At 42.8% G+C, this 1,101,155-nt stretch overlaps 6 protein-coding genes, 2 long non-coding RNA genes and 10 other non-coding genes across 24 annotated transcripts; 14 read left to right on the forward strand and 4 right to left on the reverse strand.

Annotated features, from left to right (window-relative positions):
• Positions 1 to 15,869: 15,869 nt before the first annotated feature.
• Positions 15,870 to 26,070, reverse strand: ZBTB37 (zinc finger and BTB domain containing 37). Its single transcript, XM_077277545.1, has 4 exons — positions 25,976 to 26,070; positions 19,162 to 20,117; positions 18,732 to 18,831; positions 15,870 to 17,394 (listed from the first exon to the last, which is right to left on the reverse strand). Exons 2-4 carry the CDS (start codon positions 20,088 to 20,090, stop codon positions 16,864 to 16,866), a joined length of 1,560 nt encoding a protein of 519 aa, XP_077133660.1. The 5' UTR covers positions 20,091 to 20,117; positions 25,976 to 26,070; the 3' UTR covers positions 15,870 to 16,863.
• A 355-nt stretch (positions 26,071 to 26,425) lies between these two features.
• LOC143788137 (uncharacterized) lies at positions 26,426 to 36,580 on the forward strand. 2 transcript variants are annotated; one of them, XR_013218564.1, is made up of 17 exons: positions 26,426 to 26,452; positions 26,931 to 26,972; positions 28,716 to 28,760; positions 29,143 to 29,185; positions 30,177 to 30,205; positions 30,387 to 30,431; positions 31,030 to 31,058; positions 31,254 to 31,305; positions 32,182 to 32,222; positions 33,169 to 33,199; positions 33,387 to 33,454; positions 33,814 to 33,863; positions 34,592 to 34,620; positions 34,804 to 34,829; positions 35,856 to 35,904; positions 36,248 to 36,300; positions 36,482 to 36,580. It is a non-coding gene; the product is annotated as an uncharacterized LOC143788137 (long non-coding RNA). The 2 variants fall into 2 exon arrangements; XR_013218563.1 differs by lacking the exons at positions 26,426 to 26,452; positions 26,931 to 26,972 and having other exon boundaries at positions 28,707 to 28,760.
• LOC143788982 (small nucleolar RNA SNORD74) lies at positions 26,740 to 26,820 on the forward strand. The gene has a single exon (XR_013218798.1). It is a non-coding gene; the product is annotated as a small nucleolar RNA SNORD74 (small nucleolar RNA).
• Positions 28,979 to 29,061, forward strand: LOC143788983 (small nucleolar RNA snR60/Z15/Z230/Z193/J17). Its single transcript, XR_013218799.1, has one exon. It is a non-coding gene; the product is annotated as a small nucleolar RNA snR60/Z15/Z230/Z193/J17 (small nucleolar RNA).
• LOC143788974 (small nucleolar RNA SNORD79) lies at positions 30,240 to 30,319 on the forward strand. The gene has a single exon (XR_013218790.1). It is a non-coding gene; the product is annotated as a small nucleolar RNA SNORD79 (small nucleolar RNA).
• LOC143788973 (small nucleolar RNA SNORD79) lies at positions 31,093 to 31,172 on the forward strand. Its single transcript, XR_013218789.1, has one exon. It is a non-coding gene; the product is annotated as a small nucleolar RNA SNORD79 (small nucleolar RNA).
• LOC143788984 (small nucleolar RNA snR60/Z15/Z230/Z193/J17) lies at positions 32,035 to 32,115 on the forward strand. The gene has a single exon (XR_013218800.1). It is a non-coding gene; the product is annotated as a small nucleolar RNA snR60/Z15/Z230/Z193/J17 (small nucleolar RNA).
• LOC143788985 (small nucleolar RNA snR60/Z15/Z230/Z193/J17) lies at positions 33,232 to 33,309 on the forward strand. Its single transcript, XR_013218801.1, has one exon. It is a non-coding gene; the product is annotated as a small nucleolar RNA snR60/Z15/Z230/Z193/J17 (small nucleolar RNA).
• LOC143788945 (small nucleolar RNA SNORD78) lies at positions 34,455 to 34,517 on the forward strand. Its single transcript, XR_013218762.1, has one exon. It is a non-coding gene; the product is annotated as a small nucleolar RNA SNORD78 (small nucleolar RNA).
• Positions 34,661 to 34,736, forward strand: LOC143788981 (small nucleolar RNA SNORD47). Its single transcript, XR_013218797.1, has one exon. It is a non-coding gene; the product is annotated as a small nucleolar RNA SNORD47 (small nucleolar RNA).
• Positions 35,060 to 35,121, forward strand: LOC143788948 (small nucleolar RNA SNORD75). The gene has a single exon (XR_013218765.1). It is a non-coding gene; the product is annotated as a small nucleolar RNA SNORD75 (small nucleolar RNA).
• LOC143788980 (small nucleolar RNA SNORD47) lies at positions 36,027 to 36,102 on the forward strand. The gene has a single exon (XR_013218796.1). It is a non-coding gene; the product is annotated as a small nucleolar RNA SNORD47 (small nucleolar RNA).
• Positions 36,581 to 45,527: 8,947 nt separating the features above from the next.
• On the forward strand, positions 45,528 to 52,245 carry CACYBP (calcyclin binding protein). The gene is made up of 6 exons (XM_077278105.1): positions 45,528 to 45,816; positions 47,350 to 47,560; positions 48,096 to 48,192; positions 48,536 to 48,635; positions 49,554 to 49,648; positions 51,740 to 52,245. Exons 1-6 carry the CDS (start codon positions 45,796 to 45,798, stop codon positions 51,900 to 51,902), a joined length of 687 nt encoding a protein of 228 aa, XP_077134220.1. The 5' UTR covers positions 45,528 to 45,795; the 3' UTR covers positions 51,903 to 52,245.
• Positions 52,246 to 59,798: 7,553 nt separating this feature from the next.
• On the reverse strand, positions 59,799 to 65,951 carry MRPS14 (mitochondrial ribosomal protein S14). The gene is made up of 3 exons (XM_077278668.1): positions 65,679 to 65,951; positions 61,046 to 61,213; positions 59,799 to 60,111 (listed from the first exon to the last, which is right to left on the reverse strand). Exons 1-3 carry the CDS (start codon positions 65,721 to 65,723, stop codon positions 59,929 to 59,931), a joined length of 396 nt encoding a protein of 131 aa, XP_077134783.1. The 5' UTR covers positions 65,724 to 65,951; the 3' UTR covers positions 59,799 to 59,928.
• Positions 65,952 to 172,080: 106,129 nt separating this feature from the next.
• On the forward strand, positions 172,081 to 243,495 carry LOC143788580 (tenascin-N-like). The gene is made up of 15 exons (XM_077278359.1): positions 172,081 to 172,216; positions 183,556 to 183,928; positions 191,431 to 191,982; positions 195,203 to 195,577; positions 197,179 to 197,442; positions 198,807 to 198,992; positions 214,094 to 214,183; positions 227,180 to 227,443; positions 228,747 to 228,877; positions 232,363 to 232,495; positions 234,315 to 234,466; positions 234,565 to 234,661; positions 236,285 to 236,449; positions 236,722 to 236,885; positions 242,611 to 243,495. The coding sequence occupies exons 2-15, from the start codon at positions 183,577 to 183,579 to the stop codon at positions 242,695 to 242,697; spliced, it is 3,012 nt and encodes a 1,003-aa protein (XP_077134474.1). The 5' UTR covers positions 172,081 to 172,216; positions 183,556 to 183,576; the 3' UTR covers positions 242,698 to 243,495.
• A 71,618-nt stretch (positions 243,496 to 315,113) lies between these two features.
• Positions 315,114 to 372,805, reverse strand: KIAA0040 (KIAA0040 ortholog). 3 transcript variants are annotated; one of them, XM_077277679.1, is made up of 4 exons: positions 372,635 to 372,805; positions 341,102 to 341,152; positions 318,304 to 318,442; positions 315,114 to 316,436 (listed from the first exon to the last, which is right to left on the reverse strand). In XM_077277679.1, the coding sequence occupies exon 4, from the start codon at positions 316,296 to 316,298 to the stop codon at positions 316,002 to 316,004; it is 297 nt and encodes a 98-aa protein (XP_077133794.1). In that variant the 5' UTR covers positions 316,299 to 316,436; positions 318,304 to 318,442; positions 341,102 to 341,152; positions 372,635 to 372,805; the 3' UTR covers positions 315,114 to 316,001. The 3 variants fall into 3 exon arrangements, with proteins under 3 accessions (XP_077133794.1, XP_077133793.1, XP_077133795.1); XM_077277678.1 differs by lacking the exon at positions 318,304 to 318,442; XM_077277680.1 differs by lacking the exons at positions 318,304 to 318,442; positions 341,102 to 341,152.
• Positions 372,806 to 469,397: 96,592 nt separating this feature from the next.
• On the reverse strand, positions 469,398 to 962,341 carry TNR (tenascin R). Of its 3 annotated transcripts, none has more exons than XM_077278440.1 (22): positions 962,063 to 962,341; positions 727,781 to 728,299; positions 704,207 to 704,677; positions 613,196 to 613,471; positions 609,843 to 609,958; positions 600,585 to 600,735; positions 599,895 to 600,164; positions 593,233 to 593,418; positions 579,622 to 579,711; positions 575,913 to 576,176; positions 556,450 to 556,716; positions 556,170 to 556,289; positions 554,863 to 555,006; positions 553,308 to 553,427; positions 552,922 to 553,065; positions 517,444 to 517,574; positions 515,546 to 515,678; positions 511,625 to 511,776; positions 508,635 to 508,731; positions 506,382 to 506,543; positions 504,601 to 504,764; positions 469,398 to 470,789 (listed from the first exon to the last, which is right to left on the reverse strand). In XM_077278440.1, the coding sequence occupies exons 2-22, from the start codon at positions 728,259 to 728,261 to the stop codon at positions 470,679 to 470,681; spliced, it is 4,050 nt and encodes a 1,349-aa protein (XP_077134555.1). In that variant the 5' UTR covers positions 728,262 to 728,299; positions 962,063 to 962,341; the 3' UTR covers positions 469,398 to 470,678. The 3 variants fall into 3 exon arrangements, with proteins under 3 accessions (XP_077134555.1, XP_077134556.1, XP_077134557.1); XM_077278441.1 differs by lacking the exon at positions 962,063 to 962,341 and adding an exon at positions 960,420 to 960,501; XM_077278442.1 differs by lacking the exons at positions 727,781 to 728,299; positions 962,063 to 962,341 and adding an exon at positions 716,515 to 716,628.
• On the forward strand, positions 718,840 to 901,978 carry LOC143788640 (uncharacterized). Of its 2 annotated transcripts, none has more exons than XR_013218691.1 (3): positions 718,840 to 719,084; positions 730,606 to 730,713; positions 901,887 to 901,978. It is a non-coding gene; the product is annotated as an uncharacterized LOC143788640 (long non-coding RNA). The 2 variants fall into 2 exon arrangements; XR_013218690.1 differs by lacking the exon at positions 901,887 to 901,978 and adding an exon at positions 824,236 to 824,357.
• Positions 962,342 to 1,101,155: the final 138,814 nt, after the last annotated feature.

The raw sequence follows: 1,101,155 nt of genomic DNA on the forward strand, positions 1-1,101,155 counted from the left end.
CCTTTTTATATTTGGTGTTTAGTTCTAGGGTCTTTACAAGGGGACATGGCTCATCGGTTAATAATGCAGCCTAAAGACACGCCCCCGAGGATCCTGTGAGCCGCAACCACTTGTAAAGACCATAAAACTGCACAAAATAAAAAGGACAAGTCTCTAAAACTGTATGGCAAATAAAAAAAAAAACACTCGGGAGCAGCGGGAACAAATTAGGAGGAAAAACGGGACACTTTTGACCTAGTGACCGATCCTTTTTACAGGATCAGATGTGTTGGATTCAATATGCCCTATTTATTTCCCCAGAAGAGAAGTCACTGACAATAAATTTTGCCATTGATATTAAAATGTATACTCCAAGGCTCTGATTTATCAAGACTAGCATTTTTCACTCCGGTTTTCATAAAGGGTCGTGCTGGAATAAAACGCTCCTGATTCATTAAAAATGCGTATATGAGCGTTTGAGAAGTGGCTTTGTGGGTTTCCTCACCTAATAAGTTAACACATCCCTGGAATTAGGCTGTCTTTTCCCATATTATACTGTTCTCAGATTAAATGGCAAAATCCTGCTGACCAGTTTCCTTTAAGGGGTTGTCAACTTAAAAGAACATAATTTCTGTAGCCAGGGAGTATTATAGAATAACAAATGAACCAATACTCAACTAATCAATCCTGTCATGCCAAAGGTTTTGGCTGGGATCAGAACTTATAATCCATTCTTCCTTATTGCTGAGGCCAGATTTTGGCTTATTTTTTTTTTAACCCTTTTAAACTGCTCCACCCGCATCTTTATGGGGAGGAGTGAAGCACATGGGCTTCTTTAAAAGAAATCTGTCAGGAAGATTTTGCTATGTAATCTGACGTAATCAACATGATGTAGGGGAAGAGACCCTGATTCCAGCGATGTATCACTTACTGGGCTGTTTTGCTGCTTCAATACAATCAGTGTTTTATCAGCAGGAGATTATCACTACAGGACTAGGCGTCTCGTGCCTCCTGGTCCAACCCCACCCCCACCACTGATTAGCAACTGTCAATATACACTGCACACAGAAAGCAGCCAATCAGTGGTGTGGGCGGGGTTATACAGGGCTCAGCATTCCGAGCTCTGCTAGATCCGCAGCAGAGAAAACTGAAGGCCCCTGCATTAGGAATAAAAGTATCTTTTTTTTTTTCTGGAGTATTTTTTTTCGGTCCATTCATCTGTACTGGGAGAGAGAAGCCTTTGCAGTTTAATAAAAAAACAAAAAAAAACACAAGACAGCAGAGGTTGCACTCACATATATCTTTTATTTTTATTTTTTTGTGCCAATTTAAACCCCTTGTGAGACGCCTGGATACAAAGCTCCAAATTAAATGTTAGGGGCAACGAAAATACAGTCCCCACCCATTCTAAATGGAAGTTCAAATGACATGTTCCCCTCTGACAGGCCCGGCATCCTAATGTGTGGAGTTATTTTATTTTTTTTATTTATTTTTTTTTCTTACAAGAAAAGCATACATTTTCACAGTCGTAGAAGAGTTAAAGAGTCCAATAAAAACAGTGTTCATTATAAATAAGTGATAAATGGATGTCTGGTTCTTACAAAATGTACTCTGTACTCAAACACAAAAGCATCAGTCAGGCAAATAAAAAAAAATAATAAAAAAATCAGGATTTAACTTGAGTAGTCGTATGCGGCAATAATAGGAAGTCCTGAATAAATTATTCTCGTTTCTCATACTTAGCATGCAAATGTCAATACAAAGAATAAAGGTTATTCACTATGATGAGACAGTACCAGTTATATAAAAAAAACAGGAAAAAAAAACGTACTACAGCTAAAATAAACAAAATAATAAAAAAATAAAAGTTCTCAGCTTTTTCATAATAGTTTTGCTGTGGAGGAAGGAAGAACATTTGTAACGCAGTTGACCTGCGAATGAGACAGAAGAATGATTGTATTCGGTGCATGAGTGAATTCTAGGTTACTGTAATAAATATGCAAATAAATCAAAATGGACCACCCCCTTTTCTAATCCCGCCCATGAGGTTCTCCTGCTTTATTTCATATGCACCATGAACAATCCTGACTGCCAAGTGCGGCAACTTGAGTCCACTGTCAAAATAAAGGGCTTGCCAATAAACGTATGAAGCCAGTAGCATGCAACCCCCTTAACGAGCACAAATCATGGATCCACCACCGTTCTAATGAACCAAGTCTGGATAAGCATCTCAAGATCCAAGCTTGGTTCTGTACACCTGGGGTGGGCCAACATTATGGGTACCTAAATATGGACAAGGGAATCATGGTGACTCAATGGTTAGCGCTAGGGTCCTGGGTTCGAATTTAACCAAGGACAATATCTGCATGAAGTTGGGGTGGGCATCCACAACCCACAGAAGATACTGAAAGGTTAGCGTGCTTCCAATAAAATAGGGCAAGTCCAAAATACAGTAGCCTATAAGCCCCATTGGGAACAGGGGCGGAAGTGAATCTCTGTACAGCGCTGCGGAATAGGTTTGCTACAAGAAATAGATAATTTGAATTAAAAAAAACCTGTCAACGTATCTATGGTCAGCTAGAGGTGAGTGAAAAATGTTGTGCAAAATTTCTGGTGCAACTGAGCCCGGAGATCCTCCTCTTACCTGCCGGCATCCTCAGAACCTCTTCTGGGCTAGGTCATGTCTTCGCTCCTAATCAGAAGAGGGTCTGCGGATACCGACAGGTAGGGGAATTTATTCACACATTTTCCGGAGGAAGAATTTTTTTATAAAGCTAATTTATGGGAAATGTACTAAAATGGACTTTTGGTAATCACCAGAAAACCTTCAGTGTGATCTGTTGACCATTGCCCTTCAGTATCATTGGTGACCGTGCGCCAGTTGAACGATGACCACCATTATTAGGGTCCATTGCCATATGGTGCCAGCATGTTTTACTTACTGGTTTATTTAGTCCACCGTTATAATATAAGCTGTAAGTTGTGTAACTTAACTTCTCAAATACCTTACAAGCTTCGCTTTTGACATCTGAAATCGATCAACGACCACCAGGAAAACCTCCCATAGATGGCCACAAATCTTAAAACCTTCAATCTGGATGGTTGTCTATGGAGAGTAACTGAAATGTGGCATAAGGGGTTAAACCGGCATGAAAAGTTCAGTAATACAAGGATATGGACTACGTGGCCAGTGATATCGACCCAATTGAGGATGCTCGTCCTGTAAATAACTACGGTACATTATTTTTATGGTTTACTATCAAAACCAGATTTGCTGAACTTACTAAAGCAAAAGTGTCAGTATAAAGGCAGCGAGCGTATATTGCAGGATCCGACGCTCCGTCACGCCAAATTTCCATAAATCTAGGTCCATGCAGATGCTACACTGACTGATCGTCATGTAAATGTTGAGCGTCCGCACATGACCGTAGGCTTTGTCTGGTATTGCAGCTCAATCTCTAACATGAATAAGGCTGGTCTGAATGAGCGCTCTGATTGAGCTGCAGGACCAGATGGTCGTAGATGGCGCCACTTTCTGGAAAAAAAAACAAAAAAAAAAACAGTTTTTTTCCCCCCTAATCTCAAATACCCACCATCACATAAATACTCCTAGAGTGTGTTCACAAGTTGTTTTTTTTGCAGCATTTTTTTCTGCTTCCAAAAACCAGAATGTTGGCAGGAAAAATGGCTGATTAAATAAGCGTGTATTTTTACTTGTGTTTTTTTTTTCCAATTCATTAGGATGGTTGAAAATTTAAAGGCCTGGAGCTCAAAAAACACCCCCCAAAAGAATAGAACAAATATGTGCGTTAGATTTTTGAGATCTCAATCACTTTGTGGGTATTGTAAAACGCAGCCTTTTTAATGGCAAGAGAAAAAAAACAACGCTACAAAAACGTACAGTGTGAATAAAGCCCTACTTGGAATGATCACTTCATACAGAAAATAGCTGAGCATAGTGCCTTCTGACCTCCTAGCTCTTTCCTCCTGCCAAGACCGTAAAACTCAGTGATCAGAAAGTGGGAGGTAAAACAGGAACCGGATCCAGTGTATTCTGGCAGAAGGAGCGGAGTCCCTTTCCACTCCAGTGTTGAAATGTATCTGGATTACTAAATGTCACAGTGGCTAAATTCACAGATGAGAAGTGCTACAAGATATGCAAATGAACTATGATACATCCAAAAAAACTAAATTCAATCTTGCCTTCAGGCTAGCTTAAAATATACACTCTTATAGTCTCCAATCAGAAATAACCTATGAGGGAGAGCCGGCCCCCGAGGACCGGGGATAATGTAATCTGACTGTAACAGGCAGACGCATCGCCTTCTATTTAGTGTCACATGCAATCCAATCCAACAAAACTGTTCAATAGTGAGGGCTGTAAACTTGCTGCACATGGTGGACAGGTTATAGCCTATGTACATCTTCGCACAGAATTATTGTTTATTTGCTTCCTAAATGTAAAGTTATGCAACTTTCTAAATAGTCTTCATTAAACATTTTCTACCAATTTGCTGCTGCTGCACAGTGTCTAAGTTCTTAATTTATCAGGGTGATCTACAAAGATACAACAGATCACTCCTGGTGCTGACTGCTTTCTCGGTGTTAGAGCTACAAGGAGGGAGGGGATTGTATACACATCTGCAGTGGAGAGAGGCAAAAGTATCTAAAGTTTTATGGAGTGGAGAGAAAGCTAAAGAAAAGGAGCAAAACAGATGGATGAAATAAGGGGCAGAGGATAGAAGCTGTGCCGATACTAAAAGTGAGTGAAAACAGCAGCACCCTGGATACACACCGACCTCACATCCAGCCTGTATTACTGTGAGACACACTCCCACCCAGCCTACACTACTGAGACACACACCCACCCAGCCTGCACTACTGTGAGACACACTCCCACCCAGCCTGCATTACTGTGAGACACACTCCCACCCAGCCTGTATTACTGTGAGACACGCTCCCACCCAACCTGTATTACTGTGAGACACGCTCCCACACAACAAAACTCTGAAGCCTGGATCAGGATACAAACTGCATATCAGATGGTCTAAAAATGAGTGAAGAAATGAAGATTGCAGACTGAATCTTAGTGCACTTTTACAAAAAGGTAACCCACTCATATATGTAAAAAAATCATTCTATGTCAAAGGTGACCACAACCTTTCAAGGAATATCTGTACATAATTTTTTGGCCACAAAAGCATACAGTTAAAGCAGCTGGAGGGCTAAGATCGCTTACATTAGTCTCCACTCAAATCTTGAAGTTTTTCCCAAAAATGGCATCTTTGCTCATACGACTGCCTCAGTCGCAGTGTGCGCCAAGTCTTCCCCCAACGTTAGGCAAGTATCAACTCGCTTTGCCATTTACGTTCAGTTCTCATTAGTACTGATTTTTTTTCTGAAGCCCAAGAAAGGGCACAGACCCCAGAAGAAAAAGTGAAATGTGTAAAATGGGTTTCCCTTGTCTTCTATCCTTGAATTCATTCTTATTTTTGGTTATAAAGCGCAGAAACTAAATTCTAATAACTTCAGTGATCAATGTCCGAATATCAAAAAGTGAGTGTTCAATGCTGTTTATTATCTTCATTTATTTGCAGGCTGCAAACTACATTCATTTTCCTATGGGGGGAACAGTAGGAGGAGATGTGAATCACTGCAGAACTTTACTCCCTCCCGGCTGTTACATGGTAGACCTGGCTTATCTTATTTAGGCCGGCTCTATGTCTGTACAGGGGCGTTTCTAGATTACAAAGTCCTGTTATTTCTGTAGTATTGATACAAATACCGCAAGTAGATCTCTCCTTGCTCCGTGGGAGTGATTGTGACCACAGGAGGGTTAGAGAGGGGGACTGTGGTAATATGTGGGCTAAGCAGTTTTATAGAATTATTGATCAGTGCTATATCCATAACATGGCAGACAAGAACTTTCTGTTTAGTTAAGTTCTGCAGCACAAACAGCTGAGCTTTGTAATGATCTCCCCCATTAATACTCCCATGCCATTAGTATTTCAATTCATATGTAAATGAGTGCTTAAGCCACTGCTCCATAAAGTTTTTTTTTCCTTGCCCAGCACTAGCCGTTTTAGCTTGATAGCTCACTGTAACATTAGGTACCAGGCAAAGAAATCACATAATCCTCATTTGCATATGACTTAAAATGCTAGTTACTTGGGAATGCAGCAACAGATAGAAGATATAAAAGCACCCTTAGATTTAGCCCATATATGCAGCCTGTTGGGGTTCATTTTACTGACAGATTCCCTTTAAAGGGAATATGTCATCAAGTTTTTGCTATGTAATCTGACATCAGCATGAAGTAGGGACAAGGACCCTGATTCCAGCGATGTATCACTTAGTTTACTGGGTGCAGCAGTTCTGATAGAATCACAGTTTTCTCTGCTGCAGATGTAGCAGATCTCAGAATGCTGAACCCTGTATAACCCCGCCCACACCACTGATTGGCTGCTTTCTGTGTACACTGTATATTGGCAGAATTCTGATAATCACTGGTGAGGGTGTAGTTGGACTAAGACGCACCAGACACCTAGTCTTCTAGTGATAATCTCCTGTTGATAAAACACTAATTTTATTGAAACAAAAACACAGTCTACTAAGTGATACATCACTGAAATAAGGGTCTCTGCCCCTACATCATACTGCTTACAGATTACATAGAAAAAACTTACTGACATATTCCCTTTACGACTGCAGTATTTATACAATACTATAAAAAGGGGATTTATGATTGTATGTAAATAAATGCAACTTTTTGCTATAGTTTATCAGGTTTTCTAGACCTACACTGGTGGGGAGTGAATAGAAAGATTCATTGCTTACATTTAAAGATTTCCCATCTCATAGGACAGGATAAGCCATCACTTTATGATCGCTAAGGGGTCTCAGCGGACGGACCCTCGTCATTCATAAGGTCACGAGAATGAATTGGATACAGAGCCAGATAAACAGTGCTGTGATCTGGGGTTTTAAGGAGTTTTTCCTGCAGAAACCAACCACCTTTTTTATGGGGTATTTGTGGAGCAGTTTTTCTTTTCCTGCAGCGGTTTTCAAGACTTACGTTGGTTTTTTTCCTATAGCAGTTTTGCAGCCTTTTTGATTGGACGTGTTTAGTTTACAACGAAAATTCCATCAGGATCTAGGTCTAAGAAGTGACGTGCACTTTTTTTTTTTTTTCTCACCCGGGTGTTTCTGAAAACCTCTTTAAGAGAACACTCAAAAACCTCCTCTTATGAATACTAAAGTGGATTTCCTATGGAAATGGATCAGAAGAATTTTCTACATGATTTTGAAGCGGTTTTCGAGCAGGATTTTGGGGGCAGATCTGCTCCAAAAAAGCCTAAAAAAAACTCCTCTGTGGGAACAAAGCCTAAGAATCAATGGAGAACCCAGAGATACGCTGAAGTATATCACTTTATAACTTCATAGGGGTATTCGCATCCTCTAAATGTCTCCTGGGGGCTAAAAAAAAAGATCGGAGATCCAGACTTAACTCTTGACGGCTGTGTTATAAGGAAGAGATTTTTGGGGAAAGCTATTTAGGTGGGTGCGATAGCTTCCTCAGTGTTATGACAGTAGCATTAATACACGGGGTCCGTTACAGTATCTGGTTTCACATTTGACGCACAGCCGTCATATCGGACGCAGGAAGACAAGTCTGCATAGAAAAAACAATAAAAGTACCTGTTTTTACCATGCATTCTGCATTTCAGATTTAGCACCCATCCTTAAAGTCAAGCCAGGAGTTTTACGCTATGTGCACACGTTAAGAAACCGGATGCAGAAATTTATGCACCAGTTCTGCATCTTTTGGCAGGAAAAATGCAGCTGCAAAAAAAAGCACATTTCTGGTGCATTTTTTCCTTGATTTGTGCGAAGTCAATGGTAAAAAACACAGGCAAAAATGAGAAATGACATGCAGCAGATTATTTTCTGCACCAAATCTGCAAGTGACTCTTCAGGTTTCTCATTCACTTTGCTGGAATGAGGATTCCTTTGGGTTTTGCTAACATCTCTGCATGGCAAAAAAATGCAAAAAATCTGCAACGTGTGCACAAGCCCTTAATATGGTGGATGGGGTCAAAGTGCTTAGACCCCCTAATGATCGCTGAAACGAAGGGAGCACAGTTCAGCTAAGCTCTTCTGCCCCTTCGTTTTTGCGATCATGTATGTAAATCAGCCCCCGGACCTCCAGCAATCAAAACTTCTGATATTAAAGGGAATTTGTTAGTAGGATCAACCTTCCTTATCTGTCTATATGGGCATGTAGGTCATAGAAAGTTGAATTAAATGATGCCTTGAGATCTGCTATCTGATGTCTTCTTCCAGAGAAATCCATGTTTTTGTTAATATGTAAATGAGCTGTTAAGATCTATGGGCTGGACATAGATCTCCCTGAGAATCTGCCTCCAGAGCTTATTATAAATGAAAGGGGGCGTTACCAATATAAGACATCTAATGACTGACAGTCTGCTCTCCTGATCTCACTGTGGAGCGGTGTGTGGTAACAACCAAAACAGTACAGTGGAGCTGAGCTTTGTCTCATCACAAACACATCTGCAGCTCTCTTCTCCCAGCACTGTCAACTCAGCCACAGAGCTGTGCCTGATTACAACTGACGGTTCATTAGCTTCCATCTGGTATTTCGCATGAAGGTAGGCGATTAGACAGCAGTGCGAGAGGACAACTGCAGATGTGTTTGTAATGAGAAAAGGCTCAGCTCCGCTGTACTGTGTTAGTTATATTCACACACAGCTCTGCAATGAGATCAGACTGTCAGTCATTACATGTTTCACACTGGTAACACTCCCTTTTATTTAAAATAAACACTGGAGGCAGATTCTCAGGGAGATTCTAAGTCCGGCCTATAGATCTTAACAGCTTATTTACATATAAGAAAAAGAGGATTTATCTGGATTGAGACATCAGTTTGCAGATATCAAAAGGTATAATTTTATTCAACTTTTTACGACGGACATGTCCATACAGACGGCTTAGGAGGTGGATCCTTCTGACAGATTACCTATTAAAGTAACTGCACCCGTAAAACACTTGCGACCTTACATACAAGTCCTTTCCACTAATATCTGACCAGGGATCCTGTTGAGCCTCATCCTTCACATTCAAGAAATAAATTTTAAGTATCATAAAAATCAGAACCATATATACTGACCAGAAAAAAACAATGATACCTGAAACTACAGTAAAGTCCCCAAGATGAACCCCTTTTACAGAGGAAACAGTTTTTCTGATAAGATTAAGGGACTCAGAAAGGCGTAGACTCAATTACTTGAAAATATATATATCAGAGTTGAACAAAAACGCTCGCTCTCCCGAGGTTTGGCGTCCAGTCTGATACTTCAATGTTTTAGCTGAACTCTAATATAATATATACAAGTAGGGAGACAAAAAAAACCAGTATATAGGATGGAGGGTACATCTGTTTCATTCTTTCCCTTTATTAAAATACAAGGTGGTCATTGCCAGGAATTTGGTCTGCTGACATCTGTCCATCCTTGGACCTCCTGAGTGGTGAACACAAACCTTCTGCTTTCCATAGGAAAAGTAAATTACGATTCTTTTTGCATGGAGAGAGTGTTCATGATTATTGGAAGTGTTCGGTATCTCACCCTTAGGGTCGGTTTTGCACAACTGTGTTTCGCAATGCACGGACTGCCTGGGGGTCTCCTCACTAGAATTGGGCAGCCTCAAATGGATGGGTGAAATTGGTCTTACAGGTCTAATTCCACTGGCGGACACAGACAGAAGAGGGCCTCTTAGCAAGAACAAGATATGGGCCCTTTGCAGTCCAATAGCTCATTATAATGCACAATTCCACCTGCTTTTAAGGTGGTAGTGGGACCCCCTTACAATCCTGAGCCCCTGAGTGCACAGGTTACACCAATGGTATTGGCCACCCCCGTCTAATTCTCTCGGGTCATATATTTGGGCAGTATAAGGCCGGCATTAGTCAACGACTCCCAAAGATACACCGAGGACATGATGACATCTGAACGTCTCCAACCATATCTGTTCCCATTCCATTCAGCGCCAATTAATAAATAATTAAGGATTACAGGGGAAGGGGCCTCCACCAGTGACCCTCTCCGGTGGCTTTTTGGTGATCCTCTTCAACCGAAAAGAAGAGGAGAGGTGACCATGCTTGATTCTAGCTTAGTCGCTGCCTAGTGGAGAGAGCCGTGGATCTACATGGGGCTGTGACAGAGGGCCCAAGTGGGAACGGGGGGCTACCACTAACGTCAATCTGCTCCTGAAGTTTCTCATAACAATAAGATTTCCATTTTACTGTATGGATCGGATCAAACTCCCAAAATATTGCAAGACTCGAAGAGGAAGGTGGGGGAGGGATAAAAAGATAATTAGGGAATAATAATCTTATCTCAATCCATGTCCATGTGTCTAATGCTGTATATACCCCTTACTACCCCAATTATTTTTGGAGGGGTTAAGTGCCATCTTGCACCTTCCTTGTGCAAGCTTGCCCTTCAATCAGTAACAGATTCCTTGTACATACACTGAAATGTGGTAGGACCAGCACCCGAGACCCATCTCCCAAAAATGCCCGGTTATTTTTGCAGAGAAATCATTACACGACCAAACTGCTGCTGCACATAAGGCTATTTTCCATTTAAAGTGCTTTTTTTTTTTTACAAATTAATAAAAAAATTTTTTGCATCATTATAGGATTTTAGCAAAATTAGAATTAGGAATTTTTTTTTTTTATTTAATTGTATTGGGGTTTACTTTTCCTGGTTAGATGACGACTCTGGAAAAAAACATTTCTAAGCCCAGAAAAGAGAGTCCTTTACTTGCTTTCCCAGACCCAGCAATGTAACATGCGACTACAAGAGAGGCCCAATATCGTATTCTACCTAGAAGAATAAAACTGTAAAATATCCATCCAAGCAAACCTCTATCTTTTCATTGCACAATGCCAAAATCGAGGACCGAGAGGAAAGTGGTAAATAAAGGAGGCAAAACCCTTTATTTTTTTTTTTTGGATACTACCACTTCATATACACACAAGATAAAGCCGTAGCGTCGGCCTTTTTGCTTCATCGTAGCTGCAAACAAAAGGCAGACATAAAAAAGAAATAAAGCAATTCAACTCTAAGGATAAAAAGGACAGCAGAGAAAAGCCATCGCTCGTAGACGGGTTACTCCTAGATGAACCCAATACTTTGGACAGAACCCACAGCAGATGTCCCCTATATGACAGAGGCTGCCATTCTAACGGCGTATGTCACCCTACATCACAGCGTAACCAGTGACATCACTAATTCACAGAGTGAGGTCACCTCTCCTGGAGTAATAGGACATATTAGGGCTCGCTGTCTTAAGGGTTTCTTTGGGATCAGCAGGATCTCGCTGCTGATGCAATCAGGGATGGAATCTGGAAAAGTTCAATTCACATGCAGCACCACCATGATTACCATTAAAAGGGTTGTTTCATTTCATACAGTAATTGCATAAAAATTGAAAAAGTGCATGTAAGAACAAGCAACTTTACAATTTACCTCTTATAAAACATCCTCTCCTAATTCTATTGTTTACTGGAGAGAGAGAGAGAGAGAGAGAGAGAGAGAGAGAGAGAGAGAGAGGGAGAGAGGGAGAGAGAGAGAGAGAGAGAGCACTGCTCTGATGTTGGATCTGGCCTTCTTCGGTGTCCATGTTCTCCTTCCATGTCCCCCTGCGCTCCTTCCATGTCCCCCTGCGCTCCTTCCATGCCCCCCTGCGCTCCTTCCATGCCCCCCTGCGCTCCTTCCATGCCCCCTGCGCTCCTTCCATGCCCCCCTGCGCTCCTTCCATGTCCTTCTGCGCTCCTTCCATATTCCTGCGCTCCTTTCATGCCCCCACGCTCCTTCCATGCCCCCACGCTCCTTCCATGCCCCCGCTCCTTCCATGCCCCCACGCTCCTTCCATGCCCCCACGCTCCTTCCATGTCCCCGCGCTCCTTCCATGTCCCCTCGTTCCTTCCATGCCCCCGCTCCTTCCATGTCCCCACGTTCCTTCCATGCCCACGCTCCTTCCATGCCCCCGCGCTCCTTCCATGTCCCCGCGCTCCTTCCATGTCCCCGCGCTCCTTCCATGTCCCCGCGCTCCTTCCATGCCCCCGCGCTCCTTCCATGTCCCCGCGCTCCTTCCATGTCCCCGCGCTCCTTCCATGTCCCCGCGCTCATTCCATGTCGCTTTTGCTTGGGGCCTAGGAAAGCACAAAGTTTGGACCAGTGGCACAACAATGCCGCTGGTCTGAATGATGAAACCTCAAGACAGCATTCCGCCCCTGACAACCAGGAAACTGGAAGGCAGAATATCGATGCGCTCCTCAACAAAGAACATAAAACAACCCCTTTAATAGGCTGCATGTGAAATGCATGAACAGGTCGAGTCCTCCAGATATAATAAATGCTATTGGCAGCTGCTCTGGCTACGGGCCATAAATGCAGGACTTGCTATTTTCATACAGAGTTTAAAAGGCTCCTACTTTGGAGGATAAGTTAAAGACGTGGTCCAGGACTTTACCAAGGCAAAGGGTAATCGATGAATATCAATCAATAACAGTCGCTTTGGGTCCCACCAATCAGCTATCAGATGAACACAGTGTTCAGAGCAGGAACATTACAGCGCCCACCATGTGCAGTGGTCACTCCTGGGTACTGCATCACTGCTCTAATTCCCTTAAAAAAGCTGACCTGCAGCAACCAAGCCTGGCCACTACACAGCGTACAAACTTGTGTATCCAGCCTCCTTAAGATCTGGATAATGGGTAGTACCAGATGGAAGGGTCACTAATAGCTGTGAACAGCCTCTTGAATTAAATTAATCTGCAGTTTCAAAGTTGGAAAAATGCCCTTGAAAGGATTATTTTGCATCTTCATGGATAGATATTGTTGGATAGAGCTTGTAAAAAACAAGCACTTTCTCAGTTGACTGCTTATTAAAATGTAAAGCCATTGAGATATTAACACTTTTCTTTTGCTTACAGCTTGTTGCCTAGGAGACCGACCACTGCTGCGATCTAGCTTGCAAGCACTGCACTGAAGCTGGCTGGGGTTAGGCAGTAACGGCATGGTCTAAGGATCCTGGTCAGCTTAAAACAAAACAGAAATGAGCTTGTAAGCACTGCTCATGTTGTGGTGGTCGGTCTCCAAGGCAACGAGAAGTAAACAATAGAAAAAAATGTTAATAGCTCAAGAATGGATGCAAATTTCAATAAGCAGTAAATTGCAAAATTGCTTGTATTTATAAAGTACGATTCGACAATAGCCTTTAAGTAGTAATATTTCTTGAATTAAAGTCTAACTGAACTTTCTGAAAAGTTTTCACATGGCATAAAGACACGTCCAAAGTTTTGAGTGTTGCTGGTCCAGTTGCTGAAACCCCCTCATAAAATAAAAGTGCTGGAGATGGGTCTAATATACTTTCTACGTAGCCCAGAGTCTCAGGGAGACACGTCCAAAGTTTTGTGAAAGTGCGATTTTACTTTAAGACTTTTAAAGGGGGTGATCCTGTTTGGAAAACCTTTCCTCTGAGTCATGCTGATAAAATAGATGATGAATTGAAATAGTTTTCTATACCTGTGGTTCTCCAGAGCCATGAGCCAAGCTGGATTTGGCTGATAACTGCAGTTAATAGAGCGCAGTCAGGAGACTGCTCTAACGGCTTTGGTTCTAGCAGACAACACATTCACGTTCCGTCATACGTTTCTGAAAATTGCAAAAATAAAAATCGTTTGCCGGATAAAAGCCAAAAGCGTATTGTCATTATTTTATAAAAAAAAAATAAAAAAAATTAAATACAAATGTAACATAACGGTACAAAACAAATGATACTCGGTAATATAAACTGTGTGTTGTAGGTAACAAAAGAAAAAAAAAAAAAGAATAAATATATGAAATACTGTCGCCAACGTCATATGTGCCACGAGGCTTTCGACGGACCAAATCCACACGCCCGCGGCATATAAGGAGCGCGATGAGGATGTGCACTGGAAAAAACGGCTGTGTTAAAGCATATTCACTCGTTAGGGTCGATGGCGCGCACCTCCCTTGTTCACGAAAATGATAACATTACAAAAAAAAAAAAAAAAAAGTGCGAATGGAGCATTTATAAATAAGCATACGAAAAAAAAAAGGAGGGGGTCTTTCCGACAATAGACATGGTTCTGTCTTGCCGAGTTGGTGGGAAAGCCTCCATCTAAAACATTGAAAAGTAGCTTACTTGCACCCATGAAGCAGGCAGCTGGTAAGGCAATGGATGCCAAGGAGAAAGGAAGGCATTGTGGATTTTATTTTTTAGCAACCCAGTGGAAGGGCCGGATTTATCGCAGGGTATAGATGACGTAGGACAAGGGAAGGAGACATCTGGTTCAGTAACCAAAGCTGGAGGGGAGAGGAATGTACAATTATCTCAACAAGGTAAAAGTATATATATTATTTAAGTGATTGTTCGGGAACGTTCACTCTTACATTGATTTCCTAAAGTGGGTTTTCCCATTAAAGAAATTTAAAGGGGTTGTCCAGGCTATGTGACTGATGAATCCTAATGGAGCGCACAGTTTGCATTGCTAAGATTCTCCAATGCAGATATGCATACTTCCAGTCACATTCCCACTAGACTTTTCCGGCCTCGCTCAATTCACCTGCAATGAGTGAGGCCGTGCAAGTCTAGTTGGCATGTGACCGAATGCATGCAAATTGCACACATGCACTCGCACACCTGCCTGCGCTGTGAGGATTCACAGTCTCCGATCACACAGAGTGACTGCAGACTTACACTACAAGTTTTGATAACCCCTTTAAATGATCAAGAGAATGCAGGTCCTGATCTCCCGTTATGCCTCACCCTGGTCAGGAGTAAATTAAACAGCGCGGTCATACATGAATTCTGCCGCTGTATTCATTGTTTTTAGCACTGACCATCTCAGTTCCATATATACATGCAAACATGAGAGGGGGATCGGGACCCCGTTCTTGTGATCGATGGGAATCCAAAGGATCAGACGTGATCGCTGTGGATAGGTTGGTAAAACTACTTTAAAGGGAATCTATCACCAGGCTTTTCTATGTAATATGACAGCAGCATGGTGTAGGGGAAGAGACCATGATTACAGCAATGGATCACTTAGTTTACTGGGTGCAACAGTCACAGTTTTCTCTACTGCAGATCTAGGAATGCTGAGCCCTATATAACCCCTCCCACATCACTGATTGGCTGCAATCAGTCGCGAGAGTGGAGTCGGACCAGGACACACGAGACACCTAGTCCTGTTGCGAAAATCTCCTGCTGATAAAACATTGATTTTATTGAAGCAGGAAAACACAGCGCAGTAAGTGACACGTCGCTGGAATCAGGGTCTCTGCACCCATTTCATGATGCTCTCAGATTACATATCAAAAACTTGGTGATGGATTCCCTTTAAAAGGGTTGTCTAATCTTCATTCAGGAGCGCACACCGGTCCTCTGCCTCCCAGCTTCCCTGTGCTCTCCTGAAGATGATTGACAGTTCAGACTAGTAGTACGGACTGAACGGTGCACTCTTCCCATGCCGCTGGAAGCGCAGAGGATTGAAGCTTGCCGAATCCAGCCAGCTTCATTGGTGCATACAGCAAAAAGCTTGCAAGCCTGTTCCCCTTGCCTAGGAAACCAGCCACCGCTAATAGACTACAGAGGTGGCCGGTAACCTATGCCATGGGTAGTAAACAATAAAATTAACAATTCTTTCGTCCTTGAGAACCGAGACAATTTTTAACGAGAGGTAAATTGCACAGATGTTTGTTTTTACAAACACTTTGCAATTTTACCCATTTAATAGTTGAGACAACCCCCTTCTCCTAGCGGAGCTTTTTTTTTTTCAGAAAAATTAACGAAACGTGTTGGTAAAAGACGAGCATTCCCTTTAAAGCAACAAAGCAATGAGAGTGGCGATAAACAGTTTCCCAAAAAAAAAAAAAAAATTACCATCAGCAGAGGAACATTATTTCCCAACATACGGGACCATTTTGATACCATGGAAGCTGGAACTATTGGCACTAATGCTCATTACCATCACTTTGGCTCGATGACGTGTGCGTCTATGGCATCCGTTCCTAGTTACATTCTGCTGCGCGGAAGGATTGGCAAAGCTTCATCCCATTAATTGGCAAGAGGCGGCTGATGCATCGGGTGGATATTGGATGGGGGGCGTAGATAATACCTAAATCCGGCCCAGTTCAGAGTGGTCTCCAAAACCCGGCACCGGTATCTAAAAATAAAGGGCTACTTATTGCATCGCTGCCTCCTAATCTGCCATTGCTCAGCGTTACTTCACAATTCGCACTTCTCGTACATGCACAGGAAGAGTCCTTGACTCTGCTACAGAAGTATCTTTAAGCACCTTACTAATATTCCTAGGACAGCACCATCAAACTTATTTTAAAGACCAGACCAGACCGTCTGATTCAGAAGAAAATAAAATTAAAAAAAAAAAAATGCATCATTGATAGAGGCCGCACCACCCCGAAATGCTCCTGTACGTGATTTCCAATAGTCATCGACTGTACTTGAAAAAAACATTCACCTACAAAAAAAAAAAGAGTTGCTCGTTTCCTTAGCGGGTGAGATAGTTGGTTTTGAGGTCTAAAAAGGAAGAGGAGCACAAAGGAAGCTAATACAATTTCTCTGAATTTGGCAAACTTCCCAAAACTTCTGCATTCAGCAAATAACCCGATCTCATGAGAACTCCACTGGGAAAGTGAGAGGAGCAGGAGGGAAGGATAAAACTGTTGTGAAGTTTTGCTGAGGTAAAAGGGAGGAAATTAGTCAACTTCTGTCCTCCTGTACATATAGATCAATTTATTAATTTTTTTTTCAGTCTGGTCCGGTAGTGGACACAGAGCCGTGAGCCGACTCACCGCCATATGCCACCTCAGCTGTTGCTGAAGGTGCCACTCCGCCAGTTTCCTCGTGGGGTGGAGGAGACTCTTCTCCGGCCGGACCTCTAGAAGTAACAACTGTGGTGGTCTCGGGGGAAATGCTGTGAGGACCCTCGAGAGGAATACAGCCAGGGTGGTTCTTCCGAAAGTGCTGATTGAGGATGGCCTGGAAGGGGAAGCTTTTCCCACATACGTGGCAGTGGAAGGGTTTGTTGCCTGTGTGCTTCCGTATGTGATACTCCAGCTGATCCTTGCGGGTGTACTTCTTACCACACATCCGACACACAAAAGGAGTAATACCCATGTGAAGCCGCATATGGCGGTCCAGGCTGCCCTTCTGGTTGAAAGATTTGGCGCAGTAAATACAGGTCAATCGCGGGTTGTAGCGAAACCATCGCTCAGATACCTCTTGCTCACGGAGATATTCTACGTAACCGCTCACTCCGATCACCCCACCTTCATCTCCCTATACGAGAAAGAAGGAAGAAATGGAGAGTAGAATCATTGTAACATGAATGGCCGAGAACTTGACCAAAAGGATTTGTGGGAATCTCTATGAGAGCTCGACCGGGGCATCGGGAACTTCCGCAGCCGGCACTCGAATGCTGGCACAACGGGCGACTCTTGAGATTACTAGGCCCCCTGCTAAGGCACGATGCGCGTCGCAGGGGTCCAAAAAGCACAAGAGGCTCACATGATGACAGCAATGCGAGTGCTGGTCGATTAAATCTGCACTGGCAAACTCCCACGGACCAGCATGGTGGACACCGGACGAAGCTCCGGCAAATCTTTTTGCTCAACTGCTATCAAAACCCATAACACTTTAAATATATATATATATATATATATATATATATATATATATATATATATATATATATATATATATATATATATATATATATATATATATATATACACAGATATTCCAGATGTGCAAGAAATAAAAAAGGATGTTTGCAGTGGAAAGGGGAAAAAAGGGTCATTTGCGATGGGTGGAGGTCTGAGCTCTGGAACCCCCCCCCAGTGATCTTGACAATGAAGGGATGCAACGCTTGGTGATGTGTCCACCATACTGTTTTCCTGCGCAGTAGCACTCTAGCCTTCTGTGGTTCACATGAGTGGAGCTAAATGCAGTATCCCTTACAGGTAGGTGGGGTGTAAGTGCTGCTGTGCAGGGAAACGTAAAGGTGTTGTATAAAATAACAAAAATAAATCATACTTGCCTATTATCACTCCTGTGGATCCAGTGCAGGCCGCTCCGTAGTCGACACTGGAAGCAACGTCACCATTAAACCTGTCACAGGACCGCTGCGACTTGTGACAGGCTGCAGCTGTCAGGCGACTTGTACGGGCATCATCCAGTGCTATTCAAGTCAACTGACCGCTGCAACCTATCGCACGCTGTGGCTGATTGAGCGGTGACATCATTGCTAACGGAGGGGCCTGCGCTGCATGTAGGAGGGTCACAGCAGTTGAGTATGATTATATTTTTTTTTTAACAGAATTCAAACCACAGCATCAATGCCCGGCCAACCCTAGGAGACGATCTAGGGTCGGGTCCTCTAAGGTGGAGATCACAGCTGATAATAAAGTAATGGCAAACGCTAAGAATGTACCATCACTTTATAAGATCGGAAACACAAGAATAGAAGTTGCCATTTCCAGCTCTGTAGCATAAAGCTGTACCTTACAGACCTCCTGCTCTATGCGCCCCTGACAAGTACCCCTCTACATAATGCTTAATGTCTTTTTTCCATCTATTCTAACGTACCCGCTGTAATGACCCTGGACACCACTGACCTGGTTGCTGTGTTGCTTTGGTTCCTCCAGCCGCCGGGGAGATTCACTCTTTGCTCTGTGTCGTTCCGGCATGGGGCCCACACTACCGGAGGGGCTGAATCTTTTGAGAAAGGTTAAAAATGAAAATATTAGGAAAGGTCTCACGAAATTATACAACAGTGTAAGATAATTTTGTTTTCCTGGAACCACCATTGCATGCATTTGTCCTTGTGTTTGTAAATTAACAGAGGTTGGAAGTAAAAAAAAGGGTCCTATCAATTTTATTCTCAACTTTTTATCTGAGACCACCTGTAAGGTGAGAATTTCAGATCAGTTCCCTCTGTGTCGGCCATGCTGCTTATATTGCATATGGACACACATAAGCTTTGCCACCTGATGCAAAATTTCTCACTTGCAAAGATTGTACTAGTCTACTTAACGCGTCCCTTACCTGTCCATCTCACTGCTTGTTGGCCTGGAAACTTTGGTGCTGGAGGACCCCAAATTATAGCTTTCCTGCCCGGCAGCGCTGTGCCCTGTTGTATCGATCACCATAGCGGTCACCTCTTCCGCGCTGCTTCCATCTTCTCCGGAAGGTTGGTTCTCTGGCCCTAGCCACTCATCCAGGTTCTCCGCCTTGATACGGAGGGCCCCCATCACTCTGACGTCATCGTCGCTCCGTTCTCCTCGGTCCGCTGCCCCCGTTTCCACATACCACTGTCCGGCTCTGTTGATTCGTAAAATGGGCTCCCTGCCCTCCACATCTGAACCCTGCTCCACCATCTGAGGACTTGTGGACTCGTCTGCTGGACTCAACTCTCTAATGTCCAGGACAGTGCTTACCTGACCTCTCCTATTCCCTGAGGGTCTTGGAGTGCTGTGCCGTGGGCTTATAGAACGAGTCAAACTCTGACTGACGCGGTGGGAATCCTGGACTCTTTCTTGGTGTTTGGGTCTGCTCTGGCTTAGCTCTTCTTCGGATTCGGGTGAACTAATTTTTAAATGGATGCCCTCAAGGATCTGCGTGCACTTGTCAATGATGTGCTGCATCTGCAAAAAGCTTGCAGCCGTCAGGTAGCTTATGATGTCGGCGAGTTGCAAGCAAATACGGCCCGTGTAGCAAAAAGAAAGCAGCTGCTCAAACACGCCGGGGTTCTTAATGACCGATAAGGACACTGCACTCATCTCGTTTAAGGACATGTGGTCTCGGAAGTAGGGCGAGCTGGCGGCCAGGACCACTTTGTGGGCTCGAAAAGACTGGCCTTGTACATTGACCACGATGTCGCACAGACGGCCTTGCATCCGCAGCTGGTTGAGGTGGCTTAGGACAGAGTTACTGTACTCGGGGATCTCCAGCTGGATATTGCCTCCTTTCTCCATGGCTGCCCCTCTTGTAAGCACTCAACCCTATGAGAGGAATTAAGATAAGAAAAAAAAAGTTACATTTCTCATGTAGGTAACTTGACATTGACACTGTGCTCAAACCATATACAATTTGTGGACTTAAAGCCATTAATGTGCATGGCCTTACAGGCAAAACTTCACTTTTCCATTACATTTATTGGGCATCATGCACATGGCAGCATCACGGATCCATGCACCCTTAGGGAGTTGTAAGGGGGAACCCATAGACTTTGAAGGGCTTTCCCGTCTACTGTACCCCATATGTCTCGGATTTCTTGCTGTATTTCAGAGACATTCATTGCGTTTCGGAGGGAATATTTCCGCTCTGCTGTGTGCATGATGCCCAAAACTCAATCAAACAAAGCAATAATTATGCTATGGCTTCTACCGAATAATTACCGTACTGTCCATCCTGAAGTTTCCAGATCAAAACCTTCTTTCATTTCGTAGCCTCCCTGCGCCTCCATGTAAAATCTGAGGCACACAACGCTTCAGTACGAGCCATATAACTTTATATAAGCAGCTCATCTGAAACGCTGCAGTTCCGCACAGTGATTTACAGTACAATGTAAATCAATAGGGAAAAAAAAAAAGCTGTGCTAATGGTGCGGAAAAATCTGCACTGAATCTGCTGCAAATTGAAAAGTGCATGTCACTTCTTTTGTGCGGAACTGCAACGTTTCTGACCCCTTCCATTATAGAAATCCGCAGTGGTAAAAACCGCAGAAAATCCGCATTAATTCCGCATCAAAACCGCACAAAATCCGCACCTGCGGTTTCTGCCAGGAGATGCGGATTTTGTGCGGAAAATTCTGCACCCTAATCCGCAACGTGTGCACATAGCCTTATACAGACAGTCCACTGATTGCAATGAACACCATGTAATACTTATTTTTTCCTCTGGAGGCGCTGCAGCGAAATTGAACACTTAGGTTAAGTTCCCACACTGTGCAACAAAAACGTAGCACCTTACAAGCAGAGGATCAAAACTGACAATGAAAGTCTATGGGTCCGTCAAAAGAAAAACAAAAAAATCAGGCAGCATTCAGATGTCATCCACGTTCAGTCCGTTTTCACAGACTGCTAGATAGGAGAAGGTAGAGAAACTTTTTTTTCTCAGCAGAGAAAATCTGTACTGTACAAAATCACTGATAAAACCAGGACTGTTTCTAGTACGTAAAAAACGGACATCTGAATGAGATCTTACAAGGATAATGCACAGCACAGGACCCCTTTATGTTTTAAATGTAAGAATTTTTTGTATTATTATTATTCAAGCTAATGTAAAATTATTCCTTTTTCCGCCAACATGAGAAAACCTATCGATTCTCTCTCTCCCCACACACACAGTATAATCTTTACTTATGTACCCGAACAACGCAAGGAGCAATTTCTAAAAATCTTCCAAAAATGTAAAAAGATTTCATCATTATGAGAAATATTAAGCAGAGTCGTATTACAGGCGTTCGTCACTTTCTGTATCTGCTAATAATTTTCTTTCTTTTTAGTTAAGTGTTTTGTGATCTGACCCATCCACTTCCCCAATAATCTCACTTTTCCTGCATTATCACTAGACATAAACTCTGCTACATCTACACCAGCAGAGTTGAGAAAAGGCATTAGAAATTATCATGTGAAACAGAGGCCGGCTCCAGCGCTGAATAATTTCATCACAAAAGATGTCGCCGGTCTGTTCAGACAGACAATAATGACTGCAAGTAAGATGTAGGGGAAAGTAACCGTGCCGTACGTGTCCACAAAAACCAGAACTACATCAAAAAGAGAATATCTGCGGTTTCCTCTGAAGAACCCCAAAAACGGAGTGTCCGCAGAGGGGGCAAATCTGCAACAGGATCTCACAGGCTGCGATTACTAAATCTGTATCATGGATCAATTTCCAAGAGGGGAAAATGCTGCAGCGCGAGGATGAGATTTGTATAAATTGGATCCGCGTGTAATCTATTGACAATTTCCATATGCAAATCTGCACTGAACATCCACAGCACTTATGCAAAAAAACAAAAAAAAAAAAGCCCTGGGCCAGACACCCAAAAATCACACATGGATCTAATGCAAAAAAAATACAAAACTGGACATGAGGTTCTTAGATTAACATTCTGATCAGACTGTATGAAGTTCACTGCCACGTCATGGCAAACCTCTAGGGGGGTCCCTAACTTTAGGAGCTTGGAAGGTGCAGCGTCATAGCACCAGCAAGGCGGCGACCTGGTGCCCCAGAGCACCCATGCTGCAAGGCTGTGAGCCCCCATGACTCCAGGTCACACCGCCCCACAAGCACAAAACCACAGCAGCAATGGCCGCCACACAGCACCAGGTGAAAGTTGCTGGAATACTCACCTTCCACATATTCTCAGACTGACCTGAGGGCAAAAAAAAATTGGCCTTCTTCTGCTAATTGAAAACGCCTGTGTCAAATGGGAGGAGAGCTGGTCCAAGTAACCAAAAAAGGAGCACAATGAATTTTGGAATCAACAGCGTTTCTACTTGTGTGTCATACCCTAAAGCCGGGCGATACGGTGGTTATGACTGACACGCAGGTCGCACAATCAAAAAAAATTGCTCTTTGCTGCTGTACATCAAAGTACTGCTGGTCAATGGGGTCACAAGGAGAGCGGCGATTGCATGTTACTCCTATAGGCTATATGCACACGTTGCAGATGTGACTGTGGAATTTTCTGTGCAGATTCTGAATTTCTTGGCAGAAAACGCAGGTCGGAATCTGCGCCTTTTTTTTGGTCTGTGCACACATTGCAGATTACTTCAGTTTTCTACCCCTGCGGATTTCTATTATGGAATGGGTGCAGAAACGCAGCAGATCTGCACAAAGAATAGACATGGTCCTTTTTTTAGGGTATGTGCACACATTGCGGATTCTCTGCGGATCCGCAGCGTTTTTTGAGGTGCAGAAACGCTGTAGATCCGCAATTGATTTACAGTACAATGTAAATCAATGAGAAAAAAAAAAATGCTGCAGAAAATCCGCTGAGGAAACGCTGATGTTTAAAAGAAGTAACATCTCACTTCTTTTTTGTGAATCTGCAGCGTTTTTGTACCCATTCCATTATAGAAAATCGCAGGGGTAAAAAACGCAGCAAATCCGCAAGAAAACCGCAGCAAAAACACACAAAAAAACGCTGCGGAAGCGCACAAGAAACCGCAGGTGCGTTTTCTGCCAGGAGAGACAGAATCCGCACCAGAAATTCCTAAGCCTAATCCGCAACGTGTGCACATAGCCTTAATATGCTGCTTTTCTGTGCGGATTTTTCCGCACCATTAGCACAGCATTTTTTTTTTGCCATTGATTTACATTGTACTGTAAATCACTTGTGGATCTGCAGCGTTTCTGTGTGGTAAAAAAGCTGCAGATCTGCAGGAAATCTGCAACGTGTGCACATACTCTCCACTCATGAGGCTGCCAGGAAAAAAGCTCATGAAAACCATTTCAGAAATGAAAAAAATGTCTCCAAAAACTCCCAAAGAAGGCAAGTTTACAAAGAGGTGTGTTCACATTGTTTTTTTCCCCCTTGTATAATATCAGCCGTTTTCAAGCTGAAGGCTCTTCAAGACACACTCTTTTTTTTTTTTTTATCTAAAGTGTTGTGTATTTTCTTTTTAGCTTCTTTTAGGCTATGTGCACACGTGCAGTATTTTCTGTACAAAATCTGCATCTCCTGGCAGAATCCACAGCAGCGGATTTGCCGCGGTTTTTATACGGATTTTCTGCGGAATTGAGGTGGATTTTGTGCGGTTTTTGCCACTGCGGAATTTTAACATGGAGGGGTGCAGAAACGCTGCAGATCCGCACAAAAGTGACATGAACTTCTTTGAAATCTGCAGCAATTCCGCACTGATTTTTCCACACCATCTGCACAGCTTTTTTTATTTCCCATTGAATAACGTTATACTGTACATCACAGTGCGGATCTGCAGCGTTTTCAATGCGGAAAAATCCGCTTAGGGTATGTGCACACGTTGCAGATTTCCTGCGCAGAAACGCTGCAGATCTGCAAGTGATTTACAGTACAATGTACTGTAAATCAAAAATGCTATGCTGATGGTGCGGAAAACACTGCAGATTCAAAAAAGGACCATGTCAATTCTTTTGTGCAGATCTGCTGCGTTTCTGCAACCATTCCATAATAGAAATCTGCAGGGGAAAAAAAAGGAAGAAATCTGCACAAAAATCTGCAACGTGCACATACCAAAAAGGTGCAGATTCTGACCTGCGTTTTCTGCCAAGAAATCAGAATCTGCACAGAAAATTCCACAGTCAAATCTGCAATGTGTGCATATAGCCTTATAAATAGTTTACTAATTGTTTTTGCTGCGTTTTTTCCACCAGCATTTTTAAGTGTTTTCGTTGCATTTTTTTCCCATTTTTTTTAAACTCCATTAAGCAATAGAGAAAAGGCTGGATTTTTTTTTTTGAGAAAACAAAAAAACACCCAGGCGCCTTCCATGTGTCTTTTGAGCCTCCCCTAGGAGGACGATCTGCTCACTGCTTTTAACCTCTTGGCATCTTTTGAAATCATGAAGTGTTGAAAAGAAGCTCAAGAGCCTGAACATGTGAACAGCGAGTAATTTTGCATAAAAATTAATATGTTCATCCTTTTAACAATTTTTGAGGGGGCATTTAACATGCAAAAATCAACAGAAAATGATGCCGTGTGAACACAGCACTAGACTAGGCCTGTGCGGCGACACGAGAACCCAGACAAGCAGCGCAGCCAGGAACATTTCTGAGGATTGCAGCTGTGTGAGTATATAGGCCATATGGACACCTTTGGGGCAATTATTCATCTATTTGCCTTTACATGTATGTATTTGGGGCAAAAATAATTTTTAAGACTTGGATTTCATTAAACATTTTGCACCTTTTGCCTTCTACAGCCTCTGCGTGTTGCATTATCTACTGCTGGCCTGCAGAATGAGTTAACTGAGGATCTGTCAGGGAGCCAGTTCTGATGGGGAGTTTCTAACTCCATTATCTGTATTTCTCCGAGCTCCTCTCATCTGATTTATGACCGCATCAAAGTTGAGCTTAACTCCGATGTGATCTGCAGACATAAAACAGCTCGAAGACAGATAAAGAAGATACAAACTCCTTACTAGTAGAGCTCACTGACAGGCTTCTAGTTAACTCATTCTGCGAGCCCGAGATTGATAATGCAACAAGAGAGGCTGCGGAACGCGAACGGTGCTAACATTTTAATGAATTTTCAATTGCACAAATTAATGCATTTAAGTAAAAAAAATAACAATAAATGTCCCCGTAATGTCGGCAAGGGAAAGTCGTATGAGACTTGCTACAGGTTACTAATGTAGCCTATGGTGAGATTGTTGGGGGTCTGACCCCGGACCACTGCCGTTCGGTGCTGCGGAGCCGGGGAATGATGGAGAAGTGACGCTTCTTACTGGGGGACACGAGCCCAACTATGCCGGACCCTACGGAGAATCTAATATCTGGCGAAACCCCAGTAATGACCGGACCCCCAGGCTGCGCCATATTGCAGACCCCCACAGTGCCCAGACCCAGCTCTTCCCCTCATTATCTGCCCCCTGACCCCCATTAGGAGCTGTCACCCTGGGCCAGCGTGTGGCTCTCGTGGAACTACCACTCCCAGCAATCTCTGCCCCATTGAGCCCACACGTGACTACATGGGCAGCTGTGCCAGGGCTGAGGGCGGCGGCGGGCACAGCTGTCTGGGGTGGCAGTGGGCGGGCTGGACATGGGCTGGTCCCTCCCCCTCCCGGGAGGATGACGTGTGCGCTCCTCAGGCCGCGCCCTACACTCCCTTCCCCTGAGGACTCTCCCCTCCCTCCTGAATTCTGCCACCTACCTCCGGGGGGCGCGGACGGGCCGGGACGGGGCCACCGCCGGAACACAGCGCTCCGGAAGTGCTATGTCAAAATACCTTCACTCTCCTGCCTCCTTCACCCGGAAGTGAACCCTGCCTGCCTCTGCGTCCGTCATACCATAGGGGCGGGGTGACCGGAAGCCATATTGGGTGAGGAATAGAAGTCCTATTGAATGAGTAACTTGGTGTATGTAACAGGCCCCACACTACATAAGTTACCTAAACACACTGATGTTAGATATTTACAAATTTTTATTATTTTTGTATTATTTATAACCAACAATATGGCGGCTCCTACATAAGGCGACACTCCTATGGAGCGGAAATTTGGAAAAACAGCCCTCCCCGCCCCCCTACGTCACATCCTGTATCCAGAGACGTCATTTCCGGGAATTCTGTTTCCTATATAACCCTCTGCCGCGCCTCTCAGCCGTCCTCTTCGTGCCCGTCTCTGGCAGGGTGAGTCTGGTGTCGGCGCTCTGCAGCATTAGCGCCCGGTTTCGCCTATTAATATGATTAGTATTCGATTTCTCTCATGTTGATGCTACTGCTCCCTGTGTCCGCCGCTGCGCTGAGGCCTTCCTGCAGCGGGATGGGCCTGGATTGTGCTGCTCCCTGCGCGCCATCCGTGCGGCCATGCTGTTAACCCTTCCCTGGCTGCAAGCTCAGTTAATGAGCAGGAAAATACTGATTTCTGTCTACTAATTCTCTAACTTGCTGGGAGTTGAGGGTTAATCTTCTCTGACGTTGCCTGAATGTGATGAAAGCCATGTTGGTAGGGACATCAGAGAGATAATGATGATTACCAACGTCTCTGACCAGGCGGGGGGCTCTGAGGTTGCCTTACAATTGCTGGGGGTCTTTCATAGTCTGTAGTGATCTCTGACTTTATTTTGCTGCAGATGGAAATTTTAATTTTTTTTTTTTTTTTTTGCAGGATTTTCTCTGAAGACTAGTCATGGCCTTTCTGACAAACCATGTAAGTAGTATCTCCTGCTTTACAGGCAGCTGCTGCATCTAGCTCTGTATAGTTTAAGGGTCGCCATCTTGACTTTGATAGGATGTTGCGTTCATTCACTTGGAAATGGTGAAAATAAGTCAAAATCTATAAGTTTATTTGACCTTATAGTCACAGGTGACTTTTTTTTTATTTATTAAACTTGGCAGAAGTGACCAATTTTTAGGACTGGTCCTAGAATTTCTGGCAACCCTGCAGGCTATGGTCCCACGATCCGAAAGTAGCAGTGCTCTGGACACAGCTTGATTTTTGCTGCCTCCAAAGCTCCGTGCATCCAATACATTTGATTCTGTTGGGTAGACTAAAGTCTTAACAGTGGAAATTGACATGCTGCAGCTCGTAAACCTGTGCCGTAGCGGAGTTTATGCATCATTAGATAGAAATCCCATGCCCACTATGTTTCTATTAATCCCATCCGCAGTACTTCTAATGTGGAACTGTGTAAGTGCCCTGCATCCAAAACGCTGCTATTCCTGATCGTGGGCACGTACCCTCATGGTTCTGCCATCTTTACCCTCAAATCCTCCTTTACATGGGTTCTACCCTGTAAATAAGTGCCTAGGTAACATGTAAGCGCTTATTATGAAGATAGAGGGCTCTTTGTCTGGATGGACCTTGTGCCAATTGCTCCAGTCACTCGTATGGGACTGACAAAGCAGCTGCCTTTCTGGTCCTGTAGAAATGAATGGAGTATTAATCATATTGACCTTTAGTACTTGGTGTAGGTGGGGATCCCAGCATGTGGCGGTTTGTGTGTGTGTTTTTTTTTTTTTTTTTTTTTTTTTTTTTTTTTAATAACCTAACCTGTGATGGTTGGTTGCATGATTGTGCTTCTGGCCTGAACTTTGCTTTCCATGCTGCAAGCAGAGGCAGACTTGCCATTGTAGCATTGGAGGAGCTCCGAGCACTGAAGCTGGCCGGATCTAGTGATTGGGCCAGGAATAGAGCAGGGTGGCCAGGCTGTATAGCAGTGTGTGCAGAGATTAGTGGTGGCCTGTCAACCTAAGCAGTGAAAATAATCCTGCTGCTCTCGAACAGACAGAATTTTTAGCAAGAGGTAAACTAACCCCCACCACCAAAAAGTACTTCACTCATTTAAAGGGAACCTGTCAGCAGGATTGTGCACAGTATTCTACAGACAGTGTCAGGTTGGTGCCGTTATACTGATTAAAATGATACATTGGTTGAGGAAATCCATCAAAAAACAATAATGAAATACACATTATTGATGCGATCATGCTGCAGCACAGGTTGTGCGACTGGTTCCTGCCTGCAGGTGACTTATATATTTTTTTTTTTCTATATATATCAGTATAACGATTATAATACTTGAGATACATAAATATTTAGGAGTTATATAAAATATAAAGGTATTTTAATCAGTATAACGGCACTGACCTGACACTAGTGTCTTCCTGACACAATCCTGACAGGTTCCTTTTAATAAGAGGAATCCCATCAGATGAAGTGATTGAGCCCAACCTCTGATAACGTGCCTGCCTACTTTATTGTAGGGGAGGCATTTAATACTACCTTTCTGTGCTGATCTAATGCTGCTGATGACTCCTATTTGCTACTCTTGACTGTCAGGATGACGAGAGAGCTTACCACCATTATTTATTCTGAAGCATTAGTCTTTGGCTATTCTGACTCTGAGCAGATATTTCTCCTTCGTAACTTTTTTTTTTTTTTTTTAACTTTTAGTTCAAAGATCGTGGCTAAGACCTAAGATGGCAGGTTCTGAAGTAGGTGTGTATCTGCAAATTTCAGTGATCCTTATATGCTTTTTGTCTATAGATGGCAGGTGAGGCATAGTTGTAAATTACTACGTTGCCTAACTTGGGATTTTAAAAAAAAATCCATTTTGCTGAGCTGTGGATCTGCATGAGAAAATCGCAGATCAGAGCTGCCCTATAGAATAACATTGGGCTGTTATATACTCGTGTGAGTGAGCCCTCAAACTTCTCCAGACACAATGATGATCACATAGTTCAGCAGATGAGCAGTGATGAAGAACTATTATGTCTTTCGCTCCTATCTGATGTGTCTGTGCTGGATGTGAAATGATGACACTTGACATCAGATTTTTGCATCCTAACTATGATTCTCTTTTTTTTTTTTTTTTTTGCAGGACCTTCTGCGGGTTGAGGACAGCGGCACCTGGGACTCCCATAGTAGGTATTCTCAAAGCTCTTATAGCAGTTCTGGTCAGTGAATCAAGGCTATAGGCTAATGATGGCGCCTGTAAAGGTACCTTCACACTAAACGATATCGCTAGCGATCCGTGACGTTGCAGCGTCCTGGCTAGCGATATCATTGAGTGTGACAGGCAGCAGCAATCAGGATCCTGCTGTGATATCGCTGGTCGTTGATTAAAGTTCAGAACTTTATTTGGTCGTCCGATCGCCGTGTATCGTTGTGTTTGACAGCAAAAGCAACGATACCAGCGATGTTTTACAGTGGTAACCAGGGTAAATATCGGGTTACTAAGTGCAGGGCTGCGCTTAGTAACCCGATGTTTACCCTGGTTACCAGTGTAAAATGTAAAAAAACAAACAGTACGTACTCGCATTCGTGTCCCCCGCCGTCCTCTTCCTGCACTGACTGAGCGCCGGCCGCAAAGTGAAAGTACAGCACAGCGGTGACGTCAGCTGTTAGGGCGGGCACTCGGTCAGTGCAGGAAGGGACGCGAAGGTGAGTATGTAGTGTTTTTTTTTTTTTTTTCACATTTTACACTGGTAACCAGGGTAAACATCGGGTTACTAAGCGCGGCCCTGCGCTTAGCAACCTGATGTTTACCCGGGGCCTTCGGCATCGTTGGTCGCTGGAGAGCGGTCTGTGTGACAGCTCTCCAGCGACCAAACAGCGACGCTGCAGCGATCGGCATCGTTGTCGATATCGCTGCAGCGTCGCTTAGTGTGACGGTACCTTAAGATTGTGTAGGTAGGGAAAAAAAAAACGCCTGCACTGGCTCCTAGAACTAGACCAAACCACCTACTGCATTTTCCTGTGACTTTACAGGCTCCTTAATCAGTAAATTGCTTGTCTTACTGTTTCATACTTCATATTGCAATATATGACATTGAGACTCAGATTTTGCAGGCTGCAAACAATCTTTGCAGAGTATAAAACTTTTTTTTTTTTTTCTTCTCCCTCCCCTCCCAGGTCAAGTCCAGTCACCCATCGGCATATGGGTAAGTTTACAAAGTGTGATATATGGACTTATAACTGTGTACATGATGACTTGATACAATCAATGGGAATCTCTCTGAATAAGACTGAGGGACAATTCTTACACTGATACACTGCAGAGAAATGAGTTTGGGGGTAAGGAGTGTGCACTATTTCTTCATGTGGTTATCATTTTTCTTTTAGACTACATATGGCATCCAGGACCCATCATGGTGGACTCTGTGCCAGGTTGGTATCTGCAATTCTCCTCACATCCACCTTACCACTGAGCCTCCTATGCCTTTTGCACAGAATTTAAGTCAGGATAAATTGTTACTACACAACCCACTTATGGTTCCACTACTGCCTTGATACCAGCTGCAGGGAGAGCATAACCTCTTGTGCCTGTGACTAAACATCAGTCGGCCATAGGTCTGCAACTGTAGCCAGCATTACAATATACAATTTTTAGATTTGATAAATACATGGCATGCCTAATCTGCATTGGGGGCAGTTGCACTGTGTACCTGGTGTGCTGTATAAGGTTCCCCTATTTCCTGCCATTGCTGTGAAGAAATGGTTCATCCAGTTCTGTGGCTCCTCTTGCATTAGGCTGGAGACCCAGGGACCTAGATTTGTCTGAATCTGGCCAATTATACTAATGACTCCGTTGATTGAGGCTCCTTGATTAGCACATGACTGTCCCTTCCTGTACAGATGGAGACCGGTCCCTTTAGGGCAGCAGGAGATCAGGCCACATGCATCAGCCGTCGGGTTCCCTTATGACCACCAGGTCTTCTGAGCCACAAGTTTCATCTTCTAATCCTTTGTTTATTCTCCCTCCTAGGTCGGGTCCAGTCACACACCGGCATATGGGTAAGTGTACCGAGGGTGATATCTGGACTTATAACTGTGTACATGATGATGTGATACAATCAATGGGAATCTCTCTGAATAAGACTGAGGGACAATTCTTACACTGATACACTGCAGAGAAGTGAGTTGGGGGTAAGGATTGTGCACATTTTCTTCATGTAGTTTTTTTTTTTTTTTTTTTTTTTTTGCTTTTAGACTACATACGGCATCCAGGACCCATAGACCCATCATGGTGGATATGTGCCAGGTTGGTATTTGCAATTCTCCTATCACCTTATCACTGATGGCCTCCTATGCCATTTGCACAGAATGTAAGTCAGGATAAATGATGCTTTCCTACAAGACTCACCATATGGATAGTCCATTCCTTTAGTGTGACTGAAGTCACACGTCCGTCTATTGTCTCAGTGAGGGAACTGGGCTAATTATGTTAGTGACACTTGGATCAAACTGTCGGTGTCCGCTTACAATCTCACCACCGGTACTGAGAACTTAAACTGGTGCTCCCATATCTAAGATCCGATCCCAATATATGGTAGATGTAGTAATATTACCTTATACCTCCAATGCATGGATGCAACTAACTCACTATATGGTCATATAAATGGATATCTAAGCTACTTTAATGCCAACACGTGGGGTAATTACCTGGCAAATCAGAAGAACTATACTACAGTTCTGATTAAAGGTAGTTGCTAATATTACACCCACTACATGGTGTGATTAAATCTTGGCGATGGGAGTACCCTTTAATTTCTCAATTGTCTGTGTGCGTATGTCAGACTGCACTTGGATTGCATTCAAGTGCAGTCTGATGGTTCACATGCAGCCATTGACTTGAATGGGTGCAGATGATGCATTTGATACTCGCAGCATGGTATAATCCTTTTATGAGAAATAAATCGCAAAGCATGCTTGCACCATGGGATAACATTGGCCCATATTATATGCTCGTGTGAGCGAGCCCTCAAACTTCTTGACACAATGATGATCACATAGTTCAGCAGATGAGCAGTGATGAGGAACTATTGTCTTTCGCTCCTATCTGACGTGTCTATGGATGTGCTGTAATGACATTGTGGGGTGAAGAATCCTTTGTAATATCACAATGTTTATTTTGCAGGTCACATTCTATAAGTAAGGACGGACTCTTGTGACTTTGCAGTAAGTATACTTTATCCAACCACTGAACTAAGACTACATAGCTTGCAGATAAGCTTACAAGATGCTGTATACCTATACCTGGTCTCAAATTGTAGCCATGGGATTAACCTGAGAAATGCATGTTTGCATTAATGTATTTCATCCCTATGCATTGCAATGATTTGCCAGTAAATTAGTTGTCCTCTGCACATTAAAGGGGTTGTCGGATTTAATACAAAAGTATGCAGACACTTCAACTGTAGCCTTGTGACTCCTCACACAACACATTGCTCTCAGAACTCTCTGGTACTGTCAGGTGAGATTGTGTAGTAATGTGACCACGTATGCGATATGCACATTTCCAGCCACATTCCGACTAGCTGTGCACAGCTCGTCTCATGCGTGTTGAGGCCGCACACGTCTGGTCAGAATGTGGCTGGGATAGTGCAACTTGCAGTCACATGACCACACGCTCCTTGTGACTGAGATTCCTGACGGTGACGCTGACTGAGTCTTCACAGCTCTGCACTCCTATATAGCAAAGACTTGTTGCAAACCTCAACAACCTTTTAATGGTAATTTGTTTCACAACCAAAATCTAGCTATGGACAAAATTAAAATCTACACCACATGCCACTAATGGCGTTGCTTATAGCGCCTCGTTGAGATTTTATGCCCAGTGATAGTTTTCACAGCATGCATGGACATGCAGACTGTATAGGCGTCTCCCTTTACTACATACGGTTGGTTACATGATGATTTTTTTAACAAACTTGACTTTCCCGTGGAGGTTTGTTATTAGCTCTATCTGACTCATCAGCCGTGCAATATTCATGTTTGCCACTCATTTCTTGCAATCAAGGGCTTGGCTTTTGACTTTTTTTATTTTTTTTAAATGACCACAAAATGGCAAATTCGTTATACCAGACATACTGTATATGTGTTAACTGGCTCATTTTACTTGCAGGCCTCACTCGAGTGGACAGGGCGGATACCAGGTATGAACAAGCCGACAAGTCTTTGCTGGTTTTCAAGGATATTGTGATGAAAACATAGTTCAGCTGATCTTCTGTGAAGAACAGTCTTTCGCTCCTATCTGAATCCTCATGGTGGGACTGCAAGAGACAAGACTTCTATTACTATAACTAATCTATTTTTTTTTTTCTTCCTTTTTTCCATGTCCAGCATCTAAAAAGCTGCCTATGAAGACTGTTTATAGCTGTAATGTTCCCTCCATCTGGAGATCTAGCAGAGTGAGTATAGTGTCTAGCACACGTTACCAACACTCTACCAGATTGCAAAATGATTAGAAGTTATGCTCTCTATTGCTGAGAGCACTTCTAGATTCCATTAAGTGAGATCTGCCATTTTATCCTCCCCATTTTCCTTTACGAAGCTCCCTGTCTAGTTGGTGTTGGCAAGAGACACTTTAATTTTCTGACTGTATAAAAATGCTCCAACGTGCAGTAGTCTGTAAATGATGATTTGTGAAGCAGGTCTCCAATTACTTGTGAGGATATCTTGATCCACACTGATGCAGACTAACAATGCTTTGATTATTGTCTGCTAACTATTCACTGCATAACTTGACGTGGAATCTGTCTGCTTCTAGGGTCGCAGCTGTGAGGTCCTGCAAATGAAGAATTTAGGTGAAAGGACAAGGTAAGCAAGAAGATGCCAGTAGGCTTTACATCTCAAGATGCCACTACTTGTGGTCAGGGTGGGTTCTGCTGCAGTGGCTAAAGGGACCCACTCATCAAAGCTTTCTTGCTAGAATGTCTGGCATAAAAGCTTTAAAAAGTTGCCGAAGTAGCCCAGGTGTGATGCCACAATTCTTCTTTATACCTGACTTGCTGTCTTTTTGTTATGTCAGAAATCTCACTCCAGTCCCTGACTGGAGTAAGAGCTCAGGCGTACATGGAGGAGCAATCCACACGTCAGAAGCACCAGATTAATGAAGAGGCATGGCACCTCTTCATGAATCTATAGTATTAGACTCCAGCATGCCTCCTCCAGATCAGTGAACACAGTTCTTGCTGAATCCGGCCCAAAATCTTTTGGACAGCCATTGGCCACCACAAACTGTAGAATATAGCTTAATTGTAGCCCAGTCAGGTGGCCATTGTTCCCCTTATTTGCCTACATGCTGTAGCATGGGATCAGTTTTCTTACGATCCCCCTCATTACGGAATGCTATGGCTGTGTACAGTGCCATATCCAGTAATTTGGGACACGACTTGTGTAATCTTGGGGTTATAATGATGCTTCAAATGTCTGACCTGAAATGACATGTGGAATAACATAAATACTGATATGACCCCTAAACCATAATACGATTTTTAGGTGTTACCTGTGACTGGCAGCACTGACTCCCTGGTCTCTCATTGTAGGGTCTGAATATGCAGCAAGGCTAAACCTGGTAAGTACAAGTATTGCTGTAGTGTCTGGCCTGAAATCTTGGTTAGTGATGACACTGATTCTGCCATATGATGACGGATGATTCTATCTTTAACCGTTCCATTTTTGTCTGAGAACCTGCCTGGATAAAGGCGAGACTCGTGTGACAAACCGAACACTAATCCTTCACCTCATATTCTTGCAGGTCAGAATCTGTGATTGCTGCACTAGGTAAGGCTGCACCTGTAAAGGCTGATGTCTAAAGTGGGGTGTCTTTATTTTGGGCTGTCCAGAAGGTGGGTGGTATTGCAGCTAGGTGCCAATGGAGCTGAGCTACGTTGGCAGATAATGCATATACACGATTTTTAAGATCGCCATGTTTTTCAGTGGACCATTAAAGGGATTTTTCAGTCTGGATTTAGTCAGCTAGTGCGCGAAGAAATGGACTCTGATCTGACATAAGCCGATGATGGTTCAAGAGTAGTGGACAGAAGTGATTTCTGACAACACTAAAGCTGAGGCTTATCTTACGAGGCTACTGTTGCATTTGTCTTTACTATATTCAATTCTTGCAAGTTTGTGATATGCTACCTTAACACCTTCCTTGTCGGCCAATTTTTTTTTTTTTTTTTTTATGGCCATAACCTTTTTTTAATTGGGCCACTACTGAATCTTGTAATAACTTTTATACAATGTGCACATAGTATGGGTTGCTTCATATTCCACAGTTTAGCATTGCTGCAGTGCTGAAAAACAATTGTGGGTTTTCCCCCTTTTAGTCCCCTTAAGGGACTTGAACCTGCAATCTCTTCTATATACAGCCATACTGCAACATTGCTGCATATCATGAAAACTGGCGTCTTCTATGATGCCCAGCTGCAGGCTAGACTACACATGATTGGCATGGGGGTGTTCGGCCTGCCCCTGGTTACATTGCATTGGCTCCCTGCAGTCATGTTGCAGAGAGCGGATGGGGTGCACTAAGTGATGTCCTTGCTAGATCGCGGTGCTTTAAATGTCACTGCAGCATTTAAGTGGCTAATGGCAGCAATTGGAGGGCCTGCTGATTGCTGCTGTTAAAGGTAGATTTCAGCTGCAGAATATACCTGGGCTCTGCTATTGAGCCTTCTCCAAAGTCTGACATGCTTCATAATGTAATAGGGCATTAAGGCTTTAAGCATACTTTGCCATGTTTTTATTTATCTTAATTGGGTGGAATATTCTACCTCTTTACAACTTTAGCTTTTCTTTCTTCAGGTCTCCATTTTTAATTCAGTTGAGAGCACAAGACTGGACTGTCTTCATGGTAAGTTGTCAGGAAGCTTGAGATCAAAACCTTCATCCCATCCCCCCAACACTGCAATTTAGAAAGGCATGTGCGCACATCCTCTAATGCTCCAGTGTTTGTCCTGTGCTCGGAACCCCTATAACCAGTGATGAAACCGATTCTGCCATATGATCTATACTGATATCACCATCAACCGTTCCATTTATTTCTGAGGCTATAGCGGGAGAGCTCTGCTGTAGGGGTCTAATTTGCTCACGGGGGTGTTTTTCCTCAATGAGATGTGTTTAGTCCTATTTCCTTTCTCATACAGCCCCTCTTAGTGACTATATAACCCAACTGGACTATTTCCTTTCTTTACCAGGTTAAATATAGGATAAGCTATTTTGAGACCGGACCTGCAAACATTCCCTTCTGGTATGTAACAAGCTTTCCTTTCCTTTGTTGCATTAAATGCTGTGGAGTGGAATGATGACAATTACTTTGAACTCTCTCCCTGATATAAAGATGAAAACAAAAGTACTGACGCCCCGCACCAGTGTGGTCACCTATGTCTGTGTAACGCCGATCACTAACTGTGTCACTTTGTTTGTTTAAGGAGCTGAAGACCTGGTCCCCGTTACAGAAGAATTGTGGATGTAATGGCTGATATCTCACTTTATAATAAAGCAACATTTTAATAAAATCTGACTTTGTTCATTAATGCAAATCTGTACTTTATTGGTAACATGTCTGCTGGAAAACTCTGAAATGTGTGGTTAAATCTCTGCAGGGTCTTATAAATGAGATGGGGCTGTGGACTGCAGTTGGTTTCCTGTGCCAATCAGTGGTGGGGTCTCCATTCCTGGCTACCATTATGGGTGCGTGCAAGAGCATCACTGACATCTTGCCACAGTGGTGCAGCATGCCACCAAATTCTCATCTTTCACCCAATTCTGACTAAATCAGCCATGGAAGCTCTCCCAAGCCAAGCATCTAAAGTAAACCATGGGGAAATGCCTGTACCTTGCTTTAGGCGTGCACAATCTACCTGGACATTAACAATACTTCCCTGCTGTGTAGCTGATGTGTTATTGCCACCAACTGTGCTCTCCTTAAAGATGAAATAGGTCTGGATGTGGCTCTGTACACAACTTTTGATCCCAACATTGGGTATATGCCAGGGTTCAGTTTGTGGCATGTATATTGGATGTGTGCACTGCATGCATGGTGCGGAGCTCTGCCGCTGTATTATACAGCCATTACCTGAGTATCTGTGTGATCACTTAGGGAATGTTTGCAGCCAAATAAGAGGTTCAAATCCAACAAAGGGTGAACAAGTGTAAGGAGTTAATGTGCCTTCACTAAGGGGGGGTATATACAGTCGTATTTACCAACACTAGGTAACTTCATGAGCTTGGATGCTGCGCCCCCCCCCCCCCCCCCCATGATAGAGGCAGTGCAGGGTGCAAAATACTGAAGAAACGACCACATGAACACCTGTTATTTATTCGGACTCCCATGACAGCACTACGAGAGAGGGGATCCGCCCTTAAGGAACAGGAAACCTACAGATACAAAAGGGCGGCACCTCTCCCATGCATCAGTTGGTTTCCTGTTCCTGAAGGGACTGGATTCCTACAGAAGTTTTTTTCTACGGTTTCCAGGCCGGCCGGACCGAATCTGGTAGCGAGGGGGTCTCCTACCTCGGCCGGTGCGAGTACCTGATGTGGTCACGGTGGCCCTGGCAGGGCGGCACGGCAGTGACTAAAACAGCAGGGAAGCGGTCGCCAGGGGGTTTCCGGGCTCCAGGTGCCAGCGTATGGTAAGTATAAATCCCCTCGTGTGCTGTGGGTCTCCCTGCGTGTGGGGGCGGGGGCAGTGTCCTGGAGGCGCTGACCGGAGTTCAGCTGGCCGGCCTCGGCGTCCCACGATGGCTGCAGCGCTGACAGGAAGCGCTGTAAGCTGTGGTGACGTCTGTAGGTGGAGCCAACGACGACTTCCGGGTCGCGGAGCTCCTGCGCATGGGCGGGGGCTCCAAGATGGCGGCGCCCACCGGGATTTCATGCCGCTCTCCCTCAGAACGCCGGAGGGTCCCCCACAGCTGCGGCAAGGCGGGGAAATCATTTAACGCTGAGCAGGTGTGCTGTCCGAAGGAGGGGCTTTTATAAGGAAGCTCCAGCGGCGTGTTCCTGGCTTCTGGCTCCAGTTACTGAAGATGGCGTCTGATCAGGATCAGCAGATTGCGCTGCTGGAAGAAGCATCCCAGAAGCCTAAGGAGAAGGAACACGAAAAAAGGAGCGATACTTCAGGCCGCAGAAGCTCCTCCAGACAGGGGTCTGGAGTGTCAGCCAAGAAGAATCCCCCTCGTACTTCGGTATCTCTCTGGGTGTGGGCAGCCACTGGTAAGTGATCTCCGAGAAAGTTCACTTAATGACTAGTGTCCCCTCATATGTTTTATGCAGGGAAGGAAAAATGTCAGTAAGACGAAGCATAGGGAGTGTGCCATCTGCGCGGTTCCCTTGCCCGACTCACACCCTAAAAAACTATGTGACCCCTGTATCCAGCAGACGGTGAGGTCCTGGAAGGAGGGGAGGGGGTATGGCATGTAGTTCTTATACACTAGTCTGCCTTACTTATCCCCTTAGGTAGCGGAAGAATCCTCTTCTATTGCGGCCAGTCTAAAGGAGATGGTTAGAATGGAGGTCAGACAGTCCATTAAGAACCTTTCACAGACAGGAGGCTCTAAGCAGAGAGCTCAGTTGACGTCTGATTCATCTGTGGATAAGGAAAGCGAAGAATCGGACGATTCAGCAGCATCATCCTCCTCCTCGGAAGAAGACGCTGCTCGGTTTTGCTTACCCTTGGAGAGAGTAGACAAATTAATAAAGACAGAGGCACAATGGGTATAGATTGTAAGCTTGCGAGCAGGGCCCTCATTCCTACTGGTATCTGTTTTGAACTGTGATTTCTGTTATGCTGTAATGTCTATTGTCTGTATAAGTCCCCTCTATAAGTTGTAAAGCGCTGCGGAATATGTTGGCGCTATATAAATAAAATTATTATTATTATTATTATTATAGTAGAACCCAAGCCTCAACTCTCTAAAGAACAAATGATGTTCAGCGGCTTAGAACAGAGAAAGCGCAGAGTTTTTCCCCTGAATGAAAAGATACAGGAACTTATCAACAGGGAGTGGAGAAAACCAGAAAGGAAAGGCTCCTTACCACCTGCGCAAAAGCGTAGATACCCTTTTGATGACCCAGCAGTAGGTAACTGGGAAAAGGCCCCGAAACTGGATGCGGCAATTGCCAAGGTAGCAAAGCGTTCCTCTCTCCCGTTTGAAGACATGGGAACACTTAAGGACCCCCTAGATAGGAAAGTGGATACCTTCCTAAAGGGGACCTGGGAAATGGCAGCCGGCTCCTTAAGACCTGCGGTGGCGTCAACCTGCACGGCAAGGTCGATGATGGTTTGGCTGGACCAGTTAGAGACCCAATTAAAACAGGGGGCCTCCAGAGACTCTATTCTAGCAGCATTGCCGGTAATCCAGGAGGGGGCAGCTTTTTTATCGGACGCTTCAATTGACTCTGTTAAGTTGGCAGCTAGAGCAGCAGGGCTTTCTAATGCTGCAAGGAGAGCCCTATGGTTGAAATGCTGGCCTGGGGATATGCAGGCAAAAGCAAAGCTCTGCGCTATCCCTTGTAAAGGGGAGTATTTATTCGGGCCTACCCTGGATGAACTCCTAGAGAAGGCAGGAGACGATAAGAAAAAGTTTCCCAATACCTTCAATGCATACCGTCGTCCCTTCAACAAAAGAAGGTTCAATCGGGGAGGGAAGCGCGCCTTCTCACCGGGCAGAGATCGGTCCAGATGGGATGATAAGCGAAAACGAGGTACAGGTCTCATGTTTCGCCGTAACCCGACGGAAAACAAGAAACAAGAACAATGACTAGCAATCCCAGTGGGAGGGAGACTGTTGCATTTCTCAGCAGCATGGTCAGAAATCACAAACAGCGTTTGGATAAAAGACACTGTTTCCCATGGTCTCAAACTTGAGTTTGTCCAGGCTCCACGGGACAAGTTCAAGCTAACACCCTGGCGCTCATCTCCCACTGAACAATTTGCCCTGGAAGAGGAAGTGAGGACTCTTTGTTCTAAAAATGTGTTGGTGGAAGTACCATATTCTCAGACAGGAAAGGGGTTTTACTCCCCCCTCTTCCTAATCCAAAAACCAGATAATACTTAGAACCATTATTAATCTTAAGGGTCTCAATAAGTTTCTGGTAAAGCATACTTTCAAAATGGAGTCCATCAATTCTGCAATAAAAATGCTCTTTGAAAATTGTTTTATGGTAGTGGTGGATTTAAAAGATGCCTACTATCATGTACCCATTCATACTGATTTTCAACAATACCTGAGAGTAGCACTGATAATGGAGGGTAGGATTCAACATTTTCAGTTTAGGGCACTCCCCTTTGCGATAACCTCTGCTCCTAGAGTGTTCACTAAAATAATCGCAGAGGTCATGGCACATTTAAGGGAGTCAAATGTCCTTATAATCCCCTACTTAGACGATTTTCTCATTGTCGGGAACTCAGTGGATCACTGTCTGTCACAATGGGAAATTACTAAAGCTAAACTAGAACGTCTAGGTTGGATCATAAACTTCGAAAAATCTAAATTACAGCCTCTAAATATGCAAAAATTCCTGGGGTTAATTTTGAATTCAGTAACACCGCAGTGTCTTCTCCCTGAGGAAAAAATAGCGCTAATCCAGAGTTACGTGTTAAAAGCAATTAAATCACCCTCCATGACACTTAGGCAAGCAATGTCCCTACTGGGGTCACTCACATCTTGCATCCCTGCTGTTAAGTGGGCTCAGTTACACACCAGATCCCTGCAAAAAGAAGTTTTATTCCATGACAGAGCCCTAAACGGCGTATTAAATGGGAAATTAACGTTGGGGCCTATAACACTGAACTCCCTCAGGTGGTGGTTAGACATACAGAATTTGTCAGCAGGGGTGCCCTGGATAGTAAATGTCACCCAAGTAATAACCACAGATGCCAGCTCTTCGGGGTGGGGAGCTTATATGGGGGACATGGTGGTTCAGGGACAATGGATGAGAATGTTGTGAAGGGTTCCCAATCAGAGGGAATTGTTGGCAATTGAATTGGCTGTTAAAGAATTCCTCATATATCTACAGGGCCAGCACGTCAAAATTCTGTCGGACAACAGAGTGGCAGTCGCCTACATAAACCGGCAAGGGGGAACACGGTCCGAGACTTTAATGCAGATCACGGATCGCTTGTTCCAGGTGGCAGAGCTCAATTTTCAATCTTTGACAGCTCTCCACATCAAAGGAAAGGAAAATATAACAGCGGATTTCCTAAGTCGAAACACGCTAAGACAAGGAGAATGGTCTCTCAACAAGGATATTTTCAACTGTATCAGCCACAGATGGGGTCAACCAGTGGTGGACCTGTTCGCCACCAGAGACAACAGGAAAGTAAAACTCTTTTGCTCTCTGAATCCCAGGGAAAATCCCCTGGCGGTGGACGCTTTTCTAATAAAATGGGATTTTCCGCTGGCTTATGCCTTCCCACCACTGAATCTGATTCCTCTAGTGGTGAGAAAAATCAGAGAGGATCGAGCAAAAGTCATCCTTATTGCCCCCTTTTGGCCCAGAAGAACCTGGTTTGCCTGGCTCAGGACGATGTCGGTATCGGATCCCTGGGTACTGCCAGACATCCCGAATTTACTCTCTCAGGGACCAATCTCCCATCCACAAGTGGCAGCGCTCCGTTTAACGGCGTGGAGTTTGAACGGTCACTGTTAATAGATAAAGGCTTCTCTCCGAACCTGGTAGAAACGCTCCTAAAGAGTAGAAAGCAAATAACTACCAAAATCTACTCTAGAACTTGGAGGAAGTTCTTGTCCGTTTCTAAATTTAATATCCAAGAAGGGGTGCCAATACAACAAATCTTGGAGTTTCTACAAAAGGGATTTGAGCTAAAACTCTCTACTAGTACCCTTAGAGTACAGGTCTCAGCTCTGGGTGCCCTGTTTTCCTGTAATGTAGCTAACAACTATTGGATAGCGAGGTTTATGAAGGCAGTCTGTAGAACTAGACCAGTGTATAAAGATAGGTCAGTTCCGTGGGATTTAAATTTAGTTCTATCCTCACTAACAAAACCCCCCTTTGAACCTCTACACGAGGCCTCGATTAAAATGCTGACACTTAAAACTGCCTTCCTAATTGCCATAACCTCAGCTCGCAGGGTAGGGGATATCCAGGCACTTTCCAGGCTTCCCCCATATACAGAGTTCCTGTCTGACAGAGTAGTCCTTAGGCCAGACCCAGCATACCTACCAAAGGTAGCAACAAGGTTTCATAGGTCGCAGGAAATAGTTTTACCATCTTTTGTTCCTAATCCATCCAATCCTATAGAGCAGGAGCTTCATACTCTGGACGTTAGGAGATCTCTCCTACAGTATATTTCAGTCACCAATAGTTGGAAGAAGGATGAGGCACTGCTTCTTTCCTTCCAAGGTCCAAACAAAGGATGTAGAGTGTCAAAATATTTACTGGCTAGATGGAATAGGGAAACTATTTCTATGGCTTATACAGCGGGTGGGGGACCAGCTCCGCAGAATCTAAAGGCACATTCCACCCGAGCCATGGCGTCATCCTGGGCAGAAAGATCTGGAGTGTCGGTGGAACAAATATGTAAGGCGGCCACTTGGTCATCCCCTTCCACGTTCTTTAAGCACTATCGGTTGGATTTGGGGTCCTCCTCTGATCTCACCTTCGGGTTAAGGGTGCTGCAGGCTATAGTCCCTCCCTAAGGTAGCTTACATCTCTGTAAATCTCTCGTAGTGCTGTCATGGGAGTCCGAATAAAGCATTAAGCTACTTACGGGTAGCGGCATTTTTCGGAGGCCCATGACAGCACCCTTAGTTCCCGCCCTATTCACTTGGGGGTTGCACTTCCTGATATGTATATAGTGTGATATATAGATCTCACGTATGGTGTCTAGTTATAAAGTTAATAAAATATTTCTGTTTCAAAATGTATATAATGTATATTTGTATGCCACTAACCGCGGTAGTCCTCTCAAGGCTCTGAAATACAACTGATGCATGGGAGAGGTGCCGCCCTTTTGTATCTGTAGGTTTCCTGTTCCTTAAGGGCGGATCCCCTCTCTCGTAGTGCTGTCATGGGCCTCCGAAAAATGCCGCTACCCGTAAGTAGCTTAATGCTTTCATGCGTGATGGCTTCCTTGTATTCCAAATGCACATGGGTCAGGCATGTATATGGAGTCAGGCACACAGAAAAGATGGTGCAGTGTCAAATGGCTATTGGGAACGCCCATTAGATCCGGCACTACAAGTGCAATGTACTGGGACAGGCACCGAACCAGCACTAAGGCTACGTTCACACGGTGCGGTTTTTGGTGCGGATCCGCAGCGGAATTGCAGCTGCGGATCCGCATCCTTTTTCCATGTAGGTTACAGTACAATGTAACCCAATGGAAAACAAAACCCGCTGTGCCGACGATCCTTTTTTCCCCAGGAAAATCCACGCGGATTTGCCTGCGGAAAAAAGTACCATGTCTATTCTTTCTGCGGATTCCGCTGCGGGTTTCCAGCAGCACCAATAGGAAACTGCAGTTGGAAACCCGCAGTGGAATCCGCAGTAGAAAAAGGATCAAAAACCGCAGTGAAAAGCACTGCGGTTTTCACTGCGGATTTTCCAAAAAAAGGACCTGAAAAATCCGCAGTGAAAAAAGGATCGTGTGAACGTAGCCTAAAGGGCCCGGCTTCATCCTGTACAAAAGCAATAAAAATGCCACCAAAACATGAGGTATTGGTTGAGGTTTTTGCAAACTTTACCGGCTCACACCCTATGTCCTGGGACCTCATCTGGCAAGTCGCTATACTAAAAGGGAAAGGTCCCCTCTCATAGTCCGAGGGCTGGAGTACAATGGCCGCATGTATCCTACTCCATACATCAAACATTGTGCAGGAATTCTTGGCTTTGGTTCCAAGGTGAGTGGGTTTTTTATGTTGCATACTTACTGTGCAAAACTGCAGCATTTAAGGCTTCATTCCGACATCTGTGGTTTTAACATGCAAGAAAAACATCAATTCTGATTGGTTTGTCCCAAATTCCATCAGTTTTCCTCATGTGGAAAGTTTCTCCACCTTCAGTCTGAATATTGCATTTCGATGTCATTTGACGTCTATATCCTTCACAGCCCCATAGACTTGCATTGCAGATTTTCATCTGACGCTCGGATCAAACTTGGACAATAGGTCTCAAATATTTTCTGTAGACTGGTCTGAGGAGGGGGGGGGGGAGAAATGTGGCCAGTGCCAGCCCCATATAATATAGGAAGGCGTGCAATGTGTAAGAACTGGCGCTACTCTGAGAATCCATCCAGCAAAGTAGATGGGATTTATCAGACCCTCATGACTTAATTTTTTTTTTTTTTTTTTTAAGCCGCATAAATTGACTCACGGTGCGAGTTAAACCTGGAACAGGTAAATTTCTCTGGTGGGTTGAGTTGTGTGGATTTTTTTTTTTTTCCTCAACCCCCCCCCCCACCCCCCCCCCCCCCCCCCCCCCCCCCCCCCCCCCCCCCCCCCCCCCCCCCCCCCCCCGCCCCGCCCCGCCCCGCGTGTTCAGCTGCAGAAATTAAGTATAATGCACATCTTTACTAATGAATACAATTTTGTCATATCAGGAAGTATCAAAAACCAAGGAGCTTTATTTAAAACCTGACAAACAGCCAAAAAAAGCAAATAACCTAATTTACATAATCTGCAACAACAAAATCTCACTGGATTTTTTTTTTTTTTTTTGCTGCGGAAATCAGTGTTGGCTGAAATACGGCTACATAAAACGTGCACATTTTCATGCCTTTTTTTTTTCTCATGCTTTTTGAATGGCTGAAAAAATGCAAAAAATTGACAAGAAAAAAGAACCACTTTGAGGCTGTGTGCCCACGTTCAGGATTTTGTTGTTTTTTTTGTCATTTTTCCGCTGCAAAAACGCTCACATTAAGCATCCCGTTATTAGAGCGCAATCTGCAATTCTTGTGCCCATGCTGCGGGTTTTTTCTGCAAAAAGAAAAACGCAGCATGTTCATTAATTTTACAGAAAAATCTCCGGATTCGCCACTATATAATATAGTAGTGGGACGCTCCGGAAAAATACGTAAGAAAAACGAGAGCGGATTTCCTGCTAAAGGAGTCCGATTTATTCAGGAAAATTCTGCTGACATTCTGCAACGTGGGCACATAGCCTGAGGCTTCAAATCTGCAAGGCAATTCATGCTGGTACTGTAAAACGCAACATGTGAACAAGTCCTTACGCTTCTAGCTCTGCACGTTCACACTACACCACAGAGTGTGCAAATAGGCCGCAGTGAGGACTTGGGGGTGTCGAGACTTCACCAATTTCTATCCACTTTGCGGCTACAGTAAAGTGCTGCTCGGTTTTCGCAGCTTCAGGAACTCGTGGTGTGAACGGCACGTTATACAAAGCAAAGGAAAGAAGGGACTGAAGATCGGTTGCGCGCGCACACAGCCGCCACACTAACCTGCTACACGCCTGAGTCATGTGACCTACGCGTTCACCGCTAGAGGTCCAACCGTCCTTTATCGGGTTGGGCTCTTAGCGGCAGACATTTTTCTTTATCCCTTCTGGTTACTTTACAAATTCTTCAAGAAAATGGCCGCTCCCATGAAGATTTTACAGAAAATCTAGTAATTTCTACACTGAAGGGAAAAAAAAACACCTCCCAACTAGGGATTGGTAGTGATGTCACTGTGGGCTGCCCGGCTGCGGAAGGTTCCAGAATGCTCTGCTGCTAGGCGGCCGTTCATTCAGCGTTCGGACGGACTAGATCGCCTTTTCCACCATGGATTCCGCTCTGCTCGAGGTAAGAGGCTGCTGTGCGGCGCTGTGTCCCCTGCAGCAGGAGGCCGGGGGCAGCGCTGGACACGTGATCTGTGCAGCCATCACAGAGAAGGCATAGGGGACGGTAGCTGTGCAATGTTTAACCGCTTAGTAACCACCAATATAATGCCCCCCCCTTCCCTCAGAGCGGGCGCAAGCTCCGGCCCAAACAGCCCAGATCGGAGTCACCTACCACACACCTCTGATCCCGGCCTTTCTAGCCCTACACTAGGTTCACATGGAGTTTTCTTTCTCTCTCGCTCTCTCTTCCCTTTTGCTCTTCATCCTCTTGCTCTTTCTCTCTCTCCTTTTACTCTTTTTCTCTCCTTTTGCGCTCTCTCCCTTTTGCTCTTTCCTTTTGCTCTGTCTTTTGCTCTCTCTTCCCTTTTGCTTTCTCTCCTTTTGCTCTCTCTCCTTTTGCTCTTTTTTTGCTTTCTGTCTCCTTTTGCTCTCTCCTTTTGCGCTCTCTCCCGTTTTGCTCTCTCCTTTTGCTCTCTCTCCTTTTGCTCTCTTTTTGCTCTCTCGCTCCCTTTCTCTCCTTTTGCTCCCTTTCTCTCCTTTTGCTCCCTTTCTCTCCTTTTGCTCCCTTTCTCTCCTTTTGCGCTCTTTCTCTCCTTTTGCTCTCTTTTTGCTCTCTCGCTCCCTCTCCTTTTGCTCCCTTTCTCTCCTTTTGCTCTCTTTCTCTCCTTTTGCTCTGTTTCTCTTTTTCTCTCCTTTTGCTCTCTCTTTTTCTCTCCTTTTGCTCTTTTTCTCTCCTTTTGCTCTCTTTCTTTTTGCTTTCTGTCTCCTTTTGCGCTCTCCTTTTGCGCTCTCCTTTTGCGCTCTCCTTTTGCTCCCTCTCCTTTTGCTCTCTCCTTTTGCTCTCTCTCAGTTTGCTCTCTTCTTTTACGCTCCCTCTCCGTTTGCTCTCTTTCTTTTTGCTTTCTGTCTCCTTTTGCTCTCTCCTTTTGCTCTCGCTCCCTCTCCTTTTGCTCTTTTTGCTCTCTCCTTTTGCTCCCTCTCCTTTTGCTCTCTCCTTTTGCTCTCTCTCCGTTTGCTCTCTTCTTTTACACTCCCTCTCCTTTTGCTCTCTCTTTCTCATTTTTTTCACTCTCTTTCTCTCCTTTTCTCTTTCTCCCTTTATAGTACAAAGTGTTGCATCACTAGGCAGGTTTCAGGCAATTTACTGTTGTGTCCACGTGGGACAAAAAAAGAATCCTCCACAAATCCATCCGTGGGTCATATATGCCCAAATCCACATGTGATACAGGAAAGATATAAATCTTTGTACTGTGTCAGCCAGTAGTCTGAGTAGTCACAAAAGCTGTCCAACCTCTGAGGACTCTCAAATCTTAATATTCTTCAAATCCACGTGGAAATTCTGCAGCATTTTTGTCTCCTGTGGATCCAGCAGTCACTTCAGTCATTTAGCTGATGCAACTCTTGGTTGGTGCAGCAGAGAATTTTTGTTGCTTCACATCCTTTTTTTTTTTTCTTCTTGCATGAAAAATGAATCCTATTTATATTATTTTTCCAGCTTCAGAAGGATCTTGAAGACGTGAAGCAGCTGCTGGAGAAAAGCTCCAGGAAGAGGGTCCGTGATGTGCTGGTTGTGGAACAACGAAAACTTGAGACCGAAATTTCCAACAGGCAGCAGCAACAGGCGGGAGAGTCTACGGACGTCCAGAAGCCGTCTGCCATCGTCCCTCCCATGGCCAGCACATATACAGTGAAGATTAATAATTATGGTAAGTACTAAACTGTACGCAGACTGGTGCGAGATCCAGTCTTGTATCCTTCACTAATGGTATTATTTCACTGTATGGCGCTGAGACAATTAGTAAAGTTGCAGCACGAGGATCGCAGTTTGTCTCCTACCCCGAGGAGCAGAATGTGGGTCCAGAGCCCATTGAATGGAGCAGCAGCCAAACATGCAAATTACCACTTAATTCAAGTCCTATGGGACTGATGAAGAAAAACGAGTTCGCCGCTCATCTCTCTCCATCAGTCTCAGAGATAGTGGCAGTTCTCGTGCAAGAATCGATTCTTTGTATGGCAGCCTCCTCAATCTTTTATCAATGAAACGTTGAATGACGGCTTCATAAGATCCAGTTTTAATGCAGTTTTGGATCCCTCAAAAAATACAAAATAAAGCCAGGAATAGATCCTAAAGAGAGTATAAGATCTATAGTTTTGGTTCCCATGCATGTTTGCTGCAGGTGCGGCATTATGGCAGACTACCAATGTTGCAACTTAGAAATGTGACCACCTCTCTTTCGGCAGGGTGGGACCAGTCTGACAAGTTTGTGAAAATCTACATCACTTTGAATGGAGTTCAGAAAATTCCCGCCGATAACATACAAGTCCAATTCACAGAACGGTAAGTGAGAATAAGGTGTATTGTTCTGTATGATTTTCATATAGGGCAGCAAGGTGGCTCAACGGTCAACACTGTATGGTGGCTCAGTGGTTAGCACTGTCATTTTGCAGCGCTGGGGTCCTGGGTTCAAATCCTACCAAGAACAACATCTGCAAGGAGTCTGTATGTGTTCTCCCTGTGTTTGCGTGGGTTTCCTATAATTTTCAGCCCTGTATCTCCTGCCCAGAAAATACCATAGGAACCAGCAATGCTCTGCCAGCACGGTGTGGCACAGACATTTTCACATGTTCTATAAAGCCTGATTTACGGGGTACTTGGATACACGTATTCTTTGCCATTGCAGGTCATTTGATTTATTGGTGAAGGATCTGAATGGGAAGAACCACGCCATGACTGTGAACAACTTGCTGAAACCCATCTCTCCTGATAACAGCTCAAGAAAAGTGAGTACATGTTTTCTGAAAGTGTGGCAAACTTTTTTTTTTGTGGTCTACAGAGGTTGTGACCACGACCTACAGAAAACAGACATGTTAGGTTTCATAACAAATGGATCTTTTTTTATCTCTTGTAAAATACTGACAAAGTCACGTTACTCAGGTCCCATTACTTTCCATGGGTGATGTGGGACACCCATAAGAGAAATGAAGATTAGATGTTCGTTGGTAAAAGCTGATTATGGGGAGGAGGTGGTGGCCCTAGAAATGGCATATGCAATATAAGCAAAGGTTTTTGTAAGTGGACACCCCCTTTATATTAATTTGACGCAATCTATAGGGAAAGAATCTTAGTGACCAGATTATTCCATTTGTTTCTTGATCTACAATTACTTAGGTTTTCATGTGGGATAAATCCAATATGGCCATACACTTGCAGCAGATGCCTGTTCCAACCATCTCTGCTATAAATGTGCTCACGTGACTGGCAGACATTTATTTTATTGAAAAGAGGAGAATATACGTCTACCTGACAATTATGGCATGCATGACCTCAGAGGGCTAACAACTAAAGATCAGCGGATCGATATGCGGCGCTCGGGTCCATTGTCCAGGTCAGTGGCACCTGGAGGTTAGACAAGAGGCCGGTGAATCTCTTACCTTCCGTCCTCCACGGCTCAGATTCTGATCACCTGTCGCACGCCGCCCTGACAAATCATATGTCACACCGTGAGACACTGGAAAATAAGAGATTCCGGACCCTCTCGATTAGCTTCTACTGACCTGGACGATTGACCGGAATCCCCAAAATCGATCCTTTAGTTCTGTACATGGGCACAAGATGAAATCTTCAGTGCGGCTTCCGTAGAGACTCATTGCTTGTGTAGACTTTACCTTCATACTCTCTCTTTTGTTTTTGTTTGCAAGGTAAAGACGGACACTGTGCTCATCATGCTGAAAAAGAGGTCCGAGAGCAAATGGGATTATTTGACGCAGGTTGAGAAACAAACAAAGGAGAAGGAGTAAGTTCAATGCTTTATTAATAAAAGCATCTCCAGTTATATGGAGAAATGATAGCAATGTAGCAGTTCGCTCAATAATCGTTTTTCTACATAACTCACATTGCAGATTCTGCCTCTAAATAGCAGCTACAGCCGACACATGTCTGTGCACCAGAAGACCGATTGTTCTGCAATGTCTCCAGTCCCGGAGCCTGTGCTGTAATAAGTAATATTCTACAGTGTCGGCTGCCATACTGGATACAGGAGACTTATCTTGGTGCATAAGAGACTGGAGACAGAATCTGCAATTGATGTTAATTAGAAAAAAAAAGTTATATTGTGCATGAATATGCAGTGGTCCTTGAATGGACTTTTAGGTGTACATTTTTATTATGGCCAGAAGAATAGGTATACATAAGAGATATTGGAATAGCTTACATCTAAAGACCAAGATAAAGTTGTAACCACTTCTAGTTAAAGTTTACCTTCAATTATATAAGTAGTGGACTTATTGTCAAACTGCATGGGGCCTGAGCTGCTGCTGTCTTTGAACTCCTTCATGTAAAAGTCACTTAATTTTGCAGGGAATTGTTAATTTCCCTGCAACATTGTGATTCTTGAATAAGGCATTTACACTGCCCAATGCACAGCGTTATATGGCTGCCGAACAGCAACGCGTTTGCCCGACGGTGGTCGGTTCGGGGTTTGTTTAAATGGCGGCTGACCCCGGCTTCATATGTACACTGTGCGATCAGTAATAGGTTATTTAGTGCATATAGACTGCCATTATTCTTGGTAGTGCAAGTCCTGTTTACAAATGATGATGATATGCCGAAAACGATGATCTCTTGTGTAAACCAAAAGATCATTTCACCCGACAATAGTGAACATTTTGCACTTTCATTGGGCGATTGTGAGCCTGTTTAGACTGCATGTCAATCTTTGACAGCGGCATTTAACACGCGCTGCCCGGACGCGTGTTACAAAACCCACCCATCGGCACCTCTGTGGTGGGATCGCGTGGTGCTGATGGGTTGTCAGGACAGCTGGGAGTCTGCAGAAGACCCCCCTGTGCCTGTCACTAAATCTCCTATGAACGACAGGCATGTGGCGGCGTTCATAGCAGTTTATGATTTATGCTACACATAGCTGTACTGAAGCCTTACTATATGTGTAACACAGGCAAACAGGTAATTGCAGCTTCTAGTCTTCTAAGGAGCCCATTGAGGCCAGAAAAAGTTTACATTTAAAAAAATTATTTAAAAAAAAAAAAAAGTTAATCACCCCTCTTATGCCCCGTTCAAAATAAAATAAAAAACAAACACACATTTGGTATCGCTGCATTCAGAAACGCCCGATCTATCAAAATTGGTAGACCAAAAAATCAAAACACCAGAATTGTTTTGTTTTTTTTTGGCTGTTGCAACATTGCAATAAAATGCAATAATGGGGGATCAAACATATCTACCCCAAAACTGTAGCAATGAAAACCCTCAGCTTGGCATAAAAAATAAGCCCTCACCGAGCCTCAGATCCCGGAAAATGCCACCATTTTTTTTTTTAACTACAAGTTTTGAATTTTTTTCACCACTTAAATAAAAAATAAACTATACAGGTTTGGTACCTGAAAACTCGTACTGGCCCGGAGAACCATATTGCAAGGTCAGTTTTAGCATATAGTAAACATGGTAAATTTAAAAAAAAAAAAAAAAAAAAAACTATTGTAGAATTGCACTTTTTGTTGCTATTTAATTGCACTTGGAATTGGTGTCCCGTTTTCCAGTGCAGTATATGGTAAAATCAGTGGTGTCATTCAAAAGTATAAATCGTCCCGTTAAAACATGCCCTCATACGGCTATATCACATTAAAAAAAGGTTATTCCTGTGGGAAGGAGGAAAAAAGGAAAACGCAAAATAGCAAGGTGCTAAAGGGGATTTCTGTAATTAAACCACCCCCTTGGGATACGTAAAGGAGATTACATGTAACATTGCTTGCAAAGTTACAAGGAAAACATGGTTTTGTTTTAAGCCCAGAAGATTTCTTCTTTACCATGGTGTACAATGTTGTATATACTGGATTTTTTTTGCTCATCTTCCTTTCTTTTATTTTAGCAAACCATCGCTGGAACCGGAGGCAGATGGAGACCCCAGTGCTGGTCTAATGAATGTCCTGAAGAAAATCTACGATGAAGGAGATGATGACATGAAGAGAACACTGAATAAAGCCTGGGCTGAATCCCGAGAGAAACAGTTAAAGGGCGAAACAGATTTCTGAAGGAAGATGCTACTCTGCCCCTTCCTCCTTTTCGCCTTATCCAATTCCATATTCCAGGGACAGGCCCGGCTTTCACAGCAGTGGAGTTGATCTCCACATTTTCCATGGTTTACAGGCCGGTTACTTCCCAGCATGAACGCTGTGCAGTTTCTACAGCCCCTTCTGATTGGACGATCACACAAAACATGGTCAGAGCCTTGACCTGCTTATTTTTATTGTCACAGATCCTTCTTCATGAATTTGACATCTGACTGCAGATATTTTGGCTGGAATGAATTATCTTATTTTGGAATATTTGTAAATGTTTTTTTTTTTTGTTGTATAATAAACTCTGCCAATTGCATTTAGGTTTGGATTCCTCAAGCATTGCTGCCATCTTGTATATTAGTATAGAAGGGGACCCGATACCAAATTCATGCAAATGTTGTATTTGACCAGAACAACCATTGTGCCACCATACTACGGAAATAGGGATTTTTGTGTACTCACCGTAAAATCCTTTTCTTCGAGCCAATCATTGGGGGACACAGACCGTGGGTGTATGCTGCTGACACTAAGTGATACAAAGAAAGTTAGCTCCTCCCCTGCAGTATACACCCTCCTGCTGGCTCTCAGCTAACCAGTTCGGTGCAAAAGCAGTAGATCAATAACAACATACGAGCATATAGCATGTCACATTATATATATGAGAATATAGCATGTCAGATTATAAAACAAGCACAAGCTAATAATAGGGTGGGAGCTGTGTCCCCCAATGATTGGCTCGGAGAAAAGGATTTTACGGTGAGTACACAAAAATCCCTATTTCTCTTACGCCTCATTGGGGGACACAGACCGTGTGGGACGTCCCAAAGCAGTCCCTGGGTGGGGACAACATCAGATCAGTTCCGTGTAACCGCTACTTACAAGTGTGACACAGCGGCCTGCAGAGTCCGCCTGCCCAGACTCACATCTGTGAAACTCTGGGAATTATAGAGCTTCAAGAATGCATGCGTACTGGACGAACCCGCAAGCTTGCAGTTGTTCTGTGCTGACGCCTGGTTCCTAGAATCCAAGAAACCTCGATAGACAGGGAGATAGGCTGACATCTAACACGAAAGGATTCCGGATGGTGTAGCAAATCCACCAAGCTAACATGGCCGATGAAACGGCTAAACCCTTACTGTAACTGTCGGGAAGCAACCTCTTAAAGTGAGGTAGCCCAAATAAAGTGTCCAACCTTCGGAAGGACGCCGTCCTCGAGACGTACCTACTGAGAGCACTCACCACGTCCAGAATATGGGGAACCCATTCCGTTATGTGGACTGGTGACGAAAGAGATGAGGGAAGAACGATGCTCTCATAACTGTGGGAATAGAATACCACCTTGGTAACAAAAGATGGGGATTGCCTGTAGACAACCTTGCCTTGATGGTAATAAGGGAAAAAAGTCAAAGAACAGAGCGGCTAGCTCCGAAGACTCGTCAGGATAAGGAGATTGCAGAGAAAAAAGGGCGATGCTCCCTGATAGTAAAGTCTGTCTGGATCAAAAGGAGTCTACTGTAAGACTCCCAGGATCATTAAGGTCCCAAAGATCTAACGGTATGCGATAGGGAAGAACCACATGTGAAGACTCCCTGCGAGGAAGTCTATATTTGCAGTTTTGTTGCAATAAGATGGAAAAATACTAGTTCAGCTAACGAGAAAAAAACCTGACATGGTCAGTGCGGATCTCCCAGGATCACTGGGGCCCTTCCTGCTTCCGAAAAGATCTCGGAAGTAGTGGAAGGGGGTGAAGGAAACTGGTACCATGGAAGAACCAGAGCTTGCACTGCGATGGCTTTTGGACCTGGAGGCCGAACCATGAACTTAGAGTACATTGGCGTTCAGTCTGGACGCCATCCGACCTACATCTAGAGTGCTCCAGAGAAGACAGATCTGATGGAAGACTTCCGGGTGAAGTTCCCACTCACATGAGGTGGGACCCTGACGGCGTCCGCCACCCAGAGTTCTACACCTGAGATGTGTAGTGCCGAGATCACCAGATGATAGATCGTGGCCCAATAGAGAATGTGATGTACCTCGGCCATGATGCCTGATCGTGGGTACCTGCTAGATGATTGACGCATGGCACAGACGTGGGATTGTCTGATTGAATCGGATGGGGTGACCCGCCAGAAGGCAGTGGACCTGCTGTAGAACTAGCTGTGCCGTTTGGATCCCCAGAACAATGATCAGGAGGAGAGGACTGGCATCGGTAGTCACTAATAACCGTGAGAAAGGATCTTCCCTGGATAAGGAAGGAGCTCAGAGACTACCCTCTGAAAGCCTGATTGACCTGCAGAAAACGAGAGGAGCGAAGTAAACCACTTCCATTGTCGTTACCGATTTTCCTCAGAACACTCCTAGCAAATCGAATGGAATGAGGGGATGAGTGAACAAGTACGCAAGCTCCCACGGCCTTGTCTCAAAGAAGAATCACCAAACGTCTGAAAGATTCCAGGATCATCCTCAAAAAGGATATCTGCTGGGCTGGAAATGAGGAAAAAACTTGTCTAAGTTTAGCTGCCAGCCCAGGAGAGAGAGGGTATCGCAAGAGATATAGACTACTCAGCGCAAGGCTGAGGAGCGGCTAGAAAGTCGACCACATATGGCAGGACGACCACGCCTCAAGGGTGCAAGAGGAACATGACAGCCCCATAACCCTTGCGAACACTCTGGGTGCGGTAGCAAGGCCGAAGGACAAGGTTGTGATTTGAAAATGCTGTTCGCGAAGGGGAAAGCGAAGGAATTTTGAAGAGGGGAAAACATAGGAATGTGAAGGTAAGCATCCCGAATGTCGGTGGATGCCAGAAACTCCCCATTTTTCCATTGAAGTAATGGCTGAGCGGGGGAACTCCATCCGAAGAAGGGGGACCTTGTCAAGCTTGGTAGATGTTTGAGGTTCAGGGTCGGTCTTACTTTTCGGTCCCCATTTTGGAACCAAGATCCCTTAGATCTAGACCGTCCTGGACAACTGATCCACTGCTGGTTGAGTCTATAGGAAATCAAAATAGTTAAGGTCCCTGACCAAGAGACCATTGCTCTAGCAACACATGCGGCAGCTAAGGAAGGGTAGAGCGCTGAACTGGAGGCAGCAAGACGGAACGAACTAGATTTGCTATCTGACAGTCCGTTGCATTTTTAATTGATGACCCATCGGGTAGGGATACTGGTAGGTATACCACAGGAGATTCTAGCCGGTTAATATTCCAAGTGTCAGAATGCGTGGCTGCATGCAGAAGGAGGAAAAAACCATCTCTTACTATCGCCGCTCTCTTTTGACTGTGCGGAGTTAAAATGATGAACCCTCGATCCACCATCCTCTTAACAGGGAAGTGGAAAGAGATCGTCCGCCTTCTTGCATCATTTGCTGAATAGTGGAGATGCAGAGGGTGTTTTTGGACACCAAAAAGGGAGCCTCTGTACATCCACAGAGTTAAGGTCCCTGGGTGGACAGGGCAGGTTGTCCGGCGTTAGGCCTGGCTGTAGAAGAGGATACGTGGAGGCGACACTCCATGTGCTCGTCTATTGCTGGTGGGAGATCGGTGTCCTTTGAAAGGACCCGTCGCCCTTAAGAACCAGACCAGGCATGACATCTGTGTGCGGTACGTGTTTACACGGACCCATTGACTTTAATGGGCTCGTGTGATCCGTGCGCTCCCACGAACACTGACATGTCTCCGTGTTTTTCAAATGGATACACGGTCCGTGAAAACACGCTGACATGTGCAGAGACACATTGATTTTAATGTGTCTACGTGAGTCAGTGTCTCCGGTACGTGAGGAAACTCACCACACGTACCGGAGCCACTGACGTGTGAAACCGGCCTTAGGGAGGGAGCACCCCGCGTGTTTGCATATTGGCTGAAAAAGGATACCGTGCTTGCAGAGGTTTCTGTCCAGTGGATCGCTTATCCGGACGCTACCTGTCCGGGTGAATGGCAAATGCTCTGCGAGGGAGTATAGTTTCCTCATGAGAGACACTGCGTAATCTAGATTAGAACCGAAGTCCTCGTCAATCTACAGAGATTGGTTGATGATATAAATAGGCAAATCCATCCTTTTCTGAAGTTCTGGTGAGTCCAGAACCAAGGCAATATCCGATCCATATTCAGAGACTTGTTCTCAGCAAATCATTGGTGAGGGATCAGGAAATGAAACTTCAGTTTTCTAGGCGCGTGTACGTTTCTAGATGCCTGTACATTTCTAGAAAACTTGCGGCTCCTGCTAGCCGACGGCTCGCATGAAGCAAAGGGACATCTATATTAGTCCTGCGATCACTCCGAGCCACAGAGGGTTCACGGAGGGATTCAATCTCTTGTCAGAGAATCGATGGGTTGTGGCAGTGACGAAGCCCACTCAGGAAACTAGGTACTCTGGGATAAGCTGGGATCGGCGGCGGAGGGCTCCTGAGCTCATTTAGGGTGACCGACTTTGGACTGGTCATATGCCCTTAAGACCAGGGAATGCTATCATGTGCCCTTGAGACCAGGGAATACTGGTCATGTGCCCTTAAGACCAGGGAATGCTGGTCATGCGCCTTTAAGACCAGGGAATAGTGGTCATGTGCCTTTAAGACCAGGAATACTGGTCATGCGCCTTTAAGACCGGGGAATACTGGGCTGGCAGGGTGGACCAAGATGGCCACCGGGTGTTGCAGAGGTGTTAAAGTCTCACAGAGAGTGAGAGGTGCCAGTTTGGGGGGCGGAGCCACAGACGTGATGTGGGCGGAGCCTCATGACTTCCGTGAATAGGCCCAAGCCGGGGCCTGAATTTCAGCAGCCGGCGTGAGCAATACCAGTGTTGCTGAGGGAAGCGATCGTTCACGTGCCGGGGAAGTGCCAGAAAAAGTGGGCGGAGACGCCTTAGGGCGCCATAGTGCGGGTGCGGCTTCCGGAATGCGGCCTACATATCGGCCAAAGCCGGGGGCTAAATTTTTGCAGCTGGCTCAGGGAGGTGGGCAACAGGGAAGCTGAGGCTGCCTGTTAGCATGTGAATTTCCCACTGCAGAGGCCCATCGCTGACTGGATCCACTCACCATCTGTTCGCGTCCCGGCATGGAGCAGCCGCGATGACTGGGTTTCAGCGCCGAGGAAAGCGCACGCACTCTACTGTTCTGCTGCAGGGATAGAGGGATAAACCTCAATCCACCATCCCTTTGTTAGGGAGGTGGAGAGGAACCGTCCGCCTCCTTGTTCCATCCGCTTTAACAGTGATGGTGCAGTGGGGGCTGCTCAGACACCATAGAGAGGGGCCTCTGTACATCCACGGAGTTCAGCCCCCGGGTGGACAGGGCCAGTTGTCCGGCATTAGGCCTGGCTGCAGAAGAGGGTACGTGGAGGCGACACTCGCATGGCTTCCCACGTCGCAGGAGAGGGTATGGGGAAGTATACTCTGCGTGCTCGCCTGTTCATGATTCGGGGGAGATCGGAACCTTGAAAGGATCCGCCGCCCCCTTCACTCCGTTAATTAAAAAATAAAAATTTACAGAAAAGTAAAAAATAAATTAAAAATGTTGGGGTCTGAACCAGACCCGTGTGCTTCCTACAGACACTAAGCAAGAACTGGTTGAGAGCCAGCAGGAGGGTGTATACTGCAGGGGAGGAGCTGAGAGCCAGCAGGAGGGTGTATACTGCAGGGGAGGAGCTGAGAGCCAGCAGGAGGGTGTATACTGCAGGGGAGGAGCTGAGAGCCAGCAGGAGGGTGTATACTGCAGGGGAGGAGCTGAGAGCCAGCAGGAGGGTGTATACTGCAGGGGAGGAGCTGAGAGCCAGCAGGAGGGTGTATACTGCAGGGGAGGAGCTGAGAGCCAGCAGGAGGGTGTATACTGCAGGGGAGGAGCTGAGAGCCAGCAGGAGGGTGTATACTGCAGGGGAGGAGCTGAGAGCCAGCAGGAGGGTGTATACTGCAGGGGAGGAGCTGAGAGCCAGCAGGAGGGTGTATACTGCAGGGGAGGAGCTGAGAGCCAGCAGGAGGGTGTATACTGCAGGAGAGGAGCGGACTTTCTTTGTTTCACTTAGGGCAGGGGTCCCCAACCTCTAGCTCGGGAGCCACATGTAGCTCGCGGTCTCATGAATTGTGGCTCGTGACTGTCTGCCAGCTTGCTGCATTAGCTCCATGTCTAGCAAACAGGTATGAAGAATACATCTCAAAATGGTGAATTTTGTGAGTAGCCCTGCACAGTAGTGCAGATCTGGATGTACATTTACTGGTCTTACTGGTTTAGAGATGTTTTAGGTGTGGTACGCAAGAAGATGCTACTACCAGTTAGAGGAGGTGCTCAAAGCTGGATGTGACAGTGATGGGAGAATACTGAATGAGAGTACTGTGGGAACCCCGGGATCTCAGTTTACTGCTTTGGAGGGATTTCTGTGCAAAAGCTTTGGTTATCATTATACCTGTAATGGGGGCTTTGGTTGACACTACTTTGAAAGGGGTGGGAGCTGGAGGTGGCTCGTGACCCTCTCTCTAAGCTGAATGTGGCTCTCAAGGTCAGAAAGGTTGGGGACCACTGACTTAGGGTATGTGCACACGTTGCGGATTCTCTGCGGATCAGCAGTGTTTTTTGCCGTGCAGAAACGCTGCAGATCCACAATTGATTTACAGTACAATGTAAATCAATGAGAAAAAAAAAAAAGCTGTGCACACGTTGCGGAAAATCCGGTGCGGAAACGCTGCGGATTAAAATAAGCAGCATGTCACTTATTTTTTGCAAATCTGCAGCGTTTTTGTATCCATTCCATTATAGAAATCCGCAGGGGTAAGAAACGCAGTAAATCCGAAAAAAAAAACGCACAAAAAACGCTGCGGATCCGCACAAGAAACGCGACAAATCCGCAGCTGCATTCTCTGCCAGGAGAGGCAGAATCCGCACCAGAAATTCCTAAGGCTATGTGCACACGTTGCGGATTAGCCTTAGGAATTTCTAGTGTGGATTCTGCCTCTCCTGGCAGAAAACGCAGCTGCGGATTTGCCACGTTTCTTGTGCGGATCCGCAGCGTTTTTTGTGCGTTTTTGCTGCGGATTTACTGCGTTTTTTACCCCTGCGGTTTTCTATAATGGAATGGATACAAAAACGCTGCAGATTCTCAAAAAAGAAGTGACATGCTACTTCTTTTAAACCGCAGCGGATTTTCCGCAAAGTGTGCACAGAATTTTTTTTTTCTCATTGATTTACATTGTACTGTAAATCAATTGCGGATCTGCAGCGTTTCTGCACCGCAAAAAATGCTGCGCAGAGAATCCGCAACGTGTGCACATAGCCTAAGGATAATCCGCAATGTGTGCACATAGCCTCAATGTCAGCCTCCTAGTGGCAGCAGCAGCATACACCATGGGCTGTGTCCCCCAATGAAGCGTAGGAGAAAATTCACGGCTCCGCTTCTAATTGCCATTAATGGTTTAGTTATGTGCAAAATGAATTTTCACTCGATAAGATGGTGTTCACTACACTAGGGCACACTTAGTTTACAACCTCTATTCTCTGAGCTGCCATGTAGACTATGTCCATAGAAATGGTTTCATGATAGACAGCGGTTTCACGCAGATGCATTTACAGGACAGCTGTCTAATCACTAGCAAAATTGTAACCTACCCCCCCCCCCCCTAATCGAGGGCCAAACATTAGATAATACTATCTTGTAAGATGTACAGCACAATGGAAAAAAAAAAAAAGATTGGTGATTGTTCAAAAGTCTGCAGCAATGAGTATCTATGACAAATGTGTCATTTGCTGCAGAAAGTGGTTGTTGCTACATTTTCACAGAGGACCTTCGGTCCTGTGATTTGGGGGATCGTTAGGGGGGGTATCAATAAGATCACCCTCTGCTGTCCGTTTCCACCAGTGTGTAAGACAATGTAATAAAACAGAACAAGTGGATATCAACTTATATTTATTACAGACACAATGTAAAAAAAAATAATAAAACTTCAGAATGTGTCGAACAATAGAATCTTATTGCAGGAACCAACGGCACATCTGCTGTAAAAACGATGATTTCTCGGTCTACCACATGGCTCTTTGAATGCCAGACATCTGATTGTGATCGGCTAAGTGACGGAAAACTATTCTACTTAGGCGCCATCTCCTCTTCACGCCGCGTGGTCGGGACGTGAGAACGCATCGGTTCCGGATTCTCACTGGACAACTGTCTACCGGCAGCGCTGCAATCTCTTTATCTGCCACTTCCTGCAAGAAAGAAATCCATTAATCTACCCTTGGAGCAGGGACAAAAGAAACTGTCTTGTACGCCAATTTGTAGGCTGTGTGTTTTGTCCCACACCATTAATCCTGACACTGGATTTTACAGTTTCTGGATCAGGTGTCACCACTACCACCATTAAGTGTGAGCTCATGTGTCAGTTGTGCCATGGTTCTTGCTGAAATGCAAAGAACCACAGCTCCACAACCTCACGTGGTTTTCTGGTTTAGGGCAGAGACACACTGCTGTATTTCTCGTGCGAGAATCGCATCGCACTGCACGGACTGGCAGGCACCTCTCCTGACTGGAGCACGACAGCATGATGGATTACTATGCAGCCGTCAAGTTCAGGTCAGGACAGCAGACAGCCAGTACGAGTTTTACGATGCGATTCTTGCACGAGAAATACGGCAGTCTGTCTCTGCCCTTATTCTCATCATTCTAAAAGGGTCAAACAATGGCTAGGACTGTTTATTATTAAGCAAATTACCTAATGCGATCATTTCTCCAAGTTGCATTGTTCTCCCAATATTGTGTCTGCATTGTGTAGTTCCTGCCCCTGCAGCAGCGGTGGCCATGCTTGTGTTACTTGGGAGTGTGCACAGTAGCTCCTTTCCCATTCAGCGTGCACCTTCTCTATTCACATCTATAGGACGAGTCCTAGACATGTGCACCAGCCCAGATCCCATTCTATATAATTACTGGAAACTTGCAATTCTCAAATTTTGAGCAGAGGCACAATCTGAACTGGAGTGCCCACCCACTGAGCTGGCGTGTTAGGGATAACCCTTTGTCATGTCTTTGTAGTGCAACATTCGGCCCCACAGTAAGGAGCATGGCAAAGCCGCTACGTAGGAATAAGCCATTGGGATTTTTAATTTTAGAAGTCATTTCTCATTGTGTGCAGAAGCCATTTCATACCCGAAGTTCTTTAGGCAGGATGGTATTTTTCCGCAAGGCATTGATCCTCAGCCTCTCGTCTGCATATTCGAAGGCCATCTTCCTCCTCTTCACATCTCGCCACATTCTCCAATCTACATAATAACTTCTTACTTGGTTTGAGCAAGTCACCGGAGAAAAAGAGAGCAACTGCACCGAAGAGAGGAAATTGTGGGGAAAGGATTATAAATACGCCCTTATTTAACAGGTCAAGTTAAAACTTCCACATGGCTATATAGCTGTGATTTACTTTTGGTTGTGTGGGCAAAAGTAAATGACTAGCTTAGTTAATGGCTTATAAAACTGTCTCCGTAATATGTAAGTTTCTGGACATTTCTAAGGACTCCTTCTCACTTGTGCGAGACTCGGATGAGTGCTGCCGGCACAGAGGAGCGGAGTGTGCGGCTGCATGTATTCCTATGCGGCCGCACGCTCCGATCTGAGTGCCGGGTGCAGAGCCGAGTTTTAAACATGCGAGACTTATCCAAGTTGCTCGCAAGTGAGAAGGAGCCCTAATACAAAGTCGGTGATCTAAGTGCACTAAGGAGACTTCAGAAAATTGCAGAAAAATAAAATATGCAACATGTCAATAAACCCTGAAAGCTTACTTTGACTACATAACATGGGATAGGAAACGGGATGACAAAGACCCAGTTGGGAATTAGAATTTCACCATACACAGTGAGACATTAAAAACTGCAGAGGAAACGCTGGGTTAACAGAAATCAGTCAGCAGGATTTCACATCTCAAAATTATTTATCTGGCATGTAGCTTTTTCAAAGACAAGTCCAGCAATTCCTTCACATGGCCAGTCCGTTTCTCCTTTGCTGAGAAACCAGCGTTTAGAATATTTGCAAATGAGCCTGAGGGACTATTTGTAGATCTGAAGTGTCTGTCACTCCAGCTCTATTCCCCGCCGCCTCCTGTGTGGCCTCTAAGTGGTTTGATTTCAGGCAAAGGAACCGTCAGTCATGCAGGAGGAGGCGACTGCAGAGCTGAGAATAGAGCTGGAGTGACAGAGGTTTCAGATCTACAATAGTTCTTTAGCCTCATTTGAAAATAATTTCAAATGATGATTTCTCATGAACGGACCGGCCATGCAAAAGGTATTGCTGGACTTGCCTTTGAAAGAGCTACATGTGCATATAAATAGTGTGGGGGTGAAATCCTGCTGACAGATTCCCTTTAAGACTTTTTTTTAACAGTTATTATAGTGTACACAGTGCTGAAATAAGGGGAAATCACTTATTAATGCACAATACAGATTTTGAAGTTAAGCATGTGCACACGGCATTATATTTTACTGCTGTCAGATCTTTGAGGCCTGGATTTGTACAGTCTACTGTAATTCCTCAGATTTCATACTGAGACATAAAAAAAATTGGTAGCATGCTGGGTTAGACAATGTATATACAGAGGATTTCTCTGCATATTAGCTCCATTCATACAGCATCTGATGGGGTCTGTATAGTACGATAAGCAGCCATGGCTGCATACTGTTGTGCACATGGGCCTTTGTTCTTATGACTCATGTACATTTTTGTAATTAAATTTTATCTCCAAGCTGTACAAAGATTTTATATATTTATACATCTACAAATGTTAGGCACGCACCTTCTAACAGCAAACATTGGTACTAGGGGACATACAGCAGCTAATGATTTAGGTGGCATGAAGCCTAAGGCTATGGTCACACAAAGCTCTTTAAAAAAAAATGCAGAGTTTTTCCCGTTAAATCCACATCAGGAAATGCGCCTTCTTTCATGAAGCATTTTTATTTGCAGCCTTTTGATTGGGCAGTGCCTAGTTTAGAGCAGATTCTCATATCAGTATCTGTATCAAAAGAACTGATGCAAGTTTTTGTTTGTTTTTTTCACCAGACATTTTTAAAACCTTTAGAGGGTTTTGTTTCTTTTTTTTTTAAAGACCCTCAAAAAGTCTTTTTACAAAAAGCAAAGTAGATGTCCCATAGAAATGAATAAAATTATTTTTTTATATAAAAAAAGAAATGGGTACCAGTTGCTGAAGTTTAAACATTGTTATTAAGCCAACACCTCAGTCTATCTCCTGCGGATCTTTTTTAGGTGGTGCATTCACATAAATATAAAATGCAGAAATTCAAAGAATTGGAGAACTCACCCAGATCCTTCTTGATGTGTTGTTTTATTCTATGGCAGAAAGTGACATTAAACCATATTAGCGTGTGGTGTGCAGGTGGCAGGAGAGTTGTGCAAGTGAAAGAACCTGACGAACATTCACCTGCACAACTCCTTTGCCCCCTGCAATTTAATAAGTTTTAATGTCATTTTCTACCAAGGAATAAAATAACACATCAAGAAGGATCTGAGCGAGTGCTCCAATTCTTAGAATTTCTGCGTTTTACAAAAAAGATTTTTTTCATTGCGTTTTGGAGGATGATTTAGGAGTGGATCAAAAATTCCACCGGTCAATAACCTTACTCTGGGTTGAAAGATTCACCACCATTTGTTAGCAAGTTTCATACAAACAGCGATGATCACCAGAAAATTCTGAAATATCACAGCACAGTAACAGATTTGGGACCTCAGAAAGTCATTTTATGTACTGAGAAGACTGTAATGTCACCTTCATGTAAGGGATTTACAACTTACTGGGTTCTGAACATCAGTAAAGTGCACAGTGCAGATTTCGTTCCTCATAAACAACCCCTGAACTATTATGCAGAATCCTTTTGTACAGTTCTGGAAACATAAATTAACAGCTGCTTGTATGCGCACATGCAAACGACCGTTCTAATTGTTATTCGCCCATCCATGTCTATGGGCCTGTGAAACCAAATCAGATTGCCCTCGGATGACATCTGAATACGGTCCCATTTCCACAGACTGACTGCTTGGGGAAATATTTTATTTTTTGTTCTCTCCACTCCAGTACTGAAGAAACAAAACGCTGGAGAGGTGCTTTAATAAAGTTTCTCTTTAACCCCTTCACGACATGCGCCGTACGGCGCATGTCGGGTCCCCTGCTTTGATGTGGGCTCCAGCGCTGAGCCCACATCAAAGTCGCGACATGTCAGCTGTTTTGTACAGCTGACATGTGCGCAATAGCGGCGGTTGAAATCGCGATTCACCTGTCGCTATTAACCTGTTAAATGCCGCTGTCAAACGATGACAGCGGCATTTAACTGGCGCTTCCGGCTGCGCGACCAAAAATGAGCGCATCGCCGACCCCCGTCACATGATTGGGGGTCGGCGATCCCTCAGGATGGTAACCATAGAGGTCCTTGAGACCTCTATCGTTACTGATGCAGGCCTGCTGTGAGCGCCCCCCTGTGGTCGGCGCTCATAGCAAGCCTGCATTTCTGTAGCATAGCAGCGCCGATCAAGTGGTGCCAGCTTCTAGCCTCCGATGGAGGCTATTGAAGCATGGCAAAAGTAAAAAAAAAATGTTTTTAAAAATATGAAAAAAATAAAAAAATATAAAAGTTTAAATCACCCCCCTTTTGCCCCATCCAAAATAAAATAATAATAATAATAATAAAAAAAAATAAATAAAAAATCAAACCTACACATATTTGGTATCACCGCGTTTAGAATCGCCCTATCAAAAAAAAAAAAAAACATTAACCTGATCGCTAAACGGCGTAGCAAGAAAAAAATTAGAAACGCCAGAATTATGTTTTTTTGGTTGCCGAGACATTGCATTAAAATGAACGTATCTGCACAAAACTAGTATCATTAAAAATGTCAGCTCGGCACGCAAAAAATAAGCCCTCACTCGACCCCAGATCACGAAAAATGGAGACGCTACGGGTATCGGAAAATGGCACTTTTTTTTTTTTTTTTAGCAAAGTTTGGAATTTTTTTTCACCACTTAGATAAAACGTAACCAAGACATGTTAGGTGTCTATGGACTCGTAATGACCTAGAGAATCAATACGGCAGGTCAGTTTTAGCATTTGGTGAAGCTAGCAAAAAAGCTAATAAAAAAACAAGTGTGGGATTGCACTTTTTTTGCAATTTCACCGCACTTGGAATTTTTTTTCCCGTTTTCTAGTACACGACATGGTAAAACAAATGGTGTCGTTCAAAAGTACAAATCGTCCCACAAAAAATAAGCCCTCACATGGCCATACTGACAGAAAAATAAAAAAGTTATGGCTCTGGGAAGGAGGGGAGCGAAAAACGAAAACACAAAAATGAAAAAGGGCCGAGGCGGGAAGGGGTTAAGTAGGGTGTGTACTTAGACAACAAGAGGGCAAAGCGGTCTGATTTGTAGCCCTGCCAGACTAAGCGGCAATACTGGATATTGGACAGAGGTGGCGCCATTTATACAAAAAAAGACCTTTTCTAATCAAAGGCATCCTCGTAAAGAAACATGGTTGTCGTAAATATTTCTCTATACACACACACATATGAGCGTCGAGCTGTGATGCATTTTTACAATTTTCTCATTAGATTCCATTCTCTGACGCATCTTAGGCTAGGAAGAAAGCATGAGGTGGAATGCACAGGGACATGAAGGTGACAGCCGCCATGCCGGCCATTCCTGCGCCTGCCTGTGTATCAGCAGTGTCCCTGCTTCCTCCTTCTGCCTTTCGTTATTTCCTCACTTTCCCCCCGTCCTTGCACCAACCTGCCGGGCGCTGCGCAGCACAGACCCCAGCATGGACGCCGCCATCTTGTCCCCGCTGTCAATTCAAATGCGTGTAACTTTATTGTCCGTGACAACAGAACGTCGCTGCAGCTTCTCCCGAGCAGCGCTCGGTACCTCGACCTTCAGATCTGTGAATCACCAGCTGTGGTGAAATGTTGCTGTGAGGGCATGCTGAGAGTTGTAGTTTCACCACAGCTGGACTGCTGCAGATGTGCACGATGGGGATAGTAGTACAACATGTAGAAATGATGTCAGTAAACCTGCTGTGGTTCCAAGTACCTTTAACCCTTTCATAACCGGGCTTTTTTTTTTTTCCCTTTTTATATTTTTACCCGCTTCTTTCAAGAACCACATTTTTTTTTTATTCTATATTTTAGTGGTTAAAAAAAACTTCTTAACCTTGTATAAGTAAAAAAAAAGATTTTGTTGCCATTCACCAAGATCAGTAACTTTTTCACTTTTCCATTCCATCCATGGCGCTGGGTGAGGACTTTGGGTTTTTCTTGCCCGCCATTCTGAGGATTTTACTGATACCATTTTCTGGTGCATTTTTATTACATTTTTGGGGTGTAAGTGCAGAGGAAAAACTTCCACTCTGGTGCTTTTGTGTGTTTAGGCTATGTGCCCACGTTGCGGATTAGGCTTAGGAATTTCTGGTGCGGATTCTGCATCTCTTGGCAGAAAACGCAGGTGCGGATTTTATGTGTTTTTTGTGCGGATTTCTTGCGTTTTTTACCCCTGCGGATTTCTATAATGGAATGGGTACAAAAACGCTGCAGATCCGCACAAAAGTGACATGCTACTTCTTTTAATCTGCAGTGTTTCCGCACGGAATTTTCCGCACCATTAGCACAGTGTTTTTTTTCTCATTGATTTACATTGTACTGTAAATCACTTGCGGATCTACAGCGTTTCTGCACAGCAAAAAACGCTGCGGATCCGCAGGAAATCCGCAACGTGTGCACATAGCCTTAATGTACAATTTAAGTAATTTTATGATTTGATAGATCACACTTTTATAGGTACGACAACACTAAATATGTTTTTTTTTTTCCTTTTAATTTATTTTTGAACTGTGAAGAGGAAGGTGATTTAAACTTTTATATTTTTTGCACTTTTTGTTTCAATATATATATATATATTTAACTTTAAATTTATTCTTGCTGTGTCCATGCGCTGCAATACATGCTGCTGGCCAATCAGAGGCCAGCAGCTGCCGTCGGCGTGCACGTAACTGGGCGCATGGCAGTGATGTCATGCGTCCTCGCTGGAATCAGCTGCCGGCTTCAGAAGATGACACTGCGGGGGAGCGCAGGGAAGGTGAGTAGGAGTGTGTATTGGTTTTTTTTTTCCTCTATGGATTGAACAACAGCGGTGCCAGCAGAACGGGTGACATATACCAGGATGGGGAGAAGCATATAGTGGGGGAAATAATTATTCGATCCCTTGCTAATTTTGGAAGTTTGCCCACTGACAAAGACATGAACAAAGGAAGAAAAAAAAGAGATTGTTCCGGCTTCCAAGCAGTCCGAAAGGAATGATTTATTGCTTGCATATAAGAACCAGTCTTGTGGAGGCAAGTTCACATGACCAAATAGCAGCGTATAGCAGCTACGCGTTTCAAACACACTAGGTGTTCTTTGTCAAAGCATGACATTATTAATTTAAACTGGATTCACTGGGGAATTGGAAGCCAATAAAGGGATTGGTAGCTGGAAGATTCAAAATTCATAGGTGTAGCGAGGGATGAGAAGTAGAAGACAATCTGTCAGTAGGATCAACCACCCTAATCCATCTATATGGGCATGTAGGTCATAGGAAGCTGAATAAAATGATACCTTAATATATGTGATTTGATGTTTTATTCAAGAGAAACCAATGTTTTTCTTAATATGTAAATGACCTGTTAAAAGGAACCTGTCACCCCCAAAATCGATGGTGAGGTAAGCTCACCGTCATCAGGGGCTTATCTACAGCATTCTTTAATGCTATAGATAAGCCGCCGATGTTACCTGAAAAATGAGAAAAAGATGTTAGATTATACTCACCCAGGGGCGGTCCCGCTCCGATGGGCGTCTCAGGTCCGGTGGGCGTCTCAGGTCCGGTCCAGGGCCTCCCATCTTCATTCCATGACGTCCTCTTCTGGTCTTCACGCCGCGGCTGTGTTTTTTTTTTTGTGCAAACCATATGGTTCACAAAAGAAAATCACTGAGACGTCTGTTTTTGATCCGAGTCACGGATCAAAATTACCCATACATGTCTATGGGTCGGTGACAATCACAGACGGCATCAGTGTACAGTCCGTGTGATGTCTGTGATTAACACTATAATGGATAGAAGTTTTGATATGTATTTATTTACCATTCATTTACAAGTCCGTTTTTTTCACGTACGAGAAAAACTGAATTTCATCATAGATTTTGATCAAGTGATTCTTCAGTGTTTTATCAGTTTGGTCCCAGTTTTCATCAGATTTTCTATGTAAAAAAAAAAAAAATCTCTCCACCTTCTCCTGTCTAACAGTCTATGAAAATCTGAGTACTGTCTGATTTTTTCGCAGAACCATAGACTTGCATTGCTGATTTTGATCTAACAGTCGGATCAAAATCGGATATGTCTCCGCAATTTTGCATGGACCACTCCGTCTGCAAAAAATCCTGGACATGTGCACAGCCCCATAGAATATCACAGGAATGAGTGCTATCTGTGAAAAATACGGATATACTCGTATGCAAAAAAAAAGACGTCTGAATGAGTCCTTATTTTTCATCTGTGAAGATCACTGATAAAACACTGATGGTAAAAACTGACACTGACTAAACACTGACGAAACTCACGTACAAGAAAAATCAGTGACATCTGAATGAGGCCCTAGGGAATGTGCGAGTATGACGCCTCAGGAAAATGTCAGCGGTGTTATTCCTGAAGTGTCTTTGTTGTCTTTTTTGTTGTTTTTGCTCCAATTTTGCCACTGATGTTTCTTTTTTTTTCTTTTTATTAACTATGTTTAAAGTGTTGCTTAAAGTAGTGATCGGCTAACAGAAGCCGAAAGATGAATAAACCGGTCACTTTTATCAGATGCTTCACAGCTTTCGAAGCCAGAGGCGGTTAGAAGAAGGAAAAAAAAAAGACTGAACATGTGCACAGCAAGTCGCTTTGATGTTGCTGTGCACATGTTCATTTTTTATGATTCTGATTATTGAGCCCTTTTTCAAGCAGGTTCCAGGGAGAATCCGCCTGTAAAAGATACTGTGTCCACATACCTTTTTTTTTTTTTTTTTGCTGCTGCTTAGGTATTATTGCAAACTCCTTGATTTAGAAACATTAATTTATTATATTACTTATTATGCTTAGCTTTTAGGCTATGTGCACGTTGCGGGTATTGCTGCGGATCCGCAGCAGATTAGCCGCTGCGGATTCGCAGCAGTTTTCCCTGAGTTTACAGTACCATGTAAACCTATGGAAAACCAAATCCGCTGTGACCATGCTGCAGAAAATACTGCGCGGAAATGCTGCGTTGTATTTTCCGCAGCATGGCAATTTTGTGCGGATTCCGCAGCGGTTTACACCTGCTCCACAATAGGAATCCGCAGGTGTCAAACCACATGTGGAAGCCGCACAAAACCCGCAGGAATTCCGCTGTAAATCCACAGGTAAAACACAGTGCGTTTTACCTGCGGATTTTGCAAAACTGGTGCGGAAAAATCCACAAAAGATTCCGACACGTCACATGATCCCCCCTGATCGATCATGTGATAGGTCATGTGAGTAATATACAGGTGCTCTGGGGCTCATCCGTACATGGAAAATAACAGAGATAGCGTCCCGCATAGTGCTCCTCCCAAATTTTTCCCTTATGTGCGGCACTATAAATAACAGCGCTATACAGAATAGAGCAGGGGTGGGAGAATAATTTTCCCAAGGAGTCACCTGACAAACCATGACTATTGTGGAGGCCGAACCAATAGGCTGAAGTTATTTTTATTTATAATTTATTCTTTTTTTATATTATGTTAACCCCTTAGTGACAGAGCCAATTTGGTACTTAATGACCGAGCCAATTTTTACAATTCTGACCACTGTCACTTTAAGAGGTTATAACTCTGGAACGCTTTATCGGATCCCACTGATTCTGAGATTGTTTTTTCGTGACATATTGTACTTCAAGTTAGTGGTAACATTTCTTCGATATTACTTGCGATTATTTATGAAAAAAATGGAAATATGGCGAAAATTTTTAAAATTTTGCAATTTTCAAACTTTGTATTTTTATGCCCCTAAATCAGAGAGATATGTCACAAAAAATAGTTAATAAATAACATTTCCCACATGTCTACTTTACATTAGCACAATTTTGGAAACAATTTTTTTTTTTGTTAGGGAGTTATAAGGGTTAAAAGTTGACCAGCAATTTCTCATTTTTACAACACCATTTTTTTTTAGGGACCACATCTCATTTGAAGTCATTTTGAGGGGTCTATATGATAGAAAATAACCAAGTGTGACACCATTCTAAAAACTGCACCCCTCAAGCTGCTCAAAACCACATTCAAGAAGTTTATTAACCCTTTACGTACTTCACAGGAACTGAAACAATGTGGAAGAAAAAAATGAACATTTAACTTTTTTTTGCAAACATTTTACTTCAGAACCATTTTTTTTAATTTTCACAAGTGTAAAAACAGAAATTTAACCACAAATTTTGTTGTGCAATTTTTCCTGAGTACGCCGATACCCCATATGTGGAGGTAAACCACTGTTTGGGCGCACCGCAGAGCTTGGAAGTGAAGGAGCACCGTTTGACTGTTTCAATGCAGAATTGGCTGGAATTGAGATCAGACGCCATGTCGCGTTTCGGGAGCCCCTAATGTGCCTAAACAGTGGAAGCCCCCCACAAGTGATACCATTTTGGAAACTAGACCCCTTAAGGAACTTATCTAGATGTGTGGTGAGCACTTTGAACCCCCAAGTGCTTCACAGAAGTTTATAACGTAGAGCCGTGAAAATAAAAAATTGCATTTGTTTTCACAAAAATGATTTTTTCGCCCACAAATTCTTATTTTCACAAGGGTAACAGGAGAAATTAGACCACAAAAGTTGTTGTGCAATTTCTCCTGAGTACGTCGATACCCCATATGTGGAGGTAAACCACTGTTTGGGCGCACCGCAGAGCTTGGAAGTGAAAGAGCACCGTTTGACTTTTTCAATGCAGAATTGGCTGGAATTGAGATCGGATGCCATGTCGCGTTTCGGGAGCCCCTGATGTGCCTAAACAGTGGAAACCCCCCACAAGTGATACCATTTTGGAAACTAGACCCCTTAAGGAACTTATCTAGATATTCGGTGAGCACTTTGAACCCCCAAGTGCTTCACAGAAGTTTTATAAAGTAAAGCCGTGAAAATAAAAAATCGCATTTTTTCTACAAAAATGATCTTTTTGCCCCCAAATTTTTATTTTCACAAGGGTAACAGGAGAAATTAGACCACAAAAGTTGTTGTGCAATTTCTCCTGAGTACGTCAATACCCCATATGTGGGGGTAAACCACTGTTTGGGCGCACCGCAGAGCTTGGAAGAGAAGGAGTGTCGTTTTACTTTTTCAATGTAGAATTGGCTGGAATTGAGATCGGACACCATGTCACGTTTGGAGAGCCGCTGATGTGCCTAAACAGTGGAGACCCCCCACAAATGACACCATTTTGGAAACTAGACCCCTTAAGGAACTTATCTAGATGTGTGGTGAGCACTTTAAACCCCCAGGTGCTTCACAGAAGTTTATAACGTAGAGCCGTGAAAATAAAAAAATCGCATTTTTTCTACAAAAATGATCTTTTTGCCTCCAAATTTTTATTTTACCAAGGGTAACAGGAGAAAATGGACACCAGAAGTTGTACAATTTGTCTTGAGTACGCCGACACCCCGTATGTGGGGGTAAACCACTGTTTGGGTGCATGGCTGAGCTCGGAAGCAAAGGAGCGCCATTTGACTTTTCAATGCAAAATTGACTGGAATTGAGATCGGACGCCATGTCGTGTTTAGAGAGCCCCTGATGTGCCTAAACAGTAGAAACCCCCCAAAAGTGACCCCATTTTGGAAACTAGACCCCCCATGGAACTTATCTAGATGTGTAGTGAGAACTTTGAATGCCCAAGTGCATCACAGAAGTTTATAATGCAGAGTCGTGAAAATAAAAAATATATTTTTTTTAACAATAAAGATTTTTTAGCCCCCAAGTTTTTATTTTCACAAGGGTAACAAGAGAAATTGGACCCCAAAAGTTGTTGTCCAATTTGTCCTGAGTATGCTGGTACCCCATATGTGGGGGTAAACCACTGCTTGGGCGCACGGCAGAGCTCGGAAGGGAAGGAGCGCCATTTTGGAATGCAGACTTTGATAGAATTGTCTGCGGGCGTTATGTTGCGTTTGCAGACCCCTAATGTACCTAAACAGTAGAAACTCCCAACAAGTGACCCCATTTTGGAAAATAGACCCCCCAAGGAACTTATCTAGATATGTGGTGAGAACTTTGAATGCCCAAGTGCTTCACAGAAGTTTATAATGCATAGTAGTGAAAATAAAAAATATTTTTTTTTCCCACAAAAAAGATTTTTTTAGCCCCCAAATTTTTATTTTCACAAGGGTATCAAGAGAAATTGGACCCCAAAAGTTGTTGTCCAATTTGTCCTGAGTATGCTGGTACCGAATATGTGGGGGTAAACCACTGTTTGGGGGCACGGCAGAGCTCGGAAGAGAAGGAGCGCCATTTTGGAATTCAGACTTTGATAGAATTGTCTGTGGGTGTTATGTTGCGTTTGCAGAGCCCCTGATGTACCTAAACAGTAGAAACCCCCCACAAGTGACCAAATTTTGGAAACTAGACGCCCTAAGGAACTTATCTAGATATGTGGTGAGAACTTTGAATGCTCAAGTGCTTCACAGAAGTTTATAATGCAGAGTAGTGAAAATAAAAAAATATTTTTTTTTCCCACAAAAAAGATTTTTAGCCCCCAAGTTTTTATTTTCACAAGGGTAACAGGAGAAATTGGACCCCAAAAGTTGTTGTCCAATTTATCCCGAGTACGCTGATGCCCCATATGTGGGGGTAAACCACTGTTTGGGCGCACGGCAGAGCTCAGAAGGGAGGGAGCACCATTTGACTTTTTTAGCGCAAAATTGGCTGTCGTGTTCGGAGACCCCCCTGATGTACCTAAACAGTGGAAACCCACAAATTATAACTCCAACCCTAACTCCAACACACCCCTAACCCTAATCTTAACCCGATCCATAATCCTAATCACAACCCTAACGATAATCACAACCCTAACCCCAAAACAGCCCTAATCTCAACCCTAACCATAACCCTAATCAAAACCCTAAATCCAACACACCCCTAATCCCAAACGTAACCCTAATCCCAACCCTAATCCAAACCCTAATCCCAACTCTAACCCTAACTTTAGCCCCAACCCTAACCCTAACTTTAGCCCCAACCCTAACCATAACTTTAGCCCCGTCGTCACAAAAAAAGTTCAATGTAACCTTTTTTTTGTACGTCGCGTCCGCCATTTCCGCGCATGCGTGGCCGTAACTCTGCCCCCTCCTCCCCAGGACATAGACTGGGCAGCGGATGCGTTGAAAAACTGCATCCGCTGCCCACGTTGTGCACAATTTTCACAACGTGCGTCGGTACGTCGGGCCGACGCATTGCGACCGCCCCGTACCGACGCAAGTGTGATAGAAGCCTAAGGCTACTTTCACACTAGCGTCGTACTCGGCCCATCGCAGTGTGCCGGGTCGACGTACCGACGCTAGCGTTGTAAGCGCCGCACAATGGGTGCAGCGGATGCTGTTTTTTCAACGCATCCGCTGCCCCATTGTGAGGGGAGGCGGGGGCGGAGTTCCGGCCGCGCATGCGCGGTCGGAAATGGCGGACACGTCGCACAAAAAAGTTACATGTAGCTTTTTTTGTGCCGACGGTCCGCCAAAGCACGACGCATCCGTCGCACGACGGATGCGACATGTGGCAATCCGTCGCAATGCGTCGCTAATGCAAGCCAATGGAGAAAAAACGCATCCTGCAAGCACTTTTGCAGGATGCGTTTTTTCTCCGACGCATTGCGACGGAAGCCAAATAACGCTAGTGTGAAAGTAGCCTAACCCTAGCCCTAACCCTAACCCTAAATTTAGCCCCAACCCTAACCCTAACTCTAGCCCTAACCCTAACCCTAACCCTAACTCTAACCCTAACCCTAACTCTAACCCTAACCCTAACCCTAATTTTAGCCCCAACTCGTCTTCTCCTGCCGGCCGGCAGATGGCAGCAGATGGCGGGTGCACTGCGCATGCGCCCGCCATAAGGAAAAAGCCGGCTGGCAGGAGAAGACAGAAGAGGACCCAGGGACACCGGGTGAGTATGTTAGGGTCCCCGAATCCCCCTATTTCTCTGTCCTCTGATGTGTGATCACATCAGAGGACAGAGAAATACAGATCGCTTTTTTTTTTTTTTTTTTTGCGGTCGCCGGTAAACTTAATTACCGGCGATCGCAAAACAGGGGTCGGTGCAAACCGACCCCGATCATGTTCTTTGGGGTCTCGGCTACCCCCGGCAGCCGAGACCCCAAAGATCTTCCGGGTGCCGGGCGGCGGGCGTACTGCGCGTGCGCCCGCCATTTTTTCCCGGAAAAAAGATGGCGGCGCCCATGGGGACCCACGAGGAGCACCGGGGGAGGTAGGTAAGTATCGGGGGGCTATTGGGGGCCATCGGGGACCCTATTTCTCTGTCCTCCGATGTGCGATCACATCGGAAGACAGAGAAATTAAACGGCACATCGCGTTTTTTTTTTTTGTTGCGACCGCCGGTAAACGGTTAATTACCGGCGATCGCAACTCGGGGGTCGGTAAAAAAACCCCGAATCATGTTCTCTGGGGTCTCGGCTACCCTCGGCAACCGAGACCCCAGAGAAAATCCGACTCTGGGGGGCGCTATTCACTTTATCCACAGCGCCGTTAATTAACGGCGCTGTGGTTTAAGTACCCTTAGCGGCCGCCGTTAAAAGGCGTATCGGCGGTCGTTAAGGGGTTAATATTGAACAGAATTAATTATTGTTAATTGTATGACTTAATAATGAGCAGAATTGAGTATACCGACAGCCCCCTATGTACAGTATGACCCACCACATAGCCCCCTACATACAATATGATCCCCCACAATCAACAACCAAAACAAACAACTTTTGGGGCCCTTATACATGTAAACCATAAAAAAAACAAAAACAAATGAACCTAACAATGGTTTGTAGCTCTCTCCTTATTGAAAACAAGCATGCTCAGGCAAAGTAAGTGTGCATGTAGTAGGAATTCAGGAGAGGCAGCTATGGGAACCTTATCCAATACTCAGTGTAGTGATATGGATTTTGTGTTTTTGTCTTTATGCCGCTATTGTTTTGCTACAAACTGAGCGGGTTACAGCGTAGCGCTGTCTCATTTATATCCGACACACATCTGTTCAGGAGATATTGTCTAGCGGAGTGAATCATTTTAATATTTGTTGATGGTGACGATGCATTCTTGTGTGAAACAAACTAATTCCAACTTTGATCTGATGATTATAGTCCAATTAGATCAAAAAAAAAGAAAACACAGTCAATTGTTAGTTAACCTGATAAAGCTGAAGAGTTTTCTTTAGGGAGACGTTTAATTAACCGTAATCACACAGATAATGATGGTGGAATATTATGGCGTGCCGTGCTGCATCCCGCCACCTATAATTAACAAATTCACCGCATATTCATTCAGCGCAATCACACAATTGGCACCGGAGGACAACGGGTTAATAATGCACAATTGCCCGGTGAGTTTATATGGAAAGTGCATAATTTGGCGCAGTGTGACTGCACGTCATATAACAGACGTTTACTTTCTGTGACCACGGCTGAATTAATACCAAATGGAAGCAATTCTGGTGCCCCCCGTCCTCTGAGTAATACAATATTCTAATAGTTTAGATCCTGTGAATGATAAAAACAGAAATGTCTTCCATCCCTCTGCACTCACCATATCTTTTTCAAGTGGATTCCTGTAAAAAAAGTGCCACAAAACCATAGCAGAAAATGAACATAATGCACAGCAATGCAAAAATGCCATTGTTGTTCAGTCTATTGTTTCTTCTTTTAACAGCTTCAGGGTTCAGAAAACTAAACTGTGAAGTGGTTAAAAGAAGTAGCAGGTTCAACTTTCGGGGGGCTTACATTAGGAAACCGCTTGCTAGTTATAGTTTAAATCATATGAAAAAGATCTCGGAAAAATGACAAGTGAACCCGCTTCGGGAAAAGACCACCAGCTTTTTCCTTAAAGGGAACCTGTCAGGATGGGAACAAAGAGGGATTTAAAGAAAAATACAAATACTAGATAGCTAAAATATAATTATTTGGTGCCATGGGTTGCTCATATTTATTTTTAATTCTTGCAGAATGTATTACAACAAATAAGTAGTCTGTAATGTTTGAATGTCGTTCAAAATTTTCCTACGGAAGGCGCAATATTTATGTCTGTCACTAGATGGCGATATCTACTTTTCTATTCAAAGATCTTATGGGCTCCAAAGATTCGCCAGGTTCAGATTGTAACTGTAGTTTGTATGTAGTGTAATGCAATACAGTGTAATATCATACAAGGTAATATATATATATATATATATATATATATATATATATATATATATATATATATATATATATATATATATATATATACATACACTCACTGGCCACTTTATTAGGTACACCATGCTAGTAACGGGTTGGACCCCTTTTGCCTTCAGAACTGCCTCAATTCTTCGTGGCATAGATTCAACAAGGTGCTGGAAGCATTCCTCAGAGATTTTGGTCCATATTGACATGATGGCATCACACAGTTGCCGCAGATTTGTCGGCTGCACATCCCAAAGATGCTCCATACAAGGCAGGATGGATCCATGCTTTCATGTTGTTTACGCCAAATTCTGACCCTACCATCCGAATGTCGCAGCAGAAATCGAGACTCATCAGACCAAGCAACGTTTTTCCAATCTTCTACTGTCCAATTTCGATGAGCTTGTACAAATTGTAGCCTCAGTTTCCTGTTCTTAGCTGAAAGGAGTGGTACCCGGTGTGGTCTTCTGCTGCTGTAGCCCATCTGCCTCAAAGTTCGACGCACTGTGCGTTCAGAGATGCTCTTAGGCCTACCTTGGTTGTAACGGGTGGCGATTTGAGTCACTGTTGCCTTTCTATCAGCTCGAACCAGTCTGCCCATTCTCCTCTGACCTCTGGCATCAACAAGGCATTTCCGCCCACTGGATTTTTTTTCTTTTTCGGACCATTCTCTGTAAACCCTAGAGATGGTTGTGCGTGAAAATCCCAGTAGATCAGCAGTTTCTGAAATACTCAGACCAGCCCTTCTGGCACCAACAACCATGCCACGTTCAAAGGCACTCAAATCACCTTTCTTCCCCATACTGATGCTCGGTTTGAACTGCAGGAGATTGTCTTGACCATGTCTACATGCCTAAATGCACTGAGTTGCCGCTATGTGATTGGCTGATTAGAAATTAAGTGTTAACAAGAAGTTGGACAGGTGTACCTAATAAAGTGGCCGGTGAGTGTATATATATATACATACACAGTGGCGGACACAGACTCCATGTGCATGAACAGTATATGGACCCTTTGTCATCCAATAACTCATCATAAGGCACAATTCCACCTATGTCGCAGGTGGAAATGGACCCTCTTATCTCTTAAGCTGTATTGCACCGATGCTATGTCTACCCGTTGTGTGTGTGTGTGTGTGTGTATGTATATACACTGCTCAAAAAAATAAAGGGAGCACTTAAACAACAGAATCTAACTCCAAGTAAATCAAACTTCTGAGAAATCAAACTGTCCACTTAGGAAGCAACACTGATTGACAATCAATTTCACATGCTGTTGTGCAAATGGAATAGACAACAGATGGAAATTATTGGCAATTATCAAGACCCCCTCAATAAAGGAGTGGTTCTGCAGGTGGGGACCACAGACCACATCTCAGTACCAATGCTTTCTGGCTGATGTTTTGGTCACTTTTGAATGTTGGCTGCGCTTTCACACTCATGGTAGCATGAGACGGACTCTACAACCCACACAAGTGATCAGGTAGTGCAGCTCATCCAGGATGGCACATCAATGTGAGCTGTGGCAAGAAGGTTTGCTATGTCTGTCAGCGTAGTGTCCAGAGGCTGGAGGCGCTACCAGGAGACAGGCCAGTACTGTACACCAGGAGACGTGGAGGCGGCCGTAGGAGGGCAACAACCCAGCAGCAGGACCACTACCTTCGCCTTTGTGCAAGGAGAAACAGGAGGAGCCCTGTTAATTTACCTCCAGCAGGACACAAATGTGCATGTATCTGCACAAACGGTTAGAAACCGACTACATGAGGATGGTCTGAGTGCCCGACGTTCACAGATGGGGGGTGTGCTCACAGCCCAACACTGTGCAGAACGCTTGGCATTTGCCACAGAACACCAGGATTGGCAACTTTGCCACTGGCACCCTGTGCTCTTCACAGATGATAGCAGGTTCACACTGAGCATATGTGACCGACGTGACAGAGTCTGGAGAAGCCGTGGAGAGCGATCTGCATGCAACATCCTTCAGCATGAATGGTTTGGCAGTGGGTCAGTAATGGTGTGGGGTGGCATTTCTTTGGAGGGCCGCACAGCCTTCCATGTGCTTGCCAGAGTTATATCAATGTGCATTTTTTCTACTAGGCAGCCAACCCCTGCAATGTTTGGAGGGTGGGGGTGGTTGTTTTTATCAAGTAGTTTGCACCTGTGCCGCTCCTAGCCTTTATCAGTGGAGGCCTGCTGCATCCTGCTAAGTGTGCATTTGTCATCAGACAGGGTTTTGGGAAGGCCGTATCTCATTGTATGTATTTTTTCTCGCCAGAGGTAGCCTGACTGCCATTAGGTACTGAGATGAGATCCTCTGACCACTTGTGAGACCATATGCTGGTGCGGTTGGCCCTGGGTTCCTCCTAATGCAGGACAATGCCAGACCTCATGTGGCTGGAGTGTGTTAGCAGTTCCTGCAAGATGAAGGCATTGAAGCTATGGACTGGCCCGCCCATTACCCAGACCTGAATCCGGTTCAGCACATCTGGGACATCATGTCTCGCACCATCCACCAACATCACGTTGCACCACAGACTGTCCAGGAGTTGGCGGATGCTTTAGTCCAGGTCTGGGAGGACATCCCTCAGGAGACCATCCGCCGCCTCATCAGGAGCATGTCCAGGCGTTGTACAGTAGGGAGGTCATTCAGGCACGTGGAGGCCACACACAATACTGAGCATCTTTTCCTTGTCATAAGGCATTTCCACTGAAGTTGGATCAGCCTGTAATTTGATTTTCCACTTTGATTTTGAGTATCATTCCAAACCCAGACCTCCATGGGATATTAATTTTGATTTACATTGATATTAGTTATGTTTTATTATTATGAACACATTCCACTATGCAATGAATAAAAATTTGCACCTGGAATATTTCATTCAGAGATATATAGGATGTGGTATTTTAGTGTTCCCTTTATTTTATTGAGCAGTTTATACAGTATATACGTATCTAGATATTGAAATTCACCAGCAAACAATCTGAGCTAATCTATTATGTTTCCTTATCCGCTCTGATCTTATCTATTGTCATATTAAAAGTTGGAGGATCTGGCAGTGGTTCATGAGCTTAAAAAGAATTTTCAGAACAATATAATGACTGCTTAGGCCAGACTCACACATTAGTATTTCGGAATTTGATGAACAAAACTTTACAGCCTTATATACATAAGAGCCTGTCGAGTTCGGCACTGGACCCACATTGCATATTGAGACCACACAGATGTGTGAATCCGTCCTTAGTAGTTTTTTGGGTTTTTTTGCAGCATTTCTCTTGGAACAATATTCTTGCAGTAATCTGACATTCCAGTGGAGAGAAATTTAGCATGCAAATGATCCTTTAAGCGCATTGGGGGCAAATTAGCCTGGAATTGAGGGCATGCCGAAGTACCCTAAGTGTATTGACACGCCCCCAATGCACTTAAAGGATAATTTGCATGCTTAATTTCTCTGCATGTGCCTTTAAAGCTTGATTTTTCAGTGCTGTCACATCTGATTACTCTAAAACAGGGATCACTTTCATTGTTGTTCAACAGAGCAGAATAGAAGAGAAGCCACTGCTCTGTCGACGTGACATCAGTGGAAGCCACTGAATTGTCTGTGACTGTTTCATGCCGGCAGAGATCAGGCAGGCAGTTAGCAACTACCTGCCTGTTAGTTCTTAGGCCCACAGTAAATAAATGAATATAATCCTGGATAACCCTTTTAACATTAGCTATATTGTCAGCAAAAAACTGACATTGTATAATTTCTTTTTATTGTTTATCCTGTTGGAAACAGTCAACATGAAGGTGTCAGTAAAGCACTGTGGAATATGATGGCGCTAAATACATAATACTGACCGTGATCTGCGTTTAAGTCACTGATCTTGAACTGCGGTGACCTCATCACTGACTTTTTCCCATGGTGCTGAGGTCACCGCAGTTCAGCCCGGCTGGGAACGCAGCCTCACTGACCAGCAGTAACCTCGGTGATGTCACCACTAGTCACTGATGCTCCACTCGCACAACCATTTCATCAGTGGTTCTCAGCCTGGACGGTCAGATCTTGTCACCGTCCAGGCTGAAAACTATTTGTCCCCCAGATATGGATTACGGCGAGGGACAGATCGACGGACTGGTGAGGGATATTGTTGTTGTTTTTTTTTGTACTATTACAGGAGACGAGGGCTTCGGTGGAATAGGCGTTAGGTGAGTATAACTATGTTTGTTATTTTTAAATAAAAATGGAAAACTGTGTTTTTTATTTCTAATAAAGGACTTTATTCTCATGTGTCTTTATTTACCATGTAAGTATAGGATTAGTAATGGATAGGTGTGTTATAGACACTTCTCCATTACTAACCCGTCGGCTTCATGTAAACCTGACAATACAAAGGTGACATCAACCCCACAAATATGAACCCCATTTGCCACCACTACAGGGAAAATGGGAAGAGCTGAGTAAAGCACCAGAATTGGCGCATCTAATAGATGTGCCTTTTCTGGGTGGATGCTGGCTGCTCTTTTTAGGCTGGGGGGTCAATATCCATGGCTCCTTCCTTACCAACCTAAGAATACCAGCCCCCATCTGTCAGCTTTAGCAAGTCTGGTTGTCAAAAATGGGTGGGACCTCAAGCCGTTTTTTAAAATTATTTAAATAATTACAAAAATCAGAGTGGGGATCCCTCAATCCTTGATAACCAACCTTGCTAATGCTGACAGCTGACTGTTACAGTCCCCAGCTGTTAGTTTTGGCTGTCTGTTTATAGAAAATACATGAGAACCCATGCCTTTTTTTTGTAGCGCCGACTGCGGGTGATGAATACTCCCATCAGCCGCTCCTGCTCTCACTGTTACGGGAGTAATAGTCCCATCAGCTGCTACCTACTCCCGCTGTTATCAGTTGAATATAACTCATCATTCTCCCCTGCTTGCGCTGATCGCCGGCAGAGCTGGGGAGAATGATGAGAGCCGTCTTCAGCACCCAGTGCCGGGGAACAGCGCTTACTGTACCGCTCGGTGTGTCATCCGTGTGCACGTGTGCGTACCGTAGTGCCGGTAAAAATCGGACATGTCTACGTGTGGGTCACGGACACCGACGTGCACAGCAACATAGATTTCAATGTGTCTACGTGTGAAAATTGTCACCACACGTACCGGATGTGTGAAAGAGCCCTTAATGAAAGTAATATTAGAGTCCGAAGAAGATCCATCAGCAGCAGCTAACCTGCTTGTTTACGGTTTCCAGAAAGTAACACATATTGTAAAACACAATGGAGGAAATTCTAGATTATTGTAACAGATTTCTGTTAATTGATATAACAATTTCATTGCCTTAACTTCATTATCTACCCCCCACCCCCTGAAGATGGCTGGACCATCATTGTAAATACATAATTGTAAATACACACCTGTACTTTGTATCTCCCCCACCTCATTGTAGACTGTAAGCTCTCACGAGCAGGGGCGGCTTATTTTGTCTTATTTTGCTTTATTACTGTATTGTTAACGTTGTTACCTATGACTGTTGTGTTTGAAACTGTTAAACTGTAAAGCGCTGCGGAATATGTTGGCGCTATATAAATAAAGATTATTATTATTATTTATTTACAAAGTGGCAACATATTCTGCGACAGTTTACAATCAGGAACTCCGCATATAGGAAATAGCAGTTTGATGAGTCACAATAGAATGACGAAATTATAAAAACCCCGGCACAAATTTCACTATGGGGATAAAAAGTTACAAGCAGCCATATGGAATTTGCAAAGGAACCATGTCAGATATGATGCGATGGTCGTTTGCAACATTTTGTCAATAGGGAAATAACTAGATTGTATTGGTAAAAAATTGAATAAAAAATTAAAATCTGACTTTAAAAAGTTTTTATATAATTGGATTGTTCGAATTAAAAGTTCTGGAAGTCAAACTATAGTAATGGACTATGAGGAGCCAAATGCCATGGGTTACTGAGCAATTAAGCTACGGTATGAGGTTAATAAAATAAAATCCCAGGCACAGACTGTACAATGTATGTCCATTGTGGCCAGAGACAGTCATTGTAGATAACTGGATCAAACCCGAGGCTTAGCGGTTTGAACAGCAGAATAATAGATTCTCCATCCCATAATAGAAATTAGAAATGACCTAAAATGGATTAAATAGACATCTAAAAAGTTATATATCCCAGAGTGGAGTCAGATACAGGTAGAACACAATGTAACTGATATCGGAGAGTGACTTGAAATGTTATCATTGACATGAGGGGCGAGTATTCTGCGTCGTATATCGGTAGGACTCTAGTCACCCTCTTATATGTTTCCATTATGTTGGGCAGGATTGCACCCTTTTTGGTAATTTTGTGCATTTGCTTTGTTCCATTATGTGGGCATTATTGAATATATCTTATATATCGATTTATACTTTTATTGCAGTAATGTGATGTGTGTGGTGTATTGGGATATTCAGGGAATCCTTGGATGAGTGAAGTGATGTGACCTGTAATGTGGCGTCTACCACTTTATTATCTGGCTGAGGAAAAACATATGCTTTGTTAGGTTTTCATATATTTTTCTTTATTGCACCCTATGTTCGCTGTGCGTCTGTGGGGAGAGCGGAGGCATGCCAACGCTGAAGCAACCCATTTAGCAAAGGGTTAAGTGTACGACTTGCCTAATTTGGACACATCATACGAAGAGATCAATCACTGGAGAAGGACATCATGGTTGGAAGATGGGAAGGAACAAGGCAAAGAGGAAGACCAGCAACCCGATGGCTTGATACTATGAATATAAAGGTGGAGAAGACCATGGTGCACCGATCTAGGTTGCACAAGATCGACCTTCCTATAGAGCGTTCATCCATCAAGACGCCATGTCTCGGGATCGAGCCAAAGGCCGTTAACTGAATAAAAAATAAGTGTGCTGATATGATGTGGAACCTAGGTTGTTTAGCATCTAGTTTTCAGCAACTCTGGGTCAGTTGCAGACAACATGTAGAGTTAACAGGAGGGAGATTACCTCTGCGACTGTCCCAAGTAGAGGAGGCCACTGCCACCCATAGGTTGAGGAGGTAGAGACTAAACCCTGAGGAGACAGGTATAGCCTGCAGAAGCGAGAGGAGAGTGTTTGCTCCTTTGGGGAGGATGGGAGACAGTAACAGAGAGAGTGAGAGAAGAGTGATCACCCCCCTGGATTAGCAGAGAGTCAAATCCGGGTGGGGAAGATGCAAACCAGGACAGGTCTGTACGAGGAAAAGTCACTGCAGGACCGGGGGCCTGGGGTACAGATTAGAGATGAGAAAAGGGCAGAATGAGAGAACTGGAGTGAGGGGAGCGTCACTGAAAAGATTTGGACAGAGAGACCGTGAGAGACAAGTTCGGAGTGTTGGACTGCCACAAGAGAAGGTATGAGTTCTGCATGCATTGGTGCGACCTGGAGGTCTGCAACTGTACATGGGGATATGAGCTCAGTTGCACCCTGGGATAAAGATGAGTCTACAACGATAACACAAAGTGTCTGTAAATAGTGAAATATTTAGAATTGAGAGTCCTCATTGGTTGATATCTTTTAATGGCTAACTGAAAAGATGGTAACAAATTGCAACGTTTCGAGACTACCCAGGTCTCTTCATCAGGCCTGATGAAGAGACCTGAGTAGTCTCGAAAGCTTGCAATTTGTTACCATCTTTTCAGTTAGCCAATAAAAGGTTTCAACCACTGAGGACTCTCAATTCTAAATATTTTTCTATCAACTGGCTAACACGGTACCAAGATATACAGTATATCTTGTAAATAGTGATACAGATATGTCTTCGAGCTAAGAGTTTCCGGCTGTAAATAAAACACTGAACTCTTTGTTCTTGTCGGCTTCTCGTTGCGGGGACAGTGCAATTCCCAGTTTTGGCTGCAGAAGGAGTTATCTTCAGATTTGAGCCTTTACATAACAAGAACACATTTTTTAAACATCTGTATTGTTCATCTTGATGAAAAGCGGACATTTAAAGGGAACCTGTCAACAAGAAAAAGATTCTAGTCTACTGAAAGCATATTATTATGCAGAGCAGATGATAGATATACAGTTTTGTGGGAGAAGACACATTAAAACTTGTAGATTATTGATTGAAATTTCTAAGTTTAGGAGTCCCGTGGGTGGAGCGACCCGATGATAGCCTTTCCTGTATGAGCATGCATACAGAGGTAGCAGTCAATCACTGATTTAGAACCAGATTGATGAGTGAATTAAATGAATAAAATGCAAGTTATGCCGAATCTTACCCCAGAAAGCTATAGATCCATCTTCTCTATAACACACTCATCAGAAACCGTCATCAACATGAAGAACCCCCATTAAAAACGTCAGAACAATTCTTGGATGGCAGAGATGAGGAGCATCTCAGAAATGATGCAACTACAGTGTGTATGGCCTCCTGTACACAGTCATGATGTGGCATATAGAGAAGCATGCATTGGCTGTAAATACTGCACTGAAAAATCAGGTGACTATTTCTTAAATGTGTAAAAAAACACTTTTAGGATGGATTCTCCCATTTTCAATGCCATTTTGGAGCCAAAATAGGGCTGGGCTGAATAGAAAAAAAGGAAGAGTATAAAGCAAACACTGAAACTTCTCTTTTTGTGTAATCCCAGCCTTGAGATACATGCCATATGCATTCATGGCTTTTGTAACCATTTTTTTTTGCAGCAATGTTTGTAATTTTTTTTTACAATAAAACAAATGTCTATAATTACTGAATGGCTATAGAAATAGTTACACTTAAAAGATTTGTTGCAGAAAGTTGTGCCTCTAAAAAGTGCCAGTTTGGATACATAACCAGATTTATAAGACAGATTTAAGCCGCCCCCAAATGTTTTCTTGAGAAATCTGTGATAGCGACACAAAGTTTTTTTTCTAATAATAACAAGTAGTTTTTTTCAGTAAAATCAGATCAGGATTTAGCAGGTTTGTTCTCTAGGATCAGAGACGCTGCCATATATCCACTTTGACATTGATTGAGAAGCTGTCCCTAATGTGTGAGAATGAAACGCAGCAGGGCAGCCCCTTATCTCCTCTCCTTTTTGTTTTATCCCTGGAACCACTTATGGCCACAATTAGGGCAAATGTAGATATCATTGGTCTACCAAGGGTACGCCCCAACAAGAAAATAATGTCAGATACATTAATTTAGCCCCATATTTCCGTTTCCAATATCTTAGCAGAGCTGAAATAATATTGACCACTGTCCAATTCGAGAAATAACATACTGTAACTAATCTGTTGCATTGCCTTTTATTATCCCTTCCCACCTTTCCACGCCATTATGTTAAAACTTTGTCTTTAACTGGACACATTCAGCAAATAAATACTTGTGGACCATGATTCGTTTGTTTGTGGCTGATCTGCTGAGATGGATTCTCCAAGCCATTGGTGAAAACGAGCAACACGGAACAAAAGCAATGGAGCAATGGGGAAGGATTTGCCAAATGGCACACTGATCAGGGAGGACCAGGTTATCAGTTTGGAGGATGGAGGGCAGACGTGCTAAGCAAGAAACAGCAGAAGACACAGAGCCACAAGTGTGGAAATACACAGGAATTGCAGACATATGGTTGTTCTAGGACTTGCAGCAGACAGATGGTTAATGGCAGAGTTGTATGCTATCAGCAAACAGATGGTCAATAGTAGAGATGTATGAAATCCGTATACAAGTTGTTAACTGAATGTGGCAGTGATGAACAGCCAAATGGGACACTTGATTGCAGAGAAGATAACTCACTGTTGTAGCAGAGTTGTAGTGTGAGCAGCATCAGTAATATCATAGAAGAGTTTGTTATGCTTACAACAGACAAATGGTTAACTGCAGGTCTGAGAAAGAAAATAAATGAAGAAAGTAGATAAACAAGCGGGAGTTCACTGAAGAACATTTGGTACCTTAAAGCAAATCTTACTGAATACTCCAGACAGAACATAGTTGTTTGAGTCAGCGTTAAAAGACGTTTGGTAGCGATGTCAAAGGTAGTTGCTGGGTCACAGCAGAAACCCAGCGAGTACTTGCACAAAGGGAATTGGCTCTAGGGTAAGGCTGAGCTAGAAATGTGAGTAACACCCTGCAAGTCTTTCCTGTGCGTTTCATGTCAACTTCACACCTATTCTAAAAAAACGCACGTGGGAACTATAAGCGCTGATTTCAGGGGCAGATTTAATTTTTGCCAATTTTGGGGGGAATATGACAGCTTTTTTTAAAGGGATAATTGTTTTGACAATTTTTTTTTAGCATTTCTTATTGAAAAGATCCCAATAACCCCTTTTAAATGATATATGAACTCTCCTTTTATGCTTTGATTGAGATTAAATGTTGTTTTTCTATCTATGGAATCGACAAAACATTCCAACAATGAGTGACGCTTTGTACCTTCCCAATAATAGTGATGGCTTCATGTTCAGCACCAGGAGGGACGATGTCGTACATCAAACCAGGAGCTTTTCATGCACTTCTTTCAGTCTGTTAAGGGTAAAGTCCAAAGAACCAAATTAATTGCTAGAAATTTGCTATCTTGTGCAACAACGTCAAATCTTTTATCTACAAATAATGGAGAGAAGCTCTAAACGATTACATGGTTCAGAGTGTGATCTGTCCACAGGCCGCTAGAAATGTGCTCTTTAATTGAATCAATAATGGAAAAGAAAACATGCTTTCATTTAGCCCATGGATTATCCTTCGGCCACGGTATTATTATTCATTTTTTTCTTTATCCTCTGAGCTGTAACTAAGCAGGAGACAGGGAGTTATGGATAAACAGAGAAGATGGATGGGTTTCCATATGAGTGGATTACAGTGGCCTCTATATGAACAGAAATTATAACTATACAATTATGAAATATTATTTTTCCTACACAGCTGGCTGATAATTCCACACTGGTTGTAATCTCCATCATATATTCATGCAGCCAGGTAAATCTTCCAAATAGTCTTTTCTTCATTATTATAGTGGCATGTTAAAGTTTGGGCACCCCTGGTCAAAATTACTGCTATTGTGAACAGTAAAGCAAGTTGAAGATAAAATGATATCTTAAAAGGTTTAAAGTTTTAAAGATGACACATTTCCTTTGTATTTTAGGCAAAAAAAAATTGTCATTTTTTTCATTCTAAAAATTACAAAATAGAAAATGGGCCAATGCAAACATTTCAGCCCCCTTATAGATGTGTGTGCTCAGATAACTTTGACCAAGGTTTCAGACCTTAACTAGCCTCTTTGGGTTATGGCTCGTTCACTCTCATTGTTAGGAAAGGCCAGGTGATGCAATTTTCCCAGCTTTATAAAAGTCCAGCCTTTTGTAACCTTGTGCCAAAAAACAGCAGACATGCGTTCTTCTAAGCAGCTACATGAAAATGCTGGAGGTCCACAAAGCAGGAGAAGGCTATAAGATGGCAAAGCGTTTTAAAGTTGCCCTTTCCTCAGTTCAAAATGTAATTAAGAAATGGCAGTTAGCAGGAACAATGGAGGTCAAGATAAGGTCTGAAAAACCAAGCAGTGAGAAATGTTTGTAGGATTGCTAGAGAGGCAAATCAGAATTCTCGCTTGACTGCAAAAGACCTTCAGAAAGGTTTAGCAGACTCTGGAGTTGTGGTACATTGTTCTACTGTTCAGAGACACCTGCACAAATATGACCTTCATGGAAGAGTCATCAGAAGAAAACCTCCCCTGCATCCTCACCATAAAATTCAGCAACAGAAGCAAGCTTGGACTGGCCTAAAGGAGAAAATGAGAATCTTCTGGTGGGCTCCTGTGCAACAGTGGGTCACCACCCTCTTATATGAGCAGTACTTGATACAATATACTTAAATCACTGTGTACAGACAAAAGCAGAATCTTATTTATTTAAAAATCTACCCAGTTCATTGTTATATAAAATTGGGATTGAGGAAAATATAACATTTGCATGTAGTTAAAAAGCAGGGCCCTGGAGTTGGTTACTATTGGGCCATTGGCACCCCAGTCTGACACTGGTCATAAATATGCCAAAAACATCTAAACAAGCCTGATACATTTTGGAAGCAAGTAATATGTATTGATGAGGTTAAAATAGAACTATTTGGCCACAATGATCACAGGAATGTGTGGAGAATAAAGGGCACAGAATTTCAGGAAAAGAACATCTCGCCAACCACTAAGCGAGGGGGTGGATCAATCATGCTTTGGGGTTATGTTGCAGCCAACTTCACGGGGAGCATTTCACGGGTAGAGGAAAGAATGGATTCCATCAAATTTCAACTAAATCTTTATGCAAACATAAGACCATCTGTAAAAAAGCTGAAGTTGAAAAGAGGATGACTTCTCAGGAAAGATATAATGGAACTAGAGCGAGCACAAAGGAGGGCAAAACAATTAATAAAGGGGATGGAGGAACTACAATACCCAGAGAGATAAGCAAAATTAGGATTATTTAGTCTAGAAAAAAGACAACTGAGGGGCGATCTAATAACGATGTATAAGTATATAAGGGGACAATATGTGACACCCCAGGAGTCCGGTTGTCACAGTGGTATTGTCTGCCTCCCGGGGAGGGTGATGCCATGCCTGGAAGCGAGAATGATCCCCTTAATAGGTAACACTTACATGCAACACTTTTCTGACTCCAGGCCAGAAGGGGGAGCTCTAGACCCAGTTTCAGGGTAGCTTCCCTATATATATTCTGGCTGGAGGAGGAGTTAGAGGAGAATGTAGGAGATAGTGAGGAGAGAAGGAGCACAGGAGGAGAGAGAAACTGGAGTGGAGCTGCTAGTGTGCTCTCTCCAGGATTCAGCGCAAGAAACTGGACGCCAGAAGTCCGAGGTTGTGTGGGAACTGTATGCCCCACAGCAGAAACCGGCAGGCAGGAGACTCCAAGTCTCCTGGCCACAATTACACCCGAAGGCACAGCCGCAGATAAGAGCCCGGAGTCGCCACGAGAGAGGGACACCTGTAAAAAGGCTCGAGCTGCCTGCCATGCGGGTATTGTCCATTATAAGGGACAGACTGAGAGAGGACCCTGTGTGAAGCCTCAAGCAGCAAGGGACAGAGAATACAGCGCAGTAAGGAAGGCTTCCAACCCCACCTGGCTGGGGGATTCCGAATTGTTTCCAGGCTGCCCGGATTCCAAAGACCACCTGTAATCTGTGTACCTGAACTTCACCAGTAAAAGGTAAAGAGATTGCAACCCTGTGTCCTCCATTTCTTTCCTGCACTTCACCATCTATCATCCCTTTACCAACTGCACCGGGAGCCCTGGGGAATATGCTCTACCTGTGAGGAGCTGTACCACCTCTGCTGCAATACCATCATGCCCAGTGGACCCCTTTAAGCAGTATCGGCCACCCCTGGCCGAGTAGCACAGGTGGCGTCACAAACATTGCTACATTAGACTTTCTTTCCATTTCCATTCATCCCCTTTAACTGGATGCCCAGGGCCACGGACCGGGTCACTGCCACTGTGACTTCCCCTTTAAGAACTGTGCCAACCCGGTACCGAGTACCCCACGGTCCTAGCGGGTGCTCCAAATACAAATATCTCTCTGAGGATCTGTTTATACCAAGGAAGGTTACGGTCACAATGGGGCATCCTCTGCGTCTGGTGGAGAGAATGTTTTTCCACCAACATATAAGAGGATTCTTTACTGTTAGGGCAGTGAGAATCTGGAATTTCTTTCCTGAGGAGGTGGTGATGGCGAACTTAGTCAAGGGCTTCAAGAGAGTTGTATTGGAATATGTATATGTATGGATGTATGACCAGCAGTAACTTAGCATCTGTTCTAGGCTGCAGCTCTTCACAAAATGACTAGTGATGAGCGAGTGTACTCGTTGCTCGGGTTTTCCCCGACCACGCTCGGGTCACCTCCGAGTATTTGTTATGGCTCGGAGATATAGCTTTCATCGCCTCAGTTGCATGATTTACGGCTTCCAGATAAGTTGAACACATGTGGAAATTCCCTAAGAAACAGGCATTCCTCACATGTATTCAGCTTATCTGTAAGCCGTAAATCATGCAACTGAGGCAATGAAAACTATATCTCCGAGCAATAACAAATACTAGGAAAATACTCGGAGGTCACCTGAGCGTACTCGGGAAAACCCGAGCAATGAGTACACTCACTCATCACTAGTCATGACCTATGTAATCCTGAGAAAAAGACAGCCTTCCTAGTCTCACCCCAGGGGAGATCTCCTGAACACACACAAGTGGAAACATTTCACACCTCCTGACTCTTTTGAACAGACACGCCAATTGCAGCATGACACTATTTACTATGAGAAATAGGTTCAAAGAAAAATAATGTATTCATTGGTAAAATAGCCAGGATCCAGTCACAAACCAAGCATTAGCATACTAACCTGAGAGGCTGGTCTAGAAATTTGACCTCCAGGTTTACTCTATAAATTAGGCCTTTACACATAGAAAGATGTTCACAGATTGAGGGGCAGCCAAGTTGATGTGAGCCATTCCATATTCATCACCTCCCTCAGGGAGCAGAATGCCGGACTGCAAAGTTTAGATATTTCTGTAAGTTTTCTCCCTTTATTTTTATAACTGTTTTGCATATTTGTATGTCACTTTTTATTTCCATATTTTTAAATCTTTTATTGTAAGCGCTGTACCTTTTCTATTAAAGCTTGAAACTTTAATAAGTCTTAACCTTGTATGCTCTAAGAGAATCCATAGCCTTAGAGTGTGTGACCCTGGTGATTGGCATATAGTAGTAGTACTCCCGGGACTCATCGCCCGTGTGTTCGGTGAGTGGTGGCAGCGTGTATGAAGTGGGATGTGTGGTCTGTGTCGGGGGTGATTTATGCTCCAATTGCAGCATAGGATGGAGGCTGAATGCTGGACTGAGTGAGAGGAGATAGATTAAACCTTGCAGGCACAACCCCCAGTCACGTGCTGAGAAGCGGGTACTTGACAAGAGACCTGGATGTCTTACTGGAGCGTTACAATATTGTATCTTACAGTTATTAGGTTCTTTAGAAGGACGTAGATTTGGGGATTTATTGTGACGGAATATAGGCAGAACTGGATGGACAAATGTCTTTTTTCGGCCTTGCTAACTATGTTACTATCTATGTTACTATAATGATTCAAAACGCAGATCAAAATCCACAATAGACTACCTTAAAAGGCACAGGCTGAAGGTTTTACAATGGCCCTCACAGTCCCCTGATCTGAACATCATTGAAAATCTGTGGCTAGACCTCAAAATAGCAGTGCATGCAAGATGACCCAGGAATCTCACAGAGGTGGAAGAATTTTCCAAGGAAGAATGAAGGATAATCCCTCAAACAAGAAGTGAAAGATTCTTTTCTGGCTACAAACAGCATTTCAAAATCTGTAATACTTTCAAAAAGAGGAGCTACTAGGTACTAACTATGCATGGTGCCCAATTTTTGAATCCGCCCATTTTCCTTTTTGCAGTTTTTAAAATGTAAAAGGTGAATAAATTAAACAAATAAATATATATACTTTGCTTAATATACATAGGAAATGTGTCATCTTTAACTTTAGGCCTTTTAAAGATCATTTGAATCTTCAACTTGCTTAACTGTTCACAATAACAGTAATCGTGATGAGGGACGCCAAAACTTTTACATGCCACTGTATATGCAAAACATTATATATGCAAATAGATTTAGGTCAGTTGTGGTAGATTGGCTCACTCGGCTACACATAGAAGTAGGCATGGGTACACTGCGGCTTTAAGAACTTCCTTTGGTTTATTGTAGCCAGGATAAACCAAGGTGTAGTAAAGCAAATACAGCCCTCTGGGCAAAACAGGAAACCAAAACAAAATGTTGGAAGCACAAACACAGTCCTTCTGTTAGCGGGGTTCCTCTCGGTCACGGCTGGCAGAACACTCACTGTTCAGGTTTACAAGTCCAAGCAACACTTTCCTGGAGTGTTCCCTCTCCAGGCGCACACTGAACACTGAAATCTCTGGCCTTCACCCATTTAAGCCCAGATCTTGTGACTCCTCCATCATGTGACTGATCACACGATCCTGACATCACACAGGTCCTGTCAGGACTCTGCAGGTGGAGATACGGTGGACCCCCTCCCACCCGTTGTAAGGAGGTCCACTAAAACAAGCTCATAACATAAGTTTCTTTTCATCCTCTCAACACGTAGTGTGTTGGAGGAAACTACACTGGTTTTACAACGCTGACGCCATCACGCGCAGTGACATGTATCTGCCCTCTATCACTTCACCAGTGACTCTGTCACACAGTATAATTATTTTATTTATTTATTTTACTCACTTATATAGCACCATTAATTTAGCAGTGCTTTACAAATATTACTTTTGCTGCCTCCAGTTGGACTCACACTACGCATTCCCTATCAGTATGTCTTAGGAGTGTGGGAAAAACACAGAGAACCCGAATGAAACCCACTCAAACACGGGGAGAACATACAAACTCCTTACAGATGTTGTCCTTGGTGGGATTTGAACCCAGGACCCCAGTGCTGCAAAGCAACAGTGCTAACCACTGAGCCACCATACAGTGCTAACCACTGAGCCACCATACAGTGCTAACCACTGTGCTGCCCACAAGTATTTTTATTTTAACAGGGGAAGACATGGATATTCAAAAAGACGTTGTCCTACTAGTGGACAACCACTTTAAAGCCAATGGTACTACATTTTTTAATGAAATCTAATGACAAAAATAATTTTTAGACCGAAATATATTTATTGAAGAAGAAAAAAATGACCGCAAAAGTGCACAACCCATTTAAAGTGATAATGGATGATTACCTCCTAATTACGTAGGTCACGTTCACATGTTCAGTATTTGGTCAGCATTTTACATCAGTATTTGTAACCAAAACCAGGAATGGAGCAATCAGAAGAAAATTATAATAGAAACACGTCACCACTTCTGTATTTATCACCCACTCCTGGTTTTGACTTACAAATACTAATGTGAAATACTGACCAAATACTGAAAGTGTGTACGTGGCCTTATTTTCCTTAGATCTTGGTACTCGGCTGTTATTATTTTAACCAAGTTCCCTTAGGGCAGAGCTATGATCTGTGATTTCAACTTAGCTTCAGTGTCTGCAGGAGTCTGAGGTAGTCTGAGACACACCCCCACCACACCATTGGTTCAGAATGCTGCTCTTTCCCTACTGTTCCAGCTCTGCCCTCTCTGATTGGCTACTGTATACAGAAACTAACCTATCACAGGTTCACTAGGAAGTCAGATCATAGAGAGATGATTTCTATTAAAGAGAAAGACACAGGGGAAAAGTAAGCAAACAAATACAAATAAACAAAAAAAATGGACAAAATACAGAATATATATAAAAAATTCCATCTTGCACACTCAAACCTCAGCTTGTACTAGAGTAGCATCTTTTTGATTTTTTGCCATGAACTTCTAACCACAAAAAGCCCCATAAAGCTCATACATATTTCTTCATCCAGCTTTTAGTGCCTTCCTACTAGTTTTTAATGTTAACTTGATTACTTTGCACAGACTACATAAGAAAAGGTTTCCCTTTAGTTAGATTTTGATTGATCGGGGCTTTAGGGACTGCTCTCAAGATTGAGAATTAGAAAGGTTAACTTTACATAACTCATAAAATATGGTATTAAGTGATTTTTCCACCATAGGGTCCAGAATCCTTGGGAGCTGCCTGAGAGAATTTAGGTTCGTTCCTGGGATCCTATCTATTTGTTTGTGCTTCTTATACAGGACCATGTTGTGTCTCAGCACTATATACCGATGCATATGCGGCGCCCCCACTGCCGCAGGGCCGAGGGGCACCCGGTACCGGGCCTCAAAGTCTCTGTTCTGGGGGGTTTGTGGTCACGGTGGCTAGGCCTGGTCCGTGGCCCTGCCAGTCAGTGGGAAACGTCCGGTGAAAGAGTAGTGAGTGAGGGTGTAGTTGTGAAATGCCGGTCGCAGTAAATGACGAGGACACCAGGTTGCAGTCTCTTTACCTCTTTACTGAAGATCTCTGGGTCCTCAATCCGGAATACGGTTAACCAGGCTGCGCAAGTCCGGCCGGTCGGATGGCACCTCCAGAGTTCCCTTTGCAGGTGGAAATCTGTGCCTTCCTGCTAGCGCTATGTGTTGCGGTCCTTCCCTGCTGTGCTTACGGAAAGTCCCCACAACTGTTGTGTCTGTTTCTTAAGTTCCCTCACAACTCGATTAGGTGATGTTCTGCTAATCTTCCGTCCCTCCCTGAAGTTACGGTTAGGACGGCACCCGTATGACGGGTAGGCTCGGAGCTCTTCCGGGACCCTAGAGTCGCCCCTCTCCACAGGTTGCCCCCTATGTCTTCGTAGGTGATTTAGGTGAGACAGCCTGCCTATGACTGACTGTCCTGCCGTTGGTTTGAGGTATTGCTTGAAGCTAGATTTATAAATACTTCCTCGGCGTTCCGGCCGCCGGTTGTGCGCCTCAGTAGGATGTTGCCTCGGTCTTACAGCACGACTCCTACTGGTATTCTCCTTGTTGCTTTGATCTCGTTTCTCACTCAGCACAACATATCTCGCTTCTGATCCTTCCTTGGGCACCGCCGCTATCCAGTGCAGGCACGGTCCTGTGACGTTCTCTCAAGTAGCCAGGCCTCTGTCAGGATCCCACCCCTGACAGGGACCCTACCGAATCTTCCCCCACAACACCCTCTGCCACAGGGTGTTGCCTGGTTCCAACCCAGTCAGCTTTCTCACTAACTTCCTGCCTGACCCCCAGTTTTACCAGTATGTGAGGAGTGGCCTAGTGAATAGAACCCTTAGCTCCCCCTGGAGGCCCGACTGTGAAATGTATTGGTGTCTGTGATACCTGGTCAGATGAACTCCTTCAGTGCCATCAGACGTACCATAGCTCCCCTTAGTGGCGGAGCCACAGTACTGCAACGACCAGGACTCTGGGGCGCTGCACTTACACGCTAGGGTAAATTTCATAGGAAACCAATGTACATATGAGAAAACGCATGCAAAACTCAATGTGTACATACAAACTCCATGCAGATCACGTTTGCTCATCACTATAAATCATAAATCATGTTAAAGGGAATCTGTCACCTACTTTCATGCTCATATAGGGTTAGTCTGGAGGTATATAGCGTTACAATGCCGCCTTACTGAAAGTGCAGCTACTGGGAGAAAATTAATTTATTTCTTCCAGGGAGCTGCCGGCTTTCAGTCATTGAAGGGTGCATGGAGCACCTACAATCACCACTCACACCACTGCTCGATATAGGTGAGCTGCTGCTGTAAGCACACCCCGACCCTTTAATTTACATCTGTCCAGACGAGCTGCAGAGCTGGCTGTCAATCAAAGTGCCGGGCGTGCTTACGGCTGCCTCTCGCAGTACAGTATGCGGGGCTGAGAGACGTGACTGTCGCCATTCCATGCATGCCTCCATGATGGAAATGAGTTCAATTTCTCTCAGTAAGGTGGCCGGGCAGCATTGTATCTCTGTTTCCCTGCAGATGGGGTTTGTAAAGGCATCAGTTAGTAGGATCAACCATCCTATGGCTACGTTCACAAATCCGTCTTTCGCCGTCAGGATCAATCTGGCAAATTTTGAAAAAACTGGATCCGGCAAAAGATGCCACCGAATCTGTTTTTTTTCCCATAGACTTGTATTGGCGCCGGTTTTCGCCGGATCCGGTCAAAAATGTTTCCAGCGTCTGGAAAAAACCTACACAGTAAAGTTTTTTGTCTCCGGTGAGAAAGCCCGAAGCGCCGCATCCGGCGCTTCCGGCTTTTTGCTAGAATGGAAGCCTCTGGGAGCCGGAAAGTGCCAGATCCGGAAAATGACGGATTCCGGCGCCGGATTCTGTTTTTTAAACTGAGCATGCTCCAAATCTTTTTTTAATCCAATTATCTGGATATGCTATTCGGATCCGTCGAAAAAACGGATCTGTTGCATCAGTTTTTCACAATCTGCGACGGATCCGTTTTTTTTCAACATTCAACGGATTGGGCCTGACGGCAAAAGCCTGATGTGTGAAAGTAGCCTAAGCCGTCCATATGGGCATGCAGGTCATAGGAAGTGAGGAAATGGTGAAAAAATAATAAAACGATGTACACCCAGGTTCTCGAACTCTCCGTGGTTCCAGCGAAGGCCATTCCAAGGGTCTCGAGAAATGACATCCCGTTCTTTGCCCACCTGACCTTTAAGGTTCAAAATTTTCTGCAATAGTCAAATGATAGGAATCCTACCCTCTCTAGTTTCAGGTGACCGAGGAACAGGACATTCCACTGCTGCTTTTTGTGCTGGAACAGTATACATTTTTTTTTTTTTTTTTAACCATTTCTTTGCTCCGGTAATTTTTTTTTCTTAAAGGGGGTTGTCTGCTTGCTTGGCATTGATGACCTATCCATGGGACGTTAATAATAAAGGGGTTGTCCAGTCGAAACAAGTTATATCTTAGCTACAGGATAAGTGATAACTTGCTGATTGTTGGAGGTCTGACAGCCGGGATCTGCACCCATCAGCACAACAAGGAATTATTATCCCCAACGGGGAACTTTTATCCCTGTTAGAAAACAGAACAGCAAGTCAGATGACCGATGACCGCTCCAGTCATTTTACATGGGGCTGACGGAAAAAGTTGAGTGTAACGATGGCGTTTGGGCATTTGCCTTTCAATGTATAGCAGACGCTGCAGAGTGCTGCAGAACAGCTGCTATTCAAGAGAGCCCATAGGATAGGTTAATGATATCATGCGCCTTTAAGTTGTACAACCCCTTTAAGGCACATTAATACTCAAGAGTAGCCCTTCTCATAGACCTGCACAATATCGGAGTTGCATATTCGTTGTGCTCTTATTTCTAGTAGTTCTTGGAGAACAGTAGATGAAAAATAACTATAATAATGTGTCAAAACCCCTAACAAAAACCATCTGAGAAAGGATAAATCACATTATATAAAAAAAAATTGTTCTGAAGAAAAGACTAACATATTAAATATTTCCATACATCGTATTAGGGTTGGATTTTTTCTGACAAGATCCATTGAAATGCTCCTAAATGTCCTTGGAAAGTGATTAAAGCAGTCAAGTGCTTTGTAATAATACAATAGAGCAAACCTCAAGTATGAGCTTCCTTGTGTCTTCTGGATAATTCGACTAATGGCGGTGTCTGGATGTCATCATCACCCCGCTCACATCTATACGTACAGGATGTCCATACGGTAATTAATTTTCCATTTATGAAAAGAAATATTTTGTTTCTTTATGGTTTTGGTATGCTGAGCGCTGAATGCGTTCAATGTACGCATTTTTTCTGTAATTTGTAATAAAACACACATGCTGCGGCCGTCTGTAAAATAATTAATAACATGGTTTGTCATTGATTCACTGTGTTCTTACGCAAGTAAGTTGAAAACATGGGAAAATAATGACATTTAGGATAAATAAGTACAATTTGGCTTATTTTTCCTGTAACAGTTCATTAAACTAAACTTACTAGGAAGATAATGAGTTAGTGACAACTGTGTCACTTGCTAATTATCATAGTGCCAATTAAGTGCAACACCTGCTGGTAACATAACTCATTATTACCAATTCTATGCAAAGTGTTTTAAAGGTAAAGTTTAGGAAAAAACTTGACATTTTTCTTCCAGAAACAGCGTCTCAACTGTCTGTGAATAGTGGCTATTAACCCTTTCGCGACATCTGCTGGACAGGTGCTGTGAGTGTCAGGTGTAACAGCAAACAGAGCTAGCTTAAGTGACACTGTCAGTCTTTGAGAACGGTGTTGCGAACTGGGGTGGGCATCCATTATGATCACTATTGACCCCCACCCAACGTAATCATGGGTTGCCTACAGGTTTCGATTAGGCAAACAGGTGTCTACTAAAGGTACCCGCTGTCTTCTGTGGCTCGGCTTTCGAAGAGATTGTTAAAGGGGTTGTCCGACTTTAAGCTATAAGTCTCCAGTTATTCCAGTGGGAGGGGGCTAATGCTAGTAAGAAGCGGGTACTTCCAGGTAGTGATTCAGATAGAGAGGTATAGTAACATGGTCAAGTTCAAGTGCAGTAGGGCTGCTAGGGCCAGCATGTACCTATTGATCAAACCAGTGGGAGGCCGTACCAGAATCCCAGGTGGACATTTCAGTAACATCAGGAGCTCAAAGCCCGGCAAAGGAGCTAAAGGGTGCATCATGTCCTCTGGCGCACAGGGGAAGATAAACATGGAACCATGTGAAGGAAAGTTAGTAGATCCCAGGTACAATGCGGGACTGGACAGAAAATCTCTATGGCTGATGGAGCCAGTGGGCATAAGGGATAGTCCAGGAGGAACAGATGGTAGGGCTGAAGATGAGTTGTGCTAAGGAAGCAAGGTATAAGAAATGTTGTGCCCTATCCCACATGTTATAATCTGAGGAACTTGAACTGTCCAATAAACTTCTGTTGGTTGAAATGAGCTTGGTGTCCTCTAAGTTCTGTGCGGCATCTCCTGACGATGGAGGCCTGGAGACAGCGGAGGCCTGCGACCTACAAGTGAGTGTGATGCATCCCACACCTGACAGCGCACTGAGACCGGAACACGGTTTTACTGTAAAATGTCAGAGCGAAACCGGACAGCAGCTCAGTCACGGCTACCACTCTCGGCCACTTTACATGCAAACCACACATTTGCGGTCACTAGCTCGCCACTTGTGGCACCGGAGAATCCTTACAGCGCACATAGAGTGACTGCAGACTTGTAATCTAAGGAACAAGTTATCCCCTATCATCACAGGATAGGGGATAACTTGTTGATTGCTGGGGGTCCGACCCCTGAGACCCCCAGAGATCCCAGGACTGGTGCTCTGCAGCCCTATCTTAAATGGAGTTGAGGTGAGCACAATATCCTTCGGATAGAGGATAACTTTTTTTTTTTTATTAAACCTTTAACATTTTGGGCAGATGTGTAGGACAAAAAAATCCTGTCATTCAGTACCAAGGTTTCTTATCCATCGTTTTTGCGGCATTTTTTTAATTTTGTTTTCTTTGTAGCAAGATCTAAGTTGTGAGTCAGTAGGAAAATATGAGCTGCATTCCAAATAGTGGGACTTTTCTCATACTTTTCATGTGATTTTTGAATGTTAGAAACAAAAAAATGAACAAAAACAAGATAATATATACTAGGTAAAGAGGGAGAAATGTTGGAAAGAACAAACTACGTGGTCAGCGATTTTCTCCTTAATGAGACTGTATAGGAGTCTCAGGATGGTGCTTTGTGGGTGGGCACTGATGATGGGAGTGTATGAGCTGTGGGACTGATATAGCACTGCCTCTGGGAAGGAAGAGCTGGCAGAAAGTTTAGGATGTAACTAAGATGACTATAAGAATGCCTAAAAAAGGAAAATAAAGGCAACAGTGGGATTGGTAGATTCATTACAGGACAGCCATACATATTTTTTTCTCTACCCGGAATACCCCTTTAATCTTTTAACCTCTTTTCTTTGAACCTATTGTGGCTCATACTGCAATTAAAACTGGGAATTCCATTAAAATAAATCCTCTCTGTCAGTCTCAGGAGCTCAACCATGTCTGTTCGCCATTGTACTGTGTGTGGCTGTATAACAACTGGCTGCAGCACCTATTCTGATACGTACCTGCTGTTGTCTCCTTTTTGCTCCCGTTGCGCCGGAGGTCGCAACTCAATACAAGTCTATGAGAGCCCCGTTGTGGCCTCGTTCTCCCTCTCATAGACTTACTTTGAAAGCTTGTGACGTAACTTCTGACTTGCAGTCAGTCAGGAGCTGGAGTCATAAGATGGCGTCGTGGGATCGGAGCGGCAACAAAAAAAAAGATTAAGACGCTGGACGGTGCGTATAAGACAGGGGGCAGAGACCTTCATTTAGTAGCACCACTCCAGCGCTGAAAAAAGATAACGCTATAACCGTTCATTTCTAAATCGCCTCCGGTATATGTCCATATACTCTAATAATATCACAAATTACGGCAACATTTAAAATTAATGACCAAAGGTGTGTATACTAATGATGAATCATTTTGTCCCTCTTCCTGCAAAAAAATACAGTTGAAAGGCCTGATATTAAAATGATGCAAAAATGGAAAAAAATCTGCAAACAATGCAAATTTTTGAAAGCAATCTTACTTTGCACAATTTTTTCGACGCCTTCCTAAAACGTTTGCACAGTTACTCTATGTTTGGATTTCACAATGAGCTGGAAAAAGTTCTGGAAATATGTGAGAAGTTTCAAGTGTAAGTTGGATATTTATTATAATTTACCCTCTTTGATGCCGTCGTCGGCGCTGTGCACACCCCAGCGTGGAGTAAGTACTTTATTGAACGCTCTCTATAGTTGTGTTTGCGAGCTGTCGTGGAAATATGATGGTTTATAGATATAATGTGATAGCTGATGTTGCATGAAATGAATGTGCCGAGTAAAGCTGGAAATGTAAACTATGCCGATAAGGTTGTTGTCTATGAAATGAAGTGTACGGAGAGGATATGAAGGCTGCTTTATGTTGTGTGACTGTAGATGGAAATCAGTAATAAGATGAACAGCCCGGTGACTTCTGTTGGTGCCGAAATCTTAGATATTTGTCCGCCACCTCTAAGATTCAATTTTTAGTCGTAATCCTATTTTTCTGTCCGCTATTCACGAACGATGCTTTCCATTAAAGGATTTTTTTGAAGATACCTGAAAAGATTTTATTTCCTTAGATATATTTGTTATCATTTGTGTCATCCTTCAGTAAAACCTTCTGATGAGTATCTGGCTCCTGGGATGTCGGAGTTGTTACCCAAACTATGGAACTGGAAGGGGAGCAGTGATAACGCTTCTGTAGTTTCACGTGTGTACATGAGGAATAATAAAATGTTGGCTATTTTGTGACTTTTATCCCAAAGTTTTCTCCTCTGCAGGCTCTATCTTTTATTTTTAGTTGTCTCTGAGCTAGTGGATGTACACTGTGTTCCAAATTATTATGCAAATTGGATTTAAGTGTGATAAAGATTTAATTGTTTTGTTTTTCAAATAAACTCACGGATGGCATTGTGTCTCAGGGCTCAATGGATCACTGAAATCAATCTTAAACACATGGGATAATTAGTTTTCCAGGTGATTCTAAATAAAGGAATACTACTTAAAAATGATGTTCCACATTATTAAGCAGGTCACAGTTTTCAAGTAACGAAAGAAAAAGGATCTCTCTGCTGCCGAAAAGCATCAAATAGTGCAATGCCTTGGTGAAGGGATGAAAACATTAGGGTGTCATTATAATAGGATGGGGTCCAGGATAGCGTACGTTTTGATGGGGGTCATTATACCAGGAAGCCCAGGATGGGGGTCTTTATACCAGGAAGAGGCCCAGGATGGGTGTCATTATAATAGGATGGGGTCCAGGATAGCAGATGTTATTATAGGAAGGGGATGATTATACCAGGAAGGGGCCCATGATCAGGATCATTATGCCAGGAAAGGAACCAGGGTGGTGGTCATGATGATGGGGGACATTATATCAGGAAGGGGCCCATGATGGGGGGCATTATACCAAGATACGGGTCATTGTTACAGGAAGAGGCCTGGATAGGTGATGGATCGCCCCCAGAGTAGGGCAATGGGGTACTCGGCACCGGGTCCTACGGTTCGGGGGATGTCATGGTGGCTGACCCGGTCCGTGGCCCTCAGGGGTGTCCAGTAAAAGAGTTTATATATGGGCAAGGTGCAGTAATGAACGAGGAGACAGGTTTGCAGTCTTTTACCTTGTTTACTGGAGACTTCAGATGGTATCCTCAGCCCGGAGCGCCAGATGACAGGGTAGGCAAGGTCCGGCCGGTCTGAAGGCAAATCCAGAGTCCCCTTATCCAGGTGGAAATCAGTAGCCTTCCTTCTAGCGCCTGTGTGTTGTAGTCCCTCCCTGCTGAGCTTCCCGGTAAGGTCCTCACAACTCTTGTAGATGTTCTAGATGTTATGTCTTCCTCTCTGTCCCCCAGATGGTATAGATAGGACAAACCCGTATGACTGGTGGCCTGAGGTTTTTTATAGGGACCCTATAGACGCCCCGGCCCCCGCAATTTGCCACTGTGTCTTCTTAGGTATTAAGGTCGGGCAGCCAACTTGGAATTGACTGTCCTGCCGGTCTCTGGAGCAAGGCTTGGAGACAGTTACTCCCTCGGTGTTTCTGGCTACCGGCTTCTGCGCCTCAGAAAGGAGCAGCTTGTTCCTGGCTGATCTCCCTCTGGTATTCCTCTCCTGTGCTCTGCTTTCCTGCACACTCTCTGCTGTATGTTCACCTTTTAGTGTCTTTTCCCAGGAGTTGCAGCACTTCATGCCAGCAGAGCTCCTCTCCTTCTCTCTGCCTGACAGGAACTGAACCCTGAACCCCTTTTCCCTCCAGATCAGGATGTTAAATAGGGGAGTTCACCCTAAACAGGCTTAGAGCTCCCCCTTCTGGTCTGGAGTGTGAACATGTTGTATGTGTGTGATACCTGAATGTGGTTGTCTTTCATTGCCTTCAGACATGACATCACTTCTCCCCTGAAAGGATAATGACATCACTGCGACGACCAGGACACTGGGGCGCCGCAGTGACATAATTACAGTAAGGACCCCAGGATAGGGGACATTATGCCAGGAAGGGGCCAAGGATCGGGGACATAATTACTAGAAGGGTCTCAGGATAAGAGACCTTATACCAGGATGGTAGACATTATACCAGGAAGAGGCCCAGGGCAGGGGAAATTATAACAGGAAGGGGCCTAGGCTGAGAGACGCTATTTCAGGATGGGGGCCAGTATGGAGAAAATTATTAAAGAAAGTAGCCAGGACTGGGGACATTTGTACAGAAAGGTTCCCAGGATTGGGGACATTATTAAAGTAAAGGGACAGGATGGGGACACTATAGGCCCTAAATTTTGCACTTGGGCCCATGGGACTCTAGTTACATTGGAAGCAGTGGCTCCTAAGTGGAGAAAGAAGTGGTTTTCTCTGATGTGATATATCACTAGTGTGTTATATTCGCTTGTACTATTGATTCATGCAATGTTTGTTGAAGCAGCACTGACTATTTCATTGGGATCCAATGCAATAAATGAAGAATAAATACTGCATGCTGCACTGTCTATTCCAGTAAAAGGACGTGTACCATGAAGGAAACCCAGTGTACCGTATTATAGTCAATGAGATCCATCAGTGTCCTTGTTTAGCATCTTAAAACCTGTTAAAATTTTTTATTAGGCAATAATACAATACCTCAAATATTTTCTCCAAGGTTGGCAGTACAATTTAAGCAATATACATCTCCATGAATTTCCACGTTGTTTTCTTCCAGCCCCTTCTTTAGGTAGCGTATGTTGTACATATGGTCCATGTAGGAATGGTCTATATTAAATTCAGAAAATCTAGAATCACGCAAATACATTTTCTCTTGGATAGATCCAGACTCTTATAAGTCAAAGGGGTTGTCTCCTGTTGGAGAAGAAATCGTTTAGATCTTCAGATATCAGAGTAGTCCTGGATTCCAGAAGATCCACATCCACATCTGTCACACATGTTCTATTGGACAGATTTTTCCTGTGTCGGGATGTCATCAGCAGTGTGTGAACGGGGGGGCTATTAGACTATTTTTTTTATGAGAAACACATTTAAGGAAGACTTGTCACTTGTCATAAATATGTAACTTGTTTTACTTGCTGAAAATGTTCTCCTGAATTTTGAGATGTTTTTTCTTCGTTCCAGGGATATGCCCCCCCTATTTCCTATATATATAAATGTAATCAATTTTATGTAATTGGGTGTGGACACTCAGAGAAAACTTGATGACCACAGCCCAGTTGGCTAAACAGCCTAGATTTATATACATTGAAGAAACGGCCATATCTAAGGAACGGAGAGTTGCAGGAACATAATAAAAATAATCCCAGATCCAGGAACACAGCAGAATTTTCACCTGGTAAAAATAATACGCATTTCTAGGAAGTGACAGGTACATTGTCTTACCATATACATTTCTTTATGTTTCCATGCACTACAACACCCTTTTTACTATAAATAGCGCTGCATATCTGCGTATCCTGGGCACCTTGGCACTAGAAAATAAATAAATAAGTATATATATATTGTTTTATGGTGTGCAAATTTTCTTTTAGTGCATGTTTTAGCCTCCAGAACACATTGTTCCCGTTAGGGGTGACCGGGTTAACTGTAGGGCCGGCCCATAGTTGGGGAGTAGTAAAGGGGGCTAGTGCGTAGTTCCTGATTTTAGGAGTTAATTGAGGGTTGAGAGTGAGCTGGAGAAAAGGAAGGACACCCTCAGAGAAGTTCTGTCATCATTGGGTGTGTGTGATGTAACAGAACGGCAAGGGAGAACGTTATTCAGCAATCAATCTTTAGTGGAGGCAGCCTTCCTCATAATATGTGCCTCTGCATTGCGCAGAAGACAAGGCCAAGTATTGCTCCTCATACCCCTGTAATATGTGTTTCAACCTCAGTAAACAAGACTTGATTTTTGAAAAATCGTCATTCTGAAGTTAAAGGGGTCCAGTGCTGCACAGGTTGTGTCAGAACTAAATTTGAAGTTGTTCGTCACAGAATCACAACTGCATACAGACGCCCATATAATCCTACAAGTATAAGGAAGCAAACGCCAAGTATAGGAAAAAAGAGTACATTCTTTATTAAACATATAGTATACACATAAATATTAAAATCACAGGGGATAAAGATACAAAAAATAACTGCATACACGGAGTATATTAGTTCATATTTGGCTCAAGTGATTCATGTGTGATCCTTCCTCTACTATTGTTTTGAGAAAAAAATTTTTTAAGAGAAAAACCTTTTGGCTCGTGTTATAAATGGTTTATTGGGTGATATATTGAAATAGAGAGACCAGGTAGAGGTCAGTGATTCACAAGGGAGCAGTACTGTGGCTTGATCAGCCTAATTAATAAAGTTAGTTCCCAAAAGAATCACTGTGCGTAAAGTGGTCTAAATGACCAATTTGAATGTACAGATTACATCATCGTAATTATGCACCAAAATGAATGAATAGGTTGCTCAGATGCCTATATATTCTTATAATGATAAATACATAAAGTACTAAGGGCTTGAATATATACCAATAGACATTAGTGTCAAGGGTTGATTTAGCAGCAGAGCATAGTAACACAATTGTGACTCATATATATCTAATAGTGATGCATGGAAACAATCATTAGCAGCAGAGGAAAGGAATAGCAGCGTGAAATTAAATATGCATGACCTGGGGATGCAGCACGGGGCCCCAACGCGCGTTTTGCGTTAGCTTCTTCCAGGGGGATTAACGTGTGGATCTTGAACTGAGAAATCACTTCTGCTAACAGAAGCCAAAATGTAGATGTGAATAGAGCCTTCAGTACGTATTACGGAGCTGCCTTAGAGTGGTCTGGGAACCCAAGGCAATATCAGAGTCACCAATCACTGTAGTTATAGGACACTGGGGTCAAGACAATGCCAGTGCCTATGGAACAAAAACATATGACCCAATGACTGTCTTCCACCTCTGGTCATGGATTCTGTAGCACAGCTCTAATCACCAAATGATTATTCCACCCCTGAGCTAGAGCAATGGGAGGGGTGTGGGAGGGGTATGTAATAATGATTTAAGGAACATTTCCAAAATCACAAGCTATCCCATATCCTTAGGATGGAGATAGCTTGCTGATTGCTAGGTGTCCAACTGCTAGGATTCCCAGTGATCCTGAGATTGGGGATATGGAACCCAGAGAAAAAGGTTTTGCAGCCCCATCTTGAATGGAGCGGAGATGTACATGCTTGGCATCTGCTCCATTCATTGTAAGTGGAACTGGTGAAAATAGCCGTGCACATCTCTTGTCTTTCTCCAGCGATTCCAAATTAGAGAATTATTGGAGGGGAGGTTGAACATTCGCATCTCCACTGCATTCAAAACGGTGCTTCAGAGTTCAATTCTTAGGGTTCCAGAGCCCCAATCTAGGGTTTCCCAGTGGTAAGAAGCCCGGTGATCAGCAAGTTATCCCCTATCCTGTGGATAGGATATGACTTTACGACTTGTGATTTTGGGAACAACCGTTTAAAATGTATTCAGCTTTCATTCCCATATATTGTCCATAAAAAGTGGAGGGGTAATGCTCATAATCTGTGATGCATTATATAATTATGATTATTATAACTTAATTATTACCACCCAGATTATTGTGCCTTAAATATATGCAAGTATTCATAAAAGTTTATGTATCTGTCAATTATTAGAGGAAAGTCAAGGAGTTGAATGTTGGTGTGGCGTAGGATCCCCGGGACTCGTTGGTAACTGCATTCACATTGAATTGTCTGTGGAATTATAGATGGAAACTATTTTCCTATGTAGCAGAAGTTAGGATGTTTTATAAGAATTTCCTGCTAAGTCTCAGTTCGCTAGTAAGATTTACGTCTTATTCTCCCAGGATATAAGTTATGAGACCCCCATCAAACCAACAGTATTTTATAGATTATATAACCTGGATCCTACAATGTCCTGAATGACTGACATCACTATTCCCAGAACTTCCAGTAATACAAGTACATTCACGTTTATTGCACTTAAATACTTAACTGTTGTATCACTTTTTTTTGCATTTCTCTTATTTTTAAAGACAGTGTTCTAAGGATTGACAGCCTTCTTTGTATAAGTAGTACATAATGTCTGTACCCTCCTAATAACCCAAGACAGGAGGTTCCGTCCTCCCAACATTAATCTTATGACCTGAGTACGTTGTATACTTCTTATTTTTTGCTTAAGTTGCAGCAACATCCCTGCATAGTACCCTTTATTTTAAGGCCCCGTCTCACTTAGCGATTTACCAACGATCACGACCAGCGATATGACCTGGCCGTGATCGTTGGTAAGTCGCTGTGTGGTCGCTGGGGAGCTGTCACACAGACCGCTCTCCCCAGCGACCAACGATCAGGGGAATGACTTCGGCATCGTTGAAACTGTCTTCAACGATGCCGAAGTCCCCCTGCAGCACCCGGGTAACCAGGGTAAACATCGGGTTACTAAGCGCAGGGCCGCGCTTAGTAACCCGATGTTTACCCTGGTTACAAAAAAAAACAAACACTACATACTCGCCTTTCGGTGTCCAGGTCCCTCGCCGTCTGCTTCCTGCTCTGACTGAGCCGCCGTACACTGAGAGCAGAGCACAGCGGTGACGTCACTGCTGTGCTCTCACTTCTCACTGTACGGCCGGATCTCAGTGAGAGCAGGAAGCAGACGGCAAGGGACCTGACGGACATCAGAAGGCGAGTATGTACTGTTTGTTTTTTTTTACATTTACGCTGGTAACCAGGGTAAACATCGGGTTACTAAGCGCGGCCCTGCGCTTAGTAACCCGATGTTTACCCTGGTTACCAGTGAAGACATCGCTGGATCGGTGTCACACACACCGATTCAGCAATGTCAGCGGGGCCTCAACGACCAAAAAAAGGTCCAGGCCATTCCGACACGACCAGCGATCTCGCAGCAGGGGCCTGATCGCTGGTACGTGTCACACATAGCGAGATCGCTATGGAGGTCGCTGTTGCGTCACAAAACTTGTGACTCAGCAGCGATCTCGCTAGCGATCTCGCTATGTGAGACGGGGCCTTTAGAGCTTGCAACATTCAGGAATGGGTGTGTTTTTACTAGGTGCAAACAAGTTAAAACTACACTTAGTGAACATATCAGTCTAACATGTCCAGGAACTGTCCTTAATCCCAGCCACTATTACTTTCCATTTACTTTTTCTGCTCGGGTGGTACCTTTTAATCAGCATTCCGCCAGAACTATAGGTACTGGAACTTCCATCTTCCACTTCCTAGCATGGCTTTCTCCTCCAATAGTTTACCTGCCCTGAATTGAATGCCCATCTCTATGTGATGCCTGCAAACAGTGTGACAGACAGGAGCAGAGAAACAAAAACCTTCCCCCACTTCTTGTATTCTGTCTCGCTGTCTGTGCGACTACAGATGGATTACACCTGACAATGTTGAGGAGAGCCATAAGATCAAATACTTAATTAACCTCAAGACATAAGAGATTGAGAGAAGCGACCCATAAAGTGTATTGTTTAACCTTACATAAGCTTTCTCAGATCAAAGTGAGACACTAAAGATGGCTGCCATTTCCTGTTTTACCACACCATGTGCTGATATCCAAGATGATCAGTGGGACACTAAAGATGGCTGCCATTTCCTGTTTCACCACACCATGTGCTGATATCCAAGATGATCAGTGAGACACTAAAGATGGCCGCCATTTCCTGTTTCACCACACCATGTGCTGATATCCAAGATGATCAGTGGGACACTAAAGATGGCTGCGATTTCCTGTTTCACCACACCATGTGCTGATATCCAAGATGATCAGTGGGACACTAAAGATGGCTGCCATTTCCTGTTTCACCACACCATGTGCTGATATCCAAGATGATCAGTGAGACACTAAAGATGGCCGCCATTTCCTGTTTCACCACACCATGTGCTGATATCCAAGATGATCAGTGGGACACTAAAGATGGCTGCGATTTCCTGTTTCACCACACCATGTGCTGATATCCAAGATGATCAGTGGGACACTAAAGATGGCTGCCATTTCCTGTTTCACCACACCATGTGCTGATATCCAAGATGACGCCCACCCTGATGACCTCATGGATCCACCCACAGTGACGCCCACCTTGATGACCTCATGGACCAACCCACCCTGATGACCTCATGGATACGCCCACGGACTTGCTCATTGCCCAACCCACTAACCAATGGAATACATCCGATCACTCCCATTTTAGAGCTAACCGAGCCCCCCTTACAGGGGTTATATAAACCTGGGTTCTGACTAAATAAAGGCCCTTGGAGCTGAGTCATAGATTGATCAAGGGGAGTTTACATCCGACTGTGTGTGTCGTGTATTTTTTTTTTTTTAACAATAAATTTTTATTGAAAATTTAAAAATTTACAAATAAGGTGATAGTAAAGGAAATGTCAATACAACACTGTAAATGTAGTCTATATAATAATGCATGTATACAATTAGCATGCAATCATCCGAACAAACAACAGGTGGGGGGCTGGGGGGGGGAGGGGGGAAGCCCGAGGGGAAAAGTATGTTGTGTCCGAAATTACTAAGGAGTCATTCGGAATCAGACGGGTCAGGATCAGTTAGGTAAAGTGCAGGTGTGGCGAAGGGAGTATGGTTGGTGTATTCAGCCCAGTGGAGCCATATTTTCTCATATTTCCCGACTTTGTCGGTAAGTATAGCAGATAGTTTCTTGTTGATCATATACCGAGAAAGTCGTGTTTTAACTGCGGAAAAGTCTAAATTTGTTTTTTTCCATGCTAGAGCTATGATTTGTTTGGCTGCTAAAAATATGAATGTGATAAGGGCTTGGGTGTGTTTAGGGATGTTAGAGATGCGTTTGTTAAGTAAGGCCTCCAAAGGATTTTTTTAAGATTTATATTTGTTATAGAGAAAACTAAATGGTAGATTCTAATCCAAAGTCTTCGTACAATCGGGCATAGCCACCATATATGGAACATGTCTCCAGTAGAGTTGCATCCTCTAAAGCAATTTGGGGAGTAGTTGGCCACTGCTTTAGCTACTCTGGCTGGTGTCAGGTACCAACGGGTCAATACCTTATAATTCGTTTCCAACATAAGAGTATTTAGTATACCTCCCGTAGAGGAGGACCAAATCTGGGACCACTCCGAGTCCGTCAGGGTAGACTCAATGTCGGACTCCCAGCGAGAAGTGTATTTTAAGCAGTGTCTATGAGAGAGGGAGTTGATGTGTGAGTAGAGGAGAGATATAGTTCCTGAAGCATGTGGGTTTTGGCGACATTTTTGTTCAAAAGGGGTGAAGGAGTAGGGAGGGGTAGAATTTTTTAGTAAAGAGTTGACAAAGTTCTTTAATTGTAGGTAACAAAATATTTCACCGGGGGGGGAAATGATATTTTTCCCTTAAAACTGAGAACGGGATAATCCCATCAACATTGAAAAGTTGGTGAACTCTGGTTATACCTGCTCCAACCCACATATGAAACGTCTGGTGTATTTTTTAAGTGCGCACCTGATCAATATCCATTAGGCCAGGAGTAGGCAACTAGAGTGAACATTTCTTATTGTTCAACCTAACAACAACACTTGCACCTGACGGAAAGTTAGACAGAAGTAAGGCAATTAGTGGCCGTCACTTTGGAGTGAGTATTTCGTGGTAAGACCACATCTTTTTCACCTTCATTGATAGTGACAGTTTTGTCAAAGTGGAGCCACTTACTGTATGACCTGTTGAAACCAAAGTGTCAGACAGCACTGAACTGAGCAAAAAAAAAAAACCCTCTAAAGAAATGAACTGAGATATAGGTTGGTGTGCATGCAGCATGTAAGCGCCCGTTCACACTGGCCACTAAAGACACAAAACCCAAGATAGAGACATAATAAACAAATACCCTGCAGTAAATAAAAAAGCAGCAATAGTGTATAAAAATAATATAGGGCACTTAGTTAACATAATTTTGACACTTCACAGTGACCCTAATCAAGATGGTCCTAACCTCAAATATTAACCTTACCGTATGTTAAGTGACATGCACAGGGTGCAAGCAAACTGAAAAAAAAATGATAGAAATGAACTGGGATATAAGTTGGTGTGCATGCAGCATGTAAGTGCATGATCACACTGGCCGCTAAACAGATAAAACCCAAGACAGAGACATAATAAACAGTTAGGACCATCCTGATTAGGGTCACCGCCAAATGGTTGGATGGCTTCTACATTTTTTTAATCAAAATTATGTTAACTAAGTACCCTATATTCTTCTCGTGCATTATTGCTGTTTATTTATTGCAAGTTATTTACATATTGTGTCTCTATCTTGGGTTTTAGCACTGGACTGAGCGCCTGTCACACTCCAAGGAAAAGAGATTCTGTGAGCAATTTCTCCACACCCATGGAAATTTTGTTCTCATTCCCACCTGAAATAAACTTGTAGAGCTAATAAAGTATCCTATAATTGTTGACTAGTTTTACATTCTTCAAAACCAAAAAATGAGCTGGAGTATAAGTGAGTATATGTGCAATGTTTAAGACACATCCCCAAATGGCCATTTCACAGACAAAACCCAACAAAAAAAACAAAATTAGCAAATACCCTGCAGTAAGTAAGTGAATAGTAACAGTACATGTAAATAACATAGGTGACTTATTTACCACCATTTTGATCAAAAAGCGTAAAAGCCATCCCGCTGTGACAAGGTGTTCCCCATTGGTATGGTCCTTTCCTATCTCTAGTATTAAAAAATTACCTTGTGTCAGCCGACCTCAATGTGCTCCGACTCATTTCCATGATTTTGATGTAGTTTCTTGTACTTTGCACAAACAGGGGCATTGTCACGACACAGCTGTCAGGTGACCCGGGCTCCTTCCCTGTCCCTAACACAAGGGGGTGCCCAGTGATACTTTTGATGGCAAAGATGCTGGGACCTCCACCCTAGCCTTATCTCCTAAGTTAGCCCTCCGTCTGTTCTCACCCACCCAGGGAAGAAGAGGAGCTACTGTGCACCATAGTACAGTAACCCGACAAACAAGGCAACAAGGACACGGATTAACAGAAAACTCAAGGCATACAAAATATTCACTCACATGTAACAGAGGAATGCACTGGGGTGTGAAGGTAGGGGATAAGCAAAAACAGAGAAGGATAAGGAATTACCACGCATACAAACCAAGCAACAGTCACTAATAACTCCTTCAACTCTCCTTCTCATATGAAGTCCTCTCCCACCATTAGCCATGCAGCAAATGCTAGCTCTGACAAGGATTAGTAACAGAGCCCAGATTATAAAGGGAAAAGGAGTGGCTAACCGAGCACAGCTGTGAGCACAGGGATTTCCAATATGGCTGATTAACCCCTGTTCTGCAAGAAGAAATAAACACATTTAATATGACGGAGAAGTGCTTCTTCTCAGCGCCGGCGTAGGAACAATCAGACGCTGCAGTCTTCTGGCTCCACACTGTCGCGGTAACCTCGTCACAGGCGTGGGCCCCCTTTCTGAGTGAGGCATTTCATCTATATACCTTCCTGTGGGCAGGCGGCTAAACATTTGGGCCCCTGTCCAGCTCTGCCCTTATCTACATTGAGATCAGCTGACACAAGGTAAGGTTTTAATAATTGAGACAGAATAGGACCATCTCAATCGGGTACACCTTGTCGCGGTTGGATTTTTTTTTCCTTTTTTTGACCAAAATAGGGTTAACTAAGTACCCTATGCTATTTACATACACTATTGCTATTTTATTATTTACTTATTGCAGGGTATATGCTTATTTTGTTTTTTTGTTTAGTGTTATATTCAGAACACTGACCAGGTTGTAAGGAGCTTTTATGGGGTTGTTTGGTGGAAACCATCACCTATCTAGGTGATAACTTGTTGATTAATGGGGGTCCTACCACTAGGACCTGTATTGCTTGGCAGAAAGAACCAGTTTTATCTCTACTAGCCGTTGATATTTGTAGGATCGGCCAAAAGTCTAATATGTATGAGGTTCTCTCAACTCTAATGTCGGTGAAGAGAAGGATCTGGCAAGTTGGATTTTCGACAGTTGATCCTTTTGTTCTACGATAAACCACGGCTCTCTCATAGAGAACACAGGAGTGTTCCTGTATATGGGGGATTGAGAGAGATAACTGTTGGCCCAATGAATGGCCGAAATCTACTGTATTTCCTGTGTGCGGGGCTTTAGGGCTCCATGGTCCTTTGGTTGAGAAATAGTGCCATGGAGCGATAATTTTCTGCAGATCTAGAAATGATGATGCTCGTGAGACCAAGATGCCCCGCTTGGTTTTCAGATTGGATTGATTCAATTAATGCCAATATATTAGATCTGCTCATCAAAAAGTTAAAGTTTAGGACTCTTTTGTTGGATATGTTTCAATTTTGCATTCTTCTCTCTTATGTTCTCTCCAAAGGAATGAGGTTTTTTTAAATTTTTTTAACCCAAAATAGCTGCTTGTGAATGCTGTGACCATATTCCCATTCCTCCGTCAAAGACTTGCAGACGTAAGAGGTATTCTCTACATGAAATAACAAATTTAGAGGAATGGGGAGTATTAATTTATCCCAAGTGTTGCTTTTTCAGCTTTTTCTTTGATGACCCGGTGTCTACTTGGAGACTTTCCTGAGCATGACATCCTTTTAGATCAAACAGTCTGATGTCCGAACTGTCCCATCCATGCCTGTGATTGAAACAGTTTGCGCACTTTAATGTAGGTGAGGGGTAGCAGTCAGGAACAAAAATAAACATTAAAAGGAATGCTTAAGAAAGTCACATACAGATGTGGTTCAAAGGCAGCTTATATTAACCGATAGAGAATAAGGAAATGCATCCCAAATGTGTTGGGGTTTTTATATGGATGTTTTGCTTGCAGAACAATATGTTCCACTGAAGCTTGGGCTTCGCTAGAGGTTTCAGTACTTAGTAAACAGCCAAGGCTGCATGGATGTGGTTAACACATATTCAAGAGGCATAAAACCACGTAAAGTGCTGAAATCTTTATAGCCTTTTTTGGAGGTTTTCTACACATGGTCGTTTCAGCCACCAAGAGTATTTTTATTTGTTGGGAACTGGCTCTAAATTTACTCGCTTGTGCCAAGCAAATACCGGGGTAAAAAGGGGTTTTCTGGCCTTAGGCTACAAGTCTGCAGTCACTTTATTTGAATGCAGACTTGTGAATCCTTACTGCCCTTGCTTCTAAAACTTTTTCCTAAGTAGTATTTTGGAGTGAAATACTCCAAAAATGTCTAAAAACTCCGTGTGAACATAGCCTTGCAGTCCGATATATTACCCCTGGCACTAACAAGTGTTCCTCCTACTAGACTATATATAATATATGCACAGCGAGGAGTAGAAGGGTTACAATTAGTGTTGAGCGATACCGTCCGATACTTGAAAGTATCGGTATCGGAAAGTATCGTCCGATACCGGCAAAGTATCGGATCCAATCCAATACCGATACCCGATACCAATACAAGTCAATGGGACTCAAGTATCGGACGGTATCCCTGATGGTTCCCAGGGTCTGAAGGAGAGGAAACTCTCCTTCAGGCCCTGGGATCCATATTAATGTGTAAAAGAAAGAATTAAAATAAAAAATATTGCTATACTCACCTCTCCGACGCAGCCTGGACCTCACCGAGGGAACCAGCAGCGTTCTTTGCTTAAAATTCGCGCGTTTACTTCCTTACGTGAAGTCCCGGCTTGTGATTGGTCGCGTGCCGCCCATGTGGCCGCGACGCGACCAATCACAGCAAGCCGTGACGTAATTTCAGGTCCTTCAGGATTTTAAAATTACGTTCTGGCTTATGATTGGTCGCGTCGCGGTCACATGGGCGACGCGACCAATCACAAGCCGTGACGTCACGGGAGGCTGGACACGCGTGCATTTTAAAATGCGCGTGTGTCCAACCTCCCGTGACGTCACGGCTTGTGATTGGTCGCGTCACCCATGTGACCGCGATGCGACCAATCACAAGCCAGAACGTAATTTTAAAATCCTGAAGGACCTGAAATTACGTCACGGCTTGCTGTGATTGGTCGCGTCGCGGCCACATGGGCGGCACGCGACCAATCACAAGCCGGAACTTCACGTAAGGAAGTAAACGCGCGAATTTTAAGCAAAGAACGCTGCCGGTTCCCTCGGTGAGGTCCAGGCTGCGTCGGAGAGGTGAGTATAGCAATATTTTTTATTTTAATTCTCTCTTTTACACATTATTACATTAATGTTGTTTCGATACCGATACCCGATACCACAAAAGTATCGGATCTCGGTATCGGAATTCCGATACCCGCAAGTATCGGCCGATACCCGATACTTGCGGTATCGGAATGCTCAACACTAGTTACAATCCAAACCCTGCACCATCTATAATTTGCTCATTATCCTTTGGCCTTTCCATGGAGGGGTTCTTAACCTTTTGCTGAACTTTTCCCATGTTAAATCACAAGTGTATTTTAGTACCTACAACTTCCAGCATAACTGATTTGCTGGGCCGGTTTTAGACAAAGTGGGGCCCTTGGCAAAAGTTTAAAGTGGGGCCCCAAGTGCTCACATATTGCGCCATCACACAGAAATATTTTGGCTGTATTTACATGCGCTGAGTTCAGGCCGCTAAACGAGGGTGATCGACAATATTGAAGTCATAGGACACTTGTTCCCGAGTCTCCTTACACCAGCTGAGGAAGATTAATGGGGACAGAACAATGACTAATTGATCAATCTGTCCACATACAGTATCATGTTATCAAAAGCACATCTGCAGTTTTCACTGGGCGATGTGCTGCTGAGAACAATTATTTTTGTTCTGACATAAACAATCCGATAACTCAAAGAATAGGCAGCATTTTGCTCTTTTAGTATAATGCACCCTATTTAGTATATACACTCACTGGCCACTTTATTAGGTACACCTGTCCAACTTCTTGTTAACACTTAATTTCTAATCAGCCAATCACATGGCGGCAACTCAGTGCATTTAGGCATGTAGACATGGTCAAGACAATCTCCTGCAGTTCAAACCGAGCATCAGTATGGGGAAGAAAGGTGATTTGAGTGCCTTTGAACGTGGCATGGTTGTTGGTGCCAGAAGGGCTGGTCTGAGTATTTCAGAAACTGCTGATCTACTGGGATTTTCACGCACAACCATCTCTAGGGTTTACAGAGAATGGTCCGAAAAAGAAAAAAAATCCAGTGAGCGGCAGTTCTGTGGGCGGAAATGCCTTGTTGATGCCAGAGGTCAGAGGAGAATGGGCAGACTGGTTCGAGCTGATAGAAAGGCAACAGTGACTCAAATCGCCACCCGTTACAACCAAGGTAGGCCTAAGAGCATCTCTGAACGCACAGTGCGTCGAACTTTGAGGCAGATGGGCTACAGCAGCAGAAGACCACACCGGGTACCACTCCTTTCAGCTAAGAACAGGAAACTGAGGCTACAATTTGTACAAGCTCATCGAAATTGGACAGTAGAAGATTGGAAAAACGTTGCTTGGTCTGATGAGTCTCGATTTCTGCTGCGACATTCGGATGGTAGGGTCAGAATTTGGCGTAAACAACATGAAAGCATGGATCCATCCTGCCTTGTATGGAGCATCTTTGGGATGTGCAGCCGACAAATCTGCGGCAACTGTGTGATGCCATCATGTCAATATGGACCAAAATCTCTGAGGAATGCTTCCAGCACCTTGTTGAATCTATGCCACAAAGAATTGAGGCAGTTCTGAAGGCAAAAGGGGGTCCAACCCGTTACTAGCATGGTGTACCTAATAAAGTGGGCGGTGAGTGTATATATATATATATATATATATATATATATATATATTTCATGTATATATCTATATAGCATTCCATATAGTATAATACACTCCCCATACACTCCCCATAGTCCACCATATAGTATAATACACTCCCCATAGTCCTCCATATAGTATAATACACCCCATAGTCCTCCACATAGTATAATACACTCCCTATAGTCCTCCACATAGTATAATACACTCCCCATAGTCCACCATATAGTATAATACACTCCCCATAGTCCAACACATAGTATAACACACTCCCCATAGTCCACCATATAGTGTAATACACTCTCCATAGTCCACCACATAGTATAATACACTCCCCATTGTCCACCATATAGTATAATACACTCCCCATAGTCCAACACATAGTATAATACACTCCCCATAGTCCACCATATAGTATAATACACTCCCTATAGTCCTCCACATAGTATAATGCACTCCCCATAGTCCTCCACATAGTATAATGCACCCCATAGTCCTCCATATAGTATAATGCACCCCATAGTCCTCCACATAGTATAATGCACCCCATAGTCTTCCATATAGTATAATGCACCCCATAGTCCTCCACATAGTATAATGCACCCCATAGTCCTCCACATAGTATAATGTACTCCTCATAGTCCTCCACATTGTGGCATTATAAGGATTGCCCACCCTTGGGAACATTTTTTCTACTTAAATACATTTATTTGAGCCTAAAAATCATTTTTTTGCAATTGGGTTTTATTAATAATTTGCACCATTTTGCTATTACAAGCTCTTTGTACATTCAACTTTGATGTGGTCTGTGCTCATAAATCAGCTGAGAGGAGCTCAGAAAAAGATGGATAAGAGTTACAAACATAGTGTCAGTATGAGTTCACTGATGGATTCTCAGATAACTCATTTTGCAGCCAACAATAGACAACACAAGTTGTAAAAAGTAAATGACGTAATTTTTTTAAATGAAACTCAATTGCAAAAAAAATATTTTTAGTCCGAAACACATGTAAGAAAAAAAATGTCTCCAAGACTGGACAATCCATTTTATAATTTTTTAGTCCTCCAAGGAGAATGCAAACGATTTTTTTTAATAAAAAAACAATCTGTTGTGATACAATTTGCCTAGTTCTAGGACATTAAATAAATCCATAGTCATCTGTTAAACCAAAATTAAAGGGGTTTTCCATGACTTTAACATTGATGGCTTATACCTAGGATAGGTAATCAATGTCTGATCTATGGGGGTACGACACCCTGCACCCCTCCCGACTAGCTGTTCCCGATGTCGGCGGCGGCCGCAACTACTTAGTTACTAATTTCAGAATTAAATTAGTTTGTGACCAGGATTTTGTCACCTAATGTGAGAGCAGCATGACATAGAGACAAAGACCCTGATTCCAAAGATGTGTCACCTACTAGGTTGCTTGCTGTCATTTTAAATAAATCACTGTTTTATCAGCAGGAAATTATCACTAGAGGACTAGTAAACTTGCTGCACGGTAGTCCTCCATATTCATGAGTTCTGTAAAACCACGCCCCCAACCATTGATTGGAAATGTTCTGTCTATGCACAGTGCACACGGAAAGCTACCAATAAGTAGTGTGGGCGGGGTTATACAGAGAACTCATAGGTCTACAGAAGATAAAACTGTGATTTTAACAAAACAGCAGAAAGCAGACCAGTAAGTGGCATATCACTAGAATAAGGGTCTCTGCCCATAAATTATGCTGCACTGAAATGGGATAGCAAAAAAAGAAAATGGTGACAGATTCCTTTTAAATATTTTTAAGTGGACAATCCTTCTAAGTTTTAACTGTCAGTTTGCATTTTTGGGGGATTGTCAGATACAGATTACTGGCTCAGGTTTGGATTTCATGTTTTTGGCCACCATAGCCTACCAGTAAGGCTATGTGATACAGGTAACAAGTAAAATACACACTATGTTTTCTGTTGTTCTGCTCAGTGTACACATCACATCATGTAGATTTTCTCAGGGTTTTGTCTGTTTGCAACTTATGTGGCTAAAGTGTAATTTATTGTTACAAAGAACCGCTCGAGCCGATGTTGAGGTTGAATAACCGGCCTCATCGCCTCTTACTTCTTGACAACTGCCCTTTTACGATTCAAAACAAATGCTCAACATCAAAGGCTTCCAGCTCCCGAATTCTGTATTAAGACCAAATGTAGCTGTAAGATCATTTTGGTTGAATGTCATAAATATAGAAAAAAAATGAGCCTTGTGTATTAGGTTGATTTACAGGCAATTCTATGGCGGGCTCGGAGCCGACTCGAGGAATTAAGTGGAGTTGGGAGGAGAACATTTTGTATCACAGACATAAACTGTGTATTCACATCAGGGGGTTATCCCACATACAAGCTTTATCACCTATCCACAGGAGAAGTAATAAATGTATGATCGATGGGGCTCTGACAACTGGGACCAACACCGATTCCGAGAAGGGAGGATTGGCCTTATATGTGATCGGCGACCAGCTGCACCATTGATACAATTCCCAATTCTTGGGATTGATGCAGCTCCCACTTTACTTTGAAATCATTTTCTTAATTTTTTTTAGACCACAATTTTTCACTGGTCTTAAAGCTTCACCCCTATATTAAAAGTGACTATAGATTTTTAATGTATAGTCACTATACCTAATGGCCTCCATTCTGCTGCTTCTGTGTCTGTGATTGGTACCCGTTCTCTAAATGTTCGTTGCACAGAAAAAGAGGTACAAGTCATAAATACAGAAGGAGCAGCTGCAGAGCTGAGGCCTTTAGGTATAGTAACGATACAGTATAAATGTATAGTCATTAGTGATGAGCGAGCGCGCATCGGGGTGCTCGGACACGCATCGAGTATTGTGAGTGCTTGAGTCTCGCCCTGCATGTTTTGCGGCTGTTAGACAGCCAATAAACATGCTGCCATACACGGTAATGCCATAACCATGTTTATTGGCTGTCTAAAAGCAGAGAAACGTGGGGTGTGTACTCAACCTTGGCGCTTGAGCACTCGACGTGTACCCAAGTACCCCGATGCACGATCGAGTGGCGAGCACGCTCGCTCATCACTAATAGGCACATTTACTAATGGAGGTGAAGCGTCCCTTTAAAAAAGAGCCAGCTGCCATTAGATGTGCCTATTAGAAGTAGAGCTGTGCAAAAAGATTTCCAGAACCCTAGTCCAGCGGCCACATTGGCAGTCTGTGACTGTCAGACCAATGCCAGCCAGCATATCCGGTGCCTCTTCTAATTAGTAGGAACTGGTGTGACCCGATCACAATGGTGACATCATGCCGGACATGCTAATCAGAAGAGGTAAAGGGATGCTGGCAGGTAAGGGATGCTGGCTCTGGGCCAGTGGAAACTGAATACTAAAGTGGCCACTAACCAGGCTCATGCCAAATGTCGTGTTCAACTCTAATTAGAAGGGGCATGCCTCGTAATAAATTAAGCGCATCTTTAGCTCCCACGGGACACAAATTGGATTCTGCTCATGCCGAAATTGGCAGGTTGTGGACAACTTTAATGTGCCATAAGGGCAGGGTAGAACATTATCAGATTGCATTTCAAGTAGCAAATTATTATAGTCTGCCATGTCTTAACCATCTGCGGATGGTTTCACATGGATCATCGCTTGTACGGAATAATAGTTTGTTGTATCGAGGCACCATAGAACAGCACATAAGGAAGTGATTTATTAGCACACCACATGCTTATAAGTGTGGCACCATGCATCCTTTATCCATGGTTTTGCTATCTGGATGAGACCCTACTTTTTTTAGTACTTTACCACAAGGTAAGGTTTCATTCACAAGTCTGTATTTAAACACGTACATGAAAAAATAGTACCAATGTCATCAGTGCTGTGCATCCGTGTGGCCATTGTTAGCATCAGTGTGTCATCCTTGTCCATTGTTACCATCAGTGTGTCATCCATGTCCATTGTTACCATTAGTGTGTCATCTGTGTCCATTGTTACCATTAGTGTGTCATCCGTGTCCATTGTTACCATCAGTGTGTCATCCGTGTCCATTGTTACCATTAGTGTGTCATCCGTGTCCATTGTTACCATTAGTGTGTCACCCTTGTTCATTGTTACCATTAGTGTGTCATCCATGTCCATTGTTACCATTAGTGTGTCATCCGTGTCCATTCTTACCATTAGTGTGTCATCCGTGTCCATTGTTACCATTAGTGTATCATCCATCTCCATTGTCACCATTAGTGTGTCACCCTTGTCCATTGTTACCATTAGTGTGTCATCCATGTCCATTGTCACCATTAGTGTGTCACCTGTGTCCATTGTTACCATTAATGTGTCATCCATGTCCATTGTTATCATTAGTGTGTCATCTGTGTCCATTGTTACCATTAGTGTGTCATCTGTGTCCATTGTTACCATTAGTGTGTCATCTGTGTCCATTGTTACCATTAGTGTGTCATCCATCTCCATTGTTACCATTAGTGTGTCACCCTTGTCCATTGTTACCATTAGTGTGTGATCCGTGTCCATTGTTACCATTAGTGTGTCATCCATGTCCATTCTGACCATCAGTGTGTCATCCATGTCCATTGTTACCATCAGTGTGTCATCAGTGTCCATTGTTACCATGAGTGTGTCATCCATGTCTATTCTTACCATCAGTGTGTCATCCATGTCCATAGTTACCATGAGTGTGTTATCCATGTCCATTCTTACCATCAGTGTGTCATTGGTGTCCATTGTTACCATTAGTGTGTCACCTGTGTCCATTGTTAACATTAGTGTGTCACCCGTGTCCATTTTTACCATTAGTGTGTTATCCGTGTCCATTCTAACCATTAGTATGTCATCCGTGTCCATTCTTACCATTAGTGTGTCATCCGTGTCATTGTTACCATTAGTGTGTCATCAGTGTCGATTGTTACCATTAGTGTGTCACCCGTGTCCATTGTTACCATTAGTGTGTTATCCGTGTCCATTATTAGCATTAGTGTGTCATCAGTGTCCATTGTTACTATTAGTGTGTCATCCATGTCCATTGTTACCATTAGTATGTCACCTATGTCCATTGTTACCATTAGTGTGTCATCCGTGTCCCTTTTTCCCATCTGTGTGTCCGTTTTGACCACCAATGTTATACATGAATGGATAAAGAAATAAATTACAAAGCTTCTCCTATCCTTTGCAATGTTAAGCAAACAGAACACGGATACAACATGGATGCAATCTGTATGCTGTAGGTGTTTTTTACGGACCTGTACACTTGCATCGACCCTTGTCATCTGCGCTTCTGGAAAAAAAAGGACATGTCTCCCTGTATTTTGCACGTACACACAGTCTGTGAAAAGCACGGACATGTGACCAGCACCGTAGTTTATAATAAATACATGTTGCATCTGTAAAACAAACGCATGCAACAGTGACGTGTGAAAGAGGCCTAGAAAAGTTTTTTTTGTTTTGTTTAAGGCTATGTGCACACGATGCGGATTTTGCGGCGGATCCACATTAGATCCGCAGCTGCGGGTCCGCAGCAGTTTCCCATGAGTTTACAGTACAATGTAAACCTATGGGAAACCGAAAACGCTGTGCCCATGCTGCGGAAAAAAACGCGCGGAAACGCAGCAGTTTACATTCCGCAGCATGTCAATTCTTGGTGCGCAATCCGCAGCGGTTTTACACCTGCTCCATAATAGAAAACCGCAGGTGTAAAACTGCAGTGGAATCCGCACAAAAACCGCAGTTAATCCACGGTAAATCCGCTATAAATCCGCAGGAAAAACGCAGTGTTTTTGCCCTGCGGATTTATCAAATCCACTGCGGAAACATTCGCAGTGGACCATTCTACGTGTGCACATACCTTTAAGGTTCAGGGGATAAGTTGTCAAAATGACAATTAATTCAGGGTTAAATAATTATTTTAATTTTAAAGCCCAACTTATAAGTTTGTGAAAGTGGCCAATGGCCAGAACAGCCGGAGTAGAGGAGTGTTTTCTGTAAATCATTATTAGTAGGTAAAGGTCAAAGTTAAAGTCGTCATTGCCTCCTAATTTATGAGGGTTTATTAGTGACACGCAGGGCTGCAAAGTTCATGAAAGGGTTACATAAGAATGACAGCTATTCTAAAATGAACATAAATGTATCAGGGCTAAATTATACAACAGAAAGTTACATTATATTGTTACAGTGTAATTATGATATGTGAGACGGAGGAGACAGCTTTATGGTAAATGCATACCTTGCATACATAGGTATGGGGGGAGAGCGGGGCTGCCATGTATGTTATTTATTATGGAGGAAATGAGGATTTGCTGGATCTTATAGATACTTCTAGATTAACCCAGGGGACACCTAGAATGAGGATGTAAAACTGCCATAAATTTTAGGAGTGCGGCTGATAGATATACTGATACATAGACTGCACGGGACACATTTATTATCACCAGTATATTACAATAAATTCACAATATGCTGGGGGGTAATGCAGTCATTTTAAGTGCATAATCGCGTTTTCTTACGTATATTGTGCTTAGGATTGATGTTTCTATTGGGAATATGCAGCGGCTATAAAGATTGTGGGCATTATACAGTAGTGATTTCTTATTCTCTTCTAATCAGTTCAATATTCGGTTTCCAGTGTGGTGATTTACAGAAGCGACGAGGCACACGGGGTGGTACTGATATATGGGTTCTCCATGTCTTGACATTTCTCCCCTACAACCCCTGGCAAAAATTATGGAATCAGCGGCCTTGGAGGATGTTCATTCAGTTGTCTAACTTTGTAGAAAAAAAAGCAGATCACAAAACTAAAGTCATTTCAAATGGCAAATTTCTGGCTTTAATAAACACTAAAACAAATCAAGAACAAAAAATGTGGTAGTCAGTAATGGTTACTTTTTTTTAACCAAGCATAGGGAAACAATTATGGAATCACTCAATTCTGAGGAAAAAAATATGGAATCATGAAAAACAAACACAAAAAAACCCACTCCAAAACATCACTAGTATTTTGTTGCACCATCTCTGGCTTTTATTACAGCTTGGAGTCTCTGAGGCATGGACTTAATGAGTGTCACACAGTACTCTTCATCAATCTGGCTCCAACTTTCTCTGATTGCTGTTGCCAGATCAGCTTTGCAGTTTGGAGCCTTTTCAATTGGATTGAGATCCGGACTATTTGCAGGCCTTGACATTGACCTTGTGAGTCTTTTTTCAAGGAATGTTTGCACAGTTTTTGCTCTATGGCAGGATGCATTATCATCTTGAAAAATGAATCATCATCCCCAAACATCCTTTCAATTGATGGGATCCTGTACCAGTCGTGACTTGTATTGTTTAAGATTACTGTACTTGTTTTTATTATGTATACCCCTCCTCAAATGTAAAGCGCCATGGAATAAATGGCGCTATAATAACAAATAATAAGAAGAAGAAAAGTGTCCAAAATATCAACATAAACTTGTGCATTTATTGAAGATGTAATGACAGCCATCTCCCCAGTGCCTTTACCTGACATGCAGCCCCATATCATCAATGACTGTGGAAATTTGCATGTTCTCTTCAGGCTGTCATCTATATAAATCTCATTGGAATGGCACCAAACAAAAGTTCCAGCATCATCACCTTGCCCAATGCAGATTCGCGATTCATCACTGAATATGACTTTCATCCAGTCATCCACAGTCCACGATTGCTTTTCCTTAGCCCATTGTAACCTTGTTGTTTTCTGTTTAGGTGTTAATGATGGCTTTCGTTTAGCTTTTCTGTATGTAAATCCCATTTCCTTTAGGCGGTTTCTTACAGTTTGCTCACAGACGTTGACTCCAGTTTCCTCCGATTCGTTCCTCATTTGTTGTGTTGTGCATTTCCTGTTTTGGAGACATATTGCTTTAAGTTTCCGGTCTTGATGCTTTGATGTCTTCCTTTGTCTACCAGTATGTTTGCCTTTAACAACCTTCCCATGTTGTTTGTATTTGGTCCAGATTTCAGACACAGCTGACTGTGAACAACCAATATCTTTTGCAACATTGCGTGATGATTTACCCTCTTTTAAGAGTTTGATAATCCTCTCCTTTGTTTCAATTGACATCTCTCGTGTTGGAGCCATGATTCATGTCAGTCCACTTGGTGCAGCAGCTCTCCAAGGTGTGATCACTCCTTTTTAGATGCAGACTAACAAGCAGATCTAATTTGATGCAGGTGTTATTTTTGGGTATAAAAATTTACAGGGTGATTCCATAATTTTTTCCTCAGAATTGAGTGATTCCATAATTTTTTCCCTATGCTTGGCTAAAAAAATTAACCATTACTGACTACCGCATTTTTTGTTCTTGATTTCTTTTAGTGTTTCTTAAAGCCAGAAAGTTGCCATTTGAAATGACTTTGCATGTTGCAATTTTTTTCCTCGGGCCTCTGTTTGTTGGAAAAAAATCAGACATGTGCACTGCCTCATTGAATACAAGTGCTTCTCACTAAATTAGAATATCATCAAAAAGTTAATTTCTGTCAGTTCTTCAATACAAAAAGTGAAACTTATATTTTATATAGAGCCATTACAAACTGAGTGATCTATTTCAAGAGTTTTTTTCTGTTTGTGTTGATGATTATGGCTTACAGCCCTCTGCCCTCTACCATGTAAGATGATGTACAATAACAAATTGTATTGTGGCACCGTGTTAGCCAGAAAAATCGATGTGACTACTTTTCTGCCCAATGATGACAAAAGTATTCTAGGAGTGATACCTTTATAGGCTAACCAGAAAACAATATGTTTGCAAGCTTTCAGGGCACAGAGGCTCCTTCTTCAGGCAAGATTACAAATAGATTAATAAGAAACAAGCACAACATTTAAAGAATACTAAAGCAGGACATTTGTTCAGGGGGTGGGAAGTGTGATGCCCCCTAAAGATAAGCCAAGGAAATCAAATTAGGCATTTTCCTACAAATGGAGAGGCAGTGGAAATGATGTTCTTAGTTAACTGGAGTCCATCTCGTGGAAGAGTGAATTGTATCCATTTAGTGACTCATAAATCCAGGTGTTAAATTGAGTCCTAGTGTCAAAGAATTGAACATCTTCATTAGTTTGAATTCCCAAATTTTTCTTCCCCTGTCACACTGCGTCCAGGTCCAGAGAAATGTTTTCCCACAGGCCTGTCCATTTCATTCCTGATTCCTAAGATGAAAGTCATGAAATAAAGGACTTTACATTCAAGCTGCCATGGTGAGTGTCGCATACTTTTTTTCTGAATTATTTATATCTACATGTTGATATATTCTGAGCACCTCCAGTTTGGACATTTAGGCCGGAGACACACTGGTGCGAGATACGGCCGAGTCTCGCTGGTTAAAAGCAAGCTGTGGCACCGGCACTCCGGAGCGGAGCGTGCAGCTGCATAGCAATACATGGAGCCGCTCGCTCCGCTCCAGAGTGCCGGTGCCACAGCTTGCTTTTAACCAGCGAGACTCGGCCGTATCTCGCACCAGTGTGTCTCCGGCCTTATGCTGATAAAGGCTCTATAATCTGGCTCAAAGCCTCCATACAAAGGATTACATGTTTGAACACTGTTGCTGCTATTCACCTTCCTCTGTGATTTAAAGATATATATTATTTTACCTGGTGTAAATGCCGCTTTTCTCCTGAATCTGGTGTTGCTTTTCTTTTGTTCCTACACCTTTCCATTCCTGAGATATGCCCTCTTCTTTCTTGTATATAAACCTGCTGTTTTTAGCCAAATGGGCTCGTTCTTCAAGTAGACGCCCACAGAGTAAAGTTGAGGACCACCCCCGCTTAGCTAGAAAAAAATCCTTTATGTATATACAAGGAAGAGGGATTCATTTCTCAGGAACAGAGAGGTGCAGGAACAAAATAAAAACATCACCGGATTCAGGAGAAGAGCGGCATTTACACCAAGTAAAAGAAATTACATATTTATGGCAAGCGACAGGCTCTCTTTAAAGGTAATTATCCTACAACCCAGAGCTCACAACATAAAACAACATCACATCTTTAGCTGTCCTTTTAAGCAAACATAAATCTTGGTGGCACGCAGGGTACGGCGGCTCCTTAATCATGTTTCTTTTTTGCCATTGAGGATTCTGCTGTTCAAAACGCCCCACCTTCTGCCAACTGTTTAATCATCAACCGATATATCATAGACACCTTGTCATTTATCTTTCTAAATTGCCCTTCACTTTTCTGTTAAAACGCAGCCTCCATTAGCATTCATTGCCAAGGGCGCTGTAGTATAGGTCCCCAATAATAAAATGGGTTGTGCAAGCTATGGGCATGGAAACAAAAAGAAAAAAAAAACGTAATTAGATCCCAAATTTATATTCTGTCAGATTGATAGGAGGACCTCATCATAATTTCATTAAAGTCATTCCCGATGCGAAGTTAATTGCTATGTATCACAGACAAGAAGCGCCACTATAAAGCTGTGGGTGACAAGGATAGAATTTCAACACCGAAAAATGCCGACAAAGTCTTTACCTATGACCCGTTATCTACCCCGCGGTAATAATGGACAGAGACGAGGAAATAGACAAATACTTTTTCTGATTCTAAATCAATTCAGTATGAGCAGAGATTTCAATCTCCAGCTCCATTTAACTGCTGGGGAAGTTGGGCAAAGCTGGCACAGGATCAAGCTCTGTATCCAAGCAGCAGTTTGAAGAGTGCGCAGCCCGAAGGAAAACAATACAGAATTTTTCTCTTTTTTTGTTAAAATGAACAAGTAGAACATTTTTCATCCACAGCTGCCAAGTCCTGGCGACCAGACACAAAGTGTTACACTTCAGAAATGAGAGCTTCTGTATTTAGTTGTCGCATAGCAGCTTCATAAAAGGAAGAAGAGCAATATAAGTTTTGGTGAAGAAGCAGACATCTTCAGCAACACTTATGGGGTCATGATGACATTATGGTGGACAGTCTAGATGTTTTTTATTAGATGACCTTAACATATTGCAGTGTATACTTAAAGAACATAAAAAATCAACAAAATACACATTAAATTGCTGTGAAATAGAGATAACTTATGCTATGCACTGTTAACCTATCTCCACGTCACAGCAGCTGTTCAGGATCCAAAGACGGCAGTGTGAGCAGACTCTTCTTACCTTAGCACCACTGGTACCTCCAATATTACATCAGATAGATAGGGTGGACAGCAGTGTGAGCAGCCTCTTCTTACCTCAGCACCGCTAGTATCTCCAATATTACATCAGATAGACAGGGTGGACAGCAGTGTGAGCTGCCTCTTCTTACCTCAGCACTCCTGGTATCTCCAATATTACATCAGATAGATATGGTGGACAGCAGTGTGAACAGCCTCTTTTTACCTCAGCCCCTCTGGTATCTCCAATATTACATCAGATAGTCAGGATGGACAGCAATGTAAGTAGCCTATTTGCAGCGCCCCAGAGTCCTGGTCGTTGCAGTACTGATACTCCGCCGCTAAGGGGAGTGATGGTACGTCTGATGGCACTGAAGGAGTTCACCTGACCAGGTATCACAGGCACCAATACACTTCACAGTCTGGCCTCCAGGGGGAGCTAAGGGCGCTATGTATTAGGCCACTCCTCACAATCTGGTAAAACTGGGGGTTAGATAGAAAGTTAGAAAGAAAGCTGACTGGGTTGGAACCAAGCAACATCCTGTGGCAGAGGGTGTTGCAGGGGATGATTCAGGGGGTCCCTGTCAGGGGTGGGATCCTGACAGAGGCCTAGCGAACAGAAAAGAACGTTAAGGAACTGCGCCTGCACTACATCGCGGCGGTATCTCAAGAAAGGACAAGAGGCGAGGTTTATTGCGAAGCAGTGAGAAACGAGATCACAGCAACAAGGAGATAATGCCAATAGGAGTCGTGCTGTGAGATCGAGGCAACATCCTATTGAGGCGCGTAGCCGGTGGCCAGAACGCCGAGGAAGTATTAGGCTCCAAGCATTACTTCAAACAGAGGCAGGACAGTTGATTTTAGGTTGGCTGTCTCACCAAAATCACCTAAGAAGACATAGGGGGCAACTGTGGGAGAGGGGCGTCACTAGGGTCCCGGAAGAACTCCAGGCCTTCCCGTCATACGGGTGCGTCCTATCCATATCATCTGGGGGACGGAGAAGAACATCAGAACAGACATAAGTTGTGGGAAGTAACATCAGAAGCAGACACAACAGTTGTGAGGACTATCCCGTGGTGCTCAGCAGGGAAGTACCACAACACACAGGCGCTAGAAGGTAGGCACAGATTTCCACCTGCAACGGGAACTCTGGAGGTGCCATCGGACCGGCCGGTCTCTTGCAGCCCTGTTAACCGTACTCCGGATTGAGGACCTTGAAGCCTTCAGTAAAGAGGTAAAGAGACTGCAACCCTGTGTCCTCGTTATTCATCGCGACCTGCACCATGCACCATGACTCACAACTTTCATTGGACGCCCCTTAGCAGGGTCACGGACCGGGTATAGCCACCGTGACAACCCCAGAACTGAGACAGAGGAGCCGGGTACCGAGTACCCCGCGGCCCTGCGTCTGGGGGCGCTCCAAACTTGGCGTCACGAACAGGATCCACTTAAGCCTGAAGAATCAGGTCATGTGTGCCTTGGAACTGTGATTAAACTGAGCTTAAACCGTGATTTATCACAAAGACTGTGTGCAGCGCCCCAGAGTCCTGGTCGTTGCAGTACTGTTGCTCCGCCACTAAGGGGGGCTATGGTACGTCCGATGGCACTGAAGGAGTTCACCTGACCAGGTATCACAGACACCAATACACTTCGCAGTCTGGCCTCCAGGGGGAGCTAAGGGTGCTATGTATTAGGCCACTCCTCACAATCTGGTAAAACTGGGGGTTAGATAGGAAGTTAGGGAGAAGCTGACTGGGTTGGAACCAGGCAACATCCTGTGGCAGAGGGTGTTGCAGGGGAAGATTCAGGGGGGTCCCTGTCAGGGGTGGGATCCTGACAGAGGCCTAGCGAACAGAGAGAACGTTACGGGACTGCGCCTGCACTTCATCGCGGCGGTACCCCAAGAAAGGACAAGAAGCGAGGTTTATTGTGCTGAGTGAGAAACGAGATCAACGCAACAAGGAAAAACACCAGTAGGAGTCGTGCTGTAAGACGAGGCAACATCCTACTGAGGCGCATAACCGGTGGCCGGAACGCCGAGGAAGTATTGAGCTCCAGGCCTTACTTCAAACCTACGGCAGGACAGCCAGTTATAGGCGGGCTGTCTCACTCAAATCACCTAAGAAGACATAGGGGGCAACATTTGGAGAGGGGCGACTCTAGGGTCCCGGAAGACCACCGAGCCTACCCGTCATACGGGTACGTCCTAGCCATATCATCTGGGGGACGAAGCAGAACATCATAATCGAGTTGTGAGGGAACTTCAGAAACAGACACAACAGTTGTGGGGACTATCCCGTAAGCACAGCAGGGGAGGACCACAACACACAAGCGCTAGAAGGTAGGCACAGATTTCCACCTGCAAAGAGAACTCTGGAGGTGCCATCGGACCGGCCGGACTTACGCAGCCCGGTTAACCGTATTCCGGATTGAGGATCCTGAAGCCTTCAGTAAAGAGGTAAAGAGACTGCAACCTGGTGTCCTTGTTATTTACTGCGACCTGCACCGCACCATAACATCATCCCCATCCACACCTTTCATTGGGCGCCCCTCAGCAGGGTCACGGACCGGGTCTAGCCACCGTGACAATCCCAGAACTGAGACAGAGGAGCCCGGTACCGAGTACCCCGCGGCCCTGCGTCTGGGGGCGCTCCATATTCTTACCTTAGCACCGTTAGTTTCTCCAATATTAGATCAGATAGATAGGGTGGACAGCAGTGTAAGGCTTCTTTCACACTAGCGTTGGCACGGGGCCGTCGCTATGCGTCGGCCAGACGTGCCGACGCGCGTTGCGAAAGTAATGCCCTACATGGGCAGCGGAAGCAGTCTTACGACGCTTCCGCTGCCCTATTGTAATGTCCGGGGAGGAGGGGGCGGATTTTCGGCCATGCATGCGCGGTCGAAAATGGCAGACACGACGCGCAAAAAAAGTTTTTTCTCATAAAAGACACATTGCGACGTATTACAAACTACGCTAGTGTGAAAGTAGCCTAAGCAGTCTCTTCTTACCTCAGCACCTCTGCTATCTCCAGTATTACATCAGATAAATAGGATGGACAGCAGTGTGAGCAGCAGCCCCTTCTTACCTTAGCACCTCTGGTATCTCCAGTATTACATCAGATACAGCAGTGTGAGCAGTCTCTTCTTACCTTAGCACCACTGGTATCTCCAGTATTACATCAGATAAAAAGGATGAACAGCAGTGTGAGCAGTCTCTTCCTACCTCAGCAACTCTGGTATCTCCAGTATTTGACCAGATAGATAGGATGGTCAGCAGTGTGAGCAGCGACTTCTTACCTCAGCACTTCTGTATTTTTCAGTAGAAGATCAAATATACAGGGTGGACAACAGTGTGAGTAACCTCTTCTTACCTTAGCACCCCTGCTATTTTTAGTATTAGATCAGATAGACATGGTGGACAGCAGTGTGAGCAGCCACTTTTTACTTGAGCATCCCTGGTATCTCCAGTTTTAGGTCAGCTAGACATCGTGGACAGCAGTGTGAGCAGCATCTTCTTACCTTAGCATCCCTGGTATCTCCAGTACTAGAGTAGAATATATACTGGGAGCACATATTCCTACACTGGAGAAGAGTTTACTACTGCACATTCTCACAGGCACATCTGTTACTAACATTCTAGGACTGGTTTCTGCCAGAGTCACAAATAGTGACCACCATTTTAATGTACTATAGTGATTACCTCCCGCCCTAAACAAAACAAACATGGTGCGCTAATTAAAAGTATTTAGAATTTATTTATAATGGCAATTTAGTAGTTCTTTTTAATTTATTTATAATTCAGTTAGAAACATTGCTAAAATTTGCCTTGGTCAAATCAAGATCGATTGCCGTATCACTAAGGGATTAAAATATACACAGATGGTCAAAATTGTTGGTCCCCCTCGTTTAATGACAGAAAACCCCACAATGGTCACAGAAATAGCTTGAATCTGACAAAAGTAATAATAATTAAATGATCTATGAAAATGAACAAATAAAAGTCAGACATTGCTTTTCAACCACGCTGCCACAGAATTAAAAAAAAAAAATAAAACTCTTGAAATAGGCCTGGACAGAAATGATGGTTCCCTTAACTCAATATTTTGTTGCACAACCTTTTGAGGCAATCACTGCAATCAAACGATTCCTGTAACTGTCAATGAGACTTCTGCACCTCTCGACAGGTATTTTGGCCCACTCCCCAAGAGCAAACTGCTGCAGTTGCATATGGGGCATGTATCTGCACTGTATATGAGGCATGTGTCTACAGTGTATGTAGGAAGGTATGTTTCTGTGCTATGTATGAGAACAATATGGCTGTCACCGGTACAGATAATGTGGCTGCGCTGTGTATGGGGAGGCATGCATCTCCTCATGTTATCAGGTGCATGTGGATGGAGACTGTAAGGGGCATACAGTAACACTAAATCTAATCGGCTATGCAGTACATAGTGATTTATAGAAGCCATGTGACTGGCACTTGACTGTGGCACATACTCCGTATCAGAGGCTGACACAGACAGAAGAGGGCCCCTGTGCAAGGACATTATAGGGCGCTTTGCAGTCCAATTGTTCAACAAAATTCACCCCTTCTTGCTGCTCTGTTTGCAGGAGTGGGCCCCCTTACCTCTTGACCCTGGTGTGGTTGCACAAGTTGCATCAATGGGAAGTCTGCCCTGCTTCATTTAGCGGGGCACTGTATATCAGGGTTATTACTATGGCTGTCACTTTTTCGCACTTTGCAGCTTACATTGGACGGAAATCAAAAAACACAAAGGCAGGATACAAAGTTCACGTTGTCATCCCTCTTTCATCTGTTGAGAAGATGAGAACTATGTTGTATAAGTCTGTTTCTTACTGTGTGCTGCACTCTGCCACCCTCATGAGCACATCGCTATTAGATCAGCTTTTCTTTCGATATGAGAATAAGAAAATGTGCAGATGCAAACTGATTTTAACCACAACGCTGTCTCATACACGATTTACAGCAGGTCAGTGACATTTCTGAATAAAGCCATATGTCATCTACAGGGAAAAGACAAGGGTAAGTTTAGGTTCAGAGAGCCATAAATCCAGCTGTTTTTGTATGAGTGTACAAGTTCAGGTACGCTCTTTACAACTTTTGTAGTACACACGGCGGAAACATTCAATCTAGAAATGTGTCCAGGAAACCTAGAGATGATTCTACTATATGTGAATACATCTCTAGGTTCAGTGCTGGCTTCCCTGGACATGTTCCATAGTGTACGAAAATTAGATTGAAAGCGCGTTCAACATTTTTATAGATGATCTAGATAAGGGAACTGAAGGTAAACTAATCAAATTTGCAGACAATGCAAAGCTAGGAGGGATAGCTAACAGTAGAGAAGACAGAGAAAGGATTCAGAAGGATCTAGATAAACTTGAATAATGGGCAGTGACTAAAGGTACCGTCACACTAAGCGACGCTGCAGCGATCCAGACAGCGATCCCGATCGCTGCAGCGTCGCTGTGTGGTCGCTGGAGAGCTGTCACACAGACAGCTCTCCAGCGACCAACGATGCCGAGGTCCCTGGGTAACCAGGGTAAACATCGGGTTGCTAAGCGCAGGGCCGCGCTTAGTAACCCGATGTTTACCTTGGTTACCAGCGTAAAAGTAAAAAAAAAAAAACACTACATACTTACATTCCGCTGTCTGTCCCCCGGCGTTCTGCTTCTCTGCACTGTGTAAGCACAGCGTCCGGAAAGCAGAGCGGTGACGTCACCGCTGTGCTTTGCTTTCCGGCTGGCCGGCGCTCAAAGTGCAGAGAAGCACAGCGCCGGGGGACAGACAGCGGAATGTAAGTATGTAGTGTTTTTTTTTTTTTACTTTTACGCTGGTAACCAAGGTAAATATCGGGTTACTAAGCGCGGCCCTGCGCTTAGTAACCCGATGTTTACCCTGGTTACCAGTGAAGACATCGCTGGATCGGTGTCACACACACCGATCCAGCGATGTCTGCGGGAGATCCAGCGACGAAATAAGGTGCTGGCCTCCTACCTCCGACCAACGACATCACAGCAGGATCCAGATCGCTGCTGCGTGTCAAACACAACGATATCGCTATCCAGGACGCTGCAACGTCACGGATTGCTAGCTGTTAAGTTGTTCAGTGTGAAGGTACCTTAATAGAATGGTATTTAACAGGGAGAAATGCAAGATTCTACATCTGGGCAAGAAAAATGTAAATTAAATCTACAGAATGGGAGGAATAGAACTAAGCAATAGCACGTGTGAAAAAGACTTGGGTATACTAGATCATATCATAGACTGCACATAATTCAACAGTGTGATGCAGTAGCAAAAAAGGCAAACGCAGTTCTAGGGTATATAAGAGAAGCATATAGTCTAGATCACGTGAAGTAATTATCTCAATATACCATAGGAGGCTTATTTACGTCATAATATGGACAGATATTTTTATGCAGAGGACATTGCAATAACATTCATATTTTTAAGTGGTCCATGTCAGAATTTGCTGTAGAAGACGGGAGAAGAAGGAAATCTGCAGAGAAGAACTGTGGATGTGAAAAGTCACCGTGGCATCTGGACATGATGGAGACGAAAAGAAAGAAACTACTCAATCAGAGAAAATGTCACCTATAAGGTACCTGGATGTAAATGTTTACTTGTTGATACTTGCTATGTCTCACCTCTATTCTGGTTCCTGTATAGTCCACAGTCTGATAATGACTGATAACAACTTCCAGCATCTCCTTACTATTGATAGGGACATATTGGGAGTTGTAGGTTCATGAGATACAAATATACATGGGCCTGATTTGACATTACAATTGATTTCTGCATTAAGCTTGGTTATGTATTCATGTATTGATGGTGATTCTGGTTATATATTCATGTACTAATGGTGGCTCTGGTGACGGATTAATGTACTAGTGTTGTATTTCTTTACTGACAGTGGTTTTCTTGACGTATTCATATACTGATGGAGATTCTGGTGATGCATTAATGTACTAATAGTGGCTCTGATGATGCATTTAACTATTGATGGTCATTCTGGTGATGTATTCATGTACTGATGGTGGTTTAAGTGAGCTATTAATTTACTGATGATGGTTTTGGTGCTGTTTTTTATGTACTGTTGATGGCTCTTTTAAAGTATTCATGTATGGCTGATGATTTCGTTTTCTGATTCATGTACTGATGATGGTTCTGGTAATGAGTACAACACCAGAGCCATCATCACTACGTGAATGCATCACCAGAGCCATCAATAGTACATGATTATAGCACCAGAACACCCAACACTAAATGAAGATGTCATCACAACCACCGTCAGAACAGGAATATGAGATCAGAATCGCCATCAGTACATGAAGACGTCACTGGAACTGCTATCCATACAGGAATATGACACCGGAACACCATCAATTTTGTTGCAAACTGTATTTGTTGCATGACGGATATAAAAACCATCATATGTATCCCTTTATCATAGGGTCTGTTTAGCTTCCATTAGGGTATCCGCCAAATGCTCCACACCTTAATTGAAACCAAACGGCTTTCATTATAGTAAAGCAATATTAGTTTCCATGACTGTCCTTGGGTTTGACATTTAAAATATAGGATGTCAGGGATAAATATCCCCATTTTTTCCTGGTATCGTGTAAATGGTCGGCAAGCAATTAATTAATCCATATCTAACTATGAAAACACACTCCATGTTGAGCCTCACGCCTAAAGTACACCACTTTTTTTTCCTTTTGTTGTTTTTTTTTGGTAAACAGTTAACAATTCTAGTGGAAGTGGTCATCAGAGCTTGATACCTGACCCAGTGTTAGGGGTTCTGTAACCTTAGTATCTGGCCCATTCCTTTACATGGGGGCTGAGGGTTCATGTGGGGGTACGCCATCAGCTTCACTTGCCTAGGGCACCAAAATACCTTGTCCTGGCCCTGTTGTTATGTCATACTATCCCTGCAACCATCCGTCCTCTCTAGATCAAAGACATTATTTCTTTATGATGCGTTCAGCATATTTGTGTGGGTGCACAAAGGACCTCCATTTTTTTGCCTTCGTAGTGGCAGCTTATTGCTATGTCAATCAAAGACAATGTAGCCCATGTTATTTAAGGCACTCCTTTGAGGATTAATTCCCATCCTCATGGCAGTGAGTCACACACAGGGCCGGAATTATGTTGGGGCACATTGTTGATCTACCCAATACCCCACTCTCCCAGGCGCCAACAATAGCCCAGCCAGTGGCCTGCCGCTAACAGCGGAAGACCACGCGGCCGCTACGGGGCCCATGAGTCAGGGGGCCCGGTGTCAGCACCAGCTCTGGGCACACCCCTTGCCTGGCATTGCATGTTTAACTGTATCAACATCCTGGATGCAGATACAGTTGAAAACAATGATGGGAAAAGCAGCCATCAGCTGACGCTCCCTCTCCCATCATCCTCCCTCTGCATCAGACGTCTGACGCAGAGAGAGATGACGTCACTACATTGCACCATGCTGTGCAGGGCAATGGAGCTGATGAAGAGATGCCTATTGAGACCAGAGCAGCCGGGGAATGGGGAGAGGTGAGTATGTATTTATTTTCTTTAAATCAGTGAGTACGTGATGGCCATAATACTTGAGAACTATGGGGCGTGCATTATACTATATGTACCATATGGAACTGGAGGACTATGGCGGCTGCATTACACTGTGGAGCAGGAGAACTGTGGGGGCTGCATTATACCATATGGAACTGGCGTACTATGGGGGCTGCACTATACTATATGGAACTGGAGGACTATGGGGGCTGCATTATACTATATGGAACTGGAGGACTATGGGGGCTGCAGTATACTATATGGAACTGGAGGACTATGTGAGCTGTATTATACTATATGGAACTGGAGGAATATGGGGCTGCATTATACTATATAGAACTGGAGAACTATTGGAGCTGCATTATACTATATGGAACTAGAGGATTATGGACTGTGCATCACATTATATGAAGGACTATTGGGTGTGCATTATACTATATGGAGGACTATGGGGTGCGTTATACTATATGGAGGACTATGGGGTGCATTATAATATATATAGAAGTATGGAGTGTGCATTGCACTATATTGAGGACTATGGGGTGTGAATTGTACTCTATGGAAGAGTATGGGGAGTGCATTATACTATATTGAGGGCTGTGGAGGGCATTATACTGTATGGAGGACAATGGGGTGCATTATACTATATGGAGGACTATGGGGTGCAATATTGTATATAGCAAACTACAGGGAGTGCATTATACTATACGGAGGACTATGCGATGCATTATTGTATATGGAGGACTATGGGGACTGCATTATATTATATGGAGGACAATGGGGTGCATTATACGATATTGATATGGACTATGGGGAGTGCACTATACTATATGGAGGACTATGGCTTGTGCATTATACTATATGGAGGATTATGGGGTGCATTGTACTCATGTATATGGGATGCAGTATGTTATGTGGAGGACTATGAGGTGCATTATACTATGTGGAGGATTATGGGGTGTTCATTACGCTATATCGAGGACTGTGGGTTGTGCATTATACTATATTGAGGACTATGGGGCATACTGTACACCTGTATATGGAGGTCTATGGGATGCAGTATGCTATGTGGCGGAATATGAGGTGCATTATACTATGTGGAGGATTATGGGGCACATTATACTAAACAATCAAAATGCTGACTATTCATCAGGTGATTGGATTGTTTGTGCCAGGATAAAAATTGTTCTCAGCAGCACATCGCCCGGTGAAAACTGCAGTTATGCTGCTGATAACATGATTCTATGAGGACAGATTGATCTACTAGTGATGGTTCTTTGTCACCCTGGTAAAGAGGCCAGGAAACAAGAACTTCAATGCTATCATTCATGCTCTTTTAACGGCCTGAAATCAGCGTATGTAAATACGACTGAAATGTTTCTGTGTGATGGTGAAATATGTGAGCATTTGGGGCCCCACTTTGTCTAATATCGGCCCTGGTCACACATGTGGCAGGCAAGAAGAAAGGACTGATCGGCAATAAAGGACTCTGTATGGGGCATCCTGCACTTTGTTTTCTAGTGCCATTTGACTAAAATCTGCATTTCCATGATAACTATGCTCTACTCCAGTCTCAATCTCCATCTGTGTCTGCAGATTTCATCTGTTAGCATCTTTGAGCATGTGGCTTCAATCATAAGGAGGTTCAGCAGAATTTGTTAGACTGTCAGATAATCCTAGTAAAAAGCTGACAGTAATCTCTGCTTAAAGCCGCGCTGCTGGTGCCATACTGGAGCAAACCTCCAATTTACACAGCCTGCTGCCTGTCTACAGTTAGGAAATTCCTCTCCTTCTGAATGACAGCATCACTTTGATGTTAGCACATTGCTTATGATGTCTGCAAAAAGGTTTTATAAGCTTTTGAAAACATGAGGCGTACAGTATCTACTGTAGTGCAGGCATGCTATCATTTCCAGCTGATGGCCCAGACATTTTTCCGAGTTTTTTGTCGCCATATTTTAAACTGACTTATAATATGTTACTTACGGGGGGTTCTCCTTGAGTGGAAAAAAATTATTTTTTTTTGCAAAAAATTGCACAATTGGCTGGCAGATTTTATATAATCCCAGATGGAGAAAGAAAAAAAATATGGCGGCCGCAAGGAAAGCATGCAAAAAATGACATGGAAAAATTGGCGTCCAGATGCTTGAGAAATATGGAACGTGTACGTGCACCATTCTCAGCCTCATAGTACATACTTTATGTCTATGAATGCTCTCGTCTCACCAGGATGCCATCAACGTAAGCATCTACAGGATTTGTGGCCATGGACTTCCACGTATGCTCCACAGGTCTTTTCAGTACATACTTTGGAGTCTTCAGTACATTTTTGTTATAGTTCTCGCAGACCCGTTGTTTGGTTATTTAAAGTTGAAAAATAAAGATTGCAAAAAATTATTGATAAAACATTTCTTGTCCCCTCGTTTCTACAGCTCTTATGCTTGGTTGTGTGTGTCTCCAAGGTAACAGACTACAAACAAACCTCCTGTAGTCTGACTCTGCAGTTAGACTTTCTTCCAACTGTCCCTGAGATTCTCCTGATGTGAACTTAGCCTTTACAAATCATTACCCTGAAAATTGTAATGAATAATCATTGGGTGTTGTATCAATTTGCTGAAAGTTTTCTTCATTAAATCTGTTCCTGGGAAAGTTGCCCAGTATGGCCAGTAAAGAAAAGTGCGTAACAATCTTAGGGTCACTTTACATGGACTAAATGACCATGGTTCAGTAAACCTTTATCGATTGGTGGTCGTTTCATTGCCTATTTACACAGGCAGCCTAAAGTAAACAATACACACTGAGCAATCTGCAAAACGTATCAGCTTCCATTGTTCTCGGCAGCACTAGTTCTGTTTACACAGGATGCTCTAAAACAGAAAACAATGATTTTTTGTGCTGAACAAATCATCATTTCATCCGAAAAACGGGCATTTTGCTCATTGATTGGGTGATCGTGTTACACTGCAAGATTATCATGAAACAAAAGTTTTTAAGAACACTCACTCACGATTATATGGCAGTGTAAATGCATCTTAAGGGCTCATTCAGACGTCCGTGGATCTCAGTCCGATGACGGACGGCAATGCACAGACTGGCTGTGGGTCTCCCGATTATAGAATGACGGACTTATAGAAATATATGAAGCTGTAAGGCTCCAGTTGGAAGACCCGCGGTTAGTCCGTGCATTGTCGTCCGTGCATGATAAGACCGAAATCCACAGATGTCTGAATGAACCTTTAGACTCTTCAAATGCAAATCTAATTCGAGAAGTGGTGACACTTCTCCAACTCCAATATCACTGCAAAATTAGGTTATTTTGCCATTCAGGACTGTAAATGGACTAATGGTTTACATGGTACAAAGTGGGAATTTTAGAAATAAAATGTAGTTGCCATGTTGATGCTACTTTATGATGTCTCACCTCACCATCCCAAGAGAGGAGGTTCCGGGACTTGTTGTCCCCTTAATCAATTTTATGATTTGTAATTTCAGTACAAAGGACATCTTATGGAGGGGGGCTCTTTAGCCAGTTCATAGGAAAACAAAATAGGTGTAGACTTAACATGAGTCTTTAGCTTTTGGATGTGTAATAGTGGCCATATTGGCTAATTACCAAGCTTTGCCCAAAATGGTGAACAAAATCCCGTATTCAGTGATCCGACTGCTGGGAACCCCACCAATCCCAAGAAACTGGAGTGCTGGTCGATCATGCGTATATATGTTTCATACATTCTTATGGTGATGCCGAAGACTAGGCGAGTGCAGCACTTGATTATCTCCAGAGGTCACATTAAGAACGAATAAAGTGGTAGCGTGCGTGATTGACAATCGCTCCATTCACACAGGGGTCTTCAAAGCCCCAGTACTCAGGATGAACTACCCGCGAAGATACCCTGTATCCAATAGGTGTTACCCCATATCCAATAGGTCGGTGTTAACTTCCAAACTTGAGAACACCCCTTTAATGCAGTGTGCCTTTGACTGTCTATATACTGTCTTGTAACACATGTGCGCTGACAATCGTATGTACAGAAATGGCACAGTAAAAAGGATGATAGGGAGACATCAAAGCAGGAAACATCAAAGAAGGAAATACCACCATAAAGATCTTCCTTGTTGCCTTTAAATGATTATCTGGCAGTTGTTGATAGGATTTATTGTGGGGTCACTGCATTATGACAAGTATGATATATTATAAGTGCATGTATTTGGGCCATCACTGGGGATCTGCAATTTATTTTTGTGGCCTGGTATAATCACTGTGGATCGAATCGATAGTTGCCAATGGCATAAGTCCTTATTTTTGCAGACACCGTATTTTGCTGATAGGAAGTGTAAGCTGCTGTTATACATAAAAAGTTATGGCTCTCATATATCTCTCTTCTGCCAATATAGGAGAAGTAAAGACTGGCATGTTTTTTTTCTTTTTCAAAGCATTTTATTTTTCATCTACGAGTTATCTGAACTTCGTAGATGACATTTATGGACGCTAGGGACAAAATTATGATATTAAATAATTGGGGGCTAAACTGCCTTCTGTCACTGTCTACCAAAGTGACGTGAGAAAACAGATTAGTAGACTAGTTATTGGCAAAGCAGCTGGACCTGATGGCCTCAGTCCACGTGTCCTCAGAGCGTGGGCAAACCAACTGTGTACTGTCTTCCAGCACCTCTTTAACTGGAGCCTTCAATCACAGGGTGTACCAGAATGGTGGAGGACCACCTGCCTGGTGTAGGTTCCGAAGACCACTTTTCCAACTTCCCTACAAGACTATTGTCCAGTGGCCTTAACATCAGATGCTCGAATAATACTCTCCTACTTGTGTCCGAGGGTGAGGGCTTTTACTGACCCCCTACAGTTTGTGTACCAGCAGAGAATGGGGTGGATGATGCTGTAGTGTCTCTGCTACATACAGTACATTCATTCTTGGACAATGATGGATCTGTAGTGCTCTCCATGTTCTTTGACTTCTCAAGTGCTTTCAATACCTTACAGCCGCTCTTACTAGGTAATAAGTTCACTGATATGGCAGTGGATGAGGGGATGGAGAACTGGATAATCGACTACCTGACGGACAGGCCGCAGTTTGTAAGGATGGGGGAGGTGGTATCTGGCAGTGTACGGAGCAGTGTTGGAGCCCCTCAGGGTACAGTGCTGTCGCCCTTCCTCTTCACATTCTATACAGCTGACTTTCAGAATAAATCAGATTTTTGTCACCTCCAAAAATTCTCAGATGACTCAGTGATTGTAGGGGCATTGTGGGAGGCCGGGGGGAGGAGGAATATAGAAGGGTGGTTTCTGACTTTGTGGATTGGTGCCGAACTAACTGTCTAGAACTAAATGTAAAGAAAACCAAGGAGTTGGTGGTGAGTTATAGAAGGAAAAAGGAGGATTACTTACCCATCAATATTGCTGGCCAGGAGGTTGAGATTGTTGAGAGTTACAAATATTTGGGGGATCACATTGACAGTAAACTCGATTGGAGGTGTCATACAGAAAAGGTTTACAAGAAGGGAATGAGCAGACTGTACTTTCTTCAGAAGCTGAAGTCGTTCAATGTGTGCAGTAAAATGCTGGAAATGTTCTTCCAGTCCGTTGTGGCAAGCGCCATTTTTTTTGCTATCCTTTGCTGGGGTAGTAGTGTGCGAGTAGCTGACGCTGATAAGCTCAACAAACTTATCAAGAAGGCAAACATGGCTGTTGGCCTCCATCTGGTCTCTTTTGAGGAGGTATTGGAGGATAGGATTCAGAAGAAGTGTAGGGCTATAATGATCAATAATACACACCCACTATACGAGCTGTTCTTGAAGCAGAAGAGCACATTCAGCAGTCGTCTAATCCTACTAAGGTGTAAGGAGAAATTCAGGAAGTCATTTGTACCTACTGCTATGGGGATGTATAATAATTTCCTAAGGGTGGTAGACAACAATGACTGATTGCAGGTGTACTAATGTCAATTAATGGTGACTTATATACCGGAACTACCCACATTTAATTGTTATGTAATGTTGGTATACTTGTGCAAGATTTGTGTCCTAATATTTTATGTACTGCTGTTTGTATTGCTGCTGTAATACTGTAATTTCCCCCTGGGATCAATAAAGTGTATCGTATCATATCATATTGTATCACCAATCAAAGCTTTTTATGAAAATTTCCATCAAACATATCTACCATAATAGTAAAGAATAATACACAGGATACAAAAAGTATAACAGTATCCAACATGATAAAAGTGTTAGAAAAATATATACTGGATCATACTGAGATTTTGGGAAGTTGGAGTCATTACCTTGAGTAATTGTCATAGGTGTGTCAGATGCAGCAGACAGTCGCTCTACATCTGGCTGCAGAAGGTCTCTGCATTTGGAATTTCAGACACCTTCTTAATCCTTCTGACTTTTGGCCCCAGTGGCAAACTCCCTCTGGCTCTAATTGACATACCTGGAACTGGGTGTTTATAGACTCTCAGTCTGCTTCAGGGAGTCACCAGTGATATTCACATTTTCCCTTGTGAAGGCTTGGAGCTATAACAGTCGGCTTACTTTCTCTATGGTGCTGTTGGAGGATGTTTGGTGTTATCTCTCTGGTGTCTGCTCAAGATAAGTTGCTTCCCCCTTGTTTGTTTTCCTTCTTCTCTTTAGTGTACAATGGGGACCGACCAGTGCTCATCCCCCCCTTAGATATTCAGGGCCTAGCTCTATGGATATACAGGACTTAGGGTGCGTGGCCACGGTCCAGATTGTCGGCGCTTTGGACGGACTGGATAATCCACTCCGCCCAAAAGCGCCGCCCCCTTCTGTACACGCGGTTATTCCAGATGTGTTCATTGCACACAAATCACCGCACCCTATACATAGGGCCCTGTGATTTACCTTGCGGCGACGGAGCGTTGCCGCACGGTAAGCAGACATGCTGCGGTCTAAAAAGACGCTCCGCATGTCCGTTAACACAGGGCCGCCGTATGCGTGTTCACACGCATAGTGGAGACGGGATTTCATAAAATCCCCTCCACTATGCTATAACATCTGGACGCTGCGGGTTGAACGCTGCAGTTGCACACAGCATTCAGTCCGCATCTAATCCAGATGTAATCTGGCCCGTGGACACATACCCTTAGGTTCCTGCTCGGCGACTGGTGTGGAACCAATATAGGGACGGTAGGGGGGACAGGGGGCTATTAGATCTGCCTAGGGGTCTCCACTCCCCCTTTCCCTAGCGTTTGGGCTTCCTTCCCCTCTTACCCTCGTGTTGCACTTAGTCTTCCCACACTGTGTGTGACAATAATTTGTAATGTTGCTCAGACTATTCCTCAACAGTTTTTGCAGTGTGGACAGATGCGCTATCCTGCTAAAAGAAGAGCCACAGTCATTAGGGATCATTGCTACTACAAAGTAGGGATCTTGGTCCTTACAATCAGAACCTAAGATAAAAGCAACATGAGCAAATACCCTGCAATAAGTACATAAATAAATAAATAGTAATAGTATATGTAAATAACATAAGATACTTAGTTGACACTATTTGGATCAAAACAACGTAAAAGCCATCCCACCGCGACAAGGTGTACCCAATCGGAATGGACTCTACCTCTTAAAGTTCACCTCACTATGTGTCAGCAGACTTCAAAATAGATGGAGGCTGAGCGAGACCCAGACCTCACAATTTTGCACCTGCCTGTGGAACCTATATAGATAAGATGCACAGCCCTAAAAAGCCACACACCTGTATGTACAAAGTACAAAAAAGTTAAGCAAAATCAAAGAAATGAGCTGGATCACATGTTAGTATAAGTACAATGTGTAGGTGCACAATCACACTGAGGCCATTTAACAGACAGAACCTAGGCTAAAAACAAAATTAGCAAATACCCTGTAGTAAGAACACGTGCCTATACAGCTCTCCACAGGCAGGTGCAAATCAGTCAGGTCTGGGTCCTGCTCTACTCCGTCTATTTTGAGGTCTGCTGACACATAGTGAGGTGAACTACAGAGTCCATCCCGATTGGGTACACCTTGTCGCAGTGGGATGTTTTTTAGATTTTTTTTTATATCAAAATAGTGTTAACTAAGTCCCCTATGTTATTTACATGTATTCTTACTATTTATTTACTTAAGGTACCTTCACACGAAGCGACGCTGCAGCGATAGCGACAACGATGTCGATCGCTGCAGCGTCGCTGTTTGGTCGCTGGAGAGCTGTCACACAGACCGCTCTCCAGCGATCAACTATGCCGAGGTCCCCTGGTAACCAGGGTAAACATCGGGTAACTAAGCGCAGGGCCGCGCTTAGTAACCCGATGTTTACCCTGGTTACCAGCGTAAAATCTAAAAAAAAACAAACAGCACATACTTACATTCACGTCCCCCTGCGTCCACTTCCTGACTGACTGAGCGCCGTACAGTGAGAGCAGAGCGGTGACGTCACCGCTGTGCTGCTTTCACTTTCACTTTGCGGCGCTGAGTCAGAGGAGGAAGCAGACTGCAGGGGACGCAATGTGAGTATGTGCTGTTTGTTTTTTTTACATTTTACGCTAGTAACCAGGGTAAACATCGGGTAACTAAGCGTGGCCCTGCGCTTAGTAACCCGATGTTTACCCTGGTTACCAGTGTAAAATATCGCTGGTATCGTTGCTTTTGCTTTCAAACACAACGATACACAGCGATCGGACGACCAAATAAAGTTCTGGACTTTATTCAGCGACCAGCGACATCACAGCAGGATCCTGATCGCTGCTGCGCGTCAAACGAAACGATATCGCTAGCGAGGACGCTGCAACGTCACGGATTGCTAGCGATATCGTTATAATGTCGTTTCGTGTGAAGGTACCTTTACTGTCTTATCCTAGGCTCTGTCTGATAAATGGCCACAGTGTGAACGTGCTCCTACACACTGCACTAAAGGTACCTTCACACTAAGCGACTTTTGCAGCGAGAACGACGACGATCTGTGACGTTGCAGCGTCATGGATAGCGATCTCGTTGTGTTTGGCACGCAGCAGCGATCTGGATCCCGCTGTGATATCGCTGGTCGGAGCTAGAAGTCCAGAACTTTATTTCGGCACTGATCACCCGCTGTCCATCGCTGGATCAGCGTGTGTGACGCCGATCCAGCGATGTGTTCACTTGTAACCAGGGTAAATATCGGGTTACTAAGCCGCGTCGGGTTACTAAGTGCAGGGCCGCGCTTAGTAACCCGATATTTACCCTGGTTACCATTGTCACCGCTGTGCTCTGCTTTACTGCTAGCGCTGACACATTCAGTGCAGGAAGCTCTGAGCAGCAGCGCGTAAACCTGTGGACGCCGGGGGGATGTGACAGACATCAGAATGTGAGTATGTAGTGTTTTTTTTCCACTTTTACAATGGTAACCAGGGTAAACATCGGGTTACTAAGCTCGGCCCTGCACTTAGTAACCCGATGTTTAGGCTAGGTTCACATTGCGTTAGGGCAATCCGTTTAGCGCTAGCGGATTGCGCTAACGCAATGTTTATTTAGGGGCCGCGTTCAGGGGTCGCGTTAACGTCCCCGCTCTCGCAGATCCCCGATCTGCGAGAGCGGGGAACGGACCTCGGGCGCGCCGCGGACGCTGCAAGCAGCGTCCGAGGCGCGTCACAGAAGAACGGCACATCACTAGCGCGAGCCGAAAAAGGCACGCGCTAGTGATGCGCTGCAGGCGAAATTTACATTGCTGTCAATGGGTGCGCTAACGGACCCGTTGCACGGCGTTAATTGCGACATTTTCGCCGTGCAACGCTGTCCGTTAGCGATCACCCACTAACGCAATGTGAACCTAGCCTTACCCTGGTTACCCGGGTGCTGCAGGGGGACTTTGGCATCGTTGAAGACAGTTTCAACGATGCCGAAGTCGTTCCCCTGATCGTTGGTCGCTGGAGAGAGCTGTCTGTGTGACAGCTCCCCAGCGACCACACAACGACTTACCAACGATCACGGCCAGGTCGTATCGCTGGTCGTAATCGTTGGTAAGTCGTTTAGTGTAACGGTACCTTTATACAAACATCTGTTCTGGCCCCTTTCTTTAGTTTTGGTCTGCAGAGTGTTTAGGTAGGTGGAAAATTAAAAAAGTAAAATCGACATGGATGCCAGGATTCAAGGTTTCCATTCAGAACATTGCCCAATGTTTCACCATGCCTCCACCAACTTGTCTCCTTTCCATAGTGAATCATCTCTTCCCCATGGGAATTATGAATATTTATCCTACCATCCACATTATGTAAAAAATTGTGATTCATCAGATTAGGTTTCTTTCTTCCATGGTGCAGTTCTTATCCTCATGTCCCCATTGTTGGCACTTTTGATGGTGGACCTATGTCTATGCAGCGCCCCAGAGTCCTGGTCGTTGCAGTACTGATGCTCCGCCGCTAAGGGGGGCTATGGTACGTCTGATGGCACTGAAGGAGTTCACCTGACCAGGTATCACAGACACCAATACACTTCATAGTCTGGCCTCCAGGGGGAGCTAAGGGCGCTATGTATTAGGCCACTCCTCACAGTCTGGTAAAACTGGGGGTTGGATAGGAAGTTAGACAGAAGCTGATTGGGTTAGAACCAGGCAACATCCTGTGGCAGAGGGTGTTGCAGGGGAAGATTCAGGGGGGTCCCTCTCAGGGGTGGGATCCTGACAGAGGCCTAGCGAACAGGAAAGAACGTTAAGGAACCGCGCCTGCACTACATCGCGGAGGTATCTCAAGAAAGGACAAGAAGCGAGGTTTATTGTGGAGAGTGAGAAACGAGATCAAAGCAAAAAGGAGATAACACCAGTAGGAGTCGTGCTGTAAGACCGAGGCACATCCTACTGAGGCGCGTAGCCGGTGGCCGGAACGCAGAAGAAGTATTAAGCTCCAAGCATTACTTCAAACCAACGGCAGGACAGTTAATTATAGGTTGGCTGTCTCACCTAAATCACCTAAGAAGACATAGGGGGCAACTGTGGGAGAGGGGCGTCACTAGGGTCCCGGAAGAACTCCAGGCCTTCCCGTCATACGGGTGCGTCCTATCCATATCATCTGGGGGACGGAGAAGAACATCAGAACAGACATAAGTTGTGGGAAAGAACATCAGAAACAGACACAACAGTTGTGAGGACTATCCCATGGTGCTCAGCAGGGAAGTACTACAACACACAGGCGCTAGAAGGTAGGCACAGATTTCCACATGCAAAGGGAACTCTGGAGGTGCCATCGGACCGGCCGGTCTCAGACAGCCCTGTTAATCGTACTCTGGATTGAGGACCTTGAAGCCTTCAGTAAAGAGGTGAAGAGACTGCAACCCTGTGTCCTCGTTATTCATCGCGCCCTGCACCACGCACCGCCACCTGCACCTTTCGTTGGACGCCCCTTGGCGGGGTCGCGGACCGGGTCTGGCCACCGTGACAACCCCAGAACTGAGACAGAGAAGCCCGGTACCGAGTACCCCGCGGCCCTGCGTCTGGGGGCGCTTCATCTACATGGGCCCACGGATTGGTCTGTGGTCACAATGTCCCACACATAGAAAGCCGAGATGCTTTGTGTGTTCTGACTCTTTTCTATCCTAGCCAGTATTCACTTTTCTGCAGTTTTTGTTACACTAGCTCTTTGGTAGGACCGGACTAGACAGGCTAATCTTCACTCCCCACATCCGACCAATGAGCCTTGGCCACCATGACCCTGTTGCTTTTTTTCCACCCTTATGGAAGATACCGACCACTGCATATCAGAAGAATGGCACAAGACCCGCTATAACCAAGTCCTCATTTTTTATTTTATCAGTCCTGTTTATAAGATTTTAGATCACCTTTAGACTAACACCAGGCATTGCAGTTTAGCTGAAGCCACTGATCATAACTATGTTCAAAAGGGTAGGAAGCCAAAATAAATGTCAGAATATTTTTGGCCGTGATTGATGCGTTTCTTATAAGTAATAATACTGTCCTGCTGGTGCAGATAAGCATATTTTCTGTACAGGTGCATTCCGAAAAATCATTCTCTGTCCATCAAAAAAATCACCGCATGTCTGAGTTTGATGCAATATTCGGATCAGACTCGGTCATACAAGTCAATGGGTCCATGGAAAACATTGGACTACACTTGAATGACATATGAGTGCAGTCTAATTTCCGTGCACTGACAGAATGGAGAAGGTGGAGACATTTTGTTCTCCATCTCTTCATCTAACAGAATTGGATCACTCTGTGATCACACTCTGATCAGAGTCTGATCACGGTTTGATCAGAGAGTCATTTGCGTAATCCACCTGATTCTCTGTTTGAAAGTTGAAAGCTGATTACTGTTGCCTGAACCACGGGCAGCATGAATCACAGAACAGCTCCATTATTTTCTTATTGTTGCATGCACACCACTCACGATATGAGGGTGATGCAAAGGAAACATGAGTTCTTTTTTGAATCATTTGGACCATTATTTATAATTCTTAACAATAGAGTGGAGGTAACAGCTTACAGGCACACAGCTATGACAGTTCTGAGCTGAAGTTGATCACAGGGGTTTTATTCAAGCTTCTTTCCATCACACAGAATCACTTCTCTTCATTCAATGCTCTATCAACATATATGAAAGTTTCTTTACAGATAATTTCTTTTCACAGATAACTACACTTTACGCACAGTATCTTAACCTAAGCAGAACTGTACCTTATTCATGCAGTGAGGTGGGGTTAGGAGGGGGGATGAGTCTTGTGCTGTAGCTCTCTCACTTCTATCTTGAGTTAATAAAGATGCTCCTGGCAGTCTTGGCTGCTTCTATGATTATCACAGTGGCTTCCCAGGCAGAACTGGTGTATACAGCTTATCTGATTTCACCACTTCACCACTTTACCAGTATCCCCTGGGGCTGAGATAACCATTCCCTGCCTGCTATAACCATTTTAACCCGTATAGTTTCTGGATGATTCTAAATCAACAGTGCAACTTCTATCACATTATACATACATAGGAAAAGACTTTTCAGTCTAGAGAGAAGCCACATGAGACCTGCCTCTTGGACTACTTAACCTTATAAAATAAGACCAACTTTTAAAATGATATCTTCTCTGAAATGCTGCATTGTTTCAGAGTGATGGCTGCAGTGATGGCACCAGCCTCTGATCTTTGCTGCTCGTGGTTCGGGCAGCATGAATCAGCTGACACCTTACTCTTTAAACATTTTTACATGTGATTCAACATACATGTTTTCTTGCAAACTATTTTGTGTTATTTCTTTGCCATTGATGGACATTACAGTGTTGACAAAATCCTATAAATTGCCTCTTCAGAGAAAATGAGGACTTAAACTCTATAGCGCCACCTGTTAGAAGGAGCGATCCTACAAGTCACAATCACCTTTTAACGAGTCGTGCAATATGACTTAGGATAAAAGCCAAATCGGTATCTCAATTCGCAGATAATTTGCATATTAAATTTCTCAGAGGAGCATTGCATGGCGAATAAGCCTCCTTACCTTGACAAGCCAGAGCTGGTATGTCACTCTCCAGTTTCCAATTTCCGGCATGTAGCGTGGTATTGGGGATAGTGAGAGGGATTCTTATCGTCACACGTACTGATAAATAATACAAAATAAATGTGATGTCAATTTGCGTCCATCTGAAATTTGCTCCATTGATTGTCTAGTGTTGATCCAATGATAGCCAGATTAAGCTATAAAATGGCCAACCCTTTATGGGATGCAGATGTGTGCTATACATACATGACACACACATCCCTCATACCGCAGATGACCCGTGATTTCCAAGCATCTGTTTCCTAAACATTACTTGAAAGGGATTTTATCAGAACTGTGACATTTGTGAGATTTGGGCTGGGGATCATTAGCCGTTCTCGTGGGGTTAAAGGTCTGGGCGCCTTCTGTATTTCCAAGCAGATAATGGGCATTTGATCAGGACCAGCCGTCCGCCTCCGGGTGGGTGTGCACCTATTGATGTCCCTGGTTGCATGGAAGAACCACGTTGCTTCAAGTGTGCCTTAAGTCAATTAAACCTGGATTCCTCCTTTTCTGGAACTCTGGGGGGTAAAATTCGGAGAAGTGGTAACTTTTTGCAGCTGCGTTATATTATATTTGAAGTCATCGGTTATTACAATATCCATTTTAAATCCGGCATCAAAGCAATCCTAGCATGCAAGACGATTGATGACTCCTTACTTTCCATTATATCACGATTCCCATGGATGCATTTGAAATGTCTTATTCAGTCCATTATTTATTCGCTCTGGTGTGATCCATTTGCCTAAATTGTCGTTATCTTTTAATAATGGCTATAACTTGTTAGTAAGAGATCTGCCATGTCGCGCAGCGTTTTAATGCATTCATCACATTAGTGGCAGAGACGATGGCAAGGCTTCACGTAGTGAGAAGAATTGGCAGCTGTCCTGAGCTTTGCAATGAAGCAGACCCCACAGGGGGACAAGTGCTACATAAAAATGCACAGGTGCGTCCTAACTAAAGGCTAGCCACCGGCTCAGCTGCACGTGGGACACATCTGGTAAGCAGATGCTACATTAAAAAGAGTAGCCACAATGCACAAAAACAGAAGCCATTATAGCACAATCAGTGCAACATATTGGTAGAAATAGCCTGGGTGTTCTGCAGTGCGAGTACCCTCTGAGTTTGATGTTGCAGAAATGTAAGATCTCATGCACACGGCTGCATTACATCATGGTATATACGGTATGGCAACCACAAAAATCATGGATCAAACCACATACCGAGACTTAGGGAAGGTACAGAAGACTGTATTTTTGGTCCGAGTGCGATCCAACAAAACATCAGATCCCACTTAAACCAATGTTAGTCTATGGGGCCGTACATGTGTCAGATTTTTTCCTCGGACCATAACCGGTCAAAGAAAAAAAATTGCTGAATTCTCGAGTTTGATCTGATATTTAGATTGCACTCGGCCATGCAAGTCAATGAGTCCATGGAAACCATTGGACTGCAATTGGATGGCATCTGAGTGCAGTCCGATTTCTACGGACTGACAGAATGGAGAAGATGGAGAATTTTTTCTCTCCATCTTGTCATCCGAGAGAATCGGCTCACACTGTTATCAAACTCGGATCATAAACTAATCTAATATTTCAGTATATCACTACTATGTATATAATCAATGTTAAAGTCATTTTGAAAATTGTTCTTTAAGGGGCTGTTTCATCAAGCAGTTTACACACTTTTTTTGTGTAAAACTGCAATTGTGACATTCTTAATCTACTCAAAGTTGTGCAAAAATATTTTTTCGACTTTACATGTTTTTATTCCAGGCTTGGTGTACAAGTGCAGCCTGGAAGTGGGCATGGCCAAGCGTGCCCAAATAATTCTTTATAATTTGCTCCACAAAAGTGGTATAAATTTTGACAGAAATGTACACCAGTCCCTGCTTGCCATACATTTTGTGTGGTGGCACAGAGTAGCTCAAATATGTACCAAATTCAATAAGAGGCTCTTGTTCCAATGCACACTTCATTAGGACTGGCAGTGTAAGCAGCCTCTTCTCAGCATCACCCCTGGCATGTCTAGTGCTAGATCAGATAGGCAGAGTGGACAGCAGTGTGAGCAGCCTCTTCTTGCCTCAGCACTCCTGGTATCTCCAGTATTAGATCAGACAGACAGTGTGGACAGCAGTGTGACCAGCCTCTTCTTGCCTCAGCACCCATAGAATCTCCAGTATTAGATCAGATAGACAGGGTTGAAAGCAGTGTGAACAGCCTCTTCTTACCTCAGCACCTTTGCTTGTCTCCAGTATTAGATCAGAAAGACAAGGTGGACAGCAGTATGAGCAGCCTCTTCATACCTCAGCACTCCTGGTAACTCTAGTATTAGATTAGACAGACAGGGCGGACAGCAGTGTGAGCAGCCTCTGTTTACCTCAGCACCACTGGTTGTCTCCAGTATCAGCTCAGATTGGTGGACAGCAGTGTGAGCAGCCTCTTCTTATCTCAGCACCACTGGTTGTCTTCTGTATCCACTCAGATAGATAGGTGGACAGCAGTGTGAGCAGCCTCTTACCTCAGCACCACTGGTTGTCTCCAGTATTAGATCAGATAGACAGGGTGGACAGCAGTGTGAGCAGTCACTTCTTACCTCAGCATCAATGGTATCTCCAATTTTAGATCAGATAGATAGGTGGACAGCAGTGTGAGCAGCCTCTTCTTACCTCAGCACCACTGGTTGTCTCCAGTATTAGATCAGATAGACACGGTGGACAACAGTGTGAGCAGTCTCTTCTTACCTCAGCATCCCTGGTATCTCCAATATTAGATCAGATAGACATGGTGGACAGCAGTGTGAGCAGTCTCTTCTTTCCTCAGCACCCCTGGTATCTCCAATATTAGATCAGATAGACAGGGTGGACAGCAGTGTGAGCAGCATCTTCTTACCTCAGCATCCCTGGTATCTCCAATATTAGATCAGATAGATAGGTGGACAGCAGTGTGAGCAGCCTCTTTATACCTCAGCTTTCCTGGTATCTCCAGTATTAGATTGGATAGATAGGTGGACAGCAGTGTGAGCAGCCTCTTCTTACCTCAGCACCACTGGTTGTCTCCAGAATGTGTCAATTAGAAAGGTTTGTCAGCAGTGTGATTGGCTTCTTTTTACTTTAGCAATCTGGTATCTCTGGTATGTGTCAAATAGACTGGGTGGACAGCAATGTTACCCGTGTTGTCTTACCTCAGCACACCTAGTATCACTAGTAAAGTTTAATTTTTCTTCTTTTTTAAAATGTCTTAAAATCTAAAACTCATCATTAAAAATAAATATGCACTTTTCTTTGGTATAAAAATACCAACATCTTAGTGTTTTTCTTTCTCTAGCATTGCCCATCCTTTGATGATACATTTATTATCGTACAGCACATATGTAACAGCCTTAGCCTGGTGGTGATAGATACCAACTGCAGCAGCACAGTTTCAGTGTGTTCTGTGGTAATTACATTTACAGATGGAATTTGGGGTTTTCATTTCTGTTCACTACCAGTAATGTGCAATTCCATACTCTATGACTAGGAGTTCTCGGTCAGCGCGTCGCCCCAAAAGACAGGATCCAAAGGCAGCAATGTTTTATTCTATTTTTTATTATAATAATTTAATAAATTAATTAGGTGTTTGTCATACACTGAACACCCATATTATTGTATTAAACTATTATAGTAAGAAGAATACAGCATTGCTGCCTTTGGATACTCTCTTTTAAGGCGATACGCAGACCAAGAACTTCTGTTTTACATATTCACTGTGTCATTATGACACCGATCCCACGTGAGCTTTCAGTAGAATAGGGTTGAGCAGCTGTCTATACCAGTGCGGCGATATGAATCCCAGGGTGCAACCTCGCGAGGTGAGCATTAGATTCCTGTTCACTAATCCTTTAAAGAGTAAAGGTACCGTTACACTAAGCGACTTACCAACGATCACGACCAGCGATCGTGATCGTTGGTAAGTCGTTGTGTGGTCGCTGGGGAGCTGTCACACAGACAGCTCTCTCCAGCGACCAACGATCAGGGGAACGACTTCGGCATCGTTGAAACTGTCTTCAACTATGCCGAAGTCCCCCTGCAGCACCTGGGTAACCAGGGTAAACATCGGGTTACTAAGTGCAGGGCCGCGCTTAGTAACCCGATATTTTCCCTGGTTACCATTGTAAAAGTAAAAAAAAAAACCACTACATACTCACCTTCTGATGTCTGTCACGTCCCCCAGCATCCACGCGCTGCTGCAGGGAGCTTTCCCTGCACTGAATGTGTCAGCGGCGCCGGCAGTAACAGCGGTGACTGTTATGACCCCAATGGCGAGGGTCTCAGAGAAACAAGTAAGTCTGCGACGTACAAAAATCCAGCTCATAGGGCAGTGGTAACTGGGTTGACCATATATCTACTCCTAACGCCAACACTAGCAGTAGCCGGGGAACATGCCTACGTTGGTCGCTAGATGTCTCGCGCCAGCCGGAGGACTAACTACCCCTAGAAGAGGAAAACAAAGACCTCTCTTGCCTCTAGAGAATAGACCCCAAAAGTAGGATAGTAGCCCCCCACAAATAATAACGGTGAGGTAAGAGGAAATGACAAACACAGAGATGAACTAGGTTTTAGCATAGAGAGGCCCACTTACTAATAGCAGAATGTAGTAAGATAACTTATATGGTCAACAAAAACCCTATCAAAATCCACGCTGGAGATTCAAGAACCCCCGAACCGTCTAACGGCCCGGGGGGAGAACACCAGCCACCCTAGAGCTTCCAGCAAGGTCAGGAAACAGATTATATACAAGCTGGACAAAAATGCAAACCAAAACAAATAGCAAAAAGCAAGGAAGAAGACTTAGCTTAATCAAACAGGAACCAGGATCAGTAGACAAGAGCACTACAGATTAGCTCTGATATCAACGTTGCCAGGCATTGAACTGAAGGTCCAGGGAGCTTATATAGCAACACCCCTGACCTAACGACCCAGGTGAGCATACAAGGGATGAATGACATACCCAGAGTCAAATCACTAGTAGCCACTAGAGGGAGCCAAAAGGTAAATTCACAACAGGTGACGTCACCGCTGTGCTCTGCTTTACGGCCGGCCGGCGCTCACACAGTCAGTGCAGGGAAAGCTCCCTGCAGCAGCGCGTGGACGCCGGGGGACGACAGACATCAGAAGGTGAGTATGTAGTGGTTTTTTTTTTTTTTAACTTTTACAATGGTAACCAGGGTAAATATCGGGTTACTAAGCGCGGCCCTGCGCTTAGTAACCCGATGTTTACCTGGTTACAAGTGAACACATCGCTGGATCGGTGTCACACACACCGATCCAGCGATGACAGCGGGTGAGCAGCGACGAAATAAGGTGCTGGCCTTCTAGCTCCGACCAACGATATCACAGCGGGATCCAGATCGCTGCTGCGTGTCAAACACAACGATATCGCTATCCAGGACGCTGCAACGTCACGGATCGTTGTCGTTCTCGTTGGAAAGTTGTTCAGTGTGAAGGTACCTTAACTCATTTTTTTTTAATAATTATTGATCAGCCTTTGAAAAGTTATGGATCTTTGCAATATACTTCATAACTTTGTTTTTATTCCTTCAGTCTCAAACATCATGATGAAAATGCGGTTCAAGCTGCCTAGTTCAGGTTCCTTCATTAGCTGCTTTGAACTGCAGCTCTAGAAAGAATCTGTACTGAAACATTTACAAACACTCTCCCCTGTGTGAGCTTCTCTGCTGTCCTTTCCCATGCTTAGCTCGGAAGAGTGTTTGTAAATCGCTTTTTAGTATGGATTCTTGATAGAGCAACAGTTCAAAGTACCTACTAAAGGAGTTTAAACTAGGCAGCCAAAACAGCGCTCTCAGCATGGTATTTGAGAGAACATCAAAATAGGTTAATGGGGTATATTATAAAGATCCATAACTTTGCAACTACTGATCAGTAATAAATCCATCAAAAATGTTTACTTTTTAAAAGCAATGATTTTGGACGGCTTTGAAACGGAATTTTTTTTGACATATATTAGTGGATACCTTTGTTTGCTAAAATTGTTTTACGTTTCAGTCTGCAATCTTTATTCCATCATTCATTATGCACTTGTCAGCCTGATCCAAGTTTCAGATTACTCTTAGGTCTAAAGGCCCCGTCTCACTAAGCGATTTACCAACGATCACGACCAGCGATACGACCTGGCCGTGATCGTTGGTAAGTCGCTGTGTGGTCGCTGGGGAGCTGTCACACAGACAGCTCTCTCCAGCGACCAACGATCAGGGGAACGACTTCGGCATCGTTGAAACTGTCTTCAACGATGCCGAAGTCCCCCTGCAGCACCCGGGTAACCAGGGTAAACATCGGGTTACTAAGCGCAGGGCCACGCTTAGTAACCCGATGTTTACCCTGGTTACCAAAAAAAAACAAACAGTACATACTCGCCTTTCGGTGTCCAGGTCCCTTGCCGTCTGCTTCCTGCTCTGACTGAGATCCGGCCGTACAGTGAGAGCAGAGCGCAGCGGTGACGTCACTGCTGTGCTCTCACTTCTCACTGTACGGCCGGCAGTCAGTGAGAGCAGGAAGCAGACGGCAAGGGACCTGACGGACATCAGAAGGCGAGTATGTATTGTTTGTTTTTTTTTACATTTACGCTGGTAACCAGGGTAAACATCGGGTTACTAAGCGCGGCCCTGCGCTTAGTAACCCGATGTTTACCCTGGTTACCAGTGAAGACATCGCTAGATCGGTGTCACACACACCGATTCAGCGATGTCAGCGGGGCCTCAACGACCAAAAAAAGGTCCAGGCCATTCCGACACGACCAGCGATCTCGCAGCAGGGGCCTGATCGCTGGTACGTGTCACACATAGCGAGATCGCTACTGAGGTCGCTGTTGCGTCACAAAACTTGTGACTCAGCAGCGATCTCGCTAGCGATCTCGCTATGTGAGACGGGGCCTTAAGAGGAAATGTCTCATTATAAACCCCAATCAGTGTACTCTCATACAGCCAAATCAGATCTCATGCTTTGCACTGAGGAGGGGCATGAGACTCGAAACATGTGTCTGCAAATAGAATATCTGGTTTGGCTTTTAGTCCAAGTCATGTGGCAAGGCTCATTATAGGGTCGATATTGACTTAGGATTGCTACTTCTAGTAGGTAGCATGAGAGTTCAAGTCTTATTCCTTTCTGAAGAGGCAATTTGCACAGTAATATAGGCTGAATGTGAGCTCGATATGTATCCAGGGCGCTGCTGTTTTAATTGACACTAGGTAGAAGTGGCTCTATTGTCATGGATCCTGTTAACACCAGCTAAGGATTCATAGATTTTTGATCACTTTACAGTTTAACAGGGAAATGTCTCTAGAAATAAATCCATGCACACAATCCTATTGTACAGATCTGATAACCATTTGTTCCAATGCATCATGTTTTGCATATGGAGATTGTCGAATGCCCAGACATCCTGAACTACTTCATTCTTGTATGCATTTAGCATGGTTTGGAGTTTAAAAAGTTTTTTTTGCATGGAGATTAGTATATCAGATGTAGCCTCTGTCATGGTGATAACAATAACAATATGTCTAATATACAGATTTCCTGTTATTACTGAGGTTTATTCTGTGTTTACCAGATCAGTTGTCATTTATACAATATGAAATTAATGATACAGGATACTCCATGTTTTACAATAACTCTTTTCTCGAACAGATGTATATAGTATGTAAATGACCAGAACATTTTAAAGAGATTTTTCATAGAGTATCGCATAAACATGGCAAAGTTAGGTTGTTGGGGGGGCCTGACAGCTCACAATAGTTTACACTTTGGGGAAACATGACTGAATTTATAAAGTTGGTATGCAGTGTATATAAATATGTTAAAATGCTAGGTTGCAAAAAAAATCATACCAACAAGAATTATTTCAGAACTTTTTACACCTTTAAATGTTACAAATCTGTACAATTCAACTGAAAAGTAAACGGATATATTTTTGGGTAGGAAAAGAAAAATAAAGAACTAAAACAATGTGGTTGCATAAATCTTCACACCCTTAGACTAATACTTTGCCAAAGCACCCTTTGAATTTATGACAGTATTCAGCCTTTTTGGGTAGGAGTCTATTAGCATGGCACATGCATAATTGGCAGTCTTTGCCCACTCCTCCGAATCTGTCAGATTGCAAGGGCTTTGCCCAAGTACAGCGCCCTCTTCAGCTCACCCACAGATCCAATTGGATTCAGGTGGTGACTCTGCCTGGGCCATTCCAAATCTGGGATCATGTTCTGGTGAAGACATTCTTTTGCTGATTTGGAGGCAGAGTCAATGACGTGCTGAAAGATGAAATTCCTTTTTTTAGCAGAGGCCTGAAGGTCTTGATGCAAAACTGACTGATATTTGGAACTATTCATAATTCTCTCCTCTTTGATTAAAGCCAGAAATGCTAATGTGTAAGGAGTGGTATTTCTGGGAAGGCACAAGGAGACGCACGTCACTTAGAAGATGCATTAAGGGCTGTGCTCCTCTTAATAAATTTGGTGCATCTTACTCTGCCACTCCTTTCATTAAGGCTGTAGTGTAAGTCTTCTATACGATCAGCCAGAGATACTTCTAAACACTGTAGAACATTAATAAAATAGCGAAGGCAGGTACTTCATATAGGCAAGGCTTTCACAGATTTTGTTACCATCGCTAGGTCCTGGGATACAAGCCTTTGGTGCCAGGTTATTGGTCTCACCCCTCTTCACAACAAACAGAGGATGCGAAAGCTGGCCCGAAGTAGAATTTAATTTTTAACTATGTATAACACTTATTTTGTTGCATGATTAAAAAGCAGCCATCTTGCCTTAGATGCTTATTTGCTCTGCCTACAGCAGTTCTGAAATTTGCCTTGTAGTAGCCACATGGACTATAAGAAACTGGTGCCATCAAGATGACTTATTGACTTGTGTTAGACTGTGCCATGATTTATGATCTGTGCAAGGAGGGGGATAAGATGGACTGTGGCCATGAACTATTGTCAGTCATGGATCTTTTGTAGTAGAGACGATAATGATTGTTGTAATGTTGCTGTCATAGTTATCACAAAGAATGCTGTTACTCACCACTCTGCACTCCAACACTGACCTCGCATGTTCTAGATTCGCTATGTTACTAGTTCAACAATGGACATGGCTGATGTCATTGACAGATATGATCCTGCAGGCATCTTGAAAGATTGTTTTGCTTCTCTCTCTTTCTTGGGTTTGTGACCAACATTCGTCTTCTTTAACTTGTATTTGTTAACTTTTTTTTTGCTTTGCTCCCTACTTTGCAGCAATACCTTCCATTAGCTACTTCAACCATGAGGCCACTTCTCCCATCAGGTTCCTGAGTGTCACTTCTCTCTCTAGCCTGTTATACTCTTGTTTGATTGCCTGTGTTTGATCTAGCTCTTGTCCTGGATACATCATGTTTCCTTACCCCTCTGGATTTGTCTGTTGTGAACCTGTATTTCTACAACCAGATTATGACTTTGATATTTTCTTGACTTCCCGCACATACTGGCCATGATTTCAAGGGACAGAGCCCAAGCAATAGGGTTGGTACTGTCACAAACAGCGCTGATCTGTCCTCCTTGCCTTGTAGTAATACATTTCATTAGCTGCTTCTATGATCAAAAGTTGTCATATAAACTACGGTAGACAGTTTCATCATGAGGTTACCTGAGAGTCAATTCACTTTAGTAATTGTGGTCTGCCCCTGAATTCTTGTATTGTTTTGAACCTTTGGATTTATCTGCTATGACTTGAAGTTCTACACTGAAATTCTGACATCAGTCTTCTGATTTCTGAGTCAGTCGCACAGAGCTTTAATTGAAACTTTTTCTTTGTTCCTATGTGGCCTTCAGTAAGTTATGGGATAGTGCTACTTACTAGAATACTACTCACCCCTACTTTCTAGCTAGCTATAACACAGGCATTTCTGGCTGAGCTTTACAGCATCTCCCCTCTATCGGTCTGTTTCGCCTGTGTGTAACTGACTTTTGCTTGTGGAATTCAGGAACCTTTTATGCTCTCTGAAATTCTACCAGTATGAATGACTGTGCATTTTCCTATAACATGTAGCACAATTTGATGCAATTCTGTTACACATATTGCAGCACACACGCATCAAGTTACAAAAATAAATATATATTAATATAGCGTTACAGTGCACACCTAACTGAAGAAGGCAAAATACTACCAAACTGGTGGTATAATATACCAAAACATAATATATAACATAGCATAGCATAGCAATTGCATAGTAATAAGGTAACATAGGTAACTAGATAGTTTCTCCATGGCAGCAGGGTCATTGAAAAGCCATATGCCAAGTCCTATGTCAGAAACATAACTGTTGGGTTCAGGTCCATAAATTTTTTAAGAGGGTGGTGGACTCATTTTCGATCTTCTTACAAACCTTGAGACCATGCAAAACCACAGTACAAGGTTTTATGTTATTCTATTAGACAGCTCTAGTAAAAGGAATAGACTTTTGTATGGTGGTAATAAATATTGAATTGAAAATTTCATGTTTTATTGAGGTTCTAAAAATGTGATGGTTATTATTATAATATATAATCATATACTCGTGCTAGCTTGCAAAGTTAAGTTTTCAGTGCTGGGAATGAAGTCAGCAAAAAAAATTCCAGCATTTGAAGTTACTGAATAGTGCCATGATTCATAGTTATTACTGTATATCTGCAGTGCCACCGTTATTGCAATAGCAATGGCTCATGCATAATCATATCAATCATACATACTATGGCACAGCAATAGGGGTTGAAAAGGCTGGGTCTGCTCCCTTGTATTTGGTGATGTATCCACATCGGGGGTGCATAACCTCTTTTGGCCAGAGTCTCGAAATCTAGAATTTACAGTCACGTCCTCACCTACAGCAGTAGCCTATCAAGTCTTTAGCAGTTATTTGGGTCTAGCAAGTGTAGCTTTCTGGTAGAAAAATAGTATAACTCCTACCTGTATATAAATCTGCATTCACATTTATATTTGACTTGCACTTTACTTTTTTTTAACGTTTTGCCAAACAGATCTCACTTATTCCTATTAAATTCAAAAATTGCTATTTTTTTTAGTAATATTCTTTTCTATTATTTATTTATTATCCTGAAACCTGTGATGTATTTCTTCCAAAATATATATATCTCAAAGTGAAAGGGGTTTATTCTTAAAATATGGGTTCTGAAATTAGAACCACATAGAAAATAAAAATTGTAAGCAGTATTCCCTCTAAGCTGAACAATCTGGATAGGACAGAGTTAAGACAATATACTAATGAAGTGCCCAAGCCCAATTACACGTGTTTTTTTTAAATGCTATTATTTCCAGAGCAAACGTGTTTTGCAGTCTGAGTGCGGACCACTATACGCGTACCGGCTGCGGGTCTCGTGATCCAAAGTCAACAGCCTCAAAGGCGTATATCCGACTGCCAGGTTTGGGTGAGGAGAACGGTCCATGTTTCTGACTATAGATAAGTGAAAGCGGCCTTATAGGGAACAGAAATCGATAGATATAATTTTATTACCTTGTGACAAAGCAGATTTATTGAAAAAAAAAATCTGTGTGAATAGAGTCCATGTGGAAGATTTGGGTTCTGAAATTAGAACCAAATCATAGCCCCCCCAAAAAACGAGTTGTAAGAAATTTTATTAACTTAAATTGTAGAGAGAACTAGTGAATGAATGAATGCATGAATGAATGAATGAATTAATTAATTAATTAACTAATTAATAATTGTGTTCATAGGGTTCATGGTAAACATTTGGGTTTTGATTTTAGAGCCAAACTAAAAAAAAAACAGAAAACTAATTGTAATATTCTGTTTAATAATAATAATAATAATAATAATAATGATGTTTGTTGTTTTTTACACCATGTCATCCTTGTCTTCATCGTGATAGCTCCCACCACAACGTTGTGTTCGGCTTCCATACTGAAGATTTGGGTTCTGAAATTTGAACAGAATCAACCCCCAAAAAGTAATTGTAAGATACAAGGTAATTTTATTGGCTTGTAACAAACAGCATTTGTTAAAGAAAATAAATAAATAAAAAGATAAATAAATAATAAATAAAATAAGTGTGGATAAAGTTCATGCTAATCATTTGGGTTCTGAAATTAGAACCGTGCCGAGAAAACTCAACATTTTTGTAAGACACTGTATTATTTTATGCCTCCAGCAAAAAGACATTGCAATATGTTCATATCATGATTGCAGGTCGCGACCTTCTACTGAGCAAAATTAGGTCATTCTAGAACCCTATGGAGAAGGGGGGAAAGTTTTATTTGAAAACATCTAAGGATTAACTTTAGGTGCATTATCATCAAGGTTTGGGCTTTTATATGAGATATTATTATTGTTATTATTTTGGGGGGTTTAAGAATTAGCTGCATAAACATTTAGAAAAAATCCTCTTATTTTTAGTTGGCTGTTGAATCATCGTTAGATTCGTTACATAATATTATTGCAGGTATTCCTACAACTTTAGGTTCTTTTCCAGCATATGCATAATGTTGAGTGATACATTCTGGATATAAACTGTGATCGAATAATAGGCAGTGAAATCTCTCCACTTGTCTGTAGGGAAATTCTGCATCCTGCAGCTGAAAGCCTGACCTTTGCTCCACCAGTCATATATTTATCAAGTCTCCCAGCATGGCTTCAGGGCCCAGTAGGGTTGGCCGGCTGCCTGCGCTTCATGACATCATGTCTTGTCTTACTCTTGGAGCGTTGGCTCGGATTTTATTTACCGTTGAGGCACAGAAATCCCAATCTGAAACTGTTATTATTCACCAAATGTTATTGAAAGAGTGTAGGCCCCATTCTCCTAGGTGATTTACTGAAACTGCGAAGCTTCCAACTTTTCCGATGGCCAAAATAAGCCATAGCTGTGCCAGGACTGCTTTAATAAATGGGCAAAAGGAACCTTTGCCCTGTGCCTGCCTGCAGGGGGCATCGTTAACACTTAGCAACTTATCTTTTAGAATGTAGTTCCAAAAAATGAGAACATAAAAGGCTGATGAGTTACAGAAAATATATAAAAGAGTCATAAAGAAGTAGTAAATGAGATGTAATAATATTATATCTGGTCTCAATGGTGTAACGCTAATAGCAATAGATCATGCTTCGAGAGTCTGGAGGCCCAGTTCCAGCACCAGCACAGGGTCCCCACGCCCGACTTTCAACTGTTTCCACATCCTGGACACAGATACAGCTGAAAATGATGATAGATGAGGGAGCAACAGCAGATGCTCCCTCCTCCATCATGCTACCTGTGTGTGTCATGTCAGCGCACTGAGCTTGATGATGTCATTATATCGCGACTGCTGTTCCAAACAGTGCAGGCCATACATTGCAGAGACCGAAGCAGTAGGGGAATGGGAAGAGTATTTTTATTTTAAATCAATGAGTACTTTGCAGGGCTATCATACTATGTTGAGGACTATTTAGGGGCTATCATACTATGTGGAGGACTGTTTAGGGGATATCATACTATGTGGACGACTATTTATTGGGCCATCATACTATGTGGAGGACTATTTATGGGGCCATCATATTATGTGGAGGACTATTTATTGAGCCATCATACTAAGTGGAGGACTATTTATGGGACCATCATACTATGCGGAGGACTATTTATGGGGCCAACATACTATGTCAAGGACAATTTATGGGGCTATCATTCTATGTGGAGAACTATTTATCGGGCCATCATTCAGAGACCGAAGCAGTAGGAGAATGGGAAGAGTATTTTTTATTTTAAATCAATGAGTACTTTGCAGGGCTATCATACTATGTGGAGGACTATTTAGGGGCTATCATACTATGTGGAGGACTGTTTAGGGGATATCATACTATGTGGAGGACTATTTATTGGGTCATTATACTATGTGGAGGACTATTGAGCCATCATACTATGTGGATGACTATTTATGGGGCCATCATACTATGTGGAAGACTATTTATGGGGCCATCATACTATGTGGAAGACTATGGGGCCATCATACTATGTGGAGGACTATTTATGGGGCCATCATACTATGTCAATGACAATTTATGGGGCCATCATACTATGTGGAGAACTATTTATTGGGCCATCATACTATGTGGAGGACTATTTGTGGGGCCATCATACTATGTGGAGGACTATTTATGGGGACCATCATACTATGTCAATGACAATTTATGGGGCCATCATACTATGTGGAGAACTATTTATTGGGCCATCATACTATATGGAGGACTATTTGTGGGGCCATCATACTATGTGGAGGACTATTTATGGGGACCATCATACTATGTCAAGGACAATTTATGGGGCCATCATACTATGTCAAGGACAATTTATGAGGCCATCATACTATGTGGAGAACTATTTATTGGCCATCATGCTATGTGGAGGACTATTTTATGGGGTCATCATACTATGACGGGGGTTATTTATGGGGCCATCATACTATGTGGAGGACTATTTATGGGACCATCATACTATGTCAAGGACAATTTATGGGGCCATCATACTATGTCAAAGACAATTTATGGGGCCATCATACTATGTGGAGGACTATTTATTGGGCCATCATACTATGTAGAGAACTATTTATGGGGTCATCAAACAATGTCAAGGACTATTTATGGGGCGATCATACTATGTGGAGGACTATTTATGGGGCCATCATACTATGTGAAGGACTATTTATTGGGCCATCATATTATGTGGAGAACAATTTATGGGGCCACCATACTATGTCAAGGACTATTTATGGGGCGATCATACTATGTGGAGGACTATTTATGGGGCCATCATACTATGTGAAGGACTATTTATTGGGCCATCATATTATGTGGAGGACTATTTATGGGGCCATCATACTATGTGGAGGACAATTTATTGGGCCATCATACTATGTAGAGAACTATTTATGGGGTCATCATACGATGTCAAGGACTATTTATGGGGCCATCATACTATGTGGAGGACAATTTATTGGGCCATCATACTATGTAGAGAACTATATTTATGGGGTCATCAAACAATGTCAAGGACTATTTATGGGGCCATCATACTATGTGGAGAACTAGTTATGGAGCTATCATACTATGTGGAGGACTATTTGTGAGGCCATCATACTATGTGGAGGTCTGTGTAAGGGGCTGTCATACTATGTGGGGGCTATTTGTGGGGCCATCATACTATGTGAGGGGCTATTTATGGGGTCATCATACTATGTGGAGGACTAGTCAAGGAGCCATCATACTATGTGTAGGGCTATTTGTGGAGCAATCATACTAAGTTGGGGGCTAAATCTGAAAAACTTAGTGTAGTGGTGAGAAAATATGTATTGATTTTTGATTGTGCGAAACTGTACAATAACATCTATGGAATGGCATCCATAAGCTACTGAGAATCAAGTCCACCTTTGCTTATAATGGATGCTTTGATGTGGAAAACTACAACTAATGTGAAATCTACAGGACTTGATCTTTGGCTTGTATTGAGCTATGGTGATATACACTATATTATCTAACATTTATAATAACCCTGTATATTATTCACATTTTTATTCATCTATCAATTTATTCAGTCATTCCTTTATTCATTTGCTTATTTACTGTATGTTTACTACAATCGGTACGTGATATTGAATTTGCGAAATGAAAAGAAAAATCTAAATGTTCACTCTTTTTTTTTTAACCAGTATTATATTACATATATTACATCACAGTCAATTGGATTTTTTACTAGCTCCATTCGACCAATGCAGCTGAGTTTTTTCTCCAAGGCATGGGTTATACTGTAGATGTTCAAACTTCATTGATAAAATGTGAGCATACCATAAGGCGGCTAATTGATAAAACATGTATATTATTCTTCATTGATAATTCTAGGTCAGGACTGTTTCTGTGGTCCTCAGCCTTATCTCAAATCTCCCGTCATACTAATAGCTTGTCCTATAAAATGTATTTATGGCATCAATTTTTGGGGTTTGTCGTATTGATTCTCCCCCCTCTGAAACACTTGAAATGAAACCAGCTACTAAATTCAACATAATTTTGTGTGCCATGAAACATATGTCCATGGATGTCTGGAAGAATCTTATGAACACTGGTATTCCTGTAATTTTGAACTGCTCATAAACAGGTGGCTTTATAGATCTCGCATGCCTCTGTGTGTCCTCTGTACTTCTGCTTCTGTTTTCTAAATCATTCTATTGTATTGAAAATGTCTTCTATGTCCTCTACACATTTTCTCTTTCTTCTAGCTTTTAATACTTCCATTGCACGTCCTTATCTTTTACATACAGTCCTGCTCATCGTTATTGGCACCTATGAAGTGTAAGTACATTGTAAGTACATAATGTGGAATATATCCTAAAAAAATGAATCACGTGAAACAGTTTTTTTGTATAGAGCATTGGTGTTAAATACAAAAGAGCAAATGATAAACAATAATGTAAAACAAAAAACAATGGAAGGGAAAATAGAAAAATCTAAAGCTTGCTGTGACACTGGTCACCCTTTACATTAAATTAGTATGGAAACACATTTTGACTCGACTGTGGTAAATCACAAATGAGAATCACCTGTGATTAATTGTCAGTGCCCATGAGACATGAATTAGGCATTAGCCAATGAATGATGACTTCAGTATTTTAAAAAGCCACATGGTAGGCTCTGTTCCTTTGTCACAAAGGTGAAGACAAAGCAGCTGTCTGAGGACATCAGAACTACTATTATTAGCAAACACAAGACTTCCAAAGGATAAGGCCATCTCCAAAGACCTTGGTATCCCAGTTTCAACGGTGTGCAATGTTTTAAAGAGGTTTGGCAAGCATGGAACCGTCAAGAACCTCCCTGGACGTGGGGGAAAGAGGAAAATGGACAAGAGATGTCTTCGAAGGTTGGTGCGAATGCTGGAAAAAACACCACGTCAAACATCCAAAGACCTGAAGGCCGGCCTAGAACAGTCTGGAGTCATGGTTTCAAGTACCATACACCGCACACTAACCAAGCAGAGCTTTATGGGCGAAGGCCTAAGAAAAAAACATTGCTGAAGTAAATACATAAAAAGTAACAACTGATCTTTGTCAAAGAGTACCTTTACAAACCATAATCCTTCTGGGAAAATGTTCTGTGAACAGATGAAGCAAAAAAAAAAGTACTTTTTGGCAATGCAAAGCAACAGTTGTTTACAGGCGGCGCAATGAAGCTTATAAGGAAAAGAACACCCTACCAAGAGTTAAGCATGGTGGAGGATCCATAATGCTGTTTGGTTGCTTTGCTGCGTTTGGTACAGGAGGCCTTGACCGCATCACCGGAATCATGAAATCAGAGAATTATGTAGATATTTTAGAGTGAAATGTCCTACCAAGTGTAAGACAACTTGGTTTGAGGCTAAGATCATGGCTCCTCTAGCACAATGACCCAAAGCACACATCTAAAAGCACACAGGAATGGTTGAAAAAGAAAAAAATTGACTGTTTTAAAATGGCCAACAATGAGTCCTGACCTCAAACCCATTGAAAACCTTTTGGGGTGAGCTGAAATCTGCCATTGAGAAAAAGAACCCTGTAAAGGTAGAGTGGGAGAATATATCAGCTGAGAAGCGCAAGTAGCTTATAGATGGCTACATGAAACATTTGGAGGCTGTCGTCAATGTCAAAGGGCGTGCAACCAATTCTTAACTAGGGGTGCCTTTTTTGCTGTACATGCTGTTCCTTGTTTGAATTTGCAACATGTAAGTTGAAAAACAATGTTTTCTTGTTGTATTAGTTTGGACCACTAATTAAAAAATCCTGAGTATATAACTTAGGTACATTTCCATTTATTTCTGAAGATATTGTACAGTCTATGAAAAAAATGAAGAGATGCCAATTACGATGAGCAGGACTGTATATGGTTTCCTATATAGTTATTACTACATATGTTGCAAAAATATGGTGGGATGATAAAGAGAAAAAATAATCAATTTAATTATTAGTTTTTTTTTCTGCTTTAGCATGCCCGATGATGAAGCAAGGTGAAACGCGCGTTGAGGTGGTGGGAAAAGCAGCCTGACCTTCATTCATAGCAGCGATATTGTATTTGTTACAGTTGTGACAACACTACTGTCTGTACTCTGTGTTCTATCACTATTTACTGTATTTATAATGGTTACTTATATATGATGCATTAACTTTGCCTGTTTCCAAAAGCTCATTATGACAGTACTTTTTATTCTCTTGATATGTTGCGATCTCAATTGTATGTGCGAATAATCCCATCTAGTGTCCTGTTTTGTGAGGCACCTTGTGCTTTTATCATTTTCTTATACTTGTTTACAGTATACGTTTAATAAAATTGATAAATATGACTTTTTTTGTTGTTTTTACATCTTTTTGCACTAGTCCTCGTTTTTTTAATCTTTCCCTGTGCATTTAGTAGCACTATTGTCCCTTCCAGTAGCCACATCCTTGTTTTTCTCTGTGATTGCTCTTTTCTGAAGAAGGAAGCAGTCGCATAACAGTTCACGTGGAGCTAGCAACGCTCTTAGGGAAACATTTTCTACTATACAGATAAACTGGATCCTTGGAGAGGGACAGTGGTACCAACCAACACTACTATATGGCACATTGTGGTGACACATTTTATCTGTGTGCCTACATGTCAGCGCTATAAATATACATTTTACTAGCATCTGGACAGAATTTACAGGAAAAAAATCATTCTAAAGAGACTCAGTAGGAGGGATGTCAGTAAAAATCACACGCACACAATGAATGCTGACAGCCATAGTCTGTATATCTAAGTATACTGCATAGTGTCCTGACTGCTACCTGTGCTAGTTGGTCATTTAAAGGGGTAGTCCACTCTTGGGGCTCAAATCTGAAGTCACATAGAGTGACTGCAGACTTGTGAATCCTCACAGTGCGTACAGTTCACACTGTCAGTATTCGCTGGTGCCACAAGCGGGCGGTCCTGTGACTGTAAGTTTGCAATTATCATACTTCTGGCCCCATTCCGACTAGACGTGTCCGGCTTAGCTCAATTCACTTGTATTGAGTGAGGCCATGCACGTCTAGTCGGCATGTGACTGTGGGTATGTAAATTACCTACTTATTTACAGGCGGCAGCTGAAAATCCTTACAGCACACGCTGGGCGCACTGTGAGGATTCACTAATCTGCAGCCCCATAGAGTGAGTGCAGACTTGTTCCCCAAGGCTGGACAACCCCTTTAAAGTGACTGCCCAACTGTAAACTATTAATTCACAAAATTACTGTTATGTATTTTTTTTTCCTGTAATTGTGTTCCTTTCCAACTTGACATATGAAGAATTAGGAAATAGTATAGTACTATGGATCATCAGCGAGTCCAGAAAGAATCTGTTTCCTTAGGGTAAAGAGGATCAGTCAGAGACTGACAACTTTTCACAAGTAGAAATATTTATTTTTTTTCATTGTCCATACCACACAATGGAAAAGATGGAGAAATTTGGTTCTCCATCTTCTCCGCACCTGTGATCCGATTCTCAAATGCCAGAGAATCGTATCACAGTAAAATTACACTGAGATCAGAGTTTGAGCCGAGGGTCATTTGCAAATACCATCTGTTTCTCTCTCATGAGCTAGTATGAGCGTACCCATAAAATAACCCCAAATAAATATTAACATGCCAACATTTTAGATAAGATGGGAGTGGTCACAGATTTCATAACCAAGAATATTTTGTACGAATAAATAACAGTTTTTATTATTGCTATTATTATTATTGCTTATGTTATTTTTTTTTGTATATAGTAATTATTTATAATTCCAGCAAAGGAGCAGATCTGAAAATGTGCTATGGTAACTGGTTGTTATAGATTCTCCAACCTCTCTCTTTGGAGATGACGTTGCACCTCATGTCTCCTTTGTGCCTGTAATAAAAGAAGGGGAGTGTTATAGCACCGTGGAGCACTACTGCCACCATCGCTGTCGTGATACTGCCGGCATCACCTTTGCATCAAGGACCCCAAACCATCACTTCCGTTGCCTTCTTCTCTCCTATCTATAGCCGTGCTACTCAGGACATATATTTCTAGCCTCCACAGTTATGGAAGCAAACTTCCCCTACTGCTCAGCTAGTGCTGTGTTACTTGGCATGGAAAGAAGAAGGAGAAGAAGGAGAAGGAGAAGGAAAATAGTAGTAGTTTAAGAGAGCGTGCTATATTGCGCCATTTGTGATATGTAGTAAATGTGTGTGTTGTGTATTTAAATACTACCCACACATGACAAACTCCCAATTTATCCTATCAGTATTAATAAATATACCAACAATCAAACTTAATATAATAATAAAAAAAACATTCCAGTGTAAAAAAATAAAATAATAACTGATGCTAAATGTATGTAGCAAATAAACAAAAACAAATGGTATTCATGTTGCATATATGTTTTACTGAAAATCTCATATTAATCACCAGTCTTCCTCTCTGCTGGCTCCATCTCTAATGTTAATTTGTCTCTAATCTACTAGATGGATTCTACTTGCTGTGCTGTCTCAGAAATACTCTCCTGTATTTATGTGGCACTTGTTCAGAAGCAGCACCAACATGGAGGACATTATGTAGCAGTACTGAGCAGTGTAGCTGTGAATCCAGCATCGGAGTGAGATTAAATGCTTACTGGAAAGCAGCAGCAGGAGTGTTAGATTGCATAGCAACTCACTTAGGAAAATAGGTAGCAAATAAAAACTTCAACTGACCCTGTAAGTTCCTTTACAGACAAAAGATTCTAATCATGTACTCCCTAGTGGCTACTGTGTGAGCTGAGATAGCTATAACCACAGACTAGATGATGGCAACCTGATCCTATGCTGCCTGAAAGGCTGTCGAGTGCTTCACAGACCTCCTAAAGAACCATAGGGCAGCACAGAGTGCAAATTACCTACAGGCAAAATTTTGACAGAGTACACAGCGTGAGAGTTGATAAGAGGCGCATGCTACTTAATGAATTTGGCGCCTCTAGTCAGTGGCGTGTACCTCTGTGCACTGCACCAGAGACTGGAGTAGCATTTTTTGGTGTAGAAAATGTTGGCAAATTTGATGAATTATTATTATTTATTTATTATTATTTATTATAGCGCCATTTATTCCATGGCGCTTTACATGTGGAGTTAGAAGGGCCATAGGGCTTAGGCAAGCCAAAGTGGAGTGAAAAGGCTAAAAGTTTCAACATTTTTACGCAACTCGACGTTGTGTAAAAGTTTTGTCACTTTTCCAAACTTTTACGCCACTTTTGTAGTGTAAAAACTTTGATGAATTGGCCCCTCTGTGCATCTCCTTCCGACTACTCTCTCTCTCCACATGCCATTGCCATAGACCTCAGTAGGCAGCTGTAATCTGATCACTTGGTGAGCTGGCAGTCTTGACTTGAGTAGTATGGATGTGAACTGTTTTTCATCATGGATGATGGGTTCAGAAGAAAGTGCAAAAAAGAATATATTTCTCGGACAAAAGATATATTAAAGTTTCTTATACTTTCTTGTACTATTGAGTTATGCAAAATTTGTTGAAACTGACAATGACCATTTCAGGGTAGCTGATTTCTTGCTCAAAATTTCAATCATGAAAGAATCAACTAGGAAATTTGAAGAAGCAAAATCCACACCAATTCTGGTTGATTTTAGTGCAGATTTTGCCGTGGAAAACAGCAGCATGTGAATGAAGATAAAAAGATACTACAGTCGCCTGCCCAGACTGTGAGCCCCTTCTCTGGTCGCCTTTTGATCTATGTATTTTTTAATTGCACCATGGATTTTACGTGGCAGCCATGGAATACTGATGTGGCCGAGAGGCCAGGGGCCCGAGAAGCCACTTGCCCAGCTTTAGTCATAATAGTTATATCCCACAATTAGTACTTTATAAATGTCTATAATTAACGCTTTGATCACTGGTAATACAGATCGATATGATATGGCCGAGGCTAATCAATACTGTCATGTCAGATAACGGCCGGTCCGCTAATCACAACCTGATGTCCAACAAGCCGGGAATATCATCTTTCCGAGCCTTCTCCTTCCAATGTGTAAAATACCTGCTGACATTTGTTCAGAGTGTTTTATGGGGAGTTTTGAGGACTGCGAAGGGTTTGGGATGAGGGGGAGGTCTTCATATGGGCAGATGTGCTTTAGGAAATCTAAGCAAGAATTTAAAAAGAAAGGGGGTGGGATAGAGGGATTACAGGGGTCCATGACACTTAGTAATAAACACTGGCATGAGAGCAACTCCCCTGCATTGATGATTGGCCGCTTCTTCTAGGTCTGGGCAACACTTAAACTTGCTGAGAGAGCAAGAAGTGAACAGAGTCCAAGTCATCAGAGTGGGGTAGGTGTGCACTGAGCTGTGGTACCCAAATCTGTGGATAGCAATGCTCCATGACATCCGATCTGTGGGCTAAATTCACACTTGCCGTTTTTGGTGCAGTTTTTTATGGTTGGCGTGGAACTTTATTATGGAACTGCATTGTGCATTTGTTTTATTATCAGAAGTTTAGGTTCTGGAAACTTTAACTTGATGGTGCACTAGTGCTCTCTGCAACCTGTTGTTTCTCCGCTCCTATCAATGAGGATGTTATGGAACTACAACAATCATCCTTGATACGAGCGGTTAGGAGATGATAGGCGTGCCATGATATATACATTTTTTTTTATAACATAAATTTCGGACTAATAATTATTAGATCTACCGTCTCTGATGTCGATTTTTCGTCTCCTTCCACGCGGCTCATTGATCGGACTTGTGTTGATTGATTGCACATTATATGTGATCCTGAGCGGAAAATTGTTTTTTATTGATGTGAATAATTTTTCTTTTATTGCTTTATGCTTTGTCTTTTTTCTTTTCCATATGTCATTACTTCAATGGCAAGATTATCTGATAGCAATGATTAAGAGATGGATGATTATAGTTTGGCTTACAATCGTTATGCTTTCTGACTTTAAAAAAAATATACTTTTCAGTATATTTAGAAAGGACTTGTTGGCTTTTCTGACATGACTGTCTTAATATATCCATGCATTCCCCATGAGATAACAGTGCAGATGCATCTTTTATTGAGCTGTATAGGTCCGCCATTGTTCCTCCTGGAAATAGATTAATAAATTTACAAATAGGCGTTACTATAACCATTGTCAATGGGGTGTGTTCCTAGCCAGTCTGACATTGTCAGCATTGATTGGAAAGTGTAAGGCTAGGGTCATACGGCTATATTTTATTTCATCCGTGAGAATCGATTATACTAGTGTGATCCGATTTTCTCGGATGACGAGAAGATGGAGAAAAAAAGAAATCTCCATTTTCTCCTTTCTGTCAGTCTGTGAAATTTGGACTGCATTCGGATGTCATCCGAGCGCGGTCCGATGTTTTCCACGGATTCAATGACTTGCATGGCCGAGTGCGATCTGCATATCGGATACAAATTGTGCATGCTGCGATTTTTTTTTTTCTCGGGCTGGCTCAACCCCATAAAATAACATTGGTCCGAGTGTGATTTGATATTTTTTTTGATCGAACTCGGACTGAAAATACGCTCGAGCCCTCTGACTGCAAATCAAACTACTTTGTTGAAAAAAAAAGGCCAATTGTCAATTTAGTAATACATTTTCCAGGAGGAACAACAGAGGAAATAAAATCTCAAGAACTGACATTTCATAGGGAACACAAGTATTTACTAAATATGCATATCTTTGATGGCGATGGGTCTTCTTTAAGGACTAAAGCATCCATTGGAGTGATTTCACGGTTCTATTAGTTCTGCCCTTAATGATTTTTATTGCTTTTAGCTGTTTAGTGTTATAAATCCCAGTACATACAAAGCCCAGAGCTGGTAGTGAAAGATGTGGATTTCATCATTGGTTCAGACTGCTGCTCTTTCCTTCCTACTTGCTTTATACTGCAGCTTTGCTTGTTCATATTATCTGCTCTGCATATTCACCAGCTACCTCTAATCTCTTAGGGTATGTGTCCACGTTCAGTATTACATCCGGATTAGCTGCGGATTGAACGCTGTGTACATCCGCAGCGTTCAACCCGCAGCGTCCAGATGTTACCGCATAGTGGAGGGGATTTTATGAAATCCCGTCTCCACTATGCGTGTGAACACGCATACGGCGGCCCTGCGTTAACGGACATGCAGTGCGTCTTTTTAGACTGCAGCATGTCTGCTTACCTTGCGGTGACGCTCCGTCGTCGCAAGGTAAATCACAGTGCCCTATGTATAGGGTGCGGAGATTCCGGATGTGGGTTTTCTGCTCCGTCCAAAGCGCCGTGATTACGGACTGTGGACACATACCGTTAGGGCTCATACTCACTTGCGTGAAATACGGCCAAGTCTGGCATGTTAAAACCCGGCTCTGCCGCCGGCACTCCAGAGTGGAGCGTGCAGCCGCATAGCAATACATGGAGCTGCACGCTCTGCTCCCAAGTGCCGGCAGCAGAGCCGGGTGTTACCATGTGAGACTCGGCCGTATTTCACGCAAGTGTGTATGAGCCCTTACTGAGAACATCATTATCTTTGTAGAAAGCTGATGCTGTGATGTCGAAGCAACCCTCTCTGATTCCAAGAATGAAGGGTGTGAGGTGCTGGTGTAGTTCTTCATCCCCTTTATTTATTGGTGGTGCTATGAGACCACCTGTGCGGGGTGGCCTGTGGCTGCTGGGCAGAGGTAATGTAGGAGTCTCAGGCCACATTCACACATTCAGTATTTGGTCCGTATTTTACCTCAGTATTTGTAAGCCAAAACCAAGAGTGGGAGACAAATACATAAGCAGTGACCTACAAATAATGAGGTAAAAAACTCACCAAATAGTCAACGTGTTAACATGTCCTAATTGGTCAGCAGCATCTTTCCTAGGCCATGGTCACACATTGAATATTTGGTCAGTTTTTTACCTCAGTATTTGTAAGCCAAATCCAGAAGTGGTGACGTGTTTCTATTATACTTTTCCTCTGATTGTTCCACTCCTGGTTTTGGCTTACAAATACTGAGGTAAAAAACTGACCAAATATTGAATGTGTGACCATGGCCTAGGAAAGATGCTGCTGACCAATTAGGCCATGTTCACACGTTGACTGTTTGGTGATTTTTTTACCTCAGTAATTGTAGGTCACCACTTCTGTAATTTTCTCCTACTCCTGGTTTTGGCTTACAAATACTGAGGTAAAAAACTCAAGAAATACTGAACGTGTGAATGTGGCCTACAACCATTAATTGTAAATACTAATTCCATTAATTTAGAATCAGTTTTAAAATAGAGGCACCTTTCCATTGAACTATGTTTCAGTTTTTCATTGCCAAGCATATACCTTCTGCATCCATCTGCACTGTCGCCAGCTTGATTTTTTTTTTATTCTTCTGGGCAGCTTATCAAAAAATCACAAACATCATTTTGTTGCAGACACATTGGAAAATAAAGTAGTAGGATTTCAAACAATACATGTCTATAGCTTATAATTCTGATATGAAGACACCAGTTGCGATCCTCTGCAAAATGATGATAACTAAAGTCATAATAATTTGCAAAAATTTTCCATCTTAAAAAAAAAAAAATACAGACGCATCACATTTTTCTTTACAGACCTAGTGCCCTGTTCTTAGAAACTGTCCAGTAAATTTCAGGACATTTTTGAACCCTGTTCATTGTCTCTGATTTAGAAACATCTGGAAGCTCTTAATATATATCTTCCACTAGCTATAATGATCCGGTCATTACTCATTAAGGCTTGGACTGGAGTACGCTCCACAGTAGCTGTGTACTGACATCTGTGTTAGATTACAGTAACTAAAAACATTTTCCAGTGTTGTATCTACTCTACTGGGTAATATCAGTCTGAATAATGGATGTTTTTAGTTTTAATAAGTTTGTACTAACTAAAAATTCCCAAAGGTACAAAAAAATATTGTGTCTACCTACAGCCACCACTAGAGGGAGCAAAAGAACCTCCTGCATACTGATTCCTTTGTATGCTGTTATCTCCCCCTAGTGGTGGCTACATTGTAGCATATTATGCCGTTTTTCTTATTTTTATTACTTGGCAGTTATCACAATAAAACATTTCTACTTTTTATAAATAATGATATAGTTCTAGAAATTATTCTTTTTAGGCGTGAGGGGGTTTACGGATCACTTATAATGCAATTATATGACACTTATTCACAACCCATGAGGACACTCATTGTGATTACATTATAGTAGGCTGCTAATAAGGCTATGTGCACAAGTTCAAGATTTTTCGCGTTTTTTTCACATTTTTTAGTCCGTTTTCCGTAGAAAAAACGCTTTAAAACCGCATACATAAGCATCCCATCATTTTTAATGCATTCTGCAATTTTTGTGCACATCACGGAAAAAAACGCAGCATGTTCATTAATTTCGCTGATTTTTTTGCATTTTTGCCGCTATTTAATGCATTGAGAAGCTCCGGAAAAACACGCACAGAAAACGCGAAAAAAAAAACGCATGCTGATTTCTTGCAGACAATGTACAGTTTTGTTCAGGAAAGTTGTGCAAGAAATCCTGACGTGTGCACATAGCCTTAAAGAGGTTTTCCCAAAAAGTCCTACAATATAAAAAGCAACATTTCTTAAAGGGAATGTCCATATGTCTCATGTGGGATATTTCAATTATTTTTTCCTTACGACACTTCCTAATTGTAAAGCTTTTTTTTTTTACATGGCTCATCCTTTTTTCCATGCATCATTTTGACTATCCATTAGCGCAAAAAAAAAAAAAGCTTCTCCTGGTGTTTGTGCTCTCTATTCCCTGCCTTAATGGTGATGCATTGGTGTCTTCACTGTCATGTTAGAGGTTTTTACATCCTATTAATCACAAAGGTCAATTAGATTTGTTAACCTCTGACCTGTACAATGAGAAATGGGATGATCAGACACTTAGCACTTCTCACCGCAGATGAAGAAGATAAATGAAGCAAATATCCCATGGAGAATGCTATGTGGATATCCTCGAAAAGACAAATAAAAAATGTATAAACAAGTACTTAATCTCGTAATTACCGTATTTTCCGGCCTATAAGACGACTGGGCGTATAAGACGACCCCCCATCTTTTCCAGTTAAAATATAAAATCTTCTTAAAAGTTGGGGGTCTTCTTATACGCCATATGTCGTCTTATAGGGCCGGTGACTAATGTGCCTTTTGGGGGGGGGAGTGGTCCTGATGACGAAGAGGGGGCATCTCACAGGAATATGTGAGTAGAGTATCCCCCATTACCTCATTGTAGCTTCAGTGTGGGGTGCTGGGGAGCGGCGGCGGCCACCGCCCCACAGCACAGCACCCATGCGGCACAAAGAGGAGCAGCAGCTGCCGCCTCTCCCCAGCACAGAGACCCCATGCTGCAGCTACAATGAGGTAAGGGGGATACTCCACTCACACTTTCCTGTGAGACGCCCCCTCTTCGTCATCGGGACCACTCCCCCCCACCCACCATATACGCATTGGTGTCTGCACTCGGCGTACAAGACGGCACCCGGCGTACAAGACGGCACCCGGCGTATAAGACGACCCCCGACTTTTAAGAAGATTTTCAGGGGTTAAAAAGTAGTCTTATACGCCAGAAAATACAGTACCTTTTTTATTTACATTGCTACTATACATGTTAAACTAGAAAATAGAGGTTTTGTCATTTTTTTAAATTTTTTTTATGCAGTTTACGTTTCACACCATCTAAGTCATTCTTTATTTTATCATATTGTGTGGATACCTAATTATTGTAGCTTTTATTGCTTTTATTGTCCTGCTCTGGAATATAAAATATTACATATTATTTATACTAAATATTTGCTACTACTTCCTATTTTTGGGAGGGAATTTCTTTTCTTTTTTCTAAATGTTTCTTTCCCTTTCCAGCGGATGGTCAACCACCTGCTTCAGGGACTGGAGATGTGCGCGGTGGCGTACTTGGATGACATTGCCATCTTCAGTTCCTCCTGGGATGAACACCTGCAGCATCTTGAGGAGGTGCTCAGGCAAATTCACCGAGCTGGTCTGACCATCAAGCTGGAAAGTGCCAGATGGGCATCAGTGAGGTCCACTACCTGGGGCACCGGGTAGGCGGGGGCTCCATAAAGCCAGAGCATGGGAAATTGGACGCGATCGCGTCCTGGCCCACCCCCAGGACCAAGAAACAGGTGAAGTCCTTCCTGGGCACTGCAGGGTACTATAGGCGCTTCGTACAGCACTATAGTAGCCTGGCAAAACCCTTGATGGACCTCACCAGGAAGAAGCTACCCCACATAGTCGACTGGACCAACGGCTGTGAGGGGGCCTTCCAGGCATTGAAAACAGCTCTGTGCCGCGCTCCTGTGTTAAAAGCAGTCTACAGCAGTCGACCGTTCTTGGTGCAGACCGATGCCAGCGAGTTGGCCTCAGTGCTGTGCTCAGCCAGGTCTACTCGGGGAACCACGAGCACCCCATGTTGTACCTGAGCCGGAAGCTTCTGCCAAGGGAAGTGGCCTATTCCACTATGAACAAGGAGTGCCTGGCCATAGTCTTGGCCCTGTAATGCTTGCAGCCCTACCTGTACAGGCGCACCTTCACTGTGGTGAAGGACCACCACCCTCTGTGCTGGCTACAAGCCATGTGTGGAACCAACGGAAGGTTGCTACGCTGGAGCCCTCCAGCAGTATGACTTTACCATCAAACACAAAATGGGCAGGGAGCATGGCAATGCAGATGGGTTGTCCCAGTGAGGTGCGCATGGAGGAGTACCAAGAGGTTCTGCCTCCATAGCGCAGTCCAAAAGGGCGAGGTGTCACGATAATGTAAAAATGCCATATTGTGAGTTTAGTTTCAGTAGGTTACATGGCTTCCAGACACACACTGCCATTTCGACCCCCCTTTCTCCCCCTCTGCATTCGCTCATACAGGAAACAAAGCTCTATGGCAGATACTCTGCAACTTCATACCAATGTGTGAGCAGTATTGGCTTTTAACTGCAGAAGACCAATCCCCTAAAGCCACTTGTTCCCCCTCCCCTTACCAACCCAAGGAATGTCTTTGTATGGTGAAACCAAAACGTAAATTCTAAGTAAAGGTTGGTGTCAGCCTCTAAGTGATGTCACCACAGGGGGAGTGCCTGGGCTTGAGGCTAGGAACAACTGTGTGAAGCAGGAGTTTTCAGTGTCTTTGTGTCCAGGGTGATATATAGATGGGACATGCATTTAGATGTGTTGCTCCTACAAAGCCCACAGGCCAGCCATGATGATATGAAATTATCTGACCGCTATGTAAGTGTTTTTTCAATTTTAATCCTTATTTGTAATCTGTATTGTACACATGATTTTGTCTTCTTTATATCTTTTTATACTTTGTAAACACTGCCTACCTTTTTTGGAGTAAAATATATAATTTACTAGCTTGTCCCTTCATTCTCTAAATGAACTGTCACGTCCTCTAAGGAGAATTATGCTACTGATTTGGGTTGGCTCCGGACCCGTTAATCCTTAGGAAATCGGAGCTGATGGCAGCATACTTTGCTCTGTGCGATTGGGAATCTCTGTAGCTACCGGCGGTGTTGATAATTATTGTTCCCACCTGAGTCGGAGTAGTTATATCGCCCTCGTTGCAGCGTGCCCAATAGCCAGTACATAGCATGCAGTCTTGCTGGCGACTAATTGCCCTAGGTGCAGTACCTGATCTGACCTGAGGGTAAAGGGGGCACCAGAGAGCTGCAATTTCCAAACCAGAACTGGGAAATCGGATATAGGTAAATCCCCTTCAGAAGGAACCAGGGGCAACCAAACAACCCCGGTTCGTGACAAATTGGTGTGAGTGGTGGGGATGATAAAATCTCTTCCCCGGGATCTGTGACATATTGTTGGCAGCACGGTGTGAACCGTGACATATCTATATATCTTTCCTGTATCATTTTTTCCCTATTTTCATCCTCCAAGGATCATAAATGATCTCAAGGGGACATCATTTTTTGTATTGTGTAGATTTTTCCGCTAACTGGGCCATCAGTGGCTCAGTGGTTAGCATTGTTGCCTTGCAGCGCTGGGGTCCTGGGTTCAAATCCCACCAAGGATAACATCTGCATGGAGATTGTATGTTTTCCCCATGTTTGCATGGGTTTTTTTCTGGTTTCCTCCCATACTCCATACTGAATTTAGATTGTGAGTCCCTTTGGGGACAGAGATAATGATGTCTGTAAAACGTTGTGGAATTAATGGTGCTATGTATTTGGGTAAAATAGATAAAATATAATTAAGATCAAGAGAAAAATTCACAGTTGATCTTGGATTGTTAAGACCAATAAGCTTTGCTTTGCTGAGGACACACCCGATGATCGTATGTCCAATGGGAACAATAAGACTTGGTGCACAACTCTGCACATTGTGTTGTGAGTGGTACTGAAGGGGGTGGACAGATCATTTGTGCAGCTGCACAGAGGTCCAGGAGGTAAGGGGGGTCACTTCCACTGCCAAAGAAGGTGGACTTGTGCATTATGATGAGCTATTGGACTGCTCATGGGGTCCTTGTTCTTGCACAGTGACCCCCTTCTATCAACAGCCGCCATTGTAATGAATGTCGGAACAAGTTGTCTCCTATTTATCTGTATGGTGCTGTTGCCGAAAGTTCAACTCCCACCGATCTAATGTTGATGACCCAAGAATAGGTAATCATTAAGGGGAATGTGCCATCTGATTCATGCTGACCGAACCACATGCAGCATGAATTAGATATTGGCTGCTCTATCGCAGTTGTGTATGTATTACTCTAAAATTTTGCAGCATTTCAGTAAAACACTACTTTGAGAAACTGTGTGGTGACCATGCATTTCAGATGACAAGTCCGATGAGGTGCTCGGCAGGAATTCCCCGCCTGAGTACTTTTGGTTCCTTTTGATTGACCGTTTTCCTCCTATACACAGACAAAGGAAGAAACCTGTCAATCTAAGAGAGGTGGGAAGGGAGAAGCTGCCAGTGACCAGCTTCGGACTAGTCTGATGAATTGCATAATCCTCAGCTGGCTTTTCGAAGTAATATTTTCCCCATGGTGTAAACAGCATGGATCAGGTCACAGGTTCCCTTTAATATTAATGACCTATTCTTAGTGTTCTGCCATCATATAATTTAGGTTAGAAGTGGGCAGTTTTGCTCTTAATTTTTTCCTGTTTAAAAAAAAAAATCCTCTACACGGTTATTGACATTTGATCCTTTTAATTTAGGGCTAACCTTTATGGTCTTTACAAGGGGGCGTGACTTTTGCAGAGCAGCCTAAAGACACGCCCCAGAGGATCCTGTTACCATAAAAATTAGCACTAAGTCAAAAGGTCCACAACTCTGGAACCGTACGATGGATTTAAAAAAGAAATAAATCAGGGAAGCAGTGATAATAGAATAAGAGCAAAACTGGACACTTCTGACCAGGTGACAGGTTCTCTTTAAAACTCTGAGCCACTTTTAATAAGTAGTAATTCATGTTCTTCTTAATGATCTACTGTAATAGTATAAACCCGAGCAGTAATAGTGTGGTTAGATTCTGCGGAAACATTGATGGGCCTTGTGAGAACTTAGACTCATGGCTGAAATATTCAGCTCTAATGACTTATATGATGAGGAACAATATTAAAATTAACCCTTGAACAAGCCTGGAGGGCAATATTGGCATGAAGCTCGGCTATGCTGCAGGCATAACTGGCTAGAGCACAGTTTGGGAACTCTTCGGGGACTGAATAGATATCACTGTTGCTAGGATAAGTATATTATCATAACATTTCTAAATCTGTCCAAAGAACTGTCTTCATTGTCCATAGCAACCAATCACACAGAGCACAGCTTTCATGTCTTACATTGGTCTGGACAATTAAAGCAGAGTTGTGATCGGTTGCTATGGGCAACAATGACCATTTCAGGAACGAGCCATTTTTTATATTTGTACTTTTTTTTCCTCCACTTCTTCCAGGAGTCATAACAGGCATATGAGAGCTTGTTTTTTAACAATACAAGTTGTAATTTTCATTGCCATCATTTATCTAACCCTATGATGTGCAAGAAAACAGGAACAAAATTCCAAGTGAGATGAAATGATGATAAAAACAAGAGCTGTTGTTCTTTTTAGTACTTTTTAGGGCAGGCAGGACATTTTAGATCACTTTTTATTGTATTTTTTTGGAGGAGGAGGTAGGTGACCAAAAGTGACAGATTTGCCATTTCAGTTTTTCTTTACACTGTTTACTGTTAATTAATTTTATATTTTTCATGTCTGATTTTACAGACACACAAATATTTTTCAATGTTCACTCAATGGTGATGATGTAAACTTACGTGGTGGAGTGATTGGGGGTTAAATCTGCCCCGTTGTATCTAATCTCTACGATATTAAAGAAACTGTTTAGTTTAGAAAATATCATATTTGCTTTTCCTGAGTTACTAAAGTGTTGCTTGTAAAGTGTCATCATCTACATCAACTTGCAAAGAGCGTTCCTCAGCCTGGAGGACCCGCCATGTCTGCATATTATACATTTATTTCGAAGGGACCTGTGTAATACTTAATTTCTCCTGCGGAGGCGCTGTAGGGGAACTGAACATTTCCTGCCAGATGATCTCTGATCTATTCTTCATTAGAAAAAAGCAAAATAAAAAAAGCTGACAAGGAGCGCTTCTGAGGAGGGAGAAGGGGAAGAAAAACCAACAAAACACTTTTATGCTTAGGCCGGGATCACACATATGCGAGATACGGCCGAGTCTCGCAGGTGAAAACCCAGCTCTGGAACCAGCACTCCGGAGCAGAGCGTGCAGCTCCATGTATTGCTGTGCGGCTGCACGCTCCGCTCCGGAGTGCTGGCGCCAGAGCTGTCCGTATACTCGGCCGTATTTCGCGTATGTGTGATCCCAGCCTTAGTCATATTGCACGACTCGTTAAAGGGTTCATTGTGACTTTGTAGATTGCTACTTCCAACAGGTGGTGCTACAGAGCTTAAGTCCTCTTTTTCTCTGAAGAGGCAATTTGCATATTTAAATTCCCAGAGGAGCATTGCACGGCGAATAAGCCTCCTTACCTTGACAAGCCAGAGGTGGTATGTCACTCTCCATAAGGAGAAACGTTGCCCCTTAGACCCCAGTCCAGAGCCTCTCATCTAGCCGAATTAGTTCTCATGCTTCGCACTGAAGAGGGCCAACAGCCCGAAACACCGTGTCTGCGAATTGAGATACTGATTTGGCTTTTATCCTAAGTCATATTGCACGACTCGTTAAAGGGTTGATTGTGACTTGTAGGATCGCTACTTCTAACAGGTGGCACTATAGAGTTTAAGTCCTCTTTTTCTCTGAAGAGGCAATTTGCACATCATGATGCGACAAAACACTTACACTAAATAGATATCAAAATTATGTGCAACTTTGTTATAGCTCAATCAGTTGTTGCTACCAGGTTTGGACACCTAATCAGGTACCGTATTGTAAGACAGCAGAAAAAACCAACAAACAAAAAAAGGATCGCCAGCCGAAGAGCGCAGTGAGTCCTCCCTGTGTTCTTTGGCTGGCGCTCCTTTCTTGTTTGTTTTTTCAGCTATTTTTCATCCTCTTTAATGTGGCGTAACAATTTCACTTTGACCAACAGAGGTGCTAATTTATGATCAGCGCAATTCTAATTGTAATTATTAACACTGTGTGAAATTCATTCCTTTTGTTTATTCCCATGCAGTGCTCCTGGTGAGGACTCACAATGGACCCCTTACCATTATGGAGAGTTTTGGCTGCGCTTCTTCTCTGCTGTCCTTTTTACCTTCTGACTTCTGGAGCCTCCATTAAAGTCCCAGAAAGCAAGAGCTGCAGCAGCGAGAAGGCGCTGTCCATCACCCACATCTACAGTGTGCCAGGGGAAGACAACGAGCAGCTCCAAACCATGGAATCAGATGATAACAAGCTGGTGTTCAGGCACCTCCTGCGGCTCCAGAACCCTGCAGAGGAATGTCAGAAGAATGCCTTCCTAGATGACCTCCTCGCCAGATTGCAAGCATTAGAATTGGGGATGAAAGAAATGAAGGAGCAGTATGAGGGATGCTGTGGAGCTGCAGGTAACTAACTGCATGGAGATGTGGGCCATTCAGTGCCAGGTCAATATTACTAAACACCAAAAGCCCTATTCACCATTTGCATTTTTTTTCCATTTACTTTTTTGGCACCAAATGCTTCAAAATAGCCCACATAGTTTATACATTTTGCGAAAAATGCCCTTTATTTTTGCCTTTAGTCTTTTTTTTTACTTTTCAGGTCAAAAATAAAATGTTACGAAATTTGTGCGAAAAGTTGAGACTTACATAAAATCTCTACAGGGTGGACACTGGAGTACATTTACACTTTTTGAAAATTTGCAATTGATGAATCAAATAAAAACATGCGGAAACTTAAACCATGACCTGAATGGTGAATATGAATAAACGAGCAAACGGAAAAAAGCAAAACAGGCAAACACATAAAATACACTTTAAGAGAGGTGTAAATAAAAAGAAAAATAAGACACAAATTAAGAACAGATGAACAACATAAAAAGCTGGCAAAAAAAGGCTTAAATGCAATAATAAATTGGGCCTTAAAGGGGTTTTCCCGCAAACAAAAGTTCATTTTAATCAATAGATCTTGGAATAATAGCAAGTTCCACAATTGGTTGTGTTTAAAAAAAAATGTTCCTGTGCCGAGATAATCTTTAAAATGTGCCCCTGCTGTGTACTGTGTAATGGCTGTGTCTGACAGTGCAGGAACATAGTCTGATCATACCCATCTCCTGGGCAGGGGAGGAAGCAAAAAAGTATACAGACATTACAGCATGGGATCACAGCTGATTCTTCTTGTGAGGTAATGCATTTCCCTGCCTGCTTTAAAAAAAATGTTTCAAAGAAAGAATTATTTGCGATTCTGTGCTGTAATGTCGGTATACTCTTTTTATACCCTCCCCTGCCCAGGAGCTGTGGTATGATCAGACCATGTCCCTGTACGGTCAGATACGTCCATTACACAGTACATAGCAGCACATTTATAAGATTATCTCAGCACAGGAACATTTTTTTTCAACACATCCAATTATGGAACTTATTATTATTCCAAGATCTATTGATTAAAATGAACTTTGTTCATAGGAAAACCCCTTTAAATTTTGGAATCTTGTCTCTTTCTACGATGTTCAAAAACAGTGCACAGGTTATGGATGTCGCCCTCCTTCAGTAAAATATTGAGCTACTATGCAAGATCACTTCATTATAAGATATCTGAGATTTTGAGAAGTAATTGTTTTCCAGTGGTAATTAGTCTGAAGGAGTTCAGTATTCAGGGGCATAGCTATAAAGGGTGCACAGGCTGCAGTCACACCGGGATTTTGGCATCTGAGTTTGCTCAAAACCTCACCATATGAGTCTTTTTTAGAATTTGCACATTTGCAAGATTTTTAATTGGGGTCTAGTAGCAATTAGCACCACTCCATTTATTTCATATGAAGTCTTAATATGAATTAAAGGGGTGTACACTTTTTTTTAAACAAATACATTGGATATATGATTTGTGTGGTTATCGCTAAATATATTATTATTATTATTTATATAGCACCATTGATTCCATGGTGCTGTACATGAGAAGGGGTTACATACAAGTTACAGATATCACTTACAGTAAACAAACTAACAATGACAGACTGATACAGAGGGGCGAAGACCCTGCCCTTGTGGGCTTACATTCTACAGGATGGTGGGGAAGGAGACAGTAGGTTGAGGGTTGCAGGAGCTCCGGCATTGGTGAGGCGGTAGCTTCGATAGTGATGAGGCGGCAGCGGTGTCAGTGCAGGCTGTAGGCTTTCCTGAAGAGATGAGTTTTCAGGTTCCAATTATTCTAATATATATTCTAATATAATATTATAATATTATAATATATTCTAATATATAAACATTAGACTTGGTGCAAATTGATTTGCAGGACCAGGCCCACTGACAACTTCAGTAATCAGTTGCCTCTGTACAAGAGTCCTGAGGAACACCTTGTACCCTCCAACAAATCCAGCTGTTCTTTTAATTAGCCGGCCTGGTATGATGTCCTGTTTGCAGAATGAAGCACATGTGACTTTGTGCCAGGCTGGTTAGTCAAAAGAGGAACCACACACACCGGGAGGTGGGAGGTAGTCCTCAGGGCTCCCGTCTACCGGCCACAGATCACTGATTTGGCTGAAGGAGCAGGTCTTCCAAATCAATTTGAACCATCCATACTCCTCAGAGGTGAACCCCCTTACACAGTATGGTGCCACTAGAATCTTTCCCACCAGCCTATGATGCCTTAAAATGCCCCTCTACTCCATCCTAGTAGTGCCCTGGTCATATGAGCTGGATGGTGGAGCAGGGAGCTGAAGACTCCCTACTCCACCATTGTATTGAACAGTGCCTGCATCTTCAAGATGAATCGAGACATATCGCCAACCTACTAGGACAGAGGGACATCTTCTCAAATATGGGGCGGCTGGATCCAGGATGGTTGGGAGGTATTACAGGTTCCCCTCCTGTCCTCCTCCACTTACTAGTTCCACCTTCCTCACAGCCTGCCCAGGTCTCCTGTTCTCGAGGTGACTGCTGGTGGAGGAGTAGCATGTGACCGGACCTGTCCATCAACCTTCTCCAATAGAAAAAAAGCTTTCCCATATTCCATCTTTTCCAATTGGAGGAGGCTGACGGACAAATCCGGTCACACACTCCTGCATCAGCAGACATCTTGAGAACAGGAGACCTGGGCAGGCTGTAAGGAAGGTGGTACTAATAAGTGGAGGAGGACAGGAGGAGAACCTGTAATACCTCCCAACCATCCTGGATCCAATGGTAGAGCTGTGCAGTCTGTGAAGAAGGAAATCGTGTTATACTCATATAATAGTATAAATGGTATATATTATATATTAGTATTTGTCAAAAAGTCATGTCCACAAGACGTTTGTGAAAATAAAGATAAAGTGAACAACCCCTTAAAGGAATATGAAAAAACAGCTATTTTACTTATCACACCCTACAATTCATCTTCTGGCTCTGAGTACAATTAATAGTTAATTTTATCTAAATATTCACATTTTATTCCTCCATTACTCAAACATAGAAGCAGAACTCACATTGTTGGCTTATGGATGCCGCACGTGTGCTGAGAATATGCTTCTTTCAAGGACGTTGGTCATCTGCCGCACCAATGTCTATTAATTCCCCCGGATCCCAATTATAAGATTAATAATTAAAGCCTGGCATGACTCTTAAGTCTTCTCTTTAATCTTTGATGATATATCTCCAGATAAAGTGTCCCGGGAGATACATTTTTATGACATTTTCTCATAGATATTTGGTCAAATTAGTATAATTGAATTCTGCTGCTCAATGTTACGTCCCTATCTAAGGATGGCCGTGCTTTACTGCTAGAGAGTGATAGTGGGACTGGTAATAAATGAGGAGTTAAGCACTTTCTTATTGCTATATTGTCTGATATATATATTTTTCATCATGGGGTATACATCAACGAGGGCAACTCAAAATTAAAGGGGTTATTCTCATGTTCAATAATTGAGTATTGTTTGATAGTGCTTGTAAATATAAGCACGTTTTCAATTTACTGCTTTTTAAAATTTGCTGCCATTCTTGAGATATTAACACTTTTCTTATATTTACAGTATGTTGCCTTGGAAACCGACTACCGCTGTTAGACAGCAGAACATGCATTTTGCTTACAGAGTTCTTTTCTCTTCAACACTGTTTTTGAAGCCAGGCCAGGATTGCTAAGGATCACTATTACATCCTAATCCCAGTCAGTTTACCACAGTGCTTACAATCTATACAGCAGCGATGGTCGGTTTCCTAGGCAACCAGATGTAGCCAAAAGAAAAATGTTAATATCTCAAGAACGGCTGCAAATCTTAATAAGCAGTAAATTGCAAAAGTGCTTTAAGCAAATTCAGTATGGCCACCATTCTACCTATTAATGTTGCTATTAGCTCATATTCACCCAAAGTAGTGCTGTGGATCTGTGCAGCATTGCATTGTCCTTACAATGTTAGTGGTCCACGGACATAGTATATGGGCATGTGAAGGGGCTAGGGTTGAACCAAATTGCTGTAAATACATAAATGGTTATGTGTGCAGCTTATTTAGGAAATTGCTATATCCATAAGTAGTTGGTGGTCAAATCACTGATAAAATGTCAAGAGTCTTCTCATACCCTCTCATATATGTCTGGTGGTCACAGCTGAATGCAAATATGCCATCTCAATAGCCAGAGAGAGATCAATTGCTGCGATCCATCTCTGGAATTGCTTATCTTTGGAAAACTATAGGAATGACCTGCAAAAAGTATGAACTCTCCAAATCCACGCTAGTGTTAGGATCATGTTCCCAGATATGTCCCTCCTTACGTTTGTTCTTGGCTTGACATATCACGAGAATGGCGGCTTGGCATGACATGAACTTTGAAAAACAAAAACAAAAAAAAACTTGTTTTGTGATACTCTGTCACTATATGTTTATGCTCTAGGTGTCAGCATGTGGCCATCTAGTGGTTGTCATATGAATTGCAGCCTTTTTTTGCAGCATGTTATAATTATTATCAGAAATTAAAGCCCTTGACCAATTTTGAGCCAAGGTCAGGGTAGACATATATATATATATATATATATATATATATATATATATATATATATATATATATATATATATATATATATATATATATATATATATATATATATATACAGACTTCAGATCTACTATTTTTTCTCTAGATATTCCATTTCCCCCCAGAATAAAAGTAGTCCTCCCCTGGAAGCAGCAATTTGCCCCCACGTCCAATATTTCCATGCCCACTTAGCTACATAGTAGAATTGCTACTACTTTTTGATTGCAGTTTTGATGGTCTTAACTGCAATCTTTGGCCATGGAAATGAACGCAATAGGACCATTTGTTTCTTCTATGACTCGTCCTTTCCTGTTGCTCTTTATAAGATTATTCAGAGGCTGAAAACCACAATCAAACATGTCTAACTACTGAATATGGCAAGTTAACAATATTGTTCAGCTTTTTATTAATATCCTCTATTATTGTAGAGTTGGTAAGGATTAAAAAAAAAAAAGAGAGCCAGGACCTGATAATTATCTTGGGGACTTTTCTAGCTAATTAATTTCAGATACTGCTCGAAGTGATTAAAGCAGTAGATCAAAGGGAGCCACAGATATCCTGCCATTCTGAAACACTCCACTAGATGGCGCTTTGCACCAGAAGAGAATAAACTGCATAGGCGATATATATAAAATATTGACGCTGTAAATTATAAAAAAACGCTGAAACTTCCATGAAGACCTGATAAATTCGGCGTTATTGCCCATAAAATTCCTCAATTTTTGCAACCATCAGTTCTCTACAAATAAACCAGTGTAATAATCTCATGCTTGAGAGGAAAGGAAATGTGTAAGATCCTTTGAATTTGCTTAGTAAATTGGCCAAGTAAAATATTTGATAAAAGATGCGTGTTCAGAGCGCTACTTCTAGTTCTAAGTCTCTGTATTGATGCAATTTAATACCATTTTAATTGAAGCTCCCGCAGTGATATTATGTTGTCGCGAAGGATTGTGGGAAGCCTTCAGATTTCAGGTGTTAGCGATACTTCTTAATTATCTTTATTTATTCCCTCTTCATTCTCATGATCTTCGCACAGTTTCCATAGTTAACCTGCTGGTATTTTTTTTCTAATTTCAAAGAAATTATGTCCCTAATGGGCAATCAGAACGGTGACTTATTATAAGAGAAGTTGGTGAAAAACGAAAGGCTAAAAATACTGTTTAAAGGGAAGCGATCATCAGAAAATTACCTATTTTTTTTTAAATCAGGTTTTTGTGTTACATATATTTTTGGCATTTTTTTCACAATTTTTAAAACCAAAATGATAAAGTATTCCTTTGTCAAAATGGCCACTGAGGGTTTTTTAGACTGTTCTTTCAGGAAGAGTTTTTAATAGCCTCATTATCTTCAGAGGCAGGATTACACTGACTGATAACACTTCTGTACACACTTAATAGACAGGATCCGCTAGTCACATTAGGCGATGTCACAGCTCCTCTGCTCCCCTTGCGTTCACACTGACCTTTGCACATGCCCATTAGATGCTTCCGTGCAACAGATACGAAAGAGTCTATTCCTTGTGACTAATGTACATGTGTTGTTTCCTGAAACTACTGGAAAGTTAGAGCCTAACAAATCCCCAGTGGCCGGAGTGAAAATCGCAAGATTATTATTTTTTATTTTAATACGTATTGTGATATGGAAAAAGATTGGCAAAAAGTAACAAACCCCCCCAAAACATTTAACACACTAAAACACATTTAAGCAATAGGTAATTTTCTGATGATAGCTTCCCTTTAAGCTAGACCAAAATGATGAACATAAAATATACAGATGAGCAAAAATGTGTACGAAGAGCTGCAAAGGGTGATTGGTCATGTTACTGTCTATTATAAAATACCTCAATGACCAAAAACTGCAGAATTGGCATACTTAATATAGAATATTTATACAATAAGATATGTACCACTTTGCTGTCGAACAGCCACGGGGACTAAAACATATTTTTCGAGCACGCTGAAGACACTCAGATAACACCTTATCCGATGACGCTCCCTCATCACTATTGATTTTCTAAATATTTTAATAATATAAATCTTGCAATTGTAAGGTGCATTTGCATTCTGTGCCCTACTCAATACTTTGTAGAACCACCTTTTGATGCAATTCCTGCTGCAAGTCTTTTGGGTATTTCTCTACCAGCTTTGCACATCTAGAGGTGACATTTTGCCCATTCTCCTTTGCACACTCGCCCTAACTCAGTGAGATTGGATGGAGACATCTGTGAACAGCAATTTTCAAGTCTTGCCACAGATTCTAAATGGGGTTTAGGTCTGGACTGTGACATTCACACACATGAATAGGCTTTGATCTAAACCATCCATTGTAGCTCTGGCAGGATGTTTAGGGTTGTTGTCCTGCTGGAGGGTGAACCTACACCCCAGTCTCAAGTCTTTTGTACCCTCTAAAAGGTTTTCTTCCAGGATTGTCCTGTATTTAGTTCCATCAATCTTGCCATCAATGCTGACCAGCTTCCCTGCCCCTGCTGAAGAAAAGCATCTCCACAGCATGATGCTATCACCACCCTGTGTGACGGTGGGGATGGTGTTTTTAGGATGATATTCAGTATTTCTTTTGCGGTACACATAAAGTTTTGCATTTACCCCAAAAAGTTATTATTTGGTCTTATCTGACCAGAGCACCTTCTTCCACATGCTAGCTGTGTCTCCAACACATTTTTTGTAAAGCTTCAAACGGGACTTCTTATGTATTGCTTTCAAAAATGGCTTTCTTTTTGCCACTCTTCCAAAACTTGTCCCCAGAGGTGGACAACCCCTTTAATTTCAAGTCCTTTAGCAAACGTCCAGGTTTAATGACAGTCTGAAAAATAATTATATATATATATCTGACTTCATCATGAATTTGCACAGATATTTCATTTAATCTCTTTTTTCACCACTTCAAGGTAAATGTAGCGGGAATGGAAAGTATGTCCCAGCATTAGGCCAATGTCAGTGTGACGAGGGCTGGGAAGGACCGGACTGTTCCATAAAGAAGTGCAACCCTGACTGCGGCAAGTTTGGTACCTGCGTTGGTGGAGTTTGTATATGCGCAGAGGGATACTCAGGCCCGGCCTGCAGAAAGAAGAAATGCCCAGTTGATTGTGGTGAATTCGGGAAATGCGTCGATGGCGCATGTGTATGTGCAGAAGGATACACTGGTGTGGACTGCAAAGAGAAAAGATGCGCTGTCGACTGTCGACCCAACGGCCGGTGTGTAAATGGCGCATGTGTATGTGCAGAAGGTTACACCGGTGTGAGCTGCAAAGAGAAAAAATGCGCCGTTGACTGTCGACCCAATGGCCGGTGTGTAAATGGCGCATGTGTATGTGCAGAAGGATACACCGGTGTGAGCTGCAAAGAGAAAAAATGCGCCGTCGACTGTCGACCCAACGGCCGGTGTGTAAATGGCGTCTGCGTCTGTGATGAAGGTTTCATGGGAGCTGACTGCTCTGTAGGTAAGAAGCTTCAACCAACTAGCGCCTCTTTATGTTGACTGACCGCGTGTCTCCATATTGGTTTCTCCAAGAGTGATAATGGCACACTGGAATATATTCGATAACGGTGACCCCTGCAGATGGTGTAGGGCCCATCGTCAGTCCAGTGGTCTACATTTTGCACCATCCAACATTTGCACTATATTTATTATAGGGTGCACTTTTGGTTGGTGCATTTTAAGATCTCAGACAAAATATTCTGCTATGACCATAGTAGATACAGTATGTGCTGAAATTATGCACCTATTCTATTCACTCATCTTGGTCCATATGGCATTAATATTGTCTTCGTGGAAACCTTGTCCACTTTTCAAGTCACAAAAATGGCAAAATCGTGTTGCACATTAAGATATACCCTTAAAGTGAACCTGACAGCTGATATATGCTGCCTGATCCACGGGCAGCACGTATCAGCCACTGGCAGTATGATCTCTGCCATGTACATTCTAGTATGAAATGCAACGGCATTTCATAGAAAAACCTACTTTAAAAGCCGCTGGGGACTGAGCCGCACTGTAGACCAGCGAGTGAGTCCTCAGTGGCTTCTCCCAGCCCACTGCCGTGGATGGACAGGTCTCTGCCTATGTATAGGCAGAGACCTGTCTATTCAGGGGAGAAGCTGCCGAGTCCCATTTGTCTGACTATTCTACAGCGCAGCTTGGTCCCCAGAAGCTTTTAAAGTAGGTTTTTCCTAAAACACCGCAGCATTTTAGAGTCAAACATACATGGCTGAGATCATACAGTCAGTCCCTGATACATGCTGCCTGTGGATCGGGCAGCATGTATTAGCTGTCAGGTTCCCTATAAAGGTGTCTTTCTATTTCACTCATATATGCCTTAACTGTCTTGTAGATGCACATCCCACATCAGGGATCCATATCTATCTCTTGACTCCTGTCTCGTGGTTGCTATCTATAAATTTCCACACTGTCCACTAGGCTTCATACTAGACTCATTCCTGCTCTTTTCATAAACAACAATAGACTGGCACTGACCCTGTTGAACTGTATATAAGGGGTTTTTGGCAGCAAGCTTTGATCTGGGCAGTTGCGAAGGGAAGGGGAAGGAGGTGAGCTGTAACATCAGCTATTGTATTTTATATAGATGTCTTACCTATCATTGCAATCTTGTCTGTAATGATAATGAGACTGTTGAAAAATTCTTCTGTAAAGAACAATAGCCAACATGAAAAATACAGGTTTTCCAATTGTTAGATGTAGACAGTAATGTAGAATGTTATAAATAAATATATATATATATATATATATATATATATATATATATATATATATGTAGAATATTCATATACATATGTAGCAAAACATAAAAACTTGATTTAAATACTGGGTAATTTTCATGTTTTGTCTTGGATTTTACATTCATTTTTTTTTTTTTTTATCTTCAAGCTTTCCGTATGCCAGCGGCGGTAAAACATGCTTTTAATTTTGACATTTGAAGCAATATTGTCTTAAATGTCACCAACAAGATGATTTATAGAAACTAGAGTTAAGACATATTCGTGGCCTTTCTCATAGCAGCTGCACATTTGTTTCCAAGCTTTGTTGAAATGATATAACTGATATGGGGGAGGATCACTAGTATAAAAGATCATAACTGATGGTTTGTAGCTTTTTTGTACTCATTCTTCAAGACACAAAGCATCAATGGTCATGGAAATCCTTTCTGTTCTATTGATGTAATGGAATTTCCAGTACTATGGACCAACATGGTAGGTACACCGAGGACATGAGCTGTGGATCTCCGGCTTTGCCCTCAAAATAGATCAATGTCTCCCATGGTTTACTCTGCATCTAAATATAAGGGCAAACGGGGGGAGGGGTTCACACTTGTTGTCTCTCCTGCCTTTATGTTTGTGCTCAAACACATCCCAAATAATCCTGATGAATTCCATTAGGATATTACATTTTCTGATGGAAACTAAGTAACCCTCTAGGAGACTAGCCACTGCCGATAAAATGTAGAGGTGGCCGGTAACTAAGGCAATGAGCTGTAAACTATAAAATTAAAAATCCCTCCTTTCTTGAGAGTGTTTTTTCTGTCACTTTGCACAACTTATGAAATTTAAATAGATATAGGATAGATAATAGATAGATAGATATGAGATGGATGAATATGAAATAGACAAAGAGATGGATAAGTAGTTAGGTAAATAGGTAGATAGGTGAAAGTTAAACCAAATTCATTATCTCTCCTCCATCATACCTTACTCCCCTATCCAATCTTTCTATCACAGTAAATGACACCTCACTTTCCCCTGTACTGGAAGTCACTGTCTCAGAGTTACCTTTGACTTTGCCCTTGTCCTTCAAACCGTACATCCAAGCTCTCACCACGTCCTGCTGCCTTCAACTCCAAATTATTTCCAGAATTCATCTTTTCCTCTACCCTGTCTACTGTAAGGTTAGTTTAGCCTGGAACACTGTAATATCCTCCTCTGTGGCCTTCCTGGTACCACTCTTGCACCTCTGCAGTCCTTCCTTAACTCTGCTGGCCGTCTAATCCACCTTTCTCCTTGGTACTCCCCACCTTCTCAATTCTGCAAATTCCTTTATTGACTCCCATTTCCCAAAGGAATCCAGATCAAACTACTAACCTTGACCTAGAAAGCTGTCCGTAATCTGTCTCTGCCTTATATCTCTGATCTAATCTTCCGATATCCTCCCATGCGTAATGTCCTGTCCTTCCAAGACCTTCTTTTCTCCTCCACACTTGTACATTCATCACCCAACCGCATCCAAGACTTCCCCCAGATTAGCCCCCATCCTCTGGAATTCTGTGCCCCAACATGTCCGATTCCACCACATTCAGAACTTTCAGACGGAATTTGAAAACCCCAGAAAGATTACAGTCTGCACTGACCCCGCTGTCATTTCACCACTAACGGAGCTGCCGCAACCCTCAACCTATTGTGTCCTTCCCCATTACCCTGTAGAGTGTAAGCCCACGAGGCCAAGGTCCCATCCCCTCTGTATCCGTCTGTCATTGTTAGTTTCTTCACTGTAATTTATATCTGTAATTTGTATGTAACCCCTTCTCATGTACACCACCATGGAATCAATGTGCTATATAAATAATACTAATAGTTTCACAGATATGAGATAGAATAATAGATTTCTGTATACAACATCCCATAACAAGCTTTGATATCTCTCTTTTTCAGAGATGGCCGGTCTTTGCAATTTTAATGGCAGATATAATCCCGTCACTCGTACATGTGTGTGTGATGAAGGTTGGGAAGGTCCAGACTGTTCTCAGAGAAGTTGCCCCAACAACTGCGCTAACAATGGCGTATGCATCAATGGCGTTTGCCAATGTGCAGTTGGTTTCACCGGCCCGGACTGCAGTGAGAGGGCATGCCTTTTGGATTGTGGTGAAAATGGCAGATGTGTCGATGGTGCCTGCCAGTGTAATGTGGGATTCACAGGAGTCACCTGCCTTGAGGAGGACTGTCTTGTTAATTGTGGCGAAAATGGCCGTTGCGACGGTGGCCAGTGCTTCTGTGAGGAGGGCTTCTTTGGTGAATCCTGCTCAGAAGGTAAGATACGAGTCTGAGGAACCTTTAATGAGTTCTTCCTTATATTGTGGGATCTCATGAAGACAACACCATTGCTTTTGCACTATTAGAGCAAATGGAAATAATGGGGAGAGATCTGAAACTCAAAACTCCATCTTACTCCATGTATTATGTTGTGGTATCACAACTGCTTTCTACGGATTTATTTTGTCTACGAAAAAGAACGGCTCCATATATACAGCGATATGAATGGCAAATAAAGCAAAAACTTATATCTCATTAGAGCCATCAAATAACACATTTGTCAGGCAGCTACATTATAAAGGATGCAAAATGTTAGTTGTACTAACTGCTAAATAAGCAACTACTAATAATAAGATGTAAAGAAAAAAATTAGATAAACACCAATTCTTATAGAATTTTCAACTTCAAACTACCGTAAGTCACTATATTGTTGAAAACCAATTGTTATACAATAAAATATCCCAAAATAGTTGATTATTTTTTTTTACGCCATTAGCGATCAGCTCATTTAAGATACTGTGGCACACCAACAGATCAACAGTCCAAATTTGAGATCTTTGGTTCCAACCACCGTGTCTTTGTGCGACGCAGAAAAGGTGAACGGATGGACTCTACATGCCTGGTTCCCACCGTGAAGCATGGAGGAGGAGGTGTGATGGTGTGGGGGGGCTTTGCTGGTGACACTGTTGGGGATTTATTCAAAATTGAAGGCACACTGAACCAGCATGGCTACCACAGCATCTTTCAGCGGCATGCTATTCCATCCGTTGCGCGTTTAGTTGGACCATCATTTATTTTTAAACAGGACAATGACCCCAAACACACCTCCAGGCTCTACTTTGAAGAACCTAGAATATAAGACATAATTTCAGTGGTTTCACACTTTTTTGTTAAGTACGTAATTCCACATGTGTTAATTCATAGTTTTGATGCCTTCAGTGTGAATGTACAATTTTCATAGTCATGAAAATACAGAAAAATCTTTAAATGAGAAGGTGTGTCCAAACCTTTGGTCTGTACTATATATATATATATATATATATATATATATATATATAGGCATTTAGCATCTTAGCAATTGTGCCATACTGTGCCAAATTAAAAACTGCATGTTGTATTCGTGCCCTGCAATGGAGGAATGCCACTTCCCGAAAAGTTACCTAAATAACAATGCCACTACACTGCAAAAAATAATATCTGTACAATGTAAAAGCAATCATGCAGTATTATAGATAAAGTAACGCAATGGTGCTTAACAACGCAAATAAATAATGAATAAAACTGATACAATTCATAATTGGTCAAACGCGTGGGCTGCCCTTCTGCAAGGTCAGATATTGCCCTTCGGTGAGCACACAAGATGAACATCGCTGGGGCTCATCCGGATTATACGGCACATGATAATTGACCAGTACTACTTGCAGTATAATAAACAGCAGGTTTTTATGTATAATTTTCTTATGTATTTTTGTTTTTTTTATTTTGATCAGTGTAAACATGTTCTTGTTTGATAAAAGAAGTACAAAGATGTGATTCCTCACCCGCTGTTTCAGTGTCAGTGATTATTATAAGTAATTTACCTATTTGCTTTATGACAGTGATGGCCGTACAGAACTTACGTCTCATCAGCACAACAGAGGACTCTCTGAACGTTGCCTGGGATCTGCTGGTGGAAGTAGATTATTATTATATTAGTTATTATCCTTTTGGAGATGAAAGCCAGAAACGTCAAATTAAGGTTTCTGCAAACCAAGACTTTTACCAGATTGGCGGTCTGAACCCCAGCACATTGTACAAAGTAATGATGTACCAAGTGAAGAATGGTGTGACCAGTGATCCAGCCGAGATTCAAGGCCGAACTGGTAAGAAGTGTCACAAAAAGTCCTTCCTTCTCTCCTGACTCTCTTTCTCCCCTCTTTATCTTTTTCCACTCCTTCCTAACTTTTTTCCCACTCGCTTTCTCTTTCTTCCACTGACTTTCTTTCTCTCATGCGCTTTCTCTCTTTCTTCCTTCCTTCCTGACTTTCTTTCTCCCGCTCTTTCTCTTTCTTTCTCCCTTCCTTCCTGACTTCCTTTCTCCCGCTCTCTCTTTCTTCCTTTGTGATTTTCTTTCTCCCGCTCTTTCTCTTTCTTCCTTCCTGACTTTCTATCTCCCGCTCTTTCTCTTTCTTCCTTCCTTCCTGACTTTCTTTCTCCTGCTCTCTTTCTTCCTTCCTTCCTGACTTTCTTTCTCCCGCTCTCTCTTTCTGTCTTCCTTCCTTCCTGAATTTCATTCTCCCGTTCTCTCTTTCTTCCTTCCTTCCTGTCTCCCACTCTTTCTCTTTCTTCCTTCCTTCCTGACTTTCTTTCTCCCGCTCTCTCTTTCTGTCTTCCTTCCTTCCTGAATTTCGTTCTCTCTTTCTTCCTTCCTTCCTTTCTGTCTCCCACTCTTTCTCTTTCTTCCTGACTTTCTTTCTCCTGCTCTTTCTTTCTTCCTCCCTGATTTTCTATCTCCCGCTCTTTCTCTTTATTCCTTCCTTCCTGACTTTCTTTCTCCTGCACTCTTTCTCTTGCTTCCTTCCTTCCTGACTTTTTGTCTTCTGCTCTTTCTCTTTCTTCCTGCCTTCCTTTCTAACGTTCTTTCTCCTGCTCGCTCTTTTTCTTCCTTCTTTCATGTTGCTGATAAAACCTACCACACCATAGCCACCTTGGACAGGAAGACTCAATTATTTTTTTGCCACTTTTCATGAGTGTTCTGTAAATACGGTATATGACTTGTCACAACAAGACGTCTGACAGTTTCTCTCCACCCAATTAAATAAGGGATGCATCCAACATGTGCTGGCAACCTATCTACTGGGGCCCTAAAACAGTTACATGCTCTGTGTAATTAGTTCTTTTTTTCTTTCTTTCTTTCTTTCTTTCTTTCTTTCTTTCTTTCTTTCTTTCTTTCTTTCTTTCTTTCTTTCCCAGTTTCAATTGATCTTTAGAGGATGAATAATTTTCAGATTTTACATAGAAAAGAAACAGTCCTCATACTGTAAATCCTACTGATGCTGGGATACTGAGAACAAGAGATATCTCATTTTGACATCTCAGTGTGTATGAGCAGCCTTCCGAAGGCCGGTTTGGCTTGCCTACATCCAGTTCCTCATTCTTGACTGATGTGATATACGACACATAGACTTGTCCATGTTACATGGATTTTCTTGCAGTAGAGGAAGTCATCTTTACATTCTATTTTCAGATGACTCTGCTCTAGGAACGCTCTGGGTGACTGAAGAGACGGAGGATTCCTTGGATGTGGAGTGGGAGAATCCTGATATTAGAGTAGATTACTTTAAACTGAAGTATGCTGCCCAACCCGGAGGAGCGGAGACTGAGGTCCAAGTGTCCCAAAGCACAGACCCCAAGACAAGATACATCATTAAAGGTGGGTAATCCAAAGTTCTCTTCATACAATCATAATCTGTGACCTTTTTCCAATATATGGTCACTTCATAATTATTTGCAGTGCAACATGCCAAGGTATAAGGGTTCTGTACTTTTTCAGTACAAGACTATGTGCATCTGGCACTTATAGCACTTCGCTCTTCTCTTCTCTCAGTGTTAGGGCTCATACTGAAATGCGAGAAACTCGGACGAGTCTCGCACGTCAATACCAGGCACTGCTGTGGGCACTCGGATCGGAGCGCTCAGCTGCATCAAAATACATGCAGCTGAGCGCTCCAATCTGAGTGCCGGGTGCAGTGCCGGGTATTGACGTGCGAGACTCGTCCGAGTTTCTCGCATGTGAATATGAGCCCTTAGAGTTAGAAGCAGGGAGGGCATGTACATGTATTTCTGCAGCATAGAAAAAGTGGAAAGTATATTATGGAAGGCAGAGAAAACAGGCTACAAAAAGGAGAAAACACATGAAAAGGAAATCTGAACAGGATAGAAGATGTTCTGATATATGAGAAGTGAAAACAGCAGCACCCTGAATGCACACATACCTTACATCCAGCCTATATTACTGGGAGAAACACTCATACAAAAAAAAAATCTGAGGTTTGGATCTGCACATCTGAAAATGAATGAAAGAAGATTGTAAAGGGAAGCTTGGAAACGTTATCAACTAAAGATGTCCACTTACATACAGAATTTTTTATTTTTTTTGCACGTCAAAGGTGTCCAAAGCATGTAGGCATTGTTTAACGTAGCCCTGCTACATCTATGCATAGGGGGTGCATGGAAATCATAAGGCCCCATATCAAACTTTAGATTGGTCTTCTGTATCTACTTATATCTCTGTGAACTATACTGCTTATCTGGTGACCCGAATTCACTAACACACCTTTATAGGAGTCGATAGAGCTCCCTGTCCCATTCTTTTCTTCACATAGTAAATAATAAAATTCTGTCTGCTTGCAGCCACTAATAGGGGCACTCAATGCATTTAGGTTTTTACTGCTAATACTGAATGCAGTCGTGATTGTTATTGTTTTATTGAATATTAGCATATTAGAGGCTGAAAAATTCTCCCATTTAGTAATTACCTAAAATAATTCTCCATGAAAAAACAATTCTGCATCATCTTGTCTTCAAATTCTATGTTGTGCCCTTCCTCTGTTATTTCTCCTAGAAATATATGAATAAGTTGACAATTGGGTGTTACCATTCTCCTCGTCAAAGGGTGTGTCCCTATAGAGTCAAAACTGATTGGATAATGTCAGAGTATGTGGGGCCAATAGTAATTAGTAACACCTTGTTGTCAGTTTATTCTAAAACTTCTAGGAGGAATAACAGAGGAACAGCACAATGCAGGGATCTAAGAATAGAAGCTGTTTTATTATTGCAAAAAAAAGCAGTTATTCACTAGAAAAATATTTGGAGAGATGAAAGATCCCTTTTTTATGAAATATCAAAAAAATGCCTATGGGCTTACCTTATCTTGTACACTGCCGAGTTGACCTGCAGCTGCATTTTAGTTTAATCTTACGCATGCTACCTAAAAAAAAGTCAAACACATATAGTAATATATATAATTGTTCCGAACCACTGTCTTCCTCGTATAAGTGAAAATATTAACTGGCCTTTAGTCCAAAAAACATGGGATCGTTGCCTTAAAAGAACACTCCATATTGTGTTATTGTTAGTTTACCTGATTCAGGGCTTAAAGGGAATCTGTCAGCAGGTTTTGGTATGTAATCTGACAACAGCATGAGTTAGGGCTTAAAACACCGATTTCAATGATGTATTACTTGTCAGGCTGTGTGCTGTTGTTTAGTTACAATGAAGATTTTACCACCTGGTGGTTATCATTGCTCAGGCTACAGCAGTGTGTGCATGCTAGTCTGACTCCACCCCCTCCTGTGATAAGCACCTCACTGTCTATAGACAATGTACACAGAGCCTGGTGTGGGCGGGGTTAGCTTTCTCAGCTCTGCTGCATTGCTAAATCTAAAAACTCTGATTGTGTCAGAACCGCCGCACCCAGTAAACTAAGTGATATATCATTGGATTCAGGGTCTCTTTGTCTATATTATGCTGCTCTCAGATGAGGTAGTGAAAATCTCCTGACAGATTCCCTTTAAAGGGTGCATCATTTCTTTTTTTCTGTATTTTTTCAATCTTTATGCCTTCTGGCTCAGGATTAGCTAAAACAATATTCTCTCTGAAGTTCCCATTATTAAAAATGGGTCAAAAGTATCTGGTGTAATGGAATAATTAAATGAGATTAGCTAATTTGTGTCTCCTATGGGAACAAGGACCAATGTCCAATGAGCCAAACGTCGGGTAATCATTTATTCATTTTTTACTTTATGATCTTGCCCACCATATTTATTCATTAGCATTTCTGATATCTGCTCTTTGGCGTCTTGTCTCCTGAAATCCAAATTGCTTTCATGTGACATGTTGAGTAACGGTATTTTACAGTGACTTCTGACACAGATGAAGTTTCACATAGATTTGGGGGGCCCGTCTGGAAATTGCTGTCAGTAGCGCTTTATTTTAACCATCTCCATATGTTCTCAGGCTGCTCTGAAAAGCCTGTAAAAGGGCTGCCAACGTATGGTTGGCCCCCAAGGTAACAAAGGAGATAAAAGGCCTATATTACGGTTATAACAGCCGAAACCGAAGCACCTACTCAAGCCGCCAATAAACGGAACAATCTTTATAATATACTAGATGGTATTCTAGAATATGCATGTCCACGAAGTATATTGCACAGCCCACGAAGTATATTGCACAGCCCACGTAGTATATTGCCCAGCCACGTAGTATATTGCCCAGTTACGTAGTATATTGCCCAGCCACGTAGTATATTGCCCAGCAACGTAGTATATTGCCCAGTTACGTAGTATATTGCCCAGTTACGTAGTATATTGCCCAGCCACGTAGTATATTGCCCAACCACGTAGTATATAGCACAGCCCACGTAGTATATTGCCCAGTTACGTAGTATATTGCCCAGTTACTTAGTATATTGCCCAGCCACGTAGTATATTGCCCAGTGACGTAGTATACAGCACAGAGCCAAGTAGTATATTGCACAGCGACGTAGTATACAGCACAGAGCCACATAGTATATTGCCCAGCCACATAGTATACGGCACAGCCCACGTAGTATATTGCCCAGCTACGTAGTATATTGCCCAGCCACGTAGTATATTGCCCAGCTACGTAGTATATTGCCCAACCACGTATGTCACAGGTTAAAAAATAAACATATACTCACCTTCCGAGGGTGCCCTTGTAGTTCTGTTGCCTGTGTTCGGTGCAGGCGGCAGCTTCCAGTCCCAGGGTGTGATGACGTCGTGGTCACATGACCGTGGCGTTATGGCAAGTCCTTCTTGCGCAGGCGCGCAAGACTTGTGATGACGTCGCGGTCACATGACCGTGACGTCATGGCAGGTCCTTCTCGCCAACGGAACCTGCCGCTTGCATGGACCGGTCACCGGAGCGTCGCGAGGAACGGGAAAGGCGGCGGAAGGTGAGTATATAATGATTTTTTATTTTTTTTATTATTTTTAACATTAGATGTTTTTACTATTGACGCTGCATAGGCAGCATCAATAGTAAAAACTTGGTCACGGTTAATAGCGGCGGTAACGGAGTGAGTTACCCGTGGCATAACGCGGTCCGTTACCGCTGGCATTAACCCTGTGTGAGCAGTGACTGTGGGGAGTATGGAGTGGGCGCCGGGCACTGACTGCAGGGTAGTAGGGAGGGACTAATCAGACTGTGCCCGTCGCTGATTGGTCGCGGCAGCCATGACAGGCAGCTGGCGCGACCAATCAGCGACGCGGGATTTCCGTGACGGAAGTTGCCGACAGAAAGACAGACAGACAGAAAGACGGAAGTACCCCTTAGACAATTATATACACTCACTGGCCACTTTATTAGGTACACCTGTCCAACTTCTTGTTAACACTTAATTTCTAATCAGCCAATCACATGGCGGCAACTCAGTGCATTTAGGCATGTAGACATGGTCAAGACAATCTCCTGCAGTTCAAACCGAGCATCAGTATGGGGAAGAAAGGTGATTTGAGTGCCTTTGAACGTGGCATGGTTGTTGGTGCCAGAAGGGCTGGTCTGAGTATTTCAGAAACTGCTGATCTACTGGGATTTTCACGCACAACCATCTCTAGGGTTTACAGAGAATGGTCCGAAAAAGAAAAAAAATCCAGTGAGCGGCAGTTCTGTGGGCGGAAATGCCTTGTTGATGCCAGAGGTCAGAGGAGAATGGGCAGACTGGTTCGAGCTGATAGAAAGGCAACAGTGACTCAACGCCACCCGTTACAACCAAGGTAGGCCTAAGAGCATCTCTGAAAGCACAGTGCGTCGAACTTTGAGGCAGATGGGCTACAGCAGCAGAAGACCACACCGGGTACCACTCCTTTCAGCTAAGAACAGGAAACTGAGGCTACAATTTGTACAAGCTCATCGAAATTGGACAGTAGAAGATTGGAAAAACGTTGCTTGGTATGATGAGTCTCGATTTCTGCTGCGACATTCGGATGGTAGGGTCAGAATTTGGCGTAAACAACATGAAAGCATGGATCCATCCTGCCTTGTATGGAGCATCTTTGGGATGTGCAGCCGACAAATCTGCGGCAACTGTGTGATGCCATCATGTCAATATGGACCAAAATCTCTGAGGAATGCTTCCAGCACCTTGTTGAATCTATGCCACGAAGAATTGAGGCAGTTCTGAAGGCAAAAGGGGGTCCAACCCGTTACTAGCATGGTGTACCTAATAAAGTGGCCGGTGAGTGTATATAGATATTTGTGTAATTTACAATTAATCCAATATTGTCTATAATAACCACGTGTTTCATTTATAGAAACATAAATGATGATTATAAAAAAATCAGTTCTCATACTTTGCACTCACGAGGGGCAATATCCCGAAACACTGTGCAAATTGAGATTCTGATTTGGCTTTTGTCCTAAGTCACATTTCAAGGCTCGTTAAAAGGTCGATAGTGACTTGTAGGATTTCTGCTTCCAACAGGTGGCACTGCAGAGTTCAAGTCCCCTTCCTCTTTGAAAAGGCATTTTGCATATATACAGTGGGGGAAATAAGTATTTGATCCCTTGCTGATTTTGTAAGTTTGCCCACTGACAAAGACATAAACAGTCTATAAGGATATCAAGGGCAAGATCATACAAATATCATTTTTTTTTTAATAAAACTGACGTCACATCCAAACATAAATCAAGACTGCACAGGTACTTACCTAGAGTCACCAACTCATATACAATCAAACAGATAAGGCAGCACTCTGTAGCGCTATAGCATGCAAACATAAAGTATGAAAATTGAATTGCATTACTGCACTAGAAATATGAAAAATTGAGAATGCTTAGCGCATAAATTAGCCAATCCATGTGTACCTGGCAGCCACGTTAAGGCAATTCTTGTTGTCAGGACCGAATGCCAATCCTCTCTTAGACAGTCTACATCTCTCAGGACATTAAAAATGGGTCCTGGCTGGGTCTTCCAGCAAGACAATGACCCAAAACATGCAACCAAGGCAACAAATAAGTGGCTCAAAAAGAAGCACATTAAGGTCATGGAGTGGCCTAGCCAGTCTCCAGACCATAATCCCATAGAAAACTTATGGAGGGAGGTGAAGCTCCGAGTTGCCAAGCGACAGACTCAAAATCTTAATGACTTAGAGATGATCTGCAAAGAGGAGTGGACCAAAATTCCTCCTGACATGTGCGCAAACCTCATCATCAACTACAAAAAACGTCTGACTGCTGTGCTTGCCAACAAGGGTTTTGCCACCAAGTATTAAGTCTTGTTTGCCAGAGGGATCAAATACTTATTTCTCACTGCAAAATGCAAAAAAAATTATATAATTTATACAATGTGATTTTTTAAAATTTATTTTTGATATTGTATCTCTCAATGTTAAAATTAACCTACCCTTAAACTTATAGACTGTTCATGTCTTTGTCAGTGAGCCAACTTACAAAATCAGCAAGGGAGCAAATAGTTATTTCCCTCACTGTATATAAAAAAAAAGAGAGTAAATAATCACAGTTTAGGAAGTATTTGCCTCCCTGTTAATGAATGTGGCGCACACTGCACAGGGGAGAGATGATGGGGTGAGGCCTTGAGACAGAGGCGTAGCTGCAGTGGGTGCCAGAGGTAGCCGTCGACCTAGGTCCTTGTGCCTTTCACATAAGCATGAAACATGGAGGGTGGAAAGGGGGGATTCCTCCTTATGGATATCATATTTGAGCCGACATTAACCCCTCTGTGACCTTAGACGTACTATCCCGTCAAGGTGACCTGGGCCTATCTGACCCTCGACGGGATAGTACGTCATAGCCGATCGGCCGCGCTCACGGGGGGAGCGCGGCCGATTGCGGCCGGGTGTCAGCTGACTATCGCAGCTGACATCCGGCACTATGTGCCAGGAGCGGTCATGGACCGCCCCCGGCACATTAACCCCCGGCACACCGCGATCAAACATGATCGCGGTGTACCGGCGGTATAGGGAAGCATCGCGCAGGGAGGGGGCTCCCTGCGGGCTTCCCTGAGACCCCCGGAGCAACGCGATGTGATCGCGTTGCTCCGAGGGTCTCCTACCTCCCTCCTCGCCGCAGGTCCCGGATCCAAGATGGCCGGCGGCATCCGGGTCCTGCAGGGAGGGAGGTGGCTTACCGAGTGCCTGCTCAGAGCAGACACTTGGTAAGCCTGCAGCCCTGCACAGCAGATCGCAGATCTGGCAGAGTGCTGTGCACACTGCCAGATCAATGATCTGTGATGTCCCCCCCTGGGACAAAGTAAAAAAGTAAAAAAAAAATTCCCCACATGTGTGTAAAAAAAAAATAAAAAAAATATCCTAAATAAAGAAAAAAAAAAAAAAATTATTCCCATAAATACATTTCTTTAGCTAAATAAAATAAAAAAAACAATAAAAGTACACATATTTAGTATCGCCGCGTCCGTAACGACCCAATCTATAAAACTGCCCCACTAGTTAACCCCTTCAGTAAACACCGTAAGAAGAAAAAAAAAAAAACGAGGCAAAAAACAACGCTTTATTACCATACCGCCGAACAAAAAGTGGAATAACACGCGATCAAAAAGACTGATATAAATAACCATGGTACCGCTGAAAACGTCATCTTGTCCCGCAAAAAACGAGCTGCCATACAGCATCATCAGCAAAAAAATAAAAAAGTTATAGTCCTGAGAATAAAGCGATACCAAAATAATTATTTTTTCTATAAAATAGTTTTTATCGTATAAAAGCGCCAAAACATAAAAAAATGATATAAATGAATTATCGCTGTAATCGTACTGACCCGACGAATAAAACTGCTTTATACCATTCCGCGTTTGGTAAAATTGATAAACGCCTCCCCCAAAAGAAATTCATGAATAGCTGGTTTTTGATCACTCTGCCTCACAAAAATCGGAATAAAAAGCGATCAAAAAATGTCACGTGTCCGAAAATGTTACCAATAAAAACGTCAACGCGTCCCGCAAAAAACAAGATCTCACATAACTCTGTGGACTCAAATATGGAAAAATTACAGCTCTCAAAATGTGGTAACGCAAAAAATATTTTTTGCAATGAAAAGCGTCTTTCAGTGTGTGACGGCTGCCAATCATAAAAATCCGCTAAAAAAGCCACTATAAAAGTAAATCAAACCCCCCTTCATCACCACCTTAGTTAGGGAAAAAAAAAAATTAAAAAATGTATTTATTTCCATTTTCCCATTAGGGTTAGGGTTAGGGCTAGAGTTAGGACTAGAGTTAGGGCTAGGGTTAGGGCAAGGGTTAGGGCTAGGGTTAGGGCTAGGGTTGGGGCTAGGGTTAGGGCTAGAGTTAGGACTAGAGTTAGGGCTAGGGTTAGGGTTAGGGCAAGGGTTAGGGCTAGGGTTGGGGCTAGGGTTAGGGCTAGAGTTAGGACTAGAGTTAGGGCTAGGGTTAGGGTTAGGGCAAGGGTTAGGACTAGGGTTAGGGCTAGGGTTGGGGCTAGGGTTAGGGTTAGGGCTAGGGTTGGGGATAGGGTTAGGGCTAGGGTTAGGGCTAGGGTTAGGGCTAGTGTTACGGCTAGTGTTAGGGCTAGTGATAGGGCTAGGGTTATTGCTAGGGTTAGGGTTGGAGCTACAGTTAGGGTTGGGGCTAAAGATAGGGTTAGGGTTTGGATTACATTTACGGTTGGGAATAGGGTTGGGTGTGTCTGGGTTAGAGGAGTGGTTAGGGTTACCGTTGGGATTAGGGTTAGGGATGTGTTTGGATTAGGGTTTCAGTTATAATTGGGGGGTTTCCACTGTTTAGGCACATCAGGGGCTCTCCAAATGGGACATGGCATCCGATCTGAATTCCAGCCAATTCTGCGTTGAAAAAGGAAAACAGTGCTCCTTCCCTTCAGAGCTCTCCCGTGTGCCCAAACAGGGGTTTACCCCAACATATTGGGTATCAGCGTACTCAGGACAAATTGGACATCATCTTTTGGGGTCCAATTTCTCCTGCTACCCTTGGGAAAATACAAAACTGGGGGCCAAAATATAAGTTTTGTGGGAAAAAAAAGATTTTTTATTTTCACGGCTCTGCGTTGTAAACTGTAGTGAAACACTTGGGGGTTCAAAGTTCTCACAACACATCTTGATAAGTTCCTTGGGGGGTCTAGTTTCCGATATGGGGTCACTTGTGGGGGGTTTGTACTGTTTGGGTACATCAGGGGCTCTGCAAATTCAACGTGACGCCTGCAGACCAATCCATTTTAGTCTGCATTCCAAATGACGCTCCTTCCCTTCCGAGCTCTGTCATGCACCCAAACAGTGGTTCCCCCCCACATATGGGGTATCAGCGTACTCAGGACAAATTGGACAACAAAGTTTGGGGTCCAATTTATCCTGATACCCTTGTGAAAATACAAAACTGGGGGCTAAAAATCATTTTTGTGAAAAAAAAAAAGAATTTTTATTTTCACGGCTCTGCGTTATAAACTGTAGTGAAATACTTGGGGGTTCAAAGCTATCAAAACACATCTAGATAAGTTCCTTAGGGGGTCTACTTTCCAAAATGGTGTCACTTGTGGGGGTTTTTAATGTTTAGGCACATCAGAGGCTCTCCAAACGCAACATGGCATCCCATCTTAATTCCAGTCAATTTTGCATTGAAAAGTAAAATAGCGCTCCTTCCCTTCCGAGCTCTGCTATGCGCCCAAACAGTGGTTTACCCCCACATATGGGGTATCGTCGTACTCAGGACAAATTGCACAACAACTTTTGTGGTCTAATTTCTTCTCTTACCCGTGGGGAAATAAAAAAATGGGGGCGAAAAGATCATTTTTGTGAAAAAATATGATTTTTATTTTTACGGCTCTGCATTATAAACTTCTGTGAAGCACTTGTTGGGTCAAAGTGCTCAACACACATCTAGATAAGTTCCTTAAGGGGTCTACTTTCCAAAATGGTGTCACTTGTGGGGGGTTTCAATGTTTAGGCACATCAGGGGCTCTCCAAACGCAACATGGCGTCCCATCTCAATTCCAGTCAATTTTGCATTGAAAAGTCAAATGGCGCTCCTTCCCTTCCGAGCTCTGCCCTGCGCCCAAACAATGGTTTACACCCACATATGGGGTATCAGCGTACTCAGGACAAATTGCACAACAATTTTTGGGGTCCAATTTCTTCTCTTACCCTTGGGAAAATAAAAAATTGGGGGCGAAAAGATCATTTTTGTGAAAAAATATGATTTTTTATTTTTACGGCTCTGCATTATAAACTTCTGTGAAGCACTTGTTGGGTCAAAGTGCCCAACACACATCTAGATAAGATCCTTAGGGGGTCTACTTTCCAAAATGGTGTCACTTTTGGGGGGTTTCAATGTTTAGGCACATCAGGGGCTCTCCAAATGCAACATGGCGTCCCATCTCAATTCCAGTCAATTTTGCATTGAAAAGTCAAATGGCGCTCCTTTCCTTCCGAGCTCTGCCCTGCGCCCAAACAATGGTTTACACCCACATATGGGGTATCAGCGTACTCAGGATGAATTGTACAACAAATTTTGGGGTCTATTTTCTCCTGTTACCCTTGGTAAAATAAAACAAATTGGAGCTGAAACAAATTTTGTGTGAAAAAAAGTTAAATGTTAATTTTTATTTAAACATTCCAAAAATTCCTGTGAAACACCTGAAGGGTTAATAAACTTCTTGAAAGTGGTTTTGAGTACCTTGAGGGGTGCAGTTTTTAGAATGGTGTCACACTTGGGTATTTTCTATCATATAGACCCCTCAAAATGACTTCAAATGAGTGTGGGCCCTAAAAAAAAATGGTGTTGTAAAAATGAGAAATTGCTGGTCAACTTTTAACCCTTATAACTCCGTCACAAAAAAAAATTTTGGTTCCAAAATTGTGCTGATGTAAAGTAGACATGTGGGAAATGTTACTTATTAAGTATTTTGCGTGACATATGTCTGTGATTTAAGGGCATAAAAATTCAAAGTTGGAAAATTGCGAAATTTTCAAAATTTTCGCCAAATATTCGTTTTTTTCACAAATAAACGCAAGTTATATCGAAGAAATTTTACCACTATCATGAAGTACAATATGTCACGAGAAAACAGTGTCAGAATCGCCAAGATCCGTTGAAGCGTTCCAGAGTTATAACCTCATAAAGGGACAGTGGTCAGAATTGTAAAAATTGGCCCGGTCATTAATGTGCAAACCACCCTTGGGGGTGAAGGGGTTAAAGGAATTTTATGATTTTCCCCTGCGCACTTTGTTTGAAAAAAACAAACACATTTGCCTTAGTCACCCTGCCCGGGTCCGGCACTGGATCTCCACCCGTGCTTCCGGTATGTGCTTCTGCCTGCAACTCTGATGTTATTCATACAGCTGCAGTCAATCAGCCCGAGTGGAGCCACTGATTGGCTGCAGCATTGTCGATGTGATGACAGCGCTGCAGACAGTAAGAAACAGCAGAAGCAGCAGAGGAAACCCAGTGCAGGACCCAGTGAGGGTGAGCAATGCATATTTTGTTTTCTAAAACTGGTCGATTCTGGTGCACACTGCACAGGGGAGAGATACTCGCTTAATGCCAGAGGCTAAGCCAGTGTCTGTAGGGGTTCAATGACAGTAGTTGCATTTAGGTCCTGGTGCCTTTCACATAGGGACCCAGGGGTTATAGGTAAGTACTCAGGTAAGATCAGATAAGAGATTTTTACAAAATGCCTTATGGTCTGTGAAACTGAACAGAACAGAATATTGCTTATTGTAATAGAGTATTGGAGTACTTATCATAATGGGCGAATAGGCTGCTGCTATGTAGCCCACAGAGAAGAGGGTCCAAACACAGATCGGTTCCCTCTGGTGCAGAATGCCTGATAAAAACTTTCAATTAAAAAACATCTTTTTGATACGTCAGAAGTTTTGATCGGTCTTGGTCCAGGTCTAGGTCCAGGTGCAGAGACCAGTTGCCGACATATGATTGGTGCAACCTGTACGACCGCACAGGAGTCCAATAGGATAGGGGGCCACATCCTCCTCCACAGCAGGTTTGATTGTGCATTATGATGAGCGATTGGGCAGAAAAGAACCATATACTGTTCTTGCACAGGGGCCCTCTTCTGTCTGTGTCCGCCAAGGGCGGAGAACATTGATCACTGCTCTGCCTGTAGACAGAATCAATATAAAATTTGTAAAGACCATCTTCAACTCACCCATCCAGGGGCAGACACAGACAGAAGATGTCCACTGTGCAAAAATAGTATATGGACCCTTGGCAGTCCAATGATATTTCTGGTTGCTGCTTTACAGGTGGGAGTCGGCCCACTTACCTTTTGAGCCCCTGGTTGCATCAGTGGTATGTTCGTTCACCCCTATTCCCGTTTACCCCCAAAAAAACTGCAATCAGTTGATCACTTCTGCCCTTTTATTTTAGCTGTAGTAGGAAAACAAATATGTAGCTAACAGGGAAAATGCACAGTCATAAAAAAACTTTAAAAAAAAAAAAAATTCAAAACTTTTTTCATTCCTTTAAGAATCCTGGCTTCATTTTATTTAGGACCGAATAAGAATGTATCTTCCCTGCACATTACAAAGTTAGAATATACAATTGTAAAATCGTACAATTTCACCAATCTGATGAGACGGTAAAACAATGTATGTGCAAGCTGTAGATAAATACAAGACCGGTAAGATAAATCTAGAAAAGACAAAAATTCTGCTTAGATAAGTATAAATTAGGTTACGCATCAAAGATTTGTTCTTGTAAGATATGATACTCGAAAAAACAAATTTACTCAACGCAATAGAAATTACTGTAACTGGAACTCAATTTTTCAATGGAAATCTAAAACTGCCGCCTGGTGTATGTAACTGGGATAAAAAGAGATTTCATATTAAAGATATCATTTATATATCCAGCTGGTTGCTTATACAGGATAATATATTTTTTAATATTGTGATTTATAGGATTGGATTCAGGGCTCGTGTACTATCGGACGACTGCTATCTGTAGTTTTCATGGATAGCATTCATACACAGGATATTCTATTTTTTTCTCAAAATGGTCAGAGAAAAAAATTGTAGACATGTCTAATTTTGATCCGAGTGTTGGATCCAAATCAGCAATGCCAGTCTATGGCTCAGTGAAAAACATTGGACCACACTCAGATGACATCCGAATGCACTCCGATTTTCACTACTGAAAGAATGGAGAGGGTGGAGAACCTTTTTTTTTTTCTCTCGACCTTCGAGAAAAACGTATGCGTCTCTGATCAAACTCTGATCACTGTCTGATCAGGATAATTAGACTATTTTTCTCGGATGGAGAGAAAATGGTTGTGTGCACCTACCCCTAGAGAGATTTTTTGACTAAAGTCAACTGAAGGGAGTTGGTGGCGGTCCCATGGACTCCATCAATAGAATTTTCTGATATAACTTAATAATGTTTCAGAAATGATTATATTTAAATCTTTACGGAGACAATAGTAGACTTATAATGCCATAGAGTCCTAGGTTTATTCATGCAATTTGTTATGCTAGTGTAGCTACTCACTCGGGATAATAGGCAAAGCTAAAAAAATGCAACTGACCCTTCTGGTTCCTGTACAGATTAGAGATCATCATCCTGCAGTCCCTAGTGGTTCCTTCATGAGTAGAGATAACCCTAACCACAGACTAGAAGATGGCAACTTGGACCTATACTGCCTGAAAGGCCGTTGAGTTACCTTCATGTTGACCCTGCAGTCCCTAGTGGTTCCTTCATGAGTAGAAATAGCCCTAACCACACACTAGAAGATGGTAACTTGGACCTATGAAAGGCTTGCTTCATGTTCCTCCTAATAGACCATAGGGCAGAGCACAGGGTGAGCTACCTACAAAAGGGAAGTGTGCTGAAAAAGGAAAGATCCCGGAGTGAGTAGAATAAACCATCACATACAAAATAAAGCATAAATTACTTAACGTTAGATAATATGCCGCCTACTTCCTAAAAAGAAACAGAAGATAGATGTAGAGTAAAGTACAGAAACAGCAAAGAGAAAAACCTTAGCTGGAATTTCACTGACTGGCTTTAAACAACAACAGAATGTCTGAACATCCAAATGAAACTATCACCAACAGGAAATGCCAGCAGGGGGGAAAAAATATCAAGCGTCACCCGAAAGGTGATAGGGCAGACAAATGAAAACACCTGTGTTATGCAAAACAGACTGCAGCCAGAATAGCAGAAACTAAACATCTGGACAAAAGGTGTATCTATTGTGGCTCGGTGGAAAGAGAAGCCGACCACAAAACACAAGCTCGAGGGGTTCAGACCCAGGAGCATGGCACAAATAATGTCACATACTCAGACAATCAATATTAAAAATAAGTCATCTTCTTTGCTAACAGGTTCAAGAGAAGGTGCAATGCTTGGTTCCATCATCTAAGGGAGGCAGAAAGGCAGGGCACTTGTGCTCCGTCAACTTGCTGACCACTCAGTCCACCACTTTTGCATAAGACCCTGCTGTTAAATATGTTTCCAAGCTCCTTAAAGAGGTTTTTCCTGCAAATGCGATTTGTTGGAAATGTGTTTGCCAGGGTCCCCACCACTAGGACCTTTACAATCGCTAAATAAGGAAAGGAGAGATTTAAATGGAAGATGACCCACTAAGCACTGTACTCGTATGCCATTGTTCCATTTAAACTCCTCTTCACTCTGGTCATTTGATAAGGAGGAATGTGGGCAGGGACCCTTCACTCTATTTATCGTAGATCATCTAGGGTGATAGGTTCTTGTGGCAAAATCCAGAAGAACAATATAGTAGAATTTTTTTTTACATAGAGAAAAGAGAAATTACAGCCTTAAAGGCAATCTGTCATTATATTGAGTGCTTCTAAATCAGTGCCACTGCCTTGTATTGTATGCGAACTTAAAGGGGCTGTTTGAATGAAACAAGTTGCCATCTACATATACATTTTTTTTGATCAGTGAAGGGTCTGACTGCTGAAACCTAGACTTATGGGCCACTTTAATCCGTGTTAAAATAGAGCGTTAATACACATTCTCCGCCAACACTCCATTCATGCTTTATAGGACTTTTGGAGTGCTGAACTTAGCTTTCTCCAGCAGCCCCATAGAGAATGAATGAAGCGACGATTGAGTATGTGCACTGCGCTCCATTCTTACAGGCATAAAAGTGTCCCATTAGTGATCTGTGCGGGTTCCAGCATTTGGACCACCTTTAATCTATAAGTTATCACCTATCCTGTGGACAGGTTATAAGTTGCCCCTACCAGACTACCACCCGTTTACCATGGGAGTAGCTATTCTCCTCTGAAGAGCAGCGTTTGTTGGTCCTTAAACATGTTCTTTCTGGGTTGATTGACATCTCAAGTTATTTGGCGCATGCGCAATCAATCCACGTCTGCTGGACTCCGCTTCATCTATAAACTGCATCAGACGGAGGTGGTTTGTGCTGACCTCGGCCACAATTGCACAGCTGGATAATGTATATTATATTTTAGAAAGTGAAGTCATTATAAAGCATATAAAACCTGATCTGATTGCCTTTCTTTCCTCAGGACTACAGCCCACTACTACGTATGATATCAACGTCCAGGCTGTGCGAGGAGGACGAGAAGGAAAAACCTCATCTGTAGTCGGCATAACAGGTATGGTGGTGAATCTGTTCTGGGCAATGTATGGATATTTTTTTTGGGGGGGGGAAGTGTAACTGGGACTTGGCGTAAAGGTTTTGTAGCTTCCATATTAGAATGAGAAGAGGGGAAGCGTTCACACTGGAGAAGGGATATGAAAGTGCTAAGGGAGTATTGAATAACGAGTTCACTATATATGAGTGCAGCTCCCACCATTGTAAAGTATAAGACTATGTTCACTCGTTGCAGCTTTTTTTTCTGTAGACAAAATCTGATCTCTTGGCAGTAAAAAAGCTGCAGCCAAAACACAGGTTTTGCTGCCTTAAGGCCCCGTCACACTTAGCGACGCTAAAGCGATCCCGACAACGATACGACCTGTCAGGGATCGTTGCTGCGTCGCTATGTGGTCGCTGGTGAGATGTCAAACAGTGAGATCTTCCCAACGACGCAGCAGTGATGCGGCGACCTGTAGCGACCTGTACAACGAAGCGACCACCAATCGGAGCAACGCAAATGCCGGTGTCGGTGTCATCAACGAGGTCGTTGGTAAGGTGTCAAACACAGCGATGTGTGCTACCCAGCGGGACCTCAATGATCAAAAAATGGTCCAGGCCATTCCGACACGACCAGCGATCTCACAGCAGGGGCCTGGTCGCTGCTACGTGTCACACATAGCGAGATCGCTACTGAGGTCGCTGTTGTGTCACAAAACTTGTGACTCAGCAGCGATCTCGCTAGCGACCTCGCTTAGTGTGACGGGGGCTTTATTCAGGATCCCAAGATCAGCTTTTCTTTCACCTTGCAAGCATGGACAATACAAGGTGTTAGGCCACCAATGCAAGACGTATGTGAAACCATAAAACATTTTTGGATAAAAAGGACAATTTGATACAATTATTTCAGAGGAAAAAAAATTATATGTTCTCGAAAAATAGTGACTATTCTGAACAAAAAAGCTGGATTCATGTATGAAGTGCAGCCTTGAACTTGGGTTACATAAGTTCATGAAAAAAAACTAAACAAACGCAAAAGTAAAAACAGTGGGGGAATTTGAATTGGTCGGACATTGTTTAGCTAACATATTGGTAGGACATAATTGAGTTAGTAGGACATTGTTTACTTTCACACATATGTGATTTAATTGAAATGTACTAATACTAACATCTCAGCTCAGTTGAGGACCCCAAGACATTATAGATTAACCTTGGGAAAATGACAACAATTAAATGGGATTCACATCCTGCTGCACCTACTTTTTTTAATCTAAAAATGTTGCAAAAACGGACAGGTTTTTGCACTTACTCATTGCTTTCTATGGGTGGAAAAAATGCTGCACAAACGCTGGAAGCAGTGACATGTTGCACTTTTCCAATTCAGGCAGGAAAAAAGAAATCAAATGTGTGCATGAGATTTCTGATATCTCATAGCTTTTACTGATAGTGTAAAAAGCAGCTTTAATTTTCACAAAATAATGCAGCAAAATGCCAGGTGTGAACATAGCCTGAGGGTTCAGAAACCTCTGACTGTAGTGACACTTCCAAGAGTAGGGATCTCCATTTTCCCCATAGGTGGAAGTCATAGCAGTTAAAACCCAGACTATTAGGAATATTTGTCATAAATGTGGTGACATGGGAATTTAGGCACTGGAATAACTACAATCTAGCAATGAGACTTCTTTTTCCACTGCTCTATATAATTCAATGCTGTGTAATTAGTGATGGCGATCCTACACTTTATTTGTTAAGAAAGCTCAAGTTGACTCTAAAAAGTGCTGACAGGCGAGAGAAGAAAAACCCTGAGAATTATTCATTAGCCATTAATGAAAAGAAAACTGCAGATCTCAATTATATTTAAATATATACAGCATACTGTACGTTAATCTAACCACGCAGAACGAATCATGCATCACTCAGATCCAATTCATACGGGTAACACATCAAATTTGCATTTTTAAATTTATTACGATCCCATTGCTGTTCTGCGCTGAAGACAAATTGGAGTCTGTTAACATAGTAATATGGCAGATACAGCCTGGTAGAGGCCAGTTTACACCCCCATATATATCGATATGTGATCACACAAACGACAGCAGCCCAACCTGTTCTGCAGTTAGGACTATGGTGCAAAATGTTACCTGCAAGCTCATTTCATGTGTTGTTCCTCCAGAAGTTGAGGATACTTACCAACTTCTCAGTTAGTAAAACAGGAATAAATGCCCAAGCCCACTTTTGTGTGCACCTCACCCTATTTGGAATGGGACATCCCCTAATTTGTTGGGTTTGTTTTCTGAAAATTTGGGACAGCTCCGCTCCACCAAATCCAAGACTCTTGGCAATTATGGTAGGGAGTTCTGTGGTCGTAGTTGCATCTAAACGTAGGGCACAACAGGGTGCTGGTGATGTGAAAACACAATTCATCATTTGCGGATTCTTACATATCATTTTTTTTTACTAGTGTTTTTCGCTGACGTTTTTCACCCCAAATTAATAAAAATGAAACACTCGATTTATCAATTTTGCCTGTGTAAGATGCCCAAGCGAGGTAGTCGTGGGCGAGCTTCAGTCCCCACTCGCTCTGGCATCCTACAGACATCTTGCGTCCCAGTCCTGCTGTGTGTGAGGTACATCACATTTACTTTGGGGCTGTAGGCCTCTGCCTCTTCTGAGTCCAGGAATCCCTCATCTGGAACCAGGGCATCAAATAATCCAGGAGACACGAGGTTCATAAAAACAGCCAAACATTTACTTGGTGAATAACAGTATGTACAGTATTTGCAGGCAGATAGAAAGGATAAGATCCAATGGGTTGTCATCATTCCCACAGGTATCAGATACAACTTCAGCCCTGGTTCTCGGAACAGGAGGCATATCCCTTTCACTGGCTTTCCTAGCCCTAGGGAATCTCTTCCGTCACTAACAGTATATCCGGGTTGAAATACCTTCTGCCCCATGTAGTCTGAGTCCATCTTTTCCTGTAGCTTCACAAGCTGAGTGTGCCCCAGGTCCCCGACGTCCATCTCGAGGTTGCCCTAGGCCATTTAGACAGAAGGGTATTTTTGGCAATCCACTGACCCGAGTATTAGGTTTACGCTGTCCCTAGCAGCCTCCTAGACCTGCTGCTTCACTCACTGCTGTCCCCACACTGACTGTCCTGTCACTTCCTGGACTTGCTACCAACCCTCAGTTCCCCTTCCCAAACTGGGCTGGCCACTACAGTTAACCCTGTCCTAGCTAACTGCAGCCCCAGTGGGTATCATACCTTTTTCACATACATGAACATCAAATCCATTTAACCCTTGAGTGTCTGGGAGCAATCCATCAGCCCCCACCACTGCTACACGTGCTCGGATAAGGTGTTATCTGAGCATACTCGGGTGCTAACCGAGTGTCTTCGGCAGGGCCGGACTGGCCATAGGGCACTTCTGGCAAATGCCAGAAGGGCCGGTGCCAGTGGTGGGCCGCTCAATCCGCCGCCCCCGCCGTCGCATTCAACTATACCGGCGTATAGACGCCGGTACAGTTGAATGCAATGATGGAGGAGAGAGCGTCTACAGACGCTCCTCTCCCATCATTCCCCGCTCTGCCTCTGACACTGCGGGTGCGCGATGACGTCATATCATCGCGCACCTGCTGTGTCCCGGGCAGACTGCAGCTGCTGAGACAGGAGCAGGAACCAGGAAGCAACGCTGGGCACGAGGAGAGGTGAGTTGTTGTTTTTTCTGGACTGTGGGGCCATTCTCGGAGGAGGTGAGGGGAGGAAGAGAAGAGATGTGGGCTGTATATAGTTCTCTGTGGGCTGTGCTCTGTGCTGTATACTGCTGTGGGCTGTATATAGTTCTCTGTGGGCTGTGCTCTGTGCTGTATACTGCTGTGGGCTGTATATAGTTCTCTGTGGGCTGTGCTCTGTGCTGTATACTGCTGTGGGCTGTATATAGTTCTCTGTGGGCTGTGCTCTGTGCTGTATACTGCTGTGGGCTGTATATAGTTCTCTGTGGGCTGTGCTCTGTGCTGTATACTGCTGTGGGCTGTATATAGTTCTCTGTGGGCTGTGCTCTGTGCTGTATACTACTGTGGGCTGTATATAGTTCTCTGTGGGCTGTGCTCTGTGCTGTATACTACTGTGGGCTGTATATAGTTCTCTGTGGGCTGTGCTCTGTGCTGTATACTGCTGTGGGCTGTATATAGTTCTCTGTGGGCTGTGCTCTGTGCTGTATACTGCTGTGGGCTGTATATAGTTCTCTGTGGGCTGTGCTCTGTGCTGTATACTGCTATGGGCTGTATATAGTTCTCTGTGGGCTGTGCTCTGTGCTGTATACTACTGTGGGCTGTATATAGTTCTCTGTGGGCTGTGCTCTGTGCTGTATACTGCTGTGGGCTGTATATAGTTCTCTGTGGGCTGTGCTCTGTGCTGTATACTACTGTGGGCTGTATATAGTTCTCTGTGGGCTGTGCTCTGTGCTGTATACTGCTGTGGGCTGTATATAGTTCTCTGTGGGCTGTGCTCTGTGCTGTATACTGCTGTGGGCTGTATATAGTTCTCTGTGGGCTGTGCTCTGTGCTGTATACTGCTGTGGGCTGTATATAGTTCTCTGTGGGCTGTGCTCTGTGCTGTATACTGCTGTGGGCTGTATATAGTTCTCTGTGGGCTGTGCTCTGTGCTGTATACTGCTGTGGGCTGTATATAGTTCTCTGTGGGCTGTGCTCTGTGCTGTATACTACTGTGGGCTGTATATAGTTCTCTGTGGGCTGTGCTCTGTGCTGTATACTACTGTGGGCTGTATATAGTTCTCTGTGGGCTGTGCTCTGTGCTGTATACTGCTGTGGGCTGTATATAGTTCTCTGTGGGCTGTGCTCTGTGCTGTATACTGCTGTGGGCTGTATATAGTTCTCTGTGGGCTGTGCTCTGTGCTGTATACTGCTATGGGCTGTATATAGTTCTCTGTGGGCTGTGCTCTGTGCTGTATACTACTGTGGGCTGTATATAGTTCTCTGTGGGCTGTGCTCTGTGCTGTATACTGCTGTGGGCTGTATATAGTTCTCTGTGGGCTGTGCTCTGTGCTGTATACTACTGTGGGCTGTATATAGTTCTCTGTGGGCTGTGCTCTGTGCTGTATACTGCTGTGGGCTGTATATAGTTCTCTGTGGGCTGTGCTCTGTGCTGTATACTGCTGTGGGCTGTATATAGTTCTCTGTGGGCTGTGCTGTATACTACTGTGGGCTGTATATAGTTCTCTGTGGGCTGTGCTCTGTGCTGTATACTACTGTGGGCTGTATATAGTTCTCTGTGGGCTGTGCTCTGTGCTGTATACTGCTGTGGGCTGTATATAGTTCTCTGTGGGCTGTGCTCTGTGCTGTATACTGCTATGGGCTGTATATAGTTCTCTGTGGGCTGTGCTCTGTGCTGTATACTACTGTGGGCTGTATATAGTTCTCTGTGGGCTGTGCTCTGTGCTGTATACTGCTGTGGGCTGTATATAGTTCTCTGTGGGCTGTGCTCTGTGCTGTATACTACTGTGGGCTGTATATAGTTCTCTGTGGGCTGTGCTCTGTGCTGTATACTGCTGTGGGCTGTATATAGCTCTCTGTGGGCTGTGCTCTGTGCTGTATACTGCTGTGGGCTGTATATAGTTCTCTGTGGGCTGTGCTCTGTGCTGTATACTGCTGTGGGCTGTATATAGTTCTCTGTGGGCTGTGCTCTGTGCTGTATATAGTTCTCTGTGGGCTGTGCTGTATACTACTGTGGGCTATATATACTTATCTGTGGGCTGTGCTCTGTGCTGTATACTACTGTGGGCTGTATATAGTTCTCTGTGGGCTGTGCTCTGTGCTGTATACTGCTGTGGGCTGTATATAGTTCTCTGTGGGCTGTGCTCTGTGCTGTATACTGCTGTGGGCTGTATATAGTTCTCTGTGGGCTGTGCTCTGTGCTGTATACTACTGTGGGCTGTATATAGTTCTCTGTGGGCTGTGCTCTGTGCTGTATACTGCTGTGGGCTGTATATAGCTCTCTGTGGGCTGTGCTCTGTGCTGTATACTACTGTGTGCTCTGTGCTATATATAGTTCTCTGTGGGCTGTATATAGTTCTCTGTGGGCTGTGCTCTGTGCTGTATACTGCTGTGGGCTGTATATAGCTCTCTGTGGGCTGTGCTCTGTGCTGTATACTACTGTGTGCTCTGTGCTATATATAGTTCTCTGTGGGCTGTGCTCTGTGCTGTATACTGCTGTGGGCTGTATATAGTTCTCTGTGGGCTGTGCTCTGTGCTGTATACTGCTGTGGGCTGTATATAGTTCTCTGTGGGCTGTGCTCTGTGCTGTATACTACTGTGGGCTGTATATAGCTCTCTGTGGGCTGTGCTCTGTGCTGTATACTACTGTGGGCTGTATATAGTTATCTGTGGGCTGTGCTCTGTGCTGTATGCTACTGTGGGCTGTATATAGTTCTCTGTGGGCTGTGCTCTGTGCTGTATATAGTTCTCTGTGGGCTGTGCTCTGTGCTGTATACTACTGTGGGCTGTATATAGTTATCTGTGGGCTGTGCTCTGTGCTGTATGCTACTGTGGGCTGTATATAGTTCTCTGTGGGCTGTGCTCTGTGCTGTATATAGTTCTCTGTGGGCTGTGCTCTGTGCTGTATACTACTGTGGGCTGTATATAGTTCTCTGTGGGCTGTGCTCTGTGCTGTATACTACTGTGTGCTGTATATAGTTCTCTGTGGGCTGTGCTGTATATAGTACTCTGTGGGCTGTGCTGTATATAGTACTCTGTGGGCTGTGCTGTATATAGTACTCTGTGGGCTGTGCTGTATATAGTACTCTGTGGGCTGTGCTGTATATAGTACTCTGTGGGCTGTGCTGTATATAGTACTCTGTGGGCTGTGCTGTGTATAGTACTCTGTGGGCTGTGCTGTATATAGTACTCTGTGGGCTGTGCTGTATATAGTACTCTGTGGGCTGTGCTGTATATAGTACTCTCTGGGCTGTGCTGTATATAGTACTCTCTGGGCTGTGCTTTATATAGTACTCTGGGCTGTGCTGTATATAGTACTCTGGGCTGTGCTTTATATAGTTCTCTGTGGGCTGTGCTGTATATAGTTCTCTGTGGGCTGTGCTGTATATAGTTCTCTGTGGGCTGTGCTGTATATATTACTTTGTGGGCTGTGCTGTATATATTACTTTGTGGGCTGTGCTGTATATATTACTCTGTGGGCTGTGCTGTATACTACTGTGTGGACTGTGCTGTATACTTCTACGTGGGCTGTGCTGTATACTACTGTGTGGTCTGTGCTGTATACTACTGTGTGGTCTGTGCTGAATACTGCTGTGTGGGCTGTGTTATCTACTACGCGAGCTGTGCTATAGTATGCAGGCTGTGCTGTATACTATGCGGTTTGTGCTATATAATATGCGGGCTTTGCTGTATACTATGGGGAGTATATTATATTCTATGGGGGAGGCCATGTTATGTACTATGTGGCTGTGTTATATACTATTGTGGGGGTATATTATATTCTATGGGGGAGGCTGCGTTATATACTATGGGGGGCTGCATTATATTCTATGGGGGGCTACATTATATATTATGGGGAGGTGGGCTGTATTATATTCTATGGGGGTTACATACTCTGGGGTGGCTGCATTATACTCTGTGGGGTGGCTGCATTATACTCTGGGGTGGCTGCATTATACTCTGGGGTGGCTGCATTATACTCTGGGGTGGCTGCATTATACTCTGGGGTGGCTGCATTATACTCTGGGGTGGCTGCATTATACTATATGTGGGCTGCGGGCTGCATTATACTGTATCGAGGACTATGGGGAATACGTTATACTATATGAAGAACTATGGGGTGCATTATACTATGGGAAGTGAATTGTACTACATGGATGACTGTGGCGGTGCATTATACTATATGGAGCACTATGAGGATTGTATTATGCTATATGGAGGACTATGAGGATTGTATTATGCTATATGGAGGACTATGAGGAGTGTATTATACTATGTGGAGGACTGAGCAGTGTATTTTAATATATGGAGGACTATAGGGAGTGTATTATACTATATGGAGGACTATGGAGCACATTATAATATATGGAGGACTATGGGGTGTATTTTACTAAACAAGTAAAATGCTGCATATTCGGATTGTTTTTGCTGGAACAAAAAGCCTTGTTGTCAGCAGCACATTGCCAGTGTAAACTGTAGATGTGCTGCTGAAAACATGATACTGTATGGTGATCTATTAGTGATGATCGTTCTGTCTCATCATTATTCCTCAGCTGGTGGAAAGAGGCCGGGAAACAAGCGTTGAACAACTTCAGTATTGTCGATCAAACTCGTTTAGCGGCCTGAACTCAGCGCACGTAAATACAACAGAAAGGCTTCTGTGTGATGTGCAATATGTTAGGCTAGGTTCACATTGCGTTAGGGCAATCCGTTTAGCGCATAGCGCTAGCGGGTTGCGCTAACGCAATGCTTCCCTAGGGTCCGCGTTCGGTGTCCCCGCTAGCGCAGATCCCCGATCTGCACTAGCGAGGAACGGACCTCGGGCACGCCGCGGACGCTGCAAGCAGCGTCCGAGGCGCGTCACAGAAGAACGGCACATCACTAGCGCGAGCCGAAAAAGGCACGCGCTAGTGATGCGCTGCAGGAGAAATTTACATTGCTGTCAATGGGCACACTAACGGACCCATTGCACGGCGTTAATTGCGACATTTTCGCCGTGCAACGCTGTCCGTTAGCGTGCACACATTAACGCAATGTGAACCCAGCCTTCGCATTTGGGGACCCATTTTAAACTTTGCCTAGGGCCCCACTTTGCCTAAAACCGGCCCTGCCTACAAGTGTACAAAGATATTATACAGTCACCATGTGACAAGTGGGCCTGTGTAACTTCAAATGCCAGGGCTGAATTTTAGTCCCAGTCCGGCCCTGGTCTTCGGCGTGCTCAAATAATATGTTCGAGTCCCCTTGGCTGCATGTCTCGCAGCTGTTCAACAGCCGCAACACATGCACGGATTGCCGGTTTGTTAGACAATCCCTGCATGTGTTTCGGCTGTAGAACAGCCTCGAGACATGCAGCCACGGGGACTCGAACATATTCATTTAGCACCCGAGCATGCTCAGATAACACCTTATCCAAGCATGTTCACTCATCACTAGTCATTACTTCATTTTCTGACTTAATCAATGACAGTGATTTATTTGCACAATCAGTACATTTTTTCAATCAGTCGATCAAACAAATAGTTCTTGTCACCAGCAATCATTTTGGTCATTGACGGTCATTCCTGAATGTATCCGCCGGTCTAATCAGTATATTTGCTGGATGAATATGTATATTACGACCTGTCAGACACTCCCTGAACAAGTGTCACCTCTGAATATTACATAAGCGTACCGGAAGACGTTAAATACGGCATTTACAACCCTTAGCATATAAATGATTGTGCAGCCGTTTCGCGGACATACCGTACATTTATTTTTATTTCCCTTCATGTAAATTTAGATGGGATCTTTGGAGGGTTGTGGTGATTTCCGGCTTCTCCATGCGATTCTTCATTAAACAGTGCTATTTACCCAGCAAGAGTCACATGAAAATGCCTTATTTGCAATATCTATCTTAGGGCACACAAGTACTCATGGGTATCGTAGCGTATATATCAGCAGCGGGCCGCCTTGTACATCACTCAGATAAATATCGCTTATTCTGCAGGCTTGTGCCATTTCATTATTTGTGTTCTCCCATCTCTGGCATCAACCTCAATCTATAAATCCTTGAATTATGTATCTTTTAACCCTGTCTGCGAGGCAATAGATTATTCTGCATACTCCGTGGCAGTAAACAATCCTAATTATTATTATTTTTTTTATTATATACTGCAGGCAGCCGTGTAAATATACTCACTATGATTAATTTAATTAAGAAAACTGGTGCATAATAAAACAAGTAGATTATAATAAGCAGGAAGCTGCGGAGCGTCTCGTAAAGCCGGTGTGAGCATAGAAATGGGATCTCTCACCTCCTGTGACAACTTCTCATTGTGTTCTATTGTAAAGAAACGGATATTTGAAGAGTGAAGAGAAAGCAGATTTACTTCCATTTGCAGGATCACATGGGAAAAGGATAGAGGAAAGGAACATTGAGAATGGTAATTGTGTTCTGAGTGTCGCTCATTCCTTCCCCCACTTCCCTGGCTTTTGTAATCTGGTAATATTATACAATGGCCACGGATGGAAAGATGGACATGGATGGTTTTCTAAGTAATGGCCCATTGGGTCACAATTAGTCTCATATCCTTCCCCCATTTTTCAACTCACCCAATGATACATAGTTGCACTATGCTAGGTTTAAAGGAGTTGTCCACTATTCGGACAACCCTTTCTGAATCCCTATGTTTACCCCCAGTAAAGTGACAACACTTATACTCCGCTCCGATGCAGGTGCTGTTCCAGCGGAGTCAGTATTGGCTCTAACAGGGATGTCAATTATACGCATAGGAGAAGAGAGTGAAGCCACTGCTGATTGGCTACACGGATTGCGTGACATAACATTGTTAGCTATAAGGTTAGGTTAGCTGTAAGGACAGCGATAGGTTAGCTGTAATCAAAGTCAGTAGCAGGCGGATTCTTTAGGAGCGCTGGAAGGGTAGCCCCAGTGGGGGAAGGGTGCACAGTCCCCCCGCAGCTCCAGCCGAACACCTCCGAAGGAGGACAGAAACAGTAAAAGGGTGAAGCTCGGTCAAAGGAGCGCCGAAAGGAAACTCTGACACCAGGATGGGGTTAAGCCACAACGCGTTTCAACGGAAGTACCTTCTTCACCCGTTTCCTGTTTCTGTCCTCCGAGCTTCACCCTTTTCCAGGTTAGCTGTAATGACAGGGATAGGTTAGAAGTAAGGGCAGGGATAGGTTAGCTGTAAGGACAGGGATAAGTTAGCTGTAAGGACAGGGATAGGTTAGTAGTAAGGGCAGGGATAGGTTAGAAGTAAGGGCAGGCATAGGTTAGCTATAATGACGGGGATGGGTTAGGTGTAATGACAGGGATAGGTTAGCTATAAGGACAGGGATAGGTTAGCTTTAAGGACATGGATAGTTTAGCTATATGGGCAGGGTAGATTAAATTAGCTCTATATTGATGGGTAGACTAGCTCTAAGGGCAAGGGTGAGGTTAGTTGCAAAAACATATACTGTATATGTTAGGGCTAACTGCAGAGGTTGCTTAGCTTTACGGGTAGCTGTAGGTTATCTCTAAGAGTTCGTGTGGATTAGCTATAAGGGTAGAGTCGGAACAGCTCTAAGTGCAGGGTAGATTCGCATCATCCATGTGTAAACAGGTACGCGGATGCAACAGTGCAGATAATGAGGAGAAAGTGGTGCTTAAACCAACAACTATTTACTTGAATTAAAGGGGTGCCTTTGGAATAATATCAGGGGATAATGCAAATGGTGAAAATTAAGCAAGTTATGTTACAAGAAGAATATAGCAATTTGGATAAACAGGGTATTGACACAGTGCTATTTACACACTATCTTTCTATTATTACAATTAAACAACTGTTATCATCAGTGAGGTCTTATTCTTAATACACTAACCAAAAAGGCATAACTTTCACTACCGGGCCCGTCACTGTCGTCACTCTCTAGGGAACATGAAACATCACACAGGCCCTAACGGGGGGGAGGGGGTGGTCGATGATACTACCTGCTAGGCTGCAAATCTCAGATTGGTGAGTTACTCGGTACACTAGTCATGCTGGCCGCCTTCCATCCCTGAAGCATGGCCCCAGTCCCCATTTTGTACCGTGCGTCTATACTGCAAGTGGCGGCTCAAATGAACATCATTCCACTGTTGCCTAGAATGTCTCTCTCTCGGCCCTGGCTCTGTTCACTCGATTCAGCTCTCCCAGTTCTGCTGTCTGTCTGTTCCTTCACTCAGGTCTGGTTTCTCAGTTCCTTTATTTGAGTCTTGTCTCTTGGGACTTCACTCGGGTCTGGTCTCTCGGTTCCTTCACTGTGGTCTGAACTCTCATAATGGCAGCTATAAGCTCATTCTGCTGCTCACATGTCCATCCTGTAACTTCTCTCTTCTCCCAGGCCTTTTATAATTAATAACTGCGTCACAGCTGTCATCTGACCTGGCGTCTCCTCAAATCTCTACCCTCAGGGGACATGTACTTCGCTCCTCAGTTCCTGCTAATGCAATTCTCTCTGCCTTCCCCTTTCATCTTTGGTCAGCAGATGAAGATGTTCACTTGCAGACACTCATTTTAGGCATTACTGTGTGTGTCTCCTCACTCATTTATCTCCTTACATATACACCTGTCAGATTTATTTCTCCCTGAACCTCAAATAACAAGGATAAGAGATTTATTGGCCTTTGCCTACAAATCTACCTACACGTGCATGTACAATTCCGATATCTGAAGATACAGATGCCGTCCTGTCTCTCTCTCTCTCTCTCTCTCTCTCTCTCTCTCTCTCTCTCTCTCTCTCTCTCTCTCTCTCTCTCTCTCTCTCTCTCTCTCTCTCTCTCTATATATATATATATATATATATATATATATATATATATATATATAGTAATATAAGAAGTAAAATGCACACAAATATTATATATTATTAAATGACCCCCATATAGCAAATATTTTTAGTTTTTTTCCTAGTTACCGTAGGTATTTATGGGCTTTTTTTTTACGATGCAGACTTTTATATCCTTTTAGATCATTTGATTTATCATAATACACATGGAAGACACATGAAACATAATTTGCATGAAATTATGTGAAAAATGAAAGCTTTAATCGGTATTCATGGTGGTGATTCATGTATGAAGGCTGATGTAATGTAAAAGGTATATAAAAGACAGTGAAATAATATTAAGAAACACATTTAGGAGTTGAAAAAAAACCGTACTGTTCTGTCCTCAGCGCAGCGGGAGACCAGAATGGTGTTTGTGATCAGAATATCCAATGCATAATGTAGTTTATGACCAACACTTGGTGTTTATCTGTAGGAATTGATGGTCCTAAAAACCTGGTGGTCAAAGATGTGGGTGAAGACACAGCCAGCTTATCCTGGCAGGCTGCACGAGCTCAAATAGATCGCTATATATTAACATATTCATCACCTGATGGACATAGTGAAGAGATGGCTGTGGGCAAGGAGAAGACCAACACTTTCTTGACCGGCCTCACCCCTGGAATGGAGTACATATTCAACATATGGGCAGAAAGGGGAAACAAGAGGAGCAAACGAGCCACCGTTAAAGCCACAACAGGTGAGATTCCACATATCCGAGACTTTGCTCACTTTTCGCTGCGGGCCTAAGAACTTATAGGTAGGTAGTTGCTAGTTACCTGCCTGTTATGCCCAGCGCCGATCTCTTCTGGCACAGAGTGGTCATGGACCGCACCTGCCGGCGATTTTGCTGCTTTATTTGACCTCATGTCAAGAGCAGCTTTTTCTCATTTGAGCTGCTCTGTTAATGGGGCGTCACTGCCAATGTCATGCTGATTGACAGCTGGCTCCCTGCAATTAGGTAGCGGGGAGCCAACTGTCCATCAGCATAATATCGGCAGAGATGCCCTATCAACAGAGCAGAGTGGAAGAGAAGAAGCGGTCCATGACTGCTCTGAACCAGCAGAAATCAGCGCCGGCAAGAACAGGCAGGTAGTTAGTAACTACCTGCTAGTAAATTTTAAGTTCCATAGCCAAAAATAACCAATGTCCAGGGCAACCCTTTTAAAGAGAGTCTATCATCCCCAAAATACAAATTAAACTACTTAAACATGTATATAGATTACATTGTTCCCTATAAAAATCAGTATGTATTTTATTGTTTTAGTGATAGAGAAATTTAATTTTATTTCACATGCAAATGAGTGAGCTTTGAAGCCGCCTTGCCATAGCCAAAGGCTCAGTGCCCTGCTACGCTCTGCAAATTACATATTGAGCACTTTCCCTGATCTTGATTGATAGCGGTTGATTCCCCAGTGTGAGCACTGCCTGAGCTAAATCCGTGATCCCGCACGTGCGCACTAAGGCTACTTTCACACATCAGTTCTTTTGCAACAGGCACAATCCGGCGAATGTTGGAAAAAATGGATCCGGCGCAGATTGTGAAAAACTGATGAGACGGATCCGTTTTTTCGACCGATCCGACTAGCATATCCAGATAATTGGATAAAAAAAAATTTGGAGCATGCTCAGTTTAAAAAAACGGAATCTGGCGGCGGAATCTGTCATTTTCCGGATCCGACTCCTATAGGTTTCCATTCTAGCAAACAGCTGCGATTTTTTTCTCAGTCTGATTTCGGCTGAGAAAAAAAAAATTGCAAATGAGATGTCACCTATTGAATAACATTGGTCCGAGTGCAATCCGATTTTTTTTATCGGATTGTACTCGTCCGTTTTGCTTACAAGTGAGTATGAGCCCTTAGGAACTGCCTGGCCTTCTGGAAGTCCAAAATGACTCCCAATCTTCTAGGGCTGTGGTCATAATGGTGGTCAGTGTGATAATGCAAATACATTATTGAGTTGTAGACTTACTTTACTATAATATTTTACGTCCTCTCGTCTAGATATTGATGCACCCAAAAATCTGCAGGCCTCTGAAATTACACAGTCTGAAGCCACCTTGACTTGGACTCCTCCTGTAGCTCAGATAGATGGTTATATACTCACCTATGAGGATGAAGCTGGAAAGCGACAGGTAAAGGATTTATAGGGGGGTCAACTGCAAATAGTTTTAAGGTCTACCTCTCCTTTCAGACAAAAAGCCAGAGTAAAAGCATTTTCTTGCTGCGTCACTCAACATAATAGGTTAAAACGATTTTGATGCACATGCCAGTCTGATATGTCCAGGAACTATCCTCATTCTCATTCCATATAATTTCCCATCCACTCTTTTTCAGTAGACGGTTCCTCTTTTTCATCATTCTAAGAGCACTATAGGTGCTGGAACTTCCTTTTCCTAACTTCCCAGCATGCATTGCTCCTTCAATTGTCCAATTGCTTATATTCTCATTCTGCTTGGGGCAGCGCATGTTCTGAATGGAAGTTTGTTAGTAGAAAAAATCATAAATTTGAGTCCTATGTAAAAATTGGGCCCCAGGATAATTGTGATCACTTTGGCTTCCTTACTGATGTTTGCTTTGCCTCTGATGTTTGTAGATCTGTGCTCCACATAATCATACAAATACAGGGCGCAACTTTAACCATTTCCACTGCTATTTGCAATGACGCTCCATTGATGGCTATATACGCTTAGTGTATTAGCCAATCTTGCACCGAATATTCTAAAATTTTAACACCATTCACAGCCGATAGCAGGAAACTGCTCGAGCCCTAGGACATAAACTAGTACTTTGGGGTTGCACTTAAATCCCAATGGTTTCATTTCCATAGCTATAGCCTGGTTTATGTACAGTAACATAAAAAATATGATTGAGCAAACCATGGTATCTAGTGCATGTAAAACTCTGCAGTAAAGTAATTACTGCCATGCCAGATGGAGGAATACGAGCTGGGTTTGTTTAGTGAGGCTTTAATATCTACTTAATGATGTCGAAAGTGGGTGGATTTTAACTCTGAGAGATATCATTTAGATTCAATGGTATTATAGAGGCTTTTTTTTTGTGGTATTTGTGTTATTTTAAACTGCAAGCAGATGGACTAGCCTTTAACTGATCCTATTACAATCTGATATATGGTATGTGACCACTCCAGTTCTATAATAATATTCTTGCAGCCACCACTAGATGGAGCATGGGAGCTTACTGCACATTACTTATACAATCCAGTATGCAGGAAGCTCATTAGCTCCCACAAGTGGTGTCTGCAGGCAATCAGAATTTCATTTCATTTTTTTTTAAGTCTTAAAATGTAATTCTCACCTTACCAATTCTCTGCCACCCCTGGTTGAATGATTTACGATCTCCCCCCGGTCTCTAGGCTTCTTGCTGCAGTGATGACTTCCCGAAATAAACATGTGACTCCTGCAGCCAATCAATGACTGGAGTAGTACCATGCTACAGACAGTGATTGACTGCAGCAGTTACTTGTCAAGATATCATTGTGCAGTAGTATAAGTACAGAGACCGGCTTGAGACCGGGAAGCGTCGAAACAAGAGCGCGGGGGGTTCGTTAATGTAAGTATGACTTCTTTAACTAATTTACCCTGTTTTGGGATGTTTCCTTTTTGGGCTGCATAACCCCTTTTAAAGACAGGTCTGTACAGGGTATTTGGAGATCTGTGTCAGAAAACAGTGAAACATTGACCCCTATTATTATTATTATTATACATTTTTATAGCGCCATTTATTCCATGGCACTTTACATGTGAATGGGGCAAATATAGACAAATACAATTAGCATGAGCAGAAAACAAAGCACTAACAGGTACAGAAGGAGGGAGGACCCTGCCCGCGAGGGCTCACAGTCTGCAGGGGATGGGTGAGGATACACTAGGAGAGGGTAGAGCTGGTTGTGCGGCGGTTCAGTAGGTTGAGGATCACTGCAGGCTGTAGGCTTGTCGGAAGAGGTGAGTCTTCAGGTTCTTTTTGAAAGTTTCTATGGTAGGCGAGAGTCTGATGTGTTGGGGTAGAGAGTTCCAGAGTATGGGGAAAGCATGGGAGAAGTCTTGGATGTGGTTGTGGGAAGAAGAGATGAGAGGGGAGTAGAGAAGGAGATCTTGTGAGGATCGAAGGTTGCGTGTAGGTAAGTACCAGGAGACCATGTTGCAGATGTATGGAGGAGACTGGTTGTGGATGGCTTTGCATGTCATAGTAAGGGTTTTGAACTGTAGCCTCTGGTCGATGGGAAGCCAGTGAAGGGCTTGGCATAGGGGAAAGGCTGGGGAATAACGGGGAGACAGGTGGATTAGTCGGGTAGCAGAGTGTAGGATGGAATGGAGTGGTGCCAGAGTGCTAGAGGGGAGGCCACAGAGCAGGAGGTTGCAGTAGTCAAGGCGGGAAATGGTAAAGGCGTGCACTAGTGTTTTTGTGGTTTCATTGTCGAGGAATGTGCGGATCCGGGAAATATTTTTGAGTTTGAGACGGCAGGAGGAGGCAAGGGCTTGAATATGTGGCTTGAAAGAGAGGGCAGAGTCGAGGATGACCCCGAGGCACTGAGCATACAGGACTGGAGAAAGTGAGCAGCCATTGACATTGATGGATAGGTCTGGTGGAGAGGTAGAGTGAAAGAGGGAAAGATGATGAATTCTGTTTTGTCCATGTTCAGTTTTAGAAAACGAGCAGAAAAGAAGGCCGAGATAGCAGACAGACAGTGTGGTATTTTGGTGAGTAAGGAGGTGAGGTCAGGTCCGGATAGGTAGATCTGCGTGTCATTGGCGTAGAGGGATTCTATGAGCTGTCCCAGGCTGAAGGTGTAGATGGAGAAGTGTAGGGGTCCCAGAACTGAGCCTTGAGGGAAACCGACAGACAAGGGGCGAGGTGAGGAGGTGGAGAGGGAGACACTGAAAGTTCAGTCTGTTAGATATGACGAGATCCAGGATAGGGCCAAGTCTGTGATGCCAAGAGATGATAGAATCTGTAGCAGGAGGGAATGGTCCACAGTGTCAAAGGCAGAAGACAGGTCCAGGAGAAGGAGGACAGAGTAGTGTTGCTTGCTCTTGGCAGTTAGTAGGTCATTGGTGACTTTAGTCAGGGCAGATTCAGTTGAGTGATGCGGTCAGAAGCCAGATTGTAACCGATCAAAGAGAGAGCAGGAGGAGAGGTGGGAGGACAGTTCAAGATGGACATGCTGTTCCAGTAGTTTTGAGGCATAAGGGAGAAGAGATATTGGGTGATAGCTAGACACAGAGGATGGGTCGAGTGAGGCTTTTTGAGGATGGGTGTGATCTTGGCATGTATGAAGGATGAAGGGAAGACACCAATTGTGAGTGAGAGCTTGAAGCGGTGTGTTAGGGTTGGGATGAAGACTGTGGTGATTTTTTTCATAAATTGCCACAAATTGTTAAACCTAAAGAAAAACAGAGTTGAAAAGTGAACTTTTACTTACTGAGACATATTAAAGTATATAGTAAAATGTCAAGTAATAAAACCTTAGCAGTAGAATGACCAGAGAGTATCCAGAGCTTTTGCTGAGATGTGAAGGTTTTCACTTCTAGGTTGTTTCTGTAGTAGTTGTTGTGTTCACAGTAGTCCAGAAAAAGATGGATTTATCTGTTAATTACAGGAGGTTAAATTAGATGCTGCAAGCAAGAGTTATGAGCTGAAGGGTCTAAAGAAAGGATCAAACTACAATGTGTTCCTGAGAGCCTATAAGGGAGCACGGAAGAGCAGAGAAGCCACCACCAAGTTTCTAACTGGTAAGGGTGGTTTTTCTTTAATATGGGCCCTCTGTAAAGTTGTGGTCACCATAACTGGTGCTTCGAAGTCAAGAAATGTTGCTTTACATCATGCAGTACCAACTTTTACCACTCGGTGACGATACTTACAGGACATGGTAGTTTAATACTGATATCGTCCTATGTATAAGTACAAGTTACATGCAGCATATTATAAAGACCCTAGCATGAAAGGCATGACTAAGACAATGTATAAATGCAAAAGTAAACAACTTTATTGAGAAATAGATAAAAACGTGTAAAAAATACAGTGCAAGGAATCGATACAAAGGTAATAAAAAGGAAAAATAATGGGTAGGACAGTTATAGGCCCCAAGGGATGGCACAGCTTTATGTTACTTTCTGTCTATATGAGCAACTATGATTCTAGTCTTTGCAAATTTCTTCTTTAAGTCCATATGTTTGTGCTCTCTAATAATTTTTTCTTTAGAGAGACTTTTTATCTACAACTGTAGGGCACAGCTATGGGGCGAATTGCATGCCCTCATATGCCAATTTATTCTTGGGACACTGGGAAAGGAGAATCTTCCTCATTAAACCTATTCAATATATTGGTAAGATCCTCTATTGTGGATGCTATATAGATAATGTCATCTTTATGTGGCCAGGACCTAGCAATGAATTGGATTTCATCATGCTATACATGGTCTTAGTCATGCTTCTCATATTGAGGTCTTTGGGACATAGTAGTTTGTTAGCCTTTCAGGGTAATATTCATGTATACTGTATTTGGTTGTATGTGTAACAAAATGCATTTATGACGCAGTTATAACTATTTTTTAGAAGGTAATGTAATCAAAACATACAATTGAGAAATACTATTAATTAACTTGTCACAATGCCCTTTGCTAGTCACATCTTCCAGTTATTTGGACAGCCCTTCATCCAGAAACAGTCTGTCCACAGACACTTGGTACGATTGACACCCTCCTCATAGCCACACCATCACATGCTTTCTCCCATGCCAGGATGATGGGGGCTGTGCAAAGGATGTCAAGTACACCCATGGAGTGTGATTTTTAGTGCCTGTGGATGAACTGTTGCTACTGAAAGGGATTTGTCAGAAGGTTTTTGCTATGTAATCTGAGAGCAGCATGATCTAGGGGCAAAGACCTTGATTCCAGTGATCAAGCTGTGTGTTTATGTTCCTATAAAATCAGTGTTTTATCTTCAGGAAATGATCACTACAGTACTAGTTGTCTTACATCTCCTAATCTTTCTGCTCTATGTAACCATTTTCCCACAACTGATTATCAACTTCCTGTCAATGTACAGTGTACACAGATAACTGACAATCAGTGGTGTAGACAGGGTTACATAGGGCTCAGTATTCAGAGGACTGCTATATCTGCTGTAGAGAAAACAGTGATTCTATTAAAATGACAGGACGTAGAATAGCAAGTGACACGTCACTGGAATCATGGTCTCAGTCCCTACATCATGCTGATCTCAGATTACATAGCAAGTACCTGTAGACAGATTGCCTTTAAGGCACTGCCAAGAAGACTGAACTTAGATTAGGGTGGTGACTGCTATAAAAGTTTATTTTTGTTTACTATCTTATCCTAACAAGAACATCTGAGCCATGCAAAAAATACAGAAAATATGGCCATGGTGATACTTCGGGAGGATTGGAGCAAGATGATTGATGATGATGATGATGATGATGATCTATGATTCTATAAGTGATTCTATAAGTGACCAATACCTTATAAATAGTTACTATTGTATATATAGGAAAAGCAATATTCATCTTATTCTTCTCTGATTTTTCTTCCAGTTGCAATCGTAATCACATTCCCCCTGGATTGTTCCCAAGTCCGACTTGCCGGTAACAGAGTAAGTGGTGTGTACACCATCTACCCCGGAGGAGAGAACACACCAGGTGTCAGAGCGTATTGTGACCAGGAAACAGATGGAGGTGGATGGACTGTAAGTGATCTATGAGTTATTGCCTTCTGGTTTTGTAATATTCTCAAGCTTTTTCTACATTCATCCTGTCATTACGTTGTGTTTTTTTCACCTTGTAGGTTTTCCAGAGAAGGACAAGTGGAAAGCTTGACTTTTACCAGCGCTGGAGGACATATGGAGAGGGATTTGGAGATCCCAGTGATGAATTCTGGCTTGGTATGTGAAACTGGTGAAATATGACAGTGTGAATATAAGTGTATGGATTATATCTGTAGATATTCCATATACGGCTCAGATGGGAATACCCTTTTATAGGTGAACCTGTCAGCACCTTTCTTCATATATTGGAGTAGAGGTATTATGGCTGTGTTTAGACGCTTGCCCCCTAATAAAAACGATACCTTTTTTTGTAGAGATCCGATGTGCCAATCAAGAGAAATCTATTGTAGAATCCATATGCAAATCAGTCTGGAAGTGCACTGGGGGGTGTCAGTGCACTTGGGCTGATTATTTTAAATGCACTGACATGCCCTGGTGCATTTCTAGTGTTGTTTGAATATGAATTCGACCCAAGATATCTCATGACTGTCACATCGGATATCTAGAAATTAGATATAATTTTTAATGGGGAACAAGGTCATGTGCCTATACAGCCATACCACTGCTTCCGTATATAAAATCTTGTAGACAGGTACTATCGAAGTGGCCTTAATATTACTTTTCTAACTATACTACAGCTTCAAGTATAGGTGGACTTATTGCTGCAGACTTTTCCGGTGCCGATTTTGTATCACATGGTAATTTTGCTTCAGACTGTAAATTCCACTTAAAAGGTTTATCCAGGACTTTTTTTTACTATGGGCTAAAAATTAACAGGCCAGTAGTTGCTACCTACCTACCTGTGGTGCCCGACCCTGATATCTTCTGTCACAGAGCGGTCACAGACCACTCCTGCCAGCGATTCATCATCTTCCGCTGACGTCACGTCAACAGAACTGTGGTTTCTCTACCTCTCCATTGACAGGATGTCACTGCTGATGTCATGTTAATTGACACCTGGCTCTTCGCTGTCTAACTGCAGGAGACCGGCTGTCAATCTGCATGATGTCTGCAGTCGCGCCCCGTCGACAGAACAGCCTGGAAGAGGAAGAGATTATCTATTGACGTGGAGCAGCAGAATCGCCGGCAGAAGCGGTCAGTGACTATTCTGTCCCGACGCCAGGTAGAACAGGCAGGTAGTTGCCTCTGTTAGCAATTACCTGCCTGTTAAGTTATTAGGCCCATACTAAAAACATTGATCTAGATAAACCCTTTAGTACATTGCTTTCAAGGGTTTATTTCATTTCAACAACGACTGAATCTAATCACTCATTTCCACTGCAGAGGCTACTACAGGGACAATATAGTATTACATGCATAAAATTGAGTAAAAATATATTGCAGGAGGCACCGTAAGGTCATAATCACAACTAGTGACCTTGACTTATGCGATGCCACAACATGGCAGAGGCCTAGTAATCAGCAAAGTGCTGCCTGATGAAATTCAGGAGACCCTTGTCCTGCTGTCATGGAGTATTGACATGAACGGCGGACTAGGGTCCTGCAAACCTTTAGGATCGATTCTTCCTATGAATGGCCGATTATGTAATAAATGGACACCAAAGTGGGCACCACTCTTAATAAGGCACATGGCCAGAATTATTCTTGTGAGAATACCCCTTTTTACCCCGTTTTGTTTCAACATCCATTGGTTCAGTGCAGTGAGAAAATCTAACATGTAGACTAGAATGAACAATGCTCTTTTCTTATAATATCAGCTACATTTGTACATCCGGGCAGGTCTGGATTGGCTTCATAAACTTACTTCTAGTCCAGTGAAGTATGAGCTGCGTGTGGACCTCCGCGCTGGAGATGAGTCCGCCTACGCCGTTTACCGCACCTTCAATGTGGGCTCTTCTAGGGACAGATACAAACTGGTGGCTGATGACTATTCTGGCACAGCGGGTAAGACTGTCACTACTTAAGAACCTTAAATTCTAGAAAGTACAAAGTGTATTACAAGAAGATTTTTTGGGGATTAAAAAAAAGTTTGAATTATGCAAAAAGAGGTGTAAGAATGTATGGTGCATGGCACAACTGCAAAGTAATTTGATAATTTTTGCCAATTTGCTCTTGACATTTTTGAAAGCTGGGTGGGATTTAGCAGGGGTTGATTATACTGCAATCTGATGTATTCGATGTTTATTTTTTTATATAATTCTTTGTTGCTTTTTTAGGCGATGCTCTTAAATATCACAACGGATTGAAATTCACTACATGGGATAAGGATAATGATCTTGCCCTTACTAATTGTGCTCTGTCACATCGCGGTGCCTTCTGGTACAGGAACTGCCACCTTGCCAACCCTAATGGGCAGTATGGTGATAACAATCACAGCCAGGTATGAAAACATAAAAAGTCACAAGGTTTGGCTTTACTTACCGTATATAGGAAAGAAATTTAATTTAGGCCAGTCACTGATGCCATTTTTCCCAAAATTGTATTGAGTAAGACCAGAGAATGGAACCAATGACTTCTAGAATATAATTCGCTATGATTATAGGTGAATTGATAATATCATCAATGCCAAATATTTGGGTGGAAATTTAAGTTAAAGGGTTTAAGCCCTTAGAACAATCCCTACTTATTAGAAGATGGTCCGTTGAGTCTTGAGCTTTAATTTGTGGAGAAATCAATTAGTAAGTGTTCAATTTCCCAGCAGTACCTCCACGGGGCAAATTATGCATTACACTCTGCTTGTGTAATCCAGGAAAGGATAGGTCCTCTAGAAACAGATACTTTTTGGGACCACTCTCCATTTTGGCCTGAACACATCCTCTTTATTAACTCTAAATACCCTTGTAGGGTTTATGACAATTGGGTTTCTATATTTTTATAATTTATAAAAAAAATTGTAAAGTTTACCAAAGTGGTCAGTGTCTTACCTTGTAATTCTTGGACATCCAGTGTAGAACCATACATTCCAATTGCTTATAACTAGAGTTGGGCGAATTTTTGAAAATTCGGTTCCGATTATGATTGGCGCTGAATATTATTTTTGCAATATTCGCAGAACACAGACCAAAGTCATTGGAGTCAAATACGTTCTGAACTGATCATCAAACATAAATTCGGCACGAATAGGGTACCAATATGGCACGAATATGGCAAATTCAGATTCGGCAACCGATTCCGAACATAGGCGCTCAACTCTACTTATAAACAGTCTTAAAGCAGCACTCCGGCATTTTTTCTTATTTCACCACCTGAGTGGTATCACTAATTTATGTCCCTATTAATGTACTTACCAGTCGCCGTCTTCTTCTGTTGTTGGCGCCACTATGGTTAGTCTAGTCTTCTGCTGGTTGTGATCTCTCCAGTGCTTGCTGTTCGAGCTGGAGGCCACGTCTCAACATAAGTCTATGAGACCTTTGTGACTCTTAGCTCTGACTTCGGCTCAGTCAGTAGCTGCGGTCACAACGTGGTGGAACGGGACCGGAGCGGTGCCACCAAGAGCACAAGATGGCGGCTGGTAAACATATTACTAATAAGGGTACCGTCACACATTGAAATTTCCATCGCTACGACGTTACGATTCGTGACGTTCTAGCGATATCGTTACGATATCGCTGTATCTGACACGCTACTGCGATCAGGGACCCTGCTGAGAATCGTACGTCGTAGCAGATCGTTTGGAACTTTCTTTCGTCGCTTGATCACCCGCTGACATCGCTGGATCGTTGTGTGTGACAGCGATCCAGCGATGTCTTCGCTTGTAACCAGGGTAAACATCGGGTAACTAAGCGCAGGGCCGCGCTTAGTAACCCGATGTTTACCCTGGTTACAAGCGTAAACGTAAAAAAACAAACCGTACATACTCACCCGTCGGTGTCCTTCAGGTCCCTTGCCGTCTGCTTCCTGCTCTGAGTGCCGGCCGGAAAGTGAGAGCAGAGCGCAGCGGTGCTGCGCTCTGCTCTCACTGTACGGCTGCACTCAGAGCAGGAAGCAGACGGCAAGGGACCTGAAGGACACCGACGGGTGAGTATGTACGGTTTGTTTTTTTACGTTTACGCTTGTAACCAGGGTAAACATCGGGTTACTAAGCGCGGCCCTGCGCTTAGTTACCCGATGTTTACCCTGGTTACCCGGGGACTTCGGCATCGCTCCAGCGCCGTGATTGCAACGTGTGACCGCAGTCTACGACGCTGGAGCGATGATCATACGACGCTGCGACGTCACGAATCGTGCCGTCGCAGCGATGAAAATTTCAATGTGTGACGGTACCCTAAGGGCAAGGAGCATTCATTGATTAAACCACACTGGGGGTGAAGTATAGAAATAAAACCTCTGAAGTGATGCTTTAAGAAATTTATAACAGCCATGGAAAATACCTTTATGACTGTTTAGGAATCTGCTTCGGATGTGTGGATGTGATGATATATAGGAAGCAAACAGATGTATACATCTCAGGAGCACAATTCCTCATTAATTAGGACACAAAGGAGTTAAGTTCGCACAGATTTCTCATTATTACTTTTATCTTATTCGCTCAACATCTGTCTCCCTCTTCAATTATTGGCATTATTCGGTGGCCAAGGCATTGTTCTAGTTTAGGTAGGCTTTTGGGCGTTTGTGAACAGACGTAGTAAAGGCATCTGGAAGCAGAAATTTGTTTACCTGGAAAAGTTAATAAGTTATTAGTCTATAAATATAAATAGTTTTGCCATTTACAATTTCTTCTCTTAAATTTAGGGTATAAATAAGTTACTTAATTCGGACATAGTTGGTGAAACTGAATCCCTAAAATGGTTTCTATTGAAAAGTGATGGTACATATTAGCAAAGAGCCTCCCATTAACCAATCAGAAGTGTTGAGCTTTGGGGTGAGCTCAGATTATGTTGCCCCCTATTATGAATTTGTTCATGAGGTTTCCAATTAATCAACCTGTTGCCTGTCTTGGATACTGGCAAAGAAGAGAATGTAAAAGTGAAAATTGGCTCTGTTATAGGGTTGCCACCAATGACTGAGGGGAATCGTGTTTATTTTTCCTCCACACCTTTTCCATTATCCTAGGGCCAATTCTCCAGCCTTTCCTTTCATTCTTGCACAGGATTTCACCACCCAGTAGCTTCATTTCAAGGGCTACATGGTCTAAGTCCATGGTATGTACGTCCTTAGCTCCTGAGCCAGTAGGGCAGATCACAACTGGATTTAGTGCTGTATTTATGGTATAGGTTGGAAACACATTTGCTAGTTTGCTCATGGCAGGGAGCTAAAGGTGGAAATCAGGACAGGAAAACACTTAAAGGGAATCTGTCAGCAGGTTTTTGCTATGCAATCTGAGGGCAGCATGAGGTAAAGTCTAAGATACAGATTTCAGGAATGTGTCACTTATTAGGTTGTCTGCTGTTGTTTCAGTACAAGGAATGTTTTATCACCAGGAGATTAGCACTGCCTGGACTACAGCTCACATGAGCCCTGGTCTGACCACACCTCCTACTCTGATAAGCAGCTTGCTGTCAATAAACAATTTATACAGAAAGTTGTGGTGTGGACGGGGGCATCTTTTTGAGCTTTGCTACATCTAAAATCTCTAATTGTGTTAGATACGCCCTTTAACAGCGGCAATTAAGGGGACTTATTCCTTCCTTTTTAATGGCACTGAGAAATAAAGTTATAGCACCCCCCCTTCCCCCAGTGTTGGGTTTGTTGTGTTTGTGGAATATGTATTATACTTAGTTTACTATATGCCCAACACAGGTTTTTTCCATCACATTTCCACTTCATTGTATGGTTTCTCTAGAAATAATCCCTGATGTGTGAGATATTCATCCCTGGGAAGACGCACGACTGCTTGTTATGGTATATCACTCCAGAAAATGGCTCGGAATAGATTTGCTGTCACTTCTTCTTCCTTGTAAGGCTGCAAAAACAGTCAATGTAGGATCTGATCTCCATCGGAGACAATGGATGTTCTGCTGATTTTCAGGCATTCACATAATTTCACTGCTATTTCTGGATCTCTGCCAGAACCATTAGCATAATATACTTTACTTTAAAGACATATGAATTCAGACGCTTTCCACTCCGTGCCGAGAATTTCTGTAAAGAAGAGAGATAATCGAATATTGTCCTTTCTAAAGGCCGAAGTATTCACCCAAATACTGCATTTATAGATAATTATGCTGGTCTTTACTGCCCTTGATGCTCTCCATACTGTACTCGGGAAGTCCCCCTGGATCTCTATTTCAAGGGATCTTTCCCCTCTTCACAAGCACAATGAGGGAAACACATGCTGGAATTATGATTATTATCGTGGTTACTGCAGCAGTTATCTCACTTCTCATCTGTTCTTATAAGTAGCTAAGATTGGGATTATTGAGATCGAGTAGATGCAATATGTGCATGGCGGTTGAGACCTGAGTGTATGTTGCTTAAAGTGGTTTTCCAGAATTTCTGAAAAGTTGCCAAAGAGTGCAGATTATTTAAAAAAAAAAAGAAATGATCATTACTTCCCCCTTGAATCCTTTGCTGCTCTGATGGGCCTCGCACGTGCAACTGCAACAGTGTCCTGCACAGGCTCGGACTGGCCAACAGGAGATCAAGAGAATCCTCCGGTAGGCCGCCCCTGTGAAGGAGTGCTAATGAGTAGTGCTATTAAACGTGGTTCACAATTTGAACAAGGTATATAATCTAATCATTCATTAAACAAGCTAGTTAAATTAATATTAAATAGAAGCAAAAGTAAATTTGTGTACTAGGGTCAAGTTATTTTTGCATGTAACTGAACAGTGGGCCCCAAGAATCAATGTTACTGGTGGGCCTTTGCCAACCTAGTCTGGCACTGGTCATGTCTAGTGATGAGCGAACATGCTCAGATAAGGCTTTATCTGGACATGCTTGTGTGCTAAGCAAGTGTCTTCGGTGTGCTCGTAAAATACGTTCAAGTCTCTGCGGCTGCATGTCTCGCGGCTGTTCGACAGCTGCAACACATGCAGCTGCGGGGACTCGAACATATTATTCGAGCACGCTGAAGTCTCTCGGTTAGCACCCGAGCATGCTCGAATAATGCCTTATCTGAGTATGTTTGCTCATCACTAGTACTGTCTATCAGTTATGTAATTGCTGTTGTTAATTTCTGGCTACAGCAGTCAGCAAGAAGCGTTGCCGCTGAGGTCAGTGATTAGCTGCAGCAGTCATGTGGACGGTCATCAGTAAAAGAGCAGTCATCAATGTAGAACGGACAGGGACCACCGAAATGGCAGTGCTTGAGTGGTGGGTGGCTGAATGGATAAGTAATGTTTGTTTCTTTCCTGGACTATGCAACTTAAAAAAAAAAGGCCAGAAAAACTCTTTAAAGGGAATCTATCAGTAGGATCAACCCTCCTAAGCCGTCTATATGGGCATAGAAAGCTGAATAACATGATACCTTGATATCTGCGATTTAATGTCTTATTCAAGAGATATCCACGTTTTTCTTAATATGTTAATGAGCTGTTAAGATCTATGGGCCGGACATAGATCTCCCTGAGAATCTGCCTCCAGAGCTTATTTTAAACAAAAGGTGTGAGACTTGTAAACCAGGAGAGCAGACTGTCAGTCATTACATGTCTCACCCTGTTAACGTCCCCTTTCATTTAAAACCTCAACTGCATGAAAGAAAGTATTAAACGATTTACTCCAAGCCTAAAATGGCTAATAACGGAGAAGAAGAGAGTACCGGTAAATGCAATCACAACAAAAATATACATGGGACAAAGCTTTGGATAAAGCACCACTTAAACATTTTTATAATTGCTGAGCTGGAGTGGTGCTACTAATGTTGGCACTTAGTCTTATACTTCTCAGCCACTGTCTTCATTTTTCATCCGCGCTGCTCCGATCGGTCTCCAGCAGTTTATGACCCGCCGGAACGTTTCAGTGTTTGCTGGAGCAAGCAGGAGGTCACTTTTCAATGTGGAGACGGAGGGGCTCTGGGAAGAGAAGAAGATGGCAGGTGGGGAGTATAATACTAGGTGCAGGGACCTTAGATTAAGAACACCACTCCACTGCCGAAATAAAAAATTGGATTTTTTTACTTTTCCGTGTAATGAATATTTTTCTGAATATTCTGTTCTGTTTTCCAGGGAGTTAACTGGGAGCCATGGAAAGGTCATGAATTCTCAATTCCATTCGTAGAAATGAAGATGAGACCTCAAACCATCTCTGCGTGATCAAACCATTGAGGGAAATTCACTACAATATTCCATCTTTGAAGGGGCTGTGTGAGATGAGAAAAACATGGCTGCTGTCTTCCAGAAAAAGCCCCATTCTTGTCCATGAGTTGCGTCTTGAAATGCCACACAGTTGCAATCCCCTACGTAGCGCTGTTTCCAGAAGAGAGCAGCCATGTTTTTTTTTTATCAATTAATTTAACCCTTTTAAAAGAATTTACTGGGTTTATATCAATAAAAGTTAATCACTATACCAGCAAAAGATTATACAATTCTCAAATATATTTTATGTTTCAAATCTTTGCTGTCAGTGAATGAAAAAAAAACCTCCTATTGACATCTACAGGGTCTAAATTTGTAAACTTGTAAACTTTACACTTGTAGCTAGTCCTGCTTTAACAGAGAAGTGGATGCAAAAGGCCAAACTGATACATTGTAGCAAACTACAGAGGTATTTAGCACACTAGCATGGCCTCGACTAAATATAGTTGGAGCCATTTCTCATTACAGAGCAGGACTATCTAAGTACGGGTCTGCAGCTTGTGAATTTAATCAAGAGTGTTCTCTTTCACTGACGGCAAATGAATATCTTGAAAATAGTGAGGAATTAAACATTAAGGCTAAAGTTCCGTGATGAGTTTTTGTTGAGTTTTAGATGTCGCAGATTTTTTTTGTGCGGTGGTCCTGTGACTAATAGACGTGACGTCATCACGGTAGAACCAGCAGGGTTTATCGGTAAGATAAGTAGTGATTATTTAACTATTTTAGCATCTTTTTTTTTTTTTTGTAAAACTTCTTTAAGGCTATGTTCACACTTTGCGGTTTTTGCAGCGGATCCGCAGTGGATTTGACGCTGCGGATCCGCAGCAGTTTTCCATGCAGGGTACAGTACAATGTTACCCTATGGAAAACAAAAACCGCTGTGCCCACATTGCGGAAAATCCCTTTAAAAACCGCGCGGAATTGCTGCGGAAAAAAAGAAGGAGCATGTCACTTCTTTCTGCGGATTCCGCAGCGGTTTTCAACATGCACCAATAGGAAAGTGCTGTTGAAAACCCGCAGAGGAATCCGCAGAAGAAACCGCAGGAAAATCCGTAGTGAAAACCGCAGCGGTTTTGCACTGCGATTTTTCCAAATCCGCTGCGGAAAAATCCGCAGCAAAATCTGCAAAGTGTGAACAAGCCTAAAGAGGTTTTCCCAAAATAGCCAAAGGCTGTACTAGTCATTCTCTGGTGGTCCCAAAGACAATAAATGGTGCAGAACCCAACCAGGAGCACCTCCTCTGGCTCGTTCTTGGGTCTCATTCTGAGGGTATGTGTCCACGTTCAGGATTGCATCAGGATTTGGTCAGGATTTTTCATCAGTATTTGTAAGCCAAAACCAGGAGTGGGTGATAAATGCAGAAGTGGTGCATATGTTTCTGTTATACTTTTCCTCTAATTGTTCCACTCCTGGTTTTGGCTTACAAATGCTGATGGAAAATCCTGACCAAATCCTGATGCAATCATGAACGTGGACACATACCCTCAGGGTCGTTGAGAGTCCCAGTGGTTGGACCCTTGGCAATCAGCAAGTTGTCCCCAATTCTGTAAATAGGGTATACTTTACTTGCGATCTTAGGAAAATCCCTTTAATTACATAAGAAGGATATAGGCATTTTACATTTAGGGTAGACTCACATGAGATGGAAAAGCTGCAGAATTTCACAGGTAAAATCCACAGAGGATTACAGTAGGAAACAAGTGAATGAGATACTTTCATGCGGAAAGTGATCTGCGGAGCAGATTTTTACATCTGCAATATGTCATTTCCTTTTGCAGATTTTCATTGTGGATTTCGTGCCTTTCAATGTAGCAGTAGTGAACCCGTATTGATCTGGATCTGCAACAAAAAAATCAGCCGCGTGTAGACCTGCCCTTATATAGTGATTAGTCTTTATCCATTACAACTGTAAACCCCCTTTAAGGCTAGAGTTTCTCCTTACGAAAGATAGGAAATAGAATCTGATGATTTATTTTACCTGCGACTTGTGTTCTATTTATGCCACGTGGAGCTCAGATACTCCAGGCATCCCCTGCAGCATCACCAGCTCCATTATTTGATGTTCTTGTATTTTATACATCACATTTTGCTAGTATTTAACCTCATTCCAAGTTTTTTATTTTCATGTTTATTTAATGCAAAAATCCTTGCAGCATAATATGATTAAATGATGTTTGTTGTGTATATGTAATATGTTATTTTCTTGATCTACCTAAATCTAGAGAGTGGTTGTTGTGACTGTGTGCAGCGGTCTTCACCCCCAGAAGCGGGCAGGATATGTAAATAGTCCATTTCTCCAATGACTCTCTTGCTGGCAAGCTAACTGCTCACCTCACTGTCATCTGTACATGTGTATATAGTTGTATACTGCACTGCAAACTACATCTGTACTGAAATACAAAAATAAAGACTTTCACAGGAACACTTGACTGGCGACATTTTTATTTTGTTTATGTAAGAGTATAGCTTTTAAATGGATTGTTTTAAGCCTAAAAATGTATTTCAAGTTACAAGAAAAAAAGTTTGTGGTTAGGCTATCTGCACACTGAGTCTTTTTATTGAGTTTTTGGAGAGGAAACTAAGCAGGAACTCCAGTTTCTGCTCAGTGTCTGCTCAGTTTACGCTCCAAAAACTAAGCAAAAAAAAAATCTATGTGCACAAACCCTTACCATGCAGCATTATATCAGAACAGTGACTGAGAAGGGAAAAAACCTGGGGCAAAAATTCAGTGCCCTCTATTAGTGGTGTATCTAGAAACCTGAGCCTTAGGAAGTTGTTTGGTCTTCTGATGCAAGTCTGCAGTCACTCTGTGTGACTGCAGACTTCTGAATCCTTACAGAACGCACACCTCATGCTGTCAGAATTCTCTGGTATTGCTGCTGAGATCGGACGGTCATGTGCCAACTAGACTTGCTTTCAATGCAAGTGAATTGAGCAAGGCTGGGCATGTCTAGATGGAATGTGGCTGAAAGTATGCAATTCGCATATTTGTAGTCAACACCAGAGAATCCTGAAAGCGTGCGGTGCACGAGCTGTAAAGATTCAGAGGTCTGCAGTCACATAGTGACTGCAGACTTTTAGCAGAAGACCAGAGAACCCCTTTAAAAGGTCACTGCCGTTTCAAAATACTTTACATAAATAACTAGTACAAGTGAATATAATAATTTTTCAAATATATCTTATCAAAAAAATATGCTTCTTTCTCCACTTATGAACTATTTCTTCTTTAACTCAGTCTCTTGAACTTATAACTTTCTCGGCAAACTGATGAAATCCATATTGCTCAAAACAAAATATACTGCCAGCTCACTGAGGGGCATGTTAAAGTCTATGGTGAGGAGAGGGGAATGGAGAAGGGAGTATCAGAGTGAGAGACAGAGAGGCAAATAGAAGATGCTGCTGCTCTCTACTAAGTGCTTATCAAACTGTAGTACTGGATTCACAGCTAGACTGCTCAGTACCACTTTATACTTTATTCTCAATAAGTGCTAGATATACTGTAGATAGGAGCAGGGGTCCCTCATTGCGGTGTGTTGTGTGTATGGGAGACATTATAACAATTAGTATATATCTATCTAGAGAAAAATGGATGCTAAAAAGCTTGCAGAGAGGAAAACAGTGACTTCCTGGAAAAGGAGAGAGATGATTTCAATGGAAAATGCTTTGAAAACTGTATCCGGAGGACGCATTCTTTTGTTTCGCGCATTTTTGGCCGGTTCCGTCACTGTGCGCTTTTTTCGCCGGACAAAAAAACGGAGCTTGAAAACCCATCTCTTCAAGAAAGTTTACAGCCTGCAATGACCAAGCTGCCACATCACCACCATCGGAGCTGCTGCAACCCCTAAACTATTGTCTCCATTCCCATTATTCTGTAACCTGTAAGCCCAAAAGGGCATGGCCTTCTCTACAAAAACTTACATTATACATGGATTTCAAAGCTAAAACATCAATCTTAAATGCAGGGTTGGCGTTAGGGGCAAGGACAAACCTGACATTATCCTAAGGACCCCATCTACAAAGCAGGCCTCCTGTTTCTGCGGTCCCTGCCATTGATGAAATAATCAAGCAGGCAGCTGACTGTCAAACTATATCTTCAGTCTTCAGACTCAGGAGATTAGTGACCAGTGTGGCGTCAAGACAGGAGAAGAAAAGGAAGTCGAGTTTCGTTCGTGACCTCTATCAACAGGAGCTACGGCAGTGATCAGGAGATCACTTCTGCCTCTATAGCTCCAGCCCGGATGCCACACTGTAAGTGTCAGGTTGCGATCACATTGCATTTTTTTTCACTGCAGTTGTGCCATAAACCTATTGTTATGGCGCGATTTTCAAAAAAGAATGAAAGACGCCCCAAAGACTTCAAAATAAGTCATCAATATGAGATTCATATGAAACACCCATCAATCTGATGAAGATAAACCTATCCAATGGATAGGTCATCAGAATGAAAAAAGTAATTGACAACCCCTTTAAAGGGAACTTGTCGTCATGCATGTTATTTCAATAGGGACTGGGAGAAAAGTGGCCGCCTGACATATCTGATGTTGCATAAGTGAAAACAATAGGATCAAGAGCGGAAGTTGCTCTTCTGATTAATAGCGGCAGACGCTTTCAATTTCCTTTAAAAATGTAATTACATTGCACAAAAACTCCGCAGGCCCTAGAGGGGCAAAGTGTCCACTTGGGATTGTTCTTTAAAATGAAGACTAGCTCATCCCAGGGCCCGGAGCCGTGTTATAACCCAGATCTGTTTAATACAATGGAGACAAATATGGCTTCTATTTGAAAGTCTCGGTAATCACTGGAATTAATTGGGTTGACAAAGCCGAGTTTTTTCTCCCACTTTAACGTGTGCAGTGTTTGTACCTACATTAGGTGTTTTCACATCATTTATCAATCAGTACGAGGCCCCAAATGTGAAAATATAGGAAAACTAAAGGCCAAATAGGCCATTTATCAATCTTGTTTATTAATGCTAACTAATGGCCATTATAAAGCTGCAAATATCACATTAGCTCAGCACTGTCTAATGGTTATTTAAATGTGTGTGGTGGCTTAATCTGATGCTCTGATTATGACCTGTGGCTGTGCCGTGATTGACTGGAGATGCATTATTTATCATCTTTACATCTAGACAACACATTTGCCGCATAGGACAGCGGCATGGAAATGATGTCATAAACCCATATTGCACAGCTCTTAAGGGTCTTAACACACTATTAGTGTTAATATTGAACACACGTGTCTCCATGGTGACTAGAAAATACATATATATATATATGTGTATATATATATATATATATATATATATATATATATATATATATCGGCTGAAAAATTGTCAACTCCAGACAGATAGATAGAAAAATATTAATATTGAACACGTCACCAATTTTCCAAGTAAATATATTTCTATAGGTGCTATTGACATAAAATTCTCATCAGGTGTCACTAACAACCAATCCAATCTACCAGCGTTGGACTGGAGCACCTTGGGCCCACCACAGAAAACCATTCTTGGGGCCCACTGTGTAGCTATATAGAAATAAATACAAGACCACCAATTGTGCAGTAAAACGCGCTAATATCTGGGTATAATATAAGGTAGTACACGTCTTAATTATGTAGCAGGGGTTGGGGTACCCCCTCATAGAACATAAAGCAGTCCCCTCATATAGTATAATGAAGTCCCTCATAGAATATAATGTAGCCCTCTCAAAGAATATAATGTAGCCCCTCATAGAATATAATGCAGACCTCATATAGTATAGTGCAGTCCCCTCATAGAATATAATGCAGCCCCCTCAGAGAATATAATGTAGCCCCTCATAGAATATAATGCAGACCTCATATAGTATAGTGCAGCCCCCTCATAGAATATAATGCAGCCCCCTCATAGGGTATAATGCAGCTCCCCTCATAGGGTATAATACAGCCCCCTCATGGGGTATAATGCAGCCTCCCCCCACACAGAATATAATACAGCCTCCCCTCATATGGTATAATGCAGCCTCCCCACAGAATATAATGCAGCCTCCCCTCATAGGGTATAATGCAGCCTCCCTCCCCACAGAATATAATGCAGCCTCCCCCCCACAGAATATAATGCAGCATCCCCACCTACAAAATATAATGCAGCTTTTCCCCATAAAATATAATGCAACCAGCACTCAGTGATATATGTGACACCCCAGAGTCCTGGTTGTCATAGTGGCATTGCTTTCCTCACAGGGAGAGTGATGTCACTCTTGGAAGCGATGGAGGATTCCTTTTTGACAGGTAATCAGCACTTACAACACCATTCTGACTCCAGGCCAGAAGGGGGAGCTCTACACTGGACTTCAGGGGAGCTGCTCTCTCTGGTCGGGAAGAGGAGTTAGTTGCTAGGCAGTTGGGAAGATTTAGACAGTTGGTGCCAGACAGCAGTCTGAGGCAGAAGGACATGTGAGGGGCCGTACAGCCTGAAGTGCTGTAGCTCCTAGATGGTGAGATACAGAAGGAGGAACAGCCTTTAGCTAATGTGCCGGAGAGCGAAGCACAGGAGAGTGACAACAGGGGGGAATAGCTGGGACTGGGCTACATCCCTGATTGAGCGCAGACACCGGTAGCCGGGAGACCGAGGCTTTTGTGGGACTCTAAGACACATAGCAGAAACCGGCAGGACAGCTGGATTGTACAAGGAAGTCTTTTAACTCCACCTGATAAAGCTGGACTCTGAACTCGCTTCCAAGCCGGCCGGACCCTGCCTGTACTTGTGATCTGGTGTCCTGGACTGTGGCTACCTGCTACCATCAGTAAACCAGCTTAAAAGACTGTACAACTGTGTCCTTCGTTCTTTACTGCACCACTCACCATCCTCCATCTATTCATCGGGAGCCCTGAGGACCTACTTCACCTGTGGGAAGTTATACTATCCGGCTGCCATAACATCACCCCAGAGGACCCCTTGAAGCAGTGTTGGTTCTCACTCACTGAATACCACAGGTGGCGTCATGAACTTTCCTAATTTCAAAAACCCCTTTAAAGACCTTCCCTTTAACATGGGCACCCAGGGCCATGGAGAGGGTCGCTGCCGCCGTGACACATCCCTTTAAGTACTGGACCCGGTACCAAGTACCCCACGGCCCGGACGGGCGTCTCATATATACATAAAAATACAAACACAATACTCACCTCTCCTCCTCGCTCCCACGCTGATTCCGGTTTTGTTCCGGTATCAGTAACTGCACTGCCGTCTGCCCGGCACACAGCGGGTATGCGATGAAGTGACGTCATCACGCTCATGCAGTATCAGAGGCAGAGGGGAGTGATGGGAGAGGGAGTGTCAACTGACGCTCCATTGCTGCTTTCAACTGTATTGGCACCTATCATGCCAATAACGTTGAATGCGGCACGCACTTGGGGGCAGTGCTGGCGCCGGGCCCCCCTAACTTACGGCCTCATAGCAGCTGCATGGGCTGGAAGCTCCTGGGGGAGTGGGGGCCTCGGTCTGCCGCCCCTGATAGCGGGCAGTGTTAGATGCAGCTTGCGGCTAACACTGCCCGCTATTAAAGTAAAATGAATATTTACCCCTCTCCATGCCCATGGGGCGAGGGGATGGGTGAATATTCATTTCTCTTTAGCAGCGGGGACAGGCTTTAGCCACAGCAGCCAGATTCTACCTCCTGTCATCCTCTGCTGTTCCGCTGTCACTGGGGGCCCCTATAACAGCTGTGTGGTGTGCCGCTATTAGCAGCGGGGGGGCCTAGGAAGCTGCTGGCCCTGTATGCCAGCAGGTGTCAGTACTTGGGCCTACTGGAGAATCATCCGGTTCTCCATTGGGCCAGTCCGACCCTGCAATACACACAAGCAGACAAATCAAACCATTGTCGTCAATAAGTTATGTGTAATAGTAAGAAATGACAAACTATGTATGGAGAAACTAGTCGCAGGCATTGCTCAGGTGTGATTTTGGCCCATTCTTCCACACGAACACTATTCACATCCTGAAGGTCCGTAGGCTCCTTCTATGAACTCTGAGCTTTAGTTCCTTTCATAAATTTTCTATTGGATTAATTTCCTGGGATTGGCTGGGCCATTTTAGCAGCTTATCTATTGTTTTCCACTCAGTCTTAAAGGGAACCTGTCACCCCCCTCAGGCGTTTGTAACTAAAAGAGCCACTTGTGCAGCACTAATGCTGCATTCTGACAAAGTGGCTTATTAGTTACAAACGCCTGCACACGCTGAAATAAACACTTCCTTCCTAATTAGACGCAGCACAGCCGTCACTCCGAGCCTGTGCACGCCGGGCGCCGCCTCCTCTTGCTGCATTATCGTCCCCGGCGCCTGCGTTGTAAGTACGCAGGGCAGTGCAACTGCGCATGCCCGAAAAAAAAACTTACAGCGCAGGCATCGGGGACGATAATGCAGCAAGAGGAGGCGGCGCCCTGCGTGTGCAGGCATCATAACTAAAAGAGCCACCTTGTCAGAATGCAGCATTAGTGCTGCACAAGGTGGCTCTTTTAGTTACTAATGCCTCAGGGGGGTGACAGGTTCCCTTTAAAACACACCATGAGGATAATTGGATTTTATGTGTATATACGTGAAATAGGAAACATAGATTATGAGTTCCATAAGGAATATAGATAGTGATGAGCGAATGCTCGGATAAGGTGTTATCGTGTGCTAGCCGAGTGTCTTCGGAGTGCTCGAAAATATGTCTGAGTCCCCGCGACTTCATGTCTCGCGGCTGTTAGATAGCCATAACACATGCAGGGATTGCCTTTTTGTGTTGCGACTGTCGGTCATCCGTGAGACATCCAGCCGCAGCGACTTGAACATATTTTTTGAGCACGCCGAAGACACTTGGCTAGCACACGCGCAAGCTCGGATAACACCTCATCCAAGCACATTCGCTCATCGCTAGGTATAGACTAATCTAAATTAAACCAATCTCTGAACAGCACCACATAATATGTTGCAGCTATATTAAAAAGGTAAAATAAATGATTAAATGATAAATACTGTAGGATGTTAGAGAATTGCTACACATCATGTGGCCACTAGGTGTCAGCATTCCTGCATGCTCTCTATTCAGAACTCAAGGTTAATAAAAGTTTGTATTAAAAATCGTTAGACGCACTTCATAAAGTAAAGTAAAGCAGCAGGTTCGCAGTTAATTCTACCACTAAATATGATTCGTTGTTACATGGAACACACTCGTTCCAATAAATTAGATGCAGACCTGCTCACCTGCTTATGTAGACCTATTTACTCCTAATTTAATGCAGCCAGGAACATTGCTTTCTGTTCTGTGGTTTTCATATACAATGTAGAATACAATATTTAAAGCTGTAAAGAAATAATTGGCTTGGCAGAAAACAGATTCTGTTTTTGAGGTTAAATACTGTAAAGTTGTACTTGTCAAACAATTGCAGATGGTGTTTTACAGACACTGTATGAGCCAGCAATCACAAAAGTAGGCAGCGGTGTTTGAAAGTTTGTTGTGAACCATTCAGAATTTTCAATATTTCTGCTTAAATTTGACCCAAAACTGAATTAGATTCTCTGACTGAACGTGCAAAAAGTATGTGAACCTTCAGGATTATAGCTAAAATAACATAGAGGCCATTAACACCCAGAAACTTATGAAGAACTTGCAGTCCTCATTGGCCCCAATCTCCTCCATCTCATGTCCTGATTCTGCTCTGAAGCATTACAATGAAACCCTGCAAAGTGCCCTGGATGAAGCTGCACCTCCTATACATAGAACAACTCAGCACAGACGGCGACAACCATGGCACACGCTGCAAACACGTTTCCTGCAGCGGTGCTCCAGGTGCGCCGAACGTCTGTGGAGAAAATCTAATCTACCCGAAGATTTCATCCATTATAAGTTCATGCTAAAAACATACAACTCTGCCCTTCACCTCTCCAAACAAACCTATTTCAACACCCTCATCACCTCACTGTCCAATAACCCTAAACGTCTCTTTGACACTTTCCAGTCCCTACTCAACCCAAGAGAGCAGGCCCCAACCACAGATCTCCGCGCTGACGATCTGGCCAAATACTTCAAAGAAAAAATTGACCACATTCGACAGGAAATCATCTCCCAATCTCTTCATACCATGCACTGTCCTCCCTCCCCCACTGCATCTAGTTCACTCTCTGACTTTGAACCAGTTACAGAAGAAGAAGTAAGCAGGCTCCTTGCATCTTCTCGCCCGACCACTTGCACCAGTGACCCCATTCCGTCACATCTCCTTCAGTCCCTTTCCCCGGCTGTCACCTCTCACCTAACAAAAATATTCAACCTTTCTCTCACTTCCGGTATTTTTCCCTCCTCATTTAAGCATGCCATCATACATCCATTACTTAAAAAACCCTCCCTCGACCAAAACTGTGCCGCTAATTATAGACCTGTCTCTAATCTTCCCTTCATCTCTAAACTCCTCGAACGCCTGGTCCACTCCCGTCTTACCCGCTATCTCTCAGATAACTCTCTTCTCGACCCTCTTCAATCTGGCTTCCGCTCTTTACACTCTACTGAAACTGCCCTCACTAAAGTCTCTAATGACCTACTAACAGCTAAATCTAGTGGTCATTACTCCATGCTAATTCTCTTGGATCTCTCCACAGCATTCGATACTGTGGCTCATCAGCTCCTCCTCACTATGCTCCGCTCCATCGGCCTCAAGGACACCGTTCTCTCCTGGTTCTCCTCCTATCTCTCTGACCGATCCTTCACTGTATGTTTTGCTGGTTCCTCCTCCTCTCACCTTCCCCTTACTGTTGGGGTTCCTCAAGGATCAGTCCTAGGCCCCCTCCTCTTCTCTTTGTATACTGCCCCTATTGGACAAACAATCAGTAGATTTGGGTTCCAGTACCATCTCTATGCTGACGACACCCAATTATACACCTCTTCTCCTGTTATCACGCCGACCTTTTTAGAAAACACCAGTGATTGTCTTACCACTGTCTCTAACATCATGTCCTCCCTCTATCTGAAACTGAACCTGTCAAAAACTGAACTCCTTGTGTTCTCTCCCTCTACTAACCTATCTTTGCCTGACATTGCCATCTCCGTGTGTGGTTCCACCATTACTCCAAAGCAACATGCCCGCTGCCTTGGGGTCATCCTTGACTCTGAGCTTTCATTCACCCCCCACATCCGATCACTGGCCCGCTCTTCTTATCTGCATCTCAAAAACCTTTCTAGAATTTGCCCTTTTCTTACTTTCGACTCTGCAAAAACTCTTACTGTTTCCCTTATTCTTTCTCGTCTGGACTATTGTAACTCTCTACTAATCGGCCTCCCTCTTACCAAACTCTCCCCGCTCCAATCTGTCCTGAATGCTGCAGCCAGGATCATATTCCTCACCAGCCGTTACACCGATGCCTCTACCTTGTGCCAGTCATTACACTGGCTTCCCATCCACTCCAGAACCCAGTACAAAACTACTACCCTCATCCACAAAGCACTTCATGGCTCAGCACCACCCTACATCTCCTCTCTGGTCTCAGTCTACCACCCTACCCGTGCCCTCCGCTCCGCTAATGACCTCAGGTTAGCATCCTCAATAATCAGAACCTCCCACTCCCGTCTCCAAGACTTTACACGTGCTGCGCCGATTCTTTGGAATGCACTACCTAGGTTAATACGATTAATCCCCAATCCCCACAGTTTTAAGTGTGCCCTAAAAACTCATTTGTTCAGATTGGCCTACCGCCTCAACGCATTAACCTAACTATCCCTGTGTGGCCTATTAAAAAAAAACAAACAAAACAAAACATAATCAGGTTCCTCGCATCATGTTCTTTTACACTTTATGCAGTTAATAACCTCTGTGTCTGTACTGCTACATACTAAAGGTACCGTCACACTCAGCGACGCTGCGACGATATAGACAACGAGCCGACCTAAACTGGATCGCTGGAGCATCGCTGTTTAGGTCGCTGTAGAAACACAGCAACTCCAGAATTATGCAGGAGCGATCCAGTGACGTAACGGCGACTCACTTCTCGTTCTCGCTGGTTGTTAGCTCCATTACATCCATTGTTAGCGTCATTGCTTTTGATGTCAAACATGACGATACACGCCGACCTGGTGACGAAATAAAGTTCTGGACTTCTAGCTCCGACCAGCGATGGCACAGCGGGATCCAGATCACTGCTGCGTGACAAACACAACGAGATCGCTATCCAGGACGCTGCAACCTCACGGATTGTTGTCGTTCTCTTTGCAAAGTTGCTGAGTGTGACGGTACCTTTAGGCTGATAACTGGTTCATGCAGCTTTACATGAACACCCGAGCCTTACACTATGGCTGGTCCAAATAACTAAAGCAATTGTTACCATCCACCTCTCGTGTCTCCCCTTTTCCTCATAGTTTGTAAGCTTGCGAGCAGGGCCCTCATTCCTCCTGGTATCTGTTCTGAACTGTGATTTCTGTTATGCTGTAATGTCTATTGTCTGTACAAGTCCCCTCTATAATTTGTAAAGCGCTGCGGAATATGTTGGCGCTATATAAATAACAATTATTATTATTATTATTATTAGTGCTGTCAGGATCTAGTCTCTCAGAGTATATCATATTAAGCATCATAAAAGCCTCTCTTAAAACTAACTTTTAATAATTATGATAAAATAGGGATAATCCCAGGAAAATACACTTATAAATAAGTACCTATACCAATATTGTTAGTAGATAATAAAACTGTGTTGGTAATTAGCATGTAGATTTACAACAATGTAAATGATAGGTTCCGTAGTGCATAAAAAAGTGTAGATCCCGCCCGTTAAAGCCGTCGGGATGTCAGGTTCCATGGGGTTGCATTGGCAGCAGGAGTCAGGTGTCACATTTATCTACCCATCATGCTCCATTTACATGCTCCCATCCTATAAAGGGCAACGCCCAACTGTAGCTCTAATCAGGGCCGGCTCCAGGTTTTTTTGCCCCGCCCTGGCGAAAGAGTCTCAGTGGGCCTCTTTGAGTATTATGGGCACCACATAGTCCTCCTTACAGTATAATGGGCACCACATAGTCTTCCATACAGTATTATGGGCACCACATAGTCTTCCAAACAGTATTATGGGCACCACACAGTCCTCTATACAGTATTATAGGCACCACATATTCCTCCTTACAGTATTATGGGCACCACATAGTCTTCCATGCAGTATTATGGGCACTACATAGTCCTCCATACAGTATTATGGACACCACATAGTCTTCCTTACAGTATTATGGGCACCACATAGTCCTCCATACAGTATTATGAGCACCACATAGTCCTCCGTATAGTTTTATGGGCACCACATAGTCATCTATACAGTATTATGGGCACCATATAGTCCTCCTTACAGTATTATGGGCACCACATCATCCTCCTTACAGTATTATGGGTACCACATAGCCTTCCATACAGTATTATGGGCACCACATAGTCCTCCATACAGTATTATGGGCCCCATATATTGTTCCATACAGTATTATGGAACAAACGGCAAGTGGGCTCCCCCGTTTGTTCGGGCAGTTGCCCCTGTGTGCTGGGTAGTGATGCCGGCCTTGGCTCTAACTGTATTACCCAAAAATAAACAGGCTTTCTAGCCCTATATTATGCTGCACAGAAATAGCAAAACTTGCTGACAGATTCCCTTTAACAACATACAGAAGGAGCAGTTTAATTACAACTTCAGCTCTGCTACATTTAGAACACTGTAACAACTTTTAGTTAAATCTTTTCTGATTATTTATAGGGAAATCTTGAATATTTCTCCCTATACTTATCATATTAATAACCTTAAGCTTGTGCTAAATTCTGGAATGTGACCAACGCTGAGTATAAATGAAGGATATCTGAATAATCTCACAGAAAAATATGGGATCTTGATGGAAATGAAGGATTTTGTCTTAAGCGAAGACGACTATTGAACCCTTAAAACTGCTGATGCTAAAAAAAACAGTAAGAGCAACTCGAAATCACTGAGACTCACTGAAAATCAATGAGACCCGACAGACCAATTATTCCAATTTGTATGAGGTCAAGGGAAGCGATTGATAAGGAGATAATTATAAGTATATGTGGATGACAGGAGAAGTGAGAGCTGCGGAGTGGATGACTTCCACCACTTCGGTCCATCATTATGTGATTTTTTAGATATTGTATGGAAATCTAATAAATCTGTAATCATTGTAATACATTACAGTACAGCACTGAGATTACCCTGTAGAGGAGCAGGTCATGCAGAGGAGGAGGAAATTGAAGCTCCTGGGCCCCAATGCAAAATTTGTACCAAGGCCCTGACCTACTGTATAGTGCCAGTCCCATTAATGGAGGTGAGCTACTGTAAGGAGGTGAACAAGAGAGAAGATGAGTTGATGCCAAGCTAAGTAACGGCAAGTGAACGTCGCCATCTGCTGGTCAAAGGTGAAAGTAAATAACAAATTATAGTAGTAGGAACCCCAAGAGCGGAAGTGCATGTTCCAGGGGAAGAGATTGAAGAAGGCACCATGTCAGGTTTCAGCTGTGTCACAGTTACTAAGTATAAAAGACCTGGCTGGGCCAAGAAGGTGGCAGTTGGCACCAGAACTGCTGTATGCAGCACCAGTAGAATACTGTAACCCGCGTCAGTAGAATACCATAAGCAGCACCAGTAGAAGACTATAAGCAGCAGCATTAGAGGAACATAAGCAGCACCAGTAGAAGACTATAAGCAGCAGCATTAGAGGAACATAAGCAGCACTAGTAGAAGATCATAAGGAGCACCAGTAGAAGACCATATGCATCACCAGTAGAAGACCATAAGCAGCACCAGTAGAATACTGTAAGCAGCACCAGTAGAAGACCATAAGCAGCGCCAGTAGAAGAGCATAACCAGCGCCAATAGAATACCATAAGCAGCACCAGTAGAGGACCATAAGCAGCATCATTAGAAGACCATAAGCAGCACCAGTAGAAGATCATAACAAGCACCAGTAGAAGACTATAACCAGCGCCAATAGATTACTGTAAGCAGCGCCAGTAGAAGACCGTAAGCAGCTCCAGTAGAAGACCATAACCAGCGCCAATAGAATACCGTAAGCAGCGTCAGTAGAAGACCGTAAGTCACGTCAGTACAAAACCTTAATCAGCCTTCATAAAAGACCATAACCAGCACCAATAGAACACTGTAAGCAGCATCAGTAGAAGACTGTAAGCCATGTCAGTAGAAGACCTTAAGCCATGCCAGTAGAAGACCATAAGGTGTGCCAGTAGAAGACTGTAAACAGCACCAACAGAACACTATAACCAGCGCCAATAGAATACTGTAAGCAGCGTCAGTAGAAGACCGTAAGCAGCACCAGTAGAAGACCATAACCAGCACCAATAGAACACCGTAAGCAGCACCAGTAGAAGACTGTAAGCCACGTCAGTACAAAACCTCTATAAGGTGTGCCAGTAGAAGACTGTAAACAGCACCAGCAGAACACCATAACCAGCGCCAATACAATACTGTAAACAGTGCAAGTAGAAGACCGTGACCAAATCCGAACCAGGCTTTGGAGGACTGTTCCTGCTGTTACTTCCAGCATAGACATATGGTACAGGGTGTCAGCAGGAGCCATACTTCAGGGAACAGAGACAGCCACTGGAAAGAGCACACTGTGTACCCAGTGACTCACATATCTAAAGGCCCCGTCACACATAGCGAGATCGCTGCTGAGTCACAAGTTTTGTGACGCAACAGCGACCTCAGTAGCGATCTCGCTATGTGTGACACGTACCAGCGACCCAGCCCCTGCTGCGAGATCGCTGGTCGTGTCGGAATGGCCTGGACCGTTTTTTGGTCGTTGAGGTCCCGCTGACATCGCTGAATCGGTGTGTGTGACACCGATCCAGCGATGTCTTCACTGGTAACCAGGGTAAACATCGGGTTACTAAGCGCAGGGCTGCGCTTAGTAACCCGATGTTTACCCTGGTTACCAGCGTAAATGTAAAAAAAACCAAACACTACATACTCACCATCTGATGTCCGTCAGGTCCCTTGCCATCTGCTTCCTGCTCTGACTGAGATCCGGCCGTACAGTGAGAGCAGAGTGCAGCAGTGACGTCACCGCTGCGCTCTGCTCTCACTGTACGGCGGCTCAGTCAGAGCAGGAAGCGGACGGCAAGGGACCTGACGGACATCAGGTGGTGAGTATGTACTGTTTGTTTTTTTTGGTAACCAGGGTAAACATCGGGTTACTAAGCGCGGCCCTGCGCTTAGTAACCCGATGTTTACCCTGGTTACCCGGGTGCTGCAGGGGGACTTCGGCATCGTTGAAGACAGTTTCAATGATGCCGAAGTCGTTCCCCTGATCGTTGGTCGCTGGAGAGTGCGGTCTGTGTGACAGCTCCCCAGCGACAAAACAGCGACGCTGCAGCGATCAGCATCGTTGTCTGTATCGCTGCAGCGTCGCTGTGTGTGACGGGGCCTTAAGACTTGCGGCCTAGCAGGAAATAGTGGTGACTTCCCCCCTGAGGGTCAGTGTAATGATCATAGGAGTTTACAGAGACAATGACAGGTAAGGGCCGTTAAGCTGAGACATAAAGGCATTAATAGTCTTTTAACTGTTTGATAACAAGAACATTAAGAACAGTGTATATCATAGAACGTTGCGTAGATATTATAAGTAGTCGCATCGCTGTTCTAATACTGTCATAATATACTGTATTGGCCTTGCTCCTGGCACCCATAGTTTAGTGCTTACTTGTGTATTGTGTACTTATAGATAGACTTTCTTTCTGTCTTAGTCAAATAAATAGTGTTGGTTAAGTCCCACTGTCTCCTCATTGTCTGCACTGTTGCATCCAAGTAACCTGCTCATCTATACATATAAGAGGCATCGTGATTACTCGCTAATCCCGCCCCATGCACAGTAGCTCCGCCCCCACCACATCACCACACACAATCCCGCCCCCCACCACATCACCACACACAATCCCGCCCCCCCACCACATCACCACACACAATCCTGCCCCACCACGACATCACCACACACAATCCCACCCCCCCACCACATCACCACACACAATCCCGCCCCCCACCACATCACCACACACAATCCCGCCCCCCACCACATCACCACACACAATCCTGCCCCCCACCACATCACCACACACAATCCTGCCCCCCACCACATCACCACACACAATCCCGTCCCCCCACCACATCACCACACACAATCCCGCCCCACCACGACATCACCACACACAATCCCGCCCCCCCACCACATCACCACACACAATCCCGCCCCCACCACATCACCACACACAATCTCACCCCCCCACCACATCACCACACACAATCCCGCCCCCCTTACCACATCACCACACACAATCCCGCCCCCCACCACATCACCACACACAATCCTGCCCCCCACCACATCACCACACACAATCCTGCCCCCCACTCACCACACACAATCCCGCCCCCCCCACCACATCACCACACACAATTCTGCTCCCCCACCACATCACCACACATAATCACGCCCCCCCACCACATCACCACACATAATCCTGCCCCCCACCACATTACCACAGATAATCCCGCCCCCTGCACAGTAGCTCTGCCCCCACCCTATCACCACACATAATCCCGCACCCCACCACATTACCACACATAATCCCGCCCCCCACCACATTACCAAACATAATCCCGCCCCCCATCACATTGCCACACATAATCCCACCCCCCCACCACATTGCCACACAAAATCCCACCCCCACCACATTGCCACACACAATCCCGCCCCCCACCACATTACCACACATAATCCCGCCCCCCCACCATATTACCACACATAATCCCGTCCCCCCACATTACCACATGAGGCTCCGTCCCCACACATTACCACACAAGGCTCCGTCCTCACACATTACCACACGAGGCTCCGTCCCTCCACATTACCACATGAGGCTCCGTCCCTCCACATTACCATACGAGACTCCATCCTCACATTACCATACGAGGCTCCGTCCCTCCACATTACCACATGAGGCTCCGTCCCTCCACATTACCACATGAGGCTGCGTCCCCACACATTACCACACGAGGCTGTGTCCCCACACATTACAACACGAGGCTCCGTCCCCACACATTACCACACGAGGCTCCGTCCTCACACATTACCACACGAGGCTCCGTCCCTCCACATTACCACACGAGGCTGCGTCCCCACACATTACCACATGAGGCTGCATCCTCACACATTACCACATGAGGCTCCATCCTCACACATTACCACACGAGGCTCCATCCCCCCCACATTACCACATGAGGCTCCGTCCCTCCACATTACCATACGAGGCTCCATCCCCACACATTACCACACGAGGCTCCATCCCCCCACATTACCATACGAGGCTCCATCCCCACACATTACCACACGAGACTCCATCCCCCCACATTACCACACGAGGCTCCGTCCCTCCACATTACCATACGAGGCTCCATCCCCACACATTACCACACGAGGCTCCATCCCCCCACATTACCATACGAGGCTCCATCCCCACACATTACCACACGAGGCTCCGTCCTCACACATTACCACACGAGGCTCCGTCCCCACACATTACCATACGAGGCTCCATCCCCACACATTACCACACGAGGCTCCATCCTCACACATTACCACACGAGGCTGCGTCCCCACACATTATCACATGAGGCTGCATCCTCACACATTACCACACGAGGCTCCATCCTCACACATTACCACACGAGGCTCCATCCCCCCACATTACCACATGAGGCTCCGTCCCTCCACATTACCATATGAGGCTCCATCCCCACACATTACCACACGAGGCTCCATCCCCCCACATTACCATACGAGGCTCCATCCCCACACATTACCACACGAGGCTCCATCCCCCCACATTACCACACGAGGCTCCGTCCTCACACATTACCACTCGAGGCTCCGTCCCCACACATTACCACACGAATCCAGTTTGCTTTTGATTTTACACTGTGAATAAAATGTATTAGTATTATTCTGATTTTTAATTACTATTATTGTTATTAACTTCATTTTAAGTTAATTGACCACCTGCGTAAGCGCTATTGAATGTTGTAATTATTTACTTTAATCACTAGCAGCGTTAATTAGATAGCAATGAGCATGTCGAGTGTTAGCTGGCTGGAAACAGCTAGTACTACAATAAAAGACAAAACTTTTGGCCCTTGTGGCATTGTTTCAGGAGAGTCTGGAATTTCACGTTGGCCCTGATTCAACAAACAGTTTTTGTCGGTTTTGTTTTGAGGTTGTTATGCCACCTTTGCTAATTTTATAAAACTTTTAAAAAGTTTAGTTTAGAGAGGCCTTGTCAGCGCATCGAGGAAATTCAACAGAATTTACGCCACAAAAGTGGTGTAAATTACAACAGAAATGCACTCCGGTTTCTGAGCGGAGTACAATTTTTGTGGGGGTGCATGGCAGTTAAAGGATGCACAAAATTTGTTAATGCCTCTTAATGAATTTAAGTGTGGGAATTTAAAAAAACTGTTATGCCACTTTCTGGGGTAGAAAAAGTTGCCAATTATGATGCACACGGTATATGCATTAAAATGTTTGACTTTTTACACTTTTCTTGGGGTACAGCTGGAGGGGTTTCCTGCATACCAACAGATTTGCCATCACTTATACATGCAAAATTTTGCATTGCTCATAGCAGGTATAAATTTTAATTTCTTCAGCAATTTTAGCCAAAGGTTCACTTCTTAAGAAATTTGGCACCTTGTACTTGAGTACAAAATAGTTTGCAACTGGCATTAGGAATAAATCACCCTGAGTCTTCATTTAAAGCTATTTTTGAATATGATAATGTCTCAATCGTATCAATTCATTCCAGCAGTAGAAAAAAATCAGCGCTCACCCATCTGCTTTTAAACCACATCGTTTCTTTATTTAGTGAACAGTGCAGAATAACAGCCCAACAGTATTAATAGTAGTTGTCTTTAAAATGTATTTATAGGCTGTGTTCCATTGTGACAATGTCACTGTAGTGATTGTATTTTTTTTTTTGCTAACGGTCTTGTATCATGGCAAATGTCACAATAGCTTTTGTCTTTATTAATAGGCATTATTTTATGTGATGATGTAATTATAGTGTTTGTCTTTATCCCTAGGCTATGCGCTATTGTGAAAATTGTCCAAGTGGCTTCTGTCTTCTCAGTATCATTTCTATTTTTGAGGATAATACTCTCTGGATTGATTTAGACGCTGAGTTTCCTAATACAATAGCGTTTGCTTTTATCTCCATTCTATACTGATGATACGGAATGGCGTTTGTCTTTATTCGTAGGCTGTATTCTTGCTTTAGAGATTTTTGAAGCAGTGACTTGCATTACGGTAGACATTTTTTAACAGAACCATTCCCTTTAGAAATATTTGGATTATTTCTTGTTCACACAGAAAGAAATGTGTGAATAATGGAAACTATTTAAGTAATGGAACATCTTTACAAAGGCGCCTGGCTCCGCTAGCCTGAATAACATTTAAGTTGCAGATCATCTTATCTTTATTGTCGATATATATTTAAAGGGTAACCACAGTGTCAAGTAACTTTTCAGTTTAGGCTGTGTTCACATATCCAGCAGTTATTTTCGTTTTCTTGGGGATGACAAATTTTTCAGTACAGGATCCATTCATTTGAATGGTGATGGAAATGTCCTAAAATTTATTCTTCCTAGCCTGTTTGTTAACGGGATCAAAAAGCATAATCTGCACCCAAAACAAAATATATAGCAACTAGATCTAATTTTTTTTTTAACAGTGAAGACTATTGGAAATGGATCATAACTGATTGTTATCACTTTCTTTAACAAATCCGTTTTTTAAAGAGAACCTGTCACCAGTTTTTTCGCTTATAAACTAAACCCTTCACATTTAAGATACTGTGAACGGGGGTCCTGCAATCCCTTTATATCCTCAGAGTTGTTTTTTCTGAGAGGATGATGAGTTCAGAAAAAAGGTGGAGGGGAAAGAAGTGGCTCATAAGTGGAGAAGGAAGCAGATTTCTCTGATGATGTATTATAAAGTTTCTTATATTCGCCTGTACTATTTATTTATGCTAGATTTATTGAGAAAGTACAGTTCCCAATTAAATGTAGTTATAATGAAAGCCAAATTAAGTTAAGATGTGGTCTCACTTGATCATATTGTCTAAACCAGAAAACAAACCCGGTATAGTCTGATTTATCTGCTCCTTTTTATCTGTTCCCTACTTTTTGCTAAAATGCAATTTGGAGATTACTTGACAAAGTGGACGGATATCAGTGAATAGCAATCTGACTACACAAGATATGCATGTAGTCTGTACCCATGGAAACTCATAGGTCTGTATAGGCTCTGCAAACAGAAAACGGCAAAATGCAAATATGCAAAGGAGCTATAAAATGGTAAAAATGCAGGGCTGCATTTCTAAAAAAAATAATATTGGCATTCTATAATAAGTTCTTACTGTGTCTTTGTCAGTTTTTATCCCTGATTTGGGGGCTGAACACCATATTTATTAAGCCTACTTTTTCCTACATGTTCACCTGTATTGGAATAAAGTTGGTGAAAATTCAGGTTTTTTCAAGCTTTTATGACACTTTCCTGTTTAGAACAAAAAAATACCAAGTTCAACCAAATGTTTTTTTCCAGTGAAAAAGATTTTCTAGCAAGACATGATATTGATAAATCTGTTACTGGGAGGAGAGCACCGATCATAGACTAGGATTTTATTGACCCATCTCCCCCCTTTTGTCTGGTTTTGGTGATTTTTCTAGCTTAGTAAATGTCATAAAGTATTTTAATGTTACGACAATATGATTACACTCTGTTCCCCCCTTTCCCGTCCCCTAATTTCGAAGCAATTGTCTCCAGCTCTGAGATTTGTCTAAAAACATCACTGACTGTTTCTCTGCATAAAGTATTCTTACTAAATGCCAAGTCCTGTCTGGATGCTTGCCCCCTTCACCCAGCCCACACATATAAACACTGGCATCACACCTCAAATTCTCTTTCAATAAAAACTTGGCCGGAAAAGCTGTGGTGTCTGCAATGACCAAAAATAGACAACAAAATCCAAACACGGGCTAGTGTTGAAACAAATGCAGAGGTGACAATGATGTGGTCGTCTAAAAATGAGCTTTCACGCAGAACAATCTATTTTTTTTGTATAATTATTTGGGCATCCGTCTATGCGTGCTTTGTGATAATTGCACTTCTTTTGCTGATTAAAGCTGTATTACCAGACACATCTACTACCAAAGCTATGGAGCTAGGCATAGTAAAGAAAAAAATGGTATGGAGCACTTGCTGGATTATTGAAGGACCTTCAATAAGCTTGTCATGTCCCAGGATTTCGGAATCATACAGTATTGTATTATCATTGTATTGTTTTTGTTGGTGTATTCAAGTTAGCCCCTTTTAGAAGTTTGTCCTGTCTCTCCATGTAACCAAACTCTGATGTCTGTAACTCCTTCTTTCTTCTCCGGTCAGTGTTTGTAAGCCATCTTCATCTGAAGATCATCTCTGGTTCAGAATTATTTTTTACCTACTGCAGTTGTTGCAGATATTGTTGTTATTATTCTGCATAATACAAGAATTCAGCCAAATAAACTTTTTCTGGAATTTTCTGCTTACATGCCTTTGCAGTCGAGTTGAAGCTATCGGATGAAGTTCTAGGTGTGAGTACTGGTCAATACAGACATCCATAGAAACGCTGTCTGTTTCGGAGTAACAATAAAGCTGATTTGTAAGGGCATCAAAAGTCTAACCCATAGTGATCAGATATTGATTGTCTATCCTAGGTTTAGAGGCCATCAATTTTGTAGGAGCAGATAATCTTTTTAAATATAGGGTTTCCCAGACCAGAGAACTTTAAAGAGGTTTCAGGATTGTGAAAAAAGTAGGTAATAGCGTGAAGGTGGCAGGTGATGGAATCATCATAAAACAATAAAGCATTACATACCAGTTACCAGGTCCCCTACTGTTCCACCTCTGCAGCTCTGCCCGCTAGTTCTTTTGTACTTGACTGCAGTGGTGACATGCTGTATAAAACATAATACTGTTGCAGCCAATCACTGACTTTGGTGTTGAAAGGTGCTGCATTACTGCAGCCAAACACACAAAGATGGGCAGAGAGCACCAGAGCGACAGCCTATGAATGGTGATGTTTCAACAGAAAAGTACTACTTTTTCTATTTTATTACATCCTCCTCTCACTTTATTTTCACAATCTGGATAACCCTTTTAATACAAATCCTTGCAAGCTCTCACCTACAAGGATCAATGTAGTTTTTAGGATTAGATGACTTCTTGATATTTCTGATGAATAGCAAGACTACCCATAATACCCAAGTATGGTTTACCATTTCAACGTCAAAGTTTTAAAGACCTTTGTCTGATGTTCTACTAAGTACTAAAGTGGCATCGTACATGCAGCGCCCCAGAGTCCTGGTCGTTGCAGTAGCATGGTTCAGCCACTAAGGGGGGCCATGCTGCGTTCGATGGCACGGAAGGAGTTCTCTGAGCAGGTATCACAGTCACCAATATATTTCACAGCTGGGCCTCCGGGGGGAGCTAAGGGTGCTATTCATTAGGCCACTCCCCACCATAGTGGGTAAACTGGGGGTCAGGCAGGAAGTTAGGGAGAACGCTGACGGGATTGAACGGAGCAACACCTGGTGGCAGAGGGTGTTGTGAAGGGAGAGACTGTAGGGTCTCTGCCAGGGGTGGGATCCTGGCAGAGGCTTGGCATGGAAAGAACGTAAAGGGACCGTGCCTGCTCAGCATAGCGGCGGTGCCCAAGGAAGGACTAAGAAGCGAGATAGATTGTGCTGAGTGAGAAACGAAATCAAGCGAAAGGAGATACCAGTGAGGGTTGTGCTGAAAGAGGCAGCACCTTACTGAGGCGCACTACCGGTGGCCGGAACGCCGAGGAGGTAAAGAGTTTCAAGCCATACCTCAGACCTACGGCAGGGCAGTTAGCTTGAGGCGGACTGTCTCACGCATCACCCAGGAAGGCAAAGGGGGGTACCAACAGGAGAGGGGCGCAGATAGAGTCCCGGAAGATCTCCGAGCCTCCCCGTCATACGGGTGCGTTCCTACCATAGTATCTGGAGGGACGAGGAAGATCATTGCGAATTAAGTTGTTGTGAGGGAACACGAGAAACAGACACAACAGTTGTGGGGTACTTTCCGTAAGCACAGCAGGGAAGGACTGCAACACATAGCGCTAGAAGGAAGGCACCGATTTCCACCTGCAAGGAGAGCTCTGGAAGTGCCATTGGACCGGCCGGACTTGCGCAGCCTGGTGAGCCGTATTCCGGACTGAGGACCCAGAGAGCTTCAGTAAAGAGGTAAAGAGACTGCAACCTGGTGTCCTCGTTATTTACCGCGACCTGCACCCCACAACTGCACCGCTACAACATCACTTATTGCACCGGACGTCCCCCACTGACAGACAGGGCCACGGACCGGGTCTAGCCACCGTGACAACCCCAGGACTGAGACCTAGAGGCCCGGCTCCGGGTACCCCCTCGGCCCTGCGGCGGTGTGGGGGCGCTCCATACACATATTCTCAAAGCATATCTGTCTTTTTACATAAAACCTGTAGAAAACTATGGCCTTCCTACCCTCATTCCCAACGACATGGTAAAGCTGCTTTTTGTGCATGTACCAGCCTAATATGTCTAGGAACTCTACCATTTTGTCTGCTCTGTAACTTGACATCCACACTTCTTCAGTGGCTGGTACTCATCATCAGCATACTGTTATCACTATAGGTGCTAGAATTTACTTTCCTTCACTCCCCAATGCATTGCTCCCTACATTGTACAATGGAAACCTGTCCTCAACTATAATTCAATCTCACTGTTATGTCTATGTGCAGTTTTCCAGAAAGACAAAGACCCATCCCACGCTTCATGTAATCTGTTTTGACATCTCTGCTACTAGAGATTCTCATTTATTTCAATATGACTCTGAACAAATGGATGTAAACTACCTACTAGGATGTCTCCCATCTGCACTACACAGAGACATGAAGGATTTCTGCTCCCCTTTTCCTATATAGCACACAGACAGGAGCAGCAGCAGCGTGGAGCATATTATGACATGAGATATACAGTATCACTTGCTAGAAGCAGCAGCAGCATTTACCTGTCTCCTGCTGCATATGAATGCTTCTTCCTTTGGCTCCTTCTCCATAGGTTATAATAGTGTCACAAGAGTGTCACGTCCTCCTGGGAGATTTGGGGTTAGGCAATCTTTATGTACTGTGAATCGCAGGTCTTCCATTTAGCCTGTGTGTTTTGTTCCTCATATTAAATGGACTTCATTTCCTTTGGCGCTGAAGATGTTAATGACTCTTTGTATGCTGGTTAGGGACATGCAGCTCCATCTCACAGCTGCTCCTGACCTGCTCGTTTTCTCTCTCTATAAAACCTGGCCAGACCTTCTCATCCCTGCCTGTGAAAGTTTTGCTTCCTGGCTTGCTGGAGTTGGTGTGCTGAAGTTGGAGTTCGTAGTTACTGCTGGAGATCGTTGTCTGCTGTTCTTGGGTGTATGCTGTTTCCATTATCCTATTCCCATTTGTTTTGTACTTTCCTATCCTTCCCTTTCCTCTCTACTCTTGGTGAGTGTTTTTGTATGTAAGCTGCTTTTTGTTATCCCTGTTTGTCTTATGTGTATATACATTAACATATATGTCCCAGGCCTCCTGGGGGGGGGGGCAGCTTAGGACAATAACAGGCAGGGCCCGACTGGCCATCTGGCAATTCTGGCAAATGCCAGAAGGGCCTGTCTGGTTGTGGGCTACCTTGTCTTCTACATCCGTCAGGCCACCTGGAATCATTAGAAAAATTGGTCTTGTAGTAAATCTTGCTTTCCTCCATCCAGGGTAATATTAGTAATATATCCCATCTGGTGCTTGGGGACGGGGACAACATGGGCCTTTGTGATTTCAAATGCCCAGGACTGAATTTCAGCCCCAGTCCATACCTGGTAACAGGAGCATAGTAAGGTTGGAGACTCGGGTCTCTCTACCTTTAAGAGTATCCCCGGGACAGGGATAGTTAGGGTCCCAGTTCCAGGGGCAGTTTGAAGCCCACCTTCCTTACTCAAGACCATCACAACGTGACAAATAGGAGATGTTTTCCAATCTTTCTGTGAACTGGTTTCTTGTGTTGACCAAAATAGATTTTAGCAGTCTTTCATAAAGAATGATGCAAACAGCAGAGACCATTTAAAGAAGCATTTCCATTAACTTTTTTTTCTTTATATCTTTGTATATGCATGTGGTGTAGTGAAAGTGTATTAATACACTCACCTACTGCCACCTTCTCCAGGATCTGGCGGCTTTCAGCTCCTCTTCTCAGTGACGTCACAGCTCTTCAGACTATCCAGCTCACTCTACTCTCTGTTATGATTCTAGTGGTAGAGAATCTCTGGTATTCAGACTAAGTCCGCAATAACATAGAACTGCTCTAGGGAGGTGGAAACTAGGCTAACCGCATAACTGATCCTAACACACAACTAGAAGTAGCCGGTGAACGTGCCTACGTTGATTCTAGACGTCTCGAGCCAGCCGGAGAATTGACTACCCCTAGAGGGAAAATAAGACCTCACTTGCCTCCAGAGAAATTAACCCCAAAGATATAGAAAGCCCCCAACAAATAATAACGGTGAGGCAAGAGGAAAACACAAACGTAGAGATGAACTAGATTTAGCAAAGTGAGGCCCACTAAATTAGATAGGCAGAAAATAGAAAGTGAACTATGCGGTCAGCAGAAAACCCTGCAAAAACATCCACGCTGAGTATTCAAGAACCCCCGCACCGACTGACGGTGTTGGGGGAGAATATCAGCACCCTAGAGCTTCCAGCGAGCTAGAAAATCACATTTGAGCAAGCTGAACAAAAAACACTGATAATGCAAATGATCCAAAGTATGCAAACTGGACTTAGCTTTTCTTGCATGAGGCAGATGGCAAGGAATCAGGAGGAGACCAAATAGGACTGAATACATCGATACCAGGCAAGAGACTGAGTCCTAAGGAGGACTAAATAGGGAAAACCCACAGCTTAATGAAACAGCTGAAGCCCAGGCATGCAGAAAGACATGACTCATACAATACCATTAGTGACCACCAGAGGGAGCCCAGAAACACAGTTCACAACAGTACCCCCCCTTGAGGAGGGGTCACCGAATCCTCACCAAGACCCCCAGGACGATCAGGATGAGCAGCGTGAAAGGCATGAACCAAATCAGCCGCATGAACATCAGAGGCGACAACCCAGGAATTATCCTCCTGACCATAACCCTTCCATTTAACCAAATATTGAAGTCTACGTCTAGAGATACGAGAATCCAAGATCTTCTCCACTACGTACTCCAACTCGCCCTCAACCAAAACCGGAGCAGGAGGCTCAACAGCAGGGACCACAGGCACCACATACCGCCGCAACAAGGACCTATGGAATACATTATGAATAGCAAATGATGCTGGAAGGTCCAAACGAAAAGACACCGGGTTAAGGATTTCCAAAATCTTATAAGGACCGATAAAGCGAGGCTTGAACTTAGGAGAGGAGACCTTCAAAGGAACATGCCGAGAAGACAACCAAACCAAATCCCCAACACGAAGTCGGGGACCCACACCGCGGCGACGGTTGGCAAAACGCTGAGCCTTCTCCTGTGACAATTTCAAATTGTCCACCACATGGTTCCAAATCCGCTGCAACCTATCCACCACAGAATCAACCCCAGGACAATCAGAAGGTTCAACCTGACCCGAGGAAAAACGAGGATGAAAACCAAGATTGCAGAAAAAGGGCGAAACCAAAGTGGCAGAACTAGCCCTATTATTAAGGGCAAACTCGGCCAGTGGCAAAAAGGTCACCCAATCATCCTGATCAGCAGAAACAAAACATCTTAAATAAGCTTCCAACGTCTGATTAGTTCGCTCGGTTTGGCCATTAGTTTGAGGATGAAAAGCCGATGAGAATGACAAGTCAATACCCATCTTAGCACAAAAGGATCGCCAGAATCTGGACACAAAGTGGGACCCTCTGTCAGACACAATATTCTCAGGGATGCTGTGCAAACGAACCACATTCTGAAAGAACAAAGGAACCAAATCGGAGGAGGAAGGCAACTTAGGTAAGGGCACCAAATGGACCATTTTAGAAAAACGATCACACACCACCCAGATGACAGACATCTTCTGAGATACTGGAAGATCCGAAATGAAATCCATGGAAATGTGCGTCCAAGGCCTTTTCGGGATAGGCAAGGGCAAAAGCAACCCGCTGGCACGAGAACAGCAAGGCTTAGCCCGAGCACAAATCCCACAGGACTGCACAAAGGAACGCACATCCCGCGACAAGGAAGGCCACCAAAAGGACCTAGCCACCAAATCTCTGGTACCAAAAATCCCAGGATGCCCCGCCAACACCGAAGAATGAATCTCGGAAATAACTCTGCTGGTCCATCTATCAGGGACAAACAGTCTCCCTGGTGGGCAACGATCAGGTCTATCAGCCTGAAATTTCTGCAGCACTCGTCGCAAATCTGGCGAGATGGCAGACAAAATCACTCCCTCTCTGAGAATACCAGCCGGTTCCGAGACTCCCGGAGAGTCAGGCACAAAACTCCTAGAAAGCGCATCAGCCTTCACGTTCTTCGAACCAGGCAGGTATGAGACCACAAAGTCAAAACGGGAGAAAAACAACGACCAACGAGCCTGTCTAGGATTCAGACGCTTGGCAGACTCGAGATAAATCAGATTTTTATGATCAGTCAAGACCACCACACGATGCTTAGCTCCCTCGAGCCAATGACGCCACTCCTCAAATGCCCACTTCATAGCCAACAACTCCCGATTACCAACATCATAGTTCCGCTCAGCAGGTGAAAATTTTCTGGAAAAGAAAGCGCATGGCCTCATCACAGAGCAATCAGAGCTTCTCTGCGACAAAACGGCCCCCGCACCAATCTCAGAAGCATCAACTTCAATCTGGAAGGGAAGAGAGACATCCGGCTGGCACAAGACTGGTGCTGAAGTAAACCGGTGCTTCAGCTCCCGAAAGGCCTCCACGGCCGCAGGAGACCAATTAGCAACATCAGAACCTTTCTTGGTCATATCCGTCAAAGGTTTAACTACGCTAGAAAAATTAGCGATAAAACGACGGTAAAAGTTAGCAAAGCCCAAGAACTTCTGCAGGCTCTTAACAGACGTGGGCTGAGTCCAGTCATGAATGGCGCGGACCTTGACTGGGTCCATCTCCACAGTAGAAGGGGAAAAAATAAAACCCAAAAAAGAAACCTTCTGTACCCCAAAGAAACATTTTGAGCCCTTCACAAATAAAGCATTCTCACGCAGAACCTGAAACACCATCCTGACCTGGTTCACATGGGACTCCCAATCATCAGAAAAAACCAAAATATCATCCAGATAAATAATCATAAATTTATCCAGATATTTCCGGAAGATGTCATGCATCATGGACTGAAACACAGAAGGAGCATTAGAGAGTCCAAAAGGCATCACCAGGTACTCAAAATGACCCTCGGGCGTATTAAATGCTGTTTTCCATTCATCTCCCTGCTTTATGCGCACAAGGTTATACGCACCACGAAGATCTATCTTGGTGAACCAACTGGCACCCTTAATCCGAGCAAACAAATCAGACAACAATGGCAAAGGATACTGAAACTTGACCGTGATCTTATTCAGAAGACGATAATCTATACAAGGTCTCAAAGACCCGTCCATTTTGGCCACAAAAAAGAATCCTGCACCAAGAGGAGAAGAGGATGGACGAATATGTCCCTTCTCCAAAGACTCCTTTATATAACTCCGCATCGTGACATGCTCTGGTACAGACAAATTAAAGAGTCGACCCTTAGGAAATTTACTACCAGGAATCAAATTTATAGCACAATCACAGTCCCTATGAGGAGGAAGGGCACTGGACCTGGGCTCACTAAATACATCCTGGTAATCTGACAAAAACTCAGGGGTCTCAGAAGGAGTGGAAGAAGCAATAGACACCAACGGAGTATCACCATGAATCCCCCGACAACCCCAACTTGATACAGTCATAGCTTTCCAATCCAAAACTGGATTATGGATCTGTAGCCATGGCAGACCCAAAACGACCACATCATGCAAATTATGCAGAACAAGGAAGCGAATCACCTCCTGATGTACAGGAGTCATGCACATGATCACTTGCGTCCAATACTGAGGTTTATTCTCCGCCAATGGCGTAGCATCAATTCCTCTAAGAGGAATAGGAAATTCCAACGGCTCCAGGACAAAACCACAGCGCCTGGCAAACGACAAATCCATCAGACTCAGAGCAGCACCAGAATCCACAAAAGCCATGACTGAGTAAGAAGACAATGAACAAATTAAGATACAAAATTACCGTGTGCACTACTGGGAAAGATGGTGCTAAGGTTAGGTTCCCACACCTTCGTAAATTATAATCAAAAAGAACCTAGCACTCAACTTGATGCTTTAGAGTGAGCTTTATTGTAGTGGTACTCAATAAACGTTTCGGTCCTACATATGGACCTTTGTCAGTAACGTACTAGAGAGTAGAGAAAGGACCATAGGGTCAAGAGGCACAAAGTAGCAGCGTCTTATATGTGAGCCAGATAGGAGCGGTACTGCGGAGACCGTGACGGATAATGGCGATGACAGACGCGGAATCCACCGCAATCCAAGCTGCTACTTTGTGCCTCTTGACCCTATGGTCCTTTCTCTACTCTCTAGTACATTACTGACGAAGGTCCATATGTAGGACCGAAACGTTTATTGAGTACCACTACAATAAAGCTCACTCTAAAGCATCAAGTTGAGTGCTAGGTTCTTTTTGATTATAATGAACAAATTAAGGTCACAGACAAAATAAATTTAGGCTGTAAAGTACTAATGGCGACAGGATTAACAACTCTTTTTAAGCGCTTAGAGCATGCTGAGATAACATGCGTTGAATCACCACAGTAAAAACACAACCTATGATTTTGCCGTTCGGCTCTGGTCAGAATTCTGTCACATTGCATAGGGTCAGGTGTCCGTTCAGACAGCACCGCCAAAGGATTAGCAGATTTGCGCTCCCGCAAACGCCGATCAATTTGAATGGCCAGAGCCATTGAATCATTCAGACTTGTAGGGATAGGAAACCCCACCATCACATTCTTAATGGCTTCAGAAAGACCATTTCTGAAATTTGCGGCCAGGGCACACTCATTCCATTGAGTAAGCACGGACCATTTCCGAAATTTTTGACAATATACCTCAGCTTCGTCCTGACCTTGAGAGATAGCTAGCAAGGCCTTTTCGGCCTGATTTTCAAGATTAGGCTCCTCATAAAGCAAACCAAGCGCCAGAAAAAACGCATCAACATTCACCAATGCAGGATCTCCTGGCGCCAGAGAGAAAGCCCAATCTTGAGGGTCGCCACGCAAGAAGGAGATAACAATTTTAACTTGCTGAGTGGAATCCCCAGAGGAACGAGGTCTCAGAGACAGAAACAATTTACAATTATTCCTAAAATTCAGGAACTTAGATCTATCTCCAAAAAACAGCTCAGGGATAGGTATTTTTGGTTCAGACATAGGACTATGAGTGACAAAATCCTGAATACTTTGCACCCTTGCAGCAAGCTGATCCACACTAGAAGTCAGAGTCTGAAAATCCATGTCTGCAGCAGAGCTCAAAACCACTCAGAGTATAAGGGGAAGAAAGAAGCTAGACAGACTGCAACAAAACCCCCCCCCAAAAAAAAAACCTCAGAACTTCTTTTTAATCCCGCTTCTGCGATGCTTTAAACATTTTCTTTTTGGGCCTGGTATACTGTTATGATTCTAGTGGTAGAGAATCTCTGGTATTCAGACTAAGTCCGCAATAACATAGAACTGCTCTAGGGAGGTGGAAACTAGGCTAACCGCATAACTGATCCTAACACACAACTAGAAGTAGCCGGTGAACGTGCCTACGTTGATTCTAGACGTCTCGAGCCAGCCGGAGAACTGACTACCCCTAGAGGGAAAATAAGACCTCACTTGCCTCCAGAGAAATTAACCCCAAAGATATAGAAAGCCCCCAACAAATAATAACGGTGAGGCAAGAGGAAAACACAAACATAGAGATGAACTAGATTTAGCAAAGTGAGGCCCACTAAACTAGATAGGCAGAAAATAGAAAGTGAACTATGCGGTCAGCAGAAAACCCTGCAAAAACATCCACGCTGAGTATTCAAGAACCCCCGCACCGACTGACGGTGTGGGGGGAGAATATCAGCACCCTAGAGCTTCCAGCGAGCTAGAAAATCACATTTTGAGCAAGCTGAACAAAAAACACTGATAATGCAAATGATCCAAAGTATGCAAACTGGACTTAGCTTTTCTTGCATGAGGCAGATGGCAAGGAATCAGGAGGAGACCAAATAGGACTGAATACATCGATACCAGGCAAGAGACTGAGTCCTAAGGAGGACTAAATAGGGAAAACCCACAGCTTAATGAAACAGCTGAAGCCCAGGCATGCAGAAAGACATGACTCATACAATACCATTAGTGACCACCAGAGGGAGCCCAGAAACACAGTTCACAACAACTCTCTATGCATGAGCCAGAAATCTCTTTTGCACCATGTGTCTAAGAAGCATTGCTCCAACGCTCCACAGCTTTACATTGTAATAGCCACTTCTGGGTCACGCAGTGTGAACTGGGAGGCTGCAGAGCGGTGACGTCACTGAGAAGAGGAGCAGAACGGAGCTGGATTCCAAAAAGTAGCTATTTGTGAACATATTAATACGCTCACACTGCACTGCATGCACATATGCACAGATTTAATGAAAAAAAAAGTTAATGGGAGCTGTTCTTTAATGTGAATTCTCCTGGGTTCAGGCACAGCGGAAAAGGGAAGGAGTGTGAAGTCTTGGCAGATTTTGGCAATAGCTTTCCGGCTCCACTGGCAAGCCTAGATTTCTAAACAAGTTATTAAATTCAGCAGTTTGATTGGACATTAAAAATGAATAAAAGCCCAGAACACATGCTAATTTAGTGATTCATCATTGCTCCACAGCACACAAGGCTGTTGCAAGGCTACCATAATGTGGATTTTATAAATTTTTGTCATATCTTTTATCACTTTGACAAAAGTTTCACTTCAGGCTGTAAATTATGAGACTATTGCACATCCATGCTATTACAGTAATAAGGTCATTATATTGCAATTGTTTATTTCAGCATCACTATATGTTACTGTGCTACCTGCAGTCTGCAATGGTAATTGCTGCCTTTTAATTTACCTCCTATGTATTTTGTTTTCACTGCCATTGACTACTTCGCTTTCTTTTTAATTCCTTTTGTGTGCCGGAACTGCAAACACGAAGCCTATTTTCTTGAATTATTCACTTTAATTTCTTAGTTCAATTATTTCACGTTTTCTGGGCAACCTTCATCTTTGCATTATACTAATGTTCATTTTCCCAGTCCCCAGCCTTAATATAGTAATGGTCATATCATTATCCGCCATTAATAATAATAATAATAATAATAATAATAACAATAACAATAAAATGTACAAAGATTTTCCAAGAGAACAAGATTTTTTTCTGGGAACTTGTAAATTATACAGTCGATGACCCGACTCCTGGGAAAATGTCACATAGGGGCGGCTCTTCTCCCTTTCCTTTGCCAAATATTACACAATAATAACAGTGTCATGCAGTACCCAAACTAACTTCTTATGTTCTACAGTCAATGTGGTGGAATCCCGATGACTGACATTTATTGGGGTGATAGGCAAGTCCTTACTGCATACGAAGGACCGTGTACGGACAGGTTCCACAACAATGTTCCCCAACTCCAGTCCTCAAGAGCCACCAACAGACCATCTTTCTAGGATTCCATAGTATTTCCCAAGTGATAATTCCATAAACTATTCAATACTGCAGAAATCCTGAAAACATGGTCTGTTGGTGGCTCCTGAGGACTGGAGTTGGGCAATACTTTCCCTTAGCTGGTTAGTTACATTTCGGGGAACCCACATAATTTTTTACTTTCATTTATTTATTACTTAAATACATGTACAGTAACAACACACTCAAAGTAATGATTATGTATCTCATTCACAATCACATGTTTAAATTGCATTGCATGCAGATTGCATAGGATGTCATACGGATGCTAGGTAAGAAAAATCGCATTGCATTCGCATGACATTTGGATGACACACGTCCGAATTTTCAGGAACATCGGACCGATATTATTAATCCTGATGGGTATTAGCCCCTACTGTTGCGAATGCAGCATTACCAAATATGTGTATTTTTTTGTCATATCACTAGGTTTTCATTGTAAGTATATTTCACTTGTACAATAGAAAAAAGAAAAGCACTTACCGATCTGAAAATTCCTTAGCTTTATTGATTCCACCTGTAGAAGCGCTGGCATAGCGCGAAACGACCGTCGTTCTGACCTGCTTGCACTAACTCCTTTCCTCACTCTCCCGTCCATGGACTCTTTTTAATGAAGGCTGTGAAGGAACAGATGATTGGCCTTGGGGAGACCAAAACATCCAACACCGCGGAGACACCATCACGTGTTTCTCAACGCAGTGATCCAGAACACTGCCCCCATCCCTTATAGGAAATATGCAAATGCATGTAGGATAGCCGTGGAGACACCATCACGTGTTTCTCGACGCAAGCAGTGAATAGCCAGACCTTTCCCCGGGAAGGAACAACCACGGGAAGGGCAGCATCCAATAAAGGAAAACATCCAATACAGGAAAACCACCTATGCCAAACATGGTATCCATCCACAGACAGCTGTTTCGGGGTGTTTGCCCCTCATCAGTGTGGAGTAGGAATCTGGCTATTAGGAGCAGTGCCTAGTAAAAGGCTGTGAAGGAACAGATGATTGGCCTCGGGGAGACCAAAACATCCAACACCGCGGAGACACCATCACGTGTTTCTCAACGCAGTGATCCAGAACTCTGCCCCCATCCCTTATCGGAAATATGCAAATGAATGTAGGATAGCTGCGGATACACCATCACGTGTTTCTCGACGCAAGCAGTGAATAGCCAGACCTTTCCCCGGGAAGGAACAACCACGGGAAGGGCAGCATCCAATAAAGGAAAACATCCAATACAGGAAAACCACCTATGCCAAGCATGGTATCCATCCACAGACAGCTGTTTCGGGGTGTTTGCCCCTCATCAGTGTGGAGTAGGAATCTGGCTATTAGGAGCAGTGCCTAGTAAAAGGCTGTGAAGGAACAGATGATTGGCCTCGGGGAGACCAAAACATCCAACACCGCGGAGACACCATCACATGTTTCTTAACGCAGTGATCCAGAACACTGCCCCTATCCCTTAAGGGAAATATGCAAATGCATGTAGGATAGCTGCGGAGACACCATTACGTGTTTCTCGACGCAAGCAGTGAATAGCCAGACCTTTCCCCGGGAAGGAACAACCACGGGAAGGGCAGCATCCAATAAAGGAAAACATCCAATACAGGAAAACCACCTATGCCAAGCCTGGTATCCATCCACAGACAGCTGTTTCGGGGTGTTTGCCCCTCATCGGTGTGGAGTAGGAATCTGGCTATTAGGAGCAGTGCCTAGTAAAAGGCTGTGAAGGAACAGATGATTGGCCTCGGGGAGACCAAAACATCCAACACCGCGGAGACACCTGTTGTGAATTCCGTTCTCGGACTCCCTCCTGTGGTCATGAATGGTACTTTGGTTAGTTCTGCTCTTGGGCTCCCTCTGGTGGCTTCGAGCGGAACTGCTGGTCACTAGGTTGACTTTATCAGCTGCTCTCGTTATGTTGCTATGCTGCTTCCCTATTTAACTCCACTCAGATCGTTACCTGATGCCAGCTGTCAATGTATCAGAATTGGTTCAGATCTCTCTTGGACTTCTCTGAGGACCTGTCTACTCCAGCAGAAGCTAAGTCCCTGCTGGTTCATTTGTTGTTACTGCTGCTTGAATATATTTCTTAGCTCTGCTAAATTCTGGTCCAGCTTGCTATCATGATGTTTCCTTGCTAGCCGGAAGCTCTGGGGTGCAGTGTTGCACCTCCACACCGTGAGTCGGTGCGGGGGTCTTTTTGCATACTCTGCGTGGTTTTGTTGTTTTTTTTATGCTGACCGCATAGTATTCTTTTCTATCCTCTGACTATTTAGTAAGTCTGGCCTCCTATGCTAAAACCTGTGTCATTCCTGTGTTTGTAACTTTCCTCTTAACTCACAGTCAATATATGTGGGGGGCTGCCTTTACCTTTGGGGAAATTTCTCTGAGGCAAGGTTAGGCTTATATTTCTATCTTTAGGGGTAGTTAGCTCTTAGGCTGTGAAGAGGCATCTAGGGAGAGTTAGGTACGCTCCACGGCTATTTCTAGTGTGTGTGATAGGAGTAGAGTTTGCGGTCAGCAGAGTTCCCACTTCCCCAGAGCTAGTTCCGTTTTTTGAGTATACTCATCAGGTCTTTCCAGGTGCTCCTAACCACCAGGTCCATAACAGTACAGCTGGCCATAAAGTGTTAATGCATCTCAAAAGAGGGATAAGAGAAGTTCTGAACCCATTTTTTTTTTCTTTGCAGTGTGTTTTGTCTCTCTTTTCCCCTTAACCCCTGGGTGGTTCAGGACACAGGTGTAGATATGGATATTCAAGGTCTGTCCTCTTGTGTGGATCATCTCACTGCAAGGGTACAAAGCATTCAAGATTATGTAGTTCAGAATCCGATGTTAGAGCCTAGAATTCCAATTCCTGAGTTGTTTTCTGGGGATAGATCTAAGTTTCTGAATTTCAAAAATAATTGTAAACTATTTCTTGCTTTGAAACCCCGCTCCTCTGGTGACCCCATTCAGCAAGTAAAAATTATTATTTCTTTGTTGCGTGGTGACCCTCAAGACTGGGCATTCTCCCTTGCGCCAGGAGATCCTGCATTGCTTAATGTAGATGCGTTTTTTCTGGCGCTTGGATTGCTTTATGACGAGCCGAATTCAGTGGATCAGGCAGAGAAAATTTTGCTAGCTTTGTGTCAGGGTGAGGATGAAGCGGAGATATATTGTCAGAAGTTTAGAAAACGGTCTGTGCTTACTCAATGGAATGAGTGTGCCCTGGCAGCAATTTTTAGAAAGGGTCTTTCTGAAGCCCTTAAGGATGTTATGGTGGGATTCCCCATGCCTGCTGGTCTGAATGAGTCAATGTCCTTGGCCATCCAAATTGATCGGCGTTTGCGCGAGCGCAAAATTGTGCACAGTTTGGCGGTGTCCTCTGAGCAGAGGCCTGAGCTTATGCAATGTGATAGAACTTTGAGCAGAACTGAACGGCAAGAACACAGACGTCCGAATAGGCTGTGTTTTTACTGTGGTGACCCCACTCATGCTATCTCTGATTGTCCTAAGCGCACTAAGCGGTTCGCTAGGTCTGTAACCATTGGTACTATACAGCCTTAATTTCTTTTGTCTGTTACTCTGCTTTGCTCTTTGTCATCCTACTCGGTTATGGCATTTGTGGATTCAGGCGCTGCCCTGAATTTGATGGACTTGGAGTTTGCCAGGCGCTGTGGTTTTTTCTTGGAGCCTTTGCAGTATCCTATTCCATTAAGGGGAATTGATGCCATGCCGTTGGCCAAGAATAAACCTCAGTACTGGACTCAGTTGACCATGTGCATGGCTCCTGCACATCAGGAAGATGTTCGCTTTTTGGTGTTGCATAATTTGCATGATGTGGTCGTGTTGGGTTTGCCATGGCTACAGGTTCATAATCCAGTATTGGATTGGAAATCAATGTCTGTGTCTAGTTGGGGTTGTCAAGGGGTACATGGCGATGTTCCATTGGTGTCAATTTCTGCTTCCACTCCTTCTGAATTCCCTGAGTTTCTGTCGGATTACCAGGATGTATTTGATGAGCCCAAATCCAGTGTCCTACCCCCTCATAGGGATTGTGATTGTGCTATTAATTTGATTCCTGGTAGTAAGTTTCCTAAGGGCCGACTTTTCAATTTATCTGTGCAAGAGCACGCCGCTATGCGGACTTATGTGAAGGAGTCCTTGGAGAAAGGGCATATTCACCCGTCTTCATCACCGTTGGGAGCAGGGTTCTTTTTTGTGGCCAAGAAGGATGGTTCTCTGAGACCCTGTATAGATTACCGCCTTCTCAATAAAATCACGGTCAAATTTCAGTACCCTTTGCCTCTGCTGTCTGATTTGTTTGCTCGGATTAAGGGGGCTAGTTGGTTCACCAAGATAGATCTTCGAGGGGCGTATAACCTTGTACGTATAAAACAGGGCGATGAATGGAAAACAGCATTTAATACGCCCGAGGGCCATTTTGAGTACCTGGTAATGCCATTCGGGCTTTCAAATGCTCCATCTGTGTTTCAGTCCTTTATGCATGACATCTTCCGAAAGTATCTGGATAGATTCATGATTGTATATTTGGATGATATTTTGGTCTTTTCGGATGATTGGGAGTCTCATGTGAAACAGGTCAGAATGGTATTCCAGGTCCTTCGCGCTAATTCCTTGTTTGTGAAGGGGTCTAAATGTCTCTTCGGAGTTCAGAAGGTTTCCTTTTTGGGCTTCATTTTTTCCCCTTCTACTATCGAGATGGATCCTGTTAAAGTTCAGGCCATTTATGATTGGACTCAACCTACATCTGTGAAGAGCCTCCAGAAATTCCTGGGCTTTGCTAATTTTTACCGTCGCTTCATCGCTAATTTTTCTAGTGTGGTTAAACCTTTGACTGATTTGACAAAAAAAGGTGCTGATGTGGTGAATTGGTCCTCTGCGGCCGTTGAGGCTTTTCAGGAGCTGAAACGTCGTTTTTCTTCGGCCCCTGTGTTGCGTCAGCCAGATGTTTCGCTCCCTTTTCAGGTCGAGGTTGATGCTTCTGAGATTGGAGCAGGGGCTGTTTTGTCTCAAAGAAGTTCTGATGGCTCTGTGATGAAGCCATGTGCCTTCTTTTCTAGAAAGTTTTCGCCTGCTGAGCGTAATTATGATGTTGGCAATCGGGAGCTGCTGGCTATGAAGTGGGCATTCGAGGAGTGGCGACATTGGCTTGAGGGAGCCAAGCACCGCGTGGTGGTCTTGACGGATCACAAAAATCTGACTTATCTCGAGTCTGCCAAGCGGTTGAATCCTATACAAGCTCGATGGTCGCTGTTTTTCTCCCGTTTCGATTTTGTGGTCTCATACCTTCCAGGTTCTAAGAATGTGAAGGCGGATGCCCTTTCTAGGAGTTTTGTGCCTGATTCTCCGGGAGTCCCTGAGCCGGCTGGTATTCTCAAAGAGGGGGTAATTCTGTCTCCCATCTCCCCTGATTTGCGGCGGGTGCTGCAGGAGTTTCAGGCTGATAGACCTGACCGTTGTCCAGCGGAGAAATTGTTCGTCCCTGATAGATGGACTAGCAGAGTTATTTCTGAGGTTCATTGCTCAGTGTTGGCTGGTCATCCTGGGATTTTTGGTACCAGAGATTTGGTGGCTAGGTCCTTTTGGTGGCCTTCCTTGTCACGGGATGTGCGTTCTTTTGTGCAGTCCTGTGGGACTTGTGCTCGGGCTAAGCCCTGCTGTTCTCGTGCCAGTGGGTTGCTTTTGCCCTTGCCAGTCCCGAAAAGGCCTTGGACGCATGTTTCAATGGATTTTATTTCAGATCTTCCTATCTCTCAAAGGATGTCTGTCATCTGGGTGGTTTGTGATCGCTTTTCTAAGATGGTCCATTTGGTACCCTTGCCTAAATTACCTTCTTCCTCTGATTTGGTGCCATTATTTTTTCAACATGTGGTTCGTTTGCATGGCATTCCAGAGAACATTGTGTCGGACAGAGGTTCCCAGTTTGTCTCTAGGTTTTGGCGGTCCTTTTGTGCTAAGATGGGCATTGATTTGTCTTTTTCTTCGGCTTTCCATCCTCAAACAAATGGCCAAACCGAACGAACCAACCAATCAGACTTTGGAAACCTATCTGAGATGCTTTGTTTCTGCTGATCAGGATGATTGGGTGACCTTCTTGCCATTGGCTGAGTTCGCCCTTAATAATCGGGCTAGTTCGGCTACTTTGGTTTCGCCTTTTTTTTGCAATTCTGGTTTTCATCCTCATTTTTCTTCGGGGCAGGTTGAGCCTTCTGACTGTCCTGGTGTGGATTCTGTGGTGGACAGGTTGCAGCAAATTTGGACTCACGTAGTGGACAATCTGACGTTGTCCCAGGAGAAGGCTCAACGTTTCGCTAACCGCCGTCGTTGTGTTGGTCCCCGACTTCGTGTTGGGGATTTGGTTTGGTTGTCTTCTCGTTATGTTCCTATGAAGGTTTCTTCTCCTAAGTTTAAGCCTCGTTTTATTGGTCCTTATAAGATTTCTGAAATTCTCAACCCTGTGTCATTTCGTTTGGTCCTTCCAGCTTCTTTTGCCATACATAATGTGTTCCATAGGTCGTTGTTGTGGAGGTACGTGGCGCCTATGGTTCCCTCCGTTGATCCTCCTGCTCCGGTGTTGGTTGAGGGGGAGTTGGAGTATGTGGTGGAAAAGATTTTGGATTCTCGTATTTCGAGACGGAAGCTTCAGTACCTGGTTAAGTGGAAGGGCTATGGTCAGGAGGATAATTCCTGGGTTGTTGCCTCCGATTTAGTTCGTACCTTTCATTTGGCTCGTCCTGATCGGCCTGGGGGCCCTGGTGAGGGTTCGGTGACCCCTCCTCAAGGGGGGGTACTGTTGTGAATTCCGTTCTCGGACTCCCTCCTGTGGTCATGAATGGTACTTTGGTTAGTTCTGCTCTTGGGCTCCCTCTGGTGGCTTCGAGCGGAACTGCTGGTCACTAGGTTGACTTTATCAGCTGCTCTCGTTATGTTGCTATGCTGCTTCCCTATTTAACTCCACTCAGATCGTTACCTGATGCCAGCTGTCAATGTATCAGAATTGGTTCAGATCTCTCTTGGACTTCTCTGAGGACCTGTCTACTCCAGCAGAAGCTAAGTCCCTGCTGGTTCATTTGTTGTTACTGCTGCTTGAATATATTTCTTAGCTCTGCTAAATTCTGGTCCAGCTTGCTATCATGATGTTTCCTTGCTAGCTGGAAGCTCTGGGGTGCAGTGTTGCACCTCCACACTGTGAGTCGGTGCGGGGGTCTTTTTGCATACTCTGCGTGGTTTTGTAGTTTTTTTTTATGCTGACCGCATAGTATTCTTTTCTATCCTCTGACTATTTAGTAAGTCTGGCCTCCTATGCTAAAACCTGTTTCATTCCTGTGTTTGTGACTTTCCTCTTAACTCACAGTCAATATATGTGGGGGGCTGCCTTTACCTTTGGGGAAATTTCTCTGAGGCAAGGTTAGGCTTATATTTCTATATTTAGGGGTAGTTAGCTCTTAGGCTGTGAAGAGGCGTCTAGGGAGAGTTAGGTACGCTCCACGGCTATTTCTAGTGTGTGTGATAGGAGTAGAGTTTGCGGTCAGCAGAGTTCCCACTTCCCCAGAGCTAGTTCCATTTTTTGAGTTTACTCATCAGGTCTTTCCAGGTGCTCCTAACCACCAGGTCCATAACAGACACCATCACGTGTTTATTGGATGTTTTCTGGCTATTCACTGCTTGCGTCGAGAAACACGTGATGGTGTCTCCGCAGCTATCCTACATGCATTTGCATATTTCCCATAAGGGATGGGGGCAGTGTTCTGGATCACTGCGTTGAGAAACACGTGATGGTGTCTCCGCGGTGTTGGATGTTTTGGTCTCCCCGAGGCCAATAATCTGTTCCTTCACAGCCTTTTACTAGGCACTGCTCCTAATAGCCAGATTCCTACTCCACACTGATGAGGGGCAAACACCCCGAAACAGCTGTCTGTGGATGGATACCAGGCTTGGCATAGGTGGTTTTCCTGTATTGGATGTTTTCCTTTATTGGATGCTGCCCTTCCCGTGGTTGTTCCTTCCCGGGGAAAGGTCTGGCTATTCACTGCTTGCGTCGAGAAACACGTGATGGTGTCTCCGCAGCTATCCTACATGCATTTGCATATTTCCCATAAGGGATGGGGGCAGTGTTCTGGATCACTGCGTTGAGAAACACGTGATGGTGTCTCCGCGGTGTTGGATGTTTTGGTCTCCCCGAGGCCGATCATCTGTTCCTTCACAGCCTTTTACTAGGCACTGCTCCTAATAGCCAGATTCCTACTCCACACTGATGAGGGGCAAACACCCCGAAACAGCTGTCTGTGGATGGATACCATGCTTGGCATAGGTGGTTTTCCTGTATTGGATGTTTTCCTTTATTGGATGCTGCCCTTCCTGTGGTTGTTCCTTCCCGGGGAAAGGTCTGGCTATTCACTGCTTGCGTCGAGAAACACGTGATGGTGTCTCCGCAGCTATCCTACATGTCTTTTTAATGAAGACTCAATAAAGCTAAGGATTTTTCAGATCGGTGAGTGCTTTTCTTTTTTCTATTGTACAAGTGGACGGATTTGTTTTTTCTTGAAACATAGCGTCCTATCATACCAGCTTTGAAGCCGTACCTGTGGTTATCAGTGGTCTGCAGCTTCATGTTGGCAGTGGTGCCGCCCCCCTGTCTTACTTTTTTGTTGTAAGTATGTTTCAATAGAAAATAATGTTTTTTTTATTTAATGAAACCTTTTTCCTAACTTTTTATTTTTCCCTTTGATCAGTTCTAGAACATGTTGCAATGCTACTTTACTGCAGCCTAATATTGCCTGTCACTGCTAAGGTCTGATAGGCACTTGACAAGTTGTTCCTAGTGTTGGCTGTTAGTTTCTCCTGTACTCGCACCATTATTGTATTGAAAAAGTATATGGATTTATGGCTTCGTCACATGTACCAAGACATGAAGTTGGGTCATTGGACAGGAGGGTGCTAGAGATTATTGAATCGAGTTTCATGAAATTCGCATGTGCTGGAGAATTTGTCCAATTTGTAATTTGATTCTTGCACATTTCACAAATAATGGCCGCCACCATTTTACACTTTGTAAAAGATTGCACAGTCACAGAAGGCTGACAAGACCTCAGGTGGACTTCCTTATAATGCTTTGCAGATTTCACATCATATGGAATAGCTAAGCCAACAAGCAAGGACTATCATAGCTTGGACAGATGCAGCTGGTCAATATCACTGATCGATCACACTGAATAGGCCACTGCTGCTGGTACATCTTTTATCTCTCTCCCTAGCGATTGAATTTCTGAATTATTCATACACTACTACACTCATCTTCTTCACTGCTGCAGTTTTTTTTTTTTGCATATTATTGTATGGAGAAGTTGTCCAATATTTTAGATCTCTATCTTCCTATCACTATTGCTGGGCTGTTATCTCTTCTCTAAAACAGCTGCTGCCAAGGCTTTTAAACCTGTTGCATAAGAATTACAGTTACGGTAGATATTTTTTCTTAATTCTTAATGCAATAGAAGGCAACAGCATGACAGCACAATAGTTTTTACATTAAAAAAATCTAAAATCAATTTCAGACAATGTCCTGACACAAGTGACTGGACAGAGTTTTTGCTTTCTTGTGTACTCTTTCTTGTAAATGGGGGAATATTTTTTATTTTATCCACAATCCAGACATTTAACTACTACTGTCTACCTTACAAAGTGTGCGTGTTGCAAACAAGTTTTTTCACTGCACACCTTTTCACTTGTCCAAATTGAAAACTGTACACGCCACACCTATACTGTAGCCTGCTGTCAAATTTTGTTTTCCATACATGCACGTACATAGCATTTCTAATTTAACTTTTTTTGGCAAATACTGAATAATTGGGGTTGAAAAGGTTGCCAAAAGTTAATTATAAAGTTGTATAAAATGTATGGTAAAAGAAAAAGTGGTAATGTTAATGGATGGGGTAATGTACAAGAAAAAAACCCATGCCACTGCTAAGTATCTAGAAGTCGCTAGTTGCAGAAGAAGCACTACCATCACTGTAGCCAGCTGTCCAGGCAGTAGTTCTACTAAATGCAGGTCACAATGGTTATCCTTAGCCTCTGGCAAGCTTATTCGTTAGGAGGATGTGGAGGACATTCTAAAATATATAGAATGCCTTTTATCTCTGTTACATCAGGCTAATTAGTTACCTCTGACAGTGACACTGCCAGCGTGAGTCAGTCTTCTGCACACAACATATTGCAATTTTTTTTTATATGTTAATGTTTTTAAGTCAGAAAATTGTTGAATCTTTGTCAGCTACTCATTTTTTAAGTAGAACAGATTGGGTAATCTCAGCATAGGCATTCTTTGAAGGCAAATGTACAGTTGTATTATTTGGACCTTTAATATGGGACCCATAACACAGAGACGTTTATGAGTCCATACCTATGGTGTTTCATTGTCATGGATTTATACACAATCTGAAAGAAACAAAAGTCATTGTAATATGGGACTGCAATATATTTAAATGAAAACTGGGTGCAATGTGAATACATAATTCACCTGTGATGTGGTATGAAGCTGTGGGGATTATACAGTATGTGCTGCTGTACAGGATTGATTTACACATGGTTTTGTCTTGTGCTAGATGCTTAGCATCGAGAGGTCAACCTGGGACAGCCCTTTACAGGGTGACACTCAAGAAGATAGTTGTGTCAAAACAGGAGTGGTCTTTTTGATGGGTGCGGCTCATTGAAACAGCAGGTGTTAGGTTTCAAGCTCCCACCGCTGCACAGGAGGAATCTCGAACCATGTCTGCATTCTCCTCCAGCCGCAGTGGAGCCTGCTCAGCAGAGACGTCGGTCCCAACGTCTGGCTCAAGCTGATACTGTGCGGCTGGTTACTCCTGTCCTTCCAGGCTCTGCCATTGTAACCAGTACTGATCAGCGGCGAGCAGGCTTTTCTTCTTCAGAGCATGCCCAAGGGATGACCTCTCATTTGAGGTCAGGGGTCACATGCTCAGGTCCTGTAGCAGCTCCTATTGCACCGCTAGGAAGGTCCCGGAGAGCTTCCGCTGTAAAAGGTTCGCATGGCCGCATGGCCATGCGCTAGAATAAACCGTGTGTGAGGATGTATGCTTGTTCTGGTAAATGCTCCTAATCATACCCCTACCTAGTGTTGTTGGATGGTCGCGAATGATGGAGCAATCTAGTGCCAGACAGTGCTACCCAGCATAGGAGCACGATAATACTGCGTCTACCAGCAGCGACCGCCAGTGCGGCGCCTCGCGCAATTAGTGCGCTTTCCTAGCCCTAGTTAGGGTGGTTAGAGGCGTCCTCCAGAGCGGCGCTGCACGCACTTAGTGCCGTAAATCTTTAGTTACATTTTCCCTGGCACCGCAGATCCGGTGCCGAGTGCGTGGTCTAGAGGGACTCTAACCCCGCGTCTTGGGGTAGAGTCCTGTGACTCTATACTTGCATTTCCTCTGCGGTATAGCGGTCCTGTGACGCAACAGGGTTCGCTTACTTCATACCAGGTGAAGCTAACCTGTGTGTGTCCTCATTATACTGCCATCTACTGTCCGCCATTACCGAGCAGCAGGTATCATCTCTGCATGGTGGACCTCGGGCTGCGAACGCACCTTACTCCATCTTAATAATTATTTGGTGCGTTCCGCCAGCCCTAACAGCAGTGGTGTGGCTAACCAACACTGGCCCATGAGGAGTCAGAACTACTTAAAAGAAAATAGTTGGAATTTTTTAATCTTATGTCATGACTTAGAATAGGGTTTCCTTTCCTTAACACCTATGATTGCTGAAAGAGAGAGAGAGAGAAAATAATTCTGGACATCATTCACCCTCATCTGAGTGAATTAACAGATTTGCTAAGAGGTGATAGGTGGTCTACAAAAGTCTCATCCATAATGATGCCGCCACCACTGCCCCCGAGATAATCATTAGACATGATCCAATATTTTATATTTTTGCTTTTTAAGTTAGAAAAATATAGAATCCCCTTAAGTATTACTATTATATGAAAAAGTAATAAATACAAGAGCTGACAGACAGATATGATTACCCTCTTCACATTACTTATCAAATCCAGCATCCACTCATAAATCATAACTATTCTGAATAAATATCATATGCTCCAAAAAGTGTGAAAACACCCCCACCAAAAAAAATCTGTAGATATTTCACTTTATACCCAAAGTTTCTGATAAAATTATGAGAGAAAAATGATGAATAATTCACACTCTGTGATGAGAGCTCGGCGAAAGAGCTAGGATCCTGCAGAAAATTTAATGTCTGGGAGGATAAAGTGACTTTATATGCAAAGGCGACGCATAAAAAAAATAACATTTATTCGTTGGGCTAGCATAATTGAGCTAGTAAAATTTTATAGACATACTCGTGTCCGCTAAACTCCACAGTCAAATATTTATTTTTATTGTTACTCTTTTCCATAAAAGCTAACTTCTACTGTCATTAATGCTCTTTCCTAATGTATAAATGACTTTGTCTACCTGATTACATCATAAGAGCATATAAAGGAGGCTAACTATTATTATATTATCCATCCAATGTTTAAATAGTAAGACTGGAGTATTTACATAGTTCCCATACTCTCCTGTATTCTGGTGCATTGCTTGTATTCTGACTCCATAACTAGTCTGAGTGTGTGGGGCGATTTGAGAGACCTTTCTGTGGCTCTCTATGTACTGTTACTCGCAAAGTGATTTCATCAGATAGTTTGCTTCGACTGCAGAGGCACATATGAAGATTCCAGAAGATGATTTATTTTCCAGTTGAATTCTTGTGGTTATGCACAATTACAGTAGGTATAAAGAACGTATTCTGAACCAATGATGCCGACACATGTGCTTCTTAACATGGCTGACATACAGAATGAGGAAGAAGAAGGCAAGGGTTACTGACATCATAGCTACAGGGAGAGAGGAAGGACATACTTCTAAACGGGGCAAACCTTGTTGCACTGCAACCAAACAGCAGTACAATAACATACAATACAGTATGTATGATGCCTAAACCATGGGACATGACAGCTAGAGTTTCCACCTAGCCAGTATACCATATTTTTTGGATTATAAGAAGCACTTTTCCCCCCCAAATTTGGGGGGAAAGTGGGGGTGCGTCTTATAATTCGAATATACCTTACTGGCCAAGGTGGAGCAGGGTCCCAGGGCCACTGCTGGAGGAGGCAAGAGTGGCACGCTGCTGCAGGCCGCAGGCTGAGATGAGGGGGTGTTTGGAGGTGTGACACTGCGGGTGTTCGGTGGTGCGGAGGCCCCGCCAACATTTTGTGAAAGCCCGGGACCCCCGCACTTCCATGGTTTACATTGCGGTAGACTCTGGGAAAATGGCTGCCGAGGGGCAGTGCATGCACAGATGGAGATCTCGGCACCAAGATCTCGGGAGATGAGATCTCAGTGCCAAGATCTCCATCTGAGCATGCGCCGCCCCGGCAGTCATTTTTCCGGAGTCCACTGCAGAGTAAACCATGGAGGTAAGGGGACTCCGGGATTTCACAAAATGTCGGCAGAGCCCCCCACCACCGAACACCTGCAGCGTCGCACATCTGAACACCCATTTCTCCCAGTCTGGGGTCCACAGCATTGACCCAATCCTGCCTCCGCCAGCAGAGATCCTGACACCCCGTTTCACCACAGCTGCCACCCCAGTAAGCAATAAGATGCATGGATTGTAAGAAGCACCACCATTTTATTAAAAAAGTTTTTTTTTCCTATTTATCTACTCAATATTTGAGGTGCGTCTTACAATCCAGTGCGTTTTATAAACCGCAAAATACGGTATTATTATATATCTACACTTTGAGGCCAATGGAATTAAAATATTGTCATTTAGAGTTAAGCAAATTTCTTAAAATTTGTTTTAGGTACATTTGTTCAAATCGGCGTTCATGCTTTATTCAAAAATGCCCTGATTACCGTGAAAAGACTTTTCTTCTGTTCTAAAGTCTTTCCATACTCCAAACCATAGTAAATGGAGGGGAAGAACAGGCACATTATGCTCATTTGTCAAACAATCTCTACAGACTCCTTACACATTGATGTACCTAACATAGCCTTTTTGGGCCTATGGCCTCTGACAGATGAAACGCCTCTGTCAATCCTGGTATGCATCGATATACTTTTTAACTGCTATATTAAATATTGCAGCCTGTCTGTTATGGAAGAAGGTGGAGGTGCTGCCCATGTTTCCCCTTAAAGACACGTGTATTTTTGCAAGTGTATTTTTATGTGCAATGTTCTTAGTGGTGGAGTTGTGTTCTTCCCAGCACTATGTAGCTGATGGAGAGGGACAAAGTTGATGGTTGGGACCAGCCCAGAGTGATAGTGGCTGGGGTGAAGGGACAGAGGGAGCTTCCTGTCAGAAGTCAGATAGGGCCCATCTTGCAGTAGAAGCAGGACTATGGTCTAACCCGCAAGCAGAGCTGTATGAAGTGGGTGTCCCTGAAGAGAGAATAGACCGAGGCTATGAATTGTGGGATCCAGGAAAGAGACAAAGAAAAGTAATAGTAGTAGTGAGTTATTCTCCGGATGTGGGACCTGGGGCAGGAGGCCTAGCGGGATGGTTCCGAGTTTGCGAGCCAAAGAGCCAATAAGATGAATCAGAACAGGGAACGTGAGATGAAGAGAATGCTCAGTGTGGTAGTTCCAAGGCGTGGACAAGCAAAGAATTTAAGTAATGGCCATAATGGCACAAGTAGCTCCCCTAAGGATGCAGAATCGCGGGTTGACAAATAGGACTTTCACTCACTGGACTGTAGTATCAATCATGAGAAAAATATTGGGGTAAAATGGCTTAAAAAGCTAATTTTTATTGTGAAACAACGTAGCCAAAGGATAAAAAAATGTATAAACAAGACATACAGACAGACATAGCACTTCAGACACAATTGCTATTAAAACTTCCCAGTGCAAATAAGCACACCATTAGCCAGGGGAGTGTAAAATATAAAGTCCAAGGGAATGACACTATATGATTAAATATAAATCTGCAGCAAGTCAGTAATGTGTAAGCAGGTGCCCCCAATGGTCAGAAAGTCTATGAAGAAATATCAGTACATTTTACCCTGCAATGGAGGACGACTCAGGAGGTCAGAAAATCAGGTTAGTAAATCCCCATCGCCAACGCGCGTTTCTTGTGGATATTATCCCTGCTTTTCAAGGGGAGGTGTGCCCCAAAAGACCTTTAAAGTAACCATGGTGAATGGTCACATGGAGAACCATGTGATCGCCAATTGGCCAATGATGCTGCTCCTGCAGCGCATGCGCACCAAGCCTCCAGCTTCACACGAGCATCGCCCAGCCATCAAGCCCAAACCCCATAAGTGTGAGAGCGTGAATGAATACAAAGGTTTCATTTTACTCATATAACAGCGCCAACCTGACGCTGTCAGTAGGTTACTCAGAACAATCCTGCTGACAGGTTCCCTTTAAAAGAGATATGAGCGATGTAATACGACCACATAACAAAGCGTTAGTGTGACCTCTTCTGGAATATGAGGTTCAGTTCTGGTCACTAGTTCAAAGAAAAGATAACCTGGAGCTAGAAAAGGTACATATAAGACCCTAAAAAAACTGATAAGGGGAATGGAAGATCTTAATTATGAAGAATGGTTAAAATAAACTTATTTAGTCTTGAGAAGAGACATCAAGGGGGGACATAATTAACTTGTACAAGTGCGTAAATGGCTGATACAAAAAATATGGTCAACAGCTGTTTCATGTAAACCTCCCGACAAAAGAGAAAAGGGCACTCTTTCCGTCCAAAAGAGACAAGCCTTCTTTACAATGAGAATTATTACGGTAATTTGTAGAACAGAAGACCTCAGGGGCAGGGCACAGTGGGAACTATCCTAGGTTTCAAAGAGGGACTTAGATGTTTTTTTTTCTAGAAGAATCAAACATAAATATTTATGCAAATGTATAAAAATCTTGTTCTGAATGTTGATCCAGTCAATCAATACTTGGGATCAGGCTTTTTAGGGAAGATGGAATCATGTATTATGGATGTATGTAGTGCCCCCCACTGCCGCAGGGCCGAGGGGTACCCGGTACCGGGCCTCTGAGTCTCTGCTCTGGGGTTGTCACGGTGGCTAGACCCGGTCCGTGACCCTGCTGAGGGGCGTACAGTGAATGATAGATATGGATGGTGGTGGTGGTGCGGTGCAGTAAATAACGAGGACACCAGGTTGCAGTCTCTTTACCTCTTTACTGAAGATCTCTGGGTCCTCAGTCCGGAATACGGTTCACCAGGCTGCGCAAGTCCGGCCGGTCCAATGGCACCTCCAGAGTTCTCTTTGCAGGTGGAAATCTGTGCCTTCCCGCTAGCGCTATGTGTTGTGGTCCTCCCCTGCTGTGCTTACGGGATAGTACCCCACAACTGTTGTGTCTGTTTCTGATGTTCCCTCACAACTCGTTCGGATGATGTTCTTCTCCTCCGTCCCTCCCTGATGTTCTGGTTAGGACGGCACCCGTATGACGAGTAGGCTCGGAGCTCTTCCGGGACCCTAGAGTCGCCCCTGTCATGATTCTCAATGGCGAGAGAACATAGCCCAGCATATATGAGAACTAGCTCTTGGAAGATGGAAACTATACTGACCATGAACTAAACCTGCCGCACAACTAGAAGTGGCCGGGTAGCATGCCTACGTTTTTTAACCCTAGATGCCCAGCGCCAGCCGGAGAACTACCTAATCCTAGCAGAGGAAAAGACAGTCCTGGCTCACCTCTAGAGAAATTTTCCCAAAAGGCAGACAGAGGCCCCCACATATATTGGCGGTGATTTTAGATGAAATGACAAACGTAGCATGAAAATAGGTTTAGCAAAATCGAGGTCCGCTTTCTAGATAGCAGGAAGACAGAAAGGACACTTTCATGGTCAGCAGAAAACCCTATCAAAACACCATCCAGAAATTCCTTTAAGACTCTAGCATTAACTCATAACACCAGAGTGGCAATTTCCGATCACAAGAGCTTTCCAGACACAGTAACGAAACAGCAGCTGTGAACAGGAACAAAATGCAAAAACACACAAGGACAAAAGTCCAACTTAGCTGGGAGTTGTCTAGTAGCAGGAACAAGCACAGAAGGCTTCTGATTACATTGTTGACCGGCAAGAAACTGACAGAGGAGCAAGGTTATATAGCGACTCCCACATCCTGATAGGAGCAGGTGAACAGAGGGGATGATGCACACAAGTTCAATTCCACAAGTGGCCACCGGGGGAGCCCAGAATCCAATTTCACAACAGTACCCCCCCCTCAAGGAGGGGGCACCGAACCCTCACCAGAACCACCAGGGCGATCAGGATGAGCCCTATGAAAGGCACGGACAAGATCGGAGGCATGAACATCAGAGGCAGTGACCCAAGAATTATCCTCCTGACCGTATCCCTTCCATTTGACCAGATACTGGAGTCTCCGTCTGGAAACACGAGAGTCTAAGATCTTTTCCACAATGTACTCCAACTCACCCTCAACCAACACCGGAGCAGGAGGCTCAACGGAAGGCACAACCGGTACCTCATACCTGCGCAACAATGACCGATGAAAAACATTATGAATCGAAAAGGATGCAGGGAGGTCCAAACGGAAGGACACAGGGTTAAGAATCTCCAATATCTTGTACGGGCCGATGAACCGAGGCTTAAACTTAGGAGAAGAAACCCTCATAGGGACAAAACGAGAAGACAACCACACCAAGTCCCCAACACAAAGCCGAGGACCAACACGACGACGGCGGTTGGCAAAAAGCTGAGTCTTCTCCTGGGACAACTTCAAATTGTCCACCACCTGCCCCCAAATCTGATGCAACCTCTCCACCACAGCATCCACTCCAGGACAATCCGAAGATTCCACTTGACCGGAGGAAAATCGAGGATGAAACCCCAAATTACAGAAAAACGGGGACACCAAGGTGGCAGAGCTGGCCCGATTATTGAGGGCGAACTCCGCCAAAGGCAAAAAAGCAACCCAATCATCCTGATCCGCAGACACAAAACACCTCAAATATGTCTCCAAGGTCTGATTAGTCCGCTCGGTCTGGCCATTAGTCTGAGGATGGAAAGCAGACGAAAAAGACAAATCTATGCCCATCCTAGCACAGAATGCCCGCCAAAATCTAGACACGAATTGGGTCCCTCTGTCAGAAACGATATTCTCAGGAATACCATGCAAACGAACAACATTTTGAAAAAACAGAGGAACCAACTCGGAAGAAGAAGGCAACTTAGGCAAGGGAACCAGATGGACCATCTTAGAGAAACGGTCACACACCACCCAGATGACAGACATCTTCTGAGAAACAGGCAGATCCGAAATAAAATCCATCGAGATGTGCGTCCAAGGCCTCTTCGGGATAGGCAAGGGCAACAACAATCCACTAGCCCGAGAACAACAAGGCTTGGCCCGAGCACAAACGTCACAAGACTGCACAAAGCCTCGCACATCTCGTGACAGGGAAGGCCACCAGAAGGACCTTGCCACCAAATCCCTGGTACCAAAGATTCCAGGATGACCTGCCAACGCAGAAGAATGAACCTCAGAGATGACTCTACTGGTCCAATCATCAGGAACAAACAGTCTACCAGGTGGGCAACGATCAGGTCTATCCGCCTGAAACTCCTGCAAGGCCCGCCGCAGGTCTGGAGAAACGGCAGACAATATCACTCCATCTTTAAGGATACCTGTGGGCTCAGAATTACCAGGGGAGTCAGGCTCAAAACTCCTAGAAAGGGCATCCGCCTTAACATTCTTAGAACCCGGTAGGTACGACACCACAAAATTAAACCGAGAGAAAAACAACGACCAGCGCGCCTGTCTAGGATTCAGGCGCCTGGCAGACTCAAGGTAAATTAAATTTTTGTGGTCAGTCAATACCACCACCTGATGTCTGGCCCCCTCAAGCCAGTGACGCCACTCCTCAAAAGCCCACTTCATGGCCAAAAGCTCCCGATTCCCAATATCATAATTCCGCTCGGCGGGCGAAAATTTACGGGAAAAAAAAGCACAAGGTCTCATCACGGAGCAGTCGGAACTTCTCTGCGACAACACCGCCCCAGCTCCGATTTCAGAAGCGTCGACCTCAACCTGAAAAGGAAGAGCAACATCAGGCTGACGCAACACTGGGGTGGAAGAAAAGCGGCGCTTGAGCTCCCGAAAGGCCTCCACAGCATCAGGGGACCAATCAGCAACATCAGCACCCTTCTTAGTCAAATCAGTCAATGGTTTTACAACATCAGAAAAACCAGCAATAAATCGACGATAAAAGTTAGCAAAGCCCAAAAATTTCTGAAGACTCTTAAGAGAAGAGGGTTGCGTCCAATCACCAATAGCCTGAACCTTGACAGGATCCATCTCGATGGAAGAGGGGGAAAAAATGTATCCCAAGAAAGAAATCTTTTGAACCCCAAAAACACACTTAGAACCCTTCACACACAAGGAATTAGACCGCAAAACCTGAAAAACCCTCCTGACCTGCTGGACATGAGAGTCCCAGTCATCCGAAAAAATCAGAATATCATCCAGATACACAATCATAAATTTATCCAAATAATCGCGGAAAATGTCATGCATAAAGGACTGGAAGACTGAAGGGGCATTTGAAAGACCAAAAGGCATCACCAAATACTCAAAATGGCCCTCGGGCGTATTAAATGCGGTTTTCCACTCATCCCCCTGCTTGATTCGCACCAAATTATACGCCCCACGGAGATCAATCTTAGAGAACCACTTGGCCCCCTTTATACGAGCAAACAAATCAGTAAGCAGTGGTAACGGATATTGATATTTAACCGTGATTTTATTCAAAAGTCGATAATCAATACACGGCCTCAAAGAGCCGTCTTTCTTAGACACAAAGAAAAAAACGGCTCCTAAGGGAGATGACGAAGGACGAATATGTCCCTTTTCCAAGGACTCCTTTATATATTCTCGCATAGCAGCGTGTTCAGGCACAGACAGATTAAATAAACGACCCTTAGGGTATTTACTACCCGGAATCAAGTCTATGGCACAATCGCACTCCCGGTGCGGAGGTAGTGAACCAACCTTGGGTTCTTCAAAAACGTCACGAAAGTCAGACAAGAATTCAGGAATCTCAGAGGGAATAGATGATGAAATGGAAACCAAAGGTACGTCCCCATGAGTTCCTTTACATCCCCAGCTTAACACAGACATAGCTCTCCAGTCGAGGACTGGGTTATGAGATTGCAGCCATGGCAATCCCAGCACCAAAACATCATGTAGATTATACAGCACCAGAAAGCGAATAACCTCCTGGTGATCCGGATTAACACGCATAGTCACTTGTGTCCAGTATTGTGGTTTATTACTAGCCAATGGGGTGGAGTCAATCCCTTTCAGAGGTATCGGAGCTTCCAGTGGCTCCAAATCATACCCACAGCGTTTGGCAAAGGACCAATCCATAAGACTCAAAGCAGCGCCAGAGTCGACATAGGCGTCCGCGGTAATAGATGACAAAGAACAAATCAGGGTCACAGATAGAATAAACTTAGACTGTAAAGTGCTAATTGAAACAGACTTGTCAGGCTTCTTAGTACGCTTAAAGCATGCTGATATAACATGAGTTGAATCACCACAATAGAAGCACAACCCATTTTTTCGTCTAAAATTCTGCCGCTCGCTTCTGGACAGAATTCTATCACATTGCATATTTTCTGGCGTTTTCTCAGTAGACACCGCCAAATGGTGCACAGGTTTGCGCTCCCGCAGACGCCTATCGATCTGAATAGCCATCGTCATGGACTCATTCAGACTCGCAGGCACAGGGAACCCCACCATAACATCCTTAATGGCATCAGAGAGACCTTCTCTGAAAATCGCCGCCAGGGCGCACTCATTCCACTGAGTAAGCACAGACCATTTGCGGAATTTTTGGCAGTATATTTCAGCTTCATCTTGCCCCTGAGACAAGGACATCAAGGCCTTTTCCGCCTGAAGCTCTAAATGAGGTTCCTCATAAAGCAACCCCAAGGCCAGAAAAAACGCATCCACATTGAGCAACGCAGGATCCCCTGGTGCCAATGCAAAAGCCCAGTCTTGAGGGTCGCCCCGGAGCAAGGAAATTACAATCCTGACCTGCTGTGCAGGGTCTCCGGCAGAGCGAGACTTCAGGGACAAAAACAATTTGCAATTATTTTTAAAATTTTGAAAGTGAGATCTATTCCCCGAGAAGAATTCAGGCAAAGGAATTCTAGGCTCAGACATAGGTGCATGAACAACAAAATCTTGCAAATTTTGTACCTTTGTGGCGAGATTATTCAAACCTGTAGCTACACTCTGAAGATCCATTTGAAACAGGTGAACACAGAGCCATTCAAGGATTAGAAGGAGAGAAAGAGAGGAAGGCTGCAGTATAGGCAGACTAGCAAGTGATTCAATTAAGAGCACACTCAGAACTAGAGGAAAAAAAAAAAAATTGTAGCAGACTTCTTTTTTCTCTCCTTTCTCAGCCAGTAATTTAACCCTTTTTTTGGGCCGGTCAAACTGTCATGATTCTCAATGGCGAGAGAACATAGCCCAGCATATATGAGAACTAGCTCTTGGAAGATGGAAACTATACTGACCATGAACTAAACCTGCCACACAACTAGAAGTGGCCGGGTAGCATGCCTACGTTTTTTAACCCTAGATGCCCAGCGCCAGCCGGAGAACTACCTAATCCTAGCAGAGGAAAAGACAGTCCTGGCTCACCTCTAGAGAAATTTTCCCAAAAGGCAGACAGAGGCCCCCACATATATTGGCGGTGATTTTAGATGAAATGACAAACGTAGCATGAAAATAGGTTTAGCAAAATCGAGGTCCGCTTTCTAGATTGGGGAACAGAAACCTGCAGTTCCAGCAAAGGTAATCGGTTTTTGACAACTATGAGAGACAATTACCTTTCACAGCTGGTTCAGGACCCAACAAGGAGGGGGGCACTGCTAGACCTAATATTAACCAACAGGCCAGACCGCATATCAAATATAAGGGTTGGGGGTCACTTGGGGAATAGTGATCATAAAATAATAAGTTTTCATGTAACCTTTAATAAGATGGGTAGTAGGGGGGTGACAAGGACACTAAACTTCAGGAGGGCAAATTTCCAACGGATGAGAGAGGATCTTGGTGCAATTAACTGGGACGATATCCTGAGACACAAAAATACACAAAGTAAATGGGAGACGTTTATTAGCATCCTGGATAGGACCTGTGCACAGTATATACCGTATGGGAATAAACATACTAGAAATAGGAGGAAACCAGTATATGGCTAAATAGAGCTGTTAGGGGCGCAATAAGGAACAAAAAGAAAGCATTTAGAGAATTAAAGGAAGAAGGTAGTGATGAGGCATTAAATAAATACAGAAAATTAAATAAATTCTGTAAAAAGCAAATCAAGGCAGCAAAGATTGAGACAGAGAGACTCATTGCCAGAGAGAGTAAAAATAATCCCAAAATATTCTTTAACTATATAAATAGTAAGAAACTAAAAAATGACAGTGTTGGCCCCCTTAAAAATAGTCTGGGTGAAATGGTGGATGAGGATGAGGAAAAAGCCAATCTGCTAAATGACTTTTTTTCATCAGTATTTACAAAAGAAAATCCCATGGCAGCCAATATGACTAGTGATAAAAATTCCCCATTAAATGTCACCTGCTTAACCCAGCAGGAAGTACAGCGGCGTCTAAAAATCACTAAAATTGACAAATCTCCGGGCCCGGATGGGATACACCCCCGAGTACTGCAGGAACTTAGTACAGTCATTGATAGACCATTATTTTTAATCTTTAAAGAGTCCATAATAACAGGGTCTGTACCACAGGACTGGCGTATAGCAAATGTGGTGCCAATATTCAAAAAAGGGGCAAAAACTGAACTCGGTAATTATAGGCCAGTAAGTTTAACCTCTACTGTGGGTAAAATCCTGGAGGGCATTCTAAGGGATGCTATACTGGAGTATCTGAAGAGGAATAACCTCATGACCCAGTATCAGCACGGGTTTACTAGGGACCGCTCATGTCAGACTAATTTGATCAGCTTCTATGAAGAGGTAAGTTCCGGACTGGACCAAGGGAACCCAGTGGACGTAGTGTATATGGACTTTTCCAAAGCTTTTGATACGGTGCCACACAAAAGGTTGATACATAAAATGAGAGTAATGGGGATAGGGGAAAATATGTGTAAGTGGGTTGAGAGCTGGCTCAGGGATAGGAAACAAAGGGTGGTTATTAATGGAGCACACTCGGACTGGGTCGCGGTTAGCAGTGGGGTACCACAGGGGTCAGTATTGGGCCCTCTTCTTTTTAACATATTTATTAATGACCTTGTAGGGGGCATTCAGAGTAGAATTTCAATATTTGCAGATGACACTAAACTCTGTAGGGTAATCAATACAGGGGAGGACAATTTTATATTACAGGATGATTTATGTAAACTAGAAGCTTGGGCTGATAAATGGCAAATGAGCTTTAATGGGGATAAATGTAAGGTCATGCACTTGGGTAGAAGTAATAAGATGTATAACTATGTGCTTAATTCTAAAACTCTGGGCAAAACCATCAATGAAAAAGACCTGGGTGTATGGGTGGATGACAAACTCATATTCAGTGGCCAGTGTCAGGCAGCTGCTACAAAGGCAAATAAAATAATGGGATGTATTAAAAGAGGCATAGATGCTCATGAGGAGAACATAATTTTACCTCTATACAAGTCACTAGTTCGACCACACTTAGAATACTGTGCACAGTTCTGGTCTCCGGTGTATAAGAAATACATAGCTGAACTAGAGCGGGTGCAGAGAAGAGCGACCAAGGTTATTAGAGGACTGGGGGGTCTGCAATACCAAGAAAGGTTATTACACTTGGGGCTATTTAGTTTGGAAAAACGAAGACTAAGGGGTGATCTTATTTTAATGTATAAATATATGAGGGGACAGTACAAAGACCTTTCTGATGATCTTTTTAATCATAGACCTGAGACAGGGACAAGGGGGCATCCTCTACGTCTGGAGGAAAGAAGGTTTAAGCATAATAACAGACGCGGATTCTTTACTGTAAGAGCAGTGAGACTATGGAACTCTCTGCCGTATGATGTTGTAATGAGTGATTCATTAATTAAATTTAAGAGGGGACTGGATACCTTTCTGGAAAAGTATAATATTACAGGGTATATACACTAGATTCCTTGATAAGGCGTTGATCCAGGGAACTAGTCTGATTGCCGTATGTGGAGTCGGGAAGGAATTTTTTTCCCCATGGTGGAGTTACTCTTTGCCACATGGGTTTTTTTTGCCTTCCTCTGGATCAACATGTTAGGGCATGTTAGGTTAGGCTATGGGTTGAACTAGATGGACTTAAAGTCTTCCTTCAACCTCAATAACTATGTAACTATGTAGATAGCAGGAAGACAGAAAGGACACTTTCATGGTCAGCAGAAAACCCTATCAAAACACCATCCAGAAATTCCTTTAAGACTCTAGCATTAACTCATAACACCAGAGTGGCAATTTCCGATCACAAGAGCTTTCCAGACACAGTAACGAAACAGCAGCTGTGAACAGGAACAAAATGCAAAAACACACAAGGACAAAAGTCCAACTTAGCTGGGAGTTGTCTAGTAGCAGGAACAAGCACAGAAGGCTTCTGATTACATTGTTGACCGGCAAGAAACTGACAGAGGAGCAAGGTTATATAGCGACTCCCACATCCTGATAGGAGCAGGTGAACAGAGGAGATGATGCACACAAGTTCAATTCCACAAGTGGCCACCGGGGGAGCCCAGAATCCAATTTCACAACACGCCCCTCTCCTAGTGCGCCCCCCATGTCTTCATAGGTGATGTATGTTAGACAGCCCGCCTGAGACTGACTGTCCTGCCGTGGTTTGAAGTATTGCTTGGAGCTAGATATATAAATACTTCCTCGGCGTTCCGGCCGCCGGTTGTGCGCCTCAGTAGGATGTTGCCTCGGTCTTACAGCACGACTCCTACTGGTATTTCTCCTCTTGCTTTGATCTCCTTTCTCACTCAGCACAATATATCTCGCTTCTGATCCTTTCTTAGGGCACCGCCGCTATACTGAGCAGGCACGGTCCCGTGACGTTCTTCCTTGTTGCCAGGCCTCTGTCAGGGTCCCAAACCTGACAGGGACCCTACCGAATCTTCCCCCCACAACACCCTCTGCCACAAGGTGTTGCCTGGTTCCAACCCAGTCAGCTTTCTCACTAACTTCCTGCCTGACCCCCAGTTTACCCACTGTGGTGAGGAGTGGCCTAATAAATAGCACCCTTAGCTCCCCCTGGAGGCCCGACTGTGAAATGTATTGGTGTATGTGATACCTGGTCAGATGAACTCCTTCAGTGCCATCAGACGTACCATAGCCCCCCTTAGCGGCGGAGCCACAGTACTGCAACGACCAGGACTCTGGGGCGCTGCATGTACCTATCCCTCATTCCCTTCATATTTTCCTATTCCTCGGTGGAACTTGATAGACAGATGTCTTTTTTTCAATCGTAATATATAATTACTTGGTCGGTCAAGCAGTGAGTAAATAGGGGATTTGCAAAATAATCAACTTGATGAAATATCATTGGATCTAAAGTGTTTAAATAAAAGAAAAAACAATAATAAACACTGAAAATTTGCAAAAACAGCAAATAAGTTCTATGGGTACCGGGCTAACATCATGGATTACCTTCTGTAATATGAACAGTATTTCCAGATAACATAATATACAATAATATACTGAAGCTATTTAAACCCTCTCTTGTATCTAAAGATTCTTTTCTTAGCAGTAATTTCTTCGTTTAAAAGCAATTTGCAGAGAGCGATTCCTGAATCTTTTTTAATACCATTCTCTAAAGGTCACAGGCATTTAATGACTATTTATAAAAGACGAGTGAAACTGTTTTTTATATATCCACTTAAAGTTTTACTCCAGCTATGAAATTATAACTGTCAAGCATCTCTTTCTTTTCTGGAAAATAGTTGTGTTTACTGACATTTTTTTCCGCTTTGTGGTTATAGAGATATTTAAGAAATAATGGCAGGGGATGGGTAGAAGGATCTTTCATGACCAAAAGGAGAGCCCTTAACTGGTGTGCTATGAGAGATAATATACATATGACAGATATAATGTATAAAGTCTAAAAAATTTGGTACTTTTTATGATTGGCCCTAAGGGGCGACATAAATAATGCTCAATTAAAAAGCTTGGTTGCCAAGTTTCAGACATTAGTTATAACACTGGTCTTCTTATATAGGGTACGGGGAACTTTTTGCATCTCAGGCACCATATAATTTGCCCCTGTAAAAAAGAACAGTATAGTAGTCTCAAATTCTTGACTAGTAATACATACAAGGGATGATAGATCCGCCATGTTTTTGGTGATTTCCAGTTAGCTTTGCTGTTTCTCAAGATTAATCCCATATCTACAGCTACCTCTCCACTGAGAATGGAAACTGATTCTCGGGACTCTTGGGGTGGTGAGAGTGTAGGAGCAATAAATTTGACTACACTCTTAAATTGGCCTATATATGTCTTTTAACCATACATGCCAAAGTCTTATTAAGTGAGGAGCCACTAAAACCTTACTTTGGTGGGATTTCAGGTAGTGACAGCCCAAAGAGTATCCAAGAATAGTTGATGCATACCGTGTTCACTCTCATAGTGCCCTGGTCTTTTAGCTGAGTACATACTCGACCATAGATCATGGTGTAAGAAGCTCCACTATAGATCAACAAAATTTGGACTTAGCTATCAGACTCCGATCACCAGAGGATCCTTCAATGGAACCAGGCACTTCCAGAATAATAGGCCCTTACAGCAGAAGACAACCCTATGTGGTTTTTACCATTAGGGTCTGCTTCCTATATGATGATTCACAAAAAAAACCCCATTAGACTTATAAATCTGCCCTGTGTTGACTTGGACATATCCTATACTTATGAAGGGTGCACCACTTTGAATCTTCTATTTCAGGTGGACCCAAGGAACCCCAGTCTGTTACTGGATTATTATTTTCCATAGATTTGTTTGCAGAGATAAACTGAACTTCCAGAAATAAAAAATTGGGCAGATTTTCTCAAGATTCGACTTGTGTCGAATAAATTGAGTCTGCTGGAAAGGGGTTAAAAAATAAACTCTTATACTCACTTTTACATGGCGGCTCGGTTCTCTGATTTACTCCTTTTTGGACTTTTTCTAGTTCTGGTCACTTCCAGGTCTTCTCTCTTCTGGCACTGGCTTTATCTAGCCCTTTGGGCCTAGTCAGTGATGGCACCCTTCAGAAGACCCAAAAGGAAGGCTGAAATGGACTGAACAGATGACAGAGCAGGGAGCAGCATAGGCGAGACAGGTACTGGGATGGCCGAAGAGCAGTGAGTATGATAACTTATTGCTTTTTTAACTACTTTAAAATATAAATTAGCATAAATATATCCAATATTGAATGCGCGCTACTGTGCTGTAAGGTTTTCTATGCAGCGGCTCGGCGATAATGCATTCCTGATGGCTTTCAGTACAAATGAAGAGTGCGGCGTGCATGCTTGTTATTGATTTTGCAAATGTCATTATTATTCACTTACAGTGGGGCGGCGTAAAAGATTAATTTAAAAAATGCAATTTAGTATCTAGGGTGCCCAAAGACCTTGTAATAACTAGCTGTTGATTAAAGTTGTAATTCAAACTGATTGTTAAAAAAAAGAATCATATATATACATTTTTTTTGTACAGTGAAAATTTATTCTGCTGCTCATTAAATCTACAATTTCACCTTGAGTTGGCTATATTGCTCTCAGGAGATATGAGGTGTGAAATCAGCATCCGCACTACTTGTTAAGAAAATAAATTTCTTCTAACCTTTAAAAAATGTGCATCCTGTTCTTCGCATGTGGCTTTACCTTGAACGTCTCAGTGCACGTAGCCCAATACAATCCTAAAATCGGACGCCCTGTAATAAAAAATATCCTGCCTCATTGAACTTGATTACTTAGAGCTGATTAAAACCCTTTGTTTTTCGGATAGAAAAAAATATAAAGGGTCAGGCCAGGTTACGGATAGCGAACGGCAAGCACATGGACCAATGGTATTAATTAGGAAAGTTCAGATGAGCATTTTTTTTCACAAGGACCCAATGGCTGTGTAAAAAAAAAAGTTGCAGCATGTGCAGGTCGCATCTGTTTTTTGGATGAGTGTTTTCCAATAAACACAGTCGGTGCATTAAAAAAATGGATGCCATAAGGACACTATCCATACAGCATCTGTGACGATAGTCACCACTCATTGCCAGGCCGAGAGGCAGAGAAGTCATACGTTACGGGGTCAGTACCAAGAGAGCACGTAGTAAACTATGGGAAAAGATGGCAGCGTAAGTCAGGTCATATTCCGGGTCAGAATTCAAGAGAAATAGCGGATAGGCAATGAGTAAAAAATCAAGGGCCAGCAGTGTACAGTGACTGGACAATGACTTAAAGAAGATCTTTCACCAGTTGGAGCATGGTAAACTGGACACATTATGGAATAATGGCTACAGAGCTGAGTAAAATGTTATTGTTTTAGGTTCTCTTAAGGAGATATTAATTTGCAAAGTTTGAAGGGGTTGTCCACTAATAGGTGACCCCCTTCTTGATCTGAAAACACTTAACGAAAATTAGAGAGAAAAAAGACACTACTGAAATTATGCACACCACCGCAGTCATTCTAATATGAAAAATATCCACTTTATTAGTACACAACAATTAAAACATAACTAAAAATACCTATACAACTGTCCCCACTCTGGGTACATGGCATAAACCTCAATACATAGCCTGGTATACAGTTGTATATGCATACATGCGTTAATTTAAGATATAATATATATTCCTCACTCAGTGGCTCATGGGGCACCTAAAAAACTCCTATCCATATGGAAATATCAAAAAAGAATAAATCAAAAATACTTGTTAAAGATAACCTAATTGATGCCCTATCCAAGGCAAGGAAGGGCCCACATGTCCAGCTAAATAGCTGGTGAACTAACCCCCCTCAAAGTAATGTAAAAGGAGGGTCCATGATGAAATCAGAGTAAAGAGTGAAAGGATATTACCCAGTATGGTCTAATCGCATTAGAAGTAACCACGTTCAGAGGTCCCAGAGCGGAGGGCAGAACATGACTCCCACGCGTATCGTCTCCAAAGTGAGGCTTCGTCAGGGGAAGTGAAAGACATGTGACTAATGCGTGAATATATATACAAAGATCCCATGTTTAATAACCTACTGGTGCTGGCCACCGCAATCAATTCCGGAAGTGGGAATCACAGGGAAGCCGTAATGACCAAATGCCGAGGGAAAAAGGGAGCAGCGCGCAAGCACGGGCTGCGTCACAAGCTGGGCTCTCATAGGGGCCATGGAAAACTGCGCAGTCGCAGATTGAACTGAAAGGCCAAGGGAAGAAGAAGCAGCGCGCACGCACAGACCGCGTCACAATCTCGGCTGCTGTAAGAGGCCAAGGAAGAATGCGCAGATGCAAATAAAAACACCAGACTAAAGGCTGCACATGAGCACTATGGTACAAAGTACCCGGCCTCATTCATACCATAGATATAGAAGGGGGTGTGAATGTGTGTGCCAGCGCGAGCTGGAAGGTAACCAGCCACGCGTGCGTCACATAGCACACATACAACCCCATTCAGGTAGGAGTTCTAAGGGGTCAGTGTGCATGCACACTTTACATAAGCACGGGGTTTGATATATACAAACCACCAGGCCCATATAGCAAAACATACATGACCCCTAGTGTGTTTCGCAACCCCCCAATTTTTAGACCCAACACATACTACCAACATTCGTCCCCTGGGACTCACGCATCCAACCATCAATTAACCATACACCCAGCCACTGATATACAGTAGGAATATTTATCATTGTAGGCCATTGCCAAATAACACATATAAGAACATATGATTATAAACATCTTTATTATAAATAGATTTATATAAAATAGTAAACATATTAAATTCATAGAACTTCCCCCTTTTTTATGTATATATATTAGTCAGGAATACAGATGTCATCTGACCCCCTAACGTTAGGTATGGAACCCCATTGAATCTTGGGAAACCTCATATCCAAAACCACAAAGAGGGTTGAGTAAAAAACCAAAACCGATCAATAGTTATATAAATGGTATAAATAACCCACCTATACAATAACATATTCCTACATCTAACAAACTGCCAATCCCTAGCCCCATGAGCCAGCATCATAATATTCATGGCCGGTATTCACCTATAGTTATCCCTATAAGGTGCCCATGAGCCAGATCATCATATAGAGCTTAGAAAAGATCATAAAAATTCAAAGACAGTCCAATTCCATATAGCCATAACCAATTAATGATGCTAGATAAAAGTTCTTGGCTACAATGTGGATCCAAAATGTGCGGTTCATAATTCCATGTCGGATCAAGTCCTTTTTCAAGATGTGGATCCAGGTGAATTATTCAGACCCATAGACCAATCCACATTCAACCCAAGAATCCAGTAAAAAGCAATTCTTCATTTAGTTCTGCAGGAGTAACACATCCAAGGTTAAAAATCCAGCGTGACTCGGACTGTAGTAATAACTTCTTAGGAGAACCTCCCCTATCCGAGACTATTATCCTTTCCAGCCCAACCACCCGTGTATTGCAAATCCTGCCTGAGTGGCATGCCAAGAAATGGGCCGCCACAGGAGTCAATATCTTACCCTTCAGAAGATCACTTGATGCTAGATTAATGGTTGAGAAATGCTTCTGGACCCTACGTTGCAACTCCTGGGATGTCTGACCTACATATACTTTTTGGCATGGACAGATTAAAGCATAAGTTACGCATTTTGTTTTACAATTAATGCCTCACCTTCCATGCCAGCTCCATTCCAGCCGTGTCGGCTTTCATGTTTCTGGGGCTCACCTGAGGTTGTTACGTCATGTGAGCCAAGTGCCCAGTCAAGTACTATGTGGAAACACAGCAAAGCTGAGTTATGCATTATTACAAACACTTCCAGATATAATCTCACAGCAGTCAGTGTGGTGGAGGGTAATAGCTGGCAGCACTGTGAAATGAGATCTTGAAGTTTTTGCAATGATACATAACTCTGCAGCTACTATGTAGAGATATAGCTGAGCTGAGTTATGTATCATTACAAACGCTTCCAGATCTTATCTCATAGTGCTGTCAGTTCTCACCCTACCCCTACATCAACTGTCGAGAAATGAGATCGTGAAGGTTTTGCAATAATACATAACTCAGCTCTGCTGTATCTCTACACAGTAGCTGCAAAAAAAAAGTGAGAGGAAGAGGGCATATTCTTTTTCTCCTCTGCATGACTCTGCCGGCTTATGATTGGTCAACATCATGCAGTGGAAGAAGCACACGCCAACAGAAACAAATTTCTGGTAACATCCAGTTGAACTCTGACTTAAATTATAAATTTAACTTTACAAGCTAATATCTCCACAATGGAGAAAGGAAAGAAAAACAAATAAAAACTATTGATCAAATGAAATGATTTTGACCAATGTTTTAAAAGATAACTATGTGGTTATTAATGGTATTAATGGTTTTATTACTGGTATCTATAATTTAGATACCTTAGATCTAGACTAGATGCACCAAATTTATCACATCAGCTCAAGATGGATAATTAATTTGGAGCACCTTTCAACGCTTTTGTCCAGCTTCATTCCACCTCTTAGTTGGTTCACTTAAGATCACTTTCGTTGGAGCAAAGTATTTGCACAATGAGGAGCATCTTACAAAGAACCTATAGGCATGTTTTTTATATATGGAAGTAGATGTGTAAGCCTCCCAATAAAAATAGTCATGCTTTTGGATGAGTAAATCTGCATTTTTAAAAGTATTTTTTTTACCAAGTTGTATTTAAAAGATTCATTGGCTGCACTTTTTCACATTGTTGGGATCTTTGAAAAATTGAGGAGAAAAGGAAAAACCTTTGATATAGGTCTCCTAAGTAGCCTTATGGTCCCCATGAGCATTCGACTAACTTCACATCTGCTAATATCGAAAAGGTATGGAAAACAGAATAATATTTATACAGATGATTGTCGGGGAAGATAAGGATGTCTGGTAGTGGCACTGTCGGAGAACACAAGAACGTTGAGTAGAACGAGCTCTCCTGTGTATGGGAACGTTGGGTGAGATAGCTGATGGCCGAACGACTGGCTGTACCATCGTTCACTGACATCTATAGTTGTGAAAGGCAGTTTTAATAATACATTTTTTATAGAGCCATTTATTACATGGTGCTTTACATGTGAAAAGGGGGCAAATATAGACAAATACAATAAACATAAGCAAAAAACAAGTCACTAACAGGTACATAAGGAGGGAGGACCCTGCCCGTCAGGGCACACAGTCTGCAGGGGATGGGTGAGGATACACTAGGAGAGGGTAGAGCTGGTTGTGCGGCGGTTCAGTAGGTTGAGGATCACTGCAGGCTGTAGGCTAATCGGAAGAGGTGAGTCTTCAGGTTCTTTTAGAAGCTTTCTATAGTAGGCGAGAGTCTGATGTGTTGTGGTAGAGAGTTCCAGAGTATTGGGAAAGCATTGGAGAAGTCTTGGATGCGGTTGTGGGAAGAAGAGATGAGAGGGGAGTAGAGAAGGAGATCTTGAGAGGATCGGAGGTTGCGTGTGGGTAAGTACCGGGACACCATGTCACAGATGTATGGAGGAGACAGGTTGTGGATGGCTTTGTATGTCATAGTTAGGGGTTTTGAACTGGAGTCTCTGGACGATAGGAAGCCAGTGAAGGGCTTGGCATAGGGGAGAGGATGGGGAATAGCGGGGAGACAGGTGGATTAGTCGGGCAGCAGAGTGTAGGATGGATTGGAGTGGTGCCAGAGTGCTAGAGGGGAGGCCACAGAGTAGGAGGTTGCAGTAGTCAAGGCGGCAGATGATAAGGGCGTGCACTAGTGTTTTTGTGGTTTCGTGGTCAAGGAATTTGCGGATCCGGGAAATATTTTTGAGTTTTAATCTGGTTATACAGTCCATGTTCAGATCATGATGTCCGGATCAACCAAGAATCTTCTAATCAGAACTCAACAAGCTCAGACCATACATGACTATGAAGATCTGAGTTCGGGTCAGGAGACCATGGCCAGTCTGGACCTTGAAGACCGTACTCAGGCTGTGAATGATGGATGTCTGAACAATAGGAATGTGAACTATATATGATAAAATATGGCAATCCATAAGTCCATCACAACCACATCATTCAGTTAACGCAGCTACGGACCATGTCTTTTGACCACTATGGGTTACAGTCCTCCAGCTCTTTCTAAATAAATAATCTACTTTCAGTATTTGTGACAAGGACATGATAGATAAGAACATAGGACACAAAGCCAGGAACACTTTGTTACATGTTTTATTTATTTATTGCAGAAGAACACAACTGACAAAAAATGAGTTATTATTTTGGAGTTTCCTCATGGACTGGACTCTATAAACCAAGGGTTAAAAATCGACAATAAAATCTAGGACTGAATAAATATCTGCACATAACATGGCGTAAGTGTAAAAGAACTTTTTTTGCGCTATTTTCATATTTTATTACAAAAACTCGACATAAAACCAATAAGTTATTTGTGAATGTATGCTCCAAATGTAGTACAAGCTTCAATTACAGTATTTAAAGGGACATTTTGGAGGGTGGTATTAGATCAGATAATGCATCTGGGGGTCGAGGCCGTGGAAGTACATATTGTCATTAGCATATTGTTTTAAAATCACTTCGGTGGGGATATGCAGGTTTGGATTGACTTGTGTTTAAACAGCACACCCATATTTTCACTTTTGTCTCTGTACCTTCACATTAGTCCCTTCAACTCCGGGTTAGTCCCAAACATTGACCCTAAGTCTCCCTACTGTAGGGCAAAATACAACTTATCACTAATAATGCATATGACAATTCACATTATACACCATAACAGTACTCGTGTCTTCCAGTGGGAATGTGAGCAGTATGTCCATCTCCTTACAACACTTATGGTATCTGTGTGCTGTCTATTCACTGACGCATGCAAGTTTGCTCCACAGATCTGACTAAACTTGGATATGTCTCTGTTTTAGCAGGTAGTTTAGCAGAGTTAGCTCAGAAAGCTGACAAAATACATAGACAGTAGATCATTTTAATCTATATATTTATATATATATATATATATATACTCATATATATACACATATATACATTTATATATACTTATCTGTAAATATATACAGTATATGTATGTATATATATATATATATATATATATATATATATATATATATATATATATATAAGATTCCATTAACTCTGTTACCTCGATTTATCATTTGTTTGTTCTTTTAAGTCATTTCTTTGTCTTGCCTTTGTTCTTGTCCTTGTCGATCTTGCGCCAAATTCACCAAAATGGCGAATGACGATTAAATATTCTGGAAATTTAAAGATACTTTTTTTTGGCCCTTTTGCATCTTTTAAAAGTTAAAAGTCAAGCGATTCTTTAAAATGTCAGACGTTACTCTTCAACTAGCGAAAACATCTGGAATTGGCCAACCATGCACTCTGTATTTTTTGAACAAACTAAAAATGTTCCTGATGTGTGCACCAAATATGTACATAGGATCCCATAGCACTGAGAGCAGTGACTGTAAGCACGCCCCGGCATTGACTGACAGCCGGCTCTGCACTGATGTTAGTGCCTGGGTATGTGTTTACAGACGCCACGTTTAGTGCTGTGATCGGTGACTGTAAGTGCTCCGGTCATGCCTGCATGACTGAAAGCTGGCGGCGACTGAAAGCCGGCCGCTCATAGGCGATACAAGGTTCATTTTCTCCCAGGTGCTGCACTTTTAGTACTGCGGCCAGTTACTTTCCTAAAATTATTAACCTGCGGATTAACCCTATATCTGCAGGTTGATTGCGCTCTCGGACATAACAGGTTCCTTTTGAATAACAGTAGATTTTTCCCAAAAACTCCGCAAAAATGTTACTTTAAAAACTCGTTATTTTTGAATGCCTCAAAAAAAACTCTGTGAGATCATCACCTGATTGTAGGAAAGATTTACACATACCAGAATGGAAACCATCAGTCAAGAACTAGAAGATTTTAACTTAAAATTGTGCAGAATTGTGAATGCAGCTCTGGATGTGAATGGAGACAAACGCTGGCTGTTCTAGACTAGTAAAGCTGCCGAATATGATACTTGTGAAGGCACTAAAGATGGTAAGTATGGCTTCTTTCTCACAGTTCACAGCTGCAGAGTTCAGGAAATTCTAGTGCAAAAACAAAACCACAAACACTTCTGAACAAAGTAAGCGCCATTATCTGTCACACTTTCATAAGGGTGATAACATGTTACACTTGCTTTAGTCCCTTAGTAATGCAAATAGTTTAACCAGTACAGAAAGGGTATCTTCAGTGCAAATTCAATAACACATCTATTTACAACACAAAAAGAAAAATGCCCCCAAGGAATGTTGGAATGTTCAGTATTTGCTGCATTTTTGGGGGGTTTGGTACCAGAACTCAAACTTCCACAGGTCCGCTTATCCCTGCTCAGAGTTTTTTTGCACATGAAAAAAAGCATTGAAAAAATCTGCAAATGAACAAACACTTAAAGGGGTATATCCGATATATTAAACATGTTAGATACACCTGAAAGTATCATATATTAATTTCCATTAAATACCGTAATGTAGATCAATATCTGATACAATCAGATGTAGCTCACAAATGGGGACCCCTATCATGCTGCTACTAGATGTGCATGTACACCCCCTGCTGTTTTGATTTTCTTTTAGGATGTTCTCCATGTCAGTGAGAAAAAGCCATAGAGGAATCACTGTGTTACGTTTGTACTAGAAAATTTACCCAGTGAAACTGAGTTACTGGGCACGAACCAGTCCCAGGGTCTGGACACATGTTTTGAAAAGCTAAGAACACAAGAGGGCGCTATAACAAATATGTAACAGTATTTTTATATATATATATATATATATATATATATATATATATATATATATATATATATATATATATATATATATATATATATATATATATATATATATATATATTCTCATTTCAAAAATATGTCAGTCTTGTGTGATGGAAATGGATATTTCATTCATGGTTGACCCCTGTAATACTTTGCTATTTAGGTTAAACATAGAAAAATCCCTTTCTGATACCAATTATAACCCGTTCAAAACTGTGTGTAATCCATTATTTCTACTAGGTAAATGTACAGATATTACATTTTGATTTTTATATATAAAACTGAAGAATTTCATTTCCATAAGGTGCCTATATAAAATACTGTAACAGTGTAGTTCTGGATTTTAGGCTTTCACTATCGCATTTTTCATTTGTTTAGTTAAACGTTAGTGATGAGAGAACGTTCTCGGATAAGGTGTTATCTAAGCATGCTTGAGTGCTAACTGAGTGTCTTCGGCATCCTCGAAAAATATGTTTGAGTCCCCACGGCTGCATATTAAACAGCCGCAATACATGGAGAGATTGCCTAACAAACAGGAAATCCATGCATGTGTGGCAGCTGTCGAACAGCCGTGAGACATGCAGCCGCGGGGACACGAAAATATTTTTCGAGCACGCTGAAGACACTCAGAAGCACCTTATCAGAGAACGTTCACTGATCACTTATAAGAATGTAATACAAATCATATATTTATGGACCAATACGAGTTGATTAAGTGCTATCCTTTTCGTGCAGCGGCGAAAAAGAAAAGTAACATCCCAAATTGACCTATTGTTTAAATCAGGTTTTTATGATAAATATATTTTTTACAAATTTCGGAGAATGCTTTGTTTTTCACTTTTCTATATCGCCATGTATATTAAAAATCTGAAGTTTTGCAATTTTTACAATACTAAACACATACTTCCTGTTTTGTACAGAAGAATTTCCAGCTGTTTCATTATCATAACAGACAGAATTACAATTCCATTACTGCCCAGACATTCATCAACGCACAAACTTATACATACAGAGCCAAGAAAAACAGACACACAACATGGCAGTAATATGGAGCACACAGCTTGCAACAATCAATTCTGTTCTGGTTGAGGAGGATCCATCCTGCACAATAGAATGTAACAGTCAGAGGAATAACTATAGTAGGTGGATCAGTTACGGTGGCACCTTGGGCCTAAAAGGTCTCTATGGCAGATGTGAGAGGACCAGTAACAGGTAGGGGCAAGTTGGAGATATTACATTGTCCCACAAACTTTAAGTAATGCCACTGGTCACAGCTTACCCTCTCCCCCCTCTTCATAATGATGCCACTGGTCACAGCTTACCTTCTCCCCGTCTTCATAATGATGCCACTGGTCACAGCTTACCTTCTCCCCCTGTCTTCATAATGATGCCACTGGCCACAGCTTACCCTCTCCCCCCTCTTCATAATGATGCCACTGGTCACAGCTTACCCTCTCCCCCCTCTTCATAATGATGCCACTGGTCACAGCTTACCTTCTCCCCCTGTCTTCATAATGATGCCACTGCTCACAGCTTACCTTCTCCCCCTGTCTTCATAATAATGCCACTGGTCACAGCTTACCATCTCCCCCTCTCTTCATAATGATGCCACTGGTCACAGCTTACCTTCTCCCCCTCTCTTCATAATGATGCCACTGGTCACAGCTTACCTTCTCCCCCTCTCTTCATAATGATGCCACTGGTCACAGCTTACCTTCTCCCCCTCTCTTCATAATGATGCCACTGGTCACAGCTTACCTTCTCCCCCTCTCTTCATAATGATGCCACTGGTCACAGCTTACCTTCTCCCCCTGTCTTCATAAGGATGCCACTGGTCACAGCTTACCTTCTCCCCCTCTCTTCATGATAATGCCACTGGTCACAGCTTACCTTCTCCCCCTGTCTTCATAATGATGCCACTGGTCACAGCTTACCATCTCCCCCTCTCTTCATAATGATGCCACTGGTCACAGCTTACCTTCACCCCCTCTCTTCATAATGATGCCACTGGTCACAGCTTACCTTCTCCCCCTCTCTTCATAATGATGCCACTGGTCACAGCTTACCTTCTCCCCCTCTCTTCATAATGATGCCACTGGTCACAGCTTACCTTCTCCCCCTGTCTTCATAATGATGCCACTGGTCACAGCTTACCTTCTCCCCCTGTCTTCATAAGGATGCCACTGGTCACAGCTTACCTTCTCCCCCTCTCTTCATGATAATGCCACTGGTCACAGCTTACCTTCTCCCCCTCTCTTCATAATGATGCCACTGGTCACAGCTTACCTTCTCCCCCTGTCTTCATAATGATGCCACTGGTCACAGCTTACCTTCTCCCCCTCTCTTCATGATAATGCCACTGGTCACAGCTTACCTTCGCCCCCTCTCATAATGACGCCACTGGTCACAGCTTACCTTCTCCCCCTGTCTTCATAATGATGCCACTGGTCACAGCTTACCTTCTTCCCCTGTCTTCATAAGGATGCCACTGGTCACAGCTTACCTTCTCCCCCTCTCTTCATGATAATGCCACTGGTCACAGCTTACCTTCTCCCCCTCTCTTCATAATGATGCCACTGGTCACAGCTTACCTTCTCCCCCTCTCTTAATAATGACCTTAGCCCACATTAGATCATGCACAGATTAAACTTCAGAATAAAAAAAGAGAATCTGAGTCACTCTTTTGCTGCTAATGTTTATATGTCCAATAGGAATTGGAAGTCTTAAATTAGGCCTAGCATCTTTGTGGAAATAGCAAGCATTTTTATTATTTATAATAATATGTAAAAAAATATAAAATAAAGCATTTAACATTAAAAAAAACACGCTGATTTAAACAATAAGTAATTTTCTAGCGACATGTGAAATTAAGTTGAAGCTCCAGGGCTCAAAAACAAAATTTGTAACAGAGTCCCCCCACCTGCCATGTGGCAGAGCCGCAGGGGGGCATGAGGACTCGACCTCTGCACCACCCTATAGATACACATTGACATTTGTACTGTCCAGTGGAAATTTTTCTTGGCCTTTCCAAAAACTCCTGTCACTCCAGAGAATCATAGGGGTTTATCGAGCCTGAGTATTTGTTACACCTCCGTAATATTCCATCCTTTCTTGTTTATGGCATAATAAAGGAAATGTGTATGACTTTTTGTCCCCCAAGTCCTGGATGGATAGAACTGATGGATATTGCCCATCCTCATGCAGCAGGTTGATGTAGCTCCTAGCAAAATAGTTGATGTTTACTTTGCATTTAGCTCCAGCAGATAAGCCAACCATAGTCCAATTTCATCCCCAGCTATACAGAAAATGAAGGCACTTTTTCCAGCATGATGGACTTGGCCTGTGGACTTGGTATCCACAAGTCCTCTTCTTCATTTTTCTTCTTCTTCTTTTTGCCCGGCGGAGGTTTCAGCGTGTTACTTTTTCTGGTCCGACAACAGCAAAAGTGACAACAAATAATGCTGGCAATGAGTAACACAAGTACCGGTAGGGCGAGTAATACACCCAGGCAGATGGTGTTGTAAATCCCTTGCTCATGTTTATTTTGTATCATCTCATAGATCCTTTGAAAAAAAACATTTATCGACTCCATAGTAAGAGCTGAAGAAAATCTGGAATGCCGATTCCTGAAAGTTTCTGTGCTGGCTAAGAAGTCAATATGAAGAAATGCAGTCACGTAGTCATTGCTAAAGGATATTCCAATTATTCATCTGATAAGGCAGGCTTCACCCTGAGTGGTAAAAAAAGAAATATATCAACATTTATGGAATTCATAGAAGTTTGTGATACAGATTGAGATGAAAAATTCATTTTACAATTGCATATATAGGATTTACATATAGATCCCGAATATGACAATATTATTCTAGAGAACTACAAGGAGAATCATATTTCTATACATTTGTATTATATCACCATGTTAGATCCAAGGTTGGTTGGAGACATCTGGGCAAAAATTCCACAAAAATATGTCTTACTTAAACTAAAAAGACATAACTAATACATTTTTCTAATTGTTCATCTCTGTTTCCCGCTAATGTTAAAAAACAGCCAGCACAGTGGACAATCATTCTGTGCCTGCCACACACAGTATATGGTAATATATGCTCTACTTCCATTTGAAGGTTTTTTTTTTTAAATTGTACTTTTTTTCAATTTTATCCATAGCAAAAAATGAATATGCATGTAAAGCTTACATATGTGTATGGCAAAAGGTAGTAAAAAAACACCTTACAGTTGGTATGGCAAAAACCAAGACTTCATATAGTAACATTTCTATATAAATAAAAAAGTTGTGGCTGTTACATCGATGACCTCTGGAAGGTGGAAATTAAAAATTCTTCTGACAGTCTAACTTGCCATGTGTAGTGCATGTGGGACGTGTATGTGTATTTTATATACAATATGTTTGTGTGCATATATGTATTATGTATATATGTGTGCGTAACTGAGGGTTTGTATTGGGGCACAAAGGGGCTAAAAGGGAGGCAGTAGGCAGGGCCTACACAGAAAAGTGTGTGTGGGGGGTAGATTAAGTGATTGAGGGATTGCATGGTTCTATCTGATTGGTTAAAGGAGCCGGGTGCAAAGGTTTGCCTGGGCAGTACAAGGCCAGCCCATTAGAGGATCGGCATCCACTCTACATTGTCTAAGATTGATTGAAGGCTAGCAGTACTGGAGAATTAAAACTAAAAATTTCGGTATTGTTCGGCTGCTCGGGGTTAAGCACTGTATCACGGCAGCTGGTGGGAACGGGGCAATGGAAAGTCAATCAGTGGTATGAGAAAAGGAGGAGTGGATCTGTTTTTGTAGGGCCCTATCCCCTTTAACAGGTGAAAAAAAATACTTAGGGTTCCTACTCTTCAAAGGTCTCAGAGGGACAATTTTTGGGACATCGTCCAGCAGAAGGGCCCCCAATCAGTGCAATGCAGTTGGGGGCAAAGAAGAATAGATGATGCCACAAGGATTTTATTTGTTGAGCTTCCAAAAACTCTCTCCAATTGTTAATATGTTATGAGTATTAATATTATTAATGTTATTTAATAAAGGCAGCTGTAGCCATTTCATCTAAACCTTCTGTTTGTTGTTATTAAAGGGGGCAAAGGAAAAGGGAGAATGCGGGTGGTTCAAGCCAGGCAAAGTTCAGCCATTCCTCCGTCATGTGTATGTATTAAGATGTGCATATTTTTGTATATGATACTGGGCATTACGGTGGCCCAGACACACGTGCTACGCAGGGGCCCTTTACTGTCAGTGTGCATCCCAGGACAATATATAATATTTATATTTTAATTTCCTTTCAAGTAGTTCTTTAGTCCTGAACACCACCTATCTTATAAGCTATAATCTGACATTTTCCACTCATTCTCATTTATGTACGAATTGTCATTAATCCTGTAAACTTCTCTATTTAAAAAAAATAAAGTGCAATCAAATTTTTCAAGTGTATCATAAAACAACTGAAAAAGAACTGATATTAGTAAAATAAATGGCAGCCCCAGCCTCCCAGTGTGGTTATTGTGAGGTTTCGCAGTGGTTGAGGGCGCTCTGTGTAACATGCAGTGCCCTTCCTGTTTATAAGTGTTCACTATTCTTACCGAGGTCTCGGAGCATTACACATCCTGTTTGTCTTAGGACTGGCAGGGAACCACGGTTCTCATGTTTACTCCACACCAGCTGGAATGTGTCGATGGGAACCCAACACCACTGCCAATTTGTACTTGCTTTTCGTGTAAACTAAAAATGAAGAGGTTCAGGTTCAGCCTAAGACTAGCATTAGCTCTATAGTCTTTATATTCAAGATCCTGCAGGTTTGTACATCAGCTTTATTACAGTTGCTGCTTTTTGCTTTTACTTTCTTGCAGTGCAGAAAAAAAAGTGGAAAACCTTAGTAAGTTAGCTGATGCTATCAGGTGTTATTCATACTTCAGTAGCCAAAATTGGAACAATAAAGCCAAGCAAAACTAAAAAAGTCCAAAATGCTGTGGAACAACCCCCATGTTACAAGAATGTCGTCAGGGTTGCATCAGCTCCAATATTTTTGAGCAGCAATAATCCTGGCTAAGTTTGGTCTGCTGGCAAGAATGGTGTTAGCATGGTTTCATAGTTAATGTAGTGCATACTTACGATCGATGCTCCAAAAGAAATACAGATATCTCAGACCAGCCAAACCAGAGACCAGTTGAAAAGGAAGAAGAAAACATCTGCATACAATTGTTTTTGGGCTCTTGCCCCATATTGGTGTAGAGCAGGGTACTGTATTATTGGAGGTGTGGTGCCTTACACATAGCACAGGGGGGTCCTACTTCTCATTGAGGATCCACAGGGATGCGTAGAGAAACTAATTTAAAGGTAATGGATAATGGAAAACAACTTAAAAATTAGCTCTACTCCAGAAGAAAGAAAGCATACCGGCTGAACCAGAGACTGCCCCCAAAAAAGGATTCAGGTACAGATAGCGGCTTCAAGGGTTTTTTTGCCGCTCATCAGTGCAAAGCAAGAGCCATAAATAAAGTGGTTCTGATTTATAAGGATGCCCCCTTTACATGAAGATCCTTCACCTGCTCTGTTATGGAATATTAATACTACAAAGGCCGTGTCCTACCCAAAGACCTCTGTCTACTACCCAGAGTTGAGAGTAGTCTTGTATTATGTCTCCATATAAATTCCGAACAATCAACTTTTCTGGTGCCTTGCTATACCAACAGCATGCCTCTAAATTCATAGGGAGTCATGCAGCATTTTTTTTAAAAAATAAAACATTATTCCATATCCTTTGGGTATAGCTCCAACACAGGAATTGCCTATGACCATGGACGTAAATGCCATAGAGACAAAGCCTGTGGCTACCATAGAGGCCTTGATGAGAGGCGGTCCGGTCCTTGTTGGTCCCATTCTCTGTGCCACTGAGTAGTTAGAACTTTTGACAACGCTCATCGGAAAGATGTTATTGTTAGCAAAGCAAGAGAAGTGGCCTCTCTAATTCCAGCATCCTAGGGGTTAGAGATCAGAATGTGGTGCACTATATCCTACAGACATGCCATAATATTCAATAATAGGGAATGTCTACTTAATCGGGGAAACCTTTATATGGTGATGCAGATTTCCTCTGCGTTTGCTTGTATCATCTCCAGTTTGCTCCAGGATAATTGGCTTCATGGTCATGGAAAATTGTAGCAGGAATATGTGGGTGGAGGAGCCCGAGCCACTGAAATTACATCCCAAATGCCACTCTGAACAGTTGTAGGTGCCAATTACAGATAATAAAAAAATGGTATCCTCCTGCTCTCCATTACTTGCTGTTCAGAATTCTCTGTTTGGACCGCCTCGGTGTCATGAGATGGATATGCAGTAGGTAGTTCATTTTTGCTCAATTTGTTCTTAAATGATTCATTTTCTAGTGCTACTTGATAATAATTAAGTGCTCACCCAAAATAAATGCACCTCTATCCCTCCCTCCCACATTTTGCTGGTGACATACCATAATAATAGCTCTCGTACCTGCTATAACCTGCAGAAAATAAGTTTTGTTTGGAAAACATGAAAGGGAAACAATAAAGATCTATGGGGTTGTACCATATAGTCTTCACATGCGCCGCGCCGCCAACGCTGTGCTGCCTTTGATGTGTCTCTGGGGTAGTTATAAAATATTGATGTGTCTCCGCGGTTCACAACTTGTAACCAGCAGTATAAATAATATACAGGGAAGTGATTCAGCTCTTATTGAGTCAATGCTTCAATACTTACAGAGTGTAAAAATCACATTATTTAGACACAGTATAAAGATGGAGCATGGCACTGCATTGCTCGAAATAAATATTTATATGGTGACTGCTTTCCTTGCCTTGGGCATGTGTAGCCTATGCTTATGGCTACGGTCACACGTTCAATATTTGGTCAGTATTTTACATCAGTATTTCTAAGCCAAAACCAGGAGCGGGTGAAAAACACAGAAGTGGTGACGTGTTTCTATTATACTTTTCCTCTGATTGTTCCACTCCTGGTTTTGGCTTACAAATACTGATGTAAAATACTGACTAGTGATGAGCGAATATACTCGGTACTCGAGATTTACCGAGCACGCTTGGGTGTCCTTCGAGTATTTGTAAGTAGTCGGAGATTAAGTTTTCAGTGCCGCAGCTGAATGATTTACATCTGTTAGCCAGCTTGATTACATGTGGGGATTCACTAGCAACCAGTCAGCCCCCACATGTACTCATGCTGGCTAACAGATGTAAATCATTCAGCTGCGGCAATGAAAACTAAATCTCCAAGTACTTACAAATACTCGAAGGACACCCGAGCATGCTCGGGAAATCTTGAGTATCGAGTATATTCGCTCATCACTAATACTGACCAATTACTGAAAGTGGGAACGTGGCCTATATCCGAGGAGTCTGTTGTGTCCGTGCTTCCTGTGCTGCCATGGAGAGGAATCCCCAGCCAGGGCCAACCTATGAGCTACACTGAGGTTGTGGCCACACTGTGAGATTGGTGCACCTCTTACCGATACGTTTGGCTGACTTTAGACAATAAAGGTAACCTATCAGCTACAAAAAGCCATTCACCTTCAGATACAGTGCTAATCTGAAGGTAATTAGTGTTTTAATTATGTATATCTGGCTTTCTAAAAAAAGTGGCTGCAGAGAGAAGATTAAGTTATATTCTCTCTGCAGCTGCTCACTTCCAGCTGTTACTGCCACTGCTCAATATACTATAAGAGAGCTGTTGTCACTCCCCCTGTACTTTGACTGACAGCCTGCTCTGCAGCATGTTTGTGCAGAGTATGTGTGCAGAATAGGCTGTCAGTCAAGGTGCATGAGGGAGGATTTTGGATCATTTTCTTGCTGCATAACCCAAGTGCACTTCAGCTTGAGGTCACAAACAGATGGCTGGACATTCTCCTTCAGGATTTTTTGGTAGACAGCAGAATTCATGGTTCCATTTACCACAGCAAGTCTTCCATTTCCTGAAGCAGCACAACAGCCCCAGACCATCACACTACCCCCACCATATTTTTCTGTTGGTATGATGCTCCTTTTCTGAAATGCTGTGTTACTTCAACACCAAATGTAATAGGACATACACCTTCCAAAACGTTTAACTTTTGTCTTGTCAGTCCACAGAGTATTCTCCAAAATGTCTTTGGGATGATCAAGATGTTTTCTGGCAAAACTGAGATGAGCCTTTATGTTCTTATTGCTCAACAGTTCTTGGAATTCAGCCACACAGGCCATTTTTGCCCAGTCTCTTTCTTATAGTGGAGTCATGAACACTGACCTTGACAGAGGCAAGTGAGGCATGTAGTTCTTTGGATGTTGTTGTGAGGTCTTTTGTGACCTCTTTGATAAGTCGTCGCTGTGCTCTTGGGGTAAGTTTGGCCGGCTTCCTGGGAAGGTTCACCACTGTTCCATGTTTTCACCATTTGTGGATAATGGCTCTCACTGTGGCTTACCGCAGTCCCAAGGCTTTAGAAATGTTCTTGCAACCTTTTCCAGACTGATAGATCTCAATTACTTTATTTCTCATTTGTTCCAGAATTTCTTTGGATCGTGGCATGATGTCTAGCTTTTAAGGTACTATTTAAGTGATTTCTTGATTGAGAACAGATGTGGCAGTAATCAGGCCTGGATGTTGCTAGGGAATTTGAACTCAGCATCCCAAAGATGTCATAAACCCACATTTAATGTATGTTTTATGGGGGAAGGGACAATCACTTTTTCACACAGTGCCCTTTAGGTTTGGATTTCTTTTTCCCTTAATAATAAAGACCTTCATGTAAAAACTGCATTTTGTGTTTACTTGTGTTATCTTTGTCATAATATTTAAATTTGTTTGTCACCTAAAACATTTAAATATGGCAAACATGCAAAAGAATAGGAAATCAGGAAGAGGGCAAACACTTTTATGTGAGGGGAGCCAGGGCCGTATTCGTGGCTGACATATATTTCCCAATCGCGCCCTTGTCTCCTGCCACATGAAAGCAATGTTCCCTTGTTAGTGTACCTGTCTCTCCTTTCTCTGAACCATCAGGGTCGCCTCTGGTCTGTTGCAGACTCACTCCCGACGATTGCACACAAATAGAGACAGAATCCAGCTCCAACTTTAAATGAGTAACTTTACTGGTTTCTTTCCTCAGCATGTCCAAATCAATTACAGCATCAACATTGGGTTCCACACAGTTTACATTCTTCACTTTACCTGTGCTCTCCCTCATGTCCTTCAGCATGTTCCCAGGTCGTGCTGTCTTGTCCGGGACCGCAGCTTCCTCCCTGTCCAGCTTCACTATTTTTAGGAGGTTCCCTGTCCGTTTCACACCAGACATGGGCTTCTGCCCATGTAATAAGCTGCAACATGTTAGAGCCACCTGTGTTCCTGTGCTGCTGTACTTTCTGGCCTACTGGCCTTGGACGACTGGGCTTCTAGCTTTAAACATTACAGAGCAGACCTCCCTGTCCGGGCTCTAAGGCCATACTGCCCTAATGCCGGATGCTCACCGACTTACCCGCAGTTAGCTCCTCCTATGGTAACTATTTACAGGGCTACTGTGTGCTCCTAATACACCCCCTCTAGTCGCCCCAAACGTTTACTACGCTTTCCCTATTCACAATTCACACACAGAAATAACATTCTATACATAGCAGCACTAGATATTAAAACATACGCAATTATCAACATTGGACCTAGAGAAGGGTGATGGGATCTTTACAGTCTTTGCAACCCCCTTACATTTACACTCAACTGTATATAGCAGAAAACAAACCCTATACTTGGTGAACAGTTTGGAATGCCTTTGTAGAAAGTAAGGCATCCTAGAAGGTGCCAAGCATCAGCAGACCCTACTGTTCCCTTTACCGTGTAAAGGGTGGTATACGTTTCTAACAATGATTACCTCTGCTTTATATACTAATTTGTCAAAATGTATCACACGAGGCACCATCCTCTTTCCATTGTTTTATTTTATTCAGTAAGGAAAGCATACATGATTAAAACCTGACAGGTTCCCTTTAATTTGGAGCTTTGGAAAATTTGAGGAACCAGAGTCGGAAGCGTTCAAGTTATTTTCTCTCAGCACAGAATTCAAGAAAGTTGAATTTTTCACATTTTCAATCAACATTAAAGGGCTTTAAGCAAATTTTTTCCAGCAAGTCTCATTAAAGGTTAAGCTGGCTGGGAGTTAATGTTTTTAAACCCTTCACAAATATCAGTATGGGTGTCAGTGATAGAGACCTTTCTTCTATGCAGCTAGTTTTAGTGACCTGATTTGACTGGTCGTGTCTATAAATTTGTTATTTTGGTGACACATAGACTCTGCTGGTGATCCTGTACCTCTTTACAGACCATCTTTTGACCTGTTTATACCTGGTACCTCTTCTGTCTCCTTGGTTTACAAGATGGCCGGATATCAGGGGTGGACATACCAATAATGCTACCTGTGCAGCTGAACAGGAACCCTAAAGAGGACCCACGTCAACCTCCAAAGCAGCAAGAAAATTCTCTCACAGACACATGTAGAGGTGCATTATCATAAACTATTGGATTACAAACGGTGAATATCCGGTTCTTGTACAAGGGCCGTATTCTTTCTGTCCCTGCCTCAAATCCCTCTTTGATGACCACTCTTGACATCAACTGTGTCATCGAGATGTCAATACACTTGAATACTATGATTAATTACTCCAGACCACCACCTCACTATTGCTCTTATATTAAACTACGTGCCTTTTGGTGTCTTTTGGAGTTTGATTTGTGGGAACAAGCAAAAAAGGGTAGGATGTGCATGTAGGCTGGCTGCTTGGCCATACACTCTGGGTAGTATCAATGAGTGGTAAGTTGGAGGTCCTGGATGACTGTGGGGGTATGGGGGTATGTCTTGTATCGTAATGGTAAACATACAGGATGTGTGACACCAGTGAGAACACGTGACCTCTCTTGGTGTACTTTAGCCAGTTCTTCTCTCTGGTCAGGGTTGGTCATGGATGCATCAGTTGGATCAGCCTGTGATGTACAGCCTAGAGACAGACCCACTAGAAGCATGTTTTGGCTAGTTGAAGTGCATTATGAGGCCTGCCGTGGCTGCCTAAGGCATTGGAGACAGTCCGCCATAGGGTATCACGTGAGTGTGTGGCCAAGAAGAGATTTTGCCTGTTAGCTGTTGGTTGTGATTACTCCACAAAGGGAAAGGATGCCACCATCATGTCTGATAAGAGCCCACTTGTGTGCTGTGGATGCCAAGGTGGGGAAGTGTCATGTTTGTGAAAGATCGAGTAGTAGTCCTTTGAAGCTTGTGAGAAATACGTCAGGAATCCAGTTGAGGGCTATCCTGCACTGCCTAAATAGAAGCATACCCAAAAAGGTCCTGCCTATGCAAATGGGAGAGTAGTCATAAATGTATATAACAAGTCCTATGGAGTGGACCGGAGAACAAGGGCCTGAGAGAATTGTGCTGGTATGTGACGTGAGTCTTAAATGGAAACACGCCCTGAAGAGAGATGATGTCAAAGGCCTCTGCTGTGACTACTTTACATTTGCAATGTTTAAGTATAAACCTCAGTATTAGAAGGGACTTCAATAAAGGTTCCTGTTATTTGTTAAATCTGTGTATCTGCGGCGCGCCCCCACACCGCCGCAGGGCCGAGGGGTACCCGGAGCCGGGCCTCTGAGTCTCAGTCCTGGGGTTGTCACGGTGGCTAGACCCGGTCCGTGGCCCTGTCTGTCAGTGGGGGACGTCCGGTGCAATAAGTCGTGTTGTAACGGTGCAGTTGTGGGGTGCAGGTCGCGGTAAATAACGAGGACACCAGGTTGCAGTCTCTTTACCTCTTTACTGGAGATCTCTGAGTCCTCAGTCCAGAATGCGGTTCACCAAGCTGCGCAAGTCCGGCCGGTCCAATGGCACCTCCAGAGTTCACTTCACAGGTGGAAATCGGTGCCTTCCTTCTTAGCGCTATGTGTTGTAGTCCTTCCCTGCTGTGCTTACGGAAAGTACCCCACAACCGTTGTGTCTGTTTCTTAAGTTCCCTCACAACTCGATTAAATGATGTTCTTCTAATCTTCCGTCCCTTCCTGATGTTACAGTTAGAACGGCACCCGTTTGTCGGATAGGCCTGGAGTTCTTCCGGGACCCTAGAGACGCCCCTCTCCCGCAATTGCCTCCCAAGACTTCATAGGTGATATGTGTTAGACAGCCCGCCTTAAACTGACTGTCCTGCCGCTGTTTAGAGTATTGCTTGAAGCTGAATGTTATAATACTCCCTCGGCGTTCCGGCCACCGGTAGTGCGCCTCAGCAGGGTGTTGCTCCGGTCTTACAGCATGACCCCTACTGGAATTCTCCTATTGCTTGATCTCGTTTCTCACTCAGCACAATCTATCTCGCTTCTCGTCCTTTCTTGGGTCCCGCCGCTTCCCGGAGCTGGCGCGGACCCGTTACGTTCTTTCCAATGCCAAGCCTCTGCCAGGATCCCACCCCTGGCAGAGACCCTACTGTCTCTTCCTCCACAACACCCTCTGCCACAAGGTGTTGCTTCGTTCAATCCAGTCAGCCTTCTCTCCTAACTTCCTGCCTGACCCCCAGTTTACCCACTATGGTGGGGGAGTGGCCTAATGAATAGCACCCTTAGCTCCCCCCCGGAGGCCCAGCTGTGAAATGTATTGGTGTCTGTGATACCTGATCAGATGAACTCCTTCAGTGCCATCGGACGCACCATGGCTCCCCATAGTGGCGGAGCCACAGTACTGCAACGACCAGGACTCTGGGGCGCTGCACTCCCCCCTGGTTAAACACAGTACTCCGGGACTGGGAAGAAAAACAACAATACAAGTTAGCAAAAAGACATACAATTTTGTTGAGTGCAATAACATAAGCATACTTGAACAGGCTTCCCTTTATGGGAGGTGAGGACACTTGAACGTTACAAACATAGTTAAATATCATAGCAACAGGCTACAATTAACTCTCATTACCCAACCGGGTATTCTACTAAGTGCAATTTAATGAACAATAATTTAACATTGCCTTCAAGGAACATACACTCCTAGCTCGCTAAAGGCCTTCCCATAATCACATTACAGGGCAAGTTAACTTTTCATTCTCCTACTTTGAACCTGCAGGACCGCCTGTCCCTATGGCACCAGACCTACTGCCTCTCCTTTTTTTTACAGGACCGCCCCGTTCAGCCAGGGCCTACTGCCTTTCTCTACTATACATGGTATAGACATAACATTCCTTTCAATTAGAGAACATGGAGCCGGCTCTACTTGGCTCCTATTAGGACTCACTCACTAACCCCTACGGGTTCACTTTCTGTCCTTAGTAACACATTATTAACTTTCTATGGGGACTCAGGGTTTACCTTCTATCCTCACCTTCATTATTACTTTCTTATATGCAAAACAGTTACATTTCTTCCAGAGCATCATCATCAGTATTTCTTTACATTTAACTAGTTAAAACACATGCAACTTTTCTCATTCCAACATTATCATGGCATTACTGTTCTTAAAACAGTATCTCTCGTAAGTACGCTGTTGGACATCCCCTTTAAAAGAGGATCAAGTCTTTCTGAGGTAGCTCGTCTTCTCAGCCTACCAGTCTTTGTTCAGCAAAGGTTCCAGAACGGTATCTTCGCAAAGAGTCTTTAAATAAAACCAGTAGGAAGCGCCTTTAATAAGGTGCAAACTATTTACAAGAAAGTTTGGATCATGCACTGTTCATGATTTCTCAGTTTGTAAAACTTGTGCAAAACTGTAGAAAAACAAACAATAAGGATCCCGGGTCAACTAAGGGATCCATAAATTGTTAACCCTGGACGGGTTTAGCAGCAACGATCAGGAAACAAACAGTTAAAAACTATATACATATTAATAAAGCAATCATGCTTACTCGTTCTTTGGGGAACCGGATGGTCTCTGATCTGGCCTCACCAGGCCAACGGATCACACTGGTGAGCCAGGACGCGGTTCCGATCCCAGCAGCGATAAGATCCCTCGCCGGGAAGCCCTTCTCACTGGCAGGCGCACACGTCCCTCCGGGGCACGGCGAGGCCGGGCTTCTCGTGGTTCCGCGGGGCCGGGCTCCGCTGCTTTCCCCACGGAGTCACCCTCTTCCGGTGTTCCGGCAGCAGCCTGGAAGGCAGTACACCGCTGTACGCCTCGCGCCATCCAGCCAGCTTCTCCCGTAGCCCTCCTCCATCGGGTGTACGTCACCGCATCACCTGGCTCCAGGTCGCGGGGAAATCTTCCGCTGCAGGGCTCCACTTCTTCCCGTTCCACGTGGATTTGCAGTGGCTCCCCAATTTCCTGGATAACCCCGCGTCCATATCGGGGGTTGAATGAGATTACCACACCCCAGTGTGATGGCGGGATCGCCGGGGCTCTGACCAGATCAATCTGCGTTGCAGGCTGGGTTCGGCTCCGCCACGCTGCCATCAGACACCGTAGATGCTCGGCGTCCGGCATGATCTTGAGGCCCGGCGTCGGTAGCGTACCTTCAGCCGCGGCCAGGTGGGGAGGAGCAGGGGACACCGGGGACAAGCGGATCTCCGTTGGTTGGCCCAGCCGAGTAAGCACGCGGGCATCATCCTCCAGTCGGCGGGCTAGCTGTCGGGCCTCGGCTGCAGCCGCACACTCCTCAGACAACGGCAAGAGGGGTCGGCCCATCGGTGGCTCCGCAAGGGTCAGACCCCGCAGCGCTGGCGTTTCTGGGGCTGTGTCGGATTGCGCAGCCTCAAGCCGGATCGGGTCAGCCCCACGCGGTGCTCCTGGTGTCGCCATCTTGGCCTCTTCTCCAGTGTCCTCTTCCCGCGGTCTCTTTCGTGGGCGGCCTCGCCTCCATAGTCTCCACCCTCCAAACAGGATTAGGAGGCGGACCTCGGCTGTTGACGGAGACGTCCTCAGGACCAAGAAATGTTTAGACTGGGCGGCCATTGTTCTTCGCGCTCTCGAGCTTGTCTACGCCTACTCCACGCCCCTCCTCTCTTCCTGCGCTCTCCTCAGCGCTGTAATGACGGCGGATTTTGGCGCGAACTTTTGGCGGCAAGTGACAATCCACAGTCTTTGCAATAAAATACAGTTCAGGCACAACAAATCACAGTTCCAAGGCACACATGACCTGATTCTTCAGGCTTAAGTAGATCCTGTTCGTGACGCCAAGTTTGCGGCGCGCCCCCACACCGCCGCAGGGCCGAGGGGTACCCGGAGCCGGGCCTCTGAGTTTCAGTCCTGGGGTTGTCACGGTGGCTAGACCCGGTCCGTGGCCCTGTCTGTCAGTGGGGGACGTCCGGTGCAATAAGTCGTGTTGTAACGGTGCAGTTGTGGGGTGCAGGTCGCGGTAAATAACGAGGACACCAGGTTGCAGTCTCTTTACCTCTTTACTGGAGATCTCTGAGTCCTCAGTCCAGAATGCGGTTCACCAAGCTGCGCAAGTCCGGCCGGTCCAATGGCACCTCCAGAGTTCACTTCACAGGTGGAAATCGGTGCCTTCCTTCTTAGCGCTATGTGTTGTAGTCCTTCCCTGCTGTGCTTACGGAAAGTACCCCACAACCGTTGTGTCTGTTTCTTAAGTTCCCTCACAACTCGATTAAATGATGTTCTTCTAATCTTCCGTCCCTTCCTGATGTTACAGTTAGAACGGCACCCGTTTGTCGGATAGGCCTGGAGTTCTTCCGGGACCCTAGAGACGCCCCTCTCCCGCAATTGCCTCCCAAGACTTCATAGGTGATATGTGTTAGACAGCCCGCCTTAAACTGACTGTCCTGCCGCTGTTTAGAGTATTGCTTGAAGCTGAATGTTATAATACTCCCTCGGCGTTCCGGCCACCGGTAGTGCGCCTCAGCAGGGTGTTGCTCCGGTCTTACAGCATGACCCCTACTGGAATTCTCCTATTGCTTGATCTCGTTTCTCACTCAGCACAATCTATCTCGCTTCTCGTCCTTTCTTGGGTCCCGCCGCTTCCCGGAGCTGGCGCGGACCCGTTACGTTCTTTCCAATGCCAAGCCTCTGCCAGGATCCCACCCCTGGCAGAGACCCTACTGTCTCTTCCTCCACAACACCCTCTGCCACAAGGTGTTGCTTCGTTCAATCCAGTCAGCCTTCTCTCCTAACTTCCTGCCTGACCCCCAGTTTACCCACTATGGTGGGGGAGTGGCCTAATGAATAGCACCCTTAGCTCCCCCCCGGAGGCCCAGCTGTGAAATGTATTGGTGTCTGTGATACCTGATCAGATGAACTCCTTCAGTGCCATCGGACGCACCATGGCTCCCCATAGTGGCGGAGCCACAGTACTGCAACGACCAGGACTCTGGGGCGCTGCATATCACTTACTGAAAGTAGGCTGGGATCCATCCAGGATGGTGGGCAGCTTCAACACCCACCCATGCAGGCAGGTGCAATGTATATGGATGGAACTATGTTGGCATGATTACTGTTTAGAGGGACATTTTCTACTGTGAGGGTGTGTTCTTTAATGTGTAGGGAGTATCAGTTATTTAGCATTAGAGTTTCATGGGCACCAAACATGCACAGTAGCATAAAGAGGGCACTATTGTGTGCCGCACAAAGGTGCTTTTTTTATTGTGTAGGGCCAAAGGTGGACACTATAATTTTTTGTCAGCAATTAGAGGCTACTATTACTATGTGTTGCACAAAGTAGGCAGTATTACTGTTTGGGACACTATCTTTGTGTTACTATTATTTTTAGGGCAGTATATGTATGATAGCAGGAGGGTGGGATGTTTATGCACAGGTTGGAGATGTGCCGGAAAAGTTAGTAGCAAAAATGTTTAGGCAAAGAAAAGATGAAAGTGTAACTGATTACACACCTCCCCAAGGCTGGGATGGCACATAACCTATGGCCAGAAAGGGACCACTTTAGAGAAGCATGTTTATCCCATGTTTGGGAATCTACATGTGAACATTTTGCAGGTTTGCAGGATGTATATGTACTAAACTAAGGCACACTGCATATTTTAACACAAGACTGTAGAAAGGCTGGGTAATTGCAAAAATCCTTACTGATGGTCACTATGTGGTATGCAAAACCTGCCCAATTGTGAGAACTGACTCTTACTTATCCTCTGCAGCAGAGAAAGATTATAGCTTTTCGAATGTTTTGCATTCAGTCATAATAGACTTTAAAGTTTTAAAGTGAATATGTATGATGTAATAAAAGGTCATAAATGAAAAACTCTGGTATCTGATCAATTTTCTAGAAAGCCGATAAAGAATATTAACCGGCTAACATCAACCCAGTGAGAAATAATTGCCTGCCTGTGTATTTTAATTGCCGTTCGATGGTAATGGTTATTTTATGGTATCAATGTAAAACAAGTCAGACTAGAGGTCTTTTTATTAGAATCTACCGATCAGCAGATAAAGACAGGCTGCAATTAGAAGGAGGAAAACTGCGCCTCACGCGACATGCATACTTGAAATGTCTTCTAGAAATTCCTCTACTTTATGAAGGAGGTAGAACATTAGCTTTCCTTAGATGCTTTGTACCTTAAAGGTTATATGCTATCACACTGATCCTTATAATTGAGGGCTCCTATTAGATGTCCTAATGTAGAGAAGCTAATGGTTACATCTTTATCCATTACCAGTGATGGACTGATGTGTGCTTGGTCCATCGGAGGAAATTATTACAGCGAGCACTTGGGCACTTTCAATTAAATTCTACACTAAACCGCTATTAAACTCAGGTCTCATCATTAACGGGGCTTTCCTTGTTTTCTTTATCTAATCTGTGTACTCACAAAAAAGAGACTTTTTCTATCTCTGCACCCGTGCTCATATTATAAGGGGGGGTCATAATAAGTGAAGAATAGCGCTCCTTTAAATTATCAGGATGTAAAGGCACAAGTGGATTGATGGACTTTAGATAATTGGCAGCTGAACATTTTTGCTCATCGAGAGGCACAAGTTCTTGAATGTTACAAACGGTGCATTAAATGCTCTTCAGTTGGACTTCACGCCGCTCATTCTCCCGCTGGCACATCTCTCATCAGTCCTCTACTCCAAGCTGTCACTGTCTACCATAGGCCTCACTTCTAATAGGGTCAAGGGCAGACATATCATTGGTGCAATCTGTGCAGCCGCACAGGGGCCGAAAGGGTAAGGGGGCCCATTTCTACCTCCAAAGTAAGTGGGATTGTTCATAATGATGACCTATTGTACTGCAAAGGACCCATATACTGTTCTTGCACATGGGCCCTTTTCTCTCTGTGTCCGCCAGTGACTAGGGTGTATTGACAGTGACACCGGTTTGGCAATCTACCCACTTACACACACAGTCGGCCTCCTCCTTTCGATTGCACTTACACAGAGATGATGATGTAGTGTCACAAATAGCCAGTAAGTGCTACGACCCCAATGAGGACACAATTTCAGTGCGAATATGCCATACAGTGCACAAACCGTGAGAGAGGAGGAAAGCCGCGTATGACATGCAGCACTGAACAATTATCCTATCTGTATAGATTGAACGTTGGTCCTCAAATAGTTTACTCTGTGTGAATCAACTCATAAGTTATTTCTATCATCAATGATTGGGCTGCATATCAACTTCAAATGAGGTTCCCATTTCCTGGACTCTGATATTGTGTTAGACCCTTGTCCCTGCCCCCCAGGATCTTCTTATAGGCCAGTACCACCCTATTCATTAATAAACCTTTTGAGCGCAATCTACACTAAAGATAATGTCCACCCCCCCCCCCCCGCCTCACCCACATACATAAATTAACTTTAAACAGTAAGTGATATAGTTCAATTGCTCCAAGTGTCGAATCTGCTAGTAGAGGATCCGGTAAGCGGTTCTGGCAGCTTCGCTTCCGGTCCTGTGCTTGATGCCAAGTGGCGCTTCCTGTGATGGCCTTAGACCGGAACATTGTGTGAAGAGGTCTGACTGCTCATTTTAATAGCTAAGCCAACCCCCCACTCTGTTTAATCATTGCCTATAGCAAAAAAGGAGCTGGCTGATCTACGGGAATAAGTGTCATATGATGACACAGAAAACACTGAAAGTGCAACCACAGACCAGAGCAGGGAGGGGCAACAGGCGTAATAGAAGTCAAGTTCTAAGTCACTTTTTATTTTTTATCAGATAATTTATGTCTATTTTTTTCTGGCTGGACAACCCCTTTAATTACTATGTTGTATGCTTTTCTTTTTTTAAATAATGGGAATCATAGGATGCAGTATGTTACCTCTACCTTTGCACCCTATGTAATTAAAAGTCTACGTGGAAATGTGCCCATAGATTTTCCTTCCTATTTATTTTACTTACTCAATTATATAGCGCCATAATATTCTGCAGCACTTTACAGACATCATCATCACTGTCCCCATTGGGGCTCACAACCTACATTCCCTATCAGTATGTCTTTGGAGTGTGGGAGGAAACTGGAGAACCTGGAGGAAACCCACACAAACACGGGGAGAACATACAATCCCCTTGCAGATGTAGTTGGTGGGATTTGAACCCAGGACTCCAGCGCTGCAAAGCTGTAGTGCTAACCACTGGGCCATTGCGCTGCACCAAAATATTAGAGATTCTTATAGTGTGTAAGGATATCACTCAACCCATACAATATTTTTAATTTCTATATCTAACCTCAGGAACAGTCTGCATTATGTTTCTTTATTCCTTGATTATATTGTAGGAGCCAAAACTATAGAAAAAGCTACACGTCTTTGCTTTGGATTTCGAGCCACCTCGATCTTGGGTTACCTGCTTTTTCTGCCTCATCCATCACTAGAAGTTAGTAGAGGAATATTACCACTTCTTTTGCCCCTTCATGGCTGGAATTGTTTCTTCTCTTTTTCCAGTGTAATCCAATCATAGATGGATAGTCATAGACTTGAAGGATGCTGCTCTACGTATGAATAGTGGTCAGAGCAGTGGAACGATTATCACACATTTACCTTCCTCTACATGTATTGTAAAGTTATCTGTGACCCTGCAAAGAACTTATGTAAGAAATATGAAAAGTGAATGCTCTGTGGCATCATTAAAGCATAATTCCTTTAAATGAAGTTTAAGTGTATTTATTTTTAATAAATTTCCCCTACTTTCTTTTGCCTCAGGCATCGGATCGTGTACCATGAGTATTGGTAGTGACTACTTTATTAATCACTATCATGAAGTCTTATTACTATTCTAATATGTCTAAAATTGCCTACCATGTACTTTGCAAAATGTAGCTAGTCAAGGCGAGATGTAAAGGAGATACTAATTTTTCCCCAATGGCTTCCTAAAGTAATGTTTTATTTTAACCCCTTACCAACCTCCACCGTACTATTACTGCAGAGGTTGCATCTCTTCCATTGATGCGGGCTCTGGCGGTGAGCCCGCATCAAAGCTGGGACATGTCAGCTATTTTGAACAGCTGACATGTGCCCGCAATAGTGGAGGGTGGAATCGCGATCCAACCGCTGCTATTAACTAGTTAAATGCCACCTTGTGGTCGGCGCTCATAGCAATGCAGTAAATCTACTACATAGGAGCGATCTGAGCTTCTCTCCTATGTAGCAGAGCCGATCGAGTTGTGCCAGCTTCTAGCCTCCCATGGAGGCTATTGAAGCATGGCAAAAGTAAAAAAGAAATGTTTTAAAAAATAAGAAAAAAAAAAAAAAGTTTAAATCACCCCCCTTTCGCCCCATTCAAAATAAAACAATAAAAAAAAAAAATCAAACCTACACATTTGGTATCGCTGCGTTCAGAATCGCCCGGTCTATCAATAAAAAAAAGATTAACCTGATCGCTAAACGGCGTAGCAAGAAAAAAATTCAAAACGCCAGAATTACTTTTTTTGGTCACCACAACATTGCATTAAAATGCAATAATGGACGATCAAAAGAACGTAACTGCACCAAAATGGTATCATTAAAAATGTCAGCTTGACATGCAAAAAATAAGCCCTGACCCGACCCCAGATCACGAAAAATGGAAAGGTTACGGGTATCGGAAATTTGTGCAATTTTCTTTTTTTTTTTTTTTTAGCAAAGTTTGGAATTTTTTTTACCACTTAGATAAAACATAACCTAGACATGTTTGGTGTCTATGAACTCGTAATGACCTGGAGAATCATAGTTGCAGGTCAATTTTAGCATTTATTGAACCTAGAAAAAAGACAAACAAAAAACATGTGTGGGATTGCACTTTTTTTGAAATTTCACCGCACTTGGAATTTTTTTCCCGTTCTAGTACACGACATGGTAAACCAATGATGTCGTTCAAAAGTACAACTTGTCCCCTAAAAAATAAGCCCTCACATGGCCTTATTGACAGAAAAATAAAAAAGGTATGGCTCTGGGAAGGAGGGGAGCGAAAAACGAAAACGCAAAAATGGAAAAGGGCAAGGTCTTGAAGGGGTTAATACTGGTACTAATGGGTTGAACCATAATAATGAGGGCATCGAAAGCTTGACCTCACTCTCGGGGGTTGCAGGACACGAACAACTCTGCTGAACTATTCACACACTTTTTTTTAAAGGGGTTGTCTGGTGAAAACAAGTTATGCCATGGATAAGTGATAACTCATTGATTGGTGGGGATCCGACCACTAGGACCTGAACTGATCACCAGTGAGGAGAACTTTTATCGCCTGATAGCCACTCCATTAATTTCCTATGTTGCTCCTGAGTGCTGCACTTGACTCTTTCGGGCAGTCCCATAGGCAATCAATGGGGTGTAAGTAGGGTATCCAACCTGCCGCTCCATTTTGCAATGGGGACGAAAGTGCCCTGTTGGGCATAAAACTTCTCACACACCATTGGCAACCACTTTTTCCTTTTGTAGGCTTGTCTAATCAATACCGGTAATTCTTCAGGACCTACTGGAGCCATGGAAAGCATCATACACTCCCACTGTTCAGCCAATGTGGCCCATGCCCAATTTGCTTTTTATCCAATGGTTGCATCACAAGGGTGTTACGTCCACCTGGAAGACCTGGAGTTAGACAGTCACACTGGGTAATGAATCACAGGTCTTCTTTAGAGATTTGTGTGATTCATGTCCTATTTTAAATGGAGTTGGTTTCCATCGATGCTGAGAGGGTTAAGGACTCTTTCCATGCTAGCTGAGACCATACTGTCTTGTTGTTCTTAGCTGCAACTGTTTATCATTTACTCTCTCTACATATACTTGCTCTGGGCGGTTAGTCCCTGCTGGTGAAAGGTTTGTCTTCATGTACTGAGTGCTAAAGCTAAGTGGTTGAAGTGGAGTTGTAGAAGTAGTGATCTGTTTGCTGTAGTACATGTGTTTATCTCCTGGTCCCTGTTCCCATTTAGTTTTTTCCTCTCTGTCCTTATCCCCTCCCTATTGTTGGCTAGTGCTTTTGTATGATAGAGGTTTTCTGTTATCCATGTTTTGTCTTCATGTCTTGTTTTCATTACATTACATTTCTGTCCCATGCATCATGGGGTGAGTGAGGGGACAGATTAGGGTTTAACAAGAGCATCGCAAGGTCGGAGACTCAGGCCTCTCTACCTTCAAGAGTACCCCCAGGACAGGGATAGTTAGGGTGCAAGTTCCAGGGACAGTCTGAGGCCCCCTTCCCTTACCAAAAACCATCACAGCATGACAGGTTGTGACTGACACCTTAATTATTGCCCTCGATGAAATAATTGAGAGAAAACCAGGCTTAAAGAGGTTGTCCACCTTTGGGATAACTTTTTAGGGTTTCATTACAAATTTTGCACTATTTGGCTTTTACAAAAAAATTCAACTTCAAGGTGGTTTGGGGTCATAAATCAACTGAGAGGAGCTAAGAAAAAACACACGTAAAAAAGATTTATAGACATTCCTGTTAAACTGTCAGAACAATCCGTTTGCATCTTATTCCAGCACTCCCTTCAACAAAAATGGCGTACAAAATGTCAGTCTTAATGAACCAAGGCCCAAGTTCCAACACCTACTAATATTGTTGTTTTATTATATGTGCCCCGATCTTCGGATATTTCGTCCTATCCTATTTCCCGGTGATGAAGGAAGTCGAGCCGCACTGCTTTTGGAAGAAATGTCCTTATTTTTCTAATACTGTACAACCCCTTTAAGACTACTTTACTATAGAATCTATATTATTTTGGTCACATGTCCAAATTCTACAGCAGTTTCTGTCTATTTTTCAGTTTTGATAAATTTTCTATTCACAGGTGTACTGTGCATTAACAACAGAAATTGCACTGCAAACAGACTCCTTAAAGGGGCGCTCTGGGTTTGTAAACATGGCTGAAATAAAAGAAAGGGCTCTGACTTAGTAATGTGTTATGCATTAACGTTTATAAGGAAGGGAAGTATTTGTTGACAAAGCAATTGCCATATGTCTCCAATTAAGCTTATGTATCAAGAAGTTGAGATGCGGCAGCGTTGAACAGCTGGCACATAGCATGTATATATGAGTCAAGACGTTTAATGGGGTTTCATTTTCTTAGAGCTTAACTATCATCTTCTTGGTTCGGTATTAGCTAACTTTATTACTGATCTATATTGTATACATTGCAAACTGCATAATTAATATGAGCTAGATTTATGCTTAAAGTATAGCTAAACTTTCGTTTTTTTATATATATATGTCATTTTGTCCAGCATAGAAAGTTATGAAACTTTGCAAACGACTTTATTAGGGTATTTTTCTTAATTCCACAAAAGTGTATATAAGTGGCTTCCGAACCCCTGCTTTTCCCCAGTCTATTTGCCTGCCTTCAGCTGCATTGATATCATAACGTACTTATTTAGAGTACTGCTGCTGGCTCCTGATAATGTGATTGCAAAGTTCCATAACTTCCCATGGTAGATGAAATTATACAAAAATAAAAAAAATTAAATAAAAGTTTTGTTACTGTTGAAAGTCTTTTCTTACCTGTGAATTTCTTTAAAATAAACTGCCTTTCATGCATAAAAAAACAAACAGAAAATGTATACACTTTACCGATCCCTTGATGCTCTTCTTCCAACACTGCACAGTTCAATATCCACTTCATAAAAAGTTTATAGAGTAGAGATGATCAAAAACACTCCCGGGTCCAGCGGCCACTCCGGTAGTCCGTAGCCACCAGACCAGAGCACTGAAAACCTTTTCCTATGAAGGCATAACGTGATGGTAGAGGAACAATTTTACATGGTCATAGAACATGTTCATTACACAAGTTAATGAGTCACGTCCAAACTTTCTAAGATCCATGAAAATGCTGCAAACAGCAGCGCAGGAGAGATGACAGTGACCCATGATCATGAACAAAAAATAAAATAATTTGATGGAAGTATTAAAAAAAATAAAGAGGATAGACCGGATAGTGGGGGTGGGGTAGCTGATCATTTTGTGAAATGTGAATAAATGACAATTTTATTCTTATTAGGCTAGGGTCACAGGAGCGTATATTCTCTCATCGGTCTGATTATACTAATCACACTCTGATCAGAGTGTGATCCGATTTTCTTGGATGACCAGAATTAAAAAAAAAATCTCCATCTTCTTCATTCAGTCTGACTGTGAAAATCAGACCGCCCTTGAATGCTATCTGAGTGCAGCTTGATTTTTTCACGAGCCCATAGACATGAATGGCCGAGTGCAATCTGATAATTGGATGCAACTCATGCAGCTGCGATTTTTTCCTCCGATTGGAGGAGAAAATCAGACATGTGCATGACCCCATAAAATAACATGGGTATAGCATTCATCTGATTTTTACGGTCGTGTGCACGAGCACTCACTTATACAGCCCCCACTCAGGGCGGCTTCTGCCTTGGGGCGAGATGCAGAGATTTCCTTCCGGGGCAACAAAATGTAAATTAATAATATAAATGGACGGTTCGCGTATGAGAATTTCACTAGTGTCGGACTGGGGTGCCAGGGGTCCACCAGTAACCAACTCCAGGGCCCCAGTTTACAGCTACATGCAAATGTGACATTATCCTCAATCATTAATTTATATACAGTAACAATGAACTGGGTAGATTGTTACATGAATAAGATGCCGCCTCTGTCTGTACATAGTGATTAATGTATATTGTGCCAAGTACTGCTCATATGGGATGGTGGTGGCCCACCAGAGGATTCTCCTACTATCCTGTGGGCCAGTCCAAGCCTGATTGTTTCACTTTTTAGTAAGTTACAAAATCACTGAAACAGAAAGGGTTAAAGTAAATCTGATAAAATTTGCAGACAGCTGAATCAGGATTTCCCAATTGATGACGACAGTCCAGGAAAATGAGGACAGAGAGAGAAACACGAGCAAAGAAGATTAAAACTGAAACTACGTGATGATTTCCACCACCTCGGTGAGAACATTGTGTAAGTGGTCAGTGCAGTCAACTGGTAAATAGCAGCACCATGAATCACCGCCACAGCCCTGCCCAGGAATGTGCTCTCTACATCTGCATGTGTTACCAAGAAACAGCAACAATATTATACAGGAAAAAGGGACATTTTACGTATCTGCTGAGTCAATATGTTGTCTGTGCATCCAGGAATGGAAGAAACTACTCCATAAATTCCTGTTTGCTATATCTAGATGCTGTGGTATCAAAATAATGTGGCAATGACACAAAAAAAGGGTGAACTCATCCCAGTAAGTGATAGCACAGGATAGCCATTTATTTCTAGACCCTCACCATTCCCTAGCTTCCTTCTTGCCAGGGGGACGGTGCGTTCCTGCTTGATTGTCAGTTTGAACCAGTGCCGGCCGAATTGCGCCGCTGGCCAAAAATGTGCCCTCAGCAATGCAGCTTTTGCCCCTGCAGTATCAGACGAGCACAGTAAGGTTACATTCACAAGCACAGTATTTTGCATCAGTATTTGTCAGCCAAAACCAGGAGAGGAACAATCAGAAGAAAAGTATAATAGAGACATGTCACCACTTCTGTATTTATCACCCACTCCTGGTTTTGGCTTACAAATACTGAGGTAAAAAACTCACCAAATATTGAATGTGTGACCATGGCCTAGGAAAGATGCTGCTGACCAATTAGGCCATGTTCACACATTGACTATTTGGTGAGTTTTTTACCTCAGTATTTGTAGGTCACCACTTCTGTATTTATCACCCACTCCTGGTTTTGGCTTACAAATACTGAGGTAAAAACTCACCAAATATTGAATGTGTGACCATGGCCTAGGAAAGATGCTGCTGACCAATTAGGCCATGTTCACACGTTGACTATTTGGTGAGTTTTTTACCTCAGTATTTGTAGGTCACCACTTCTGTATTTATCATCCACTCCTGGTTTTGGCTTACAAATACTGAGGTAAAAAACTCACCAAATACTGAACGTGCAATCATGGCCTAACACTGAAGCTGGCGAGGATCATGCGCTAACGGCATACTCCAGCAATTGCCGCCACTTTCAGGGCAGTGCTTACAAACTCAATAGAGAAGAGCTTGTAAGCACTGTGCATGTTTGGTCATCACTCCTATAGGAATAACCCTTATTGGGGTTCCAATCATTGAGAACCCCACAGATCCTAAGAATGCAGTAGCACATTTTCAAAGATGCATCACCCCAAAGTTGTTTTTCCTGGTACAACGGCGCTCCTGAACATCTGGCTGTGCAAACATCTACTGGCGGTCTCATTCACTGCCCTATAAGAGGTGGCCAGAGACACCCCTGAGCAGAGGAAAAATTGTGATGGTGATGCAGCTCTGAAGCAGCACTGTAACCCCATCATTCCCAGGATTGGTGGGGGTCACAGAGGTTGGACCCCTGGTGACGGTATATACTAATGATCCACCATCACTGCCAAGATGCAAATGTCTTTTAAGGTTTAGCTGAATCGCAAGAATTATGGCTGCTGGGAAATCATTGATCCCGTCAAACTGGAACTCAACTACCGTACCCACCACTCAACAACTTTACTCCAAAATCGAACAATTATGCCATATAGAGGAATTAGCAGCAAGAGTCAATTATACCTCTGCTAACTTTCATAACATCTGGACGTCCTGGACCCAATTCAGGACACAGTCTTCCTTTTACTCTGCAGTATTGCCATAATTATTTAATCATTCCAAGGTGCTACTACAACTCCCCCCCCCCCCGTCTCTCCCCTTCCCCTCCTTTTCCTTGTACTCATTCCCCCACCCACTTTTACCTCCATCTTTCCTATCCGCTCTTTTCTACTCTGATGTTCAGGATATCTTTTTCAACAAAGTTGAAAGTATCTGTAAATCCAATGTTTACGGTAATTAAGTTTTTATATGATAGATATTAGACGTTTATTTTACCTGTAATACAATTGAGTACCTGCATTCTGTTACGGTTACTTTTTCTGAAGATGTATGTTATACGTCATTTTTTCAATAAAAAGAACATTGAAAGAAAGATGAATCGCAAGAAAGAGCGCCAATAACTTATATCTACAACCCCAGAATAATTATATACCATGATGGACCTTGTTTTTCGCTTACCTAGAAGTGACTACTTCAATATTCTCTGAGGCATAAGTGGGCCTTTTCCCCCTTGTGAAATAAGAAAAAAAATATATAATTAAAATTGGACATTGTGAAAAAATGCAAACATTATTGTTGGAAATTGTATTGTTTTAACACACGTTCTTTTATATTTTTGGAATCAGTACAAAAACATATCACAGGAAACTCTACAATCTGCAAAGTTTCAAAAGAAAAAAAGCAATAGGTGAGTGGGATTTCCATAAATTTCCATTTATTAACACAGCACACCTGGATACTGTACTAAGAATGCCAGAAAAGGGACCTGTGAGAATGCAAAATGTCAAACTTGTGTATACAGCATGAAAATATCTAAATATCTACCCATCTTTCTATCTACCTTTTATTGCCGTATGAGCGGAGAACTCAGGAGCCATTATAACTGAATGTGACGGGACTCAGGGACATTTATTACTGCATATGAGGGGACTTTTGGGCCATTAAAACTATATGTGAGGGGACTCTGGGGTCTTTATAACTGTATGTGAGGGGACTTTGGGGCCATTATAACTATATGTGAGTGGATTATGGGATCTTTATAACTGTATGTGAGGGAACTTTGGGGCCATTATAACTGAATGCGAGGGGACTTTGGGGCCATTGTAACTGAATGTGAGGGGACTCCGGGACCTTTATTACTGTATGTGAGGGGACTTTGAGGTCACTATAACTGTATGTATGGGGACTCAGAGACCTTTATTACTGCATGTGAGGGGACTTCTTGGCCATTATAACTAAATGTGAGGGTGACTCGGGTCTTTAGAACTGCATGTGAGGGGACTTTGAGGCCATTATAACTGTATGTGAGGGGACTCAGGGACCTTTATTACTGTATGTGAGGGGACTTTGGGGCCATTATAACTGTATGTGACGAGACCACCTGGGTTTTTTTTTATAACTGTATGTGAGGGGACTTTGAGGCCATTGTAACTGAATGTGAGGGGACTCCGGGACCTTTATTACTGTATGTGAGGGGACTTTGAGGTCACTATAACTGCATGTGTGGGGACTCAGAGACCTTTATTACTGCATGTGAGGGGACTTCTTGTCCATTATAACTAAATGTGAGGATGACTCGGGTCTTTAGAACTGCATGTGAGGGGACTTTGAGGCCATTATTACTGTATGTGAGGGGACTTTGGGGCCGTTATAACTGTATGTGAGGAGACCTGTTTTTTTTTTTTATAACTGTATGTGAGGGGACTTTGAGGCCATTATAACAGTATCTGAGGGGACTCGGATACCTTATTACTGTATGTGAGGGGACTTTGGTGGCTATTATAACTATATGTGAGGGGATTTTGGGATCTTTATAACTGTATGTGAGGGAACTTTGGGACCATTATAACTGAATGCGAGGGGACTTTGGGGCCATTGTAACTGAATGTGAGGGGACTCCGGGACCTTTATTACTGTATGTGAGGGGACTTTGAGGTCACTATAACTGTATGTGTGGGGACTCAGAGACCTTTATTACTGCATGTGAGGGGACTTCTTGGCCATTATAACTAAATGTGAGGGTGACTCAGGTCTTTAGAACTGCATGTGAGGGGACTTTGAGGCCATTATAACTGCATGTGAGGGGACTCAGGGACCTTTATTACTGTTTGTGAGGGGACTTTGGGGCCATTATAACTGTATGTGAGGAGACCTGTTTTTTTTTATAACTGAATGTGAGGGGACTTTGAGGCCATTATAACAGTATGTGAGGGGACTCAGATACCTTATTACTGTGTGAGCGGTAGCCAGGGCCGTAGTCATGGCCCTCACAGATGTCTGATTTAGCGCACCCTGGCCACTCGCATCACATACATAGAGTTGCACTGTCTCACTCGCCTGATTCTCAGAGGCCTCCCTTAGACGCAGGGACACTTCTTCACATAAAGAGACAGAGTCCAATTCCAACTTAAAAAGTAGAACTTTACTTGTTTCCAATTGCAGCACATGCACATCAGTTACAGAATCAACACAGAGTTCTGCGCAGTTTACTTCCTTCGCTTTCCCTGTGCTCTTCCCTATGTCCTTCAGTTTGTACCCAGTTCGTCCCATCTCAACCGGTACCGCAGCATCACTATATTCAGGAGTTCTCTTGTCTGTTTCGCATGAAACCAGACATGAGGGCATCTGCCCATGTAGAAAGCTGCCACATCTTGGAGCGACCTGCGCACTTATACTGCTGCACGTCTGGCCTACTGGCCCTGGATGGCTGGGCTCTTTGCTTGTAGTGTTACGGAGCTGACCGCCCTGACTGGGCTCTATGGCCCCTACTAAGTAGGAACAGGAAAATCCTCTTTCTTATACAAGGTTGACTCCTCCTATGTAAACTATATACACTGTTGTACCCCCATCTATTGTCCATCTTGAGGTACTGTACTTTTCCTATCTACACAACCTATAAATCTATGTACATAGCAGAATCAGAAACAGTATATATACATATAATTATATACAACAATAAATACATGGTTTAACAGCATTACAAGGCAGAAATATACATACAGTTAACCGGGATGTGTTTGGGACACAAGACCGTTTTTATGACCCCCTTACAACTGTATGTGAAGGGACTTTGGGGCCATTATAACTGTCTGTGAGGGGACTCAGATACCTTAATGCTGTATGTGAGGGGACTTTGGTGGCCATTATAACTGTATGTGAGGGGACTCAGAGACCATTGTTGCTGTATGTGAGGGGACTTTGGGTCCATTATAACTGTTTGTGGGAGGACACAGGGGTCTTTATAATACATATGTAGGAGTTCAGGGGGAAGTTATTACTGCACATAGGGGATTCAGGGGGCATCTGATAGATATCTATCTTTTCACAAATCTACTGTATCTATCTAGAAGAAAAAAAAGGGAACAGCACCGGATAAATGAATTCTGGGTGCAGGGCCCTCCAAACAAATATCCATTTGTATAAAGAACAAAAAAAAAGGAGGCAGCACTCCAATAAATAATGAAAAAAGTGGACTTTATTAGCCCGTATTGTGTGGCAATATTTCAACTGTGACCAGCCTTTCTTGAGAAAGAAATCCAATTGAAATTCCATGAAGTTCATGCAGTTTATTTTGATGTGTTTCCGAATCGGACAGGCGCCTTCTTCAGGAAAAAAAACACACAAATAGTACAGAAGTGTACATTGGGGTTTAAATATCTTTAAAAATCTGCACCAAGGAACCAAGAAACCCCCTCACCACCCCGAGAGTGTATGCAACCGTTTTTTTTATGTTAGTCTTGTCTTTGTTAATAATATTAACTGAACACTTTTGATCTGGTGAGAGGTCCTTTTTAAGAAGAATTTAATGTCTTCGCCAGGTTTCTCAGACACATTTTTGAACAAAAGCATTGTAATTATATGAAGAAGCACAACTATACACATGGGTTAAACCAGTCGTTCACTCCTATTTTATTAAAAATGTTTAAAAAAAATATATTGTTATTTTGTAAATAAAAAAAAATACTTACACTCACCTACTGATCCACCTTGACCAAGGCATTACTCTGGCAGACAAAAGATAGCTGGCAGGTAGCAATAGGAAAGAGAAGTGGGGGTGAGTAGACTTTTTTATTCTTTACTCTGCTTGGGTTTTTTTTAAGGTTAGCTGACACCTTTAACCCTTTCACGACATGCGCCGTACATGTACTGCGCATGCCGTGAATCCCCCTTTGATGTGCGCTCCGGCGCTGAGCCCACATCAAAGTCGCGACATGTCAGCTGTTTTGTACAGCGGACATGTGCGCGCAATAGCGGCGGGTGAAATCGCCATTCACCCGCCGCTATTAACCTGTTAAATGCCGCTGTCAAACGCAGACAGCGGCATTTAACTAAAGCTTCCGGCCGGGCGGCCGGAAAAGAGCGCATCGCCGACCCCTGTCACATGATCGGGGGTCGGCGATGTGTCAGGACAGTAACCATAGAGGTCCTTGAGACCTCTTTGGTTACTGATGCCGGCCTGCTGTGAGCGCCCCCTGTGGTCGGCGCTCACAGCACACCTGCATTTCAGCTACATAGCAGCGATCTGATGATCGCTGCTATGTAGCTGAGCCAATCGAGTTGTGCCAGCTTCTAGCCTCCCATGGAGGCTATTGAAGCATGGCACAGGTAAAAAAAAAATGTTTTTAAAAATATGAAAAAAATGTAAAAAACATAAAAGTTTAAATCACCCCCCTTTCGTCCCATCCTAAATAAAACAATAAAAAAAAATCAAACCTACACATATTTGGTATCGCCGCATTCAGAATCGCCCGATCTATCAATAAAAAAAAAGCATTAACCTGATCGCTAAACAGTGTAGCGAGAAAAAAATTCAAAACGCCAGAATTACGTTTTTTTGGTCGCCACGACATTGCATTAAAATGCAATAACGGGCGATCAAAAGAACGTATCTGCACAAAAGTGATATTATTAAAAACGTCATCTTGGCACGCAAAAAATAAGCCCTCAACCGACCCCAGATCACGAAAAATGGAGACGCTTCGAGTATCGGAAAATGGCACTTTTTTTTTTAATTTATTTATTTATTTTTTTTAAGCAAAGTTTTGAATTTTTTTTCACCACTTGGATAAAAAATAACCTAGACATATTAGGTGTCTATGAACTCGTAATGACCTAGAGAATCACAATGGCAGGTCAGTTTTAGCATGTAGTGAGCCTAGCAAAAAAGCCAAACAAAAAACAAGTGTGGGATTGCACTTTTTTTGCAATTTCACCGCACTTGGAATTTTTTTCCCGTTTTCTAGTAAAAGACATGGTAAAACCAATGGTGTCGTTCAAAAGTAGAACTCGTCCCGCAAAAAATAAGCCCTCATGTGGCCATATTGACGGAAAAATAAAAAAGTTATGGCTCTGTGAAGGAGGGGAGTGAAAAACGAAAACGCAAAAACGAAAAAGGGCCGGGACTTGAAGGGGTTAATAACTTTAATGTATTACAAAATTGCTGTTAAAAAATTCATTCATTTTACATATTGTGTTTTAGTTCTATCAATATACCAAAAATAACTAAGGCTGTATAGCTTTACTTGGTATGTATTGTTTAGGAACCTTATCTGTCACTTGATCTTTACATATGGGTGTGTAGGTGCGTGCACACAAGGAAAACAATCCTATTGCTATTTACCTAGCTGCTAGTTTGTGTCTCGTGTTGGTTTAGCTTATATTACATTGGCTGGATGTCAGCTTTTATCTGAAGATGTGTCTTGGCATTAAGTACACAGCTTCTCAAAGCAAAAACTGGTATTTAGACAAAGTTGGCTAAGACTATTGTGATATATATTGATAAAGGATATAATAAATGAGAAAACCTGACACAATCAAAAAGGGGTTGTCTGGGGTCATCTGTACAGAATCTTCATGATATTAGTTAGAGGGTAGAGCAGGTACGGAGCATCTCTAGCCCTGGAGGATTCGGCACATCCACAAATTACTCAGGCAGCTAATCGAGTTGTATCAGAATTGTGTAATTCCTCATCTCACCTGTGGTGGCGCTACAGGAAATCTGAAAACATTCTGAAATTCTGATGATCTCCCACACAAATGATAAAGTTTTGTAGAGTTTATCTACCAGGCAGGATCAAGGTTGATGAATGCCTCTTGGAAAAATATGGTAGTTGCATCCCCACCTCAGTAAGGGCAAGTTCTATGGAGCGCCCCCACGTGTAAGGGCAATGGGGTACTCGGTACCGGGTCTATCTCTCTCGGTTCTGGGAATGTCACGGTGGCCCGACCCGGTCCGTGGTCCTTCTGAGGGGCATCCACTTAAAGGTGTAGTTGTTTGTATGGTGTTTGTGACGCCACCTGTGGTATTCGGTCAGGGTGATCAACGCTGCTAGGGGTCCACTGGGGTGATGGAATGGCAGCTAGATGGTATACCTTCCCACAGGTGAAGTATGTCCCCAGGGCTTCCCAGTTGTATAGGTGTTGATGGTGAACGTTGTAAGGCGCAATGAATAACGAGGACACAAGATTGCAGTCTCTTTACCTTTTACTGAAGACTTCAGAGTCCACAGTCCAGAGTACCGTTCACAGGGCAGGCAGAGTCCGGCTGGTCCGAAGGCACATCCAGAGTTCCCTTATACAGGTGGAAATCAGTAGCCTTCCTACTAGTGCCTGTGTGTTGTAGTACCTCCCTGCTGAGCACCACGGGATAGTCCTCACAACTTTCGTGGATGTTTCTGATGTTTCTCTCTCTGTCCCCCAGATGACATGGATAGGACAACCCGTATGACGGGGTAGGCCTGGAGATATTTTATAGGGACCCTAGAGACGCCCCTCTCCCACAATTTGCCACCGTGTCTTCATAGGTATTAAGGTCGGGCAGCCAACTTGGAATCGACTGTCCTGCTGGTCTCTGAAGTAATGCGTAGAGCCTATTACTCCCTCGGTGTTCCGGCCACCGGCTACGCACCTCAGAAGGCTGCCGATCTTGGGGCAGAACTCCTCCCGGTATTATCTCCTTGTGCTGTGACTTCGTTTCTCACTCTCCACAATATACTTCCCTTAGTGTCCTTTCTTAGGATGCTGCCGCACGTGGGGCAGGCGCAGCTCCATGCCTTTCTGTCTCGTGCTAGACCTCTGTCAGGATCCCACCCCTGACAGGGATCCTCTGTCTGCAGCTCAGATGTTCCTCCTTCTCCCCCTGTCTGCCTGACAGGTCCTCTCTGGGTCTAACCCAGGCAGCTTCTGACTGACTTCCTATCCAACCCACCAGTTTTACCCGTGTGTGAGGAGTGGCCTAGTAAATAGTACCTTTGCTCACCCTGGTGGACTGGAGTGTGAAGTTTAGTGTGTGACTGTGATACCTGGTCAGGTGAACTCCTTTAGTACCATCAGACGTAACATCACTCCCCCTGGTGGAAGAGCGACATTACTGCAACGACCAGGAATCTGGGGCACTGCACCTACATTTGAGAAAAATGGTCCAGTTATGTTAATCACACTCTGATCAGAGCTCGAGCAGAGTGGGGACCATTTTTCTCGGATGTGGAGAATTAAAAAAAAACAGAAAAGTTTCTCCATCTTCTCCTCTCAGTTTGTACGTGAAAGTTGGAGCGCACTCGGATGCCATGTGAGTGCGGTCCAATATTTTCCATGAACCCAAAGACATGAATGGGTGAATGCCATCTTCGGTCTGTGAAAAGAATCGGACATGTGCACAGTCTCCGAAAATAAGATTGGTCCATGTGTGATCCGATGTTTTGACGGATCACACTCAGACTGAAACTACGGTCGTCTACACTGGCCCTATTAAAAGGGTCTTCTGGTCTGAGCATGAAGAAAGTGACTGCAGATAGCCAAATCCCCTACATTATCAGCTTGAGCGGTAATCAGATTGGCGAGATGAAGTCACGTGACTTTGAGAGGCTCGAAAGTCATCTGTCCGTGATGATTTAGTGAATCCTACATTGAACTGGGGGTTGGACACGATGACCCAAGAAGTCCCTTCTAACTCTACCATTCTTTGATTCTATGATTCTACGGGAGAAGCAGGAAAAGTTACGAGTTGGCAGTATGCAAATTGCATTATAACTGAGGGGAATCCTGACAGTGTGTACATTGCACGCTCTCAATGATTTAACAATCTTACATTCGAAACACTGCAGAGATTTGTGATTAGCCAGGAAAACCCCATTAATGAAAGGTCATGAAATTGTTGACTGAAAAAACCCTTTATTGATGATGCTTATTGTTTTCTTCACATTTCCTATTAGTTGCCAGACAATAATAAACTATACTTGGCGCTGAAGAATCCTCTGTGAAAGAAACCTCAATGCTTGTGGTGCAAGGTCATAATGAGTCTACAGCAGTGGTAAATTGTGTCTGTGAGCAGATATCTTATGGTTTTGTATGTTCTAGTAGACATGCCCAACCTTGGACACTAAATAGCATTCTTCTAAGAACTCGCCCTAAGACCTTGTTCCCACACACAATGTGATTTATAACATTTCAATAAGACATCTTGAGTCTGCTCAGTCTTCAAGGCCCATTTGGGACCCCAACCTCTACACCTCATACATTATGCTCCTGTCTCGATAGTACAAGTGGACGCATGGGAATTTCCTTTTGTCTAGAGGTCCTTTGTGAAATCAGAACTCTTCTCCTGCAGCATTCAAGGTTGCATTCTAATAATGATACGAGGAAAGACAGGTTTAGCTAATGTTAACCCAATGTGGTCAGGTAGCCTCACTCCAAAGATGTATGGTATATAGTGATGAGTGAACGTGCTCGGATAAGGCGTTATCGAAGCATGCTCGGGTGCTAACCGATTGTCTTCGGCGTGCTTGAAAAATATGTTCCAGTCCCCGCGGCTGCATGTCTCGCGGCTGTTCGAGAGTGTTTGTTAGGGAATTCCTGCATGTGTTGCAGCTGTCGCACAGCCACTGGGACTTGAACGTATTTTTCGATCACACCGAAGACACTCAGTAAGCACCCGAGCATGCTCCGATAACACCTTATCCGAGCACGTCTCCTCATCATCACTAATTAGTGTAACCTAGACTTCTTTGGTGACCCGAATCAAGATTTCCTTTCCAGCTTCATTAAAGAAATAGAAGAGTATTTTTTAATTCAGGATATTGCATCATTTGTCATTCCGTGCTTTAATGGGGGAATTTGTCTGCCTATCATGTGCATTGTCAGGAAATACAGGTAATTTTTACATATTCATTCATAGGCTGATAACCTTAATTGCATATGATACCCTTTGTACGGAAAACCCCGAGAACTGCAGATAACAGACGGCTTAGTCCTATTAATAGCAATAAAGGAAATAACCTTTTCCAAAACATGAAGTTTGCAGAAGACAGTCTGACATGCGTTACTGAGCAATTGAATATAAGTTACTATGTTATATTCTCTGCAGCAGATATATCTGATATAGCTGAACTGAAGCTATTGCCTCTAAACAGGTGGTTTTTGCAGACGTAATTAATTTCAATAATGAATATTATTTATTTTCGCAATTTATTATTATTTCATTCATTTGTAGTCATAGGGAGAAATGATTGCAACATTTCATTGCTGTCTCCTATGATTACTCAGGTCGGAGGCTGGATGCAAAACTTTTAGAAAAATGGCTGATTTTTAACATAAATAACAAACTGACGAACTGGATGGATGAAGCACGGATGAAAAAAGGGCCAATACAAGTCTATGGGTCGGTAAAAAACACTGATGGTAAAAACAAACACACTGATGAGATGCTGATGACACCGGCACCATTTCTTTGAAGGACGTGTTTAAACATGAAAAAAAAGGAAAATCCAGAAACCACAAAATTAATTAAAACATCATATTTATTTGTAGATTAAAACATAAAAAAGTAAAGTTTTAAAAATATGTTAGCGCAATGGTCAACGCGTTTCGAGCTACACTAGCTTTTAGTGATGATTAAGAGCTAGTGTAGCCTGAAACAAGTCTACCGTGGCGCTAACATGTTTTTAAGCTTTTCCAGTTTTTTTTTCACGTTTCACTTGCTCAGGAAACCAACCTAAAGCCTCCATGTATCGCACCCTCATTCCAGGCATTTGTCAACCCGGTGGGATGATGATTGCTTCATTAAACATGGACTTAGATAGCGGTTGACCAAATAAATGCCCAGGTTGGACAGGCGCTCCTGTGTTCTTGATAAGAGACTCCATAAATGGTAGCAGCTAATATGGAAAACAAAATGTTTGGACATTGGAAGTCCAACAAGTCGGATCCTGCTCTCCACCGACATCATCTGTCAGCCTCCGTACATATTAAACTGTCGACAGATCCAACCGATGTCGGCAAGTTTGGATGACTTTATTCTAATTTGTATGGTGGCTTCAACACTACACAGGGATCGTTTGTGTTCTGTATAAATGAAGACGCATAGATCTGCACTGGAGCTGTATACACGAAATAGTATTATATATTTATTTAGTATTTTTCACCAAGGTTGGATAAATTGGAACATTTTAATTGCTGAGTTGCTAACGCGTAAATAACCTTTACATGACTTCATAATAAAAACATACAATATAATAGGTGAATAATAATAAAGGTTTAGGTTTCGTACGTTTTATATCAACCTGAGATGTAAAGTTTAGCAATTCAGGAAACTGACATAAAGCGACATCCTATGTGGTCCACCGCAACGCCCTGCTTAATGGTGGAGCCACGTGACACTGTGTGCCTCATTGCACATGATCATAAAGATAAAATGTCTTCATGTGCATGGCATGAATCTTACGCTTCAGAGAGATGTATATCTCAGGGCTAATGTCATCATTCTTTATAATGCGCTATGTATTTCATTGCTTCCCAGAGGCTTTACATTCTACAGAGAGAATCTCGATGATGCATCGGGTGACATTTAATGATGAAGAAATAAAGAGGAAATTTGTGAAAGAAAATGTAAACTATATATACAGTATATATATACAGACACACACACACACACATATATATATATATATATATATATATATATATATATAGTGAACAAAAAGGGAAATGTTTCGGATAAACAAATCTTCTCTTTGAGAAAGGAGGTCTGGACTTTGACTTGGCCATTCTAACACCTGGAAATGTTTATTTGTGAACCATTCCATTGTAGATTTTGCTTTATGTTTGGGATCATTGTCTTGTTGGAAGATAAATCTCTGTCCCAGTCTCAGGTCTTTTGCAGACTCCAACAGGTTTTCTTCAACAATGGTCCTGTATTTGGCTCCATCCATCTTCCCATCAATTTTAACCATCTTCCCTGTCCCTGCTGAAGAAAAGCAGGCCCAAACCATGATGCTGCCACCACCATGTTTGACAGTGGGGATGGTGTGTTCAGGGTGATGAGCTGTGTTGCCTTTACGCCGAACATATCATTTGGCATTGTTGCCAAAAAGGTCAATTTTGGTTTCATCTGACCAGAGCACCTTCTTCCACATGTTTGGTGTGTCTCCCAGGTGGCTTGTTGCAAACTTTAAATGACACTTTTTATGGATATCTTTGAGAAATGGCTTTCTTCTTGCCACTCTTCCATAAAGGCCAGATTTGTGCAGTGTGCGACTGATTGTTGTCCAATGGACAGACTGTCCCACCTCAGCTGTAGATCTCTGCAGTTCATCCAGAGTGATCATGGGCCTCTTGGCTGCATCTCTGATCAGTCTTCTCCTTGTTTTAGATGAAAGTTTAGAGGGACGGCTGGGTCTTGGTAGATTTGCAGTGGTATGATACTCCTTCCATTTCAATATGATCACTTGCACAGTGCTCCTTGGGATGTTTAAAGTTTTTGAAATCATTTTGTATCCAAATCCGGCTTTAAACTTCTCCACAACAGTATCACGGACCTGCCTGTTGTGTTCCTTGGTCTTCATGATGCTCTCTGTGCTTCAAACCGAACCCTGAGACTATCACAGAGCAGGTGCATTTATACGGAGACTTGATTACACACAGGTGGATTATATTTATCATCATTAGGCATTTAGGACAACATTGGATCATTCAGAGATCCACAATGAACTTCTGGAGTGAGTTTGCTGCACTGAAAGTAAAGGGGCCGAATAATATTGCACGCCCCACTTTTCCGTTTTTGAATTTCCACAAAAATATAAAATAACCAATAAATTTAGTTCAACTTCACAATTGTGTTCCACTTGCTGTTGATTCCTCACCAAAAATTTACATTTGGTATCTTTATGTTTGAAGCCTTATATGTGGAAAAAGGTTAAAACGTTCCAGGGGGCCAAATACTTTTGCAAGGCAATGTATATATACAGTGGGGCAAAAAAGTATTTAATCAGTCAGCAATAGTGCAAGTTCCACCACTTAAAAAGATGAGAGGCGTCTGTAATTTACATCATAGGTAGACCTCAACTATGGGAGACAAACTGAGAAAAAAAATCCAGAAAATCACATTGTCTGTTTTTTTAAATCATTTTATTTGCATTTTATGGTGGAAAATAAGTATTTGGTCAGAAACAAACAATCAAGATTTCTGGCTCTCACAGACCTGTAACTTCTTCTTTAAGAGTCTCCTCTTTCCTCCACTCATTACCTGTAGTAATGGCACCTGTTTAAACTTGTTATCAGTATAAAAAGACACCTGTGCACACCCTCAAACAGTCTGACTCCAAACTCCACTATGGTGAAGACCAAAGAGCTGTCAAAGGACACCAGAAACAAAATTGTAGCCCTGCACCAGGCTGGGAAGACTGAATCTGCAATAGCCAACCAGCTTGGAGTGAAGAAATCAACAGTGGGAGCAATAATTAGAAAATGGAAGACATACAAGACCACTGATAATCTCCCTCGATCTGGGGCTCCACGCAAAATCCCACCCCGTGGGGTCAGAATGATCACAAGAACGGTGAGCAAAAATCCCAGAACCACGCGGGGGGACCTAGTGAATGAACTGCAGAGAGCTGGGACCAATGTAACAAGGCCTACTGTTGTGAGCTCTGTTTTCAGGCTCCCTCTTGTGGTCACTGGTGGTATGGTGTGACTTTTGCTTTGGGCTCCCCCTGGTGGCTTTGTCTGTTATCCTGCTGGTCTCTGGCTATCAGCTGGTTCGTTATCCTCTGGGAGGTTCCTATATAGCTCTGTTTTACTTCCACTTGTTGCCGGCTGTCGATGTAATCAGTGCTACTCAGATTCCTTCTGACTACCTTGCTCCCAGTCCATCCAGGATAAGCTAAGTTTTGTTTGCTCATTTTTTGATCAGCAGTGTTTATCATGTTTTCTTGTCCAGCTTGCTAAAATGTAATTCCCTCGCTTGCTGGTTGCTCTAGTGGGCTGAGTTTCTCCCCACACACCGTTAGTTGGTGTGTGGGTTCTTGAAATCTCAGGATGGATATTTTGTAAGGGTTTTTTATTGATCGCATAGACCCCTGCTCTATTTTCTGCTTTCTAGTACTAGTGGGCCTCTTTTGCTGAATCTGATTTCATCCCTATGTATGTGCCTTCTTCTTACTTCACCGTTAATATTTGTTGGGGGCTTCTATATCTTTGGGGATTATTTCTCTGGAGGCAAGCGAGGTCTTTCTTTTTCTTTAGGGGTAGCTAGTTCCTCAGGCTGGCTCGAGACATCTAGGAATTTTTTAGGCACGTTCACCGGCTACCTCTAGTTGTGTTGGATAGGTTCAGATTTGCGATCAGTCCAGTTACCATCTCCCTAGAGCTCGTCCTTAGTTTATTCTCTTGCTGGTCTATTTGTGATCCTCAGCCATTAAGGATCATAACAGCCTACCATAAGTAACACACTACGCCACCATGGACTCAGATCCTGCAGTGCCAGACGTGTCCCACAGCTTAAGCCAGTACATGTCCGGGCCCGTCTGAAGTTTGCTAGAGAGCATTTGGATGATCCAGAGGAGTTTTGGGAGAATGTCCTATGGTCTGATGAAACCAAACTGGAACAGTTTGGTAGAAACACAACTTGTCGTGTTTGGAGGAAAAAGAATACTGAGTTGCATCCATCAAACACCATACCTACTGTAAAGCATGGTGGTGGAAACATCATGCTTTGGGGCTGTTTCTCTGCAAAGGAGCCAGGACGACTGATCCGGGTACATGAAAGAATGAATGGGGCCATGTTTCGTGAGATTTTGAGTGCAAACCTCCTTCCATCAGCAAGGGCATTGAAGATGAAACGTGGCTGGGTCTTTCAACATGACAGTGATCCAAAGCACACCGCCAGGGCAACGAAGGAGTGGCTTCATAAGAAGCATTTCAAGGTCCTGGAGTGGCCTAGCCAGTCTCCAGATCTCAACCCTATAGAAAACCTTTGGAGGGAGTTGAAAGTCCGTGTTGCCAAGCGAAAAGCCAAAAACATCACTGCTCTAGAGGAGATCTGCATGGAGGAATGGGCCAACATACCAACAACAGTGTGTGGCAACCTTGTGAAGACTTACAGAAAACGTTTGACCTCTGTCATTGCCAACAAAGGATAGATTACAAAGTATTGAGATGAAATTTTGTTTCTGACCAAATACTTATTTTCCACCATAAAATGCAAATAAAATGATAAAAAAAACAGACAATGTGAATTTCTGGATTTTTTTTTCTCAGTTTGTCTCCCATAGTTGAGGTCTACCTATGATGTAAATTACAGACGCCTCTCATCTTTTTAAGTGGTGGAACTTGCACTATTGCTGACTGACTAAATACTTTTTTGCCCCACTGTATATATATATATATATATATATATATATATATATATATATATATATATATACACTCACCGGCCACTTTATTAGGTACACCATGCTAGTAACGGGTTGGACCCCCTTTTGCCTTCAGAACTGCCTCAATTCTTCGTGGCATAGATTCAACAAGGTTCTGGAAGCATTCCTCAGAGATTTTGGTCCATATTGACATGATGGCATCACACAGTTGCCGCAGATTTGTCGGCTGCACATCCCAAAGATGCTCCATACAAGGCAGGATGGATCCATGCTTTCATGTTGTTTACGCCAAATTCTGACCCTACCATCCGAATGTCGCAGCAGAAATCGAGACTCATCAGACCAAGCAACGTTTTTTCCAATCTTCTACTGTCCAATTTCGATGAGCTTGTACAAATTGTAGCCTCAGTTTCCTGTTCTTAGCTGAAAGGAGTGGTACCCGGTGTGGTCTTCTGCTGCTGTAGCCCATCTGCCTCAAAGTTCGATGCACTGTGCGTTCAGAGATGCTCTTAGGCCTACCTTGGTTGTAACGGGTGGCGATTTGAGTCACTGTTGCCTTTCTATCAGCTCGAACCAGTCTGCCCATTCTCCTCTGACCTCTGGCATCAACAAGGCATTTCCGCCCACAGAACTGCCGCTCACTGGATTTTTTTTCTTTTTCGGACCATTCTCTGTAAACCCTAGAGATGGTTGTGCGTGAAAATCCCAGAAGATCAGCAGTTTCTGAAATACTCAGACCAGCCCTTCTGGCACCAACAACCATGCCACGTTCAAAGGCACTCAATTCACCTTTCTTCCCCATACTGATGCTCGGTTTGAACTGCAGGAGATTGTCTTGACCATGTCTACATGCCTAAATGCACTGAGTTGCCGCCATGTGATTGGCTGATTAGAAATTAAGTGTTAACAAGAAGTTGGACAGGTGTACCTAATAAAGTGGCCAGTGAGTGTATATACACACACACACACACATATACACTCACCGGCCACTTTATTAGGTACACCATGCTAGTAACGGGTTGGACCCCCTTTTGCCTTCAGAACTGCCTCAATTCTTCGTGGCATAGATTCAACAAGGTGCTGGAAGCATTCCTCAGAGATTTTGGTCCATATTGACATGATGGCATCACACAGTTGCCGCAGATTTGTCGGCTGCACATCCCAAAGATGCTCCATACAAGGCAGGATGGATCCATGCTTTCATGTTGTTTACGCCAAATTCTGACCCTACCATCCGAATGTCGCAGCAGAAATCGAGACTCATCAGACCAAGCAACGTTTTTCCAATCTTCTACTGTCCAATTTCGATGAGCTTGTGCAAATTGTAGCCTCAGTTTCCTGTTCTTAGCTGAAAGGAGTGGTACCCGGTGTGGTCTTCTGCTGCTGTAGCCCATCTGCCTCAAAGTTCGACGCACTGTGCGTTTAGAGATGCTCTTAGGCCTACCTTGGTTGTAACGGGTGGCGATTTGAGTCACTGTTGCCTTTCTATCAGCTCGAACCAGTCTGCCCATTCTCCTCTGACCTCTGGCATCAACAAGGCATTTCCGCCCACAGAACTGCCGCTCACTGGATTTTTTTTCTTTTTCGGACCATTCTCTGTAAACCCTAGAGATGGTTGTGCGTGAAAATCCCAGTAGATCAGCAGTTTCTGAAATACTCAGACGAGCCCTTCTGGCACCAACAACCATGCCACGTTCAAAGGCACTCAAATCACCTTTCTTCCCCATACTGATGCTCGGTTTGAACTGCAGGAGATTGTCTTGACCATGTCTACATGCCTAAATGCACTGAGTTGCCGCCATGTGATTGGCTGATTAGACATTAAGTGTTAACAAGAAGTTGGACAGGTGTACCTAATAAAGTGGCCAGTGAGTGTATATACACACACACACACATATATATTTATATATATATATATATATATATATATATATATATATATATGTATATTTTTGAGTAAAATCTAAATTGTTCTTTTATTCTATAAACTTCTGACAACATGTCTCTGAATTTCCAAGCAGTACATTTTGTATTTTTTTTCTGACAAAGGAAAATGGACAAAATGAACCCCCCCCCCCCCCAGTGCTTTCAGACCTCAAATAATGCAAAGGAAACAAGTTCATGATCATTTAGAAACAACTATACTAATGTTTTAACTCATGAAGAGCTCAAAAATCAATATTTTGTGCAATAACCATGATTTTTAATCACAGCTTTCATGCGTCTTAGCATGCTTTCCACCAGTCTTTCACACTGCTTCTGGGGCAAAAATGTAAGCAGTTCTTCTTTGTTTGATGGCTTGTGACTAAACATCATCCCCCTGATTACATTCCAGAGCTTTTCAATGGGGTTCAGGTCTGGAGATTGGGCTACACATGACAGGGTTTTGATGTGGTGGTCTCTTAATTTTATCTAGAGCTGTATACATATATATAAATTTTCTCTCCGAGGTTGTAAAGGGGTTCTCTAGATAGATTGATGCATCATCAGTATCAGATCCGACACCCGGAATCTCCACTGTTCAGCTTTTTCCGGCTCCTGCTGTGGCTGGATGTAAATAGTCAACTGAGCCAAACAGCAAAGTTCCATATTTGCCATATTTGGCCAGTTTTTCTGACGGAATAGCATAACTAGATGTTTCTGATGAGTTATCCCACTGGGGTTCTTATGGGCAAACGCTCCATGAATAAAAACATATTTCTAAATCTCTCAATTTGGGAAGACATAGAATACCAAGGGACGGTGAAAGAGCCGTGTGAGTTTACATAAGAATGACGCATTGTGCTACGGGGCAGGTTGGCATTGTTATTGGCATGGATGCTGGAGTAGGAGTTTAGAATGGAAGAAGTCATACTGCAGGTGCAGCTGTTGTGTGTGGCTGATGCAGAAATAGTCATTGTTATTACAGGAATCAGGAGTTGGCAGAGTAATCAGAGTTTAGAGCAGGTCGCAGCAGGAGAGAAGTACGTGCTCCGGGAAGTTTATGAGCCAATTACATATTACACTGAACAGAGGAATGTGTGCAAGGGATCACCAAATTGGGCAATGAGTAATCATGTTAATACAAGAAAGATCTCCCCGGTTGACAGTTCTACCTTTATGCCAGATTTGTGGTGTGGTGCCCATTCATACAGTACAGGAAGATGAAATAGGGTTAGAAAAAAAGTTGATTCATTGTACAGTCCGACAAAGTCCTAGTAGTCAGATGGAAACTCTATTACTTAGTTGAACGATACGTACGTGCACAGACTCACTGTTGTATACTGTGTATACGGAAAGTATTCAGACCCCTTTCAATTTTTCACTCTTTGTTTCATTGCAGCCATTTGGTAAATTCAAAAAAAAGTTCATTTTTTTTCTCATTAATGTACACTCTGCACCCCATCTTGACTGAAAAAAACAGATATGTAGATATTTTTGCAAATTTAATAAAAAAGAAAAACCGAAATATCACATGGTCATAAGTATTCAGACCCTTTCCTCAGACACTCATATTTAAGTCACATGCTGTCCATTTCCTTGTGATTCTCCTTGAGATGGTTCTACTCCTTCATTGGTGTCCAGCTGTGTTTAATTAAACTGATAGGACTTGATTTGGAAAGGCACACACCTGTCTATATAAGACCTCACAGCTCACAGTGCATGTCAGACCAAATGAGAATCATGAGGTCAAAGGATCTGGCCAAGGAGCTCTGAGACAGAATTGTGGCAAGGCACAGATCTGGCCAAGGTTACAACAGAATTTCTGCAGTGCTCAAGGTTCCTAAGAGCACAGTGGCCTCCATAACCCTTAAATGGAAGAAGTTTGGGACCACCAGAAGTCTTCCTAGACCTGGCCGTCCAGTCAAACTGAGCAATCGTAGGAGAGGAGTCTTGGTGAGAGAGGTATAGAAAAACCTCAAGATCACTGTGGCTGAGCTCCAGAGGTGCAGTAGGGAGATGGGAGAAAGTTCCACAAAGTCAACTATCACTGCAGCCCTCCACCAGTCTTTATGACAGAGTAGCCTCTCCTCAGTGCAAGACATATGAAAGCCCGCATAGAGTTTGCTAAAAAACACATGAAGGACTCCCAGACTATGAGAAATAAGATTCTCTGGTCTGATGAGACGAAGATAGACATTTTTGGTGATAATTCTAAGCGGTATGTGTGGAGAAAACCAGGCACTGTTCATCACCTGCCCAATACAATCCCAACAGTGAAACATGGTGGTGGCAGCATCATGCTATGGAGGTGTTTTTCAGCTGCAGGGACAAGACGACTGGTTGTTATTGAAGGAAACATGAATTCGGAAAAGTACAGAAATATCCTGGATGAAAACCTCTTCCAGAGTGCTCTGGACCTCAGACTTGGCCGAAGGTTCACCTTTCAACAAGACAATGACCCTAAGCACACAGCTAAAATAATAAAGGAGTGGCTTCAGAACCACTCTGTGACCATTCTTGACTGCCCCAGCCAGAGTCCTGACCTAAACCCAATTGAGCATATCTGGAGAGACCTGAAAATGACTGTCCACCAACGTTCACCATCCAACCTGACGGAACTGGAGAGGATCTGCAAGGAAGAATGGCAGAGGATCCCCAAATCCAGGTGTGAAAAACTTGTTGCATCATTCTCAAGAAGACTTATCGCTGTACTAGCTCAAATGTTGTTATGCGCTGTAGTATTAAATGCTTCTCGGGAAGTATATTGCGCTGCACTGTAGTATTTGGTTCTTTTTGGGAGGTATGTTACATTGCACTGCAGTATTAGATGCTTCTTAAGAGGTATGTTATGTTGCGCTGTAGTATTTGGTGCTTCTTGGAAGGTATGTTGTGCTGCGCTGTAGTATTAGATGCTTCTTGGGAGGTATGTTGTGCTGCGCTGTAGTATTAGATGCTTCTGAAGAGGTATGTTATGTCCACTGGAGTATCAGATGCTTCTTGGGAGGTATGTTGTGCTGTGCTGTAGTAATAGATGCTTTTTGGGAGGTATGTTGTTCTGCACTGTAGTATTAGATGCTTCTTGGGAGGTATGTTGTTGTGCGTTGTAGTATTAATTGCTTCTTAAAATGTATTGCAGCACTGTGGTATTAAGGGTATTATTATATTACATGCACTGCACGGAGGTCTTTGGTTGGTATTGGTGAGTGTAAATGGATAGTGCACTGTGGTATTGGTGGTTTGGTGCTGCAGAGGATTATTTGCTTGCAGGTGAAGCCCCGAAATCACTATGGATTTGTCATGAGTGGAAGTTGAGAAGCTCAGTGGTTAGCACTGTAGCTGTGCAGCGCTGGGGTCCTGGGTTCAAATAAGGACAACATTTGCAAGGAGTTTGTATGTTCTCCCCATGTTTGCGTGGGTTTCCTCTGGATTCTCCAGTTTCCTCCCACATTACAAAGACATACTGATAGGGAGTCTGGATTGTGAGCTCCAATGGGGACAGCAATGATAATGTCTGTAAAACACTGTGGAATATAATGGCGCTATATAAGTGAGTAAACTAAAGAAATAATTTACAGAATGAATGAGAGAAACAATCTGCAATTCCCTTTGTATCCAGTCCTGTGCTTGCAATTCATACAATTACTGCAATGTGTGCAGGGTAATGGTACAGGACTCATATAACAGTCCCCGAGTCTCCCCACTCCTCAGTCAGCACACTCTGTCAAGTTTAGTAGGATTCTGCATATGGCGGTGTCATCCAGACGGCTGCAAATATGAGCGGACGGGTTGTTTTATCGGCGTACTAGAAGGCAGGCAACCTGCAGTAAATCGGCTGCTGCTGGAGAACTGACACTTTGTGACTTAGGTGACAAACGTGCAAAGATTTCCAAGACTTTCAGGACTGCGCTGTAGCAGCAGATGTTTATGCCTTCACATTGTATCAGGTTTTTTTTTTGGACCATCAAACATCTGTGTCTCCACATGGCTTCATGTATATAACTGGCGGGGAATAAACCAGATAACGAAGGAAAGCGAGAAGTCAATTCCTCCTCTGGATGAACACTCATTTAGATTATCAGGTGTAATTCCACACTCTGGTCGGGAGGATTTGGGGATTTCCTCGTATAACTCATTTGTGTATTAAATAGATTTTCAGGTCATTAGTTTACATGATGTCCTGCATGTCGCTATATGAGCAGTCACAGCATATTGAAACCTAAGGAGCGGTTTTATTTTTGCTACATGCATTGATTTCTGATACATTGTTATTATCTAGGCAGCGCTGGTAATTGCTTCATCACATCTAAATTACTGCAAAATATTATTGTTAGAATGTATCTGTCACACAATCAATACTTTAAATGGAATGTAGCATTGGAAAATGACATACTGCCAGGGCCTCATTCACACGTCACATACGTAAAGCATGGTACTAGGGTCATCATCACTTTGGATCACTGAGTCCGTGTGTCCGTTTTAACCATCAGTGTGTCATCAGTGTTTCATCCGTGTGTCCGCTTTTACCATCAGTGTGTCATCCGTGTGTCTGCTTTTACCATCAGTGTGTCATCCGTGTGTCCGCTTTTACCATCAGTGTGTCATCCGTGTGTCATCCGTGTGTCCGCTTTTACCATCAGTGTGTCATCCGTGTGTCATCCGTGTGTCCGCTTTTACCATCAGTGTGTCATCCGTGTGTCATCCGTGTGTCCGCTTTTACCATCCGTGTGTCATCCGTGTGTCCGCTTTTACCATCCGTGTGTCATCCGTGTGTCCGCTTTTACCATCAGTGTGTCATCCGTGTGTCATCCGTGTGTCCGCTATTACCATCAGTGTGTCATCCGTGTGTCATCCGTGTGTCTGTTTTTACCATCAGTGTGTCATCCATGTGTCATCCGTGTGTCCGCTTTTACCATCCGTGTGTCATCCGTGTGTCTGTTTTTACCATCAGCGTGTCATCCGTGTGTCATCCGTGTGTCCGCTTTTACCATCCGTGTGTCATCCGTGTGTCATCCGTGTGTCCGCTTTTACCATCCGTGTGTCATCCGTGTGTCATCCGTGTGTCCGCTTTTACCATCAGTGTGTCATCCGTGTGTCCGCTTTTACCATCAGTGTGTCATCCGTGTGTCCGCTTTTACCATCAGTGTGTCATCCATGTGTCCGCTTTTACCATCAGTGTTTCATCCGTGTGTCCGCTTTTACCATCAGTGTGTCATCCGTGTGTCCGCTTTTACCATCAGTGTGTCATCCGTGTGTCATCCGTGTGTCCGCTTTTACCATCCGTGTGTCATCCGTGTGTCCGCTTTTACCATCCGTGTGTCATCCGTGTGTCCGCTTTTACCATCAGTGTGTCATCCGTGTGTCATCCGTGTGTCCGCTTTTACCATCCGTGTGTCATCCGTGTGTCCGCTTTTACCATCCGTGTGTCATCTGTGTGTCCGCTTTTAGCATCAGTGTGTCATCCGTGTGTCATCCGTGTGTCCGCTTTTACCATCCGTGTGTCATCCGTGTGTCTGTTTTTACCATCAGTGTGTCATCCGTGTGTCATCCGTGTGTCCGCTTTTTACCATCCGTGTGTCATCCGTGTGTCATCCGTGTGTCCGCTTTTACCATCAGTGTGTCATCCGTGTGTCCGCTTTTACCATCAGTGTTTCATCTGTGTGTCCGCTTTTACCATCAGTGTGTCATCCGTGTGTCCGCTTTTACCATCCGTGTGTCATCAGTGTGTCCGTTTTTACCATCAGTGTGTCATCCGTGTGTCTGTTTTTACCATCAGCGTGTCATCCGTGTGTCATCCATGTGTCCGCTTTAACCATCAGCGTGTCATCCGTGTGTCATCCGTGTGTCCGCTTTTACCATCAATGTGTCATCCATGTGTCATCCGTGTGTCCGCTTTTACCATCAGTGTGTCATAAGTGGTTTTCACGGATGAATAAAGAAATACATAAATTACAAAGCTTCTGTACTTTGTGATGTTAAATACGGACAGCACATTGATGGCACACAATGTATTCTGCACATATTTTTCACTTATCAATAGATTTGTATTAGTATTTTCATCTGAGGTTGTGAAAAAAAAATGGACATGTCTCTGTGAGCTTTGCACGGACACACTGTCCATGAAAAAACATGGATATCTGAACAGCTCAAAGACTATAATGTATCTGTGAAAAACAGGAATCAATAAGGGCTAAATCTGATTTTAGTACTTTTTTGGCATTTTTTCCCGCATTAAAACAATCTGTACTATAAAAATTTAAATTTAGCAATTTTCACACTGGCTATTGGTGCTTTTATAGACTCTAAACATTTATAGTTTCAAGGAAATCCACATGTACAGTGGCATGTAAAAATTTGGGCACCCCTGGTCAAAATTAGTGTTATTGTGAGCAGTTAAAGGGAACCTGTCACCAGGTGAGATGCGGCCACCACCTTTCAGGGCTGATATACAGCATTCTATAAATCTGTATATCTACCCCCAACCTGACCTGAAAGACAAGTAAAACAGCTTTTATTATACTCATCTGGGTTGCGGTTGAGTGCGAGGAGTGTCGCTGGTCTTGGTCCTGCCCTCCCTTCTTCCATCCATGCCGACCTCCTGCTTGCTCATTTTCAGAGCGCTAGGCAGCTACTTAGGTCCCTTTCACACATCAGTTTTTTTTCCTCCAGTCGCAATCCATCAAATTTTGAAAAAAAACGGATCAGGCGACTTTTTTTCTCATAGACTTGTATTAGCGACGGACTGCGACGGATGGCTTCACGTTTCATCAGTCATTCTCCGGATCCATCAAAAATTGTTTGTCCAGTGGCCGGAGAAAACGGACATAGTAACGTTTTTTGTCTCCGACGAAAAAACGGACAGCGACTGATTCGTCACCGTTCCGTCGTTTGCTAGAATGGGAGCCTATGGCGCCGGATCAGTCAAATGATGGAATCCGGCGATGAATTCCGTTGTTTTAACCTAGCATGCTCTGATTTTTTTTAGGATCCTTATGCCAGCCCCCCTAGTTGGATCCATCAAAAAACAGATCCATCGCATCAGTTTTTCACAATCTGATTGTGACTGACGGCAAAAAAATGATGTGTGAAAGGGGCCTTAGAAGAACCCATGGCTGCTGTTTTTGGCACAAGGTTAGAGGAGGCTGGGTTTTTATAAAGCTGGGAAATTTGCATCGCCTGGCTTTTCCTAATGATGATAGCGAACAAGCCATAACCCTAGCAGGCTAATTAAGGTCTGAAATCTTGGTCATTGTTATTTGAGCACACAAATCTCCAAAGGTGCCCAAACTTTTGCGTTGGCCCATTTTCCTTTTTGTAATTTGTAAAATATAAAAGATGAAAATATATATACAGTTAGTCCTCGGGTTACAACGGTCTCGAGATACATCGTTTCGTGGTTACAACGCTTTATACGAGGCCTCGTTCCGACTTACACGGTTTGCGTCGTAAGTCGAACTACATGCAACTACGTGCAGTGGCAGAAGAATAGAGTCCAGTACTGTACACTGTACCCGGTTACACGAGGAAAACGAGTCTCCTGCACGCCATAACACCCTAATTATGTAGGGTACTGTGTTAGGATAGGTGTTTGGATAGGCTAAGTGTTTGCAGTACTGTACTGTTATTATGGTACAGTACTGTATGAATGTATGGTCCGACTTACATCGAAATTCGGTTTACGACGCCGTGTAAGAACGGATCAACGACGTAAGTCGAGGACTACCTGTAAATATTTTTGCTTAAAATAGAAATGAAATGTATCTTTTTTTTTTTTAACTTAGACCTTTTAGAGATCATTTAATCTTCAACTTGTTTAACTGTTCATAATAACAGTAATTTTGACTAGGGGTGCCCAAACTTTTACTTGTTATTGTACATTTGCCACAATAAACAGACTCTGACCCTAAGGCCGTGGACAGACTTGCGAGTTCAATGCGAGAAACTCACTCGTGTGTCTCGCATCAAGTCTCGACACTACCGCGACTTGATGCGAGAGGCTTGCGCGAGTTTCTCGCATTGAACTCGCAAGGGTGACCCCGGCCTAAGTTTTATATTGAAGCATTTAATAAGGGTGTGCAAATGTCATAATGAAGAAAGAGGGAGGTGGTGAGCTGTGACATCGCCTATTGTGATTGGTGGATCCTGTGTTATCACCTGTGTATAGAGGTGTGACTTATCATTGTAATAATGTCTCTGATGATAAGGAGCCTGCTGAAAACTCTTCCTGTAAGGGCAGGAAGTACAAGTCTAACATAGCCCTAATTTCCAGCATGAAAATGTCAACATTACTTACTTTTTTATTTTTAATAAAGATTGGCTCATATAAAAAAAAATACATGTAGCACAAAAACCATATTTAAATATTGGGTCATTTTTTGATGATAATGTTCCTCTAAGGGATAATCCTCTTTGTATTTTCAGAGAATTCCAGTGCAGAATTCTAATGATAAAGATGTGCAGCAGAAAAATCTTCTGCAAATACCGGAATGTGGGCAGGAAAAAAGATGGGTAAATTACGCACGTTTTGCTGCTTTTTTAATATGTGTTTATAGACATTTTTCCCTTTCTTTTCAATGGCTGAAAAACAGTGAAAGAATTGACATGTTGCAGATTTGAAACTGCAAGGAAAAAGTAAGGAAACTTGCATGAGATTTTAGGAATTTCATTCACTTTGCTGGTTTAGTGTGTTTTTTCCCACAAAATTGTGCAGAAAGGAAAAAACAAACATGGGCAAACCATGGCTAAAAGGCAATGTGTGGAAATATCCTAAAGGTACCTTCACACGAAGCGACGCTGCAGCGATAGCGACAACGATGCCGATCGCTGCAGCGTCGCTGTTTGATCGCTGGAGAGCTGTCACACAGACCGCTCTCCAGCGACCAACGATGCCGAGGTCCCCGGGTAACCAGGGTAAACATCGGGTTGCTAAGCGCAAGGCCGCGCTTAGTAACCCGATGTTTACCCTGGTTACCAGCGTAAAAGTAAAAAAAACAAACAGTACATACTCACCTGCGCGTCCCCCAGCGTCTGCTTCCTGATACTGACTGAGCTCCGGCCCTAACAGCACAGCGGTGACGTCACCGCTGTGCTTTCACTTTCACTTTAGGGCCGGCGCTCAGTAAGTGTCAGGAAGCAGACGCTGGGGGACGCGCAGGTGAGTATGTACTGTTTGTTTTTTTTTACTTTTACGCTGGTAACCAGGGTAAACATCGGGTTACTAAGCGCGGCCCTGCGCTTAGTAACCCGATGTTTACCCTGGTTACCAGTGTAAAATATCGCTGGTATCGTTGCTTTTGCTGTCAAACACAACGATACACGGCGATCGGACGACCAAATAAAGTTCTGAACTTTATTTAGCGACCAGCGACATCACAGCAGGATCCTGATCGCTGCTGCGTGTCAAACTAAACGATATCGCTAGCGAGGACGCTGCAACGTCACGGATCACTAGCGATATCGTTACAAAGTCGTTTCGTGTGAAGGTACCTTAAGGCTAAAGGCCCCGTCACACACAGCGACGCTGCAGCGATACAGACAACGATGCTGATCGCTGCAGCGTCGCTGTTTTGTCGCTGTGTGGTCGCTGGGGAGCTGTCACACAGACAGCTCTCTCCAGCGACCAACGATCAGGGGAACGACTTCGTCATCGTTGAAACTGTCTTCAACGATGCCGAAGTCCCCCTGCAGCACCCGGGTAACCAGGGTAAACATCGGGTTACTAAGCGCAGGGCCGCGCTTAGTAACCCGATGTTTACCCTGGTTACCAAAAAAAACAAACAGTACATACTCACCATCTGATGTCCGTCAGGTCCCTTGCCGTCCGCTTCCTGCTCTGACTGAGTGCCGCCGTACAGTGAGAGCAGAGCGCAGCGGTGACGTCACCGCTGCGCTCTACTCTCACTGTACGGCCGGATCTCAGTCAGAGCAGGAAGCAGACGGCAAGGGACCTGACGGACATCAGATGGTGAGTATGTAGTGTTTTTTTTTTTTTACATTTACACTGGTAACCAGGGTAAACATCGGGTTACTAAGCGCGGCCCTGCGCTTAGTAACCCGATGTTTACCCTGGTTACCAGTGAAGACATCGCTGGATCGGTGTCACACACACCGATTCAGCGATGTCAGCGGGACCTCAACGATCAAAAAACGGCCCAGGCCATTCCGACACGACCAGCGATCTCGCAGCAGGGGCCTGATCGCTGGTACGTGTCACACATAGCGAGATCGCTACTGAGGTCGCTGTTGCGTCACAAAACTTGTGACTCAGCAGCGATCTCGCTAGCGATCTCGCTATGTGTGATGGGGCCTTTAGACTTGGATTTTAGCTGCAAATTCAGAGTTTAAACTCCCAAGAGTCCGCATGCAGATTTGCATTGTTTAATGGGGCTATTCCCCTTATCGCCACCCACTGTGCTACGGAAACTGCTTTGATGGGTGACTTATAGTTACATAGGTCGAAAAAAGAAAGTGACAATGACGGGGATCGGTTCTCGAGATCGATGAAGGTCACAGCCCACCTCTACATTTTTGGCATGTTCTGTGGATAAGCTTTAAATATACGGGACGGGCATACCCCTTTAAGAACGTGTACCTTTTTTTCCCCCAATATTACTATGCAAATATGATTCATTTGCCTTTGGTTTTAATGAAATATTGCGAAGGAGACTATGCATATGTAATAGTAGAAGCATTAAGTTCCAGATTTGCAGCGTAGCCGTCTGATTCTCATCTGCGCTTATCTATTCAAAATGGAAAAAAACAAATTAATCAGGTTTAAGATTGGGGCTGATTAGTCGACAGCAGGGAATATTCTCTCCGCTCACATATATTTATATCTACGATACAGCAAAAATCTTTTAATCTAACACTTAATTGTCTGGAGATCCTGATAATCCAGCGGGTAACAAAAATAAAGTTTCATGTTGGGTCAACTGGAATTTACTTAATATTTCCTCACTTGATGATTTCACCATTTTATTTAGTAGCAAACCTACAGCATATTTGTATGATGGGCAACAAGTAAAGCACAACTGAGCACAGCATAGCAACAAACACCTACATAAATGGAGTGCGAGGCACAATATCTTATGAAAATGTATTAATTTTAATGTGATATTGAAAAGTTAAAATAATACATACAATGTAAATGATATAAAAAGAACTACAAACCAGTGAGTAGTCACATCATCCATTATCAAATAGGTACAGGAGAGCAATAAGGTATAAATAGTCAGCGATAGAGAACAGATACATTAATGAAAACTAGATCCCGGAGCGATAGGTTTATATATAGAGGGTAAATGGACCATAGATAAAGAGAGGAAGAAGATGCAAAACATAAACAAAAACAAATCAAAGTGAAAACATAAATAAAGATGCACATTGACATAAAAGAGACCTCATCAATCTGAGAAAATGCCTCCGACGCGCGTTTCGCACCTTGCTTCATCAGGTGACTGGTAGAACTCTCCTTTATGCCACGACGTTATTATAATTTACCCTTTAAATTGTCATTAAATTGTAATGGAAATACCATATCTGATATAGATTTTTATTTTTGGTGCTTAAAAAATCCAAATGAGACATTTTTTTTAAGATGCATGTTCAGGGTTGCCAATCTATTTTTTTAAAATCTTTTTTGGACAAAAATCACAGACAACCAACGTTTTTTTATCAATTGAAAACCGTAATGGATTATAAAGATTGTAAGTGATAATTGTCTGTACTATAATATACTGATCGGAACCTATTACCAACATTTACTCAGATGGAAAATTATAAAAATCACAATGCTCTGCCGCAATTTTTTCCAATGCACTATGAAAAGGTGGCCAATTTTAACAAACAGTCCAGGGATTTCTGGAAGTTTGACAACTCTGGGCATGCATCTCTTACTAAATTGCGTAAATCTTTACTCTAGTGTGCTTTTGGTTAACCATTGAAGGAGAGAAAATATCCAGCCAAAAAATATGAATGGTTAAAAACATCACATTTATTAAGTTAATTGATAAAAGAGTTAGAGAAAGCGTTGTTAAAAAATCAGTAATGCCATGCCTACGCGTTTTGAGCTGTCAAAGCTCTTAGTCCTGCAGTTGCTGGATATTTTCTCTCCTTCCATGATCTTCGTTGCTCAGGAGCCGGTATGATGCTTCCGTGCACCGCATGCTAATTTTAGGTATTTCCCACACCGGTGAGCTGCTTAGTTGGTTTTTTCCACTTGTGCTTTTGATTAAAGGGGTATCTGGGACTTTACAACAAAAAACAAAAAATGTATCTAAGTACCTGCCTGTTGTGCACGGCGCTGTTCTTCCCTGGCACAGAGCGGTCACAGACGCTACTGCCGGGGATTCAGCTGCCTCTGCTGACGCGACGGGGTGGGACTTCCGAGGTCATTCTGACTGTTAGGCAGTGGGAATCCGGCTGTCAATCAGAATGACCTCAGAAGTCCCGCCCTGTCTACAGAGTTGACCGGAAAGGAAACCTCTGCTCTGCAGACGTGACGTCAGCAGAGGCTTCAGGGGCGGTCTATGCCGGGGAAGTATGGTGCCGGACACAATAGACAGGAAAGTAGCAATTACCTGCCTGTTAGTGCATAGGTACATTTTTTTATTTTTGTAAAGTCTTGTATATCCCCTTTAAGACTGGAGTATAAAACACCAGTCTTAGGAAATTCTCCACTAAGCCCCCGATTCACCCAAATATTTATTGGCGTAGAACACTGAACAGTCACCATTTTTTTGTGCCACGCAAGATTGTGCAAAAGTTGTATGACTTTTAGACGACGGCTGGTAAGTATATTAATAGGATAAGGGAACTTAGATTAGTGGCACCACTCCAGCGCTGAAATAAAAAAAAATGTTGGAGCGGTGCTTTGAGACTGATGTGTAAAACGCTAGTCCTAATGAATCAGGGTCTATGACTCTGGAATATTTGACGAGCGCCGGTCACTAGGTAATGTGCGCTTTGCCGTTTTATGGTATGAGCCTTTCTAAATATAGACGTCCGGTCTTGCCGGAGAGAACATTACACCATCTCCACATTTTTTTTTACACTATTGCTAGTTTTCTGCACATTCCTGCACTCGCTGGCAGCTATAGTGTTAACTCCGAGGCACAAGAAACCAGTTTTATTTTCGGCTCACGCACTCAGATTGCCCATATATGGGATTAGTGGAATTTTCAACTTTTAATGAGAGGGGGGGGGGGCGTAAGAGTTTTTCCTCTAAATTGTTATCACAGGGCTGCGGAGAAGCCCCAGGGAGAGCGAGTTCAATGCCTCCAGTGTCTTTATGAAGAAGAGGGGAAACAGGAGTTGTTTGTCATGCGAGATGTAAGTGAAACAAGCACAGGCGCCTGTTTTTCCTTCACATACACAGGCATTGTATACAAGGAGGCGTACGGATTATACCATACTGAGAGCGATCTTCTGCCGGATGCCAGGAAAAAGTCTCAACAAGAGGGATCCTCCGCCTCCTTATCCCTATCCATGGGAATTTCTGCTGTCATGTATACACAGCGCAATGTGCGCGAGCAGAATGCAAATATTAACCCTGATGGTGACGATACTAGATGCCATGATATATAATCAATCTTTTGCTACAATCATGCAACTAATGATCTGCTTCTGGAATCAAGCGATTTGTGCTGTATCCCTTTCCCCAAAAATATGCCATAATAACCCGTTGGAAAATATTAGCTCATATGGATATGATATGCATGTATGGTGTGGTGTCATGTTGGCCCCCCAAAAAAAGTGTAATGTAAACCAAATTTGTTTCAAAAGTATACCAAAAGTGACACATGTCAAAATGAAATGTGCAAGTTTTCAGACTTATTTACATCATGATAAATTTAAGTTGTGGATTTGGGGGACAGCGTCACTTCAAGCACCTGTCATAGGGGTTGTATTCTTCAGATATATGGTTTGGTGGCACCAGAGTAAACCACATTCTGTGTTTTCGCCAGTTCCCTATGATACAGAGACTCCTAACACGACTGGTGGTGATGGCTACAGGGTGTTCATCTTTAAAGCACCACTCCAGTGGTTTTTTATTTCAGCGCTGGAGTGGTGCTACTAACGTAAGGTCCCTGACCCTTGCATTATACCATCCGCTGTCTTCAGCTGTTCCCAGTGCCGCTCCGGTCTCGATCCGCCACTTTTGGCTAACCGGAATTCAGATGTCACAACAAGCTCTCAGTGTGATGAGAGCCTTGTTCTGCCCTCATCCTAGCTCTCTTAGACTTACATTGAGTAGTGACTTTCGGATTGCTCCAGCCATTGGCGGACACAGACTGTGAAAGAATAGTATACAGGCTCTTTCACAGTCTAATATCTCATCATAATGCGCAATTCTACATGATTTGGAGGTGGATGTGGCCCCCTTACCTCTTGAACCCCTGTGCAAGTTTGCTCCAATGATATGTCCGCCCCTGGCTCCAGCATGCACTGGAGTGATCCAACAGGTCACGACCATGCAGAAGACTGACGGAAGGGACATTGAGAACAGAAGAAGACGGTGGCTGGTAAGTGTAAGACTAGGTGCAGGGAACTTAGATTAGTGGCACCACTCCAGCGATAAAATAAAGAATAAACGCTGGAGTGGCGCTTTAAGGATGCTCAACTATATCCGAACAGAGCTTATTTGAAAAACATGAGATAAACCCAAGCTGCACCATGGATGAGGATCATGAAAGTAAATACTAATCAATACTTGAGCTTTATGAAGATAACGCTCCCATTGCAGTTGGGGACATTGCTTCGGAAGGGGGCCTTTCAGTGCATAATTAGAGTTGTGAGCACTACAGTCGCTCTAGTATTTGTGTCCTATTGAAATTGATCCAAAGATTTTCCTTAAATCCACACACAAGTCAACGACATTGCAATAAGGCGTACGCTGCTATATTTCACCTGCAGCAAGTCCAAGCATATATATTATGTATAGACAACTGGCAAGCATTGTGCCCACGAGGGGTTAACAACCTGCTGCAATGCTGTTCTTGCAAGAATATACCAAGAACTATGTCAAACAAGTCATCCTGCGCTTTATAGTTCTACTCCGGATGGTGAACCAGTCTAAACTGAAATCTATTGCTCAACTATAGATGGTAATGGCAGTTAGCAAATGCAAACAACATAAAATCAACATAAAGCAAAACCAAAACCAACATAAAGCAAATACAAAAGAACATAAAAAAAATAGAAAATAATGTAAAAAAACAACATAAAACAAGTAGAAAACAACATAAAAATAACATAAAACATAATAATTAAAACTTTTCACTTCTTAACTATTAGCAATTTGTTCCATTTAGAAGAAGTGACAATGAATGGCAGCCAGAAAGTTTTATCTCAGCTATTATGGCACCAGATTATAGACTGCTAGTTAGTTAATGTAACACTTTACTAAGCTGTGTACAACAGGACTTACCTTTCTGGTCAAAGTTAGATCCATACACTACGGAAAACTTTGTAAAAGTTCACTTTGCTTGCTCTCGGATACGTCAAGGAAATAGTAAGAGGCTGTATTTTCTTCTACAAGGCTGTCAGTCTTCTCATAGGTCTGCTCTGGTCCCCTCCCTTGCCTCTCCCCTGTACATTTCCTTCAGAGCTTCCCTCCCATTGCTCACTGGTACCTGTGGCTTCTTGTGAGTAATGCTGCCCTGTCTGAAGTTGCTCTTACCCTATGTGTTGTGTGTATTTCTCATGCTTTGGCATGCCATTACTTATCTGTAGATGGCGGACTGCCAGGAGCCTTGAACTGATGTAACTAGCCTGAATTTACAAGGCTTGGCCGGGGACTGATGACACATGAGGAGCATCTAGAGAAGTTTTCAAGTGGAGAAATAACTATGTTTAACTTTACAGAAATGGAAAATAAAGTGCATTATAATTAAGAGGAAGCAAAACCTAAATCCTTGTGGGAACACATTAGCGTTAGGCATAAAAATGTCTGGATGGAATATTTATTCAAGAATTGTACCATGTATATATTAAAAAAGTCTCATGGGGTCTGAACAATCTTGTGCTTTTCACTGAGGAGGGGCAGAAACCCTGAAACACTGTGTCTGCAAAATGGTTTGGCATATATCCTAAGTCATATGGCAAGGGTCATTAAAGGGTCAATATTGACTTTTAGAATTGCTACTACCAATAGGTGGCACTAGAGTTCAAATCCTCTTTCTGTTTGAAGAGACAATTTGAATATTTAATTTTCCAGAGAAGCATGCATGGCCTATAAGTCTCCTCACTCTGACATGCCAGGCTAGGAGAAACGTTAGCCCTTAGATCCCAGTTATAAGCCTCACACCTAGCCAAATCAGATCTCAGACTTTGCACTGATGAGGGGCAAACACCCATGTCTGCAATTTGAGATTTTGGTTTGGCTACTACAATCCTATATTATGTGGCCAGGATCTTTAAAGGGTCAACATAGACTTTTAGGAGTTTGCGTCCTCTTCCTCTCCGAAGAGGTAATTTGCATATGCTCATGGCAAAAGAAACAAATTCCAGGTGACTTCTACTGTCCTACATTTCGAACATAGGTGTGCATTAGTGACAAGCGAATCTGCTGAAACCGAATTCGACAGATCGGCCTCAAATTTTGATATTAAATTCAATTTGGATCAAATTAATTCACTGAAAATCGAATGTGCCTTATTATGCTCTGTGACATCTCCAAACCCTCAGATTTCAGAACATACAAAAATGTAGGTTAAAAAATAAAAAAAAATTATACTCTCCTTGCCTCGGTCCTCAGTTGTTAAGGAGCAGCCCCTCTTTGCTCAGGTCTTCAGTCATCTTCTGCTGTGATCCAGTGTCTTCTGTTCCTCAGTGTCGATTAGGTCCTAAAATGCCGTGACGTGTATGTCATGTGCAGCCTAGTCACTGAGTGGAGAAAATCTTTGCGACTGGAGAGAAGAGGGTGAGTATAATTTTTTATTACCCCTTCAAGGCCCTTTAGAGTCCAGCAAAATGGCGGCCAGCGAAGCAATTCACTCATTGCTTGGATTCTTCTGAATCTACAATTTTGGAAATATTTTGGAAGATTTTGAGCATTTTTTTTAACCCTGCTGTTCTGTTCGGGTCATAGTGACCCAGGAGCAATACAAGTGTATAGTACATGGGAACAGAACAGCAGGGTTAAAAGAGAATTTAAGCAATATTTTGTCAGGGTAATAATCACTATCGCCAGTGGGAGTGCCGACACTGGGGAAAACCACACTTGGGTACTGGTGATCAATGGCATCACTATAGAAAAAAGACTTAGATCCTACAAAGAGTAGCTGGGCTGTCTCTTGTAAATGCAGGTACTCTGATATATTGTAAATAAAAATACAGACTTTGCATAGAGTGTAAGAAAGAAAGACCAACAGCGTCGAGTTCGGTAACTATAAATGGAGGCATGTCTCATATCCCTAAGGGCAGCAGCCGGGCTGGTACCGCACACAATTTGCGGCCTGCACCACAAGTGGTCTGAGTAACCACATTCTTCTAAAGAGATGACTCCGCAGATGATTTTGATGAGATGAAACGCGTTGGAGACAATACATTAGGAAATATGGAACAACCCACCCAAGATATTGGGAGAGTGGAAACCATGAATAACCAGGTGAACAAGGGGGTGAGATCATTCCTTTTATATGTTTGACAGCTTGCTCATTAATATCGGGGTATGTTATCTGTGTATGCCGAATAATCAATGATTTATACATGGGCATACACTGTATGTACATATCATTTTTTACTTAGCCAAATGGTGACCCAATACCATTTTGAACATTCTGGTGTCAGGAGGAGTGGGCTTACCTTTACTAGGTGCAGATGTGTAAACACCAGTGGAAAACATCACTTATGGCAGATGTTTAGGGTGTGCCCCTTATATATTGGTTCTGAGTTCTGCCTCCTTATTCGCCTGTGGGTGATGGAAAAAAAATATTATTGACTGTTTAAGCTTATCTTAAAAAAGAAAGAAGTAAAAAATATATTTTTTAATAGATGAAGAATTTACAAAATAACTTTTTAATTTAAATCTAAAAGACAGAAGCAGATTCGGTGTCTCCGTAACTGTAACAACTAGTGCTACTTAGTGGCTGTGGTTGCATAACAACAACGCTCAGACAAATGTGAGAGCTAATTACTCCTACTGGACAGCACCCACACCCATACTACCAGACTGGGTGGCACTCCAAGTCTCAACAACACTTGTAACTCTGGTTGGGCAGAGTCTGTGCAAACCAGAGTTTTTGGTCTTGCCAAATCCATCATCAAAAGCGCCACCTAAAGAATGAAACAACGGTATTTAGTGACAGAAGCAGAGGATCAAGACAGAGATGGGCGAACCCAAATAGTAAAGTTCAGGTTCCGTACTGAACACCTACTGTTCTGGCACGGACCCCATAACAGGAAATTCCATGTTACTGTTTTGGTTAGGTACCCCAAACATCAGGTGTTTCCCATGCTGTTATCTGCATGACAGTGCAAAAAACATCAGCGGCTCTGATCGGCGGTAAGATTATTACCAGTCAGAGAACTGTGGCTCCCATGCTGTCAGAAGACAGTGTGAGTCAGCAGCTGTGACCGGCGGTGAAAAGATTGCCTCAGGTCACAGGCATTGGCTGACGGGAGAATACAGCCTTTGCCTGCTGTCTCTAATATCTGCGAGAGCTGGTGGCAGCTGATGGAAGTATTCATCATCCGGCAATGGCGCTATAATTAAATAAATAACATAAAAATCCAGCTTGAGTTTCCCTCTATTTTTGATAACCAGCATGGCAAAACTGACAGCTGCGTGCTGCAACCATCAGCTGTCATCATTATCATAGCTGGTTGAATAGAGTGGTCCCCACTAGTGATGAGCGAGTAGCATTGTTGCTCGGGTCTCCCCGAGCATGCTCGGGTGATCTCCGAGTATTTTGATGTGCTCGGAGATTTAGTTTTGATCCCCTCAGCTGCACGATTTACGACTTCTGGACAGCCTGAAAACATGTGGGAATTCCCTAACAAACAGGCATTCCTCGCATGTATTCAGCCTGTCTAGCAGCCGTAAATCATGCAGCTGAGGCGATGAAAACTAATTCTCCGAGCACATCCAAATACTTGGAGATCACCTGAGCGTGCTCAAGGAGACCCGAGCAACGAGTATACTCGCTCATCACTAGTCCCAACATCATTTTATTAGATAATTTAAGTAATAATAAAAAAAAGGTGTGGGGTCCCTTCCATTTTTGATATCCAGCAAAGCTAAAGCAGACAGATGGGGCTTGTATTCTTAGGCTCATAAGGGGTCATGGATTTTGCCCCCAGCCTTAAAATATGCTGTGTGTATTTTTATTTAAAAATAAAGGAATTTATTCTGGCTGTATATTTGTGGCCTGCTGCCTGTGTCTCTTCATTTGTGTGTAAACCAAAAGTACAAGCATGCAGTGCTTTAGTGCTATTGTTTAGTCACTGGCATGTAAATACAATATTTAATAAAGTTGTGGTTGTCAAGTAAGAATGTCTGCTTGTATGGTAGACTTAGGGTATGTGTCAGCTTCAAACAAAGTGCTGCCGGCTATTGACCGCAGGTGAATCCGCATGTGTTAACTGAACCGTGCGGATTCACCATGTTCAATACATTGTATGGGTGAAATTTATCATGCGGAGGCTAGCGTCTCCACAAGAGAAATTGACATGCTGTGGTCTGGAAAGATGTGCCGCATGCCCGTCTCCGCGGGTGAGCCGCGGGCGTCTCTGGATGCATAGTGGGCATGGGATTTCTTGAAATCCTACCCACTATGCTGTAACATCTGGACACTGCAGGTTGAACACTGCACAAGTACGCAATGTACAACCAGCAGGATTTACTGATCGTGCGCACATACCCTTACCCTGGTGGTGGTTGCAGGGGTTGAACTAGATATCTTGCTGCGCAAGAGAGATTTTGAATTCTTCTTCCAATAAAAATTCTACTCACGATTCTACTCACCTACCCCAGCTTCCACAATGTGTGACATTCTCTGATTTCAGCGTGCAAATGACGGGCAGCGCATGATGTCACTGCCATGTGCCACCATTGACTTGTACACCGACGTCAGCTGCCGTCCTCTGATTGGCCTGCGGCATGTATTGTGGTGCAGGGATCCGGTGGGTCTGTGCGCTGCAGTACATTTCAGTAGAATGTGTGCTCTCTGATGCACATCCAGCTGAAATATGAGCTGGCTTCAGCGGTTCTCCCTTCGGCCCGGGCCCGGTTATGACCTCACTCTCTGCGACCCTGAATGTTACGCCCCTGCTCATAGCTAATCCTTTCTATAGGGGGACACTATTTTTTTTCCAGTGGAATAGACAAGTATAACTGTGTAACAGGCTCAATCTCTATTTCTATGTGTTGGATTAAATCGAGCCCTTTAAAGATTGGTTTCTACAGAAGCAAAAGCAAAAAAAAAAATAGACCATTGGTTGATATTCAGGATATTTTTCTAATTTTGCATTCTAGTGCCGCACGAGATATATTTACACAACTGACAGCTATTGTTACCCTATATCAACTAGAGTGGAGGAAAATGTAGAGAATATTCCCTGGAGAATATAATAACTTTGCTGTTTTATAAACTAAATCTAATTGAGGCAATTTAGGAAAAAAACATAATCTCTTCTGGATTATGCTGCAAAGAAAACTGGACATTTGCACTTCTGTTCTCTTTTTTGACTTTTTCCTTGGCTGTCTCAAGGGTCACTTCCAACTCGGCATCAGCAAATCTGAGCAGTGAGATTCAGGCTTGCTATTGAAATAATCAATACTTCCTCGGTACAAACAGTATATTACAAGCTAAAAGGGCAACATTTCTCATTTACTGTCCAACAATTTCAGATTGATCCTATTTCTGTTTCATGATAACTTTTAGCTCAAGTCTCATGCTTAAATTGAGATCATTGAAAAGAAAACTTGTGTCAGAAAGCTAAAAAGACATCTTTGAGCTTGGACTATTGTTCCAAGTCATACCTTCTCACCTGGGGTCTCGTATTTGCATGGTCATCTGTAGTCATGTGCATTAAATCATGACTCTGAAAAATTTCTGAGTTTATGAAGCCAAAATAATGAAACCAAAAAGTCAATGAGCTTTACAGTATATCGATATTGTTCTAATTCTATATGCAGGTTCATTGTGTCAAACTCATCAGACATTGTATTGCCAAGCTAGGCTCCATAATATTGAGAAGCTCTGGAGAGGGACGGAAGCACACACAAAATAGAAGAATACCGTCTGGTAAGGGATAGGTATAATAAATGGTAGCACTCACCAAGAGGTGTTGTGTGCAGGCATAACATCTACTGTATAAAGGCATGGAAACCGCTGCTGCTGCTAGTGGAAAAGGCTCTTCCAGACTTATAATTAGTGATGAGCGAACCCCCCGGGTTCGCCCGAGTTTTTCTGTAAAGTTCGAGTTCGGGGCCAGAGATGACGCGAACTTGCTTCCGAACCCCCGAACTTGGACTTTACAGATATGGGATGGGGCGGCAGGACTGTAAAAAAAAGCAGAAAATTAATAATAAACATTATAATTATACTTACCTGTCCAGTGACATGTTCTCTTGTCCCGCTGTCTCCCGGCCGCATCTGCTTCCGGAGCCGCTCATTACCTTCTGGGAGAATTCACTACACTCTGCAGTCCTACTACATCCCTAGTTATAATAGCAAAAATGGAAGCTGGGACATTTAAGGCGGCTGCACTTGTGGGAATGAAGAGTCTTGGGATTCCAAAACGTTTTTTATTAATACTAATGTGTTTCTGCGCCGTGCCGGCACCTTTCTCAAGATATAAAAGCTAATTATTATACCATTCCAGGTATATATGTCCCCCATATTGGGCCCCTTCCAGGTATCTACATCTCCCATCCTGCGCGCATTCAAAGTAGGTATACATAGGGGGAAAATAAGTATTTGATACACTTCCGATTTTGCAAGTTTTCCCACCTACAAAGAATGGAGCGGTCTGTAATTTTTATCGTAGGTACACTTCAACTGTGAGAGACAGAATCAAAAATGAAAAACAGAAACTCACATTGTATGATCTTTATGGAGCGCCCCCACGCAAGGGCAATGGGGTACTCGGTACCGGGTCCTTCAGTTCGGGGGATGTCACGGTGGCCCGACCCGGGCCGTGGCCCTTTTGAGGGACGTCCAATTAAAGGTGAGGTTTGAACGGTGTTCGTGACGCCACCTGTGGTATTCGGTCAGAGTGACCGACGCTGCTTAGGGGTCCGCTGGGGTGATGTTATGGCAGCTAGGTGGTGTACCTTCCCACAGGTGAAGTGTATCCCCAGGGCTTCCCAGGAGTGTAGATGATGATGGTGTAGGGCGCGGTAAATAACGAGGACACAAGGTTGCAGTCTCTTTACCTTTTACTGAAGACTTCAGCGTCGCAGTCCAGAGCACCGTTCACAGGGCAGGCAGAGTCCGGCCGGTCCGAAGGCACATCCAGAGTTCCCTTATCCAGGTGGAAATCAGTAGCCTTCCTACTTGCGCCTGTGTGTTGTAGTACCTCCCTGCTGAGCACCATGGGATAGTCCTCACAACTTTCGTGGATGTTTCTGATGTTCTCTCTCTCTCTGTACCCCAGATGGTATGGATAGGACAACCCGTATGACGGGGTAGGCCTGGAGCTTATTTATAGGGACCCTAGAGACGCCCCTCTCCCACAATTTGCCTCCGTGTCTTCTTAGGTATTAAGGTCGGGCAACCAACTTGGAATTGACTGTCCTGCTGGTCTCTGAAGTAATGCGTAGAGTCAATTACTCCCTTGGTGTTCCGGCCACCGGCTACGCGCCTCAGAAGGAGGCTGCCGTTCTTGGGGCAGAACTCCTCCCGGTATTATCTCCTTTTGCTGTGACTTTGTTTCTCACTCTCCACAATACAATTCCTTTCTTGTCCTTTCTTAGGATGCTGCCGCAATGGGTGCAGGCGCAGCTCCGTAACTTAATATCTCGTGCTTGGCCTCTGTCAGGATCCCACCCCTGACAGGGACCCTCTGTCTGCAGCTCAGATGTTCCTCCTTTCCCCTCTGTCTGCCTGACAGTTCCTCTCTGGGTCTCACCCAGGCAGCTTCTGACTGACTTCCTATCCAATCCACCAGTTTTACCCGTGTGTGAGGAGTGCCCTAATAGATAGAAGCAAGGCTCCCCCTGGTGGACTGGAGTGTGAAGTGTAGCATGTGACTTGTGATACCTGGTCAGGTGAACTCCTTTAGTACCATCAGACGTAATATCACTCCCCCTGGTGGAAGAGCGACACTACTGCAACGACCAGGACTCTGGGGTGCTGCACTTACATAATGAATTTTCATTTTATTGCATGAAGTAAGTATTTGATACAATAGAAAAATGGAAATTAATATTTGGTACAGAACCCTTTGTTTGCAATGACAGAGATAAGACGTTATTGACCAAGTTTGCACACACTGCAGCAGGGATTTTGGATCCCTCCTCCATACAGATCTTCTCCAAATTTTTAAGGTTTCAGGGCTGTCACTGGGCAACTTGAGTTTCATCTCCCTCCAAAGACTTTCTATTGGGTTCAGGTCTGGAGACTGGCTAGGCCACTCCAGGACCTTGAAATGCTTCTTACGGAGCAGCTCCTTAGTTGCTCCGGCTGTGTATCGGGTCATTTTCATGATGGGAGACCCAGCTATGACCTATCTTCAATACTCTTACTGAGGGAAGAAAGCTGTTGGCCAAATTCTTGCTATACATCACCCCCTCCATCCTCCCTTCAATATGATGCAGTCGTCATGTCCACTTTGCAGAAAAGCACCCCCAAAGTATGATGTTTCCCACACCATGCTTCATGGTTGGGACGGTATTCTTGGGTTTGTACTCATCCTTCTTCTTCCTCCAAACACGGTGAGTGAAGTTGATAACAAAAAGTTCTATTTTGGTCTCATATGACCACATGACCTTCTCCCATGCCTTCTTTGGATCATCCAGATGGTCAATGATGAACTGCAAACAGGCCTGGACATGTGCTGGCGTGAGCATGGGGACCTTGCGTGCCCTGCAGGATTTTAATCTATGACGGCGCAGTGTGTTACCAACGGTAATGCTTGTGACTGTGGTCAGGTCATTTACCAGGTCCTCCCATGTAGTTCTGGGCTGATTCCTGACATTTCTCAGAATCATCCTTACCCCACGAGGTGAGAACTTGAATGGAGCCCCAGACCGATGAAGATTGACAGTCATCTTGTGTTTCTTCCATTTTCCAATAATTGTGCCAATAGTTGTCTTCTCACCCAGCTGCTTGTCTATTGTCCTGTAGCCCATCTCAGCCATGTGCAGGTCTACGGTTTTGCCCATGGTGTCCTTAGACAGCTCTCTGGTCTTGGCCATGGTGGAGAGATTGGTGTGTGATTGAGTGTGTGGACAGGTGTCTTTTATACAGGTAACGAGTTCAAACAGGGGCAATTAAGTCAGGTAATGACGGCAGAGTAGGAGGCTTCTTAAAACAAAACTAACAGGTCTGTGAGAGCTAGAATTCTTGCTGGTTGGTAGGTGATCAAATACTTATTTCATGCAATAAAGTGCAATTTATTTATTTATTTATTTATTAAAAATCATAAGAATCGTACAATGTGATTTTCTGTTTTTCTTATTTTTAGATTCTGTCTCTCACAGTTGAAGTGTACCTACAATAAAAATTACAGACTTCTCCATTCTTTGTAGGTGGGAAAACTTGCAAAATTGCTATCCTGGACCCCTTCCAGTTAAGCCCCTCATTCTGGGTTCCTTTCATTTATATATGACCCCCATCTTGGTATATATGTTTCCTATCCTGGGCCCCTTCCAGCTATATTTGTCCTACATCCTGGGCCCTTTCCAGGTATATATGCTCACCATTCTGGGCTCCTTCCAATTTTATATGTCACCCATCCTGGTATATATATTCCCCATTCTGGGCCCCTTACTGGTATTTATGCTTCCTCTGTTTAATATACATATTTAGTATTTTAATTAATTTATTTATTCATTCAGGATTTCTTACCTGATGAGGTGCTCCAAAGAAAATATCATGATAATTAATAATGTAGTTGTTTATTGGATTGGCCATCAAACACAATCATTGCAGCAAAATATAAAATATGTGAATTAGTCTCATGGTTAGTTCATTAAATTGGTTGCAGTTTATTCATCCATCGTCCTCTGGATCCTGTGAAGAAGCTTTATTAGCTGCTTGTCCTTGAGTGTCCGTCCAAGTTACAGTAGGCCGCACAAGCACATGTCAGCTGCTTATCCAATAGTGTCAAAGTCCAGGATATAGTAGGCCCCAGGAACATGTCAGCTCCTGAGAGTAGAGACCCCCGAATGGCGACAGTGTCAAGTGAAGAGTGATGAGCCCCTGCCTTCGTGTTCTGTAGCAATATATTTCTCACAAACACCTGTTGTGTCCGTTCATGGAAGTCCACATGGCATACATCCACCCAGTGGCGTAACTACAAAGTTATGGGCCCCGGTGCGAACTTCCAAATGGGCCCCCCCCCCGCCATAAAATTCAATGTAACCCCCATAGAATACAATGCAGCCCCCCTCATAGTATAATACAGCCCCTCCATACAGGGGCAGTGAGAAAGACACGAGCAAATGGTGATGAGGGGGCAGGGGAGAGGGCACAAGGGGGCAAGGAAGACAGGCACAAGGGGACACATGGGGGCTAGGAGGCAGGGGAGAAGGTCACAAGGGGACTAGTGGGCAGGGGAGACGGACACAAGGGGACAATGGAGACTGACAAGGGGCACACGGGGACAAGTGGGCAAGGGAGACTGACACAAAGGGCACACGGGGACTAGTGGACAAGGGAGACTGGCACATGGGGACACAGGGACTAGTGGGCAAGGGAGACTGGCACATGGGGACACAGGGACTAGTGGGCAAGGGAGACTGACACACGGGGAATAGTGGGCAAAGGAGACTGATGCAAGGGGACTAGTGGGCAATGGAGACTGACACAAGGGGACACACGGGGACAAGCACAAGGGGACAAGGGAGACAGGTACAAGGGGACACACAGGGACTAGTGGGCAAGAGACTGACACAAGGGGACAAGGGATACAAGCACAAGGGGACACACAGGGACAAGTGGGAAAGGGAGACTGACAGGGATTAGTGGGCAAAGGAGACTGACACAAGCACAAGGGGACAAAGGAGACAGGCACATGGGGACACACAGGGACTAATGGGCAAGGGAGACTGGCACATGGGGACACAAGCATAAGGGAGACAGGCTCAAGGGGACACACGGCCCCCTGACCTGCCAGAGCCGCTTACAGCTGCGACCGTGGTAGTTACGCCGCTGCCTCACACACACACACACACATACTACAGATATCACACACACTACAGATATCACACACACACACACACACACATCATACTACAGATATCACACACATCAGTTATCACACACACACTACAGATCACACACACACACACACACTACAGATATCACACACACATACTACAGATATCACACACACACACACATCATATTACACACACACTACAGATATCACACACACACATCATATTACACACACACTACAGATATCACACACAGACATACTACAGATATCACACACACACACACACACACACACACACACACACACACACACACACACACACACACACACACACACAGAGATACCAGCTCATATACACAACTCACAATCTCCTCTCTGGTACAGGGGTGGCTGATGTAAACCGGCTGCAGCTCCTCAGCTTCTCCTGACTAAAGCGGCTCTGTCCCGCACCTCCCCCCTGCTCTCGCCTTCTATCCCGGGGTTATTTTGGCTTTCTCTTAAATACGATCTCATTCAGACGTACATGAGATGTATGAGGGGGGGAAAATACAGACTGAGAAGCTGTCTCATCGTGATGACTGGAGCTGCTTCCTGTCTCTCACGTGCCCCGGCTGCACCCTTCCCCTAGATACGCCTCGGACTGTTGCCGTGCAGGAGGAATCTCCTGCACTGCAACATGGTGTTGGGTGCCAGCACAGCCCGCACAGTGGTCTATCCAGCACAGCCCGCACAGTGGTCTATCCAGCACAGCCCGCACAGTGGTCTATCCAGCACAGCCCGCACAGTGGTCTATCCAGCACAGCCCGCACAGTGGTCTATCCACCACAGCCCGCACAGTGGTCTATCCACCACAGCCCGCACAGTGGTCTATCCACCACAGCCCGCACAGTGGTCTATCCACCACAGCCCGCACAGTGGTCTATCCACCACAGCCCGCACAGTGGTCTATCCACCACAGCCCGCACAGTGGTCTATCCACCACAGCCCGCACAGTGGTCTATCCACCACAGCCCGCACAGTGGTCTATCCACCACAGCCCGCACAGTGGTCTATCCACCACAGCCCGCACAGTGGTCTATCCAGCACAGCCCGCACAGTGGTCTATCCAGCACAGCCCGCACAGTGGTCTATCCAGCACAGCCCGCACAGTGGTCTATCCAGCACAGCCCGCACAGTGGCATATACAGCACAGCCCGCATCTCTCGCCCCCCCCCCCCCCCAGAGAATGCCACCACAGTCCAGTAAAAAAAACAAAAAAAACACTCTCCTTACCTTTCCTCTTGCCAGCGTTGCTTCCTGCTCCGGTCTCAGGCTGGGCTGCAGTCTGCCCGGGACACAACAGGTGCGCGATGATATGACGTCATCGCGCACCCGCAGTGTCAGAGGCAGAGCGGGGAATGATGGGAGAGGGAGCGTCTGTAGACGCTCTCTCCTCCGTCATTGCATTCAACTGTACCTATGACGCCGGTATAGTTGAATGCGACGGCAGGGGGGGGTGAGTCGGCGGCGGCGGGGGGAGGTGGATCGAGCGGCCCATGACTGGCACCGGCTCTTCTGGCATTTGCCAGAAGTGCCCGATGGCCAGTCCGGCCCTGCTCTGACCTGCCGGCCCCCTGACCTGCCGGGCCCGGTCGCAATGGCGACCGCTGCAACCGCGGTAGTTACGCCCCTGTCCACACTGTACAATGGCCACACATAGTGCTCTATACTGTACAATGGCCACACAAGATATTGCCTACAGTATAATGGCCACACACAGTTACTCCTACACACGCGGCTGAGCTCTGTACACATTGCACATGCGGCTCCGCTCCGTACACCTCGTACACACCCGGCTCCGCTCCGTACACCTCGTACACACCCGGCTCCGCCTTGTACACCTCGTACACACACGGCTCCGCACCATACACCTCATACACACACGGCTCCGCACCGTACACCTCGTACACACCCGGCTCCGCTCCGTACACCTCGTACACACCCGGCTCCGCTCCGTACACCTCGTACACACCCGGCTCCGCTCCGTACACCTCGTACACACCCGGCTCCGCTCCGTACACCTCGTACACACATGGCTCCGCTCCATACACCTCGTACACACACGGCTCCGCTCCATACACCTCGTACACACACGGCTCCGCTCCATACACCTCATACACACACGGCTCCGCTCCATACACCGCGTACACACCCGGCTCCGCTCCGTACACCTCCGGCTCCGCTCCATACACCGCGTACACACCCGGCTCCGCTCCGTACACCTCCGGCTCCGCTCCGTACACCTCGTACACACCCAGCTCCGCTCCGTACACCTCGTACACACCCAGCTCCGCTCCGTACACCTCGTACACACCCAGCTCCGCTCCGTACACCTCGTACACACCCAGCTCCGCTCCGTACACCTCATACACACACGGCTCCGCTCCGTACACCTCATACACACCCAGCTCCGCTCCGTACACCTCGTACACACCCAGCTCCGCTCTGTACACCTCATACACATGGCTCCGCTCCGTACACCTCATACACACCCAGCTCCGCTCCGTACACCTCATACACACCCAGCTCCGCTCCGTACACCTCATACACACACGGCTCCGCTCCGTACTCCTCATACACACCCGGCTCCGCTCCGTACACCTCATACACACACGGCTCCGCTCCGTACACCTCATACACACACGGTTCCACTCTGTACACCTCATACACACACGGCTCTGCTACATCCACACAAACCCCTCCTGACCTCACACAAAAGCTTACCTCCTCCAGCACGATGACGACCAGCACTGCACTACTGTCCTGCACTACACGGAAGCCCTTAATCATGTGACTCCGACTCCTCCCCTCCTGTGACCTCATCACAGGTCCTGTGCGCACAGAGCAGCTGCAGCCATAGTTGTGGTGTGCGGCTCTCTGCGGTGGAGGGGCTCTGCTGCGGGACAAGTGCAGTCCCACCCGTGATCGCGCATGCACTGAGAGAGTGCACGCGCACCAGGGCCTGTAAAGAAGATTTATTTAAAGGGCCGGCGGCCCATTTTGTAGCTCAGAGTTCTTAGGGGCCCCTAAGCACTGGGGCCCCGTCGCAATTGCGACCCCTGCGACCGCGGTTGGCTACGTTCACATTTGCGGTCAGCGCCGCAGCGTCGGGCGCCGCAGCGGCGCCGCATGCGTCATGCGCCCCTATACTTAACATGGGGGCGCATGGACATGCGTTGTGCTGCGTTTTGCGCCGCATGGCCGCAAGCGTTGGACGCAAGAAACGCTTCAAGTTGCATTTTTTTTGCGTCCAACTTGCGGGCAAAAACGACGCATGCGGCGCAAAACGCAGCGTTTTAGCGTGCGTTTTGCCGCGTTTTTGTTTGCGTTGTGCGCTGCGGCGCCGACGCTGCGGCGCACAACGCAAATGTGAACGTAGCCGTAGTTACACCCCTGCATCCACCCATACAAAGTGTACAAGAACAAACTAAATGTCATAACATGAAATATGCAGCACAAAGTTGAGCATAGAAATGAATAACCATAAATAATATTTCACCCCCCCATCCTGGGTTCCTTCCTTGTATATATGCCCCCATCCTGGTTTGCTTCCTGGTAAATATGTTCCCCCGTTCTGATCTCTAACACATAAGATTTTTTTTTCCTACTTTCATCTGCTTCTACAAAGTGCTACGTTCTCTTCTTTAGCCGATGCAGAGGCTGACAGCTGACATTGGAGTAGCTGCTATGGGTGATGTATAACGTCACAGCCATCCGCCGCCTGATGATGTCAGCTACCGGCCAATCACTATGTGTTGCAGTGCAGGGAACCGGCGGATCTCTGCACCACAATACATTTTAGCCAAATGTGCATCCTCAGACACACATTCAGCTGATAATGGCACTGACATTGGCGGGCCCCCCTTCCGCATGGACTTAGTGTTTACTGATTGGATTCATTTACTTTATATTTTGATAGACTGGACATTTCTGAAATATGTATATTTTTTATTTTTAATGGGGCACAATGGTGGTGGTTTGAACTTTTGTGTTTTGTTTTTCAAATTTTTGTAAACTTTTTTCTTTCACTTTTTACTGTATTTATTTGTCCCATTAGGGGACTTAAAGCTGCTGCAGCTGCATTTAACATTTTAACAGGTGAGGATAGCACTCCACTCCACCCACGGCTGTTAGAGGCACATGATGACTGATTAAATCAGCCATCATGTGCAGGGAAAACCGGCCTCAGCATGTGAGCCCGCATCAAAGTCAGGGACACGACATATGACACAAATGAACGTTAACGGTCATGAAAGGTTAAGGTTAGTAATTATTATCCATGTGTATTGGCTGCAGAGAGGACCTACCAGGAGCCCTTACAAACTAGACTTCCACAGAGTTCAGGACTAGTGATGAGCGAATATACTCGTTACTCGAGATTTCCCGAGCACGCTCGGGGGTCCTCCAAGTATTTTTTTGTGCTCAGAGATTTAGTTTTCCTCACCTCAGATGAATGATTTACATCTGTTAGCCAGCATAAGTACATGTGGGGATTCCCTAGCAACCAGGCAACCCCCACATGTACTTAGCCTTGCTAACAGATGTAAATCATTCAGCTGCGGCTATGAAAACTAAATCTCCGAGCACTAAAAAATACTCGGAGGACACCCGAGCATGCTCGAGAAATCTCGAGTAATGAATATATTCGCTCATTACTATTCAGGACCTGCAGTGACATCACGGTCACATGACTGGTCACATAACCGTGATGTCACCAAAGGTCCTGACTCATTCTCCACACTGGAAGCTTCACTGAAAAGCGCGACCACTCGCCCTGGGTCTTGTGAATATATTTGTTCATCACTTATCAAAATATAAAATTACATACAGTATGTTGAATTCTCATTGCACAAAACTCCAGCTCTTATACACACCCATAAATAAAAAAGTTATGAGTCTCAGAAACTGTCAATATAAATATATTTTTTAAAGGTCCTGAATTTTATTACCACCTAAAATATTTTAAAAAATCCCTTAAATTTGCTATTGTTGTAATTCTGTTGACCTGAAGAACACGATTATGGAGATACCAAGCTTATTAATTTTATTTTTATTTTATTAGCTAAAAAATATTGAGCACCTTGTAAAACCAAAAAAAAAATCTCTTTGAGTTGTCCTGTAATTTTTAGCAAACAAGCTTAAAAAACAAAACCCAAAATACAGTGGTGGAATTGCATTTTTTTTCACCATTTCATCCCACTTTTTTTTTTTCGTTTTTCAGTACACTATTTAATAAAGTGAGTTGTCATTGAAAAGTACAACTATAAACACAAAGAACCTAGCACTCAACTTGATGCTTTTTAGAGTGAGATTTTATTGTAGTGGTACTCAACAAACGTTTCGGTCCTACACATGGACCTTCGTCAGTAACTACATGTGAAAAACAACCCAAAGTGAAAACCTTGACAAACTGATAAATAATAAACTAAATAATTATACAAAAAAAGTATATATACATGGATGTTGAAAAGAGAATATACAGCATCAATATAAACTGGTCAAAAGCAATGCAGAAAATATGCTGAGGATAGGTCACAAGTATCTATTCTGAAACGTTCCACTAGACACAGAAAGCAAGGGACCCCCCAGACCGAATAGTGAGGGGTGAGGTACGTACCGTACTAGAGAGTAGAGAAAAGACCATAGGGTCCAGAGGCACAAAGACACAGCGTCTGTAAGTGTATGAAAAGAACCCCCACGAGGCGCGGCCATGGACATAGGAGGAGATCCGGCCCAAGGGAGGATCACGAGATCTCAGGTGGGGAAAGTACCAATCCGTTGGTAGTCAACATCTCTGATAGACTACTAGGTGTTGCGGAATACAAGGTCTTGCAGAAGGGTTTGTCTTTTTGTCCTTCTTACCAATGCCATACATTTGACCTTGAAATGGACCTTCAAAGATTCTTTAGATCTCTGAGATTGAAGGCTTTCTTTTCCACTTCTCCAGAATGCCCTTCCGCTCAACCCTCTATAGCCTCACCGGAGGGTCCCCTCTCGTCACGTAGCCTTGGCCTCTACACTAAAAGTTATTTCAGACCACCACAGGGCTCACACGCCATGGAGTCGTTTATAGGCTTCGTCAAGGAGTCATTTAAATCATTATGTGAGGACGTCAGAAAGGGCAAATTATTTTTTCCCCCTAACCTCTCCACCATAGAACGACAAGCTCTACGGAACTTACAGAATGACAATAATCTTATCTTTAAACCCGCAGATAAAGGGGGAGCCCTAGTGATAATGAATAAATCCGATTACCTTCAAGAGATAAAACGACAACTGGATAACTCCACGGTCTATATTAAGTTACAACGTGATCCCCTACCTGCAACTCGACAAATTATCTCAGATACACTCGTGAAATATACCGAGCTTGGTGTTTTAGACCCTAAAACACGAGATTTCCTCACTAAATTACACCCTATTACTCCGGTGTTTTACACCATTCCTAAAATCCACAAAAACTTGGAGAAACCCCCAGGGAGGCCCATAGTCGCATCTACCGACTCTATTCTTTCCCCGTTGGCTATCTATTTAGAAAAAATTCTTACCCCTATGATCAGGTCATCCAGATCCTTTATCCTGGATACAGGCTCTTTCCTTAGTGCCCTGAAGGATATTAGTCCTATCCCTCCACACTCCATACTGGTATCTATGGATGTAAAGGACTTGTACACATCTATCCCCCACATTGAGGGTATCAATTCGGTCCATAAACTTCTGACACAATCCGGCCTTCTGCCCGACCAGATTCATTTGTGCATTGAACTGCTAACCATCATTCTCACCCGAAATTATTTTCTATTTCAGGATGACTTTTTTCTGCAGATCCGCGGCACCGCGATGGGCTCCAACGTAGCACCCCCGTATGCAAACTGCTACATGGCCGATTTTGAAGAGAGCCTGGTATACCTTCACCCACTTTTCCATGACAACGTCATCATGTGGAAACGATACATAGATGATGTCTTCTGCATATGGGGGGGCTCGATGGAGGCCCTCGCGGTATTCTTCGATTGGCTCAATACAGCCTGGCCGGGTATTTCTTTCACTATGTCCCACAGTACAACACAGGTTAACTTCCTAGACACCCTAGTCATCCTCCAATCAGATGGCTCCATCGCCACTGATCTCTATACAAAGACTACGGATCGCAACAGCCTGTTGCATTACACAAGCTTCCATCCCCCTGCCACTAAAAATTCAGTACCCAAATCACAATTCCATCGGGTCTCTAAGATCGTGTCTGACACAGACCTCAGACCAGTCCGCCTCCAGGAAATGGCCTCCAAATTTACCCAACGGGGTTATCCATCATCTATACTTGAAAAAGCTGTTGCTCCTCCCATTCCACATCCCAATAGAGCCTCCAATCGAATACCGTTTGTCCACTCATACCATCCTTGTACATACATCCTACATAGGGCAATACGCCGGCATTGGCACCTATTATCCAAGGGATACCCCAGAATACCTGAATTCCAGAACCCTTTTCTTCCCTGTTTCAAACGTCCGCCTAACCTCAAAGATTCCTTAGTTAGGGCTGACCTGGGACCAGGTACCCCGTCTCCTCGCCAACGGTTCTTACAGAGTCCACGCACAGGGACTTTCCCATGCCTCAACTGTGCCCAATGTCACAATGTTCTCAAGGGCCCTTCCGTTCATCACCCTAGGTCTGGCAAGTCATTTCGCATTTCAGAGTATTTCACATGTGCCTCGTCATGGGTTATATACCTAATCAAATGTCCTTGCGGACTTCTATATATAGGAGAAACCACACAACCCATACGAGACAGAATCTCGAAACATAAATCCACGATACGTCGTAAGAACCTACTGTTGCCCATTCCTCTCCACTTTCACACTCAGGGTCACAATGTCTCACAGCTGCAATACCAGGTCATAGAACATGTTCCCCCCAACAGGCGGGGTGGTGATCGGGTTACCCGTCTGAAGCGACGGGAGGCATTCTGGATCCATACATTGGAGACCCTTCAACCCCTGGGGCTTAATAGGGACTATGATTTAGCCTCGTTCCTCTAGGATTGTATCTCTCATTTGACTGGTTCTCTCTACTTTGTGTCGTCATGTATTTAATCCACAGATCATCACGGACTCCAGTTAGCCTAGTACTTATGTTACTAATGTAATGTGCTAATTGTATTGTCAGCTAACTCCTTTTTCTCTTTTACCATTAGAGTCGTCTGTACTGAGACCCTTTACTCTACTCGTATGTCACACGGGACCCAGTCCATTATTCACTCCTGCTTGTCGTATCACATGACAAATTGATAGAAAATAGGAGCACCACCACCAAGGAGTTCGTTCACCTCTAAAGAATCTCCATCTGGGCACCTCAACTCTAGCTCTATTGTCCCTGTCATCTGCCTAGCAGTTTTACATTTATGTTTTACATTCATGTGTTCCGGTTCTCTATCATTCTCCTGCTTTAGCGCTGTATACCGGTGCCTCTTTCTTCTTGTGGGATTGTATCGCTGCGTCACCATGACAACGGTACGTCACTTCCGCCCACCGCATATCACAGCCCTGCACGTAGTTGCACATTGCGGCGATCCCCGCGTGACGTCACTTCCGGTTTGTCTCATGGCGGCTTACAGGCTGTCAGGCATGCCTTGCCTCGCCCCTCCCTTATAAAACGGCGGTATTACACAGTTCCGGTAGACCAGCGGTGGAATCCGCGTCTGCCTGCGCCATTAACCACGGTCTCCACAGGTATGTCCCCTCACTGATGCCGGTCTCACTCCACTGCACCTCTATCAGTAAGTAATACAATATTGTTATACCCGCAGTACCGCTCCTATCCGGCTCACAGTTTAAGGTATGATCGATTGTATCCCCCCACATCACCTATCTATTGATCAATAGGTGTTTCTCCTATACAATGGGGGTTCTTTTCATACACTTACAGACGCTGTGTCTTTGTGCCTCTGGACCCTATGGTCTTTTCTCTACTCTCTAGTACGGTACGTACCTCACCCCTCACTATTCGGTCTGGGGGGTCCCTTGCTTTCTGTGTCTAGTGGAACGTTTCAGAATAGATACTTGTGACCTATCCTCAGCATATTTTCTGCATTGCTTTTGACCAGTTTATATTGATGCTGTATATTCTCTTTTCAACATCCATGTATATATACTTTTTTTGTATAATTATTTAGTTTATTATTTATCAGTTTGTCAAGGTTTTCACTTTGGGTTGTTTTTCACATGTAGTTACTGACGAAGGTCCATGTGTAGGACCGAAACGTTTGTTGAGTACCACTACAATAAAATCTCACTCTAAAAAGCATCAAGTTGAGTGCTAGGTTCTTTGTGTTTATAGTCTATGAAGGTGTGGGAACCTAACCTTAGCACCATCCTCTCCAGTAGTGCACACGGCTATTTTGTATGATACTTTTCCCTTACGTTGTGCACACTGACGGGTCATGTCCACATTCTCTTATAATGCTGAGGAGACCTCCAGTATCCTGGCACGTTCCACTTTCAGTAGCGAGTTCCTGAAGATCCCCCCTAGAGAGGCGAGAGGGAGAGATCTTGAACGGGAGCTCCGTCATTCCACCAACCTTGAACTCCACTGTGCCACACTTTCTGAGTATCTTAGAGCACAACGGATCCCCAGGGGTCTACGTGTTTCACTACGTCCCACACTGTTTCGGGACTCTCCTGAATATTGTACTAAGTATGAACAAATTTTAAACAAGTGTTCTTTTGATATTATTACCCTGACAATCGAGCACCTACAGAAGGCGATTTCTGCCAGCTCCGAGACTATCAGATCCATCGAGGCTCAACTATCGTCATCCGGATCCCCTGAGGAACTCACTACTCTGAAGGACCAAATAACCAGAAACATCGACAAACATCGTCGGGACACACAGGACAGAAAACGCAGCAAGTTCAACAGGGACACGGAGGACTACGAGCGCCAACAGGTATACAGATGGCAGGACTCCTTCTCCGGTCGCCGAAATGCAACTCGTCAAGGTCCACGTACCTCCCCCGATTATTCAACATCAGGCTCGGAACAAGAGTCGGGTACCTCGGCTACTCTCCCATCACGTTTTTTAGGCCAACGACACCGCTTCCCGAGAAGAAGGCCACGAGGCGCGGCCATGGACATAGGAGGAGATCCGGCCCAAGGGAGGATCACGAGATCTCAGGTGGGGAAAGTACCAATCCGTTGGTAGTCAACATCTCTGATAGACTACTAGGTGTTGCGGAATACAAGGTCTTGCAGAAGGGTTTGTCTTTTTGTCCTTCTTACCAATGCCATACATTTGACCTTGAAATGGACCTTCAATGATTCTTTAGATCTCTGAGATTGAAGGCTTTCTTTTCCACTTCTCCAGAATGCCCTTCCGCTCAACCCTCTATAGCCTCACCGGAGGGTCCCCTCTCGTCACGTAGCCTTGGCCTCTACACTAAAAGTTATTTCAGACCACCACAGGGCTCACACGCCATGGAGTCGTTTATAGGCTTCGTCAAGGAGTCATTTAAATCATTATGTGAGGACGTCAGAAAGGGCAAATTATTTTTTCCCCCTAACCTCTCCACCATAGAACGACAAGCTCTACGGAACTTACAGAATGACAATAATCTTATCTTTAAACCCGCAGATAAAGGGGGAGCCCTAGTGATAATGAATAAATCCGATTACCTTCAAGAGATAAAACGACAACTGGATAACTCCACGGTCTATATTAAGTTACAACGTGATCCCCTACCTGCAACTCGACAAATTATCTCAGATACACTCGTGAAATATACCGAGCTTGGTGTTTTAGACCCTAAAACACGAGATTTCCTCACTAAATTACACCCTATTACTCCGGTGTTTTACACCATTCCTAAAATCCACAAAAACTTGGAGAAACCCCCAGGGAGGCCCATAGTCGCATCTACCGACTCTATTCTTTCCCCGTTGGCTATCTATTTAGAAAAAATTCTTACCCCTATGATCAGGTCATCCAGATCCTTTATCCTGGATACAGGCTCTTTCCTTAGTGCCCTGAAGGATATTAGTCCTATCCCTCCACACTCCATACTGGTATCTATGGATGTAAAGGACTTGTACACATCTATCCCCCACATTGAGGGTATCAATTCGGTCCATAAACTTCTGACACAATCCGGCCTTCTGCCCGACCAGATTCATTTGTGCATTGAACTGCTAACCATCATTCTCACCCGAAATTATTTTCTATTTCAGGATGACTTTTTTCTGCAGATCCGCGGCACCGCGATGGGCTCCAACGTAGCACCCCCGTATGCAAACTGCTACATGGCCGATTTTGAAGAGAGCCTGGTATACCTTCACCCACTTTTCCATGACAACGTCATCATGTGGAAACGATACATAGATGATGTCTTCTGCATATGGGGGGGCTCAATGGAGGCCCTCGCGGTATTCTTCGATTGGCTCAATACAGCCTGGCCGGGTATTTCTTTCACTATGTCCCACAGTACAACACAGGTTAACTTCCTAGACACCCTAGTCATCCTCCAATCAGATGGCTCCATCGCCACTGATCTCTATACAAAGACTACGGATCGCAACAGCCTGTTGCATTACACAAGCTTCCATCCCCCTGCCACTAAAAATTCAGTACCCAAATCACAATTCCATCGGGTCTCTAAGATCGTGTCTGACACAGACCTCAGACCAGTCCGCCTCCAGGAAATGGCCTCCAAATTTACCCAACGGGGTTATCCATCATCTATACTTGAAAAAGCTGTTGCTCCTCCCATTCCACATCCCAATAGAGCCTCCAATCGAATACCGTTTGTCCACTCATACCATCCTTGTACATACATCCTACATAGGGCAATACGCCGGCATTGGCACCTATTATCCAAGGGATACCCCAGAATACCTGAATTCCAGAACCCTTTTCTTCCCTGTTTCAAACGTCCGCCTAACCTCAAAGATTCCTTAGTTAGGGCTGACCTGGGACCAGGTACCCCGTCTCCTCGCCAACGGTTCTTACAGAGTCCACGCACAGGGACTTTCCCATGCCTCAACTGTGCCCAATGTCACAATGTTCTCAAGGGCCCTTCCGTTCATCACCCTAGGTCTGGCAAGTCATTTCGCATTTCAGAGTATTTCACATGTGCCTCGTCATGGGTTATATACCTAATCAAATGTCCTTGCGGACTTCTATATATAGGAGAAACCACACAACCCATACGAGACAGAATCTCGAAACATAAATCCACGATACGTCGTAAGAACCTACTGTTGCCCATTCCTCTCCACTTTCACACTCAGGGTCACAATGTCTCACAGCTGCAATACCAGGTCATAGAACATGTTCCCCCCAACAGGCGGGGTGGTGATCGGGTTACCCGTCTGAAGCGACGGGAGGCATTCTGGATCCATACATTGGAGACCCTTCAACCCCTGGGGCTTAATAGGGACTATGATTTAGCCTCGTTCCTCTAGGATTGTATCTCTCATTTGACTGGTTCTCTCTACTTTGTGTCGTCATGTATTTAATCCACAGATCATCACGGACTCCAGTTAGCCTAGTACTTATGTTACTAATGTAATGTGCTAATTGTATTGTCAGCTAACTCCTTTTTCTCTTTTACCATTAGAGTCGTCTGTACTGAGACCCTTTACTCTACTCGTATGTCACACGGGACCCAGTCCATTATTCACTCCTGCTTGTCGTATCACATGACAAATTGATAGAAAATAGGAGCACCACCACCAAGGAGTTCGTTCACCTCTAAAGAATCTCCATCTGGGCACCTCAACTCTAGCTCTATTGTCCCTGTCATCTGCCTAGCAGTTTTACATTTATGTTTTACATTCATGTGTTCCGGTTCTCTATCATTCTCCTGCTTTAGCGCTGTATACCGGTGCCTCTTTCTTCTTGTGGGATTGTATCGCTGCGTCACCATGACAACGGTACGTCACTTCCGCCCACCGCATATCACAGCCCTGCACGTAGTTGCACATTGCGGCGATCCCCGCGTGACGTCACTTCCGGTTTGTCTCATGGCGGCTTACAGGCTGTCAGGCATGCCTTGCCTCGCCCCTCCCTTATAAAACGGCGGTATTACACAGTTCCGGTAGACCAGCGGTGGAATCCGCGTCTGCCTGCGCCATTAACCACGGTCTCCACAGGTATGTCCCCTCACTGATGCCGGTCTCACTCCACTGCACCTCTATCAGTAAGTAATACAATATTGTTATACCCGCAGTACCGCTCCTATCCGGCTCACAGTTTAAGGTATGATCGATTGTATCCCCCCACATCACCTATCTATTGATCAATAGGTGTTTCTCCTATACAATGGGGGTTCTTTTCATACACTTACAGACGCTGTGTCTTTGTGCCTCTGGACCCTATGGTCTTTTCTCTACTCTCTAGTACGGTACGTACCTCACCCCTCACTATTCGGTCTGGGGGGTCCCTTGCTTTCTGTGTCTAGTGGAACGTTTCAGAATAGATACTTGTGACCTATCCTCAGCATATTTTCTGCATTGCTTTTGACCAGTTTATATTGATGCTGTATATTCTCTTTTCAACATCCATGTATATATACTTTTTTTGTATAATTATTTAGTTTATTATTTATCAGTTTGTCAAGGTTTTCACTTTGGGTTGTTTTTCACATGTAGTTACTGACGAAGGTCCATGTGTAGGACCGAAACGTTTGTTGAGTACCACTACAATAAAATCTCACTCTAAAAAGCATCAAGTTGAGTGCTAGGTTCTTTGTGTTTATAGTCTATGAAGGTGTGGGAACCTAACCTTAGCACCATCCTCTCCAGTAGTGCACACGGCTATTTTGTATGAAAAGTACAACTAGTGATGAAACATAAACCTTTGTACAGCTATATCAACTACAAAAAAAACCCTCTTGAAAGAAGGGGAGAAAAAATTGAAAAACAAAAACATAAAAACAGTAAAAATTGCCAGATCTTGAAAGTATTAAAATTAGTTTTAACTTCAACATTTCATTTTTTGACCTAGTGCAGAATATATCAAGCACTCGCTGTCACAGGTTATTATTCAGGCGAGCCAGAAACAGGAGGCAATTACGCTATAATAAAGTAATTACATGCTGCTGTATCCTGGTACAAATCTTTTGATACGAACGCTATAATAACACCAGAGGACACCGTATTAAAACGCATAATATGTTCTGATAGAGGAATCTATTTACGAGAAATTAAGGTTGAAATTGCAGAAAAAAAGCTAATCCCTGTAAAGCGTAAAAGGTGTGCGTACTGCAGTTATTATTGAGTGCATAAAAGCCATTATTATCGAACACTTAGTGTACAATCTATAGTACGCGCTGGGCACCTGAATGTATAAGACGCAGTGTTACAAAACATAGGATTTGTTAACAATTACACAAAGAGTCCAAATAGAGAGGTCGCTAACCTCCGGAGAACTTCCAGGATACCTGGTAGTCGTACTGGAAAGAAAGCAGTGCTACTTTATTGGTACCAACGCCCTTTGCTTTGAACATTACTTTTTTTTATTTCTAGAAAAGATATTTATTAAATATTTACTGCACTTTTATTCTTTTTAAATTGTACAAGCAAAAATAATAAGCTTTGCAATATACGTGATCAGAGAAAAATGCCTCTTTCCCCACTGACCAGTCACTTTTGTCTTCCATTGGTTATTAAAGAGAATCTGTCATCAACTTCTTGCTATGTAATCTGAAAGCAGCATGGTGTAGGAGCCGAAACCCTGATTCTAATGATGTGCCACTTACTAGGTTGTGTGTTGCTGGTTCAATAAAATGAATGTTTTATCAGCGGCAGAATATCTCTACAGGACTAGGTGTCTCATGCTTCCTAGTCAACAACTTTGTGTAAGCACAACCCCTACTACTGATTGGCAGCTTTTTGTCAATCCACCATGTATCGAGAAAGCTGCCAATTAGAGGTGTGGGCAGGATTATACAGGGCTTAGCATTGTGAGCACTGCTAGATCTGCAGCAGAGAACACTGTGATTGTATCAACATCATAGCATGTAGCCCAATAAGTGACATATCGCTGAAATCAGGGTCCCAGCTCTTATATCATGCAGCTGTCACATTCCATAGAAAAAAAAAATCTGGTGACCGATTTTCTTTAAATCTCTAAACTGTTCGAATCTATGTGTTTTATATGAATAGTTTGTGGAGAATTTTGTTGTTGATTTGCCATGAATTTCATAAAAGAATTGTCAAGCTAGGGATTTAAAATCCCTTTCGGATGATTTCGGGGGAAAGAAGGATCGGGCAGTTGGAATTTGTTTTCATGGAAGATAAGTTGCAGCACATTGACATTGTGGCCATTTATTAGACAGACCCTACGATATAAAAAAAATGAGCAAATAACCTTTAGTAATTAAATAAACATACAGTATGTTCCGGCTCGTTTATTTGGTTTTGCTTTAGTTTTTTTGTACTTTATACAAACATAGGCATGGCTCCCCATTTTTGGGCTGTGCATTTTGTCTATAAAGATTTCCACAGGCAGGTACCATAGCTGGACAGTCAGGTTTGGGTCCAGCTCGACCCTCTATCTATTTTGACATCTCCTGACACATAGTGAGGGGACTAGAAGAGTTAGTGACTCTACCGATTGGGTACACCTTGTCGCGGTGGGATGGCTTTTAAATTTTTTTTATCAAACCGATATTAACTAAGTCCCCTATGTTATTTACATGTACTGTTACAATTTATTTACTTACTACAGGGTATATGCTTATTTTGTTTTTATCTTAGGTTCTAAAAAAACTGCCAGGAATAAAAAAAAAGGGCTAAAACTGACCACTTTTGAATCCTGTTTAATCTAGCTGAGCCGCAATACCACATCCAACCATGGACAGCTGTGGCCTTGTTTCTTAAAACAAAAAGAACATTTTCTTCGTAATATTGAAATACCTATTAAATATATTAATGAGCACTCTTTTTTTTATAAACTGGAACACCCATTTAAGCTTCAAGTGAATATATGTCCAAAAAGTCTAGTCTAAAAACGAGCCCAATGTAAAAATTCACTTGCGCTTTAAATATTTGAAAAGGCTCGATTGTTTTGTTGTGGTTTTTTTATACTGTAAAATATTCACACCCTTTTTTTTATTCCATCTTTATTTTACAAGGAAACTTTGGAAGGATTGTATTCTGGTTATGTTTGGATAGAAAGTAGCGCTTGTGCACTTAAGTACATGGCAGGTTCTCCACAGGGCGTACAAGACATAGGATTTCTTCCAGACACAAATTTCTCTGTTTCTCCAGCTGCGGGAGCCTGAGTCATGGAAAGTCTGCCCCATTCAGACAACTTTTTACATTCCCCAATGGTGGGACTCGGAAGAAAGTTTTTTTTTTTTCTTTTTTAACACTGAACGAAACCTAAAAATAGAACTTGTCTCATTCCCTCTTTTTTTCTTTTAAAGGATGAAATTGAAGTGGAGAGACTGAAATGAATCAAAAGTAGGTCTCCGGGGCAGGTTCAAGGTGCAGTGACACCGCTATGAGGAGCAGGGTTCATTACAACCAATATTACAGATATATTAAGGGGTTCTGCAAGGCCAGGCAAGGTAGATAAACGAGGAATATTAAAGCAGTCTATAGGCCAGAGCGGGGGTGTATAGGGTCAGTGGTGTTTATCCGACTCTGTAGGTGACGCTTCAGATCACAAGTACTATATAATAGACAATAAACTTCGTCGGCCCCTGAAAAATTCACTCGCCATTCTGGTATCTTATCTTTTTGCTGTACGTTATATTTTTATGCCTTTATCGTGTATCTTAATTACAATGTTATGTTTCTTGAAAAAAAATCACACAGTACAAGAATAATCAAAAGTCATGAAGAACTGTTGCAAATAATAATAATGTAATTATTATTATTATTATTATTATAACAGCAACAATAATAATATTAATACTATTATTATTATTATTATTATATCAAATAAATATTATTACTGTATGACCACCAAAAAGGTTAAATATGCTTATTAGAGGAATTAAATGTTACCTTATACAAAGGATAACGATTGAAAATATGTAACAGAATAAATGTAAAATATGAGATAAATATATGAAATAATCAAATAAATGTATTATACTGTGCCTGCAGGAGCTCCAAACGAAGGATGTCTGCTAAAGGGCCAATTTATCTGTTAATATACTGAAAATTCTGATGGCCGCCGCAGTCCCCCTGCCCAGTTGCCATTACTTCTCTAATCAAGCTGTGCCTGCGCTACACCAGCATGTCCCAGACAACATCACCAATTCCTTACAAAAATCTATGTCTGCCAGGGTGCATTTCACCACTGATACCTGGATGAGCAAACATGGACAGGGTGTTACATCTTGCTGACTGGGCACTGGGTGATCCTGGTGGCTTTGCGGGCAGGTGGGCAAGGAGTTGCTCCACAAGTCTTGGAATCCCCAAGACTTGACGGACAAACATCTGTATCTAACACTTTGTCCACTACTTCTGCCTCCTCCACCTCCTCTAGGGCCTCCACCTTCGCCTTCAACCTCTCCCTTAATGATACACGCTTTTCAACAGTGCAGAAAGCATCCCTGCACCTCTGTGCTGTGCAGCCAGGGCGCACTGCAATCAGGCAGGGTTTAAATTAATATGCCTTGGAGATCGCAGTGACACAGCTCAAGAGTTGTGGACAGTAATCCAGGCCGAGTTAGAGCAGTAGCTATCTAAACTGAACCTGGAGCCAGGGGAGACCTTATACGATAATGGTGCAAACCTGGTACAGTAATTTCTCTGCCACTACCCCGGCCTGGATGTGATGCTGCAGAAAACACGATCACTGTGTGCTCATTTCTGCTGTTTGCACCCACAGGTCATCGACTGGCATTGCTACAGAGGTCTTTTGGCCTACCAGTTAACTGTTTGATATGCGATGTGCCGACACATTGGAATTCCAGTCTGCACATGTTGCGGTGATTGTGGCAGCAGCGATGAGCCCTGGTGCAGTATGTCCTTTTGCCTGGGCCAATGCGGTATGGATGTGGTGCAAACCACACTTGCGGAGTGGGCACAGATGAAGGACCTCTGCACCCTTCTGCCCAGTTTCAAAATGGTTACTAAGATGGTTAGCGCTGATGATGCCCTCATTAGCATCACTATTCCGATCATCTACATGCTGGAGCAGACTTTGAATAGTCTTTGGGAGGAGATGGTGGTTCCAGAGGAAGAGATGGAAGCAGAGATGGATGCGGAAGGGACAACAATACCTCTAAGCTCCTGTCACGATGTGATTACAGCGGTGTGACACAACCTAACAATTGGTCGGTCACCAGACGGCAAGACACACCAGGGGACACCAGGGAAACTTTTACAACGGTGGGCCCTGTTAGTAGGGAATGGGGGGAATGGACAGCTCCTGCACTCACCTGAGGATGTGCCCTGATCTTGCTATCTTCAGTATACGGGTTCTTTCACCCCGTCGCCGACCAGAATACCTTGTCCCTCACTTGCCCTTGTCTTATCCCTACGTTGGGAACTGGCAGGTGAGAGCACTGGTCCCGCCGCTGCACTAATACAACAAGAGGAAAGGAAAGACAGACACCAAAAGGGACTGGGTATTAAAAACATCACACTTAGCTTGTTGCTTCAAAGCACCGCACAGCAAGAAACGACACCAGGAAAACCAAACTCAGCTGTAGAACCACTGCTCCCAGAAAGCTCCTTCTCCCAGCTAGGTCGCTCCAGAATAGACTAACACTGACCGTCAGCTGATGCATCAGGTGACCTCCTAAAGGATGGTGGGAGTGGTCACCACCCACATCAGCTGACCCAGCAGCAATGCAATGCAACACACCAGCAGGCCACCGGGGAAACTGCATTAACCCCTGATGACCTGAAAGGAAAAAGGTTTTGAACTGAGGGAAACCAGATCTGCCACAAATCCAGAAATGGATTGTGACAGCTCCAGACTGTCGTCGCACAGGCCCATGCCATGGGAGGGTGGATAACAGCCAACTGAGAGGGGCTCGTGATACCAAACTGTTAGTGAAGGTGCAGGATTCAGGGAACAAATGGAGGAGGACAAGGAGGAAGAGGTGATGGGTGTACAACAGTCAGGAGATGAAGAGGATAATGATCCCCTCTATGTAGTCCATGGTTGGCGGGAGGGGATGGAGTAAGCAAGCTTGAGTGTTACCTCACCATCACCAAACACACACCATGGGCTGGACCTCATGGAAGCACTCGACACATGAGCGCCTTCTTGCTGCACTACCTGCAACATGATGCTCATATTCTTAGGCTTATAAATAGTGCTGACTACTGGGTTGCCACTCTGTTAGATCCATGGTACAAGAGTCAATTTTGCCAGATGCTTACCCCCCTGGAAACTGACGTGCGCATGCTGGAGTATCAAAACACGCTTGTAGACTTTCTTAAGAGTAGTTTTCCCCAAGGCAGCAGTGAGGCGAGGCACACAGTGTGCATCGCAGTTTAAACTTCCAGCATCGGGAATGTCGAGTCGTCAATGCAAAAACATTAGCAGTAGCAGTGTACGTGGCAGAAGCAATTTCAGTGAGTAATTTCACACTTTTTCAGACCAGCCTGTGCACTAGCAGGACAGAGTACAAGTCTGACATGTTGTGAACGACTGGAGAGGATGGTGCAGGAGTATCTTGAGCTCAATATCAATACCATGGGGAGGGGGGGGTTGGACCATTTTGCATTTTACATCAGAAATGTATGAGTGGTCTGAGATCGCCTGTCACACCTCGAAGTTTTTGTCATGACTGACAGCCAGCATTCTCTCAGAATGCGTCTTCATTGCTGCTGGTGGTGTCTTGACAGATAAGAGCATCCGGCTGTCCCCTGAAAGTGTAGACCACCTAACTTTCATCAAGATGACAATTCATGGATCTCCAATGTCTTTTGCACCCGAGTCACAGCCTGGGCAGACTAGGCGATGGTGTAGTCTTTAGTGTGCTGCATTGATCTTGCGTTATTACAGTCTGTGGCACCTTTGCCATGGCTTCTGAGCCTGCTGTTGCTACGGCTGCTGATGTTACAAACAATTTTTAGAAATGTGGAGACTCTAAGTTGGGTGTCCATCTGGTAGGTTGCCTGTAGTGGAAAGGGTGTCGGAGCCCTATTATACTATTTCTATTCTGAGGAAATTGATGCCACTTTAGTTGTATCAAATACAATTTTTCCCAAATGAAGTCAAGCACAAGTTGAGGTCAAACTCAATATAAACGTAATAACCATGAAATTCCAGACTGACAAACTTAAAGCATCCAGGAGAGCATAGACTATTTGGGAACCATATAGAATTATGTTATTAGAATGCTAGCACAAACATTTAAAACCATAAAAGAGTACCTATAGAATATGCAGGACAATGAGGATCCTAAGTTGAATATGCCACCAAATAGAATAATTGGAAATGCATTATCAATATGTAATAGTATGCAGGTACTGAGTATGTCACCATGGAACAGACAGACCAACAGTTGAGTGATTTAATAACAGGAATCAGGTTCTCCTCGCAGGGAGGAAGCAATGGAAAATAACTAGCAATAAAACAGTGCAAAAATATGGGAGTGAAACAATGTAACCGAAGTAAGCAAGATTTCTTGAGAAAAGAACATTTATCAGTCTGATGAGGACTTGCTTGAAGGGTCGTCTTCTCCAACGTAGGCGCCGAGAAACAGCGGCACTTGTCGTCCCTCTGTTGTCCATGGGCTGAGTAGTCTCTAGGAGCCCGCTGCCTGGGGTTTCGGGAGTTAATGTGGTATGCACAGGCTCTGAGTCTTTAGCTTTTACAGCACAGCCAGGAATCAGGGGCTCTGCACTGTTAAGTCACTGTACCAGGAATCAGGGGCTCTGCACTGTTAAGTCACTGTACCAGGAATCACAGTCTCTGTACTGATACCGCGGGGACCAGTGGGTCGAAGTCTCTGCACGGGCCAATGTCTCTACACGGGTCTCAAAGCACCCCTCTCCAGTCACAGCAGAGTCCGTTTTCATGTACTCACAAGATGTAGTCTTTCTGGGCAGTCTTCCTCTATTTGTCCTCAGACCGGGAGCTCTCTCTTTCCCGAAGCGCAGCTGCGCCCTGCTCTGACCGCTGCTCACGCTGCTCTGTCCCCTGCGTGCGTGCCTTTCCCGCTCTCTGCCCACTTGCTTCCTGTCCCAGTCTCTAAGTCTGCCCCTTGGGGAACCTGCAGCACAGCTCAATGGTTCCAGGCACAGAGCCGAGAAGGTAACCGCCCCCAGACTCTTCTTGTGTTTTACCTCCTTACAAATAATTAAATATACATCAATTGCACAACCACATATAAAGAAATTAAGTATCGAGCCAGTCTAAGCCTGATAACAAAGGACCTGGCTAAACCTCAGGCTAAATCCATTCCATGCTGCTTGCCTGTTATCTGTTGTTGGGAATGGGAGCTAAGAAAAGTGCGTGCGCAGAGGTAGATAGAATGCAAATGTGTGGAAGGATTGATACTTACAAAGAATGTAGTGAGAGAGGTCCTATTCTGCCACCCCAAGTGGTAAGTGACAATAATTTTTTAAAATTTGAAGACTCCAGGTTGAGTCTCTGTCTGGAGGGTTGCCTGTAGAGGAAAGGGTGTCAGAGCCCCATTATACTATTTCTACTCTGTGGAAATTGATGCCACTTTTGTGGTGTATGGCAATAAGTTTTTGAAATGTTCGGACTCCAAGTTAGGTTTCCTTCATGCGTGTTGTCTGTAGCAGTAGGGCTCCTAGTCCGGCAGGGCTGCACTTACTTTTAATCAACTACCTGAGTTACTCTCCTTAAATGTTGCTAACAGTAGTGGTCTACGAAGCTGACATTTGTGCCACCTGAGTGTAGCTGAGCAGAAAAGCAGTTTGAGCTTTTTAATGAGTTATCAGGGCTCCCAGCACAGCCGGCTTACACCGGTCTATCACAAACCTCGCCTTAATTTAAACTTAAATTCAAAGCTGTAAATCCTGTCCCAGACCCTGATACCTCATGCATGGCCCACGGCTGACTGCTGCTGTGCCATTATCAAATTTCTACCACGGGTTAATTGATGCCACATTTCTTGGTATCTGCCCATGATTTTTGGAAATGTTTAGACTCCAAGTTGGCTCTCCTTCAGGTGTGTTGCCTGAATTTGGCAGGGCTCTCAGAGCACCAGGCCTACACCTGTCACTCATCCACCTGTTACTGATCAATGTTTAAGTGTGTAATGCTGGCACAGGCCCTGTCCCATGCCTCCATGCTGCACAATTATTCTATTTGCACTTTGGGTCAATTGATGCCACTTTTCCTGGTGTCTGCCCCTAATTTGAGCTGTTTTGGCCGCTCTGAAGGAGCGGTCTAAACTCTAAGCATTTGATTTTGCCTTTTCGCCAATCCGAACCAAGCCTTAAAAGGTTCGCTCCTCTCTAGTGCCCATCTGTATACAAGACCGCACCTATAGTGGTTATCTGTATACAAGCTTGCACTTGCCAATGCCTATCTGTATACCAGCCGTACCCGCCAGCATTTGTGCTCCCTGTGTTCCTGTTGTGCCTGCATGTATCAGCCGTACTCTCCTACTGGGCCATTCCAGTTACCCGTCTCATGGGGGTCAGCTGCCGTGCTTCCAAGATCTGTCCTGGGGTAGTATCTGGTGTCCACCGGGAGCCAAGCCTAACCCCATCATCTGTTGACCACGGCACAGTGGTTTCACCGCTCCCGTTACAGACCATATGGCATCTGGTGGAGATTTGTTCTTAGTTCCCTTTCAAGATTGTGAATGTAACCGTCTTTATAGTCTTATTACAACGTTTTTTTTTTCATTATTCTAAATCCTATCCAGTTGATTTTTTCCTAGTGTCCCAATACCAAGAATATAACACTGATTCAATGAAAGAAACATGGAAAACAGTATTAAGCAACATGCGATAATGGAAAATAGATGCATGTAAACCTTTGATCATCGTAGTCTCACCACAAATGACCTAGATGTATGTTCTCCGTCTCGTACTTCCTTCCATTTTTCAGTGGTGAGATATTATAAACCTTACAATGACTGAATAATGGAGGACTGTTTGCTGAAACAGTGCAACACAAAAAGGAATGTGGCTATTCCGTATCATGGGAAATAAGACCATTCAATCGTTGCCAGATGTTATTATGGAAAAATATTTTACGGAAATATTCTAATTGAAGTATTTATTATTGTAAATATATATTTCCTGTTGCTTTTATAACACCTACATATTCTAAAAAGCTGTATACAGATCTTACCAACAAGACTGACAACCATTCACATACATATACACTAAGTATAATTTCCCGGAAAGACAATTGACCTAATGACCCACTTGGAGTATATGTATATTTCTTAGTATTGTGATTCTCAGTATTTACTCATTTTCCTTTGCAGTGATCCAGTTAATAAGATGCTTTTAGGGCAATGCTTTCTGGGAATAATTATGCAAAATGCGTAACTCTTCTTCACCAAACGGAATAGCAAGTTCTCTCTAGCACCACCTATAGGTGGCTCCATGTTTACTGCATTTATGGATGAGCACTGGCATCGGGATAAATCTTCTAGTTGCTGCAATGATCCAAATAGTGCAATGAACCCATTTGTTTCTATTTGATAGGGTTCCAGGATATGTACACACTTGTAAATTAATAATAGGTTATCATTTTTCTCTCCTGAAAAATTTCCTTAAAGGAGCAGTAAACCTACAGTCCCAAGATTAGCGTAAAATGAAATTAAAGATAAGGATGTATAAAGATTGAACAGCTATAAACAGCATTTTTTACATGTATATATAAAAATGTTCAGGAAAATTCTGAGAACAAGAAAAAATAAGTTAATGTTAACTTACTGTCAAATACCTCTCCGAAAATGATTACAATCAGCCCTATGATGTTATAATCCAGTCCAATTTGGGGGCAGGGGACTCCCATTAGAGTGTGTCTTAGAGGGGAACCCACAGCCAACAGATATTTATGGCATATATTCCGTGGGAGAAGTTGAGAAGAATCTTTTTTTGGATGCCGCATAATTTCCTCAATACATATAACATTGTGAGTCATAGTTAATTTAGTGACAAAATGTACAATTGGTGGAGAAAGGTTGAACTTGATGGACCTAGGTCTTTTTTACAACCTGTGTAACTATGTGTTAGAGAAGAGTGGCAGAACGGGGAGCCTTATTACATGATGTGTTCAGCAGCTGGGACATTATACCAGGAAGGGGCCCAGGATGGGACATTATACCAGGAAGGGGCCCAGGATGGGACATTATACCAGGATGGAGGAATTATTATAGGAAGGGTCCTAGGATGGAAGACATACTTTATTATAAGGAGACCCAGGATGGGGAACATATATTACTGGAAGGGGCCAGGATGGGGACATATTACACCAGGATGGGGGGCTTTATTACTGGACAGGTGCCAGGAAGAGAGAAAGGATACCAGGAAGGGGCCAAGAATGGGGGACATATGTTACTGGAATGGGCCAGATTTGGGGAAATTATTAGTGGAAGATGCCCAAGATGGGAGAATTATACCAGGAAGGGGAGAGCATAGAGACAATATTCATGAAGGGGCTCAGGAGGGGGTCAGGATGTTGTACATTATTACTCACCCAAAAATCATCTGTTTGGGGTTCCCATACACAATAGACTAGGTGGAAAACTGCTGATATTGTCGTTTGTCTAATGTGTATAAGGTCCTTTAGCTTTATAGTAGAGGTGTCACCTTTTAATGTAATCTTGGCCTCTGATAATGATGAGATAAATACTGACCCTGTCAATGGTGTAACTAGAGTCCAATAGGGCCCAGTGCAAAATTGAGACCTAGGCTCCCATCTCCATGTTGGTCAGATATATAAGCCCTTGAAGCATTTTAAACCCTATAAAGACATGCATGTTGCCCCCCCCCCCCCGATATAATAATGTCCTGTGACAAAACACTCCGGGATCGCCTTTGCTGGGGTCAAAGGTCACGTGGTTTGTGCATTAAACTCTGAGGCGACAGCAGGTTTCCAGGTAGACTGACCTCAGGTCAGGTTTATTAAAGTGAAAGCAAATACAGAAAACAAATCATAAAAATAAATCCTTGCCTGTCCGGCACTTACTAAACAAACACGTTCCTATCTAACAACTGGGGGGGCTACTCCCACCTAGCAAACATAACACAGGTCATGAGCACAGCTCTTACTCACATTGTCTCACACAGACAGGCATTCTGTGTGCCCCAGGCTGACACCTGAAACCTCCAGCTGGTCAGCCTTTATTCCTGCAGTTATTAACCCCTCGGTATCCTGAAGATACTGAGCGGCCTAATTCACATAGGACAAATACCTGGGCGAGATATACCTGCCCCCGACTACCAGGCCGACATGACTCTTACATATCCTCCCCCCTGCTCAGACCACTCCGGTCGAGCAAAGACACTCCTGAAACAGTGCACTCGGGACAGGGCATCAGCATTCCCCATCTGTACCCCGAGGCGGTGCTCCACCGTGAACGAGTAAGCCTGCAGGGCAAGGAACCACCGGGTTACCCGACTATTATGGTCCTTGTGGAGGTGCATCCATTTGAGAGGGGCATGGTCCGTGACCAGCCTAAACTTCCTACCTGCCAGGTAATATTTGAGGGAGTCGAGAGCCCATTTGATGGCTAGGCACTCTCTTTCAACCACGGCATACCTCTGCTCATGCACATTCAGTTTCCGACTGAGGTAGAGGACCGGGTGTTCGACTCCGTCCCTGACCTGGGAAAGTACAGCTCCAATACCAGTATCAGAAGCATCCGTTTGCACCACAAACTCGCTGCTGAAATCAGGAGTCACTAGTACGGGCTGAGAGCACAAAGCCCGTTTCAGGCTGTGGAAGGCCTCTTCAGCCGCTGAAGTCCATTTTACCATGACGGAATCCCTCCCTTTGGTAAGATCCGTCAAGGGGGTAGCCATGGCCGCAAAGTTGGGTATGAACCGGCGATAATAGCCGGCAATGCCCAGAAAAGCTTGAACTTGTTTCTTGTTCACTGGTTGCGGCCAGCCCTGAATTGCCTGTATTTTGTCGATCTGGGGTTTAACCACTCCTCTGCCAATCACATAGCCCAAGTATCGGGCTTCTTCAAGGCCGATGTGACATTTCTTGGGATTCGCCGTTAAGCCTGCAACTCTCAGGTCATCAATCACCGCCTGTACCTTCCGGAGGTGAGCTTCCCAGTCCACGCTGTAAATTATGATGTCGTCTAGGTAGGCAGAGGCGTACTGCCTGTGGGGCCTCAAGACTCGATCCATCAATCTCTGGAACGTTGCTGGGGCTCCGTGAAGTCCAAACGGCATGTAGATATACTGGAACAGCCCTTCTGGTGTAGCAAATGCCGTCTTCTCTCTGGCCGCCTCGGCCAGAGGGATTTGCCAGTACCCCTTTGTTAGATCCAGGGTCGTAATATATCGGGCTTTACCCAGCCGGTCGATCAACTCATCGACCCGGGGCATAGGGTAGGCATCAAATTTAGAAACCGCATTCAGTTTCCTAAAGTCATTGCAAAATCGTATAGAGCCATCCGGCTTAGGTATCAACACGATTGGACTGGACCAGGCGCTGTGCGACTCTTCAATGACTCCTAAGTCCAACATTGCCTTCACCTCCCGGGAGATGGCTTCACGGCGTGCTTCCGGAATCCGGTATGGCTTCACATGAACTGTGACACCAGGCTCGGTGACAATCTCATGTTTCACTAGCCTAGTCTGGCCAGGTTTTTCCGAGAAAAACTGTTGGTTCTGTAACAAAAACTGCTTAACCTCAGATTTTTGTCGTTCAGAGAGAGTCTCGGCAATCTGCACCTCCGGTATGGTAGGTGAGCAAACCGGACGGGGCAGATCCACTGTTAGGGCAGTGCGGTCTTTCCAGGGTTTTATCAGATTCACATGATAAATCTGTTCTGGTTTTCTCTTACCAGGCTGGTGCACTTTATAGTTCACTTCTCCAACTCGTTCCATGACCTCAAAGGGGCCCTGCCATTTTGCCAGAAATTTACTATCCACCGTAGGGATTAGGATCAACACCCTATCCCCGGGTGCAAACGTACGGACCTTGGCGCCTCTATCATAACTTTGCCTTTGGGCTCCCTGGGCCTGTAACATATGTTCCCTAACAAGGGGCATGACAGCAGCAATCCGGTCCTGCATTTGCGTTACATGGTCTATCACCGTTTTAAAGGGAGTGACTTGACCTTCCCAGGTTTCTTTTGCGACGTCCAACAGTCCACGGGGACGACGGGCATATAATAGCTCGAAAGGCGAGAATCCTGTGGGAGACTGGGGAACTTCCCTAATGGCAAACAGCAAATAGGGTAACAAGTAATCCCAGTTCTTCCCATCTTTGTCGATCGCCTTCCGGAGCATCTGTTTTAAGGTTTTATTGAACCGCTCAACCAGGCCATCTGTTTGAGGGTGATACAAATAGACCAGTTGCGTACGTCTGTCTAAGAGCCTGCAGAGCTCCTTCATCACCCTTGACATAAAGGGAGTCCCCTGGTCGGTGAGTATCTGTTTTGGAATTCCCACCCGACTAAACACTTGTACCAACTCTTTGGCGATCGTTTTGGTAGCAGTGTTACGCAAAGGGATGGCTTCTGGGTAACGAGTGGCATAGTCCATGATGACGAGGATATGTTGGTGCCCACGTGCGGACCGGGGAAGGGGCCCAACCAGATCCATCCCAATTCTCTCAAAAGGGACTCCAATGATAGGGAGGGGTACCAAAGGGCTACAGAACCGAGGTTTAGGTGCCGAGACTTGGCACTCTGGACAGGACTCACAATAGCTACGCACATCATTGTGTATTCCAGGCCACACAAAACAATGCAATATCCTCTCTATGGTTTTTTGTACCCCCAGATGTCCCCCCAATATATGTCCGTGGGCCAGGTCCAGTACCTTCCGCCGATAAGGTTTGGGTACCACTAACTGTTGCACAGTGTCTTCCCCTTTTTTTTCTACCTGGTAGAGTAAATCATTTTCAAGAACCATGTACGGGTACGCTAGCCTAGTGTCAGGTTCTACGGGCACCCCATCTATCATTTTTACATTTTTCCTAGCCTGAGTCAGGGTAGGATCTTTCATTTGTTCGCTGTGGAAGTCATCCAACTGGACTCCCAAATCTGGCAGGCCGGGTGCTGGATGGCTATCTGCCTCCGCCTCTCGCTGAATTTCCTCAGTTTCCCCCGCCATAACTGAGAAGGGGAACTGAAGGTTAGATTCAATAACCTCCCCAGCAACATCTTCCTGTGGGGTCTCATCTAGGAACTCAGGACCTCGAGATGGCATGGGGGAAGGTTCACAGCTACCGTGAAGGAGCAACTGACTCTCCCACAACTGCCAGAAATGGGGAAAATCCCGGCCCAGAATTACATCATGTAACAATGCGGGAACGAGTCCCACTTTGTGTTGCACAGACCCATAGGGAGTGGAAATCAGTATGACCGCTGTTAGGTACGAGCAGGTGTCACCATGCACACACGTTACAGAGAATTTGTCAGATGAACCAGACGGAAGTGCCAGCAGACTAGCTTTCACCAGAGTCACCACACTTCCAGAGTCTAGTAACGCCACAACACTTTTCCCATCAACAGATAGTTCACACAGGTGTTTTGCTATATCATTTTGGCCCGCATTCACATTCACCAGCTGTGTAACCAAAGACATGCGTTTCTTAGAGTCTATAACATCGCACTGCATGGGTTCAGTGGTAACAGGACAGTTCGCAGAAACATGGCCCTTCTCACGGCAACGAAAACACCTAACAGGCCCCCTACTGAGACCACCGTCCCATACTCTCGGTCTCGGAGCGCGAGCAGTCCCGGGTTCCTCCCCCACAGTTTTTGGCGATTTTCCTTCACCCGTAATCGCTGGAACAGTCTTACCGGTTCCACGAGGAGGAGGCACAGACCGGGTGCTGGCGGTGTCGTCGGGAAGTCCTTCTGCCACGGAATAACGCTCGACCAACTCCACAAGTTGATCCGCTGTCGTGGGATTTCCTTGGCTTACCCACTTTTTCAGCGCTGGTGGTAGTACCCTCAGGTACTTGTCCAAGACAATCCGCTGGATTATTTCGGGCGTTGTCAGTTCCTCGGGTTGCAGCCATTTCTTTGTCAAGTAGATCAGGTCGAACATCTGAGACCGCGCCGGTTTATCTTGCTGGTATGTCCACTGGTGTACCCTCTGTGCACGGACAGCCGTCGTCACACCAAGCCGGGCCAGGATCTCAGCTCTCAGCTTCTCAAAGTCCTGCGCGACTTCCGGGTCCAAGTCATGGTAAGCTTTTTGGGCCTCGCCGGAAAGAAACGGAGCAATTAGATCGGCCCATCGTTCCTTCGGCCACTTCTCTCTCAACGCTGTCCGCTCAAACGTTGTCAGGTACGCCTTGACGTCATCTTCTGTGGTCAGCTTTTGCCAGTATCGACTCACATGGATCCTCCTGGACTCTGCTTCCGGGTTAGCCTCAGGCATGCTCAGCAAGCGTTGCGCCACCTGTTGGAGAAGCTGGCGGTCTGCAGCCGTCATGTCCAGTAACTCCTTCAGCTGTGCGGCCATCAAGCGATTCGCTTCCTGCTGTGCGGCAGTGGCCTGCTGCTGCATGGCAGTGGACTGCACTAGTGCTTTCACCACGTCTTCCATACTGTCGCCTGTGCCACGGAGTGCCCGCATTCTCCACCACAATGTGACAAAACACTCCGGGATCGCCTTTGCTGGGGTCAAAGGTCACGTGGTTTGTGCATTAAACTCTGAGGCGACAGCAGGTTTCCAGGTAGACTGACCTCAGGTCAGGTTTATTAAAGTGAAAGCAAATACAGAAAACAAATCATAAAAATAAATCCTTGCCTGTCCGGCACTTACTAAACAAACACGTTCCTATCTAACAACTGGGGGGGCTACTCCCACCCAGCAAACATAACACAGGTCATGAGCACAGCTCTTACTCACATTGTCTCACACAGACAGGCATTCTGTGTGCCCCAGGCTGACACCTGAAACCTCCAGCTGGTCAGCCTTTATTCCTGCAGTTATTAACCCCTCGGTATCCTGAAGATACTGAGCGGCCTAATTCACATAGGACAAATACCTGGGCGAGATATACCTGCCCCCTACTACCAGGCCGACATGACTCTTACAGTCCCCCATCCTGTTCAAATATCACCCATCGTTGGTCCCTTCCTGGTATCATGTTCTCCGTCCTGGGCCCCTTCCGGAAATAATATCCTGTCTCTTGTAAAATATATTGTAGTATCATATAATGCCGGTAAGCCAAAGCTTTGATGCAACATAATACATATGAATATTGATAATCACTTTTTGAGCTTCTCTCACCAGCCATAACCAACCTAATCTTTTCCAGTGTGAGGGATCAGTGGACTCCTGCAGGCAGTTGTACTGAGACGGATAATCCCTATAAGTATCTTCATCATTCCAAAGTGTCTAATTAATAAGACGAGTTGTAGGTATTACTAAACTTATCGTTCTACACCAGATCTTTCAATCTTTCATGTAAGAATGATGACTGATTTGTATGGAATCACACCAGTATAATTATATGGAACGTAGAGGATGATGAAACTTTTGGACCGGGTCCACCAGTAACATCATAGTGCCTTAGCTCGGTCAGAATCGATATGCATATCCTCCAGCTTGTTCACAAAATTATAATATTAGCGATCAAGGAAACAGCACAAGATTGTATAAGCCAGTGACTGAATATAATAAATTAGATTCAAAAGCTTTACATGGACATTTACTCCTACTGTTATTGCAGCTGCAGAATGTAAAGGCTTTTATTTTGTTCCTCCTTCAAAGTTTTACTCCCTTTTTTTTTTAAAGAAAAGTGCCACTTTTTTACACCCCATTTCTAGGGGAAAGAAATGGTGAATTCTCCTCAAAGTTTATTAGTGGATAGCAGAACTTTAGTAGCAAAACTGCTAATTAATATGTTGTGTTCCATGAATGGAACAACTTGTTATGTATTCTCCATGTCATGCATTGCATTCTGCTGTTGCAAGGGAGTAGCCCTGCCCCTTGAAGTTTGTCCCTTCTTCCCTTCCGTAGTTGATAATATTAGCCTTTGCTTCTCCCTTCCTTTTCATGATCAGTTTGTTGTAGCCATTTTTGGATGCACATGTATACTTCTCTGTTTGGATTACTCTTTCCACCTGCTGCGTTGTGCTTAAATACAAGAGTTCAGAGAAAATCAACAGTTTCTCCTGAAATCTTATTACAAGTCAGTGTGGCTGAGTTGGAACTATCTGAGGATGCTTTGGAAAATTCACTTAAGAAGGGTCTATGGGATTGCAGATTTGTGAATCCTCAAAGCGTGCATGGTGCGCACTGTCAGGGTTCTCTGGTGTTGGCGCCAGGAGAGCCAGTCATGTGACTGCAAGTATTTGATATGCCACATTCCGACTAGACGTGGGCAGCCTCATTCAATAGAAGTGAATTGAGCAAGGCACCTGACGCCAGCAGTGCAGAATCCTGACAGCATGCCCTGTGCATGCTCTAAAGAATCACAAGTCATACCGAACCTGGACAACCAACTTAAGCTTTATTTTTATAAACCTCGCAAAAATGTATTATTATAGTATGGAATTTTTTTTTTGAAATTGTTAGGCCAATGTCAGGCAGACTAGATAGAAACTGATATGGAGCTCTATGCAATAATGGCCATGGGCCGCTTATCAACCACACAGTTATTAAATGCTGAATGTATAGTCCATCCTTGGTTGACCAATGTCAGACACTTTTTGGTCCTCTATTCATTATTTGCCTTTTTTTACACTTTTTTTTTCCGTCTTGTGGTATTCATTGCCATTTTTTGTGACAAATTCATCAAAATGGTGCATGTGGTTTATACATTTAGAGTAAAGTCAAAAGAGGCCTTGTCTTTAGTCTTATTTTTGGAACCTTTTAGAGAAAAAAGTCACACATTTTGCAAAATTTCACTAAAAAATATGTCAAAAATAAATTTCACCAGGACGGTGTTTGGAGTACATTTCCCCCAAATTCTGAGAATTTTTGAATAATTACCAATGAAGGAAATCATCTAGACACCCTCAATTGTATCCACAAGCACAAGAAAAAAAACAAGGCACATACAAAATAGACTTTAAAAAGGTGTCAATTAAAAGAAGAATTAGGTGCAGATGAAAATAACAAAATAATATGAATAGGTGCAAATATAATGATGAATAGGCCTTGAGTTTTATTTTTTTGCTGCTTTTACCTCTGTTTTTTAATGTTCCCATTTTCAGGTTGTTCAAAGACAGAAGTTCGCACAAAAGTCCTTAATACACACGGTACCAAAAGGGAAGAATAGAAAACAACAGGGGACTGGATCTCTCAATATGAAAACTTGTAATTGCTTTTTCATTCCATTTTCATACAGATCAATAGTGGTGCTGGTGGCAAAACAGACTGAAATGTGACAGAGAGAATAAAAAGAAGGTTATCTATAAATCTCTGTAGAAAATTGTTGAAGGGAATGTTAATTTTCAGGTCTAGTATCCAAGAGTGAGATAGTGGATCGCCCTGTCAGGGGAGCGCGGTACTCGGTACTGGGTCCTTCGGTTCTCGGGGGGATGTCACGGTGGTTGACCCGGTCCGTGGCCCGTGGGACATCCGTGTTAAAGGGAAATGTCTTTAAAGGGATATGTTCGTGATGCCACCTGTGGTATTCGGTCAAGGTGACCGACGCTGCTAAGGGGTCCGCTGGAGTGATGTTATGGCAGCTAGATGGTATACCTTCCCACAGGTGAAGTGTATCCCCAGGGCTTCCCAGTGAGTAGATGGTTGATGGTGAGAGGCGCAGTGAAGAACGAGGACACAAGGTTGCAGTCTCTTTACCTTTTACTGAAGGCTTCAGCATCCACAGTCCAGAGCACCAGATCACAGGGTAGGCAGAGTCTGGATGGTTTGGAGACAAATCCAGAGTCCCCTTATCCAGGTGGAAATCAGTAGCCTTCCTCTAGCGCCATGGTGTTGTAGTACCTTACTGCTAAGCCTCTCATAAGGTCCTCACAACTGTCGAAGATGTTGCAGATGTTATGTCTCTCTCTCTGTCCCTCAGATGGATAGGACAAACCCATATGACCGGTGGCTTGAGGCTTTTTACAGGGACTCTATCATGCCCCGGCCTCTAAGCGGTGCCACCTTGCCTCCAGAGTATATGGGCGGATCAGTAACGTGAAATTAGCTGTCCTGCCGGTCTCTGGAGCAAGGCATAAAGGACTGTTGCTCCCTCGGTGTTCCGGCTACCGGGATCTTGCGCCTCAGAAGGAGGCAGCCTGTGCAGGGCAGAACTCCTCTGATATCCACTCCTTTACTATGACTTCTTCACCCTCTCTACAATACAGTTCTTTTTCAATGTCTCTTTCTGGAAGCTGCCGCACTCAGGGCAGGCACAGCTCCATGTCCTTCTGTCCCGGCCTCTGACAGGATCCCACCCCTCTCAGAGACCAACTACCTGAACAAAGCTCAGCCAGCAACTGCCTAACTTCCTCCCCAGGTCACCAGTTTTACCTGTGTGAGGAGTGCCCTAATAAATAGGAGCATAGCTCCCCCTGGTGGCCTGGAGTGTGAAATGTGTTGTATGTTTGTGTTACCTGGATTTGGTTGTCATTCTTTGCCTCCAAACGTAACATCACTCCCCCCTAGAGGAGAATGATATTACTGCAACGACCAGGACCCTGGGGCGCTGCAATAGCAATAGTGTGAGAGTCAATCGTTCTTTCTAAAGTTTTACATATTGTGATACTTGGTCTAATGTGATATCTACCTCCTGTTTCCAGATATGTTTCCTGAAGGGGTGCTTTGTGATTATTATGAGGCCACTGACATTTTAACAATCTTTGAGTAAATCAATTGTACAAGTGAATATAAGAAACTTTGTAATATATCTTATTAGAGAAATGTGTTTTTTTCTCCACTTATGAGCCACTTGTTCTCTTTTCTCCACCTCTTGAACTCATGATTCCCTCTTAAAGCAGTGAAAAGCCATCTTGGTGAAAGTAAGATTGACTGAAAAATCACTGAGTGAGGTTTCAAATTACAGCTGCCTATTGAGGTCAATGGTGAAGGGAGGTGAAGACAAAGAAAGAACAGAGTGAAAGCTCCCATTTAGACAAGCCAAACATGGCCACTAAATGACCGTCGATCAGTTAGATGCCAATTGGTGGTTGTTTAGAAAGGCTGACCACACTTCTTTGCATAGAACATCATGTTATCAGCAGTACATCACTTGTTTAAACAGGACAATGTGCTGCCGAGAACGAGGATGTTTAATCTTGCTTAAAAATTATCTGTACTGATGAACGAACCATTTGCGCATTTGTTGGGTGATTGCCGGCCTGTTTTGACATGTCAAAAATCAAGAAATGGGCTTTTCCTAGAAGTGATTCTTAACTTGAATACATGGGCTTAAAAAGAGAGGCACAGACTGTGACGGGGTGTACGGCAGAGCAGGAAGGGACAACAGGCCAAGGGATGATTCCACAGATTTATTACCAAGAACGCTGGAACAACACATGCAGGTAGATCTACAGAGTCCACAATTAGTCCAACGGAACAGGTTCGGGGGCACCTCCCGATAATCCTTGTGCCAGCTAGCAAAGCAATAGTCCACACGAGTCCAAGGGATCCCAAAACAATCTCACGAATGACGAGATATGTCCTCAGCTCAAGTCTCGCCCCGTTCGCTTCCACAGTCACAGATGGACGTGGGGTCTTGCCTAAGCTAAGAATCCCCACTCCTTCTCCTTTTAGGATCAACTCACATCTGATCTCAAAATAAGAATGGATTGTCTGAGCTCCTGGGATCCGCCCATGAAGGGGGGTAGGGGTCACACCTTCTATTCAATGGTTGGGTCCATCAGAAGATTCTACACTGGTTGACTCCGCTTAGTCTATGTAGTATGTACATTTGACTAGCCACCTGCTGTGAGAAAGAATGGCTATTTCTTCACTAGTTGACAAAGCTTAATTACATTATAGCTTAGGGCTGCAAGTATTGGGGGAAGGAGACATTGTTACAGGTAAACTCCCAGCACAAGAAAATACATAAATTACAGCTAATAGAAACCTGTTCTGATCTGGTGGCCTAAGAGCAGCATGAGACGTACTCCGGAGAAGGTGGTACCTGTACTGACCGCAGACCCTGAACTTAACACCGCAACTAGAAGTAGCCGTGGAATGTACCTATCACTCCCTAGACATCTCGACACAGCCAGAGGACTAATTACCCCTAGAGATAGAAAAGGGAAAACTATCTTGCCTCAGAGAAAATCCCCAAAGGATAGACAGCCCCCCACAAATATTGACTGTGAGAGGAGAGGGAAAAAACATACACAGACTGAAATCAGAATTTAGCAAAGGAGGCCACTTCTAGCTAAATAGAAAGGATAGGACAGAGTACTATGTGGTCAGTATTAAAACACTAGAAAATATCCACCACAGAAAATACAAAATCTCCACATCTAACTAAAGATATGGAGGGTATATCTGCATCTCCAGAGATACCAGCTTGGCTAAACAAATCCTTATACAGACCAAGCTGGACAAGACAAAAACATGGATAAGAACTGAACAATAAGGCCACAGCATGTGGACAGCAAAAATCAAGGCCAGAACTTATCTTTGTTGAAAAGAACAGCAAAGCAGGAGAGACCAGGCAGGGATGTGAATCCTCCAGGAACAATGGACAACTGGCACTGACTAAAGGGTCAAGCAAGACTAAATAGCCCAGTCAGAATTGCAAAAAGTGAAAACACCTGATAAATGCTGCGATCCAGAGACAGCAGTGCTACCACTTATAACCACCGGAGGGAGCCCAAGAGCAGAATTCACAACAGAAACCAGAGAACAGTTACATACATCAAATGGCATATTATTCAAATACAGGACAGGGTAAAAGTACATATCATGACAATCCCTTCCCCTCCCAATTTGTGTACGTACTAGGGACCTCTACAGGTCGCTGGTTAAGTACACACAGGCAGAGCGTAACTTACATGTGGCTTCATGCAGCTATGAATTGGCATCATAGCTCTCCCACATCATTGCCCAGGAGAACATCTGCAGGCAGACCACCCATCACCCCAACCACACATCGCCTGACCCCAAAACCAAAGTTCAGATCCACAGTGGCTGTGGGAATAGTCTTCCATTGCCCACCAGCCAGTCTAATGACAATCCCAGGTCCTCTATGAACTGCCTCAGGCCGAACCACTCGGGGATCAGCCAGTGTGAGGAAAGCCCCCCGAGTCACAAAATCCAATAAGTCTCTGTCCATCCAGCACGACCTCCTGCAAGTGCTTACCTCGATGAGCAGAAGTCGTCATAGCTGCAGGTCGCACACCATAAATTCCTAGTGGTGCAACATGGGTGGGTGAGGCACTAGGCCAGTCCTCACATAGTGGTGACACGTCTTCCTCCATGGCACTTGGCTGTACATAATTAATAATATGACTGGGTACAGGATCAATCCTCATTTGAACAGCTGGGCAGGAAGCTTGCAGATGCCACGGCTGCCCACATCGATAGCATCTGTGCTGGGTCTCACTCCATCCAAGGCATCCTCTTGGGCGAGGGGTAAGGGAACCTGGAGGCCGTCTCCCACCTGAAGGTGCTGTAGGGGCTTGAGGATGACTCCTCCATGGGCTGGCTGGGCATGAGGCCTGCAGATGCCCCGGATGCCCACAACCATAACACCTGCGCTCTGCTACTTCCTCTCCTCGTCGTATTCCAGAAAATGCAGTAGAAGCAACAGGAGGCACATTTACACGGGTATCAGCATGAGGTGGTGGCTTAGAGGAACAGGGAACAATGGGGACAGAAGAACTGGGGGCCACCGATGTTGTGGAGCTGGTAGGCCTCTCTCCATCCTCCAACAGAACCCTCCACTGAGGCTTGATGGTGAGAGCCTCATCAGCGAGAGATGCAGCTTCTTCCACTGTCGCTGGTCTCCTCTCACGCACCCATTCCCGGATCTCAGCAGGGCACTTGAAGCAAAACTGCTCTTTTAGGATAACCTGGAGTAAGGTCTCCCAGGTTAAGGCCTCCTCTGCCTCCAGCCAGCGATGACATATTTGTTTGAGTCTATGAGCATATATCTTAAAAGACACTTCCCAATCACAGGCTAAAGTACGGAACTGAGTCCTGTAAGTGTCTGGCGTCACAGCATAATGTTCTAGAATAGTCTGTTTAATCTCCACATACTCATGGTTCCCCCGAGGGTCCATAGCTCTATAGGCTTCAGCAGCTCCACCCTCTAAGAGCCCCACCAGATGTCGGACTCGCTCCCTTTCCGGGACTTCCATTAATCGACACTGATGCTCAAAGTCCTGGAAGAAGCCCTCAATGTCACCTGCAGCCTCAATAAAGGGCTTGAAGTCTTTGCGGGACACTCTGGGGAGTTCCCTCATGGTGGGTGCTGGGGTTACAGTCTGTCTGGAGCTTCTAGCTGCTTCCAAAGCGATTTGCCTCTCCAGCAATGCCATCTCCTGAGCTCTGTCCTCAGCTCTGTGAATGGCCTCCCTCTCCCTCTCCTCGGCTCTGTGAATGGCCTCCCTCTCCTGAGCTCTGTGAATGGCCTCTCTCTTATCGTCTATGGTGGCCTCCTATCCCAGCAATGCCAACTCCTCCTCGTACCACACAACCCACTGACTTTTTTGGGTATTTACCGCCGGCTGCAGTCTTTCCTCCATTTGCTGCGAGGATCCTTCCTCAGCGTCATCTTGCAGGCGAACTCCTTCCAAAGCCACAATTAGCTGCTCCTTGGAGAGTCCTTTAAAATGGACTCCTACTTCACGGGCCTTTGATTGTAGGCTCCCCAAAGTCCAGTTCTTGTACTCTGCGGTGCTGGTTCCCGATGTTGGGCCATTGTCCTCCATTCCTTCTGCTCTGATCCCGCTGCTTGCCACCAGTTTGTGATGGGGTGTACGGCAGAGCAGGAAGGGACAACAGGCCAAGGGATGATTCCACAGATTTATTACCAAGAACGCTGGAACAACACATGCAGGTAGATCTACAGAGTCCACAATTAGTCCAACGGAACAGGTTCGGGGGCACCTCCCGATAATCCTTGTGCCAGCTAACAAAGCAATAGTCCACACGAGTCCAAGGGATCCCAAAACAATCTCACGAATGACGAGATATGTCCTCAGCTCAAGTCTCGCCCCGTTCGCTTCCGCAGTCACAGATGGACGTGGGGTCTTGCCTCAGCTAAGAATCCCCACTCCTTCTCCTTTTAGAATCAACTCACATCTGATCTCAAAATAAGAATGGATTGTCTGAGCTCCTGGGATCCGCCCATGAAGGGGGGTAGGGGTCACACCTTCTATTCAATGGCTGGGTCCATCAGAAGATTCTACACTGGTTGGCTCCGCTTAGTCTATGTAGTATGTACATTTGACTAGCCACCTGCTGTGAGGAAGAATGGCTATTCCTTCACTAGTTGACAAAGCTTAATTACATTATAGCTTAGGGCTGTGTTGTGAAATTGGATTCTGGGCTCCCCCGGTGGCCACTTGTGGAATTTAACTTGTGTGCATCATCCCCTCTGTTCACCTGCTCCTATCAGGATGTGGGAGTCGCTATATAACCTTGCTCCTCTGTCAGTTTCATGCCGGTCAACAATGTAATCAGTAGCCTTTCTGTGCATGTTCCTGCTACTAGACAACTCCCAGCTAAGTTGGACTTTTGTCCTTGTGTGTTTTTGCATTTTGTTCCTGTTCACAGCTGCTGTTTCGTTACTGTGTCTGGAAAGCTCTTGTGAGCGGAAATTGCCACTCTGGTGTTATGAGTTAATGCTAGAGTCTTAAAGTAATTTCTGGATGGTGTTTTGATAGGATTTTCTGCTGACCATGAAAGTGCCCTTTCTGTCTTCATGCTATCTAGTAAGCGGACCTCGATTTTGCTAAACCTATTTTCATACTACGTTTGTCATTTCATCTAAAATCACCGCCAATACATGTGGGGGCCTCTGTCTGCCTTTTGGGAAAATTTCTCTAGAGGTGAGCCAGGACTGTCTTTTCCTCTGCTAGGATTAGGTAGTTCTCCGGCTGGCGCTGGGCATCTAGGGATAAAAAAACGTAGGCATGCTACCCGGCCACTTCTAGTTGTGCGGCAGGTTTAGTTCATGGTCAGTATAGTTTCCATCTTCCAAGAGCTAGTTCTCATATATGCTGGGCTATGTTCTCTCGCCATTGAGAATCATGACAGTTTGACCGGACCAAAAAAGGGTTAAATTACTGGCTGAGAAAGGAGAGAAAAAAGAAGTCTGCTACAATTTTTTTTTTTTTTTTTTTTTTCCCTCTAGTTCTGAGTGTGCTCTTAATTTAATCACTTGCTAGTCTGCCTATACTGCAGCCTTCCTCTCTTCCTCTCCTTCTAATCCTTGAATGGCTCTGTGTTCACCTGTTTCAAATGGATCTTCAGAGTGTAGCTACAGGTTTGAATAATCTCGCCACAAAGGTACAAAATTTGCAAGATTTTGTTGTTCATGCACCTATGTCTGAGCCTAGAATTCCTTTGCCTGAATTCTTCTCGGGGAATAGATCTCACTTTCAAAATTTTAAAAATAATTGCAAATTGTTTTTGTCCCTGAAGTCTCGCTCTGCCGGAGACCCTGCACAGCAGGTCAGGATTGTAATTTCCTTGCTCCGGGGCGACCCTCAAGACTGGGCTTTTGCATTGGCACCAGGGGATCCTGCGTTGCTCAATGTGGATGCGTTTTTTCTGGCCTTGGGGTTGCTTTATGAGGAACCTCATTTAGAGCTTCAGGCGGAAAAGGCCTTGATGTCCTTGTCTCAGGGGCAAGATGAAGCTGAAATATACTGCCAAAAATTCCGCAAATGGTCTGTGCTTACTCAGTGGAATGAGTGCGCCCTGGCGGCGATTTTCAGAGAAGGTCTCTCTGATGCCATTAAGGATGTTATGGTGGGGTTCCCTGTGCCTGCGAGTCTGAATGAGTCCATGACGATGGCTATTCAGATCGATAGGCGTCTGCGGGAGCGCAAACCTGTGCACCATTTGGCGGTGTCTACTGAGAAAACGCCAGAAAATATGCAATGTGATAGAATTCTGTCCAGAAGCGAGCGGCAGAATTTTAGACGAAAAAATGGGTTGTGCTTCTATTGTGGTGATTCAACTCATGTTATATCAGCATGCTTTAAGCGTACTAAGAAGCCTGACAAGTCTGTTTCAATTAGCACTTTACAGTCTAAGTTTATTCTATCTGTGACCCTGATTTGTTCTTTGTCATCTATTACCGCGGACGCCTATGTCGACTCTGGCGCTGCTTTGAGTCTTATGGATTGGTCCTTTGCCAAACGCTGTGGGTATGATTTGGAGCCATTGGAGGCTCCGATACCTCTGAAAGGGATTGACTCCACCCCATTGGCTAGTAATAAACCACAATACTGGACACAAGTGACTATGCGTGTTAATCCGGATCACCAGGAGGTTATTCGCTTTCTGGTGCTGTATAATCTACATGATGTTTTGGTGCTGGGATTGCCATGGCTGCAATCTCATAACCCAGTCCTCGACTGGAGAGCTATGTCTGTGTTAAGCTGGGGATGTAAAGGAACTCATGGGGACGTACCTTTGGTTTCCATTTCATCATCTATTCCCTCTGAGATTCCTGAATTCTTGTCTGACTTTCGTGACGTTTTTGAAGAACCCAAGGTTGGTTCACTACCTCCGCACCGGGAGTGCGATTGTGCCATAGACTTGATCCCGGGTAGTAAATACCCTAAGGGTCGTTTATTTAATCTGTCTGTGCCTGAACACGCTGCTATGCGAGAATATATAAAGGAGTCCTTGGAAAAGGGACATATTCGTCCTTCGTCATCTCCCTTAGGAGCCGTTTTTTTCTTTGTGTCTAAGAAAGACGGCTCTTTGAGGCCGTGTATTGATTATCGACTTTTGAATAAAATCACGGTTAAATATCAATATCCGTTACCACTGCTTACTGATTTGTTTGCTCGTATAAAGGGGGCCAAGTGGTTCTCTAAGATTGATCTCCGTGGGGCGTATAATTTGGTGCGAATCAAGCAGGGGGATGAGTGGAAAACCGCATTTAATACGCCCGAGGGCCATTTTGAGTATTTGGTGATGCCTTTTGGTCTTTCAAATGCCCCTTCAGTCTTCCAGTCCTTTATGCATGACATTTTCCGCGATTATTTGGATAAATTTATGATTGTGTATCTGGATGATATTCTGATTTTTTCGGATGACTGGGACTCTCATGTCCAGCAGGTCAGGAGGGTTTTTCAGGTTTTGCGGTCTAATTCCTTGTGTGTGAAGGGTTCTAAGTGTGTTTTTGGGGTTCAGAAGATTTCCTTCTTGGGATACATTTTTTCCCCCTCTTCCATCGAGATGGATCCTGTCAAGGTTCAGGCTATTGGTGATTGGACGCAACCCTCTTCTCTTAAGAGTCTTCAGAAATTTTTGGGCTTTGCTAACTTTTATCGTCGATTTATTGCTGGTTTTTCTGATGTTGTAAAACCATTGACTGATTTGACTAAGAAGGGTGCTGATGTTGCTGATTGGTCCCCTGATGCTGTGGAGGCCTTTCGGGAGCTCAAGCGCCGCTTTTCTTCCGCCCCAGTGTTGCGTCAGCCTGATGTTGCTCTTCCTTTTCAGGTTGAGGTCGACGCTTCTGAAATCGGAGCTGGGGCGGTGTTGTCGCAGAGAAGTTCCGACTGCTCCGTGATGAGACCTTGTGCTTTTTTTTCCCGTAAATTTTCGCCCGCCGAGCGGAATTATGATATTGGGAATCGGGAGCTTTTGGCCATGAAGTGGGCTTTTGAGGAGTGGCGTCACTGGCTTGAGGGGGCCAGACATCAGGTGGTGGTATTGACTGACCACAAAAATTTAATTTACCTTGAGTCTGCCAGGCGCCTGAATCCTAGACAAGCGCGCTGGTCGTTGTTTTTCTCTCGGTTTAATTTTGTGGTGTCTTACCTACCGGGTTCTAAGAATGTTAAGGCGGATGCCCTTTCTAGGAGTTTTGAGCCTGACTCCCCTGGTAATTCTGAGCCCACAGGTATCCTTAAAGATGGAGTGATATTGTCTGCCGTTTCTCCAGACCTGCGGCGGGCCTTGCAGGAGTTTCAGGCGGATAGACCTGATCGTTGCCCACCTGGTAGACTGTTTGTTCCTGATGATTGGACCAGTAGAGTCATCTCTGAGGTTCATTCTTCTGCGTTGGCAGGTCATCCTGGAATCTTTGGTACCAGGGATTTGGTGGCAAGGTCCTTCTGGTGGCCTTCCCTGTCACGAGATGTGCGAGGCTTTGTGCAGTCTTGTGACGTTTGTGCTCGGGCCAAGCCTTGTTGTTCTCGGGCTAGTGGATTGTTGTTACCCTTGCCTATCCCGAAGAGGCCTTGGACGCACATCTCGATGGATTTTATTTCGGATCTGCCTGTTTCTCAGAAGATGTCTGTCATCTGGGTGGTGTGTGACCGTTTCTCTAAGATGGTCCATCTGGTTCCCTTGCCTAAGTTGCCTTCTTCTTCCGAGTTGGTTCCTCTGTTTTTTCAAAATGTTGTTCGTTTGCATGGTATTCCGGAGAATATCGTTTCTGACAGAGGGACCCAATTCGTGTCTAGATTTTGGCGGGCATTCTGTGCTAGGATGGGCATAGATTTGTCTTTTTCGTCTGCTTTCCATCCTCAGACTAATGGCCAGACCGAGCGGACTAATCAGACCTTGGAGACATATTTGAGGTGTTTTGTGTCTGCGGATCAGGATGATTGGGTTGCTTTTTTGCCTTTGGCGGAGTTCGCCCTCAATAATCGGGCCAGCTCTGCCACCTTGGTGTCCCCGTTTTTCTGTAATTCGGGATTTCATCCTCGATTTTCCTCCGGTCAAGTGGAATCTTCGGATTGTCCTGGAGTGGATGCTGTGGTGGAGAGGTTGCATCAGATTTGGGGGCAGGTGGTGGACAATTTGAAGTTGTCCCAGGAGAAGACTCAGCTTTTTGCCAACCGCCGTCGTCGTGTTGGTCCTCGGCTTTGTGTTGGGGACTTGGTGTGGTTGTCTTCTCGTTTTGTCCCTATGAGGGTTTCTTCTCCTAAGTTTAAGCCTCGGTTCATCGGCCCGTACAAGATATTGGAGATTCTTAACCCTGTGTCCTTCCGTTTGGACCTCCCTGCATCCTTTTCTATTCATAATGTTTTTCATCGGTCATTGTTGCGCAGGTATGAGGTACCAGCTGTGCCTTCCGTTGAGCCTCCTGCTCTGGTGTTGGTTGAGGGTGAGTTGGAGTACGTTGTGGAAAAGATCTTGGACTCTCGTGTTTCCAGACGGAAACTCCAGTATCTGGTCAAATGGAAGGGATACGGTCAGGAGGATAATTCTTGGGTCACTGCCTCTGATGTTCATGCCTCCGATCTTGTCCGTGCCTTTCATAGGGCTCATCCTGATCGCCCTGGTGGTTCTGGTGAGGGTTCGGTGCCCCCTCCTTGAGGGGGGGGTACTGTTGTGAAATTGGATTCTGGGCTCCCCCGGTGGCCACTTGTGGAATTTAACTTGTGTGCATCATCCCCTCTGTTCACCTGCTCCTATCAGGATGTGGGAGTCGCTATATAACCTTGCTCCTCTGTCAGTTTCATGCCGGTCAACAATGTAATCAGTAGCCTTTCTGTGCATGTTCCTGCTACTAGACAACTCCCAGCTAAGTTGGACTTTTGTCCTTGTGTGTTTTTGCATTTTGTTCCTGTTCACAGCTGCTGTTTCGTTACTGTGTCTGGAAAGCTCTTGTGAGCGGAAATTGCCACTCTGGTGTTATGAGTTAATGCTAGAGTCTTAAAGTAATTTCTGGATGGTGTTTTGATAGGATTTTCTGCTGACCATGAAAGTGCCCTTTCTGTCTTCATGCTATCTAGTAAGCGGACCTCGATTTTGCTAAACCTATTTTCATACTACGTTTGTCATTTCATCTAAAATCACCGCCAATATATGTGGGGCCTCGGTCTGCCTTTTGGGAAAATTTCTCTAGAGGTGAGCCAGGACTGTCTTTTCCTCTGCTAGGATTAGGTAGTTCTCCGGCTGGCGCTGGGCATCTAGGGATAAAAAAACGTAGGCATGCTACCCGGCCACTTCTAGTTGTGCGGCAGGTTTAGTTCATGGTCAGTATAGTTTCCATCTTCCAAGAGCTAGTTCTCATATATGCTGGGCTATGTTCTCTCGCCATTGAGAATCATGACAGGGCTGCAAGTATTAGGGGCAGGAGACATTTTACAGGTAAACTCCCAGCACAAGAAAATACATAAATTACAGCTAATAGAAACCAGAGAACAGTTACATACATCAAATGGCATATTATTCAAATACAGGACAGGGTAAAAGTACATATCATGACACAGACAAACACAAACATCTACTGTAGTGTTCTACAAAGTGCATATCTCAGCTTGGTGCTGTATTCTCAGCTACACTTCTCAGTACAGCTGTATAATGTCCTCCATGCTCCTGCTGTTTCTGAAGATTTACTGCAAAAGGGATGGGGAAAAGGAATCCTTCATGTTTCTGTATATTCTGCATGGGAGACATCGTAGCAGCTAATCGCCACCCATCAGTTTAGAGACTAATTAAAAATGAAAAATGGAACACGCAGAGGGGAGAACTTGTGAAAATGGAAATTATAAGTTATGGAAAGGTTGGATATAGTGTTTTCTCCTATACACATATGGCAGCTTTTTTTGAAAAGTCACCTGAAATGATAGGTAAGTTTGACAACATAACCATCAGAATGGATGTTTCCTCTTGGGTGTACTGCTCAGGACGTGTTTACATGCTGTGGTTTTTATGATCTTACATCTAGTGATTTAAAGTGGGCAGACAGGGAGGAGCATGCTGTGAAGGCTGAAGACAGCAAGGAGTCCAGAAAGGAGTCCAGCAGACAGGAAAGAATCCGCTGTGATGCAAGGAGTCCAGCAGACAATAAGGAGTCTGCTGTAAAGGAAAGAGTTCATCAGCCAGTGAAGAGTCCAACAGGGTAGCAAGGAGTCCAGCAGACTTCAAAAGAGTCCGCTGTGAAGGCACGAGTCCAGCAAGGCAGCAAGGAGTCCAGCAAGACAGCAAGGAGTCTAGCAAGGCAGCAAGGAGTCCAGCAAGGCAGCAAGGAGTCCAGCAAGGCAGCAAGGAGTCCAGCAAGGCAGCAAGGAATGCAGCAAGGCAGCAAGGAGTCCAGCAAAGGCAGCAAGGAGTCCAGCAAGGCTGCAAGGACTTCAGCAAGGCAGCAAGGAGTCCAGCAAGGCAGCAATGAGTCCAGCAAGGCAGCAATGAGTCCAGCAAGGCAGCAAGAAGTCCAAAAAGGCAGCAAGGAGTCTAGCAAGGCAGCAAAGAGTCTAGCAAGGCAGCAAGGAGTCCAGCAGGGCAGCAAGGAGTCCAGCAAGGCAGCAAGGAGTCCAGCAAGGCAGCAATGAGTCCAGCAAGGCAGCAATGAGTCCAGCAAGGCAGCAATGAGTCCAGCAAGGCAGCAATGAGTCCAGCAAGGCAGCAAGGAGTCCAGCAAGGCAGCAAGGAGTCCAGCAAGGCAACAAGGTGTCCAGCAAGGCAGCAAGGAGTCTAGCAAGGCAGCAATGAGTCCAGCAAGGCAGCAAGGAGTCTAGCAAGGCAGCAAGGAGTCTAGCAAGGCAGCAATGAGTCCAGCAAGGCAGCGAAAGAGTCCAGCAAGGCAGCAAGGAGTCCAGCAAGGCAGCAAGGAGTCCCGCAGACTGCAAAGAGTCCACTGTGAAGGCAGTAGTCCAATGTATTCATAATGAACACACTCGACTGCCCTCTCAACACCTTCCAGCTACTACTATGCATTGAGAGAAGGCTGTCAATTAGCAACTGGATCTTCATTATGAACACATCAGGTTCCTGGTTTACAATGGACTCCTTGCTGATTGCATCATTAAAGCCACCGTTTATTAAGTCTGGCATTGAGTACACCAGTCTAATAGTGAGTTGGAGTAAATTGTTTCATGGTTATGAACAGGAACATTTGGGATGAAATAAAAAGAGAGAATGATTTGTTCAGAAAATGTGAAATGATAAATTGCCTGAAAATACATTGTTTTCTGCCTTTCTACTTAATAAATTTGCCAGAATCATGCAGATCCTGACGTCTTTAAAATGACAAAGCTTTTTTTTGTAGAGCTTGGTGCAAGCAGTAAAATTCTGAATCCTTTATTATGTGCCGCCAGCTTTTCATCCGTTCTGTTACCTTTCATATAATCCCTTCTTGTGATGATAATGGGATGAATACAAAAAGCCCCAATACACATTAGATTAAAGAGATTGTACATCACAAAAAGACAGCGAGTGTTAGCCTATTGATATGGCTCAGTGGCTAATATACAAATGTTCAGAGTTTTTTTTATACAAATAGGAATCGAAGAAAAATGTAAAAAGAATCCCCTTTAAGTATACAATTGAATTTTTTAATTTCCAATTGAATATACTGCGACATGAGAATTAGAAGTGTTATTTCCACAAAAACAGATCTGACAAACAGATTAAATGACTAATGGCTGATACATTATACTTTTGGATGAGGTCACTGCACCCAGTAGCACATGATCAGATCTGGAACATATTATACACCAAGGCTCAAAAAAGACAAAAAATATAACTTGTATTTTTTTTGTTTAAATCCCTGCTCGTTCTAGCCTTAGGAGTCCAGTCAGTGGGTGGTTTTACAGTGGCCCAAACTTTTGCATCTATTCATTTTTCTTTTTGGAATTTTTAAAATGTAAAAAATGATTATATATACGGTATATATATATATATATATATATATATATATATACATACAGTACAGACCAAAAGTTTGGACACACCTTCTCATTTAAAGATTTTTCTGTATTTTCATGACTATGAAAATTGTACATTCACACTGAAGCCATCAAAACTATGAATTAACACATGTGGAATTACCGTATATACTTATATACAAGAAAGTGTGAAACAACTGAAATTATGTCTTATATTCTAGGTTCTTCAAAGTAGCCACCTTTTGCTTTGATGACTGCTTTGCACAATCTTAGCATTCTCTTGATGAGCTTCAAGAGGTAGTCCCCGGGAATGGTCTTCCAACAATCTTGAAGGAGTTCCCACTTAGCACTTGTTGGCCCTTTTGCCTTCACTCTGCGGTCTAGCTCACCCCAAACCATCTCGATTGGGTTCAGGTCTGGTGACTGTGGAGGCAAGATCATCTGGCGTAGCACCCCATCACTCTCCTTCTTGGTCAAATAGCCCTTACACAGCCTGGAGGTGTGTTTGGGGTCATTGTCCTGTTGAAAAATAAATGATGGTCCAACTAAACGCAAACCGGATGGAATAGCATGCCGCTGCAAGATGCTGTGGTAGCCATGCTGGTTCAGTATGCCTTCAGTTTTGAATAAATCCCCCAGTGTCACCAGCAAAGCACCCCCACACCATCACACCTCCTCCTCCATGCTTCATGGTTGGAACCAGGCATGTAGAGTCCATCCGTTCACCTTTTCTACGTCTCACAAAGACATGGTGGTTGGAACCAAAGATCTCAAATTTGGACTCATCAGACCAAAGCACAGATTTCAACTGGTCTAATGTCCATTCCTTGTGTTCTTTAGCCCAATCAAGTATTTTCTGCTTGTTGCCTGTCCTTAGCAGTGGTTTCATAGCAGCTATTTTACCATGAAGGCCTGCTGCACAAAGTCTCCTCTTAACAGTTGTTGTAGAGATGTGTCTGCTGCTAGAACTCTGTGTGTCTCTAATCTGAGCTGCTGTTAACCTGCCATTTCTGAGGCTGGTGACTTGGATAAACTTATCCTCAGAAGCAGAGGTGACTCTTGGTCTTCCTTTCCTGGGGCGGTCCTCGTGTGAGCCAGTTTCTTTGTAGCGCTTGATGGTTTTTGCCACTGCACTTGGTGGTGGTGCCACGTGCGCCCTGACGCGCGTTTCGGTCTCCTTTTGAAAAAGTCGGGGCACACGTGGCACCACAGGTATTGGCGATACATCCACCGCACCTTCCATAGGTATTTACCGGGCAAATTGCAATATATTATGGTGCTCTCCAGCTTAGCTGGATACCGAGTGTGGGGGAAAATGTAATACATCCAGCGTTTATCCGGGGGATAGTATTACATTAGTGATGTGTAGTATTTTGGCTAGTATCCGTATTCACCCCTGGATACACCCTGGTAATAAATAAATAAATATATATATACTTTGTATTTGATTGCCATATAAATCCTGTGACTGTGCACCTGTATGGGTGATGGTAGTTAGTGGGTATGTTTTTGCCCCTTTTTGTACACCATGGTTATATGCCTGTCATTTTAGCTCTTAATAAACTTTGTGACTTTTTTATAACGTAATTTGGCCTTTTGATCATCATTTCTTTAGGGTTCTAAACAATTGTTAAGAGGAGACTTTGTGCAGCAGGCCTTCATGGTAAAATATCTGCTAGGAAACCACTGCTAAGGACAGGCAACAAGCAGAAGAGACTTATTTGGGCTAAAGAACACAAGGAATAGACATTAGACCAGTGGAAATCTGTGCTTTGGTCTGATGAGTTCAAATTTGAGATCTTTGGTTCCAACCACCGTGTCTTTGTGTGACGCAGAAAAGGTGATCGGATGGACTCTACATGCCTGGTTCCCACCGTGAAGCATGGAGGAGGAGGTGTGATGGTGTGGGGGTGCTTTGCTGGTGACTCTGTTGGGGATTTATTCAAAATTGAAGGCATACTGAACCAGCATGGCTACCACAGCATCTTGCAGCGGCATGCTATTCCATCCGGTTTGCGTTTAGTTGGACCATCATTTATTTTTCAACAGGACAATGACCCCAAACACACCATCAAACTCAGATGAACTCGAGCGTGAGAAAATAATCAGAAAAATTCCCACACTCGAGTTCATCTGAGGTTATACCAGCAGGGGGCGCAGCACCACAAGTCTAGGTAGCTACGTTCCCCTGCTTCCATTCATTTCCCAGATTTTACAGGCAGGGGCGGCTGCATTAGCAGAGCTTCTGCTTGTAAAATTATTTAACCCCTTCAGATGGATTTACAGCGTGGGACAAGACTGAACGACAGAAGGTATGGGATATTGTTGATTTTTTATTTTAACTTTGTTTCAGGTGACAAGGGTCTTCAGTTTGATTGAGAGTATAATAAACTAGTACAACACCCTGTGTCTTTATTTCAATAAAATACTTTTTTCTAATGTGTGTGTGTTTTATTAACCATTTACTACTATTGGATTAATAATGGATAGGTGTCATAATTGACGCCTCTCCATTATTAACCTGGCTTAATGTCACCTTACAATAGCAAGGTGGCATTAACCCTTCATTACCCCATATCCCACCGCTACACGGGAGTGGGAAGAGAGTGGCCAAGTGCCAGAATAGGCGCATCTTACAGATGTGCCTTTTCTGGGGTAGCTGGGGGCAGATGTTTTTAGCCAGGGGGGCCAATAACCATGGACCCTCTCTAGGCTATTAATATCTGCCCTCAGTCACTGGCTTTCCCACTCTGGAGGAGAAAATTGCGCGGGAGCCCATGCCAGTTTTTTTCCACTATTTAACCCTTTATTTTAACAGCTAGAGCCCCCAAATTTTACACACAGACATTTGTAACATTAGTAATGAGGAATATGTAAAAAAATAAGGGATATGAAATGGTTTACTGTATGTAACCATGTCTCATATCCTGTCGGGTTTGGGAAGGAGATAGCAAAAGCCGGCAATTGAATTCCCGGCTTTTCTGCTATCTAGCGCTGTATGAAATATAAAGGTATATACACTCACCGGCCACTTTATTAGGTACACCATGCTAGTAACGGGTTGGACCCCCTTTTGCCTTCAGAACTGCCTCAATTCTTCGTGGCATAGATTCAACAAGGTGCTGGAAGCATTCCTCAGAGATTTTGGTCCATATTGACATGATGGCATCACACAGTTGCCGCAGATTTGTCAGCTGCACATCCCAAAGATGCTCCATACAAGGCAGGATGGATCCATGCTTTCATGTTGTTTACGCCAAATTCTGACCCTACCATCCGAATGTCGCAGCAGAAATCGAGACTCATCAGACCAAGCAACGTTTTTCCAATCTTCTACTGTCCAATTTCGATGAGCTTGTACAAATTGTAGCCTCAGTTTCCTGTTCTTAGCTGAAAGGAGTGGTACCCGGTGTGGTCTTCTGCTGCTGTAGCCCATCTGCCTCAAAGTTCGACGCACTGTGCGTTCAGAGATGCTCTTAGGCCTACCTTGGTTGTAACGGGTGGCGATTTGAGTCACTGTTGCCTTTCTATCAGCTCGAACCAGTCTGCCCATTCTCCTCTGACCTCTGGCATCAACAAGGCATTTCCGTCCACAGAACTGCCGCTCACTGGATTTTTTTTCTTTTTCGGACCATTCTCTGTAAACCCTAGAGATGGTTGTGCGTGAAAATCCCAGTAGATCAGCAGTTTCTAAAATACTCAGACCAGCCCTTCTGGCACCAACAACCATGCCACGTTCAAAGGCACTCAAATCACCTTTCTTCCCCATACTGATGCTCGGTTTGAACTGCAGGAGATTGTCTTGACCATGTCTACATGCCTAAATGCACTGAGTTGCCGCCATGTGATTGGCTGATTAGAAATTAAGTGTTAACAAGAAGTTGGACAGGTGTACCTAATAAAGTGGCCAGTGAGTGTATATGTGTCTCATATATATATATATAGTATATATACCCCTATACTATGTTTAGACATTTATTTAAGCTACCGTATTCTATTCTAACCTGTCAGTGTGATTTTACTGTAAAATACGAATGCGTAAAATACGGCTGATAGGAGCTGGGCCATAGAGAATCATTGCACCGTATGCAATCCGTATTTTCTGCGCCTCTCATACGTCCGTAAAACTCGCTAGTGTGACGCCGGCCTTAGTGCTCATCTGTGAGGTTTTCCTCAGCTCTAAAAATTCTCAGTATGCTGCAAATCTGCGAGAATCAGATCCCTCTCGCCAGTGCAAGTCAATGGGTGTGAGAAAAAAAAAATCGAATAGTTCACGGATCATGTGTGTGCTGTCTGATTTTTTTCACACACATTTGAAAGGAAACCCCACATTTCATCTGCCAATCACAGTAAATTCACAGCCTGAACCATCAGAATAGAATAAATAGACAAATAGATAGGATAGATGTCCTGTAGATATTTAATGTCATAAGCCCCCAAGACCCCTACATATAATAAGCTTGTACCCTTTGGTGCCTATCATGTGACGTTAAATGGTGTTTAACCTTATTTAACCTATTAAATAAATAACTTAAAAAAAAGACGTGATAACCAGCCAAGATAAAGCAGACAGCTGCAGGCTGATATTATCAGTATGGGAAGTTCCCTGGTTATTCGGCCATTTGTAGCCTAAAAATTCCAGCCCTCAGCTGACCCCAGAATTGGCGCATCATATGAAATGCGCCAATTCAGGCACTTTGCCCAGCTCTTCCTGATTACCCGAGGTAATGGTGGTTGGGGTTGATGACATCTGTGATTTTTCAAAATTAACAGCAGCCCTGAAGTTAGTAATCTATCTATCTATCTATCTATCTATCTATCTATCTATCTATCTATCTATCTATCTATCTATCTATCTATCTATCTATCTATCCTATCTGTCTATTATTTATTTATCTATAATCTTTATAGCTATATATTTGTACAAGATTACTTTCATTTTTGGAGTAAGTAGGTTAATTTCACAAACAGTATTTACAGTATGTAAAAGATCATGCTAAAATAAGCATCACATACATGGTTAATTCGGGGCTGAAAATTGGATCGATATTTATACAATCGTGTGACTCCAACCTTGCATTGACTCTTCTCCCCCCAAATTGTAAGTCACTCTCCTGCTCTATGCCCCTTCTGCCCATTTACCAGCCGCATGTTCAATGTGACCGGTTCCTTTTTTTTTTCTTAATAAATTAAAAACTAAACCTGGTTTTTAAATAGAAAGAAGAAGTTTAGTAAGCAGAAGTAAGAACAGACAGATGTGGCAGGAGGTGGGTTTCATTCTTGCGTTAATGCCGGCAATGAGTCCCCCCGGTGTGAATGCAAGAAGAAAAAAGGAAGTGGTCCAGGATCAGGTGCCATCTAATACCGGAGCTTCTCACTGTGGTTTATGGTTAGGGCTACATCATTGGTAATGTGTAAGATGTCAACCAGTTCTGCAATGAGCAAATCAGTAAATAATAACCAAGGTCTAACACGAAACCTTCTCAAAAGTAGGAAGAAGACACCTGTCTCTATCTGAATTATTGATGCTGATGGGCGACATGTAATATCCAACTAGACGTGCCATCACCACAAAGAAAAGATCTCACAGCTGATCGACTGATGGCTCACATGTCTGAAAATGTAATGCAAAAATGCTTCTCACAAATCCACCAATAGTATAATTATTAATAAAGAGAGTGAATGAATAGCTACATGTGTGATCATGAATGTTCTAAACTGCTTCAATCCCTTAAAGAGAGCTTGTCACTAGGTTTTTGCAAACCCATTTGAGAGCAGCATGATGTGGGGACAGAGACCCTGATTCCTGCGATGTATCACTTACTGGGCTGCTTGCTTCGGTTTTGATAAAACCACTGTTTTATCTGCCGCAGATCTAGCAGTTCTCTGAAAGGTTATCTCTGTCTAGCCCCACCCACACCACTGATTGGCAGCTTTCTGTGCACACTGAAAATAGTTAGAAAGCTGCCAATCACTGTTGGGGGCGGGGTTATACAGAGCTCATGAATATGGAGGACTACATGGCAGCAGGATTACTAGTCCTCTAGTGATAATCTCCTGGTGATAAAACAGTGATTTTATCAAAAGTACAGCAAGAAGCCCAGTAGGTGACACTTTGCTGGAATCAGGGTCTCTTTCTCTACATTATGCTGTTCTCATATTAGGTGGGAAAAACCTGGTGACAGAGTCCTTTTAATCATTCTGTAAGTGGACATGCCACTGTTCCCACCGCTGGCATAAAAACGGACACAGTGTGCTCTAACAATACGAATATGCTCACCAGTCTCCTCATTTCCTCTTCCATTTGAATCAGCGGGTAACCACTGCAGTCAATCAGTACATGAGTTTTAGTTTACAGAAAAATAAGTGCCCATTATTGCACATAAAAAAATTTTGGATTTTCTTTCTTGTCTTTTTTTTTACTTTTGTCTTCTACTAAATCACATACCGTATATCATTTTTACAAGGTAATCTCCTCAAGACAAACATTGGGTAATTTAGTAGAAATAAGTCTTGGGTACTTGGGTTTACTATATTTTTACCATTCGACTTTCTCACACTTTGGCATTTGCAGATATTTCTATCTTTTGCCTCAAAAGTGGGTTTCATTCACACTTAAAATGTCACATTCATCAACACTTGTTCCGTTATTATAAATCCTGTTAATATTGTCTTTATCTTTAGCTGCAAAACATTCGGCTCTAAGCAGGAGACATTCTCTCTGCTCTTCTCAGGTTATCGAAAATTTGCAGGAAACCATCTGCAAGGCTTGTAATATACCTAAAAGGAAGTGTCATGGAAAGATACATTATCGACGCAGATTATTAAGAAATGCAGTATTGTTATTACTATTATTATTTATTTTTCCAGCACCATTAGTTCCCTGGCGTTGATCCATGAAAGAAGCTGACAGCGCACGGACCAAGGTTATTCAATTGGGCTGTTCGGATGATTTTTTTATTTTCTATGAACCAAATGTCAGCATGGACTAATTTCTTCCGCATGGTGGATGAGATTCGTTTATTCAAGTTTATTGGAACCCCCCCAAAAAATGGATCCCATCTGATTCTCAATGGATGCACTTCAATTCTTTATCATAGGATACTATTTGGTCTTGTAAATTTTAATAACTGCTCATGAACAAAATTGAATGCCATACAGGTTGCATATGGAAGAAAATATAGTTGAAAAATCATTTTTTTTCGCTTTTTCTGGATGACGATTTCTTATATGCTAGTATAAACTAGTGCTTAAAGTGCTGTGCAGACTCCACTTCTCTATTCCTCTCATTGTAAAACCGAACGATACTAACAGAAATGCACAAAAAGAAGTGTGGACGAAACGCGCGTCGGGGTGGAGCGACACGGCACAAGTCCCACACATTGTAAGTATATCTGGGATGATTTCACTCTATATTGCCATATTAATTATTGAGGAGTTCCTTCTTTTGCTGCGGCATATGAGGATTAGTGGCACCTTGGTATTTAAGCATTAGGAACTATGGATATCGCCAGGCCATGCTTTTATATACAATTCAGGTGTGGATTGTTCCTTTTTTCTGCCTCGTTGCCTCTTAAATTATTTATAATAGACTGTTCCCAGCAATCATTTCTGTCATCCATTGCAATTGGTGTGTTTAAAGGGACTTCTAGCCTGATGTGTCTCTCACATCTGAAGTTACTTTTTTGTTATTGTTCATCTTTTTTCATTAGTCAATTTTAAAAAAGTTAATAAAATACAATTTTTAGGATAATTTTGAATTTGTGCATTTCTGTTCACTCCCTCTTGGATGTTGTAGTGTAACAGATGGAATATGATAATATGTTTAGCACATCATTATTGGTGGATCATTTATTGGTAAGTGAGCTCAAATATCCCTAACCACAGACTAAAAGATGGCAACTGAGACCTATGCTGCCTGAAAGGCCGTCAAGCATTTCACGTTCATCCGAAAGAACCCAAGGGCAGAGCAGAGTGCAAATTACCTACAGAAGGCAAAGTGTGCTGAAATAGAAAGAGATCCCAGAGTGAGTAAAACAAACCGCAAAATAAAGGATTAAGTATGCACTGTTAGAGAACATACTGCTTACTTTCTAAAAAAAAACAGAAGATAGGTGCAGGGTAAAGGACATAAAAAGCAGAGAGATAAACCCTAGCTGGTCTTTCACTGACTGTTTTAAATACAGCAGTATGGATGGACATCCAAATGAGACTATCACTACACCATCAGGGGGAAAGAATATAAAGCCGCATCCGAAAGGTGATAGGGCAGACAAATGAGTAAATGAAAACACCTGTTACCCTAAAAAGACTGAACCAAGGATAACAGAAACTAAACACCCAGAGAAAAGGTGTATCTGCCGTGGCTTGGAGGATAGAGAAGCCAACCACAAAGCACAAGCTCCAAGGTTCGAACTCAGACGCATGACAGTAGCCTAAAAATGGACGATCCCTTTAAGTACTCATACAGTGCATTGTTCTCTGGTTACAGGAAACTCTGATTTTCACCGAAGACACTAAAGCTTTACTCCTGTGATAAACCAAATGCGAAACACGAGTCGGGGCTGTCCCCAGGGATCATGCGCTTGCACTTTACTATGGGTAAGCTGCTTTACATACATATGCACTTTGTTGGTTTATTGCTGGCTGTTGGTTAATGAACATACAGGGATTATAGGTCAGGTGCTTGCTTCTATTAGGCAATTTGAATCACAATTTCTTCCCCCTTATAACATGTCCATTTGGTTGGTGCATTGCAACTGAGCCTTTACCCTTGATTTTCGATCCCTTGGGTGAGACTGTATTTTTCTATGTTCACCTCTTTTTTATTACATGTCATTATTGTGAAACAAAATATTTTTTGTAATTAGTAAAAGTTACGCTAATTGATTACAAAATTTGAAGTCAGCACTCCACTTGTTTTCAGCTATTCAATCTGTCAATACTATTGTTTGTTCTCAATACAGTTTACATATCATTGGTAGAACAACTTCTGTTTACGCCTAGAGATGTGCTGCTGTCAATAATTATTTTTTAGGCCACATAAAAAATGTGATCAGACCACAAACAAGCATTTTTTGCTGTCTCGTCGACATGTTTTAATGGGCTAATGATCAGGAATGCTGTTAATACAGCCATCAATAAATATGTTGCAGCCAGAAACAAGCCTAGCCTGCATGTTTTGCTTTTTTCCTTTTTTTTTTTAAATCCTACCCTGCTTTACTATTCACCACAACTTTATCCCTGACATGTCTGGTGAGCTCCTTTGTTTTCATGATGTTGTTTGATGCCTAATGTTCTCAGAAAAATTGAGGACTTTAGAGAACGACAATAGTTATACTGAGAATAAATTACACACAGGTGGACTCAACTAACTAATTATGTGACTTCTGGAGGCAATTGGTCACTCAGGATTTGATTTAGGGGTATCGGACTACAAGGGGCTGAATACAAATGTATGTCACTATATTCACATTTGTATCATTTGCTTTACACTTCACAAATACTTTCAACTTTGTGTTGGCATATCACATAAAATCCCAATAAAATACATTTAAGTTTGTGGGTGTAACATGAACAAAATGTGGAACAGTCCATGGGGTATGAATACTTTTTCAAGGCCCTGTATACTGGAAAAAAAAGTTTCTAAAAAAAAATAAAAATGAAAAAGTAACATTTGTACAGTGATTAAATTATTTGGTACCAAATCTTCCAGGATGCAGACTTTGCAAAGTTAATTCATACACAACAAAAACAGGATGTAGTCGGAGATAAAGTCTGGTCACCACAGGCGCAATTAAGCTTTTCTGCCAAAATATCTAAACAGAAAATTGATTTAGCTGTAAGTCATTTTTGGAATTTAGATGTTAGTGATTTTCAGCAGAAATAACAATACTTGAAAGTCTTGTCATTTAGAATGCGTGACAATGAGGCACAATGGAGCTGATCTGGATTATCGCAAAAAAATTAATGTCCAAAGAAATGGTGTTAAGTTTAAGGGCTCATTCACACTACCGTATTTGTGTGAACGTACCTTGAAGGAGGAAAATGCATAAAAACGACACTCGATAATAACAGATAAAACTGTATCGGATGGTGTATGTGAACGGAGGGCTGTATATAGAAAAAAATGCACTTGTACTGAAAGGTTACCAGGAAGGAAGGAGGGTATAGGACCATATGAACAGTCTAGATCCGGTTTCCCCTAGACTCTACTTTGCCCTATAGTATGAATTTTCCTTAGACAAGGAAATTACAGTGAAAGCCGCGGTGGGCACAGGGACAGATGGGACCCAATATATTGTCTGCAGCGTTCTGCAGCTGCTGAGAAAGGTTCAATCCTAATTAAGTTGTCACCCAACTTTTATTGACTCCTAAATGGCTAATCTGGTTAAAGTGGAACTATTAGAATCAAATATAAAAAGACCATTTAATGGACATGAAAATGTGAAAACTGCGTTTTAATTCCCTACTATTATACTGAGATATGATCAACTGATGTTGTAACAGGAAAGTTCTGAGAGGCGTCTTATTAAGCGGTACTGAAAGTGAAGCACTCAACAACATTTTAACACATGCCGTTCTTATGACCCCAATATAAATGCTCCACATCACACCCCGCTAAGAAATAAAGACCCAGACCATACTGCTAGATGGACAATGGACCCTCTAAATAAATAGAAATCCCAAACTAGAATCCTTATCAAGGACAACCCCGATCACTCCCATAAAACTAAATCCCGTAATTAAATACAGACTCAGGTCAGACCCTCTAAATACCGACACTTTAGAAATATAAAATCTCTAGGAAAATATAAAGATGGCAGACTCCAATAAAATATATTATAAGGAAGGTCTGGTCCAAATCGATAAGTCTGCAGTCACTCTGCGTGACTGCAGACTTATGAATTCCCCCAGCGCACGCACTGAGCGCTGCAGGAATTCACCGGTTTCTGAGCCAGGACCGGAGGTTATTATCAGTTATACACACTCGCATAGTCTGCCATGCCCACTGGACAGTCGCATCACTAGTTGGGGCGCGGCCTCCATCTATACAAGTGTATGGAGCGAGGCCACCCCTACTGGACGGCCTGGACAACCTCCTTAAGATCTTGGCTCAATGACATCCATCCATAGCTTTACTTGAGCTGAGATCTAAATCTGCACATACACCGCCCTTTTATTGAAGACTGTCGGGAGATCAATCTGCGCCTTCGCTGCCCGAGGTAAGGATGGCATTGGTGCGAAATTTCATGCAAGAGGCAGGTCACAGACAAAGGGGTGACTTGTCATAGAGAAACCAGAATCGGGGAGGATCCGAAGACCCTACCCACATTACCGCCCCTGTGCACCTAAAGCTCATTGTCAAAAACTTCAAATGTGGATTAAAGAACAACCACAAAGTGGATTTCTTCACTGAAGGTATCGAATTAATCTGTATAACAGCACAATTATAGCCATGTCCTTACTTTACATATCATTCTGATGGGTCTTTAAGGGGTGCAGTTTCCCCCCAGGTCCTGATCTATGATGCATATAAGCGAACAGCAGACCTATAAAATGCAAGCCCAGGATCTTCACTTTACACCTTTGCGCAAATAGTCACAAGTCTTTCACAGTCCAATATGATAAAATAGTTGTTATTTTTGGACCCAGCTGAGCTGAGAACAAGTCGTGCATGTAGCGCTACGGTATAATAATATAGTCAAACTTTTCGCATGACACTGTATATTTGTATATTGTATTCACGCTTCCTCATTTAAGGTCTCTCGTGAGACTCCCGCCCAATGCAACACCTGAAAAAGATAAAGTTATCCTCTTGGTTGTGATCTGTGTAGTGTTTGTGTGCATGAAATACTATCAGCCTAATATTACATCTCTGTGTAGATTATACAGGTCCTTCTCAAAAAATTAGCATATAGTGTTAAATTTCATTATTTACCATAATGTAATGATTACAATTAAACTTTCATATATTATAGATTCATTATCCACCAACTGAAATTTTTCAGGTCTTTTATTGTTTTAATACTGATGATTTTGGCATACAACTCCTGATAACCCAAAAAACCTGTCTCAATAAATTAGCATATTTCACCCGGCCAATCAAATAAAAGTGTTTTTTAATAACAAACAAAAAAAACAACAAATAATAATGTTCAGTTATGCACTCAATACTTGGTCGGGAATCCTTTGGCAGAAATGACTGCTTCAATGCGGCGTGGCATGGAGGCAATCAGCCTGTGACACTGCTGAGATGTTATGGCGGCCCACGATGCTTCAATAGCGGCCTTAAGCTCATCCAGAGTGTTGGGTCTTGCGTCTCTCAACTTTCTCTTCACAATATCCCACAGATTCTCTATGGGGTTCAGGTCAGGAGAGTTGGCAGGCCAATTGAGCACAATAATACCATGGTCAGTAAACCATTTACCAGTGGTTTTGGCACTGTGAGCAGGTGCCAGGTCGTGCTGAAAAATGAAATCTTCATCTCCATAAAGCATTTCAGCCGATGGAAGCATGAAGTGCTCCAAAATCTCCTGATAGCTAGCTGCATTGACCCTGCCCTTGATGAAACACAGTGGACCAACACCAGCAGCTGACATGGCACCCCACACCATCACTGACTGTGGGTACTTGACACTGGACTTCAGGCATTTTGGCATTTCCTTCTCCCCAGTCTTCCTCCAGACTCTGGCACCTTGATTTCCGAATGACATGCAAAATTTGCTTTCATCAGAAAAAAGTACTTGGGACCACTTAGCAACAGTCCAGTGCTGCTTCTCTGTAGCCCAGGTCAGGCGCTTCTGCCACTGTTTATGGTTCAAAAGTGGCTTTACCTGGGGAATGCGGCACCTGTAGCCCATTTCCTCCACACCAGACTCAGTCCACTGCTTCCTCAGGTTCCCCAAGGTCTGGAATCGGTCCTTCTCCACAATCTTCCTCAGGGTCCGGTCACCTCTTCTCGTTGTACAGCGTTTTCTGCCACATTGTTTCCTTCCAACAGACTTACCATTGAGGTGCCTTGATACAGCACTCTGGGAACAGCCTATTTGTTGAGAAATTTCTTTCTGGGTCTTACCCTCTTGCTTGAGGGTGTCAATGATGGCCTTCTTGACATCTGTCAGGTCGCTAGTCTTACCCATGATGGGGGTTTTGAGTAATGAACCAGGCAGGGAGTTTTTAAAAGCCTCAGGTATCTTTTGCATGTGTTTAGAGTTAATTAGTTGATTCATAAGATTAGGGTAATAGGTCGTTTAGAGAACCTTTTCTTGATATGCTAATTTATTGAGACAGGTTTTTTGGGTTATCAGGAGTTGTATGCCAAAATCATCAGTATTAAAACAATAAAAGACCTGACAAATTTCAGTTGGTGGATAATGAATCTATAATATATGAAAGTTTAATTGTAATCATTACATTATGGTAAATAATGAAATTTAACACTATATGCTAATTTTTTGAGAAGGACCTGTACAAATGAGAGAGACATTTAAATAAACCATAAAAAACCCAAACACTTGTGTTTTCCTTCCCACATGATCATATACTTGCAGTTTTGCCAATACTTGGGTGGATGCCAAATAGCGGCGTGGTGGAGATAAGAACCACTGAATCTGGTTTACTTGCCTTTTGAGAGATTTTCCGTGAAAAGTTATTTGGATTTTTAAAAAATGAATTGAAGTAATATACTGTAATTATAAAATCGGCACTAATGCCCCAATTTTGACCCCACTCTTGTGGCTTGTGTATTATACCTGTGAATTAAAGAAATACATTTATGATATTGCGTGGAGGTCAATATAATCTTAAAAAGTAATTAAACTTTCTTGCTAATTTGCTCATATTTATTCACAATAGAATGCCCCAAATAGTTAAACCCATCAAAAATAAGGGCTATGTACCACTTTACTAGATAACATTTCACTGTAATGGTGACCAAACATGAATAAAGGATGATCCCAAAGGAAGTAGTTTACGTTAAAATATTACTTTATTGATAAACAATTAAAACAAAACATTCATGGTAAGAAAGGTGCTAGATCCTATAAAGGAGGGACTTCATTGCCATAGGGTATTCCAACACTGGTTTCTCATAGCAGATTCTACTCCGCTTCCGCAATTTTCACAGATATTGCTATTTTCTCAACCTCTGTTGTATCAGAGCCAATGATTCCCATTGGCTTGAACTGTTCCTATTCGGCCACCACAGCTTCTGTTGTGCCATTTGGATCAAATATTTGTAAGATCCACCTCACTAAGTGAGAATAATTTTTTTTTCATGCCTTGAGCTCGCTGTTAAATATGGTCATGATCCCAAATTTCTTATGAGGCCGCATGGTTACTTGTCAGAGTGTCGAAAACAGGTATTGGAATGTTTTCTAGTTCCCAGCAAAGGACAGGCGCAGAAACTTACATGGTGTCCAGAAAGGACACACATTTTGACTCTTTCACATTGGAGCAGGTTCTTTACGGTTAACTCCCAAGACAGCATTATTTTGGCACCTTGGAACTCTCTGAAATCTATGTTCCAGCCATGACTCGGAGTCTTGGAGACAGTCCATTTCCCACAGCACAAAAATCCCTGAAAGTAGACCGATTCCTTGCTAGTTGACATAAGAGCGATCCCACAATCATGTACCTTATTAATAAAATACATAATCAAGCACAACAAAAATCAACGTTTCAGCTAAAAATGTGTCTTTATCAAGCCAAAATATAAAAAGACAACTAAATTGAACAATGTCTTTTTTATATTTTGGTTTGATATAGGTAAATATTTTGGCCAAAACGTCACTTTTTTTGTTATTTATTTCGATTAAAAAAGAACTTGATTACAGGAACTCTCTGGTGCTTTGGATTCATATTTATGTGGATGCGTTTGCCGTCCTGGAAGGAGTAGTCGGTCAGCCCAAGAAAGAACGGGGCAAGGTAGAGTGGTGCATGGAAAGTTTACAAAATACTCCTTGCTGTTCGCCAATAGTTTCTCTTAGAAGTTTGGCACTCAACACGGATAGCTGAAACAACGCCCGGCCGAAACGCTGTGTCATACTCGTGACTCCCAGAAGCAGCAGAATATTTGTTTATATAGACTAAGCTCTTTCCTATAATAAGAGCCATGCAGCACCGTGCTGGAGAGTCCATACGGCACGGACCAAGATTTAACAGTGTCTGGTGCAGTTATCATTATAAACTTTAATGTCTGCAAATGGCAATTGTCCTACAACTGGCTCTACACGTGAGATAACTGTTGGCTGTTCAACAGGAGGCTTTTTGCCCAACTCTCTTATGTACTTTAGCTCACGACTTGACTGAAAATTCATGTGTTTTCAATGAGGAGAGAGAAAGCCGCAGTCAGATACCTCTGATCTCCTCCAAAAATTCCGACTGCCCTATTCTTCTCAACCTCGAAAGAAGGAGACTGGAGACCACAAACAATACACATTTGAAGTCCAGTCTGTCTTGTCTAATTTTGCAGGCTCAGCCAAAATTTCATCTTATGTGGAAGGGGGGGCTTTAGGCTTTGCCAACGAGCACACAAAGAAGTTACCATTCTTTTCGAGGATTGTAACAAGGCTAAGGATAATATAGATGATCTCTCAGCAAATTCAACAACCAGAGATATAACTGTTCCTGCAGAAGAAAACATGGTTGATAAGAAACAGCTGCAGGAACATTATGTTCAAGGTAAGAAGTACCCTCATTTTTTTTTTTGCAAATTTGATGGCGTGTTACTACTTTTTGCAATAAAATATCTAATTTCAGATAATTGTATATCTCATCTCACACAATATTTCATATTTAAAGCATGGAAATGTTACCTTGTCCCCAAAATAAAAAAAACTTCTTTAAAACTTAAATAAATGCGATATTAAAGCAAGAAGTTTGTAATCTCTATTAGAAAAAAGTAATTTTTACTTCTGCTAAATCCTCCTGCTTCCATAGGGAGAGGCTTCCTTTCTAGTACATCATGTTGGCCTGCGAGTATGGATTACGTGTAATAGGTTTACATGTAAGCCTGGAGAGCTTAGAGTCGATATCTGATTACAGCTATCCCACAGAGTCAGGGTATATTTAATCACTGCATTAGCTACATTTAAGTTAGTTTCCTGAACCTATGTACCTACAGGAACCTGGAAGAGATAGGATTAAAACTTTTCTTTTCAGATGGTGCCAAAAGTTCAATATTGCGCTTAGAGAGATGAAGGAATTGTGCCACCAACTTGTAGAAGATGCATGCCTTGCGGATTTTGCTCTTCTTCTTAATAGCGTTGCATTTGCCCATAATTGGACAGTGAGATAATTGTTTGGGCCCAGGTTCTAATGAGATAAGAGGACCCAACGGCAATGGGATCTTGAGCTACACCAGACTTATAGTGCTGAGAAATGTTTTAAGTGTGGAAATGTATCCATTATGCAAAACCATGAGGGAGATGTTTCATTGGCTCCAATTTTATTCGACAGAAGGACAATGATTCCAAACATACAACCAATGTCATTAAGAAGATCAAGGAGTCCTGGAAGTGATGATACGGACTCGCAGAGCAATGATCTCAACATCATCCAGTCAATCTGGGATTGCATGAAAAGACAGTGAGATTTGTGCAAGTGACATCCACAGAAGATCTGTGGTCAGTTCTCCAAGATGTTTGGAACAACCTCCCTGTAGAGTTCCTTCAAAAACTGTGTGTTAATGTACTCAAAAGAATTGATTAAAACAAAGGGCAGTCACACCAAATACTGACTTGATTAAGATTTCCCTTTTTGTTCATTCACTTTGCATTTTGTTAAAATAAAAATAAACTATTAACTTTTCTATTTTTTTAAAGCCTTTTTATTTTTCAGCATTTTTTCCACACCTGCCTAAAACTTTTGTACTCTTCCTTACATCTCAGGAACATGTGAGCTGTCTTGTGTCTTAGACTTTGTACTTTCACGTTTTTGCACAATCTAGCACCAATTACAGTCTGTCCTGTGTGTCCTCCTCTCAATCCTATTGGTCTGTGAGTACTCATATATTGTATATACTGTAGCAGAGCTTAGTTTGTCACAGAGTCCAACACAGAACTAGCAGCAAAATAGCACGGTTATACAGCAAAATAACAAAAATGTTGATGATGTTTGTTGTTGAGCAGAGAACTCCCCATTCTTAAGTTATACAATTTAGACACTCAGTAGTTAATTCATTTAAACTTCCTAGTTTAACCAGATCCGGACGTGTGCAGTATTCATGGCCAATGCGTCAACTCTTCTCTGGCCGTATAAAGTCAGGCAACAAAGCAAGCTATTTATCTACATGACATTATATGGATCTGCTCAGTGATGTCTTCAGCTGTGACTCTTCTACCAGTGGAATCAATGCATTCCCATTACTGGCCAAAGTGAAGAAGGCAACTTTTGCCGCTATAACATGACAGTAGATCAATGTTAGACCATTGACTGTTCTTGAAGGCTATGTCCAGCATTGTACTCAGCTTGTAATTGTTCCAAATCATCCATCTGTCTGGTCCATACTGCTTAATATCCTACCAATATATGTTTGTAACAAATGAAGGAGAATGACTATAGAATCAGACTACAAAGTGTTTGTTTGTAGTCTGTTACCTTGGAGATACAAAGCCTCCAGTAGATAAACAAAAAATGGGGGTTTTATATCTTTTTGCCAAGTTGCTTCATTTTTTTAGATGTATAAAAAAATATTGGTGCTTCAAATATTGAGGAACGATGGGGCCAACACACACATTAAGCTAATATTGGCTGCACCCACTGATAATGACACTTTAATGTGCATCGGACCAGTCAACTGATTGTTGAGGAAGATTTCGGTCAGGCATGTCAGATTTCTGATCACTTTCATTTATCAAAACTGTTGTCATGTGTTTGATTGTTGGACAAACCCTTCTCAAATGCCCTAGTCCCCCAAGTAAATAAGAAAAGATTTTACTCAACTTCCGAACTTGTGCTGCACCAGCGATATTAGCGCCGAGTCTGCCGCCACTTGCTTGACATTCTTATGTCACGTGAGCACCGCAACTTGATTGACTGCAGCCTTTACAATGTTATCAAAGTGGATGTCCACTCTGTCACTGATTGGCTGCAGCGCTGATTTCACATAACAATGTCAACCGAGCGCCAACATTTCTGGAATGGTTTCAGTGTGGGACATGAGTGAAAGCTTTCCTAATTTTACTCGGGAGACTCAGGCATTTAAGAAGGGGTTGTCCAGCAAAGTGGTTAACTAAAGCACAAGACCTTACATAATCAATGAACATGATCTTTTCAAAAGCATCTATGATCAAGGTCACAGAAAAAAAAGTTTTCCAAAATGTACCGTATGTAAAACTTTCTATGTGAATTACCGCCAAAGAGACACTAACAAAGTGTAATTTAGCTCTTCGAAATGACGAGATAAAAAACAATTAAATAAGAAGCAGAACAGATGGCAGTCGGAGTTTATTATGTAGCAAAACAGTCATGTCCTCAAAGCCACATTGATGAATTGCAAAGCACATAATAGACAAAAACAATTATATTTCTTCATACAAGATAATTTCTAATAATAAAAAAAAAAATTCCCTATAAAATATGAAACAAACTAAAAGAAAGCAAACTGGAAGTACATCATAAACAAAGTAATAATACGTAAAAAAAAAAAACAACTTGGAAAAGTTTCACTAATTCTCGAGATGCAAAGCAAGATCTAATGTAAATGGCTTCTCCGCACATAAATGCTGCCCCTCCAGCACCTCGAGCGCAATCGTCTGTTTTTCTATTTAAAGCTTTATTAACTTTTCTGTAAAATAGGCGGCCCGCAAATTAACTTGAATGCACCGTTGGGATTTTGCAAGTAAGAATTCCTAAGTGTTATATTGAAATATATGTCAATGAAACGGCTCTGCTTGTTTTTCTTTACGTTGCAGTAACTCTCTCTTACAACACAGATAATTTTATGCTTACTGTCGTAAACTGTATTTCTGCTGAGCAAATAGCAAGCGATAACTGTTATCTCTGAGAAAGACTTGTAGCCTTGTCTTGGCTGCGCTCACGATATAACAATATGTATTATGCAGGTTGTGCAAACCAGAAATTTTTATTATACTGTATTTCTACATTCCATGCATAACTATAACGATGAGAATATGTTGCCATTATAATTTATGTCTTCTGAAGGCAGATGTATCAACGTTATTGCACGTTTGTTGAGCTTCTGAAAAATGTCATCATGTTTCACTGGCTAAGACTGGAGAGGGGCTGTTATTAGTGATGACGAGCGCATATGATCAGATAAGGTGTTATCGGAGCATGCTCTTTTGCTAACCTAGTGTCTTTGGCATGCTCAAATACTATGTTCGAGTCCCCGCGACTGCATGTCTCGCGGCTGTTCGACAGCCTTAACACATGCAGGAACTGCCTAACAAACAGACAATCCATGTATGTGTTGCGGCTGTTGAACAGACACGAGACATGCAGCCGCAGGGACTCGAACATATTTTTTGAGCACGCTGAAGACACTCGGTTAGCCCCCGAGCATGCTTGGATAACACCCTATCTGAACACATTCGCTCATCACTAGTTATGTCTCAGCTGGTGAGGTAGAAAGATGAAGTAGATTCTCAAAGTCTTTGGATGGGATGAGCAGTTGTTGTGAAACAGGGGCAGATGACATGGTGGAGTGAGATGGACAGAAGGGAGCTATGGAGGCTGCAATGGCTGGAAGGCAACTTGAAGAGAAGACTAGAAGATGATAAGAAACATCAACAATACTGGGTTTTGTCTGTGAAATGACCACAGCGTGAACGTGCTTTTACATTTTGCATGTATACCAGCTTATGTTCCGGCTCATTTTTTTGGTTTTGCTGTAGTTTCTTGCACTTTGTGCAAACAGGGGCATGGCTCTTTGAGCTCGTAATTTCATCTATATACTGTAGCTTCCCATGGGCAAGTGTCTCTACAGTCGGGCCTGGATCCTGCTTTTTTCTACATTGAGGTTGGCTGGCACAAGGTGAGATTTTAATACTAGAGATAGGATAGGACCATCTCGATTGAGTACACCTTGTCGTGGTGGAATGGCTTCTATGCTTTTTTGATCAAAATAGTGTTAACTAAGTCTTCTATGTCATTTACATGCACTATTACTATCTACTTATTTACGTATTACAGGGTATATACTCATTTTTTTTGCATTGGATTTTGAAAATGACACAAGGGAAGCAGAATCAAAATAAAGGCACAGTAAAATAGGCTCATTGATGAAGCAGACCTGGAAAGAGAAGGAAACTCACAACAGCGATGCAACAGAGCCCTGTGAAGTAGCAGAGATGAGAAGTGATACAGCAAAGCCCAGTAATGTAGCAGAGATCAGTAGGTCAGATAACTAAAGTAACAATGTACTTGAAGTCTGTAGTGTATAAGAATTCAATGTAGCAGAGTCCAGTGGCATAGCAGATTCGGGTATGTGTTTTTAATCTTTGTAGAAAAGTAACAGAGCCCAGCGAATTAACATAGTGGAGTGTTGCAGCAGAGGCAAAGTGGAGCATTTTAATGTAAGAGATAGCATGTAAAATACCGGAATAATCAAGTGGCTGTTAATGAGGTGGAAACTTGGCAGTTTTTTATAGGGCTTCCACGGGCAGGCTTAGTGTGAGCTATTCCCCCTTCCAGATCCCAGGGGTTGCCCTGGCCTTGACCCATTAGCCCCTATACAAGGACCTGGACTTACACAGGGAACCTTGGGCAGGGTCCACGGAGTCAGCTGCTGAATGGTAGACCAAGCTGGAGGCAATAGGAATCATCATGCGGGGTCAATTGGTCGCCCGCCTGGGCAGTGGGGTACTCGGTACCGGGTCTGGACTTAAAGGGGATGTCACGGTGGCTGCGACCCGGTCTGTGGCCCTGGGAGCCCAAATAAAGGGGGAACGGTCTTTTAAGGAACTTGATATTAAAGTCTATTCGTAATACCACCTGTGGTCCTCGGTCAGTGGGGATCGACGCTACTTAAAGGGGTCCTCTGGGGTGATGGTATGGTGGCTACATGGTGACACTTCCCACAGGTAAAGCGGGGTCACCAGGGCTCCCAAGGTGTGTGGCAAGGATGTTGCATGCCGATGAATAAGTGGAGGACACAAGTTGTAAAGTCTTTACCTGGTTTACTGGTAATAGTCCATAGTCCAGGGTACCAGGCATGGATGGTGAGGTGGTCTGGCCAGCTTGGAGGCAAAGGTGATCCCTCTCCCAGGTGAGGTCCGTAAGCCTTTTCTACTTGTGCTAAGATGTCGAGGTCCCTGCTGCTTGTAGCTTGCTGGCAAGGAATCCTCTCTCTCCTGTCCTGGGACAGTTGCCTGCATGGTAGGCAGTTTGAGCCTTTTTATAAGGTCTCTACCACAACCTGGGCTCTTAGAGTACTGCTGTACCTCAGGCTTGGTGTGGGCAGTTAACGTGTAGTCTAGTGCCCTTCGGTTCTGCTATGTGTCTTAGAGTCCCACAATAGCCTCAGGCTCCCGGTACCCGGTTCCTGTACTTCGGTTCAGAGGGTGCCCGGTCACAGTTCCCCTCTGAGCCCTGTTCCACTCCTGTGCTCCTTTCTTCAATGCTCCACTGCATACAACAACCCTTCAGGTTATCTCTCTTCCCAGAGGCTGCAGCTCCCACGTGGCTGCTAGGCCTCTCTGTCTGTTCCAGACATCCTTCTCACTCAGTGTCTCTCTCAGACTCCCTCCTCCAACTGGCTTACTCCTCCTCCAGGCCATGATACTTAAAGCTGAGGGAAGCTCCCCTGAATCCAGGTCCTGAGCTCCCCCTCCTGGCCTGGATTCAGAATGTGTTGCATATGTGTGCTTACCTGGTAAAGTGAATCCTCCTTGTCTCCACGCATGATATCGCCCTCCCCAAAAGGAAGGCAACATCACTGTAACAACCGGTTACCTGGGGTGTTACATCAATACCAAGACATCACATCAGGGACAATATCAGAAAGCAAGTGGGTGATCAAAATGCAAGCTGAGGTCAAAAGATAGGATACACAAAATAGCACAGAGGAGAAAAGGATCAGAGTGACCATGTCTAGCTGACCTGAATAACTGGCAGCTAGCGACTATCTGCTGGGGTTTACATAGAAGGGAACCTCACACATGGCTCCCAGCAGAGAGCTAATTACATACCAGCTGCAGCAAAACAGGTGTAAAGGACAGAAACAACTAGTCTCAACAATCTAAAAGCTAAACTGCCATAAGCTACCAACGTCCGGCAGTGACCGCGGTATTTTGTGCAATGCTGCCTAGCAACCAGGGCGGAGGTTACAGCAGTATATATGCAGATGTGACAATGACATGCCGCCACCTGAGCCAGGCGCTAAGGCCTGGGAGGGTGACCTCAGAGATTCAAGCGGAGTTCCTATGGTGACCAACCATGCAGGGAACATAAGGTAGAAGCCGGCATTAGAAACAGTGGAGAAAATACTCATAGGGAAATTACATTTTGCAGAAACACGCCAATACAGAGTAATATATCATTAGTCTTTAAAAGGGGGAGTCTTCTTGTTAGGAGAAAACAAAAACCTTTAATTATTAAGTACAAAAAATATTATTCAAATCACTAGAGATACAGAGCAGATGCTTTGCATACTAGCTGCCAACAATCCCTCTGGTGAATGCTGCAGCAAATCACTGCCAGTAAAGATGGCAAGTGACCTCTGAAGTCACTGATCGACTGCAGCAGTCACATCTTGGCGTAGCAGATCATTGCTGGCAGCTTGTGAACAAAGACTTGTGAGGACAACCTTGGTGCCTGCACTTTATTGGCTGGAGATTGAATTGGGGAGTACTATTTTTTCTGCTTTTTATCACATTTTTTTTAAACTAAATATATATATATATATATATATATATATACACTCACCGGCCACTTTATTAGGTACACCTGTCCAACTTCTTGTTAATACTTAATTTCTAATCAGCCAATCACATGGCGGCAACTCAGTGCATTTAGGCATGTAGACATATGGTCAAGACAATCTCCTGCAGTTCAAACCGAGCATCAGTATGGGGAAGAAAGGTGATTTGAGTGCCTTTGAACGTGGCATGGTTGTTGGTGCCAGAAGGGCTGGTCTGAGTATTTCAGAAACTGCTGATCTACTGGGATTTTCACGCACAACCATCTCTAGGGTTTACAGAGAATGGTCCGAAAAAGAAAAAAAATCCAGTGAGCGGCAGTTCTGTGGGCGGAAATGCCTTGTTGATGCCAGAGGTCAGAGGAGAATGGGCAGACTGGTTCGAGCTGATAGAAAGGCAACAGTGACTCAAATCGCCACCCGTTACAACCAAGGTAGGCCTAAGAGCATCTCTGAACGCACAGTGCATCGAACTTTGAGGCAGATGGGCTACAGCAGCAGAAGACCACACCGGGTACCACTCCTTTCAGCTAAGAACAGGAAACTGAGGCTACAATTTGTACAAGCTCATCGAAATTGGACAGTAGAAGATTGGAAAAACGTTGCTTGGTCTGATGAGTCTCGATTTCTGCTGCGACATTCGGATGGTAGGGTCAGAATTTGGCGTAAACAACATGAAAGCATGGATCCATCCTGCCTTGTAGGGAGCATCTTTGGGATGTGCAGCTGACAAATCTGCGGCAACTGTGTGATGCCATCATGTCAATATGGACCAAAATCTCTGAGGAATGCTTCCAGCACCTTGTTGAATCTATGCCACGAAGAATTGAGGCAGTTCTGAAGGCAAAAGGGGGTCCAACCCGTTACTAGCATGGTGTACCTAATAAAGTGGCCGGTGAGTGTATATATATATATATATATATATATATATATATATATATATATATATACACTCACCGGCCACTTTATTAGGTACACCTGTCCAACTTCTTGTTAACACTTAATTTCTAATCAGCCAATCACATGGCGGCAACTCAGTGCATTTAGGCATGTAGACATGGTCAAGACAATCTCCTGCAGTTCAAACCAAGCATCAGTATGGGGAAGAAAGGTGATTTGAGTGCCTTTGAACGTGGCATGGTTGTTGGTGCCAGAAGGGCTGGTCTGAGTATTTCAGAAACTGCTGATCTACTGGGATTTTCACGCACAACCATCTCTAGGGTTTACAGAGAATGGTCCGAAAAAGAAAAAAAATCCAGTGAGCGGCAGTTCTGTGGGCGGAAATGCCTTGTTGATGCCAGAGGTCAGAGGAGAATGGGCAGACTGGTTCGAGCTGATAGAAAGGCAACAGTGACTCAAATCGCCACCCGTTACAACCAAGGTAGGCCTAAGAGCATCTCTGAATGCACAGTGCGTCGAACTTTGAGGCAGATGGGCTACAGCAGCAGAAGACCACACCGGGTACTACTCCTTTCAGCTAAGAACAGGAAACTGAGGCTACAATTTGTACAAGCTCATCGAAATTGGACAGTAGGAGATTGGAAAAACGTTGCTTGGTCTGATGAGTCTCGATTTCTGCTGCGACATTCGGATGGTAGGGTCAGAATTTGGCGTAAACAACATGAAAGCATGGATCCATCCTGCCTTGTATGGAGCATCTTTGGGATGTGCAGCCGACAAATCTGCGGCAACTGTGTGATGCCATCATGTCAATATGGACCAAAATCTCTGAGGAATGCTTCCAGCACCTTGTTGAATCTATGCCACGAAGAATTGAGGCAGTTCTGAAGGCAAAAGGGGGTCCAACCCGTTACTAGCATGGTGTACCTAATAAAGTGGCCGGTGAGTGTATATATATATATATATATATATATATATATATATATATATATATATATATATATATATACATACTTACATACACACTGCTCAAAAAAATAAGGGGAACACTTACACAACAGAATATAACTCCGGGTAAATAAAACTTCTGTGAAATCAAACTGTCCACTTAGGAAGCAACACTGTTTGACAATCAATTTAACATGCTGTTGTGCAAATGGAATAGATAACAGATGGAAATTATTGGCAATTATCAAGACACCCTCAATAAAGGAGTGGTTCTGCAGGTGGGGACCACAGACCACATCTCAGTACCAATGATTTCTGGCTGATGTTTTGGTCACTTTTGAATGCTGGTTGTGCTTTCACACTCATGGTAGCATGAAATGGACTCTACAACCCACACAAGTGGCTCAGGTAGTGCAGCTCATCCAGGACGGCACATCAATGCGAGCTGTGGCAAGAAGGTTTTCTTTGTCTGTCAGTGTAGTGTCCAGAGGCTGGAGGCGCTACCAGGAGACAGGCCAGTACACCAGGAGACATGGAGGGGCCGTAGGAGGGCAACAACCCAACAGCAGGACTGGTACTTCAGCCTTTATGCAAGGAGGAACAGGAGGAGCACTGCCAGAGCCCTGCAAAACGACCTCCAGCAGGCCACAAATGTGCATGTGTCTGCACAAGCGGTTAGACACCGACTCCATGAGGATGGTCCGAGTGCCCAACGTCCACAGATGGGGGTTGTGCTCATAGCCCAACACCATGCAGGATGCTTGGCTTTTGCTACAGAACACCAGGATTGGCAAATTCGCCACTGGTGTCCTGTGTTCTTCACAGATGAAAGCAGGCTCACACTGAGCACATGACAGAGTCTGGAGACGCCACGGAGAGTGATCTGCTGGGGCAACATCTTTCAGTATGACCGGTTTGGCAGTGGGTCAGTAATGGTGTGGGGTGGCATTTCTTTGGAGGGCCGCACAGCTCTCCATGTGCTCGCAAGAGGTAGCCTGGCTGCCATTAGGTACCGAGATGAGATCCTCAGCCCCCTTGTGAGACCATATGCTGGTGTGGTTGGCCCTGGATTCCTCCTAATGCAGGACAAGGCCAGACCTCATGGGGCTGGAGTGTGTTAGCAGTTCCTGCAAGATGAAGGCATTGAAGCTATGGACTGACCCACCCGTTCCTCAGACCTGAATACGATTGAACATATCTGGAACATCATGTCTCGCCCCATCCTCCAATGTCACATTCCACCACAGACTGTCCAGGAGTTGGTGGATGCTTTAGTCCAGGTCTGGGAGGAGATCCCTCAGGACACCATCCGCTGCCTCATCAGGAGCATGCCCAGGCGTTGTAGGGAGATCATACAGGCACATGGAGGCCACACACACAACTGCGCATCATTTCCTTGTCTTGAGGCATTTCTACTGAAGTTCGATCAGCCTGTAACTTCATTTTCCACTTTGATTTTGAGCATCATTCCAACTCCAGACCTCTGTGGGATATTAGTTGTGATTTATCTTGATCATTTTTAAGTTTTATTGTTCTCAACACATTCCACTATGTAATGAATAAAGATTTACAACTGGAATATTTCATTCAATGATATCTAGGATGTGGGATTTTAGTGTTCCCTTTATTTTTTTGAGCAGTGTATAGAAAAAAAAATCTAAATAAAAAATAAAGGCTTCTTATATATTTTCTGAAAGTTCTAGTTCTCAAATATTGTCAAGCATGTTTCCTCCATATTGGAAGATCCATCAATAGATGAAGCTGTTTATAAAGTAGCACTCCTCCTTCCATCAAAGTTTTCATCCTCTTAATATATTGCAGTCTTCATATTATATAGCATTGTGTACTTACAATTGCTCCTTTTGCCTTTCTACCCAGATATTTCTTCACTTTTCCATTAGTCTATGACTCACGTGATTAAACAGACTAGCAGGGATGAGCGGACCCATGGAAGTTTGGGTTTTGGTCCCCGACCTGAACTTTATTCCAAAGTAATGGAGGCCTAAATTTTGGGTCTGCGTAAGAAAAACAAATCTCTCTTTATTTTCTCTCTCTCTTTTGACTTTCTCTGGAACTCCGACCATTGCAATGGACTTCTGGGGAAAGTCCATGTTCGACGTTTAGCACCGGACCGTTCGGTACGAACATCAAACTTTTAAGTTCATGTTCACTCATCTTTACTTTTAAGCTCTATGTAGAAACAGGAGGTCAATTTTCCCTGTATGAGATTTGAATCACTGCAAAAGCCCCTGGCAGGGGTAGGAGGAAGCAGCTGGGTTAGGAAGTGAAGTGGTGGATGATAAATACAAGGACAAAAGGCTTCCTGTTTATCCATAGAGCAGAGAAAAGAGAAGAATTAGCTGGGTAGAAAGATAAAATAAGCAATTGTAAGTACACAGTGCTATATATTATGATTATTGGATAAAATCTTTGATGAGGGTGGGTCTTTAAGAATCTTGCGTTGGAGAATAGTCTTGGCACTGAGGCCTCTACAAAGTCCTATATAAATGTTTACCCCCCAGTGTTAGGTGTAAGACTAGACCCTTAGACCCTTACAAGCTTGTTGATTGATAGCCATTACCAGACCTGAATCAATTCCATCTCCTTACAACTGAAAAAATCCTGAATAAAGGAGCCAACGAAGGAGCCAAGCAGCGACTTCACCTGCACCAGACAGAATGATTAATTCTATTGGAATAACACAATGCCGGTCCTCTCAGTATGGCAGCTCCTATGCACTTTGCAAATTATGAGTCCCCGGTACATAGGAAAGAATATTTGGCTTGTAAAATGCACGCTGGAGGATCCCTTTCTCTCCCTCCGTTCGGAAGAGGTTGTCATATCGTACAGCCCTGTGGTTCTTATAACAAGTCTGCCATCTCGTTATGCAAATTGCCCAATTTACTGCTGGCACACAGCTCAGCCTGACTGTGTCCCAAGCTAATATTATTCTCGCTATTCATTACACTCTAGTTCCCGCCTGAAGATTGCACGCTAATTATGGTAATGAGCATATCTGTGACACTTCAATTAAAATATCATTATAAATAACACTTATCTCTCACTGCCACCCATGTGCGTCCCTTTCTGGCAGGAAACTGGTTAAAAAGTTGAGTGATTGATAGACCTGGCTTCACATTCCAGCTTTGCAGAATTTATTTTTGTTTTATGTATTTTTACACCGCGGCTTAATGGCACCTCCTTGTGCTAAGTAGGGAGCACTGGAAGGAATCGATAGTCTTCTATTCTTGTGAAATCTCATTTGTTTGGCGGGTCCTATTGGTAGCGACGGTCTGACATTGCTATAATTAATAGCTTGGCTCTTAATGGACTGTCCTGCAGATTTATTCCATTAAAATGACACAATTTGTTCCAAAACGCCGGGCCTTAGTCATTTCTGCCACACCGCTTTCTGAAGGCTGTGAGACCTCCTGGGCAATAGACAGATGTTCCTAATGTTCAGGATGGGATATGATTTTATGTATTCACCAATTTCAATTTCCACGTACAGTAGTATTCCCCTAAGTGGATGTGCATCAATGCCGCTCAGCAGAACCGTCACACGTCAGTAAAGCAAATGTCCCACAGTCTCCTGGTGATTCTGGGACACTTGTCGGCAAAATATGTTAAATCTTGTACAAGCTGCACATTTGGCCCCAGTAAATGAGAGCTCCAGTGGTGCATGCGCGGTGTAATGAATGATATCTTCATTTCCCATTACCATATATTATATTTATACCACCATATAGGACAGGTTAGCAGTGCTGGCATGTGAAACTCACGGGCCCCAATGCAAGATCTCCAATAGGGCCCCCAACTTTCAAGGGTCTTTATGAGCATTGGTAATATTATATGGCCACAGTCGCCTTTTCAGCCACCAGGGTCCAGGAGCGACCTCTGTGCCCACGAAAGTCAAAGACTAACTACGTTTTCAATAAACTGTTGTGGGTTTATATGAGGAATAAAGCTATTTCTGGAGATTATGAGATATATGACTTGTATCCTGCATTTTTTGCATTCTTTCCAAAATTCTATCTTAAATTTTAAGTTGTTTCTGAACTGGTGGGTAAAGACTAGCTTCTATGATGTCTACCATACATGATGACCATTATAGATAAAGGGGTCGATTTATTAAAATGTCATTTAGGAAAACGTACCGGAAATTACACTTTAATAAAACGACCCCTTTATCTATAATGGTCATTTTTGGGGGGATGCAGATGGACTTTCTTGAATCTAGAGTCCTCAGAACTCATAAAGCATAAATGTTAACCATAAAGGAGAACATGAATCTTCTGCAGTATATGTAAACACATCATATATTCTCCACCTGAATTTATGGCACCAAAGAGTGACAAGACCGGTTGGATTTGATTTATATGCTGCACTGAGCTACAAATTGGAATTTTGCAAAACCCCTATTGATTGCAAATTATAATTATTTATTATTGCAGTCTTCTGTACTTTTACTTTGTTGCCTTCAGTTTTCAGTGTGGGAACAATAGTCCTCTTGTTGTTCCGAGAGTTCTTCATCCGCATCGTGTCGCCCCTGACTGGCACATTCGCAGGTGTCACTCTGGTTTCCAGCTTTATTCTTGTTGGAATTGAGTTATGATTTTGACCTCGCGTTTCACTGACTGTTAAGATTTCGCTCTTACTCGACTTTGGCTCGTGATTGATCTTCTGATTCAGCTTTAATACTCGGCACCTTGATTTACTTTTGACCTTGCTGCTTTCTTCCCAACTCAATACTTGGATGCTGATTTCATCTTTTTCTTTTCTTATTCATCTAATGCTGTACACTTCCAGGGTTGCTTAGAGTTATGTTCTTTTGTCATAGTTTAAAAGGATTGTCTAGGTTTTGGGTAATATATTATATATGCCAGAGATAAAAAGATAACCTAATTCTGATATGTACAGAAAATGCAAATTACTCTCCGTACGATACTCAATTACCTGATCAAAGGATATCCCACTGCTTAGGCTACTCGCAATCACCTGTTAATATGCAGGAGAAACTACTGGGAAGTATTCATTCCCTTCCCTACGAGTGACGCACAGGTACGTTGCATGTCGAGTGTGAGTGTATGACGCGCGCTCAAGAGCTAAGTCTCTCAATCCACCTCTAACAGCAGCGACAGAGCTAGCTCCAATCGCTGCTGTTCGACCCTTTGAATTTTAGCACATTTTAAAAAAAATGTTTTAATATAGTTTAACAATTGTGATTAAGGTTGAACGCTAGCTCACCCCGACAATGCGATCACAAGGTGTAGATGGGTTGCCTTGCCTGCTGAAGGTCCCCTTCGCTGCCATTTCAGGTCTCCTGTGCAGTCTTAGCTACAGGCTAGGCTTATACTACATTATCTGCAGGCCTATATAACATTAATATGACCGACATATAGGCATCATCGTTGTCCCCATTGGGGCTCGCATCCTAGATTCCCTATCAGTATTTCTTTGGCGTGTGGAAGGAAACCGGAGAACTCGGAGGAAACCCACACAAATGCAGGGAGAACAAACAAACTCCTTGCAGATGTTGCCCTTGGTGTGATTTGAACCCAAGGACCCAAGTGTTGCACAAGAACCGTGCTAACCACTGAGCTGCCCTTGATTATATACAGGTTCTTTTACATGTATAAATGTTAAACGTACAAATAAATCTAGTGACCTACCCTTGATGTTCTCTTTTATAGTAATCATTCACTTTAACTTTTCTCCTCCAGTAAGCCAAGGCTGCCATGATGACTTCTTACATCCTTGACTTGTCTCAATGGAATTTATCACACAGCAAAAGTATCCCCAAGTGGTAATAGTGTCCCTCTGAGACCCCATACTGTAATAGTTCCACCTCTGTGCCCCTACACTGCAGTACTGCTGCTCTGTGTCCCCAAATGTAATGGTGGCCTTGTATGTCTCCTTATGGAAATAGTACCCTCTCTGTGCCTCCATACAGTAGTCCCACACATGGTAAGAAAGCACCCACATTGTAATAGAGCCCTTCTGAGGCACCACTAAATAATAGTGTCCTTCTGTACCTCTGCACGGTAAAAGTGCTACGCTTTGCCCTCTGTTCCTCCATACTCTAATAGCGCCCCTCTGTGAACTCACCCTGTAATACTGATATGTGCCCCCAAACTGTAATAATGCCCTCTCTGTGCCTCACACAGTATTATCCCTTTTGCGCTCCCACACAGTAGTAAACCTCTATGTTCCCATATGGTAATAGTGCCCCTTCTGTGTCCCCACATAAGTGTCCCTCATTGCCCTCACAGCAATAGTGCCCCCTCTGTGACCTAACGCCGAAATAATGTGCAGCGCCCAAGAGTCCTGGTCGTTGCAGCAATGTCGCTCTTCCACCAGGGGGAGTGATGTTACGTCTGATGGTACTAAAAGAGTTCACCTAACCAGGTATCACAGTCACACACTACACTTCACACTCCAGTCCACCAGGGGGAGCAAAGGTGCTATTTACTAGGCCACTCCTCACACACGGGTAAAACTGCTGGGTTGGATAGGAAGTGAGACAGAAAGCTCCTGGGTTTGACCCAGAGAAGACCTGTAAGGCAGACAGGGGAAGAAGGAGGAACATCTGAGCTGCAGACAGAGGTCCCTGTCAGGGGTGAGATGCTGACAGAGACAGAGCACGAGATAGAATGTTACGGAGCTGCGCCTGCACCTCATTGCGGCAGCATCCTAAGAAAGGACACGAAGCGAAGTATATTGTGGAGAGTGAGAAACGAGATCACAGCACAAGGAGATAACACCGGGAGGAGTCCTGCCCCAAGATCGGCAACATCCTTCTGAGGCGCGTAGCCGGTGGCCGGAACACCGAGGGAGTAATCAGCTCTACGCATTACTTTGAAACACTGCAGGGCAGTTAATTCCAAGTTGGCTGTCCAACCTTTAAACCTAATGAAGACAACGGAGGCAAATTGTGGTAGAGGGGCGTCACTAGGGTCCCTATAAAATAGCTCCAGGCCTACCCCGTCATACGGGTCATCCAAGCCATACCATCTGGGGGACGGAGAGAGAACATCAGATATATCCAAGAGTTGTGAGGACTATCCCGTGGTGCTCAGCAGGGAGGTACTACAACACACAGGCGCTAGTAGGAAGGCTACTGATCTCCACCTGCAAAGGGAACTCTGGATGTGCCTTCAGACCGGCCGGACTCAGCCAGCCCTGTTAACAGTGCTCTGGACTGCGGATGCTGAAGTCTTCAGTAAAAGGTAAAGAGACTGCAACCTTGTGTCCTCGTTATTCACTGCGACCTACCATCACCATCTAGTCTACTGGGAAGCCCTGGGGACATACTTCACCTGTGGGAAGGTATACCATCTAGCTGCCATAACATCACCCCCAGCGGACGCCTCAGCAGCATCGGTCATCCTGACCGAATACCACAGGTGGCGTCACGAACACTGTACAAACTACACCTTTAATTGGACGCCCCTCAGAAGGGCCACGGACTGGGTCCGGCCACCGTGACATTCCCAGAATTGAGAGAGAGATAGACCCGGTACCGAGTATCCCATTGCCCTTACGCGTGGGGGGTGCTCCAAATGCACAGGGTGTGCCTCCAAATAGTAAATGTGCTCCACACAAGAAGCTCCCCCATTGATGCCCTAACACAGTTCTTCTATGTCCAATGAAAATACAATAAAATAGCACCCATGATGAGCTGTGCCGCTTTTCTTCTTCTCCCATCTAATCTACAGTCCAGCACTGGCAGTGCAACTAAGTGATATCATTGTGCACCTGCGATGATTAAAAAAAATATTTTTTTCTAGACTTGTGTAATTGTGCGTACAGTGTATATATATATATATATATACACTCACCGGCCACTTTATTAGGTACACCATGCTAGTAACGGGTTGGACCCCCTTTTGCCTTCAGAACTGCCTCAATTCTTCGTGGCATAGATTCAACAAGGTGCTGGAAGCATTCCTCAGAGATTTTGGTCCATATTGACATGATGGCATCACACAGTTGCCGCAGATTTGTCGGCTGCACATCCCAAAGATGCTCCATACAAGGCAGGATGGATCCATGCTTTCATGTTGTTTACGCCAAATTCTGACCCTACCATCCGAATGTCGCAGCAGAAATCGAGACTCATCAGACCAAGCAACGTTTTTCCAATCTTCTATTGTCCAATTTCGATGAGCTTGTGCAAATTGTAGCCTCCGTTTCCTGTTCTTAGCTGAAAGGAGTGGTACCCGGTGTGGTCTTCTGCTGCTGTAGCCCATCTGCCTCAAAGTTCGACGCACTGTGCGTTCAGAGATGCTCTTAGGCCTACCTTGGTTGTAACGGGTGGCGATTTGAGTCACTGTTGCCTTTCTATCAGCTCGAACCAGTCTGCCCATTCTCCTCTGACCTCTGGCATCAACAAGGCATTTCCGCCCACAGAACTGCCGCTCACTGGATTTTTTTTCTTTTTTGGACCATTCTCTGTAAACCCTAGAGATGGTTGTGCGTGAAAATCCCAGTAGATCAGCAGTTTCTGAAATACTCAGACCAGCCCTTCTGGCACCAACAACCATGCCACGTTCAAAGGCACTCAAATCACCTTTCTTCCCCATACTGATGCTTGGTTTGAACTGCAGGAGATTGTCTTGACCATGTCTACATGCCTAAATGCACTGAGTTGCCGCCATGTGATTGGCTGATTAGAAATTAAGTGTTAACAAGAAGTTGGACAGGTGTACCTAATAAAGTGGCCAGTGAGTGTATATATATATATACATACACACTATATATACAAATGTATATGCAGTTGCACAGCTTGCAGTTCAGTAATAACAGCGTTAACATGTGTCAAATAATACAATATGCTTTCATTCTGTGAGCAGCTAAGACAAAGGTGATTATATCACCCCAGGAATGTAGTAACATGCCGAATTGACATTTAACAATTGGTTTCGGTGAAGTTGCTGTTTACTGAACATGAAGTAATCTTTTTCTTTACTGGAGATGAATTAATTTGAGTTTACCCCAGCTTGTCTTGAAATCTCATGTTAAATATTAATTTTATTCTTCAATTTTTAAACATAGGAGTCGTGGGGAGATCTGCATTTAGATTATATTCTGCTGGCTCTGGCAATTTCTGGAATTGGAGTATTTGGCCCGATATTGTAAATGACTGCACTTTCATTAAACGGTCATTATGCTGAAAGAGCCGCATTGTAAAAAGCAGAAAACTTGTATTGCACAGTAGGATTTTAGCATCTGGTTCGAGACACGGTAATTTGTAACGGCTCGCTGATAGAAATGTGAGATAAAGAAGTGCCGTCCTAATAAACAAAAAATCCAAGAGTGGGAACTGTAATCCAACTGGGGCACAAGTGCAATACCGGGCACAGACTAAAGATAAAGGTGGCGCTGTTTTTGGAAGAAAGCTGTAATGTCCTACTGATCCCATATATATGCTGCATGGCAAAACCGGAAAAATTAAGCCTAAGGGTCCACACCGAAATTTTGACAACCGTCTAATGTGTACAAGGGTCTTCTGAATTTACCTTGACAGATAATGTTGAGTGACGGAATGAACAGGTAGTCCGAATTCCAATCCTTTTCTTCTCTCATAAGATGCACTTTTACCATAGGTGTCTCTTATTGGGTTCCAAAAAAGTTGAGCTTTTTTGTATATTTTGCGGAATTGGGCAAGTTATATAAGGTGTATGGGCACTTAAAGGCTCATATCTGCACTTTTCTGATAGAGTTCCAAGAAGTGGAGAAGAACACTGTTGTATTTAGGGTTGAAGAGATTTATAAAAATTCTGCTGTTTTCTTCAGGAAACAGCGCCACCCCTTCACAAAGTTTGCACGTGGTATTGCAAATTAGTCTCATTAACGTTAATGGAAGTGGGCTGCAAAATTGTTGTGGCCGACGGAGTGGGGCATGCAAATAAATTCAAATCAACTGTAATCATAAGTCATGTTGCAAGGCTTCACTAATATATGGCCCTAGATAACCAATGCTCTTTTTATCGGAAAAGGCTATAATTTGCAGGAGCGTAAATATAACAGATGCTGGAGTTGCAATGTCACCCCACCGCTGGAGACTAGGGGGTCCAAAAGCTCCCTTTTCTCATATGAAAAGACTATTAGTATTAAAGGGAATCTGTTAGCAGGTTTTTGCTATGTAATCTGAAGACATGATGCTGTAGGGGTTAAAGCACAGATTTCAGTGATGCCTCTCTTATCAAGCTCTGTGGTTTTGTTTACTTGCAATGATTATTTTAGCAACTGTAGTTGACCATTGCTGGGACACAGCAGCACATACTCCTGGTCCGACTCCGCCCCTTCTGTGATAAGCAGCTCAGGGTCTATAGTCACTGTATATAAAGAGTTTGGTGTGGGCGGTACTAGCTTTCTCATCTCTGCTGCTGCTAAATATAAAAACTCTGTTTTAGAACTGTTGTACCCAGTAAACTAAGTGATACATCGTTGGAATCAGGGTCTTTTTGCCTACATGAGATTGAGCTCAGACAAGGTAGCAAAAACCTGCTGACAATTTCCCTTTAAAGACATGTGATAGTTGGGGACATTGTTGGAGATTTTGCATTGGGGTCCAATGATAAACCACTGATTAATTGCATGTACTTTTTCTGCTATTGTCCTGCCAACAGCTATCTATTGTGTATGGAAGTTATCACTTAGCCAGTCTCATAGGACATGGTCTAGCTAGTAAATATTCTCTTTGGTGTAGAGAGACTAAAGGCCCCATCTCACTTAGCGACGCTAAAGCGATCCCGACAACGATACGACCTGTCAGGGATCGTTGCTGCGTCGCTATGTGGTCGCTGGTGAGATGTCAAACAGTGAGATCTTACTAACAATCGCAGCTGCGATCTCACTGTTTGACATCTCACCAGCGACCTGTAGCGACCTGTACAACGATGTCACATGGGAGCTATTATGACGATTCAGTGTCTGAGTCGTCAACGAGGTCGTTGGTAAGGTGTCAAACACAGCGATGTGTGCTACCCAGCGGGACCTCAACGATAAAAAAAAAGGTCCAGGCCATTCCGACACGACCAGCGATCTCACAGCAGGGGCCTAGTCGCTGCTACGTGTCACACATAGCGAGATCGCTACTGAGGTCGCTGTTGCGTCACAAAACTTGTGACTCAGCAGCGATCTCGCTAGCGATCTCACTATGTGAGACGGGGGCTTTAAATGGGTTGTTCGGTGAAAACAAGTTATCACATATATACACAGGATAGATAACTTATTGATCAGGGGATCCAATCTCTGGGACCTGCACCCATCGGCAGAATGGGACACTTTTATTCTTGTTAGAATGGAGTGGCAGTGTGCATTTGAGATGCCTGACAGGGCCGTGGGGTACTCGATACCGGGTCGGTACTTAAAGGGGATGTCACGGTGGCGGTGACCCGGTCCGTGGCCCTGGGTGCCCAAGAAAAAGGGAAGGTCTTTAAAGGGGTTTGATGAATAAAATCCTGTTTGTGATGCCAAAATAGAATGCCCACCAGGGCCTAGGGGTACTTGGTACCAAGTCCGGTAATTAAAGGGATGTGTCACGGCGGCGGCCCGTGGCCCTGGGTGCCCATGTTAAAGGGACGGTCTTTAAAGGGGTTTGTTAAATAAGGTTTGTTCGTGATGCCACCTGTGGTATTCGGTCAGAGGGGACCGATGCTGCTTAAAGGGGTCCTCTGGGGTGACTTTGTGGCAGTAGGGATGGTATGGCTTCCCACAGGTGAAGCTGGGTCCCCAGGGCTCCCGAAGTGGTGGATAGGGATGGTGCAGAAAGAAACGGAGGACACGGGGTTGCAGTCTCTTTACCTTTTTACTGAAGGTTCAGGCAGCCACAGTCCAGGGTACCGAATCACAGGTTGGAAGCAAATCTGGAATCCCCCTTACCAGGTGGAGTTGGAAGCCTTCCTTCTAGCGCTATGATGCTGTAGTCCCTTGCTGCCTTAGACCTCACACAAAGTCCTCACGTGTTCTCTCTATCCCCCTTAGGTCGGACAGTATCTCCCAAACTCCAGTCCTCACGGACCCCACAGGTCATGTTTTCAGGATTTCCATAGTGTTGTACAGGTGAGACAATTCCTGATGCCTTGATGATACTTTCACTACTTGCACAATACTAAAGAAATCCTGAAAACATGACCCGTGGGGTCCGTGAGGACTGGAGTTTGGGAATCACTGCTGTAGGACAATACCTGTATGACAGGTAACTCGAGCCTTTTTACAGGATCTCTATCACGACCCAGGCTCTATGCATTACTGTGTCTTTAGGTGTGTGGTGGACAGGTAACTTGCAATCCGCTGTCCTGCCAGTTTCTGCTGTGAGATGTAGAATACTGCACAACCTTGGTCTTCCGGCTACCGGTTTCATGCGCTACAGCGTGGAAGAAGCTCAGTCGCAGCTTCTCCCCAGCTCTTCACTTCGCCTGTGCCTCTTCTCTCCTTCATGCTCTCTGCAATCTGTTCTGCTTTCCTTTCTCTCTCCTTCCAGGAGATGCAGACTCCCATGTCTGCTCAGCTGCACTCCTCTCTTAACAGCACCATGTGAGCTGATGTTCCTCGACAAGCTCCCATCACTTGCTCTCTCCTGTCTCTCTGACAGACTGACTAACTTTCCCTCCAGACCTGAATATATATATAGGGGAGCCACCCACAAGCTGGATCAGAGCTCCCCCTTCTGGCCTGGAGTGTGAACATGTTACATGCTTGTGAATACCTGATAAGAAGAATCCTTCATCGCTTCCAAGCGTGACTTCACTCTCCCCATGAGGAAATCAGTGCCACTGTAACAACCAGGAACCTGGGGTGTTATATATTCTCAACTGCTGCTCCATTTGCTCCCACAGTGCTTTGAGCTTTTCCACCAGCCCCATAGAGAATGAATGGATCTGTGGTGAGACATCTGACCTGTCACCTTATTTTGTAACAGGGCTAAAAGTGTCCTGTTGTGGATCAACATTCTCAGTTCTGCTGATTGGTGCGAGTCCCAGCAGTTTGACCCCCATGATCTATAAGTTATACCCTATCCCATAGAAAGGTGATGACTTGTTTGCACCACACAATCACTTTAAGTCTCCCAATACAGGTTTGGCACTTTCCTCCAAGAGAATCTTTACTGGCTAGCAGGTCCAGGACACGGGCTAGGCAGGGTAGGCACCCACCTATGGTGCTTTCTCCTGCCTCTCCAAAGAAAGGTGCACTTTGTAAAAAATAAGACTTGACATTGCTGAATGCCTGCAGCTGCCTAGCCCCTTCTTCCGACCGCAGACATTCAGCACACGAGCTGCCGGGGAGCAGGCACTCAGGTGAACAGTGGCAGTGACTTGCTCACTCTCTGCACTCAATTGTATTCGCAACTATAAGATGCAAATATAATTAAAGTGAGTGCCGTCGGCTGTAATCAGCTGCCTGCTCTGCTGGAAGTCAATCAGATCGCAGTCTACTTCCGGGTCACGTCCTGTTGGAGATGACGCAAGGAAGGGACATCAGACTGTACAATGATGTCACTGGATCGCTCCGTCCAATGCCCGCTGTTGTCTAGGATAGAAAAGGAGACAGAGGCTGCAGTGGATGGGCAGCCTGGATTAGCCTGGGTGGGCGACATCAAATGAGGGGCTGTGCAGGGGATAGGAAATGAAGAGCTGTGCGGAGGACATGAAATAAGTGGTTGTGTGGGGGATGGGGGGTGTTAGGGGACGTGTTACCTTAGTCTCTGACTCATTCCTTTGCTTCGGAGTGGGGGGCGCCTTTGGCTTTATCTGTTTAGGGCCCCAAAATACCTTGTCCTGGCCCTGCTGGCTAGACTGTGTGCTATAAGAAATAGTTTAGTGATATATATATATAAACTTGCCCACTGGATAACTGCTTTTCAGAAGACAGTAAATTTAACCATAAAAAAAAAATCACTAATTATGGACTAATAATAAATGATAACTGCTACAGCAAAATAACAATTAACCAGTTTCTAAAATTCATTTTTTTCATATTCCCAAGCACTAATGGGGATGATGGTGTTTGAGGACTTTCCGCTCAAAGAAAATCCTGCCAATCTATAATTCAGTTCAGCGTTCTAATGAGAAACCATTATAATGGAATTCACAAAATAATGCTTTTTTGAATTAAAAGTAAATGGAACATATAAAGAAGGCCGTGGAGTATTTCTCATTGTGCCCGAGAAGATCCTCAGGGAGAACAAGATCCTCTGAATGGAAAACGGTTCAGTGAAATGATGTTTTGTAGATCTCACGAGGCCTTGATGGTGCTCTTCAAACTCTCAGAAAAGAGACTCTGACACACATATCATCCCATAGGAATCTTTTAATAACGTATAGAAAATGCATTAAAAAAAGGATCTATACATCAGCTAACAGCATCCAGGACTAGAGATACAAGATTACACAGGGCAATTCACCCTTTTGGCAGGCACCTCTCAGTAGTCTCTTGTTTGGCAGTTAGGACCTGCTTCCCAAATTTCTGTCATCCTTAATGCATCCTATATCCTTACCGGTCGTGCCACCTTACGTAGCACTATGTTCTCCAGTTTCTTAGAAAGTCGGGTATCCGCATATGAGTTGGCTCTAATGTAGGGGCTGGCATAAATCTAATTTGAAAATATTAAAAAAAATAAGAACACCCACCACCCCTGAAAAAAAAAAATTGGGGGGCTACTGGTAAGAAATAAATTTGGCCAAATCGGTGACACCTCTATGCTGTAAGGCAATAAAGCACTGGTGTGCTTTTTTTTTTGGCCAATGCAAAATATCAATGGCATATATGAGAAGGTCTGGATCTCCTACATAACCTAGATGATGGGTGCGGTCATAGATGGAAGTATAGGAAAGGGTCACTAAAGGTTCCTGGGTTGCTTCTGTGTCTTCAGTGCTACAAAGGAAGCCTCCTCCTCTTGCATATGTCAGGTAATGTTTTAAAAAGAGATCTCCAGTGATTAAAAAGACTTGGAAGTGCAAGAGATATGGGGCTAAAAATTTGGCACATTAATCGTTAGCAAGACAATTATTCTTGACAGTAGATAAAAAGTTTGCTGGGTTCTAAAAGGGTTTGAAGTTCCATAAAGGGCAAAGTAAATAGACAATTATACAGCACCATGCCCCAGTGGACAAGAAAAAGACAGCTGGCTGGGTGGAGGCCAGTCTTCTCGACAAGGGATACATGAGAAGTCTCCGAGGTGCTGAAAGGCTGGGGTGGTGTGTTGAAATATTTTTAATAATATATTATAATGGACAAGGGGAAATATTTTATACAATAAAGAATGTCAAGAGTAAGGAAAGTGCAGGGTTGGAGAACATTGGATAACATCAATGCTTTGCAAAAACGATGTATCAATGTTAGATTTAACAGTGGTGGGCAACATGTTGACCATTGGCAGTTGTTTATGGTGATTCAACCTTCGTAATAGCTGTAGATGCCAAGGTCCCCCGAAAAAAAAAAAAATATTGGCCACCACTGGTCTAAAACATGATCGTTGAGGGGAAAAGAATATGTTGTGTAGGTGTTTGTGCAGGTCCAACAGTGTGGGGAATAGTGAGGGGGAATATGTCGAATAATGGGTCAACTAAGATCAGAGATGAAGGGAACGTTTCTTCATTGTACGCTGGTTGTAAGGTCTCATCTTCATCTCAACAAATGGAATGGAGAACTCGTGGCCTTTCCAGTGGTACCAGTTAATTCCCTATGGAAAAAAAAGGCACATCATAAATAAGTCAATATGGTACAATACAAGCAATCAGAGGAAAAGACGCCCTCCAGATTTGTTTCTTTTAACACAAATAAATATCTTTACTTTAAATGACTTTACATTGCACTTAACAACCAGGAGTCAAAGCCAGTGAGGTGATAAACATCTAGGTGTTCATGCGGTAAGCAGCTATGATCTGCCGGCAGGCGCATTTTACTAATTTTATTTATTTTCTTTCATTAATGTTTTCAAAATAAATTATTCAGTGTATATTTTGCATATGCTGACATGACACGGAAAAGCTTGATAGGTGACATCTTCAGATAGGTTTAATTAAGTGAATAATTAGATATAGCTGTATTAATTATTCAGATATAGCTTTATGGAGATATATTTGTTCATTTTATAAATACGAACTTAAAGGAAACTTGACAGCACGGCATTACATAACTCTCTCTTCGACAACCTACAATCTGGCTTCCTTCCCCACCACTCCACTGAGACTGCCCTGACCAAAATTACTAACGACTTACTTACAGCCAAAGCTAACAGACAATTCTCTATACTCCTCCTCCTAGACCTGTCCTCTGCCTTCGACAGAGTTGACCACTGCATCCTACTACAGATCCTCTCTTCCTTTGGGGTCAAAGACATTGCCCTATCTTGGATCTCCTCATACCTTACCAACCGCACATTTAGCGTTTCCTACTCCCATACTACCTCTTCATCTCGCCCCCTCTCTGTTGGTGTCCCTCAAGGCTCTGTCCTAGGACCCTTACTCTTCTCAATCTATACACTCGGCCTGGGACAACTCATAAGGTCCTATGGCTTCCAGTACCATCTATATGCCGATGACACTCAGATCTAGCTCTCTGGCCCAGATGTCACCTCTCTGATCTCCAGAATCCCAGGGTGTCTATCTGCCATATCCGCCTTCTTCTCCTCTCGCTTCCTCAAGCTCAATGTGGACAAATCAGAACTAATTATCTTTCCTCCATCTCGCATATCTTCCCTACCTGATCTATCTATCAAAATAAATGAAATCACACTTTCCCCTGTGCCCAAAATCTGCTGCCTCGGAGTAACCCTTGACTCTGCCCTGTCCTTCAAACCGCACATCCAAGCTCTCGCCACCTCCTGTCGCCTCCAGCTCAAAAATATTTCCAGAATCCGTCCTTTCCTCAACCCACACTCTACCAAAATGCTCGTGCATGCCCTCATCATCTCCCGCCTCGACTACTGCAACATACTCCTCTGTGGCCTACCTTCTAACACTCTCGCACCCCTCCAGTCCATCCTTAATTCTGCTGCCCGACTAATCTCTCTCCTCGCTACTCCTCCGCTTCCCTTCTTTGCAAATCCCTTCACTGGCTCCCAATTTCTCAGCGTATCCAGTTTAAACTACTAATACTGACCTACAAAGCCATCCATAATCTTTCTCCTCCGTATATTTCCACACTAATCTCTCAATATCTTCCCTCACGTAATCTCCGGTCCTCCCAAGACCTCCTCCTCTCCTCCACACTTATTCGCTCCTCATCCAATCGCCTCCAAGACTTCTCCCGAATATCACCCATCCTCTGGAATTCAGTGCCCCAACACATCCGGTTATCCACTACTTTTGGATCCTTCAAAAGAAACCTGAAAACCCATCTCTTCAAAGAAGCTTACAGCCTGTAACGACCACACGGCCACCTCAACACCATTGGAGCTACTGCAACCCTCGACCTACTGTCTCCTTCCCCATAATCCTGTAGAATGTAAGCCCGCAAGGGCAGGGTCCTCGCCCCTCTGTACCAGTCAGTCATTGTTAGTTTTGTTTACTGTAAGTGACATTTGTATTTTGATGTAACCCCGTCTCATGTACAGCACCATGGAATTAATGGTGCTATATAAATAAACAATAATAATAATAATAATAATTACATAGGAAGCCGTGTTCATGGCTGGATAAGAGCTGGTCTCCCAATAAAGGAGTGATCCCCAAACCTGATACATCAAGGAGTGAGTAGCCATTGCTGGGACTTGTGGTTCAACTGTTGAGGACTTAATAAGAGAACTGCTACTGAGGGGATTTTGTTCCTATTTTATTACGTGCTCCAACGGCTTCTGCAAGTGCGCCAACAACCGCGGCAACTGGGCCCCATCGTTGGACTGTGTTACTGGCCTTGATGCAGCCATTATTGGGTGTTATTAGTTAGGAGTCTGTCATCTGCTGTCACTATTAACATTCAGACCTATTGCAAAGTATGTTTTGAATCTGTATCATAGATTGTGTGATATTATATGTTTGGCTGTTCCTTGTTATGCCCTCTGAATTTAACACCATTTATTAAGTCAAAATTCTGAAATAACAGGGATAGATAGAAACCACGGCTAGCCAACCATACTCCCATATGCCTTTTATAAATTCTGCTGGATTATAAATCCCCTCAACTGACCGTAAAGATAGAAGTCCCTCGTCTAAAAACCTTTTGCTTGTATTTCTGTAATATAACATTTTTGGGTTTTTGAAGAGTTTGTTTTTTTTCATCTCTCAAAACAAATGATATTTTAAGGGAATTTGACTGATGGAAATATTTTCCATTGGATCTTCCAGGAGGTAACTGAAGACTGAAAATGTTACTCTTCTTTGCCAATTTTTAAAAGGGACTATCTATAGGCTTTTGCCACCCAATCTGAGAGCAGAATAATGTGGAGAAAGAGACCCTGATTCCAGCAGTATGTCACTTACTAGGCTGCTTGCTGTAGTTTTGTTAAAATTACTGTTTTATCAGCAGGAGATTATCACTAGAGGACTAGCTGCTGCCAGATAGTCATCCATATTCATGAGCTCTGCATAACCCCTCCCCCACACTGATTGGTAGGTTTCTCCTTACTTTCCTCCACCTGCAGTCCACCGATCCCTGTTTGCACTCCTTCTATAAAAGTTTAGAGACATTCTGTGTCTGTAGGAAGCTTGTCTTTAGTAACAAAGAGTAAGTACAAATAGAGGGGGAGGAGGGAGATGATGCTGCAGCCTCACGTTGTGAGAGGAGAGGGGGAGCATCAGTGGGAAGTTGTTAGTGCATACAATACAGCTCTGCTTCTCTACATGGGGAAAAGCGTGATCATTCAGCATAGTAATAGCTAGACGATAGATAGACTCATAATATGCATGTTCCAAAAGAACAGACAACAAACAAACAAACCTGCAGTCAAAGTTCTCTCTATCTGTCCCCTATCTCTAGCTAACCTAGCAAATGTACTTTGCCATAAAGGGTTTTTTTTCTATAAATCTATCGTACACATGAAAAGAAGCAACTTTGCAATATATCTTATCAGAAAAATCTTTTTCCTCCAAGACTGATCATTCACTCTCAAAAGTCTCAATTCACAGATAAAATCTGTCAGTGAATACGGAATTTCCCATTATTGAGAAAGGAAATGATAAAGTTCTATGGAGAACTCTAACTGATGTTTCAGGAGAACTTGCAGCAGAATGTCTGCCTCTAGCTCCTCCCTCGCTCCTTGACAAAGCCTCAGAACGAAACGTACGTCAGAGTATTGGGGTCTCTAAGCTTGTGCTGTTCTCGTTCTTTATGGTGTCTTATTTGATATAAGCTAATATTTTATCACTATATTTATTTTTTCATGTATTTGATAATCAATGTATTTACCACTCACCTTTATTATAACTTTTTTGCTATATCTTCTATATATAGACTATTATACATTTTTAGAGACTATTACACCATTATTAACATTATACCCATTCCCTATATGTTTTATTGTGAACTTTTTTTGTGCCTAGGTTACCAATATTTTAATGTCTTTTAATTAATACATATTAATAAACTAAAAGAAAAAAAAGATGAATTAAAAAACATCTTTATTTGGATATTCACTCCTCTTGGTAGGTTACTCAGTGCTTTGATTGTGAATATCCACCTATAGTAATATGATATTATTTATATTGTGGTGTATTTCCATTGGATTTTAAAAGCACCAACTGTAATCTCTCTCAGTAATGGAATAATGTATATTCACTGAAGAGGGAGGAGAGAGAAAGAGGAGAGAGAAGGAGGAGAGAGAAGAAGGAGAGAGGAGAGTGGTAGGAGAGAAAAGGAGGAGAGAGAAGAGGGAGAGAGGAGAGTGGGAGGAGAGAGGAACGAGAGAGAGGGAGAGAAGGAGAGTGGGAGGAGAGAAAGGGAGGAGAGAGGGAGGAGAGAGGGAGAAGAGGAGGGAGAGAGGGAGAAGAGAGGGAGGAGAGAAGGAGGAGAGAGGGAGAGAGGAGAGAGGGAGGAGAGAGAGGGAGGATAGAGAGGAAGGCGAGAGAGAGGAAGGAGAGAGGGAAAGAGGAGGAGAGAGAAGGAGGAGAGGGAAGAGAGAGGGAGGAAGAGTAGAAAGAGAGAGAGAGAGAGAGGGAGGAGAGAAGGAGGGAGGAGAGAGGGAGGGAGGAAAGAGGGAGGAGAGAGAGAAAAAAGTTCTCCTTTGACTTCTGTGGGGTTCGGGTTCTGGTTAAACTTTGGGTAGAGTTCTGGTACATGAACAGAACTCTTGGACTAAAGTTTGGTTGAGCCCAACAAACCAGAACTTCCACGGTGCCGCTCATGCCTAGTTGTGTATGTTGAAATAGTCTTTTATGACCTGAGCTGAGGATTAACATTTTATTTTTTACATTTTTGTATTACAAAGAATATTACCTTCAGTCTAAATTGTCTTTGCAGATTTGCAGAAATCCTTAGCGACTTGTATTATTCCTATAATATGCTGTGCATCACCTTAGATGTATGGTATATGGCAAGCAGTGACATTATATTGTAATTTTACACTGCAGTTTTCAGCTCCAGGGAAATGTAAAATCATATCTAATGCTATTTCACAAGATTCATTAAAGTAAATCACAAATGACCTTGCCAGAGTAAGTGTTTTAATGTGTAATTAAGTGTTCCTCATCAAGAGGCCTGTACCAGTCCACATCGCTTGTACACAGTACATTATTTTCATTGATTTTCACCAGTGTAATTGAGATGTAATTTTAGCTTGGAAGCATCTTCTAGATATGTACGTTTCCTTACAGCCATCATTTTTTTTTTTTAACGTTAGCAATCAATAAAGGCGCTAAGAAAGCGAAGGCCGGCTGACAGATATTTATACGTACAGCCATTCATAATTCATAGTCTTTTGGTCATAGGACTCAACTTTGAAAAATGGTTTCAAGACATAGTTATAAAATGTCTCATCATTCAAATAGATTATCATCAATGTAATTCCGAATATCACAATATCTAATTATTTTTAATCATTTCAGCCATTTTGATAAACCAACAGTTTCACCCGACCATAGATACATGAACAAATGTAGGAAAATTGAGTTGGTTTTGTTCAAAATAACGTCACCACTAGTGATGAGCAAGCAGGCTCGTGTCCTAATGGAGTATTTTGGCGTGCTCGAAAAAAAATGCTCGAGTCCCTGCGGCTACATGTCTCTCGGCAGTTAGACAGCCGCAACATATGCAGGGATTAGCTGTTTGTTAGGCAATCCCTGCAAATGTTGCAGCCGTCGAACAGCCAAGAGACATGCAACCGCAGGGACTCAAGCATTTCTTTTTCGAGCATGCCAAAATACTCTATTAGGACACCTTATCTGAGCACGCTTGCACATCACCAGTCACCACCATTTACAACAAAGGAATTTATAATGGGCAACAATGGTGAATTCGGATATACGCCCATTGGTGCAATTCAAGGTTATACATGATTTTGGTATTTTTGCAAAACAGATGCAGCTATTTTATTTTTACAGACCCTGAACACAGCTTTCTGTAGTAAGATTACCTGCATTCTCATAATGGCAAATCAGAAAGAACACATTGGGGTGGTTAAAAGGAATCTGTCAGTAGGATCAATCCTCTTAAACCATCGATATGGTCACGTTCGTCACAGGAGGTTGAATAAATGATACCTTAATGTATGTGCTCCAACGTGTTATTCAAGAGAAATTCACATTTTTCTTAATATGTAAATGAGCTGTTAAGATCTATGGGCTGGATGTAGATTTCTCTGAGAATCTGCCTCCAGAGATTATTTTAAATGAAAGAGGGTATTACTATTGTGAGACATGTAGACTAGGATAGCAGACTGTCAGTTATTACATGTCTCACATTTTGGCAATGTTTTACTTTTCATATCATGATCCAAATTTAAAACAAAAAACTAAATTGGAAATCTTGCAACTTTAACAGTGGCCACTAGGGCTATTTTAGATAATTAATTGTCCTTTCAGGGAGAGTTTACAGCAGGACTCCACATTATCAGAGGGTTACAATGAGAAGTAACTAGTGATGAGCGAACATGCTCGGATAACATCTTATCCAAGCATGCTTCGTGTTATCCACGTATCTCGGGTGTCCTCGAATAATATGTTTGAGTCCCTATGGCTGCATGTCTCGCGTCTGTCAGACAGCCGCAACATAAGCAGGGATTGCCTAACAAACAGGCTAAATATGGCAAAAAAACAAAGAAAAAATAAAGATAGCATAAAATAACATAAAGACCCCGGGTATACGCCTTTCAAGTCTTACAGGCTCTTAGTGTTGACTAGTGAATTTTTCCACTATTTCTTCCATGGTTTCAGCTCAGGAGTCAGCCAGATCCCTCCATGGACTGCGATCTGCTTCAATATATCTTCTACACCGGAGCCTATCTGGGTAAGCACCATGAGGAATGATATGAACTCTGCATTGTTTTGAGGTCCTGTGTGTTAGGCTATGGAAGCATGAAGTGTTCAGTTGGTGTCCAAATGGTCCACAGTTTACTTTTGCAATGTGATGTACTTGCTTTGCTGTTTAGGAAGATAATAAAGGTCTTTCTATCACTGCACTGTCAAAACTATAGGTGCATTTACACTGCATGATTATCATGAAGGAGCATTCCTAGAAATGGTGACTTCACGATAATTATGCAGTGTAAATACAATGATTGTCACCCGATGAACTAGCAAAATGCTTGTTCCTCAAGTGAAATTATCTTCTGGTTTGCCACTCCTTATATCCAGTGTGAAAATACACAGATGTCCTTGATGAAGGCCTATTGTTGGTCGAAACATTGGACAATATTTATCTGTCTTTCTTGTGGTGCTGGATTGGAATTAAGTCTTTATATAGCAAGATTTACTACTCTCGTCTTCTTCTGTGCTGAAGTCCCCACTACAATGTTATAGGATTACTGTCATTTCCTTAAGCACGACCTTCTTATTAGCAGTGTTGCCAGCTTGTCTTTACGTGTGCCTATGCAACTGATGGGTTATCATTATCATAAACACAGACAACCTCTTTAAGAAGATCATACCAACAGCCAAACATGCTGGGAGATACTGATGGAAGACTTTACCGCCTCCGGAGCTGAACATCAATATTTAGTTGGACAACTTGCCACTATGAATTGTGCACTGTACCAGAAATCTCTTAAGAACAATGTCTGGTCATCTGTCAGCAAGACGAAGCTGAAACATAATTAGTTTATGCAGCAAGACAATGATCCAAAACATTAAAGCAAGTCTACATCTCAACGGCTGAATGGCCACAACATTAAGATCTTGATTTGTTTAGGTAAAGTCCTGAATTGACCTGAAAATGTATGAAAACGAATAAACATGCCCGAATTCCACCAGTACATGAGAAGAATGGATGTGAAAGAATGCTATCAAACTTGGAAGATTGTATGGCTTAGAACAGGGGGTAAGCAATTATTTTTCCTGAGGGGCCATATAAGAGACTGTTGTGGAGGCAGAACCAATAGACTGAAAGTAATTCTGCTCAATATTATTGTGGAGATCAGACTGAAAGAATCCATTGTGTCTTTCTCCTGAAACAGCTGGCTTATTTCAAGATAACTTAAGCAAAGTTGACATTTCCTTTTATGGACGCATTCCTTCTGTGTTGTAACCTTTTACCTACATACCAGAAATTGAATCTTATCTCTAGTATAGACTGTTATTGTATAAGGATGTGAGATATGAGCGCTTGTACGCATGTCTGTAAAATGTTTAACTTTTTTCTATATAAAAGGAGGGGGTACAGCCCAGTGAGTCAGACGTGCTCCTGGGCTTCCCCTGTATATGATCACACAACCTTTTGTGCTGCGTGTCATTTCACTGGGATCCCTACCTCTAGTAAGCCAGGGACTGAGAAGGACTTAACATTACTCTGGCGCACCGAACAGGGACCTGAGGTGAGAGTATTTGCTCGAGATTTACCTGCGGATACGGACAACGGAGATCTGGGATAATAGACGGCAAATGAACTGCAAAACCTGGCCAGGTAAGAGACATTATTAGTTCTCTTTTATCTGCCCTGTATTATCCGAAAGATCTCTATGAGCCGTGTCACGCTGGGTTAGTCTAGTAGTGAGTAGATACCTATAAAACTCGGGTTACCATATTGTATAGATTTATGAGTCCTGTCCCTGGCAGTGTGTGAACAGTGTGAAGGTTGTGGTATGTTGTGAAAGAAGAGCAAAAGTGCGTAGAAAAATAAGCCGAAATAGTTGGGGTATAAGCCTTATACATGGAAGTCAGCCTAACTGGGTCATGTGGTTGCGTTCTTCTTCTCCGCCCATGCTTGACTCTTATTAAGTGCTTAAACCTCCTTCATTTCTGGATAAGGTTTGATAGAATGAGCCCAGGACGCGGAATCATGAGCCTGGGACAAGTATGCTAACTGACACAGAAAGTTTTGTGATCTGTATGGTGTTGCTGAGTCTGTTTGCGTGCATAATAGCACTTAAGTACGTCCTGCATATTAGAAGAAATGGAGCAGACGAGCCTTTCAATATTTTAGCTCCCTAGGAGAGAAGGCAACGAGACGCCACCAACAGAGGAAGTGGTTGTCCAAACGTCACCTAGGGTAGTCATAGCTAATATTGAAAAAGAAAAATGGGAAATAAACAGACAAAAACCGTCTTAGGACAAGTGGAAGCAGCAGATATCATACAGGAAAGATGTGGAAAGATAGTCAGAAGGCAGATTAGGAGGGTAAGAGAAAAATTGGGAATTTCAGAAGCACTTATGTTCAGTACAGAATGGGAAAAACTGAGTAAAGAACGAGGTGGAATTATCAAAGACAATGGGTGGGAAGAAATCATACATTGTATGATAGAGGTCTCAAAAACAGCTAAAGAGGAGAATTGGAAGTACGATCCAGACACTTCCAAATGGATCATGGGGAAGGGAAAAAGTTGTGACATAATCCCGCCACCTTACCTAGATCCAAAAGCCCAATCATTTGTACCATCTGGAAGAGCAGAAGGAGGAAAACAATTTCCAGCCTTGTATCCCAATCTTGGTGGGGTAGGAGGATGGGAATGTTCACACTGTGGACAACAAAATCCAGATTGGAGAAATGATTGCCTAGCCTGTGGTACACCTAGATATGGCGCTGTACTTGCCCCTGTTAGGGTAGTACCAAGACCCTTTAGGGAACCTGGTGCTGATGGGGTAATGAACACCAGATATCATCAGACCAGACAATACTTTCCTTGGTCCCCTGCTGAGGGTATGTCCCTCCTGCATAATGCGCCTGATCCCACTCAATATCCTATCCGATTTGCGCAGTATATACAACAAATCATGCAGACTCATGCTGGGGTCTGGGCGGACGGGGAAGAATTATGTAGAATGAAAATGTCCCCCGGACTTTTTCAGGAATTATTGACACACCTACAGCCCAATAGACCAGTGGCAGAAGGGGGTGCCTTACAGACAGAAGCATCAGGTACCCAGTTCACAGAGGCATTAATAATTTTCATGAGAGGAAAACAGAGGGAAAGGGGGTCTACAGGTGTGATTATGCAGAAATTTGGGCAAAGTATTGAAGAATATAGTCAAGAACTAGAAAATAGCTTTAGGGATGAAGGATTGGATTTGACTGATGCTTCAGTAAGGAGACTTTTTACAAAACAATTGATAGAGGGGCTAGATCCGAAAATCAGAGAAAAATTTAAATCCTCTACTCCAGATTGGAGAACAATTGAACAACCAAATATTGTGAAACAACGATGTTTAGGAATAGTCATGGATATGAGAGAGAATCGTAAGCCTGTTAGAATAGCACAAGCTAATACAGGAGGAAGAGTGAGACACAATTTTTCTTGCCACTACTGTAAAAAGCCAGGTCATTTTCAAAGAGAGTGCAGGAAGAAGTTGGCAGATATAAAGTCAGGCAAATTTGTTCCCAGAAATAACCCTCCCCAAATGGACAACCAGCAGAAATCTACCATCATAGATGGTTCCATACCAGATTCAGATTGACTCGATGTGTTACAAACTTCCCTACCAGCTAGAAGACCTATTATACAGGTGAATGTGGGGGGGAGAGAGATTCCATTTTTGATAGATACAGGTGCAACTTCCTCAATTTTGAATCAAGATTTTCTTCCGAATCCGGAAGATATTTCAGAACAAACAACTTTTGCTGAGGGTTATGATGGGGTAATTCGAACACTGCCATATACTGTGCCCCTAGAGGTCTCATTAGGACCTAAATGTTTTGCATCCAGATTTTTGTATGCCAGAGGTGCCCCAACATGTTTGTTAGGAACTGATGTCCTAAAGAAATTAGAAGCTAACATCAATTTTAGGGACGATGGCACAGTTATGTTGACTATCCCTGATGATGCAGAAACATTAGAACAATATGTCAGAATTCAGGCTTTTGAGGATTATACTGAAGAAAAAGAGTACACCACAGATCTAGACCTCTCAATGATCCCAGAAACACTGTGGGCACAGGGTGACACTGATGTGGGATTATTGCATATCTCTCCTGTAAAATTATCTGTGCAACCAGGAACTGTTCTCCCACAGCTCAGACAATACCCTGTGAGTGCCCAGCAGGAACTAGCAATTACAAAACAGATAGAGGAATACAGAGAGAAAGGAGTTTTGGTAGAGATACAATCACCTGCTAACACTCCTCTGTATCCAGTCAAGAAGAGAACTCTTGATAAGGGTTCTATGCCCAAATATCGTATGGTACATGATCTAAGAGAAATAAACAAAGTTCTAGATCCAATCACCCCAGTTGTACCCAATCCTCATACGTTACTATCACAGATACCAGCCAGTTCTCAAGTGTTTACTGTAATAGATCTTTCAAATGCATTTTTCTCGGTTCCTTTACACCAAGATAGTTGGCATTTGTTTGCATTTACATTTAAGGGCAAACAGTTGGCGTGGACACGCCTTCCACAGGGAATGATACACTCCCCTACTCTTTATTCAAATGCCCTACAAACAGTTCTTCAAAGGTTTGAACCTGAATCACAGGTAGTAATTTTGCAGTATGTGGATGACATACTACTTTGCTGCCCAGATCTAGAAACCGCAGAAAGGTCCACTGTGAGTTTACTATGTTTTCTAGAAAAAGAAGGGTGTAAAGTGAATAGACAAAAGCTACAAGTTTGTCAGATCAAAGTGGTCTTTCTAGGTCATTGCATTTCTCAAGGTAAAAAGCATCTTACACCTCAAAGAACTGAAGCAATAAGACAGATGAATGAGCCTAGAAATCATAAACAGCTACGAGCATTTTTAGGAATAGTGTCTCATTGTAGACAATGGATTATACATGCCAGTCAACTAATGCAACCACTGTATGACTGCGTAAAAAGTGAACCTTATTTGTTGACAAAAGAAGGTCAGATTTCGTTCCAACAATTAAAAGATGCCCTTGTTTCAGCTCCAGCGTTAGGGCTACCAGACTACACCAAACCATTTCAGCTTATGGCTGCAGAAGTTGATTCCCATGCTACAGGAGTTCTTACCCAGAAGCATGCAGGGAAACAAAGACCAATTGCATATCTTTCAGCAAGGTTAGATCCCGTAGCTAGAGCAGCGCCAACCTGTGTACGTGTAGTTGTTGCTGTCTCACTATTGTTGGACAAAGCATCAGAAATTGTCCTAGAGCATCCACTCACAGTTCAAACTACACATGATGTTTATGGGATATTAAACCAGGTCCAACCAAAACACATTTCCATGGCCAGACATTTGCGGCTACAGTGTTCTTTGCTGCTCCCCTCTACTATCACATTTGCAAGGCTTCAGACTCTTAATTTAGCAACACTGCTACCTCTCGAGTCTGAAGGGGGGAATAAGGACACTGATCCACACGCAAATTTTTTCCCTACAGACACACATGATTGTACAGAGCTCATTTTACAAGAAACAGCAGGCTTACCCAATGTATCCGAAACACCACTTCAAAATCCAGATTTAGAGCTGTTTATAGATGGTAGTAGGTTTGCAGATGACACAGGTAACTTCCATACAGGGTATGCAGTTGTGTCAGAATCTGAAACTCTCAAAGCAGAACCACTTCCACCAAAACAGTCTGCACAAGAAGCAGAACTAACAGCATTGATTGAAGCGCTAAAAATAGCTGAGAATCAGACAGCTAATATATACACTGATTCTAGGTATGCACATGGTATTGTGTTTGATTTTGGAGTAATCTGGAGAGCTAGAGGTTACATGACAGCATCAGGACAACCTGTAAAACATGCTTCTTTGATCAAACAGATCTTAGAGGCTGCACAAGAAACAAAAGAAGTAGCAGTAATTAAGGTAGCTGCACATGTGAGACTCGACACTAGGGAATCTAGGGGAAATGATAGGGCTGACAAAGCAGACAAAGCAGCGGCAGTCAAACCCTTACGACAGGTTCATACTGTAAACCTCACAGAAAATACTGAAGATAGACTGAGACAAGCACAGGAAGATGCAGGAGAAGAGGAGAGGGACAGGTGGAAAAAGGAAGGGGCAGAAGAACAAGCAGGAATTTGGAAGAAAGATGGACTAATATGTCTACCTAGAGCCTGGTACCCGATTGTAGTTGGTGGACTGCACCACCCTACTCATGTGTCTGCAAATGCAATGACACTACTGGCAAAGCAAGTCTGGTTGGCTCCAGGTTTTGGCAACTACGCAAGAGACTATTGTGCTGCATGCGTTATATGCCTGGCACATAATCCCGGACAGACGACAAAGACCCCTATGAAGCACCACGTCCGACCTCTCTATCCGTTTCAGCGATTACAAATAGACTTTATCCAGCTGCCAAAAAGTAATGGGTATGAGTATGTGTTGGTGTGTGTGGACATGTTCTCAGGGTGGCCAGAGGCCTATCCAGTTCGGAAGGCTTCAGCTAAAAACACTGCTGTAAAGCTAGTTGCCGAACTGATACCCCGTTACGGTCTCCCTGAAGTGATCGAGTCAGATAGGGGTACTCATTTCACTGGAGAAATATTTCAAAATGTACTGAAAATGTTGGGTGTTGAAAGTCAGTTACACACTCCGTATCATCCTCAAAGTTCTGGTAAGGTGGAACGCATGAATGGAACTTTAAAATTAAAAATACAGAAAGCCATGGCTGAAACAGGAAAGCCTTGGACAGAATGCCTTCCACTGGCCCTTTACTCAATACGCAATACCCCAAGGGGTAAGACTAAACTGTCTCCATATGAAATTTTGTTTGGTAGGACTGCCAATTTAGGATGTTATTTTCCACAGCAACTTGTGTTAAATATTGAGTCATTGACTTCTTATGTGCAAAATCTTCAGAAACAATTAACTAAGGTGCATGCACAAGTTTTTGCTTCCCTTCCAGATCCTGACAACATTGAAGGAAGTCACAAGTTGGAACCAGGTGATCAAGTCTATGTAAAAAGACACACCAGAAAGGCTCTAGAACCAAGGTTTGACGGACCCTTCCAAGTCCTGTTGACAACACCTACATCAGTCAAGCTTGAAGGAAAGGCATCATGGATACATGCAAGCCATTGCAAAAAAGCAGGACAAAACTCATGATATTGATGTTAATAGTATTAACCACGACAAAGGCATGGGAAAGACTAAATTCTCTAACCCCTTTGAACAATAGATTCGTACAACATCATAGAAAATTAGTGCATGACTTGTTAAACAATACACAAACCCTGACAGATTGTTGTATCTGTACCCATTCACCGGTATCAGCCACAAGTATACCTTTTCTAGCAGTTCCCGTATCAGCAGAAGAAATATTCGCTTGGCCTAATTGTTCAGACAAACTGGCCAATAACCAAACTGGTAATGCTAGGCTGTGGAATACTACAATCGCCATACCAATTGTGGGATGGGTAGAATTTCCTTGGTGGCAGGGTAATCTCTCAGGGAGTAATACACATCTACAATATTTAGCATTCAAGGGAGGAAAATGGGTACCTAGGAATAAGACTGGATTAACTGATCTAGGACAGGTCCCCACTGAAAATCTACAGCTCAGTTTCAGTACAACCGTCCCTTCCTCTGATGCCTTCAAACCTGTAGTATTGGAAAGATACATACACAATAGAAATTGGGAACATTCTGAGTTGTTCCCTCAAGGTAATGCAAGTGATTGTACAAGCAAACCGGGGAACCTGGTTTGTAATGAATCTGATGAGTATGACATTTAAATTAAAGGACGTACAACGACTCAGAGATCAGTATGACAAAGATAATGACCAGAATAAGGATAGCTGGTGGTCAGATACCTTTTCTTTTCTTAACCCAGCCAGCTGGTTCAGAGGGATCGGTGGGTGGGTTGCTGGGATTATGCAGAGCATAATACATATAGTTATGATTATTGTAGTCATATACGTACTATTCCAGATTGTGCTCAAGGGTATCTCAGTATGCACAGATAAACTTTGTGTAATAGATGCAAGAGTATAAATTAATATTACCGTACTAATTTTTGTTTTTATATACTGCTAAAGAAGAAAATAATTTGCGATAGAAGAATTAATACTAGATTTGATTCTCTTATTAATAATATAAGTGTGTACATGTGTAATACCAAAAATAAAGGCTTTGTCTTTAGCCCTGTGGTAATAAATAAAAGAATATGTCAAAGGGGGGAATTGTGGAGATCAGACTGAAAGAATCCATTGTGTCTTTCTCCTGAAACAGCTGGCTTATTTCAAGATAACTTAAGCAAAGTTGACATTTCCTTTTATGGACGCATTCCTTCTGTGTTGTAACCTTTTACCTACATACCAGAAATTGAATCTTATCTCTAGTATAGACTGTTATTGTATAAGGATGTGAGATATGAGCGCTTGTACGCATGTCTGTAAAATGTTTAACTTTTTTCTATATAAAAGGAGGGGGTACAGCCCAGTGAGTCAGACGTGCTCCTGGGCTTCCCCTGTATATGATCACACAACCTTTTGTGCTGCGTGTCATTTCACTGGGATCCCTACCTCTAGTAAGCCAGGGACTGAGAAGGACTTAACAATTATCATATTAAATTGTATTAATTTTATCTCTTAATACTAAGCAGAATTAAATATGTTGACTCGCTGCTACTACTAATACAGGATAGGGCTTATTGTAATGTGTATTTCTATCAGTAGCAGTTAAACAAAACCATATAAATGACTGATTTTTATAAAGTTTATTCAAAACAGTAAATCATTAATATTATTCAGCCCTCATATATTGATCAACAGTTCTCCCGCACATTATGATGCCCCCGCACAGTATGATGCCCACCACACAGTATGATTCCCCCACAGAACCCAAGACAATATGATTTCCCCACAGCCCTCCCCATACAGTGTGATCCCCACAGAGCCCCCTAACACAGTATAATGCCTTCCACGCCCTACACTGTATGGCTGCTTATAGTACAGTTCCCCCACACACAGTATGATGCCCCACCACACTCCCACACACAGGATACACCCTCAGTCCACCCTCCCACACAGTATGGTAATCCACAGTACAGTCCTCCCCACACAGTATAATGCCCTTACAGCTCCCTAAACAATATGATGTTGTCACAAGACAGTCCCTCTGCCACATTGGTTGACTGCGGCGACATCATACTAACAGTATGAAACCCCCAAAGTTAGGAACACACTATGATGCCCCCACAGTAAAGGCTCAACTGCTCCACCATTGTTGAAATAGACACCAATTTAGGGAAATATGTTGCCATTTGGCACTGAGCTTCCCCAACTCTCAGGCAGTAAACCACTGTTTTCCAACAGCCAAAAGTCCGGATGGGGTCCACAGGCCGCTGTTTGCCTGAGTCTGACTTAGAAGGTCCCAATATGAAGATATGGGGGGGGTGTATTAAGTATACATATATGTCTGATGAAAAATCTGGTTCAGATCGAAAATGCATTGTCATAATTTGGATACATTAAAAGAAAAGTTACGGTACTTTATATCATAGCAAAAGCCACAATGGTATGTCAGGCCTGTAGTATGGAAGATCCAAAGATCACAGAGATCTTGCATTGGCTTATAACAGGGTCTTGTTTTGTTCATTATTTTGATGACAAGCACAACACCGCATGGTGAGATATTCTTATCATTAAATATGATGAAATCGCCCAATGAGCCTACTCAGTATCTTCATGTTTTCAAGGGCACCTATCTGAGATCCAGGTCTTTATCTTAGGATCACCTGATCCATAGTATCTTAATTAAACTCATCAGATGACCTAAGAAGGCAAAGAGAGAGGCCACATTATATGTTTGCTGTCTGCTTTGTCACCTAGTTAGTTTTAGCCATTTAATTTCTAGATGTTAAAGGCAATCTGCCAGGATGATTTTCCAAATAAAACTAGAGTTTTTGTAGTAATCTGATGTTCTTGTTCTGATAAATCAAGCTTTGAAGGCACATGCAAAATAACCTAGAAGTACATTGAGGGGTAGGGGTCAACGCATTCTGAGTGCATCTGCATGCCTCAATCCTCTTCCAGACTAATATGCATGTGGCTTCAAAGCTTGATTTCTCTAAATTTATTACAAAACAGTTATCATCTTTATTGTTGATCTAACACTATGACCTGTACAGAAATGCTACTAGATTCAGTTCCAAAACTGTCGTGACAGGTTCTCTTTAAAGGCCATTGTTCATTTGCTTTCTAAATGCAAAGTTAAGAAACTTTGTAAATAGTTTTCATATGAAATGTTCTGCCATGTTGCTGCTGCAGAGTGTCTATATCCTTTATCAAGCTGCAGGCCGAGTCCTCCATCACTCCCTGACGAAGCAACGTGTGAAACGCGCCTTGGTGTGTGCTGTGGCGGTGCCAGCATATGCAGCATGAACTCCGGTCAGTATCACCTGTCTTTAGAATTTATCCAGTATATCCTCTTGCTACTGACAATACTCCTTATGTGGATAATGATTGCTGACCATACTTTTGGTGGGGGTCTCTGGGATAGCAGTGAAGCAATAATATAATAACAAATCAGCAATAATGCATGTGCACGGCACTTTATATTTGTATTTATTTTCAGTATTGTAGTTTGGCTTCCCGGCTTTCCTAGTGTCCCACACTATAGGATTAAAATTCGTAGCATTTGCATCTGACAATTACTGGTGGTGTTGTGTATGCTGACCTGACCCCCTTGGTTTTTATTATATGTTTTTCTTTTTTTATTGTGTCTTGTCATATTGGTTTTAACATATTTGTCCTTGTTTGGTGACTATATTTAATAAAATGAAATGTAATATATCAAAATGATCTTTTGTTGTTATTATTTTTTTCAAGTAGTTTTTTTTACTCCTTGCTCAGTTCTGACTGCTCTCTCTACCCTTCTTTTAGTGTTAGAGATGGCAAAAGAGAGAGTATGGAGCATGGAGTATCTCAGGGAGGGTAAGGAGAACACTTTGATTTTGAGTATCATTCGAAATCCAGACCTTCATGGGATATTAAATTTGATTTACATTGATCATTGATATGTTTTATTGTTCTCAACACATTCCACTATGTAATGAATGAAGATTTGGATCTGGAATATTTTATTCAGTGATATCTAGGATGTGATATTTTAGTGTTCCCTTTATTTTTTTCGGCAGTGTATAGTAACAGGGCTCATTAAGAAGAACCAGGCAGGACAAATTTTGGTGAAGCCCACTAGGCAAGATATTTTTGGAAACCTCTTTCCCTTTTAGCCAATCTCTCAGCCTCAGTGGTCACATCCATATAGGCACGCATCACCTCTAAGGCCAGTGATTGACTTCAGCGGTCAATACTTTCTAACAGCATTGTAAATATACAAGAAAAATCTCTCATTCGGTTTCATTTAACACTGGGAAGCTTCACGACTAAGCACCCTGACTACAAGTACAGAACCACATGTCTTCGTAATGATGCAGAAATTTATAATGAGCAGTAACTCATATGAAACAGGTTAATTTGCTGTTAGATAATTCAGTAACAAACCACATTTTAATAAATAAAAAACAATCTAATCTTCCTGACTGTGTGGATTGGTAGATTTGTCAGTGTTAATAGATTTACTGCTCGTTGCTGATATATGATTCCGACCAGCAACACATCTTCCCGCTCCGTAATGCACCGGTATTTGATTAGCTGTTCAATGTTGCTGTGATGTTGATTTTCTGTAACTGGTTTATTCATCTTCTATAAATCAAATTATATCCTGGAAGATACATCAAGACTAGAGAAGCCGTATCAAATACCTGCCTTATTCTTAGTGCATTGTAACATAAAGATGAAGCTAAAGTGGAGTTTAAATGCAGAGATCTAAACTCAACTAACTAACCCCTTACCGCCACAGCCAATTTTCATTTTTGTACTTTCGTCTTTTCCTACTCTTCTTCCAAGAGCCATAACTTGTTTTTTATTTTTACGTTGACATAGCTGTATAAGAATGTAGGCCGAGTTGTACTTTTGCATGACACCATCCGTTTTAACACTCCATGTACCGAAAAATTGGAAAAAAAATCCAAGTGCGGAGAAATTGTGGAAAAAAAAGTGCAATTCTGTCATGGGTTTTGGGGTTTTATTTTTACAACATACATTCTGTAGTAAAATCATGATTTTCCAGGTCACTACGACTAGATACCAAACTTGGATAGCTTTTTTTTTTTTTTTTACTTAAGTGGAAGAAAAAAAAATCAAAAATTTGTAAAAAATAAAATAAAATTTTTGATTTGAGTTGCCATTTTCCGAGACCTATAACTTTTTTTATTTTTCTATGAATTGAGCTCTACTAGACCTCGTTTTTTGCATGACGAGTTTTTTTTATTGATCCAAATTTGGGTTTTGATATGCTTTTGTTGTATTTTGTTGGGGAAGAATAGTGATTGAAGAAACGCAATTCTTGCATTCTGATTTTTTCTCTTGTCATGTTTACTGGTAGATTTAATAAATGTAATATTTTGACAGATAAGACATTCATGAAAGCATCAATATCAAGTATGTTTATTTATTTTTTTACTTTCTTTGTATTCCTTTAATTTTAATGTGGGAAAAGAGGCTGATTTGAACTTAAGTATTTTTTTATTTTATTTTTTTATTTTTTTTTTTTAACATAATTTTTAGTCCTCTTAGTGGACTTTAACCTGTCATCATCTGATCGTTTACACTTTATACTGCAATATCAAAGCAGTGCATTATATAGTGTAAGGAAATGTGCACACATTGCGGATTTCCTGCGGATCCGCAGCGTTTTTTGCGGTGCAGAAACGCTGTAGATCCGCAAGTGATTTACAGTACAATGTAAATCAATGGTAAAAAAAAAATGCTGTGCCAATGGTGCGAAAAATTCCATGCAGAAACGCTGCGGATTAAAAGAAGTTAGCATGTCACTTCTTTTGTGTGGATCTGCAGCGTTTTTGTACCCATTCCATTATAGAAAAAAAGCAGTAAATCTGCAAAAAATCCACAGCAAAATCGCACAAAAAACGCATCAAATCCGCACCTGCGTTTTCTGCAAAGAGATGTAGAATCCGCACCAAAAATTCCTAAGCCTAATCCGCAACGTGTGCACATGGCCTAAGTCCTAGTCTCCTTTAAAGCTCAACTGATCTTCAGTGGTGGACCAAGATGGCAGTGAAGGAGACCTTCAGCAGGTTACTGGCTATCATAGTAACCCATCGGCTTTCCACACTCACATCACGAGGAAAAGATTGTCAACTGTCCAGAAGTCCCCAAGACAGTCCGTAAAAACAGGACCCTTTTTTCCCCACTGTGTGTATGCAGCGCCCCAGAGTCCTGGTCGTTGCAGTACTGTGGCTCCACCACTAAGGGGAGCCATGGTGCGTTCGATGGCACTGAAGGAGTTCCTCCAATCAGGTATCACAGACACCAATATGTTTCACAGCTGGGCCTCCGGGGGGAGCTAAGGGTGCTATTCATTAGGCCACTCCCCACCATAGTGGGTAAACTGGGGGTCAGGCAGGAAGTTAGTAGAGAAAGCTGACTGGATCGAACGAAGCAACACCTAGTGAGAGAGGGTGTTGTGGAGGAAGAGACAGTAGGGTCTCTGCCAGGGGTGGGATCCTGGCAGAGGCTTGGCATTGAAAGAACGTAACGGGACCGTGCCTGCTCAGAATAGCGGCGGTGCCCTAAGAAAGGATTAGAAGCGAGATAGATTGTGCTGAGTGAGAAACGAAATCAAGCAGAAGGAGAATACCAGCAGGGGTTTTGTTGAAAGAGGCAGCACCTTGCTGAGGCGCATTACCGGTGGCCGGAACGCCGAGGGAGTGGAATAATATACAGCTTTAAGCCATACTCCAAACAGCGGCAGGACAGTCAGTCTCAGGCGGGCTGTCTACCACATATCACCTATGAAGTCTTGGGGGGCAATTGCGGGAGAGGGGCGTCTCTAGGGTCCCGGAAGAACTCCAGGCCTACCTGACAAACGGGTGCCGTTCTTACTGTAACATCAGGAAGGGACGGAAGATTAGCAGAAGATCAGTTAATCGAGTTGTGAGGGAACTTAAGAAACAGACACAACAGTTGTGGGGTACTTTCCGTAAGCACAGCAGGGAAGGACTACAACACAAAGCGCTAAGAAGGAAGGCACAGATTTCCACCTGTGAGGGGAACTCTGGAGGTGCCATTGGACCGGCCGGACTTGCGCAGCCTGGTGGACCGGATTCCGGACTGAGGACCGAGAGATCTCCAGTAAAGAGGTAAAGAGACTGCAACCTGGTGTCCTCGTTATTTACCGCGACCTGCACCCCACAACTGCACCGCTACACCACCGTTATCACCACCTATTTCACCGGACGTCCCCCACTGACGGACAGGGCCACGGACCGGGTCTAGCCACCGTGACAACCCCAGGACTGAGATCCCAGAGGCCCGGCTCCGGGTACCCCTCGGCCCTGCGGCGGTGTGGGGGCGCTCCGCATGTACAAAAAACGTAAGGCGTCTGATTTTATTGAAGGTAAAGGAACTTATACTGATTATTTTTACTAATTATCATAATTTTACAGTTTACAGTGGATCACTGTTTTAACAAGGTGTGTACAATGACATCATTGCTTTAGCAAGCTGTGTACGATGACATCACTTTATTTATTATCTCTATATTGTAACTTTGCTTAATTACTGCTACTGTGGGATATGATTTTGAATATTTTCAGTCCTGTTTTTTCTGGAATAATCAGACAAACAAACCGGATAGCAGAAGGGTCAAATCCATACCGTTGGCCCCCTTCCCATGTCCGTATAATACCTGTACCGGTCTCATCAGTGCTTTGGATCAATGGGGCTTCCATTTTTTTCTGGTATTGCTTAAGATAAATCAACTTCAAAGCTTCTCCTAAACTTTGCAATGTTAAACACGGAAGGCACACGGATGGCACATGAATTTACGTGTTTTATACGGACCCCTAGATTTTTATTGGTCAATGTCATCCGTGCTGCTAGTAAAAAAATGGACACCTGGTCATATGTGGAGCACCATGGATTATGATGAGTACCGTGAAAAAATGGATGACACACGAACTGCAAATATGGACATGTGAAGGGGCCTTTAAGTGCTCATTTTTGGGGGCATTCTTGGGGGTATTGCTCGAATATTCCAAATTTGGTGTTTAAAATGTTTGCAAGTGTGAATATTACTGTCCTGTGATCCACATAGATATTGATGGGTGGTGATGGGACATATTAGTGCCCCCATCCTCATAATCATGGGGGTCCCATGGGATGTATAACTTCAAAGTGACTGAATTTATAGGCCCAAAATGTTATTCCAGATTATAGCAAAACATTATTTCTGCATGTTCAAATCAAGCCTAAGACTTGATTCCGTTTTTTTTACTACGTAATAAAATAATAAAATCTCTTCTCTTTGCCAGGCTCCTCGAGTTTTTTTTTTACTTTAAGGGTTACATGAGCAAACTAGAGGAACAAGAAAAAATTAATTTTAGAAAAAAAAATCAATATTAATATACTGTACATGGTAGAAACTCAACCGCTAGATCACAGAACATCTTATAATGCTGCCGGGGGGTCTTGCAAGGAAAAAGATATACTAGGCTAACAAAATAATAATTACAGCTATGTTTTGCCTCTTCCCAGCTATTCGTATAAGTTAATTACATACCCTGAAGTAAATGTCCACAACATTCTGTGTGATTAATTTATTAGTTTATCTGTATTGCTCATAGATACAAAGCTCCAAAATCATGCGGAGCCACAGAATTGAACTCATCACACAGAGAAGGATTCCTGCTCTTCATTTCTATATTAGTACACAGGCAGAAGTGGCCGCAGTTTGGCAGTAGTGTGGAGTAATGTGGATATTAATTCAACTCTGGAGTGAGGTAAAAGACTTGTTGGAAAGCTCAGCATAATCTTTCTATATCTACTTCTGCTTGTTTCCTCACTCTGCTCCTTACTCTTGCTCCCCTGCCTCTCCATAGAGTATAATAAGCTGTGTGACCTGATAACACAGTGAGATGACAACCTTATCAGAGCAAGACAGAAGAGACAGAATTGAGCTGGGTTTTTTTTTTCAGAGTAAAGGGTAAAGTCAAAAGGCGGAGAAATTGTTCATAAGTGGAGAAATATCTTATCAGAGTATTCTGATTCTATTGCAAAGTTTCTTATAATTGCCTCTATTATTGATTAATATGAACTTTTTTGAAGGTTCAGTTCTTCAGGTTTTCTACAGCCTCCAAAAGGAGCTTACTTTGTACTATTCTTAATGAGCTCAATGTAATAAGTAACACCTTAGCCATCAGTTCCAAACCTTTCCAGATCCACTGACAATCTCTTTACCTCCTGAACCATATGGATGGACATGTGACCACAGCAGACAAACATGTGTAATTGTGACCACTGCAGACAAACATATCAATGCTTAGCATATTCCATCTCAATGTAAAGTCAGTTAGGATGTACTATCTGGGACACCCGCCTATCATCCACTGATCAGCAGACAGAAACAATGGAAGACCTGCAGCTCCTTCAATGCTGCATCTGATACAAACACTTTGTGTTACTGCAGATCAGCCCTATTCTATTCTATTCTATTGAATGAGACTAATCTTGTAGTGAGCTGCAGTACCAAGTACCAGACACATTTGGATGTATGATAGTGCCACCATGGACCCTTCTTTCTACAGTACATACTAGGAGATGATACTGGCATCACCTCCCTGTGGTCACAAAATAAAATTTTGGAAAAACATTTTAATTTATGCCTTTCACATTTCCTAAATTGACTTTTATTATATTGGGTGAATGAGCCTTCACTTATCCAAAAGTTTCAGTATCATACAAATAGTGTAACCGTTCTTTAAAATTGCCATCCACTGCCATTTATTAATCCTGTGTTTTCATACTAAAATTCCCAGCTACAAGGGTTACCCACAGGATGAGTGATAACATTCAGATCGGTCGAGGTCCAACCGCTGACACTCCCATCAAGCGCCGTTGGATGAGTCAGTCCCATAAAGAAGGAATGGAGCTTCAATGAAACATGCACAATGCTGCTCCATTCGTGGAAAGGGCAAAACTATCCTATTCTAGCAATTGGTGGGGGTCTCAGCAGTCAGACCCCATTGATCTGAAAGTTATCATTGATGTAGAAATTATCACCCATCCATTGGAAAAGAGATAACTTCTCGTAACCGGAAGATCCTTAAGGTTAAAACGGCCACTAATTAAGATCACTTATTAAAAGAACAATTACTTAGAGAATTCTAAAAAACCACCTCTAAAAGACCACTTTAAAAAACCACCATTTAAAGACCACTTATTAAAAGACCACTTATTTAAAGACTACTAAATAACTGCATGTTACTTTCATACCACTCCAATAACCCCTGACTGTCATTCTCCCCTTTTCCCTTCTACTCATTCTCCAGGTCTCCTCCCGTGCTGCACCTACAGTCTTCACATTCTTAGGGCAGCACGGTGGCTCAGTGGTTAGCACTATTACTTTACAGCACTGGGGTCCTGCGTTCAAAACCCACCAAGAACAACATCTGCAAAAAGTTTGTATGTTCTCCTCGTGTTTGCGAGGGTTTCCACCATGTTCTCCAGTATCCTCCCACACTCCAATGACATACTGATAGGGAATCTAGATTGTGAGCCCCAATGGGGACAATGTCTGTGAGCCGCTGCACAATGTGATGGCGCTACTTAAGCAACGCATAATAATAAACGCTCTCCTTTTTCCTTCTCATTCTCTAGGTTTCCTCCCGTGCTGCACCTACATTCTGCACTGCCATAAAATGTCATAAACCTCCAAATATCCAATGTGTAATGACCAGAGGTCCGAATAAGATCCAGTGAGTCACAAACCAAGACTAAGGCAGAAATCTCCAACAGTTATTTACTCAAAGGCAAAATAAGTAAGGTAATATGGAGAATACTAAGGCAGATGCACCCAAAAGATACACTAATTCAGCAGCAGCTGAAATCACTGTGCCACTCCAAGGTCTCCTGAGAACTGTATACTCCAACAAACTAGTAATCAATTTACCTAACAGAACAACTCAATACAAGAACAAGTGTAAATTGAATGTAGTGTTATCAAGGGAGCCCCTGGAATGGCACACTGAGTATAACTTACACACATCTAATATTCAATACACCTCTAAAGTAATGATTAAACACTCTGAACAGGGATACCCGGGTATCTATGACTATGGTACCGTATCCGGAGATGGATCTCCTCTCAGGCAGGAATCCGCACAGGCTGCATCCAGTCCAAATCTTCAGCGCCAATAAGTTACAGCAAGCTCCTCTGTCTTGTCGGCCGATGCCGAGCCCAAACGCCGGGGACTTAGTTTAGTAGCCTCACGATGCTGTCTCTGCTTCTGTAGCTCCTAGAAATGCTCTCACAACAACCCGTCCGTCTCTATATCAGCAGTCTGTCCAAACTTGTTTCTCCACTCAATGCACAGGGACTCCACAGACTCTCAAATACGTACTGGGTTTTCAGTAAAGTCTCAGTCTTCCAAAATAAAAGGTTAGCTCTTCTCCAGAAAAGCGTTAGCAACAAAAAGTCTCTCACAGAGTTAATTCCTCTCAAAAGCTTTTTCTCCAACACACTCGCAGTAAATCCACACAGTCTCTTTCTATATCACTGCAGCTTCTTTTCTCTTCCCGCCTTTTTCTTCTCTGCTCTCACTTCCTTATCTGACACTTTACACACAGGACACCAGACCCCACCCACCAGCACACATTGTCTCCGGGAGCCTGGCAGTGTCTGTCCTTTGCTGCAGCAGGCAAAAACCACAGGGTCCTAGTGTTCTCTCAGTGGGACTACAGTTCACCCTCTTACATGCCACCCCACTAGAGGTTGGCGTCCTCGACATACCTTCCCACTCAAATTCATCCTGAGCATATCGCTGAGGCGGTATTCCTGCCGTAGATCGTGTAGTTCTCCTGAGTCCTACATCAACAGGTGCAACCCTAGAGGGAGCTAAAGTCTCTTCCGTGGTCGTGTTAGTGGGCGCAAGTGGAGTTGCCTCCTCCTGCGGCTCGATGTCCCGTGATACAGCGTCAGGACCAAGCAGTTGACCTGATGCGCTCTCCTCAACAGCATCCTCCACATCCCCAACATTCTCATCACACGAGGCCAGATTGGTCACAGGGGGCGAATAAGCAGGCGCTGGAGTAAGCACACCATCAAACTCAAGATCATTCAGAGTTCCCGCCCCTTGGGACATGGCCTCTGGCTCTAGGGGGATAGGCGCCGAATCTTCAAACCAGCACCGTTGTAGCATGTTATGGTGCAAATTACGGGTTGGCCCCCCTGTCCCCACCGGTTCGACCTCGTACACTGGAATCTCAGGATTCACCTGTTTTTTTTTATCAGATACGGTATCGCCTCCCATCGGTCACTCAGCTTTCCTGACCGTCGTTTTGTCCTCACCAACACTCTGTCTACCGGAGAGAACAATTCTGTTTGTACGGGTCGCGTGTCCCTATGGACCACCTGGCGAAGGCGGTCGCCCACCACCTGATGCACCACTCTCAACCGCCGCCGATGCTCTCGTACCCACTCGGATGCAGTCTGAAGGGGGGCGGAGGAGGGATCTGGCATGTTCAAATCCTCAATGTCTCGGCCAGGTCTACCAAACATCAACATGTGTGGTGAGTAACCAGTAGTACTGTGCACCCTGTTATTGTAATCCCACATCAATTCGGGGAGATACTCAGGCCAGCGTGTCTGTTGCTGACTCTCTAAGGACCTCAACATTTGCAACAAGGTCCGATTAAAACGCTCACACGCCCCGTTACCCTGAGGGTGGTAAGGTGTTGTTCTCGACTGCTCGATACCATAGACCTGGTGCAACTCCTTCATCAGCGTCCCCTGAAAGCAGGCCCCTTGATCTGAATGTACTCTCTGCGGACACCCGAACACTTGGAAGAAATGTCGGCACACGGCCTCAGCCGCCGACTTGGCCGTCTGATCTCTTGTCGGCACCGCTACAGCATACTTGGTAAAGTGATCTGTCATCACCAGGCAATAGGAGTACCCTGACGTAGAGTACCCTATCAACACGTAGTCAATCATGAGTAGCTCCAGTGGAGCTGAAGTCTTAATAGACTGTGTGGGAGCCCGCTGCTCAGGGCTTTTGTTGAGCCCACAAATTCGGCACTGCCGACACGCGTCGGCCACCATCCCTCCCAACTCAGGACAGTAGAGGACTCGCTGCAACCACTGAAGTGTCTTTTCACTTCCAAAATGGGCCCCCTTCTCATGCGCCTCACGAGCGACCACTGGACCCATCCCCACAGGAATTATCAGTTGGTACCGATGCTGCAGCTCCGATGGCAGGTACACCTTACGATACAAAAGACCTTGTTCCACACACAATTTATCCCATTGTTGAAGGAGTTTCATTCCTTCCATGGACAACTGAGCCTTGTCCTCTGCACTGGGCCAGACCTTGTTTTGTACCCAACGGCGCACAAGTGCAACATCCGGACACTCATCCTGGACTTTTGTCCAATCTGAGGGTGTTTTACCCAGGACACAGGGCATCCCGGTGGCCACCCCACTTGAGTGTACCACACTTTGGTATCTGCCCCAAAGCTGGAGTTTCAGTATCCTCAAGTTGTTCGTCAACATCTTCCCCTGATGACCCAAGGGGCACTCTTGACAATGCATCTGCATTGCCGTTTTCTCGACCAGAGCGGAATTTAATGCGGTAATTGAACTTGGCCAGTCTGGCGACCCACCGCTGCTCCAACGCTCCCAGTTTTGCATTCTCTAAGTGAGCTAGCGGGTTGTTATCTGTCATGACTAGCACCTCAGCTCCTGTTAGACACTCGGTGAAGCGTTCTGTCATTGCCCACACCAGGGCCAGCAATTCCAGCCAGAATGAGCTGTAGTTAGCCGGATTTCGCTCGGAGTCTCTTAAAGACCTGCTGCCATAAGAAATCACTCGCTCTCGGCCGTCCTGCACCTGTGCTAGTACTGCCCCCAACCCATGAAGACTACCATCGGTATACAACAAAAAAGGAGTGTCAAACCGGGCGTATGCCAGCAATGGGGCACTCGTTAGGGCGGTTTTCACTTCATCAAATGCCTTTTTCTGTAGGGGCCCCCATGGAATGGGGCGGTTTCGAGGACCCAGCGCTGTCTCTCTCAAAAGTTCGTTCAAGGGACTCACCACTTGCGAGAATTTAGGCACAAACCGCCGATAGTATCCTGCTAGGCCCAGGAAGGCCCGCACTTCTCGCAGGTCACAAGGAGGTGGCCACTCTTGTACCGCCTTAATCTTACTGGCTATAGGTAGTACCCCATCCGGGGTCACCAGATGCCCCAAATATTCAATCTGGTTTCGTAACAGTTGACATTTTTTTGGCTTTATTTTCAGGCCGTAGCTCTTGAGCCGCTGGAGAACTTGACGCAGCTTCTCCAGATGATCTTCAAATGAGGTTCCGAACACCACAATGTCGTCTAGATATATCAGGACTGATTCAAAATTTAGATCGCCTAAGCAATGTTCCATCAGGCATTGGAAGGTTCCCGGGGCGGTAGCGAGGCCAAAGGGCATCCGGTTGAACTCAAAGAGCCCCATTGGCAAGACAAACGCCGTCTTGGCCCGATCTTTTTCAGCCATTGGGACCTGCCAGTACCCGCTTGCCAAATCCAACGTTGAGAAATACTTGGCCCGACCCAGGGCCGACAGGGATTCTTCAATACGGGGTAAAGGATATGCGTCCCGTACGGTGTGGGCATTCAATTTTCGATAGTCCACACAAAATCGGAGTGTCCCATCCTTCTTGCGGACCAAGACTACAGGGGCCGCCCAGGGACTCCGGCTCTCTCGGATCACTTGGTTGTCCAGCATACTGGCCACCATGCTCTTCACCTCTTGATAGAGCGCCGGAGGAATTTGACGATATCTTTCTCTAATGGGTGGAGTATCCCCCGTTGGAATCTCATGCTCAATCGTCTGGGTACACCCGAAGTCCTCTCCATGTTGGGAAAAGGTCTCTTGATGTTCCCACAAAACTCTCTCCAACTGCTCCAACTGCACGGGGGTCAGCTTCTCCCGATCCACTCCCATCTGCTCCATGATCACATGACCATTCCATTCCTCCGTAGGAGGCTCAGTCCGGCCTACCTCGACCGCAAATGTCCAGGATGACTGTTGGTCTGGTCGCAGTTCGAATCCTGCATTTTCCGGCACCTTCTCTGCCGGCACAAACAGTTCAGCCAGTATGGTTCCAGCGGGAATTGCAACAGCTTCATCTAAAACATTGATGCATCGGACCGGCACTCGTCCATTCTTCACAATCGCCAAAGACCGGGCCACATGTACCTTTGCAAATGAGGAACTCTCTTGGGCGGGCTCAAGTAGCACTTCAAGCCCATTCAATCTCTGTGCAGCTCCCACCGGCAGCATTAAGAGTTCCTCTTGTCTGGGTCCCAGCAGGATCGGGGCCCACGATGGCACTCGGACCCGGCCCACCCGGCCGCCTGGGACCGCACTTTTCAGCAAGTCGCAACTCAGCACTAGACGGTGTAAAATTCTCTGTGTGGGTCGGTGTCTTGTTGCACGGGCCCAGTATCGGGGTCCTTCACTGGCATACATCTGGTGATTCAAGTCTCGCAGCACGTTCATTCCGAGCGTCACCTCCATCCCTCTTCTAGGGGGGTGATCCACCAGTACTACCCCTTTCTGCCCCAGCTCTTGACCAAACTTTTTTAGCTGCATCCACACGATCCCCTTGACTGACAGTTGACCATTATTTGCGGCCGTCAGTCGTATCACTCGGCCATCCTCGAATCACTAGTCGACTGAAGTATCTCTCATATACTTCTAGAGGCATTATAGTACATTCGGATCCTGTGTCAACCAAGCACCTCATCTTCCGCCCTTCAAACTCTGCTTCTATCACTGGACTACATGCAAACAAATCTTGTTCATCCTGTCGAGGGCTTTGTGCGGGTGGGGCCGCTGCTGCTTGCCCTCTCATGGCAGCGGCCAGAAGTTTAAAGCCGGCGACAGGGTTTCTGGGGCTGCAAGCGTCCGGCAGTAAGGAGAGATGTGTCCCTGGCGCCCACACTTCCAGCAGGTGATTGTTCCTCGTGGACAAGGGCTTGACTCATTCTGATAGGACGACCTGGCCATCTGTGGGGTCACTGTTCCAGGGGGTGGGGCAGGAGGCCCCGTGAGGGGGTAGAGGTGGGACCAACTGTCAGTTGAGACAATTTCAGCTTCAACTCCTTCACCTCAGCACGCAAAGCTTGTACCACGCTTACCAGCCCCTCTCCCCCTGACCCTGATGACCCACCTTCCTCCAGCTGGGCACTGTTCACTGACCCCTCGGGCACATGGGCAGATTTCTCTTCCCTTTCCACTGCAGCTCGGTAAATCTGCCAGAAAGATAATTCTGGTGCAACCCGGGCCATTTCCAACAGTTTATCCCGGAGAAGTCTATTGGCTAAATCGGTGATGAATTGATCCCAGAGCAAGCGGTCTACCTCCCGGAAAGCCCCCATGGCTCCCGGGTCTAGTCGCTGCATCTCATTCAAAGTCTCTTGCAAGATATTAGAGTACTGCATCAGGGACTCACACTCTCTCTGGGGACGATTAAAGAATAGGGACCGAAGCTGGGCCACACGCGCTCGGCCCCCCAAACTCCCCTCTAACAGTTCCAAAATCTTTTCTAACGTATCCCTCTCGGATTCTGGGCGCACCATCACCATACGCCTAATATCGCCCTCCAGTGCATTTAATGCCAGCTCAGCGCGTAACGCGGGGGTCAAATTACACATGCGCAGAATACTCCGGATCCTCCCGGCCCAATCTTGCAATGCCATATTGCGCCCATCGTATTTCGGCATGTGCTGAAGTAAAGCTCCTACAGGCACATACCCTCCCGGAGTCGCCGCGGCTGCCAGGGGAACCCCAACCCTCGAGGAGGATGCGGATACAGCGGGGTCATTTCTACCCTCGCCTTCGTCCATGACAAACACTGGATCCTGCCGACTACGCCAAAAAAATGTAATGAGCAGAGGTCCGAATAAGATCCAGTGAGTCACAAACCAAGACTAAGGCAGAAATCTCCAACAGTTATTTACTCAAAGGCAAAATAAGTAAGGTAATATGGAGAATACTAAGGCAGATGCACCCAAAAGATACACTAATTCAGCAGCAGCTGAAATCACTGTGCCACTCCAAGGTCTCCTGAGAACTGTATACTCCAACAAACTAGTAATCAATTTACCTAACAGAACAACTCAATACAAGAACAAGTGTAAATTGAATGTAGTGTTATCAAGGGAGCCCCTGGAATGGCACACTGAGTATAACTTACACACATCTAATATTCAATACACCTCTAAAGTAACGATTAAACACTCTGAACAGGGATACCCGGGTATCTATGACTATGGTACCGTTTCCTGAGATGGATCTCCTCTCAGGCAGGAATCCGCACAGGCTGCAGCCAGTCCAAATCTTCAGCGCCAATAAGTTACAGCAAGCTCCTCTGTCTTGTCGGCCGATGCCGAGCCCAAACGCCGGGGACTTAGTTTAGTGGCCTCACGATGCTGTCTCTGCTTCTGTAGCTCCTAGAAATGCTCTCACAACAACCCGTCCATCTCTATATCAGCAGTCTGTCCAAACTTGTTTCTCCACTCAATGCACAGGGACTCCAGAGACTCTCAATACGTACTGGGTTTTCAGTAAAGTCTCAGTCTTCCAAAATAAAAGGTTAGCTCTTCTCCAGAAAAATGTTAGCAACAAAAAGTCTCTCACAGAGTTAATTCCTCTCAAAAGCTTTTTCTCCAACACTCGCAGTAAATCCACACAGTCTCTTTCTATATCACTGCAGCTTCTTTTCTCTTCCCGCCTTTTTCTTCTCTGCTCTCACTTCCTTATCTGACACTTTACACACAGGACACCAGACCCCACCCACCAGCACACATTGTCTCCGGGAGCCTGGCAGTGTCTGTCCTTTGCTGCAGCAGGCAAAAACCACAGGGTCCTAGCGTTCTCTCAGTGGGACTACAGTTCACCCTCTTACACAATGTTGAAGAAACACACAGAAGATCTTCAGAGGCCATTCTTAATATCAATCCTGTTTGATAGCAATATCTTTTGCTCATAGTCTTCCATATAAAAGTATGCGTAAAATTACAGGATAACTCCTCTGCTGTATTTTTCTACGACCGTAACCCTAATCATAACAAATACCATGATGTACCTGGGCGCGTACAGTATACAGACGCCGAGGGGAAGTATTTTCCAGATTTTCACCTTTTTTTCATTTTCATGTACGGTTATCTTTTAATGAAAAAAACATCTCGATGAAACATGTAATATCATTTTGGCTTTCTATCTATTAAGAAGTGTATTTGTAACGCAGGATATGAATCTGAAGCAAACAATCTTTCTGCTCTGTGATGTAGGAGATTGCAAATGAGCAGAGCAAGAAAGTACCAAGACCTCAAATGTTAATCATTTCTTTTAAATCTTCACTTTGCAGCCCTGGCTCCCCACCAAGATGCAAACTATTCTTAATATTCTTTTTTTTCAATGTTCTTGCCTTGATTTGCCTGCAGATATTTTAAGCCATTTATATTCCCTGTTTGATAAATATATATTTTTTTATTTGCATTAATGCTGTTTTTTTTTTTCTGGCTTTAGGTCATAGGTTTCTTCTTAAAGGGCATGGACTCTATTTTTTACTTAAATGCTTTTGGTTTAAAATTAACTTTTGCATTTTGGTTTCATTCTAAATTTTGCACAGTTCTATAACGTCTGTGTTGAACTGCCTATTGCTGACTGCAAAAATAATTATGGATTAACTAATTATCTGCTGCAGATCTAGCAGTTCTCTGAATGTTGAACTCTGCATAACCCCGCCCACACCGCTGATTGGCTGCTTTCTATGCACACAGTGCATAGGCAGAAAGCAGCCAATCAGTGATTTTTATCAAAACAAATACAGCTCATAGTCAGTAAGTGACACATCGTTGGAATCAGGCTCTTTGTCTCTACATTATGCTGCTCTCAGATTAGGTGCCCCCCAAAAAAATCTACTGACCGATTCCCTTTAAAAATCAAACAGTGCAACATTTTTAATGAAACCCAATTGCAAAAACGTTTCATTGTCCAAAATTCATGTATTTAAGGAATAAAAAAGCCTCAATCAAATGGCAGACCCTTCTAAGAAGCAGCACAGCATCAGGTATTTCCTATATCCCTTTACTAATTGAAGCCTGTGCTAGAACCTTGTGATATTTGTAGGACGTTGTAACATCAGTCAATGCCTTTAATAAGGTGCTTACATCCACTTTCAAAGGAGCTGTAGTTGAATGTTAGAAGTATCCTAAATAATTTAGTCCAAGACTCAGATATTTATAACTTATCTGTAGGACATCCGGCGCCCTCCGCTGATCGTCAGTGCACAATGTAGGGAACTAGAACAATATGTTCCGCACACTGCCTACTGGCTGGTTCTTGGGTTCTGCTGCTTAGCTGCAGCACAAAAATAATCACTAGAATCTGTTGTTGATGACTTATCCTACAAATCCTGGAGATACCTTAAAGATCAGCAGATCATATTCTGTATGGATCCTCGGTGATCACCTGTACTCAGCAGCAAGTGTTTATTTTTCCTGCAGTGCCCCCACAGGGCAATTGAAGTATTACACAATTGACATTAAATTCAATGGACTATTCACAAAATGCATAGACATTCTGGGCCCGATAAAGACAGATATTCCTAGGGTAAGAGCACATGACGTAATTTTCAGGTGGTCAAACCCAAGTAGTTTTTCAAGAAAAAGAGGTGTTAAAAAAACACCACTGTTTTTCTTTTCCTTTTCTTTTGGTTACTTTTATTGCACTTTTTCAACAGTTTTTTCTTTAGTAGTATTTCTTGCACTGTTATGGCATTCTTTTTGCTATTGTTTTTTGGACGTTTTTATATATATGGTGTAGTGCATATATACATCTGTCTATTTCCAGCTGATAAGAGCAGACAGCTCATCTTCTATACCAAAGCATGACTCACAAGCCTTGTGGCCCCCTACCTGGCTGTGTCTTGACTCTCCATATTTGCCGTTGAGGTTAGTGCGGTGACAGTTCTTGTACCACCAGGCTCCTCTATACGATGAGGCACAATTTGTTACAGCAACATCATTGTCTCTGTCCTTGGTAGAGAATGGGCGCCCCTGGTGGTAGGTAAGGGAATCGCCTTTGAAAAAAAGATAAAGATACTTAAAATCACTTCTTTACTTGTAGTGAAATTCTGTAGTTTCCTTATCATGAGACATGAAGAAAAAATAATTACTCAATCTGCACATTACAGCAAGGTTTACTTGGGCCAAAAAAAGCACACTTTTATAACTAGATGTTGGGACGCATTTTTGGACTTCTGTACAATGAGGATGTTCCTGCCTTAGGATAAGAAAAATATGACTGCTCTTTTCTAAAACTTGCCACAGGTTGTGTGAGGTATTGCAGTTCAGCCTCATTCACTTCAAAGGATCATTAATATTGCTCAGTGATGGAAACAGAATGACCTCATAGGAAGATAATGACAATCAGAGCAAGATTTTTATCGATCCCTCTCCTGCCAATGGTCTGGGACACATATGTAGACATGGACATTAAACATAGAAGCAGAAATGTATTTTCATATATATTATAAAACGCCTTTTGCTTTATGCTCTGCATTTTGGCTTTCAAATAAAGTTGTATTTTATATTTACTCTTTTTTCGTTTGCCAAAATCTGTCCATTTTTGTGTCTAGCAAGGAACAAATCTTACGAAATTTGAATTTACCAGGTTTCCTTTTTGGTCAGAAAATTCAATCTGCATTACTGTGCATCTCAGGTCCTTGCTTAGTCCTCTGCTGGCTGGCAGGCTCGGTCCTCCTCTGGCTCGCTTGGTTCACCACTGGCTCGCTTGGTCCTCTGCTGGTTCGCTTGGTCCACCACTGGCTCGCTCGGTCCTCTGCTGGTTCGCTTGGTTCACCACTGGCTCGCTCGGTCCTCTGCTGGTTCGCTTGGTCCACCACTGGCTCGCTCAGTCCTCTGCTGGTTCGCTTGGTTCACCACTGGCTCGCTTGGTTCTCTGCTGGTATGCTTGGTTCACCACTGGCTCGCTTGGTTCTCTGCTAGTATGCTTGGTTCACCACTGGTTCGCTTGGTCCTCCACTGGTTCACTTTCTGCCTTCGTCTATGGTTTTCCCTCACTCCTGTCTTCACTTTTTGATGCTTCGGAAGATACCTGTCCCTCAAGCAGCATCATGACATCTTGTGAATCCGAATTACATGAACTTATGACGTTCATTGCTTGAGGCTTAGTCAAGTGTCGGAGACACCAAAAAGTGAAGACAGAAGAGAATATCGAAGTCGGAGGTAGGGAGAGAGCCAGCGGAAGACCGAGCGGAGGACTGGGGTGCCAGAATGGTGAAGGGCGTGATGAGTATAATGTTTTTTTTTTTATTATTTCACCCCCCTTCCAGAAAGAGGAATCAAGCAAAATAGTAGCTGGCTGGCCTTTTACTTGATTCGAGCGAATCGAATTGCGAAAAATTCAGGGAACTGACAAATCCAAATTTTGAGAAATCGAAAGTGATTTCAATCAGTCTGGAATCAATTCGCTCATAACTAGTTGGATCAAGTATTGCAGCTCAGTCACATTCAGGCAAATGTGACTGAGATGCAGTACCAGACACAGCCATGGACAAGAGTGGCGCTGTTTCTGCAAGTAACTAGATGCTTACTTCTGATTTCATATAAGCCCTTACCATGAACAATAACACATACAAATCACATTACATTTTCAATCCCCATAGTCGTTATACCTGAGGTTCCGTTGTACTCCCCAATGCGCAGTTTGTACATACTGCGCGGATCCCCCACATAAAACTTGTTGTAATACGCATACACAGACTCTTGGCCCTCTCGCATATCGATTCTGAGCTCATAGCGTCCCTGGGAAGTTATCAGGTGGAGGGTATCCAGCCCTGCAGGAGAAGAAACATGGAATAATTGTCCTTCAGATGTTCCAACAAGTCTTTTCACAACTTTTCTTCTAAATGTGTTTGTTCATATCTAATTTGCATCTATCATTAGAATATTAAAAAAAAAATCCTGGGATATATACATCATAATGGAGATGTAATTTTACCCAGAAAAGTCTCGGAATAATAAAATTGTATTACTATTATTAAGCCTGATGTGCGGGAGCATCTCTCTGCAGAATAGTAATATTAATAATAGCTGTCTTAGGCTTTACTGTTGCCAGCTTTCAAAACGGGAAAGTAATTATAGCTGATGTGGCATCTGACTGTCTCATTCTTGTCACTCGCACGGAACAATATTCCCTTTTCCCTGTCCTCTTGCAGAGCTGTATTTCATATGAGGTTAGTACAAATTTGGGGGTGGAAAAATGCCTTCAAGGGGAGCTGCGTCTCTGAAAATAAATCATCCTTATCTCTTCTGGATAAAGAAAGGTCACAATTCATATTGAAGTGCACAGTTTTACTCATCTGATATGTTGGTCACATACAGGCATCATTTCATAAAAAAAAATATATGGTATGTTCGATAGGACATTACTTACGGTGAGCTCAAAGTATGTGGACTGATGATCAATGTGATAAAAATGTAACTGAACTGTTTTTTTTTTTCAATTATTGATCAGACTTTTCCAAATTATGAATGTTTGTAATATACTCCTTTACTTTATTTTGTTTCGTTCTCTCTCAAACACCATTCTGAAAGTACTGTTTTATCTGATTAGTTTAAGCTTCTTTAGTGGTTACTTTGAACTGTTCCTCTAGCAAGAATCCACGCTCAAACACTATTTACAAACACTCTCCTTGTCTGAGCATGTCGGGGTGGAGCAGAAGCTCACACAGGGAGAGTGGTTGTAAATAGGTTTTGAATGTGGATTCTTGCTAGAGCAGCCGTTTGAAGAAGCTACTAAAGGAGCCTGAGCTAGGCAGCTAAAACAGCACTTTCGGCAATAGGGTAATGGTAATGGCGTATATTACAAAAGATTCATAACTTTGCAAAGATTTGTCACTAATTAAATAAACAAAAAAAGCTTAGTTACTCTTTAAGGAATGGACAGACACCAACCTCAAGTCCTATACTCACATTACTGCAATTCTAATGTTTATGGAGTATATATAAAATAATAGTGTGCCATACCATGATGCCGTCACCCATTAAAAGCATGCTCTATTTTACTGCTGTCTTCTTAAAGAGAACATATTAGAAAATTACATATTGTTTAAGTGAAGGTTTTTGTTAAATATAGAGTTAACAGAATAAACTTGACTACAAATTTCTCAAAAGATATGAATGGTGGAGACCAAATGGCATAAATTAGCCCCAAAAAACAAACACTTATGTTCACCTTTACTAATCTGTTCTTTTGCCCCAGTGTAGGACTGGGTTGCCAAAGACACACCAATAACATTGACTTCTGGGGCCCACTGTTCTACCACATGCAAAAATTACCTGACCCTAGTACACAAATTTACTTTTGCTTCAATGTAGTATTACATTTTGCAAGCTTACACCTTATATCAATTTCTTTAAGTAAGCAATCAGTCTTAAAATAGTGAAGAATGCAGGCAATGGTAGTGGCATTTTTTTTTTTGCTTGACAACCCCTTATTATTAGCCCTTGCGTGCTGCCTAAATGAAAAAAAAAATCTATATTTGCCTCCCAGACCAGCCCTGTGTCCCCCGCCGGCCTCCTGCCATAATATATCACATGATTGCTGCAGCCAATCAGTGGCCATGTTTCTTCTGCTTCTCCAGCTCCTGAGTCTTCACCATAATCCAGCACCCAACATGTGATGTTCATGTACGTCACACATTGTGAAAGGCGTAAAAAAGGGAATTTCTGTATAGATTAAAGAGTGGACCCTCAGAGTTATCTCCGATGGGCTCAAGGAATCTAAATCCAACACTGATGATGAGGGTCTTATTACCCTTTTAGACCTTTCAATATTACTGATGTTTTTGACCTACATCAGATTTGCCTGGGGATACTTGCAGCTTGATAGGTATATCAGTATGTATTACTGAAATGCTACTTACCCAGCCAAAACTCATCCTCAAGGTTCCCAAAACCAACGCGATAGTCAGCCCACTTACGGAAGAAATCTGTAAGTCCGTTCTGACGTCTTTGAAGCACCTGAAAGGAATGGAAGCCATGTTCAGAAACATAAGGAAGCAAAAAAGATGACGCGGTCTTTAGGAGCGCTGAGGCAAGAAGGGTAAAAAAGTTAAAATTAAAAAGGCACAAACCTTTATTAAAATATATAACAGTCCACAATGCGTTTCGATAGCAGTACGCTATCTTCCTCAGGCGGTATAAGCACCTGCGATCACGTGACTCCAACACCTCCACCCCACGGTCACTGCCTCCAGCAGGAAGAGTCGTTCAGCACGGAGTTTTGTCTCCCTCAACTCTCCGATTTCACTGGGGTTATGCAGGGGAGCATAACCCCAGAAGGTTAGTGGCCCTTTGGCTATCCTTAACTGCCTTAGTCCTTTCAATTAACAGGTCCTTCTCATGTGCGCGCTCCTTGCTTCTCTTTTTTTGCATGTTCAGAAACATGACACATTTTTAGATATGCCATCGCATACACTAAAAATGGACAGATTAGCAGTATTTCCAGGCTGTGTCACAATATGGTCTATATGGCTGAATTCACTGTGTGCGAACAACATTGTCAATGGTATTGTCAAGTATACGTTACTACTGCAAAAATCTCTGCTCTTGTTTCTGCATTGCTGGGATTACACCACATACAGGGGCCGTGTTATGGGCGCGCGACCTGCATTTACTCAGGGCTTACCACCTTTCACAACTGACGCGAGTCCCACTGGTGCTGACCATTTGGGCAATTGAAGGCTACAGCGTAAATCTAAAATTTTCTACATAGACCTATAGAAAGACAGTCACATTGGATGCAACTACTTACCCTAGTATATTGCTTGTGTAATGCTTTTTTAAAGGGAATCTGACAGCAAGGTATTTGCTATGTAATCTGAAAGCAGCATAAAGTATGGGCTGCAAGCCTGATCTAGCAATGTAACAATAGAAAACTGAGTGTCTATCAAAACCCTTTAGGGATCAGAAATTATACTAACATTACCCAGAGGGTAAATGGACTCAACTTAAAGGATAATATGATTAAAACATGACTTTTATTGTAATTAAATAATATGGTCTAACATACGACTGCACTCCACTAGCTAGGATAGCAATTCTCAGGACAATTATAGATGTCAGCTGCAAGACCACTAGAGCTGATTAAAATTCACCCATAGCCTCCCCGACATGTTTCGCCATGACTGGCTTCATCAGGGGACTGAGTCTATCTTCAGCCCCTGATGAAGCCAGTCATGGCAAAACATATCGGGGAAGTTATGACTGCAGCCATTAATCTATGTAGGGGATACATTAGCTGTAGGAGAGTGATATCCCATAGAGAAGTACCAAAGAAATGCTACAGAGCAACACCATCTGAGTTATTTTAATCTCTATCTGTTAGACCATATTATTTAATTACAATAAAAGTCAAGTTTTAATCACATTATATCTTAAGTTGGGTGCATTTACCCTATGGATAGTCTGTTAGTATGATCCTGCAATGTGTCACTTACTGGATTGTGTGCTGCTGTTTCAATACAATCAGTGTTTTATCAAAAGGAGATTATTACTACAGGACTAGGTGTCTCGTGCCTCCTGGTCCAACCACACCCCCACCACTGATTAGCAGCTTTATGTTTTCAGTGGTGTTGACAGGGGTAGACAAGGCTCAGTATTCTGAGCTCTGCTAGATCTGCAGTAGAGAAAAACTTTTTATCACAACTGCTGTATTCAATAAACTAAGTGAATCATTGACGGAATCAGGGTCTCTTTCCCTATATCATGCTGCTCTCAGATGAGGTAGCAAAGACCTGGTGACAAATACCCCTTAAGCAATATTATTTGCCCATTTTTCAGCGGTTGAAATCAGGCACCCAATGGTTTATTTATTTGTACACTGATTGTTTTATTTGGACACCATAAATAAAACATACTATACAAGGCAGCACCACTCTTAAAAAGTTATACCCAATATTGAAAGTTTTCACCTATCCATAGAGTACGAGAAACTTTCTGATCAGTCGGGTCCAACCACTGGGACAATCCATCGATCCCGAGAATGGGGCTGTAAAATGCCCTGTTGCAATGGTACGGTGATCCCTCATTAATTCAGCATGGGTCTGCCGTAGATCGCAGAGTACAGCACTGGGCTTTTTCCTTTAGCCCCATAGCATATGAATGGAGTGATGGCATACATGTGTCACGGCAGGGCATTTCTGAAACCCAGTGCTAGCACAGGTGTAGATTCTAGTGGTTGGACTCGCACACTAATCTATTAGCTATTACCGATCTGTTTAATAGTTTGGAATTGCCCTTATCTTTAAAATTCCATAAAAAATAAAAATGTTATAGTCCCTTAAATAGTCATCACAAAATGACTTAATTGTTTAAATCAGGTTTTGTGTTACAGATGCTTCAATATAAAAGATGGGCTCAGTCTATTGCTCCTAATGTACATGTGAATTTCCTGAAGAAACAGGAAGTTAGAGTCTAAAATAGCCCCCATGGCCGGTATGAAAATTACAAGATTACTCATTTTTATTTTTTTTATATAGCTAGCGATATGTAAAAAAAAATTGTCAAATTTAAAAAAAATGTGTTTAACACAAAAAATCTTATTTAAATAATAGGTAATTTTAAGAAGACACATTCCCTTTAAAAGCACTGCAATTAGTGGGGGTTTGGGTTCTGAGACCCCAGTGATTACTGAAAAGACTCGGCTCAGAGCATAGAAGCACCGAGCTCCTGAATGAACAGCACTGTATGGTCTCATGGAGGAATTAATGGTTACCAATATCTGAGATGTGACTTTCTCCGAAAGAGATGGAACCATTGAGAATTAGGTTATTAAAATTTTACGATAATAAAAAAAATGGAAAGATGAAAAGAAAAGGCGATTTAATGTTTTTTTCGTTATTTTCAGACTTACAATCCATCCTCCGTCATCAGTGGTCATGTCACAGAATACAGGCACACTCTGACTTTGGTCACCATTAATGTAGATGGTATACACGCCACTCTGGGTATCTCCATTTAGCAGATGCTGTGCACAGTCTTGCGGGTAGGCGAACACTCTTCCTCCTGAGTAGGTTTAAAGGAAAGGTTTACATCTGCAATGATAGCTTCCAGGAGGAAGTGTTGTATAATTAGACATTTATTGAATGTATATTGCTTAATATAAAATGGTGTCTGGTCACACAATCACCTTGTTATCTTTAGAAAATAATCTGGCTGATAAAGAGTCTCACTTTATGACTGCTGTAAAACTATTTAAAGAAATTATTCTTTCATTGAAATCAGAGTTGTTATACAGTAAAATACTGCAAAGGGAAGAAAAATCTACCAAAAGTCTCTTATGAAAAATAGATGAAAAAAAACCCTTTTTTTTATTGTGTTAGATCCCTTTAAAGGGGACCTGTCACTTACTATTAATTTGTAATTTTTTACCTGGTATAAATGCCGCTGTTTTCCGGAGTCTGACACTGTTTTTCTTTTGTACCTGCGCTTCTCCATTCCTAAGATATAGCCCTATTTTTCCTGCATATAAATCTAGACTTTTTTATCCAGCAAGGCGTAGCTCTCAAGGAAATGGCCACTGAAGTGGTGATGACCACACCCACTTGGCTAAAAATACTCAATTTAGTTAAAGGGAAGAAGGAGCCATATCTTAGGCATAGAAAGGCGCAGAAACAAAATAAAAAGATAGCCGGATTCAGGGGAACAGCGGCATTTACACCAGGTTAAAAAAATTACATTTTCGTGGTCCTTTTTAACATTTATATATCATATCTTGCTAAAGCTGCATGATGACATTTTCCATCAGTGTAAATACAGTCCTAGAAGAAACTTCACAAATAGTTTATGGCCAGCATGGTACAATTACATTCATTGTTACAAATCGCTTCATATTGATCAGCAACGGATTGTAAATTGTATTCTGATTATGGGTGTTGGTTGTGGCCAAATACATGGCGATTTTGAAAATGTTTTGATAATAGTACATATTGATTTGTACCAGAAAGAACACGAGTATATAACAGGTATTACTTTTTCATGTAAATTGCAAACATCTTTAAAAGTTTTTTTTGAAGGGGTATTACATTGTGTACAGTGTTATGTACCACAGTTGAGCCCGAGCCTCCCATGCTGGCCTGCAGCACTAGACACAAGGACACACATGGACATTGCCTCAATAACCTATCATTCTGTTGATCGGTAGCAGGGTTGTAAATTCCCAAACAGTCCATCTACACCTTCGGCCTGGGACAGCTCATAGAATCCCACGGTTTACAATATCATTTCTACGCTCTACCTATCTGGATCCGACCTCACCTCCTTATTGACCAAAATTCCACAAAGTCTGTCCACTATTTCAGCTTTCTTTTCTGCTCACTTTCTAAAACTGAACATTGACAAAACAGAATTCATCATCTTTCCCCCATCTCACTCTACCCCTCCACCAGACCTATCTATCAATGGCTGCCAACTTTCCCCAGTCCCACACGCTCAGTGCCTTGGGGTGATCCTCGACTCTGCCATCTCTTTCAATCCACACATCCAAGCCCTTGCCTCCTCCTGCCGGCTCAAACTCAAAAATATTTCCCAGATCCATGCATTCCTTGACCATGAAACCACAAAAACGCTAGTGGATGCCCTGATCTTCTGCCTCGACTACTGCAACCTCCTACTCTCTAGCCTCTCCTCTAGCACTCTGACACCTCCCCAATCCATCCTACACTCTGCTGCCTGACTAATCTACCTGTCTCCCCGTTTCTCCCCAGCCTCTCCTCTCTGCCAAGCCCTTCACTGGCTTCCTATTGTCCAGAGGCTCCAGTTCAAAACCCTAACTATGACATACAAAGCCATCCACAACCTGTCTCCTCCATACATCTGTGACCTCATCTCCCGGTACTTACCTACACACAACCTTCGATCCTCTCAATATCTCCTTCTCTACTCCCCTCTCATCTCTTCCTCCCACAACCACATACAAGACTTCTCCCGTGCTTCCCCAATACTCTGGAACTCTCTACCCCAACACATCAGACTCTTGCCTACCACGGAAACCTTCAAAAAGAACCTGAAGACCCACCTCTTCCGACAAGCCTACAACCTGCAGTGATCCTTAATCTGCTGAACCGCCCGCACAACCAGCTCTATCCTCTCCTAGTGTATCCTCACCCATCCCCTGTAGACTGTGAGCCCTCGCAGGCAGGGTCCTCTCTCCTCCTGTACTTGCGTGTGCCTTGTTTTGCTCATGTCTACTGTACTTCTCTATATTTGCCCCATTCATGTGTAAAGCGCTATGGAATAAATGGCGCTATAAAAATGTATAATAATAAATAATAATAATAACAAAAAATAAACCTATTTTTTATAGTTTCTTTAAAAAAAAAACCCCGAATAAAGTGTCCCTAATTTCTTCAAAACTGGAGGAGCTTATGTAGATGCTTGTGATTGTAATTAGATGGCAGCATCAGGGGCTGCACAGTTGGAGCACGTGGCACAACGATGCTGCCGCTGGTCGGAACTGTCAATCATTCAGGAGCGCACCGCCTCCCTGCTTACTGCTTGGTGCACTTATGAAAAAGAGATAAGATAGCCCACGTTCTTTATATAAGTCTATCTTGTTCTAATTGTCCAATGTTAGCTTTTTGCTTTGCTCTCCAAATCTTAAAATACATCAAATAACCATCATCTTACAGGAATTCTCTACTTCTAATGATGCGCAATGCCCAGCGTCGTACTGGCTTAGTAAAGGCCCACCAGTAACATTGACTCTTGGGGCCCATTGATCACCGACATTCAAAAATAAATAACCTGACCCTAGTCCTGAAATTTATTTTTGCTTGTATATAATATTCATTAGATAGCTTGTTTAATGAATGATTAGTTACCTTTTTCCTGCAAATTGTGAATCAAGTGTATTAGCACTACTTATTAGCAGTCCTGCACAGGGGCGGCCTGCCAGTGGATTCTCCTGTTCTGCTGTGGGCCAGTCAGAGCCTGCCGATGCTCTAGGCTTTACTTCTCTCTTTGATGTTGCCAGCTTGATTGATAAGGTCAATCTGCTGGAGGCAAAGTTCTTCTTTTGTGCATGCCCCAGAAATATGAACCTCACATCTGGCGCATGTGCAGAAGAAGCAGTTTTTCCCTGCAGCATCAAGTCTATCAATCAAGCTGATGTCACTACTGATGTCCCAATCACCAAGAAAATAGGAGCAAGAAAAATAGAACAGTTGTTGGGACGTTGTTTTACAAGTGTTTTTGCATTTCTTCTGCCTCCAAAAAGTCAGTGCTATTGGTGGGAGAAGTCGGTAAGAGATGGACCTTCCAGAAAGTAAACTAAGGGGTGCGGAGGTAAGGTAGAAGGACATATGAAAACGAAGACAAAAATACTCGAGACATTTTTAGAGATTAATGGCAGTATGGATAGTCATTCAAAATTAGTCAGAAAAACCCTTAACAAGGTTCTAGGGAATTATTAATAAATGATGATGAGTCAACCTAAGCACAATAAACCTGCTCTTCCAAGGAGGAACCAGATAAAACCACCATTTGTTAGACCATCACTTCTGAATTAGGAAAGTCCACGAGTCAATAACAATGATCATTATAAGAGTCATAAAAATAATATTAAGCTGAAGATTTAACTAATTTACCAGACAACAGTCACACTCCAGGAGATTTACCAATATGTTTGAAAATGACTGACGATCTCATACACGTCTTGTGCTTAAGAAGAAGAGCTCTCCGTAGGGAGCGTCCGTAAGAGCAAACTTGACAGCAACATTATACAAGTGTACGCTAGACAGATGATTTATCTTTTGTGCCACTGAGAAAAACTGACCTGTTGTGAACATTGTGTGAACGATAGCACTTCGTTCTCCATCCTGAACTGACAGGATAGTGACATTGTATTCTGTGCTCTCCAAAAGACCCTCCAGGCGGATCCATGTGTCTTCTGCATCCACAATCAGTTCCTAACACAATGACAGATAAGAACTATTATACATTGTCTAGATTCCATTTTTTACCAAAAATCTGTACTAATTTACTTCTTAAAGGGTGATTACCAGCTTTAGAAATTATCACCTATGACGTACTGACCTCCACCGATCAAAAGAAATAGGGCTCTGAGCCATATGAATGGAACTGTTGTTGGACATACACACCAACACCCCACTCATTTTCTACGGACATGTCGGAATTAGTTGAGTACAACCCTTGGCTTGGCTTTCTCCAGCAATTCCATAAAGAACGAATGGAGCAGTGGAGACCCATTCTTGGTATCAATGGGGACCACACAGAGGTAGGACCCCCACCAATCAGCAAGCTACACTGCAGGGCCACATTCTCAGGATCAGTGGGGACCACAGAGGTAGGACCCCCACTAATCAGCAAGCTACTCTGCAGAGCCACTTTTTCAGGATCAGTGGGGACCACAGAGGTAGGACCCCTCCAATCAGCAAGCTACTCTGCAGAGCCACATTCTCAGGATCAGTGGGGACCACAGAGGTAGAAGCCCCTCCAATCAGCAAGCTAGTCTGCAGAGCCACATTCTCAGAATCAGTGGGGCTACTAGCCATAAGACCCCTACCAATCAGCTAGCTATCCCCAGTCCCATGGATAGGTGATAACTTCTAAAAATGGGAGCAACCCTTTAATGTATTTTCTAATTAATCATTACTTAGGTTTTCTCATATATTGTTCCAAATGTCCTGCCTTAGATACAAATTAAAATTCTATAATTCTGGCCAGGAAGTTTTAAAGACCTTTTTTTCCATGCTGTTATACGTTAAAGTCAATAATAAAACATTATGCACAGTAAAATTGATAAATGAATGATCACTCATAGTGTATCCCATGGGATTCCACAAATTCCAATGATGGAAGTGCACGTCTCCATGTATAAGTAGGCATAGTGCACATGCACAATTATCACTCCATTAATTCTCTATGGGAGTAGTCATCCACTACCACTCACAAATGAGCACTATTGGTCTATTCACATACGATCACAAAACCCCCTGTAATCATATATTTATCATGTAGGCTTGTGAACTACACATGTCACAAAGCCAAACATTGATCAAAGTAGTGCAAGTGACCAGGGTTGTATTCCAACTCGGAAAGTACTACAACCCCGACGTGCAAGATGCAAAAAAAAATCCAACTGGTTCTGGCTTTTTTTGACTTGCTTGTTGTGGTGGTGTTACCTTGTAGATCACAAGGCGACTGCATTCATCTGCATTACATGGTAATGTAGAGCAATCTTATCTGACCCATGTCTTGGCCACATGTCTCTACCCCCAGCCGATAGGTGATAAATGTGGCTTGTGGAATAATCTTTTTTAAAAGAAAGTAGATGATCAGCAATATTCTATGCGTTCCATAAAAGCTAAAGTCCCCATGTATATGATAAGTATCCAGGTATGGTGTCAGCACCAGGCAAATTTATGTAGTTGTCAAATCCACTGGGCATGGAAGACCAATTGCTTTTTTGGTAAACACCCTTTCTGCTAGCCTAAGCAAAAGTGCGGGACAAGGGGCCCACATTTACCTAACGTAGATCTTGCCTGTGAGCGAGTACAATAAATGCCACAAATAACATATGATGATGTGTTAAAAAAAAAAAAAATTAAAAACCAGCAACTTGTCCATTACAGTATTGTAATATCATCACACAAAATGCCGTTTAATGATGAGATGAAAGCAGAAAGATCCAGTGACCGTTTGGACACTTACCTTCCTGGACCCATTTGTAGATTTGTAAGTCAGAATGTAATTTTCAATAGGAGAAACTGGAGGCTGCCATGACACGAGAGCGCTTGTTCTGGAAATCTCGGTGGCTGTAAAGTTTGCAGGAGGATCCAAAACTGAAGTCAGAGAAAAGATAACTCTTTATTATGTCAATCACTTTGTGGAGTGTAATCTAACGAGTTCCTTACATATCAGTGTAAAAGAAGATGGAGAAAATAGGAATATGTATTAGAAAAATAGAGTCTATAACAAACTTTATTAAATGCAGAAAAGGTTATTTTATGTGCAATACACAGAGTACCAAAAGTTATCCCTGGGCTCAGACCGCACAGCAGCTTCTTATAGGAGTGTGTCCGAACTAAAAAAAAAAAAAACTTTTGTTTTTCATAATACATACAAATAAAAGTTTTCTTTCCAGGTGTTGTACCTTTTCCATCTACTGTACCTTACGAATTAGGAGAAAGAAAAAAAAAATTCTGGTGGTCAAAAGGGTTACCCATACGTTAGGAGTGCAAACAGTGTAACCAGCCAGGAAAAAGTGCAGCACAGTTTAGCAATCCATAATGTGAGATAATGAATATCTGTTAGAAATAAAATACAAATATTGAAGTACAGTTGTGGCCAAAATTATTGACATCCCTGCAATTCTGTCAGATAATACTCAGTTTCTTCCTGAAAATGATTGCAAACACAAATTCTTTGGTATTATTATCTTCATTTAATTTGTCTTAAATGAAAAAACACAAAAGAGAATGAAGCAAAAAGCAAAATATTGATCATTTCACACAAAACTCCAAAAATGGGCCAGACAAAAGTATTGGCACCCTCAGCCTAATACTTGGTTGCACAACCTTTAGCCAAATTAACTGCGACCAACCGCTTCCGGTAACCATCAATGAGTTTCTTACAATGCTCTGCTGGAATTTTAGACCATTCTTCTTTGGCAAACTGCTCCAGGTCCCTGATATTTGAAGGGTGCCTTCTCCAAACTGCCATTTTTAGATCTCTCCACATGTGTTCTATGGGATTCAGGTCTGGACTCATTGCTGGCCACCTTAGAAGTCTCCAGTGCTTTCTCTCAAACCATTTTCTAGTGCTTTTTGAAGTGTGTTTTGGGTCATTGTCCTGCTGGAAGACCCATGACCTCTGAGGGAGACCCAGCTTTCTCACACTGGGCCCTGCTGCAAAATTTGTTGGTAGTCTTCAGACTTCATAATGCCATGCACACGGTCAAGCAGTCCAGTGCCAGAGGCAGCAAAGCAACCCCCAAACATCAGGGAACCTCCGTCATGTTTGAATGTAGGGACCGTGTTCTTTTCTTTGAATGCCTCTTTTTTTCTCCTGTAAACTCTATGTTGATGCCTTTGCCCAAAAAGCTCTACTTTTGTCTCATTTGACCAGAGAACATTCTTTCCAAAACGTTTTAGGCTTTTTCAGGTAAGTTTTGGCAAACTCCAGCCTGGCTTTTTTATGTCTCGGGGTAAGAAGTGGGGTCTTCCTGGGTCTCCTACTATACAGTCCCTTTTCATTCAGATGCCGATGGATAGTACGGGTTGACACTGTTGTACCCTCGGACTGCAGGGCAGCTTGAACTTGTTTGGATGTTAGTCGAGGTTCTTTATCCAACATCCGCACAATCTTGTGTTGAAATCTCATCAATATTTATTTTCCGTCCACATCTAGGGAGGTTAGCCACAGTGCCATGGGCTTTAAACTTCTTGATGACGCTGCGCACGGTAGACACAGGGACATTCAGGTCTTTGGAGATGGACTTGTAGCCTTGAGATTGCTCATGCTTCCTCACAATTTGGTTTCTCAAGTCCTCAGACAGTTCTTTGGTCTTCTTTCTTTTCTCCATGCTCAATGTGGTACACACAAGGACACAGGACAGAGGTTGAGTCAACTTTAATCCATGTCAACTGGCTGCAAGCAAGTTATTGCCAACACCTGTTAGGTGCCACAGGTAAGTTACAGGTGCTGTTAATTACACGAATTAGAGAAGCATCACATGATTTTTTGAACAGTGCCAATACTTTTGTCCACTCCCTTTTTTATGTTTGGTGTGGAATTATATCCAATTTGGCTTTAGGACAATTCTTTTTGTGTTTTTTTCATTTAAGACAAATTAAATGAAGATAATAATAACAAAGAATTTGTGTTTGCAATCATTTTCAGGAAGAAACTGAGTATTATCTGACAGAATTGCAGGTGTGTCAATACTTTTGGCCACAACTGTACAAGTAGCACAAAAAAGAGGCTCTTGTTAATAAGCAAAAACTTAAATAAAATAGTGAAAAATATTACTTTTGCAGTAGGCTATATGAAAGGAGTCACCAAGCGTTTCACCCACTTGGGCTTCATCAGGGGTAATGTGACTCCTAATCACGTCCATGTTGTATACCTATGATACACTTGATGCATATTTACATTGGTTGGAGGTAAAATCTGGTAAGTAAAAAATAGACAAAACAATAAAAGAAGATTGTTTATTGATTACTATGAATAGGAACTTCCAGTGAAACTTAGTGAGAGCTTTTTTTTTGTTAAATAAAAGTAACAGAGGAATGGCGTGAAAAGAGATGGTCAAGCAGGACTGAAAACAGGTCCTCTTCAAGTATATTGCGGTGCTATATCTTTATATGTCATTGGTTTTTTGTATCATTTACTATAAGGGTAAATGCTCTGCGCCTTCCTCTGAACGGCAAAAAACGTAAACTAAAATAGAAAAATCCCATACAAAAATCCCTATTAGGTGGGATCTACTGTTTGGGAAGCACCATCATCAGCCAAAGGGAAGAGCAAAGAGCAATTGCCAGCAATGTCCCCTCCAACATGCATGCAGTGGTGTACCACCAAAGGTGGCTGGTTATGCAATTAAATGAATGCCATGAATGGCTCTGCCATTGCTCGGTATCTGTCCACCGCTCCTGACATCCACTGTCTATGCATTCCATAAGTCGGGAGGATTTGTATCATGCTGAGCCTGCTCCATGGCTGTTCTAAGCAGCGGCACCCTTCCGTAGCTGCTGTGATTTGACCTAGACCTATTTGCAGAATTTAAACCCCTTATATGAAATCTTGAATAGTAAACATTGCACCTAAGTGGATAAATGACAGACGGGAAAGGGGCATCCATGGTGTGTTCATTGGGCACATTTAGGACCTTTGTTATGGGCCCACTCTAATGGATGATACCTGCCCTCCTCTCTATAAGGACACCCTTAGTAGTTTTTTTTAGCACATGCTTCATAGTGCATAAAATTATTGCCAGGACCTGCAGATAAATACAAAATATTTGTGACCATAGACTGGCAGACTAATTTGTTAGGCACGTAATATAAAAATAATTTTTGTTCTTTTTCAGAATATTTAATCCAGCAATACCATGCAAATGCCAAAGAGTAGATTTGCTTTCTGTCTAAAACAGACAGAAAAACGTTGTCTGGGCCATTCAGACCATCCAATCTTATCCGCAGTCATTTGACGCCATTAGTCTCAATGCCACTCTACCCTGGAATAACACAATCGCAGCGCGGCCCTGATGTATTTATGCAGAACATATGTCATTTTGCTGTCAATCATGGCAAAACAAGGTAGTTTAAGTGTCGCTTATCATCAGTCCATCTATATATATTGTCAATTTCTCATCTGTTAGGTGTCAGAAACCTGGCAGGAGTCAGCAGAGAGCATTAAATATATTCTTCTGCATTTACAATATTTTTTCCTCTGGCCGGAGCTCAGCAAACTTTTTCTATTTCTAGGGGATTCATCCTGATTAATGTCCATCCTTATTTTCCACCTGACATTACTTGAAAAATTGCCCTCATCCCGTTGAATAAAGTCCTCGATAATTGCCCAATTTATCGTTTTCTTTTTGCCCCATTGAAAAGGGATGATGAGATAGGAGCCTATTTCTTAACTGCTTTATTGCCGGCGCAATGAAAAGCAATGTGCTACGGTACATTGGATGGATTAGCATAGCATTAATAGTGTGTATCTCAGCAGAGGCTCGCAGATTTCTCAGAGGTGTCTTTCCCACATATAGGAGATAGATTCGGTGCAGTAGAACTTCCTTGGTCCATTACTGGGCATTATGAATTCTGACAGGTCTACAATTCCCCTGGTTACTGAAATCTGAAATCCCTGCATTATTCAGGAGTGAAGCTGAACTCTTCCTTCTGCTCCCCGGATCTGACTATTGAGGATTTCTGTTCTTTCACCACTTTGACTTTTTCCACCCTCGAATATTGAACCCCTGTTGTAAAATTGTGAGCAGATCAGACTGATACAAAGAAACTGCAGTACTTAAAAGTAGCTGATGTTATCTACGATCCACAAAGACACAGCATGTTTTCCAATAACTGCTTAAAGAGCAATTAGCGGAAGACTGGGTCCAGACGGCCGTGTTGAAAATTGGTTGGTTAGTATTATAACTGCAAATTCTGAATTTAACTGGTTCTGTGTGCAACTCCATATGATTGTCTGTATTACAGATGGGTGCTGGAACTGCCTTTCATTGGATGCATCATTCTGGTGGACCAAAGTAGTGCATACTGCATTATTTTCCGCATTGGTAATCAGCCATATGCACAGACACCCTGGCTATACTGGGACCATTGTGCATGCTGTGTGCCGTCCATGGTGCACACTAGTAAACATGGACCAATTATAAAGTCATTTAATATGGGCTGAAAAATTGTCATTAATGAGTATCAATCAGTGATGTAGGAAGTAGAGATGAGCCACCTCCCTAGTGTTCGGTTCGTCGAACAGGGAGATGTTCGCCGAACTGTTCATCGAACTGTTCGACAAACACCGTCGAACCCCATTGAAACCAATGGCAGGCAAACACAAACACATACAAACACATGGAAAACACATAGAAAACACCTTAAAAGGTGTCCAAAAGCTGACAAACTGCTCAAAAGACACAACAAACACATGGAAAAGTCACAACTACACATAGTCATGCGAAAAGAAAAGAGGTGGAGGAGTAAAAGTAGGAGGAGACACAGATATAGGCATGTCATGCCCTTCTAAAGATAAGAAAGGCTGGAGTAAACATCTAAACTCACTCTACCAACACCCAGACGTCTTGACAAAAAAAAAAAAAAGAAATATCTTTAGGTAGAATGGCGGCGGGTCCATTCAGAACACTTTCCTCAGAAGACGTAGTGGTACCCACGTTGGGAGTTGTACCAAAAAATGAACCCAATACATTCAGACTAATCCACCCTTTGTCATATCCAAGGGGCAGGTCAGTAAACGACAACATTGACGCGGAACCAAGTACAGTACTATGTACTGTACCTCCTTTGACGAGGCAATCAGGTGGGTCAAGAAGTTGGGAAGGGGCACCCTAATGGCCAAAACAGACATTGAGGGGGCGTTCCGGTTACTTCCTGTGCCTCCGAATAGTGTCCTCCCATTGGGCTGCTTCTGTGAATAATAGTTGTAGTTAGGTAAATAGGGGGTGTAGCTTGCTTCATAGGTGGGGTACTCTGCTGAGTAGCACAAAATGCTATTAGGTACAAAACGATTTCCTGGGCTAGATCAGTTAAAAATTAGTAATTAGATCAACAGGCGATGTAGCTTGCTTCATGGGTGGGGTACGCTGCTGAGTAGCACTAAATTCTACTAGGCCCAAAAGGATTTCCTGGGCTAGATGCCGTTACAAAATAGTAGTTAAATAAACAGGTGGTGTAGCTTGCTTCATGGGTGAAGTACGCTGCTGAGTAGCACCAAATTCTACTAGGCCCCAAAGGATTTCCTGGGCCAGATGCTGTTAAAAATAGTACTTAGGTAAACAGGCGGTGGGTGGCTGGGCTACTCTGCTGACTAGTAGACAGTGAAGCTTTGGAGCAGACCTCTGAATCCCAGGCCATAGTATGAGTATGAGTAAACAACTCTGCAGACGACCCCACCCACCTGGAATTGACGATGGCAACGTCATGTAAAACTCAGCAAGGAGACCAAATCAAAGAGTCTCCATTTTTTCCAAAAATTCGGCCACAGACACCACTTAAGTGGCATCAATTTCGCCAGAGTTTTTTTAAAACGGTTGGTGAGGTGATTTTCAAAAATCATCAAGCTTTTAGTCTCCCCAAGATGACACAGGGGTAGAAAAGTCCTTGCGGATCCAGGATTTGTTCATCTTGATGAACGTTAGTCTGTCTACAATGTCACTGGACAGCCGCGTGCGCTTATCTGTCAGCACACCACCAGCAGCGCTGAACACACGTTCAGAGAGAACGCTGGCTGCGGGGCACGACAAGATCTCCAAGGCGTGAGTGGCGAGCTCATGCCATTTTTCAAGACTGGAAGCCCAAAATGAGCAAGGATCCAGTTCCACAGTCATGGCATCGATGTTAACTTGGAGATACTCTTATACCATCCTCTCTAGGCGTTGGCTGTGCGTCAGACTTCTTGTCTCCTGAGGCCTTGCAAAGGATGGTCTAAAAAAATCTTTAAATGATTGGAAAAAATTGCTGTTACCACCAGATACGATGTTACTGTTACGGTTTGAGTGATGACTCGATAGTCCCACGGTTGGCAAGTTAGAACTCAGAGATTCACTACGTGCACCACTGGTGTTTTGCGGAAAAGCAGATGTTAGATTCTGTAACAGTCTCTGCTGATTCTCCTGCATGCGTGAATGCCTTTCTATGGCAGAAATTTGCTTTTGTACCAGGGATCTAAGAGTGTGGCAACCCAGTAGTCGGCATTACTTTGGATTCTGACAATCCGAGGGTCATGTTGCAGGTAGTGCAGCAAGAAGGCACTCATGTGTCTTGCGCATCCAGGAGGACCAAGTCCTTGTTGTCTTGGTGGTGGCGAGGTGAGAATCATGCTTCCATCGTCTGCCCTCTCCCCCCAACCTCGCACAACAGAAATTTGATCAAGGTCTCCCTCATCTGATGAGTCTTCCATGCCCAGCGCCAGTTCGTCCTCCACTTCTTCCCCGCCTCCTGCACCTTCTTCAACAGTTTGGCTGCTACCATGCGCCCTCGGTAATCCCTCTCCCCCAGCCTCCAATGCCAGCTGCCTTGGTGCTGCTAACCTTCTTGACCTTGGAGATATGATCCCTTCCGCATACGACTCCTCCTGTTCCTCCTCCTCGTCCTCCTCCTCTTGGTCCTCCACCTGACTCCGAACACTGTGTAAGGTGTGCTCCAGCATGTAAATCACCGGGATGGTCATGCTGATAATGGCACCGTCAGCACTAAACATCTTCGTTGCTATTTCAAAACTGTGCAGAAGGGTGCATAGGTCCCTGATCTGAGACCACTCCTGCAGCGTGATTTGCCCCACCTCTTGATCTCATAAGCCCAGGCTATACGTCATAATGTATTGCACCACGGCTCGTCGGACAGTGCAGACACTGCTCCTAGGCCAAAACTATTAACTGGATTAGATGCAGTGAAAATAGAGATACACAGGCGGTGTAGTTAGCTTCACAGGCGGGCTACTCTGCTGACGTGCAGACACTGCTACTAAGCCCAAAACCCCAAAACGATTTACTGGGTTAGATGCCGTAAAACTATGCAGCGTGCACCAGAGCACAGCACGGGAGCGCCGCTCTTATTCAGGATCAACACAGGTCCACACCGTCCAAAGGGAGCCTTTATAGGCTTAGACACATCTATTACATTGCTCAAGAACGCCTACATTGCACCGCTGGGACACTTCCCTCTCTGCGCACCAATCTATAATCTAACAAGCGAACACGTGACAAAGGCTCTGGTTGAGCCGAAACGTTGTTGTTTATCGCATATACTGTAATATTCTGTTACGCTCCCAATAAACAAATATAATCCTTTGAGAAACCAATCCATATGAGAGTGCGGTGAATTTCAATTATTCTGCTATTGAGACCACTGGTCCATTGCACCAGCACCTCACCTGTATTCAGGCTGAGTGCACACCAAAACCTCTTTCTGTGAAAATAGAGATACACAGGCGGTGTAGCTAGCTTCACAGGCGGGCTACTCAGATGACTACCAGACAATGCTACTAGCCCAAAAGGATTGGCTGAGCTAGATTACACCAAATGCTGTGAATAAACACTTGCACAGCACTGGCTCAGACCTGCCTGGCAAACAGTGCTATGAACTGCTGTAACCTACACTGAAAAGGGCTGATATTACAACTAGTCCCAACTCCCGACTCCCTAAACCTATCTCTCAGAAAATTCGCTGGCAAAAAAAGACTCTTTGACTGTATAGCGCCCACAGCAGCAGCGGTGCCGTCTAACACTAAGCTGCAGCAGTGAGGAAATGGTGACGACGGGGCAATGGCTGGTTCTCATTGGGCAAGGAGTGACATGTGACATACACAGCCAATGACACATGCCCTTGCTTGTCTGCATCACATGCACATTGCTGTGTGTGTGCGCACTGCTGATAGGCTGAGAGACTGCACCGCCCCTCTGTAAATGCGGGAAAGAAAAAAAAAAAAGGAGATCGGCGTTATTTCAGCACAGATCTATGCCCCGCCCACTATGCACTGAAACAGTCCATTACCAATGATAAACAGTCTTAATGTGTAAATCAAGCTAGGCTTTTGGTGAACGAACAGTTATCGAACAGAAGCTCGAACAGCCGAATTTTAAGCAAATTGTTCGGGTTCGTCGAACGACTCGAACACCGCCCAAAACAGCTCGAATTTGAAATTGGCCAACAGTTTGACTCGAACACCGCTCATCTCTAGTAGGAAGACAATCGGCCCGCATTGCGCATCCTCCTGCCGGTGACCAGAAAAATGCCCACGGGAAAATTGCCCACAAGAAAAATGCCCACAGGGATAATTGCCCACATGGATAATTGCCCACATGGATAATTGCCCACACGGAAAATTGCCCACACGGAAATTTGCCCACACGGAAATTTGCCCACACGGAAATTTGCCCACATGGAAAATTGCCCACACAGAAATTTGCCCACATGGAAATTTGCCCACACGGAAAATTGCCCACACAGAAAATTGCCAATTGCAGCATCAAAAAATTTCAGATCCTTGATATTTGAGGTGCAAGGTAAAGAATGCCCACAGAAAATTGCCCACAGGCTTAATTATAGGTTAAATGCTCTGTAGGACAGGGGGATAGTATATGCATGTATACATGAGATGCTCTGCAGGGCAGAAGAATAATACAGAATTATAGGTGAGATGCTCTGCAGGACAGAGAATAGCAAAGAGATATGTTAAATGCTCTGCAGGACAGGGGGATATTATGCAGGTATACGTGAGATGCTCTGCAGGGCAGAAGAATAATATAGAATTATAGGTGAGATGCTCTGCAGGGCAGGAAAACAATATAGAATTATAGGCGAGTTCCTCTGCAGGATAGAGAATAGCAAAGATCATAGGTTAAATGCTCTGCAGGACAGGGGATAGTATGCAGGTATATGTGAGATGCTCTGCAGAACAGAGAATAGTATAGAATTATAGGTGAGATGCTCTGTAGCACAGAAGAATATCCTAAAAATTGCCCACATTAAAAACTACCAACAAGTTTATTAAGAATAGTTTATTAAGGAGTTCTAACGACAACAATAACTTAAGTTTGTTAAACAATCATTGCACACCTGCACATAATTAGCTGCCGGGTGATTGTCCTTGACTTCCATGGGCTCCATTGAAATACAATACAGCACAACACAGGCAGCAAAGAAAATGCAGCATGGTTTTTTAACAAAGGTCTCTGGGTCCAGTTTACTTCTCCAGGTTCTACAGGTTCGGTTCACTCATCCCTAGTCCCAGAGTACGGATTCTGTTCTTAGTTGTCATTCCACTGTGCTAACAATAATTCTACTCTCATTGTGGTGTGTCTGGGCCTAGAGACCCTTAGGCTATATTCACACGCTGCGGATTTTGCTGTGGATCCACAGCATTTCCGCAGCTGCGGGTCTGCAGCGGTTTCCCATGCGTTTACAGTACAATGTACTGTACAATGCATATGCTGTGGAAAAAAACGCGCGGAAATGCAGCGGTTCACATTCCGCACCATGTCAATTCTTTGTGCGGAATATGCAGCGGTTTTATACCTGCTCCGTAATAGAAAACCGCAGGTGTAAAACCGCAGTGGAATCCGCACAAAAACCGCGGTAATTCCGCAGTAAATCCGCAATAAATCCGCAGGAAAAATGCACAGAGGACCATTCTATGTGTGCACATACCCTTATTCAAATCCACTCTGCATTTCCTTCCATCCTACGCCTGCCTGCACCTGCAGTATATGTGTATGATACATAACTAGGTAGGGTCTGTTCACTCTTACTCTTGGCAGTCATACGTGGACAGGGAAGGAAGTGCATTCCCCAGATTCACTGCCACTGAAGTCAATGGGAGAGCGGAGCTGCTATGGCACTTCCGCTCCTCTGACAGATTCTGACAGAATCTCACCTTTCTGCGGTGCCTTCTGGGCTTCCAGGACATCTATCTCAGCCAGCAGCACCCTGCTTTTGGTGGGCACCCACTGAGATGATAATGTATTAGGTCTGACCTGCAGTCCCATGTAACTCCACAGATAATAGAGTGATTCTTTTGTGGGTACTGATAGCAGTGATGGCTCCTCTGGATCACACTGCTGCTGGTTCTGCATGTGCTGCTCTTCTGGGCTGGTGGGAGGAGTAAGGCAGAATCAGTGAGAGATGAGAGCAGACTAGATCTATCTATTGCTGATAATGACAGACTGCTACACACCACAGATCTTCAGCATGTTTGCAGTTTTGCACTAGGTCAGCTGTAAATCACAAGTTGATCACATATCATGTGAACATCCACACCTTTCACCTCAAATATCATAGATCTGAAACTTTGTGATGCTGCAATTGGCAATTTTCCATGTGGGCAATTTTCTGTGTGGGGAATTTTCCGTGTGGGCAATTTTCCAGGTGGGCAATTTTCCATGTGGGGAATTTTCCGTGTGGGCAATTTTCCATGTGGACAATTTTCCGTGTGGGCAATTTTCTGTGTGGGCAATTTTCCTGTGGGCATTTTTCCTGTGGGCATTTTTCATGTGGGCAATTTTCTTGTGGGCAATTTTCCTGTGGGCATTTTTCAGGGAACCCCTCCTGCCATACACTCTCCATCATACTAAGCAGCACAGCCACTGACAAGAGAATGTGCCGTAAACCAACCATAATGTTTTGACATTTGTCATTTGATTGGTGGATAATGATTGGGATTGAGCATTGTTTTGGTGCAATCTTTGCCTTTATCGATCATTGCTTTTAAAGGGGTTGTCCAGGGAGTTAAAAAGACAGAGAAAGTGCCTGTGTTGGCATTATAAGATCACTTCAAAGCCCACGAGGCAGTCAGGCATTAAAGAGAAATATAACCACTTTAAAATCTTTACATGGCTTTATTAAACCATCCACAAATACATCCCAACAAAGACAGGAAAGTACAGTCATTGACGCATTTTGAATCGCGTTGTGCCTCCATGATTACAGACTACAAAAAAATCCTGTGTGTGAAGTCAGATCCTGCGGCACTAAATTATTGTCTCAGCCATCTGCTCATACTGTTTGTAGGCTAGCAAGAAGAGGGGAATGGGGAAGTGGATTTGGAATGCCCGCCAGGGCCGTGGGGTACTCGGTATCGGGTCTGGTAATTAAAGGGATGTGTCACGGCGGCGGTGACCCGGTCCGTGGCCCTGGGTGCTCATGTTAATGGAAAGGTCTTTAAAGGGGCATTTGAATAAAGTTTGTTCGTGACGCCACCTGTTGTACTCGGTCAAGGGTGACTGACGCTGCTTAAAGGGGTCCTCTGGGGTGATGTTGTGGCAGCAGGGATGGTATGGCTTCCCACAGGTGAAGCTTGGTCCCCAGGGTGTTTGGCAAGGATGGTGTGGTGCTGAGAATAAATGGAGGACACAGGGTTGCAGTCTCTTTACCTGGTTTACTGATGAATTCAGGCAGCCACAGTCCAGGGTACCGGATCACAGGTACAGGTAAGGTCCAGCCAGCTTGGAAGCGAATCTGGAATCCCCTTTACCAGGTGGGGTTGGAAGCCTTCCTACTAGTGCTGTGGTGTAGTCCCTTGCTGCCTTAGGCCTTACACAAGGTCCTCACGTTTTCTCTCTGTCCCCCTTTAGGTAGGACAATACCTGTATGATAGGTAGCTTGAGCCTTTCTACAGGGTCTCTATCAAGACCCGGGCTCTATCTACTTCTGTGTCCTAAGGTGTCAATGGTGGACAGCTAATTTGCAATCTGCTGTTCGCCAGTTTCTGCCGTGGGACATAGAGTTACCCCCACAACCTCGGTCTTTTGGCTACCGGTATCTGCGCTCAGCGTGGAGGAAGCCCAGTCGCAGCTTCTCTCCAGCTCTTCACTCTCCTGTGCCTCTTCTCCTCCTTCATGCTCTCTACAACTTATTCCGTGGTTCTCTCTCCCGTCCAGGAGCTGCAGCACCTCACGTGGCTGCACGGCTCCTTTCAGTCTTCCTGACTCTCACTGTCTGACTGCTCTCTCCTTTGTCCCTGTGACAGACTACTACATTCTGCCCCTCTGACAGACTGCTCGCTAACTTCCCCTCCAGCCAAGTATATATAGGGGAGCCACCCACAAACTGGATCAGAGCTCCCCCTTCTGGCCTGGAGTAAGAACATGCTGCATGATTGCAAATACCTGATAAAGGGTATCCTTCCTCGTTTCCAAGCATGACACCACTGTCCCCGTGAGGAAAGCAATGCCACTGTAACAACCAGGAACCTGGGGTGTTACAGATTAACACCACATTGCATGATCCAAGTATGCAAAGAATGTGTTTGCCCAATGTTATGGCAAAATGTCTACAGTGAACCATGGTAGTCCTCTCCATACCCTCAGCATGCACAGTAATACTAGCACTGCAGGATTGGGTGCTTTGGGTCCACCAGTAGACCCAACTATATGCACCCACAATACTAGTTGTTAAATGGATACACCGGCATATAGCTAAGGGGGATGACCTCACCACGGGTACCTGTGTGCGGGGCCGGAATTGATGAGGCTGCGCCCCCTGCTGCCCAGGGGAAAGATTAGAGAACCGGATCGATCTGTGCACAGGCTGACAGGGGGTGTGGATAAGAGTTACCAGGGTGAGCGCAGCGCGCAGGTACTGGAGTTCTTGGCGGGAAGGCAGAGTGCACGGCTGAGGAGAGTGAGAGCTCTTGCTTCGGGGCCACTAGCAGCAGAGGCGCGTGCCAGGCCGTGAAAGAGATGGATCGCAGGGACTCTGACTAGAAGCCCATCGTGTGTAGGTCAGCACTTGGGCATCGAGGTGCCAATCGCTCTGTAACAGTCAGTGCTGCACCTGTGCCGCCTGACAGAGACTGTGACTGGGTACTGCTGCTTTCTGAATCCCAGGTGCATATTTGTCGAGCCTCGCTTAAGTCTGACAGGACTGTGGCCTATATCTTGCTGGCCACCGGAGTCTCCTTACTGAGGACTCCACGGGACATTTCAAAGACTCAACATTGCCGGCCGGGCACGTATAAGCAGGTTACAGGATGCAGTACGGACAAAGAGGCAGATCAAGGGTCAACAAGGGGATTTATTAAACAAACAGTAACTCCTCGCAGGGAGATATATATATTAACAAGGGTATGAAGCAATTTCCTAACACAGAATATACTAAAAAGAAAAAAAATGTAAACTATGTACTTAATACTTTGGGCTCCTGTCATGGATGTGCTCCTGTCCGCGACTGGGACCGTTAGATTATGCCCAAAGGTTATGTAGCACAGTTCTGTGGAGAATGGGAGAAAACTTCCCTGACATTGACGATGTGCTCCGGTGGTCCTGATGATGTCGGTGCTCTCTGGTGGTCCTGACGATGGCGTTGTCCTGTTGTGGTCCTGGCAATGGCGGCGTCCTCCCCAATCCTGATGAGGGCAGCGATAGTCTGTGGCTCTAGCACGGGCATCAATGGATGAAGGAAGAGGAATAATCTCTTCTCTCAGCAGTAAGAGTCTTTACACTAGCGGGGCCTATAACACTGTCCCGACACTGTTTATAATGGCCAGCCCGATCCGCTGTGCTGTACTGTTCAGCACCTGTATCCCGTACACAGACCTCACCTCTCACGGTCACCGGCCAGGATGGATTTGTTAACGTAGTCGGCCGCGTCAGCAGTCTCGTAAATATCAGTGATGTAAGCGGGGACAACGGTGTTAGCGTGGACAGCGGTATCTCCAGTGTATCAGTGAGACCCCGTCTGTCGGCTCCTGTCAGCGTGTCCTCTCATCCCTGGCTCCAGTCAGCGCCTCCCCATCGCTGGCACCAGGAGCCCGAGGCCGTGTGGAATTACAAGTCTCATGGCAGAACCGGAGGGCAGGAAGCTGAAAGTGACTTGCTAACACTACACCTGATGTACAGCAACATCCAGAGCCTGGAGTCACCGTGTATAGAGACCCCAAGGGAACGGCTCACGTTGCCTACCATGCTGAGACTGTCCCAGCAGCAAGGGACTAGCAACCAATGTATAGTGGAAGGCTCCCAAAGTGACCTGGCAAAGGGATTTCCACCTGTTTTCAGGCTGCCTGGACTCCATCGACACCTGTTATCGGTACCCTGGACAGAGGCAGTCTACAACAGTAAACCAGGTAAAGAAATAGCAACCCCATGTCCTCCGTTTATTACCGGCACCACACCATCCCTGCCCAGCACTCCAGGAGCCCTGGGGACCCAGCTTCACCTGTGGGAAGCGATACCATCTTGCTGCCATACCATCACCCCAGAGGAACCCTTTAAGCAGTGTCGGTCGCCCCTGACCGAGTACCACAGGTGGCATCACAAACTTTTATTGCTTTACAACTCCCTTTAAAAATGATCCCTTTTACTTGGGCGCCCAGGGCCACGGACCAGGTCGCAGCCACCGTGACATCCCCTTTAAGTACCTGACCCGGTACCGAGTACCCCAAAGCCCTGGCGGGAGACTCATTAACCCTTGATCTGTCTCCTGTCTGTCACTGCATCCCGCAACCTGCTTACATATACACAGGACATCCCATATATGCCTGAGAGAACGAGCCCCAACACTTGGACCCTTACTTATTAGGAGAACCAGGGATATGGGTTGCAGAGATGGACTTTGATCCTGCATATCAAGTGGATATTCCATTCAGTAGTGTTCATCAACGATCCTCAACAATTGCCAGAACTAGGTATCCTGCTCATACTTTTCCATCAGATATTTTTTGTAATGGTCCATCATGATGCATGCAAACTTCTGCTAGCAATGGTCTTGGGGCTGGAGGGAACAAAGTACCGTCTTTTTCCAATTACCAAGTGGATAGGTGATAAAGGCTTCTTTCTGCGAAACCACTGGAATAATGCTTTAAGAAGGTTCTATGTCCTAAGAAAAACTCCTGGTAGGTCCTGAGAATCTGCGGGATCTGGAAATTTAAAAAAACTGAGTGAAAGGACTTTCTTTTTAGCTCTACAACTTTCCCTTTTTCCTATGCAGTCTGTTATTCCACTGCCGTATTTTTTAAAATATTTTATATATAGAAGTCTGGTATTGCCGTAATTTTACTGACCTGTAGAATAATACTGCTAGGTACCGTCATTTTTCTGCACAAAGGCTGTAGAAATGCAGCGCCCCCACGTTAAGGGCAATGGGGTACTTGGTACTGGGTCTATCTCTCTCGGTTCTGGGGATGTCTCGGTGGCCCTTCTGAGGACGCCCAATTAAAGGTGAAGTTTGTACGGTGTTCGTGACGCCACCTGTGCTATTCGGTCAGAGTGACCGACGCTGCTTGGGGGTCCGCTGGGGTGATGTTATGGCAGCTAGGTGGTATACCTTCCCACAGGTGAAGTGTATCCCCAGGGCTTCCCAGGAGTGTAGATGATGATGGTGTAGGGCGTGGTAAATAACGAGGACACAAGGTTGCAGTCTCTTTACCTTTTACTGAAGACTTCAGCGTCGCAGTCCAGAGCACCGTTCACAGGGCAGGCAGAGTCCGGCCGGTCCGAAGGCACATCCAGAGTTCCCTTATCCAGGTGGAAATCAGTAGCCTTCCTACTAGCGCCTGTGTGTTGTAGTACCTCCCTGCTGAGCACCATGGGATAGTCCTCACAACTTTCGTGGATGTTTCTGATGTTCTCTCTCTCTCTGTCCCCCAGATAATATGGATAGGACAACCCGTATGACGGGGTAGGCCTGGAGCTTATTTATAGGGACCCTAGAGACGCCCCTCTCCCACAATTTGCCTCCGTGTCTTCTTAGGTATTAAGGTCGGGCAACCAACTTGGAATTGACTGTCCTGCCGGTCTCTGAATTAATGCGTAGAGTCAATTACTCCCTCGGTGTTCCAGCCACCGGCTACGCGCCTCAGAAGGAGGCTGACGATCTTGGGGCAGAACTCCTCCCGGTATTTTCTCCTTTTGCTGTGACTTCGTTTCTCACTCTCCACAATACAATTCCTTTCTTGTCCTTTCTTAGGATGCTGCGCAATGGGTGCAGTCGCAGCTCCGTAACTTTCTATCTCGTGCTTGGCCTCTGTCAGGATCCCACCCCTGACGGGGACCCTCTGTCTGCAGCTCAGATGTTCCTCCTTTCCCCCCTCTGTCTGCCTGACAGGTCCTCTCTGGGTCTCAATCAGGCAGCTTCTGACTGACTTCCTATCCAACCCACCAGTTTTACCCGTATGTGAGGAGTGCCCTAATAGATAGAAGCAAGGCTCCCCCTGGTGGACTGGAGTGTGAAGTGTAGTGTGTGACTTGTGATACCTGGTCAGGTGAACTCCTTTAGTACCATCAGACGTAATATCACTCCCCCTGGTGGAAGAGCGACACTACTGCAACGACCAGGACTCTGGGGCGCTGCAGAAACAAAACCCCAAAACAAAGTGGCGAAATTGCTGTTTTTTTTACCACCATTTCACCCCATTTGGGATTGTGTTTATCTTTTTTCAGCAAATTATATGGTAAAGTGAATGGTGTCAATTAAAACTAAATTGTTCTGTTAAACATAAGCCCTCATATGGCTATGTAGATGTGAAAAATTACAAAGACAAAAAAAAGTTGGGTTCTTGGATGAAACAGAGGAAAAATTAAAAAGGTTGTCCCACCTTGGGAGACAAATCTGCAGTCATTTTACATGACTGCAGACTTGTGAACTCTCACATTGTGCACAGTGTGTGCTGTGAGGTTTCTCCGGTCCCGGTACGTGATGTGCATACATGCGGTCACATGCCAACTAAATGTGCTTCCAGGCTCAATACAAGTGAATTGTGCAAGGCCAGACACGTCTAGTCGGAATGTGGCTGGAAGTATGCAAATTGCATACTTGTCGTCACATGACCACCCATTCCCATCGCCGATGCCAGCAGAATCTTCACAGCAATCACAGTGCACGATGTGAGGATCCACAAGTTTGCAGTCACACAGAATGACTGCAAACTTGTCCCCCCCGAGACAGTACAACTTCAAATACTGTAATCAGCAACCGCACCAACGAAAAGTCATGAAATTGTAAATTTTATCGCATTATGACTTTACTCAGTGCATGCAAACGACAAATATGAAGCTCTGCTAAATTATGGAAATTAGAATTGTATCTCACAAAGTATTAGAGCGTTTATACCAAATAATGATCGCATTTAGTGGCCATTTGTTCGATGATATCTTGACTACTTATCCCAGGCAAATCCAAATCCATTCGAAATGAAAAATTATTTCATTTATAGGAAACTGCCAAAAGTGATTTCTAATCTCACATATCACTTTATGCTGTCATTTGGCACCAGATTGCAATGCACTAAAGTGTTGCATGCCAGTTTTGGGGGCAGCAGGTGGCGCTCTTGAGCTTCTGCTCAGCCGCATGCTGACAGCTTTATAACAATGATGGACTCCCGCAGTCCCTCATTGCCTTTGAGGCACGCATATCTCAACAGCTTGTAAAAGCCCAGGGTTCACAGATTGTCACAGACCATCTGCAAATCACAAAAGACACTCCTGGGGCACCGTATAAAAGGGGAACTCTCCGCTACAAATGAGGCATATTTTTAACCCCGATCTTTACAATCTTGCAAAACTCAGATTTTTATATAAAAGGCATTTAATTAACACAGGCCAAAGCTGAAATAAAACAAACAAAGGCATCAGCGCCACGAAGGAAAGTGTGAACAGACGCAGACAATTGGCAGAGCTTCACAGCACAACTCCATTACACCAGCACAGCATTGTCACAGGGTGCAGCAAAAACGGGGCCAACATGATCCATAACTGCTTTCTTCATCCATAATCTAATCATCCATGGCAGGAAATTGATTAATTATGACCGCTGGAAATATTTTCCATTGGATCCTCCAGGAAGTAATTGAAGAAAGCAAATGATTCTCATCTTTGACAACTTTTAAAGGGAATCTGTCACCAGGTTTTTTCAACCTAATCTGAGAGCAGCATAATGTGGAGACAGAGACCCTGATTACAGTGATGTGTCACTTACTGAGCTGCGTGCTGTAGTTTTGATAAAATCCCTGTTTTCTCTGTTGCAGACCTTTAAGTTCTCTGAATGCTGAGCTTTGTATAACCCCGCCCACAGCTCTGATTGGCTGGTTCCTGCACAGTGTGCGCAGAGAGCTGCCAATCAGTGATGTGGGCTGGATTATACAGAGCTCAGCACTCAAAGAACTGGCAGATTGGCAGATTTGCAGCCAATAAAACAGGGGGTTTACTAATACTGAAGCCGGCAGCCCAATAAGTGATACATTGCTGGAATCGGTCTTTTCCCCTACATCATGAAGCACTCAGATGGGGAAGCGAAAAACCTGGTGACATTTCCTTTAAGAAATGTCTTCTAAAAGAAGTAAATTTTGTATGCAGCAATAACATCTTCAGATAAAAAAAACTCCTACAATATTATAATTAGATACTTGTCATTTCTGGGCAGCAACCTCCATTATGGCAGCCATCATATCGCTATAGCAGAGCTAGTCATAGTGGCCCCATAATGACATACTAGTCACAATGGCCCTATAAAAATGGCAACCAGTTCCTTCACACAGCTACTAAAGTTGTCCATACACCTTCAATACCGACAGCTGAAATGACTCCTATCTAAAAGACTATATACTTTTTTCCTTTCCAGTGCCAGAAGTTTTTACTCCCATGATGAAAAAAAAGATTGGTAAATTACATGTTTTTCAAAACTACAACTCATTGTGCAGACAAGTCGAACACGACAGAGAAAAAAGAAAAAACAAAAACAAAAAATGTCATGGTCTTTAAAAGGTTAAACCGAACGCTTTCTAAGTGGGTTCCTTCTTCTCATCCCCAAAATGTTGTAATATGTAGCACTGGACTATATTGAGGTCGAGTTTTGATCTGAGTTATGATTAAGGCCTCATTCGTATGTCAGTTTTTGTTTTTTTATTATTTTTTTTTTGGCTTAAAATAAATAAATGACTATTTTTTACCAGTTTGCTAGATCCAACTTGCATCCATTTTTGTGTGCCCTTTTTTACCATCCACTTTTTTTCTTACGCAAAGAAAAAAAAAAAAAGCAATTCAAAACTTCTACATTAAATAGTAAAAAATGGACAGAGTTCAGAGGACACATGGATGGCTCGGAGCAGAGATCGGCACTAAAGCTTTACCCACAAATTCTCACAATGTGAGATATAATAAAGAATGCGCTGCCGATACAATTTTTAAACTGTTTAGTTGTCATCGCGCAGCCAAAATGCAAACAAGTGCAAGTGCAAACAAGTGCAAGTGCAAACAAAATATGTTTTTGATTTGCCTCTGTTTATTATTTTCAGTTTATGGAATGGTCGGAGGATAATCACATGCATATCTTGTCGTAATTACATAATATAATGCATCTCAGTAAAAGAGTTGCTTTACAGGACTGGAAATAGGCACCGGGATCTTACATAACATATTTCATACTTCTCCTGTGAGCAAAACTTTGTTGCATTTAGGATAAAACTTCTAATAAACACTTTGTTTATTCACATTGGAGAAAAACCTCTCATGTTTAGAGCTGAAGAATTTCATCAGTAAGTAGCTCCTTACGGCAACTCACCCGCCTCACGCACAATCTCCATCCCTACGTACAGTCTGTTCTTCATATCACATAACAGAAGCATCAGTGTAGGAAAAGCAAAGCCATCGGCCTGCCAATATGGCAGATCCACAGATAATCATCCCACCGACTCACAATAGCAATATTTATGGAGAAAAGTGTTAAATGTTTCCATATAGAGTAGTTGGGAAAGCATGTCCAATAAAAGGGATGTTCTGGTTTCTGAAAAACCACTGACTTCCAGCTGCAGTTTTTTTAAACTCCAAACAAACAGGTTTTTAATCACCCTCCCCGGGTCCGGCGCTGAGTCCTCGAAGTTGCTCCCCATGTCTATTTTTGTCTGCAGTGCTGATGTCACATCAAGAGTGCTGCAGCCTATAACAGTCCTCTGCGGCTCTGCCCGAGTAGACGGCACAATCTGCTCAGAGTTGACATGATATCACACAATAATATCATAACAGACCCTGAAACTCGTTTGCTGTATCTGGGGACTGTGACTAAGGCTCAGTTTGTTTTTTAAAAACGAACTACAGCCATGAATTTTTCAAACACAGACAGGTTCTTTTAGGCTATGTTCACATGTTGTGTTTTTTGCTGCGTTTTTTTTCAGCTTTTTTAATGCAAATTTTTAGCTGCATTTTACAATCAAAATGAATGAGATTTTAGAAATCTCATGCACAAAGCTTGTTTTTTTTTTCCTGTTTTGTTATAAGAGCTTGGTTATTGCAAAATACAGCATGTCACTTCTTTCAGCATTTTTTCAGCGTTTTTCACCCATTGTGGGTAGTGCAAAAACACTGCAAAAATTAAGCATAAAACTCAGGTGTTTTGCTGCGTTTTTGGTGCCAAAACCTGATGAAGTTGAATCAGATTTTTTTTTTTATGTACTAAGTTATAGATAATGCCATACATTGCCCATGGAATGACTACCAGAATCACTGGCCAGAGTTACTTGGTCAGAGTTTTGACTATCAGCAAATATAAACCAGGCAGTGAAGAACCATACCTGCCAGAAGAAGGGATGAAGGTAGTGGTCTACTGTGGCTGCCACCTGCTGAAGGGGAAGGGTCACCCTATATCCACTTACTTTCAACCCTGATGTTTTCTGCCTACTTATGTGATGTAAAGTAAAATTTTCTGTTTAGTTATTTATATACAGTACAGAACAAAAGTTTGGACACACCTGCTCATTTAAAGATTTTTCTGTATTTTCATGACTATGAAAATTGTACATTCACATTGAAGGCATCAAAACTATGAATTAACACATATGGAATTATATACTTAACCAAAAAGTGTGACGCAACTGAAATTATGTCTTATATTCTAGGTTCTTTAAAGTAGCCACCTTTTGCTTTGATGACTGCTTTGCACACTCTTGGCATTCTCTTGATGTGCTTCAAGAGTTAGTCACCGGGAATGGTCTTCCAACAGATGCTTAGCATTTGTTGGCCCTTTTGCCTTCACTCTGCGGTCCAGCTCACCCCAAATCATCTCGATTGGGTTCAGGTCTGGTGACTGTGGAGGCCAAGTCGTCTGGCGTAGCACCCCATCACTCTCCTTCTTGGTCAAATAGCCCTTACACAGCCTGGAGGTGTTTTTGAGGTCATTGTCCTGTTGAAAAATAAATGATGGTCCAACTAAACGCAAACCGGATGGAATAGCATGCCACTGCAAGATGCTGTGGTAGCCATGCTTGTTCAGTATGCCTTCAATTTTGAATAAATCCCCAGCAGTGTCACTAGCAAAGCACCCCCACACCATCACAACTTCTCCTCCATGCTTCACGGTGGGAACCAGGCATGTAGAGCCCATCCGTTCACCTTTTCTGCGTCGCACAAAGACACGGTGGTTGGAACCAAAGATCTCAAATTTGGACTCATCAGACCAAAGCACAGATTTCCACTGGTCTAATGTCCATTCCTTGTGTTCTTTAGCCCAATCAAGTATTTTCTGCTTGTTGCCTGTCCTTAGCAGTGGTTTCCTAGCAACTATTTTACCATGAAGGCCTGCTGCACAAAGTCTCCTATTAACAGTTTTTGTAGAGATGTGTCTGCTGCTAGAACTCTGTGTGGCATTGACCTGGTCTCTAATCTGAGCTGCTGTTAACCTGCGATTTCTGAGGCTGGTGACTCGGATAAAATTATTCTCAGAAGCAGAGGTGACTCTTGGTCTTCCTTTCCTGGGGCCGTCCCCATGTTAGCCTGTTTCTTTGTAGCGCTTGATGGTTTTTGCCACTGCACTTGGGGACACTTTCAAAGTTTTCCCAATTTCTCGGACTGACTGACCTTCATTTCTTAAAGTAATGATGGCCACTCATTTTTTTTTACTTAGCTGCTTTTTTCTTGCCATAATACAAATTCTAACAGTCTATTCAGTAGGACTATCAGCTGTGTATCCACCAGACTTCTGCACAACACAACTGATGGTCCCAACCCCATTTATAAGGCAAGAAATCCCACATTAAACCTGACAGGGCACACCTCTGAAGTGAAAAACATTCCCGGTGACTACCTCTTGAAGCTCATCAAGAGAATGCCAAGAGTGTGCAGAGCAGTCATCAAAGCAAAAGGTGGCTACTTTAAAGAACCTAGAATATAAGACATAATTTCAGTTGTTTCACACTTTTTTGTTAAGTATATAATTCCACATGTGTTAATTCATAGTTTTAATGCCTTCAGTGTGAATGTACAATTTTCATAGTCATGAAAATACAGAAAAATCTTTAAATGAGAAGGTGTGTCCAAACTTTTGGTCTGTACTGTACAATTATCTATTTTCTTTTATTTTTGCACTTTTGTGCTACATATAAATTGAGGACATGGACAGCAGAAAGGACGGATGCATTAATGAGGCCAGAATTACAGTACAAGCATAAAGACATTGTTTCCTGTCCTTTAGATGAAAAGGTCTGGTTGCCAAGAATGAGATTTTTTTTACCTATTTTTTTTATGTGCCAAGATGAATCAGTGCTTTACAGCATTATGATCTGCCATTGAAGAATTATTTTTGTGCAGCAAATTTGTAAATTTGCAGAATTTTTAGGATTTAGAATAGTAACTCACTGTATTCCGTCAGAAGTTGTGTCACTTGTAAGTAGTAAAAATGATAGCATGTATGATAAATATTAAGATTTGAGAGTCCTCAGTGGTTGATACCTTTTAATGGCTAACCAAAAAGATGGTTGCAAATTGCGAGCTTTCGAAGCTACTGAGGTCTCTTCATCAGGCATAGAAAGGCATAGATCATGCCTGATTAAGAGACCTCTCGAAAATTCGCAATTTGCAACCATCTTTATACCGTATTTTTCGGACTATAAGACGCACCGTACCATAAGACGCACCCCAAATTTGTGGTGAAAATTGCAGAAAAAAAGATTTTTTATAAGATGGGGGTCCGTCTTATTGTCCGAATTTAAGATCTCTTACCTGAGGGCAGGCAGTGGCAGAGCAGGGTCACAGGAGGCATGGTGTCAGCAGAGGTGCGGTGATGCTGAGGCGCGGTGGGTGGTACGGCGTGCACCTGAACAGGGTCCCTTCCTGCTTAGGTGGGCGACGCCATGGCCTGGTGTCCATTGGGAGGCTGTAGGGGCGGAAGATGTGCGTTCACTTCCTCAGGTGGCGGTATTGAAGGAGAGCAGCAGAGCTGGGTGAGTCACAGTTTTCCCGGTGGTGGCGGCCATCTTCCTGAGGCTGCGCATGCGCAGATTCAGTACTCTGCTTCCCAGGGCTTCAGGAAAATGGCCACGGGAGGCCGCGTGTGCGCAGATGGAGATCGCGGCGGCCATTTTCCTGAAGCCGAGATCTCAATCTGCGAACTCGGCTTCAGGAAAATGGCCGCTGCGATCAATCTGTGCACGCGCGGCCTCCCGCGGCCATTTTCTTGAAGCCCCAGGAAGCAGAAAACTCAATCTGCGCACGCGCGGCCTCAGGAAGGTGACCGCCACCACCGGGAAAGCCGTGACTCACCCAGCTCTACTGCTCTCCTTCAATACCGGGCTGTGGCGTCACCTCAAATGTGGAAGGGACCCTGCTCACGCCATACCGCTCACCGTGCCACATCATCCCCACACCTCTGCCGCCGCCACACTGCTGCTAAGCCTGTATTCCAACTATAAGACGCACCCCCCATTTTCCTCACAATTTTTTTGGGGAAAAAGTGCGTCTTATAGTTGGAAAAATACAGTAATTAGCCATTAAAAGGTATCAACAACTGAGAACTCTCAAAACTAGATATTTTTCTATCTACTAGCTAAAACGGTACAAAGATATATATCTTTCCTGTATCGGCATGTATGATATCATGCCAGAATTTTAGCAGCCAGTTTAAAAACTTTTTGTAAAACTTAAAGGGGCACTCTCAAGTTTGGTAGTTATCCCCTATCTCTAGAATAGGAGATAACTATCCAATCAATCTCTGGGGGTTGCGGATCTGACCACTGTGATCCCCACCGATATTGGGAACAAGGCCTTTAAAGAGCCCCTTGTGAATGGAGCGGTGGTCGATCATGTACACTTCTGCTCCATTCATTCTTAATTGGACAGCCGGAGGTAGCAGAACGCTGCACTCATCTGGTCTTGGGCACTACTAGCAGAATGAATGGAGCAGCAGTGCACATGATCAACCACCACTCCATTCACATGGGGTTCTTCAGAGCCTCAATTTTTCATATTATCTAGTGCAGTAATGCAATTCAAATGTCATATTTCATGTTTACATGCTATAGCACTACAGAGTGCTACTTTATTTTTTAGTTATATACCATCTGCGTGACATCTGTTTGCTGTCCCTGTGCACCATCAATGTGACACGTACTGGACTAGAATGTAGACTAGAAAGGACAGATGTTTAGGTATTAGATGTGCAAAGATAGAGTATAGATGATAGAAAGATATCCATGATTTTGTCATGGGGAGACTAGGTGGGCAAGAGCTAATAACCCGGGCCCCTGCAATTTACCTCAGACTAGGGAAATCCTGACTGACCCTCTACCTGGAGTTTACACTGATGGTGTGCATGTCTGGGCCTCGCCCCTCGCCCCTGTCTCCTGTTTCAACCCTGGGCTGAAACCACCGCCCACCATCCAGTGAAAAGATCATACACCAATACCCACAGTTAGCACAGACAAGGATAAAGAAAAATATACACCACGCCGCAGTCACTCAGGAATACACTATAAATGCGCAGGGCAAAATAAATACAAATATAGGAAGGAGTAAATAAGACAAAGGGAAATACACCACCAGCAACGATACTCCAACTTCTAGCTCACCACTCCAGACCGAGATAACAACGCACAAGACAGAAGCTATAATCGTCGACGCCCAATGTTCAGGAGAACTATTTAAAGGCAATGGGCATGGCCCAGCTTCCAATCTGAGCATCAGGTAAATTAACCCCGGACCAGCTAGATAAAATCTAGCCGACGCCAATGAGCACATAGTGGTCAAAAGCGGAATTACCGCTGTCTGTCGAACGACCTGGTCTGAACAGCGTCTGACATGACAGTACCCCGCCTTCTACGAGGGACCCCAGGGCCCTCACGGCTTATAGGACCCGGCTTGTCCGGATGGCGACGGTGAAAAAACCTGACCAGCCGATCCGCATGAATGTCCGAGGCTGGTACCCAGGACCTCTCCTCAGGCCCATAACCACGCCAGTGTACCAAGTACTGTAAAATGCGGCGCACTACACGAGAGTCAACCACCTTGGAGACTTCAAACTACAAATTACCATCCACCAAGACTGGAGGTGGCAAAGGCGCCGCGTCCACAGAACCCACCACCTTCTTTAAAAGAGACCTGTGGAACACGTTGTGTATCTTATACACCGTAGGAAGCTCCAATCGGTACGCTACTGGGTTAATGATGGCGGTGACCCTGAATGGACCAATAAACCGTGGACCCAATTTAAGGGATGGTATTTTGAGTCTTATGTTTTTTGTGGATAACCACACCCAGTCATCCACACTCAGGTCCGGACCTGGCACATGCCTACTGTCAGCCACACGTTTGTACCTAGCACCCACACTCAACAGGCGCTGTTTAACTCTCCTCCAGACTGATGACAATTGTGCTCCTAACTGGTCCTCCTCCGGAACGCCGGAAGAGCCCCCCTGACTCAAAGTACAAAATTGAGGATGTAGCCCGTAAACACAAAAAAAGGAGACTCCCCAGACGACTCCTGGCGGTGATTATTGATGGCAAACTCAGCCAAAGGAAGGAACGTAGACCACTCCTCCTGGTTATCAGAGACAAAGCAGCGTAAGTACTGTTCCAAATTTTGGTTCATACGCTCAGTCTGACCATTTTATTGAGGATGAAATGCCGAAGAATGAGACAACTTGATCCCCAGCCGTGAGCAAAATGCTTTCCAAAATTTTGCCACAAACTGAGTACCCCTATCAGACACGATGTCAGACGGAACCCCATGAAGTCTGACCACCTCCTGCACGAATACCTGAGCCAGAGTTTAGCGTTAGGCAACGAAGGCAAAGACACAAAGTGCAACATTTTTGAAAACCAATCAACAATCACCAAGATGACCGTGTTCCCAGCTGAAGAGGGCAAATCAGTGATGAAATCCATGGAGATTTCCGTCCATGGCTTACTAGGTACCTCAAGAGGAAGTAGTGTGCCAACAGGACGGGAGCGGGGTGTCTTAGCCCTAGCGCACGTGGTACAAACTGACACGTATGAGACCACGTCCTGTCGGATCTTGGGCCACCAAAACCGACGTGACACCAACTCCAAGGTACCTCTAACCCCTGGGTGGCCAGCCAGGACAGCATCATGATGCTCCACCAAAACCTTTAGGCGGAGATGAAGCGGTACAAAAGATTTGTTGATGGGAAGCTCAGATGGTACCTCCTCCTGAACCTTGGCAATCTCAGCCTCAACCTCGGTAGTGAGAGCCGAAACCACAACACCCTTTTGGAGGATGGGTACTGAATCCTCCCGAGGTTCTCCCCCCGGAAAACACCTGGATAGAGCATCCACCTTAGTGTTTTTAGACCCCGGTCTGTAAGTGACAACAAAATTGAACCGCGTGAAAAACAAATGCCCAGCGAGCCTGCCTGGGGGACAGACGCTTGGCTGACTCCAAATACAGCAGATTCTTATGATCAGTAATAACAGTAACCTGATGTACCGACCCCTCCAAGAAGTGTCGCCATTCCTCAAAGGCCAACTTGATTGCCAACAACTCCCTGTTGCCGATATCTTAGTTACGTTCGGCGGACGACAGTTTCTTGGAGAAATAGGTGCATGGACGCAAATCACTCAAAGATGAGCCTTGTGACAGCACCGCCCCCACACCAACCTCAGACGCATCGACCTCCACAACAAAAGACTTCGACACGTCTGGCTGCACAAGAATGGGGGCTGAAACAAAACTGTTCTTAAGAAATTCAAATGCGCGCACAGCAGCCTCAGGCCAAACGAAGAAATTGGTACCCTTTTTAGTCATGTCAGTTAGCGGTTTAGCAATGATGGAAAAATCCTTGATAAATTTCCTATAGTAGTTAGAAAACCCAAGGAACCGCTGAAGTGTTTTCAGGTTATCAGGCCGTTCCCAATATAGCACCGCTTGCACCTTAGCGGCGTCCATTTTAAAACCAGAAGCAGACACAATATAACCCAAGAAAGGCAACTCTTGAACAGAAAATACACATTTCTCAAGTTTAGCATACAGCTTATTCTCTCTGAGAAGCTGGAACACCTGCCTGACATGATCTAAATGAGTATCACGGTCGCAAGAATATATGAGAATGTCATCTAGGTACACGATAACGAATTTCTCCAAAACATGCGAAAACACATCATTAATGAAATGTTGGAACACTGCAGGTGCGTTAGTCAACCCAAATGGCATCACCAAATTTTCAAAATTACCCTCAGGGGTATTAAAAGCCGTCTTCCACTCATCACCTTGACGGACTCTTATGAGGTTGTACGCCCCCCTGAGGTCAAGCTTGGTAAACCACTTAGCACCTGCCACCTGGTTGAACAAATCTGGTATTAGTGGCATAGGGTATGGATCACGAACCGTAATCTGGTTCAATTCCCTGAAATCCAAACACGGGCATAATCCGCCATCTTTCTTCTTCACGAAGAAGAACCCTGCTGCCACAGGTGAGGATGAAGGCCTGATGTGCCGTTTGCTCAAACTTTCAGCAATGTAATCCTTTAATGCTTGTCTCTCCGGACCGGAGATGTTAAACATCCTTGCTTTAGGCAACTTGGCCCCTGGTTTAAATCTAATAGTACAGTCATAGGGGCGATGTGGCGGCAACTCTGAACAACCCTTCTCAGAGAACACATCCACAAAATCCAGAAGTGACTCCGGAACGCTTGAAGTCACAGCAGACACACATGTGGCCAGGCAATTCTCCTGGCAGAATTCGCTCCACTGAATTATGTCTTGAGTTTTCCAGTCAATTACCGGGTTGTGCATGGACAACCATGGAAAACCCAAAACCACCTGAGCAGGAAGATTCCTGAGTACCTTACATGTAACCTGCTCGGAAAGTAGAATCCCAATGTGGAGTTTCACCTCAGCCACAAATTCAGTAATCTCCCCCTGTGAGAGAGGAGCAGCATTGATGGTGACCACACGGATAGGATGAGGCAGTTTTTCAATCTTAAAACCTGCTGTGCGCGCAAACTCCTCATCAATGAGATTTGTGGCTGAACCACTATCCACAAACACAGTAATTGGCAGCTCACTGCCAGCTATTATAACCTTAGCAGGGAGCATGCATTGAGAAACCACCATGGAGGATATGCATAAGCTCAGATTGGTCTCCTCCACACCCTCTGAGCTTAGAAGTTTTCTGCCATTGCGTCTTTCTTAGACAGTAGAGGACAGATGTTAATAAAATGACCAGTCTTACCGCAGTAAAAACAGGCTCCCTGCTTCCTGAGCTCAGGGGCTTGACGATTCACATGTGACACCCCTGCGATTTGCATAGGCTCCGTGGGCTCACCTGCAGCAACCACACGTGAACCTAAACCCTCTCCCATAGGCGGTGTCTCATGCTCCCCCTGACGCAAACGGCGATCAATGCGGACAACAAGACTCATAGCGGAATCTAGAGAAGCAGGAGTCTCGTACATCAGAAGGGCTTTTTTAACCCTTCCAGAAACCCCATGAATAAGCTGACTCCGCAACGCTGGATCATTCCACTGTGTATCGATCGCCCAGCGACAAAATTCAGAACAGTAATCCTCTGCAACTCGCTCCCCCTGGCAAATAGTGCGTATCTTAGATTCTGCTAGAGCCATTCTGTCTGGCTCATCGTAAATATTTCCAAGAAAGGAAAAAAAACTCTCCACAGAGTCAAATGCAGCAGAATCAGATGGCAAAGAAAACGCCCATGCTTGGGGATCCCCGCTTAACAATGACAACACCAGGCCCACACGCTGAGCCTCATTACCTGAGGAGATCGGGCACATACGGAAATATAGTTTGCAAGCTTCACAAAAATAAACAAATTTACTGCGTTCCCCAGCAAATTTTTCAGGCAAAGGAAACTTAGGCTCAGCAACTCTACCTGTCGCTCCAGCTTGCACATTAGATACTGCTAGTCCCTGTTGCTGCACTGCCCCCCTCAACTCAGTGACCTGTAGGGACAGCGCCTCCAACTGGCGGGTTATGGAAGTCATGGGATCCATGACAAAACAAAAAAAAAAAAGGAACCCCCTTTTTTTTTGTTTTAAAGGCCGATTATAATGTCACGGGGAGACTAGGTGGGCAAGAGCTAATAACCCGGGCCCCTGCAATTTCCCTCAGAATAGGGAAATCCTGACTGACCCTCTACCTAGAGTTTACACTGATGGTGTGCATGTCTAGGCCTCGACCCTCGCCCTGTCTCCTGTTTCAACCCTAGGCTGAAACGACCGCCCACCACCCAGTGAAAAGATCATACACCAATATCCTTGTCTGTGCTAACTGTGGGTAACGGAAAATATACACCACGCCGCAGTCACTCAGGAATACACTATAAATGCGCAGGGCAAAATAAATACAAATATAGGAAGGAGTAAATAAGACAAAGGGAAATACACCACCAGCAACGATACTCCAACTTCTAGCTCACCACTCCAGACCGAGATAACAACGCACAAGACAGAAGCTATAATCGGCGACGCCCAATGTTCAGGAGAACTATTTAAAGGCAATGGGCATGGCCCAGCTTCCAATCTGAGCATCAGGTAAATTAACCCCGGACCAGCTACAGTAAATAAAATCTAGCCGACGCCAATGAGCACATAGTGGTCAAAAGCGGAATTACCGCTGTCTGTCGAACGACCTGGTCTGAACAGCGTCCGACATGACAGATATATATAATTAGTGCAGTGTGTGTAGATTACTATACATGTATTTAGCAAAAGGGAAAGCAGACAGTTGTCAGCTGGTCTTATTATGCTGGGAAGAGCCCAATAACCATGGAGCTTCACAGCCTATAACAGTTCACAGCTGTCTGCTTTGCCTTTACTGGTTATTACGCCTTTTAGAGGCTTGCTTAACTATTCACAATAACATTAATTTTGACTAGGGGTGCTCAAACTTTTAATGCCACTCTATAGATAGTTACACATGTGGTCAAAATTGTTGGTACCCCTCTTTTAATGACAGAAAAACCCACAATGGTCACAGAAATAACTTGAATCTGACAAAAGTAATAATAAAAGGTCTATGAAAATGAACAAATGAAAGTCAGACATTGCTTTTCAACCATGCTTCCACAGAATTAAAAAAAAAAATAAAACTCATGAAATAGGCCTGGACAGAAATAAGATGGTACCCCTGAAAGTAATGTGACAAAAGGGACAAGTTAAATCAAGGTGTGTCCACTAACTGGCATCACAGGTGTCTACAATCTTGGAATCAGTGAGTGGCCTGTATATAGGGCTACAGATACTCACTGTGTTAATCACTTTTTTATACTAGAACTGGAATACATAACTACAGAACGGGATACATTTGTCTTTCTGGACTTTAGAAAAGCTGTGACAGCCATATTGTTTTTCAGCTTTCCTATAAACATGTATTTTCTTACATATTTTATAGTTATAACTGTGTTTTATAAATCTTTACCATTTTATAATTCCTAGAAAATTCCTGGTTGTTTATATTTTATCCACGTTCTGTTTTTTAGTTCTATACCAAATGCAATGTCTAAGAATTAACATTACAGTCTCATTTCAGTCTCGCCACTTCCCCTTAGTATAAAACATCTGACAGCTTTTGCTATTCATGTGTTTTATGTAAATTCTCAAACATTGGACCATAGATTACCCAGACATCAATACTCTAGTAAATCAAGAAAAAATAGTCTTTATTCTAGCAAATATGCGCTGAAGAATTGATGCAATTTACATTTTTTTGGTACAGAATAAATTCAATTTCCTCGCACAGGATTTATCAGAGATTTGATCACGGGGCGCTTAAGAACTTCGCTTGCTACCAGTCAAAGAACAAATTGAGTTTAGAGTCCTATTCCTAGTTTAATAGGTCATTCATGTACGGCATCAATACCTATCTGGCAACGTATCTTTGTAAATGAGATGATATGGATATACAAAGCTGAGCGGCACCAGAGCAATTTATTCTGGAGGACTTTAAATTATACTTTATACAGAGAAATGTGAGTTAAATATATTTTACAGAAAGGCAACACAATATATTGGGGGTCTTACCCGTAACATATGCTATTTCGGACAATATGGATATCATATTGGGGTCTCTGAAGTGAAACCCTACTTTAGAAGCCATTGTCAAGATACTAACAACCAATGCCTTTAACTTTGGTGGACTCGGGTCATCTGCATGTTTCAGGAAACTCAATGGCCACCATTTCTAGCCACCAGCAAATTCTTTTTCTTAATTTGCTGCTTACTGGGAATCTCGAGTGATGGGTACTCTTTATTACTAATTGTAAAAGAGTTAGCTAATTGTAGGAAATGCCACAGGTGATTAATAGTTTTAGTTTTAGGAACTTAAAGGGCTATTCCCATTTCCAAGATCCTCTCCCAATAAGTAGTAAGTGTAATAATATTACCAAATATTACCAGATCTCGATCTGCACATGCGCCACCTCCCGGCAGCCATTTTCCCGGACTCCACCGCTGCACAGGAGACCATGGAAGAACTTGCGGGGGGCTCTGGCCTTTCACAAAATGTTGGGAGAACCCCCCCGCAGCACAGCCACCGGGACACAGAATAACACCACCACGGGACACAGCGCAGAACTGTCACCGGGACACCCACAGCGGCATGCCGATAAGGTATATCCACATTATAAGACGCACCCCCATTTTCCCCCAAAATTTTTTGGGAAAAAAGTGCGTCTTAAAATTAGAAAAATGCAGTAGTATAGTCCTTATGATTAGCTTCGCCGCTTACCCCATGTACAGGACATTACAGTAGCTTAGATATCCATGGTTTTGACCACTAACAAGTAACTAACAGTCACAATATGAGTGGTAGTGACTAGTGATGAGCGAGTGTACTCGTTGCTCAGGTGACCTTCGAGTATTTATGACTGCTCGGAGATTTAGTTTTCATCACGGCAATTGAATGATTTACAGCTACTAGCCAGGCTAAGTACATGTGGGGGTTGCCTGGTTGCGAGGGAATCCCCACATGTAATCAAGCAGGCTAGTAGCTGTAAATCATCCAGCTACCGTGATGAAAACTAAATCTCCGAGAAGTCATAAATACTCGGAGGTCACTCGAGCATGCTGGGGAAAACCCGAGGAACGAGTACACTCGCTCATCACTAGTAGTGACCATGGATACCTAAGCTACTGCAATGCACTGCACATGGGGTAAGAGACATAGCTAATCAAAAGAACTACACTACATTTCTAATTGGAGGTATTTGCTGATATTATCATTGTTACACCTACTACATATTGGAATAGGATCTTGGAGATAGGAATACCTCTTTAAAAAGGAGAATCCACCAGGGCAATAGTGTCAATTTTTTAATTTTTTACTAGCTTTTCGATGGAACTGATCCCCCGAGTATACTGTTTTTGTCTTTTTTCATTTGCCATATGATTCCAGAGGTATGAGCTTTTCTATTTAGTGCTGTTTTTATGGTCTTTACCAAATAAGGAGTGGCTCACATGAACCTCGGGGGCGTGTCTTTAGGTTGCTCTGCATTATTACCCTGTGAGCCATGCCCCCTATATAAAAAGACCATAAAAAATTATTACTAAATAAAACGTCCCATATCTCTGGAACCTTATGACAGACTTGAAGAGATAAAAAAAAGGGAGCAGCCGGAATAAAGATAAATGCAAAAAATGGCCACTTTTAACCTGGCCACAGTTTCTTTTTGAAACTTGTTATCTAACTTTCAAAAACATTCTGTTTCTTAAAAAAAAAAAAAAAAAAAACTTTTTCACAAGCGCTGCTGCTGTGAGTGAATGAAACCATAATTTATTGTTCTTAGTGGTTGAAAATGTATATGGACCTAACATGGCTTTTTTTATTTAAATTTGAGTGAAATACCTTATATTTAGGGCTTATACAAATGGCCATGTTACATGGTGCATTAAATGTCTAATTCTCAGCTAGAAGCATTGTATCTACAGCGAGTCATTATGCAATGAGGCATCTATTTGGACCAACATACAGCAGCGTGCAGCCTGTCGAAGCTCCTGAAAAGCATCCGATCTGGGATATTCATGGCATATTGACAGTACATGATATAAATATTTGATAGGTGCTAGTCCCGGTGATGGGATCTACATTTGTCTTGAGAGCCGAGCCCTGTTGTGTGCAGTCAGGAATGTAGAGATGACAGCGCATGCACTGCTCTATCCATTCATTTCTATGGGAATTATACACATCTACTCCCATAGAAATGAATAAAATAAATCCCTTTTAATGTACAGCAATAGATACCTTACACAAAAATATTCACAAATTATAAGCTTACTGCTTGCCAGAGCCAGTGCGCTCCTGCTGTATGGTTGCGCAGCTATCCTGAACTGTGCGCCCTCCGAATTTACAAGCAGAGGCAGCTTTGTTTCTGCGACATTGAAAGAGCACAATGGCACAAAAGCTGGCGAGATCCAAAAATCTTGCCAGCTTCCAAGGAACACTTACAAGTTCTGAAGAGTAGAGTCAATAAATGCTGCACTCCATGCTTAGAAGAGTGGCCACTGCTGATAGACCTCAGGAGTGGCCGATAACCTAGTGTCACAGGTGTGTCAGATGCAGCAGATTGTAGCTCTTCATCCGAGTGCAGAAGGTCTCAGCAGTTTGCTTTGCAGACTTCTTCCTGGTCCTTCTTACTCTAGGACCCAGTGGCAACCTTCCCCCGGCTCTAGTTGACTCACCTGGACAGGGATGTTTATTACTCCCAGCTTGCTGCTGGGAGTTATCGGTGATGTTTCTATTTCCCTGTTGAGACTTGGAGCTATAGCAGTCGGCTATCTTCCTCTTTGGTGTTTGGAGGACGTCTGTGTTTTTCTCTGAATCTACTCAAGCTAAGTGTTCCCCTTGTTTTTGTATGCCTATTGTCTTTAGTTGTAGTGGGCATTGACTAGTGCTCATCCTGTCTTTCCCTATGCAGGGCTTACTGCTAGCGTCAGGCAGGGATTAGGTATCCTGCTCGGCGATAGGTGCAGAGCCTATATAGGGACATTAGAGCAGATAGAGTAATGTTCGATCTGCCTAGGGGTCTCCACTCGCCCCTTCCCTTGTGTTGAGTTCCCTCCCCCTTATTCCTTAGCTTTGCACTTAGTCTTTCCTAGACTATGTGTGACACCTAGGCAATAAGCACTACACGATAAGGGTAAGTTCATACTAGGCGTTTCTCAGCATTTTTTTCTGCAGCAAAACCTGATCTCTTGGTATGAAAGAAGCTGCAGAAAAAAAAAGCATGTTTTCCTTGTTTTTTCTTGCAGTTTTGGTATGCTAGATTTGACTCTTATGCATGATGACAAAGTTTAGTGTTGAAAAAAAAGTCCAAGTCAATTGGTGAAAAACGCTGAAAAAGCACTGAAAGAAGTGACATGCTCTATGTCCAAAACCATGTAAAGCACAAAACCCTGATGACAAAAAACCAAAGTGTGTGCATGAGATTTCTGAAATCTCAGACGCTGGTACTGTAAAACGCAGCTGAAAATGATCATAAAAAACACAACAACAAAAAAACGCAGCAAAAATGCCTAGTGTGCACTTAACCTAAAGGATAAAAACTCCCTCCATTATTGAAAATGGATTGGATTTTTAGAGGTAAATTGCAAAGCTGCTTGTTTTTGCAAGTGCTTTGCAATTTTACCAATTAAATACGATACCAAAATCCCTTTAATGTTATGGCTTAAATCCAGTCCAAAAGGAGACATGCAAAAAAAAAAAAGCGTCAGTTACTAGAACATCATATTTCATTTGATAAAGAGAAGCCATAATTGGTACCTACATGTGGTAAAGCTGACTCCAGTGCTCTGGCTGGCTTGGGGCCCGACGCTGGCTGCCAGAGATACCGAATATTGAGTACGAGGCAGGAGATTTTGCAGCTGAAACTCTTGGCTGTCCCCGTCAATGAGAATTGTCTCCCCTGAAACTGAATTATAGATAACATATATGTAGGCATTATATCGGTAGAGTATACAGCTGCGCAATTCTACAGTGCAGGCATCAATGGCTCTCCCCGTGCAGAGGTTAATGCTTATTTACAGGGACCAGCTGTCAGCAGCGACACATCTATATATCTCCCAGCTACTTATATTGTTCCCAAGGCTAGAATGTGGCTTAATGTTCAATTGATGTCTGTAAACATGTGGTTTCTGTGTGATCCGTACTGACCTGTGTGGTGAGTGAGTGTGATTACATAACTCTCCACGTCTGCCTTCGGTGGCTGCCACTCCAGAACAGCTCCCGAATCGGTGATGTTACTGGCCCTCAGGCCAAAAGGAGGGTCCAAGGCTACAGCAAGGAAAAATAATCAATAAAAAAAAACAGCAAGAAAAAGAGTATGATGGCGGATAACAGATTATGAGACGTGACATTCTTTACTGCAGAATGTTGGGAAAAAAGCAGAGCTGAAACTATCATTTAAACAGGATCTATCACCGGGTCAAACGTGAGCAGTTTTTGCTTTTATTTTATTTCCACTTTTACCTAATTATTCCATATTGCTTTTGTTTTTTATCCGCCGTACAGTCCCAGAGATTTAAGCCTTTTTTTTAGTGATAATATTTATGGTTTTAGCAAAGGGCGTAGCTCACAGGATCCTCTGAGGTGTGTCATTAGACTAATTTGCATTATTACCCTGTATGACAGGCCCCCTCGGAATGACCATAAAAATTAACACTAAAAAGAAAGACCCGTATTTCCGGAACCGTATGGCGAATTTTAATGGAAAAAAAACCCAATCAGCAGATTGCTCATCGGTGAAGCGGAAATAAGATAAAAGCAAAAACTGACCACTTTTGAAAGGTCAACATTAAAGAGGTTTTTCAGGACTTTAATGGTCTATCTTTAGTATAGTAGAAATCCCAGGCGATCAGCACTTCACTAGTGGCAGTGGTGCACATGGAAAGATAGATCATGCAAAGTCAAAAGAATCCCGGTCCTCACTTATGTTTTTCTATGATTCTTTTATTTGACAAAACTGGATGCATTTCAGCCCTTCCCAAGTTTTTCGCAGACTGCTGATGAAAGCTTTGGATGGGCTGAAACGTGTCCAATTTTGTCAATTAAAAAAATCAAGGAAAAACCTAAGCGAGTGCTCGGACTCCTATAAGTTTCCAATATCCTTAGCTTAGGTCATCTCTTTCAGTTTGGTGGTGGTATAACCCCCAACATCTCCACCAATGGGTAGAGGCTGCAGCAAGCACCATGTCCTCTTCCTTCTTCACAAGGTGCAGCTCCGTACATTTGGAGGTTGTTGCTTCTGAAATTACAGCTTCATCTCATTCACTTGCGTAGAACTGAGCTACAAATCCAGTATCAGCCATGACAAAATGTACTGAGGGGGCCTGGTAAGCAGAAAGAGGGAACATGATACTTTTTCTGGGGGCCTCCTCCTCCCGATCATGGTTTATCAGGCACAGAACACTACATTTCGTACTGGTTTTGTCTGACACTGAAGTTTGTTCCCATTCAGTTGGTACTGAGCTGCTGAGAGTTGCAATAGCAGGGACAGAATCAGTCAACTAAAAGGTCTTATCAGTTATCACTACAGTTTGGATTGTCAGAAAGACATTCTGGCATAGGGGAGTGAATCCCCAGATGAGAAATCAATATGCTTCACCTTCTTAGTCTGGTTTATATTACCATCAGAAGTTTATGGGACTTTACTACCCAGTTCCAAAACATTCAGAATGCTAGATGTATTGTATCACCACATTCTACTGACCTGTTTCAGCCGTGATGGTGACTCTTTCGCTCTCTTCCCGGCCCCAGACACTGCTCAGACTGATCCTGTATTCAGTGGTTGGTTGGAGATTGGTCAGGGTGTATTGAGTCTGATCATTGCCAATAACCACACTATCCATTCGGCCTGTAAAAAGTAAACCAAGCATGTCCATAAATCCATACAGAGAGGCTTAAAGAAGTTGTCCACTACTTGGACAACCCCTTCTCATACCCCACACTTGGCCCCAACAAAATAAAAAAAGCTTATACTCCTCTCCCGTGCCGGTGCCGTTCCCGCGATCTCAGCACCAATTAGCGCTGGTGTCAATTTCCCGGTCTTCTGTTGAATTGAACTTGAAGAGAAGTCAGGGATCAGCTGCTGCCCGGACTTCCTCTTCATGTTCAATCTGTACGAAGGCTGGAACAGTGATGCCAGCGCTGATTGGGCACCAAGACCCCGTATCACAACAACTGCACGAGAACCTTGGGGAGAACAAGTGTCAACACCACGGGAACGGCGCCAGGTGGTTAGGCTTTTTTATTTTATCAGGGCCAAACATTTAGATCAAGAAGGTATTGTCCTAGTAGTGGACAAACCCTTTAAAAGAGTAAATGTTAATTTACTTTTACTTTATCAATCAATAATACACATGAAAATAAGAAACTTAGCAATATATCTAATCATAGAAGTTTCCTTCTTTCTGCTCCTGGACTGATCTTTAACTCCCAATTGATGAGAAAAATGTACCAAGTCTACATTCAGTGAAGACAGATTTTCCCATTACTGAGATAAGAGATGACAGTTGGTGCTCATAAAGTTCTATGGAGAGAAGAGGAGGAGGGAGGAGCTAAAGGCAGAGAGAGGTATTGTGCTGCAAGTTTTCCTGAAATGACATTTATAGTTATCCATAGAACATGGATATGTTTTTTGTTTGCTGAAGAAGAAGTGGGCTGCACTTCGAAACACGTCGACAAATTTAAAAAAAACTTTTTTACATTATCTCCGGCATTTGATGTTTTTTCATCACCTGGCAGCGTGGATACAGACACACAAACTTTCCATTTGTTACATATTTCTCTGGTGTAATCACCCGTGGATCTGCCACAGCCATAGAACCAGGGATCAGGTCAGAATATATTGATACCATTTTTAGTAATTACTATAAGACCCTATTTTGAGCTAATTTTTCTCCTTAGCCTTATTATTCTGAATTGGGAGAACAATTATATGCATCAAATCCTGAAATATCCTCCATTCTACATCTCTTTCAAGTAAACATCTATGAACACTAGCAGTAACTCTACTACCTTTAGTAGACTGGTAAGACAGTCGGTAGTGGTGGAAAGATGAAGGTGGTGGTCTCCAAACCACTGTCATTGAGCCATCAGTCACGTTAATCACATATACATCCATAGGAGGCCCTACCCCTGTAGAGAATATAATTAAAACATTAATCAAACTTAAAAATGATAGGATTATAGAAAGAAATTGAGTGGCTTTATGTCAAATCAAAAGAATATAGCCCTTTTGGCCCTATGCCCGCCTATCAACAAGTGTTCTTGAGGATGAGACATTCTTCTTACAGACCTGTTGTTACTGTCCCCTCCACAAGTTCAGCTCTCAGAGTTCCATGGACAGGCAGGAGAGTAACTAGGTACTCGGTGCTTGGCATCAGGTCCAATAGTTGGGTTTGTCGTATTGAAGCATCAAGAGAGAGTTCAATGGGTTCATCACCACCAATGGGTGTATAGCTGAGGATGAACCTGTCAGCTGGTGGAGACGGATCAGTCCATGAAACATTGACACTAAATGCTGAGATACCAGAGAAATATAGTTGTGTGATTGGACGAAAACCTGTGGGTGGAAGAGAAAAATAAATGTAACTGTTAAGTGTTTGTAACGTAAGAGCCATGGAGCAATTCCCAGATTTATAAATGCTAACAAGATTGCACAGATTTGTCCGCCCTTAAATAGTAACCGTCATTTAGAGAAATCGGATTCTTTTTCCTCCAGGACTGCTCATTCTCAAAATTCTCAAGTCAAGGGCAAAATCTGCATTCAGTGAAGACAGACTTTCCCATTAGTGAGATAGGAGATAACAGTTGGTGCTCATAAGATGTTATGGAGGGGGAGGAGCTAAAGGTTAAAGACATTTTGGAAGAAGTTCTCCAGAAATGACAGTTACACTTTAACATTTCACAAGTTTCATTATGTCCTTCAGTTTCTCACTATACAAAGTTTCAATAGTCAATACATTATTTATCACCAAATACTAGAAAAATCATTGTCAGTCTGCTAGTCACATTACAGCAATACATAAATGCATACAGCCGTGGCCAAAATTTTTAGACTTAAACAAATTTTAGTTTTCACAAAGTTTTCAGCTTCAGTTTTTATAGAGGAAATGTTCATTAAAGGGCTATTCTCAAGTTGTCTCTTGAGCAGCTCAGAGCGATACAGTTTTCTGTACAGTCTCCTTACTTGTTCCATTTTTTCCCTATCCTCAGGGTTGTTTGGATTCATACTTCATAGCTTCTGGCAGGGCTGGCGCTCTTCCTTAAGTGCCAGTCCTGGTGAGTAGGAGAGCTGTTGTATTAGTAGCACTATAAAGCTCAGCAAAAGTTCTGCTGTAACACATTCAGCTATCAGTGTTTTTTTCTGAAGTGTACACTGCTATTACTGTATTTGCATATAGATATAACAGGGCATTTGAATAAGGAGACAGCTCAGGAGAGTGAGAGCTGTGATTAGGAGACCTGCTCTGAGAGAAGCCCATGCTGAGGGCTAGTGCTTTTCCAAGATTTATAACAGCAGCTCATCAGGAACTGAGATGGATGGGAAGGAAGGTGAGCTTCTAACAGTGTATAGAAATAAATAGACTGGAAAAAGTTGACTGGTATGCTAGGAGTTAACCCCTCTCCTGGAATGTAACTACTGCACACTGTCCACCAGGGTCAGTGTGGCCGAGCCCCATGGAATACAGCTGTACACTATGAAATATAAAAGCTCTCACTGCAGGATAATGAAAGCAAGTCAATTGCAAACTAGTTTATTTTCATGCTGTTTAAGTAATTAAACAAATGTAATAACTTGCAGAACACTGCCTTTAACTTTAGATTCTTATAAAGAGTGATCAGATGAATTGCAAAAAAAATGCAGTCTTTCCATGCCATGAAATGTTACTAAATCACAAAAAAACATTTAAAATGAATTTCAGCCCTGCCACAAAATTACCTGCTCGCATCATTTCGGAGATTTTGTCATTAGCCCAGGAGAAAATGTTAAGGAGGACAAGGCAGCTGATATCACATTGTCATGCTGATTGATTTAAACTAGCAGAATGGTTGCTTTAAAAGGTGTCTGCTGCTTGAAATCATTGTCTTCTTCTTTTAACCAGGGTTGCTTCCAAGGAAACACATGTAGTCATCATTGCATCAAAAGGGGCTTTATAGACAACATTGCTACTGGTAAGATTGCCTCTAAATCAACCATTTTTCAAATAATCAAGAACTTCAAAGAGAGGTTCAATTTTTAGGAAGAAGGCTTCAGGGCACCCAAGAAAGTCCAACAATTGCCAAGACCATCTCCTAAAGATGATTTAGCTACAGGATTGGTTCAACAGCAGTACGGAGCTTGCTCATGAATGGCAGTAGGCAGGTGTCATTGCATTTCCACGCACAGTGAGGTAAGACTGGTGTTAAGAGGCAGCACGGTGGCTCAGTGGATAGCACTGCAGCCTTGCAGCGCTGGAATCCTGGGTTCAAGCCCCACCCTGGAAAACATCTGCAAAAAGTTTGCGTGGGTTTCCTCTGGGTTCTCTGGTTTCCTCCCACATTCCAAAAAAATACTGATAGGGAATTTAGATTATGAGCCCCATTGGGGACAGCGATGATAATGTGTGCAAACTGTAAAGCGCTGCGGAATATGTTAGCACTATATAAAAATAAAGATTATTATTATTATTAGATTAAGAAAGGCAGAAATAAAAAGCCACTGCTTTCCAAACAAAACATCAAGGGCAGACCGACAATCTCCAGGAAGAACAAGTATTAGACAGGAGAGGACTGGGGTAAAGTTGTTTTCCATGATGCAAGTTCTAGGGGTCTAGCTGCCAGATACAATTGCAGATAAAATCGAGATTTTATTGTTAATCTATTAAAAAGATACATACATTGTAGAAATGAATAAAAGGGGGGGGGGGCTCAGTAAAACCTACGCATCTCACATATTATTACTACTGATATAATGCTGCAACCTCCTTCAGACTGTTTGGGACATCTTAGAAACATAGAATGGTAGAGTTGGAAGGGACCTCCTGGGTCATCGTGTCCAACCCCCTGCTCAATGCAGGATTCACTAAATCATCCCAGACAGATGTCTGTTCAGCCTTTGTTTGAAGACTTCCTTGGAAGGAGAACTCTCATGGCAGCCTGTTCCACTCATTGATCACCCTAACTGTCAAAAAGTTTTTCCTAATATCTAATCTGTGTCCCCTCCCATTCAGTTTCATCCCATTACTTCTAGTCTTTCCTTGTGCAAATGAGAATAAAGATGTTCCTTCTGCAATGTGACAGCCATTGAGATATTTGTAGACAGCTATTAAGTCTCCTCTCAGTCTTCTTTTTTGCAAGCTAAACATTCCCAAATCCTGTAACCGTTCCACATAGGACATGGTTTGCAGACCAGTCACCATTCTGGTTGCTCTTCTCTGAACTTGCTCCAGTTTTTTTATGCCTTTTTCAACCCCTTAAGCCCCGAGGGTGGTTTGCACGTTAATGACCGGGCCAATTTTTACAATTCTGACCACTGTCCCTTTATGAGGTTATAACTCTGGAACGCTTCAACGGATCTTGGCGATTCTGACGTTGTTTTCTCGTGACATATTGTACTTCATGTTAGTGGTAAAATTTATTTGATATAACTTGTGTTTATTTGTGAAAAAAATGGAAATTTGGCAAAAATTTTGAAAATTTCACAATTTTCCAACTTTGAATTTTTATGCCCTTAAATCACAGAGATACGTCACGCAAAATACTTAATAAGTAACATTTCCTACATGTCTACTTTACATCAGCACAATTTTGGAAACAAAATTTTTTTTTGTTAGGGAGTTATAAGGGTTAAAAGTTGACCAGCAATTTCTCATTTTTACAACACCATTTTTTTTTAGGGACCACATCTCATTTGAAGCCATTTTGAGGGGTCTATATGATAGAAAATACCCAAGTGTGACACCATTCTAAAAACTGCACCCCTCAAGGTGCTCAAAACCACATTCAAGAAGTTTATTAACCCTTCAGGTGTTTCACAGGAATTTTTGGAATGTTTAAATAAAAATGAACATTTAACTTTTTTTCACACAAAATTTACTTCAGCTCCAATTTGTTTTATTTTACCAAGGGTAACAGGAGAAAATGGACCACAAAAGTTGTTGTACAATTTGTCCTGAGTACGCCGATACCCCATATGTGGGGGTAAACCACTGTTTGGGCACATGACAGAGCTCGGAAGCGAAGGAGCGCCATTTGACTTTTCAATGCAAAATTGACTGGAATTGAGATGGGACGCCATGTTGCGTTTGGAGAGCCCCTGATGTGCCTAAACATTGAAACCCCCCACAAGTGACACCATTTTGGAAAGTAGACCCCTTAAGGAACTTATCTAGATGTGTGGTGAGCACTTTGACCCAACAAGTGCTTCACAGAAGTTTATAATGCAGAGCCGTAAAAATACAAAATCATATTTTTTCACAAAAATTATCTTTTCGCCCCCAATTTTTTATTTTCCCAAGGGTAAGAGAAGAAATTGGACCCCAAAAATTGTTGTGCAATTTGTCCTGAGTACGCTGATACCCCATATGTGGGTGTAAACCATTGTTTGGGTGCATGGCAGAGCTCGGAAGGGAAGGAGCGCCATTTGATTTTTCAATGCAAAATTGACTGGAATTGAGATGGGACGCCATGTTGCGTTTGGAGAGCCCCTGATGTGCCTAAACATTGAAACCCCCCACAAGTGACACCATTTTGGAAAGTAGACCCCTTAAGGAACTTATCTAGATGTGTGGTGAGCACTTTGACCCAACAAGTGCTTCACAGAAGTTTATAATGCAGAGCCGTAAAAATACAAAATCATATTTTTTCACAAAAATGATCTTTTCGCCTCCAATTTTTTATTTTCCCAAGGGTAAGAGAAGAAATTAGACCACAAAAGTTGTTGTGCAATTTGTCCTGAGTACAACGATACCCCATATGTGGGGGTAAACCACTGTTTGGGCGCATAGCAGAGCTCGGAAGGGAAGGAGCGCCATTTGACTTTTCAATGCAAAATTGACTGGAATTGAGATGGGACGCCATGTTGCGTTTGGAGAGCCCCTGATGTGCCTAAACATTGAAACCCCCCACAAGTGACACCATTTTGGAAAGTAGACCCCTTAAGGAACTTATCTAGATGTGTGGTGAGCACTTTGACCCAACAAGTGCTTCACAGAAGTTTATAATGCAGAGCTGTAAAAATACAAAATCATATTTTTTCACAAAAATGATCTTTTCGCCTCCAATTTTTTATTTAACCAAGGGTAAGAGAAGAAATTAGGACAAATTGCACAACAACTTTTGTGGTCTGAGTACAACGATACCCCATATGTGGGGGTAAACCACTGTTTGGGCGCATAGCAGAGCTCGGAAGGGAAGGAGCACCATTTGACTTTTCAATGCAAAATTGACTGGAATTGAGATGGGACGCCATGTCGCGTTTGGAGAACCCCTGATGTGCCTAAACATTAAAACCCCCCACAAGTGACACCATTTTGGAAAGTAGACCCCCTAAGGAACTTATCTTGATATGTTTTGAGAGCTTTGAACCCCCAAGTGTTTCACTACAGTTTATAACGCAGAGCCGTGAAATTAAAAATTCTTTTTTTTTTTCAGAAAAATTATTTTTTAGCCCCCAGTTTTGTATTTTCACAAGGGTAACAGGATAAATTGGACTCCAAAAGTTGTTGTCCAATTTGTCCTGAGTACGCTGATACCTTATATGTGGGGGGAAACCACTGTTTGGGCGCATGGCAGAGCTCGGAAGGGAAGGAGCGCCATTTGGAATGCAGACTTAGATGGATTGGTCTGCAGGCGTCACGTTGCATTTGCAGAGCCCCTGATGTACCCAAACAGTACAACCCCCCCACAAGTGACCCCATATTGGAAACTAGACCTCCCAAGGAACTTATCTAGATGCGTTTTGAGAGCTTTGAACCCCCAAGTGTTTCACTACAGTTTATAACGCAGAGCCGTGAAAATAAAAATTCTTTTTTTTTTCTGAAAAATGATATTTTAGCCCACAGTTTTGTATTTTCACAAGGGTAACAGGATAAAATGGACCCCAAAAGTTGTTGTCCAATTTGTCCTGAGTATGCTGATACCCCATATGTGGGGGGGAACCACTGTTTGGGCGCATGGCAGAGCTCGGAAGGGAAGGAGCGCCATTTGGAATACAGACTTAGATGGATTGGTCTGCAGGCGTCACGTTGCATTTGCAGAGCCCCTGATGTACCCAAACAGTACAAACCCCCCACAAGTGACCCCATATTGGAAACTAGATCTCCCAAGGAACTTATCTAGATGTGTTGTAGGACCTTTGAACCCCCAAGTGTTTCACTACAGTTTATTACGCAGAGCCGTGAAAATAAAAATTCTTTTTTTTTTTTTTTCACAAAAATGATTTTTTAGCCCCCAGTTTTGTATTTTCACAAGGGTAACAGGATAAATTGGACCCCAAAAGTTGTTGTCCAATTTGTCCTGAGTACGCTGATACCCCATATGTGGGGGGAACCACTGTTTGGGCGCATGGCAGAGCTCGGAAGGGAAGGAGGGCCATTTGGAATGCAGACTTAGATGGATTGGTCTGCAGGCGTCACATTGCATTTGCAGAGCCCCTGATGTACCCAAACAGTAGAAACCCCCACAAGTGACCCCATATTGGAAACTAGACCACCCAAGGAACTTATCTAGATGTGTTTTGAGAACTTTGAACTCTCAAGTGTTTCACTACAGTTTACAACGCAGAGCCGTGGAAATAAAAAAATCTTATTTTTCCCTCAAAAATGATTTTTAGCCCACCATATTTTTATTTTCCCAAGGATAAAAAGAGAACTTGGACCCCAAAAGTTGTTGTCCAATTTGTCCCGAGTACGCTGATACCCCATATGTTGGGGTAAACCCCTGTTTGGGCGCACGGGAGAGCTCGGAAAGGGAAGGAGCAGTGTTTTACTTTTTCAACGCAGAATTGGCTGGAATTGAGATCAGACACCATGTCGCGTTTGGAGAGCCCCTGATGTGCCTAAACAGTGGAAACCCCCCAATTATAACTGAAACCCTAATCCAACAACAACCCTATCCCTAATCCCAACGGTAACCCTAACCACACCCCTAACCCTGACACACCCCTAATTCTAATCCCAACCCTAATCCCAACCGTAAATGTAATCCAAACCCTAACCCTAACTTTAGCCCCAACCCTAACCCTAACTTTATCTCCAACCCTAGCCCCAACCCTAACCCTAGCCCCAACCCTAACCATAGCCCTAACCCTAACCCTAGCCCTAACCCTAGCCCCAACCCTAACCCTAGCCCCAACTCTAACCCTAGCCCTAACCCTAACCCTAACCCTAGCCCTAATGGGAAAATGGAAATAAATACATTTTTTTAATTTTATTATTTTTCCCTAACTAAGGGGGTGATGAAGGGGGGTTTGATTTACTTTTATAGCGTTTTTTATATTGGATTTTTATGATTGGCAGCCGTCATACACTAAAAGACGCTTTTTTATAGCAAAAAAGTTTTTGCGTCTCCACATTTTGAGACCTATAATTTTTCCATATTTTGGTCCACAGAGTCATGTGAGGTCTTCTTTTTTGCGGGACGAGTTGACGCTTTTATTGGTAACATTTTTGGACATGTGACAGTTTTTGATCACTTTTTATTCCGATTTTTGTGAGGCAGAATGACCAAAAACCAGCTATTCATGAATTTCTTTTGGGGGAGGCGTTTATACCGTTCCGCGTTTGGTAAAATTGATAAAGCAGTTTTATTCGTCGGGTCAGTACGATTACAGCGATATCTCATTTATATCATTTTTTTATGTTTTGACGCTTTTATACGATAAAAGCTATTTTATAGAAAAAATAATTATTTTGGCATCACTTTATTCTGAGGACTATAACTTTTTTGCTTATGATGCTTTGTGGCGGCTCGTATTTTGCGGGACAAGATGATGTTTTCAGCGGTACCATGGTTATTTATATCCCTCTTTTTGATCGCGTGTTATTCCACTTTTTGTTTGGCGGTATGATAATAAAGCGTTGTTTTTTGGCTCGTTTTTTTTTTTTTCCTTACGGTGTTTACTGAAGGGGTTAACTAGTGGGGCAGTTTTATAGGTTGGGTCGTTACGGACGCGGCGATACTAAATATGTGTACTTTTATTGTTTTTGTTTGTTTTTTTTAGATAAAGAAATGTATTTATGGGAATAATATTTTTTTTTCCTTTATTTAGGAATTTTTTTTATTTTTTTTTAACACATGGGGAAATTTTTTTTTTTACTTTTTTACTTTGTCCCGGGGGGGACATCACAGATCGCCGATTTGACAGTGTGCACAGCACTCTGTCAAATCGGCGATCATACTTTCATCGGAGCAGGCTGCAGCTTTCATCTGCAGCCTGCTCTGCACCCGGAAGTGATCCCTGCAGGACCCGGATGCAGCCCCGCGGCCATTTTGGATCCGGGCCCTGCAGGGAGAAGACGCTCGGTACAAGGTGAGTACATCACCTTGTACCGATCGTCTCAGGGAAGCCCGCAGGGAGCCCCCTCCCTGCGCGACGCTTCCCTGTACCGCCGGCACACCGCGATCATGTTTGATCGCGGTGTGCCGGGGGTTAATGTGCCGGGAGCGGTCCGTGACCGCTCCTGGCACATAGTGCCGGATGTCAGCTGCGATAGGCAGCTGACACCCGGCCGCGATCGGCCGATCGCTATGATGTACTATCCCGTCGGTGGGAATTAAGGCCCACCCCACCTCGACGGGATAGTACGTCATATGGGATTAAGGGGTTAAAATGTGGTGCCCAAAACTGGACACAGTATTCCAGATGAGGTCTGACCAAAGAGGAGTAGAGGGCAATAATGACTTCACGTGATCTAGATTGTATGCTTCTGTTAATACATCCCAGAATTGCATTTGCCTTTTTTGCTATAGAATCATCTTGAAAAATGATTGTCCGGAAAATAAATGGTGAGTGATATCATGAGACCATTTATATGTTGGGTTGCTTTTCCTCGAAGGGAATGGGCTCACTGGCAATTTTGATTAACACTGCCATGAACAAAGAATGGTATTGAAACCTCATCCGAGAACAACTTCTCCCAAAGATCAAGAGCAATTTTGTGATCCGCAATGCTTTTTCCAGCATTGTGGAGGTCCATGTCACAAGGAAAAAGTGATCACTAAGTAGCTCGGTCAACAAAACACTGAAATTTGGGTCCATGGACATGATATGCCCCATATCTCAGTCCCATTGACACAACTTGTGGACCATACTCAAAAAGCAGGTGGACAAACAAAAAAAAACACAGAAATTGTGATAAACTGCAAGCACTGGTTAGGTAAGAATGGGATACCATCAGCTAAGATTTGGCAAAGAAGCTGATATCCAGCTGTTGGGGTGAATTGCTAAAGTCTTGAAAAATAAGTGACAACACTAATGATTGAGTCTTTGCATAAACTTGATGTATTTTTCAACAAAAGTTTAAAAACTTATGAAATGCTGATAATTGTACTTCAGTAATCATAGAAACATCTGAGTAAAAGATCTAAAAACACTGAAGCAGCAAGAGGTTAAAAGCCAAATTTGTGTTGGTCTCAAAACTTTTGGCCATGACTGTAAATCTAAACATCTCTCAACAGAGTATCATGAAATCTTGTTTTTTTTAATTCAAACTAGGTAATTTCTATTCATTAATTTTGGGACATGTCAAGCTAAGAGAAAAGGTGGTGAAAGTCTCATATGTATGGACCCTAGAGACAGAGAGGAGATCCAGCTCTCGTTGGTCCCATTCCTCTTAGTTTTTGGAAGTTAAACCCTTTTGCAGGACTCCCCTCTCTAAAGGACACTGCTGATGTGCAACGAGGTAGGTACAGAATTGGCAGAAAGGTTAGAACGGAAAGAACAAAACCAAGTCCTACTGTAATGGGTACCAAAACCTTTATGTTTGCCACTGAACACATACTTGTCTTATACACTGTCTTATAAGTCTAGGGGCCACATGACCGCATTGTCTCTAATTCGAGAAAATTGGTCCTATTATGTCACACTCTGATCATTGCTTGTTGTGCACACAGTGTGATCCGATTTTCTCAGATGAAAAGAAGATGGAAAAAAGTCTCGATCTTCTCCATTCTGTCAGCCTGTGGAAATCGGACCACACTCAGATGTCATCTGAATACAGTCCGATTTTTTTCCACTGACTCATTGAGTTGCATGGCCAAGTGCCAACCGAATATCAGATACAAATCTTGCATGCCGCAGAGTCTGTCTGAAGAAAAAAAAATGGACATGTGCACAGCCCCATAGAATAACATGGGTCTAGGTATGAGGTTTTGTCGGATCGCACTTGGACCAAAAATACGGTCCTCTGCATGAGCTCTGAAGCTAATTCATCAATGCCGTATAGAATTACACAATGATCCCAACGATGGATTAATTTACATGCTTCTATAAAGAAAATATGCCATAATTATGTGAAAAAGTACAGGGCAGAGTTGTCCAAAACGTAGCATTATATGGACAGTAACTTTCAGGGCTTTGTCTGTCACCTGCTATTTAATCTGTATCATAACCATGACCTTTAGCATTTAAAGGTGAAAGTAATCAGCTAATATTTTCACGAGCTCGGTCTTCCATATGTTATAACAATTTACTGGCTGCCTGATTAAATTAACGATGGACCACCCACGGTTAACCCATTTTAAATGTCAAATTTTTGTTAATTGAACAAGTGCCAGATTAGATGTCTGCCTTTCTTCGCATATCTCCATTACCGAAGGTGTTCATTACATAGTATACCCTGTATGTAATGCATGTTAATTGTCACCATTAGTAGTATGTCTTGAAAAAAAGAATAAAATAAATTGTGGCACTCTGTAGGTAAATACCAGACTGTTATGACCCCAGTGGACAGGGTCTCAGAGGAACGTGTAAGTCTGCGAGATTCAAAAATCCAGCTCATAGGGCTGTGGTAACTGGGTTGACCAAATAGCTACTCCTAACGCCAACACTAGAAGTAGCCGGGGATCATGCCTACTGATCGCTAGATGACTCGCGCCAGCCGGAGAATCTAACTACCCCTAGGAGAAGAAAACAAAGACCTCTCTTGCCTCCAGAGAAAGGGACCCCAAAGCAAGATACAAGCCCCCCACAAATAATAACGGTGAGGTAAGAGGAAATGACAAACACAGAAATGAACCAGGTTCAGCAAAGAGAGGCCAGCTTACTAATAGCAGAATATAGCAAGATAACTTATCTGGTCAACAAAAACCCTATAAAAATCCACGCTGGAGATTCAAGAACCCCCGAACCGTCTAACGGTCCGGGGGGAGAACACCAGCCCCCTAGAGCTTCAGCAAAGGTCAGGATACAGATTGGAACAAGCTGGACAAAAATACCAAACAAAACAAAAGCAAAAAGCAAAGAAGCAGACTTAGCTTGAAATACAGGAACCAGGATCATAGGACAAGAGCACAACAGATTAGCTCTGATTTCAACGATGCCAGGCATTGAACTGAAGGTCCAGGGAGCTTATATAGCAACGCCCCTGAACTAACGGCCCAGGAGAGGATATAGGAAAAGACAGAAGCTCCAGAGTCAAATCACTAATGACCACTAGAGGGAGCAAAAAGCAAAATCACAACAGTACCCCCCCCTTAGTGAGGGGTCACCGAACCCTCACCACGACCACCAGGGCGATCAGGACGAGCGGCGTGAAAGGCACGAACTAAATCGGTCGCATGAACATCAGAGGCGACCACCCAGGAATTATCTTCCTGACCATAGCCCTTCCACTTGACCAGGTACTGAAGCCTCCGCCTGGAGAGACGAGAATCCAAGATCTTCTCCACCACGTACTCCAACTCGCCCTCAACCAACACCGGAGCAGGAGGCTCAGCAGAAGGAACCACAGGCACAACGTACCGCCGCAACAAGGACCTATGAAACACGTTGTGGATAGCAAACGACACAGGAAGATCCAGGCGAAAGGATACAGGATTAAGGATTTCCAATATCTTGTAAGGACCAATAAAACGAGGTTTAAATTTGGGAGAGGAAACCTTCATAGGAACAAAGCGGGAAGAAAGCCACACCAAATCCCCAACACGTAGTCGGGGACCCACACCGCGGCGGCGGTTGGCAAAGCGCTGAGCCCTCTCCTGTGACAACTTCAAGTTGTCCACCACAAGATTCCAGATCCGCTGCAACCTATCCACCACAGAATCCACCCCAGGGCAGTCAGAAGGTTCCACATGACCCGAAGAAAAACGAGGGTGGAAACCAGAGTTGCAGAAAAACGGCGAAACCAAGGTGGCGGAACTAGCCCGATTATTAAGGGCAAACTCAGCCAACGGCAAGAAGGTCACCCAATCGTCCTGATCAGCAGAGACAAAACACCTCAAATAAGCCTCCAAAGTCTGATTAGTTCGCTCCGTCTGTCCATTAGTCTGAGGATGGAAAGCAGACGAAAACGACAAGTCAATGCCCATCCTACTACAAAAGGATCGCCAGAATCTGGAAACGAACTGGGATCCTCTGTCTGACACAATATTCTCAGGGATGCCGTGCAAACGAACCACGTTCTGGAAAAACACAGGAACCAGATCGGAAGAGGAAGGCAGCTTAGGCAAAGGAACCAAATGGACCATCTTGGAGAAGCGATCACATATCACCCAGATAACAGACATGCCTTGAGACACCGGAAGATCAGAAATGAAATCCATGGAGATATGTGTCCAAGGTCTCTTAGGGACAGGCAAGGGCAAGAGCAACCCGCTGGCACGAGAACAGCAAGGCTTAGCTCGAGCACAAGTCCCACAGGACTGTACAAATGACCGCACATCCCTAGACAAGGAAGGCCACCAAAAGGATCTGGCCACCAGATCTCTGGTGCCAAAAATTCCTGGGTGACCTGCCAACACCGAGGAATGAACCTCGGAAATGACTCTGCTGGTCCACTTATCAGGCACAAACAGTCTGTCAGGTGGACAAGAATCAGGCCTATCAGCCTGAAATCTCTGCAACACACGTCGCAGATCAGGAGAAATAGCTGACAAGATAATACCATCCTTAAGAATACCAACAGGTTCAGCGACTCCAGGAGCATCAGGCACAAAGCTCCTGGAAAGAGCATCGGCCTTCACATTTTTTGAACCTGGTAAATACGAGACAACAAAGTCAAAACGGGAGAAAAACAATGACCAGCGGGCCTGTCTAGGATTCAGGCGTTTAGCAGACTCGAGATACATCAGATTTTTGTGATCAGTCAAGACCACCACACGATGCTTAGCACCCTCGAGCCAATGACGCCACTCCTCAAATGCCCATTTCATGGCCAACAACTCCCGATTGCCCACATCATAATTTCGCTCCGCAGGTGAAAACTTCCTAGAGAAAAAGGCGCAAGGTCTCATAACAGAGCAACCAGGGCCTCTCTGCGACAAAACGGCCCCTGCTCCAATCTCTGAAGCATCCACCTCAACCTGAAAGGGAAGCGAGACATCAGGCTGGCACAAAACAGGCGCCGAAGTAAACCGACGTTTCAACTCCTGGAAAGCCTCCACGGCAGCAGGAGCCCAATTAACCACATCGGAGCCCTTCTTGGTCATATCCGTCAAAGGTTTCACAATGCTAGAAAAGTTAGCGATAAAACGACGGTAGAAGTTAGCGAAACCCAAGAACTTCTGAAGACTCTTAACTGACGAGGGCTGAGTCCAATCAAGAATAGCTCGGACCTTGACTGGGTCCATCTCCACAGCAGAAGGGGAAAAAATGAACCCCAAAAAGGGAACCTTCTGTACACCAAAAAGACACTTTGAGCCCTTGACAAACAAAGAATTTTCACGCAAAATTTTAAAGACCATCCTGACCTGCTCCACATGCGAGTCCCAATTATCAGAAAAAAACAGAATATCATCCAGATAAACGATCAAAAATTTATCCAGATAGTTCCGGAAAATGTCATGCATAAAGGACTGAAAAACTGAAGGGGCATTAGAGAGCCCAAAAGGCATCACCAAGTACTCAAAATGACCTTCGGGCGTATTGAATGCGGTTTTCCATTCATCCCCTTGCTTAATGCGCACAAGGTTGTACGCACCACGAAGGTCTATCTTGGTAAACCACTTGGCACCTTTAATCCGGGCAAACAAGTCAGACAACAGCGGCAAAGGATACTGAAATTTGACAGTGATCTTATTTAAAAGCCGATAGTCAATACAAGGCCTCAAAGATCCGTCCTTTTTAGCCACAAAAAAGAATCCCGCACCAAGAGGGGAAGAAGACGGACGGACGTGTCCTTTCTCCAGAGACTCCTTGATATATGAACGCATAGCAGTATGTTCAGGTATCGACAGATTAAACAGTCTTCCCTTAGGAAATCTACTGCCTGGAATCAAATCTATTGCACAGTCACATTCCCTATGAGGAGGCAATGCACTGGACCTGGACTCGCTAAAGACATCCTGATAATCAGACAAATACTCCGGAACTTCCGAAGGCGTAGAAGAAGCAATAGACACAGGCAGGGAATCCTCATGAATACCACGACAGCCCCAACTAGACACTGACATAGCCTTCCAGTCAAGGACTGGATTATGGGTCTGTAACCATGGCAGCCCCAAAACAACCAAATCATGCATTTTATGTAGAACGAGAAAACGTATCACCTCGCGGTGTTCAGGAGTCATGCACATGGTAACCTGTGTCCAATACTGCGGTTTATTTTCTGCTAATGGCGTAGCATCAATACCCCTAAGAGGGATAGGATTTTCTAATGGTTCAAGAATAAAACCACAGCGCTTAGCAAATGAGAGATCCATAAGACTCAGGGCAGCACCTGAATCTACAAACGCCATGACAGGATAAGATGACAGTGAGCAAATCAAAGTTACAGACAGAATAAACTTAGGATGCAAATTACCAACGGTGACAGGACTAACAACCTTAGATATACGTTTAGAGCATGCTGAGATAACATGTGTAGAATCACCACAGTAGTAGCACAAGCCATTCCGGCGTCTATGAATTTTCCTCTCATTTCTAGTCAAGATTCTATCACATTGCATCAAATCAGGTGTCCGTTCAGACAACACCATGAGGGAATTAGCGGTTTTTCTATCACATTGCATCACATCAGGTGTCTGTTCAGACAACAACATGAGGGAATTTGCGGTTTTGCGCTCCCGCAACCGCCGGTCAATTTGAATAGCCAGGGACATGGTATCATTCAGACCTGTGGGAATGGGAAAACCCACCATAACATTCTTAATGGCCTCAGAAAGGCCATTTCTAAAATTAGCGGCCAGTGCACACTCGTTCCAATGTGTCAGCACGGACCATTTCCGAAATTTTTGGCAATACACCTCAGCCTCGTCCTGGCCCTGAGACATAGCCAGCAAGGCTTTCTCTGCCTGAATCTCAAGATTGGGTTCCTCATAAAGTAAACCGAGCGCCAGAAAAAACGCATCAATATCAGCCAATGCCGGATCTCCTGGCGCCAACGAAAAAGCCCAATCTTGAGGGTCACCCCGTAAGAATGAAATAACAATTTTTACTTGTTGAGCAGAGTCTCCAGACGAATAAGGTTTCAGGGACAAAAACAATTTACAATTATTCCTGAAATTCCTAAACTTAAATCGGTCTCCTGAAAACAGTTCAGGAATCGGAATCTTGGGTTCAGACCTAGGATTTCTGGTAACATAATCTTGTATACCCTGCACACGAGCGGCAAGCTGGTCCACACTTGTAATCAAGGTCTGGACATTCATGTCTGCAGCAAGCTTAAGCCACTCTGAGGTAAAGGGGAAAAGAAAAAAAAAAAAAATGAGAGAGGGGAAAAAAAACCTCAAAATTTTCTTTCTTATAATCCCACTTCTGCAATGCATTAAACATTTAATACTGGCCTGGCATACTGTTATGACCCCAGTGGACAGGGTCTCAGAGGAACGTGTAAGTCTGCGAGATTCAAAAATCCAGCTCATAGGGCTGTGGTAACTGGGTTGACCAAATAGCTACTCCTAACGCCAACACTAGAAGTAGCCGGGGATCATGCCTACTGATCGCTAGATGACTCGCGCCAGCCGGAGAATCTAACTACCCCTAGGAGAAGAAAACAAAGACCTCTCTTGCCTCCAGAGAAAGGGACCCCAAAGCAAGATACAAGCCCCCCACAAATAATAACGGTGAGGTAAGAGGAAATGACAAACACAGAAATGAACCAGGTTCAGCAAAGAGAGGCCAGCTTACTAATAGCAGAATATAGCAAGATAACTTATCTGGTCAACAAAAACCCTATAAAAATCCACGCTGGAGATTCAAGAACCCCCGAACCGTCTAACGGTCCGGGGGGAGAACACCAGCCCCCTAGAGCTTCAGCAAAGGTCAGGATACAGATTGGAACAAGCTGGACAAAAATACCAAACAAAACAAAAGCAAAAAGCAAAGAAGCAGACTTAGCTTGAAATACAGGAACCAGGATCATAGGACAAGAGCACAACAGATTAGCTCTGATTTCAACGATGCCAGGCATTGAACTGAAGGTCCAGGGAGCTTATATAGCAACGCCCCTGAACTAACGGCCCAGGAGAGGATATAGGAAAAGACAGAAGCTCCAGAGTCAAATCACTAATGACCACTAGAGGGAGCAAAAAGCAAAATCACAACAGTGACCAGACATTATGTGCATCAGAACCCCAAGGAAACAGGGAAAAGGAATGCATATAACAATAATCAAATTTTATTAATATATGAATAAAAACATAATAAAATTGATGCCTTATGTCAAACTAAAGGCACAGCAACTGACTGGCAGCCATACCAAGGTTTACATAGAACGTTGATGCTAGACTACGTGGTTCTTTTGTGGTTTTATAGTCACATGCACATTTAGATAAGTGTCAAAATTTGGGTATATAAAAATATTGAGTAAGTGTAATAATGTGAGCACATGAGACTAGAGAAACAAGAACTATACCGTACGTCCATGCAGGAATGCATTCACATCCATATAAATGTAAACAAGTACTCATTAAAAAAGTGCATCAGTGCATGTGTAAACAAGTGTTATTGCAGTTCCGTGGCCCCGGAAGAAGAATCGGCAAAACGCGCGTTGGGGTGGGTTACACAGCAATTTCTGACCTGCAGCTCACGTACAGGCTACTGTTCTTGCACTTGACTTTGGTTGGTTGAATTTGGAAACTACTATTAAGCAATATGCTTTATACTATAGGATTGTGTGCATTCCTCATGTGAGGCTGGCTGTTTTTTACCAGCAGTAACACTTGTTTACACATGCACTGATGAACTTTTTTCATACTTGTACTACATTTACGTGGATATGAATGCATTCCTGTATGGACATAGGGTATAGTTCTCGTTTCTCTAGTCTCATGTACTCACATTATCACACATGGTCAATATCTTTATATAGCCAAATTTTAACTCTTCTACATTATAAATGTGCATGTGACTATAGAACCACAAAAGAACATTTTATTATGTTTTTATTCAGGTATTAATAAAATGTGATTATTATTATTATTATATGTACTGTATTCCCTGTTCCTTGTTTCCTTGGGGTTCTGATGCACATATTGTTATACTGAGTGCGACTTAGTGTTTAGGTTGTCTATGGACTAATATGTATGCCAAATACCTGACATTGCAGTAAGACATCATTTGAGAAATAAGGGTCACACCTGTCGGGAGGTGATGTGTTCGGGCCAAGCAAAAAACTGGAGATAGGTAAGTAGTAGGACTGCTCTTGCCCTCACTTGCTATAAAAATGATTCATTCTCTGGTTCCTAGGGGACTATAAAGTCAATAAGATTGGAGGAAAAAGTGAGTGATCTGTGCTGCTGGTTTCATATTCACAATAAAGGTCCAATAGAAATTATCAGAGTTTCTATGCAGTTTTTATGTCAATGCGTTTCACAAATAACAAAATTCTTCTTTCGACGTTGTGTGAGTCCTGAAGAAGAATTTTGTTAACTGCGAAACGCTTTGAGAATAAAAACCACATAGACATTCTGATGCTCCATATTGGACCTTTAGTGTGGTTAAGAAACTAGCAGTGGAGATAACCCATTTTTTTTACTATTTGAATACCACATTGGACCCTCCAACCTGTTGATTATGCAGCAGCTGGAACATTTGTATTCCAAAGCTTAGCCTCGTGTCCTGGTTCACACAACTCCACAAGGTGAGTAGTATCACTTTCTCACTATAACAACAGTTTATAAAATAAAACCCCAATGCATTTGATTTGTCCCCCCAGACTGTCTAATAAGGTAGGAGGGTAAGAAGACTTAAGGAACTGTCATCCAAGATAAAGAGGCCTCAATTTTATGAATACATGTAATACAACAGTTTTCCTGTAGTGGACATTATACAGCAGGACCGACCAGTGTAACTGTTTAACCGACACTGGGGAGAGATAAACACTTACAAGAAAGCAACAACATCTCTATGTGTCTCTCTACTTCTGTCTCTTTCTGCAGCTACCATCTCCCCCTTTCCCTCTTCCTAGACTTGGAAGAATGTAACCTGATCTCTCAGTGAGCTGAAAATCCATCTCACCTGTCAAGATGGATTTTATCAATATTTCAGGGTGACTGATAAGTTTAGGAGGAAAGAAGAACAAATAACTGACAAGTAAATAAAGAAGGAAATATTATTTCTCTTGTTGAACATTTTCCATTTTTTTTTAAATATTAGTTTGTATTATTAATTTGTACAAAGTTTGTTGTAATGACAGTCACCATTTTGGGCTATTTCTTGACTACGCGATTAGAATGGGGGATGTTTTGCCAACCCTCCATTCTTCTAGGGCCAATACCCAAGAGACTCATCGCAGCCGCATGGTCTGCCTCGAGGTTACATAGACCCTTGATGCAGGAAAGGACATATCATTGGTGCAACCTGTGTGACCAAACAGGGGTCCAAGAGGTAAGGGGGCCCATTTCCACCAAAGCTGGTGCATTATGATGAGTTTTTGGGCTGGAATGGGTCCATATATTGTTTTTACACAGGGGCCCTTTTCTGTCCGTGTCAGCCAGTGCCTTGATGATATCAAAATTCTCATTTCTACTGTGGTCACTCTGTATTAAATATCTCTTTCTATATAATTCTGATTTATTCTAACGTTGCAAAACATAAAACATGTAATTCCCCCATTACAAACTCTTTGGAACAATGCGGAATATAGATTTGGTTTTTTTGCATGCGTCACTTTAAATCTCATGAGTCTCAATGATTTGGGCCACAATAGAACAGCCATTTAGAGTTTATTTAATAAATGGGAGACAAAAAAAAAAGGTTTGAAAGAGTGGAGAGCGGAGTCTGCCTACATTAGCATATATAATTTGCGTATTGTCTGGGAACGCCAGAAACAATTTAAGTCTAAAACATTGTTTTCTCTCGGACAAGGAATAATTAATTAATAGATTTGCCGCAATGCGAGTCCGATCATTGTCAGCATAATGAATAGGCTTCTATAAATAATTTGCTTTACTTATTTTATTGTTACAAATATGCCGTGATCTTTAAGTAGAATTTATGACCTAATTTGTTTAGCGGAGATGTAGCCGTAAAACAAATCACTGAGGCTGTAACCAGGTGGACTGTGGGAGTAGGTTTACGGTTATAATTGTATACAGGGGGAATGATAAAACCATATTATAGGGGGATATAAAACACATTTATTTGCAGAGTAAAAAGACAGAAGTACCAATGGATACCTGTGTAGGCATCCACCGTAGTTTCTCGGCTCTGCTGTCGCCCTCTTTCCGCGATGATGGTAATAGTATATTCGGTTCCTGGATCGAGGTCTGTAAGGTCATATTGAGAGATTTCAGGAGGAACGGTGATTTCTGAAGCCATCCCAGATGAGGGTGTGAAAGAAATTCGGTAATGGTCTATTGGACCCTGAGCTTTGGCCCAGACAAGTGAGATAGTCTTGTCTGTTGAGCCGGTGACCATTAGATCATTTGGGCTGTCCAAATCTAGAACAGAAAAACATAGAAGTGAAAACTTCTCGTATTTGAAAACATTTAGGTAATAAAAGGACACAGAAATGTATAGAAGAACTTGTAAGATGGAGAATACTGAGCAACTTGATGTCCCTATCTAGACACCTTCGAAATGTATAGACATCTATCAAATTATTCAATACGTGACACTGGTAAATTATCAATATTTTTAGACATTTTGTTAAATTTAAGAGGCTTTGACTTTGAGAAATTTCCAAGTAAAATGTAAAAAAAAGTTCCCAGTTACACTCCAGTCTGCTGTCTAATCAGATACTTGGCTGAAGGGTAAGTCTATGTTCTACAAGTAGACAATTGAGGAAGAACCTACCTACAACCAAACCACAAATGATCATACTGTGAATATTTTGATGCATAGAAGTCAAACCATCTTTTTCATCAGGTATGACTATTTTTCGCTATTACTTCCTTACCTACAAACATCTTGAAGCTCTTGTAGACATTTGGGTCACTTGTTTCCATACTTACACAACTCGCCTAATGATGCATTAAGTTATCCAAAGTTTTACACAATAAACCATGATAATTATCAATATTTTCATGACATTTTGGTAAAATTAAGAGGCTCTTGCTCTAAGAAATACCAGAGATGCTTAATGTTAGCGTTAACTGTATGAGTTCCCAGGTAAATATAACAAACCAATGCGCTGCCTAACACCAAACCCTTCTATGACCATGACACTAATGCTTGGTGTCTCTTCAGAAAGGAAGAGGACTAGAACTCTAGTGCCACCTATTGGAAGTAGCAATCCTAACAGTCAATGTCGACCCTTTAACGAGCCTTGTCACATGACTTAGGATAAACAACATTTTAACTATTTTTCCTCTGCACAGTTATATTTTCACCACCTTCGGCTCAAGTAGCTGGAGTAGACACTATTTAAACAGGTTTTAAAGTAGTATAAGAGTTCATCTTAATGGACCCAGGGTGTAATAAAAAATAAATCCTTTATTCACCTCCTAAACTAATTCCACTCCTTTAGGGGGAAACTGTTCGGATGAAATGTCAGGGATGTAGTTGATCAGCTGCCGCTGGCTGTTGATGCCAGTTTACAGTGGATGGTGCAGTATGGAGTGAGGAGGAGCAGTGCTAGTCTGAGAGGCGAATCATAGTTTTTTTTTAATTTACATCCACATGGCACATTAAGATGAACCTTCATAGTAGCGAAGAGTGCCTTTAAGTAAATAGGACTGACTGTATAGTTCCTGACACAGGTGTGCGGTCAGGAGCACATGATGCAGGGAATGCTTATGATTTTTAAGGTTTGTGGAGGTAACATAGGTTTGCATCCTGACCGATCATAAATTGATGTAAGACATCACTTTTATAAGATAGGAATAACCCTTTAACTGTTCATGAATATTATAAAATGAAGACTGTGTTGATGCTACTATATAACTGGCTATATATTTATTGGCCGAAAAAATAAATAAAATGATTATTGAGTCAGCTTGAGGCACCAGTATACCTCACGCCTTTCTGCCATCCTCACTTTCCACTATATTACAAAACCATCATGAATTATGGTTCAAAGCGCAGTAATTCAGCCTCATGAGTGTTTCACGAAACATCATCCATCCCTTAAGGCAAATGTTATCAAATTGATATAATTTGTTGATGTTGAGTTGTGTCTTGGGGCAAGGTTACTGTGTTAAGTCAAGGCTGCCAACATCGGGAGTCACATCTGGCACGCCAGCGAATGATAAATAAAACTGTTTCATAACATTCAAGTAAATCTTTTAACAATTTAACAAAAAAAATAATAAATTTGAAGTGCCGGCAGTCAGTAGCTTTAGTGGAGATTTCACTGGAGTCTGATGCTTTAAACTTCCAATGACAGGTCTCACATTAGAAGCTCTGATTGAATCTGCTGTGAGAATTAAGTGGACGTAAGGGAGACAGACAGACTTACAGCTTTATATATTTTAATGAGGCTTCAGCTTGATCACAAACACAAACAATGACATCTCTGGGTTTCGCTTGCTCGCTAAGCTTTAGCTCAGGGACTTGTATTGCAAAATCGAGGCAGCTAATTTACACACAACTGGTGTTTTCTACCATTGTACAATGCACACACTTACGGATTCAGGTACTTGTAACATATTCGAGGACACTGATGCGATTGCATCTATAACACTCTTCATACTCCATAGACTGTTCATTAATTGGCCATTGTTCGGAGGTAAATTACAGGGTTTTACCTGTTGTAATACAGTGGTAGAACTCTGATGAGGCAGTGACCCAGCAAAGTTCAAAGCAAAACGTCTCTTTAATGTTCAACTCAAAAAACACAGCACACGATATCCTCCGGATCACAGCCGGGCACATATCCTCTGGATTACAGTAACTAAACACACCAGTCCACCTCTGACTAGCTGCTGTAAACAACTGCACCTCAATGTTAATGTCTCTTTACTCACAGCAATACACCATACACGATATCCTCCGGATCGCAGCCGGGAACCATATCCTCTAGATTACAGTCACTAAACACGCCAGCCCACCTCTGACCTATTGCCGTTGGTGACTGCACCGCTATATTAATGGCTCTTCACTCACAGCAATTCAGAGTACACAATATCATGTAGGTAGCAGCCAGTAATCATAACCTCCAGTTTTCAGTCACTAAACACCCCAGTCCACCTCCTGAGACCAGTTGCGACTGCACCGCTATGTACACTGTGGGGTGCCAGACTTTTCAGCTGCCTTGGCTGTTTGGCTCTGCTGGCCTGTGTTGTCTCACACAGGTGGAGCACTGCAGAGCCTTCTGCTCTGTACTCCTCCAAACACCAGACTGACACTGACTCGGAACCTGCCAAGAGTGTGCAAAGCAGTCATCAAAGCAAAAGGTGACTACTTTGAAGAAGCTAGAATATAAGACATATTTTCAGTTGTTTCACACTTTTTTGTTAAGTATATAATTCCACATGTGTTAATTCATAGTTTTGATGCCTTCAGTGTGAATGTACAATTTTCATAGTCATGAAAATACAGAAAAATCTTTAAATGAGAAGGTGTGTCCAAACTTTTGGTCTGTACTGTATATATACACATACATACATACATACATATACACACGCAGACACAGTATACCAGAATGGTGTCATGATGAGGGACATATACACCAGGATATTTTGGGCAGGGTTTATGAAAACCCACCCCTTCTTCAATTGTTTCTGCAAACTTGAGAAAGTTCTGGTAAATTTTAATCAGTTGTAACTTTGCAGGACTGTATTCTACTTTTACCGTTTTTTCCAGCATTTCATAAATCTCAATGACTCAGGTGTTTTGTAGTTTTAAGCTCATGGATCAGCCATATGAATAGTACATTAGCTGCGATGATGTAGAATTAACAAACTGTCAAACACACGGCCACTTTTTATGCAATGGATCACTCACCAGTTCGGGCGTTCATTGTTGCCGGCGCGCTCTGGAGATTATCTCGGATGGCAGATATTCCAATTCCGTATTCTGTTCCCGGGATCAAATCTTGGAGAACAGAAGGACACAGAATGATTAGAAGGACAAGGGCTCATCTACTGCCCATCACAGCAAACGACTCCACGCGCCATCGTGCCTTCATGTGATGCTTTTGCCGTCAAATCTATCTCTCACAAACTGAACCTTTTACACATCTTAAACTCCTGTAATTCCTCTTATCATTCTTGTGGTGTCATGTTAAGAGCAGGATGCGAATTAATCAAGTTTTAATCAAATTTTTGTCAGCTCGGTTCTAAACTGATACGCTTTCAAGCGCCTAACATGAGAGCCGTGACACCCCGAGAAGAAGATATTAATACGTCTCCTTTTAAGATCCATGTCACTTAACTCATGATGCGGAGATGGATACATGCACTTTCCTGTACAAAGGCTGCAAAATCTTGAAAAATTGCATCTCTTTGATGTCGTGAAAGTGGCGTCTCAGGGCTCAATATTCTTTTTTGATGTACATAGATTTTTTTTCATAAGAAAATAATATTGCATCAAGCAATCTTGTGAAAAGAAAGGAGCAGACTTCCATCCAGTGTTTTATGAATATTTGCATGTGCTTAGTAGCCAGTGTCACACTTCAACAAGTCCGTAACGGTTTCTCAGTCACCAATCAAGGCAAACAGGAATTGGACAGAAATTGAATATTAACCTTTTATTTCCTCTACGATATGAGGCCCCGGAGGGTTATAGCAGCCAAATATCTCCCTTGAAAGCTGAATCCCGAGGATGTTGCCATCTATCTCTATAGTCTTCTTCATGTTTAGATTAAAGGGTTATACCCAAAGTTGTAAATTATCCCCAGTTTATGGTATAAGGGATATCTTACTCAACTCATTGTGCATGCAACTGTGGGAAAGAGCTGAGTGCAGTGCTACCATTCCCAGCAGTCCCATAGACAATGAATGCAGCGAAAGTCATGCTGGTGCACCTCTGCTCCATTCTGCAGAGACCGGTTCTCAGGTTCCAGGAACCTGGGTTTTTTTTGGATCGCTGAGAGTTCCAGTTGTCAGAATTCCTACAAGCAGAAAATGATTCCCTACTCAAAGGATAGGGGATCTTTTACTATCATGGGAATATATTTTAAGGATTGTCATTCACTTTGCTGACTTGAGGAAACCCTTCAGGTTTTGCGACAAATCTGCGCTGAAAAAACGCAGCAAAAATGTAACGTGTGTATACAGCCTTAAGGTTCCCATACACAGAGCACAGTTGCCTGAACTTGTTGACTTTGGCTGGACCAGGCAGGCCCAAGAGCCCTTTTATTGGATTGTTGGATGTCCCAGTGGTCAGATTCCCCTGCGAACAGTAAATGATTCCCTATTCTAAGGATAGGGCATAATTTACTGACATGAGAATGTCCCTTTTAGGTTTCCATACATGTTAAAGCACAGTTGCCTGAACCTGGCCGACTTTGGCTGGATCGGTCAACTATCTTATGTGTATAGGGGCTCCCAACTCAGCGCTAAGACATAATGTCAAGGGAAGGATCAGGCATGTTGAAGTTCAATATGTCAATCTTTTTGTTCTCAAGGAAAAAAAGCTGCTGCCAGGGTTCTCTGGCAGTCTTCGATATAACACATGTGCACACTCAGCTGAACTGAGCATCCATGGTCAAGAGAAATAGCTGTTTGCCAAGTGAATGTTCAGCCAACAGCGATTGAAGGTGAATGGAGATCTTTACTGTACATTATAATTCACTTGTTAGAGAAGCTGTTTGTGCTTCGGAGCGGTTCTTCTTAACAGGAAAAAGTATATTCTGACCATTGTTAATTATTTTTCACGGTATGGAACAGAGTAGCTGCAGGGGAAATACACAGATCATCAGGGGTTAAAGTGACCAGATCCATGGTGATTAGCTAATGGTTTGGCCAGCTACATAAGGAATAAACATATACACATATATATTATATACTGTAGACATACGAAATCTGAAAAACATGCTGTAGATAGATGGGATAAAATACAGTGATGTCATTTGATACAGTTTATGAATTATAGACAGTGATGTTAGGGAAGTTAATGAATTCCGTCACATTGATTTATATCCCTTGCATCTCCCTCCGTGCCCAGCAAAACTTTGCAAAATCTTTTGTAATGTGCAAAATGGATATATTTTTAGAAAGTTGAAATATCAAAAGTAGTTAAAAAACTGCTGAAAACAAATTAAAGTCCTGTTAGATTTTGAGATAAATCTTTTTGGCTGACAATCTGGGTGAGCTGCTTTGCGCCACAAGGTCATTAATCATACAAGAAGATGTTCGCAACGTGAGCCAATGTACTAGGTGCTGTAACGAGGAATCTGATCCTGGACCTTGATAAATGGTTTTCTCTCCAGTTCTGCTCAGGTCTCTCCGATGCGCTTTATACGCTGTATATTGCAATAAAGACAATTTATACTAACACCGACATTCCTTACAATACTGCACCATCAAAACCAGTCACGGTTGTCAGGAATACAATAACACATCATATAATCAGGCCGACACTTTCAGCTGCTTCTTAATATAGCATTCACTTAAAACGTGAACGTCGGCTATATCTTTTCCTAGGCAGGATCTGCAGCTGAAATGGAATATTTCTGTCTTAGAAACATCTAATTCACATAGAAACATCAAATTATGATTGGGAATAAATAGTTTAAAGCATAACCATGTCTACTTGTGATCAACAGCCATTGTCCTAGACCCATGAGGAGGATGGGTGATGGACTGGTGGCCCAATAGAGGACCTTCCAATTACCGTACCACAATAACATGCCCCATCCACAGCATGGTCAATAAATTCCTGTAGCTGGAAAATCCATCTGACCCTGAGCAGATCATTTGTTATTCAACTTTATTTCTATTAGGTATCGTTCCCAAAGAATTCAGAACACTTTTTAAATGTAGCCTTCAAAATAGTAGTGTGGTTAAATAAGTAAAATCCTTTGAAGCCCTCCACCATACATTTACGATCCGTCTTTTCCTGCCATTATCTGTTGGGTAGAGTCAGAGGGCCCCAATTCATAAGTGATTTGGCTAATCCTATGTAAAATATTATGCTTTGCCAACTGTTCCTTAATGTGTGTGGGCACCTTAACTTGGACTGTGATCTGTTCAAGACGAGGTGGACATTAAAACTCTCACTATCATTTATGAAAGCTTGGTGAGGTAGATGATAATCAACATAAAACTAGTCTCCCTTTCATCTTTCCATTGCGAGAAGACCAAGAATACTTGGGTCTGTCAGCAAATAAGATTTATTTTGTGGTGAAAGAAATAGATGCAAAAATAGATAGTTTGTACTAAAGAACCAAAAACTGGACATCTGAGATATATGGGGAGGATTTATGGGCTGGTTAGTCTAAATTTGAGATATTTAGAATGACCAGAAGACATTATGAAAAACACCAAAACAAAAAGATCCTTTAAGCCACATCTACAACTATAAGTAAAAAATGACAGAAGATCTTAAGAATCTCCAGCTGTTTTAAGAACAGGGTCTTGAAGACTGGCCAACTGCAGAAACTAGATCTCAACCGGTAATTAGTTTGGAATTGCCTGGACTGGAGAAGGTAAAAAAAATTGGAACCCATACACCTTAGATAGCTGTAAACTGAACACTAGTTTAGTTGACAGCTATTATTCTCAACTCCTCCATGTATATGAATTGGTAACAGTGCTTTAACAGGTTACTTTTTTTTTTTAATTTAAAGAAGCAATCCTCCTATCGAACTTTTTATCCTCTTAATATATTGCAATCATCATATTATATAGCACTGTGTACTTGCAATTGCTCATTTTGCCTTTCTACCCAGTTCATTCTTCTCTTTTTCTATGCTCTATGTAGAAAAAGGAATTCTCTTTTCCCCGCGTGAGTCATCCCCCTTTCCAACTCCTGACCCAGCAGCTCTCAACCCCCACACACCCCCGCCAGGGACTTTTGCAGTGACTCATGAGTCATGCATGGAAAAGAGACTTCCTGTTTCTACATAGCACTTAGAAGGATTCACCTAGTCTGTTTTTAATCACGTTATGTCATAGACCTAATGGAAAACAGAAGAATTAACTGGGTAAAAGGGCAAAATGAGCAATAGTAAGTACACAGTGATGTATAATATGATGATTGTAATATATTAAGAGGATAAAAATTTTGATGGGAGTTTTTAATTATTTATCAGTCTTTTCAGAGTTATGAACCTTTGTAATATACTTCATTATATTATCTTGCTCTCTCAAACGTCTTGCTGAAAGGACAGTTTACCTGCCTTGATCATGCCTTTAGAGTACTGTAGATGTTTTGAACTGCAGGTCAAGCAATTATCAATACCCCATTATGAGCTTCTGTTATCCCCTCCTCCATGTTCAGAAAGTGAGAGAGTTTTGTAAATAGTTTTTAAGCATGGGATAGGGGAGCAGAAAAGCGCACACTGGGGTATGGACATTTGCTGGACCTGCAGTTTAAAACAGCTACTTTAAGTGCATGAACAAAGCAGTTGAAACAGCACTTTCAGCACGGAGTTTGAGAGAAAGGGAAACAAGAAGTAAAGGACGTACTATCCTGTCCACGTGACCTGGGACTTAATTCTCATGGATGGGATAGTACGTCATAGGCGATCAGCTGTGCTCATGAGGGGAGCGCGGACGGGTGTCAGCCGATTATCACAGCTGACATCCGGCACTGTGTCAGGAGCGGTCATGGACCACTCCCAGCCCATTAACCCCCGCCCCCAAAACACTGCGATCAAACATGATCGCAGCGTTCCGGTGGCATAGGGAAGCATCGTGCAGGGAGGGGGCTCCCTGTGCGCTTCCCTGAGACCCTCAGAACAACGCAATGTGATTGCGTTGTTCCGTGGGTCTCCTCCCTGCAGGCCCCGGATCCAAGATTGCCACGGGGGTCCTTCTGGGTCCTACAGGGAGGTGGATTGCGAGCACCTGCTGAGAGCAGGCGCCGGCAAGCCTCCAGCACTGCATGTCAGATCGCTGATCTGACACAGTGCTATGCAAAGTGTCAGATCAGGGATCTGACACTATACAGTGATGTCCCACCCTGGGACAAAGTAAAAAAGTTAAAAAATAATTACACTGTGTAAAAATATATATATATAAAAAACCTAAATAATCATAAAAATATTATTCCAATAAATACATTTCTTTATGTAAATGAAAAAAAACTATAAAAGTACATATATTTAGTATCACCGCGTCCGTAACGACCCAACCTAAAAACTGTCCCACTAGTTAACCCCTTCAGTGAACACCATAAAAAAAAAAACCTGAGGCAAAAAACATCATACCGCCGAACAAAAAGTGGAATAACACGCAATCAAAAAGACGGATATAAATAAACATGGCACCGCTGAAAACATCATCTTGTCCCGCAAAAAACGAGCAACCACACAGCGTCATCAGCGAAAAAAATAAAATAAGTTATAGCACTCAGAATAAAGCGATGCAAAAATAATATTTTTTTATATAAAGGAGTTTCTATTGTATAAAAGCGCCCAAACATAAAAAAGATATAAATGAGATATCGCTGTAATCGTACTGCCCCAAAGAATAAAACTGCCTTATTAATTTTACCAAACGCGGAATGGTATAAACGCCACCCCAAAAGAAATTCAGGAATTACTGTTTTTTGTTCATTCTGCCTCACAAAAACTGGAATAAAAAGCGATCAAAAAATGTCACCAATAAAAACGTCAACTTGTCCCGTAAAAAACAAGACCACACATGACTGTGGACCAAAATATGGAAAAATTATAGCTCTCAAAATGCAAAAGCTATTTGTTACAATAAAAAGTGTCTTTTAGTGTGTGACAGCTGCCAACAGAAAAACCCACTATAAAACCCCTCTATAAATAGTAAATCAAACCCCCCTTTATCACCACCTTAAATAGGGAAAAATGATAAAATTAAAAAAATGTATTTATTTCTATTTTCCCGTTAGGGTTAGGATTAGGGCTAAAGTGAGGGTTGGGACTACAGTTAGGGTTAGGGTTGGGGCTAAAGTTAGGGTTAGGGTTTGGATTACATTTACGGTTGGGATTAGGGTTAGGGGTGTGTCAGGGTTAGGGTTGTGGTCAGGGTTATGGTTGGGATTAGGGATAGGGGTGTGTTGGAGTTAGGGGTGTGGTTAGGGTTGGGATTAGGGTTAGGGGCATGTTCGGGTTAGGAGTGTGGTTAAGGTTATGGTTGGGGTTGGGATTAGGGTCAGGGGTGTGTTCGGGTTAGGGTTGGAGTTAGAATTTGGGGGTTTCCAGGGTTTCCAGTGAAACACTTGGGGGTTCAAAGTTCTCGCAGCACATCTAGATAAGTTCCTTAGGGAGTCTACTTTCCAAAATGGTGTCACTTGTGGGGGACTTCCCTGTTTAGGCACATCAAGGGCTCTCCAAACGCGACATGGCATCGGATCTCAATTCCAGCCAATTCTGCTTTGAAAAAGTAAAACAGTGCTCCTTCCCTTTCCGAGCTCTCCCGTACACCCAAACAGTGGTTTACCCCAACATATGGGGTATCAGGGCACTAAGGACAAATTGGACAACAACTTTTGGGGTCCAATTTCTCCTGTTACCCTTGGGAAAATATAAATCTGGGGTCTAAATATAAGTTTTGTGGAAAAAAAAAAAATTTTTTTCATGGCTCTGCGTCAAACTGTAGTGAAACACTTGGGGGTTCAAAGTTCTCACAACACATCTAGATAAGTTCCTTGGGGGGTCTAGTTTCCAATATTGGGTCACTTGTGGGGGGTTTCTACTATTTAGGTACATCAGGGGCTCTGCAAACGCAACATGACGCCCGCAGACCATTCCATCTAAGTCTGCATTCCAAACGGCGCTCTTTCCCTTCCGAGCTCTGCCATGCACCCAAACGGTGGCTCCCCCCACATATGGAGTATCAGCGCACTCAGGACAAATTCTCCAACAACTTTTGGGGTCCAATTCCTCCTCGTATCCTTGGGAAAATACAAAACTGGGGGCTGAAATATCATTTTTGTGGAAAAAAAAGGATTTTTTTATTTTCACGGCTCTACGTTATAAACTGCAGTGAAACACTTGAGGGTTAAAAGTTCTCACAACACATCTAGATAAGTTCCTTAGGGAGTCTACTTTCCAAAATGGTGTCACTTGTGGGGGCTTCACTGTTTAGGCACATCATGCAACATGGCGTCCTCTCTCAATTCCAGTCAATTTTGCATTGAAAAGTCAAACGGCGCTCCTTCCCTTTCAAGCTCTGCCATGCGCCCAAACAGTGGTTTATCCCTACATATGGGGTATCAGCGTACTCAAGACAAATTGCACAACAACTTTTGGGGTCCAATTTCTTCTGTTACCCTTGGGAAAATAAAACAAATCTGTAGTTAATTTTTTGTGAAGAAAAGTTAAATGTTAATTTTTTTTAAACATTCCAAAAATTCCTGTGAAACACCTGAAGGGTTAATAAACTTCTTGAATGTGGTTTTGAGCATCTTGAGGGGTGCAGTTTTTAGAATGGTGTTACACTTGGGTATTTTCTATCATATAGACCCCTCAAAGTGACTTTAAATGTGATGTGGTCCCTAAAAAAAAATGGTGTTGTAAAAATGAGAAATTGCTGGTCAACTTTTAACCCTTATAGCTCCCTAACAAAAGAAAAATTTGCTTCCAAAATTGTGCTGATGTAAAGTAGACATGTAGGAAATGTTACTTATTAAGTATTTTGTGTAACATATCCCTGTGATTTAAGGGCATGAAAATTCAAAGTTGGAAAATTGCGAAATTTTCTAAATATTCACCAAATTTCCATTTTTTTCACAAATAAACGCAAGTAATGTCGGGAAATTTTACCACTAACATGAAGTTCAATATGTCACAAGAAAACAGTGTCAGAATCACCGGGATCCATGCAAGCGTTCCAGAATTATAACCTCATAAAGGGACAGTGGTCAGAATTGTAAAAATTGGCTCGGTCATTACCATGCAAACCACCCTTGGGGTTTAAGGGGTTAACAATGAACTTGTTCAAGAGTTTACAAGAAGCTTGAAAAATCTCCTTGAAACTTTCCTTGCAAGACAAAAAGTGGTCAAAAAAGAATTAAAGTCAAAAAGCACAAACTGTACAGTTAGTTGTTGAGGTTTCTTTTTACTATTCTGCTAAATATTGGTTTTCGGCCTTTTTCCCCGAAGCTATAGGATTAATGACTGTTTTGGGATGGGATGACTGGAAATTAATGAAATCTCGGTCTCTGACGTCTGCACAGTGCTGTGTACAGTATTACAAATTTTGATAATCTTATTTAGTAGAACTGTCACATCTCGAAGGCCAGATTAAGATTAGTATCTCAAATTATTCGTTAAGCAACCTTTGAAAGATATAAGATATTCTTCAGAGGTTGCTTAGAGAATAATTTGATGCGTGAAGTGGCTAGATGGTAATTGGGAAATGTGATTAGCGTTGCCTGCCTGCTGAAAAACGATAATTATAAAACTACAAGCAATATACTGTATATAGGCCAAGTTTACTCAACTGAAATTAGCCACAATCCTTATTTCTTTTTAAGGTAAATATGGAAAGAAATGTCAAAACTGGAAGAAGTAAAAAGGAAAAGAAGAATGGGTCCTGTGGAGTTTTTAAAAAAGGTCATTTTCCAGAAATTGAGTTTTTCTTGTTGATGCGTTGTGCCTGATATTGTAGGTCATTCGCATTCATTCTTTTTAAGAAACAGCGCCACTCTTGTCCATTGTTGATGCCAGGTATTGCGACTGAGCCCTATTCACTTGTAGGTGTAGCTGTGTTTATTGAAGCAGATTATCTGACACCATCGCTCAGTCTCAATGAGGAAGTGACAGCCCCATTAATCTTTATAAGACAAAATAGTCAGGCATAAGACTCCTCTATCTTATACTATCACATAAAGACAGGCAATATCCCAAATTACTCCTCTCCTGACCTGTCTTCAGCTGTGTTCATCTACCCGGTGATGCTATCCACTTGGATGTATAGCGGATATAATAGAGTTTCTTATCTCCTCACTTATGTGTGTCTTTTTTATTCTTGCTGCTAGAGACACATTCTCCTGGTCACCGAGGCGTACAGACACATATGAGATTCCCATAAGCAATGTCTTGGTAAAGGCTGTCTAGCTGAAATCACTGAAAAAAATAGCACTTTAAACCCTTCTTGATGTTTTTTTCAGCCTCATATTGACCTGTTGCTCTTTAACTCATATGTTTTGGATTCTAATTTTAATTCTTGTGCCTTCTATATAGAGTATTATATATACGGTACCTCTGGGTACCTAAAAAATGTCAAAATTAAAACCTGAAATTAGAGATTACATCCCTGATAGACATGCTCTGACGGGTACTATAATTTAGGCATTGACAAATCAATAGGTTGTAGTGCTGGTGGCATTTCGCTCATTCTGTTTTCTTTTACTACTCTTGTTTTGCCACTTTGAGCATCTGATCTCTCACTTTCCTTTAGCCATAGACTTTACCTCCAAGAAATCCATCTATAAAAAGTGATATATATACGAGATAGACAGACAGATAAATTGAGCATCACTCTCCATCCAGCATCCAAGCTCTAAAAGAGTTTGTTCTTGAGAAATGGAAAAAGATAGATGTTTCAATATGTCGCCAACTTCTTCATTCTATGTCTAGAAAACGTATCTGATATCTGGCACCAACACGTTAGCAACAGAGGTTTTTTTCCATCTTTAGAGACAATTTTAATTTTTATTTTTAACTTAAATACATGAATTTGGGTTTAAAAGTATTTTTTGCAACCGTGTTTCATAATAAATTTTGCACCATCTGTTTTGTATAGTTTAAGTTTTGCACCTTCTGTTGCTGGTTTATGAATGAGTTTGCTGAGAATCCATTGGTGATCTCATTTTTGACACTTTTTCTGTCTTTTTTTTTCTGAGCTCTTCTCAGCTGATTTATGACCACAGACCACGTCAAAGTTGAACGTGCAGGAAAACAAAGAGACTGTAACAACCAAACGGTGCAGGATTTTTAGTGGAACCTTATTGGGCCCAAATGATTTTTAGTCTTAAACACATGCATTTAAGTAAGAAGAATAAAATTGTCACTAAGGGTGGACAACCCTTCTGTGAGGTGCGGCCTCTATCACTCTCACTTGCTTTTTCAGGTCCCATAGATGTTTGATTGTTTTGAGATCTGGGGAATTTGGACCCATTGTGTCATTTCAGGTAAGTGACCCATATGCACCCATCCATCTACATGGTGTTTGAAAAATTGATTCATTAGACCCGGCCACCCTGTTCCATTTCTCCAAGATCCCAGGGAAGGACACTGCTGGTTTTAATGTTCATGTAGACAGTACCATACTTGGGTATTACCCTTGTCAGAGCAGGAGCAACACATGGGGCACGACCGGGTTTTAACAGTTTAAATGCCTAAAAGGAGTGGCTCCGATCCCTTCTGCGCTTAATTGAGTCTGGTTCCTCATATAACTCTGGTGAGACCAAACCTTTTTTATTTATGAGCATTGGTTACAGTAAGCACTTGCACTTTACATGTTTGTTTTGGTGGTCCATATGGATACAAATTTATCTTGATATTTTATACCTAGGATTAAAATTTTAGTTTTATATATATATTTCTCCCTGTTGGGTAAATTAATTATAATTGGAGAATTGATATAGGCCTGCCCACTATAATAGACTCCTGCTTTATGGTCCTTTGCCTTCTGGCATCCTGCTTGCCGGTAAGGGATGCGCTCTAGAATATTGACAGCCAGCGGCATGGTCGCAACAGCTGGTCTTAACTGTGCATTCTCTCAAGCTGTTAACAGAGGCGGCATTACCCTCTGCAACAAGGGTGAACGTTTGGGGTACCCAAAATGGCCAAATTGTCGATTTTAAAGCATGGAGCAAGCACGTTCTCCTGGTTTGGAAAACTTACACTTCTGATAGGTGGTCGATTGAGAACGGAAAGGATTTAAGAAGTGGAAAATTGCAAAGTTACTTATTTTAACCAGCACTTTGCAATTCTGTTTATTTAATAAGACAAACCCTAAAAGTATTGTGGCATCTTTTATGATTTCCAATGTTATTTCTCACGAGACCAGGAATCTGGATTAGACCACTTTACTGTAGAGTGAATTAAATATTTTGATGGCACAGAGTACAAGCTTCTATATAACTTTGTATTGCCATATTTTGGAATTATTACTTGAGGTCACTCATGCCCACTCCCCAATCCAAGTATCAAGATAAAGAGTCCTTGGCTATAACTTCACATTACAAAAATCAGAGGTGTAATCAGCAGAAAGCACGATTGGTGTAAGAACACTAAAAAAAGTAACCACACAGCTGGACATAGCCGCTCCATAATTATACCTGCTGACCCAAATGTCTGGTACTCAGAATTCAGACCCTTAACAGAATATAAGCCCAGACTCAAGCTGTGAGTGAGCAATGCCCTGTGTATGATTGCTCCAGAGATTTCAAGGGTTTGTATGGTAGGGGATACTTATGTGTGATGCTTGGAGGTCTGTGGTCTGATTTTCATTCTGAAAAGTAAAAGTAATAATAATATGAAGGGAAAATCATTTCTAAGCGTCCGTGAAGCCACAGAGACATTGAATCTACACTATGGTAACAAACAGCAATTATCTGAGATTACCAGGTAGTGAGGGCACTATAGCACCTGTATTATATTGCACAGTCATCGTTAAGATTTTAAGGAAAACGTACTAGCTATATGTGCGGCACGTTGGATGGCACAAAATACTGAGGGATGGGCACAGGGGTTGTTACTTATTTTTTTCCCTTTTGAAATTGTGCACCCCTAAGAAGTTGGATCACTAGCTCTGATGAGGCAGGGCAGTGTATTAACCCCAGATTTCTGGTTGGGTGCTACAGATTTGTAGACGAGCTTTACTGTGAATTGTACTGTCATCTTCATGTCACCGATACAGTTGGATCATGTGATAGATCAGGGAGTCATAGGTTTCCATCCCCTTCACCCTCCAATCTACATGATACTGTATGCCTATGACAATGCATGCGAAGCAATGATGAAACTGCATTGTGCCGCCTATGCCGGCAACTCTGTGCGATGGAGTAGACAGGACTAAGTCACACAAACTAGGAGAGTGCAAACTTATTTTTTGTAGGGAGTGACAGTGGTAGTATTATTAGTTTTGTAGGAGGCACTCAATGGCCATTATGACTGTTTAAGGAGGTCAGTAAGGAGGTATTAATATTTTCTAAAGGAGGCATTCAGGGGACATTATTTTCTTTAAGTGGGCACTCATGGGGGTGGGGGACAAAAATGACCAAAGGTTCAGAATTGACTAGAAAAGAAAATATAAAATCATCTGATCTCTCAACCGATCCTGTTCTAACAGAGTCTGGTCCACCGCCGAACTGTACTTCAAGCTCAAACAATGTTGTCTCAACTCAGGGGGATGTAAATACTACAGGCTTTGGTTGGCTGCAGCAGTCATATGTCCATGAATCGGGAGGTAATCATTACATAAGGAAGTAAAGACCAGGCACCACGGAGGATCAGTGATGGGTACTGTTTGTTTAATGTATGCAAACCTTTTAAAGGCCCCGATTCATCAAGGTGTTTATGAGAGAATTGTGGTGTAAAATGCACAAAAAGTTTGTGTCTTTTGGAGTTTTTCGCTCTAATTTTAGCCAACTCTGACAATGTGGACAGAGCTGGGGTGGAAACAGGAGTAATTCCCACCTGATAAATTGATTCAAATTTGTGACGAACCTTATGCCAGAAATGTAACTGCAGTTCCATATTGGAGTATCGTTTCCGTCAATGTATACGGAGGAGGCACGTCAGTGATACGTTTTTTTCTTCTTTAAGGAAATGAAGAGCTGAGTGACAATCCCCATGAGCGCTGCTGCCATTCCGGTTTGTTGCCTGCTACTTTTACCAGTGTATCCAAATACAAAAGCTGATACATACACTTTCCAAAAACTTCCCTCAGCAGTGCGCTTCTGCATTGTCTCTTTTAGTATGCGGCAAAGCAACAGAAGGGCACTACAGCCATAACCAGTGTACTATCCTCGGGCGAGTGCAAAACCAATTCTCTAGCAATTTTCTGGACCCTGCCTCACCCCCTTAGGACCTGCACTCGGCACAGCTTGGTTTTTTTTTTTACTGAATTTTATTTTAATGATTATCGCAGCCTATAAACCTATTAGAATTAAGAGTACTAAAGTGCACGTCTGATGTAATGTGTTAATGCTGGTTTTGACCTAGCGTTGTACTGGGAAGCTTGCACTGGATGTCTTCCAGAAGAACAGCAGGACTGGAGGCTGCCCAGTATTAATGAAGTAGAGAGCTCTTTATAGCTTTGCAGTTCGTCCGTAGTATTTATATGTGTTACATTCTGACAAGTTACATAGATGCATATATCAGAGACTGGGGGGACGATACGAGACACAACCATATCATGCATTACCACTCTGAGTGGTGAACTGGGCATGATGCAGTCTAGTGGTTTCATCCAGAAAGTATCTCCAGCTATTCTTTGCATTACAATGTAACTTTACGCTCACCCGTAAGTGTGGCTTTTGTGGTCTGGCCACCATTTCGTGGCACCTTCAGTTCATGGTACTGATCTCCCGCCAAGGTGCTGAATACCACTCGGTACCCCTCACCCTCGGCATCACTGTTATCCCAGTCCAATTCTAAAGTCGATGATCCCCGAGAGGTAACCCGTAGATTTTTAGGTGCGTCAAGCTCTGCGGGGAAAAGAAATAATGGAAATAATTTAATGCATACAGACATATTTGCCAACATTGAATTAAAAAAACAAATGTATTATTCACAATTATTGTTATAAATTCTTAAGTATAACAGCGGACATGAAAACGACTGACTAATATTCAAAATAAGGATTTGGTAGGCAGGGAAGGTGAGCGCGTGAACGCTATTTCTTCCTGTGATCAGCACTGGAGATAGGATTTTATCCAGTAATATTGCATCAGGTTGACTTTATCAGGTGCCGATCTTTGACCACTTTCCACCAGTGAATTGGGTCTGTAAATAGATTATTGGGGAGTCTAAAAGGTTAATGAATCTGTGTAGTATTTTTTGCCATATTGTCAAAGCTTTGTATTATGAAAATCGTGGTAAGCCTAGAGTTACACGACCGTTTTCTCTCCATCCGAAAAACACAGTCCGATTATGCTGTTCAGACTGATTGGGGTTTGAGACGATTTTCTCGGAGGTGAAGAGAAAAAAAATAGTTTCCCCAATTTCTCCACTATGTCAGTGAAAATCGGGTGGCGCTTTTTTCACGGGCCCATAGACATGAATGGACTAGTGACATCTGATTTTTGGAGGCAAATTGTGCATGTTGCAATTTTTTTTCTTGGCCTGAGGAAAAAATTTAACATGTACACAGCCTCATAGAATAACATTGGGATGAGTGCATTCCATCAAAATCACGGCTAGCACTCATCCGATTTAAACATTTGTGAACGAGTCCTAAAAGTGACAAAAATGTCTCAAAGAGAAGGAGAAATAGTTTTCTGAAAAAATATACTTTAAATAATGCAGAAGGTTTACTGAGCTAAGAGTTTAATTGCATGTGGCCATTAAGTTTTGGGTGTAAGTATTGACATATACAGTATAATATATGTTAATACAATACAGACCTTGATCTATATCTAAATTATGTGGCCAAGGAAAAATATCTTGCTGGGGCCAACCTGTCAACTCTGCATCCGGGACGTGTTACGCGCCAATAACTCCCTCAACTATGCTCATGATTGTATGAAAGGAGGCACTTTTTTGCGTGAGTATCTCTTCAAGTAGTGCCTTTTTTGGGGGACACTTGGATGGTAGTATTGTTTGTAGGACCACTCTAACACCACTTGCAATCGAGGCAATACAGCTGCTGGATTTTACAGGATGCCCATTGCATCTGAATCTGATCTTTAGTAGAATTCTTCTAGCAGTCCTCCTAGTTGCATACTTCAATGACTTTATGTGCACAACATGATGGTGCCATCTAAATTGATAATGATAATGCTAATTATAATAATAGTAGTAGTGACTGTGTGGAGGTTAACGCTTCACAAATTTTTAAGAGGAAATTTGAGACAGCTAATGAATAGATCAATGGTGGGCAGTGCAGCCTGGAGAATGCAGACCATTCATTGACAGGACTTCAAGGGAAATGATCCGAGCGCAGCTCTCCTGTAAAGGGGCTTTAAGCAGATGTCAGCATGTAAAACGACTGTACAATTCGTCCCTCGTTTTCTCTGTAAAACCAGTAATTAACATTACTTAAGCTTTGTCTAGCACGCCTGCTCCCTTATTCTGCATTTGCAATAGATTTCAGCTGAAATATTTATAAATGTGCCCAAAATGAGGCGGCAGAAACCATGAACATTAAATAAGGTGGCTGATTCATTGACTCCAATGACATTTGTTACCATAAAGAGCAATCTTCTCCAACTGGTGGATTTCCGGCTGTGCAAATCGACCACTCCAAGCATGATGGATACCATGGTCACAGGGAACATATACTATTACGTCATGTCTTTGAATTGCCAACCATGTAATACATGGAAGGACTCGGAATGATACACCGAGAGATTTTCTTTGAGGGTGACATTCTACACCTACTAATTAAATAGCCCACCAGGTAATCAAATGACTTGTCAAACCTGTCAGACCACAAGCCACTTTGGCTAATAGAGAGAGGTTAGTATAGGACCCCGTGTGTGCTGTCCATATATCTTAATGGGCAGAGGTGTCAAACTGCATTCCTCGAGGGCCGCCAACAGGTCATTTTTTCAGGATTTCCTTAGCATTCCACAAGGTGCTGGAATCATTCTGTGCAGGTGATTAAATTATCACCTGTGCAATACAAGGAAATCCTGAAAACATGACCTGTTGGCGGCCCTCGAGGAATGCAGTTTGACACCTCTGTTAATGGGGATCATCATAAGAGGTTGTCTCCATGAGACATCCCCTATATCAGCTTGACAGAAGAGGACATCTCAAAGACACATTTCGACTCCAGGTATTATTTCATTCTATCGGAAATATTCCTTAATTTAGTGTAGTCATCCTCACATTTGTCCTTTAAAAACCTTTCTACATTTAATTAATTGTGTTTGAAATATGTTTTGTGGATTTTCGTTACAGAAATCAAAAACAAGATAACTGTGATGAGCGATTTCAAGCACAGTGGGCTGCAAAAAAACCCTGCTATGATATAAAGCCCTCTGCCAAACGTCAAGGAGATGAGCTGAAAATAAGTACATAGAAAAGTTTATATTGTTTCACAACTTGGTAACCTAAAACTACAGAGGGCAAATAGCATTTTATAAGCCTACAGCCTCTTCGTGCTAAGCGAAAAAAAAAAGGCAGTGATTACATTCAGGATCAGATGGCTCAAGTCTTAGCCAGGTGGCTTAAATCAAAAATATATTAATGTACTGGGGAAAAAAATAAACAGTATGGACTACATGGTGAAAATGATGTGGATTCCTGAAATCAACATGTATATGCTAATTGCCTCTTCAGTGTGAAATAGAACTTGAATTGTAGCACCACCTATTGGATATAGCAATTCTTAAAATCAATGTCAACCCTCTAACGAGTCTTGCCACATGACTTTGGATAAGCCAACACAGCAACTCCATTTGCAAGCACATGTTTCAAGGTATTAGCCCTTCATCAGCGTAAAGCAAATGGTCTGATCTGGCTAGGTGAGATGTCTCTGATTAAAGATGTAAGGTGTAACAATTCTAGTGGTAGAGTGTTATATCAGCGTAAGGAGACTTATAGGCCATGCAATACTCCTCTGGGAATTTAAAAGTGCAAATGGCCTCTTCAGAGAGGAAGAGGATTTTAACTCTGGCGCCACCTATTAGATGTAACACTCCTGCTTTTCACTAATGAAGGGCAAACACCCTGAAACACATATATATGCAAATGGAGTGTCTGGTTTGGCTTTTTATCCTATGACATGTGTCAAAGCTTGTTAGAGGGGCAATATTGACTTTGAGGATGGCTACATTCCATGGGGTAGTGCTAAATTTCAAATCCTCTTCATTTCTGGAGAGAAAATGTGCATATTCAATTTACCAGAGAAGCATTGTATGGCCTACATGTCTCTTTATACTGATTTTGCGCTCTCTACGAGGAGATATGTTACCAATAAGACATCTTGTATATGAACTTGTTATACATCCCAATCCAAAATTGTGGGCATTATTGGAGTTTGTCCTCTTGTAGCTATAACATCCTCTAATCTTCTCAGAAGGCTTTCCCGGAATTTTTGTATATTTAGCTAAGTAAGCATTTGGAAATTTGGTCCTGATGCTAAGCAAGAAGGTTGGGCTCTAAATCATGAATTATAATTAATACTATAATATTTAGAATTGAGAGTCCTCCGTGGTTGATACCTTTTTAATAGCTAACTGAAAAGATGGTAACAAATTGCAAGCTTTCGAGACTACTCCAGTCCCTTCATCAGGCATAGACTAATAGAAATTCTGAAGAATCACATATTTATGCACAACACAGCACAGAAAAATGCCATAGATAAGACAGGTGACAGGAAGCAGAACTACCATTATATTACTGATAAACAGTTATGCCCATAAATATTGGAACAGTTCATAGATAAGGAGTGTGAATGTTTTATTCTCCTCTGATTGGGGTCTGTTTCTATGTTATGATACCTCCACACGGTCTGAGGAGCAAATTCCTTAATTGATGTAAAAAGACATAAATCCATGCGACACATTCATTCCTGCACTGAGTGTGTCAAAGGTCATCATCTGCTTATATTCCCAGACTCTTTGGTCTCTCTGAGATTTGAAGTTACCTTTTAATACAAATAATTTCATGTCCATAATGCTATGATCAGGGAGACAAAAATGTATAGCCACAAGTAGATGTATTCTTTTTTCTCTTATTGTATGGCAGAAACTGAGAACAAGGATGAACTCTCATCACCGTACAATAAGAGAAAAAAGAATGCTCGACAGCCACTCCTTTAGTGCTCATTGGGGTTACTGGCAAAAGTCAAGTCCAATTATCAACAGACCCTTAGAGAATGAACAGAGTGCAGGTCTTACTTAGGTTCAGGTCCCGTCGATCAGACCCCACCAATCAATAAGTTAGCTCGTTTTAACCGGACAACCCCTTTCAGCAAATCTCTGAGTGAGCAGTTTCATGGATTCATTCTAAATGTAAGTGAAGTTTCATCATAATACATCCTTAGTGTCCAAAGAAGCAAAACCACTCGATAAATATAGACCACAATATGTGCTCACAACCCTTGACTAGGCAAAAAACTCATTAAAGTATTACTGAGCTGCTTCAGTCACATGAAACGCGGCTTTTCTCCAATAGTCCTGCAGGCTGAAGCCATCACGTTTAATGCACTGATATTTGTCAATCAATCATGATTTAGAAGAAAAGGGAAGGTTGGTCCATGATAAATATCTCACATAGTTCATCTCACTCAGTGCAGATTGAAGGACATAACAAAAGGGCCAGCTCAGCTGTTTTATGCCTTTATTATATACAAGTACATGTGCCTCCTGGCTAGCCTACTATTTATAATACAGTCCTGATGGAAGAAAATATTTTTTAGTTTTTTATTAGTTTTTTTCAATATCCCCACCTGAAATTTTCCTTAGAGGAATATTCATGAGATACATACGCCATGTTTATATTCCATATGGAAAATATATTTCTCCCTCTTCAGTGCATAAGGTAAAATCCATAACATAATAAATGAGCATGTAACTTGTGAATGGACCCTAAACGTTGAGTAGCTACAGCAAGAAGCTAATGCATAATTTTAATAATTGCCATAAAAAAGAAAAGAACCCCTTTAAAGATCGATCCAGAAGGAATGGAAATGTTGTGGATTTTACCTGTGGATTTGTGTTGGTAAAATCCATAAAATTTTTCAGTGCCAGGCATGTGCATGACATTTTAACAAATTTTAATCGCCTAGCACGGATTTATTGTGGATTTGCTCCATAATAGTGATGTTAAACTCAGCATTTAAATCCTAATGTTGGGGACCTTCTGTGGATTACTTTTGGATTAGCACTAGAATACGCAGGTGGGATTCTAGTTAGGACACTCGCACAAGACGTCTTTTAAACAGGTGAATCTGCCAAGTTTTTCAAGCAGAAGAGACTTCATGAAAAAATGCTTGTGGTGTTTTTCCTGAAACGTCATTTTTGTCATAGTTTTGACCCATTTTTTAGTGCCTTTTTTTTACTGGTATGTATAAAAAGGTCCGATCACTTCATTGAGCCGTTTTGTTACTTTGGAAAGAAAATTTTGTTAAAAGATGCTCAAAAGACTGAACATACTAACAATATATTGTTTTTACATGGAAATGCATATGCTAATGTGAATATAATATAAATATAAATTTTTTTTTTTAATTTACGGAGTACACCTCCCTGAAAAAGAGGTCATGTGCCCATACCCAAAAAAATAAAAAACAGTATACCCTACATTGGCCAGTTGTCCATTTATCCATAGATCAGTTTTCTTGTGCCTCAACTAATCATGACTGATGTCAAAACACCAGTAGATTTTCACTACTTTTTGGTTCCCAATTGGTGAGCCAGTTCAAAAATGCAATATTTTTGAGTGGGCTCCTTGAAGGGTTCTGCGCAACAACTGATGCACAAATGATGGCATTGGTTCTTCCATCAGTTTCAGAGCCCGTCTGGCGAGAAAAAATAGCTGAATAAGTGGAAATGAAGCCTTACCAGTTTTCTGCGGCTCCCGTGCTGACACTACCCGGGTCCAATGAGCAAAAGACAGAATTAAGTATTAAAGGGTAACTAACTATCATTTGTAAATAGTTAGTTAATTTGTTTCAGAGGTTGGAAAAAGTTGCTGATCGGTGGAAGTCAAAGGCCTGAGATCACATGTGATCACTCAAAAGTGGTCTCAAGTCCCAAACTTGCCACTGACCAGCAACACTTTTCAGCCACTGTAGCGTATCCAAACTTTTTAGCAAGCATGTTATGTTCTTCTAGATACGTAGAATTAGTATGAAGAAATTAAACTTTGTATCTTGGCCATCATTGTTCTTGTAGGTGACGTTCTCAGACAGGCGTCACAGTTGTTGGTTGTGGAGCAGAACCAAAGTCACCCCACTACTGTGGCACAAAACCGCTAGCACATGTGTATGTAAATAAATGAGAGTGCAAACCTGTTGTGAAGGTGGCGTTGACAGGGTCACTGCGAGTATCTCCCCGGATTCCAGACACCGACACCTCATACTGAGATCCAGGCCGCAGAACTTGCATGGAGTACTGACTCAAAGGGGGCTGCAGACGGAAGGTGGTCTTTTCTCCTTCTCCATTGATCGGTCCATACTGCAGCTGGATGAAGTCCAGTTTTGCTCTTGCTGGAGTCCATTCCACAAAAGCTACTGTGTCAGAAACATCTCGAACCAGGATGTTAGAAGGGCCGTCCATGACTATGGAGAAAACAAACCCTTGTTAAACTGTATTCTCCGGTGAATTTGCTGTTCTCAGGATGACCGTATCACCGTCCTTGATCAGACCTTCAAACATTACCGTATATGCGAACAAAAGATTCATTAGTTTAGAGGGAAGCCAATATACTTCTAAGGTATTGCTGACTTCCTGAGCTGACCAATGTACTTAATGCACTGTCACCATAAATCTTTCCTACATCTTTTGCCATTTGTCGCAGTATTAATCTTCACCCAACTATCTTTTATTTTATTTTTTTTCACAATGAATTAAAGCTGCTGAGAGGGTTGTCATCGCGTTTGTAACATATAGACCAAGTGCCCTCAGCAATTACAATGACCTCGGCCTCCAGTTGCCATCCACTTGTCTACCTGATACATGTGCTGTGCCAGCTTTCTTACCAGTTGAAACGCTGCCCGATGTTGGGGGGCTCCTTGCCTGCTCCTTCAGGGAAATTATGCTTATGGTGTACTCTTCTCCAGGCTTCAGCCCTGTCTGGTTATAAGAAGTGACGCTGCTGGGGAGCTGGACAGTTAGGCCACCCTCGTTATTCTGCCAATGAAAGAAATGGAGGGATGAATGTAAGATGTACGATGACATGTAGCAATGAAGCATATGAATGGCAATGGAGACATATATACTATACTATTCTGTATATATACACACACACAAACGTACATATACACATACACCATGTATCATATACATCATCGCCAATTGCATGAAACACTTCACCAATATGTTACTGTAAAGAGACACTGAAAATATAACGTAAATGCTCTCAGTCTTTTTTTTTCTACGTCTTTTCCCTCTTTTTTCCCCACTCCCTTTTCCTTTCCCCACACCCACACCTTACAATCCTCCCTCTTATGTAAAAATAAATAAATGAAATGGTGTAGCTGCACGGACCTAGGAATATTATGCAAAATGATTTTTTAAAAGGATTGGGCGAAAAGCAGCAAAATCTAAAAACTAAATAAATATATATATATATATATATATATATATATATATATATATATATATAAACACACATACATACATTTATATATATATATACCGGTATATATATATATATATATACGGTATATGGTCTGTCATTTATACAGAGTGCTGTTAAAAAAACAACTAAGATCAAGAATAAAAAAAACAAACTATGGAAAAATTGCTGTTTTCCACCTTCGCTCCAAAAGAAAATAAACCTTACATACAGTATATGTACCTCTATATGGTACAATTAAAATACAAGTTGTCGCTGATAGACTTCCCCATTACTAACACCAGGGCTTGTTGTCAGCTTTGATTTTTGGACACTACACAGCTGACATCAATCCCAAGCACCCCGATTGCCAACACACCAGGGCATTTGGAAAGAGTGCACCAAAATTGCAGCATCTCATGTGCTGCTCCACTTCCAGGAGACTGCAGTCTGGTATTTTTAGGCTGGGAAGGGCCCAATAACCATGGAACTTCCACCCTGATAATATCAGTTCAATGTTGTCTGCTTTATCTTTGCTGGTTCAAAAAATGGGGAGGACCCCATATAATTTTTTTCATTTATTTATTTATTTTGTTTATTTATTAGCTTAATAAATGTACAAAAGCTCCACACACAAGGCACAAATGTGTCGTAGAATTGTGAAATTATATATCTTCTGGATATCTATCTATCTAAAATGAAAAAAGCAGCACCAGTAGTTTAAGCGCAAAGCCTCCAGGTACACACCAGTCCACAGTTATAGCAAAAAAAAAAAGTTTAAAGCAATGCACCATCTTGTGTAGAAAAATGCTATTTAACAGCCCATAAGGCTTGAGAAAGGCCCACACTTGGAGTCAAAACGTTGCTTTTATTTTTCTACACAAGATGGTGTATTGCTTCCAACTTTTTGGCTATCTATATAAGCTTTCCTTCTTTTTTTGTCAACTAGGTTTATAAGTTACAAATTACAAATAGCCATCATTGCTGAATAAAAACACAGGGGAAATACACAATTGATAAAAGCATGCAAAAACGTGCATATTGTCTGCTGTTTTTCTTGCCAAGAAATAGAGAAATTATGCAGAAATTTCTGCATCCAAATACAGTACTTAATGTGTGCACATACACTACATGTCCATGATGTCCGCACCACTTTACTTCGCACTAATATTTTAAAATGTAATTGCAGAGTAAGCTGCTTGCATGAGACCTTGAACCTGTGGGGGCAGCGAGTCGGCTATCAAACACCGCTAAACTCCCCATAGATAAGGAAGAACTGGGTTATTACCATCTCTGCCTTCCTGATCGCCATTTACAGAGCTCTGAACAAGTACTGTGTATAAAGTAGATAAAGTATTGACAGTGCTCCCTTCTCTGAACCCAGCGGTGATGTGATCTTTGCATGTAGAGAGAGCACAGGAGCGGCTGGTTCTTAGGAGACCCTCTCAACTCTCCCCTGTATATGGCATTAATACATCAGCCCAGGTACAGAAGAAATCAGCAATAATAAAGAATGAATTATTATGCTAAAAGGGCCCAATTATGAACTTGATATGGTCAAAACTTTTTTTTACTTGAAGGGGTATTCTGCTTCTGCTCTCTTCCCTAATGTGGAAGTCCATCGAGCCTGAATACCCCATTAATGCTTCAAAGGTTTTTTATATTTCCTCCCTGTGTTTGGAGTAACAAATCCCTTTTCTTGTAATATTTACACGGTATCTACACAGGTAGAGAAAGCACTTACAGTACTCCCTTCCCCGGACCCAGTGTTCATGTGATCTCTGTGTGTAGGGAGCTGCTGTTTCTTAGGAGACCCGGTCAACTCTGCTATGCAGCCGGGTGGTTGTATTTCTAGTTTATCTGGTGCTAATATACCAGCCCTAGTTACAGAGGAAATCAGCAATAAAAATAACTATTATGCTAAAATGGCCCAATTCTGAACTTGATACCGTCAAAACTTTCTTTCCTTGAAAGGGTATTCTGTGTCTGCTTTCCTTCAAATGTGGGAGTGAAGTGACCCCAAATATCCCTTTAACATTTTAAAGGTTCTTTTGATTTCCTCCCTGTGTTTGGACATTTTCTTTCACTCATTTATTTGGTATGTATGCTTTGTTTCTGTGCATGTGGCATGTTATGATTAATAAACGCCAAAAAGAGGGCACAGTAATAATAACAAAAAGACTTATTACAAGTACTGTAGATGGCGGTTGGGTAATGGTAACCATGGAATATTAATTTACTATCCCTAACTTGTATGCATTTTTAGCTTTGGCACGTATAACCTTGGGGCTACCATTTATTTTCGAAGTTATCCCAATTATTTCCCCCAGTTCTGTCTGTCCAAAGCAGCCGGACCTCATACCGAACGGCGGCTAAGTAAAACACAATCCTTTGCTGGGTTTCCATAGCAACATCAATTCTTTCTCTCTTTGTTGGATGCTGACAGGATAAAACTTACCTGTAATTGCTTAGTTTTGCTGCTTATCATGAAGATCGCCGAACTGTCACTTGTTTAGCAAACTACTATTACCCCGTCATGTACAGTTTATATGGAAGAATCTAACAAATGCCAGAGAATATGGAATCTGTGTGTTAGCAAGAAGGCACAATGGAAGACATTTTGGGGGTTCGCACTCTCCTGAGGTTACCCTGAGCTCTAGGGCACTAAAGGAGCTTACCAGCAAGAAAGATGGATAGGAAGTCAAAGGGGAAAAGTGCCTTTTTTCGTCTGTACTAATGCTTACTAAATAAATGTATGGAACCTAGTAATTTTTGTATGGTCCTTGGCAACTTCTCCATCCGTGTTGTCCACCTTTGGGGGCAACTTTCTTTTTCTTTTACTTAAATACACACGTTTCAGGTTTTTGCAATTGGGTTTCATTAAAAATTGTGCTCCATTTGGCTTTTATAGGATTTTTTTTCTCCCTATGCGTTCAACTTTGATGCATTCTGAGGTCATAAATCAGCTAAGTGGAGCTCAGAAAAAAAAGACAGACAAGCTCCCTTACAGACCATCAGAACAAGCTCACTGATGGATTCTCATTTAAAAGGATTGTCCACTACTAAGACAATCCTGTTTCAATACCTTTGTTTCCCCCCCAGTAAAATAATAACACCTATACTCACCGCTGATGCCGGCGCCATTCCAGCAGTATTGGTATTGACTCTCTTGACATTATGTCTTGTGATCAGTGCAGCCAATCTGTGTTGACTTCACTCTCTGCTGCTTCAGACAAATAAGACTTCCGGAGGAAGTGAAAAAGCAGCTACAAATTTTACCTCCTCCGGATATCAATTATGTCTAAAAGAGGGGACAGTGAAGCAAGTGCTGACTGGCCGCAGGGATTGCATGACATAATGTCACAAGAGGCATGGAAAATCCAGTGCTAACATTGCTGGAACAGGACCGGTACATGAGGTGAGTATAAAGTGTTGTTATTTTACTGGGGTGGGGAAACAGGAATTGAGAAGAGGTTGTCCAAGTAGTGGACCACCCCTTTAACTCATTCTGCAGCTAGCGAAAGACAGCACAACAGAGAAGTTGTAGAAGGCAAATTGTTTAATGAAATCACAGAAGTAAAAAGTGATTTTTAACCCAAAATCTATGCATTTATATAAAATAAAAAAATTGCCTCCAAAAGTTGGAATGCCCCTTGAAAGACATGTTCGTTTGTTGAAATCTGTTTTAAAAGGTTAAAAAAGTTATGTTTAAAAAAAAAATACATTTATAGAACACAAGTAAATAGGCACATAATGAAAATAATTGAAGTATGTGCCAGAGAAAGTTCTTTTTTTTAGCTTTTATTGAAGTATCTGAAGGGTTTGTGCAAAGAATGTTTATATTGCAGTGCATCTAAAACAAAAAAAAATCTGGTGTTAATTAAAAAGCTTATTCCTTTTTGTGTATACAGCTAAAATGCTGCTCAGAATGTATCCATGGTTACAGATTTATTTTTCATAATTTTACTCGCTTATATAGCGCCACTAATTCCTCAGGACTTTTCAGATATCATGATTACTGTCCTCATTGGGGCTCACAATCTAAATTCCCTATCAGTATGTCTGAAAAGTAATGCCGGTGTGTAGTTTGAACCTGCAATCATATGTTACACCCTTTAATTTTTTCCTTCTCTGCAACATGCAAAAAGAAAATGTGAGGAAAAGTAATATTTGACTGCAAAATCAGACTACATATTGCTTCTTTGTAGTCTGTAACCATGGAAATAAATTGGTCTGCATTGGAGGTGGATACATAAAACAGTGTATGGGAATCAACTTAGTAAGACAAAAGTGTAGGGATAAAACCAAAGAAATGAGCTAGAACAGATGTAGGTATAAGTGAAATGTGTAGCTGTATGTTCACACTGTGGTCATTAACACAGTAAGTAAATGAATAAATAAATAGTAATAGTACATGCAAATAACATGGGGTACTTCATTGACACTGTATGGATCAAAAAAAGAGTAAAAGTTATCCCACCGCGACAAGATGTACCCAATCAGGATGGAACCGAACTCTTGTAGTTCCCTTTGCTAGGTGTCAGCAGTCCTCAAGACCCAGAAAGGGGCTAGTTAATTATTAAAATTAGTAGTCAGTTGGCCCTCTTCAACTACTGTTCTGGTTATGACCTGACACAGGTGGCGCTGTCCTATGTTGCGCACAGTACTGAAAACAAAGCAACCAAGATCTATAATGAGCTGGAAGCCTGATGAAGGACACCTAGACTAATAGAAGTGTATTTGTAATTTAATCATTTAAAGGAGTTGTCTGGTCTTGGATTACAAGACTGCAGTGCCGGCACTGGGAACGGGCGGTCATGTGCCTACAAGTATGTGGTCAAATTCCGACTAGACCATATCCTTCCTCTCTCAACACTCTTGCATTGAGCGAGGCTGCACCCATCTAGTCGGAAGGTGACCAAATATACTCGAGGCCATGTGACCTCCTCTCCTGGGACCGGCGAATCCTCACAACACACAGGGCTGGGCAACCCCTTTAATATTCAAAATTGTGCCAGGAATATCCTTTAATCCTCATCTTTTAGGTCCAACCTGCAGACTGGATTATACCTAGCTCTACAATCACCCGTTGTAATTGGGAGCTTAAAATCACGCAGATGTATCACTTTTATTTAGAATCCAGAAGATGGCAGGTCAAGTTGCTTATCTTGCATCCTTCTCTTCTATTTCTATTATTCTTGATGGCTCCTCCATTCAGCCGGTCAGTGAAGCATGCAGCTTATGAGCATCAAATCATTCACCTGAACGTGACAATTCTTTCACGCTAACAAACAAAGCCTCGATCCCCGTCCAGGATTTTCTCGCCCACACACTTCTCTCACCCCCATCAAATGCCATCGAGAACCACTTCTAAAAGGATTTTTTTTTTGGCCTCATAAAAGGTAAGTGACATAAGCTCAATCACACATGTCATGACTCCCAGAGATCTTTTTAAGCTTTGTCACGTGGAAGAATACAAGGACACAATCCACTATTGTCAGAAAATGTACAAAACGGCTCTCAGGCAGGTGAGAAAAAAAATCCAGGCGGTAATATTTGGCTTAAGCCAAGTTTTTACGGCTTTAACATACCCGCAGCCAAGAGACATCTGTGGTTGTATTTCACATGGATTTATCAGCATGAACATGCCGGAAATTGACAGACCATTAGCACCAGTTTTATTTAGTATATTGTAATATTGAAAGGAAAAACAAGTCTAAATCTTTGCTGAAAACAGAATGATTCATGAAATGTAGAAGTAACAATTCTCATGTGGGGTGGAAGAGCTGGGAAATGGTTCAAAGAGATTTCTGCAGAAATGAAAACTAATGACTGAGCCAATAGGGATCAAACAACTGTAAGATTATGCCAAAGCTGAATTAACCATGGCTGATACCCTCCTTTTGCGATATCTTTAGTTGGCAGCCCCCCCCCCCCAATAGTAAACTGTGCAAATGACAGTGCTTGCCAACAATTCCAATTTTAATGGGACAGTCCTAGGAACCAAAGTGCAAAAAGGTCAACTCAGCATAGTTGCCACCAATCTTTAAATTGTGCCAATTATTTATACAATGCTTGCAAATTCAGCATCATCCCAGATCTAATAATGTGAGTATGGTAAGTGAGGGTCAACTTATAGGCAAATCCCACCTAATTATAAAAGGTGTTTTGGAAGATGGTCTCGAGTGAAGATTAAATGGGCTGTTCACCAATAAATTTATTTTTCTTACACGTGGTTCGCTATAAAACCTCAATTCCAAAATTGTTGGGACCCTGTGTAATATATAAAGAAAACAAGAGTACAATGATTTGGAAATCTCTTGTAGTCATATTTTATTCACCACAGAGCATAGCGCACAAATCAGGCGGTGAACGTTAGACATTTTTCCATTTCATTGGAAAACAGTAACTAATTTTGAATTTGATGGAAGCAACACATCTCAAAAAACATGGACACGGATTATGTTTACCAATGTGTAGTATCTCCTCTTCTTTTTACAACAGTCTGGTAAGTGAGGAGATAATTGCTGGAGTTTTGGGAGAGAATTTTTGTCCCATTTTTGTCTGACGTCGGATACTCGCTGCTCAACAGTGGTGGGGCTTCATTGCTGGATTTTTCAATTTATAATGCAGCAAATGTTTTCAATTGGGGAAAGGTCTGGACTGCAGGCAACCGGTTCATCACTCGAACTCTTCTCCTGTGAAACCATGCTGTTGTCATGGATACAGTGTGTGGTTCAACCTTGTGTTGCTGAAATGCTGAAACATTGTCTGGAGCATATGTTGTTGAAAACCAAAATTGATAAGTGCCTTTTAGGATGCTTAAGCCGTCCTTGCCAAAGGCACTAATGTAACCCCATACCATCAGAGATAACAAGCTGGATGGTCCCTCTCCTCTTGAGTTCTCAGGACACTGAGTCAGTGGTTTCGAGAACAAATGGAAAATTTTGATTCATCTGATCACAGAATAGTTGTCCATTTTGCCTCTGTCCTTTTTAAATTAGCTTTGACCAAGAGAAGATGACAGCGTTTCTGATTTTTGTTGATGTATGAATTCTTTCTGAGCCCATGCAGTGATTTCCATGATTGAATTATGATTGAGGGCAAGCATATCAGGAGCATCCAATATTGACCGTTGGCCTTGTCCCTTGTGCACAAGGATTTCACCAAATTTTTTTAATCATTTGACAATATTATGGTACTGTTGATGGTAGGATAGTCAAAGTCTTTATAATTTTACATTTAGAAATATTAGTCTGAAATTGTTCCACAGCTTTTAGACATAGTTGTTCATCTAAGCTCCTGACAGACTCTGCTTCCCTAACATGCTCTTTTTATACACAGTCCTGTGATGTAGTTGAAAATTGACTATCCAACTTTTTTCATTGGGACCCCTTAACTATCTCAGATTTTTGTTAACCCTGTCCACATTTTTTTGAGATGTGTAGCTGCCATCAATTTCTAAATGAGTTAATTTTTTCACATGCAATGTGGAAAGGGCAAACTCTCACCTTCTGATCAGTTGTCCCATGTTCTGTTGTGAATAAAGTAGGGTATAGGAGACTTACAAATCATTGCATTCTTGTTCTCTTTACACAGCATCCCAATTTTGGGGAAAATAAGCGAAGACATGCATACTTACCTGTTGTCACCTCTATTGAGTGCAAGGTACTCTGGTGGTCAGATCTGGAAGTAATCACTATGGTATGGTGTCCATGTGTCATGGGACTACTGAAGCCTGTGATTGGTTGCAGTTGAGTGGAAAAGCGTATCATGAGCAAAACAACCCTTGATGTGCTGTTCCAATCACCTGACCGCTGCAACCAATCATAGGTCTACAAAACCCTTTAAATGTCCTGATTTTGGCTACTGAAATGTTGGTAAGTTTATCCATTCGTTGGCATAAAAGATTGTTAACCGCAGAGCTCTAGTTTACGTAGGCTTTCCTTCACACAGGGGAAGGGCTCAGTTCACTTCCATAATCTTGTATTTAATAACCCTGGCCCCAGCAAAGTGACTTATTGGTGTTCCACCTGGCATTCAGTATCCAGTCCATGTACCAACATAACCAACATACAATCACCCAAAAGTGATAATCAAACAACTGTATAATTCCTATTAAAATGCCAGGTGGTTACAAACCACAGGTGCCACATCAATGTGGTGGCAAAAGTAGATTTGTCAAGACCACACAGGCTGGACATCTGTAAGGTTGGCTCTGACCCAAGTACCTGGTCTGATAGCACAATGTTGTAGATACCAAAGTCAGGGTAGGCCCATCCTAGTTTGATGACAACCCTAGATGATGTCTTCAGATTCCTGCCTCCTCACTTGTATCCCAACCTTCATCTGACTAGAATTAAAAATTGAGAGGTTGAGAACATCATTTTGATCTCCGGTATGTGAGTTTGCCCACTCCATTCATACCACTACAGGACAGATGATGGGAAGGGAGACTAGGATTGTTTTTCACTTTCTTAGGACCTATAATGTTCAACTCTGTGCTCAGAGTCAATCACAATGTGGGCCCAAATAGAGGTGTAAAATCATATTAACTTAGCAAGCATCATGGTATGTGACATTTTGAATACCCATTGAGTAAACCAAATTCACAACAAGAATCTTTTAGATAACAGACACATAACTACGCAGGATAAGTTATCTGATGTTGTTAACGTACCTTAGGGGTGAAACTGATTTCCCAGCCATCGATAGGAAATTGAGGAGGTTCCCATTCCACCTCTACAGAGGTCTGAGTCACATTTTTAAACTGCAGTCCTCTAGGTGGGGATATATCTGTAAAGAAATGTGGTAATGTATTGTAAAAGTAGAATTACATTACATGACAATCACCTATACATTTATATATCCACATACCATTACATAAAGCAATATGTAACAGTAGGATGGTTATAATAAATAGCCAAATGTGGTATGAATGGATCAATATCAATGCTCTTAGTTTATGGCATAAAGTTTGTTTCCTCCTAGAAGAGTAAAAATAATTTGACAAGTGGGTGTTATCATTACCCTTGTTAAAAGGGCATGTCCCTACACTGACACAGTGAAACAAAACACGTGAGCACTGCTATTATGGTGCACAGGTAGGTTCCCAAACCAGATGCATATAAATATAAAGAACCTGGCACTCAACTTGGATTAAAGGTTTTTTTTATATTCTGTAGTACGGTCAAACGTTTCGGCCTGGTATGGCCTTCGTCAGTAGCGTACAGCAGATAAACTGAGCGTCCACTCAGTGAATGTGATGGTCCTATGATTATCTGGGTAGTGCCTTTACTGGCAAGAAGAAAGCACGTCTGCGTGCTGGTAGAGTGCGGGTCTATGCGCGGTGTCCACCGCTGTCAAAAGTGCTGCCCGTGTGTGTCACCCGGGCAGCACTTTTGACAGCGGTGGACACCGCGCATAGACCCGCACTCTACCAGCACGCAGACGTGCTTTCTTCTTGCCAGTAAAGACACTACCCAGATAATCATAGGACCATCACATTCACTGAGTGGACGCTCAGTTTATCTGCTGTACGCTACTGACGAAGGCCATACCAGGCCGAAACGTTTGACCGTACTACAGAATATAAAAAAAACCTTTAATCCAAGTTGAGTGCCAGGTTCTTTATATTTACCTACACTGACACAGTCGGCACGGATTGGACAGTAACAGACTGGTAACACCCAGCTGTTAAATTTATTTAAAAAATCTCTTGGGTAAATAACAGAAGAGAAGAACAATGCAAAATACTACAAAAAGTTGATCAAAATAAATAGTATTTTATTGCCTAATTCTTTTTTTTTTTCAAGACAAATGTTAGAAAAGTCTACAGATTATGTGTTTGTTTTTGCCTTAAGAATAAAATTCTGCTGCTAACTGGAAACCAACACCACAATGCTGTCAACAGATCTGTTATTTTGCTTCTATGTTTTTTTGCTCTCTCTGCAGAAGTGATAAATGAACTGTGGATCTTGTAGAGTAAAGGTAGAGTCGGAATACGAGTCGTCAATGGTATCAAATTTATTTCATAATAAAAAATAAATGAAACCAGCCGCAAAAAAAAATTGTATCATGTAAATTAAAAATGGAACTTTCTTATATATCTGATGCTATCAGCAGAATATTGAGGAATTGGTTATCCAGACATTGTTTATTTTTTTTTGCTATGAATCCAACATCTTACAAGCAGATAGGAGCTAACTACCTGCTTGTTATGCCTGTTGACGATCTCTGCAGGGTAGAATAGGCCGCTCACAGTCACAGACCGCACCCATCAGCGATTCAGCGGCCTCCAGTGACGCCATGTTGACAGAGCAGCTACTTCTTTTCCACTCTGCTCTGCTGATAGCATGACATCAGCAGAAATGCCCCGATTGACATCCAGCTCCCCACTGCATAACTGCAGGGAGCTGGTTGTCAATCAGCATGATGGTGGCAGTGACAGAGCTGACCAGAAGAGGAAGAGCTGCCCTGGTGACTTAAGGTCAAATGAAGCAGCACAATTACTGGCAGGAGGAGCGATCCATGACTGCTGTAAGCCAGCAGAGATCGGCGCCAGATAGGACAGGCTGGTAGTTAGTAAGTACCTGTCTGCAAGATCTTAGCCCCATGATAAAAAAATAAGATGAGTCCCTTTAAAAGAAATAGGGAAATCAAAAGGCATGACTAATCATAGCCATTGTTAAAGAGGACAAATCAGTTGACATAAATAAGTATTTTTTCAACTGATTTCTAGGCCACTATTCTCCTGAATTTGCTAGTTCTAGTCCCAGCACCTCATCGTTCCTAAGATATGACCCCTTCTTAATTTTTGCTTCATGTAATTAATCTAGTCTTGTTGGCCAAGGAGGAGTGATTCTCGAGAAGACACCAACAGAGAAGAGTTGAGAGCCACGCATAGTTCATTATCAAGACTGGATTTACATGCGAAAAAGAGAGGATCTTATTTCAAGAAAGGTGAGGTGCTGGGACATAAAAAAAAAATTAGGTTTGAGAGCGATGACATTTAAAAAAGGTTATAAAACCTACATATTTGTGGCAAGCGATAAATCTTCTTTCGTGAAGATTGAAGACAAAGGAGCCACAAAAAATATACGTCGCCTCTTCTTTGGACACATCTGTTTTAACCCCTTTCCAACATAGGATGTAAAAACACATCTAATATGCAAGATGATAGGGCGGACTAAGAAGCTGAGATGATTCCATAAAGGACAGGTGCTGGCTGTCTAACACAGCTGGCATCGACCACTAGAAACAGCAACCAATGCTAGCTCAGATTCCTGCTGGTCAACTACTTAAATTAAGCTGTCAAACTCTGACATTCTGGCACCCATCAGTCCCCATAAGACATACCCTAAAATAGTTCCTATGAAAATGCAGCTTGACATGCAAAAAATAAGTCCTCACACAGGTTTATTGACCTAAAAATAAGAAAGTTCTGGGTCTCCAAAAATAGCGGCACAAACCAATTATTTTTTTCAAAATTTCTATTTTTTTTTCACCACTTAAATTGAAAAAAAAAAAAACTCTACAAGTTTGGTATTGCCATAATGTAGTGATCTGGAGAATCACGATTCCAGATTAGTTTTACTGCACAGTGAATACTTTAGCAACAAACACAAAAAAGCAATGGCAGAATTGTCGGGAGTGGTGGGATGGTTCATTATGTTGCTGCAAATGGAATTTTTTAGAGTCCTTCAAAACAACGACTCATCCTGCAAAAAAATAAGACCTCATATAGGTATGTGGATGAAAAATGTTAAAAAAAAGAAAAGGTATGGCTCTTGGAAGAAAGTGAGGAGAAAAAAATATATCGAAAAATCAAAAATTGGCCGTGTTGGAAAGAGGTTAAAACTTATCTCAACAAATCCTGCGAAATGTCATTGACTTTTAGGACTGCTAGGTTTGCAGTTATTTTTTGGCAGCAGGAAGAGCACTTTGGACTGCACGTAAAAGCATTTACTATCCCCAATAATGGAAATTATTCCAAATAGGTAATATGCAGTAAATGTACAGACTGATACTTACGTGTGGATGTGGTGATGCTGGCGGGCTCGCTGGTGATGTCACTGATGACGGAGCATACACTTATGTTATACGTTGTTCCTGGCTCCAGTTCTCTTATGGTTACAGCACTCCAATCTCCTGGTACCCTCTGCTGTAGTCTTTGTTGGGGTCCCCACTCTCCAGGCACTGCCGGCTGGTATGAGATGACAAACTCTGTCACAGCACTAGTTCCTTCCCATACCAAGTCTATCCAATGGTCTCCCACAGAAGTTACACTGAAGTCCACTGGTGGCGCAACTAGAGGATAATAAAGAAAGAAAACATAAGTGAGCTATTAATTAATCGTAACGTCCTGATATACAGTATTGCAATTACAGGATTATATTGCTACTTTTCGCAAGTAGACCGACCTCAATAGCAGCTTTTATTTTTATAGTTGTTTTTTGATGGATTTATAGGGTTGATTTAGGTACCACATTTAAATGTAGAAAGTCTTCTTTAATGTGTTTGTGTAAGTTTTAACAATTTTTTTTACAAAAAAACCCATGCTATTGATATGGCTTCAAAAAGTGTGGCAAAAGAAAAAAAAAGCACGTAAAGAACGAGTGTGAAGGGAGCCTTAAGATGATGCAGATATTTTACAATGATGTTGGATGGTATTTCTCCTGAATGGTTAGCCAATGTTAATCAAATATACAGCGTCGCTCCAGGCTAAATATCTGTAGTGAACAAGTCCACCATAGAATACTTCTAGAATGGGTCATCTGTCACTGGATAGTCCCCCTAGTCACCATACTGTGGCTCTTTAACAAAAGCTCAGATCCAAAAACGTGCATTAACTTTTTGGACCAATATCTCAATAAATCCAGTTCTATGAATATAAAGTTCATATTAAAGTTTGGAAATGTAACATTTGAATTTTTGGACATAATTGTCTCAGTTGAAAATGTCTTTTTGTTACCTGGAGCTATGGGAAACTGAGCTCCACAAATTTGTTACTACATTATCTCAGCTCGAATCCCCATTATGTAAAAAAAAAATGTTTTTCTTTATTTTCAATTGATTTTGTTCTAAAGAAGGATTTATAGGAAATTGTCAGTCAAGATAATGGTGGAGAAGACCCTGGTGGACCTATCTAGGCTTGCACAAGATCGATCTTCCTACAGAGCGTTCATTCATCAAGTCACCATGGCTTGAGATCGAGCTGAAGGCCGTTAATCATATTAAAGTCATTAGACTCATGCTGCCCGTGATTAAGATGACCTGATTGCAGTCAGGTATGCTTTACTCTGAAATACTGCAGTGTGTAAAAAAAAAAATTATATGAAGAGTCAGTCAAGGACCATAGGGAGAGACCTAATTAGTCTGATGAAGTCCACGGATGGCTTGTCCCCACCCTGATCTAGTTGATTGACAGTTCTCTCCATTGTGAATCAGGACATCTTTCCTTTAACAGTACGGATGACAATTTTCATAACTCAGCTTTTTTGCTGCTAGTGATGAGTGAAACGATTCTAATTTTTAGGAACTTGCTGAAGCCAGCTAATCTGAATAATCTATACCTTGCTTAGTGAAAAATCGCCTAAAATTGTACACATTGCAGAAGATTCATATAATCTTAGGTGTGTCCAGTGGGCTTTCCCAAAATGTCCTACAGCTATAACGTCATTTGCTATAGCTCAGTCAAACAGGAGGGATTAAAATAGGCTGTACAAAAGCAAAAGCAGGAAATGCAGCAGCCTTTTTGTGGCAAATCTGGATCATGAGAGGATGTCTCTACTCACAACTTAACCACAGAGGTAAGGAAACTAAAAAAACACTGAAGTACGGTAACTACAGATAGTGTGTGACACACAACAGTGATAGGGAGAGAGTCAATGTGTTTGATATACTGTGAAGCAGAGCTGAGTATGGACACATAGCTGACAGGTGATGCTTGTTTGATCAGTGTGATTATTATCCTGCAGCAATTCAATCACACATATATGTATGTTCAGGGCACTTGGAGGTTTTGGAGTAACTCAAATTGATGGCAAATTGTTACATTATGAATTGAATTTCTGACCCAAATTTAATAAAGCTGTTGATTTTGATGTTCAGTAGAACTTCAGAAGTTCTGTGGATTGTTCATTACTTTTTGCTACAAAGGTATGATGGTATTAAAAATAACTAAATAAACCAGTAGGTAAGGTAGAAGGACTAATTTAACCCCTTAGTGACAGAGCCAATTTGGTACTTAATGACCAGGCCAATTTTTACAATTCTGACCACTGTCACTTTATGAGGTTATAACTCTGGAAAGCTTCAACGGATCCTGCTGATTCTGAGATTGTTTTTTCGTGACATATTGTACTTCATGTTAGTGGTAACATTTCTTCGATATTACTTGCGATTATTTATGAAAAAAATGGAAATATGGCAAAAAAAATTAAAATTTTGCAATTTTCAAACTTTGTATTTTTATGCCCTTAAATCAGAGAGATATGTCACAAAAAATAGTTAATAAATAACATTTCCCACATGTCTACTTTACATCAGCACAATTTTGGAAACAACTTTTTTTTTTGTTAGGGAGTTATAAGGGTTAAAAAATGACCAGCAATTTCTCATTTTTACAACACCATTTTTTTTAGGGACCACATCACATTTGAAGTCATTTTGAGGGGTCTATATGATAGAAAATAACCAAGTGTGACACCATTTTAAAAACTGCACCCCTCAAGGTGCTCAAAACCACATTCAAGAAGTTTATTAACCCTATACGTGCTTCACAGGAACTGAAACAATGTGGAAGGCAAAAATGAACATTTAACTTTTTTTTGCAAACATTTCACTTCAGAACCATTTTTTTTTATTTTCACAAGTGTCAAAACAGAAATTTAACCATAAATGTTGTTGTGAAATTTCTCCTGAATACGCCGATACCCCATATGTGGGGGTAAACCACTGTTTGGGCGCACTGCAGAGCTTGGAAGAGAAGGAGCGCCGTTTGACTTTTTCAATGCAGAATTTGCTGGAATTGAGATTGGATGCCATGTCACATTTAGAGAGCCCCTGATGTGCCTAAACAGTGGAAACCCCCCACAAGTGACACCATTTTGGAAACTAGACCCCTTAAGGAACTTATCTAGATGTGTGTTGAGCACTTTAAACCCCCAGGTGCTTCTCAGAAGTTTATAACGTAGAGCCGTGAAAATAAAAAATCACATTTTTTTCTACAAAAATGATCTTTTTGCCCCCAATTTTTTATTTTCACAAGGGTAACAGGAGAAATTAGGAGAAATTGCACAACAACTTTTGTGGTCTGAGTACATTGATACCCCATATGTGGGGGTAAACCACTGTTTGGGCACACTGCAGAGCTTGGAAGAGAAGGAGTGCCGTTTTACTTTTTCGATGTAGAATTGACTGGAATTGAGATCGGATGCCATGTCGCGTTTGGAGAGCCCCTGATGTGCCTAAACAGTGGAATCCCCCCACAAGTGACACCATTTTGGAAACTAGACCCCTTAAGGAACTTATCTAGATGTGTGGTGAGCACTTTAAACTCCCATATGCTTCACGGAAGTTTATAGCGTAGAGCCGTGAAAATAAAAAGTCGCATTTTTTTCTACAGAAATGATTTTTTGCCCCCAAATTTTTATTTTGACAAGGGTAACAGGAGAAATTAGACCACAAAAGTTGTTGTGCAATTTCTCCTGAGTACGTCGATACCCCATATGTGGTAGTAAACCACTGTTTGGGCGCACCGCAGAGCTTGGAGGAGAAGGAGTGCCGTTTTACTTTTTCAATGTAGAATTGGCTGGAATTGAGATCGGACACCATGTCGCGTTTGGAGAGCCCCTGATGTGCCTAAACAGGAGAAACCCCCCACAAGTGACCCCATTTTGGAAACTAGACCACTTAAGGAACTTATCTAGATGTGTGGTGAGCATTTTAAACCCCCAAGTGCTTCACAGAAATTTATAAAGTAGGGCCGTGAAAATAAAAAATCCTTTTTTTTCCCTCAAAAATGATTTTTTAGCCTGCAATTTTTTATTTTCTCAAGGGTAACAGGAGAAATTGGAACCCAAAATTTATTGTGAAATTTATGCTGAGTAGGCTGATACCCCATATGTTGGGGTAAACCACTGTTTGGGCGCATGGCAGAGCTCGGAAGGGAAGGAGTGCCGTTTTGGAATGCAGACTTTGATAGAATGGTCTGCGGGCGTTATGTTGCGTTTGCAGAGCCCCTGATGTACCTAAACAGTAGAAACCCCCCACAAGTGACCCCATTTTGGAAACTAGACCCCCCAAGGAACTTATCTAGATGTGTGGTGAGAACTTTGAATGCCCAACTGCTTCACAGAAGTTTATAATGCAGAGTCGTGAAAATAAAAAAAAATTTTTTTTCCACAAAAGAGATTTTTTAGCCCCCAAGTTTTTATTTTCACAAGGGTACAAGAGAAATTCGACCCCAATAGTTGTTTTCCAATTTGTCCTGAGTACACTGATACCCCATGTGTGGGGGGGACCACTGTTTGGGTGCACGGCAGAGCTTGGAAGGGAAGGAGCGCCGTTTTGGAATGCAGACTTTGATAGAATGGTCTGCGGGCATTATGTTGCGTTTGTAGAGACCCTGATTTACCTAAACAGTAGAAACCCCCCACAAGTGACCCCATTTTGGAAACTAGAGCCCCCAAGGAACTTAACTAGATGTGTGGTGAGAACTTTGAATGCCCAAGTGCTTCACAGACGTTTATAATGCAGAGTTGTGAAAATAAAAAATATTTTTTTCCACAAAAGATTTTTTAGCCCCCAAGTTTTTATTTTCACAAGGGTAACAGGAGAAATTGGACCCCAAAGGTTGTTGTCCAATTTATCCCGAGTACGCTGATGCCCCATATGTGGGGGTAAACCACTGTTTGGGTGCACGGCAGAGCTCGAAGGGGAGGGAGCACCATTTGACTTTTTGAGCGCAAAATTGGCTGTGGCGTTTAGAGACCCCCTGATGTACCTAAACAGTGGAAACCCCCCAAATCTAACTCCAACTCTAACCCCAACACACCCCTAAGGCTTCTTTCACACTTCAGTTGTTAGGCGTCAGTCAGCTCCGACATAGTGACGGATTGACGGATCCGTCACAATTGTTGAGAAAACTGTTCTAACGGATCTGGTTTTTTTTGACGGATCCGTTACTTGGGGGTTGTCTGGGAAAAGTATCTACTTTTTGGAGCATGCGCAATTGAAAAAGCGGATTGGGGCGACGGATCCGCCGAAATGACGGTAACGACGGATCCGTTGCCCATAGGCAGCCATTCTATGGAATGACGAAAGCGACGGATCCGTCGCGAACTGCCATTTCGGCGCAGACAAAAAAAACGTTACAATGGCTGTCAATGTCTAGATGACGTCCGCCAAATCTCGACGGATCCGTCGCATGGCAGATGGAACGGACGACCATCCGCCACAATCCGTCGCTAATGCATGTCTATGGTAAAATAGCGGATCCACCCCCAAAAAAATGGATCCGCTATTTTACGAAAATGGCGGTTTCAGACTGACGCCAAAAGACTGAAGTGTGAAAGAGGCCTAACCCTAATGCCAACCCGATCCATAATCCTAATCACAACCCTAAGGATAATCACAACCCTAACCCCAAAACAACCATAACCCTAATCAGAACCCTAAATCCAACACACCCCTAATCCTAATCTCAACACTAACCTCAAAGCTAACCCTAATCCCAATACACCCCTAATCCCAACCCTAACCTTAACCCTAATCCCAAACCTAACCCTAATCCCAAACGTAACCCTAATGCCAACCCTAATCCCAACTCTAGCCCTAACTTTAGCCCCAACCCTAACCCTAAATTTAGCCCCAGCCCTAACCCTAAATTTAGCCCCAGCCCTAACCCTAAATTTAGCCCCAACCCTAACCCTAACTTTAGCCCCAACCCTAACCCTAACTTTAGCCCCAACCCTAACCCTAGCCCTAACCCTAGCCCTAACCCTAGCCCTAACCCTAACCCTAGCCTGTTATGACCCCAATGGCGAGGGTCTCAGAGGTACGTGGAAGTCTGCAGAATACAAAAATCCAGCTCATAGGGCAGTGGTAACTGGGTTGACCATATATCTACTCCTAACGCCAACACTAGAAGTAGCCGGGGATCATTCCTACGTTGATTCTAGATGACACGCTCCAGCCGGAGAATCTAGCTACCCCTAGTAGAGGAAAACAAAAGACCTTTCTTGCCTCCAGAGAAGGGGACCCCAAAGCTGGATAGAAGCCCCCCACAAATAATAACGGTGAGGTAAGAGGAAATGACAAACACAGAAATGAACCAGGTTTAGCACAGAGAGGCCCGCTTACTGATAGCAGAATAAAGAAAGGTAACTTATATGGTCAACAAAAACCCTATCAAAATCCACACTGGAAATTCAAGAACCCCCGAACCGTCTAACGGTCCGGGGGGAGAACACCAGCCCCCTAGAGCTTCCAGCAAAGGTCAGGATATAGATTTGGAACAAGCTGGACAAAAATACAAAACCAAAACAAATAGCAAAAAGCAAAAGGCAGACTTAGCTGATATAACTGGAACCAGGATCAGTAGACAAGAGCACAGCAGACTAGCTCTGATAACTACGTTGCCAGGCATTGAACTGAAGGTCTAGGGAGCTTATATAGCAATACCCCTAACTAACGACCCAGGTGCGGATAAAAGGAATGACAGAAAAACCAGAGTCAAAAAACTAGTAACCACTAGAGGGAGCAAAAAGCAAATTCACAACAGTACCCCCCCCTTAGTGAGGGGTCACCGAACCCTCACCACGACCACCAGGGCGATCAGGATGAGCGGCATGAAAGGCACGAACTAAATCGGCCGCATGAACATCAGAGGCGACCACCCAGGAATTATCCTCCTGACCATAGCCCTTCCACTTGACCAGGTACTGAAGCCTCCGCCTGGAGAGGCGAGAATCCAAGATCTTCTCCACCACGTACTCCAACTCGCCCTCAACCAACACCGGAGCAGGAGGCTCAGCAGAAGGAACTACAGGCACAATGTACCGCCGCAACAAGGACCTATGAAATACATTGTGAATAGCAAACGACACAGGAAGATCCAGACGAAAAGATACAGGATTAAGGATTTCCAATATCTTGTAAGGCCCAATAAAACGAGGTTTAAATTTGGGAGAGGAGACCTTCATAGGAACAAAGCGGGAAGAAAGCCATACCAAATCCCCAACGCGTAGTCGGGGACCCACACCGCGGCGGCGGTTGGCAAAGCGCTGAGCCCTCTCCTGTGACAACTTCAAGTTGTCCACCACATGATTCCAGATCCGCTGCAACCTATCTACCACAGAATCCACCCCAGGACAGTCAGAAGGCTCCACATGACCCGAAGAAAAGCGAGGATGGAAACCAGAGTTGCAGAAAAAAGGCGAAACCAAGGTGGCGGAACTAGCCCGATTATTAAGGGCAAACTCAGCCAACGGCAAGAATGTCACCCAATCGTCCTGATCAGCAGAGACAAAACACCTCAAATAAGCCTCCAAAGTCTGATTGGTTCGCTCCGTCTGTCCATTAGTCTGAGGATGGAAAGCAGACGAAAACGACAAATCAATGCCCATCCTACTACAAAAGGATCGCCAGAACCTAGAAACGAACTGGGATCCTCTGTCTGACACAATATTCTCAGGGATGCCGTGCAAACGAACCACGTTCTGGAAAAACACAGGAACCAGATCGGAAGAGGAAGGCAGCTTAGGCAAAGGAACCAAATGGACCATCTTGGAGAAGCGATCACATATCACCCAGATAACGGACATGCCCTGAGATAGCGGAAGATCAGAAATGAAATCCATGGAGATATGTGTCCAAGGTCTCTTCGGGACAGGCAAGGGCAAGAGCAAACCGCTGGCACGAGAACAGCAAGGCTTAGCTCGAGCACAAGTCCCACAGGACTGCACAAATGACCGCACATCCCTTGACAAGGAAGGCCACCAAAAGGACCTGGCCACCAGATCTCTGGTGCCAAAAATTCCCGGGTGACCTGCCAACACCGAGGAATGAACCTCGGAAATGACTCTGCTGGTCCATTTATCCGGGACAAACAGTCTGTCAGGTGGACAAGACTCAGGCCTATCAGCCTGAAATCTCTGCAACACACGTCGCAGATCCGGAGAAATAGCTGACAAGATAACTCCATCTTTAAGAATACCAACAGGATCAGCGACTCCAGGAGCATCAGGCACAAAGCTCCTAGAAAGAGCATCGGCCTTCACATTCTTTGAACCTGGTAAATACGAGACAACAAAATCAAAGCGGGAGAAAAACAATGACCAGCGGGCCTGTCTCGGATTAAGGCGTTTAGCAGACTCGAGATACATCAGATTTTTGTGATCAGTCAAGACCACCACACGATGTTTAGCACCCTCGAGCCAATGACGCCACTCCTCAAATGCCCATTTCATGGCCAACAACTCCCGATTGCCCACATCATAATTTCGCTCGGCAGGCGAAAACTTCCTGGAGAAAAAGGCACAAGGTTTCATAACAGAGCAACCAGGGCCTCTCTGCGACAAAACGGCCCCTGCTCCAATCTCTGAAGCATCCACCTCAACCTGAAAGGGAAGTGAGACATCGGGCTGGCACAAAACAGGCGCCGAAGTAAACTGGCGCTTCAACTCCTGGAAAGCCTCCACGGCAGCAGGAGCCCAGTTAGCTACATCGGAGCCCTTCTTGGTCATATCCGTCAACGGTTTCACAATGCTAGAAAAATTAGCGATAAAACGACGGTAGAAGTTAGCGAAACCCAAGAACTTCTGAAGACTCTTAACCGACGAGGGCTGAGTCCAATCAAGAATAGCTCGGACCTTGACTGGGTCCATCTCCACAGCAGAAGGGGAAAAAATGAACCCCAAAAAGGGAACCTTCTGTACACCAAAGAGACACTTTGAGCCCTTGACAAACAAAGAATTTTCACGCAAAATTTTAAAGACCAACCTGACCTGCTCCACATGCGAATCCCAATCATCAGAAAAAACCAAAATATCATCCAGATAAACAATCAAAAATTTATCCAGATACTTCCGGAAAATGTCATGCATAAAGGACTGAAAAACTGAAGGCGCATTGGAGAGCCCAAAAGGCATCACCAAGTACTCAAAATGACCTTCGGGCGTATTGAATGCGGTTTTCCATTCATCACCTTGCTTAATGCGCACAAGGTTGTACGCACCACGAAGGTCTATCTTGGTGAACCACTTGGCACCTTTAATCCGGGCAAACAAGTCAGACAACAGCGGTAAAGGATACTGAAATTTGACAGTGATCTTATTTAAAAGCCGATAATCAATACAAGGTCTCAAAGATCCTTCCTTTTTTGCCACAAAAAAGAATCCCGCACCAAGGGGGGAAGAAGACGGACGAATATGTCCTTTCTCCAGAGACTCCCTGATATATGAACGCATAGCGGTATGTTCAGGTACCGACAGATTAAACAGTCTTCCCTTAGGAAACTTACTGCCTGGGATCAAATCTATAGCACAGTCACAGTCCCTATGAGGAGGCAGTGCACTGGACTCAGACTCACTGAAGACATCCTGATAATCAGACAAATACTCCGGAACTTCCGAAGGCGTAGAAGAAGCAATAGACACAGGCAGGGAATCCCCATGAATACCACGACAGCCCCAACTTGAGACTGACATAGCCTTCCAGTCCAGGACTGGATTATGGGTCTGTAACCATGGCAGCCCTAAAACAACCAAATCATGCATTTTATGTAAAACCAGGAAACGTATCACCTCGCGGTGTTCAGGAGTCATGCACATGATAACCTGTGTCCAATACTGCGGTTTATTTGCTGCCAATGGCGTAGCATCAATACCCCTAAGAGGAATAGGATTTTCTAATGGTTCAAGAGTAAAACCACAGTGCTTAGCAAATGACAGATCCATAAGACTCAGGGCAGCACCTGAATCTACAAACGCCATGACAGGATAAGACGACAGTGAGCAAATCAAAGTTACAGACAGAATAAATTTAGGTTGCAAATTACCAACGGTGACAGGACTAACAACCTTAGCTATACGTTTAGAGCATGCTGAGATAACATGTGTAGAATCACCACAGTAGTAGCACAAGCCATTCCGGCGTCTATGAATTTTCCGCTCATTTCTAGTCAGGATTCTATCACATTGCATTAAATCAGGTGTCTGTTCAGACAACACCATGAGGGAATTTGCGGTTTTTCTATCACATTGCACCGAATTAGGTGTCTGTTCAGACAACACCATGAGGGAATTTGCGGTTTTGCGCTCCCGCAACCGCCGGTCAATTTGAATAGCCAGTGCCATAGTATCATTGAGACCTGTGGGAATGGGAAAACCCACCATAACATTCTTAATGGCTTCAGATAGGCCATTTCTAAAATTAGCGGCCAGTGCACACTCGTTCCAATGTGTCAGCACGGACCATTTCCGAAATTTTTGGCAATACACTTCAGCCTCGTCCTGCCCCTGAGACATAGCCAGCAAGGCCTTTTCTGCCTGAATCTCAAGATTGGGTTCCTCATAAAGTAAACCGAGCGCCAGAAAAAACGCATCAATATCAGCCAATGCCGGATCTCCTGGCGCCAGCGAAAAAGCCCAATCCTGAGGGTCGCCCCGTAAGAACGAAATAACTATTTTTACTTGCTGAGCAGAGTCTCCAGATGAACAGGGTCTCAGGGACAAAAACAATTTACAATTATTCACAAAATTCCTAAACTTAAACCTGTCTCCGGAAAACAGTTCAGGAATCGGTATTTTAGGTTCTGACCTAGGATTTCTGATAACATAGTCTTGTATGCCCTGCACACGAGTAGCCAGCTGGTCCACACTTGTAATCAAGGTCTGGACATTCATGTCTGCAGCAAGCATAGCCACTCTGAGGTAAAGGGGAAGAAGAAAGAAAAAAAAAAAACAACTCAGAATCTTCTTTCTTATAATCCCTCTTCTGCAACGCATTAAACATTTAATACTGGCCTGGCAAACTGTTATGACCCCAATGGCGAGGGTCTCAGAGGTACGTGGAAGTCTGCAGAATACAAAAATCCAGCTCATAGGGCAGTGGTAACTGGGTTGACCATATATCTACTCCTAACGCCAACACTAGAAGTAGCCGGGGATCATTCCTACGTTGATTCTAGATGACACGCTCCAGCCGGAGAATCTAGCTACCCCTAGTAGAGGAAAACAAAAGACCTTTCTTGCCTCCAGAGAAGGGGACCCCAAAGCTGGATAGAAGCCCCCCACAAATAATAACGGTGAGGTAAGAGGAAATGACAAACACAGAAATGAACCAGGTTTAGCACAGAGAGGCCCGCTTACTGATAGCAGAATAAAGAAAGGTAACTTATATGGTCAACAAAAACCCTATCAAAATCCACACTGGAAATTCAAGAACCCCCGAACCGTCTAACGGTCCGGGGGGAGAACACCAGCCCCCTAGAGCTTCCAGCAAAGGTCAGGATATAGATTTGGAACAAGCTGGACAAAAATACAAAACCAAAACAAATAGCAAAAAGCAAAAGGCAGACTTAGCTGATATAACTGGAACCAGGATCAGTAGACAAGAGCACAGCAGACTAGCTCTGATAACTACGTTGCCAGGCATTGAACTGAAGGTCTAGGGAGCTTATATAGCAACACCCCTAACTAACGACCCAGGTGCGGATAAAAGGAATGACAGAAAAACCAGAGTCAAAAAACTAGTAACCACTAGAGGGAGCAAAAAGCAAATTCACAACACTAGCCCTAACCCTAATTTTAGCCCCAACTCCTCTCTCCTGCCGGCCGGCAGATGGCAGCAGAGAGCGGGCGCACTGCGCATGCGCCCGCCATTTTCTTTCCATAGGAAGAAGCCGGCTGGCAGGAGAGGACGCAGGAGGACCCAGGGACACCTGTAAGTATGATAGGGTCCCCGAATCCCCCTATTTCTCTGTCCTCTGATGTGCGATCACATCAGAGGACAGAGAATTACACATCGCTTTTTTTTTTTTTGCGGTCGCCGGGAAATAGTTAATTACCGGCGATCGCAAAACAGGGGTCGGTAAAAACCGACCCCTATCATGTTCTTTGGGGTCTCAGCTACCCCCAGCAGCCGAGACCCCAAAGATCTCCCGGGTGCCGGCCGGCGGGCGCACTGCGCATGCGCCCGCCTTTTTTTGCCGGAAGAAGATGGCGGCGCCCATCGGGAGCCACGAGGAGCACCGGGGGAGATAGGTGAGTATTGGTGTGCTATCGGGGGCGATCGGGGACCACATTTCTCTGTCCTCTGATGGGCGATCACATCGGAGGACAGAGAAATTAAATGGGAAATCGCGTTTTGTTTTTTTTGCGACCGCCGGTAAACGGTTAATTACGGGCAATCGCAACTCGGGGGTCGGTAAAAAACCCCCGAATCATGTTCTCTGGGGTCTTGGCTACCCCCGGTAACCGAGACCCCAGAGAAAATCCGACTCTGGGGGGCGCTATTCACTTTTTCCACAGCGCCGTTAATTAACGGCGCTGTGGTTTAAGTACCCTTAGCGGCCGCCGTTAAAAGGCGTATCGGCGGTCGTTAAGGGGTTACATGACCTTGAACTTAAAAATAAAATCCATACATAAATCTTTGATTTAATAATAATAATCTTTATTTTTATATGGCGCTAACATATTCCGCAGCGCTTTACAGTTTGCACACACTATCATCACTGCCCCCGATTGGGCTCACAATCTAAATTCCCTATCAGTATGTTTTTGGAGTGTGGGAGGAAACCGGAAAACCAGGAGGAAACCCACGCAAACGCGGGGAGAACATACAAACTCCTTGCAGATGTTGTCCTCGGTAGGATGATTTCCTACAAATGGACATTTGCTCAAAAACAGATTATAGATCGAAAAGCACTAAAATCTCTAATTACAGTGCCTACAAGTAGTATTCAACCCCCTGCAGATTTAGCAGGTTTAATAAGATGCAAATAAGTTAGAGCCTTCAAACTTCAAACAAGAGCAGGATTTATTAACAGATGCATAAATCTTACAAACCAAAAAGTTTTGTTGCTCAGTTAAATTTTTATAAATTTTAAACATAAAAGTGTGGGTCAATTATTATTCAACCCCTAGGTTTAATATTTTGTGGAATAACCTTTGTTTGCAATTACAGCTAATAATCGTCTTTTCTAAGACCTGATCAGGCCGGCACAGGTCTCTGGAGTTATCTTGGCCCACTCCTCCATGCAGATCTTCTCCAAGTTATCTACGTTCTTTGGGTGTCTCATGTGGACTTTAATCTTGAGCTCCTTCCACATGTTTTCAATTGGGTTAAGGTCAGGAGACTGACTAGGCCACTGCAACACCTTGATTTTTTACCTCTTGAACCAGGCCTTGGTTTTCTTGGCTGTGTGCTTTGGGTCGTTGTCTTGTTGGAAGATGAAATGACGACCCATCTTAAGATCCTTGATGGAGGAGCGGAGGTTCTTGGCCAAAATCTCCAGGTAGGCCGTGCTATCCATCTTCCCATGGATGCGGACCAGATGGCCAGGCCCCTTGGCTGAGAAACAGCCCCACAGCATGATGCTGCCACCACCATGCTTGACTGTAGGGATGGTATTCTTGGGGTCGTATGCAGTGCCATCCAGTCTCCAAACGTCACGTGTGTGGTTGGCACCAAAGATCTCGATCTTGGTCTCATCAGACCAGAGAGCCTTGAACCAGTCAGTCTCAGAGTCCTCCAAGTGATCATGAGCAAACTGTAGACGAGCATTGACATGACGCGCTTTGAAAGTAAAGGTACCTTATGGGCTCGCCTGGAACGGAGACCATTGCGGTGGAATACGTTACTTATGGTATTGACTGAAACCAGTGTCCCCACTGCCATGAGATCTTCCCGGAACTCCTTCCTTGTTGTCCTTGGGTTAGCCTTGACTCTTCGGACAAGCCTGGCCTCGGCACAGGAGGAAACTTTCAAAGGCTGTCCAGGCCATGGAAGGCTAACAGTAGTTCCATAAGCCTTCCACTTCCGGATGATGCTCCCAACAGTGGAGACAGGTAGGCCCAACTCCTTGGAAAGGGTTTTGTACCCCTTGCCAGCCTTGTGACCCTCCACGATCTTGTCTCTGATGGCCTTGGAATGCTCCTTTGTCTTTCCCATGTTGACCATGTATGAGTGCTGTTCACAAGTTTGGGGAGGGTCTTAAATAGTCAGAAAAGGCTGGAAAAAGAGATAATTAATCCAAACATGTGAAGCTCATTGTTCTTTGTGCCTGAACTACTTTTTAATACTTTAGGGGAACCAAACAGAATTCTGGTGGGTTGAGGGGTTGAATAATAAATGACCCTCTGAAAAGATTTTTCACAATTTAAAAAAAAAATAAACAAAGAAATAACATTCTTTTTTGCTGCAGTGCATTTCACACTTCCAGGCTGATCTACAGTCCAAATGTCACAATGCCAAGTTAATTCCAAATGTGTAAACCTGCTAAATCTGCAGGGGGTTGAATACTACTTGTAGGCACTGTATATGCAATTCAAAGAGAAACAAACCTATAATTAATACAATTACTTTGTTAGGACAATTAAAAATAAAAATGGAACAATCAATAAGGGGTATATTCACCCAATCAGGGCCAGTAGATTTAACTCAATATGTGATAATGGAGAGTCAAACTAGGTGGTGAGGTGACTCAAAGCCATAATAACCTTCTAGAAGGGTTGTATATTGTAGAAGGTAACATTAAATGGCACAAAAAAAAAATCTATATGAGAATATCACTAAGTACATAGTTGTCTTTTATTAATCGGACAAAATAGCCAGCCAAAGGGTAGGTGCTGGCATATGTAGACTAATTTAGATGGTATATCGCCTATAACGACAAATCACAAATACGGGAGATTATTTCTTCATACACCCACATTTAAATGTGTAATCAAATAGCCAGATAATACTTGATAGTGTCTTGCATCAGTAATTTCAGTCAGTGCCTATCAGGAGATATGATGATTAAGTTCTCTAGGGGGTACAGCAACAGAAATAAATATAGCAAGTGGAGCGTCGAATACCAAATATTTATACCCGTCCTATTTAGTGAGTTGTCCCTACCTAACACAAAGGTTGGAATTCTGATGTTTGAAAAACAATGGCCTGAATGATCAACATGGACCCATCCTTAAAGGGGTTGTTCCAAGAACAAAGTAGATTTGAATCAATAGATCTTTGAATAATAATACATTTCATAATTGGAAGTGTTAAAAAAAATGTTCCTGTGCTGTGGTAATGTTATAAGAGTGCTCCTACTATGTATTGTGTAATGGCTGTGTCTCAACAGGCATAGTTGCTTCAGTTTATGGTCAGCACATACCACAGATGCTGGCCAGGGAAGGAAGCATAAGTCACTTATGATATGTGAATATAAAGGCAAAACAAGAGGGGCTCACAGCTCCTGCTTTCTGAGATAACTCATTTCCCTTCCTGTTTTATCACAGGAGTGAGTGTTTTTGCTGCATCTCCAGCCTTTTGAGTTCATCATAAACCAAGTCAGTAATGTAGAAGCTGAGCACTTATGTCACTCAACTGATTTATGATGAGCTCACAGGAACGGTGGCTGACAGAAACACACTCCTATGATAAAACAAGGAAATGTTGGATCCTGTTGGATGAACACGTAGGTGGGCTGCAACACTGGAGTAAATCAATTCTTCAGAAATGATGATGATTACAAAAAATCTTTTATTCACAACGCGTTTCAATGCAGTACCAGCGTCTTTATCAAGTGAGAAAACCAAACTACATCTGGTTTCTTCATTTGCTAAAGGCGATGACACGGCGTTGAAACTCATTGTGAATAAAAAACCTTTTTCTCATCAACTGTTCCGAAGAATTGAGTTACTCCAGCAGCGAAGCCGACCTACGTGTTCATCCAACTTGATCCAATATCTCCTGTAACCAGCACTCTCCTACTCTTCCTCCATAGATTATCACCCCAATTGTGAGCTGTTTTCCACTTCAAGATTTACACAAAACAAGGAAATGTGTTACCTCAGACAGGGAAATTGTTATGATAGTGTTGCAACTCCCTCAGGAAAAAAAGGCAACATGCTAAAAACTGCAACTGACCCTGCCAGTTCCTGTACAGACTAGAGATCTTGACCCGCAGTCCCTAGTAGTTCCTGTGCTGCGATAGCTCTAACCACAGGCTAAACGATGGCAACTCGGACCTATGCTATCTGAAAAGCCGTCAAGCTCTTCACGTTCATCCTAAAGAATCGGAAGGCAGAGCAGAGGGTAAATTACGTACAGAAGGGAAAGTGTGCTGTGTGTGAACTTTCCCATAGTGAGAAAAAGTGTTAAATTAGTAGTTAGAAAACTAATACTCATCTGCCCAAGACATTTCCCTCCTCATTAGTGGTCCTGTGAGTACTTTATCAGGGCATACAAAGGGCCAGAAGACCATCTGTTTGAGATGGGCTCAAGCTTGGAGGTTCAGCTGCATGACTCCATGAGATGCAGAGCTGTGCATTCTATGCTGACTCCCCCCCAAACTAACCAAACCTACTGGCGTTGGTGGGTTGAATATACCCCTTATTGTTTGTTCCTATTTTCTTTTTAATTGTCCTAATAAAGTAATTGATTTACATATAGGCTCCTGCAAATTGAACCATGACTTGAAGGACATGTTGGTGATCTAGTCCACAACACTCTACTATTGACACCTTCTAATCTTCTTTTGGAAAGATCATATTCCCCCTGGGTTTCCAGAACCAAGGTTTTGAACCCCTATGCAGGGAGATACAGATAAATCTGACTTGTATGTTGTAAAAGGGAATCTCTACTCTGAAAAGGACGCAATGTCTCTACAGGGTAGGCTGTCAGGATTTTTATGCATTGCAGGTGTAGCTGGATCTCCTGTCCTCCAAGGCATGGAGACATGAGAGCAAATATTCCGTAGACCTTACTGAACGAAGAAGGACTATTACGGTATGTGTCCACGTTCAGGATTGCTTCAGGCTTTGGTCAGAATTTTATGCAAGTAAAATCCTGACCAAAACTGCACCTGAGGTCACTGGCAGGTCACCTGCAGTGTTCCTGCGTGTTTTGCTCATTGTAGCAACGTGCTGCGTTCTGAAAAAACGCACCGCATGTGCGTTTTCGCGGCAAAAACGCATGCGTTTTTTAACGCATAGTGGAGTCGGGATTTCATGAAATCCCCTCCACTATGCTGTAACATCTGGATGCTGCGTTTGTGACGCTGAGGAAAAACGCAGCGTCAAAAACACAGCGTTTCCTGAAGGTGGACACATACCCTTAAGACTAGGAGGGGAGCCCACTTTGTCCTCTCTCCTAGATGACGATGACCAATAATTAGTGTTGAGCGATACCGTCCGATACTTGAAAGTATCGGTATCGGAAAGTATCGGCCGATACCGTCACAGTATCGGAATCCAATCCGATACCGATACCCGATACCAATACAAGTCAATGGGACTCATGTATCGGACGGTATCCCTGATGGTTCCCAGGGTCTGAAGGAGAGGAAACTCTCCTTCAGGCCCTGGGAACCATATAAATGTGTAAAAGAAAGAATTAAAATAAAAAATATCGCTATACTCACCTGTCCGACGCAGCCGGGACTTCAGCGAGGGAACCGGCAGCGTTGTTTGTTTAAAAATCGCGCTATTACTTGGTTACGTGAATTCCCGGCTTGTGATTGGTCAGGTCGGCCATGTTGCCGGGACGCGGACCAATCACAGCAAGCCGTGACGAAATTACGTCACGGCTTGCTGTGATTGGTCCGCGTCCCGGCAATATGGCCGCCCTGACCAATCACAAGCCGGGACGTCACGGGAGGCTGGACACGCGCTCATTTTAAAATGGGCGCGTGTCCAGCCTCCCGTGACGTCACGGCTTGTGATTGGTTGCGCCGCGATCAACCAATCACAAGCCGGGAGGCTGGACGCGCTCATTTTGAAATGGGCGCGTGTCCAGCCTCCCGTGACGTCACGGCTTGTGATTGGTTGCGCCGCGATCAACCAATCACAAGCCGGGAGGCTGGACGCGCTCATTTTGAAATGGGCGCGTGTCCAGCCTCCCGTGACGTCACGGCTTGTGATTGGTTGCGCCGCGATCAACCAATCACAAGCCGGGAGGCTGGACGCGCTCATTTTGAAATGGGCGCGTGTCCAGCCTCCCGGCTTGTGATTGGTTGACCGCGACGCAACCAATCACAAGCCGTGACGTCACGGGAGGCTGGACACGCGCCCTTTTTAAAATGAGCGCGTTTCCAGCCTCCCGTGACGTCACGGCTTGTGATTGGTTAATGGCGGCCATGTTGCCGGGACGCGGACCAATCACAGCAAGCCGTGACGTATTTTCGTCACGGCTTGCTGTGATTGGTCCGCGGCCCGGCAACATGGCCGCCCTGACCAATCACAAGCCGGGACTTCGCGTAACCATGTAAAAGCGGGAATTTTAAACAAACAACGCTGCCGGTTCCTGCGCTGAGGTCCCGGCTGCGTCGGACAGGTGAGTATAGCGATATTTTTTATTTTAATTCTCTATTTTACACATTTTAACATTAATGTTGTTCCGATACCCGATACCCGATACCACAAGAGTATCGGAATCCCGGTATCGGAATTCCGATACAGCAAGTATCGGCCGATACCCGATACTTGCAGCATCGGAATGCTCAACACTACCAATAATATGATGTGGTTATACCATTGATTACAGGGCAGGAGGGAATTGTGATGTCCATGTCATTCAGGAAGAACTTCTAAACTCCAACATATTCACCTGCCTGGGTTAATGTCACGGTATAACGCCATGAACAGAACATTCATATCTGCATTGTTGGTTTGGAGGCTGGAGGACACAAGTTGAAAACCCCTGATCGTTCTAACAAGTGAATGATTCAACCTTTTTCTTTTAAACCGTCTCTGACTGAAGAAAGAAGCACTGCGTGAAAACGGAGGCAAAGTGTTTCCATTCTTTGATGATCAGAGGGAAGGATAGAAATGACTGCTTCTGTCAATTTTCTGAAAGACTGCTTGAAAATCCCAGTACCAAAGTCTTTTAGCTGTAAAACTCGGACAAAACACCGTGGACAATTGCCGAGCTTTTTAGTTTTATATCCATTTTCCATCGGGAGCCCCCACCTATTCCTGTCCTGCATTGAGACTGTGAATCCCATGAGTAATTTTAAGGCAATATGACATTCAGGGTTATAAGCCTATTTACGTTCAAACAGACATTTTTATGGAGAAAATCTACAATTGATGTCAGTTCGTTCAATGCTATGCATACTATTGCCTTAAAGGGTTGTTCTCAGCATTAAAGCTCACCACCTATCCAAAAATAAGAATATCTGTGGTGGACCGACTTTTGGGACCCTCACTGATCCTGAGCACCAGCTCTGATTGAAGCTTTATGGGACTAGTGATGGAGACCTGTATGCGGGAATTTCAAAACTCCCAACCTTGGGCTTGCTGGTGTAATCTAAATACACTGCTCAAAAAAATAAAGGGAACACTTAAACAACAAAATATAACTTCAACTAAATCAAACTTCTGTGAAATCAAACTGTCCACTTAGGAAGCAACACTGATTGACAATCAATTTCACATGCTGTTGTGCAAATGGAATAGACAACAGATGGAAATTATTGGCAATTTCAAGACACACTCAATAAAGGAGTTGTTCTGCAGGTGGGGACCACAGACCACATCTCAGTACCAATGCTTTCTGGCTGATGTTTTGGTCACTTTTGAATGCTGGTTCTGCTTTCACACTCGTGGTAGCATGAGACGGACTCTACAACCCACACAAGTGGCTCAGGTAGTGCAGCTCATCCAGGATGGCACATCAATGCGAGCTGTGGCAAGAAGGTTTGCTGTGTCTGTCAGCATAGTGTCCAGAGGCTGGAGGCACTACCAGGAGATAGGCCAGTACACAAGGAGATGTGGAGGGGGCTATAACACAGCAGCAGGACCACTACCTCAGCCTTTGTGCAAAAGATTAACAGGAGGAACACTGCCAGAGCCCTCCAAAATGACCTCCAGCAGGACACAAATGTGTATGTCTGCAACACTGGTTAGAAATCGACTCCATGAGGATGGTCTGAGTGCCCGACGTCCACAGATGGGGGTTTTGCTCACAGCCCAACACTGTGCAGGATGCTTGGCATTTGCCACAGAACACTAGGATTGGCAAATTCGCCACTGGCGCCCTGTGCTCTTCACATATGAACGCAGTTCACACTGAGCACATGTGACAGACGTGACAGAGTCTGGAGACGCCATGGAGAGAGATCTGCTGCTTACAACATCCTTCAGCATGACCGGTTTGGCAGTGAGTCAGTAATGGTGTGAGGTGGCATTTCTTTGGAGAGCTGCACAGCCCTCCATGTGCTCACCAGAGGTAGCCTGACTGCCTTTAGGTGCCGAGATGAGATCCTCAGACCCCTTGTGAGACCATATGTTAGTGCGGTTGGCCCTGGGTTCCTCCTAATGCAGGACAATGCCAGACCTCATGTGGCTGGAGTGTGTCAGCAGTTCCTGCAAGATGAAGGCATTGAAGCTATGGACTGGCCCGCCCATTCCCCAGACCTGAATCCGATTGAACACATCTGGGACATCATGTCTCGCACCATCCACCAACGTCACGTTGCACCACAGACTGTCCAGGAGTTGGTGGATGCTTTAATCCGCCTCATCAAGAGCATGCCCAGGCATTGTAGGGAGGTCATACAGGCACGTGGAGGCCACACACACTACTGAGCATCATGTCATTGTCTTGAAGCTTTTCCACTGAAGCTGGATCAGCCCGTAACTTCATTTTCCACTTTGATTTTGAGCATATTAGTTGTGATTTACATTGATCATTTTTAGGTTTTATTGCTCTCAACACATTCCACTGTGTAATGAAGAAAGATTTACAACTGAAATATTTCATTCAGTGATATCTAGGATGTGGGATTTTTAGTGTTCCCTTTATTTTTTCGAGCAGTGTATTTTTAAGTAGAGCTATACAGCAATTCTGACATGAAATTTTAAAGTAAGTATACCTGTCTCATCAGGTCTATGAGATCTATTTAATGTGGATCGGTCAACAGATTTCACAATAAAAATTGTAGCATTATCAAATAGATAACCTTGACCTGATGAGTCTGGTGTACTTGCTTTTAAGATCTCTTCAGAGTGGCTTTATAATTTGGATATTAGGATTAAGATATTAGTCCAGCTATAGAGTGAAATAGGTTAATATCTATAAAGTGCTGTAGAATATGACAGGGCTATATAAGCAAGTATGCTTTGAAGTGTATTCAAAGTGCGACCATCCTGCTTTACTGATTGCTGCAGGTTTAACTGAGCAGTGTGAGATCTCAACAGCAAGTAGGACACTGAGGAACTGTTAATCAGGATAAGAGAGTGGATAATGAATTAAACTTTCATGAAGGATTTCAACATGGATTTTCAATGTACCGTATTTTTCAGACTACAAGACGCACTTTTCCCCCCCCAAAAAAGGGGGGAAAATGGGGGGTGCGTCTAATAGTCGCAATGCAGGCTTACTGTGGCGGCAGAGGTGCGGCGGCAGAGGTGCGGTGGCAGAGGTGCGGCGGCAGAGGTGCGGCGGCAGAGGTGCGGGGATGAGGAGGCGCAGTGAGCGGGGTCCCTTTCCCCGGTGAGGTGATGCAGCAGCCCGGTAATGCAGCAGAGCCGGGTGAATCCTGTTGTTATCGGTGGTGGTGGCCATCTTCCTGAGGCCGCGCGTGCGCAGATGGAGCGCTCTGCTGCCCGGGGCTTCAGGAAAATGGCCGCAGGATGCCGCGCGTGCGCAGATGGGGATCGCGGCGGCCATTTTCCTGAAGCCGAGATGCGAACTCGGCTTCAGGAAAATGGCTGCAGCGATCCCCATTTGCGCACGCGCGGCATCCCGCGGCCATTTTCCTGAAGCCCCGGGCAGCAGAGCGCTCCATCTGCGCACGCGTGGCCTCAGGAAGATGGCCACCACCACCGATAACAACAGGATTCACCTGGCTCTGCTGCATTACCGGGCTGCTGCATCACCTCACCGGGGAAAGGGACCCCTCTCACGCCATACCTCTCACTGCGCCTCCTCATCCCAGCACCTCTGCCCTGTAACCACTGCTGCAACCCTCCCATGGACACCAGGCCGTGGCGTCGCCCACCTAAGCAGGAAGGGACCCTGCTCAGGTGCACGCCGTACTGCATCACCCCACCTCTGCCGACACCATGCCTCCTGTGACCCTGCTCTGCCACCGCCAGCCCTCAGGTAAGATACTGTAAATTCAGACAATAAGACGGACCCCATCTTATAAAAAATATTTTTTTCTGCAATTTTCACCCAAAATTTGGGGTGCGCCTTATGGTCCGGTGCGTCTTATAGTCCGAAAAATACGGTAAATACACCAGTTGCATCAGATTTAATCAATCTATTTAATAATGTATGCAGTTTGTACAGTTTTGTATTGTAGCAAAGATTGCTCAATAACAGTGATGGTATATGTGATATAACATTGATGGACTATAATGGACAGATCATCAAAACTGAAACCATGAAAAAGGGAAAAAGAATCATATGAACTCCATCTGACACTTGTATACAATGGTATGAAGGCAGGTCTGAAACGTGCGTCGGGATGGACACACGTGTAGCTGAGCTTCCCTCCTAGTGGTAGACTTTATTAAGGTATAGTACCATAGTATACACGTGTCCTATCAAGTCCTATGAAGTCTAAACCTGTACTAATGGCTGTGATGTCAAAGCCACCTGCTGGCTTGACTTACTGACACCCAGCCACTTGGTGCTTATAGAGGGAATGTACAGTGGGTACGGAAAGTATTCAGACCCCTTTAAATTTTTCACTCTTTGTTTTATTGCAGCCATTTGTTAAATTCAAAAAAGTTCATTTTTTCACATTAATGTACACTCTGCACCCCATCTGGACTGAAAAAAAAAACAGACGTAGACATTTTTGCAAATTTAATAAAAAAGAAAAACTGAAATATCACATGGTCATAAGTATTCAGACCCTTTGCTCAGACACTAATATTTAAGTCATATGCTGTCCATTTCCTTGTGATCCTCCTTGAGATGGTTGTACTCCTTCATTGGAGTCCAGCTGTGTTTAATTAAACTGATAGGACTTGATTTAGAAAGGCACACACCTGTCATTTTTTTAAGCCTTACAGCTCACAGTGCATGTCAGACCAAATGAGAATCATGAGGTCAAAGGAACTGGCCAAGGAGCTCAGAGACAGAATTGTGACAAGGCCCAGATGTGGCTAAGATTACAACAGAATTTCTGTAGTACTCATGGTTCCTAAAAGCACAGTGGCCTCCATAATCTTTACATTTGAAGAAGTTTAGGACCACCAGAAGTCTTCCTAGACCTGGCCATCCAGCCAAACTGAGCAATCATGGGAGAAGAGCCTTGGTGAGAGAGGTAAAGAAGAACCCCAAGATCACTGTGGCTAAGCTCTAGAGATGCAGTAGGGAGATCGGAGAAAGTTCCACAAAGTCAACTATCACTGCAGCCCTCCACCAGTCGGGCCTTTATGGCAGAGTGGCCTGATGGAAGCCTCTCCTCAGTGCAAGACATATGAAAGCCTGCATAGAGTTTGCTAAAAAACACATGAAGGACTCCCACACTATGAGAAATAAGATTCTACTGTCTTACAAAACCAGGCATTGCTCATCGCCTGCCCAATACAATCCCAACAGTGAAACATGGTGGTGGCAGCATCATGCTATGTGGGCGTTTTTCAGCTGCAGGGACAGAACGACTGGTTGTCATTGAAGGAAACATGAATGCGGCCAAGAACAGAAATATCATGGATAAAACCTCTTCCAGAGTGCTCTGGACCTCAGACTTAGCTGAAGGTTCACCTTCAAACAAGACAATGACCCTAAGCACACAGCTAAAATAACAAAGGAGTGGCTTCAGAACAACTCTGTGACCATTCTTGACTGGCCCAGCCAGACCCTGACCTAAACCCAATTGAGCATCTCTAAAGAGACCAGAAATGGCTGTCCACCAACGTTCACCATCCAACCTGACGGAACTGGAGAGGATCTGCAAGGAACAATGACAGATGATCCCCAAATCCAGGTGTGAAAAACTTGTTGCATCATTCCCAAGAAAACTCATGGCTGTACTAGCTCAAAAGGGTGTTTCTACTCAATACTGAGCAAAGGGTCTGAATACTTATGATCATATGATATTACAGTTTTTCTTTTTTAATAAATTTGCAAAAATTACTACATTTCTGTTTTTTTTCAGTCAAGGTGGGGTGCAGAGTGTACATTAATGAGAAAAAAATGAACTTTTTCTGATTTTACCATATGGCTGCAATGAAACAAAAAGTGAAAAATTTAAAGGGGTCTGAATACTTTCCATACCCACTGTATATATTAATATATAAAATTATGAATACTATTTGCCACTTGGCCATTACCTATCCATATATATAGTTTTTTATTCAGCTCTCCCTCCGTGTGTCCCGTGCACTTTTGTACCACAAATATGTACTTATTTGCTCCTCTTGCCTTTATAAGTATGTGTCTCAGTAAAGTTAAACATAAGCCAGCTCACCAGTAACCACCGCAGGTGCTCGGAACTCCGCTGCAGGCAGACGTAGTATTCAGTAGAAGAAAAAAAGGGGGTTGAGTTCCAGCTCCTTAAAAATAACCATTTTATTAGTACTATTGTAAAAACATATTGTACAAGGTGTACAAGCTCCCTATGGTATATGGAGCGCCCCCACACCGCCGCAGGGCCGAGGGGTACCCGGAGCCGGGCCTCTGGTTCTCAGTCTCGGGGTTGTCACGGTGGCTAGACCCGGTCCGTGGCCCTGTCCGTCAGTGGGGGACGTCCGGTGAAATAAGTGGTGTGGTAACGGTGCAGGTCGCGGTAAATAACGAGAACACCAGTTTGCAGTCTCTTTACCTCTTTACTGAAGATGTTGGAGACCTCAGTCCAGAGCGCTGTTAACTGGGTTTTCAGAGACCGGCCGGTCCAACGACACATCAGGAGTTCTCCTCACAGGTGGGAATCAGTATCTACCTTCTAGCGCTGTGTGTTGTAGTTCTTCCCTGCTGAGCTCCCGGGATAGTCCTCACAACTGTTTCTTTCTGTCTCTACTGTTCGTTCTCCGTCCTCCAGGTGATATGGTAGGACGCACCCGTATGACGGGGTAGGCCTGGAGTTCTTCCGGGACTCTAGAGTCGCCCCTCTCCCACAGCTGCCTCCGTTGTCTGCTTAGGTGTTAAGTGAGACAGCCAACCTGTAATTAGCTGTCCTGCCGTGGTTTGCAATGTACTTAAAGTCTCTTACTTGCTCGGCGTTCCGGCCACCGATTGTTTGCGCCTCAGCAAGGTGCTGCCTCTTTCAACAAAACCCCTGCTGGTATTCTCCTTTTCTGTATTCCCGTTGTTTGCTGGTTAGTTCTGCTCTGAGGAGTCTGCCAGGATCCCCATCCCTGACAGGTCCTCTCACTAGCTCTTCCCAGCTACTTCTCCCTGTCTTCCTGTCCAACCCCCAGTTTTACCAGAGTTGTGAGGAGTGGCCTACTAGATAGAACCACCCCCCCTGGTGGCCGGAGTGTGAAGTGTGGTGAGAATGTACCTGGTCAGAGAAACTCCTTAGTGCAATCAGACGTACCATAGCTCCCCATAGTGGCGGAGCCACAGTACTGCAACAACCAGGACTCTGGGGTGCTGCACTCCCCCCCGGTTAAATCCAGTACTCCGGGACTGGGGAAAGTCACCAAGGACAGTATGGAACATTTTCTCCTTTTCCACCGGCGGGGAGATTTCTGGGGCCGTGCCCCTCTCTTTCAATTTATCGGGGCAGACCTTAAGGTGATCCCTGGATACCGCTGTCGAGGTCTCCCCTTTGTCCTTGCTGATGAGACAGACCTTAGTGTTGTCGAAGTCGGATGGCAAGATGGTATACGGTTCCGCTTCCCATTGGTCATCGAGCTTGTGTAACCTCCTCTTTCGTTTAAGCACTTGCTCACCAGGTGACAGGGGAATCGCAGGAGCGTGTTGGTTGTAGTCCCTTTCTTGCCTCTGCCTAGCCTGGGCGAGACTTCTCTCCACACACTCTTGCACTTCGCGGTACCTTCGCTGCCTTTCTGCATCCCAATCCGCATCCGGCGAGGTATCTTCGGGTACTAGGACCCCCATGTCCAGATCAACGGGTAACCGACTAGACCTTCCTCGCATCAGGTACGCTGGAGTACAGTTGGTGGAACTTACTGGGATGTGGTTGTACATATCCACCAAGTCAGGCAACTTTGTCGGCCACAGATTCCGTTCCTCCACAGGCAAGGTCTTCAATAAATCGATTACTACCTGGTTCATCTTCTCGCACATCCCGTTGGTTTGAGGGTGGTACGGTGTAGTTCTGATCTTCTTACACCCGTACAACTGGCAGAATTCTTGGAATACTTCTGCTTCAAAGGCAGGTCCCTGGTCGGTCAGTACCTTCTCTGGGTAGCCATGGGGCCTACAAAAGTGCTGCTGGAAGGCCCTGGCGGCAGTCCTGGCCGTTAGATCTTTAACAGGCACAACCACCAGAAACCTGGAGTAGTGGTCCACGATGGTAAGGGCGTAGATATAGCCCGACCGGCTAGGTGTCAGCTTCACATGATCCAGCGCGACCAGTTCAAGCGGCCGTTTGGTGATGATAGGCCGCAGGGGGGCCCGTTGGCTGTCACGGTCCTTTCTGCGCAGACTACATGGACCACACTCCCGACACCACTTCTCAATGGTTCTCTTCATGCCAATCCAATAGAACCTCCCTCGGAGTAGCTTCTCCAGCTTCTTCCATCCGAAGTGTCCGGCTCCATCATGGTAGGCTCCCAGAACCATGGGCGCATCTCGCCTTGGCACCACTATCTGCCACACCAATTCATGAGTACGTGGGTCGATGCTCCTCCTGCACAGCTTGCCATCATGGATAAACAGCTTGCTTCTTCCCTTCCACAGCTGTTGGGTTTCTTGTGGATCATCTGGGCCAGGGTGCAACCCAGCCTGCGTCAAGAGCTCCTTCACCTGACGGACCGCGGGGTCACTATCCTGGGTTTCTGCCCATCCGTGGTGGGGCAGGGGATTCAGCGTGGCATCCGGTTGGTTCTTGTGCCTGTTCTTCACATGGTGAGAGCTCTGAGTGGCTTTGGGGCGATGGAAGGCAGGCAGCTCCACCTCTTCAAGTGCCTCCGGGTCTTCTCCCACTTCTGGTAAATTGGGCATTCGGGACAAAGCATCGGCATTGGCATTCTGGTGCCCTGCCCGATATTTGATGGTGAAATCATAGTTGGACAGCCGGGCCATCCACCGCTGTTCCAAGGCCCCGAGTTTGGCGGTATCCAGATGCGTTAGCGGATTGTTGTCCGTGAAGACGGTGAATTTCGCGGAAGCCAGGTAGTGCTTAAACCTCTCCGTCACTGCCCAGACAAGGGCAAGGAATTCCAGTTTGAAGGAACTGTAGTTGTCAGGGTTCCTTTCCGTGGGACGGAGTTTCCTGCTGGCGTAAGCGATCACTCTTTCCTTGCCGTTCTGGACCTGAGACAGCACGGCTCCTAGTCCCACATTACTGGCATCTGTGTACAGCACAAACGGTTGGTCGTATTCGGGGTAAGCCAGTACCTCTTCCCCCGTCAGCGCCGACTTCAAGCAGGTGAAGGATTCCTCCAGCTCTTCGTTCCAATCAAAGGAGGTTTTCCTCCCCTTGGTCTTCTTTGGTTGGCCCACCAGCAGATTTTGCAAGGGTGCGGCCTTCTTGGTGAAATCCTTAATGAATCTCCGGTAGTAACCGACCAACCCGAGGAACTGCCGGACTTCGTGGAGGTCACTAGGCTTTGGCCAGTCCTGGATCACTGTGACCTTGTCGGGGTCTGGGGCCACTCCTTCAGCGCTCACCACATGGCCCAGGTACTGCACTTTAGGTTTCAGCAGATGACACTTGGACGGTTTCACTTTTAGGCCGAATTTGGACAAGGCTTCAAACACCTCGGCCAGGTGCTTCAGATGGTCTTCGTAGGTTTTAGAGAAGACTATGACGTCATCCAGATATAGCAGCACGGTTTCAAAGTTCAGGTGTCCCAGGCAGCTCTCCATCATCCTCTGGAACGTTCCGGGAGCATTGCACAATCCGAAGGGCATGTAGTTGAACTCACAGAGGCCCATTGGCGTCGTGAAGGCCGTCTTTTCCTTGTCCGCCTCCGCCACAGGAACCTGCCAGTACCCACTGGTGAGATCTAAGGTAGAGAAATAGTTAGCAGATTTTAAAGCAGCCAGAGACTCCTCTATCCTGGGCAGTGGGTATGCGTCCTTATGTGTAATGCGATTCAACTGTCTGTAATCAACACACATCCTCATTGTACCATCTTTCTTTTTAACAAGGACTAACGGAGCCGCCCAGGGGCTACAGCTGTCTCTCACCACCCCAGCCTCCTTCATTTCCCGCAACATGTCCTTGGCACACTGGTAATGAGCTGGGGGTACAGGGCGATATCTTTCTTTTATGGGTCGATGATCTCCCGTGGGGATGTGATGTTGGATCCCTTTCACCTGCCCAAAATCTGAGGGGTGTTTGCTGAATACCTGTTCGTACTCGTGTACCACCCTGTAAGCCCCCTGTATTTGATGAGATGGGGTAGAGTCAGTGCCCACATGCAATTCCCGACACCAATCTTTCGAGTGCTCTGCAGAACCTTTGTTCTCCGCCACGTTTGACGGGCCCAAGGGTTCAGGTGTCTGTATTACACTATTATTGACAGTGAACAGTTTGGCGAGCGTAGTATACTTGGTTAGGTGGACCTCTTCCTCCCCACAATTGAGGACACGTACAGGCACTCTCCCCTGTCGGACGTCTACCACCCCCCGGGCTGTCAGAACAGTAGGCCTATTGTCTGAATATACAGGTTCTACCAAGGCCTGGTAGTCCTTACCCCTGAGGCCTATGGCTGCTCGACACCATATTAACATTTCACTCTTGGGAGGTATCGCGATGGGGTTTGAATCACTTACAGTGACACGACCAATCTCACCACCAGTCAGCTCTACCTGCTGTCTCTGCATCAGAGCTCTGATTTCCTTCTGCAGGGCACGTTGCTCACTGTGGCCAGCGTTTTCTGCCACCTGTTGCAACAAAACAATCACTTCTGCAAGACAATTTTCTATAACATTAGTACCAAGAGTCATCATGGGATTACATTCTCGACGATCAATATCTACAATCACAATCCCTTGGGCTTTCAATTCCACCCGCCCCACTTTGATGGTGACCTCCTTATACCCCACTTGTGGCAATGGCTGACCATTACTGGCGATTATGGTGAAATCATCATCAGGGCCACGAGTAATATCAGCGTCCTCCCAATACCGTTTGTAGAGCACGTAAGGTATAGTCGTCACCTGAGAACCGGTGTCCAGCAAAGCATTCAAGGGGATTCCATCAATCACTACAGGGAGAACTGGTCGTCCTCCAATATACTTGGTTCTCCAATGCTGCGGGCCTGACCGTCCTACTCCTGGGGGTTGGCCCTTTGCCCCAGGGGTTGCTCGTTTAAAGGACAGTACCTTGCAAGATGGCCCACCTGGTGACAGCGGCGGCAGATGGGTCGTCCATCCTGGTGGAAGCGATCGTCGGGCCGGCTCCTGGTCGGCGGAGTCCTCCTCTGTCGCATCCAAGGGACATCCTCCGGGCTGGAAGCCAACTGGATCTTCTCTTTGGGGGCCTCCTGTAGGGACTGCACCGTCCGGGCCAGGGCAGCAACGCTCTTGGTTAGCTCTTGCATCTGGAGACGAAGTCCTGCAGGGGAGTCGTCCTCGAAGCTCTGGGCGTCGGCCTCCGCGGCAACTGGGGTATCCGATGCCACCTCCTGGTGGTATGTGAGAGCGGGGCGCCTGGGTGGTACTGCGCGGCTGGGCTGTCGCTCCTGCAATGCCTGGATAGCTTTATCTTTAAACTGCGCAAAAGTCAAGTCTGGATTTTGCATGGCCAGAAAGTGCAATTGGCCCCGCTGGTGACTGCACAGGAGCCCCTCAATGAACCGCTCCTTCAGGATTTTATCTTCATCCTGCATGCTGCCGGGGTCACTCTGCTTAATGGCCCGCATTGCTTCCTGGAGATTAAGGGCATAGTCCCGCAAGCTATCCTGTGACTTTTGTTTGCATCCATAAAAAGTCAGTTTAATCTCTGTAGCAGTGCGAGTGTCAAAGGTGGCTTTAAGCTTGGCAAAAATCTGTTGTGCAGTTCCTTTATCCTCAGCGGGCCAGGATTTCAATTCCCTCAGAGCCGCCCCAAAGAGTTGGCCGGTTATCATATGGACCTTCTGGGGCTCGGTTAGGGGATAGAACTCGAGCAGGCTGCAGAGCCCTTCTTTAAAGTCAGTGAACGTATGCGCCTCCCCAGAGTATCGTGGGAGCCAGGCCGCTCCGGGCAGGTAGGGCATGGAGAAGGGCATTATGGCTTTTGCATTAGCGGCAGTGTCCGACTGGCTGATAGGGGCAGCGGGTTCTGCGGCAGTCAGTGGTGGTATTAGGGCCGCGGCTTCGCCCGCTGCGGGGACCGGAGCTGCCCCTGCGTCCGCGGCTGCGACCGCCACCTCCTCTCCTCCCGACTCGGACATGGCCGTCCCTTCCTCCCACTAACCTGCTGGAGGTTGGAGTTCCTCTTCCAGGATTGGCGCCTCACCGCGCTTTCCGTTCCGCGCTTCTTTTGGCTGATCCCGCCCACGTAGCTAAGGCTCCTCCCTCCGCGCGCGGCAATGGCGAATTTTGGCGGCAAATGGCACAGCACAGTCTTTTCAATAAAGTACAGTCCAAGCACAATAACTCACAGTTCCAAGGCACACATGACCTGATTCTTCAGGCTTAAGTAGATCCTGTTCGTGACGCCAAGTTGGAGCGCCCCCACACCGCTGCAGGGCCGAGGGGTACCCGGAGCCGGGCCTCTGGTTCTCAGTCTCGGGGTTGTCACGGTGGCTAGACCCGGTCCGTGGCCCTGTCCGTCAGTGGGGGACGTCCGGTGAAATAAGTGGTGTGGTAACGGTGCAGGTCGCGGTAAATAACGAGAACACCAGTTTGCAGTCTCTTTACCTCTTTACTGAAGATGTTGGAGACCTCAGTCCAGAGCGCTGTTAACTGGGTTTTCAGAGACCGGCCGGTCCAACGACACATCAGGAGTTCTCCTCACAGGTGGGAATCAGTATCTACCTTCTAGCGCTGTGTGTTGTAGTTCTTCCCTGCTGAGCTCCCGGGATAGTCCTCACAACTGTTTCTTTCTGTCTCTACTGTTCGTTCTCCGTCCTCCAGGTGATATGGTAGGACGCACCCGTATGACGGGGTAGGCCTGGAGTTCTTCCGGGACTCTAGAGTCGCCCCTCTCCCACAGCTGCCTCCGTTGTCTGCTTAGGTGTTAAGTGAGACAGCCAACCTGTAATTAGCTGTCCTGCCGTGGTTTGCAATGTACTTAAAGTCTCTTACTTGCTCGGCGTTCCGGCCACCGATTGTTTGCGCCTCAGCAAGGTGCTGCCTCTTTCAACAAAACCCCTGCTGGTATTCTCCTTTTCTGTATTCCCGTTGTTTGCTGGTTAGTTCTGCTCTGAGGAGTCTGCCAGGATCCCCATCCCTGACAGGTCCTCTCACTAGCTCTTCCCAGCTACTTCTCCCTGTCTTCCTGTCCAACCCCCAGTTTTACCAGAGTTGTGAGGAGTGGCCTACTAGATAGAACCACCCCCCCTGGTGGCCGGAGTGTGAAGTGTGGTGAGAATGTACCTGGTCAGAGAAACTCCTTAGTGCAATCAGACGTACCATAGCTCCCCATAGTGGCGGAGCCACAGTACTGCAACAACCAGGACTCTGGGGTGCTGCATATATGCCGATGGACAACAGAGACACATAGGCAACGCGTTTCGATCTGAACGATCTTTGTCAAAGCCATACCATGGTCTGATTGTTCACCTATAATATAGGAAAAACCATCCAATCAGATCACATCTATTTGTCACATGACATGTTGAAAGGTCCTTAAATAAAACCAATGATGAACATATAAACGATACATAAAAAATTCATCTCGTAGTCAACAATAATGCAGCATTACTTCATTGCGTTTATTCAGTACTGCCGGGAATCGAGTATTTAAATGAAAAATCCAAAATGCTTCTCGCGTGAGGAGACATCGCCTGATGTCTCCACCGCGAGATGATGCATTTACATGTTCTATTCCCTGGACTTGGAAGTATATTGTACTGCGGGCATGGTGCGTAATAAAATGCCTAGATGCTGCTGATACATTTCTATCCATAGTGTGAGTGTTGCTTATATCATATAGGTGTTCCCTAATTCGTGTTTTTAGTTTCCTGGACGTGCATCCCACATACGATAAGTCACATTCTTTGCAGTCAATTTTATATACTATATTAGTGGAATTACAGTTAATATACTGCTTAATATCAAATTTTACCGTTCCATCCGTATTATGAAAGGTTTTGGCAGTAACTGCATATTTGCAAGTCCTACAATTAGTCGTTCCACATTTAAAAAACCCCGTACAATTAAGCCAGGTTTTTGTTGATTTTCTCTTATCTGAGCAGAACATACTGGGAGCTATTTTGTTTCCAATTGTTGGTGCTCTCCTCGACACCACATTAATACCCGAATTCAATATATTAAATAATTGTTGATCCTCATATAGAATTGGCAGATATTTATGAATAATGCCTTTGATTTTAGTAAATTGTGGACTATATTGGAAACATACACTCACCGGCCACTTTATTAGGTACACCATGCTAGTAACGGGTTGGACCCCCTTTTGCCTTCAGAACTGCCTCAATTCTTCGTGGCATAGATTCAACAAGGTGCTGGAAGCATTCCTCAGAGATTTTGGTACATATTGACATGATGGCATCACACAGTTGCCGCAGATTTGTCGGCTGCACATCCCAAAGATGCTCCATACAAGGCAGGATGGATCCATGCTTTCATGTTGTTTACGCCAAATTCTGACCCTACCATCCAAATGTCGCAGCAGAAATCGAGACTCATCAGACCAAGCAACGTTTTTCCAATCTTCTACTGTCCAATTTCGATGAGCTTGTACAAATTGTAGCCTCAGTTTCCTGTTCTTAGCTGAAAGGAGTGGTACCCGGTGTGGTCTTCTGCTGCTGTAGCCCATCTGCCTCAAAGTTCGACGCACTGTGCGTTCAGAGATGCTCTTAGGCCTACCTTGGTTGTAACGGGTGGCGATTTGAGTCACTGTTGCCTTTCTATCAGCTCGAACCAGTCTGCCCATTTTCCTCTGACCTCTGGCATCAACAAGGCATTTCCGCCCACAGAACTGCCGCTCACTGGATTTTTTTTCTTTTTCGGACCATTCTCTGTAAACCCTAGAGATGGTTGTGCGTGAAAATCCCAGTAGATCAGCAGTTTCTGAAATACTCAGACCAGCCCTTCTGGCACCAACAACCATGCCACGTTCAAAGGCACTCAAATCACCTTTCTTCCCCATACTGATGCTCGGTTTGAACTGCAGGAGATTGTCTTGACCATGTCTACATGCCTAAATGCACTGAGTTGCCGCCATGTGATTGGCTGATTAGAAATTAAGTGTTAACAAGAAGTTGGACAGGTGTACCTAATAAAGTGGCCAGTGAGTGTATGTTGGTTTTTTCTCCATTTCTATATTGGTATTATTTTGGGACATAACAAGCTGTCTTCGATCTTTTCCATCCACAATCCTCTTTGCCCGATTAATTGTCCATTGAGGATATTTACGGTCTTTTAATTTATTTGACACTTGTCCAAATTCCCCCATCAGATCTGCTTCCAAACTGCAATTTCGTTTCATCCTAGTGAACTCACCTACTGGGATGGATTTAATCGTATGTTTACAGTGGCTGCTATTAGCATGTAGAATGGTGTTACCTTTCAGTGGCTTATGGTATGTCCTAGTTATAATACTCTCATCAACATGTCCTGTAAGTTCCAAGTCCAGAAAAGAAATACTTGTCAAATTATATTTATAAGTGACTTTGATATTAAACTCATTTGAATTAAGATAATCAATGAAGTGTGGTATGGCAGACACATCACCCCCCCAAATAATGAGGGTGTCATCTATATATCTGCCATACCACACAACATACTCCAAAAACGGATTGGTCACAGAAAAAACAAATTCCATCTCCCAAAAGGCCATCACCAAATTTGCAAGGGAAGGTGAGAATTTGGCACCCATGGCCACTCCCGCCCTTTGCAAATAAAATTCTCTGTCAAATAGAAAAAAATATTAGTCAACAGAAAACGTATCACCGACAACACATATTGAATCAGATCTGCAGAGTAATTACTAAATTTCGTAAGATGAAAGTGTATGGCTCGTATCATGAGGGATACACGTGTATAGGGATATGACATCACAACACAACCAAGAGTAATTGGCCTGCCAGGTCTTGTCACCAAGAATCTGCAGAACCTCCTTAGAATCTCTGATATATCCTGGGGTTCGTTTAACAAGGGGCTGTAGTAGTGAGTCTATCCATTGACATAATTTTTCATTACACGACCCAATTCCAGAGACTATTGGTCGCATTGGGGGGATGCCATCTTTTTTTGTGGATATTGGGTACTCCATATATAATAGGGAGGATCGGATTGTCTACTGAAAGATATTCTGTTTGTTTTTTAGTTAGGACCCCCAAGCTCTGCCCCACCTTAATGATCAAATGTCTTTCCTTTATAATTTCTTGAGATGGATTTTGTTTTAACTTTTTACATGTACTTTGATCAGACAGTAATTCTAGCATTTTTTCCTGATAATCCACTGTATTTAATACCACTACTACACCCCCTTTGTCTGACATTTTAATTGTCAAATCCGACATTTCTCTAAGTTCATTTATTGCTTTCTGTTGTTGTGTAGATACATTTCTATGACTCTTTTTTCTGTTTATTTTCACATCATTATACAACCGTCTCAATTCCCTTTCTACACTTTCTTGAAAGCGATCCATACATTCTAACCTAGATTGAATAGGATAGAAATATGGATTCTTGGTGACAAAACTCTGGGAAAAATTTAACCGTTCATGGTCTGGCAATATATCAGAGCTAAGATCCTGCAATGCAACCAGCGCTACTTGTTCTCTAAAGTCCATTTGAGAAAATTCATTATCCACTCTCTCCGATGTTATAGTCTCTTCTTGATTGTTGCTTTCTTCATGACTGTCATTATGGAGGAAATGTTTTTTGATAGTTCAATTCCGTATAAATTTATTAGTATCCATTATAGTTGTAAATAAATCAAAATCCTGATCAGGAACAAAATTTAAGCCCAGCGATAAAACCTGTACTTGATCCGAAGACAGAGTTCTGGACGAAAGATTTAGCACATTAGTATACTCATTCATTTGGTGTAATATTTCCTGTTGCGCGTCGTCATTCCCCCTTCGTCTACAGTGCTTTCTTCCCCCACGCCTCCTATGTTTTTTGTCAGGCGGCAGTCATTTTTTGGGGCACATGCCCTACCCTCATTGAGGGAGACATCAGAGGCACTGAGTGGGTTATCCGACGAGTCCCACCGACGAGTCTGATGAGGTGAAGTACACGTGCGGCTTAGTTACCCTTTTTATAAAAAAAATTTCGTTTTTGGTGAGTCTGGCTCTGTTTTTATATAGACTTAGGGGTTCTGTTCACATTTACCCAGCTACCCCAGTCATAAACTTTATTGGTGGAATAGTCATTGGAATCTCTGGTGAATTTTTTCCTTTTGCGATCCATGATCTGTTCTTCCAGTGCTGTAACTCTTTCTTTGATTTGTCCAGTTAGTGCATCAAACTGTGCACATGATTTATGCTCAATCAGCAAGGAATTGACCTCATCTAATTCCTGCTGTATTGTTTTTAGTTTATTTTCCTCATATTTAATAATGAGTTTCATCAGATTTTGTGAGCAATTACTAACAATAGAGTTCCATTCCTCCACAAATTCAGTAGAATATACAGTTGTGGGCAGTTTTTTAATCCGCAGCCCTCTTGGGATCATGTCTTTGGTCACATAGTTATTTAATGTAGTCTGATCCCACCACACCTTGGTTTCTTGCATCATGAGTGTTTCCAATTTATTCAGATTTTCATTAAGGGTAGACATACCCACATTGCCGTCCTGGTGATTAGAGAACACCTGTGCAGCTTTCCGCAATCTATCTCTTGATAGATCCATAGCCATGTTGGCATATGAGAAGAATGAAAGAATCTCTGAGTCTAGCAGCAACTATACCAATATATGAATATAAAATTATAAACAAATTGTCCAGGGAGCAAACTAGTAGCACGGCAGTCCAGCAAAACAATGAAAAAGATAAACCTAAGCAAGCTCACCAGTAACCACCACAGGTGCTTGGAACTCCGCTGCAGGCAGACATAGTATTCAGTAGAAGAAAAAAAGGGGGTTGAGTTCCAGCTCCTTAAAAATAACCATTTTATTAGTACTATTGTAAAAACATATTGTACAAGGCGTACAAGCTCCCTATGGTATATGCCGATGGACAACAGAGACACATAGGCAACGCGTTTCGATCTTAACGATCTTTGTCAAAGCCATACCATGGTCTGATTGTTCACCTATAATATAGGAAAACCCATCCAATCAGATCACATCTATTTGTCACATGACATGTTGAAAGGTCCTAAAATAAAACCAATGATGAACATATAGACGATACATAAAAAATTCATCTCGTAGTCAACAATAATGCAGCATTACTTCATTGTGTTTATTCAGTCCTGCCGGGAATCGAGTATTTAAATGAAAAATCCAAAATGCTTCTCGCGTGAGGAGACATCGCCTGATGTCTCCATCGCGAGATGATGCATTTACACGTTCTATTCCCTGGACTTGGAAGTATATTGTACTGCGGGCATGGTGCATAATAAAATGCCTAGATGCTGCTGATACATTTCTATCCATATTGTGAGTGTTGCTTATATCATATAGGTGTTCCCTAATTCGTGTTTTTAGTTTCCTGGACGTGCATCCCACATACGATAAGTCACATTCTTTGCATTATTCATAAATATCTGCCAATTCTATAGGAGGATCAACAATTATTTAATATATTGAATTCGGGTATTAATGTGGTGTCGAGGAGAGCACCAACAATTGGAAACAAAATAGCTCCCAGTATGTTCTGCTCAGATAAGAGAAAATCAACAAAAACCTGGCTTAATTGTACGGGGTTTTTGAAATGTGGAACGACTAATTGTAGGACTTGCAAACATGCAGTTACTGCCAAAACCTTTCATAATACGGATGGAACGGTAAAATTTGATATTAAGCAGTATATTAACTGCAATTCCACTAATATAGTATATAAAATTGACTGCAAAGAATGTGACTTATCGTATGTGGGATGCACGTCCAGGAAACTAAAAACACGAAATAGGGAACACCTATATGATATAAGCAACACTGACAATATGGATAGAAATGTATCAGCAGCATCTAGGCATTTTATTATGCACCATGCCCGCATTACAATATACTTCCAAGTCCAGGGAATAGAACATGTAAATGCATCATCTCGCGGTGGAGACATCAGGCGATGTCTCCTCACTCGAGAAGCATTTTGGATTTTTCATTTAAATACTCGATTCCCGGCAGGACTGAATAAACGCAATAAAGTAATGCTGCATTATTGTTGACTACGAGATGAATTTTTTATGTATCGTCAATATCAGTGATTTTCAACCAGTGTTCCGCGGCACACTAGTGGTCGGGTGTGCCGCGGGGAAAGTTCCCCAAACTACGGTGCTCCCTCCTTTCTGCCCCGATCTCCTGTCCTGTCCGCTCCCCTCCTCCCTCCTGTCCGCTCCCCCGGTCCTCCGATCCCCCCCCCCGTGTTCCGATCCCACCCCCCCCCATACTTACCTAGCTCCGATGTCCCTCCCGGTGTCCGGCCGTCTTCTCCATGGGCGCCGCCATCTTGGAAAATGGCGGGCGCATGCGCAGTGCGCCCGCCGAATCTGCCGGCTGGCAGATTCGTTCCTATACATTTTGGTCGCTGTGATAAGTTCTATCACAGCGATCAAAATAAAAAAAATAGTAAATAAACCCCCCCCCTTTATCACCCCCATAGGTAGGAACAATAATAAAATACAGAAAATATAATTATTTTTGTTTTTCCATTAGGGTTAGGGGTAGGGATAGGGGTAGGGTTAGGGTTGCACTTAGGGTTGCACTTAGGGTTAGGGTTGCACTTAGGGCTAGGGTTGCACTTAGGGTTGCACTTAGGGCTAGGGTTGCACTTAGGGCTAGGGTTGCACTTAGGGTTGCACTTAGGGTTGCACTTAGGGTTGCACTTAGGGCTAGGGTTGCACTTAGGGTTGCACTTAGGGCTAGGGTTGCACTTAGGGCTAGGGTTGCACTTAGGGCTAGGGTTAGAATTAGGGTTAGAATTAGGGTTGCAATTAGGGTTAGGGTTGGAATTAGGGTTAGAATTAGGCTATATGCACACGGTGCGGATTTGGCTGCGGATCCGCAGCGGATTGGTCGCTGCGGATTCGTATCAGTTTTCCATCACGTTTACAGTACCACGTAAATCTATGGAAAACCAAATCCGCTGTGAACATGGTGCGGAAAATACAGCGCGGAAACGCTGTATATTCACACTGAGTGAGTATAAATACATTTAGAATCTATATTATTAACTATATGTAGAATATGTACTGTTTTAGTGTCATTTTGTGCCATTTTGGTTGGTGGTGTGCCCCGGGATTTTTTAAGTATAAAAAGTGTGCCACGGCTCAAAAAAGGTTGAAAATCACTGGTCTATATGTTCATCATTGGTTTTATTTTAGGACCTTTCAACATGTCATGTGACAAATAGATGTGATCTGATTGGATGGTTTTTCCTATATTATAAGTGAACAATCAGACCATGGTATGGCTTTGACAAAGATCGTTCAGATCGAAACGCGTTGCCTATGTGTCTCTGTTGTCCATCGGCATTTACCATAGGGAGCTTGTACACCTTGTACAATATGTTTTTACAATAGTACTAATAAAATGGTTATTTTTAAGGAGCTGGAACTCAACTCCCTTTTTTTCGTCTCAGTAAAGTGATTACATTTTTTTGTATTATACTCTGGACTTCGTATGATTCTTTTTCCCTTTTTCACAGTTTTGTATTATGAAGTCTGGTGATATAGACAACCTTCAAACATGTATTTCCAACATAAATACACCAGTTGCATCAAGTTTAATCAATCTATTTAACAATGTATGCAGTTTGTACAGTTTTGTATTTTGAAGTCTGGTGATATATCCAATTTAATATTGTGTTGCATTATTTTTTATTGCATAAAACCATGTAATATTCAGCCAGATCGCATTTGAATGAATGTTGATTTAGTAACAGAAAGCACTTCAGATTTGCAAATGTTTATATGAAAATTACTGTGCAGTGGAATAATGTTGTTTGATACTGCCTGTAGGTATAAATTATGAATGGTCCATTTGCTTTTGCATAAGGCACATCATTGCATGAACTCAGTAGGGGAAGCCAAATTATGGCTGAGTCAATTCTTAATAATAGGGACAGAGTTGAGACATAGGGGGCTAAAGTGGCTCCATCTAAAGTCTTATTTTCTGTGTAAAAAAGAAAAAGATTCAGAGAAAATGTACTCAGAATTGCAAATATAAGCAAATCATTGTAAAATAGGCATAAAAATAATTGAATATAAAAACTGCATTATACGCTACAGTTCTAGGTATGTCATAATACTATAAAAAAACACAATATTTGCAAATAGGTTCTGTAATGACTGAAGCAAAATCTGATTTAATGTTGTTAATTATAATTGTTCAGAATGCCTTCATAAAATAAAGAATAAAATTGAAATGCTTTAATGGCATAAAGTGCTTAAAGGCGATTTGTAAATATTTTAACTATTTTCTTACAAATAGTTGCAGGTTTGTGGTTATGATTGGGGACCGCTATGGGGGTAAACACTGTACCATGAAGTTACATTTTTGCAAAAGTGTTAAAAAAAAAATGCTAAAGGGTTTTCTATCAAACCTTGTATCCCTTAGTTTAGGATGGATTAAAGTGACTCCGAGCCAAAAAATGTGTTAGGATTCTCTTTTTTGGCAAGTCACACATGATTTTTAGGTAAAATATTCAATATGTCACTGTTCAGCCAGTAAATATTCCAATATTTATCAAGAATATCTCTGATCTCCATTAGTCCTGAAATAGAAGTGCAAATATTAAGTATGCCAGATCTTGTAAAGTTCAACTGAATGGTATTTGGTGGCAGCGTGGTTTTGCTATCAGAAGTCAACGCTATCCTATAAGAGTCCTTTAATACACTCTTCCAGGTAGCCTCATTTACAAAATCTATCCCTCATTTTTGTGTTTGAGCCTTAAAGGACACAGATCCTGAACAGTTTACCTTTAGGTGAAGAAACTGCCCATTTGGAATCCACCTCATGAGGAATCTAGGGTGGCAAGTTTTCTACCTGAGGAGACAAATAGTTGCAGTTGGCTTCCTAAGAGCCTTGTATAGTCAAAGCAACATCTGTTTTCTTTGCATCTCAACATCCAGGAGATGGGAGGGAACGTTTCTAGGCTTCACAGGTGACTCTCGAGCCAATTGGGTTCTCACTAAAGTGACTGACAAAATAAAGAAACTAGCAACAGGAACAGAATAGCCAGTCTCAGGAGCGCAGAAGGAGAACACAGACACCAGTTATTGTAAAACCACAATGTTGTGGTTTTACCCTAACTGGTGTCTGTGTTCTCCTTCTGCGCTCCTTAGACCGGCTATTCTGTTCCTGTTGCAAGTCTTTCTCCCCCGTTGTGGGGTATCCGGCTGGAGCTGCGGGGACCTGCGCACTTATTTCATCTTCATTGGGACGGCCGCTAGCACTCCTTCTACAAACCGCCATTTGTTGTTTCACAAAATAAAGAAACTAGGCCTTATCCAAGTTAGTCTAAGTGGGGGCACATGGCATCCCCATTGTGGTAACCCTGAGCTGGTAGAAGATCTGCCCATCAATTAGAAAATAATTGTTTAAAAATAAGGATATTTACTAATTTTAAAATGAACTGATTGTGTAGAGTAAATTGCTTACCATGTGATCTGTTGGATGAGTGCATATAAGGTCTCCACACTGAGGGTATGTGCACACGTCAGGATTTCTTGCAGAAATTTCCTGAAGAAAACCGGAAATATTCTGCAAGAAATCTGCATTTTTTTTTGCGTTTTTTTCGCTTTTTTTTTTAGCATTTTGCAAGCGTAATTAGCTTGCAGAATGCTAAAGTTTTCCAAGCGATCTGTAGCATCGCCTGGAAAACTGATTGACAGGTTGGTAACACTTGTCAAACATAGTGTTTGACAATTGTGACCAACTTTTTACTATAGATGCAGCCTATGCAGCATCAATAGTAAAAGATAGAATGTTTGAAAATAATAAAAAAAATAAAAAAATGGTTATACTCACCTGCAGACAGCCGATCTCCTGCCGATGAGCGGCTTCCGTTCCTATAGATGGTGTGTGCAGGACCTTCGATGACGTCGCGGTCACGTGACCGCGACGTCATCGCGGTCATGTGACCACGACGTCATCGCAGGTCCTTCACACACACACCATCTATAGGAGCGGAAGTGGCAGCATGCACCGCTGAGAGGCGGGAAGACTCCGGGGGCCATCGAAGGTGAGTATAGGACTATTTTTTATTTTAATTATTTTTTTTTACCAATTATATGGTGCCCAGTCCGTGGAGGAGAGTCTCCTCTCCTCCACCCTGGGTACCAACCGCACATGATCTGCTTCCTTCCCGCATGGTGTGCACAGCCCCATGCGGAAAGTAAGCAGATCAATGCATTCCTAGGTGTGCGGAATCCCCGCAATTCCACAAATTTAATGAACATGTTGCTTTTTTTTCCGCGATGCAATTTTTTTGCAGAAAAAAATGTAACATTTGCACAAGAAATGCGGAATACACTGAAAATAATGGGAGGCATATGTAAGCGTTTTTTCGCATTTTTTTTGCGTTTTTATCACGTTTTTATAGCGAAAAAAACGCGAAAAATACTGAACGTGTGCACATGGCCTGATACTTCTCAAGAGTCCTTCAACTTCCATTGGGTTTTTTCAAAAGGTCAGTGGTGAGACAACACAATGTGAATCCCCGCATTCTGTGTCAAGCTATTGCATCCTGAGACTCTAGGTATCACTTTCTAAGGCTTTAACTTTTTGTGACTTTAGGGAGTCCATAAGAGGTCGCTATAATCAGAGGTTTGGCGTTCAGAATTTCTCCTTCCTGTTTATCAATTATAATTGATCACTAAAAATAATTATTCGTAGTGATCCAGCCCAGGCAACACTCTTCAGCATTTCATTCTTTTAACTTTCAGTTGGATCGGTCATCAACTTTGTGCTTTTTCACCATTTGTAGAATGACTAGAAAACATATTGAAATAAATTACTTGGAATCTTTGTTTGTTTGTTTTTTTTTTGCTTTTTTTGCTTTATACAAGACTCTTAAGTGCTCTGGCAAGAATGAACTTTCGGAGCAAATAAAAACAGCAAACTAATGCATTTAGTTTACAATCCTTTTCATTGTGACCGGCCATTTCTTCCTAGAAATGTCAGATGATGGACAGAATGGTCACTACATAGGGCAGATCTCCGGGTCTGTCTGCTGCAGATGTCTATAATCAACATCTATTTCATAACATAACCTGATAAAACCAAGAAAGTTGTTTCCTCATAAAAATTACATGAATGATTGAATATAAAACAAAAGTGAAGAGTTGGATTATGAACTTCAGATTAAAAAACTTGTAGATTGGCTACTAGTAAAAAAAATAACCTTTAAATGCTGTAAAGTAGACATGAATCCCATCTTTACAATAGTTGCAAAAACAAAAAATAGCTAAAATATCACACAAGCTTTCTGGATGTAAATTTCATAGAATTAATATATTATATATAAACAAAAAGTTATCTTTTTTACATTACTTGCTCCTTGCTTGGAGGCATCAGAAAGAATCCCTGTGGATCTGTGATAAGGACCTATAGGAATCTAAATGTTGCTCTATGGGGAAGATGAAACTTTATAGTGAGAAATATAGTAGGAAAAATCCTGCACTTGCGCAGTGGAGCCGCGCATACGCCGTAATGAGTCAGGTGCGGGTCAGGCACGCTTCTCCTGGCAGCAAAGTATCACGGCAGCTAAAGTATCTTGAAGTGCAGTTATTTCAATGGCCTGGAACTAACATCCATCTCCTCTCTTCACACAGGTACAATATCTGCTTGCTGTCATCTACTGCTTATCATCCTGCAACATTCCCCTTTAATGGTACAATATCTGCTTGCTTTCATCTACTGCTTATCATCCTGCAGCATTCCCCTTTAATGGTACAGTATCTGCTTGCTGTATCTACTGCTTATCATCCTGCAACATTCCCCTTTAATGGTATATAACAGTGCCTGCTGAATGTGTGCTAAATCCATTTGTTGCATTGTACTCACTGCTGTGTATCCATGCTGGGACCACAGGATATGTTATCTGGTGCACGGTGTTACAGCATTTGGATTGTAGCCAGAACCAGTAGCTTTGATCATGTAACCTCCCCTGGTGTGCTAGCCAATTGCTAATTCATCCCCAATCAGGTCCCACAATCCCTTTCAGCTGATCCTCTACTTAGTCCTATAAATATAGTAGCATTCTAGGGGGGCACATGTGCAGGTCAGGCACGCGTCTCCGGGCAGCAAAGTATCATGGCAGCTAAAGTATCTTGAAGTGTTGTTATTTCAATGGCAGTTAGCGACACAGAGTGGGGTCCTGACTTCTGCCATGACTGTCTTTTTTGGGTATGTCTGCTGAATAAGCACTTCTTATTACTTGGATCTAGCTTTTCTATTAACCCATCTTACTCCTTCATCATGTTTACATATGCCGTTAGTGTTTGTTCCTCTCCTTCGCTATCCCCAAACCCCCAACATCCTCTAACCAAATAATCATCTCTCCTTCCCTCTTACCTACCCACCTGACTTCCTCTGCTGAGCTGCTTGTCAACCTTAAATCTGTCCTAATAAAGCATAAAACAAGCCGACAACTCTCCTTCTCCCACCTGCTCTCCCTTTCTCTGCTTGTCCTCACTGCTGGCGACATATCTCCCAATCCTGGACCCCACAGCTCATGCCTCCCATTACTACCCCCTCATACCACTCCCTATCTAAAATGAAGTACCGCAATATTTCCAACATAAAACCCGAGCCCCTGATGCCCACCCCCCTGCTCCCTCTCTCTGGAGCACTCTGGAATGCCCACTCAATCAGCAATAAGCTTCATGTGATTCGTGACCTTTTTCTCTCTCACAAGCTTGCCTTCCTTGGCCTCAAAGAAACATGGCTAACACCCTCTGACACAGCCTCCCCTGCTGCGCTGTGTTACGGCAGCCTCCACTTCACCCACACCCCTCGCCCCGGCAACAGACATGGTGGAGGAGTGGGTCTTCTACTTTCTTCACACTGCACCTTTGACCCAATCCCATTTCTACCCTCCCTTATCCTCCCCTCTTTTGAATTCCACTCTGTCCACATCTACTCTCCCTCCAACCTTCAAGTGGCCATCATATACCAACCTCCAGGCCCAGCCACTGCCTTTATTGACCAATTCTCCACCTGGCTTCTTCACTTTCTCTCTGCTGATATTCCTGCCATCATCATGGGTGACTTCAACATCCCCATTGACACCCACCGGTCAGCAGCCTCCAAACTCCTGTCCCTGTCATCTCTTGGACTTACTCATTGGTCCTCCACAGCCACCCACACAGATGGACATACATTAGACCAGGACTTCACCCATCTCTGCTCTCTATCTAACTTCACCACCTTCCCTCTTCCTCTATCCGACATCATCTGCTCACTTTCTCATCCCTGTCCTCCTCACTGGTCACCCATGTCCAGCAACATGCACACCCCCGCAGAAATCTTGCACACCTAGACAACCACACACCCTTGGACTCTATCCTACCACTGGCATCCATACCCTCACTCCACGACACAGACAGTGCCATTGCTTTCTACAATGCCACTTTTGCATTAGCTATTGACACGGTTGCCCCTCTTGTTCATGGCAGAGTGCGACTTGTCAATAGACAACCCTGGCACAATAACATTACTAAAAAGCTCTTTCAAGTGTCCAGTGTTGCAGAGCGGCGTTGGAAGAAAACACATTCGCAAGATGACTTCACTGCATTCAAACAGGCAACACTCGCTTTCAAATCTGCTCTCACCTCTGCTAAACAGGCCTACTTCACAACCCTCATATCTTCCCTATCCTACAACCCCAAACAGTTATTCAAAACCTTTAACTCCCTCCTCCACCCACCACTGCCCCCTCCAACCTCCCTCATCTCTGCTGAGGACTTTGCCACACACTTTAAAAATAAGATCGACCAAATGAGGCAAATCTTCATTGTTCAACCACCACAACCCCTTTGTATACCAGACCAATGCCCAAACCCCATAACCTCCCTATCCAACATCACTGAAGAGGGTCTTAATTGTCTCCTCTCCAAATTGCACCTCACCACCTGTGCACTCGACCACATCCCAAAAATAAGATCAACCAAACGAGGCAAATCTTCATTGTTCAACCACCACAACCCCTTTGTATACCAGACAATGCCCAAACCCCATAACCTCCCTATCCAACATCACTGAAGGGGGGCTTAATTGTCTCCTCTCCAAATCGCACCTCACCACCTGTGCGCTTGACCCCATCCCATTCCACCTCCTCCCCAACCTCACCGCCACTCTTATCACATCACTAACCCACCTCTTCAACCTATCAATAACTTCTGTCATCTTCCCTTCTGCTTTCAAACATGCCACAATCATGCCTATCCTTAAAAAGCTAACCCTCGATCCAACTGCTATGTCCAGATATCGCCCAATATCGCTGCTCCCATTTGCTTCCAAACTCCTGGAGCAGCACGTCCACACTGAACTTTCCTCCCACCTCTCATCTAACTTGCTCTTTGACAAGCTACAATCTGGTTTCCACCTCTATGCTGGTGACACTCAAATCTACCTCTCTGGCCCAGACCTCTCTGCTGGTCCCAGTCACCTCTCTGCTGTCCAGAATCCTGGAGTGTCTATCAGCCATATCCTCCTTCTCTCGCTTCCTCACTCAATGTGGACAAATCTGAACTCATCATCTTTCCTCCATCTCATAGATCTTCCTTACCTGACTTATCTACCACAATTAACGACATCATGCTTTCCCCCGTACTGGAAGTCCGCTGCCTCGGAGTAACCCTTGACTCTGCCCTGTCCTTCAAACCGCACATCCAAGCTCTTTCCACCTCCTGTCACCTCCAGCTCAAAAATATCTTCAGAATCAGTCCTTTCCTCAACATCAATCTACTAAAATGCTTGTGCATGCCCTCATCATCTCCTGCCTTGACTACTGCAACATCCTTTTCTGTGGCCTCCCTGCTAACACCCTTGCACATCTCCAGTCTGTCCTCAACTCTGCTGCCGACTAATTCATCTGTCTCCTTGCTACTCCTCCGCTTCCCCCTCTGCAAATCTCTTCACTGGCTCCCATTTCCTCAGCGTATCCAGTTCAAACTACTAATACTGACCTACAAAGCCATCCATAACCTGTCTCCTCCATATATATCTGAACTAATCTCCCGATATCTTCCCTCACGTAATCTCCGGTCCTCCCAAGACCTCCTTCTCTCCTCCACACTTATTCACTCCTCATCTAACCGCCTCCAAGACTTCTCCCGAATATCCCCCATCCTCTGGAATTCTGTGCACCAACACGTCCGACTATCAACCACATTTGGATCCTTCAGACGGAACCTGAAAACCCACCTCTTCAGGAAAGGCTACAGCCTGCACTGACCCCGCTGCCTCCTCACCACTACCGAAGCTACCGCCTCACCAGCACCGGAGCTCCTGCAACCTTCAACCTATTGTCTCCTTCCCCACCTTCCTGTAGAATGTAAGCCCGCAAGGGCAGGGTCCTCGCCCCTCTCTATCAGTCTGTAATTGTTAGTTTTCTTACTGTAAGTAATATCTGTAATTTGTATGTAACCCCTTCTCATGTACAGCACCATGGAATCAATGGTGCTATATAAATTAATAATAATAATAATAATAATAATAATGTGATCACCGCTGCGCAAATCCGGGATTTTAGTGATGTCAGCGCAACCCCAGGAGCATCACTCAAGTTGTGTGGGCGGCAACAACCGACACTGATTGAAAGGAAGCATATCACTATGACTAACAATGCACTGGGGACAGTTTACATGGTAAAAAGGACATGACAGGTTCCTTTTAAAGGAGTTTTATATCCCTGGGGTCACTTTTTAAAAACTTGCTATAAACCATTAATCTAAGTATGGGAGTCTGAAGAGACAGTATGACAGATAGGGTATGATAAGGACTTTTTTTTAAAAAGGAAACTGAAAATAAATGCAGAAATATATACATATATTATATGCAGACATATACACATACATATTAAGGGTGGAGAGCCAAGCTAATGGTCTCTTTTGCGTGTCTGGGCCGGAACTATTGAGGCTGCCACCAGTGTTTCAGGGGAGATTGTGGACCGGAGCAGTTCAGGGCACCTGACTGATGGGGGTGGCTCTGACTTAAATAGCAGTTTGAGCGGGAAGACGAGACATTTGGCGGGGACCAAGCTTGTGAGTAGTAAGACGGTTAACTCCCTCTTCACGGACCCATGCCCGCTAGCGGTACCTGTACCCCCAGCTAGCGGGACTGCCAACGCGTCCTACCCTCAGCCCAAAGAGACTTCCTCACCGGGTAGTGACCAGGAAAGAGTCCGTTCACCACCATGGAGGCACCACTTAGTTCCATCCTTGTGGTGCCTGCTGAGGACCGGCCCGTGCCTGTGGCTGTGTCTGCTGGACTGTGTGCTCCTACTACGGCCCTGCTCACTGAACTTTCTGCTTTTTCTTCTGTGCCGCTGACCATGACCTCTGCCCCACCATGCACACAGATCAGGAGATCGCGTACCGAAGAACCTGGAGGATTCGTCGTTGCAAGGAGAAAGTGCATCGCTCATCTGCGGGACTGGATTGGAGACATCTCGCGCCGCCTGAGGTGCCGCCGTGGGCTCTTCCAGCCACCTTCCTCCAGCGCACAGAGACTGATAAGTTAATCCGTTATATTCCATTGCATCTGACTTTCCCCCTGTCCTCCAATCACATTCCTTACCCCCTGCTTGTATCATTACTGTTCCTATACATAAAAAGCCTGTTAAGCCTTGTTCTGCCTCCTGTGTGTCACTGCATGCTATGCACCTGCTAGCATCCTACACATACACTATGATAGATCGGCTCACTTGGCTGCACACGGTCGTAGACACAGGTCCACTGCCTCTTTACAACTTCCACTGGTTTATTATGCATGTTGCATAAACCAATGCGAAGGGAAAATAAACACAGCCCTTGTGATGGTGTACAGTCTCTGCATCTGCGGGGATGTCTGCTCAGGTTATAGCAGCCAGGTTCTGTACAGATTAACGCAAACCCACTTCTCTGGAGCTGCAGACTCCCTGAACACAATGTCTCTAGAGGTCTACTATTTAAACCCCAGACCACACCCTGTTGTGGAGATAAGGTGGACAAACTATGGTTGTCCACAAAAGCCCAGCCCTTAAAATGGGCAATTAATCCCTCTCAACAAATAGTGTGCTGGAGGAAACATCTGGGTTTCAAATCATTGAAGCTAATGGCCTCAGAAACATATCTCCCCTCCAGCACTTTGTCACACATTTTGCTATTTGAGGTTTTGCAAATTCAGTTTTTGTTTGAGCCTCAGAAGAGCCACATTGTCTCTGATCAATAGGCACATTTTCTATATAAATGATACACCAGATCCAAAAGCCTCTGCCTTAATTCCAATTATGTACATGGAATGAGTGCAACTTCACAAACCCAGCAATTTATGGATATATTTCCATGGATACAGTTTTCATTCTTTTTTTTTCTTTAATCTCATCTTACAATTTTTAGTCTCTAAGCAAAAAAAAAAAGCAGACAGTTTATGCAAAAACCATTTCCTACAATTCTACAATTAGCTGAAATGCATTTATTTGCAAACCAAATTAAAAATGTATTAAGAGAATATTCCACTAAAAAATATATTTACTTTAATGATTTTCTTGGAATAAATTAGACAATAGCTCCGGTATTTCCCTTCTGATAAAATATTACATACAAACGAGAGAGGGTATGTTCTGAAAGACAGTCCTGGAATCTATTCGCTTATAAGCCTTAGCCATAGCTCATATGATAGAAAATATGGGAAATACTACAGAGGCTGTAAGGGCCAAGAGGTAGGAGACGGTTCTCCCATCCAGTGGCCACAGATCACTGACATGGTTGCTGCACTGGATCTGCAAATCTATTCATAACTACTCTAAAGTAAATGATTGTCCAGTTGTCAGCTATCATGCTGATTTTCAGGGACCCAGGGATAAGAGTAGAGGATGGATTATTATTTTTTTTTTATATAAATACCCTGAAATTGTCATGCCCTTGCCTAAGACATATGACCACCTGTACTATTAAAAAAAAAAGGTTAAAGCTACACATTAAAAGTGGGCTTACGTTGTGGTTACCTTTCCTTTAAAGGGATTTTGTACTCTAATATTGTATCTAAGCTCTCTAATGTTTATCATTAATGTCATTATTTTAATTATTTTGCAAGCTCTGGCGCTGCCATAGTAAAAGGAGCAGACATCTGTTAATGGACTTCCTGTAATGTAAGAGCATTTCTCACAGGGCAGGTCACATGATGGGAAGTCTGTGCACAGGAAAGTTAGTCTATTACCTTTACATAGGTTAGCTGTAGAGACTGAGAAATTCAAAGAAATTGAAAGAAAAACAAAGCACGGTGGATATTAGAAAGTGACATTTTTTTTCATTTAAATCTATTGTGTTTTTTTTTTTTTTAATTACAAAACCCCCTTTAAAATCACTAATAGATTAAAGTCTATTCTATTCTGTTTTGCTGTTTCTCAATTACATGTGTTTCGAGGAAAGTTGGCTGACACCCAATATGTCTGCCATAACAGCTCCCACAGGGGTTGTCTCCTGAATTGCAAATATGCCTTGTTACGCAGCCGTACGCTGTAATTTATCAGTCCATAACTAGGCAGATTTAAAGCTTGGGACGGCTAAGTGACAAGGCCTGTGGATGAAGTATTGGAAACCATATTATTTTCAGGCAGAATCACAGCTAGACTTCTCTTCACATGGAGTGAACATTCAGCTTGGCGCCCATCCCCGAGCTTAAAAGTAACCTGTCACCTGATTCATGCTGCCCAAAGCATGAATCAGCGCCTGACTGCATGGTTACAGACAGGAATATTGTTCTCTGAATACTCTGGATTTTAGATCAACTATACCTTAAAGATCCGGCTGGGCAGCATAACTGGAGACGAGAAAACTCTAGAGCTGCAATTCTCAGTGCTGCTTTATGTAATTGACAAGTCTCTTACTATGGGAGAGATCTGTCAATCATCTGCTGCAGTGCCTGGAAAATCCATATTCTTGAAGGTAGAGAGGCCCGAGTCTCAGATGTCATTACAGTGCAGTCCGATAGTTTCACACGCACTCATTGACTTGCATGGCCAAGTGCGATCTTTATATCGGATCAAACTTGGGCATGCTGTGATTGTTTTTCCTAGACAGATTCTGTCCTAGGAAAAAACACACTCGGGCCTATACTCACACAGCAGCATTTAATTATCAGAGAGAGTCACATAAATAAAATTGTAAACCATATACAGTGCCTAGCGAAAGTATTCGGCCCCCTGGAACTTTTCAACCTTTTCCCACATATCATGTTTCAAGCATAAAGATACCAAATGTAAATTTTTGCTGAAGAATCAACAACAAGTGGAACACAATTGTGAAGTTGAACAAAATGTATTGGTTATTTTAAATTTTTGTGGAAAATCAAAAACTGAAAAGTGGGGCGTGCAATATTATTCGGCCCCTTTACTTTCAGTGCAGCAAACTCACTCCAGAAGTTCATTGTGGATCTCTGAATGATCCAATGTTGTCCTAAATGCCTAATGATGATAAATAGAATCCACCTGTGTGTAATCAAGTCTCCATATATATGCACCTGCTCTGTGATAGTCTCAGGGTTCTGTTTGAAGCACAGAGAGCATCATGAAGACCAAGGAACACAACAGGCAGGTCCATGATACTGTTGTGGAGACGTTTAAAGCCAGATTTGCATACAAAATGATTTCCAAAACTTTAAACATCCCAAGGAGCACTGTGCAAGCGATCATATTGAAATGGAAGGAGTATCATACCACTACAAATCTACCAAGACCCGGCCGTCCCTCTAAACTTTCATCTCAAACAAAGAGAAGACTGATCAGAGATGCAGCCAAGAGGCCCATGATCACTCTGGATGAACTGCAGAGATCCACAGCTGAGGTGGGACAGTCTGTCCATAGGACAACAATCAGTGGTACACTGTACAAATCTGGTCTTTATGGAAGAGTGGCAAGAAGAAAGCCATTTCTCAAAGATATCCATAAAATGTGTTGTTTAAAGTTTGCAACAAGCCACCTGAGAGACACACCAAACATGTGGAAGAAGGTGCTCTGGTCAGATGAAACCAAAATAGAACTTTTTGGCCACAATGCCAAATGATATGTTTGGCGTAAAGGCAACACAGCTCCTCACCCTGAAAACACCATCCCCACTGTCAAACATGGTGGTGGCAGCATCATGGTTTGGGCCTCCTTTTCTTCAGCAGGGAGAGGGAAGATGGTTAAAATTGATGGGAAGATGGATGGAGCCAAATACAGGACCATTCTTGAAGAAATCCTGTTGGAGTCTGCAAAAGACCTGAGACTGGGACGGAGATTTGTCTTCCCACAAGACAATGATCCCAAACATAAAGCAAAATCTACAATGAAATGGTTCACAAATAAACGTATCCAGGTGTTAGGGGTCGAGTTCCTGCCTCTGCACAGGAGGAATCTCGGGCCATCTCCGCTGTGGTCTCCCATTCTTCTCCTGCCGCAGTGGAGCCTGCTCAGTGGAGACGTCGGTCCCAGCATCTCGCTCAGTCTGACTCTGTGCATGGGGTTACTGCTGCCTTTCCAGCTTCTGCCATTGTAGCCAGTACTGGGCAGCGGCGAGCAGACGTTTTTGGGACTAAGTCGTGCTTTTCCCCTTCTGAGCATGCCCAGGGTAAGATCTCTTGTTGGAGATCAAGGGTCACATGCTTAGATACTGCAGCAAATCCCATTGGTCCTCCAGGAAGGTTCTGAAGGTGCTCAACTTCTGTGGCAGCCTCCCATTGGTCCTTCTGGGAAGGTCCTGTTCTTGCTGCAGCTATAAAAGGTTCGCATGACCGCACAGCCATGCGCTATTATCAATCTAAGTTATGTGCTTTGCGCCAGTGTGGTTATGTGTGTATGTATTCAGGGACCTGGCTGAAATAAGCCCCTAGAATACCGGCACCTCCGGTGAGGAGATTGTGTGTTTGCATGACCACAGACTTCTATCAGCTCGGCAGTTAGTCTGCGTGCCTGTGAGTCTAACAGGGCGCAGTGCTTTCCTTTCATGGCTACTCTGTGAAGTAACAGAGCTAGTTTATACCGCCAAATAGTGCCATCATTCACTAGCAGCAGGTTCCTCCTGCACGGTGGACCCCGGGCTGGGAACGCACCAATAATAAACATCTATATTTACTCGGTGCCTTCCGCTAGCCCTAACACCAGGCGTTAGAATGGCCAAGTCAAAGTCCAGACCTCAATCCAATCGAGAATTTGTCGAAAGAGCTGAAAACTGCTGTTCACAAACGATCTCCATCAATCCTCACTGAGCTCGAGCTGTTTGCCAAACAAGAATGGGCAAGAATTTCAGTCTCTCAATGTACAAAACAGATAGAGACATATCCCAAGCGACTTGCAGCTGTAATCGCAGCAAAAGGTGGCACAACATAGTGTTACGTTACAGGGGCCGAATAATATTGCACACCCCACTTTTCAGTTTTTGAATTTCCGCAAAAATTTAAAATAACCAATAAAATTCTTTCAACTTCACAATTGTCTTCCACTCGTTGATTCTTCACCAAAAATTTACATTTGGTATCTTTATGTTTGAAGCATGATGTGTGGGAAAAGGTTGAAAAGTTCCAGGGGGCCGAATACTTTCGCAAGGCACTGTAGTGTCCAACTTGTGAAGCAGATTTTTCCTCACCCAGTTCATAGTACAAAGACACAACAATTAATGTTAATGACCAGGGAAGCAGTGAGATTGTTAATTATGGTCATTATGTCTTTCACTGCTTTTAGTAATGGATGAGCAAACTTGTTAAATTGGTTGTCCACTTTGGACGATCCCTCCTTGAAGAATGTCCTGACAATTAGCTGACTACACAATCTCCCTCTTTTTGGTAATAACTAGTTGGCAAACATGTTTTTTTTTGTTGTATGTGAACAAAACAGTAATTTTCATTAGTTTTCACTGAGTGTGTCCATTTTTACCATTGATGATTTTTTTCATATGGAAAAAAAAACAATTTGTAAAACTTTTCCTACCTATGACCTCTATGTGCGGCACAGGATTTTCACATATTCTCAGACTTTATTGGATGTTATTGGTTTGTGACTTGGATCAAAACATTTTTGTGTCTGTGTTTTTTTGAGCACACACTGTAAAAAAACATGGCTATTGTGAAAAACACCATAGACCATAATGGGTGCATTTTTTAACCGTGAAAAAGATAAATAGAACTTGTATGAGAAAAATGAATGTCAGAATGGGGTCCTAGTGTTCATTTTCATTGAAGTGCATAGACAGGGCAAAATAAGAGTTACACAGTAATACCAATCAAATCAATGGCTGTTTGTGCAATGTAGGACAAGTTAAGTCCTCCACAATGAGGAATGCTCTTTGCTTTAAGGATACATGCACAAGACGTCTTTTATGGGTGGTTGAACTCACCAATTTTTATTTTTTTTTTTTAAAGGAAGATGCTTCAGGAAATGCTAGCATTTTTTATTATTCTTTTTTTTTTATTTCCTGAAGCATTTGCTTTTTACACAATCTTTGTGTCATTTCTTGGGTGTTTTTGCCGAAGTTTTGATACTTTTTTGAGCATTTTTCAAGTGTTTTTCGTGGTGTCTTTTTCACTTTTTTTAATTACATTTAACAATGAAGAATCTTTTAGCGATTTTTCAAACAAAAATGTTGGCAAAAGGCTTTGGAAAAAAAAAAGGTTGGGGTTTCTTTTGATCCTCCCAATTCACTTCTTTTATAAAGTATAATGTGTATAATGTGTCTTTAAAACATTTGAAGAATTATCTGATCACTTCTTTTAACGTCTTTGGAAATCTCGCACGGTTAAAAAGACACTCAGAAGTGGAGTTGAGCGAATTGGTGGGGTTCCCTCTTAGTTGGCAAGCTATAGCGCTTACCGAATAAGCTGCAGAGGGAACCCTGATACGTGGAGCACACCAGATGATAGGCACCGCAGCTGTATGTGTCGTGGCTGTGTCACAGTCGCAGCACATGCATAGAGAGCCTGTTTGTTGGGCTCTTCATACACGTGTCGTGACTGTGACACAGCCACGACACATGCAGCTGCGGTGCCCATCATCTGGCGCGAGCCAGGAAGCCGGGTTCCCTCTGCAGCTTATTCGGTAAGCACTCTAGCTTGCTGAATAAGAGGGAACCCGAGCAAATTCTCTCAACTCTACTCAGACGACAGAAGATATGAAGAATGAGTCTTTTTGACATAAGAATGCAGAATGTGTTAATTCTTTCAGGAGTTTTCTCGGAGCTTTTTCAGGCAAGTTTCGAAGCTGACTAGCCTGAAAAACATGTTGTGATGCTAGTCACTTCTTGCGGTCAAGCCGTGAGTCAGAATGGTCAAGGAGTCCAAGGTTTGAAGCCAGGAGGGTACATCATAAACAGAAGGAAGAGACAAAAGCGTAGTTAGGTAACGTTCCAAGGTCAGAATACCAGGAGGATAACGGATCAGAGCAGAAGGGGTTAAACAGTCGGATGGCCAGAACGAAGTCCAAGGTCAGGCATCAAATGATCAAGCATACAGAACTCACAGCAAAGGAGAACAAACCTGACAAGCTGAATGTACGTCTGGGAGAAGTAGCTCAGTTAAGTAGCATGGTAATCACCCATAATAATGAACACTTGGAGACAGCCGATGCCTCCCAGTCTCAGATTGGATAGTCAAGCTGTCAATCAACACACTGACAGCTCACCAAGCCCCTGTACCAGATTGGATGGCTGAGATGTCAGTAACTGCATCACAGACACTCTGAGGGGTGGAACCGTGACACGTCATGTGTATATACCCTGAGGCCACATTCAGTATTTGGTGAGTTTTTTACCTCTGTATTTGTAAGCCAAAACGAGCAGTGGAAAATCAGAGGAAAAGTATTATAGAAACACGTCACCACTTCTGTATATTTCACACACTCCTGTTTTTGGCTTACAAATTCTGAGGTAAAATACTGACCAAATATTCAGCATGTGCATGTAGCCGAATGGCCTATATGAAGTTAGGAAAGAGGATGAGATTGACGACTCAATGAATTATTGGTTAGTTAAGGCATTCATTCATACTTTGCTAAATTTTCAAGTTAAACACAGCGTTATACTAACTTGGGAAAGAAAGAAGCTGTCTACAATATAAGCTCTGTGTTATCAGTGAAATAAATAATATATTGATTGCCTTAGGCCTTATCAACACATTAAGCCTGTATACAGCACTGTACGTACATTGTATAAATAATACATGAATCAAATTAGCAGAGGTTGTGTGAAAATATCACTTCTTATAAAACTGTCTCTGATGAATAAAACAAACATACTGTGTGGGGATTTTATGTTCAGTTAAACTAGACAGTGGCATTACTGAATTACTGAAAGAGAAGTCGTTCACAAGTTATTATGGTGTGAGAACACTGATATAATATATAGAGTTGAGCTCAAAAATTTACATACCTGGGCAGAATTTTTCCTTTCTTGGCCTTTTTCCAGAGACTATGAATGATAACACTAGATCTTTTACTCCACTCATGGTTAGTGGTTGGGTGAAGCCATTTATTGTCAAACTACCATGTTTTCGCTTTTGAAATCATAATGACAACCCACACATCCATTTCTTAATACCATGTATTGCCCCCTCTAACATCAATGACAGCTTGAAGTCTTTTGTGGTAATTGCGAATGAGGTTCTTTATTTTCTCAAATAGTAAAGCTACCCATTCTTCTTTTTTGCAAAATGCCTCCAGTTCCTGTAAATTCCTGTGCTGTCTAGCATGAACTGGGCGCTTGAGATCTCCCCAGAGTGGCTCAATGATGTTGAGGTCAGGAGACTGAGATGGCCACTCTAGACCCTTCACTTTGTTCTACTGTAGCCAATGACAGGTCGACTTGACCTTGTGTTTTGGACTGTTGTCCTGTTGGAAAATCCAAGTACATCCGATGGGCAGCTTCCAGGCTGACGAGTGCAAATTTGCCTCCAGTATTTGCTGATAATGTGCTGCATTCATCTTTCCTTCAACTTTGACAACGTTTCCTGTGCCTTTGTGGCTCACACATCCCCAAAACATCAGCGATCTAACTCCGGGCTTTACAGTAGGAATAGTGTTCCTTTCATCATAGGCCTTGTTGACCTCTCTCCAAATGTAACGCTTATGGTTGTGGCCAAAGTTCAATTTTGGACTCATCACTCCAAATTACCTTGTTCCAGAAGTTTTGAGGCTTGTCTCTGTGCTCTTTTGCTTATTGTAGGCGAGATACTTTGTGGCATTTGCGCAGTAATGGCTTTCTCTTTTTCTTTTTTCATTTGGATGTTTTGAGTTGTCATTATCATTTAAAAAAGTGGACTTCAAAAGGATCAAATATTGTTCTTGCACAGGGGCTCTATTTTGTCTGTGTCGGCCAGTGCTGCACGCTACACTATTTTATCTATTTTTTTGCTAAGCTATTTTGTCTGACAGAAGAGCAAAGTCTTTAATGCAGAAGTAAACACATCCTAAGGTAGGGCAACATATGCTGGAAAGGAAAGGAATGGAAGTTACTGCACCTATAGTTCTGACAGAATGCTGATGAAGAGGAACCACCCACTCAATCAAAGCAGGTGTCAAGCTACACAGCATGAGAATTAGGATGGTTCCTGGATTTATTAGACTGGCATATACAACAAAAGCAGCTGACGTGTTGTGGGTGAAAGGATCGGTACGTTTTAGGTAGCTCTAAATAGCCGTGCATGGCTCGTAATTACAAGCCTGTTTATTGCAGCAAACATTCCATATTTGTGTCTCTTTAACCTGTCAATATCTGTAATAAGTCACACATTAGAAACGCGCAGAACAGCATGCTGCGCCGCTTTTCACCTTGACACTTCTTCTATAAAGCGTAAACTTGCCTAATGAAACATCTTGGGAAACGTCCTTATACCCAGAGGCCAGAAGAAAACCTCATGTGCAAGTATCTTAACTAGGTGACCAGGGGCAAAATAATATTCCCTTGGTGTTAAGAAAGCGGTGGAGCGGAAAATCATTTTAGAGTACTTCCCATTGTGCCAAGTAAATTTCCTCACCGTCTGCCTACACACTCATGTCACAGCAAGTCTCCCACTCACACACATATGGATTAACTGTCGGTGTGCTGAAAAAGGAATTACATAGTCGCTATTGATAGAAAATGTTCCACAATTGTGCAGTTTGCACTTGTTGATATTTATTTTTCTTGTCAAGAATTGATTTCAGTAATCTTTTTGCCTGTTTTAGGGTTGTCCCATAAACACTTATCACTGGAGGTCCTGAGACTTCCACTCATTCTATAATTGGACAGCCCAAAGTTGCCTATATGACTGCAGTCCTAGTGAGCATGTGCAGCCACTGCTCGATTAGCTGCCCTTGCTTCCTATCGACTGTTAGTGAGCATGTGCAACTACTGCTCCAATTATCACTTCTTTCACACAGGTGACTTTTGTTCTTCTCGTGCTTGATGGGGGTCCCAAGTAGTCAGACACCCCCAGGTATCAGATCATTAACACCTGTCCTATGGATCGGTCGTATATATTGTTTATGGGACAACCTGTTAAAGGCTCCACACATGTCACATGTATTTTTGGATAGGGTACATTGAGCAAGAGAATACAAAAAAAGATAAAGGGGCCGATTCATTAAGACAGGTGTCACACATGCCAGTCTTGATGAAGGGGCAGGATAGAATGCGAGGTTTCTGCTTCATTGCCAGGTGTACTCCTCTTAATGATTCAGGTTAGGTGTGTAGTATCATGCGCCTCACCACAAATTTTATTCCAGTCCCTACTGGACTATAATTTGTGGCATATCAAATATTGCTACGCATCATAAATTTGTTGAGTGGGTGGTTGCAATGCCCTGTCTCACCCCCAGCCCCACTCTGCACCGCCTTCTTTGACAGAGCTGGGAAAAATGGCCTCAAAATGACAAAAGTCTGTATTTTTTGTGCAAGTTCAAACATTTTTTTATGCCAGAAATCTAGTAAAAAAAAAAGCTTTGATGAATCAGGCCCTCATTGTACAAAAAAGTGACATCCGATAATGAGATACAAGTTTATTTTGTACTGTTGGCTACACACATCCATAACTCACTGACATGGTGGAGATATGGCTATGATAAGGTTGAAGTTATACGGCGATGGGTTGCATGATACCAATTTGCTGAATAGTCGTGTAAGAAAAAAAAACAACTTTTGTGCAACTTGTCTGTGACTTGCTGTTGTGAGTCTATTTTAGGGTTCTGATTTTGCTGCAAATAAAACATCCAAGAGCTGCAGGTACGTCACACATATGTTGTGTGCGTCTTTCATTGAAATCTATGGCCAGTGTGATGCATGAGACTTGAAAAGTGACGAAAATGTGATGCATTTGGAAACATTTTCAGCTCTGTGTGGCAACATGTTGCAGCAAGTGGCCATGAGGCTCCATAGGAGATCATTACATCCAATGTTGCAATGTGTCGCTGCAACTTCCGTGTCGCATGACACAAGTCTATCCTTATACTAAGGCTGACCATACACATTAGATGTCTATTGGCGAAACAACGCTTTTGGCGATTATTCGACCAACAACAACCTCAGCCGACTCTCCCATACACGTTTGCCCTGTGATCTCTATGAGAGATGTTGGCCGGCGGCTTATCTCCAGGAGTACAATGCGATCAGCAGTCCAAAATCAGACACGCTCAATCTACATCTCTCCCAACCATCAGTCGGACGACTCCCCCATACACATTAGATCATTGGCCGAACCTGTTGATATCTGCCGGTTCAGCCAACATTAGGCCTTAAGGGTCTCTCAGGAAGGGGCTTTCATTGCCTATTATTTTTGATTGTTAATAGGTGCTCATTTTTTGCAGGTAGACCACCATTCTTTGTAGGAAGCAGCTGTTTTTTTATACCTTCCTTTAGGGCAACCTATGAGAAAACGTTAGATCGATGCCATATATCTGAAAACCATGCTGGATTTAGAAAAAAAAAAAGTTACACTGACCCAAAGAGCATTATGAGAACACATTTCCAAATTGCATTGTATGCAAAAATTCAGCAGAAAATTTGCATCGTCAATATCCACGGCTAATTCTGCTGATTTGACTGAAGATTCCACATGCAACCTACCGCGCAACCCAGTAATTAACCCCAGCTTTTTGCTCTATTTATTATCACAGAACAGAAAACGTAATTAAGTTAATTACTGTAAAACTGCCCTTTAATTTACAGCTTTCAAAGAAGAATGGGAAAGGCCAAGATTGGAGGAAAAAACAAGAAAAAAATCCTGCGGATGGAGGGGGTTTGTTTATGTGCTCTGAAGTTTGGGGATGAAGAAGAGGCATGTTATTAGGAGGATGAAAAGTGCAGCAGATTCGAGATGTGAACACATCAATAGAAACTCTTTTTACCTACCTAAAGTCTTCAAAACAGTACACAACGTTCACTGCAGAGAATAACCTAATTGAAAGCATTCAGATGATTTATTTTAATTAACAGCGCTCGCCTCTCGTACGGAGGATTCTATAGAAATATCCTTTAGAGTTACATAACCCATATTTTTGCTTTCATGGAAGAAACAAATGATAAACATTGAAGCTAGTTAAAACGAAGAGTTCAGGATGAGTAAAAAAAACATTCTGTATCTGAAAATTGATTCAAAAAATACATAGAAGGACATAAACTGGACAAGGGTAATAAAACAAATTTTTTTTATTGCATTCACCCCACTGATTTTTTTTTTTTTCCTACTCAATAGCACCATGAAATGGTTTATCTGCAGTAAAGATCGCTGCTTACTAGTGGTGTAACAATGGTATGGGGTTTAGCTAATGAAAAAAGCTTGTACCATGTTAATAAGATGTCCCCGATGACTTATTGATTGCTGGGGATCCCATAGAAAATGAATGGAACAGAGGGAAGGATGCTCCACCTCGGCTCTATTCAGACAAGCCTATCTAGAGCCCCATTCATGGGACCAGTCGGGATCCCGGTGGTTGAACATCCAATGATCAATATGCTAGCTCCTACATTATCGATAGGGGATAAATCAATAACTCAATTCCTATATTCAGAAGATCCCCACTATCTGTTTAATTTCACTTTTTAGGGATTATTTTAAAATTAGAATAAGGAATAGCACGTTTTCCCAAAAACTGAGCAACTCTTGTTAGTTTCCTTCACTTGGTTTGGCTATTTAGCTCATTTTACTCGAATGGGCTAAGGGTGCTTTCACACTGTGTTCTGGCACCTGTTCAGTGGCTCACATCGGGGCTTATGTCAGAATTCCCCCGCAAAACGGGATTCAGACGCATGCGCCGACAGGGCCATAGACTATAGTGGTGCATCAGAGCCAACGTGTGTTCTAACGTGTATCATTTTCTGCCATATAGGCCCATTAGAGATGGACACTCAGACATAGTAGACTGTGTCTGAGTGTCTGAACAATACAAGATTTAAGGCCACCAATGCAAGACATGCGAAACCATGAAACATTTTTGGAAAAAAAGGGCAATGTGATCAAATTATTTAGAGGAAAGGTTTTTGTGTTTGAAAAAATAGTGACTATTTCGAACAAAAAAAGCTGGCTTCATGTGAAGCGCAGCCGTGAACTAAAGTAGCGAGTTCATGAAAAAATACACAATTGCGAATAGAAAAACAGCAAAGGGAATTTGAATTGGTTGAGCGTTGTTTGCTTAGCACATTGGTAGAACATTGATTACTTTCACACATTGGTAGGGCATTGAGTTGGTTGGGCATTGTTCACTTTCACACATTGGTAGGGCATTGAGTTGGTTGGACATTGTTTACTTTCACACATTGGTAGGGCATTGAGTTGGTTGGACATTGTTTACTTTCACACATTGGTAGGGCATTGAGTTGGTTGGGCATTGTTCACTTTCACACTGATAATGCATTGAGTTGGTTGGACATTGTTTACTTTCGCACATTGGTAGGGCATTGAGTTGGTCAAGCATTGTTCATTTTCACATATTGGTAACGCATTGAGTTGGTCGGGCATTGTTCATTTTCACAAATTGGTAAGGCATTGAGTTGGTCGGGCATTGTTGACTCTCACGCATTCATAGGGCTTGGAGTTGGTTGGGCCCTGTTTACTTTAACACATATCACTAATTTAATTAAACTGTACAAATACTAACATCCATGCTCATGTGAGGATACAAATACATTATGGCCTAAGCTTCAGAAAATCACAAAAAGAAATGGTTTTCACAACTGATAGTGTTTTTGCTTCCTTTTTTAACTTAATCATTGCTTTCTATGGGTTAATAACACTTCAAAAAGGATGAAAGAATTGACATTCTACAGTTTTCAAAAAATGCATCAGTTTTCCATTTTAGTCAGAAAAAAGCAATCCTGTGCATGAGATTTCTCAAATCTCATAGCTATTGCTGGTACTATAAAAAGCAGCTTTTAATTTGCATTAAAAACCGACATAGCTACAGCACAGCGTGTTAAGATATTTTAACAAGTCGTTTCAGAGTTCCATTCTCGGAATTGGTGGGAGTATCAGTTTATAGCTGGTAACTTGCCAAGATGGAACAACAACCTTGCAGATCAGGCTGCATTTGGCTATCTTCATATTGGCACTCCAACTATGCTCTATTCAGCTCCTGGCACTGGATCTGATCTTCTAGATTGAGAACAGTTTAGTGATCTGCAAATTTGCTGAAATATACATTTGGCAGTTTGATGAAATTTGACCAGGAAATTCAATGTAATTGGAATGTACATTACTAGACCCAAGAGAACAATAAACATATGCAAATTAAAAATATATACTCACCATGATCCCAAGGGTCCCACCATGCAACCCAGCCGAGGTCTAGACTGGCCCATCATCAGTTTCTCCAGCACTTAGCATCTTGGCATTTTCTGGAATCTGGCATCTTCTGCATCTTCTGCACTAGTCACTTTAGAAGCCGGATGCTTGAAGACACCAAAGAGGCCAAGTGGTGAAAGACGCTGAAGATTGCCTAGTCTAGATCCCATCGGTAACCAAAAGAGACAACCAAGTCAGAATAGGGCTGCACAGCCAGACAGGTGAGGACTGGGTGAGTATTATTTTTTTTTCTTAAACCATTATTGGTCCCTTTGAGTCCAGCAAAAAAAGCTGCCACCATTTTAATGGATTTGTGGTAATTGCAAAAATGTTGGCAAATCCAATTTTTTTTTTGTATAATTAAATTCAATTTGCATCAAAGTTGGATGACAAAGATGTGAGGTGAATGTTATGCCTACCTTATCTCCTACAAAGTATAGCAAAGGGTCCACCAAATATATAGAAACAGGGCCGCTCGGCTTCTAGCTTTGAGATAGATAATTATAAGAAGTCCACTTCTATTTTTTCCCAAAGGACTCTATCTAATTTATGCATATCCATCGTAGAACCAGTTTTTCGTCTTCTACTTTACGAAAGTCTGTATCCCCTAAATCTACTCACTGCAAAACCAATACAATTTTCTCCTTTGACAAATGAGTTGCATTTTGTCTTCAGTCGGTTTATTAAATTACATAGCTCAGAGATTTTAGGGTCTATTAATCAATGTTTTCTAAATGAAAAAAATAAAATAAATAACAGCAGATAACAAATTAGCTCTAATAATCATTTAGCGATGGGATTTTTCAATGCAACGGGATGTGCTCTTCGGCTGCTAATATCAGCCGGCACACCAGCGGCCGGACGACTCCCGCGTGGAGCCGCCCGATGACAAACAACCATCACTTAAATGCGTTACCTTTGTTTACAAGAGTGAGGCCCCAGTTCTGCAGTGCGGAGACTTTGATAAATGACTGTTTTCCCGGTAATTCAGTTACTTCAGCTATCTTTTCTTGTTAATTTTTCATTATTTCCACAAACGACATCCGCAGAAAGAATTTTTGCTTTTTTTCTTCTCTGAATTCCTATTTTAATATCTGATATGAAAACCTTCTTTGGTGCTGATATTAGCATTTCAGTCCGGATTGTCTTGCTCTTTCGATACCCACATGGGTCCATTTATACTCAGATTTCTTACTATTCACATAAGGCATAAAATTGGCGCTATATGCTACTGTATATCATTTCAACACATCCGGAAATAAGTCCCCTTCACCCCCTCTTCCTTTGAATGGATCATTACCGACCACCTTGGCTTATAAAAATCATTGTTATTTGGTTTTTCATCAGCGAGATATTTTATCTACAAAATACTAGAAGGAAGCAAAAAGTAGTTTACAGAAAAAGGAGCTTAACAATACATCACATTTCATTTTCTCTTTATTGTGGTTGTTTCTTAAAGCAAATCTGGCAGCATGATGTAGGGGCAGCGACCCTAATTCCAGCAATACGTCACTTACTGGGCTGCTCGCTGTAGTTTTGATTAAATCACTTTTTTTTATCAGCTAGAGGACTAGTAAACCTGCTGCCATTTAGTCCCCCATATTCATAACCTCGGTGTAACCCAGCCCCCACCACTGATTGGCAGCTTTCTGTCTATGCACTGTGTACACAAAAAAGCTGCTAACCAATGGTGTGGGCAGGCTTATACAGAGCTCGGCATTTAGAGAACTGCTAGATCTTCAGCAGAGAAAGTAGTAATTTTTGTCAAAACTGCAGCAAGCAGCCCAGTAAGTAATATATTGAAGTTAGGGTCCTGGGTCTATGCCCCTATGTCATGCTGCTTTCAGGTGGGATAGCAAGAAGCTGGTGACAGGTTTCCTTGAAAACTGTTTGGCCTATGAATACCCTCTGCAGGGCTTCTCAATAAGTTGGTGTAGGAAGATGGACCGGGCCGGTGATGCTTCTCTCATGCCGGTTCCGGAACTATCGGGGCTGTCACCATTGTTGCAGTGGGGAAAGTTTCCCAACCTGGACAAACCTTTGCACTCAACTGTAGGGGGCATGTCAGGTATAAAAGGGATGGTGCGCAGGAAAGCAGGACACTTGGCGGGAAGACAGAGCACACAGCAGGAGACGGTTGACTCACTCTCTGTGGGGCTATGCGATAATACATGCCCGCGCTGCAGCACCTCAGACCTTGCGCACACTGACCGTGAGGGATGTGCAGTCGTGTGTTCGTTCATTCCGATGACTGAAGCTTTGACCCGCACCGTTCCGCTTCCGGCCAGGCCCTGCAACCAATCACTGAGCTCAGAAGCTCTGCCAAATAGATTACATAAGGTATTGAGCTCAGCAAGAGGCTACAGCGCTGTCAATGTGACATCACCGCTGCAGCAAATCAACAGAGCCTGCCTCAGTGGCAAAGGCACAGTGGTGAATATAGGGAGCGCAAGTAAAGCTCAGGTTTTTTTTTAACACCTAACAAAGCCTGTAGGCAGAAAATAGGTGAAGTTGGACAACAATTTGAAGTTCAGCATGATAGAAGTTTAGTTGAAGCTCAGGGGTCCTAATGCAACATCTCCGACAGATCTCCCAGCCATTATGGATCTGTAATATACTGTATGTTGTTTTCTCATCAGGGGCAAAAAGGAAATGCTGAATTTTAAAGATCTTTTTAAATTAAAATTCAGTCTGAGGTCAAAAAATATTTTTTATAAGAAAGACAGCCCATTTAAAAGTACATTTCTGTGTGAGCAAAGTACCCTTACCATTGTACCAAAAGGAAGTGTTCATAGTACTCGACCTTTAGTAGATCACCATTTTTTTAAACAAGATCTGTCACTTCACATAGATATATATATTTTTATTTGCCTGATGTAAATGCCGTAGTTATCCTGGTATAGCTTTTCTTTTGCCTTTCCCCTGCGCTCCCCGTTCCTGAGATATGTCCCTTTCTTCTCCTCAAGAAAACACCCACAGTGAGGAGCTGAGGAGCCCACCCACGTTAATAAAAAGCAATGATTTATATACAGGGAAGAAGAGGCCATATCTCAGGAATGCTGAAAAACAGGAACAAGAGAAAAACTAGGGCGGATTCAGGAGAACAGCGGCAATGATATTAGGTAAAGGAAATACTAGTAATTACATATTTATGGAAAGAAATAGGATCAGGCATAGTTGGTGACTCATTAAGGTACCACTAAAGAAGACCTAACACTGCTTGCAGGACATCATCATCAGTTGACTTCTGTATCCAAAGATATTGAACCTCATAATATCATATTTAAAGCATTTGTAATTCATATTATTTACCATTATATTTAGTCTTTTATTGCAAATACAATCCTGAAGAAGACTCTAATCTGCCATCAGCATGTTAAAGAGCAGGTGGAGTTGATTCGATCTGTAATTTATAGATTGAGATCTCTAAACATTGAGCAATCTCAATGTGTATTCTCTCATGGGGGTAAGCCTGTACATTTTTTTAAAAAAACCTTCTCACTGGAATCCTATGCCCACAAGAAGCAGAGATTTCAATCTAGAAATTACGCATTATACTAATTACACATCATATTTTTTTTTCAATAAGGCTTTGTGCACACGTTGAATAAATGGATGCAAACATTTCTCCACGATTTCTTCATCTCTTGGCAGGAAAAACGCAACTGCAAAACTGTGTGTCTTTTGCCGCCTTTTGGTGCGTTTTTCCCTGCATTTTCACCATGTTTTTTATGTGTTTTTCCTTGCATTGTTTCCACGTTTTTCCCTGCATTTTTACCCTGAAAAATGCATAGAAAATTGGCATGCAGCAGATTATTTTCTGCACCAAATCTGCAAGTCACAAATAAGCAATGTGTGCATAGCACTTCGGCTTTCTCATTCACTTTGCTAGCAAATCTGCATGGCAAAAACACACCCAAAAAAAATGCACCAAATCTGCAACGTGTGCACAAGCCCTACGACTATATTTCAATCTGCTCCTTTGGTTGCTGGTAGACTGGATCGCTTGTTCCTGGTGACAGATTCCCTATGCTTCAGCTATACAATGGTATTGTATATTGTAAAGTCACTGGCAGTATAATGGCGACGACTGCAAACAGAGCTAAACAAAATGCCATGTAATATAACGTTTTATGGGTAATGGCAATAAGTTACAACTATATTCATATTTAACACCAAACAAAATATTAAGTAAACCTTTCTCATGCTAGGCTTTAGTCATGCATACCGCCATTTGTGTAAAGTATGATTTAGGCTTTCCAAGCCCTTGGGAGACTATAAAACTCAGACTTCATTAACTCCAATTTACTCACCACAGGCTAATTAAACAATGATAAAATAGAAAAAGAGTAAGAGTAATAATCCAGTGATTTGTATTGTGCTTTTCTTGCCATTTATACAACCTTGCTATTAGCCTGCATATTAATTACATGATATTTTAGTTATCATTGTTTAGAGGAGCTTTTAAAGACTAATATTTATGGTCTCATACCCAGTCACCACAACAACCTGGCAGAAAAAAAGGAACCGTAGATCTTCGGATCAATTTGTTTCATTGTACATCTAGGCATGGTGCCAAATATTTGATTGTGGTTGTGCCTCATTTCAGAGTTGCAGTACCAGACAAGGCCACAACTAAATGTATGGCGCTGTGCCTGGGTAAGGGATGGTTTGCTGGAGAGTCTCCCGATTGAGCTGATCAGCAGGGGTTCCAGGAGTCAGACTCCCACCGAGCAGACTTAAAGATAAGTCATTAATGTTACATAGCTAGAAAACATCTCCAGTTTTCTATATCCAATTCACATCTCTCATGTCTTCTAAAATCTAAATATTTTGAAATTGTCTACTTCAGTTGACTTTTAGTTTACTTAAATGGTCATTTACAGTATGTTGCCCTCACTACTAGACTACAGTATTTTATATATGAAGCTCAAACAGTGTCTTCTTTAGCTATGCAAGCAGGGAACTGGCTATCAGACACAGCCAGACTCCCCATAGAGAAGGCAGAAATGGTTTATTACTGTCTCTGTCTTCTTGATTGCTGTATGCACAGAGCTAAATAAATGCTGTGGAAAAAAATAGCTGTGTAATAGAGAGCACAGAATATCTGAATAATATAGTAAAAGCTGAGTAATAGAAAGAGAAACATTAATAGTAAAAGCTGCGTAATAGAAAGTACTTATAGTGCTTCCTTCTCTGGACCCAGTGAACACGTGGTCGGTAGTTGAAGGGAGGCAGCAGGAGCTGCTGAGTCCTATGAGACCAATCATCTCTGCTAGTCAGGGGGCTGAATTTCCCCTGTAACTGGGGCTAATATACTAGTCCCAGTTGCAGGGAATATCACTAAAAAAAGATAGAAAATAAAGTATTCAAATTTTAAAATACCCCACCCCTCTTTTATGACATTATGGGGGGTAAAATATGTGTAGTAAGTAAAACAATAAAGAAAAATTAAAAACAAATGCCGCTGCAGATCCATATTGATGTTACTAATCCTGCTCCTATCTGAAAAAAAAATGTAGGTATATATAGAAAGGTGAACAACACATTTTAAAACATTTCAGTTGTCTTTTGTAGTTATAGAAAAAATAAAAATGTGAAAAAACAGACATTATATATTGTCCGATACCAGGAAAAAAATAAAAGGGAATATAAAAATATACAAATTAGACCAATGTATCACAAAAAAAGAAAAAATGTAAAATGACTAATATCCAAACAAGAAAAAAAACATATGGCTCTTTAAACGTCATGTATTAAAAAAAACATTAAAATGATTAGTCTAGAAGGGGGGTAAAAATGTCCTGGTTTTGAACTGGTTAAGATAGGAAGTTATAGCATGTTTTCAAATGCTGCGTATTTTCTGAATTTAGTATACTTTCTCATCTGTATCATGATTTCTACTAATTATGACATAGATCACCATTTGATCCTATGATATGGCCAAGTAAAAATATGGAATATTTGGTTATTGCTATGATAATATTGAAGCTAACATATTTCACCAAAATGTATGAATGGCCTCAATTTTGTGCAAATTTGAACCTTTAAATTCAATATAATAACTTGCCATTTTACCCAGATTTTGATTTTTAAATATACCTATATAATATCCCTACATTGATTCCATTTTTGTGCCTTTCCTTTAATTTTAATTACACATAAGGCAATATAAACATATATACACCATTTTTTTTACCCCTGCCCAACCCCACCTCAATTATTTCTATTCTTATCATCAGTGTATAAAGATGAGAACATAATTACAGCAAATTTAAGCATTAATTGGAGATCAGGAACTTTTTCATATGATGCAAGGAAATAATAAAAAAAAAGGAAACACTAAAGCAGAAATATGCTTTGCTGTAACCTAAACTTCCTACATTTCTCATAGTCCCCCAGTGGATGTTCTGAATTTTTTTCTCGGTTCCTATAACAATAATTTTACATGTGTGCTTTATAAATAGTCACAAAGCAGCGCTGCATAATTTATATATCTCTAACATTTTGCTACGTAGGACAGAAGTGTTCCCTTGTTAATCTGCCAGCCTGGAAATAGGGAGAATAATAAAATAAGAGGGAAGCAGAACGTAATGACAGAATTGGAATTTTAAGAAATATCACCTTAAAGTTCTAAGAAAGTTATGTTCATCTACACCTGGAGGTGAACAACATTGCAAAATAGTTTATCATTGTGGGTCATTTAAATGTTTCCACCTGAAATGCTATATATGCAAGATATGCCATAAATGCCTGGGTGTGGTGTAGCTTTGTTAGAGTATACAACAGCTTCAGGCTAATACCCTGGAGGGACTATCTTTGGCAGACAGCAGATGACTTTATTGTGTGAGTTTTCTGGTTTATTTTGTTCACTTCTTGTATCATCCATGTCATGCTGATGTAGATTATGGCTGCTCTATGTCCCAAGTAAAACAGTTCATTCTTCCACAATGACTGAGTGCTGAATAATTCTGCTGAAAGCTGAAATCTACAACAAGTCATAGATGTTTTATATCTAGGTTCCCATTAACTGCAAGTACAAAAACTCTGTGGTTTCTCTTGTAAAAGTTAAAGTGGCTGCCTGCTATGCATGCAAGAGTAGACTAAACGGTTGGGTGGTGCCATATGGGAATAGCCACCCCAATTAACCCTCTGGAAGTTATAAAACAGTTGAGTCACCTTAGCTGGCAGACTGATAGTCTCAGGACCATTTTTTTTTCAAATAGGTGTAGATCCCAAAGTTGGTACCCTCTATCAATTAAATAAAACACCCACCATGTGAGCATAGAGAAAACAAGGCAGGTATTCCCTCTCTTATGTCCTATAATAAAATTATATGTCTAGGAGATTCCTAACCAACCAACGGAGGTAATAGTAAAGTTTATCATTATTAAAGGGGATGGCTCATCAGGATAAAATGCAGTTTCCACCTCTAGAAATCACACCTTTGTGGAGAATTGAGTTTGGTTTTGTGCCACTAGGAAAGGAGAAGAAGTCCCTCTTCTTTTTGATAGTGAGGGTGATCAATGAGTGGAACAGGCTGCCACGAGAGCTGGTGAGTAGGGTTGAGCGAAACGGGTCGATCATTTTCAAAAGTCGCCGACTTTTGGCTAAGTCGGCGTCTCATGAAACCCGATCCGACCCCTGTGCTTGTCGGCCATGCGGTACGCGACTTTCGCGCCAAAGTCGCGTTTCAATGACGCGAAAAGCGCCATTTCTCAGCCAATGAAGGTGAACGCAGAGTGTGGGCAGCGTGATGACATAGATCCTGGTCCCCACCATCTTAGAGAAGGGCATTGCAGTGATTGGCTTGCTGTCTGCGGCGTCACAGGGGCTATAAAGGGGCGTTCCCGCCGACCGCCATCTTACTGCTGCTGATCTGAGCTTAGGGAGAGGTTGCTGCCGCTTCGTCAGAAGCAGGGAGAGCGTTAGGCAGGGTCCACTAACCACCAAACCGCTTGTGCTGCAGCGATTTCCACTGTCCAACACCACCTTCGGTGTGCAGGGACTGTGGAAGCTATTTTTTTTTTTTTTTCCCCTCAGCGCTGTAGCTCATTGGGCTGCCCTAGAAGGCTCCGTGATAGCTGTATTGCTGTGTGTACGCCACTGTGGAAACCAACTGCTTTTTTCAAAGCACATATCCTCTTGTTCCTTCCTTTCTGCACAGCTATCTTTTTTGTTTGTCCACACTTTTTATTTAATTTGTGCATCAGTCCACTCCTATTGCTGCCTGCCATACCTGGCTTACATTACTGCAGGGAGATAGTAATTGTAGGACAGTTTTTTTTTTTTTTTTTTTTTTTTTTTGTGGGAGATTAAGATTGGCATTTCTGCTACAGTGCCATCCCTGTGTGTGCCATCTCTCACTGAGTGGGCCATAGAAAGCCTATTTATTTTTTCCGTGATTTGTGTTCTAAAATCTACCTCAACACAAAAACACTACATCAATCAGTGGGAGAAAAATATTGGCCTCAGTCAGGGCTTGTGTGCCACTGCTGTGTGTGCTATCTCTCATTCAGTGGGCTATAGCAAGCCTATTTTTTTTTTTTTTTTTTAATATTATTTGGTTTCTAAACTCTCCCTGAAAAAAAAAAAAAACCTAAAAAAACAGTGGGAGAGTAATATTGCCCTTTCAGCTTGTGTGCCAGTCTTGACTCCTGGGTGTGCCACCTCTCTCCCTCTCATTCAGTGGGCCATAGAAAGCCTATTTATTTTTTTTAAAAAATATTATTGGGTTTCTAAAGTCTCCCTGAAAAAACAAAAAATACATAAAAAAACAGTGGGAGAGTAATATTGCCCTTTCAGCTTGTGTGCCAGTCTTGACTCCTGGGTGTGCCACCTCTCTCCCTTTCATTCAGTGGGCCATAGAAAGCCTATTTATTTTTTCCGTGATTTGTGTTCTAAATTCTACCTCAACACAAAAACACTACATCAATCAGTGGGAGAAAAATATTGGCCTCAGTCAGGGCTTGTGTGCCACTGCTGTGTGTGCTATCTCTCATTCAGTGGGCTATAGCAAGCCTATTTTTTTTTTTTTTTTTTTTTTTTTTAATATTATTTGGTTTCTAAAGTCTCCCTGAAAAAAAAAAAAAAACCTAAAAAAACAGTGGGAGAGTAATATTGCCCTTTCAGCTTGTGTGCCAGTCTTGACTCCTGGGTGTGCCACCTCTCTCCCTCTCATTCAGTGGGCCATAGAAAGCCTATTTATTTTTTTTTTTTAATATTATTTGGTTTCTAATTCTCCCTGAAAAAAAAAAAAAAACCTAAAAAAACAGTGGGAGAATAATATTGCCCTTTCAGCTTGTGTGCCAGTCTTGACTCCTGGGTGTGCCACCTCTCTCCCTCTCATTCAGCGGGCCATAGAAAGCCTATTTATTTTTTTTTAAAAATATTATTGGGTTTCTAAAGTCTCCCTGAAAAAACAAAAAATACATAAAAAAACAGTGGGAGAGTAATATTGCCCTTTCAGCTTGTGTGCCAGTCTTGACTCCTGGGTGTGCCACCTCTCTCCCTTTCATTCAGTGGGCCATAGAAAGCCTATTTATTTTTTTTTTTAAATATTATTGGGTTTCTAAAGTCTCCCTGAAAAAAAAAAAAAAACCTAAAAAAACAGTGGGAGAGTAATATTGCCCTTTCAGCTTGTGTGCCAGTCTTGACTCCTGGGTGTGCCACCTCTCTCCCTCTCATTCAGTGGGCCATAGAAAGCCTATTTATTTTTTTTTTAAAATATTATTGGGTTTCTAAAGTCTCCCTGAAAAAAAAAAAAAAAACCTAAAAAAACAGTGGGAGAGTAATATTGCCCTTTCAGCTTGTGTGCCAGTCTTGACTCCTGGGTGTGCCACCTCTCTCCCTCTCATTCAGTGGGCCATAGAAAGCCTATTTATTTTTTTTTTTAAATATTATTGGGTTTCTAAAGTCTCCCTGAAAAAACAAAAAATACATAAAAAAACAGTGGGAGAGTAATATTGCCCTTTCAGCTTGTGTGCCAGTCTTGACTCCTGGGTGTGCCACCTCTCTCCCTTTCATTCAGTGGGCCATAGAAAGCCTATTTATTTTTTCCGTGATTTGTGTTCTAAATTCTACCTCAACACAAAAACACTACATCAATCAGTGGGAGAAAAATATTGGCCTCAGTCAGGGCTTGTGTGCCACTGCTGTGTGTGCTATCTCTCATTCAGTGGGCTATAGCAAGCCTATTTTTTTTTTTTTTTTTTTTTTTTTTAATATTATTTGGTTTCTAAAGTCTCCCTGAAAAAAAAAAAAAAACCTAAAAAAACAGTGGGAGAGTAATATTGCCCTTTCAGCTTGTGTGCCAGTCTTGACTCCTGGGTGTGCCACCTCTCTCCCTCTCATTCAGTGGGCCATAGAAAGCCTATTTATTTTTTTTTTTTAATATTATTTGGTTTCTAATTCTCCCTGAAAAAAAAAAAAAAACCTAAAAAAACAGTGGGAGAATAATATTGCCCTTTCAGCTTGTGTGCCAGTCTTGACTCCTGGGTGTGCCACCTCTCTCCCTCTCATTCAGCGGGCCATAGAAAGCCTATTTATTTTTTTTTAAAAATATTATTGGGTTTCTAAAGTCTCCCTGAAAAAACAAAAAATACATAAAAAAACAGTGGGAGAGTAATATTGCCCTTTCAGCTTGTGTGCCAGTCTTGACTCCTGGGTGTGCCACCTCTCTCCCTTTCATTCAGTGGGCCATAGAAAGCCTATTTATTTTTTCCGTGATTTGTGTTCTAAATTCTACCTCAACACAAAAACACTACATCAATCAGTGGGAGAAAAATATTGGCCTCAGTCAGGGCTTGTGTGCCACTGCTGTGTGTGCTATCTCTCATTCAGTGGGCTATAGCAAGCCTATTTTTTTTTTTTTTTTTTTTTTATATTATTTGGTTTCTAAAGTCTCCCTGAAAAAAAAAAAAAAACCTAAAAAAACAGTGGGAGAGTAATATTGCCCTTTCAGCTTGTGTGCCAGTCTTGACTCCTGGGTGTGCCACCTCTCTCCCTCTCATTCAGTGGGCCATAGAAAGCCTATTTATTTTTTTTTTTAAATATTATTGGGTTTCTAAAGTCTCCCTGAAAAAACAAAAAATACATAAAAAAACAGTGGGAGAGTAATATTGCCCTTTCAGCTTGTGTGCCAGTCTTGACTCCTGGGTGTGCCACCTCTCTCCCTTTCATTCAGTGGGCCATAGAAAGCCTATTTATTTTTTTTTTAAAATATTATTGGGTTTCTAAAGTCTCCCTGAAAAAAAAAAAAAAACCTAAAAAAACAGTGGGAGAGTAATATTGCCCTTTCAGCTTGTGTGCCAGTCTTGACTCCTGGGTGTGCCACCTCTCTCCCTCTCATTCAGTGGGCCATAGAAAGCCTATTTATTTTTTTTTTAAAATATTATTGGGTTTCTAAAGTCTCCCTGAAAAAACAAAAAATACATAAAAAAACAGTGGGAGAGTAATATTGCCCTCTCAGCTTGTGTGCCAGTCTTGACTCCTGGGTGTGCCACCTCTCTCTCTCTAATTGTGGGCCATAGAAAGCCTTTTTTTTTTTTTTTTTTAATATTATTTGGTTTCTAAAGTCTCCCTGAGAAAAAAAAAAAAATAAATTAGGTGGGAGATTAATATTGACATTAGTGCTTGAGTGACAGTCCTGCGTGTGTGTCATCTCTGTGATTTTGTGCCACAGAAAACAGAGTGTGTAACATTGTGCCTGATTTTCCTTGTGGTCTCACCAACCTGTTAAGGGATATTGAAATCATACTGAAGTTATAGCTCACCGTGTAAGTTGTTTGACAGCAACAAATAAAGTTACTTTGGTTAAGATTTTAAAACAATGAGGAAGTCTGGTGCAAGAGGTCGTCGTGGGCGTTCATTGTCAGCTGGTAATGATGGTAGTGGTAGAGGAGCATCAGGTGGTCGTGGGGATAAAAATATTCCACCTAAGTCTGGAGCTGTGGAGCCAGTTTCGTCGTCAGGCTACACAAGGCCTCGAACGCTCTCTTTTCTGGGAGTAGGAAAACCGCTTTTAAAGGCGGAGCAGCAACAGCAAGTTTTGGCTTACATTGCAGACTCAGCCTCTAGCTCTTTTGCCTCCTCTTCCGAAACTGGTAAATGTAAAAGCAGCGCGTCGCTTGTGGATGTTCACGGTCAGGGACAAGTCGCTTCCTTGTCCTCCTCAGCAAAAACTACAACAAGAGAGAAGGATGCAGCAGGCGACACAACGGGTCACTCCATGGAGCTCTTTACACATACCGTCCCTGGCTTAGAAAGTGAAACATTTAACAGGCCATGCCCATTACAAGTATATTCTGACATGGAGTGCACTGATGCACAGCCACAGCCAGAGTACTATGCTGCTCCTTTGACTCAGACCACCACATTGCCCTCTCAGGGTACAGATCCACAATCAGACCCTGATGAGACTATGTTGCCCCGCCACGAACGCTATACCACCGACCGACACAGTGACACAGACGAAGTTGCACACGAGCTCGAAGAGGAGGTAATAGATGACCCAGTTATTGACCCCGATTGGCAGCCATTGGGGGAACAGGGTGCAGGCGGCAGTAGTTCAGAAGCGGAGGTGGAGGAGGGGCCGCAGCAGGCATCAACATCGCAACAGGTTACATCTGCCGGGCCCGTATCTGGCCCAAAACGCGTGTCAAAGCCAAAACCTGTTGGAGCACAGCGTTGCCATCCGGTTAAAGCTCAGTCTGCAATCCCTGAAAAGGGATCCGAGTCTAGGAAGAGTGCAGTCTGGCATTTTTTTAAACAACATCCAACTGATCAGCGCAAAGTCATCTGTCAAAAATGTTCAACTAGCTTAAGCAGAGGTCAGAATCTGAAAAGTCTAAATACTAGTTGCATGCATAGACACTTAACCACCATGCATTTTCAAGCCTGGACTAACTACCAAACGTCCCTCAAGGTTGTAGCACCCTCGGCCAATGAAGCTAGTCAGCAACGCAACATCCCTTCCGTCACTGTAAGGCCACCATTTTCCGCACCACAGGCAGTATCTGTGCAGGTTTCTTTGCCAGCCAAAAGCAGTCAGGGTCAGGGAATCACCAGTTTTGTAGGAGGAAATATTGCATCTAGGGCACCGGCGGAAACAATACCGTCTCCAACCGTCTCTCAGTCTGCCATGTACACCGGCACACCCGAAAGTTCCACGATCTCCAGCTCTCCAGTCCAGCTCACCCTACATGAGACTCTGGTTAGAAAAAGGAAGTACTTATCCTCGCATCCGCGTACACAGGGTTTTAACGCCCACATAGCTAGACTAATCTCGTTAGAGATGATGCCCTACCGGTTAGTTGAAAGCGAAGCTTTCAAAGCCCTGATGGAGTACGCTGAACCACGATACGAGCTACCCAGTCGACACTTTTTTTCCAGAAAAGCCATCCCAGCCCTGCACCAGCATGTTAAACAGCGCATCGTCCATGCACTCAGGCAATCTGTGAGTACAAAGGTGCACCTGACTACAGATGCATGGACCAGTAGGCATGGCCAGGGACGTTATGTGTCCATCACGGCACACTGGGTGAATGTGGTGGATGCAGGGTCCACAGGCGACATCAATTTAGGGACAGTTGTGCCTAGCCCACGGTCTAGGAAACAGTTGGCTGTAGGCGTTCGCACCCCCTCCTCCTCCTCCTCCTCGTCCTCCTGCAGAAGCTACAGCTCTTCCACAGAACGCAGTCTGCCAACCACTCCATCGGCAGATGACACTGTTGCACACCAGTTGTCCCATTATGGGCCAGCTACTGCCAAGCGTCAGCAGGCTGTATTGGCTATGAAGTGCTTGGGCGACAATAGACACACCGCGGAAGTTCTGTCCGAGTTCTTGCAACAAGAAACGCAGTCGTGGCTGGGCACAGTAGATCTTGAGGCAGGCAAGGTAGTGAGTGATAACGGAAGGAATTTCATGGCTGCCATCTCCCTTTCCCAACTGAAACACATTCCTTGCCTGGCTCACACCTTAAACCTGGTGGTGCAGTGCTTATTGAAAACTTATCCTGGGTTCTCCGACCTGCTCCTCAAAGTGCGTGCACTTTGCTCACATATCCGACGTTCGCCTGTACACGCCAGCCGTATGCAGACCTATCAGCGGTCTTTGAACCTTCCCCAGCATCGCCTAATCATAGACGTTGCAACAAGGTGGAACTCAACACTGCACATGCTTCAGAGACTGTGCGAACAGAGGCGTGCTGTTATTTATTTGTGGGAGGATACACGGGCAGGCAGTAGGATGGCAGACATGGAGTTGTCAGGTGTGCAGTGGTCTAAGATACAAGACATGTGTCAAGTCCTTCAGTGCTTTGAGGAATGCACACGGCTGGTTAGTGCAGACAACGCCGTAATAAGCATGAGCATCCCCCTAATGCGTCTGCTGATGCAAAGTTTGACGCACATAAAGGAGCAGGCGTCTGCACCAGAGGAAGAGGAAAGCCTTGATGACAGTCAGCCATTGTCTGGTCAGGGCAGTGTACAGGACGAGGTAGCGGGCGAAGAGGAGGTGGAGGACGAGGAGGATGATGGGGATGAGTATATTTTTAATGCCGAACCTTTCCCGGGGGCACAGGAATTTGGTTGCGTGTCACGGCCGGGTTCTGGTTTTTTGAGGGACACAAGTGACGTAGATTTGCCTGCAACTGCCCCTCAACCAATCACAACCGGAGATTTGACAACTGGAACTTTGGCCCACATGGCGGATTATGCCTTACGTATCCTAAAAAGGGACACACGCATTACGAAAATGATGAACGATGACGATTACTGGTTGGCCTGCCTCCTTGATCCACGCTATAAAGGCAAATTGCAAAATATTATGCCACATGAGAACTTGGAACTAATATTAGCAACCAAACAATCAACTCTTGTTGACCGTTTGCTTCAGGCATTCCCAGCACACAGCGCACGTGATCGTTCTCACACGAGCTCCAGGGGGCAGCAGACTAGGAGTGTTAGGGGTGCACACATCAGAAGTGGCATTGGACAGAGGGGTTTTCTGACCAGGTTGTGGAGTGATTTTGCTATGACCGCAGACAGGACAGGTACTGCTGCATCAATTGAAAGTGACAGGAGACAACATTTGTCCAGTATGGTTACTAACTATTTTTCATCCCTTATCGATGTTCTCCCTCAACCGTCATTCCCATTTGATTACTGGGCCTCCAAATTAGACACCTGGCCAGAATTGGCAGAATATGCATTGCAGGAGCTTGCTTGCCCGGCAGCAAGTGTCCTATCAGAAAGAGTATTCAGTGCTGCAGGTTCAATATTAACCGAAAAAAGGACTCGTCTGGCTACCCAAAATGTTGACGATCTAACATTCATTAAAATGAACCACAACTGGATTTCGAAATCTTTTGCCCCACCTTGCCCGGCCGACACCTAGCTTTCCTATGAAAAGCTCTTGCCTGTGAATTACTTTTCTAATGTCTAATTTGCTGCAGCTGATTGTACAGCATACGACATGTTTACACCTCCCTAAATGGCAAAACTCCCCACACGGGGCCGTGGTATCGCGACTTGGCGCAAGCACCCGTGAGACTGCTGTTTGTCTGAAGAGGTGGGTGTGCTCGCTTTTGGTTGACGGCATTGCTACTGGGTCCCTCATAGTACAATGTAGTGTCTCTGGCGGTGGTGGTGCGCACCCAACGTCAGACACACCGTTGTAACATGAGGGGCCCTGGGGCGGTCCCGCCGGCCTCAAGAGAGTTCCCCCCTACCCCAGCTCAAAATGTGCTCTACCACGTGCAAAATTATGTCGCACAGCTCCACCAATCTTTAGTCTATTCGCTGACATCATTCAATGTCTGGCACTGACAATACAAATTTGTAGACATCTATGATGCAACTTAAAGTAGTCTGTGTCTGTGTCCTATATTGGCACCATTAAATAGTTACTGCCAAATTACTATGTCAGAAACTCAGTAGATGAGCCCACCCCTGTACCTAAGTATGCCACCTTTTTTTTTTGTTTTGGTTGTTTTGCGAGACATTAACATCTATTTATATTTTGGGAGTACTGGGACAGACACTCCTTGCACTACTCCTCCACTCACCACCAAGCTGCCTGTGTATCCATGTAACCGCTGTAAAACTGCCATGAGCCTATTGTTTGTTATTTTAGGCCTTTGATAGCCTGTCTGCGGCCCCTACTTGCAATACTCCTCCACTGACCACCAAGCTGCCTGCCCGTGTATCCATGTAACCGCTGTGAAACTGCCATGAGCCTATTGTTTGTTATTTTAGGCCTTTGATAGCCTGTCTGCGGTCCCTACTTTAAATACTCCTCCACTCACCACCACCAAGCTGCCTGCCCGTGTATCCATGTAACCGCTGTAAAACTGCCATGAGCCTATTGTTTGTTATGTTAGGCCTTTGATAGCCTGTCTGCGGTCCCTACTTTAAATACTCCTCCACTCACCACCAAGCTGCCTGCCCGTGTATCCATGTAACCGCTGTAAAACTGCCATAAGCCTATTGTTTGTTATGTTAGGCCTTTGATAGCCTGTCTGCGGTCCCTACTTTAAATACTCCTCCACTGACCACCAAGCTGCCTGCCCGTGTATCCATGTAACCGCTGTGAAACTGCCATGAGCCTATTGTTTGTTATGTTAGGCCTTTGATAGCCTGTCTGCGGTCCCTACTTTAAATACTCCTCCACTGACCAGACCACTGCTGCCCGTGTACCCCTGGAACCAATTATAAAGTGCCTACAGCCAGCCCATTTTCTTATGTTAGGCCTTTGAAGCCTGTCTGCGGTCCCTACTTTAAATACTCCTCCACTGACCACCAAGCTGCCTGCCCGTGTATCCATGTAACCGCTGTAAAACTGCCATGAGCCTATTGTTTGTTATTTTAGGCCTTTGATAGCCTGTCTGCGGCCCCTACTTGCAATACTCCTCCACTGACCACAATGCTGCCTGGAGTGCCTGCCTGTGTATCCATGTAACCGATGTAAAACTGCCATGACTGCCTACTGTTTGTTATTTTAGGCCTTTGATAGCCTGTCTGCAGCCCCTACTTGCAATACTCCTCCACTGACCACCAAGCTGCCTGCCCGTGTATCCATGTAACCGCTGTGAAACTGCCATGAGCCTATTGTTTGTTATGTTAGGCCTTTGATAGCCTGTCTGCGGTCCCTACTTTAAATACTCCTCCACTGACCAGACCACTGCTGCCCGTGTACCCCTGGAACCAATTATAAAGTGCCTACAGCCAGCCCATTTTCTTATGTTAGGCCTTTGAAGCCTGTCTGCGGTCCCTACTTTAAATACTCCTCCACTGACCACCAAGCTGCCTGCCCGTGTATCCATGTAACCGCTGTAAAACTGCCATGAGCCTATTGTTTGTTATTTTAGGCCTTTGATAGCCTGTCTGCGGCCCCTACTTGCAATACTCCTCCACTGACCACAATGCTGCCTGGAGTGCCTGCCTGTGTATCCATGTAACCGATGTAAAACTGCCATGACTGCCTACTGTTTGTTATTTTAGGCCTTTGATAGCCTGTCTGCAGCCCCTACTTGCAATACTCCTCCACTGACCACACCAATGCTGCCCGTGTACCCCTGGAACCTATTTAAAAGTTCATAGAGCCTAGTTATATATTTTATTTACTATTAATAAGGCCATGATGGACTACGCTGTACCACGCTACAAGCTAACCAGTCGACACTTCTTTTGCGAGAAAAGCCATCCCAACCCTCCACCAGCATGTAGAAGACCGCATTGTCCATGCACTCTGGCAATCTGTGAGTACAAAGGTGCACCTGACAACAGACGCATGGACCTGTAGGCATGGCCACGGAAGATTACGTGTCCATTACGGCGCAATGGGTTAATGTGGTGGATGCATGGTCCACAGGGGACAGCCTACTAAGTCTGTCTGCAGTCCCTAATTCAAATTGTCCTCCACTGTCTAAATCGGAACTTCCACCTTCTGGCTTTCGGCCTATAGTATCAGAAATTAAACTGCATTTGGCCTTCAACTTTGGTTAGGGCCTACTAACGGCTTCTGCCCCTCCCTGGTGTTGCCCTCAACTAAATAAAGCTGAGCTTCAACCTTCCGGCTCTCATTATGTGGTTTAAAAAAAAAAAATGGTGGTTAGGGCCTACTAACGGCTTCTGCCCCTCCCTGGTGTTGCCCTCAACTAAATAAAGCTGAGCTTCAACCTTCCGGCTCTCATTATGTGGTTTAAAAAAAAAAAATGGTGGTTAGGGCCTACTAACGGCTTCTGCCCCTCCCTGGTGTTGCCCTCAACTAAATAAAGCTGAGCTTCAACCTTCTGCTCCAAATTACCATTTTAAAAAATGCAATAGGCTTTTCAGGCCTACTAAAGGTGTCTGTCTGTGTGCCCCTCCCTGGTGTTGTCCTCAACTAAATAAAGCTGAGCTTCAACCTTCCGGCTCTCATTATGTGGTTTTAAAAAAAAAAATGGTGGTTAGGGCCTACTAACGGCTTCTGCCCCTCCCTGGTGTTGTCCTCAACTAAATAAAGCTGAGCTTCAACCTTCCGGCTCTCATTATGTGGTTTTAAAAAAAAAAATGGTGGTTAGGGCCTACTAACGGCTTCTGCCCCTCCCTGGTGTTGTCCTCAACTAAATAAAGCTGAGCTTCAACCTTCCGGCTCTCATTATGTGGTTTTAAAAAAAAAATGGTGGTTAGGGCCTACTAACGGCTTCTGCCCCTCCCTGGTGTTGCCCTCAACTAAATAAAGCTGAGCTTCAACCTTCTGCTCCAAATTACCATTTTGAAAAATGCAATAGGCTTTTCAGGCCTACAAAAGGTGTCTGTCTGTGTGCCCCTCCCTGGTGTTGTCCTCAACTAAATAAAGCTGAGCTTCAACCTTCCGGCTCTCATTATGTGGTTTTAAAAAAAAAAATGGTGGTTAGGGCCTACTAACGGCTTCTGCCCCTCCCTGGTGTTGTCCTCAACTAAATAAAGCTGAGCTTCAACCTTCCGGCTCTCATTATGTGGTTTTAAAAAAAAAAATGGTGGTTAGGGCCTACTAACGGCTTCTGCCCCTCCCTGGTGTTGTCCTCAACTAAATAAAGCTGAGCTTCAACCTTCCGGCTCTCATTATGTGGTTTTAAAAAAAAAATGGTGGTTAGGGCCTACTAACGGCTTCTGCCCCTCCCTGGTGTTGTCCTCAACTAAATAAAGCTGAGCTTCAACCTTCCGGCTCTCATTATGTGGTTTTAAAAAAAAAAATTGTGGTTAGGGCCTACTAACGGCTTCTGCCCCTCCCTGGTGTTGTCCTCAACTAAATAAAGCTGAGCTTCAACCTTCCGGCTCTCATTATGTGGTTTTAAAAAAAAAAATGGTGGTTAGGGCCTACTAACGGCTTCTGCCCCTCCCTGGTGTTGTCCTCAACTAAATAAAGCTGAGCTTCAACCTTCCGGCTCTCATTATGTGGTTTTAAAAAAAAAATGGTGGTTAGGGCCTACTAACGGCTTCTGCCCCTCCCTGGTGTTGTCCTCAACTAAATAAAGCTGAGCTTCAACCTTCCGGCTCTCATTATGTGGTTTTAAAAAAAAAAATGGTGGTTAGGGCCTACTAACGGCTTCTGCCCCTCCCTGGTGTTGTCCTCAACTAAATAAAGCTGAGCTTCAACCTTCCGGCTCTCATTATGTGGTTTTAAAAAAAAAATGGTGGTTAGGGCCTACTAACGGCTTCTGCCCCTCCCTGGTGTTGCCCTCAACTAAATAAAGCTGAGCTTCAACCTTCTGCTCCAAATTACCATTTTGAAAAATGCAATAGGCTTTTCAGGCCTACAAAAGGTGTCTGTCTGTGTGCCCCTCCCTGGTGTTGTCCTCAACTAAATAAAGCTGAGCTTCAACCTTCCGGCTCTCATTATGTGGTTTTAAAAAAAAAAATGGTGGTTAGGGCCTTCTAACGGCTTCTGCCCCTCCCTGGTGTTGTCCTCAACTAAATAAAGCTGAGCTTCAACCTTCCGGCTCTCATTATGTGGTTTTAAAAAAAAAAATGGTGGTTAGGGCCTACTAACGGCTTCTGCCCCTCCCTGGTGTTGTCCTCAACTAAATAAAGCTGAGCTTCAACCTTCCGGCTCTCATTATGTGGTTTTAAAAAAAAAATGGTGGTTAGGGCCTACTAACGGCTTCTGCCCCTCCCTGGTGTTGCCCTCAACTAAATAAAGCTGAGCTTCAACCTTCTGCTCCAAATTACCATTTTGAAAAATGCAATAGGCTTTTCAGGCCTACTAAAGGTGTCTGTCTGTGTGCCCCTCCCTGGTGTTGTCCTCAACTAAATAAAGCTGAGCTTCAACCTTCCGGCTCTCATTATGTGGTTTAAAAAAAAAAAATGGTGGTTAGGGCCTACTAACGGCTTCTGCCCCTCCCTGGTGTTGTCCTCAACTAAATAAAGCTGAGCTTCAACCTTCCGGCTCTCATTATGTGGTTTTAAAAAAAAAATGGTGGTTAGGGCCTACTAACGGCTTCTGCCCCTCCCTGGTGTTGCCCTCAACTAAATAAAGCTGAGCTTCAACCTTCTGCTCCAAATTACCATTTTGAAAAATGCAATAGGCTTTTCAGGCCTACAAAAGGTGTCTGTCTGTGTGCCCCTCCCTGGTGTTGTCCTCAACTAAATAAAGCTGAGCTTCAACCTTCCGGCTCTCATTATGTGGTTTAAAAAAAAAAAATGGTGGTTAGGGCCTACTAACGGCTTCTGCCCCTCCCTGGTGTTGCCCTCAAGTAAATAAAGCTGAGCTTCAACCTTCTGCTCCAAATTACCATTTTAAAAAATGCAATAGGCTTTTCCGGCCTACTAAAGGTGTCTGCCCCTCCCTGGTGTTGTCCTCAACTGAACAAAGCTGAGCTTCCACATTCTGGCTTTCGCCCTATACTATCAGATATTAAACTGCATTTGGCCTACTAGTGTGGTTAGGCCCTTGAAACAGTGTCTGCTGCTCTTGGGTTTGCTACTCCACTGAACAAAGCAATGCCGCCTGTTTAGTCCTGTTACCAATTTTGAACTGCATGTAGCCTACTTTATTCTTTGGCCCTATATCTGTTTCCTCCTCATCCTGCCCATTGCCCAGCCACTGCTAAATGAGTCTGCTGGTACATTGACCTAGACCACTACATTCCCCTTGTACTCTACACAGCCAGAATCTGTCCCTGCTGAAAGTAAGGTTCCCCTTCCCGCATGTTATACCACCTTACACAGGGACAAAGAGGAAGGTGCAGATGAAAGTGCAGGTTCCTTCATCAGGTGGGGGGGCATACTCGTTGGCGACGTCACTGGCACAGGGCCCCTCAGAGTACGCAAAAGTGTCGCTGCTGGTGGGAGGCGCCCCCGCCATGCAAACACACCGCCGTACTTTGAGGGGCCCTGTGCCAGTGGCAATGCGAACGAGTGGGCCCCCCCCCTGCTTGCTCAGGATCACAGCACTTGCAACTTTTAAATACTTACCTTTCCCTGCAACACCGCCGTGACGTAGTCCGCATTTCCTGGGCCCACGAAAAACTTGAGCCAGCCCTACTCCCCCCACAACTTTCACCCAATTCCCTATGCCCAACTATTATTATACAGTTAATTAAGATTGGCAAGCTTCAGAAACAAGAATGGATGTTTTTGGCATTAAAATGGGCACTGTAGGTGTTTTCCTGGCCTCCACTCACTGCCGACTATGCTTCCCCATTGACTTGCATTGGGTTTCGTGTTTCGGTCGATCCCCGACTTTTAGCGATAATCGGCCGACTGCACTCGACTCGACTCTGGACAAAATCGGGTTTCCCAAAACCCTACTCGATCTTAAAAAAATGAAAGTCGCTCAACCCTACTGGTGAGTTCTCCATCAACGAAAGTCTTCAAACAGAGGCTGGACAGACATCTGTCTGAGATGGTTTAGTGAAACCTGCATTGAGCAGGGGGTTGGGCATTATGACCCTGGAGGTCCCACCAACTCAAAAAGACTTTATAAGTAAAAGTTCCAATTGGGAACTCTTCTGGCGCCACCCCCAGCCAGCTTCTCCGAACGCCGCGGCAGGTGATTGACATGTGTCTCCCTTTGTACACACTACACATAAACACTTTGTTGAGCGGGCACCATCCAAGAAAAGGGGATCACCATATGTACACACTAGTGGGAGACCTGTCAATCACCTGCAGGTAAAAAGAGCCAGGGAAGGACAGAGCCAGACTAGTTTACTTTCTGGCTATATTCCAGATCTTTTAACTATATTATTTCTGAAACATCGAAGCATTTCAGAGAAAAATATTAATTGTTATTCATGCAACTCGCAGATGTGACAGCATGAATCAGATGACCGGATCCCTTTAAACACAGTTCACCCTTCTACAATAATGAACACTTTACCCTCAGTATCAGTTCATTATTACTGCTCTACAAGATGGATTTTCTCAATGATATGGCTCAGATCTCTAGTCTGTTTTATCCACGAAACAAAGATTAAAGGCAAGACGTCTTAATTTCTGGAAGGATTTCACATTATAATCCATTATACTTTAATCGAGCCCACAAACCTTTTTCACACTGTCCACACGTAGATGGTCAGATTGATTTCACAACTTGAAGTTTTGCAGAGAATACGAGTAATTTTGGAGCGTCAATGGAGAATAACATTTTACGATTATCTAGACACAGCTGTAGTAAACCCTAGACAATATGTGACGTGCCATTATTCAGGCAGATGGAATTTTTATTCCATTTATCCATATTTACTGCCAAGCTTGCTTTCTGACAGTCACTGATACGGCTAGTTTTATAGGTAGATAGAGGGATTAATACAGAAGAAGGTAAATAATGGGGCCCATGCATCTGTCTAAAGCAGAAAAATGACACAAGACATCAGAAAATATGATGCTCGAAATGGACACCGCATTTTTCAATGCATTGAACCAATTTACACCCTTAATACGAACAGCCTTGTCCCTTCCTATTATGATCTACGGAAAATTGTAGAACCAACCAGTAACAACATATAGACTGTAGTTCATAAACCAGTTTAAGGATCACACAAAAGGTAAAAAACTATAATCACAGTTATCTTGACTATTAAAAAGGTCCTATGGTGATTGCATGGACACATTACACATCTTAAAAAAAAGACGTTGAAAAACTGGAGCAAGTTCAGAGAAGAGCAACCAGGATGGTGAGTGGACTGTAAAGTATGTCCTACGAGGAACGGTTAAATCATCTGGGAATGTTTAGCTTGCAAAAAAGAAAGCTAAGAGGAGACCTAATAGCTGTCTACAAATATCTAAGATGTCACAGTGTAGAGGGATCATCATTATTCTCATTTGCACATGGAAACACGAGATGCAATGGAATGAAACAAAGGGAAAAGATAGAGATTAGATATTAGAAAAAACTTTTTGAAAGTGAGGGTGATCAATGAGTGGAACAGGCTGCCACGAGAGGTGGTGAGTTCTCCTTCAATGGAAGTCTTCAAACAGAGGCTGGACAGACATCTGTCTGAGATGGTTTAGTGAATCTTGAACTGAGCAGGGGGTTGGACACGATGATCCTGGAGGGCGCTTCTAACTCGATTATTCTATTATTTCATAGCATTAACATACTATGATGTAATAGTCCATCATGGAACAGGATAGGGTTTAACTGTGTCCTTTACTTCTACATCCAATCTTTAAATAGGCTTTTCCTTTTATAGGCCAATCATAGGTTGTCCTGATGTCACCAGCAATCTGCTGCAATTTGCAGTCGGGAACCTTGACGAGAGTGTTTAAGTCAATAGCAGTTGAAATCAATAGGTTTGTGATTGTGAAGATGAGAAATGGTCAGTACAGGCTAATTTATAGAGATCATGAACACTCCTTCCTCAGAATGCACTAATAGAATATATGAAATGGCTTTTCTCGAACCCACAACCCCTTTAACTTTGTTGATAAATACTATCGGAATCGATCCATAACCCACTTCTCATTAAGAAAAAAAAAGTCACGATGGATCCTGTAAACACTCAGTGCAGACATACTACAAGTATGCTAATATGAAAAGCATGATTATTACATATATAACTGACACAAGCAATGTATTAGAAAAAGGGTTATTCCCATAATCACATTGATATCACAAAGTAGAGTCAATTCGTACATTTTGTTTATACACAGACTAAGCCCAACATAATGTATTTTTATTGTACATTTGTATTTTTTTCATGTCTTTCTGTTCCTCTGTGCATCCAGCTTTCCATAGCTCAAGGAATGATCCTATTCTTGCACTGATAAATCTACAGTTCCCAGTAACATCTTGCTTCTCCTCAGTGCTTCATACCTCTCCCTCTGCACTCCTATGTGCCCCTGACTAGCCTCACTCAGAATTGTCATCAACCCAATTTAAACATAGAAGTCACCATATGCTTCTGTGCATTCTCAGCTTCTATACAATACCCTGGATGACCAATTATATTTTCTGCTATCTACAGTACATCACTATAGCTACCATTGTGTTTTTACAAATTTAGCAGAGCAGAGCTCCACTCTCCTTTCCTCCTCCACAATGGTGCTTGTAATAACTAGGCTTTGCAGAGCTGAGCTAGGTTTCTAGCCTTCTACTGACAGATCAATGATGCGAAAGTGCAAATGTTGTTCTGATGATACACATAGCACAGGATTATCTTCTGCTATATGCATTATGCTATATGCAGAGCAGCATTTGCAATTTCACATTACTGATCTGTCAGCAGCAGGCATCAAACACAGCTCAGCTCTGCCATGCCTAATAACTACAAGATCCATTGTGGAGGAGGACAGGAGTGTTGAGCTCTGTTGAAAACGCTATTGAAAAAGCTATTATGGTCTACAGATCAGACAGCTACAGTAATGTAGATGGCTAAAGATAAAATAGGTCACTGGCAGGGGACTGTGCAGGAGCAGCGAGGGCACAGAAGCATAGAATGCATTCTAAAAGTATTTATCAGAGGTGGGAGCACGGGAGCAATTAAAATTGATATTTTTGGGGATACACAAGGGGAGAGAACACGTTTTGATAGATATGTTAGTGGAATAAAGTACAGAAGCAGATGAAGGTGGTGGCATTTGTTAAGAGACTCAATATAAGTGGTGACAGGTTCCCTTTAAGGAATTATTCCCATGATCACAATGTGGTACTATAATAATGTACACATAGATTTATTCATGTGTGTCAATATAACTCATTTTTAAATCATATGCACCTGCACACTAAAATCTAGACATTTTGTAGATATTCTGGCATTAATCATGTCAGCGCTGAGGTTAACATGCTTGAAAGCGATGCAGCCGCATGTACTTTTATAGATGTGTTCACTATTACCCTTCTCAAAATTCTCACAATACAACTCAATATATTATTGTGACATGCTAGCAAAACTGTTTTCTGCCTGCAAAACACATAGTACGGTAATTACTGGGTGGCCATCAATAGTCACATCTACTATATAATCGTCTAATTCTGTTTGTCTGTAACGGAAATCCCGCATCGCTGATTGGTCGCGCCAGCCGCCCGTGACCAATCAGTGACAGGCACAGTTCTGTCAGTCACAGTGCCATGTAGTTCAGTCACGCTTACTGAACAAGTTCTGTCAGTCACAGTGCCACATAGTTCACTCACATTTACTGAACAAGTTCTCTCAGTCACAGGGCCACGTAGTTCAGTCATGTTTACTGAATAAGTTCTGTCAGTCACGTTTACTGAACAAGTTCTGTCAGCCACAGTGCCACGAAGTTCAGTCACGTTTACTGAAAAAGTTCTGTCAGCCACAGTGCCACGAAGTTCAGTCACGTTTACTGAAAAAGTTCTGTCAGTCACAGTGCCACGTAGTTCAGTCACGTTTACTGAACAAGTTCTGTCAGTCACATTTACTGAACAAGTTCTGTCAGCCACAGTACCACGAATTTCAGTCACGTTTACTGAACAAGTTCTGTCAGCCACAGTGCCACGAATTTCAGTTACGTTTACTGAACAAGTTCTGTCAGTCACGTTTACTGAACAAGTTCTGTCAGTCACAGTGTCACGTAGTTCAGTCACGTTTACTTCATAAATAAACTACATACATACTCTAGAATACCCGATGCGTTAGAATCAGGCCACCATCTAGTATAGCATAAATGTCTCCCAACAGAGTATCACCACAATTTTCTTTTGATAGCTGGTCTCTCTCCAAATTAGAATATATCGAACCAATAGGAAATGTTAATACTAGGGTTGTACTTCAATGGACAATGAAGGGTAAGTTAATGAGCAAATAGAGTCCAACGCGCTATAGGTTATGAAATTAATATTCAGAAATATGGTGTAGGGTACTGAACAATGGTTGTACCTAAAATATTCATGACCAAACAAAAAATGCAAGAAAAAATTCTTCTAGCAGTTTTTGTGGAGTAAAAGTGTCATGAATATGGTCTTCTTTCACCATCCATTTTACACTATGTTGCCAGTAAACGCTTCGTTTGCAAAATACCCTTTTGTTGCATTCTTCTTTGGATGCAGCTACCCTATGGGGTGCCTGTTTTGACCGATTTTCAGCTCTATAGAGAACATACATCAAGTATCAGTTTATTGCGCAGGTGTTAAAAAAAAAAAAAAAAATCTTCCAGTCCGCTGTGAGTTGGATAATGTTGTATGAATGAATTGGGTCTCTCCGTATGAGTGTGTTCTAGTACTGCAGGTGCTATTCTTTCAGCTCCACAACCCCCCGCTACGTCTTTCAGAAGTTGTTTTGAACCTTTAAAACTAAATGGAAATGTGTTTGCGCCAGTAACACATCGAATATAGAATATAAACATCTTTGTTCTGTGGTTATTGAAAAGTTGTCAGATTGGAATAATAATTCACATTTTGATCTTGAACTCTGTAAAATTCTGCCACATTCATTTAGAAACATTTTCATTGAGTTGTTATTTTTACTTATGTGGATTAAAATGATTTTAAAACAGTATAATAGCATGGCAGGTTTTTGGCAGAAATCTCAAAATTCTCCCACACTCATTTAGGAAGGATTACTAATTGTCTCTCAGTTATTTTAACTCTTGTACTTCTGTTTTACACTTTGCATAATCATCTTCATTATTATCTGAAAGAGGATCTTTCACCAAATTTTTCTTATTAAATTGCTCTCAGCTATGGTGGAGGCGTGTTCTTCTTTCCTCTGAATATTGCAGGTTGTTTATTGATTGGTCAGCATTATACAGGGAGAAGAGCTATGGTGGAGGCGTGTTCTTCTTTCCCCTGAATATTGTAGTCTGCTTATGATTGGTCAGCATTATACAGGGAGAAGAAGTACACACCCCATTATCTGATAATTTTTGTTAAATCCAAGTGGGTTAATTCACTAACAGCCAAATACTTTGATTGCTAATATTTCTGTATTGGAGAGAGAAAAAACCCCAAAACATTTTATTCAGTTCTGCAGCTATTATTTTATTGTGTATTAAGTTTAACATGAAATATTTAGTGAAAGGTCCACTTTGTGTTTGGAAAAACAAAATCCTCGGTGTCAAATGTAAAACTAAATAAAACAAACATTTCATAATAAACCAAAGACCCAAGTCTTGTTTTTTTTCCATTAAGGGTCTCCCCTTGTCTACCATTTGTTATGAAATGCTCAAAAATGGGGCAAACTAATGTATGCCAGCACATCAAACTGTGCGGCTCACAGAACCAACATTAAGGGCTGTAAAATATGCCTGGTATTTAGCTGAAAAGGACATTTGGGAGCCAATATCACTAGAGGGAGCTTAGGAGGTATTATACTACATTAGTTGTATATATTAAACGCTACAAGAAAGTGGGCAGTATCCTCCCACGCTTCCACTAAAGGCGGCTGAAGGGAATCAGCATGTCTTCCTTTAAATGCTGAGGATTTGGAGCCATGGATAAGAAAAACAAAGGCTATCTATAAAATTATATGACAAAATTAATTGGCACATAATTTTAAACCTTTAAATTGCAAGATATTAAAAAGCAGAAAGAGATTTGCCTTAAGGACATGGAAATTGGTTTGACCATTAGCTCCTTCCATTTTGTAACCAGTATGAATGTATTGGAGTACTCGTTTGTCGAATATGTATTTGACAGGGGTCATGCACATCACAAAATCTCTAAAAAAGTTGTCCTGGACTAATATATTCATGACAAGATAGGATAGATCATTTATATAAGATCATTGAATGTCCAGTACTTCCATCAATCATGTTACCAGGTCCACTGGCCACCAGAAATATGCATCGTAAAAGATGGAACATAATAATTCGGTATACTGTGTAGTCTCGATTCTCAGGTACTGCTGCTCGGATTCCATTCACTTCAATAGGAGCTAATCTGTGGAGGTGCCGGAAACCAGCTGATTGGATATTGTTGACCTATCCCTAGGTCATCGATATGTTGAACCAGAAATACTCCTGTAATAAATCTGGTGAATATGAACTATAAATTATATTTCTTCTGTTATGTGTTGATACTTTTTGGATTTTACTTTCTATAATAAACTTTCCACAGACAGGTCATGATCTTAAAATGATTACTTTTTTCCTTACCTTCAGAACAGTCCTGCCCACTGTACCCCTCCTCGCACTCACAGACACCATCCTGGCATTGCCCTCGCCCACTGCAGGCATTCACACACCACATGCGTCCGCAGTCCTCTCCGGCATAACCATCTTGGCATACGCAGGTTCCATTGGCACAACGTCCTTTTCCCAAACAGTCACCTGGGCAGCGGAGCTCTGCACAGCCGATACCGGTGTATGGTTCTTGGCAGACACATTGTCCATCTTGACAGTGCCCATGTGGACTGCATTCCTCTGGGCATAACAGATCTGTACACCACTCCCCTGTGTAGTCTGGCTCACATACACAGATGCCCTCGATACAGGTACCTTTTCCAGAGCAGCCTAGGGGGCACAAGGGTTCTGAACAGTCTTCGCCTCCCCAACCTTGGCTGCATACGCAAGAGTCCAGACTAAAGTTTCCATGTCCGCTGCAAGGAGGTGCAAATTCTGTAAGACCTGTAAAAATGGAAAAGAATTATCCTATTTAATTACAGTGTCACAAAAATAAACAACCAGACTGAATAAACATAATGTCCTATAAAATTGCATACAGAGAACAGAAGAGGCCCTAGAGCAAAGATCAAATGACCTTCACCTCTAATTATAGTGCTGGATTTTAGATCTCAGGACAGAAGAACTTGATATTTCTTTAAACCATTACCCTATTTCCATGACCCTTGGGTTCTTTTCCCTATCACATGTTTTTTACATGTCTATTTGGAGAAGAAGTCCTGCAAAGTTCACACAATCTAATAGCTTAGAAGGGCTGAAATATATGATGGGGCTCTATATAGAAAGGATAAGAGGAGTGATGTTTAGAGGGATAGGGCTGTATACAGAAAAGTTGAGAGGAGTGATGTTTTGCGGGAAAGGGTTGTATATAAAGCAGAGAAGTAATGTACTGCAGAATCTGACTGTATATAGAGAGAGGGGTAATGTACTGAAGGATGGGGCTCTGTATAGAGGTGAGAGGAATGATGGTTTGCAGGACAGGGCTATATTTAAAGTAGAGGAGTAATGCACTGCAGAATATGACTGTATATAGAGGAGCGGGGTGAGGTACCTCAAGATGATACTATATATAAGAGGGGTTGAGAGGAGTGATCGTCTTCAGAATGGTGCTGTATATAGAGGAGGCTGAGAGGAATGATGTGATGCAGGAAGAAGATGTATACAAAGTGTTTGAGAAGGGAGAAGAGTGATGTTCTTGAGTAAGCCGCTGTGTATGGAAGGAATTAGAGGAGTGATGTACTGCATGATTAGGCTGTAAATAAAAGGTCTGAGAGGTATGATGTATTGCAGGATGGGACTTTGTATAGAGGGTCTGAGATTTAATTCTGCATATGAGAACAATGGTATGAAAGTGACTTCTGTGAATGGAACAATATTGAGCACATTCACTGCGGCATTGACTGTCGCACATGCTCACTATCATACCATTCACACGGGACTTTGGGTCCCTCATTTTCAAAATCAGGGGGGTCTTAGCAACCAGACACCATAAATTTATGGCATAACCCCTTTAACCTTAGGATACATCCTCATAGAAAATCACACAATGAGGCTCAAACCATGTCAGTTTGGTTTAGAATCAATGCATAAATTATATTTGCACAATATAATGCTGCATTTCATAAAAAGATGAAAGCGAGGAGAAAAATAGGAGCATACAGGTATATTTCATTAAAACGAGGCTTTATTGGTGAATATATAATTAACACGCATAATAGCAAAGTACAAAAAACACACAAAGCACAGATGTATACATAAATAATACAAGGATGTGTTTAAAAGAGAAATGGATGCACCCCCGGTGTATACATGCCGGTGAGCCTAATTGTGCATAGTTATGCTACACACAGGCGGCCGCTGCAGACACCCATATTGGTGTAACAGTGAAATGCATGCCAAGTGGCACAAAAGTAAAACGCTAGAGCAGCAGCACTTACCCGTGAGGGACACTTAGGCAGGATACACCGGTTAGGGTCCTCCAAACACGACCCCCGACGCGCGTTTCGCCCACAAAGAACAGGGCTTTTTCAAGGGAAGGTAACACTGGAGGCTTTAGACGTCCTTATATAGTACCAGTGGTGCAGCATATGATTAACGCCAGATCGTTGTAAGCGAATGGTTCCGGGTTTGTCGGCGCATGCGCGCGCGATGGGCCAAGCCCGACGTCACAGACCGCGTCATGCCGGGCGCGCGCACCCGGGGGGGGGAAGTAAACCCCAGAGCGCGCGCGCCAGGCAGTGTAGACGCGCCGGGACAGCGGGCGAGGCGAACCGCGCAGCGCAGGCGCGCCACCGTATACCAAAGGAGTGTCAATCCATAGCTGCGGAGATGGAGGGCGCAGGCGCGCACCACCAGCCGGGCAAAAAGTCACGGACCGCGTCATGCATCGCGCGGGCGCCCCGGAAAAGTCCAGGGCGCACGCGCGAAGCAGTGATGGACGCAGCCGGGGCAGAAAGCCGGGCAGGACGTGCAGCGCATGCGCACCACCGCAGCTAGGCTGCCATATTTGAGGCTATCAATACAGGTGACACTATAGAAAAGCGTTGAGTAAGTAGAACCATAATAGATTTTCAGCCACTGGAGAGCACATCATACAGTCATAAATGACAAGCAAGAAAACACCATTGAATTTAAACACCACTATTAACATGCCATACAGTATATGATACACTCCAATAGGTGGCTCCAGCAGAATAAGTCCAAATGCAGAGGCTTAAATTGTAGAAAATGAGCGGGTCCGACGGGATTTTGATTGGAATCAAAATATAGTCATTGTCGGCGGTGAATTCAGCTTGGACACGAAAGGGTTATACCAAATAAGGACGTCAATGCTTCAGATGTCATGATGCAACTAGAGGGTATATAAGAAAGATGCTAACAATTAAAAACAGTTAAAAGACAAAGAAAAAAGAGAGGACCCAAAGTGGGTATCCACTCCAAAGGGGAGATATTAACATTAGAGAGAACAGAGAAAGTATATACACAGGAGTATCAACAAATACTACAAAAATAAATAAACAAGACCTCTTAAATAGATAAGAATATAAGCAGAAAAAGATTATTCATGTGGAGGGTAGATGCCACATCCAAGGGGAAACACCTACCAGGGGTTAGAAGGTGTCATTGTGGATCCTGGTGTCCTCTTGGTCACCGCCGATGTGCAGACATTATATACGTGCATTGATCACGAGGATGGCCTCGCTGCAGTCCGCCTCTTCTTGGGAGCCTCCGACCTGGGTACCCCCCTGTGTGAGTTAATCCTCGAGCTGCTGCGCTTTGTCCTCACTCATAATTTTTTCATATTTAAGGACAGGTTATTTTTACAAAAACGCGGCACAGCCATGGGCGCGGCCTGCGCCCCCTCGTACGCCAATCTTTTCCTGGGTGCATGGGAGAGACAGATTTTTGGCGACGGGGGGGATGCGGGGCGTGGACCATGTGCTGTGCTGGCTAAGATATATTGATGATGTCCTTTTTCTGTGGGAGGGGACCGCGCAGCAGCTCGGGGATTTTATGGGCCAATTAAATGACAACTCGTTGAACATCAGGTTGACATACAACTCTGACTCAGAGTACATTGACTTTCTGGATATCAGACTGGAAGTAGACAGCACGCGCCAGGTCCAGACTGATGTCTTCAGAAAGTCTACGGCTGTCAACGCTTTATTGCATGCTGACTCTGCCCATAATCCTACCACCATCGGGGCTATCCCGGTCAGACAGTTCCTAAGGGTGAGGCGGATCTGTTCGACAAATGAAAAATTTCTTGCACAGGCGGTTGACCTGGAGGGGCGTTTTAAAGATCGTGGATATAGCCGGAGAAGTATTAGGCGGGGCTTTAATCGAGCAAGGCGGACACCCCGCAGAGAGCTCCTACATTCGGGCAATAGCGACCAGAGGAGGAGGATGGATGGGGAGAAGGTTAGGTTCATCACAACCTATAACCACGAATGGTCCCACATGAGGGACATACTGAAAAAGCATTGGCCAGTCTTGATGACTGAACCCTCATTAGCTCAAGCCTTGGGAGAATTCCCATCAATGACGGCCAAACGATCCCCTAATTTAAACAGCCTCCTCGTCCATAGTCACTATATTCCATCTACCATCAACCCTTTCAGTACTAAGGGCCCTATTTTGGGCTCTTTTCAATGCGGCCATTGTATGGCCTGTGATAATATTATGAGAGCTACCACTTTTAGGTCCTCGGATGGCACCAGAGAGTTCTCTATTAGACAGCGCATCACATGTGGCACATCTAATGTCATCTATTATGCCACATGTGGATGCTCCTTAATTTATATCGGGCTCACATCCAGATTCCAGAGAGTTGCGTATACGTGTCCGTGAACATGTTAGAGATATAGGTGCCGCAAAAAATATAGAAGATGCCTCTGACCTGAAGACAATCCCGCGTCACTTTAAAATGTTCCACAACTGTGACGCGAGAACTCTTCAAGTCAGGGGCATCGAGAACATCCACCTTGGGGCACGAGGCGGCAACTATAAAAAGGCTCTGGCCCAGCGTGAAGCAGGCTGGATTGTCCGTGTCGACTCTATGGTGCCTAAGGGACTTAACGAATATCTGAGCTTCTCCCCCTTTCTTTAATCATCTTTGGCCTTTTTGGATTGACATATCCCCTGAAAGCCTTCTAACCCCTGGTAGGTGTTTCCCCTTGGATGTGGCATCTACCCTCCACATGAATAATCTTTTTCTGCTTATATTCTTATCTATTTAAGAGGTCTTGTTTATTTATTTTTGTAGTATTTGTTGATACTCCTGTGTATATACTTTCTCTGTTCTCTCTAATGTTAATATCTCCCCTTTGGAGTGGATACCCACTTTGGGTCCTCTCTTTTTTCTTTGTCTTTTAACTGTTTTTAATTGTTAGCATCTTTCTTATATACCCTCTAGTTGCATCATGACATCTGAAGCATTGACATCCTTATTTGGTATAACCCTTTCGTGTCCAAGCTGAATTCACCGCCGACAATGACTATATTTTGATTCCAATCAAAATCCCGTCGGACCCGCTCATTTTCTACAATTTAAGCCTCTGCATTTGGACTTATTCTGCTGGAGCCACCTATTGGAGTGTATCATATACTGTATGGCATGTTAATAGTGGTGTTTAAATTCAATGGTGTTTTCTTGCTTGTCATTTATGACTGTATGATGTGCTCTCCAGTGGCTGAAAATCTATTATGGTTCTACTTACTCAACGCTTTTCTATAGTGTCACCTGTATTGATAGCCTCAAATATGGCAGCCTAGCTGCGGTGGTGCGCATGCGCTGCACGTCCTGCCCGGCTTTCTGCCCCGGCTGCGTCCATCACTGCTTCGCGCGTGCGCCCTGGACTTTTCCGGGGCGCCCGCGCGATGCATGACGCGGTCCGTGACTTTTTGCCCGGCTGGTGGTGCGCGCCTGCGCCCTCCATCTCCGCAGCTATGGATTGACACTCCTTTGGTATACGGTGGCGCGCCTGCGCTGCGCGGTTCGCCTCGCCCGCTGTCCCGGCACGTCTACACTGCCTGGCGCGCGCGCTCTGGGGTTTACTTCCCCCCCCCGGGTGCGCGCGCCCGGCATGACGCGGTCTGTGACGTCGGGCTTGGCCCATCGCGCGCGCATGCGCCGACAAACCCGGAACCATTCGCTTACAACGATCTGGCGTTAATCATATGCTGCACCACTGGTACTATATAAGGACGTCTAAAGCCTCCAGTGTTACCTTCCCTTGAAAAAGCCCTGTTCTTTGTGGGCGAAACGCGCGTCGGCGGTGGTGTTTGGAGGACCCTAACCGGTGTATCCTGCCTAAGTGTCCCTCACGGGTAAGTGCTGCTGCTCTAGCGTTTTACTTTTGTGCCACTTGGCATGCATTTCACTGTTACACCAATATGGGTGTCTGCAGCGGCCGCCTGTGTGTAGCATAACTATGCACAATTAGGCTCACCGGCATGTATACACCGGGGGTGCATCCATTTCTCTTTTAAACACATCCTTGTATTATTTATGTATACATCTGTGCTTTGTGTGTTTTTTGTACTTTGCTATTATGCGTGTTAATTATATATTCACCAATAAAGCCTCGTTTTAATGAAATATACCTGTATGCTCCTATTTTTCTCCTCGCTTTCATTCATTGCTATGGAGTTGGTTCTTTTCCTTGGTGGGGGGTTTGTTTGCACTATTTAGTGCTCAGTCTCTCTCCCTCCCCCCTTTTGTATCTAATATGCTGCCTGACTTTGTTATCATTTCATAAAAAGATGTAACAGAGATAATTAGCTCTTTCATAGTATATAGACGTCATAAATGCATATATACTGGATATTTTAGTATAGTGTTATATCAAAAACCGGCTTTCTCTTGCTTCTGTGAAAATTACCGTTTGGCCTGTAGAATATTACAATAATTGCAGGTTATGCCTGTTCATTTCAAACATCTGTGACATCCTAATCAAAGAAATCCCATCCCATCATTTCTCTGTGTTTGCCCTTTCATCACCTTCGGCATTGATTCTCCTGTGTTTGCGATGCTTCTTCTCTCTGCCTGGGATGTTCATCAATACATCCGACTGTTACTTCCTCCGCTACTTAACAATCCACTTTTCCCACTGACCATGGCATCGACCTGCCAACCTTCTTCTCGGGCAACACTGACTGATGTGTAATGAGATTGCAAAGGCTTCATTTCTCAGATAAGTATTAATTAGCCGACAGTGCGATATTTCCTCACTCTGTTACCTTGGATTGCTCCCCAGGGTGTATTTGAAGCATTTTCTACATTTTGTTGCTGTCTTTATGTAAATGTGGTCTCCAACATGTACATTGCATCCATCTCCCTTTCCTCTTACAACTTGTCTCTAGGAGCTGAATTTGACCCAAATGTGCCTCCTCTATATTCCTGAATCTCAAGAAATTTATTTGTGATCGCAAAGGTTACTGGATGTTCTCCAAGTACCAAGTGTTGTCTCGCCTCTTATTAGATGGAGGCCAGAGTTGAATAAGTTGGGAATTTGGTACTTATTGCAAGCGGAGGATTCATATAACGCAAAAGGAGTTGTCTTTTAACTATTGCTCTCCAGCTGCAGTATGTCTTCTGGGATTTGTAGTTCTCAAATGGATGTAGAGTCACAGATTGATCAAGTAAATCTTTAGCTTACATTCTTGCTAAGATGTGTACTTTTACAAAAGTGCTGTGTCCTTTTGGCTTTTTTTGCTGCAGATTTGTAGGGCAAAAGGTTTAAACATGCCCAAAACCAATGCCCAAAACCAATTATCCGTCATTTCAGACATCTATAGTGAACACCAAAATTCTGGCTGCCGCTTACACCCATTATAGGGGAGCTTAGGAGATTTCTGAATACGAAAGGGTATAGATAAGTGAATCAAGCCAAGGGAAATTTAATTTGCTTAAAATTTTTGCCAAAAATTCATATTTGCGCAAATCTAATTTTTTTTCAATTTACTATGGATGAATCCAGCAAAATATTAGAAATTTATCGGAAGACCACTTCCTCAGAGTAACCCTTGACTCTGCCCTGTCCTTCAAACCGCACATCCAAGCTCTTTCCATGTTCTGTCGCCTCCAGCTCAAAAATATTTCCTGAACCCTCAATCTAGTAAATTGCTTGTGCAAGCCCTCATCATTTCCCGCCTTTACTACTGCGACATCCTCCTCTGTGGAATCTCTTCTAACTCTCTCGCACCTCTAAAGTCCATCCTAGTTTGCTTACTGTAAGTGATATCTGTAATTTGTATGTAACCCCTTCTCCTGTACAGCACCATGGAATCAATGGTGCTATAGAAATAAATATTAATAATGTGTATTACTGAATTCAAAGTAATAAAGGGGTTGTTTGGTCTTAAGCTACAAGTCTGCAGTCGCGCTATGTGATGCTGGGAGCGGACAATCAGTGACCGCAATATGTATAATCCCGGCCACATTCCGACTAGATGAGTGCGACCTCACTCAATGCAAGTGTATTGAGCAAGGCTGGAAACAGTCTAGTCAGAATGTGGCCAGGAGTATGCATAGCATATTGCGGTCACATTGCTGCCTGCTCCCGGCAGCGGAGAATCTTCACAGCATGCAGAGCGCGCAATGTGAGGATTCAAAAGTCTGCAGTCACATAGAGTGACAGCAGACCTGTAACTGAAAACTGGACAACCCCTTTAATTAATATGCAAAAACGCCAAAGTTCCCTCCAGTTGTGGAATCATATGGACAAAATATTATCATTTAGGCCCCTTTCACACATCAGTTTTTTGCCGTCAGTCACAATCCATTGGCTTGATGCAGATTGTGAAAAACTGATGCGACGGATCCGTTTTTTCAGCGAATCTGACTAGCGGATCTGGCTAATTGGATCCTAAAAGATCGGAGCATGCTCAGTTTAAAAAAACGGAATCCATCGCCAGATTCTGTCATTTGACGGTTCCGGCGCCCATAAACGACGGACGGCGACGGATCCGTTACTGTCCGTTTTTCGATGTACACAAAAAACGTTATTTTGTCCGTTGTCTCCGGCTGCCAGACAAACAATTTTCGACTGATCCGGAGAACGACGGATGAAACGTGAGGGGATCCGTCGCTAGTACAAGTCTATGAGAAAAAAAAAAAACGGATCCAGCGGCATCAAAATTCGACGGATTGTGACTGATAGCAAAAAACTGATGTCTGAAAGGGGCCTTACTTAGGTATTCCAGTAATGGCAAGTGATGTTTGATAACTAATTTATTGGTGAGGGTCTGAACTAATCACCAAAACAGTGGTCCCAAGTAGCCGTCATCAATGGCACAATGACTATGCATGCGCACTGCATTTATATTTGATCTCTATGGGACTGACGGAGACAGCCCAATACTGCATCAGTCCCATATACTTCAAGTGGAGCGGGCGTGCACATGCACATTTAATAAACTAATAAAACAGTACATGCAGAGGGTTTGGTGCTCAATAACAGAAAAAATAGAGCTCTGACTGCTATGCAAATAACAGTAAAGTGAATCTGTCACCAGATGTTGCTACCTGAGAGCAGCATAATGTAGCTACAGAGTCCCTTATTTCAGTGATGTCACTTACTAGGCTGCTTGCTTTAGTTTTGATAAAATCACTGTTTTATCAGCAGGAAATCAGTAGAGGACTAATAAATAGTGATGAGCGAGTGTACTCATTGCTTGGGTTTTCCCGAGCACGCTCGGGTGGTCTCAGAGTATTTGCTAGTGCTCGGAGATTTAATTTTCATTGCCTCAGCTGAATGATTTACAGCTAGTAGCCAGCTTGATAACATGTGGGGATTCCCTAGCAACCAGGCAACCCCCACATGTACTCAGGCTACTAGCTGTAAATCATCCAGCTGCGGCAAGAAAAACTAAATCTCTGGGCAGTCATAAATACTCGGAGATCACCCGAGCGTGCTCGGGAAAACCCGAGCAACGAGTACACTCGCTCATCACTACTAATAAAGCTTCTTCCATGTAATCTTCCATATTCATGAACTCTACATTATTCCGCCCCCATCACTGGTTGGCATATTTCTGTGCATACTGTACATGAGCAGAAAGCTGCCAGTGGTCTGTAAGGCTATACAGAGCTCAGCATTTAGAAAACTGGATATTGGTAGAAAAAAAAAACTAAAAAACAGTGGTTTTATCAAAATGCCGTAAGAAGCCGAGTAAGTGACACACTACTGGAATCAGGGACTCTTTCCCTACATGATGCTGCTCCCAGATGGGAGTAGCAAAACAGCTGCTGACAGATTCCATTTAAAAAGATAATCAGTGCAGTTTGGACCTATTTAGATTAAATTCCAATTTTTTTAATGTAATTTTTATATTTCTTTTTTTTATCCTGGTATTGAGAGGAAAATATAAAGGAAGAAAAAGAAAATACATGCCCATTTTTCACAAATCTTGATTTTTTTATGACCACAAAGCACTAATATTTTTTTGCCCTCATGTTATTTCTGCTTCCATAGAAATTATTTTTATATGTTGAACATAAGGACCTCTTTTAATTGGACGGAGCTAAAAGCAACAGCAATTTGTATGACTTTTTTTTTAATTATATTATTTCTTGCTTTTTACATTTATTTTTCATTTATTTCACACATAATAATGTCATAAAACACCCTGAGGGCTGAACAAAAATTTTGTGACTTTTGGTGTTTTAACCCCTTTCTGCCAGCTGACGGAATAGTACATCAGCTGGCAGAACCCCCGCTTTGAGGTGGGCTCCGGCGGTGAGCCCACCTCAAAGCCGCGACATGTCAGCTGTTTTGTACAGCTGACATGTACGCGCAATGAGCGCGAGCGGAATCGGGATCCGCCCGCGCCCATTAACTAGTTAAATGCCGCTGTCAAACGCTGACAGCGGCATTTAACGAGCGCTCCCGGCCGGAAGTGCTCGCACCGCTGACCCCCGTCACATGATCGGGGGTCATCGGTGCATTGCCATAACAACCAGAGGTCTCCTTGAGACCTCTATGGTTGTTGATGGCCGATTGCTTTGAGCGCCACCCTGTGGTCGGCGTTCAAAGCAACCCTGCATTTCTGCTACATAGAGGTGATCTGTGCTTCACCTCTATGTAGCAGAGGTGATCGAGTTGTGCATGCTTCTAGCCTCCTATGGAGGCTATTGAAGCATGCCAAAATTAAAAAAAAGTGTTTAAAAATATATATATAAAAAAAAACATATAAAAGTTCAAATCACCCCCCTTTCGCCCCAAATCAAAATAAAACAATTAAAAAAAAAAAAAAAATCAAACCTACACATATTTGGTATCGCCGCGTTCAGAATCGCCCGATCTATCAATAAAAACAAAGAATTAACCTGATCGCTAAATGGCGTAGCGAGAAAAAAAAATCTAAATGCCAAAATTACGTTTTTTTGGTCGCCGCAACATTGCATTAAAAAGCAATAACAGGCGATCAAAAGAACGTATCTGCACCAAAATGGTATCATTAAAAACGCCAGCTCGGCACGCAAAAAATAAGCCCTCACCAGACCCCAGGTCACAAAAATTGGAGACGCTACGGGTATCGGAAAATGGCGCAATTTTTTTTTTTTTTTTTTTTTTTATAGCAAACTTTGGAGTTTATTTTTACCACTTAGATAAAAGAGAACCTAGACATGTTTGGTGTCTATGAACTCGTAATGACCTGGAGAATCATAATGGCAGGTCAGTTTTAGCATTTGGTGAACATAGCAAAAAAGCCAAACAAAAAACAAGTATGAGATTGCACTTTTTTGCAATTTCATCGCACTTGGAATTTTTTTCCCGTTTTCTGTTACGCGGCATGGTAAAACCAATGGTATCATTCAAAAGTACATCTCAACCCACAAAAAATAAGCCCTCACATGGCCATATTGACGGAAAAATAAAAAAGTTATGGCTCTGGGAAAGAGGGGAGCGAAAAACGAAAAAAACGAAAAAAGCTCCGGGGGGTGAAGCAGTTAACACTAGTTTGAATTAGTGCACATACGCTTAAAAGGGTTGTCGGGTCTGAAGCTATAGGTCTGCAGTCACTGCACGCTGTAAGTCCTTGTGCACACATTCAGTATTTAGTGAGTTTTTTACAACAGTATTTGTCAGCCAAAACCAGGAGTGGAAGAATCAGAGGAAAAGTATAATATAAAGTCACCACTTCTGTATTTATCACCCACTCCTGGTTTTGGCTTACAAATACTGAGGTAAAAAACTGACCAAATATTGAATGTGTGACCATGGCCTAAGAGAGATACTGCTGAACAATTAGGCCACGTTCACACGTTAACTATTTGGTGAGTTTTTTACCTCAGTATTTGTAGGTCACCATTGCTGTATTTATCACCCACTCCTGGTTTTGACTTACAAATACTGAGGTAAAAAACTGACCAAATATTGAATGTGTGACCATGGCCTAAGAGAGATACTGCTGAACAATTAGGCCACGTTCACACGTTGACTATTTGGTGAGTTTTTTACCTCAGTATTTGTAGGTCACCATTGCTGTATTTATCACCCACTCCTGGTTTTGGCTTACAAATACTGAGGTAAAATACTGACCAAATATTGAATGTGTGAACGTGGCCTAACGATTCCCAGTGTCAGTGCTGGAAGTGGGTGGTCGTATGACTGCAAGTATGCGATATGTATACTCCCGGTCACATTGAAATCACAGTGATATATTTCAGCATTGGTGGATTGATTTCCGATGGTGTGATCTGTGACATACTGCTACAGAGTCACAAATGTTTCCAAATGTCTTGAATTTTCTGTCACTGGACGCACGGGACTCACCTGTCATAGACTTCAATGCAAGTCGTACGCGACAAATGTGCGGCTTACATGCAAAAATAGTCACTCGACAGCCAAGGTGCACAGATGTTCTTGTCGCTTGACTTTTTGGAGAATTGCTGTCGCGCAACATATGTTGCTGTGTAGCCTAAGGCCATGTTCACACAGTGCGTTTTTTACCGCGGAATCGCGGCGGTTTTGCCGCTGCGGTTCCGCAGCTGTTTTCCATGCAGGGTACAGTACACTGTACCCTATGGAAAACAGGACACACTGTGCACATGGTCCGGAAATTTAAAAAAAAAAGCCGTGCTGAATAGCTCCCGGAAAAAAGAAGGAGCATGTCAATTCTTCTTCCTGAACCGCAGCGGTTCTGCACCCATAGACCTCCATTGTGAGGTCAAAATCGCAGTAAAACCCGCAGATCAAAAATATATCTGCGGGTTTTACTGCGGTTTGTTGTGCAGAACCGCTGCAGCCGGAAGTGCGGGGAAGCCGGCGGAAGTGCGGGGCCGGAAGTGCGTGGGCGGAGAGACATGGAGGCATACCGGCGCATGGGGATCGTGTCGGCCGTTTGATTGATTTGGTATGTGTGTCTGTGTGTGTGTGTATGTGTGTGTATGTGTGTGTGTGTGTGTGTGTGTGTGTGTGTGTATGTGTATGTGTGTGTGTATGCGTGTGTGTGTGCGTGTCCCCATGCGACGCTAGTGCCTCCATTGTGCTAAGTCGCCGTATGGACTACTACTCCCATCCGGTATTAGGATGGGAGAGTTGTCCCTGTGTCCGGCGACTTAGCACAATGGTAAAGTTACACCAAACACCTACACACAATACACATACATGACACACAGTACATACAACACATAACACAGAGTATATACTCACCAACAGCACACTTGTAGGCGAAGCCCTCGATCCTCCAGGAAAAAATCCCAAAATAATAAACCAAATCCATACTCCCTGTCCGCAGAATCCATAAAACGAGTGTCCCACGCCGATCGGCTGCTCTCCGGCGATACACTGCCAGGAGCGAAGCTCCTAGCAGTGTATCGCGTACTGTCCCGGAGCTCAATGACTCCGGCGTCTCGGTTAACAGCAGTACAGCTGCGTTGAACTTTCCCACGCAGCACTGCCGTTAAGCGAGAGTGCCGGGGTCAATGACCGCCGGTAAACTCGCTCGCGCATGCGCAGTGACACACCGACAGGAACTATGGCTCCTGTCAGTGTGTTGCTGCATCCGTGGAGAGCAGACATATCTCTGGATGTGTCTGTTCTCCATGGAAAATCTTCGTGGGATACGTGGCACTTAAATACGTGGCACTTAAATACGTGACACGTGTCACTTATACGTGATACGTGTCACTTAAATACATGATACGTGTCACTTAAATACGTGGCACGTGGCACTTAAATACGTGGCACTGAAATACGTGGCACGTGGCACTTAAATACGTGGCACGTGGCACTGAAATACGTGGCACGTGGCACTGAAATACGTAGCACGTGGCACTGAAATACGTGGCACGTGGCACTTAAATATGTGGCACGTGGCACGTGGCACTAAAATACGTGGCACGTGGCACTTAAATACGTGGCACGTGGCACTAAAATACGTGGCACTGAAATATGTGGCACGTGGCACTTAAATACGTGGCACGTGGCACTGAAATACGTGGCACAGGCTATGTTCACATTTGCGTTGTGCGCCGCAGCGTCGGCGCCGCAACACACAACGCAAAGTAAAACGCAGCAAAACGCATGCACAACGCTGCGTTTTGCGCCGCATGCGTCCTTTTTTTGATTGATTTTGGACGCAGCAAAAATGCAACTTGCTGCGTCCTCTGCGCCCGGATGCGTGCGCTGCAGTGACGCATGCGGCGCAAAACGCGGAGCGCTGTCATTCAAAACACGTCCACTCATTTTGGTGTTTAGTCCCAAAATGGAGGATGGAAGAAGAAAAGGGTTGGACAAGGAAATGACATCATTTCTTTTTTTTTTTTCCCCCACTGCAGTTAAAGCTTTATTTGTGTCAAACACAGACAATTTGCAGAGAAAACTGCATAAAAAAACGCACAAAAAACCGCACTAAAAAACGCACCAAAAACCGCACCAAAAACGCACCAAAAACGCACAAAAAACGCACCTGCGTTTTCTGCAGAGACCTGCAGATTCAGTCAGGAAAAAAAAAGGATGGAAATCCTGAACGTGTGAACATAGCCTAAAGGGAAAATTCAGCCCCATGGCTGCCCGGCAGGGCTGATATGGATTAGTTAGGACCCAGCAGCTCCTGCTGTCTCCCAGTATGTGGTGAGCATTTGATTGCTGGTCTGAAGGAAGAACTGTTAGCAGGTTTGTACTGATCCGACAGTTGGACCCTCCTCAGCTCAGAACCGGGGTAGTACAGCTACTGTTGCTGTAAAAAGCCTAAGATGACTGATATTTGCAATGCACAGGGTCTGAATAGCTCAAATTTAGCTTTCAGCTCTTCTTGTAACTTATTACTGAAGGAGGAGAAGTCTTCCAGCACAGGGAGGAGAAGCTGCTAATGACTGATTCATCTGTGCTGCTCAAGACTTGTAAGTGAAATTCATTATTGCACTTACATTTTTTATTGTCCAGGTTTTGGTGTTTTTTGCCTGTTTTTTATTTGCACCCAATTTTTCCCTAAATTTGTACCTTTATAAAAAAATATATACAAAATGTTTGGCATTTTGGACACAGTTTTGGTGTTTACAGACATTTTCAGTTCTCAGAAGTTTAACTCCTTCATTAATTGCATCTTATTAAAAAGTCCCAACAATTTTTCATAAATGCACTCCAGTCCCTCTCCTGGAGGGATTATATATATATATATATATATATATATATATATATATATATATATATATATATATATATATATATATATATGTCTCACACTAGTTGCATACATTTTGTGACACGTAATGGAAGAGGTGACTTAATGCACAAAAAGAGGTTAAAGGAAAAACAAATGTTTTTTATTTTTGCACAAGTTGCAAAAAGATATAGAAAAGCTACAAGACAATGAAAATAACAAGTGACTTAAAAACGACACAATCATATAATATAGTGATTTTTATCACCAGATCTGTGTGCATCAGGATCCATAAGTCATGGTATTTTGGGCTCATTGAGGGTATGTGCACACGTTGCGGATTCAGCTGCGGATTTTTCCGCAGCGGATTTGGAAGATTCGCAGTGCAAAACCACTGCGGTTTTCACTGCGGATTTTATCGCGGTTTCTTCAGCAGATTCCACTGTGGTTTTACAAGTGCAGTTTCCTATTGGTGCAGGTGTAAAACCGCTGCGGAATCCGCACAAAGAATTGACATGCTGCGGAAAATAATCCGCTGCGTTTCCGCGCTGATTTTTCCGCAGCATGTGCACAGTGTTTTTTTTCCCATAGGTTTACATGGTACTGTAAACTGTGGGAAAACTGCTGCGGATCCGCAGCAAAATCCACAGCGCGTGCACATACCCTGAGACCTCAGTTACACAGCTGGCATCTGCCTGTAACATCACCTGCATGCTCCAATCACGGCATTTTATCCATTTAAATGCAGCTGATAATTACTGACAATGGCATTTTAAGCGTCAGGAATCAGGATTGCAGGGTGCCGATGGCTGTTGTGGGCCTGCTGAAAACCCCCCATTTTGGTACTCCTGTGAAGTCTAGCCATAGCTTGGGTTTCATGGGTGACTATCATTTACACTATGTGTCGCAATACTGTGGTATTGCAGGATATAGACCATGTGATCACAGGTTAAACTCTCCAAGGAAACTAAAAAATAAAGGAAGAAACATATTTTTTTTAAAATAATCTAGACTTTGCCAGTATGTTGCTATTATATGTTTAATTTGTATTGATTGAAATTGGAGTCCTTAACAAAAATAGCAGAAATGTAAGAACGGGCGCATCATATTTTGCAATCTGAGACAATTATCTATGGAAGAGTGGACCAAGATAAGTTTTCAGCAGATGAACACAAACAGAAGTGTTTGGCCTCATTCAGACATCACTGATTTTTCTTGCATGCAAAAATTGGTCTGAATTTCATCAGTGTTTTTGATAAGCATTTCATTAGAGTTTGGTGAGTTTCAGTTTTTACTATCAGAGTTAGGTCTGAGTTTCATCAGTTTTTCTCGAATGAAGAGCAAAAAATTGGTGGAGTTTTTCATACAAGAATGTCATCTTAGGCTATGTGCACACGTTGCGGAGTTGTATGCGGATTTTTCGGCACCATTTTTGAAGAATGCGGATTTTTTGTGTGGATTTCACCTGCTTTTTTTCCACCTGCGGATTCCTATACAGGAGCAGGTGTAAAACACTGCGTAATCTGCACAAAGAATTGACATGCTGCGGAAAAACGGAGTGTTTCCACGTGGTATTTTCCGCACCATGTGCACTGTGGATTTGGTTTTCCATAGGTTTCACATGGTACTGTAAACCTGATGGAAAACTGCTGTGAATCCGCTGCTGATCTGCAGGCATATCTGCAACATGTGCACATAAGTATTGTCCGATTTTTATTTTTTTTTAATTAATTAATTTTTTGTACATGGACTTGCATTGGCGAATTTGATATCAAAATTGGACATGTCGGTGCGGACCACACTGCAAAAAGACACAGATATGTGCACAGCCCTATTGACTGTAATGGGAGAAAAACAGAAGTCTGAATAAGGTCTTAGTCAGTGAAAAATAATTGGCTTTTTCTTTACTGCATATATCTTAGAGTTCACTCCGATGTCCGTTTTTTTTCTTGTATGTAAAACACGGTCCTAGTTTCATCAGTGATTTTGGTTAGTGTCATCTGAGTTTTGTCAGAGTTTCATCAGCTTTTCTCAAAAGAAAAAAAAAAAGGTTCTCCTATTTATCAGTCCATGAAAAACAGACAGCGCATGCATCCAAGTGTTGTCCGATATTTTTTTTTTATTCATGGTTCCATAGACTTGCATTGTCAAGTTGCATCCTACCCTCTGATAAATATTGGATGTTTTTACGCAGATGGCTTGATCTGACAAAAAATTGGACATATGAACAGCCCCATAGACTATCATAGGTACGGCTTCTATCTGTGAAAACCACAGACATCTGAATAAGCCCTTACTGGCATGGCATTCACAAAATGAATGGGTGTACATTGGGATAATTGTCATCCATGTCTCAGCAATGCATTTAAACTTTGCTTCATATTATGGCTAAATTTATTATTATGAGATGGTCAAAATGCTAAACTCATTAAGTTCTACTTGGCATTATTTTCTACCAGCATCGATGTCCATTGATCTTCATGCAACAAAATAATCCTTAAGGCACGTTTAAGCAAACAAACGCTGCTGCCGGCGCCCCTGAATGGTGTCCTCTTCCCCCTCCATGCAGGGACGCCAGCTTACTCACCGTCCCATCCCCATTGTGTTGTTTCCCGGCGTGTCCCTTCTGTTACTTCCTGCACTCTGTGTGTGCGCCGCAGTCCTGCGGCGCACCTAGTATGCCCGTGCCCACGCTTCCCCGTTCTTAAAGGAGAAGTGCATGCATTATGCTAAATTCTCTCAGACCCGTCCCCAGATCCCAGAGTTACCAGAGCCTGAATCTAGCCCTCGGTCCATAAGTGGCCTAACCCTGATCCTGAATCCTATACCGGCGTGTCTGAAATAAACCCTAAACTAGTGTCAGCTTACCTGACCCCTGGGGTCAGCAGCTAGCGTTCTCTCTTTAGGAGTGGTACCTGGCAGCTACCTGCCTTTTTTTAAAGGGACTCTGTCACCTGAATTTGACGGACCCCGTTTACGGTCCAATGGGCGGTGTTTTTTGTTCTTTCATTCACCCCTTCCTTTCCCGCTGGCCGCAATGCGCCGGCGCACTATGTCCCGGAAGTATTTTGCTGTGTTCCGGGACATAGTGCGCCGGCGCATGCGCACCAATGCTTTTCGGCTTTGCCCACAGTTGGGCAAAGCATACTGCGCGTGCCCAAGGCAAGATTGCATTGCGCACGTGTGTTCTACGGAGGAAACCTAATCAAATTCAAGACAATATTGCGGCCAGCGGGAAAGAAAGGGGTGAATGAAAGAACAGAAAACACCGCCCATCGGACCGTAAACGGGGCCCGCTAAATTCAGGTGACAGAGTCCCTTTAACCCCTTCATGACCCAGCCTATTTTGGCCTTAATGACCTTGCCGTTTTTTGCAATTCTGACCAGTGTCCCTTTATGAGGTAATAACTCCGGAACGCTTCAACGGATCCTAGCGATTCTGAGATTGTTTTTTCGTGACATATTGGGCTTCATGTTAGTGGTAAATTTAGGTCGATAATTTCTGAGTTTATTTGTGAAAAAAATGGAAATTTGGCAAAAAATTTGAAAATTTCGCAATTTTCACATTTTGAATTTTTATTCTGTTAAACCAGAGAGTTATGTGACACAAAATAGTTAATAAATAACGTTTCCCACATGTCTACTTTACATCAGCACAATTTTGGAAACAATTTTTTTTTTTGCTAGGAAGTTATAAGGGTTAAAATTTGACCAGTGATTTCTCATTTTTACAACAAAATTTACAAAACCATTTTTTTTAGGGACCACCTCACATTTGAAGTCATTTTGAGGGTTCTATATGGCTGAAAATACCCCAAAGTGACACCATTCTAAAAACTGCACCCCTCAAGGTGCTCAAAACCACATTCAAGAAGTTTATTAACCCTTCAGGTGTTTCACAGCAGCAGACGCAACATGGAAGTAAAAAATGAACATTTAACTTTTTAGTCACAAAAATGATCTTTTAGCAACAATTTTTTTATTTTCCCAGCGGTAAAAGGAGAAACTGGACCACGGACGTTGTTGTCCAATTTGTCCTGAGTACGCTGATACCTCATATGTGGGGGTAAACCACTGTTTGGGCGCACGGCAGGGCTCGGAAGGGAAGGAGCGCCATTTGACTTTTTGAATGAAAAATTGGCTCCAATCTTAAGCGGACACCATGTCACGTTTGGAGAGCCTCCGTGTGCCTAAACATTGGAGCTCCCCCACAAGTGACCCCATTTTGGAAACTAGACCCCCCAAGGAACTTATCTAGAAGCATAGTGAGCACTTTAAACCCCCAGGTGCTTCACAAATTGATCCGTAAAAATGAAAAAGTACTTTTTTTCACAAAAAAATTATTTTAGCCTCAATTTTTTCATTTTCACATGGGCAACAGGATAAAATGGATCCTAAAATTTGTTGGGCAATTTCTCCTGAGTATGCCGATACCTCATATGTGGGGGTAAACCACTGTTTGGGTGCACGGCAAGGCTCGGAAGGGGAGGCGTGCCATTTGACTTTTTGAATGGAAAATTAGCTCCAATCGTTAGCGGACACCATGTCGCGTTTGGAGAGCCCCTGTGTGCCTAAACATTGGAGCTCCCCTACAAGTGACCCCATTTTGGAAACTAGACCCCCCAAGGAACTTATCTAGATGCATAGTGAGCACTTACAACCCCCAGGTGCTTCACAGAAGTTTATAACGCAGAGCCATGAAAATAAAAAATAATTTTTCTTTTCTCAAAAATGATTTTTTAGCCCACAATTTTTTATTTTCCCAAGGGTAACAGGAGAAATTGGACCCCAAAAGTTGTTGTCCAGTTTCTCCTGAGTACGCTGATACCCCATATGTGGGGGTAAACCATTGTTTTGGCACACGTCGGGGTTCGGAAGGGAAGTAGTGACGTTTTGAAATGCAGACTTTGATGGAATGCTCTGCGGGCGTCAGGTTGCGTTTGCAGAGCCCCTGATGTGCCTAAACAGTAGGAACTCCCCACAAGTGACTCCATTTTGGAAACTAGACCCCCAAGGGAACTTATCTAGATGTGTGGTGAGCACTTTGAACCCCCAAGTGCTTCACAGAAGTTTATAACGCAGAGCCGTGAAAATAATAAACGTGTTTCCTTTCCTCAAAAATATTTTTTTAGCCCAGAATTTTTTATTTTTGCAAGAGTAACAGGAGAAATTGGACCCCAAAAGTTGTTGTCCAGTTTCTCCTGAGTACGCTGATACCCCATATGTGGGGGTAAACCACTGTTTGGGCACATGCCGGGGCTCGGAAGGGAAGTAGTGACGTTTTGGAATGCAGACTTTGATGGAATGGTCTGCGGGCATCATGTTACGTTTGCAGAGCCCCTGATATGCCTAAACAGTAGAAACCCCCCACAAGTGACCCCATTTTGAAAACTAGACCACCCAAGGAACTAATCTAGATGTGTGGTGAGCACTTTCAATCCCCAAGTGCTTCACAGAAGTTTACAACGCAGAGCCGTGAAAATAAAAAATCATTTTTCTTTCCTCAAAAAAGATGTTTTAGCAAGCAATTTTTTATTTTCACAAGGGTAACAGGAGAATTTGGACCCCAATATTTGTTGCCCAGTTTGTTGTGAGTACGCTGATACCCCATATGTGGGGGTAAACCACTGTTTGGGCACACGTCAGGGCTCGGAAGGGAAGTAGTGACGTTTTGGAATGCAGACTTTGATGGAATGGTCTGCGGGCATCATGTTACGTTTGCAGAGCCCCTGATATGCCTAAACAGTAGAAACCCCCCACAAGTGACCCCATTTTGGAAACTAGACCCCCCAAGGAACTAATCTAGATGTGTGGTGAGCACTTTCAATCCCCAAGTGCTTCACAGAAGTTTACAACGCAAAGCCGTGAAAATAAAAAATCATTTTTCTTTCCTCAAAAAAGATGTTTTAGCAAGCAATTTTTTATTTTCACAAGGGTAACAGGAGAATTTGGACCCCAATATTTGTTGCCCAGTTTGTTGTGAGTACGCTGATACCCCATATGTGGGGGTAAACCACTGTTTGGGCACACGTCAGGGCTCGGAAGGGAAGTAGTGACATTTGAAATGCAGACTTTGATGGAATGGTCTGCGGGCGTCACATTGCATTTGCAGAGCCCCTGATGTGCCTAAACAGTAGAAACACCCCACAAGTGACCCCATTTTGGAAACTAGACCCCCAAGGAACTAATCTAGATGTGTGGTGAGCACTTTCAACCCCCAAGTGCTTCACAGAAGTTTATAACGCAGAGCCGTGAAAATAAAAAATAATTGTTCTTTCCTCAAAAATTATGTTTTAGCAAGTAATTTTTTATTTTTGCAAGGGTAACAGGAGAAATTGGACCCCAACAGTTGTTGCCCAGTTTGTCCTGAGTACGCTGGTACCCCAAATGTGGGGGTAAACCACTGTTTGGGCGCACGTCGGGGCTTGGAAGGGCGGGAGCACCATTTGACTTTTTGAACGCAAGATTGGCTGGAATCAATGGTGGCGCCATGTTGCGTTTGGAGACCCCTGATGTGCCTAAACAGTGGAAACCCCTCAATTCTAACTTCAACACTAACCCCAACACACCCCTAATCCTAATCCCAACTGTAGCCATAACCCTAATCACAACCCTAACCCCAACACACCCCTAACCACAACCCTAACCGCAACACACCCGTAACCCTAATTCCAACCCTAATCCTAACCCTAATCCCAACCGTAACCCTAATCCCAACCCTAACCACAACTGTAACCCCAACACACCCCTAACCCTATCCGTAACCACAAGCCTAATCTTAAACCTATTTCAAACCCTAGCCCTAATTCCAACCCTAACTCTAATTCCAACCCTAACCCTAAGGCTATGTGCCCACGTTGCGGATTCGTGTGAGATTTTTCCGCACGATTTTTGAAAAATCTGCAGGTAAAAGGCACTGCGTTTTACCTGCGGATTTACAGCAGATTTCCAGTGTTTTTTTGTGCGGATTTCACCTGCGGATTCCTATTGAGGAACAGGTGTAAAACGCTGCGGAATCCGCACAAAGAATTGACATTCTGCGGAAAATACAACGCAGCGTTTCTGCACGGAATTTTCCGCACCATGGGCACAGCGGATTTGGTTTTCCTTAGGTGTACATGGTACTGTAAACCTGATGGAAAACTGCTTCGAATTTGCAGCGGCCAATCCGCTGCGGATCCGCGGCCAATCCGCTGCGGATCCGCGGCCGATCCGCTGCGGATCCGCGGCCGATCCGCTGCGTATCTGCTGCGGATCCGCGGCCGATCCGCTCTGTGTGCACATGCCATAACCCTACCCCTAACCCTACCCGTAACCCTAACCCTACCCCTAACCCTACCCCTAGTTCTAACCCTAGTTCTAACCCTAACCCTAGTGGAAAAAGAAAAAAAAAATTTTCTTTCTTTTATTATTGTCCCTATGGGGGTGATAAAGGGGGGGGGTTTATTTATTATTTTTTTTATTTTGATCGCTGTGATAGAACCTATTACAGCGATCAAAATGTACTTGTAAGGAATCTGCCGACTGGCAGATTCGGCGTGCGCACTGAGCATGCGCCCGCCATTTTCCAAGATGGCGGCGCCCAGCGAGGAGACGGCCGGACACCGGGAGGATCGGTAAGTATGAAGGGGTGGTGGGGGGGTGGATCGGAGCACAGGGGGGGTGATCGGAGCACAGGGGGGGGGATCTGAGCAAGGAGGGAGCGGACAGGAGGACGGGGGAGCCGGCAGGCGGACGGAGGGGACCGGACCCCATAACGGAGGACTGGGGGGGCGATCGGTGGGTGTAGGGGGGGCACCTGAGTATTTCCAGCCATGGCCGATGATATTGCAGCATCGGCCATGGCTGGATTGTAATATTTCACCAGTTTTTTAGGTGAAATATTACAAATCGCTCTGATTGGCAGTTTCACTTTCAACAGCCAATCAGAGCGATCGTAGCCACTGGGGGGTGAAGCCACCCCCCCGGGCTGAAGCAGCACTCCCCCTGTCTCTGCAGATCGGGTAAAATCGGAGTTAACCCCTTCACCCGATCTGCAGGGACGCGATCATTCCATGACGCATACGCTGCGTCATAGGTCGTTTTGGCACCGACTTTCATGACGCAGCGTATGCGTCAAAGGTCGTTAAGGGGTTAAGCTAGGAATAGTCATTTTGAGTCTGTGAATGCAACTAAAAGTCTGTCGACAAACGAGAGTAGATCACATTGAATTCAAAACACCAATATTTTATTATTGAGAAGTGAAGCTTCTCATCTTGCTATCTCTCTGCACAGTGGATGTCAGGAAAAGTTTTACCTTGTGGTTGATCTTTGTCAAAATTCCCCAAATGTGGAAAAAGCAAAAAAAAAATTCTAGTTTTTTTTTTTTTTTTTTTATAAATATCGCACCGTAAATCTAAATATATCAACATTGCAATGCCCATAAAACATTCTTACCTGTGGCCTCTGCATCTTGACATCCTCTTTCATTACACCGCTCCTGAAGTAACATCACCTCCCTTTCCAGAGCTTCGATCCTACTCAGAAGATGCTGCACTGACTGCGGGGCTGTATAGCACTGACATAACTTCTGCGGGACACGAATACTGTGCGTAAAGGTGATCTGGCTCCCAGAATCTGGAGTATTCTCCGTCTGCTGAGAAACCCAGCTCGCTTCCTCCGGAGACTCTGGTTCCATTGTGCATGGGAATCCAAGGGGAACGTTGAAATTGTAGACATGATTAAATACTAGCGGCTGGTGCCTGGTACTGGATCCTGTTAGATTGGCGCCATCTCTGGCAGAAAGTTGCATCCCTGGTGTCTGGCCGGCGGCCACTTCAGCAAAGCACTTCGAGTGTTCGAGTATACAAACAAGCACGATGAGATGTACTCCAACCTGTAGTGGACTGAGGATGCTCCTTGCTCCATCACTCCCCATCTTCTCCAGCAAGGAGTATACGGCCAGGGACCAATGGTCTGCCAAAATGAAGAAAATAGATATTAGATCATGAGGAGTGACGTTATATAAAGATTAGAGGTTATAAATCATCCATGTAATGGAATAATTAGTAATTTTGAGACGTTTTACAACTTATTCAAGTGGCTTCCTTGATTCTTCTCTTGGGGAAAGCTCCTCAACATTTTTACCTTGGTTGAGATTTGTCTGCTTGAAATCTATAGAGGGTCATGTATCAAATAGCTACAATTTCAAGATAAATCTAGTTAGTTTTGATGTGGTTTCTATTAGAAATAACTAATTATTAGATATCAATATTCTCCAGTAGTTTAGTAGCAGACTTTTAGAACATTTTCAAGAGATCCCGTAAAATAACAATTATGGAGCATGTTTTATTGGATTTTTTTTTTTTTAAGGACCATTTCTGTTTTCTTCTCCAGCAATTTAGGAACACATTGACCACTGGGTGTTACCATCCTCTTATCAAATGGGCGTGTCTTTACAGTCAGCACTGATTGGGCAGCGTCACATTGTGAAAGGATACACCCCTTTGACAAGGGGAAATGGTTACAACTTACACCCAGTGGTCCATTTATTGGTAACTTGCTAGGAGAAATAACAAGTAGCAGCAAAACCAACATTTCTAAGAAAGCATGTTCTACAAATGTTATTTTATTGGGAATAGATGTATTAATTAAAACAGATATGTTGGGAGATTTAACAAAGGTTCTTTAAAGGGAACCTGTCGGTAGGTTGAACCCTCCTAAGCCGTCTATATGGGCATGCAGGTCATAGATATTGAATTAAATACCTTGATATCTATAATTCTGATATCTTATTTCACAGAAATCCTTGTTTTCCTTAACATGTAAATGAACTGTAAAGATTTATGGGTAGGGCATAGATCTCCCAGAGAACCTGCCTCTAGAGCCTATTTTGAATGAAAGGAGAGTTACCAGTGTGAGACATGTAATGACTGACAGTCTGCTCTCCTGATCCATATTTCTCACACTGGTAACATTACATCCCTTTTCATTTACAATAGGCTCTGGAGGCAGATTCTCTTGGAGATCTATGTCTGGCCCATAGATCTTGTCTAGCTGGTATATGATGTCTTCCATATACATCATACACAGGCATGAGAGATTATTGCTCGCCTGTCTCTAATTAGTACATGTTCAGATGATGTAGCATGCTGCAGAACGGGTCAGTATAGCTGTGAATCCAGCTTTCCGGTTATAGAAAATGCTTGCTAGAAAGCAGCAGCATTATCTGTGTGTGTCTCTGCTTCTCACTCTCCTCCTCTTCACTTCCTTCTACATAGACTTTAATAGGCAGCTGTGGTCAGATTCCTCAAGGAGCTGACTGTCCATCTTTTTAGCTATGGAAGTATCAATCTAGGAGGAGGAGGAGAAGTGGTTTATAGGTGGAGAAAGGAGCATGTTTCAATGATAAAGTATACATTTTATTAATTTTTCTTGTACTGTTGATTGCAATGTGTTTTGAAATGATAATAAACACTTAACCTGGTTCTAAACTTATGTAAATATTTGTATTAATGTATTTTAGATAGAATATGATATATATACAGTTATGAAATAGAATTTTCAGCACCATCTTTGTACAATCTCATAATACTTACACATTGGAGCATCAGTTACCAGGTGTTGGCCAGACAGATATTGATGCACTTTAACATTTTTATATTTTAATAACTGATAGATCCGATTCCACTGCTATGATAATGGAGAAGTACCTGTTGCAGATACTACAAATAAATGTCCTGTTTACTGATCAGGAACCACGCATTTTGCTTGCACACATCTCTGCATGTCAGTATAATTATGTCTCCGCGGGATTAGATAACAGCTGGTGTGTTTGCTCCTATTAAATAGAATTTATACTGAATCTTCCGCTGCCGGTAATAGATGAGAAGAAGTAGGGCAGTGTATCTTAACATGTGATCTAGGCACCACATGTGTAAAAGTACAAGTGGTGCTTTCCAAAGTAATTACCTGGTTCAGAACTGATCATTAACAAAACAGTGGGAACTTATACAATGGCTCTGCTATACAGTCTCACACACAGGTTGTTACAGTAGCAGCGGTCAGTCACAGACCATTCCTTTAAGTGTACCTGTTGTTTGTGGTGACTTTTAAAATAAGTTGTCATGTCTGTGTACAGGAGACATGATACTACTTCTGACCATTTTATGAATTGCATCCTGCATTTTTCACAAGTCCTCTCTGGAGACTCTCTCTCTAATTTTCAGTTGTTTTTGAGCTAGTGGGTAGAGACTAACTGCTAAAATGTATCCCCTAAACAGCACAAAGAGAAGAGTACATCCTGTTCCTCCATATTTCTTCAGCATACCCTGTGAAGCAGGACATTCTACAGCAGTACTGAGAAGTGTGGCTGTGAATCCACCACTAAGGTGAGATAAAACACTAACTAGAGTCTTCAATAGTTTCTCTGACTTGTTCTACAGATTTTCCCCCATTTAGACTACTATGAACAGCTGTTGCCTGATTTCTTATGGAGCTAAAAGTCTATCTCCCCTGTCAAGATGGATTGTTAGCAGTGAACAATGCTTTTAGGAAACCGTACGGGAGGGAAAACTAGAGAAGCAAGAAAGCTTTCTCACTAATGGGATGTGTTATTAAAGTTGATATATATGCTTGTTTTGTTGATTTTTGTAAAGTTTTCTGAAATGAGTGAAGTGACCGATAATTTGAAGTAACGTTCCAGGTTTTTACCTTTTATTAACTAGTGAGATGTGTTAGCTTTACTGGTAGAAAACTCTAAATTCTAAAGTCATACAATGACTGAACATTGTGCTATTATTGGGTTCACGACATAAGAGTATTCAGTAAGGCCTCTTCACCCTTCACTGGCGGCTGCAAGCTTCCACAAAATTAGGTATTTTATGTATTATTCAATATTTCTCTATGAAGGAGATTTTGTTCTAGAAAAATAAAGTTCTGATGATAACGGAGCGCTCCTGTTCTATTGTTTTGGTGATTGTTGGAGATCTTATATTTACCAGAACTCCAGCTTATCGTATCAACCTCTTGTGTGTCTTCATGACATGAGAAAAGATTTCTGAACATGTAATAAAATCTAAAGGGAACCAGGTTTTGCTACAAAATCTGAGAGCAGCATGATGTTGGGATAGAGACCCTGATTCCAGCGATGTGACACTTACTGGGCTGTCTGCTGCAGTTTTGATAAAAATCAGTTTTATCTACTGCAGATCTACCAGTTCTCTGAATACTGCGCTCTGTATAACCCCTCCCACACCACTGATTGGCAACTTTCTGCGTACACTGTGCATAGGCAGAAAGCAGCCAATCATGAATATGTAAGACTACATGGGAGTATATTTATTTATATTTATTTCCCCTGCTGATAAATTTTTTTGGTTTTTTTTTTATAAAAACTAAAGCAAACAGCACAATAAGTGACACATCACTGGAATCAGGGTCTCTGTCTCTGTATCAAGATGCTTTTAGATTAGTTGGCACAAAACTTATTTTCCAAGCATTTTTGGTATTTTTTTTTCCTTTAAAAAACAATGGTGGAACTTCTTCTTTTTTTGCATTCCCTCCCTAAAATTATTTTTAATATTGAATAATTAATATTAATAAATATGTACCCAACATCGGTGCCATCGTGTTAAATGCAAACGAGATCATATTGGCTGCTCACTCATAGCTTCTTGTTACTAGTGGAGAATCATGGAAATGTTCACCTCTTATCTTACAAATGTTCCTTCTAGGAGTAAGTGCTTTTCATGCTATTCCTCTTCAAAGCTGAAACTCAATATTTTCTTTACGACTCGTTCATTTGTTCTTACTGCTTTTTCGTTTTTCTCAAAATGTTGCCATGACATATAGTTGCTCTTTATGTTGTCAAGTGAATTTGGTACAAAATTGGAACTGATTCTCGCCTCGGGGACGCTTCTTTGAAATGTCGTTTGCTTGGCTCAGAACACTTGAGAAATAATCAACTTCAGTGTTTAAGGTTTCTTCAAGTTTTAAAACAACGTAACAAGGAATATAAAGTAATACCAGGTGGAAACTACAGACGAACATTATGTTTACTGGACAAAAGTGACATCCCAGTAACCGGCATCATAATTTAACAAATCCGCTTTATATTGTCAACCATGAAGAGTCTTAAAGGGGCTGTCCAGGAGATAAAAAATACTTTTAAAAGATGAGTAGTTAAAAAAGTATTAATTACCCTCACAGCTCCCATTCCAACATATACCCTATCCTAACCAGTGTCTACATCATGGTCCCATCTCAACTCAGCAGAAATTGTAATAAATACCAACTTAGTCAATCACTGGCTGCAGCAGTGATTCTCCTCAGCCAGTGATTGGTTGAGCAGTCATTTTCAGTGTGTCAATATGAGACCAAAGAATTTAGATCAGTGGAGATCGAATACATGTCTGAATGGGAGAGCTACAGGTCTTCAGTAATGGAGAGTATTAGTTCTTGTTTAACTAGTTTGTGCCCTTCAAAAAAATTACTTGGACAACCATTTTTAATTTGTTCATTGCCAACTACTATTCCTCCCAAGCCTGCCATCCATATGCATGCTCTACTCATCCGAGCATGCATATGTTCCTAATAGGATGCGAGCTACAGCCAAAAATCTCTGGTGGTGGAGAGAAGAGCTAAAGGGTCGAGTGTTAAAATGCAACATAACGTATCCAAATTCTTTTCAACATGTCCAAAGAAAAAAGTCGAGCATGTCCTCGGCTCCACCGAAATAGCATTCGTTCGAGTGTGATCTGATGTTTGTCGGATCACACTTGGACCGAACATATGGTCGTCTGCAGATGTCCTCACCCAATACAATACTTTGCTAAAGACAGAGTGTATATTCAATCCCGGTGCAATCCGATAAATCAGAAGATCGTACTTTGACCAATGTTGTATGGAGCCGTGCACGCGTTCAATTATTCCTCTTGGACAGTTTGGGTCCGAGGAATAAATCGCTGCATGCCTGAGTTTGATCTGATATTTGGATTGCGCTCAGTAATGCGAGTCGATGAGTCGATGGGAAACATCGGATTGCACTCGCATGACATATGAGCGCAGTCTAATTTTCATGGACTGTCAGAATGGAGAACCTGGAAAATATTTTTTCCTCCGTCTTTTCATCCAAGAGAATCGGATCAAAGCCTGATCAGTGTCTCATTTGTATAATCGGCCCGATTAGAGAGTCTCCGACCATACGCATCTAGCCTTACTTTGCAAAATAATAGATTATTTGACTTTTAACAGGCACTTTTAGATTTAACCCAATTGATAGCAATGGCCCATGTAAAAAAAATAAATAAATACAAAAAATACTGATAAGTTAATTGGTTCAGCCAGAAATGATGTGTATGTAATAGTGGAGATTAGGGACATGTATAGCGCTATAGGATATGTTAGTGCAATATAAGCCACAAAAAGTACATGAAAATAATCCACTTCTTCTAAACCGCCATAATCTTCTCCACCTACTGCTCTCATACCACTTGTATTAATGTTTCGATGAGATAGCAGAAACGCCTGTGAGAGATCTCTAGAAATATATCTGAAGCTGTGAAACTTGACATCATTACAGAACATTCTGACAGGTCAAGTGGCTGATCCTTTGACTCATCCCCAAACCTGCAGTAAAAAAAAATCACAATAATCGGTAAATCCCAGCAGTGATCGTGTGAAGTGAAGACTGCAGAAGAAACCTTTCAAACTACGAGTCGGCTGGAATAAGATTTACAAACCAGAACAAAGCAACTTTCTTTGTGCCACATGGGGTTTATTGTGAATTTTAGGTGATACTTTAGTCCTCACTGTAATGGGGTCAAAATGTTTTTAAAAGTTTTCTTTTTAAAATGAAAAGTTGGACATATACAGTATATAACATGAGACCAAACAAGTGGTAATATTGGCCTATACTAATAAGACACGGAATTTGTCAATTGCCATAAATAATAATATTATTATTTAACAGCCTTTGGCTCAATTTTGAGCCATGGCAACTTGATAGATGAGCGCTCTGTAGGAGATCGATCTTGTGCAGCCTAGATAGATCCACCATTTTCCTGTTAGTATCAAGCCATCGGGTTGCTGGTCTTCCTCTTCACCTTGTTCTTTCTATTCTCCAACCATGATGTCCTTCTCCAGTGATCGCTCTCTTCGTGTGATGTGTCCAAAGTAGACAAGTTGACCTGGTGTAAATGCCATTGTCCTCTTGAATCATTCGTTGTTTTTGTCCCTTCATTTCTACATTTCTTTGGGACATGGCCCCATCTTCCCTGTATGTAAATCTACTTATTTTAGCCAATCAGGTGTGATGCTTGAGAGACCCCAAACATAGAATTTGACCCTTGCCATTTGGCTAAAATGATTAGATTTACTTACAAAGAAGAGGAGGCTTATATCAAGAACAAAGAGACATCGGAACAAAAGAAAAAAAGCCAGATTTAGAATAACAATGGAATTTGTACCAGGTTCCCCCCAAAAATGTATATTTATGGTAAGTGACCGGCCCACTTTAAATAGAAAAATTGCTCAAGATGTTGCATAAATGTCTGGATGATGGGTGTCCCACACTTATTTTTAAATCAGGGCTGTGCCTCTTGGAAGCTGTGAATGGAAAGGCGTCTTATCTCTCTCAATTTAGTTTATGGCAGTTCCAAAAATTACTGATTTTGGCTATTTTTTTTAGAACCTCCATAGAAGTGAATGGAGGAAAGATGTGCCCGCAAGGGCCATTAGATGGGTCCCCATTCTTGAAACCAAAATATGTGTTGACATAGGACAAGTATAAACAACAGGCAGTAGGAAGAGGTATCATGAGCAGCCTTTGGTCCTTGAGCAGTTAATAAACGTGGCTACAGCCATCATTAAGCGTCGCTAATCCAAAACGCGTAAACGTAAGGCTCCTTATTCTTTTTGGCTTTTTCTTACCATGTTTTTAATTGCATAGTAGAAGTTATGTTTTAACATGTTTCCATTGGTTCTGAAGCTCAGTCTTCATGGACCTTACTTCCATTTCTGACCTGTATGCAAGCCTGCTCTGTTCCTTGTGAAGGGGGATCATATGCGAGGGTCGACATGTATCCCCCAGGATGCGAATGGAGTCTTATTAAGCCCGCTGGAGTGAATTGCAGTCACAGATATAGCTGTGGTTGCAATGCAGAATAAAAGGAAATTTGGTCTTGGACAAGCTATTTGCCAAAGGCAAATTTAAGAAGACCCGGCATGTACTTTTATTATTTGGAGCGAACTATAAGGTGGTAGTGGGGTGGTTCACTCCCTCCAGACTGGGTCTCACAAATTGCCCATGGCCACAGATTCCATTTAAAAACCCTACAGCAAAGGGTTGGGTGTGTCGGAGTTTGTTTGCAAACTGCAGAGCTGGTGGCTCTGCAACATCCAGCTTAGGTGCACTGTTAACACAAAGCCATGGGAAGTGAACGCCTGGTGCCCCCTCAGCATGACACGATGGTGCAGTTGCCCATGGTAATCGGTCTCGGATACAAACTGTTTTCGACGCCCCGGCTGTGATCCGGAGGATGCCGTTGTTTGTTTTGGACATTAAAGACACTTTGCATTGAAATTTCCTGTGGACCCTGCCTATCTGTCATACTGCACCGACCCTGCTGCACTACATCCTATACTCCGTGTACCACACCCAGACCAAGCAAGGTCTACCAGGCTTCAAAGGCAAATACAAGTGGTTTTTACACTAAATTTTCCTACTTGAAAGGTGAGCTGATTACCTTTTTTATTCTTTCCCAATAAACATGCAGAACTCACTTGTATCACTGTTCAGGCATCCAATGAATGACACATGAAGTCTCGTGTTCTGCAGCACTGACTACATGTAACTCTTCTGCTGTATGTACCGGGATGACATATTTCCAGGCATGATCTCATTACGATGAAAATGACATTTATCTGAATGTTTCAATGTCTGTGCAGAGATAATGGCAGATGTAATTAATGCGATAATACAGTTTAGAGCAGATCTCGCCAGTACTGTACACGTTGACTTCAGAGATTAAGACCTGGCGCCAGGAATTGGACAACAGACCTATTTAGCCTGCATTTTCCCATTATTGTTGGAGGCATCACTACCTGTAACTTCACTATGGAGTCCCAGTAGAATGTATTAATGGTCTGATAAGAAGATGGAAGGGGCTTGATAGCGGTATGATTTTCTAATATACCATTATATAGTGCGTCAGATGTAATCAGCTCAGCTCCGGCAATCTTCAGCAGTTCTAATTTCTTGCCTCTAGCTCTATTTTCTGGAGGAAAAGAGAGACTATAGAAGAACTCTAGATATAGAACTGCACATTGAAGTCATTATTTATAAAAAAAAAAAAAAAAAAACTAAAATATTTCCAGCATATCTAGCATTTAATGTGACTTTTCAGAATAAGATGTCCGGTGTGTACAGGGGTAGACACAGAGAGATGAGCAGCCCCTTTGCATGATCAATATATCAGTCCTTTGCAGTCCAACTGCTCCTCATAATGTACAATTTGCCCTACTTTGGAGGTGAAAGTGGCCCCCCTTAACTCTTGGGCTCCTGTTGCACCAATGCTATGTCCACCCCTGTGTGTATATACAGTACATAGAGAATATCACTACTTCTGGTTATTATGTGACTTGTTTCCTGCATTTTCACAAGTTTTCCCCTCTGTAGGCTCTTTGTCTAATGATTAGGGTTGAGCGAAACGGATCGTTCATTTTCATAAGTCGCCGACTTTTGGTAAAGTCGGCGTCTCATGAAACCCGATCCCTGTGTGGGGTCGGCCATGCGGTACGCGATCTTGGCGCCAAAGTCGCGTTTCGTATGACGCGTTTAGCGCCATTTTTTCAGCCATTGAAGGAGCGTGGGCAGAGTTATAACATAGGGGTTAGGGCGTGCACGCCCATCATCATTTTATCGTTTGTGCGCAGTAGCGATTTGGAATGTGTAAAATGAAATTTTCTGTGCTGGGACGGAGGGGAGAGAGAGAGAGAGAGAGAGAGAGAGAGAGAGAGAGAGAGAGAGAGAGAGAGAGAGAGAGAGAGAGAGAGAGAGAGAGAGAGAGAGAGAGAGAGAGAGAGAGAGAGAGAGAGAGAGAGAGAGAGAGAGAGAGAGAGAAGAAGAAGAAGAAGAAGAAGAAGAAGAAGAAGAAGAAGAATTTCCCCATTGACGTGCATAGGGTTTCGTGTTCCGGCCGATCCTCGACTTTGCGCAGTAATCGGCCGATTTCGCCCGAGTCGGGTTTTGCGAAACATGACTCGACCCTAAAAAAGTCAAGGTCGCTCAACCCTACTAATGATCCATTGTCTCTAAGCTAGTGTGTTGACTGGCTGCTATAATGTCTCTCCAATACACTGCAAATGGAGACATGAGAGACTCCTGCTCACCTGTGTCTATGGAGCATATGATCACAAACAGCAGCAGAATGGAGGATATTATCTAGCATTACTGAGCAGTGTACCTGTGAATTCAGTACCGCGGCAAAATAAAACACTTAAATATAAGCATTACTGTCTCTCTGCATCTATTTCTTACTCTGTTCCCCCCATCCTCTCTATAGAGCATATGATCACAAGCAGCAGCAACATGTAGGATATTATTTAGTATCACTGAGCTGTGTACCTGTGAATCCAGTACTGCGGCAAAATAAAACACTTAAATATAAGCATTACTGTCTCTCTGCATCTATTTCTCACTCAGCTCCCACATCCTCTCTATAGATATCAGCAGGCAGCTGTAATTTGTCTGAAACAGAGTGCATTTTAGCAGTTTTTTCAGAGTGAATGGGAAGGCAAGAGGGACACACAAGAAGGAAAAAATTGCTCAAATATGACGGGTTCATAAAAGTCTTAAAAACTTAACATACATTTAATTAAAAAACATTTTGAAACCTTTTGAGATATTTGTATATTTACCATAATCCATACTAGCGAAGAAATTTAGATCAATATTTGCAACAGTGGAACCAAGCAGGAAGTGTTAAAATCTCCTGCAGCTCCCCCGCAGGGGCATTTAAGCATTGCATGTTTTACATTATGGAGGGCTCTCTGTGGCTTTGTTTGGTCCTCCAGCGTGAGATATCTATGTAGTTACTTTCCACTCTAACAATTCTGGATGAAAACAACTTCATTATCTCAGAATTCACTAATGGGCTGTTTACAGTGGAAATTCTACAGTTGACAACATTAATTAGCAAGTGTTTCCTCTACAGAAGCAATAAATTATGATCATCTATGTTCTTTCGTAGTAAACAATCTGATACATTTGTGTTTATATGAAGTCTTTCACCACAGTCTTGTTCCATAGATGAAGATAAATCGGATCTGTTATTTCCGAATGCTGTGATACTATGCACAGCACAGCTACAGATCCATGCTGCTAGTAGCCAAAATGGCGCAACCATGTTCTGCTGTCTAGGAGGAACTATAAAAGAAACTTATGAGTATTCACAACGAGAGCATTCCTCCTCCCCACCACTCTTCAAGGCAGTGAATAATAGTAACTCACTGCACAGGGGCAGGATAGGGCGAAGCGGGCACTGTCCTCATAATTACATCAGGCTCATACACTATGGGGGGTTTTGATTATATCTGTTGCTGTACACACCAGTCTCAATTAACCGCTCACTGGAGTAAAGTGACCTGATTCATTAAACTGTGTTTGCCATTTGTAGAGTGATGAATTTGATGGGCAGGAGTGATCCCATCCATGCCACACCCATATTGGCATAGCCAGCAGGGACTGGAGTATAAATGCAAAAATTTGCAATATGTTTGACAAGTAGTACAAAGATATTGGGATTTTCTATGTTGTTTACTCCAGACTTCTGGTGTAAGCACCTTGATTAATTTGTCCCAAATGTGTCTAGAGAATTCCTTTAGTTCTCCTAGCAGACACGCTTCACATAAATTTTTTTTTTTTTGCAGCTAGAAGTCTAGACCTGTAGCTGTGAAACATAGGGCGGCATGACAGATTTTCGTTAAAAGGAAGTTGTCAAGTTAAAAAATGTTATCTGATCTGAAGGCAGGATGTTATAGGAGGAGATTGATAGATTTTTTTCCCCTAAAACTTCCATTTTATTCAATGAAATCCCTAGTGTTTGCATTAGTCCAGTGAGCGGTCCTTCTAGTGATTGACCGCTATCTCTGCATGAACGGGTCATACAGGGAAGACTGTCAATCACTGAGTAGGACCGCCCACTGGACTCATACAAATAGAAGTTCTAGTGACTCTTGCAACAAACCTATATGACTCTAACAAACCTTCTAGTGACTCTTGCAACAAACCTATTTATCAGTCTGCTCTTCTTCTCCTTCTCTGTACCGTGCTGGCCCCAGATTGGACTGCAAGTACAATGTGACCGATTACCTTTAAGACTTCAATAATAAGCGGCTTGTTCATCAAAACTTGAAGTTTCTAGCACTGTTTCTTAAAATTACATTGGCAATAGTTTTATCTAACCATACCAATTGAGTTATATTGCGTATAGTTAACCCTTTGTAAACAAGAAAACAAGGAAAAAAAATTTCATGTGTTTACTGTGACAGAGAGGAGCCAGAAGGCCGCAGCATCTGATTTCTGCATGGATTAGAAGCACTTCACCTTCCTATTAAACGGTGTAAGTTTCTTTTGGTGGTGCAGAGGTTAACCTGCTCAGTTGAGAGCTCCTGGAGCACTTAGGCTCTCAGCTATGCACAGTTAGCCATTCTCATCTCCCACATAATCTGGGTCCTGGCTAGCACTCATTGCCAGAGTTAGCTTTCGCTGCATCACTTGAGGTTGTCAGTGGTTATTGTTGGAGAAGGCGTTTGGTGGATTTATCTGTAACTGTTGTTAGGTTTTGAGTGTGTGATAATTCCCTTTCTTCTCCTACTTTGGTTTAACCCCATCCTCCAATCCCTAGTACATACTTCTGTTGTTTGTGTGAGTACTGTATGTTTGGTATTTTTCATTACCCTTGTTTGTATTCAGTTGTTAGTCTGGTTGGTGTATTACAGTATCCTACTACTCCCCTCTTCCCTGGGTGGGAGAAGGGTACAGACTGAGGGCTGATTCAGGAGCTAAGGCAAGGTACATGACCCTGGCATCTTCACCATCAGAAGTAATCCGGGGAACAGGGTGAGCTAGGGCGCCCCCTAAGGTTAGGGACAGGGAATGAGCCCCTTGTCTCAGAACACCAGACAAGAGTCATGACAACAAAAGTCTAAACTAAAAAATACAAGTTAAATAAGTACATTACAGTTCAGTCAACTAAGGCCCAGATCTACTTTGAGACATTTTCTACAATCCTGGGTTTATTTCAGCACATTCTAATTGCGATATGGAGTCCATTTTTATGTACTGATCAAATTCAAGTCTTTAAAGGGATTCCGTCACCCCCTCCAGCCGTTATAAACTAAAAGAGCCACCTTGTGCAGCAGTAATGCTGCATTCTAACAAGATGGCTCTTTTAGTTTGTGGTGCAGTTATAGCCAAAATAAAGCGTTTTATAATTTCGCCAAAATACCTCTCTTTAGCCCAGGAGGCAGGTCTTAACCCCTCTGCTGCAACCGCCACACTTCAGTCACTCAAATCTTCGGCGCCGGGTGCCACCCCCTCCGCTCTGTTTTCCACTCAAATCCGGCGCCTGCGCTGTTTAGTACTGGCTGGGGCAGGCGCAGTGAGCTCTGGCTGTCTGACCTCACATCAACACAACAGCTTGTGAATCCCAGCCCCACACTGTGCATAATGCATAACACACTGCGGGGCTGGGATTCACAAGCTGGGTGGCCGCACTGGCCACACAGGCGCAGTCTGCAAGACTGCATGTGAGGTCAGACGGCCAGAGCTCACTGCGCCTGCCCCAGCCAGTACTAAACAGCGCAGGCGCCGGATTTGAGTGGAAAACAGAGCGGAGGGGGTGGCGCCCGGCGCCGAAGAAGATTTGAGTGACTGAAGTGTGGCAGTTGCAGCAGAGGGGTTAAGACCTGCCTCCAGGGCTAAAGAGAGGTATTTTGGCGAAATTATAAAACGCTTTATTTTGGCTAATAACTGCACCACAAACTAAAAGAGCCATCTTGTTAGAATGCAGCATTACTGCTGCACAAGGTGGCTCTTTTAGTTTATAACGGCTGGAGGGGGTGACGGAGTCCCTTTAATGCTTTCAGGCGAAGTATCACATTTACACCCTTCCTAGTTTGAGTGGTGTTTTTATGTGGAGCCCTGTTGCCCTTTCCTGTTATGGTTGGACGGGGAATTGACATCTTCTCAAAGGACATTTTACTCTCCATTTTTACCCCTTTAGCTCTTACCCGGAGAGATCGAGAAAGTAATGTTTTGTATTTTGCATCATGCAGTTTGATGCATTTTAAGTGCTTGTTACTATAATGTGCCCCTTGCTAATTTAGCCTTCATTACTTTCCTGCTTTCTGCCTTTCACCATCTTCTACTTGAGCAGAACAGACACCTAGATATCCAAAATGCCAAACTGCTTTTCCAAACAGCCGAAATGAATGCCGCTTGGCTGCTTCTTCTAACTCGTCTGCACTTTGTAGCCATCCTATGTCATGCATAAAAAGTAACGTGTACAGCTTCTTCCTTGGAGGCACGACTCCTACTGCAGCGCTTTCATATGGTGTTTCTATTTTCAGGGATGGAATTAAATGACTATACTTAAAATAACTGATCTGTAATTACATCATAAGTGTTGTCTGAAAGTACCGTAGTATATATTTAGACATTCATACAACCAGATACATGGTCTTTATATGTATACGGGCTTCTAACGTTACACACAGACACCGTGGCGTACATGGAAATCCCAGGGCCTATGGTGCTCCCAAAAATGACCCCACACACATGGAGTATGGGATCCCCACAGTTTCACCCTACATCTACAGCAGTGTTCCCCATCTCCGGTTCTCAAGAGCCACCAACAGGTCATGTTTTCAGAATTTCCATAGTATTGCCCAGGTGATGGAATTATTGCCGGTCCAGGTGATGCAATTATCACATGTGCAATACTAAGGAAATCCTGAAAACATGACCTGTTGGTGGCTCTTGAGGACCGGAGTTGGGGAACAATGATCTACAGTGTAGTACATGATGACTCCACAGTGTCTCCAGCAATGTATGATGTCTCCACCGTACCACCAACCCAGTAAGCTTGAAAACATCGGATTGCACTCGGATGACATCTGAACACTTTTCCGATTTTTCACATTCTGACAGAATGGAGAAGATATAGAAATTGATTTTTTTTTTATCCATCTACTCCTCACCCAAGAAATTTGAATTACACTCTAATAAAACTCTTATCATACTTTAATTAGACTGTGATTAGCGTAATCGGCACAGTTCTCGGATGTGGAGAATACAGTTGTGTGACTCTAGCCTATGATAAATGAGAGATGCTTTCTAACTTCCTACAAGTAGTGGTAAAGCCCCCCAAAAGGTGTATTGTGCAATATGATTTTAAGTGGTGTAGGTTAGAGGAGATGTTTCTAATATGAACCTCCAACATATAAGGAGATGGACACATTGCCCACTTCCCCCTTGAAGATATCAGTGCTGTGTATAATGTCATGTGTTATTGTAATGTTTTGCATTGTACTATTAGGAAGCTGAGTTCTGCCCAGCAAAAGACAGTGACTGGAGTAAGACATAGTTAAGTGTTGGGACTAGTCCAAAGAGAGAAGGGCTATGTAGCAGGATCAGAAAGGACTTCCTAGTAGTGACTCAGACAGGGCCTAGCTGGCAGCTAGGGCAGGCATTTGGTGTGTGCTCAGCAAGACCGCATGAGTGTTTTGTGGTAAGAGGAAAAGGAGATTAGAACAGAGATAGTGTGATCCTGAGGAACAGACAGAGGTATACAGAGATGCAGAGAGCAGGACAGTGCCAGCTCATAGCACTGACCAGAGAGAGATGAGTGGCCAAGTGAAAAGAGTCCGGAGAAGATACACCTGGCTGTTATGATCTGGTGGCCCAGGAGTAGCATTGGACGTACTCTGGAGAAGGTGGTATCTATACTGACCGCGGACCCTGAACTTAACACCGCAACTAGAAGTAGCCGTGGGATGTACCTACTGATCCTAGACACAGCCGGAGGACTAATTAACCCTATAGATAGAAAAGGGAAAACTATCTCGCCTCAGAGAAAATTCCCAAAGGATAAGCAGCCCCCCACAAATATTGACTGTTAGAGGAGAGGAAAAAACATACACAGGCTGAAAACAGGATTTAGCAAAGGAGGCCAATCTAGCTAAATAGGAAAGATAGGACAGAGAACTATGTGGTCAGTATTAAAATACTAGGAAATATCCACCACAGAAAATACAAAAAACTCCACATCTAACTAAAGATATGGAGGGTATATCTGCCTCTCCAGAGATTCCAGCTTGACTGCATAAATCCTTACACAGATTAAGCTGGACAAGAAAAAACATGAAATGCACTGAACAATGTGGCCCACAACATGTGGGCTGCAAAACAAGCAGAACTTATCTTGGTGAAAAGACCAGGAAGCAGGAGCAACCATGAAGGGATGTGAATCCTCCAGAATACAATGGACAACTGGCACTGACTAAAGGGTGAGGCTAGACTAAATAGCCCAGTCCAGAGTGGACACACCTGATAACTGCTGTGAAGGACAGACAGCAGCGCTACCACTTATAACCACCGGAGGGAGCCCAAGAACAGAATTCACAACACCTGGCATCATGGCCCTGAGTAGCTTGCAGCTGTTAAAGGTAATGGGCCGTGATGGAATAGAAAAGGGACAAAGTGAGTGTCTCGGGCGGGAGTTCCCTAAGCGTCAGAGAGCTTGAAGTTGAGTCCAGCCATATTGGCAAACCCTCTCCTCTGAGGAGATTCAGATGCATAACCGCCGGAAGAGGAAATGACTTTCACAGACTGTACTGTGGTGTGAAGCTGGGTGGTGGTGAAGGAAATGACACCAGTGGAATGCATGAGGCCAAGGAAGTAACAAGACTGTGTATTGAGATGCTATGTATTAATGAAGAAACGTTCGAGAAGTTGTGTACCCGCTATCCTGTGTACATAGTTGCCACACAATGGCTGTTTAGTAAAGCTTTGTTTTAAGAACTGGTGGTCTCCTTTCTTGAGCTGGTTAACATCTGGTCCTGGCAAACCAGCGTCATCGGGTATTTTCGGCCTCCATGGTGTAGCACCCTCACAGCGCAAGTCTACACATACAGCCAGGACCGCCACCTTCATGTAACGAGCCAGGGCGCAAGAGATGAGTACCTCACCCACTGCTACCACCCTGCACCATGTTTCAGACACACGGAAAATGATCTGTATTGATAGAGGTGTTCATACTGGTGGTCACCCAGTTTTCCTAGAAACTGATCCAGTAACTAAATATTAGACTTGAGCCCTTCTACTTACTAGTCGGTGATTAGAGTTTTTCTTGTAGTATTTAGTTGCAGAGCTGTGAAAGCCGCCTCTGGATATTCAGAAGGGTCGGTGATCTTTTCCTAGCCTTGCTTAGCCTATTGAACTTTTCTTCTTGCAGCTTATGTACAATTTCTAGCACAATACAGGAATGACATGCCTTTTACCCTCCTTATGGTTTTTCTCGCTGGATGTAGAACCAGAAGGTCTAGCGAAAAACGATGACTTATTAAATATGGCCCTAAGTGCTCTCACCATCCGTCTGTTATCTGTAGTAGGCAGAACAGAATTTTTTTATTCTCAGTAATGTGCGCTGCTCCCACGCCCCCCCCCGGAATTACATATGTAATGCTTACAGCAAACTGGTGCCAACCCATACAGCTGTGCGCTCCGCTACCCATACACAGACGCACCAGCTGTGCTGTACAGGATCGCAGAGACTCTTCGCTTCTTTAAACTTACTCCAGACAAATGGCCGGAACAAGATGGCTACAAACTGCCAGCGCAAGCTGGCACGGAGAATAACGGGAGCTGAGATCCTCATTACTGGGTGCCGGAGGGAAAGATGCTCGGCTGCTAAGAATAATTAGTTCCTTCTAATCTCTAGAGTATCCGGCTCCAGAGGAAGGGGCCAGGGGCAAACTCAGGCTAATGAGAAGAGATTTTCGAGAGATACCAGGAAGATAATGACAGTAAAGAAGACGGCAGTGAGACTGGAGATGCAGTTGACTGTAGGATCGTCGGCCACACAAGGGAACGGATCGACACTACGGAGGTGGTAGTGTATACTTGTGTCACTGTAGGCTTTCATGTGACACTGTGTTGTGCTGGGATGTCAGGAAAATGGGATGGAGAGTTCGCAATTACAAGGGGCTGATGCTCTGTAGGAAAGTGCAGGCATATAGCGATATGTCCCGCTAATTGCACAATGATGGAATTACACTAGGCGTTCAGTACATACAAAGGATGACATAAATCATACACCACACATCACGTGACATTATCGGTGCACATGGTGGTCTGAAAGCTAGCAAGTCATGGCCTGATCCAGCACATCCCAGCTTCATGCCACTCTTGTGGGAGACCCTGCAACATCACTGGCATATGATACCATGTGTAAATGAATAATTCATGAGTGCATTAAAGGGGATATCCACTACTATTTTTTTTTTGTAATAAAATTGGACCCAGTGGTGCAAGAAGGAAGAAAAAAAGGGAAAAAAAGGACAGATTACTACCAAAATTCCCTTCCATTCTTCTGTACTACTACCCATTTTCCTTGCTGACCTTCGTGCTTCCTCTTCTGGTTGGGGACATCGAGTAGTGCTGCAGTCAGTCGGTGACCATTGCAGTGATGTTCTGTCCAAGTCTGGGGAAAAAACAATTTCCTAGCTTTATTTTCCATATTTGCAATTTCAGCTAATCAATACCCCACTGGAAGGGGTGGTGAGGAGGCCAAAGGAAAATGCAGGCAGTGATGCAGAGGAATTATTATTATTATTATTATTATCATTTATTGTTATAGCGCCATTTATTCCATGGCGCTTTACATGTGAGGAGGGGTATACATAATAAAAACAAGTACAATAATCTTAAACAATATAAGTCATAACTAGTACAGGAGGAGTGAGGACCCTGCCCGCGAAGGCTCACAATCTACAAGGGATGGGTGAGAATACAGTAGGTGAGGATAGAGCTGGTCATGCAGCGGTTTGGTTGATCGGTGGTTACTGCAGGTTGTAGGCTTGTCGGAAGAGGTGGGTCTTCAGGTTCTTTTTGAAGATTTCGATGGTAGGCGAGAGTCTGATGTGTTGTGGTAGAGGGTTCCAGAGTAGGGGTGATACGCGAGAGAAATCTTGTATGCGATTGTGGGAAGAGGAGATAAGAGGGGAGTAGAGAAGGAGATCTTGTGAGGATCGGAGGTTGCGTGTAGGTAGGTACCGGGAGACGAGGTCACAGATGTATGGAGGAGACAGGTTGTGGATGGCTTTGTACGTCATGGTTAGGGTTTTGTACTGGAGTCTCTGGGCAATGGGGAGCCAGTGAAGGGATTGACAGAGGGGAGAGGCAGGGGAATAGCAGGGGGACAGGTGGATTAGTCGGGCAGCAGAGTTTAGAATAGATTGGAGGGGTGCGAGAGTGTTCGAGGGGAGGCCACAGAGCAGGAGGTTGCAGTAGTCAAGGCGAGAGATGATGAGGGCATGGACTAGGGTTTTTGCAGATTCTTGGTTGAGGAATGAACGGATTCGTGAAATATTTTTGAGATGAAGTCGGCAGGAAGTGGAAAGGGCTTGGATATGTGGTTTGAAGGAGAGATCAGCGTCAAGGATTACCCCGAGGCAGCGAGCTTGTGGGACTGGGGAGAGTGGGCAGCCATTTACTGTAATGGTTAGGTTCGTTGGGGGGGTCGCGTGAGATGGGGGAAAGATGATGAGTTCTGCTTTGTCCATGTTAAGTTTCAGAAATCTAGCGGAGAAGAAGGATGAAATAGTGGACAGACATTGAGGGATTCTGGTTAGTAGGGAGGTGATATCTGGTCCAGAGATGTAGATCTGTGTGTCATCAGCATAGAGGTGATACTGGAAGCCATGAGATTCTATGAGCTGTCCCAGGCCAAAGGTGTAAATGGAGAAGAGCAGGGGCCCAAGGAGTGAACCTTGTGGGACTCCGACAGATAGGGGGCGAGGTGAGGAGGTGGTGTGTGAGTGGGAGACGCTGAATGTCCGGTCTGTTAGGTATGATGAGATCCAGGATAGGGCCAAGTCTGTGATGCCAAGGGATGAGAGGATCTGTAATAATAGGGAATGGTCCACTGTGTCAAAGGCAGCTGACAGGTCGAGGAGGAGGAGAACAGAGTAGTGTCGCTTGCTCTTGGCGGTTAAGAGGTCGTTGGTGACCTTAGTTAGGGCAGTTTCAGTGGAATGGTGTGACCGGAAGCCAGATTGTAAGCGGTCAAAGAGGGAGCAAGAAGAGAGATGGGAGGACAGTTCAAGGTAGACGTGTTGTTCCAGTAGTTTGGAGGCATAAGGGAGAAGTGATATATGGCGATAGCTAGATACAGAGGATGGGTCAAGAGAGGGCTTTTTGAGGATAGGTGTGATGGAGGCATGTTTAAAGCTTGAGGGGAAAACACCAGTTGTTAGTGATAGGTTGAAGAGATGGGTTAGGGTTGGGATGAAGACTGTGGTGAGGTTTGGGATGAGGTGGGATGGGAGCGGGTCAAGCGCACAGGTGGTGAGATGCGATCTTGAGAGTCGAGTGGAGAGTTGATCTTCTGTAATGGTGGAGAAGTCGGTTTTGGGGGTGGAGGGCAGGGAAGTCTGGAGGAAGGGCTCTGGGGCTTGTTGACCAAAACTGTCTCTGATGCTATCAATCTTCTGCTTGAAGAATGAGGCAAAGTCTTCAGTGGAGAAAAGTGGGGAGGGAGGAGGTGTTAAATAACTGTTTAGGGTTGTGAGACAGGGAGGATATGAGAGACGAGAAGTAGGTTTGTTTAGCTGTGGTGAGTGTGGTCTTGAAAGTAGTGAGGGACTGTTTGAATGCGATAAAGTGGTCGTTGGAGTGGGATCTTTTCCATCTGCACTCAGCAGCCCTGGAAGCTCACCTCAGTTCTTTGGTCAGGCTGGTGTGCCAGGGCTGTCTGTTGATTTTGCGAGCGTTGGTATGTGTAAGTGGGGCAGCAGATTCCAAAGCTACAGCTATTGTGTTATATAGAGCGGCAGCATCATCCGCATTGTGTATGGAACTTATGTCTGTGAGAGGGAGGAGGGATTCGGAGAATGAATGTAGGTCAAGATGTTTAATATTTCTGCGAGGATGTGAAAGTTTGTGGAGTGGGGATTGTAGACATGGAGTGGAGAGAGATGAGAATGTGAGAAGGTTGTGGTCAGAGAGTGGAAGAGGTGAGTTAGAGAGGTTAGATAGGGAGCAGAGGCGGGTGAAGATGAGGTCCAGTGTGTGACCATCTTTGTGAGTGGCTGCAGAAGACCATTGAGTGAGGCCGAAGGAGGAAGTGAGAGATAGGAGCTTAGTGGCAGCTGAGAGGGAAGTGTCAATGGGGATGTTGAAATCGCCCATGATGATAGTGGGGATGTCCGCAGAAAGGAAATGAAGTAGCCAGGTGGTGAAGTGGTCAAAGAAGGTGGTGGCTGGCCCTGGGGGGTGGTAAATTGCAGCCAGTTGGAGGTTGGAGGGGGAGTAGATGCGCACAGAGTGCACCTCAAAAGAAGGGAGGGTAACAGAGGGTGGCAGTGGGATTGGGGTGAAGGAGCAGTTATCTGACAGGAGAAAACCAACTCCTCCGCCATGCTTGCTGCTGGGGCGGGGTGTGTGAGAAAGGTGGAAGCCACCGTAAGAGAGTGCAGCAGGGGAAGCTGTGTCAGAAGGGGTGAGCCAGGTTTCGGTGATGGCGAGGAAGGAAAGTTTGGTAGTAACAAAAAGATCATGGATGTAGGAAAGCTTGTTACAGACAGAGTGAGCGTTCCACAGAGCTCCTGTTAGTGGGACTGGGGAAGCGGGGGCTGGGCGAATGGGTATAAGGTTAGAGAGGCTACGGAAGTTTGTGATGGAGCGTGGGTGGGAGGTAGAAATGACTGTGGGAATATGGTGAGGAGGACCAGGATTTGGAGAGATATCACCAGCAGTGAGAAGGAGCAGAGATAGTGTTAGCAGGTGGGAGCAGGAGAGGGCATGAGGGGGCTGCCTGTGCTTTGAGACAGAGGATTGTATGCTAAGGAACAGTTCTGAGGAGGAGGTGAGGTGGATGGGGAGGGATTGAAGAGGAGATGAACAGTTCCTTATTTGGTGTGGGGATTGGGGGAGGTAGCAGAAAGTGAAAGATTATAGGGGTGAAAGTGAAAAGAAACAGAAACATTGTTTGCAGTGACTGGCCAGTTACCTTCAGTTCCAATTCAGGTTTTAATTCTAATGTAATCCACACTTTTAGAACACACTTCTAGAAATCACACTGCAGACTAAGTCATGCAGACTTGTGCTATGCAATATATGGAAAACTAAGTGCGTTCAGGTGTGAAGCAGAGAGGAGTGGTCTCTGCTCATCTTGGTCAGAGAATTAAGGGTGGACCAGATGCATACAATCAAGCCTAAGTAAACAAGGTCATAAATATCACAGGGTAAGTTGGGGTTAGCTGAAAGGCATACAATGTGAAAGCAAGGAGCAGGGGGAAGTCTATGTGCAAAGCTGGGTGATGTACTATATGCACTTCATAGCAGGAGAGCTGGGTGGATGAACATACCATGTGGATGCTAGGAGCAGAGGAAAGTCTATGTGCAAAGCTGGGTGATGTACTATATGCACTTCATAGCAGGAGAGCTGGGTGGATGAACATACCATGTGGATGCTAGGAGCAGAGGAAAGTCTATGTGCAAAGCTGGGTGATGTACTATATGCACTTCATAGCAGGAGAGCTGGGTGGATGAACATACCATGTGGATGCTAGGAGCAGAGGAAAGTCTATGTGCAAAGCTGGGTGATGTACTATATGCACTTCATAGCAGGAGAGCTGGGTGGATGAACATACCATGTGGATGGCAAGGGTCTGGGCCCCGGGTCTGATAATCTAAAAATTAATCATGTAAGGACAGCATAAAAATATTAATAAAGATAGGATATGATATAATTGTGTAGATGTATCACAGGTGACCTTGTGATTAAATCTTAGGTCTTGTTGGTAATCTGGGATATAAACTCCTGTTACGAGCCACAAAATGAAGGACCTCTCTGGTCAATGTTTTACATTCAAAAGCAGCGCTCCCGGCCACCTAAGCAGCTCCACTTCTGGATCATGCTCTACGAGAAGCGATTTTCCTGCGTAGGCTTGTTTCCAGTGCTATGTGTGATGGTTGCTGGCTGACTGTTAATTTCATTGGTTAAGTCAGCACCTTTGGTCTGCGCACTGACCATAACAAAGAAGGGGCTGGCTTAGCTATTGGGAATGCAGAGCAGCAGATTTTTTTGTGGAGGATCGAGCTCGAGTTTAATTTTCTGAAATTTCACTCGAATTTGAACATTTTGAGATTTGATTCACGATTTTGAGTGTGAACTTGTTACGATCCGTCTTTGGATTTGTGGCAACTCAGGTTCCACTCAGTTTAATTTTTTTTTCCTTTTGGACCATCAGGGGGTAAAGTCAGTTTCTTTCCCCCACTGGCAATCTGATGTTGCTGCAGTGCTGCTGGGTCAGCTGATGCAGGTGGTGACCACTCCCACCAGCCTTTAAAAAGTCATCTGATGCATCAGCTGACTGTTGGTGATAGAGCAATCTTCAGTGACCAAGCCTGAGTGAGGAGCTCTCTGGGTGCAGTGGTGCTACTGGTGGGTTAATTATCCTGCTGTCTTTATTCTGCTGTGTGGTGCTTTGCAGCAGAGAAAGCTGTGTTTATTTCCTCATCCCTTTTGTGTTTGTCACTATCCCCCATGGTAAATATCTGCAGTGGCGCGGCTAGTGCCGGTTGCCGGCCAGTGAACTAGCCAGGGCAGAGTTAGGTGACAGGGATGAGGTATCCTGAGTGTGGCGGGGGGAAGGACCTGCATAGGGCGTTAGGGGAGCGCAGGGACAGGCTCAGGTTTGAGCTCAGGTGGTGACCATTCCCTAATTCCCTATTTGTAGGGCCTTCCACTCCCTTATAGCATCCCCTTTGTATGTGTATTGTGCCGTTAGCTGCCCGACCACCTGTTGGGTCGAGTCACACCGTCACAGAACTCTTATGGCCTGCAGAGCTCACTTTTTCTTTTTTTTTTTTTCTCTCTCGCCCTTTCTCTCTCTCTCGTAGAGTGTAAGCTCTTAAAGTCATTGAGGTTCTCTCTCTGTCCTGTAGAGTGTAAGCCCTTAAGGTCTGCAGGGTTTTCACTCTCTCTCCTGTAAAGTGTAAGCTCTTAAGGTCTACAGGGTTCTCTCTATCCTTTCCCCCACTTGTATTTTATGAGCAATCACAAGCTTTTCAGTTCTCAATCTAGTGCAAATTTATTTGCCCACGAGTCTAATTTTCTTGGAAAATTTGGCGATTTCAAGCTTCAAAATATTAATTCACTTCCAAATGGAATGAGCAGTCTGCCCCATTCACACCCAGCTCTGATGACGGTCCACACGGGAAACGTTCTACTGTATGAAGCATAAGCAGAAGCTGAACCCGGGAAAGAAGGGATATCTGAAGGTCTGTGCACACTAGGAAGTTGTGGAATTTACGTTTTTATTCACATATACATATAATTTTGTTTAATGTGACATCCCCGTGAAGCTACACAGTTTCTGGAAATAATGTAAAATAGATCCCATCATCATAATTATATTTATGGTTGCAAATTAAAAGGGGGCATGCTGCGTGCGCATACAGCGAGTTTAGTTTTTATTCTTAACCATTTGCAAAGTAAGTGATATATCAACTATAAAGTGAATAGAGCCATGTTCTGATTACAATGATGATACTGTATATTAATGCATGATTTTACTACAATTGTATATTCTAATATAGTAATAAATATAATTAATTACGTATAATTAATAATGATTATGTAATGAAGCCCATGAATGTTGTTCAGTTGCAATTAGCGCAGATGGATGAGGCTCCTGCCGAGGTGTAAAGGACGCTCTGCATGGCTCAACATATACTGGAGAGATGTAACTTATTATAAAAATCATAGCACGTTATGCCCTCTTGTGGCAGAGGATAGAACTGCAGCTGATTAACTGCATCCCCTGTTGTGCTGTCAACAGGAGCCCTCTATAATTTGCAAGGTGCCCTATGCACGATCTACATTACTCTGCAAGGCAAGAACCCAAGGCAAAATTTCGAGGCAGACTCCGAGCTCTGTTATGTTTATCATAATGAGTTCTACCTTATCACGCTGGCAGCTTTCATGGAAATTTCTGTTTTCACATTTGAAAATAGGCAGCCCGTCGAGATGCAGCGTCCATGTTTTCTGTTATCATTGTTATATCGGCAGCGTTACTGAGTCATTGTTGAATCTGTCCCGAAATTGCAACATAAATTAAAAAGCGATATGACTTTGGAAGCATCACAAGCCTTTCTTGCTTTGTAGGTGATGTTGATGAAAAGTAAAACATTGAAAGCAAAAGTTTTTAAGATACTTTTCCAGAAATGCCAAAGTTTTCAGTCCATCTGGTTAAAGAAAGGGATTTTAAAGGGCCACTGTCACCCCCTCCAGCCGTTATAAACTAAAAGAGCCATCTTGTGCAGCAGTAATGCTGCATTCTAACAAGGTGGCTCTGACTTTTAGTTTTTGGTGCAAGTATTCCCAAAATAAAGCGTTTTGAAACTTAGCCAAATTACCTGTCTCTAGCCAGGGAGGCGGGTCCTCCCTGGCTAGAGTGAGTGAGGACCCGCCTCCCTGGCTAGAGACAGGTAATTTGGGTAAGTTTCAAAACGCTTTATTTTGGGAATACTTGCACCAAAAACTAAAAGAGCCACCTTGTTAGAATGCAGAATTACTGCTGCACAAGGTGGCTCTTTTAGTTTATAACGGCTGGAGGGGGTGACAGTGGCCCTTTAAGGATTTGTGTGGACCTCAATTTACTATTGAAAGGATTGAGCCAAATTTTAATTCTTTACTGGAGTAATTTGTTATTTATTTTGTAAATTTGCATTCTTACCTTTAAGCCATTAATTAAGCTTAAAGGGCTTTACGCTTTCCAGTTTTATATAAAAAAAAGTTTAAAAACATTAAAATGATCAGGTGTAATCAGCAATGTATCCCCCAATAACTGTTCAATTTTCCTGCAGTGCCCCCACTGGATTAATGAAGTATTACATGCAATCTTCTGAGATGAATATGTAATGTAAGGGGTAATCTTAGTTATTTAAAGAGAAGTAAATTTTTGCACTTGCTCCCTTCTCTGAATAATTAGTAGTTATGACCTCTTCTATTGACTCTAGTCAATTTAGTTGTTTTTTTTTAAAGATTTTTAAGCTCAGTGCATGATCTCCAAATACCTCCAAGGCTGCAATCAGACACTGTGCTGTACACTAATTGGACACAAAGGCGACTGTGTGAGTACCCCAAAGCTGCACAGGTTTACCAAGCTATTGGTAATTTCTGCCAGTAACCTTTTATTCTGGTGTTAACTGACAGACTGCTGTAAAAAACTAAAAAATTGTGTATTTTATCAGGAGATGTATGTGTGGCCACCATGTGGTTGTGATGGGAATTGCAGCCCGTTGTGGGTTTTGCTACCATGTCGCGATGTTGTATTGAATTTGTATTGGGGGAAAAAAGTGGAGTTCTTGAAGAAATTTAAAGGAAAGGTAAGGGCACACGTCCGTGGAGCCATGTTCTGGCTGCAGGTCGCTCGACCGGCGCATGACCGCTTCATATATTCCTATGAGACAATCGTGCTCGGGATGAGAGATCTGTTCACAGATCGTGCATTGTGGTCCATGATTGGATCAAGATCCACCGACGTCTGCATAAGCCCTAAGAATGAACGCTAAAAATAAGAGAATCAATTTGTTAAATAATACAGATAATAACAAAGTTCTCCAAGTATTTGGATTTTGCCAGAATTGTGAATTTTTCAGGATTTAATTTGCACGGATACAGGAAAATGGCAGCTGGGCCTCCATATTGACCTTACATGGGTGGAGAACGCACATCACCATATGTCAATCAGCGGTCTCAGACTGACATCAGCACGAGCTTTAAGTGATGGAAGAACAGAAGTTGTTACGCAGAAGCAATTAAGGAAGCGTAAAAACAATTAAAGGGAACCTATCACCCCGTTTTTTTCGGTATGAGATAAAAATACTGTTAAATAGGGCCTGAGCTGTGCATTACAATAGTGTAGTTTGTGGACCCCGATTCCCCACCTATGCTGCCGAAATACGTTACCAAAGTAGTCATTTTCGCCTGTCAATCAGGCTGGTCAGGTCGGATGGGCGTGGCTTCTTCCCCCAGATATTGCGTAGTTTTCCGTTGGTGGCGTAGTGGTGTGCGCATGTCCAACGTCCCCAATCCTGCACGGGGGGGTGAAAATAGCAGCGATGTCCGTTATTCCATTGGTGGTCGGTGGGCGCGGCCATCTTCCTTTGGCCGCGCGTGCGCAGAAGCGGCGCTCTGCTGGCCGCGGCTTCAGGAAAATGGCCGCCGCGATCTCCATCTGCGCACGCGCGGCATCCCGCGGCCATTTTCCTGAAGCCGCGGCCAGCAGAGCGCCGCTTCTGCGCACGCGCGGCCAAAGGAAGATGGCCGCGCCCACCGACCACCAATGGAATAACGGACATCGCTGCTATTTTCACCCCCCCGTGCAGGATTGGGGACCTTGGACATGCGCACACCACTACGCCACCAACGGAAAACTACGCAATATCTGGGGGAAGAAGCCACGCCCATCCGACCTGACCAGCCTGATTGACAGGCGAAAATGACTACTTTGGTAACGTATTTCGGCAGCATAGGTGGGGAATCGGGGTCCACAAACTACACTATTGTAATGCACAGCTCAGGCCCTATTTAACAGTATTTTTATCTCATACCGAAAAAAACGGGGTGATAGGTTCCCTTTAAGAAAAGGTGAGTATACCTTTCTTTCAACCTCTTTCCTCCCCTCCCCTCATGGCAATCGGGGCAATTACAGTTCACGCCAAATTTATTTCGATCAAATCTTCCACCTAAATTTGAGAAAATCTGCCAAAATTGAATATTTGGAGCTTCACTCATCCCTACTGGACACAGTTGTAATGCTCGAACACAAAATCTGCTTTTTCTGATGTGATTACAGACTTTCTTGGCAACTGTAGGGCTGCAGAGATTCACGCTCTCAGGTAGGCATTGGTAGTGTTCACACAGACAATGCTGTTTGGACCAAACAGGTGCAGTTTTATTGCTTTCATAAAACCAAGAGATTCAAAACCAAACACAGCTTCTTCTGGGCACAAAGGTATCACAGCAAATGAACAGTTCATTTAGCAGGCACGTATGTCAGTGCGGGCTCACTTGAACAAATTGTAGTCCCTTCTCCAGAAGCAAACTAGAGGCTTGATCCCAACTCTGTATTTCCTTCAGACTGAGCTCCAACCGTTCCCACAAGTGTTCAACTCCTGGCACAGTTCACACTGAACAGCCAGCAGCTCCAACACACACACCGCTCAGCTTTCCTAGCTGAACTGTCCAGTCTCCATTCAGAGACGGACCTTGGCTCACATTTTGGCTGGTCACTCACCAGCAACACACTTGACTCTGCTCACCATCCAGGAGACTGACACACCTAGTGAACAGGTCCTGTGTGTTAGTCAAAGCTAGTCAGGTGCATCTAATAAAGACTGGCAATGCTACGATTTAACCCAGTCCTACTTGGCTTCGCTACAGGGCCTAGATTATTTTTCTTTTAGTTCGAAATCTATTGATTGCTTTTCTAAGACTGGGAACAAACATGAGTGTTAAAATGGATTTCCTTCACAGCAACCTGAACTACTTTCCCCTCCAATCTTGGAGCTTTGAGTGAAGAATAAGGAGAATGCTTTCACCAAGACTTCAGGTCCATGGAAGATAACTGTCAAGGCAGATGGAACACAAACATGATGGCAGACTACTGTTAGTGTTTACTGCATGACTATCCTGATCATAACTATTCCAGAGCATTCAAAATAGAAAAATGTCTCCCTGACAACAATTAAAATTTAAACTACTCTTTTAATTAGACAATACTCGTTTTTTGCATGAAACAAGTATGTAACATACTATCGCTTCTTCAGAATTTCTTATTACCTTTGATATTCGACATTTACTCAAACATTTCTCATATTTTTGGACTTCATATCTAAAATCACCACCCTTAATTTGGATAAAATCCGCAAAAATACTTGGGTAAGCAGAATTTTTTTTTTTTTTCGAAAGTAGACCCGTTGTCACCCTTTTACGGTCTTTGATAAGGATGGGGGCCCTCAAACTGTTCTTGGAACTGGGATCCTAACTATCCCTGTCCCAGGGTACACTTGATGGTAGGGAGGCCTGATTCTCCGACCTTACTATGCTCCTGATATGCTCTAAGCTGTCCCCTCCCCCAGGAGGCCTGGGTCAGATATGTTAATGTATAAATACGTAAGACAGAGATAACAAAAAGCAACATGCATATAAAAACACTCATCAAGGGTAGAGCGGAATATAGGGAAGGACAGAAGGGTACCAACCAAATGGCAATAGGATAATGGAGAAAGCATGTATCCAAAAACAGCAGACAACAATCTCCAGCAGCAACTACGAACTCCAATGTCAGCACACCAACTCCAGGAAGCAAAACTTTCACATGCAGGGATAAGAAGGTCTGGCCAGGTTTTATAGAAGGAGAAAATGAGCAGGTCAGGAGCAGCTGTGAGATGGAGCTGCAGGTCTCTAACCAGCGTACAAAGAGTCATTAACCTCCTCAGTGCCAAAGGAAACAAAAGAAATCCATTTTAATATGAGAAACAAAAGACACAGGCTAAATGGAAGACCTGTGATTCCCAATACATAAAGATCACGTAACCCCAGATCCCCCAGGAGAACGTGACACCAGTGTAATCAAGTGATACCGAACGTATAACTGTTGGAGAAAGATTGGACTTGATGGACCCAAGTCTTTTTTTTTCAGCTTGTGTAACATTTGTACACTGCTAAAAGGAGCAATTCCAACAGTAACCCTATGAAAGTAGTGCTGTGGATGTGGACAAGTCCTTTCTATTAGATAGGTCACCCAAATCTACTCTAATCGGAGGGAGTACCATCAATAGGATCTCCAAATAATCTACTATTGTACTATCTGAGGAGGAATCTGGTACGAGGAGGTGTTCAATTCCCCTACAGTCTTACTACCATGGTGATCAATCATTACATGTTGTCCTTATAATGGATGGGTCCTCCAGAGGGAGAGATGGAGATGGTCTTTGTACATGTTTTTTTTCTGTAGCATTCCCCTCTATTAATTTGGAATCCAACCAATTAAAGCAACTTCTTAATAGAAGTTTTACCAAAGGTACCATAGAGTAAATTCCTAGCTTCGTCAGAATGGTTGGGAGGTATTCATGTTTCCACACTTTATAACAGAGGAGCAGAGTTGCAGAGAAGCGGGCATTGAGCAGACGCAGGTCCATCTGATAGTTAAAGGTCAAATTGATACTTAATGAGATCGTAACCTCCACGCTGCATTTAAATACAAGCAATATAGACAGATAAAGCCGCGTGCACCTATCGCCTTAACCAGCTGTGACGTGCGCACGCCGTGCAGGCAGGGCTCTGAGCAGGTCCATCGTGCAAGATAGTGTCACCATCATTACAGGCTTGGAACAGAATCCAGAAATAATGAGTGTGTCACTACACTGTAGGGTTATCTGCAATACCCGAGCTGCAAATAGCAGCCGGACTCGGTAAACAAAATCCATTCATAAAATAATGACTTTTCCTACAAAGCCGATTCCACATTCCATTATACAGCTGCTAGAGGATTTTTTTTTTTTTCAGCTGCCATGAATAGACTTTGACTTCAGACCACGAGGCTTTGGGGGATTATTTTCAAGCAATGTGGAGTAATAATGTATCACTAGGGAGCTGTAAATGTACTGGAGCTGGATACACAGTGATAAGAACAGGTGCCAAATGCTGGAACCGGAATACTAAAACTAATCTGCTATCCGCATAAGAAACTAATGTAAAGTTCAGGGCTAAGTAGCCAGTCTAAAAAAATGAAAGATCTCACACTCGTATAGATCAGAAGAAAACGACGAACAGGACAAAACCACAGAGGCCATGCATGCCATCAGTGCAGTAAACAAGAACCGGGGAGGATCACTGGAGCAATGGCGCTGCAGCAAAAGGGGTTTGTACATCTATTTTTTTTCTTATTTTATCAACTTCCTTGCCTTTTAGAATTTTTCTTTTACATCTGGGACAACCCTTTTAAAAGTGTTAAAGCGTTTGTCCTGTTTGCGAAAACTTTGGGCTTTAATTGTTATAAAAACAAACAAACTGCATATTGGTTACCCTCTTCGGGTTCAGCGCCGACTCGTGGCTGCTGCCAACTCTCTGTTTATCTGCAACACTGACATTAATTCGATAGTGCTGCAGCCAATTAACGAGCTCATTGGCTCGTTCCATTTACACAGCTCAATGATTGGCTGCTGCCCTGTCAATTTGACATCAGTGCTGCGGTCAAACAAGTGAGACCAGGAGTGGGGAAACTTGATGAGCCCCATGGTGTATGTATGAGACCCATCAAGATTTATTGGGTTGTAATATGAAAATGGAGCTTCCACACTACTCGTAGCTCTAGTTAGAACAAAACTCACAACAGTAGTGTGAGCAGAGGGTAAGTTCTGATCATAAAAACTTAATTCCAGCCCACCCAGTTGCTCTATGCTCATCCACCTGGGGCTCAGACACTGGCCCCGTCCTGGCCTCAAATCAAGGAAAAAAGGAAAAATTGGAGTCCGGCTAAACAGGACTGGATTTTTCGTTTTATTTTTATTTTTCAAAAGAAAATATAGTGCATACAAAAGAAAAATTCACATGGTCGACATGACCCAGTAGACGCGTTTCGACTGCACTAGACAGTCTTACTCATGACTCATGAAAAATAAAAAGAAAAGGAAAATCCAGTCCTGTTGAGCCGGACTCCAAGTTTTGTTCATGTTTTTCTCCAAATGCTAATTTTGTGAATTCAGAGACCCTTTTTTTACATTCATTTTGTCCATAGCTCTGTATTAGTATATCTAAATTTCCCAATGAGGGACCAATTAGGTTCTCCAAAATATGCTATACAGTTCGTGCCAAACGTTTGCTCTTCCTAAAGTCTTTTTTTTTCTTATTATTACCTTCATACAAGGATTTATAACATATGGGCAACTTCCTCTCATCTTCCTATATAACACCACTAAAGTTCATGTTTTCGTTGATCAGCTTTGATGTACCATTATATAACGGCAGCGCTATACACGGACATATGAAATTCTGCAAATTTGTTTTTCCTTTACTGATCTACCAAATACAGTTGTGTGAAAAAATATTTGCCCCCTTCCTGATTTGCTATTCTTTTGCATGCTTGTCACACTTAAATGTTTCAGATCACCAATCAAATTTAAATATTAGACAAAGAAAATACAAATAAACAAAAAATACAGTTTCTAAGTAAGTCTTTATTATTAAAGGAAAAAGAAATCCAAACATCACTCTCACTGTAGTTCATTGGAGTCCCAAAGCTTGAGAAATGGCTTTATAACCTTTTCCAGAATAATAGATCTCAATTACTTTGTTTCTCATTTGTTCCAGAATTCTTTGGGTCGTGGAAAGATCATTCACTTTTGAGGAGCTTTTGGTTTACTTCACCTTGTCAGGAAGGTTCTATTTAAGTGATTTCTTGATTGAGAACAGGTGTGGCAGTAACCAAGCCTGGGTACAGCTAGGGAATTTGAACTTTGCTTCCCAAAGATGTGATAAACCACAGTTAATTTATGTTTTAAGTGTGTGGGGGGGGGGGGGCGCAATCGCTTTTTCACACAGGGCCCTGTAGACTTGAAATTCTTTTTTCCTTAATAATACTGTATTTAAAAACTGCATGTTGTGCTTACTTGTATTTTCTTTGTTTAATATTTAAATGTGTTTGGTGATCTGAAACATTTAAGTGTGACAAACATGCAAAAGAATAGGAAATCAGGAAGGGGGCAAACACTTTTTCACACAACTGTATCTTTCTTTAGTGTGTGTTACCATACAGAGTAGATTTTAGCTTACAATTCATGTAATTAGGAATTCTTTGATTTGAGACCATACCAGAAAAAAAATCTCTTTTCTATTGTTGTCAATGCCTATACAATAGAAACAATACAAAATTAGCATCCACTCTGTCAGTTCCTGCTTCTTTGTGCTCTCCTAGTTCCCACTGAAAGCTGTATTGACTGTTGCCATTTGCTTTCTCCATTATGGCAGCTTTTGGTTGTATTTTTTCCCCATGCCACATTTGGTATGCTGGAAACAATGCATGCAAATACAAAAAAAATGTAGATATGGGGGCCCAGAAATATTCCCCCTGTCCAAAAATAATCCACTGTCCAAAAATAGTCTGGGGTAGGACACGATGACCCTGGAGGTCCCTTCCAACTCTAACATTCTAGGATTCTATGATATGTTCCGAAATCCCTGGACCTGAGTGTCAAATATACAGGAAGGGGATGCATAAAAGTATCTGGTGTTGTGGAAGACTTGCCTGAACATAACATGGGCCAGGACATTGCATATCCAATGGTGGAAACCACTTGCAGAATATCCTCTAATGGGTAAGTATGTCATTATTCTGCTTAAACCACACACAGGCAATGGGGCTCAGTTTTTCATGTCCCAGTCTATAGTTTAAAGGGAACCTGTCACCCCCAAAATGGCTGGGGAGGTAAGCTCACCGGCATCAGGGGCTTATCTACAGCATTCTGTAATGCTGTAGATAAGCCGCCGATGTTACCTGAAAGAGGAGAAAAAAGACGTTAGATTATACTCACCCAGGGGCGGTCCCGCTGCAGTCCGCTCCGGTGCCTCCCATCTTCGTTCCATGACGTCCTCTTCGGGTCTTTACGCCACGGCTCCGGCGCAGGAGTACTTTGTCTGCCCTGTTGAGGGCAGAGCAAAGTACTGCAGTGCGCAGACGCTGGGCCTCTCTGACCTTTCCGGCGCCTGCGTACTGCAGTACTTTGCTCTGCCCTCAACAGGGCAGACAAAGTACGCCTGCGCCGGAGCCGCGGCGTAAAGACCCGAAGAGGACGTCATGGAACGAAGATGGGTGGCGCCGGAGCGGACCGGAGACACCCATCCGACCGGACCGCAGCGGGACCGCCCCTGGGTGAGTATAATCTAACGTCTTTTTCTCCTCTTTCAGGTAACATCGGCGGCTTATCTACAGCATTACAGAATGCTGTAGATAAGCCCCTGATGACAGTGAGCTTACCTCACCAGCGATTTTGGGGGTGACAGGTTCCCTTTAAGTATATAGGAGTTTCTTCAGTCTATTGAGTTATAAACTGAAGATGAGATTCATCTGAAAGTTTTATTTTCCAATCATTCTCCTATCAACTCTGCCAACAAAAGTAACCATGTTAGTCACTGGAATGAAGAAGGGTCCATAGTAAAATCCAAATTGACCACCAACGAGACCTGCAGCTGATGTAGAATTTCATTTTTCAGGTATGTTTATTTGGTACTAATTTTATGTTATTTACTAAGTGGATGTGGCTCACAGCCTAAAGACACGCCCTAGAGGATCCTGTGAGCCACACTCCCTTTCGTAAAGAGCATAAAAAATATATCCCTAAATAAAAAGGCCAATATCTCAGGAACCCTATGGTGTATTTATTAAAACAAAAATAAAATTAAGTACTCCCAGAGAGCAGCAAGAATAAAATAAGGGAAAAAGCTGGACCCTTTCACCTGGTGACAGGTCGTCTTTAAAGTAACATCTTGCTAACCCCTTTCCACACATTACATGGATGGCTAGTGAAATTCCAGATACCATGAAGGAAACTCAACAAATCCTTTTATAGTTAATGAGGTCCGTGGAGCACTGTTTGTGTCTGTCATATAATGAATCCATTCCCTACATGAACTCCATTTTTTTTCATGCCTATACCAGAATAGAAAAACATATTTCCTAATGTCAATGTGAACAGAGCCTAGATAAACAAGATATGGACAAAATAAATAAAATTTATGCTTACAGCGTTTTGTTTTTTTTCCCAAGACTGATAGGTACAAACCAAATTGACTTTTTTTTCGCCGGCCAAACTATGAATGTTAGGCTTTATAGGACTGAATGGCAGGTACATTTCATACTGTTCATTTTTATGGCTATTGTGTTGATATGGAATAAAAGCCTTTTTACATTTTATCGTAAACTGCTTTCACCATGTTCACAAAATAATAAAAGCACTCAGCATTTTATTGTCTTCTCATTGGGAAAAGAAGAAGAAGAAGAATGGACTTTGGTAATCGTCGAGATGAAGAAGTTTAATAGCGGCACTTATTATTAAATTGAAAAAGTGGTAAAAATACCTTTTAAAATGAATAGTTCTCTCCTGCCAAGATTTATTGTGAAGCCTTTACTGTAATTGCAATCCTGTGATTTATTAGTAGAAAAATAACTAAATAAATGTACGCAGAACCTTGAGTGCTGGAATAGCAGGACTAAATTAATGTGCTGTAGTTTGTGATATCAATGTTTGATGGAGAAACATCACAATATAATAGATTTTTTTTTAATTTTATGCCGTATTCCAGTTTGTTAGGCTGGCTTCTCATACAGTTATGGGTTCTTATTGTCTTATGGAAAAGCTTCAAATGGAGCATAAATATGTATTTCTCACTATTTATGCTTTTATGTAAATACTATAGGGAGCATGACCCTTTATGACATCCTTATTCCCCTGTGGATGCAATCAGACGACCATATAAATCAGAACGAGATCAAACTGCAGGGTATGGACTGGCTGTGGGGTCTCCCGGGAGACTTGCTGGCCAGTCCATGCACTGCAGTCCGATCTTTGTCTGACTGTACCCTAATAGGGCAGAAAGTAACGCGTTGTCCTAATAAGAAATATTCCCACCTTAATGATCGAAGTTAACGTGGTAGTAGGCAATGTAGGGACATTTTATGTCTTACCTCCAGTTGCAACCCCAATCCCGTTCGCGGAAACCGAGAGGGGCCATCCACTTCTCGGCAGGCCATGTGGAAACCTGCTCTATTTCATCCCCAAATTTGCTGGGATTTTTATTGTTTACAATTTTGTTTTTGGTATATTGCAAATGTTTATGGTCAGCTCTGCAGTCTGCCAGTGGTGGCCATGTTTGCATATTTCCTTCTAACTATTCTACATTGAATATTGTTGGGCTATTTGAAGTTCTCATGGTAGCACAAATTCATTATCACACTACCCAGAACCACCGAGGAACAACCACAATCCTGCCCGGAAGCCAAGGTGGGATGTCCACCTATTGGGAGAGTTTGCGAAACCCTGCCAATTTTTGGCTCTGAATATCTCTAAATTTGGTGGGATTTCTTACTATTTCCAACTATAGTTTTGGTACGTTTCCACTGGTTATAGCAAGCACCATAGTCTGCCAATGGTGGCCTTCTTTGTGTATTTCCATCTAGGTATTTTACATTGAACATGTATGGACTATTGAGCGCCTTCATGGAAGCACATAATTAATAACACCTTGCCCAACCATCTCTCGCCAGGCCTACAAAAGTGTGTGGGAAGACTACCAGCATCCACAGTAGCCTAAGAGCTGTCCTAGCTCCTGCGTAACATCAGAAGAGTGTTTCTTAAAGCAAGAGCTCCTTAATAGGGCTGCTATGATGCCCGTATAATGGGGTACAAGGGCATCATGGAATGGGAACCACTGATTGAGATTCTCCTCCCTTAGCTTCTGAAAATGAAACATCTGACACTTTGGTAGACTCATCTTTGCTATTCCATAGTTGGCAGGTAACACTAAGTTAGTGGTTACACACAAGTTCTCCTGAGCATAACAGCAATTTGCCAAGGATTTTAGGAACCAGGCCTGCATTAATCAACTGGTCACAAGTCTGTCTCAATTGTTAAAATGGAGTCATTAACTTAAAGCATGGCTAATGAGACAAAATGTAATTTATTCCTCCGGGGAGTCACCAGCTTTTACCCCTCAGTACACAGAGAGCAGCAGCTGTAAGCACACCCCGACACTTTGATTGACAGCTGTCTCTGCAGTGCATCTGTGCTGAACAAGCTGTCAATGAGAGTGTCGAGTTGTGCTTACAGCCAGCATTCACAATGCTTGGAGCCATGACTGTAGCTGCTCCAGCACCCTTAAATGACACAATGGAGGTGTTTCCCAGGAGGAAAAAAGTTAAGTTTCTCCCAATAGACCCATTTTGGCTATAGTCACACAACTGTACAAAACATCAATTGAGTTTCATAAAAAAAAAAGTGGTACAATTTTTTTTTTTCTCAATTGTCATGTGTGTGTCATTCGTTCACGGACTGAAAATGCGGTAGTGTGCACGAGGGCATTCAGTAAAGCAGCCAAAACTCATTCTACTGCTATAGGGGTACCAAGTAACCCTATTTCTGCAGGTTAATAGCATTTGGGGACTTGATGACAGGTTCACTTTATAGGAGATGTACCGGATTAAAAAAAAAAATGCATTTATTAGTTATCATACTTGCAATTTACAGGTGCTTCTCACAAAATTAGATTATCATCAAAAAGTTAATTTATTTCAGTTCTTCAATACAAAAAGTGAAACTCCTATATTATAGAGTCATTACAGAGTGATCAATTTCAGGTGTTTATATCTGTTAATATTGATGATTATGGCTTACAGCCAATGAAAACCCAAAAGTCATTATCTCAGTAAATTAGAATACTTTATAACACCAGCTTGAAAAATGATTTTAAAATCCAAAATGTTGGCCTACTGAAATGTATGTTCAGTAAATGCACTCAATACTTGGTCGGGGCTCCTTTTGCATCAATTACTGCATCAATGCGGTGTGGCATGAAGGCGATCAGGCTATGGCACTGCTGAGGTGTTATGGAAGCCCAGGTTGCTTTGCTAGCAGCCGTCAGCTAGTCTGCATTGTTGGGTTTGGTGTCTCTTATCTTCTTCTTGACAATAATCTATGGGATTAAGGTCAGATGAGTTTGCTGCCAATCAAGCACAGTGATGCTGTTGTTCGTACACCAGGTATTGGTACTTTTGGCAGTGTGGACAGGTGCCAAGTCCTGCTGGAGAATGACATTTCCATCTCCAAAAAGCTTGTCAGCAGGGGGAAGCATGAAGTGCTGAAAAGTTTCCTTGTAGACGGCTGCACTGACTTTGGTCTTGATAAAGCACAGTGGACCTACACCAGCAGATGGCATGGCTCCCCAGACCATCACTGATTGTGGAAACTTTACACTAGACCTCCAGCAGCTTGGACTGTGGCCTCTCCACTCTTCCTCCAGACTCTGGGACCTTGATTTACAAATGAAATACAAAATTTACTTTCATCTGAAAACAACACCTTGGACCACTGACAACAGTCCAGTTCTTTTTCTCCTTGGCCCAGGTAAGACGCTTCTGGCGTTGTCTATTGGTGATCAGTGGCTGACACAACGAATGTGACACTTGTAGCCCATGTCCTGGATACATCTGTGTGTGTCGTTACTCTTGAAGCAATGACTCCAGCAGCAGTCCACTCCTTGTGAATCTCCCCCAAATTTTTGAATGCCTTTTTCTTGACAAACCTTTCCAGGCTGCAGTTATCCCGGTTGCTTGTGAACCTTTTTCTGCAACACTTTTTCCTTCCACTCAATTTTCTATTAACATGTTTGGATACAGCCCTCCGTGAATAGCCAGCTTCTTTAGCAATGACCTTTTGTGGAGTGGAGTGTGTCAATGACTGCCTTCTGGACATCTGTCAGGTCAGCAGTCTTCCCCATGATTGTGGAGCCTACTGAAACAGACTAAGGGGCCTTTTTAAAGGCTTAGGAGCCTTTGCAGGTGTTTTTTGTTAATTATTCTAATTTACTGAGAACTTTTGGATTTTCATTGGCTGTAAGCCATAATCATCAACATTAACAGAAATAAACACTTGAAATAGATCACTCTGTTTGTAATGACTCTATATAATATGAGTTTCAATTTTTGCATTGAAGAACTGAAATAAATTAACTTTTTGATGATATTCTAATTTTGTGAGAAGCATCTTTTATTTTGTAAGTGTAACGCTTCTCCGTGCACGGTGTTTGGCAATTCATTTCGGCCCCAGTCACTTGTGGACATATTACAACATTAGATACAGCCTATAGACAATATTGGGTGGTTTTGTTTTTTTTTTAAAGGCAAGATTGTAAATGGAGTCTTACCCGACCTTTTTATTGTTGATTTCTCTGCACAATGGATAAACCAAGGTATTAATGGGTAAGTTCACTTCTCTCATCCTGCCTCCAGTGTATCATAATAGGATTGTTAGAATTGAGTAGAAAACGTGGCTTATGTTGTGCCCAATTGTATCAAACTGCACTATGATCTTTAGTTATCATGTGAAACAATGTAATAAGGGAAGAGACCATGCATGTGTTAATGGAAATGTTACATTTAAAAGTATCCAGACACTGCAATTAAGTTATAACTATAATTTCACGTCCTTTTTAATGCGGCCATCGTCTTTTGTTCCAGTGTGCTTCAGCGCAGGTTAATAGATTTCACTGTCATTGAAGGTCTTGATGCACTTATCAGAATACAAAAAAATATTCCACATATTTTTTAGAAACCATGGTTACCTATTCAGGTCTTTTAGCTCCAATGTTTTACTTTTCAGAGAAGTTATAGAGAATTTACTTAAATTGCTACAGCAAAAAAAAGTGAAATTAACAACTTTGTGATCAATGGAAACAAATCTTACATTCTTGAGTACAGTCATTTATGGTTCTTGTTTTGTTAACTTTAGGTCAACATAAGTAGTGTTGAGCATTCCGATACCGCAAGTATCGGGTATCGGCCGATATTTGCTGTATCGGAATTCCGATACCGAGATCCGATACTTTTGTGGTATCGGGTATCGGTATCGAAACAACATTAATGTGTAAAAGAAAGAATTAAAATAAAAAATATTGCTATACTCACCTCTCCGACGCAGCCTGGACCTCACCGAGGGAACCGGCAGCATTGTTTGCTTAAAATGCGCGCTTTTCCTTCCTTCCGTGACGTCACGGCTTCTGATTGGTCGCGTGCCGCCCTTGTGGCCGCGACGCGACCAATCACAGCAAGCCGTGACATAATTTTCAGGTCAGGAAGGAAAAGCGCGCATTTTAAGCAAACAACGCTGCCGGTTCCCTCGGTGAGGTGAGTATAGCAATATTTTTTATTTTAATTCTTTCTTTTACACATTAATATGGATCCCAGGGCCTGAAGGAGAGTTTCCTCTCTGTTGTGAATTTGGATTCTGGGCTCCCCCGGTGGCCGCTTGTGGAATTGGACTTGTCATCCTCTTTCCTGTTTCACCTGATTCCATCAGTAGTGGGTGTCGCTATTTAAGCTCATTTCTCTGGTGGTTTCTTGCCGGTCAACAATGTTATCTGATGCCTCTCAGTGCTTGTTCCTGCTTCTAGACAACTACTGATAAGTTGGACTTTTGTCCATGTTTTGTTTTGCCTATTTGTTCCAGTTCGCAGCTGAAGTTTTGTTACTGTGTCTGGAAAGCTCTCGTCGATCAGGGATTGCTACTCTGGCGTTATGAGTTAATGCCAGAGTTTAAGGTAATCTCTGGATGGTGTTTTGTTAGTATTTTTCTGCTGACCATGAAAGTATACTATCTGTCTTCTGCTATCTAGTAAGCGGACCTCAAATTTGCTAAGACTATTTTCCTGCTGCGTTTGTTGTTTCATCTGAACTCACCGTCATTATATGTGGGGGGCTACTGTCTTCTTTGGAATATTTCTCTAGAGGTGAGCCAGGTCTTATATTTCCCTCTGCTAGCTATTTAGGTCTTAGGCCAGAGCTGGGCATCTAGCGATAAATAGGAAATGCTACCTGGCTATTTCTAGTTGCGCGGCAGGCTTAGTTCATGGTCAGTATAGTTCCATCTTCCGAGAGCTTGTCCCTCTATAGGCTTGCTATGATCTCTGCCTGCAGAGATCATGACAGTTTGACCGGCCACTAAAGTGTTAAAAACCCAGGTTGAGAAAGGAGAGTTATAAGAAGTCTGCTGGAATTTTTTTTTTTTTTTTTTTCCTCCAGTCTGCCTTGCTGCAGTCTTTTTTCTCTCTCTCCTCCTAATCTCTGTATGCTCTGTGTGCACCTGACAATAATGGATCTCCAGAATGTAACTGCGGGTTTGAATAATCTCATCACGAAAGTACAAAATTTACAAGATTTTGTAGTACATGCTCCGGTATCTGAGCCGAGAATTCCTTTGCCGGAGTTCTTCACAGGGAATAGAGCTAGCTTCCAGAATTTCCGAAATAATTGTAAGCTTTATTTGTCCCTGAAGTCTCGTTCAGCTGGAGACCCTGCTCAGCAGGTTAGGATTGTGATTTCCTTGCTCAGGGGTGACCCTCAAGATTGGGCCTTCTCATTGCCAGCAGGGGATCCTGCGTTACGCGATGTGGATGCGTTTTTTCTGGCCTTGGGCTTGCTTTATGAGGAACCTCATTTGGAACTTCAGGCAGAAAAAACTTTGATGGCACTATCTCAGGGGCAAGACGAAGCTGAAGTTTTCTGCCAAAAATTCCGTAAATGGTCTGTGCTTACTCAGTGGAATGAGTGCGCCTTGGCGGCAACTTTCAGAGAAGGTCTCTCTGATTCCGTTAAGGATGTTATGGTGGGGTTCCCTTTGCCTGCAGGTCTGAATGAGTCCATGACAATGGCTATTCAGATTGATAGGCGTCTGCGGGAGCGCAAACCGATGCACCATCTGGCGGTGTCTATGGAAAAGACGCCAGAAAGTATGCAGTGTGATAGAATTCTGTCCAGGAGCGAGCGACAGAATTTTAGACGGAAGAATGGATTGTGTTTCTATTGTGGGGATTCTACTCATGTTATATCGGCATGCTCTAGGCGTACAAAGAAGCTTGATAAGTCTGTTTCCATTGGCACCATTCAGTCTAAGTTTATTTTGTCTGTAACCCTGATTTGCTCTTTGTCATCCATTGCCACGGACGCCTATGTTGACTCGGGCGCCGCTCTGAGTCTTATGGATTGGTCCTTTGCCAATCGTTGTGGTTTTGATTTAGAGCCTTTGGAGACTCTTATTCCTCTGAAGGGGATTGACTCCACCCCATTGGCTAATAATAAACCACAATACTGGACACAAGTAACCATGCGTATCAATCCGGATCACCAGGAGATTATTCGTTTCCTGGTGCTGTATAATTTACATGACGATTTGGTACTGGGATTGCCATGGTTGCAGTCTCACAACCCAGTCTTGGACTGGAGAGCTATGTCTGTGTTGAGCTGGGGATGTAGGGGTATTCATGGGGACGTACCTTTGGTTTCTATTTCGTCGTCCATTCCCTCTGAAGTCCCTGAGTTCCTCTCTGATTATCAAGACGTCTTTGACGAACCCAAGCTTGGGTCGTTACCTCCGCACCGTGAGTGCGATTGTGCCATAGATTTGATACCGGGTTGTAAATATCCAAAGGGTCGTTTGTTTAATTTGTCTGTGCCGGAACATGCTGCTATGCGGGAATATATAAAGGAGTCTTTGGAAAAGGGACATATTCGTCCATCTTCTTCTCCCTTGGGAGCTGGGTTTTTCTTTGTCTCAAAAAAAGACGGCTCTTTGAGACCATGTATTGATTATCGGCTTCTGAATAAGATCACTGTTAAGTATCAATACCCATTGCCATTGCTTACTGATTTGTTTGCTCGTATAGAGGGTGCTAAGTGGTTCTCTAAAATTGATCTTCGTGGGGCGTATAATTTGGTGCGGATCAGGCAGGGGGATGAGTGGAAGACCGCATTTAATACGCCCGAGGGCCACTTTGAGTATTTGGTCATGCCTTTTGGTCTTTCTAATGCCCCTTCAGTTTTCCAGTCTTTTATGCATGATATTTTCCGCGATTTTCTGGATAAATTTATGATAATATATCTGGATGATATTCTGATTTTTTCTGATGACTGGGACTCTCATGTCCAGCAGGTCAGGAGAGTTTTTCAGGTTCTGCGGTCTAATTCTTTATGTGTGAAGGGGTCTAAGTGCGTTTTTGGGGTCCAGAAAATTTCCTTTTTGGGGTATATTTTTTCTCCCTCTTCCATTGAGATGGATCCCGTCAAGGTGCAAGCTATTTGTGACTGGACTCAGCCCTCCTCTCTTAAGGGTCTTCAGAGATTTTTGGGCTTTGCCAACTTTTACCGCCGATTTATTGCTGGTTTTTCGGATGTCGTTAAACCACTGACTGATTTGACCAGACAAGGCGCTGATGTTGCTAATTGGTCCCCTCATGCTGTAGAGGCCTTTCAGGAGCTTAAGCGCCGTTTTGCCTCTGCCCCTGTGTTGCGTCAGCCTGATGTGAATCTGCCTTTTCAGGTTGAGGTTGACGCTTCGGAGATCGGAGCTGGGGCAGTGTTGTCGCAGAAAGGTTCCGACTGCTCCGTCATTAGGCCTTGTGCCTTCTTTTCTCGCAAATTTTCGCCCGCAGAGCGGAATTATGATGTTGGGAATCGGGAGCTTTTGGCCATGAAGTGGGCGTTTGAGGAGTGGCGCCATTGGCTCGAGGGGGCTAGGCATCAGGTGGTGGTATTGACTGACCACAAAAATTTGATTTATCTTGAGACTGCCAGACGCCTGAATCCTAGACAGGCGCGCTGGTCTTTATTTTTTTCTCGCTTTAATTTTGTGGTGTCATACCTACCGGGTTCTAAGAATGTTAAGGCAGATGCCCTTTCTAGGAGTTTTGACCCGGACTCTCCTGGTAATTCTGAACCCACAGGTATCCTTAGGGAGGGAGTAATTTTGTCGGCCGTTTCTCCTGATCTGCGGCGGTCCTTGCAAGAGTTTCAGGCGGATAGACCGGATCGTTGTCCGCCTGATAGACTGTTTGTTCCGGATGATTGGACCAGCAGAGTCATCTCTGAGGTACATTCTTCTGCATTGGCAGGTCATCCCGGAATTTTTGGTACCAGGGATTTGGTGGCAAGATCCTTCTGGTGGCCTTCTCTGTCACGAGATGTGCGAGTCTTTGTGCAGTCATGTGACGTTTGTGCTCGGGCCAAGTCTTGTAGTTCTCGGGCTAGCGGACTGCTGTTGCCCTTGCCTATTCCTAAGAGGCCTTGGACACACATCTCGATGGATTTTATTTCAGATCTGCCTGTTTCCCAGAAGATGTCTGTCATCTGGGTGGTCTGTGACCGTTTCTCTAAAATGGTCCATTTGGTTCCTCTGCCCAAGTTGCCTTCTTCTTCTGAGTTGGTTCCTCTGTTTTTTCAGAATGTTGTCCGATTGCACGGTATTCCTGAGAATATTGTTTCTGACAGAGGTACCCAATTTGTGTCTAGATTTTGGCGGGCATTCTGTGCTAGGATGGGCATAGATTTGTCTTTTTCATCTGCTTTTCACCCTCAGACTAATGGCCAGACCGAGCGGACTAATCAGACCCTTGAGACATATCTGAGGTGTTTTGTCTCTGCTGACCAGGATGATTGGGTTGCTTTTTTGCCATTGGCAGAGTTCGCCCTCAATAATCGGGCCAGTTCTTCCACCTTGGTGTCCCCGTTTTTCTGTAATTCGGGGTTTCACCCTCGATTTTCCTCCGGTCAGGTGGAATCCTCGGATTGTCCTGGAGTGGATGCGGTGGTGGAGAGATTGCATCACATCTGGGGGCAGGTTATGGACAATTTGAAGTTGTCACAGGAGAGGACTCAGCGTTTTGCCAACCGTCGTCGTCGTGTTGGTTCTCGGCTTTGTGTTGGAGATTTAGTGTGGCTGTCTTCTCGTTTTGTCCCTATGAGGGTCTCTTCTCCTAAGTTTAAACCTCGGTTCATCGGCCCTTATAGAATATTGGAGATTCTTAATCCTGTTTCTTTCCGTTTGGACCTCCCTGCGTCCTTTTCCATTCATAACGTTTTTCATCGGTCGTTATTGCGCAGGTATGAGGTACCTGTTGTACCTTCTGTTGAGCCTCCTGCTCCGGTGTTGGTTGAGGGTGAGTTGGAGTACGTTGTGGAGAAAATTTTGGACTCTCGTGTTTCCAGACGGAAACTCCAGTATCTGGTCAACTGGAAGGGTTACGGCCAGGAGGATAATTCTTGGGTCAATGCATCTGATGTTCATGCTTCTGATCTTGTTCGTGCCTTCCATAGGGCTCATCCTGGTCGCCCTGGTGGATCTGGTGAGGGTTCGGTGCCCCCTCCTTGAGGGGGGGGTACTGTTGTGAATTTGGATTCTGGGCTCCCCCGGTGGCCGCTTGTGGAATTGGACTTGTCATCCTCTTTCCTGTTTCACCTGATTCCATCAGTAGTGGGTGTCGCTATTTAAGCTCATTTCTCTGGTGGTTTCTTGCCGGTCAACAATGTTATCTGATGCCTCTCAGTGCTTGTTCCTGCTTCTAGACAACTACTGATAAGTTGGACTTTTGTCCATGTTTTGTTTTGCCTATTTGTTCCAGTTCGCAGCTGAAGTTTTGTTACTGTGTCTGGAAAGCTCTCGTCGATCAGGGATTGCTACTCTGGCGTTATGAGTTAATGCCAGAGTTTAAGGTAATCTCTGGATGGTGTTTTGTTAGTATTTTTCTGCTGACCATGAAAGTATACTATCTGTCTTCTGCTATCTAGTAAGCGGACCTCAAATTTGCTAAGACTATTTTCCTGCTGCGTTTGTTGTTTCATCTGAACTCACCGTCATTATATGTGGGGGGCTACTGTCTTCTTTGGAATATTTCTCTAGAGGTGAGCCAGGTCTTATATTTCCCTCTGCTAGCTATTTAGGTCTTAGGCCAGAGCTGGGCATCTAGCGATAAATAGGAAATGCTACCTGGCTATTTCTAGTTGCGCGGCAGGCTTAGTTCATGGTCAGTATAGTTCCATCTTCCGAGAGCTTGTCCCTCTATAGGCTTGCTATGATCTCTGCCTGCAGAGATCATGACACCTCTCCTTCAGACCCTGGGAACCATCAGGGATACCGTCCGATACTTGAGTCCCATTGACTTGTATTGGTATCGGGTATCGGTATCGGATTAGATCCGATACTTTGCCGGTATCGGCCGATACTTTCCGATACCGATACTTTCAAGTATCGGACGGTATCGCTCAACACTAATCATAAGTGAATATGATGTGCTTGAGATATATCAGCACTGATCTTATTAAATGCAGGAGATTGAGGACTTGGGATTAGAAGCATGCCATTTGGGGTGTGAAGCTTTGTCGTGAAGTTCACAGGGCAAAAATAAATGACCATAGAAACAGAACAAATGGCTTCTTCTTCTGGGTTTTATGACACTGATGCTAAAACATCCTCTATATACTGCACCACACGGGACACATCCACTATACACTGCACCACACGGGACACATCCTCTATATACTGCACCACACGGGACACATCCTCTATATACTGCACCACACGGGACACATCCTCTATATACTGCACCACACGGGACACATCCACTATACACTGCACCACACGGGACACATCCTCTATATACTGCACCACACGGGACACATCCTCTATATACTGCACCACACGGGACACATCCTCTATATACTGCACCACACGGGACACATCCACTATATATTACACCACACGGGACACATCCTCTATATATTACACCACACGGGACACATCCTCTATATACTACACCACACGGAACACATCCTCTATATACTGCACCACACGGGACACATCCTCTATATACTGCACCACACGGGACACATCCTCTATATACTACACCACACGGGACACATCCTCTATATACTGCACCACACGGGACACATCCTCTATATACTGCACCACACGGGACACATCCACTATATACTGCACCACACGGGACACATCCTCTATATACTGCACCACACGGGACACATCCTCTATATATTACACCACACAGGACACGTCCTCTATATACTGCACCACACGGGACACATCCTCTATATATTACACCACACGGGACACATCCTCTGTATACTGCACCACACGGGACACATCCTCTATATACTACACCACGCGGGACACATGCTCTATATACTACACCACACGGGACACACATCCTCTATATACTACACCACACGGGACACATCCTCTATATACTACACCACACGGGACACATCCTCTATATACTACACCACACGGGACACATCCTCTATATACTACACCACACGGGACACATCCTCTATATACTACACCACACAGGGCACATCCTCTATATACTGCACCACACGGGACACATCCTCTATATACTACACCACACGGAACACATCCTATACTGCACCACACGGGAGACATCCTCTATATATTACACCACGCAGGGGACACATCCTCTATATACTACACCATATAGGAGAGTTCACAGATCCCCTATACACAGCACAATACAGAAGATCCTCTGACAAAATTGCATCATTTTGTGGCATTTTGATATAACTGGAGTTTTATTTTACTGTCTGCTACATTCTGCTGATGATTCCTGCCGGACAAGCATGCCATTAGGCAATTTAAGGAATATTATTTCTGATTGTGTTATTTTTACATCTATTTTTATGGAATGTTATTTCCATATCTCTATATGCTCTCAGATAAAATGAAGGCTATTTTTGATGTTTTGCCTTTATCAGAATAATCTGAATGAATAAGATTGTGCGCTACAATAACAGTGAGGATTTTACAAGTAGGAATTTTTCTGATTTAAATGTATATATCTACCCAGACAGTAATAAAATATTTTGGCGTAACTGCTTCTTCATTAAGTTTTATGTATTTGGAATACAGAATCAAACCATGAGAACTCTGCACATCTTTGGCTTTGTTTTATAGGGAAATAAATGCAATTGTAGTATTTCCAAGACCAGCACTAAATTAAAGAGCATTTTCCCCCACAAATGACAGCTCCCTTGGGAAATGCCAGTGTCTTTCACTCTTATTTAGAGGGGTTCTTCCACATTAGTGAAAACAGTCTGTTGGTTTATTTTTTTAAGAAAGTTTGCCAGCTTTGTCAAGACATTGACTGATACTGCAGCTCATCCTCTTCATTTGGTCACCAGACCCAAGAGTCCATGGGCAACAATGACTGTCTCTAATATTGCGTATTGTGTTTATGGTATAATTATTGGAAATTCAAAGATAACAATAACATTTACAGGTATTACTGCCAGCACAAGCAACTTAAAAAAGTTATATTTTTTTCTGCTCTACAATAGTTTTAAAGGGGCATTCTACTTTACAAAAATGAATACATATCCGGATCCTCTGGATTGGTGACAATGTTGGCATGAGTTCCCCCTATTCTCCCCTGGTCACAACAAGATTTAACTTCATTCATTTGCTAAAGGACCAATTTGAAAATATTCTAGAGGTATCAGAAGGAACGAGGAGATGGAGAGAGTGGTAGGCCGGTCCACACCAGTTATCACCTATCCTGTAAATTGGTGAGAAGAATCATTAGAATGTTGTGTCTTGCACTGCTGACATCCCAGTGATTACCAGAACAGGGGATTTAGGACTTCCGTTCTTCCCTGGCCACAAAACAGCTGTCAAAATGTTTGGAATGGAGTGGCCATGGACGTCAATACCCTGCCTCGTCATTCACTGTCTGAGAGGCGCAATGATAATTATTCACAAAAAAATAGGTAACTTAATCAATGCTTTAAACTTCGAATCGATCGACTGAGCGCATGCATGAAAATCCGCAAAGCCTCCTGACTGTCTTACGGGGAGTTTGGATCTCTTAAAATGAACCTATCATGTCAGATAATGACAATTACCTGCAGATATAAGGTTAATCTGCAGGTAAAAATTGTTAGAAAGGTGCTAGGCTGATTTTACTGAAAGCATGGCTACCGGAAAAAAATAAACTTGCTTCTTCCCAGAAGTTGCTGGCTTTCAGCTATATGGGAATTCCCATAGCGGCTACTGTCATCGCTAACTATACCATAATCGGCCATCTTTAAGCAAGCCCTGCAATTTGACTGATGGCTAATCAGTTCTCCTTTGTCTTCTCTCATTGTACCTCTACTACATTTTTAGTCATACTAGTAAAATAAAAAAAGTGCAAAAAAGAATAATTAGATTGACAAAAAAAATAATCGAGCAGACATTAACTTCATTTTCTTGAAAATAATTTTAAAATTAATAGATATGAAAGATGTCAGCAAGGGAAATTACAAGATAGGGAGAAATACAGATTCTATGACAAAGTCCAAAAATGACTGTCACAGTACCAGTGCCACAACAATTCTAAAATAATCTCAGCACAATCGCTTGATGAAGCTTATGTGAAACGCGCATCGAGGTAGATGGTGGTTACATTTAATCACAATCCTGGGTAAGCACTTGCTGTGTGTGTATAGATGTGCATGTGTGTGTGTGTGTGTGTGTGTGTGTGTGTGTGTGTGTATATATATATATATATATATATATATATATATATATATATATATATATATATATATATATATATATATATATATATTTAAACATGCCCATTTTGCTTGCCATCCATTCATATGGAGGTATGATGCAAGTATTTACAATTTTGCTGCAAAGTGTCATTAATGGAATGGCTCTTCAGCACTTGGCAATGTTCACATGATGAATTCTAATTTCACATTAAATTCACGCAGCTGACTCACACGTCATTGATGACCACTTGTACATTATAAGTTATAACCAAAGTAGATCATTGGTGTGCCTCAAGCCCGACCTGCTTTTAGACCAGTGAGCAATATCAGCATTATAATATAGGTATGGCCATGACTCTTTAGTTGCAGTCGTCAGGAGGTTTCCAATATAAACTAATCACCGTTTCTAGCTGCATCTATTAGTGTACCACATGCATGCTTGGATATCCCAGAAGTTTTTCATCAATGCTAAGATTAAAATGTCAGATTTTAGACTTGGGAAAAGCTCATCATCTTAGAAATGGCAGCACAGAGACTTCCCCAAGAGCCAATTTATTCTTGTCATACCAAGAATTCATAAAATGTAAGCATGTAAGTATGTAGCTAACAAGACGGATGCAGTCTTTTAGTAGGTAGTTAGGGTATTGTACCATAGAGGCAGTAATTTTCTTCCTCACCTTCCAAGAACTACAGTGGTGCTTTCATGTTTGAAAATTCCTCAACATTTTTCGGCACAAGTTTCACCTGAAACTGCATTAGATTTTCACACAAGTCGTAAAATTAGTTAGATAACCAAATCAAACAAATGAGTTAAAAATACCGTATATTGTCATTTTTAAAAAAAATCATCCAATATCACATGTCCATGAGTGGCAAATGTAAGTGAAACTTTGCTTTTTAGTATCTGGTGTGACCCTCTTGTGCAGAAATAACTAAATGTTTCTAGTAAATGTTGATTAGTCCTACCGATCTGCTTGGATTACTTTAAGCCCATTCCTCTCTACAAAACAGCTTCAACACTTATGTTAGTGGGGTTTTTTTTCCATGACCAGATCACTTCACTTCCTTCCACAACATTTCTATAGTATTAAGGTCAGGATTTGTACATGTCCATTCCAAAACTTTTACTTTCTTCTTCACGAACCACAGAACAAACTGTGTGATTTTTGGTTTGTTCTCTTGCGGGAGCCATGTTCTCTTGAGAATACATCTGTCCATAAGCTGAATATCAATTTCCTTTAGAATTTACTAATAAAATTAATTATTCATTGATCCATCAATGATGGCAGCCGTCCTGGCCCAGAAGCAGATTGTATGAAGCTTTTATTCTGTAATACCATGTATTTCTTTCTCCAAACATACGGTAACTCTTTTAATTTAAACCAAAAAGCATTAATTCCATCTTGCCTGTAAAAAAAAGTAAAAACATAAAAAATTTAAAAAATTCTCATTGCATTCTGGGTTGTTTGGCTGTTCAGACTGACGGGCAACAATATTCTTTTTGGAGGGCAGTTTCTTTCTCTTTGCAATCCTGCTATGCATATTCTGTTTACTCCGACTGGTAGACTCATGAATATTAACATTGGCTAATATGAGAGAGGCCTTTTGTTGCTTAAAAGTTTCCTTGGGTTCCTTTGTGACCTTGCAGACTATTTTATGTCTTGCTGTTGGAGCTCCTGGTTTTTTGACCAATCCTGGTTAGTGTATTAAAGGTCTTGAGTTTCCTTCATTTGTACACAATCTGCTTTGACACTAGATTAGTGGAGTCAAAACTTTTTAGAGATGATTTTGCAACTTTTGCCATGCTGATAAGCATCAACAACTCTTCTTCAGAGGTTTTCAGAAATATTTTTTTTCTTCATGTCCTGATACACTCCCACTAACGTAAAGATCAGACTTTGATAGATCTCTGTTCTGTAAATAAAACAGGTCGCCTACTCACACTTGACTGTCTTCCCATTGACTGAAAATACCAGATAATTATCTGCTAATCCTAAAGGTTCATATAATTTTGCCAATCACTAACATATTATTTTGTATCATGTAGCTCAATACAAAAAATGGCAAAGTTTAATATTTTTGACTGGTTTTATTTGGATCTTTTTGCATGCCTTTATTTTGAAAGCCAAATGTATGCACTAATATGGAAACTTCTGAAGGGTTTACAAATTTATCAAACAACTTTTTAATATTTGGTTGATTCAAACTGTAGTTTTCATTGGTGTCCATACGCCTTTCTGATCTTTTTTTTTATTATGACTCAGGTCAAAATTTAGCAATTTCATTTTGTTGAGTTTTTTTCCTTTTTACATTTACCATATAGAAAACTTTTCATGTTACCAAATTACCAAATATAGTCATTTTTTATTTTTTTTATATTACATTCTGGAATGAAGGAATGATATGAACTGCTATGATAACATCATTGGCCCTCATTTCCAACCTCTTACATTTCCAACATACAGTTATATGAAAAAGTTTGGGCACCCCTATTAATCTTAAGCTTGTTTTATAAAAATTGTTTTTTTTGCAACAGCTATTTCAGTTTCATATATCTAATAACTGTTGGACACAGTAATGTTTCTGTCTTGAAATGAGGTTTATTGTACTAACAGAAAATGTGCAATCTGCATTCAAACAAAATTTGACAGGTGCATAAGTATGGGCACCCTTATCATTTTCTTGTTTAAAATACTCCTACCTACTTTTTACTGACTTACTAAAGCACTTTTTTTGGTTTTGTATCCCCATTGAGCTTTGAACTTCATAGCCAGGTGTATGCAATCATGAGAAAAGCTACTTAAAGTGGCCACTTGCAAGTTGTTCTCCTGTTTGAATCTCCTCTGAAGAGTGGCATCATGGGCTCCTCAAAACAACTGTCAAATGATCTGAAAACAAAGATTATTCAACATAGTTGTTCAGGGGAAGGATACAAAAAGCTGTCTCAGAGATTTAACCTGTCAATTTCCACTGTGAGGAACATAGTAAGGAAATGGAAGAACACAGGTACAGTTCTTGTTAAGGCCAGAAGTGGCAGGCCAAGAAAAACATTAGAAAGGCAGAGAAGAAGAATGGTGAGATCAGTCAAGCACAATCCTCAGACCACCTCCAGAGAGCTGCAGCATCAACTTGCTGCAGATGGTGTCACTGTGCATCGGTCAACTATACAACGCACTTTGCACATGGAGTGATGCGAAAGAAGCCATTTCTGCAAGCACGCCACAAACAGAGTCAGCTGAGGTATGCAAAAGCACATTTGGAGAAGCCAATTTCTTTTTGGAAGAAGGTCCTGTGGACTGATGAAATCAAGATTGAGTTGTTTGGTCATACAAAAAGGCGTTATGCATGGCAGTCAAAAAACACAGCATTCCAAGAAAAACACTTGCTACCCACAGTAAAATTTGGTGGAGGTTCCATCATGCTTTGGGGCTGTGTGGCGAATGCCGGCACGGGGAATCTTGTTAAAGTTGAGGGACGCATGGATTCCTCTCAGTATCAGCAGATTCTTGACAATAATGTTCATGAATCAGTGACAAAGTTGAAGTTATGCAGGGGATGGATCTTTCAGTAAGACAATGATCCAAAACACCGCTCCAAAACTACTCAGGCATTCATGCAGAGGAACAATTACACTGTTTGGGATGGCCATCCCAGTCCCCAGACCTGAATATCATTGAACATCTGTGGGATCATTTGAAGAGGGCTGTCCATGCTCGGCGACCATCAAACTTAACTGAACTGGAATTGTTTTGTAAAGAGGAATGGTCAAAAATACCTTCATCCAGGATCCAGGAACTCATTAAAAGCTGCAGGAAGTGACTAGAGGCTGTTATTTTTGCAAAAGGAGGATCTACTAAATATTAATGCCACTTTTCTGGTGAGGTGCCCATACTTATGCACCTGTCAAATGTTGTTTGAATGCAGATTGCACATTTTCTGTTAGTCCAATAAACCTCATTTCAAGGCAGAAACATTACTGTGTCCAACAGTTATTAGATATATGAAACTGAAATAGCTGTTGCAAAAAAAATAATTTTTATAAAACATTAAGTTTAAGATTAATAGGGGTGCCCAAACTTTTTCATATAACTGTATAAGAAGTTTACCTTCTCAGATCAGCGCAAGCTGTGTAACACAGCTGGCACCTGTGCTTTACAGTGCAGACTCAACTCTTAAGACAGCTGCATAAATGTAATATGTACAGGGTTGAGTGGACCCTCCAGATACAGTGGGCTACTGGGTTTTCTGGGTGCTGATGGTGGACCTGCATGCAGCTTTTATGCTGCAATTGAAGACGAGGAACCCAACCCCAGTTGGTACCATCCACGTAACTAATTGTTGGGATTCTGTACAAGTCCAAGATGAACTGCATTGTTTGCAAAGAAAGTTGTAAGAAAATTGTCAAAACATCTTGGAAATTGATGGATTAATATTCCTTGTTGTCAAGAGTGGCAAAACCCATGACCATAATGGTCTGCCTATTTCTAGTTTTCGCAACTAGTGAACATGGAGATCCACAAACAGACTTGCAGTACGTGCGTGTTCACACGCTCTCGACTGTAATTTCCAAAGAAAGGAAGATAATAAGTTGCACAGTTTCTATTACCTGGACTCATTCTCTTACAGTCTATCTATGTCTTCAATTTTCTTGTGAAACCCTTTTGTATCTGACATGAAAATCTCTGGGGGGCTCTGAAAAGGTTAGCTGAATCCTCTGAAATCTACTTAACAAGCTTAGCAAGCTCAAACATTGATATCGCCATGTATACTGAGCTTCCCTTTGCTATATTTTACGTCTTTGCCGCTCTGTTTACTTTCATCATATGTTCAAAGGGGAATAGGGTTGCTTCCTTTTTTCTAATTAGCACAATTCTTCAGGTCTTCCTGTTTATTACGCTTTCTTGAGTAATTACTTTTTGTTTTCCTTTACAACCTTTTGCATTTCCATCAATTTGAAGTGAAAATTGTGTTGACATTAAGTCAATATTACATACTTTCATTAATAGTAGACCAGTAAAATACCTGAACTTTGGAAATATCCCTTGCGCTAGGTAAGTAAGTGGTAAAATAGTGTAACTAATTAAGTCCTTATTACAAAAGACATGTACGGTGATAACAATATGCTCGAGAGGAGCAGGAATAATCGGTCAGCATTGACGACTTGTGGAACCAGAAAAACATAGAGCTATGTAGACGGTAAGAGCAAAAAAGGTGGCTGTGACAAAGACCGCTGTGTCGGTCGAAACACGTCGCTCGCCTCTGACAGCGATATGGTGTTGTCCAGGGCCGGACTGGCCATAGGGCACTTCTGGCAAATGCCAGAAGGGCCGGTGCCAGTGGTGGGCCGCTCAATCCGCCGCCCCCGCCGTCGCATTCAACTATACCGGCGTATAGACGCCGGTACAGTTGAATGCAATGATGGAGGAGAGAGCGTCTACAGACGCTCCTCTCCCATCATTCCCCGCTCTGCCTCTGACACTGCGGGTGCGCGATGATGTCATATCATCGCGCACCTGCTGTGTCCCGGGCAGACTGCACGCTGCTGAGACAGGAGCAGGAACCAGGAAGCAACGCTGGGCACGAGGAGAGGTGAGGAGAGTTTTTTTTTTTTCTGGACTGTGGGGCCATTCTCGGAGGAGGTGAGGGGAGGAAGAGAAGAGATGTGGGCTGTATATAGTTCTCTGTGGGCTGTGCTCTGTGCTGTATACTGCTGTGGGCTGTATATAGTTCTCTGTGGGCTGTGCTCTGTGCTGTATATAGTTCTCTGTGGGCTGTGCTCTGTGCTGTATACTGCTGTGGGCTGTATATAGTTCTCTGTGGGCTGTGCTCTGTGCTGTATACTACTGTGGGCTGTATATAGTTCTCTGTGGGCTGTGCTCTGTGCTGTATACTACTGTGGGCTGTATATAGTTCTCTGTGGGCTGTGCTCTGTGCTGTATACTGCTGTGGGCTGTATATAGTTCTCTGTGGGCTGTGCTCTGTGCTGTATACTGCTGTGGGCTGTATATAGTTCTCTGTGGGCTGTGCTCTGTGCTGTATACTGCTGTGGGCTGTATATAGCTCTCTGTGGGCTGTGCTCTGTGCTGTATACTACTGTGGGCTGTATATAGTTCTCTGTGGGCTGTGCTCTGTGCTGTATACTGCTGTGGGCTGTATATAGCTCTCTGTGGGCTGTGCTCTGTGCTGTATACTACTGTGTGCTCTGTGCTATATATAGTTCTCTGTGGGCTGTGCTCTGTGCTGTATACGGCTGTGGGCTGTATATAGCTCTCTGTGGGCTGTGCTCTGTGCTGTATACTGCTGTGGGCTGTATATAGCTCTCTGTGGGCTGTGCTCTGTGCTGTATACTACTGTGTGCTCTGTGCTATATATAGTTCTCTGTGGGCTGTGCTCTGTGCTGTATACTGCTGTGGGCTGTATATAGTTCTCTGTGGGCTGTGCTCTGTGCTGTATACTGCTGTGGGCTGTATATAGCTCTCTGTGGGCTGTGCTCTGTGCTGTATACTACTGTGTGCTCTGTGCTATATATAGTTCTCTGTGGGCTGTGCTCTGTGCTGTATATAGTTCTCTGTGGGCTGTGCTCTGTGCTGTATACTACTGTGGGCTGTATATAGTTCTCTGTGGGCTGTGCTCTGTGCTGTATACTACTGTGTGCTGTATATAGTTCTCTGTGGGCTGTGCTGTATATAGTACTCTGGGCTGTGCTGTATATAGTACTCTGTGGGCTGTGCTGTATATAGTACTCTGTGGGCTGTGCTGTATATAGTACTCTGTGGGCTGTGCTGTGTATAGTACTCTCTGGGCTGTGCTTTATATAGTACTCTCTGGGCTGTGCTTTATATAGTACTCTGGGCTGTGCTTTATATAGTACTCTGGGCTGTGCTTTATATAGTTCTCTGTGGGCTGTGCTGTATATAGTTCTCTGTGGGCTGTGCTGTATATAGTTCTCTGTGGGCTGTGCTGTATATATTACTTTGTGGGCTGTGCTGTATATATTACTTTGTGGGCTGTGCTGTATATATTACTCTGGGCTGTGCTGTATACTACTGTGTGGACTGTGCTGTATACTTCTACGTGGGCTGTGCTGTATACTACTGTGTGGTCTGTGCTGTATACTACTGTGTGGTCTGTGCTGAATACTGCTGTGTGGGCTGTGTTATCTACTACGCGAGCTGTGCTATAGTATGCAGGCTGTGCTGTATACTATGCGGTTTGTGCTATATAATATGCGGGCTTTGCTATATACTATGGGGAGTATATTATATTCTATGGGGGAGGCCATGTTATGTACTATGTGGCTGTGTTATATACTATTGTGGGGGTATATTATATTCTATGGGGGAGGCTGCGTTATATACTATGGGGGGCTGCATTATATTCTATGGGGGGCTACATTATATATTATGGGGAGGTGGGCTGTATTATATTCTATGGGGGTTACATACTCTGGGGTGGCTGCATTATACTCTGTGGGGTGGCTGCATTATACTCTGTGGGGTGGCTGCATTATACTCTGGGATGGCTGCATTATACTCTGGGGTGGCTGCATTATACTATATGTGGGCTGCATTATACTGTATCGAGGACTATGGGGAATACGTTATACTATATGAAGAACTATGGGGTGCATTATACTATGGGAAGTGAATTGTACTACATGGATGACTGTGGCGGTGCATTATACTATATGGAGCACTATGAGGATTGTATTATGCTATATGGAGGACTATGAGGATTGTATTATGCTATATGGAGGACTATGAGGAGTGTATTATACTATGTGGAGGACTGAGCAGTGTATTTTAATATATGGAGGACTATAGGGAGTGTATTATACTATATGGAGGACTATGGAGCACATTATAATATATGGAGGACTATGGGGTGTATTTTACTAAACAAGTAAAATGCTGCATATTCGGATTGTTTTTGCTGGAACAAAAAGCCTTGTTGTCAGCAGCACATTGCCAGTGTAAACTGTAGATGTGCTGCTGAAAACATGATACTGTATGGTGATCTATTAGTGATCGTTCTGTCTCATCATTATTCCTCAGCTGGTGGAAAGAGGCCGGGAAACAAGCGTTGAACAACTTCAGTATTGTCGATCAAACTCGTTTAGCGGCCTGAACTCAGCGCACGTAAATATAACAGAAAGGCTTTTGTGTGATGTGCAATATGTTAGCATTTGGGGACCCATTTTAAACTTTGCCTAGGGCCCCACTTTGCCTAAAACCGGCCCTGCCTACAAGTGTACAAAGATATTATACAGTCACCATGTGACAAGTGGGCCTGTGTAACTTCAAATGCCAGGGCTGAATTTTAGTCCCAGTCCGGCCCTGGTGTTGTCTCAGGAGTCCTTCTAATTTTTACTATGTTGGAATAAAGTTTACTATTTTTACTTAGAAGCTGGAGCCAATCTCTTTTTTTTTTTTTGTGGAAAAAAGGTGGCACTTTGGTACGCGTGAAGTTCTTTGAAAATTATATTCCTTGAACACGATTTAAACATGGCACCGAAGAGCGGGATTCCTGCGGGACCGCATAAAGCTATGATACCTTCCATCAGCTCACCAACTCTCATAGCATTGTCACCTCTGCTGTTCTGCTCCTCAACCCGGACTGCCTGACCACAGATGTGTAATTGTACCTTAGGTCTGTTGTGCGTAACATATACTCACTCTACAGTGACATCAACGCTGCCCTTACATCTCACACAGGTGTAGCCTAGATGTTCTGGAGTACTCACTCGGTGGTTAGTTCTAAGAGAAGTTTGGAACAACCTCCATGCCAAATTTCTTCATAAACTGTGCACAAGTCTAACTAGAGGAATTGATGAAGGCAAAGGATGGTCACACAAAATATTGATGGGATTTAGATTTCTCTTTTGTTAATTCACTTTGCATTTTCTTTTTATAGTAGAAATACACAGAAATTATGTATTATATACTATATGAATATAGTCTCTTCTAAAGGGTTTTTTTGGTAAATAATGATTGCTGACTAGTGATGAGTGAACATGCTTGGATAACATCTCATCCGAGCATCTGGGCGTGCTCGGATATTATGTTTGAGTCCTCGCGGCTGCATGATTTACAGCTGTTGTGTCTAACAGCAGCTAATTATGCAGCCGCGGGGACTCGAACATAATATACGAGCACTTCCAGATGCTCGGATAACAACCTAGCATGCTCAGATATTAGACATTATCCAAGCATGTTCACTCATCACTATTGCTGACATACACATCTTGACCATAACTCCCTGATTAGTAGCCATCAGTGTACAGGTCCTGCCTTGCTCCTTCTGCTTACATGCCATCCATTGAACATTCAGTGGTGGCCTAAGATTAGCCAGGTCAGGTCTACGTAATGACAAGATGTTGTGACATAGACCTGTAAACAAAGGAAACCTCATGGTGCAGTGACTGGGTGAAAGAATCAATGCTTTATATGGAGTTTATTATTTTGACATTGGCCGGCAATGTATGTAGCAAAGTGACTAATATCTCCCTGGCTATTCATTAAATTCCATACCTACCTGTGTGTATGGACGATACGTGCAGCAGATAATATGGATATTCTCATCAGTGATGAGCACAAGTTCTCGTTACTCAAGTTTCCCTAGGGTGCTCGAGTGACGTGTTTGTCTCAGTGGCCACATGTTTCACAGCTGTTAGACAGCCAAAAAAGTGGGGATTGCCCGTGCTTCTCAGGCAAACCCCACATGTTTTGTGTTTTTCTAACAGCCGCGAAACATGCGGCTGCGTGGACAAGAACATGTCACTCGAGCATCCACGATACTCTGTTCATACCCGAGCACCCCAGGCAAACTTGAGGAACAAGCGCTTGCTCTCGTCATCACTAATTCTCATGTCTAAGACAGCGTGTAGTCATTGGGTTCAGTATTAGATGCTTCCTAGTTAAATTTGGCTTTGGGATACATCCAACATATGTCATTGCAGTTCCTAACAGAGTTGTCAACTTGTTTTGCTGCTATCCCGAATAACAATTCTATGTAATTATACATATATATATAAAGTTATTGCCTGTCCCCATCATTCTCTATTATTAAAGGGAGTATGTTGGTACATAAAGACTGTCCACACCAAGTAAAGGGGCTCAGTGCACCCTTGGAGTTGTCAAACAATTCCCAACCTGCCTGTTTTCCTTCTATCTCAGTCTCCTCTTTTCTTTGATTGACAGCTCTGGCTTTATACAACCATAAAAAGGTGGAGATGAGTGGAAAACAAGAAGTTGGGAAGATGCACTGGGCTGTCTGGCCACGCCAAGTGTGCACCGAACACCTGTGCTTGGTTTGATCATTCATTATGTGCTGACAGACTTACTTTAAGGATGATTTGCCATTGTGGAGTTCTAAAAAGTTAAGTAATGATTTCTGTGTGGGAAGCAACTTGTCAAAAGGTTGAACGATGTGGAAAAAGGGTATATTTAAAAAAAAAAAAAACAACACTTTTTTTTTTTTTTTGCTACAATGGTACTATACCAGTCATAACCCATACTTAATAGTTGTGCTGTGTATGTAAAAAAAAGTGGAAAAAATACAATTTTCTGCAACTCAAGAGCATAGTCCTTTTTTCTGATATATTTATATTTCCACTTGAACAAATGTACAATATTTCTACAGGAGGGGTCCATATGATTACTAATGTCATATTAATACAAAACGTTTTTCATCTCATTATTCTATGCCAATTGGTGAATATGAATATCTAAATTTAATAACTTTTTATGGTGGAAGGAAAACTTCTGAACATGGCCATGCATGAAAAAGCAGATCTTACAATGAACCACACAGGCCCTTCTTTAAGCAATGGTAATGTTAGGAGGCTTGTCTATTTGCAAACGAAACAGAAAATCCATTAGATTAGAAGACAAGTCTATGAGCATGAGCAAAGCTGGTAAAAGCTGAAGTTCCAGGCTGAAGAGATCTAATAATAACCCTGTAGTCCTGAGTGGAATTTTAAATACCCGATCGCCATTCTCGGGCAGGATGGTGACGTCATTTATGGGAAGAACACTGACCAACGTCTTTGTGAGACGTGGACTGTGGGAGTGAAGAAGAGTCTAACAAAGGAGGCAGTAGCGTGATGGTTGGTCCAGAGTGAGAGGATCAGTCCTATATGCTCGACTCTCCTGAGCTTGGAAGTCATGTTGTTACCAAGGAGAGAAGTGACTGCTAAGAGCATGTACACACGCGGCCTTTAAGATGCCAGTGGAACCACTGCGTTTTCCAAGGTGAAGAAGTTTAAGGAAAAAGCTGAAGGTCTTCATTCTTAAGCGGCTTTGCTTTAGCTTTGCCATCTTTGCTCTCTACATTCACATATATAAAGTGGGCGACTTCCAAATGAAGCCACCAGACTAATGAACATGTTTTTCTTTTAACACCTTCATTGTTTCCTAACCCGGAAGGGCTAAAAGGAATGAACAGAAATGGAATATGCGCACAGCAACATTGTTTTAACATTGCTGTGCATTATGTTCATTTTTGGCAGCAGTTTTTTAATTAATTCCCAGCAGAATGAGGCTGAGAACGGCAATTTGTGCACAAACCCAACATACTGCTTATTAAGCAAGATGCCCTCTGATTTCACCTATTAAAAGGATTTTTTTTTTCCGATAGGCTGGTCCTGTAACTTTCACATTGGATTTTGTACCCTAGCCGGAGGCATCCAAGGAATTTTGATCCTTGACCTGTATTTCATACACCAAAAACTTGTCTATGTGGCTGAAGTAATCGGAAACTTGTCAGCTGTGTTAGCATGGCCTCCTGCAACAGGGAATCTTTTGGAAAACTTTCCAAGTCTTCTGAGAGATTAGTAAGATCTTACCATATTTCCAGTAGGATCTTTAGTCATTACTAGATTGTTGGCTTGTATGGGTCATCAATAGGTTGCTGAACATCAGATCATGCACAATTTGCAGGAAAGTGATTGTGGTTCTGCGGCGCGCCCCCACACCGCCGCAGGGCCGAGGGGTACCCGGAGCCGGGCCTCTAGTTCTCAGTCTCGGGGTTGTCACGGTGGCTAGACCCGGTCCGTGGCCCTGTCCGTCAGTGGGGGACGTCCGGTGTAATAGGTGGTAGTAATAGTAGCGATGGAGCGGTGCAGTTGTGGGGTGTAAGTCGCGGTAAATAACGAGGACACCAGGTTGCAGTCTCTTTACCTCTTTACTGGAGATCTCTGAGTCCTCAGTCCAGAACACGGTTCACCAGGCTACGCAAGTCCGGCCGGTCCAATGGCACCTCCAGAGTTCTCCTCTCAGGTGGAAATCTGTGCCTTCCTTCTAGCGCTATGTGTTGTAGTCCTTCCCTGCTGTGCTTACGGAAAGTAACCCCACAACGGTTGTGTCTGTTTCTTAAGTTCCCTCACAACTCGATTTGATGTTCCTCTGTAATCCACCCCTTCCCTGTATTCAGGTTGGAATGGCACCCGTTTGTCAGGTAGGCCTGGAGTTCTTCCGGGACCCTAGAGTCGCCCCTCTCCCGCAATTGCCCCCCAAGACTTCATAGGTGATATGTGGTAGACAGCCCGCCTGAGACTGACTGTCCTGCCGCTGTTTGGAGTATGGCTTGAAGCTGTATTCTAATCCACTCCCTCGGCGTTCCGGCCACCGGTATTGCGCCTCAGCAGGGTGCTGCCTCTTTCAACAAAACCCCTGCTGGTATTCTCCTTCTGCTTGATCTCGTTTCTCACTCAGCACAATCTGTCTCGCTTCTAGTCCTTTCTTTGAGTCCCGCCGCTTCCAGGAGCCTGCGCGGACCCGTTACGTTCTTTCAATGCCAAGCCTCTGCCAGGATCCCACCCCTGGCAGAGACCCTACAGTCTCTCCCTTCACAACACCCCCTGCCACAGGGTGTTGCTCCGTTCAATCCCGTCAGCGTTCTCTCTAACTTTCTGCCTGACCCCCAGTTTACCCACTATGGTGGGGAGTGGCCTAATGAATAGCACCCTTAGCTCCCCCCGGAGGCCCAGCTGTGAAACATATTGGTGTCTGTGATACCTGATTGGAGGAACTCCTTCGGTGCCATCGAACGTACCATGGCTCCCCTTAGCGGCGAAGCCACAGTACTGCAACGACCAGAACTCTGGGGCGCTGCACTTCTAGCTCAGATTTAGATAGCAGGGGTGTGATCGAAATGCGTGGCTTTTCTTTCCTCCATGGTGGTTGTTTCATGAGTGTGCTTATGCAATTTTTAATATGGATTGAATAAAAGTAAAATTTTATCTGAAGGAGCTGGAACCAAAATCCTTTTCCCTATTTTGGTGCACACGTCTATTCAGGGTGGACTTCCGTGCACCTGTTGTATTTGGACATTCACTGGGTGAGCTGGTTTTTCCTTTTTCTACTATGGTTCCACAATTTTCAGACCTCTATTGTATGTAAAAGGATGCACAACTGGTCTGAATTAATACTGTTACACAGGGTTGTAGCTTTAGGATGTGTAGTAGTAGTGCAAAGGTATCTAAAGGGGTCAACATGGACAGACGCTAGTAGTTTTCATCCCATGTGGTAAGTGGACCACACAGTGCCAGATTTTGCATTTGGCTTTACATTACACCTTTGCTAAAATCCTCAGTGCTCAGTTACTGATTGACCAATTGTACAGGTGATCAACAAAAAGGGTGATTTATCTTGGGAAGAGAAAGACATTTTCTCTTTTGGGAGAGCAAAAAAAAAGTGTGTCTCCTAAGTGGCCACTGTCCTCATGGAACGTGGAGGTGAAAGGTAGACGTTGTCCGATAGGATCTGCCATATCTCACTAGGACCCAAGGATGGGGGGCTATATTGAGTACGTTTATGCAGACAGTCTTCAATCCCACTAATATTTATTATGAAATTATAGAAATACCTACAGTGAGCCTAGATTAATCCTGAGGCTGGGTGGAAGTCTTTGACAAGGGGGCTATATTTCCTTATGACCTGCAAATGGATAATCTATATTCTCAATATGCCCAAAAGGAAATCCATGGGAAAGAGAATCCTCCATAGTGATAGAACCCCGAAAATGGAAAAACTAATCACAAGGTGCTCATTAAAAACATCGAAAAAAGTATCGGAGGTATTTGTTACAGCTTCTAATGTCTTTTGATTCATACAAGGATGCTCCTAACACCAAGAAGCTATTGAGCAGTGAAGCACAAGCTATATGATTGCTTTATAATAGGAAGACTTTTACTTTCAACCCTTCCATCTTCCACCAGTTTTGATCAAACTATGAAACAAAAGCCGATGATGTGTTCTGTATCACTAGCTGATATGACATCTTTCTTGCCGGCTGAATATGAGAACTCCTTCAATTATTCTTGAAGAATTGTTGTTAAGATGTCACTTCATCCAAAATTTTCAACAGGTTATGTAGTCCGCCGGCTTCTTTGTTTTAAAGATTCTCTTTAAAAAGGTTTCTTTCTGGAAATTTAATGTATAATTCTCTGCCAAAAGGACTTCAGAGGGAATTGTCTGATGTTTTGAAAATGCCGGGAAGCTGCTGAGCTCCTTTGAAGAAATCTATTTAGGAGAAACTTTAATGTGACAATGGGAAAAGATATCGTTATTTGACAACAATGTTAGAAATGTGAAATAAATGAATAAAGTCTTCCAAACCCAGATGATTTTCTGCCATTATGACAAGTTATATAATTGTGGTTGACCAATCAAATGATGCATAACTAGGCAAACTACCTCTTCCACCTTTGTTAGACCATCATACTTCAAGCGATGTCTACATTGGACAGTCCCATTTTGTTAGAAAGATTCCTTTTTAAATAAACCAATGAATAGATATTTTAATTGTTGGGAGTGGGATCAATCAATCACTTGTAATCTGAGGGAGAATCTAAAAGGATTCTGTGAGCATGGATTGACTGTTCAAACCAAGAACAGGCACTCGATGCACCCTTGGTGTGGCCAAACAGTTCAGTGCACCTTCCCACCTAGTTGTTTTACCTCTGCCTCTGTCCCCCTCTATTTTGAGTGACTGTTCTGGCTTTATAGAGCCAGGAAAGAGCAGAGATAGATGGAAAACAAGTAGGTGGGAAGATGTGCTGAACTGTTTGGCCACGCCAAGGGTGCACCAAACACCTGTGCAAATGTTCAGTTTCCCTGCAGCGCCTCCAAAGGAGAAATAGAGCACTACAAAGTATCCATTAATTTTTTTGTTCTTAAGGGGTATTCTTAATGGGACCAGTGAAAGTAGCAGAGTGCTGAGCTCAGCTGATCTTCAAGACTTCTTCTATTATAATGAATGGAGCAAAAGTGCTCGTGATTAATCACTGCTCCATTCAGCTGGGGCTCTTGGGAACAATGGTGGCCCCAGTGGTCAGACCCCAAGCGATCTGGAAGTTATCCCCTATCCTGCCTTCAAATTTAAGAATACCACTTTAGTGCTCTGTATAGTACCAACATATTAAGCGGCACTGTACCGAGATCATTATCATTCGTACCATACCATAGTTCTCCCTGTTTCAGACACACACAATAGGCTCAAATTTAGAGGGAATCCCTTAATCTCTTAGCATTTCCAGAAAATGGAGTAGTCCTAATAACAAGCTTTTTGTATTCGGCCTATTGTGCTCAGTTTCAAAGTATGGTGAGAATCGCATGGCTTTCTACATACTACCTTTCACCTCTCTGAACCGAATAAAATGATTTTACTGCTTAAAGGGAACTTGTCTTCAGGTTTTCCCCATATATTGTACAGGCTCAACCTTTTATGCCCTCCTTTACAGCAGTCTAGTGTGCTGTATATGTCCCAAATTTCCTCTGCAAGGCACAAAAAAGAGCTATTATTATACTCGCATCCTCTGCGGCCTGATGGGCATCTCTGGTATTGATCGGGCGCCTTCTCTCTACTAGCAATTACCGTCATCTTTCTTGCTTTGTGTATCTGACGAGTCCTACATCATCCACACAGCATTCTCCATCATGGTCCTGTGCAGGCGCACTTCCGCCATGGGCAGTATAGCGCACATGCGCCGGATTTACTTCTGGGTCATCGGCGCTCTTTGACCTTTCCCTGCGCATGCGCACTACAGTACTGTAATCTGCCCTAGGCAGGGCAGAAAGAAGTGTGCCTACGCAGGAGCGCAATTGTGGGTCACCATATGGGTGGACATGCATACAAGGCTACTGTAAAAGGGGCTTACCTTTAAAGATCCAGGTGATGAGTACCGTATCCACCTATCCTTTGAGCTTGAAGATAATCCACTTGGTATATTTTTGAAGTATGGCGAGGAACCCATGCAAACACAATGAGAACATACAAACTTAATACAGAATGCTGTCCATGGATGAGACTCAGGAGTAAAATACAGCACGGCAATGCTGTAAATCTCTAAACCATTGTGCTGCCACTGACCGCAATAGACTTTTCATGAAATGCAAAGGATGGATTGGTCACATTTTGAGGGTCCAAAACTGTGGCCAGCCTCTACTAGTTTAGAATTCCTGAGGAGTTTGCATGAAAACGTTTCCAAACTAGACAAGTGGTCCTTTATCAAACTGCTGGTTAAGCTGAACCTGTTGACCTCCTGAGAACTTTTCTGTAAAGTACACAATCACGAGTGAAGGTAACGAGATGTAGATGTAGACAGCGTAACCTTTCCTCTATCAATAAAAAAAAAGTGTACAATTATAAAATATAGGAAAGACTAAAGCAAACATTGAGCTGGAAGTAAAGGCTTCTCGCCTTCAATATTTATTCACATAATATTCTGTATGTACCATAACCTTTGTGTAACGAGGGAAGATTGCATATATTCATGTTAATGAATGGATCGAATGCATAACAAAAGGCCACCTGCCCGTGAATTTCGATTTAGCAAGCAAAATTATTTTCTATTTAGCAGCAGCAAAGATTACATTATTCTACGTGATTTCGGAGGACAAAAAAGGTAAAGTGAGGTCCCGGGCCGTCATCTCTTTACTATTAATCAAGGGAAAGTAAGTTTGAAAAGCAAACTGTGCAAGGAATTCGTTTTCAGCCTCGTGAACTGACCCTGGAGGCACGAGCCTACTGTGGCCGGTAATAATGCGAGCCGTGAACGGAGCTCAACTTCAGCACCACGGACAGAGACAGAAAACTAGTAACTCAACTGCGATACATGGTGGGAATATTTGCTATTTTGATGATATCATACCCAATTTGCACAGTTTTACAGTATATTATCATAAACCTAATATTTCGGCGTGACTGGTTATTCTCGGGTTCTAATAACCCAACACCATTAGGAAACCGGCGAAGAGGATCATAAGGAAACGAGCAAAGAAGGTTCACGTAGGACATGACTTGGATATCAATGGACACCAACATCTTGCGAATAGCCTTAAATGAAACATTATTTTTCTATCATGTAACTTTGCAACATGAGCGCTATCTCTTTTCCACCCTGCTGCTTTATACTTTATAGCTTGTGGCACAGTCTGATCCTTCAATTATATTGTCGTCTATCGGTCATCACATTCTTTACACCAATATACGTATGGTAGGTTAAAAAAGAAATCTGTGTCAGATGGAAGAAAATGTTACTCCAGGGTAAGACTACACAGGGCTTGTTTGGTGACAATTTCAAAGGAAGAATATTGGCCTGTATAAGAAACAGAAACAAAAAGCTGATCGCACTTGAGTAAAAAAAAAAAAAACTTTGCTAGATCTGTGCTTAATGTGAATACAAAACTTTAGAACCAGGTGGAATTAAAGAAAGTCTGTCAGTAGTTTTTTGCTTTTTAATCTGAAAACAGCACAATGTAAGGACCGAGAACCTGATTCCAGGGATGTGTCACTTATTAGGCTGTGTGCTGTAATTTCAAAACGATCAGTGTTTTATCAGCAGGAGATTATCACTGCAGGACACGTGCACAGCAGTCCATCTAGTCTGTATAACCTTGCCCCCCACCAGTGATTTGTCCACATGCTGACAGTGTGTACAGAAAGCTGCCAATCAGTGGTGGGGCGGGGTTATACAAAGCTCAGCATTCCGAGCACTGCTACATTGGCAACATAGAATATAGGGATTTTATCAAAAGTGTACCAAGCAGCCCAATAAGTGATACATTACTGGAAACAGAGTCTATGTCCCTACATTATGCTGTTGTCAGATTACATACCAAAAACCTGCTGACTGATACATTTTAAAGATATTCCTAGATTGCAGTAACTGACATAAGGTCAGCAATTTTCTGTAAATATTCCGGTTGCATTTGATTTGCTTCTCCGAAGCTTTTTAATCAAGCTACTAACTGCAAGCTGCAGCATCCTGCTATAAGTGATGGACGGAAAGCAGATACTCGCTCACGCCATCCAGGACGCCGCCAGGTGAAGGGGTCAGCGGCGCTGCGGTCATGATGGATATTTAAGAATCGCACTTCCTAGACAAACTAGCCTTTTGATTTCTTCTCTTTTGTTTAATAGAAGAGAAAATCCATAATCATCTGCAGGATTGTTTTGCCATCATTATGTTAGAACACATAAATTCAATTGTTGCTGTTCAGCAAAAAAAAAATAGAAAAAGAATCCTTGTGGCAAAATGCATTGATTTGTATTTGTATGATGTCTATCCTTGGTGACCAATTAATTCCAGCCCTAAAGCTTGGCATCTCGGTAACAAAAAAAATAATAAAAAATGGAACAAAGATATTGAAGCGAGAGTATGGCATTTTCAAAGTCTACCCAAAAAGGCCAATTTAATATCGGGCTGGATGGATTCAGGCGCCTCCCTATTCTGTGGAAGGAGATGGGTTAAGGAGACTATTCATCAGACACCCATTATTTATTCGGAGGCTTTGAAGAGAACATATATTCTTCTTTCCCATATGTAGTCTCCAGCTCTGGGATGATTGAATTGATTAATTCAAAGGCAGCGGAGCCCTGTGAAAATTTCAGCTCCCTCAACCGCCGCTGTTTAGTCTCACTTCTATCTGTTGATTGTTTCTCAGCTTTTCCCCAGGCTCTTTTGTACTTTGTTCCTGGAAAGACTTTTGGGGGGGGGAACATCAATGTATTTTTTGCAGTTATCAAATTCTTAATTCAATAATGAACAAAATGCAAAATAAGATAAAATATATGTATATGCAGTGTCTACTGACACGACGAGTTCAATAATTCATCCACTCCGTTTAATTGGTCTGCCGGAAAAATGAAATTATAATACTTCCATTTCTAAAGGCTGATGCCAATTTAATTTTGTAAAAGGGGCCAGTGGTTCTTCCTCCATTATCTGCTGACATCATTCTTTGGATAAGGCTGTCCTGAAATAACATCAGGACAAATCTCAGTATTAGAAAATGAGGAAATAAACTGGGGCGTTACGATCGTGGTCGAAGAGGGTGCAACCGTGACTGGGCTCGTGTGGGAAGGGTTCCCGATGATGCCAGCATCTATTTTAACTGGATGTGGGTCTAAGGATGCACATTCAGCCTAAATGCATTGCGGCACAGAGATCCACTGGGTCACTGCATTATAATACATGCCACCAGCCAATCGGAGGCCGGCAGCTGACATCAGCATGTCTGTGACTGGAGGCACATGGCAGTGACGTCATATCCTGCCCGTCGCTTGTAGACTGAAGTCAGCTGCTGCCTACAGAAGTGGACTGCGTGCGTTGTTGGAGCAGGGGCAAGGTAAGTAGAATCATTTATTTTTTTGTATCCATTAAAGAACAGTGGAAGAGCGGGGGACATATGTGCCAGGATGGGCCCAGGATGGGGAACATATATACCAGGATAGGGGACATATATACCAGGAAGGGGCCCAAAATGGGGAACATATATACCAGGATGGGTCCAGGATGGGAGACATGTATACCAGGAAGGGGCCCGGAATTGAAACCTATATACCAGAATGTTCCCAGGGTTGGAGACATATATATACCAGGATGTAGGACATATATACCAGTTTAAGCCCAGGATGGGGAACTTACATACCAGGATGGGAGACATATATAGCAGGAAGGGGCCCAGTATAGGAAACATATATATACCAGGAAGGGGGACATATTTTCCAGGACGGAGCAAGAATGAGGGACATATATACCAGGATAGGGGACATTACTACATAATAGGCGAGGGGTGGCAACATCTATGTCCTTTATTGGGTATAGAACACTACAAGGGCCCATACAAATGACTGGGGTGGGCAGGTCCAAAGTTTGCATCGGGGCCCATCTGTCTCTAGTTTCCCCACTGGATATAAATATTGTATCTTCAGTCAGGAATGGGATCTGTTGCAATGGCATTTTTCTCTTATTTTCATGGGCAGTTGGCACCACTGATGCTGAACGCAGTTGTGATGCTGGTCAGCCTCTCCTGGCTTTGACATTGCTCATTTGGAGTCATAGAGGAAAAATTTACTGACAGTGCTGGATATATGAGGCTTCTTGCAAAGATATAGGATAAGACTGTTTAGTGTTTACAACGCTGTCAATGACACCCAAATCTTTTGTATGAAATGTATAGTGTCAACACGGGAAATAAGCAAGCAGCCATGTAAAGACTATTTTTATCTGCAGGCTAGTAGCAGGGCTGGTTTTGGACAAAGTGGGGCTCTGGGCAAAAGTTTAAAGTAGGGTTGTAAATGTTCACATATTGCACCATCATATGCAAACATTTAGGTTGGATTTACATGAGCTGAGTTCATACGGTTAAATGAACGCGATCAACTATATTGAAGTCGTTCGGCGCTTGTTTATCGGTCTCTTTACACTGGCGGAGGAAGAATGAAGGGCACAGAACAATCAGTAATGGATCAATCTGTTCCAATACAGGATCATGTAGTCAGCAGCATTTTGTTAATTCGTTAGGCGATTACTAACATGTTTACACCTATGGACTCCTGTTTGCGCTGCCGGGATTTATAAAAGTGGATGCTGAATACCCAGTATGCGACACACACATTGTTATACACTTATGTATACACCAATCACACACATACAGGTGCATCTCACAAAATTAGAATGTCATTAAAAAGTTAATTTATTTCAGTTCTTCAATACAAAAAGTGAAACTCGTATATTAGAGTCATTACAAACAGAGTGATCTATTTTAGGTGTTTATTTCTGTTAGTGTTGATGATTATGGCTTGCAGCCAATGAAAACCCCAAACTCATTATCTCCGTAAAATAGAATACTTTATAACACCAGCTTGAAAAAATGATTTTAAAATCCAAAATGTTGGCCTACTGAAATGTACAGTGCCTTGTGAAAGTAATCGGCTTCCTGGAACTTTTCAACCTTTTCCCACATATCATGCTTCAAACATAAAGATACCAAATGTAGATTTTTGGTGAAGAATCAACAACAAGTGGAACACAATTGTGAAGTTGAATGAAATTTATCGGTTATTTTACATTTTTGTGGAAATTAAAAAACTGAAAGTGGGGCGTGCAATATTATTCAACCCCTTTAACTTAATACTTTGTTGCGCCACCTTTTGCTGCGATTACAGCTGCAAGTCGCTTGGGGTATGTCTCTATCAGTTTTGTACATCGAGAGACTGAAATTCTTGCACATTCTTCCTTGGCAAACAGCTCGAGCTCAGTGAGGTTTGATGGAGATCGTTTGTGAACAGAAGTTTTCACCTCATTCCACAGATTCTTGATTGGATTGAGGTCTAGACTTTGACTTGGTGATTCTCACACCTGGATACGTTTATTTGTGAACCATTCCATTGTAGATTTTGCTTTATGTTTGGGATCATTGTCTTGTTGGAAGACAAATCTCCATCCCAGTCTCAGGACTTTTGCAGACTCCAACAGGTTGTCGCCAAGAATGGTCCTGTATTTGGCTCCATCCATCTTCCCATCAATTTTAACAATCTTCCCTGACCCTGTGGAAGAAAAGCAGGCCCAAACCATGATGCTGCGACCACCATGTATGTCTGTGGGGATGGTGTGTTCATATCGTTTGGCATTGTTGCCAAATAGTTTGATTTTGGTTTCATCTGACCAGAGCACCTTCTTCCACATGTTTGGTGTGTCTCCCAGGTGGCTTGTTGCAAACTTTAAACAACACTTTTTATGGATATCTTTGAGAAATGGCTTTCTTCTTGCCACTCTTCCATAAAGGCCAGATTTGTGCAGTGTGCGACTGATTGTTGTCCAATGGACAGACTGTCCCACCTCAGCTGTAGATCTCTGCAGTTCATCCAGAGTGATCATGGGCCTCTTGGCTGCATCTCTGATCAGTCTTCTCCTTGTTTGAGATGAAAGTTTAGAGGGACGGCCGAGTCTTGGTAGATTTGCAGTGGTATGATCCTCCTTCAATTTCAATATGATCGCTTGCACATTGCTCCTTGGGATGTTTAAAGTTTTGGAAATCATTTTGTATCCAAATCTGGCTTTAAAGTTCTCCACAACAGTATCACGGACCTGCCTGTTGTGTTCCTTGGTCTTCATGATGCTCTCTGTGCTTCAAACAAAACCCTGAGACTATCACAGAGCAGGTGCATTTATACGGAGACTTCATTACACACAGGTGGATTATATTTATCATCATTGGGCATTTAGGACAACATTGGATCATTCAGAGATCAACAATGAACTTCTGGAGAGAGTTTGCTGCACTGAAAGAAAAGGGGCCGAATAATATTGCACGTCCCACTTTTCAGTTTTTGAATTTCCACAAAAATTTAAAATAACCAATACATTTCATTCAACTTCACAATTGTGTTCCACTTGTTATTGATTCTTCACCAAAAATTTACTTTTGGTATCTTTATGTTTGAAGCATGATATGTGGGAAAAGGTTGAAAAATTCCAGGGGTATACTTTCGCAAGACACTGTATGTTCAGTAAATGCACTCCATACTTGGTCAGGGCTCCTTTTGCATCAATTACTGCATCAATGTGGCATGGCATGGAGGCGACCAGCCTGTGGCACTGCTGAGGTGTTATGGAAGCCCAGGTTGCTTTTGATTGCAGCCTTCAGCTCATCTGCATTATTGGGTCTGGTGTCTCTCATCTTCCTCTTGGTCAGGTGAGTTTGCTGCCAATCAAGCACAGGGATACTGTTGTTTGTAAACCAGGTATTGGTACTTTTGGCAGTGTGGACAGGTGCCAAGTCCTGCTGGAGAATGAAATTTTCATCTCCAAAAAGCTTGTCGGCAAAAGGAAGCATTAAGTGCTCTAAAATTTCCTGCGCTGACTTTGGTCTTGATAAAACACAGTGGACCTACACCAGCAGATGACATGGCTCCCCAAACCATCACTGATTGTGGAAACTTCACACTAGACCTCAAGCAACTTCGATTATCTGTCTCTCCACACTACCTCCAGACTCTGGGACCTTGATTTCCAAGGTCTAGTGTGAGTATGTGCTTAGTGTATAGATGCACACAGCTTTTTAATTCTAGAACGTAGGATCCGGAATGACATCTTTTGGCGCATGCGTAATGATAACCTGATCTCTGCAGTAAGCGGGTAGAGCAAAGTGCACCTATGCGGGTCTGCAGTGCTGCGGCAATGGTGCCAGGTTGTGCTATGGGGATGACACAGGACGTGTTGTCCACATCAAAGCCGATGGATGATTAGGAAATGAAAATATACACAGACACTGCAGCGACGACGCAATCCAGACTTGACCATACTAATTTACATACTGTGTGGGAGAAATGTAAATGGTAGTTTTGGAGATAAACAGGGGGAGACAGGAGATGATAGACACATTTTTGGATTGCAGTAAAGTAGAAGATATGGGGATTGGAATTAGTTTAGAATGATTCTTAAAAACTGGTGACAGGTTCCCTTAATTTTTGCCGTGGGGAAAAAAATGCGGCATTTTTAAAGTACCAGTAAAGTGAATGAGCTTTCAGAAATCTCATGCTCACACTGATTATTTTTCTTTGCAGATTTGAACCTTTAAAGTATTTTTTCAAATCTGCAGCATTTTTCAACATCAATTCTCTCAATGTTTTTGTACCATTTTTTACCAATTCAAGTGATGGGAGAAAAAACTCTGGTAAAAACTCTTCAAAAAGTTGTCAAAAACGTCCAAATTTAACGCAGTGTTTTTCACTGCTAAAGGCCTGACTTTTGCAGCAAATACCGAGTGTCCACCAATCGTAAGGATAAGGCCCTTCTGTTGGGCTGATGCCAATTCTCCTGGAAGATCTGGGAGTCTCCAGGAATAAGGACCGGACCATCCAGACACTAGGAAAAGTCAACAAATCTCACGATACCCCACCATCCAACCAACCAACCAGCCTGTAGCCTCCAATTACTCCCAATTTTCAAGATCTGTGTTTGTTGCCAGTGAATAAGAACATTATTGGTTGGAAGTTGGACTAGACCCATAGCTTAGGAACTCTTCTGTGAGTTTGGCTCTGATAACACTTATGTTCTGAGCTTTTCTGACAAAGTTTCTGGTATTTGAAATAGTAAGAATGCTATTAAGAAATTATTTGAAATTGTAAGACAAAATGGTAAGAAATTGCTGAGGAATTCTGGCCATATATCTTTAATGTAGGTAAATGTATCAGTACGGAGTCTATACTGTTCTGTCCCCAAATATTTGCCTAGACCGGGTTACAGTTGTAGTAAACCAAACTCTCAAATCAACTTGCTTCACTGATGGCAAATTTGAAATTGAGATACAAAAAACTGCCTCATAAACACTATATTTATGCTGTTATTCAACTTGTTCTCACCAGTCTGATAATAAGATTAAAATAATCCAAAACCTCTTTATGGAAAAAAATAAATATCCTTTTACTGACGAGTGCTATATTTCCATTCAGGATACCATATCATTACAAGACTAATAATATTCCAATTTGCAATACTATTAGACGTGTAAGTGAGCTCGAATTACTGCTTAATTCATATTCAGGTTATAATTTGCAGAACTTAAATTGCGGTTATATTTCTGTAACTTTTAAAGTTTTTATACAGACTAAGGAAATTGTTATTAGGGGTTTTTGGCAGAAAAATCAGAGGTGAACATTTGAATAGGAAAAACTTGCTAAAATATCTAACATATTAACAAACCCTCATGTGTTAGAGTAAGGGGTAACTCTCTCAATGTGGAGAGTGACATGCGTGACATAACAGTGTAAGGAGACTTATAGGCCATACTGAGGGAGGGCCAACCCCTCCAAACACATGTTAGCAAATTAGATAAAAGACAAAACAGAATCTGTTTACAGCCATGTTTTGCCTCTCCTCAGTATGTCCTACAAGTCTCCTTACACTGTCATGTCAGGCATGTCACTCTCCACGATGAGAGATGACAGTGTAAGGAGACTTGTAGGCCATACTGAGGAGGACCACCCCCCAAACACATTTGCAAATAAGATAAAAGATAAGCTAGTATCTCTTTTTGCAGCCATGTGTTGCCTCTCATCAGTATGGCTTATAAGTGTCCTTACACTGTCATGTCAGGCGTGTCACTCTCCACAATGAGAGATGTTATCCCTTACTCTAACAAATAAGGGTTTGTTAATAGGAAAAACTTGCTATAATATCTAACATTAATTAAATGTTCAATTCTGATCTTTCTGCCAAAGCCCCTAATACAGCCTTTCACACAGCTAAATCAGATTGCACTGAGGAGGGGCAAACACAGTGAAACATGTCTACAAATGGAGATTCTGTGGCAAGGCTGGTTAAAGGGTTGATATTGACTTTTTAGGATTGCTACTTCTAGTAAATGGCACTAGAGTTTTCTTCCTCTCTAAAAAGGCAATTTGCACATGTAGCGCAAAGAACTGCTGATTCCTTCAAGATGAAAATTGCTCTTTGATGAATGGGAACCCTCATTAATTCTTAAAGGGATTTAAGCATTTTTTTTCTAAATCTATTTATTCTAGATAAGAATTTGCACTAAGAATTATTAACTTTTAATGCAATCTTGCGCTGTGCATTTAGCAATTCTCAACCAAAAATATAATTCAACTATCAAGCGGGATGTGTCAGAAAAGACAAACTCCAAGGAGACTTGTGGACCAATAAATGATTTTGCTCACGAGGGAGGTAAACTCCAAATTCATAGGGGTGAACTGTATCAGCTGCATCATTTTTTATGGTTTTGAGTGGAGCTGAGAATCTCTGTCTATTGAAATGATTTATAGGATGCCAGTTTTAGAATTTATGCTGCATATGCATCTCTCCCAAGGCAAAGACACATAGGAGGCCAAAGTGTGGCAGCTGCACATCTGCTGAGTTGGCGTCCTGTGTGTGGTTAGGAAAAGTTCTGAGATTTCAGATTTTAAAATCTAAAGAACTTCTGGTTTATTCGGAAGTCAAACTTCCACACTTTGCAACAAACTCTCAGAAAGTACAGATTCTCCTTGTGGCGATCAAGCAGCTAGGACACCATCAGGATAACATTCCCTCTATGCAAAATATCTCGCCTCCACAAGAAAGAAAACTCTCTTACTGTTAAGGGTTTCACGCAGACAACTGAAACCTGTTCTGACGAGGAGCAACAGATGGGACTGAGCAGACTCTTGGACAAAGCCTCCTTATTTAGATGAAGACATAGTTACATGTCTTACTATATTCTCTTTGCATCCGAGTCTTTGTAGCCTATATCATACTATTTGGCAAGTAAAATAGGTCAGCATGAAAATCTAATTTTTCTGCAGAAACAGATACCATGAAGCAACCAACGGACCTCACTTTAATTCAATGGAGTCCGTTGTGCACTGCTGGTGTCCATCGAAGATCCATGAGATCCAGCGTGTTAGGGTTTCTATTATAAAAGGAGCACAAGTGTGATCATAGCCTAACTTATTGGAAAATTCCAAAACCGGATAAACCCTTTTTCAAGAGACCAGTATCATTTCTACTTTGGTCCCATTTGTCATAACTCCTGAACCTGCCTTTAAGCTCTTTCAATTACACATTTCATGGAATGCACATTAATAAAGGTGAATCCCATGGAACATTTTAATAAAAGAACATTTATAAAAGTTAAGAGAACGGGCTCATAAATCGCTTGATTTCTGAGCAACCAGGCCTTCTAATTAAATCGAGTGTTTTAAATGAAAAGTTGGTATTTTGTAAAGAAGAAAAAAAAGAAAAAGTTTCAGGTGCCCAGTGTGATTTATTGGGCAAGAGGTAGATCCGTAAAACACACACGAGTGACACCAGCACAGTGAAAGCTCAGTGCTCTGCTTCTATAAATCTGGAGTGCTGTAAAAAAATATTCACTTCAGTATTTTAGGTTCTGAAATAAAGAAAAAAGGTGTATAACACCAATTATGTTATTGTAATAAGAAGGGGAAAAGTAGATGTTCAAGGAGCCCAATAAAATCATGCGGCAATGCATACATTCACTTGAAATAATTCCTTTAGTCCTCCAGTTCAACCCCCCATAAAAAAAAAAAATATGTAAAAAGAAATTCATAAAAATGGGTACAGAAAATTATCAAAGCAAAAGTAAATTGGCCTCCATGAATATTAATAATTATTTATGTCAAGTATTTCAAAAGAAAAATTTCCAATGTCACCCAAAAAGTTTTTTGAGAAGTTGACATTGAGGAATAAGTGCCTATAAATATGAATTGCAACTGTATATACTTATATTACTCTCTTTATCCCCCTAGTGACCACCAACAGGACTTTTTACTGACCTGAGATGTAAGTTAATAGCATCCCCCAAAGGGTGAAAGTGCTGCATCTGTCGGCTATAAACTATACTGTAGCTGACACCTTGCTGCGTCACGATCGGTGTTAACACCGATGCTGCTGTCAATAGTGAAAATGGCATCTAGATGGTTAAAGGAGCATAGAGAATCCCTCTTCAACCTTATCGGTACCCTGAGGTTATGATTGTGTGGTCCTGATGTTTGCCATTGCAAACCATGGCCCCAGAGTCTGCCGTCTATTGAGAGCTGTTCAGATGATAGCAACATTTTAGTGGTAAAAAATAAACTTTTTCAATTGCCTCGTGCCTTTTTGCACTAATTCCTGAAAAGCGCCTGAAGGGTTGATAAACCACCTAACAGCAATTTTGAATATGTTGCAGGGTGTTGTTTTTATAATGGTATCACTTTTGGGTGTTTTCCAATATATAGGTCTTCCAAAGTCACTTCAAACCTAAAAAAGTCCCTAAAAAATTAAGTTTCGTAAATTTCATGAAAATAAAAAAAGAGAAATCGCTGCAAAATTTTTAAACCTTCTAACATCCTAACAAAGTAAAAGGATATTTTACAAACAGTGCTGATATAAAGCAGACATAAGGTGAATGTTATGTTAACTTTATGTGGTAAGACTATCCTGGATTAAAGGTATAAACTTTCAAAGTTTGAAAATTGCTATTTTTTTTAAAAAAAATTGTCAAATCTGTTATTTTTATAAATAAAAGCAAAATGTATCAACCTAAATTTACCATTAACATAGTTCAATGTGTCATGAAAAAACATTCTTAATATCACTGGGATATGTTGAAATATTCCAGAGTTATTGCCACATAAAATGACACGGCAGGTTTGTAAAATTTGGCTTTTTTCACGAAGGCTACTTTCACACATCAGGTTTTTTGCATCAGGCACGACGGATCCGACTAGCATATCCAGATAATTGGATAAAAAAATTTGGAGCATGCTCAGTTTAAAAAAACGGAATCCGACGCCAGAATCTGTCATTTTCCGGATCCTGCACCTTCTGGCTCCCATTGGCTTCCATTCTAGCAAACAGCACCTGGCGCTTCCGGCTTTTTCGCCGGCGACAAAAAACGTTGCTATGGACGTTTTTTCCAGAAACCGGAAACGTCAGATTTGCCGGATCCGGCAAAAACCGGACGAAACGCAAGGTCAATAGGCACAATCCGGCACTAATACAAGTCTATGGGAAAAAAAAAACAGATCCAGCAGCAACATTCGCCGGATCCGTTTTTTTGAAAATTAACCGGATTGAGCCTGACGGCGAAAACCTGATGTGTGAAAGTAGCCTAAAGGGTTATAAATCTCCAAAATTATTAGAGACCAAGTACATACCTATTGTATTACTTCCTTCCCTCCAGGCTAAACATATTTTGAGATGTGTGATTGACGAAAACCATCTTTGAAAAACAGACGACTTTGTCGTGAGATGTTTATGCCACTACTGTCTATGTGTACCTGCCCAGTGGTTGTGCTGCACGTTGCAGCCTTCCAATAGTTTTGCTATCATTTCTTGATCATGTATAACATCATGTATAACCATGTGTATCATGAGAAAGAGAAGTATTTACCAAATTACACTTCGATAACATGAAGACACGATAATTTTTACAAAAATTCTTGGAAGATTTTTAGGTTCTGCACTTCTCAGCATTTCTTTACTACACTTTGCTCATTATTTTTGTCTTTTTGAAGGCTGAGAGTTAGAGAAACCTGTGTCGGGTCAGCAGCCACACCACATTCATTATCATGGTAGGTATTGATGAGCGAATGTGCTCAATTGAGATGTTATCCAAGCATGCTCGTGTGCTAACATGCAAACCAAGTTGGAGAATTTTGCTGCAGTATCAGGTAACGAAGTATGAAAAGCTATTGGGTAATAGAAATACAGAACACAGAGAACATCATGTTACTGCTCTCATTTAACATCATGAGCGTCTTTTTCTTTACCTCCTCTCACAATCCAGCTGAATTTACCAATTAGTTCATTCGAGGGCAGTGACCATTCACCTGTTACCTCTATGGACATTGCTGGGGGAATAATAAGAAGAATTGTAAGTCCAGACACAGCCTGCAGAATCTGATCCGTGTATGAATAATTCCTATGGCTCAAGCTGATATAAGGAGGTTATGGGCACCAGGTCTCTACTTCTGGATAAGTGCCAGAGGCGGCAAAACATTAAAGGCAAATGACAGTTTTATTCATCTACTTTACCGATGTAAGCTGTGAAAATTATATGTGGTGTTCTGATTTTCTGCTATTCTTATTTTTTTGGGAGGCGGTAAATTTCTATAAATAAAGTCACTATAAATTATATTTTCCTCCATCATAAATTCCTCACTATTGCTTTGTAAATCTGTCATCATCACATCTGGCCCGTTTTATTACATCCCCCAGAAGATAGCTGTTGGCCATTTCCCCCCAACTTTCGTGCAGGTCCGTGGGGGACTAAAGGTGGCTTATGTAATGAAAGCATTGTGATAAACATGTAAGGCCGTTCCGTAATTGAATTGTCACCTAAGATTTTTTTCCTTTTTCTTACATTTTGGATTTTCTGAACACAAGTTTGTTTTCCGTTTCTTTCTTCAATTGCAAATTCCGATTTTGCACAAACATTCCCAAGCATTGCCCTGCTCAATATTTAGCTCTTGTTGTATTCACCGCCTTCAGATGAGATGGTAGAAGGTCATGTCTTGGTGCAATTAATTACTCTTGTGCTTCAACAGTTCATATCATTCACTTTTTTGCTTTTTAAAACTCTATGGATAATGGTTTTCCAAAAATCAGTATCAATCTCGTACCCACATAAAATATTCCACCTCTCCTCCCAAGTGAGGATAATGACATATGTTTAGTTTCTCTGTGGAGATCAAGGAATCAGCATACATGCCAGTGCACTGACTCCTAGCCATCTTATCTGTCAATCATGCCATGATGGGCGGCATTCATAAACAAGGCTCAAGCTCGTTGTTGTCAGCTTTTTCCGGCCCTTGGGTTGCTCTCTGCTGAAGGAGTTAAGTAATTTTCTTCATACAGGACATTGAAATATACAATCTTGCAAGTCAACAGATTCTAGAATGGCTAAGTAGGTAACTCGCATTGTGTTAGATTCTCAAATGTTATACAGCATTTTATATATCTTTCTCTGAAGAAAGGCAGCACTCCAAATCCAAAAATGAAGTGCAATTTACTTTATTCAGCCCAAGTGGTGACGTTTCGGCTCAATACATCAGAGACTTTGTCAAGGCTAATGTTCTTTTTATCTAAAAAAAGCAAAGAAATTGGCAGCGCTCAATATGAAATTCAATGTGAAAAAATTGGTATATTTATTGACCCACGTGAATAGGTGGCAACGTTTAGTTTCAGCTTAAGCTTTTCTTGACAAAGGTTCAGTTGATCTTTAGTCGAAATGTTGCCACCCATTCACATGGGCTAATAAATACACCAGATTTTTGCATGGAATTTGCTACTGAATGTCTGCATGCAGACTTGTGAATCGTTACCAGGCACAGTGAGTACACTGTTAGAATACGCCAGTGCTGGAAGCTGGCAGGCGCGTGACCAGAATTATGCAATTTGCCGACTAGACGAGTGCAGTATTGCTGAATGCAGGGCAATTGAGTGAGGCCTATGGTAGGTCAGCTCACTCAGCTGTACACGGAGGTAGACATGGGAATATTGTCTCTTTAAGTCCTTCACTGGTTTATTAGGTACAACTAGCATAAACCATGGTGAAGTGAAAATAAACAAAGCTCTTTTGTGCAAAACAGGAAAACAAAACAAAATGGTATCTCACAGTCCATACATCTGCAGGGATTCCCCAGCTCAGGGCTAGCAAAAGCACATGGTTCAGTCTAGCACCAACACAAGCACTTTCCTGGAGTTCCTCTCTTTAAACATACTGAACACTGCTTAAGAAGGCCATCTATTTAAACCCAAGACCACATCCTGGAATGTAGATAAGGTGGACAACCTCCCACCCGCTTTATGGTTGTCCACAAAACCCAACCCTTAAAATGGCCATTTAATGCATAAGTGTGCTGGAGCAAACTTCTAGGTTTCAAATCATCCCCTCCACCACTTTTCCAGTGATTTGTCACTGGGCGGATACTTAGTCAAAATGTGGCTGGAAGTATGCAAATCATATATTTGAGTTCATATGATCACATGTTCCCGGTGCCAGCAATGGAGAATCCTGATAGCGCTTACTATGCACGCTGTGAGGATTCACAAGTCTGCAGTCACATAGAGTGACTGCAAGCTTTTGCTCCAAGCCTGAACAACCCCTTTAATGTTTAAAGTTTGATATCAGCCAAATATTTTTTTTGTTAGAGAGTTACTCACCAAATTTTAAAGGGACTCTGTCACCTGAATTTGGCAGCCTATGTAAATGCCCTGTGTCCGGTCCGATGGACGTTGTATCCTCTTCTTTCATTCACCCCTTCCTTTCCCGCTGGCCGCAATATTTTCTTGAATTTCAGTAGGCTTCCTCCGTAGTTCACATGTGCGCAATGCAATCTTGCCTTGTGCATGCGCAGTATGCTTTGCCCAACTGTGGGCAAAGCTGAAAAGCATTAGTGTGCATGCGCCGCCACACTATGTCCCGGAAGTATTTTGCTGTGTGCCGGGACATAGTGCGGCAGCGCATGTGCACTAACGCTTTTTGACTTTGACCAAAGTTGGGCAAAGCATACTGCGCGTGCGCAAGGCAAGATTGCATTGCACACGCTTGAACTACGGAGGAAACCTACTGAAATTCAAGAAAATATTGCTGCCAGTGGGAAAGGAAGGGGTGAATGAAAGAAGAGGAAACACCGCCCATCAGACTGGACACAGGGCATTTACATAGCCCACCAAATTCAGGTGACAGAGTCCCTTGAAGCTATCTCTTGTAGGGGATAACCTACCGACCACTGGAGGTTCGACTTCTGAGACTTCCTGCAAGCCCAAATTTGGAGCACTGTCTTGAATGAAGCAATATGCACATGCTCTACCTCAACTGTAGAGAGAGAGAGAGAAACGGTAGTCCGGTGGACCATGAACGGAGAGGAAGTTGAGCATGTGCATCTCTACTCCATTCAAGATGAAGCTCTGCAGGGTCTGACACCTAGTGCTCAGTTATCCCCTACTCTGTGGATAAGGGCTAACCTAATATTTTGGGAATAATCCTTTAAGTAGATACCAGTAGGTGATAGTCCTTAGTCAACTGTGATTGCATTTAGGCAACTTTATTAACCTTTAAGAAATTAGAACTGATATTAAGACTTCAGGGAAGTAGCTGTAAAATTTGGCCTGCTTACTCGCCTCTCTGTCTGAAAATTTATTATGGCTCTTTAATATTGAAGCATTTTCCAAAGTGTTAAATGGCTCTCCTGCTTCCCTGTTCAATATTCACCAACATCTGTTCTCTTTAAATAGAAATTGTAATATCTTACATAATGTATGTCAACATTTACTGCAGAAAATTAAGTCACGGGAAAGTGTGTAGATGACTTGTGCTCGCTGAGCACTTTATCAATGACGTGCCGCTCGCCGTGTTAGCAGAACATTGTATCATTGACCCTATTCTTCCTTCTCAAACAAGCAAATCATTGTGTCACTGACTTCATTTTATTCCGACACATCCAAGCTCAATTTAAGATGCACTAACCACTCAAATGTTGCAATGGAAGATTAAATCAAACTTTGTAATTTATTCAATCAAGAAGATTTTTCTGCCTTAGCTGAAGATTGACAGAAAATCATAAAGTCTAGCCAGGAATGTGCTAATAATTCCTTTGTCTTCAGCTAGCTCTTTTAATGAAGAGACCCACTGAGATAAAACACGTTGAAAACCCAGCAAGGAAGAGTCTAGAATATCATTCTGTCACCTGACAGCAAGGCAGTGAATATAAAACTGTATAAAAGGAATATTACGGATGGATTTTATATAATATTTAAATTAAAATTAATCTTAGAACTAGATGATGCTAGAAGTTACTTTTTTTTTTTTTTTTCTAAAAATGAACTTTTGCAAAATAACTGAGCCCTAAAATTAAATCATTTGTCTTAGAGACAACCTTTCCGGCAGACATCCAACATGTCCAATTTTCTTTGCGGTGTCAGAAGTTTGGAGACAAACGTACTTTCACTATGCACCACGAATGTCACTTGAAGTTTCCAGAACCCAATACAATATGTCTTACAGGGTCCCTACCAACCATGTGCCATATGGAGTATAATACTGGTATTTCTTTAAGTGGCATGGGATGTTTGGGCATTGGCACAACTTCAACCATTGCGACCCAGTTATCTATGCCCCTGCTATACACCATAAAGGCTCGTTTCAACAGGCGAGGAGATCAGCCCCTGCTCCTACTTCTGACAACCTAGGAAAAGGTTAAATGTGCCATTCATGTGATTCATGAATGGGAGTGTACATCTTCATGAATCAGGAACATCTGACTCTAGAATATCCTCATCAAATCTGATGCGAGCAACGTTGGCCTTGATTAATTGGGCCCTTTGTCCACCAAGTTCTTTAATCCTGACTTACAATAAGATTCCTTTATATCATATATATACTATTGTTACTGACTGCAAACCTACTCTATGTTTGGGGCGATAACTGTGATTGGTAAGTCACTGCTAGAATCTGTTGGCCAATGGACGTCTAGAATTCCGAAAGACACCCAATGACTCTTAATTAGGGTTTGGTCAGGATTGTGAAAATCACAACCGCAGTCTGAAGAGAGCCTTGTCTGATGCTTGCTTTTGTTCTTCACTTTTTAGGATTTCAGACATTAAGAAAAATGATCCCTTGCCATATTTTATTTTTTTATTTGGGCTGAAAAATGATGTAGCAAATAGTAAAACTAATGAGGAGACGCTTGAATCTTAATCTTTGCTAATATAATTATCTCTGTGCTCCTTGAGTTTTATATTACTGATCTTTTTCTCACTGCACTCTGTCACACTTCTCAAAGAGAAAGCAGCCTTTCATCAAAACAAGACAGAATCTGCCAATATAACCCCAGCAGAAACCTCTTTTTAGGTAAAAACATAAAAAAAACTCAGTGTCATTTTATGTCCAACTGTACAGATCATCAAATCAAAATAGTCATTAATTTAAGGGGTATTCTTAAGTTATTTCTTGAGCAGCACACAGTTCTGCAGTCTCCTTACTTCCTGGTTTCTTGGCAGGGCGGGATCTCCTCTTTGAGTGACAGTTCTGTTGAGTAGCAGAGCTTTAGTTTTAGTAGAACTGTAAAACTCAGAACAAGTTCTGCTGTGACAAATTTAGTTATTAGTGGTTTGATCTGAGTTTATACTGCTATCACTATATTTACACACAGAGGTAACAGGGTATTTGGGCAAGCACACTGTTCAGGAAAGTGAGGGCTGTGATTAGTAAAACTGGTCTGGGAAATGCTGAAGCTGTGGGCTGGTGATTTTGCAAGATTTATAGCAGCAGCTTGTCGGGAGCTGAGGTGGGGGGAGGAGTTGAGCAGACAACCGCTGTATAGAAAATAATGGGTTGGAGAGAGCTGACTAGTATGTAAGGAGTTAACCCTCCTCCTGAAATTATAATTACTGTACACATTCGGCCAGGATCTGAGCAGTCACTAGTGGCCTGGCTTAATGGAAACAAACTGTACACTATGAAAAATAAAAGTTCTCATTGCAGGAGAAGGATAAAAGCTAGAGAAAGCAAGTGAATTGCAAACTTGCTTAGTTTTATTGTGTGGCTAACAAAAGGCATATTCTCAAGTTACTAAATTATTTTAAAGTTAAAATAACCATTGTTTACGGCTGACTTACTGGGTTGAAGCTGTTAAAAGGCAATTTGTTATCAGAGATTGACATATTATTTATCTCATGTTTATTGCTAGCTTTGCTGCGTAATCTGAGACAGAATCACCAGAGTCATCTCTTGTAATGACTGATGGAAGCTCCATTGTACTACTGGATGCATAGATAACAAAATATAGCAATAATAAACACAGAGCTAAGGCTCAGTATCTTGCTTCTATTCCTGGCCTCTAATGATGGTGTTGGCCAAGACTAGAGTCAGCACAGACCAATGTTGACAACAGGAAGAGGACAACACGGAAGTAATGTAACTAGTCTGATAGCCACAGTAATATACCACTGTCAAAAGATCTGAAGATGGCCACGGAGCAGAGAATGGTGTCTCCAACTGTGTTTTGGGCTGCTCTTGTCAGCAAGGCAGGAATACGTATCACTAAGCCAATACAGGTATATACTTCAGAACAAAATCTTTCAGTTGAGGTTGCTCATCTCAAGCCTCATATTAAAGCCAACCAATCTGCTTTAAAGAACTTGCCAAAAATTAGCAAGCCAGTACTGCTTTCTTCAGGAAATAACGCCACACCTGTCCATGGGTTGTGTCTGGTACTGCAGCTTTGAAGTGACTGGGGCTAAGTTGCAATGCTCCACATAACCTTTGGACAGGTGAAGCTCACTGAACTTCATCTTTAGACGTATTAGATGGAGAGTATAAATATTCAGCAGTGACCGATTCAGAAAGGAATTAAAACAAACGGTGCTCTTTGCAAATTGCAGCTATTTTCATTGTACAATCCATCATAATGTGTAGAAAATTATTTCATTAAGTAATTAGATTGCAATTTCATGAATGATTAAAATGATGTCAATATTTGATAAATGAGTGAGTTATGAACGGAAAGCACTGACAGGTACAGCATTATGTAAGGCCGCTAGGTACCGGCTTCAAGCTGGGAAGGAACTGCAATGTATTTCCCGCAGAACTGGGCTACAGTAGCTTCCTGCTGACTAAGAATTATAGACGGAGTAATTAGATAGGAAATTGAGAATCACAGATTATCATCCTTTGGCCTATACTTCTAGATGCAATATACTGGCTTGTATATCAGTATGCACTTTTCTAAATTTATCCTAAATGGAATGTATAATACCTTAGCAAGAGGAACGTATCGATCCTTAAAGGTTTAGTACCAAAATAAAAAAAAGTATCCCTTATAAATAAGACATGGGATATCTTACTGATTTTTTGGAGTCCGACTGCTGGGATTTGTTTGCAATCCAAATACCGGGGTTTTGAAACTCCAAGAGTCTGGTCTTGAATGGAGAGAAGGTACACATGCTCAACCTCCGCTCTATTTCTTATCTATGGGACTGCGGGAAACAGCAGAGCTCTGTACTCAGCTTTCTCCGTGAATCCTATCGGCAATGAATGGAACAAGTATGTGCACCAGTAATCAATAACTTATCTTAATTTTTGGGAATAACTTTTTAACTGGCTGACAGCGATGCAAATCTGGACCAGGGATAGTCGTTCTCTTTGCCATCGTAGATGCATTGGAGTAGAGTATTGTTTCCTACAGTGCATCTATAATGGGAGGTCTAGGGTGTGGGGTGATTCCTGGAAGTGAGGAGGATCCAGAAGTGAGCCCTATGTATATAATTATTATTATTTATTTATTTTTTTTTTTTTGCATTATGGGTCCAAATTCATTTTGGGTGCTGACTATCTTTCGTGGACTGATTTAGCATCTGAATAATTTCAGGGGTCTGGTTTGAGGTCTAAATGAGGAAGAGAGTCTGGCCTGGGGTCTGAATGAGTTTAAGGATCTAGTCAGGTTCCCGAGGACATTCCTACAAGTCAACGGAATGTTTTAATGTAATTTTACAGCAGATTTCCACGAGCAAGGCAACAAAGTCTGGGAATTAAATTGACATGATGCAGATCCCGGTAATCCCCAGGTAAAGTCCCCAACTTTTTTGTGCATAGAATTACCCTAAAGATAATGTGCAATAACGTCCGTGGGTTCTTCAGTGTGTAGTAATGTAGTAGATGAATGAGCTTAGACAACTTACTCTAGAATAGATTCTCTTTGCAGACATTGAGCCAGGAGGAATAACAGTACATTTCTATTCTAAAACCTGCAGAATTGTCAATTCAGCTCTGAGCTCTAATAAACACTAAATCTAAAGCAAAAGTAATGTAAGTCATATAAAACTTATGTTTTTATGAAAATTAATAGGACTTTCCCTAGTATCTTTGGTATGTTTTTGTTTGATTTTTTCCCAAATTACCAAAAATGATAGAATCTTTAATACCATTTTACAATATCTTACAGATTGATTATATAAGTAATTGCAGAAGGCACTAGCAAAACCTATGCATTTAAGTGTTAAGCCTTACTCAAGTATGAAGTATAAGATTTTATCAGGCAGAAATGGCTGGCATGTCTTTTAGCTTGTCCACGTGGGCTTCCTGCTGCCATTTTACATATTGCAGAAGATTACATAAACCTGAGAAGACTTGCATGTGGAGCGCCCCCACTGCCGCAGGGCCGAGGGGTACCCGGTACCGGGCCTCTCTGTCTCAGTTCTGGGATTGTCACTGTGGCTAGGCCCGCCCGTGACCCTGCTGAGGGGCGTCCAATGAAGGTAGAGAGTGATGCTTTTGTGGTGTGGTGCCGGTCGCAGTAAATAACAAGGACACCAGGTTGCAGTCTCTTTACCTCTTTACTGAAGGCTTCCGGATCCTCAGTCCGAAATACGGTTAACCGGGCTACATAAGTCCGGCCGGTCCGATGGCACCTCCAGGGTTCCCTTCGCAGGTGGAAATCTGTGCCTACCTTCTAGCGCTTGTGTGTTGTAGTCCTTCCCTGCTGTGCTTACGGGATAGTCCTCACAACTGTTGTGTCTGTTTCTGAAGTTCCCTCACAACTCGATTATGATGTTGTTTCGTCCCCCAGATGATATGGCTAGGACGCACCCGTATGACAGGTAGGCTCGGAGGTCTTCCGGGACCCTAGAGTTGCCCCTCTCCAGATGTTGCCCCCTGTGTCTGCTTAGGTGATTTTGGGAGAGACAGCCCGCCTAGAACTGACTGTCCTGCCGTAGGTTTGAAGTAAGGCCTGGAGCTCAATACTTCCTCGGCATTCCGGCCACCGGCTACGTGCCTCAGTAGGATGTTGCCTCATCTTACAGCACGACTCCTACTGGTGATTCTCCTTGTTGCGTTGATCTCGTTTCTCACTCAGCACAATAAACCTTGCTTCTTGTCCTTTCTTGGGGTACCGCCGCAATGAAGTGCAGGCGCGGTCCCGTAACGTTCTTTCGGTTCGCTAGGCCTCTGTCAGGATCCCACCCCTGACACGGACCCCCCTGAATCTTCCCCTGCAACACCCTCTGCCACAGGATGTTGCCTGGTTCCAACCCAGTCAGCTTCTGACTAACTTCCTATCTAACCCCCAGTTTTACCAGATTGTGAGGAGTGGCCTAATACATAGCACCCTTAGCTCCCCCTGGAGGCCAGACTGTGAAGTGTATTGGTGTCTGTGATACCTGGTCAGGTGAACTCCTTCAGTGCCATCAGACGTACCATAGCCCCCCTTAGCGGCGGAGCATCAGTACTGCAACGACCAGAACTCTGGGGCGCTGCACATGACCATAGGTAAGACCACGTGGGCTTCTCCATAATGTTGTGCTGCTATCACATCACAGGGTATAGCACAACTATTTAGGAGGGACTGTCAAAGACTGTGTAAAAGCTTAGGCAAGGCATGCAGCAGACATTTTCTGGTTAACCTAGATTGTGGGAAAATGTCCCTCCAGATTGGTTGTGCTACACCAGTGTTCCCCAACTCCGGTCGTCAACAGCCACCAACAGGTCTTGTTATCAGGATTTCCTTAGTATTGCACAGGTTATAATTGCATCACCTGGACAGGCAAGCATTCAATCACCTGTGCAGGAAATCCTGACAACATGACCTTTGGTGGCTCTTGAGGACCGGAGTTGGGGAACACTGTGCTACACCATATGAGGTGATACTGCAAGACATTATGGAGAATCACTCCTGGCCTTGCCCATGGTTATGAAAGTCTTCTCGGGTTTATGTAATCTTCTGCAATGGTAGCAGCAATTTAGAGAATTTGCACATTATTTGAATTTTCTGGCTTCAGCAAATTAAAAAAAAATTCAACACAAACTTGATTTACGTTTAAACTCTATTGGATATTGATGACTTATCCCATGGATAGGTCATCGATATCAGACAAATGATGTCCGATATCCGGCACCCTTAGCAATGAGCTGTTTGTTGCTCTTGTGGTAGTTGGATGTACACAAAGTACAGAGCCTGGACAAAAACGCTCAGTACACTGTGTAGTGACAGTTGTTGGGTACTGCAGCTTAGCTTCAATCAAAATGAATGAGGACTGAGCTGCTGTACCTGAAAACAGCCCCTATACAGTGCACAGAGTTTTGCTGTTCCTGATCCGCACCGCAGTAGGAACTACATAATGTACAACTGATCACTGGGGTGACAGATCTTGGACCACCACCGATATGATATTGAGTATAGGTTATCAATTTCAAAGTCCTGAAATGCCCCTTTAAGTATAAACTATACTTCGACACCGGACTGAGACATGCAAAAGGGGAAAACATTCTCCTTAAATATGCATATATTTTCTAATTTCTCAGACTCCCTTAAATTTACCCCAGTGTCCCTTATCTATCCATTAATCATTCATTTTGAGATGACGTATGCCCTTCCGACAATTGAAATTGGAATGGCTCTATGGCACTTAGTTCTATTCTGAATTGTCAAGTTGCTTTACGTGAAAGTGTTTGAAAAAATAAGATAAGGTGCCCATCAGAGAAAGAAAAATCGAATGGATGAGTTATAGCACGGCAAACACATCACGTTCACCAAAGACCAAGTTAGAGAACTTACTCGGGACATTGAGACTTGAGCACTAGTTACAAATATAAAGTATCTTCTCGGCTCATTTCTCTTTCCCGGCACGCAGTAAACATGATGAGTTAGGTCTGTTTTGTAAGAAATCTTTAAGTGCAGTCATTATGCGCAGTAGCGGTACACCGGCATTTCAGTACGATGCATATTGAAATGATCATGATAAAGACAGAGGAACACAACGCTGGCAAGGGATATTTTAACTTAAGCTCTGAAGCTCCAGACAATTCTGACGTCAGTAATGCCGTTGGATAAAACACCAATCCAAGAGAGAGCGTTGAATAAAAATAACAGCAAGACTGTTTTCACATTCAATTATGTCCATTGTTCGCTTTCCAATTCTTCTCTTTCAAAGGTAAACGCTAAGAATCACCGTCGTTGACAAAAAACATATAGCATGTTATGGAGATAGCTGCGTCGCCAATCATTCACCGCTGCAAAATGACGGGGAAACGAGTGGTTTTCTTCCCTATGTTTTATCACTCAGCTTCCAACTTGTGAACGGTACTGAGTTATTTAATATTCCGATATCCCACAATCTTATCACTGAATTTTCCGTCTGAACTGCTGAGAATCTGTAGACTTGCCTGTAAGCGTGTATTAATAGATATCCGGGCTGCTGTATAATGATGGAATTGAGCAGTAAACGCAGCAAGAGGATCTGATGTTTCCCCATGGAGCCTGAGTCGTAGAACAGTAGGGGATTTCTATAAAGGGACATAATTATAGGCAAGGTATACATTTAGAATGTTTCCTCACAGCATAATGAAGTGTACTTTACTTACAAAATAGAGCAAACAATTATGGGCCCAGGTGGTGTTATGAAAAAAATGGCCATTATTACAGCAGGATATCAATAGTATATTTTACCTAATAGCTCCACTATTGGGTTCTTCACTGACACGAATGGTAACTTCATGGCACAGAAGAAAAAAACAGACCATTCGGTCCAGCGAGTCAAGGTGTAAACTGATATTTGCTTCAGATTACATGGGATGCTATATAGGACTGGAGGTAATAAACCTAACATAATATTTCTCATTCTATGCTAATGTTTAAAATGGGGTATTTTCATGTTTCAAACTTATCCTACATTTGAGGAACAGGGGATAACTTCCTGATGGCTTGGATCTGACCTCTGGAACCCCCCCAGTGACCCTGCTGACTGGGGCTCTGAAGAACCCAGTGTTAATGCACATTACCACTCCATTAATTTTATGGGGCATGTCAAAGACCAGCTGAGGGCAACATTTGGCTATCTTTAGCTGTCCCATTAAGAATGAATGGAATGCCAGTGTGAATGATTCGATTCTGATCTTGGGATTCATGTAGGTCTCAGTGGTCAGACCTCAAATGATTAGAAAGTTATAGATAAGCGATAACTTCCAAACTTGAGAATACCCCTTTAATGCCTTATTAGTTTCAACATAAAAAATAGGGTCTCTCCTTACACTGGCATGTCAGGCGTATCACTTTCAACAAGGAGAGACAATATTCCTTATATCCCAGTCAAAGGCCTCACATACAGACAAATCAGATCTCTTGATCTGCACTGATGAGGGGCAACACCCCGAAACACGTGTCTGCAAATTGAGATTCTGGTTTGGCTTTTATCCTAAATCATATGGCAAGGCTCGTTAAAGGGTCGATATTAAATAATAGGTGGCACTAGAGTTCAAGTCCACTTCTTCTCTGGATAGGCAGTTTGCACATAAAATGTAATTAAGCCCTCTTAGTCTCCCTTCAAAAAAAATAATGCAAACTTTGTGCCACCCCCAATAAAAAATAACATAATCACAGTGGACCAGTACGGGTTGCACAATGCAGTGACATCCTTGCGGCAAATTCCCAGGGACACTAAGGTCTTGTAGGCCAAAGGCTTACAGCAGCCTGTGACCTATGGGTCAGAGATCGGTGGGCCCTGTAGGTATCCTTACACTATGCCATTGCTGTGGCACCTTTTATTGTTGCTGCAAACTTAGTAGCAGTTGTGTCGGGTAATATAACATTGTCCTCTTCACACGAATGGGGCCGTGGCCTCATCAAACGGCTCATCAGTGAGAATGCTGAGAGTTGGACCTCCACCAATTTGATATAGTTGGCTTTTCCTAAGGACATGCTATTGATATTGTAATCCTGGAAAACCATTTTATGTGCCATATGGAGCTATGTATTTGCATGCCATAAGGTTGGACTACTTCCAACATACAGTCCAGTATATAACTCAGTTAGATCAAGTGCTGTAGAATAGAGGATGATTTTAATTGTGTAGCTAGGCATGTGAAAAATATAACATTTAATTTGTAAATCCAGGGAAGTGGATTAAATTAAGTAGCTAGAAAAGAAAAATGAGCTAAATTTTAATCGATGTCTACAGGAGCAACATATCTCATCAATTAATTAATTCGGTACAGGTAAATGCAATTGGTACACAAAAATAATGGCCGCCCAGCACTAAAAAAGCACAACGTAATGAATGATGTTGACAGGAAAACATTCTTCTTTATTGACCTATTTTCTTTCAGTTTTGCACTTCATTTAATACAATGAAGACTAGGAAGGATCATATAGGATGTATAGTATATACACGAGATACGTATGAAATTGTCCATATGGACAGAAAAATGTTTACTTTTCTTCCATCAAATCAAAGAGTATCGTAAAAGACATTACTTTTATTTAGTATTATTTATAATAAATAACGCAATACACCCCACACTAATTACTAAAAATGCAATTAGTGGACTAAGCCTGTTAGTTGATTTTTCAATATTGCTGCCTAATTGAGAGCACTATATCTCAACTCTCTAATTGCTCCAATGGTTATGTTGGAGCTGTGTCTGCAGTGCACACTACTTTAATTGTGCAAAGGCCAAGACTCACAATTGTTAAAATCTAACACAAAAGCCTCCTGAATATGTTCCGCCGCTAATGTGGCTTCATCTGGGGCACAAGGGATAATAGACTATGGTTTCCTTGCACACTACAAAAAAATGCTTCACTTCCTGTAGATTTAACTATAATGTTTTTGTCTAACATGGATAAATCCAATTGTGAGCCTTACTGAGGACAAGGACTATAAAGAATGTGTTACGCACCTGTCTCAGATCCGGGCTTTGCTTCTCTCATCCCGGTCTGCTAAACACTGTTGTGCTTCATGTCGGGCTTTGCAGATGGCCCAGCATGATCCCATGTGATCATTTACCTGGGCCTATACAAGGCTCACCAAGACACACCACTGTGTCTTGGAATTAAGACTTTTAGTTTGTCTGTGCACAGTTCCCTGTCTGTGGTGTCCAGGAAGTCTTCTGGCTGCCTGTGGCTTCCAATCTTTCAATCTCTTATTTGTTTATGCCTTCCAGTACCTCAGCTGCCTGCCTGTGGCTTCCAGTGCCACTGCTATCTGTCCTGCAAGCCTCACCTGTCTGCTGCACCATGTGCCCACCCAAACCTTAGGCCTGAAGGATCCACTTCACCAGGAGAGCCTAACAGAATGGTGGCTGTCTCTCTGCGTACAACACTGACACTTTATATTATTTGAATACAGTGGCGCAGTTCTCTTCACGTTGGTCATATTGACCTGGTGTAACAATGATCACATGGCTACAACCATACACTGAGACCTTGTTTTCATTTAAAAAAAACAATTTTAGTAATGAATGACATTGTAAGAATTCCTCAGGCGCACAGACGTGAGCAGACCACAAAACACACAGCTTATTACAGTACAAGGCAAAATAACCCAGATGTTCCAAATAATTCAAAGTTGTCATAGTGTATATCGGAGTATTACAAGATTTCACGGCTGACTTGTTAATGGTACAGGTTACATATGTACTAGGAGCTGCTAGAGAATACAGCAGTCCCCGCCGCTCAGCTGTTACACCAAACCCCCTTGGCTCAGCCAACCATGAAGGAGGATTCTTGCAACCCCAAGTCCATCAGGTTATGAGATGGAATCAATTAAGCAGTTTGTAGTTAAATCATTTAATTAGCCGGTTCCTGGTAATCGGAGCTGATTCAATCAAGCATCAACTCAAGTCATTACATTCAGAAATGTTATCAAGTTAGCAAATGCAAATGAGCTGATTTGCATAAAGAGCAGTTAAATCAGAAGCAGGTTTGATTAAGAACATACTGGGAAAGCTGCGAACAAAGCTTGTTGTCGCTGCTTTACAATTCATTGGAGGATGCCAAATGCTGGACAAGAATGCAGCACATTGCGTCCATGCCCGGGGAGAACCTAGTGATTTAGGCAAACCTGGCAGGCTGTTTATCCATTGAAGTGCCTGCTACATGATAGCTGGTATCGACGGCTAGTAATTCATGGTCTTGTTGTGCAGAAGTTCTAGACAAATCCAATTTTACATAGCAAAATAATATTTAATGCTGATACAGAGTGAATATAGCTAGCAAACCTAGGTAATGCATCAGGAGCTGACCCTCAATGCGGCATTCCCCAGTGATGTACATAGTAATTGTAGGATTGGTTATTTTCAGCAAATATCTATTTTTTAAATTTATCTAATTTATTTGTCTGTATAGCTGTCTTCAATGACATAAGTTGCTAGGAGAATTTAGAACAGGAACTGGTAGTAAAGCTGGCATGCATTTCCTGTAACTGTTGATCAAACACTTTCGTTATTCTTAGTGAACGCCTCATGCATGCTCAGCATGGTTAAGCGTGCATGTGTTTGTATAATAAGAGTGAAATAACTCACAAAAAAAGACATAAATTCAAAAAACATCACAGAAAAAGAAACAACCTTACAAAAAAATAGGTCAGATTACCAATGCACAAGCAGAATGCAGCAGACTCCCCGCAGGATAAAGACGGGGCAGTTCTGCTTCTAGCGCATTGATAATCTGACCTGGTATTGGTAAGGATGTTTCTTTTTCTGTGATGCTTTAAGAGTGAAATAGGCTGCTTCCACATACCTCTGATGTCCTATCCTTCAGGAGAACAGCAGCACAGGGCATTGACGTTCAACATGCCCAATCTTTAATTCCCACATCTGTACATATTAAATGGCAGTCGGATTCCATCAGTAGCTACATCCCATAGTAAACTGAGGGTGAAGTGTAGAAATGGAAGAATCGATTTGCAGGACTCCAGTCCATCGGCCATGTTAGTAATCTGTAACCTTTGAACAGAAGCAATGTGAATGTCCTTCTCATCCGGCATTTCTAGCTCTTTTTTCATAAGCCAGGTTGGCACGACCTCGATTGTGCGTCACAACACAATGATGACGTCGCTCCTGCACGGCTAATCAATAAAAGAGCTAAAAATGTCAGATGGCTAGAGGATTCATATAGGTCGGTTCAATGGTCACAGACTGATTACTGACCTGTGGAGTCCCAAAAATCGATTCGCTCATCTCTGGTCAAGTGTGTTCAACCTGTAAAAAAAAAACATGGAATAGACTAAATTGTAAATAACCCTAAACAGTAAAAGTAGCACCACTGAGACCACAAAGACCAAAAATCCAATGTAACTAAAGTTTTGTGAGATTTAACAAAGCACTCAACATTTTTAAGATCTAAATCCCATCACAAACTGCAGCCTCTAATCAACCTCAGTGTAGAGTCAAGAATGCCAGATAGTAAGAAGACTCGCATAGCCTCCCGTTCAACGGCCACAGATTACTGACCTGAACGATGGACTGGAGTCCCAAGAATCAATTCTCACATCTCCAGTCAAGTGTCTTCAGCTCATTAAAAAAACTATGGAATAGCCTACATTGTAAATTTTACCTGAACAGTAGAGGTGGCACCACTGCAGCCAAAAAGACCAAAAATCCAAGTCAACTGAGTTTACTTGTAGTCAATTTTTGAGATTTTTTACAAAGCACTCAGAATTTTTAAGATCTAAGTTCCATCACAAATTGCAGCCTCTAATCAACTTCAGTGTAGAGTCAAGAAAGGAAACTATTGAGAATATTAATTTCCTTGGCAGCCTCCCATGTCATTATCAGATCACTTACTCAGCAAATTGGAGAAATTTTCATAATAATCTTATATTTTACGAATTGCTATTGAAACAACGTGTGTTTAAATTGCAGGATTTTATGACTTCAGGAAGCCATCCTTCGAGACCATTTCTCAAGGCTACGGTAGATTTTTTGGGTTACTAGGAAAAGGACTGATGGAGTTTCTGTGTATTTTTGTTTGAAACCCTGAAAACAAAGGGTAAATGTACTTGGGGCTTTGAGCCAAACCACTCTACAAATCTCTGCACGGCACTGCTTTCCATACCTGTGTCTGTTTTTCAAAGACTCAAGGTGCTTTGTTGTCCCTTGATGTGGATAGCGAGTTTCATCCAGAAAATTCTGGCTTACAGTACTGTTCTCTCTTGGTAACACATATTGGCATTTTTTTCACTAGCGGGTGCCCAACTTCAGCGCCTCCTCCATGTCCTCGTACGGAAGTGGAAGCAAAATTGCCTCACTGCTTAGAACAATTTCGTAAATTAGTTCCATTACCTGTTTATTACTGACAAAGTATTTTAAAGGAGTTTTTCCTCAAGTCTCTACATGTATTATTCATACCCATTAAGTGCGTGCCAGACAGTGTAAATGACATTAAAGGAGTTGAATATATAGCTGTGTTAACTTGAAGATGAACAACAATTTGTTTTCTTGGGCTGACACAATTACAAAAGCCAAGCACGAATATGCAACTATGGCAATCCATCTTACTATAGGAAAATGAACAAAGGGGACAGAGTTATTGGTTTGTGTTTTGAGGCAAGTCTTATGATACAGTGATGGGAATCTGAGCCGAATTGCAATTTCAAAGACTCTGATGCTCAATTAGAAAAGGCTGATCGCATGCTAGGAATTGCAAGAAAACAATATCATGATTCCCAAGAGAACATGGAAACCTCTTATTTCCCCGACTTATGTATGACTACACCGGTATCTGACATGATGGTATCAAAATAGATTTTACTAAAGTTTTGCCATTATGCATAGTAGTTAGACTAAATGAGTTTATGTCAAGGGTGTCCATAGCCTTCTTCAGGATATAAAAGTGTGCATCGTGTGGTCCCCTGTATTGGAAAACATAACCTGTATTTTTCTTTACAGGTAACGACTGCAATGATGGCGCTCACTGTACTGTGTGGTATGTAGGTGAATACCCCAGGGTTTTACATTTCTGAAGAGATGTTTCTAGCCATGTCCCAAACTTGTGTTAACACCAATGAAAATACTACAACAGTTTGATCTTCAGTATTAAAATGGCCGGTGCCTTTAAGACTGGTATGGATATAAAGAAGCATCTGTGCTCCATGGACCTCAAGGAGCGGTTAGGGTCTAAGAAGGGATAGCACTAGGTGTATTATAGTTTGAAAGGGTTAAAGAAGAAATATGGTGAACACGTAATTTCTGGGTCGTGTGGTTACTTTTTTTTTCTACTTGTTCTAATTTTAAATGCTGCGAAAAATACAATTAATGTTGTATCCAACTTGCTAATTTTGTTATTGTTCCTTTGTTTCCTAAATTAAGTTAAGCAATTTCCTTAATGGTCTTCATTAAAAATGTTCTACCATTTTTCTGCTGTGGAGCCTCTGTAAATCCTTTATTTGTTTGAATGATCTTCAAAAAATTATAAAACCTGCTAGAGTTCCTGCTCTTAACAGCTCTTTACTCACCCACTCTGTTCACTCAGTGTGAGGGCTCATGCAGATGTCCGAGCAAATCGGGACGAGCACGGACCGCTAATGCATGGACTGGCCACCGGTCTCCCGACCCTAGTGTGAAAGTTTCATGTATTTCTATGGGGCTGTGACACTTGGGTCAGAGAGCCGTGGCTAGTCCATGCATTGCTGTCTGATCTTGGACCGATTTGCATGGAAGTGTATATGAGGCCTTTGCGACAGCAGCAGGGAGGGAAAGATGGATTTACAAAAATTCACCATGCTGAAAGGGGAACATATCTAAAATTTTATGTAGAGCAGACAAGACACAAAGCTATATAAAAAAAAATAGGAAAGCAAATGGAGAGCAAATAAGTGAAGTTCTGGAGATGGATACAAACAGATCTTGCATCCAACCTATGTTACTGGGAGGGAAACTCCTACAAGAGCAAAAATTAAAACTTGGTTCACGAAGAAAATGTACGTAGCGTAACATGTAACATGTTTTTTTTCCATGAAATTAGGGGTTCATAGCCTGTAAGGATTCCAAGTTCTCATGATACAGTACAAGTTCAATACATTATTGTGAAATGTCAGCAGAAGCATCACCAGGCGGCAATTCACATCAGAACCATTGGGTGTACACACATAGGCTCATATAGCATAAAAACTCCCAACAGAGTATCGCAAAATTGTGTATTCTTGTAACGGTGCCCACTCATTACATTACATTACATTACATTACATTACTCATTACAGTGAGATTAGGTGTAGGCAGTCTCTGAGGACCATGTAAATGCAGAGATTTTAAATGATGATACTGGAAGATGTGTACTTTTTATTACTCAGCATTAACTGCTGAAAATTAATAATTCAGAATGATGTGAATTCTCAAGTGGTCGGGCAATTTCAAACACATCTATGTTCTCTCTTAGAAGAATGGTGTTGTAGGGCAGGAATCAAGACCCTTTGCCCATTACATCTGCTCTTTCTCTATTCTTAAGTTCAAGTCTTCTTAATCACTAGCATTATTCTTCACTCAGCCCAGCTCGGGGTGATAAGGACAATTTCTGTTTATCTTACATTCCTTTAAGTAAAGCGCTTAACAGGATCTGTGCTGTAACTTAATTTCTTAGTAAATGCCAATTAATAACATTTCCCCTTTCACCCAGTGCCATCACAAGTTTCCATATGGTCTTGGGCATTTTAGACTCATATTAAATGTTCTAAGGCTAAACTGGTCTTCAAGGATGGGCTTTTATTTTCCCTCATTTTATTTTGAAGAACTACATTGTTTTAAAAACGAGCCAGCCATGGGGAAATATTTTCTCTCATTCTCACCTGATTGATTGGCAAATCTAGCTCTATACACTAATAGTAGAAACCTGTCTATGAAGCCAAGCCTCAAAGGGAGACGTAAAACCGTGCCAGTGCCTGGACTCTTCTCCAGTTTCCCAGCTTGCTTCCTAAACTGTTTTCAGTAAAACGCCACCCTGATTTGGAATAAATCATACTTCTTTGTAAGGCAGAAGTGTTTTCACCAGCATGAATCTTCTACCAGGTGCCCTTTTAAATAACCAATAGAGGTGATCAAATGTTTTGACATGCAAGTTTGCCCGGTAAGACAAATTTTGCCCAAAACTTCAAATGATGGTGTATAAATGTTCTGCAAATCGTAGATAATTCAATTGCCTTGATAAAATATGTATAACCCTCTGAGGTCAACTAGAGTTGTATCCAACTCCATTCAATTTCCGTAATGCAAACACAGCCTTAATAATATCCAAGTGACCTCAAAATGCAATTTCAATTTTAGGTAGTGCAACACCAAGAAGGAAAAGTCATTGAATTGGTAATAAGTACTAGTGGCAATAACAAGGTACATTGTAAAATAAAAAAAACAACCATGGTTCAAAATGTGGAAGGCACTAGCATTAGAAGCACCACCACCACTCGTACCAGCCATCTGGCAGGAATTCTATCAAATGCAGGCCATAATTGGCAAAAGTATTAATGCGAAAGAAGCAGAGGATGTTATGGAATATATGGCACAACAGTCATCTCAGTCAAAGCAGGATGATGTTACCTCTGACAGCAACACCATCAGTTTGAGTCAGTGTTCTGCACATAACCTTCTGCCTGTTCACAAAAAGGATCCTGCCTACTGCATTCCCTGCCTTGGCTTTCAGTCAGATTACATTCATCTGTCCTGTATAGCTGCATTATGCCATGTGATGTGATCGTGCAGGTATCACCATAATGCCTTGCCACTGTCACATCCTTGGTTATGTTAGACTCCTGTGACTATTGCAATCTCCTGCAATGTATAGAATGGTCCCATGTACGTGTATCTAAATGCAATGTGAAAGCAGCCTTAAAGGAATCCACAAAAACGAAATGACAGCTGACTTTCTGCCATTTTGCTGAATTTGTAAATATTGATTCACAAAACTATTGGATTTTTTTGTGAAATTGGTGAAAACTTCAATTAGTTATGATTGAAATTCGTTCACACATTTCTGGTCTATACATAAAGGGATTATTTGTTCTTCAAAACCATAAAAAAAGCAAAAGAAGCAAAAAATGAAAACTGATGACAATGGATGACATCAGACTGTTATACATATCCATTGTCATTATCAGAACACATCTGTGTCATGTTTTTTTTTATATAATTGCAGCAAGTTCCTAATGGACCCCAGAGACTTATAATATACGAGTTTCTGAAGCAAACTGAAAAATAGCTTTACACAACTGATGTATAAAAATTGAAAACAACTAACAATTTAATTTCTTCACCCGTAGGGATAATTTAGGGGCACACATTATAGAATTTACTACACACCAGGATTGGATCTAGAAAAGATATTTAAATATAGTTATCAAAAAAAAAAAAGTTGACTGTAATTTACAAAATTGTAAAAGAACTTTCAGAATTTCCATTGATTTTCTTTGCTTCTGCAGTATTGGATGTGAGCAGTTCTGTAATATTCTCAGCATCTAGTTTATTTTCTGAGCTGTTCTATTTCTTTGGTCTTTCGTGATAAAGTGGGCTTTATCATCCTCTTCAGAAAATATGGTCCACCACATTAAGCACACAGCACTTCAGGTGAGGTCTTACTAGTGGTCTATAAATATTTATCACCATTTTTCTCTATTATCTCCTCTGCGCTATCTCCACATTCTGCAGACTCTCCAACCGCTTTAGCTATGGTGCCTGACTACCTCTTAAGTCATGTGAAATGATAGCTCCCAGGCTCCATTCCTCTCGAGAAGTTGACATTATGGTGCCATTAATCCTCTAACATGTCTTTGGATTTTTGTAGCCCAGGTGCATTATTTTGCACTATTTTAGAATTAAACCGAACTTGCCACATTTTTGTCTATTCTCCTAATTTACCTGAGTCGTTAATCATTTAGGGAAAAGGCAATAGTCTCACAGACCTTTATGTCATCTGCAAAAGTCAAAGCTTCATGTCGACGGATGTCTTATAGCGCTAATAAAAATATATTAAACCAGATCGGTCTTAGCACAGCTCCTGTGACTATTGTGCTTACGCTCGGCTCTCACATACACAAAAGGTCATCATTTTTCTTTATACCTGCGCTAACAAACTGGTGGTGAAGAAGATATGAGGGTTGTTTGTTTTTTTTCTGTAAATGTTATATAAATTCCACATCATGATTTGCTATCACTAGGAAATGTTAGACACTCCATCCAAGTCATGGCATGCGTAAATGGGAAAAGCACCAGTGACCGGAGGGATATAAGTTGTCTTATTTGCTTTACCTGCACGTAGTATTCACAAACATTCATGCTCTCTTTAGAGAAGCCAAGCTGGTAGTAGACTTGTGATAAATGGTATAATACATTTGGCCACTTATGCATATTTTATTTGATTCTGGGCTAGACATTGTGATTTTATGGACTCTATAAGGACATGCTTGTCTAACAGAGAGAATATACAAGTTCTGAGGCTCACATGAATTCATTAAAAGCAATAATATTTAGAATTGAGAGTCCTCAGTGGTTGACACCTTTTCATGGCTAACTGAAAAGATAGTAACAAATTGCAAGCTTTGGAGACTACTCAGGTCCCTTCCCTTTAGAAAATTATCAGGTTCCCAAATTCCATGATATCTTTGGCCTTGAAGGTCCCAGGCGGGCGATATCACTGTCATGCAGGGCTCTGGCAATTCTGGCAAATGCCAGAAGGACCTGTCTGGTCATGGGCTGCCTTGTCTGCTACGTTGTTAACAGAATCGGTGTTCTCAAGATACCCATTGTAATAATTATAGGGGATAACTCAGGAGACTCTTTGCGTGGAACAAGACAACTACAGTACACAGTTTTATAAGTAGTAAAGTCTATATTATCACACGGTGATTCAAACAGGTGCAGAGAGAAACTCAAGTCCACAACACTTGGTGTAAATATTAAATGCAGCTTAAATAGTCTCTAGGGAACTTCAGAGGAAAATGCAATCACGCAGAAAGTCTAGGAAGCACAATTATTCTTGAGGATACTTGACATGAATAAGTCCTTGTTTTAGTCCAAACATAGATAGATATGCTTATAAGGCAGTTCAAGCAATGTCTTATCTCAACCAGGAAGGCCTGGGTGATAATCTCAGGTTTAAGCAGAGCAGCAACAGCTTACATGTCCAGCAAATGCAGATGGGAGTAAACAGGAGCAGCAGATGAAGGAGGATTACTGGAAACTGGTGTATGCAGCAGCAACTCAGAGCAGAGTAGCAGAATCACCACACAGGTTCACAGGAGCAGGTATATAGCCAGGGAGTAATCAGAGTCAGGAGCTGGATGCAAGGCAGAATACTCTAGCACAGACTGAAGGCTGGGGTGGAGTTTTATAGCAGGAAGACACAGTGCACATGAAACCAAAGACGCCATCTTGGAAAAGGGCAGTAATGCACAAAAAGTAATAAAAATGTTCAGAGTCCTGACATTACTCCCTCCTTAGAAGCGTCCTCAGGATGATCCTGGACCTGGTTTCTCAGGGAATCCCTGCGAATCCTGGAATCAATAATTTCCTCCACCACAAATTGTTCTTGCCCATCAATCACCACAGGCTGTGGAGGTGGCACAACACGTCCCTGGAAGGTATTAGGAGATACAGGCTTTAGTAAAGATACATGAAAAACTGGGTGTACCTTCATAGTCCTAGGCAGCTTCAGACGGCAGGCCACAGAGCTCACAATACCGTTGATCTTGAAAGGGCCAATTAATTTCTGTCCAAGTTTTTGTGAAGGAACATTTAACTTCAGATTTTTAGTTGCTAACCACATGGAATCTCCTACATTGAACATGGGTGCAGGTTTACAGAATCTATCAGCCGATCTCTTATAACGTTCTTGAGCTGTGGTCAGGGATTCCTTCAGAACCTCCAGATTTTGTCTCATCGCAGTCAGCCTTTCCTCCACTGCCGGAACCAGAGAATTAATTGGAGATCTAGGTAAGATACACGGATGATAACCCAGATTGGCAAAGAAAGGTGTAAATTTAGTGGAGGCGCTCTGAGAATTGTTATATGAAAATTCGGCTAACGGCAGCAACTCCAACCAATCATCCTGGAGATGGCTGACATAGCATCTTAGATATTGTTCCAGCATCTGGTTGGTCCGCTCAGTCTGACCATTTGTCTGGGGATGGTAAGCGGAAGAGAGACAGACATTAATATTGAGTGCAGAGCAAAATCCCTTCCAGAATCTTGAAGTGAACTGTACTCCACAGTCAGAATTGATCTGATCCGGGAGCCCATGCAACCGAAAGACATTCTGTATAACCAAGTTCACTGTATCTTTAGCTAAAGGGAGGCTGGCGCATGGAACAAAATGAGCAGCTTTAGTCAGGCGATCAACTGCCACCATGATTGTATTCATGCCCCCCGATGTAGGCAGCTCCACAATAAAGTCCATTGATATAGACCCCCAAGGGCGGGATTGAACAGGTAATGGTTGTAGAAGACCTGTAGGTGCCACATGAGGAGTCTTGTAATAAGCACATACCTCGCAAGAGAGAACATAGTCCTTGGTATCCTTCAGGCAAGTTGGCCACCAGAAGAATTGGCTCAGGAACTCTCGTGTCTTCTTTACCCCCCTGTGACCAGCCAACTTGGAGTCATGTACCAACTTGAGGATCTGCAGACTGACGACCTCAGGGACGTAGATACGTCGATCTCTGAACCACATGCCACCCTTAAAGACCAGATTAATATCCACAGGAGGGTTGGCCAGAAATACATCACCGTCATAAGCCTCCCTGCACTCCTTCCACAAGTCCTGATCGTGGTTAACTCCAATGAAATTGGCATCAGATAGAATGGTCTTGGACGGGGCTCCAGGTACGGAATCCGCAGCATGGATTCGGGATAAAGCATCAGCCTTCTCATTACGAGAACCTGGACGGTACGAGATAACAAAGTTAAATTGATTTAAAAATAAGTTCCAACGAGCCTGACGAGGAGAAAGACATCTAGCGGATCTAAGGAACTCCAAATTGCGTTGGTCAGTTAGCACTATGATCTGTTGTGCAGCTCCTTGCAGATGATGCCTCCATTCTTTGAAAGCTGCAATTATAGCCAGCAATTCCTTGTCTCCCACATCGTAATTCTTCTCTGCTGAGGTTAGTCTACGGGAAAAGAAAGCACAAGGATGTAGCAGACCCTTCTCTCCAGTTCTTTGGGAGAGAATAGCCCCCAAAGCATTGTCAGAAGCATCCACCTCCACAATGAAAGAAAGTGTTGGATCTGGGTGTATCAACAGCGGTGCTGAGGTGAAACAGATCTTAAGCCGATCAAAAGCTTCTTGAGCCTGTGATGACCACTTAAAGGGCTTTTCCTTTTTTGTCAAGGAAGTAATGGGATGGACAATATCAGAAAAATTTTGAATGAAGCGTCTGTAGAAATTTGCAAAACCAATGAAACGTTGGACCTCCTTAACGTTCTTGGGTACCGGCCAGTCAAGGATAGCCTGAATCTTACCAGATTCCATGTTCAGCCCTTGGGGAGAGATGATATATCCTAAGAACTGTATCTCAGAACGATGGAACTCGCATTTCTCTGGCTTAATATACAGATGGTTCTCTTTCAGACGTCTTAAAACAGTTTTGACATGTTCTTCATGTTCCTGTAGAGAGTCAGAAAAGATTAGTATATCGTCCAAATAGATCAACACAAACTGGTCCAACAAATCTCTGAAAATGTCATTAGCAAGGTGTTGAAACGTTGCAGGGGCGTTCCAAAGCCCAAAGGGCATCACAAGATATTCAAAGTGTCCATACTGGCAACTGAATGCTGTCTTCCACTCATCCCCTGGACGAATACGCACCAAATTATAAGCCCCATGAAGATCCAGTTTAGAGAACACCTTAGCATGATGGACTCTTTCCAGTAATTCGGGAATCAGAGACAAAGGGTAACGGTTTCGTATGGTTACCTTATTAAGTTCCCGATAGTCAACACAGGGGCTCAGGGTCCCATCCTTCTTTTTTACAAAAAATATAGGTGCCCCTGCTGGTAAGGAAGAAGGAGGTATGAAGCCTTTGGCCAGATTTTCATCAATATACTCCTATAAGGCTTGAAGCTCAGGTGCCGCCAAAGGGTATACGTTACCAAAAGGAATAGCTGCCCCAGGAAGCAGCTCAATGGGACAGTCATAATGCCTGTGTGGAGGAAGCTGATCTGCATTCTTCTTGTCACAGATGTCAGAGAACTGTTTATATGCTGAAGGTAAAGTAAATACCTGTACATGTGGTTCCGTAGCTGTGGACTCAGGGACAGCTTCTGTTAACGCTGAGTTGCTCCTTGTTGGAAAGATAATCTCCTTGGTCTCCCAGTTGATAATTGGGTTCTGAGAACGCAACCAAGGAATGTCTAAACTCACAGGAAAATGAGAAGTAATTAGCAAGAAAGAAAGGGGTATGGTCTCCTGATCCACAGGCCCAGAGATTAAAGGTGACCCATCCATCCATAATTGGAGAGGCTCTTTGCTGAATTTCAATACCATGTTCCTTGGCAAATGCGATATCCATGAAATTGCCACCTGCACCAGAGTCAATCATAGCTGCACTGGAAATCCACTGTTCTGAACAAAGGATCTTAATAGGGAGAGAACAGTGAGAGTTCTTCTCCTTCAGCTCCTTGGGGGGTGAAGTCATAGAAAGTGAATGGAATACAGCGTTTAAAGGCAGGCTACATCCAGAGATGTCAGATTCATCATCACAGTTGTCATATTCTCCTACCGCTGCTAGCACCTTGTTAGGCCGCTTGGGACACTTGGGACAGTTGATTAAAAAGTGGTCAGACTGACCGCAGTAGAAACATAGACTTTCACGAAGGCGATGCTCATTAATCTTGCGCCTCTGAACGGAATCAATTTGCATTGGCACCTCCTCCACCGCCCAAGAGGTTTTACCTGCAGGCTCTTTGGAAGGAAGGGAAAAGTTAGAAATACGGTTATATGCAGCAAACTTCTCCTGCCTACGCTCAGTAAGGCGAATGTCTATGCGCACACAATGCTGTATAAATGTGTCTAGCTCTTGTGGTGACTCAGAGAGAGCTAGTTCATCTTATACAATACTAGACAGACCCCTTTTAAAAATAGGCAATTGTGCATAACTGTCCCAATTGGTATCTACCGCTAATCTCCTGAATTCAGTGGCATACTCAATAACAGAACGTTTAGCCTGGCGTAAAGACAATAAAGCAGATTCAGCGGTTGCACGGCGATTAGGATCATCAAACATTAATGCCATAGCGGCCAAGAAATCATCCAAGTTATTTAACTGTGGGTCACGAGACTCAATCATCGGATTCACCCAGGTGAGCGCTCGTGAGGTCAGCAGCATTATTACACACAATACTTTGGATCTATCAGTAGGAAAACGGTCAGCATGTACATCAAAATATAGCATACATTGACTCACAAAGCCACAAAATTTGTCGCGATCACCTTTAAATCTGAATGGGGGCAACTTAGGTGGGCTAGCTGGTGGCGGTTGCCCAGAGGGTAAAGTTGCTTGTGCAGCTATTTGCGTGCTTATATCCTGAAAAGCCCGTCCATACTGGGACTCTATGCCAGCAAGTTTGTTTTCCTGGGCTGCCATGCGGGTGCTTAAGTCCTGCAAAGTTTGTCCAAACACTTGTTGATTGTGTTCAATGCTTCCAAACATCTTTTGCAGACCTTCCACATCTTTTTGCAGTGATCTAATTATGGAAAACACCTGCTCTAATCTGCTTTCTGCAGTCATTGTTCCAGCAGTCTCCTCTTTTCTGGCTAGAGTATCCTGTAATAATTATAGGGGATAACTCAGGAGACTCTTTGCGTGGAACAAGACAACTACAGGACACCGTTTTATAAGTGGTAAAGTCTATATTATCACACGGTGATTTAAACAGGTCCACAACACTTGGTGTAAATATTAAATGCAGCTTAAACCGTCTCTAGGGAACTGCAGAGGAAAATGCAATCACGCAGAAAGTCTATGAAGCACAGTTATTCTTGAGGATACTTGACACGAATAAGTCCTTGTTTTAGTCCAAACATAGATATGCTTATAAGGCAGTTCAAGCAATGTCTTATCTCAACCAGGAAGGCCTGGGTGATAATCTCAGGTTTAAGCAGAAGAGCAACAGCTTACATGTCCAGCAAATGCAGATGGGAGTAAACAGGAGCAGCAGATGAAGGAGGATTACTGGAAACTGGTGTATGCAGCAGGAACTCAGAGTAGCAGGATAACCACACAGGTTCACAGGAGCAGGTATATAGCCAGGGAGTAATCCGAGTCAGGAGCTGGATGCAAGGCAGAATACTCTAGCACAGACTGAAGGCTGGGGTGGAGTTTTATAGCAGGAAGACACAGTGCACATGAAACCAAAGACGCCATCTTGGAAAAGGGCAGTAATGCACAAAAGGTAATAAAAATGTTCAGAGTCCTGACATTCATACTGTTAAGAGCTGTGATGGAGCACGAAGTTGCTGACTCCCTCACTTACCCCAGCATGCCACAGGTATCATTAGAAATATTGGTCTTGTAGAAAATCTTCCTTTCCTCCATCCAGGGTAATATTAGTAATATATCCCATCTGGTTTATGGGGATGGGGACAGCATGGGCCTGTGTGATTTCAAATGTCAGGACTGAATTTCAGCCCTTGAGGAAAAGGTTCGTTCAACCAAGAAACACATTGGGAATAAACTACAATCTATTTCTATTTATCTGTATCCTGTGAATACCTTACCAGCAGCGCAGCACACCGGCATTTCTCCTTTTTGTGCAGTCAATAAAATGTGTAATATTGGAGTTTTCTCCACGTATGAATATAATGGACTTGCATACACTGCTGTAAAATACTTGATGTGACTGGATACAGATCTCATTAATTTGCAGAAGCATATCGGAACTATTCCAGAAATGGAAAAATGGCCTAAACTGATTTACATCATTGACAAATCTAAAAAACCATACAAAGGCGAACTAAGAAGGTAAAATACCTTCTACAAAATAACATCGATCACAACTAAATAACCGGAGCCGATCCTACTCCACAGTTCTTTCTCGTAAACTCGACTCTTGGTCGGTAATCTCTCCAATTCCTTGGACATTCGCACAAGTCAATGACCTGCTTGTTTTACTTTTCATAGAACTTCTGTAGGATATGACCTATACACTTTATGAATTTTCTAAGGAATTTATATGGTCTAATCAAGATAAACTAGGAATTACTGATAAAAAAACAGCCCAAAGGTAAGGATTATACTGAGGCTCTATAAATCCTATTTCATTTGTCTTGTCAGAAAATTCTTTCTCTGAACATCTGGGACTTGCATATAACATGTCAGAAGTCTACCTTTCCCTGCAAACGCCTTGCTCTACCATGGAAATCCCAATGGTCAGCGGGTCTCTTGTTGCCTACAGTATATTCAAGCTCAATGTTATTTTTTTTATTTTTTTTTTTGTTCTTGATGATATTTTATTATAGCCAAGGTAATGTGTTCCGTGCTTCGCAATGACGCAATTTCTCTCGCTCTCAACCATTTTATCTAAACTATCACCTTTGGAAGCACATCTATTCATGCACTTCTTGTGATATAAAGGCACTTATGGTTAATTTGCAGAACATGCAGTCACCATTCTCTATTTTTATGCAGGTTGATAAGCATCATAATCTGCAGAAGTAGCACAACAAAGGAGACAAAAGCAGGGCATTTACTGTATAAATCTTTTAAGAAATATTTCACTCAACCAATAAAGCTCACATAGATAATAGATGTAGATATACTGCATAGGCAGCTGCATAGGAGCCCAACTAATAGTTGGTTTCGCTTATATACAGTCTCTCACCGTCCTTTCTGCTGTGTGTGTTTTGACTTCTCTCTCCTCAAATAACATGGGGAAGAGCCCTCCTGAGCGTTTTCAGTATATTCTTCTATATATTTAATTAATTTGATTTTCCTTCAGCCTTATCTTAAACAGGATTCAAACTCAAGACTTGTAGCAAAGAAAGCAGTAACATTAACAGTAACAGGCTCATTGTTATATACATAGCAGAATTTTCTCTACCTAAAGATCTAAATGGTTTTCTTCTATGTAGGAATTTTATACTGGTACATATTAATAAGTTAATAATAAATTGGTGGGATTACCCCTAAAAATTATTCGTATAAAGCACACAATAAGACATTATGGACCCAGAAATCAGGGGATTAGGTTTAGCTTTAAATCAGTAAATAACAATACCAATAGATAAAAATATACTTAGGTGAGAGGAGAGACAGAGACTTCTGATAACCATAAATACTTACATGCTACAGAAGAGAGAGAGTAGCCAACTAATCATCAGAGCTTAGACCTTACGGGAGAGCGAGGACCTCACTGACTATAAGAGCTTACACTCTACGAAAAAGAAAGAGGACCCCAATGATCATAAGAGCTTACACTCCACAGGAGAGCGAGAGAGGACCCTGCTGACCATAATAACACTCTACAGCAGAACGAGGACCCCGCTGATGATAAGAGCTTACACTCTACAGGAGAGAGAGGACCTCACTGACCATAAGAGCTTACACTCTACAGCAGAAAGAGAGGACCCCGCTGGTGATAAGAGATTACACTCTAGAGGAGGGAGAAGTAGAGGACCCCGCTGATCTTAAGAGCTTACACTCTGCAAAAAAAAAAGAAGTAGAGGACCCTGCTGACCTTAGGAGTTACATTCTATGGAAGAGAGAGGCTTACCCAGTGACTCTGAAGATGGAAAATGACTGTTGTACAATCTGTGCTTTAATGGTAACAGTTGATCTGTGATGACACAGGTGATGACCATCATTGTACAAGGTCGGATAATCTGCTAGATGTCATAGCTGCAGGGTATTATGGGAGGCGCACATGACAACACAAAAGTGTGGGAAATGGTGCTGGGCACTTTTTCTTTGTTCAAATTGAATCTCACAGTGTTTGCATTAGTGTGAAGCCACAAATCTCAGGAAATTTGACTCGAATTCCATCCTCCGGGGATTGATCTGTGCATCTCTAGTAGAGAGGGAGATATTTGTACCATTTGTACAAAACGATGACCCGCCGTACTACTAGAAGTCACGTTGGTGGAGTTGCTCAGGTTTTTTCTCTATCCTCACTGACTAAAAACTTTATACTAGTTGTACTATAGCTCGAATCTTGAAAAAGCTATGCTACTCTTGGGATCGTCATTATCTTCAGACAGGATTATTTCTTAGAAGTCATCTCTTAAATTTACACATTTGGTTCCCTATTTATTAAGAAACGCGTTAGTCGGCATATTGTCCCACAAGTCTACCTAATGCAAATATTCCAGTTTTATCTATTACAACTCTTGAGTAGTTTCCTAAAACGGAACTAAAATGATCTTCCAATCCACTAAAGATAAATATCTCACACTTTATAAGAATCTCCTGCTTGAAGGTGTCATCATGTGATAGATTGGATGTTCTCTCTGGGAAGGTTCTCTCCTCTGGGGGAAATAAAAAATCCTGGTGTTATTTTCCAGCTCTATGAGATTTAACAACCAACTAATATTTATTCCTATCTGCTAAACATTTCACTACCGTCTCTCACGGAAAATATTTAGAATGGCCTGGTATTTCTCGTAAGGATATTGATTTGAGTCTCATTGAAATTACTTTTTCAAAGCTAAGCCTGCTCTGAATAGGTAATTGTTTGCAAACAGAATTTGGAGATTTACTAAATGCATTTGTATTATTAGGTTTTTAACTGTTTCCAGAAACAAAAAATGGAAAGTCAAGGAGAAATCCTAGGGTTGAATATCAGTTTCATACATACGTTGTGCACAAACCACATCTTGTTCAGGGCTTTTTGGATACTTTTATACCATGTACGATTTTGAAAGCAGGTGGCCAACTGGTCCAACATAGGATCCGTCTGTGGGTAGAGGTTTCAACACAATGATTCTGAAAGATCTAGCTGAAGACCAACCGTTTAGGACCCAAGGTTAAGTTTACACTGTTGTTCAGAGAACTTTGTGCCAGACAGACCCCAATGAAAATAAAGGAGTCGGTAAGATTTCCAAATGCTGCTGAAGTTACTCTTCCAGTAGAGTTGAAGGAACTTGCAATGAAGTCTCGGAAGTCTCTAGAAAGTTTTCACAAGCGTGAACCTTGCCTAACTATCGAAGCATTGGTTCACCACTAGGATCATTGTTGTTGGATGATTACAATAATACATTAAAATAATTAAGTGCCTACAACAAAGTATATGCTGCAATAAAAAGTCTTTTGGCCTATAGTAATGCAAATTGTAGAAATATATATATATATATATATATATATATATATATATATATATATATATATATATATATATATTTATATTTATATATATAGGATTATCCAGGACTTAAATATTGATGATCTATCCTTAGTGAAGGCTGACAACTGGCTCTCTCACCAATCAGTAGGACCCGCAACAGCCAAATGTTAACAGTGGGTGACATTCCTCAGTACATTATTTGTGTAAAATTTGCTATTGGTGTTCCATTTTTTTTACATTGGGAAGGGTACTGAGTAGCAATCATAAAAATCTGCTCTTTGTACACAATTTTATGACATTTGACTCTTTGGTTTCGGGCTTCAATTTAACATTGGAAAGTATACTAACCTGCTTTCAAAAGTTGGCCATGCACAGTTCTCATTAAGGTGTGACACTTGATAAGTATGGAGTGCCAAAATTTAAGTAAGTACATGAAAGTTTTGGCGCAAATTATGACATTTTTAATAAATGTGGGCCACTGTTAAAATAAGTGATCTAACCATTCTTCAGGTGGCTTCACACTGGAAGCCACTCACTATTTTGTACTTACAAGGAAATAAAAGCCAGTGGCAAAACTACTGCAAGATATAGCTGAAAAAACGCTTTGGGAAAAACACTGCCAGCGTTCTTCTGAAGCATCTTCTGCTTAAATTCGATGATTATGTTCATTATGTGTACACGCCCTTGATGTGGTGTTCTCTTAAATTTTTTCCAGAGCTGTATGTGTATGAGTCCCTGGAAAATTGCTACATTTTAGAGATAATCACATTGGGCAACATTCAAATTCGCCTGTTCGCACATTTTTTCCTGGAACATTTGATTAGAATTGAATGACTCTTATTATGTTTTGGGGTCTCTACAGACCCCAGTGCATAATAATTGTAATATGTTAAAGATAAATCATCTATACCTCTGTTACCGCTCATCTCTCTGGCTCCTCGTTGTCACCCATCTAGTCCTTGTCGCATCTTCTGATACCCACTGGTTGGGTCAAAATCATGGCTGCGAGAGGCCTGGGGGTGGTTCTGTGCAAGACTGTGAAATGTCATGATGTCAGGCCTGATGATGTGTCTAAATGTATTTTAATTTTTTTAACATTTTGATGGCTTTCATGAGTCGATGTGGAAGCAAATTACTAGAAATCCATATTTTGGAGAAACGCAAATTTTTTTAAATTTTTTTAAAGAGAAATGCAGATATACGGTAACTCTTTCTTCTTTGAAGGTTTCAGAGCCATGATCCAGACCTTTGCCGGCCATCATTATAATTGTCGGAAATCAGAAGCCATTTTCCTTCAGAAACTGTAATGTAAGGAGTAGATCATGCTCCATACACTTTAGATAACCACAAACTAATATTTAATCTGAGCGGCTCATTTTTTTGTCAGTATGAAATAAGTATGTGTTTCTGTTACCGCGGAGAGTTTTAACTCAATACTTTTCACTTTCCTCCCTCCTGGAGTTTGTAAAGTACTTAGTAACATGCTCCTGTAAGACGCAGCGGTGACAGTTTCAATTGATTTTTAGGTCTCTGTGGGTGCAGTGAGCTTACTTTTAAGAACCTTTTTGTACTCCAGTCTGATGAATGTGATGCCGACACGCGCTTTTATACATGTGCTTTCATTCTTATAAATAATGTGTATGGTAAAGATAATTTACAAGACCTACATACTATATACTGTTGTATCATATACGCCGATCGACATAGGGACGTTTACTAGACCATTACGTCTCCTTTCTATATGGAATAACAGACCGCCATATAGTTGATCATAGCCTTCGGTAAAATTTGCAATCGCTTACTAATCAATGGGTATATTTCCAACTGGAGCTTCACCAACCATGGAGGCCACGTAGGACAATGCTATGGTGCAATTCCTTGCATATCAAGGAAAGATCAATCAAAATGGTCTTTCCTTTGCCATTTTATTTTCTGGGTCTTTGGGTGGTCTCAGACTGAAGAACCTGGCACTCAACTTAATGCTTGTGAAAGGTTTATTTGTAGTACCAACAAACATTTCGGTCCCAAATTCGGGACCTTCATCAGTTACTACAGGGTGACAAAACATATATATATATATATATATATATATATATATATATATATATATATATATATATATATATATATATATATATATATATATATATATATACACTCACCGGCCACTTTATTAGGTACACCATGCTAGTAACGGGGGTTGGACCCCCTTTTGCCTTCAGAACTGCCTCAATTCTTCGTGGCATAGATTCAACAAGGTGCTGGAAGCATTCCTCAGAGATTTTGGTCCATATTGACATGATGGCATCACACAGTTGCCACAGATTTGTCGGCTGCACATCCCAAAGATGCTCCATACAAGGCAGGATGGATCCATGCTTTCATGTTGTTTACGCCAAATTCTGACCCTACCATCCGAATGTCGCAGCAGAAATCGAGACTCATCAGACCAAGCAACGTTTTTCCAATCTTCTACTGTCCAATTTCGATGAGCTTGTACAAATTGTAGCCTCAGTTTCCTGTTCTTAGCTGAAAGGAGTGGTACCCGGTGTGGTCTTCTGCTGCTGTAGCCCATCTGCCTCAAAGTTCGACGCACTGTGCGTTCAGAGATGCTCTTAGGCCTACCTTGGTTGTAACGGGTGGCGATTTGAGTCACTGTTGCCTTTCTATCAGCTCGAACCAGTCTGCCCATTCTCCTCTGACCTCTGGCATCAACAAGGCATTTCCGCCCACAGAACTGCCGCTCACTGGATTTTTTTTCTTTTTCGGACCATTCTCTGTAAACCCTAGAGATGGTTGTGCGTGAAAATCCCAGTAGATCAGCAGTTTCTGAAATACTCAGACCAGCCCTTCTGGCACCAACAACCATGCCACGTTCAAAGGCACTCAAATCACCTTTCTTCCCCATACTGATGCTCGGTTTGAACTGCAGGAGATTGTCTTGACCATGTCTACATGCCTAAATGCACTGAGTTGCCGCCATGTGATTGGCTGATTAGAAATTAAGTGTTAACAAGAAGTTGGACAGGTGTACCTAATAAAGTGGCCAGTGAGTGTATATAAAAAAACACCTATTAACATAAAATACAAAAGAAGGTATATACAATATAATGGAATAAATAAAGTCAATCTGAGACATGGAGGTCATAATGAAAATAGAAAAAATGTAAGGATGCAGAATGAACCACTGTGGTGTCAGGGCACGTATGACTGAGAACAAGGTGAAGAAGGACGTACCGTACTAATGGACGTTATAAGAAGAAAGAACCAATGGTAATAGACTGCGTCTGAGTGAAAAAATGGGGGTATAGCTACAAGCCTATGCTACTCAGTGAGACATGTGCCAAGTGCTGTGAGTAGCCTGTGGGTACATACCAGTTAAAGGTTAGGGCCATCAGATGAATAGGCTGTAAGAGAACATGGTATAATAAAGATGGAGCGCTGTGACTAAAGCGGACAATCAGCCGCTAGGAGGCCAACAAGGGGTGGCAGCGCCAGTGAATAACGATTTACCTTAAGCAGCGTGTGTTCCTGGCTGAGATGCGGCATCCACCGCTCGTCTATAGGAGCAGGAAACAGCGCGCCTAAAATAGACCGGGGGCGATGCCTGTGTCCATGTGAGTGAAGTGTCCGGTAAAACCGGAAGTGACATAAGCGGAACCAGTATGGTCGTGCGTGTCACATAATGCCGAGGTGTTTGCGGTCCACAGCTCCATGGAGATCGCAAGTCATGTGGTCACATAGCGGGAGGGGAGGGGAGATCCTGATGTACTGGTAAAACGTAGGGGTGGTCTCAGACATGATTTCCACAACTAGCACAATGATACGATATATCCTACTAATATGTCATAACCAAAAGTATATGTAAACTTTAATATGTCAGCAGAGAACAGCTAAAAAAATCCTAAGAAATATTTTATCATGCCAAAATCTACAATCTAGTCCTCATTCCCAATTCTATGTATAAAAATACTTAGAAGCAAATATTTTGGCATGCAAATCACCCATGTTAGAATATTAACAGTCTGAAGGTGTGAAAAGAAATTGTTAATGCTGCATATTTAAATACTAATGTAATCTGCTGATACATTTTTATAAATCGGATCTAGGGCAGGAACCATGGCTATGCTGGAGATAATCAGATAAAACACACATAGAGGTAGAATGTAGTATTTGCACGAACCAAGACGTTTACTTAGCATAATGAGAAGATAATCTGTGCTGTTCCTTATCATAGCATTGATTAATATTAATTTTTTATTGAAGGAGGAAAAATAAATAAATAAATCAACCATCCTAAATCAGGCATTGACTAAAACAGAAGTGGTTCTTACAACGTTATTACTTATAATTCATCTATCAGTAGAGTATAGGAGTTCTTTATCTTTAACGTGGTAGCTACAGACGCTAATATTAATGGGAATAGGATCTGAACTGCAATACCCGGAAGCAGCCACTATATGATGTATAGACTGTGGTTTCTCTGCGCCGAAAACTGTTTATTCCAGCCTCCGTGGGACTAGATAATAGCTATTCAGCAGAATGTCAGCTGTCTGGCCCCTACTGTTCTGATATCTATGTCTTATCTTAAGGTTAGGTCATCAATATCTAAATCCCCATCCCCCAATATCTAATATTATTGTTATTTTTGAGCCCTGAGTATGACAATAATGATTTAGAACCACTCATGATGCTTTTGTGTTTCTCAGATAAACCATTGAAAGACCGAAGGAGATATCCATTTTGTGTATTGTGTGATCGTTAAAATTTTGGTAGAAATTGCTCTCTTTGAATATCATGATCTCTTATTGTTCTTTTGGGTTGGTGGTCAAGTTATGGTCAAAAGACCACTGGTTTATTTGTATTTCCAGTACCCGATTAGCTCCATCTGAACTATTGGAGTAAGTTGAGGTTCAAGTAAGGTCTCACTAGAGGTCCAAGGAGGTCACTAGTAGCACCACTGGATGATAAGCCAGACTGAAACTCAACACTGAACAAAGAATTCTCGAAAGGCTTATGATCCCCAAGGTGGTATGTTTCAATTTTTCTTAACGTCTTTGATTTATTTTTTTATTTTTTTTTTTATTACTGACCTGACCTGGCCTAACCTGACATTACGTGTGTTGCTAAATACTTGTCTCTACGCCCTGGCTGATATCTCCCGCTTCAATGAGCACTACTTCAGAATGTGGAGCGCCCGCCGGGGCTTAGGGGTACTCGGTACCGGGTCGGGTAGTCATCAAAGGGGAAGTCACGGTGGCAGCGACCCGGTCCGTGGCCCTGGGCATCCAAGTAAAAGGGACGGTCTTTAAAGGGGTTTTGAATAAAGTTAATAAAATAAGAATTGTTCGTGACGCCACCTGTGGTACTCGGTTAGGCATGACCAACGCTGCTAAAAGGGGTCCTCTGGGGGTGATGGTACTGCAGCAAAGATGGAATTGCTTCCCACAGGTGAAGCTGGGTCCCCAGGGCTCCCGGTGTATTTGGCAAGGATGGTGTGGTGTCGGAAATAATCAGAGGACACAGGGTTGCAGTCTCTTTACCTGGTTTACTGATGGTAGACAGTCATAGTCCAAGATACCGGCAACAGGTGTTGGTGAGGTCCAGTCGGCCTGGAAGCAATGATGGATCCCTCTCTCAGGTGAAGTTTGTAAGCCTTCCTTCTCACTCTTTGGGGAAAGTTCCTTGCTGCCTGTGGCGTCTGACAAGGTCCTCTCTGTTCTTGTCCTAGGACAGTACCCGTATTGTAGGCAATGCAAGACTTTTTACAGGGTCTCTATCACGACCTGGGCTCTATGTGCTGCTGTACCTTCGGGTGTAGATGTGCGCAGACAACCTGCAGTCTTCTGCCCTCCGGTTCTGCTGTGGGACATAAAGTACTACACAGCCTCGGGCTCCCGGTGTCTGGTTCCTGCGCTTCAGCTTGGAGGGAGCCAAGTCTCAGCTCTCCTCCAAGCTCCATAGTTCTCCTGTGCGTCTCCCCTCTGGCACTTACTATCCATGCAACCCATCTGCTTCTCTTCTCTGGCCTGGAGCTGCAGCACCACACGTAGCTGCACAGCCCCAGCTCTCTTGCTCTCAGTCCTCTCCTCTTCACTGTCTGCTACCAACCGCCTAACTCCTTCTCCAAGCCAGAATCTATATCTGGGGAAGCTCCCCTGAAACTGGGTTCAGATCTCCCCCTTCTGGCCTGGAATCGGAATATGTTGCATGTGTGTACCACCTGTTAAAGGGATCTTCCTTGCTTCCAGGCATGACATCACCCTCCCCGAAAGGAAGGCAACATCACTGTAACAACTGGTTTCCTGGGGTGTTACAAATGCAAGTTACATTTCTCAACCATACTCTACTCCAACTGTATCATAATTCATAAGAGCTACACATGTGTCCTTCATTACCTTTCCTCTTTGCTTGACATATTTTGAGATGAACTGCGTGATGCTGACCAGGTATAAAAACAAAAAACAAAACATGATCTCGCAATACTTTGTTGGAAGGTGTTTATATTAAATGTGTCTGTAAGCCCAGTGGTTGTGATGGGAATTCTTAGCTGATGATGTCTGCTAGAAAGTTGTGATCATATATCGAATATCATGAGAGGAAAGTGAACACATCTTCGCTTTGTACTTTCACAAATTACTGTTACCCACCAGTCTTTCCATTGGCATTCAGCATGTTGATTTATTCCCTTGGTTCCTACATTATGTCCTACAAAGATCTTCCAAACAGTCCTTCCTTACGTCCCCATTGTACTCCACATTTTCAGTTTCCTCAGCACCTACAGTAGTAATTGGTCTACTGTGTACTTTGCTTGCTCTGAATGACACCACCATGTGTATAAGGAAAAAAATGCTAATTCTATGTTACAACATCAATGGAAGCTAATCAGTAATACTGTACAGCTAACTGGCAGTCAACATCGTATTGCATTAATATATGGAGCGCCCCCACTGCCGCAGGGCCGAGGGGCACCTGGTACCGGGCCTCTGTATCTCGGTTCTGGGGTTGTCACGGTGGCTAGACCCGGTCCGTGACCCTGCTGAGGGGCGTCCAATGAAAGGTGTGGATGGTGGTGATGTTGTGGTGGTGCGGTGCAGGTCGCAGTAAATAACAAGGACACCAGGTTGCAGTCTCTTTACCTCTTTACTGAAGGCTTCAGGATCCTCAATCCGGAATACGGTTAACCGGGCTACATAAGTCCGGCCGGTCCAATGGCACCTCCAGGGTTCCCTTTGCAGGTGGAAATCTGTGCCTACCTTCTAGCGCTTGTGTGTTGTGGTCCTCCCCTGCTGTGCTTACAGGATAGTCCCCACAACTGTTGTGTCTGTTTCTGAAGTTCCCTCACAACTCGATTATGATGTTCTGCTTCGTCCCCCAGATGATATGGCTAGGACGCACCCGTATGACGGGTAGGCTCGGAGGTCTTCCGGGACACTAGAGTCGCCCCTCTCCAAATGTTGCCCCCTATGTCTACTTAGGTGATTTGAGTGAGACAGCCCGCCTATAACTGTCCTGCCGTAGGTTTGAAGTAAGGCCTAGAGCTCAATACTTCCTCGGCGTTCCGGCCACCGGCTGCGCGCCTCAGTAGGATGTTGCCTCGACTTACAGCACGACGCCTACTGGTGTTTCTCCTTGTTGCGTTGATCTCGTTTCTCACTCAGCACAATAAACCTCGCTTCTTATCCCTTCTTGGGGTACCGCCGCGATGAAGTGCAGGCGTGGTCCCGTAACGTTCTTTTTGTTCGCTAGGCCGCTGTCAGGATCCCACCCCTGACAGGGACCCCCCTGAATCTTCCCCTGCAACACCCTCTGCCACAGGATGTTGCCTGGTTCCAACCCAGTCAGCTTCTGACTAACTTCCTATTGAACCCCCAGTTTTACCAGATTGTGAGGAGTGGCCTAATACATAGCACCCTTAGCTCCCCCTGGAGGCCAGACTGTGAAGTGTATTGGTGTCTGTGATACCTGGTCAGGTGAACTCCTTCAGTGCCATCAGACGTACCATAGCCCCCCTTAGCGGCGGAGCATTAGTACTGCAACGACCAGGACTCTGGGGCGCTGCATATACATGTCAATAAACTGTTTTTTTATACAGTATGTGATACGTATTTTGCAATCAGTGGCTTCTCTAATGACTTCTCCCTGTATCTGTGCAAATCTTGCAAAGTCACACACGTCATATGGCTTGATTAGTAGAGATGGAACTATTAGTGGCGGTTGGAATGGAATTGTGTTTCTCTTTGATTTGTTGCAACATTCCTATAAGCTATTTCCAGTTTTGCCGACTCACAAATCAATTCACCTGACATTTCTATACTGTAGGCGAATCGATTTTATACATTAAAGGTTTACTTGGGTGAATTGATTTGCCTGTTCGGTTCCATAGACTGGCTGATCTAGATGTAACTATTAAAAAGACAAATATATTTAGTATTGCTGACTGCCCAATTTCAAATATTGCAGTAAATTAGTTCTATCCAACTAAATATAAATGTGTGTAAATATACAGTTGTGCTCAAAAGTTTACATACCCCGACAGATTTTTTTGCTTTCTTGGCCTTTTTTCAGAGAATAAGAATAATAACACAAAAGCTTTTTCTCCACTCATGGTTAGTGGTTGGGTGAAGCCATTTATTGTGAAACTACTGTGTTTTCTCTTTATAAATCCTAATGACAACCCAAAACATCCAACACCTTTTGCTTGTTTGTGTAGTCACTGCTGCCTTAGGTTTTAATATGTAACATGTCATATCATGAGCAGTACAGAATGGATCACATCGAGCCATTCATCAAATCTGACAAAGCCACGTTGTTGACACCATGAAGGTCTTCATGAGGGAACATCATATTGGTCCTACTTATGGGCTAGTTGTATGGGGTGACATAATGTAAGGTAGCTGGACCCCTCTAGTCTTTATTACAAGAATACAAACACCTCAGTGTTACAGTAATTTGGTGGTGGAACCAGTTTTTCAACACAGCAGCAAGCCCCATGATGCTCGTGTTACTGTGAGCAACCTGTGTGCCTAAATGTGCTCCCATAGCCTGCTGCATTCTCGCACTTGTCTTCCATTGAAAACATCTGGGACATCATTGATCGGAAATTTCCCAAAAGGTGGTTGCCAACAGTGGCTTTGGATGATTTGTTTATGTTGTATTCAGCACAGTAGAACATTCCTTGGTATTTTACCCATGTAAATCCATGCTCGTTTTATACATAGATGTCTGGTGGGCCGTTCTATCAAGTGATTGACAGCTGTATCTATCCACTTACAGATCTCCTAAGCACAGAAGGAATTTACGTGAAAATAGTGTAAGGTATAATGAAGCTTTTCTCACACACTATATACAGGTCCTTCTCAAAAAATTAGCATATAGTGTTAAATTTCATTATTTACCATAATGTAATGATTACAATTAAACTTTCATATATTATAGATTCATTATCCACCAACTGAAATTTGTCAGGTCTTTTATTGTTTTAATACTGATGATTTTGGCATACAACTCCTGATAACCCAAAAAACCTGTCTCAATAAATTAGCATATCAAGAAAAGGTTCTCTAAACGACCTATTACCCTAATCTTCTGAATCAACTAATTAACTCTAAACACATGCAAAAGATACCTGAGGCTTTTAAAAACTCCCTGCCTGGTTCATTACTCAAAACCCCCATCATGGGTAAGACTAGCGACCTGACAGATGTCAAGAAGGCCATCATTGACACCCTCAAGCAAGAGGGTAAGACCCAGAAAGAAATTTCTCAACAAATAGGCTGTTCCCAGAGTGCTGTATCAAGGCACCTCAATGGTAAGTCTGTTGGAAGGAAACAATGTGGCAGAAAACGCTGTACAACGAGAAGAGGTGACCGGACCCTGAGGAAGATTGTGGAGAAGGACCGATTCCAGACCTTGGGGAACCTGAGGAAGCAGTGGACTGAGTCTGGTGTGGAAACATCCAGAGCCACCGTGCACAGGCGTGTGCAGGAAATGGGCTACAGGTGCCGCATTCCCCAGGTAAAGCCACTTAAAAGCAGCACTTTACTGTTGCTAAGTGGTCCCAAGTACTTTTTTCTGATGAAAGCAAATTTTGCATGTCATTCGGAAATCAAGGTGCCAGAGTCTTGAGGAAGACTGGGGAGAAGGAAATGCCAAAATGCCTGAAGTCCAGTGTCAAGTACCCACAGTCAGTGATGGTGTGGGGTGCCATGTCAGCTGCTGGTGTTGGTCCACTGTGTTTCATCAAGGGCAGGGTCAATGCAGCTAGCTATCAGGAGATTTTGGAGCACTTCATGCTTCCATCGGCTGAAATGCTTTATGGAGATGAAGATTTCATTTTTCAGCACGACCTGGCACCTGCTCACAGTGCCAAAACCACTGGTAAATGGTTTACTGACCATGGTATTACTGTGCTCAATTGGCCAGCCAACTCTCCTGACCTGAACCCCATAGAGAATCTGTGGGATATTGTGAAGAGAAAGTTGAGAGACGCAAGACCCAACACTCTGGATGAGCTTAAGGCCGCTATTGAAGCATCCTGGGCCTCCATAACATCTCAGCAGTGTCACAGGCTGATTGCCTCCATGCCACGCCGCATTGAAGCAGTCATTTCTGCCAAAGGATTCCCGACCAAGTATTGAGTGCATAACTGAACATTATTATTTGATGGTTTTTTGTTTGTTATTAAAAAACACTTTTATTTGATTGGACGGGTGAAATATGCTAATTTATTGAGACAGGTTTTTTGGGTTATCAGGAGTTGTATGCCAAAATCATCAGTATTAAAACAATAAAAGACCTGACAAATTTCAGTTGGTGGATAATGAATCTATAATATATGAAAGTTTAATTGTAATCATTACATTATGGTAAATAATGAAATTTAACACTATATGCTAATTTTTTGAGAAGGACCTGTATATATCAATCTCTTCAGCTACTCCTGCTCTATAACATGGTGTGCGCACATAGGACAGAACAAACATGGCAGGCTCCCTTTAAACAGTTGCAATATCGAATACCAATAGAATTTCCCTAAGCAAAAACATGTTAAGAAAAGTAACCAAAGTGTTAAAAAATTGGAAACTATTGATGGTTCAAGGAAAGAAACTACCCACGTCATATCATATCATCATTTATTGAGTTGTATTTGTGGGTTCTCAAAACAGTTGCAAAATGAGTATACAGTATGTGATCTGACTGATGAGATTGTTTGAGATTTTCAGCTTACTGAAGAAATGTTCAGACATTGTAGGAGAATGTTTGTATGTTTTATTTAGGAAATACACCAAGCCAGTGGCGCACACAGACAGAGAAGGGACCCTGTGCAACGACAGCATATGGGCCCTTCCAGTCCAATAGATCTGCTATGACATGAGCTCCAAGCTGCTTTCGTCCTCTTGGGCCCCAGGTTGCACCAATGATATGACGACCCTATACTTCTGTTGCAGTGACCTCTGGCATGAGCGGCGATAAGGTGCTCTCCCCACCATGCATACATGGGTGACTGGGGCATCAGAAATGGTATGGTTTCTAACTATGCAGGGAATGAGGAAGTGGGGAGAGCACCTGATCGCCACGCTTTCCGATGCCTGCGCAGATGACTGCCTAAGTCAATGCCCATAGAAGGGCGGAATAGGTAAGTATAATCTCGCTATTCTAGGGGGTTGGTGCAGGATTCTGGGGTCCCCACTGCACATCACAGGGCACTGTGATGCTGATGGGAGGTGGGGTGGTACGCAAATGAAGTCAAGAGATGGAGATTTCTTCCAGTCCACACGCCCCGGAGCCTTGGAGAAATCACTAGCATGAAAAAATAAAAGACGCTTTTCAACAAGACCATTAATATGAGGCATACAGGTAGGACTAGTGTAACATTTCTATCATCTGTATGCCCATATTAATAGGTCATATATGTCCCAGGGGGTGACAGATTCCCTTTAACCCCGTTCCGACATTGGGCATAATAATACACCCACGTCAAACTCCCTCCGTTTGATGTGGGCTCTGGTGCTGAGCCCACATCTTTCCCAGCACATGTCAGCTGTTGTGAACAGCTGATATGTGCCTCTAACAGCTGCGGATGGAATCGCGATCCACCCGCAGATGTTAACCCATTAAGTTGTGCTTGGAAGCGCCCCAGAAATCCTGCCCACTGGTGACCCCATTTTCAGAAGTCGCCGACTTTTGGCAAAGTCGGGTTTCATGAAACCCGACCCGACCCCTGTGTGGGGTCGGCCATGAAGTCGGCGATCTTCTGAATCTGGAATCGGAATTCCGATACCGATTCCCGATATGTTTAAGATATCGGGAATTGGTATCGGAATTCAGATTTAAGTGTAAAATAAAGAATTAAAATAAAAAATATCGCTATACTTACACTCTGATGCGCCCTGGTACTAAGCTGGAACCTTTCCGCTCCTTCAGACCCTGGGAGCCATTGGAAACCCAATGCACTGCATTGGGTTTCGAGTTTCGGCCGACCCCGACCCTGACTTTTTTATAGGATCGGCCGATTTCACTCGACCCGACTTTTGAAAAAGTCGGGTTTCGTGAAACCCAACCCGATCCTATAAAAGTAAAGGTCGCTCAACCCTAGTTTGATGTATATGAACACGTAATGACCTGGAGAATCATGATGGCAGGTTAGTTTTAGCACTTAGTGAACTTTGTAAAAAAATACAAACCTGTGGAATTGCACTTTTTTTTTGCAATTTCACCGCACTTGGATTTTTTTTCCTGTTTTCCAGTACACAATATGTTAAAACCAATTATGTTGTTCAAAAGTACAAAGTTCCACAAAATACAAGCCCTCACATGGCCATATTGACCTAAAAATAAAAAAGTTATGGCTCTTGGAAGAAGGGAGGCAAAAAACGAAAACGCAAAACTGTAAAATGGCCCAGGGGTTAAGGAGGTCTCAAAAGGACCATTTTGGTCCTTATAAAAAGACCATGACTATAAAAGACCTGTGATAGTTGGGGCCCGCGAACTTCAGGTTATACTACTGATTGGGGCCCAGAAGCTGAACTGATTCACAGGGGCCATTCTCACTGTATAGAAAACTTAGACACAAATACATTTAATTATGCTGTACACAAAGGGTAAAATTTTCCGGCGTATAAGACGACTGGGCGTATAAGACGACCCCCCAACTTTACCAGTTAAAATATAAAATCTTCTTAAAAGTCGGGGGTCTTCTTATACACCCTATGTCGTCTTATAGGGCCGGTGAATATGTGCCTTTTGGGGGGGGGGGGGGGAGTGATCCTGATGCCGAGGGGGCGTCTCACAGGAAAGTGAGTATCCCCCATTACCTTATCGTAGCGGTGCAGCGTGGGGGTCTCAGTGCTGGGAGTGGCGGCGGCGGCTGCTGTGCTCTGGTGCGGCGGCTGCTGTGCTCTGGTGCGGCGGCTCCTCTTCTGTGTGGGGCCTCTGTGCTGTGAGGTGGCGGTGGCGGCGGCATATCTTTATCCAGTTGGGGCTCCTCCGGCATCTCCTTAGCCCTGGAGGCCCCGCCGCAACTCCATCGGTGCAATGCAGCGGCCATTTTCCCGGAGGCAGCTCAATAGGTGCGATGCGGTGGCCTCCGGGAAAATGGCCGCTGCTCAGATTCAGATCTCGTCCCGAAATCTCGGGACACGAGATCTGAATCTGAGCAGCGGCCATTTTCCCGGAGGCCACCACATTGCACCGATGGAGTTGCGGCGGGGCCTCCAGGGCTAAGGAGATGCCGGAGGAGCCCCAACTGGATAAAGATACGCCGCTGCCGCCGCCACCTCACAGCACAGAGGCCCCACACAGAAGAGGAGCCGCCGCACCAGAACACAGCAGCCGCCGCCGCTCCCAGCACTGACACCCCCACGCTGCACCGCTAGGATAAGGTAATGGGGATTACTCACTTTCCTGTGAGACGCCCCCTCGTCATCAGGATCACTCCCCCTCCCCACCCACCATATACACCGGCGTACACGACGATTCCCGGCGTATAAGACGACCCCCGACTTTTAAGAAGATTTTCGGGGGTTAAAAAGTCGTCTTATACGCCGGAAAATACGGTAATTAATAAAATGTAATAGATAAATAATAAATATAAATCACTCCATAAGAATTATATTCTATTGAACAAGCATTGTCATACCTAAATGGTGTTTTTGTTGTGTTCTATAGAAGAAAACCTAAAAATCTAATATACTATATGCAGACTAAGGGAACAATTACGACATTTTCAATGTGTGTAATATAAAGCTAAGCTGTACCGTAATAATGCCGGATAGGACGTGTTTTAGACACATGACTGTATTCACACCACCTTTTACCCTTCAGCCAGTTGTCAGGTCTGGAGCAGAATTACCCAACTGTCTCGCACAAATGCTACTGATATAGAAGGTGATTAATTTACAAGAAATGAGTAATGAACTTTTCACTCACAACTTTGATAATTGATGTAGTGAATGACAGAGCTATGCGTCTAAATAGCAAAATGAAGACATTTTGTGAATTGTTTTGATTAAAATATCATGAAAGAGATCACACCAAATTGTGTATACAGAATCAATGCAGACCGACGGAGGGGGCACTGACAGAGTAGGAAGGGGCGAATTCGCGGCCGGACTGTGCCCGTCTCTGGTCAATCAGCGACACGGGATTTCCGTGACAGACAGACAGGTGGAAGTGCCCCTTAGACGATTATATAGTAGATTGCAATCATCATGTTATATAGCACTGTGCATTTACAATTGCTCATTTTGCCTTTCTACCCAGATAATTCTTCTCTTTTCCATTAGGTCTGTGACATCACGTGATTAAAAATGGACTAGCTGAATCCTTCTAAGCTCTATGTAGAAACAGGAGGTCAATTTTCCCTGTCACCGTTTACACCCTCCGGTAACTCTTTGCTTTTTGGATCTTCTGTAGCTGATTATTCCTGACATGGTTTTGATGGACATTAAGCCCCATGGGGTCAATTGAGGTTTACTCAACAGTGAAAAATTCGAAGAGCAAATAGTGACCAGAGAGATTCAATGGAAGACCCAGCATGGAGAGGGTGTGTGGCGGAAATAGGACAGGTGACCCAGAACGTCCATTTTTGGGTATGAGTGCTAGCCGTGTTTTTTTCAGATCGCACTTGTAACGTATGATAGTGATCAGGATTGTTTACATGTCCATTATTTTATTTTGTGCAAAATTGAGGACACTTGTCTAATTTTGATCTGAGTGTTGGTTCAAAATCGGCAATGCGAAGTCTATGGGTCAGTGAAAAAAATCGAACCACACCCAGATGTCTTTTAGGAGAAGGTAGAGTGTTGTGAACTCTGTTTTCAGGCTCCCTCTTGTGGTCACTGGTGGTATGGTGTGACTTTTGCTTTGGGCTCCCCCTGGTGGCTTTGTTTGTTATCCTGCTGGTCTCTGGCTATCAGCTGGTTCATTATCCTGTGGGAGGTTCCTATATAGCTCTGTTTTGCTTTCACTTGTTGCCGGCTGTCTATGTAATCAGTGCTACTCAGATTCCTTCTGACTACCTTGCTCCCAGTCCATCCAGGACAAGCTAAGTTTTGTTTGCTCATTTTTTGATCAGCAGTGTTTATCATGTTTTCTTGTCCAGCTTGCTAAAATGTGATTCCCTCACTTGCTGGATGCTCTAGTGGACTGAGTTTCTCCCCACACACCATTAGTTGGTGTGTGGGTTCTTGAAATCTCAGGATGGATATTTTGTAAGGGTTTTTTATTGATCGCATAGACCCCTGCTCTATTTTCTGCTTTCTAGTACTAGTGGGCCTCTTTTGCTGAATCTGATTTCATCCCTATGTATGTGCCTTCTTCTTACTTCACCGTTAATATTTGTTGGGGGCTACTATATCTTTGGGGATTATTTCTCTGGAGGCAATCGAGGTCTTTCTTTCTCTTTAGGGGTAGCTAGTTCCTCAGGCTGGCTCGAGACGTCTAGGAATTTTTTAGGCACGTTCACCGGCTACCTCTATTTGTGTTGGATAGGTTCAGATTTGCGATCAGTCCAGTTACCATCTCCCTAAAGCTTGTCCTTAGTTTATTCACTTGCTGGTCTATTCGTGATCCTCGGCCATTAAGGATCATAACAGTACAGCCGGCCCGTAAAGTGTTAATTGCATGGCAGAAGCAGGAGAAAAGAAGCCTTGAGACATTTTATTTTTTTTTTTTGTTGCCGTGTGTCTAGCTGCTGTGCTAGCTTCTCTCCTCCTCTTAATCTTGGTGTGGCTCTGAGTTCAGCTGCTGACATGGATGTCCAGAGCTTGGCTTCCAGTCTGGATCATCTTGCTGCTAGGGTTCAAAGTATTCAGGATTTTGTTGTTCACAGTCCTATGTCAGAGCCTAGAATACCTATTCCGGAGTTGTTTTCTGGAGATAGATCTAGGTTCCTGAATTTTAGGAACAATTGTAAGTTGTTTCTTTCTTTGAAACCTCGTTCCTCTGGTGATGCCGTTCAGCAAGTTAAGATTATCATTTCCTTTTTGCGCGTTGACCCTCAAGATTGGGCCTTCGCATTGGCGCCAGGGGATCCTGCATTGCTTAGTGTAGATGCGTTTTTTCTAGCCCTTGGATTGCTCTATGAGGAACCTAATCTTGAGAACCAGGCTGAAAAAACGTTATTGGCCCTCTCGCAGGGGCAAGATGAAGCAGAGGTGTACTGCCAGAAATTTCGGAAATGGTCGGTGCTTACTCAGTGGAATGAGTGTGCCCTGGCTGCAAATTTCAGAGAAGGTCTTTCTGAAGCCATTAAGAATGTCATGGTGGGGTTCCCTACGCCTGCAGGTCTGAATGAGTCAATGACTCTGGCCATTCAGATTGATCGGCGTTTGCGGGAGCGCAAACCTGCGCACCATTTGGCGGTGTCTTCTGAACAGACACCTGAATCTATGCAATGTGACAGAATTCTGACCAGAAGTGAACGGCAAAATTATAGACGGCAAAATGGGTTGTGCTTTTACTGTGGTGACTCAGCTCATGTTATCTCAGCATGCTCTAAGTGCAAAAAAAAGGTTGATAAATCTGTCACCATTGGTACTTTACAGCCTAAGTTCATTTTGTCTGTTACCCTGATTTGTGCCCTGTCATCTTACCCGGTTAATGCTTTTGTAGATTCAGGTGCCGCCCTGAGTCTGATGGATTGGTCATTTGCCAGGCGCTGTGGTTTTGATTTGGAGCCTTTAAAATTCCCTATTCCACTAAGGGGAATTGATTCTACACCATTGGCTACGAATAGACCTCAGTACTGGACACAAGTGACCATGTGCATGACTCCTGTTCATCAGGAGGTGATTCGCTTTCTTGTACTGCATAATTTGCATGATGTCGTCGTGTTGGGTCTACCATGGTTGCAGACTCATAATCCAGTCCTGGATTGGAAAGCTATGTCGGTGTCAAGTTGGGGTTGTCAGGGAATTCATGGTGACGCTCCTGTGGTGTCAATTGCTTCGTCCACTCCTTCTGAAGTCCCTACGTTTTTGTCAGATTACCAGGATGTATTTGAGGAGCCCAAACTCAATTCTCTACCTCCTCATAGGGACTGTGATTGTGCTTTAAATTTGATTCCTGGTAGTAAGTTTCCTAAGGGACGACTTTTCAATTTATCTGTGCCAGAGCATGCTGCCATGCGGAGTTATATAAAGGAGTCTTTAGAGAGGGGACATATTCGCCCGTCCTCATCCCCTCTTGGTGCAGGATTCTTTTTTGTGGCTAAAAAGGATGGTTCCCTGAGACCCTGTATTGATTATCGCCTTTTGAATAAAATCACGGTCAAATTTCAGTATCCTTTGCCATTGTTAACTGATTTGTTTGCTCGCATTTGGGGGTCTAGTTGGTTCACCAAGATAGATCTTCGTGGTGCGTATAACCTTGTGCGTATAAAACAGGGTGATGAATGGAAAACTGCATTTAATACGCCTGAAGGCCATTTTGAGTACTTGGTGATGCCTTTTGGACTTTCTAATGCTCCTTCAGTCTTTCAGTCCTTTATGCGTGACATCTTCCGTGAATATCTGGATAAGTTTATGATTGTGTATCTGGATGATATTCTGTTTTTTTCGGATGATTGGGAGTCTTATGTTAAGCAGGTCAGGATGGTCTTTCAGGTCCTGCGTGACAATGCTTTATTTGTAAAGGGCTCAAAATGTCTTTTTGGAGCCCAGAAGCTTTCTTTTTTGGGTTTCATTTTTTCTCCTTCTACTATTGAGATGGACCCAGTCAAGGTTCAGGCTATTCATGACTGGACGCAGCCTACATCTGTTAATAGTCTTCAGAAGTTCTTGGGTTTTGCTAATTTTTACCGTCGCTTCATAGCTAATTTTTCTGGCGTTGTTAAGCCTTTGATGGATTTGACCAAGAAGGGTTCTGATGTGACTAATTGGTCTTCTGCGGCTGTGGAGGCCTTTCGGGAGCTGAAGCGTCGGTTTTCTTCGGCTCCGGTCTTGTGTCAGCCAGATGTCTCACTTCCCTTCCAGGTGGAGGTTGATGCTTCCGAGATTGGAGCGGGGGCTGTTTTGTCGCAGAGAAGCCCCGATGGCTCTGTGATGAAGCCATGTGCTTTCTTTTCAAGAAAGTTTTCGCCTGCCGAGCGGAATTATGATGTCGGTAATCGGGAGCTGTTGGCTATGAAGTGGGCATTTGAGGAGTGGCGACATTGGCTCGAGGGAGCTAAACATCGTGTGGTGGTCTTGACTGATCACAAGAATTTGATTTATCTCGAGTCGGCCAAGCGGCTGAATCCCAGACAGGCTCGTTGGTCGTTGTTTTTCTCTCGTTTTGATTTCATGGTCTCGTACCTGCCGGGTTCGAAGAATGTGAAGGCTGATGCTCTTTCTAGGAGTTTTGTGCCTGACTCTCCTGGAGATTCAGAGCCGGCTGGTATCCTTAGAGAAGGGGTGATTTTGTCTGCCATCTCCCCAGATTTGCGACGTGTGCTGCAAGAGTTTCAGGCGGATAGACGTGACCGCTGTCCACCGGAGAGACTGTTTGTCCCGGATAGATGGACCAACAGAGTCATCTCCGAGGTTCATTCTTCGGTGTTGGCGGGCCATCCTGGAATATTTGGTACCAGAGACTTGGTGGCCAGGTCTTTTTGGTGGCCTTCCTTGTCGCGGGATGTGCGTTCCTTTGTGCAGTCTTGTGGAATTTGTGCTCGGGCGAAGCCTTGCTGTTCTCGTGCCAGTGGTTTGCTGTTACCTTTGCCTGTCCCGAAGAGGCCTTGGACGCACATTTCCATGGATTTTATTTCAGATCTCCCTGTCTCTCAGAGAATGTCTGTCATCTGGGTGGTGTGTGATCGTTTTTCTAAGATGGTCCATTTGGTGCCCTTGCCTAAGTTGCCTTCCTCCTCCGAGTTGGTTCCACTATTTTTTCAAAATGTGGTTCGTTTGCACGGGATTCCTGAGAACATTGTTTCTGACAGAGGATCCCAGTTTGTGTCTAGATTTTGGCGGACCTTTTGTGCTAAGTTGGGCATTGAATTGTCTTTTTCGTCGGCCTTCCATCCTCAGACGAATGGCCAAACCGAGCGAACTAATCAGACCTTGGAGACTTATTTAAGATGTTTTGTTTCTGCTGACCAGGACGACTGGGTTACTTTTTTGCCGTTGGCCGAGTTTGCCCTTAATAATCGGGCTAGTTCTGCTACTTTGGTTTCTCCTTTTTTTTGCAATTCGGGGTTTCATCCTCGTTTTTCCTCGGGTCAGGTGGAGCCTTCTGACTGTCCTGGAGTGGATGTTGTGGTGGATAGGTTGCATCAGATTTGGAATCATGTGGTGGACAATTTGAAGTTGTCACAAGAGAAGGCTCAGCTCTTTGCCAACCGCCGTCGCTGTGTGGGTCCCCGACTTCATATTGGGGACTTGGTGTGGTTGTCTTCTCGCTTCGTTCCTATGAAGGTCTCCTCTCCTAAGTTCAAGCCTCGGTTTATCGGTCCTTATAAGATTCTGGAAGTCCTTGGCCCTGTGTCATTCCGTCTGGACCTCCCGGCATCATTTGCTATTCATAATGTGTTCCATCGCTCGTTGTTGCGGAGGTATGTGGTACCTGTGGTTCCTCCGGTTGAGCCTCCTGCCCCGGTGCTGGTTGAGGGAGAATTGGAATACGTGGTGGAGAAGATCTTGGATTCTCGTGTTTCTAGACGGAGGCTCCAGTATTTGGTCAAGTGGAAGGGCTATGGTCAGGAGGATAATTCTTGGGTTGTCGCCTCTGATGTTCATGCGGCCGATTTGGTTCGTGCCTTCCATGTGGCTCATCCTGATCGCCCTGGGGGTTTTCATGAGGGTTCGGTGACCCCTCCTTAAGGGGGGGGTACTGTTGTGAACTCTGTTTTCAGGCTCCCTCTTGTGGTCACTGGTGGTATGGTGTGACTTTTGCTTTGGGCTCCCCCTGGTGGCTTTGTTTGTTATCCTGCTGGTCTCTGGCTATCAGCTGGTTCATTATCCTCTGGGAGGTTCCTATATAGCTCTGTTTTGCTTTCACTTGTTGCCGGCTGTCGATGTAATCAGTGCTACTCAGATTCCTTCTGACTACCTTGCTCCCAGTCCATCCAGGACAAGCTAAGTTTTGTTTGCTCATTTTTTGATCAGCAGTGTTTATCATGTTTTCTTGTCCAGCTTGCTAAAATGTGATTCCCTCGCTTGCTGGATGCTCTAGTGGACTGAGTTTCTCCCCACACACCATTAGTTGGTGTGTGGGTTCTTGAAATCTCAGGATGGATATTTTGTAAGGTTTTTTTATTGATCGCATAGACCCCTGCTCTATTTTCTGCTTTCTAGTACTAGTGGGCCTCTTTTGCTGAATCTGATTTCATCCCTATGTATGTGCCTTCTTCTTACTTCACCGTTAATATTTGTTGGGGGCTACTATATCTTTGGGGATTATTTCTCTGGAGGCAATCGAGGTCTTTCTTTCTCTTTAGGGGTAGCTAGTTCCTCAGGCTGGCTCGAGACGTCTAGGAATTTTTTTAGGCACGTTCACCGGCTACCTCTATTTGTGTTGGATAGGTTCAGATTTGCGATCAGTCCAGTTACCATCTCCCTAAAGCTTGTCCTTAGTTTATTCACTTGCTGGTCTATTCGTGATCCTCGGCCATTAAGGATCATAACAGTAGAGATACTTTTTTCTTATGGGTTCTTATCCAAGAAAAACTGATAAAACTCGGAACAAACTGTGATGTTAAATACTGAAACTCTCATGCTTTATCTTTGATGAAACTTGCACCGATGTTTTTATTTTTTTGCTCATATAAGAAAATCACTGACATCTGAATGGGCCCTAAGATTTATTAATTTTTTTAACACCTTTAAAGAACCCAGCCAAATGGTGTAAAATCAAATAATAATTTTGGTGAATGTGAATTTTTTGAAAAATTCAAAATGATTTCACATTTGTTTTGAAATAACTCATCCATCTGTATTTATGGTTGATATAGAACAGGACTGAATTTTTTTAATATATGCAAATTTTTTTAGTTATCTTTTTTTCTTTTTGCAGCATTTTTCGGTCCCTGTTTTACTGTGTCCTTATCCCCAGACAACCTTTTTCTGGCTTATCAAGTAACATTCATAGTAGGATAACCTGCTACATCGAGTTTATGTAGAGAGACGTGACTATATAAAGAATAATAAAATTCACGCTAATCACCAGGCAACACTTTCCATCAGACAGTTTATAACTCCTCTCCTTTCTCTTCTAGTTTTAGAGAAATCTTTAGTAAAATCATCTTGTTATGGTCTTCCATATTGTACAATTGATTAAATAATCGCTGTGTAATGTCATAAAGTCAGCGTGATCCATACAAACCTCAAACTACCGCAGAAGGTGGCTTCTCTATTGATTTAGCTATATAACATTTTCATCAATATTGTCTTATTTATTTACGGCAATTCCCAATTTTTTTCTTTCATAATTTGCAAATTTGATTTCTCTACCACTAATGTTCACAAATTGTTTCTCCATTTTTTTTTATACTTTTTTATTTTTGGGTGGTGGGAGTTGAGGGAGTTGAACAATTTTAAAAATTCATTTCTTCGTCGCAACAAGTGAAGAGACTTTAAATCAATCTTATTATTTAGGATGCAGTTATGCTGCCAACATTTTCCTGCAGAAACAACTTTTATAGGAGGACATAGAAGAAGACATAAAAATACACAGAAAAAAGCATAAAAATGCGAAAACAGCAGTTAAGAAAATAAAATAACTGCAGTCTAAGAGAAATAAGTTGACGTCAGCCGGAAAAAAGTCTCCGTAGTTTTGATCCTCGGGGAGGAGGCAAATGGCAACAAAAATACAAAAGTTATTACAGTAGCCAATGTTATAAAGAACAACATATATAAATGTATATATTTTTAGGATTTATGTTCTCCAAATAATAAGCTGAGTTTAAGTCGTCTTGCTGCTAGGACCCCTAAGATTATGTGCACATAGAGTTTTTGGAGCAGAAACTCTCTAAATCCTCCTTGAAAACCCCAAACTCTTAAAAAACATGGAATTTCTACTCAGTTTCTACTCCAGAAACTCAGCAAAAAATACTCAGTGTGCACATACCCTAAAGGCTATCTTTTCAATTAGTTATTTTTCAGGAGTTTTTGGAGAGTTTCTTCTCCAATTAGTTTGGATAAAAACTCTGAGAACATAACTTTCTGCCAGGTGATCTTTAAAGTTTCATTCTACCAAGTGTCCTTCGAATATTCCAAACAGTTCTCTAAATTGCATACTTAGAAATATATATTTATGTCTGATTACCCTGTTACATAACGGGGGATATTTTTATCTGCAGGAAGCAAAATCTGATTCATAAAGTATACCGAGCAAAATAATAACTTAACCTTTGTATCATAAGGAAAACATTTATTTGCTGACCCCAGAATACCCCTTCACCGTACCTGCAAACCTCTCAACAATTTAAGAGCATGTGCTCATGGAAATATATATAGATATATTTTTTAGGTGGTCAAAAACTAGCTTTCTAGTGGAATCCACTTGGGGAAAGACATCTTCTTTTGGGAGTTTTTAAAGGAGTTTTCCATTTCCTAAAGCAGCTTTTAAAGCATTTTGAAGAGTTTATTTCGCCCATTTTCAGCCTTTTGATTGGACACTGTCTAGTTTGGAGCGAATTCCATCACATTCTTTTCTCCATATCAGGCTTTTTACAAAATTTGGAATATGAAAATAACTGAACACTTGAACAGCAAAGTGGTTTTCCAATAGAAATGAATAGTAAGAGTATTTCAGGAATTATTTGAGAGATTTTTCAAGTGTTTTCCTGGAGTGCACCCGCTCTAAAAAAAATTCTTAAACTTTTGGGGAACATATCAAAAAGCCTGGTTGGTCTGCGTATGACTCTGCAAGGACACTTTAGAACATCCATCCTTGAATTAGCAGGAGGTCATCAAAAGTTGGAGAGACTACATACATACAAGCCAGAACGTAATTTTAAAATCCTGAAGGACCTGAAATTACGTCACGGCTTGCTGTGATTGGTCGCGTCGCGGCCACATGGGCGACGCGACCAATCACAAGCCGGGACGTCACGGGAGGCAGGACACGCGTGCATTTTAAAATGCGCGCGTGTCCTGCCTCCCATGACGTCACGGCTTGTGATTGGTCGCGTCGCCCATGTGACCGCGACGCGACCAATCACAAGCCAGAACGTAATTTTAAAATCCTGAAGGACCTGAAATTACGTCACGGCTTGCTGTGATTGGTCGCGTCGCGGCCACATGGGTGGCACGCGACCAATCACAAGCCGGGACTTCACGGAAGGAAGTAAACGCGCGAATTTTAAGCAAAGAACGCTGCCGGTTCCCTCCGTGAGGTCCAGGCTGCGTCGGAGAGGTGAGTATAGCAATATTTTTTATTTTAATTCTTTCTTTTACACATTAATATGGATCCCAGGGCCTGAAGGAGAGTTTCCTCTCCTTCAGACCCTGGGAACCATCAGGGATACCGTCCGATACTTGAGTCCCATTGACTTGTATTGGTATCGGGTATCGGTATCGGATTGGATCCGATACTTTGCCGGTATCGGCCGATACTTTCCGATACCGATACTTTCAAGTATCGGACGGTATCGCTCAACACTACTTAATAATACCGTATGGGAAGCCTAGACATCATATCTCTTCTTCGTTCCATCCTAGTATTCATGTGATGTTAAGACTTTCTTCTGACCTTGGGCACTTTTGCAGTATTATTTATTTTGTTTTTGCCCCACTACCAAATATGTGCTACATTTCATTTATACATATATGTGTAGGATTGTTGCCACGAGGGTTTAACCAGCCCGAATTCTTATTTGTACAATATACGGTATGTACTAATTATATATTCTTAGCCCTATAGCTAGATAAGTGGTATTATTTATTTATACATATATGCGTATTAGGGTATGTTTCCACGTTCAGGAAACGCTGCGTTTTTGACGCTGCGTTTTTCCGCAGCGTCAAAAACGCAGCGTCCAGATGTTACAGCATAGTGGATGGGATTTCATGAAATCCAGACTCCACTATGCGTTAAAAAACGCATGCATTTTTGCCGCGAAAACGCATGCGTGGTGCGTTTTTTCGAAACGCAGCATGTTGCTACTATGAGCAAAACATGCAGGTACACCGCAGGTGACCTGTCAGTGACCTCAGGTGCAGTTTTGGTCAGGATTTTACCTGCATAAAATCCTGACCAAAGCCTGAAGCAAAACTGAACGTGGAAACATACCCTTAGGGTTCAACCATCTTTAATTCTTACTTGTACAATCTAGTTTTTCATCATATGCATCTTAATTATCACATACTTATTTTTTGCATCCCCACCCGTTTTTTTCCTCATGTTTTTTCATGTCTGTTGTTGATCTCTCTTTTAATTCGAAATATATTTATTATAATTTTTTATCACAATTTTCTAGAGATAATTTCAATAAAGACTATCTGGTTTTATTGTTTTGTCTGGCAGAATTCCTTTCCTTTTAAGTTACATAGTATCTAAATATATTGTATGTGTGACTTCTTAGACCCTTACAAAACCCCAGAAGTGTAAACTCTTTGTTTCCAAAATTTAGGTAGAGAGCTTGGTGTACTTATGTTCCCTCTCGCTCTCTACAGAAATAAATAGGAGATACAAAAGGCTATTACATTGTAACACACTATCAAAAAGATTTGTGCAGCTTCTGCTGATAGCTCAGAGAGGATTGCTTAGACTGGATACAATTGTTTTCACTTTTCAGCTGAGAGCGAGACTAGGTCCTTATTGGTTTGTCGTCGTTGAATACAAATACAACTCGCCGTGCTCTCATTCACTGGCAGAAGAAAATATTAGAACTTTAAAGAATTAAAACTTAAAGTAACAGAAAGTTACCAAACTTTTTTTTCATTATTTCTATAGTGTTAAAGCTTTTATTTACATAAAACCAGACAACCCTTCAGTAGTTACACTGGAGAAGAATTTCTGTGCTTCTATCCCCAAGACATCACTTCCGGCTGCAATTCTCAAGCAGCTGAATGTTATCATAGGAACGCAGCCTGAAAGCAACCAGTGCGATATCTTACCAGAGCTAAAAAAAAAGAAAAATAGAGCTTGATTTCAATCAGACTTCAGCTGTCATTTTTTTTTAAACTCAGAAGCTCTTGTAACAGGACGTCAACTTCAAAGCCTGGAAACATCAGACAACAATGAAATATTTATCCGCTTTTATACATTTTTTTGAAAAGTTTGGAAATTAGAAAATATCATCATGAAATTGGTAAAACAACCACACATGCACAACAAATGGAGGAGGACGCAGTTAATAATTCAAATTCGGCAAATTTGCTTGAATTTGGCTGGGAAATTAATTGGATGTGAATTGAACATTATCTTCTTTAACCCTCCACACAGCTCTCGGACAGGTCATTCACTATTTTTCTACTTGTCTCTGGTCCTATTCCATCTTCATATTGGTCTTTGACTCCTCGGAGGCTGCGCAGTAATGATGTCACAAGTCCTAGTCAGTGCCATACGTACTTAAGACCACATTGACCAAGCATCGTTTACCTATCACATTGGTATGGTATTCTTTACCTATACACATTGGTAGGGTATTGTTTACCTATACACATTGGTAGGGCATTCTTTACGTAACACATTGGTAGGGTATTGTTTACCTATATACAGTTATATGAAAAAGTTTGGGCACCCCTATTGATCTTAAGCTTAATGTTTTATAAAAATTGTTTTTTTTTTGCAACAGCTATTTCAGTTTCATATATCTAATAACTGTTGGACACAGTAATGTTTCTGCCTTGAAATGAGGTTTATTGTACTAACAGAAAATGTGCAATCTGCATTCAAACAAAATTTGACAGGTGCATAAGTATGGGCACCTCACCAGAAAAGTGACATTAATATTTAGTAGATCCTCCTTTTGCAAAAGTAACAACCTCTAGTCGCTTCCTGTAGCTTTTAATGAGTTCCTGGATCCTGGATGAAGGAATTTTTGACCATTCCTCTTTACAAAACAAGTTCAGTTAAGTTTGATGGTCGCCGAGCATGGACAGCCCTCTTCAAATGATCCCACAGATGTTCAATGATATTCAGGTCTGGGATACTGAGAGGAATCCATGCATTCCTCAACTTTAACAAGATTCCTGGTGCCGGCATTGGCCACACAGCCCCAAAGCATGATGGAACCTCCACCAAATTTTACTGTGGGTAGCAAGTGTTTTTCTTGGAATGCTGTGTTTTTTGCCGCCATGCATAACGCCTTTTTGTATGACCAAACAACTCAATCTTGGTTTCTTCAGTCCACAGGACCTCCTTCCAAAAAGAAATTGGCTTTTCCAAATGTGCTTATTCATACCTCAGCCGACTCTGTTTGTGGCGTGCTTGCAGAAATGGCTTCTTTTGCATCACTCTCCCATACAGCTTCTCCTTGTGCAAAGTGCATTGTATAGTTGACCGATGCACAGTGACACCATCTGCAGCAAGTTGATGCTGCAGCTCTCTGGAGGTGGTCTGAGGATTGTCCTTGACTGATCTCACCATTCTTCTTCTCTGCCTTTCTGATGTTTTTCTTGGCCTGCCACTTCTGGCCTTAACATGAACTGTACCTGTGTTCTTCCACTTCCTTACTATGTTCCTCACAGTGGAAATTGACAGGTTAAATCTCTGAGACAGCTTTTTGGATCCTTCCCCTGAACAACTATGTTGAATAATCTTTGTTTTCAGATCATTTGACAGTTGTTTTGAGGAGCCCATGATGCCACTCTTCAGAGGAGATTCAAACAGGAGAACAACTTGCAAGTGGCCACTTTAAGTAGCTTTTCTCATGATTGCATACACCTGGCTATGAAGTTCAAAGCTCAATAAGGTTACAAAACAAAAAAAGTGCTTTAGTAAGTCAGTAAAAAGTAGGTAGGAGTATTTAAAACAAGAAAATGATAAGGGTGCCCATACTTATGCACCTGTCAAATTTTGTTTGAATGCAGATTGCACATTTTCTGTTAGTACAATAAACCTCATTTCAAGGCAGAAACATTACTGTGTCCAACAGTTATTAGATATATGAAACTGAAATAGCTGTTGCAAAAAAAAACTATTTTTATAAAACATTAAGCTTAAGATTAATAGGGGTGCCCAAACTTTTTCATATAACTGTACATTGGTAGGGTATTGTTAACTTATACACATTGGTAGGGTATTGTTTACCTATATACATTGGTAGGGTATTGTTTACCTAACACATTGGTAGGGCATTGTTTACGTAACACATTGGTAGGGTATTGTTTAACTATCACATTGTTAGGCATTGCTTACCTAACACATTGGTAGGGCATTGTTTACCTAGCATTTTGGTAGAGTTTTGTTTACCTATCTCGTTGGTAGGGCATTGTTTACCTTACACATTGGTAGGCATTGTTTACCTTACACATTGGTAGGCATTGTTTACCTTACACATTGGTAGGCATTGTTTACCTTACACATTGGTAGGCATTGTTTACCTAGCAGATTGGTAGGGCATTGTTTACCTAGCACGTTGGTAGGGCATTGTTTTCCTAGCAGACTGGTAGGGCATTGTTTTCCTAGCAGATTGGTAGGGCATTGTTTACCTAGCAGATTGGTAGGGCATTGTTTACCTAACACATTGGTAGGGCATTGTTTACCTACCACATTGGTAGGCATTGTTTACCTAGCAGATTGGTAGGGCATTGTTTACCTAGCACGTTGGAAGGGCATTGTTTACCTAACACATTGGTAGGGCATTGTTTACCTAGCAGATTGGTAGGGCATTGTTTACCTAACACATTGGTAGGGCATTGTTTACCTACCACATTGGTAGGCATTGTTTACCTAGCAGATTGGTAGGGCATTGTTTACCTAGCACGTTGGTAGGGCATTGTTTTCCTAGCAGACTGGTAGGGCATTGTTTTCCTAGCAGATTGGTAGGGCATTGTTTACCTAGCAGATTGGTAGGGCATTGTTTACCTAGCAGATTGGTAGGGCATTGTTTACCTAACACGTTGGTAGGGCATTGTTTACCTAGCACATTGGTAGGGCATTGTTTACCTAACATGTAGGTAGGGCATTTTTTACCTATACATTGATAGGGCATTGAATTGGAAAGGCATTGTTTACTCAACATGTATCGCTAATTGAATTATTACTAATATAATGACTCTATACTTAGAGTCAGGAGAAACAAATGGATTGCTTTAAAATATAAATATATATATATATATATATATATAATCTGAAAATTAAATTACACATCCTCTCATACCTGAGGTTTTTTTCACCAAAAACTCAGTAAAAATTCATAGCAGTCTTTGCTGCTTTTTGGCACTTACTCATTGCTTTCCACGGTTGAAAAAATGCTGAAAAAAAACTGCAAAATTACCAAAAGAATTGACATGCAGCAGTTTTTCAATTCAGTCAGGAAAAAAAAAAGTCTGCATGAGATTTCTGAAATCTCATTGCTTTTGCTGGTACTGTAAAAAAGCAGCTTTTAATCTGCATTAAAAAAAACCGCAGCGTGTGAACAAGTGGTTTTCTGCATTTTGTGTTTGCCAATGCCTACAATCTATATAAGGATCTCATATCTGTAAGTCGATAAAGAGTCCCTTACTTGGAATCTGTTACCAGATGCTGGGAATTCTTGTAGAAAGTGCTCAATCTTACTGCAGCGCCCCATGGGAGAATTAGGCAGTACACAGTGACCATTTATAGCCATAGGTCGTCCATGTAATGTAGGACAGGTCCTTCAGAGTCAGAGACACTTTCTGGCCATTCTTGACTCTGATGAATAGTGGATCGCCCCCTGTTGACTCTATAGGAATAGTCTGGTTCACTGTCCCATTTTTAGGAGTTTATTCCTCCAGTGTGATACTGATCTCATAAGATCCCACTGATGAAGCAATCCCATCTCCTATGATCAGCTGCTTTAACTGGGAGAAACACAATGTGAATGCTTTTTTTTTTTTTTCTTATGTTCCTATAAAATCCAAACTCAGCGTTAGTCCGATGTAATTATTGCAAACAGAGAACAAATCAGCTCAATTGCATTTGCGTCATTTTCATTTGATACAAGAATATTCTGTATATTTTGACAGACTCCGGCTTACAATTATGTGGAAACATATTGGTTTTTAGATATAGAATTGTAGGAGCCAAATCTACGCCGAAACATCTATAACGTAATAGGTGGAAAAAGAGAACATTGTGCCGAGGTAATGAAAATACTTGAACTGATGGGTAAAGCTCAATGTGTCTATCAGAGGAGTAATTTTCAAAATCCGTCACCAGATTTTTATTCGCTAATCTGAGCACAGCATGATGTAGAGACGGAGACTCTGATTTATGTGATGTCACCTGCTGGGCTGCTTGCTGTAGTTTTGATAAAATCACAGGAAATTATCACTAGAGGACTTGTAAATCCTGCCATGTAGTCCTCCATAATCCTCAATATTCATGATCTCTGTTTAACCCTTCCTCCACCAGTGACTGTCAGCTTTCTGTGTGCTCTGTGCATAGGCAGAAAACTGCCAATCAGTGGTGTTTGCAGGATTATACAGAGCTCAGCATTCAGAGAACTGCTACAGAGCCACGCTATTGACTAGTCGTACAGGCGGGTCCCCGGCGGCTTCTCCCTGCCCGCTGATAAAGACTTATTTTGTAGCCATAAGAGCGGCCCCATGGAATTTTGTGCCCTAAAATTCAGTTTCTTCTAATATCCAGAAGTCCTTTCCCATGTCAGGAAAACAGAAGCAAGAAAATCTACAGCACTAAAGTATACATAAGTCTGAAGTTTTTATGAAAGGAGATATACCCCCCGCTTTTAAAGGATGGCTCTCAACATAACCCTTCAGGAACACACCACTCCCCATCCTCCAGACTTCCTGCTAGTTAGGAGGCAGCGGTGTGCTCCCGAGTGATCGACAGGTCAGAAGAACGGCAAAACTGTGCGCTCTCCGAAGCTGCACCCTAAGGAAGTTTTACCTTTGCAGCATCTGAGGAACGCTAAAGTATCGAAATTGGCGGCAAGCGCTGCACTCTCCTCCTTGCCTACGAAACCAGCCACTTCTGATAGACTGCAAAGGTGGCCGGTAACCTAGACAAAAAGTAAACTATAGAAGAAAAAAACCTCTATAACAATCGCAAAATTGTTTGTATTTTTTATGAGCTCCTCTTGGCAATTTGAACCATTTGTGCTTTTGCGAATCTGCCCCAAATATCTATAACCATGTTCCACGCCACGTAGATAGTAAATTGCATTATATACATGTGGTATTTCCATCTAATCTTTATTAAAAATCATACGAAAAAAAAAAAGTGCTTCAGCCTGGAAGGATTTTTCCCTTTCCACCACCTTGTCGTGAAAGCTGTAGATTGATCTCACAATTTCTGATCATTTGCGTAATTTTCATTGTAGCTTTTCCTGTATGTTTAGACATACTCAATAGTCCTCTAGAACACAGTGTACATTAATAGCGTTGTATAGCGATCAGTATGTTCAGAGGTAATTGAGCAGTTTGTTCCCTGCATTTTCTGACAAACGGGGAGCGGGCACAAGTCTAGGCAAGGACGGCCATGGCAGAAAGCTATTTAATAAAGGCACAGCAGTATGGCTGCGAACACCTGACAATTCACGGCTTTAAAGAGAGTCGGAAAATCAGATGCTGCATCTGTATTCCGCTCACATTCCCAACGGATGTTATAAACAAACACAAACCGGGTCTGGGAGACTGGGAGATTTTTTTTTTCCAGCCTCATTCCTCCCTGAATTTCTCTACATTTTCCTGCTTATTTTGATTTCTCTCTGCCAACTTGTTACTTTCCTACAATATCTTTCTCCTAAGGGCATATGTATCAGGAGCTAATCTTGTGGGCATTTACTAGATGGAGGCAAAATAAATAACAAGCTGATGGCACGCTGGGATTTTACTGGAGATTTTGGGGCGTACTGTGGAATAGTGATAAGTAGAATCACATGGCAGCCCACCGTAAAGAGAACAGGGGAAGCGCGGAGGGGCCAGAAATAACGGTTGGTACCCTTGGGATCGAATCTGACTAGGGGAATGTGGTAATGAAGTGTTTTCCTATATTCTTTATATATATTTTTTTTATTTGAAACCTCTTTTTAATAAAGCGATTGCAACTGGCTGAAAAATAGAGGAAGACCAGTTGAGGAGCAGTGGTGGTGTGACAGGCGAGTGCCATCAACGCCACATCTCACTGTGCTCTTCAGCTGGCGCTCCTTTTTTTGTTTGTTTGATTTTTCAATTGTATGATTTTTTTTTTCACCCTTTTTTCTATGTTTCTGCAAATCAGTAAAATGATGGCTGCAATTTTAGTAGATTCACAAAAAATGAATTATGAAAAAAAAATGGATTCAAGAGAATCCGAATTTGTTGTAAGATTCAAGGCAAATTAAATTTTCCTTGAACTGATTAGCTCATCTTTAGCTAATTTTGGGTGGTGCTTTGAGGTATAAATACATAGAGGCAGTATGGTGACTCGGTAGTTAGCACTGTATAGTGGCTCATTGGTTAGCACTGTTACTTTGCTGGGGTCCTGGGTTACAATCCCACCAAGAACAACATCTGCAAGGAGTTTGTATGTTCTCCCCGCGTTTGCATGGTTTTCCTCCTACACTCCAAAGACATACTGATAGGGAATGTACGTTATGAGCCCCAATGGTGACTGTAGTAATGTCTATAATGCGCTGCGTAATATGATGGTGCTATATAAGCAACTAAAATAAATAATTATTGCTTCTGCCATTGGGATGCTGAGGTTGCATTCGCTGATATCCAGTACAATCACGGTGTTTTTAGTAGGTAAGTCACGGATGTTACAGAATTGGTTTGGAAAATGTCTTGCAATATACGTTCCGAAAAGAAATGTTTAAAATATAACCATGAGCTCCTATTATGTGAACTTTTCCTTGGACGTGCCCTTTATCAGTGTAATCTTCGTAAAGAAAACCTTTAAGTTGGTATTTGAGTAGAAATAAAAAAGATATGAAATTGGTATGAACCAAAATAATTCCTGAAATGCGTCAGTCAGACGGATGAAAATGTCTTTTGAACATTTACGTGAACTATTGGTGTTCATCACATGATTATATTATATACCGTAAATATTTTCACATGGCTTTTCTTGTACATTATTCTGTAACCTATACGTGACTCCTTTCCTCTGGGTCTTGCTTTGGGTGAGCACATCAAGGTTGTTGGCTATCCTATTTCAACTTGCAAAAAAAAAAAATGGATTGGAAACCTGATGATCCATGACAAATTCAATTACATTGAAGCCAAATGGCAGCATAATGGATCGATACAAATCCAACTGGCTTTTACAAAATCGTTAAAGGGGGTATCCTGGACTATACCAAAAACAAATAAGTGTCTAAGCACTAACAGCCAGGTAATTGCAACTTACTTGCCTGTTGTGCATGCGCCGTAATTCCCCTGGACAGAGCAGTCACAGACGCTCCTGCTGGGGATTCAGCTGCCCCTGCCGACGCAACGGAGCGGGACTTCCAAAGTTATTCTGATTGACAACCGGCTCCCGCAGTTAGGCAGCGGAGATCCAGCTGTCAATCAGCATGACCTAGGAAGTCCCGCCCTGTCTACAGAATGGATTGGAAAAGAAGCCTGCAGACGAGTGGCCACCTCCCCCAGTGCTTATGGCCACACCTGGACCTGAGTGTTGATATACTTCCTGCTTGCTTCTACAAGCGCGGGTGATATTTTCTATTTGCATTTCCCTGTTGAGGTTTGGAGCAGTAGCAGTCGGTTATCATCCTTTTTGGAGTGTGGAGGAAGTGGGTGTTTCTCTCTGAGTATTCTCAAGCTAAGTGTTCCCTTGTTTCGTTTCTCTATCCCAGTAGTCTTTAGCGGTAGTGAGGATTGACTAGCACGCATCCTGTCATCCCCAGTGCAGGGCTTATCACCAACGTCAGGCAGGGATTAGGTATCCTGCTCGGTGATAGGTGCGGAACCTATATAGGGACGATAGGACGGACAGGGTGATGTTAGATCTGTCCAGGGGTCTCCACTCCCCACTGCCCTAGTGTTGGGTCCCCCTTCCCCTTCTCCCTTTCCCTTTGTGTTGCACTTAGTCTATCATACACTGTGCGTGACATTGCCCCTCATCAGTGCAAAGTATGAAAACACCATGTCTGCAAAGTGAAATTCTGGTTTGGCTTTTATCCTAATTTATATTGCAAGGCTCATTAAAAGTCGATATTGACTTTTAGGATCGCTGCTTCCAATAAGTGGAGCTAGAGTTTTAGTCCTCTGTGAAGAGACAATTTGCATGTAAAATGAAGGGTAAAAGTGTTCAGCAACAAATGGTGAAAAGTGGAGCTTGTTTGGCTCATTTGTTTTAACGAACAGCAAGGGTCTCGGCAGCCAGACCCACACTGACATGTCTCTATCTCATTTTCTGAACGTACAGTGATACCTTAAGGCTATGTACACACTGAGTTATTTGCTGAGTTTTCCGAGCAGAATCTTCCCAATCAAAATTCATGATTTTTGAACTCCTCATGGTGTGGAGAGTCTCGGCAAAAACTCAGAAAAGAGTCTCTATGTAGATACCTTAAGGATATGTTCACACAGACAATCTTGACGTGGATTTAGGAGCAGATTTTGCTTGAGTCCAAATGGGAAAAAAACCCAAACTCTTTGAGTAAGCTTCTTATCCAGTTCAATGAGACACACACCAAGACTGCGCACTGTGCTGTTTTATTCTATGCAGGACAAAGAAGCAACTTGCTAGATCTTGAGGTGTTTCTGCTTGAACTCCAAATTTGACTACTAAATCTATGAAGTCGAAAAATTCCCCCCCCCACAAAAAACAAATATAAATACTAAAAAAATGACCCCCCAAATTATGAGAAATATAAAGTGTGCAGAGGTATTGATCTACATGGGACAAGGGTTCTAAAGAGGACCTATGCTGTGTAAGAAAACACCAGTACAACACACGGCACTGGGTAGGTTGGGGCTTTGGTAAAAAGCTCCGATCTCCAGTCTGTGGCTGCCCTACTTACTTATCAAAATAATTGGTAGTCTCAATCTGATGATTTTACTAAATAGACATATTATCGGAAATGCTGATGCAGGTCCCCACAGGCTGGATAATGGACACAACTTTCTTGGAAAAGTCGAAATTGAACTTCTGGGTTTAGGGATAGAGACATGCAGAGTGGGATCCCAGAGTCACCACAGCCCACTCACTGGGAAAGTGCAAGACCTCAACTGATCGGTGCAAGATATGGCAGCGCTGGTTTATTTCAAAGAGCAAGATCTTGAGATAACAAGTGACATCTCACACTTTCAAAGCCAGGGGGACTGCGGAGGGTTGTGGGGTCCAGCTCTGGATGCCTCAATCCCACAACATGGAAGTTTTAGATCCAACTTTCATTAGCAAGTCTTGTTCTTTATTTCCCATTGATTACTGACACTTATCAGCATTTTTGATAATGTTATTTAGTAAAATCATTAGTCTGTTGGCTTAAAGGGGTTGTCTGGTCGAAACCGATAAGTCAGCACTCTCTGTGACTGCAGACTTATGAATCCCCCAGTGCATGCACTGTGCGCTTCAGGGATTTGCTGGTTTCTGACTCAGGACCAGAGGGTATGTGTGAGTTATACATAATCTCAGCCAGGGCCTGTCTAGAGGGCAGGGTCTCGCTCCTTACACTTATATTGAGTGAGGCCACACCCAATTGAGTGACTCAGATTCCCAGGGCGTGTGGCCAACTAGAGGGCGTAGCCTCGCTCCATACAGGTGTACGGAAGCAAGGTCACACCCACTGGCTGGAAGCATGTATAACACATACATACCTTCCAGTTCAGGGTCTGAAACCGGCGAGTCCATGCAGCGCACAGTGCAGTGACAGCAGACTTATCGATTTGGACTGGACTCCAATGCTGGTACTGGGAGTGGTGATCATATGACTGCTAGTATGCGTTATGCATACTCCTGGCCACATTTCAACTAGATTGTATTTTTTGTTGTTTTTTTAAGACCCATTTATTATTCGCAATCAAGCAGGAGAACAATATTTAATTGTACAGCAGCCAAATAGTGGAATGTATATGTTTACATTTTATGATTCTAAAATATTGGTGTAAGTATACTGCAGTCATCAGGAGGCATAAGGGAAGTATATGTGTCTCTTACTAAAATGTGCAGATATTTTACTCTAGGTGCACCATTCAGTTCTATTTGCACTTACATTGTGAGCATATAAATTTAAGGGGGTAGTCTGCTCTTAAACTACAAGTCTGTGCTCACTCTGTGACTGCAGACTTGTGTGTCCTCATCACATCATGCCTACTGTGTGCTGTGAGGATTCTCCAGTGTCAGCGACCGACCATGTGACTGCAAGTATGTGATATGCTACATTCCTACTAGACAGCTGCCGGCCTCGCTCAATACACTTGCATTGAGTGAGGCTATGCCCATCTAGTCGGAATGTGGCCATAAGTATACATACATATCGCATTCTTGCGGTCACATGCCCGCTGAATCATTACAATGTGCAGTGCATGCAACCCCTTTAACATTTAAAAGCAGAGGGTGCTAAGACTTTAGACTTAATACAACTTTCACCCTCTTTTCCTCCATAAAGGACACTGCGACTGTTGGAGCGATCGTCGTCTTATATTCTACAAAGTTTTCCGTTTCTCTTGTAATCTTGACCTCTGGACTGATATCTCTGCAGTTTACATTAAGAGTCAGATGACCATATAACTCGAATGAGGATTGGAACACAATGCTGGGACTGGCCGGTGGCTCTCCCCACCCGAGGGTGACAGCATGCATTTCTAGGCGGCTGTCAAGCTTGGGTCGGTTGAGCCGCCGGCAAGTCCGAGGATTGCAACGCAATCCTGGTCCGAGTTATACGGCCGCCTAACTCTTCCCTGAGTTGTATATTGTATCATCTTATTTATTAACTGTTCTTTAACCCTTTACTCTGATTTTAGATATTTCTATCAGCTATATTCTCCATCATGTATGTATGGTTTTATTATTATTTGTTATATAATTCACTTTCATCTATCTCAGCTGTTCTTTGTTTTTGTGTTTCCCTTTCATCCAATCTTATTAAATTGTTGCTTCTTTCTCCATATGTCAATATCCCCTGTCTATACCAATCCTCCATTCTTACATTCTTCATTATTTCTTTTATTTCTACTACTTACATTTCCTCCCATTTCTTTCCTCTCTCCATCCCTCTGCTTGTACAGTAAGCGTCTGTAATTTTCCTCTTCTTCTCACACCTTCTATATGGTTGGCAATGTAGCATAGGTCACACACTTTCCTTCCTCCTATCCTTGTTCTCCTCCTCTTCTTCCTCCTCTTCTTTTGCTCTCATTTGAAAGAATAATTTATAAAATCAGCCTTTTAATACATTTTGGGACAATAGATGCAGCATCACACATATTTATACCTCGCAGAATCCATTAAGCTCCTTAAGGGCTTCTCAAATCTCACATATGAGGTTGGTGCATTTTCTTGAAAGCCTCTATGGTACAATAAGGTGCGGCTGCTTTTAGACACTTGAGAACCTCATTTGTTATCAGGTATTTGCTGCTTCTTTGGAAATAATTGACTACAGATCCGCGCACAGACTTTGTTCATGTGCCATAATACCATCTACAATACAGTCTCCCTCACTTTTTTTACTTATATCGCTGAGGGTATTACTGCTAAAACCCTTCTTTGAATTCATCGGTTTCCTTCTGACTGGATATCTGGACTTTTCAAAATGTTCTTCAAGAGGTTGTCGAGTATTTTTTTTTTTTTTTTTTATATAAAAGGCTTCAGAGCACAGAATCCCAATGACATGCCCAATATCTTTGGTATACTGCCATTTCCCCAGAATGTGAGACCCAATGAAATCATCAACATGATCTCTTACATGCAGTCTAGAAGACAAGAGTAGGAAATTATATTATTTCTTTGTTTTCAAATCTGATTTACTTGTTTTAATACTTTTTTTTTCAAGATGCGACAAGACAATAATTAATTGGTCTTATTTTTTACTCTTTGAAATAAGATCAGCTTACAGGAGAGCATCTTGACTTTGTAATGAAGTTTTAGAAATTGTCAACCACAGAATCCATCTGGTAGAAAAACCTATCTACAGTTTTGCTTTTCTACAGGAGAGATAAGTTGCTCGTTGTTACTTCTGTTGGGACTCCCACCAATCTCAAGATCAAGGCTCTGGAGTCCTCCGTTTGAATGGACGGCACACCACCACTTCATTCATTGCTATCTCCGGCAGTCCCATAGACTCCATGACTTTTGTAAGATCCACAGACTATAAAGGGAGTGGCGACCATTAACTATTACTCCTTTCAAACTGGCATCTGCAATGCTCCAAAGCAGATCAGGCTCTCAACAATGAACAAATTATCACCTATTATGTGAATATGATTAACCAACCTTTTAAGAATATTTATAATTATTATTATTGCTACTACCCCTTCATAAACAACAAAAAAATGCAAATCCTATTTACCCATTAAATGGGTTGTCTACTACTCAGACAACACCTTCTGAATCCCTTTTGTTCCCGCCAGTAAAATAATAAGAATTATACTAACCTACAGTGCCATTCCAGCAGTGTCGGCACTGACTCTCCCGGGGATTGTGTGACATTATGTCATGCAATCACTGTGGCCAATCAGCGCTGGCTTCACTCTCCCTTTCTTCAGACAAATCAAGACATCCTGAGGAAGTGAGACCACCCACAGCTCTCCCTTCCTCCAGATTTCAATTACGTCCGTAGGAAAGGAGAGTGAAGCCTGCTCTGGTTGGCAGCAGAGATCATTGTTATTAGAGTAGAGGTGGTGCCGACATCGCTTGAACAGCGCCAACACCAGAGGTGAGTATAAGTGGTATTATTTTACTGGCGGGAAATATGGATTCTGAAGGAGATTGTTCCGGTACTAGACAAACCATTTAGCATAATATACTATAACTATTAAGATTGGTTGCTGTCAATAAGTTTTCGGGCCCTGCTGATGCCATCCATGGCATAACTCCAAGGCAAAGAGGATTGATGGCCCATGTGAGAGTGTGAACACAATACCGCCACCCACCACCACCATGGCCAACCAAAATAGGCACCCATGTAACTCAATTAGTGGGATTGCCCTGGCTTGGGTACTGAGTAGGTAGAGTAGAGTATGGGAACAGAAGATGGAAGACAATACATTGGAATCTGTGATAGGATCTATATTGATTTTTAGACATTGTTATCAAATACAGATGTAGCAGGTGGCGAACCAACGTGCGCTGCTCCCACAGTGCTCTATGCTACAGTGGACTATGTACAGCCAAATGACCCAAAAAGAATATCTGATATAATAGTTTGCTAGTTCACAACCAAGATTTGTTTGGTGCTTCCTTTATATCGAAAAAAGGAAATAGAGGACGACTGGAAAACACACATTTCATATATTTTAGGGACACATATTTTAACATTTTATAGATTTAAAATACTGTAATCTTTTTTTTTTATACCAAGTGGTTCCTAAATGTAGGATCCGTTTTACATGATCTTCCAAAAAATACAGTTTTTAGTGCTACAGAAATGTCGATCGGGTGAAACAGTATTTTACAACCTTATTTGCAGATCAGCCTTGAAAATATTTGCAGATCATTTTGCAGTGTCTGTAAAGTGTGTCATTTGGCGGCTTCCATTTGTGCTGCAACATGCTGCGTTCAGGACCTAATGAGACTCCAAAAAGTCCCGCACATGTGCAAACAAAATCCTTGATGTTATTTTAGATCACTGGCTCGGCGGTATAGACGAACGAAATCTCCCGGTGAGGAGCATCCGTACCAAGCAGTGAGGCAGAATGTGACTTCTGCTGTTGCGAAGTGAGATTTTTCATTAGGAACAGTGGCGTGTTATGAATAGACACAGCGCTATCTCATCGTTTTCTCTTACTGATTCTCTGTCTCCCTCCTAACACATCTATAGGTTTATTGATATCCTATTGAATCACTTTCCTCCTTTGTCCATTTTAACACCTGTATTCATTTGTCACTGTCTGTCGCCAGGATCCTCACCCACATCTAGAGTGAGATATCATATCACAGTGTGGGTTTAGCTCACATTGATGTGAAGATCATTTCACACCAGGGGGCCATCTGTCAAAAATATCTAAAAAGTGCAAGATACAATTTCATATCTCTTTTAACAGGGCTAAGATATTTTTTTAAAGGGTTTATCCACTTTAGGCTATGCTTTTGTTAGTTTTTTAAAATATATATTGAGACATAATTTTGTGGTACTCGTTAATATATAAGTGTTTCAGGTTCTCCTCTTTCATCACAGACCGCACAGCTCCTCTGTTCTCAAAGTGGTTGCTGAAGGAGGAGCATGTGACCACACCTGTCCATCAGCCTCCTCCAATAGAAAAACACTGCACTTATGTAAGCTCCTTTTAATTGGAGGAGGCTGGTGGGCGTGTCTGGTCACATGCTCCTCCATCAGCAGCCACTTTGAGAGCTGGAGAGCTCTACGGTGTGTGAGGAAGGCAGCATTTATAAGTACTAAAGGGAGAACCTGCATTACTTATATATTAGTCAGAGCCACAAAATCATGTCCCCAACAGATTTGTTTAAGTGGACAGCCCCTTTAATACTGGCATTAGGTCTGTTTTTAATAGCTAACTTCTATAAAAAATAAATGACCACGACATAGAGAGCCTAAATATGTAGCGTGATGCTCAAATAACAGCGCCACATGTTGGCCAAAAGGTAACGTTTCTCCTTATAGAGAGTGACATGCCAGGGTAAGGAGGCTTATTAGGCCATGCATGCTCCTCTAGGAAATTAAATATGCAAATTGTCTCTTCAGAGAGGAAAAGGACTAGAACTCTAGTGCCACCTATTGAAGGTAGCAATTCTAAAAGTTAATATCAACCCTTTAACGAGCTTTGTCACATGACTTAAGATAGAAGCCAAATCAGAATCTCAATTTGCAGACAGGGTGTTGTCCCTCCATAGTGCAAAGCATGAGATCTAATTTGGCTGGTTTCTAAAGGTTAATGTTTCTCTTTATGGAAAGTGACCTGCCTGATTTGACTTTTACGATTGCTACTTCCAATAGGTGACACTATAGTTAAAGTCCTTTTCCTCACTGAAGAAACAGTTTTCATATTTAATTTTCCAGTTGAGCATTGCATGGCCTATAAGTCTCCTTACACTGGGATGTCAGGCACATCACTCTCCATAAGGGAAACGTAAACGCTTGTGGAGGAGATCTACTTTGACATACTTTTTCCCAAGGAGCATAAGACTCCTTGCTCAGAATTCCTAATGATGGTCCTTGATAAAAGAGCCATTTGGCTTCAACTGAAATGTAATGGAAGCAAATAAAAAGTATTTTTATAGAGTATGTGGCCAGTGGCACTAAAGCTGCAGAGTCAAGGCTAATGCCCCCATAATAGGCTCTAATACAAGACGCAAAAGCACCCATGTATTATTTCAGGCCCATTGAGGCTCCAAGATTTACTGGCCACATTATCTTTTGCCTCTTTATGTCCAAGCTCAATACTAAAGGAATTGATCACTCACTGGCGTTCTACAAGCAGGAGGTTCATAAAGGCGGTGCACCAATCCTCAGCCCTTTTCCATTATTATTGTCCAGTATCTCAGGAACCTGACCATTTCTATTGCCTTATTAGAGGAATAAGACAGAAGAGAAGAAAGGAATAAACATGATGTTTAACCCTTCTTTATTTTGTTCGTTCAGTTCCTTTTGGAGCCGAACCTTGAGGAATGTTAAATTGAGTGTCTTCTTTTCTTTTTTTCTTCCTACTACAGAATATTATCTATCTTGAATTTGTCTTACACCCACCTTTCTGTCATCTTTTCTTCTCTCGGGATCATTCCCCCATTTATTTATTTTTTTCAAATTTACCTTTAACAATCATTATGTAACAATTAATTTGGTCAGAACTGGATTATTTTTTTTTCTCTCTACATATGCCACCCGTCTGATTTTATGTAATTTATGTCATCTATTTATAGTAGATCTGTTTGTTTTTCTAGAAGACCTCATGCTTATAGCAATGCGTGTGTGATATGTTACTTTCATACCTGTGTGAAGCCAATAAAACATATCTATCTATCTATCTATCTATCTATCTATCTATCTATCTATCTATCGCTCTGGCAAAAATTAAGAGACCACTGCAAAATGTTCAGTTTGTCTGATTTTTCTCTTTATAGGTATATATATTTTTGAGTAAAATGTAAATTGTTCATTTATTCTATAAACTACTGACAACATGCCTTCGAATTTCCAAGCAATAAATTTTGTATTTTTTTTCTCAAAAGGAGAAATGGTCAAAATAAAAAAAAAAAGCCAGTGCTTTCAGACCTCAAATAATGCAAAGGAAACAAGTTCATAATCATTTAGAAACAACAATACTAATGTTTTAACTCATTAAGAGTTCAGAAATCAATATTTTGTGGAATAGCCATGATTTTTAATCACAGCTTTCATGCATCTTGGCATGCTTTCCACCAGTCTTTCACACTGCTTCTGGGGCAAAAATGTAAGCAGTTCTTCTTTGTGTGATGGCTTTTGACTATCCATCATCCTCTTGATTACATTCCAGAGGTTTTCAGTGGGGTTCAGGTCTGGAGATTGGGCTGCACATGACAGGGTTTTAATGTGGTTGTCTCTTAATTTTTGCCAGAGCTGTATGTGTGTGTAAGTATATATATATATATATATCTTGCGAAAGTATTCATCCCCTTGGCTTATTTTTTTTTTTATATTACAATCTGTGTTTAGTTTTTTTTATATCTGATTTGTGCATGATGCCTGAGCACTAAGTAGTCTAAGTTGTAAGTTGGTGAAGTGAAGTGAGAAAAATATGAGGAAAAATTAAGTTTATGGTATAAAATAAATGAAAAAGGGCATATGTATTTATCCGTTTTGCTATGAAGCCCCTAAAAAAATTCTGGTGCAAGTAATAACCTTCATAAGTCACATACTTAGTGAGAGGAAGTCCACCTGTGTGCGATCATACACTTTACTTTTTCTGAAAGGTCAGAGAGACTGCAACACCATTGGGCAAGAGGCACCACTAACCACACACCATGAAGACCAAGGAGATCTTCAAACAAGTTAGGAACAAAGCTATTGAGAAGTACAAGTAGTCAAGGTTGGGTTATAAAAAAAAATTAAAAAAAATAACCCAGTCTCTGATAATCCCTCGGAGCACCATTAAATCCATTATCATGAAATGGAAAGAACATGGTACCACAACAAACCTACAATGAGAGGGCCGCCCTCCAAAACTCTCAGCCTGGGCAAGGAAGGCATTAATTAGAGATGCAACACAGAGACTAAAGGTAACCCTGAGAGAGCTGCAGAGTTCCTAAGCAGAAACTTGAGTTTTTGCCCATATGACCACAATAGTCAGAAAAGTGGTCAGAAAAAAGCCTTTACTTACACACAAAAATTGTAATGCTCGTTTTGAGCTTGTCAAAAGACATGTAAGAGACTCCCCAAATGTACAGAGGAAGCCTCTGTGGTCAGATGAGACCAATATTGCACTTTTTGTCCACCAAGGTAAACGCTGTCATGATTCTCAATGGCGAGAGAACATAGTCCAGCATATATGAGAACTAGCTCTTGGAAGATGGAAACTATACTGACCATGAACTAAACCTGCCGCACAACTAGAAGTGGCCGGGTAGCATGCCTACGTTTTTTTATCCCTAGATGCCCAGCGCCAGCCGGAGAACTACCTAATCCTAGCAGAGGAAAAGACAGTCCTGGCTCACCTCTAGAGAAATTTTCCCAAAAGGCAGACAGAGGCCCCCACATATATTGGCGGTGATTTTAGATGAAATGACAAACGTAGTATAAAAATAGGTTTAGCAAAATCGAGGTCCGCTTACTAGATAGCATGAAGACAGAAAGGGCACTTTCATGGTCAGCAGAAAATCCTATCAAAACACCATCCAGAAATTACTTTAAGACTCTAGCATTAACTCATAACACCAGAGTGGCAATTTCCGCTCACAAGAGCTTTCCAGACACAGTAACGAAACAGCAGCTGTGAACAGGAACAAAATGCAAAAACACACAAGGACAAAAGTCCAACTTAGCTGGGAGTTGTCTAGTAGCAGGAACATGCACAGAAAGGCTACTGATTACATTGATGACCGGCATGAAACTGACAGAGGAGCAAGGTTATATAGCGACTCCCACATCCTGATAGGAGCAGGTGAACAGAGAGGATGATGCACACAAGTTAAATTCCACAAGTGGCCACCGGGGGGAGCCCAGAATCCAATTTCACAACAGTACCCCCCCCCCTCAAGGAGGGGGCACCGAACCCTCACCAGAACCACCAGGGCGATCAGGATGAGCCCTATGAAAGGCACGGACAAGATCGGAGGCATGAACATCAGAGGCAGTGACCCAAGAATTATCCTCCTGACCGTATCCCTTCCATTTGACCAGATACTGGAGTTTCCGTCTGGAAACACGAGAGTCCAAGATCTTTTCCACAACGTACTCCAACTCACCCTCAACCAACACCGCAGCAGGAGGCTCAACGGAAGGCACAGCTGGTACCTCATACCTGCGCAACAATGACCGATGAAAAACATTATGAATAGAAAAGGATGCAGGGAGGTCCAAACGGAAGGACACAGGGTTAAGAATCTCCAATATCTTGTACGGGCCGATGAACCGAGGCTTAAACTTAGGAGAAGAAACCCTCATAGGGACAAAACGAGAAGACAACCACACCAAGTCCCCAACACAAAGCCGAGGACCAACACGACGACGGCGGTTGGCAAAAAGCTGAGTCTTCTCCTGGGACAACTTCAAATTGTCCACCACCTGCCCCCAAATCTGATGCAACCTCTCCACCACAGCATCCACTCCAGGACAATCCGAAGATTCCACTTGACCGGAGGAAAATCGAGGATGAAACCCCGAATTACAGAAAAACGGGGACACCAAGGTGGCAGAGCTGGCCCGATTATTGAGGGCGAACTCCGCCAAAGGCAAAAAAGCAACCCAATCATCCTGATCCGCAGACACAAAACACCTCAAATATGTCTCCAAGGTCTGATTAGTCCGCTCGGTCTGGCCATTAGTCTGAGGATGGAAAGCAGACGAAAAAGACAAATCTATGCCCATCCTAGCACAGAATGCCCGCCAAAATCTAGACACGAATTGGGTCCCTCTGTCAGAAACGATATTCTCCGGAATACCATGCAAACGAACAACATTTTGAAAAAACAGAGGAACCAACTCGGAAGAAGAAGGCAACTTAGGCAAGGGAACCAGATGGACCATCTTAGAGAAACGGTCACACACCACCCAGATGACAGACATCTTCTGAGAAACAGGCAGATCCGAAATAAGATCCATCGAGATGTGCGTCCAAGGCCTCTTCGGGATAGGCAAGGGTAACAACAATCCACTAGCCCGAGAACAACAAGGCTTGGCCCGAGCACAAACGTCACAAGACTGCACAAAGCCTCGCACATCTCGTGACAGGGAAGGCCACCAGAAGGACCTTGCCACCAAATCCCTGGTACCAAAGATTCCAGGATGACCTGCCAACGCAGAAGAATGAACCTCAGAGATGACTCTACTGGTCCAATCATCAGGAACAAACAGTCTACCAGGTGGGCAACGATCAGGTCTATCCGCCTGAAACTCCTGCAAGGCCCGCCGCAGGTCTGGAGAAACGGCAGACAATATCACTCCATCTTTAAGGATACCTGTGGGCTCAGAATTACCAGGGGAGTCAGGCTCAAAACTCCTAGAAAGGGCATCCGCCTTAACATTCTTAGAACCCGGTAGGTAAGACACCACAAAATTAAACCGAGAGAAAAACAACGACCAGCGCGCTTGTCTAGGATTCAGGCGCCTGGCAGACTCAAGGTAAATTAAATTTTTGTGGTCAGTCAATACCACCACCTGATGTCTGGCCCCCTCAAGCCAGTGACGCCACTCCTCAAAAGCCCACTTCATGGCCAAAAGCTCCCGATTCCCAATATCATAATTCCGCTCGGCGGGCGAAAATTTACGGGAAAAAAAAGCACAAGGTCTCATCACGGAGCAGTCGGAACTTCTCTGCGACAACACCGCCCCAGCTCCGATTTCAGAAGCGTCGACCTCAACCTGAAAAGGAAGAGCAACATCAGGCTGACGCAACACTGGGGCGGAAGAAAAGCGGCGCTTGAGCTCCCGAAAGGCCTCCACAGCATCAGGGGACCAATCAGCAACATCAGCACCCTTCTTAGTCAAATCAGTCAATGGTTTTACAACATCAGAAAAACCAGCAATAAATCGACGATAAAAGTTAGCAAAGCCCAAAAATTTCTGAAGACTCTTAAGAGAAGAGGGTTGCGTCCAATCACCAATAGCCTGAACCTTGACAGGATCCATCTCGATGGAAGAGGGGGAAAAAATGTATCCCAAGAAGGAAATCTTCTGAACCCCAAAAACACACTTAGAACCCTTCACACACAAGGAATTAGACCGCAAAACCTGAAAAACCCTCCTGACCTGCTGGACATGAGAGTCCCAGTCATCCGAAAAAATCAGAATATCATCCAGATACACAATCATAAATTTATCCAAATAATCGCGGAAAATGTCATGCATAAAGGACTGGAAGACTGAAGGGGCATTTGAAAGACCAAAAGGCATCACCAAATACTCAAAATGGCCCTCGGGCGTATTAAATGCGGTTTTCCACTCATCCCCCTGCTTGATTCGCACCAAATTATACGCCCCACGGAGATCAATCTTAGAGAACCACTTGGCCCCCTTTATACGAGCAAACAAATCAGTAAGCAGTGGTAACGGATATTGATATTTAACCGTGATTTTATTCAAAAGTCGATAATCAATACACGGCCTCAAAGAGCCGTCTTTCTTAGACACAAAGAAAAAACCGGCTCCTAAGGGAGATGACGAAGGACGAATATGTCCCTTTTCCAAGGACTCCTTTATATATTCTCGCATAGCAGCGTGTTCAGGCACAGACAGATTAAATAAACGACCCTTAGGGTATTTACTACCTGGGATCAAGTCTATGGCACAATCGCACTCCCGGTGCGGAGGTAGTGAACCAACCTTGGGTTCTTCAAAAACGTCACGAAAGTCAGACAAGAATTCAGGAATCTCAGAGGGAATAGATGATGAAATGGAAACCAAAGGTACGTCCCCATGAGTTCCTTTACATCCCCAGCTTAACACAGACATAGCTCTCCAGTCGAGGACTGGGTTATGAGATTGCAGCCATGGCAATCCCAGCACCAAAACATCATGTAGATTATACAGCACCAGAAAGCGAATAACCTCCTGGTGATCCGGATTAACACGCATAGTCACTTGTGTCCAGTATTGTGGTTTATTACTAGCCAATGGGGTGGAGTCAATCCCTTTCAGAGGTATCGGAGCCTCCAATGGCTCCAAATCATACCCACAGCGTTTGGCAAAGGACCAATCCATAAGACTCAAAGCAGCGCCAGAGTCAACATAGGCATCCGCGGTAATAGATGACAAAGAACAAATCAGGGTCACAGATAGAATAAACTTAGACTGTAAAGTGCTAATTGAAACAGACTTGTCAGGCTTCTTAGTACGCTTAAAGCATGCTGATATAACATGAGTTGAATCACCACAATAGAAGCACAACCCATTTTTTCGTCTAAAATTCTGCCGCTCGCTTCTGGACAGAATTCTATCACATTGCATATTTTCTGGCGTTTTCTCAGTAGACACCGCCAAATGGTGCACAGGTTTGCGCTCCCGCAGACGCCTATCGATCTGAATAGCCATCGTCATGGACTCATTCAGACTCGCAGGCACAGGGAACCCCACCATAACATCCTTAATGGCATCAGAGAGACCTTCTCTGAAAATCGCCGCCAGGGCGCACTCATTCCACTGAGTAAGCACAGACCATTTGCGGAATTTTTGGCAGTATATTTCAGCTTCATCTTGCCCCTGAGACAAGGACATCAAGGCCTTTTCCGCCTGAAGCTCTAAATGAGGTTCCTCATAAAGCAACCCCAAGGCCAGAAAAAACGCATCCACATTGAGCAACGCAGGATCCCCTGGTGCCAATGCAAAAGCCCAGTCTTGAGGGTCGCCCCGGAGCAAGGAAATTACAATCCTGACCTGCTGTGCAGGGTCTCCGGCAGAGCGAGACTTCAGGGACAAAAACAATTTGCAATTATTTTTAAAATTTTGAAAGTGAGATCTATTCCCCGAGAAGAATTCAGGCAAAGGAATTCTAGGCTCAGACATAGGTGCATGAACAACAAAATCTTGCAAATTTTGTACCTTTGTGGCGAGATTATTCAAACCTGTAGCTACACTCTGAAGATCCATTTGAAACAGGTGAACACAGAGCCATTCAAGGATTAGAAGGAGAGGAAGAGAGGAAGGCTGCAGTATAGGCAGACTGGCAAGTGATTCAATTAAGAGCACACTCAGAACTAGAGGGAAAAATAAAAAAAAAATTGTAGCAGACTTCTTTTTTCTCTCCTTTCTCAGCCAGTAATTTAACCCTTTTTTGGGGCCGGTCAAACTGTCATGATTCTCAATGGCGAGAGAACATAGTCCAGCATATATGAGAACTAGCTCTTGGAAGATGGAAACTATACTGACCATGAACTAAACCTGCCGCACAACTAGAAGTGGCCGGGTAGCATGCCTACGTTTTTTTATCCCTAGATGCCCAGCGCCAGCCGGAGAACTACCTAATCCTAGCAGAGGAAAAGACAGTCCTGGCTCACCTCTAGAGAAATTTTCCCAAAAGGCAGACAGAGGCCCCCACATATATTGGCGGTGATTTTAGATGAAATGACAAACGTAGTATAAAAATAGGTTTAGCAAAATCGAGGTCCGCTTACTAGATAGCATGAAGACAGAAAGGGCACTTTCATGGTCAGCAGAAAATCCTATCAAAACACCATCCAGAAATTACTTTAAGACTCTAGCATTAACTCATAACACCAGAGTGGCAATTTCCGCTCACAAGAGCTTTCCAGACACAGTAACGAAACAGCAGCTGTGAACAGGAACAAAATGCAAAAACACACAAGGACAAAAGTCCAACTTAGCTGGGAGTTGTCTAGTAGCAGGAACATGCACAGAAAGGCTACTGATTACATTGATGACCGGCATGAAACTGACAGAGGAGCAAGGTTATATAGCGACTCCCACATCCTGATAGGAGCAGGTGAACAGAGAGGATGATGCACACAAGTTAAATTCCACAAGTGGCCACCGGGGGAGCCCAGAATCCAATTTCACAACAAAACGCTATGTCTGGTGCTAAGTCAACACAGCTCATCACCTCAAAAATACCATCCCCACAGTGAAACATGTTGGTGGCAGCATCATGCTGTGGGGATTTTTTTTGTCATCAGAGATAGGGAAAATGGTCTGAGTCTAGGGGAAGATGGATGGTGCGAAATACAGGGATATTTTTGAGCAAAACCTGTCTGTCCTTCAGTGATTTGAGACTGGGACGGAGGTTCACTTTTTGACAAGACCATGAACCACAGCATACTGCTAAAGCAACACTTGAGTGGTTGTAGGAGAAATGTATAAATGTTTTGATGTGGCCTAGTCAAAGTCCAGACCTTAATACAATTGAGAATATGTGGTCAGATTTGAAGATTGCTGTTCACCAGAGGAAACCATCTAACTTGAAAGACCTGGAACGGTTTTGCCTTGAGGAATGGGCAAAAATCCCAGTGGTCAGATGTCAAAAGCTCATAGAGACTTAGCCAAAGTGACTTGCTACAAAGTGCTGACTTTAGGGGGGTGAATAGTTATGCACACTGAAGTTTTCAGTTATTTTGTCCTATTCTTTATTTGCTTTACAATAAAAAGAAAACTAAATGTTCACAGTTCTAGGCATGTTCTTCACATAAACTGATGTAAACCCTAAAAAACCCCAGTGAAATTCCAGGTTGCCAGGTAGCAAGACACGAAAAATGCCAAGAGGTGAATACTTTAGCAAGCTACTATATCTGCCTTTCTATCGTTTTAATCTATTTTTTTTCTTCTTTATCTAGCAGACTCACCATGTAATGTAATCTTAAGCTCCATCATTCTAATGTTTATAACACTATAGCTATATAATGAATGTTTTACTATTAAAGGGAACCTGTCACCCCCAAAATCGAAGGTGAACTAAGCCCACCAGCATCAGGGGCTTATCTACAGCATTCTGTAATGCTGTAGATAAGCCCCCATGTATCCTAAAAGATGAGAAAAAGAGGTTAGATTATACTCACCCAGGGGCGGTCCTGCTACGGTTCGGTCCGATGGGTGTCGCGGTCCGGGTCCGGGGCCTCCTATCTTCATCAGATGATGTCCTCTTCTTGTCTTCACACCACAGAGCAAAGTACTGCAGTGCGCAGGAGCCGGGAAAGGTCAGAGATGCCCAGCGCCTGCGCACTGCAGAACTTTGCTCTGCCATCAACAGGGCAGACAAAGTACGCCTGCGCCGGAGCTGCGGCATGAAGACAAGAAGAGGACATCATCGTAAGAAGATAAGGAGGCCCCGGACCGGACAGCGATGCCCATCGTACCAGGACCGGGACCGCCCCTGGTTGAATATAATCTAACCTCTTTTTCTCATCTTTCAGGATACATCGGGGGCTTCTCTACAACATTCCAGAATGCTGCAGATAAGCCCCTGATGCTGGTGGGCTTAGCTCACCTTCGATTTCGGGGGTGACAGGTTCCCTTTAAGGTTTAATGTATTGACAGTATGCAGTGCCTTCCCAAGCTCCCTCTAGTCGTGGCTTCAGGAACACAGAATTTTACCATTTACTGTATTTTTTACAAATTAAGTCCCTCCTTCAATTGGCGCTGATTCTGGAACAGGTTTTCTTTTTATTCTGTGCCTCTCCATTTTTAAATTATACCTCCCTGGTAATAATGATGCTCATTTTTCCTTCTACCAGCTGGGCTTATATACCAGAAATTCTTTGTGGGCTTGTCCCAGTCTTGATTGGCCAATGACAAAGGTGAAAAAGAAAACGCCCACAGAGAAGTTCTGTGGTATACACCCAGTTAGTTGAAAATAAAATTTGTACCATTATTTCCGGGGGATATTCTTTGGAAAAAAAAAAGCATTACAGAAGAAAAAATAAAACAATTCCAGAATCGGTGGAAAAGTAGCAATTGGAGGAGGAACTCAATTTAAAAAAATTCCAGTGTGGGGTCTTCTTTAACTTTAGCGTTAGGCAGTAGATTTGTAGGTTTATTCTTAAAAACTATGACATTATTCACTACTAAATTTTATATGATACATATGCTATTCAACTAATTTTTTTTTAACGTTTTGTGGTTAACCCCAAATTACTTTTTCCATTCTTATGGTGTCCACTCACTCAGTGTTCCAGAATATACAGATACTATATATATTTCCAATTTAATAAAGCCCTGATGGTCTTTTAGTTTTTTTTAGCAAGTAGTAAATGAGTGGATGAATTGTTAAATCACTAAGCTAAAAAAAAATTGCGAGATTCATGATGGGTCATTAAGTAATAATATAAGTCTGACAGTCCCTTGAAACATAAAAATTATATTTTGTCTGTGCCAATTTCACAAGTGCAAACAAGTTATCCAAATATTTCCACCGTCTTTTCATATTTATACTGGAGTATTAGTATTGCGATACCGAAAAATGTAGTGAAATATCTCTGCCCAAAGTCTCAACTCAATCCTCAAACCAGCCTGTATGTTGTATGAGAGCTTAATAAAAGGGAATCTGTCAACAGGATTTTGCGACCTCATCTGAGAGCAGCATGATTTAGGGGCAGTGACCCTGATTCTAGCGATGTATCACTTACTGGGCTGCTTGCTGCTGAGTTTTAATAAAATAACAACTTTCTCTGTGGTGGGACAAGTGAGCAGTGAGTCCGGAAGCCATCTAATATATATGGCTGGCCTAAGACTGTGGATAGGACTTTGATTGCGGACAACCGTGTCATTCGGAGCTCAGTTTGGAACCAACCTCTTGCCACTAGGCTATTTACTACAGGACGATCCACAAATAACCGATTAGACACTATTAATGATATGTCCTGTATGTGCCATGATAACAAGGTTTATACTGTAATTAATATGGAGGTGCACATATTCTGTATAGTATAATTTTTTCTAATGAGCCCAAAGAAACCCTATCAGACACTTTCACGAAGCATCCGGCACTCGTCTCTGCATCACTAAAGAGATTCCCTTTAATTGAAAAATGAAATCCATTAGCAATTTCCAAGAGAGGCTGCTCGTTACTCCTTTACTTTTCTGCTCAGGTCATAAGAACATTAAGAAAATGTTCAATCCATATTTTTATAGTGCATTAGTGAGTCAGTATATTTTTTTACCCATTTTTAAGGTATTAAATTCATAATTTTCACCATCCTCTTGCTAAGCGTTCCCAATACCCCGCTTCTTACAAGTCTCCTTTGCGCGTTCGGTGCAGTAATAATTTCGGAGTGAGCTCAATTTGCATTTTAATGTAAACACCTTCGTTTTATAGATTTCTCACAAATAATAGTTTACAGACTGTGCGATAAGTGGACAGCCATGAAATACTTTCTTATCGCTTAACTGTGCAGAAAGTGCTTCCATTTCTACTAATAGAACGGATCTGGCTGCCGTTTTCTTTACTCGTATCTTCATTAGAGACATCATTTTTTTTCAGTGAATTTTCTTACTGTCCAAGAGAGCTAATCATTACCTGAGTTGATGACGGCCTCTATATATTTTTTTTTTTTTATAGAGAATCCCGAGTAAAAGCATTTTGCAAAGTTTAGAAAGTTTTTGAAACAAAAAACTACCCTTGTGGCTCTACTTACTCACAGAGGTCCACAATACTCCTTGTTTCCTCCTTTTAGGTCCCGATCATTCACGCTCTTCTTTTTTTTATTAAATCATCTATGACCTCCTTTTACCCATTGGGGCCATCACTTTAGGAGATCAATGCACACTTCTCTGCGCACTGCATCTTTTATTTTTCAAAGCAAGGAGGAAATATCCAGCTCCAAGGACATAAAAATTGTCTTGATAAAAATCCAGTTCAACAAACATATTTTTTTTTTTTACTGGCACATGTTAAAATTCCAAATAACATCAATATTGGCTTAGAACGATTACAAATTCTGACGCATTTCGAGTGCGTCCAGCACTATTAGTCACAGCATTTTTTTGTTGTTGTTGTAAGCTAATATGGATGTTATTTGGCATTTGAACATATACCCATAAAAAAATATATATGTTCATGGAGCTGAATCTCTCCTTCTTGCTTCCAGTTTTAGGTGTTTTGGCAGAAATACTATCGGTGCAGCGGACAAGACTGGATCCACGTATGACTGGTGAGCTGGACTTGTTTCTTCATATTTTATTTTTAACTTGTCTATTCTAGAGTTAAGGGCAATTTTGCAATATTCGGTTTGGATTACGATCGCTGGCGAATATTGTATTTGCAATATTCGCCGAACACAGCCAAATGTCATTGGGGTTAATGGAACTAGAGTTGAGTGAATATGTTCGGAACTAGTGATGAGCGAATATACTTGTTGCTCGGGTTTTCCAGAGCACGCTCGGGTGATCTCCGATTATTTGTTAGTGCTCGGAGATTTAGTTTTCATCGCAGCAGCTGAATGATTTACAGCTATTTGCCAGCTTGATTACATGTGGGGATTCCCTAGCAACCAGGCAACCCCCACATGTACTTAACCTGGCTAATAGCTGTAAATCATTCAGCTGAGGCGATGACAACTTATTCTCCGAACACTAACAAATACTCGGAGGTCACCCGAGCGTGCTCAGGAAAACCCGAGCAACGAGTATATTCGCTCAACACTATTCAGATCCGATCATCAAACATAAATTCGGCACGAATATGGTACAAAAATGGCACAAATCTTGTCAATTCGGATTCAGCGATCATTTGCGAACATATTCGCTCAACTCAAGTCCATTCCTTCTGGCTCTTGAAAGGTTGATTGTGCTCCTAGCTACTGATTTTGCCAACAAAATGGCTGTTTTTGGGCCAAAAACTACCCAACATTTGTCCACTTCAACAGATTGTCTATGGCGTTACACTCAGTCGCCTTCATTTCAATAAAGCTGAACTGTAAGACTAGATGCAGTTTAACCCATAAACATGTGAAATCACACTGTTGACTCATGTTCAGTTTATGATCTATTAGTATACCCAAGTCTTTTTCACATGTGCTGTTGCTTAGCCCTATTCCTCCCATTCTGTATATGCTTTTTTCATTTTTATTGCCCAGATGTAATACTTTGCATTTTTCCTTGCTAAAAACCATCCTGTTAGTTGCTGCCCACTGCTCCAGTTTATTTATATCTTTTGAATCCTCTTTCTCTTGTCTAGTATTAGCTATCCCTCCTATCTTTGCGTCACCTGTTATCTCCTCTTCCCACAATCGCATACAAGATTTCGCTCGTGCATCCCCCCTACTCTGGAACTCTCTACCACAACACATCAGACTCTCGCCTACCATCGAAACCTTCAAAAAGAACCTGAAGACCCACCTCTTCCAACAAGCCTACAACCTGCAGTAACCACCGATTGATCAAACCGCTGCATGACCAGCTCTACCCTCACCTACTGTATCCTCACCCATCCCTTGTAGATTGTGAACCTTCATGGGCAGGGTCCTCTCTCCTCCTGTACCAGTTATGACCTGTATTGTTTAAGATTATTGTACCTGTTTTTATTATGTATACCCCTCCTCAAAAGTAAAGCACCATGGAATAAATGGCGCTATAATAATAAATAATAATAATAATCAGCAAATTTAATCAGTGTACCCTCAATTCCTTCATCTAAATCATTGATAAAGATGTTGGACAATACAGAGCCCAGGACAGAACCCTGCGGTACCCCACTTGAGACATTCTTCCAACTGGATGTGCAGCCATTTATGACCTCTCTTTGGGTCCAAACATTTTCTTGAGAGTTCCTTTACCTTATCATGACCACCATGTGTCTTTCCAGTTGCTGGAATTCCCTGTTTATCATAAACTGAAGAAATCCGGTCTAAAAGGTCACTGATTACTTCCATAATGCGTTATGATGGCCATAAATAAACTAAGAGATACTGTACTTTGTACTGGAAATTTTGCATCATTTTGCATAGTTTGTGCTGAGATGTGGATAATATGAGAAACTGAGATTCAGTAGATGTCACCCAGCTGGTTTTAGCTTGCTGTCAACCTTCATGTTCTTGGCCTTCATCAAACCTTTCGGCTTCCCAGTGACTTTTTCCTTTAGCTACTTCATGACAACAAGTCAGCATTCTGATTTTCTGACTCTATGAATTCTTTCTGTTCGAAAACCCAGCGAGTTTCACATTTACCACTTCGCCTCTCGTTTTGTTTCATTATCTTCTCCAGTTTTTGGACATCTATTCTTCTATCATCTGTTATTTAGGAAATCATGTTTTGGTGGTAATGTTTCTTCCTGTGGAGACTGCTAGCTAGCATTGGAAAACTAAGGGTTTTTACACAATGAGTTTTTTTGCAGCGGAAACTGAGCACAAACTCCAAGTTTTTGAGGAGTTCTGAGTTTTTGAGCAGGGTTTGGAGAGTTTCGCCCAGTTTGTTCTCCAAAAACTTAGTAAGAAAGTACCCAAAAAGACCAGACAATGCTTGCTGGGAAAAAATATGCAAATTAGCAAATTTTTTAGGAGGATATCTATTGGACGTAGCTACTTTATATGCAACTATTCGACCCTTTAATGGGTCTAGCCACATGACATGATATTTTGCCAAACCAGACTATTCTCTAAAAGAAAATGACACTCCTTTTTAAATAGTTGTTTTCGGGTCCTTCCCTCTTGCCCAGTGCAGAGTAGAGTAACATCTTGCAGGATTCTTCTTCTTTTTGGCTCTATGCCTCATTTTAGCCAATGTAATGTATCAAAAGACACTCTTCAACCTATAGAAATGGCACTCACCAAATTCTTAACCATGATATTGCATACTTTTTGAAGAATTTAATTTGGCCAGCAAAGCCTATTCACTAACATAAAAAAAATCTGTTGCATGTTCTATGCATACTGGTGATGTTCAGCTATTATTTTAATTATAGCAATTAGTGATGAGCTCCTCAATTTGAAGAAATTCAATCTTGATACAAATTTTAAGAAATTCTGCAAACTCAAATACATTATTATGATAGGTTTCACTTAAAAAGGACACAACCATGGCCAAAGTATAAGAGATCAAATGACACTGGGCACCTCCTGTGTGGTATCATTATTGGCGTGGGCTTCACGTGCACTGTTTGATTTCATGGCTATTCTCCAATAAACTAGCACAGGGGGCGGCACATGCGCAAATTGAGATCTTGGCTCCATGACATTTTCACAGAGCGGAGATCTCCATCTGCACCACATGCGCCGCCTAAGCTGTTCAGATTTATCACAAAGTGGCTGCTGCATTTCCTGCTTCTGCTTTTATACAGCCTATGATAGTTTCTCCTGAGTGGCTATGCTACACTATGTGATGTGTTAGCTGCAAGGCATTTTGTAGAAGACAACCTGACTGTGCCCAAGGTCATTTAATCCTTCTCGAACCAATGCTGTCTCCTGCAATGTGTAAAATGGCGGCAGCCATTCTCATAAATAGGATAGCTAATTGTTTGAATTTACTGGGCTTAGCAAATTCCTAAAAAATCCATATATTTGAATCACAACAAATCAATTCACTCATCTCAACTGTGTTTGACTGAACGAGCTTGAAAGGGGTTTGTAAACAGTCTTAGGAGATCTCAGAGTGTCATACAAGTCTTTTCCGTGCAATTGAAGGCTTTGGAATACTTTTGATGAGCAGCAAATTGATTAATTTTTTTTTGCCAAATGGTATAAATGAAATCTGAATAAAATTTTGGCAAATTCAGTCATCTTTAATAGCAATAGTCAGGGCCGGACTGGGACTAAAATTCAGCCCTGGCATTTGAAGTTACACAGGCCCACTTGTCACATGGTGACTGTATAATATCTTTGTACACTTGTAGGCAGGGCCGGTTTTAGGCAAAGTGGGGCCCTAGGCAAAGTTTAAAATGGGTCCCCAAATGCTAACATATTCCACATCACACAGAAGCCTTTCTGTTGTATTTACGTGCGCTGAGTTCAGGCCGCTAAACGAGTTTGATCGACAATACTGAAGTTGTTCAACGCTTGTTTCCCGGCCTCTTTCCACCAGCTGAGGAATAATGATGAGACAGAACGATCACTAATAGATCACTAACAGATCACCATACAGTATCATGTTTTCAGCAGCACATCTACAGTTTACACTGGCAATGTGCTGCTGACAACAAGGCTTTTTGTTCCAGCAAAAACAATCCGAATATGCAGCATTTTACTTGTTTAGTAAAATACACCCCATAGTCCTCCATATATTATAATGTGCTCCATAGTCCTCCATATAGTATAATACACTCCCTATAGTCCTCCATATATTAAAATACACTGCTCAGTCCTCCACATAGTATAATACACTTCTCATAGTCCTCCATATAGCATAATACAATCCTCATAGTCCTCCATATAGCATAATACAATCCTCATAGTCCTCCATATAGCATAATACAATCCTCATAGTGCTCCATATAGTATAATGCACCGCCACAGTCATCCATGTAGTACAATTCACTTCCCATAGTATAATGCACCCCATAGTTCTTCATATAGTATAACGTATTCCCCATAGTCCTCGATACAGTATAATGCAGCCCACATATAGTATAATGCAGCCACCCCAGAGTATAATGCAGCCACCCCAGAGTATAATGCAGCCACCCCAGAGTATAATGCAGCCACCCCAGAGTATAATGCAGCCACCCCAGAGTATAATGCAGCCACCCCACAGAGTATAATGCAGCCACCCCACAGAGTATAATGCAGCCACCCCAGAGTATGTAACCCCCATAGAATATAATACAGCCCACCTCCCCATAATATATAATGTAGCCCCCCATAGAATATAATGCAGCCCCCCATAGTATATAACGCAGCCTCCCCCATAGAATATAATATACCCCCACAATAGTATATAACACAGCCACATAGTACATAACATGGCCTCCCCCATAGAATATAATATACTCCCCATAGTATATAGCAAAGCCCGCATATTATATAGCACAAACCGCATAGTATACAGCACAGCCTGCATACTATAGCACAGCTCGCGTAGTAGATAACACAGCCCACACAGCAGTATTCAGCACAGACCACACAGTAGTATACAGAACAGACCACACAGTAGTATACAGCACAGCCCACGTAGAAGTATACAGCACAGTCCACACAGTAGTATACAGCACAGCCCACAGAGTAATATATACAGCACAGCCCACAAAGTAATATATACAGCACAGCCCACAGAGTACTATATACAGCACAGCCCACAGAGTACTATACACAGCACAGCCCACAGAGTACTATATACAGCACAGCCCACAGAGTACTATATACAGCACAGCCCACAGAGTACTATATACAGCACAGCCCACAGAGTACTATATACAGCACAGCCCACAGAGTACTATATACAGCACACAGTAGTATACAGCACAGAGCACAGCCCACAGAGAACTATATACAGCCCAAAGTAGTATACAGCACAGAGCACAGCCCACAGAGAACTATATACAGCCCACAGTAGTATACAGCACAGAGCACAGCCCACAGAGTACTATATACAGCCCACAGTAGTATACAGCACAGAGCACAGCCCACAGAGAACTATATACAGCCCACAGTAGCATACAGCACAGAGCACAGCCCACAGAGTACTATATACAGCCCACAGTAGTATACAGCACAGAGCACAGCCCACAGAGTACTATATACAGCCCACAGTAGTATACAGCACAGAGCACAGCCCACAGAGTACTATATACAGCCCACAGTAGTATACAGCACAGAGCACAGCCCACAGAGAACTATATACAGCCCACAGCAGTATACAGCACAGAGCACAGCCCACAGAGAACTATATACAGCCCACAGCAGTATACAGCAGAGCACAGCCCACAGAGTACTATATATAGCAGAGCACACAGTAGTATACAGCACAGAGCACAGCCCACAGAGAGCTATATACAGCCCACAGTAGTATACAGCACAGAGCACAGCCCACAGAGAACTATATACAGCCCACAGCAGTATACAGCACAGAGCACAGCCCACAGAGAACTATATACAGCCCAAAGTAGTATACAGCACAGAGCACAGCCCACAGAGAACTATATACAGCCCACAGTAGTATACAGCACAGAGCACAGCCCACAGAGAACTATATACAGCCCACAGCAGTATACAGCACAGAGCACAGCCCACAGAGAACTATATACAGCCCACAGCAGTATACAGCAGAGCACAGCCCACAGAGTACTATATATAGCAGAGCACACAGTAGTATACAGCACAGAGCACAGCCCACAGAGAGCTATATACAGCCCACAGTAGTATACAGCACAGAGCACAGCCCACAGAGAACTATATACAGCCCACAGCAGTATACAGCACAGAGCACAGCCCACAGAGAACTATATACAGCCCAAAGTAGTATACAGCACAGAGCACAGCCCACAGAGAACTATATACAGCCCACAGTAGTATACAGCACAGAGCACAGCCCACAGATAACTATATACAGCCCACAGTAGCATACAGCACAGAGCACAGCCCACAGAGTACTATATACAGCCCACAGTAGTATACAGCACAGAGCACAGCCCACAGAGTACTATATACAGCCCACAGTAGTATACAGCAGAGCACAGCCCACAGAGTACTATATACAGCCCACAGTAGTATACAGCACAGAGCACAGCCCACAGAGTACTATATACAGCCCACAGTAGTATACAGCACAGAGCACAGCCCACAGAGTACTATATACAGCCCACAGTAGTATACAGCACAGAGCACAGCCCACAGAGTACTATATACAGCCCACAGTAGTATACAGCACAGAGCACAGCCCACAGAGTACTATATACAGCCCACAGTAGTATACAGCACAGAGCACAGCCCACAGAGTACTATATACAGCCCACAGTAGTATACAGCACAGAGCACAGCCCACAGAGTACTATATACAGCCCACAGTAGTATACAGCACAGAGCACAGCCCACAGAGAACTATATACAGCCCACAGCAGTATACAGCACAGAGCACAGCCCACAGAGTACTATATACAGCCCACAGTAGTATACAGCACAGAGCACAGCCCACAGAGAACTATATACAGCCCACAGCAGTATACAGCACAGAGCACAGCCCACAGAGAACTATATACAGCCCACATCTCTTCTCTTCCTCCCCTCACCTCCTCCGAGAATGGCCCCACAGTCCAGAGAAAAAAAAAACTCTCCTCACCTCTCCTCGTGCCCCGCGTTGCTTCCTGGTTCCTGCTCCTGTCTCAGCAGCTGCAGTCTGCCCGGGACACAGCAGGTGCGCGATGATATGACATCATCGCGCACCCGCAGTGTCAGAGGCAGAGCGGAGAATGATGGGAGAGGAGCGTCTGTAGACGCTCTCTCCTCCATCATTGCATTCAACTGTACCGGCGTCTATACGCCGGTATAGTTGAATGCGACGGCGGGGGCGGCGGATTGAGCGGCCCACCACTGGCACCGGCCCTTCTGGCATTTGCCAGAAGTGCCCTATGGCCAGTCCGGCCCTGGCAATAGTATTTTTTGTAATAGTAATTTTTGGGGGGCATGTTTCACTGTGTCATTTTTAGCCGATCGTGTGAACCAAATCTCAAACTGTAAAGAGTTTGGGGTGATGAGGGCAAGCTCCTGCTGGTATGCTGAAAACTGACAAGAAGAACCGCAAGCTTCATCAAATTAATCGAAAAACTGTGCATGCATGTGTGGTTTACAGAGGTATTCAGCCATTTTCTGCATGAATAGAGACATACTTCCATGTGGATCAATGAAACCAATTGTTACAAGTGTCATATTTCATTCTCTTTCAATGCTCGTCCTAACGAGGCTTTAATTAGGAATGTACAACATGCAGGAAAATTCATCAGGATATTTGTTGAGTGATTATTGCCTTTTTCAATAGGACAATTTAATCAACGGGTTGAAGATAATAACATGTTCCGTTCAATCACTGAAATAGCAATAGAGGTCACAGAGGTTGTAACTGTGACCAAGTCCAAGGGGAGTGGAAAATTTATGTCTATCGCTCATCCCAGACCCTCGTTATTCTATGGAAGGAGCTTTCACTGCACCAAAACTAAAATTAGGGATTCATTACCCTATAAAAACAATCAACTCAGACATCTGTTATCCCTCTCATTTGGTAAACTCTACTTATATTTTGCCGAAATGTGATACTGTCAAATATTGCAATCATAGACCAAGGGTAAAACTATACTTTTCCCATTGAAACACACCTTCCAAATTGTAACACATCGCAATATTATCTACTGCAGCAACGCAGGACTGTCAGATAGAAAGGTGTCAAATACTAAGCTGCAACCTTTTCCTATCTAACAACCAGTAAAAAACAAAATGCATGTTTGGGTCAGCCATTAAAATGAAGGGATCCCCATGTAGTCTACCTCTTTCTGTTTGTCTCCCAAGCGTTTGGCTTTAGTAAAGAGCTGTGGGCATGGAGTTCGTATAGATGCACTGCCTCTTGGTGCTAAGATGAAAGCTCCATCAGAAGTTTTCCGTAGATAGATATTTTTCTCGAGAGGCAAACGCTAGCCAAGTACCAATGGTGAGTCGATAGACTAGATCTATACATGGACTTTGGACGAGAAATATTAATATTGCAATGTTACATCACAATTTGAAGGTGGGCTTATTACAACGTACAGCTGCAATGGTTATTCCCTTTGCACCACTCCACAGGCTCCATCTTTCCTTTGGGTAGCTTTACACCAAGTTATCAGCAAATCCAGAAAATAGAGTATTTCCAAGGCACCAAGTCTTATTTGCCATTTATTTATGCTTGAAAAAGTCAGAATGTTGGCCGAAATGTTGTTACGATGATGCACTTGGACATGAAAGGAATTAAAATACATTCTTTGTGCTTTGCAGATACTCTATTTTCTGGATAAAGTGACTGCAGCGTTTCAGGAGCTAAAAAATCCAGATCTGCTCACTTTTTATCAAATCTTACATTGCACGTAAAAAGCAGCCACATGACCAAATCAAACAGATGAGCAATAGCATATTGTAGACAAATCTGAAAAAAATTTTGGTTGTGCGACTTGCTATTAGGCAACCAAATTCGCCATATAGCCTTAGCCACCTGGCCAAACTCCAGATATTTGCAGTGTCAAAATTAGTCATTGGAAATCAAAATGGGATGGTGCAGAGGACAATTTATAGAAAAATTCTTAACCATGGTAAGATTACCCCAATTCCTTTTTCTTCTCTGGGAGCTAATTTTTACACATTTAGAACTACGGTAGACTATTTTTGACATTATACATTGTGAATTTTGAGACGTGTTTAATTTTTCTTGGTAGATCCGATCCATGCTGTCCAAACAACTTTGAGTAGAATTAAATTATATTCTAATTTTACAAAAATTGCCATTCGACAAAATACAGATTTTTTTGCAATTTACCGGATTCTGCAAAATGGTGACCACTTGCGATCATTTTTCTGACCCACGAAGGGCAATCAAGAGGTTAAAAAATATTTAAAAATACCCTACTATTCGCCTTACTTTTCACCTCTCCGGACCCTCCAATACTCACCACCAGTCCTGTCCTCTCCCACATTTTCTGAGTCTGCTGCTCATGTTGGAATCTCCAGGAGGGTTCTGCGAATGCGTGCAGAAGGTCACCGTGCCTTTCGTGACACTGTGGCTCCCTATGTACTTGTAATATCTTCAAAGGGAATTCGTAGTTAAAATTCCGCTGGGATGAATTTCAGGAGATTGTAGTTGATTCACAGTGGTTTTATTCTCAATGCGTTTCAGGGGTCTCGTGCCCCCTTCATCAGGAAATACCTGATGAAGGGGGCATGAGACCCCTGAAACGCGATGAAAATAAAACCACTGTGGTATTTCCTGATGAAGGGGGCATGAGACCACCCCTGAAACGCTTTGAGAATAAAACCACTGTGAATCAACTACAATCTCCTGAAATTCATCCCAGCGGCAGCGCGGAATTTTAACTACGAATTCCCTTTGAAGATATTACTTGCTCTGGATCTCCAGCAGCCGCTTTTTACATGCTCTTATCTCATCCTAACCAGGTGAGCATATTTTGGTATTTATTCTCACCTGTGTAATGTGGATAAGACCCTATTGCGCTTTTTGTCTCCCCATTTATTTGTAATAGTTCCCATGTATTTGCACAGAACCATCCAGTGTGAGTGGGGGAAAATCAGAAAATCCGGTGAGGACTGGACGGGTGGCAGTGGGTAGACGAGGGGCCAGAGAGGTGACCAATGCGTGGAGAAGCCAGCCAGCCAAAATCTCTTAAACTATGATTTCTCTGATGCGTCGAGCATATCTGAGAAAAACATACCTAGCTGCAATCAAACAGCCGGGCTCTGATTCATGATGCTCGTGTTTTGGGCAGCATGAATTTACTGAAAGGTTCCCTTTAAAGCATAGCACTTGCTTCAGGTTACTTTACAGGATAAGCAGTCATGTGTACATGATAAATAACATTATTTTCCTTATTATATGAAATAGCTATCAATTTCATCAGTTTTCCCTTCCACAGGTTCCAACTTTCTGTCGTCTTTGAGCTAGTGAATGGAAACAAGCTGCTTTGAAGTCTACCATACACAGTAATCACAAATTAGAGGAAGTCCTGCCCTCCTATCTCTATTTAACTTATGTTTAGTATAAGCTGCATTGTGAAGGACATTACGCAGTAGTTCTGAGCATTGTACCTGTGAATCCAGCCTCAGACTGAGATAAAACACTTGTTGCTTATTAGTAACACAAAATCTGTGCATCTCTTTACCGACGTGGATTTTAGCTATATTTCAAAATGAATGATGAATTCAAAAAGCAGCAGGAGGGGAAGAAAGGGCTCACAAGTGGAGATAAAAGCATATTTCATCTATAAAAGATTATTTTATTTACTAGTGCTATTCATTTCTGCTAAATTTGTTAAAACCACTTTGACTTTTGGGGCTCTTTCTCCTTACGTAATTGTTAACCCAATTTTCGTGAATACTTTAGAGAAATTTGGTTGGTTTATCTGAACTTAACCTTGCTGTATAAATAAAAATAATTTATGTATATTGTATTTTGCAAAAATGTTCTTCATCATTCCAATTTAGGGGAAAAAAAATCTTAAAATACCAAAGAAATAGAAATTATTTACTTTTTCCCTTGTTTTTATGCTTTGACCGTTCCATGCTTCTTATGTTACAATTAATGGATATTGCTATTGCAAGGGTTAAGGCCGTCAATGCTCAGTGGGATAATGCAAACTATTCACAACTCCAAGGTTGTTTGATTCAGATGTGGAATTTGGTAAATCACAAATCAGGAGGCTGAACGTGAAAACATTTAGAGGCTTTTTTTTTTTTTTGATTCTCGAGCCTCAACAGATTCTTAAATTTTTACAGATTACAATGACAGACGTGAAATTCGGGGGCAAATGAGGTGATGATAATGAACGACGGGAATATATACTCTTATTGATAGAAGTCAAGGTGCATCCATCAAATCTGCCCCCGATACACAATTACGGATGGTCCAATAAAAAGATATAATACCGCAGCTGTCTACAAAGCGTATTGAAAAGGAGAAGAATTAACTATTGGTAGACACATAGCCAATACTGAAGTCACTGAATTACTAGATTTCATTAGACACCAATGTCTGTAAGGCTATTTATAAGAAAGAAGACTCTAATTGAATGCAAAGTCTACAGGAACAGAAGGTCTCTCTATCAGACAAGTGCCAAGATTACAAAATGTTTTCTATAGGCCCCAGTGAAAATCCCAGCTGTAGGCACGAGTGCCGTGGGTGAAGCTGGGCTATTAATACGATGGCACATGTGTACGGACTATTTTTAGCCTTGAAATTACAAGAATGGATGCATTGTGCTTCCAGATTCTAGAAACCACCACTATGTAGAGGAAGATAAAAACGCTAGAAAAAGTCCTAATTAAAATTTTGCTAAAATAAGAAGACAAAATATCAAATTTTCGTTGGAATTAAAGACATTACTACATTGTATTTTACATTGCATAATAGTACTGCAAAAATGTATGACTAGGTTTAATGAGGTTTTCCTGGACATTAATATTAATGACCTTCTGATTTGTTATTGAATTCTAATCAAATTTTACAAAAATCTGTTTTCGACAATATAAGGATTTTTTGGCAGTTAACTTCTGCGTGGATTAAGCAAAACAGTGGATGCTGGTGGCTATTTTTGTGACACATAAATTGCCATCAAAAGGTTAAAATATAATATATATCCTTATTCTCATCTTGCCGCCCACCTGTCTGGCCCCCCGATACTCGCGCCACCAGTCCGGTCCTCACTGCATCTTCTGATCCTGCCACTCATGCTGGAATCCCCAGGAGTGTTCAAAGAAGCTCATGGTGCACTTCATGACCTCATGACACTGTGACTTCCCATGCGTCTGCACAAAACCCTCCCATGTCGGCTGGAAATCTGGACTCGGCATGAGCGGTTGGGGATCCGAAGATGCAACAAGGAAAGGACTGGTGGCAGTGATATATGATGGGCTCGAGAGGTGAGCGGTGAGGTGAGTAGAAGGATTCTGTTTATTAACCTTTTGATGGCCCTTTAGGGGTCAGAAAAATGTCAGTCATTGTTCACCATTTATATATATATATATATATATATATATATATATATATATATATATATATATATATATTTTATATATATATATATATATATATATATATATATATATACGTACTGTATGTATTACATATTACATTTATTATCCCTTCAGACCCCATAATAAGGAACGTTAAATTAGCAGGGAATAACTTGTCTAAAAATTGTATTTCCAAGAAAAAATATGAAAATTTTGCCTGATCTACTCTTCTCTAGTTTTCAATAATATCCATCTCCCGACCCTTCAGCAACCACTCCAAAATCGGCACAGCTTCAAACATAATTTTACCCAATTGTGGCCACTAAAGGACCTACAACAGGGCTGTGCCAGTTGCAGTGTCCCTCGTGTCCTAATATGGTGCAAATCAAAACTGTCGAGGATGGGCTAAATAAAAAAACTCAATTATATTTGAATCTCCTTGGATGTCCCTATACCTTTCCAACCTTTATTCCCTCTCCGGTCCATTGGTTTATACTCTTCTTCCATATTCTAACTACACAGTGACGCTGACTGGGTCTTATGCGGTCATGTGGGGCGTGATGCACATTATTAGCGTCAATTATGTGCTTTGCGTCTCATGTGACTGTGTGGGGCTTAGTCAATTGCGGCATCAGAAGACCGAGAATAAGAAGTAGGCCAAAGGGAAGTGATCGGAGGAAAGAACATTGACTGGTGGAGATGTCGGAGGAGAGGTAAGGATAATAGTTTGAGTCTTTTAACCCCTTCCTAACTCTTAGATTTTAGCAAAATGGCAGCTGGTTGGTCACTATTTTGAAGGATTTGCATAAATTGAATCCCCAAAAATTCAAGACTTCATAGACCCCAAATTTTGGGGGAAGTTTGTAGGGAAACATCCCCAAGGTTTCAGCAGTTGAATGCCAACAGGTCTTTTCTCCTCGACCCTCGCTGGATAGCAGCAAGTAATTGTTTGACGCTTCAACAAATTTTTGGTGCTCAAACATCTCCTGGGAATAACATTTGGCAGGGGGTCTACCCTAATGAAAGATTCCAAATGATACACATATTAAGCCTGCCATACACATAAGACTTGTCCTCAGATCTTGCCAGTATCTACAGGACCCATAAAATATCAACGAGGTCTCCTGTTGCTGAAACAAATATGTTGGATGATAACATAAAATAGGAGGTACATAAAAAAAAACATTCTATACTCCTTTCCTTTCTACTTGGAGTATGTGGAGGGCATATGAGATAATTGGGGAGTTGTGTGACCCTGGTTGGTGGAGTCACTTGGATAATTGGTTCTTTTGTATGTAGTTTAACCCCAACTTTAAAGTAGGTCAACACCCTGGATCTTAAGAACATATTTATACTTGGGTATAAGTGGATTGATATTAGGATAATTGCATTGTATTGGTTGATGGGACATGTATTGGAACTGAAATCCCTTAGAAATTAGAAATATGCATCTTCATTATCATGGGCTATTATAAATCTGAACTTTTAACCATTGCTCTGGTGTCAAAGGTCAGATAACACTGAGTAGAATGACTCCTTGAAAAATCCACGGTGGCGAAACGTACGTTGGAGCTGGAGTCCAGGGGTACTACGGATCATCTTTACACTTGTATTAATGTTTGTTCAGAGACTTTTTCTTGCACTTTATTTGGTCTTTTTCAGACCGCTTATGATACATGTACATACCTACAGGTTTGTCTCTTTGGGGATTATTATCCAGTATGCTTATTTGATCTGTACCCTATATGATGTTTTTATGTACTGTTATATTCATTGTGGTCTATTTTGTCAGTTTCTCCATTTTTTAATTTTAAAATATATTTAATAAACTATTTAAACAGTGGTTTTTGATACCTTGGTCTAATGTCCACTTTTGGGAGGTTTTGATATAGTTGTGGGACATTATGTAATAGTGTGAGTTTCTCTCACTGAGTTGTGTATTGGATTGATATTAGGATAACTGCATTGTATTGGTTGATGGGACATGTATTGGAACTGAAATCCCTTAGAAATTAGAAATATGCATTTTCATTATCATGGGCTATTATAAATCTGAACTTTTAACCATTGCTCTGGTGTCAAAGGTCAGATAACAAAATTTGAGAATCTTCAATTCTACTCAGTAAGTATAACTCTCCCTAATGAAAAAAATGAAATCTCATTTTTGCCTTCGGACGATAATGCTCCCATTTTAAGCTGAGGTCAAAGAGGATTTACTTCAAGATATTGACTGAAATGCCGACATATAAATTATCTCCATAAATAGAATATAATATGTAACCTGTATCATGTGGCCATAAATCTTCTCCCAACTACATAGAAAAGGGGAAACTCTGTCATATTCTATATGGGAGAATTTATAAATTACAGTTTAATATTATACATTTATAGTCTTAATATTGGAAAATATGGGAGCAATCCTGATAATATTGTGTCAGGGAAATGTGACTGCATGGATAGAGCTTCATCTTCATGAAAGGGAATGTATCACCGATATATTCTAATTAAAGGAGTTATTCAGCTTATCATTTTTTTTTAAAAAAAGCTGCTGTTGCAAAATAATGGGGGAATGGAAAGTGTAACTGTTGTTTCAGGAGAACTTGCAGTGGAATGTCTGTGTCTACCTCCTTCCTAGAATGTCTGTGTGTTCCTCTAACTCCTCCCTAGAATGTCTGTGTCTGCCTCTAGCTCCTCCCTTGAATGTCTGTCTCTGCCTCTAGCTCTTCCATAGAATGTCTGTCTCTGCCTATAGCTCCTCCCCAGAATGTCTGTGTCTGCCTCTAGTGCGTCACTAGAATGTCTGTGTCTGCCTCTAGCTCATCCATAGAATGTCTGTCTGCCTCTAGTACCTCCCTAGAATGTCTGTGTCTGCCTCTAGCTCCTCCCCAGAATGTCTGTGTCTGCCTCTAGCTCATCCCTAGAATGTCTGTGTCTGCCTCTAGCTCCTCCCTAGAATGTCTGTGTCTGCCTCTAGCTCCTCCCTAGAATGTCTGCGTGTTCCTGTAGCTCGTCACTAGAATGTCTTTGTCTGCCTCTAGCTCATCCACAGAATGTCTGTGTCTGCCTCTAGCACCTCCCTAGAATGTCTGTCTGCCTCTAGCTCCTCCTTAGAATGTTTGTGTCTGTCTCTAGCTCCTCCCTAGAATGTCTGTGTCTGCCTCTAGCTCCTCCTTAGAATGTTTGTGTCTGTCTCTAGCTCCTCCCTAGAATGTCTGCGTGTTCCTGTAGCTCGTCACTAGAATGTCTTTGTCTGCCTCTAGCTCCTCCCTAGAATGTCTGTGCCTGCCTCTAGCTCCTCCCTAGCATGTCTGTGTCTGTCTCTAGTTCCTTGTAACACCCCAGGTAACCGGTTGTTACAGTGATATTGCCTTTCTCATGGGGAGGGTGATGCCATGCTTGGAAGTGAGGAGGATCCCTTTAACAGGGAACCAGTACATGCAACACTGTTCTGACTCCAGGCCAGAAGGGGAAGCTCAAGGCCCAGATTCAGGGGAACTGCCCTATATATTCTGGCTGGAGGAGGAGTTAGTTGGTCAGTCTATCAGAGGGGCAGAGGAGAGCGGAAGCAGACAGATTCTTAGAGAGGAAAGCTGGGGCCGTGCAGACGAGTGGTTCTGCAGGTCCTGGAAGGAGAGAGAAACAGAGCAGTCTGTAGGAGACTGAAAGGGGAAGAGAGGCACAGGAGAAGTAAAGAGCTAGAGAGAAGCTGCGACTGAGCTTCCTCCACGCTGAAGCGCAGAATACCGGTAGCCAGAAGACCAAGGTTGTGGGGGTATCTCTATGCCCTACAGTAGAAACCGGTGGACAGGAGATTGCAGGTCGCCTGCCCACCTTTAACACCCGAAGGCACAGCTGCAAATAGAGCCCAGAGTCATCCTGAGAGACTCTTGTAAAAAGGCTTGCTCTGCCTGCCATGCGGGTAGTGTCCTACTAAAAGGGACAGAGAGAAAGTGAGGACCTTGTGTGAGGCCTAAGGCAGCAAGGGACTACAACACAGAACAGAGAAGAAGGCTTCCAACCCCACCTGGCTAGGGGGAATTCCTGAATCGCTTCCAAGCCGGTCGGACCACACCAGCACCTGTCTGTGATCCGTACCCTGGACTGTGGCTGCTTTACACCAGTAAAAAGGTAAAGAGACTGCAAAAACACCATCTTTATCTACTACAGTGGGATCCATGGGGACCCAGCTTCACCTGTGGGAAGCTATACCATCCCTGCTGCCATAACATCACCCCAGTGAACCCCTTTAAGCAGCATCGGTCATCCCTGACCGAATGCCACAAGTGGCGTCACGAACACTCTTCATTCATATAACCCTTTTAAAGACCTTCCCTTTTACTTGGACGCCCAGGGCCACAGACCGGGTTGCTGCCACCATGACCACCCCTTTAATGACCACTGGACCCGGCCCGAGTACCCCAGGGCCCTAGCGGGGCGCTCCATCCTCCCTAGAATGTCTGTGTATTCCTCTAGCTCCTCCCTAGAATGTCTGTCTGCCTCTAGCTCCTCCCTAGAATGTCTGTGTGTTCCTCTAGCTCCTCCCTAGAATGTCTGTGCAAGCCTCTAGCTCCTCCCTAGAATGTTCAGCTGTCAGCTGCAGCCACTAATTGGTTATCGCCATCTACCATCTAAGCAAAGACCATGAGCAGTAGAGGAGGGTCAGCGCTGGATGGAGGAGTGCTGTTACTTTTATTATTTTAGAAAAATGGCAGCTGTTATTCCCTAAACTGCTGTTAAAGGGAATCTATCACCAGGTTCTGCATACAGTAGGCACCGACCATGACTCCAGTGATGTGTCACTTCCTGGCTGCTTGCATTAATTTTGATAAAATCACTTTTAACAGCAGAGATTATCACTAAAGGACTAGTAAACCTCCTGTCATGTAGTCCTCTAAATTTATGAGCTCTGTCTAACAGCGCCACCACCACTGATTGGCTACTTTATGCCTATGCACAGTGTACATGCAAAGCAGCCAATCAGTGGTGTGGATGGGGTTTTACAGAGCTCAGCATTCGGAGAACTGCTAGATCTACAGCAGAGACCATAATGATATTATCAAAATTCCAGCAAGTAGCCCAGTAAGTGACACATTGCTGGAATCAGGGTCTCTGTCCCCATAGTATACTGCTGTTAGATTAGGTAGCAAAAAAAAACTGGTGATAGATGCCCTTTAACAGAATTTACGCTTTGCAGCAGTCACATGGACCCCAGAATTCGTTGTCATTTATGGACATTCAGCCACTGTTCTGCTCTGAAAAAATAATGTATTCCTCCATATCAAGTGATGAACTAAGGAGTTATGAAAAACTGTATTTTCTGCACATACAGTGCTTTAAAATCCTAGCGCTCATTGCTGAGGATTGGTGACGGTGTCAGAATAATCTTACAAACTATGCAATACCTAATGATGATATAAAAAAAGCTGTAATATAAATGACCGAACTAAAACATTAGGAAAAAAAAGAAGCAGCACAAAACTCCTATAAAGAATAGAGCAGGCGGCGAGTATAGATCAGAGCTTTCCTTTGCATAAAGATCTCATTCGTTTGCCTCCAGTGCTGGAAATCTAAACAGGGGGATTATTTATATGTCTTGAGAACGCCTAATAAAGATGTAAATCATTTGTAAAGGAGGCCGTGAGCAAAATAAAGAAAATGAGAGACGAGTCAGCAAATCCACCTCCACGGGTGCGACGGCGAATTGCATAGTTTGGGCTTGGATGAATGCAGCTATTGAAAATTATGCAGAAAAGAGGTGTTAATGCAAAGAGGTAATAATGGAGTCACCAGCGGAGTGCAGTATCTGTGCAGTGTCTAAGTGACTATTTTGCAAATAAAAATATACATACTGGCGTCATAAATTGACAATATGGTTATACGTGTGTTCGATGATGGATGACACAATTCCCATCTACTGATGCTTCTATCAGAACCATAACATACAATGGTGACCAAATGCTTTATAAAGTGACTAGTCTGAACATCCCAATCACCTGCGTGATCGGAGAAGGGTATTATTTTGCTCAACCTTCCTATACATGTTTGAATTATGTACAGTATATAAAACAAGCCTTAGAAATCTTAGAATCCTACAATGTTAGAGTTGGATGAGACCTCCGGGGTCATCGCATCCAACCCCCTGCTCAATGCAGGACTCACCAAACCATCTCAGATAGATGTCTGTCCAACCTCTGTTTGAAGACTTCCATTGAAGGAGAACTCACCACCTCTCATTTTACTAAAGAAGTCTCCATTCACACCTTTCCTTTATAAAAATTTATAGAGTTATTCCGAAATGATCATCATCAGTTGTCAACAGAATAGGAGATAACTTTACGGTCAATTGTGGTCTAACCGCTGGAACCCGCAGCTCTGGAAAACGCTGAACTCTGCTAACTGTGGCAGTCCCACAGAGAATGTATAGAGGTGGTGTGTATGTGCGGCCTCCACTCCATTCCAAAGTTGTTTTTCAGAGCACTGTTCTCAGGAGGATCTTTTCTGTCCATAGGTGGAGCATTTCAGTGTATGGAATAGCTCTGTAAAAGGAATCTGTCAGCAGGTTTTTTCCATGGAATCTGATAGCAGCATAATATAGAGACATCTAGAGTATATTTCTCCATCTTCACCATTGTGTCAGTCCTTGGAAATCAGACTGCACTCAGATGTCATCTAAATGCAGTCTAATGTTTTCCACCAACTCATTGACTTGCGATTCAAAATTCAGGTCAAACTAGGTCATACTGTGATTTATTTTTTTTTGTCGGATCGGCTCTGCTTGAGGAAAAAAAATCACACATGTACACGGCCATTTAAAATAACATTGGTCCAAATGTGATCCGATGTTTTGTCGGATCGCTGTTGTGAATTTGGATTCTGGGCTCCCCCGGTGGACACTGGTGGAATTGAACTGGTGTTTTCATCTTCTCTGTTCACCTGTTCCCATCAAGATGTGGGAGTCGCTATATAACCTTGCTGCTCTGTTAGTTGCTTGCCGGTCAACAATGTTATCAGAAGCCTCTCTGTGCTTGTTCCTGCTCCTAGACAACTACTAGATAAGTTGGACTCTTGTCCATGTTTGTTTTTGCATTTTTGTTCCAGTTCACAGCTGTAGTTTCGTTACTGTGTCTGGAAAGCTCTTGTGAACAGGAATTGCCACTCTGGTGTTATGAGTTAATGCCAGAGTTTTAAAGTAATTTCTGGATGGTGTTTTGATAGGGTTTTCAGCTGACCATGAAAGTGTCCTTTCTGTCTTCTGCTATGTAGTAAGTGGACCTCAAATTTGCTAAACCTATTTTCATACTACGTTTGTTATTTCATCTTAATTCACCGCCAATACATGTGGGGGGCCTCTGTCTCCTTTCGGGGTATTTCTCTAGAGGTGAGCTAGGACTGATTTTTTCCTCTGCTAGCATTATTTAGTCCTCCGGCTGGTGCTGGGCATCTAGAATCAACGTAGGCATGCTACCCGGCCACTGCTAGTTGTGCGTTAGGTTTAGTTCATGGTCAGCTCAGTTCCCATCTTCCAAGAGCTAGTTCCTATATATGCTTATGCTATGTTCTCTTGCCATTGAGATCATGACAGTTTGACCGGCCCCCTAAAGGGTTAAAATCCTTGGCTGAGAAAGGAGAGAAATAAGTAGTCTGCTGAAATTTTTTTTTTTTTTTTTCTCTCCTAATCTTTGAATGGCTCTGTGTCCACCTGTTTGTAATGGATCTTCAGAGTGTAACTGCAGGTTTGAATAATCTCGCCACGAAGGTACAAAATTTGCAAGATTTTGTTTGTCATGCACCTGTATCTGAGCCGAGAATTCCTTTGCCGGAATTTTTCTCGGGGAATAGATCTGGGTTTCAGAATTTTCGAAATAATTGCAAATTATTTTTGTCCCTGAAATCTCGCTCTGCCGGAGACCCTGCACAGCAGGTCAGGATTGTGATTTCCTTGCTCCGGGGCGACCCTCAAGACTGGGCTTTTTCATTGACACCAGGGGATCCTGCGTTGCTCAATGTGGATGCGTTTTTTCTGGCCTTGGGGTTGCTTTATGACGAACCTCATTTGGAGCTTCAGGCAGAAAAAACTTTGATGTCCCTATCTCAGGGGCAAGATGAAGCGGAAATTTACTGCCAAAGATTCCGTAAATGGTCTGTGCTTACTCAGTGGAATGAGTGCGCCCTGGCGGCGACTTTCAGAGAGGGTCTCTCTGATGCCATTAAGGATGTTATGGTGGGGTTCCCTGTGCCTGCGGGTCTGAATGAGTCCATGACAATGGCTATTCAGATCGATAGGCGTTTGCGGGAGCGCAAACCAGTGCACCATCTGGCGGTGTCCACTGAGAAGTCGCCAGAGAGTATGCAGTGTGATAGAATTCTGTCCCGAAGCGAGCGGCAGAATTTTAGACGGAAAAATGGGTTGTGTTTCTATTGTGGTGATTCTACTCATGTTATATCAGCATGCTCTAAGCGCACTAAAAAGCTTGATAAATCTGTTTCCATTTGCACCTTACCATCTAAGTTTATTCTATCTGTGACCCTGATTTGCTCTTTGTCATCTATTACCACGGACGCCTATGTCGACTCTGGCGCCGCTTTGAGTCTTATGGATTGGTCCTTTGCCAAACGCTGTGGGTATGATTTAGAGCCTTTGGAGACTCTTATTCCTCTGAAGGGGATTGACTCCACCCCATTGGCTAATAATAAACCACAATACTGGACACAAGTAACTATGCGTATTAATCCGGATCACCAGGAGATTATTCGCTTTCTGGTGCTGTATAATCTACATGATGATTTGGTGCTAGGATTGCCTTGGCTGCAATCTCACAACCCAGTCCTCGACTGGAGAGCTATGTCTGTGTTGAGCTGGGGATGTAAGGGGGCTCATGGGGATGTACCTGTGGTTTCCATTTCATCATCTATTCCCTCTGAAATTCCTGAGTTCCTGTCTGACTATCGTGACGTCTTTGAAGAATCCAAGCTTGGTTCATTACCTCCGCACCGAGAGTGCGATTGTGCCATAGATTTAATCCCGGGTAGTAAATACCCAAAGGGTCGTTTATTTAATCTGTCTGTGCCTGAACATGCTGCTATGCGAGAATATATAAAGGAGTCCTTGGAAAAGGGACATATTCGTCCATCGTCATCTCCCTTAGGAGCCGTTTTTTTCTTTGTGTCAAAAAAAGACGGCTCTTTGAGACCATGTATCGATTATCGGCTTTTGAATAAAATCACTGTAAAATATCAATACCCATTGCCGTTGCTGACTGATTTGTTTGCTCGCATAAAGGGGGCCAAGTGGTTCTCTAAGATTGACCTTCGTGGGGCGTATAATTTGGTGCGAATCAGGCAGGGGGATGAGTGGAAAACCGCATTTAATACGCCCGAGGGCCACTTTGAGTATTTAGTGATGCCTTTTGGTCTTTCAAATGCTCCGTCAGTTTTCCAGTCCTTTATGCATGATATTTTTCGCGATTACTTGGATAAATTTATGATTGTGTATCTGGATGATATTCTGATTTTTTCGGATGACTGGGACTCTCATGTCCAGCAAGTCAGGAGGGTTTTCCAGGTTTTGCGGTCTAATTCTTTGTGTGTGAAGGGTTCTAAGTGTGTTTTTGGGGTACAGAGGATTTCCTTTTTGGGATATATTTTTTCTCCCTCTTCCATTGAAATGGATCCTGTCAAGGTTCAAGCTATTTGTGATTGGACGCAGCCCTCTTCTCTTAAGAATCTTCAGAAATTTTTGGGCTTTGCTAACTTTTATCGTCGATTTATTGCTGGTTTTTCGGATATTGCTAAGCCATTGACCGATTTGACTAAGAAGGGTGCTGATGTTGCTGATTGGTCCCCTGACGCTGTGGAGGCCTTTCGGGAGCTTAAGCGCCGTTTTTCCTCTGCCCCTGTGTTGCGTCAGCCTGATGTTGCTCTACCTTTTCAGGTTGAGGTCGACGCTTCTGAGATCGGAGCTGGGGCAGTGTTGTCGCAGAAAAGTTCTGACTGCTCCGTGATGAGGCCTTGTGCCTTCTTTTCCCGTAAATTTTCGCCCGCTGAGCGGAATTATGATGTTGGGAATCGGGAGCTTTTGGCCATGAAGTGGGCTTTTGAGGAGTGGCGCCATTGGCTTGAGGGGGCCAGACATCAGGTGGTGGTATTGACTGACCACAAAAACTTGATTTATCTTGAGACCGCCAGGCGCCTGAATCCTAGACAGGCGCGCTGGTCATTATTTTTCTCTCGGTTTAATTTTGTGGTGTCATACCTACCGGGTTCTAAGAATGTTAAGGCGGATGCCCTTTCTAGGAGTTTTGAGCCTGACTCGCCTGGTAACTCTGAGCCCACAGGTATCCTTAAGGATGGAGTGGTATTGTCAGCCGTTTCTCCAGACCTGCGGCGGGCCTTGCAGGAGTTTCAGGCAGATAGACCTGATCGTTGCCCACCTGATAAACTGTTTGTTCCTGATGATTGGACCAGTAGAGTCATCTCTGAGGTTCATTCTTCTGCGTTGGCAGGTCATCCTGGCATTTTTGGTACCAGGGATTTGGTGGCAAGGTCCTTCTGGTGGCCTTCCCTGTCACGAGATGTGCGAGGCTTTGTGCAGTCTTGTGACGTTTGTGCTCGGGCCAAGCCTTGTTGCTCTCGGGCTAGTGGATTATTGTTGCCCTTGCCTATTCCTAAGAGGCCTTGGACGCACATCTCGATGGATTTTATTTCAGATCTGCCTGTTTCTCAGAAGATGTCTGTCATCTGGGTGGTGTGTGACCGTTTCTCTAAGATGGTCCATTTGGTTCCTCTGCCCAAGTTGCCTTCTTCTTCCGAGTTGGTTCCTCTGTTTTTTCAAAATGTTGTTCGTTTGCATGGTATTCCTGAGAATATCATTTCTGACAGAGGGACCCAATTCGTGTCTAGATTTTGGCGGGCATTCTGTGCTAGGATGGGCATAGATTTATCTTTTTCGTCCGCTTTCCATCCTCAGACGAATGGCCAGACCGAGCGGACTAATCAGACCCTGGAGACATATCTGAGGTGTTTTGTGTCTGCTGACCAGGATGATTGGGTTGCTTTTTTGCCATTGGCAGAGTTCGCTCTCAATAATCGGGCTAGCTCTGCCACTTTGGTGTCCCCGTTTTTCTGTAATTCGGGGTTTCATCCTCGATTTTCCTCTGGTCAGGTGGAATCTTCGGATTGTCCTGGAGTGGATGCTGTGGTGGAGAGATTGCATCAGATCTGGGGGCAGGTGGTGGACAATTTGAGGTTGTCCCAGGAGAAGACTCAGCTTTTTGCCAACCGCCACCGTCATGTTGGTCCTCGGCTTTGTGTTGGGGATTTGGTGTGGTTGTCTTCTCGTTTTGTCCCTATGAGGGTCTCTTCTCCTAAGTTTAAGCCTCGGTTCATCGGCCCGTATAAGATATTGGAGATTCTTAACCCTGTTTCCTTCCGTTTGGACCTCCCTGCATCCTTTTCTATTCATAACGTTTTTCATCGGTCATTATTGCGCAGGTATGAGGTACCGGTTGTACCTTCCGTTGAGCCTCCTGCTCCGGTGTTGGTTGAGGGTGAGTTGGAGTACGTTGTGGAGAAAATCTTAGACTCTCGTGTTTCCAGACGGAGACTCCAGTATCTGGTCAAGTGGAAGGGATACGGCCAGGAGGATAATTCTTGGGTTAATGCATCTGATGTTCATGCCTCTGATCTGGTTCGTGCCTTTCATAGGGCCCATCCTGATCGCCCTGGTGGTTCTGGTGAGGGTTCGGTGCCCCCTCCTTGAGGGGGGGGTACTGTTGTGAATTTGGATTCTGGGCTCCCCCGGTGGACACTGGTGGAATTGAACTGGTGTTTTCATCTTCTCTGTTCACCTGTTCCCATCAAGATGTGGGAGTCGCTATATAACCTTGCTGCTCTGTTAGTTGCTTGCCGGTCAACAATGTTATCAGAAGCCTCTCTGTGCTTGTTCCTGCTCCTAGACAACTACTAGATAAGTTGGACTCTTGTCCATGTTTGTTTTTGCATTTTTGTTCCAGTTCACAGCTGTAGTTTCGTTACTGTGTCTGGAAAGCTCTTGTGAACAGGAATTGCCACTCTGGTGTTATGAGTTAATGCCAGAGTTTTAAAGTAATTTCTGGATGGTGTTTTGATAGGGTTTTCAGCTGACCATGAAAGTGTCCTTTCTGTCTTCTGCTATGTAGTAAGTGGACCTCAAATTTGCTAAACCTATTTTCATACTACGTTTGTTATTTCATCTTAATTCACCGCCAATACATGTGGGGGGCCTCTGTCTCCTTTCGGGGTATTTCTCTAGAGGTGAGCTAGGACTGATTTTTTCCTCTGCTAGCATTATTTAGTCCTCCGGCTGGTGCTGGGCATCTAGAATCAACGTAGGCATGCTACCCGGCCACTGCTAGTTGTGCGTTAGGTTTAGTTCATGGTCAGCTCAGTTCCCATCTTCCAAGAGCTAGTTCCTATATATGCTTATGCTATGTTCTCTTGCCATTGAGATCATGACAGATCGCACTAGGATTGAAAATACGCTCTCCGCACCTGCCCTTACAGGGAATGTAATCTATTTATTTAAACTTTTGCTGGTTGCCATCCTTTTACTGTCCCTGAGTGGGGAAACCTCTCTCTCCAAAAGTGGCCAGGTTATCCACACTGACCCTTACAATGCCCCTTCGCGCCTCCGTTTCCTGCTCCCTTAGTGCACATTTGGATGTCAGGGTTCTGTCTGATTATGGAGCGTCCCAGAGCCATATATTTAGGGAGTGCTTGCTTTTTAGAAGCTTTCAGGTGGCTTTTAGGACATCTGGGAGGTGTCCCCTGGGACTTTCTTGTATATTCCAGGAGCGCTGGCAAGTACGCTATAAATTTATAGCCCATATGAAAAGTCACCACAGAGTTAATTGAGCTGAATAAATGCACTTAGTATTCAGTTTTTCTCTGTCTGGCATTGAATTTACTACAATTGACAGTAAGAAGAACATTTTTATCGAAAGCGAGCTGTGGTTCTGAAATGCCGGAGACATTTCTATACATATATTTCATGTATGCTTTGTATAGGAACAATACAAACAAAATATCCGTACAGATATAAATCTTAGTCTAGCTTATTTATAATCGGGAATGCCAAGTCAATTAGTGACTATGGGTGTTACTTGGGGTCGCAGGAGGACATGGCAGGAAGACAGCTGATCTGAGATTTCTTTTCGAAATGTCTCATGTTTAATGAAGAATAAGTTGCATAACTAATTTTTCTAGTTCAGATCTACACAGCCGAGTTCCCTACGACAGCTCAGAGGTGCGTGTGATTAATGACATTTCCACACTGTTGAAAGACTGATTTTTCCATTTTGCATGTGAGGCACGGGGATTGTGACAAGTAAATTCATCGGCTGTAAAAATACATACGGGCACACTGGAGAGGCGCTTGTGATTTCACTTATCCAATTTCAACCTTACTTCAATTAAAGGGTTTGTCCCATTAGAGCAACCCCTGCCTGGGTGCTTTCATAAAAAATAACAAGGATTCCCAACCTCCCTGTGTACCAGAGTAGAAAACATCTGGAAACGATACCACTATTGATATTATATTCCCTTGCAACAACTGCTGTAGAGAACATGGGTGGTCTTGCAATCTTGCAAGTTTCACACTGGCCACAGGGGTTGTTCAAGACAGATCCATACTTGCTGTTGTTTCAGGAAACAACGCATGTACAGTGCCTTGCGAAAGTATTCGGCCCCCTTGAACTTTTCAACCTTTTCCACACATATCATGCTTCAAACATAAAGATACCAAGTGTAAATTTTTGGTGAAGAATCAACAACAAGTGGAACACAATTGTGAAGTTGAATGAAATTTATTGGTTATTTTACATTTTTGTGGAAATTCAAAAACTGAAAAGTGGGGCGTGCAATATTATTCAGCCCCTTTAACTTAATACTTTGTTGCACCACCTTTTGCTGCGATTACAGCTGCAAGTCACTTGGGGTGTGTCTCTATCGGTTTTGTACATCGAGAGACTGAAATTCTTGCCCATTCTTCCTTGGCAAACAGCTCGAGCTCAGTGAGGTTTGATGGAGATCGTTTGTGAACTGCAGTTTTCAGCTCTTTCCTCAGATTCTCAACTGGATTGAGGTCTGGACTTTGACTTGGCCAATCTAATACCTGGATACGTTTATTTGTGAACCATTCCATTCTAGTTTTTGCTTTATGTTTTAGGATCATTGTATTGTTGGAAGATGAATCTCCGTCCCAGTCTCAGGTCTTTTGCAGACTCCAACAGGTTGTCGCCAAGAATGGTCCTGTATTTGGCTCCATCCATCTTCCCATCAATTTTAACCATCTTCCCTGTCCTGAAGAAAAGCAGGCCCAAACCATGATGCTGCCACCACCATGATTGACAGCCTTTACGCCAAACATATCGTTTGGTGTTGTTGCCAAAAAGTTCAATTTTGGTTTTATCTGACCAGAGCACCTTCTTCCACATGTTTGGTGTGTCTCCCAGGTGGCTTGTTGCAAACTTTAAATGACACTTTTTATGGATATCTTTGAGAAATGGCTTTCTTCTTGCCACTCTTCCATAAAGGCCAGATTTGTGCAGTGTATGACTGATTGTTGTCCAATGGACAGACTGTCCCACCTCAGCTGTAGATCTCTGCAGTTCATCCAGAGTGATCATGGGCCTCTTGGCTGCATCTCTGATCAGTCTTCTCTTTGTTTGAGATTAAAGTTTAGAGGGACGGCCGGGTCTTGGTAGATTTGCAGTGGTATGATACTCCTTCCATTTCAATATGATCACTTGCACAGTTCTCTTTGGAATGTTTAAAGTGATAGAAATCATTTTGTATCCAAATCCGGCTTTAAACTTCTCCACAACAGTATCACGGACCTGCCTGTTGTGTTCCTTGGTCCTCATGATGCTCTCTGTGCTTCAAACAGAACCCTGAGACTATCACAGAGCAGGTGCATTTATACGGAGACTTGATTACACACAGGTGGATTATATTTATCATCATTAGGCATCTAGGACAACATTGGATCATTCAGAGATCCACAATAAACTTCTGGAGTGAGTTTGCTGCCCTGAAAGTAAAGGGGTGGAATAATATTGCACGCCCCACTTTTCAGTTTTTGAATTTCCACAAAAATTTAAAATAACCAATAAATTTTGTTCAGCTTCACAATTGTGTTCCACTTGTTGTTGATTCTTCACCAAAAATTTACATTTGGTATCTTTATGTTTGAAGCAGAGATATGTGGAAAAAGGTTGAAAAGTTCAAGGGGGTTGAATACTTTCGTAAGGCACTGTACATAGATGCAATGAGCTGACTTTGACCCTATTTTTTGTATTGAAGCGGCTAATGAACATGTGGAAAGGTTATTGTGAAAGGAGCTGGAACAGGGTCAGCTGTGACATCAACTATTGTGATTGGTGGATGCAGTGTTATCAGCTGTGTATAGAGGTGTTATTTGTCATTGTAATCTTGTCTCTGATGATGAGCCTGCTGATAACTCTTCTTGAAAAGAAAGTATGAGTATAAAAAAAACAGTGACCAGTGTAAAAATTGCAAGATTACTAATTTTACTAATTTTGTTTTTTAATAAAGCTTGTGACATGAGAAAAAAATCAGCAAAATAACCTGTCACCTGAATTTGGCAGGACCGGTTTTCAGTCATATGGGCGGGGTTTTCGGGTGTTTGATTCACCCTTTCCTTACCCGCTGGCTGCATTCTGGCCGCAATATTAGATTGAAGTTCTTTCTCTGTCCTCCGTAGTACACGCCTGCGCAAGGCAATCTTGCCTTGCGCACGCGCAGTATGCTTTGCCCAACTGCGGGCAAAGCCAAAAAGCATTTGAGCGCATGTACCGGCGCACTATGTCCTGGAAGTATTTCGCTGTGTTCCGGGACATAGTGCGCCGGCACATGCGCACTAATGCTTTTCGGCTTTGCCCGCAGTTGGGCAAAGCATACTGCGCATGCGCAAGGCAAGATTGCCTTGCGCAGGCGTGTACTACGGAGGACAGAGAATGAACTTCAATCCAATATTGCGGCCAGCGGGTAAGGAAAGGGTGAATCAAACACCCGAAAACCCCGCCCATATGACTGACTCCCGCCAAATTCAGGTGACAGGTTCCCTTTAACAATAATGTAAATGTAAGCAATGGGTCATTTTCTGATGATAGCTTCCTTTGGGACAGCTGGTATTGCACTTGGAGGCCAATACCAGTAAAAAAGATTTTACCGGCAATGTCAAGTGTTGGTAATTTTGCAATATCAGACGAGTGCGTAATCTGGTTACTTCTCATGTGGATTGGATACGCCTATGTTGTCTCAACCACAAAAACCCAGGAACATCAGCAGATTCAGGATTAGATTGAGTGCAGGATTGGTCCTGGTGGAAACTTACTGCAGGAAGCCAACAAAGTGATAGAGATGGTCACTTCCATCCTGATTGTGCTACTTCAGGTGTCAACGGTGAAGACCATGGGGGCATTTGATAGCGTCAGGCTAAGTTCACAAGACTGTATTTTTGGACCAAGTGCTGTCCGTGGAAGAAACTGACAACACACACTGACTAATCTTATGCAATTGAGCTCTTCCTATGACCGTTTTTTTTTACACAGACCGAATGTCCGAGCGTGAAACAAAATTGCAGCATGGGTTAGTCTTTTCGGTTTATCTTATGAGACTCACCTATTCAAGCCTATAAGTGCATAAAACAAATTGAGTCTCATATGGATCAACTGTATAGCATCTCATTTTCACCGATACATTACAATTCTTTGACATTGAAAGCTGTATTTGTTATTGTAAATTTTAACTCCATTTTTAACTCAGTTTTTATTGACCGCAATATACGGCGAGATAGATGGTGCATACATTATTTGAGATCCGACGGCCGAAGCAGCCGAGCTGGGGAAGGGAAAGAGACATTTATAGAGAGCAGAAAGAACAGCTCAGGAATAGTGTAATAGATGGTGCCTTATTGTGAATGTCAGAGACATTAGGATGTATAACCTTTACCGTGAGAAGAGGGAGAGAGCGAAGCCGTAACCGAACAAGACAAGCCGCTCTATGGGAGGGGAAGAGTAAATGGGAACTGAACATCAGAAATTCAAGGTAAAAGACAAGAGGAGGAGGAAGAGCAGAGAGGATACTGGAGAAAAAGAAATAAAAAGGCTGTGATTAAAAGGATGAGACTCTATCAAGGGTGATAAATAATTTTAACAACGTACTTTGCCCATCCTCCGCCCGTCTCACCGCTTTCACCTGGATAGTATATTTTTCACTTTCTATGGTAAAATGGTAAAGATATCAACCTCCTGCTGCTTCGGTCGGAGAGACTCACACGGATTCGTCTGCCGGCTGATTACTGCTCCACATCTCCCCAGGTGCACTCTCATTGACTGTCCTAATGACGAGCAGAATACTGGAGTGTTTCTCCGAGCCTTGATTCCTCTATGGGTTTTTCTTGCCACTTGTCTCCATCCGTCCCTCAACACTCTTCTTTTTTTTTCTCTTCTTTTATTTCCATAGTATTTTTTCTTTATATATAACAAAATCCAAGATATTTCTATAAAGACAATAAATGCCAGCGGCAGGAGGGGGGCTGCATGCATTGGGAAGTAATGGCTTCTGTGATTATGGCAGCTGCAGAACCCCTTGGACAATTAGTCTGTCAATTAATTTTCTGCTCCATGATACTGAGCATTGATTGCACTAGTGTCCAATCATCAGAGTATTAACCGGCTCAGATCCTGAGAGACTTGCAATACGAGGAGCTCCTGGACAAGGTCATGGATCTATCTGATGGGTTTACTGATCTGTCGATATGCATAGGAGGTTAATATATGCAGGAGCCGGAGCCTGCGCTCCCTTAACACCGTATAATCAACCGCAGATATTGATGTCTCCTATGTGTTACAATAAATATAAAAAGTAAATAATTCACTTGAGAGCATATTTTATGAGTTATCTGTGTTATTATACAGAACTACAAGTAATCTTATTTTATGATCTTACATGGTGACGATAAATCTATCCAATTTAATCTCATCTGATATATTGCATAAGTATTAATGCATTCATAGACAATTTGCTAAAGACTTTATTTAAAAATGATGTTGTTTTACCCCAGAAAAATGTCTCCAAATGCGTCAGCCACTAAGTGTTTCCCTTCTGAGTAACTTGCTTTCTACTGCCTGTTGTCAAGTGCAATCCACTTGAGAGAAATGAAGCATTATCAGTGATACTCATTTCAGGAGCTGGACTAGTCCCTACACATTGTGCACTGTGTGATGCACACAATGACCGCGCATGTTCTCGCTGGCTCAGATCATCAGTAACAAGCTGGCAACAAAGCTGTGTCAGACTACCCAGTATATAGAAACCATCGACACCCCAGTAAGTGACGCCACTGGTCTCTGCAAGCCAGGTATTCTGACCCTGCTCTGTAGCCATCTTGTTACCGATGATCTGAGTTGGTAACAAGGAGTGCGCTGTCATTGTGCACATCGCACACAGAGTAGCCCAGTCCCTGAAACAAAGGTCGCTGATGTATAGTATAGCTTATATGAGATTATTTTCCAGAAACAGTGCCTTCTTGGCTGCTTTTGGTATTGCAGGTAAGCCATGTTCACATTAATGAAGGTGAACCACAGTGCACAGGCCCAGCAATGAACAAGAGGTTTTCTAACTATGGGAAGACATTTCCTTTGGGCTGATTCACATTTCAGTCACTATCATAAAATGGGAAAACCTGATGATTTGTGTAACCCTAGACCCATCCCTACACCTCTTTGTACATCCCTACATATCTTTCAGAAGCAATGTGAATGTTAGCTGGTTCCATTTAGCTCACTTTGTACAGCAGTCAATCACGAGGAACCAAACACAACTGAGGCCACGTTCTCCATACATATCAATTTTGGGGCTGCTTCTTTAGTATGTAACATATACCCTGAAAATTACATACTATCTGTAAATTAAATCTTACAAACCTGCTTTTTGTCTTCTACCCTAGGAAAAAAACAAATGAAAACCCTAAATATTCCTAACTTTAACAACTTATCCTAGCCCATTGCACATAATTTTACAGTTTTCATATGGATAAAATTCTACATAAGTACATTAGTAACGTTCTATGTACATTGCATTACTTATAGTATGCTGATCCTGAGTTACAGCCAGTATAATATTCCAGAGCTGCATTAATCTTCAAAACTCAAATATCTAAACCGTCCTTACTAACTCTCTTTATCTGATCTGTAGAAATGGGAGAACTGATTCTCACGACCTGGGTCCAGTGATCCAGTGAGTATTCCAGGTCAGACCTCTGGACGGGAGCCCTGCAATTCACATCTTACTTTACGGCATCACAACAGTGGGTTCCTCTTTCGATTACCCGGTCTAGCGCAACATTGTGTGTGTGTCACACCACAGTTATGACGACATCGCACCAGCCTGGCTAATCAAAAGAGGAGCCACAGATGCTGTCAGGTTATAGGAGAATTGCAGGGCTCCCATCCAGTGGTCACGGAATACCGACCTGGCCAATAGACCACTGGGGTCCTGAGAATCGATTCTCCCATCTCTACTGATCGGGAATTATTCTGGTATATAGCATTCTGAGAAGTGCAATGCAAGAAGTAAAATATATGCCCCACTGCATGTATCGTCCCTCATCTGTTGTCTGATTTGACTGTTTTCAATCGCAATTTCAAGAACTAAGTGGCTGACAAAAGCGTGCACACACAGAGAGGTATCGCCTGGTAGAGATAGAGAAAACCGGGAGTATTCGCTCACCCAGCTGTGTTGTGTGAATGCATAACACCTGTGGACTTGTGTAACCACTGCGGCAGCAACATAGCTGGAGGACAGAATCTTCTTCCAGATGTACAGTATAATAGTAGAGGAGGACGATATCATGTTCGCTGCGGTGAGAAGCCTTTTGTGTTCCAAAATAGTTCTTTATTGTTCCTGCGCATTTCGTTGGCAGACCAGCACCTTTATCAAGGTTAAAAAGCCAAATATGATTAATATCAATTATAGAAATAATTCTTCAGTCCTTTAATTCTGATAAAGGTGCTGAAACGCGTTGGAACAATGAAGTGCCACTCTGGAACACACAAGGCTTCTGATTTACCGCAGTGCAACCCATTCAACGTGAAAGAGGAGGAGGATATTTCATCTGTAATTTAGCAGAATTGCACAGATGAGCAAAATGATTTGACTGACCATGGTGCAGTGTCCAGTTCGGACCTCCATGACTGGCACTGGGCGCTTAAAATGATCCCACGTAATGTTGGATCCTCCATGTCAGCCTGGCCCAGTGCAGTGGACACTATCCAACTCTGGCTGTCATGGAAGTCCGCAAACTGGCCATGTAACATAGTAAGATGAAGAGGCTCCCTGGATGGTGGGTAGAGCTTTGCCAGCGCAGAAGTACAACAGAGGACGGAAAAGGACACCGGACCAGAGTACTTCAAATCTTTTTGCTCTTCTCTACAGAATTGTTACCTCTGCGTTGGACTATAATGGTCTGTAAGTTTCATAAGTGGATTTCTCGTGAAAACAATATGGGGCTTTTCCATCTCATGCAAAATTTGTGCAGTTTTTCACGCACTTTTCAGTTTTGATTTGGTTTTTCATGCAGTTTTTGGAACATTTTTTTCACACAATTTTTTAAAACCTCTTTAGAGTCAACAAATTCCACAAGAATTTGTCGTCTTTTTTTTTTTTTTGTGCATGGGATAGCTTTTAAAACAAGAACATAAAAAATACCGTAGGAACAAAAATGTGGCTTTCCTATTGAAATTAATATATTATTCAGAGTATTTGAAGCACTTTTGACATGATTTTCAGAGCAGAATTTGCTGCAAAATTCATGTAAAAGAAACAATCTATGTGTGAGCGTACGCTTATACAGACTGTGACATAGAATCGGTACAAGACAGTGGTTCAGTCTGGGTTCCCTAATGACCTATATTTGCAAATAATACATTATCTTACATTTTAGATGCAACAAACAGAAGAGTGATTATCAGGATTGGAGAGTTTGGTATCATTTCTGAATATATTAACAGCTCATCTGTCTCTTCTGTATAAGGCCACATTTGATATAAGATATATGCACAGCCAGGACAGACCCAGAGGCTGCATAATGCCAACGTTATTTAGTGCTACTAGTAGGAAACTGATGAATAATGTGTAAATTTGATAAACTGAGATTTATTCCAGATGGGCATATATTAGCATAGATATAATACAGGCAGAGATAAAGGATAGAAAGGTGCAACCATTGCAAAATGTCAAAATAATGCTTAATATATTATTGAAAATGCTTAACCACCTATGTAGCGGGGGATGAACACTTACTTTCAGTGCTCGGTTAAATACAAAGAGTGTCTATCATTACACTTCTCATTACATGTTTTCAGAAGGTCACACACAGGGTAGGTTCACAGGTCCCTATAAAAAAAATTGTTCAGAGTTTCGCCCAGAAAAGTCCGTTTTTCTACAGCAGAAGGTTTAAATAATGTACAAGACCACTTAGTTTCCTAAATTACAGAATCAAAATGTATCCACTATGCAATATTGGGGCATCTAATTTTTTTTGGGTGCACCCATAGACTCAAATGGGTAAGTATCATCTGATTTATGGAGGAAACTAGATTTTTTTTTCACATGACGATTCGGCCAGTGGAAAAAAAAATTGCTGTCCGATTGAATAAAATTGGTATGAGTGTCGTCCATTTTTTTTTTTAACGGATAGCACTCAGATTGAAAATATGGTTGCGTGAACGAGCCTTAACTTCTAAAAATGTATTGTTAGTGTGTTCAGTACAGTTACTGGTATGCTTCACCCTAAAAATGTCCCAATGTTTGGAGCTGCCTTCATGCATGCGACACCAAAAATAGTTTTTATTGAATTTTATAAGAACTAAAAAATATGTCAAAATACTATAATTCATTATGAGAAAATCCAAAATTCAGTATTCTTAATATAGAGGAGCTTCTTTTCTTTTACAGAGACCTAAATCTAATATGTTAAAATTTGACATATAATGTTTATTCGCCAGCAATATTCTAGCTGTGTACTTTGCTTCCTCCCAGCGGGGTAACATCTATACGTTTTTAACCTTTTATTATGGGCAACTTTGTCATGTGATCTCCAGTGTGACTACCAGTCTAGTACATGCTGTTCTCTGCATACCAGAAGTCAGTCTCTGTGATCTATGGAATAGTAACACCAAAATTAAAATAGCACATGCAATTTTCAGACATCCCACCTCCTTTCTTCATCAACTCATCTTTCTATGAATCTCTGTATCTCTGTTATGCAGCTGAAGATTAAAAAAAAAGTTCCTTGTATAAGAGTGAAGGGATATGTTAATTGATCCATAAAATAATTGGCTGCAGAGTTCTAAAACTCTAAATCACATCGATTGATTGCCGTGTGCAAAATTTATAGTGTATCCTATGAGATGCAGCTTCAGCCTGTTTCTCCTGTCTCCTGCTTGTAAGAGCTGACAGGGAGAAAGCTCTCACAAGTAGATGGCAGGAGAAACTTGCTGAAGCTGCATCACATAGAATACACTAAGACTCTAGAATGTGAGTCGGGGTATAATTGCACCTAGAGCAGAACAATAGCAATGTGATGATATTTCAAGACCTACAAAGCCAGAGTCAGCATGGGAAATGTAGTCTGCAGTAGTGCACCCATATGAGAGGGGGGGAAAGAAACCAGCATATTAGACAGCCCAGAAATAGTATATCAATTAAAACAGGATATAGGGCTTGTTAGACTGGATATTGATAAAGGAATATGTGGGTGGTTCCCTTTGAAAGGCCAGAGCTTTAAACACCAAATTAAGAAGAACCTTTTTAACTTTTTCTAATTATTCATATTTGAAAAATATATTTATATTTTGGTCTCTTTTTACTTTATGAAGTTTCCTAAGAAGTCATCATCAATCCACTTTAATAATAAAACAGTTTACGGTAAGCTCTTAGGGGTTCTGTAGTGAAGGCATTATTTACAATGGATGGATTTGGAGCGTCAATCATTTTAAAGATCTAAAAAGTATATTCGGCTTAGAAAACTAACTTAGAAAATAGGCAAAATGGTGAAAATTCACATGAAGCCCACTGATGACATTATAGTCATTTACAATGAGATGTAATTGCCTAAATACCATCTTCCAAAGTGACACAACACATACAATAATTCCCCATTATGTTCCATTCACTGTGCCTCTTTACACTTCTACGCCACAGGTACAAAATGTCGCTATTATCCTGCATCATCCTTACTCTCAATCCATCACCTTTCTCACATTCGATCTATTTTGAGCCTCCTGAACTCATTTCTCTATCTCCCCTTACAATTACTTCTACAAGTATTTGCTCCTCTTTCCACATCTATTTATTCCCTGTTCTTCACATTTATTTCGAGTTCTTCGCCCCGGCACTCTTTATTCTGAATTCTTTTTTGAATGAAGTCTGGTTTAAGAGTCTTGATTATGAAATTATCACTGCACGAAGCTTTATAAACGACTTCATTACACACATGAACAACTTTCCTGCTGGACCGTTGAAAGGTGTTATAGAAAAGAAAGACCCAATGCATCTTAAAAAGAGTTCCATCGGAGAAATTAAGCTGGTCGACCCCCATTGCCATATCGTCAAAAAAGAATGGAATTTAAACAAGTAACTATTCGGAGCAGGAGAATGCTTTTAGTAAACTTGTTCCCTTTAGCTTTACATTTTTATGGGTTTTTTAATGCGAGTATAAAGTAACAAACTCTGTACTAGTGTGTTTTTTTTGAACATGTAATTTTTTAAACTGTCCAAAAGTTATAAAAAAAAATAGAAGAGACTGGAGGAAAATTATCAAAATGGCATACCCTAAAGTGAAGTCAGCACAATTTGCTGGCCATGTTATACACTTTTATCTTCAATATGGTACATATTAGCTGATGTCCTCTTTAAGATGAAAATTGTATCTTCGGGGAGGAAGAGGACCTGAACGCTAATGCCATCTACTGAAAGTAGCAATCTGATTTTGCTACGACCTGTGAGCCTCCTTACCCTGGTGTGTCAGTCTGCATAAGAAGAAATGTTACCCCTTAGAATCCCAGTCAGAGGTCTCTCTCATAGCCAAATCAGATCTCATGCTTTGCACTGATGAGGGGGCAACACCCCGAAACACAAGTCTAGAAATTGAGATTCTGGTTTGGCTTTCACCCTAAGCCATGTAGGAAGACTCGATAAAGGGTAGAAAATGTTAGGATTGCTATTCTCAATAGGTGGCACTAAAGTTTAACTCCTCTTCCTCTCTGAAGAGATAATTTGCTCACTACGGTGGTAAAAAAACATGTAAAACACCATTTTGGGCATATGCCACTTTTTGCCACAATGTGTAACAGAATTCTGAGGCCTTTTCCTTTCCATTTTTCCCATATTGCTTCTATACCCATAGCCCACAAACAAAATGTTCGTTATGCACTTAGTTACGATGTTTCTATGGATGGTACAATGAAATGACACTGAAATAAAACAGCTGAGATAAACATTATCATTGTGGAACTTGGTTTGTTTCACTGACCTTTACTTACTCGTTTTCCCATATTTGAGAGGTGCTTTTTTTTCCAAATGTCACCGGTCTGTAAAGTCTATGTAGATAAATGTTATGTTGTTAAAGTGACAAGTTGTACAAATCAAGTGTCATTATCCTGGCCCCAGTCATACCCAGTGATACCTAGAGAAAGAAAAAAAATATTGCACAAATTCCCACGTAGGTTTCTCCATTCCCGTGATTTTGGCTGGGTGTCGGTACGCTACTGGATTGAAGGTTTTGGTGTAAGGTGGTCCTCCTGGAATTTAATTCTAATGGATAAATTGGAATGAACACCAATCCTATCGGTGGATAGTATTGTGGATGGACAACCAGGGCAATCTTAATGATTAGAGTTGAGAAAAAAAGATTCCAAGGACCCTGGTCCAGAGGCGATATCTGTAGTCCATGGATGCAAGATTAGACCTCCTACTACCTGCAACATTCTTGGCTCCTCTTCTGATAAGTTTGTCCTCATGATGTCATGCATACATCTTGCCATGATGGAATAAATTGAAAACTGTTGAAGGAAAGAGCGCCAATAGTGTCTTATCTGAGAAGGTTAAAAGGTTAATCCTTAAGATTGCCCTCACCAGATGTAGCTGAGTTGAAGCATTGAAAGGATTTGCTGCAGCAGATCCACGAGTCCAGGAAGGACCAGCCGTGGTCCTTCCTGGACTCGTGTGGTGTTTCCTGATGAAGGAGTCTTGAACTCTGAAACGTGTAGAATAATAGAGCCACATGAACGAATAATTCTGGAATTCTAGTGATTCAGCAGCGCAGAAATTTACCACAATTTTCCCAATCTGTATCTCATGATGGAATAAATGGTACATGGCACTCCTAGTTTCTTCCTAGGTGCTCGAATACAGTTCCAAACTGTAAGCAAGTATATGAAGAATTCAGAACTTAATGGGATAGCTGGAAACAAAGATTTATTTGAATCAATTTAGAACAAATTTGACATTTTGGTCAGTGGTCTGGAGCATCATCAGATTAAAGGGGATTGCAACACGGAATATAATGTGTTGGATTTAGAAGATGAGCTGCACACCGGTAGGAATGATGTCTGTTTACACTGATTTTTGTCCAGACCGAAGGCCGAAACGAAAATTTTTGTTTTGGATTGATTCAAATAAACCTTTGTTTCCACTTATCCAACTGAGTGTTGAGTTCTTCATATACTAGCAGCAATAGAGAGACATAATTAAGAAGAGGCGGCGGATGATGCCACGGGAGTTCTCTGGATTGGCAGCCATGGATTACCGACATGGCCATTAGACCAAGGTGGTACAAATATTTTTGCTTATCTCTAGTCATAACTAGACAGCAAATTATAGAACCAGAAGACAGAAGCATGGGAGGAATTCCCAGACATGATGAGCAACAGCTGGGCAAACACATTGGGTTAAAGCTGAAGAAAGGTCATCAATCACCGTCATGGAGGTTTTATCATAGAAGAACATTAACATTGACCTAATATATGTCACTGGCCATCTTTAAATATTTTGTTGAGTGTTGATGTTTGTATCAATATAGTCTGATAAATGAATGCATAGGAATTGTAATCTTACACATGTCTAATTGTATTAAGGACTCCAATTTATCATATCACATAACAATGCATTCTCATGAGAAGCATGTAAAACTCTCAACAGGCAACAATGCACATCAGGACCACTTGATGATCACACAGAGATACATGCAGTATAAATACGTCCCGATAAAGTAAAATCATGACTTTTCTATTTTTAAAGGGAATCTGTTACCAGGTTTTTGCCACCTCATCTGAGAGCAGCATAATGTAGGTAAATGGTCCCTGATTCCAAAAATGTATCAATTAGTTTACTGGGTGCAGTGGTTGTGACACAATCACAGGTTTTAGATGTAGCATGAAGCAGAGCTCAGAGAGCTAACCCCGCCCACACCACAGCTTTTTGTGCACATCGTCTATTTACAGTGAGCTGCTTATCAGAGGAAGGGGCGTGGTCAGACCAGGGCTCATGAGAGCTGTAGTCCAGACAGCTATAATCTACTGGCCCTAAACGTTCATTGTATTGAAACAACATCACACAGCCTAATAAGTGACACATCCCTGAAATCTGTGTCTCGGCCTCTACCTCATGCTGTCCTCATATTACATACCAAATTCCTGCTGACAGATTCTCTGTTAAAACGTGTCATTTTTCCCCACTCCTCTCTGGCTCGGTGGATTGAAGGGGCAATCACTCTTGAATTATACACAGCTTGTCTAACCGTATAGAGGGAGACAAATTAATTTAGGCTTTCTACTTTCTGTTGTTCAGACTCGAGCGTAACATTGTGCCCGGCTCTCAAGGACAAGGCTTTGCATTTCTGTTATATAGCAGAGTATTATTAAGGTGTCCTGAACGTGACGAACTTTACACCCAAAGTGTATGCTTTTTTTCTTGAATATGTTTCGGATCACATAGGTATTAGTAATAGGATGCTGGTGTAATATCGGAATGTATGTGAACCCCTATTTCAGTGTACATGCAGTCAAAGCCGCCATCAGAGCATTACTGGTGTATGGGGCCCGGTGGGCAGAAGCAAAGTGGGGGGCTTCGGACTGGGTGAGACACACATCGGCGCCACTGCATGGCACGTGGCCCGGGCTAATTAATTTACTCTATTATGTCCTGGGGCCCAGTCACATCTGCAGCTACTTACATTATATGACTGCAGCAGACGGGCCGGCCGTGTCTGACACCAGTGACGTCAAACTTTGCCCACCCACCCTCTGCTCCTAAGCCGCCGGTGCAACCCGGGCCCTTGTGGCACATTATATGCAGGAGTTCAGGGCCCGAAAGTGATGAGGTGGGTGCAGCCGCCTACTCGCCAGTCTGACCTCCCATTAGCCCACCCACTGTCCCACCCGCTACTCTTTTTGGACCTCCCTCCCTTCTCATGCACTGTGAATTTGGAGGCCGTCTATGTCTGCTGCCTGCCTGCAAACTACTAAGTACTCCTAAGTGTAACCCTACTGATTGCTGCCTGTCTGCAGTAAAGTACAGCTGCCTGTCTTAAAGGGATATTCTAGTAGCCAAATACTTATCCCCTACCTTATACACAACATATGGGATAATTATCAGGGCCCGTTCACATGGTTTGAGAGGTGGAGGCAGAGCTGGGGTGGAGCCTGGGCAAAGTCTCAAGGGGGCCCGAAAATGTTGCCAGTATGGGGCCCTGATATTCCTGTTGGCAGCCCTGCATGCAGTATTCATACTATTCAGAACCAACTGCAGAAAAAGCTGTTCCACCTTAAGTTTTCACTGCAGGTTGTCCATGTTCATCATTCTATAGACAGGTGATTTATTCAGGAATTAGCTCTCAATCAATAATGGTACCTGACTTACTGAAGAATTAATGCAGAGCCTCGGCTTCCTATTATAATAATTAATGGAGCCTACCTCTAAAAGAGATGGCAGTCTCCCTTTCCTGTTAGTAAAAGATCTAGTTGTCATTCTCTTTAATCAAGCAGCATGAAACAATGGCATTAAGAACTTTGAAGCGAGCGTCCACTTCCGAACGCCATTGTTATTTTAATCTAAATTCTGTGCTGATTATTTTCTTAATATATCTTTACAATGTTTGGAGCTTAGTTTTTTTTTTTGCACTTAGAGGTCACACAAAATCAGTATAAATAAAAATGCATCACCTCCTCTACAAAAAAAAAGCTTAAACTGTTTTTGGTGCACATACAGTCTAATATGTCTAGGAACCGCCTATATTCTCATGCTCTATAACATGCCTTCTTTTTGAGTGGGTGGTGCCGTTGCATCAGCATTCTGCAAGCACTATAGGAGCTGGAACTTCCTTTCACTCCATTGCTCTTGCCATTGTCCAATCATTTGCCTTTCCTGAATGCCACACATGCCTCTATGGATTGCTTGTAGGCAGTTTGACAGACTTTTTTTTGAAAGCCTGAGATTCTGCTCTCTTTCCCGAGTGCACTAAAGAAGTGATTCATTGTGCCACAAAAAAGTGTCCTTGGATGTGGTCAGTTGTCACTGTCACCAACAGGAGAAAGGCCCCAAAGACCGTTCCTCATCCCTCTGAGGCTTCAGGCCACAGCGAGGGACAGGGACAAGTAGCCTCCCCTAGCTGAAGCCAAGGGAGACTCAATCTCACCCCTAGCATCTGCCTGGGCTCCCACCCAAGCGTGAATTAGAAGCCATCAACAGTCAGCTCCCCTCCCGAGAGAGTAGAGCTTGAGGTCGAGGGAACGGAACCTGATGGCCACACACTACCCCTATCAGAAGGGAACCCATATGGAAACCGCATCCTAACAAATCCAAGTGCAAGACAATTAGAATAAACCATGAGCTCCATAACTGAGCAGTTCTGGCTGCCGCCAACACCTAAAACCACTGATCGGTGGTGGTAAGGATAAGTCATCAATATTAAAGCAGTATGCATCCTTTTTAATTATGTAAAATGGCCAGCTTTTAAGAAAAACAATAAAACAATATTAATGTGCAATCTTTTGTTGGGAGTAGCTTATGTAATATGTATCTATAAGAAGCCACCCAGGAGATGTGATATGGCTTCCAGTCTGTTAAAGGTTTTGGTAGGATGTGGGATATTAAATTACATTTGTAATGTGAGGAAATTGCCTTAAATAGGAAAACTCCCCTAGAGGGTGGCGACAGGTAATCAGAGATGGAGGAAGGCACATAAGAGGCACTACCATAACGGACCACCGGGGGAGCCCACAAACCAAATTCACAACAGTACCCCCCCCATAAGGAGGGAGCACCGAACCCTCACCAGAACCACCAGGGCGATCTGGATGAGCACTATGAAATGCACGAACCAAATCAGGAGCATGAACATCGGATGCTGTCACCCAAGAATTATCCTCCTGGCCATAACCTTTCCACTTAACCAGATACTGAAGTTTCCGTCTGGAAACACGGGAGTCCAAGATCTTTTCCACCACATACTCCAATTCACCCTCAACCAACACAGGAGCAGGTGGATCAGCAGAAGGAACAACCGGTACCTCATACCTCCGCAATAATGACCGATGGAAAACATTATGGATATTAAAAGATGCTGGGAGGTCCAAACGAAAGGACACAGGATTAAGAACCTCCAGAATCCTATAAGGGCCGATAAACCGAGGCTTAAACTTAGGAGACGAGACCTTCATAGGAACAAATCGAGAAGACAGCCACACCAGGTCCCCAACACAAAGACGAGGACCAATACGCCGATGACGATTAGTGAACTGTTGAGTCTTCTCCTGGGACAACTTTAGATTGTCCACAACCTGTCCCCAAATCCGATGCATCCTATCAACCACAGCATCCACTCCAGGACAATCCGAAGACTCCAATTGACCGGACGAAAACCGAGGGTGAAACCCTGAATTACAAAAAAATGGAGAAACCAAAGTAGCAGAACTGGCCCGATTGTTAAGGGCAAACTCTGCCAACGGCAAAAAGTCAAGCCAATCATCCTGATCAGCGGACACAAAACACCTCAAGTAAGTCTCCAAGGTCTGATTAGTACGCTCAGTCTGGCCATTAGTCTGAGGATGGAATGCAGACGAAAAAGACAAATCGATACCCATCCTGGCACAGAACGTCCGCCAAAATCTAGACACAAACTGAGTACCCCTGTCAGACACTATATTCTCAGGAATACCATGCAAACGCACCACATTCTGAAAAAATAGAGGAACCAACTCAGAGGAGGAGGGCAATTTGGGTAAAGGTACCAAATGAACCATCTTAGAAAAACGGTCACAAATCACCCAGATGACAGACATACTACGAGAAACCGGAAGGTCAGAAATAAAGTCCATAGAGATGTGCGTCCAAGGCCTCTTAGGAATAGGCAAGGGCAACAACAACCCACTGGCCCTAGAACAGCAGGGCTTGGCCCGAGCACAAACATCACAAGACTGCACAAACATGCGCACATCTCGAGACAAAGAAGGCCACCAGAAGGACCTAGACACCAAATCCCTGGTGCCAAAAATTCCAGGATGACCTGTCAACGCGGAAGAATGAACCTCCGAGATAACTCTACTGGTCCAATCATCAGGGACAAACAGTCTACCAGGCGGACAGCGATCAGGCCTATCCACCTGAAACTCCTGCAAAGAACGCCGCAGGTCTGGGGAGACAGCTGACAATATCACCCCATCCTTCAGGATGCCGGTAGGTTCGGAATCACCAGGCGAGTCAGGCTCAAAACTCCTAGAGAGGGCATCCGCCTTCACATTCTTGGACCCAGGCAGATATGACACCACAAAGTTAAATCGGGAGAAAAACAACGACCAGCGCGCCTGTCTAGGATTCAGACGCCTGGCCGACTCAAGATAAATTAGATTCTTGTGGTCAGTGAGGACCACCACCTGGTGTCTAGCACCCTCAAGCCAATGACGCCACTCCTCAAACGCCCACTTCATGGCCAGAAGTTCCCGATTTCCCACATCATAATTTCGCTCAGCGGGCGAAAACTTTCGGGAGAAAAACGCACATGGTCTCATTACTGAGCAGTCAGGATCTTTCTGCGACAAAACTGCACCTGCTCCGATCTCCGAAGCATCCACCTCAACCTGGAACGGAAGTAACACATCAGGTTGGCGCAACACAGGAGCGGAAGAAAAGCGGCGCTTAAGCTCTTGAAAGGCCTCCACAGCCGCAGAGGACCAATTAGCAACATCAGCACCCTTTTTGGTCAAATCAGTCAAAGGTTTAGCAATGGCAGAAAAACCCGCTATAAATCGGCGATAGAAATTAGCAAAACCCAAGAACTTCTGCAGACTCTTCAAAGAAGTAGGTTGCATCCAATCACAAATAGCCTGGACCTTGACAGGGTCCATCTCCATAGATGAAGGGGAAAAAATATATCCCAAAAAGGAAATTCTCTGAACTCCAAAACTACACTTTGAGCCCTTTACAAAAAGAGAATTAGCTCGCAAAACCTGAAAAACTCTCCTGACCTGTTGAACGTGAGATTCCCAGTCCTCCGAAAAAACAAGAATATCATCCAAATACACAATCATAAACTTATCCAGATATTCACGGAAAATATCGTGCATAAAGGACTGAAAAACGGAAGGGGCATTTGCGAGACCGAAAGGCATTACCAAATACTCAAAATGGCCTTCAGGCGTATTAAATGCGGTCTTCCACTCATCCCCCTGCTTAATCCGCACCAAATTATACGCACCACGTAGATCGATCTTAGTGAACCACTTAGCCCCCTTTATACGAGCAAACAGATCAGTCAGTAAAGGTAACGGGTACTGGTATTTAACTGTAATCTTATTCAAAAGTCGATAGTCAATACAAGGTCTCAATGAACCATCCTTTTTACCTACAAAGAAAAATCCTGCCCCTAGTGGAGACAACGAGGGGCGAATATGACCCTTTTCCAAGGATTCTCTGATATACTCCCGCATAGCAGTATGTTCGGGCACAGACAAATTAAACAAGCGACCCTTAGGAAACTTACTACCGGGGATCAATTCAATAGCGCAGTCACACTCTCTGTGGGGAGGGAGAGAATCAACTTTAGGCTCTTGAAAGACATCATAAAAATCTGACAGAAATGCTGGGATCTCAGAGGGAGTAGATGAAGAAATAGGAACCAAAGGTGCATCCCCATGAATACCCCGACATCCCCAGCTCAACACAGACATAGATTTCCAGTCCAAGACGGGATTATGAATCTGTAACCATGGCAATCCAAGCACTAAGACATCATGTAGGTTATATAATACAAGGAAACGAATAATCTCCTGATGGTCTGGGGTAAGACGCATAGTCACTTGTGTCCAATATTGTGGTTTATTGCTAGCCAAAGGTGTAGAATCAATACCCTTCAGGGGAATAGAAACTTCCAACGGCTCCAAATCAAACCCACAACGCTTGGCAAAGGACCAATCCATGAGACTCAGAGCGGCGCCAGAATCCACATAAGCATTCACAGTAACAGATGATAAAGTACAAATCAATGTCACGGACAAAAGAAATTTTGACTGCAAGGTACCTGTAGAAAAAGATTTATCAACCTTTTTATCAACCTTATTTATACGTTTAGAGCATGCTGATATAACATGAGCTGGATCACCACAGTAGAAGCACAATCCATTTTTGCGCCTGTAATTTTGACGTTCGCCTCTAGACAAAACACGATCGCATTGCATATGCTCTAATGCCTTTTCAGAGGTCACCGCCAAATGGTGCACAGGTCTTTGCTCAGAAGACACCGCCATATGGTGCACAGGTTTTTGCTCAGAAGATACTGCCATATGGTGCACAGATTTTTCCTCAGAAGACCCCGCCATATGGTGCACAGATTTGCGCTCCCGCAAACGCCGATCAATCTGGATAGCCAATTTCATGGCATCATTCAGACCTGTAGGCACAGGGAACCCCACCATGACATCCTTCACGGCATCAGAGAGACCTTCTCTGAAATTAGCTGCTAAAGCGCACTCATTCCATCTAGTAAGCACCGACCATTTACGGAATTTCTGGCAGTATATCTCAGCTTCATCTTGCCCTTGGGAAAGAGCTATCAAGGCTTTCTCAGCCAAAATCTCCAAATTAGGCTCTTCATAAAGCAACCCCAAAGCCTGAAAAAACGCATCTACATTTAACAACGCAGGATCCCCTGGCGATAATGCAAATGCCCAACTTTGTGGGTCGCCGCGCAGTAGAGAGATAACAATTTTAACTTGTTGAGTATGATCACCAGCAGAGTGAGATCTCAGAGACAAAAACAATTTGCAATTTTCCCTGAAACTCAAAAACCGGGATCTGTCTCCGGTAAAGTATTCAGGCAGAGGAATCTTAGGTTCAGACATTGGAGCACGTATAACAAAATCTTGTAGGTTCTGTACTTTTGTCGCAAGGTTATTCAAACCTGCAACTAAACTCTGTGAATCCATGATTCAAATGGGTGTAACCCAAGCATTCAGAGGTTAAGAGGAGAGGAGAAAAAAAAAAAGGCTGAAGACTGCAATTTAAGCAAGGAATACAAATGAGCAAACTAAGGTGCACTTTCAAACACAGAAAAAAAAAAAAACCTTTTCTCCTCCTTCCTGCTTTAGTGCATATTTTAACACATAGATCTTTTACAGGCCGGCCAAACTGTTATGGTTACCCCAATGACCAGGGGAATAAAAATACAAAACGGACTAGCTCTCGGGTGATGGAAACTAAGGTCGACCGTGACCTGAACCTGACCCAACACTTACAGTAGCCGGGGGATGTACCTACGATGCCCTAGACACCACGCGCCAGCCGGAGATCTAACTACCCCTATAAGAGGAATATACAGGCCTGCCTTACCTCCAGTGAGGAACCCCAAAAGATGATAGTAGGCCCCCACAGATATTGACGGTGAGTTCAGAGGAAATAACATACGTAGGATGAACAGCAGATTTAGCACAGTGAGGTCCGCTTACTAGATAGCAGAAGGACAGGAAAGAGTTACTTCACGGTCGACCTAAAAATCACTATTCAAAAACACCATCCAGAAACTACTTTAAACTCCAGTGACAACTCATGCCACTGGAGTAGTAATTTTCTGTCCACAAGAGCTTCCAGCACTGAAAGGTCACATTGCAGATAGCTGGACAAAAATAGCAAAACAAGAAACAAAATTCAACTTAGCTGAACTGGGACTTGAAGCAGGTGAATGCAACAGAATGCTACTAGCACATTGTTGGCCGGCATATGACTAACAGCCAAGCAGCCTTAAATAGGAAACTCCCCTAGAGGGTGGCGACAGGTAATCAGAGATGGAGGAAGGCACATAAGAGGCACTACCATAACGGACCACCGGGGGAGCCCACAAACCAAATTCACAACAAGTCATTTACCAAATCCAAGAAAAGATCAACATCGGTCTGATCGGCAAACAATCTAATGTGTATGGACGCCACCCGACTGACCCCATCACAACCACATTTAATGTCTGGAGATAAGTATCTGCCAAAGAAGTCTCTCATAGAGACTACAAGAACTCTATTTAAGCCATCCATGTCTGTTTATAGGGGAGCCAGGATAGATGGCTGTCGGCCAACTGCGATCAATTGATATATGCACTGGTGGACACAGACAGAAGAGGGCCCCTGTGCAAGAACAATGTAAGGGCCCTTTGCAATCTAATGTCTCATCACAATGCACCATTCTACCTGCTTTGGAGGGGAAAATAGATCCCCTTAATTCTTGGGTGATGGTTGCACCAATGGTTTGTCCATCCCTGGATATATGGATGCCTTAAGGGTGGACACATGTGTTAATTAACCTCTAATTGTGGTATGACTGTATATATTTTAGCAGTATTATGAAGGCTTTTTTCTTTTAATTGCAAGTAATACCCTACCTCTAAGAATGGGAAACTATACAGTCCGTTCTTGAATGTAATGGGGGTGCACATGCTCGACTTCAGCTCCATTCTGTAGTGCATTTTGAGATATACTTCTAATAGCGCCTTCATGATAAAGAATATTGCAAGAACATTACACATTAGAAAAAAAACACACACATTCACAGGATTAGGAACCTTAATGGGTTCCTTCTTTGGCCTCATTGTTGTGAATTAGATTTTTTGGCTCCCTCTTGTGGTCACTAGCGACATGACACTTTGAGTTTCTTTCCTCAGCTTGGTACCCACCTGGCTCGTTAGTCCAGGGGTGTTGCTATTTAAGCTTCCTGGATTTTCAGTCTGGTGCCTGGCATCGTTGTAATCAGTTCCTTTCTGTTTACTCCTGTCTGCTGGTCCTGGTTCTTGCAAAATAAGCTAAGTCCTGCTTCCTTATTTTTTGGTTATTTGCATTGCTCTTATTTTTGTCCAGCTTGTACTAAATGTGATTCCTGATTTTGCTGGAAGCTCTAGGGGGCTGATATTCTCCCCCCGGGCCGTTAGACGGTTCGGGGGTTCTTGAATATTCAGCGTGGAAATTTTGATAGGGTTTTTGCTGACCGTATAAGTCATCTTCCTATATTCTGCTATTAGTCAGTGGGCCTCTCTTTGCTAAAAACCTAGTTCATCCTTACGTTTGTCTTTTCTTCTTACCTCACCGTTATTATTTGTTGGGGGTTTGTATCCAACTTTTGGGGTCTTTTCTCTGGAGGCAAGAAAGGTCTATCTTTTCCCTTCTAGGGTTAGTTAGTTCTCCGGCTGGCGCGAGACGTCTAGAACCAACGTAGGTACGTTCCCCGGCTGCTGCTATTTGTGGTGCTAGGATCAGGTATACGGTCAGCCTAGTTACCACTGCCCTATGAGCTGGTTTTTGTGTTTGCAGACTTGGTAATAACTTCTGAGACCCTCTGCCATTGGGGTCATAACAGTATGCCAGGCCAAAGGTGAATGTTTAATGCATTGCAGAAGTGGGATAATAAGAAAGGAAATTCTGAGTTTTTTTTTTTTTTTCTCTTTCTTCCTCCCCTTTACCTCTGAGTGGCTTGAGCTTGCTGCAGAAATGAATGTGCAGACTTTGATTACTAGTGTGGATCAGCTTGCTGCTCGTGTGCAGGGCATTCAAGATTTTGTTACCAGTAGTCCTATGTCTGAACCTAAAATACCTATTCCTGAACTGTTCTCTGGAGACCGATTTAAGTTTAGGAATTTCAGGAATAATTGTAAATTGTTTCTATCTCTGAGACCCCGTTCGTCTGGAGACTCAGCTCAGCAAGTTAAAATTGTTATCTCTTTCTTGCGGGGCGACCCTCAGGATTGGGCCTTCTCGTTAGCGCCAGGAGATCCAGCATTGGCAAATATTGATGCGTTTTTTCTGGCGCTCGGGTTGCTTTACGAGGAACCCAATCTTGAAATTCAGGCAGAAAAAGCCTTGCTGGCTATCTCTCAGGGCCAGGATGAAGCTGAAGTGTATTGCCAAAAATTTCGGAAATGGTCCGTGCTTACTCAGTGGAATGAGTGTGCTCTGGCCGCAAATTTCAGAAATGGCCTTTCTGAAGCCATTAAGAATGTGATGGTGGGTTTCTCCATTCCTACAGGTCTGAATGATTCCATGGCGCTGGCTATTCAAATTGACCGGCGTTTGCGGGAGCGCAAAGCCGCTAATCCTCTGGTGGTGTTGTCTGAACAAACACCTGATTTAATGCAATGTGGTAGAATTCAGACTAGAAATGAACGGAAAAATCATAGACGTCAGAATGGGTTGTGTTTTTACTGTGGTGATTCTACACATGTTATATCAGCATGCTCTAAACGCCTAACAAGGGTTGTTAGTCCTGTCGCCATTGGTAATTTGCAACCTAAATTTATTTTGTCTGTGACTTTAATTTGCTCATTGTCTTCCTACCCTGTTATGGCGTTTGTGGATTCAGGTGCTGCCCTGAGTCTTATGGATCTGTCATTTGCCAAGCGCTGTGGTTTTGTTCTTGAGCCGTTGGTAAATCCTATCCCTCTTAGAGGTATTGATGCTACGCCATTGGCAGAAAATAAGCCGCAGTTTTGGACACAGGTAACCATGTGCATGACTCCTGAACATCGGGAGGTGATTCGTTTTCTTGTTCTGCATAAAATGCATGATTTGGTCGTTTTGGGTCTGCCATGGTTACAGACCCATAATCCAGTCTTGGATTGGAAAGCAATGTCTGTGTCAAGTTGGGGCTGTCAGGGAATTCATGGTGATTCCCCGCCGGTGTCTATTGCTTCCTCTACTCCTTCGGAAGTTCCTGAGTATTTGTCTGATTATCAGGATGTATTCAGCGAGTCCAGGTCCAGTGCTCTTCCTCCTCATAGGGACTGTGACTGCGCTATAGATTTGATTCCAGGTAGTAAATTTCCTAAGGGAAGATTATTTAATCTGTCTGTACCTGAGCATACCGCAATGCGTTCGTATATCAAGGAGTCTCTGGAGAAGGGGCATATCCGTCCATCCTCTTCCCCTCTTGGTGCGGGATTCTTTTTTGTGGCCAAGAAGGACGGATCTTTGAGACCTTGTATAGACTATCGGCTTCTGAATAAAATCACTGTTAAATTTCAGTATCCTTTGCCTCTGTTGTCGGACTTGTTTGCCCGGATTAAGGGTGCCAAGTGGTTCACCAAGATAGATCTTCGTGGTGCGTACAACCTTGTGCGCATTAAGCAAGGAGATGAATGGAAAACTGCATTTAATACGCCCGAAGGTCATTTTGAGTACTTGGTGATGCCTTTTGGGCTCTCTAATGCTCCTTCAGTGTTTCAGTCCTTTATGCATGATGTCTTCCGGAAGTATCTGGATAGATTTATGATTGTTTATCTAGATGATATTCTGTTTTTTTGTGATGATTGGGACTCCCATGTAAAGCAGGTCAGGATGGTGTTTCAGGTTTTGCGTGAGAATGCTTTGTTTGTTAAGGGCTCAAAGTGTCTCTTTGGAGTACAGAAGGTTCCCTTTTTGGGTTTTATTTTTTCCCCTTCTGCGGTGGAGATGGACCCAGTCAAGGTCCGAGCTATTCATGATTGGACTCAACCCACGTCAGTTAAGAGTCTTCAGAAGTTCTTGGGTTTTGCTAACTTCTACCGTCGTTTTATCGCTAACTTTTCTAGCGTTGTTAAACCTTTGACGGATATGACCAAGAAAGGTTCTGATGTTGCTAACTGGGCTCCTGCAGCCGTGGAAGCTTTCCAAGAGCTGAAGCGCCGGTTTACTTCGGTGCCTGTTTTGTGCCAGCCTGATGTCTCACTTCCCTTTCAGGTTGAAGTGGATGCTTCTGAGATCGGGGCAGGGGCCGTTTTGTCGCAGAGAGGCCCTGGTTGCTCTGTAATGAGACCATGTGCTTTTTTTTCTAGGAAGTTTTCGCCTGCTGAGCAGAATTATGATGTTGGCAATCGGGAGTTGTTGGCCATGAAGTGGGCATTTGAGGAGTGGCGTCATTGGCTCGAGGGTGCTAAGCATCGTGTGGTGGTCTTGACTGATCACAAAAATCTGATGTATCTCGAGTCTGCTAAACGCCTGAATCCTATACAGGCCCGTTGGTCATTGTTTTTCTCCCGTTTTGACTTTGTGGTCTCGTATTTACCAGGTTCAAAGAATGTGAAGGCTGATGCTCTTTCAAGGAGCTTTGTGCCTGACTCTCCTGGAGTCTCAGAGCCAGCTGGTATTCTTAAAGAGGGAGTAATCTTGTCAGCCATTTCTCCGGATTTGCGACGTGTGTTGCAGAGATTTCAGGCTGGTAGACCTGACTCTTGTCCACCTGACAGACTGTTTGTTCCTGATAAATGGACCAGCAGAGTCATTTCCGAGGTTCATTCCTCGGTGTTGGCAGGGCATCCGGGGATTTTTGGCACCAGAGATTTGGTGGCTAGGTCCTTTTGGTGGCCTTCCTTGTCACGGGATGTGCGGTCATTTGTGCAGTCCTGTGGGACTTGTGCTCGAGCTAAGCCTTGCTGTTCTCGTGCCAGCGGGTTGCTCTTGCCCTTGCCTGTCCCGAAGAGGCCTTGGACACACATTTCCATGGATTTCATTTCGGATCTTCCGGTGTCTCAGGGCATGTCTGTCATCTGAGTGGTATGTGATCGCTTTTCCAAGATGGTCCATTTGGTGTCTTTGCCTAAGCTGCCTTCCTCTTCCGATCTGGTTCCTTTATTCTTTCAGAATGTGGTTCGTTTGCACGGCATTCCTGAGAATATCGTGTCTGACAGAGGATCCCAGTTTGTTTCCAGGTTCTGGCGATCCTTTTGTGCTAAGATGGGCATTGATTTGTCGTTTTCGTCTGCCTTTCATCCTCAGACTAATGGCCAAACGGAGCGAACAAATCAGACACTGGAGGCTTATTTGAGGTGTTTGGTTTCTGCAGATCAGGATGACTGGGTGACCTTCTTGCCATTGGCTGAGTTTGCCCTTAATAATCGGGCTAGTTCCGCTACTTTGGTTTCGCCATTTTTCTGCAACTCTGGTTTTCATCCTCGTTTTTCCTCGGGACATGTTGAGCCCTCTGACTGTCCTGGGGTAGATTCTGTGGTGGATAGGTTGCAGCGGATCTGGAATCATGTGGTGGACAACTTAAAGTTGTCACAGGAGAAGGCTCAGCGTTTTGCCAACCGCCGCGGCGGTCTGGGTCCCCGACTTCGTGTTGGGAATTTGGTGTGGCTGTCTTCTCGGTTTGTTCCTATGAAGGTATCCTCTCCTAAATTTAAGCTTCGCTTCATCGGTCCTTATAAGATTTTGGAAATCCTTAATCCAGTGTCCTTTCGCTTGGATCTTCTGGTGTCGTTTGCCATTCACAACGTGTTCCATAGGTCTTTGTTGCGGCGCTACATTGTGCCTGTGGTTCCTTCTGTTGAGCCTCCTGCTCCGGTGTTGGTTGAGGGTGAGTTGGAGTACATGGTGGAGAAGATCTTGGATTCTCGTCTCTCCAGACGGAGGCTTCAGTATCTGGTCAAGTGGAAGGGCTATGGTCAGGAGGATAATTCCTGGGTGGTCGCCTCTGATGTTCATGCGGCTGATTTGGTTCATGCCTTTCACGCTGCTCATCCTGATCATCCTGGTGGTCTTGGTGAGGGTTCGGTGACCCCTCCTTAAGGGGGGGTACTGTTGTGAATTGGATTTTTGGCTCCCTCTTGTGGTCACTAGCAACATGACACTTTGAGTTTCTTTCCTCAGCTTGGTACCCACCTGGCTCGTTAGTCCCGGGGTGTTGCTATTTAAGCTTCCTGGATTTTCAGTCTGGTGCCTGGCATCGTTGTAATCAGTTCCTTTCTGTTTGCTCCTGTCTGCTGGTCCTGGTTCTTGCAAAATAAGCTAAGTCCTGCTTCCTTATTTTTTGGTTATTTGCATTGCTCTTATTTTTGTCCAGCTTGTACTAAATGTGATTCCTGATTTTGCTGGAAGCTCTAGGGGGCTGATATTCTCCCCCCGGGCCGTTAGACGGTTCGGGGGTTCTTGAATATTCAGCGTGGAAATTTTGATAGGGTTTTTGCTGACCGTATAAGTCATCTTCCTATATTCTGCTATTAGTCAGTGGGCCTCTCTTTGCTAAAAACCTAGTTCATTCTTACGTTTGTCTTTTCTTCTTACCTCACCGTTATTATTTGTTGGGGGTTTGTATCCAACTTTTGGGGTCTTTTCTCTGGAGGCAAGAAAGGTCTATCTTTTCCCTTCTAGGGTTAGTTAGTTCTCCGGCTGGCGCGAGACGTCTAGAACCAACGTAGGTACGTTCCCCGGCTGCTGCTATTTGTGGTGCTAGGATCAGGTATACGGTCAGCCTAGTTACCACTGCCCTATGAGCTGGTTTTTGTGTTTGCAGACTTGGTAATAACTTCTGAGACCCTCTGCCATTGGGGTCATAACACCTCATACACACTAATTTAGTAGTTCAATAAAAAAAAAAATTGGGTTAAATCAGACCAATATCTGTCCTAGAAGTGCTGCATTAAGAACTTCTAGGGGAAAACTTGATAAGTGAACCCAAAGTTTAGAGTTAAAGCTAAGAGAGGGTACAATACCATTAACCATTTTATGGGCCAGAATAGATATGTTCATATAAATGAGGCCCAACACTGATGATAGTAGCTTTAACATGTAGAAATTATCGACAATTTTATGGATATTGAAGAGAAATTGCCTTTGTTAACCTTGTATAAAAAGCTCAAGGTTAGGGTCATCAATGTGGTTCTAGTCACTTTTCTAAGTAATTAGTTAAACTGTGCCTTCAAAGCTGATGATGGTCTTGTCACCCTCAATAGCAATAGTCTCACCAAGACAACCAAACCTCATCCAAAGCTTTTCAGGAGAAACATCAAGTGTCATACAGTTTTCTCGGCCGCAGTACCACCTGGTGGGTTCTGGTAGATGACGCGAATATAAAATTATCCTCTATCCATAGGCTGGACCTCCAATGAAAATCAAGTTATCCACTATCCATATAAGAGATAACTTGCTTATCTTTGGAAGTTCAACTATTGGGACCCACAATGATCTTGAGACCCCTGAGAATGAAGCTATGCAGTCACTTCCTGAATGGAAAGGGAAAATAAACTCCAAGCAAAAGTGGCGCTAAGCACCTTAGGATTTTTTGAATGCATCCACTTCCAGTGAAAAATCTTAATAAAAATTCATTTATTTTCTCAAAAAAAACAAAAAAAGGTAAATAAATTATATTTTTAAAATATTTTTAAAATACAGTACAACGCGTTTCGGCTGCTATTTTTACAGTGCAGCCTTCATCAGGTAGCAAAAAAAACAGACATACAATAAGCACTGTAAAGTAACTATAAAGCATCACTTTATAGTGCTTATTGTATGTCTGTTTTTTTTGCTACTTGATGAAGGCTGCACTGTAAAAATAGGAGCCGAAACGCGTTGTACTGCATTTTAAAAATATTTTAAAAATATAATTTATTTACCTTTTTTTTTTTTTTTTTAGAAAATACATTATTTTTTATTAACATTTTTCACTGGAAGTGGGTGCATTCAAAAATTCCTAAAGTGCTTAGCGCCACATTAGCTTGGAGTTTATTTTCCCTTTGAATTCGCCACCTATGTGGATCCGAAGCAGGATCAACACATAGTTCTCCAAAGTGAGCTGCACACCTTATTGGATTATACAACATACGGAGAAGAGTTGCCTAAAGAATTGATTCTTTGAGAATCTCAACGTGCATTTCCTACCGATAGAAGGTGAGCATAACCACAACTAAAATAATTTTTTCCACTGTTGGTAAAAACGTATTACTCTCAGAGGAAGCGCCGTATTTGTCTCTTTTTTTCCCTCTTTCTCGAAACCAGGGTATTTCTAAAGACTTCCTGAATGGGGTAGAGGTGGGCATTTACGACCTCTGCTCCATTCAGTGTTTATGGGACAATTAAGTAAAGTATTCAGCTTTTCCTGGCTGTCCCATAGACTATGGAAAGAATGGCCGATCATGCACATGTCCGCTCTTTACATGATTGGCCAACTATTGGAGTTCTAGAGCTTGGGATTGCTAAAGGTCCCAGGGGTCAGAATCCTCAACAATCCGTAAGTTCCTTGATTTTTGGGGGGAATTGTCCCTTAAGGTTTTTACTTGACCTATGTCTTCCACCATTTTTATTTTCAGGGTGCTAGGCAGCTGCTTAGAAGAACCCATGACTGTTGTTTTTTTGGCACAAGGTTAGAGGAGGCTGGGTTATTATATAAAGTTGGAAAATTTGTATCACCTGGCCTTTCCTAAGGTGAACAAGCCATAAGGTCTGAAACCTTGGTCAAAGTTATCTGGGCACAAAAATCTCCAAGGGCCCAAACTTTTACATCGGCCCATTTTCCTTTTTAGAATTTTTAAAATGTAAAAAATGACAATATATTTTTAGTTTTTGCCTAAAGTACAAAGAAAACGTGTCATCTTTTAACTTTAGCCCTTTTGGAAATCATTTAATCTTCAGTTTGCTTAACTGTTCACAATAACAGTAATTTTAATCAGGGGTGCACAAACTTTTACATGCCACTGTATACTAACGAAAGATCTGCCTTACTTGTAACCATCAAATTTCCATTCTGTGTTTTTGAAGAAAATTCCATGGTTCAGAAAAGAGATAATTAAGGATTGGGGAGGCGTTATGATTGTACAGTACTTTGACAGCCAAGTATTAGTTTCCAAATATTGCCCCAACGAAAGACTTAAATACAATTAGATAAACATCAAGGTCCATTATGTGGTAGAAACAACGTATCAATATGAAAGTAGAGCGTAAGTAACCTACATCTATTTAGCTATAATTGTGTAGCTATAACATTTTGATTAGTAAACGGCATTGCCTTGTGTTTTCCCAAATTTTAATCCCCCCACAAATCCCTGTCGCACCATTCTCAGCATAAGCCTTTGAATTGTCAACCTGCACATAGGGATTATGCAAATGAAGCAATTATGAGGCGTTCTCTAATATCAAGATTGGGCAATCCATATTGTCTAATAAGACTGAAAGATTGCAAATCCTGTGTCTTAATTGTGCGGTAAGTAACAATTATTAACAGAACATTCAGCACCTAAGAAATAAGACATTAAGCTTTTCAAATTGAGCCATCAAGCAATGAAAAAAAAACACTGAAAAACAGCAAAACACATGTAGACATTAGACGGGGCTATTACATGAATGAATGCAATTCTTGCCGGAAATATACTTGTCTGTTTGTCAATACAAGTAAATGTTTGCTTTGAGGCGCCGTTCTCCTTTACGCGGGATTACATTCTAAGTGAAAACACTTTGATACTGTAATATGCCATTAACGGCAGATTGCGAGCTTCATAGCGCTGGCAATTTTGCAAATATTCAGATTGTGGCAGCTCTTCCTATTCCTTGATTGATTTAAGTCTTCATTCATTGTGATTAAAAACAGTGAGGGAAGCTAGATTGTAGGATGAGCTAATGATTATCCATCATGTGCCGGGAACGAGAGACCGGAGAATGAGAAATCCTTCTATACCAGCGCTTCTCAAACTGGTAGGAAAGTCTTCAACTGTTGAGATGGCAAACTGTTCTTGATGGGGCTCAAAATGCCTCCAAAATGACTAATTTAAGTAGGATAGTGCTATCCCCATTACAGGATTAATTTGCCACAGCAGAGGTGCTCTACCAGAGATCACTTCGCCCATGAAGTGTCCCCGGTGTAAGAACATATGCCATATGCTGACTGTGGGATCAGTTACTGTGATTTAGAACATAGTGGCTGAATGGCATGGATAGGCATGAAATGGGGCATTGTGGCATGAAATGAGGCATTGTGGCATGCAATGGGGTAATGTGGCATGAAATGGGCATTGTGGCATGCAAAGGGGCATTGTGGCATGCGATGGGGAAATGTGGCATGTGATGGGGCATTTTGGCATGCAATGGGGCAATGTGGCATGCAATGGGGCAATGTGGCATGCATTGGGGCATTATGGCATGTGATGGGGAAATGTGGCATGCAATGGGGCATTGTGGCATGCAATGGGGCATGCAATGGGGCAATGTGGCATGCATTGGGGCATTATGGCATGCGATGGGGAAATGTGGCATGCAATGGGGCATTTTGGCATGCTATGGGGCAATGTGGCATGCAATGGGGCAATGTGGCATGCAATAGGGAAATGTGGCATGCAATGGGGCATTGTGGCATGCAATGGGGCAATGTGGCATGCAATGGGGCAATGTGGCATGCAATGGGGAAATGTGGCATGCAATGGGGCATTGTGGCATGCAATGGGACATTTTGGCTAGAATTGGGATTGGCACTGTTATAATAACATTGTAAAGCCTAAAGGATTTTCTGCTATCCATGCTACTTTTTCCATGGATTTTCATTGTTGGAGATTTCTTGGTGTCACCATGATTTGCCTGTGATGCCCCATCTATACTATACTTAGGCATTCGTTATTAATGAACAGGGATGCGTTCACTAAAGGGTAACTACACCAGCCATCTTCATAACTGTGCCTGACTCGGTGGTGAACTCCTGTCCTGACCCATTGCAGGAGCTTTATGGGGCGCTTTGGGGGTTGTTGCGCATTTTTCTTTATCAAGGGTTGGAATGTATTAAAATGTTCTGGTCAGGGATAGGAACTTGTAACATTTTTGTGCTTCTCCCGATGGGGACAGACCTAGTACTGAGAGTGACGCCTGTTAAGTTAATACATAAAGACATTCACAGCCGTTTACAGGAACGGTGTATGTAATAGAATGCTGCTCAGATATTGTATTTAGTGGCATTGCTGTGTCATTATATATCGTATTAACCCTGTAAGCTGCCATACATTGCTTACTTGTGTAGTGTGCACTTATAAATAGATTTCCCTTCTGTTGGTTAAGTCCCACTGTCTCCTCATTGTCTGCGCTGTTGCTTCCAAGTAACCTTTGTATTATTCAGCCGACAATAGAGATGAGCAGATCGCATTTCCGGACTCCAGGTCAGTGGTACCTGGCAGCTAGAGTGTCCGCAGGACGGCATTTGATTTGTCAGGGCTGGTACAAAATCATTTTAGTGATGCCGTCACTCCTGCCCAGGCTAAACAAAAGCCACGCCGGGGACGCTGAAATGTAAAATATTAATGGGACTCCCATCTAAACACCAGGTACCACTGATCTGGAGTCCGGAAATGCAATCTGCTCATCTCTACTGTTGGCTCCAGTTTAGCCGCCAGGTACCCCTGACCTGGACGCTGGACCGGAATCAATCTGCTCATCTCTAACTGAAAGCCGTCTAATGTGAATGGCCGGCTTTACTTTCAGTCATGGTCAGTAGTTTCTACATTTGTGGCCTGTACGACAACTAAGAATGTAGGATTCAGCCGTACTACAATATCTCTGAGCATCAGAGTCTACCGGACGCATTATAGAGCAGACTGCTTACAGCAGGGGTGTGAAGTTCAGAGATAAATATTCACTGTTCGCCTATAGATACATTGTTACAGTTCAGGCAGAATGACAGATTGTCGTTACCATTGTGTGTAGTGTATTGTATATTATAGTCACAACATCCGGCAGAAATGTATATTTCCTTGACTATAATACAGTTAATTGAATTACTCATGACGGAGACCAGCTCCGTCTTTGACAACATTCCACAGGCAGATGTTTGGTAGAAGGCCACTGATGTCGGAAACGGTGGAATGCAACGAATAGCTTTGGACGAGATGATACAATCGACTCGCCAGATTCGGGATTTGTAATAAATGAGAGCGAAGCATCACATAAAGACTCCGTAGAGAACATTCATTTATCTCTAGGATTAAGGGACCTGAAATTATTTTCTGAACCGGGATGTAAAAGTTTACACGCAGCAGATGGTCATTTAGGATCCTCCATTCTGGAGGTGGCCACACACATGAGACGGCTACAGATGTGGCAAGCGTGTACAGATGTGGCAAATAATGCAGCATTTCGATATCTTGTCGCAGAAGCTTATCTGACTTAAGAGGATAAGATTAAGTAACATTGGACAGGCCATTGACCGATGTGAGAAAAGATAGTTTTGTGTCGTGATCTCCCAGGTCTACATTATCTGCTTTAAAGGGATATTCCCATCCTATACCAAGTGTAATAATAATAATAATATTATCAAATACCTCCAGTTAGAAATGTAGTATAGTTCTTCTGATTAGCTTTGTCGATTACCTCATGTGCAGGGCATTGCAGTAGCCTTGATATCCATGGTTATGACCACTCACATAGTGACAGTTAGTTGTTAGTGGTTGTAACCATGGATACCTAAGCTACTGCCATGCTCTGCACATGGGGTAAGCGACATAGCTAATCAGAAGAACTATACAACATTTCTGATTGGATGCATTTGCTAACATTATTATTACACCTACTACATATTGGGATGGGATCTTGGAGATGGGAGTACCCTTTTAAGATAAATTTTGCTACATCTGTATTCCTGTGATAATATATTCTAACATTGAATACGTTTGCATAGTTGTTTTATTTAGAAAAAAAATCTGTGATCCATGGCCACTGGACAGAAGTTATGAGAGCCGCCTCTTACGTGATGACATCTGCAGCTCTTCTTCTGATTAGCCGACCTAACGCAAAGTGCGAGCTGCGGATGCTGCCAGGTGAGATGTGGTTTTCAGGTCTCCCATCCAGCAGTCACAGATGATTGATCTGGTCGATGGGCCGGGTACTGTGAATGGATTTTCACCAACGCTACCCAGATGTCTTCCACAGTTCCAGAGAACTTGAATGGAGCGTCAATGTCTCACCTCCTCGATCTTCATAGGTGTCCTATAACAGATCCATTCATCATGGAGGTTGTAGAATATGCACGCCTTAACTTTAAAGGGAATCTGTTCCCAGGTTTTTGCTACCCCATCTGAAACAGGCATGATGTAATGGCAGAGACCCTGATTCCAGCAATGTATCACTTACTGGGCAGCTCACTGTTTTATCAGCTGCAGGTCTACTGAGCTCTGTATAACCCCACCCACATCACTGATTGGCAGCTTTCTGTGTACACTATGCATAGCCAGAAAGCTGGGGCGGAGTTAGACTACCTGGCAGCAGGTTTACTAGTCATCTAGTGATAATCTCCTGCTGATAAAGCAGCGTTTTTTATCAGAACTACACTTAGCAGCCCAGTAAGTGGCACATCACTGGAATCAGGGTCTCTGTCTCTAGATCATGCTGCGCTCAGATTAGGAAGTAATAATCTAGTGACAGATTCCCTTTAAGGGGTTGGTCCTGATACTCTGTAGGGTATGATGATTGCAAATGTCCGATGTAAATTATTACATGCACCGACATGAGTGACACGGAGTCCACTGCATCATCTGCAGCTTATACACAGATGTTTGCTGTCAATGTGCTGTAGGTGTGCGGTAGATCCACTCGAAAAAATGTAAATGACAGTGAGACTGATCCTCTGTGTTTCTGTGCAAGTAACCGACACGCAAACTATTTCAACGACAGAAGTGTTTAACACGGAGCAGCTAAAATTTGTCTTGTAAATTTGAAAGGGCTCCATCCACATGGATGGGATGCGACCGGTCAGCCATGAGACATGCAGCCGCGGGGACCCGAAAATATTTTTCGAACACGCTGATGACTCTCTTAGCACCCGAGCATGCTCAGATAACGCCTTATTCCAGCACATTCGCTCATCGCTAGTTACATCTGATTTCTGACACTGGACGTTTCGCTGATGACGCCCTTCTCCTGCAATGTAAAGCAATGCTGCAGCCAGAAATGAGCTGGCAGAGGTTGGCTCGTGTCCTTGCACGTTCACTCTGACAACACCTCCGGGCTTTGCTCTCGTTTGTGAGGTCTGTGCTGGACATTCAGATATTCACACAATTACTGCACCAGCGCTAATTGATTGCTGATTAAATTAAATGAGCAGAGGGACTCATTGATCAGCTGATCAATCAGTGATGCGCTCGGCTTGCCAAGGCTTCGTTAACTTCAAACTAAATGCCGCAGGGTTAATGGCAAGGAGGGGCAGCAGCTGCCGGAGCCCAGGACAGGAAATTAAGACCACACAGTTGGGGCAGGATGACGTGTTCGCCTGTTTTTCCAATATGGATGTTTATATAAGAACTATACTGTTATATTAGGGTACGTTCCCACGGTCTGTAAAGGCTGCAGGTTGGACGCTGGTTCCATCCACAGCTTCCAACCCGCAGTGGACAGATGTTACAGCATAGTTGATGGGATTTCAAGAAATCCCATGTCCACTATGCGTGCTGAGACGCCGGCGGATCACCCACAAACACGGACATGCGGCACGTCTTTCCAGACCGCAGCATGCCAATTTATCTTGCAGAGACTCTAGTCACCTGTACATATATTGGACATGGTGATTCTGCATGGTTCAATGACCACATGCGGAATCACCTGTGTTCAAAAGCCGGCAGCACTGTGATTCTCTGGCCGGGCTGGCCCCTTTACTGCCTCCGGACTTTGATTCCAGGCCCTTCCACTGTCTCCAGTCTGTGATACCAGGCCCCTCCACTGCCTCCGGTCTATGATTCCTCGCCCCTCCGCTGCCTCCGGTCTGTGATACCAGGCCACTCCACTGCCTCCGGTCTATGATTCTCGGCCCCTCCATATCCTCCGGGCTATGATTCTCGGCCCCTCCGCTGCCTCTGGTCCATGATTCTTCGCTCCTCCACTGCCTCCGGTTCATGATTCTTGGCCCCTCCACTGCCTCCGGTCTATGATTCTCGGCCCCTCCACTGCCTCCGGTCCATGATTCTCAGCCCCTCCACTGCCTCCAGTCTGTGATTCCCTGGCTCCTCTGCTGCCTCTGGTCTATGATTTCCCTGGTCCCTCCACTGCCTCCGGTCTGTGATACCAGACCCCTCCACTGCCTCCGGACTATGATTTGTGGCCCCTCCACTGCCTCTGGTCTGTGATTCCCAGCACCCTTCACTGCCTCTGGTCTATAATTTATAGCCCCTTCGTTGCCTCCGGTCTGTGATTCCCCGGCCCCTCCACATGCCTTAGGTCATTGATTCTCTGGCCCCGCCACTGCCTCCGGTCTGTGATTCCCTGGCCCCTTCGTTTCCTCCGGTCTGTGATTCCCCGGCCCCTCCACATGCCTTAGGTCATTGATTCTCTGGCCCCGCCACTGCCTCCGGTCTGTGATTCCCCGGCCCCTCCACATGCCTTAGGTCATTGATCCTCTGGCCCCGCCACTGCCTCCGGTCTGTGATTCCCTGGCCCCTTCGTTTCCTCCGGTCTGTGATTCCCCGGCCCCTCCACATGCCTTAGGTCATTGATTCTCTGGCCCCGCCACTGCCTCCGGTCTGTGATTCCCCGGCCCCTCCACATGCCTTAGGTCATTGATCCTCTGGCCCCGCCACTGCCTCCGGTCTGTGATTCCCTGGCCCCTTCATTTCCTCCGGTCTGTGATTCCCCGGCCCCTCCACATGCCTTAGGTCATTGATTCTCTGGCCCCGCCACTGCCTCCGGTCTGTGATTCCCCGGCCCCTCCACATGCCTTAGGTCATTGATCCTCTGGCCCCGCCACTGCCTCCGGTCTGTGATTCCCAGCTTCTGCACCTGCTTCTGGTCTGTGATTCCCCAGCCACTCAGCTGCCTCTGGTCTGTGATTCCCCAGCCTCTCCACATGCCTTAGGTCATTGGTTCCCAGGCCCCCTGCTGCCTTCGGTCTGTGATTCCCTTGGCCTTTTGTTGCCTCCGGTCTGTGATTCCCTTGGCCTTTTGTTGCCTCTGGTCTGTGATTCCCCAGCCCCTCCACATGCCTTAGGTCAGTGATTCCCAGACCCCTCTGCTGCCTCCGGTCTATGATTGCCAGCTTCTACATCTGCCTCCGGTCTGTGATTCCCCAGCCACTCCGCTGCCTCTGGCCTGTGATTCCAGCCCCTCTCTTCCTCCATTTTGTGATATCCAATCCCCGGTCTGCCTCCGGTCTGTAATTCTCCTGCCCTACTGTCTGTCTCCGGGCCTTGAATGAGAGATTTCTACTGAGATTTGCAACAGGGGAGGCAGGACAGTCACAGATTAGAGGCAAATGGAGGGGCAGGGGAATCATGAACTGGAGGCAGACGGAGGGGCCAGAGAATCACAAACTAGAGGCAGACGGAGGGGCCGCAGAATCACAAACAGGGAGGAGAAGACCAAGTGCACAGTCCGGCCCCTGTGCACCAAAATCTAATTAGCAGAAAATTTCAAATGGGAATTACGAAAAAGAACCACAAAGCAGATTTCTTCACCAAAGATATCAGTGTAATCAATAATACAGCACCAATATAACCATGTTTTTTCATTACAAAATGGTGCTGATGTAATGGTATGGGCGCCTAGATTCTTTTTGCAGAGTTTTCAAGGCTAAAACTGAGCAGAACCTCCAAATTTGTGACGAGTTTTGCATTTTTGAGAAGGGTTTGAAGACTTTCCACTTAGTTTCTGCTCCAAAACCTCGTAAAAAAATATCCTATTCACATACTCTTATAGGTTACTTGTTTGATACTTTTCCAACACTGATCCAATACTATGCTTTCAGGGTCATTCATCATTCATTTACTGCAACTTAAAAATTGCTACATATTAAAGTTAGTCCATGCAATAACTGAAAATTACTGCATCCAGCAGTAACAAGATATCACAGATCTAGGACCAGGCTTGGACTGGCCCACAGGAGAACAGTGGAATCCTCCGGTGGGCCACCACCCTCTTATATGAGCAGTGCTTGACACAATATACATGAATCACTATGTACAGACAGAGGCAGCATCTTATTCATCTAGCAATCTACCCAGTTCATTGTTATATACATTTGTGATTGAGGATAATGTCACATTTGCATGTGGCTGGAGTTGTTTACTGGTGGGCCCTTGGCACCCCAGTCCGACACTCATTGGCTAAGCTTCCTACAAAACAGAATCCCAACCTCCATCTCATGATGATCGACTGCAAAATATAATTGTTTCTTCTCGTAGTGTAAAGCTGCTGATACACATTCCATACCTGTTGGATGAACTCTCCTGTGGTTGAAAGCTCTTCCTAATGAACTTCCCATAAAAATGGTCATGGCGTAAAGGAGCATGGATATGGGGAGAGCGGAATAATCTATTGTCAGACCTTTTTGCAAATAGCTGATTTCCCAGGAAAAGAAAGGAATGGGCATGCTGAAACTACAACAGGTACGATCCTTTTGTTCCCCCAAAAACATATCCATAACAAATATTGGACGAATATTTCATCCACAATGGATGTATAGTCTGGCTCGCCACCTTAACCCCTTATATGTCTCTATACCTGAACCTAACAAATCTGTGAGTGGGACCATTATATATTTTATACTTTAGCTGTAGAAAAAAAATGACATGAATAGCACATGCAAAAGAGAAACATTGATCTTTACAAAACTGAACATGAGGTTCTTGGTTAACATTCTGATCAGAGTATACGAAGCCCACTGCCACGTCACAGCAACATAGTGGGTCCCCAACCTTAAAACTGCGACGCTGTGCGCTAAGCACCACCAAACAGATACCGCTCTAGCAGGGGGTGCGACCCAGGTACCCCACAGCACTCATGCCACAAGGCAAAGCCCCCATGCCTCCTGGACACAGAACCACAGCAACAATGGCCACCGCACTGCACCAACAGCGAGTGGAAGGAGCAAAAATAAACCTCACCTGTTGTATATTTTTCCTTTCGATCAATATATCAATTTTGGTCGGATGTATGATCCAAGACTTTTTTCTATAGTTATGTATTATTTATGTTATGCATCTTTTATAATGTTCAATGTTTCATGTTACTACTTTCCTTCTATAACAATAAAACTGAATATTCCTTAAAAGTAGCCATTTCTAGTTCTCATGTAACCCCTTTAAATGAGTTGAAAAATTGGACTGAATTGGTCAGTCATGAGATAACTTAATTACCAGAGGTAATAATCTAGGTATTCGATTAAAGGTTTTATCCAGGACTATATAATTTTTTACTACAAGCCTAAGATCTAACAGGCCGTTATGGATCTCTGCCATCACAGGGCAATCGCAGATCGCTCCTGCTGGCAATTCAGTGGCTTCTTGACAGAGCAGTGGATTCTCGTCTTCTCTGCTCTGCTGACTGCTGTCATGCTGATTGACAACTGGCTCCCTGCTGACTAACTGAGAGAAGCCAGCTGTCAATCAGCATGACGGCTGTCACACCCCATCAACAGAGCAGCCCGGAAGAGGAAGAGCTGCCCTGTTGAGGTGGAGCAGCTGAATCGCCGGCAGGAGCGGTCAGTGACCACTCTGAGCCAGCGCCGGCTAAAAAAGAGTAGCCTCTATTAGCTACCATATATAATAGCCCTGGACAACCTCTTTTAGAAGAAACTGGAGAATAATGGAGAACTTCAAGAACTTTACTCTAGGTACTTTTTTGTGGATTTGTGACGTATCTTCTCAAATGTGGGGCTTATATTCCACCGACAAGACATACGGCTACTGTAATCGTTCATGGTTTTGCGGTGGACATGAATCTTAAACATTTCCGAGTTAAGATTTTAAAATCTCTACTTAATCCATCTTGAATAATGAGCGGCCACAAACACAAATGGCTTCCAGCCGCTGACCTCTTGGACCAGTCTTCACACCTCCATGCTATATCTTAATCGATTACGTTCACACAGGGAAACATTCATCCATCTCCGTTGTATTGTCTCCGCTCCATTACCCCATTCACGATACAAGGTTGTTTTCTAAATACCGTCCATGAGTGATCTGCAGAGCATCGCCCCATCACGAGGGTCAATTCCAGGCTCTTTCTGGGCTAGGAGTCTAGCAATGAAGCTTGGCTTGAGTCTATCTAAACCAATATTTTCCCTGCCAGAGACTTGCAGAAAATTGCTGTACATCTGTTATTATACAGAACAATCACACACACACAAATCGAGTTTTGTTTATTGCTTTTGAAGACCAGAAAGAATAACCCACATTTCTGAGCGCTGGGACATTCCCTCCCCTGACTCGCGTCCTATCAAAGACAAGAAGCAGAATGAACGCCAAGTCTACCCGGGAAGCCGGTCCGCACGGTTCCAGTTCACAGCATAATATTTATTCCAACTTTAAGAGCCTGCAGTTAACACAAAAATAAATCTGCAAAGGCAAGAAAAGGAGCTTGTAACTATATTATTGTATGCTCTTAATCTACTCTCGGAATTAATGAACTGAGGACAAAGGGAAGGAGGGAAAAAGACAGAGCCGGTGGAGGGCAATTTCTAGACATTGTTCCATCAATGATCCTAAAATAAAAGATTTATTAATAGACTGTATAAAGGCAGGACAAAAGAAGTCCATAACTGAAGATAAGGAAGGTTCTGCTTTGGCGGAGGCAGGTGACAAGGATTAGAGTTAACAAACGGATTCACTGTACAGTAAGTCCCAGCTACAATTACAGGAACCCATTCAATAGAATAACTTAGGTATGTTATTATCAAATGAATATGGCACCTCTGGTTCTAGATATGTGGAAAGATGGACAAGTCGGTGAATAAAATAAATTCTGAGTTAGGATTATGTAACAGGCTTACTGCAATTGAAAGATATGGGATAGGTAGATACTATAGATAGATAAGAGATAGATATTAGATATATTGACGGATGGATAGATAGATAAGAGATAAATAATAGATATTAGATGATAGTTATTATAGATAGATACTATTGCTAATAGTTAGATACTAGGTGGACAGATATTAGATATAGGGATAATATAGATAATAGATATTAGATACATAGATATCAGATAGATAGATAAGAGATAGATATTAGATTGATAGATATTAGATATATTGACGGATGGATAGATAGATAAGAGATAAATAATAGATATTAGATGATCGTTAGATACTAGATGGACAGATATTAGATATAGGGATGATATAGATGTATATTAGATACATAGATATCAGATAGATGGATAATAGACACTTTAGATAGATAAGAGATAAATAATAGATATTAGATGATAGTTATTATAGATAGATACTATTGATAGATAATATCTAGATATTAGATATAGGGATCATATAGATGGATATTAGATACATAGATATCAGATGGATATTAGATTGCTACATATTAGATATATAGATGATTGATAGAGTAGAGAAAAGGGGCCAAAAAGAAAAGAATTATTATGTAAAAATTGGACGATGTCTCCTTTTTCTTTACTCTATTGAAAGACAACTTGGGTAGATGTCTTGGAGACTTGGCACCCAAAAAGGAGTAATCTGGTGCTGCTTTGCTGCATTTTTAGTGTTTAGATATGAGAGAGAGAGAGAGATTAGATAGAGATAGGAGAGAGAACTGTAGATGGGTATGAGAGATAGATATAGATAATAGGCAGATATGTCTATTATCTATGTCTATGTGGAGAGATTCTGTAGATAGACAGGCAGGTATATGAACAGGTGGAACACATTGTGGTATCAGTATACGTCTGTCTAATGGCAAACGCCATCTGTATAAATGGGTAGATATGAAAAAAGCTGTAATACTTCCAAAAGTAAACATTTCATAATGAAACATTCTGTCTACGAGACATTTACTTTGCTAGCCTAGGTTCTGAAAACCATGAAGAATTGATACAGAAAGTCGCATAACATCATGGCATAATGACACAATACATCTTTACCACCATAAACCTGAAATATAACTTTAGTAAAGTTTGGTTGTAACATTGAAGAATATGTAAACTGTAGTGAACCACCTAATGCCTATAGCAGGATTGATTGCACATAAATGTTGAAGTACTCTTGAAATATATCTCCTGTCGTCCTCCATATACCACACATGTGATATATCCGTATATAAGCCAGTTTTCTAAAAATACCCTTACACCACCAATAAAGTAAATCACATGTTTCATTACAAAAGTAAAAAAAACTGACCAACACCTCAAGCAGAATAAGGCAAGTGTGAACAGGTGAAAGCCGTCACGACTATTCAATATAACCAAGAAAATACAGCTGCACTCTGAAATGCTATAATATGTAAACATTGAATATATTGATTTGGAGCTGCATTACTGCTATAAAAAATGTTAAAAAATGTAGTGCGCAAATTGGCAAATTCATGGCAAAGCATACCCTTTGATGTGACCCTAACAATTCATGAGAGCCCAACAGCCAAGGCAAGGTGTACCCATTTGAAGGAATCCTAGTAATTCATGAGAGCCCATCAGCCACAGCAAGACCTACCCCTTTCATGGGACCCTGATAATTCATGAGAGCCCATCAGCCACAGCAAGACATACCCCTCTCATGGGACCCTGATAGTTCATGAGAGCCCATCAGCCACAGCAAGACATACCCCTTTCATGGGACCCTGATAATTCATGAGAGCCCATCAGCCACAGCAAGACATACCCCTTTCATGGGACCCTGATAATTCATGAGAGCCCATCAGCCACAGCAAGACATACCCCTTTCATGGGACCCTGATAATTCATGAGAGCCCATCAGCTACAGCAAGACATACACCTTTCATGGGACCCTGATAGTTCATGAGAGCCCATCAGCCACAGCAAGACATACCCCTTTCATGGGACCCTGATAGTTCATGAGAGCCCATCAGCCACAGCAAGGTGTACCCCTTTGATGGAACCCTAGCAATTCATGAGAGCCCAACAGCCACAAGGCATACACTTCTGTTGGGACTCTAACAATTCATGAAAGCCCATCAGCCATGCCAAGGTAGGACCCTAACCTTCATATGCCTCCCCGAGGCTACAAATTTACGGGCAGACAGGATCCAGTTCTGATTAGACATGAGTCTAGTAGCATGTTGGACCAGCTATATTTATCAAATCTATCAAGAAATTCCAATGGAATTGCAACCAAACACCAACATTCCGTAACACCAACAAGTACCTAACACCACGTTCCAGAAATCCTGTGAAATCCTTTACCTCTAAGCACTTGAAGATGTATGTAATCTTAATATTACTGAAAGTCTCTGGCGTTCTCTTCTGTAATTAGTCAGGAGAGGTTCTTAGTGGTTCCCCGCTGTTTCCTTCAAAAGTGTAGCAATGGAAGAGAAGGGTGCAGAATGAACGATGAGAAGACTCGGAGGTCTCTCTCCATGGTAGAACAACTCCAAACATTCACAAATGCTTCATCCACCGACCCCATCACGGATACAAAGTAACCTTCAAAACTAGTGAAACGCCAAGTATGTCAACGTAATGAAAAGGCCTGAAAGATGACCTGATGAATATTCATTTGTGCAATCGCTGCCTCCAAAGCCAAGTCCTAGCAGCGCCCAGAGCCAGCTCGCTGCCATTTAGAAGAAATTAAAGATGAGTCCAACCTCAGTATCAATGGACTGTAGCAAACACTTGCTTTGCCCATGGAATAATATAGCCCTCAGTATGAGTGCATGCTTGCGTTACCATGCCCTAACTTTGGAGCAGGTGACCTATGTATTGTGTTACTCATCCTGAGCCCATACAGATACCCTATAACACTGTCACGGACCCCTCTCCGCCTTCCACCACTTTATAAGACCACTAAACCTGGTGAAAGCCAAGGACCTACAGTGCAGAGCAGTTTCTCCTGCCTCTCTATCAGAACAGCATTTTGCACAAGATTGGATCAATATTAAACACTCCTTGGGCTGCGGCTGCTACCTCTATATTACCTCTATATTACCTCTATATTATCTCTATATTATCTCTATATTACCTCTATATTATCTCTATATTATCTCTATATTACCTCTATATTATCTCTATATTATCTCTATATTATCTCTATATTATCTCTATATTACCTCTATATTACCTCTATATTACCTCTATATTATCTCTATATTATCTCTATATTATCTCTATATTATCTCTATATTACCTCTATATTACCTCTATATTATCTCTATATTATCTCTATATTATCTCTATATTATCTCTATATTATCTCTATATTACCTCTATATTATCTCTATATTATCTCTATATTACCTCTATATTATCTCTATATTATCTCTATATTACCTCTATATTACCTCTATATTACCTCTATATTACCTCTATATTACCTCTATATTATCTCTATATTATCCTTCCTTTCTGATAGAAACTTAAGCACTGTGTATCTCAGTGTGTTACTAATGTCTGGAGTTATAGGTAAGGCAATCAGCCCTGTGGATGGTTTCCCTACAAATGTGAAATGTAAATATTATTAGAAAAGTAACAATAACATTGATCTGATGGTGTGATACAATGTGGCTGCTGCCTGCTTAACTCTTCCATTGCCGAACACCCTGGAATAGTCTCTCCTGCAGGTAAATTCTAAGAGGCAGAATATCATGATTTGCAGCATTAACAGCCACAGGATTGGGTCATCTCTAGATTTTCTGACTATAAAATGTATAAAATGTATCCCATAATTGCTACTTGGAAATGCAGGCTATATTGGCAGTGTAATTGGAAAGCACATAGTCTATACATAGTATACAGGGATCCATTCTGAGCTATGGGCAGTTTAGAGCAGAGCTGTCCAAGGTGCTGAAAATAGGAATCAGCTCAGCAAAGGCAAGATTCGGAAAACTCACCCAGGCTGGTGGGAAGGCTGAGCTGGGATGGAGGGAGCACTGGTTCTGGTTGGAGGGATGTTGGGCTTGTTCTGCAGCTTCAACACAATCCAGCAGTAATGGGGTCTTCAGTCCCCCACCTTCCTTGCAGGGGACAGCTGTAGGACTGGGTATCTGTTGCAGGCTTCCTCGGATCACACTGCCTTTAGTACACTGTGGCTGATCCTGCTGGGGTCTATTAGAGTGCAGGCAGCAGGCACTGTCATATTCCTTCTCCCTCTTAGCCCATCAGCTGTGCTCAGTCCACCATGGCCCCCTAGTGGACAGACTGGGATGTGTGTAGCTGGCAACAAAAAAAGAATCACTGACCCACACAGAATAAATGTATGTGCATATACTGCATGAACAAATGCTCATTTACTGCTTCTGATTCTACATCTTTTTAGAAATTCACATGACAACTTATTGCTTTACAGCAAAATATTTTCCCTCCTTAATACATTTATTTTTTGCTGCACTGACTTATTTCTCAGTATTGCACAGCAAAGTCATCAGTATGGGATCAGAATCTATTTCCACATATTAAAGGGAATTTTTCAACGTAGTTTTTGCTACCCTATCTGATGTAGGAGCAGAGACCCTGATTCTAGAGATGTGTCACTTACTGGGCTGCTTGCTGCAGCTTTGGTATAGTCACTGTTTGATCTGCTAGGTTCTGTATAACCCTGCCCACATCAGTGATTGGCAGCCTTCTGTGTACACTGTGCATAGGCAGAAAGCTGCTGATCAGTGGTCAACAAATTTATTACACAACTTGAGAGGGCCATATTAAAACATCAACATAATGGGACAAAATTACCAAAAGTTTCATAAATTGGTTAAATGTACGAGCTAATAAAACTAAATAGAGGATAAAGTGCAAAATATAAGTATAGATAGACCCTTTTTTCCCTTATAGCTCCTGATGACTGCAGGACATTTACACCAATGTTTTTCCATCATAAAATGCAGGTTTGTACATTCAGCTATTTGGATCCATTACAGTGAATTATTCTCCTCTTGGTTGATTGTGATTAATAAAAGGGTCTTGGAGATTTAGACCACATTGTTCTTTTGCTACAGGACTTAAAGTGGATCTGTCTCCAAGGTTTTGTCACTGAACCTGAAATTAGCATAAAATAGAGACACAGACCCTGAATGCAGTGATGTGGCACCTGCTTGGCTGCTTGCTGTAGTTTTTATAAAATCACAGTCTTATCACTAGAGGACTAATAAATCTGCTGCCATGTAGTCCTCCATGAGCTCTGTATAACCCAGCCTCCATAACTGATCGGCAATTTTCTGCCTATGCACAGAGTACACAGCTGCCAATCAGTGGCGTGTGTGGGGTTATACACAGCTCAGCATTTAGAGAACTGATACATCTACAACAGGTAAAATAGTGATTTTGTGAAAACTGCAGCAAACAGCCCAGTAAGTAACACATTGCTGGAATCAGGATCTCTTCCCCTACATTATGGTGCTTCCAGATGGGATAGCAAAAACCCGTTGGTTAGCCATACTGTAGATTATTTATGCTGTGGAGCATTGGTCTCCATTCTGAGAAGCTGTAGTTTTCCAGTAGCTATGGAACTATGGCAGGCTCATGGTCGTGGTTTTAGAAACAATCTCATATGAAGACAATTGGAAAAGCAGATGGAAAAAAGCCAGTGTGCTTAGTAAAAACCGATGTCCGCACAGGAAGGAAACCCAAGATCCTGAGTAGATACAAACAGTATTAAAAGAAAAAAAATCTGGGCATCTAATTTTAATTTCTTCCACGCACAAGGAATGGAAGCAATTGACAGGAACGTTCTACTCCCCACCAGAGTTCATTGCATGTCTTCACCTAGAGAGGGGTCAACAGGAGTTAAGACTGAGAATTGATCAGGCAGAAAGTGTTGTGTTCTACAGATAAGGACTATGGCGGTTCTGTGTTGCTTCCATTTACCCCATACGGAGTTCTATCATTTTTCTTTATAAAGTGGCTACTGGGCTGAAACATTTTAGATGGGAAAAAAAGTAAAATGACATTCTTACAATTCATAAATACAGAATATGTCCAGCTTAGCGGAACTTCCAGATATCCACTATATACTATTCTGTTCTTTTCAGAATTAAAAGGAAATTACTTTTTTTTCTAAATTATCCACAGTAGTTTAGTATGAATCATGTGTAAGTGTTCAGATAAGGTGAAGATCCACCTTGTAACCTCAGACTTGCTTACTAATTTTACAAAAATGTTATAAATCCATCCGAGCTCTCTGTTTTACTTTTTTTTTTACATATCATCAAATTATCTGCACATAGATTTATATAGAAAGACTTTGACTGTAGCTGGATGTTGTGTCTTGTACTATGTTGGGTGATGCGCCTTGTGCTGTGATGGGTGATGCGCCTTGTACTGTGTTGGCTGATGCGCCTTGTACTGTGTTGGCTGATGCGCCTTATACTATGTTGGGTGATGTGCCTTGTACTGTGTTGGGTGATGCGCCTTGTACTGTGTTGGGTGATGTGCCTTGTGCTGTGTTGGGTGATGCGCCTTGTACTGTGTTGGGTGATGTGCCTTGTGCTGTGTTGGGTGATGCGCCTTGTACTGTGTTGGGTGATGCGCCTTGTACTGTGTTGGGTGATGCGCCTTGTACTGTGTTGGGTGATGCGCCTTGTACTGTGTTGGGTGATGCGCCTTGTACTGTGTTGGGTGATGCGCCTTGTACTGTGTTGGGTGATGCGCCTTTTTCTGTGTTGGGTGATGCGCCTTGTACTGTGTTGGGTGATGCGCCTTTTTCTGTGTTGGGTGATGCGCCTTGTACTGTGTTGGGTGATACGCCTTGTACTGTGTTGGGTGATGCGCCTTGTACTGTGTTAGATGATGCGCCTTGAATTGTTTTGGGTGATGTGCCTTCTACTGTGTTGGGTGATGTGCCTTGTGCTGTTTTGGGTGATGTGCCTTCTACTGTGTTGGGTGATGTGCCTTGTGCTGTTTTGGGTGATGTGCCTTCTACTGTGTTGGGTGATGTGCCTTGTGCTGTGTTGGGTGATGCGCCTTGTTCTGCGTTGGGTGATGCATCTTGTACTGTGCTGGGTGATGCGCCTTGTACTATGTTGGGTGATGTGCCTTGTACTATGTTGGGTGATGCGCCTTGTACTGTGTTGGGTGATGCGTCTTGTACTGTGTTGGGTGATGCGCCTTGTACTGTGTTGGGTGATGTGCCTTGTTCTGTGTTGGGTGATGCGTCTTGTACTGTGTTGGGTGATGCGCCTTGTCCTGTGTTGGGTGATGCGTCTTGTACTGTGTTGGGTGATACGCCTTGTACTGTGTTGGGTGATGCGCCTTGTACTGTGTTGGATGATGCGCCTTGAATTGTTTTGGGTGATGTGCCTTCTACTGTGTTGGGTGATGTGCCTTGTGCTGTTTTGGGTGATGTGCCTTCTACTGTGTTGGGTGATGTGCCTTGTGCTGTTTTGGGTGATATGCCTTCTACTGTGTTGGGTGATGTGCCTTGTGCTGTGTTGGGTGATGCGCCTTGTTCTGCGTTGGGTGATGCATCTTGTACTGTGCTGGGTGATGCGCCTTGTACTATGTTGGGTGATGTGCCTTGTACTATGTTGGGTGATGCGCCTTGTACTGTGTTGGGTGATGCGTCTTGTACTGTGTTGGGTGATGTGCCTTGTGCTGTGTTGGGTGATGCGCCTTGTACTGTGTTGGGTGATGCGTCTTGTACTGTGTTGGGTGATGTGCCTTGTGCTGTGTTGGGTGATGCGCCTTGTTCTGCGTTGGGTGATGCGTCTTGTACTGTGTTGGGTGATGCGCCTTGTACTATGTTGGGTGATGCGCCTTGTACTGTGTTGGGTGATGCGCCTTGTACTGTGTTGGGTGATGCGCCTTGTACTGTGTTGGGTGATGTGCCTTGTTCTGTGTTGGGTGATGCGTCTTGTACTGTGTTGGGTGATGTGCCTTGTACTGTGTTGGGTGATGCACCTCTATACGGCTCTCCTTAGAAAGTTGGAGACTTCTATGTATGGACCCATAGACTTTAAGCCCATCTACTCGATCCGGCAGCAAGCAGAGCTGATCTCCATTAAAAGGGTTATTCCCATCATTAATAGATATTGTTGGACAGTGCTTATAAATACAAGTAATTTTGTAATTTACTGCTTATTAAAATTGTCAACTGTTCTTGAAATATTAACACTTTTTCTTTTGCTTATGCTGGTTGCCTTGGAGACTGACCACCTCTGCTAGACAGCAGAACATGGGCAGTATTTACAAATCTCTTTTCTATTGATCTTATAACATTGTTAGGAATCTGGGTCTGGATCGCTAGTGTTATTATCTTCTAATCCCGGCCAACCTCAGCGCAGTGCTAACAAAATAGGCATCAGTGGTGGTCGGTGATCTTCTGGGCTATGAGCTGAAAACAAAAGAAAATGTTAATATCCCAAGAACGGCTGCAAATGTTAAATAGCAGTAAATTGCCAAAGTGCTCGGTTTTACAAGCACTATCCATCAATATCTGTTTATGAAGGTAAGTATAACCCTTGAAGGAGCACAGCACTTGGCTAAACACATCCGCTTCTTAATTTCTGCATTCAATAGGGGTCTCAGCATCCAGGCCCTCCCAAAATAAATACTTCTGGCATGTAAAACGTGGTAAGGAATGGTATTTTATCCTTGAGTCTTGCAGGGTATTTTGAACTCTACATCAGAAAAATAAAACTCTGCTATAAAGATATATTAGGAAATTAACCCTTATCACATTTCGGACAATGTAAAACATTTAAATCTCCAAATGTTAAAATGTGGCTCTGCAAAAAAAATAAAAAAACAGTAAACTTGATTTGTACAGATGTGTCCATCCTTGCCTTCCCTCTTGCCTTGACATACTCCAAGGTGAGCGTCACCCGATAACCAGCTTTGCATAGAAATATCATTTTGTGTTACTCTGTCGGGAGATATTTATGACGTAAGTCTCCACATGTGGCCACCCACTGGTTATTATGTGTATTGCAGCCTGTCAAGGGATTTTTTTTAGCATATTGCAAAAATGTATTGAATTTGTATCATGAGAAATTGAAGTACTTACTAAAATTTGTGAAAGGGTAGGAGTGGAAACAATTGTATGATCCCCATAAGTAACTTATATAAACTTTATGTAAACGATTGGTAAAGTGAATGTACAGCGATTTCTAAGTTACTTCTGTTATTAGACCAAAGCAATTCCCTTCCGATTAGGAACGATCTGGGGGCATAACTAAAGCCTCATGGGTCCTGGTGAATTTTATTTAACTCCTTCATGATGAATAAAGCAGTTACTATTAGAATAACTGTTGGTCTATTAAAAGCCAGAGGGTTAATGTCTATATACGTAGTTGTCTAATGTAGTGAAAGTGTTAATATCGTTTTACCTGGTGGTCTAGGATAGCGAAGGACGTAATGTCAAATCCAAAGTGGTGTTAGGCAATGAAGGGGTTGATGTAAGGATTCCCGGTGGTCAAGGGCAGTGAATTAGTTAATGGCAATGTCTAAGACAGTGATGGGTATGATTTCAGTATCCGTGGTGGTCTCGGCGATGGAGGGGTTAATGTAAAGATTCCTTAGGTCTAGGGTCTGCGATGAGGTTAATTTCAATATATCTGACGGTCTAGAACATAACAGAAGCATTTCAGATCCATCTTGATCTTGGAAGATGAATGGTTTGTGTTTAGGACGTTAACACAAGGATCTTTGATGATCTAGGACAGTGAAGGAGAGAATATACCTGGTTGTCTAGAGCATTGAAGGGGTTAATGTAAATGCAGAGTAACTAATGTTACAGGGCAGTGAAGGGGTTAAGGTGGTATCGGGCAGTCCCAAAGCTAATATCGGAATAACTGATGGTCTAGAGCAGCAAAGAGTAATCCTGAGTGATCGAAGGCAGTCAGATGGTGACATTCATGGTCACTGGTGGATGGCAGTGGAAGGGACGATACTGCATCATTGGGGTCTAGAGATCAGGGGCGGAAAAACCTTTGGTGCGACCAGTGCAGCCACAGGGGCCCAGGAGGTAAGGCGGCCTCCAAAAATGGTGAAATTGGGAAATTATGGAGGGCAATTGGACTGCAAAGGGCCCATATACTGCTCTTTCCCAGGGGCCCTTATCTATCTGTGTCCGCCAGTGATGGAGGTTAGGGACTTCTTCAGGGCTTTTGCTGTAGCATCCTGTTTCTTTCCTGTGTTATGTGGCGCAGGGCAGTAGCCGCGGGTGAAGCACTCACCTGCTCGTTACATGAAGTTCGGGGGTCCTGTCTGGGTGTGTAGACTTGTGCTGTGATGGCGCTACGCCCATGCAGGACGTATGTAAACGATGACTATGGTTTGCCAGGACCAGAATGTTAACCAGTTCATGAAAGGAGACCATCAGTTCTTAACAAACAAAGCTTTATTAAACAGCCATTGCGTGGCAACTATGTACATAGTATAGCGGTACACAATTTCTCACGTTTCTTCATTAATACAGAGCATCTCAATACACACTGTGGTCAGGTCACTGTAGGGGAATCATAATGTGTGAGCAATTCATACTGTGTATATAGCCGACAGTGGATGTCTTCATACTGTGTGGGGGGCTGTGGGGTCCATCGTATTGTATGTGAGAAAATTGCATCCATTTTTCTGTGTGTGGGGCTATTGAGTCCTTCATACTGTTTGTGAGCAGTTGTGGGGAACAACATATTATCATGGGAGACAGTGGTTTGGAGCACCTCATACTATGTGGATGTCTGTGAGGAACATTATACTGTGTGGGGGGGGGGGCTGCTGGGTTATTCATACTATGTGGCATGCTATGTAGTCCACCATACTGTGTGTGTGTCTGTGAGGGACATCATCCTGTGTGTGGGAGGTTGTTGGGTCCATCATACTGTGTGTGGGGGATGTGAAAACATCCTACTGTGTGGGGGATACAGAGGGGACTATCATGGTATTTGTTGGGGGATTTAGGGTGCACAGTACTTGGGTCACTGTAGCGCAGTGTTTGTCAACTCCGGTCCTCAAGGCCCACCAACAGGTCAAGTTTTCAGGATCTCTTAGTATTTCACAGGTGATAATTTCATCACCTGCTTCAGCATTAACTCCATCACCTATGGAAATCCTGAAGACATGGCCTGTTGGTGGGTCTTGAGGACTGGAGTTGAGAAACACTGGTGTAGCGTCTTCATGTTGTGCATGTGGGGGTACTGTGGGTGAATGCACTGTGGGGTATCATACTGCGTGTAGGAGGCAATTTGTTCCATGCACTAAGTGGTCAATGAAAAGAATATTTTAGTGGGGAAAAAGCAGTAAATTGCTTCGATAGGATGATATGTAAATCCTGCAATAAACGTCCCTTTACTTGTCTTTAAAGGGAACCTGTCAGCAGGATTGTGCCCAGCAACCTACAGACAGTGTCAGGTTGGCGCCATTATACTGATTACAATGATACCTGGTGATACGGTCTGTAGGTTACTGTGCACAATCCTGCTCACAGGTTTCCTTTAAAAGTTAGGGACTGTGCTAGTCTCCATGCTCTATGACCTTGTCTACTCCACTGGATACACTTGTGGGAGGAGGGACAGGGGCCTATTTAGAAATCATGGGGCCCCATATCTAAAGTCCTATTTACGACTCTGTCTAAATGCGCACAAGTATTTTTTTTATATAATCTGGATTTACAGCCAGTCTTCCAAGTCATTTGTACACAGTGGGCACTGCGAAACAAGGCAGGTCAGGGACGAATCCACATAGTAAATAACACTTGTCATTCCATAGCATGGGGCGCAATATTTAGTAGAGGAGATACTATGCTATAGATCACTCACGCCTCACGCCACCATAGTATTCCTATAACCACAATAACACATTAATCATCAAAGGATTCAAGATGGTAGGAAAAAAGGAGAAGAAACCACCGGCTGTGAGTATTGTGCATTGGTCTATTCTGCTGCCCTATGTGGCGTCGTGCTGCATTGACCCTATAAGAGACTGGATGGTCCTCTGCAGATCTGTATCATGGAGACACAGGGATTCTGTGTAATGTCACAAATAATATTGACTTCTTATGTAACGGAGGGGTCTGTCGGCTGCCTCAGGCACCAGAGCTCAGGTGTAATTGCTACCTCTCTCTTCATCCTTCATATATCATGGAAAAAGTATTGTGCCTCCTCCACATTACATCTACAGGAGCCTTTGTAGGTTTTCTACAAGATTTTGGAGTGAAGAGCATTTGTGAGGTCAGACAACGATGTTGGCGAGAGGCCGGGATCCCAGTCTCCAACCTAGTTGACCCCAAAACTGTTGGATGGGGCTGAGGTCCTCCTGTTTGGAAGCTTGGTACTGTTAGGGCCCATCGCAGCTTGTATGTGAACTTGAACCTTGTGCTAACACCATCTGAGAATCCCAGTCCTATTCAAGAAGTGTTTCCCGTTTTTGTTTGCTATAACCCCTCCCAGTATATGGGCTATTTCCAAACTATTTATCTGTATCTTACCCAGTGTGTACTATCTATATCCCTACAGATCTCCACTGTTTTCTTTATTCAACAGCCGTCCACAATCCCTGGGACGGCCTTGAGGTTAAACCTCCAGGAAACCGAACACAAACCGGCCATTAGGATAAAATTAAACTTTTATACATAAATAACATATGCAAACAAAAAAATATTTTTAAACAAATTCACTCCTCTTGCCATGACGTCTTCTTGGGCACTGCTCACCTTCTCACATTAATACCAGAGGAGGTCTGGACTCCGCAGTTATGGAGTCAGCAGAGCGTTGGTGCCTTTTCCGCCCTCTGCTCCTCAGCGCTCGGTGACCCCACTTTGTAACGTTACGGGGTCTCCACTTTGTGGCTGAGTTGCTGCGGTTCTTCCCACTTCTCAATAATATCACTCACAGGTGATGGGGGAAGATTTAGGAAGAAGAAATGTCATAAATGGACCTGTTATACTGGTGGCTCCTTCTAGAAGACTGCGCTGGTATCAGTGAGCTCTGCACCACCGGGCCTTCTGTCACATGTTAGTAGAGGCAGATGGCAGAGCGAGGGTCTGGAGGGCTGGATGTTTAACATCCGGCCCCATTGTCTCTGATGTATGATACTGGGGGCCACAAGTTATACTCCATGGGCAACAAGACTGATGGAGAAACTTGAATTCAGGTAATGTAAGACGTGTCTCAATACTTTTATCTACAGTCATGGCGAAAAGTATTGACACCCCTGCTATTCTGTCAGATAATACTCAGTTTCTTCCTGAAAATGATTGCAAACACAAATTCTTTGGTATTATTATCTTCATTTAATTTGTCTTAAATGAAAAAAACACAAAAGAGAATGAAGCAAAAAGCAAAACATTGATCATTTCACACAAAACTCCAAAAATGGGCCAGACAAAAGTATTGGCACCCTCAGCCTAATACTTGGTTGCACAACCTTTAGCCAAAATAACTGCGACCAACCGCTTCCGGTAACCATCAATGAGTTTCTTACAATGCTCTGCTGGAATTTTAGACCATTCTTCTTTGGCAAACTGCTCCAGGTCCCTGATATTTGAAGGGCGCCTTCTCCAAATTGCCATTTTTAGATCTCTCCACAGGTGTTCTATGGGATTCAGGTCTGGACTCATTGCTGGCCTCCTTAGAAGTCTCCAGTGCTTTCTCTCAAATCATTTTCTAGTGCTTTTTGAAGTGTGTTTTGGGTCATTGTCCTGCTGGAAGACCCATGACCTCTGAGGGAGACCCAGCTTTCTCACACTGGGCCCTACATTATGCTGCAAAATTTGTTGGTAGTCTTCAGACTTCATAATGCCATGCACACGGTCAAGCAGTCCGATGCCAGAGGCAGCAAAGCAACCCCAAAACATCAGGGAACCTCCGCCATGTTTGACTGTAGGGACAGTGTTCTTTTCTTTGCATGCCTCTTTTTTCTCCTGTAAACTCTATGTTGATGCTGTTGCCCAAAAAGCTCTACTTTTGTCTCATCTGACCAAAGAACATTCTTCCAAAACGTTTTAGGCTTTTTCAGATAAGTTTTGGCAAACTCCAGCCTGGCTTTTTTATGTCTTGGGGTAAGAAGTGGGGTCTTCCTGGGTCTCCTACCATACAGTCCCTTTTCATTCAGACGCCGACGGATAGTACGGGTTGACTGTTGTACCATCGGACTGCAGTGCAGCTTGAACTTGTTTGGATGTTAGTCGAGGTTCTTTATCCAACATCCGCACAATCTTGCGTTGAAATCTCTTGTCAATTTTTCTTTTCCGTCCACATCTAGGCAGGTTAGCCACAGTGCCATGGGCTTTAAACTTCTTGATGACACTGCGCACGGTAGACACGGGAACATTCAGGTCTTTGGAGATGGACTTGTAGTCTTGAGATTGCTCATGATTCCTCACAATTTGGTTTCTCAAATCCTCAGACAATTCTTTGGTCTTCTTTCTTTTCTCCATTCTCAATGTGGTACACACAAGGACACAGGACAGAGGTTGAGTCAACTTTAATCCATGTCAACTGGCTGCAAGTGTGATTTAGTTATTGCCAACACCTGTTAGGTGCCACAGGTAAGTTACAGGTGCTGTTAATTACACTAATTAGAGAAGCATCACATGATTTTTCAAACGGCGCCAATACTTTTGTCCAGCCCCTTTTTTATGTTTGGTGTGGAATTATATCCAATTTGGATTTAGGACAATTCTTTTTGTGTTTTTTCATTTAAGACAAATTAAATGAAGATAATAATAACAAAGAATTTGTGATTGCAATCATTTTCAGGAAGAAACTGAGTATTATCTGACAGAATTGCAGGGGTGTCAATACTTTTGGCCATGACTGTATGTAGTGTATCTCTGCCCTTGTGTAAGGTCTGATATCCAGCAAAGCATCAGGATGGCTTTCATAAATGACCAACAAATAAAGTAGCATTCTGTAGTGCTATAGCATGTAAACATGAAATATATGAAATATGAATTGCATTACTGCATTAGAAAATATGAAAAATTGAGAATACTTGGTGCATAAATTGGCCAATTCATGTGTACCCGGCAGCCATGACAAGGTGATTCTCTTTGCTGGGAACCTATCTAATGTGAATCCTCTCTTAGACTGACGTCTACATTTATGTGGGAAGGTAGGATCCTTCTGTAATTTAAAATACCTGAGGCTGAGGGGTGGAGCGTTCAGTCAGAGAGTCTATGTATACAAATATCAAAAGACTAACCGTCACATCCAAACAAAAATCAGGTATGAACGGGTGCTTACTAAGAGTAGCCATCTCAATATATAACCAACAAATAATATTGCACTCTGTAGTGCTATAGCATGCAAACATGAAATATATGAAATTTGAATCGCATTACTGCACTAGATAATAAGAAAAAATGGAGATACTTGGCACATAATTTGGCCAATTCATGTGGGCCCAGCAGCCAATGACAAGGCAATCTCCTGTTGCTGGGAACCTATCCTAATGTAAATCCTCTCCGTATCTACTCATGTAAATGCAGGCTTCACCCTAGGAGAGGATTTACATTAGATAGGTTCCCAGCAACAGGGGATCGCCTTGTCACTGGCTGTCAGATACACATGAATTGGCCAATTTATACGCTACGTATTTTCAATTTTTCATATTTTCATTCATAAATAATTTTATTTTCATATTGCAGTAATGCAATTCAAATGTCATATATTTCATGTTTGCGTGCTATAGCACTACAGAGGGCTACTTTATTTGTTGGTCATATATTGAGATGGTTACTCTTACCAAGCCCCTGTTCACTTTTGATTTTGGTTTGGAAGTGACAGTCAGTCTTTTGATATTTGGCTTTTATCTATGGCCATTTTGCCTAACTCTGCTTGAAAGCGCAATTTCTAGAGAGGACAGTCTTACCGGTAGTAGAAGCTTCATGTCAGTTTAGAGGAATTGTTGGATGTAAACTGTGTAAATAAACAACAATAAAATTGGTGTCGGCTTTTTATTTATCCGAGGGAAGTGCAGAGACGTTATCTGAACATATGTTTATTTGATATCGCAGCCTGTGAAATTCTAGTGCTGAGTAATGAGTGACTCGTTCGTCCTTTTTATCCATCACCGCTTCTCGCCTCTTTTTAGTTTAAAATAAAAATAACAAGATCCCAACCGTACAAAAGTAACGCTGCAGTAAAAACACGGTTCATTTAATTACCGAAACCATGGCATTGCCACCAAGAGTCCCCAAAACTTACAGGAAAAAAAAGATGAAACTTCTACTTAAGAAATCTTTGCTCAAAGTCCCTTTTCTTATGCATCGCTGTTAATAAAGTGATGGACAATTATTTCCTCCGCTAACATCTTTTCCGGAATAAGCGCTGAGCCATTGTACTGTATCATCAATGGAATGTGAAATCACCCACAATAAGGCTAGGGTCACACCACCGGGTTTCTCTCAACTAAGAAAACCAGTCCAATTATTCTGAACACACCGATCAGAGTTTGATCAGCGTGTAATCATAGTGCGATCCATAGTTCTCAGATTTGGAGATTTAAAGAGGTTTTCCCACGAACAAAGTACTTTTTAATTAATAGATCTTCGAACAATAAGAATTTTCACAATTGGATGTGTTAAAAAAAATGTTCCTGTGCTGAGATAATCTTATAAATGTGCCCCTGCTATGTGCTGTGTAATGGCCATGTCTGACCGTACAGGAACACAGCTCCTGGGCAGAAGGGGAAACAAAAGAGAGGATACAGACAGTACTGTATAGGATGACAGATTATTCTTTTTGTTAGGCAAAACATTTCCCTGTCTGTTTTAAAGCAATATTTTACCTGAAAGAAATAATCAGCTGTGATCCTATGTTGTAATGTCTGTATACTTTTTTGCTTCCTCCCCTGCCCCGGAGATGTGGTATGATCAGACCATGTTCCTGTATGGTCGAACACGACCATTACACAGTACACAGCAGCACATTTACAAGATTGTCTCAGCACAGGAACATTTTTTTCAAACACATCCAATTGTGGAAATTATTATTATTCCAATATCTATTGATGAAAACATTGATTGAAATTAACTTTGTTTGTGGAGCATCCATCTTCTCCATTCAGACTGTCCGTGAAAATCAGATGTCATCTGAGTGCAGTCCAATGTTTCCTATGGACCCAAATACATGGATGGGTGAGTGCCATCTATATATATAATTGTCTAAGGGTTTTTCTGTCTGTCTGTCTGTCTGTCCCGTTTATTCATTCGCTGATTGGTCGAGGCCACCTGGGCCTCGACCAATCAGCGACGGGCACAGTATCGACGTAGAAATCCCGCGTCTCTGATTGGTCGAGGCCGCCAGGCCTCGACCAATCAGCGACGGGCACAGCATGACGACGATGATGTCATAATGGAAATCCCGCGTCTCTGATTGGTCGAAGCTGCCAGGCCTCGACCAATCAGCGATGGGCACAGTATCGACGTAGATGTCATAATGGTTGCCATGGCGACGATGATGTCAAAAAGGTTGCCTCGACCAATCAGTGACGGGCACAGTCGGAATCATCATTGTCCATATACTACGGGGACATGCATATTCTAGAATACCCGATGCGTTAGAATCGGGCCACAATCTAGTCCGATTATAAGAGGCAACTTGTGCATGCCACGATTTTTTTCCTTGGACCGAGTACCAGAAAAAATCGAACACGTCACCATGTTATTCTATGGGTTACACACGTGCTATTTGTCAAAAATACTGATAGCACTTGTCCGCTTTTTACTGTCATGTGCACAAGCCCTTATTATCACTTTGATTGGTTAATATTAATTTAATAATAATTTGACTTTCCACAGAAGTGAAAAATATATATGGCCACAGTGTGACCTGGTGAGTATACATTTGACTGTGTTATGCTTATGTGTTCAGTAGATCTATCGCAGTTCTTGCCTGCGGTTCACCCATAAAGTTCCTTTACACTCTTCCAATCTTACAGATACATGTAAAGTATTTAATTCTACCATGTATTCACAATCTCGTATGCTCCATTGTTTGTCATATTATGGAGGTGTTTACCTCTAGAAGCATTAAAAATATGGTGCCTTATGCTGACATCACAACCTAAAATATACTTAGCATTTAATCGTATGATAAAAGATTAACTAAACTTTTATTTAATTTAGGTTTTGTAGCATATTTGTTCCCTTATTTTGCTTCCTTTTCTCCAAAAAACTATACTTTAGTTTTAGTTCCAAGCCCATTTTGAGCTCCTTTCATCTGCTGCTCAGCAAGAACCATATGCCATATTCAAACATTCAAAGTATGGGAAGTCCATTGCCTGAATACAGGGGTGGGAAACAAAGAAGCTCAAACAAGGTTATTCCAAAACCCAGAATGTTTCAATATAGTGTACACATGTAGATGAGCAGCAGTTGAAAGCAGCTTCTAAAGGAGGATAAACTTGTAATTAAAACGGAACTGCAGCATAACGTTCGTGAGAGAAAGAAGCAAAATATCAATATGAGGAATATTATAATATTACTTTACAATGCCTGGAGGATGATTAAATTAAAAAAAGATAGCATACTTTTTAAGCGTTTGTTACGCTCTTTATGTTTTTTGTAATGTTTCTGAATTATTCACTCTATGTTCCTATTACTACAAGCATATCTGCTTCGGTTATTTAATTTCAAGGATTGTTGAGTCTCAATATTATCTGCGAAAAAACAATCGTGGACAAAAATGTTTGACACAAATTTTGTTTTTCGCAAGATTTGCTGCTTCAGACTTCAGATGTCTTTATGGTTACTGAAGTACCATTCTAAGTAATTTCATAAGTTTTTAAACTTTTATTGACAAATACATCAGGAAAGCATCATATTCATAGACTTGACCTTTATTTTTAAGATGTCTACAGTTCACATTCCCCCGGCAGTTGGATATCCGCTTCTGCCTTAAATTCTGACTGATGACCGCCCATTCCAGCCTAATCAGTGCTTGAAGTTTATCACAATTTCTGTGTTTCTGTTTTTCCTTTCACATTTTGAGGATTCACCATAAGATGTCAATGAAATTGAGATCTGGGGAGTTTCTTAGACATTGACCCAAAATATCAATGTATGGTTCACTGAGTCACTTAGTTATCACTTTTAACTTTTGACATTGTCTCCATCATCCTGAAAAAACCTTGCTGACTGTCAAATTCCTCCTGGATGGTTGGGAGAAATTGCTCTTGGAGGATGTTTAGATCTCACTCTTTATTCATGGCAGTGTTCGCAGGCAAAATTGTGAGACCCCTCCAAGGATGAAAAGCCATCATATATGAATGGTCTTGGGATCTGTTACTGTTAGAATGACACAGGACTTATGGTCGCGCTCACATTAGAATGACACAGGACTTATGGTCGCGCTCGCATTAGAATGACACAGGACTTATGGTCGCGCTCACATTAGAATGACACAGGACTTATGGTCGCGCTCACATTAGAATGACACAGGACTTATGGTCGCGCTCACATTAGAATGACACAGGACTTATGGTCGCGCTCACATTAGAATGACACAGGACTTATGGTCGCGCTCGCATTAGAATGACACAGGACTTATGGTCGCGCTCACATTAGAATGACACAGGACTTATGGTCGCGTTCACATTAGAATGACACAGGACTTATGGTCGCGCTCGCATTAGAATGACACAGGACTTATGGTCGCGCTCGCATTAGAATGACACAGGACTTATGGTCGCGCTCACATTAGAATGACACAGGACTTATGGTCGCGCTCGCATTAGAATGACACAGGACTTATGGTCGCGCTCGCATTAGAATGACACAGGACTTATGGTCGCGTTCGCATTAGAATGACACAGGACTTATGGTCGCGCTCGCATTAGAATGACACAGGACTTATGGTCGCGCTCGCATTAGAATGACACAGGACTTATGGTCGCGCTCGCATTAGAATGACACAGGACTTATGGTCGCGCTCGCATTAGAATGACACAGGACTTGTGGTCGCGCTCACATTAGAATGACACAGGACTTGTGGTCGCGCTCACATTAGAATGACACAGGACTTGTGGTCGCGCTCACATTAAAATGACACAGGACTTGTGGTCGCGCTCACATTAGAATGACACAGGACTTAGGGTCGCGCTCACATTAGAATGACACAGGACTTATGGTCGCGCTCACATTAGAATGACACAGGACTTATGGTCAGGCTCACATTAAAATGACACAGGACTTATAGTCACGCTCACATTAGAATGACACAGGACTTACAGTCGCGCTCACATTAGAATGACACAGGACTTATGGTCGCGCTCACATTAGAATGACACAGGACTTATGGTCAGGCTCACATTAGAATGACACAGGACTTATAGTCGCGCTCACATTAGAATGACACAGGACTTACAGTCGCGCTCACATTAGAATGACACAGGACTTATGGTCGCACTCACATTAGAATGACACAGGACTTACGGTCGCGCTCACATTAGAATGACACAGGACTTATGGTCGCGCTCACATTAGAATGACACAGGACTTATGGTCGCGCTCACATTAGAATGACACAGGACTTACAGTCGCGCTCACATTAGAATGACACAGGACTTATAGTCACGCTCACATTAGAATGACACAGGACTTAGGGCTCATCCTTAAACAATACTGAATCCAGAACTGTTACTCTTCTTATTATGCCACTTATTTCAGTGATTTTGGAACTTTTTAAATATGATAAAACACCTGGAACGTTAAATCTCATGTGCTCTGAATAAACAAAAAAAAACCCATCAGTTGAGGTGAAAAACAGTAGAAATATGTTGCAAGTGTTTAATAAATTTCTCACGTGCCATAAAAAAAGCAAAATAAAAATATCGCATTTTATTCCAAATAATTGACGAAAAATCCACAATAACTGAAACCTTAAAGCGTCGTAACAGGATATTAGGATATTTGAAACTACCGTACGTTTTCTAAAACGAAAATGGACAAGCCCTTTAAAGAGCTGATGTGTTCCAATATCTTCCGTAGAGCAAAGCGTCATCCGAGGAGCTCACAATCTCTCACATGATAAATGTACAATGATGATTTTCTAACCAGTAATTTGTTTAAGGCTACGAAGAAGAATCAACCTTTGCTAAATATGCAGATTACATTTAAAACCAATAATGGAAATTCTCCTTTCCTTTCCTGGTGATTAAAATCTGAACATTATCCTGAAGTTCTCATTCTGTGTAAACATTTTCATTGAATAGTCATTGACGTAGAACGTTGCAGTTCTCGATGCCAAATGTCTGGGGAGCAACATCAGCTCAATAATCTCTACAAAACCTTATTGATTTCCAGTAAAAATATCTTTTGTGTGGTAACAATATAAAGAAGATCTAATGAGGGCTCATAAATATATAGATTATTGTACGTGTTGTTTTACTCTTTAGAAAATAAGTTCTAGGTCATACAGTAGCTACTAACATGGCAGAACTTGAAGCTTCTGGACCCGAAACTTAGAACATCCCCGTCCCCACCACTAATCGCCATGTATTGGTTCCAATACTGGGACTTGAGGAAGTATTTCAGGAGCCTGTAAACAAAAAAAAAATACAATTACCACTGTTTTAGGTAATCCACGTTAAAACTGTTCGATAAAAGTGTAGAAATCGACTTCTTCAGCACCTCGGATTACTACCAAAATGATTTATATTTTTAAGCTACAGGTAAGCAGCAGCACAGCATTTTACAATATTCAAAGGGCTACTCCTGTGCAATGCAAAACTGCGTCTTAATCACCTGCTAAGTTTTGTAAATCTATGTAGTGATGGAATAATTTTTATAGTTTTGTTAGAGAACTTGGAAAATGATCAGTTATGTTACAGTAAAGAGATAACTATTGGTATCACTGTACATGTATAATGTAATGAGGTCACAGCGCAGAGATCATGAACAAGGTAATGTCACTGTACATAGGTAATAATTACATTGATGTCACTGTACAGGGTAAATAAACACAGTGATGTCACAGAACAGGGATAATACACACAGTGATGTCACAGTACAGGGATAATAAACACAGTGATGTCACAGAACAGGGATAATACACACAGTGATGTCACAGAACAGGGATAATACACACAGTGATGTCACAGTACAGGGATAATACACACAGTGATGTCACAGAACAGGGATAATACACACAGTGATGTCACAGAACAGGGATAATACACACAGTGATGTCACAGAACAGGATAAATAAACACAGTGATGTCACAGTACAGGGATAATACACACAGTGATGTCACAGAACAGGGATAACACACAGTGATGTCACAGAACAGGGATAATACACACAGTGATGTCACAGAACAGGGTAAATAAACACAGTGATGTCACAGTACAGGGATAATACACACAGTGATGTCACAGTACAGGGATAATACACACAATGATGTCACAGAACAGGGATAATACACACAGTGATGTCACAGAACAGGGATAATACACACAGTGATGTCACAGAACTGGGTAAATAAACACAGTGATGTCACAGTACAGGGATAATAAACACAGTGATGTCACAGTACAGGGATAATAAACAGTGATGTCACAGAACAGGGATAATACACACAGTGATGTCACAGTACAGAGATAATAAACACAGTGATGTCACAGTACAGGAATAATACACACAGTGATGTCACAGTACAGGGATAATACACACAGTGATGTCACAGTACAGGGATAATACACACAGTGATGTCACAGTACAGAGATAATACACACAGTGATGTCACAGTACAGAGATAATACACACAGTGATGTCACAGTACAGGGATAATACACAGTGATGTCACAGTACAGGGATAATACACACAGTGATGTCACAATTACCAATAAGACAAACAATACACAGGGTATATCAACACCTGTGTCCATAAGGAAACAATTATACCTAACGGTCCCGTACAAATAAACGTTATACACCTATAATAAATTGCACAGATGAGACCTCAAAGTACAATTAATAAACAACTTTATTAAATAAAACCAACAGCAAAAAGCACAATAATGATGATGGTAAGTACCAATGGTCAGGCACCATGCACCTGAGGTAATGTGAAAAATAGGTGTCGCTCATACAAAACTCTCCCATAAATCATTAGACTATTCTGCCCAGTGGCCTGATATTACACAAAGGGAGACCGAGTTAACATATAGTGAGGCACAATAGTAAAACACATGTAACAGTTACCTCAAGTATCGTGGTGCCAGGAACCCCTACGCACATTTCGGCCGTATAGGCCTTCTTCCGGGGGAGTGGCTACATTAGAACTTAGATTTGCTTATAAAATGCCGCCATCCTATCACATACGTTAAAAAATACCGCGTCATATGGTCGCCGTCCACAAGCGGCGCATGCGCTGTCCGCCGTCAGAAGGCCATCAGTCGTCCAAGGCGTCATCAGATAGCGACGCCCACGTGGACGCCCAGCTGAGCGAACACGTGAGCGCAGCATCCGATAGAGACGCCAATGAGCGACACCCAGCCCAATGACGTAGGACGCGCACGCGCACAGGAGGAGACCACATACGGGAATACCGCCCACTCTAACCCTTTACTCAAAGGTATGTATACATTCTACCCAGAATACAGGAATGAACATCGAACAGAAGAACCATATTCAAAAAGGAATAAATAGTGCATTTGATTATACAAGATATATAAAAAGTTATTTGATAGAAACAGTAAGGTGCATAATACTCAATATTACAAAGCAGAGCAAAAGACATATTTTCCATAAGTTACACATAATATAAAGAAAAATATTACCATAGACATACATACAAAACATTATAAAGTGAGCACATGTCCATATTCAAAGATACACAAAAAATACGTTTATATATAAAGTGTCTTAATATTAAAGTGCATCGCATAGAGAAGTCTTCTCCTTATCCAATTTCCTCCGTAAGCAAAAAAGGAAGAAACCGTGTATATATATAGTATACAGTGCTAAAAAAGTACTATAAAGTGCACAGCTTGAAGAATACGTCTTCTGCTTGTCCAAATCACTTCATATTCATAAGGGGAACAGTATATACAGAGGGCTGGAAGATAACAAAATCAAGTTAAAACAAGAATAAAAAAACACACACATTTAAAATCCAATGAACCACACACATTAAAAAAAGCAATTCTATTATAGAAAGGGTGCGAAGCTCAGTGTTTCGTTTAGACCGTCCGGTTTCAATGTCCGAAGTTCCCAAATCCAGCGAGATTCTTTCTGGGCCAAAATTTTGCTCACATTCCCACCCCGCGGATCAAGAGGGATACAATCGATCCCCTTAACCCGCAGAAAGGAAGGGTCACTTGCATGAAATTGTTTAAAGTGTCTAGGGATACTTTTCAACACATCCAGATTTTTCTCTTCCTTACCAGCAAGGATGTCCCTCACATGCTCTCTAATACGTATTTTTAAGGCCCTTGTGGTTAGTCCCACATAGATTTTCACACATGTACAATACGCATAGTACACCACCGCAGTGGTAGTGCACGTTATCGTGTGCGTAATTTTGAAGTTACGTCCATCAGAGGACATAAATTCAGTTGCTGTATCCATATTGGGGCACGCCACACACTTCCCACAGGGTTTACACCCCCATGGTGGCCTCGACTGTTGCCTTTGTGACCCAAATAGTGAGCGTTCTTTAGGGACATACAGACTCCTCACCAGAATATCCCTCAAATTCTTAGATCTTCTTGCAGTGAATGAGGGTTTCTGTGACAGATATTGTTTAAGCACCGGATCCGCCAGCAGGACAGACCAATGTTTAGCTACACTTTCAGACAATTTATCCCATTGGGAATTGTAAGTTGTCACAAATCTTACCTGATTTGATGCAGCTTTTTTAGCCGAGGAGTACAGGAGATGTTCACGTTCCATATTTCTAGCCCGATTATATGCTCTTTTTATACTTCTTCGACTGTAACCCCTCTCCAGAAATCTTTCCTTCATTTCCAGTGCACGGTTTTCGAAATCCTCCATAGTAGAGCAGATTCTTCTAATCCGAAGAAACTGGCCGTATGGTACTGCATTAATTACATGAGACGGATGTGAGGAGCTGGCATGTAGGACTGAATTAACAGCAGTATCCTTACGGAAGGCATCGGAGACCAACAGACCACTGGAATCCTTTTTGACCAAGACATCAAGGAATTCGACCTGCTCAGAGCTATGCTTGTATGTTAAATGAATATTGTATTCATTCCTATTCAAATTCTGAAAAAAAGAATCCAACTCAGTCTGTGTACCACGCCAGATCAGAAAAATGTCATCGATGTAGCGGGTCCAAAATATGACCCGCTCCATCGATGTACCCCGATCCGACGTGAATAGCTCCCTCTCCCACAGCCCCAGGAACACATTTGCATACGAGGGCGCACAAGCCGCCCCCATTGCAGTGCCCTGGAGCTGTAGGTAGAGGGACCCATTAAAAATGAAAAAGTTATGAGTTAAAAGAAACTGTAACAAGCAAACCAAGAACTCGATCTCTTCCCCCGAAAAATTGGTCATATTCAGGAACGCAGTGACCGCCCTCAAGCCATCTTGGTGACGAATATTGGTATAAAGCGACTCAACGTCGCACGTCACCAGCAGCATATCCTCATCAATATGCACCGAGTCTATTTTCTTCAGAAAATCCGAAGTATCTCGGGTAAATGAAGGGATTGTTTCAACCAATGGCTTGAGGAACATATCTATGTATCTCCCGATGCCCTCCGTAAGACCCCCCCACCCCAGAAATAATCGGCCTGCCTGGAGGATTTTTCTGGTTTTTGTGCACCTTAGGCAGTAGGTATAGGGTAGGGATACGTGGATCCTTAACCAGAAGACTGTCCCTCACCTCCATGGTGATTATCCCCCTTTCCTACGCCTTGCACACAATTTTACGTAATTCCTCTTTATACGAGACAAGAGGATTGAATGTTAGTTTTTTATAACACTCTGAATTCCTCAACATCCGATATACCTCTGTCTCGTATAAATTAGTGGGCCAGACTACCACATTACCGCCCTTGTCCGCAGGTTTTATAAGGACCTCCTTCAAATTGCTTAGGGCTTTTATAGATTGATGTTCCCTTTTAGTTAAATTGTCATGCCAAACAATTGGTGGAATCCCTTCAAGTTCCTCTGTCACTAAATGAATAAAAATCTCCACATTCGGACAAAGTGACAAAGGAGTGACAAATTGGTTGAAACAATCCCTTCATTTACCCGAGATACTTCGGATTTTCTAAAGAAAATAGACTCAGTGTATATTGATGAGGATATGCTGCTGGTGACGTGCGACGTTGAGTCGCTTTATACCAATATTCGTCACCAAGATGGCTTGAGGGCGGTCACTGCGTTCCTGAATATGACCAATTTTTCGGGGGAAGAGATCGAGTTCTTGGTTTGCTTGTTACAGTTTCTTTTAACTCATAACTTTTTCATTTTTAATGGGTCCCTCTACCTACAGCTCCAGGGCACTGCGATGGGGGCGGCTTGTGCGCCCTCGTATGCAAATGTGTTCCTGGGGCTGTGGGAGAGGGAGCTATTCACGTCAGATCGGGGTACATCGATGGAGCGGGTCATATTTTGGACCCGCTACATCGATGACATTTTTCTGATCTGGCGGGGTACACAGACTGAGTTGGATTCTTTTTTTCAGAATTTGAATAGGAATGAATACAATATTCATTTAACATACAAGCATAGCTCTGAGCAGGTCGAATTCCTTGATGTCTTGGTCAAAAAGGATTCCAGTGGTCTGTTGGTCTCCGATGCCTTCCGTAAGGATACTGCTGTTAATTCAGTCCTACATGCCAGCTCCTCACATCCGTCTCATGTAATTAATGCAGTACCATACGGCCAGTTTCTTCGGATTAGAAGAATCTGCTCTACTATGGAGGATTTCGAAAACCGTGCACTGGAAATGAAGGAAAGATTTCTGGAGAGGGGTTACAGTCGAAGAAGTATAAAAAGAGCATATAATCGGGCTAGAAATATGGAACGTGAACATCTCCTGTACTCCTCGGCTAAAAAAGCTGCATTAAATCAGGTAAGATTTGTGACAACTTACAATTCCCAATGGGATAAATTGTCTGAAAGTGTAGCTAAACATTGGTCTGTCCTGCTGGCGGATCCGGTGCTTAAACAATATCTGTCACAGAAACCCTCACTCACTGCAAGAAGATCTAAGAATTTGAGGGATATTCTGGTGAGGAGTCTGTATGTCCCTAAAGAACGCTCACTATTTGGGTCACAAAGGCAACAGTCGAGGCCACCATGGGGGTGTAAACCCTGTGGGAAGTGTGTGGCGTGCCCCAATATGGATACAGCAACTGAATTTATGTCCTCTGATGGACGTAACTTCAAAATTACGCACACGATAACGTGCACTACCACTGCGGTGGTGTACTATGCGTATTGTACATGTGTGAAAATCTATGTGGGACTAACCACAAGGGCCTTAAAAATACGTATTAGAGAGCATGTGAGGGACATCCTTGCTGGTAAGGAAGAGAAAAATCTGGATGTGTTGAAAAGTATCCCTAGACACTTTAAACAATTTCATGCAAGTGACCCTTCCTTTCTGCGGGTTAAGGGGATCGATTGTATCCCTCTTGATCCGCGGGGTGGGAATGTGAGCAAAATTTTGGCCCAGAAAGAATCTCGCTGGATTTGGGAACTTCGGACATTGAAACCGGACGGTCTAAACGAAACACTGAGCTTCGCACCCTTTCTATAATAGAATTGCTTTTTTTAATGTGTGTGGTTCATTGGATTTTAAATGTGTGTGTTTTTTTATTCTTGTTTTAACTTGATTTTGTTATCTTCCAGCCCTCTGTATATACTGTTCCCCTTATGAATATGAAGTGATTTGGACAAGCAGAAGACGTATTCTTCAAGCTGTGCACTTTATAGTACTTTTTTAGCACTGTATACTATATATATACACGGTTTCTTCCTTTTTTGCTTACGGAGGAAATTGGATAAGGAGAAGACTTTTTTTGTGTATCTTTGAATATGGACATGTGCTCACTTTATAATGTTTTGTATGTATGTCTATGGTAATATTTTTCTTTATATTATGTGTAACTTATGGAAAATATGTCTTTTGCTCTGCTTTGTAATATTGAGTATTATGCACCTTACTGTTTCTATCAAATAACTTTTTATATATCTTGTATAATCAAATGCACTATTTATTCCTTTTTGAATATGGTTCTTCTGTTCGATGTTCATTCCTGTATTCTGGGTAGAATGTATACATACCTTTGAGTAAAGGGTTCGAGTGGGCGGTATTCCCGTATGTGGTCTCCTCCTGTGCGCGTGCGCGTCCTACGTCATTGGGCTGGGTGTCGCTCATTGGCGTCTCTATCGGATGCTGCGCTCACGTGTTCGCTCAGCTGGGCGTCCACGTGGGCGTCGCTATCTGATGACGCCTTGGACGACTGATGGCCTTCTGATGGCGGACAGCGCATGCGCCGCTTGTGGACGGCGACCATATGACGCGGTATTTTTTAACGTATGTGATAGGATGGCGGCACTTTATAAGCAAGTCTAAGTTCTAATGTAGCCACTCCCCCGGAAGAAGGCCTATACGGCCGAAACGTGCATAGGGGTTCCTGGCACCACGATACTTGAGGTAACTGTTACATGTGTTTTACTATTGTGCCTCACTATATGTTAACTCGGTCTCCCTTTGTGTAATATCAGGCCACTGGGCAGAATAGTCTAATGATTTATGGGAGAGTTTTGTATGAGTTTTGTATGAGCGACACCTATTTTTCACATTACCTCAGGTGCATGGTGCCTGACCATTGGTACTTACCATCATCATTATTGTCCTTTTTGCTGTTGGTTTTATTTAATAAAGTTGTTTATTAATTGTACTTTGAGGTCTCATCTGTGCAATTTATTATAGGTGTATAACGTTTATTTGTACGGGACCGTTAGGTATAATTGTTTCCTTACGGACACAGGTGTTGATATACCCTGTGTATTGTTTGTCTTATTGGTAATTATAATTCTGCTGTGTATCTTTCACAGATTTTTTTGACAGACAATGGACTATAAGAATCGAGACATGACCTGGCAGATACAAGCTGCCTCGGTCTTTGATGGTGAGGGTACTAATGTTGCAAGCAATAATAATGAAGAGGTTAAAAATCTGGAAGCTCAGTTGAAACGTCTGGTACATAAACGCACCAAGTTGTGGTGGAATAGAGCATTCCTTGAGAACTACTTAAAGAAGAAATTGATCCCTAGGGGACTTAGGATCCAGGTATTTCCTTCATTTCCAGTGCAGGATGAAAACTTTATTACAAAATGGGAGGACATCTGTACCAAATCATCCTTCCAGTTTATGGAGTTGTTAATTGAACTTAATAAGAAATCTGTGATCGCTATTGAGGTTGAGATTGATGAATTATATAGCAATTTAAAGAAGTTGATATCTGCTGAATCTCTGTCCAGCTTTAATGTAGGCATGGATAAAAATTCGGATGAATGGGAAGCACAAATAAAAACTGTGCAGGCTAAAAAACTATCACGCGATAACGCAGACTTCCAACAAGGCACTATGTATAGATGGAGACGTAAGGGCTCTGGAAGCCGTATTAGAAGAACTTCATCGGTGTCATCTATTGCCTCCTCTGGTGGGAGATCTGATGTGACCCAATATTCTGTTCAAACAAGATTTGGGAACAATAAAAGGAAAAAGGAGCAAAAAGCGGATACTAACAAACGTCCGCAGGCATCTACCTCCAGGAATGACACATTAAAGGTAATCAATTTATCTAATCACGAGCTTAGTGATGAGGAATTATCTGTTTTGTCTAAAGGCCTAACTTTCTCACCTAGCACGCGGCTTGACACCTTTACGGTGATAAAGGATCTGCACGTTTTTGGGAGATCGTTATTGTTTAAAAAATGGTACCATAGTGAAGAGATTCAGAAATGATTCCCTCTTCCTGAGGAACAAGCTGCATTGAGAACGTTGGAGGAGCTGGCGGAGGAACATGTCAACCCATCCTTGGGTAAGATACCACCGTCCCTTCGCCAAAAGTCTAAAAAATTCCCTCCTTTGTCACTTTGTCCGAATGTGGAGATTTTTATTCATTTAGTGACAGAGGAACTTGAAGGGATTCCACCAATTGTTTGGCATGACAATTTAACTAAAAGGGAACATCAATCTATAAAAGCCCTAAGCAATTTGAAGGAGGTCCTTATAAAACCTGTGGACAAGGGCGGTAATGTGGTAGTCTGGCCCACTAATTTATACGAGACAGAGGTATATCGGATGTTGAGGAATTCAGAGTGTTATAAAAAACTAACATTCAATCCTCTTGTCTCGTATAAAGAGGAATTACGTAAAATTGTGTGCAAGGCGTAGGAAAGGGGGATAATCACCATGGAGGTGAGGGACAGTCTTCTGGTTAAGGATCCACGTATCCCTACCCTATACCTACTGCCTAAGGTGCACAAAAACCAGAAAAATCCTCCAGGCAGGCCGATTATCTCTGGGGTGGGGGGTCTTACGGAGGGCATCGGGAGATACATAGATATGTTCCTCAAGCCATTGGTTGAAACAATCCCTTCATTTACCCGAGATACTTCGGATTTTCTGAAGAAAATAGACTCGGTGTATATTGATGAGGATATGCTGCTGGTGACGTGCGACGTTGAGTTGCTTTATACCAATATTCGTCACCAAGATGGCTTGAGGGCGGTCACTGCGTTCCTGAATATGACCAATTTTTCGGGGGAAGAGATCGAGTTCTTGGTTTGCTTGTTACAGTTTCTTTTAACTCATAACTTTTTCATTTTTAATGGGTCCCTCTACCTACAGCTCCAGGGCACTGCGATGGGGGCGGCTTGTGCGCCCTCGTATGCAAATGTGTTCCTGGGGCTGTGGGAGAGGGAGCTATTCACGTCGGATCGGGGTACATCGATGGAGCGGGTCATATTTTGGACCCGCTACATCGATGACATTTTTCTGATCTGGCGTGGTACACAGACTGAGTTGGATTCTTTTTTTCAGAATTTGAATAGGAATGAATACAATATTCATTTAACATACAAGCATAGCTCTGAGCAGGTCGAATTCCTTGATGTCTTGGTCAAAAAGGATTCCAGTGGTCTGTTCGTCTCCGATGCCTTCCGTAAGGATACTGCTGTTAATTCAGTCCTACGTGCCAGCTCCTCACATCCATCTCATGTAATTAATGCAGTACCATACGGCCAGTTTCTTCGGATTAGAAGAATCTGCTCTACTATGGAGGATTTCGAAAACCGTGCACTGGAAATGAAGGAAAGATTTCTGGAGAGGGGTTACAGTCGAAGAAGTATAAAAAGAGCATATAATCGGGCTAGAAATATGGAACGTGAACATCTCCTGTACTCCTCGGCTAAAAAAGCTGCATCAAATCAGGTAAGATTTGTGACAACTTACAATTCCCAATGGGATAAATTGTCTGAAAGTGTAGCTAAACATTGGTCTGTCCTGCTGGCGGATCCGGTGCTTAAACAATATCTGTCACAGAAACCCTCACTCACTGCAAGAAGATCTAAGAATTTGAGGGATATTCTGGTGAGGAGTGTGTATGTCCCTAAAGAACGCTCACTATTTGGGTCACAAAGGCAACAGTCGAGGCCACCATGGGGGTGTAAACCCTGTGGGAAGTGTGTGGCGTGCCCCAATATGGATACAGCAACTGAATTTATGTCCTCTGATGGACGTAACTTCAAAATTACGCACACGATAACTGTGACATCACTGTTTTTTTTTATCCCTGTACTGTGACATCACTGTTTATTATGCCTGTACTGTAACATCACCGTGAATATCTCTGTAGTAGGGTGACGTCACTGAGATTGCTATCTCTGTACTATGAGGTTAGTGTTTATTATCCCTGCATTGTGACATCACTGTGTGTATTATCTCTGTACTGTGACATCACTGTACTGATGTCACAGTACAGAGATAATACACACAGTGATGTCACAGTACAGGGATAATACACACAGTGATGTCACAGTACAGAGATAATACACACAGTGATGTCACAATGCAGGGATAATAAACACTAACCTCATAGTACAGAGATAGCAATCTCAGTGACGTCACCCTACTACAGAGATATTCACGGTGATGTTACAGTACAGGCATAATAAACAGTGATGTCACAGTACAGGGATAAAAAAAAACAGTGATGTCACAGTACAGAGATAATACAGTATTGTCACATTACAGGGATAATAGTCACAGTGCTGCCATGCTACAGGGATTTAACCCCTTAACGACTGGGGGGTATTTTTGTTTTTGCGTTTTTGTTTTTTGCTCCTCTTCTTCCCAAAGCTATAACTGTTTGATTTTTCGTCAAAATGGCCATGTGAGGGCTTGTTTTTTGTGGGACAAATTGTACTTTTGATTGGTTTTAACATATCATGTATTGGGAAATGGGGAAAAAATTTCAAGTGCGGTGAAATTGCAAAAAAAAGTGCAATTCCTCACTTGTTTTTTGAGAGTTTTTTTTTACCATGTTCACTAAATGCTAAAACTGACCTACCATTTTGATTCTCCAGGTCATTACAAGTTCATAGACACCAAACATGTCTAGGTTCTTTTTTTTATTTAAGTGGTGAAAAAAAATCCAAACTTTGGAAAAAAAAAAAGAATGGCACCATTTTCCGAGACCTGTAGCGTCTCCATTTTTCATGATCTAGGGTCGGTTGAGGGCTTATTTTTTGCGCCTCGAGCTGTTGTTTTTCTTGATACCATTTTGGTGTAGATACGATCTTTTGATCCCCCATTATTGCATTTAATTGTAATGTAGCGACGACCAAAAAAACATAATTCTGGCGTTTTGAATTTTTTTCTCATTACGCCATTTACCGATCGGGTTAATTCTTTTTTTATATTGATAGATCGGGCTATTCTGAACGCGGCGATATGAAATATGTGTAGGTTTGATTTTTTTTTAATTGTTTTATTTTGAATGGTGCGAAAGGGGGGTGATTTGAACTTTTATGTTTTTACTTTTTAATATTTTTCAAAGCATTTTTTTTTTTACTTTTTGCATGCTTCAATAGTCTCCATGGTAGACTGGAAGTTGCAGTTGTATGACTGGCTTTGCTTCATACAGGCGATGATCAAATCGCCTGTATGTAGCAGATATTATCACTGGCTATGAGCGCCGTCCACTGGGCGGCGCTCATAGCAATCTGGCTATGACAACCGTAGAGGTCTGCAGGAGACCTCTGGTTGTCATGCCAACTCATCGGTGACCCGCGATCACGTGACTGGGTCACTGATGGGCGGGATTTCCGGTGTGCTTACCAGAAGCGCGAGTTGAATGCCGCTGTCAGAGATTGACAGCTGTATTTAACAGGTTAACAGCCACGGGTGGATCGCGATTCCACCCGCGGCTGTTGCAGGCACATGTCAGCTGTTCAAAACAGCTGATATGTGTCGGGAAAGATGTTGCCTCAGTTCTGGAGCCTGCATCAAAGGGAGGGATTCCGACGTGGACGTAATATTACGCCCAATGTCAGAAAGGGGTTAAAAACCAGTGATGTCACAGTGCAGAGAAAGTACATAGTGATGTCATGGTAGATGGATAATAGACACAGTGATGTCACAAAAAAACAGGGATCATGCACAACTACAGGGGTAAGAAGTATAGTAAAATAATAATACAGAGATAATAAACAGTAATGTCATGTCTGATCTGGAAGGAAGCAGCCATTTTTTCGGCATATTTACACTGCTTTTGCCTTATTACTATGTAAATTATATGTTTCACAGATTATGGTAATTTCTTTCAATTGTGGAACACAAGTATTTTTTTAGTCTATCTCTTTGAAGAATATACAGAAAGTAAAGGAAGAAATACATTCGATATTTTACATTATAAAATAAATCATATCTACAAAACAAACTGTTTTTCTCGGCTGTAACCTAATGGGTTATCGGAAGTTTGGAAACTGCCCACAGTGGATTTATGAGACTTCTACTAAATGCATTAGAGAAAAAAAAAAAAAAAAGAAATCATCGACTCCAAGATTAATAGGAACATCTATTTATTGTAAGGCTACAGATTATTTATCTAGAATAATGTATTTTTCCGTGGTGGTAAACACTAAGTAGGGAGAGGCATACGTGAGCCCGTAAATAGGATTTATGAACACGCGTATGCCATGGGCTGTATAAGTTATATTACAGTAAAACATGCCAAAAAGCAGAATGATCGCACTGAATAACTGCAAAACCAAATGTTTTTCTTTTGCAGCTTTAGAATAATGTGGCTTTTACACTAACAGTTGCCAACTCCTGGAAATTGCTATGAGGGAAGCACATTAAATTATGTATATTAACACTTGCAATTCACTTGACAGATACAGCTGACGATTATCAAATCCGTATTGCGCTCAACCTTGCTGCATTAAAAAAAAATATATTTATATTTTTTTTAAAGTTAGATGGTGACTGAAACGACTCAATATGTCCATATTTTATACAAGCGCGATTTCAATAGACATTGTGTAATACTTCATTTACCCTGTGGGGGCACTGTAGGAAACTGGACACTTGATGTTGGGATTGTCTCAAATTATATAGTTGATTTCTGAAGGTTCGAAGGTTAAAGAGGATGTTCAGGACTATATTTTTTTTTACTATCGGCCTAAAAACTACTAGGCAGGTAGATACTAATAGAGGCAACTACCTGCTTGTTCTATTCGGCGCCGACTCAGAGTGCGCGAGAGTCAGTTGCTACACATCAACAGAGCAGCTCTTCCTCTTCTGGGCTGCTCTGTTGAGGGCACTGCTCTGCCAGTGTCATGCTGATTGACAGACAGCTCCCCGCAGTTAAGCAGCCGGGAGCCAGCTGTCAGTCATTATTACGCAGTTAGTCTTGTCCTGTGAACAGAGCAAAGTGGATGAGAAGCCTCTGCTCTGTCAAAAGTATCAAAGCTTTTCTTGTCCTGATGAAGAAGTCTGTAGCACTTCGAAACCCTTTGACTAAATAAAGAAAAACTGCACGTGCAGTACTTTTGGTCTAAATTTGGATTTATTATATGGGATACCAGCAGTGCAGATTATCCATAAATCCTCCTTAACAGTACAGGGATAATCACTGATGTCACAGTATGGGGATAATGAACACAGTGATGTCTCAGTACAGAGATAATCACACTCCAGGCCACCAGGGGGAGCTTTTGATCCTACTTGCTAGGTGACTCCCCATATATATATAACTGGTAGTCTGTAGGGAAAGTTAGTGAGTTAGTTCCAGGCAGGACCAGTCAGGAGACAGACTGGTTCAGTCTGAGGTAGCAGAAGGTATTACGGAGCTGCGTAGCCTCAGTGCGTCAGTTCCTGGAAAGAGACATTGAGAAAGCCAAACTGATGCATTGCCTATGCGGCATCAATAGTTAAAAGATCTAATGTTAAAAATAATTTTAAAAAATAAAAAATCGTTATATACTCACCGTCCGTCGGCCCCCGCATTCAAAACAGCCCTTTCCCGCTCCTCGCGTGTCTCCGGTGACCGCTCCATGCATTGAGGTCTCGCGAGATGATGACGTAGCGGTCTCGCGAGACCGCTACGTTATCATCTTGCGAGACTGCAATGCACTTTTGGGACCGGAGCGTGCGAGGAGCGTCGGTAAACACTTCGCCTGGATCCGGGGCCAACGGAAGGTGAGTATATACAGTAACTATTTATTATTTTAATTCTTTTTTTTAACAGGGATATGATGCCCACATTGCTACATACTGCGTGGGCTGTGCAACATACTACATTGTCTGTGCAATATACTACGTGGGCTGCGCAATATAATACGTGGGCTGTGCAATATAATACGTGGCTGTGCAATATAATACGTGGGCTGTGCAATATACTACGTGGGCTGTGCAATATACTACGTGGGCTGTGCAATATAATACGTGGGCTGTGCAATATACTACGTGGGCTGTGCAATATACTACATGGGCTGTGCAATATACTACGTGGGCTGTGCAATATACTACATGGGCTGTGCAATCTACTGCGTGGGCTGTGCAATGTACTACGTGAGCTGTGCAATATACTGAGTGGGCTGTGCAATATACTACGTGGGCTGCTATATACTACTTGGGCTGTGCAATATACTACGTGGGCTGTGCAATATACTACATGGGCTGTGCAATATACTACGTGGCCTGTGTTATACACTACGTGGCCTGTGTTATACACTACATGGCCTGTGTTATACACTACATGGGCTGTGTTATATACTGAGTGCGTGGGCTGTTATATACTATGTGGCTGTGTTATATGCTGCGTGGGCTGTTATAAACTGTGTGGCTGTGTTATATGCTATGTGGGCTGTTATACACTCCGTTGGCTGTGCTATATACTCCATGTGCTGTGCTATATACTACGTGGCTGTGCTATATACTCCATGGGCTGTGCTATATATTCCGTGGGCTGTGCTATATACTACGTGGCTGTGCTATATACTCCATGGGCTGTGCTATATACTCCATGGGCTGTGTTATATACTCCGTGGGCTGTGTTATATACTCCGTGGGCTGTGCTATATACTCCGTGGGCTGTGCTATATACTCTGTGGGCTGTGTTATATACTATGTGGGCTGTGCTATATACTCCGTGGGCTGTGCTATATACTACGTGGCTGTGCTATATACTCCATGGGCTGTGTTATATACTCCGTGGGCTGTGTTATATACTCCGTGGGCTGTGCTATATACTCCGTGGGCTGTGCTATATACTCTGTGGGTTGTGCTATATACTACGTGGCTGTGCTATATACTACATGACTGTGCAATATACTACGTGGCTGTGCTATATACTACATGACTGTGCAATATACTATGTGGCTGTGCTATTTACTACATGGGCTGTTATATACTACATGGCTGGCCGCGAACAATCAGCGACAAGCGCAGTCCGGCCGCGAATTGGCGCGGGATTTGGACCATGCTTCGCTAATTGGGCGCGGCCGGCCGAATCCTGTGCATTCAATGTATTATTCTAAAATCTTCATAAATAAACTACATACATATTCTAGAATACCCGATGCGTTAGAATCGGGCCACCATCTAGTAAATACATAAATGACTCTCATACACATAAGGAATACAAACTATTTACATGTCCAATAAATAATACTTAAACAAATACATTCCTTATCCTTCTTTAAATATGGTCACATGGGTATCATGGCTTTCAAGCACAAGGAACCCATGACAAGTGTGATAGATCCCATCAAATCCCAATTGATGTATTTCACCTACCATGGGGTCCATCAAGCTCCTGTTGAGGTTCTCTGATTTTTTAAAACCAGGACTAGTGCTATAGACCAAATCTGGAGAAGTTATGGCCTACAGGTCACATCCGACCCTTTGGCTGCTCCTGTCCGGCTCATGGACTGTGACAGCCAAAGGGCAGTGTATCAAATGCAACTAAGTGGTAGTGCACCTGACCATGCGGATAGTCAGGTAAGCGCTTTCTTATCATGTTTCAGCAGTAATAACTAGTCAAAATATTTAAAAGGAATCTGTCTCCAGGTTTTTACCTTCTAATCTGAGATCAGCATCATGTTGAGACAAAGACATTGATTTCAGGGATGTGTCATTTACTGGCTGTTTGCTGCAGTTTTGATAATGTTTTGCTGATAAACATTGATTTGAATCACTAGAGGACTAGTGTACCTGCTGCCACGTAGTCCTCATGCTCTGTATAACCACACCCCCACTACTGATTGGCAGCCTTCTGCCTATGCACAGTGTACACAGAAAGCAACCAATCAGGGTTGTGGGCGGGGTTATACAGAGCTCAGCATTCAGTTTACACGTAGATTTACAGCAGATAAAACTGTGATTTTATGATAACTATAGCAAGCAGCCCAGTAAATGATACACTGCTGAAATTAGGGTCTCGACCCCTACATCATGCTGTTTCAGATGGGGTAGCAAAAAACTGCTGACAAATTTCCTTTAATTCTGCTCAATATTAAAAGATTAATATGGTCTTTCATGTTATATGATAAATTAATTGCCCACTCCTGCTGTAGAATATACTATTCCTCAAATCAAACCTATGTGGGAAGTTCTGATTCTCCTTAAAGAAAGGAGTTGAGCATGGAGACTTACCGGCAATGTTCCGCAGAAGAAAAGTATGCAAATCAGCGATCTCCAGAATGAAAAAAAGCCTCTCACAAGTACCACCTATGAGAGGTAGGTGAGTAGGTAAATGTAAGAAGATTTATTTTGTTCTGTGACAGATCTTATTCATTTTGAGCCTAAGAAACATATTTCAAGCACCATTATAGCGAGGCTTTTTTACTTTACCTTTGGCGTGGTTCCACCCAGCCCGTGTATTAAACTCACCAACCAGCGTCTTCATTTGTTCTCGGAGCTACTCCATTAGTGTTCTGCTCCAGTGTTTGTTGGGCGATCCAGACGTCACAACTCAATGTAAGTCTATGAGAGCCATAACGAGCCTTTAGTAGACATCTTCAGAGTTGCGGTCACATGATGGCGGCGCCTGGAAGAGCTGAAGACAGTGGCTGGTGAGTATAGACTAGAGTCTGTGAACTTCCATTAGTGGCGCCACTCCAGTGCTGAAATAAAATAAACACTGGAGCGGTGCTTCAGCATTAGAAATGTAATTAGCTAAAAATAATTTTTCTTACGTAAGGGACAGCCAGTAATTCAATGCTGAATTTTTGCAGTACCAGGCTCAGGTTTCGTACAGATATGGGGCATCTGCATTAATGACGGCACCGTTTTATCAATAACCTATTGTGTATTGTGTGCCACTTCTGTATAATTAATATCATGATTGATAGATTCAGTTAATCCTGGGTGTTAACTGTTGTGATATTTCCTATGGTTTCCTGTAGGACAATATCGGTCATAAATATAATCACCACTTTTTATATTAGACAGTTATACGGTTCCGGGTAAAAATACTATATTATACTTTTATTGCCTTGTAAACTGTTTTCCTCGATTCTACACAACTTCTCCAAATCCTCCACTATTCTGCCACTAACAAACCATTCCACTGATAAGGGAGATGTTATCCCTATTGAAAAGCCCATTCCATCGTGAAGACCCATTCCCATTACGCCGAGCAGCAGATACTTAATGCGTCTCTTTCTCTCGCTGCTTTCACATTGTCTTTTGATCTAATCACCGTAGAACAATGCGCTCTTATCTCTCACCGCTTCCTCGCCCTTTATTCCAGAACGGTTCTCCTTAATTTCTCATTCTAACGTTTCCATTATTTCATACCGTTTAACCATTTCATGGACTACCTGTCATAGCTGGATTCCCAATGCCTGATGTACAGATATAAAAATTAAACTTACTCTAATCTGGCATTAAAAGGTTCTGATGGGGGTCTGATCAGATATTTTGAGTTGTTGAATATTAGTGTGATCCAAGCCTTATACAAGCACCATTTTTTCCCGATTGTCCCTACCCCAGTCCTTTGAAAAATACCTGCATGGAGCCTACCAATTTGCTAAAAAATTCAATGTAGTAGAGAAGGGCTCAGACCTAAGCTCCTAGACACCTTAGACTAATATTGGCTGCATCCAACACTATCAACGAGTTCAGACAACATTCCTAATGTGCATCATGCTTGTCGGGGGAGATGTGGATTGGGCATGTCCAGTTTCAGACTACCAATTGTTTTGTTCTCCTAAACCTAAGCCACCAGAAGTGGTGTCTGGCAGTGGCTCTGATAGAAAATACCCGAACGTTCAGATGAGTGAGCGCTCCTGTGTATGGGAGATCTAGTGGGCACTGGAAGAAGTAGGTGGGAGAATCAAAAGGTTGCAAAAACCTCTTCAGGTGACAGGTTTCATTTGACTTTGAAGGGGCTGTCTCACGAAGACAGGCTCCATTATTATAGGGCATGTGAGCATATTGGAGCATATGGGTGTCATAGAGGGGAACCTCCACTAGGGACCATCTATGGGCAAGAATAGAAATCCGCTCAATCAGACAGATTTCCAATCTGGTGGACATGAGCTGTAATTTTATTCCATGGATATGGAAGTCTACATTAGCTTGGGCTGGCTGTGACTTGTTCCTGTAAAATCAGCTGTTTGTGCATGTCGTCAGGAACTGGAAAGCAATAAGCAAGCCAGTGTTCATTTTAAATGGGTAGAGTGAAAGACCTTAGATAGAGGAATTGTTAGAAAATTCTTCGGAGGTGCTGGTCAGTTTTTTTTTTTTGCACATATGAAATTAGAGATGGGCATTGGTAGGACTCAAGTCCATCAGTGAGGCCAGTGCTCTGTGACCGTTGGACGAGAGGCTTGTGAATCGCTTCCCTTCAGCTTTTGATTAGCATATAGATGAGGTTACACCCCAATTGTGATGCCCCACCAGCCCGGCTAAATAGAAGTCATGCCGGAGAACCAGAAAGGTAAGAGATTCGCGAGCCTTCACGTCCAGTAGACCGTAGTCCCATAAAACAATCCACCCATCTCAATATGGAATAGATTGATGTAGGATAAATAGTCTAGGTAGATACATAGACAGCAAGGTTGCCAACTTGACTTTTTATTTGTTTCTGAACGGCTTATCAAAAAAATCACAGACCTTCAATATTTTTTTATGGACACTTTGGAAAACTACAAAAAATATTATGATTATCAGAGAACCATGTCTACAGCCCATAATTCTGATATGAAGACATCATCTGTAAACTGTAAAATGATGATTAGTATAGTCAATATAATCGGTATAAGTTTCTTCAGCTCTAAAATAGACAAGGACACTTTAAATTTTTTTACACACAGGGCAAAAAAAAGTGTCTTGGAATTTCTGGACGGTTGTCAACCCTGATACGTAGATATGTGTTAGATGTTGCACATGTGGATGAATATCATTTTCTTTGTACAATCATTTACGAAATATGTCCCCTTTTCAGTCCTTGAGACCAACATTTCCATCCCGTATTCTCCGTCCTCTCCTGAGCCCCCTCCCCTTCTCGTGCATTTGTCTCATTTTGCTGCTGTCTTCATTGAGGTTTATTATTTTGCTCGGGCCCCGGCAGTAGCAGCAGTTTTCTGACAGGTAGATGGGAGACAGATGGGGCTTGTGAATTATGCTTCTCCCTCTCCACTCAAAGTGACACCCGTAAATGCAGGGTGTCACTGCCAGCAATACCCCGGCTCTGCAATCTACGCAGACGACTTCTCGCCACTTCAAGAATGCACAGCAGTTACCTCTCTTTGCAGTTTGCAAATATTAAAGCAGCACAATTAACCCACTGCCTGCAAGGATCAATAGGAAGAAGAGTTTTCTTATTAAAAGCCTTAGTCATTGGAGGCTAAAGTGACAGCTGCTTATCACGCAGAGGGGGAGAACTAATTTACTCTTAGTGTCTATGACTCTGGCACTTTAAATATACCTCTCTATAGGGACTGAGAGTTCAGCGTGACCTTGGCTAGGCGGAATCTGTCGGAAAGCAATGCTGTCAGTCAGTGTTCCGCCATATGGATCATTTGCCTTTATAAGGTGTAAGGGAGTCTTGTCACAGTCGCTGGCTATCCGGCTGTCTCCTGCAGATAAATCTCACTGATGTTTCCTTCCATAAATTGAATTTTTTTTTTTTTTTTTGCTTTATTAAAATTCGTCTGAAATGAATTTATTATTCCACATTGATCAGAAAATCAAATACTTGCCTTTTTTTAGATACTTCTGCCCCAATGTTACGTCTCTCAGGGAAAAACTGAAATTGTCTGTAGCACGATCATCTCTAGTCTTCACCCAGAAGTAGAGGGGAGAACGTTATGTGGAAAATAGCAAAAATAAATGTTCAAAGCACAACCTCGGGCAACAATTAAAAATTCATTTGTTGCCAGAGTAAGATCAATCTTCCACCCCCAGCATCTTGCTTATCAGGGTCCTACAATTTTAACACCTTGGGGTATCTCCTGGCAGGATAGCTCCATGCTCCAAAGCATGCCGTGGTGTGCAGTGAATGAATCAGGGTGATCAATTTGCCGCATAGTAATAAGGATAATTTTTTTTATATTGTGCCAGCATATTTGTTACTCAACTGTCCCAGTTGCACAATTAGGTTCTTTTTCCTCCTTCCCCAGAATCAGATTCTCTCTGCTGTCTACACCTCTGATGCATTATAGGCAAGCTCAGGCGGCATTGCACTCCCTGAGTATTCAGGTAATGCATTCTCATTGCTGGCTACTATGCTCTTGAACACTCACCAAATTCTTTCACATTAAAGAGGTTATTTGCATACCCTTTTCCCCAGTAATCATTGCCTGGCTGGCAAATCTCCCTATGCCACCATGATGGTCTCCTGAATGAGAAACGTTTTCCCCCTAGGCCAAATAAAACATGTATGATTAAAGCATGTGGATATTGTACATTAATCTGATTCTCCATGAAAGTGCATTCCAGGGAACTTGTGCAGCATGAGAGGAGTGTTGGAGAAGAAAGTGGCAGGTTCAAACTATGGAGGATGTTAGTTTTAGGTTGTAGGAAGAACTGAAAGTACAGTAGGGTTGTAGACAGATGAGGGATGAGATGTCGAGTGGTGCAGCAGTGTGTAGAGATTTGTAGGTTACAGAGACACATTTGTGCTGTCATTTTTAGAGTGGATGCATGAGCAATGTGTTACACATCTATCCCACGTATCCCAGGCTCTCCTTCCGTCTCCTAGACTCGCTGCCGTTTGTTGTGCTCCACATCGGATTTTGCAAGTTTCATGGCATGTATCTATGACATTGTCTCCGTAAGCCTATTTAAAGCCCATTAAGACACACACACCTGGGTCTTGGGATTGAATCTCTAGACCTTTTTGTTTGGTGTGCCTCATGTTCTGTGCTTTAGCTTGCTTCCATCGCTGCTAGGTTCCATTTCATACATCCTGCTGCTCCTGAGATTCCTGAGTGTGCCAAGTCCTCGTTGCCCATGGGCCTTCCTGCTTGCTGCATCAGCACCTGGGTCTGTGTGCCCACTTGGTCCTAAGGCTGGTGAGGAGCCACCTCACCAAGTGAGCCTAACATAGTGATGGACACCAGGGAGATGACAAGGTGAAACAGCTGGGCAGAAGTGTGAACCTGACGGCTGCATTCAAGTTTTCTGAAACCGGACAACCCTTCTAACTAAACTCTTCTATCCTGTGGTTTCAGCAATTGTAGGAGTCTTATTACCCCACCGATGCTCAGGGCTTGTATTTATTTATTTATTTTACTCACTTATATAGCACCATTAATTCCTCAGTGCTTTATAGAGACTTTAACAAATTAAAATATAGTTAGATGGTCCTATTAGGTATAAAATAAGCACAATTTTTAAAGTAAAACTTCATTGTATGGGTCCATACAGCCCTCTCTTGACCATCCTCTGTATCTAGCTATCGCCGCATATCATTTCTCCCCTACGTCTCAAAACTACTGGAACAACACGTCCATCTTGAACTGTCCTTCCATCTCTCTTCCTGCTCCCTCTTTGACGGCTTACAATCTGGCTTCCGGTCACACCATTCCACTGAAACTGCTCTAACTAAAGTCACTAATGACCTATTAACCGCCAAGAGCAAGCGACACTACTCTGTCCTCCTCCTCCTGGACCTGTCCTCTGCCTTTGACACAGTGGACCACTCCCTACTACTACACACCCTCTCATCCCTTGGCATCACAAACTGGATCTCGTCATACCTAACAGACTGGACATTCAGCGTCTCCCACTCACACACCACCTCCTCACCTCGCCCCCTATCTGTCAAAGTCCCACAAGGTTCAGTTCTAGGGCCCTTGCTCTTCTCCATTTACACCTTCGGCCTGGGACAGCTCAAAGAATCTCACGGCTTTCAGTATCACCTCTATGCTGATGACACACAGATCTACCTCTCTGGACCAGATATCACCACCCTACTAACCAGAATCCCTGAATGTCTGTCCGCTATTTCATCCTTCTTCACCACTAAATTTCTAAAACTTAACATGGACAAAACAGGATTCATCATCTTTCCCCCATCTAACACAACCCCCCCCAATGGACCTATCCATTACAGAAAACGGCTGCCCACTCTCCCCAGTCCCACAAGCTCGCTGCCTCGGGGTAATCCTTGACACTGATCTCTCCTTCAAAGCACATATCCAAGCCCTTTCCACTTCCTGCCAAATTCAACTCAAAAATATTTCACGGATCCGTACATTCCTAAACCAAGAATCTGCAAAAACCCTAGTCCATGCACTCATCATCTCCCTCCTTGACTACTGCAACCTCCTGCTCTGTGGCCTCCCCTCAAACACTCTCGCACCCCTCCAATCTATTCTAAACTCTGCTGCCCGACTAATCCACCTGTCCCCCCGCTATTCCCTGGCCTCTCCGCTCTGTCAATCCCTTCACTGGCTCCCCATTGCCCAGAGACTCCAGTACAAAACCCTAACCATGACATACAAAGCCATCCACAACCTGTCTCCTCCATACATCTGTGACCGTCTCCCGGTGCTTACCTGCACGCAACCTCCGATCCTCACAAGATCTCCTTCTCTACTCCCCTCTTATCTCCTCTTCCCACAATCGCATACAAGATTTCTCTCGCGCATCACCCCTACTCTGGAACCCTCTACCACAACATATCAGACTCTTGCCTACAGTGGAAACCTTCAAAAAGAACCTGAAGAAATACCTCTTACGACAAGCCTACAACCTGCAGTAACCACCGATCGACCAAACCACTGCACGACCAGCTCTATCCTCACCTACTGTATTCTCACCCATCCCTTGTAGATTGTGAGCCCTCGCGGGCAGGGTCCTCTCTCCTCCTGTACCAGTCGTGACATGTGTTATTTAAGATTATTGTACTTGTTTTTATTATGTATACCCCTCCTCACATGTAAAGCGCAATGGAATAAATGGCGCTATAATAATAAATAATAAAAATAATAATAATACACCGTTGTATGAGCACTTAGACCTACTACGCTCATGTACGAGTGGCATACTTCAGATTGGTGTTTTAAAGCCCACTGATCAGAAACATTTTATGGCCCTTAAGAAACTTTTTGCAGGTAATAGGTACTGTTTAAGTTACTCTTTAAAAATGCCTCGAGCTTTATTTTCGAGGGGTTTTTTTTCCCTCACTTGTAAAGGCTAAGACTACACTGAGGATTTTTGTAGTGTTACATTACTGGCCAATTTTTATCCTTAACTTATCCTTAGGATGGCCCATTTCTATGAGATCAGTGAGGCTCCCATTCGCTCCACCCCGATAACGGCTACGGCTCTGGCGAGTCATGAAGTTATTGCTATTGTTATTACCCCAGTCTACCACCACGTTATACATTTAGTTACGGTTGTGTTGGGTATTGCAGCTTTGTCCCATTCATGTGTCTTTTTTTATTGTTGTTGGATGCTGACATTGTAGGGTTGAGATGTTTGATGGTGATCAGTAGCTGCATAGATTTTTTTCCATTTTTATCCTACAATATACTTTGATGTTTTAGGGCATTCAATTTTCACAAACCATCCTTGTGTAGTAAGAACCAGCAGCGACTTTCTATGACTGGATAACTACATACAGCAAATCTGTTGAATTTCACATTGTAGCAATAGCTGATACATCTCAAAATCTATATGGGACAATTATGGGACAAGTAGGTTCAATATTGTGCCATCCATGTGGCCAAGAATGAAATGAATCGTAACATTGTTGGCTCATGCTTAGGAAAAGAGTGATCAGGGAAGGTCCAACCTCAACACCTTCCTCCTTTTTTTGCACAGGCACCAGAGGCTTGAAGAAAAGATGGTTGACAAAAATAAATTCAGAAAGTTTTCAGTCTGACCTCTAAGTCCAAAACTAGACTCCTATTTTCTCGTAGATATGACTTTTCAGAGATAATTTTAATTAGAAGCAGGATTATAATAACTGATAACTATATATATATATATATATATATATATATATATATATATATATATATGTGTATATATATATATATATATATATACATATATATATATATAGTAGAGAAATAAGGGTCCACCATTCACAATAGGTGATATCACAGCCCACCTCCTCCTCCTGTACAATGACTGATAACACCTCTATATACAGTAGATAACACAGGATCCACCATTAACAATAGGTGATATCACAGCTCACCTCCTCCTCCTGTATAATGACTGATAACACCTCTATATACAGTAGATAACACAGGATCCACCATTCACAATAGGTGATATCACAGCTCACCTCCTCCTGTATAATGACTGATAACACCTCTATATACAGTAGATAACACAGGATCCACCATTCACAATAGGTGATGTCACAGCTCTCCTCCTCCTCCTGTATAATGACTGATAACACCTCTATATACAGTAGATAACACAGGATCCACCATTCACAATAGGTGATGTCACAGCTCGCCTCCTCCTCCTGTACAATGACTGATAACACCTCTATATACAGTAGATAACACAGGATACAGCATTCACAATAGGTGATGTCACAGCTCACCTCCTCCTCCTGTACAATAACTGATAACACCTCTATATACAGTAGATAACACAGGATCCACCATTCACAATAGGTGGTGTCACAGCTCACCTCCTCCTCCTGTACAATGACTGATAACACCTCTATATACAGTAGATAACACAGGATCCACCATTCACAATAGGTGGTGTCACAGCTCACCTCCTCCCCTATATGCACAAACACCTTTGCCTAGATCAGAGCCTGCTTAGAAAGCTCTCCTGTAGGTGTCAATGAGTTAGAGCCTATGTCCACGTGGCTGCTGATAAATCATCTCTACAGAACAGGCAGATTGGGTCTAATATTATACTCTGTGTTCGATGTAAGAAATTAAAATAAATAAAAACCTGATTTAAAAAAGAAGTAATTTTCTAATTGCACAATCTCTTTTAATCCTGTAATAAAAAGTAGCAATTACATATACATTGTCAGAAAAAGCAGTGATATTGATCGTGCTCGCCTTTCACCAAATCACCAAGATCAGTCGATTTTTTATTATCCATTGTTTACTTTTTAATTACTTTGTGCATGAAATATTTAGCTTTACTTAGATTTTTACATTTTAAAGAACTACGCACCATTAACAACCTGTCAAACTATGTTTGCATTCCTAAAAGCTAACAATACAATATGGGAGGCTGCCGCCTGTATCCTCATCCCCAGATCTGACAAAATCAGTGGTCATATTGATTGTCTGGATAATCCAAACCCCATGGCAGTCTGACATTGATTGTTTTCACAGCCCTAAGGGGTTTTTTTTGCAATGTATGACCAACTTTTTTGCAATGACCACAAATGTTTCCATTGATTTCTAAAAGTTCATTAACATGAATTTGGGTCATCTGCTACACAAAGGGGTAGAGTTATCAATGCTTTTGCAAGACGCATCAATTTATGAGAAGGAGAAAAAGTACCAAGTGTATCACAATGGCACATGTGGCATGATATACTTCTTTTATTAGATCTTTAATATTGGGAACCTTTAGACAAGAAAAGGATTTACCCCTGTCCATACGTCCTATTATAGAATTGACATGAAATACATGGGTCGTAGGTTGGCACTCCATACAGAGGTGTAAATTGTATCTCCAATACCCAAATCTGAGCCCTCTATTATATATAGTCTATATGGCAGGAATGCAGTTTAAAATTCATATATTCAATATTTGCACGTATCTTGCGGCTTCTTTATTTGTTATGTGCTGTAGATACAAAGATAAGGTAGACTTTAGAATTACATTTTGTCTGGTCTCCAAGTCAACAGAAATATTTCTATACCTGTCGACAGTCGAGGTAACGCACCTGTTAGAAGGATTTCCTGCTGGGATTCTACCTAGTGAAGATAAAAGCATGGGAAGCTTTCTAGAAGCTTCCTTAAAAAATAAGAGATGTGTTTTCTGCAGGTTTTGTATTTCTCATCAAGGATTTTTTTTCCCAACGGTGGAGAAGAAGTTTAAAGTTTTATTATTTGTAACAGCATCAAGGATTGTACATTGACATATCACAAAACCGTTTGTCGGGATGATGCCGGTAAGTGTCCATCATCTGGTCAACCGGGAATAGCAACAATTACCAAAATTGATATAGTTTAACGGTAAGTGTGTACAGCCGACCATTTTATAGACAAAGGGAAACGTCATAAAATCAGAGCTATTGGCGGCCAGTTTACGACCAGTATTTATAGACTGGTGTCCAGTGGTGGTCGTCAAAGTCTGGTAGTATCTTTGAGAGTAATGCAATTATCGTAGTTTACCGAAATGTTTTGCGGGGGTTTCAAAATACAGAACGCAGAGTCTTTAGATATTTGAAGGAACAAGTGGGCAAAAAATGATTAATGAAAAGAGAAGAGAAAAAGACTAGAGGCATTCCCTGTTTGGCACCAGGTGGAGGTGAGACAGACTGTTGATCCAATATACTCCAATCGTGGCTACTGCTCAAGGAAGGACATAAATTAGTAAAATGTATGTCCTCCTTACACAGTACAGTAAATTGATATGTACCAACTATTTTTTTTTTTAATCATGCCTATTTCCTATTTCGAAACGTGTTGCAATAAAGTGGGAATTTTTTATACTCACCACCTGGAATCACCTTTGTTAGCGGCAGCACCCGGGATCCACCGCACTTCTCTCAACTTAAAAAAAAAAAAATAAATAAAAAATGTATGCTTCTTTCCCTTTGTAGTATATTGCGGTTGGTATAAAACGGATTACTTTGGCTATGTAGCGAGTTTGTTCACGTTAGATCAACTCTCTGAAAAGTTGTGAAAAAATAATTGTCTGTGAGATGCTGCTGGGCAACCATTTTCGAGTTGGCCCGTAAATGTTTGATAGACTTGTACCCTTCGTCATTCAGATTTGGGTTGTCCCATTTCTGCTGACGTCTGACCAGCAGAGAGTGCAGAAATGGCAGCGCATGCGCAGATTCTGTAGATTCATCGCTATAGGAGTTTCTAAAGCACCCAAGCATGACAAGGAATGGTGAGAATGGGCACATATACTGCCACCGATCCACTCACTTGTGGTCACACGCCAGCTGTAATGGGGGATCGAGTGACCCATGTCCTGAAGGAAGGTGCAAGCACCAGGTCTGGGACTGATATCTATTGGATATATATGTGGCATGTCCTGAAGATACTGTATGCCATAAATGTGTGTTGAGAAACATCTTTGTAAATCTTTAATTCTCTGTAAAATACTGATTTCAAATATATACATGACATATATTCCCTGACATAGTCAGGGTGTCCAAGACTTGACATGTATGCATCTGTACGTGGTGTGAGGCAGTCCCTCACTGCGATCATATGTGAGGACGATACGTGTCCTCCAGAGTGTGGACAGAGTCATATTAAACCCGCTGGAGTGCCTTGTTCACAGCAGAACACCTGTGACTCACAAGGCAAAATATAAGAAAGAATGGATTGGGTCCAAGTAGTGACTCAGATTTTTAGGAAAACCTGTTAAGGGCTTTTATTCTAAGAGGGATTTGCAGGTTTGGTAGTGGGGCGAATCCCTCTCTCCACTCCGGGTTTTGGAAGTGGCTCTATGGCCACGATTCCATTTAAATCTGTCAGTGTTGGAGTTTGCAAGCTGCAGAGCAGGTGGCTCTGGGCAACCTAGGTCTGTGTGGAGTTGACACAGAGTCAAGGACTTCCAGGCGGCTTATGCACCCAAGAGACACGGCGATGTCATTGATAACGGCAATGGGTTTTGAGTTCTGGACTGTGTGTATGGAAACCCAGCTGCAATCCGGAGGACATCACTCCCATGTGTGTGAGTTCTGAAAATAAAAGACCCCATTTATCTTGAACTTTCTGTGGCCTATCTATCGCACTGCACCAATCCCGCTGCACTACAGTGGGTAATTAGTAGCGCGGTACAATGTTTTGCGGGTTCAATATTAAAAAAGGAGACATTGCACAAAATGTAGAAATGAGTGGTTATTTTTTGTGGGTTTGGGAAACTCCAATGTTGCTGGTTGCGGGCGCACGGCATAAAGAGATGAGGCATCCATTTTTCAAGGGCACATAATAAATGGGAAAGTGAATATGTAGTAGGGACTGGGAAAGAAAAGGAGCACAATAGGGTTTTATCCAAGGATAAAAAGCAGTAGGGTGAAGGAGGTCCTTATCTGGTTCGATTGTGTAATGCACAATATTGTCTGCTGCTTCAGACCCAAAACGGTAAAGTGCCCAAAAGGGATAAGTGGATTCTCCACGCTGCTGAAAGAAATCCAAAGGTAGATCCCAAGAAACAGGAAAGTTAGCGGCACAGTTTATTATCAACGCATTTCAAGTCATCCAACTTATTCATCGGGAAAAAAAACAAAAAATAGAAATGGGAAAGTGGAGCGATGGGGGATCGGAGTTTAACACGATGCTTACGCTTGGCACCACTTTTTTGATTTTAGTGCAAGGACATCAATATATCTGCCCATATTAGTAGGACCAATTTTCCTGGGAATAGAAATATGCTATTAACAGCAATCAGGTATAACATACAAAGGGGATGAAAAGCAGAAGGCCATGTCTCTTTTCTGTATGTAGCTCATCAGTGATATGTGAGGTTTCCTCTGATGAGGTTCATTTTAAATTTCCTGAGTATAGTTTATCCGTAGGGATCGGAGGGGAGTTTGATTACGAGCTGCGCAGTTTTCTATCACTCAGACATGTCTGGCTGGGAGGGGGGTATAAATTTGAGTTTTACTGATGCACAATATGTACAGTCTTGTTTTACGCCTTGTATAGTAATATATTTTATTTTTATTACCGTGCAGTCTGGAGGTTTTCTCCATTCTTTCTGCAGGTAAATTATAGCTGCCATTTCCTATCTCAGATACAGATTTGGTGCGAGCCAGGTGCGATTACACAGTTAGTTTCTGATTTCTAGAACAGACAGATGAGATTTTTTTAAAGACTCCATTCTTACTCTGTGCAATCTCCAAATAATTGTGTTCTAATAAGCTTCCTGATCTCCATGATCCGGTTACATAAAAAAAAGTAAAATAAAAAAGATTTTTAAACATTTAAAAAAACAATGTTTATATAGGTTTACGACTAGGGTAATAAAATGGATACTAAAAAAGGGACAAAAAATGATCCACCGGTTAGGGGGGTGTAAAATGCTTATGGGTGCCCGCTAGGACCGTGGGGTACTTGGTACCGGGCCGGTTCTGTTCTTAAAGGGGTGGTCACAGTGGCAGTGATCCAGTCCGTGGCCCTGGGCGTCCAGTAAAAGGGAGTTAATGAAAATGGGAATAAAGTCTAATTTAGGAATGTTCGTGATGCCACCTGTGGTATTCGGCCAGGGGTGGGTATTGCTGCTTAAAGGGGTCCCATGGGGCTATTGGTTTTGCAGCTTAGATGGTATAGCTCCCCACAGGTAGAACTTGGTCCTCAGGTCTCCCGGTGTAGCTGGTAAGAGGGATGGTTGATGGTGGGGTGCAGGAAATAATTGCAGGACACAGGGATAACAGTTTCCTTTACCTTTTACTGGTAGAATTCAGGTACAGTCCAGGTACAGGTGGCAGGTGATGGTGGGGTCTGAGCAGCCTGGAAACAGCTTGGGATCCACTTAGCCAGGTAGGTTTGGAGACCTTCCCTCTGCACTGTATATCTGACCCTTGCTGCCTGAAGCTCTGCACAAGTCCTCTCAGTGTCTGTATTCTCAACCTGTAAGGCTGACAGCTTGAACCTTTCATGGGCACTGTCCTCTCTCTCTGGCAGCCCCAGGCTCTTCACTTGCTGTTGTACCTGCAGGTGTTAGATGGAACAGGAAAATTTCAATCTCCTGCCCTCCTGGTTCAGTGGCTGGGTCTGCAACTCCCACACCACCACAGACCCCGATGTCCGGTCTATTGGCGTTTTTGGCTGGGGTGAGCCCACTCGCAGCTCCAGACCCCAGGCTCCTCTCCTTTTGCCTCCTCTCCTCTCACTGTCCCTAGCAGACTGAACACTAACTCCTCCTCCAAGCCAGAATATCTATAGGGAAGCTACCCTGAAACCGGGTTTAGAGCTCTTCCTTCTGGTCTGGAGTCAGAACGATGTTGCATGTCAGTATTACCTGGTTAAGGGAACGCTCGTTTCCAGGCATGACATCACCTCCCCCCGTGAGGAAAGCAATACCATTGTGGCATCTGGACTCCTGGGGTGCCACACTTAACTTGGCCCAGTCACTGGTAACCAACACTACGCCACTGCCTGTGTTACATGGATGGCCATTCAAGTACAGCAACTGACCATATCCTTACAATAAGTCATCTGTTTGAATAGGGACCCCAAGATACCTGCAATAATAGACTGATCCCAGCAATGGCTCTCCATGATGACAACAACTTTAACACCTTCACGACATATGACAAACAGTCACGTCATATGTCATGTCCCTGTCTTTGATGCAGGCTCGCATGCTGTGCCTGCATATTTTCCAGCAGGTGATGGCTGATTTAATCAGCCATCATTTGTTTCTAATAGCCACCAGTGGAGCTCTGCTCCACTCGTGACTGTTAACATGTTAAATGCCGTTGTGAAATGCTGGCAGGGGGGCGCTCCATTCCATACTCCCATCAGTACACCTGTTACTTGATCGCGGGATGCCGATGGGTTGCCATGCCAGGGGTCTACTGAAGACCCCCAAGCCTGTCATTATGATACTTCTGTGGAAGCGATTGAAAAACTGTAGCAAGTTCAGAAAAGAGCGACCAGGATAGTGAGTGGACTGCAAATTATATGTTCCTATGATGAACAATTAAAGGATCTAGGAATGTTCAGCTTGCAAAAAAGAAAGCTAAGAGGAAACTTAATAGCTGTCTACAAATATCTGAAGGGCTGTCACAGTGTAGAGGGATCATCATTAGTGATCAGCGAGTTTACTCTTTGCTCGGGTTTTCCCGAGCACACTCAGGTGGTCTCCGAGTATTTATGACTGCTCGGAGATTTAGTTTTCATTGCTGCAGCTGAATGATTTACAGCTACTAGCCAGCTTGATTACATGTGGGGATTCCCTAGCAACCAGGCAGCCCCCACATGTACTCAGGCTGGCTAGTAGCTGTAAATCATTCAGCTGCCGTGATGAAAACTAAATCTCCGAACACTAAAATACTCGGACACCACCCGAGCAATGAGTAAACTCGCTCATCACTAATCATCATTTTTCTCATCTGCACATAAAAGCGTGAGTAGCAATGGAATAAAACTGAGAGGGTGAAGATACAGATTAGAAAAAGTTTTTGACAGTGAGGATGATTGAGTGGAACAGGCTGCCACGAGAGGTGGTGAGTTCTCCTTCAATGGAAGTCTTCACACAGAGGCTGGACTGACATCTGTCTGAGGTGGTTTAGGGAATCCTGCATTGAGCAGGGGGTTGGACACGATGACCCTGGAGGTCCCTTCCATCTATAAGATTCTAAGATTCTATGATTTTCTGCCCCCATTAAAAATAAAACAAAAAAGATAAAAAATACACTTATTTGACATTGCACATCCAGAAGAGTCTGAATGAAAATATCAATCAAAATATAAAATGTATTAATCTGATCAACATGAAAAAAGATTGAAACTCCAGAATTGCGGTTTTTCGGCTGCTCTAACATTGTAAGAAAAATATAATAAGAGGCGATCAAAACATTATCTACCTCAAAATGGTATAAGGAAAAATGTCAGCTCAGGGCATTAAACATAAGACTTTACACAGCCCCATATCCTGAAAAATGAAAACGTTACGGGTCTCGGAAAAGCAAAATGTTTATTTTTTACAAATTCCAATTAAATAAAAAAAAAAAAACATACATGTTTGGTATCAATGTACTTGTACTGACCCCATCAAAAAACCAAAACAATTGTGGAATAGTACTTGGATAAAGGTACGTGACATAAAGGGGGCAAAAACTTAATTGCAATCGTAACCTCAAACAAAGCTCAGTGGTGATGTTGAATGGTTCCTGTCTATCTTCTCTGTGGGTTTGTGGATATTGGCAGGAGTGAGTGTATACAGTGGGGAGTCTGAAAAGCGTGAGCACGGTTTGCTGAAGAGATTGAAGTATGCGGATGAATTGGCTCACAGATAATGTGCCCGCTGGTTGCTCCGATTCTCTGACCCGTTCTTCTTATTGCAAGAACTGGTGACCAGAACTGCAGTAGGAATCTGGTCTGGAGATGCAGCCGTGAGGGACTTGGTGTAAGACTAAATTTCCTTCTAACACTAAGTCAATGAAATATTTATCAAATGCTTTCCTAAATGCTATATATGAATCGGATGGACTTCATCATTTACTTATGTTTTGCTCCAGACTGCAGAAATTTAGCTTGAGTTAAAGGAAACCTGTCACCATGAATAATGCTGATAACTTGCAGATATGGGGTTAATCTGAAGGTGAATAGTGTTCTGTTGCTGTCCGGCGCCTGCACACATCCAAATGCAACCGGAAGGAAGAAAAATAACGTAATTCTTCCCGCCAGCATTCTGTATTCAGTCATGGGTGTCGGCTCCGGTTTAGTCACGCTGTGAGTGTACAAAGCGGCTGCTGTAAGAGCACCCCAAGTCCTGACTGACAGCTGGCCTAAATGCAGAGGAAGTGTCAGTCAGGGCCGGGGATCCGTTACAGCGGTTGCAGGGCGCGGTTTCATCACTCCCTGATGAAAGATGCACCGAAACGCGCGTCGGGGTGAGCACCACACAGCCTGCTGAATACTACATGTAATAGATATTTTCCCTTCCACCCTCCCCTCTCCCGCCATTCATTCAATTGATCCTTGCAGCACTTTCTATGTATTGTGGTGATGGACTATGCACACCTCACACTTGGGACATGTGCAATTTCTTTATATGATTCTTCAAAAGGCCCAACCATGGGCGGACATACCGCCTGCTCAACCGGTTTGTCCGCCACTGGGCCCAACGGTATGTGCAATAATAGCCACACAAAAATCATATGTTTATTATTTTACATCATATTATCATATCTGAGTGTGCTATGTATACATCTGGTCATATGGGGTTAGATTTAATGGTCTCTTGCGATACAAGAACATTATTATTATTATTATTATTTATTGTTATAGCGCCATTTATTCCATGGCGCTTTACATGTGAGGAGGGGTATAAATAATAAAAACAAGTACAATAATCTTAAACAATACAAGTCATAACTGGTACAGGAGGAGAGAGGACCCTGCCCGCGAAGGCTCACAATCTACAAGGGATGGGTGAGGATACAGTAGGCGAGGGTAGAGCTGGTCGTGCAGCGGTTTGGTCGATCGGTGGTTACTGCAGGTTGTAGGCTTGTCGGAAGAGGTGGGTCTTCAGGTTCTTTTTGAAGGTTTCGATGGTAGGCGAGAGTCTGATGTGTTGTGGTAGAGGGTTCCAGAGTAGGGAACATCACCATATCATTTTATTTGGTTATCCAGCAGCTCCATAATGTTCAGTAGAGCCACACTGGTTCACATTCTATACTATTTTCTATGTGTGATTGCTCTTTTTTCTGTGCCACCATGTACCTAATTGTACACAAATTAAGGCTTTTTTATTCAATTATCCTATCATGAGCTTTTAATTGGGGTTTTCTCTGTTGGTTGTTGTAATTTGCCGATTGGTCACTCCAAGGCAGATATACGTATATTCACTATGTGGGTGATTCCCTTTAACCTTCTGATTGCAGCACAGGAGAGCCCACAGTCTGGGTCAGTGGCTCAGTCATGTCACTGGCTCGAATTGTCATTCTTCAGGAGTGTTGCTGCCCTTTTAACCATGTAATAAGCATTTTCTTTGTTTTCATATTGGCCATAAGAGCCATTAAAAGTAACTGGCTTGTAAAAACAAGGTTATATTTTTGATGTTAGTTGTTAGTACAGGACTGGCCAATCGGATGATCATCTATTGCACTGGTTGTCTAGAAAAGCCGTATTGGACTAGGGTGTCAGGAGTCCATCAGTGACGTTGATTTTGGAGGCCCACTGTTAAGCTACATGCCATGTAACCTACCCTTGTTCACAAATTTGCCTTTGCTTCTCTATAATAATAATCTGGGTCGTTTGTTAAATGAACGATGAGATGCTGCCCTTATCTTAGGCCTCTTTCACACTTCCGTTGGCAGAGTACCGTCCTAATGCGTCGGGAAGACGTACCGACGGATGTGTAGAAAATAGTGTTAAAACGTACGCAACGCATCCAGTGTTATGACGGATGCACCGCCTGAGTTTTTGTAGTGTAGATTTAGGATTTCGTATTCTGGGGAGAGAGCGAGACTTTTTCCCGGGTTGGAATTTGCTTCCTGGCATGCTCAGATGTAAAAACTGCATCCGTCACTGGATTCCTGCATTTCACAGTGTGCGCAGGATTCTGTGTCCATAGGCTCTTATTCTGGGGAACGACGTATGCCACAGGAGGCGTCGGGGAACGTTTTTCCACTGCAGACAAAAAACGTTTCATGTAACGTTTTTGGGAAAAGATGGGCCGTCAAATTCCGCAGGATCCAGTGCACGACGGACGAAACGTGTGGCCATCCGTCGCAATACGTCGCTAATACAAGTCTATGAGAAAATGCAGGATCCTGCAAATTTTTTCTCAAAAAACAACGTATCTTGACGAGACTACAAAGACGGAAGTGTGAAAGAGGCCTTAACTTGTTGCATTAAGTGTTCTATTCCAGCGGCCTATCGGGGAATTTACCAGTTCACCTGTGGGCCAGTCCGAGCCCTGTCTATGTGGCGGAACGTTTACAAAGCTAACAACATTTGATAGAAAATATACTATGCTCAATATTGTCAATTAAAGAACTAACATGTAAAATAACTGGATACCAAGGCTAATATAATGTACCTAACCAGAATGTATGCTCCAAGAATCCTGGTATAACTATGCCCTCCATCACAGCACTAAAGCAGTAGTTAATCTGCAATATTCTTTTTTTTTTCACACATCATAAATTTGAAAGCTTCAGTAAATACTTATCAGATATAAAATAGTAAGAAAAGTAGGTTACGGGTCTCCACCTCTCGAAAGCAGAAGTTAATCTGGCCGCAGGCCTTTCTGCAGATGGATCTGAGACCAACAGGGAAAATTCACAGCAGCTTATAAGTAATAAAGAAGAATAATGCTGCGGCGGTTTGATGTAAGTACTAATGTTCTGTCAGGACAAGGTACAGAGGTTCTTACTGCACACGGGAGGTCATCGAACCTGCATATTATTCACTGCTGGAAATGCGCGAGGTAGACTGATGGGACGGAGATCATTTTAATAACTACTGAAAGAATGGAATAAAATAACACCATTTAAAAATCTCCAAAGGCCAAATTCATTTATGTGAGTATTTATCATTTATTGTGAAATATTATCCTCTACCGTGCTATTCACCTGGTGGAGTACAATAGTCTTGGTCATTGATCTCAATCAAATAACTCTAGTTACCGTTTGCTGTATTATTGTATGTCTTTTTTTAACATATTCTGTTTTCTGTAGCATGTTTAGCTTTACAGTGTAGACTGGGACAAGGTCAGCGGAGTCTTCTCATTATCAATAGAGGCCAGGGTCAGCCGTGTCATTGTATTACAATTAGAGAGAAATATTGAATGACAAATAAAAGTGAGATTGTAATACTGCTGGCATAGATAAGACATGATATACTTTACAAAAAGCTCTGTATGCAACTCCATAAACTATTCCTTAGTCTCTGGTCCTGAAAGCTATTTTATATATTGAGAGTTTTCAGATTATTAAAGGAAATCTATCATCAGATGTTTGATACCTTATGTGAGAGCAGCATGATGTAGAGGCAGCGACCCTGATTTAGATGATGTATCACGTACTGGGCTGCTTGCTGCAGTTTTGATAACATCACTGTTTTATCTGTTGCAGACCTAGCAGTGCTCTGAATGCTGCGCTGTGAATAACCCCGCCCACATCACTGATTGACAGCTTTATTCCCATGTACAGTGTACACAGAAAGCTGCCAATCAGTGGTGGGGTGAAAGAGAAATATAATAATATAAATAGAAATTAATATAAAACACTTTGGTCTATTATTATATAACCGTCCATATTTTCCAAGGAACCCACTTGGAAATATCACAGCATCCAGCAAAATGTAGATATCGTCCAATCCAAGGTGTTGAATTTAAAAAGTTTATTCCACCATAAATAACTCAACGTTTCAACCCACACCAGGTCTTTTTCAAGAATACGTGTTATTCATAAACATTATTCCTATTCACACTGCTGTCTGCCATTTAAGGTCCATTTATCCTGCACAATTATTGGAAACATGCTTTCTTGCAGTAATCTTGCAGACTATACAGGATGCCGATCACCAGATGAATGAGAAAAACCCTTGTTCGTCGGGTGAAACGATCTTTTGTGCTGCACAAAGATTATCATTCTTTGTAGCACATTGGCTTGAGTAAACAGGTCCTGCGTTGTTGAGAAATAAGTTGGATATTCAGAAGTATGAGAACTGCCTGTAATCATTTATGAAAGTTTAACCTATTCTCTGCTCGCTTAGCCTGATTAATAGCTCCTCAGTGTTCCTCCTCCCTGCTGAGATATCACACTCCTCAGTACAAGCTGCAGCTATCAGTAAGGCTGGGTGGGAGGAAGTTTAATACACTTTGAAGATATTTCATTCTGTAGCTGTATTCATAAAATACTTATCTTAATATCAGGATTATACCGCCATTCTGACATATATTTTCACAGACACACTAGTCTCACCATTTAATAATCTATGCAGTTTGCATCGTGGGATGTGGCGTCAGACACATTCTCCTTCCAAGGAAGCAGAATAATATATATTGTTTTCTAAAAAAAAAAAAACCTGTTAATTTGTATTGAAAGTGTAAAAGATAGAGTAATAAATAATTCAAAATGACAAAAGTAGAAACCTTTGATTAAGAAAATGTAAAAAGAAAAACATTAAGGGGGCGGCTGAGGAAAAGGAGAGGAGGAAGGGAGGGGAGGCCAAGAAGGAGTCGAAACCTAAAAATATCTATTGTTGACAAGAAATGTCGTTAAGCGGCTCCGCTTGGTTTTCTAAGGAGATGTCATCCTTTTTTTCTTCTACATTCTTAACCAGACTCATGCAATTTATAACTGCGCTCTTCATCCTGTCACATTGCCGAAAACTTTAGCCCAATTAGCAGTTTGTCTGTCACACAGACAGCATGGCTGTCACATCCTATTCTGTGCACCACTCAGTCTTCATGACTGAAGCCATAAGAGACAAATTGTATTATTAATTTTCCAATTCACCCAGAGATGTAACCTGGAGTTCTTAAGCCTCAATGCTAAATGTGCAACAAGGACCCTCAGCTGCTTCCCATGTGCCGTTTATAATTATGGTGTCTCCTTACGTGACATCAGGAATTATGGGCCAACATGGCGTCGGTGCAGTTACTATATATGTAACCCCTGTAGCTACATCGCTAAATCTTCTCAAAATATCTATATCACTGTAGACAACTCGCCCTTTCGTGATGCTTCCCTTGTTCCAACCTCAGTGTTTTTGAGACAGCTGTCATGACTTCCATAGGACTGAGCCAGCTCCTCAAGGGATGGTCCAGGATTGAAATATTGATGAGCACAACTCTCCTATGTTATCTTTATTTTTTCGCTCCTTTTCTGCCCCCCTGCAGCCGTCTTTGTAGTTTGTTATTGTTTCCATCCTGAACTTCCTTCCACCTTTCCCTGTGTGCTTCTAGACCATATTTTCCAGGAGCCAGGGCTCACCCACTCTCATCCTCAGTGCCACCCATTCGACCTATAGAGCACCATCTTGAGACTATTATACAGTCTCAAAATGGATAAATCCTTGCCCACACAGTTTCCCCTTCCTAACATTTTCCAACTTTACCTAGTAAGTGCTATTACGAGACTTTCATGCAGTCACTAATGTTCCAGGTGCTGACTCTAACACCACACAGGCTCAGTATATCCTAGGGGAGCAATGAGTGAGACAACATATTAATTTATTGTAATACAATCTAGCACTTTAAAACACCCTGCTCCATCCCCTCTGGCCAAAGTTATAAATCAATAAGCTTATGTGTTCTGTATGGAGCCCACAATGTCTCTTGTCTTTTCCTCCCTGTGCACATCCCCAGTCACTCTAATCTTGACAGAGATCACCAGCCACATTTCTTCTGACAGCACCATTCAGAGCACAATGCATGACTAATAGCTGAGCATTTCAAAGCACAGACATGAAAGCTCTCTACTCTGTGCTTGGAATGGAGCTGGAAGTCAAATCACCACGAGTGAACACTCAGGAAGAGAGCAACATTTTTACAAGTAAATCTAAATTTCTTAATTTTCTGAGGTTTTCCAATATTTTAGTAATTATTAAATCTGTGTGGCTGGAAAACATCTTTAATATATGTCATTACTAAAGATCCAACTCTAGCACCCCCACCGATCAGCTGATACTTGGACTGCTTCTTTAGAGTTCCCACATTTACAATTGTATGCCTTTTTTTGCACGTCAGTTTTCTTTTTCTTGTGTATATCGGAACTGAGACAGTTGCGCTCCACTTTTCTATAAAACAAAATGCAGATGCATACCACCTGCGGGCCTTTCAACGGGACGCTATGTTAGCATATATTTGGTCTATTGGAATTTTATGGCTGGATTGTAGGTAAAATCTGAAACATCAAGCCTTGCTTCCATACTACATATCAGTGTTACTGTTAGAGATTGAAGCTGAGGTTCTTCCCTTCTCTTTATGACACTACGATAACTGGATCTGTCACATGTCAAACAGCTGAAGGCTATTTTGGAGCCACTTTAAATATTACATTAGATTAAAATTACATAAATAGCAGTTCCCTAATTAACATAAATTACTGGGACCGTTCCAATAAAAACTGTCAGGGCTCCCGGGTTTCACCCGCTTGTCTGGCTTGTCTCATCAACAGGATGACAGTCTATGAAGGAAATAAATTAGACATTAATATGTCTTTAACCTTTTAATAACTAGAACTGCAGGATCAAGCTTTTTTTTAATCACTTTTTCATTGTCACATTGCGTAGCAGTATGGTTTGACTGTTGGGTTTTTGCTGCTTTTTTACGGTACATGTTTTTCCATTTTTGCTGCTTTTTTAGTGCAGTCTTTTTTTATTTGATGTTCTGCAATACATTTCAACTGAATGTGTGTCTAAGATGGACATTCAGTTTAAGCCAGTGCAGATGCTGCCCACCTAGGACCTGCGGCCCACCGGAGAATCCTCTAGTGTACCGCCAGCCAGTCCAACCCTAAAGGATTGAATTGAAACAGAGTTATGTTTGATCGCAGAAGTTATAGAAATTATTTGGGTAGATATGTGGCATCCTATTTAGTCAAAATTAATGTTCACATTTACCCTCCCAAAAAATAGTTGAATTTGGTATTCCCATTTTATGGAGCAGTATAGAAAGGAGTCTTAGTCTTTCCTGGTAACTTTGGACTGCCTGTGTATTAGAACTCAGGACATCACTATGTATGTGGTGCGGATGTGAGAAAGTATTTCTTCTTCTTTGACCATAAGGAATTGACATCGTCAAAAAATCCCGTTAATATTTCAGGATCTGAAATAATATGAGTGGAGCGCATGTTTATGCTGGAGGCATCTGCTACTTGGTTCAGGGACGCAGACTTGAAGATTCTCAAGAGCTTCATCCATCAACGTACATGAGCTTCTACAGGATATTTTAATTGTGTCTAATTAGGTTTTGTCCGTATGAGCCATCCTTGTAATAGTTGGTTCTTTCTTCACCAATTAGTTATTGCTGAATTATTCCATATTTGAATAAGTTGTCAAAAAACAAATTCAAGTGAAAAGTTGTCCCATCAAGGTTATCGAGGATGTTTCCATTTTACAGAATTTCATTGAGATCTAATCACACAGCCTTAGTTTTTCAATTTGTTCTCATTGGGCAACGTATTGCTATAACTTAACTGGGATTATAGGGGCAAAGCTAAAGTCATATGATGGTGGCCCAAACTTTATGCACCTGGGTTACATTTAAAGGGAATATGTCACATGGTTTTTGCTAACCCATCTGAGAGCAGCATGATATAGCGGCATGTACCCAGATTCCAGCAATGTGTCAATTACTAGGTTGTTTCCTGCAGTTTTGATAAAATCACTGTTTTCTCTGCTGCAGATCTACCAGCTTACTGAATGCTGAGCTCTGTATAACCCCGCCCACACCACTGATTGGCAGCTTTCTGAATGCTGAGCTCTGTATAACCCCGCCCACACCACTGATTGGCAGCTTTCTGAATGCTGAGCTCTGTATAAGCCCACCCACACCACTGATTGTCAGCTTTCTGTGAACACTCTTCATAGGCAGAAAGCTGCCAGTTCGTTGTTGGTGGCGGGGCTATACAGAGCTCATGAATTTGGAGAACTACATGGCAGCAGGTTTACTAATGATAATTTCCTGTTGATAAAATTGTGATTTTATCAAAACTACATCAAGTAGCCCAGTAAGTGACACTGAAATCGTTTTTTCTGTAGTAAACAATATGGTGCGAAAAATTCGCCAGCTGCAAACCCCATAGAGTTGTGCCTAATGAAATCAGATATTCTATTTTTTTGTCATTTTCCCAGAAATCTTTAGCTTTAATTAATTAGAAAATTAAGAACATTTCAAACAGTAACCAGATACCATTGTGGCTGAGAGACTCTTTCATAAAGTTTCTTAAAGAAAATGATAATATTTGTTTATAATTAAAGGGGAGGTCCGGTCCAAAATGATAATTCTGCTGTCACTCTGTGTGGCTGTAGACTTATAAATCCCCCCCAGTGCACCCACTGTACACTGTGAAGATTCTCCGGTTTCTGACCCAGGACCGGAGGTATGTATGAGTTACACATATTCCCGGCTAAGGCCCATCAAGTGGGCGTGGCCTCACTCCATACACTTGTATTGAGCAAGGCCACGCCCCGTCTAGTGATGCGGCTTCCAGTGGGCGTGGCTGATTAGACGGCCGGGAGTATGTATAAGTCATTCATATTCTCAGGTCCCCTATCAAAAATTGGTGAACCCCCGCAGTGCACAGTGCGTGTGCTGGGGGGGATTTATAAGTGTGCAGTCACACAGAGGGACTGCAGACTTATCAATTTGGATCAGCCATTCCTTTAAGGAAGTGAGTAAAAAAAGAAAGATCTATAGTAGACAGGAATAAGCAAGGTGTCCTGTTATATACGGGATCTAAAAAAGTCTGTTTGTGTGAAGCAAGTAGGAGGCTTTTTTTGTGATATTATTACAAGTGTGCTTCCATGGGAACAAGTCTTTACTTACAGCTGATGATGATTTTCCAAATCGCCAGAGGTACCATCACAATACATTAAATAAAATTACAAAAAAAAGAAGAAAGTAATAAGGAACAAAAAAACATTTTATTCATTTGTTTATCTTACATTTCTGTCCCATGCCTCATGGGATGAGGAAGGGGACAGATCAGAGTTTACTAAGAGCATAGTAAGGTTCGGAGAACCAGGTGTCTCTACCTTTAAGAGTGCCCCCGGACAGGGATAGTTGGGGTCCCAGTTCCAGGGACAGTTTGAGGCCCCTCTCCCTTACTAAAAACTTTCACAGCGTGGCATGAAGACATCCATATGATGTCTCGTTAATGTTTGTACTGGTAAAGACATCTATAGAATTTTGAAGAGTGTTTCCTGATATATGAGTAACGCTTTTATGTGGGTTTATAATGTTCCTGATTTTTTTGACGGGTTGCACTTCTACCTTTTTTTTGCCTCCTACTTTTGTATTTTATTTTAATGGAAAGAGAAAGATTCAATAAGTTGATAAATTTAATATTTTTTCCCTCATAGTCATAACAATAATATATACAGGTGCATCACACAAAATTAGAATATCATCAAAAAGTTAATTTATTTCAGTTCTTCAATACAAAAAGTGAAACTCGTATTATATAGAGTCATTACAGACAGAGTGATCTATTTCAAGTGTTTATTTCTGTTAATGTTGATGATTATGGCTTACAGCCAATGAAAACCCAAAAGTCATTATTATTATTATTATACATTTTTATAGCGCCATTTATTCCATGGCACTTTACATGTGAAAAGGGGGCAAATATAGACAAATACAATTAAACATGAGCAGAAAAACAAGGTACACAGGTACATAAGGAGGGAGGACCCTGCCCGCGAGGGCTCACAGTCTGCAGGGGATGGGTGAGAATACACTAGGAGGGGGTAGAGCTGGTTGTGCGGCGGTTCAGTAGGTTGGGCATCACTGCAGGCTGTAGGCTTGTCAGAAGAGGTGAGTCTTCAGGTTCTTTTTGAAGGTTTCTATGGTAGGCAACAGTCTGATGTGTTGTGGTAGAGAGTTCCAGAGTATGGGGGGAAGCACGGGAGAAGTCTTATCTCAGTAGATTAGAATAATTAACAAACGACACACCTGCAAAGGCTTCCTAACAGTTTAAAAAGATCCCTTAGTCTGTTTTAGTAGGCTCCACAATCATGGGGAAGACTACTGACTTGACAGATGTCCAGAAGGGTGACTCCAGCAGCAGTCCACTCCTTGTGAATCTTCTCCAAATTTTTGAATGGCCTTTTCTTAACAATCCTTTCAAGGCTGCTGTTATCCCAGTTCATTGTGCACCATTTTCTACCACACTTTTTCCTTCCACTCAACTTTCCATTAATATGCTTGGATACAGCACTGTGTGAACAGTCAGCTCTCAGCTTCTTTAGCAATGACCTTTTGTGGCTTCCCCTTCTTGTGGAGTGTGTCAGTGACTGCCTTCTGGACATCTGACAAGTCAGCAGTCTTCCCCATGATTATGGAGCCGACTGAAACAGACTAAGGGACCTTTTTAAATGCTAAGGAAGCCTTTGCAGGTGTTTATTGTTAATTATTCTAATTTACTGACATAATGATTTCTGGGTTTTCATTGGCTGCAAGCCATAATCATCAACATTAACAAAAATAAACACGTGAAATAGATCACTCTGTTTGTAATGACTCTATGAAATATATGAGTTTCACTTTTTGTATTGAAAAACTGAACTAAATTAACTTTTTGATGATATTCTAATTTTGTGAGAGGACCTGTGTATGAACCATATTTTGTTTTCATCGGATTTTCTGCAATAATTTCTCTTCATAAGTGAATAAGGCATTAAACTTTTTCTTTTATGTGTGCATGTGTGTTAAAGGGTCGATATTGACTTGATCCTATCGCTACTTCCAATAAGTGGCACAAGAGTTCAAGTCCTCTTCCTCTCTGAAGAGGCAATTTGTATATTTAATTTCCCAGCAGAGCATTGCATTGCCTTTAAGTCTCCTTACACTGACATGCCAGGCATGTCACTGTTCACAAGGAGAAATGTTATCCCTTAGACTCTATTGGTAAATCATTTTGTCTTTATTTTGTCGAATTTATGAAGAGGTTAAAGTAATTAGGTGATGATGAATAATCTATTTTCCAAACATCTAGCTCAGAATTTATCCTCTTTTTTGAAAAAAACAAAAAGAAAACAATCTTCATTACTAAAAATGTAATGATCTGGCAGGCTACTGAAGTCACGGGTAAGATATGGAATAGTTATCAAATGGTGATAGCATCTCTGCTACCAGGAAATATAGCAAAATGCTGAAACTTCAATCACGTTGAAATGGTTTCCTGTGTTCAGGCTCACTGTGGAGATCAGACAGGCTCTCGCCCCTGATTCATGCAGCTTGTAATAATCGTTTTTTGGGATTGCGAGAGGATTTGGCTTTGGAAACACCAATAGAGACATCCACTTATTTTTATAAATTTTTTTTTGCATATTGTCAGATATTCACATGAAAAAAGTTTTTCTAAAAAATATATTTAAAGGGATTGTCCAGTTAGAATGATCCATCTTTTTAAAAGATGATAAGTTGGTGATAAGTTAGAAATATGGGGGGTCTGGTTTTTTAAAGTTTTCAGCAGTTGACTGATATTTCCATGATAATCTGATTTTTATTTTTTATTTTCTTGCAAATAAAAATGAACAAACAAAAAAAACTTTGTTCAGTCAATTGATATTTTCAAGATAATTTGATTTAAACATGTAATATTACACAGCTCAAGCATGATACATGGTCACACTAAGAGCAAGAACCAAAACCAGAATTTGCAGTGACCCTATATGATAGCATACGAAAGTCCAGACAGAGTTTTCACTAAGTGAACAACCCTATTAACTAGTTCTGGACCAGCCAGGCGCTTGGTGTTTAACTTTGAAGTGACGTTCCAAAACATCAGTGCAAAGTACGGCAGATACACACAATAGTGCAGCTGTGGGAGCGTGTATCCGGCTGTCAGACACAGCCAGACTCCACACAGAGAAGGCACAGATGGTTTATTACCATGTCTGCCTTCTCTAACCAGTATAAATGTCAATTTGCTCTTGAATTGAGCTTTTTTTTATCTTTGTGTGTTTGTTTTATTATTTTTTTTATGTTCTTATGCCTCCCCATTTCGGTCATATGTCACCCTATTACCTGTAAAGAAATGTAGTCTTGATTACATAAAAGTAAGAGGGGATCATATCTTAGGAATGGAAAGGTTTAGAAACAAAAACAAAACAACACCGGATTCAGGTGAAAAGCAACATTTAGACCATAATAATTAGTTATTAATGGAGAGTGATGGCTCTTCTTTAACACATTTAATCCATTTTTAGAGAAAAAATTGGGTAAATATGGGAAAGCTCTGTGAAATTTCAATCCCTTTTATCGCCTCGGAAGACTTTAATTTATATTTCCATGTTCAAATGACAAGTCTAGTCGCAAAAACCAACACTATCACTCCACAGTACAGTATATACTGTATACATATACATTTATTGCACCGAAAGTTGTGAAAATTAATTTGTAAATAATTAGCGGTGCAGATAAATACTAATAGAATTATAATGGTAGTAGTATGGTAACCACAAAAAAAAACATTATTTATAAAAAGAAAAAATTGACAATGCACAAAATATGTATATGATATCCTGTCTCTGATGATAATCAAACTTCTGAAAACTCTTCTTTAAAGAACAGGAAGTCTAAAATGACCCCAATGGTCACTATGAAAGCTGCAAGGTTTCGATTTTTTTTTATTTTAAAAACAAGCATGTGTGATTTGAAAAATATTACCAACATTTAATATATATATATATATATATATATGTAACACAAAAATCGTATTTAAATAATAGATCATTTCCTGATTATATATTTCCTTTAAATTTAAGAGTTGATTGATTCGTGATCATATCAGATTCTCCAGCTCAAATGAGCAAAATTGATCAGAAAAAGAATGGATGTTAAATAGATGACAAACAGAAGAAAAACGACCTGTTTTACGCAGATGGAAAAGTTAGGTGTGAATGTAGCCTAAGCCTCATTAAGACGTCAGTTTTAAAATCTGTGTTTTTCAGGAATAAATCTCATTCCTACGATTGTCTATGTCACTGTTCACACATCTGATATTTTCCTCTGACCTAATGGCCCATTTAAAAATACAGTGACATGTCTGATTTTGATCCAAGGGTCGGATCAAAATCGTTAATGCAAGTCTATGGGGCCGTGAAAAAATCATACCACATTCTAAATAAATCTGATTTTCATGGACGGTCAGAATGGAGAAGGTGGAGAAACCCTTTTATTTTGTTCATGTATGAGAAAAATTGATGAGGCTCGGACCACACTGTGATCAAAATAATGGGTCCATTTTTCTCAAACATAGGAAATATTGACTACCGAATGAGGCTTATAGAGTTTTTTTGCCGACTTTTTTTTTTTTTTTTTAATTGAAAAATTAGCTGAAACTAAAAGTTTTGGAGGAGTTTTGGCATTTTTGTAGAAAGTTTTCGAAAGTTTCTGCTCAGTGTACATAGAATAAATGTGGCACTGCATCTGGAAGAAAGAATCATACTTTCTCAACTACATACAATTTAACACTTTCAAGACCCATTCTTATTTTTTTTTCCTTGTGCTATTGTTTTCTTTCCTCTTTCAAGAGCTATAACTTTTTGTTTTCTAATTTTCCCATTGATATACTCATATGAGGGTCTGTTTTACTGTAGGGCAATTTATAGTTATGAATGACACCATTCATTTTACCATATAACGCGATGAAAAATGGGTAAAAAAATGTCACATGTCCATGACCCCTACTGACAGTGCACTCTTTCTATAAGGGTGTGGTGGACCTTACTTCAACCCCATTACATTCCACCTATATAAATATGAACAATATTTACCAACTAAAATTCTCCCCTTTACTCACAAAACTTAGATCTTTCTTTCTTCAAAAGTGATTCGTTTGGCTGTAACCAAAAATAGAAATAAGTACTAGTAATTAAGAAAATCACCGTCACAAGACAGCAGATTTTTGCACATTTTAAGTGGATGTACTTTAAGCAATAATTCCTTGATTTTATTGAAAACAGATATGTTCAATGTGTTAGAGCCGCCTGTTAAATGGTCTTTATTCTTGGACTTCTCTGCAATGTAAATATATCTGAGTGTTGCTCTCACAGTAAAGTGGGTAAAGATGATTAGAAAAACACAGCTACTATCTTTAACCTCTTCATGACATGGATAGTTTACTTTTTTTTCCTCTTCATCTCATCTTTTCCTTCTTCCAAGAGCCAAAACATTTTTATTTTTCCTTCCACATAACCGGCTTCTTTTTTTGCAGGATACGCTGTACTTTTTAATGACACCAATCATTGTATCAGTTGTACTTTTGATTGACACCATTCATTTTTACATTGGGTTACACTCGAAAGTGGGGGAAAAAATTCCAAGTGCCCAAAAAAAGTTCTGATTTTTTTCTCATTACTCCACGTACCGATCGTATTAATTTATTTTATATTTTGATAAATCTGACTTTCACGAATGCAGCGATCCTGAATATGTGTACTTTTTTACTTGCTCTATTTTTAAAAGGGCAAAGGGAGTTAACTTGAACATTTCTATTTTTTATATATTTTTTAAATATTTTTAAAAACTTTTTTCCCCACTTTTTTCCCCACTTTTTACTGTACTTGTTAGTCCTCTTAGGGGACTTAAAGCTGTGATCGTCTGATATACATAGCAGTGTATCAGCACTGCTATATATAGGGAAAATCACAAACTCTTTTGAAAACTATATGGCTTTCACAGGAAGATCGTGATGACAGGTATGGGGGGTCTTCACCAGACTCCCGGCTGTGATGGCAACCCGTCTGTGCCTCATGGTCAGGGGAGTGCCACTGGGCATGTGGAATAACGCACCCTCCTGCCGACAGGGGCATTTAACAAGTTAACAGCCAGAGGTAGAGCTCTGCTCCACCAAGCGCTGTTAGAAGCAGATGATGGCTGCATAGTGCAGCCATCATCTGTCGGGAAAGATGCGGGCTCGGCGTGTGAGCCCGCATCAAAGTCAAGGACCCCACATAAGATGTACATCATATGTCATGAAGTGGTTGAGGAACAGTGCCCCTGCTGCCTGCAGACTGTGTTGGGTATTACAGTTAAGTGAAGATTAGTTGCATTACCATTCATCACAACCTTCAGCAGGTATGTTACTGTTTGAAAGAAAGCAGCCATGTTTTTCTAATCCTATTAAAAAGATTTTCGAGTCACAACATTGTGGCAAATCAGGGGACTGATGGATACCAGCAGGTAATGGGAAGTTCCCAGTGTTCTGGTTACCACGCAGTACCAAAGTAGCCACTGGACCAGGATCCTGGGAATCATTTTGCTCAACTCTACTTTGATCCAAATTTTCAAATAAAATGGTTGCAGTCTACCGCGAAGAAATCCAAACATAACGTTGAAGATGCCACTTCTGGCGTTTTCATTTTTTTTTTACAGCATTTAAAATGTCAGCATGGAAAACAGCGAGCTAGGAATAATGACTGCAAGGTCAGAAATCTGTCAGCTAGGGCGGCGTTTTATCTATGCTGACTTTTATAGCATGTTTACTGTGCATTATTTGTTTCCTGAATAGGTTATAAAATGAAGTAATAAAGAGCAACATGAATTTTCGGGAAAGGTTGCCGGCTATTGAATTGGAGTTAGGTTATTCAATAGACAAACATTTCAGCTATGTAACCTCTGTTTTTGTATCAGCAGGAGTAACGGTCAAAAAGGGATAGATGTCCTGCTAGCACTGAGATAGAAATAAGGTGGTTGCACTGGGAGAATTGATTATATGACAGATGTTCTGTTAGTTGCAGGCACTTTTAGGGTTAACCAAAACAAAAATGGTGCTACAAATTATCTCTAAACAGAATCTACACAACAAAAAATGACTAATGGGTCCCAATATTAATAGAAATTACCATTTATTAGTTAATATTGGGACCCTTTAGTCCTTTTTTTTTGTGTAGATTCTGTTATATGCTGTGATAATGATAGGGCATGACTAGTCTGTTTGGCACACACAGGGATCTTATGTTTTCTTCTGATCTACTGTGTTAATATGTGGCTCTGTTCTTTAAGAATCTTGTATCAAATTATCTCTAAAATAGATTAACTTTATTAAATCTGAAATCTAACTGATTTTGTTTTAAAAAATACAAAACCAGGTAGCTCAGGGGAGGGCTAACATACCCCCTGAAGATGCTGGGTGAAAGGTGAAACGCGCGTTGGGGCACAAGGCTACATAACCTAACTATGTAAGTTTGTCTCCTATACTATTCTATCTGATGTACATGTTAACCATTAGGGAATGTCCTGCAATACATATGTGGGCATACTAATTATATACTGTTTATAGCCTTGGGAGGATTGTTGTTAGTCCTCCTTTGAGCTATTCGATCTTTTAAACAAAATCTGTTCTATTTTATATTTAGTAAATAAATTTGTGACATTTTGTAGTACTTTTTTTTTTGGTTTATCTCGTGATACTTGGGTGCAGGCTTGAACTGGCCCACTGCCTAACAGGAGAATCCTCTGGTGGGCTCCTGTGCAAGAGTGTGCCATGACCTTCTTATATGAGCAGTTCTCGGCACAATATACTTGAATCACTATGTACAGATAAAGGCGGCATCTTATTCAAATAGCAATCTGCCCAGTTCATTGTTATATAAATTAGGAATTGAGGATAATGTTACATTTGCATGTAGCTGAAAAGTGAGGCCCTGGAGTTGGTTACTTGGCACCCCAGTCCGACACTGCTTAGGTGCATCTCTGTTATTCAGCCAGATACTTTTTGGTTAAAGGAATATTGATTGTTTCTAATACTTTTGGGTTTAAACAGTATATATTGTACACTGTGAGACCTGTATGTCCCGACAGTCATTATTAAAGAGAACTTTAGATTAGTTGTTGGCATTTTGTTTAAAAACAGAGTAGCCCAATGGAGGGCTAACATACCGCCTGATGAAGCTGGGTGAAACGCATGTTGTGGCGCAGAGCTAAGCACCTAAACAGGGCTCCACATTATTGCTTTGTAAGTTTGCCTCCTATACTCTTCAATCTGATGTATATGTTAGCCACTGCAGACTGTACTACAATAGATATGTGATCATACTAACTATATACTGTTTATAGCCTTGGGGGGTTTATTGTTAGTTCTCCATTGAGCTGCTATATTTTTTAAACAGTCCTAATACTTTTGGGGTTAAACAGTATATATTGTACAACGTGAGACCTGTATGCACCAACACTCACTATTAAAAAGAACTTTGGATTAGTTTCAAACCCTTTTGATGCTCCTGGGATCACAGCACAGGTTGAAGCACTCTCTCGACACACTCTTGGTTCGAAATAAAAGATAAAAAAAATCAATTTAGAGACACTTTCGGAAAACGTACACTGTCCATAGAGCTACTCTGAGAATGAAAGTTACAGTACATTTATAAAAGTGCACTGAAAGAAACATAAAAGAAAGAACTCACAATTCAGCAGTTATATATAGTCTGAAAAACACTCCAACAGAAGGTCATAAGTAATTAAAGGTGCAGCAATCAAGAGAAGGTACAGAAGGTCGGTAAATGTTGAGTAGCAATTTTTAAGTCCAATTAACTTTTATACAAGCATCTCCCACTGCTGTGAGTAGAAGAACACTTTCCTTATGGTTTATATGCTTCTCAGTAGGCATAATACAAATTACCATCATGTTCTTGCCCACCAAAAGTCAGACCGGAGGTGGCTGATGTGAGGGATAGAACATTATGTATGGTGTTCAACAACCTGAATATCGGATGTACAGGCACCAGCAGCTTAATGTACCCAGGCAATGGCTTTCCTCCTTTCTGCCATCTGTGGTGAGGTGACGGTGGCTGGGCGACTGATGCCTTCTAATGTAGTCAGCCTAGGTGGGTAATTTAGAGGAGAGACCAGTTCTACCACCTTGCCTTTTAATTTTTTGTTCAGGTTTCTGCAAACGTATTGTGTCTAGACTTGAAGTTTCTCTGATTCTAACCTCAGCCTAGATTATTTTACCATTTAACCACTTGGAGTGTTTGCCTTTCACTTGCTGTTTCAGGTTCTGACCTATGGCCATCTCGTAACCATGCTCCCATCTAGAGATGAGCCAATCTGTTGATTCAAATTCGCTGACTTCTCCAAATTTTTCCAAAAGTTTGATTTGGGCCAAATAAATTTGAGTGAATTTTTTATTAGTAGAAAGCTTGTAGTTGCTCTCAAAATACATATGGGGAGAGGAGAGAGAGAGAAAAAAACATTGCTGACCATAAGAGTTTGCAAATTACAGGTGATAGAGAATCCCACTGACCAGAAGAGCTTACACACTATAGAAGTCAGAGACTTACTGTTATGACCTGGTGGTTTAGGAGCAACGTGGGGCGTGCTCTGGAGGAGGTGGTACCTGTACTGACCGCAATTCCTGAGCTTAACACACACACTAGAAGTAGCCGTGGGATGTTCCTGTCACTCCCTAGACACCTCGTCACAGCCGGAGGACTAACTACCCCTAAAGATAGAAACAGGAAAGCTATCTTGCCTCAGAGAAAATCCCCAAAGGTTAGACAGCCCCCCACAAATATTGACTGTGAGTGGAGAGGGAAATGACATACGCAGAATGAAACCAGGATGTAGCAAAGGAGGCCACTCTCGCTAGATAGATAGAACAGGACAGAATACTGTGTGGTCAGTATTAAAAACTAGAAAAATCCACCACAGAGTTTACAAAAATGTCCACACCTGACTAAAGGTGTGGAGGGTAAATCTGCTTCCCAGAGCTTCCAGCTTAACTGAAATAATCCATACTGACAAGCTGGACTACAAAAAACATAGAAAGTGCAGAACGATTAAGTCCACAAAAAGTGGACTGCAAAAAAACAAGGCAAGGACTTATCTTTGCTGAACTGGTCAGAATATCAGGGAAATCAAAGCAGAGATGTGAATCCAACCAGGAACCATTGACAACTGGCACAGGCTGAAAGATAGAACCAGGTTAAATAGCCGAGCCAGAAAGACAATCAGTGGAAGCAGCTGCTGACTGCTAATTCCAAGGAGCAGCAGTACCACTTAAAACCACCGGAGGGAGCCCAAGAGCAGAACTCACAAAAGTGCCACTTACAACCACCGGAGGGAGCCCAAGAGCGGAATTCACAACACTTACCCCGTGACTCTGAAAATTGAAAATGACTCTGCCGTACAAACTGTGCTTCCCAGGGAACTCCTGATCTTTGGTGGTTCAGGTACTGACCACCACTGTACAAGTTATTGTAAGGTTGCAGCTGGACAAGTCCTGGATAGGACGTATATGTCACCGAAGTGGCTAGCCTTGATGATGTAGAACCCGGAGAAGCAGGTTCCAGTGTGGATAGTGTTCAGAGCTTCTTTTTTTTAATGGTCCAGGATTTCTAGGTCCGGGTTTTAGGTGCAAGTAGAAGAGGGGGGTGGGACTGGCTGCTTCCATGACTCCAATCTAGGCTGGGCCATCCAATTAAAAGGCAGCTGTGCTGTCTCACATATGGTCTGGGAGTGACGGCAGAAAGACCAATTGTTGTGTATTGGTCAGACTCTGCTAGAGATTGGCTAAGAGTGGATTGTACTTTAAATTGGTGAGCCTGTATCATTTGAAATAACTGTTTTGGTTTTTATTATACCTTTATGCTGGAGATATTATACTTGTCTACCTTTATGCTGAAGGCTTATGGACTTTAATAAACCTTCATGTTAAGCAAAATATTGCCTGTAAGTGTGAACACTACCGGCTACCAGAGAGACTGGACATCTACAGTATAATACAAAACAACAGAACGGAGTATACAAGTCCCAATACGCATTTTATTTAAAAATTGTATAATTTTATTTATATTATCAAAATATATAATTCAAACTGAGTAATCAAATATAAATACAATACATATAAATAACAGGATTAGTGGAGGAGGAAACACTATAATAGTGGCGGAGCGGATGACAACACCTATCACATCATATCACAAGGACTGCTATTGTGGGAGCCATAGTATGAAAAAAAAAAAGAAAAAGAAAAAAAAAAAAAGTTGCAACAGTGCAGGTTATATCACTAGCTAAAGTGCCATAGTGCCTACAGGACTCATCACCTCATATCATATAAAGCAGCTTACCCATTAGGTCTGAGATGTCTCACCACGCTCCACACACCACCCCCTTGACGCACGTTTCGCGGTCGCTTTCTCAAAAAGGGGTTTGTAGAACAAACCCCTTTTTGAGAAAGCGACCGCGAAACGTGCGTCAAGGGGGTGGTGTGTGGAGCGTGGTGAGACATCTCAGACCTAATGGGTAAGCTGCTTTATATGATATGAGGTGATGAGTCCTGTAGGCACTATGGCACTTTAGCTAGTGATATAACCTGCACTGTTGCAACTTTTTTTTTTTTTTTTTTTTTTTTTTCATACTATGGCTCCCACAATAGCAGTCCTTGTGATATGATGTGATAGGTGTTGTCATCCGCTCCGCCACTATTATAGTGTTTCCTCCTCCACTAATCCTGTTATTTATATGTATTGTATTTATATTTGATTACTCAGTTTGAATTATATATTTTGATAATATAAATAAAATTATACAATTTTTAAATAAAATGCGTATTGGGACTTGTATACTCCGTTCTGTTGTTTTGTATTTATTGGGGAGTTTCCTAGACTGTCCTATTGTTTCGGACAGAAATATTGGGAGAGATATAACAATCCTTGTCTCTCGGCCACGCATATGTATTAATTTTTGTGAGTTTTGTATTGAATCTACAGTATAATAATCCGTAAAATGCCATAGCTGCAGAGTATTATGGGGCGTCCAAGCAAAAAGACATTATCCCTCTTTTTGATGCTTCAGCAGTGTGAGAAATAGTGTCGGGCAAGGGGTTTTTTTTTTGCAAAGCGCAAATCGAATGTCAAAATGTTAGAATTTGAGTGAGGCCTTCCTTGTATTTCAGAAAAGTCGACTCTAACTTGATCCTCTATTTATTTCTACTTCCATTCCATCAACTGGTCTTTTACATCCGTGACAATTTCCTTGGTGATAACCCTTGGCTTAATTTCAGACTTTTTTACTTTTCAGTCCATATACTATCACACGATCCTTTAATGCACTTGCTGGCCTGCATGCATGCGTGTTATGGACCCTGGATCCCCTTCCACCTCCTGTATCTATATGTTGATGGTGATGTTGGATCACGTGGGCCCCATGTAGTCCTGTCATTTCCCTTTTGATTGACAGTGTTTTTGGTCTCCAGTTGACTAGTCAATTGGCACCTAGAAGAATTGGCTTTGACTCCAAGTTGCTGGATGTTGCTCTTACTGGACCTTGTGTGAGGAAAGGGACTGTTGTGGCATGATGCAAAGGCGCATTGGGTACAATCATCGATTTGGGTATATTTATGCATCCATAATTATGGAGTAGCTTGGCATGTTGTGGTTGAGTGAATGCGTGTTAGTGGGACGTGAGCAAAGCCCCGGCCCTGAGGTTCCAGTCTACAAAGGTGACAAAGAAGCTGTATTGAAGCGTGTGGTGGGCACAGAGATGCTTCCTGTCTAGCAGGTCTACACCAAAGTGTCCTTGCTTTATGATTGAGAGGCCAACATGGTCAAAACACTGAGTATTTTCATAAGTGATAGAGTTGGACCTAGAAAAGGTACTCCTCGAAGAAATGTTCACATGAATTAGAGAGTTGTAACGTCTTTAGCAAAAGAAGTCACTTCTCAGTGCCATTGTACTATTCTAATTAAAGACTGTTTAAGCCCTGTGTCTTCATGTAAGTATTGTAAAGCTTATGTGCCTGCCCACTGGCAGACACAGACAGATAAGGACCCCTCTGCAAGAGCAATATATGGGCCCTCTGCAGTCCAGTAGCTCATCATAAGGCACAATTCCACCTGCTTTGTAGTTAGAAATGAGCCCCCTTACCGCTTGGCCTCGAAGATGCCCCAATGATATGTCCACCTTTGCGCCTCCTCATAAGTACTGTAATCATCATACTCCTATGTCTTTGTGGGGAAACGGTAATCATTGCCTGTGCTCCATTTCTTCTCTCGCCTGTACTGCCTATGACAGAACCACCTCCCAAGTTTTCATAGCTGTGCCAGTGAAGAGGGGAAGAAAACAGCCGTGATGGTGGAGCCATCCCGCCCTTTGTCATAAATAATACGACAGATGTGGTCTCCATGGTTAACACGTTTCTTGCATCCATGGTCCATATGTCCTTGCATTTAAATGCAGCAGAATAACATGCGCAGATTTTCCCTAATTGAAACTTTATGGTCACGAGTGCATGGAACGTTTCGCAGACATCGATGCTGCTTGACCTGTTTAAATCTGAGAAAACGATGAGAAATGTTAATAGGTCATTTGGATTTTAACTTTTGTTCCGAGATCTTGTGGTGACACAAGTAATTAGAAATAGTGATCCTCATTAAATGTGTGAATGTTTTATTAGTCCGGAGTGTGATTCTTCCCACTACGAAACGTGTTACATTACAACTCATTGTTTGGTGCTAATTAATATTCTGTGATAAATACACTCTTGACATCCTGCTGCTTCTGAGAAGATTTCGGTACAGGATCTTTAGCATTTTCTTCTCTGTACTGTATCTCCAGCTGCCATCACCCCACTTTTATATCAATGACCTTATCACCTGCAGTAGGAATACATTTAACACCTGTGGATGTGAGATCTCATTATATCACTTTCCATCAAGCCACCCATGTAAACTTAACACTATTTCTTTCTGATGCTCCAACCTGACAAATCCCTTCCCAATTCATCAGTTCTTGTCTTTTATTTTTTCGCCATGAGGTTTAAGGATCACTGACTACATGTGGGCAGGTGAAATCATTATCCGTAGTGGAGTCCGCGGGAAGTGATTTTTCGAGAACCTGTCATTATGGATCTACATTTTTGCTATGTAATGCACAATGATTTCCAAACCTATCTGTTGTTTTGATGTATTCTGGGACAACACAGGATTGTACTGGTTATTTTCATCATCACAATCAATACTTGTATTGCTCCATTGATTCCAAAATGAAAAATGTTTCAACTTTGGAATAGGTCTGCATTAAAAAAAAAAAAAAAGTTTATTTGTGTGTCTGTAGCTCCTATGCAGTCCTATGCATCTCCATAGTAACAGACTGCAAACTCTGTGTAGTCTGATTCTGCAAGGAAAATAGAAAAAATTGGAGTATGGCTCAACAGGACTAGATTTTCCTTTTCCTTTTCTTTTTCAAAAGAAAATATAGTGCATCCGAAAGAAAAATTTACATGGTCGACATGACCCAGTCGATGCGTTTCGACTGCAAAAGCAACTGATGGCCATTAATAACAAACTGAAGTGTATATCAATCAGCAAATAATAAGCTTTTTTATGGCAGTCTATAGTGTGTACATGGACATGGTCTTATTTTTGACAAACTAAGATGCAATTATGGAACTTAATTTTAGGAATTGTTATTAAAGAAACCCTTAACATGACCTGGTTGGTTCCTCAGAGGTAAAGCTCCACTTTGCTTTTAGTGTGAGCTGGAAAGACTAAATAGCTTTTTATGTATAGTCAGTTTATTTTACAAGCCTTGTATAAAATAAATGTAAAATACGTGTCCCGGAATATGAAATAGCCGCTAATAAGCAATTTACGGCGTTAGCTTAAGAAAGCATCCTTCAATATAAGTTTATAAGATGTAGGGAGAGAAATGTTATAAAACAGGATAATAAATGACTCTCATGAGCGCCTACACCAAGCAGTAAAGATGTTTACACACATCCTCCAAGCATCAAACAGAAATTTGGGACATGTGGTTGAAGACATCTGTTTTAGCCCTAAAGAACGTCACCAATTTTAACGGCTACCAAACTGGGAAATTACTGAGGTTCCCAGTTTACTAGGATAAAAACACCACAACTTTTGCTACATTTGCAGTTGTTTTGTAGTGAAGAAAGAAAGAAGAAACTTTAGTTAGAAAAGTGTATCATGCATACTTTTGTGTAAAACCTAGATGATCAGGACAATTCGTGGTCTCCACATGTAGTGTGTTCTGTCGGTGTAGAAGAACTATGACAAGTGTCTAAAGGAAATAAATCTTTTGTTTTGGCGTGCCCATGATCTGGAGAGAACCACACAATCATATTGATGACTGCTACTTCTGTACATGCAACGTGGAGGTATTGAACCTTAAAAAAAGGAAGGAAATGTTATACCCGGACCTCCCGACAGTGATTTTCCCTTTGCCTCACGGTCCAGGAATACCTGTTCCTTCACCTCTGGAGAAACATGATGAGTAGGATTCTGAAGAAGGCTTTCACGCTAATCCCAACAAGCCATAACTTTTTTCACAGCTTGAATTAAATGATTTAGTCAAGAACTTGGACCTTCCTAAACATTCTGCAGCATCTTTAGGCTCTAGACCAGAGGTCTCAAACTGCATTCCTCGATGGCCACAAACAGGTCATGTTTTCAGGATTTCCTTGTATTGCACAGGTGATAATTTACTCACCTGCACAGAATGATTCCAGCACCTTGTGCAACACTAAGGAAATCTTGAAAACACGCATGGTTTGAGGCCCTCGAGGAATGCAGTTTGAGACCCCTGCTCTAGAGTAAAGGAAAATAACCTACTAGCCACTGGTACCTGTTTTTCATGGTATGAGAGAAAAGAAAAATAATTCCTTCCATACTTTTCTCAAGACTGTGCTCTAGTGTATTAGTGATGTTTGTTTGCTGATGGGTATATTTAACATTGCAAACAATGTGAGCGAGTGGAGACTCTTTATTCATTCACCCAAAAAAAATTCAGGAAGCTGTGCTACTGCACAATGGCAGCGAGTATGCTTCAGTGCCTGTAAGGCATTCTGTAGACTTGATGGAAAGCTATGAGAATTTAGACTTTATTCTCAAGAAACTAAACTACAAAGATCAAGGATGGACAATATGTGGTGATCTGAAAGTTCTCTCTTTACTCCTTGGGCAACAAGAAGGATACACAAAGTACTCATGCTTTTTGTGTGAATGGGACAGCCGGGATAGCACTCATCACTGGTGCCAAAAAAATTGGCCAACGAAAACATCTTTGCAAACTGAACTCAAAAACATAGCAGCAGAAAGTTTAGTTGATCCCACTAACGTTCTCCTGCCACTACTCCACATTAAGCTTGGATTTATGAAGCAGTATGTGAAGGCTCTACCGAAAGAATGAGAGACTTTTAACTACCTGTGTACCAAGTTTCAGGAACTGTCCAAAGCAAAACTGAAGGAAGGCATTTTTGTAGGTCCGATATTCAGAAACTCATGAATGATTACGTTTTCAAAACAAAAATGAAAGCTGTTGAGAAAAGGGCTTGGGATCTATTAAAGAAGTCATGAAGAAATTTCTAGGTAACAACAAAGATCCAAAATTTAGGTCCATCGCGGAGAATATGCTGAAGCATTTCAAAGCCTTGGGGTGTCCGATGAATTTGAAGCTACATTTTTTTGCCCTCCCATTTGGACTACTTTCCTGAAAACCTTGGTGCTGTTAGCAAAGACCAAGGAGAAAGATTTCGTCAGGATATCAAGACGATGGAATGATGATACAAAGGTAGGTGGAAAGTGAACATGATGGGGGACTACTGTTGGATGCTTCACAACGAAGAACCACAGGCCTTCTATAAAAGATAAAGTTTCAAGAGAAGCTTTGAAGAGAAAAGGAGAAGGTGCGATAATTAATTTTCAATAAAGTTGCAGAATGAATGTTCAATACATTTTTATATATAATATTGTGTACATTTTTGGCTACAATAAAGATTTTTCTTGTTCATCTCGCTTATATGTCATTTCACTTGCATTTTGTGCAAAGTCCACCTGTGTTTGGTTAAACATATGTTTGTTTGTTTTTTAATTGGGGCATAAGAAAACATAAGAGTTGGTCCTTGAATTTGAATTTTTTTTCATAAACCCAAATTTTGCATATCTGTGTCATCATAGAACTCAACCCAAACACTTTTAGTAAAGACTACATTTAAAAACCTCAGAAAAACTATAGGGTGGGCCATTTATATGCATACCGCTGGGTGGGTCATTTATAAAATTGAATCCAAAGAGGCCGACTACAATATGGCCACCATGGCCACCACCCATCTTGAAAAGTTTTCCCCCTCCCATATACTAATGTGCCACAAACAGGAAGTTGATATCACCAACCATTCCCATTTTATTTAGGTGTATCCAGTACATGGCCCACCCAGGTGTATCCATATACATGGCCCACCCTGTATATAGATGTTCATATTTTCATTATCTGTAACTTTACAGGAAATTTCACATCTATCAGATTCACATGCTATTTCTTACAAGCCTCTTTTCTATAGATAAATTCAGCTTCTGTTTAAGGTTCATTGGTCATTTAATCATCCTGTTGGGACTCGTAACATACATGACCTTGAACACCTTGCTCAAAGACATTGCTCCTGTTCTCTCCAAGAGTCCCGGAAACATCTGGACAGCACAGGTTGCCTCTGAAGATGATTTCCCAGTGGAAGTAAAGAAATGCAAATTTTCTATTCCATAAACCTAAAAAGTTTGACCAATGAATGATAGTTACAGGAAGCGTCGCTCAGGTCCGTGCATACAGGAGAGATATCGTGTTCATGATTGCATTTGTTCATGTGGCTTGTAGCTTCTTCGCAAGAAGAACGATTGATGATTCACTTACTAAATGCATAAAATTTTGATGACATCCTTACTGTATGTATAAATCAGATCCCTCAGTAGCCAAGCTCTTGTAAATGTTTTTACTAGGGATTTATCAGTACAGCAAGTACACCGCCCGCATAAATATAATATACATGTAATAGGTACAGCGATACCCGGCCTCTGATAAATGCATCCGCCACAGACGCTGCATGAGTAAATGTGATTTATACATCCAGGGAGTCAGAATATATACCGACATAGCGGGAAGTAGGGTTGAGCGACTTTCATTTTTTTAAGATCGAGTAGGGTTTTGGGAAACCCGATTTTGTCCAGAGTCGAGTCGAGTGCAGTCGGCCGATTATCGCTAAAAGTCGGGGATCGACCGAAACACGAAACCCAATGCAAGTCAATGGGGAAGCATAGTCGGCAGTGAGTGGAGGCCAGGAAAACACCTACAGTGCCCATTTTAATGCCAAAAACATCCATTCTTGTTTCTGAAGCTTGCCAATCTTAATTAACTGTATAATAATAGTTGGGCATAGGGAATTGGGGGAAAGTTGTGGGGGGAGTAGGGCTGGCTCAAGTTTTTCGTGGGCCCAGGAAATGCGGACTACGTCACGGCGGTGTTGCAGGGAAAGGTAAGTATTTAAAAGTTGCAAGTGCTGTGATCCTGAGCAAGCAGGGGGGGCCCACTCGTTCGCATTGCCACTGGCACAGGGCCCCTCAAAGTACGGCGGTGTGTTTGCATGGCGGGGGCGCCTCCCACCAGCAGCGACACTTTTGCGTACTCTGAGGGGCCCTGTGCCAGTGACGTCGCCAACGAGTATGCCCCCCCACCTGATGAAGGAACCTGCACTTTCATCTGCACCTTCCTCTTTGTCCCTGTGTAAGGTGGTATAACATGCGGGAAGGGGAACCTTACTTTCAGCAGGGACAGATTCTGGCTGTGTAGAGTACAAGGGGAATGTAGTGGTCTAGGTCAATGTACCAGCAGACTCATTTAGCAGTGGCTGGGCAATGGGCAGGATGAGGAGGAAACAGATATAGGGCCAAAGAATAAAGTAGGCTACATGCAGTTCAAAATTGGTAACAGGACTAAACAGGCGGCATTGCTTTGTTCAGTGGAGTAGCAAACCCAAGAGCAGCAGACACTGTTTCAAGGGCCTAACCACACTAGTAGGCCAAATGCAGTTTAATATCTGATAGTATAGGGCGAAAGCCAGAATGTGGAAGCTCAGCTTTGTTCAGTTGAGGACAACACCAGGGAGGGGCAGACACCTTTAGTAGGCCGGAAAAGCCTATTGCATTTTTTAAAATGGTAATTTGGAGCAGAAGGTTGAAGCTCAGCTTTATTTAGTTGAGGGCAACACCAGGGAGGGGCAGAAGCCGTTAGTAGGCCCTAACCACCATTTTTTTTTTTTTTAAAACCACTTAATGAGAGCCGGAAGGTTGAAGCTCAGCTTTATTTAGTTGAGGACAACACCAGGGAGGGGCAGAAGCCGTTAGTAGGCCCTAACCACCATTTTTTTTTTAAAACCACATAATGAGAGCCGGAAGGTTGAAGCTCAGCTTTATTTAGTTGAGGACAACACCAGGGAGGGGCAGAAGCCGTTAGTAGGCCCTAACCACCATTTTTTTTTTAAAACCACTTAATGAGAGCCGGAAGGTTGAAGCTCAGCTTTATTTAGTTGAGGACAACACCAGGGAGGGGCAGAAGCCGTTAGTAGGCCCTAACCACCATTTTTTTTTTTTTTAAAACCACATAATGAGAGCCGGAAGGTTGAAGCTCAGCTTTATTTAGTTGAGGACAACACCAGGGAGGGGCAGAAGCCGTTAGTAGGCCCTAACCACCATTTTTTTTTTAAAACCACTTAATGAGAGCCGGAAGGTTGAAGCTCAGCTTTATTTAGTTGAGGACAACACCAGGGAGGGGCAGAAGCCGTTAGTAGGCCCTAACCACCATTTTTTTTTTAAAACCACTTAATGAGAGCCGGAAGGTTGAAGCTCAGCTTTATTTAGTTGAGGACAACACCAGGGAGGGGCAGAAGCCGTTAGTAGGCCCTAACCACCATTTTTTTTTTAAAACCACTTAATGAGAGCCGGAAGGTTGAAGCTCAGCTTTATTTAGTTGAGGACAACACCAGGGAGGGGCAGAAGCCGTTAGTAGGCCCTAACCACCATTTTTTTTTTTTAAACCACATAATGAGAGCCGGAAGGTTGAAGCTCAGCTTTATTTAGTTGAGGACAACACCAGGGAGGGGCAGAAGCCGTTAGTAGGCCCTAACCACCAATTTTTTTTTTTTTAAAACCACTTAATGAGAGCCGGAAGGTTGAAGCTCAGCTTTATTTAGTTGAGGACAACACCAGGGAGGGGCAGAAGCCGTTAGTAGGCCCTAACCACCATTTTTTTTTTTAAAACCACATAATGAGAGCCGGAAGGTTGAAGCTCAGCTTTATTTAGTTGAGGACAACACCAGGGAGGGGCAGAAGCCGTTAGTAGGCCCTAACCACCATTTTTTTTTTTTTTAAAACCACTTAATGAGAGCCGGAAGGTTGAAGCTCAGCTTTATTTAGTTGAGGACAACACCAGGGAGGGGCAGAAGCCGTTAGTAGGCCCTAACCACCATTTTTTTTTTAAAACCACTTAATGAGAGCCGGAAGGTTGAAGCTCAGCTTTATTTAGTTGAGGACAACACCAGGGAGGGGCAGAAGCCGTTAGTAGGCCCTAACCACCATTTTTTTTTTTTAAACCACATAATGAGAGCCGGAAGGTTGAAGCTCAGCTTTATTTAGTTGAGGGCAACACCAGGGAGGGGCAGAAGCCGTTAGTAGGCCCTAACCACCATTTTTTTTTTTTTAAACCACATAATGAGAGCCGGAAGGTTGAAGCTCAGCTTTATTTAGTTGAGGACAACACCAGGGAGGGGCAGAAGCCGTTAGTAGGCCCTAACCACCATTTTTTTTTTTAAAACCACATAATGAGAGCCGGAAGGTTGAAGCTCAGCTTTATTTAGTTGAGGACAACACCAGGGAGGGGCAGAAGCCGTTAGTAGGCCCTAACCACCATTTTTTTTTTTAAACCACATAATGAGAGCCGGAAGGTTGAAGCTCAGCTTTATTTAGTTGAGGACAACACCAGGGAGGGGCAGAAGCCGTTAGTAGGCCCTAACCACCATTTTTTTTTTTAAAACCACATAATGAGAGCCGGAAGGTTGAAGCTCAGCTTTATTTAGTTGAGGGCAACACCAGGGAGGGGCAGAAGCCGTTAGTAGGCCCTAACCAAAGTTGAAGGCCAAATGCAGTTTAATTTCTGATACTATAGGCCGAAAGCCAGAAGGTGGAAGTTCCGATTTAGACAGTGGAGGACAATTTGAATTAGGGACTGCAGACAGACTTAGTAGGCTGTCCCCTGTGGACCATGCATCCACCACATTAACCCATTGCGCCGTAATGGACACGTAATCTTCCGTGGCCATGCCTACAGGTCCATGCGTCTGTTGTCAGGTGCACCTTTGTACTCACAGATTGCCAGAGTGCATGGACAATGCGGTCTTCTACATGCTGGTGGAGGGTTGGGATGGCTTTTCTCGCAAAAGAAGTGTCGACTGGTTAGCTTGTAGCGTGGTACAGCGTAGTCCATCATGGCCTTATTAATAGTAAATAAAATATATAACTAGGCTCTATGAACTTTTAAATAGGTTCCAGGGGTACACGGGCAGCATTGGTGTGGTCAGTGGAGGAGTATTGCAAGTAGGGGCTGCAGACAGGCTATCAAAGGCCTAAAATAACAAACAGTAGGCAGTCATGGCAGTTTTACATCGGTTACATGGATACACAGGCAGCTAGGTGGTGAGTGGAGGAGTATTTAAAGTAAGGACCGCAGACAGGCTATCAAAGGCCTAACATAACAAACAATAGGCTCATGGCAGTTTTACAGCGGTTACATGGATACACGGGCAGGCAGCTTGGTGGTGAGTGGAGGAGTATTTAAAGTATGGACCGCAGACAGGCTTCGAAGGCCTAACACAATAAAATGGGCTGGCTGTAGGCACTTTAAAATTGGTTCCAGGGGTACACGGGCAGCAGTGGTCTGGTCAGTGGAGGCCTAGTGGAAGGAGGGACCGCAGACAGGCTTCGAAGGCCTAACACAATAAAATGGGCTGGCTGTAGGCACTTTAAAATTGGTTCCAGGGGTACACGGGCAGCAGTGGTCTGGTCAGTGGAGGACTAGTGGAAGGAGGGAGCGCAGAAAGGCTTCAAAGGCCTAAAATAACAAACAATAGGCTCATGGCAGTTTTACAGCGGTTACATGGATACACGGGCAGGCAGCTTGGTGGTCAGTGGAGGAGTAGGGACCGCAGACAGGCTATCAAAGGCCTAAAATAACAAACAATAGGCTCATGGCAGTTTTACAGCGGTTACATGGATACACGGGCAGGCAGCTTGGTGCTGAGTGGAGGAGTAGTGCAAGGAGTGTCTGTCCCAGTACTCCCAAAATATAAATAGATGTTAATGTCTCGCAAAACAACCAAAACAAAAAAAAAGATGGCATACTTAGGTACAGGGGTGGGCTCATCTGCTGTGTTTCTGACATAGTAATTTGGCAGTAACTATTTAATGGTGCCAATATAGGACACAGACACAGACTACTTTAAGTTGCATCATAGATGTCTACAAATTTGTATTGTCAGTGCCAGACATTGAATGATGTCAGCGAATAGACTAAAGATTGGTGGAGCTGTGCGACATAATTTTGCACGTAGTAGAGCCCAGTTTGAGCTGGGGTAGGGGGGAACTCTCTTGAGGCCGGCGGGACCGCCCCAGGGCCACTCATGTTACAACGGTGTGTCTGACGTTGGGTGCGCACCACCACCGCCAGAGACACTACATTGTACTATGAGGGACCCAGTAGCAATGCCGTCAACCAAAAGCGAGCACACCCACCTCTTCAGACAAACAGCAGTCTCACGGGTGCTTGCGCCAAGTCGCGATACCACGGCCCCGTGTGGGGAGTTTGGCCATTTAGGGAGGTGTAAACATGTCGTATGCTGTACAATCTGCAGCAGCAAATTAGACATTAGAAAAGTAATTCACAGGCAAGAGCTTTTCATAGGAAAGCTAGGTGTCGGCCGGGCAAGGTGGGGCAAAAGATTTTGAAATCCAGTTGTGGTTCATTTTAATGAATGTTAGATCGTCAACATTTTGGGTAGCCAGACGAGTCCTTTTTTCGGTTAATATTGACCCTGCAGCACTGAATACTCTTTCTGATAGGACACTTGCTGCCGGGCAAGCAAGCTCCTGCAATGCATATTCTGCCAATTCTGGCCAGGTGTCTAATTTGGAGGCCCAGTAATCAAATGGGAATGACGGTTGAGGGAGAACATCGATAAGGGATGAAAAATAGTTAGTAACCATACTGGACAAATGTTGTCTCCTGTCACTTTCAATTGATGCAGCAGTACCTGTCCTGTCTGCGGTCATAGCAAAATCACTCCACAACCTGGTCAGAAAACCCCTCTGTCCAACGCCACTTCTGATGTGTGCACCCCTAACACTCCTAGTCTGCTGCCCCCTGGAGCTCGTGTGAGAACGATCACGTGCGCTGTGTGCTGGGAATGCCTGAAGCAAACGGTCAACAAGAGTTGATTGTTTGGTTGCTAATATTAGTTCCAAGTTCTCATGTGGCATAATATTTTGCAATTTGCCTTTATAGCGTGGATCAAGGAGGCAGGCCAACCAGTAATCGTCATCGTTCATCATTTTCGTAATGCGTGTGTCCCTTTGTAGGATACGTAAGGCATAATCCGCCATGTGGGCCAAAGTTCCACTTGTCAAATCTCCGGTTGTGATTGGTTGAGGGGCAGTTGCAGGCAAATCTACGTCACTTGTGTCCCTCAAAAAACCAGAACCCGGCCGTGACACGCAACCAATTTCCTGTGCCCCCGTGAAAGTTTCCGCATTAAAAATATACTCATCCCCATCATCCTCCTCGTCCTCCACCTCCTCTTCGCCCGCTACCTCGTCCTGTACACTGCCCTGACCAGACAATGGCTGACTGTCATCAAGGCTTCCCTCTTCCTCTGGTGCAGACGCCTGCTCCTTTATGTGCGTCAAACTTTGCATCAGCAGACGCATTAGGGGGATGCTCATGCTTATTACGGCGTTGTCTGCACTAACCAGCCGTGTGCATTCCTCAAAACACTGAAGGACTTGACACATGTCTTGTATCTTCGACCACTGCACACCTGACAACTCCATGTCTGCCATCCTACTGCCTGCCCGTGTATCCTCCCACAAATAAATAACAGCACGCCTCTGTTCGCACAGTCTCTGAAGCATGTGCAGTGTTGAGTTCCACCTTGTTGCAACGTCTATGATTAGGCGATGCTGGGGAAGGTTCAAAGACCGCTGATAGGTCTGCATACGGCTGGCGTGTACAGGCGAACGTCGGATATGTGAGCAAAGTGCACGCACTTTGAGGAGCAGGTCGGAGAACCCAGGATAAGTTTTCAATAAGCACTGCACCACCAGGTTTAAGGTGTGAGCCAGGCAAGGAATGTGTTTCAGTTGGGAAAGGGAGATGGCAGCCATGAAATTCCTTCCGTTATCACTCACTACCTTGCCTGCCTCAAGATCTACTGTGCCCAGCCACGACTGCGTTTCTTGTTGCAAGAACTCGGACAGAACTTCCGCGGTGTGTCTGTTGTCGCCCAAACACTTCATAGCCAATACAGCCTGCTGACGCTTGGCAGTAGCTGGCCCATAATGGGACAACTGGTGTGCAACAGTGTCATCTGCCGATGGAGTGGTTGGCCGACTGCGTTCTGTGGAAGAGCTGTAGCTTCTGCAGGAGGACGAGGAGGAGGAGGAGGGGGTGCGAACGCCTACAGCCAACTGTTTCCTAGACCGTGGGCTAGGCACAACTGTCCCTAAATTGATGTCGCCTGTGGACCCTGCATCCACCACATTCACCCAGTGTGCCGTGATGGACACATAACGTCCCTGGCCATGCCTACTGGTCCATGCATCTGTAGTCAGGTGCACCTTTGTACTCACAGATTGCCTGAGTGCATGGACGATGCGCTGTTTAACATGCTGGTGCAGGGCTGGGATGGCTTTTCTGGAAAAAAAGTGTCGACTGGGTAGCTCGTATCGTGGTTCAGCGTACTCCATCAGGGCTTTGAAAGCTTCGCTTTCAACTAACCGGTAGGGCATCATCTCTAACGAGATTAGTCTAGCTATGTGGGCGTTAAAACCCTGTGTACGCGGATGCGAGGATAAGTACTTCCTTTTTCTAACCAGAGTCTCATGTAGGGTGAGCTGGACTGGAGAGCTGTAGATCGTGGAACTTTCGGGTGTGCCGGTGGACATGGCAGACTGAGAGACGGTTGGAGACGGTATTGTTTCCGCCGGTGCCCTACATGCAATATTTCCTCCTACAAAACTGGTGATTCCCTGACCCTGACTGCTTTTGGCTGGCAAAGAAACCTGCACAGATACTGCCGGTGGTGCGGAAAATGGTGGCCTTACAGTGACGGAAGGGATGTTGCGTTGCTGACTAGCTTCATTGGCCGAGGGTGCTACAACCTTGAGGGACGTTTGGTAGTTAGTCCAGGCTTGAGAATGCATGGTGGTTAAGTGTCTATGCATGCAACTAGTATTTAGACTTTTCAGATTCTGACCTCTGCTTAAGCTAGTTGAACATTTTTGACAGATGACTTTGCGCTGATCAGTTGGATGTTGTTTAAAAAAATGCCAGACTGCACTCTTCCTAGACTCTGATCCCTTTTCAGGGATTGCAGACTGAGCTTTAACCGGATGGCAACGCTGTGCTCCAACAGGTTTTGGCTTTGACACGCGTTTTGGTCCAGATACGGGCCCGGCAGATGGAACCTGTTGCGATGTTGATGCCTGCTGCGGCCCCTCCTCCACCTCCGCTTCTGAACTACTGCCGCCTGCACCCTGTTCCCCCAATGGCTGCCAATCGGGGTCAATAACTGGGTCATCTATTACCTCCTCTTCGAGCTCGTGTGCAACTTCGTCTGTGTCACTGTGTCGGTCGGTGGTATAGCGTTCGTGGCGGGGCAACATAGTCTCATCAGGGTCTGATTGTGGATCTGTACCCTGAGAGGGCAATGTGGTGGTCTGAGTCAAAGGAGCAGCATAGTACTCTGGCTGTGGCTGTGCATCAGTGCACTCCATGTCAGAATATACTTGTAATGGGCATGGCCTGTTAAATGTTTCACTTTCTAAGCCAGGGACGGTATGTGTAAAGAGCTCCATGGAGTGACCCGTTGTGTCGCCTGCTGCATCCTTCTCTCTTGTTGTAGTTTTTGCTGAGGAGGACAAGGAAGCGACTTGTCCCTGACCGTGAACATCCACAAGCGACGCGCTGCTTTTACATTTACCAGTTTCGGAAGAGGAGGCAAAAGAGCTAGAGGCTGAGTCTGCAATGTAAGCCAAAACTTGCTGTTGCTGCTCCGCCTTTAAAAGCGGTTTTCCTACTCCCAGAAAAGAGAGCGTTCGAGGCCTTGTGTAGCCTGACGACGAAACTGGCTCCACAGCTCCAGACTTAGGTGGAATATTTTTATCCCCACGACCACCTGATGCTCCACTACCACTACCATCATTACCAGCTGACAATGAACGCCCACGACGACCTCTTGCACCAGACTTCCTCATTGTTTTAAAATCTTAACCAAAGTAACTTTATTTGTTGCTATCAAACAACTTACACGGTGAGCTATAACTTCAGTATGATTTCAATATCCCTTAACAGGTTGGTGAGACCACAAGGAAAATCAGGCACAATGTTACACACTCTGTTTTCTGTGGCACAAAATCACAGAGATGACACACACGCAGGACTGTCACTCAAGCACTAATGTCAATATTAATCTCCCACCTAATTTATTTATTTTTTTTTCTCAGGGAGACTTTAGAAACCAAATAATATTAAAAAAAAAAAAAAAAAAGGCTTTCTATGGCCCACAATTAGAGAGAGAGAGGTGGCACAACCAGGAGTCAAGACTGGCGCACAAGCTGAAAGGGCAATATTACTCTCCCACTGTTTTTTATGTTTTTTTTGTTTTTTTCAGGGAGACTTTAGAAACCAAATAATATTAAAAAAACCAAAAAAAAAAAAGGCTTTCTATGGCCCACTGAATGAGAGGGAGAGAGGTGGCACACCCAGGAGTCAAGACTGGCACACAAGCTGAAAGGGCAATATTACTCTCCCACTGTTTTTTTATGTATTTTTTGTTTTTTCAGGGAGACTTTAGAAACCCAATAATATTTAAAAAAAAAAATAAATAGGCTTTCTATGGCCCACTGAATGAGAGGGAGAGAGGTGGCACACCCAGGAGTCAAGACTGGCACACAAGCTGAAAGGGCAATATTACTCTCCCACTGTTTTTTTAGGTTTTTTTTTTTTTTTCAGGGAGAATTAGAAACCAAATAATATTAAAAAAAAAAAAATAGGCTTTCTATGGCCCACTGAATGAAAGGGAGAGAGGTGGCACACCCAGGAGTCAAGACTGGCACACAAGCTGAAAGGGCAATATTACTCTCCCACTGTTTTTTTATGTATTTTTTGTTTTTTCAGGGAGACTTTAGAAACCGAATAATATTTAAAAAAAAAAATAAATAGGCTTTCTATGGCCCACTGAATGAGAGGGAGAGAGGTGGCACACCCAGGAGTCAAGACTGGCACACAAGCTGAAAGGGCAATATTACTCTCCCACTGTTTTTTTAGGTTTTTTTTTTTTTTCAGGGAGACTTTAGAAACCAAATAATATTAAAAAAAAAAAAAAAAAAAAAAAAATAGGCTTGCTATAGCCCACTGAATGAGAGATAGCACACACAGCAGTGGCACACAAGCCCTGACTGAGGCCAATATTTTTCTCCCACTGATTGATGTAGTGTTTTTGTGTTGAGGTAGAATTTAGAACACAAATCACGGAAAAAATAAATAGGCTTTCTATGGCCCACTGAATGAAAGGGAGAGAGGTGGCACACCCAGGAGTCAAGACTGGCACACAAGCTGAAAGGGCAATATTACTCTCCCACTGTTTTTTTATGTATTTTTTGTTTTTTCAGGGAGACTTTAGAAACCCAATAATATTTAAAAAAAAAAAAAAGGCTTTCTATGGCCCACAATTAGAGAGAGAGAGGTGGCACAACCAGGAGTCAAGACTGGCGCACAAGCTGAAAGGGCAATATTACTCTCCCACTGTTTTTTATGTTTTTTTTTGTTTTTTTCAGGGAGACTTTAGAAACCAAATAATATTAAAAAAACCAAAAAAAAAAAAGGCTTTCTATGGCCCACTGAATGAGAGGGAGAGAGGTGGCACACCCAGGAGTCAAGACTGGCACACAAGCTGAAAGGGCAATATTACTCTCCCACTGTTTTTTTATGTATTTTTTGTTTTTTTCAGGGAGACTTTAGAAACCCAATAATATTTAAAAAAAAAAATAAATAGGCTTTCTATGGCCCACTGAATGAGAGGGAGAGAGGTGGCACACCCAGGAGTCAAGACTGGCACACAAGCTGAAAGGGCAATATTACTCTCCCACTGTTTTTTTAGGTTTTTTTTTTTTTTCAGGGAGACTTTTGAAACCAAATAATATTAAAAAAAAAAAAAAAAAAAAATATAGGCTTGCTATAGCCCACTGAATGAGAGATAGCGCACACACAGCAGTGGCACACAAGCCCTGACTGAGGCCAATATTTTTCTCCCACTGATTGATGTAGTGTTTCTGTGTTGAGGTAGATTTTAGAACACAAATCACGGAAAAAATAAATAGGCTTTCTATGGCCCACTCAGTGAGAGATGGCACACACAGGGATGGCACTGTAGCAGAAATGCCAATCTTAATCTCCCCCAAAAAAAAATCAAAAAAAAAAAAAAAACTGTCCTACAATTACTATCTCCCTGCAGTAATGTAAGCCAGGTATGGCAGGCAGCAATAGGAGTGGACTGATGCACAAATTAAATAAAAAGTGTGGACAAACAAAAAAGATAGCTGTGCAGAAAGGAAGGAACAAGAGGATATGTGCTTTGAAAAAAGCAGTTGGTTTCCACAGTGGCGTACACACAGCAATACAGCTATCACGGAGCCTTCTAGGGCAGCCCAATGAGCTACAGCGCTGAGGGGAAAAAAAAAAAAAAATAGCTTCCACTGTTCCTGCACACCGAAGGTGGTGTTGGACAGTGGAAATCGCTGCAGCACAAGCGGTTTGGTGGTTAGTGGACCCTGCCTAACGCTCTCCCTGCTTCTGATGAAGCGGCAGCAACCTGTCCCTAAGCTCAGATCAGCAGCAGTAAGATGGCGGTCGGCGGGAACGCCCCTTTATAGCCCCTGTGACGCCGCAGACAGCAAGCCAATCACTGCAATGCCCTTCTCTAAGATGGTGGGGACCAGGATCTATGTCATCACGCTGCCCACACTCTGCGTTCACCTTCATTGGCTGAGAAATGGCGCTTTTCGCGTCATTGAAACGCGACTTTGGCGCGAAAGTCGCGTACCGCATGGCCGACAAGCACAGGGGTCGGATCGGGTTTCATGAGACGCCGACTTAGCCAAAAGTCGGCGACTTTTGAAAATGATCGACCCGTTTCGCTCAACCCTAGCGGGAAGGACATTCATTTCACGGCTGCTTTGCATAGGTCAAGGATCCAGGATTCAATCATTTAAAACAATTCTAGTTATATCCAGGTAATAAGCAGATGGAGTAAATATTAATAAGACTCCTGTAGTCTTGTATAATATTTGTCTGTGCATAGAATCGTCCTTAACCCTTTTATTGCCAAGTCTTAAATGCATCCTCGGTCCTCACACACGATAAAGGGGTTATTCAGGAATAGAAAAAAAAAATAATGGAAACGTCATTAGAAATGAATTGCTATCTACTTTTATTAGCAAATTACATTTGATTTGTCAAGGAAGGTAAAAACTCTGGAATTAAAAAGCTGCTATCACCAACAGAAACCTGTCCTAGAACATTAATAGGACAAGAGCCTGTGAGCTTGTGCAGTAGTGTGTGCTATAGATTATCTCCAGGGCATAGCAGCTACACAGAGTTCAGAAAGAGAGGGTGGACAGCAGTGTGAGCAGCCTCTTCTTACCTTACCACTCCTGGTATCTCCAATATTTGATTGGATAGGGTGGACAGCAGTGTGAGCAACCTCTTCTTACCTCAGCATCCCTGGTATCTCCAGTATTAGATTAGATAAACATGGTGGACAGCAGTGTGAGCAGCCTTTTCTTACCTCAATACTCCTGGCATCTCCAGTATTAGATCAGATAGACAAGGTGAACAGTAGTATGAGCAGCCTCTTCTCATCTTAGCACTCCTGTTATCTCCAGTATTAGATTGGATAGACAGGGTGGACAGCAGTGTTAGCAGCCTCTTCTTACCTCACCACTCCTGGTATTTCCAATATTAAATCAGATAGACAGGGTGGACAGCAGTGTGAGCAGCCTCTTCTTACCTCAGCACCGCTAGTATATCCAATATTAGATCAGATAGACAGGGTGGACAGCAGTGTGAGCATCCTCTCCTTACCTCGGCACCCCAGGTATCTCCAGGATTAGATTAGATAAACAGGGTGGATAGCAGTGTGAGCAGCCTCTTCTTACCTCAGCACTTCTGGCATCTCCAGTATTAGATCAGAGAGATGAGGTGGACAAGCAGTGTGAGCATGCTCTTACCTCAGCACTCCTGTTATCTCCAATATTAGATCAGATAGACAGGGTGGACAAGCAGTGTGAGAAGCCTCTTCTTACCTCACCACTCCTGGTATCTCCAGTATTAGATCAGAATGTCCACTGGCATCACATCTTCCTACTAATGAATGGAAGGGGGAAAAACATATACTGCACATGTTCACATACCTAAGTTCTATTAACTTCCAAAGACAAGTTTCTGTCAGTAAAGCAAGGCAGTGGTCAGTTTAATTGTAGTGATTATGTCACTAGACAAATTGTGTAATTTGTTAATTAAGTTTATTTTTGAACTTCTATTTATATTTTATTTAGGTGTTTTATTTAAATTCTTGGAGAACTCCTTTTAATAATGTTTGTGCACACTGCAAAATTCTTTAATCCAGAATAATTTATTCTCACTCTCTAATTCCCCTGTCCCTTGCTGCAGCTGTGGTGGTCCTTTTAGTCCTTCAGTGATGACTTGCTGGCATTGCACAAATGACAGATGCAGTCAATGCGGACAGTAATTTACAGATGATGTTATTTTTTTTTTGTTTATCTTAACACATTCCCTGTCTTCATTATTTTTTTTTAATAACACCTTTCATGGTGTTTTGTAGCACAAGAATTTTTTTTTCAATTTTTGCAAAGCAGTACACCCCATTTGTCCCTCGTGCGTCAGCTCATTTTCACTCCTATTGATGGATGTCTTGCACATTTGGATTTTTACCTTGAAAAACGCGTCAGTCAGGCTCAAACTGCATTGGTGCAATAGCAATAGAAACCTTTATTTTACACCAGGGGTGGGGAACCTTTTTTCTGCCAAGGGGCATTTGGAATTTTATAATAGCATTTGGGGGGGCGTATAAAAATATTAACTTAAAAATTAACAAACTATATTGATTCAAAGATTTAAATAAATTGCAGCTCCACCCCACACACAGGATAGTGCACCTCCCCCCTACACACAGCATAGTTCAGTCCCCCCACACACCATATAGTGCAGCCCCCCCACACACACACACAGTATAGTGCAGCTCCCCCAACCAGGGCTGGTTTTTAGGCAAAGTGGGGCCCTAGGCAAAGTTTAATAACATATTGCACATCACACAGAAAGCATTTCGGTTGTATTTACACACGCTGAGTTCGGCCACTAAACAAGTGTGAGCGACAATATTGAAATCGTTCAACACTTGTTTCCTGGCTTCTTTCCACCGTCTGAGAAAGAATAATGGGGACAGAATGATCACTAATAGATCACTAACAGATCACCATACAGTATCATGTTATCAGCAGCACATGTACAGTTTACACCGGAGATGTGCTGCTGAGAACAATGATTTTTGTTCCGACATAAACAATCCAATAACTTGATGAATATGCAGCTTTTTGCTTGTTTAGTATAATACACTCCATACTCCTCCATATAATATAATGTGCCCCATAGTTCTCCATATAGTATAATACACTCCTCAGTAGTGTTGAGCATTCCGATACCGCAAGTATCGGGTATCGGCCGATATTTGCTGTATCGGAATTCCGATACCGAGATCCGATACTTTTGTAATATTGGGAATCGGTATCGGGATCGATATTAATGTGTAAAATAAAGAATAAAAATAAAAAATATTGATATACTCACCTCTCCGACGCAGCCTGGACCTTACCGATGTAACCGGCAGCTTCCGTTCCTAAGAATGAGCGCTTGAAAGACCTTAGATGACGTCGCGGCCTGTGATTGGTCGCGTGAGCGGTCACGTGACCGCCACGCGACCAATTACAGGCCGCGACGTCATCTAAGGTCTTTCAAGCGCTCATTCTTAGGAACGGAAGCTGCCGGTTACATCGGTAAGGTCCAGGCTGCGTCGGAGAGGTGAGTATATCAATATTTTTTATTTTTATTCTTTATTTTACACATTAATATGGATCCCAGGGCCTGAAGGAGAGTTTCCTCTCCTTCAGACCCTGGGAACCATACAGGATACCTTCCGATACTTGGTGTCCCATTGACTTGTATTGGTATCGGGTATCGGCGATATCCGATACTTTTCGGGTATCGGCCGATACTATCCGATACCGATACTTTCAAGTATCGGACGGTATCGCTCAACACTACTCCTCAGTCCTCCATATAGTATTATACACAGTATAGTGCACACACACACAGTATAGTGAGGCCCCTGCATTCTCTCACACACACAGTATAATGCATACACACACACAATACTCGCCCCTCCTCCGTGTACCCCATGCTGCTCCAGGCTCTGCTGCTCCGGTCTCATCGGCTCCACAGCTGGTACAGCATCACCCATAGCCAATAACGAGCAAAGTGGCTGCGGGCTGCAGCAGATGATATCATGGACAATATATATGGCCCGTGGGCCGAACGTTCCCCACCCGTTTTACACCATTGAGGATTATTCATTTTTGCAAGCACAGTCCGGGTACTGTGATCTCTCTACTAAAATGAATGGTCATCTGAAATAATTTTTCCTCCAGTCACAGGGGCTGCAGTGTGAATTTTAATGCTCTTATTGGTGTTGTGTCCATACACAACCACCCCATGTGAGTACTACCATCACTCTCGCCCTCTCTCATCTCTCTTGCCATATTGCCCTATTATGAGCTTCTGGTCATGTAAACATGTGTTTGGGATGCAAAGGCGCTGAGGACACAGTGGTAACTTAACCAAAGAATATTTATTACTCTAACACAACAATCAGAGTGATTTGGATATAAAATTAAACGAGATGAACAGAGTGCAATAAAATATTTAACAATTTAAACGTAAAACACTTCTTGAGGTTGCAGCAGCGGTAACGATATAACAATTAAACTCTATTATATTCTGTCCTATGGTGCTTCACGTCAGTCATGTACCCATCGCCGTTGTTATCCTGTCACTCTGGCAGAAATGATGCACACACCGTCCAGGCCCTAATAGGAGTCTATACTACTACTGTTAGGCCGAAGTCCCTTCTTGCTGAATCGCTTCTAGCAAACGTTGTCCTGGCCACCTCTGTTCCCTGAAGTGCAGCCCCGTTCCCGTGTGTACCATACTTCTGACATCGCGTCGCAGATCTCACAAATTTCCCTTTAACACGGTTCACTTGCTTCTTGTGGCTCTGGTCATTCAATCTCTCACTCTGGTCTGGTCACTCCGTTCTTCTCTTGGATCTGGTCACTCGATTTTTTGCTTGGCTTGGGTTCTGGTGTGGTCACTCAATTCCTCACTCAGATCTGGTCACTCTATATTCCACTCGAGTTAATGATGGCTATAGTCCAAACTCACTGCACCGCTCGTTCATCCTGCTACATGTTAAGGAGCCGACTCCTCCCATTCACTGTCCTCCTGGGCCTTTTATAATCTTTTCTGCACCACAACTATCATCTGACCTGGTATCTACACCAGTCTCTTCCCCGAGGAAACATGCACTTCACTCTTCAGTTCCTGCTGATGCAATTCTCTCTGCCTTCCCTTTTCCTATCATCTTTGACCAGCAAATGAAGGTGTTCCCTTGCAGACACTCTATTAGGCATTAACTGTGTGAGTCTTCTCACTTGTCCATCTCCTTGTATTCCAACCAGTCCTTAGAAACTGCAATACCAGACACAGTCTATGACACAAGGCACTCTTTCTAAGGGAAAAAAAAGAAACATTTTTCTACTCTTGGAGGTCCGAGGTTCCACCTGGCCACAAAATCGTTCTTTGTAATCATTTTTCTTATTGCCAGTGGATCCCCTGCTATCTGCAAAACTCACTGTATTACGTACAGAGCATTGACAGGGGTTTTAGACTGCAGATGCATAAAAAAGAAATAGTCATTTGCACAAATCCCAGTGTTCCTGTTCCTTACAGAAAGCAGTAAGCCACCTATTGTATAGTGAAAAATTATTTATAGGCAAATAGATTGGTTTCTGCTGGGAAAAAAAAAGATAAACAGCTCTGCCGAAGATGACGTAGTCTTGTCTCGATTTTCCTTTCTCAGGGATTTTGTGCGGCTCCTCACCCTCCTGCTCACAGCGCCCTGAGATATCCATGTGGCATAATCTGGCTAGGGATCTTAATGCTGATGTTATGTCTTCTACTGCCCATCACTTTTCTTCCAAGCACCAAAACATATTTATTGTGCTTCTCAAAAGCTGTTAAACCTGTGATAAGAGAAATAAAGTGGCGAGAGGGGAAGAAAGTTATGTGCATGGGAAACGCCGGGAAAAACTTCTCAGGTTTGTTTGATCTATAGGCATATAGGATTCTATTAATATACAGTGCCTGCTGCTTGGATACCTGGCATGTATCCACCTCCCAAAATACAACCTGACGAGTACAAGTACGTCAGAGCTAGCCTCTCCTTCTACAAGGATGTCAATAGAAATGATCAGGGGCAGCGTACGAGCCCTCTCAATCCAAATCTATCTGAATCCTGCCATACATATACAGCGGATGTCTGTGACAGGCAGGGGTGAGATCCATTTGGAACCAAACCCCCGCTACCCCGACTCACAGTCTCATAGCAGTCAAGTGGCCTGCTGACATTGGTATAACGGCACAGGACACAAGGTAGGCTATAGGTTACATATCAGGAAAATACAAGGGATTTCTACCTACCAAATGTATCCGTTTATTGCACCTACTAAAGGTTCTCATACACATGGGATAGGCCAAAACTTCGTTCCCATACATCTGAACGCCAATATTTCATATTTTTCAGTGGGGAAAGGGGAGTAAGCCACTTCGAGAGTAAGCCGAAAAAATCAGATGCTCAAACTTATTCTATCCGATCCTTTCCTCCTCCAAACATTATCTGTCCATGGAGAGTCAGGAGACTCACCATACAAATTAGATGGGTTCCACTAACTCATATCTAACATATGAGGTGTTAAAGTACCACCCAAAGACAAAATTTATTGTGAAGAGTGAAGAATGATATTGTTAGGTAAAATAGTAGGAGGGAGAATAATCTTCTATGTGTAGGAGTGAAATTAGGATTGACTCATCATGTCATTCATGGTCTAAAATTAGATCCCGATAAGTGTTTGGGGATGATCCTGCCATTCTTCCTCCACTCTATGACTACATGCGGAAGTCATTTTGTAGATGATGTGGGTGGTATTGCTTTTCTTCCACATAAACCGCTTAATGAGGTTGTTAGAAAATGTATTTTCATGTACGCAATTAGGGAATTCAATAGCGTAGGGTCAACTGTTAATTTCTTAACCAGTGTGGAGAGAAGATACAAAGAGCGTCTCTCGCTTGGAGGAGCTGTCCTCTCCTATTTTACACAGACAAACCAATAATTGGAAAAGGCACCTTGTAACGCTTTTGTTAGATTTCCCAATAGATTACAACTGAATGCTGGAGATACCAACAGAGGGATACTCTGTGATCAACTTATTCTCAAGGGATCATTCAAAGAAGAAGTTATTGTTCAAACACCTTCCTGCACCAGAACAAAACTTCATTGTAAAGATTAACTTGCTATGCCATGCTGTATTTGTGTGTGTATATGCATAGTCTGTGTATATATATATATATATATATATATATATATATATATATATATATATATAATTGTCTAAGGGTTTTTCCGTCTGTCTGTCTGTCTGTCCCGTTTATTCATTCTCTGATTGGTCGAGGCCGCCTGGGCCTCGACCAATCAGCAACGGGCATAGCATGGCGACGATGATGTCATAATGGAAATCCCGCGTCTGATTGGTCGAGGCCACCAGGCCTCGACCAATCAGCGACGGGCACAGTATCGACATAGATGTCATAATGGTTGCCATGGCGACGATGATGTCAAAAAGGTTGCCTCGACCAATCAGCGACGGGCACAGTCGGAATCATCATTGTCCATATACTACGGGGACATGCATATTCTAGAATACCCGATGCGTTAGAATCCGGCCACAATCTAGCGACGGGCACAGCATGGCGACGATGATGTCATAAAGGTTGCCTTGACCAATCAGCGACGGGCACAGTCTGCCGCGAATTCTGGAATCATCATTGTCCATATACTACGGGGACATGCATATTCTAGAATACCCGATGCGTTAGAATCGGGCCACAATCTAGTATATATATATTAGCAATACCAAGTAGGCTAGGGTTAAATCCTATCGCTGCAGGCTTTGATTGGTATACCTGGCTAACTTTGCATGTTGGGTGCTTATCTAAGTTAGTATGCTGTGGAGGCTGAGCAGACTGGATGTGACTTGGGGTTGAAGAGAGAAGCAAGCTTATTTGATGAGAGTCTGCACAGGCCGTGTGAACCAAACTGCAAGTATCAGTGGTCACTATGGACAATACCAGTTTTGTTTGACTGGACTGAGGTTAGCTCAGCAGAATCTGAAGTAGTCAGGGTCTATACTGTTTAGCTAATGCCTGGACAAGTCTAGGTATTTATGTTTACAATTTTGTTGTTTTGGTTCTGTGCAACCTATGGAAAGCAATTAAACCTGCATGTGTTTCAAGCAAAATAGCCTTGCCCGTGTGAATGTTACCTAATACCTAGCAGAGCAATTGAATTTCTAATAATATATTACACTTCCACTGCAAGATTTACTTAGTTGATCAATCCTGATCATTGATCGACACCCAGTAATTCCATTGCAGGTTGTGCCAATGAGGTGACAGAAGGAGCCTTCTCCCTCTGCCAAACCCCTTCGATGCTTTGGTCACTGTGCCCACTCCATCCCCAAGACATATACACTCACCGGCCACTTTATTAGGTACACCATGCTAGTAACGGGTTGGACCCCTTTTGCCTTCAGAACTGCCTCAATTCTTCGTGGCATAGATTCAAGAAGGTGCTGGAAGCATTCCTCAGAGATTTTGGTCCATATTGACATGATGGCATCACACAGTTGCCGCAGATTTGTCGGCTGCACATCCCAAAGATGCTCCATACAAGGCAGGATGGATCCATGCTTTCATGTTGTTTACGCCAAATTCTGACCCTACCATCCGAATGTCGCAGCAGAAATCGAGACTCATCAGACCAAGCAACGTTTTTCCAATCTTCTACTGTCCAATTTCGATGAGCTTGTACAAATTGTAGCCTCAGTTTCCTGTTCTTAGCTGAAAGGAGTGGTACCCGGTGTGGTCTTCTGCTGCTGTAGCCTATCTGCCTCAAAGTTCGACGCACTGTGCGTTCAGAGATGCTCTTAGGCCTACCTTGGTTGTAACGGGTGGCGATTTGAGTCACTGTTGCCTTTCTATCAGCTCGAACCAGTCTGCCCATTCTCCTCTGACCTCTGGCATCAACAAGGCATTTCCGCCCACAGAACTGCCGCTCACTGGATTTTTTTTCTTTTTCGGACCATTCTCTGTAAACCCTAGAGATGGTTGTGCGTGAAAATCCCAGTAGATCAGCAGTTTCTGAAATACTCAGACCAGCCCTTCTGGCACCAACAACCATGCCACGTTCAAAGGCACTCAAATCACCTTTCTTCCCCATACTGATGCTCGGTTTGAACTGCAGGAGATTGTCTTGACCATGTCTACATGCCTAAATGCACTGAGTTGCCGCCATGTGATTGGCTGATTAGAAATTAAGTGTTAACAAGAAGTTGGACAGGTGTACCTAATAAAGTGGCCAGTGAGTGTATATATATGTCTTGGGGATGGGCACAGTGACCAAAGCATCGAAGGAGTTTGACAGAGGGAGAAGGCTCCTTCTGTCACCTCATTGGCACAACCTGCAATGGAATTACTGTCGATCAATGATCAGGATTGATCAACTAAGTAAATCTTGCAGTGGAAGTGTAGTGTATTAAAGAACTTTAACAGGACGACACAGTGTCTCATTTACTGTAAGGCAGTATGAGTGATAATCGGTTGGTGAAGGTAATTGGGATTTCCATGTGATCTGTTTTGTTTGCTGAATCCACAGTCATCAGCATTGTCCACATTCACACATTCATAAAGGATCATTCAGATGTCCGCTTTTTTCACTACGGGAAAAATGATCCTAATTTCATCAATGATTTTGTTCAGAGTTTTATTAGATTTTCATCAGAGTTTGGTTTCAGTTTGATTAGTTTTTCTCAGATAAGAAAAAAAAAAAAGTTTTTCCAGCTTCCCCTATCTATCAGTCTGTGATTAACAGACAGCAAACGGATGGCATCAGAGTGCGGTGCGATTTTCACGACTCATAGACTTGCATTGCAGACTTTGCTCTCACACTCGGATCAATATTGGACATGTCTCTGCAATTTTGTGCGGACCACTCAGTCCATAAAATAAGTTGGACTTGAGGACAGACCCATAGAACATACTAGATTTGAGTGCTATCTGAAAACCTCAGAGGTTTCAGAGCCGAAATTCTCCCGGCAATAAATGTGAATAAGGCATTTTATAATTCATTTTCTTGCACTGGAAAAAATCCATCCAGAATAATGAACACACTGTGGATATTAAAGTCCGCAACATGTTCAATATCTTGTATTCTGCATGGACAAACCATAAATTAGTTTTATTGTACTACCATAGAGATGAGGGATAAAATGTGGCACAAATCAGGGTTTCAGCTTTGCATTGTCTAAAAAAAAATCAATGGTGGATTTGTAATACTAATAATAATTTTCTATTGGCTCAATTTCACAGTTAATGTGTTTCCATATATTGTATATACTTGTGTATAAGCCGAGATTTTCAGCACATTTTTTTGTGCTGAAAACGCCCCCCCCCCCCCCTGGCTTATACACATGTCATTGTCCAGAAAGCCGGCGGGAAAGGGGCAGAAGCCGGCTAACAGAAGACATCATACTCACCCTCCTCGAGCCGTCCCTGCATCTCTGTCCCGGTGCTGGCAGCTCTTCCTGTGCTGAGTGGTCACGTGGTGCCACTAATTAAAGTAATGAATATGCACGCATCTTCACTCCCATAGGCGTGGAGTGCATATTCATTACTTTAATGAGCAGTACCACGTGACCTCTCAGCACAGGAGAGCTGCTGTGCCGAGACAAAGGAGATGCAGCGACGGCAAGAGGAGGGTGAGTAGGACGGGGGTGTGTGAGCCATGCATACAACGCTGGGACGGGGGGGTGAGTCATGCAGGACTGGGGGAGCCACACATAGCAGGACAGAACAGGGGGAAGCCACACATAGCAGGACAGGACGGGGGGAAGCCACACATAGCAGGACAGGACAGGGGGAAGCCACACATAGCAGGACAGGACGGGGGAAGCCACACATAGCAGAACAGGATAGGGGGAAGCCACACATAGCAGGACAGGACAGGGGGAAGCCACACATTCCAGGACAGGATGGGGGAGCCACACATGACAGGACAGGACTGGGAAGCCACACATGCCAGGACAGGACGGGGAAGCCACACATACCAGGACAGCGACGGGGGGAGCCACGCATAGCAGGACAGGGATGAGGGGACAATGCATACCCGGCTTATACTCGAGTCAATAAGCTTACCCAGTTTTCCGTGGCAAAATTAGGTGCCTCGGCTTATACTTGGGTCAGCTTATACTCAAGTACATACAGTACTTTTCCTGCTGTCACCATGAAAACAACAATGTAACATGAACAGTGTAAGTGTCTGCATATTCCTCTTCAGGGATGTCAAACTCAAACACACAGAGGGCCAAAATTAAAAACAAGGTTGTGGGCCAACATTGTTTACTTTTTTAAAAATGATTACATTTTTCATATGGAAGAAAACTTAAAGGGTTGTCCCATGAACAAAGTACATTTTAATTAATAGATTAATAGATCTTAGAGTAAACTAAAACACAATCACAAATGGGGCATACTGGAATAGTATCATGTCATGTAAGAGCAGTAAAAAGCATATGGCCCAATGGCCTTTTTTAAGTATGTAATAACAAAGGACAAAAAAAACCTTGAATAAATAATACAGATAATAAAGTATGATGTCAACAAAAGTACCCCACAAATGCATTATGATGCCCTCACAGTGAATTCCTACACAGTGCCCTCCATCCGCAAGGTATGATGACCATGCTGTACCCCCCCAGCAAAGTATGGTGACCCCAACACAGTATGATGCCACAACTGTGATCCCCACACAGCCCTACATATAAAATAATAGGCCTCACATAGTCCTCCATACAGTATAATGAGCCCCTCATATTCTTCCATATAGTATAGTGGGCCCCAATTAGTCCTCTATACAGTATAATGATCCCACATAGTCCCCAGGCCAAATATAATTACCCTGCAGCCCAGATTTGGCCCACGGTCCAGAATTTGACATGTATTCTCTATATGAAATAAATTAGGCCCCTTTATACTCCTCTGCACCCACCTCCCAGTAATTGCCTATGTTACTATAGTTCATTCCTTTATACTTTTAGACAGTTTTCATATTTTTGATGGCTTCTAAACTCTCAAAGAAAAACTTTGTTTCCCATTGAAACCAATAAAACAAAGAAATAGATGTTGTACTGTGCTTGCTATGGGAAACAAGCACAATTACGCTTTTGGGCAGATACATAAATCTTCTCCACAATGTTTGCTAAGATATTCATAGTCCCCTAATTCCCATCTGGATGCCAAAAAGTACCCAACAATAATACCTTTTCTTTTTCTTTTCTTTAAAGTGTATAGAAGAGCACTGTACATTCTCTTTCATCCTTGTAAATATTAAATGGCATTAGGAGATTAAAAAAATATGGCTACTTGCTTCCAGATACATGCCGTATGTGATCTATTGTATCCTTGGGTATAGTCAAGGTCAATAGTGAGGAGCAAAATCTGCTGAAATTTACATTTGGCCATTCACTCAAATTTGGACAGGAAACTCAAATTTATTTGCTGATAATCTAAAATAAATTTTTTGGACTCTTCAGATCCCCGAGCACAATAAACATTGGGTGAGAAAAAATTATACTCACCAGAACCTGACCTGTACCATTGCTGCAGCACTGCTCTGGTCATGCCATCATCATCAGTCTGGTCACCGGTGTGGTCCTCACTGAGTCATCTTCAGCATCTCTTGCATTGATTGGTCCACATCATCATATGTCACATCTTATTTAGCCCAGGAGACACCAAAGATGCCGTAAGCCAGAAGTATACATTTATTCATCCCCTTCTCTGCCCTTTTGAATTAATTTGTGCAAGTTGGATCTCAAAAATTTTGGATTCTGGAAAATCTACATTTTTTTTTGGAATAGTCAAAGCAAATTTGACTAGCCTTCAAAGCAAATCACTCATAATTAAAAGTCAAAGTAATATCAGATATCGGATCAAACTTGGCAAATGCTGAGATTTTTTTTTTCTTTGACCGGCTCAGTCCTTGGAAAAAATTGAACATGTGCAAGACCCCATAGGATAACATTGGTCCGAGAGCTATACGATGTTTTATCGGATCACGCTCGGACCAAAAATACAGTCATATGAACGAACAAGTAGAAGAATTAAAAAATAGAATTCAAAATTGGAACAACTTAAAGAAAGAATTTAACACAAAACAAAAAAACAACCCTAAAACCAGAAAAAAAACACAGGCTAAAAGTAGGCTCAAATCCAATAATGATTTGGACCCAATGGATCTGGCTTGATGTAAAAGTCGCTGTGATCTTACACAGAAAACCTGACATGGAAACTTCGGTGCTGTGAACTATGGCTACGCTTCTTGCTGCTGCCGCATAGACATTACATGATGATTACTGGGGATGGAAGGACACAAGCCGAGACCATTAACATTTGCCCATAAGACTTCAATGTGACGCTGGTATTTAGCTCTTCCACTTCACACTGTCGTCTCCTCCGTTTCATAACCTCTCTTCTATGTATCCGAAAAATGTCACTTGCTCTTTCAGCTCATCTTACGTCTTGCCATCTATCATCTCATCGCTGAGATAAAACCTTCACTAATACTGTAGACAAATGGCAGGAATAAATTAATCCCTGTGATCCCGCAGCTTGAAAACTAAAAAGTTCAAGATGAGAGCTGAAACGAGAATGGATTAATAACTATGTTCCAAATATATATTCTGCAGAGAGGATTTCAAAGAAGGTTTTGATATGGTGGAAACTTGTTCAAACTAATTTGGCATCTATGTATAGACCGGTATACATGGTCATGATGCACGGGCTTGACTCGTAGGGCTCGTTTACACAACACGGTCAAGATGTTTCATCTGATAGCAGTCGGCTCAGTGTTATACCATGGGGCAGCGCGGATCTGCCATTGTTTTCTCGTGTCAATTCGGCAACTAGGTGCATCCAATGATGGGATTGTACGCACCCTGTCTTGAAAGAACGTTCTTCATGCACCAGTGCAGAGTATAACATATAGTGTTTGGTAATGGTTCATGTGTAAAGAGACATCCTACAGCTTATCGGAAGGCACTAAGGGTCTATACTCATTTTTTTTTTAACTTAACCGAGATGCCTAAAAACAATCATTAATTAGCAGTTATGTAAGAATTTAAGTCCAAGCTCACACGATGATCAAGGCACATGAAAGGCTTGACAGCAGAGGGAAAAAGAAAAGAGAGGAAAAAAAAGCTAACTCTCTTCAGGTCAGCGCAATGTCTTATCTAAACCTTCACTTCTTCTATAAAGAAAGTTTGATCTGTGTAGCCCGGAGTGACAAGCCTTCTGCATGGTGCTGTGATCTTGTTTGGCATCTACCTTTATCTGCATCTACTGAAGACCGCACATGATATTTTTAGATGGTTGTAAAAGTTGATTTAGAATATTTTCTGACAACTAAGGGCAGAAATCTACATTGTGATTGCACACTATGGAGGTCCTAGGATGTTTGCATTGGTAGATGGTGGTAGTCGGTGGTGCCACCATACTGTGTGTATTAGAGCCTCATTGTATGTATGAACAGTGAGGCCATCATACTATTGGGAGTCATTGTAGGGGCATCATACTGTGTTGGAGGTCAGTTTCGAGACATGAAGGGACACTGTGGTGCATCATACTTTGTGTATGGGGAAAATCACTGGGAGCATGTAGGGGGCATTTCTAGGGGCCTCATACTCTATAAGAGCCATGGAAAAAGTAGGTGAGAAAACGAAAGGATTTAAGTAAGGGCAATATTTCTGTCTACATGACTGTACCTATGCGTTGTGACACTGCCTACTCAGGTGAATAATTTTTGGGGGGATAAGGGTTGCCATCCATTTTTTGCCATTGGGGCTCATGATTTCACAATACACCCTGGATATAGAGGATACAGCAGCTTGTCCATTGCAGAAGAGGCGCGTTGGCCTCAATACCAAGATGAGAGACAGCAGTCCTGAGGAAACGCTGCATAGTAAGTCACAAACCATGTCAAGAGGTATATATTGCCAAGCAAGACCTGGAAGATGTCACTGGTTAGTAAACTGACCAAACAGATTATTGCCATTTAGAAGTAGTAGGGCTGAGATGGTCTTAGACATTGAAAAGGAAAGATTGCTGAGCTCCATGTCAGCTGCTACTGAAGCGGCATGGGCTGAGCCTGACATTAAGTTTGGTATCGGTCAGGGATGCCCATTATGGGTTTCATAGATGCAAATCTGAAAGGAAGCCAAGGTTGGGACAGATACAACACCGTCAGTGGCTATAACTAGATGTGATTGGCTGCTATGGGACTGGAGCCTGGAAGGCCAGTAAATATACAGTGGGGCAAAAAAGTATTTAGTCAGTCAGCAATAGTGCAAGTTCCACCACTTAAAAAGATGACAGGCGTCTGTAATTTACATCATAGGTAGACCTCAACTATGGGAGACAAACTGAGAAAAAAAAATCCAGAAAATCACATTGTCTGTTTTTTTATCATTTTATTTGCATTTTATGGTGGAAAATAAGTATTTGGTCAGAAACAAAATTTCATCTCAATACTTTGTAATATATCCTTTGTTGGCAATGACAGAGGTCAAACGTTTTCTGTAAGTCTTCACAAGGTTGCCACACACTGTTGTTGGTATGTTGGCCCATTCCTCCATGCAGATCTCCTCTAGAGCAGTGATGTTTTTGGCTTTTCGCTTGGCAACACGGACTTTCAACTCCCTCCAAAGGTTTTCTATAGGGTTGAGATCTGGAGACTGGCTAGGCCACTCCAGGACCTTGAAATGCTTCTTACGAAGCCACTCCTTCGTTGCCCTGGCGGTGTGCTTTGGATCATTGTCATGTTGAAAGACCCAGCCACGTTTCATCTTCAATGCCCTTGCTGATGGAAGGAGGTTTGCACTCAAAATCTCACGATACATGGCCCCATTCATTCTTTCATGTACCCGGATCAGTCGTCCTGGCCCTTTGCAGAGAAACAGCCCCAAAGCATGATGTTTCCACCACCATGCTTTACAGTAGGTATGGTGTTTGATGGATGCAACTCAGTATTCTTTTTCCTCCAAACACAAGTTGTGTTTCTACCAAACAGTTCCAGTTTGGTTTCATCAGACCATAGGACATTCTCCCAAAACTCCTCTGGATCATCCAAATGCTCTCTAGCAAACTTCAGATGGGCCCGGACATGTACTGGCTTAAGCAGTGGGACACGTCTGGCACTGCAGGATCTGAGTCCATGGTGGCGTAGTGTGTTACTTATGGTAGGCCTTGTTACATTGGTCCCAGCTCTCTGCAGTTCATTCACTAGGTCCCCCCACGTGGTTCTGGGATTTTTGCTCACCGTTCTTGTGATCATTCTGACCCCACGGGGTGGGATTTTGCGTGGAGCCCCAGATCGAGGGAGATTGTCAGTGGTCTTGTATGTCTTCCATTTTCTAATTATTGCTCCCACTGTTGATTTCTTCACTCCAAGCTGGTTGGCTATTGCAGATTCAGTCTTCCCAGCCTGGTGCAGGGCTACAATTTTGTTTCTGGTGTCCTTTGACAGCTCTTTGGTCTTCACCATAGTGGAGTTTGGAGTCAGACTGTTTGAGGGTGTGCACAGGTGTCTTTTTATACTGATAAGTTTAAACAGGTGCCATTACTACAGGTAATGAGTGGAGGAAAGAGGAGACTCTTAAAGAAGAAGTTACAGGTCTGTGAGAGCCAGAAATCTTGATTGTTTGTTTCTGACCAAATACTTATTTTCCACCATAAAATGCAAATAAAATGATAAAAAAACAGACAATGTGATTTTCTGGATTTTTTTTTCTCAGTTTGGCTCCCATAGTTGAGGTCTACCTATGATGTAAATTACAGACGCCTCTCATCTTTTTAAGTGGTGGAACTTGCACTATTGCTGACTGACTAAATACTTTTTTGCCCCACTGTATTTGGACATAAGCACAACTGTTAACTGGTGTGCAAGTGGACTAGTAGAATAAACTTGGCACACAGGAAATTGGATAAGTTGTATTTTAATATGATCCACGTGTTGTAGTAAAAAATTAGACATACAAACTTTTCGGTCAATCAGACCTTCCTCAGTGAAAAAACTGCAAATAGAAAATAGGTATGTGGTATAGACACTGTTATCCAGTATCCATGCAGGCTATTTAAGCTTGTGGTGAATGGCCTATGGCTGTATCAAAAGGAAAATACCTTATCTTGCTGTGATGAGCGGGGGCAGTGACGCATAGGACAAGCGGTGGACACCTCGTCGCTGCATCCACTCATCACAGCAAGATAAGGAATTGGCCATAATAATTGGCCATAGCCAGCCAGTTTTATAATAATTGGTGGTATAAGAACACGGCACTCCTGTGCATTAATGCATAAGAAGGAACCCAATCCATCGGAATGTATGGAGCAAGAACTTGACACTCAAATATAGAATTTCTAGGTGATTTAACTGGGAGTTTCAATCCACAGTGAGAACGTAACGCTTTGGTCTGTGCATAGACCTGCCTCAGAAGCAAATATGGCCACCAGAGAACAAGCGTAAAAGGTTGCTTATTGAAAGCTTTAGTGGCATACAGTGCAGTAGATTATTGGAGGATCCACTATAGGTGTGTCACCTTTGGAAGCCTATGTGAGGTACTGTGACGTGGACTCCACAGTTGTGGGTTGAGGAAAAAATGGGGTCGGGTGTGTTGGTGAACTCCTCCTTTTTAAATACAAAAATTATACTGCATTGTTAGATTGTAAGTTGGCAATCAACTGGATCAAGTTTGGTGTTGAGAAATAACCGCTTTGGGTTTGTTTGACAGCTTTCATATAATTTCATCATAATTGGCCATAGACAGCCAATCTTAAAGTAATGACACATGCACGCACTTGTGTATCACCCACAATATAATTCCCATGCTATAACTACGATTGAGCAGTCATACATGGGTAGTAGCAAAGTCTCTATTGTTGACGGCCAGATATATTACCATTTGCAATCTGCAGAATTCTGCATTAATTCATAATACTATTGATTTCCCTCACTTAGGTTCTGACTTTTGAAACCACCAAGTGTGATTACTTCCAATTTCTTAGCTCAGTGAGAATAATATCTATCTTGATGTTGAAATTGCAATTCAATCAATCACTGACACAGCTGAGAAAAAACTTTCTATATATATATATATATATATATATATATATATATATATATATATATATACACAGTACAGACCAAAAGTTTGGACACACCATCTCATTTAAAGATTTTTCTGTATTTTCATGACTATGAAAATTGTACATTCACACTGAAGGCATCAAAACTATGAATTAGCACATGTGGAATTATATACTTAACAAAAAAGTGTGAAACAACTGAAATTATGTCTTATATTCTAGGTTCTTCAAAGTAGCCACCTTTTGCCTTGATGACTGCTTTGCACACTCTTGGCATTTTCTTGATGAGCTTCAAGAGGTAGTCACTGGGAATGGTCTTCCAACAATCTTGAAGGAGTTCCCAGAGATGCTTAGCACTTGTTGGCCCTTTTGCCTTCACTCTGCGGTCCAGCTCACCACAAACAATCTCGATTGGGTTCAGGTCTGGTGACTGTGGAGGCCAGGTCATCTGGTGTAGCACCCCATCACTCTCCTTCTTGGTCAAATAGCCCATACACAGCCTGGAGGTGTGTTTGGGGTCACTGTCCTGTTGAAAAATAAATGATTGTCCAACTAAACGCAAACTGGATGGAATAGCATGCCGCTGCAAGATGCTGTGGTAGCCATGCTGGTTCAGTATGCCTTCAATTTTGAATAAATCCCCAACAGTGTCACCAGCAAAGCACCCCCACACCATCACACCTCCTCCTCCATGCTTCACGGTGGGAACCAGGCATGTAGAGTCCATCCGTTCACCTTTTCTGCGTCGCACAAAGACACGGTGGTTGGAACCAAAGATCTCAAATTTGGACTCATCAGACCAAAGCTCAGATTTCCACTGGTCTAATGTCCATTCCTTGTGTTCTTTAGCCCAAACAAGTCTCTTCTGCTTGTTGCCTGACCTTACCAGTGGTTTCCTAGCAGCTATTTTACTATGAAGGCCTGCTGCACAAAGTTTCCTCTTAACAGTTGTTGTAGAGATTAGTAATGAGCGAATATACTCGTTACTCGAGATTTCTTGAGCACGCTCGGGTGTCCTCCGAGTATTTTTTAGTGCTCGGAGTTTTAGTTTTTAGCGCCGCAGCTGAATGATTTACATTTGTTAGCCAGCATAAGCACATGTGGGGATTCCCTAGCAACCAAGCAACCCCCACATGTACTTATGCTGGCTAACAGATGTAAAATATTCAGCCGCAGCGCTAAAAACTAAAACTCTGAGCACTAAAAAATACTCGGAGGACACCCGAGCGTGCTCAAGAAATCTCGAGTAACGAGTATATTCGCTCATTACTAGTAGAGATGTGTCTGCTGCTAGAACTCTGTGTGGCATTGACCTGGTCTCTAATATGAGCTGCTGTTAACCTGCGATTTCTGAGGCTGGTGATTCGGATAAACTTATCTTCAGAAGCAGAGGTGACTCTTGGTCTTCCTTTCCTGGGGCGGTCCTCATGTGAGCCAGTTTCTTTGTAGCACTTGATGGATTTTGTCACTGCACTTGGGGACACTTTCAAAGTTTTCCCAATTTTTCAGACTGACTGACTGACGTTCATTTCTTAAAGTAATGATGGCCACTCATTTTTCTTTTCTTAGCTGCTTTTTTCTTGCCATAATACAAATTCTAACAGTCAATTCAGTAGGACTATCACCTGTGTATCCACCAGACTTCTGCACAACACAACTGATGGTCCCAACCCCATTTATAAGGCAAGAAATCCCACTTATTAAACCTGACAGGGCACACATGTGAAGTGAAAACCATTGCCGTTGACTACCTCTTGAAGCTCATCAAGAGAATGCCAAGAGTGTGCAAAGCAGTCATCAAAGCAAAAGGTGGCTACTTTGAAGAACCTAGAATATAAGAAGTAATTTCAGTTGTTTCACACTTTTTTTGTTAAGTATATAATTCTACATGTGTTAATTCATAGTTTTGATGTCTTCAGTGTGAATGTAGAATTTTCATAGTCCTGAAAATACAGAAAAATCTTTAAATGAGAAGGTGGGTCCAAACGTTTGGTCTATACTGTATGTCTATAAATAAATATATATATATATATATATATATATATATATATATATATATATATATATATATATATATAGTACATACAGTTGGGAAAATAAGTATGTGACACTGCCGATTTTGCAAAGATAAATTAAATAATTAAACTGCATTTTAAAGCATGAAATAAGTATTTGATCACCTATCAACCAGCAAGAATGCTGGCTCTCACAGACCTGTTAGGTTTATCTGTAAAAAGCCTCCTACTCTGCACTCATTAGCTTTATTAATTGCCCCTGTTTGAACTCATTACCTGTATAAAAGACACCTGTCCACACACATTCAATCACACTCCAACCTCTCCACTGTGGCCGAGACCAAAGAGCTGTCTAAGGACACCAGGGACAGAATTGTAGACCTGTGCATGGCTGGGATGGGCTACAGGATAATAGGCAAGCAGCTTGGTGAGTAGGCAACAACTGTTGGCAAAATTATTAGAAAATGGAAGAAATACAAGATGGCCTTCAATCTTCCTCGGACTAGGGCTATATGCAAGAGCCTGCCTCATGGGGTAAAAATGATACTGAGAAAAGTCAGGAATCAGCCCAGAGCTACACAAGAGGACCTGGTCAATGACCTGAAGAGAGCTCGACCACAGTCTCAAACATTACTGCTAGTAACACACTATGCAGTCATAAATTAAAATCCTGCAGGGAACGCAATGTCCCTTCGCTCACATCAGCACATCTAGGCCCACTTGTAGTTTGCCAATGACCATCTAGATAATCTTGAGGAGGCATGGGTGAAGGTCAAGTGGTCAAATGAGACCAAAATAGAACTTTTTGGTATCAACTCCACTCGCTGTGTTTGGAGGAAGAAGGATGAGTACAACTCCAAGAACACTGTCACTGTCCCAACTGTGAAGCATGGGGGGGAAAACATCACACTTTTGGGGTGCTGTTCTCCAGAGAGGAGAGGAGGACTGCACCTTTTTGAAGGGAGGATGGATGGGGTCATGTATCACGAGATTTTGGCCAACAACCTCCTTCCTTCCCTCAGTAAGACCATTGAAGATGGGTCGTGGCTGGGTCTTCCAGCATGACAATGACCTGAAACATACAGCCAGGGCAACTAAGGAGTGGATCCATAAGATGCATTTCAAGGTCCTGGAGTGGCCTAGCCAGTCTCCAGACCTGAACCCAATAGAAAAACTTTTGAGGGAGCTGAAACTCAATGTTATCCAGCGACAGCCCTAGTCCTTGAAAGATCTTGAGAAGATATGTATGGAGAAGTGGGCCAAAATCCCTGCTGCAGTGTGTGCACACTTGGTCAAGAACTACAGGAAATGTCTGACCTCTGTAATTGCAAACAAAGGTTTCTGGACCAAATATTAAGTTCTGTTTTCCTATTGTGTCAAATACTTACTTCATGCAATAAAATGCAAATTATGTAAAAATCATAATGTGATTAGAGATGAGCGGTGTTCGAGTCAAACTGTTCGCCAATTTCAAATTCGGGCTGTTTTGGGCGGTGTTCGAGTCGTTCGACGAACTGGAACAATTTGCTTAACCCCTTCCTGAAATCCGACGTACTATCCCGTCGAGGTGGGGTGGGCCCGTATGACCGCCGACGGGATAGTACGTCCACCGCGATCGGCGGCGCTCCAGGGGGGGAGCGTGGCCGATCGCGGCCGGGTGTCAGCTGCCTATCGCAGCTGACATCTGGCACTATGTGCCAGGAGCGGTCACGGACCGCTCCCGGCACATTAACCCCCGGCACACCGCGATCAAACATGATCGCGATGTGCAGGGAAGCATCGCGCAGGGAGGGGGCTCCCTGCGGACTTCCCTGAGCCCCCCGCAGCAACGCGATGTGATCGCGTTGCTGCGAGGGTCTTACCTCCCTCCCTGCCTGCTCCAGACCCGGATCCAAGATGGCCGCGGATCCGGGTCCTGCAGGGAGGGAGGTGGCTTCACAGAAGCCTGCTCAGAGCAGGCACTGTGAAGCAGCCTGCACTTTTCGCAGATCGGTGATCTGTCAGAGTGCTATGCAAACTGGCAGATCACCGATCTGTATTGTCCCCCCCTGGGGCAAAGTAAAAAAGTAAAAAATTTTTTTTCCAAATGTGTAAAAAAAAAAAAAAAAAAAAAAAATTCCAAAATAATGAAAAAAAAATAAAAATATTCCCATAAATACATTTCTTTAACTAAATAATAATAAAAAAACAATAAAAGTACACATATTTAGTATCGCCGCGTCCGTAACGACCCGACCTATAAAACTGGCCCACTAGTTAACCCCTTCAGTAAACACCGTAAGAAAAAAAAAAAAAACGAGGCAAAAAACAACGCTTTATTATCATACCGCCGAACAAAAAGTGGAATAACACGCGATCAAAAAGACAGATATAAATAACCATGGTACCGCTGAAAGCGTCATCTTGTCCCGCAAATAACGAGCCACCATACAGCATGATCAGCAAAAAAATAAAAAAGTTATAGTCCTGAGAATAAAGCGATGCAAAAATAATTATTTTTTCCATAAAATAGTTTTTATCGTATAAAAGCGCCAAAACATAAAAAAATAATATATAAATGAGGTATCGCTGTAATCGTACTGACCCGAAGAATAAAACTGCTTTAGGGTATGACTCCACGATCAGGATGGCCGGCGGTATCGCCGCAGCGGCGAAGCCGCTCGGCGCTAAGCCCCGCCCCCTTAATGGGACGCGATCATGCCGGATGTGTTAACTCTTCACATCCGGGATGATCGCTCTGTCCCATAGGGCCCTGTGATATGCCTTGCGGGGACGCTGCGTCCCCGCAAGGTGTACGGGCATGCTGCGATCTGAAAAGACGCGCAGCATGTCCGTAGTCGCAGGGCCGCCGCGTGCGGGTTTCCACGCATAGTGGAGACGGGATTTCATCAAATCCCCTCCACTATGCTGGAACATCTGGACGCTGCTTGTTTGACGCTGCAGCGCTGCGCAGCGTCAAACAAGCAGCGTTTCCTGAACGTGGAAACATACCCTTATCAATTTTACCAAACGCGGAACAGTATAAACGCCTCTCCCAACAGAAATTCATGAATAGCTGGTTTTTGGTCATTCTGCCTCACAAAAATCGGAATAAAAAGCGATCAAAAAATGTGACGTGCCCAAAAAGTTACCAATAAAAACGTCAACTCGTCCCACAAAAAACAAGACCTCACATGACTCTGTGGACCAAAATATGGAAAATTTATAGCTCTCAAAATGTGGTAACGCAAAAAATATTTTTTGCAATAAAAAGCGTCTTTCAGTGTGTGACGGCTGCCAATCATAAAAATCCGCTAAAAAACTCGCTATAAAAGTAAATCAAACCCCCCTTCATCACCCCCTTAGTTAGGGAAAAATAAAAAAAATGTATTTATTTCCATTTTCCCATTAGGGTTAGGGTTAGGGCTAGGGTTGGGGCTAGGGTTAAGGCTACAGTTAGGGTTGGGGCTAAAATTAAGGTTAGGGTTGGGGCTAAAGTTACGGTTAGGGTTTAGATTACATTTACGGTTGGGAATAGGGTTGGGATTAGGGTTAGGGGTGTGTCAGGGTTAGAGGTGTGGTTAGGGTTACTGTTGGGATTAGGGTTAGGGGTGTGTTTGGATTAGGGTTTCAGTTATAATTGGGGGGTTTCCACTGTTTCGGCACATCAGGGGCTCTCCAAACGCGACATGGCGTCCGATCTCAATTCCAGCCAATTCTGCGTTGAAAAAGTAAAACAGTGCTCCTTCCCTTCCGAGCTCTCCCGTGTGCCCAAACAGGGGTTTACCCCAACATATGGGGTATCAGCGTACTCAGGACAAATAGGACAACAACCTTTGGGGTCCAATTTCTCCTGTTACCCCTGGGAAAATACAAAACTGGGGGCTAAAAAATAATTTTTGTGGGAAACAAAAAGATTTTTTATTTTCACGGCTCTGCGTTATAAACTGTAGTGAAACACTTGGGGGTTCAAAGTTCTTACAACACATCTAGATAAGTTCCTTGGGGGGTCTAGTTTCCAAAATGGGGTCACTTGTGCGGGGCTTCTACTGTTTAGGTACATTAGGGGCTCTGCAAACGCAATGTGACGCCTGCAGACCATTCCATCTAAGTCTGCATTCCAAATGGCGCTCCTTCCCTTCCGAGCCCTCCCATGCATCCAAACGGTGGTTCCCCCCACATATGGGGTATCAGCGCACTCAGGACAAATTGGACAACAAAGTTTGGGGTCCAATTTCTCCTGTTACCCTCGGGAAAATACAAAACTGGGGGCTGAAAAATAATTTTTGTGGGAAAAAAATTTTGTTTTATTTTTACAGCTCTGCATTATTAACTTTTGTGAAGCCCTTGGTGGGTCAAAGCACTCACCACACATCTAGATAAGTTCCTTAGGGGGTCTACTTTCCAAAATGGTGTCACTTGTGGGGGGTTTCAATGTTTACGCACATCAGGGGCTCTACAAACGCAACATGACGTCCCATCTCAATTCCTGTCAATTTTGCATTGAAAAGTCAAACGGCGCTCCTTCCCTTCCGAGGTCTCCCATGCGCCCAAACAGTGGTTTATCCCCACATATGGGGTATCAGCGTACTCAGGACAAATTGTACAACAACTTTTGGGGTCCAATTTCTTCTCTTACCCTTGGAAAAATAAAAAATTGGGGGCGAAAAATAATTTTTGTGAAAAAATATGATTTTTTATTTTTACGGTTCTGCATTATAAACTTCTGTGAAGCACTTGGTGGGTCAAAGTGCTCACCACACCTCTAGATAAGTTCCTTAGGGGGTCTACTTTCCAAAATGGTGTCACTTGTGGGGGGTTTCAATGTTTAGGCACATCAGGGGCTCCCCAAACGCAACATGGCGTCCCATCTCAATTCCAGTCAATTTTGCATTGAAAAGTCAAATGGCGCTCCTTCGCTTCCGAGCTCTGTCATGCGCCCAAACAGTGGTTTACCCCCACATATGGGGTATCGGCGTACTCAGGACAAATTGTACAACAACTTTTGGGGTCCATTTTCTCCTGTTACCCTTGGTAAAATAAAACAAATTGGAGCTGAAGTAAATTTTTTGTGAAAAAAAGTTAAATGTTCATTTTTATTTAAACATTCCAAAAATTCCTGTGAAGCACCAGAAGGGTTAATAAACTTCTTGAATGTGGTTTTGAGCACCTTGAGGGGTGCAGTTTTTAGAATGGTGTCACACTTGGGTATTTTCTATCATATAGACCCCTCAAAATGACTTCAAATGAGATGTGGTCCCTAAAAAAAAATGGTGTTGTAAAAATGAGAAATTGCTGGTCAACTTTTAACCCTTATAACTCCCTAACAAAAAAAAATTTTGGTTCCAAAATTGTGCTGATGTAAAGTAGACATGTGGGAAATGTTACTTATTAAGTATTTTGTGTGACATATCTCTGTGATTTAAGGGCATAAAAATTCAAAGTTGGAAAATTGCAAAATTTTCAAAATTTTTGCCAAATTTCCATTTTTTTTGCAAATAAACGCAGGTAATATCAAAGAAATTTTACCACTATCATGAAGTACAATATGTCACGAGAAAACAATGTCAGAATCGCCAAGATCCGTTGAAGCATTCCAGAGTTTTAACCTCATAAAGGGACAGTGGTCAGAATTGTAAAAATTGGCCCGGTCATTAACGTGCAAACCACCCTTGGGGGTGAAGGGGTTAAAATTCGGCTGTTCGAGTTTCTGTTCGATAACTGTTCATTCACCAAAAGCCTAACTTGATTTTCACATTAAAACTGTTTATCAATGTTAATGGACTGTTTCAGTGTACAGTGGGCGGGGGATAGATCTGTGCTGAAATAATGCCGATCTCCATTTTTTTTTCTTTCCCGCATTTACAGTGGGGCGGTGCAGTCTCTCAGCCTATCAGCAGTGCGCACACACACAGCAATGTGCATGTGATGCACACAAGCAAGGGCATGTGTCATTGGCTGTGTATGTCACATGTCACTCCTTGCCCAATGAGAACCAGCCATTTGCCCCTTCGCCACCATTTTATCACTGCTGCAGCTTAGTGTTAGACGGCACCGCTGCTGCTGTGGGCGCTATACAGTCTAAGAGTCTTTTTTGTGAGCGAATTTTCTGAGATATAGGTTTAGGAAGTCGGGACTAGTTGTCATATCAGTCCTTTTCAGGGTAGGTTACAGCAGTTCATAGCACTTTTTGCCAGGCAGGTCTGTGCCAGTGCTGTGCAAGTGTTAGTCACAGCATTTGGTGTAATCTAGCTCAGCCAATTCTTTTGGGCTAGTAGCATTGTCTGGTAGTCATCTGAGTAGCCCGCCTGTGAAGCTAGCTACACCGCCTGTGTATCTCAATTTTCACTGCATCTAACCCAGTAAATCGTTTTGGGCTTAGTAGCAGTGTCTGCCAGTCAGCGGAGTAGCCCGCCTGTGAAACTAGTTTCACCGCCTGTGTATCTAAATTTTTACTTCATCTAACCCAGTAAATCCAACGAAGAACAGAAAAAAGTAGGAGCGCACTTACCCAGTAAATCGTTTTGGGGTTTTGGGCTTAGTAGCAGTGTCTGCACGTCAGCAGAGTAGCCCACCTATGAAGCTAACTACACTGCCTGTGTATCTAAATTTTTACTGCATCTAACAAAGTAAATCGTTTTGGGCCTACTAGCAGTAGGAGCAGTGTCTGCACGTCAGCGTAGTAGCCCACCTGTGAAGCTAGCTACACCGCCTGTGTATCTAAATTTTTACTGCATCTAACAAAGTAAATCGTTTTGGGCCTAGTAGCAGTTTCTGCTACTCAGCAGAGTACCCCACCCATGAAGCAAGCTACACCGCCTTCTTCCTTTCTCAATCTAACCCCTCAACTCTGGGGTGTCCGCTCTCCCTCCAGCTCTCTCCTTCTCACAGGTGGACTACCGTGTGTATTCACACTGTGACGAATCTTTTGGGCCCAGGCATAAGAAGTCGTTGAGGTAATGGATAATATGTGCCCCCTTAGAAATGTCCATGACGACCCATTCGAGGAAGCAACTAAACGCCTCAAATAGTGAGCAAGATATGGAGCACCCCATGGGCAAACAACGATCTATGCAGTATGCTCCTTCACAGAAGCAGCCCAATGGGAGCACACTATTCGGAGGCACAGGTAGTAACCGGAACGCCCCCTCAATGTCTGTTTTGGCCATTAGGGTGCCCCTTCCCAACTTCTTGACCCGCCTGATTGCCTCGTCACTTGGTTCCGCGTTGATGTTGTCGTTTACTGACCTGCCCCTTGGATATGACAAATGGTGGATTAGTCTGAATGTATTGGGTTCCTTTTTTGGCACGACTCCCAACGGGGATACCACTACGTCTTCTAAGGAAAGTGTTCTGAAAGGACCCGCCATTGTACCTAAAGATATATTTTTTTTATTTTTTGGTCACCACGTCTGGGTGTTGGTAGGCTGATTTTAGATTTTTACTCCAGCCTTTCTTGAATTTAGAAGGCCATGACATGCCTATATCTGTGTCTCCTCCTCCTTTTACTCCTCCACCTCTTTTCTTTTCGCATGACTATATGTACTTGTGACTTTTCCATGTGTTTCATGAGTAGAAAGAAGGCGGCAGCACTCACCGATCTTCAAAGCAGGTGATACTTTATTGCAATAAAATCTTCATGGCTCAGGCTACTTTCACACTAGCGTTAACTGCATTACGTCGCAAATGCGTCGTTTTGCCGAAAAAACGCATCCTGCAAAAGTGCTTGCAGGATGCGTTTTTTCAGCATTGACTAACATTAGCGACGCATTTGCGACGCAATGACACACGTCGCAACCGTCCTGCGACGGTTGCGCCGTGCTGTTGCGGACCGTCGGGAGCAAAAAACGTTACATGTAACGTTTTTTGCTCCCGACGGTCCGCTTTTTCCGACCGCGCATGCGCGGCCGGAACTCCGCCCCCACCTCCCCACACCTCAGAATGGGGCAGCGGATGCGCAGGAAAAATGCATCCGCTGCCCCCGTTGTGCGGCGGGGACAACGCTAGCGTCGGGGACCTCGGCCCGACGCACGGTGACGGGCCGAGCCCGACGCTAGTGTGAAAGAAGCCTCAGGGGTACATATGCAGCAAAGTGTACAGGTCCAAACCACGGCCGTTTCGCGCCGCTCCAGCGCTTCAATGGATTTGTTGTGTCTTCTGAGCAGTTTGTAAGCTTTTGGACACCTTTTAAGGTGTTTTCTATGTGTTTGTGTTTGCCTGTCATTGGTTTCAATGGGGTTCGATGGTGTTCATCGAACGTTCGCAGAACATTCGTCGAATGCTCGACAAACATTCGTCGAACACGACCCATTTCGACGAACCGAACCGAACTCGAACACTAGGGGGGTGGCTCAACACTAAATGTGATTCTCTGGATTTTTTTCTTAAGATTCTGTCTCTCACAGTTGAAGTGTAGCTATGATAAAAATTACAGACCTCTCCATTCTTTGTAGATGGGAAAACTTGCAAAATCAGTAGTGTATCAAATACTATTTCCCAGCTGTATATATATGAAATAAAAACTTCTGTAAGTGAACAAACTTTCTCAATTGTACTATAAAAAAGAAAAATCTAAACGAAAAACTACTATACAGTATAAAATGACATTAAATGCATACATTGCAAAACATATACCTTGAAGCTCGATCTATGATTAACATTGGCTCCATACTCATGGCGAAAAGTTTTTCTGAGACTTACCACAAATTTGGTTTTCACAAATTTTGCTTATTCTGTGTTTTCATATCTTTTGGTCAGATTACTGGTGGTTACTAACCTACAATTATAAGCATTTCACACATTTTTCAACTTTTATATTTACAGTGTTGGCCCTTATCCCTTATTCTTCAAGATGTCTGCACTTCACCCAGGCACCTGGATATCAGTTTTTCAGCCAAATTTTGACTGGTGAAGACCCATTCTTGTCTTATTAGCATTTGGAGTTTTACACAATTTCTGTGTTTTGGTTTGTCCACCTGCTTTTTGAGGTTTGACCACAGGTTCTTAATGGGATTAAGATCAGGGGACTCTCTTGTCTATGGACCCAAAATGTCACTGCTTTGTTCAACAAACCACTTAGATATCACTTTTGCCTTTGAGATTGCAGTGTAGCATGTTTTGCAATCCTCTTCTCAGATCTATTTTATCTAACCACTTAGATGCTATAATCAGCATTGACCGTGGCATCTAAAGGTGTTAAACAGTCATTTGTGTAGGAGCCATCTGCAAGTGATGGTTCTCCTTTTTTCACACCATCGTTGGGACATATTATGTCACTTCATGAGAACTACTTTCCAGTTATGGTATAATAGTGTGCCACAAAACAGGAAGGGGTTACAGGGTAGTGTCATATAGATGGCGCTATAAACACCGCTTCCTTTCTTCTGTTGGAGAAATAATTTAACGAAAAAAAATGATAATCATACAGCTGAGGACAACTTATGAACTTAATTCACGGGAAAATGCTGCAATGCTCTGCTCCTGTACTGTAGAAGGGAATTAATGGAAGAATCATTCCCAGGCTACGTTGATCTATGAGTCTCTCTAATTGAGATGTATTTGTTTGCTATTAAAATGATTGGTCGACCTTTGGATTTTAGCAGTGATATTTCGGTTTCCTGAAGTCCTGGGGTCCCATGTAAAGGTCATTCAGAAAATTGATCAACATTGGGAGTAAGAAGTATGTGCAACTGAGCCGGCAAATAGGAATCAAATTGGAAAAAAAAGTCAAGATGCTATGATTGCAATGCGGCCGCTGTGCAGAACCTGTCGATGCATAATACAGAGCAGACGCCATTAACAGTTCTATAGGAAATGTTAGAAACTGTGGAGGAACAGCTCCATGCTCACCAAGGACACGTTAATATAACCCCATTGTGATGAATTGTGTGTAGATGGCATGTGATACAAGCATATATAGCTTTGCTGCTATTAATATTGGCATTGAAGGAAAAATAAAAAGGAAGAAGGGAGGCTACATTGGCAACATGCAACGGTAAACAGGCGTGAAGGTTTCTTATAGGGGAAAAAGCAGAAAGCTGACAGCAGAATACTGCAAACCTCGAAGAGTCTTGAAATACATTTTGGGCCTGATTCATTATTGCACTTGCGCCTGATTATGTCTAGTCTTCTCAGTATTTCATTCCTCTTTTTTTGCGTAAATTTAATCTTTTCATTTGTTATGTTTTCAGTTGTCTTATATTTTATTTTTTTATTATTTTTTTTTATTATTTAGGATCACTGGACGTTTTTGCCTAATTCATCATTTGAGACTTTTGAATAAAAGTTGCTAAATTTGTCATAGATGCACTCCAGTTTCTGGAAGTAAATTTATGTAAGACATAAATTTTTGCAACATTTTGCAGAAACGTGACTTTTTTTTTCACACTGCCAAGTTGCAAAAACATTAAAGACAGAAAATGCGGCCATTTTTGACAGTGCAAAATTCATGAATCACAATTTGCTGAATTTAATGCAATAAAGTTGGTCAGTTAATGCCATAAGATAACAAAAGTCATTTAAAAAATTGTAAATGATGAATCTACACCCTTTATCTATTTCATTGTACAATATAAAGTTGATTACTGCAGAAAAAAATAAGCATTTCAAATAGTCTGGAATAAACAGCACAAGAGGCTATATTGAATATACAGCTAAATATCCAAGGACACCAAGAGATAGTCAGACGATACTTTTTCTCTTCTGTCCCATGCCAGACAGTAGCCAGGTCTAAGTCTCCATTCACATTGATGTTAACATACACACTGCGAACTTTAATGTTCGGGATGATGTGTACCTTGATGTGGATGTTGATTTGAATTCACGTTCTCTTGAGAGTCGTAAACGTTGACCTTAGTTGGACATAGGAAGGTTTGCAGTTTCTTAGATGCTCTACTGATATGTTTCACCACTGTTTTGAGTCTTCTTTACTCCTGGGCATTCCTTTTAACATTGAGCAATCTATTAATGACCTATTCTTTAGATACACTCCTTGACAGAAGTTATGTCGCTTATCCATGTTATGTAAATAAAAGCTTATAACCTGACGTTAAATTCATCCATTGGTTGTATAAATTATTCTTTTGAAAGCTGAAACCCTCCGAAATGTGGTTTAGGTTAACAAAATAAATTGGCATCAATGAAGAAACATTGATCATTTAATGGACACAGAATGGTCAGATTTTGGCAAGATAAAAGTTATCGCCCACAGAAAGTAATGTTATATTCAAACAATAATTACATTAAAATACAGTACAAATATATGTTGCATAACATTGGTGAATGAAGTTGTGGTGCTACTAGAGTCATATTTAATATTTTGTGTGACTTCCATGAGCTTGAAGGACTGCATCCATGCGGTTCAACAATGATTCATGCAATTTATTAATGAAGTCATCAGGAATAGCAAAGAATGCAGTCTTACATGCCTCCCAGAGTTCATCTAGATTCTTTGGTTTTATCTTCCAAGCTTCCTCTTTCATCCTACCCCAAACATGCTCAATGATGTTCATGTCTGGTGACTGGGCTGGACAGTCCTTGAGCACCTTGATCTTTTTTTGCCTGGAGGAACTTTGTTGTAGAGATGGATGTATGAGATAGAGCACCATCCTGCTGCAGAATTTGACCCCTTTTATGCTTTGGAATATAAGAGGCAGCTAATACTTCTTGATATTTTAGGCTATTGATATTGCCTTCCAGCTTGCAAATGTTTCGCACACCCCCATACTGAATGTAACCCCAGACCATGATCTTTCCACCACCAAACTGAACTGTTTTCTGGGTGTATTTTGTATCCATACGGGCTCCAGTAGGTCTCCTGCAGTATGTGCGGCTGCTGTGGTGTAATTCTACTGAAGACTCATCAGAGAAATCCACCTTCTGCCACGTTTCCAGTGTCCATCTGTTTAGCAGACTGTGGGACTTTGCAAATGCCACACGATTTTTTATTTGCCTTTTCTTTAGTGCTGGCTTCTGGGCACTGATTCGACCATGGAGGCCATTTTGAGACAGAATCCTACAAACTGTTCTAGTTGACACAGGGACTTGAGGTGACCAGGCCTGTTGGAGCTCTGCTGCAGTGGAAGAGGGGCTTGCTTTGGATTTTCTAACCAACAAACATTCCTCCTGAGCAGTTGTCTTGCGGAGTCTGCCGGATCTGGGCTTGACAAACACATCTCCAGTCTTGTACTTGATGCTGAGACACATTAAAGGTGCCAACCACCTATGCAGTGGATCTGGTCTTCAGCCTCTTGATAATCCAGGCTTTGGTGGCAGGGTCGATTTTTGGCATGTTGTCAAAGCTCAAGTTGCAGTACAATTGAAGGTCTGAAGTGCTGGGTTTCTTTTTATACACACACACTAATTAACCAATCATTTACTGAGCACAGGTGAGGATGTAAACTAGGATTGGATGCATTAGATGACCAGGCGACAAAACTTTTGTCTTGCCAAAATCTGACAATTCTGTGTCCATTAACTGATCAATATTTCTGCGTTGATGCAAATTTATTTTCTTAACCTAAACCACATTTCGGAGGGTTTCAGCTTTCAAAAGAATAATTTATACACATTGGAACACAGTAGCGCCATACATTGTGTAGTGTCACTGCCAAGTACTTAAGGTTATCTCCTATTCAAGAAATAGCAATCAGCTACGCTCCACTGTTTCTCCTGCTCCCTTTTCACATCCTCAGTCTGGCAGAAAATAAAGAGAGTTTGCAGAATCATCCCCCTCCCCTCTCTCTACACTTTCCTGTGTCTTCCTTTACCGTGTTACTGAAGGTAACTTTTTTTTTACCAATTGTCATTTCTGGATATTTAGAAAGTTGATGGTAAAGGATGCGAGATGGTTAAGAAGATGCCATTCCCCCCCCCCCTAAAAATGTATAAGAACCCAAAGTTTTCTACATTCTTACATATTACCGATTTATGAAAAAAGTGATGTTCTCAAGTTTAAAGTAGAAATTACCTGTTTACATAGGAGATATTGGGATTTTATATTCTTCATAATCATATTCTTTATCCAAGATTCAACCTGTGTAACAATGGGAATATGGAAGGAGGAAAATACTTGTGTATCGCTGTATTCACACAAAAAATAATTAAACTAGACAACCTTGTATGAAAACAAAATTGAGAAAAGGAAACAGCCCTCACCATTGCTTCTTAAAAAAGGTTAATGTCCTTTATTCCATGTGGTGGGACTATCCTTTAACATGCAGGGGGAGCGGGAAAATGAAGGACAACAGCTGTTTCGTGCCTATCCCAGCGCTTCTGCGGGTCCTTATACTAAGGACTGATTCAGACTGCAGTCAATAGTTTAGTGCAGTTTTTTTTTTCACTTTTTGCGCTTGTATGAAAACATTTCACTTCACAAAGACTAAAGATGGGTGAATCTGCCGGAATCTGAATTTGTCAGATTCGCCCAGATTTGACGAGGAAACTTGATTTTCATCGAATATATTTGGTAAAACTAAATCTGTAAGAAAGGCATTAAAAAAAATCTTATACTCCCCATATCTCTACTACTGCAGCAAGTCTTCAGACTGACTCCTCTGTCTTCTCTTCCTGTCTTCTTCTCACTCCGGGAGTCCAGTACTGCCATTCTTCACTAGGCCCCATACCTTCACATTAATGCTAATGATATGCATTGCAACACATGTGGTAACATACTGGTGTGGAGAGTGAAAAATTGCAGCACCGGAGGGGAAGAAGAGGCTGAAGGGGTGTGATTGTAGGACCAAATGCTGGTGGGACAAGTGTGAGGATGGTCAGGAAGATTAGTTGCTTTTTTGGAACCTCTTCCCAGCCTTCATAATCCAGCCAAAGTGACAACCACTGGCCACCATTTTGCTGGATTTGTGCAAATAAAATTTTTGATCTCTTAGAATTTGATTTTTTTGGGGAGTAAAATTTGATGTTAACCTGATTTGTTTAGAATCGATTAATTAATCACTGACAAAGACCCTTTTCAGCATATCCTGATGGTTTCCTTAGGAAACCAAAACATATGTTAATTATAATTATGCTTAATTTGGTAAAAAAAAATTTAATTTGCCCAAACTGATTAATAATGAAGAAAAACGTTTGTTGGCTTAACAGGGTTTAAGACTTTTTTTCTTTTTGCTACTAATAAGTACAGATGTTTATATATTTGAGGGCTGATGAAAAACTGAATATTTACAAATCTCATTAAAAACAAATTATTTTTTTATTGATTATATATACGAAATAGAAAAAAGATTAAAATCCACATGGCATGGTCTGAAAATTCACTGATGCGTTTCTGGCATGTCAGCGATCTTATTTGTGCATATCATGTGGATTTTAATCTTTATTTCTTATGGATAATCAATTTAGAAGTAACGGATTTTATGGATGCGCCATTTTCTTTCAATCTTCAAAAAAAATTGCCAAATTGGAAGTCCACAAAAGGAGTGACACCCATAGATATGGATAAGACGTGGGAGAATACAGACATGGTGAGCTCGTATGACTTTCTTGTGTATATCTAGAGATGTTTTTAATTGTTGGGTTCTCAAACATGACCACAGGCTGAACATAGAGGCAAGCCTTGATGATGTTCTCTGCCGTCACCATATTTTTTATTAATAAAGGTGAATGGAGCCACTAATAAATACACAGGATCCTAAAGGACCTTGGGCCAGGTTTCAGAAATGTAAAACTACAAATAGGAGAAAAAGATGGAAGATATAAAAATAGGAGTCATTTTCTTCAGAATTGGACAAATTAAGTGGTCCAGGACAAATAAATAACCATTCTGGTTACAATATCCAGCTAGAAAAACCAAGAAAGTCTTCTACTGCTTGAAGAATATCCTTCTCGCCATGGACTAAACAGAGCTAGTGTTAAATCGGTTCTTTGGGTCATACAGCGGTAATGATTGTGAGGTCCCTTTGTCCATCTATATACAGATCATTCTCTGTTCATTGCATATTAATATTTGTAATCAGAGTAATCACCTAGAAGCTCTAATGATAAGGGAAGGAGACTTATCCTGACATTTTAGGTGTCACCCTATTTCCCTTTCTCCCCATTTTTCAGAGAGGGTGCAGCACTATGCACCTCTAATGGGGTAAACTTGTCCCTCTAGCATACCCTCTCTAATATTCATATTTGTGTATTACCCTGTGTATCTGATACACATACAGTACAGAGCAAAAGTTTGGACACACCTTCTCATTTAAAGATTTTTCTGTATTTTCGTGACTATGAAAATTGTAAATTCACACTGAAGGCATCAAAACTATGAATTAACACATGTGGAATTATATACTTAACAAAAAAGTATGAAACAACTGAAAATATGTCTTATATTCTAGGTTCTTCAAAGCAGCCACCTTTTGATTTGATAACTGCTTTGCACACTCTTGGCATTCTCTTGATGAGCTTCAAGAGGTAGTCTTGAAGGAGTTCCCAGAGATGCTTAGCACTTGTTGGCCCTTTTGCCTTCACTCTGCGGTCCAGCTCACCCCAAACCATCTCGTTTGGGTTCAGGTCTGGTGACTGTGGAGGCCAGGTCATCTGTCGTAGCACCCCATCACTCTCCTTCTTGGTCAAATAGCCCTTACACAGCATGGAGGTGTGTTTGGGGTCATCGTCCTTTTGAAAAAATAAATGATGGTCCAACTAAACGCAAACTGGATGGAATAGCATGCCGCTGCAAGATGCTGTGGTAGCCATGCTGGTTCAGTATGTCTTCAATTTTGAATAAATCCCCAACAGTGTCACCAGCAAAGCAGCCCCACACCATCACACCTCCTCCTCCATGCTTCACGGTGGGAACCAGGCATGTAGAGTCCATCCGTTCACCTTTTCTGCATCGCATAAAGACACAGTGGTTGGAACCAAAGATCTCAAATTTGGACTCATCAGACCAAAGCAGATTTCCACTGGTCTAATGTCCATTCCTTGTGTTCTTTAGCCCAAACAAGTCTCTTCTGCTTGTTGCCTGTCCTTAGCAGTGGTTTCCTAGCAGCTATTTTACCATGAAGGCCTGCTGCACAAAGTCTCCTCTTAACCGTTGTTGTAGAGATGTGTCTGCTGCTAGAACTCTGTATGGCATTGACCTGGTCTCTAATCTGAGCTGCTGTTAACCTGCGATTTCTGAGGCTGGTGACTCGGATAAACTTATCCTCAGAAGCAGAGGTGACTCTTGGTCTTCCTTTCCTGGGGCGGTCCTCATGTGAGACAGTTTCTTTGTAGCGCTTGATGGTTTGTGCACCTGCACTTGGGGACACTTTCAAAGTTTGCCCAATTTTTCAGACTGACTGACCTTCATTTCTTAAAGTACTGATGGCCACTAGTTTTTCTTTACTTAGCTGCTTTTTTCTTGCCATAATACAAATTCTAACAGTCTATTCATTAGGACTATCAGCTGTGTATCCACCAGACTTCTGCACAACACAACTGATGGTCCCAACCCCATTTATAAAGCAAGAAATCCCACTTATTAAACCTGACAGGGCACACCTGTGAAGTGAAGACCATTCCCGGTGAATACCTCTTGAAGCTCATCAAGAGAATGCCAAGAGTGTGCAAAGCAGTCATCAAAGCAAAAGGTGGCTACTTTGAAGAACCTAGAATACAAGACAACTTTTCAGTTGTTTCACACTTTTTTGTTAAGTATATAATTCCACATGTGTTAATTCATAGTTTTGATGCCTTCAGTGTGAATGTACAATTTTCATAGTCATGAAAATACAGAAAATCTTTAAATGAGAAGGTGTGACCAAACTATTGCTCTGTGCTGTAGATGTCTCCTTTTTGCACTTCTTGGGTAACTCATGCCTTCCCTCCCCCACATGTACTCTCCCCTGATGACACCTCATTACTGAGATAAAAACGCGTTGGGGGAATATAGCCAGAACTACACTAGGGTATTGCCCTTGTCAGGGTGGATCATATGCATGAGGTATGGCGGGGAGATTAAACATGATTTCTACTACCTGTGGACCTCTACATCCCCGCGTCTGAAATGAATGAGATTTAAACCATTTTCTTACACACTATGGCACCTTCTATATATTTAGTTATATATTTATATGCTACTTACCGATACAGGCTCTTTATTCACTTACAGTATTGTTATAGGTACATTTTTTTCTTCTTCTTTTTTTCCTGGGAATGTCCCTATTTTATACTATTTATTAAAAGTTATGTTTTAAGAGAGTTGCTCCATGCTGCTTAAATCATATTCTGAGAGATTTGATCCTGATGGCACTAATAATCTATTAGCTATGAATGAAGAGGGAGGTTTCTGGTTGAGGGAGGTTTCTGGTTTAGGTTATCTTACAGCGCTGCCCTCAAACATCCAGTCCAGACTGAGAAAAGTAGGTTTTAAAAACTTCATTTATATTAGGTCCCGCATTTTGCTGCTTCTGAACAGTGTAGCTGTGAATCCAGCTCTAGGGTGAAATAAATACTTGCTAGAAAGCTGCAACAGGTGTCTAGGTATATACATTTTTCTCTCTCTCCCTCTGTAACTCTATCACCCCTTCTCTCTCCATAGACCTTACTAGGCATCAGATTATAGCTTCCTTAGTGAGAATGCAGCAGTCATTTTTTTTTTACCAAGATGGATTTTAGCAGTTTTTTCAACATGAATAGGGAAAGAAGTGGTTCAGAAGAGGAGAAAGAAGCCTATTTCTCTAATAACATATGTTACAAAGTATTTTGCTTGGCAATCGATTTATGCAAAGATTGTTAAAATGACGGCAACCATAAAGAGAATGTGACAGCAGGAAATTACGGTACCTTTTTAATGTTGTTGTGTATTTTTTTCTTATATCAACATCTGCATTAAAAATCACAACTCTACATGTACACCATCAGCAATCAACAAACTGAGACCTTATATTTTTATATTTAAGCATTTATTGAACGTGCGCAAAGGTCATTGTGAAGGGAGGGCGAGCAGGTGAGCTGTGACATCGCTTAATGTGATTGGTTGATCCTGCGTTATCAGATGTATAGAGGTTTTATCAGTCATTATAATCCTGACTGGGTTGATAAAGAAACTGTTATAAACTTTTCCTGAAAGAACAATAAGTATGAGTCTAAATAGTCCCCATGGCCAGTGTGAAAATTGCAAATTTATTTTTTTTTTATTATAAAGATTGTGATATACAAATGAAAATTGACAAAAAAGTACATTTAAAGAGGACCTGTCAACAAATCTGCTGCTCCCATGTGTATTTCATTATTTTTTAAATCTATATGATTCCAGAGATATTGGCCTTTTTATTAAGCGCTTATTTTTAAGGTCTTTCCCAAGGAAGTGATGATCACAGGATCCTCAGGGGCGTGTCTTTAGGCTGCTCTGCATTATTACCTTGTAAGCAACACTCCCTTGTAAAGACCATAGAAATTATAACAAAAATTATGAACAAAAAAGGTCCATATCTCAAACAGTTGAGAATTAAAAAAATATAAAATAAAGTAAACAAATAAAATAAAGTAAACAAACAAAATTAGCATATTTAGGGAAGCAGTGGAAATTATATAAAAGCAAAAACTGGGCACTTTTGATCTGGTGACAGGTCATCTAACACAAAACTTGATATTTGAGTTCATGTTCACTAAGAAAACTATGCAAAATACATCTCATCTAAAAGGAAAAAAAACTGTCCTGCAAGCGCAAGGGGGCTGCTTTATTTGTTGGTTATATATGGAGATGGCTACTCTTAGTAAGCACATCAAAAGAGTTGTCCGAGAGTCAATGACCAGCTGTGGAGAGCTACAGAAAGACCAGTAATCAGCAGGTACAATTGTTTCACAGAAAACAATAGGAAATATGCACAACCTCCTCCAAGTGCTGGGAACTAAGGGCTTGCAGCGGGAATCTCTTTGAGAAGTACTTGGGGCAGGGTCTCAAAATAAGTAATTGCTGGCTGAATCCTCTTCCTGGGTGGGTATCAAGGTAGCCATCCACCACGTCTTCAAAGTCTTGAAGGTGTATTGTTTTCTTCAGATCTATAGTCTTGTGTCCATTCATCTTTTTGGTCCCTTTAGTTGCTATTTTCTTAAGCCAAATCTAATTCACTTTTTTGTATCACTGCCTATATGTGTCATCTTATACATCCAAAATAGTAAATCAGGAGTTTACACCTTCAAGTGTCACAAGTTAACGAATCAAAACGGTAAAACTAAAATTTTGGAAACCCTGTATTAGATACTTTCAGGAATTATATCCGCTCTATCTATAATGGATATTTAATACATTTAGCACTCTGTACATGTAGCAATTTGTCACAAGGATTAACGACTAATAAGTCAATGCTTGTCAAATGGGAAAGAAAAGTGTCTGAAGTTATTAATTGAAATATACTTCTGCCACCACAAATCTCCGTTGCCATCCACCCTGAGAATTAAGTAAAAGATCGGAAGGAGTTTGTTTTGAAAAATGGTTTTAAAAGTACTGTAGGTATTTGGTTAGTACGGTGGCTCAGTGGTTAGCAGTTTGCTGCGTTTCCGCCCACATTCCAAAGACCTACTGATAGGGAATGTAGATTGTGAGCCCCTATAGGGACAGTAATCATGATATCTGTAAAGCGCTGTGGAATTAATGGCGCTATATAAGTTTTAGATTTTTCTCTTGTGAGTGTCCCTCCCTGTAATATAGGCTGGATGTAACGTTGGATTTAGTGTATTGTGTATAGGGGTCTTAACATAAAGAAATGTAGTGACCAGCAGAGAGCTGTCAGAACCAGGAGCTGACAGATTTGTAATATTTTTTCAGATAAAGGACTTACAGATGCTCTGCAGCAGCAAAATGGAAAAAAATAATGAAGACTATTTAATAAATTACTTAGCGTTGCACTTAGAAGTACATGAACAATGGAAAAAAAATCTTTTGTACAGAGCCTTTAGAATATGTATGTACACTTTACTAATCATTTTTTAAATTTTTCTAAAGCATCTAAAATTAAAAACCAAACTTTTTGCCAATAGTCTAGATTAAACATTTTCTATTATTTTCGGTCTGCACCTTCAAAGCAAAGATATTTGCTTCCATCTCAGTGCAATCAGATCTTGCAGAGGTTCTTTTCCATCTGCCCCTTACTTCTTGCTCAGCTACCAAGTGTAATCTGCATGCCAATGTAGATAGCTGGCAAGTCTAATAGCCAGTTTATTATCTTTTTTATTATCTTCAGAGACCTGTAACATTAAAGTAACCGGCTCTCTAATAAAACTATTTCTTTCCACATATTGTATTAAGGCATGTCGACATCATCAAAGGGGTGACCTAGCCTATCCATTTATTATCTGGTCGACCAATTACCCTATTTAAAAGATTGGCATTTTATATTACATTTGTGGACTACTTACCAGATTTCAAATTACAAAAAACATATACAGTATTAAATAGACACTGCTCAAAAAAATAAAGGAAACACTTAAACAACAGAATATAACTCCAAGTAAATCAAACTTCTGTGAAATCAAACTGTCCACTTAGGAAGCAACACTGATTAACAATCAATTTCACATGCTGTTGTGCAAATGGAATAGACAACAGATGGAAATTATTGGCAATTATCAAGACCCCCTCAATAAAGGAGTGGTTCTACAGGTGGGGACCACAGACCACATCTCAGTACCAATGCTTTCTGGCTGATGTCTTGGTCACTTTCGAATGTTGGTTGTGCTTTCACACTCGTGGTAGCATGAGATGGACTCTACAACCCACACAAGTGGCTCAGGTAGTGCAGCTCATCCAGGATGGCACATCAATGTGAGTTGTGTCAAGAAGGTTTGCTGTATCTGTCAGCATAGTGCCAGAAGGCTGGAGGCGCTACCAGGAGACGTGGAGGGGGCCATAAGGAGGGCACCAACCCAGCAGCAGGACCGCTACCTCAGCCTTTGTGAAAGGAAGAAAAGGAGGAGCACTGCCAGAGCCCTGCAAAATGACCTCCAGCAGGCCACAAATGTGCATGTGTCCGCACAGTTAGAAACCGACTCCATGAGGATGGTCTGAGTGCCCAACGTCCACAGATGGGGGTTGTGCTCACAGCCCAACACCGTGCAGGATGCTTGGCATTTGCCACAGAAGACCAGGATTGGCAAATTCGGCACTGGCGCCCTGTGCTCTTCACAGATGAAAGCAGGTTCACACTGAGCACATGTGACAGATGTGACAGAGTCTTTAGACGACGTGGAGAGCGATCTGCTGCCTGCGACATCCTTCAGCATCACCAGTTTTGCAGTGGGTCAGTAATGGTGTGGGGTGGCATTTCTTTGGAGGGCTGCACAGCCCTCCATGTGCTTGCCAGAGGTAGCCTGACTGCCATTAGGTACCGAGATGAGATCTTCAGACCCCTTGTGAGACCATATGCTAGTGCGGTTGGCCCTGGGTTCCTCCTAATGCAGGACAATGCCAGACCTCATGTGGCTGGAGTGTGTCAGCAGTTCCTGCAAGATGAAGGCATTGAAGCTATGGACTGGCCTGCCCGTTCCCCAGACCTGAATCCAATTGAACACATCTTGGACATCATGTCTCGCACCATCCACCAAACGTCACATTGCCCCACAGACTGTCCAGGAGTTGGATGCTTTAGTCCAGGTCTGGCAGGAGATCCCTCAGGAGACCATCTGCCACCTCATCAGGAGCATGCCCAGGCATTGTAGGGAGATCATACAGGCACGTGGAGGCCACACACACTACTGAGCATCATTTCCTTGTCTTGAGGCATTTCCACTGAAGTTGGATCAGCCTGTAACTTCATTTTCCACTTTGATTGAGTGGGATTCCAACACCAGACCTCCGTGGGATATTAGTTGTGATTTACATTGATCATTTTTAGGTTTTATTGTTCTCAACACATTCCACTATGTAAAGAATAAAAATTTACAACTAGAATATTTCATTCAGTGATATCTAGGATATGGGATTTTAGTGTTCCCTTTATTTTTTTTGAGCAGTGTATGTTAGAGTTGACAATGCAGGTGTACTTACTTTGAAAATACCAGTCAGATTTATAATTCTGAAATAAAAATGAGCAATGATAAAATGCTGGTTTTAATATTAGGCAGGGAAACTTTCAAAACAAATTATATAGTCATTTTTACTAGAGATGGGCAAACACTAACCGTAAAGTTCGGGATCTGTACCGAGAACGGACCCCGAACACGGACTTACTGTTCGGGTTCGATACCTCGAACATTGGCTGTTTCCCCCGCCGTTATCTGCATGACAGCACGAGAAACACCAGCAGCTATGATCAGCAGTCAGATCATCACCACCAGTCAGAGAGCTGCGCTTCCCACGATATCAGCGGATGAGAGAGTACTACTCTCACCAGCCTACGCCTGCTGTGACTGATAACAGCTAGAGCAGGTGTCGCCGATGGGAGTATTGATCAGCCGGTGCCTGTACGTTCTAAATAAATTAAAAAAATTACTTGGTGTCTCTTATTTTTGATAACCAGCGCAGGCAAAACTGACTGCTTTAGGCTCACGCTTTATCATGGCTAGTTAACAAGAATAGAAGCGTCCCCATGCTGTTTTTTTTTTAAATTATTTAAATAATTAAAAACCGGCGTGGGGTCCTCCCTTAGTTTTGACAACCAGCTAAGCTAAAACAAACAGCTGTAGGTTGTATTCTCAGACTGGTGCGAGACCATGGATTATTGCCCCCCCCCCCCCAGCCTAAAGAAAGCAGCCTGCAGCTGCCCCAGAAAAGGCGCATTTATTTGGTGCTTCAATTCTGGCACTTTGGGCATCTATAAGACACCCCCTATTACTAACCCCATAGTTAGATAAAAAAGACCACCCAAATAAAATCCTTTAATTGAAATAATGACACAGACTTCCTTATTTGAAATAAAAAAGCAGTTATACCCACTTTTACATTTAACACAATGAAGTCCATGTCACCTGTAAAAGGCATAAAATAACAAACAACCACAATACTCACCTTTACGCCTAATCCACCGATGCACATGTCCCCTGGAAAAGAAGAAAAATAATAAACAACCATATCCCTCACATGTCCAATGTGAAGTTAATCCATACTCTCCCAACGATGATCCGTGAGCTGGCTGCTCTCACCACCAGCCAGCTCACACTGAGACAGGAGTGTAATTACTCCTGCAGTAACTAGTGCTGAGCCGCCGTGAAAGAATTCATGGGAGTTCAAAGCTGATGAAACCCCGTGACCTCACTTTTCTCACGTAGCGAGCAGTGCCCCAAGTAAGGTTACCAGGGGATTTCATCAGCTCACGGCAGCTCAGCATTAGATACTGCAGGACCGATTAGGCTCCTGTTTCAATGTGAACCAGCTGGCAGGAACAGCGGTCACTGATGTGATTGCTCTCTAAATCATCCAAATAGTCGTGGGACAGTATGGATCATCTTCAAATCGGACAGGTGAGGGATATGGTTGTTTATTATTTTTCTTTTACAAGGGACATAGGCAGATTAAGCGTAAAGGGGAGTATTATGGCTGCTATTTCCTGTTTTTCACAGCCGACATGGGCTTCAGTGAATTAGACGTAAAGGTGAATATAATTTTGCTTTTTTATTTGAAATAAAGCAGTCTGTGTCATTATTTTAATTAAAAGATTTTATTCTGGTTGTGTTTTTGTTAGGGCTGGCGGAACGCACCGAGTTAATTGAGAGATGTTATTTGGTGCGTTTGCAGCCCGGGGTCCACCGTGCAGGAGAGGACCTACTGCTGGCAAATGGCGGCCCTTTATGGCGGTGGAAGCGAACTCTGTTACTTCACAGAGATGCTGTGCCAGGTCTCACTCTGACCCTCGGTGGCTTTTGAGCCCGCGCCTGAGGACTCCCCGAGTCAGCAGCTGAGACCTAGGCAACTAAGATACGTGGAACCCTGTTGACTTCACAGGAGTATCCAGCAACTGCCGAGCTGATGGCAGTGTGTGGCAACACAAACATACAATCTCCTCACCGGAGGAGCCGGCATTCTAGGGGCTTATTTCAGCCGAGTCCCTGAACACACATAAATGTGACCACACTGGCGCATGCACATAACTGATTCAATACTAGCGCATGGCCGTGCGGTCATGAGAGCCTTAAATAGCTGCAACTACAGGACCTTCCTAGAAGGACCAATGAGAGGCTGCTACAGAGCCTGAGCACCTTCAGGACCTTCCTGGAGGACCAATGGATTTAGCTGCAGTATCTGAACATGTGACCCTTGATCTCCACTGAGAGATCTTACTCTGGGCATGCTCAGAACGAGAAAAGCAGGACTTAGTCCCAGAAGCGTCTGCTCGCCGCTGCCCAGCACTGGCTTCAATGGCAGAAGCTGGAAAAGCAGCAGTAACCCTTTATACGGAGTCAGACTGAGCGAGACGCAGGGACCGACGTCTCCGCTGAGCAGGCTCCACTGCGGCAGGAGAAGAATGGGAGACCGCAGCGGAGATGGCCCGAGATTCCCCCTGTGCAGAGGCGGGAACTCGACCCTTAACAGTTTTTCTTTTACAATCTAACTATGGGGTTAGTAATGAGGGAGTCTTAGGCTACTTTCACACTAGCGTCATGCACTGCACGTCGCTATGCGATGTTGCGGCGCACCGAGGCTAGCTGTGAAAGCGCCGCACAACGGGGCAGCGGATGCAGTTTTCATCCGCTGCCCCATTGTGATGTGCCGGGGAGGCGGGGGCGGAGTTCCGGCCGCGCATGCGCGGTCGGAAATGCTGCAGACGACGCACCAAAAAACGTCACATGTAACGGTTTTTGGTGGCGACGGTCCGACGCAACAGTCGCACGACTGTTGCGACGCGTGGCAATGCATCGCACTGCGTTGCTAATACAAGTCTATGGAGAAAAAACGCATCCTGCAAGCATTTTTGCAGGATGCGTTTTTTCTACAAAACTACGCATAGCGACGTGCAGTGCACGACGCTAGTGTGAACGTAGTCTAATTGACGCTTCTCCGTTACTAACCCCTGGGCTAGATATCAGCTGCCATTAAAACAGCTGACATCAATCCAATAACCATTACCTCACTTGCCACTGCATCAGAGAAAGTGGGAAAGAACCGGTCAAGGAACCAGAATTGGTACATCTAATAGATGACCCTTTTCAGGGGTGGCTGCAGGCTGCTATTTTTAGGCTGGGGAGAGCCAATATCTATGGCCTCTTACCAGTGCGAGAATACCAGCCCCCAGCTGTTTGCCTTAGCTTGGCTGGTTGTCAAAAATGGGGGGAACTTACATTGTTTTTTTAAATTATTTAAATAATTTTTAAAAATGGCGTGGGACCCCTCTATTCTTGATAAGGCCTCTTTCACACTTCTATCTTTTGTCTCATGTCGAAATCTGTCGAGTTTTGAAAAAACAGGATCCTGCAAATTTTTCTGCAGGATCTTGTTTTTTCCCATAGACTTGTATTAGCGATGAATTGTGACGGATGGCTATCCGTTTCATCCGTCGTGCACTGGTTACGTCGGAAAATAGCAGTCGGTCGTGGAGAGAAAACGTTCAGAGGAACGTTTTTTCTGCACGTCGTAAAATCGGTCAGTGACGGGTCCTGCGCCGTCCGTCGTCGGCTATAATGGAAGCCTATGGACACAGGATCCATCACTGACCGTCAAACACAAGAATCCAGCAACGTATCATGTTTTTTCCCCTCTGAGCATGCCCGGAAGGATTTTTAAGTCCGGGAAAAAGTCAGTCTCTCTCTCTCTCTCTCGTCCCCAGAATACCAAGTCCCATATCTACACTGGAAAAGCTCAGCCGCCACATCCGTCATAACACTGGATGCGTTGCCTCCATTGTATCACTATATTATCAACATCCGTCGGCACGTCTTCCCGACGCATTAGGATGGGACACTGCAGATGGAAGTGTGAAAGAAGCCTAACCAGCCAAGATAAAGCTGACAGCTGAGGGTTGCAGCCCGCACATCAGTTTTATTTTAAAGTTTGTAGCACTGGCACCAGTTCATGAATGCTCCCATCAACACCACCTGCTCTCGTTGTTATCAGCAACAGCAAGTGTAGGCCAATGAGAGTAGTAGTGGTGGGGTTATACAGTGCTCAGCATTCCAAGCCCTGTTAGAACAGCGGCAGAGAAAGCTGATATTCTATCACAAATGCTGCACCCAGTAAACTAATGCAAATTAGATGCTTCAACCGATTGTTCGATAGACAACCATCTCACCTGACACTCCCATAAACAGGAGAACTCGCCTGGCTTAGCTCCCCTGCGTTTCAATGAGAAACTTTCCAGGAGACTTGTCTATCCCAGGGAGAGCAATGCGAATAGCAGTCTGAAATTGGACATGCCCAACCAACATCTCTCCCGACCATCAGATGGCTGGTGCCCCATACACATTAGAATAACGGGTTCATCCGACATAAGGCTCCCATACACATTAGACTAAAGTGACACATCTGTGGAATCAGGCCATCTGTCCTTACATCATGAAGCTGTCAGATTCCGCAGCATAAACCTGCTAACAGATTCCATTTAAAAGGGGCAATGGTCTAATTACTAAAGAGGGGAACTGTTGCAATACACTCAGGCATTGTATTTTGGTGGGGGCTGGATCAGTTTAAAAGGATTGTCTGGAGAAAATAAGTTATCACGTATTCCTGAGATATAGGATAACTTAATTGGAAAAGTGGGGGTCCATCTACTGGGACCCATCAGGAACTTTTATCCCTGATTGAATGGCGCGTCAGTCCAGATGCTCAACTGCTGCACCATTTATTCTCTATGGAAATACTGGGTGCTGCACTTGGCTTCCACCAGCATTCCTATAGAGCATGGATAGGCAGTATCCGCGGTTGGACCCCACTAATCTACGGAGAAATGGGGAAAATCCAGCATTAAAAAAAATCTACAGTTTAAACCCCATAATCTTATTGATACAAAAAGGAAGAAGTCACAATTTCAGCGCTGTACAAATATTATGCCAACGCATTTCGGGGGGCTGTCTTTACTCATGTAATGTTTTACGCTGTAGAAGTTGTGACTTCTTCCTTTTTTCTATCAATAAATTTATGGCTTTTTAACAGAAGATTTTTGATGCTAGATTTTCTCCTATTTCTCAGAATATTTTCTTGCCGCGCTGCAAGTTTTCGTCCATTGGATCGTCATATGGGCGAGCTGACTTTTTATATTAATCTATAACTTATCCTAAGGATCGTTGATAACTTTTTTTTTTTGTCCCTGGACAACTCTTTTAGATCTTTTATTATGCAAATAAATTAGAAAAGTATTTTGTGCTCGTTCACCCTACATCCAGTAATAAAGGTCTCCATAGAAACATACCAGAAAGAGCGGAAAGAACAGAGAAATCATTACACAATGCCGCGCATGGGGAACTTCAGGAGGAAAGTAAATAGGGCATATTTCAATTAATACTAAACTGAAATCTACATAAGGTCAGAATAGAAATAAATTGAATTAGACCTTAAATGAGTGAAAACTCCATTACGGCCCCATTGTAAGCATTCTGCAGTAAATCATTGCCGGCCCAGACAAATGTGGAGTTAGATCCATTTCAATGCCGACTGTGCGTGGAACTTGCTAATTAGTTCATCAGGCGGATACACAAATAATGATGGGCATTTACGGATCTCAATGTCGCACGATGATTGACTGTTGTGGGTCTATTTTATGGCAAATCTTCATTATGCAGTGGATTGAGATGACAGATGCAGTCATTACTTGTGGCTGGTTGTGTGGTCTGAAAATATCGGAGGAGAAAGTACACATCCGACATTGGAAAGTTACACTAAATCAGCTTTAAAGGGAACCTTTCAGCATAGAAGGACTGCTCAAACAAAGCATATATGTTTGGTGCACCCTTGGTGTGGCCAAACAGTTCAGTGCACCTTCCCACCTACTTATTTTCCCTCTATCTGTCTTCTCTGGCTCTATAAAGCCAGAGCTGTCGAAGAAGAAGGGTAGAGATGGACAAAAAACTAGTAGCTGGGAAGGTGCACTGAATTGCTTGGCCACACCAAGGGTGCACCGAGCACCTGTACTTGGTTTGAACAGTCATATTGTGCAGACAGTCTCCCTTCAACGCAGATCTGTCGCCAGATTGTACAATATAAACTGCACACAATTAGATATCTCAGTCCTGAAGAGGCTGGAGCACTTACTTTGAAAGCCCATGTCAGAATGATGGTATAATCCTGATGTTAGAATGAGAATTTTATGAATGCAAGTGTATTCAGTCTCAGCCAGCCCAACTTGATGGCTGCAATTGAAATGAGCAGTGTGAGATCGCAGCAGCAGCAGGGAGGAGGGACACTGAGGATGTGTAAATCAGAATGGGTGGGCAGAGATTCAGCAGAAGCAGCAGAGACATCGAGGAGCTGTCATTCAGGCTAGGTGGGCAGAGATTCAGCAGCAGAGACATTGAGGAGCTATCTATCGGGTTAGGTGAGCAGAGAAACATGAAACAATTTTCCCACCGGATCATGTACAATATATCTCCAACTCTACACAACCAATGACACAAGAAAAAGGGGAACTCTAAGTATAAAGAGACCCAATCCAGAGTATCTTATGGAAAAGTATATATTTTATTAAACAATTAAAATCCAATAATCCGTAGCAGTATATAGCTAACCAAGCAGGATAGGAAGAAGGTACACATTCACCACATGAATAATAGTAATCTATACGCACTATCAGAGGCCTCCTGATGAAGATCAGCGAAACGCGTGTTGAGGCGGCAGGCTGGGGGTCCAGGTCTTTCACCACGTGTAGGTAATATATACATATACAATCTATTATGAACAAACTATTCTGCACCAGATATGCACTTTAGTTGAACAATGCAGCTTTGCACCCTTTACTCTCCTCTGCATAGTACCCTTTTGCACTTTGCTTGTGTGGACATTCTATGCAGTAACTCTTTTATATTGGCTCTAGGTCATCTGTGGGTTGCTAACAGCGGTGTTGTATACTATCTCTATGCACACGCACTTTAAACATATGTATGGTATTCACTATGCAATAAGTTCTAATTCGTTTTGGACTATTTGTATATACAAACAAGAAACAAAAAGCCAGCTCACCAGACAGCCATTGGTAGGTGCACGGAACCTCCACGCCGATCCACGTGGTAGCGTATATATAGTAGACAAAAGGTTGATTCCAGCTCCAAAAAGATGTCTTGAATAAAATTAAATCCTTTATTGGTGCGTATTTAAAAAGACACAGGCTGTATTACTCTCCATAATAAGGACGGGAAACGAGCTACGCGTTTCGATCTGTTACAGATCTTTGTCAGAGCTGAGATTCAGCAGCAGAGACATTGAGGAGCTGTCAATCGGGCTGGGTGGGCAGAGATTCAGCAGCAGAGACATCGAGGAGCTGCCAATCGGGCTGGGTGGGCAGAGATTCAGCAGCAGAGACATTGAGGAGCCGTCAATCAGGCTGGGTGGGCAGAGATTCAGCAGCAGAGACATCGAGGAGCTGCCAATCGGGCTGGGTGGGCAGAGATTCAGCAGCAGAGACATTGAGGAGCCGTCAATCAGGCTGGGTGGGCAGAGATTCAGCAGCAGAGACATTGAGGAGCTGCCAATCAGGCTGGGTGGGCAGAGATTCAGCAGCAGAGACATTAAGGAGCTGTCGATCGGGCTGGGTGGGCAGAGATTCAGCAGCAGAGACATTGAGGAGCCGTCAATCGGGCAGAGATTGACTTTAAACTTCCAAAACAAATTACGGGACCATTCTGATACAAGTTTCCAAAGCAAGAATACCAGGGTCATCAGGTAAATGAGATCCATTTAATAATTTATGCAGTTTTTTTTGTGAAATCTGGTGACCGATCTGCAGTAAATTGATTTTAAAGCAGAAGTTTTCGCTCGGTTAGACATGATATTAACCCTGCGTGGAGTCTGTAGGTCCGGGTGGTCATTTATACATATTTTAATAACAAAGCAGCATGCAAGAGAAATTCCACAGCGCTCGGTACTTATATGAAATGCAGTAAAATAATGACTGCAGAGCAAATGGATATTCAGCTTTGAACACTGTAGGCGTTTCTAACAAAGACCTCAATAGAGAGATTCATTATTTATTGGTACTGTAAAGAGCGCAGGAAATGGCTGTGTAATACCGAAGAAGTAAATGCAAGGATGCCGGAGTCAATACCTGTGTTTGCTAAAAGCGCCTTTGTCTCTTCTATTCTCCCTTCACTTGTGCTGCGCTTTCCGCTTCTTCACATTTCAGATTGTGATCTGAAAACATAGCAGTCACCTACACACGGCGTGATCGAAAAGACGACAAGGGACTACCGGATATGAGATATTTAACAGGAAAAATATATACGGTACGTACCATTCACAGGCAAGGACGTACGGACCTATGTAGGGTTCAGAATAATAGCAGTGGGTTCACAAACAGGAGATCATCAAAATCTTTCTCCTAGTTTTCATTTCCAGCATTGGGGACATCGCACGCCGTTTTCTAATGCAAAACATGGAGAAATGTAGATAATTTTTAACTACTTTACAGAAAACAACAAACAATGAACATTGTTCTGTTCTAACAAACAGCAGTGTCTGCATTTGTCTTTACAAATTCACAATATGTATTTTTTTGTGGATTTATAATTTTTGTGAATCCCTAACCTAATATTTAGTTGTTACCCACAGTTTTTCTTAGAACGGCTTCACATCTATGTTGCATAGAGTCACCACCTTCTGGCCCCAGTCACTGTTATTCCAGCCCAGGATGCTTGGACTACAGCCCACAATTTTTTGCCATTTGTTGGCTTTGCCTCAGAAACAGCATTTTTGATGTCACCCCACAAGTGCGCCATCGGATTAGGG

The sequence above is a fragment of the Ranitomeya variabilis genome, chromosome 8 (genome assembly GCF_051348905.1).
Source record: "Ranitomeya variabilis isolate aRanVar5 chromosome 8, aRanVar5.hap1, whole genome shotgun sequence".
NCBI classification, from domain to species: domain Eukaryota; kingdom Metazoa; phylum Chordata; class Amphibia; order Anura; family Dendrobatidae; genus Ranitomeya; species Ranitomeya variabilis.

Bases quoted from the DNA above. Each gene is read 5' to 3' on its own strand.
- ZBTB37 (XM_077277545.1), bottom strand. From the start codon at position 20,090: ATGGAGAAAGGAGGCAATATCCAGCTGGAGATCCCCGAGTACAGTAAC. The intron at 18,832-19,161 runs GTAAGGGACGCG...CTTTCTCAAAAG, and splicing joins ACAAGCAGTGAGATGGACAG to ATTCAGCCCCTCCGGTAGTG. The intron at 17,395-18,731 runs GTCAGTGGTGTC...TTTCTCGTATAG, and splicing joins CAAAGCAACACAGCAACCAG to GGAGATGAAGGTGGGGTGAT.
- CACYBP (XM_077278105.1), top strand. From the start codon at position 45,796: ATGGATTCCGCTCTGCTCGAG. The intron at 47,561-48,095 runs GTAAGTACTAAA...CTCTTTCGGCAG, and splicing joins AGTGAAGATTAATAATTATG to GGTGGGACCAGTCTGACAAG. The intron at 48,636-49,553 runs GTGAGTACATGT...TTTGTTTGCAAG, and splicing joins CTGATAACAGCTCAAGAAAA to GTAAAGACGGACACTGTGCT.
- MRPS14 (XM_077278668.1), bottom strand. From the start codon at position 65,723: ATGGCGGCGTCCATGCTGGGGTCTGTGCTGCGCAGCGCCCGGCAG. The intron at 61,214-65,678 runs GTTGGTGCAAGG...TCTTCGGTGCAG, and splicing joins TGCTGCGCAGCGCCCGGCAG to TTGCTCTCTTTTTCTCCGGT. The intron at 60,112-61,045 runs GTATGAAATGGC...TCTTTCTTGCAG, and splicing joins TCCTGCCTAAAGAACTTCGG to GAAGTGGCAGATAAAGAGAT.
- LOC143788580 (XM_077278359.1), top strand. From the start codon at position 183,577: ATGGACCCCTTACCATTATGGAGAGTTTTGGCTGCGCTTCTTCTCTGC. The intron at 234,662-236,284 runs GTATGTGAAACT...ACATCCGGGCAG, and splicing joins CAGTGATGAATTCTGGCTTG to GTCTGGATTGGCTTCATAAA. The intron at 236,450-236,721 runs GTAAGACTGTCA...TTGCTTTTTTAG, and splicing joins TGACTATTCTGGCACAGCGG to GCGATGCTCTTAAATATCAC.
- KIAA0040 (XM_077277680.1), bottom strand. From the start codon at position 316,298: ATGGAGTCGATAAATGTTTTTTTTCAAAGGATCTATGAGATGATACAA.
- TNR (XM_077278440.1), bottom strand. From the start codon at position 728,261: ATGGGGAGTGATGGAGCAAGGAGCATCCTCAGTCCACTACAGGTTGGA. The intron at 553,066-553,307 runs GTCAGTACGGAT...TCTATAATTCAG, and splicing joins CACACTCACTCACCACACAG to TTTCAGGGGAGACAATTCTC. The intron at 508,732-511,624 runs GTAAGTCTGAAA...CATTCCTTTCAG, and splicing joins CTGATGACGGAGGATGGATT to GTGCTTCAAAGACGTCAGAA.